Source organism: Passer domesticus, chromosome 10 (assembly GCF_036417665.1).
Source record: "Passer domesticus isolate bPasDom1 chromosome 10, bPasDom1.hap1, whole genome shotgun sequence".
Lineage (NCBI taxonomy): Eukaryota > Metazoa > Chordata > Aves > Passeriformes > Passeridae > Passer > Passer domesticus.
The window spans coordinates 33449061-34577492 of record NC_087483.1 but is presented as its reverse complement, the minus strand read 5'-3'; the positions used below and the strand labels follow the sequence as shown (position 1 = coordinate 34577492).

Below are 1128432 nucleotides of genomic sequence, written 5' to 3'. Positions count from 1 at the left end.
ATTTCCTCTTGTCCTGTCACTGGTAACTTGAAGGAAGAGACCAACACCCAAACACAAGCAGAGAGGCAAAGATGTGACTTCAAAGTAGTGTTGAAATCAGACCAACACCGTGCCTTCTGTTTTAAAAATCCTGATTCACTGAAGAAAAGGAGCTTCCCAAACTGTTCTTAAAGAATATGTTCCATTGGCTTTAGGTTAGAAAGCAGAATTAAACCTTCTCAGGTGTGGAATGAGAGCAGACAGCAGCTGTTTACAGTTCTCACTGACATTCCTGGTACACAACTCTCTAAGTCACCTGCCAGAGAGCAGGGATGGACAGACAAAGGTAAATTCTTGTGTTAATCTGTCACACTGAACCCTTTAATGTATTCACTACCAGCTGAAACTCCCACTCTTCTGGCTAGCTGCTCCTGTCCTACTACAAAGGAATGAGTCTACTGCTATCAGAGGGGAGGATAATAACAAACAGAAGTTACAATCCATATCTGATCAAAAATACCACATCTACAGGGCCATAAAAACCCAAACTCCATCCTGTCCCCGACTGCATCACCACCCTGAACAGCCAGCTCTCATCTATCTGCCATGTGTGCCAAGCTTCCAGAGCAGGTCTTGGTGCCCAGCAAAACAGAACTCAGTGCTTGCAGAAGGGAGAGAAGCAAGAATAACCCCTCACAGACACCTGCACACCACACTGGCTGCACCCATGCACGCCACAGGCTTCCCCTGCACACAGCCCAAGACTGCACAGCTGCAATTTCTCTGCATCACCTCCAGAATGTGAGCAGTGTTTGGGGGCTCTAGTGGTAGTTTGGAATTGAGAAGCAGTTCCCATACACAGCAAGCTGTGGCAAACCCCTACCACACCAGTGTGATGAGGCTAGAAGAAAGGAACTAATCAAGAAACCCAAAACAGGAGGAAGGAATATTTACGTCATCCAGGCTTCTAGCTGCCACTTTAACTTCCCTCTCTTCAACACCTCCCTGGCACCTGCAAGCTGCTGCAAGAAAAGTGATGGGAATCTGAGCAGAAAACTCTGTCACACCTTGTCCCTGTGCAAAAACTCAAATTTAGCCTTTAACCAGGCAGCATCTATGCATGCTCTAATCACTAACAGCATAAAGCTGTGCACAGTGCTTGGATTTGGGTTCCAAAATTCGTGTCCCACCTCAGCTCATGGCAGCTCAGGAAGCACAGCCTGGAGAATGCAGTACCAGCTTCTCCTTAGCCCTTGCACTACAAGGAGGAAACAGTGGGAGCTCAGGGTCAGAAGCATGGAGGATACATTTGTTGTGTGTTTAAGCTGTCTTGCTGAAGATGTTTTGCTCTGCTTTGCATGTGTGCCTGTTCCAGATGGTTTTCCTTGTGTTTAAAAGAAATAGCCACACTTAAAATCTACTTTACAAAACCTCAGCAAATTAACACTGATCTTTTCCAGACAATTCTTCAAATGAATGTTCTGCAAATGCCTCCTCAGAGCATGCAATGGTTTAGATACGCTGGGAACTGGCTCTGCAAAGGATGCTCTCTAACAAGAGGAATTTAAGCACTGAAACCACTTCAATTTGCCGCTTTTTGATTTTAATATAAAAAGAAATATTTTCTGCAAGGAAAGACTCAGCTTTCATCACCAGAACCCTAGCGCAGACTTCACGGGCTAAACCAGTTCACAGATAAGCACTTTTCATAAACAGGACACATCTCTTGGCTTGCAGAGTTTCTGGAGAAGCAAAGAACAGGCTGTGCTGACATCTGGTGGCTTTCTCTGCAGGCAAAGAGTTCATGGCAATAGGTCCTGGCTTTTCACTGCCCCCTTTTTTTTTTCTTTTTTTTTTTCTTTCCTGATGTAACTCCTTCATTTCCTTACAAAATTCAAACCATTATGATAAAAACATTTTTGTTTCCACTGACTGGGGGACAGTGCTGTCCTGTGCAAGTCTTGCTGCAAATCAAGAAAAGAGCTTTTGTTGTGCACTATTAGCTACAGTGTAGAGAAAGTCTCCGTATCAAAGCATATTTTTTCATGAACAAATTTTAAAAAGGGTACATTCACTGCCACAGGAAACGCTGCTATTGCACATCAGATGAGGTGCAAACCTCATCATTAAGGCACAAGTGGCAGCAAGAGGCAAAGGGAAGTGGTTGGGGAAACCTTCAAAGCTGTGGCTGTGTCTCTGACTCAATAGGAAATGGGGAGCAGAGAGAAGTCAGTATCCTGATAAAATGAAAAGCAACAAAAGTTGTCTACTGGGTGTTTCTTGACTCATTAATCACTTGCAAATCTGTGCCAAGCAGTTCTATGGAAAGGAAGCAATGGAAGGGGGATCAGCTGCCAGCCAGAAGCCTGAGCTCAGTCCAAGCTGTTCAATAAACCAAAATGTGCATTTGCCTCAGGCATTTGTAATGTCTCCAGTCATCCCACCCTGTATCTGGGATCCCATCAGTCACAGAGACCAAGAATGAGCACCCTATGCTCTGGTTTTAGCTTCTTGATCTTTGGACACTCTGGATTTCTGTGGCTATTAGCTTCCAAGGACAGGCCATGGATGACCTGTCATGGCTGTGGGAACTCTTGGACTGCTCCTTGCAGGCTCATTTTTAAATAAGTGATCTGTCAGGGGATGTTAAATACTGCCAGGGAGCGAAAGAGAAACACCACAGCTTACAATATATTTCTGGATCACCTTTAAGTCCCAGTGTTTACATCAGATAAAGCAGTTAACTGTAAAAGTGGTGCTATCAGATCTTTGAGCTCTCCTTTATGCCATTGGTCAACTCAGCTGTTCATGTCAGCAGATTTTTCTTAACTCTCACTTCTTCAAAAGGCAACATAACTACCTCTGGGCCAAAAAAGAATTAAAACTGTTGGATGCAGAAAGTTTAATGACAAAAGCCAGAAAAGCCAGAAAAACAGAGACAAAGCCAGAAAAACCAAGATGCCTATTGAGCAGTTCATTAATTCAGTTCCAAAATTATGAAAAAGCATCAGTTGTACAGAAAGCAGCACTGCTCTGGTATCTCTGCACCAAGAGCGTTGCACATGCAGATTTTGCTGTTTATTTAGTTACACTGTTACCTCTTCTTCCTATTTATGATAATTCTTTTCCAAATTTCTTCTCCTTCAGCTTTCACACCTCCTAATCAAAACTCCAGCCTCTCTTAAGTTATTTTTTTCTCTAAGAAACAGCCAAGCCTGACACATCACCCCAGTGTTCCAGTTTGACTGCCTTTCCCTGCTGCAGTGTTATAACCCAGGATAAATTTTATCTTATTTCGGAGTCCTCTCTGGATATTGCCCTTTTGTTTAACAAAAACATGGTGAGTGGTTCCAAGAACATCCCACCGTAACACGAATCCTTATTAACCCCACAATGCCTAAGACCACTGGCAAAGCAGTATGACTTACCCCACTGCACCTCTGATTAAAAGCAGCTGTAAACCAATGCAGTTCATGATTTCTGCCAGGATAACAAACCACAGTACTAGCTCTGTGATTTCCTTCAACAGAAAGAGGATTTCAAAACAACATGGGCAAAGACATCTCAGTCTTTACTAATTTATCAGCCAGTGTTCAGAGATTTCATTTAGTACTCAACAACCCTGGAACCAAACATACTTTGATACAAGGCTGTACCATATCCCACGAAAAAAATGTTGGAACAGTATCTTTCCTAACAAGGTTTCAGTTATTATCTGTGGTTTTGTGGGGTTTACTTGAAAGAAGCATTACTGAAAGTCACCAAAAAATGAAAAATAAAATCAATTTAAAAAAAAACACAGCAGAGAAACACTTCAGGAAGAAACCAGTTTACAAGTATGGCCATTGAGAGCATTACAAAAGGCTCCACTGTGCTGCTGGAGAAAGAAGCCAATGAAGTGCCATTGCCAGAGAGAAGTGAGCTCACAAAGCAGTAGTTTAACTCTTCCCTTGGAAAGACAAGTTAATCTGGAGTGCCAGTCACATCATTCTTGAATATCTGCAGTAGAACACTTCCAGTTTTTCTCCCTGATGCTGTAGAATTGCTCTTTCACTGTACCACACTTGATGTGACACTGTAAGTTTGGAACTGTACAAGCCCAGAAAGGACAATTGTTAAAATGTGGTGACTCTTTCAAACACAAATGCTTTAGAGAAAAGGAATCACAAAACTAATCCAAATCTGTCTGGAAGGGCTGGAGACCAAATTCAGTCATGCTCAGTCTGAGAGCCTGCATGTGCTGACAGACACCACTTAGATGCCTTGGCAGGCCAGCCTGAGACACTGATGTTTCTGGTAAAATATCTGTTCTTACAAAGTTACCTTCCTTATTGTAAATTTGGCTGAACAAAGATGAGATAGTCTGAAGTGCAATGCATCAGCCTGAACTGTCTGAGAAGATGAGCACAAACTTGTATTAACCACATAAATCTGCAAACATGACAGACTGTTAGAAGGGCCCATGTTTGGGGAGCAGGTACCAGCAACAGAGAGGCTGCCTGGACAGGAAGAGAAGGCAAGAACTAAATTCTCCTCATAAATTCATCAGGGCATGCATAATGGCATCTACATCCCAGGAGAACATAGGTGACTTCAGTGACACATGACTTCTCCTTACAAGATAAAGATACAATAATTTAATCACAGTTGAGAAAATGGTAGAGAGGTCTTTCACTACAGAATAAAACTCTGAAGCAAAGCTGTTGTTGAGTAAAACAGCCTAAACCAGAGAGTTGTCAGGAAGGATGAAGAAAATGAGGTGGGAACAATACACAGAGCATTCTTTGGCCCCACATCTAAAACAAAGGGAAATTTAACTCAGATACTTTGGAAAGCACACATGTCAATAAAAACAATAATCAAAGCTCTAGGAAATGGCAGGGTTACTCCTCCAGGAAGTCTCATGGAGGTAGCATTGTCAGCCCTCACCCAGAGCTCAGCACAGTGTGTAGGTCTAAAGCAATTGCACATGAGGTCTCATTCAATTCAGCAGAGCCTGTGCCCAAAAAGCCTGCTAAGGCAGAGAGCCAGCATCACTCTTATTTCAGAGAGGGGAAGCTTAAAGGCACAGTGTCCCATGTTGGTACCCCCTAAAAAGCATTTCATAAGTGATGGCTATCTAAAAGTACTTTATTGGATGCATGATAATTTTCTATTATTCTTAATTTGGTCCATGTAGTAGGAAAGCCCAGCATTACCAAGAACAAACACATAGCAACAGAGTATTTGGCTCATGGAAAGCATAAAGGAATCAATTCCAGTCTTGAAGACATGTGGCTGACAGGCTGGGCTCTCCTCACAAAAAATGCAATCATTCAGGTTTTATTCTTAAACTGAAACCATGAGCTTTCACTCCACTTGGAAAAATGCCCAGTTCCCACTCAGGCACACTGATGTCCTGGCAGAACTTGAGCTGCCACCCCTGTGTGAAGGTGCCTCCATGAAGTGAGGCTGGAAACAGGCGAGCTGGTCTGTGGACACAAAAGCCTCCCAACAGACATTTGTCCCTTTCAGCATGCTAAAGAGGGCTGGAAGAGAGGAAAATGGAAAGCATTCACCACTGAAAAGCATGAAACACTGGCCAGTCTGCACTATTTAAACAAAAGAGACCAAACATAAAATGAGAGAAGTTGTGACTTGAAACAGAGAGATTATCTTCTCAAGTTCTTTAAAATACCCAGTGATTCGGTCATGAAATATTTCATTTCATTTGAAGGAGGTTTCACTTCATTTTCATTAGAAGTTAGTACTGTGATGGGATCATCCTGTGCATTCTATAATTTCCATATGCAGTTCCTGTCTGCTGTGGGATCACACCAAGAACGTGTGTCACGGGTCAGGGATGGCACTGCCTGGGGCTCAAGAGCCAAGCACAGCAAAAAGAGAAGGGAGGAAGAAAAAAGTCATTTATGTCCCCCAGTTTTTCCTCTCAGCCTTAGCATACTGACAGAAATTAATTTCTATAGGAAGGGAATTGCACTGTTTGCAAAGAAATCCTCTAGGATTTATTGATCTTTAAGAAAAATCTCATTAAGCAGAATAAGGAAAATTTACAACAGGTATGGGAAAACAAAACAATCTCTTGGGATCTTCACCAGGCCGAAACAGGATTAGCTCTGTAGTTTCTGTAATCTTCCTCACAGAAGAATGCTAATTCCGTCTCATTTGCTAGAAGGAATAAAAAATTAAATATTTAGCACACCAATAAATGAACCACCAACAGCCAGCTATTTAGAATCTTAGAAGACAATTAGCAACTTTATGGTCAAAGACAATTATAAATCACCATATGTTTTTTTTTCTTCCTCATCGTATTTTTGAAAAAGGTTGCCAGTATTAAAGATGCTGTTAAACCTCATTAAAAAACACCCCAAACAAACAAAACCACCAAGAACATGAATGTATAGAAGTAAATATGTACGCAAGACCCCTCAAGATCTGTTTAACACAGCCTTCAGAATTGTTTGTAAAAGCATTCAGCAAATTAAGTGATTGCATTTCCAACACCTTCACATGCTAGGAAAGTAATGAAGCGTGATACACTCTTTTTTTGTGCATTTTTTCTGTTAGGAAAGGGAGAAAGAAACTTCTTCTTCCCATTAAATTAGCCTGTAGGTATAATAATTTAATACTTAGAGGATCAGTAGAATATTTTACAGATCACTTTACATTCTCCCTCATGACCCATCAAAATATGTGTCTGAAGAAGTTAATTTTTTGCCCTGCTGATGATTAATTCATGAGGCTTCGACAATATGCAAAGTGAAAGACACAAATTGGCTTCTCCAGCAATACCTTCAAATACCTCTAATTATTCACAGGGGAGATGGCAGAGCTAAAGGACCCACAGAGGTTCAGAACAGTCACAATTCTTTCAACCCAGTAGGTCAAGGACTTCCTCTTCTAAAACAATAAGTCAGCAACATTACTAATTCAGAACAGAGACAAATCTGATGGAATGCCTTCACAATTATTAAACATTAAATTCTTTAAGGTGCTGAGCCAATAAATTCCACATTCGTTTTTTTAAATTAAACCTCAAGTTAATGAAGTCTGCCTGTCTTGTAAAGAAAAAAAAAGAAACAAAAAAGAGTAGAAGGGATTTTAGAATCTCAACTAGAAAACAGACAAGACTATTTGTAATGAATACTGAACACTTTATTAACATACACCCTGCTTTAAAAAAAATGTGCAAGCATTAACTTTGCTGACTGGATAATAACTATAATAATAATCACTACTACAGAGGCTTTCCTGAGGATACTTATCTAATGTCCTCATAATTTATAACTCTCTAGTCCAACCCTGTATAGTGCCAAGGGCAATCAACTGCAGCTTAGGAAAAATGTTCTGCATGTATCAGAATTTCCCAGATTTTCTAATGGTGATTCTGACTGTTTTATTCTAGTAAGTCTTGTCCAGACTAGATGTTGAAAAAAAAAATCATATCTCAATAGGAGATTTCAAATTTTCTTGCTGATTTAAAGAAAATGTACAAAATTTACTATTTTGTACAAAATGAGGACCAGTGGTACATGATACATGGTATCACTCCCTTGACTTACTCTTTTCTACTTCTTGTTGAAGGAGAAAAGTAAAATCTTCAAGATTTTGCTAAAAAGACCCCACTCCTAACTTAGCTAATTTTCACATCAAGATACACTGGAACATATCCAAATTCAAAATGGCATAGTGGCACACTGCATTTTCCAAAGAATGGATTTTCTTCTTCTATCACAAATATCCTCTATATACTAATGACTAATAACTGCTGTTATTCAGAAAAAAAAAGCAAAAAAAGCAGCTTTAAATAATTTCCTGGCCTAAATGAACCACCCCTCCCTTTGTACAGAGAAACAGAACAGGCTGCTGCATTCCTATTTCCTTTCAGTGTAACATCTAGCCTGATGTTTTGACACCTTTTTTGAGATCACATCCAATGTTCCACTGCTGTTGCTACAAACACAGTTGCAAAGACAGATAATATAAACAAATACTTATCCATACCCTTTTGAAAGAAGACAGCTTTGTTGTTTCTAATTAAATATTTGACACTGTCATCAGTCCCTCTCCTGAACTGCACTGCCTCTTATGCCTTACATAGATAAAGATCATGGTTAAATAAATCTTATGCTACCTAAATTACAAATCTGCAAGGCTTGGGTGCCCGTAATCCTCTTTTCTTTTTTTTTTCCCCTTCCTGCAGACAAAAAGACCTGGTGTGTAGTAAAAACTGTGATGCATATTACAGGAAACTCAAAAACCTTTAGAAAAGGTATATTGGAACCAGTTGTAATTCACACCAGAGAAAAACATTGAAGAGACATCCCAAGTCACTTAAAACCAGAGAAAAAATCGCAGGGAACAGGAGAGCCAAGTAACCTACAAGAAAGAAATCCCATTCAGTAGCTGGGGAGCAGTCAGTGAGCACCAGGAGCAGGAGGGAGCCTCCTCTGTGAAGCCCCAGCACTTAGAGCACAGGCAGTTAAATCAGATTTAACTTTCCAGCCAGGCAAATCAGATTCAAATGAGCAAATGTCCATATCAAGGTGGAATGCAACCACATCCCCTAAGTACCCTGCTGCCACAAAGTCATTCAGCCACATTTATGAGAAGCCCAAAGGACATCCAGGGACCATCAATTTTATCATGACAGACATTCCTTTACATTATTACCAAAAGACATGCCCTATATGTAGTCTCCTGTCAAAATGTGAGAAATCAGGTCAAGTTTCAACCCTTTGCTATGTTCAGCACATTCTCTAAATGATACTGCTCGAGCTTTCCTGAGCAATCTGGCTATCAGACACTGGATGCTGCACATTAAACAAATCTAATCTTATTTCATTATTCCATGCTGGTTCCACTACTTACATTTCTAACCAAAACATCAGTTTAAATGTTACTGATAAGACTAAGCAGACACGGTACTAATAACCTATCTGTCAATCATTTAAAATTACTCTCAGCAGAATTATAAGCATACCCTGTAAAAATCACAATTTGCATTCTGAACATTTGGAGTGCAGATACCTGCTGCCCTCAGACCAATGATTTGAATAATGCTTCCCTGAATAATGATCAAGTCGTGTAAAGAGCATCAGAAATAGCATTTACTTTTCAGCAGCCTGTCCAAACATAATCAGCCAGCTATCAGTTTAATGCTACCACAAGGAACAGCATCTTCAGTCAATACAAATGTACTCCTACCTACTCCAGCTGCTTTCAGCGTGCTGTCTTCCTTCAAAATCAGTTTGTCATCATCTTCTAAACTCACTACAAGCTCACCAGTCTACAAACCAGAGAACCAGAAAACAAAGACAAGAATTTACTGATTTCCTCTGCTCCACTCTTGTTTGACAGTGCACAGACCTGCCTGCATCAAAGCATGCAAAAGGGGGAGAACACAGCTAATAATCTTACCTTAGATTTGTGTGCTTGGTGAATAATCTTCATTGTATCTGAAAGAAAAAACAGCATTTTCCTAAAATAAGGCTTAATAAGCACACAGCACTAAAAGTTGTACTTGGGGAAAAACAAACAAACAAAGGGGAAAGCTTCAAAATCTTTTGTTATTAACAATTTTGTGTATTCAACCTGAAAGAGGAGAAAACATCTTAATCTCACAGTTCTGCTGCCACAGCCTTAAAGCAGTCAATGCAACATTAAGGTACCACATCCTATTGGGCTTCTGTCTGCTGGCTGAATTACAATAACCAACTAATGACCATCTCAATTGCCAGTCAAAACACATCAATTTAAATGCCACTTTGGGTGTTTTAACTTAATAGGTTTTACACATGCAATTGGGGCAGGACCAACAGCATTTATGCACTGTCAACTGCTACAGCTAAGTTGATAGGCAGCAAGTAATTAAGACACAGTAACCTGACCACTTCAGATCATTCCTTGAAATTTTCCTTCTCATGAATACAACACCCACCATCCACAGCAGAAATTTCATTAACCAAGTTCATTTTACACTAACATCTACAGCCTCTTCTCTTCAATGCTATATCCTCTTCAATGATTTTTATTTTACGTTTGTGTAGTGTAGTGCTTTTAGATATTAAAAAAAAAAGTACCACTTTCTCCTGGCAACATGGGCAGGGCTTTGCTAACAGGAGGGAAACACAGGGGAAAATAACACAGTCACTAAAGCAACTGAATGAGTGCAAAGATCCAGAGGGAACAGCCTAAAGCCATGCAACACTATTAAAAAAAAAAAAAAAGATTGAACTCTGAAGACTCTGTTTGAACAAATCTGGAGTAACACACCAATACCTTCCCAGCAAAGAAGAAAAACCAGTTCTGCTTGTCTGCTCATTTTCTGTTCTAGTTTAGTTTTGTGCATTGAGTGAACATTACATATTGCAATAGTCTGGTAAGAGAAGGATGCAGCAAAGTTAACTATTGCCTAAACCAACTTTCAGATTACCAGGAGCAAATATTCAGGTGTTCAGAATAACAGAGATCACACTCCCACTCAGAAGTTTGCTTCCATACCATCCTGGCCCATTTTGAACACTATTTAAAGCATTACATAAGGTAAGAAGTGCTCTGTATTCTCACTGCAGAGGTCACTGAGAAGGCAGCTTTGGCATGTTACAATAACTGTGGTATTAGAAGCGAGACCCACATTAAATTGCAATTACCAGGACCCGTCTTGCATAGAAACATTACAAAAAGACCAAGCAATCACAGAAAAAATATATTGCAGTCATGAAACCTTTCTACCACAGTAAATAAACCCAGCCTGTTCCTGTTAGTTTTAAGCTCCTCTGTCTAGTTTGGTGCATTCCCTTTTCTCTAGTCCTTGTCCAGTGATGCCCTGAAGCACTGCCTCAGTTCTACTGGCTCAGAACTGCACCACTGGCACCCAGCAGTTTACCATGGGCTCATCTGAGCTATTAAATGGCTTGTTTAACTCTGATACAGAGAGTAAACTATAGTCTCTTCCCATAAGCTGAGTCTGACTAGCCTTTGCTATTTCATCCCCACCTGGTCCCACTCAATCACACTGCCAAGGTTTTATCTTGCCTTTTCTGATAATAGGTCCATCATGGCAATTGATAAGATACCACTTTCTAAGTGATTTTATGAACTACCTGCCATACTGCTCCACATTCATGGATGAAAGAAATAAAACTGAGAAGCAGCTTAAGGAACAAGCTGGCACCCAGACTGCCAGCATCAGCAAAAAGATGGCAATGACAAGGTGCTAAGATAAGACTGACTCAGAAGAGTTCTAGACCAAGAACCAGAATAATCCATACAAAGAAATGAAGAGAAAATGGAAGTCAGACTTTGAGATGTGAATTGGAGCACTGATCCAAGAGCAAAAATGTGATGCCATTATATATAATGTTAAAATGAAGTGGTGCTGAATCCTGCAGGGAAGGAAGCTGAAACAGGCAAGGTGAGAGACAACCAGATCCAACTGAGATTCCTGGCACTGCCAAACAAAACAGGAGGAAAAGTCTGGCTTTTACTGCAGAAGTCTCACTGCCCTTTCCTCACAAAAACATAGGAAAGACAGCAGAGCACTGTAGAGATAGCAGAGATGCCAAAAACATGAACCTGGATGATTCACAGCCTGAGGGGAAGGCGAGGAACCTGGCTTTGATTTTCCTGTGTGAAAATTTTCCTGCAGTTAGCACCATCACAGTAAGAGTAGGCTCCCAGTAACTGGTGCAACAGGTTTTAAAATCCTACAGCCCTACAGGGCACAACCAGGCCCACAGCCACCCGATTGGTCTTGGGAAAAGCTAAACTGCTCTCCAAGTGATGAAAGAAGCAGCTGGGATGGGCAGCACCAGGGGTACAACTGAGAGCAGCAGCTCTAGACAGGAGCCCCTCAAGCAGTCAAAGCCACAAATGGGTGCAGGGCACCTCCAAAATCAAAATTACACTTCCAGGTGTCATGACTTTAAGTAACACATTAAAAATAATAAAAACATTCAAATCCCTACCACTGATGTATCATCAGTCTTAATCCCTAACTCTTTTTCTAGCTTCAGTTTGCAATCTGTTTCACCATCAGCAAGAGCACAAAATTAAATCCTTTGGGTTTTGTTGTTTTTTTGTTTGTTTTTTTTTTTAATAGGCAAATAGACTTTATTACCCTTCACATATATTAATTAGATTTTTCACTCAGTTCTTTGAATGACCATAGAGGAAGGGGTTTGTCAACTCCAAGAACACAGAGGATCACTTGCAGGAAAACTCCAAGGGAACTTTGAGAATTGCCAAGTTTAGGAAAAGATATGTGACTGACACCCAAGTTTACAAACTCCAAGAAAGGAAATAACTCAGTCTATTTAAAAAGTTTTCTCTATCCCAAACCGATGAAATGGACATGTTCACACCAATCTGCACAAAAAGAAAATATACATATAGCTTTGATAAAGTCAGCTTATATTTCACATCATGCTATTTCACACCACCAGCTTGTATTTAAGGGCTTTCATATCTACTTGGAGCAAAGTTCCCCTGTTTCTCTTATATTGTGTAAGCTATTTAAATATATAAGACTTAAGCATTTTCTACTTTTTGCCTTCAGCTTCTGCTTCACCATCAGGAAATAGATACTGAAGTACATAAGCACACAGAGAACTACAATTTCAAAGTGTTTTGAGATCACAAGCTGCTCATTAGGGTAAAGACAGAGTTAAAAGGCACTTTAAAAAAGTAATAAAAAATTAATATCAAAACCCATCAGTTCCCAATAGCAAATAATATAAACTATGCAGTCTAATTCAAAGATTAAAACAGATCTTCACAATAATGGTCAAGTTCTGCGGACAAGATCCCAGTGGCATAACTCCAGCTGCAAGAGCTGGACGGAGCTGCAAATGTAAGCAGGCACTGGCACCAACATTAGTATTGTATAGCAATTGTCTTTTAAGTTGTATAAATGCTGGTGTAAAATATCATGTGGTCATTTGACAGTAATTATAACAAGAAAAATAAAAACCACCTACCATACTTGTAATTTTTAAAAGGAGGAGGAAGTCCTGATCTTGAAGAAACATCTATTAAAATAAAAGCACAAAGTTAAAACAAAGTTCTCTATTTTAATTATTTCCAATCCTTCATTTTCCATTATTGTGCAATGTATGCATCCCCTGGGCAGCCTTTAAGTCAAAATAAATCTACAACATAGGAGGTTTGTTTGAGCATCAAATGCTAAAACACAGCCTTTGGCCCAGATTCTATAGTGACTCCATATGTGAATAACTTCATTTGAGCATGAAGTCTCTCTGAACAGAACACCCCACAAGGACAGTGAGTCAGTGCAATTAGGGTATGATCACAGGAGCCTGAGCCTTCAGAAATCTGCCAGGAACATCCTTTTAATGGTTTGCCCAGCATCTCTCTTTACCTTAGACAAACAGCTGACAACTGTCAGCCAGAACTGAATCCTTAGGTAAACATGCCACAAAAAGGAAGCCAAACTGTAGGAAATAAACTCTTTAGCTGCTGGCAGGACACAGCCCCTATGTAACTGCAGGAACATTGACACCTCCCCTGGTGCCAGTGCCCCCTGTGACCTAACCAGGACCTCAGAAGGCCCAGCCACCAGCAGGGTGCCCAGCAGCAAGGTGGCTGAAACCATGATTTCTTCAGTAGTTTAACCATTTATCTTAAACTGCCTCTTCAAAACAGATTACTGTAAAGGAAGGAACAGGGCTTTTGCACCCCTGTGGAATGAGGTTCTAAGTCTTTTCAAAACATTGGCTTTGTCTCAAATAACAGCGAGTTGCAATATTGCACACATCAAAAGCAAGTTTTGTAGCATTGTTTTTTATTTTCTTGTTCATAACAGCAGCTGTGCCATATGTTCTGAGAGTGCTTGCAATTCTCCAACAGCATTCTAAGACCTTGCCATCCCTATCACAGTCTAGAAGCATGGGAATTGCCAAACACAAGACACCAATGAGTCCCAGGGCAATGTCCTAGGAGTTGCTCAAATGTTACCATCTATAGCAGCTCAAGACTTGTTTAAGCTGACTTCACACACACACAAAAAAAAAGTTATGTTATTTTGTACCCTTTGAATGTCTCCATTGAGGTGTGTGGAAATACACCTGCAGGATTAAGGGTTACACCCTAATTATCAAGTCACTGTGTGGGCTGGTCTGCTGTACTTAACTTTTAGATTCACTGTCACTTTCAACCAGGCTTATAAAAGAGAAAACCCACAGATGAGTAAATCTGCACCACACAGCTCAGGATGGAGACAGAAACTCAGAAACAAACGTGCACTCTGAGACCACACAGTGCCAAAAACAAATTTTCAAGATTCTCTTTTCTCACAAATAGCAAACAGACTTGCATTCCCACATTCCACATATTTGTGTAGTTAGGATCTAAGACTTTCTAAATTCTATTAATTCATTCCTATTAATTGATGAATATTTGCCTGACAGCACCCCTCAAGGAGCCTGAGGCACTGAGCCAAATGCAGCAATGCCCTTGTTTCTTTTAGCCTAAATGTGGGGATTTGGGCATGGGGGAGCAGTCCATCCAAATTCAATCATGGCACACTGACCATGGAAGCTCTTATTAACTCCAGACCTTCCATCTAAGGAAGTGTGGAAAATGCATATTTTATGATTGGCTTTTTGCAAATATTAAAATGAATATTATATGCGTTATGTTAGAAAGTTATGCTGTATTCATTTTCTTAAGTAGTGCGTTAAATATAGTTATAGGTTATAACATAATGTTAAAATAGAAACTATGCTGTGGAGGATACTTTTTTTTTTAAAAGAAAGGAGTAGCACCGAGATAGGAGCCACAGGACACATAAATCTTTCAGAGAAAGAGAATTTATTGCCCCCTTATCAGAAGAAACTAACTTCTTCCCACCTCTCTCAGCCCTGAAGAAGCTGTTAGGATTAAGAGGAAGAAGTTGACGATGACCAGACAGAATCCTTTGTTTCAATAGAATTTATGCATCATGTATGAGATGTATGAATATGCAACAGGCTGTTGTTTTTAAGGGTTAATCCTCTGCCCTTTTTTGCCCAGAAAAGGGTACCTGGACCATCTGTAGATCTTTGCTTTTATTGTCCCATATTGTCCTCATCTCAATTGTTCACATTTTTATTACTTTAATTACTATTTTATAACCATTTTATTAGTACTAAACTTTTAAAAATTTAAAAAACGCCCGATTGGCATTTTTCCCAGGAAGGAAAGCACGCAGTGGGCCGCAAACACGAATCGGGCATCTCCACCAAAAGCCACACAATTCCCATTGGTTTTCTCCACCAGAAAGGGGAGGAAGGGAAGCAGGCCCAGCTCACCCCGGCGCACGAAGGCCATGAAGTCGCGCACGGTCTGCTCCAGGGGCACGCCGTGGTACACCACGGGCCGGAAATTGCGGTGCTCGAAGGAGCGCACCAGGCGAACCGTGACGGTCGAGCTCTCTGCTGACATGGGAACGAATCCTGGCCCACCTGGGGAACATGGAAGGGAGGAGTTACTGCCTGTCCTCGGCCCACGAGCACTGCTGGAAAAGGAGCTGCATGTAGCCTTGATAAGGAGGCGCATGTAGCCATGATATTTTATGAAAAATCCTTTGCTAGGGTTTTTCTCCTATTCCAGCTGAGAAGCCTCAGAAAATAAAAGTAATCAATCTGATGGCTGTGGAATGTGGTCTGGACATTGCTTACCAACAGGTGCACCATGGATTGGTTCATGTAATGACCAATCAAAGATGCAACTGTGTCAGACTCTGAGCGTCACGAGCTTTTGTTGTCATTCCTCTCCTGTCCCTTCTAGCCTTCTCATGGATCCTCTTCTCTCTATTCTTTTAGTACAGTTTTAGTATATAATTTTAATATAATATATATCACAATATAATAAATCAGCCCTCTGAAATATGGAGTCAAGATCATGTCTCTTCCCTCGTCCCAGGAGCCTCCCATCAGTTCAACCACAGGTGCAGGCCGGCCTTGTGCCAAGAGTAAAACGTGTGAGAAATCCAACAGCACTGGGCCTTGTCAATCACTGCTGTGATTCCTGCTGGGACAGTGACAGGGTGTCACAACAAGCAGATCCTGCACACCTCACACTGTGCTGTGCAATGCCACACCAGCCTCCCCACTAAGCACGCAAAAGCGCTACGGATAAACGCGGCCACATTCCTCCTCACAGAGGAAAGGGAGGCACAAGTCTTCCCAAGAATACTTCTGGGTTTCACATTCTCTGAACCTCAGAGAAAGGAAAAACAATTCCTATCATGTGCTGTGCCTGTGTTTGTGCCAAAGTAGAATGGAATATGGAGATTGTTTGCCCACAGTGATGGTGTTTTGTTTCCTTGGCCTGCCAGGGCCTAGCGTGTGTGTGACAGAGCAGTTGTGTGCGGAGCTGGGTTATTGGCAAATTCAGTTTAGATGTAATGTAACGTATAATATAGAATAAATATAGAATAATATGGTATAATAAAGTAATTAATTAGCCTTCTGATAAGATGGAGTCCTCCTCATCATTGCTCCCTGCCACGGGGGTCATCCTGTTTCAACAGATAAATCCAAGTGTGTTGTGTGGGTTTTAAGTGACTGAAGACTTCACCTGCTGGGCTCTGGAAGAATGTGCTAATGCAAACAAACCCAAAGACTTTTTTGACATACTTGTGTTGGAGAGAGTGTAATACTCTGAAAAATGCCTAAGCTGTTACACACTGCTCATTTTCACCTCCCTGGGGAAAGTGAAAAACCACCCCCACATACACAGGCAGGTCATTTTCCTGGTATACCACAGCATAATTAAGGGATTTAATTTATAATAGTTGGTCTCTAGAATGGCTCTGTGGGCTTATACTGGAGAGCAGAGCCTAAAACAGAGTGGCCTTATCAACCCAAAACCCTCTTCAAACAAGCCCATGTATTGCTCCATCAGGATTTTTCTCTCCACAGGAAAATAAGCTCTTTTCCACCTTGACAAACATCTCCATTTTTGGCGCTGGGCATCCCTCAGCTTCCTGGCCACGTGCTGAGGTGCTGCAGCAACGAGCCAGGAGTGCAGCCATGTGCTCCAACATCAGCACGACCTTTGCACCTCCAGCCCTGAGCAGATCTCAGAGTCCACCTCCAGTCCTGAGAGGGAACCTGTTACCCCTTCATCCCCAAATGTTCTTCCTTATGCTCTTTTCTGTGTCTTTTTTTTTTTTTATTTCCCCCTTTTTTTTTTTTTTTTTTGCCATGGGGTTATTTAAGTGCCCCACCATCCTGCAGGTGCAGGTCCCAACCTTGGCTGCATTTGTCCCAGCAAAGCAAACTAACAATATTTTCCTCAAGTACTTATCCACAGAATGGGGACAAAGATCTTCCACCAAATTGCCTTTGCACCGCCTTGGCTAATAACCCCGAGCTCCAACTCCATTTCAAATGAGTGTGTATCACACAACACATGCCAATCAAAAAAAGCGTACTTTGCCCCTGAAAATAACTGGATTTACACTAAACAGCAGAGATGGATGTTTTCTTGGTGCTAGTCCACGTGGGCTGCTGACTTGGGGGCACAGTGCAGGGCACAGCACTCACTCACTCGCTGCTCAGCAGCATGGAGGAACACTGTGGGAACAGCGAATGGGGAGCTCAACCAGAAATCGCCAATTTCCACATTCACCACCCAAACCGAGCGCACGCAGGGCCGGGACCGTGCGCTGCCCCGCGCCTCCACGGGGACAAGAAGGCAGGAGGGAGGCGCTGGTGGCCCATTCCTCTGGGACAGAGGGATCGCCCCGGCCCCGCGACGACACCGGCACCACCCGCCCCATCCCCGCCGGGGCCATTACCGCTCTCCGCCGCCACTTCCGCCTCCCGCCCCGCCCACCCGCTCCGCCAATCGCGTCCTTTCCGCGGCACTCCCCGAGACGTGCGATTGGCTGAGAGGGCCCTGCCCCGCCCCTCGCGCCGCCGCGGTCTCCTCATGCCCTGATGAATGGGAGGCACCCGCGCCGCCTCCGCATTGGCTCCTTGCCCGCGCTGCGCCCGCGCTGATTGGTGCTGGCGGGGCCCGCGGCGCCGCGATTGGCCGGCGGCCGGTCTGGCGAGGGGTGAGGCGGGCGCGCGGCGGGGGCGGCGGGGCAGAAGCGGCGGGGCCGGGAGCGCGCAGGGTTCGGGAGCGCGCAGGGTTCCTCACGATGACCGAGGTGCGGGGGGCTCCGGGGGGCTGCGGGGGGCTCCGGGTACCTTCCCCTCACTCACCCCCTGCCGCCTTCCCCCCAGGCCGCGTTCCAGAAGGCTGCCGAGGAGGTGAAGCAGCTGAAGTCGCAGCCCACGGACCAGGAGATGCTGGCGGTCTACAGCCACTACAAGCAGGCCACGGTGGGCGACGTGAACACCGGTGGGTGCCGCCCCGGCTTGGCGCTTCCCTCAATCCCGCGGCTCAGCGAGAGTGACGGGGAGCGACCTGGCAGGGATTGGGTGGTGCCTGACGCGATAAGGCTTTGTGCGTTTTTGGTTTTTAGGTTAACCCCTGAGGATGCTTTGGGTCAGCAAATACTGGGATTGTTTTTTTCCCAGGCCGAGGGGTGCTGCTTTAAACGCTTCTCGCTTACACAGACTTGAAGAGCGAGGCGAGCGGTGCAAGGGTGGAATTGCGATGCCGCTGGAGGTGGGGGTGACACACTGAGTTTATTTAGACTGGGTTGGCTGCTAAAAATAGTGCTGGAAAGCAAAACCAGAAGAATAGGAGAAAACTTTTAGACCAGCTGCAATTAACTGTACTTCAGAAAGACTGTACCAAAAACATGTCTTCAGGTACACCGTGCAGAATGTTTCTGCTTCTCTCGCTGCAGTGCTGTCCGTGGCAGCTCAGCCTTTGGAATAACATTTAAAGTGAAGCGTGTCTCTATCGACCTTGTGTAACGCTGGAGTAGCTGGAATTAGAAAGGGAAAAGGTCATTTCTTTGGAGTGCTGGCCTCCTGACCCAGTAGCTGGCAAAGTTTATTGAGCGTCCATTGATTTGAAAGCTGGCAGTGAAGTGTACAGGAAATGGTAATTTAATCTCCTTCCAAAGCTGGCAGCGTGAGGGAGAAAATAATTCAGTTTGGGTTTAAGATGTGGTCTTTTCAGTGTGGCTGGACATCAGCAGTGTTGGTGCTTGACAGGGTGAAACAGTGCTGTGACTGTTCCTGCAGGTGTGTGCTCTGTGAAGCAGCAGGCAGCGTGAGCTGGCCCAGCAGCCTGGGAGAGGGAGGGGGCTGTGGGGTTTGTGCTGGAGACAAGTGGAGCTGCCAACTGGAGCTACAGGTCACTGTGCCAGGGGAGCTGCACTGGGGTGTTTCTGGGATACTGCCCAGTCCTATTTGTGAGTTCTGAGAATTGTCTTTAAGGGGACAGAGAGAGGAAGTAAAGCCACCAAGGGGACTTCACACAAAGATTAACCATATACATGTCATTCACCTGCTGCTTGGCCACACCACAGCCTGCAGTGAAGTGAGTTAAACTCCCAAGGTTTTCAAATGCAGAACTGTAGGTTACAAATACACCACTAACTTGATTATGAGTTCCAAGCTGTATGTTACTACAAATATCTCTCTGTTTCTGTGCCTCTGCCTGTAATGGCCCTCAGGGTGTTTCTGCTTTACTTTAGAGCTGGTGTTTAATTGGATAGCTCTTGTGTGACACCAGGCTCTTCAGAAAGTACAGCTCAACCAAATGACAGTGTTCTTGGTGCTCTTCTGCTCAAATGCTGAGGTCTCAAGGGAATTTGAAACAGTCTATTTCTATCGTCACCAACCCTGTTGTAACATATTCCCCTGAGGTGATCTCCCGGCTACAGGTTAGCAAGTAACAGTTGCAGAGATGAGCCATTGTATTTAGTCACAGTTAAGAGCCAGCTAAGCCTTCAAGTGGGTATTTATTACCTACAGCAGGATCACACAAACTAATCCTGCTGCTTATCCTGTCTCTCAGAGCGCCCCGGTATGCTGGACTTCAAAGGCAAAGCAAAGTGGGATGCCTGGAGTGCATTGAAAGGTGAGTGTCTGATTAAAGAAATTAACAAAATTACCCCTGGCAGACTAGTCAGAAAGACACATGTAGTTCAGCAAGAAACAGGATAGTGTTGCCTTTTAATACAAGAGTTCTAGGAGTTCAGAATGCCATGAGAATAAATTTTAATTACCTCTGCAAGGCAGAAGTAATCCTGAAAAATATGGCCTGTGTGAAAGGGAATTAGGGTGCAAAATACCCAGCTGGCCTAAGATGTTAAATAAAGAAGAACAATAACACAGCAGAAATCTAAATTTGTTTTCCTGGTCCCAGCCTAGTGCCCCAGAGACTGAGCTCTCCCTCCAGTTGTTATGCATCTTGCTGTTAGGAAAGCTTTGGAAGAAACCACTGAGCTCCTAGCTCTAAAGGAGGAGCCAAACAAGTGGTCTGATCTGTGACAATGGGGCTTTTTTTTCTGGTCTTCCAAGGAATAGCTTTCCTGTAATAATTGTCAATGGCATTAATAGAATTAATACACTGGTTAGTTGCAGTCTGTGCAAAACCAACTTTGCTTGGAAGCTCTGTGTTTTCATGACTGATAAAACCCATTTGTTTAAAACTTTAGCAGTGGATTCACAGCCAAGTGTCTCCTTTGCTCTGCAGTGGCACAGACTAGAGCAAGGAATTGTGGCTTGTAAAAGGCATCTTAATCTGTGAAAGGTGTCTGACTGCTTCCTGTGTTCTGTCCTTCAGGAATGTCCAAAGAAGATGCAATGAAAGCTTACATAGCAAAAGTGGAAGAACTAAAGGGCAAATATGGCATCTGAGGACTGCATAAATCAGCTATGTGCACGCCTGAAACCTGCCTTATTTCTAATGTGGAAAACTGGTTTCTAAGAGTAACCTTAGATACCTAGTATGTCATAGTCGGTTCTCCTCATGCCTGTAGTTCGGGAGAAATTATGTACCTGGCTAATGTACTGACACGGTATAAATTCCTTCTGGGAACAAAATGTGGAACTCATTAAAGTGCATTTGGTACTTTGGCTGTGGTGCTGGTGTCCCTTGGCGCTCGCTGTGAGCTCCTCCCGTGCCGAGCCGAGCCGAGCCGAGCCGAGCAGAGCCCCTGCCCCGTCCTGGTGCCGCTAGAGGGGGCCGGGCGCTGCCGGAGTCCGGGCGCTGCCGGCTCCCGGCCAAACCACTCCCTTCGGGACGGTGAGTGACAACCCGGAGAAGCTGGAGCACCGCAGAGCTTCTCTGGAAGAGGTTATCTCTAGAGCTGTGTGTGCTGGGAGCAAGGTGCTTGATGCTTGTTGCCTGCAGCCTTCAGGGACTTAGTCAACAGCTGCCAAATCATCTTTCATAAAACACTTCTGGGACATGTTATTTCACAACAATGTTTGGCTTCTAGAGTAAAGGCAAATGCTGAACACAAAGCCTTCCCTGGGCAAGGAGAGATTCCAGAGGCAGTGGAGTTGATCCTCCTGATGCTGTAAATCATCTTGATGTTGCCATGCAGTTGGTTGCAGTGAGGGGTGAGTCCCTATAGACTGGCTGAACACTGGCAATACTGCTCATAGAGGAACACTTACAGTGGTCATCAGCAAGAGTTCAGTTACAAAACACACAGTTGTGACTGTCTCTAGTAGGCTCGTAGTTTGGGTCTGCCTGGTGTAGTCTCTTGGAGCTGCTGATGATGGAAAGGGAAGATTTTGCTTTTAAAATGTGAATTTGAACTATTCTAGGATAGAGCATTTGAGAATGAAATCACAACCTTATACAGGAATAAGGCATTCCTGCTGTGCTGGTTAGCACCTGAATAGGTGAGGACTTCAAGCACTCTTCAGATAAGCAATTGATTTATGGAACTACATAGGGATGAAAATTACCATTATGTATCTGTCTAGACAAATGCAGTTTTGTAGCTAGTTATACATGGTGAGTAGTAGATTTTGTGATTACTTCACATGCTTTCAAAAATCTTAACTTCCCCCTTTACTACTTTTAATGGGAAATGCTCTTAGAGCTGCTTTTTGTTCTTTAAAATGTTAGGATAAAAAGGGAAAAAAAAAGTAGTTTATTCCTGTTCCTCCTTGTTCTTCTGGGTAAGTAAAAAGCATTTGAGTGTTTTTGCCGTTCTTCTATCCTCTGTTACTTGAGGTTGTCTCAATTAAATTCACTTTGCAAGAGAGGGGTAAGAGCAGAGGTTCACCCTTAGAAATGCTTTTACCTCTGCTCTAGCCCTCAATTCCACATCTTCTACAGCTCCATGCTATTTGCCAAGAAATACAGGTGACTGAGAATTCTGTCTTTATTTGGACACTTAATTTTTTACTGTAGTAACACCTTTCTGCTTGCAGCTTCACCGTCCTTGAGAAAGTAACATAGTGGTCTTACTATTTAGCTTGCCCTTTGGCAATCAACTGTGTCTTTCAGGAGCAAGCTGAAAACTTCAAGATGTGGAAATAGCTCTGCAGTGAGTGGCTACAAAAGGCACGAAGGCAGGAGCAAAGGCACTGGTGGTGGCTGTGCACAGTGTTTGTGACAAGAAGCAGCAACACAAAATTTGGCTGGACGGGTAGTAATTGTTGAAATAGACTGAGCTGTGTTAAGGGGCTCGTTGTGGTTGTCTAGCAGCAGGATGAATGTCTGTAAATGTGTAAGGATGCTGGGCTGCCTGAAAAGGTTGCTGACCTAGTGACCACCTAATGCTTGCAGGTAAGGGGTGTGAGGCACCTGGGCTGCACAAATAACACCTGGGCAGCAGTGACACCAGGGCAGTGGTGGTTTAAGGGCATCTACAAACACATTTGTAGGTAGAGGTAATTGCTTTTATTAAACTAATAAGGTGGTGAAAATAGACAACCATTATCGTGTACAGCCTTGAGATCAGAAACAGAAGCAGCAATCCTCAAACCACAACCCAGAGCCACTGCTCTGCATGCAGTAAGGTGCTTGTGGAGGATCAGATGCTTTTGATGGCTGGGCAGCGCTGCAAAACAGGGGATTGTTCTGCCAGCCGCTCAGGGAGTTGCTGCTGTTTCCTCTTTGTTAGATCAAAGAAAGGCCAGCAACATCCTGATGCTCGCAGTGCTTGGGAAGGAGGAGACGTGCGCTGAAGCCAGCCCCACACGCAGGAGGTCAGAGGCCAGCTGGCACACACACTCTGCTCTGCTGAGTCTGCAGTGTGCAGGACAGAACCTGGACTTTGGATGTGGCAATAATAAATGTTAACTCTGTGTGTGATAAGACAGTGTTCCTTCTATCACGCTTCTGTGATTAGCTCTTGCACAGAGCTGATTGACACCCACTGCAGGTAGAGATAAGAAAGGGGATGATGTTTTCCCTGGAAATCTGTTTCTGATGGGTTTTGCTTGCTTTTAACAAACATGTGAAGGTGTAACACTCATAGCACAGATTTAACAAATCAGTATTGGTGTGTTGCTTAAGGCCCATAACAGATTTTTCAACCCTGTGAAGTAAATTTTTCACTTTGGTTAAAAGGCCCTCCAAGGCTGACTGCAGTGTGCAACTGACTCAGGATTCTTCAGTACTCATCTGGAATGATCCTGTTCCATGATGGAAGCATTTTAACCTTTGAACTTATTTGACCCTGATGATACTGCTAAAAATAAATGACAATTGCATTTGCTGCTGTTGAAAATATTTGCTCTTCCCCCAAGTGTTCAGAGCAAACAGTATTGGGCAATACTACTTTGGGGTGACTGGCCATCTAAGCCAGTTTGTGAGATTGATTATAAATTAGGGAGACAGAAAATGTATTTTGGTTGGGACAGCTTTCTAAATACCACAGCTGTCACCCCAGAAGGAGGTTACACAGACTTCCAAGTTGTCAAAGCTGTGTAGAAGTAAGTGGATAATACACTGATAGAAGACATTTGACTGCATTCACAGTAATAAACTCAAAAGGGTAAAAGTTAATGGAACAAAAATAGAATCTAATTTTTTTCTTCCCCCCCCCCCCAAATCTATTAAGTAACTTCAAATCTATGAATTAGTCAATCAGGTGCTCATTAAAGTGCAAATACCATCAATCCTTTTCAGATGGGTCTTCATAATTCACAGAACAAGCTTGTATTTCTTCTAGAATCAGGGTATCTGTGAAGTTAAACAGCTTGTGTTATCTTTAGAATACAGAATTCACATGGAGCTTCTCTGCAGTGATCTTTTAAATTTCATTCCCAGCTACTCCCACTACAAATACATTTATGAGCTGCATCAAAAGAAGCATCACCACATGCTTTCTTTCTACACCCTGGAAAGAAAAACAATTGCATTACTTGGCCAATGCAGCCAGGCAGACACCTTGTTTGTCCCACCAAATGTGCAAGGCACCAACTTGTGTTTCCCAAGAGGCTGAGGTAATGGTATGTCATCTCTTCCTGATAAACACTGCTCCTTTGAGTAAGTTCTGAACTTGGGAGACAGACTAACCAGGTCAATGTACTTGCTACTTTTAAATCTCCTGATATGACTTTTTACTGGTAGAAGAAATGTGTATGTGACAGCTGAGAAACCGAATTATTTCCCCTAACTTATGTAGTATTGAAATATGGACCCAAATTTTTCTAGTGGTGCTGAAGACTTAAAATTGGGTTGGGTTTTTTTTTTTTAATTTAGTTTTTTGGTTGGGTTTTGGTTTTTTGGGGAGGGGTTTGGTTTGTTTGGTTTGGGTTTTTTTTTTGTTTTTTTTTTGGGGGGGGGTTAATGTATATTTCAAAGAAGATTTGTCAGAATGGTCGGATGCAAACATTTTGAGGTATTTCCTAAGCCAGTGTAATTGTTGCCAAAGATCCCTGAAAAAGGCTGATTGTGAAGCAGAACAAGTGAGTGTTGGACCTCTGCAATGTGATGCTGAGGTATGTCCAAAAACTGATCAGAGGTGAAAATACAATTCTTGCTGTGATACATCTATTCCTTTAAGCCTGTCCTGCTTAAAATCTATCTTCTCCTTAGACTTAACTGAGGTGGGGGATAAAATCACTGGTAGCCCCTGTCTGGTGCCTTCCTGTGGCACAGCAGAGGTGCCCAGGCAGGAGGCAAAGCGAAACCATCTGGCCCAGGATCTTTCTCCTCTTTAGTGCTTTTACATGCCAGGATGAATTTGTGAGCTTGGCTGCCGTAACTTGCAGCGATGGGAGGAAAATCCTGAGGTAAAGTGGTTGTGATAAGGGGCTGGTCTGAGCTGTGTGAGCCTTGGCACAACCCAAGCCCCCTTTTGGTCTGTGTGCTGCTGCCTGGGGCACGATTCACCTAGGATGACTGCCTGAGCTCCCAGAAGCTGCTGGGCTTGAGCAGCTTGCCAGCAACTTGCTGACTTTTTGCCCCATTCCAGAAGCTCTGTTTTGGCCCAGCTAGGCTGAACCCAGCCTGAACTGAATGCAGCTTCTTCAACCTGGATTTTCAGTCTACTACCAGGAAAAACACAAGCCAAGAGAACAGTGACAGGAGACAATGAGTCTCTTCCTTCTTTCTCATAACACTTTCTACATGCTCACTGCTTTGGGAAGATATAGAAAAATAAGTCACATTTTTCCCCCCATACAGACCTTGGACACCTCCCAAAGTCTCACTCTGCAAGATACTCAAGATCTATTTGTTTCAAAGATCAGGTCCACATCTCGCTGCAGAGATACTTTGAACTAGGGATCTGACAAAAATGAGGGTTTAAATGCCTCATCAGGTGAGTTGCTGTGCCTAGAATCAAAGATGTGATCAGAAAGAATTTTATTAAATAGCAAAATGCATTTACAGAAGTAACTGGCTTCAAGGTCAGATGAGGCTGGACTGGTGGTGCCTCAGTCACTTGTGTTCTGCTCACCTCTAAGTGATTTCACTTAATTGGGCAATTGCTCCCTAAGCCCCTGGTGACGCTCAGATTTCAGTCCTGAACCTTCTCCAGGCTTCTGCAGGACAAAAGCTGGAACAGATTTTTCAGTATCAAACTTCTTGGTTTTAAATGAACCAGATGAACCTATTTCTGTTGTACAACAGTCTCTGGTAATTTCCATTATTTATGAACACATTTCCCCGAAAACTTTCTCTCCAGGGATAGGATGTGAAATGCCTACTTAAACAATAGAGAAAAGGGACTTTCTAAACAAAATAATGAAACTGGCAATATACCAAGAACTCTACATTAACACAGACAAAAATACTTCTAAAGTGCTTTAAATGTCATTTTTTTATGTTGTTGTTACATAGGTGATGTATTTTTCAGACAAAAATTGGGGGTTTTTTTATTTTACAGCACTGAGCTCTTTTTATTGCAAAATACCATTTTCACGTTTGATTTTCAAAAATAGTATAAAGGCATTTCCCACTTTTTTTTTTTTGGTCTTTGAAAGTCATGTAGTATTGCAATTAGTAATATAGTATTTTGTAATGAGAAATGAAGAAAAACTCATTACTTTTGAAAAAGGTGCAGAGTCCTCACAGGCTTTCTAAACCCAGGCAGCTTTACCAGAAGGTATCTCCAGCCACACAAGTGGAGAAATGAAGCACTCACTGTTACAACCATCCTCTCCAGGGTGACTTCAGGAAAGTGAATCTGAAAGTGCCACTGAATAATGCTCATTAAAATTCCAGGCCCAGTTTCATTCTCATTTATATTTTGGGAAACTAAATTAAATACAAAACATTAAAGCAATTTCTCCTTTGTAGAAAAGGTACCATCCCCTACCCCCCTTTTTCCTCGAAGAACAAGCTTGGCACATAACTATATATTTACTAAAGAATCCAAGACAGAAGAGCAGTTTAGGTTCCAAAAGTAACCACTTTAATTTCCTCATTCTTCAAAGCTTTTTATGCATGTGAGCCTTACCGTGGGCTTTTACAGGAAAAAAAAAAAATCTTGCCCACCAGAATACCCCTCACCGTTAAGATTTTTAACTGCTGACGTCATTAGGATGACTCACAAGTTTTAAGTGCAGATCTATGCTTAACGACTTTGCTAATTGTGGGTCAAATTCCCTAATGCTTTGCAGGACTGAGCCAATGTTACAGAAAGCATAAGTTACATGAGGTTTTTGCCAGATAAGAGTTGGTGTATTTTGTCAGGTTTTTCAGCATGGTTGCATGCAAGCAGCATTTATTCAGCTCATGAAACAAATGAGACAGGAAGACCTGTTTGTGCTTTTTGAGCCAAAAATACATATATATTGCTGAATTTTGAACTTTGAAGTGGAAGGGTATAACAGCAAATGCATGTAATCAGTCTGCACAATGCAATGCAGAAATGCTGTTTAATCTGTGGAATAAAGAGCCCAGGATGTTCACAAAGATCTTCTATCAACTGGTGAACTGAAGATGAAAGGGATCATCAAGCATCAAGTGGCAAGCATCAAGTTTTCTAGCTTGGATAGCATATTCAGAAAACAAAATATGCCATTGACCACAAAAAAAAAAAGTTTTGACAACAGACCTTGTAAAGATTTGCCATTGGTTGCAAAAGGAGAAAATCTCAATTCTGACAGAAATATAATCTAACATTGTATACAACTTTGTAGAGAAACATTTAAACAAAAGGTTCTGCAGGAGAGAAATAAAAAGGTCAGCATTTATCCTTAAAATTAAAATATGAAAACTAAAGTAAATGTTCAGAACACTCACTCTTGCTAGAAAGTGTTACAGAAAACATCCCAGACAGATGACAGCAGATATAAGTAGGGTTTTAAAGGAAGCACAGTAAACCCTCATGAAATTGCATAGATTGAAATAATGAGACAATCTGTACAGACAGATGATTAGTTCAGAAATGAAAGTTGCAAGAAGGGTAAAGGAACAATAACTTCTACCACTCCGTGTTGGAGAAGGAGATCCTTCCAACGCCTTTTGGCTAAAAAGGGAATGGCCAAATTCTGACCCCTGTGAAGATGAGGGAGGCCCAGAACAACGACCCGTGGGGCTGTCCACTGGACCTCAGACTCGCTGCTGGAGTCAAAATCAGATTTTGGCAGTAAAACAAAAGTTTCTGATGACACAGCAACACCCAGCTTTCCTGGGCTTTTTAAAAGCTGTTTCAGACCAAAAAAAAAGTAGAGCAGTTAGGCAGTCAGTAATTCATTAGAGGATGGCAAAACACGACTGAGAAACAGAGCTAAGGAGTAAAACTTTATGAGCAGAGAGGTTTTTGCTGACAGTACAGGTAGAGATAGGCAAGGCAGAGAGGCTGGCAGCAGATAAGAGCGCGCACAGCCCAAGGTGCGAGGCCATCGCCGCCCCGGGGCCGGTGCCGAGCGGCTCCGGGAGCAAACAGCGAGGGCAGGACGGGCTGGTCCCGCACCCACGGGCGGCTCCGGGGCCGGCTGCCAGCGCAGCCATCGCTGCAGCCCGAGACGCTCCGGGGCTCTGCGGGCTCCGGGCGAGGTTCCCCGTGCACCGAGGCTGGGCACGGGCACTACACCACACGCTGCTCCTCCCGGCAGAACACACCTGGAGCCCTCCGGCAGCGGGGACACGGGGCAGGGCGAGCGGCATCGCCACCGCCCAGCGCACCTCCTGCCCGGCCGCCCGTGCTCTGCAGCCCGGGCCGGAGCAGCGCTGCCGGGCTGTGCGGGAGCAGCCCCCGCTCCGCTCGGTTCAGCTCGGCTCGGCCCGGCCCAGCTCCGCCCGTCGGGGCCGCGCTGCTGACTCAGCCGCGGGGGGGCCCGGAGGGCGCCCCGGCCCCGCGGGCGTGGCGGGCGGGGGGGCTGCCCTCCGCCCTGCGGGGAGATAAAGAGCGGCGGCCGCAGCCCGCCCGCGCCTCTCGCCGTGCCGCCGGCAGCATGACGGCCATCGGGGCGCAGGTACGTCCGCCGCTCCCTCCGCCGCCGCGCCGCGCATCGCCCCAGCCCGGCCCTGCTGCCCCGGCCTGCCCCTGCGCGGCCGGGGTCGCTCCCACCCTTCCCGGAGCAGCTCCGACCCTTCCCGGAGCAGCGGGGCGCAGCCGGCCGGGTTCCCTTTCCCGCCTGCTCCGGCCGGCCGCGGCTCTCCCTGCCCGCCGCACGTGGCTCTCCGAGGGGCTGGGGGCTCTTGGCGCGACTTTCCTTTCCATCCCGTGTCACTTGGAGGGTGTCGTGAGGAGGGGAGCTGCGCTGCCCACGGGGGTCCGCGGGGGCTGCAGAAGATTCCCCCCCTCTCTCTTCCCCCCCATTCCCCGGGGTAGCTGAGCCGTGCGACCCCGGGGTGAGGACCGAGGAGAGACCGGCTGGCTGCAGCTCAGGAGGGCAGTGCTGGGAGCTAGGAATCCCCCCAGCCGCTGCTGCCGCCTCCCCCGTCCCAGCCACCGGCCTCCATCCTCCCAGGGGCCGGTGGCTTCCTCCAGCCCGGCCACAGCAGGAGGCTGTGCCGCAAGACCGTGCGGCAGGGACCTGGTTCAGCCAAGAGCTTTTGTGATCCCGGTCCCAGGCCTTGACGTGGGAGCATTGTTTGTGCAGCCAGGGAACTGGGAGAGCTTCACCCACCCTTCCTTTCTGCTGTGTACTGCCTTCCCCTGCGAGAACGGGTTTGATGTGCACAAGTAAATATTTTCAAATACTGAATCCCACGGCTTTGTCCCTCTGGCTTCATTTCACCCCGAAGCAGCGCTGTTAACTCTGTTACATTTTTTCCTCACGCTTTCCTTTCAGGTGCAGCAGCTGCTGGCACACCGGAGGCCACAGAAATCCTTCTTTGAGACGCTCATCAGGAGCCTGATCATCCTGTGCGTGGCCATAGCCGTGGTGCTGTCGTCCATCTCCATCTGCGATGGCCGCTGGCTCTTTGCGCGGGGGCAGCTCTTCGGGCTGTGGCACTTCTGCACCGTTAGCAACGACAGCGTCCTGAAGTGTGTCACGGACCTCAGCCTGGCCCAGGTGGAGGGGCTGAGCGTGGGGGTGATTCCCATCAGGAGCATGGTGTCCTTTGCTGTTGTGGTTGCCATATTCGGCTTGGAGCTGCTGATGGTGTCCCAGGTCTGCGATGACGCCAACGCGAGGCGGAAATGGGCGATGGGCTCCGTTCTCATCCTCGTCTCCTTTTTGCTGTCAGCCACCGGTGTTCTGAGCTTCTCCATCCTGGTGAAGGACCACCTCACCTTCACAGGCTTCACACTGACGTACTGGTGTGAGTTCATTGCTGCCTTTCTCTTCTTCCTTAACGGGATCAGTGGACTTCACATCAACAGCCTCACACACCTCAGGAATGGGGTAGGCAAAATCTAGGCACAAAGGATGAACCTCTGCCTTTGTGTAATCAGCTTTGCCAATTAGACTGGAAGAAAGAGAGTCTAATGAAGTTTGAAAAGGATGCCCTGTCTTAATTTGTGTGCAAGGAGGGGAAGCGTGAGTCAGTCTGGATGCCTGTAGAAGACGTACCCACCCACTGGTCAGCATGGAGAGCTGAGCAACACCAGCCAAGCAGAGACTGGGACTGGCTGCTACTGCAATATGGTTTTCTGGAGAAGTGGATTAAAGCAGAGGGTGTCCTGCTAAACCTGCAGAGATCTGGAAGACTGCAGTCTATCCCACATATTGACCTGAGGCTTGCACAACACCGGTACTGCTGTGGGTTTGGTGTTGCTGTGCTTTTCCTCATATTCTGGAGCCTGTGAAGACTGTGATACAGCTTTGGTGTGTCTGATGGGTTTGTTCTGGCTCAGGGACAAATGATTTGTGCCTGGCCGTGCTCACTGGTGTGGAGTCTTGAAACTCTTTACTGGACCTTACTTCTTCCTTTTTCTGTCAAAAGAGAAGACACACAGAACTTGATTTGGTCACAGGTTTTGTTTCCTTCAGCCATGTTCCCTTTATCTGTTCTGTTCTTGGTCAGTTTTTTGGGAACACTTCAGACTGAGTTGCTGACCTGGGGCCAGGGGTAGGTCTTGGGTGATGCAGATGCAGAGGGAAGACATGTGCTGCTTTCCTCATGGAGCAGTGCATATCCTTGTGTTTGTGGCCTCTCCCCAGTGTCACCACGCTCCTGCCACCCCTGAAGGACATCTGCCAATTGGTCAACCAAACTGGCTGTCTCACAACCCTTGCACAGTTTACGGTAACAGGGCATTGCTCTTGGGGTTTTTGGTTTTTTGGGACAAGCTCTGCAGAGGCTTCATGGGCTGTGGTGGCTGGGCAGACCATGCAGAGACCACCATAGCTTCTGGGATGTGTTTTGGTTATCGGGGTTTCCACTGGGGCAGTGCTTCTCCTGTAGCTGAGCCTCCTGTAGCATTTCTTATGGGAGGAGAAAGCCCAAGATCCTCCTGACCAGATCAGGTCCTTTCCTTCCTCTGACTTAACAGTGAGCCTGGGAGGAGAAGCAGCCCGTGATTGCCTAAGGAGGGGCTGATGGGTGCAGCTCTAATCTGTCACCGCTGGTAGAAATGTTGAGAGACCTGGCCAAAATTATTATACTAAGGCTGGCCTTCCTCCTGCCAATGTCTGAGTCAAGATCTCTAAAATTGACACAGCTTTGAAGTTCTCCATGGTGTCTTACGTAAAAGGAGAGAAGACCTCATTTGTAGAGTAGATTGCCCTACACGTGTTCTCCCTGTCCAACACACAGCACTCAGTTGCTCACGGTTAAAAATGTCTTCAGAGTATTTCAGGGTTTCTGGTTTACTGTTTGCTTTGTATCCACTGGTAAAGCTGCTTATATCCTTGTTTTCCAATGAATGTTTCTACATGTTTCATCCCTGTACCTTGTCTGTTGAGCAAGGTTTTAGTTTCCTGTGCAACAAGTTTGACACAGTTTTTCACCTGAAACAAATGCATCATAGCACAGAGGTCAAAAAGCCCGTGCATGCGAGCCATGAGTAAACAGCTTTGTCTTTGAAAGCTAAGAATCTCAAGCTGTGCCTGAGCTGGAATGTACCACACTTTGATAAATGTGCTCTCGTGGACTCACTTGCTTTCAGGACAGTCTCCATTCCTTGTTGGACTTCTGTAACTTCTTAAGACACCACTCCTAAGCCTGTTTTGCAATGCAGGTTCAGACTTGGCTTGCTGTGGACAGTGCCAGTTGTACTTTTGCACATGAATCTGCTCATCTCTCTGTCAGCATGATGCAGACTGTGCCCCCCAGACAGCTCCTGAAGCTCTTGTGATGTCTGGGGCTTTGATGGGGCTCCTTGGCCCATTCTCAAGGACAAGGACTTGTGCCCGTGTCCCTGGAAAACTGCACTGTGACTGTGTCTGTGTGTGAAGGTGCCTTTCATTTGCTGAATGGCGCTGTTGAAGACACTGCTGGGCTGAGCTTGCACCTGCTGGTGTGAGCTGGTGCTGTTGGCTTTAGCAGAGCCATTTAGGCCAAAGAGACCCTGCGAGTTCTGGTCCCAAACAGTTGCACTTTGGAGTTACCAGGAGTACCTTAACTAACCAGAGATTCAGCTGTGGTGCCTGGGGGTGCCCATGTCAGGCAGGACAGTTCCCCTGCACGTAAGGGTGTTTATGTTTTGTCTAGAAACATGAATGTAACTTCAGAGTGACACTTTGGTGGCATCCAGGCAAGGAAATCACTTCTGTGTGTACTCTCCCCCATGCTAGCAGAAGCCTGTGCCTCCATCCCTTTCCTTGGAAGGCAGCCACAGCCAGACTGGGTTCCAGGCTGGTGCCTCCTGCTCGGGTTAGAGGGAGACTGGACAATTGGCCATTGAGTTCACCCTAGACATGGTGCAATTGTGAATGATTTTTAGGATGCCCTCTGCCAGCTGAAGAAGAGGCCTTTTGTTTGGGGTAGGGAGTCCTCTGGGGAAAATGGAGTAACTTTTTTTCCCAACTGTTTTTTGTATAGTACTGCTCAGTTATGCTGGGAAAAAGATGCATTTTGACAGCTAAATATTACAAAACCGAGTTGATTGTCTTGGAGATTCTTATATAGAGCAACCTGTGCAGCAGTGGGTCACTGTTCATTTTCTGAAGCGTTTGGAAGTGTCAAGCAATATTCCTGAAGTTTGTTAAATAAATTGATTTGAAATAAGAGCTTTAATTCACTCTTTTTTATCTTTTGATATTGGGGTGCAGATTTAAGGGGATGAGGGAGGTTTTACATAATCTCCCAGGCACCATTCCGTGTGTCTACCCAGCTAAACTGATGAAGAAATGACTGCTTGGCACTTTCCCAAGCTCTGACCAAGGGAGCTGAGGCCACTACACACTCCCCTCTCCTTTTCCCTCCAGTGTCTGCCCCAGCCCAAGAAGCCAGCACTGCTTTCTTGTCTTGCAAAACAAGAAGGGCAGTCAGCTGTGTTGCTTCGTGGGAATTTGAGATAACCTTGTAGGCGCTTTAATGACTTCCTGCTGTTGCATGTGCTCTGTTTACCAGCTAAAGAGCTCTTTCCTGTGTCCTTCTCCTTCCTGTTCCCACACTGCACCCCGTGTCTGAAGCATCCTTGCTCTTTTCCTCAGCTCTGATTGTCTGGCCTGCAAGAAGTGGTATCTGAGTACAAATGTATTTGTGTTTTTCTCAGAGCTCACTGTATTAGCAGGTTTAGTTGAGTGTCAGGAAAAGAGCTTCCCAGCTACACCACTGAATTAGTTTATGTAATCTCAAGTTAATTAGCACCTGGTGTTCTCTTTCCAACAGGAGAGGTCGTTGGCCTGTCTCAGTTTAACATCTCTTAAAAGCAGGGTAATGAACATCACTTCTTGTTAATGAGCCGTTTAGACTAACTTTAATTAGACACTTGTACACAAGCCATTGCCTGTGGATAAGAATAAGGAAATGTTGATACAGGGCATGCTGGCTAGGGAAATTTCCTGCCTGGAGTGTGTTTTTCCAGAATCACAGAATCGTTAAGGTTGGAAGGGTGCACTGGAGGTCATCTAGTCCAGCCTCCCTGCTCCAGCAGGGTCCTCTAGAGCATGTTATTTTGATTTTGTCTCCAATATATTCATCAGCTGTGCTTGTAGGGACACCGGGAATGGGGTTGAGCCTTGCTTGCTTTTGCAAGCCACAGGAAGGTGGTTACAAGGATATATCACATGACTGTTCTCACCTGCTTTGTCTTTCCCTCTGCTGGGGCCTATGGTGAGCTGATAATGGCCCTTCTTCTCAACCTTCCAGGACAGCTGGCACATGCAAGAAGGGCCTCATTTCGGGGTAAACAAGGTCTGCCCCAGGCAGTGTCTTGGAAGGGGTGTTGCCTGAATTCCTGCGGCCTCTCACCTTCACTGGACCCAGCCCCACTGAATCGGTACCAACCCTTCTGAAACAGCCCCTTTCAGCTCCCCACGCATTGCACAATGTCATTATTCACTGAACAACTATTGGGTTTTGTGTTTGATGGTTTCGCTAGGAACTTCCTTGTTGCCAGTGTTGGAGAGAAAATCCATTAATGGCTTCCTCTTAAATTCATCACTGCTGATGCTCCTGCTGGCTTGCAGAAGAACAACTGGCTCCTCAGGGCACCTGGGCTGAATAGCCAGAGGCTGTCACCAGTGTCCCTGAACAATGACAACTGCCTGTGTGAAAGGTGGTACTCAGGTCCTATTTACTGGTAAAGCCACCATATTACACTGAATACCCAGGGGCAAGTGCAATGAAAGGAAAGTGGGTGGGCTCCGTGAATATGGAGCTTGTGTTCACCCTCTGTGCCTTCATCTCCTGCTTTTGCATTGCTCCCTGAGGTCTGCTTTCCTGTTCCTCTTCATCTGCTTACAAATATGTCAATGTCCCCAGAGCTAAGCAGCTCTTTTCTCTAGCATCCTTCAGCACAGCTAAACAAGCAAGATCCCCAGCAGGGCAGGGAGCCCAGGAGATGGGGAAGGTAAGAACCCATTCCCCTGTGGTGGTGGTTGGCAGCAGCTTCCTACGGCCAGCAGAAACCAGGACAAGGTCACAGCATCATAACTCCAGGGGCTGCCTGCTTCTCATATCTTCCCGAGTGGATGTGCTCTTCCCCAAGAGCTGAGGACTCCAAATTCCAGCTGACATCCAGGAGCTTTTATGGAGTTACTCAGCTCTTCATACAAACAGGGCTTGTGCTTGATGCCCGAAGTGAACATGTTATACAGAATCTGGGAATAATTCATTTTTCTTGGTTATTTCAGGCAAGACAAATAAAACCAAAATGGCCATGTAAAACAATAATTTATGCTAGAACTGGTGGGTTTTTAAATATAAAAACAAGCAGTATTTTTTTTCTGGGGTATGTGGCAGGCCCCTGTACAAATAGGTATTATGCTCAGCCTGGGCTCCTCCCAGTCTTGTGCTGGTCCTAGCTATGCACTGCAGGGCTGAGCTCTTACACTGGCTCGTGTGAGAGCCAATAATTGCATCAGATCTAATTAATTACATCTTATTGTATCTCTGGATCTGTATTTCTTCATTTATGCTGGACGGAGGCACTTGCATTTAAAACAAACAGCTGCTTTGGCCTGAAGGATGAATGTTTAATTCTCAGAGAGGGAACATACAAGTTGTTTCACCCTTCTTGGTCTCATTTATAGGCCACAGAGAAATTAAGGTTACATTTTTTTGGAAGTATCTGATTTGCTAAATGCACTGGGACAGAGTGAACCCCTGACAAGTTTGGAGACTCTGCTTGCTTGGGTTGAGTCAGCAAAAAGTCAGATCTTTCATTCCAGCCTTCAGGGAGGGGCTTTCACTTCTCCTTTGGTCATGGGATTCATCCTGCTTCTGTTCTTCCTTCCACTTGTTTTGGCTGATTTTTAAAGGACAAAGCCAACTGGAAACCTTACTATTTCCAAAAATATAAGTTTAAAGTAATTCCTTGAAACACTTGCCAGTTTACAGCTTTACATCTCGTTATTTTTTTCCTGGTCCTAAAAAGGTTCAACTCTCCTACAGCTGGATGACCTGCATGAAGCAAGAAAGCCAACCAGGAGGGCAGGCTTGAGCAGGCACAGAGCTCTCCCTGCTGCTGAGTGCCCTCCCTCTCCTGCCTGCAGCACCTGCTGCACCAGGGAGGGTGTGGGATAACTGTCAGCACTGCCAGTGAAAAAAATATTTTTTTCCCTGAATCTCAGAGTTTCAAAGACAGCTAGCATCGCTCAAAAACCTGCTTCAGTACAGTTAATTTAAGCTTGAATGTATCCTTTGAACTTCTCTGCACGTTTGTCTTGTGATAAAATGGCAAAAGCATACCACGTAGGCATTTGGTGTGATTAAAAGCTCGTTGGAGCAGTTTTGGCAGAGGGGGTTGGGGAATGCTGCCTAGGCAGCATTTGACATGCCATGCATGTTTTGCCAATGTCTTGTAGGTGATTGGGAGGAGGGAGAAGTGATAAACACCATGTGCTTTCAGTTCAAGCCTCTTTGCTCTTGAAGAAACCCAGCCAAAAATCACCCCAACTAGGGAAATGTGGATACAAAATCAAGTAGGAGATTTGATTTCATTTGTCAGATGAATTATTTTATCCCTTTCCCACTCAAAACAGAGAAGTGTGCTTAATTATGTCCTTAAGAGCATAAAGCTGTGATAGCTCAGATATTTTTTGACAGCATATTACAGTGCACAGCCTTGCAGATTTCAGTACACAGAGGGACTGTAGATTCTAAAGAATACCACTATGGTATTGTTTTTTACCAGATAGTTTCTACTGTCCAGTTCAATTGACCTTTAACTGTCTCAAGAGCTTTCATTTCTTCCCTTCAAATACAAGCTGGTCAAGTCTCAGAGGTACAGACACAATAGGAATGAGCTATCTTACTGAAGTTTTTTTGGTCACCCTTGGAATATGTTGTAATAGCTTTGATACCATTTCAAAATGATGCAAAATATCCAAATTGAACCATTGTTGTTTCCAAGGTCTCCACCACTAAAAGAGGCAAAGGTAAAAACCTGTGTGAGCCTGCCACTGTCACTGGAGCCATGGATATGAGGAGGATATGAGAGGAAACTGGAGCTCAGCTGTGCCTTATGTTCTCAGTGTCCATCACCCATTCATCCACAACAGAAAGGCTTTGAACCTTGATAAATTCTAGGGATTAATTAAGTTTACATTTCAAACCCATGGAAGATGGCATGTAACCTTCATCATATAAATTTCAGTGTCCTCCCAGCTTCTGCAGCAGAAAAATAAAGAACAAAAAAACACCAGCCTGACTTAGCCTGAAACATGCTGGAGAGCCACATGGAAAATGGAAGGCCACATTTAAGGTAGAACTAGCAGCAGGTGTGGAAAGAAACACAAATTACTGTGGGCAGAAACTCTAGGAAGGGCATAATATTTTGGCCCATTTTGCTTTGCAAAACAACCATGGTGCTGCACAGGATCTACACGAACAGACGTGCTCCAAGAACCGCTGATCCGTTTGGACATGGACACAGGACTCCCAGCTCAGTGCAGGGGACTCAGCCGTGTGTGTCTGGGCGTGGAGGCACCCTCGGGTGCACAGAGCTAGAGCACACTTGACCTTTGGAGGGTTCCTCTCCTGTGCTCTGCGGGGCTGGACCTCACCATCTGCATCTCTTGAGTCAAGCCGCTTCCCCCGTTGCTGGCTGAGGTGCTGAGATGCTGTCGCCAGTGCTTGCTTAAATGCCACTGCCTCCACTTCCTCTGAACTTCCAGCTGAACCTAGGCAGAGAGGTCACAAAACACTTAGTTCAGCTAGTTTATGTTGGAACCCTGCGCTGCAGAGAGCAGCGTAACAGGAAAATGAGAGTGGGTTACCTTTGCCAAGGTTTGGGTTTATTTATTTAAACCCCAGTTTAAGGGGTTGAGGTAGGGCCTGTTTCTTGACACTTCTAGTGATACTGTTGTTGCAGCCACACAGCTTTCTATTTAATTGCAGGTGAAACTGTTCACGGAATCTAGCTGGCCTTAGGAAGGGTTTGGTTTAATTTTAGATATAAAAGCAGGACATTTTGGCACACTAAGGTAAAAAAAATATTTTCTTTTCAAAACCATTTTTTCTGAACCCTGTTGACAGATCAGTCAGAGTATTTCAAAATCCTCCTTTATTTCAAAGTGACTCTTTCTTAGGCACTGGCTTGCTTTTTTTCCCCCTTCCAATTAGCTGTACATCTTCCAGGTTTGTATGTTTCCCCCCACCTCTACCAGCAGCAGCATTTCAGAGTGCAAGTTCTAGCCCAGAAGCCTGGGAGTTGTCATGCAACTACAAAGGAAATGATCCCTCTACCTAAAGCTTTACCTTATAAGAATCCTAATAAACTTGGACTGGGTATAGCTTTTGATAAATCCCCTCCTAAGGATTGAGTAAATAAAGCAGCCATGGATGGGGTGGCAGATAATGGTGTCATACGTGAGAACAGTGGGCTGTCAGTGTGACTGTGTGAGGGGTGGTGCTCCCACCCTCGGCTCCCAGACAGTAATAATGTTATCTGATCTATGAAAGGGTTGCAGTAGTTGAGAGGTGAAGTTTGCATCTGGCATACAATTACCTAGGCTTGCCTGGTCTAGGAGGGATTTCAAGAGTGATGTTAGGTAGCTGGGAAGAAAACCCTCAGACAAAAGGTGTAATTCATTGGGGGATGTGTCCCACTGATTAACGAGGCATGCTTCAGCAATAAAAAAGAACTGTTATACACACGAAACTCACCTCACCATTAAGAAAACAATAAAGTACAGCCACCACAAAGCCCTAAAAGATAAAAGAACCGTGGTCACAGGATTGCAGTTTCAGCTTTTGAATGGGGATGAGGCATCTCGAGGGAAATCAGACAGCTTGGCTTTGCCATTGGAAACTCAAGTCTGTTGCAGAGTTCTATGTTGTACCTCTTTTTCTTATTTTAAAGAAATAATAGCTTGTCAAATATTACCTGGAATGATCCAAGAGCCAACTCAAAAAACAGCTGAATTTCCATTGTACCACTGCTTGCATCCTCAGGGAAAAAAGCAAAGATGATATAGTGGACCCCAAAGAGAGGGATGAGGAGGAGTGTTGACTTTGCAAGTCTCCTGAGAATGAAAACAGAGAGAAAAGCTGGTGTAGAAGGAGCAAGAGATGCTCAGGTGACCTTGAATGTCTCATAAGGGATGTAAGGGACATACTTGTATTGGTTGAAATCACTGCTCCGTTTTTCAGGGGAGCTGAGCTTCCTCATCAGGATTCTTAAAATGTTGACAAAGAGAATGAAATTAATCTGAAAAACAAACAAACAAACAAACAAACAAACAAAACCAATCAGCAGAGCCACTTTGGGGGGTTTGGACTGAGCAGAAAGAGGGGCTGGGGCTGGCCTGCCTGTGTCCATGTTCCCATCCCAGTCTCTGTTCCTGCTTCTCCAGCCTGCTTGGCCACCCTGGGCTTGGATGCTGGCTGCTTTCCCTGCTGGTTTGCTGCAGCTTTAGTTATGGATATGCTCAGGGCTTGTCATCCAGGCAAATCACCAAAGGGCAGGGAAACCAGGAGCATCGGTTTGGTCCCCTCTGGCTGCGGGGCTCTGACAGCCTCTGCACAGTCTGACCCCACTTTGGATGCCAGCAAAAGGGCAGCGCTGGAGCCATCACTTGCTAACGGGGACTACAAGTGCTCTTTGTTCCCTGCTAAAAACACTCCGTGTGGTTTGGGATCACGAGACAAAGTAGTTAAAAGTGGGGAGAGGAGAGAGTCGACTCTGGAGTTCTTCCTTTTGCATTTTCCCCCTCTCGAAGGGTGGGTATCAGATAAAAATGCTGATCTGCTCAGTTTGGGTGCAGATGAGGCAATAGCTGTTTCTGCTGTTTTGACCCTCAGGCAAAGAGTGGGAGTTGCAGGGGAGGTAGAGCCGCCTGAGCGTGTCTGTCTGTCTGTCTGTCTGTCCCGTGGCCAGCGCCTCGCACCCCGTGGGGAGCGACCTCGGGCTGATCTGCCCTTGGCTTGCACAGCCTGCAGAGCTGCACCCTTCCTGCAGCACCCTGCACCCCTCCTGGAGCACCCTGCACCCCTCCTGCAGCACCCTGCACACCTCTTGGAGCACCCTGCACCCCTCCTGCTGCACCCTGCACACCTCTTGGAGCACCCTGCACCCCTCCTGCTGCACCCTGCACCCCTCTTGGAGCAGCCTGCACCCCTCCTGCAGCAGCCTGCACCCCTCCTGCAGCACCCTGCACACCTCTTGGAGCACCCTGCACCCCTCCTGGAGCACCCTGCCCTTAACCCTTCCCCGAGCCGGGAAACACCATGGCAGAGGTGCATCCTCTTCATGGTGGGTCCAGCGTGCCTGGGGACATGGCAGCAGGGCTCGGGGGTGGTGGGTCTCCCTAAAAGAACCGGGTCTCCTGGAGATGGGACAGACACAGCAAGTCTTTAAAGTTATCGTATGGAAGGGGAGCAGCTGTGACCCCTGAGGGAGTCTGGATAGGGCTGGAAGTTTGGGGAAGCTGGGGAGGGAGGAGGAAAGGAGTAGAGCTGGGGGAAGTTAGAGCATAAAGGCAAGAAATATTTCAGGGGTGGTGGGGAGCAAAGGAGGTTCATGCCTGGGTATTCTGGGATTTTTAACCCATTAGGCCAGGGAAGAGCCGTGTAGGCTGAGCAGGACTTTTCACTGATAAAAACCACAGGGGAAGGGGGAGCGGCGAGATTCCTGCCCGGAGGAATTGCCCGCGGGCAGCGCAGGAATGAGCGAGAGCCTGGGAGCACAAAGGTGTTTATCGGTGCTGATTTTCTGCCTTTTCAACTGCTGAAGGCTGTGAGGAATACAGAGATTAGATCTGGGTTTTAAGATCTGGCTGTTTGTTTGGTTATGGGCTTGAGTAAATCCTCCCTTGAGGAAAACCTGCAGAGTCACGCAGGCGGCTTCTGCCTTCAGCAGCTAAACAAGGCAGGATCAGCATTCTGAGGACACTTGGAAGGCGATAGGGTGGGGGCCACCAAAAGATAAACTAAGATTGTGCTTTTTGTCTTGCCTGGGTCTCGTTGGCTTTTATATATTGCTGAGTGGCTCCTAGCATGAGGGTAGTTTCATAAAGAAAAATAAATGCCACGACCTCGGTAAGCTGATCCCAAATCACTTGTGCGGTTTGCTGGTTGTCTTGTGGGGATGCAGGATTGCTCACTGGTCAACGGGAGCAGAACTTTAACCCGCCAACTCTGCTGCCTGGGTTTCTGAGAAGTGTGCAAGTGTTGCAGTTTGTGTTTTGCAAAGAAAATGATTATTACTGGAAATGTGAAAACCTCAACCAGCCCTTGGGGTTTCGTTTGGAGTGTCAGCAGGTTACTTGAGAATAACCAGCAGTTCACATTTCTGGGTTAGAGTTTCAGACAGGTCATTGCAGCATGGTCTGACCCAGAGCATCTTCATTGGGCAGAACAATTATCCCAAGCAGCAGCTCCAGCCCCCTGGTACCTCAGGCTCTGAAGGAGAGTACCAGCAAATGCTCAAAACACAGGTGCTGAGTATTACACACACCAAACTGCTCTTGTCATCACTACTGCCTTGCACTGGGCAGGCTCACACTGAGTTCCAGTGCCTGTGCCCTAATTCATTGAGCAGTGCCTCAGTGTTGTCCACTAATATGAGGGGCGTGCAGCCTGTGAACTGTTTTTATTCCTGAAAACAAAAGCCAGTGGTCATGTAAGGCAAGTTGGTTTTGGCTTTGCTGAGAGAGGCATTGACCAGCAGACACAAAAGTAATTGTACTGAAATGTACAGCCACTCATTTCTCCTCTGGAGCTTTCCTTGAAACAGTCCAAAACAAGCTTCCACAAAACAGCCAAGTTCATGTGAAATCAACAGGATGTGGAAACCTGATCTTCTTCAGGCTCTTGCTTCTTGGGAGAACACTCTAGCTTTCCTTGTGAACTTAGCTTTGGGGCATTGGTTACTGACTAAGTCCTGCTGAGCAGAAGTTGCTTAAGCAGTAACTCATGGGTCACACCAGTTCAGACACATGCCTAAGATCAGTTCATTAACACACTTCTAAAGCATGTTGAGTAGATGAGCTGTGACTTCACAGTATTTGAAAATACAGATTCAATCTGCTTGTCCCAGAAAAGACTTACAAATATAGACACAACTATGGGGCCTCTAATGATCCACCAGGTATTGGCATCAGTGTTAATGTCCCAACACCTGTAAAAATAGAAGGTGCAGTCAGTTATCAAAACATTGGTATCTTTTCAAACAGGTTTAGTCTGTTTTGCACCTTAGATAGGCCCCTATTCTCTTTTCTACAAAACTAATTTCCTGTTCTTACTGAGTGGTGCAATGTGCCTGACAGAAAACTGCCCACCTGCACTGGATCGAGACAAGTCCTTCCCTTAAGTACAAACACAGTTCAAAATTTTGAAAGGGAGAAGAGAAAGAAACAAAGTTTCACTGTTCAGAAAGTTAAATACAGATATTGAAAACATGTGGTCTGAATTCATAGCTGAAGGCTACCTCCTACCCTTGAAAATGCTCAAATGGAATTGGAAGCCTTTTCTTGTGTTGCTCAGCTGTACCTCCGCTCACACCCACACTAGGATTCAGGCTCCCACCACAGCAGGATGTTGATTGATTTACTTGCTCCCAGCAATTAGAAATGAGCAGGACCCCACGGAACAGCCTGCACAGGGGCTGCATGCTCCCCCTGGCATGCCAGCTTCCACCACTCCACACCACTTACCCAATATTTTCATGGAGTTGCCGAGCCGTCGCCCATGCTGCCACAAACACCATTGGGGCACCTGCAATTGGAAAAACCAGTTACTCCTGCACAAGTCCATGCCAAAGGCAGAAAAAGCCAGTAGTCCTCACTGAAGGGAGAGCCAGTACCCCATCCAAGGGCGATGAACCACCAGAGGAACTTCCTTTCCGAGAAGAAGGAAATCACCAGGAGAGTGTGGAGGTACAGTCCTTCCACGAGGAGCCAGCTGTAGTTAGACATGATGCAATACTGAAAGAAGACCATGGTGAGCTTGCAGCCAGCCTGAGGAAAGAGAGGATAATTAGCTCCTGCCTGGGTTTGTTCCTACCTTCTAGCAGAGACAGCGAGCCGTAAATTAATCTTGGCAAATAGAGATTTTATAGCAATTAGGGGAACTAAATGGGTGTCCTCGAGACAGGGGTTCACATGACAAGAAAGCAGAGCTGGCACTTCTAAATGCATTAATCAACTGCCTCACTAGAAGAACTGAATGTGTCATGGACACTTGGATTCAGGTTACTGTCTCAGGGGAATTTCACTATTACTACCTTCCTAGTATGAGTAACACAAGTATTACCTTAGGGAAGCATATGAATGTATTGTCAATCCTTTTTTTTCCAAGAAAAGCAGCTGATAAAGACAAACTAAAATGTCCTCAAAATGTTATTTTTCTGCAACAAATATCCAGCAAAACTAGTGGGATGAAACAAAACAAGCCTATTTTTGTTCCTCTCCCTAATTCTTATATTTTAGTTTAAAGCATCATCTCCAGTGTTGCTTCACCCCTCCTCACACCCAAATTTTCAAAATAGTTTGCTGCCAATAAAAAGAAAAAGGCAAAAAACATTTCAAAATCTGGGAGGTCCCAGACTGTCTGAGTGCAAGCCCTTATCTTACTATCAGGTCTCACACTGCAGTGTAAATCAGCAATATTTAATGTGTTCTCAGAGAAGGGGCAGAGCATACCTCTCTTCTCCCATAACCCCTCATGATGAACATAAATCTGAGATGGAGATTTCCTTCCCTGTACACTAAATCCTGCTAGGATCCTGCTGGGAAGTTGAGGGGTGGAGCAAGCTGATAGGCAGAGGGTTACCGTGTATGCCCCACAGTAATTTGTGTCCTCAGAGGAAAACAAGACAGCATCCTTGATGAAGTTGGATGAGGCTCGCAAAATGAACGATGTGAAGAGATGCATGTGGATGTAGTTCCTTGTGCAGCGAAGCCTTCTGCAAAAACAAGAGAGAGAGAAAGAGAAATCCAGTGAAGTGACATTCCTCACCAATGTAAGGAACTGTGGCTGTAAACAACAGGTTTCAATCCTTAGTAGTGATAAACGGACAAATGAAGAACAGTGTAGTTCTGTTTGTGAAGGGAAGACTGATGCATTTCCCAAGAGGGATATCCTAGAGAAGACCTTAAAAAGCTACAGTCATATCTGCTCCACTCAGGTACTAAAACAAGCTGAATGTTGCCAGGAAAATTGTGATTTCATGCCAATATGCTTGTTCTAGCATCCCTCCCTCCCTCCTTTCTGTAGTAACATGAACCCAAGGTGTTTATTCACACCCGGATGAATTTATTTATTCTGCCAGCACAGTGCACTTGTGCCTGCAGTGTTTTCTGTATTAAATCTTCACATAGTCTGTGTCCAGAGGCCGTGCAGCCTGAATATAAATTTGCAAAGTAGTTGGATTTCCTTTTGCCCAGAGGTGCCGCCCTGACATTTACTGTAAGGGAAATTAATTTCACTGAATAAGCAGCACAGTACAAATTCCAGGTTACAGGGATGAGTGAAGATAAGCTGCATGTCAGATTGCTAATAGAAACTTTACCACAAGTCAGTGCAGTGACACTTAGAACAAAGTTTTAGCCACAGTCTCAAGTGGGGAAAAGAGCAGCAGGGAGAAAGACACTCTGCCCAAGGGACACTGAAATCATGGGAAGACCTCATCAGGGAGTTGGTGCAAATGCCATTTGCAACATGCATCCAGCTGTGATTTGGAAAGAAAAGGAGAGCAAAATATAATGACCAGCCCTGACATTTTCTGGGATAAAATTTATTTCAGAAATAAATTTTATCACTGATTTCTGTAAAGGTTTCCAGATATACTTAAATTTTTAGCTTGCCCAGAAAGTCAATTGAAGGATTTGTGTCAGCTGAGATGACCAGAAGTCCTGACCAAACACAAACCAGAGATGCTTCTCCTCACCTAAAGGAGGCCAGGACCACCAAGGCTATCATCAATGTCACAAGGGAGGTGCAGTACCCGATGGTGTACATGGTCTTCAGGGTCATGAAATAGGAGCGCTGCAGGGGAACATATAATCACACTTTTACCTTGCCTGCCTGGTAGAGATCAGCCCACACCAAAAGAAAGATTCCTCTTCCTAATTAATGAATAAATTTTCTTGTAAAATCAGCTACTGAAATTTCACCCTGAGCAACCACTTGCAGGAAGTATTCATGCTGAAAACCATCAGTAGCAATAACCCCACCTGGGTTAAATCACAACATCAATCAGTCTCTCCTAAAAGTGTTTCTCCCCAGGGCCCCAGAGCAGCAGATCTGTGGTCAGGGGCACTCAGACTCACCCTGGCCTCGTTGGTTGTGTCGTTGACATTGTAGCCACAAGCAATGTCAGGTCTCGGGTAGGGCTCTGACCAGCCCTCACTTGTACAGTTTCGGTACACAAAACCTGTGTGGTAAAAAGACAGAATGGGGCATGACCATTTCCAGTTTTATCTTGGTTGTCCTCAGGGTTCAGTCACCATGTAGGGTTGCTCCAAGAGCCAGGAGAGTGTGTTGCCCCAGGCAGTGCACTCTGCATAGCTGGAGGCAAAATGCAGCTGAGCTGATTCTGTTGATACTTGCCCAGTGTACTTGTGTGGGTCATAATGTTGTTTGCCCACTCAGGGATGACTGTGATGGATGTGTTTTTATTAATTGCAACATAAATAATACTGCTCAGTACATCTGGTGTTTCTTGGCCACTATTCCAAGATCAGCAAACACAGGACTTGTTCAGCACAGATTCAAGCTCCATGCAAACCTGATACTCTGCTGAATGCTCCCACCTCCTTACTGTGGTTTGTCACGCTCCAAATAGAACACAAAACTGTAGATGGTCACAGATTTTCAGTAAGATTTAAATTGATGCTAAAAGTCTTTTTCCCACACTGGGCATTATTTTACACAGTTGATTTCCTTGCTAACTTGCAAATTAAAGGTTAGGAAGAAATTCCCCTCACTTAAGCTCAACTTCTGGAAAGCTGAGTACTTGAGTCCAACTGTGTCCCTTGGGGCTGTCTTTGGAGAAAAATATACATTTGCAGAATTAATTTTTCAGACTGGTATCTACAGAGGGCAGTTTGTCTGACCCTTTTCTGCTGGGATGTCTGATTTTTAGACTCCTAATGCTGAGTGAGATGAATGCCCAGCAAGCTGCACATGGCTGAATAGGGTGGTTTTGAACTTGTCCACGTTAATGTTTGGCTCTAAAATGAAAGTGGGAAATCCTGCCCAAAGCCACTCACAATGTCACTGGAAGAAAGTGGCCCTAGCAGACATGTTTGTTATGTGCTGAAGAGAAACTTGTACAAAGAAGTTAAACAACTTCCCTCTGTCCTAATCACATTGATCTGCCTGGTAAGAATCATACTTCAGAACCATGGAGTGAAATCCTGGCTTTGTTGCAGTGATGGCAATGCTAGCAGGTACTTAAAGGGGACATGAAACCAGCAGTCTTTCCTAGTACAAGCCTTGCCAGAGGGCACCATAAAAGTCCATTTTTCCCCCACACATTTAGCCATGAGGACTTTAGGGTGTCTGGCTCTTGCAAAACATCCCTGCAGTGCTGAGGGCACTGAGCAAGATGCATATCCAGCAGTGTTTGGTGATGGTTTATCCTCTTTGGAGCCCTGCTGGAATTGTCAGGACAGAGCCAAGGCTCCTGCTACCTCTGGGCTAATGCTGGTGACCTGACAGCATGTCTGCACTTGATTTGAACTCACCTCTGTAAACCTGCAAGGCACAGCAAACAGGCTTAGAACCCTGAGTGGAAAGAGCTCTGGGTGTGTCCTTATCACACTATTATTCTGATGCTTTTTTGAACATCTTGTTCCAGCTTAGTATCTTTGAAAGGGCCAGGCTTGCTTTATAAGCCAGTTTTTTTACGTTTTGCTGCAGTGCAACCAGGAAAGAAGCAGCTCTCCCAAAAGGTTCTCCCCAGCCTCTTTTGGCACCCAGCAAGGGGGTGGTGTGGTGGCAGGTTCTCTACTTCAGTGCCAGCTATTAAGACACACTTACTTAACCTAGAGCAAAGCACTGTGCTTGTAAACATGCCTGTGACGGTTTTGTGCTCGAGGCTGTCAAAGCAGCTCAGACAAGAGGAGGTGAAGTTCTGTGCTAGTGTGCACATACTATTGCATTACATGCAAAGCACGGGAGATCGTGCCAGGCACATCATATGGATGGGCACAAGGAAAATTTTAACAATGCTTCCGAGCTGTGGGTGACACAGGCTGGGGGAACTGCAGCATGCCCCACTCAGAGCAGAGTGGGAGTCTGCAGTCTAAGGATTTGGCTTGGTGTTTACTGGTGCTTTGGAACTGCCTAGGCAAGAAGGAACTCTGACTAAAGGGATGGCTGTGGCACTGGAGCCACCTGATGTGGCCTGTGCCTCTTAATCCTCAGGATTGTCACACCTTTTTTCATTCCTTGCCTAAGGCATCGTGCTCAGTTCTGTTACTTGGTTCCAGATAATTTTGTTTCTTTGGTCTGCTGTGTTGAAAGGGACCAGACAGTCTGGGCTGCAAATGCAAGTCTAGAAGTGAGCAGAGACCAGGGTTTGGGCAGAGCTCAGAGCCATCCACATGGCTTAACATATGTGCCTTTGGCATTTGTGGCTGCCCATCTGCTTTGTGACTGGTGAGGAGAGAAAACCTTTGCTTTTCTTTTGAAGCAAGCACATCTTTGTTTTTCTTTTTCAAAATTGTTTCAAACAGGGCAAAGACTGTAGCAGTAAATAAACTCTGGAGTAACAAGCCAACCACAGTATAAAACCAAAGAAGGTGGCCATGAGAATGAGGCTAAACTACTGCTGACTTTGACCCAAAATGCCAGAAGCAGAGACTGAAATAAGATGCTAATGATGATGGACCAGGTCTTGGGGTTCTGTTTTGTACACTGTCACTCTGATTACTGTTTATCAGCTTCTCGATAAGGAGGGCAACTAAAGTTTAAGCTGACTACCTCCAAGATAAGAGCGTGAACATCTCAGATGTAATTATGACCTTTGGATGTACAAATTCCTGCTTTCCTCCCCGGTGAGAAGGCCAGAGGCAGGGAGCAGTTCCCTCTAGTGGCTGGACCAGCAGGGATTTCAGTTCCTGCACTTGAGGGCCGGGATCACTGTGCTAAAGTAGATGCCAGACGCATGGTTTCTTCAGCGATCTAAGCCTTTGTGTAGTTTATCCTTTGGCTTTAAACCAGCTTAAAGGGCTCAAAGGGCAGATAATGTTCGTGTGTACATAAAGTAGCAAGGTTTTTATTTTAATCTGAGTGGCTCATGTCTGATTTCATTTAAAGAGCACTAAGTGCTTCTCCTTTGAGTTATGTAATCTTTATTAGACAATCTAATACTTTGTCTCCTGTTCCTCCCTTCATAAAATGAATCTGTCTGCTTTTCTGTAAGTACTGGACCTCATTAATCTGTGCCCTATAACTGAAGAATGCAAAACCCTCTTCTCATTTGAATCATTAACTCCCTAAAGAGAAACGTAAACACATTTCTTAGGCATTACTGAAAAGCAGAAATGAACAGAAAGCAGGCTTACTTAATAGCTCATGATTACTGTAGTCTACTGGGAATAAATTTCACTTCATTTCTAGCTTAGATATCCCAGAAAAAAAGCATTGCTTAAGCTCACCTCTCTTTGAGTGAATTGTTTGGTGAGCCATGAAACCTGAATTTCCATGGGATTGTGTCACTTGTATGGATCCTGTCACAGACAAGAGAGAAATCCCCAGAGCAGACTTCCTCTTAATGAAGGCAAAAAGGGGATCTTCTCTGCCTGCCTAGCTGGATGTTTTGCCAAATCTCGTGTGAACCTAATGCTGTGTGAAGTTTTGTCCCCATCAAGCTCCTCTGGGACCAGCCACTGGTGCTAGGAGTTATTAAAAGGGAAAGACAGAAATAAACACAGAACCTGAGTAGAGAAAACCCTTTTCCTTGAGAAACCATGCTAAAAGCCTGCTTTTCAGGATAGCATTTAATTCCTGCACTTTTTTCCATCTGGCTAGAAAATACAAACACTTTAAAGATCTTGCTACTTTAATTCCAGTCTTTTCCATGTTCAGCTTAGAGGTGGAAACAGATCTGCTAAGTAACTATTCTTCTTTAAAAGAAGGAGGGAAAAATATTCATTTCAAGTTCAGACCTGAGTGTGGCATCTTTGTAAAGAAATAAAAAATAAAGTGTTTAATAAATAAGTGTTTAAAAAAATACCAGGGTGAGAAAAGCATCATTTTAACATTACCTTTTTTCCCAGTCAGCATCTGAAAGAATTCAGGGCAGTGAGCATTGACAGTCTGTCCCACAGTGGATGAAGGCCAGCAGCTCATGTTGTCCCACATTCCAGCACATCTGCCTGGGGGGGCAACAAGGAAATACCATACAGCATCTCCCAGTGACATAAGACCATGAAACTTCTTCCAACAATGAAACACTGGGAGATATCTCCAAGCAGCACAACACCATCCAACATCTCCCACAGATCAAGGCAGCTACAGGAACAAAGATGCTCAGTGCTCTGAAAAGCAAGCTGGATAAGACAGAGCAAGTCTGCTGAGACCTGGGTAGGACAGAGCAGGTCCTGATTGCTTCAAACCAGCCTCAGCAAGCTCCCAGACCTGTCCCTTTCTTGCCATTGATCCCACTGGTCTCTACTAGGCACACAAAGCACAATTAGAATAATTCTGAACTTCACATCAGGCCTTTTGCTACCTGTTTGCTGGTAACTACTGAATGGCCCTGGAAAATGAAGGAAATCAGATGGGAATTTTTAAACTTATTTTCAGTCTTTCTAAAGCTTTCACTTTGAGTCATCCTAATGTTTTCCTTACATAATATTTTTGTAAATATGAAAAAATGCAACTAGATGACCCTGCTCGAGCAGGGAGGTTTGACCAGTTGATCCATTAGTCCCTTCCAGCCTCACCCATTTTGTGATTCTGTGACTAGGAGTTTAAAAAACTTCAGGATGATACTAAAACCACAGATCACTTAAATCACAGACTATTCTGAGTTGTAAGGGGCCTACAAAGAGAGTACAACTCTTAAGGGAATGGCCTATTTGGGGATCACACCCACAACACAGATATTATCAGCACTATATTCTAACCAGCTGAGCTAATCTCATCATACTGGGGAAGGGATAGAGAGGAACAGCATCAATGTCTTCCTTTTATCACCATAAACACGCCTCTCTTTCACTGTGCTCAGGCTGCAGTGAACTGAAAAATGCCAGCAGATCACTCACTGAGCTTGTCTGCTCAGATTCACCCCGTTTCAGTTAGGTGCAAGGGCTGCTTATTTTAAGGATGGGCTTGTCATGGTCCCCTCTCACAGTCAGGGAGACTTTTCCAGCTGCACCCTTGACTGCTTTGCCTTCGGGCAGGGCTGGTGGAGATGCATCAGGGAGCTCATCTGGTGGCCAGTGGAGCAGAGTATGATGGTGATCTCTCCTTAGACACGTTACTTAGGTGCTGGATGCTGGCATGGATTAATTGTGGCCTGAGGTGCAGAGTGTTAATGGAGAAGACCTCCATTTGATGCTCTTTGTACCAAAGAGAAACTGCAATCCTACCATTTCTTATTTTGCTCTTCTCCAGACACAGGCTGAAATAATCCAGATTCATTCTCTTTTGCCTCCACTCCCTGTCAATGGTTTTAGCACAGCCTTCTTTGAGGTTTCTGCAACAAAACAGGAGGGAAAAAGGCCACTGGGGTGTGTCAGGACTCCCCTGTGCCTGCTGTATCCGGACGCGTGCCCTGCATGCTCCCTGAAAGCTGAGGGGAGGAAGTGCTGACCAAGCACTCTCCTCAAACACTTCATGCTTTGTAAGGCCAACCTCCACTAGCCTGACAAAAATGTTTACATTTCTAGAAATGTATTGATTTCCTTCTGTGTGACAGGCCCAGTGCCTGAAAATACAGAGCTGTTCGCAGCCAGGGTGGCACCTCAGCCCTGGTGTCCTCCCTGTGCCAATGTTTATAAGTCTTGGAAAGGATTTACTTCAAAGCAACAGTTTAAAGGCAAGCAAAACTTCACCTTGGGTGATATTTATGACTTAACACGCTGCATTGTTTGGTTTATCGAACGGTCATGCCAACACCACAGGCAAAAAACCCCAAAATCAGACCCAATGCACAGAAAAACCTGACAAAATTATGATGTTGGGTGAAAGAGAAACAAAGAGAAAACAAAAACCAGCCGAGCTATTTCTCCTGCAGGTGGGCTTCTTGCCACTCCTCATGGCTAACACCAGTGTCTCCCACCCCCAGCTAGACAAAGAGCCTCAGGGTGGAGACAAAGCACAGCAACATCTCCCTCACACAGCCCTGTGCTCTTTGGGATCTCCCTCAGAGCATTCTCCCAGCAGCAATACACGGTGTCACCATGATCAGAGGTTCCAGGTCTCCAGTAGCTTCCCTGCCCTGCTCCTTGCTCCCGAGAGAATTTCCTTGTCTTCACTCATGCACTAAAAAGAGCATAACTGTGACTTGGGTTGTGTTAATATTACACTGCTCCCTTTCCCAAGCTAATGTTATCATAAGGGCAGAGTCCCTTTTCCTTTTTACTGCTGGAGGATAAGAAACACTCACTACTCAGGTACTTGGTGCCTGATTCCCCAGCAATGAATTCCTTTGTTTGTGCCATCTTCACAAGATGTGAGCACCGCAGAGAGATGGCATGATGAGAGCTTGTTCCCTGCTTTGTCCTTTTTCCTGCCTGTGCCAGTCAAAGCTTCTGGGGCAGGGGCAGGAAGGATGAGGTGTGGAAGGTGCCCCACATCCTGTGAAGCTGCCTTTATTTCTCTCTGCATGACCCACCAAGGGTATGCACTGAATTCCTCAGCTTTCCTTCTCTCTTCTTCAAACTGAAATCCTTGTATGGGGTTTTCTCCACATGGACTTCAGGCATGCAGACCTTAAAGGCTGGAGGTATTTTCAGGTGTGTTATTTCCCAGAATAGAAGCATTACTCCCTAATTTACCAAGGTAAAAAACCCCTCTTAGATTTTGGTAGAATTTTAGGTAGAACTACCCCATTAAAAAATTCCAATAATGAAAGGCTTTGGGTGAATTTTAAGATGTGGATCCAGTTTAAAATTGTATTAATTAGTATAGCTTCTCTGCTGAGAAGCTATACTATTTGACTGAGATAAAGCAAGACCATCTGTACTGGTACTGCCTGCTAATGCTAGTGCAGGTCCACACCTGCACAGTCCTGTGGAGTTTTACTTGTCTGCATCTGCTGTGGAGCTCTGGTGCCAAGGAAACACAGAGCTGAACATTAGAGACATATCACAGGATCAAAGCAGAAAAAAAAAATAGGCTGACAAACCACTCTGCTCTTCACTGACGGAAATAAACTATATTGATTTATTAATATAATCAAACTTCTTATATGCAATGGGACAGATCTGCCTTGTGGAGCACCTGGAAGCCTGCCATAAGGTATCCTGTCACTGCCATGTGGCTGTCCTGCCCTGAAGCTGTGATCACACCCATCAGTCTGCCAGGGACAGGGATAAAACAGTAACAGAGAAAAATGCAAGGCATCCTAAGAAACCAGGAAACAGAACTTCCCTCTGAGTTCTGTCCTTGGGCCAGGTCATAGTGAGACTATTCTGTGCCTTCAACACTCTCTGTTAGAGAGGAAGGCTTTGAAACTAAGCAAACACCTTGACTGCAGCTCCACATGGCAGCCTATCTGTGGCCAGGATAGCCTGCACACAGCACATCTATGGGAACTCCTTCCCTTCTCATGCTGGTAAGAACCTTGCCCATATTACAGTGCACAAAAGTCACCCGGAATCAGTTCAGTCTGTGAGATGCTGTGAGTGACACAACCCCATCCTTAGTGGTGATGGCTGGTCACACACTAAAAATAGTCACATGTGCTGCCTACACCCAATGTTCTCTCTGAGATGCTGATCCAGCAGCTGCCTGGGGGAAATGACACACAGTTCACAGGCAAGGTTTAATAATCTCTTGCACGTGACCCCAGTTGCTCAGCTGTGAAAGCAAAGCTGTCTACATGATGAGGACTCAGTACCACAACTTTCCCAGGCCAAAAAGCTCCTTTGTATGATGATAAATCCTCGCTGAAATTCAAGAACTCTGTGAGGTGAGAGTAACTTGGAACAAGGATGAAGCAATGAGAACCTCCAAGCCACGTGATTTAAATGTTGGCTGCTGGTCTTCATTGATTTTTAAGGTAAATATAATTAAGTAAATTTGCAGTTGCTGGCGTGAATTTTTAAATTATCCTTTTCCAAGAAGACATTATTGCAATTTGCAAGATTTTGTTGCTGGTGTGTTCCGAAGTTGTGAGGATTGCAGTCAAGCAACTGGGTTAGAAGGTTTCACAACTCTTCCTGTCACTGTAAGGTCAAAATCCCACTCTCAAAGACTTGAAACAGATCTTACCTGTTTTTCTGCTCCTAAAGGAGAGATGTATTCTAAGTGCATACCTCCTGTGGGAAGGGATGCTGGGGTGTCTGAGTTTGAGGCACCCAGTTCATGTGAGAGCAGTTTTATCATGTGCATTCATTCAGCCTTTACCTGAGCTCAGGAGCAGATCATTTTCAGTCGTTCTGTTCCTTGCCTCCAGGGACAGAGTCTCCATACACTTTTCTTCCTCCCTTTTCAGGACACTCAGAAGGTCACAGACAGGTGGAATGGCTTTGATCTACAAATTTTAAAAGCAGTGGAATCACTTTTCCTCTTAAAACTTATAAAATCTCGACAGAATCTATCCTTTTTATGCTCATATAACCCATGTAGATTTATCACTTGATTGTGGGCAATATTTCCTTGAAATGCAGACAATTTTCCCAGTTAAGTCTGCATTTTTGTAGTAGCAGCAGGCAAGCACAGACTGAGTTTATGTCTTCTCCCTTTTGCTGACATTACTGACATTGAGAAAAATGTGTTATTCTGCTAAATTAAGTACATGAACAGGATGCTCTTCCAAAAGACTGCAGAAACATCCAGGACACTGCTGGAGTCTCCTAGAGTAACAGAGAATCAGCCACTCACCCATGGCTGTGTTAAATCATACACCTGGCACAAGTGATCCAAATATGCCCACTGGTTGCAGACCACCCAACCCCGTTTCCCTGCTACCATCTGGTAGCTGCAGGAGCCCACCTGAAAGCAGAATCTCACCCAGATTTTCGTGAGACCCTACATGTCAAATTGGCCTAAGGTCATTTTCTCATCTTCCCAGCCAGCTTTCTCATAAAACCATGTGGAAATGTTAATGTTCACTCAATCCCGATGTAGCAATTAAATGTGTGTTTATGTTTTATGCAGCTGGGCCAAAATCAGTAAAAAAACCAAACAGTTACAGACCATTAAAATGACAAATATTGAAAATAATTACAAAATTATTTTCAGGACAAGGTCTTAACAGTTATGTTGTTCAGAAAAAAAAAGTATTTTTACCCTTTGCAGGGTAAAAGTTATTTTTACCAGTGTCTATTATTTTTGACATAAGAAACTTGAATATAAGTGGATGTCCATTATAATGAATTAGATAATTTCTCTCTAATGGATAAACACAAAATCTCTATAAATTCTCACCATGGAACTTTTATGTACATATATAAAAATGCATATGTATGTACACACATAATGAAGAGATTAGAAGCCATTCATCAGGCTCTATTAGTTGAAAAATATCAGATAAAATTTGTTTACATTCTTTTTCAAGAAAGCTAACCCAGCAGCATCACATTACTGCTCAACCTAATAAATCTTGTAGGATTGCTGATCACTTTCAGATTAGATTTGGGAGAAAGAACAATCCCTGAAAACCTTGTAATGAGAACTATTACTTCTCTACAATTAAATTTTAGCATACCAGACATTAGAGACCATATTCCCACTATTTTGGCTGGAAATTTTTTGAGTATTATATTTCTGAACAAAGTTTGATCTTTTCAGCAGTGTATCATACCTCATCTAATTGGTCTGGTGTGCAAACTTGTGTTTAACTTCAGTATCATTCTCCCTTGTCTTTAAATAAATGAACACTATTTAATGTGTCATTAAATAAATGAACTAGAAATCACCTGGTTTTGCACAATGTAATAAATTTTCTGGAATCACACATGCAAAGACTTAATATGAAAGAAACTCTCTTCTGATGCCAGGATTTGGATGCTGAGCATTTGAAATGGCCAAAATAACCAGTCTGAGTTGTTAAGATACATAAAAATAAATGCTAGGAAACATGTTAACAATGATCTCAGAAAGAGGGGAATATTCCCTCTTAAAAAAGCCTCTATATTGTGTGGGCACTGTTTTCCTTTAAGAAATGTGGATCCTAAGAAAGTTTTTGTTTTACAAAAATTTAAATTCTGTGTTATTTCTTTATGTCTGGAGTGAGGCCACACACTTTTAGCACACCCACTTGTGAAGATCACCCTGATGATCTGACACAGCATTACTTTCCTACACTAAATTGCCTTACAATTACTGTTTTACCCCACAAAGTGATGTCCACCCTATTCTGCTAATCAGGTAGATTCCACTTCTGGGAACAGATGCGCAACTAACAGGGTTTTAAGCCCAGGTAAAGCAGAAAGCTTCCAGGTGTGGGTATAAAGACCTTGTTTTCCACCAACCCTGTCCCTGAGCCAGTTTGTGCCAACACAGGCATGCGAGGGAGCAGGCTGGCTGTGAGCGCTGGGATGTTTGCGGAGCGATGCGAAATCCGCTTCCCACGGCGCGGCCGGATAAGCCCACTCTGGCACCAGCTGTGCTCAGTCTCACTCGTGTTTACCATCCACAAGTGGGAGCAAACAGCCCGCCCCTGCTGCTTGAGAGCGAGGAGCAAAAGGGGCTCCTCTACGTGCTGTTTCTATGTCTCTTCATAAACAGTTCCCTGAAACAGTTGTGATCTCCTTGACACTTCACCAGCTACTAAAAAAAAATTAACTCTATCCCAACTGAATCCAGGACAGAGAGAAAGACATCCTCATATTTTGTTTAAAGACAAGATACCAATCCCATTCCAAACAGAGATAACTGTTATAAATAGATCTCCAGAATGGGCAAAATGCTGCAATATTGATAGCAACAGTCAACACAGTTTTTAAAGTGTTCTAAACATTATTCAGAATTCACAGCCATTTCATTTTAAAATAAGTGAATTTAGGGTAATGAGAGGATTTAAGGAGCAAAAGATGCCTGGCAAAATCAAGACAGGTATTTTGAAAGATTAGAAGAACCAATAGAAATAGGTGCTCTTGGGGACACCCTGAGCAATGACATCTATTTACAGAGTCCTTTAGGTAGTACTAAGAATAAAAAACCAAAATTACAAGAAAACCATCACAGTCACATTTTTTTATTGCAGAAGATGATCAAAAGGCAAAAGGTTTGAAGATTGCATTCACTCTGCAATTAAAATGTCTAGGCAGAGCTCAGGTTTTCTCACAGCTGGAGCAAAATTCCCAACTGGGAGAAATAACTTGATTTTTCCATTTGTTGCAATGAAACAGTGATTTGATCCTTTCCTAACTTCTCACACCCAAGCTAGACACATTTCACCCCTTGTTTTATATGCATTCAAAATCTGAATAACCTGAGCAGCACCTGGAGATCACAGCCCAGGTTCCACTCTCCTTTCTGACTGATCCAAGCACCTGGAGCTCAGCAATGACAATCTGCCACATAAATCTCAGTAAAGTGTTAAAGCTAAAAAAAATAAGACAAACTTTGTGGCATAAACATTGCTTCACATTCCTTCAATCTGAGTCCAGGGAGGCACTGTTAGATGTGAGCATTGCCCCTTAAGGGATTGATTGCTGGTGTAAATCAGTAAAGCTTCTCTGAATTGAGTTAAATCTTTTCTTCTTCATCATAGCACCTGCTGTGTTTGTCAAAGTGGCTTAGTAACACTTCTGTCTTTATAAAGATGGGGAAACTGAGGCATCCAGCATCTAGTCATCTGGCCACTGTCAGTTAGTGCAGGAAGCAGCAGAAGCAAGAAGAAAACTAAAAAATCCCAGGTTCTACACAGACATTTTTAAACAGAGACACCACAACTTCATGGAATAGAGGTGTTCAGCATTACTCAGATAATATGTGATTCCATGTAAACGGGAATAAATAGATCTGAGCACCTACCGGGACAGTTGAAATCCAGAAGATCACCCAGATGGTCCACATAGTCAATCACAGTCTGTTTTCTTCATCCCTCATGCATCACAGTTCAGCAGGCTGTTTGTACGCTCTCCAGCGTGGCTCCTAGCTCTTTTCATTTCATCCTTTTCCCTCCTTGCCTTTTTCCCTTCCCAGCTTTGACCATCCTTAGCCAATGTTTCTCTCCAGCTGCTGAGCTCTAGAGAGCATCAACAGTGACAGGACCCCCCTCCCCCCTCGTCCACCCTGCAACTCTCCTCCTCCTCTGCAGAAGCGCCCTGTCCCAAGAATTACAGCCCCTCTCTTGAGCATGTTCCTACTGTTGTCTGCCTCCCTTCCTGGCTATTATTCACTGTTATCGATGGGTGTCGCTGGGCAATGATCATTCCTCATGCTCCCACGATAAGGGACCAAGCAGGACTCCCCTGTAAGATGTCAGCTCCACAATGGCAGGAGCAAACAGTCAAGGGGAAGTAGAGCCCTGGAATAAGTGCTCTGCTGAGAAACTGAGTTGGAGGAATGTGCTTCAGGCTGCCTGCACTGCTTCGGCTCTTGATAGCTCTGCACATGCTTCCCACAGGGAGCACACATCCCTGAGAGGCAGAAATCAGGAAGCTGGCACAGCCTGCTGCAGGTGAGGCAGCTGCCTGCTTGTCCCACCAAGCCCAGCTGAGCACAGCTGCCAGAGCCAAAGACAAATTCTAGTCTGGGATAAACAGGGAATCTGCTCTTCCCTTCCAGAGAGGACTCCAAATACTCCTTAGATTTCATCCTCTTATCCAGCATCTGAAGAAACAACCAGTCTGCATTTCATCCAAATGCTATAGGCTGCAAGGTGTCATTGCATTTGGATCCCACTGGTACCTTGTTGCTGGGATGTAGATTTCAGACATCTGGGATTTCCCAAAGATAGTTCCTTGGCAGTCCCCTCGCCTGTCAGCAGAGACTCTTTATTGTTCCTGGCTTTTTTTTCTCTGGCAAAACTATTGTAAAGGGGCTGTGTGCTTAGCTGGGTATGAGCTCCCAGATACCAAGGCAAGCACTCCAAGCCCTTGATGGTTACATTCACTTCTAGCACAGGCTGAATACAGCTTCAAAAAAGAGCCAAAATTTGCACTGTGTACCATTATCTCAAAGCACGGCAGTCCTCAGTTTGTCTCAAAACATCTTTTACCACCTATTCCAATTTTCCATCACCAGACAGGTCAAATTTAATGAAGGGCTGCCCAGAACACAGATGAGCTCCAGGTTTACCAGTAAAGTCAATGACTAGGAAAAATATATGGCCAATTGCCTGTGCACTGCAAATCCCGCCATTGGATTAAATAAGTTATCCGCTGAGCAGCACAATGAAGGAATTTGGGTTGCCTAGCAAGTGCTGCCCATTCCATGCCTATCCTGACTCCAGCTCATCTCTAGATGTGCTTCATGAAGATCATTGAGTTGCAATGCTCCCACTTTCCCTGCACACCACCCTCACCTCTCCCCACATTCCCAGAGCAGCAGTCAGGCAAGCGGCAGCATTTGCTTAACCCCACACTGGCTCTGTCCTGCTCATCCAGCACACTCACACAGCATCCTTTCCCCCTCAAATGGCAAATGCTTCAGTCTTCCTTGCCCCAGTCCACACTAAACTTGTAGTGATTTTCATTTCTTGAAGACATCTGCTTCCCCACAGAGCTTGGTTGGAAATATCAAAGGGTTAAACAAACTGTTGAGAGGGGGTCTGAGAGGCAGACAGACAATGGTCGCTGTAGTAGTCTGAAGAAACCACACTGACAACGCTGCATCATCTCTGTGGGACGCCAAGTCCTTCTCTCTCTTCCTTTGGCTGAAGGAGTATTTTATTATTCCATTCATATTGCAGCATCTTCCCCTGAAAGCCAGCACTCTTTCTTGCATTTATGTAATTGAGAGAGCTTTGCTTCTGGATGTACTTTGGAGTGTGGTGCTTTTTCCAAAATAGGCCCAGGAGTCTGGAGAGTCAATGCTGGATTTAAACGCCAACGGTGTGAATTAATATTTTGTGATCCTCCCACTTTATTCATGTGCAGGCTGAGTGTTTGAAAGATGGATGAAAAATAAAACCTGGGAGATTCTCACCTGTGCAAACCATTGTTTTACTCACAGCAGATGTCAGCCCAGTGGGACAGACAGGGAAAGCTGGGAAACCTAACAGCAGCAGCAGAACACAATGAACTATTACCAAGAATTCACAGAGCCCCGAATTATATGTTTGTTTAATTAAGCAATAGCTGTGTGCGTTTGCTTTTATACCTACTATGTATAGCCCTCATAAATTTGTCACAGCTGGAATTTCTTTCAAGTCTGATATCTAAAACAGGAAAGAAACATCTGAACTTGTTCACACCATTTCAAAAGACTTTTCACTTTAGGAGTAAATAGAAGAAATTTCTTTGTACTATTCTGATTGTAGGATTGTTTACTTATCAAATACTAACCAACTTCAATTGTAAATATTTATTTATTAATACTTAAAAATTCCATTAGTGCTTGAAACAACTAAATTTTCTCCTCCCTTTGCTAAATAATTAAATTGTTTGCAATGACTTTACTACAGCTTGACAATCAGTCCAAACATTTTTCAAATGACGTTTGGAATAGAGATAAAAATGAGGCAAGAATCATCTATTTAAACTCTGGTTAACATTTTTTATTTATATCAACTTTCCCAAGGAAATCTGAAGGTTTGTTGGCTGATAAGCCACTCTTTTCACCTACCTTTTCCACTCATTTGCTGTTCCCAGGAAACTTTACAGAGTGCTTCTCCAGAGGTGCATCATGTTTAGACCCTCTGATGTGCAAGCAGACATGGTTTTTTGGTTTGTGCTCAGCTCTCACTGTCCAAACAGACTGATGTACATGTGAATTGTGAGGAGAAATATGCTCTATTTTACCTCTGTGTTAGAAAAACCGAAAGTGAACAATTTTATTCTTAGAATATGTAAGGAAAAACTCATTGTGGAAATAATTCTGGCTTTCTATGTTAAGCCTATATTTAAGACATCATGTCAAGGGTATAGGAATAGAATAGTTTTTTTCTAACCATATGCAATTACATCTTGCTAAGTATGGGAACTATGTTCTGGGATCTGAATTTTATCTGAAGCTTTTCTTGCTTACATTTTTATCCAAAATGAATGTTGCACTGTTTTTGGACACATTTTACCCTGTGTTAGAAAAACTGAAAGTAAATTATTTTATTCTTAGTCCAGATCACCTGTCTGAAGGGAAAAAAAAAAAAAAAGGAAGAAAACTTTGCTTTCTTTGCTTTCTCTTATACCCATTTAGGAAAAAATCCTCATAATTTATGGGTGATATAAAAATACACTGAACAAAGGTTTCCAGGAGTACTTTCCAAGGGATGGTCCTTTAATGATGAAAGCAAGAACATCAAAGTGGGGAAAGGTGAAGGGAGGGAAAAAGAGGGTTGTTTGGTTTTTTAAAAAAAAATAATATTGTAATAAACCTTTCAAAATCTGTTTTAAACCAAGTAAGAACAATTTAGGTGTTAATAGATGAGAGTTTTTGAAGGGAAAGTAGTGCCTGTGCTCTGTCTGGGGCCACACTGGGAGTACTGAAAATGACGCTTACTGGGGAGAAGGGGAAAGAAAAAAAAAAAAAGAAAAAAAAAAAAAAAAAAAGTTGGGGGTGTTCTTTACTCTTTTTTTGTACTTTTCATCGTCAGAGGATCCGGAGTGCCGCTGTTGGGATCCTGCCCAGCCGCTGAATAGTGCGGCCCAGCGCGGCTGCCCCGTTGCCGAGCGACCGCCGCGGGGCCGCCGTGAGGGCCGGGCCGGGCCGAGCCGGGCCGCGGGGCTCGGGAGGGCTGGTAGGGGCAACCGGGCTGTGCCGGGCTCCGGGAGGGCTGGTAGGGGCAACCGGGCTGTGCCGGGGCTCGGGGAGGGCTGGTAGGGGCAACCGGGCTGTGCCGGGCTCCGGGAGGGCTGGTAGGGGCCACCGGGCTGTGCCGGGGCTCGGGGAGGGCTGGTAGGGGCCACCGGGCTGTGCCGGGGCTCGGGGAGGGCTGGTAGGGGCCACCGGGCTGTGCCGGGCTCCGGGAGGGCTGGTAGGGGCCACCGGGCTGTGCCGGATCTCTCTCGGGCTGGGGGCTGTGGCCGCGGCAGGTGCGGGTTGTGCACAGCGATGCCTTTTCCAGCCTCCCTCAGGTGCCATGGCTTTGCACCTCACCCTTCTGTGTGGTGAGGTGTGCGAGGAGTTCCGGGACGCTAGAAGGGATTAGGAAGCCCTAGCGCAGACAAGGAGAAGGGCGACAAGCTGGTCTGAGGGCGCTTGGGGTGAGTTTTGCCGTGGGCTCCCAGGGTTTCACAGCTCTGTTGGTGGCTTCACACAAACGCACAAAGTCTCCATAGACACATCAGGTATTCCGACATTCCAGGACCTTAAGGACTTGTCCTGTATTAGCCCTTTGAGCAGCACGCAGTGTGTTATTGAAGTTGGTGAGCCATGATGGCATCATCACTGTAAATTACTGAAAAGGAATGATACCAAGAATCCTTTGGGGAGACTTATGTCTGCCTACACCTTTTCCAACCTTGCATTCCTAATGCGGGATGCTGACCAGGAGGAAGAGGGTGGCGGTGATATAAATTAAAGTTGAAGAACACAAGTGGAAAAAATGTAAGCCGTATCCTTATGTTTAGAAATTTTTTTGCATTGTTTTTTTTTTTGTCTGAGTTTGGTCTTGCTACATCAGAAGAAATTTACTCTTGTGCACAATAATGCAGCTCGTCTTACAGGTTTTCTGTTGTGAGTGGAAAATTTGTGCTTGGTGTTATTGAGTGGAAAATATTATGAAGGCCAGGGTCCTGGTAGCACATTATTTTAAGCTTCTTGCTTATTTATTATTTAATACTGTACAAAACCATACATCAAAACAGCACTTTATGAGCTTGAAGCACCTCTCAAGTTGTGCCTGAAAGATCTAAAGCAGACTGGAAAATCAGACAAATACCAGAGATGAGACCATAAAATGTAATGGAGGAGGTGGAGTAATGATTCAGCTTTGGAACTGTTGAGTGCTGCCTGCTTGAGGGCTGAAAATCCCAGCATGGCTTTTGAATTCAATATTTGTTCCAAAAGTATTGTGTCTTTGTCTCCGTGCTGTTCTCCAGTTCCTAAAAGAGCCAAGGGCTCTGTGTGCTCTATTTATGAAGATAATTTCTGGTGGATGGTTCATGCCTGGTGTCTTTATTATGTAAAATTTGCACTTGTCATTAGGTAAGTTTATGTTCTGATAACTCTGCATATTTAACACAGGACCTGTAATGCTCATGGCTTTTTGTGTTTACAGTTATCTTCACTGAACAAATGACCCAGATGATGCTATCCAAACAAAATATTCAAATGCCAGATTTCTTATCCCTCATATTAATATTTAAAAATTAAAAATTAATCTGCAAGTTAACAGCTCAAACACCCAGGAGAGACTGAAAGAACATGTCTGCAGAAATCAGTTCAGATAGTGGAATTAAGAGAACCTGCTCTCTTCCTCTCTGCTGGGGACATGAAGAACAACAGAGATGTTGTACACAGACCTGAAAGGCAAATGTCCCCAGCAAGCCTTAGTACAGATGCCCAAAGTGCTGGGCCTTGCAGTGGGAGCAAGCTTTTCTGTAATCCTTCTCTCGTTGTATTTAGCACACACAGAGTAATCTCCTTCAGCAGGGAAAAAAAGTAGCTCCCTCTCCTAAATGTTTTTAGGCAGTTTTAGGCAACAGGTAGTACTAGTGTGAAAGAAGATATTTTGATCGTTATGTTGTTTTCATTTGACCACAGGCGCTGAGGAATTTTAGTGCCATTGAGAGCCTGTTTCTGTCCTAACATGGACCTGGTTCAGTCAGCCTCCCCAGACATCACAGTCACTCGGGGGTCCTTGAAGAAAGTACCCAGTCTCCTGAGCAGCCTCGTGGAGGAACCTGAAAAAAGACCTGTCCCCAATCACCTGCTGGAATCAAGTAAGTTCCTGCTCTCTGACTGCTCCCAACCTTGTGGCAATTCTAGGACACACTTGGCTGTTATTTTCTTTGCAACTCCCATCCTGTTGCTTAAATTGCGGCTTCCTGAGAGCCTAAATCATGGGAGGGGTAGTCAGGAAAGAACTAGTGGTTGTGATGATCCTGGCTGACCCTAAAGTTTTGGGTGGCTTGTTGAAGCCATGATGCCAAGAGATGAACTGGTGGCAGGATCATGGATCTGCTGGGGTAGTGGATGGTGCCATAACTTTCCATTTATAAATTCATGCCTGCTTAAAAGGAGAAATAATATATATTTTTTCCTTGGTAATAAATCAGTACAGCATAAATATATTGCTTCAATGTAAGTCCCACTCATGTGTGTTTCTGGTCTCTTTTTCTCCCTGTTTTGTGATCTACAGAGATTTATTCAGAACGTCAGAGGAGCAGGGTTGTACAGGCTGAGCCTGCTGTATTGCACTATGGAGGGTATGAAGTTGGAAAACATCACCAACAGATGCTGGTAAGCTCTGGAGCAGGGATCCCCTTGGGGCTCATAAAAGGACTACAGAATCTGAGTTGACTCTTTGTGGTCATGAGGCCTTTGCCCTGTGGAGTGCTCTAAAAAGCAGCACTTAAATCCAGTGGTCCTGCGGTAACAAAAGAGATGAGTACCAGGCTGTGAGCATCACCCTCCTTTATACTCCCTGTTTCCCTTGTCTGTTTGTGGTATGCGACTTGCACATCATCAATGAAGGATTTGGCCTTTAACTCCACAAGAGACTTGCTTTCAAAATGTCCTTGGACTGTCACTGTGTCTGCAAACATGTTCACTGGTGGGAAAGTTTTGAAAGCACCTCTGGTCTTTTGCCAGGAACAATTTATTCTGAGAAAGGAAATTCTGTGCATAGATTTGATTGCCTTTCCTTGTGAATGGTTTGGGTATTTCCTTTTCTACTCTCTGCTTTCCCTTTGTGTCCCTTTGTTATTCATGTTTTCAGGGTATTGAGACAGAGGTTGGTAGTTATATTGGATTAGGTTCTCTGAATGTAATGAAAGGAAACAAATTAAAAGTAAACAAAATGCCAAGAGACTTTGCAGGCTGAACTGTCACTGTCCAAAAGTCTGTTGGTTATACACCAAAACTGAACCATGAAGTATTATGTAATTCTTGTTGTTTCAGATATCCCTAAAAGTGATCAATAAATTGTTTGTTCCAAATGAAATATTTGTTCCTTGTGCACATAAGCAAAACAGCTTCAGAATTTGAGTCAATAGTAGCATCTTTCTAGAAAGGCTAGCTCCTTGGTTAAAAATTGTGACTCCTTGGTTAAAAATAGTTTCCAAATAATAAAAATGCAGGATGTACGTTTTGCATAATTTAATTTTAAATTTGCAGCATATTTAGAATTATTTCTGCTAAAGTAAAAATTATTACTTCTTGCTATGGAAGGTTTTACAAAAAGTATAGCTGGCATTCTTAACTGACCTCTTATATTGTAAAGTGTTTTGTGGCTTTTGTTTTCTTTTGTTCTGCAGAAGCTGATAAATATTTCTACCAAGGCAGTAAACCTTAACATAATACCACCCCAGACAATATATTTTCAGATCAAATACAACAAAACAGTAAGTGCCAGAAAGTCTTCACGCTGCTCTTTGCAAGCAGCACAGGTTTTGTGCCATATAAGCAGCTTTTACATGGCTTCTGTCTGGCTTTGGGTCTTTTTCTAGCACCGGCTGGTCCCTGGTCTGTCCCTTGTGGTTACTGTTGATTTTTGCCCTGATGAATGGAGGTATTACTATGACTGCATCCGAATTCACTGTGAGGTGAGGATTCATCCAAACACAGAGATGTAATGGAATGAAACAAGTATGATGATAATGATAAAGGTATAGTTAATCTCCTAGAGACACATAGATTTATTCCCAGTGAGTCTTAATTGGAGTATTTAACTTAACGCATTACAATTTTTTCTCTGTAAACATCCCAGAGCAGCAGGCAAGATTATATGATTTATTTTGCTGTTCTTTGCCAGTAGATCAGTCTTTGTGCCACATTGATGTAATGACTTAGCTGAGCAGCTCGGAGGAGCTCTAGAAAGTTGCATAAAATATGGAAAGACAGAAAGATACTGAAAGCAGGTAGAATATTAATGTTCTGAGGTACAACACAGTGATAATTTTGAAGGTGTTTTATGCCCACTTACTGGCCAACTACTAGAGAAACTTTTTATTTCCATAACAGGCTGAGAAAGTTGGGACTATTCAGCCTGAGGAAGAGAAGGTTGCATGGAGACCCCATAGCAGCCTTCCAGTATCTGAAAGGGACTACAAGGAAGCTGGAGAGGGACTCTTCATCAGGAACTGTAGTGATAGAACAAGGAGTAATGGGTACAAACTGAAAGACAGGAAATTTAGGCTAGATATTAGGAAGAAATTCTTTACTGTGAGGGTGGTGAGACACTGGAACAGCTGCCCAGGAGGATGGGGATGCCCCAAGCCTGGCAGTGTTCCAGGCCAGGTTGGATGAGGCCTTGGTCAGCCTGGTCTAGTGCGAGGTGCCCCTGCCAGTGGCAGGGGGTGTTGGGACTGGGTGATCCTTAAGGTTCCTTCCAACCCTTAACATTATATGATTCTATGATTTACTTATTGTAAGATATAAATATTTTCACTTGTTTGTTTGTTTGTAGGGAGATGATACCTTCGTTGTTCCCATGCATGCTTACCCTGTTGTGAATGTTGTAGAATTTCCATCATTTATAAATCTGTCTGATGTATCAATTGGTCAGAGGTGAGTTAAGGACAGACATTTGTCTACATTTTGCAAGACATGCCCAAACCCATTTTCTCTATTGATAAAACATAATGTTGAAAGCCTTTAAGAAACTCAGCTACCGTCTGGACTGCAAAATCTGTATATGAACAGTTTCAGGTGCACATTCACCATAACATAAATGCTGTGCAAGCTAAATATATATGAAGATGTGGCTGGTTATTTTTGCTTCTTGTATTTAAAAGTATTTAATGAGCTAGACTTCATTTTTCTTTGTCTATTGCATGGATACAACAGTGACTGTTCTCCTGAACTAATCAGTAATAGCTGTTAATAGGAACTGAGAAGGGGAAAAGGAGAAGGCAGATTCTGTTTATTAGGGCCTAGTTGTGCAGTATATTTGCTATATTAGTTGTAGTTATGGTGATTTGTGTTAGTGTAAAGATTTGAGTGAATTCTAGAAAGTAAAAGTGTTAGCAGATGGTTTTGTCTTAGCCAATGAGTTGATAGTAACTCATGAATTTTACTGAAGCACAGAAATATTAATAGGAAAGGCACATACAAGAAACATACAAAATTCTGTAGTGAAAATGAGCCAAGCATTGCAGAGTAACTTTTGTGTCTTTTTGTTTGTTTGTTTTTCTAATGCCCTTTAGTCTGTTGAACTTCAGTGAATCATAACATTGTGAGTTTTTCACAGAACTGAACATAACTCCTGATATTCTGGGGCCTCTAGGCATGATGTGATTCTGTTATTTGCTCCATTTTAGTGCTGGAGTATACAGAATTTTCATCTCTCAGAATACAGAGAAGATAGTAGAAAGAGAATAAAATATAATTTTAAATAATGAGAATTTTTTTTTAACACATCAGGGATGCCCGAAAATACTCCTGAAGAACTTTGGAAGAATTCCTGAAAACAAAACTTGTGGTTTCAAACCTTAATTTTTACCAGTATTTTTCAGCAGTAAACTATTAAAAAGTTTCTAAAAATGAAAGCTTTCTGATATAGCTGGTACTTTACAGAACTCAATAGAATTTGGGTTCAATTCATAGGCCAGGAACTCAGTGAAAAAACTGCCTTTTACTTCCATAAATGTAGGATAAAATCAATATTCTACCACTCACCATTCTCCTTAGGCACAGCAGACCCATCAGGCAACAGGTGGCATATTTGGCTTGTTTTTAAGGCACTTTGATTGCTGTTCAAGCTGCACTATCCCCTAAAACCAATTGCCTTCCTGGTCTGCCATTGCATCTTCTTTGTGAACAGGCCATAGTGAGGCAGAGAAAAAAGAACTTGGCTATTATTGCTTATTTCTTTAGGCATTTTAAAATGTGTTTTCCAGAGGAACACTGTGTATAACATGCATTCTTTGCTAATCAGCAGGGTAGGATTTCAGTCAGAGAACTGATAAAAAACAGAAATAAGCCTGCGTAAATGGATCTTGATTTGCAGGGTGATGAATGGTGGTGCACCAATGCTTTTGTGTTTAGTTTGGTCGGTGAAAACACTTGCATGCAAAGCAAGACAGGTTGAAAAGATGTGTGCTAATACTCCTCTCACAGCCTGCATGAGACATAAAGGGCTATTCTGAAAATTAGGTCCCAGCACCATTATTTCTACAATGATTAAAGTTCAGTCATTCTGATGTGTTGGAGTTTTCAACACTTTGTTTTCTTGCTGTCTTTCATGAGGAGGGCCATGAGAAAAGGCTGATTTCTGGTTCTGTACTCATTGTTGCTCCAGTTTGCTTTGTATGTACTTGCTAGATATTACAGTCTGTAACAATTTGAGGATGGGCATAAATAACTTCCAAAAAATAATTTAAAAATTTTTTATATAAGCAAATTCTGTATGGGTAGGAGAAAGTAATGTCCGGCATTCAAATCAAGATTTAACTCTTATTTCCTGGTGGGATGAAAAATCTGAATTATTTTGCTCTTTTGGCACAGTGAGAAATTATTATTTTCACATTAATAAGTAACCCACCCCCCTGAATGCAGGTAATTTAGTGTGTGGTGTGTATAATACAATTTCCCAGCTTGTAATTGATGAACAACTGTACTTTGATTAACATAATTTTTCCTTTCTCTCTTTTCAGTAAGGAGTATGTTATCCCACTGCAGTGCAGCTGTCCCATAGATTTTGAATTCCACATTGATATTATTCAGCCTCACAGAGCCTTCACTGTCCAGCCGACATTTGGTAGATTGACTTCTTTAAAATTCTAAATGTTAAATCTGTATTTATTAAGTGTAGTTACTTGTGACAGTGTATTCAGTGCTGTACAGAAAAAAACCTTTTTCTCAGGCAAAGCTTTTGCAGGTAAATGCTGCCAGTCATTTTCAAATAACCATCTTGGCTCTAAGTTTATTTAGGTAATGCCCAGCTTTGACAAAATACGGGATGTTCCAAATGGTCCATGCAGCCTTTATTTTCCCAGAAGAATATCCCTGAAATAGGGTCATACTAGTAAAACTTAAGTCAGAAATTTTGGTAACCTGAAACTATGGCTGAAGGCCATCTGAAAAGCACTAAAAAGTTTCAGCTCCTACTCAAAGCCACTGTGCTCAGAGTAATCATAGTATCATAGAATTACTTAGGTTGGGAAAGGCCCTGAATATTTAGGGATGTGAATAGTGGTTAAAGTGTTTGAGAAAATAATGGAATAGGTAGTAAGGAAATAAGGTCAAGCAGAGACAGGTAATGCATCAAATCCAGAAGAGTCCCCTAGCTTGGAAAAGCAGAGAGGAATATGTTTATAAATGCTTTGCCCATGGAAGCAGAAAGTGCCAAAGACTTAAGACTAGCAGATGCAGGTGCAGAATTTCTACATATAAACAGGCAGTCATTTTCACAGCAGTATGAAATATTATAGCCCTACTGTCAAAACTCTCCGCTATTGCAAAATAACTTCTATTATCTGGCAGCAAGACATAGTTTTTGGAAGATGCTTTGAGACCAGAAAGATTTTCCATGCCTACTGTCATCCATTCAAGCAAGTTGTTTAAAAAAAGTAGCCCAGAATGAGTTCCAGTACACTTAAGTGGGCTCATGTTATATGGACTCTTATTGTTTTTCTCCTCTAATCACAGGAATCATTCCAGCCAATGGAAAAGTCAAAGTAACTGTGAAGTATTCCCCACTTGAGTATGGAACAGCACAAATGGCAATGCAGTTACGGATTTCAGAGTTTCACTCCAAACCCTATGTGTGTGTATTCACAGGAACATCAATACCACATGGGGCTCTGATGTATGTGTGGCTGACTGGTCTTGGAGTGGTTTTGCCCAGTCTAAAAGATATTCATGTAATAGGATTTCATACAATTTTGCTATGATCTTTTTAAGCATTGGTTTCTTTGGAGACTTACAATGCACTGAAGTAATTCTACTATTGATACATGTACCTGCTTTTTTTACACTGTTTGATTAGAATATTCTTAATCTACATGAAATGAAATAAACAAAATAAATATGATGAGAAGTTACATATCCTTACAGAAATGTTGAGCATCCTCAGCTTCTATCATTCCCACTCATTATTCTTGTTATTGAGGCCTTGCAAGATGCAGGGGGGTTTGAGCCTTTTGGACTGTACTTAATTTTTTTGTGAAAAAATTGGACTTATATGCTATTTAGAGAATACTTATGAAAGGAATATGTGTCCTTCTGACATCTAGAAAAGAATATTTTGATGAGCAACAAAGAAAACATCCAGAGAAAAAAGCTGTGTCTGGAAAACCCGTGTTGTGGAGAAGAGACCGCTTCAGCCAACTACAGTCGAAGCCTGTTCAAAAACTAAAGGTGTGAAAAGATAATAATTACAAGTACTTTTCTGGGCTGGAGCTCTTCCATGTTTCAGTTCCTTCCTATTAATTTATATCTCATAGGAAATTGAATACCAGAACCTCAGATTCCCCACAGACTTGTCAAATCCGTATGCTGTAGCTACTGTTTTGATTCAGGAACCAGGCAAATTGAAGTTAAAGGACATAAAAGAAGGTAAAGTAATTAAGCAGTATAAACTTGGTCTTAGCATTATTTGTAGCTGTGATGACAAGCTTGGCTTCAGAATTGCTGATGTGTTGTGACTGTTGTTTGTATGAGAACTCTCTCCTTAGCTTTATGTATTAATGGGTACAGTTATCTTAATGGATGTTTTTCACAATTAAAAATCCAATCTAGACTGAGGTGTGATTTGGGTTTCTGATGTTCCTGCAGCCCTGTCCCAAGGCAAAGAAGGCAAAAAAACAAGACAGATGAAGGATGCTGTATTTCAACTAAAAGTCAAACAAAATGTTCAGGAAGAGGAAGCAAATCATCTAAAGTGGTAAGTGTAAGTTTATCATGTTAATTAACCATGTTAACAAGACTGGGATTTGCTTAACCAAAGCCTCTATGAATGGTATATGCAATGTCCATTAGTGCAGAATGCTGCCATTTTGTGTCTCAATGTGTTTGGTTTAAGCCTAAATGACTGTGTTTTTTTTTTTTATCTCTCCTGCTAAGAGCAGACTCAGCAGCAATCCATAGTAGTACCCAATGAGGACTTTGATTGCCTTATTGTTCCATTCAAAAAGAAACCTGTTGAAACCCTGGTTTGCCTAACCTTGTTCTCATGTCATCTTGTGCCCTTAAGGCCAATGGAAGATTTTGTCCTGGCTGTCAATAAATTGAGGCTAAAATGAATAATGGAGTAAGAGCAGAATTACTCTTGGAAGTGTTCAAAAAACATGTAGATGTAGTGCTGATAGATGTGAACATAGTTTAGTGAAGTGTTAGGCAGTGTTAGGTCATGGCTGGACTCAAAGATTTTAGAGGATTTTTCCAGCCTTAATGATTTCATTATTCTATTTTACATCAACTGGTGCAACGTAGAACACAGTTAGATCTTTATGCACATGATGGTTTCATTTGAAATCCACAGGTCATCTCATACATGGAATGCCATGGACACCTGGGCACCTCAGGAAGAGGGGAGTAAGTCTGTTAGCCTTTGAATACAGCAAACTGTGCATTAAGTAAAGCATTTTTCTTGTCTCCACTGTAAATGCAGGCAAGTTCATAAGGGAAGTGATCCAATCACTGTGGAGTTTAAAAAAGAGATTATTGAAAGCCGACAAAGGGAAGAAGAGCAGTACAAGGTTAGTATTTTATGGTTTTTCTGTAAATTTAAAATCTTATACTTTTAAGATTATGTAGTGCACTGTGAATTGTATCAAGTTCTCTACATGTTCAGTTTTTCTTCATTAATGCAAACCTGTGCTAGTTGTGCTTGTAACTGTAGTCATATCTTTATTGTGCCTGTGCATCACTGTTTCAGGGGTGTTTTTATCTTGAAGGTAGACAGAGAGAAGGGTAAGGTGTTACCAGAAATGTAACGATATTTGCCCTGCCACCCAAACTCATCAGAGTGCCACATTCCAGCATAATCCTGTCAGCACCAAGGCCACATCCAACATTCTGATTGTATTGTACCTCTGAGGAGCTGCTGTCCTGAATGGCTCACATTCAAAGAGCTGGATCCAGTCAGTACCCCCACACAGAGCCATGGGTAGATAATTCATCAGCTTGCACTTCTGCATTTTCACCCTCTCTCTCTTTGGTTTCTTCCAGTCACTGCAGGTCCTCTTCCACAGAGGTGACAACAGCAATAAGCAATACTTGGTGGCAGGAAATATTTTTCCCAGTGTGGCACAGCTCTCAGGGACAGGTGGGGCCTGTCCCTCTTATCCTGCCTCCTGGGTATTCAAGTAGCTTCTGGCATCCCACTGACTTCCAGCTGTTTGTGGGAGTGAAATTATTTATACATAGGGTAGAGGCTTGATTTATACACTGAATTAGACAATATAAAACATTATATTTAATACTAAGAAGAAGGAAGTGGGTGAAAAAGGATCTAAATTGTGAGACTGATGTATTACTGAATTAGTTTTAGATGCACTTATTTCCTATCCTGCTGATTTGGCTATGCAAAGCAAACCATATTTAATTAGGACAGAGATTTGATTGAAACTCAGACCTGAAAAGACATTATTTTACTTTGTTTGACTTGCTTAAGGGTTGCAGTAATCACACCCTAAAAGGGAATGAAGTCTGTGTTTCATTAAACCCCTCCAGAGTGTTACATTGTGCATTTCCCTAATTGTAATGGAGGAAATAATTCACTGGATGCTTTGTGCTAATGTAATTTTTCTTTAAATTAGCTCCAAAGAGGAGATCCTATCACAGAACAGGAGTTTCAGAGGGGTGAAGTAGAAGTTTCCTTCAGACGTGTTACCCGGCATGTTGACCAGGTTTGTTCATATGTTTTTAGAGCCTGCTGTATGAATGCTAAATTATCACCTCCCCAGCTGACAAATAGTCATAGATGTTCGACACTGAATACTTTTCCTCCTGATATTCCTATTTCTGTGTCAGTGCCTTATTTCCCATTTTACTTTTAGGCAGGGCAAGCACCATGCTATATGCACAGCTCATCTTCTAATGTTCTGATCTAATATGAGAGTCAAATGAAAATCAGGCCTAACCTGAGATTTTATTGCTTGTTTCTGAAAGATCTCTCAGGAGAAGCTTTCTCATTCCTCATTGTAAGGTTAAGCATATCACAAGATTTCCAGCCTTTACCTGCAGGTCAAATTGACAGGAACCTTTCTGGTACTTAGATGTTTTTGCCCTTCTCTTTGGTATATTTCACTCTTCTTTGGGTATGTGCCATTATTGGAGAAAGGATACTGGTTTTGTTGGGTGCCTGATTTGAGTCCTTACATCTACTTCAGCTTCATGTCTGTGCAAGATAAATTGTGTGTTTGGTAGAGCCCCTGTCCATTCTCTCTGCTGTCCAAATGCCCATGGAGTGCACTGAAGTCCCAGTCTGTGCTGGTCATTTGTGTGGATGCAGACCATGCCACGTTATCTCTGCATTCCCTGTGCTATATCTGCACACACTTGGTGATTACCTCCCATTAAGCCCTGCAGTGAAGGCTTCTGGTTAAATGCCAATGCTGCAAATATTTTCACTGGCCCAATTTCAGTATTTAGAAATAACATACAGATTCAGGCCAAAGTATGACTTGGGATGGAGAAAAGTTCTACCTTATCTAGTTGTAAAAAGGGTTGTCCTTTTTCTTTTCTGTTCCCTTTTTAAAAAATACACTGTGCAGGAACCAAGTGTGCATCCCACATTCGACTTGCTCCGTAATGACCCTTGGGACAGTAGAAAGAGGATGTTCAGGAAATTCCAACAAGCAGCATACAAGGTAAAGTGAACAACCAGAATGCAGTGTGAGGGCATGACACCTGGGAAACAGCACAAAAGAACATGCAACTAGTATGTGAGAACTGTTCACAGCTAGCTAGGGATTTGGTAGTTTGATAAATATGCCCCTACCTCACGGGATATAAGGATCTGGAGTAAGTTTTGTATTCAACTCATTTTTCATAATGTAATTGATACTAAACAAATGCAGATAAATTCAGATTTTTTTAAAAGTAAAAAATACTTCGGTACAAAAGAGATTTGAAAATGCATATAGAATACTGCACCCAGTTTTGGGCCCCTAGTACAGGAAAGACTTTAATAAGCTGGAGTGAGTTCTGTGTAGAGCCACCAAGATGTTCAGGGCTTAGAGCACTTACTCTGTAAGGAGACATTTAATCTGGAGAGGGAAAGTAGAGGGAGAGAACAGCACCTTCCAGCTCCTCTGAGGTTACTGATGATGGAGGATCTTTGCAATGGTGCATGATGAGAACATGGAAACAACAGGTAGAAATTCAAATAAGGGAGGTAGAGATCTGGAAACTAAAGACCAATCACTAAAATAATTTATTTCATTTGGTTTAAATATTATCTTGCATCATCACTACTTTTTCCTCAGTAAATCTTAATGTAGCAAGCAAGATGGAGATGTCCTGCTCTTCTGGTGTCCAGTTTGGATATTCTTCAATCTATTTATAATACTGAGGTCTTGAAATTAAATGCTCTTTTTTATTGTATAAATAAAGAGACGACCAAATGGTCCCATCTGGTATTAAAACCTAGGATTCTTCATTTTTACACTGTAGGATGTGGGCAAAACCACAGTGCAGGTTGCTGTTTACTCTCCTCATTCTCAGAGCTACAAATATTCCTATGGCCCTGCTTGACTGACTGTTCACCCTCTGTTTAATCTGTTTATGCCAGTAAACACAGCTGAAGGATTAGGACCTAGCAAACAAAAAAAAAAAAGTCTGATTAACCTGTAAGACTAAATTTAAAAATTGAACTGTGTTTATTGTGAAATGAGATCCATTCTACATCTTTCCTTCCCATTTTCTCTGAACAGAAAACTATATTAAAAATTCTCAAATAGAGGTGTCTGAGTGAGCTCTGGAGAATAAATACAGGTGTAACATATACAGTCTTTCTATGGCTGTAAATCTTAGGGTGTTTGACTTGAATTTAAAAATCATTCTTTCAGATTTTGGTTCAGATTCGTCTAAAACGTTTATTGCTTCTGTTCCGTGGACTGCCCAGGGAGGCTGGAGGTCTGGAGGAAGGGTCTGTGTCTGGTAAGGATTAGAAGAACAAGTTGATATTTTGGCCATGGCCTGTGATAATTGAGGTTGTGCTGCAGTGTGTCAGATGCATTACATATAAATACAGAGTCCTTAAAAAGGAGTTTTCCAGAAAGAAACAGAAATGTGACAAGGTAGAGGCATAGAGTGATTTGGATTGGATGGCCTTTAAAGGCCATCCTGTCCAACCTCCCTGCAATAAGCAGGGACATCTTCAATGAGAGCAGGTTGCTCAGAGCCCTCTCCAGCCTGACCTTAAATGTTTTCAGGGATGGGACATCCACCACCTCTTTGGGCAACTTGTTCCAGTGTTTTACTATCCTTGTTGCAAAAAAATTTATTCCTTATATCTAGTCTGAAACTACCTTATTTTAGTTCTAAAACCATTACCACTTATCCTATGGCAACAGGCCCTGCTAAGAGGTGGAAATGACTGTAGTCAAGATACATCTATTTTCCATACACATTATTTACCATGTTTAAGAAATGTGATTAACTATTCTTAGAAACCTTGCAGTTAATCTACTTAATAACAGGGCAGAAGCTGTGGATACCCCATCATTGGAACTGTTCAAGGCCAGGTTAGGTGGGGCTTTGGGCAACCTGATGTAGTGATAGATGTCCCTGCCCCTGGCAGAAGGGTTGGACTAGGTGGTCTTTAAATGTTCCTTCTAACCCAAACCATTCTGTGGTTCTGTGTGTAGGCCTGAGGAGCAATGAAAGGACAGATGGGACTGTGTGAGAGACAGGGAGATGAACAGATCAGGTGGAGCCCAGGAGGTGAGAGTCCCAGGATGAGAGGAGCTTACTGCAGGGGGGATGGAAGGGAGAAAGACACCTGAATGTGATGAAGGCAAGATGTCTGAACTCAGTGAAATGAGCAGTAGGAACTGTAAGACACATTGCCAGGTGGCAGTACTGGGTTGAGTTTTTGTTCTCATTGTTTTCTCATAGAAGTTTTTAATCAATTGCTTTTTTATACACTGAAATGAAAGTGCTGGTTTGGAAATTTGACTTTTTATGTAACATCACAGAAGAAAACTGGCTTTGGATGGGAGTCACAGTTGGGTAAATAGGAGACAGAGAAGAATTTGAGTCTCCTATTTCTCACTCCCTTGTAGACACACACAATTTGACAGCTCCTGAGACACACTGTTCCATATGAGGCCTTTTCCTGCTTCTGCAGATAGGCACTTTTAGTTCTCAGGCACTTTTAGTTCTCAGGATGCTGGAGATGCAGGAATGCTGCAAATAGAAGATGTAATGACATTTAGTGTAAGAGAGGAGAGGCCTCTGACTTGTCTCAGCCTTGCTGTGAACCATGTTGGAAGGAATGGGCTGTGATGGCTTTTTAGGAAAGAGGAAATTAAATCTGTCTGCTATTCAAGGTATTGTGCTCATATCTTATAGATGTGACATTTAAAGTCTTTAGGAACTATTACCTTAGTTTTTATATTTAAATTACTAGACATCCTGGTTTAGGAAAATGTTAAATACATTTTGTGGCTTGATTCTGTTTCTGAAACAGTGTATTAAGACATATTACAAAATCTTAATATTTGGTTTCCACTCATGACAGAAAGCAGGAGTTTCAGCAAAGCAGAGAAGAGTGAAGAACATAAGGACTTTTCTTCCAGAATATCTGAAGATCATATATTGCCTTTTGAATTCCCCTTTTACAGGTCCCATGAACTACAAAATTATTTGGTAGGTACAGTAACTCCAATATTAGTCAGCACTCTAGATAGAATTTTGTTGGAGACATTGGCCCCAGGGCTGATAGTCCTTTTATTAAAATTACACAGTGTGACTGCTATTCCAGGGTTCTGGTAAATTAATTCAGGACTTCAGATTTACTAAGGGTTCTGCTGAAAACAGTAAAAAAATATTTTCATTCTCTTAATTGTATCTTAAAATTGTGAGCAATACATTAATGCTCAGAGTTAGTTAACATCCATTTTTCAGAAGCAAAGAAAAAAATAACTAAAATGCTGGAGTCCAAGAAAGAACAACAGAAATATCAAACTGTATAAAGTAAATATTTGCATAATTATTTCTATATGTTTTCAATTAGCTGTGCTCATGGATTGTTGCCAATACGAAACAAAATGCCCACCATATTACTGGTTTTAAATACTGTTCTGTTTCAGGCACCTGATGCTCTTGGCCCAGTTCCTATTGAATCTGTAGACGTGAAAGTCGAAAATATTCTTCCTTTTTATGACTTGAAGGTGAGTCAATACAGCTCCCCCATGTTTCTCTCACCTGTGCAGTTAAATGGCCTCTGCACAGCCCAGTAAAAATGTTGTCTTAATAAGGCTGTATGTTTAGCATGATTTTATTAAAACCAAAGCTCACCAGTTTCCATAAGTACCCAGTTTACAGCCAGCAGTAGTCCCCTCTCTCCAGACCTCAGCTGAAATTATTGTATCTCAAAGACCAAAGTCCTGGTGAAGTATGGCTTCTTAAAGTTTTGGTTATGTATCATGTTGTGGGAGAGTGCTCCAAGTGTCTTTTACAATGGAGATGTGATGTGTCCATGATAAAGCCAAGTGTTCCACTCCATTTATGAGTTAACTGAAAGTGATTATTGTCACTTTCTGCAGCACATCTTTTTTCTTTGCACTTAGGTTCCTCAGCATTGCAACATTGTGAAGTATCAGCCAGTTTGTACACACTATGCAGCCACAAGTTACAAACCTGTAAAACTTTCCCGACCACTGAGGCAGGGAGCCCAGGTAACAAAGTCACTCCCAACCCTACATTTCCACAATTATTTGATTAATTTTATCTCAACATTTTATACTGAAAATTTATGGCACTCTAAAAATCTTTGATGTCTGTGTTTTTCAAGGATGAATTGATTCAATTAGCTCCTTCTCCTGGGGGGCAGCCCTCTCAGAGGAGAGATTTTGACAAAGAAGCAGCAGAAGGGGATATCAGCCTGTTAAACCTGGTTCCTCCCCAAGCTTTATTCCACCCAAGAGAGAGCAACCCACTTCGCATTTTTGTAAGTAGGAGTTGGCTTCCATAAAGAACCTAAGAAAGGAGCAGAAGCATGCCTGTTTCATCAGAAGCCTGATGTGGAATATGTGGGAAGTTTTCTTACTCAGATTGGTTTTAAAACTATCCAGAGTGAGACTAATCCTAATGGTGCAAGCTGTGGTGGATAGGAATCACAGAGTTCATCCCACTGAGTGGGGCTCCATTTCAGTTTAGAGTGGGTTTTGATCAGTTCAGGGGAGGGATGATAAGACAAAATTGCAGAGAAAGCACAGAACTGGGGACTCTTCCAGTCTGACACTCCACAAATGATCATTGATCATGGGATTTCTGGGAACACCATGGAATCCCTCCCTTCTTCTCCATTTGATTCCCCATTTGGATGTCAGAGGAAAGGCCATGATCTTGGCATCAGTCCATCTGTAATCTCACATTCTTGCCCAGGCAGGTAGGATAGGTGCAGTGTTTTCCTCCTGTTCACCTGGGTGACTACAGATCTGCCCAATCCTTGGGTAAACAGAGAAGTGAAGTCAATTCTGCTCACATGGCATCCTGCTACCTTACAGTTTCTAAGAGTTCTCACAGCATCCCAAACCACATTTCCAAGTTGTTAGACACAGAGATTCACAAAATCACTGCCACTTGCGTGGGAGGGTTTTCTGTTACTGTTGTCCTGTAGATTGTGCTAGGTTGCACCAGCTGCAGGAGGTATTTCCCACAGTGCAGCACAGCCTGGAGGTCCCGAGGTGCCTCTGAGACAGCTGTAGGGCTCAGTGCAGAGCTGTGCATGGGCACAGGCAGATCTCCCACCAGCATGGCACTGTGCCTGCTGTGGGTGGCTCTGGCTGCCAGCCCTGCCCACTGTGCTGCTCTGGTGACCTTGGCATGACATCTATGATGTAGACTCGTCCTCCTCACACGCAGCCAGGACTCCAGTGGACGTGCTGATGAGATCCTCTGTGTATCTCTTTCATCCCTCTGTCATGGCAGTGTGAGAGCCAAGCACAGCTTGATCCCACACTACCCAGCACTGGGCTTTATCCAGAAACAGATGCTAATGCAGGGAAATGGATGGCAAAATGTGAAGCCATGTGTGCTGTGGCTTCCACCTTAGCAAGTCCGTTTTCTCTTCTTGGAGAAAGAATTCTGAACTATTCAGAGAATCATCAATGGATTTCAGAATAATTAGGCAATAGTTTTTTCTTCCAGACTTGGAGACAACAGCTAAATTGCTGTATTTTAGACAGTAGGGAGCATGAATAAATCAGACAACATTGTAGGATGAGGGGAAGGTACAGAAAGTGAAGGATCATACCAAACAGAGCAGTCACAATAAGACAAAACTGTCTTGTTGGAATCTGGGGAGTACAACATTAGTTATAAGAACTGAATTTTCATTAATTAGATTTGTTATGGTACTCAGAACAATTTATTAAAATAATCTCTTCATTGTTTTTAGAACCCCACTCCAGGATTAGTTCCATTTTTACGTCCTTTGGCCTACTGTGAATCAAATATTGAATATCATCTTTGTCCTCATCCAAAATATACTGTTACCAAGGAATGCCCCAAAGGATCCAGTATTCCAGTCACACAAAAGAAGTTCCTGGATCACAAGGTATGGCCTTTTGGGTTTATTGTATGGGTACGTGTCTTGGGTACGTTCTTCCTGAGAACTTGCTCTAAGGAATCAAAATGGAAGGTGGAGTCATTCTAGATAGAAAATATTTTCAAATATAAATTATGCATGCACCTAAATAGTCAGTACATGGGTCAGAATAACTAATTCTACTTAGGCTTTATCCATGTCTCTTACTTATACCTTTGTGTTTCTTTGCCCTTCCCATGTGTTCACTGTTGTATTTTCATGTCCTTGGAAGGATCTTTGAAATATTCATCTCCCCAAGTTCAGTTCTCAGCCAAGATGCTCTGTCCTGCAAGCCTCTCTCCCTATAGCATTAAGTATTAGAGGTCTGATTGTGTATCACTTGTCATTTCAGGAGGTGATTTGTGGAGTAATGGAATGGAGAAAATTCTCACCACTGGAGTATTCCACTTTTTCTAACATTCCCACATTGACAAATACAGCACTTAGGTAAGAAAGAATTTGAAAATGCAAATCTTCTGTCCTGCACTGGTTTCTGCTACCTGTAACTGTATTGATCAGTCACTAGTTCCACAAATGAAAGTGGGCCTACAAGTGGAATTAACTGCTGCTCAGAAATCCAAAACCAACAGAAAAAGCTCCTACTGAGCTCCTAGAAGGGTGGATTAAGAACAATACCATTAAAATAAATGCCTAGGCCAGGAAGGAGAATTCTAGTCTGGGCTTTCAATAACATCTCTCCTGAAAGCTTGTTGACTCAGTCCTAGAAGACCCCAGGAGGTACAAACTCTACTTGTCTGTAAAACCTTTAATTTATGGACACCTGCACCCAGTGGCAGCCAACATCTCTCAGGCTCACATTGCCTCATATCACAGCAGTTTCTGGTGCAGCCAGATTTTCCACAAATATATAAAAGTACATTATTTTCATTATAACTGCAACTGCTGTGAAGCTTCAAAATATGAAAATACCATTAGTATTAATACATCAAACTAATACCATTTCCATCACAGGGACCCTTACAGTTCAGATATGCTTCCAGCAGATGTACCACCAGTGCTGAATGACTTACCTGAGAGAGACAAAGAGAACATAATTGACTAGTAAGTTTCTCCTCTGTTCTGTATATACTGTTATTGACTATGTGTAAACCACTTGTATGGATGTGTCAAAACCTGTCCCAAGAGATGCTCAAAAGCAAAAGCACAAAGTATCTTTTGCATAAAACATACTTTTGTTCTTGTTGGCTAAAAAAATACTTTCAAAAGGACAAAGGCAAATTGTTCATCATCTTACTAATTTTCAGTGAGACAGATGAAGCTGAGTTCAGCATGAGTCTTACTCCAGAGATGGTGAAAGCTGAATTTCCACAGATTGGGGGGGCACTCTCAGAAGAAGATGAAGAACAATCAGCAAAAATAGAAAGGTAGGTATATTCTGAAATTAGGAGAGAGAAACGGAATCTAAAGTCAGGCATTCCTTTCAGAATTGCGTAGAAAGTCATACTGAGGTGCTCTAGGGACTCCATCACAAGTGGAAAGCAGATCTAGTGCTTTGAGCAAATTTGCACTGCAAATTCAGTCTCTGGGTTTTACTTCAGAAAGCAGCTGTGAACGTGATGCATTGGCCTGAATCTCTGATTATGGTTATATCAGCATGATCTAACACTTGAGGCGATTTGCTTGCTTTCTTAGAGATGTTCATTCTTGGAGCAGTGACTTCTGCTTTTCATTGACCCTTTTGGTTAGATATTTATTAATGCTGGCAGAGAAAAGGGCCCTTAGAATTTCCCCTTGGCATGGTGCTTTTTTTTCTGGCTTTTCTTAGGAGTTTCATGTTTGCTCTGCTCGAGCTTCACACTCCCCCAACACGCATCACAGCAGGCAGTGTGGGTGACAAGTGAGTGCAGAGCACCACAGGTGAAAGTGCTGAGTTTTAACCTTGGGGCAAGTGAATTAATTTCTGTCCAACAGTTGTCCCCTCTTTAAAGTGATCATGATGTGGCTTAGATACCAGGATGTTCAAGATAACCTCATCTTTCAGAGCTATCAAGAGATTTGAATGTCTGCTTTACTATTAGAGGGGAGTAATGTGATTGGCATTGAAATCCCATTCAGCTGTCAGCTATTAAAATTTTAAACAGTGCTGCTATTGTGAGGTCTCTGACAAAACCCTGATTGCTGTCTAGTGATTACTACAGCACTGATTGAAAAGAATTTGCTGTAAAAATATAGATGTGTTGCACTCAGTACTGGTTTTTACGTTTTATGACACTGGTTGTCAGAACATGGGGATTTGGGACAGCTTGAGTAACTAAAGAGTGACCTTTTTCCTCCACAGTGATACAGTGGTGGATAGTGCTTTTCCTGGGTGAGTCATTTTATAACCTTCAGTTTCTTTTTTTCTTTAATCTTAGATGTTTTCAGGAAAAAAAAAATTAGTATTAGACAACTCTGGGTATTGATATTTACTTGTTGAAATCTTCTCTATTATTTTGGGTTTGTAAAGAGGGAAGCAAAAATTTCTTAGCAGACAATGAAGTCCCAATCCTTTATGTTGTCACTGAAAGGTTCTTTGTTGTTATTGAGGTGGTGGTGTTTCACTGGGTGACAGAGAACATATTGCTCCTCTACAGCAGTTTCAGCATTTCTGTCCTTAAGGCAAACCAGGACAAATTTGTTTGATTGTTCTGGCAATCACAGCATGTGTCCCTACATGGATAAAATGTAATAGGCAGTTTGTGTTGACCTGTCAGACAGTTAACTTTTCTGACTGGCCAAGCCAAGAGTTAAGTGTTCTTTCTAGAGTTTCACTACCTTTTCAGTTCTGCATCAGTAATGGAACACCTTGCGTTCATTATGAGAAAAGAAATTGCGAGTGCCTCTTTCTCTGGATTTTAAAGACATTCCTAAGTAGTTTTCCTGGTTATTATAAATACAAATGATGCTTTAAATTTCTTGCAGAGACCCACACAATGGTCCAGATGGACATTTTCAATTCCAGAACAGTGAGATGGGAGAGAAGATTCGAAAACATCTGGAGACATTGAAGCTGAAAGCACTTAATAAAACCCTTATTCTGGGATAAGAGTAATTTTACAAAGTTCATGGCCTGGCCCTGCTTATCCTGTTAATGTATGAGGCCTCCCCTGTCCCAGCTACATTTATTTTTGTTCAGTGAGGTCAGCAACTTCATATGCAAAGAGAAGAGAACCACCAGTAGTGTCCTGTCCTCTGTCAAGGACTCTCACTGTGCTCACTATCCCAAACACAAAATTTACTCCAGTGAGGAACCTCAGCCTTGCACTTGCATATTTTGTTATGGTGTGAAGGACCAGAAAACCTCAGTACTACCATGTAAATAGTTTGGTAATTAGTTTATAGCCCACAGTTTTAAAATAAAATATGAAAAGACCTCATGACCAAAATCTTCTGATTTTGTTTTTTTTTAGTTATGACCTGTCCTTGAATTTTTACAGGTAAGTTGCTAAATCTCAGACTTGACAGTAAACCATACATTTGATATTTTTAAGGAAAAGGAAGCCTTGGACACCATTACTGTCTGCAAAGACAATGTCCAAGCAAGTCTCATTAGCTGTTCAGGGATTTCATTCAGTGAGTGCACAGGTCTTGGCAAAAGCATGCATGGGTTGAGTGAATGAACGGCAGAGCCTCATGAGAAACCTGTAATGCTCTGGGTGTATTTCCTAGGAAAGAAGATTTCTCAGCATATCATCTTGCAGCTGAGATGTTTCCTACTTTCTTGTCAGCAAGCTGGACTTCAGACAAAATTGTTTTTATCCATAGTGAATTGATTGCTCATTTTACAGAGTGATCCGGGCTGTTTGTGCTGAAAAGCACAAATCTTCTGTACTAAAAGGCATGGAAATTGCAACAATACACACTACATTCCTAGGAGCCATGCTTCTTTCCAGGCATACTTAAAGCGCCTAAGAAAAGTTTATTTCAGAGAGTGATCAGTGTAGACATCTTGTAAAAAGCTCAGGGAGATAGAAAATGGGAAAGCAGGGTGAAAAAGCTGTAGAATAGCCTGTATTATACTAGCTACAAACTATCTCTGCTCATTTCAAAGAAATAAAAAGCTGTTAAGTTTCTGCTAACTGTCTAATTGACAAGGGATTGTTCAGAATGCAGGTCTGGATATCTGCAGATTTCTCTAACTACAAACAACTGCCTGAACTTGTACACATTGTTTTTTTTTCTTCTAGGAGTCCTGAGGGAAGCAGTTGATCTTTTAAGAGATGAGCTAAGAGTTGATTATGTCTTTTAACATGACCAAAAACATTATCAGAGTTTACAGTGAAAGCATTCACAGTTCATAATTCACTGCTTAAGTAAGTCAAACATAGATAATTCTTTGGAGCTGTTATCTATCAGCTAAATATCTAGTCTAGTAAAGATGGAATAAGTGTCCAGAAACAATAGTGATTAAACAAAGTTAATCTCTTTTTCTTACAGCGGTAAGAGATTTTTTTTCTCACCCTGCCTCCCTTCTCCAGAACAGTTTCCTGGTCATCCCAATGGAAATTAATCATGTGTCGGTAGACAGAAGTCTTCAAACGAATGAACTCCCTTTCTGTAGAAGTCATCCTCCTTTCTATGTTTTAAGGTTTTTAGGGGCCATGTTTCAGTGTGCAGAGAAGGTAAGAAAATCCATTACCTTGCACTAAAATCTTCCTAAAATTCAAAGGGACTGATAGTAATGTGCAGATGTCTGTGCTTTGTATTTCTCCAGGATATGCAGGTGATAAACCATCAGAGCCAGTCCAGCTGTGTCTAAAACCATGAAGTTTGGCTAAATTATCTGAAGTCTTAGCTTTTCATGAGACCACTTAAGTCAACCCCTGGTTGACTACTGAACACTTCCAGAAATGGGACATAAACCTTAAGAATTATAACCTGCAGTTGGTGGCTTTTCATAGTTCTGTGTTCAGTGTTTGATGAAAAGGACTGAGATGTTACAGAAAATTAATTGGAAGAAAAAGGAGTGATATAATGGAAAATGTGCCTTATCTAAGGGCTGCATTTGGGAAAGTTAAAATGTGTAAATTGATGTGCAGAATGTGCAGAGAAGTTTATTTCCATTCACTGCAAGTAAAATTGCTACTGCTTCCCTTGTTTGGAAAGGATTAATTGGCTAAATGACAATGCAACCGTTTCACTAATTAAGATATATCCATTTTGCCTGAAAAAGCCTGTCCTATTAGCAAGGTTAATAAACACTGACTCACTCTTCAGCTTTTCTCCCTCTTATTACATAAATTAGCACTAACCTCTAAATCAAATAAAAGGTATGTTTTAAAAATTAAGAAAATGTTACTGTGGAAATGATCCATGAATTTAAGTGCTCAGTAACAGGATTATTAATCTCACTTACTGTTCCATGATGAGACAACCCATCAAGGTCTTTAAAATGTAAATTAATTATATTTTATTAGAAGGCTGGGAGAAAAACAGCAACGTGTCTGATGTAAAGAAATGGGTGAAATTATATTCTCAGCTCATAAGCATATTTCATAAACTAAAGAAACTCTGTTACCTTTGAATTTGTAATGCAAGGTTCAGTTATTCTGAGGTCCAGTTGAAGGTTTTTTTGTCATCTGGTCTTTTTTCTGCACAGGTTTTCTTCTGTCTGTGCTCACATTGCATCCTGTGCCTTATGGATGCACCTCAAATGCATCTCTCCAGCTGTTTAACCATGGAGACTTTTAGCTCTTGCTGAGCCCTCTCCTGCTCTTTCCATTTAGTTGAAAACAGCAGGCAGGTTTATAATTTATTGGATGATATGCAAGTAGGGTCATTTCCTTAGGAGGCTGGATAAAGGTAGAGAATAAGGACTTCTCTGTGTACAACTGTGGGTAAATTTCTCTGCAAATGTAATTGTAAAGTGCTGCTCTGTAATCTGTGAGTGCATAATTCTTATGGTTCCTTTAGAGACACCAAACAGCCCATGTGAGGGCTTCTATGATCTTTGAAAATCACAGCTCTCACTGATGTACCTAGGCTTTGTATAGAAGTTATTTTAAGGCAGTATTGGTTTAAAATTTGGTGTTTTTCTTCTTCTCCTGTTGTTAGTCTGTGTGTGCAATGGGTACCAGCACTACTTGCTTGGAATAAATCCTTTTCTTCAAGCAAATGCAGCTTGATAAAACAGCCTTCTCAAAATATTTTTGTTGGTTTGGGATTTTTTTCCTGAAACATAAAAAGCCTTTAGAGAGGAATCTAAGCAGTGACCAGTGTCTGCAACTGTTTGGTCTGGTATGGAATCAGCTCTTCCAGCCTGAGCAACCTCCTTGGCATCCTCCAGCTGCCAGGGTGTGTCTGCTGCCAGGGTGTGGTCGGTGGTAGCTGGTTGGTGTGGGGCCTGGAGAACCATCAGGAGTACAGTGCTACAGTCACACAATCCTTCTCTGGGCCTTGTGGTTTGGGATATTGTCAGTAGCAGGGTCTCTTGAGTTGCTCAGAAGGACCTCCTATCATTCCCGGGAATGCAGTTCCATTCATACCACTCCCACAGACTGAAGGATTTGGTCAAAATCGTCTTGAGTCTTCATTTTTATGGACCTCTCAAATAATGTATCATTTCTCCAAAGCTGGAATTGGTCAGAAGTCTCCCATAAATGTTGCTGTACTGAGCCATTCATTGGCTGTGTTCCTCTGTATCCTGCAAGAAAGCTGAATTTGGCCAAAAAAGAAGCCAGGCACATCTGACAGGGCTATCTTTACCACTTAACACCTGCAGAAGGTAATTGGTCGTGAGGGACCTACCAGATTATATCTGTATGACCACAGCAGGGATTTGAAAATTAAATCAAGCTGCTCCTGAAAAACTCCAGGTGATTTCAAAGCACCTGCAGGAAGTATTTTTCCAAAGCACTGGTACATCAGAAAACATCTTCTGATGAGTTTCTCACTTGTGCCAGGCATGGTTTAATTCCAGCATGTTCATGTTTTACCATCCAAAGGTTAAACTGTGTTTAAGTGAGTGAGAGCTCTCCAAGGTGAAGAGCAATAACATGTCCTTCTGCCTTTTAAAGAATTAAAATTTCCAGTTCAGGACCCAAACCTATTTTTAGCTGAGCACATTTTTAAATGGTTACAGTTTTCCCTTATGTTTCTAAATACTTCCGTCAGTTTCTATGAGTTTTTAATTGCACAAGAGACCGAGTTAACAGTGCATTATTTTTAATCAGTTCATTTTATTTGGCTTCAGAATTCTGAACCAAATTATCACCATCACCAGCTAATTACTGGTTTATAATAATTTCACAGTGTGGAGTCTCCAGTAATCCAATATGCATTGCCTACAAAACAACAATGCACTCTGTCACCTCAGGGATTTTGGCTGCATGTGTTACTGGCTGAATTTCAGAGCACCAGATGAAGAAACCAAGGCTTATTTCCCTTGAGTTTGGATTTGCATGATTACTTCTCTGTATGTTATCCTGAAAATGGACATCAAGTATCAAGAGAGAATCGCTTTCAAACAATTCTCTTTTTGCTTCCCTGCCTCTGAAGTACCTTTCCCTGCAGGCAGCATCACATTTCAGCCTCCTTCCTACTTCTGGTGACACAGCAGGAACAGATGTCCCTGTGCAGGTACTGTCAGCAATCACAGATAGTTGTTTTCCATAGTGGTACAGGAAAGTCAGAATGCTGCAAAGTGTTGCTGAACTATGTCCACCAGCAGAGCTAGTGACTGAAAATCTTCTGATTCCTTGTGTAGGATACAGACCTGAGAATCTCAGATTTCTGTATATTCCTGCTAACAACCCCTCTTTGTCAATGTGAGGAGTTTTCCCATCCCCTGCTGGAGCACAGCAGAATTTGCAGTAGCTGCTTAGTAACACTGTAGAGCAGCTGAAAGGGAACAAAGCAGCTGTGTCTGCTATGACAGCAAAATCCACCTTGGTCATTCATTTATCCCTTCTGCAAGCACCTGTCCAGCTGCCTGGATGAACCCTTCCTCTGTGCATCCTTCCTCCTGGAAGATGCTGAAAATCCTACTTAGGAGTTGTCTTTCAAACCTGCCTCATAGTGCTGAGGTCCTAATCCAGCAAGGTTTTCCTGTCTGTAGCCTTCCCTTTTAATCTGTGCCACTGGAAATAGTGGTTTATGGAACCAGGGCAATTTCAGTGCTGTTCCCAATGCATCATCAATCGTTTTACTATCACTCAAATTAGTATAGTCACATTCTTGCCTTGCTAAAATCAGGTAATATAGAGGTGTGAGCTTCTATTCATGGTACTGATACTCACACACTTGCTGAGAGGAGTGATCCAAGCTACCTGAACAGTTCCAATCCTGGTAGTAACAAAGACAGGCTTCAGTGCAGACTGGTCATGAACATCAGTGTCCAGCATCCAAGAAGGTTCATGGTGCTCACATTTAAATCATCCTTGGCTGAAAAAAGCATAAACAGCTTTTTTTGCTGCAGTCAGACCTCTCAGCTTAGAAGAGACATGTTTGAAGACTCCTGCATTTTGGAGTGCAGCTCTGATTCTTCAGAATTAAAAGTTAACAGTGGCTGATAAGATACATAATGAGTGATCCTGATTACTTGATTAACCAGCAGGAAAAAAGAGAGGAGGTCTGAAAGCACCCCTAGGTATCACCATGAAGCTTCAACTGAATGCAAACTGATCCAACCCTCTGGAGAACACACAGATTTTCTGTGTGTTGGTGTAGTTCACATTTAGAAAATGAGGCAAGAAGCGGTTCACATGATTTCAGCTCTAGGAATGAGTGTCAAAAGGCAAAACTGCTGCCCAGATCTTAGCCAATGTGCTCAGTAATGCCAAACACAGACATTTAAAGCCCAAGACAGATATCCAGAATGCTGGAATTATATTTAACCAGTCTGTACTTCTTTCTCTTTTACTTCTAGTTTCTGAGCTGCGGGTTCTGGGTTCCGCTCCAAGTATGTTTTAAAGCCTTTCCTGAAGTTGTGAAAGCTAGAACCTTGATTTAATTTATATTAAAAGATGTATTGCTTAATCATCTGCAAACCATTTATTTATAACAACATTGTTACTGCTGATGTCCTAAAACAGGTATTTCTCCTCTAGTATCAATCAAGATGAAGCTTCAGCCAAGGAGTGGTTTAGGACTAGATCCCATTTTTTATGGAAATAAATGAGCCTCTGAAGAGCAACCACATTTACATATATAGGTTCTTTCTTACTGTCATTGTTGTTTGAGAATACTGGCTGTCATTCTCTGGTGCTTTCTGGTCCAAAGAAGGTGCAGTAAGGGAGTAGCAGCCCTCAAGGAAACTTATCAGAACACTTCTATAAGAAACTGTAAACAGCAGGAGCTCTATTAAAATTAAAGCTGCTTTTCTGCCATTTCCTGTGGAGACTCTAACACTGTTGGTCACAAATTCCTGGTCACATCTTGATCGTTGTGGCTATTTCTAGGTCATTATTGGATACATTATCCTGATGTATTATTTAGAAGACTTTATACCAATAGACAGCTAAAAGGAAAGTTAGCTTTGCAAAAGCCACATACTGCAATGTCTTCAGAAGTTCTGAGTTTCAGTTCTGATGTGCCTTGGCTGAAAACAAAGGGCATTGTGTCACTGGCATCAATGCCATTTGCATTAGCCCTTTCGGGTTTGGATGGTTTTCACTGCATTAAACATTTGCCATGGACACAGTCCTATATTTAAGGTGATAGACTGAAACTTGGTTCCTGAGATCACTTCATCCTGCTAGGCTGCAATTACACAGAAAGGGCCTTACAATAGCTTGCTTCTCTTGGAAAGCCTTTATTTCGTTCTGTTGTTAAATGCTGCTAAATGTTCTCTGTTAAATCTTGTGTGTTTAAGATGGCATCATATGCTCGGGGAGCAGATGGCAAAGAATTCAAGTCCTGTCTCCCTCTGATGCCCCTGGCAATGAAGCATCCAAATACCTTCATAGATCTGAGTGTAAGAGCTGTGCCAGAATGCAAACAAAGGAGTCTTTAATCTCAGGCTTTACAGCAGCTTGCTGATTGTGGACAGTCCTCCTTTCAGTGTCTCAGACCCCACAGGTTGTTTGTGCTTATTGCTCTGGAGTGTTCTAGACTCCCAGAGGGACAAAGGGACATTACTAATTTATATGAATCACTCTAAAAATAACCAAAAAGATGTGGAAAATTATCAGGGAGGAGACAGTGGGAAAGCACAATGATCCTATCTGCTTCCCCCATAAATATAGCACATCACAGTGAAAATGTCCTTTTTAGCAAAACATGGTGACAGAATTTTAAGTACCCTGAGGGACATCAAAATTCCCTACGCTGTGTACTGCTAACATCTCACATGGGAGAAGTAAAACTATTCTTGTACTCTAAGGAAAGAAGTAATAAATTACTGCTGTGCTTATGATTATTATTGAAGTGAATGCTGTTGCAGGAGTTGGAGATTGAATGTCACTGCTGAGGTGGAGTTTATGTACTAAATTAAAACAAGGTAGTGGTAGAAAGGATGAAGCAAAAATTAAGACCACAGGAGTGGCCCACATGAAAAATATTTTCCCAAAGGGTCTCTTCATCAAATAAAAATAATCCAAATCTGATAAAATGTTCATGAAGAAAACCAAAAGGGAGCATAAAGAAAACCAAAAGGGTGCCTGTGTTTGATCATTGGATTTTTTGGCTTTATGCAGAAGTTACTGGATGAGACTGAACAGATTGACCATGCAAGAGTTTGTGACAGTCTCTTATCATTAAGACAAGGGAATATATACAAGTCTGTCCCTGTTAAAATATGCAAATGTGAGGTGATGTTTGCAATCTGATTTCAGGCCTCTGAAAATAAAGAAATCCAGACACAATGACACAGACAAAAATAGCTGTTTACATGAGCTGTTATTTTTTTAACCTGCAGGCAGAACTCAGATCAACCTAAAGTTATTTATACATAGCTTAGTACTGGAAAGTCTTGCATATGTCCAGACTCTTGTTTGGTTTTGTAATTTCAACATTTGCCTACCTCTTATCTTGTTCTCTTTGAGTATTTGTTGCACTTGCAATGTGTAACAGAAACAGTGTCATGAATACAAATGTTCCTTGGCATGGAACACTCTTGCAAAGCCTATTTACAGGTAGTATACCTGAGGTAAATTCTTACACTGCCAACAGTAGGACAATCTTGGAGTTTCACAGAGAAGACCCTAATAATGTTTTATCTTTTATCACTCAATGTAATATGGGAATTACCAGTCCTTTGATTTTCCCTTTGATGTAGTCAAATCTCAGACAGCTTCTTGGGCTGTCCTTCAGCTAGAAAGATTCCTTGTCACTAGTAACACTGGCACCTCTGAATGCTTTAACGAGTGTTGCCTTTTACAAATATTCACCAAAAGAGTCTTTTTCAAATACCTTCTTGCTGTGACTGACATGTAACATGCTGGTTTTGCATTTTCTTGTGTTATGCTAAACACTGTCAGGGAGACATTTAGTATTTTAATCAAATCTCCGTCTTTTATCTTTGTTTGAAAATATGATTATACTTCTGGTTTTCTTCTGTGTGGAAAGCCTGACTGTTTCTCAGACCCATGCCTTCAAGATAACATACTTTCAAGTGTTTATTTGGGGATTTAACTGTTTGCTTGAGAAATGCTTTAGTGTGTTTTATTTTCTTAAATTAGCTGCAGCAGCTCAACTCTAGACACATCCATAGTTATTCCTAATGAAAGCACCTATATCATCACCTTATTCACATCTCCAGGTAAGATTTTAATTCACATTACAAGAAACAGATTCTAATATATGTAAAAACTGCAACTGTTGACTTGAACAGATGTCTCACTGGCTTTTAGCAATCTCAGACTGAAGTTGTTCTGATTTATATCCTGATTCTGATTAACATAGACTCTAAATATTTTATGTGACCACTATTAAACACTCTGAGATGTCTGTGAACTTACAGACTCCATGGGTTGTAAAGTGTCTCCAGCCAGGCCCTGAGAATTTCTAGTTGATTTTCATATTTGGCTTGATTGATTTCATTAAAGGGCAGCAATTACATCAGAAAACTACTTGAAATAAGGCTGACTGTCTCTGAGCTATGTTTCTAATGCATTTTGAAATCCTTTAACTTAATGTATTTTAGTTTGTCTGCAGCTACTTGAGTAATGTAAGAGGGAACAGCTTGTTTCCTTTGGAATGGAGATACTGTTTGTGAAATAGCCTTTCTAGGACTGAGTCACTGGTGAAAGGAGGAAGTTCATTTAATGTGCTCCCATAAAAACTGCTAAAAGAAAACTGAGTTTTCAGTTTGTCTGAAAGAAAATCGAGGGTTGATAAAGTCAGGCAGCATTAAAGATGGGATCTTCAGCTGCCACATGAAATAAACATTTTCCTTTTGTTATTATTTTGATAGCACTTAAAGTCAAAAATTAGGTCTGGAGTGTCAAAGATTAAACATGTCAAACTGCTGAGCCAAACTGAGTCCTTGCTGGAAACAAGTACTGCATGAAGTACTTGGTCCAGTCACATGTAATTAACTCTGAGGCACGGCCACCTCCGTGGAAGTAGGGGACCTGGCAGCAGAGAGTGCACAGATTGCAAGTCCAGAGAGTGGGCATCAGGTGCCCACCCAGAGCAGCTCCTTCCTGAGCGTGCCTGGGGGTTGGTCTGGCTGTGGGCATGAGGTGGAGCCAGACACCACTGCTGCCTGTGCACGTCCCCTGTGCCTCTGCATTGCCTGCACAGCCTGGAAAAGACCCCCCAGGAGACTCCTTTCACCCCAGAGAGCTCAGATCACAAGCCCTGCAGGAGGATTGTGCTGCCAGGGAAACACAGGGAGCCTGTGGGCCAAGGTCAGGCTGGAATTCAGCTCCACTGATTGCAGTTGGTGTTGTCTGATCAGCACCATGGGGATAGGTCCTGTTGGGATTTGCTGACTTCAACTAATAATTGTCATGTTAGGTTTATTTTAATTTTAGTCAATGTCAGAAGCTTCATCTAGGGCCCTTCTTATTAGACATACACTCTTATTGGAGCCTGTTTTATAGGCTACAAATTAGTGGTCATGAATCCATTCAGAAAAAAGGTCATCACTTAGTTCTTCACTGTCCAGTCCCGACTGATTCATGACAGCTTTCACTCAGCAAAATGGAACTTTGGTATCTTTCCTCCTTGGCCTTTCCAACACATTCTGCTAGATTCAGGCCTGCCCTCCAGTGGATGTATTTTCTGCACTTTGATCTTACTTGAATTCCCTGTAGGAAAAAACATTATTGAAAAAACCAACCAAAATCACACAGTACTACTGGAGAAGCTGAACAGTCTTGAAGGAGATAGTTAAGTCTAGTGGGCCTTTGTCCTGCTCCTCTGAACAAAAGATTTTGTAGTAACAAACACATTAGAAACAAATGCAGTACTGGAAAAAAGGGTTTTAATAATCTAATTTTTAAGCTAATTTCCAGAAAGAAAAGATGCAAAAAAAACTTGGACAGAGAGAAGGATTAGTGCTACAGTTGTGTTTCCAGTTTGAAATCAATCACAACTTTATTGGGTTTTATTTCTAGTATATGGAACCCAAATTTTCTAGGAATTCTCTTGAGCAGAAGAGGAGGGGGTTTTATTATCATTATTTTTAACAAAACAATTAACATTCCTCTTTTCTGTATCAACAGGCTTTTCCATAGGCAAGTAGTGGAGTCAAGAGACTGGCCTGTAAGAGAATGGAAATGGATTGGAAGGTAGGTGAAAGAACCTGGAGCTATGATACCTCTCAAAGATAAATCCTTCAGTAAAAAGATTTTCAAACTTCCAAACTTCCACAGACAAACAAAGAGAAAAATGCCTTTTTATAATCATAACTTTATATTCTTCTAGCTGCAGAGAATTTACACTCTCTAGAAAAGTAAAATAGAGGCTGGAAAACTGAGTTTTCACTAAGGGAGAACACCAGGAAAGCGGCCTTATTTTTCTGATGTTCAGAAAACAGCAGACATATGCTTTATGCTCTTTTTTTTCCCTCCCAAGATCTCTCCTGAAGTGCTGAGTAACCAGAATTATATTTTCCATATCTTTGAGAGGACTTCTGTTCACACCTTTACCATAAAAATGCTGTTCTTGGAAAAGTAGATCACTCCCAGCCATGCACACTCCCAGTCTGTCTTCTTTTGGCCTATTGCTTCAACACCACATAAAGCTGACTCAGTTGATTCAATTTCAAATGCAAAGGCAGCAGTCACATCCAAAGTTTGTCTTCAGTGATTTTAATTTGTACCCACCAAGATTTTTTTTTCCATAAATATTTCAAGTCTGAAACAAGCTGCTATAGTGGAACAGTGGTCTCCAGTGAGAACTTTCTGCTGATGATTAATACAGTCCTGGTGATGTTGTCTCTGCTGCTGTCACCAATAAAATATCTATGTAAATCTTAGCTGGATCCGGGACTGGTGACACTTAAACAGATGCTGGGATTTCAGTCCTGGCCAGCAGAGGCCACTAAAAGACCGTAGGAAGAGCTGTGCAAGACCCTAGAGGCCTTGTAGTTCAGCATGCTCACTGCTGAAGAGATAGTATCTGGGATGTGGATCAGGATTTCCCTAAAAAGAAGGAATTTTTGGGAGGTTTTTCAAACTTTCCAGGATTTTTAAAATAACCTTTGGGTGAATATTGCCTTTGCTGCTGGTCTGCTATGTGGGCTGATACTTGCCAGCAATGAGCTGGAGCAGGTGCAGAGGGAAAAACTCTTTTTAAAAAGAGGTCCAAGATACTCTTTTACTTGTGCCCAGTGCTGTGGAGGACTCTATAACTACATCATGCAGTTTAGTACAGTCAGCTGAAAAGGCTAAATTCACTAAGCAGAAGCTCAGCAGGAGCTGGGAGGTGCAGCCTGACAGAGAGGCAAGATGCTGTCATTGCTCTTCTACAATAATTTGGCTCAAGGAAAGAGGCTTTGAGTGGATTCCCAGCCCTGTGCCAGCCTGGTGTGCCACTGCACACTGTGCCTCTGCTGTCCTTGGCAGCCCACTCTCCAAGTGGGAGATGGCAGGCAGGATGTCCCTGTGTCAGGATCCATTACAGGGAAGGGATGTTGAGCAGGCAAAACTGAGGACAACATTCTTCACAGTTTCACATGCCCTGCCCCTGTTGTCACTCTGTAAGTCTGAATGTGATCTGTGTCCCTTGCTGAGTCAAGCACAGACCACAGACATGGAGTCCTCTGGCAAATATGAACTTTCAATGCACTTTAAACGTGCTGTTACGTCTGAATCCTGCAGAAGACAGAGGAGCAGAAAGTGTCAGGTTTCACCTCTCTCCTTTCAGTCTGAGGAGAGAAAGTAGCAGGTAATGTATCAATTACTTCTTCAAAGCCTGAGTGTGAAAAACACTAGTGGAAGAGGGATAGTGTTATTAGGTAAAGCGTAGAATCATAAAATAATTTCGATTGGAAAAGACCTCTAGGAGCATCAAGTCCAATCAGTAGCACAGTGCTGCTGAGCCCACCAATAAGCATGTCCCAAAATGCCACTTCTGCACATCCTTTAAACTCCTCCAGGGATGGTGACTCAGCCACTTCCCTGGGCTGCCTGTTCCAGTGTTTGAGAACCCTTTCAGTGAAGAAAATTTTCCTAAAATACAATTTAAAGCTCCCCTGGGACAGCTTACCCTTTCCTCTCATCTTGTCACTTATTATAAGAGACAAATTGCTACAACCTCCTTTCAAGTAGCTGTAAAGAGCCATAAGACCCAGTTTATTGAGAAACACCTTTGTTTTGTGGCACTGCAAGTGGAAGGTGCCAGCTAAACAAGACACATTTTCAATGTGTTTCATGAAGGCTGAGCACTCCAATTCCTTTAAGATGTTTCTGTGAGCTCAGGCAAGTCCTTTAATCACTTGAAACATAGCAAGATCTAAACTGTACAGAATAGAGACTAAGCTGTAGATTATTAATAAGATTATTCTGGAAATTCATTGTGCACTTTAAAGGCAATTTTTATAGCCTAATATCTGTCAGTAGCCTGTATCAGCAAGCTCTTTCACTCAGCAGAATCAAGAAGGATTTAAAAGGATGGGAAGACAATCTTTTCCTAGGGTTTTCTTGCTTGCTCTTCACTACCTGACAACAAAATCTATGAAATATTTTATTCCCCAAGAAATGTGTTGTGCTAATTTTAGACCAAAGACATTGAATATTGTGCTCACAAATCCTGTTGCAGAAACAGTTGTTCAAGCAGAAAAATTGAACGTTATAACAATGGCAAAATTTAAACCAAACAGGTGTAACAGGCTTTGCTTCTGAAATTGAAATATATAGCACAATAATAGAAGTTGTACTTGGCAGAGACTTAAAAAAATAAACTGAATTGTCTCAGGCTCATTGCAGCTCTATGATTCTTCTGTGTGTAAAATATAGTCTAATTTTAGCAAGATTTGACTTTCTGGTGGGAATTTATTTTTCCTCAATCCAAATTATAAATGTTGTAATGTTCAGCAGGTGGCACCAGCTGCCCATGGCTAGTGCTGGCTCCAGGATGACACCAAGGTGTGCTCATGTGCCTTGAGTGAAAATCTGAGTGGTACCCAGAGCCAGGGAAGTGACAGCTCCAACTCAGGCCACCTCCAGCAGCACTGGATAACGCCTTCCTCACTGTAAGGGAAGTTTATTTTTTTCCTCTCTCTTATGCCATCATATCTTGCACTTGTATCCTTTCATACTCTTGTGCCTTACCTCTGCAGTTAAATAGTTTGTGCATATACAATGCACAGCTTTTCTCAGTGCTTTACTAACCTATAGGTGCACACTTTGTGGTGGTTGGGAGTGGCATGGCCCAGCCTCATCCCCAGTGGGTGCAGCTGTGAAAAGCAGGTGAGCAGCATTGATAGCAACACTAACCCTGCTGGCCAGTGCCAGGGCAGCTTGGGATTTGCTGGTAGGAGGGGCAAGGCTGGGCAAGGGGCTGTGGACCACACCACACCACACCACACCACACTCTTACCTCCTTTGGTGGACACTGCATCCTCTAGCACAGCCATTGCATTAATGAATCTGCTGTAAAAGAACAAGTGGATATGTGAAATAAATTGCTGTTACTGGCTTTGTTATCTTGCCAAAAGTCCCAGCTCTTCAATGCTTCTGTACTGCTCACTGTACAAAAGCAGTTAGGAGCCATCAGCTGGGCAGACGTGAGGCACAGTATGGGGAGTGAGCACAGTAGAGCAGATCCCTTAAAGTAAGGGTCATGTACTTCCAGACTGGCTTTGCACATATTCCAAATGAAAGCAGTCTTCTGCTTATGATTATTTTTCACAGGAGCAGACATCTAGTAACTTTACCAGTCCAGACCATATTTATATATAATATCAGTTAGTCCTAGATTTGTAATTTTTTACACACACTTTTTACACACATTTTTACATCACTTCACTGTGATAATTCCCAAAACAGGACATATGTACATAATTATTTTCATGACCAGATTACAAATGTCTAGCCAGAATATCCCTGACTGAACAATGTAACCCAGACTCTTTGGAGTTGCCTAACTCATATTTAATTTCTGGATGGAACCAGCCAGCTTTCCCTGGAGAATTGCACTCCAGATTTGCTTGGGCACAGGCAGCAGGAGTAGATACAAAGCCTTTGCCCTATGATAGGCAGGGTCTGGATTTGGCTTTGTTTGAAGGGGTGAACAGTGCATGGATGGAGAGTATGAAACCAGAGGAAGCTAAATGAAAATGTTTACACTTTTTGTGAAGTGACTGAGAGTACCAAAAAGGGCAATAGCTTTAATCAGGTCTTAGTACAGAAGTCATTCTGTTAACACAGGGAATAAGGTTTTAGCCTTAAGTAATTGTTTTATATTTTACTATGGAGGCACAGAAAAAAGACATACTGCACCTCTAACACTAAAGAGGGAATCTCACAGTGGTCACAAACTCTGAAGCCACAAGAAAGCTAGAAAGTCATCTTCAATAAACCCTTTGATAGCTTGGTATGCGCTTCAGTTGATTCCTCAGGTTAGTTCCTTTGCATGTTCTGTCGTTAAAAAGCACTGGCAGTTTTTCATAACTCCCCACCTTTAAAATGGGTTGCCTTAGTTACCATGGCCAGCTTGAGAGACAGCAAATTTAGTACTAATACATTTTCAAATCTCTGCAGTTTCTGTAAAATCTGTCATAATCAGTTACTAGATACACTTTTATCATAGTGTTAGTAAGCCAAGTGGTGATTCCTAATCAAGTTAAATAAGGAGAGAAAATTGCCACAGGCCAGAACAATGGCCTTGTGTCATTACCTTAGTGACTATCCTGTGAATATTAGGTGAAACAGCTTGTGGAGTTCCCCTGTAACTGGAAATAAGGTTGGCTTCAAGTGGCTCAGATGTCTGGTGCTTGGAAGTGACATGCTGCAGTCAAGGTCATGCTTTCCCCAGGAGGAAGCTGATAAGTCTTAAGTTGTCTTCTTGATTGGTGATTCATTATTTCCTCTGGCACTTCAGAAAATCAGAGAAACCAATTAGTATTTTAAAGGTTATTTTTTAAAGGGTAACTACTATCCACGATAAACAGAATTAACAGTGGTCTCAAAGGCTGTTGATTTATCTTGGTCTCATCAGCACAGTATTTGGTTTGAGAACACCTCTCTGTGTAACCTGATGTGATAAAAGTAATTTTTCACCTCTACTCTTTTGTTTATCTTTTAAAATTTTAAGTAGGGTGACCTAAAGTTTAGTGACATTTTATATTACTTGTGTAGTTGTTTAAAGTTCCTAAAACCCCTTTAATTACAGAAAGATATTTCTCTTCTCAAGGTAAGGACTTGGCAGTAAAGGAGGAAGCAGTGCCTGAGAAAGTGTGGCTGTTTGCAAGCTCAGAGTCTTAGGGGACAATGGAGGAAGGAATTTGGAGTTCTGCTTTCATGGAAGCATCTCCTTCTCTAAAGAGCAGCTGTGGGACGTGCTGTAGGACTGGAAGTTCTCTAGTCATTTGTGCAGAGGGAGTGCTTTTATTGTCCTTAAACCTTAGCCTGGGTTGTTGTGATCAGCTGAGTGAAAAATAAGAAACCAAAAACTGTGGGTTTATTTTTTTATTAAATTTAATTTATTAAATTAGCTGCTAGGTATTTCACTGCAGCCCCACTGTTTTTCCTGCTCAATAAACTGACATTTGTTGATGCTTCTAAACTGCATGGCTCTCTGAGTTTGAGATAAATATCTCAAACTCAATAAGAGTAATGTGAGGGAGGAAAACAGTGAATCTACCTTTTGTAGCTTCTCCTAGTAGCAAAAGCAACTTCCAAGTCTTCAAATCACTAAAGAGTCCACATTTTCTTAGAAGCTTTTGTTTTTCTGAAAGATGGGGCTGAGTCTATCCTTGTGAAGCTTCACATGGCTGAAATTACTTAATGAACATGTTTTACAAGTGTTTAAATGACAATGAGGAAAAATAAGCGACAAGTCAGCCTCAGTCCTTGGTCACAGGACAAAACCAGGTGTTTTTGTTTATGTGGATTTGTATCCTGATGCATGTAATTGTGCAGACTAACCACTGTGTGTTTTTTAATACATGGTATCAAGAGAGCAGGTACCACTTCAGCTTCTGCCAGTTTCTGGACTTTCCTTCGCAGCTTTACAAACAGAAATGCCCTCTGGGATCAGCCCACTGGTCCACTTGCTCCCAGTGGTGCTGCTGTTTAGGGGCAGGGCATGAGCCCAGGCATTTCCTGCAGTCCTTTCCCCCCAGCCTCCACAGCTGTTGTGTCTATGATGTTAGGGAATACATTTATGGACCCTTTCCTTGAGAATGTGTCTAATCCCTTTCTGAACCTATTGATGCCATCTGCTTTGCAGTCTCTTGCAAGTTCTAGAGATTTACTGCCCTCTGTGTACTGAAGTACTTCCTCAAGTGTGTTTTATAATGATTTATCTTTGCAAAATCCCCAGGAAGAAGAGTATAGTCATCCTCATTTGACAGAGGGAAAGATTAGGAGGGTTGTTTCTAAAAGCACCTGTTCATAGATGTCTCATGCATGAGTTTCTCTAATGTGAGGCATTTGAGTTTTCAGATGCCTGAACTGATTTCTAGCTAGAGCAGTCATGTGCAATGATTAACAAACAAGTGAGGATCACTTGTGGTGTTGTTTGATTTATTGACTGACCCATAATTAAATACTAATTCCATAGCAAAGCAGAGACTTCATTCTCCATTCCCTTCATTCTCCCAGTCATGGTCAACTTCTTTTTCCTGGAGGTTTTTATCTGGCTCATCATTTGTTATTTTGTGCAGCCAGTATCAAAAAGGGGCCACAATAAAAGCTGGCATTATTCACTGATGTTCCAGACTTGTCCACTGAACAAAGAGTGGCATTTGCCTGAGCCAGGGAAAGCTGCAGTGGAAAACACAGTGTAGAACTGTACAATTCCAGCCTGTCTGTTAAGGCATGTGTATAAAGATACAAAATTAATATCTCTAGGGTGGAAAGCATCTCAAAGAGTGTCTTTGAGAAAACATGTATTACAAGGAGTGGCTGAGTGAGTTGGGCTTACTGAGTCTAGAGGAGATTTAGGGGGGACCTGATTGCTCTCTACAATTACCTGACAGGAGGCTGTGGTGAGGTGGGGATCAGTCTCTTCTACTGTGCCTGCAGTGAGAAGGTAGAGGACAATGGCCTCAAGCTGAGGCAGGTGACATTCAGATTACGTGCCAGAAAAAAATTTTCCCTGTGGTCTAGGGGTGAGAGTGCTGGATTGATGGTTGCTCTTGTTGATCTCAAAGTTCTCTTCCAACCTTGATGAATCTGTGATTCAATGATTCCACGATCATCAGTATTTCAGAACCTAAACTCCCACAACATCCCCATCAAAATCAAAAGAGGACGAGAAGAAAGTGCAAAGGAAGCAGGAAATCAGAAGTGTCCAGAACCAACAGGTGGTGTGTGCGCCATGCGGTCGCACATCCAGCCGTGACGCTGGTGTCCGGAGCGCCCGGGGGTACCGGGCCGGCCGGGAGGGCGGCGCGGCGGGGCGGGGCCGGCCCGGGCGGGCGGAGGAGCCGCGGCGGCGGCGCGGGGCGAGCGCACTGGCAGGGGCGAGCGCGGCTCGGGCTGTGGCCAGCGCGGCTCGGGCTGTGGCCATGGCCCCGCGCCCCGCCGCGCTGCCGCGCCTGCTGCTCTCGTCCGCGGCGCGGGCGCTGCTGTGGCTCGGCCCCGTGTACCTGGCGGGGTACCTGGGGCTGAGCGGCAGCTGGCTGCTGCTGGCGCTGGCGCTCTGGCTCTGCTGGGGACTCAACCGGCGGGGGAAGCGCGACCGCCTGGCCGCCGCCTTGGCGCTGCTGGAGGACGAGCGGGAGGCGGTGTGCCGGGGCCTGGCCGCCCGGCACCTGCCGGCCTGGGTGAGTGAGCGAGCGGCGCGGGTCCTGCCCCGCCGCACCGCGGATGCTGCGGGGCCCCGCGGCACCGGGAGCGCCACAGAGAGCGGGGTGTCCCGGAGAGAGCAGCCCGAGGACTGCCAGTGATGCCTTGGGCCGAGCGGTAGCGTCTTTGGTTTTGAAGTCTTGCCCAGGAAAGCGAGGATTAAACTAGGAGTTGTTTTAGCCCAGGAGATGTGCTGTACGTGGGCATGTAAAACAGACTGATGTATGGTCAGAGACACCTCCCTTCAAATACATGTTGTTGCATTGCAGGTATTTTGCTGTTGAAGATACTTATTTTAGGCTTTCTCATCCAGCAGATTTTCTCCCCTCTAGTGTCATTTGAAAACAAACAAAAATATATAAACATTATATTCTCATCCTGCTAAAAACCCAAATATTTAATTTTAAGGAGTCGTCTCTGGACTGTACAGAAGGCCAACCCCCGTTTGTTGTTCATATTTGTTTCTAGTAACTCTACGTTTTAAAGTGAAGAAACCAAAATTTCTGCCTGCATTTTATTCTGTGTCTTAGGTTATTTATTGGGCAGCTGTGGTTGGCTAATGGAAAGGATGATGAGGTGTTTAGATCTTTTTTCTTTTATCATCATTTACTTAGCATTTAAAAATCTGTCAGGGACTGGTAGGGAAATGCTTTGCTTGTAAAGTGTGTTGCATGGAGGCATTTATAGTCGGCAAACTTTTATATAGCCTACAGCACTTGGCTCTACTTAATTCTGTGGGAAATGAAGGCAGCTGGCAGTTCTGAGGAGTGAGGCCAGGGTCTTCTGCCAGGGCTGATGCAGCTCTCTGCACATGTTCCCTCCCACCAGGCACAGAAGTCTGTCTCTGAATGAGGTTTCTGCTTGTTTGTATTGACAGAGCATAAAACAACCCCAACAGTTCAGGGCATTAATGAATGTGGTGGTGTCAGCTCTTGCCCTGATGCTGTGAGAGCAGTGTTGTGTTTTATCCTCAAGTGCCCTGAATCATTGTAACCAGAAATTGAGCCTCTTAGTCACTGTTGAAAAATCAGGCTTGCCCCCACAGTGCACACAAATTCAAAAAGTTCCATTAGGTTTTGTGGCTGAAAGTTTCAGGCTTCATTAGTGTGGGAGCAGGTGATTATTGATTGCCCTGTACTGAGCTTTCACAAGGCTGTACAGAGAGCACTCTGTGCCCCAGCCCAGGAGAGGTTTGGGCAAATGGGGAGACTGCAGCAGAGGCCGCTGAGATGGTCAGGGGCTGCAGCACCTGGGGTCTGACAATGCTGGGGCTGTCCAGCCTCCTTCAGGAGAAAGGAAGGTTTAAGGGCTATTTCATTTCTATCTTCACTGCCCAACATGTGCTCATAGAGATGGCAGAGTCAGACTCTTCCCAGAGGTCTGATTTGTGACTTGTGAATTCTTGGCCCTTACTCCTGGAAGGCAGGGTGTAGGCCCTAATAATAAAGGGGCTGCACAGTGTGCTTTTAGTTTTATCTATATTGCCACTTCCTGTCCTTTTGTATGTTGGTAACTTTTGTTCATCAGTTGGGTGTTTGCTTCCACACTGCTCTTGTTCTTGATGCTTTTTAACTCCCCAGTTTTAATTTTCCTTCCATCCTCTATTTGATCTACTTCTTCCATTTGCCCATCTTGGAGGCTGATTCTCACCTGATGTCTATTCAGTTTATTGTCTGTGGTGTTATCCTTTTTATCTTTTGGTTTTGCCTTTCAGTGTTCATGGACCTTCTAAAACTATCTGCTGAGTTCTTCTCTCCTGTCACACAGAGGTGGCAGTAGCTAAGCAGTTCAAGGGCAGCATGGCTTGGATTTGCAGTGTTGTAATCTTAGGAAAGGTTTTGAAGGTGTGAAATGATGGCAGTGTCTTGGCATTCATAAATCTTTGTCTCTTCATGTGGTCTGTAATAAAATGAGGGGGATCCATCCACTGAAGTGTTAAGAGCAATCATTGATTTTGCTGTTGGTTAAAAATTGTTCTCCCCTAAGAAGTGGCTTCTTTAAATTGGCTTGGGTTCTGCTCAGCCCTGGTATCAGTTGTTAGGAGATACACAGAATGCAGCCTTTCCTTTAGGGGGGATGCTGGGAGGGTTTCCCTAATCTACTCAACCATCTGTTTTGGGGTATTTGCAGGATTGTTTTGCAGCACCAGTTTCTTGGCTGAAACCAGCCAGTGAGTTTGGAATCGACGCATTCCTGTGCTAGACAGTGTACGTGGGCAGGCTGTGCTTCCTCAGGAAACCAGGCTGGAAATCTGCTCATGGCAGGCACAGTCAGATCCATGGCTTGGAGAGTTGAGACCTTCTGACTTCAGCCTTTAGCATGGCTCCTGTGCAAGGTGGCAGTGCTCAGAACAGAGGTAGCCAGGCTTCCACCTTCATTCCAGCTCCTGGGGTTGTGGTGACTGCTCTGTGTTGCTTTTGCCACTGGTCATCTGGCTGCACGTGGCAGAGTCTAAGTATGCTGTGTTTCCTCCTGATGTTAAACTCCTTTTACCAGGCAAAATACAGTAGTATTTTGGGTATTTGTACTACAGATCTGTCCTTTTAAAATGTTGCCTTTTCAGTCCTTGTTCATGCAAAAGCCTTATTTAAGATTCTTTTTTTCCCCTCTTGTATGAATAGCTAAAAATCCTGGCTTTTTGTAAAAAGAAACAAACAAAACGCCAAAATCCCCAACAAAACCCAAAACAACCCAACAAACAAGCAAAAAACCAAACCAAACCCTGATGGATAGATTGCTGTGTTGTATTTGAACAGAATGGTGCTGTTATGTCAGACATGGGTTTTGCTGTTGCTGTGATCCTTGCGGTGGCTTGCTCCAGGGCAAGGTGGAGTCATACAGAATTTACACATTTTCTTTACCTGCTAGTAATTGCCCCATACCTAGTGGTTTTGATCTTCAAAGCTCTTTTCAAATGCTAAGTAATTTTTACTGCATTCCTTAAACTTTGGCAAGAAGTATGCCTGCTTTTGTAGGTGGGTAAAACTGATTCTGATAGTGGGACTTGCCCAAGGCTACAGGATTAAATCTTACTCTGTGTTAGTATTAATTTGGCAGCTCTTGGTGTCTGGTTCTGGGATTAGTAGGAAGTGTTTTGGGCTCCTTCTACCTGTACTGATGACAAGCTCATGGCAAGACCTTGCTGGCGGGGCTCTCACCATTAGCAAGGGCCAGAAGTGAGTCTGAAATCCAGAGCACATGGTTCAGAAGTATGGAACTGCAGATGGTTTTATTTTCAAAACATATGAGGATACATTAAATTCTTGGAATAACTGGTTGAGTCAAGAAGACTGGTGAGTCAGGAGCCTGGTGGTGTCACTGGGCTGAACTAGCCATGAACTAGACATGCTAGCTAGCATTCATGTTATGGGGATACCCCGGGGGTAGGAAAGGACTTGCTCAGAGCTTATGTCTTACTACACAGTGGATAATGCAGTTGCAACACCTGGATACCAAGCTCTGCTTCCTCACAGAACTGCTCATTTAGCTCATACCACTGAGTGGAGCTGAGCTTTGGTGTTGAGAACTCACTGAAATTTGGTGGCCTGCCATAAAGGGCAGAAAGCTGTTTTTCACCAGTCATGCAATCAGCCAGTGTCTGTGGTGTTCTCTGCAAGGCCAGCTTTGTCAGCCCAGGAGCCCCCAGTGGTCTTTGGTCCCAGCCTTTGAGCTCCAGCAGTGCCATTCTTTCCGTCTGTCAGAGGAGACTGAGGCACCAAGTGCCTGGGTGGGACCTGGGTTGCAGACACTGAATGAGGGGGTGTCAGGTGGGGTGGAAATGTACCACAAATGTCTGCTATCACAGCATCTGAGGTGTGACACAGTGCAGTGTGATTCATTGCGGTTGCTTTGGAGGTTTGTTGTGGGCTGTCGGTGGTTCGGGGGTGTGTGGCACAAATAATGAATTCAATTTTACTTTTTCTTAGGGTGGGTCTACCTACAGCCTCATTCTCATGGTTTTTGCATCTTTCCTGATGCCCCTTTTTGTTGTTTCAAGTCTCTAGGAGCCTTGCCTCTGGGGAATAATCCCAGACAACTGTAATGGTTTATAATGCCCCACATTTCTCCCCTGCACATATGGGCTGTGACTTTCTCACTGGGAAGGGGTAGCCTAACTGTTGTCCTGTCCTTTCTTGGGGGTCACATCCCTCTCCTGTCTGTAAAGTGTTTTGAAGAACAAGCTCACCATGCTGCTTCCATCTCTCCTCTATCCTTCCTACATGTGATCCCAAGCTGTGGCCCAAGTGCCGCAGGATGTTTTTGCTTGACAATTACATTGGAGCTGAGAACCCAGGATTTATGTGCCCTGATGGAGAGCCTTTAGGTGGAAGATGAAAGGCTGGCAGGTGAAGTGGAGGTCCCTCGATTCACATAATCTGCCTCACTGTAAAATATCAGCAGCAGTTTGTCTGTGTTGATTGTCCCCTTCTGGTGCTGAGTTCTAGCTTCATCGTGCAAATAGACCTGTGCAGGCTGACATTTCAGTGAACTTCTGTTGTCTTATTTAATGGAACAGTTGCTATTTAGAGCATCAAAAGAAATTTCTTATAAAGAATATGGTAATATTACTTTGGATTTTTTTTAATGAGATCATTTGAAGCATTATTTGAGCAAGGAAAATGGGCTCTTCAATCGTATATGAAGCTGTACTAAAAAACAGGCTACTGTCCATTCCATCCAAACATCTCTGAGTACCTCTCTGAAAGCTGATGAATAGTAAGGCTTTGCCTGGAAAGTGTAATTCACAGCTCTAGTAAGAGGAGGTATTATCCTACCCAATTACTATTACCAGGCTAGATGATAGTCAGATTCCCTTTGTATTCAGGTGCTCCAATGTCTATTCTGAGAAGCTGCTGCAGTGTCCTTCCCTTCTGCAGTAACCTGCTACCAGCTTGTAACACCAGCTGCAAATACCACATCCATAGGCTTTAATGTGTGATTGCAGTAAGGTGATTTTAACTCTTCAGTCAGCAGCTTCTTGGAGGGGTCTGAGAGATCAGTTACTTGAGAGTGGTCTCATACCCAGTTGTCCTGATGGTGATTAACCAAGTCATCACTTGTGGGAAGTTGTGGGGTTTTGTAATGGGCATATGCACTTCTTGTTGGCATTTGGTGTGTCCAACTTGAAAACATGATGTATAAGTGACTATTTAATTTCGATTTCTCCTTACCATCTTAAAAAGCTCAGAGAAGTGAAAACACTGGACTGTTCCACATGATAGTGTATGCTAACAGGCTTGAACTCTTACACTTCTTTTCCCTGAAGCCATTGGCACCATGTTGGTATTAGTGGAGAAATGCTGCCACAACCAATACACTGAGTTTCCCAAGCAGGTTCTTGTTTTCCAAAGTGTGGTGTCCTGGTTGAGGCAAGTGAGTACAGGAAACAGGTCATGCACAGCTCATGGTCTTAAAGGGAAGTAGGTTCTCGTGGCTTCCCAAGGCATGACAAAGAGAAGGATGAGAAATCTAATGCTGCTTTACATCATGAACAGGAAGTGACACTTGCTATAATCATGTAAATGTGCCCAGAGGCATACATACATCAGTGCACGTGGGTTCTTTTGCCTTTTACTATTCTTTACTGGCTTCTTTGCATTTTACAATTTTTCAAGGAGGTAGTAAATTATAAAGAATGTATATATGAGGGCAGAGGCATCTCAGCTTACTCTAACACTTGTTCCACACTCAATGTTATCTTTTGCATGCATTGCAGTGTTGACAAAGAGATAGCGTGTGGCACTCACTTTATTTTTCTTTGCATCCAGGTTCACTTCCCTGATGTGGAACGAGTGGAGTGGCTGAACAAGGTGAGGAGCTCTCAACTCCAGCTGGTGAGGCCACCTGCTCTGAGCTGCATCCCCTCATCCAAACCCTGTAGGACAAATCTGAGAAAGTTATCAAATTACCACCAAATTAGTGTAGTTCAGTTTTATCAGTGTCTATACTGAAGTATGGAGTCACTTAAGTGTGGGGTTGCCACTGAAGTTGAGAGCTAATGTGAGCCTGGTTGATACAAGTTGGATAAGTTCAAGAACACTTCATTGTGAGACTAAAAAGAAAAAGCAACTGTTTGTCTGTATATATGGATACATACAAGTGTATGTTATTATTTTAGCAAACTTAGTAGTATCTCACCAGAAAGGTTCCAGAGAGCACTGAGACAAATGCTTCCATCAGCAGGTGTGGTCAATCTCTCAAAGTAAAACAGCTGAACTTGCAAATTAGCATCCAGTGACTATCTTCTTTTTTGGTGTTTTTTTTAGCAAATTTTCTTTTTTATGTAAAAAGCTCAACTCAGTCCTCTAAATAAACCTAACTCCAGGGAACATTGTGACACTTTATAGTAATTAGGGATTATTGTACTTAAGAAATTTAACCGTGGGCTTTGTTGGCTCCTGTGGTTAGAAGCAGCCTCCATGGTACTGAAAACTCACCCTTCAGTTCCTGAAACACATTCCAGTTCTGAGGAACAGAGACGGATCCTTCCATAAGGATAACTTAAGTGCACAAAGTTGACTTGGTATTTTAAAAGGACAGATATTAATAGCCAGGATCCTGTAATCGGTATGTTTGTTTCTCAGCAAAAGGTGTCTTACTCAAAGAATCTTCAGTGTGTTCCTGCTTTTGCTGTTCTTTAGGTCCTTGTGCAGGCTTGGCCATACTTTGGAACAATCATGGAAAAAACATTTAAAGAAGTTCTTGAACCAAAAATCAGAGCAAAGAGTGTACATCTGAAAACATGCACCTTTACCAAGATCCACTTCGGCGAGAAGGTAGTGGGAGTCTTCTGTAACTCTTGTGGTTCACTCTTTTCTGAAAAGTTCAGATGCAAGGGAAGTGAGATGTTCAGCTCTGTAATAGCTTTGCTCCCTCCTCATGTTGACTTGAGCATCTTCACCATGAAGGAAGGATTGTACAGAAAAGACACACATCTCTTCCCACTTGCTGTCAGTATCCTGGGACTGCTGATAGAAAAAAAGAACCATATCCATATTTATTTATGTTGTACCCTTGCAGCAGGAGTTTTCAGTGCTTTCTAAGGCTTGCAGAATGGCCTAGGGCTACTTAAAACTAGCCCTGTGTTTGAGGACTGTCAAGGCTGTTCTGTCTTTAAAGAAAAAAAAAAGTATGGTATACTCATATTTTACATGCAGTTTTGCAAAGTATTTAATTAATGCTTCTGTACTCAAATTCATCAAAGTGAGTAGGACTTTTCACTTGTGCTTAGCTTGGTAGGTGTTGACTATGTTGTATCTTGTTTGTCTCTATTTCAGTGCCCTAGAATTAATGGAATAAAAGCCTACACCAAAGAAATTGATAGAAGACAAGTTACCCTGGACCTGCAGATCTGGTAACATTGCATAATCGATTATGTTGATGGTTCGTAACTTACTGCCTGTGGATGTGTCATGCTGGACTGGGCATGGTGTCCTAAGATTAGCCTAGAATGATGTGAGATAATCTGTCTCGCAGCTGGATGTCCTCAGTAGTTACAGAAGTGAAATGTGCATCAGCCTCTAGACTAGAAATGACCTGCACAGCTCTACGTGTTACCTCCTCTGGGCCATCACGACTGCCTTGGGTATAAGAATGTGTCCCTTGCCTTTGCCATTGATGGCAGTGAGAACCCAAGTTTTCAAACTGTGTTTCCTGTTCTCAGGAAAGCTCTCAGGTCTGAAGGTGCTTGGTCTGTCTTGCCCACTGTGGTTTCTCATTAGACCAACTTCTCCAGTTCTTCCAGAGCTACTTGCACTATTTATTTTTTAATTCCTTCCTCTAGATTAATCCTCTATTTTAGTAATTTGTTTTATGTGCCATCCAACACATTTGCTTTTTTGATTACAGCCATTCTCTGAGCAGAGTACTGCCTCTAGCTCTATTAACAACAACAACAACAAAATTGGATAAAACATTTAATACCTCCCAGGCTGTTTTGAATGAGCTTGTATGTTTTGTTAACATCAGAGTCATTGCAGAGCTAAACTCTCTCCTGGTTTAGCCCTGGAGAAGGGAATTGCTGGGGGAATTACCACTTGCAAGCTGCTGTAGCTCTGTAAATTTAGTGGGTGACTGAGCTGCCTAATATAAATTGGCTTTTCATGGTAGTGCCAGAAAAAAGCTGTGAAATTACAGACTGTCTTGGCAACAGCACAGAGCTCCTCAGAACTGTGCCTGCTGCTGAACGTGGCAGTGGCATGACAGCACCCCCAGCCCTGGCAGAGCATCACTGCTCCCTGTAAATTCACATGCTTGATTTTCAGCCAGGTGTTTCAGTGCTGTTGTTGTAATACCCAAGTCAGTGTTAGGGCCTTTGGCAAATCATTCATGCTTTCTATGCTGAGATAGAGGGATGTGATGCCTTTTAAGCCTTGCAGAAGGTTGCTGCTGTTCTCTGCCAAACTGCATCTCCCACATGTTCATTTTCACTGTCTTTTGACAAACCTCTGCAGAGGGATTCCCCCACCTCTGCATTCCTGTCCCTCTGGCAGACTCATCAACATCTCCAAACTGGCCAAGCACTTCTATTCCTCGTGCTGATAACCTAACCTGGTGCCATCTGATAACCCCAGTGTTTTCTGTACTCACACAGGAGCATGGATTTGCCTTCCCTCTCTGGTGGGGTCTCTTCTCTAGGGCTGCATTAAGGCCTCAGCTTCACTTGTGTCCTTCTTACCCTTCCTTTGTCATCTGTGTGGAACCATTTGTGTAGTTCATTAGCCATTCATAGACATGTGATCCATGAAGGACTTTGTTTCACCTTGTGCTCCTGAGCTCACCAACATGGTGCAGCACTGAATGCCATGGTTCAGTTCTATGGGCTATGTGAAGAGGCATCCTTTGCTTTGGGAAGTGTGAAAAATAGGACTTAGAGGTCCCTTATTTGTATGGGCTGTAGTTGTCAACAGAGTCAGGGATGCAGGAGATCTAGTACTGCATGAAGTTACCAAAAGAACTTGAGAAACTGCTTTACTTAAATCTGTTCACAGCAGCTTACATGGCTGTAGCATCAGAGCATTGGGAATGGTTATATAGAGCACTGTCCTATTATAGTTTTGACTTTCTCCCATGCAAAAGGACTATATACTCCATTTTTCAAAGTGGGAATGGTCCAAGTGCAGCTGCTTGACTTCCTACAGCTGCTTTCCTTTCCACTAATTTTGCAGCTGCCTCAGCTGCTGCATAACCATATCAACATAGGCTATAATCATCAGATTTTGCAAGTATTTGAAGGCACTATTACCTCCCTGGAAAACACCTTGCAATCCAGTTTATTCCTATTTCATTAATATGATTTAGTATTCACAAGCATTTTTCATTGGAAATGTTCTGAATTTTCTTTTACATGATCTTCAGTAGAATTTACAGTACATGAGATGTCATAGGAGAATAGTTTAATAATTGGCATGTGTAAAAATTCATTGATTAAAATTTACTCTTAGAAGAGAATCTCTGATTTCCTGTCAAATTTTGACAGCTGGAAATACAGTCTCTGTCTGGTGAAAGAAGTCAAAAGAAATGTGCAACAATATTTTGAGCTTTCATGGAGTTTGGCATAACTAAGTTTCTAGGCTCTTAGAAGAAACTGAAAGCATTTTGGAAACTGGTCAGTCTTGAACAAAAAGAGATACCTGCCCCCAGAAGCCTGACTAGACAAAGGGGAAGGGCAGAGGTGGTCTGGTTTTCTCATACCCCGTGTTGCCTGGTTACATTTTCATATCTCTCTACTTTGTGTAATTCTGCATGTTCATCTCCCAAGTCCAAAGGCAGACTAAGCCTAGTCTGTGTCACAAAGCACTTGAGGAGGCTGGGCCAAAGGGGGCATTCAGCACGGGGGCCATGAGAAGATGGGGCCTCTGGGCAGTTACTCTACAGGCAGGGAATTGCCTGGGCTTTTTCTAAAGGGACATGCAGACATCCAGGTTAATTAAACTTGCTGGCTCTGGTAGCAGCCCTGCCTTCAGCCAGTGGATTGCCTTTGTATCACAAACACTGGGCCCAGCTTTTCCAACCAAATACAAAACAGACACAGATACTTGCACTTGAGCAAGGTTCTCATCCACAGCACAGGCATAGCTGCATCACCTTGTGCAACAGTGATGTAGGAGAGAAACAGGTGATTCTTCCACCCTCCACAGGTGGGTACAGCACAGTCCTGTGGAGCGTGGAGGGGCTCAGCCTTTTAAATGTCAAGGCTTGAGTTTGGCTCAGGTGTGCTCTGGGGCAGGACAGCAGAGAGCACAGCAGGGTTATGCTGCACAGAGGAGCAGATGGAAGCACGAGCAGCTGGGACTGGAAATGAGGAATAAACCAATGAACAAAGAGTTCATCCTTCCTACCAAGGAAGGGGGTGATACCTGTATGAGACAGACATAAGGCTAATTAATGGCTCAGGCTCTGATAAGACTTCTCTGACATCTTTACTGGAGAAAAGAGACATCTAGAACTGAGTGGGAAGAGTTTTTGACTGTGGAAAGGTAGAAAGGCTGTAAAGCACCACGGCTCTTACTTGTGTTGTATTAGACACTTTCAAAAGCTGAATTAAATCCTCTTGGATTAATTACTGCAAATTAAGGAACTAATTTTGGCTCCTCATTTAGAATTTTATTGTAACAATGCTCTATTAGCACACAGTGTAATGACCTGTAAGATAATGTCAAAATTGTAGAAGTTAACAAACATAAAATAAGTTTAATTATGTCACTAGCTTTTAAGAAAGATTGTGTTAATTTCAGCATGGTTTATGAGGTTAGAAATGAGAATGCTCTAACATTAAAGGCTTTATTCTTTATGTTATGAGCTCCTGAAATTCTGCTAGATGACTACCTGTAAACAAATGTACAAAGGACTTTGCTTGCAAAAGTGGAGGCAAATTCACAGAGTTGCGTACTCCTGGCAGCCTTTTTGGGGTGGGAGGGAATCTGTCTATATGCAAATTACAATTGGAATTTGTGGCAACTGCAGCGCTATTTGCCCAAATACGTGTGGTCAGAGCAGAACTCCTGCCCTTTTCCTTTGATTATGGAGTGAAGTTATGCATGTAGGCAGCAAGCACAGCACATTCACTGCTGCAGTGCCTTTACACCCTGCTTTACCTGCAGGCTGTTTGTGTGTCTGCAGCCAGAGCTATTTCTCAGGGGGCTGAAAGGGAACTTGGTAGCTCCCTTCTATTGTTTTCTGCCAGAGGCATCAACAGATCTGTCAAGTACTGCTCCCTGGGGAGTGGCTATTGGTTTCTGCATAAGGTGATGTTTGTACTTTTATAAAAGACTGAGGTGCTTTCCAAATTGCCAAAGTACTGCATTCAGCATTTGCCTTATTTAAAGCCTGATGTTCTCCATGGCAACTGACCACAATCTGATCTAAGTAGTTGTCTTTGAATTCAGCCTCAAGGAAACCAGGTTATTTTTAGTGATAAATTTGTCCTTCAGGTGGGTTTTTGGGTTGTGGGCATGGGTAATCTGTGGGCTTTTTTGGCCAGGTGGAAACCCCATAAGTAATGGCAGGATGGCTCTGCATCAGCTTGGGGGCTGAGTCACCAGGTTGTGGGGTGGGATCAGGCTTTGGGCAGGGAAGGGAGCAAGAGGGCAATGGCTCTGACCTTGAATTTTGAATGAGCATCTTGGTCCCCTTCTTGGAGCAAGCTTGCTCCAGCCAACCCCCAGTCTTAAGAATGGAAATTAACCTGGAAATACAGCTGTTGCTTCAATGTTTTACAGGTCCATCAATATCCCAGCTGACTGCAAGGATTCTCTTGTGAAAGAGCTGCCCTTTGTTCAACTTCCTCTTTTCAGTCACTTGAAAATCCATCTCTGCCTGTGGGATCATGTTGTCAATCCTTAAACTGATTTCATTTATACTCTGTACAGCCCCAAATTTCTCATGGCACTATTGCAAACTGTGGAATAATGTGAGAATTTTCTTTCAGTTACATAGGGGACTGTGAGATTCACATGGACATATCGAAATTTAATCTTGGCGTGAAAGGTGTACAGGTGCGTGCAGTGCTAACATTGTCTGTTCAAGGCTGTGTGGGGCAGGAGGTGGCACCTCCCAGTGGGGAGGTCATGACAACTGGGAAACTAGCAACTGTCAGGCTTGGAATGATTGGCTTTATCTCCTTGTTCTCGGCTGGGGACATGAGGCCTTCCATGAAAAGCACTTAAATGCCCCTTCTGAGCTTCATAGAATGACTCTTAAACAGGGTTGATGCTGGAGCATGGAGTATGTGTGGGCCAGCAGCTGCCACTGGAGTCCAGAGGAGCTCAGAGTGTTGGTAGAGAACTTCAGAAGAACCATGATGTTCATAAACTGGTGTAGATTAAACCACAAGAACCTGTTCCTGGAATAGCTAGTAGACAGATGGCTCCATTGTATGGCAGGATTTGCAGAGAGACTCCACAAGCACAGAAAGCATTGCCTGATATCAGTAGCAATGGTTTGGGGGGAAACGTTTTTGTTATAAAATTCTAAATAAATTTACTTCAAGTAGAATTTCTAAAATTATCTCCATCACTGAAAAGCTCACGTTTTGAAGCTGCACTATGAGAATACCTTAACCCTGAGCTTTCCTGCTCTGTTTGCAGTTGTATGGGACGTTGCGCGTGATCTTGGAACCTCTCCTAACCGATGCCCCCTTTGTTGGAGCAGTGACCTTGTTTTTCATGCAGAAACCGGTGAGTCAGGAGTGAGCTGCTCTCTGCAGACTTCTTGGTCTTTAGTGAGTGACATGAGCTGTCCATCACTGATAACCCAAACTGCATAACTGTGAATATCTCACAGTTCAAATGACAAATTCCTAATTGCTCAGTGTCCCTCTTGAATTTGGGGAGGATGTGAATTAATTCACTCTATATTTTTGTAGTAATGCCTAAACAGTTACTCGCTTCACTGTAAGAATAGGAGGACTGTCTTATGGTGGCAGCACAGGAGCTGTTTCTGCAAGGTTTATGGCTGTTCTACCTTCCCATTCACAGATGTTAAATGTAGTCATTTTGGAGACCATTCATGTTGCCTTTTGAAAGCTAGCCTGTTTAAGTTCATGTCCCTCGTACTCAATTGCGGTTTAATAAAATATGAGAAACTCTCTAGTCTTGTAAGAAGCAGTTATCTTACAGCACACAGCTTTGCTTGTGGTTTATGCTCTGCTTGAGTTCATGAAAGTCATACATTTTTGATCTTGAATGAGATATTTTTGTGTTTAGGTGTAGCAGCATTATTTTAGCACATGAAAGAACCTCCTTTTGTTTATTGTAGGAATAGGAATACAGACTCCTGAAACCCGTGGTATTTGTAAATCCCTCTGCCTCAGGGTATAGGCCAACCCCTGAAGTGAAGGGATGAGAAAACAACTTCAAAGTCTTAACAGAGTTGCTGAATTTCCTTCATGACCCCAGGGCACCTGCCAGTGGCCATTGCTAAGGGCTGAATGCTGACTTTCCTTCTTGCAGGTTAAGTTCCACTGCTACCCTCAGTTCAGGATGGCAGATAAAATAGATAAAGGAATTGATACCAGCTGTTGATTCTAATGTACAGATGCAATTGGTGGTGCAGGTTTTTCTTCCTTTAGACGTCTGGCTTTGTTCTGGAAGCATTTTCCTTCTAAATTCTACATTTATTTTAAAATAAATTTTAATAGACCTGTATAATATTTTCTCCCCGATCTTGTTGTAGCATTTGGAAATCAACTGGGCAGGCATGAGCAACCTTCTGGATGTCCCAGGGATTAAGTGAGTGTCTACTTTGCTTTACTGTATTATTTGAAAAATTTTTGGAAGTTGGGATGTAGTTCTTGAGTAACCAAAGCTGTTGTTGAGAGCATTGTGTGCAAGGTGTTGTGCTGATGTTCATCCTATTGTATCTGGCTGTGGCAAAACCTGAGGAGAGTTCTTTTTATATTCTCTCATAACTGTTTCAATCACTTAATTATATTTAAGATGGAAATAGTAAATCCCCCAAACAACAACGACTCATAAACTAAAAAACAAGCCCTTCTGTTTCCCATGTGCTAGTTATTTGCAAAGGTAGATGAAGTAGGTTTAGACTGGCAGACTGCTTTTTTTTTCTTTACAGTAAAGTGTAAAAAGGCAAGGTATCAGAGAGTTGCAGTCCCTCTGAAAAACTCAAGTACAATCCATGATAAAGAGAACTGCACCAGATTTATAAGAAGAAAAGTTTCTGTGTAATCTGCTCACCCTTTAGCTGTAGCTCTTCTCCAGTGCCTCTTGGGTTAGTATGACATACATAAAACTTGTACAGCAAGGATGAAAATCTTAGTGGGTTTCAGTATTGTTTCAAACTGTTTCACCAGATTGGGGGTGCAGTTTGTCCTTGTTCTTTAGTGTAAGAAGAAAATTCTGTTGCACAAGAGGAAGATACATGGGGTTACGCAGCCATTGCCATTGTCCCTTTCACTGCAATTGCACACTTCTGTTCCTCTCTGCTCCCCTGCAGCTCATGGTTTGCAGAATCATAGGAAGAGTCTGGCCACTTTAGATGCCAGTTCATGCATTAAAGATCTTCTGAAGGCTTTTGATGTTGAATGAGAGGAAGTTTCCTTTTTCTCTTAATTTGAGGCCTGAGTGGCCTTTTGCCCTGCAGTTTAGCCTGAGAGCTCCAGTTTTTATCAGAGGAATTAATCTGTTTTCTAACTTGGTTTCCCTAATCCTTGCAGGGAGAAGGCCTGTAGGTGTTCCAGCCTACAGCCTCTCATATAATTAAGTGCAAATTTGGTGTCCTAAATTTTTACTGCCTGGTTCTCCCACAGGGATTTGCACACAGAAACCTTTGCTTGTTCCTCAGCAGTGCAATGAAAGCTAGGAGCAAAACATGCCTGACCATGAATGGGCTGAAGTACAGGTTGAACAAGAGCCCTCCCTGACAAATGAATTTGGCTCACTTAAGATAGCAAAGAAACTGGATGCAGTCATCTGTCCTCACATACAAGCTGTGTTTAGTTGGGTGTACCCTGAGACTTGAGAGAGGGGACAATTCTGTGGCATTCCTGTGGGGTTTTTTTTACAGGAGAGCCAAGAGCCTGACCAAGGTTTCTGGTTTACCATGTGGAGTAGAAGACTTTCCTTATGTTTTTTATATGCCAATCCAGCCTCCTCTGTGAATTGGGACAATTTTGTTACACAGTCATAAGCATTAGATCTATCAAGAGGATGAATCTTTCAGATAATTGATGCTCTTGGGTTTTCCTCTTAATATTATTTTTTGCTTACACCAGGTTGTAGTGGTGGTTTGAAATCCTCTCATTAATCATCAGGAGAGTACTTGGACATCTGTGATAGCCATATACTTCTTGTACCTGCCTTACAAAAAGAGCAGCTGTAAAGCAAAGATTTGAACTGAAAAACTAAAAATGTGCAAGTTGTAATTAGGCTGGAAAGTTCCTTGAACTCCAAAATAGTGTCCTTAATTCAGCCAATGTGATCTCCAGTTACTTCAAATGAAATTTTCCTTCTTAGTGCAAAATTTGCCAAGATTCAGAAGCTCATCTGGGAAATTAGCTTGGCTTTTTTTTTTTAATGTTTCTGTCCGCTTCAGTTTTGTGAAAAGGTCTCAGCAGGTGTCCAAGAGTAGGCAGCAGTGTGTGCTGTGGACATTTCTAAGTCTAAAAACAAACTAGCTCGAGGCCTTGAGCCCCCTGTGAAATGCTGAAATTTCCTGATTCCCTTCTCCCCTTGTCCATCTCTGGTGTCATTCCTAAGGAAACCCAGAAGGCAATTGGGTTTGACATGTTTGGGTGTGTGCATGAAGATTTCACACAGCCTGAGCTCCCTTTCATCATTTACAATTGTGAGCCAAATTCACACCCTGCAACAGGGATGCTCCTATTGCAAACCTGCACCACTAAACTGAAGTTGAATGGCCATTCTGCAGCTCTTTCATACAATCATAAACTTTGGAAAAGATCTTTATAGATCACCAAGTCCAACCATTAACCTAATACTGCCAAGCCCATCACTGAACTATGTGCCTAAGCACTTTTACAGGTCTTTTAAATGCTTCCAGGGATGGTGACTCAACCATTTCCCTGGTTGTCCTGTTCTAATTCTTGACAATATTGTGGGGGGAGCTAGGCCACACCACTCACTTTGCAATGCCCATTTCTTCTGCTTGCTTGCCTCTTCTGAGTTGTGACTGATGGTGGAGATTGAGGTTGCCTTTCTCCCCCACCTGCAGTGTAATGTCAGACTCACTAATTCAAGACTTCATTGCTGCACGGCTGGTGCTACCCAACAGGATCACAGTGCCTCTGAAAAAGAATATGAACATTGCCCACTTGAGGTTCCCTATCCCCCAGGTGAGTTGTTTTTTCAGTGACATAGTGTTTATCTACCTGAGTGTGCAGCTGCCACCACGTGGATGCATCCAAGCTTGGTGTCTTTGGATGCTGCAGCAGCTAATTCAGCCTGAACTGTGGGTTTTCAGTAGGTAGTATTTCAGAAATATAAAAGCAGTGTTGCATAGTTCATCATTTGAGAGAGAGACACACGAGCACTGGGAATTCCTACCTTCTCTACAAGTCATAAGGAGTCTGAGCTCATTTACCAATTCAGCCTTTAGTCTGTAACTGCAGATTTGTGGTATATGCAAATGAGAGGATAAATACATAAGCAGCAAGTGTCATGCTATTTAATATTTTTACTAATGCTGTGAAGAGGTGTAAATAGGGAACTTGGAGGATGACATACCTTTGCTACAGAAAAAAAAAAAATCCTAAATACTCAACATATCCAGGTCTTCAATCTCCTAATACACTTACTAATGAGGATAAGTATAAATGAGTGACAAAAGCATGCTCCCTGTTGCAAACTTGCATCACTAAATTGAAGTGGAATGGCTCCTGTGCAATAAAATAAGAACCTGCCAGTGAGTGCTTAGTTCCTCCTTCAGTCAGTGGGAGTTGATCTTTACACTTGATTTGACTGTGGCTGTAATGCTGTGTCCATATGTATATTTCTGATTTAAAAATAAATAATATTTCCTATTCAGTTATCTAGATTGAATTTTACATCTCTTTAAGGGGGCTTTCTTTTCCCCCTCTAAGCAAATGGTGGAAGAAGTGCTTTATTACAGCTGTCATTGGAAATGTAATGCATCGAACTAGGTGTCTTTGCAGAACTGTCACGGTGACTACCCTTGCTGCCTGAAATAAACAGGTTTAGGAGGCAGCATATTATAATTATCCAAAGATTGCATTTTCATGACCAATTCTGTATCTTATTTTATCCAGGGAGTAATAAGGGTTCATCTCTTAGAAGCTGAAAACCTTGTCCAGAAAGACAATTTCCTTGGTGCCATCAGGGGGAAGTCTGATCCGTACGCTCTCCTCCGCGTGGGCACCGTGCAGTATCGAAGCAAGACAGTCTCCAGAGATCTTAATCCCATTTGGAATGAGACATTTGAGGTACTGAACCTTTTGATCTTCCCATCTGTAGGATACACAGCCATTCCATTTACATCCCTGTGCTTGCAGGACCTTGTCTTTAGCTGACTGCACTGGGGCAGGTGGACTTCCCTGTTTCTTGGTTGAGGCATTTGTGTCCCTTAACCAAGTTAAAATTTACATTGTAAACTTGAAATGTCATTCAGGTTGATCTGATTTACATGTGTGGGTTTTTGGAGGAGGTGCAAAGCACTGCTTTAAATACCAATCAATGCATCAGTCTGTGCAGCTGCAGGCTGCTCTAGCATTGATTCCTCTCTGCTTATTAGGGATACCAGTTTGAGGGGTTTAACTTGTAGCTCAAAAAGAAGCAAACACTGTGAAACATTTTCACCTCTAATCAATTGTATTTGTTATGCATTTAACCATAAGAAAGAACAGGGAATGTCCCTCATGTGTTAGACAGTTGTCAAGTGCCATGTTCTTGTCCACAGCCTGAGCCTGAATATACATATGTGAATGCTTTTTATTTTTAATCAATACCTCTTTCTCGTCCAGTTTGTTGTTCATGAAGTGCCTGGTCAGGACCTAGAAGTGGATTTGTATGATGAAGATCCAGACAAAGATGACTTTATGGGCAGGTAAATTAGCAAGACCTTTGATCAGGGTCCAGTAGCCTCTGCTGTGGGACATCTGAATTACTCATACTGGAAGTTTAATACTGTTGGAATTGATTCCCTTTGCCCAGATATTAATACCACATAATTAGTTCCTAGTGTAACTAATGTTGGACATGGTTACATCCTGCAGGGAGGGAATCCTGGGAAGCCATTAGAAGTCATAGTTACTTGAGATTTACTTCAAATTTATTTTAGTTTTGGAAATATTTCAAGGGGGAGAATTCAGGAATATAAATGAGTTCCTGCACACACCACACACAGGTAATGTGGAGAAGTTTTTATTTGGAAACTTCTTGAGAGTGGGGCTTGAGAGTGGTCTTTTTGGGTGGTGTGTGCTGTATGCCTCAATATTGAAATGTTTGCTTTTTCTCTTTCAGCTTGCTGATAAGCCTAGTGGATGTAATGAATGACAGAACCGTTGATGAGGTAAAGATCTCAGCTTATTTCTAAATGTGGCTGGTGCTGCATGCCTACATGCACTCATTTGTGCTTCTCGTCTGCTGCTTCAGTGTTTCTTTGTACTTAAAGCTTCCTTGCACACTTGCACTGTGGTATTTTCACAGAAAGATGATACCAAAGTAGCCAACACAACAATCTTTACAGCAGGCTGGTAACCCCAGAGAGCCCTGAGGTTATGCTGAGCCAGCAGTGGGGTATCTTGTTGATACCTTGTGTCCCATGTGTACCAAATGTTGTGTACAAAGCTGCAGATAAAGTTTGGTGAAAAAGCCTGTTGGCCAAGGGAAGAAATTATCTGACCTTACTGTGGTTTACCCTGCAACCCAGCACTCTACAAACAATGCCAGGGTGCCTGTCTTGTGCTGCTGCTGGTTGGAAATATCCACATGCTTTACCTGTTCATGAGCATCTTATTTTAATTTTCTCCTGCCTTGTACCTAAGTAGGTGGACGTGCTACAGTCCAAGTGTCAAAAATGCAAGCTAAGGTGCTTGGAGTAAAATTCATGTTGTCTATTGTGTGCAAGCCTCAGAGTGTGCACCACATATATAAAAGCTGCTCTGTCAGTTCTCAAGTTGCTGTTTGTTATTTCCATGTAGTGGTTCCCCTTAAGTAAGACGACAAGTGGACACTTGCATTTAAAACTGGAGTGGCTTTCACTAGTAAACGACCAAGAAAAGCTGCATGAGGTGAGTGTATTTGCTTAAAGGATTCAGGTGCTCTGATCCCTGTCCAGTCATCAGCAAAGGAGTGTGTAAAATTAGAAACCCCAGGCAAACTCGCAGGAGTTTATTTTTGTCTGGCAAAGTTTTGATGTGATTCCCTCCCTGCCACTCCTGCAGAGGAAGGGCATTGGCTTGCCCCAGGTCTCTTGGTAATTCAGGAGTAACTCAAATCTGGCAGCTCTTTTTGCTTGAATTAGCAAACCTTTGTTTGACTCACTGCAAAGTGGCTTCTCAGGCCACTTTTCTTTCACAATTTTTTTCCTCCCTCTTCATCTAGGATTTGTGTAGGATCCTGGACCCCTGAAATAATCTGTACTAGTCATAGGCAAATACCCAGCAGTGGTGCTTGGTGGGGGTCTGTTTCCAAATGGTGTGTAGTTTGTCCAGCAGAATTGCTTGGATGAAGCCCATCTCCCAATGAGGCTGTTTCTTCATAACCAAGCAAAACCATTTGAATTCCACTGAAGTTAATAAAATTGTTCCCAGGCTTTGTTCTGCTGACACTGGATTCATGTTGATGTCTGTGGTTGAACATGTTTTTAGGTGTCTTGCTGTACTGGGGAACCCAACCAATTCTGCACTGAGATTGACAAACATTAAAGGCAGGGAATTGAAAAGAGTTACACATCTTCTTACTGGTCTGCTTTGAACTATCATGCTGTGTTGACTTGGGCTCCTCTAAATTGCAAGTTTTAGGAGAAAGACAGAGAGCTGCTCAGCCTTCAGAAGCTGCCCTTGGAATTTCGCAATGTTTTGCATTGTCCTTGGTGGGTGACCATGACTACTTTGTGTTTTGATTTGTTTTATCTTTCCCTGCCTTTACAGGATAAGAAGGGTCTGTCTACAGCAATTCTGATTGTCTACTTGGACAGTGCCTTCAACCTCCCCGTAAGTACAAACCCCCTGCAGCAGCCTTCACTCCTAACCTCCTTTGTTAAAAACCAACAAATTAACTGTTTTAAATACCCTTTCACCAATTCAGAAAAACCACTTGGAGTATTCAAATGGTGAATGTGGAACAAAGAAGATCAAAAATAACAAGTACCTCAAGGTAAAATTTATATTCTTCTCCCACACTTGCAAAACAAGGTTCTGGATTATAGGAACTGAAACTGGCAGTGGTTAAAAAGAAATAATCTCTCCACTGTCAGAATCTAAGTGAGCAGGGGTTCAAAATTGTGATTGAAAGTCACAGTGAAAGTCTAGGAGGCCAAAGTGGGAATGCAACATGGAAATGTTTATTTGTGTGTGTGGTTGTCTTTCTTTCTTATGTAAAAGAGAGCCTCCAGACATCAGACTAAGTCATAATATCCTTGCTGCTGCTGCTCTTTCTTCCCTTGCTGATCTGTTCCAGCTTGACATTGAGCAGGGAGGAATATGCTCATTTGTGCTAATTTTCCTATCCACTGGAGACCTGACCACCAGATTTCTCCCCACTTGGCTCTCATTCATACCTTCTCTCTCATAGCTTCTGTTTACTTTTTCCCCCAAATACTGCATTTTGCTACTGTGATGTAAATGGCAGGTACAGGGAAGAATGTCTTTCTCCCTGTAACAGGCTACTCAAAAGTACAGCTCTGAGCTATGGAGAAAGCTACCCATTCTCTCCAAGTAGCTCCTCTCCTAGATAGCATCTTTACAATTTAGATGAGTTACCAGCACTGTGATACACATCACAGTCAGTAATCCTTAATTCTGGACCTGACTGTGTGCACTTCTTATATAGTTTTGTGCCAAGACCAGATTCTCAGCCTTAACTTCTATAGCATTAGTGCAAAGAGGTGCAAGAGATTCAGTATTGTTGCTTCCAGACAGAATTGTTACTTGATGCCAAGGACTCACTTCCAGCTGCTTTGGAGCAAGTCCTGAGCCTTGGAAACCAATTCTGAGAGTCCTGGTTCAGTCAGGAAAGATCAAGATTTCCCACTGAGCCTTCAGCTTTCCTCTCTGTTTCCTCCCAGCTTCTGACAAATTTTTAACTGCTCACCTGTTGAAATCTATATACATAAAGCTTTGGCTTAAATGTGTATTCTTGATGGTGGAGAGTAAGACTGCTGTGTTATTGCTGGAGGCTTTCCTGTGTGTTACATCCAGAAAATACTATCAGCTTTCCAGCAACTTACTTCACGTAAGAGTAGTGGTTTGATATTGCTTTCTGAAAACTATAAATTTCTTAATGTTTTTTCTGCCTTCTTCTTTCTTTCTTGTATTAAATGACAGAAGATGGAGCGAGAACCTTCCTCCTTTGTCCTGCTCACAGTTGGGAACAAGACTCAGAAGAGTAAGGTGAGGCTGTTTTATTCTTCTGCTTTCATTAGATGTTTTCCATCCTATGGGTGACTGCCCCCAAGTAGCCCCTAGGAAGGAAAGGACTTCTTGTGAAGCTGATGTGAAGAGCTGTACCTGTAGTGATAGCTGCAGAGCCTCAGACTGGAACCACTGTGTCATCGAGTTGTGGTGGTGGAGGGTGTCTGTTCAGCTTCTGTACACATGTAGTTCCATGCCTGTGTCCAAGAGTTCATCTTGGCTCAGACACTCTATTTCTATAAATCTCCAATCCAGCTCATGGTTTCTTAGAGCAGGGTGTCATTTGCATCAAGCTGGCTTTTATTCCTTCCTCAGAGTCTTTCCTGGCTCCTGTCTATCACAGTTTTACTGTTTTGTTTTGTTATTTTGGTTTTAAACCCAGACAAGATGGATCTGCTTCTCCTCCACTTCACTTCCAGTTCCTTTCTCATTATTTAAGAATTGCTTTTGCCTCATGAGTGTGAGCCACAGTTGAGCTCTGCTCTCCCAGTAGCTGCCATGTTCACTGTCCTGCAGCTGGATGTGGATTAGCCCTTTGTTCTTTTGGACTCCCATAATAAGAATGAATCCTGTTGGTTACACATGAGCATACAGGACTGGCACCTATTTTCCTTTGTTCCCTCCACCCAGAAATGGGGTTCTACTTGCATTTTTACCTTTTGTGGCTTTCCCTTTCCCTACCACATCACCTGCCTCTCATAAGCTAGGTCAGGCTTCCAGGCTTTCCCTGCTCCTTCCCACTTGCTGCCAGCACTCCTGGCCTGGCAGGGACAGCTGGTTCACAGAGCAGCCACAGCCCCCATGGGTGCTTTCCATGCTCTTTGAAATGGATGGTGCTGAGGCTGTGCCCTCCTACTCTTCCCACAAGTTCTACAGCCCTGAAACTGCCTCTCCAGCTTTCCTGCCCTTGTCTGCCAGCTCACTGGAGCTTTGGGAGCTGGCTCAGAGTGCTGCAGGCTGGAAGCAGTGCTCTGGCTCTCCCTGGGTGGGAAGGTGGGAGGGAGGGAGCGGTGCCTCGCTGCAGGTGAGGCAGGCTGCTGGTGGGGCCAACTGCAGCTCACCAGACTTGTTCTTTGGCATTTCCACACCCCAAAGAACTTGTTCTGGTTTTGCCAGAGACTTCACTTCCATGTGCTTCTGACCTGGAGTTTCCACTCCCTCTATACAGCTGGGGTGTAGCATCACTGAGGGTCACCATGGCCCTCTCTGCTGATCAATGTCATGGATTCTTCGCTTCTCAGAGACTAAGCTAATGCATGTTCTTGTTGCAGACCTGCAATTTCAGCAAAGATCCCAAGTGGGGCCAGGCTTTCACCTTCTTTGTCCACAGTGCTCATTCCCAGTCACTCCACATTGAGGTGAGAGAAAAGCCTTTCCTTTGAAGACCAACTGCACATCTGTAGGAAGAAACCTCTTCTGTGGAGCTCAGTGCTGGTTGTTTCTGTGTGGGATTGTCACATACTGGGTTCCTCCTACTGAAAGGTGGAAGAAGCATATGTTGCACAGACAATTCTGTATTAGGTAGTTGTGGTATCTCCCTTTTTTGGTATCTACCTTTGTTCTAGCATCATGTAATGTGCAGTATCTTAGTTCAAAATGTGGGATATATAAAGTGGAAAGGACATTTCATACAGGTCTGTGTGTAGTAAAGACATCAATATTTTGCTGTCAGAAATTACAGCCTTCATGATTCTCAACCAGAGCCCTACCTCTTCACCTCTGTGTTCTGGCTTGTTAAGCAACCCTGTCTCTGAATAGCAGCCCTGCAGCCACAGCCAGTTCTGTGGCTGGTCACTTGGATACAGAAAGGAATTGAACTTGGAAGGTGTATTGAGGTTAAATAGGCTAAACATATTTACCTAAAATATATGTAAAGACTTAGAACAGTTGCCATCTCAGTTGCTTAGGACATTGTCCCCAAAGTGGGCAAAAAAAATCAAGTAAATCTCAGGGCATGATTTTTCTGCTAAAGCAGTTCTTTCTCTGTATAGATAAAGATGGGAAAAGATGGGATTTTTACTCCAAATGCACTAACTTGTTACACTCCTGAAATAATGGCATCACCCATTTGGATGTTACCATACTGAAACAAATAAGCTAATTTTGGCTTCTGCCTGAAATACCTTCTTGCTTTGCTTTTGCATTCCCAGTGGTACACTTCCCAGTTTGCAAGCTTTGTTTTCTTCCATCCCCCAGATAAAAGACAAGGAGCGGGATAGTGCCCTGGGAACTTCCGTGGTGTGTCTCTCCCACTTACTTAAGGACCCAAACATGACTCTGGATCAGGGATTCCAGCTGGACCATTCCAGTTCAGACAGCTTCATTAAGATGAAACTTGTACTGCGGGTGAGTTGTTCTTTCCCACATTCACTCAGTTTCCTCTGCAGAAACATCCGTTTGTAACCAGGCAAAAGAGATGAAAGGTGGGCATGAAGAAAGGCAGCTTTGCTTCACAGTTGAGTAGAAAGTAGAAGTGTGACAAGGTATTTAAGTGAAATTAGGAGTGTATGGTGGAGTTGAGAGGTATCCCTGAGGCTTCATAAAACTAAGTGCAATGCCATGGCTGAAAATTTTCTCACAACAATAAAGAGCTGGACAGAAAATCTAAGCTGGGGAAATCAGCACTGCTTGATGCTTAGGAGTTGTTTCCTCACTGTGCTCTGGATCAGTGTTTATACACTGCTCAGTACAAACACAGTAGGATAAGAGGAGAGAACAGCACAGTGAATCCCAGGGCCCCCTTTCATCTCTAATGGCAGAGTCCTGCTGTTACAGTTTTGTGGTGAAATTTCCTTCTGGGTGGTAATGCTGGCATTCACCCCAGTGCTGTGGGAGCAGCACTCACTGTCTTCCCTTGTGATTTTTAGGCACTGAATGTTGAAGAACCTGATCCACAAAGAGTCAAGGCTGGTGTCAATGCCTCAAAGCTAGGTCCTGTGCGTGTCACGGAGAAGGCTGGAAACCAGCAGAAGTTTTCCTCTCCACAAGTCTCAAAAGTACCTCCCATGAGCAAAGACTCTGCAGCACTTGAATCTCTGCCAAAAAAGGACAGTGGAGAAGACCTGGTTGCTAAAGACAGTTCAGGAGCCCCTGTACCTTGTGAAATTGTGTCTGACCTTGATGAAGCAGAGGGCAAGCAAAATCCAGAGCATGGCCCACCATCAGCACTACCCAGTGGGGCCGTGGCCGTGCCCACACTGCCTGTCCTGCAGGAAATGAGGGTGGCACCCAGTGTCACTTCACTGGGATCCCTGCCTTCTTCCTGCTTTGAATTAAGTAGCAGCAATCTGGACATTCATAAGTAGGTGTTCTTCCAGCTGAATTGTTCTTCTCTTGGGAAAGTTTAGGTGTTACTGTTGCATAGGGGTGAATTCAAGGCTGCTAAATCACTTTGGGTGTTGGGTCTCAAGTCACCTTACAAAGAATTGACCTAGGTATTCCAGTCAACAGCCAGGTAAATTACAGGGCACTGTCAGAGCAGATATAAAGGGAAAGTATTCACTCTATGGCTTTCCTAAGAGTGCTGCGTGTGTTGGTTTTATATTGTTGAAGAGCTTCTCAACACTCATTTAGCAACAGGATTTCAAAGTCTGAACATCCCACTTCTGTAATAAACTAAACTCTTGATGGGCACCTCTGGCTGCTTAAAGCCCTGAATGTGTTTAAAAGCCTTGACTGTGCAATGTCTTGCAGTGGGACTGAGATGCCTCTGGGGGAGATCCAGCTGACCGTGCGCTACGCTTCCATCCGGCAGAGCCTCGTCGTGCTGGTCAACGGCTGCAGGTAATGCTTGAGATGGCTCACAGAGGGAAGAGCTCTCTGAGCTCTGTCAGCCATCCAGCAAAGCTGGAGCAGAGCCACGTGCAGCAGGAGATGCCTTAGCACTGGCTGGCTTCCAGCTGTGCAGCCTCTCTGGTCAGTGCCAGCAGCAGGTCAGGGAGAGAACCCAGCGAGTTGTGCTCACTGCAGTAGAGGTGCTGCCACTGTCACCCACCCAAAATTTCCTCTGGACAGCACTGACAACTGGTGTTTGTCTTGGGGTGTTGGGATAGGCATTGTGACAAGGATTGATATCTATGACTGAATGTGTAATAGTTAATTTAGGAACCCCAATAAGTGGCCACATCCTCAGGAGTAAAGATTTTAACTAAACAATCTTAAAGTTTTATTTGCTTGTGTTCCAACTCCTGGAGTGAATGTTTTTGGCATGTGAAGGGTTGGTCTGATGCCAAGAGAGCCAAGGTATTAAAACACACAGTGAGAGAACCTGCCTTGCTTGTCTTTTTCTTTCAACAGAAACTTGGTACCCACTTCCAATCGTGGAGTCGATCCATATGTTCGTATATACCTGCTTCCAGACAGAAGATGGACAAGCAGGAAGAAGACTTCTGTTAAGAAAAAAACTCTGAACCCCCAATATGATGAAAAGTAAGAAAATGTAAATTATTGTTATTATGGTTGGAATAGTTATGATCTTTGCCTGTGGTGTTGCAAGTCCCCTGGAAGAAGGGCACCTTCTTCCCTGCCCCTTTCCTGCCCCTTCCCTGCCCCCAGGCTGCATTTGCTTCTTTGCAAACTGACATTCTCCTGCAATCTGCCCATTCAGGTACCTCCCAGAGCCTACTGCTCTGTTCACACTGCTTTGCCTGATGCTTATTCTGACATCTTTCCAAAGGTCCAAGGCAGAAGAGCAGAGCCTTTTGTGCCCCCTTTGGGCACACAGGGGGATGTTGTCATCAAGGCCTGGTGGGAGCAGGGTAAAATGCTCCCACCTCTTTGCTGACAGTGTCACAGCTCTGCCACTGAAATGGAATGTATTTTGCATAACCCAATCACAGTAACTCTTAGAAGTAGAGATCTTTTGAGAGGTGGTTTTAATCCCATAATTAGAGGAAGGTATAGATTAAATATGTGAATTGGATGATCCTGGGTGGCTTATATTTTCCCTGTGTTATGTCCTTTCTGTGTAAGTCAGAAATGGAGAAAATATTTTTAAATATTTCTTCTTAACACTCAAAACATCAAAGCTGAGGATTCTGCTTATGCCTCTTCTTAAGTAACTGCACTGATTTAGTGCCATCCCAGCAGCTGGGAAGAGCATCTCCTTTTCCCCATCCTCAGTACTGACATATCCTGTACATCCTCAATTAAAGATAATGCTTAGCTCCAAAACACATTACCTGTTTCTCAGCTCTGACTTGAGGAAAAGCTATTCAGGTGGGCAGAATAGGAGTGATTTAGCATGGACAAAACTCACTTGACATTAGCCATGTGTGCCAGAGGCTTGAGTCAGAGCCATTAAGAATTTAATTGCCACAGGTTTCAGCCTTTGTCTGTTCTTGGTGTGGTGCAAGGCTGCTCTGTGAACTTGGGGGGTTGGCTCATGACTATTTCCTCTTGAGTAATGAACATTGCATGGAAAACATGCTGATCTTCCATGGAGGGGGGAAAATTATGTTAAATGGCATTTCATCATGGATGCAAGTTTTCCTCCTTCCCGCTGGCATGGTGGACAGTCTGAACACAGTGTTGTCATCTTTCATGAGGCCTGGAAGATGTTTTCTGCAATGTGGATAAAACCTTACTCTAGAACTGCCTTTTCTGTGTGTTCCTTCCCTGTTAAAAATCCTGGCCATTGATGCTGTACTCTGTCACTATATTCTGCCCAATGGTGCTCACAGGATTTTAGTTTTTGCCTTAAGTCTCTTCTTTTTAAACTTTATTTCAAGGTTTGAATTTTTTGAATCTTTGGAAAATGTCAAGAAAAGGACACTGGACATTGCAGTGAAAAACAGCAGGCCATTCATTTCACAGGAGAGGAAGGAGCTGGGGAAAGTAAGTTTAAAGAATCTCCACTACAGATATAACAGAGCTGAACACTGTGGGCTATTCCCAAAATCCAATGGCTTCAGTAACTAATTCTCAATAACAGGACTGGCAATCTGGAAACAATCTTTTGCTGCCAAATTTTAATCTCAAATGAGGCTGTATCCATGTGGGAGCTGCGTGGTCTCATTTTAGAAGGGTGCTCCTGAAGTAAGCCTTGGTTCCTGAGCCCTGGTAATGCCTTTGTGGGGAGCAGCTCCAAGAGCACAAACACGGAGCTGAGAAAGGCATTGGGACTAAACCTCACAATTTGCCAACACTGCTTTGACTTTCTGTGAACAGCTTTGATTCTGTGAAAAGTAAACTGCAATTGCTTCTTCAGTGACAGATAAATTTCCAAGTAGTGCTATAGGAAACAGAGCTGGTTCACGCCTACACTATCCTGGGAATGTGGGAAGCTCCATTTTTCCTCAAGCCTGAGCTGCAGCTCCACAGCTGGAAAGTGGGTCTGACTTGGGTGGAGTGGTAGCTTAGCTAATCAATTTATATGCTGAATAACCTACAAACAAATAAAATTTGCTTTTTAAAGGTGCGCATTGACTTGTCCCGGGAGGATTTAATAAAAGGTTTTGCCCAATGGTAAGTTCTCATCTCCATGCTTCCAAACCCTGCCCACTGCTTTGCTGGGAGCTTGCATGACTGCTGTGGGAGTGAGTGCTGGTAACTGGGCTGTGTTTGGGTGAGCAAGAAGAATATTTGACCTGCAAATGCAGGACTAATTTGAGCTAATCTGGTAGTTCTATCTAAATTGTGTGTTAATCCACTGGCTGTGCAGTGCCTGCCCTGTGAGACAGATTTAATGAGATGCCTGTGTCAATTATAGTCCTCAGCATATTTAAAGTTGCCATAAAAGCCACAGGGGCACATAAGTAAAATAATTTTGTTTATTAAAGTAACCTTGCAACAAATTTTAACTTGAATAAAGACCTTAACTAAATACTCTGATCAGCAATATATATGTATGATAAAACTTTAATTACAAAGCATTTATAGAAACTATTATAATAAGCCACTTATAGTTTTGCTTATACGTTCATTGTGGTTCTGAGGTTTGTGTGTTCCTGGTCTGAGGAGAACAGAGAACCAGGCTTGGGTGTTTTTTTTCACTTCTGTGTCTTTAGTAAATGGCAGGAGTTCTTCCTTCTTTCTCCTTCAGTGGAGCCTGAGGAATGCAGTGTGGGTAGTCCAGGAGCTTGCCATCTGCACAGGCAGTGAGCCAATATTCCAATAGGAAAACCACATTTCCTTGGCCAGCTTGTGTGTGTGTCTCAGGGCAATTATGGGAAGAGGAAAAAAGGATGCACCCAAAGTTTCTGGTGAAGAGCTGAAGTTTGAGGCCATCTCTGGAGCCTCCTTTGCTGTGCTGCCTGTGAAGCAGAAGCAAGAAGGCAGCCCAGGTTTTCTCTATTGTGCCAGTTAAAAATGTTAAGAATTACTATACAACTATGGTAATTATGGTGTCTGTCTTGCAGGTATGAGCTGACAAGGAGCAGACGCAAGAAAATCTGATTTCTTCTCATGTATATAAGTTACTAATTTTTCAACTTCATATGGATGTACATACCTCTTGTAATTAACATGTTTTGCACTGTCATTGCAAATCTGAAGCAGGCTCCAGCTCAGGACATGCAAATTTAATGATCCTATTCAGGGATTAGTTCTCACTGAAGTTAAACATATTTTCCCCCACACAGGGAATAATTTGTCCTTAAAGAGTAAGTCCTTTATTTTTGCTATTTCTAGCAAACCCCCCCTCAAAGGACGTCTCAGTGTGAAACCTCTCTTAAAGAAGGGTTGTACCTGGGGAGATTTTAGACTGTCAGCCAAGTGTCATTACTCTGCTTGGCAGCCTGATGGCTCTAGGAACTTGTTTATGTTGTTTTAACATGGCAGTGGTGTACTTTGAAAAGAATACATTTTGAAACAGTATTCTTCAGCCATATGGCTACAGAATCTTTTAAAAGAGAAACTCTTTAACAGCTTTTTTTTTTTTGAGAAACTGGAAGTTGGTAGTCCACTGTTCAGAAGTACCTTAGCTGACTGTGGCTGCAGGTATGTAAATAATGAGCTTCCAAAAGCAGGGAGATGACCTTACCAAGATGTCATTAAGGTTTTAGTTTGTGACGCCTTAACTGGTTTTGTCCTTTGTTACAGTACATTTCAAAATCTTGTAAACCCAGATTCTATCTGAGGAACAGCAAACTTTTGTAAACTAAGCTTTAATAATATTGAGGCAAAATATTTTTGGAAGCTTGGTGTACTTGTTTCTGTACAATAAACTTGTAATTGTCTTGCACAAGAGACTTGATCTAATCCTTTCTAAAACTGACTTTTGAAATACAACGATGGTAACTCCAAACCATTGCCTGAAGCAAATTTCAAGTATTTTTGGCCTAGATTACATTAATCCAGTCTGCCTCAGTCCATAATCAGAGAGAATACTCTCTGAGTAACAATGTGTTCCCATCTCAAACTGATCTGGAAATGTGAACATTTTAAAAGAGGCTCTCCAGAAAACCAAGACTGAGCATTTGTGTAAGTGTGATGGCTATGGCAGTAAGGGCATCTTTACTTCATACTTACTGTGTCAGCAATATTAAAAATGGCTAGAATTTGGCTGGTGTTGTGCTGGGTTCAGTTTCCTGGACTGATACAGAGTATATTGGGCCTCTCTCTGGGATTAAGTAGTCCAGCTGACAGTAGTTAAAAGTTTTTCTTAAACTGACCAAGAATTAAAATTAAAAAAATTAAAAATGCAGCAACTTTTATTTATGTAAAAAAATCTGGAATTATTGCTTAGGAGGTAGCTGCATGTGCACCAAGAGGTACATTCACAGGTAAGAGAAATCTTGCTCAGGAAGAGGAGAGTCACCCATAACCAGCTTCCCATTTCAGGTTTTGTACTGCAGGTAAAATATCATCCACGTTACTGATCTCTGCAACAGAATGGAAAGGAAAAGGGTTAGGCTTATGAACCCACAATACCTTTCAGTTCAAACAAAATTCTAACTGAAACAGATGGTGAATTAAATAAACTCCTCAGACCTTTTAATGCTTTCAGAAAAAAAATCAATTTGGCTTATAAATAATATGCTTAAGTAAATGTAACCCCATGTTAAATGAAAATGAAGTGGTTTGGTCACTTCCTGAGGAAAGGTGGAAAGAAGGAGAGTGAGGCAAAAGGCAGCACCTTCCCTCACATCCTCCTCCTGTTTTAGCACATCAGGAGTAAAGAAAACACTTGTTAACTGTTTAGAGTTATATGAGGAAGTGTTGGCATGAAACTAATTACTGTTGCAAATATTACTCACCTAGAAGACACAGCAAATCTTGAATGAGAGCTTGAAAGGGTGGAAAGAAGCACTCATGTTCTTCAAGCTTAGTGATGATACTGGAATGGAAAGTGAGACAATCAGGTGAGAGGTGCAAGGACACCACTGTTCTGTTTACCAGTTCTGAACCCTGCAGCCAACAAGGAAGCTGTCACAAGGATTTCTGATTTCACTACTAATGCTGTATACACATCCTTCCTTTCCCCCTCACATGGCTCCAGGTAGTCTGGGGCCTGGAACATTTGTCTGTGTATGCTGAATATACTGCTTGGGGGTGGCTGGTATAACTGCCTTGGAGGTGGAGCAAGAAATGCTTTATAAGCAGCTGTTCTCCAGTTAAAACTGAGAAATGAGTGCAGAAAGGCTGAGGAAGTGAGTATTGTTAACTCAGCATGTGTCAGACTTACTGCCTGCTCCCTTCTTTGTTTGTCTGTAAAGCACATGCTGAATGCAAGCCCTTAGGGTCTGCTACCACCTAGCTGTGGCTGTTACCTGTTGAATGCATAACTGGATTTGTCCAGTTTCTAAAGTATTTGTAGGCAGCTTGAGGCAAAGCCTGCCTTGGCAACTAGAACACTTCAATATTACATCTGAGACTTGCATCACTTTCTCCTCCCCACCCAGGTGCTGGATTTGTCTCCTGATGAAACATGTATCCCATTAAGGATTGTTTGATCACATTATCCATGCAAACCAGAGGCTGCTTTGGAACCTTCTGGCCTCAATTTTTCCCTCTGTCAGCTTTATCTTTTTGACAGGATACAATATTTGTTTCAAGCAGGACAGCAGTAACTAACACCTGTGCTGTCCAAGCTCACTGACTTTGTAACAAATGATGAAAGTTTCTTTCAGCATCAGTTTTTGCCACTTCTCAATTACCACATTTGATGTTTGCAGAATGGTCAGCAGTGGAACAGCCCCACATACCTGTGGATGTCTTGGGTGCCCAGAAGCTGCTGTACCTGCTCAGTCACGTTCTTATTAATGATGTCACACAGTTTCCCAACAGTATCCACTACCACAGTGGGTGGAGCTGAACTGTCTGTGGAAAAACAAACACCTCATGATTCTTTTAACAGTAATAACAAGGAAGTATTTTAGACACAGTTGAATTCTTGCAGGTGCACAGATTTTATTTGGTTTTCATAGATCTAGGCATATACATTCCATCATTCACAGAAAACAGAAATAAACAAATGTTAGCTAGGAATGGGGATTCTCTTACGAATACTTTAGTGGCTAAAAAAACCTTGGCAGAGCTGTGTGTTCACAGCAGAGGGTACTAAAGTGCACCTTTACAATGTCAGTGGAGATCAGCCAACTGAAATTATATATATAGAGAAGGGGTTATTCATTAGGTTCTTGTGACACAGCAGACACACTGTAGGGGCTCAGCCAATAAGGAACCTGCTTAACAAACATGGAAACATTTGGAGGAGGATGCTGTTTGTTAACACCCAGAACCTCTTTTGGTGTTGAATTTTAACCTATCTGTAGTGCTGTGACTGAAGGTAGCAGCCTCCTTGTCCTTTTCTCCTTCAATTTCAGAAGAACTAGGCTGGGATAAGGCATCTTCTGAGCTGCAGTTATTAGGGGGAGGTGAGGTTTCCTCATCTCCCATGCTGGCTGCAGGCAGGAACACTGCTTCCTTCCTTGAACGAGGCTCAGCAGCCCCAGGGCTCTGGGGATGGATATCCTACAGCCCAGCCCAACCTTTTAACCCAGCAGCAGCTGCTGTTTTACAAAAGTTCCCACCAGAAGGGAAATAACCAACTACACCTCTGAGTACTGACAGTTTTTGACATTCAACAACTTGTTTTGGTTTTTAAGTTTAGCAGCATAAGATGGACCTTGATGAGGACTGGACCCAATTACACTTGAATGAATTACTGAGCAGAAATCCACATCCAAGGCAGAATTATTTTCTTCCTTAAACTTTTTATCTTTCAAGTGGAGAATGAACAACAATTATGAAGTCAGCTCACTAAAATAAAAAGCTTTGTGCTTTGTTATTCTCTTCTTCTGCCTCCCTGTTATTCCTCAGCAACTGCTAAAGGCTTACAAGTAATGGGGATTTGCTATTTGAACTGTAAATTGACAGGAACATATTTTTGTCTTCCCAGTGAAGGAAACACCTGGTTAATTCATTTCTCAACAGCTCAACATTATTTTCTATGAAGAGGGCAGCTTTTCACCTGTCTCCTTTTTTTTGGAATGGTGTGAGCAAGCAGCAGGTGGTAGGTCTTTACCTAGTTCCAGGAGCTCATGCAGGTTCCTCATGGCGTTGGTCATTTCCCCCAGCTTTATGTACACCTCGTTCATCCGTGGATAAACACCATTCAGAGAATTCACATCAAACAACTTCTGGAAGTGAGACACTATGGCAGACAGGGTTTGCAAGGACTGTGTCTGGCTGTTCTGGAGCAAGCAGGAAGAACTCATCAATGGTACTGCTTAACAAGGCAAGGGTGCTTTAAGCTGTGAAACATTCTTAAAACCAGTCTGAAGAACAGGTGTAACTTCCCTTATGAAATCCCAATGTTTCAAGTATTTTTGAATCTGAAGACATAGTTTCAATAGTTTTTAGGCACAAGCATACACCAAACTCAAAATACTCTTTCAAAAACTTCCTTCTCTGTTGCTGAGAGAAGCATTTATGTATTCTCAGCCCTGAGAGACAGAACAGGATAATTCCTGAGACTACAGGGCAATGCAAATTCACTGCAGGTCAAGTGCCTTTGATTAAAGCAATCTTCCCCAAGGTGAATTTATCCATTATGTTAAAACAGTCTTTGACTATTGAATGTCTTCAAACAGGTATTCCTTAAATGCTGCAAGGCTTTCAAATGCACCAATCTAATCACTGTCTGAAGAATGCATTTAAGAATTGCACAGTAACTTGCGATTATACCTCTCTGGTAAGAATTACCTTTTCCTTATGTTCTAGTTCTTCCAAAATTGCATCTACTAGCAACTGGAGGTCTTCAACTCGTATGGATTCTCTGTTATCCTGTGGATCTTTAGTGTTCCAAGGCAGCAATTCCAGAGACAGTTTTCTCAAGGACTTATGCAAATCCTTTTAAAAGCAGGGAGGGAAGCCAACTTATTTTAGAAACTGCTTAAAGTTGTTTTTATTATAGAAACAGGTGTTTTTCTGTTTCTCATATGCAGAAAACATTTCAGCACTGGAGAGGTTAAGGTTTAAATTTTCATGAATTTAAGAAGAGTGTCTTGCTGACATTCTTTGATTTGAAAAGAACAGAGTGAAAAATATTATATTGGCAAAGTATTACAGTTTCAGTGAAATAGGAAGTATTGGTCACAAAGAGTTTGGCTTTAAACAAAACTATTTCACCTGTATTTGGATCAAAAAGTCACTGGTGAGACAAAAGGAAGGAAGAGAATGCACCATCATTAATGCGTGAAGTCCAGACTCAAAAGCTTAATTTAAGTTTCTTCTCAGGGATTTGGTTAATAAAATGAAATAAAATACACAGAGAAATATCTCTGGTACATACTTCACGTGGACAACAGACTATTTGTGAAATTTAACACTAGGTCAGGCAATAACAAAAGCTACACAAAAAAACCCCCACAACCACACACAGGAAGGGATGGAGGAGAGGAGAGCAGATGAAAGGAAGGCCAAGAAACAGAGTACAACAATGTGTTGTTACCTTTAGGGCTATGAGCTGATCTGCCCACATTTCTATAGTGAGTGGAAGGTGCTCAAATCCACATCCCTGTCCATTCTCTTTCAGGTTATTTTGCACTGACCCTTTGCTGGGCCGGAATATTAATGGAGGAGCTCTTGGGCTTTGCAAAATAGAATCAATATGGGACAAAACCTTCAAGAACAAATAACAAATGTTATTGCTCAAATATGTATGATGTTTTGTAATAAAATCCCTCTCTATCACAGTCATGATTGCCTAAAATTAAGTCTAGTGTCTGCTGCCTTGCTGTGTTTTCAGGTAGTTTACACTGAGACAGAACAAGAACCAGCCCACACTGACTGCCAAATCCAGAACATGACTGCCTATGAAATCCTCTGTGCAAGAGGATTCTTAGCCTCAGAGCAGCTTGCTCCAGTTGACACAGCTAAACAGAACATGTCTAATATTTCATTGTATCACTGCTAGAAACATGCAGAACAGATACAATTTGGGTACCTGCAAGTATTGCTGGCAAGCTCCCTGAAGCTCATCCACTCTTGCAACACTCCCAGAGTCTTTCTTTTCTTTTTTTTCTCCAGTCCTACTCCCTGAAAATCTGCACAAAAATACATACAGTGGGTCACACAAGCAGTCTTAGCAGGAGATGATACCTTTTAACTTTGTGGAAGAACCAGGTGTGTAGCACTTAAACTCAAACATACAAATATTCATGTTATGATGCTGGGCAATAGAATTCCATCAGACCCAAGTAACACAGATTGACACCACAATACCCAAAGCAAATATTATTAATTTATCTCAAGGCTGAGTCTATGCCAGACTGCTGATTTAGAAGGGACACCACCAGTTTTTCTGTTGCCAGAATTCTACTATGGCTGAAGGCCTAAAATCCAGAATTTTACTCTAAAGGATCAAATTCCAAGCTCAGCTATTACCCACTTCTGCTGGAACACCTTTTCTGGCTTATTATACAAAGCTAACTACTGCTTTTCATCTAAATGCTACCTAGTGCATGAGGGAATAGACAAATTAAATACATACAACATGTTTATTTATTTTCAAATTTAAGTGATGTCTTTTTCAGGCTATAAAATATTTAGCATTCAGTATACACATGGACAAATGCCTAGTGAAATTACAGATAAAAGCACTTTGTTAGTACTAGAACGTTTATATCTTCCATGTATTTTCTTAGCAATATTTTAGAAAAACCAGTCAATTTCTAAGAATAATATGGACATAACTTCAGTAGCTGCAACATTTTGCCAACTCACACTTTCACATTCATAATCCATAATGAAACCAATAGCTTCCTTTACAGCTTATGGAAACAGCAAACACCAGAGATGGCCCTGTACATATTGCCAGCAAAAGAACTCAAATCAAATCCAGTAGGAGAGAATGAAATAAAAAACTCCACAATGCTGTGCCCCCATTTGGAGACCCTGCCATCACTTCAGAAATAGAGGGCTTTAGAGACCCAGAAGCACTGGCTGCCCATAACCAGGCTGCAAAGAATGCTGATAAGGCACATTCTCTATAAGCTACTCTCTACATTACAGGTTGAAGAGTAACCTTGCATTCAGAAGTCCAGAGGAGTCATGGAAGTCCCTGAAAGAATATACTTACTGGTCAGTTTTCTTTAAAGCTTTCTGTAGTTTCTTCACTTGATGCTTGTAAAATTTTAATTCCTGTGCAGTTGGCTTGCTAGACAGAAAAAGTACCATGTTATATGTCTTGCATTGGAAGGTATCCATAAAATTCACCCAAGCAAAAAAGTAAAAAAGTTTTGCCAGTGCCAAAAAATCATTCTGGAAATTCAATTCTGCTACATTTCTACATGACAACAGCAATAAAGAGCAAAATAACCATTAGCAGCTGTTATTAACAGTGTAGGGAGAAAAGTGTGGCTGTTGCTGCCATATATCATTTCTCTTATCACAGATTTCACACTTCACTTTTACAATTGCTGGTGCTTTGTAAAGCAAAGTCTACTGAAATGGCCTTACAAAGGATGATATCCTTTCTCACCTTATTTCCAAGTTTTTCTTGAGATTTATATTTTCAAGCACAAGCTGTTCATTCTTGGCTTTTGTTTCAGTAAGTTGCTTCTGGAAAGACTGCAACACAGACTGGGTTATTGCTTTTACTGCCCTCATTTCATAATGAACAAGCTTCAACAATTTAAAATATGTGCATGTTAAGAAGGGCTCCTGGACAGAACAGCAAAGCAGCATGGATGAGGACTCAGATAATGCACCAAGAGCCTGGTGCATGAGAGCCCAGGTGGAGCCCTGCGACTGCAGGAGGTCTGTGCAACCCTCAGCACACTCACAACATTTTGCTGAATCTTTGCACAAGGACAGGGAACTCTGCCCACAGAGGTTACAAGTCCAGAAGACATCACAAGAACAAGGGACAGAAGGCAAACATGTTGATGTTTCTATGTGGCTCTTGAAGGGTTACCATTGAGAGATCTGCACTGACTTATTCTTGGCAGTTCCATACCATGAGCAGTGCTTTGTAATTAGGAGTAGCATCTAGATTTAAGAACTCGTCCTTGTTTTTTACTTCTCTCTGCACCTCGTCTTCATCTTTTTTATATTGCCTGTTGGGAAAAATAAATTGGTTCAGCTTACTGCAGTTCAATTAGCTCAAAAATTTAAGTTGGTTTAGTTAGCAGTTATGTATGATAATAATGTTTCCATAAACTACCAAGTAAATAGAATAGAAATTCTGCCCTAAGATTCCTGTTTCACATGCTAATGAAATGCACTTATCCACAGGAGAAACTCCAGTACAAGCAAATCCTGTTTCAGTTTTGTCAACAGTAATCTCAAGCTATAGGAATGTCTCAGGTATCTGTTGCTTTGTGCCATGCAGGCACTGGGATAGAGCTGAAAACGTTTCGTTTTGGGAGATCAATCAACTGAGCACAGCCAATGCAGTAATTCTGCCTGTGAACCATGGCAAAAGAGAAAGGGGAAGGAAAAAGAAAGAAAGCAAGAAAGACTTATAGTTCAAGTATCTGAATACCCCAAGCCTCCTAACTGTCCTGCTCTCCTGACTGAGAAGCTGCTTAGCCTGACTGCCAGTTATTATGGGGACAAAATCTAAATTTCCATGACCATTATAACCCTTTGCTATTTCTTACATGATGGTGATACCTGGAGCACAGAATATTTACCACTATAAGATTTAAGAACAGTAAGGGCTAAAAAAATTTGGAACAGTAGAACCACAGGGCATTCAATGAGACCTACCTCAGCTCCTTTTTAATGTGACTAATTTGAGATTCATAATAGTCAATTAGACAAAGGTACCTGAAGAAAGGAAAAATTAATTTTGAATTTCAGATGTTCTCACAAAACTCATACTATGATCAACCCAGAGGAACAGGTCAGCTTACACAGCTGCACTGCACTTTGGAAGTGGCTGCTACAAACAGTGGAGTTTCTCTCATACCAGACAACCATTGTCACATTTTGCCAAAATAGAAAAGTAGACACATTGAATCTGTACTAGTTTAGAAACAGCAAAATATTCAAGAGGAGAAGGAAGTTAAATATGCCCACCAGCCTCCTCATCTTATGCTCGTGGTTGCCCAGCAAGATTAACAAAGAGGCACAATCAAAATGAAGTGTCTTGAGCACTCTGAGATTGTCTGGTTTGGAGAGACAGATGAGGGAGGACAGGGAACCAAATTCAGCGATCCTTCCTCTGATATAGCGAGGGCTCAAGCAAAAAGCTGAGCACACATAATTCCTCTTAAAAGCTTCCTAGGTAAACAATGCTGGCCAGGCCTAGAAAACTGATTTTTTTTATCAGCACAATAAAGCAATGGCTACCTGAGGCCTAGGAATTGGCAAATGTCTGAATGCAGCAGAACTATGGAAATCCTACTGGCAAGAGACACAGCCTTGTGACACTTTGGGAACTTACCCAAAAGTACTTGGAAGCTTGCAGGCAAGCCTAAAGTCAGCAGTTGCAAACATCACTTCCCAGAATTGGAAAGGTTCTTTCTTGGGAGGGCTAAGGATGGTGTTTGCTGGGGGATTTGTTCCTTTTTAACTTACATTTTTAAATGTTAGAATCCCAGGATGAGATCATCCTAGCTGACACTGCAGCTACAGTGCAGAGTGAATCATTCCCTTCCCTTTGCTGACATCTAGTGTGGGCAGTGGGTGGCAATTTTTAAATTTCTGCCATGGATTTATCTGGCTTACAGTTTCACAAAAGAAAAATATCACTGCACTGAGGTACCTTTACAAGACTTCATATTTTGTCTTGTACTCCTAAAGTCTCCAGATTACTTTTTTTTCCCCATAAAAATACCAAGAAGCATTACATTAAAATCTGTTTCTTCATTTAATGCTGCAGGGATTCAGCAGTAGAAGAGAATCACTTACCGCTGATCCAGAACAGACTTGGGAGCTCTTTTGCAAAACTGACAAAACATTTTGTTTTGAGTGTCAGCTCGCTGCTGCTCCTCCCTCCCAACTCTGCTCAGCTCCTTCTGCAAGCAGGCAATGATCTCCTCCTGTTCTTGCAGCTTTTCCTGCTGCTGTTGGTATTTTACCTGTGAACAGGCAATGGGAACATTACTGAATTGTTCTGACCCACAACCTGACTGGACTATACAAGCCCAGGTTCCACATTTGGAACCAAGGAAAATGAGCACTTGGGTTTTAGCCATGCTGAAGAGACAGTGGCAGAGGGATACAGACATTTTTCTAAATTATTTGTAGAAAATTCTGCATAGTTTGAAAATACTTAGCTATAAACAGTGTACTAACCCTATGACCCACGATTCATGTTTATTTAGATCAGCATAAATATTTTGAGATCTTTTATAAGTCAAAAGTTTGAATCCTCAGGCAGCACTATGTGAATTACCCGTGAAGCCTGTTGCTCTTTTTGAAGTTCCTTGACTTGGTTCTGTTGCTGGCACGCTTTAGCTATTGTTTCATCTTCTAGCTGACAAATTTTGGCCTTAATGTTTTTCACCACAATTTCCAAATCATTAGCCCGTTGCTCCTGCCGAGATGCCCGACCTTGTTCCAGTTGTACCACATCTCTGAAAAAGAAATGAATCCTTGCTTTTAACTTAAGCTCATTTCACTACAGACAGGGCAGGAAGCACACACCTACATTATGTGCTGACCTTGGATAACATCCTGTGGCAGCAGGTGTGGGAAATGCACTGATATGAGAAGAAGAAGCAGATGAAACAAGGGAAGAGCTGGAAAGGAACTGGGACAACTATGCTGCTTATTGAACAGTAACCTCAGGAAAAAGGTCTCCACCAGGCTGGAGATGCACACTGATAGTACTTTTACTCTGCAGGTAAATTCCTTCCACTGTCTTACCTAAGACATCGATTTGCCTCCATAAGGCCCTGCATCACCTTCTGCTGTCGCTCAGTGTCTTCCACCAGCGTTTTTAATGCAAGTCTTATTTCTTGAGAAGACTGATGGTCTAGGACAATCATATCTGGAGATACAGAGCATAAGCAAAGTCACAATGGAAGTGTTTTAATAGCCAAAGATTTGCCTGTTTGCTGCCACTAGGAAGTGGCAGCTTTGGAGATGAATTTATGAACTTAGGGTTACTATTTCCGAATACAAAAATTACATTTCCTTACCTGACGTATCTCCGCAGCTTTCGGGGGCAGCAAGACTCACGGGTTTCAACCCATGACGCATTAATATCCTGTTCAGGCTTTCCCACTCTGCCTTCTCCTGCTCCATTGGGAGAAAGGGAAGAAGAGGCAGAAACCTGAGTTCTTCACATCAGCTGCGCAGCAGAAGGTACCAAGTGCCCACAAATGAAAGCAAACCAATCCCAAACACCCAAGAGGAGAGAGCTTGTGAGAAGCTCCAGTAGGATTGGCAAAGCACACTGGGGAAAAGCGCACTTAACACATGATCAGTTCTCCCGCTCCCTACTTGAAAGCAGAATAGGCGCAATGAGTTAAATTCGCCCCTTTAGGATCCCAAACCTCCGGCCCTCGGCTCCCTCCAACGCACGGGGCGCAGCGGCCCCGCCGCGAGCGGAGCCCTCAGCGGGGCGGCGGCGGCGGCTCTGCGCGTTCACGGGCCGCTCCACCGCCTTTTGTCCCGCTCCAACCGCCCAGCAGCGACACCCGGGGCCCGCAGCGTACCTCGGTCATGGCGAGGGCCGCAGGGCAGCAGAGGGGCCGCTCCTCAGGCCGCGGAGCCGCCGGGGCGGGAGCGGAGCGGCGGGAGCGCCGGGCGGGCGGGCCGCGGGGCGGCGCTGCGCGGGCGCCGCCATTTTGCGGCGCGGGAGGCGAGGGGAGGAGACCGGGCGGAGGTAGGAGCGGCGGCGGCGGGGCGCGGGGCTAATAAAAACAAAAAATAAAGACAGGAGGAAATGGAAAAAAAGCTGGTTGCTGGCGGTAAGGGTGGGGGCAGATCTGCCGTCCTCGGAGCTCGTGCATTTCTCGGTGTGCCACCCCGCGGTGAGCGGTGCCGGGATTAGGTGGATGGTCTGGGAGCCGTAATCCCAGCCTGGCTTTCAGAACGAGCCCTTCCGTGAAAAGGAGTACAAGCGCCTGGGGCTGCTGGGTTGGGCAGTGCATGGGGCGCTGGGAGCAGCGGTGCTGTGTCCCTGCTCGGAGCCGGGGCCGCGCCCGGAGCCGCTGCAGCAGCGCCCGGCTTTCCCCTGGGATGCGGCGGGACCGCCCGGCCTCCAGCACACACCCTGGCCTAGAGCCTGCCTTCGGGCTTGCTGTAAAATAAACGTGCACTGCTTCATCACCGTGGTCTGAGGGGAAGGAAATAAAAAAAGGAATTTGTGTGTTCTGGGGTGCTGCCAGCACTGATCCTAAGTGATGCCGGGAGCCCACGCCGCAGGACCGCGGCCTGCCCGGGCCGGTGAAGGCTCCGGGCTCCCCGGGGCTCCCCCGCTGGCATCCCCGCGTGCCGAGGCCGGCCCTCGTGCTGATCCCTGCCCAGGACACGCGGGTCTGAGCCGAGCCCGCTCCTTGGAGCGGAGCAGGGAAGTATTCCCCGCCTGACTCCCCCCGTGTGCCTTCGCAGGAACCAGAAACTTCAGGAGAGCCAACACAGCTCCTCGGCATTTATTAGCACGAATTATCATCTGCTTGTTTATTGTTGATAGGTACAGACGTGACAGGTCATGACGAAATTAATGAGTGAAGATAATACATTAAAAACCAGTGGTTGTAAAACACCATCGTGGTCTAAAATCCTCTTAAGTAAGAAATTAGTTCCTTGTGGCTCACATAGATTTTGTGACTGAATTGCCAGGTCAAATTTATTAATGTGCTTGTTGAAAGTTGCTACGGTGCTTTAGAAAAGGGAGGAGGTGAAATTACTGCCTGTGCTATTTCCAGTCCCAAATTCATTACGGTCTGGGACTGAGATGGGCGGCTCTGGATTGGGCTCCTGCTTTGGTCAAGCTGTCAATTTCTAGGCTTTGTCTTGCAAATTAGGCAGCCCATTTTTCCATCCAGTAACTGACAAAGTTATGAGGAGCTAGTAAAGGTAGGACAAACTTTACTCTTATATTTTTTAAAATACACTTGCCTTTCTGTCTTAGAGAAAGATGGTTGCATTTTAAGTGGTTTTGTTTTATCATATGTACAACAGCACTGCATGTTAGTTAATGATGCTTTTAAAAATGTCCTTTATCTTAGCTGGAGAAAATTATGAAACTCTAGAGTTCAGCGCTTCTCTCCTACTATTCTGCTTTTCTATTTTTTCTTGCTGCTAATTGGATTAAAAGCTCTTTTGGCTTCTATGGCATCCGGTGAGGAGATTACGGTCTATGACGATGAAGTAAGGTAAAAAATCACAACTGTGATATGAACAGATTTGGAAAGATATCCACAGTTCCAGTGGCCACTTATGATTGTGTCTAAACTTTAAAAATTACTTGAATAAAAGGATATCTTGCCAGATCCATTCCCCTGTGTCTGTGTGTGTGCAGAGTTGCATATCTGAATGATGTAGGTAGTGTTTATGAGATTAGAGACAAATCTGTTAACACAGCAAATAGCTAAACTGGCCATACTGTTTTTTTCAAGTCTAAAAAGCTTCTTTGAGACCAATCAAATAATATAATTTATTGCCTACCAAGAAGTAGCAGAACTGTCCAGGAGAATCTTAAAACTAAATATAATTTTGTTACCTATTTTCACCTGAAATGGGAGTTTTAGAGGTTAGATGGGTAGCTGTGTCTTTGTACTATTTGTCAAAATGAGTCTGTTTAACTGTTTATATTTTGTGATTTTTGTCATCTTTGAATGTCTGAAAAACATTAAAATATAAGCAGTTCTGTAAGCTTATTCTTTCAAGTCTCATTTTGTATTTGCAAAACGTGCAAATACAAAAGCAGAAGAAGCAGTAAAGCTTTGAACTGCAGACATTGGGACTTGAACTTTCAACGACAATTAATTTACTTTGTTGGTTTCTCCTTAGGTCTCGGTACAGCCACTTAGAGAAGATGACAGATTTGGTGGCTGTTTGGGAAGTAGCTTTAAGTGATGGTGTTCATAAGATTGAATTTGAACATGGGACCACTTCAGGAAAGCGTGTTGTCTATGTTGATGGAAAGGTGAAATTGCTATGTGCTCAAAATTCACTGTGACACAGATTATATAAGTGCACTTCCATGCAACACACATCACAACAAACAAAAGACTAATAAATGCGAGTGAGCTACATTCAGTTAATTGCCTACTTTAATGGAATGCATCATTCTTTTTTTCAGTTCCAATTAAGGTGTGAGTATTCATGAAGTGCTTTGCTGTCCTTGGGCAGAGGCACTCTGTGCATACAAAGCACCGTGTATGCATTCATTCCCAAATATTTCAGTACTGAGCTGTCTCCTGAGTTCCAGTTCAATTTTTTAATATTAAAACATGCCCTCAGGTTTTTCAATTAATACCCACTCTCTTTGGTTTTTGGTTTTTGTTTTTTTTTTTTTTTTCTACAGGAAGAAATAAGAAGAGAATGGATGTTTAAATTAGTGGGTAAAGAAACATTCACTGTTGGAGCTACTAAGACTAAAGCTGCTATTAACATTGATGCAGTCGGTGGCTTTGCATATGAATATACTTTGGAGATCAATGGAAAGAGTCTCAAGCAGTATATAGAGAACAGGTTAAAAACAACCAATACTTGGATATTGAGCTTGGGAGGCACAGACTATAGAATTGTTTTAGGTAAGTAAACATTGAGTGAGTACATGTTGCTGCCTTTGAATAAACTTGTGTACATTTAAAAACTGGCAATTAAGAGAAAGCACAGTTCAGTGGGTAGCTCTTACGCAGTATAAAATCCTGGGGGGTGTGGAAGTTTGGAATGAGATGCCAAAGACAGTTTGAAGAGTAATGGTCTTGTTATACATGTGTGAGTCTACAGCAGTATGGTCTAGATTTGGGGGGAAAAAAAAGTTGGGAGGCATTACTGCTGCTGCATCCATAGAACTGCCCTAGCAAGGCAGTTCTCCAGGGAAGCCTGTTACAGAAATTTTACCTGCATTGTGATCAAACCTCACGTGGGTCTAACCAGGCTTTCCTTCCAAAAATCATCAGCCTTGGTGAAGAAGTCTTTATCTGAAGTGCAACAATGTTATTCCATATTTTTGATAGATTGATGAGCACCCTTTTTTCTGCATCACTTATCTACAAACTTAAACTAAAACCTTCCAATGATGTTCTTTCGCTTTCATAATAGTAAGGCAATACATTGCTTCTCTTCTGTCCTCCCTTTCCCAGTTACACTACAAGCAGGTGGGAGGAAGGGATCCCTTGAGGAATTTGTCCATGGCATCTAGTGGGAAAACTTCCACTTGGGCATTGCTGTATGGTTAGAGCTGGAGACAAGAGATCTCAGACTATGATTTCTTCTTAAACCTCAGGACAGAATGAACTGCCCTAAGATGAAGGGGAGCAATGAAGAAAGACAGTTTTAGTGCCAGAAACAGATAAGTCTTCACAGAATTTTAATCTCCCTATGCTCACTGGAAAGGCAAGCAGGGTTCAGCTCTCTGCTGTTGTGTCAATGACAGTGTCAGTAAAGGGAATTGCAGCAAAGTAATTTAAGGAGGATGTGCTGGGAGAAGTAAAAGAATATTCTGTTTCAAGTTCAAAAAACCCTTAAGATTGGTATTTAAAGTGGAACTTGGTGCTTTCGAAATATTAAGAATACAGACTGTTTAATGGATGTTAAATAATGCTGCTTTTGAATTAATTTGAGCTGCAAAAAGAGTTAGAGCTTTATTGAATAACCAGCACTCAAGTAATTAGCAGAAATTACTTCACTTTTCTGTCTTAATTTTTTGAGTTTAAGACTGTCAGAGTATCTCTGGCACTATTCAGAACAACACAGTGTTAACAGCCAGGACTAGGGAAGGGTAAAAATGTATCTTCAAAGCAAAAGCTGATGACAGATCCTCCTTTCTCTCCAACACGAGAACAAACCCTGTAGCTCAGGTACTACAGCTACTTCTTTTGGGAATTGAAGTAAAATTCAACAGTAGATTTTTAAAATCCCTAGATCCTTGTTTGTAGAGACAAAAAAAAAAAAAAAAAAAAAAAAAAAAAAAAAAAAAAAAAAAACCCCAAACAATAACCTTATTCTTTCTACCTTTTCCTTCCCAGAAAAGGACACTATGGATGTGTGGTGCAACGGTCAAAAAATGGAAACAGCGGTATGTGATCCTTTCCAAAGGCTATGGACATGTAACCAAAGCTTGGCAGAAAAAGCCCCAGAGGGGCACATTATCTCCCTTTACCAGAGAGGCCAAGGCAGCCAGGATGCTCCTGGTCTGTTCCAAATGACCTTCACTGAATTTTATAGTGGGCAGTATTTCACTTTGTATGTCAAACATCTGCTTATTTAAGGATAAATTATGCTTTTCTTTACCCTTTTTAGACAAACAAAAGAAATTTGAGTCAGTTGTGCAGGATTTTTAGGGAGAAAACTTTCTGGAGATTGGGAAGGATTTCAGTGTAGAGCCACTGCATCCAAACCTGCTTGTAATAGTTGTCAGTGAAAGTTGAACACATATAATCTGTTATGACTCATGCTTTTTGCCATTTTGAGATGTTCCTAATACTTAGGGCTTAAGAGCCTCATTGGAACAAGTCAAATCTTTTATCTTGATCACATCTGCATTAATTTTCAGAGCAGGCTGACAGCTAGGTGGTTTAATCTGTTTGGTGTCTTTCTGGTTTTTGATGATTTTCAATATGCACACCAGGTAGGCTTCCCCATCCTCGAAGGATGTGCTTTCTCACCAAGGGTGTCAAAGTTTTTACTGCTGCCACAAGGAAGCCCCTGGATGAGTACAAATGGTAAAATCAACAGTTCTGCTATACCTGAGAGCAGGATGAAAAGATTCACCAAATGTTTGCTTGGTAATCAGTGGAAGAAGCCTCCTCTTCCAGTAAATCAGGACTTTGCTCCTGATGGCTCAGCCTGTTCTGCAATGTACTGAAAACACTCAGAGGTGTCCTTGCAAGCTGTGAGTGCAGGTTTAGTGCCAAACTGTGCTTCCATTAGAGCAGCACCCATTAGTTCTGCTCTCATCATGACAAAAACAGCAATGCCTGGGAAAATCTCTAATAGGAAATTCCAGAACTGCAGCAGATGTGTATCCAAGATACTCAACTGTTGTACTCAATTCAGGGATCTGCTGTAGAAGGCCTCCTAAACACTTCACCTTCCACTGCCACTTGAGCACAGGTTTGTGTGGCACCACCTTGGCAGGATGCTGACTTTCCTGTTGTTTACTGACATGAAACAGTAGTATTGATTCACAAACTCCAACCTCTACCATTTCTGATCGTGTGACATTTTCATTGTCATCTGATACCCACAATTCTTTAACTGGGCACCTTGACAGAGCCCTGCCTGAGATTCAGCAGCTTTGTTCAGCTTTCAGGCAGTACTTGTCACAGGTACCTAAAGCTGCTGTAGCTGTGGGAACTGCAAGTGATCTTGACATTGATGCATTCGAGCTTTTCATTTATTAAAGTATCAAGTGTCTGTTTTTATTCTTGTCTCCTTTCTCCCAGGGTGAATTTGTGGACGATGGGACTGAGACTCACTTCACTGTTGCTGACCACAGCTGTTGCATCAAGGCTGTCAGTAGTGGGAAACGAAAGGAAGGAATTATTCATACCCTCATTGTGGATGACAGAGAAATCCCAGAGGCTGTGGAATAGCCTCTGGTTAACTATTATGGTAGGACTAAGATCAGGAATTTTCAATTACTGTGGTAATTATTTTAATATGTACTACTTGGTACATCTAGTTTGTGCTGGGTTTATTTTCTAGTTTCTGTACGCTAAATTATTATTTTTGAGGACCAGATGAAAATAATTATGTACAACCTCTTACATTACCAGCTTTTAAAAAAAGCTACATATATCTAGAATATATAGCATATTCACTACGTGTGGAGAACACTAGTAAAACAGAAATTATATGTCAGGAAAAATCATGCTATAATAAAATGAAAGATAAATATTCCGTAACACTGAATCCTTAGCTGCAGGTGTATGTGGAATGAAGAGAAAGCCTGTACTGGGCACAGGAGTAAGATGTTAAAAGCTTTCTCTAGAATTATTTTTTCTGTTAAACTGACTACAGACCTTTTCACATACAGTTAAGAGAAATTACACAGTTAATAAAAAGGTTAATAATGAAATACATAGTTACCAATACTTGTGTTACAGTATTAAATTAATACTGAGTTATGAAAACTGTTCTCTATTCCCACTAGGAGCAAGATGTTACATTGTGCCAAAAATAACATTCCTTTCTTTCTGTGTTCTGAAAACTGATGCTGTAGTTCAGAAACTCATTACTGAGTTTTTTCAAAAAAGAAAATAGAAGAAAAAATAATTCCCGCCATGAAACCCCTTTAAAAATATCTCCTGGAGCATGCTGACATAAGAACTTACCTTTGTTCAGTGGTAACAAATCTGAAATGTACAACTACGTGTTTTTATGGCAGTAATGTGTGAATCAAGAAATAAGAGGAACAAGGGGACAGAAATGGAAAACAGTTGATGACTTTAATGGAATAGTTAAAATAGGAATATACTAATTCTGTTTTCAGAATTGCAGCGTAATTTCTAAGAGCAACCTTTGGACTTTTTGAGAGCAAAACTCTTGTGTTAGAGACTCACACTACAAAACTCTCTTTGAAACGGCAAGCATAGCTTGTCTTAAAAATAATTTTTAAAAAAACCAAAATATGAATATATTAATCTAAAAGTTTATTTTGCAATGGTTAAAAAATATTTCCACTTGTAACCTCAGAATTCAGAATTAAACTTTTATAACTTAATTTATTTTGGACTTGTGAATGGCTCCTAGCACTACAACTACTAGTTCAGGAGTTACAGGTGCAGTACAAGCATCCTGGGTATCCATTAACACATTATTTTGAAAAGTTTTATTAAATGCTAACTTCATCTGTGTTTTAGAGATCAGACTGCTCCCCATCAGCAGGCTTTACGAGAGGAAGTTTCCAGGTACCCAAGTGCTGGACTGAATCCCCTTTTACACTGGAATTACTGTAACAGCTCTTGGGCTTTTCCGTGTATTTGCTTCAGGTCACTGCAGAAGCAATGTGGGGATTCCTGGCTACAAGGGTGACAATGTAATCTTTACAAGATGTTGGTAAAGGTAGATTAATTGAAAAATATCTTCAAGCTGTAGCTTGAACCAGTTCTCTACTATTTTGTAACCTTTCAAAGAGATTGAATGCTGCTGAGAAATCTGAAGCTCATGTACAGTACAAATCACGTTCTTAAGACTACAGAAAAATGCAAGTGAACAGATAGTGACATTCATACTTTTTATTTTGAATATGTGCATCTACAGTGCTTGAAGTAACTAATAAAAAATGTACAGCAACCATTGTAAGAAATCCTGAAGTATTGCCTCATGTTTGTCATAACTGTATATGTCCCTAAGCAGAAAACAGCTCTCATCTGCTACATTCTCCTGTCTTAAGTCAAAAGAAAACTTAAGGCTCAAAAGGCACAACCCAGATTTCTTGTGTTTCCCTGATATATGCAATATGTCAGATTAAGAAAACGCAGTGGAAGAATGGCAGCCTACACAAACATCAAGTGTATAGTCACAAGCTGAGATCACTTTAAGGATTAAAGCAAATGATCATGTATGTTAAATGTTAAAGCTAAATGTTACACTGTATTTTGGAATGCCTTCCCTTCTGCTTCTATTCACAGGTAATTTTGTCCTAATCTCTTTAGGATGTTAACTTACTCCTTTGTTCACAAATATTTCAGGGAGCTTTTCAGGAAGCACTCTGACCATAGCACACTACTTAGCAGAGCATTCTCTTGAATCTAAGCACTAGACTTTGTTCTCAGAGGGTCTTCACCATAGCTACAGTTCTGCTCTATTCCCACTGAGGATCCTGCTTGTTTCCTCCAGGATCTACACACCTTTCAGTGGGGAACAAGTCAGCAAATACTGTGGAAGGGCTGCAAAACCATTGAAAATGACAAAGACCTCAGGATTGTGCAAACTATCTACTAAACTGTCATATAATGTAAAGGCATTCCTATCCAGAGCTGGTGGTATAATGCAGGATGGCAGGCCTATAGTGTATTTGCCAGTTACTACATCAGCCTCAAACACATACATTTTAGACTCCATTTCCCATGTAGCTTTATCCTTGGTCAGGTACCTCGGGTTCTTTGTAAAGTAGATGCCAGCTCCATATTTTTGTTCTGGAAAGAGAAAGAAGAATTTTCAGAAGAGAAAGCGTTTAGCAGTTGGTTCTTTCAGGGTGGTAGTTCCAAGAGACTGCTGCTTGATTGTGGGTTACAAGTAATGTGACTGCTCAATCAGTGTGTGCCATCCTTTTGGAAGTTAATTTTCATGGAGTGGCTCTGATGCTTGCACTGACCTTCCACTGAAACCATGAGCATAACCATTCCAGTTAACTGCTACTCCAGTGCTAACTGTTCACGTTTATCCCTTAATCCAGTGATTGAATCATCAAGGTCCAAAGGATTTATATAAAATAAATATATGACTCACACTTCAGTCATCATGTACGAGGGACTCTGATAAACAATCAAAGTCAGCAAGATCTTGATAATGTAAACTACAAAAAAAAGCTTTGAGATTTATATGAAAAATGTCACATGAAGTGCTGTTACAGTATCAAATGGAAAAATGCAAAGAAATTAGACCATCATCTTACTGCTTTTAAAGGGAAATGTGCCATGTACATTACACAGACAAAGAAAGGCAAATCTCCACTTTTTGAACGGTTCATTGCTTGAAATCCCATTATGCAATTGACATGCAAAATACCACACACTTCACTTACTGCAGGATGAAGCACTAAATGCTTATTCCTTCCCTTTCTGGAAGCATCTGTCTACTACAATATTTCACGGATTCACAACTTCCCTCCAAGTGTACTTTTCTCCAAATGGAAACCCAAGCCATGAAATCATCTGCTGTCTCTGACCACACGTGATCTGAGCAGGGGCCTGGGCTGCACGACCCTCAGAAGCCCCTTCCAGCCTCAGGAACATGCTTCAGAGCACCAAGCTGCTGAATGCACATTTGCAGCAGCTACATAAGGACACTGACTTTCTTTCCAGTGATGCAACAAAATAAAACCTGGACGTGGAATTACCTGTATACCAATAATTCTGTCTAGTGCTTGGGCTAGGCTTGAATTCAGGCCAATCCTCCTAGAGCCTTGCTGGCTCTACACTATCAGGAAACCTTGCTGTATATAATAAAGTAAGCTCATAAAAATCTAAATACAAGTAAAAATAGTTCTTGTTGAGGAATGCCATTTTTTCTAATTTTAACCTGAGTTTAGTATTCAGTCACTGTTCATTTTAATTAAAGATGCCAAAGCAAGTTATTACCTTCTGGTGGAGAATACATCCTGTGAAATCCAGTTTGGCAAACTGAGCAACAGAACTCTGCAGGAACATTCTGGTACAACTTGTGAGTTGTTTTGGAGCTACCATCTACTGTTTTTTTCATTTGTTGGAATGCAGCAGATAGAAGTGGATTATGTATCTTTTCAATCTGTAACATAAATAACAGCTTAGCAGAAGCAGATGGAGATCAGTTATGAAATCCACAAGTGCTTTTATCCAGGCTATGTTCTTCAATGCAAGAACCTTTACTTCAGCCTATAAGCATTGACCACACAGTGGACAAAATATCTGAAGCGTGCAACTGATCCAAAGAAAAGAATCACACCACTATCCCATGCCTCCCATTGGAATCACTAGCCATACTTCCTGCTCTACTGACTTCCAGTACTTGAGTTATGCTGAAGAGATTAAGTCCATCTCCTGTTCAGTAAAGCAGTCATACCCAAGTATGATTCCAGCTTTAACACATAATCAGATCAGAACTCTGGCACATTTTTAGTGTCAAGCTCACAAAAAGAAAATAGATACTGAAATAGTGTCCTGGAATATTGTACTTAATTTACCCTATCAATCTCATATTTCTCTAGAGTTCTATAAAGGGGCATTTGAAGCAGGAAGTATGAGGGAGAACATACAGTACAATTAAAGAGTTATCAGAATTTAATCACTTTTTGAGTGACTATTTGCATTATGTTTAAAATACTATTAATTTGGATTAAAGACTGGATCTGTTTTAAGGATGAGGTTGATTTGATCTTAATTTTTAAAAGCAATGCATTGAAATAATTGATCTGAATTTTTTACGCTTACATGAAATATGTTAGCTCAAATATGTGAGCTGAGATTCAGTTTCTCTATGAATATCCTCTTTACCCTGAGAACACGAAGTCCAGCTTTTTCAAACTCTTTCTGTCTGTCTTTAAACTCCTGGAGGTGGCACTCTACTGGTGAAATCTGGATGCAGTCAGCAGCACTTGTCTTGTGAAAGTCTTCTTCTGGAAGCTGGCCTGCTTCTGCTTGCCCTGGATATGAAGAAGGGAGTAAAATTTTCCTATATCATAATGTCTGAAGCAAAGGCAAGGGAGGCAGATCCACTACTTTAGCTGGTGGTTTAATTAGGAACAAAGAATGTTAAGTGTCCTCTGAAGTATTGTCAGAGGCTAATACTGAGAGGGACTAGTATAAACATACAAAAATGTATGTAAATGTATTCTATTTTTCTGCATTTATTACAAAGAAATCAGGAGAGAAGAAAAAGAAAAGCAATTTATGATCTCCATGACACCTCTTCACAGCTGAGCTTTCATATAAAGGTCTCTATATTGAATGACTATCAACACACAAATTAAAATTGATCACTCAGTAGTTTCTGTAATGCCATTAATTGTATCAATTGTTCATGACAGCTCTGCAGAACAAGTCTCCTGCTGAGCCCTGCGACAGTGGTCCAGTGTAGCCAGCAAGAGCTCAGCAAAGGTGCGTGTTAATTAAGTGCAAATGTTGTAAATCTCCAGTGGCCAGGCTTTAGAGTGAAGGTATCCTGGCGGGAGCTCCACTACAGCTGGGTATACATCATGACCAGCCCCTGTATAAACTGTATCCTACTGGGAATACTGCCAAGTGAGTGACCACAGCTAACAAATGGTCTTCCAGGGGCTCACATGGTGAAAGTACAGGGATATCAGTAATTAAAGATGTGTGTGTGAACTGAATGTGTCTGTCCACTCTCAGCAATACACACTGCTTCATACTTAACCTTGTTTAGGCACTTATTTACTTAATTAGTGTTCAGGCACTATTTACTTTACATACACATTGAGTAGAGCAGTTTCTCTTGCTCAGCAATAGTCTTCTCTTGCACACGACGCAGTAATTCTTCAGTTGCAAGCACTGTATCAATCAAAACATCAGGAGGGCCCTGAAGTTCCAGTTTTGCTCGTCCATCTCTCACTTTTTCTGACACACATACACTAGAAGGCTGGTGTCGAGAGAGTTCTGCAAACTCCTCTTTACCAAGGCAGAAAATGTAGTTGTTTTCAATAACAGCATGGGAACCCTCCTGAATTTTCATTACATGTTGGAGCCACGATTCTGCTGCCTCCAGTGCTGTGGGTGTGCACCCTTTAAGTTCAATCATGGCTTCATTGCTTGCAGGCTCTTTTGCAGTTTGACTGCCTGACTCTGCACCTGGAAGATATATATTGTTAACACAAGTGCATTGGAAGAGTGAGGAGCCTTCAAGGGCTGACACAAATTCCTATTTGTAATCCCAGCCATACAGTACAAGAAACACACTACTCTTCTGGTATACTCAAAAAAGAGATTAGCTACAAGGAGGTAAAGTTTCCAGGATACACACACTCATATGAAGAATTTATCTGCCTTTCACTAAATTATTTCCAACAACTTAGGCAATGACAACGGGTTTTAAGTCTTAAAAGGGACTGCGCAGTTCCATTCCTGTAAATGTAAAAATACAAAGTGTTCACAAGTTTTTGCTTCCTCCTCTCCCCGAGACAGATGTAAATACTAAGTTCCCTATTTTAAAGGGAATTCTGTGATTACAGATTCTCAAATTGGGAGTACTCATTTACTGGAAATGCCCCTTTTGTTCATTACTTACTCAAAGGATCACTTTTGTTTTCCAGCTTGCATTTTGCTGAATAAAATTTCCTCCGGACAACCTTGAAAGATAAAAGTTTAGGAGGAGTTTGCAATCTCTTATCAAATATGCAATTAAGTACCTTCAAAACTCTGTTAGACAAGCAGTTTACAACCCCACTCCCAATTCTGTTAACACTGGCATTTATCAGCTTTTCCCAAAATGTTATTCCTGACAGTATCAAATGCATTCCTGTTCTGCATCTCCTAGGGTAACACACCTTACACACCAAATAGCACCTTTACCAGCTCCTTGTGGTTGTGGCCTACCTCATGCTATCACATAAGATAAAGGTGTTCATTACTAACAGTTTAATGCTGATGCATCTTTACTCAGTTTTAAAATCTAGACTATTCTCCTGCCTGTCTACTTGAAATCCTTCTATTATGTTAGCTCATATATGTTGATAGTGTCTTGCCTTAGGAGCTCCATACAAAAAACAAAACTGTTAAATATTTTCTAAGGAGGAACGTTTCTTCCTTAATGAGTTAAGAGTAGACCCTTCTTATACATTCACTGACAGACATGAGAATTTTAGAGTTATCTCCCCTTTTTATAAGACTACAGGCTGAAGACTTCTAGTTTAGTGAGGAGAAAATAAGTATTTACAAAGACTGAGTATCTGTTTATGAGAGTAATAGTTTCACAAAGGGACCTGCTGCTCACAGTCATTGTTAGTACAGAACAGACTGTCATCATTTTTAGTCATCTATGGAAATAGTTTTAGAGTTTTCTGTCTTCATTATGGGTAGTTAACAACAAATTGGTTACCTCACAGGCAGCACGGTCATCTGGGCAAATAACAAACTGCACTTCTTTCTTCTTCCTAGGATGTGCCCTGGCAAAATTTAAAACTGCCTCAATCATGGTCTCTGCCACTATGTCAACAGGCAGCTTTGGTGACCAATTTATTGGAAAAGAAACTGAGGGAGATGAGTCCTCCTGAAAGTGATCCAGGCATCTTTTCACTGCATCCTTCAATTCCTGCAGGAAAAACAAAACCTTTCAGTCCTCACATCACCCAACATGAAAATCCATTGCCATCCAAAGTAAGCAATTGTCACCTCAAGCTGTAACACCGGGTGCTGGCATTGCAATATCACGTGCAGCACAAATGTAGAGGGCGGCTGATGTGTTTTCATTATCAGGGGCTCCTTAAAATGTTTCGGATGTTGAAGACAATGCTCAAGTTCCATCTGAAAAGCTGGATCCTCTTTTTCCAGCAGTCTTGAAGATTGAGAGGAAGGCCCATCCCTTGCATTCATGAGGTTAACAATAGCTGTATTCTGCAAGGAAAGAGTGCAAATTTCAGTGTACTTAAAACTGACTATTTGCAAGCCTTGCTATTACAGAGAGCATTCTTGCTAAGCACAATTCCTGTACAGAGGCCTGAGTGCCACAGATAGCTGCTTGAATGTTCCTACTGACTAGGACAGCACTGGAGCACATCAAAGTATGCACTTTGCAGTGGCAGTTCAGAACCAACAGTGTGCACAAAACTGTTCCAGTCATCAAGAGTGCACTGGACAGAATTATTACTCTCCCTATCTAAGTGACCCACGTGCCAATTATCAGCAGGAGAGAACTATGGATGTGGCTGTCATCCCAGCCTCAGGGTAGCAAGGACACATCACCAAATACCAGTGTCAGTACACATAAGGGAACTGCAAAGCTATGATTGTTTCCAATACAAATTGTTTCCAGTGGAAAAAGCAGATTCCCATAGTAGGTACACAAAAAATTGTTTACAGAATACTGATAAAAGCAGTAATTGTTCTAACCTTAATTGCTGAATATTATCTAAAGACACAAGGACATGTTTTTCTCACGGTCTTGAGGGTGTGTGCATCTTTCAGTGCTGTAGAATCGGTTCATAAAATTCCCTGCAAGGTCAACTTTGCAATCCTTAGTTCTAACACCAAAAAAACCCAAACTTCCTTTTCAATTATGACTTCTTTAAAAATAAAAACTTATTTATTTTTTAAGATTTAGTATTTGCTAAAAGCAAATGCCATTCTTGTGATGTACCTTACAGTCTAAGAGCTCTGTTGAATTCCTATGACTGAGGTCATCTATTTTGCTTCAGATTTTCTAGCTAAAAAGTTAATCAATTTAAGTAATGCTCTATTTAAAGGCAAGGTGCACATCATCCGTGTATTTTCTGCTGTTTCAGTGTTTGCTGAATAATTCCAGTAATGAAGTTATGAGAACATAATGAAGTTATGAGAACATAAATTATAGGAAAAAAAGCAAGGCAGGAAGTAAGAGAATACTTCTGTGGAGTGCATGATAAAATGTGAACTCCTACATAATAAGAAGATAAACCTTAACACAGAGATGTATTATTAAATCATTCAATCTTTAACTGCTTTCTATTATAACAGCATGTATACAAAAACAAAATAAAAACATTCTAAAGTCCAATACCCATTTAGACAAAACCCAACTCCTTGCTACTATGATTTAATTACCGTGTGTAAATTCTCATCAAACTGAGAAGAAAACCATTTAGTGGACTGATACAAAATGTGTTCTGAACTCTTTTGCTCCAAATCCTGCAAAGACTTGGAGGCAGCACCAGGTTGCACAAATTACAGGACAGACTTACCTTCAGATTTTCTGGGTGTTGCTCTACGATGCGCAAGCGAATGTTTTTGTGTGCGAGGTAAGGTGAAGACTGGCTTAGTGAAGCTGGCACAGTGTCTTCAAGTGAACTGGGATCACCCAGAAACTTTTCACAGGCCTTCTTTATTGCTGTGACTGTAGACTCATCAATGTTCACCAGGCGGATTTCCCTGAGACAGCTTGGCGGACTTGCCTCAACAAATTCCTTTACAGCCATTACAATCACTTTAGAACACAAATCAATTGGGAAGGCAAAGACACCTGAACTCACTGCTGGGATAGCCACAGACTTTAAAGCTGTTCCTGGAGCACTAACATAAAGCAGAACATTCAAAATAGCTTCCTGAAGTAGCTCACAACATCTTTCCTTTTCAGGAAGACACCACCTAGGACCAACTGCATGAATAATTTTCTTACAAGGAAGCTTACCTCCACCTGTCACTGCTATACCACCAACTTGGACTTTTCCATAGCTTTGAACATAAAGCTTGCTTTCCTCTTTTATTTCTGGCCCTCCAGCTTTTACAAGGGCAAGAGCAAGACCTGCTCCATGTTCAAGATACTCATTGGCTGCATTCACCACGGCATCAACCTTGTGTCTAGCGAGATCATCCTTATAAACACAAACGTCAATGCCCGACTTTACTGTTTTCCTGTATACTTCACCAGTGCTTTTTGCTGCTTTTCTGAAGGCCAACGTACAAGCAAACTTTTTGGAAACGAGATTATTTAGACAGTTTTCTCTTCTCTTAAGAGCTTCATAGGTATCTTTACTGATGGGCACCACCAAATTGACCTTATCCATTACGATGTCTGACCCTAGGATACAGAATATAAAGTGAAATAGAAGGTATTACTATCAAAACATTTATTTTTATCTGGAAGTGTGGCTTATACCTCTCAATTTTATCCTACTGTCATTGCTAAACAATATTTTTTACACACTCTAATCTTTTCTCTCCCCTTTTCAGAGGTTTATTAAACTCAAGGAGGTTCATTTAACTGTGCTACAGAGATCTTATACTGAGTTTTAATTCTGTGAGTCTCATTTAGTCTGCACTTAAAGCCGACAAGCAAGTTCTCTATTTGTGTGGAACTTCGTATGAACTCAGTAAGACTTTTTAAACAACATTTTTTAAGGAACAGTTTCTATATTATTACTATGGCTGTACAGCCCTCTCCTGGCAGATGTCAGCAGTACTATACTACGGCAGTTATGTTAATTAGTTTAAATCAATCTGTGTGAGTTTAGTCGACCTTTCCTCCAGGGTATACTACCTGCTTGTAGAGAGTCTGATATTTTGCACTTATAAAGTATACATGCTGACTCATCAAAACACGTCTGAGCTCTTGCTTTTAAAAGACAAATGCAAGCAAGTCCTGTTGAAGTAATTAATAAAAATGTTGATTCACAACCGTGTCTATTTCACATTAATTATGGATTTCAGGTTGCTTTTGGCTTTTGTTTTCCAGTTTGCTGGCTGTAGCTTTCAGTTTTCAACTTAGATACAAGTACACACTTCGCAGATGGCTAAATGAGAGGCTTACCTAAAGCAGGCTTCCATCCGAAGAAATCTGAAACGTAACTCTATTGTAATAAAAAGAGAGAAAAAGGAAAATATAAATGTTACAAGCAATAAAGTACGTGGGCTGCCTTCCTACAGGAGAGATTCTGTTGCAAACCAAACCGGCAGCACCAGCTTTTCAAACACCTCTACGAAGTTTTCTAGTTTTTAAAATGCTGCTCGGAGCTGCGGGAGCTCTGTGGGTGAAGTTACCCGCAGCTTCCTCCGGCTCCGACGAACTCTCGGGAGCGAGAGGCCGGGAAGAGCCGTTCCCGAGCGCCAGGCCAGAGCGCGGGGCTGCCCCGCTGCCCTCAGCCCCGCCGGCAGCTCCCGCCGCACCCACAGCCCTGAGGCAGCGGCCGCGCCGGGCCCCGTGCCCCCAGCCCCGCTCCTCTACCTGCACAACCCCCATCTCGCTCAGGGCGGATCCTCCGCGCTCGGAGCTGCGGGCGGAGCGGGAAGCGAAAGCGAAAGCGAGCGAGCGGCGGAGCGGGAAGCGAAAGCGAAAGCGCGGCGGGTCATGGCGGCCGCGCCGCTGCTGGTGTGGGTGAGCCCTGCGCCCGCCGCCGGCGAGAAGGCGACCCTCAAGCTCCAGAGATACTTCCAGTCGGGAAAGCGGTCGGGGGGCGGCGAGTGCACCGTGCGCCCCGGCCCCCAGCCCGGCACCTACTGGGTGGACTTCTCTAAGGAGCAAGGTACGGGCCGGGCGCCGCGGCTCGGCCTGGCGGGACGGGGCTGAGGGGACTGGAAATGGCCGCTGAGGCACCATTTAGTGTCCCTGGGCAGGGCGGCTCTAGGGCCGCTGGTAGCTATCACGCCTGCAGGTAACTTTATCAGCCTTATCTGCCTTTGTCCAAATTCAGAGGGGATCTCATTGATGCATATAAATATCTCAAAGGCGTGCCAGACTTTTCGGTGGTAGCCAGCGACAGGACAAGGGGCAGAGGGCATAAACTAAAACACAAGGAATTTCACCCTAACACGAGGAAGAATTTCTCTACATCGAGGGTGGCTGAGCAGTGGAACAGGCTACCCAGGAGGGTCGTGGAGTCTGGCGACATGCCTTGGCCCTGGGATTGGGCGGGATGATCTCCAGAGGTTCTTTCCAGCCTAACAGTTCTGTGATTCTGTCTTTCTGAAATTACCACAGATAGGAAGAGTGTGGAATCCCGCTCAAAACACACCTTGGAGGTGGGTACAGGATGCTGGGATATAGTGGTCCTGCCGGCAGAAGGGGAGCCGGGCAAGAGCCGGGTTGCAGCTGCCAGCGCTCCCCTGCCCCGGCAGCAGCAGCCGGACAGCGCTGCAAAGGAGGACCTTACCAAAAAGGTACATCAGAAAGAGCAATGTCACAGCCTGCCCTGCTTGAAGTTCCATGAGTTCTTTGTGTTGCGCTTCAGTGTTTCGTGCCAAAAAAAATATCAGTTAGGCAATCTTAGTCGATGGAATGGGGGGCCAGGAGTGACATTGAGTGCCAGACCAGAGGTCAATCTACACTGGTTTGCAGGCAGCATGTTTTCCAGCCTGACTCTGGCAGGTGCCAACCACTCTTCCCCAAAGCAGGGCTCTGGCATGTTTCAGGGGGTAGTATGCACCAAGGGCTGCTCCCAAAAGGTAGAAGAATTGTATGAGATTTGGATCATTTCCACCTATACCTTTCACCTACTCTTCCACCTACCTTTCACTTACTCTTCCACCTTTCCACCTACTCTTTCAACATGGTTTGCACCTTGAGGCAGCTCTCATTATCTCCATCTCTTCAGCATTAGAAAAGTCTGCTGTGATGTGATGTAGCACCGCTAACATGATTTCAGACACTTTGAACTAAAAGTTGCACAGAAAAGGTCAGCTGTGTTTAGGGACATGGGATAGGGCAACGTGGTGTGGATGTGGCTCTACCAAGACACTGATATCTGGCTCAGAGGGTTTTACCCTGTTTTGATTGGTAACATAGATCTAGTTTTTGAAGTATAGCATGTGGTAACATAGTGTTTGCCTGGCATCTATACTGCAAATTTTCCTATCCTTCTGTCTGTGTGAAGTACAGAAGGGAATATGTTTGTTGTTATTTTTCAGAATCCTGTTTTCTGCTCTAACTCTTGGAGTTATTAAAGCATGACTTCTGGAAAAATTTTAAAGAAAGATAATGAGTGAAAACTAGAAAGTCTAATATTAATAAAAACAATTAAATATAACTTAGAGGTCATGTTAAAACATGTTCTGTCTGTGTAACCTGGCTCTAAGGGGATAGACAGATTCCTCTGGGGATCCTTGGCAGAATAACAATGATGTAGTTACACTAAGATGTAGTTACAATGATGCCTCAGGTTTTAGCTTTTATATTTTTCAGATTCTGTACTGTTTCAGTGTGTAGTTCTGAGCTTCATATTAGGGGATGGTGAACTCTCTTCACAGAGTAGGGAGACAAAACAATTCCTTCTCTAGCTGGGGACCAAGGACAAATGATCCAAATTTCAGGCCCAAGAGCACAAACAATAATGGACTATAGGTGGACAATTAACTCCAATATGCAAATGGACCAGAACTTACATGTTGATGTGTTCTTGTGTTTTCTTTAGATATTTCTTACAGTATCTGCTACTTTGAATACCACTGTGTTCACTGAAGACCAAAGGGAGAAAATTACCATTATGTGTCCAAACTTAAAGAGAGAAAGAAATCCTGGAATGGATGGCTCTGAGAAATTGACAGGAGATTTTACAGATATTGAAAAAGCTTATCACTACTTTGAAGATATCCTTGCAGGCAAAGACCCAAACCATGATTTTTCCCATTCTGAAAGTAGGAATGGTTTGAAAGATGAAAATGGCCTGAATACTGAAGAAATGGTTGAGTTTACAGTTGTGACAGCTCTCTATGAATATTTTAGTCATACCCGCAAAGAGGAAATCAGAGAACTACACAAAAGGTTTGGAGCACATATAGGCATTAAAGGCCATGACAAGGATAACACATTCATATACATATCTTCTGATAAAAGTCCTGCATTGTTACCAGCAGCTAGTGATTCTTTTATCAGAATTTTTCAGGAAGCTACAAAAGATCTGACACAGGAAAAAGTTCCCATAACAAAGAGTGACACATTGAAAGAGACAGTAGTAAAATTAAATGAAAGGTTTGGAAATCTTCTTGCTAAAGAGGAAGGGAGTCAGTTGCTACTCCGTGGTCCAAGGAGTGAGATTTTAGCTGCCCAGAAATTTCTAGCAGGAGAAGGTGAGAACAGCCAAGCTGAAAAGAGTATGAAAATATCATCTGAATGTTACAAATACAGATACGGAATTGGAGTTGATACTTCTGTGTTGAACTTGTTGGAAAATATACTAAGCAAAGAAATTGAAAACATAAATGGCAAATTTGATACACTGGTAGAAATAAAAGAGAATTCACCTGGCCAGAAGGTCATTATATTTAGGCCTAAATCCAAAACTTGTGATATGTCGTCACATGCTACTGAAAGTTTTATCAGTGCATTTCAGAGTGCCTCTGCAATGTTAACAGAAAAAATCATCAGCGTGAAGCTTTCAGAAGATCAGAAGGAAACTTTAGGTGTTCTGCTTAATGCTAAGAAATTTGAAGATCTTAAGGTAAAACTTAAGAAGGATGAAGATAAGTTAATCTTAAGGGGTTTACCAGTCCATCTTGATGCTGCTGAGAAGTACATGAAGTCCCTTCTTGACATTGAAGGAACACAAACTAGAACTAGGGCAGCACTGTCCTCTGACCTCAGCTCTCAAGAAGCTACAGGAGCATCTAAGTCCAGTGTTAGGCAAAAAAAAATCCTTTCTTCTGAAGGACAGACTCAGGCAAAGACAGAAGAAAAAGAAGATGATGAGTGTCCAATTTGCAGGGACACAATTGAAAATAAAGAAATACTAGAAAAGTGCAAACATGCATTTTGCAAAACTTGCATTGACGTAGCCATGAGTTACAAACAAGCTTGTCCAGTTTGTAATACTGTCTGTGGAGTCCTGATAGGAAACCAGCCAGAGGGAACAATGTCAACCAGAAAAATCCGTGTATCTCTTCCTGGTTATCCCAATTGTGACACTATTCAAATTGACTATGATATGAATGGTGGTATTCAAACTGTAAGTATACTTAAATATTTCTTAAAGATATTTTTTCCCCCAACAAAACCAGTATTTAATATAAAATTAACAGTTTTGCTGTTCTTTAATGCGTGGTCAGGGAAGACATTTCTTTGTTTTGTACAAATCTGCAAGTGTTTAATTCAATATTTTTGGGTGTGATTAAGTAAATACAGTAGGAATTAAATGGTCAGATGATCAGCCTCCATTTTATATGCATAAGGACAGAGATGCCTGTCTTTAATTTGTACAGTGGGAATAACTGAACTGAAATCTATGCAGTGATATTGTATAAGCAAAGTTTTGCAAGTATAATGAGCATTTCTGGGGTGTTCTCTGCTGTGAGCAGCAATGGACAAAAGTAAAGAGTGGGCTGGCTTGGTGAGAGCTTTCCAGGTGAGAAATCTCCTTATGTTACGTGCTTGGATTCATGACTAGGACTGAGAAAGGAGTAAATTAAAAAGTCACAGGTGGAGCACCTTGCATTTGGGAGAGAAAAGAGGGAAAAACAAATTTAAAAATAACCATGGGTGCATGAGCGATGACAAGAAAGTGTGAATGAAATTTGTAAGAAAGTATCTAAAGAGAAAGAACTCAGAATCAGTTATCAGTCATGCTGTGTCCTTCTGAATGAGTTATGATACACAATGTGTTTCTGTTTTGTTTTTCTACAAAACAGAGCAGCCATCCAAACCCAGGGCAGCGTTATGGGCCAGTTCACCGAACAGCATATTTACCTGACAATAAGGAGGGGCGAGAAATCCTGCAGCTCCTCGAAAGGGCCTTTCACCAGAAATTGATTTTCACAGTGGGGCAGTCACGTACTACTGGTGAACAAAATGTTATCACATGGAATGATATTCACCACAAAACTTCCATGGAGGGAGGACCTTCCCAGTAAGTAGTCTCGCCTTTCTGCAATACTGTTGTTACTCAGATGTGTCAGGAAGACTGCCTTGAATATTTTCCACATTGAGAGCTTTCAGATTTTGTCACTAACAGAGTGACTGTGGAATGCCCTATGGATCCAGAAGTTAATCACCCTTCCCCTATTTGCAGAGTTGGAACAAGGATGAGCTTAGTGTTCTGCTGCCCCTCAGACTACCCATTCACCAATGAGTTTGTAAGGCACTTGGTTAATAACTGCTTTGATTAGAACCCACAGGACAACAAGCTCTTGATGACACCTAAGGACACCTGTTACCTGCTGTTCTGCACCAGGAGGTGCTGGTCCATTATGACCCTGGTAAAGATGGCACTCATCATGTTGTAAAACATGGTTTGAGATTCTCCTTAGCAGAGCTAACAGCAGGAAGTGAGGTTGTAGTACAGATATGGTCACGTCCTTTTAGAAGCTAGGAGCCAAGAGTTGTGCAGCACTTAGTGGGTCAGAGCACAGGACACAGTGCCAGCCCCACCCATAAAAAAAGGTTACCCCGTGTTGGCCATTCAAGGTGTCAGAGGATTTTCTGAGTAAATTCCAGCCCTGTCCAGTATTTCTTGAGGACTTGCTGCACTAAATGAAAAGAACAATCACCAGGACAGAGTGTGAGCTGTCTGCAGCAAAAACAGGAAGGAATCTTGGACCAGTCCTTTCAAGCTTGTTGCAGCCTCTGAGGGGTAGGTGGTGTCTTGCAGGGCTTGTGTCTAGATCCTCCTGACTCGGCTAGGATTATTAAAAGAGCAAAAAGTATCAGTTTTACTTTATCCTTCACTCTGTGTAAATTTTCTCTCCTGCTTATCACTTGCGTCATACGCAGTGCTGGTGTTGCACTACTTCAAGTCCAGAGGTGCCATTATGTGTCTGATTTGAAGGCTCAGGCTTCAGGTCTGATTTTCTTTTTAAAAGATACATACCCAAACATCCTATCATTTTGAAGGGAGACCCCCAGGCAGCTTTGAAAATCAAGTTCTTAGTGTTAATTTGGACAATAAAATGTAGCAGCTCCTTAAGCCACAGCTTTATGCTGTCTGTATCGCGTCTGTGACTGGCAGTATGGGTCTGTTTTCTCTCTAGGGCAAGAACTGCATAAAATTTGTGGAGAGATTTCTGAAAAGACTTTGATGAGGTGGTTTTGTAGAATTGTCAAGTGCTTCATTGCAGAAATAGCCCAAACCATTCTTCTCCTCTTCTAGGTTTGGTTACCCGGATTCTTCTTATCTGCAGCGCGTTCGATCAGAATTGAAAGCAAAGGGAATTGAATAAGGAAATCTGTGAATTCTCAACTCCTAAGTGCAATGACTGACACAGCAGTTAATGTACTATTCAAGCTCTGAGGGAAGTGGCTTTGTTTAACTACAGTACCTAAATTGCTTGTATTTCAGAGTTAGCTAAGAAAAGTAATCTTTTCTCATCAAACAATGTATGTTCTTCTCACAAATCATTTCCTTCCCTATATATGTAGCCTTTACAAAATTTGGTTCTTGTGTGTGTAGTTATCAGTACTGTTTGCACTTTGTATATCTTGCTTTACTAGCAAATCTGATTGCCACTTTTCTCCACAACTCTCCAGTCTGATTTCTAAAACCCTTAGATCCACAACTTTTATTAGATGGAACACTTCTCTTAGCTTTGCATTTTGATGTCTGTCAGCATGGCTGGCATCATGTAACCTAATCTAATCTAAATCTAAAATTTGTATGCAAATTTGTATGCAAATATGTAATCTAATCTGAAATTTGTATGCAGCTATAACAGTGTTAGCTGTGATAAGGTTATGGACTTCTGCTTCTTTTCATGGTAGAAATGGCCTTAATGATTTGGGTCTTGCATGTGAAATTAGCTGTGGATCATGTACAGGTGGGTACATGGATGTTTGCTCTGCAGGAGTGCTGAATACTGAGAGCTGTGTTGGAGCAAACGGGAAGCAACAGTGTCATAACTGATAGTGGGCTCCTGGTTCTGTGCCTGCTTAAACTTCAATACAACTTCTAAATCCGTTTTTTCAACTATAAAGCTGCATTCTTTCAATTGCATCTAATATAGGTTTAAATTGTATCATAAAGATACTCTGCAGTGCCTAAATAACCTGTTAATTACCTGTGTTATGGTATTTTTAGTAAGTTGAACCTTTTCTCTAAGGCTACTGAGTGCAACTAATAAAGAAAATACAAAGATACCACATGTGTTTCTTCTGTACAGGGTTTTCCTCCTTTTTTGCAATACATATAGCTGTATATATTTTTTAGATTTAGGAGCTTCCCTGCAACACCATGTTTTGGGGCAGTTTGGACTCAATGCCACCCCCCTTTTTAAAAATGTATTACTTTTTTTTTTTATTATTTTGAGATTCCCATATTGTGAATGGGCACTACAACTTTACCACCTTGACTTTCAGGTTTAATAGGAGTGGGAAATGTTTGGTTTCCATGTGGGTTGGAATGTCTTTCCAGCCCTGCTTTTGTGTTACTGTATTTGTTTTAATATTTTACATGATTCCATGTCCCCCCTCCCTTTCCATGCAGTTAGATACCAACACTCCATTTGTTTCTAAGTGACTGAGCTTTCCTGCACCTGGAAACAAATTGTCACTGTGCTTCAACCCCATCCAGCAGCTACCTGCCACACAGCCACTCACTCACCCCCCAACCCCAGCAGGCAGAGAAGCCTTGTGCTTTGAAATAAGAGCAATTTATTAATCAAAACAAAATGAATTATACTATAACTATTAACTGTAATGAGAATCAGTTGCCCACCAAGAAACAAAGGCATTCCCATGGATCACTCAACACAGTATCTGATGATACCTAGGCTTAGCTGGATGCTTATAATTTTTAACGACATTTATTTATCCATTTCTTAACCTTCAGTGAAATTAGGGGAGAAAACTTCATTTATCTGCTATTTTCATGTCCCATATTTGGCCACAAGGGTAAAATACACAGCACGAAATTGCTGAAAACAAACCTTTGCAAGAGAAAGTCCTGAGCACTCGGTTGAAAACTTCTCAGCTAGCTGAAAAGTTGGTCTGAAGTAAATACCCATTGCAGCCTTCCACGGTTGTGGAAGCATCTCTGGCAAAGAATGATGAAAGTGGTAATTTTACTTTGCATCGTGACTTCATTTGAAAGGGTAAGGGAGGGAGAGCGGGTGTTAGCCGGTGGTTAAGCAGTGTGAGTTCAGGGGCTGAAAACGCTGTCACCCCGGTTTCTTGCACGGCTCTGGAGGCACAAGGGCCGCGCCCCGAGGGCGCTGAGCGGCCTGTCCTGCCCCGTGCGGGCGCGGCGGGCCCCGCAGCCCGGCCGTGCCGATGTGTCCCGAGGCGGAGGCTGCTGCCGGCGCTGGGAGGGGCCCCGGGCGTTCTCGGGTTCTGCGGGGAATCGAAAGCGAAAGCGGCGGGAGCGGAGCCCTCGGGCGGCCATGGAGGGGCAGCGGCCGTGCTCCTTCCCGCTGCTGGTGCGAGGGGACTGGGGCCCCGCCGAGCCGCCGGCCGCGCTCAGGAAGAAGCTGCTCTGCTACTTCCAGAGCCAGAAGCGCTCGGGCGGCGGCGAGTGCGAGCTGCGGACCGGGAGCGGGAGCGGGAGCGGGGCCGGGCACATCCTCGTCTGCTTCGCCCGCCCCGAGGGTGAGCGGCCGGGCCGGGCGGATCGGGGGGGCTGATGGCGATGCCCGCGGGCAGACCCCCCTGACCGGTGCCTGCTCTGTTGGCAGTGAGGGAGCGGGTGCTGAGCCGGCCGGAACACGAGCTCGTGTGGGGGTCCGGAGAGCGGCTGTCGCTGCAGGTCACCGCGCTGCCCGCGGACGGCGGCCCCGCGCAGGTGAGGCGGGCGCGGGTCCGGGTCCGGGCGGGGGAGCTGCTCTGTTGGGTGACCGCTCTCCTCTCGATCCCTTGCAGGAGCCGGGACCGGCCGGCGGGACCCAGACTCCAGGCGGGACCCAGACTCCAGGTGGGAGCTGCGGCAGGAGCGGCGGGGGGTCCGGGGCTGGCGAGGCACCGGCCCGGGGAGCCCTGCGGGGAGCGGGCGCGGGGAAGCAGCGCAGCCGCTGCTCGGCCGAACGGCGCTGTAGCGCTCTGATTCTTCTGCCCAGCGCTCCCGTTCACTTCCCCAACCCCAAACACGATGGAGTTCCTGTGGTGCAGTCTCCGAGCCACATCCCAGGCACCGGACAGACCTACCGATTGTCACGTCTAACACACACACACTGCAGAGTCAATACACGCACAGCTGCTCAATGCACATCTGGCTAATACACAGGACTAATCAATACACACACGGCCAATACCTAGCTAATCAATGTGTGACTAGCAGTACACACAGAAGTAATCAATATACACAGGGCTAATGCACACGCAGCTCGCTGAGCTCTGCTTTCAAAGCACCTGCTTGTGCATAGAGGAGTGATTGTGCAGGTGAGGGCTGAGGGCACAGGCTGCAAAAGCAGCTTGGTCAATCATACCATTGTCCTTTGTTTTCTAATGTAGCTGCATTTCCTCTTGTTCTAAACTAGGAAGTTGAGCAGTCACGCTGCGTCAAACACATCCTGGTAGAGGCTCTTCCAGAGGTCTCAGTTTTCAAAGGCACTTCCTCCCAAGGGCTGATGTCCTCAGCACTTCTTACGTTCAGTGCAGCTTTTTGTGTGATGCGAGTGCTGTAGTGCATGGCAGGACCTGCTCATGCTGGTTTGTGCAGCAGGACTGTGCTGACATTATGCCCAAGGCTTCTTGAGCTCAACATTTGGTTTAAAAATAGAGGAGTCTGTGATTCTGACAGTGTCAAATTAAACTTAATTCAAGCTGTGTTAGCTCCTGGGTGTACATTAATGTGTCCGTTTTCTTCTTGAAGTACCCAGCAACTGAGAAACCCTTGTCATTTCTCTCTAGTTAATGAACCCCAGGTGTCTCTTCCCGTCTGCCGGAATAAGGGAACTCCTGTGTGTACTCCGCAGAAGAAGACGGGTAAGTGTGTCACTTTACTGGTGGTGACTATTGTATTCTTGCTCCTTTGGTTTTCTGGACCTTTCTGCTGCAGCAGTGCCCTGGTCACCCTCGTGGCTTGTATTGTTTGTCTAATGTAGTGTAAGAATTGTGATCCCAGGCTAAAAGAAATAAATATATTTTTTCCTTTCTGAGTCTCTTTAGAGCCCCCACTTCACTCTGTACCTACCTCAGTCAGTTCCTTAGGGGACAGCAGTGGATGCTGGCCTTTGTTCTGGCTCAGGCTGTCCCTACCCAGGCCTTCCCAGCTGCTGCCAGCCCTGCTGGGGCAGCCCTGTGCCAGAGCATCGGGCGCTGTGTACCCCAGGTACACCTGAGCAGCCGTGGCACCCAGCAGGTATAGACCCCAGGTGACCCACAGCAATGTCTGAACTGTGAATGGGGAGCACTGGTTTCCCTCATTGCGTGTTTGTGAAAAAGCTTTTGTGTCTTTTACTTCTGCTGTCCTTGCCTGGTGATGAGCTGAAGCATTTCCTCCCTACGTGTTGGTACAGCAACTCGTGATGTGCTTAACTTGTTTGGGATTCTTATCCTGTTCTTTTCCCTGACCCTGAGTGTGATCTGAACAAAAAGTGGTGTGAAAGCTTAGAAGGTGGGGAGGTTGGTTTTCTTCTTAACTTTTGCCTAAGGCATTATGGTGTGATCTTTTATTTCAGAATCATGTGAGAAATTGGAAGCAGAGAAAGTAACCTCTGGGAATTCTGCTGTAGTAGTAACCACTGTCCTTGGGGAGGAAATAGGAGATGAGCTTTTGGAAATGTACTTTGAAAGTAAAAGGAGATCTGGTGGGGGGCCCATTGAGTCCTATGTCAAAAAGGATGACCAAGCAATCATCACCTTTCAGGATGAGCGAGGTATGTTATGGGTGTTACACTGCTTAAACTCCCTTTTAAAAATAGGCCTTTGCTGGTGCAGGATCTCTCTGTGGGCATTGCTCCAGGCAGAAATGGTATATTATTGCTATTGTTTAAGATGCTACTCTGCTGTGACATCTCCATTTTTCTGTGGAACTAGATGCCCAAGAAGTTTTGCAAAGAAAGCATCACTTGAATAAAATTGATCTGGTTGTGAAGCCGTGGCAAGTGGCAGCTTCCCAGGAGTCGTGCCAAGTGGAGAGCTCTGAAGGATCCCTGCTTCCCACTGCAGTTGTGCTGGAAAATGTGAAGGACACAACCAGAGATTGCATGTTAATTTTGCTGGTAGAGAATGTCAGTGGCTTGTCAGAGGAGGATGGTGACTTCAGTGTGGAAATGATACCTGAGTTATGTGCTGCTGTAGTTACTTTTACTGGAAATACTGGTAAGAAGGAGTCAGAGTTGAAGCTCTTTTTATTAGCTACATGTTTGTATGCATGTGTGTGAGTGAGATTAAGCTGGAAGTATTATCTTTCGTATTTTTAAGGTTTGATCTGATAGCATGTCCTTTTAAAGGAGGGTTTACTTTACTAGAGTTAATGCCATAACCTTTATCTGTGAGGTGGAGAGGCCAGTGCAAGTCAGAAAGAGAGCTAGCTCTGGTTTGGGTAGTAAACACAACAGGTAGGACTAAAAGCAAACTACAGCTTAAAACAAGCAGTGAAGGATGTACTTGGTCTGCGAACAGATCGATGGTAAAAGCTGTCCTTGCCAAAAACTGCAGAGAAGGTATAGGTTTTTCTGCCTTAGAAATTATTTGTCTCTCAAGTCATGCTCCAGTCCTAAATTTTTGGTGTGGCCTTTAGGAAATAAGTGGATCTTTAAGCAACTTAATTTTTTTTCCCCTTGAGAGATGGAAAAATGATTTGACTGTCTTTTATTGTGAGAATAACAGGGGGGAAATAGCCAAAATGTATTATAAAATTGAGAGAATGTATTATAAAATTGAGAGAATTTGAATTGTTAACTTGTGTCTTATTAGTTGTGTATGAAGCCATGAACCTGATGTTGTTTTCTGCTGGAGCTAAAGACACCCAGTGATAGTCTGTAGGAAAACTGGTGGCAAATTCTGGTTGCAGTCATTGTAGTCAACAATTGTGAGCAACCATGAGGGGAATACTAAGTGACAGATACTATGTGGAAAGAAGTAGCTTTGTGGGCAGCTCTGGACTGATTTTGTAATTCAGAGCTTTGATCAGTGTACACAGTGATAGTTTGCTAACAGCGTGGTAAAAAAACAAGCTCCGAGTTTGATCTTTTCTTTTTCTTCTCCTTTCTCTTTCTAGATGTAGAGGAATTTGCTAAAAAGCTGAATCAAAACCAGAGAGCAAGGGAACAAAACATTACTGCACGGTGCCTTGAGCAAACAAAAAGTGTTAGGGCTGAAAATATACCACCCAACACCTCCTGTCACTATATAACCATCTACTTTGAAAATGAGAAGTACGGCGGTGCGCAGACGGTGGATGTTCAACTGCTGCCTGATGAAGATGCAGCTATCATTACATTTGGTAGCCAAAAAGGTAATGCAGAAATGCAGAGCCATTATTTCTTTGGGAACCTCTCATTTAAAGACCAAAATGTGCATTTTCTTGAGAAATGCCTCATTTGCCCTTGTGAAATGACAGACGTGGTGCTTTGCCCACAGGTCTCATGCTAACTGGACCAGCTGGACATAAGGCATAGAATTGTTTCACTTTCTAGACAGTTTATTTCACCTAGGCCTTGATCCTTACAGAGTTCAGGTTGCAGTTTGAGTTCCATGGAGAGTGCACAGCCCCGTGGGCACAGGGGACTTCCCCCCAAAACCTGCCATCTTGGCCACCAGCCATGGCAGCATGCCCAGTGTGGCTCATCTCAGGACAATTTCTTGGGCAGCTTTTTGGCTGGAGAGCAGGTGCTGTGGGTTGTCCAGTCAGTGGCAGAAAGATGAGTGACTGTGAAAAGCGTAGGACAAGGGAGAAGCTGGAGGCATTGCAGTGAAGGGGAGGATTGAAGAGGAGTTGAAGGAAAGAGATGGTCTTTTGGGAGAACAGAGGAGCTGTGGTTTGAACTGCTGAGTAATAGCCCAGACAACTGTGGAGCTGGGCACTTCAAGTACAGCATATAAGAGAAGTGGGGGCAGAGATTATGCACACCTCCTCCCAGAGGTGGATGCTGTTGTGCTTGACTGTCTCTCTTCAACTTAGTTTCTGGCATTTAAAATGAATAATTATTCAAAAATCTGGAATTATTTATATTTGGGAAGTGGAGGAAATCGATCTAAAAATGTTCTTAAAAAACCATTATTATATAGAAAATACAGTTTAAAACCCCCCAAATAATGAAAAAAAAACCCCAAAAGAGAAGATCTTAAGTGCTGACATTAATAACTTGGGGGGTTGTTTGTTTGTTTTAGATGTAACAAATATCCTGGCAAAGAAGCATTCACTCAACAAAACACCAATCTTTGTCTATCCTTACTACACCTCACTGGAAACAGCTCTATATGGAAAGGAAGGGCCGCAGATAAAGAAACCAGATCCAGTTACATTGCCTCTGGATCCCTATATCTGGAATTATTTGCAAGGAAATAGGAGGTTAATTGAGGCAATAAATCATGAAATGGCAAAGTGTAATTGTGTGCCAGAGTGGCCTGACACCCTCTGTGCAGATCCAACAGTTACTTTGCATCCTTCAGCTATTTTTTCTGAGCGGAAGAGATCAGTATCTAGATTGGTCAAGGCATGGAAAAAAGAAGTTTCCACAGCATTTTCACACACTATATCAAAATATGAAGTAATTCAATGTCAAGTAAGCACCGAGGTGTGGGAAGCCATTAGGAACAGCTTTCCCCGTGATGAAGTTCTGATGATCCCAAATATTTCCAGGGATTTACATGTTCTAGTAGGTGAAAAAGAAGTTGTGAAGAAGGTTGAACAAGAACTGAAGCTTCTGATCGAAAAGGTCACCAGAGAAATTGAAAGAGAAAAGCAAAGAACTGAACTGAAAGTCAAGGCAGTGAATCCAGGGGAATATGGAATTTTACGGATTACTGGTCTGGAAGAAAAATTTCGTACAGAGTTCCCAGACCTACAAATAACTTATGATAATTTGCAGAAGAGCATTAGCCTATCTGGAGTGCCTGAAGAAGTTTACAAAGTAAAAGGAGAAATACTTGATCATGTATACAAAATGGCAAAGAAAAAAATTAACATCCACCCTTGCATTTTTCAGTTTTTAGAGCATATTGATAATGAAACCCTGTCACAGAGCCTGTTTATATCAAAACAAATTAATGTTTTTTACGAGCTTGGTGCAGGAGAGATCATCCTGAAAGGGAATGCTCCTGAAGATCTCCTAAAAGCAGAGGAAGAAATAAAGAGAGAACTGGACCACAAAAGTATTGCTGTGGAGGATGAGTCAGTCCTCCAGAAGGAGGAATGGCAGATGCTGGCCAAGGAAAACTGTTGTAATGGAGCTGTAGCAGTCACTCAGGCAGAGAGTCAGATTGTGATTGCTGGTCTTTCTGAAGCTGTAGCAAAAGCCTTTGAGGAATTTTCCAACTTTATAGATGAAAACACAGAGGTGCAAAAGGTCATTGAAGGAAAGCCGATGGCACTCATAAAGTTTTTTGAGAAAGAGAAGGTCAGTGATTGGGCTGCCTTATCAAAAATAGGTGTGAAAGTTGACTTTAGCAGACAGAAAAACTGTGAAGTTATATTGTTGAGTGGGCCGAAGACAAAAGTGCTGGAGGGCGTCAGCTTAGTTGAGCGAATTCTGTCCGGCCTGCATTTTAAGCGCGTGATGATTGACTTGCCAGGAGCCAAGGCATATATAAAAGAGCAAGCACACCTTTTGGCCCCCCATATAAAAGAAGTGTTCAAGTGTTTAGTCCTACTGGAAGAGCAGCCAGAAGAACAGCTGAAAGATCAGAAACAATCTAATGGAGGCAAGCTCCATATGGAGGTGACCATGGGTGAAACTGTGGTAGCGCTTTATGAAGCTGACTTGTGCACTCATCCTGTTGATGTTGTGGTGAATGCATCTAATGAAGACCTAAACCACATTGGTGGCCTGGCTGATGCACTGTCAAGGGCAGCTGGGCCAGCACTGCAGGAGGAGTGTGATGAGCTGGTGAGGAAGGTGGGGAATTTGGAGCCTGGTGACGCGGTGATGACGCGCGCCGGGAAACTGCCCTGCAAGAACGTCATTCACGCTGTCGGGCCCAGGTGGAGCAGGGAGAGATCAGAAATGTGTGTGAACTTGTTGAAGAAGACAGTGAAAATTTGTTTACAACTAGCTGAAAGACACAAGCATCATTCCATAGCTCTGCCTGCTATAAGTGGAGGGATTTTTGGCTTCCCAATGGAACTGTGTACTTATTCCATTGTATCCTCCATCAAGGAGACCTTGGAAGAGTCCAAGGGGAACAGCAGCTTGAAGGAGGTTCATCTTGTGGGTTTTGCACAGGATAGCATTCAGGGTTTCAGCAAGGCATTTAGAGAAGTGTTTCCAGAGTTTTCAGCTTCCTACAGGCCACTGCATCATGTCAGTTCAGTTCCTCGACCTAGGCAGAAGAGAACTTCTAAGCGAATGAAGAACTTCCCGTTCATAACAACTCAGGAGGGCCTTCACATCATCCTGCAGACAGGAAGCATTGAAGATGCTACAGTAAGTGTTCTAAATTACCTTCTTTTGAAATAAAAAGTGGGTTCTTTTGTGTCTTTTTTTAAAACTAACAAACACGAAACCGATGTCATTAGTGAACACTGGCATGAAACATGCAGTTATTGCACTTCCTGTGGAGAACCAGTGATTTTGATAATTGATTTCTGGTTGCCTCCTGCACTGAATTTCTGTTAGCTGCCTGATAGATACTTTACTGGGATTGCCAGTACTGGAAGCAGCTCCATCCAGGACCCTTCTGCAAAATCTCTGAGGAGTGGATGTCTCCCACAGCTTGTGCATGCAGCTCCTCCAGTTGGCCAGGGCAGAATATATGTTAAAATGTATATGGGGCCCTTCCTGAGGAGCTAAATACAGGGTTTGACACAATGTTCAGTGCCCTTTGTATTTCTCTCATTCATAAGTTACTGCTTTTCTCACTTCTTTCTCCTTTGATTACCCCAAGTCTTGTTTGTCTTCAGCATCTGCTTTTCCCTCTAAAGCAGCCATGCATGGGAGGCCCTGCCTACCTCAGTGAGCTCAGATTTTGGTCTCTGAGCTTCTCTTTGAGAACAAACTTGCACAAATGTTTTTCAAATAGAGGCAGAATGAATAAACAAGGAATGCAGAACTGTCATTCTAATTAGGCTGAATTTAATTTCATTGTTAACTCAGTTTTGTGTTTCTTTGGGCAGACTCATAATATTAGAATTGAGCATAATTTCTGATTTATTCCAAAACTTTGTTCTCTCTGGTTGTTGTCCCAAAAATTTACCTTGTAGACCATCAGGCAGGCTGTATTTGATTATCCAATGCAAAATTTAAATTTGATATTTACAAACTAGAGTTTTTGCTTGTGTGTTTTTCAGACATCCATTGTTGTTGTCAGTGTTGGCAAAGATCTCCAGCTTGACAAAGGGCCACTTGGTAAAGCCTTGCTAAGCAAGGCAGGGCCAATGCTTCAGACAGGCTTGGACAAAGAAGGTGGAGGAAGAGTACCTGAGGAAGGATCTGTGTTGAAAACTAAAGGTTACAATCTGGCTTGCAGTGTTGTGCTTCATGCTGTGGTGCCTGCGTGGTCCCAGAAAAACACACCTGCAAAGGTAAAAGGGTCTTTATTTGCCTGAATTTTTTCTGGGATTTGTAGTGTGTTTAATGCCAGTTTTTCTCTGAAATGAGAGACAGTGTCATAGAAGATAAGAGAGTTTGACTCACTGTTTTTTAACTGTGGGCTGATCCCATGTTGACTAATAAATTCCTTGTGAATTCCTTGTGTATGGAATTAATTGTATTTTTGTATGAAGAGATAGCTGAAAGGGAAAGTATTACATTGCACATACTGGGAAAAAAATACCTCTAGTAACTGAGAAAATAATTGTGCTTTACAGGTCTTGGGTGACATAATCACAAAATGCCTGGAGATTGCTGAAGAACTGTCCTTGAAATCAATTACTTTTCCAGCAATTGGGACAGGGAATTTAGAATTCCCAAGATCTGTTGTTGCTAAATTATTGTTTGACAAAGTGTTTGAATTCAGCAGTGAAAACAGAGTGAATTCTCTAGAAGAAGTTCACTTCCTGTTGCACACAAAAGACACAGCTAATATTCAGGTGAGTTACTGTGGTTTCCTCTCTCTGTTATATTATGGTGTATCTGAGTCTGTCTCATACTTGGCTATCTGATGATATTCAAAGAATCTGCGAGGTACTTGTTTTTATAATAAAGAAAAAGTTTGCTGACAGTCTCTCTCATCTGCACTGAAAGTTGTCTTTTTGGTTCTACATCCCATGGTCACCTAAGTATCAAGTACATTCCTGCTCTCTTCCTATCCTTTCTGTTTCCTGGGAATAAGTACAATACAAATATTTTGTAATACATACAAAAGTGTAATTACTCTTTATCTCATGAACTCACCTAATTCTTCAGTCTGTAGGTCAGAGAAGTTTGCTGTAACTACTGCTTCAGTGCCTGCATCCTTGGCAAACAGGTGTGCTTTTAATGGAGTGCTGGTGTCATTTTAGGGGGAATCTTTGTGCTAGGATTGCTGTGCTGGTAAACTTCTCCAGTAGAGACATATAAGTATTGTCCATCACCCTCTCTTCAGTGTCCCTTCAGCATAAATTTTCTATATCCACTCTCAAGTTACTCATTTCACACTGAAAGAGAGCAGTCACACTGTGAATTGATGTCCAGATAAATGTTTCTGCATCTGTTGCCTTTTGTACTTTGTGCAGGAGCTTTCAATACATTTTGAAAGGCTAAATGTGAAGGCTGCTGTGTCAAAGCCTGAGCTGTTGTGCACAGAGAAAGGTGTCAGTCCCTGTAAGAGCTGAGCTAGTGTGAGCTGCTCACTGGCTGTAAGGATGCCTTCTGCTGCTGTGTCCCTGTGGAATGGTAACTGGGCTTTGGCTCAGTTATTTGTGGTTTTGTGTTGCTCACACTGAACAGCCTTGCTCTCTGAGAGCAACATCTGCCAGGACTTGCCATCAGGATTGTGGCAGATGATGTTCTTTCTAAATTAGTTCTTTCTAAATGCTTTTTAGCTTCACTTTTCAAACCTTTGTTTCTACTGTGTGAAGACTTCTGCAGGGGTTGATTGTAATTTCCTTCTCTAGGAATTTTCAGATGAACTCGAAAACAGGTCTGTAGCTGTTAAAGGGCAGAAGCCTTCTCCAAATGATTCTAGCCAAAGCACAGGTAAGGTTTATTCACAGAAGCTGTGTGCCTACTGTTTTTTTAAAAATTATTTTCTTCAAGTATTCCAGGGAATGCATTCATTATGGATATTTAGGTACTTGCTTGGTGAGCATGTCATTCCCAAAATCTGAGTTGCTGCTGTAAATGCCATATTTTCAGGTTGAGTGTCTGTTATGTCTGAAATAGTGTTAGAGATGCTAAGAAAAATAGTGTTCCTGTGATTCTGCATCTGGATAGCAGCCCTCAAAATTGGAACAGTAGAAGCCATAAGATGTCAAGGGCATAAGCAGTGCTTTTTCTTTTATTGCTGCAGCAGTAGATTAAACTGTGAACAAGGCAGTGTCTTCCTCTGTCCTGGGAAGGCAAGTTGGATCCTGGGTATGTGTGTTGAAGTGGTCTCTTTGAAATATTCTTAAATCTTTTATGTGTTCAGGTGAATAGCAAAACCAAACTGGAATGTCTTTGGTATTATCCATCTTAATGGAACTGCAGCCTGCAGAAAAATGAGTTACATGTCGAAAACTTAATAATGATTTTACAAGTAACACATGGGTAAAAAGTTCCACCTTTTCAAGAAGTAGAAAACCTGCCTGGAAACTCTGTGAGACACAGGAAAAAGGGAGTGAGACTTGGAAAGTTTGCTGCTTTCTTGCATTGGTAAAATATGACTAAGTAGTGTCTGCATAACAGGTGTGCAGCAAAACACATTTTCCCTGCCATCCTGCCATGACAGAGATGATGGGAATGAGTGCAGGTTGAGTACAGACTCCTGTGAGAAGGAATGATTTTCAGTTAGCATGGCAGGCAATCCTTTCCACAGGCTGAGTCTGTAGCCACACTGTGGTCTCTGTAGGCATTGTACCCAATCACTCCTTTCTGCTCAGGGTCTGTATTTCTTTCCTTGCAGCTTTTTCTGCTGTCCCTTCAACCTCAGCCCAAAACGTGCCTGAAATGACAATTGGCTCAGTCGTGTTCCAGGTGGCAGAAGGTGATATTACCAAGGAAGAGGGAGATGCCATTGTAAACATAACAAACCCAACCTTCAGCCTCAAAACAGGTATTTTAATTGATATTACGTGTGAAAAAGTATGTGTGCTTGGAAGGGCTGGGAAAGAAGAGGAGCAAGTATTTTTCTTCAATGCTTTAAACCCTTTTATTTGTTTCACAGTGTAGTTTCTGTTTTGCTTCTTAGGGTACAAAAGGTCAATGAGGACACCAATGAGGAAGTGTCTGAACTTTATTCACTTGTTTATCTATGTTACAGGACGGCATGTTTAAGACTCCCTTGCAGAAAGGGAAACTAAAAATCTTTTTATAGAACACCTCTCAGACTAAAGGAGGAGACAAATGTCCATGAGGTTTTGACCTTAGTGAAACTTTTTAGGTACTCAAAACATCAATTTGAATTGAAAAGCATATAAAGCTAAAATTTTGGCTACAGTGTTTTGAATTTATAATCTGTAATGTTATCAGAATTGAGACATTTTAGATGTGATACATACAGTTCTGCCTCAGATGGGACTTTAACAGCAGTAACAGTGGATCCATGTGTCTCTTGTCATTTAAGGTGTCTCCAGAGCAATTCTGAATGGTGCTGGAAAAGCAGTTGAAGATGAATGTGGTGTATTAGGTATGGTACAACATTTCTAACCTTTCCAAAGGTGTTAATGCATGGCAGGGAATCTCTTGGAATAGTTTCTCAGTACTGACTACTGCAGTTCCATCTGTTACACACTGTGTTACAGCAACTAGTTAATGTGATATTTGTAAAATGTCTACTGAGGGAAGGAAAAGAAAGATCTTCAGGAGGAGACAGCTTCTAAGTGTACATAAAGATCCAAATATATTGTTATTGTTGTCCTCTTATTCCAATGAAGATTTCTTTGATAAAAACAGAGCCATGAGCAAGGGGTGATGCTGGCAAAAATGTTAATAGAGAAACCATTTGTAGGCCAAATACTGCTGTTGGACAGCAACTGTAATGAAAGAGGAGTAAAGATGGACGAGTATGTGGTTTAAAACACCAGAAAATAAGGGAAGTGGGAAAATACGCAGGTGTGGAAGTCAGCTAGGAGGACCCACCAAAGGAAAAGAACTGTGAGGAAGAGATCTGAGGTAAACAAACTGTTCTTGCACAGGCCAAGAGGGCTAGGTGGCCTGCAGGTAGATGGCATATTTGTGTGTGTGTGTAGACAGAGTCCCAGTCTGCACAAAGTTCTCCAAGTTTACTGAGGAAACCTGACAAATAAGGGCACACGCTAAATTTATTTGCCAAAGGAGGCAAATATTTTATAAAAATAGACTGACTTCTTGTGCCTTGGAAGAGAAAATTGAGTGAAGGCGTTGCTCACTTTATGGGAGGAGACACAAAGCTTATCCTGGGGCATATTTCTCACCATTTCTTATTTCCTGATGAGGACTAGTACACATCTATATTGGGGATTATTTTTGATTATTTTTTCCTACTTATTTTTCAGCCCAGCAAACTGACAAGAACTATATCATCACCGAAGCAGGAAACCTGCCATGCAAAAAAATAATGCACTTTGTTTACCAAAATGATATCAGGTCCCTGGTTTCCCAGGTGCTCCAGGAGTGTGACCTGCGGCAGTACACCTCTGTCGCCTTGCCAGCAGTTGGAACAGGTCTGTGTCTCCCTTTTCTGAAAAGGGTTCAGTCCTTGTGATTCAGCTGCTCTCAGGGCTCAAGTGATGAGTTTGATTTATCTGGAGAGGTTATTATTTGGTGAAACTGTATTTGGAAATATGCAGTCTTTAAAAATGTTATTAGAGGCTTAGGGAAGTTAGAAAGCTTCACTCCTTACAGTGATCTAGTACCTCAAGAACATGAGTTTTCTAAAGCCAGCACTTCCTTGCTAACAGGGATTTAAAGGCATGTCTGTGCTTGCTGAAGAACCTGCAGCCTGGTAGATGAGGGCAGCTGATCAGAGAGTAGCCAGGGACCTACTTCTCCATTGCTGAAATCAGCAGGTGATGGAACTCTGGCCAGCAGCTGCACAAGTAGGATTGATACAAACATCAAAAAGCCCAGATTGGCCCTTTTTCTCCTCTTGTTCTTGAGAATCCAGAACTGCACCCCATGCACGTGGGAACCTCTTGTATGAATAAAACTAGGCTTGCATTTTGAGCAAGGAATGGACTACTGGGTCACTGAGCAGCAGGCTTGTGGCTTGTTAATTACCCAAGCCATATCATCTACATCGTAACCTGATGGTTGCCAAGCCAACAAAAGGAAACTTCCATTTTTCCCTTACTGGAGAGGTGGCCCCCCACTTTCTTTTCCTGATAAATAGAAACCTTTCTTGATTGCCAGCCTGACATTATTCTCAACCTGTTTATGATCCGGGTGATTGTGTGGGTATGTTCATAGCTCTTCTTTTAAAGATGTTTTAATCACCTGTAACAGTTATTTACACTTTCTAGAGCAAAATATCTGCAACTTTTTTCAGGAGAGGCACGCCGCAATCCAGCTGAGGTTGCTGACAACATAATAGATGCAGTAACAGACTTTGCAAAAAGGAATTCTGATACATCTGTGAAAACCATTAAAGTTGTCATCTTTCAGCCACATCTGATGAGTGTGTTCCAAGCAAGCATGCAGAAAAGAGAACGGTCTACTGCAACACGAATCAAATCATTTGTTTCCAAGGCATATCATATGGGTAAATGTAAGTAGATGTCACTTAAATACAGGTTATAGATCAATCTGTTTAGCACCAGCTAAAAAATATTAATGTTAATGACAATGTTTATGTATTTCAATGTAGCACTCTGGAGCTCTGAGAAACATTCCCCAAAGGAAAAAACCAAAGTGGCTTTGGAAAAGAAAATTGACCTGGCTGTTGTGCAGATCTGTGGTGAAAATAAAAAAGAAGTGGAAGAAGCCGAAAAGTGGCTGAGAAGTGCAATTTCAAGAGAACAATCTCATACAGAAATTGTAGATGAAACTATCTCTCATTTCGATGAAGAAGACTGTGAAGAACTGGATGACCTGGAAAAGAAATTAAAAATTTGTCTTAATTTGAAGAGTACCTCTGTTGAAATTTCAGGGATTGCAAAAGATGTCTGCCTGGCTTCTTTAGCTGTTCATAAAATGATCCTCAAGATAAAAGCTGCTAAAGAGACCCAGGCAAAACTTCTACAAAATTCAGTTGAATGGAAATACAGTGAAAAGGGTTCCTATGTACCCTTCAACAGCCTCACAAATGTGGAGCTGGAAAACGCTTACATGAGAAAGCAGAAAACTCTGGAAGTCATCATTGATGAGCGAATATACACAGTGGATATGGAAAGTAGGACTGCTGTGGATGCCCAAGAAAGACAGATATCCATCGTACGTATTGACAAATCTGAAGGTAAGAAAAAGCATCTTGACAGTCTGATGTTCCCATGAGACAACCTGATTGCATCCAGTAAGAGAATGGTGAGAATATTTAAAATACATGTTAGGAGCTTTGTGGAGGTGCTTTTCTGGAGAATGTAGAAAGGAACTGAATTGGGAAATAAAAGAAGTTTGCAGCTATTTAAAATATTTTGAGAAAAGAGTAATGTGTTCTGATGTTCTTAGCAGGCTTGCTAGCAATAATGTTCTTGTAGCAAATGTTGTGCTGGATCTCAGCTCACCTCTGTTCTTGAGCCATTCCCTCTTCCATTTACTGCTGGTCCTTTACAATACAAGAAGATCCTTCTTTCCAAGTCATCCATAAGCAAGATGTGTGGACTTCTAGAAGGATTTGTAGCGGGTCATGTTTAATTTTAGGCAGGGGATTTGGGTGAATATGATTGATCTGTGATTGAATATGAGTGTTTCTTCTGCAGATCAAAAGTCAACAGTGCTCCCTCCAACGTGGGACCCTATGGAAAATGAGCAAACCAAAATAGTGGAAATAAAACCAGACTCAAAAGAGTATAAAGATGTGGAACAAAGGTTTCTGCAGACCTGTCAGTTATACAGAATTGAAAAGGTAAAAGCAAGTCATCATTTCTAAGCATAAATAACTTAATGGCAAGTGATGAAGGATACTGATAATAGAAAAAGAAATTCCCCTGAGATTTCTAAAGCTGGGACGAGTCTTTCTGGCTGTCGTTAACTTCATTCAGCTTTAATGAGTTTAATGTTGCAGTTGAGGTATTTGGAGTAACTCAAGCAGTCACTTCTTCAGCTCCAGGGGAGAGTGCTCTTCCTTGGAATGATTTTTGCTGTAGCAGAGCATGTGTTTTGCCCATGTAAGCCACGTGTGCTGTGCAGGCCCAGCAGGCATCTACAGCCTGGAAACCTGTGAAAAGCTCCTGTATTGTTTCCTAGGAAGTGTTTGTCTCATGGTTTGGGCTGGGTTCTGCTATCTGCCATGCCAAAGTTTGGAAGGATTTGACTAACTTATTTAATCATATGTATATTTGAGCTAGGAGGGGAATCTTGGAAGCAGATTGAATGACTGATAGGCTGATTTTTTTTCATGACAGCAACCTACCCATTTTCTTTCTTTTTTTCTGTCTTACTTTCAAATTTCACAGATTGAAAGGGTACAGAACCAATATTTATGGAAAAACTACCAAATAAAAAAGTGTGAAATAGATAAAAAAAATGTCAACAGAAATAATGAGAGGCTTCTGTTTCATGGGACGAGTCGGGAGTCATTAATCTTAATTAACAAACATGGATTTAACCGGAGCTATGCTGGAATGCACGGTAATGTAACTTTCAAAACAACTCTTGTTTTCCTGTGTAGGGCTAGGACTAATTTGCCATGCCATGTATAGTCCTACCTTGTATTCAAAATTATTTATTCTGTTGTATCTCCCTATTGCAAATAAAAAGCAGAGTTGTCCAGAGATTCACAGGCTCTGAAGGTGGCAGATTAGGAGCTGCTGCTACTGAAACACTCACAAACCTTTGCTTTTCTGACTACAGCTGCACACTTTGGAAACGGAACGTACTTTGCTGTTAATGCCATCTATTCTGCCAACGACCAGTACTCTAGACCAGATGTGAATGGGAAGAAGTACATGTACTTGGCCCGAGTCCTTGTTGGAGAATATTCTCTGGGGACAAAAGGATCTATTACTCCAGCACAAAAAAGTGCTAGCAACTCTGTAGATCTGTATGATAGTTCAACTGATAACATGAGCCAGCCAACCATGTTCATAATTTTTAATGACATTCAAGCATACCCAGAATACCTTATCACTTTCACTAAGTGAGTATTTTGATTGCAGCCACAACTGCATGTCTTTCAGCCTTTATATAGGATGGAAACATCTGCAGCAAAACACACAGCAAAAATAATGAAGAATTGTGTCAAATTAAATTCTTACTTGATTTAAGCAATCTGGCAATTTCTGATCCCCCTGAAGCTTGTTTACACTTGAGCAGCCGAATGTATTAAGACTTGAGCACAATATTTTACTGCTATCCTCTTTTAGATTACGTAGTGAGCCTTTGTACTGTATCAGCCACACAGCCTTAGGGCCTTCCTAATTGCTCGTGGGGCATTGGAAGGGATAATGCATCCTTGGACTGTTCAGTGTTGCATTTCTGATGCCTTCTTACTCTCTGTGACAATCTCATAACAAGTTATGTTAGAGCAATTTTCAATAAATGAACCAGTTGTACTAAATGGCTTGTGTTTGTCTAAATCTCTTTGAACATTTAGCATTGGTTTTTAACCAGTAAACATCAATGAACTTGACATTACAGATATGGAATGGCTTGTTTTTAAATACAATACCCTGCTGCTTTGCAGCACCCCCAGCTTTGAAAAGCCCTTGGCTCCTCTGAATGTACTGGGTTTGACTTACTTGGTTGTTGTAATTAATAAAAAAAAAACTTCCAATGCTTTCTTTACATAGTTAGGTTACTGTTACAGTTTTACTGTGGGTACTGTAGGGTAACTGTGGCCAAGGGATACCTTTTCTTGGGAAGGCATGTGAACACGAATATGCAAGTCAAGTATCTCAGTAGAGCTGTAAAACTCAGGCTGTGCATTTGTACAGCCCATCCTTCTGTGACAGCAGTGGAACTGCTCCCTTTGGTTTTTTTTTTTTACTTTTTACTATGTAAAAAAACTTTTTCAGTGGTTAGAAAAGTTCTATTTTCTAACCACTGAAAATTGCTGACTGTTGAGATCAAGTGTGTTGAAATCAATTTAACCTAGAGCTGGAGATCAAGGTATTGGTATGGGGGCCAAAAGTCTTGTTTGTACAGTGAATAAACTTATTAAATCCCTGTAACAAATACCTGTGGCCAGTGGTTCATCAGAGGAGATGGGTCCAGGTGCTTCATTGCTGCTGGTGGGTCACTGGTGCCAGTGTGACCATTCTCTCCAGGAGCCAGCACTGCATCAGGTCTCAGCTTCCCCAGTGCCACAAGAAGCTGCGGAGGACACCAAGGTGTTTTTCACCTTACAGGTGTGTAGGGCATCAAGCCTGAAGCAGAAACCTGTCACCCTGGGCTTTGTGCAGGCCATGAGTGACACATGCTGCTTTTCCAAATGGGCTTATTCTAACAGGCAAAGGCCAGAGGCAGGAGTGTACAAAGGGACTGAGAATCATTGAATAGCCTGAATTGGAAGGGACCCACGAGGATCATCAAGTCCAACTCCTGGCCCTGCACAGGACATCCCCCAGAGTCACACCATGTGCCTCAGAGTATCGTCTGAATCCTTTTTGAAGGACTTGGTGCTATGACCACTTCCCTGGGGAGCCTGTTCCAGTGCACAACCACCCTCTGAGGGAAGAACTTTTTTCCTGCTATCCAACCTCAATCTCTCCTGACACAACTTGTTCCACCCTGATCTTGTTTCTCTGGCAGCAATGATGCAAAATGTGGAATATGTAAAAACTTTCTTAAGGAACTATGTTCTTTGGTATTTGATCTTTGTACAGTCTCAAGTTTAATCAACAAAAAGGTTTCATCCAATAACAGGTAGCTAGCAAGTAAGCTCTAACTGATGTCCAGGTGTGAGGAAAACAAATAGCTTGTTAGTAAATTGCCTTGTTAAGGTTTAGGGCTCAACATGTTTCAGTAATTTGAGACTTGGGAGGAGGTTAACAAGGCTTGGGAAGAGGGATTTACCACTGATAGTGGGCACAAAGAATGCAGGATTTACAGGCTACAAGGACATTTGGCAGAAGCTACAAGATAAGGAAGGAACGAATAAAGACAACTCAGCAAGCATGCTGAATCAGCCTTTACTGGGCTAAGGTAACTCCTGCAAGGGGAGATCGTGACCACCGACTCGTGGCCTGCTGACCCAAAGAAGAGAAAGACTGAGCATGTGAACTAATTGGCATGAGCATCAAGAGAATCAGTAATCGACAGAAGATAGAATACTAATTAAAAAGCGAAGTAAGTAACCTGTAGCCAATGAACATTAATGCCACTTTTTCTTAAAGTTTAGGTAGTCGCCACGCTGGCTTTGTGGATTTGCCACGCAGGCCCCTCTCTGTGCAGAAGTGTGGATGAATCAAATGCCTCGACTCTGTGTGAGGACTGTCCTCTTGCAGAGCAGGTGGAAGAACTTCTGGGACAGCAGCGAGAGCGGCTGCCATCCCCCGGCAGAGGGGCAAGCAGGGCATTTGGGAAGGCAAGGGGGTGCCTGGGATGCTCCAGGGGGAGAGGAGCCTAAGGGCGCAGATGTGAAGCTGTGCCTGGGGGTGCCGAGGAGGCGGCCCGGGGCTGGGCTACCGCGAGAGGCGGCAGAGGAGACACGAAAGGCTCGGTTTGCCGGGAAAAGCCGCGCCCTGGTGCGCGGGGAATCGAAAGCGAAAGCGGCGGGAGCGGAGCGCTCGGGCGGCCATGGAGGGGCAGCGGCCGTGCTCCTTCCCGCTGCTGGTGCGAGGGGACTGGGGCCCCGCCGAGCCGCCGGCCGCGCTCAGAAAGAAGCTGCTCTGCTACTTCCAGAGCCAGAAGCGCTCGGGCGGCGGCGAGTGCGAGCTGCGGACCGGGAGCGGGAGCGGGGCCGGGCACATCCTCGTCTGCTTCGCCCGCCCCGAGGGTGAGCGGCCGGGCCGGGCGGATCGGGAGAGGGGACCCGGCCGGGGCAGGGGCCGGGGTTAGCGTGTGGGCTCCCTGCGGGGGTGTTGGGGCCGTAAATCACAAGTCTAAACTTTCTGCAAGTTAAAAGATACTGCTTAGTTGTTGCATACGATGTAACAATATATCCCGTCCGGCGCTGATGTGCAATATCTGTAGTATATAATGTGTCGTGTACACCCTCTCCTGTGCAGTGTAGAATAGACAATATGTAAACTTAGTGTGATTGTTACGGATGTCGTGTGCAGGTCCAAAAGCTGGACTCGATTTTTGTGGGTCCCTTCTAACTCAGAATGTGATATTTACTTATATATATGTTTAGATTTGCTGCTTAGTACTAGCCTCTGGATTGTGTTCGGCATAAAGGCTGTAAGCAAATAAATATATCTTAGGAGGAGTATATACATGCATACTCATCTTGATGCGCTGTAGTATTCTCTAAACTGCACTCGGAATAATAAATCTTATATTAACCTAACAATTAGATTAGTTACAGATATATATTAAAAATAAGACATCTGTAACATGCACATATTTTTATAGACTTGCAGCAAGCTGGAAAGGATTTAGCTGCAGTTGCGTTAAATGTATACATAGACATGCACGTATGTGCAGAAACTCACAGATACCTATACACAGTTTTTCCTTTTCTTGCCTCAACACGCTTCCCAGTTGCTGGCTCGCCCTGCTGGTGAGTTCAGGACATACAGCCCCAAGCCATTTCGGCAGTGTCTGCAAGAGGATGTTCAGGGCCTGGGGGCCGCTACCGGGACTCTGCGGGTACCACCACGAAACCCGTGACACAGCCGAGTTTTGCATCTCTGGCACTTTTTCGCGGGAGTAATGCCCTCTGCTGTTCTTCCTTTTTTTTTTTTTTTAAGGAAGAGAGCCTTGTGCATCCTGCGTCAGCGTCATGAGTTTAAAGCTCTTTCATTTCGCGGGACTGTATATCTGTACTGTATATCCTTGTTCCGGCCAAGGCGAGGAACTTTTCCAGGAGCCGGGAGTGGCACAGCCAGCTCCCAGGGAAATTCCATCCCCTCTGAGCCATGCGGTGGGGCTCGGAAAGGGAGGGAGTTTCTGTGGGTTTTGTCGAGTTCGGGGTGGGGTGAGCAGCGGGCCCTGAATCGTTCACCTGTCTTGTGCGCTGTTATCAGCACTGGTGTCGTTCCTGCTCTTTTTTCTTACTTCGTTGCTCTTTGTAGTTTATTGTTCTCATCTCTTCCTGTAATGCTTAACGTTTTTGTGCCTTCAGTTCTCCTTTCCATCCTGCCACGGCGGGGGGAAGGAGAAGGGTAGTGAGCTAGTGGAGAGGTCTGGCTCCTTTCAGTGGAAACAATAAATTGCAGAATACCGTTCTTAAGCATTATGACAGTGCCATAATGGTGGGAAAGTGCCATGCAATGTAAAGCTGTGTTTCCATTCAGATTTTCACAGAGCTTTTTTGGTTTTATTTAGTCAAGCAACGAGTTCTTGAGAGAGAGTCTCATCAATTGCATTTGGAGGGAGGAGGAAAATTGAGGTTGATTGTCACAGAGCCTGAAACAGCGCAAGCTACTAAAGAGGAAACATTTGAAGAAAAATCAGTTCCCACAAAGGTGAATAAAAATTAGCCAGAGCTTTGAAATAGTGGTGAGAGTGTCCAATCTGTCACTGATATTTGGCTTTCATTTTATTTTAGGCTTTGGATGACATGAGCAGCCTTCAAACAAAAGGTAAAATGTTATCCATCACTCTATGTGCTGATTCTTCATAAAACAAAAATGTTGGTGCTTTTCTCCACAGATGGCTTCCAGTTCTCCAACTTATCATCTATTTTGTAGTTTTACTAGAGAGGAACCTGGAAATCTTCAGATCCTGCTCTCAATTGCTTCATTGGGTCAGCCTGGCTTTCAGTTTTGGCTTTGTGGTATTTTCTTCATTGGACAGAGTGGAGGAGCTGACTCCTTCAGCAGTGTAGAAATTAGTAACTAGTATCAGAAGAACTGTGGCTTCTTATTTCTTTAGTTTTCTTCTTGTTGGTGGTGCTAGGCCTTCAAAGGCAGTTGTCTTTGGAGATGGTATGGGTTTGGTGTCAGTAGTTTTTGTACCTCAGTGAGCAGGCAGAGCCAGCCTGTTGGTCGTTCCAGTTTGGAGGTTCTCTCACACCTCTGCCCTCCTCTGTCTGCAAAGCTGGTGATGTGCTTGCCTCTGGCAGACACTGGACTTCTGGGATACTCAGTGGGCACCTCTGATATATTTTCTATTTGCAAAATGCTGTTGCATCCCTGTCAGCCCTTTGTGCACACGGGCCCCCCAGCGCTGTCATGCTGCACTGATGGCAGGGCACAGTGGCCTTCAGGAGGCTTTACATCAAGTCACACAAAGCTGCTTGTGGCCTCTGGTGCCTGTGGATGTCCTGAGCTATGTTTGGGCTTGTTTTGCCTGCATGGGGCTAAGAAACAGATGCAGAGGCTGCAAGGTCTCTCCCAGCCCTTACTGACATCTGAGCAGATGTGGTCTATTATCTCAATGGACTTTAGTTTTGTTTAGTCTCTGACCAGGTCAAAGTCATACCAGTGACATAGGACTTGTTTATTCAGGTCTGGTTTTGTGCCACCAAAGAAGCTGCTTGCAGCCCTGCAGAATATTGTATCTGGGCTGTTTTGGATCTCAAAATGTTCAGTGGTACCCTGCAGTATTTATTTGGTTAGCAATCTCCTTTCTTGGGAAAGGAAAGAGAGAAAGGGTAAGAGGAATCTGTTTATTCCAGGAAATGTGTACCAACATTTTATGTGGCTTATCTTTCTGCTGCAGATGATACAAAAGCCTTGAAGAAAGCTGAAAGTTTTGCTCCAAACAGTGAACTCCAGGAGGAGGTTGACTCTGCAGAGGCCTCACCTTCGGTGGTACTTGAGAACATAGAGAGATGCAATCCAAAGTGCTTACAGCTGCTGTTGGAGAACATCAGTGGCCTGTCTGCAGATGCTGACTTTACTGTTGAACTGATACCTGAAATAAATGTTGCTGTAGTAACCTTCATAAAAAATATTGGTAAGATAGGATGACACCATTATTAATTTCCATGTATAAGTATGAGTAATAGCTTTCAGAGCTTGATTCCTCTCCCATTAGAGATCCAGACGGTTTAAAAAAGCACCTGTATTGCAGTCTCTCAAGAAAAATATCTTCTATGCAGCCCCAAAAACTGTGATCCAAATGTTACACTGAAAAAACAAAATAGTGGCATCTTTATTAATTGAAATTGTATTAGAATGTTTTTTTGTTTCTATCTTATTTTGGATTTGATGAAGAAGCATTTAAAGTGCACTGAGTGTGGGAATTATATAAAGTCTCCTTGATAGGCAGGATACTGGATACTTCTTAGAGAAGACAGAATCCTTATGAGATGGGAAAAGAGACATAATGGTAGTGAATAGCAGATAGTAACATGGTTGTGTGCTTTTCCCCTTTTTTTTACAACACAGAGTTATTTGGCACCAGAGACAGTTTTGTTCCAAATACAGGGAGTAGACTGTGCTCATTTCTCTGCCTGAAGTGATAGCCAGGGCTGATAATGACACAGGAAAACACGGTCAGTTCATGCTGCTCTGCTGTTTACAGATACTAAGGAATTCGTTGAAAAATGTTCACAGCACAAGAGAGTCAGAGAATTCAAAATTACTGCCCGGCTTCTTGAATCAACACAGAGCATCAAGGCTGAAAACCTACCAGAGAGCATTTCCACAGACTACCTCACCGTGTACTTTGAGAGCGCGCGGAACGGAGGGGGGCCCGTGTCGGATGTCCAGCTCTCCTCCGAGGAGAACTCAGCCCTCATTACATTCTGTGACCACAAAGGTAACTCTGTCCTTTGCCTGACCAAGGTACTCACAGGCAGATAACCTGCAAGAAAGTGACTGAAAATATGGGCATTAGGAGAAGCCTGGCTTTCTGTTGCTGAAGTCAGTGTGCACTGTCCTGTTCCTAGGAAGTGCTCTGGGTGTAGAAATACTGCTGCATGTCTAGGGCTTCAGCATCTGTTGGGGGGGGGTGGTTTGTTTGTTTGGTTTGGTTTTTGTTACCAGAGATTTATTTTAATATCTGCATTGTCCATGGGTTTTTCTCACTGGTCTTCTTTCTACGTTTGGAGAGGTTTTTATATGCAATATAAAATTAATGATACTTGCAGGCAGAGGGACAGAGCAGAATCTGGTAATGACTTAGTGTCAGTGACACAATTAACTTTCAGAAACAAAATAAGGTCAAATATCCTCATTTCAAGTTAATGAAGTCAAATATCTTCATTATCAGGGAAGAACAGAGCTGAAGAACAATCTTCTTACTATTTCTTGCATTCCTCGAATCACTGTCAGCTTTTTGTGCCAGTGCAACTTCTGGTAAATATCTGTTAGGAGACTCCTGGCTTAATAAATTTACTTTGAGAAAAAACTTTGTCTGCCAGGTGATTTTTCTCATGACTTTCAGGATTTTCTGAAGAATATTTTGTACATTAAATTAAAAAGTAATTTGGATGATTCTAACAGGATTTTAAGTTATATATATTATAATTTTTTTGCTTTCTCCATTCCAACAAAAATGAAAAAAAAAAAAAAAGTAAAACTGCACTGGCACTAGGAGTTTTATTTTAAGTTGAGAGTAAGGAGGATTTCAAAGTAGTATGTTGATAAGGCCTTGCTCTGTGGTAGAGTTTCCTTAGGAAACGAGCAGGGTGTAGTTCTGCATGGGAATGCAGGCATGAGCATATTTACCAAACAAGTTGGAGCCAAGGCTTTTACCTTGTTCCCTACAGAGTAGTTTGAAAATCAGAAAGACATAAAAGCAGCTCTTTGAAATGAAAGAAAAGGAAAAATCAATGTAGTAGTTCTAAGAACAGAGACATTTGCCTGATTTGAAGTTAATTATATATGTGTGTTTGTACATATGTGCACTGACTTTCAGATCTAACCATGGTCTTGGAAAAGAAACATTTACTGGAACAGACGGTGATTTCTGTGCATCCATATTACCACTCCCTGGGAACAGCTCTCTATGGAAAAGAAAGACCAGCTTTCAAGATGCCAGACCCCGTTGGGGTGCCACTAGACCCGTATGTATGGCAGTTTTTACAAAGGCATGCCAATCTGATCCAGGACATAAACCAGGAAATGGCAGTTTGCCATTCTGAGCTCAAATGGCCCCAAGAAGACTGTGCAAACCCCGAAGTTACGTTGTGCCCATCATCATCTCTCTGCAAGCAGAAAAAGGCAATGACTAAGTTGCTCAAGACATGGCAGCAAGATGCTTCCACTGAGTTCTCACGTATCATGGCACGTTACATAGCTATAAAATGTAAAGTCAATTCATCAGGTTGGGAAGATGTGAAAAAAAGATTGTTGAAAGATGTTGCTCTGATCATAACCGATATTTCTGAGGAGATGGTGGTGCTTGCAGGCAGCAGAGCAGCAGTGGACAGTGCAGAGAAAGAAGTGAGGGAATGCATGAAGCAAAGTGAAAGGGAAAAACAGAACATAGAAATTTCTGTGTCGGTGATCCCAGGGAAGTATGCTGTGCTGCACAATGCTGGGTTAGAAGAGAATATTCAGAAGGAATATCCATGCCTAAAGCTCTTTTATGATGACAAAAAAAAGACTGTTCAGTTGTGTGGATTACCGGCAGAAGTATATAAAATCAAAGCTGAGTTACTGGAAAAGGTATTGAGTATGCCACGTACATCAGTTACCATTGACCCCCATGTTTTCCACTATCTACAGAGTGTCGATAATAGAAAAACATCAGATATGTTATTCATTAGGGAAAAAATTAATGCTTTTTATGAACTTCAGGATGATACTGTGTTGCTCTATGGAGATGCTCACAAAGATCTTCTAGAAGCAGAAAAGCAAATAAAAACAGGTTTAGAATACAAGTGCATCAACGTGGAGGATGGTGAAGTCATTAAAAATGATCAGTGGAATCTTCTTCTTCTCAACTTGCTCAAGACCTATAATTCTTCCCAGGAAATTGTCATCACTTGGCAGTCTGTTGGAAAAGAAAATAAAATGATTATTGCTGGCTTTTCTAAGGCTGTAACAGAGGTTTATCGGAGACTTAATGCTTTCGTAGATAGAAACACAATCATTGAAAAAGTAATCCCAGCTAAATCAGAGGTAATAGTGCAGTTTGTAGAGAATGAGAAGTCTGGTGTTTGTGAAGAATTGAAGAGGAAAGGTGTGACAGTACGTTTTGACACCAAGACACCATGTATTTCTCTGAGGGGACCAAGAGCAGAAGTGCCAGAAGCATTCATCAACTTTGAAAAAGCTGTCTTATCCCTTTACTCAAAAAATGTGCCAATTGATAAACCAGGGGCAAAGGAGTTCTTCACTGAGAGGAAAGATTTATGTATTTTAGAAGCAAAACAGAAATTTAGGTGTTTCATTAGGATTAAGGAAGAAGAAGAACAACAGAAGGGTGGAAAAGCTGGTGAAAAAGTGAAAAGAAAAGTCTACTATGAAAAAAGCCTGCCAGGTGGAATTATGGTAGGAGTGTATAGAGGTGACTTGTCTGACTACCCTGTTGATGTTGTGGTGAATGCATCTAACGAAAAACTAAAACACTCTGGTGGCCTGGCAGAGGCACTGTCAAGAGCAGCTGGGCCAGCGCTGCAGGAGGAGTGTGATGAGCTGGTGAAGAAGCTGGGAAATTTGCAGCCTGGCTGCGCGGTGATCACACGCGCCGGGAAACTGCCCTGCAAGAACGTCATTCACGCTGTTGGGCCCAGGTGGAACGAGAGGGAATCACAAAAGTGCATGTGGTTGTTGAGAAAGACAGTGAAAAAATGCCTACAACTAGCTGATATATACAATCATTGTTCCATAGCTCTGCCTGCTATAAGTGCAGGGATTTATGGCTTTCCACCACAGATTTGTGCGGATTCAATTGTGTCCTCCATCAGGGAGACCTTGGAAGAACTCAGGGAGGACAGAAACTTGAAGGAGATCCATCTTGTGAGTAATTTAGAAGAAATCGTTCAGGTTCTGAGTGAGACAGTAAAAAAAGTATTTTCAGCTAAATCATTTCCCCCCAAACGGCTGGTGCAGAAAAAAAGCCATACGGAGAGTAGAAAAGGGGATTTGAATATGGTTACAACAAATGAAGGACTTTGCATCCAAGTGGAGAAGAAGAATATTCAGGAAGCTGTGGTAAGTCTTTACTTTTCTGACTCCTTTCTAACTTGATGGTAAGGTCTTTAAATGAAAAAGGACAGACATTAGGTTTTACAAGTACTTGCTACATAAGGAGAGAACAGCTGTGTGCTAGCTAAACAAGGATGCAAGCTTGCAAAACTTGAATGTAGGTTGAAATCTGTCACTGCAGCCACTTAAAGAGGGCAGCTGTGATTTTCAGGATGTTTCAATTCCCAGCTACATCTTTTTTGTTTTCTAGATCCAAGACCAACATGTAAAAGAGTAGGCTTTTTCTTTCCTAAAGGGGAAATACTGAAGTACTTTGTAAAAGTAACTATCTTGGTTGGATATTAGGGGAAATGGGTACCTGTCTGGGCTGCTGTTTTGGGTATCCACTGGCATCTTGTTTCTTTTGCTGTGTGTCACATTGGTAGGGCTTTTAACCTTGGTGCATATTTTTGCTTGAATTCTAGCTGTAGCTGTTTTCATTGTAATCTTGTTGCAGACGGATGTTGTTGTCAACAGCGTTGGCACAGACCTGCTCTTTGGCGAGGGGCCTCTTTGCAAAGCTGTGCTGGAAAGAGCTGGGCCAGCTCTCAAAGATGAGTTTGACACCAAGAAACAAAGTCAGGTTGCTGGTCCTGGGAGTGTGGTCTGCACCAGTGGATGTGCTATGGCCTGCAAGTCCATCTTTCATGCCATAGTACCCAAGTGGGATGGACGACAGGCAGATAAGGTATATTTTAATTATTAACCCCCCCATCCACCCCAGCTACATATTTGTTTAGTACCTGTCCTGAAATTTCAGGTTTAAATATAGTTAATTTAGATGACTTGACTCCTTTTTCTTCCATTGGAGTGACCTTAAAGATGCCTTGATGCACTCAGAGCTGCTTATCATACCAGTTTCTTTGGAACTAATAATAAATTATGCCTTTAGGGAAAAAAAGTACCTTTGCTGTGTTTTACAGGACCTAGAAGATGCAATCAAATTCTGCTTGAAGAAAACTGAAGAACTCGGACTGAAATCAATAACTTTCCCAGCTATTGGGACTGGAGGATTTGGATTTCCTAAAATCATTGTTGCTAAGTTAATGTTTGATGTGGTATTCAAGTTCAGTAGTAGTCACACTCTGAAGAATCTCCAGGAAGTTCATTTTCTCTTGAATCCACAAGATATTGATAACATTCAGGTAGTTCTTCTCAGGACAAATGTGTCTTTGTAACATACTGCTCTAGTTACACTTTAATAATCTGTTTTACTTATACTGCTTTCTAAGGGAATGATTTGGCACTTTCTTGCTGCCGTGGGCCAGTGACAATGGGATGTCTTTCCACTGTCTCTGAAATACAAACTCTCAGCAAGCAGAAGCTGTGGACAAAATTTGTCTTGCTGTTGGCACTGTAAAAGCCTGTAGATGCTTCCTCATCTTTTGCCAGAATTGTTCTGGGAATGCAGAGCTATCTCTTATCACACTGCTCACACTGGGTCTTCTGCTGTTATTAACACTTAAATATGACTGTAAAGTGTGTGAGGTGTCTCCGCAAGAGCTACAAGACTGTTAATGTTAATTACAGAAACATTCAGTGTACATACTGTGAAATACTATCTTGGATCCTTTTCTTCTTTTCTTAGGCTTTTACCACTGAACTACAACTTAGGGCAGGTGAAAGTTGCAATGCTGCAGCAGCAGAGCCAAGTAAGTTGTGTAGGGGTGGGACAGAATGCAAATGCTGTTAAGTGGTTTTATGTGTATCAGGAAACAAAATAAATATCATCAGGGCACAGGGCATTTTTTTCCTCCTAATGGAGTTGCTTTCTTAAATGTCATTTGTAAAATTCTTAGGGAGGAATTTCTTTTGTTGAGGGCATGCTGAACTCTTAGTGAAGCTAGTCTTACCAAAGCAAAAAGGGTGTTCTGATAGGAAACACCCTTTGTCCTGCTTAAAGGCTATGAGAACTTGCAATCATTTGGCCAAACAAGCCATAAATAACATGTATTTCTGTAGCTTTAATCTCGTACATAAATGCATTTATATATACAGAGTGGATAATATCCTTTCCGTTTATTAATTGACAATAGTGGGACACAATAGCCAAAACATGAGTGTACTTCATCAAGGGCAGAGGCTTATTTGTAAGGATATAAAGCTCTTCCTTCTCTCTGATACTTGCTGAGTATCAGAGAGATGAAGTTAAGAGTGGGCAGATAAAATATGAGTTAGGCTAGATAAGTTTAGACTAGAAGAAAGGAATAGTTTTGTATCCATGAAGGTAAATATGAAATAACTTACAAAAGGGATATGATCTGATCTCCATCACTGGCAACACTTAAGCTGGATGCTCCATTTCTTTTAAGAATTAATTCAGGAAACTGTTACAGAGCTGGTCAGATCAGATAAACCCTGAAGCCATTTTCTGAATTAATATCGAATAAATTTACAGGAATACAAATGGTTTCACTTTCAGAGCACAAACAGGAAGAATACTGTGCCTCTCAGCTTTCAGAAATGGAATAAAGAGAAAAACAGAGACACTCTACATTCATCACACTGATCTAGAGTATATTCCTTAAAAGGATAAGGAGTTTCAATCAGTGGAGGAGAATAATACTCCAAACTAAAGGAGAAGTGATGTAATGTATTTTTCTTTGCCTTGCAGGTTTCGTTAGGCCTGTTTCTGCTGAGCTATTGGGAGTTCATGAAATGAAGATTGGTTCCATCACACTGCAAGTAATTAGTGGAGATATTACCAAGGAAGATACAGAGGTTATTGTAAACATAGCAAATCAATCATTTGATGCCAAAACAGGTATTATTGAATATGTAGTTCCTTAGCAATAAATCTGGGTTAGTTTTTAGAAGAGGGTACAGGAAGTAATTGTCCACAAGGGAAACTTCTATGAAGCATTTTTCAGATGAGTTATTTTTAGAAAGAGTTATGATTATCCAGAAATGGATCTTAAACAGGTTTTTTACACATCCTGAATATTTAATTTTCAAACAGAAGACATCTGACCATATTTTTCTTGCTTAAAACCAAAAGTGTTTAAATGGAATTTTTAGATTTAGTATAATTCTGAAAAAATGCTCTTATCCTAAAATGTTCCACTGGAAGACAAAGTTCTGGGTAAATAAATTGCCCTGTAAGAAGCAGAAGGTTATTATAAGCATGCAAGATACCAAATGATACCAGTTCAAAGCCATTGGAGAGTTTGGTGAGGGGCATATGGGTTTGGTGAGTGAAACAATGAAATAGGAGTTGTTTTTAATGACTTCTAACCAGCAGTGAAGGAAACGTTCTCTCTGCAGCCAAAGTTGTGAGTCGTGGACAGTAATTAGGGAAACTGTCACAGTTTTGAACTTTGTGGTATCTTACCATAAAGCAATTTAGGGTATGTGTAGGGTACAGAAGTTGGGTAGAGTTTTGAGTAGAGATATTGAGGAGACTTAATGAATATGTGTGCTTTTCTTGTGTGATTTAAGGGGTCTTCAAAGCAATTATGGATGCTGCTGGTTCCCAGGTAGTAAATGAATGTGCTCAATATGGTATGTTAAAGCCTACTATTTTTTTGATAATTCCTTTTTTTGTTGCTGTCATTCTCTCTGAAAGCTTAAAGTTGTTTTATAATTCTCTACTCTGACATAATTATTTTATCTGAATAATACAGCTTTCACTTTTATGAACTTTGAAAAGTCCCCTTCTTGTTTTGACATATTGAGAATTTTTTCTTTTTGTAGTTGTTTAGCAACAACTAAAACATCTGTGTGTTATACACTTTGTTCTCATACTGGATCCAAAACACAGCCCTGAACTAGCTACTAAGAGGAAAACTAACTCTATCCCAGCTGAAATCAGGAGAACCCTGATCATAAGTTCTTCCACAGTCTCCAGACCAGTAGAGCAGTAAAATTTGAGCTCACTGTGGTTGGCCTCTACAAGCACAGAAAGGGATATTTTAGATGCATAACCCCAATGTGCTTGCTCTGAGTCTGGAAACTGATTTTCAAGATGGAGTTTCCTGGATTTTTTTCCCAGCCTTTGGCTCTGTAGGAACATTTGTACAAACACACATATATCATTAACTTCAAATCAGACAAATGTCTCTTCTTAGAACTATTACACTGATTCTTATTTTCTTGTTCTTTCATTTCAAAGATTTCCAAACTACTCTGTAGGGGACAAGATAAAAGCCTTAGCTCCAACTTGTTTGGTAAATATGCTCATGCCTGCATTCCCATGCAGAGCTACACCCTGCTCGTTTCCCAAGGAAGCTCCACCACAGAGCAAGGCCTTATCAACATACTACTTTGAAATCCTCCTTACTCTCAAAATAAAACTCCTAGTGCCAGTGCAGTTTTACTTTTGTTGGAATGGACAAAACAAAGAAATTGTAATGTTGGCAGGAACTTAAAATCCTGTTAGAATCATCCAAATTACTTTTTAATTTAATGTACAAAATATTTTTCAGAAAATCCTGAGAGTCATGAGAAAATCACCTGGCAGATAAAGTTTTTTCTCAAACTAAATTTATCAGTCTGATCTCAGTGCTTACAGACCATCTTACAGTCATTACTTTTGTGATCTGTCAGGTGGACTGGAACTCTGTGCTCATCAGTCCGTTCATCCTCACAATATTGACTCCATTTTGTAAGCAAACATGAGTGCTCTGAGAAATCACAAACATCTTTTTAAAAATTCCATACTGTTCTTAAATCAGTTGGTCGTAATTTAATGATATTATTTTAACCACTCAGCTCTGCTGCAGTATAAGAATTCAGGCTTTTAAGGAATAAGTGGAATAAGAAAGGTTTTCACATATAAATTAATTTGGCATGCTTTTAAATAGAAGTGAGATGTATTCAAGGTCATCATAAATTCTTATCTTGTACTTAACAGGAAAATACTTTGTAGCAGAGGAAATTAGAAAATTAGAAAACACACGTTTACTTGAATAATTTCTCGAAGAAACTCTGTAGATTATTTAAAAAGAAAGCCAGAATTAAGTAAACCCCCAATAAAATAGCTCACAGTGGATTTCTTTCCACTTTTTCCACTTCTCTTGTAGTACCAATATAACAGAAAACACTACCAAAAGAGATTGCCACTTTGTAAATATTATGTCTCTTTCTTTATCTCCTCTCTTCCAGCTGGGCAGTCTCAAAATGGCTTTATTACTACTCAGGGTGGGAACCTGCTGTGCAGTAAAATCATCCATTTGATTACTGATAACCAGGTGAAGAGTCAGGTCTCCAAAGTGCTTCATGAGTGTGAACAAAAGATGTACAAATCTGTTGCCTTCCCAGCTATTGGAACAGGTTTGTGTTTTCTTGGGAAAGCAATGTGTGATGGGGGTAGTTCAGAAACAGACAAACTTCATATGGGTAATTTTGGCTTGCACAAAAATTGTTCACTGATGTGTGCCTTTTATTTTTGTTTAGGTCAAGCAGGACTGAGCTCAGCCAGGGTAGCTGATGAAATGTTGGATGCTATTGTGGAATTTGCAAGACAAAAATCAGTACAGCATTTACAGGCAATTAAGATCGTGATCTTCCAGACACATATGCTCACAGACTTTTATGAAAGCATGAAGAAAAGAGTAGAACCAGATTCCTCCACAACAGAATCATGGTTATCCATGTTTAAATGTAAGTTGTTTTCTGTGTGCATGGGCAAATAAAATTGAAGTTCTTTTATTTACAACTAATAATTTATGTATTTATCCACAGCATTTTTTTGGGGCAGAAAACAATCTACTGAGAAGAAGAAGCCTGTGATTTTGGAGAAGAAAGTTAGTATAGTCACATTTCAGATTTGTGGAGAAAGCCAAGAAATGGTGGATGCAACTGAGTCCTGGATAAAGGATTTAATTTTAAAGGAACAATTTGAAAACACTATTACAGATGAGGCAATTGAAAATTTTGATGAGACGCAATTTGCCATTTTGGAAGATCTCCAGAGAGGAAAGCAAGTCAACATTGAGATTTTAAATAAGCTTTCTCCCCCTCAAATTAAAATTTCTGGTATTAGCAGGGATGTCTGTTCCGTTTCTCTAGAAGTTCAAGATATGGTCCAAAAAATTAAGTCTACTGAAGAAGAGCAATTCAAGGCAGAACTTCTTTATAACCTGGTAGAATGGAGGTATCTAGGAAGGGATGATAGCTTTGTTGCTTTTGATAAAGTGACAAATATGCAGCTGGAGCATGCCAAAATGGCTAAAAAGCCATATGTGAATATCAGAATTAAAAAGAAGAACTACAAGGTGGATCTGAATACTCTAAGGGCTACTGGTGAGCAAGGAAAAACTAAAATCCTTCAACGTGTGACAAAGGATGAAGGTAAATGACACTTTTGTTAAATAAAAAAAACTTGAATAGTTATTATTGAAAGATGATTTGGATAAATGCAAGCTCAGGTATCCCAAAGTAAGATATTCCTTAGCTTTTTTCCCTTTTATTTTTTTTTTCTTCAGCCAGGAGTTTAGAGTTTCATAATCAGTGGGAAGTATGAGTGAAATCAGAACATCAGTTTTAAGTGCAAATATTGTCTGCATATATGTGACTGGTGAGCATAGATTTCATGCTTAAGTCTGACAAAGGAAGTGGTGTATGAAGAATACATAAAATTCTTCTGGGGTTTTAAAGCTTGTTTTAGTTAGAGATTGGTATGGGGATAATATAGCCTTTATAGTGCATTACAGAACCAGTGATGTTTGGAAGAGCAAGAGATCTTGTTGAATGAAGTATTGCAGAAGGTACTGTCCTCTTTGTCCTCTGTGCACACGGTTTGTGAGATGTGCCTGTCTGTCATAATAATGCAACCTCTGTTTTGCAGATATGCAGTCAATAGAGCTCCCTAAGGAGTGGACAGACATGCAGAATGAACGGGTCAAAGTGGTGCAGCTCAAGCCATCACATGCTGAATATATAACAGTTGAGAAGATGTTTAAGTCAACATGTGCTAATTTTAACATAGAGAAGGTGATACCATATGGGGTGGGGACGGGGGAAAATGTAAATGCTTGGGCAAGAAACAATAGACTTCCTAAATATTTGCTTATAAGATGTCTGCAAGGCAATACACCTTTTGTATGTCAGTCTCCCCAGCACTGCACAGGGTGAATATAAATCAAAGCAAGTTTCCTAAGAGCTATTCTGCCATTTCTGCCATCTAATGGTGCAAAACCAGTGACCGTCAGTCTTCAGGCTGCCTCTTTGTTCAATTAATGTGGTACTCTCTAGTTAATATGGTGTTTCCAATTAGGGAATTCTGTATTGAAATGGAGACATGAGCAAATGCATTCAGAATACGAGGAAAAATACAAAGTCCTTGCAAACTGACATAAAGCTTTGGACTAATTTACAACTTCTCTCCTGTCATCCCAGAGCCTTTCAGGCTTGGCTGTCAGTTTTAACCAGTGTCAGTATTTGATCCTGCTTATTTAGAAACCTGCTACACAATGCACAGAGATTTAATTGCCAGGGAGAAGATGGAGTTGTTCTGAATCAAGAGAAGAGATAAATAGTAGAAAATACAATCAAATTAGGAGTGAGAATGTGTTTAAAAAAATTTTCTTCCATCCTGAGCTTCAATGAGCATGGTCACGAAAACACACAAAGAGAACAAAATATTCATGTATTGCAGAATAAAATCAAGTAAAGACATGTCTTTTTCTGTTAAAAATGGAAAGCTGTTACAGAAATGCCTTTAAGATTATACTTTGATGCAGAGACACTGCTTCCCCTTAAGCTATATTCATATTTTTGGCATAGGGAGCCAGCAACATCCATCCTCCCACCAAGTGATTTTTATATAGTTGTTTCTTACGGGTTGCTAAGCTACACATTGGAAGCAATTTTGACTTGCAAGCTTAGATCTAGAAGAGAAACTTAAACTCAACCTGATACTTTTGCTACACTCTGTGCTTTAGTGAGAAAATCATCAGTAAAGATGATTAGGATGTATAGAAGGCATCTTACATCATTGCCTCTAGCAGTGGTACAGCAGCCTGTTTCTAGAAATGACAGTGCACAGCTACCATGACTGCTGGGTACCTGGTACACTAGGCAAGACAAATGTGTACCCAAAATTACTGAGCTTGAAACTCTTATGAGCTGCTTTGGTTTGTGATTTTTCAGGACGCCTACATATTCAGTTCCTCTACCCAAACCTCATGCTGACAGGACATAGTGAAAATTACTGTAATTCTTCCCGTTTGATTTCATTTTAATGATTTCCTGCCATGATAAATATTCATCCCTACCCTATTTATCCCTAGTATAAATATAGTTAATTTTGTAATTTTGCAGATTGAAAGAATACAAAATCGCATCCTCTGGCAGACGTACCAATTAAAAAAAAAAGCTATCTGTAATAAGAACAAAAATCAAAATAATGAGAAGCTGCTATTTCATGGGACAGCTGCATCCTCAGTGAGGTTGATTAACTCCTATGGATTTAATCGTGGATATGCTGGAAAGAATGGTGAGTCATTATCCAAATCAGTTAATTTCCTAGACGTGTATGAGTGCTACGGGGTGTCTGCATTATAGTGCTGTCAGCACAACATGAAAGCTGAAAGAAATTAGAGAACACAATAATAAACAACTCCTGAGATTAATCTATATGGACAGAGGAATTATTCTGTTCACTTAATCACTTGTTGCTGGATGCCACCATGTAAAGGATATCAAAAAGAGTTCTCCTACTCTGAAATGATGCCTGGGCACCTTCTGGGAATTGTTTTGTATCATTTACCTAGAGAAAAGAATAAAGAACACTGTTCAACATTCTCAGCTGAGGTAACAGCTACTAGCTGATGGTATCTCCTCTCCTCTTAGAAAAAGACAGGTAGCAAAGTAGAAATGCAAATACTTCTCCTGTTGCCTCCAAAGATTAGGACAATGTAAGATCCCACATCCGTACCAATTTTATGCTTACAAAATCTGTGAGATCCATTAGTTAATTCTTAGCCTTTAATAGTTGTAAGAGACAACTTAAATATTTAGCATAAAGATATTCTGCAGTAGTTCAAAGCTTGTTCTGTCCACTTCTTCTAGTACAGTCATGTTATGTGTATTATTTGGCAGCACTCAAAGATGAAGAACAAGATCCAAAGAAGTGGAACGTGGACTGAATTGAGGTGTTAGTTGATTTTAGTGACCATGTAACATCACTTCTAAAATCCTTAATTTTTGTTCTTAATGTTTTCTTCCGTAAGACAGAGTTGTACATACCTAGGGCTGATTTGATATTGAGAGAGCTGGGCAGCTTAGCTCACATCTAGTTGATACTTCAGTGTGGTCTGGATCCAAAAGACATTTCTCTGGATCCTCTGGAGGTACTAAGTCTGAGATTTTCTTGAATAAATGAGGCCCAGCATACACAAAATATATGGTGGTTGTGCGCAGGTAGGAATGGCAGCCACCACTTCTGTTTAAAACATGGCCAGAGGAGATGTAGTTTTGCTTTTCTGCTCTTTGGTAGTGTCAGGAGGTTGGATTTGCTCAGGAAGCAAGAGCCCTAGATCCCCATGTCCTCTCTCTGCTTGTGGATATTGACATGCACCTTTTCATCTCAGCTGTGGTTAATGATTGGGAGGGCACACTTGCCTTCTGTCAGGCTGCATAGCCAAGCAAAAGTATCCAAAGATCAGGGCAGCCAGATAGGAAGGACCTGTCTGGCTTAAACAGCTTTTTACCAGTGTCAGAAAAAAGAAATCTGTCTTGAACAAAGACATGATTCTCCTAACTTGCTGAGAAGTGTGACTAGAAAACTATAATTACAATTATGTAGTCATAAGTGCAAAAGTCTCTGAAGAATTGCAATTTGATGGATTTCAGGCTAAACTGAGGAGCCCTTTTTTCCATAGGAAAGGGAAGTCAAAACCTGGGTGTTGATACTTACCTGCTATCTGTGTGGGTAATTCATATTTGATTCTGATACAAAGGATTAGTACTAGAATTTTGTGTTTGAAGTCTAATCACAGTTATAGATTCTGCAGTGTTAAAAAGGGAATTTTAGAGATTATGAGGAGAATAAGAATACTAACTGTATTTGAAAATGTTGTTTTTCCTAACAGCTGCAGCCATTGGAGATGGAACCTACTTTGCTGTCAGTGCAAGTTACTCTGCTCAGGATACTTATTCCATTCCAGATGTGAATGGCAAAAAACACATGTACTTGGCTCGGGTCCTAACTGGGCAGTACTGTGCTGGGAGAGCAGGACTAAAGGATCCACCACCAAGGAGCCAAGCAGACACTACTGACCTGTTTGACAGTGTGGTTGATAATGAGCTTAATCCAAATATGTTTGTCATATTTAGTGACATTCAGGCATATCCACAATACCTTATTACTTTCAAGAAGTAGAATGATCTTAATAGTCTGCAAAATTTTAGTGCCTTTTATATTTTAAGAATTTACAGAGCAATTTTAAAAATTCTTTTTACATCTAGGTTTCTTCTTTATTGGTCCATCCATGTGTTGAAATATGTCTTGAAATTATCAACAGAAGGACTAACATAAGCAAATATTTTAGAGCATGCTATTTCAGTACTCGCATCTCAAGTTCACTTATGCAGAGATGTAGGCAAGAGCTGTGAGAACAAATTTAACTTCTTCCTTCACAAAGCAGAGGGGAGTGGTAGGAGAGGAAGCTGCTCTGCCTTACCTGTGGCCAGCAGTAAGAGGTGTGGGGTAGGTCAGAGCACCTCTGCATTCCTCCATCCAGTAGTCACCATAAAGCACCTTCTTGTGAGGATTTATTTAAAATGTTCTGTGCTGAGGGCATCTGAAAGGGCTTTTGCAATCAAAGCAGTGCTGTGATTCTAATTACCTCATCCATCAGCAGAGTTTTCAGTCATCCTTATGTATCCACTCAGCCTTGTTGGTGCTAAAAATCTGGAAGAATGCCAATATGAACATGCACTTTGCATTTATTGTTTCAGCCCCCTTATCTACCTGTCTGTTACCCTGGCATACTTTAGTTATTACTTGGATATAAATTACTGTATTCATACCCATTTCTTAGAGGAATTTTCTGTAGCCCCCCCCTGTTACTTCCAGCTTCCACAGGGTAATTGCTTTTGCAACTTTCAAGGTTGTTAAAGAGGGACTTTAAATTCTTTTCAATAGTGAAGCATTAACCCTTCTGTAGCATCACAATTTGCAGAGTCAACTGCAGAGGCATAAGTCAGTTTACATGCTTAAACAACTTGAAAATTTTTAAAATTCTCTAAAAACTGTAAATAATAGCATCTTTGCAAGTAGTACTTTTAATCACTTTAAACTGCCAATCAAGAGCCATATACACAAGTTTAATAAAAGTAGTTTCAAACAGCTACATTGTATTGCTGAGCTGCAAGAGGAAGACACTTCACTTTAAAGTGTTGCTTCATATTTGAATTTGTTACAGTGATGCAATAAAGACTTCAAAGACAAAATGGTTTTCTTGTATTTTCTGAGTAACATGACTTGTGCATGCAAATTTCAGGTGAAATTATTCTGCCTCAGTCAAAAAAAAAACCAACCTGTGCTGCAAATAGCTGCCACAATGTCTCAAAACTTTGTCATGATGTTTTCATTTCTTGCAAAGAGGAGAAGGGTTTACAGTATTTGAAGTTTGCAATATAAAAAATTTCTGCTTTTCACTGCATGTTGCCCATGCAGCACTTCAGATGAATAAACGTCCTGCATAAATTCCCATTTAAAGCAAAGCAGAGTGTTACCCACTTGCACTTTTTTTGTTCCCTGTGAAAAGGTGAGGACTCTTTTAATCTTTCTCTGCTTTTTTGGGTATTTTTCTGTGTCATGGAAACACTGCAGCAGCCAGAGCAACTCGGTTTAGCTGCAAGCACCTGGCATCCACTGGCTTCTCCCACTGTTGTCACCAAGCAGCTTGGAGAGCCAGGACACACCACTTCTATTTGTGTGGCCCTCTTTATACCTGAAAAAAAAGCAGCAGGAGCTGCAAGATAAAGCGCCTCAAAAACCCAGATAACTTTCATCACTGGTGGTCGAAGTTTCTTCAGTCATTTCCATACTACAAACTGGGGATACTCTGTGCAGTGTTTGTGGACTGAGAAGCTGGGGAATCGCCTGTGTTGTGTATGAGAAATAAAATCCCCGTCTCAGAAGGAACTGGGTGTGCTGTTTGACAGATGGCTGGCTATGAACCAGATGGCCAAGAGGGCCAGTGCCATCCTGGCTCGTAGCAGCAACGGCGTGGCCACAGCACCAGGGCAGTGACTGTCCCTGTGCTGGGCGCTGATGAAGCATCTCAAGCGCTCTGCTTATTTTTGGGCCCATCATAACAATAAAGGCATTTAGGTGCTGGCGTGTGTCCAGAGGAGGGAACAGAGCTGGGGAAACTCAGTCTGGAGCAAAGGAAGCTCGGGTGGACCTTGTTGCTGTCTACAGGAGGTTGTGGCCAGGTGAGGGTCAGGTTCTCCTCCCAGGTTACGAGCGACAGGGTAAGAAACGGCCTCAAGGCTTTAAATAGAACATTGGGAAACATTCCTTCCCAGAAAGGGTGATTGAGCATTGGAATGGGCTGCCCGGGGAGGCGATGGAAGCGTTTAACATCCGTGTGGAGGTGGCGCTGGGGGCATGGCTTGGCGGCGGCCTGGCGGCCCCGGGCAGCGCTGGGCCTCAGGGGGCTCGCGCGCCCCTCCCGCTCCTGTGGCTCCGGCCGCGCCCCCGCCACCTCCCTCAGCGCTGACCCCGCCCCTTTCGGCGCCGTGTCCAATCAGAAGCGCCTGTCCCTCCCGCCCCGCCCACTCCGCCCGCCCTCTCCGCCCGCCCATTGGCGGAGGCCGCTCCCCCGGCGCTGCCTCCATGGCGACGCGGCGGACGGGCACTCCAAGATGGCCGCCGAGCCGGGCGGCGGGCGCGCCCGGCCCAGCCGCTGCTGCCGCCCGCCGCTCGCCGCCCTCACCGCCGGGCTGCTGCTGCTGCTCCTCCTCCTGCCGCTGCCCCCCTGCACCTCCGCCTCCGCCTCCTCCTCCTGCCATCACCGCGTACCCAGCCGTGACCAGGTGCGGTGGCCGGGGGTCTTCAGGCGGCCGCGAGGGGTGCTGGGGGCAGAGGCTCTCTTGTTGCCGCTGTTGGATCCGTCCCTGCTGGGCTTTTCCGGGCCGGGCTGTGCCCGTGTGGCCCCGCAGCCCCGGCTGTGGGCGCTGACGGCGGCGGGCGGGCGCGGAGCGTCCCAGTGCGGAGAGGGAAGGGCGGGAAGGGCCGGCACGGAGCGGAGCTGCCGGGCGGGAAGCGGCCGAGGCCCGGGGCCGCGGGGTGCGCTGCCTCATCCAGCATCGTGCCTCTCCCTGCCAGGTCGTCTATCAAGTTCCTCTAAAGGAAAATCACGTCTCGAAGAGAAACGTGGATCAACAGCTGAGAATAAAGATTGTATATGACAGAAGTGTTGAGGAGTGAGTATAATGGTGTGGCAGTTTTTTTTTTTTCTTATGGCTGAGAATGGAAACGTTGTGAACTAAAGTTTGTTTGTTTTGTTTTTTAAATGTAGTTTGCTGCCTGAGAAAAGACACCTTATAAAGGTATGTTATATTTGCTTCCCCCTTTTGTTTGTATGTAATATAGATGAAATTGAGACCAGTTCAACTAAAACCTTGAATGCCAGCAATTTAGTATTCCTCTAGTTCAGGAAACCAAAGCTTTGTGTATAGATTACACCTCCATAACAAATAATTCCAAACTTCTCCTGCATGGTGTTTGCTATATCCCAAGGTGCAAAAGTATCAGTGACAAATGTGTATATAGTTTTTAAAAGCCTCTTTGAAACTGAATATTCTAATTAATACTGTTTTCCTTCCCATTTTCTCATTCAAATAACAGCATATGGGAGTACTGAAACAAAGTATTTCCTGAATGTGTTCATAATAATTGAAACTTCTCAGGAGTCAGACTTTCCCCTATTGCGATATACCACAGTATCTAGCAAATTTCGTGTAACTTGACAGGTAATGCCTTTGGGGTGAGCTGTGTCTGCACTGCCCCTGGGTGACTCTGATTTTTGCTCTTTTCAGAACAAACTCTTCCCACAAGCGATATCTTATTTGGAGAAGACATTTCAAGTGCGCAAATCTGCCGGTGCTATATTGCTAAGCAGGTGCGTGAAAGTCTGATGAAAAATCACTTGCTATATTTGATATGTAACGCTGTGCTGCATAGGCTTTAAAAGAAGATTAGAGTGTAGGAAATGCCCTTCTGAATCAGACCAGTGACCCATCTGATCCAGCGGCAGTGGCAGATGCTCTTTTACAAATCTGCCAATCTTCCAGAAGCAACACCTGCTTTTGTTGTTGCAGAGATTTTCAAAGCTATACGTGCTGCCAGTTCTCTTTATGTGTACCCCCATTTATGAATCTGGTTCTGATCTCTCTTTGAGCCTGTAGATTAACAACTGGAAGCATTATGTCTTCCCTGGTAAGGTAATTAACAATTCTCACAGTGAAAGTTATATCTAATACCAACAGAGTGCAGTAAACTATTCTATAGTTCTCCTTTAACAATAAAAACATTGACTGTCTCATGTTTCATTGAAGGCAATGTGTGACAAACCAATATTTAAGGAGGAAAGCTGACCCTCACAGATATTGCCAAAAAGCCTGTGCAGACCATACAAGGTGTGGGCCAGTTATAGTTCCTGAGAAACACCTCCAGGTAAGCTCAGCTGTCCAAGTGTTTCCTAATCTTTGAAAGATTACTGTTTATGGTTATTAATGAAAAAGTGAATATTGGTAATTGTGCATAAGTGACCTGTTTGCTGGAGATCACTAAGTCTGAATGAAAGAATAGAAAAATATAAATAAGTGTGAGTTTCTGTAGTTTATGTTGTTGATCCAAACTCAAATTTAAAAAAAAACAAAACAAAAACAAAACAGGAACTGGTTACTATTTTCTGAGCCTGTGTTCTAATGGCCTCTACAGAGAAGATGAGATTTGGAGCTTGCTAAATTGCCATTAGTCACTTTGTTATTCACCTTGGTCAATGAGTTGGAATTTCACAAAGTTAATAGTTGATTTTTGAAGACTTTGTTTGAAGAGGTTATTCACTGACTCAGGAGTATAATGCAAGAAATGCTTCAGACTTGTTTTCTTTATTCAACTACAGTATGTGATCAGTAGATTTCTGATTTTCTTTCTTTAACTTGGAAGTTTCAACTGTATCATTAAAAAGATAGATTACATGAGAAATGCTATTGTTACTTACGTGTACTAGTTTTGCGAGCCAAGATTTAAAAAAAACAATTAAAAGAAATACAGGATCCTAATTCTAATTAAATTTATAAGAAATGCAGGGAAGCTTGACAGGCTTTTTTTTAATTTGCTTTTTTAAAGCTGCCACCTTCCTTGTGTCTACTAAATCATAAGAGTTAGTCATTTGAAAGTTATTCCTTGGCTCTGGTTTTGTTTGCTGTTCTTCACAGGGTGTTTCCTTATCTTCTGCTGTCTATTAGGATTTATTCTCGGCTTCAAGCTAATTGAATTGCGTCATGCAGAATTTTGGTGATAAGGGGAGTATTTTAATTGTTGCCTTTGAACACTGTACAGCAATGCAGGGTGTACAATGACAGCGAGTGGCACCGCAGGCCCACGGGCTCACCCGAGCATGAAGGGGTTCGAGACGCTGACTTTGTGCTCTACGTCAGTGCTCTCACTACTGACAGGTGTGGCCATGAAAACATCATTGCATATGCAGCCTACTGCCAGCTGGAAGCTGAAATGGACAGGCAAGTATTCCCTCTGTTGCAAACTCTGTTTTTAATTAAATTTTCAAGTTACTTGATTGTTCAGATGTGGAATTTGATTGTTTGCCTTTTTTGTATAACAAGGGAAGTGCCATCATGGACAAGCACTGCATTTATGTAAAATCACAAACCCATCAAATAGTGCTTGACTTCCAGAGCTGAGTCACAGGACTCAAAGCTGATCCTCCACTATTAATGCTTAAACTTTTTCTCAAGATCCTGTTTCTCTTAAGGTGAATGTTATGATTTCACAAACTTAAAGAATGCAAGTTCCTACTTATGTTTTGTTTCCATTCAGTTGTAGTCATTGTCACAGCCTTTATACTTCCCTAAGATACCTAAAATTCAGGTCCCTTGTTCTGTTGTCACTGACACATGTCCAGAATACTGAATATAGAGATTGATTGATTGACTCCATTCCACCACTCCCCATCCCAACAGTAAACTAGGCACTGTGTTGTTAACAGATATTTATAAATTATTGGGAAGGACATAGTTTTACATTAGTCTGTATCTTCTTTAGATCTTCTGCTGCTTCAAGTGAATAATTACTTTAATTTTGTAGTATTTTACCAAAAACCATTTAACTTTAAAACTCTCTTCCAGGCCAATAGCAGGATATGCTAACTTGTGTCCAAATATGATTTCAACACAAGCTCAGGAATTTGTTGGCATGTTGTCTACAGTGAAACATGAGATAATCCATGCACTGGTAAGGGTTGATAAAACCTTGCCCTGAAATGGGTGCCTGCTTGCTCACATGCCTCCAGCTTGTTGCCAAGAGAAGGATGTTTGGTGAAGGAAAGCTCTTGCTTTGCTTCCTTCAATTTGTGTTAATTGCCTTGGAGTGTTGTACTTCCAGTGCGTCTCTGGTGGGTGTGGGGACTCTTTCATGGTGTTTGACTTTGTACATGAATGTCTTACCAAAGGTTTCCATGTGCTTGTTTTTTGACTTGAAGGGTTTCTCTGCTGGACTGTTTGCATTTTATCGTGATGATGATGGAAAACCTTTGACACCAAGATATGCAGATGGACTTCCTCCTTTTAATGAAAGGTATTTTCTGGACCTCTTGGTACTCCCAATGAAGGATGTTTTCATGTTGCTTTTTTAGGATGTGTTCTTGCTTGTTAAAATCCAACTTCATTATTACAGTGACTTTCCTTTATAATGTTCAAACAGTGGTATGTGGTGTCTCTCTAGTCTTTCTTTACATTGCCATTAAGCACTTATATTATCCACATATACTATAAACTAAGACAGGATTTCATTTATCAGAAGGCTGGAAGGTAAGCTTTACAATTAGCCATGCTGTCTAATGTCAGTGCAGTTAATTTTTAAGATTTATGGTTATGCAGAACGGACAATGTGTGTAATGTGCTGTGTGAATTTTCTGATTTGTTACAGAATGAGCAGTTTGCTTTTTTTTTTTGTTTTTTTAGTTTGTATTGTAGATATTATTCTAGGAGATGGAAGGGTAGAGAGTTTTTTTACAATAGCAATACAGAGGGGTTTTATTTAATTTCTTACATTTTTGGTAACTGTAGAAAATGTGCCTTGAGTCTATAACTAATCTTACTTTGCCTTGTTAAATCAGTTGCATGTTTAATAAACACATCTTAAAAAGGAGAAATGCTGCATAATAAAATTTTTAAATTTAGAAAGCATGAGGGAGTATAGAGATTATCCATGCATCTGTTTCTTATGGAGATAGATCTTTGTACAGTAACATGTCTTTGTGGGAAGGATTTGTAACCAAACCTTGTCCTTACAGCCTAGGTTTGTATCAGTGGAGCAATAAAGTTGTTCATAAAGCTGTGAGGCTGTGGGACATACGTGGTGGCAAAATGCTGCGCCATGCTGTTCATCTCCTGGTGACACCTCGGGTGGTCGTAAGTGTGCATTACCTTTCAAGCTTTGTATGCCAAGGTTGCCAGGACATTCTTGAGTCAGAAATATTTCTAATCCTTGAAGAATGCCCTTCCCTGAAAGTATGGCCCAAAGCCCATGCCATTAACATTGTGTAATTGAGAGGGTGTAGCTAAAGTAGAAAATGGGTGACAGTATGAAATAAATAAATTAACATAGTAAGAGAAAATGAAGGGACTGGAAGGTCAAGCAAAACTGATGTTGAAGAAATTCCTTAATCCTACTCTTCAGATGTTTTCCTACAGACTTAAGACATCTGCTCCTTTAATATTAATAATTTTGTCATGTTTAAAAAGAAGTTCCTCAAGGATTTTTGGAAGTCTTTCTTTCTTCCCACGCATCAGACTCTCTCTTTGTGCCCCTAACAGAACATATGCTCAAGTGTTAACAAATTGGATTTGGAAATAAGTCATAGTGTTAATCGCATTTGGCCACAAATAATCTTTTTGTTTTAAATCTAAGACAGTATATAGAGCAAACATGGATTAATTACCCCTGGTTTTGCTCATTTATTTCAAGGAGATGAGTAGATAGTATGATAGCCTTGCTGTTGGGGTGCTTGCTTAGTCAGCCTCTGAGTAGAAAACAAAACAGTAGAAAAAGAAGTGCTGAAATACTTTTAATAGGTAATTCTAGAGTGCTAGAACTGTATTTTGAGAGCTGTGTTGAAATGTTTTCTTTCTAGGAAGAAGCCCGAAAACATTTTAATTGTCCAATTCTAGAGGGAATGGAGCTTGAAAATCAAGGTGGCATGGGTACTGAGCTCAATCACTGGGAGAAGAGGTTGTTGGAGGTTTGTGCTGATACTAGGAATGGAAGGGAATGTGGAAATGTCTGCTCCCTCTGCCTTGTTTATTGTGGTACCTACTGGAGCATTGAAGATGCAGGAATATCAAACCTCATTGAAATACATCACAAATAGTACTTGATACTTAAATATTTGGAGGTCCAATTTCTAGATATATCTGTCTTTTAGACTTCTTGCTAAATCTCAGAGTATGAGATGAAGTGTTACTGAAAAGCTAAATGTCTGTTACTCCTGTCTGCCATTTACCCTTTGAGAAGGTTTGCTCCCGTTTCAGGGCAAAGGGGGTATTCCTTTTAGTCAATTGAGTTTTGTGGCCCTCTGCCTCTTAAATACTTCATCATTCTATTTATTACCTTGACTTCATCTTTTTTCATGTGCTCTGGCTTTAGCTTTTGCCCTGGCTCCTCCAGAACCTTGCCTGACCAAGGAAACACTTATTTCCCTCTTAACATTTAAGCTAATTTTTATTTGTAACTTAGCACTGTGTGAAATTTTTGGCAGAGTTACATTGTCTAGTAATTGTTTTATGCAGTAAGGTAAACAAGAAGGGAAATGCTGCAGGACAGTTTTTTCCATGAAGGAGTATGGGATTTGATTGTCAATTACAAAAAGAGAACAGAAATAACATGCTTTTTCCTAAGAAGCATTTTCTTACAATAATGATTTTGAGTGGCTTACCAATCATAACTGGTAATTTTCAGAATGAAGCAATGACTGGATCCCACACTCAGAATCGAGTCTTTTCCAGGATCACCTTAGCATTAATGGAAGACACAGGGTAAGAATTAAGAATGGGAGGGTGGGTTTTGGTTCATTTTGTTTGGTTTGCATTGCACTTGATTTTATTTCAAATTGATGCACTTGTACTTATCCCTCTGCAGCAGAGTAGATGATCAGCATAATTAGCATAATTCGATAAGGATTCATACCTTCTATGTTACTTTTTCTTCATGTGTTTCAAAACCCATTTTTAGTCCAGCATTAAAAAGCCAGGCATTGCAATGCAAAGTGCTGTTTGTACTATCTATTTACTTTTGGTCTTAATATAAGTCTTCTTTCAATTGCATGCAATACATATTGATTTTTTCCAGCTCTTCTTGCAGATAGAAAGCAGAAATTGACTAAGGTTTCACTTTTCTGTATGCATTATTCCTTTGCAGATCACAAAATTTTCTTCTAGTTCATTATTACTTGAAAAATAGTGAAATCATAATGTATTTTCCTATAGGCAGAAGGGGAGGCAGTTTCCCTTTTTCTTAATTTGAAAACCTTAAGGCATAATATAAAATTCTTTGAACTGCTGCTTTATTAATCAGAACAGTAATTTTTGAAGTAACTATATTCTCATTTCAAAATACTTTTACAGATGGTATAAAGCAAATTACAGCATGGCAGAGAAATTAGACTGGGGACGCAATAAAGGCTGTGACTTTGTAATGAAGAGCTGCAAATTCTGGATTGACCAGAAGAGACAAAAGTAAGAATACAGTCTTTCAAGAAAAATTTAAAAATAAAGAGGAAACCCTGATGCTTGTTTACATTTATCCTTCAAATGTAACTCAGTAAAAAGAGGTAGAGGTTGGTAGAGATGAAAAATGAATACTGCCCTGCATCCCACCTAATTATGATAAATACAGAGGCAAGCAGGGTGTAGAATGCATTTACACTAAGAGAAGGCTGCACTTTAGAGAGGACAGGTAGGACTTACTCTAAAATGTTTGCCTTCTTATACACAGCTTGCCTTGTTTGTTCTTTACAATCCTCAAACATTTCTAGGACACAGCTGCATAGCGGACCTGTTTTGCTTATATGTTTTGTTCTTTAAAGTTTACAAAGCAGTGTCATTAAAACTAAATAGGTGAATGCATTGTATCTTTGTTTGCTGGCTTGATATTCTTTAAATCAGAAAGGTCAAAACCAGACAGATGAGAAAAACTAGCCTCCAGAGAAGAAGTCAGTGCTTCTTTGTGTGATTGATTGAGTCTAGGGGAGAATGGGAACAAACAGTCTTGACAGGCTGCTTATGTAAAGCAGTTTAATTGATCTGATATTATTTTTATTCTGGTTTTGTTTGTTTGCTTTTTGTTTTTGAGGAAGCAATTGATCAGTCCATACTGCGACACTTTGAGGAGTAATCCTTTGCAGTTAACCTGCAGACAGGACCAAAGAGCAGTAGCAGTGTGCAACTTGCAGAAGTTTCCAAAGCAGTTACCTCAGGAATATCAGGTATAATGCATCCTACTTTAAAAATAACTGAAGTGTTTTCATTGTTGAGCTTTGCAGCCTGATGATTGTATTTGTTTCAGTTTTTTTACTTTGAACTATCAGGTGACAGTAGATACTGTGAAAAATGTCTACATAGTTTATTACAAAGAGTTGGAAGACTGATAAAAGTCCCTTGTGATCTTAATAAATTATGCTGCTTGGCTATCTAGCCAAATACCAGATAGAAATGTTGCTGTGTAACAGAAATCCCCCAAAATACCTAGTTTGAGGGATATCTTCCCCCAGTCTTCTGCCCTTTGTCACTGCACACTGTTCTGTTTACATCCCAAAGAATGTAATTATTACAAAGAGGGGAATTAGGGGCAGAAGTTGGGAGTGATACATGCAGATATGAATCTCTGCATTATTTATGTATTCTTAAATACTTCTGGCTCATCTGGTTCATGGGTATTGTAAGGTGCTGTTAATAGCATTCCTGAGTAGTAACAGCTGATGTTCTTGCAGCTGTAGTGATTTGCTCTATTTAAAAAACAGCTGTACTCTTGCCTTTGCCAAACTGCTTCACTACTGTATTTTGTTTTGCAGTACTTTGACAATCTTAATGGAGTACCAGCAGAAGAATTGCCTTACTATGGTGGTTCAGTAGAAATTGCTGACTATTGTCCCTTTAGTCAGGAATTCAGCTGGCATTTAAGTGGTGAATTTCAACGCAGTTCAGACTGCAGAATAATTGAAAACCAGCCAGGTCAGTATTCAGGACTTCGGGGTGGTATTGCAGAGATTGCATTTGTTAACTTGGAATGGAGTTGCTGCATGTTCAAACTAATTGTATGTGAATTTTTTCACACATGAAGTTTCACACCACCAGTTGTGTAAACACTGTGCTGTGGCAAGAAGCATAGCGCAACTATTGTGTACACCTGAGGCAAACTCACATATCTAACGCAGGAATGGCATCAGGAGTGAACAGATACTTACCCCAAGTGACCCAAATACAAGACAAGGAGTGGGGGTGGGGGAGAGGGCTGTTTTTTGAGTCTCTGAAATGTGATTGCACTTTTCACTTTGTAGGTTTTTTGTTCAAGGCCAGGGTCTTTGTGAGTTACCAGAACATGGGCTTGTCTCCTAATGTAATGCATGGATGTTCAGTGCTGCAGAGCTCCAGAATGCTGTAGTCTATTACCTGCCGTTGCAGTTGTCTCAAAAACAAACACCCTCTGCCCTCAAACCAGCAATTACAGCTGGCATTCCCTGAGAGCAAACATAACCACTTTCTGATGGAAAGTGCTTGCTCATTGTGGGTTTTTTTGTGGTTAGTTGATTATTTTGTTTGTTTCTTAAATCTTGTGTTTCTTCCCACATTGTTTTCAAGACAGTATAAATCCCAAATTGATAATAATTCAGGGTATGAAATATTCCAAAATTAAACTTTGAATTGCATGTGGAGATATTGATTAGATAGCCTTTTAAATTGATGTGAGCTTTCTATTCCTCTGGTTAACTTGTAATTCACTATATTTCTTTCTACCTTAGATCCTACCAAAAACTATGGTGCAGAGAAATATGGACCAAACTCTGTATGTCTTATTCAGAAATCTGCTTTTGTTATGGAACAGTGCAGGAGGAAACTCAGTTACCCTGACTGGGGTAGTGGATGTTATCAAGTAAGTATTTGTTGGGGTTTTGGTGGATTTTCTTTTTTGATAACCCCAAAGGGAAAAGTCAGGCTTAAAATGTAGGTGGCGACTGTTAGAACTTTTCATCTGCATTGTAATCTGTGGATCATATAACATACTCTGAAAACAATCTTCCAGACATAGGCCTGTAATTTAGATAGTTGTGTGGCTGCTGGGATGGCTTCCAGTCTCACTAAAGACATAATCTGTCTTATCCCATGGCACTTTATCCTCAGCTAGGAAGGAATACGCCCATGAAATGTTCTGTTGTTGAAGCTTAATATTAATTAGTTTCTCTGATTTTTCAGAGGTGGAAAGCACTGTGCACATGTCACTTCTCATTTTCTTTGGGACTCTCTCACTAAGGGTGTCACGTTCAGTAACTGCACAACTCTGTGAAAGTGGTCATTAGCAGAAGCCAAGTTTTACTCATTCTCAGCTGATGATCTGCGTAATTGCACAAAAAGAGTATAGTCAGTGCTTTGAAGCATTCCTGAATCTCGTAGTTGCTCAGATTGCATTAAAATACTTGCAGTTAATCTGTGCTTCTGATAAATCACTGTAAGTGCACAGTTTGTGGTAATTGGCAGTGGGGCTGAGCCTCATCCCCAGTGGGTGCAGCTGTGAAAAGCAGGTGAACAGCACTGACAGCAATGAGCCCTGGAGTGCCCAGGGGCACTGACCAGCCACCAAAGGGAACAGAGGGCACACAGGTGCAGTGCATGAACATGGGGGTATGAAAGGTTGGGTAAAGAAGAAGGAGGGCAGACACTGAAGCCTTCTGAAGTGGTCTGGTGTTACTCTGTAGGGGTTGAAGCCTTCTGTAATTGTGTGATGATATTCTGTGTATTGTGGCCATCTCAACATGCTGTGGTAAATCATAATACAGACTTGACTCTTACTCTTTTATTTTAAGGTTTCTTGTTCTCCACAAGGGCTGCACGTGTGGGTCAAGGACACTGTGTACTTGTGCAGCCGCTCAGGCCAGGTGCTGACTGTGAGCATTCAGATGAACGGCTGGGTACACGTTGGCAATCTGATTTGCCCAGCCTGTTCAGACTTCTGTGACTCCTGTCCCCCAGAGAGGGATCCTCCAGCTTCTAACTTAACGAGAGCTGCACCCGTTGGTAGGTTGCCTTTTTTGCTGAAGTGAAACTTCAGTATTAAATATCTGAAAATGTCAAAGATTTGTCTTTGACAAATCTGTCAAAGCTCTGTCTGGAACAGGAAAGGAAGGCTGTGGCTATTTTAAGATCCCAGGTGTAGGAGGTAAGGGAAAATAGCAAAGGTGTGGTATGTTTTGCTGTGCAGTCGTGCAGAATAGTGACTAACACAGCAGAAATGTGTCTGAAACATAACGCCTTCATTTCATGTCTCCTGGTAATCATCCCAGAAATCTAGCTTTAGCCAGGTTTACCAGGAAATCTGACCTGTGTTTTGAAGGCCATATTGTTATTATAATATTAAAAATTATCACCTCAGTAGAAAGTGAATTCTCACTGGTATACCTTCCTATTGATAGTGTTCATGTTGTAATGCAGAAAGATCAGAGTCAGTTTTCTTTTTGAGGAAGGTAAAAAGCTGAATTCACTAAATTCCAGTTAATGTTTTGTCAAGAAGTTTGTTTTAACTCTTTGGTGGTTTTTATTGTTCTCTTTATTATTTGTTCTTGTCTTTAAATGTAAAATTAATTTTTTTTTTTTTTTTTTTTTTTTTTTTTTTTTTTTTTTTTTTTTTTTTTTTTAGATTTATGCTCCTGCTCATCCAGCCTGGTTGTAACCCTTTGGCTGCTGGTGGCCAACTTAGTTCCCCTGCTAACAGGATTGTTTCTCTGTGCATAGACTTGAGCTTGGGGCAAGAAGAAGTTCTGAGATAACACCCATCCTGCTGCACTCCTTTCTGTGGAGCACGGGGGTTCTGTCTCAGCAGCAGCTCTCTCCTGCTGAACCTCATCTCCCCTGGCAAGTATCACTGCACACAGTAGTCAGGGAGGTGTTGACAAAAGCAGGAAGAATTTTGAGAGGAGGAAAATTTACCTTGTTATTTCAATAAGTGCCAGTATTTTCCTGAATTGCAATCTATGGGTTTTTTGATGCAGTAACAAGATCCACTTTGCCAACTGTGTTAAACTACCTGGCAGCTCAGTCAAGATTTGAAATGAGAACTCTTCTGTAATAGACCTGAGGGCTGGTGTTTTTGTTATGTCTGTTGTGGTAGCAAAGCATCCTCAAGCTGGAAATATACCTCAGTGGTTTAGTCAAAAGCCATGTCAAATCAGTTGTCATTACTGCTGATAACCAAGGCCTAAAGAGGCTGGTGATTTGTTTTTGTTTTGTTCATTCTTACAATTTTGTGGAGGAGGAAAGAATGTCATTGGATAAACCAGTGGCTGGCAGATGCCTCCACAACTGTATTCTGCAGCTTTGAGCCCCCTCAGAATTCATACTAGGTAAAGCAGCTAATTCTTGGGGTTTATTACATCTTCCTACATAGACAAAATGGAATTTCAGACTGGTAACCAGTACTACTGTCTAGAAATCCCATTTTCATTTAACGTGTGCCAGTTCTACCGTGAAATTTAATACATCACATTTGAATATGCTCTAGAGTTGTTAGGCAAATGCATTTCAGTACTGACACTCAGACTGTAAATTTGGGATAGAATTTAGGATTATTTTTTCTTTTATTGGTTTGTTTCTCAAAATAATGGCATTATTGTTTCAAAACTAGTATGAACATTACTGCAGATGTTCTCACTTCTTGTTGAAGAGCAAATCAGTAGCAATGGCAGCTATAATCTTACAGGATCATGCTGATGTCTCTAGACCAAAAACTATATTGAATGTGGAAGGAAAGCCTAATCTGTTTTCTTTTTTTCTTCCCTCTACTCTTTTTGGACATGTAAATACTATGGATTATTTGAGTATTTGTAGTAAGCTGAGAATCAGATGGTTTGAGCCACATGAGGGCACACCTTGCTACAATATTAATCACTTGATGACAAAATACATGAGGAAGGAAATGAGTAAAATCTGTCAAGATAAGGACAGCTGCTCTATAGGACCCTTGTTTCTATTTATTTCTGACTATAATGTGTTTACAAATAATCCTGTTCAGAGGTAAAGAAACTCTTTGTGGTTCAATCCACTGTCTGTCCTTTTAGGACAGTTTTCACTCCTGGAAAAGTGTTAAATTTAAGGGAGCAGACATGTCCATTGCACTAAAAAATCAGATATAGGGAGAAAGATGAGGTTACTCTGCTTCCTAAATGTTCTGTGGCATTATAATTGTCAGTGACTGGATCCCTTTCCTGAATGGAAAGTAGGGAGATGGAGTAAAACTTTAGGTACAATTATACTGTAATAATAGGACTTCCATCATGATTGTAAGAAATTCTTTGTGCCTACTGGACTTGGTTTTGTTGTGTTTTTTTAATTATTATTTTTTTATTTAAGGAAACTGTTATGACACTGCTGAGGCAGGTAAGGTGCAACCTTAAACTGTCTAAAGACATCACAGTTGAGAGCACCTTGCACTGGGCTAGTTCTCCTTCTTAACTGCAGGTTAAGCTGTGAATTACACAAGGCCTAGGCTAGCCTTAAATCAGTGTCTCGGAGAAGCAATACAAGTCAGGACTCAAATGCTTTAAAATTGTCCAAATGGAATTATTAAAGGCTCAGATTGATAAGTGAAGGCTAATTATTTTAATATATCCACAAAACGGTCAATGTAAACTGTTACCTGGAAAACATAAAGGTCTGAGAATACATCTTAGGTCCCAGAGGTTGATATTGTATTTTTTGTCTGTTGTGCAATAATACAGTTGAAATGGTATCACTCAACAACAATGCTTTTGATACTTGAAAAGAAATTGCTGGTTATTTTTTCTTACTGTGAAATGTTTGCACTGTCTGAACTTTCTGGTTAACTTTATAACTGTTAAACTTTTTAACTGGTGTTAATTTATTGTGCTCAGTATTTGATATGCTGGTCTCCTGTCTAAGTGTGAGATTTGTCATATTTAATGGAATATTTTTATCTTCTACACAGTTGTTTATCTTGAGGGCTTTTCTTCTTTTAATCTCTCTTCCTGAGAATTAACTGAAAGATGGGTTAGAAAATTGATGCTTACCTACTTCTGAATTGTATGCATTAATTAAAGAAAGGGGATGTAGTGCTTTGTATTGAAAGGGAAAAATCTATCAGCCTGTTGGAGCTCTTGTGGTCAGGTTCACCACTACCTGCTAAGCAGCTGCATCAGTGAATCCAGTGAAGTAAAACTGCTACTGCCTTAATAATCTGAGATTTCAGTTGTAATTTCTTTGTTGTGCAGCCCTTCAGCTGCCTGTGAACTGCAGAACTGGACGTGACTTTGGGGGGTCGGGCGTGGAAGGTACTTTAGTCAGAAAAATGCAACATCTTCTATCCCACCAGGGGGTTAGCAGCTGATAGCAGCTGTAGCCTTGTGGGAACTGCCAGGGAATGTGTCAACTTAAAGTGGCAATGAACTGGTAGCTGTCATAAAGAATATTTGAGTAAAGCTGACTACCTCAGTTCTGTTTGTCTTTGCATTCCGCTTTTACCCTGCTGTGAACTTCCAGATCTTAACATGAATTAAGTAAAATCATGTCTCAGGTTTTTAAGAGTAAAATTACTACAGTTGGAAGCATAAGCCATTTTTGAGTATAGAACACAGCTAAAATTGTAGCTTAAGCAGATCAGTTATGTAGCCTTAAGTGTAGTTTCTGCCATAAAATTCAGAATTCTTTTAAATAAATGCAAAGTTTGCTGTGTTAGGTGTCCTGACCACACATGACCAGTCCCTCCTATTGCATCTCTTAAGTGTGAAAACTTGGAATTGCAGCCCATTTAAGCCTTTGTGTTTCCACCAAAGACTGGGCAGCAGGAGCTCTGGAAGTTGTGCTGAGATGCATGAGTTTGCTCATCTGTAACAGAAACATTTTCAGTATATAGTGTTCACAGTTTTAACTTCATAATTTTAAAAATATATTCCATGTTTGCTTAGGAGAGTAAATTAGTCATGCAGTCTTTTTTGGTCCCAGTAGTTCAAATAATTTCAATTAGAAGTTGAAGCAAGTCATCTTTTAGGAGCACATTTTTTCTAGCGTTGCAATTACAAGGAGGAAGGAGAGCTTTTGGCTGGAGAATGCAGCAAGTAAAATCACATGCAAAAGCAGCAATTCATTTCTCCTGAAATGAGCTGAGGTCTTGGGATACAGTCATGGCCCTTGATGTAGGTTAATTACTGAAAGAGAATTATATCCCCCATTAATAGACTGTCAGCCCAATACAGCTCATTCTTTCTGCTGAGCTGTCACGAACTGGGGAGAGTGATGTCTGAGAGCAGACATATCCACAGTCCCTTATGAGGCCAGTTGTTTTTAAATCTTCCTGTCCTGCAAATCTTTCTGCTTCATGATATTCAGTAGAGAGGGAGGTGTACATCCGTCCTTCCCCACATTTCCAAGGAGTGACTTTCAACCAGCTGAGCAGCTCAAGGTGTTTTCCCTGCAAGACTGAATCCCTGTTTTTAGCTTGTTTGGATGTGTGGGTGCCTGCTTGCATGTATGTACTGCTCTGCAGGATTTGGGGCTGTTTGTGCACTGAATAACATGATCTTACACTACCAGACTTCCAAAGTGCAAATGTTACCTTTTTAAAGTGAAGCTTACCTTGGAGATAAAACAACTGTTTTGAGAGAACTGGCTGACCTTGAACATGTGTTTCCTATTTTGGTACAGAATGTAAATATAGAACTAACTATTTTACACAGATTTTGGCTGGACTGAGATATAAGGGCTAATTTGTGTTACTTATGGAGTAAAAATTTCCTTATTTTACTGTTTAAAAAAGGTATGTCATGCAACAAAAGAAAAAACTGTTCTTCAATAAAATATCTGTAGAATATTAAATCTTCTTGTCCTTTTCTTTGAGAGCTGATGATGATTAACTGCAAGAGTAAGAGGGCTAAAGGACCACTATTACAACATCATTTATTTTGTGAGAACATTGAAAAATGAAATTACATAAAGTCTGCATATTGATCACTTTATTAAACTGTTATTTGATACACTTTGAATGTAAAATATTCTATGTTATTATTAGCTCATACATGACTTATTAGAAATTCAGCCTGATGGTGAAGGAAGGAAGTTCCTGAATTCTCTATCCCATCTTCATGTATTTGATACTTCAAAACTGTGCAAGGTGTAAGTATTTTTCCACTTCAAATTGAAGATCATAAATTCCCTGCTTTGTGTGAAGGATTTGGTCACATGATTCCTCTGCAGAGCCCCAAGCTGTTAGCTGTGACTGGAGTCTGAGCAGGAGGAGCTGAGCTACCCTTGCTGCTGTTCAGGAGGATCAGGGATGCTGCAGCCACTGGTTTTGGTACCTGAGCTAGCTTTGCTAGCTGTGAGACTGAGATTTTTACAATATATTTGTAATTACAATACATTATTTTATATATAGATATATATTACTCTGGTAAATGTGAAAGACCTATAATTTCTCTAAAATTAGTTGTAATTATTTTATAATTAGCTAATTTTTTTTCTCTAAGCAATATGACAGCGAGCATTTAAAAAAACTTGCCTTCCTCTCTGCTATTTCAGAAAATCTGATAAAGCACAGCAAAAGTAGGTTACTCTTCCTTTTTTTTTTTTTTTGCCTTCTCTCAAAATAGGAGTATTTCAAAAGGGGATTAAAGCTTATAAAATGTGCCAGTGTTCATTTTGTAGATGTTTTTAACTCTGAAAAACATCAGGTAAGTAAAGTTACCCAAGTACAGCTGTAAGGTTTAAAAACTTCAATGTTTCTAAAATTTACGCCCCACTGGTAGCACAATAAAAACCCCGGGTTTGTGAACCCAGTTTAAAACTCAGAAGCAGATGGGAGATCTTTCTCCTGGAGTGTAAGATGTGCTGCTTGAGCAGGACACGACTCTGCTGTCTGGAAAGGCCCAGTGGAGTTTCCTGAAATGCAGCCTGGTGTGAAATGCCAGTGTACAGGAGTTCTGTGCGTCTCTAGCGGTCATTTCCATACAGGTATAAAAGTCAAGTATCACAGAGGGTTTGTCACTGGTACTGGTTGCCCCCTCAAAATATCAGCAACTGCACAAGCTGCAAGCTGAGCCCTGGGTACATCTCCCTGCCAACCTCCACTTCCCCCTCCTCAGCTGGTTCAAATTCATGATGAGGACTTGCTGAGAAAATCTGATGCTAACAAAATTGTCTTTGGTTATTCCAGATGGTTTTTCTGTATTTTAAATGAATACAGTAAATTTAATCAAGGTCAGATTACTACTGAGGATTCCTAGCGTCCCAGATTGGAAACAAACAATACCCCCATCCCACATCCCTTCTCCTTTCCCCCACCCTTTAAACTGCTTTATTTATAGATCTGATGAACATTCTTGTGTGTCTGAGCACAGTAATTGCACCTATTTTTCCAAAGAAGCTTCTACTGGGAAACTAAATCAAGGAAGGCCTAAATGTCCCAAAATACAAAATGTTATTTATGTTTGAGGGGAATTACAGAAATCCAGCATTTGCCCATGCAATTTCATCTAACTGCTCTTGGATTTTTTTAAACTATGATTTATCTGTTTGAATGAGTTCTTTGAATTTTATGTGAGCTATTTAGCTCTGTTGTAGAAATTACAAGGGGAACTGTTTTCAGTCAACAAGAAAATAATTATAGGGAAATACCCACATTACTAACTCAAATGAAATTATGTTAAGTTTTACATTTGTTTCCTATTCCTTAGGTATAATGTTGAAATTAAAGGCAGATGTTTTTACCCCCAGGACAAGGGGAATTAAATACATTCTTTACTGCTTTAGCAGCAAGTGTCACACAGCCTGTTTCTCTACTTCAATTACTGTGGAGTGGACAGAAGTCCCAGGAAGGTGAGAATTCAGCCAGGTGAGGAGAAGGGATGTCTACATGTGCTCTGGGTGGTTCTGCAGGCACATGATGAAATCTTGGATTGATCGACCCTCATAGCAGATCTTGTAGATGGTTGTAAATAATGGAAACCTGAAAGAAGTATATAGGAATTAAAATAGTTTTGAAAGTTTATATGAACATTTCTATTCCATTTTAATGGAAATAATTTTTTTTGTTCTGTTGAAAGGGGAAAAATTTTGTCTCTCTTTACAATATTATTTTAGCTTGGGGCTGCCTTTACTGGAAGAATACTGGGCGAAGGAGTTAAAGAGGGACAAATCATGGGCATAACAGCACAGAAAAGCTGTTTTGGAAATAAAACACCTATACAGTATTTTTTATTTAAAAACAATTTTGAATTGCATATCCTTTTTTCCTGCTGTGTGCAAAATGGATATATTATTTGCAGTCATTACTGATATCTAAAGGACTAAAAAGAATGAAAATGTCTAATGATTTTCTTTTCTTGGCTTAAAGGATTCTTTTCCTTTTACAAGCTGTCTTCATCATTATGTGGTAAAAAATGAGTCCACTGAATGACTCGAAGCTGAGCATGTAACAAAGAGCAATTATAGGATAATTATTAGATCAAGCTGCGATTTAAAGCTGCTGTCAAAATGAGCTTTCCTTTTCTCTCTCATTTTTGAAAGATATTGCCACTTGAATCTTCTGTATCTGTGCCAATTCTAATAAGTTTTTAAGGATTCATTTAGCAGTGTTTGACTTCTCAGTACTGCTGATATATGAGAGGAAATGGGATGGAGAGAAGTCTAGCTTTTCTGTTGTGTAAGTAGGCAAAGGTTTCAAATTATTTATAATCTTACATCATCCCAAGGTGCTTTTTACCTTTACTGTTTTACATTTATGGCACTAAAGCACTGGTATCAGCATATATTCCCTGCTCAGTGCATGTAAAAGTTTTTGATTAGGAATATGATCCTGAAATTTGTATTGAGATAACCAAATTCAGGTTTGCACTGAGAGCAGGACTGCTGCAAGCTGCAATGCTGGTATACTGAGAACAAGAAACGCTTTGGCCCATGAATCATGTCTGAAAGATGATTCTGTGTGCAGCCTTAAATCTTATTTGGGGGATGGGGATGTCTGGGAGGCTTCTTTACATTATAATTACTTTTGTTTCTTGTGTATGGGCCATTCATTTAAGAGTTGGTGATGATCTCTATGGGTCCCTTCCAACTCAGAATATTCTATGATTGTTTTCCCTCCCGTTCCAATATATAATCTCACATGACTCTATTAGGCACTAACAGTATCCCCTGAACCCACTCTCTATCTGTGAGTTGTTTCTTCTAACAATGCTCAGCCCTTCTCCCATTCAACTGATCCTGGCAATGAGGAGTCAAGCCAGACTCTAGCAGGGGCCAAAGATGTAGAAAGCTGTTGTTGCAGAAATGAACAAGATAATTAAACACAAGTACAGTTAAGAAGGTTGTGGATCACTCATAATTTGCTGTGGTTTTTGTTGTTTTTTTAACTCAAAGCACTTACTTATGGAGCATATCCTTCTGTTTCAGAATTTTGTAGACTTCAGCTGAGGTCTGAGGACCTTGCAGCTTTTGTCCATTCAGCATCTCTTTTTCCAGCTCCTCAATGGACTAGAAGAGAGAAGACTGATTACTTGGGTCAGAGGGGATACTGCTGTGATACCAGCAGTTATCAAGAAGGTAAACAATTAATGATGCCTTTGTAAAACACAGAAGGAGTTCTTTATGTGTCAGCTTAAAATATTTCCAAATCCTCCTTACTTTTCCTGTGCGAGCAAAGGCTTCTGCTACTTTTCTGTTGCGTCCCCCGTAGCAGGTGGTGATGAGATCAGCGACCCCACAGCTTTCCAAAAAGGTGGCTATTGACACTGGTCCCTTGCAGAACATCTTGGCAAAGGCCACCATCTCCATGAGGCCCAGGCGTATCACTGCTGCCTTGGTGTTGTCACCGAAACTCAGTCCATCGCAGAACCCCGCGCCCACCGCCACGATGTTCTAAAAATGGGCCAGTGCAAAATACAGGGAGGGAAGGAAACTGTCAGCCAAGGTGTGCAGCTTTCAGCAGGTCCTGAGCTCCAAGGAGTCCCCACAACTCGTCTTCAACAGAACAAGGGTCAATTTCCAATGGCCATGAGTTTATCTTACGATGAAACACATCAGGTAATGTTGAACAAAAGTCACTGGACTTGTAGAAGATTTTTATTAAGTGTCTACTGTTACTCCCATGGGCAAAAACCAAAGCAGTGTTTCATACACTAATATTGCAATCACATAGCATGTATGCAATTAGTGTTTTGTTTTCCCACTCGCTCTAAGTTGGATCTCGCTGACCTTTCTGTTTAACTATTTAAAATATCCCACACTGAGTCATACCTTTCTAGGTTTTTTTTTGTGGGTCTCTGATTTGAGCAGGCATGGATTCTATGAAGGTGCTGCAGGAGATCAAATTTTGGGCTTACCTACAAATATCAGTAGAACTGCTCTTGTCTACAGCTGTAAACAAATCTCTCAGGATCTTAAATGTCTTCACAAGTCTCACCATTGTTCGGCATGCTTCCCTTCCCACCTTCCAATTCCCAACTCCTAAATAAGTCCCTAAATAAATGTAGTTCAGTGTGTATGAGTAATATGCCACTTAGTGCTACCATTGGCATGTTTGCTCCAGACATGTATCTACCCTAGTGCACGTGTTAAATTTTTAGGGTTTTTTTAGCAGAGGCAAAACCAATGATTTCAAGAAGTGGAATGATTTATCATAAAACAGTAAAAAATTCTTCCATCTGTTCCTGGCCCTCAGCGTTCTGCTGTGTGGCCAAAAGCAAAATCTGCAGTGTTTGGTTTTGTATGTCAAAATGTTTTATTTTTATATGTGAAGTTAAACAGGACCAATTCTTTCCTCATCAGTCATCCACCTCCTTCATGGAAAGGTGAATTATTGAAGTATAAATGACTAAATGTATAAAGAAGTAAAAAGGATCACATGCTGAAGTGACTTTAAATTCATATAAAAGCAAACTCTGAATCTCACACTATTGTCTCCTCATTGGAAATTTGGTGACTCTGGTGTAATTTCTGATCCCACCTGGGATCTCCATGTGGACATTGCTGAATTCCACACAGATGTGCTGTAAACCATGGGCATAATTATAAGTGGAGCTACTCTGTGTAGTGAGAGTCTTTGTTCCATGTGCTTACAACACGCAGACAAGAAAATACAGTGGACTAAACTCTGATCTCAAAAACAGATGTTCCTCTGGTAAAATAAAGATAAAAATACTAGTATTTTTAAATGCTTTGCCTGCAGCTGCGTTTTAAATAAATTTCCCCTTTTGGGGGGAATTTATTTCCCAGGTTGGAAAATTTATTTCCCAGGTTTATTTTCCAGGTTGGAAAACTAGCTCATGAATGATGCATCTTGTCTGCACTCATTCACTCACATGGTGACAGGACTCAAATTAGACCCCATGGCTTACAGAAGACTCAGGTGCGGTTAGAATTTGGTCCTATAAAATATATTGGCTTGAAAACACTCACTTTTAAGGCTCCACAAAGCTCCACTGTATCAGAGTCAAGCACCACAGTAATCCTGAAATTGGGGGTCTGCATTAATTCTTTAAAGATTTCTCCTTGACTTTCATTTTTGCATCCTGTGGGAAAGAAGGATGAAAGAGCACTTTTACAATGTTTCAGAGTGCACACAATTCACCTGAAATAAAGTTCTAGGGACTACTTCAGCTTTTGTGATCCCAGTCCCAAGGTGTTGCTAAACCAGAGATTTGTGCTGCTGGATGCCAGTGTTAAGTGTAGGCAAATCCAGGGCATTGGTCAATATTGCTTAATGACACTTTAAAGAGCTTAAAAGTAGATACCCCTTAATGAATCTTTCTGCCTGAGAAAGCTTGTACAGCCACAGACCTTACAAAAGACATTATTTACAAACCGTTTCCTGCAGGACAATGGTATAATTTCTGCTTTGAAAATGTAAACCTGTGTCACTGCTAAGTACTATCATGGGGCACAAATTACTATTGCCCAGTTACAGGAGGATCCACAGATGATGTAATTCCAGCTGGCACTGCTAAAACCTTTTCCCTACCATTCTACAGAGGTCTTGTATCGTGTTGCTACAGTGCTCAGCCAAGGAGAGCCCTTAGTGCTAAAGGAACTGAGGTTTGCCATGACCCAGAGAGCCCACGGCCAGCTGGGCAAAGACCTTTAAATAGAGTTGCACTTGAGTTTTGTGTATGGTAACTTGGTTTCCTTCAGGCTGAGCTCAGCTGTGAGTTTTACTAGCCTGGGGCACCACACTCTGGTAGCTGGGAAGTTTCTCACCATCTCCTGAGAAACTTTAGGTTTGCTTCTTGTTCTTCACAGTACCAGTTCTCTTTGACGTGGCTGTTTCTGGACTGCATGGCTTTCCATGGGGACAAAAATAAGGGGCAAAGCTCTTTGCACAGTCATCATCATGGCTTCAAACCAGGCCAGGAGAAGTTAAATTCCCCCCAAGAGAATTAATATAGCCCCACCCTCCTAATCATGTCTAGTCCTATTTGTGCCTAGCTGCTCTTTCAGTAACAAATGCCCAGCTGGTACAGTTGCACCATTAATGTAATATTTGCAAGGCAAAGGAACATTATTGCAACACAATTTATTTTTCTTTTTCCTTTCCTAGTTATTTAAGGATGTAACTTTAATTTTGACTGACTTCAAAACTACTGGATGAACTGAGTTTTAAAAACTCTGCATTTTAAAAACTACTGGATGAACTTTCCAAATCAGGTCAGACTCAGTCCTGGGAGGATCTGAGGCCGTGTCTTGGCAAGCAGTCCAAGTGGCAGAGAGGAACAGAATGTTACTGGGTTTTCTTTTCCAAACAAAGAAATTTTAAGATGAAGAAATACACCTCTGGGAGTGTGAGCACATAGGAGCTTCTGATTACACTTCTTTATCTAGACTGTATTGTGTATCAACTGCTGATGTACTCTGTGTTGAGCTCTACAGACACAAAAGGTGGCTCTTGCCAATTCCTACAGAAACAGGATTAAGATATGATATTTTCAATGGATTAAATTAACTCCCAGCACTAAAACCCACTGTCAGTTTGAATCTGATTCTTTTAGCATCAAATTCTCTGGAAAGAATCCTGGCTCCCTGAAGGAGCTCAGCAGGCACTGTTCCACTCGGGGACCACCTGGGACCAGTCACATCCCCCTGCTTCTTGTAGAGGTTATCCTGCTACAGGTGACTTTAAATCTCAGCTCTAATTGGCCTTTGCAATAGTTACCAATGGTGGTTTCACAGAACTTCTCATCAGCCACTTCTTTGGCTATGTTGGCCCCCATCAGCACACTGATCTCTATTTTCAGCTGCTCTCGAATGAGGTCAGAGATGAGCTTCAGGCCATCAGGACCCTCATCAATCCCCTGAAAAGAAGATAGTCAAAGCCAGGGTATTAGAATAGGAAAATGACAACAGCAGAGCACTGGTAAAGCAGAAGGCATTCTGTTACCTGCAGCACTCTGGTTTTAATTGAAAAAAAAAAAAAGAGTCTAATAATCACTAGTGTTATCCATTAATAAAAATGCTCTGGATTTGTACTTTGGTAACTGCAAATTCAAGGCAATCTCAGGGAGAAGGGGTGACAGTCAAGGTAATCCTGCAAGAAGCCTCACATGAAGTGCTGCTGTCCTGAGGCTTGCTTTCTTTGATGTATTTTTCCTTTCAGTTAAATTTCTGTAGTACAGGAAAAGACATTTAAAATTAAATCTATAAGAAATGGTTTTTTTGCAAGATCTAAGTATTAATCAGAGTGCTTTTTGGGTGTTAAGGAGTATACTGAACTGTCTTGGGTTTTTTAAGCTGAATTTGCAGAAATTTCCTTCCTCTCCCACCTTCCTCTCTTACTGCTGCCTATGATATAATTTCTATGGAGCGGAAGAGCTGGTATTGAAGTCCAAAAACTTGAATTTCATTTATTTCATTATAATTCTAAGTGGGATATTTCCTGTAATACAATCAAACAAAGAAGTGGTAAGACTACATTCCTATGCTTTGCCTCTGGCTTTTAGTTTGACATTCTCTTAAAATATTAATTCCTTTAAAGATTATGATAATCTGGTACCTCTCTAACCTTAAAAAGAGATTCCTCCATTCATGCCAGATTGAAATTGCTTCAGTTTTGCAAAATCATTAGCGTTATTATGCCATTTTAATGCTGCCAAGAACAGCTTTAGCATGTACTTGGAAGAGGCACTTTGACTCGGGAGTTCTCAGTTAGGAGTTAACTCAGGCTGTAGTCTCAGAGTATTTTTTCTGGCAGCAGTGCCAGCTTTACACATCCCTTCCTCTGCCCATTTTCACCTCCATGCTGGTCCAAGTGGGAACTGATCCAGGCTAAACATGACTGGCAAAAACAGATACTTTTAGCCTGAATAGGTTGCCCCATCCTTCCCTGTCAACAGCCAGGAGAGCAGCAGAAGGGCTGGCAGAGCTGGGCAAGGTGTAACTCTTGCAGAAAGAAATGCTGGTGTTTATGCAGAGCACGCAGCTGAGGGCTGCAGCTCCTGCCCTTAAGTTGGAGCTGTTTATTTACTCCATATTGACTGGGTACTGTGGAAACAACTTACCTTGATCAGGGAAATCCCAAATGTCCCAGGTTTTATCTGTCCTGCAATCTGCCCACAGATTCGTCCAATAAATTGATGTGGCAGAACAAACACTAAAATATCCGCCCCGTTTGCTGCTTCAGCCACGTCTGGGACAGCCACCTGGGACAAGAGTGACAAACAAAATGAGCCCCAGGTAGGAATCCTCAGTCCTTGCAAGACACCATCATGCCAAAGCCATGGCAGATGCAGTGCAAACGTCCTTAATTTTAACTGGCCCTGTGGCATAGCTGCCAGCTCTCCACACAGCTACAGATCTCTTCTGAAATATCCAAAGCAGATGAACTGTTTTGGGGTTTGATTTTTTATATTTTTTTTATAATTTAACCCTGCGTGGATAATGTGGGAAAGATGATATACTTCATAAATTTGTGGTGTGCTGGGAAGCCCCTTTGCTAGTTCAGCTTCTTGATCTGGCTCCTGAAGATGGCTGACCAACCCATATAATTCTTCTGGAATGAATGGTAGCACTGGGGAGCACAGGAGAAAATTGGGGTGATGGGACAGAGGCTCTTCTAGAAGTCTTTAGTTTCCATAGGTCACCAGCTGAGTTACTGAGGGATAAACTATCAGAAGACAGAGATTATCATTATCTTTGTGTGTGTGTCTTTGTTTTAAATACACAGTAATTTTCCCAAGACTTACAAAAACCTATACAACATGCTTAAAAACTATCTAGCTGTATCTTCCTCCAAATGCTGGCATTACTCAGAACAGCAATTCAAGCTAGGCAACAGGTGAATTTGAGCCTGCTAGAAGCAGTTTACAGTAGGAGAAAACATCACTCTTGGATGCAGCCTTGGAGCATGCAGTCTTATCCCAGCAAGAAAACCAGAGCTGCTGCCAGCCAGGCTGCTTCTCTGGGAAAACAGTGAAGTAGGAGCAGGGCAGAGGCTGTGCTCCTGTCTCTCCAAAATTGCTGCAGAGCAATACAAGGAAAAGCTCAGCTTGTTTGGTTTTCTTTTTTTTTTTTCTCAGTTGGAGATGGTCTGAGGGTCCCTCTACTGCAGCCAGCTGATTTTTGCTGGTGAAGCCTCAGGCTTTGCTCTAAACAGGGTGAGACTGGCCCCAAGGGATGATGACAAAATCTGCTAGAGGTTTGTAAAAATAACAGTGACAAGTCAGTTGTAACCCAGGAGAACTGTGTGCCAAGTTCAAACACTAGGAGTGCAAATATGCAATCACAGCACAAAATGGAATACTAAATATAACCACTCCCCAAGCAAGGAGACCCACCACATGGAGCATTTTCATTTCCCTTTACAACTGCAACTGTTCCAAAAATGTGGCACTACTCACAAAGCAGTGGTGTTGGGTAAAATGTTGAACAGCCAAACCCCCTCACCTCATTTGCTTCAGTAGCAGTAAATTATCCAAGGTGATTAATTTAAGTAGAGATGTGTAACTTAGTATTTTAAATGTGCATGAAAATAAATACCTTATATTTTGATGGAATTTAGAACTTTATTAACTACAGCTGTCCAGAAATCACCCATGAGCTGATAGCTCATTATTCACCTCCTTGTAAGCCACAGCTCTGCTTTTGATTTCTTTCTCAAGAAAGGAGAACAGTAGCTTTGGCTGTTTTTTCCAGAAGATGCTCTGGGTTTGAAATATCTCAGCTCTGTATAGACAGATCTCTGCCAGGGAGGAGGATGGTGTGATACCAGCACAGACACAGTTGGTGTTTGAAGTTGCACATGACATACAAGACAAGCAGAAATCACAGAACTTAATTATATTCCAGGGAGTTATAATGGAGTGAGTTAGGTGGCAAACCAGAACAAAACAGTGAATTGCTTCCTGATTTTTTTTCAGACATTGCCTCCCTTATTAAAAAAAAAATACAAAAAGTATATATAAAAATTCAGTTATTCAATTTTTTTTAATAACTTACCACATTGTGGGGTATCTTATACCCAGGCAGATATTTAACATTTTCATGTTCCTGGTTGATGATTTCTGAGAGTTTTCTTCCATTAATCATCTCTTCAAATACCCACATCTTGACAGTGGGATCAAATCTGTTTGACTTCTGGACATTTTTGCCAATGATTCTTGCTATGGCTGATCCCCTTTAAAATAAAATAAAAATAACTAAAAGGGGAAAAGTACTTTTATTGTGAGTTGGAAACACTAGTTACTTTAAACATCATAACTCATAAAAAGCCTGTGCTATAAAGCTGTCTAGGTGCTTGCAACATTTATCAGAAAGCTTTATCCCCTACCCTCCATCAAGAGCCCCTCAAGTTTAAGAACAGAGGAAGTAGAACAGGGGAAAAATATAACTGCAATAATGGAACTGAAGTAGTATCAAAGGTTATAGAGCAGGAATGTGATGTACCATCAATAACACTAAAAATACATTATCTGAGATGAAAATCTCTTATGGTCCTCAGATAATTCTGTTTTTTATCAAGATCAATAAAAGTAAAATAATCCAGGTGGTAAATAAGTGCTGAGCAACCTTGCTGTGACAGTCTTTGTGCATCTCATGTAAAATAGATGCATCCCACTTTTCTATCCGTAACCAAACAGTTACAATGAGGATTTTACATAAGAGCTAAATGCTCAGAAAAAAAACAAACAACCCTTCAATCTGGTGTTTCTCTTTACTTATTGTTCTAATTATCACTGTAACAGGACCTGTAATACTTGCAGCCTGAGGATATTTTGACCATCCAGTTTACTCATCTTGAGTCATGCTGAGTATTTTTAATTTCAGGTCAGACAATAATTTTATTCCCTCATCATCACTGCAGCCTTGCAAACGCTCACATGGCAGGGGAGAATTAGAAACCTCACAGAAATAATGTTTAATGAACTTTAAATTGTTTGGGGAAGAGGGGTGATTATTTTTACTCCTCTCTTCCTTCTCTCCATTTTAATGCTACTTTAATCTCTCAAGTATTGGCCACTTTATTAACACGAGTGAAAGAGAAGCTCCAGTTGCAGCACTCTTTTCCTCTGGCCCACTAGTAACAAGGAACATGAATAGGATTTAGCTGTGGTGTGTGTTCTGAAACTGATAAAGTTCTTGGGGATATCAAAGTCCAGGCAGGTCTGTGCTGTTAATGATTCAAAGGGAAACCGCGTTGTAACTGACGCTCCTTGGTTCACCCATATTTTTCATGTAACAGGTTAAATTGCTTAATAACTAATAAGGTCTTATTAATAGGTAATTACGGTCTTAATCTTTAATGATAAAGAAATCCTGCTGAGATCAGGTTTCACTTTGCTCAGTGTTGATTATATGCTACATCCTGAGCTGCTGTAGTGCTTTTTTTATCTAGTTATTTGGTTTGGGACTTTTTGGTTGGTTTATGGGTTTTGTTTTGGGGGTTTGTTTTATTTTGTAAAGGATGATTTGGTTTGATCCTTTACAATATTTAGGGAAGTGTTTTAAGGTGAACCTTTTCTGTAAGAGTTCTGCTGTTTTAAAAGAAAGGCATGTAGTTATAGCATACATTCATATTATTTACAAAATTGCTTATATTCTGCTTCTCTTGCCCTGCTGTCAACAGAGGCCACATTCAAAGCTCGAGCTGAGGATGAATTTTGGCTCCACACAAGAAACATATTTTAACAAGAAAAAGGTTTGGGTTTTTTTTTTATAAACTTGAGATATAAATTCATTGTCCAGGTTGTCCAGCACAACCTGGATGATGACCTGACATATCAATCCTACCCATAAAAATGACTTTTTTAGCTAAGTACCAAGAACATACAATTTTCTGGTGAAAGATGCAGACTCTGGCTCTAATCCCTGAAATCCTGAATGGGACTTGCAACTCTCAGTAGATAAACACAAGCCCTCCTGCACCTACTGGCAACCACAAAATGCAGTGCAGCACTTGCTTCGCTCAACCGTATCACTCCTGGCAGTGTTGACTTAGCAAGTCCCCGTGACCTGCTGAACTTCTGCAGCTGACATGAGCTTTTGCAACATTGCTGTGTCACGTGTCAACCACAATTCTGAGCTGCAGGAAAGCCTCAAGAGCACGGATCTGAACTGCTGGCCAAATATTTATGAGGAACATAAGGAAAAAAAAAATGTTTGCCAAAGGTAAACGTATTTCTCTGTAGCACTAAAACAACCTGTTCTGCCACCGAGGCTATGAATAAATGTTACTCATACATCAGGGCACAATGTTTATGTCCTCCCTGAGGATTTTAGAGTTGGTGTATATGGTAGGAAGCAAGAATGGGCCCAGGCACACAGGCAGAATGGGTAAGCAGAAGGTATTGAATGGGCTGGGGTGTCAGTATCTCTGTAGTATAGCTCTTTTCAGGTTTGTAGGTACATGTGGAAAAACAGAGAACCTCCTCAAGTACATATCTGAACACAGCTAAGTGACTTTAAATGATGTCTTGTGGGAAGGTGGACAGCCTGGGAAAGGCAAGAGGTCCCTGCTTGAGGATGCAGCAAGAGAATGATGATTTTTGTGCCTGTGGGCTGACCAAAGGTAAAAAAAGTTGCCTTCCAAACATGCAGTCAGGGCTCTTGAGGGCTTGGAAGAGACAATGAGCTGTTGCCTGCATAGGCAAATGAGGAAAGAGAAAGTGGCAGGGAGAGGGATGCCTTCCCTAAAAAACGTGTGAAAGCAGCAGTTGAGGAAACAATGATTGGGCTAGAGAAAGCCAGAAGTGTGACAATGAGGTCCAGAAGACTTGGCTGTGCAGTTCCATGTGAAAAGCTGTGAGATGTCATGCACAAAGAGAATGCATTGCAGGCAGTGGACTGTTTTTACAAGGCAGGAAGGCAGAGAGCTGTGCTTTAATTCTGCTGTGTTCTCAGCAGCTCAAAAGCAACCACTCCCTCACTTAGTGACTCTTCTGGCATTACTTCCACTTAGCTGTCAGATATTTTAAAAATCTTATGGATCTTGCTCTCCTCGTACAAAAACAATCACCAGAACCTGGAGGCTAGGTTTGCTAATCCCAAATGCATGCACATGCATGTTGGTCTGTTTGTTTGTGCTCAGTGTACAGGAAGCATAAGAAAAGTAAGATGCTAAATCCTGTGAGATGATTTACTGATCTTACTGAGATCTGTCAGACTCAAGGAGCTCTGGAGACCCGTGCTTTTGTCTGGGCTGGAAAGGACTGAGCAGTAGCAAACATATTGGTAAGAATGAAGGTAAATAGGAGACCTGAACACTATGTGCCCACACCAAGATGCAAAAGGACGTGCTGAGGAGGTTGGAAGTGAAAGGTGCCAATACATCGTGGCTTTAAATGAAGCCTGTGCCCCGCTTCCTTCAGAGGAACACAAACAGCATCACCACCCTCCACACTGCTGAATGCTTCAGTTTGAACTGCCGGGGCCCTGCAGCAGGCACACACAGCCACAGCTGCGGCTCCGGGCCTCTCTGGGTTCTGTCGCCAGGCTTCAAGCGGCTCACGCACCTGGGGTGATGCGGGAGCCTCATGCTTTTCCAGCTCTCATGGACCGGTGCATCTCTCGGGACCGATGCTCCCTGCCCAGGGGCCCAGAACCGCGGCAGGACGGGGCCGGGGTCGCGGTTTCAGGACCATGGAGACGCTCCTCGCCCCCGCCCCGCCGCTCCCCGTGCCGCACCTGTTGCGAATCCCCCGCCCGCCGCGGCCAGAGGAAAAACCGGGCAAGGAACGGGGCAAGGAGGAGGAAAAGGGAAAAACACGAGATGAAAAAGGGAGGAGGACAAAGGGAGAGCCCCCCCGCGCTGCGGCACTCACCAGTTCCCCGAGCCGATGATGCAGACGCGGAGCGCCGACATCCTGCGGGCTGCGTCCCGCCCGCGGGGCTCGGCTCGGCTCGGCTCGGCTCGGCTCGGCTCGGCTCGGCTCGGCTCCCTCCCGGCGCCAGCACCGCCCCTGGCGCCCGGCCCGGCCCCCGGCGATGCGGGAGGGACGGGCGAGAGCGGGCGGCGGCCCCGGGGCAGCGGCGGCTCCTCCCCGGCCCCGCCTGCGGCCCCGGCGGGTGCTCTGCCCGGTCCGTGCTGGCTCGAGAGCTGCCCTGCGAGCCTCGGCCGGGAGCGGGGGGATTCACCGCCCTGGAAGGGGGAATGGGGACAGTGGTGCGTTCCCCGAAGTGTTCGGGGATAGGGACCGGAGTGGGGAAAGAGGGAAGCGCTGTGCTTCTGTGGGTGGCACCTTCCTGCCCAGCGGCAGAACGCAGGGCTTCGGTAGGGTGGGTAAGGTGGCAGAGGGACAGCTGCGCTCTTCGGGACGGTGAGAGACATCTCAAGGTCCCACCTGCCCTGCCCCACGAAGAGTAATGGTTTAAATCCTTCAGTGACATTAGGAACACACCAAGAAAAGGCTGTGAGTGTATTAGCAGAGCCCAATTCAGCTGATAAACCCTGAACTATATCACAGCTCTTAATGTGGGACATCAAATACAAGTTGTCTGCAGGGAAGAACAAAAAGGAGTGTTGGTCCTTTTCTTCTACACTGTTTAATCATGCATAACACCCTACAAATGAGCACATTTTACCTCTCAGCCCTCTAGCACTCTTCAGAGCATCCTTCTCTCATTTTTGAGCCAAAGGGCTGCAATTGCCACCTCTCTGGCTCTTGCACTCCTGCTTCCTCTCATCCTCCATGTCAGAGCTCCCTTCTCTGCCAGGGGGCTGTAGCTCAGCAGTGACCACATCTGCTGCCCTCACCCCAGAGTTTGGCTCAGTGGTTCCTGGCTCTGTGGGATGTGGACCCCTGACCCTGTGAATCATAGAGGGAGGCTGGCTGCCAGCACTGGAGGAGCCTGTGGGTGTTTCTGGAGGTACACATATGTTCATCTCGCCTGCTGTCAGCTCCATTGGCTCAATAATTCGGTGTGTCCTGGTAGTGATGACGGTGTGGACTTAACAAAAAACTAGGGAAAAATCCTGCAAAATAATATTTTGAGAAAATAACCAGGCTGATGAAAAGGAAGGTGTAGCTGGGACCTGGGGCACGTGTGAAGCCTGATGGGGATTCTGCAAGAATATGCATTACCTGCAAGCAAAGTTTGAGCACAGCCAAGGCACAAGAGCCTTTCTCTGGTTCCAGGAACATTTGCAGTATCCTGCTTGTTCACCATGATTTGCTTCTTCCTGTGTCCCTTCATTGTCTTCTCCCTTTAACTCACCTTCCTCATGAGAAGATCTAATAGTGGAGGTGGAGAGTAGCCATCATCCTTCTTGTCCTGTTCCTCTGCTTGCTGCAAGCTCTTCTGTCCCTAGGCTCCAAGGAGGGGATGTACTCACTGAAGTTTAGGATCTGCAACTATATACTACATAAGTTTTGCAAACTGTGAGTGGTTTTTTTTCCAAATTAAGGTGCAAGCTTTTAATTACAAAGGAAAACTGAAACAGTTTGGTGGACTTTGGACTAATTTATGTGGCCTCCACATCACGATTACAATGCCCATTTGGTGGGTGCAAATAAACTGGCAGGGGACAAGAGGCAGATGGATACAGCAGCATTTGTGAAGAGCAGGGGACACAGCCTGGGACTGTGAGTGCACACATTAGCTTATCCATCTGTGACACTAATTGGCTGTGGAAGTACATATTTTGTGCTGCTGCTGAACTCTGCTCTGGATTTGTGTGCCATGGAGATGGATAGGGAAGCATTCACTCCCCACGGGTGGTTTCAGGTGTTCTGCAGGCAGTTTTAGATGTCAGGTTTGGTTGTCAAGGCTGTCTCAGTGGCAGTGTTGTGTGAGGCCCTGAGAAATGTGTCCTTTGTTAGGTTTCGGAGCCCCAGAGCCACAGAGCACACACTGGCAGTGCTGACGGCTGTTGTTTTATCAGGCAATGGGAAGAATCTGTTCTTTCCCATGGAGGCTCCCTGTTTGTTTTTCACATAAGCCCAGGAGCGATAGCTCTGATGTGTGAGTCGTTGGGACAATAGCAGACATAAAAGCTCAGTTGCCATAAAGGGAGGCTAAAGACAACTCTCTCAAGGCCATCCCCACCCAATCTCACCTGATCTTGCTCACCTAATGCCCAGAGATTACACAGCTGAACCTTTTCCCCCTGCAAACAGCAGGACCTCACCATCCCTGCAGCAAAGCCTGGGCTGCAACACGAGATTTTGGTAAGCCAGGTGTGGCTCTTCCTATGGTGGCAATGCAGTCTTTGAACATCCCCAAAAAAGTGACTGAGAAATGCCAAACTCAATATCCCTCTTAAGATTGGTTAGAGGTTTTGCCCCCTCTTCTACTGAGAAGCTATTTGGGACCATTACTGCTCTCAGAATGAGAGCCCTTTTTCTTGTTTCCTATCCAACTTCTGCCCATCTGCTCTAGCATGAGTGCTGTCTATAAATGTGAATCATTCTTCTCCCCTGATGCTTATTCTCCCTCTCTGCCTGACTAAAACCTCAAATGTATTTACAGAGAGGAATCAGATCCCATCTCACCATTCATTTTGCCAAGCTCAGCAAGACATGCTGTCTTAGCTCTTCCTCTGATTATCTGGATGTCACTTCTTTGTACCTGTTCCAGGATGAATTCAGGCTTGTTGAACACCAATAACCTGAATGATGACCAGAAATTTCAGCTGAATTTTACCCAGTGTTTTGTATCTATTTGTTGATTGTTCCTGAAAATACAGGGCTTGCTACATGTAGGACTCCATGTATCTTTCTAAATACTGCACCACACACGATTCTTCCTCTTCTGTTGTTCATAGTGGATAAATTCTAATTTAAGGCAGAAATGTTACCAATCTCTCAGTACACGTCCCTGCATTATATGCTGTTACATTTCTTCCCATGTCTGTGATTAGGGCATGGTAATTATGTAATTCTTCCTTTAGGATTTCCTCTCTATTGAAATATAATATATAAATATATAATATTGTTGTTAGCAAATTTCATTACCTTACTCGTAATTTTTTGCATCAAGCTAACTAATGACATTACTTAGCCTTACTGACTACTCCAGTCCTATAATTTTGCTCTCAGCCCCATCAGCAGTTTTCACTCCCAGTTCTGTTCCTTCATCATTTTATAGTATTTACGTTAATCCTCATCTTCTCAAGTTCAAGTAATAATTATCTAGGTAATACCAAATCAAATGCTTTACCAAAGTCTAGGTTGATAAGATTTATTATTTTTCCTTTGTTCTGATATGCCATTATCTTATCAAAGAAAGACATTGAGCTGGTCTACGTCTAATGTGCCTAATCTATATTTTAACCCATTTTTTGCTTCCATTCATTTTGTTCCTCATGTCTTTCGTTCCTCATGGCTAACATTTGCTCTAAAAAGCCCAAAGATGTCATTGATAGAGATTAATCAGTATTCAGAAGTGAAGGGTTCCTCAAGTTTTGTGGCTGTGTTACATAATAATTTCCATGTCTGTGCCCTTTAGCCTCTTTAGCGTGCTGCCTCTGCTCTCTGGGGTTAGTTACATTTTTTTCTTTATGGAGTCTGAAGCAATATCTTCCTTTAGCTTTTAGATATCTGCCCTGCTGCTGTTGTCGTCAGTGCTTTCCTTCATTTCCTTTGCAGTAAACCCTTTTTATGTCCTTGTTTTCCTTCCCTGTGCAGGTCTGGTTTGTTTTGATTTTGAGTCATACCTTTAATTTTGGATGTTTGAATGACAGTTCTCTCTGCATTATCACTCCCTTCTCATTTTTTTCACTAGGCTTTCTGCATATTCCTGAGATGTCCTGCACTGTCTGCATCACAGTTCACATCCTATGCAGGTATCTTGAGCTACTGGAAATATTCAGCCTTATTTTGTCTGATCTCTTTGGAGAGAAGTAAGATTCAAGGACCTCTTCCATCTTGTGACTACTTGAAAGCAAAGCAGAATATGAATTTTGCACTCCCTGGGGTGATGATGAGATAGGGTGGCTCTTCAGCATCTTAAGGAATGCAGGCTTTAGAGTTTAGGGAAAGAGGAGCTGAAAACTGAGGTATGCTTTTATATTTTTCCAAGCCTTGTGGGCTGATGTCAGCAGAACTCACACATTCAGTTTTTTCACCTGTGAATCTATAGGTAGAGTTTTTTGGGGTAGGTCTGGAGTTTAGAACAAGGGTTCCCAATGTCAGCCTTGGTGTGTGAGAGGAGCCCACCTGTTGTGAGTGTCCAGAGAAACCTTCCCCTGGCTGAGGTCTGCAGGCCATTAAAAACCTACCACTCCAGCTCTACCCAAAATGCAAGTGCAGTGCCTGACCTTCACCTTACCCTAGACAGCCTGGTGGACTGCACTGGCAGAATTACTGGGCATTATTATTATTATTATTATTATTATTATTATTGTTGTTGTTGTTGTTGTTGTTGTTGTTGTTGTTGAGCATTATTATTGGCAGTCGGAATTATTGGGATATCCTGGCCTCTTCATTTTATTCTGGAAAATTCCTCTCCCTGAATTACACCCTAAACAGAAGATTTTCATGGTTTTAAATGCATATATAAACACTAAATTTATACGCTTAATTACTTTTAATTCTAGGTAGTAAATTGTAGGCATTTATACTGAGGTAGCATATAATATCTCAAAAAGACTCTTACAAGATATTAGGTACAAATAAACAATGTCAGCTTGCATCCCTAAAAGCTGACAGCCCAAATTGCCTACAGTTTTACAGCTTCCACATGGACTTCTTGCATGTGGAAGCTGTAAAACTCCTTACTCACTCATGGGATGTAGAAAGCGAATCAACAGAGAAGCTTTAACTCCACTAATTTCATTTAGTTGAATTTTCTGCTGCAGGTTCTCATCAGATTATATAGGAAGAACTTTTTTCACACTGAAGTTAGTTCTCCAACAAGGCTCTCAGCAGAAAATGAGACTGGAGTTTAGCTGTATAGAAATCTACATAATTCCAAGCAATTTAAGGAATTCAAGCAGAACAGACTGAGAGGTCAATTGTAAACCATCTGTACTCTTAAGGGCTTTCTGTAATCCAACAGAAAAAGTTTTCAGGGCAAGAAATAGGACTATAGCAGAACTGAAAAATGCATTTGACAGAAGAGAAACAGTATTGGTAACTTAATTTTCCATAAAACAGATATCAAACCCCAGGCAACAGACAAACAAAGACTTTCCAGAATCCAAATACACCCACTCTGTAGGCAGCACAGGCTGCAACAAAAAGGAAGGATATAATCTGGAAATTAAGAAGTAAATCAGAATCAGCTAGAGCATGCAGGTAGGAGATCTGGTGATGAGAACAGCTCGGTATCAGTATCCCTCAAACAGAGCTTAAATGGAAACAGAGCCGTCAAATTATTGACTATGTAGGTTTGCCTACAAAAATTACCAAGTGCTTTGGCTTGGTTTCCAAACTGAACTTGTTAACCTGATACACCTGGAAATGGCACTTGAGACTGGGATAACAAGCACCTAAACATGATAATGGAGATCTACAGCAGATGGAGAGAGACACATGTTGCCATAGAAACCATGCAGGAAAAGTGTGTAGGAGTAAAGCATGGCACAGAAAAGCATCTGTGGGAGAGGGCTGATGACTGAAGAGCTGAACTTACTCAGCAGCTCTTAAGGTTAGATGACACATTAATAAAAACACAGTTCTTTTTCAGGATGTAGAGAATCACAGAGGAAAGGAGTCCTAACAATGAGCTGCAGAACAACTGAAGGCTGCAGTGCCATGTTGTGCCATGGTGCAGGGCAGAAAAAATCTCTAGGGAAAGGCTGGAGATGGCCATGAGATGGATGAAAGAGCTGGGAACCCCCTCAACCAGAACCACAGCATGTGCCCCCCTGTGCCTGCTGAGCACACCCAGACCCAGGGGGTGATAAGGGCATGTGCATTCCTTGGACTTCTCTCCCAGCAGCAAGTCCATGGAGGTGACCCAGCCTGGCTCATTCAGAACCTGCAAACTCTCCCCCTTGCACAGAACCTCTTGGGTGTTCCCACAGAGCTGCAGGGCTGATTCCTCTCTGATAGACTCACATGTGGTGACATTTCTTGAAGAAACCGGGCCCTAGGCAGACAAATGTATATTTTTGAATTCCATAATTCCCACACAAAGAGCTTGAGTAGGGGAGTATCTGGAGGAAGTTCCTGCTTTACTCTATTGGGGCGAATGATGTGGCAGAAAAGATCTCCTTGAGCTCAGGGAGACGAGTCAGCTGGGAATTGTTGAGGCAAGGCAGAAAACAAACCCTCCCATGGAGCAGAAGTACCAGACAGAGGTGACAGGGTCCAGCTGCTGCCCTTTGTGCTAGAACAGCCTGCACGCAGCCACAGTGCCTGTGAGGCAAGAGGCAACACCCTGAGCTCCCTTCCTGCTCATGAGTTGGAGAGAAAAGGGCACAGAGGCATCCCTGTGTGGCTTGAGTAAGCAGAGGGTTGGCACTTGGAAAAGACCCAGCACACACATCCAGCTGTCAGCAGCAGCTCCATCACATGGAAAGCCACGCATGCTGGGAAGTGATGCAAGGGCAGGAAAAGGGATTGAAACATGGGGCTCATCAATGGTGTGGCTGTGGAAATGTCTCAAACTCTGATTGTAACACAGTTATCTCCTGCTGCTGCTGCTGAGCTGCATCTCTAGGACAAGCTTTAGTCTGTGTGGGGAGTTGGAAGTCCTCCAGGACAGTGTAAGTGCTTTGAGGGTCCCAGGTGGTGGGGCTGGGTGGTGGGCAGAACCAGCAGCTGTTGGAGTCTGAAATATAAAAGGCAAAGCGAGCATGCTGACTGCAGTTTGCCAGTGTGGAGCAGGATGGGGTGGCGCGGGCATTGCTCTTGTGTGGTGGCTGCAGAGCAGTGCTCATTCTGACACTTCTGCAGCTCCACGGCTGCGTGATGAGGATGACAGCTCCAAGATGATCTGCATACAGAAGAATTAAAGACAAATTAGACAGGCAGCAACTCCAAAGAAGCCTCTCTGGAGGCAGATGCGAGGTCCTTCAGTCCTGCTCTTCCCTGAGTTCTCAGGGCACAGTCCTTTCCTTAGAGGGTGTCTCTCAGAGGGGAAGCTACTGGATTACACTCCCAGCTTCCAGCCACACTGAGCCTTGGCTGCTGCCCCCGTTTCCATTTCCACGTCAGGATTGTGTAGGGTTGAGGTAATGCTGGACCCTGGAGCATGACTCAGTGCAAAGTCACACTGTGTGCTGCTCAAAATGGAGCCAAATGTGAGTGTGAAGAACGTGAGTGGGCTGTGGGCAGGGATAGAAACTTTGTAAGCAATGTAAGCTGCTGACATGTGTGAGTGTGCTGCTTTCAGCTGGACCTGAATTACAGCAGGATATGACACATAGGGACTGATAGAGAAGGGCAAGGAAATTTGGGGATGACTGACAGTGATTGAAAAAATATTTTGACTCCTTAAGACTACAGAAGATCTCATGTTCAAAGCAGGAACCATACATGTTAAATAGCAAAACCAGAGACGCAGGGACTCAGTCATGCCTCTAAAGCCCCAAAATTAAGACATTATGTCAGAATATATTCACAGTGTGAAGTACTCCAGTGGGTAAAATAGTTTCTGTTACATTTATCTGGCCTTACTGGCTATTTTCACCCACAGTCAGGAGAATACAGCCATGTGCTCAGCCATGTTGAAGGAGAAAGGCTAAACAGCCTTTTTCCCTAAATTTTCTTCCTTGTTTTTGTGTCATGGAATCTACAGTTTTAGGAGGTAGGTATCGTTTATACTTAGCAAGAATAGGAAGTTCTTTCGTGTTTATTATCCAGAAGAGACCAGAAACATTGTTTCCCAGTCTAGTAATACAGTATCTGTTGCCTTGAGAAAGAATTTAACCTCAAGAACAATTGTACCATTAAAAAGTGCAGATATGAAGCTCCATCAGTGACGTTGTTTTCCTGTAATTTTCTCATTGCCTGGCAGCTCCTCCAGTTCAGCAATGATTATGAAAAGTTGCACTTCTCATGCAGTAAAGGCAGGCTGCACTTGTGGCATTCCTTTCCCGGGACTGATGCCATTCCCCCGGATGCCTGTAGAGGATGTAGTTCCCTTAGCAGACAGGAGCAGTAATGGTTTTGTCTTCCGTGGCCCAGCTACCAGAGGCAGATCCAGATTTAAGACTGTTAAAATTGGTCTCATCCTAAGATACTAACTCAGGAAAAAAATCCTGAATTAGACCAACAAGGGAATGATAAAAAAAACTTGCATCATTTTATGTATATTTTTTTATTTTTAAAATGCACATTTATTTTAAACTTGCAGGTGATGAAAACTATGCTGAAATTCAGAGCTTTTACTCTTTGAATCTTGCTGCTCTGAAGACATACTACTCATCTGAAGAAATGATAAACATGTTAAGTGGCTTTAAACTGAAAGAGAATAGGTTTAAATTCGATATTAGAAATAAGTTCTTGACTGAGAGAGTAGTGAGGAACTGGCACAGGATGCCAGGAGAAGCTGTGGATGCCCCATCCCTGAAAGTGTCCAAGGTCAGGTTGGAATAACCTGATCTAATGGAAAGTGTCCCTGCCCATGGCAGAGGGGTGGAATAAGATATCTTTAAGGTTGCTTCTAACCCAGGCCATTCTATGATTCCATACATAGCCAGACTATAAACTTTGAAAGAAATAAACAAGAGCTGTTTTAGTGTTGATCAGATCCTGGGCAGTTTCCTGAAATGAACAGAATGTTTAGTGGTGGGAATTTTGCTTGAGCTACAACCTACTTCGGCTAGTAACCATATTTGAGCTTACAAGGATTAGATTTGACAAATGTCAATAAACATTTGCTATCCTATTCACGTGCTCCTCCTCCAGATCTGCAGCTCTTCCTCATCTCCTCCTCCAGACCCAGGAATCCCAGGCAGGCAGGGCACAGCTGTGGAGCCCCAGGACTCACCTTGCTGCTCTCCCAAGGGCCAGGGTCATTTTGAGCCACTGAATTGTAGCAGGAGAAGGAGACAGAGCAGTGAACTGAGCACAAGTTATAATTAGTAACATCCTGAGCTAAAGAGAAAAGGCAGATTGCACTGTGTAAGCCCTCAGCAGACGTGGGTTAGCTGTCAGCCTCTCTGTGCTATTCAGCATTTTGTCAATGCCATCTTACGAGAGCCGCTGGTACTGCACATGCAGCACCTTTCTGAGGATAAAAAAGCAAAGGCACAGGGGGAGCAAACCTGAGTTTACCATGCTCAGGGACCAAATACTGAGGGGCTGCAGAAATACACATTAAGGATTGCTGGCCTGTCTGGGGTGTTGGAACATTGTACTGACCACCTGTGATGGTTGCAAAGGCCAGGCACAGGTGAAGCTCTGTCTCTGCTGGGACTGGTTGTCCCTGAGCAGGGGCGAAATAAAACACAGATTTGCTTTTGTTTCAAATTTTCCCAGGAAAATTTCAGGGTTATAGGCATACATTATGATACCATGCAATTATATATCTTCAATTAAAGGGATTGGCAGAGCAGGAAGTAATGTGTTTGGAGAGCAAGAGGCTCCTCTTGCTCTTGCAGTTCTGGCCAAAATTTTCTTTGTAGACAATGTTACTCTGCTGGTCTGCTTACCTATAGGTTCCCAAGAAAAATGCAGGGAAAAACCCCTTTTTTTTTTTTGCCTGCAGTGACAAATATGCTCCTAAAAAAGTAGAAGTGGTGAATTTTATGTCTCCTCTCACTCTAAGAGAGATTCTAGGCACAGATGCAACAGGCAGTCCACACTGGTCTGCTAGAGGAGAGAGACTGTGTGTGCTTGGCAGAGAGGGAGGGATATGTGGTAATTTAGAACCAAATTAAAGTTTATAAATATATTTTAAAGACACAGTGCTCCTAGTGTGCCGTCATCACTTGCTGGCCCAAGGCAAATGTGTTTTGAATGTCATTGGGAAAGTTGAAACACGCTGGTAGGGGGTGGGAAGGCCAGGGCGGCTTTCATGGAGTAAAAAGCTGCTGCCAGAGAGGTGCTGTAAGTAAATAAACTATTTGTATGAAAAATGTTCTCCTTTAAATTTTTGCTTCTGTGTATGATTCTCACATAGGGAATTTTTAGCATCTTTTGCAACACAGTTGTTTACAGTATGTAAGTGTATAGTGAGAGCGGAGGAGGGAATTTGGATGAGATGAAGATTGGCCTCACTAACCACAATCATGGTTCTGCCTTCCTCTTCTTCATATGCAGATTATTTAATGTCAGAATGATGATCCCCTGCTCCTGATTTCAAAAAATAATGCAGCTGCAGTCAGTGAGGCTGTGATTGGCCAAAAGCCATGACTGGCCTGAAAGATTTCACAGAGCCAGACCAAGCTCTCCCAGTTAAATATACTGGTATTCCATGACAGAAAAATGCAGTAACCGGAGGAAGAATAGGAGGGAAAAAATAAGTTTCCTCTCAAGGCTGTGTTGTGACATTGGTCAGTGCATGAAGTGCTGAGTTTGACTCTGCTCTGTGGTCTCAAGCAAGATTCCAGTTGAAGATAACTGTATGGAAATTATAGTGGAAAATATGGTTGCTGCTCCCTGGATGGAATGTGGTGAGCATCCCCAACCTTTCACACACAAACTAAGGAGGACTGAATGAGGGTGAAGGGGGCTGGAGACACTGCAGCCAGGCTCTGGCAAAACCCTTGCAGAGGAGGGAACTCGGTGGTACTTTCTAGCTGATAATCTACACAGAAACTGAAAAACAAGAGAGAAAAAGGAAGATATGCCACTGTTGAATCAGCATCCGTGGTAAAATCACTCTTCTTGGACTGAAACGTCTCCATCGCTGGTACTATTGTGATACCCACCCAAAGGTATGACCACCCCTCACTGAGATGTATGACTGAAGTCACTCGCGCTCCACCTAAATGTGAAGAAATAGTGTAAAAGTTATATAAGGTAGGAATATAAAGAGGAGAATATGGAAGTGTGTAAGTTAAGAAATGGAGAGAAGTTAGGGAAGACTCTGTTGTGGCTTCTGGGATCAGTCTGTGGGTGAACCTGCCTTCTCATAGGGTTAGAACCTATATGACTATCTCGACCTAACTTTTGTTAGGAATTAGAGCTTGTTCGTATGCTGCTTTGAATTCTTGTATTGCTTTGAACAGGTTTTTGCGGTCAGACACTATCACCGGCAATCCTCGACCCTTAACCCGCACTATTTTATTGTTACTCCGTAACCTGTTAACGGGAGCCCTCCCGGAGCGCTGGCAGCTGATCAGTTATTACCGCTCTGAGGAACTCTCCCTTTTCCGCCTCAGCCGCTTCCCAAGCTTTCCGAGCGCTGCCCGCACTAAAGATGGCGGCGGCGCTGACCCGGAAGGGGCGGCGGGGCCGGGCCGGGTGAGGGAGCGGGAGGGCGGGATCGCCCATCCCGGCGCGGCCGTGCGGGAGCCCGGCCAGCCCAGCGCGGCCAGCCCGGCCCAGCCGAGCGGGGCGTGGGGGTGCCGGCGGCCGCCGCCATCGCAGCCCGCATGGGGCGGGCTCGCTCCGTGCGCCGGGGCCGGGGGCGCCGCTGAGGGGCGGCAGCCGCGGCGCCATGCAGGGCGCGGAGCCGGCGGCGGCCATGAAGGGGCCGGAGGGCGAGGGCAAGACGGAGCCGCTGCCGGCGGCGGCGGGGCAGAGCGGCGGCGGCAGCAGGAGCGGCGGCGGCCGCGGCGGCAACAAGGGCTGGCAGTACAGGTGGGCGTGAGGGGCGGCGGGCCCGGGGCTGCCCCGGCGCGGGTGGGCGGCGTGGCTGCCCCGGCTGCAGCAGCGCCGGAACCCCCCCGGCTGGAACCGCGGGGTGCGGCACGGGGCACACGGCTCCCTCCGTCCCTGTGCCCACCGTCCCTGGGGGGCCCGCGGGCGGCTCCCGTGCTCCATCAGCACAAGGCTGCCGGGGGTGGTGTGCCTGTGCTCCTGCCTTTCAGATCCTCTTTTCCCCTCGCTGGACGTGGAGACCTGTTTGAAGTTGTTGGAGGCGCTTCGCCGCTTTCCAGCCTTTCCACAAAAAACCCCAAACTTTGTGCCGAGTTTTAGATCTTTTTAAGGAACTTAATGGCAGTCATTAATTTTTTTGTTGATGGTTTCTGTTAGTTGCTGGTAGCAAATTTGAGTGTGCACGGAGTTTCAGTCTTATCGAACTTGTTTTAAGAACGGCGTTGCTTAGCGTAAATCGGGGTGATTACTCAGGTTCAGCCAGTCAGCAGAAGGGAGCAGAGAAAGCCGGAGAAGCTGAGCTCGCAGCGTTAGTTTGAATTATTTGTCTGTGTATTCGGGAGACTTGAGGGTTTCCATATGTTTTTTTTCTGCTGTGCTCTCTGTTTGAACACATTCCCCCTCACACGCTGGTAGCGGGCTCCACAGCATCACCCGGGAGATCTCCGAATCTGCTCCCGGCTCTCTCCTCCTTGGCTGGAGTTCTGCCATGTTGCTGTTGAAAATGCTGCTGTTCTGTGAAGTTTGCACACTTCTCCTTCAAATGGAGACTCTCCAGAGCCGTCGTCTGCCGGCCCAGATGGACTGGCTTGCTGTTTGCTGCGCGGGGAGACCGCGGGGCCGGCCCGGGATGTGCAGGCACCGAGCGCCCTGCTGCTTTTCCCTGGGAATGAGCGGCGCGGTCATCGCTGAGAATCTGGGTCATGGGTGTTTCACTTTTCTGGGGACTGGTGCCGGAAAGAGAAGTGATTTCAGGGTGAATATTTCAGGCTGTTAAGTAGGGAAGGCTAATTGTCAGATGTAGCTATTGGCTGTTTTAAGCACTGGTTTTCCAGTTGCTTTTTAAACTCTGGCTTCAAGTAGAACTGAATTTTGCTGTTAGTGTATCCAAGCACACACTATCCATGTTTCACTGTGAGACACAGGAGTTAGTTTATGCAAACAAAATGGAAATATTTTATGTGGAATTGGAAGCAGTGGAAAAGATTTGCCTGGATGTATTTTTATCTATACTGTGTTTGTGATGGTGGTCACTGGTCAGTGCTGTACAGTGAAATTCCACTTTTTAAAATTAGCCATCCAATTGCTTTGTTTCTTCTTTCAGTGCTGTGGCTTGTATGACAAAAATTGAGCTGACCCCGAGTCTTAGCCATTTTGGTGGTTTGACAGCTCTTAAGTGGGAGCTGTCCTTCTTTTTCCTTGTAGCTGTCAATATCTGGTTTAAATTGCTCTAAATCTTTAGTGCAATATATCTTTTCATTCTAGATAATTTGGAGAAATTTAGTGTACTAATTCTGTGATTGTGGACACTTGAGATACCTTGCTGTTAATCTCTGCTGTGTTTAGGATCAATTATTTACTCCTACATTTGTCTCTATATCTAATTACCCTCAAAATATCACCTTTCCCCCCTGTCTGCCTAGAAAGCCCTCCTGAATGAGATGCTGTAGTTTAGTTTTCACTTTATGAATTACTTCTGTGCTAAAATGTATTTGACAAAAGACAAACTCCCCAAGGATACATCAGTGATACATACAGGTTTCAGAAACAGATTTTCTGGGAACTTTTGGTGAAAGTTTGATATTTAATGTTCATAGCAAAAGTTTGAGCAATGAGTGGTCTCATAGATTGGCAGGCATAGGATCCTGAAGTACTTGCTCTCCACAGGCCACATCTGGTGCTGAGGTTTAGTTCACTCTTTGGTGAAGCATCTGGTCAAAACAGCTATAGCAGAGTTCTCAGACATTGGGACAACAGGTACTTGGTACTCCAGTGGTACAAGTGGGGAGTCAGGACTATGGATAAAAACTAAACCTCCAAGACTGCTGGAACCTGAAATAATGAAAACTGGATTTCTCAAACAGGTGCAAGGTCACACATACTTGGCATAAATTGAGTATCTAGAAAATAAAAAATGAATCAGGAAGTCTGACTTTGTATTTCTATAGGGGAATAATAGGGAGATTTTTAAGTAGCTCTGATGGAGTTAGATCAGATATTTATCATAGTGGAGAAGTGACAGCCAGAGACTGCCAGACACGTCAGATGATGTGGAGATGGAGCTGAATCTCCTGTCAAACTTCATGCTTGTAGCCTGTGGATTGATGGGTTTAGGCAGCCAGCAGTGGCCCATCTGAAATTTGTAAGGGATTGTTTTTTTCTGAGGGCAGGAAGATGATTTTTTAAAATTTACTTAGTAGAAGTTCTTGAGAAGCTGCTCTTGTAGCCATCTGACAGGAAGTGATCTTGTTTTCTTGTGAATATACTATCAGGTCAGAGTGTGTCTGAGAACAGCCAACCATTGGTTTCATTTTCTTGACTGAGGCAGAAACAGCCTGAGTGTAAACTTGCATTTCAGTAGATAAAGAGACCCTCAGAGGCTGCACTGCACACTAAGTTCTTTAACTCTGTCTTCATTTAGAGAAGCAATTACCAGGAGGAGGTAAGACTTCTAATAACTTCAGATTATTATAAGATTACTTGATAAAGTAGTTTAAGGTGATATTTTTTTTATTTTCTGCAGTAACCAAGCTGTGAAGTACAGCCTCACCCACAGAATTACTTGCACTCAGCAGTTCTGCCTTACCTTATGACCATCTTCATTTGGTTTTTGCCTTGCTCTGGGTTAAATGAGCAAGAATGCTTTCAGGCAGTGAGAGAAAGGAGGCAGGTTGGGCTGGTACTTCTGTGACATGTGATTTGTAGTCATTCAAATAGCATAAAAACTTCACAACCAGAATGCAGAATCCGTCTGTGAGCTGAATGGAGCACTGATCAGAATATGTGCCAGAGAAGTGTAACAAGTCCTGTCAGCCTGGCTTGAGGGGCTTTCAGATAATTTTGAGAGAAGGGAGTGGCAATCACTGGTTCTTATTTATCTGCAAAATTAAATGTTCAAAGCACTGTAGTTGACTAGAGAACAAGATTGTCTTTCTCAGTTGGAGACATGATCATGTGCTGTCCTCTTATGCGTTTCTTAGTGGTTCTGCTCTCAGATATGTAGATCAATTCTGCTATTGAAAGTATTCCCAGCATTTCTTCCCTGCCATTAGAAATACAGATAAAGTGTTAATGAATTTCCCAAATGATTGCTGATTTTGAAGCTTACAAGTTATATTTCAAAACCTATTTGCTTTTTCACTTCTGCTTGTATTTTTTAGAAAGTGTTTTTGTTCCTTAATTCTCAAATTGTTTTAGCATCTGTTCACTATGGATTTAGCCATGTATAGTTATAAAATACTGCAGATTGTGTCTTTTGCTCTTTGTTTAAGGAAGTGAGTTGCCTTTTTTTAGTTGTTCCTGAGAGTTTGCCTGAGTGCTGCAGGGTTACTCACAATTGTCAGTTAGTATAGAAAACCATTTGGATGAAAGTAGCTTCAAGGAGTAAATTTCCTAAAGTGATAGTATTTTTTTTCTTTTTTTTTTTTTTCTTGCTAGGTGTGACAATGGCCAGTAAGATGGTTCCTCATACTGGGTGGTTTCTGCTTGTCATTAATTAGTTTATTAATTTAAGACAGATTGTCTTGAAGAATTACTCCATGTGGCTTTAGGAGTAGGAGGCTGAGAAGAAGAGCAGACAGTTTTGCCAAAGGGTAACACTAAATGTTTTTCGGTATTGAATGCAAATGGATAACAAATTTTAAACAAGTGAAATGGTTGCCAGTCTTCTTTTGTGGGTTTTAGGGCTTTTTCAGTTGATACTATGCAAGTGTTCTCATAAATACTAAGAATGGGGAGTAAACAGTTACTGACCTTGATTCAGTCTTCTGTGTTTGAGCAGGCCAGCATGTGACAATGTAGGAGAAGAACTGGTAACTGAAACAAGTGAATTTATTTTAATTTTGCATTTTGAGATGATCATGATCACTTTTTAATAAAATCATCCAGTAGGAAATGTGTTTTAAAGGCAGTGCTCATTTCTAAGTTTGATCCCAGTTGCTGTTGAGGGTGACTAACAAGGCTTTGCACTTCAAACATGTAGAAGCAAAGCATGTGAAACTGAGCTAGGCTGTGGAAGCGTCTGCTTTTCATTTGTGCTGTCTTGCAAAAGTGATCCAATTATTAGTAGTAAAGGGAAGTGTCTTGAAACTGATACAATACTGGTCCTTGTATTGGGGGTGTCCCAATGTCAGTCTTAGTTGCAAAAAGATGTACTGAGTGTTCCTAGTTTCTCTGTGTTCCTTGTCACAGTCCAAGAAGTGTTTGATCTTGGGAGGATAAATTTCATCTGTTTGGTCTTTAAAACTGAAACCATCTCGGTAGAAGCAGATACAGGAGGTGATGGCAGCTCAGTGTTCAACAACATTTGCAAACCTCTCCCTTGCTGGTCCTCTCTTCTTGTCTGGGAATCAAATCCTTGCTTAGGCTGCAGTAAGGGTGGTGTGTGCTGACCTAATCAACTGGCTCCTGAGAGCAGGCCAGAATTTAAGCTGAGCTCCCTGTTGATTGCTAAGTGGAAGAAATGTCCCAAACCTTCATGAAAATGTTACTCCTGTCATCCTTAGGACAGTTCTGTCTAACACTGGTACCCCTGGTGCTTCCTTTTTATTACCCATCTCCCTTGTTCTGGTTTTTCTTTTTGCATTGCTTAAAACAAAATTCTTTGTGATTTTAGGTGGAATTTGTGTATATTTGCTGGAATCAATAACTGTAACTCCCTTCTTTGTGGTGCACAGCTGCAGAGGACAGAGGCTGTAATTTTGTGGTGTCACTCCCAGATGGGAGGTTGGCAAGGCCTGCTCCTGTTTTGATTTTCCCCTGCTCTTGCAGCTCACTTCCTCAGTGTCCCACCATTGGAAGAACCTGCTGGCATTGTCACATTGAGGTGCCAGCTCCCAAAGGAGATGATGTTTGTCCTGGCACCTTTTGGCTGGGCTGGTGGCTCTGATGCCAAGCCTGTGTCAGAGTGAGTCCTGACCTTCCTTGCTTCTGTTTCTGGTGATGTGTGGAGATCCCTCAGCACTGTGGGACCTTCAGAAAGTCCATGCTGCTCACTTTGTGACTTGTTGCTGGTCTTTTGAGGTGTGATTTGGATTGCTGAAGAGATGATTTTCTCAAGTGGTTGCTTTGAAATTCAGATTGTTTTTTTCTGCAATTTTGCGTGTTCCTTATTATTACTAAAACTCAGATTAGGAGTGCTGTCACGTTTGATATGCTGGAGGGAACTGGCTGAAAAACCTGGTGCCTGAATTTCTTTATCCTCATTTGACTCTTTGCTTAAAGAGTATATCGTGCTTCTAACACTAATTTAGAAATTCTGCACTTCACATAATTTGCTCATTAGAATAGACAAGAAGCTCGTATTTAAAATGATCAGCCAGTTACATCCATCTCAGGATGCATTCTATGTTATTAAAATATTAAGGTCATCTTTTACCAAATTGATTTTACAGTTGCTCAAGCCCCAGGCACTTCTCAAAAGGCAGGTGAGCCCTTCGTGTTCACACATGTATTTAAACTTGGATAATTGGCGTTGGAGCAGATGTGTCATAAATTAAGAGAAGTAAATCTTGATGTGAGGGGTGGATACAGTTGGGGAGACAAGTTTGGGTAATTTAAGCAGGAGCTTCATGTTGGCTGATGTTCTAGCAGGGAATGTGAGCCCAGTTCCTGAGCCAGGTGACAAGGTCTGGGTTTCCTTCTCCAGCCCTGTGGCTCCTCGGTGAGTGACTGTCAAGAGCACTGTCCCCCTCTTGCTTCTCAGAGCTTCTCCATGCTGGACAGACAGGGTGTCACATGTGGGAGTTGGTTCTGGCATCCAGTGTACTTATGTTCATAGTGGATGTTCACTTTGAGTTCAAATTCAACTAAAATGAAGAAGCACCATTTTTTGTGTAGTGTCTAAATGACAAATAATTTCTGCTGTCCGTGAAATAGATTTCTGCAGGGGTTAATGACTGTTACAAATGTCTATCCTTCGCTAAGTGCAAAGAATATTTTTCAACTTCACCTTTTCTAATGCAATTATGTAGCAGACAGTTAATTAACTGTAGTACAACATTAACATCCTGCTGTGCCTCACGCATTCTCTCCCCAGAGAGATGATGGAAAACAAACTGCATGTGCCTGACCTGATCACATTGCTTAATGCAGAAGCAGAAAGCAGCAGCTGCTGCTGTTACTTTATCCTGGGCAGGTTCCTGTGCTGTACTCATCGTACTGTGAAAATTAAGGCAAAGTGCAGTGACCCCTGTTTACTTACAGGCCTTGCCTTGACGTGCCCTCTGATCACCTGCCAGCACTGGTGAATTCTTGTAGGGGATCGCTGTCCCCTGGCAATGCTGCCAGACAACTTTCTTCTTACTCTGCTTTCAAGGCTTGTACCTTTTCAGATTTTCTCTCCTCTGTGTTTAATGCTGAAATGGGATGGGAGGGCAGGCTGAAGCTGGGTAGGAGAAATGCTGTTCCTTTGTGTGTGTTAAGCTGCCAATCTTGTATTTGACAGCCTGCTTTGGAGCTTTTTGCTGTGGATTTTTTTTTTCCTTTTTGTTTTCAGTTGTGAATTCCAGAGTTTTCAAGGAGGCTGGAGATCTTTGAGGTCTTGGTTAATGTTTAGGTATTTTCAAATTAGTTTCCCAAAGAGCCCATTTTGCACTGAGAAGGTTGGTTACTTTCATTGTATGTTGATGTATCAGAAAGCAAGAGATCTGCTGGGCAGAACTGCAGGATGCTGTATAAAGGAGCTGGTTTCTGACCCTGGTTCTGACTTCCTTTGTGGTAATAGTCTTACATTATTCAAACTGGTTTTCCCCAGTGATCACTAACTGTGTTCCTCTTTTTCTTGGAGGACTGTTTTTGGAATAGTTGGCTCTGATTTTGCAAAACTGTTGCAGGATCACAGTTGCAGCTGAAATCAGCAGAACCCAAGATCTGAATGTATGAATAAAATAAAATAAAAATTGGACTGCATCTGTCTCAAAATTAGGCAGAAAATTCATTGTGCCTCAGTTCCCCATATCTGAATGGAATGATAATGTTTTTGTTCTCTTACTGTTCAGTGCACAACTCCTTCATAAATGTCCATAGCAAGCACAAGAAAACCATGAGGGAACTCATTATTATAGCACGTGTGCCAAATGAATAGTACCTCATACTCATTGCATAATGAAAAGGAACACTTTTGAATAATTCCTTGTCTGGGAATCACCGTTCCCTTCAAGCACCAAACAAGAAAGTAGCCCTGCTCTCTTTATGTATGGTCATGGTCATAGGTGGTTAATGTGTATTCTTTTTTATTTAGAGTTTAAATCTTCTTGGTGTGTTACACCTCAATTTCAATGTAAGAGTACTTTTGTTTAATTTCTCTGTGTTCAAGATTTACAGAATAATTTGGATTGAGATGGGCCTCTGGGAAATCTCTAATCCTCCTGCTTCAGAGCTAAAAGATGTCATTCAGTGCTGCTGAATTGAACCACGTTTAATTGATTGCCATCTAGACTTTAAACTACTGGGTATTGCTTCTTGAGTCTGGTGGTCCACACAGGCCTTTGCTCATATTTATGAATATTTAGATAACATCAATTGACAATAGGCTATTTAAGTATGCTCTTATTTACTTGAAAGTTGATAATAATGATCCTCAGTATTTAACCTGAAATGTTGCAAATAATATTTCTAAAGTAATTACAAAGCAAGAGGCTCATTTGAGGTAGCTGATCAGTGTATTTACCTTCCATTTCAGTGTTTTATTGCTGCAGAGTCCAGAATGGCAATGTGTAATTGTTAATAGAATATTTTAAAAATACATAATCACAAATAATCACAAATACTCAAAACTGAAAGGCATTTCTGGTAGGATAAGAACTACTAGATTTGAAGAGAGCAGAATGCCTTGGGATGGAATGTGCAGTAAGCTGAACCATGTTGGACTGTGCCAAAGAATAACTGAACAATACAGAGGTTTGCTCCACCAGTCTCTGTGGATAGTGTTTACCAGGATCCACTGCTTTCCCAGGTATCATAGGCATCAGACTGTCCAAAACTGCAAAGGTCCTCATCCATCAGTGTTTGCCTTGTATATATTATATCAGTATTGTTCATTGGGCAGAGCAGCTTTAATTTGACTGCTTGAGCTTTCTGAAGCTAGGTTTTGAGATAGTTTTGGGTTTTGTTAACAGTGTTGTGTGAAACTGTGCATTATGGTGTGCTGGTGTAAACTGGCAACATAAATGGTAGCAAAGCTGCAGGCAACCTCTCCAGAGGCATTAAGGGGAGAGTTCAGACCTTTTGAGGTCCTTTTTTTTTGTATGCTGCAGCTCTAAAATGATATTTTCTAAATCTACATTTTGTTTTCCACTGATGTCATTGCAGCAAAATCTGCTGGGTTGGCTACTGACTCTTAGGTGCAGCTTCAGTTCTGTTCTGCTGATGCAAATCCACAAATAAATCGTCCATAAGTGGAGTTCTTGCTGACTTGAGGTGTTCACCTGTGTGTGAGACAGATTGCTGAGCTGAATGTCACTGCAGTTTTTTCTAGGCAGATGTATTGTGAGAGATAGAAAGCTCTGTAAATTGTAAAGTAGTTAAACAATCAGTTTTATAGGTGTTATGTGAGTTTTGCTACTTATTAAATATTGTCTCTCTTCTCCTTGCTACACTGCAAAAGTGTTATAGTAGTTTCATTTGTATGTAATTAACCTGTGCCATTAATGCTGAGAAGAGGAGACTGGAATACAAATTTAGTTAAGATGGTTTTAAAGAAACCCATTAGCTTGATTTGTCATTCTCCTTGAGAGCTAGTATGGATAGAATTTGAGGTGCCAGAACAGCTGCTGTGTTGAGAGCAGGGGCTGGGGAGGGTGGGCTGTGGAAGAGCCCCTCACCCCAAGGGTGGGGAGGCTGGGCTGCATTATGCTGGAATCAAGGACAACTGATAGCTCATTTTGGCTCTGCCACATGTTTTCTTTGTGGAAATCCCTTGCTGCTCTTCCAATGCTTGTCTGTACTCCCAAGGATTTACAGGAGTGCATGTGAAGAGAAGTTTTAGTATCTAATGAGGGGGTGTGTGTTGCTGCATACTTGGAGCCAAGTGGTGTTCTGAAGTATCCTCAGGGTCTACTGTTGATGTTCTTGTCATGGTGTTGGACCTCTTTTCCTTGCACTTGTTTTTGGTTTCTAAATTTATAATTGAGTAGTCAAGGACACGAGCTGAAGAGCAGGAGCTCTGCTGCCACTTCACAGTGGACTATAAAGCACTGCTGGTGAGTTGCACAGCAAGGCTAGTCCAAAAGCTGGAAAAGCAGAGGTAATTGATTGATACTTTGCCTTTCCTTGTTGGGTTTACTGGGGAATGTGCTCCTGCACCACAGAGCTGTGGAACTGGAGTGTGCTGAACTTGGTGGTGGTTTCTTGCAGTTGCAGAAGATATGCCCAAAGTGTACAATGCTGACATAGCTGTTGGGATTTTTTTTTCACCGTTCTCTTCTCCACTGCCTACACCTCTGTGTAAGGAAAAGGGGAAGCAGTGCACTGTAGATAAGCACTTTGCAGTGCCCAGTGAGGAAAAAGCAAGCCATTGCCAACAGTAAACCTGTGAGCAGCAATGAACAAGTTCAGTGAAAATGGTCACTGCTTTTTCCAAACTGTATAGTTGAAATCACTCATTGGTTTGCACTGTTACAAGCCTCATTTCTTTATTTCCTTTTTTTTCCACACTTTGCCATCTTTTAATATGAAGACAGTCTCTTTCACCAGCAGTTTGCATCTTGCTGTGAGCTCAGTAGAAAGGAGCATCTTCCCTTGGCCAGGATCCAAAGGTACTATGGATCAAAGGCACTATGTCACAGTAGTGGTCGTGGCAGCTCTGGAGGCTGGATCCCCCTTCAGGAGCCCTCCCTGACATCTTCATGGGCTCCAGACTCCTGGCCATCCTTCCTGCTGGCAGCAAGTCCACACATACTCAGCTGCTGCCTGAAGTCAGGCCTTACGCAAGTCAGTGGGGAAGCCTTTGGCCGCTGTGTTTGCTCTTCAGACAGCTGCTGGGTCTGCAGAGACTTGGCTGCTCACAGCATCCCACGTGGTGCTGTCTGGGTCCCAGCAAAATTAAAATCATCTGAAGGGCAGTCTTGGAACTGTTCTTTAACTGCTTTCCTGATGGGTGTCATTTTGGTGCCACTGCTAGGTTTTTTTTTCTGTGGGGCTTTCATGGAAACCTACCCAGGAGGGGTATGGAAAATGGTTGGCAAAGCCTTTTGCTGCTTCTCAGAGAAAATGTTGGCTCAGGTGTGAGCCTGGGTGTCTTGGCAGAAGCTCCTGAAAGACGTCATTGTGGGACTCCTGTTCCTCAGTATCTGCGTGCAAAGCTCGGGTGCTGCATGTAAACAGGATACAGGGGAATTTGGCCTGATTGTCACTGTCCTCTTTCTTCCCTGGGACAGGAGACCACCCTGCAAGGCACTGACAGCTGCTGCAACTTAGGACAAGTAAAACCAGAGAAGGATAAATAAGCTAACAGCGATCCTTTGTGAATCTTTTATTCCTATTATTTTTTTTTAGTAGCATGTAGATATGTAGAAATCTGGCTTGTGGTAAACATCTTTGATGTAAGGGAGGGATAATTTTGTGGGAAGAACATGAACTGATGTGTAATTGTTCACAGACATCTGTTATTTGCTTACATGGACCGTTTCAGTGCATCTCACAGTATTTATAAATCAAAACATTGTGATAAATGGACAGTCAAATTCAGTGGTGTTCAACCTTTGGGAAAAAACCCCAGGTTTTGAGAGGTGGTAGATGTTGCTGGGCAAGAGTTCAGATGTTGTATCAATATGTTCTGCATGATTTTTTTCTAGATTGTGATTTGTATAATACCCTCACTTAAAGTAGTCCAGCAAAAGTTAAAATAATTTTTTTTTTCATGTCCTCAGCACTGCGATCCGTCTGTTGCAACATTTCCTTTCTTTGACAGGACATGTGAATTTCAACAGAAAGAGGGCCTTTAGGGATTGTTGACTCATGGTGCTGAGCTGTTGCTATTCCTCTGACAATCTGAGGCTGTGGTGAGCAATTTAAATAGCAGCAAAGCACGTTGGCTATGGAAAGACACACGTACCCATAGGCACAGGTACGTGCACGTAGGCAGCACTGTGACTGCAAAGGGGTTCTGAAAATCAGGAGAGATCCCAAGGGAGCCAGCCCTCACTGTCAGTCTTGTTGTTCAGTGTTTTGTGTTAAAACCACTTTTGAAATCTGTTTTCTAGAAGTCAAAAACTCCTATGTTGGAAGTTTTGGAGGCTTTTGAAATAGACTGGTGACTTTGGAACAGGTTTTGCCAGCACTGTTTCCAATGAAACAACAGTAGGGGCTTACTCATATTTTATGAACTGTGGTTATCTGTGAGGAGAGCTGGTGCTTGAACCTCAACCTCTTGTTCTCAAAGTCTGCCATTTTACAAGCTTTCTGTAGTGCCCTGTAGAGCCTGGGTGTCAGTTCCATACTAGTGAAATGTTACTTGGTTTTCTTTGGGTTGGGTGTGTTTTTGTATTTTTTTTTAATGTTAACTGCCTTACATCACTGCTTTAGCAACAATACATATCTTGGTTGAGCTCTTGCTGTGGAAGCACTAATCTTAAAATTCTTGAAGAAATGCTTTAGTTACAATCCCTGGCCTTGATCATAAATAATACTGAGAATATTTTTATGTATTCATACATGCAGAAGAAGATTAGGAGGTTAACTGTGGTTCTGTCATCAGTTTATGTATAGTTATAGAGTTTACTTCTTTGTGAATTGCAGTTTGCAGAGTGGGTTTAGAGTTCTTTAGTGTATATAATTTTCACTTATTTAAAAATAAGCCTTTGTTCAAATGTTGAAGTAATAGTTCTCAGTCACTTTCTCAGACTTCCATGGGGCAGTGTTTCAGCCTTTCAGCTGAACCCTCCAGGACTGATGAGGTTAGAGATATAAATTATTGAAGAGGAGGCATTTGGAGATGTTTGGGTCCAGACAAAGTGAAAATTCAAGAGGAAAGGAGCATGCAGATGATGGGAAAATGTGATGGTAATTAGGTGTGGAACTACATCATCAGAAGAGCTGCACTCCCTTCTACAGTGCATTTTTCTGCATGACAAAATCAGCTATTTTATCTGTCACACCCAAGAAAAACCCCAGAGGTCAAATGATTTTAATCAAAGGCTATTTAATTTCCCCATGTCAGATGAATGGACTTCCATAGGTCATACAGTCCTGCTGCATTCTCTGCAGTCTGAACTTACCTTTCTGATTTTTTTCTTGGGTTCTGTTAAAGAACCTGTGATTTGGGCACATTAGTTAGTGGGGGTGCAGTGGCTGTAGCCCGAATGTGCAGGGCTATGTGCAGTGTCTCACTGAAAAGCAAGGGTGTAGCTTGCATTCACTGGAGCTGAAGAACAATTAGCTGTGACTAGGGACAATTTTCAGATGAGTAAAACCCAAGCTCATGCATTTTTATGACTATGCAATCTCATAATTTTCAGCTAAATTAAGACAGTGAGCAAGTCTAAACTGTACTTCCCTTGTATGCCAATAATAACAAATGAGAGGCGTCTGCAGAGGATGAGTTTGATTATGTCTCCTTTAGCTTCTCTGTACATTTAAAATATACAACACCCTCTGCTCTCCTTGGTTTTATTTTTATCTGTAGTACCACTTAATGAGCTATTAGAAATTAAATTCCTAGATAGTCCTGCTGGCTGCTCTCCATTGCAGGATATTACTGCAATACTGGTTGCTGCTGTAATAGCTAGGACACATATTTTTGCTTTTAAAAGTAGCATTTAAAATCAGCAGCTTGTTTTTTTTTTTTTTTCCTTCAAAAAATGTACTTTCTTGTATCTCTTGGCTTGCGTTATATCACTGAATGGCAGTGATTTACTCTGTGGCTGTTTTCATTAGTGTCACCCTAAATGGTTTTCTTTTAGATGAAACAGTGTGACATGTTATATTTATCAAACTGTCAGATATCTAATTAGTCTGCTGTCTATAAATGAGGTGTAGACAGCAGCTTCAGCTGTTACTTAGATTTTAGCCCAGTACTTAGCCCAATTATCTTTGCAACCCAAACCCACTAAGGGAGATGATCCCTTGGTTCTTATAGTCCTGTTTTTTCCCCTTTTCCCCTTTTGCTGACATGGGGCTACTTTGTCCATTTAACAGCCAAGAGAGATTGCTGCTCCTCCAATGGACTCTGAATAATTTCATTTAATCTTCAACCTACTACAGCCTACAGAAATTTTAATTTAAAATTTAAATAAGAAACAAATTTCTTTTGGAGAAGCAAATAGTGTCTGATATTTGGGTCATTGTTTCAATTCTTCTTTGTAATAGTAGGAACTTTTTTCTCATGTTGGATCTGAATTGCCAAGAGTGTGTTCCTCAGTGTGGGGTTATGCCCTCACCTATGGTGAGGTGAGGGCATTGAGATGGCATTTCTAGGTTTATGGGAACATAGAGCATAAAGTGGGTCTTTAAACTGTGGTCTTAAAGTGAGTAATTTGTAGCCAAGGTACTTTTAAGTCTTATTTAGGGCAATTGATTTTCAGAAATGGCAATGTATTTTTGCATATAGTGATATTAAGTCTCCATGCCAAGTGCCTTTGGTGGATTCTCATTTTTGGTGGGTGTTGCAAGTCGAATCTTTAAAGGAGAAACTACTGGATTTTCCTGTCAGGCCAGAGGAGGAGATGTTTTGGCTTCTGGTTTAGGTCTCAGAATATGTTGATGTGACCTGCAGCTGCATGTTGTGTTGTGTAGAACATCTGTTTGGGAGCATGACTGTGTAGGGGAAGGGTGCTGGTCACAAGGAATTAAAAACACCAGACTGATGTAGGAGTAGCTACAGACTGTTTAGGTTGGTGGCTACAATCCAGGGGTCTGTTAATAAACTACTGAAAGTTAATTTTGTTCAGGAGCCCAAAAGTACAAAATTTGTGTTGAAGAGAGAGCAGGAACCAGAAGCAGCATGGATACCAAGTCTTTTAATTACCTGAAACTTGTAAAAATGGGTCTAGAAGTGCCTGTTGAATTGATGCAGCTACTTATGGCCTGAAATTATTTGAAATTCAGTAAGTCTGGTTAAATTGTCATAAGAAACTATTTTTGGAACAAGGCTGGAAAATCTTTGAAGTGTAACTTTATTAAATTGATAGTGCCATTCTAAAAATGAACATAAAATTCATCTCCTGAGAATAAAGATGGTCAGAAGGATCTAAAATACGTTTGGTATTGTCTGATGGCTTTTCTCTCTCTTTTTACAGTGATCACATGGAAAATATTTGTGGCTACTTAATGAAATACACCAATCTTGTCACTGGCTGGCAATATCGGTAAGTGTTTTATTGCTTTTTAGTGGTGTTGGTGTCTGCAGCATCCAAATGAACACGTTTCAGATTTTTTTAATAACACCTAGATTTCTCTATTTCTAGTAGGCAAACTTCATGCAGGAATCTTATGCTTTTAACAATATAGATTAAGCTAATGTGTAGATAAATAATATTTGTATTAAGGCATGAATATAAAAAAGGCATAGGCAATATAAAGCAGTTAACTCATTTAGTGACTCATAACTATGTTTGTGTGTAAAAAGCATTAGGTTTTTTCTTCTTTTCCATTAAAAAATATTGTCTTTGTGTTTTCTGTTGAGTCTTTACCTTTGTGCCAAATTATCCTATCACTTAAAAAAAATAAGACTTCATTACTATAAATTCAAACTTAAACAGACTTTTCCCTTTCCCCAGGGTGTCTTTTCCCCTGGAACAACTTGATTTTCTGTGTCAGGTGAAATTCTCTAGTCAGGTTTAATGCTGTTCCTAAAGCAGCACAGTGCAACCAAATTAATGTTGGAGAGACAAGTCCTTAGTGTACCACACTGTGCCACCTGTGCTGCCCCTGGCATGGAGTGACTCATGTCAATATATTCAGCATTCAACTCAAGTGAAACTTGAAGCACAATGTCCAGTTCCATTAAAAAAAAAAAATCTGGAATTGCTTCACTTTCATGGTTTTGCATCCCAGCTCCTTTGTATCTGGGGCTGTTTTACTTTTAATGTATGTAGTTTAAGGATTTATTAAGCCCTAATGATTCAGGATATAATTTTTGATTCCCAAAATCTCATGATAATGTTCTCCTGTGGGCACGTTGTTCTGTTGGGCAATCCCTGCACTCTAAGAAAAAAAATGCCAAGAAATCAATTTTTGTGCCAACTTGGACATAATTCCATGTTTAGGGTTTTCTTGACACAAGTCTTTTAGTCCCAATCGCATCTGTGCAACTTGTAATGAGAATATTGACTTCTCCCAGTACCACCACCTGTACAAAAAAAAGAAAAGCTGGTTTTATTTAGTGTATTTGCTTTGTTATCCTTGCAGGTATTTTGTGTTAAACAATGATGCTGGCCTGCTGGAGTACTTTGTGAATGAGCAGTCTAGACATCTGAAGCCCAGAGGTACCCTGCAGCTGGCTGGAGCTGTCATTTCACCCAGTGATGAGGACTCTCACACCTTCACAGTCAATGCAGCCAGTGGGGAGCAGTATAAACTAAGAGGTAGGACCTGGATGCTTGGGCAGGGCATCCTTCCACTAGAGGACAGTCCTGGCTCTCACCTGGGGCTGCAAGGCCAAAGAGAGAGAACCTGGTTGGCAAAGTGCTGCCATGAAAATTATGTGCAAGACTTCCATCCCACTGTTCAGGTAGAAATGGTCTGTATTTATGGATAGTTCCATAATGTTTGGGTTTGAAGACCTTCAGAAGACTTCATATGTGTAGAGTGGGGTTTAATCTTCATGTATATTGTCCTTAAATTGTGCTGATTCAAAGTTTTCTAAATCATTGTAAGTAGCAATACTGTGGTGATGCTCGCAGAGAATTTAATTATTCAGTTTGTTAGTCACCTTATGGTGGTTATAAAAGCCCATTCTCTGATTTTGTAGGCTGCAGAAATCTAGGCTGATAACTTTGAGTATTTCTTCCCTTGAGGGTTTGCTGTAATTTTCTAATTTGGAGTACCTTACTCTTATTGCAGAAAAGTGTTTCATGTTGTTAGATTACAATATTTGTGAGGGCAGTTGATGTTTTTTAATTTATTTCATAACACTGAAAAATAGCATAAAGAAAAAAGAAAGTATATACTATTTATGTTGAACTTAACATTATAGTTACTTTGCACTGTTAGTCTTGTGATTTTTAAGAATGAAGCAGTTGTTTTTGCCCATACTTTGAAACGTCTTGATTTAACAGAATCCTTTTGGTTTGCTTTTATTAGCTACAGATGCGAAAGAGCGGCAGCACTGGGTTAGCAGGCTACAGATATGCACCCAGCATCACACAGAAGCTATTGGAAAGGTATGACTGATGCTCCCATGGGCAAAAACCTGCCTGGTGGTAGAAGCAGTTGCAAATACAACTTCAGTGTTATTGAAGCCTTTCCATTTTTTGTTACTTTTTTTTAAATGTTTTTTTTTTTAACCCCTTACTTTTTTTTCCTAAAAGCCGCTCGGCAGCCCACAGGTAAATTTAGGGTGAATTCCCTTGTTTGAGAAAAAAGTCCTCAACACTGTATCTGAGAACTGTTGTTTCCATTTGCTAACCATGTGGTGGGGATGTGTATAGTGTATTTTATAGAACCTCCTGATTGCCATATCACCTGTTCTGATACCTGAATAAAGTCTTGATTTTAAGTTACAATCAGCATCTTTTAGCTGGGTTTGTTGTAAGAGACAAGTAAAACTAATAGCTCTGAATGAAATTTCATTCTTTTAAATGTCAGTCCTATCCCTGCAGGATCTATTAGTAGTAATTTTCTGGTGCTGTTGCAAATCAAGGACTGATCTTCAAGTCAGAGAAGTAATACTTACAGATCAATCTCATTTCACAGATTGTTCTTAATTGGACTGTAAAAGAGGGCACCTAGAAGCAGATAGTGGAAAACATTTAGCAGTTGCTACCAATGCATTATTAGGGCTTTGCCATTTTTCCTTGCTCTATAAAAAATTAAAAATTGATCTATTCTGCTGTATCTTTCGCATTAGAACATTTGCTGGTTATTAGGATTAATTGTAAATGTTTCTCAATATGCTTGTTTATTCACTAGAACAACCCTCCTCTGAAATCTCGCAGCTTCTCTCTTGCATCTCAAGGAAGTGCCAACTCTCCTGGCGTGCAGAGAAGACCCAGTCAAAATTCCTTCTTCAGTGTTGGACATCACAGATTGCCAACGGGAAAAAGAGTTCCCATTATGCAGCCAGATCACCTTGTAGATGTTAGAGAGGTTTGTATGCTTTAAATTCTCTTGCAGAGAGCTGTGGTGTTATTTGTGAGGTTGTGGAGAAACCTGCTGTTCTTAGTTAGATATATTGTCAGTAGCATGTCCTAAGCTATTATTGCACAGCTGTGTGAGGATAAGTAACTTGTCCTGGCTAATTGTAGAAGTACATGGTGTGTATTTGGTGACTTTTGTACTCTGAGTAGTATCCTGAAGATAGAACCATGCTACATCTTTGCAAGCTGTAGCACTACAAGTGACAAGGGAATATCCTTAAGGGATATAATGGTACTGTTGTACACTTTCTTCCCGTGTCAAGCTATAGAAGAACTGACTAAGCTGTGCTTGTATCTCTTATGACTAAGGAGAAATTGGTCATAATTGATATTTCAGAACGCTGATACCATTTTCTGGTATGCTGATTCATTTAGACACATTGTCTAGGGATGGGTGTGACTGAACAGAGAGCAATTCAGATGCCTGGTTTTTTTCCTCTCTATGTTCACGACACTATATTTTGTGTGTTTGGGGAGAAAAATCCAGAAATAATTACCTTTCCATCTTGACTGACAGAGCAGACTGAGTACTGGTTGATTTTAACTTGTGAATATATCCAGGGTGGATCTTGCCTATCTAAAGATAATGCATTGCAAACCTGTGTTACTTAGTGGTGGTACTGATGTTAATAATTACTTTAGTGTTAACTGTAATTAGTGTGGTGTAATATATTTCTTGGCAAAAATAAATTTCTAATGGAGGGCTTTTTAATTTAATGAATAAAGATCCGGGAAGTGTGAATAGCTAGAAATTGAATTTAGACAAATTGGAATAGAAGAGTGTTGTATAATGTGAGCCTCATTAACCTTAAGGTATGTGGCTGAGCACTGTGGTAAGTTCTCCAGTAACTGGGTGTTGCAGATACTTTCACTGGTATGGCATGCTGTCCTTGTGCCTTGATTTATATCAGCTATTGAGGTGTAATTATTCAGGAGTTTACACAAGGTGACTGACTCTTTAAACCTTGGAGTCTGTGAATCTCTCTCCACAGCAGACTGTTCTTGCAGATGTCTTGCAAAAGGGTAATTGCTACCATCCTGTTTTTATCCTCTTAGAGCAGTAAAGTCTCCTATAGTGCTAATGCAGAGATGTGTGAAGTGCTGCTAGGTACTCAGGAAAATAAAAATGTTTCAAAAATGGCTTTTTCACTTTTTGAATTTTCCAACACCATTATGGCATACAAAATTTCAGGGAGGAAAGAGGAGTATGTGTGAGCTGGAGCACTGAAGCAGTGGCTTGTATCCTGTAATTGGAATAAAGTGGAATAACTTTTCTTGGCATTGCAAAGAGCACAGGAAGCTATTCATGCTCTCTTGATTGCTACAGAGTTTGGTGGCACAGCATGATTATTTATCAACTTAAGAACTTTAGACTTGTGCAGATGAAGAATCCTTAGTAGTGCTGACGCTTTTGAATGTTGATGTTAGTTTGCTTGCTTTTTTTAAGCTAAAATGCTTGTTGGATACAATGCCTACTGTTTTGTAGATAGGATTAAAATACTGAAGGGCAGATATGTGCCTGTTACCCCTGAGCATGGTACAGCTTGAACAGAAATTAATTTTGAAAAGCTGTGGGAAGAGCAACTTCTTTCAAAGAATATACTACATTGTGACCTTCTTTCATTTTCCCATGAATTGCACTGTACCTGAGTCTCCCTTGGCAGTCCCTTTCCCTTTAACTGGCCCTTGTTCTTGGCTGAATGTGTCATGATGCTGACGTGGTTACTGTGCAAAGCAGGAGGTTTAAGAAGATCTTTTTGCTAACTTGCACTAAATGCAGGTGTCTGTGTGTTTGCAAAGTGAAAACAATAGCCTGTGTATTTTTCCAAGATTTTGAATTTTTAGTCACCATGCTGTTCTTCTCCTGCAACTATTTTTTTTTCAGAGCTGAGTGTATAATTAAGAAAAACCTTAAGACTGTTCAAAGTGTGTCCTTTGAAAGGGAAGATGTGCCTATTTGAACTTCATAGCTAAGCATAGCATGGCTTGTCCTATTGTCTGACCTGATCCTGGAATGAAGTGCTTGGGGCCTGCCACATGGTGAATTACTGACAGTAAAGGTCACTAGGATTGTGGTGATTTGTCAACTGATTATCTGTGGGGTTTTTGTGGGAGTTTCTTTTTAAGCCAACACACTTTTTCAAAGTTGGAAAAAAACTGCACACAAAGGCTTTTATCACACTTGTGACTGGAGAAAAATGAGACACATGTTGTGATAGCAGCTGGTGTGTTTGCATAGGCAAAGCTATCTATAACTCAATGTTTTAGTAGCTTTCTGCCCTGTTGCTCTTGGTATATACTAAGGCTGACTCTGCACAATTAACACCAGTTTTAAAGAACCACTGCTTTGTAAATTCACACCTTTGAATGCTATGGAGCCAAGCCCTTAAAAGTTCCAAAGATCACATACTATGAACTTGGATGAATACACATTCCTTTAGTATTGCATAAAATCTGAGAAGCAGTTGGTGGAAGGGATTGCAGGTAGTACTACTGAAAAAAAAATCAGTCAGATACTGCTAGGATTAGGAATTAAATTATTGGAGTGAAAAGGCTGCCTAGTACCATAGCAGTTAAATGCATATTTCTGTAAAGACTTTTAAAAGAAATTCTGCTGCTGCTCTGCTAAATCAATCTGTCCTTACATTTACCTTCACTATCAGAACATATAATGATTGCAGGGCAGTGCTGTCCAGTTACATGGATGCTGTTTGTTGTTCCTCTCCAGAAAGGGGACTAGCATGTGTAAGAGTTTGCTTTCATCCCTGTGATTCAAAATTGGGTAGTATTTTGTCTCTGTGAGTATAAAGAAGAAAGTGCTGCTTGATGGCTGCTGTGCTTTGCCCCTGTACCTCATGTGGGCAGATTCTGTGGTTTAGGTGTGTGGAGTTCTGTGTGAAGGAGAAAAGGAACATGGAGGGAGAGCAGGGGGAACAATGACAACAGGGCAGCTGCAATTTGAGCACAGAATGAAGGTGAAAATCCTGCTGGCTTTTCTTCCCTCCTTGCAAAGTAAATGCTGAGATGGTGACAATCAGTGTGGTGTCCATGCAGAGAATAAATGAAGATCCTTTATGATTTGAGTCAAAATGAGGAATACAGGTCTTCTTTGTTAAAGTACTGCACCTCTGATTGCAGGGAGTGAAAAAAGTCTTGATACCCACAGACAGCAGATCCTATTCCAGAGCACAGAGCTAATTACTTCTCACACAGAGTGCATGTGGGTGATGCCTTAGGATTTTAGCTTTTATATTTTTCATATATTTGTAATCCTGCAATTCCCCTCTCACCCCCGTCCCTATCAACTAGGCATGAAAGTGATATCTACTGCACCAAGTGTCTTGTTCAAATTCATCTTTGCCTTTTTTTTTAAAAGTCACTTTGGTATTCTTTTGCTTGTTAATAAAATGCCATGTATTTTTGTGAGTAGATTGGTCATGCATTTAATGACTCAGTAGTAGTTCTCATAATCAAGAGAAAAAAGTACAGTTAATTTTACATATATCTGTTACCTTGTAGTTTTATTATTGTCCCAAAACCATTTTTGATCCTCTGTGTGCACAGCTGAACAGGTATCACACAACACTCCTACCACCTGATAAGTGACTGTTTTGTTTGACAGATGATGTCTCAGGCTGAGGGCCAGCAGAGAGACTTGATCAGGAGCATAGAATGCCTTCCTGCCTCCGGTCACCTTACATCCCTGGATCAAGACCTATTGATGCTCAAAGCAACTTCCATGGCAACCATGAACTGCTTAAATGACTGTTTCCATATTCTCCAGTTACAGCATGCTTCTCAGCAAAAGGGATCCTTACCAGCAGGTGGGTATAGGTGTTCACAGAGAGCAGAACTCTGGAACAGATACAAATCCCTTCCTTGCAAAAATGCTCGTTCCACTAACACGTGGGCAAAGCAAACTGCTGACTGTCTGGTTTCTTGTGAATTTTTCCAGACCCCAACTTGTGTTGGGTGGAGCTCTGTGCATGTTGAATATATGTTTTTCAAATATTTATTCTGGAACATCTAATTGTTGTGCAACATCTCACAACAGAATAAACTACGTAAGGCACCCCAGCACGAAGGCTGCCTTTGGGATATAATTGTAGTAGTGGAGGGGGAATTCTATGGGATTGCAGATTCTAAGGCATATAGTGTTCACTACATCTCTGCCAAATGTCATGCTTTTTAAATTCTTTTTTTGCACACTGAATACCTATTATTAGTACTCACATGTGGGTAGCTTCCATTTCCAATTAAGCATTAAAATACAAAACTCTAAATTTGCACTGATTGTTAAAATACTTATTTAAATATCAGTATTCTTGTTTTGAGTTACTGCCTTAGTCTAAACCATGGTCTAAGGACAAGTGTTGTGTTCTATTCTGAGGCCAGAATAGACTTGCAAGTAAATGAAAATTGCTTAAAGGTTGGGGAAAATAGAAAATCTCTTCTAGTAAATGACTGACTACCCCAACAAACAAACAAAACCATCCCAAACCCTGCTGCTCATGGATGTGGAATATGTGCATTCACAGGCAGCAGACAAATATGTTGCCATGTCTGCACAATTGATCACTTCTATGAAAGTAAGAGCTTAGTGGAATTGTTCTACCTGATTCAAGAGCTGTCTATGCAATTGAATGTGGTCGTGGTTGTTTGTAAATTCTTCTGCATCTTATTGTGCCTTTTTTCATGTGTTTACTTTGTGGCTTTTTGTGAGGTTTATAGGATTTTCAAATGCTTCTCTTACACAACAGATCAGTAGATATAGTAAGTATGTAACAAAGGACACAAATTTTCTCTCCCCTTATCTGTCCTGTATTCTTCTCATATTTGTGGTGCCTGCTTTGCCTGGGCATATTATTTCTGAACTGTAATTAATTTAGCTTCCAAGATGAAAAAAATGTTACACAAAAGTATTAAAACTGTATAAAAAGTGTTTGTGATTCTGAAATCACCAAAGACGTTAAAAGAGAATATGTGAATAGATTGAATTTATTTTTTTGCTGTATTTCAGTTCAAAATTTCATTTTAAACACAAAAAACTGGATGGCAACTCTTGAGATATTTGTCTGAACTCTGAAGTTATGCTGAAAGAACTCTTCCTATTCTCTGTGAATTTTTTCACTGTTCATGCATAACTGTGGGAGATGCACATCAGAAGTATTTTTGTTTTGGCATTTTCACATATGCACTACTAAGGTGATTTTTTGACTTGTATCTGGGAACATAAATAGGGTCCAATGAGCACCACTGTAATAACTTAAGAAGATAGTTTTGGTTTGGGATTTTTTTTTTTTTTTTTACAAGCGATGTAGGTTTTTAATTTTTTAAACCATGCAGGGAAAAGCTTTAATTCACTGGCTGCTATTCAGCTGGTATCTGCCTGTTATGGCTGAATCTAAAAATACTCCTTGAACATGTCCAAATCTTGAAGATTTCCAGTGATATCCTGGGGAGATGGATGGAGAAGAGAGGATCAGCAGATTGGATGATGCGTTACTGGGGCCAGAGTTAAAAAGAGACCATTAAAAGAATGCAGCCTTCCCTCTGCCCCCTGCTGTGGCCTTTCTTGAGACACTGTAATACATTTGTTCCTTTCAAGGATTGCCAAGAACTTAAAAAAATTATATATTTTTAAATCCATTTAGCTTAGATTTCTCCTCTTGAATAAGGAGGGCTACTTCTGGTTCAGCTGGTGGAGCCAGGCTTAAAAACCAAGGATTAAAAATGCTGTAAGAGTGCCAGTTTGCTATAGATTATTAGATGACAAAAAAAGCCAAACAAACCCACAACCAAAAAACCAAACAAAAAAGAAAACAATCAGAAGACTGAAAATACTGCCCCAACACATCAAAGTGTGTTCTGAATCAGAAACTTAAAGATTAACAAGTTCCACCTATTAGCTTTTGTGCAACAACAATTTGCAGCTCTTGAAGAAAAATGTAGGAAGTGAAAATCAAGAGGTTTGCACTGTGCCAGAGAGGAAGTGCTGACAACTGTTTAAAAAGAAATTGGTGAAGACTGTAGGGGAGGAGGATGTCACAAGGAAGGAGAATGGCTTGTGCCTATGCAAAATAGCTGACAGCAGATTTGTATATGCTTTTCCAGTGGAAGAGAAGTCTTAAGGTGGTATCTTGTCCATTCACAAGGATTAAGGCACAGGTAGTAGCTCAAATCTTTCAAAAATACCCTCTTAACAGCAAAAAATAAACAGAAAATATAATAAATAAGGTTATTTTAGGTGTAGCTGATAGAAAATATTAAAGGGAGGCTATTGGGTAAATTCAAGCTAATACAGAGGCAGAGAGTGTGGATGAAAAGCAGCCTAGAATATGCATTTAGAGATTAGTGTATTCAAAGTTACAGCTTAGAAAGCACATGTCATGGAGAGGTTTTTAAGATAAGTAAAACCTTTTAAAAAAGGTGTGATGGCAACACTCTGAATATCTTATTTTTTGACTTCTTTGAAACTTGTGTTTAAATAGCTTTAATTTAGTGTGGTCAGGAATTCTTGTTTCTTATGATGTAGTGGATTAATGAGTAATGGATAATGAAAATAAGCTGCCTGGCTGTGAAAAATTTATCTTGTCTCAAACAGCAAAGCTGGACTTTTTTCCTGTATTTTCCTGGTAAAATGCTGCTGTTTATCTGAATTAAGCTTACTCTGCCTATTTTGGTTGAGGATGTGACCTAGTTGCAGGTGACAGGGGTCTGGAAAGAAAGGATTGTGTATCCTATGAGAAGAGACAACAGACACTGTAGTATAGGTGTCTTAGTATAGCACAGGGAGCTGCTGTCTGGTGATAGAAATTCAGGTTTCTTAATAATTTCTGTGTTTGCAACCCAGCCAAGATGGTTTGTCAGTTTGTGTATTCTTCAGTAAAAACTGATTGGAATCACCTGTACAGTTATTGCCCTTTGAAAAAGAATGGAACATTTGTATAATTAATGAGGAACCTGACCCGTTCTGATAAATTAACTGGGAGTAACCTGAGATGCTGGAATCATCAGGTGGGTAATAGCTTTCCAAACCCTGCAGGTTTGTTTTTTCTTTTTTTTTTTGACAGCTATTATTTATTCAACAGTGTGTGCCTGCCTTCTCTGCAGCTGAGAAAAGACAAGCACCCTCTCCAGAGAAATCAGTGGCAACAAAACTTCTGCTTTAGGTTGTTTTAGTCTAGAACAGAGCTGGGTTTTAGAAGCTGATAAGTGGAAAGCTGTTTTTAATTTTGGTACCAGCTAAAGAGAAGTGTAAGGGCTGCTTAACATTCCCATGATACTGGGCTCCTCCTGTAGTGTCTGATTACACCTTTCATGACACCAACTAGTTTCTCCAGTCCAAGTTGCATGTATTACAGCTCGCCAATCCCAGTGTTTGTGCTAATGATCACTGAAGGTGGTGTCTCATTGCACCACCTTTGTTTAGTGGCTGCTGGAGGCATTGGCTGCAGGAGGAAGGAATTGGCTGCTTTCGGCTTATTCCCTAAGAAACAGTTCTTTTGTTGGAAACTGCTATTTACTGACCTTGCAGAGGATGAGCAAGCTTCAGCGCAAACTTTCCTTTGCTTCAGGAACGACAATCAGTTGGTTGGAACCGAAGATCTCCCTGGCAAACCACTTCAAAAATGGAGCAGCTCAGAATTTCCCAGCAGAGATAAACAAGCCAGCATCTGTCAGAGAAGAGCAGTCCATTGCAGAGCCCTGCCAGCTAACAAGGGTAAGGTAATGTGACATCCCATTTCTGCGGGGGATTATTCGGAGGAATACCTGTAAATGTTTCAATCATATTATGTGGAAGTGATTTAACAACAGTTATTCTCATGGTTAGTTGTGTAGGAGGAGGAGTAAGGACAGTTGCAGTAAGTGAAACTCTCTACCTTGTTTATTCAACAAATTTTTGCTGCTTTATGTAACTTGTTGTCAAGTGGAGTGAGCCAGTTGGGGTGGTAATGCAAAGCAATGAAATAGGGTTTTTGCACTTCATTATTTACTTGTTTTAGATAAACTGCAAGGGCACACTGCCTAAATAAAATTCGTGACACTCTCAAAATAAGCCCAAGAAGAACTGCCTAAGCAGACAAAAGACAAAATTGCTGGTCTTCAGCTATTACATTTCCCTTTCTTTTCTAGGTCTTGTAGCATCTGTTTTTCTTAATCTGAGCAACTCTCATCATTTGACTGCAGGGTGGCTTAATGCATTTGAAATACAGTTACAGTCTGTATCATTTTCAGCTACAGTCTGTATCATTATAACTGACAAAGTGGATTTGAATTGCAAAACACTGAAGTGAAAAACCAGCAGGGATTATGATGAAGAACATGTTTTCCTAACTAAGCTAGAAAATCATAATTACATCCTCTTTATGCTAGTTGGTTTCACACAGTTGTTTGGCTGAGACTGTGTAACTGTGAAAAGATAATGTGCTGTTTTATGTCTCTACAATAGCACTTGGCTGTCTTAGAACAAAATCAAAATGGAAAGGATTTTTTTCAATTGCTATAGTTTATAGATTTTTAAATGGGTCAGAGTAGTTACTATTAAGCTAAAAAAAGAAGAGATGAAACAAAACTAGGAGCTTTCAACTAAATCACTTAATTCCTTCCTTTCAGTAATTAAGGTAGTCACAGTTGAGTACTTAATGTATCTGAGGTATGACAGGTGTTATCACTCCCCATAGGTATTTTCACCTCCCTTATTTCTGAGAGCAGAACAGCATAGCATTCTTGGAAAGGAGTCACCTGTGTGATACTGCACTTGTCATCAGGATTTGAGCCCCATGTGAGGGCTTGGCCCCCTGTTTTTGGTGGTTGAGTGTTGATAAATTTGCTTTGAGCCGGGGCAGCTGCTTCAGGACAAAGGCTTTGCTTAGGCAAAGGCATATTGCTGCCTTCCCATGGCATTCAGTGCCTGTCCCCTCTGCATTTGCCTGCCTCCAGCTGTTTGTCCCAGGAGGATGCAGCTCAGAGCCCTAGCAGTGCCAGCATCCCTCCTGCCTGAAGTGTTTGGCTTTCTGCTTGTGCTGTGGTGGTTGTTAGAACAGTGCAGATATAATTTCTAATCTGTCTGCTTTAGTGGAACACACATGGGCACCTGCAGTGTGTGTGTATGCCTGGGGTTTTGTTATTTTATTGACAATACTCCAAGTTACTTTTTTTCTTTTACTGTTACATGTTTGCCCTCACTGCGACATGATAGTGCTTGTGCAGCACAGCTTGTAGATACCAGGCAGGATGGTGGTCAGAGAACTCAGAACTACGGTCTGATAGAGCCTTTGGAGCAGTGAAGGCAGCACTGGAAAGCTGAAGTAGTGTGGAGCTGGAGGGGGTTATTGAGGTGGTTGGAATTGCTGCTAGCTTTTGGTTTGCTGTTTCTGTCTGTTTACATGCTTGACATTCTGTGAACTCACAAAGCTTACAGGAATTTCTTTTAAGCTTTTTTCTTTTTTCCGTGACCCATATGAGAGAGGGTAAGAAATTTGAGCCTGAATCTTCCAGATGGAATCTGCACTGAGTTATCTTCATACCCATTCAAATTCTTCAGCTGTTTATCTTGGGAGTAGATTCCATTGTGTAGCTCTCTGCAGGGGTTTATTTAGTCTTTTTTCATACATGGGCAGTTAAATACAATATGAAGTTCTTTTTGAATACTCTCTGGCCAGTTACATCTTTGAGCAAAGTTTATGGCTCTTATTCCAGGAACCTGAAGAAATAAATCCAGATGAGGAGCTGGAGGATATCTGTGATGATAAAGAAGATGACCTAGGAGCAGTGGAAGAGCAGCGCAGTGTTATCTTGCATCTTTTGTCTCAGCTGAAACTTGGCATGGACTTAACAAGAGTAAGTAACTGAAGCATGAAGATTGGCTGCAGTAAAAGTGAAGTATCATTTATAACTCAACTCCTGTATTGAACAGTATTGAGTTGAGTTTGAAATTGTGGCCAGTAAAAACATCAGGTCCCAATATCTGATGTCCCATACTGAGGCAGGTTTAGGTGAAGCATGCTGACTCTATCTTTTCTATTGCCTTCCCTTCATGTTTTCTACTGTGCTTTTGTTGCCTTTCCTGTAATGGCCTGTCTTCTTTCCAGTGTTTGAGCCTTAGTCTTTTCATGCTGTTTTCTTCAGCCTTCTCATATTTTTCTTTCTGCTTTCTTTCCATGATGTCTTTTCTATCTTGATAATGCTTTTTCACACAACATGTGTAACCCTACACGTGTGTCCATGCTGCTTCTGAAAAGAAGTTTTCGTTTGGTTCCCCCTTACCTATCTTTAGATGCCTGTTTAAGCCTCTTTCCTATTCTCATTTCTGTGTTTGCTCACAAGCAGGCAAGAACAAAGTTACACTGGTGGGAATTGGATTTAACACTTGAGTGCAGATCTCAAAAGCAAGCAGCTTGGAAAAATTAACACTCAGGTGCTGTTAGACAACTTGGGCAGCAAATCTGGGAAAATCAGGCTGCTACCAGCTTATGTTCAATTCATTCCTGTAAAGACTTCTTTCCATAAGCACTAGGCACTTTGAAATAAAAAGTGGATTTTACAGTAGCATGGAATGAGGAAAACACTCTATTTCAGAGTTATGGATTATTGGGGGTTTTTAAACCAATGTTTTTTGAGTACTAGCTACATAGCCCCTAGAAACACTTGTATTGTGCAGCTTATGTTTCAGAACATGAGAGGGAAAACAAAAGATAGTTTGAACCTGGGGCCTGCTGTCTGTGGGTCAGACATAAACCCCCTGCTGCTTCATGAGGATCTGATGAAGTCACTCTATCACACTGAGGATTTGATTTAGGGTATCTTTTGCTCTTAGTTGAAACAAATTGTTGAGCCTGTTTCTCAGTTGTGACTTTTGGTTGTGTGGGGAGAATTGTGTGTATTCCAGAGGAGGAAAAGCACGGAAGTGGACAACCCTGACTTCAGAATAGGTAATGAAGTTGTTAGAATTGTACTTAGCTCAATATCAGGGTACTGAAGTGAAAAGCCACTTAATACTCAAGGTAAGTGTTGTTACTGCAACAACATGGCAAGTGTATTCACTTTAACTTGACTGTCTATTAAGTCTCAGGTTTGTGCTTTTTCTTTTTGAAAAAGAGATTGAAGTGGTTTTAAATCTGATTTCAATGGATTGTCTTGACCCCATGGTTGAGATACTGTGTTGTTGTTTACAACAGTTAGTTATGTCAGTTATGTAAGTTTAGCTATGCAAGGCTTGTTCCTACTGCAGAGAAGGAAAACATTGATGGTATCCATAGTCTTTCACTCTAGGGAATTGCCCTTGGCTCAGGAAGGGCAGGATTGCTGGTTTGTGTTGAATGAAACTGAAAGTAGAAGGTACCTCTGCTCAGAGGCACAGGATCACCCCATCCTATGCTGCTTCTCATGGATGCTTGCCCCAGTTGCTTTGTGGAGAGAGATTCTGCAAGCTCTCCAGAGCTGGCACAGCTTCCCAGCTTTCCTCTCATTAGACTATACCTTTCCTAACTTCTGCTCTGAACCTTCTTTGCTGTAGTTTGAGTTCCCCTGTGCTTGTTTTCTGTTTCACAGGTATATGGGACACGTTATCTCTTTGCAGCTCTTTCATGTCTTTGGGTATTTTTACCTGATGCTCAGTTCCTTTCAATGTCTTTAGTCCTACTTGTACTTGCTGGGCTTTTTTCTCCTTGTAAATTGCTTTTCTGGAACTTCAGACCACTGTATTTTGCTCACATCTTACAAGAGGAACAAGAAAGTGCACTCTGAAAGTGTGGTGTCCCCAGCAGGACAGAATCCTCCTCCCAAGGACTTCTCTTATAAAACACCTGTCTCTGCTTTCCTTACTAGAGGCCTTTGGCTTATGGCCTTTCTGTTATTTCCAGGTGGTTCTTCCCACATTCATTCTAGAGAAGCGGTCGCTGCTGGAGATGTACGCGGACTTCATGTCCCACCCCGATCTCTTCCTGGCCATCACGAACGGCGGCAGCCCCGAGGAGCGCATGATCCGCTTCGTGGAGTATTACCTCACCTCCTTCCACGAGGGCCGCAAGGGAGCCATTGCCAAGAAACCCTACAACCCCATCATCGGGGAGACCTTCCACTGCTCCTGGAGGATGCCCAAGAGCAGCGTGGCCACCGATGCTGGCACCAGCCCCTCTGCTCACTCGCCCTCGGAGCAAGTAACTCTGCCTAAAGATGCGGAAGGGCGAGTGGAGCCGGACTGTTACACGGTGAAATTCGTAGCTGAGCAAGTGTCCCATCATCCCCCTGTGTCAGGGTTTTATGCTGAGTGTGTGGAGAGGAACATGTGTGTCAACGCCCACGTCTGGACAAAAAGTAAATTCCTAGGGATGTCAATAGGAGTGACAATGGTTGGCGAGGGTAAGTGTGAATTCTGTCCTTTGTTCGTTTTAGAAGGGTGTTAAAATATTTTGTCCAATACCTGGGGATTCCAGGCACTTGCATATAAACTACACTCTGGACAAGGGAATGACCAAGGGAATGCTGGGTATGTGAAAGGCACATATTTGGCTGTACAGGCAATTTCTGAAGTTGATATCTCTTGTAGGACCTTTCTCAAATCACAACTTTTTTCAGAATTTCCCATGTTGTTTGTGCTGATGTCAGACAGCCAGGGGTACTGTGCTTCAGAGGTGTGGGATGGCAGCAGTTAGATGTTGTTTGTTTTCTTGTAAGGGTAAAAGGGAGATCTTGTGCTTTTGGTTTCTTTATAGGAATCAAACCCACTAATCTTAAAACCATAAGAAATATTTTATTTAATGAGATTCGTGGCATTTATTGGAAAGGTTGCTGTCAGGAAGGAGTTGGGTTTATCTTGGCAGAGAGGTGCAGTAAGGAGAATTGTCTCTGCTTCCTGCCTTCAGATTGGGTAAAGTTTATTACAGAAAGGGAAAGCAGGAGTATTAGCCTTCCTGAGGATCTGCAGTTCAGGAAATTCTTTTGTTATTTCCTTTTGTCAGTGTAAGTCTTGCTGTGCCCCAGAGCCACCATAAGAGAGTGGCCAGTCCTTATGTGCACTACTGAAAAGTGTGTGCATAGCATGGGATTGTACTTTATGGAACAGTATTATTGACATAACTGTTTTTTCCCAAAAGACACTTAAATGCACATTACTCAAGTTACTAATATGTTAGTAAAAATGTTTGTCTCTAGAATCTAATAAATGTCAGTGTTGTGTGAATTTTTTAATTTTCTTTTTTTCTATGAGGAAAAGTAGCCAGATGTAATATTGTCTATTTGTTTCAACAACTTGTTTGGCCTTTTCTGCAATGGTACTGGTTTACAGATTCTTGTATTTCTTCACACAGGTGTCTTACATCTCTTGGAACACGGGGAAGAATACACCTTCTCTCTGCCCTGTGCATATGCCCGCTCAATTTTAACTGTTCCTTGGGTAGAGCTGGGAGGAAAAGTCAACATTAACTGTGCAAAAACCGGGTATTCTGCAAGTATTAACTTTCATACCAAGCCCTTCTACGGTGGCAAGTTGCATCGGTGAGAACATTTTGTTTGTTTGAAATGAGACTGATCTCACTTTTGAAGCTCCCATGTAATTCTGTTTCGCTTGGTGCTATTTGAAATTGACAAATTCCTTTGGGGTTTTTTGCATTGCTCACGATGTATCTTCCACTTTGCAATAGCTACTCTTGTGTCGTAAGAGATAAGTTGGAGGATGTAGTTTTACTTCAGTGATTTAATTTGGAAACTGTTTTGTTATTTGTCTCTCTGAAGTTAGTCACAGATATAGAGGCTTTTTAAAGAGAGATCTGTTCAAGGCAGTGTAACTATTGAAAATTTGACATGGTGATGATTGGACATTGCCAAAAGAATCTCTTGATGGGAAGCAGCAGTGTTGTCATGGTTACTCAGAGTGCACAGGAGTTGCTATGGCAATGGTATGGATTTTTTTGCAGAGTGGCCCTTGTTGTTAGGCCTCAGCTGGATATTGGCTCCTTGGTCCTGTACCTTTTTAGCTGGATGAAATAGAGGAAAATGATAAGGACAGCTAGACATGTGTCAGTCAGGCCAAGATTACACATAAGTGCCAGCAGTTTTTTATCACTAGTGCAGATTCAGGCAGATACTATGGTCTGCAGTGCTGGTAGTGGTTATGTGTCAGAGCAATGCAACCTGGAGAAATACACAGAATTTAATGGAGCAGTTCAATATTGCACCTCAGTAGTGAGGGATATAACTTTGTTTACTTTCAGCTGAGAAGAGGTAGTAATTCTGAGAATGATATTAAAATACCGGATGTCAGTATTGTCTTGTTACAGCACAATGCTTGGAAAAATTCAAACTCTTAAAGTTGTGAAGAAATAACTGCAGAGCCTGAACCAGGCTGATCTCTGACATCCTGTGGATTCAGGCTTTTAGGGATCTCTTGGGAGCAGGACAGGGAGCCCACCATGTGTAAGAGCTTTGGTGAGGTGTGGAAGTCACAGGATGAGAAGCAGCACAAAATTAAGGCTGCTTGCTTGTCAACCACTTTTTCTGCTGTTTTCAGTAATTGTTAGTGCTTCTTTATTTCCACAGAGAAAAAAATATTATAAATGTGCTTTTGTTGCTCATGGTTTTTTTCAACAAATCTTAAATTTTTGTAATGCAAAACTGTGTAAGCAGTGTGTACTTATCAGTCTGGGTTTTTAAAGATATTTCTCATGAGGTTAATTTTGATTTGAGCTGCTGGACCATGGTATGACAGCAGTCTTATCAGCTGCCTCCTGCTGTGAGCTGGCTGTGAGCCTTCCCCCTTGTCCTGGAGAATCCCTGCAGGTCTGCTTTGGCTGGCATCCAGCATCCCTGTGCTGGGAGGTCTGACCTGTGATGCTCATTTCGTTGCTTGAGAGATAAATTTCTCTATTTTGATGCCACGACTGGGGAGGATGGGTAGGTGCAGGCACAGTGGGAAGTGACCAGTGTGTGTGGAAGAAAGGAAGTGGCATTTGTGTCCTGTGCTCCCATTTGCTCTGAGTGTGGCACCAGGCAAGGTGGGAGCACAGAAGTGCTGCTTTCCACTCTCTGGGATGCAGTTGTTCCAAGGACACCAGAGCAAGCTGGTGGTGTGCAAGTTAGCTGTGCTCAGCTGCACACAATGGAAGTGTGGAAGGAGATGTAGCCTGTGCTTTGTGTGGGCACTGATGAAATGCAGCAGGGATGGAAAGTGGTGAGTTTTAGGGAGGTTATGTACAGGTAACTGCAGTTTAATTGGAGCTAGAGATAGTATCCTTTGTGAATCCTGCAGCACCTTACAAGTGAGAATCTCTCAAGTCTGGTTTGCACAGACTCTTTTATTTGTAGGAGAAAAGTTCTGTTTGAGAGTGGCAATTTGCTTGCCAAGCAATGCTCAAAAACTGGGTCAGAATGAAGTTGATGTCAGGAGGTCTTTATACAGGTCTTGAAGATGAGAAGAAAAACATGCATCAATGTGTGTAATTATAGTGGTACTTCAGCATTATGCAGCTCTTTGAATGAAACACTGTCTGTTAGAAAGACACTTCTCTTATCTTGTTATTGGCAGAGGTTTCTGTGGAAGAGACAGGGAACAAAAGCAGTTCTCCTGATTCCTAGTTTCCTACCTTGCTTCTGCCTTTGTGTGTCTGCTGCTTATGTGAGCAACATGAAAATGAGACCACCTACATAAGGAGAAGGTTGAAATGTAAAGATGTGAGATGAAGTGCCAGCAGGTAGTGAGATAAATTCTTGCTAGAAAGTTTAGTTTTAATTTTTTAAGTCTGAACTATGTAGCTGATGTAAAACTTCAAGTGGAAATTATCAACTGCTTGTTCTATGTGAATCAGCCTGTGTTAGTTTCTTTTTCATTTTCAATTTCCTGAAGAGGCTTGAACCAAGCTGAAGCCAAAATGGAGTTTCCTGGGTAACATGAAGAGAACTAGAGCAGTGAGTGAAAGTCACTTTGCTCTTTGAGCTTCTCCACACAAATGCAATTCAAGTAACTAACATTTTTCAAGGCAGTGTGACAAGTTTGCAAACTCATTCAGGTTTGAGTGACTATGTGAGGAATTGTCCTCAGGTTTCTTCAGCCATGGTTTTTTAAAAATAAATTTCTTTCTTAGGGTCACAGGTGAAGTGAAGCAGAACATGACGAACACGGTGGTGTGCAGAGTGCAGGGGGAGTGGAACAGTGTGCTGGAGTTCACCTACAGCAACGGGGAGACCAAATATGTGGACTTGACAAAGCTCTCTGTGACACGAAAACGAGTCCGGCCCCTGGAGAAGCAAGGCCCCTTTGAATCTAGGTAGAGTATGTGTTTGCTCTTGTCTGACCCTTTTTGTCCTAAGCAGTCTGGTGAGTGCCTTAGGAAAAGCTACAAATATAAATTTGTGGATAGTGCTTAGCAGCAGTCATCCACGGTTTTTTTATGTTTTCTAAAAATAAAAATCAAGAGGAAAAAAAAGTGCAAAACCCTAGTGCAGGCACATGGTTGTTTATTTTGCCTCCTATTTATGAACAAAGGTGTTTTTTTTGAGTTCACAAAGTGCTTACCAGAGAATAGAATCTCCCTGTTAGTTTTGTTTTTACCCATCAGCTACACAGCAGGGCAGCTCCTGACATCTTCACAAGAAGCTGCTTGTTGAATAACAATTTCGATAGCAGCTTTAAAGAGTTTGCAAGCAGACATTAGATCAGCACTGCCAGAACCTCAGAGCCCTTCCTACCTGCTCCCAGTTGCTGATGTAGGTCTAAGACTTGGCCATGAGCCCTCACCTGCACTGCAATGCTTTGACCTGGGCTGGTTTGTTGTCACAGTCATATTTTCTGGAAAAATCCCTTCACCCAGGATTTTGCTCCTGGGAAGCTGAGAAGCCTCAGAGAAAAAGGAAAACAATTATCTCATTGCTTCTCCTGTGTTTTGCTGCTTTGGAATGTGGTTGGAGATTGTTTATCCAACAGGTGATTGTTTCATTGGTTTTGTGTGAATTGTTTTGACTTATTGGTCAATTGGGGCCAAGCTGTGTTGGACTCTGGAGAGAGAGTCACGAGTTTCATTATTATCTCTTTAGCCTTCTGTAAGTATTCTTTAGTATAGTGTAGTTTGGTGTTCTTTAATATAATACAGTATCATAAGATGGTAGATTGGCCTTCTGAGAACATGGAGTCAGATTCATGATTCCTTCCTTGGTCTGGGAACCCTGCAAATACAATAGTTTGTCATGTGTAAGTGGAGAGAGTGCTCCTGTTCCACAGTGATCCTGCAGTTTGAGGTGGCTGGCTGGGAAGCCTTTGGAACAGTCAGTTACCAGTTTATTTTGTAGGAGGCTGTGGCAGCATGTGACAGAGTCTCTGCGGGATGGAGACATCGATAAAGCTACGGAGCACAAGCGAGCCCTGGAAGAACGGCAGAGGAACGAGGAGAGGCTTCGTGCTGAAACAGAAACACCTTGGTGTACTAAATACTTCCTTAAAGATGTAAGTTTCCAAGCAGTCACCTGCTATTGATGAGGGTAGAAGCAGAGCTGTTATGCAAGCAGGGGCACATATGGGTGTGTGTCCTATTAGAAAAAAGTATTTGGCCTTAGATCTTAGAGTTTAGCTTTGTGGGATCCATAGGAGTAAGATGACATAAGAATTCCAAAGCCTGTAAAGGTGTGACTTCATTCTCCACGTTGTAAATGCTTGGATCCTGCATGAAAATGTTTTCCAGTTTCCCAGTCCCATTTCTTTTACCAAGGACTTCCTTAATACCACATGGAAAATAGTTTTGTGTAAACACATGTGAGCAGACTGTAACAGTAAATACCCAAAGAAAATAATCAGTAGTACTAATTTTGCTGAGGTTGTGTGTTTATGTACCCAACATGTTATTGTTAGCAAGAAGGAATGTGAGTTCATTCTCAACTCTACCACTTTTTTTGTTCTTCTATGTTACATTTTGGATAGAGCTCATTTGTTCAGTGTCTTAACCTGTACTTCAGTAATAGTAGTAGTAATAATGTAGTAAGACATGCAACAAGGGTAAGTGCAGCCTGCCCAGGAGGATTGATAAATGCTGGTATGAAAACTTTCAAATAGACTTTTCTTGTGCTTCTTGTGATGAGACCTTGCTTGTGTAGAGGCCTTTGCTGAGCCCTTTGCAACAGGAGAGTTCTTGAGTAAAATTAGTGCTGTAGTAATTTAGATTCTCCTTACAGTGAAATCTTTATCTGTTACACTGCAGTAATGTAATTCCTCTCTTCTTCCCATAGCTGTGATCTAATAAGGGTTTAGAACATAGGCTAAAAGGTTTCTCCCTCTTGGATGTATTCCAGGTTTGTTTTGTCAAGTTCAGGACTAGCTTCCATGAACGTTTTTGTTCTCTAAAGCTGTGTTAGTATGATCAGCTCGAAGTTAGATAGTTGTATTGTTAGATTTGCAAAAGATGAAATTCTGTTGCTAGTCCAGGATACAGATGTACTCAGGAAACATTTAAATGTGATCCTGAGCACTGCATTTCCAGGTAAGCAGTTGGGCTGAGGTAGAGCTGATAATCCTGGCTAGCTACCTCTCTGCTGGCTGCTTATTTGGCTTCTGCAGGTAATTTGGATCACACAGTTGAGAAGAGTGGCTTTTTGACTGGGTTAATTACAAGTGCAGTCTGATCCCAGAGAGCCGGGGGCTGGTTGGAGCCTGCACGTGTGTGAGCAGCCTGCAGTGCTGCTCTCTGTGCCTCAGTCTGCAGGAGTTAAACGTACCAGCTCTGTCCCTCTGCTGTTCACAGCCATCAGTCTCATCATTTTGTGAAGGCAGTGTCTTTATGATAACCATGCTTTCTCTTTAAATTGCAGGGAGATGGCTGGGTTTACCATAAACCCCTCTGGAAAACAGTCTCTGCCGCACAAACTCAACAAACAGACAGTAACTAGAAAAAAAGCTGCTTTAAGATGAGTTTTCTGGTTTTACTCTCCTTTTCCTCTGTCTCTCAGAACACAGTAATCACACTGAGTGTCCCCTTTTTATGTAATTGTGCAAGTTTAAATGAGCATAAAGAAATAACTATACTAGGGCACTTTAAAGCTATTTAAAAAAAAAGGTAAAAATCCAAGTTGTAGAGACAAACCTGCCAGGTACATTCAACCAACTTGTTTTTTTGTATGATCCAAGAGATTTTATCTGCATTGTGTAAGATTCTTCCAAGTAGATCTGATTGCAAAAGCTGCCTGAGAGAAGAAGGAGCCTGTTGGATTTCAGAGTGACATAGGAACTCTTTTGGAATCTGTGTCAAGCTCTTTAATCACTGAAACCTCCTCAGTGCACATGTAGACAACAGCAACAGAAAATTGCTGCTTTTATGCCCAGTAGTTAACCTTCTTGGCAAAAACTGGAAGGGTGTTTGGAAGATGTGCCTGAAATCAGTATTAAGAAACAACTGGATCATGACGACCTTTTCTTCGGAGAGAACGCGTGCATGCATTGGAGGAATATGGGATGTACGTAGAGACTACTTTTCTTTTTTATGGATTTATAAAAGCAATTAGAGGTGTAACCATGGAGAAATTTTTCCTCTGAAACGTTTTAATATACTTGAAATAGTTGACTTGAATTGGAAAAGTAATTTGAACACTTTTCAACTCTAATTTTATTAAATCTCTTTGAGTGACTGGTTTTTCTCAAGTTATAATATAATGAGATCTGGCCTGTTTTTTCTCCTCCAACTTCTCTTCCTGAGGACTAAGGCTTTAAAAATGAACAGAAAACATACAGTTTTGTATTTAAATTTCTCTGCCCATCTAATAGTTTCAGAGATGAAGTATCAGTGTTACAAACTGTCCTTTGGGTTGTTTTGTTTTTTCTCCTGTGGTGTTGTTCAGAACAAAGCAGTGAAATGTGACCTTGAATACATGGACTGTAGGTCCTGGTTTTTCATCTTACCATAAAAAAACCCAAACAAACATCTGATTATGCTGAGGACTGAGTATTGATTTGAAACGCAATCAGATATCAGGAAACTGTATTCAGGTACAAACATCCTCTTTTTTTTTTCTCCTTTTTATAACTATTTTATTGAAGTCTAAGAATTGCTGGCAATTAAGAATAGTACTTACTATGGCTTTCGTTATTGTTGTAACTACAAGCTACCTTAATTTTTCCAACAGTGGTGCCTTAATCTGTTTTTTCTTCTGATGTAGTCTTCCAATCAGTGTATATAACATTATCTGCCACTTCCCAGCCATGGCAATGGCTGCACCTGATCCAGCATCATAAAAACTCACAACTGTGTGATCTGGTAAGATGTTTTCCATAGAGAAGATGCAATTGTAAGAATGCATCAGAAGGTTTAAATAACCATGTTAACTTTCAACACAAACTGAAAATCATGCAAAAAAAAATAAGAGTTGGGTTTATGCACAACTGTTTTGATCCTCTTGTACATTTTTTTTTGCTGTGAAATGCACTGAGATCTCAATGCAAGTCATAGTCCGTTTGTGAGAAGTGGGGGGGGATAATAAAGCTACAAAATGATTCATTTGTTCTGTCTGCTTTCCTAGAGATCAGGTGACCAGGAAGGAGTAGGTGGTTGTTTTCTTTCTTGCTGGAGATCTGTCTGGGCTTTCCTTGGTCCCAAAAGTGGGATATTTTGGCACTATGTGCTTGAGTGGTAACTGTTCTCCAGCAGAAGAATGTTTTAGGCCCTATTTGTCTTGTTTGTGATATTCTATACATCCATCCTGTTGTGATAGTTTTGGATATCCATTGGGCATTTTCATGCTTAACCGGGAATAAAAATAAAAATTAAAATAGTGGGATTAGTTCCTCCTTGTTTCTGGGTCTGCGGCACATTTGTGGCACATCCTTGGCCAATTCCAGGATTTGGGGTGGGAATTGTGGTGGCAATGTGTGAAATTCTTCCACGGTTCATCAGTACCTGCACCAGAATGGGGCTGGTAGAGAAGCAGATTAGCACTGTATACATTTTGTAGTTGTTTTATCCATGTCACATGGCACATTTGCTTTAAATGAACAGCAAGGGCTGTGGTGTGAGGCCCAGCTTTTAATATTGCAGTGATCAGAGCAAAACCAAACCTTTTACAGCTGAGTGCACTCCAGGGATCAAACTTAAGCTAACTAAAATACAGACTTACAACTCGGTCTCTAAACTCAGCTTAAAATTTTGGTTTGGGATTTGTCAAGGTGATGGCTGTAAATGAGACTGAAAAGCTCCCATGTTGACCATAACCCATTTGTGTTCCTTATATAATACTATTAGTCAAGTAATTTCTTTTCCTTCCTCATCTGGTATGCTTGTGGTTTTACACTGTTACTAATTTTGTTGTGTAAAAATAGACCAAATACTGAAGAAATACTTTGATAAAATCCTTGAAGTGATTTCTTTTAACATGTGGATGTTTCTAGGAAAAAAAGAAGGCAAAGCTTTCCTTTACTCAAGTGATCATGAGAACTGGAATGGTTCCTGATATGGATTTAGTTATGATACAAATTTCTGCTTCTAGAAACAAAGGACATAGTTGAAAACCATTTAAAAAGAAAAAAATCTAACCACTGAATATCCAGCTTAAATTGTAATTGTGATTCTTCTGAGAATGGCAAACACCCTGCGGAGTAATGGATGTATTTTTAACTCTGACCAGATTTGATTCTCTTGCATAACTGATGTTGTTTCCATCCTGTACCTTCTGGAGCAAAGGGAAGGGCTCAGTGCTGCTTCCTGTGTAGATACTTGCTAGAACCACAGTGTGTTCCAACAGGGAACATGGCAAAGTAGGACATTGGCTTATGTTACCGTCTGTCCTCTTGGCTTGACTGGGCCCCACTGAAGTTAAGAGCAGAATTTTCATTGATCTCAGTGGTTTTGGGCTTCCCTGAATGAAGACTAAATAAGTGGCTGTCTTTAGAGGTGCTGTGCAGCCTGCTGCTGCTCATAGAAAACAGAGTGCAGCAAGTCAGCCCTATTGTACACAGGCATTCAGGTGTGTAATCCTGATGGATTTGTGTTTTATGGAAAAAATGCACTGTGCAAATTGGGTTGTTCAAGATTTTGGAATATTTGGAATGGGTAGGGGAAAAGATAAAGTTTTTCAGCATATTTATAGTATGGAATGTCAAGCCTAGGATGAAATCTGTCTTCCCAGGAGAATTTGGATTTCAGCCACCAGAATCAGAGATTCAGCCTTCAATGTCTAGTTTGCACAGGCTGATCCCCCTCTGTCCCTGTCACCTGTAGGAAGAACAGGTCAGAGTGTCTTTTAAATCCTTTTGAGCGTGGAAAAACAAGTGAACACATTCATCATTGTGTTCAAACAACTTGGTGCAGAACTTGGTATGAAAATTCTGCACAAATTACTATGGGAAGAAAAGATTGGACAGTCTAGGGGAGAGTTTGGTGTTACTGTAGTTTTTTATCTCTGTGACAGAAAAGCTGTCCCCTGCTCTGTTCCTCTTGTGCTAGAGCAGTGGTTAATATATTAAAGAAATGAGGCTGAAGTCAGGTAGGTTGGAAATGATGTATTTGTGGGGAGCTGGGAAGGGTGTGCTTCAAGAGAAGAGGATTAACTTGAAAAATTGTAAGGTGTCAGGAGGTAGCAACCAGGTGAAGATTAGTGAGAATGACAGGTGTGGTCACAGTTGCAGGTGACATAAGTGGTATCTAAGCAAATTTTTTTCAGATTTGATGCAACCTAATTAATTCTCCTTCTGTCCTTCTTTGAAGTGTTTAGAGACAATTTGTTTCTAGGATTTTAATTTAGCAGCTGTAAAAACAGTCCAGTGAGATGGAAACCATAGAGAGAGAAGAAAAGGTTTTTATATGGGTTAGTGCTGTTATAGCTGAGCACTTAAGAGACTCAAACCAGCCCTGCAGATCTGTGTCCCTGCTCCACACTGAGGAGCCTCAGCTGCAGAAAACTTGTGGCTGTGCATGGTTTGCTCCCTTCCCCTCTTTCTGGACTGATCCATGCAGCCGTGTGGTGGCAAGAAATGTATTCCTCTCAGATGCCATCCCAAAAAATACACCTCTGTGTAGGTGTCAGGTATGGGCTTGCAGGACTTTGGGGCACCTGAGGTCTTTGCTCCCAAGGGTGGAGGGATTTGCACAGTACCAGGGTTCAGGGCAAGGTGTGACTTACCTTTCCTTAATTGCAGTCCAGAATGGAGGCAGCCTGGGTTGATCTGGTGATCGTGGGGATAAAGCTCTCAGTTCAGTCTGATTGTGTTTCCCCAGGTGGGGTAACCCAGCAGGGGGGTGTGGGAGTTCCCAGAGGAACTGGCCAACACCCTTGTGTTGACTGACGCTGTTACTGAGGCACAGATCTGGCTAGAGGTGGCTGGAAACTGGTCTGATGGGGGAAAGGCTTGCCTAGATATCCTGCATGAAGAGTTCTGAGGGTGAAGCAGCCGTGTCTGCACTCTCAAAGAAGCTTCACACACCCACCTGACTATCAACCCAGGAATTCCCAGTGAGCAAAGGTATGTTGGAGTTGCATCGGATCAGGCTTTTACAAACTGGATTATTGTGGATCTTTGGACAAGGTTGCATGAGTGATTTTCTTGGATGTCAGCATTTCTTCCATAGAGGGTATAGTACATCTCATTTTTTCCTGCTACAACAGATGTTGTGTGTGTATGTGTAGGCCATTAAAAAGAGGAAAATCGTTTTAATCACTGCAGAATAAGCTAGAAAAGAAATTCGTGATGACAATATGGAAGGACTTTAAAAAGATAGACGTGGAATTCAGCTGCTTATTAATAAAAGATTAAACATTATTATTTTAAAAAATAATAGAAGGAATGCTTTGCATCATTATACATTTTAAGTAAGTACAAAGTCAGTTCATATAATAATGTTTCACTTTAGCCAAAATATTGATTCCTCAGTTCATTGTATCTGTGGGAGGAAACAGATCTTATAAATAATTTATGTACTAGATCTTAGTTCCATTTTGAAAAACAGTGAGGTTTTTTTCCCCCATGACCTAAATGCTTCTCCCTTATCCTCTTGTTCCTTGTGATGAGGACTTTTGCCTGCTGCATCACTGAACGTTTCTGCTCCCATCAGTGTCCTGGAGCTCCCCACCTGGAGCAGCTGTTTTGCTGGCCTCATTGTCCGTGTTGTTGTTGAGGATGTCATCACAATCCATCTGTGCCATCAGGTTGAAGCGCTCGGCCACGCAGTGGGCGGTGAGCCGCGCCTCGGGGTCGTGGTCCCAGCACTCCGTGATGGTGTCGCACAGGAAGCGCATTCCCTGCAGTCAGAAGGGCTGAGGTTAGCATCAGAAGGCAGGAAGGAGAGGATCTAACACAGTTTCAGTGTTTTGCCGGAATTCTGACAGCCTCCTGCATGAAGGCTGGTTTTGGCCAAGCTTAAGCACAAGAGGAATCAGCCTCGGTAAGCGCTGATGCTTCCACTGGCACTGCTTGTGTTAGAGCAGCAGCCTCAGCTCTCACAGCATCTGCTCCCAAACATTCCCCATGCTCCCTGGAAACTGGCTTGTGTTGGCTGTGAGACTTAGAGCCTGTTTCCTTCCAGCTTGTATTTATTTCCTGTCTGAGCCTTGCCCATTTGGATCAGAGCACCCTAAAACCAGGAGGGGCAGGAGAGGTGTGGACAGTGACTGTAGGCTGCTGGCTGAGCCCAGGCCTCTGGGTTTGAGCTGCACCCTGCCTGTTACACCTGGAGGGAGGGGTTGGGGAGGGGAGGAGGTGGTTTTCAAAGGTAGTTTGAAAATAATTTCTTACATCTGACTTCTTGTTTTAGTGGCATTCTGAAAGGCTGTGCTGTGCCAAACACTCGTTTCAGTGTCCAGCTGAACCTTGTTCTCTTATCACAAAAGAGTGTTTTGGTTGACATGGGCTGAGGTGCTTCCCAGTTTACTCCAGAGCACATGGAGTTCCTCTCAGCTACAATGCTTACATCTCCCAGAAACCTGGGGGGTTTTTGTCTATTTGTGTAGGGCTCTGAAAGAGTCACAATATTTGGGGCCTGGGAAAAAATAAATGGTAGTATTCAGCTGGTGCATCCCCCACCCTTTAGCTAGTAACACAGCTAGCACCAGAAACTGTCCTGAACCTTCCCTCGCCCATGTAATTCCATCATGTGCTATTGCTCTTGGCATCATTGTCAACTAAAGTTGGAACACAGTGGAAAAATCATTATTCTAAATAAAGCTTCGTGGTTTTCAGTGGGTTTTATGTATTTCTTAATTTGCAATTAAGAGAACCCTGAAGTTTCATGTGGACCCACACAAGAGGAATATCCAAGTCCTACAGAGATAGTCAGTTCCATCTGCCCTTCTGCACCTTACTCACTGAGAGAACTCCCTGCTGTCTGCTAAGGTTCATTGTGTTAAGTCTTCCATAATAGACACAGATTGGAGAGAACAGGATTGTACAGCAAAACTGACAGATGGTGTGTTTCAGCACCTCTGACGTCACTTATTTATTAGCTTAGTTGAAAGGATTTGAGGGTAATTGATTACATGCAAAAATGAGCTAGCTTAGGTGAAGCTTTTAAAGTCATCCTGTTCTCAAACAGGACATACAAGGTTTTCTGTACTTATTTTTCCCGGAAATTTACATTTATTTGCAGTTTGGCTTGTAGTGCTGATATTCTTTTGCAGGTATAACTGAAACATCTTGTTTGGCTTACAAAATGAACTTAGTTTGGCTGTTATATTTGATATTTTTTTTCGAAGATTCCAAAGCATGCTGAGTTGTACAAATGTATTTTTAGTGGCATTATTGACTTAAGCTGCCACTGCTCCTTCCTGTCCTGCACCAGCCTCTGGTTGTTGTAGTACATCAGTCTGTTCAGCTGCTTTATGAACCAGATTCAAGAATTTACCTGGCCTAAAAACCCTTTTTTTCCTTTTTTTTTTCAATATGCTGGGGTGTGAAACAAGGTAGAAGCACAGACCTAAGGGGTCTGTAAGTTATCTGGGAAAGTGGGGATTAATTTCTTCAGCTGACTTTGTTGTGGAGCCTTTCATGCAGTTGCCCACCAGCTGCTGTTGGGTAAGTCAGCCCTGTCAGGGAAATTAGTGCTGACACTTGATGAAAATCAAACATGGTCTTCACTTGACTGAGAGCAATCCTCACGGTTGAAACGTGGAAGTTTTTATGACTTATTGTCACTGGTGGGAACATCTATTGGTGCCTCCCATTCAGCTGAGTGACTTGTCACCCTTTCTCGATGTCACCCAACACTTCCTCCCACGGGAAGCCAGCCTGGACCCCCGGAGTGGCACAAGCCAGTGGCTTTCTGCTGCTTCCCAGCAGATGGTGCTGCCCAATTCCTCATCCTAGGCAGAACTGTTGCAAAATGCCCAGAAAAGGCTGTAAAGCCAGGCTTGTAAGGAGATTAATCAGAGAAAAACTTTCAGCAACATAATATGGCTTTTCTGTTCTTCCCCAGTGGCCATCAGATGGTCCAATAAAAATTCCCACCTTATAAGCCTTGCTATGTTTGCCTGCTACAGCAGCACAACTACAGCAGCATTATTTCTGGGAGGTGACTGCAGCCAGCCTCCCTTCAGCCCTGGGAAGAGCACAGTTATGCTCACACTCTATCAAAGTCTGATTTTTGACAACCCAAGCTTCTGTATATTTTTTCTGTGGTTTCAAAGTTTATCAGAGACCCTGTGAGGTGAATGACTGAGCTGAATACTCAAAGGCTCCAAACATGTGGCACTGCTGGTTGAAGTTCCTGTATTTGCCTCTGTCAATGAAAAAGGCTGGGCGAGCTCCAGAAATGGACTCACCAACTGATGAGGGGTCCCACAGAAGCCATGGATTCATTTGGTCCTGTTTGCAGTTTTGGTCAGTCAGGTCAGCTGTGAGTCTTTAGACAAACATGGTTTTGAGAGGAGACATTGTAGGGAACGTGTGGCCTCCTAAGGTTGAGAAATTCTCTCTTTCCTTTGCAGAGCCTGTCTCTGTGTGCCAGCAGGGCAGAGTGGGAGCAGAGGCAGTGTGTTTTATGGGTGGATATTGCAAAACAATTCACTGAGCACTGCAAGGCTCTGAAAGCCAGCAGGCTCGATGTTCCAGCTTGATTCTCAGGTGAATGGGAGTGCTGGTCAGCAGATGGTGTTTTTCCACAAGACATGTGAAATTCAAGAAATACCAAAGTTGGGCAAGATGTGGAAGTCACAATCAGCATGCCTGTTACCCCTCATGTCCTTAGTGTGTGGCAGAAAGCAGTGGCCTGGGGCAGAGCACCCTGTCAGGGCCAGGAGGGAGCTCTTTTTCTGTAGCTGGCTGATCTGGGTGTGCTTGTGGGTGGTTTTGACAGAGTACATTTTGTCACTGCTGAAATGTTCCTGTTCTAGAACACTGGGTTATGCCCTCTGTGCTGACACGTTTGCTTTCAGACCTTCTGAGGGCTGGTGAAAGACTTCCCTTGAGACAAGCCCTGAGCCTTGTGGAGCCCCTGCTCTCAGCTTCACTCACTTTTCCTGAGTGTTTCACATGAAGGAGATGCTTCCTGGTTTGCTCTGCCTTGTAGTGATGGAAATTTCTCTCATGTTGAAGGTAATTTTGAGCTTGAAAAACCCAGGCAGAAGGCTGGATGTGCCTCCCTTCCCCTCTGTCCCTGCTGTGAATGGCTGTGTGTGAGGGACTGCGTGTTTCCTGAGCCTTCCAGACAAGGTGCTGGGGGAGAAGTGGGGCAAAATCCAATGATTCATGGCAAGAGCTGCACTGAAGTGCTCCATTTTGCTGTTATCCTCAGGGTAACTGAAACCCATCACTGCCATGCACGACTTCCTGATCATGGCTATTGATCAACACGTTCTGCTGTGTCTGTGGCTGGTGGCTTTTCTGCAACAAGGGAAGGAGTCCAGTGGGACTTGTGTGGGCCCAGCCGTCCACAGTGGAGCTAAAAGTAGAGCCCAGGAGTTCTGCCCACTTTCCCTTTGACTATAAATTCAATTTTTCAGGCTGGTTTAGTGAGGAAGGACGATGTGTGTTGCTCTTTTCCCAGCTTACCTGGTGCACCAGCCAGCTGCTTGGGATCTCGGGCCGGCCCCTGCCATGCAGCACGATGTCCCTCATGGTGTCCACACAGGGCTGCTCCTGGACTTTCGACCCAAAGGGCAGCTCATAATTCTTTACCTCTGCAAGGAAGCAACAGCAGCATTACAGGATGTTTCTAATGCATTCCCTGCTTTGTTTTTGTATGGCCCACTGGATGAGAGTGGATTTGTTTTTAACAGTCTGCAAAAAATAAGCAGATCTGGAAATAATTGAGAATTTGGACACAGAAATGTAGTGCTGGGTTTTCACACAGAGGTTCTTTCAGAGACATCACCAAGGAACCATCTGACCTCCTCCCTGAACCCAAAAGATGCAGTACAAAGGACCTGGTTTGTCTTTGGGTGAGACAATTGGAGCAGGCAGAAAGTACTGTGCTGGTGAAGGATGGGACAGGTGACTATGATGTGAGAATTTCCAGATTTCTTCTACAGGCAGAGGAGAAACAGCCCTTCAAGAAGACCAACCCCATGTTGTGGAAAACCAAGGAGAAACTGGCTGTTGGCAGAGGTGAGAGGCCACCCTGGTTTCTGCCAGCTCCCACCCGGATGTCAATGCAGGTGAGATATGATCAGGGAGAGATGGCCTGGGCATGCTGGCTTGGGAGCAAAGGATGCATGGGGCATCCAAACCAGGCAGGGACCTCCCCCTGCTGCCCACGGGGCTTGCAGGGCAGTTGGAGCAGCTTTGTGGCCAAGGGTTGAGGGTTCCTGCAGTTCTATGGGCTTGTATTGTGAGTAGGGGGGATAGGGAAGGAAGGTGAATGGGAGCAGGCAGGGGCTAACTGCAGGGCAGTTAATGAAATGTTTTGCTGCACACAATTGTAGATGCCAGGATGGCTGGCTCTGGGAAGTGACAGAGTGTGTTATTCTGTCAGAGGCTGGGGGTTGTGAGTCCCCATTACAACATAAGCCTCTCTGGTGTTTTCTGAAGGAAAAAATGGTTGAGGAGGGGAAGGCACCTTTGGCTTTTCCTGCTTGGTTTGCTTTGCATCACCAGCACAGGCTCCATGGGACTTGGCAGCTCATCAGCTTTGAGCAGGGGCTGGACTAGATATCCCAGTGGGTCCTGTCCTACTTGACCACTGAGCCACCCCCCTTAAGCCATGGCACACAGAGCAGGGGAATCTGTCACCAACTCTTGGCAGCCCTGCAGAGACCTGGACCACCCCAAGTCACGTCTTGTGCCATCAGTTGGGATGTGTGAGTAAGGGAGCAAAAAGGCACACAGCAACGTGGTTGTGATGCTCCTACCTCCTACCACTTCACATCTGGAGGCCATTTCCCACAAGACGAGGGCCATGGAGTAGACATCCATCTGCTTGAAAGACTCCAGGTCTTCCAGGTTCACTCTGGACTCCAGCACCTCTGGGGCCATGTACCTGGCGGTGCCCACCTGGCCGCAGAGAGGAGAGAGGCATTAGCAGGGGTGGGCGAGGACTTTGGCCACAGGACAGGGGGGTGGCTGGCAAAGGCTCCTCCAGGGAGGGCTGGTGGGTCACACTTGCCTGCCCGCTGTTGGCAAAGTCATCCACGGTGAGGGAGGGGTCGAGGCGTATGGCGATGCCGAAGTCGCAGAGCACGCACTCCTGCTCGCTCTTCACCAGCACGTTGGTGCTCTTGATGTCGCGGTGGGCGATGGGGATTTTCGGGCGGCCGCAGGCCGTGTAGTCGCTGTGAAGGTGGGCCACCCCGCTCACCAGCGACCCAGCCATCTTCTGCAGGTCCATCCAGCTCAGCACGTGGTGGGACAGGTAGTCCTTGAGGTTGCCCCGGCTGTGGTAGGCGGTGATGAGCCAGTACTCCCGGCGGGGCCCCGTGCCCCGGTCCTCGGCAGTGAGGAACTGCAGGACGCTGTCGTGCCTGAGGCTGGTGTCGGTGAAGATCTGGCTCTCGTTCTTCCAGGAGGAGTATTCCTCGCAGGGGAAGATCTTCACGGCCACAGTCTCGTACTGCCCCGAGCGGCTGTGGCTCAGCTTGGCCCTCCACACCTCGGCGAACTGCCCCTTGCCCACCATCTCGTCCAGCTCGATGGGCAGCAGCTCAGCGGGGCGGCTGCTGCTGGCTGGGCTCTCATCCATCAGCACGGACAGCTTCTCCTCCCGCTCGCCTGCCTTCCCCTGCTCCGGCAGCACCGGCGGCTGTCCCTGTTTGCCACCCCACGCCTTGGCTCGCTTGCGTCGCCTCTGCGTGCGGCAGAGGTAAAATATCACCGTGACCATCACCGCCACCAGCAGCGGGGGCAGCAGGCTGATGGCAGCCACTGGGATCACCTCTTTGCTCTGCAGCATGGAGTAGCCTGAGGGGAGGAAAGCAAAGGCGAGGTGCTGCTGCTGCGGGTCTGCCACAGCTCGTTTTCATCACGCGGAGGAGGAAAATATGCAAAGCTGTTAATGGAGCGCAGCCCTTCCCGGGGCCGCACAAGGGCTCATCCCCACACAGAGCCCAGATGTAAGCACTTAGCAAGGGGGGTGACTGGTTTTGGTCTCATATTTAGCTCCATTTATCAACAGAAGACACAGGCCATCACCACTTGGATGGGACAGTGTGCCACAAGAGACTGCAAAGGGCATTTTGGGGGGGTCCCAAGCGCTGCTTGCGCTTGTGGCAAGGGGAGCTTGGCTGGAAATAACAATGATAAATCTGAGACAAGGCTCAAACAAAGCAAATCTCTGAGAGGGCTTGGGGCTGGGGCTTTGCTGGACCCCTGTGGTACACAGAGAGTCAGGAGTGATGCTGGAGGTAGCAGTGTGCAGGACCACCCAGCTCAGGGGCGTGCTGGGATGCTTTGCAGGATAATTAGCACACGGGAGCATCATTTCAGCAATTTTGTCTGCCAGTGCTGGCATCTCCTTCCTCCTTACAGGAGCAACCCCAACAATCACCAGGGCATGGCTGCATTTGTTTCATTTCTTTTAAAACCCCTGTTGGCCTTCAGATTGAGAGGGGGAGGACACACACACAAAGCCATAACCCTCACACAACATATAATTGTCTGATCCTTTGATGTTCATGATTCCTGGAATAAACATGCTGACTTCAGTAGAGATATTCAAGTAAAATCTTACTCAGAGGTTTTTCTGCCAAGTATAATAACCCAGGGGAAGAGGGATAAGAATCATTCCATAAGCAAAACTCTCGCTGCTTGACCTCAGTGTGTGCAGATCATAATTCAGGTTCTGGAAAAACAGAGCATTTAGCTATTTTCCTTGGCAAATTTCAAAAAAATGTGCTGCAGCTAATTTCTGCAAGGCTGTGAAAGCGTTTCTAAAATAGGCATCAGGTTTAAACCACAAGATCAACCCAAACTGATATAAATCAATAACTAACTCAGGAATATGTTTATTTTGGAAAGTATTGGGCTTGGATATCACCTACTGCTTTAATGGATTTACCCGATGCTTTGGATCCCGTCTTTGAAACTCTGAAGAAAGAGAAGATCTTTTTAAGGGAGTTGCGTGCACAAGTCCCGAAAAGGGGAAGTTAACACAACTTCAGGAAATTCCTGCATGAGGATGCCCCTTCCTGATGGAAGTCTTTTGATACACAGGGGCTGCAGCAGGGCTTAGACCCTTCTATGGAGAGCACATGTAGTTGAGCTGGCAGTAACCACAGGTCTGTAAACCCACACCTTGCTGAGCATTGCTGCATGGGTCTGTCCATCCCTGCTGAGGGGATATGGACCACCAGGGCCGGGCTCAGCTGGAGCACAGGTGGAAAGCACTTGCCATGCTCCACCCTACCCAGCATCTTCCCGAGGTCTCACCTGGACTTCTGTGTGCACAGCTGTAGGAAATGATGGCTCTGTGTGCTCATTAGCATGGTGTCTGGGCTCTGATGGAGTCCCCTGCATCCCTAGTGCAAGGGCAATGCCACCCAGCAGCCCAGACCCGAAAGCAAAGCTTAAGGAATCAAGAAACAGGAAAAAAAAATCTGTCTGCTTCAGCAGACGAGAAGTGCTCGTTTCTCTGCTCAGGAGTTGTCTAGACCATTGAACATGACAATAATTTAATATTTTGAATGCAAATGATCCCTTAAAGCTGAAGGAAAGGATGTAAAGAATGGGGTCTGTGAGCCTGGGGTTTGCCTAGGCTGGCCCCTGGCCCATACCTAAGAGGAGAGGTATGGGCTGCACTGGTCTTGCTCCGACTTCCAGCGCTTTCCGCGCTGGCTGACAGGAGGAGGCTGGTTATGGAGCCTTTGCTGGGGGTGGCATTTCCAATGAGCCACTTGTCATTTTTGTGTGAAATTGCATATCCCGGCACCAGCTTTGGGATTTGACTGTCTCTCCCTAGAAGTGTGTGTACCTGTTATGTTTGGCTGGGGAAGCAGCAAAGAACCGCCAAATTTAGCATCACTTGCCTCCATTAAAGTGGCTTGTTTGTTCAGAGAATTTGCATTTCATGTGATGTTTTTCTTTTTTCCTTATATTGCAGGAGAAGCTATACCACTGGCTCGCAGGTTCTGCTTAGGCTCATTTTCAGTATCTCCTTATGTGATTATGGAAAATTTGAGGCATTTCATTTTGCTTTTGTTACAGGTTGGATTGTTGATGGACACTTGGATAAACCTGGTCCACTTGGAACTGGGGAGGTTCAGACAATCCCCCAAAGGCTCTGGTTGGAAATATTTCCAAAGCATACGACCCTCCTGAGGTACAGAAATGAGCTGCCTCTTAGTTTTCCCTCCTGTGGATTTACAGCTCCCGTTGGATCTCCAGCCATGTGCAGCAGCAGCCAAGCCACGCTCGTGTGTGTGCTTAGCACTGGGGTGGCTCCAGCTGTCCCTTCCTGGGAGGAACACTGCTGCAGGAGTTCCCAGGGGAGGCATTCCTGTGTGCCCAGCCCTGCACCCAGCATCTCCAGCTCTTTGGTTACAGCCATGAGGGATGCCAGCAGTTCCTGTGGGTGTGTTCTGGGGCAGGATTTGCTGCAACGTGATTTATTTAAAGCTTTCAGAGCTTTTGACTCTCACTATGTTACACCAGCCCCTGGGTTCCCCATCTGATTCAACCTGTGCTGAAGGCACAGCCCACTGAGAGATATGGTGGGTTTTCCATCACCTGATGTTTCCAGACAAAGGCTGAAGGTATTTCTGTGAGGAATGCCTTGGCCACAGACAAAATGCTGGGCTCAGTAATGGGGTAGAGATTTCAGCTGGCTTTTATATAGGGAGGTGAAAGAAGATGGCAAAAGAGCCTCTTCTGCCACTGCACCTCCTACTCCACAGGAAATACAGAGGATTTGTCATTGGTGCTGCTGCCCCATAAACAGCATTAACAAAAGCACTCACCATTGGTGTGGTTTTCAAAGATGAGTTTGTCGTTGCACTCCTGCTCATCCACACAGCCACAGATGTAGATGACGCCGTCCTCGCTGGGCTGGTGGCTCATGATGCAGCGCGAGGTGTTGTAGTTGGGGACCATGAGGTTTTCGATGGGGCGCTGGGGGTTGTGGCACAGCGTGCTGATCCTGATGCTCTCGTTGTCCTGTCTCCTGCAAGTGACAGATGAACCCACACAGAGTTAGCCTGGCAGCTTGGCCCTTGTGTCACCTTAAACCCGGTCCTAAGATAATTTCTTTCAAGCTGTGTAGGGAATGACTACCTGCAGTGGCTGTGGTGTCATTCTACTTGCACGTACTTATAGGACCAGTGATGGGCATGACTGGCCCTGCACAGGTTACAGCATTGCAGCTATTTCTAGGTGCATTAAAAGAAATGACAACCATTCATTATTTTTCCAGGAGCAGCCTCTGCCTCCTGACCTGGAGGTGCAAACCTGAGAGTGAAGGGATGGAGAGGTGTCACCATGTCTTTGAGGTCAGCTGGGAAGTCAGACATAAAAGCCAAGGAAATAATTCCTAAATTCTTAGGTTTAGGTTCTTTCTTTGAACCTAAATTCATCACCCTCTCCCTGGTGAAGTGCCCCAGTTTCAGCACTCCCTACTTTTTTTTTTTTTTGTGGCTACCAGGTAATTTGACAGAGGAGCTCTCTGTCAAATGAGGATGAGGAGTCCTGTGAGGGTGAGATCCCTTCTGCTAAGGCTGGGCCCTGGAGCACATGAGCGTGAGGCCAAAGCTGCTGCTGTGACTGAGATACCCACTCAGGACAAGTTTGGATGATCCACAAATGCCTCTGCAAGTGAGCAGCAGGCAGCAAGGCTGGCCTGGAGGTGATCTTATTCTCTGGCTGAATCTTAGAATAGGACGGGAGGTGCTGGGAGGGGTTGGCAGGGTATTTGTGACTGTGTAGCTGCCTCACCCCATCCAATCCACATTGCAGGATGCAGCTCCATCCTGTGCAGTGGGATTGCTTCCCTGGCATGGGGATTCCTGCTGCAGGGGCCTTGCTTTTTCCTGTAAATGGGAAAAACCCAGTGACACACTGGATTGCCTAGCCAGGATTTAAGGTGGCTTCTCCATGTGTGCGTAGGGGAATTTGGGGCAGGGGGTGGATTTTGTTATTTGTTTGTTTGGGTTTCTTGTTGTGTTTTGCTTTTTAAAAGTCCATAATGCAACAATTAGGTTGAGGCAAACTCCTACTGAAAGCTGGCATACAGCATTCATGCTAATTAGCAGGTTGAGATAAAGCCTAGCGATAAGTGCTTGGCTGGCTTTCACTTTGGCAGCCAAATTAAAAGGGAAAGTGGAGGAAAATCACTCTGGGCAGACCCAAAATGGATGCTTTTTTAGTTTTGCTCACGGGGCCCAAAAAGCTGGGGGAGGCACTCTTCCGGGCCAAACCATGCAGGGTGTGCTTGGCCAGAAATGCAAGATCGTGTTTCCTGTCCAGGCACCTCTCACAGGAACAGAAAAGGACTTTTTCCAGGGGATAGGAAAGAGGTGGGTTAAACCCAGTGGGTTAACCCCAGTGCAGTGCCAGCCTAGTTGTCCATGTGCTGGATGGGGACTGACCCTGGCTGCACCCCTGCATGTGAACTGAGGTTTCACCCACCCCTGATGCAAGAGGACATCATAGGTTTGGAGGTCAGGGTTGCTGCTTTGCCCTTGGGTTCAGCTTGTAAAGCTAAATTCAGAGGTTTTGGGAGTTCATAGGCCCTGCAGCAAACTTGCCCCGCTTTGTGTCAGACACTCAAAAAGCTGAATTTATTTAGAAAATAAACTGGTACTAATTACAGGGCAGACCAAATGATTTTTTTTTGCTTTTTTTTTTTACTGTGCATTGTAATTTTAATTGTAATGGCAAGAGGAAGAGAAAGTCCTGAATTACTGCAGCAGGCAATGACACAGGCACAGGGGTACGCACAGGGGGCACACACATCCCTGTCCCCCCTCGGAGAGGGGGTTTCCTCTCACCATATCGCCACGCAGATCTCGTAGGGGTCCTCGCAGTAGGAGTTGAGGTTGCAGTTGCTGTAGCACACGCTCTCCTCGCAGGCCGGGGCTGTGGAGTCGCACCACTTGCACAGGTTGGTCTTGAGGCTGCGGCGGGCGCCGGCCCCGCAGGCTGCGGAGCACAGGGGCTGCAGGTGAGCGAGGGGAAAAACCACCCAGAAACAATCCCAGAGAGTCACACAGCCGGGAGCCTCCGCTGACCCCATTGCTCCGTGCGTTGGTTTTTGTGTGTTTTTTTTTTTGTTTTGTTTTGTTTTGTTTTTTTTAAAGCCTTTGTCTGGCTCTCCGCTGCCCAGTCAGTTGTGCTTTGTGTTATCCCAAAGCCTCGAGGAGGTGGGAGAATGCTGCGGGACAAAAGCCTGGGAAACCGCGGAGAATCACGTTTTCCCGTACCGTTTATCATCAAGGGGAAATTTACTTCTTCCTCTACAACCCAGGCTCAAACTGGCACTTCCCCTCATCCCGAGTACATTCGGTGCTGGAAAAAGGACATCTCTGTGTGCCCGAAGAGTTCATTTATTCCCCTCTCAGCAGGAGGAGAGGTGCAGGGAGGGATGTACGGCCAGGCTGGGACAGCTCCCACCTCTCCCGCTGCCTCCTCGTCCTCCCCCTTCCTATTCACTGAGGCCAAGCTGGGAAAGGTGTTTGCTGCCCACTCCCCAGGTGTCTGTGCTGAGCCTTCCCAAGCTCTGGGCAACCGGGGCTGCTCCCTCCAGGGCTCCACTGCCCACCGTGCCCATCCCAGCACGAGGTATTCTCCCACCCCGTGAGCCTCAGGTCTGCCCCAGCAGCAGGAATAACTGTGGGGAGCTGCTCTGCCTGTATCTCACAGGCATAACATTATCTCTATTTTTATAGAAAGAGTGCATGAACTATGCTTGGTTAAGGGATAAATCCCAGCTAAATTTAAACTTCCTGTCTTAAGGCTGCTAAATGTCTTTAAAAAATGCCACTGAGTGGCTTATGTAGAAATATTTATTTATACTTTTTTTCCCCCCTAAACTTAAATATATGCACTCCAAAGTGTTCGGGTATGAACCTGAACTACAACAACTAATTTTTTTAAGCTTTGGGCCATCCATGATTCTCTATCTGCCATGTCCCTGAACCACCCAGCAGTGCTGGGTACTCTCAGCCCCAGTCATAGCTCACTGTGCTGCCACAGCCCTCACAGATTTTCCACCACCAGCTGTAAGTCTGAAGAAAAAAAAATAATTGCAAGATTCCTGACTGTGGCCTGGGGAGCCTCAGCCCCTGCAAGCAGGGCCCTGCTGACCCAGCAGAGCCATGGGCACCCCCAGGTCTGTCAGGGACATGCAGGAACTCCTGTGTTCTTGGTGGTCAGCTCTGTGACCTGTCTGTGTTCACAGCTGAGCCCATGGACCCCGTCCCAACAGCAAAAAGGGGTTTTTAACTTCCCTGCTCCCCAAATCCGGGGCATGCAGCCTGCTCTGACAGCATCCCACATGCCTGCTCTGCTTCCCTCACCAGCCCAGACCCCCTCCCTGCAACAGTTGTAAAGAACTGCTGAAAGGCTCCCACACAGAAATAAACCATTTACAAGCTCCCATGGCCTTGTATTTAGGGCCCAGGTTAATGGTGGGGGAAGACCTGGGTGCAGAGGAAAAGACTGTTGGATCTGAAGTTGGAAGGAGGAAATTTTGGCTTAAATGACCCATGCCAGGCTTAAAACGCAGCTCAGCAGGGATTGTGTTGTGCCAGGTTTTGGGGGAGCAGGGTAGGTGAAGATGTTGCCCACAGCCTCTTGCTCAGCATCCCCCCATCCATGAGGCCGCTCTGGCCCTGCTGGGACACCCTGAGATTTTGTGGGTGACCTCAAGAGATCCAGTTACCCACATCCATCCAAGGGTGAGCCACCACAACCATGGCTTCAGCTGGGATTTGCAGCACCTGCAGCCAGCATGAGCTACCCTCACCTCTCTGCCTTGCTCTGCCAGAGCAGGGCTTGTAGAATCTGAGGCAAAACTCCACTGGAGGATGAGAATTTTGGGTGTGGAACAGAAATCAACCCAGCACTTGTGTGCAGCAACCTACAGACCAATAGCCATGCACCCTACAGACTCCATTTGGGTAATTTCATGGGAAGAGAGATTTGAAGGCAAACTGGTTTGTCACCCCAAACCCAAGCCCTACCACATGCAGGCCTGTGCTCTGGTGGTGTCACTGCCACAGTTCCTCTTCCACCCCTCCAGCTCAACCCACCCACAGCTCGTGCTGTGCTCGCTGCAGGCTGCTGTGGGACTGGCCCAGCACCACCACCCCAGGGACACCTGCAGGCTCTGCAGAGGAGTCACAACATGACAAATCCAGGTCGTGGATGTTGCTGGTGCAGGATGAGGCTGGTTATTTATATATTTATAGCCACCAGGTATGTTATTTACTTATTTATATCTAGGGTTTGTTTGAGATCTCAGGGCAGAACGTCAGACTCGCCCGCAGTGCACTGGTGTGTGTGCTGGGGATCTTGGCTTGGCTGTGCTGTGCAGAGGGGAAGCCAGGACAGATGAAGGAGTTAAATATGGAAACTAGAGCCAGAAATACAGCAGTAACTGGACAAAATTCTTTGGAGACAAATTGTTCTAAACTAACTCAGGCTGTGATTCTGTTATCTGCTCTGCAAGAAAGAGCAGGGATATCTCTTTTTTCTCCCCCCCGCCTCCTTCTTGTGCTAGGAAGCTAAAAAGAAGAGCCCAAAGCCCACTGCAAGGTTCTTCAGGACTGTGTGTCCTTGAACCATTAGCTCGTAGGTACAATTTAACTGCCACATCACTCATCTTGGCCATGATTAGACCCAGATGAACACTTTCAATATTAATAGTCAGATGATTTAATAAAGCTGCACAAGCAGTAAAAGTAACAATACACTTCCATAAACGGGTTCCAGATGTTGCCAAGGCAAATGCTAAACATCAAAATACAAACTTCAAAAAAAAAAAAAAGGAAAAAAAAGAGCTGGATAAGCAAAACTTGGAACAAACTATAAACTAATTAAATGTGGGTTGAGTTTTCCAAAAATAAATTGAAGCCATAAGGATGTGATGTGAGCCAATAAATAGTACAGTTAGTCAAAGTTATTGTGGAAGGACAGTTGGAAAGATGGTTTGAAGTCAGTGATAGGTGGGCTCACAGCAAGCTTGGCTTCCCATCAATAGGAAGGCTTGTTCTCCTGAGCACGAGAGCAGGATCAAATCTTCTGGTATCTATAACTGGGACCCCAGAGAGGTTACTGAGAGAATACGAGATGATTTTCAAGTCAGGGAATAATGGAAAAATGATGCCAGAAGTGCCTGTGTCTCTCCTGCAATAGCAGCAGGGGTGACACCACCACCCAAGGACACCGGGATATTTTTTCCTGCATGTTGGGGCATGCAGGAAAAAATGTCTTCCAGCCTTCCAGGCTCTCATTGCCCACAGGGCATCCACAACCTCTGCTTGGCCACCTGCAAAGCCTGTGGAAACACCACTGCTGTAGTCAATAACCCACCCAGGAGTCATTGAAAACAGCTCTCTGAGAGAATTCCACCCCAGTCCCATCGCTGCTGTCACAGAAGCAGCCACCCCAGCAGATGAGCTTGCTGCCAGCAGGGACTGCACCTGTAAGAGCAGGGAGGGGGATTTTGTGAGGCCATGTCTGCCACTGCAGCCCCAGAGAGCAGGTGGGTCACCCAGCTCCTCACTCTGGCTCCAGTTTTCCCCACACTGTGGTCCCCAAGGAGGAGGAACCACTAAGGAGCAAGCTGGGGGTGCCTGGGGGTGCAGGCACTGAACGTTTTTTACAAGCAAGGAGAAAGCTCCTCATAGCCCAAGCAAGGGCAGGAAATGCATTTTCACTGAGGGGCAGAATGAACACTTTCAGTTCCCAAGTATTCTCCCTGGCATGGTGCTGTGGGACAGCTAAGCACCAAGATGGGCTTAAGGGAATGTGTTTGGAGTGAGATGTTAGGGCACTTATCCCTGTTCCCAGCTCTTGCCTTCCCAAGGGGGAAAGAGACCAAGGCTTTTGTTACACAGGGCATCCATTATAGGACCTTCAGATCATGTTCTGTCTTGCAGTGATAATTGCCCTAACATTGCTTCTCAAGGACAAAGAAAATGTATTAATTTTTAGGTTGTAAATGTTCTACAGTGAAGCCTATCCCCTCTTTTCTGCATGTCTCCAAGCACCCCAGGATGGGGCTGACACCATTTCAGCAGTCACAGAGGGCTGCCCAGCTTGCTGTTACTGTAGTGGCTCTGGGGGCCCCTGCATAATCTTTTCCATGCAAGCCAGTCAACCTGTAATCCCCAGGCTTCGCACTGGGACAGACTAAGGCGAGGGAGATTAGCTGAGATGCTCTTTGCTTTCTCTAATGAGCAGTGCACTCACACACAGGACTGCGGAGCAGCTCTAACTCAACCTGCAGCCCTGTTCTTCCTGAAAGCCCCCAGATAGGTGCCCTGATGGAAACACAGCCTGCCCTGGGACCTGCTTTCCCACCTGGATGAGCCTGGGCTCCACAGTGAGTCCTGCGCCTGCTGCCAAGGTGAGGATTAGGCTGTGCTTTGGGCTTTTATCCATGCTCAATGACACAAGCATGCAATAACAGAGCCTCTCATAAAATTATTATGAGAACAAACAAATTCCTTCCCTTTTATATGCAGTACTTGTTTTTAAGATTAATCCAGCAGCAGAGCTGATGGGCTCTGCTCTCTCGCTGAACCATGTGAGAGCACCAGGTGCTCCCCATCACCAGGTTACTCCTGAGCTGCCTCCTCCACCATGCAACAACCAGTGCCACAGATGGGCATCGGGGTAATTCCTGTTTCCAGGAGATTCTGTGCCAGGCCAGAAGTTCCCATGGAAGCTGTTCAGTATGACCTGTGTAACAATGAGCCCAGATTTCTTGCAGTCTTGCCTGATCTTGTTGCAGCATCCTGCTGTGCTGCAGAATCTCCCCAGAACCAGACCTCAAAGTGTTGTACTTCTATTTTGGATGCAGCTTGGTTTCCTCCAGCAGATTTCTGTTCTCCAGTGGTGGGGCCTGCTGCTGCTGCTGCTGCTTTCAGCTGCTGAACCAAAGAGGTTTTTGGTGTCAGGCTGCTCTTCTCCATCCCTGTGTTTTACACTGTATCTTTATCTTTGTAGGAGAGGTAGAACAGACCAAATGGAGCAGGAAAATCTTAATATCCCAGTTTTTGCCTCTGCAAGGCACAAGGCACTGGCTCTCCCAGGAAATCCATCAGTGCTGTGTTCAGATCAGGGGACCAACCGGGGCTCCACCCTCAGGTATGTGGTCCCACATGGTCCTGCATAATAAATACTGCATTTGGCAGAGTAAGTATGGAGCAAGGAATGAGCCAGAAATGTTTCCTGGTGCATAAAAAGGGACTGATTTTGATCGTGTTAGACACCAGTTCTTCCAGTGCCAGGAGGCACTGCAGTATGCATTTCTGGTTTGCTTGGACCTTCTTCAAACGGGCTGGTAACTGACTTATTCTACCACTTACTTTCCCTTTGTGAAAATATCCCTTTAAATTCAGTGTTTAGCAAATACTGCTTAGTCCCATAACAAAGTAAATTGGGTATGGATCATAACAGCAGGCTTCTCCAGTCTCTTTCAGATGCTTAAATTACATCATGATCTAACTTCACCCAGGGGAGGGACCAGCTCTGCAGACTGCTGTCCGTCTTTCTGCTTTGGTAATCTCCGGTATTTCTCGGGTGCCTTTCACAAGTTTTCTGTGCATCAGCACAATGTCTCTGCCTTTGGGCCGTGGGGGTGTTTTGTACTGAGGAAGCCCAGGGTTGTGCCCAACAAAGCCAGCAGCACCCAGGCCAGCTGGAGTGCCAGGGGCCAGTGAGGAGATGCTGGCACTCGGCAGGGAGAATTCGGCCAGAGCAGTTTCTCCGTGATTTTGGTCAGTTCACGTCTGGGTGGGGACAGGGGAGAGTGCCTGGCCCTGCACTCCCCCACCTGCCCTCGGAGCCACTTGTCTCCTCCACCCACTCTGACCGGATCTCGAGCTTCTTTCACAGATTCCACTTTCTGTCCCAAAGCCTCTCCTGCTGGGACAAGCCCTGCTCCAGCCTCTGTGTCCCTGGGGTGGGGATGCTGGTGCCCAGCGCTGGGGCTGGCAGGGGCAGCCTGTGCCTGGGCCAGCGGGGGGGCTGCAGGGGCAATTATTTGCCATATTGTGCTCTCGCTTGTGTTTAAAAACAACAACAGCTCAACTGACTCATAGGTCCTACGGCCTCTGAGTCATTTTTTATTTCTGGATTTCACTGCTCTGCCCTTTGCAATGAAGGGAGTTGCATGCTCACACACACACACACACACACATATCAAGTTCACATTTGTTTTTCCCCTATAAAAACAAAACGATTTCCATACCATTAATGAAACAGAAATGGTTTGACTTCACGTACCCTGGCTTTTATTTTCCATTGTATAAACTCTGCAGATGAAATAATGATGGTTGTAAAGTAAACCTCTCTTTTTTTTTTTCCTTTCCCTTTCCAGGCAGCCTCTTTTCGAAATAGCAATAGGGAGTCACTTACAGACTTGGCTTGTGCTGCGCCTGTAGTAATTAACCCCTTCATCCCCAGCTTTCCCTCTGCTGGAAGTTAGCCACGGCGTGGGTGAAGGCATCAGCAGGTCTCCTCTGGGACTAGAAGCAAAGCGGGGGAGCAGAGCAGGCGGGGAAATGTGGGAAAGGAGGCCAAGAGCTGCTCCAGGCAGAGCAGTGGTGTGTGCCTGGAGCAATGCACTCGTGGGCTGGACAGCTTTCCTGGGAGAGCCAGAGTGCTGGCACTGCAGGGCCAGAGGTACCTTCAGTCTTCCTACAGCCCCACTTTTTTTTTCTTTTAATTAAATTTAAATCAGCACTACTGTTTTGTGTTTAGCCTGGCAGCCCCGTCCTGGGTCACCTCCCTTCCTTCCCACTCCCCAGGGACCACCAGTGAAACGTTCTCTCTCCTCCACAGGCCACTGCAGAAACAATCTGTGGTAAATAATTAATCCCCTAATCTTGCTCTTTCTGTTTACAGGGCCGCTGTGATTTTACGCAGCACTCGGAGGAGCGTCACTGGGGTGAGGTAACACCTCACACAGCAGCAGAGCCAGCTGGAGCTGGGCTGAGCTGCCCTCCCCACGAGGCTCCGAGCTCTCCTGACAGACCCCCACCATCACACACGATCTGCCTGTCTTCAAGGCCTCCACACGTGCCACAAGCGTTTTTCCTAATCACATTTATCATGCAGCAGCACAACCCTGCATCCCCCAGCGTTGGATCAGATGCTTCACTGATGCCTGGCCCTGGCGAGCTGGTGACACTGAGTTACTGTTCCTCTTCCCAGACTGGGTGATGTGTTTTATATTATTTCTCTTGGATTTATTGAGCATTATGTAACTGGCTAACCAATCCCGCATGCGATGCAATCGTGGCTGATTTCATGTCAGTGGAAAGTAAACAAAAAAATTGCTCTGAAGTGGCTAAACTGAAATTCATTTCCACATGCAGAGCAATTCCTGGAGGATCTTTCCCATCTCCTCGTGGTTAATTTGCATCCAAGCTCTCATGCAACCCATTAGAAAAGAGTTATGGAAAAATTGCACATAGAATATGACAGTGTGTTATGAGGAAAAATTATTAAGATGAAGTTTATTTTACTTAAATATTTTAAAGTAAGTTTGTTGATTTCTCCTGTGCCTTGAAATGTGTGACACTTGCCTGTTTTTGTCTTTCAGCTGAGGAACTCAAAATGTGAAAGTTACTGCCCAAAGAAAGTTTGGCACTAAAGTTTGAAAAACCAGGCAAGCCAACCCTGAGGTCCTGAAGCCCAGCAGGACCCAGCCCAACAAGACAAGGAAGATGTTCTGCCTTTGCTGAGCTTTGGAAGCACTGCAAATATCAGGTGAGGCAAAAACTACACCCCAATTAGACTCTGAACTCAAGGTCTTTCAGGAGCACTTGCTTTCTGGTGTCATGGACAGCATCTTAATGCCATTAACCAATTTACATTCAGAGATGTTGAGCTGAGGATGGGGGAATGTAGAAGGGATAAAACAGTAGTGGCTTTGCACTATTTAATTTGTTTTTCTCAGTGTCTTTGAAATGTTCAGCAATGTCTGAAAATGATGTGTGTATTTCTGGATCCACTTCACTGAAATATCAGTAAAGTTGGTGGTTGGGGCTTACCTGGCTGGATGTTACTTATTTATTTTTCAGTCAGTCCCTGAGGCAGCAAAGCACCTGCTTCACCTTGGCAAGAAGCTAAGTCCAATTAAGCTGAAATGCTGTATTAGACCTGGCTGGGCTCATGGACCATGTAACACCATTTACCAGTTGCTGGGCTGGAATTTGAGCATAAAGGTGACTCCAGCTGTGATCCAGGGACAGATGAGGGTGGTGAAGGGGCAGGATGGGACAGGGCAGTGCTGGTGGGCAAGCTCACAGCTCCATGTGGGTGTCACCACTGCACCTATCCTTGTGCTGACTTGCTGGATGAGGAATGCTGTCCTGAAACAAGGAGAAAACTCAGAAGTTAGGGGTTGTCCCCTCTGCTGGAGGCTAGTTTATTCCTTTGTGAGATGAGCAGGGATGCTCTGCATCCTTCCTTGAAAAGACAGCTCGAAGGAGGGTTGAGGATTAGAACAGGTTAGCACAGGAATCCCTCACATTGCCCAGGACAGCAGCTTGAGAGTGGGGTTTTTTTACTCCCTACCTGGTGGATATTGTGGGTCATTGTGTAATTATGGTCACTACCTCCAGAGCCACAACCAGGGCAGCAAAACTTCCCTGGCAGACAAAAGCAGGTGTAGGTTTGCCTGGTAATACCTGTACTCATCCCTTTATGCATCTGTCAGCCACTGGGCTATGAAAGTCAGATGAGGGCAGCTATGACACAAACCAAGTTTTGCAGCCATCCTCTGTCTGAAGGTGCAACCTTATTCAACAAGTCCCTTTCATTGCCCTATGTCCCCATTTCCTTCTTGTTCCTATATTCTGCTGTCCTTTCCACCTTGTTGTATTGGAAAACCCTAGAGAGAGCAAGCCAAGCCAGCAGCACAGCCTGAAGTGCCTGGGAGGGAAAAAAGCCCCACAGCCCAAGAGAAAACCATGGATACAGTGTGGTGACCATCACCAGCACCACAGCATGGCCCCACAGCCACAGCAACTCCCACCAGCCCTGACAGCAAGCGAGGGGAATGTGCCACTCCTCCTTCTCAGATGGAAAGCAAAGCAACTTATTCAGGGTCTGAGGAGGGGGGGAAATGCTGAGTTTCAGCAGTTCATAAGTAATTTTAGCAGCTCTGCCAGCACCTCTGCTTATCTGGGCCTTGCAGGGTGAGGCAATGCATTATCAGCACATCACGCTGCCAGTGGGGTTTGCCGAGGGCTGAGCTGGCACATCCCCAGTGGAAAGTGCCTTCTAAGGATTGGGGATTTGCATGCCATGTTTTCAGAGGGCTCCGAGATTTCAGCCCTTTGAAGAGCACTTTGCAGTGATTCGGTTTTGACTAAATTCTTGTCTTAAAAATAAGTCCATTCTCCCACCTCCCACACTGCTGGGGAGCAGGAGTCACTGCCTGGTCACGCACGGGTTTGAGCTCATCCTGTTGCAAGTTGCTGCAAAAATTGCTGAGGATTTTAGAGCACTTTTAGGACTGAGAGCTGCACGACTGAATTCGAGTCAACCAAATCCATTCTGCTGTTGCCATCATTTTTATTGCTCTTGTTTCTGCAGAGGGATCAACAGTCTATTCCATATCCCAATTAACTGCAGCTTCTGCAGCTCATTCTCAGATGCAGCAGTCATGAGTTCCCCCTTTTACACAGAAAAAGCAGCAGCAATCAACCAAGTAGCAAAAACACGTGAGCTGCAAGTTGGTAGCAGACATTGCTCTGCCTAAACTACTGCCTTTCAAGTAAAACTACTGTGCAGCAGTCAGTGTTTTCTTACTGTTATCATCATATTATGCTCTGGAATTCAATTATCTGTGTATTTTTCAGGCTCTGCATGAATCCTGGATTTCCGTGAGTAGATGGAATTGAAATTGAAGGATACCATCCAAATAAGTAAACACGTCAGAAACATTATCTGGGTCACATTTGGGCACCAGGGTTCTCTCTGTTTTAAGTGCAAATGGGTTAGTGATGATTTAGATGAACTTCCTGAGGAGTGTTTGAAATTCCTGGCACACGTTTGGTATCCCATCTGCTGGAAGATCTTTGATGAGCCCACAGAGAGACATTGGACTGGAGCTGCTGCTCTTCATCTCTGGTTGGACTTCTTGTGATTGACCAGTTTGCATTTTTTGCATTTGTATTACTTTGATTCCCAAGGAGAGAAAGGGCTTGCAAGGGACTGTGTCACAAGCTGCTGGGGCAGAGATGTTCTGTGAACTCTCCATCCGTGTGCTCTCATCAACTTGTTCCAACACTGCCAGCTCTTTATGTCTGCTGAAACTATTATGTAGAGTCAAATTTTGCCCTTGTTTAGGCCAGCTCGAACAGTAATTAAGTAATTTGTTCTGTCAGAGGGAACTTGAGGCTAGCTTGGGTTACAGATGCTGAAAACTTTCCGCCTTCTCCTGGAGTGTCCCATGTTTAGCACATAATAGATGGTGTCTTCTTCTCTTTTGTGCCATTCTTCACTTGTTAAAAATTATCTTTTAAGGAATTGTGTTATAACTTACCAAAACACACTGCCTAGTAGGGTTGAAGTCAAACTGAATATTTTCCATTTTTTAAAGCAGAAGAGAGCTATGGTAGGAGGGCAAGGGGACTGGGATTGGAAAGGAATCTTTTTCAGAAATGGAACCAAGAGTCCTGTTGACAGAGCCCAAAGTACTTTTTCTTTGCACATAGAAGTAACAGGAGCTTGTTTGTCTTTGCAATGCCTCTCAAGAGATCGCCCTTGCAGGAGAAGGAGAAGATTCCCATAAGTTCCAGCCCCTGGGCAGAGCTGCAGCACAGCTCCAGAGAGACTCAGCAGCTGGGGGAGATGAGGTTCAGGGGGCAAAGCTGCTCTTCCAGCATGGAAAAAATAACAAAGCAGGGAATATTCTCTGTTCCTCATCTCCTGCTCTACAATCTCTTTGCACTAGTGCCTTGCCTTTTCAACTCAATATCCTGCCTCTGGAGACCTCCTGAGACATGCCACAATCTGAATATGCTGAGCAGTGCTTCTGCCCAAGCCACAGCCTGTTGCAGAGCTGACAGCCCTGGCCAGGGTGAAAGGAAGGCTCATATGTGATGATGCTGTTCTACAAGCAGGTGAGCACAGGGCACAGATACAAAACCACAGTAAATGTTTGCTGAGACCTCACCCCCAAGCTAATAGTTTCTGCCTCTGGTGGGAATGTCTGCATTTTCTTCCACTGAGTGCCTTTTGACATATTAAAGGCATGGCAGGAACTGAGATCCCGGGGGATCCATTGGTCTTATTTCTGTGGATGCTTGTACCCTGGGTCTATTTGAAGAAGGATGATTCATTCAACTGCTTGAGCTTATGGGTCTGTGTGTCACTTCCCACTGCAAGAAGAAGGGTCTTCTTTGCTATCATGGACTGGTGGGGCTAATTTTGGGATAGACCTAGCATGGAAAAAATGCTTTACACAGCAAGACAGCAGCTGATTCAGTTTCTTCCATGCTGGATGCTGGTGTTTAGAGTCTCCAAGGCAGGAAGTTTATCAAGCAACATCAAACAGATGTTCCTCATCGTGTTCCAGCTGCATTGACTGGCAACCTGCTCAGTCAAACACTCGAGGGGGACACAGGCGTTCATTCTGCACGGATAGCAGTTTATTTAACAATCCACCTGGAAGCAGCAAAGGATCTTTTAAAGGAAATATCTGTACCAGTGTTCATTGTAAATGCACCAGAAGCTCCTGTAGTCACAGCAGTCACAAGAACCGTTTCCAGGATGGGGCCTGAGTTATCCTCCAGAAAACTCAGGGGGATAAATCCTCCTGATTTTGCACGAAAAGTGAAGAAATTTTTCTCTGGATTTTCACACCTGCTGGTCATGCTATGAATCCACATTAGCAACAACATCTTTTGATGGGATGCACGGTGAACTATGGCAATGCAGGATACAGCTAAGCATTCTGGTTTGGGATGGCTGAAAGGAGAATGGATCAGTATCAAAATCCCAGGGTTTTCCATTGTTGAGCCAAAGAAAAGGCCCCTCTTAGTGGCCAGGAACTCCAGCAGATGTCTCTGAACCTTCCAGATGCAAAGATGTGTGTTGTTCCCAGAGGGAACATCTTCACAGGGATGTTGTAGGAACTGAAGAGATTAGGAGAGATTTGGATAGTGGGGCAATATCAGACATCAGTGGGTGTCAGCTCAGGTGATTGCTTCAGGGCTCTGCCCTGCCTGGATCCCAAAGCAGGGCAATAAGCCAGCCCTGCTTGCTGGCTGCCTTGGCTGGCACAAGCACAGCTGTGCTGCTTTGCATGCAGGGTGTGCATTAGGGGCAGTGTGATGGTCCTGGAGGTCTGCACTCTGCAGCTCCAAGGCATGCCTAGAGGACTTGCCATCAAGTGCTGCACAGGCAGGACAACAGCTCTTTGCAGGCTGAGTGAAGGCAGTCTGGAATTTCCTCCAGAAACCTTCACGGCTCACCAGCACTGAGTCTGGAGCCAAGGTGGAAAGTGCTGGGGAAGCTTTCTTTGGACATCTACTTGTCCAGAAAGACTGGAGTTTTGGGTCCAGTGGAGAGTAACTGACATGGAGCTAAAGGGAACATCTCCATCCACAGTGTGGGAAGGTGAGAGGTCTTCTGGCAGCTGGAATGTGCCCAATATGATGTGCTTCAACTACTTTGAGAGTTGTGGCCACTTTGAGAGAGGCGCAGGTGGAACTGGAGCACAGGACCCTGCAAAGTGCCACTGCTGGAACCCCACCTCAGCCCCCCACTATAGCTGGAACTGCACACCAGCCCCCCAGCTACAGCATGCCTGGGCTGATTGCTTCAAATCACTCAGCTAAAAAGTGATAAGGTCCTTAAAAAAAAAAAATTGAATCCAGGGTAGCACTTGGGTTTAGGCATGTCCTTGGGCTGCTGGAGTCCACACAGTCCATAGTCCTACATCCAGCACAGCCTGGCAGGCTGCAGTCACAGCTGGACACATCAATGACCTACATGCCACAATGAATTTGCTGCAGTATAAATCAGCTGTCATTGTTCCTGGCTTATCAATGGGAAGGAAAACACTGGAGTGCAACAACTCCATGAAAGTTTAAGTCTTGGAGTCTCATAATTGGTAGAAGCATGGGTTGCAGAGGGGATTGCACGATAAGAAGGCTTTCCCACTTCTCCTAAAATTTTGACAGTTTCCAGAAGCTGGCAGCAGAGTTTCAACCCTAAAAGATGAACCAGCTGAAGAAGAAGAAATATGACTCTGGTGGACACTACAGATCATTTCCAGAGGCAGGATCACAAGAGTTGACTCTGAATTCAGGGATGTGCATGCAAGCGGGGCCAAGACAGCTTTCAGCCACTCCTTCACTTCCCCCTGAAGATCCCTAAGGAAATGTTATCCCACAGTTGGGGTCCAGCACGGACATAATGTAGGCTTGATAGGGCAGGCAGCCATCAGTGGTGTTATCTCCCTTCTGCACAGAGGCCCCTTCCAGCGCGAGGCTTTCACTTGGCACACAGCGCTGAACTCGGGATGTGAAAAGAGCAGAGTGTGTGGGAGCTGCTGATTGTGTCTCCTTGGTGGGACTGTTTCTTTTAATAAAAGTATCAGATGTTGCGCTTCCTTGAAAACATGACAGTCTATGGGAGAGTTCATTAGTTTATGGCAAGTTGCAACACTGTGGAGCCTGGCTGAAAGCAAATGTTATTGCAAAGAGTTATCACTAAGGGGAGAGGAAAACAATGTCCTGAGGAAATAAACTCGACAGAGCAAATCACAGAGCAATATAAAGCTGCGGAGTACAGGCAGTAGAGCAGAATTCTTTCTCAGAATAAAAGGCCCCAGTCACCTGTTTTTAATGCCAGTGTTTGCTTTCTGCATATTCAGTGAATACGTGGGATACATCTGTGCAGAACTATGTCTCTAATGGGAGTAACAAGTATCATGATTGCAGCTGGCTGAACTTATTTACTACTAGTACACAAAAATGCCTTTGGGGCCATCATTAAACAGTGATAACACCAGTAAAATACTGGTAAACATCAGTTTTGTGTTGGTTGTTGGGGTTTTTTGGTTAGAAAATGGTGTGTTTTAATTTCAAGTTGTACCAAATATTTCAGAAAGTATTTCTTTCCTCAAAGCCCCCTATTAAAATACAGAGTGAAGCTTTACTGTTGGTCAGCTATACCAATGACTAGCCTGTCTCAAGTCTGAGCAAAGCTGGAGGTGCCAGGGGAGAGGAAATACCAGTTTTCATTCATCTCACATAGCTGTACACTGCCACTCTTCTTGACCTTCAGTTAATCTAATTCACACCAAAGACTGAAACCATAGCATCAGATTTGGAAGTGTGTAAAGGTGAATTGAAAATAAGCCTTCACTTTCCTTGCTGAGTCTCATGGCACTTACAACATTGCAGAACACTCCAGTTCTGCATCGTCAGGGTTTTTCTTGTGTCTTCCATTTTTATTTCCTAACTGGAGAATTTGCTGCAGCTTTGTTCTTATTTAGCCTCATGGTAGGATGCACAAGTTTCTCCTTCAGGCAGTGGGATCCTGTGCCTGCTCCACCCAGAGCTACCTACACTGAGCCAGTGTGGGGCTCTGGTAGCCCCTCGGAGCTTTTTGAGGGTGGAAATTTCTTCCTTTATTTTAGCTGTATTAAATCAATATGACACAGACTGTCATAACCAGCCCTGTGTCCTGGGGTGGGCAGTGCCCACCTTCACATGCTGCTTGACCTGGGAGGAGAGGTTTGCTCTGCTGCTCTGGCTTGTCCTTGGACAAATTCTGCAAATGCCTGTGAAATGGAGGGTGACGCTTCCTTTGTCTTTTTCCTTCCCTTGTCCTCCCACTGTTTAACCTAGTGTTCCTGAATTTTGCATGCATTGGTGTTGGGCTGCAATCCCAACAGAGCCCCTGCCTGGGCTGGCATTTTGGTGGCACTACAACCTCTGGTTTTAGCTCTGGTGACCTCAGAAATAAGAGGCCAACTTCTTGAACAAGCTGCCTGAGGAGCCTGGGATAGGTCAGAGATTTCTTGGGCAGATCAAAAGCCAGAGATGCTTTTCTGACAGCCCTGGAGCTCCCTGTCCTGATTTATGAATTCTATACGCTCTATATATTTAGCTGAAGAGGCTCACTGGGGGAACAGTTTTTGCAGGCAGGAAAGAGAATGTGACATCACAAAGCCACCATCTATCAGGAGATAACCCCTCAAAAGCACTCTCTGTAGAGCCATCAACCATGGCAAAGGGAGCCCAGGAGACTTGGCAAAAAAAGTCAGAATATTTCAGTGGACCAGCATTTTTAACAGGAGACCTAATTTTGGGGAAGCAGACTCCAACCCCAGGAACTGGGAGCTCTGGACTTGGGGTAGCAGACCTGCAACCTCACCTAATTTCAAAAATCTTCTTTCTCTTTCACTGGAACCTCACCAGAGCCCAAGGGTATAGCTTGTCTCCCTTGGTAAGTGCTACGTGCCTTGGCAGATTTGGAGTTTCATATCCTCTTTTGGAGGCTGGATGCACAAAGGCTCTGCCAGGCTCCTGAGAGCTGCTGTCACACCAGTGACACTTAGCTCATGGTCTTGAGGCTCATGTTCTCCACAGGTTAGAGAGCTGTGATGCTTTGCTGTCCCCTCTGTGAGATGAGACTGAGCTCAGCCCCATGCCTGTTTGGATGTGAGCCCTGTTCCTGACAGATGGAGCACAAGGGATAATTTCCCAATATTTATAGAAAACGGGGAAGGAAAAATCCTAATTCCTACTTTTAATGCCAGAGTGTTCCCATGTGCACAATACAGTAATCCTGATATCAAATCTGCAGTTTCTGTATAGGTTATAGACTTCCAAGCAGGTAATCATTGCAATCCTGAAGTGTTTGAGCAACAAACATCCACCACATCCCAATCCTGAATAACTACCTGCTGGAACAACTTTACTGTGTGTGCCCCATTTTAGCTTCCAGTGTGCACATCTTGTTTTATCTCTGTTCCACAGAAGAGGTAGCCCTCTGCCAGAAAAGGTTTTCCCAGGACCTGGCTGTAGATGGCCAGCTCACCTCCCAGCTCTCTCCTGGCCAACCCAAAGACCCTGAAAGCCTCCAGCTCCACCTCCCTGTATGACAGTTTTCCAATTCTGAATGATCCTCGTATTTTTTTGTCCTGGTCCAGGGAAGTCCAGGACTGCACCAGCTCTCTGTCCTGGAAGGATTCTCTGCTCACCAGTGTGAGGGTTTGTGTCAGCAGTGGTGAAACTACAGCTCCTGTCTTGACCTTCTGCTGAGAAAGCCATGTAAAATTGCTGCCCTCCAGCAGGCACTGCCACCGAGGAGAAGTTTAAGGATGGACATTTTGAAGCCTTGGTAGGGCTGGCCATGGAGAATTAGGGAAATCCAGTAACTGAATTTCAGTTTTCTGGGCCATGTTCCCTATGGCAAATCTTAAATATCTGTGCCAAGAGGAGCAACTTTGCTGCTGCCACCAAGGCAGCACTGTCATTCTTTAATGAGAGGTTTGATGAGTGGTGTGATTTGTTGCTTGAAGAACAGCTGAATGTGCATATTCTGTCAATTTGGGGAATTTGGGGACCTAGGTTTTCTCTTCTCTTTTAATGCCAATGCAAAGTGGCCTCCTTGGGTACTTTTACTTTCTCAGAATGACTGTAGGGTCAATCTTAACACTTAATGCAAAGGAAGTGGATGTAGTCCCAGAAAACATCTATCATTGGTGAGCTGAATCACAGAGAACAAGCCTTGGCTTATTTTTGTTACCCTGTGCAGAGGCAAATTTTGTCATCATATCACTCATATAACCTTTCAGATGAACTTAGTAATGGTGATATGTTTTGGTTTGGCTTCTTTCAAGGTTTTAACCTTGCCTTTCAGAAAAAGGAAACCATAAGTTAAATAACTCCAAAATTAGGTATTTCTGAAGGATAGTTAGTGGTCTTCTTTCTTACCAAAAACAATCCAAGACTGTGCTTTAAATAATAATTTGTAGTAATTCCTGCTCCAAATGTGATTAAGTTAGCAGGACGTTATCAGTATAGCATGCTACATTTCAAACCACACGTTAGGGTATTATCTACAAAAATGAATACTATAGATCTCTGTAAGTTTGAAAAATCAACCAGATACTATGTCCTAAATCTCCCCATCTGGTTCTCTCCGCTTCAACAGTTGCACCCATGGTTTTGTTTGCCTACACACAAATTACAGACCAATCATTCTTTTATTCCCTGATCTTGTAGGTAGGGGGACCCATGTAAAGTGAATGCAGATACAGATCCCTGCCCCCAGTGATTTCATTTGGACGCAAAAATACTGGAATTATAATCCTCCTCTTTCATCACTTTGAGCACAAAGTGATTTTGGTTGTATTGAAATTTCTATAGCAAGGGCAACAGGTCTGTGTTTGTAAGAGTTCACTTTTAAAAGTAGCGTCCATGCAAATATATAAATATATGCTTTTTAGGAATATATGCTTGTATACACATACACAGACTCTGTATATACAGAAAGACACACACACATACTTAGGAGATGTGTATATAACACTCACTTATATACAAATCCATTCCCTGTTATGAAACAATCATCAAGATATAAACAAGAAAAAGTAAAACCACGGATGGGCACTTTTTCAAGTGCTGCTGGAGGGTTTTATCTACAGAATTGAAGAAGTGCTATCAAAACTGAAGCAGGGCACTTATTACAAAGAGATCTTTACGTAAGTGCTGGAAAGGTTTGCCGAATAACCAGATGTTGTTGCAAAGACACTTCTCCTCCCCCTCTCCCCACTTCTTTCCTTCTTTAATAGTTCGATTAATTCTGTGCATAAACCAGGGCTGATAAAAGTTCTAAGCTGCAAACCTCACCACATCTGGACACTGTCGAAGCCAGATCGTTCAGCGGTGCACTTCAGTTGCTTTTAATCTCCCTCAATAAAATAAAAACTTCCAACAAGTAATGCTGACCTATATATATTTTTGCACTGTAAACACTGACATCTGCGAGCTGCTCCAAGCGAGCACACAGCACTTTCCACCACGCTTGCCCCTCGCCATAGGAGAAATACCCAGCTCATGAAGTCGTAGCAGAGTATTCAACTAAACTCTCTGCTATTTCCAATCCTCTGGCTAATTGCTGTCAGGGGACAAATCAAAGATTAGCTGTTTTGCTGGAGGAAGGAAAAATAAACGACCTCTCTGAGTATGTTGCTTAAAACACTGCCTGACCAGAAACATTTTTCTACTCACACAAGGAGAGCAGCAGCAAGGAAAGCAGACCCGGTCTCCTGCAGTAGCCCATTTCTGGATCCCCCTGGCAAGCAGAAGCCCAGCTTCACGTTGGTGACCAGCTCATCCTCCCTCGGTGCAGGAGGATTCCTGCCTTTCTGCTGTCAAGCCCGGAGCCCCTCTGTGCGAGGCTCCCGGCTCCGGCTTGCCGGGAAGGCGGATCCAGCCGCTACAGCCCAGCTGTGCGTGGGGTCCGCCCAGGAACTGCAGTTTGTGAACAAGCCAAGCCTGACTCTCCTCTCGAAATATATACAAATACGAGAGGGGGGGCTGGGGGAAGAAGTCAGGCTCTGAGGAAAAGGGGTTGATTTTTTTTTCCCCCCCGATGTCATTGTGGGGCTGCTCCTGGCTCCATACGGCCCAAGGATCTTTGAAGGGGACCCAAAGCCTGCTGCACGCATCTAATCAAAAAGGCATGGGTACTCCTGCTTGAGCCTTTCATCTGAGTAAAGCACGAAAGGTAATGCCTCAATATGCTGAGCTGCCATTAATTCACCACTTTCCCCCTGTATTTTAGAAATTATCTTTTAAATAAGCTTCAACGGGCTATACTTATAAAGAGATAATTAAAAGTTTTAGGGCAGCTTTTTCAGAAAGACCACATCAATGTGAGCTTAGCCTAAAATAGGTGCTCGCAACCCATTAAAGCAGCAGTATTTAAACATATATGTTTTCCTGAATCAGGGCCTAAAATAATAACGTAGGGCATTTAAATATCTGCTTTCTCCCCAAGATCTCCAGCTGCTCTGCAAAAACTAGTTAGAAATATTATCCCACTTACAAAAGGGAAACTATGAAATGTAGAAGAATTCTGACTTGCCTTGGTTGTTAACACAATCAATCAGTGGCAAAAGGAGGAGTAAAATCCTCAAACTCTTGCCCTATGATCTGCTCCAATCCTTCAGATCAATGTATTTGAGAGTGGCAGAGAAAGAGATGTTGTTATTAAGGCTTTTTGCAGCCAGAAAAAAAAAAAAAATTACAGTTACTGAAAAGCTTTTTATTTATCCCTTTTACAAGGGGTAAATTTTTTTGTTCATTAATCAGTTTGAGGTGGATATGTGGTGTACCTATTGTGTGTGTATTCATTATGGTGAATATTTTCCTCCATTGGACTTCACGGCTCTTTCTTTGTATCCATCTTGCTGATAAATTGCACCCACTTGTTTTGTAAACTATTTATATAAATTGTTCTGTTAGGGTGCTAAATAATGGTATCCCTTTTCCCATCTTCTGTGTTTAAAAAGGGAAAAGAGGAGATGTTAGATGTGGTGCAGGCAGAGCTGATATACATTGTGTGTCTCCTGTGCCATGCCTCTGCAGAGGGTTGCTTGCTCTGCTCTGACTTGCTCCAGGGTGCCCAGATGCAAGTCAGCTCAGCCTGACCATGGGGAAATGCCTGCATGTGCCTGGCCCAAGCTACCACAGACCAAATATGGCCTCTGAGGACTAGGAATGAGCAAATGTTCAGCAAACTTTCACAAAGACGTGATTTTCCAGCAAACATACTGGAACTGCTTTGTGCACAGTGGTTTCTTGGGGTGACCTGCCAAATCTCCTCTCTTGGGTTCAGAGCATTTCAAAATGCCCATGGATTTTTCAGACTGCCAGTTGAATTTTCAGATGTGAGCTCTTGTGTGTGTTACAGGATAACTGGGTAAGGCTTGTGTTAGCAACATCACAGGTTATTCATGATCTATGGGAGCCCTCTTTAAAACCAGGAAGAAACCCCTGCTGCCTATGAAACTTGGAGAGAAATAATGTCCCCAGCAGGAGTCCAGAGGGGCTTTAAACAATGGTGGACATTGACAAAACATGCTGTAGGATTTGGAAGTGCAGGAGAAGCATGGGGTATTATTTTTTCTAGCAGCAGAACCTGGGAAGACAGCAGGACGCCTGCACAATGTCACTGCAGCCAGGGACCCTGAGCTGCAGGATCTGCATTTTCCAAAATTCCAGGCAATCCCAAACAACTTCTGAGCCAGACTGAACCCTATAAAATGCTTTGTCCTGTCTGCAGAATAATCTTAGGGAGAGACTTGTGGCCAGATCTCACTGAAATGAGAGCAAAGGCAGTAGCTGTCCCATGCAATGGCATCTTTACAAGGCAGTGGGATATCTACAGGAAGCTCTGCAAGAGAAAATTTTTGGGTAGCAATGCATGTCCTGCTCTTCCTAAACAGTTATACATATTTTTAGATGGTGTTACACCTTCTGCTTGGCAAAACAAGCTGCCATGATGACATGGGCAGAGGTTTGCTTTCCTAAACTGGCCACTGGGCACTGCCAGCTGCTTTCTGTGCAGGGGAAACCTGCCTGTCTGTTCAGCCCTTGTGTAAGACTGCAGGGAGCTAGATGTACCCTCCTGCAACCTTCATTTTTAGTCCCCTGAGCTGAGGCTATTGCAGGCAAACCTCGTCTGAAGAAGAGGAGGGAAGTGAGGCTGGCATTATGCCATGAGTCACCCCAGGTCAACAGGGGAGCCCCTCAGCATGTGCTCCACTGACCTGACTACCTGCTCTGCTCTGGAGAACCTGGTTATTTCTTAGGACTTATCCAAGGGAAAAAAAAATCGAACTAAAAATCCACCAAAGTTACTTGGGGAAAAGTGAGTACTCTGGGGTTTAGCCTAAAGTGCCTAAACTCACATTATAGAGCTTTGCTTCCATGAAAGAACACAGTGACCTTTTGAGTAAGACACTGGGGAGGAAGAAGAGATAAATGGTTATTTTTATTGTTGGCTTGTTTATTCCTTTCGGTGTAAATTCCCCTGCTCCTCTATTAGTGGTCTGGACAGCCTCATAACTCAAGACACACTGAAGGCTGGATTTAAGCTGAGGAACGTAAGGTCTCTGCAGGGTGATTTTTAAGTTGCATTGTGGGAGCAGTTTTCCCAAAGTTCTCATTTAGGAGCTGGAAGATATTTACTAGAGAAGTAAAATAAAACTTTGGACACCTGAAACAATATAGCATATATTTAAAGGAGGGATTCAAACAGCCTGGGTTTCCACTGTGGGAGGCAAGGCTCAGCAATCAAGCAATAGATTTGAAGCTGCCAACATGGGCAGTAAATACCCCTGCACAGGGTAACCTCATGTGGACATGTGCCAGGTCCAGGTGACTCAAACCTGTCATTATTCCCAGGGGTGAAGACCACCTTCTTGAGACAAGGAATGTGAAGGGAGAGAGAGAAGGGAACCACGTAACCATGCCCCAGACAGTGCTAATGTAAGGGCCAATGCTCCTGAGCTTCTCTGGGCCTCCTCCATGCTTTCCAGGCCCCAGAGATCCCAGCAAGGTCTGGGTTTAAAATGACTGACTACAACAAAAGATCTTAGGTTTGCTTGTGCAATCAGGATATTTCCTTCTGGCCCTCTTGATTGCCTGCACATTACACGATTGGACTAGTATCTGTTGCATCTGCATTGCCCTTTTTAAATCTGTTTATATCAATAGTGATATTGGGCTTCAGATGAGCTCTGTGAGTGTCTTTGTTGTTAGGAGAATTTGTTTTATACTTTGAAGTATTAAAAGACAGTCTAAAGAAAACATCTAGCTGATAGGATCAGGACTTAGCTTTGAGCTAAGTCCTGACGAGCACAAATCCACAGTATGGAATTGTTTTTATGTTGTGTGCTCATATTGTACTACCCACAAGTTGTCCCGGCAGTTAATTAAACCCCAGAAATGTCATCACTTCTGCATCTTATAAGCACGAGATTGGTTTCACTGTACCATCAGAAGTAGTTGCCTGAGAAAGATGTGCACCTTGCAGTGTGGATCCAATCCACCCACTGTCTCCACCCTGCATTCACAAGGGCACAGCTTCCTTGACTGCTTCCAAGATGCACCAACATTAAGTAGAGGTCTATCTGTCTCTACCATTTACAATGTTATTGAGTTGGCTTGTTGTTTTTTTTTTTCTCTTCAATTCTGTCACACATCATCTGGCTTTCTTCCTTTGAAGTTTTCTCATGGCTTGCTTTGAGCTGCTTTTGAAGCCACTTTCAATACATTTTCATTCATACTGTTGATGTGTTTGTACAGATTCTTTCAAAAACGTGGATTAATTTTGGTTTTCTTGTTTTTATTTGTGTACTGAGATATGCTGTTGCTGAAAGGGATGGAAACCACTGCTACCAATTTCAGACTGAGTGAAATTGAATGATTTTCCCCACCCCAAAAGTCACCCATATCTCTTTTCCACTCTTTCTTGGAAAAATTAACAAAATGCTGATTTTCCTATACCCTAGTACTCATTTCACTCAGATATTTAGGTGATAGAAATACGTCTATGAGGAGCCTGAACTCACCTACTTTTCTGCCTGCACTCTGCCATGCTGAAGCAGCTACTTGTGCATTTTACTGACAGTTCCTTGACATTAATTCCTCTTCTGTATTTTCTCAGGGATCCTAAGCAAGCACTGTTTTCTGCTGCATCCATCACACACCAAGGACATCCCACACAGAGGGATGCCAGGCTCTTCAGTGGGAATCAGCCTTTGAAGACCAACAGCACAACCTGGTACCACTTCAGCTGCTGGATGGCTCTGGAGAGCAAATAACTCCAGTTCTGGAGGAATTAGTCTGTAGAGGGAAGTAGGAGCAGTTTGACAGCCTTTGTATTATTATTACTGGTAGTGAAACTATGATAGGATCCAGGAGCCTGAACCATGGATCAGGAATGTGCTTTTGAAGAGAAACTCCTGGCCTTCCTGCTTTGGCTTGTGTTACAAGGCAGCCTTAAGGCAGGCACACGTGGAGTTTTTTTCCAAAAGCAGTTAAATGTAAGTTGTGAAGAGTGGCCAGTCACTGGGAGTGGGCTAGAGGCACACTAAAAATTATCAGCTAAAATCTGTGTGGTGTGGTGGTGGGTTCTCAGCTCCAGGGTGTTGCTCCTTGAATCCATTCTGTGCTGAACCTCCCTGCTTTGGAGCACCAGCACAGCCAGATCCTGCACAGGATACGCAGTCAGCAGGAATATTGGCTGGTTTACTCTCTCTTCCTGAGGTTACTGAAAGGCTGAGGGTGTTGCAGAAGAGATGCAAAGCAGAGCCACTGCTTTAGGTGTTTTCATTCTGGTTCTCAGTAGCATGATGGTTGTTGTTAGTGGTTTTATTATCTTTAAAATCTAATTAATTCTAAGAAGATGAGGCACTCGAAATGAAGATACTGGTAAATAATGTTGTGACAAAGGGGAAAGTATCTGAAATATTTTTCATTAATATGACTTTTTTTTTTATGTGTGTTATTTGATAGAGCAACGCAAGCTGTCGAAAAATTCAGTAAGAACACATAAAACAAAACACACCAGGAAACCAGTTTATAAGGTAATATAGCTTTCTTCCATCAAAAAGCAGTTTATCCAATATAACAGTAGGATTAAAACAAATAGATTTACAGAATAGAAAAGATGGAGTTCCCTGTTTTCCTGAGACTGTAATGGGACTCAGGGCAGCTTCAGAGACTGAAGGGACTTGTAGGTGGGAAGTTGAGTAGAGTTTGCCTTAAGTTGAAGAACAAGGGACCTGCTGCCCAGTGAAGATGCTGAAGAGCAGGAGAGTGTCCTGGTTAAACTGACCTGCAGGAGATTGGAGTCACATGCTGACAAGAGGGGATTCAGGGAGGCCCTGGGTGCATGAGTGGTTGTGCCTAGTTAGGGGGGAAGCACCACAGTTTATTTTGACGAAGTAGCACAAGTCCTGGAGGATCTCCTGAGAGCAGCACTGTGCTGTGAGGAAATGCTGTTATCCCACTTTGCAGGCTGAGGTAGGGAAACATGGCTCAGGAAGAGGACTTTGCTGGACACTTTGGTGTTTATGGAAGATCTCTCCATTGCACATTGTTTTTTTCAAGACATCTCACTCTCCTCTGAACTCTCCAGGCTGTAATGTACGTGAGGGCTACCCAGGCTCCCAGTCATCTTGATTTAGGCATTTCTACCACTACCCTCACACTATATATGTAATGTTTTAACTCTTCTCCACATCTTTTAGTGCGTGAAGAAAATTCAAAAGTGAAAATAGTTTTGGAAATCATAGGATGTTAGACCTACAATATATTATGGTACTTTATTGATAATGTTGTTTCCATAATAAAAAAAATTAATAGAAAGTATGATATCCTGCATGAGTTTCACATAAATATTTCCATTCTATAACTGATAGAGATCAGAAAAATTTCAGTATGCACATGCTGCAAATGCAAGTGTAATTGATACAAGGTATGTATCTTGATGTACATCTTGAGTAAACATAAGAAAACCATAGCTTAATGAAAAGCAGACTGTGTCTTACAACATGCAATCGTGCTTTTACATCTGAACTGGACCTTGGGTTTAGAAAACAAATCTTAAATCAGTCCTATTCAGAGGACAAATCACAGTTCACATACTTGTAAAAAACTTTTGTTTTAGGAAAGCCTTTTGTGGAAAAGCTTGGGAAACTCCATACAGCTACAGTGGTGGAGGGGTGGGAAAGGATAGACTGAGGTATCAGTTCAAACAATCTGAGGAAAAAGTTGCATAAACATTGAAGACAACAGAATAGAAACCAGACGCCAAATATTAATTCATGGGGTCTTCAAAGGGGATTTTGAGATTTATTTTAATTGTTGTTGAAAGAAAAAGATTAATTTTTGGATGAAAAATGTATGCAAATTCATCTCTGGTCAACACTACAAAAACCCCATTTCCTACACAAAGCAGAAAAAAGCAAAGCAAAGAAGCGCATAATATGAACTCTGTAATCCCCAAAGTGGCCTTTAACCTGGGTTTGAAAAGAGTAGGAAAAGAAAAAAGCTACATAAGAATAATAAAGAATGTAGTGTTTGAATCAAAGGACATGAATCTGGTGCAAGAATGGGAAATCTCAAGGGTTGATGGGATATGTAAACCAGGGAATAATGACATGGTTCCTGAGTGTCCAAAATGGTATTTGGAGAATGAGGAATAAATAGGAACAACCTCTTCATCCAGTTCGCCAGTCCCAGAGGGACTGTGTAAGCACCATGGCATCATGAGGGAATAAACCCAATACTGAAGATGTATATATGTATAAATCTACAGTGTATGATGTTCTGTAGGGCCTGAAGGGTGCACTTCCCGAATATGTCTCCAAAAGGACAGACAGGGAATGACAGAAATGTACAGGGTTTTTTTTCCTGCTCAATGAGAAGAGATGGGACGGTTGGGGCTTTCATTAAATAACGTCAGAGGCTTCCCCAGAGCTGAACTTGGCAGGTTTTACCTACTCCAATCCCTCCTGAGGAAGCGTGGCAGGGTGGAACATCCTTGAGTGTTGCCCAGCAGAGCTGGTGGGCAGGAGAACGCACCTCTGCATGTCCAGCCACTGCTGGGAGGGAGCCGATGGAAAAGGGAACACAGCACGGCCGAGTCCTTCAGTACTCCTAAAGGAGTGAGTGGAAATAACAGGCTGGTGGGCTTCAAAAAAACAACCCGAGCTGCCTAATGCTAACAAACATCCTGTGGGAAAGTTAATGGCTGCTGAAAGAGACTCAGTAAAGGAAAGTGACAAATCTTGCGGTAGATGAAAGATGAGAAAGTATCTGAAATGTTTCCCATTCATGTAGAATTTAATTTTTGTTTAAGGTGTGCTATTTGCCATAACAACACAGGGTGTCAAAAAAACCCAACCAACCAACCAAAAGACAAGGAGGAAAGGTGTGCAAAGCATGGCACGAGAAACTCTTCAGTGACCTGAGAACTAAGAGGGGAAACAACGACACAAACAAATTTTAGAAATAAACATTTACAGCTGTAGGAGTGCGGCTGAGGGGCCGGGGGAAGCTCTGCCCGGGGCAGGGGCTCAAGGCTGCCCGTGGGCGAGCGGAGCACGGTGACAGCGAGGGGCGGCCGTGCACAGGGGCACGAACGAGCCCCTTCTGGGCACCGGGGTGGGCAGGCCGCCCTCAGCACCCCCGCATCGAGCCTCTCTCTCCCCGGGCACGGGAGACAGCGGAGGGCCAGGGCCAGGGCCAGGGCCAGGGCCGGGGCCGGGCGGCCTCGCCCCGCCGCAGCCCCGCGGACACACCCCGGCCCGGCCCGGCTCTGGGGCCGGCCATGGGCTCGCCCGGAGCCGCCTCAGCGCCTGCGCGGAGCGCCGCGGCCGAGCCCCCGAGCCCCATGGAGAGCACCGAGCCCGAGCCGAGCGGCAGCCGCCCGGAGGAGGAGGAAGAGGAGGAGGAAGAAGAGGAGGAAGAAGAAGAGGAAGAAGACGACGGCGCCCTGCCGGCCCCGAAGCAGCCCTTGGCCGCGGTGAGGGTGCGGAGGGCGGTGGCGGAGGGGCAGCGTCCCCCTCCCCGGGCTGTCGGCCTGCTCCGCCGGGCGAGCACCGGCCTTTCCTGAGCGCGCTGCCCGGGCCGGGCGGGAGGGTGGCGGGGCTCGGCGGGCCGGGCGCTCGCTCAGCGCTGCCCCCGCGGCGGGAAGGGGCTACAGGTGGGTCCGGCCCTTCCTTCGCTGCCGGGGGCCGAGCCCCGCTCGGTGCAGCGCGGGGCAGAGCTGTGCTGCATGACCCTCTGAGCTGCGGGGCTCTCTTCGCAGCCCCGTCCTGGCCGCTGTGGGAGAGCTTTGTGTGCCCTCTGTCCTCGCCCCTAATGTCAGGTTATTGTTTATTATTATCAGTTATGTTTTTGTCTCCCCCTCCCCCCTTAATTTCACAAATGACTCCCCCTCCCTGCTCAGTGCAGCTCTGCCTTTCCATGGTGGGCGTGTGGTCCTCACTGATTTCTGGCGGCCAGTGTGTAAAAGATAACGATCCTCCTCTGAGAGATTAAAAGAAAAACATCTTGGTCCGGATATATTCTGTTTCCTGTGAAAGGGGAGAGGTGGCTACACGTGTCCCGGGTGTCCTGAAGAGGAGTTCACTGGTAGCTGGAAAGTGTTTGGATTGAAAATACTGGGGTTAGCGTGTTTGTTTTTTAAAAAAAGGTTACTTTGTTACCTGTAAAGAAAACTATTTCTCGTTTCTGTATCCTCCTGGCTCAGGGTGGTTTTTGGTACCTGAAGTTGTCAGTTTGTTGACTTTTCTGTTTTCCCCTAAAGAAGGTTTCCAGTTTTCACTTGCAAATGTGGTACAGAACACAGGTAGAAAGCAAAGCCCTGTCAAAGCCTTTATTCCATAGAGACTTTTCTTATTTGAACAAATGTGGTGTGGGAGAAAGGGAGGCAAGGTTAGTAGCCTTTGCCTTGTGTGGTTAATGTTACATGAATCTTTATTTTCCTCTTCTAAAAAGATGGAAGACTGTTTGGCAAAGAAAATGGAAATCACGGTTTCAGAAGCTGAAAAACGGACTGGGAGGAATGCCATGAACATACAAGAAACATACACTGCTTACCTCATTGAGACTAGGTGGGTGATGAGAGCTCAGTCTCAAGCGTACATGGATGTGCCATTCTAAACAGATTTTCCCTCCTTCCACCCCTAAAAATAATCAGGTACAGTTGATGAGAGGATTTAGCTGTTTTGTGCTTTGTTATGTGGTTATCAACACTGAAGGAACTTTTCCTGAGATAATTTGGCAGCTGATCTCCAGTTCAGTACTGGTGCTGGTTTTGTGTAACTGTGTACTGTAATTCTTCATTTGGAGCTGGGTGGAAAAATGTGTGTTTGAAAGTTGTTGCATTAAAATGGTGCCAGCAACTGCTTGGTTATTTCTTGGACATAAGTTGGACAAATTTATACAGATATTTGTGAGATTGGATGTGAGAGAGGTCTAAAGTAACTGTTAGGCTTGCTTGAGATGACAAGAAAGAGAGAAGTCTCATGACTTATGTCATGTGGTCAAAATTTATTGCTCAGCTTATATTTGAAGTGTTCTGCCTGATCTGATTACCACATACTCCTTGTAGATGGTTTAAGGGTTAGAGTTAGTTAACTATTTCCTTTCTTCATACTAGCTTGAACTTTCACTGGGGAACTTACTGCTCTTAATCATCTTGTGTTAACAAGATGAATACTACTGGTATGGTAAACACTCTTAGTACCACAAGCAGAAAATTTCAAGTATTGAGTAGTGAGAAAAACTTGAAAATCTCTTCTAACTTATCCGTACTTCCCAGACAGTAACAGATGACTCCTGTTATGTGGGATCATGTTGCTCAGCTGAAGCAAGAATTTCAAAATTAGACTTTGTTACGAGTTTTGTGTACCTCTTCTTTATATTACTAGTTTTAACCTTTAGGCCTTGCCTTTGGAATTATCTGCTGTACAAAGAAAACCTTCTGAAACAAAGCAGTTGCATTTTGCAAAGGCTCTGAAGAGTTCAAATTGTAATACTGTCACATAAGCCTTCTATCTGCTGGTTAAAAGGCTTCTTAGCTTGTTTGGCTGGTGGACACACCAGTCACACTGACTGCAGGCCTGCTGGGATAAGTTTACTATATTTTTGCTAAACTTAAAGAACAAAGTCCAAAACAGACATACATTTTTCAAATATTGTAGCTCTTTGACAGTTGCTCAGATGCTTAAAAATACTTTTACAGTGTGTTGATATTAAAGATCACACCTTCTTGTGTTGGTAGTGTTATTTCTGTTGTAATGATATTTCTGAAGGAAAAGAGAAGAAAATTGGAATCATTGGGGCCTAACTGTGGTATGAAGTGTACTCTGGGGGCAGATTTCTGCAGCCCCAGAACATGCTGACTGCATCTCCTTTTCCAGTCATCCTTGCATTACTTTAGAGTTGCTCCCACTGGTCTTTCCCAGTTGTTCTTTCGTAGTGGCAAAGCTGTACTTTGCTGGCCAGATTGTGTTCTTTCATTAGGATTTATTTTACTCTGTGGTCAGCAAATACCGAGACCAATTACATGTTTGTCACAGAGCGACTGAAAATGTGTGTTTGTCACATCTCTAATAAAATAGGTTCTCTATTTCTTTTGCTGAGAAGGCAAAACTTCTTGCATAAATATAATTGGTGGCTATTAAATGTGCTTCCTGCTGAGCCTGTAGCTGTAGGTGGGCTTCACAGTAATTTGTCTGGGTAATAAGATATTTTGTAGCTGAAGAATAAAAGTGTTTATAGTAATATAAAGGGAAGACCACTTAATAATAGTTGCATTATGTTTATGTGAACTGGGGTTCCGCCATTACTGCTATCTAGGATTTAATTTCAGTTTGGATTGAGGAATTCTATCTGGGTGAATAAGAGACACAAGATGGATACAATTACGACCATGGTATATTTGTTATAGAACAGGAGCTGAGTGCTTAAACCTTTAATGCATAAGTTTCACTGGTGCTGGTGAAAGTGTTTTCAAAATGCATTGATGGTGTTACTTAGTTTTCCTTTTTAAATGAAAAGATTTATTACTATGTGCACATTTTTGCTTGACTTTTGTTGATTTTTTTATTAATGTCATGTTATACTTTGATGTAGATATATTTCTTTGAGACAAAACAAACTCCATTGCTGTAGACTGCAGAGCATCAGGAAATTCCAAGGGTTGTGCTTCCTGAAAACATCTTCTTGCTTTAGACTTTTCTACGTTAGCTAATTTGACTTTTTTATGATGAGCTATTTCCATTCAATTAGTCATAATGTCAGTTTGTTTCACAGCTTCTGTTAAACTAGGCAGTTATTTAAAAATAAATCAATTTTTATATTCCCCCTCTGAGAACAGAGGTCACTTCTACCTATTTGTGGGAAATGGCATTAAGGCAAGTAGATATTCTTAAGATGTGTAGCTAAATATTCTTTCTTGAGATGTGCCCAGCATATCACTTGCTTTCTATAAGGAAAGTAGCAAATATCCAGGATCTTACTTAAATCTGGACTTGCTTGTTAGAATTTTGGGCAGCTGTGTCTCTACATCATAGTGTGCATGAAACTACAAGAACTTGGGTAGAATAAACCCCTGATTCTGACTCCTGGCTTTGTACCTGTTATTGCCATGATAGAGCTGAAAGTTAATCAGAATGCAGAGCACCTCTAAAGTGCTCTGTGGTATTGCACTTTTAATTATAGGACACACAGGGAATGCCTTTTTTTTCCTGGTCTCCTTTAAAGTAAACTGTTTCTTCTGTAGTAGTAGGACACTTCCATTTAGTTCACTTTCCTTTCATCCCTGTTGACTAAAAGATTTCTATCCCAGCCTTCCCGATCAAACAATATGATGACTAGCATGTTTTTTCTGTTTTGTTCTATTTTAAATGTGGCTTTGGGAAAAAGTAGCACAAGTTAGTGCAGTCTGCTATCCAACCACTTAATAGCTGGATCTCTGGTTTCCAACCCTACTAGTCTTCACTTTCTCTTGCAGTAATTTGACAAGGGGGCTCATTTTATTTCGTTTTTACTACCACAGTATGGCTGGGAAGTTACTAGCCTTGTTTCTGATTACAGTCTTTGGAAAGTTTTCCACTAGTTAAATTGTGATATGAGTGTTACCTGCTTCTCTGTTAAGACCTTGGATTGCCCATCCAAAGTGTGAGAACTTCTATAGAAAGTTTCTGTGAGAGAAATGGACTTGGAAATCAGTAGCTAGCCAGGCCACAGTTCAGTGATAGCAGTGCTGCATTGTGGGATTTCAGGAGCTTTTCCTTTGTTATATTTTGTTTAGTACCCTTCTCAAAGTTTCTTTTTTCACACTGGGCTAGGTGAAAAGCCCAGGCATGGGTTTCCTGAGAAGAGGCAAAGGATGAATGCCCACAGAGGGCAAATGTTGTCTTCTGATAGAATAGTAAAGGGCAGATTTTGTCCAATGGGAATCAGGAAGATATGTCCAAAGTACTCCAAAGGAGATATGAGGGAAAAAGTCTAAATTCAGCATGAGCTTTAAACAGGGAGGTGAGGTTGGGAAGTGAAAGAAGACAGAGGATTTGAGAAGTTAGTTTTCTGTTGGTTTTTACTTGGTAGGAACTATGAATCATTCATCTTCCTGAGAAATGTATGTTTTTGTTAAATACAGTAAACTGGGTGACAGTATAAAAAAACCCAAGGAATCACCTGGCTGTGAAAAATCTTCTGTCAAGAGAAATGCCTCCTTGTCATACAGCTTGCCAGGTAGAAGAGCAGCTGTCTTAAACTGCTGTCTTAAACATCAGCTGTCTGAGAGGCCTGAATAGAGAGACTATTTCTAAATAGCTGTTAGAAAAAGTTTCCCATCCCTCTAAAATGGTGTTCCTCTGCACAGGGAGTGAACCTTGCCCACTACAGGGAGTGGAAGTGTCACTTCTCATACACTGGAAGGTCAAAGGTTGAAAGCAGAGTTACTGCTTCCCTCATTGAAGAGATGATTACTTTTACAAGGAAATAAATCTGTGTATTTCCTTCTTGTTGGATTTAGTACTTCACAGCCATTTGTCTTTATTGCATTCAGAATTATTTAATGGCTCATTTAAGATAATTAGTTTTAAATGGGAAGTGAGAAGAGGTTAATTAGATGGACTAAAGTTTTCACATTGACACTTTGAATTAAGGCAAATAAATGAGACATGGAGTAATGTAATCTTTGAATTGGTTATGATAACATCAGTTATAAATGTAAAAGCTGAAGGTTTCAATTATGTCTTTTTAATTTTTTTGGGCAGGTTGGTTCATTCGATGAATAACTTGCATTGTTAAAAGTGTCCTTAAAGGGGAAACATATGGTTTTCCTGCCTGAAGACTGTACAAGTATTATATTGTGTTTTTAGAACCAAAACAAATTGAGAAGTTTGACTGAATGTCAACAAGTGATTATAATCTTAATTGAAACTGGTCTGCAATACTTGCATTTAATGGGGAAGTTCATAACGTTGTCTAAAAAATTAGATGGTAGTGAAGGTATTAAGTCTAATGAGTACCTTTGTGGATTTCTACTTCCTTTCTGAAATGGTGTTCCTGGGGAGGAAATGCTCTTGTAATTGGTGATATTTCATGACCGTATGTAATCAGGCAGAAACATTTTGGTGTGATTAAAAAAAAAATTCTCTTATCTTGGTTGCCTGTCCTAAATCCATCCATGCAGTTTCAAACTCTTGTCGCCTCATTTAAAAGGCCATGGTGCTGACCCAGGTTCCTATCTGAGGGCTGTGCAGTGCTTGCCCACCACAGCTTTGCAAAGAACTTGGCTGCTCCCCTCCTTTAGCCAACTTTGCAGCATTGTGTGCTCCAGAGTGCACAGCCTGGGGCTTTACTGTAAGCCTGGGGGGTGCAACTGATGCTAACGATTTCAAAATGTCTTAAATGTATTCAAATCAATCAATTAAAGAAGCATGGCTTCTTTGTTAGGTGCTATATAGGTGCTCTCCTGATGAAGATAAAAGGAGGTGTAAAAGGCAGTGTTTGCACTCCTGAGACACTGAGCATAAATGTATGTTAGAATAAAGGAAACAAGTATGGTCTGAGATGAGAATAATGTCAGGTTGCTTAACACACTCTGTGGTGAGGTGGTTGTATCAGATGCTGTCTAGTTAAGAAAGAATTAACTACACAGGTTTGACCTTCAAGATTCTCTGGTAGCAATTTAATCTTCAGGGTGTAGAGTGAGGTTTTTGTGTCCCTCACAAGGGTTGTAAAGGTTGATTAACTGAGACTGGGGGAAGCCTGGCTGTTGTCCACAGATCTGCTTTGTCAGAATAAATTGACAATAGACAGATGTAGTAAACTTCCTTAGTGTCTTCAGTGTGGGCAGGGTAGGTGCAGTGAGTGGTATGAACTGGTCTGGCAGTCTGCTTCCTTCCTCCTGGAGTTCTTGAGGCCCTGTATGGGCATAAAACTTCAAGTAACAAGGTAGTGGTTTGTGCTGATGTAGGACTAGGCTTCTCTATAAAGCTGTGGTCCTTTCCTGCTGAAGTGTTATGCTCCCAAATGACCCTTTAAAATTTTTGATTAATATTTATTTTTCTGCTTAATGTGTGTGGACTGAGATGTTACTACTGTGTTTTTTTTTCAAATAACTGATGGGTTCTTATTAATTGTAGCAAATATAAAGCTGATAAGCAGGCATTTTCAGAAATGGTTTTGCTTTTCTTTTCCCCCCCACAGTTAAGGCTCAGCCTGGCCTTTGCTTCTCCTACTTTCTAATTAACTCTGCAAAACTATTAGGGAGCATTATAAGCATGAGTTAGATGCTTATAGAGATGGACCATTCTCTGTCAGAAGGCTGGCACAGCAGCACCTGTGTCTGCAGCACAGATTTGTCCTCCTGGGATGTGGCTGGGTTCTCAGGGCAGTCCTGACCCGTGTTTTTCTTATCTCCCTATTTATGCTTGCTTGTGCAGTCTGTTCTCAGGCAGGATCCCCATAATGCTATCATGTATTGATGGTAGCAGTCTTTCTTAAGGGTTGACAATAAGCCATGTGGAAATCTTGAATCCCAGGGTGTAAGTCAGTGCAGCTGTTGGTAGGCTACTGAAGCTGAAGATAAAAAGGATCGGTAATTCTGAAGTACTTTTATGAGAGTGTCTTGAATGGCCAGATTGTTTACCAAACCCTGCTGGGAGTTTTTCCTCCAGGAATGCAGTGTTTGCACCTTCAGCTTTTGACTAAACAATTAATCTTTTAAAGCACAGTAGCTCAATTCCTTGTCTATTCAAATTTAGCTCTTACTCATCAATAGTTCAATCACTAGATACCTGCTCTGAGCTCAAGTGTTCTTGTAATATTTGAATGGTGCAGCAGTTAGTGTGGGGAGGAATGCTGCACAGCCTGTCAGTGCAGGCTAGGCTGAGCTTACCCTCTTCAGAACTCAGTATTTGCAGGTGCAGCTTCATTGAATTTAAATACTCTAATGGGGAGGAATTCTGTGGGATGCTGGCAGTGTGAATAGTGGCTGTCAGTAGTGTACTCACCTTTTCCTCTTGAGTCACTCTCAAATAGTTTTGATCTGCAGCTGTTTGTGTTGAATGCTATGAATTTATCCTTTTTTCTTCTTAGTTGTGAAGTTTTTTTTCCCTACAAATTCAGTCACCTGGAATGAATGTCCTTTACCCAAGGCACGGGTAGATACATAAAAGTTGTTCCACCTTACTAAGTTAAAAAAGTATCTTTCGTGTTCTTCCATATGACATTATTCTACCTGAAAATGTAACTAAACCAAAGTATATAGCAAGACTGTTCCTCTCAAATGAGGGCTCACAAATAGAGGCACCTTGTAATTTTTTTAAATGTATAAGATAATTGGGGCAGCTTTGGAGTGGGATTGTTTGTTTTTCAGTAAGATTATTAGAAATCTGACCTTGTAGGTTAAGAATAGCTTAAAAAATTACCAATAATTTGTGTGCTACTTAGGTGTTTTAAAACTTCACAAAGTTCTTACTAATTCAAGAACTGTAAAGCCTGACTTTTGGTGGAAAAAATGATGTAGCATTCTCTTCTTCTGAATACCGTATGAGTAACCACTTGTAGTTCATAATTTATTGTTCCCCATTCTGAGTTCTCCAGCACCAGAAGGATGTGGACTAACTGAAGCAAGTCCAGTGAAGGGCTGTGAGGATGGTTATGGGCTTGGATTGTCCGATCTGCAGGGAGAGGCTGAAAGAGATGGAGTTGTTCAGCCTGTGCAAGAGAGCTCATTTTAGCAGTTGTGGATCAGTACCTGATGGGGAGGTAAAGAGGATGGAGTCAGACTCCTTCTGTCATGCTGAGAGGGCAAAGGGCAGTGCCCACAAATTCAAAGTGGGAAATTCCAGGTAAAAGTAAGAAAACCTCTTTATTGTGAGGTTTGTCAAACATGGGAGTGGGTTGCTCAATCTGGTGGTAGAGCCTCAGTCCTTGGAGATACTCAAAACCCAAGTGGATGTGGCTCAGCACATCCTGCTTTGAGCAAGGAGCTGGATCACAGACATGCCGAGGTTCCTTCCAAACTCAGCAGTCAATACTGTTCTTTGTAGGGTTATGCCAGTGTTTTGTGTGCTAGTTAGTAATTTAAATGAAGAGTAAAGTAGATATAGACATCACTGTTTTCTGTTAAGTGCCTTATGTGAATTCTCTCTCTGTGCTTATTCTAGCATATGCTAACTGCTGGAAGTGTTGCTACCCAATGCTTATTTTATGATATTGCAAAGTATTTCTATTGCTTTGAATAGGATTGGAAAGTAATACAAATATTTGACAAGAAAAGTAATTTTTCATACAAGACATTCAATGATTTCTCCTTTTATAGTAGCATAAAACTCTTTATTACCTTGCTAGGTCATGTTGGTTTTGAGTCTTCAACGAATTTTTCAGACACATCAATTTTGTACCTGCTCGCTCTAGCTAGTTTGTTAAGGTTTTAGTCCTTAAATATAAAAACATGTCACTTTGAACAAAAAAGGAAAATTGGAAGTACTTGGAAATTTGCTTTTTTTATAAAAATATCCTTTAAGTTTTTTAAGTTTTGAAGTTGTATTTGTAATTGTATCTACTGTTGTATCCAAGACAATTTTTATCCTCTGAAGACTTTCCCACTGAATTGTCCATTTCTTCTTACAATATTATGTATCCTTCAGGTACTCATGAAATTTTGCTAACTTGGAACCTTACACTTTTCCAAGAGAAATAGGGCTGTTTCTGTAAGGGTTTGGACTAAGCCACATGTGTCTCTTTACTTGGTTGTGACCTACCTGTTTGTTTTTGATGTGTAAGTGCATTGACTTTTCCTGTGTTCCTAGCAAATTCAGGTGCTATCAGGCAGAAATTATAAATATTTTTAAATTAAGTATGTAGACATGAAATTAACTAAGGTTACTTTAGGTTATGGGCAAGTCATGCAGTAATCACTACTATACTTGGGGCTTTTCTTCTAATTGCACTGATGGTTTTTGAGGGAGTAGGTGATGTCTCACTAATATTTAAATTTGCTGCTTTATCTTTCAGAGCTGTTGAGTCCCAGAGTGAGGGACAATGTGCCCCAGTGGAGTCCCTGTGGAGACGTTACAGTGAATTTGAGTTGTTGAGGAATTATTTGTCAGTTACCTACCCACATATTGTTGTTCCACCTTTGCCAGAAAAAAGGGTAAGGAAACCGAGACTGTGGCTTGCTTTGTTTTGTTTGTTTTTTAATTTACTGTTGACACTCTTCTGTTTAACTAGGCTGACTTTGTTTGGCATAAGCTATCAGCAGATAATATGGATCCAGATTTTGTGGAAAGAAGAAGAATTGGTCTGGAAAACTTCTTGTTACGTGTGGCTTCACATCCTGTTCTTTGCCAAGACAAAATCTTTTATGCGTTTTTAATGCAGGTATAGTAAAGTTATTTCTAAATACATTATTTAGTGATTATTTAATTAAGATAATGTCCTTTTGATCTTTTCTATTGACCCATAACTTGTTCTGTGTCAGGAGGAAAGACAGACAACATGAATAAACTTGAGGTGGAAAAGACTTGTCCAGCTAGAAGCTTGAGAGCAGCCTGCAGCTGTACAGTTGCCCTTCTAATCTACTTTATTACTTTTTTTTTCAGTCAAGTTGTAAGGCTCCTAAGAGAGAATTTCCACCTCTTTGGAACCATCTATTGGGAACTTAATCCGTGTTGGTTGGGAGCTTTCCATAGGAGTAAAGCTGAACTAGTTACCCTGCTGTACTGCTGACTGCAGGGACAGCACTGGCTTCCAGTTCACTCTTTGGATATCCATGGTTTCTTCAGCCTTGTGGTTTGGATCATCCATTCCTCTGTCATGGTCCAAAACTGCTACAATACATTGTCACAGAAGTTGTGCTCCAATTGTCAGCTTAAGCATTGCATTCTGCAGCTTTCAACTTCAGGAGGTGTTGGATAGTTCTTTTTTCTGTGCTTTGACGAGAGATTCCCAAATACTGGACTGAACAGCCATGGTACAGTATGTGGGTGTACTGATGTATGGGAGCTGAAACAGTGGAAAACCAGCAGTACACCTGAGCAGGTGATGGCATGTGCACTGCAAACTGTTGTCAGCTGTATGCTCTCTGCCTTGAGAGGCAAAGGTCCTTGGAGATGCTGGTAATCTCAGAGGCAAAATACGTTAGCTGCTCCTCTTTAAACAAAGCAGTGTGGCTCCTGCTCCCAGTTGATAGATTGAGGTAATTGAAAAGAGGGTTTTTGGGGCGAGATTAGTATGTAAGCACAACATAACAATTGGTTATTCTTAACCCAGATTCTTAAAAAGACATGGGGAGGGTAGCTGAGGCAGAAGCCAGGCATACTGGAGAAGCTCCTTTGATTTAGGCTCTCACAAGGCCTTGCAAAAGCTGCAGCATTCTTAAATCACTCTAACTGAATGTTTTTCTCCTGTATATTTAGGAAGGTGGATGGAAAGAAATGGTGAATGAGACTGGATTTCAGTTGAAGGTAATTACTGTAATTGTTTGTCTCGTGATTGCTGTGACACAGGCATATTCCAGCAAACATGTTTTAGGCTATTTATGAAAGGATGTTTGCTGTAAAAATGAGTTAAAGGCATTGGTTGCTTCATGAATACTTGTATTACAAAAACCAGTGATGTTCTTGGCATGTGATAGGTAGGACTGCAGTTAACTTCTCTAGCAGGCTTGTTACGTGCCTGTGTAATTCTGCTGGTAACGTAGAATCCTTAGGAGCTTTAAAAGTAATGAACTTGAGGCCACAGCAGTGAGTTTTTTGTTTTCTGTTTAATTTAGCATTTTTAAGGGTGGGTGTCAAATTTAGTCTGGTAAGAGGTGCAAGGTGTCAAAAAAAGGTAAACAAAGAGGTCTGAATTGTAGGACTTCTTTGCAAGGAGCAGTTGGTGAAAGGGACTAAGTCAGACAGATTTGGTGCCCTTTAACTGTTTAACAGAATGTGTCTTGAAGTAATACTATCCTCATTGACATCAGTGAGTTCATGGCTGGGTAAGCTGGTGGAAGACTTGCAGGAATAAATGGTCTGAGGTCGTGTGTCTGTACAGGTCAAGAATCTGAGAAGCTGATAGATTGCTGGGCTGTGTCTGGAAGAATTACTGTAGGGGACAAATACTGAGCTTTTTGTTTCATTGTAATGTGATCTGCTCTCATGAAATCACAGCTGAGAACTTGGTAGATTATGAAGAATTATTCTAAATAGTGAGAGCTAAAGAAAATCCCTGGTGCTCTTATTCCCAGTGTCCAAGGGGCTTTGGTACTGACACTCTTGGTAACTTAAGTTGACAATAATTCTCTTCCATCACAGTTGGGTTTGCATACTACTGGTGTTCATAATGCAAACAATGTAAAGCTCTGAAGCTGCATACACTCATAGGAGTTCAGAAAGTTTGTACTGGCAGGGTGTGTTCAGGAGAACACACAGTGGTGTGTTTATGGAAAAAAACTCATGGCAGAATGCTGAGAATATTTCCCTCCCTGAAACCACATTGTAGATTAAATGAGAGACTAGCAAGTCTTGTTTTCCCTCTAGATTTGGTTGTGTATGTTTTCCCTTTCACAGTTCCAGTTTCCTTAGGAAAGAAAAATAACTTTTTGAGAAGCCTGGTAGAAAGAATCTTCCCTTTATTCTACATCTGAGGTATAAACTCTCAATATTTAGCACTACACTGAAAGGAAAACCTCAATTCAGTGCATGTTTTAGACTCAAATTAGACCATTTGTTTATGTTTCTGCTGCCTCTGCTGCATTTAAGCAGGATGTGTTTTTTGTCTGAGAGGGTTTGAACTCTAACTAAACTTTAAATTAGGTATTAATGCAGTGTAGCATGCTATAGCTGAATGTTGATGTTGGAGACTTTGTTTATTCTGCCAGCTCTATCATTAAATCATGCCTTTCCTCCCTCTCAAACCCAGCACTTATTTTTAAGGGATTTTTAATTTAAGGGATTTGTCACTTGGGATTTTAACCCTTCCTGTAGGAAAGAGAAAATTCCCATCTCTCTTTAGTTTACATAAATGATTATGGGATCACAGTAGGCGTTAACTCTCTGAAAACTCCTCTGCTGTACCTCATTTGATGGGTGGTTCATCTCTAAAATGCTTGTGCATGTCACTCTTAAATCAATTTTAAGACTGGACAGATGTTTCTCTAGAAGCCTAACTCTGGTGTAAATGCTCAAAAGTGGTGTGTGAGAGTTACTGTGCTGCAAATGGCAAAAAGGAAATAGCCCTACTGAGATGGTTGGGCACTGGCAGATTGTGCTTCGTGCCTGACAGTGTTTGTATGAACCTACTGAACTGTTCCTTCAGAGCACTGTGTGTGTCTGTGACAGAAGACAAAAACTCGCCCTGTAACTGTAGGGTAGGAAGTTGTCCTTTCTAAGTGTAAAGCTGTTCTATGTGCCTGCTGCTCCAACAGACTCAAATGGCTTTGGTGCCTGCTGTTTAAACAAAAATACAGGGTTCTGGGAAATAGCTGCTCAGAGGGAAGGGCTCTGATAATGTCAATGTATCTGATGTTTGCACTGTGAGAGGATGTGTGAGGAGTACCTGCAGGAGTGTGTGAACAGCCCCAAACATAACTGGCTTGTGTATTGGTTTGTTGGGGTATGGTAGTGGAGATCCAAGACAATACAAGCTTCACAAGTGCTTTTTTAAGCATAAAGGCTGGGACTGTGATCTCCTGCAGTGTTTTGTGTTCCTTGTGCTATCTGGGACATGCTTTCTCATGCTGCCTTGTCTTCCCTTTGCAAGATGTTCTTAGAGAAGTGTCACATGCAGTGGTGACAGTGAACCTGCTTTCTCCCAATGTCAGTCACTCGTAGTCTGGAGGGTTTTGTTCCCTTACCTTTCAGCTTGTGCGTTATGCTTTGTTTTGGTGTTTGGTCATTGGAAGAACAGCTACAGTTAACCTGACTCTGCCACCAGTCCACCACTAAACCATGTCCCTGGGTGCCACATCAACATATCTTTTAAACACATTGAGAGATGGTGACTCCATCACTTCTGTGGGCAGCCTGATCCCGTGTCTGACAATCTTTTTGGTAAAGAAATTTTTCCTAGCATCCAATCTGAACTTCCCCTGAAGCAACTTGAGGCAGGTTCCTCTTGTCCTACTGCTGGTTATGTGGGAGAAGAGACCAACCTCCACCTCACTACAACCTTGTTCAGGAAATTGTGGAAAGCAGTAAGGTTGCTCTGAGCCTCCTTTTCTCTAGGCTATGTATGGTGTGTCTTCTGCTCAGCCCAAATGTAGTGGGAGGTGAAACAGTCTCAGACTGTGCCTGTCTTATCTGTAGATGCTATTACAAGGCCCCTAAAGAATGGGCTCTCTTCTTGTTTTGGGAAGACACTGTGTTCCTTTTACTGACAAATTCAAAATAGCTCTTCATGCTCTGAGTTTTCTGTAACAGGGCACAAAATACTTTTTTGTCATATACCAGCACTAACAAGTACTGCTGAAGCAACTTACTGCTTGCAGCTGTGGCACAGCCTGTTAGCTAAAGGAGTACACTATAGGAAATCTATGCAGCTTGCAAGGTGTGCTGATTTGTTTTCCTTTTGTTGAAGAGAGGGATGTTTTGATCAAAAGTAAACTCCAGCCATTTACAATTGGCTTTTTTCTTTGGTATAGATGAGCCCTGAGCGAGCTGTGTGTAAAATGCATTGTAGGAATGAAGAGTTATAGTGACCTTGACTGAGAGTGATGTGGACTTCGGGGATGAGGCTGAGGTCTCTCATCTGTGTTGGTGTCTTATTAGGAGTAAATACTCATTGCACAGTTTAATATTCAATAAATTGGAAAAAAAAACCCCTCCATCTCCTTAGAAATGTTCAATACTGCTGTTGCAGTAATTAGTAAACCAACATCTCAAAAACAGTCAAAGCAGTCAATTACCTTTTTAATTAAGTATTGAATTTTGTTCTGTAGAGATTTATATATGCTTTACTATAGAGAATAACATTGCACTAAAAAGGGCTTTATTCTGATATACAAATTACATATTTTCTGTAAAGCAAGTCATAAAAAGTAAGAGAACAACATATACAAGATTTTGATTTCACTAGGGAACTGTTCCTGCTAATAAAGAGCATATAGAGGTCACTCTACCACCGATTTTATTTGGTTTGAGAAATACAAAATAGCTGGTCCATATGGTCTTAAGTTACCTAATTGCTTCATGTAAAAAGAATGTGGGGTTGTGTATCCTAAATCCATGATTTGTGCAGCATTTTAAGAAGGCCTATTTCTGTGGGACTTAGATTATACCAGCTTTATTTTAGTGGTTACTGTTTACATCATATTAAAAAAAATAGCGTAGTTTTTTGACTTTTCAATAAAAATATCTGACATTCAGGGCAGCTGGTGTCAACTTGTTCAATGTTTGAAGACTTAAATATGCCATGAAGGCAGGACGTTTTTCTGATGGTGCTGCCAGAAGGCTGAGATTTTTTTGTCACTGAAATTTAATTGCATTAAATTAACAAAGCTTTTTTTCCCCTTTTTCAGGCAGATTCCAGATTAAAAGCTCTTAATGCAACATTCAGAGTGAAAAACCCAGACAAGTAAGATTCCACATCCTTCTTCCCTCCCTTTCCTTTTTTCAGTTACTACTATAACTTCAGGTGACAGAATATTCTCTCTTCAGTATAAATTCAGAAAAGAAAAATTATCTTTCTGCGCTTCAGATCTTAACAGGAGCCCAGTAAAGAGGTAGTGTGAAAATAGTTGATAAATCCTGCCTCCAGAAGCAGGAAGCATTCAGAAAAATTCCATCACTTAATATAAAATGAGTATTTCATTTTAGCTAGACTAAAACGAAGGGACAAAAAGTCCCCAAAACCAGACTCTGAAAAAACCTCTTAGTATTTGTTTTCAAGAAATCTTTCCAAGCATGAACAGAATACAGATTGATAGTAGGTTTTTCCAAAAGTCTGCTCGTGTACAGCTCTGGATGCACACACCCTGGTGTTGCAGTTCACAGTTCTTTCCAAGCTGCCAATTTTCACAGATGCTTTTGGAAGTCCAGAGGTCATTTCAGCTCTGTTGCAGTTTACAGAGCTCTGGGACAGGCACTCGAGCATGTGCTGGATGGAAAAGCTGCTCAGAATTGTCAGTGTATATAGTGGGAGGTTCATCACACCCTTGGTGATGTGGGAAGGGTAAAATGGGAGTTTCTGCTTCTGCAGTGGTTTAGAAGCATCAGTGTGCAGTGATGGAGCCAAGAGATGCTGCTGTTTGCCATCCACAGGCCGTGGAGACCTGTGCAAAGTGCCCTTCTGGGTGCCCTTGCTGTCCAGCAGTGCCACCAGGAGATGCTGCTTGGGGAGAGCCCCTGTGCTGACTGCTGGCTGTGCCACAGAATCTGTGGGTACTGTGTTAAGCATGTCAGAGGGTACATGCCTTTCTGAACCTCTTCATAGACTTAACCTGTGAATTGGTCCAGTTCCTCTTTTTTTACTGTGCTTGTTTTATGGGCCTTCTGGGGCAGCCAGGAAGCTTTTAGCCAGGGTTTAATATAAATAGTAACATTCATGAATGAGATTGGACGACAGCAATTCTCTGTATCTGCAGGTGAAAATGGTTTCTTGTTTGAATGCTTCACCCTCAGTCATCTTCCTCTGTGGCCAGGAGGAGTTCTCTTTTCCTGCTCTCACAGCAGGTAAACTGCCAGCAGTCTGACTGTAGGCACAGGTGGGCAAGACTGTTTAGGGAGCATCCTTGTTAGCTTTTGAGGTACCAGTGTTTCAGAAAGCAAAGCTGTTATGAGAAGTAGCTTGTTAAAAAGCAGAAAAAGGGTTAATACAAGGAAAACATGAGGAAAGAGCTTGTAACAAAAACAGTCCTTGAGTGCGTGTGCCTTGGTAGAGCTTTCACAGTGCTTGAGAGATGGGACATGTTTTCTGTTGTATTCTGCCAGCAACCTAAGTTCTAAATTGCACTTGAGGATACAAACTGTTTAATAAATAACTCATGAGCAGAAGTTGTTTGTCTGCCTTTTGCTGTAGCATGTGTGGCTCTAACAGGAGGCACAGTGCCTTGCTCTGCCCAGCACACTGGTGCTTGAGCTGCCTGCAATGTGATGCTGGCCCCTCTGCTTTACCTTTGGTGCTTTTGTGTGGCTGGCTGGTGAAGTGGTTCAGCAAGCTCACCTTGCTGAAACAGAAGGTGTGACTTGACTGCTGTGTGCAGTGTAGGCTTTCAGGCTCCTGGGCCAGAGGTTCAGGTGAGGAGCAGCTGCAGCTCCCAGTCAGGATTGCCATGGAGCTTGGCAACATGAGGAGCTGCATGCAGCTGAAACAAGGCTGCTCTTCGAGGTCAAATGTGGACTGAAACTAAACCTTCTCCTGTGGGAAGTGATTTGTAGTTTCAATGGTGGATTTAAATGGTGATAAAAATATGGTATTCTGGTACTCAGAGGTAAATTTGTATGTACTGCAGACCCCTCTGATTTGGCCTCATGGCACTCATCCTTGCTTTCTCTTTCTGGGCTTTAATCAAAACCATAGCTTTTGGGTTTTGGTGGAAGATTTCTTTAGAAAATACAAAAGCCTTTCCTAAGGCTTTTAAAAATATTTTTAAGTAGCTCTCTGGTATTTTCTGTCTGGTTATTCAGATAAGTGGCTTGTTTTTTAGTGAACAGTTCTGTTCTTGTAGTATCTCTCTTCACAAAAGAGGACAGTGGCACTGCCTGCCCTGATGCAAGAAGGATTACTGCTAAGTAAAATGCACAAAGTAAATAACTTACACTGAAATGCTGTCTACTGTAAAGGATTATTTTTTTTTCTTTGCTAATATCATAAAAGATATTTTTGAGAGACCTGCTGGTGTTCCTACACCGATGTGACCCAATCAGTTCTTCATTTGTCTCAGGTTCTATTTAATAGCTCAGTTAAGTATCTAGACTGTTGCTAATGTTGCAGAACCAGTAAAACCAAGTGAAAAGTGCTAGTTTAAAAAGCCTCAATTACTGAGTATCTCTTGTTTCACACTTCTACTGTTAGGATACACTGGAAAGTAAACATCCCTTTGTGTGCCTCACTGAGCTCTGTTTGGAAATTACTTTATAATTATGTAACTTTTTTTTTACATGAGCAATGAATAGGACTTAAGCAAATAGTTGAGAAATAAACTTTTGATCTGCAACACCACCAGTCTCTTAAAACCAGTTTTTCCTGAAAATTATATTTGTAAAATTTTCAGCCTTCACGGAAAATTGGGAAAAAATAGCAGCACTTTGGTTTATGCTTTTATGAGACAAAATAGAAGACAGCTTGATTCTAAAGTAGTAATTTAAATTTATTTTTTTTTTAATTGAGGAAGAATTGGTCTGAGAGAAGATGTATTGCTGCTGAAGGCCAGGATACTGAAAGTCCTCCTAGGTTTCTGACTCTGGTCTTCAGGGAGTACAGCATTCCTAAAAGATTTCTAGTGGCAAAACAGGATAAATTAAAAAAAAAAATTGTTATAAATTTCTGTAGTGGAAAGGGGAGTCTTCCTGAGCTGCAGGCATGCTTTTTAATCTTTTGTTTTTAGTTCAATTATTTCAAATATCTTCACTGTACGTGTCTGCAGCTGTCTGACATGCAGCCCTGGTGCATATTTTATAAAGTGTAAACTGAAAAGATTGCTCTCTAAATCCCACTGTGCAGATCAGTGACTACATTTTTTTCCCCCATACAGCTTCTCTGCTAACCTTTAAATCTTTTTATGTACTTTAACCCTGTATGTGTCATAATGCTATAAAAAACCGCTTCTTGGAAATCAAAAATATTAGAAGTCATAATAAAGCTTTTACTTCCTGAATGTAAGGATGGGAATATTTTAGGGGAAGACTTCCTGACAGGGGAGGAAGAGGTGTTAAATGAAAAACCCTGGAATTTCATAGTTGGTCACCCAAAACAAGTGACCCAACTCATTTCACTAAGACCTCTTGGGTACAAGCTATTCTGAAATACAAAGCCTGACTGTGTGCCTGTGGTGGGAGGAGGGATGACTTTTTTTTTTAAATTCTTGAACATCAACCTGGAACACTAATGTCAGTCTCCTATTCCTTAATTTTAGTTGCATTCTTCTGTGTGTATTTTTAGATCATTGTTTAGTAATTTAGGTAAAGCTGTTTCTGGCTTCCCATCTGGATGAAATAAATACATTCTTGTGTACCAAAGTAGGTCATGAGTAGACTTGTGTGTAGTAGGGAGGGTGTATGTGTACACAAGAGGCTGTTGCTGTGGTTTAATTGGTTACCTGTCACTAGCAAAGCTGTGGCAAATGATTCACCTTTGGTATTAGCAAGAGGTAAAGGTATCAGCTTAAATTGCCTCTGAAGCCTAACTGGGTTGGCTGATAAAATACCTCTTCTCCAGAAATGACAAGCCAGCAGTATGCACAAGTCACTTGCAATGGCTTCCCTCTCTGCTACCTCGTTGAGATGTAGTGATTTGATGGCCTTCAGCCATACATGGCTCTTGTGCAGGTACAAGTCTCACTAGGATTTCATATGTTACAGTTACTGTACAGATTAGTCTCAGGGGAAATGTAATTGTGAATGCTTCCTTGAACCCCTGAAAAGCTGTGCCCAAAACTGGATAGAGGCAGCTTGAAAGTAAAGTATCTTTGTCAAGTCAGAAATGTAAACATGCTTTTATTGGGAAATATGCTTCAGCAGATTTTGGCTTTGTATTTGTTTGAAGCTTTCCTATTCACTAACCCTTGCTTTTATAAATCCCATTAAAAAACCCTAAAAATAAAACAGTGATGTAATAACTTCAGCTAACTACTCTTATTTCATAAAATTTTATCTCTTAATTCAATCTGAGCCTTCAACATTTGCATTTAAAAGACCAGCCATCATGCAAGTGTTGGGATGTTTGTTCACTTGAGGGAAATTAAACTCAGCAGTCACTTCTTTAGGAGTCTTCAGCTAATTCCACTCCAACACAGGCCAGGCTGTGCTTGCTGGCTGCAGGGTTGTGGCTCTATTGTGCACGCTGTGAAAGCTTGCTTTCATGATGGCTAATGATGTACTATCTGTTTCCTGCTCCCAGGAGATTTACTGAGCTAAAACACTACAGCGATGAACTGCAGTCTGTCATATCACACCTTCTGCGAGTCAGAGCTGTGAGTATTTCCCATGTGTGTCGTGACAAATAGTATGATTTATTTATAAGGCAGTATTTCTTGTTTAGTCAAGAGAAGTGGTATATGTGTTCTAGAATAAGGGCAGTTTTGCCTGAGGGAGTCTGTCTCCGGAGTGTGGAGCAGGAGACAGCAAGAGGTGAGGGCACTGGCTTTGTGCAGATTTGGGAGGGGGAAGGAGTTCCAGATCTGATGGCTGGGTTTGACAGTGCTAATCTGCCCCATCCTGTGATAGTCACGCATCACAGGGAGGTGCTCTAGAGAGGGTTGAGGTGTCTGCTTCTCTCTACTCAGCAGACAAGTTGCTTTTGCTGGATGTTTGGTTTGAGAAGGGCCTCAAAACACAGTTTTCTGGTCAGACATGTAATGAGCTTGTAGTATGAATCCTTTACACTTCCCAGTATGTATTTTCTTTTTTTTGGCTCATTCATTGATCTGCAATGAGTAATAATCTTTATGATGATGACAACAATTATGTAATGCATTAAGATACTCTATGGGTTGAGAGTGGAAGGTTGTTATTTTTTTAAAGGCACAAAAAGGAAATAAGAAAAAGAGAAATTACAATTCCAATAATGAGAGCATAGTACTTCTTTTTAGTATGTTCAACAGGGATTTCATTTTCAATGGACCTGTGTGGCAGAGAGGACAGTAATGGATTGCTCTGCTAAACTCAGGTTCCTGAGAGAATTAATAACTCTCAAGAGTGGTGTTCTACAGACAGTCCTGTTTTCACAGAGCTGTGTGTGAGAGATCTGTTGGGCAATTTGTTAATGTTTCCTTTTTACTACTGCTGTGACAGATATCATAATAACAATGGTAGCTCTTGCAGAACTTTAATCTCATTCATTGGTACATCACAATTCCAAGGGCATTATCTGGATTACAACTCACACTTCAGAGTGTACACGTGTCTTTTCTTCTGAGGTTTTGCCAGCATTGTAGTGCTGGCTGCAGCAAGTACTGGCACTCCAAACAGGTGACATGACCTCTAGCTCAAGCAGTGATTTCTGCAATGGATAGTTCATTTCCTTTCCCTCAGTTCACTCAGCTGGGTGGAAAAGTCAAGTCACTTGTTAGAATTTTACTGAAGGTTTCCCTACAGTATTGATGTCAAGATGGACTTGTGACTTGCCATCTATAAATTAAACAAGTGTGTGCATAAATTGGGCATTATTCAGATAAAGTATGTCTTATATTTGGTTATCAAAAACTGAAGGGAGCTTGATTATGGTTTCCACAGACACACAGACATATCCTGTCAATGAACACTTCCAAAGATAGATTTGAAATGCTACTTTTCAACATAGCCTTGATTGTGACTTCAGTCTTGCAGGACTTAATGCTGTTGATTTTTTTTTTTCCTTTCAGTAGTTGCTTATGTTAGATTTAAGCCTAATCTTGTTTACCTGTGTAAGAACATTAAGGCTTTAGCTCAGAGTATGTATGTGGGTTTTCACAAAGCAATTGCACTTAATGTTGATGACCAAAACCTGTCTCTGAAATGTTTTAGAGGGTGGCAGACCGGCTTTATGGTGTCTATAAAGTCCATGGCAACTACGGAAGAGTATTCAGGTAAGAGTTCATCCAGTGTTTAAATACATGCATAGTTATGGGGAGAGAGAAGGGAATTTCTTGGTTTTGTTATGCTTTTGAAAAGTTTATTTGAAACATTTCATTGTCTATCTTGAAAAACCCTGTATTGCAGTGCTAATGAGATTTCTATGCTGCATGCAGAGATTGCCTGATCTGCTGAGCTAAGTCTCTAGTGGAAGACTACAGCTTTTTGCTTTGTGTACCAGACCTTTGGGCCTTCTGCTGCTGTGTTGGCATTCTGTTTCTTCAGAAAGTAACTCGTTATGCTTCATGCAGTTGTCTCTGAAAAAGCTCTAGGTTCTTTTAATGGATAAAATTCAACAATTATATCTATCCAATTTTAGTAGCTTTTAGAAGTGAATTTGCCAATCGTTTTTTTGATTTATATGAGGGAATTGCATGCTCAAGTTTTCCATCTCACTGGAGAATTCAAGAATCTAAACTTCTGGTTAAGGGAAACCTCCTGCTTCTACACACTGTTCAAGTGCTAAATTTAATTCTCTGGGTTAATGGATTGCAGATGTCTTTCTCATTGGGGGTTTTAAAATGAAATTAGGTGTAGTTCTGTAACAACACAAAGACAAATATCAACATCAGCAGAGTGGAATGTTTATGAAAAAGTGAAGGACAGAATAGATGCATTACACATAAATTATTCGAAATATAAGCAGAACCTCTTTTTTCCTTGTAAAAAGAGTTGTGGGTGTAATTCTTGTAACTAAGAACTCTCATAAGGTTTCTCAAAGCTGAGAATACAATTAAAATGGCAGAGTACATACCAGGATGTCCAGAACAAGTCTCTTGCTATCTTTTTTGTAGCTCTGTTTCTTTCTTTATTTAAGTAATATTTCTGATGTAAATAGGTAGTTGAGACAATTGCAAGTTGGATTTTTTTTTTATAAGTAGAACTAAACAAGAGTCTGCTATGAAAATATAAAGCTACATACATCATATAGTTTCAGGAGAAGTAAAATGCTTACAAAAGTCAAATTCACCCTTTGGTTTTTGGAATGAGAGGCTTCTGTCTTCTATCCTGTAAGTTTGGGAAGCTTAGTATGTTCTTGGTGAGCCCAAAATGTATTTCAGAAAGTTCACCATTGTAGTTGTCCCTTGTCCCATGTACATTAAGTGCTTGGTGGTTTGGTTTTGTTTGTTTGATTTTGTTTTGAGTTTCAGCTATTTAAACAAGATTATGCTCAAAACCCATCCCAAACTAACTATATTTGTGACTGTGAGTTTAGGGACAGTTGTTTTACAGAGTGCCATAAATGGCCTTGTCACATTGTTAGTGTTGTTCCTTAAAGAAAAAAAACAGTTTGACCAAGTCTAACTTTGAGGCAGTTTCCATTCAGGTGTCACCTGGAAAGAAACTATATACAGGATGCAGCTTATTAACTTCCCTTACCCTTCATGTGTGATGTTGTTTCTCGTTTGTTTTTCCTACAGTGAGTGGAGTGCAATAGAGAAGGAGATGGGGGATGGGTTGCAGAGTGCTGGCCACCACATGGATGTGTAAGTACTGACTGAATATCTGATAGTTTGATGTAAGCCAGATGTGGAACTCTCTCTCTTTCCTCTCTTTTCCCTCAACCCCAAAGTACATATGAGTACCAAGAAAGTTGGGGGTGCATTGTTTTTAGGTATACAGTGTTTCTGTGCCTTGGATGCAGGCACAGTTTTAGCATCCATGTACTGTATTAAGTAGCTCAAAAAGCCTCAGGAGAACCAGAGGGGTTTCTTTTTTTATTATTATTTTGAAATCGTAGAAGTGTTTGGAATCCTTCCAGTTTTTCTTTTAAGCTACTATGCCAGAAACTAGTGGAATACAACTTTAATGTACTAGAGACCTGATGAGATCCATTTGGTTTTGATAGCAGCATTTTGTACCATGCAGTAGATGGTACACAGATTTGGACTTAATTACAGGGAGTCAAGAAATTTAATTAATCGGCACCAAAACTCCAGTGGATTCTTGAAACAAACACTGACTGGATATAATAAAGTAAAGAATCCTCTCTTTTTGCATTTTTAGAGTCATTTGGCAGAGTATGTGAAGCACAGCTTTCAAAATAAGAGTCTGGCACTTGGGAGTGCTCACAGAAGTGGTATTCTAAGCTCATAGTTTCTGCTTTTCAGGTAGTCACATATAGCAAGTGAAACAGCATTTCTTACTCTGATTCCTCTTCTCTAATCCCACACAACAGATAAATAACAACTCCAGCAAGAGATGGAAGGTGTTTGACACTTCTTGCAATATTTTTACCAATAAAGTATAATTCCTGTGGAAACCAAGTTCTTGGGTTTAGTTTATAGGGCAGATTTACACACTGCTGCCTGATTGTTATTGGTGGTGTCAAGTTAACAGGTTAATTGTTACTGGCCTTGCCAAGTGGAAAGGTTTGAAGAGACCTGCCCTCAGCTTCTTTAGAGTAATTCTGCTTTTAGCAAATCTTTAAGAACCGGACCACTTGTGAATAATTTATTCACAGTTCTGTGTTTTGTCTAATGGGGTGGTTTTCTTACAAGAAAAGCTGTAATATTTTCATGGCAGAGGGCTCTGGTGAGAGCACAGAATGGACAATGCATTCTGTTTTCAGAAGAAAAGTAATTGAAGTAGGGGTGGAATACAATGTTAAGCACCTACCGAGGTAGGCAGGAGTTGAAGAGATTGTGAAAACTTGGTATGGTGTATGGAGTTGAGGAATCACACAGAGGTTTTCAGTGGTTAGATACACCACACCAAAATGTCAAACAGCTGGAGATGCATAACCAATTAAAATAAGTTTATCTCACTTCTCAATCAGGAGGCTGAACCCTCTCACACATCCATAATATTTAATACTTCTGTCTGTAACACAGGGCTAAAGATCCAGTGTAATGGCAGTGGGTAACTGCTGTTGTGGGTAATTTTACTCACTGCATGAAGTCTGAAGTAGCTTCCATTGTCTGTCATCTCTGCCAGAGTGCTCTGGCACTCTTGTGCAGCAGTAGTCCCTTAGTGATAACAATCCAGCAAGAAGCAGCAGTTGTGAGGTTAAGGAACTCATTCAGTGACCATGTGGTCTCCTAGCAGTAAGGTTCATATCTATAATCTTTTAAAAGTATAACTTACCAATTCAGTTACCATTCCCACAACATCAGGTGGGAATTTATTGAAACAAAAAGCTACTTCTAGAAGGTTGCCTTATATAGATGTTAAACTTCAAAACTAATTTAATTGTTCTCTGTCTACCCCATATGCTGTAGTCTTTACTAGATGTTTGTTTAAGCTTTTGAGTTGTTATTGGTTAGTATGGTCCATAACTGCTAAAAGTTTGGAGAAGACACCCCAAAGCTTCTCTGGGTGTGTGCTTTATTACAAGATAAGGCTTGCTAAAGTGACAGAGAATGCTGAGAAGTCTGGAGTGAGTGGCTATAGCTAGCATTTAAAAGATGAAAGAAAAAAGTGCCAGACCTTTAATTTCTGTCCTTTATTTCATTAATGAGTGACCCTTTATGTCTGTATCAACTAGACTGTCATTATATATTGAACCAGTCTAAACTAAAGCAAGGGTTTAGTTGACAGCTTACACAAAGAGTGAGACCATGTCAGGTACCTTTAGAACTTATTGCAATGTTTCTCCTTAACACTTTCTCTAGTTTGCCTAAGTTTTGGCCGTCAGAAATGTAGCTTTTCTTATTACATTTTTTTTCCTCCCAAATCAAATTCAGTATAAAAACCTGCCTAGGTAAAGTAGGATTTTGTTTGATGAAATTTTTTGGTTGTTTGTTTTTGAAGTTCTTTTCTGAGAGTTGATCTGCCACAGATGAGCTCTAGCACTGCTCTAAACTTAGATCTTACTTGAAAATGAAATGTGGTCCATCTGCTGCCCTGAGAAATCTAACCACTATACTAAAATTATTGCACTGCAGAACTTAAAATAGGGTAAGTCATTTATGACCTTTGTGGCTGCAGGATTTTTTCAGAACAAATGTATTTTTCAACAGTATTGGCTTATTCCTTATGTTGATTGATAATATGAACTCTTGCTCTCCTTGTTCTTTAATCCCTTCTACTTAAACTGGTCTGCTGTTGCTGACCACTTCATATGTTATATTTACTCATCACCAAGAGCCTTGGTAGGGCTTTTCCTGGGTGTGTCATGTCTTTGATTTCACAGAGCCTCAAAACAACTCATCATACTTGCAAACTTCCCAAATTCATGTCACTGGTTCCCTTTCAGCTTCAGACTCTGCCACTTCTTCCACAGAGCTCTTACTGGAGAGGCATAGGGAGAAAAGAGAAAAAAGAAAGATTCTGCAAAAACTTGAAAGCCAAGAGGTGCTATAATTAGCATTTGGGTCACGTTGTGCTGGTTACTAGAGAATAATGGACATATGCTCACTTCAGAGAGCCTGCAGGTGTGTGAGATTGCCACATAGCTGAGAATCCAGACTGAGTTAGCAGAATAGATGAAGGTATTTGTGTGGGATCTCATTCATCCTGGTTATCTCCAGTGGCACATGTCCTGAGTGCCAGGCTACAGAGGAGTCTGATTTCTGTGCCTGTGCCAAGTGAGATGTGCAGATAGCTGTAGCCTGTCCCTGCAAATCTGTCCAAGACAGTCACCTTGGTTAGCAAGAACACATTAAATACTGTCAAATAAGCAGTATCAACTGGAAAAATAAAGTGTTTTTTGCCACTTGTAACCTAAATAACAAAACTCTTACTGAATGCAAGAGCTGCAGATTTGGTCCAAGCCCTTGTACTTCAGATTTCTCCCTAAAAGGAGGGTTAAACTTCCTGTTGCTGTGAATTAATATGCCTGACTTAGATAGCAGATAAAGCTATAGACTTCGAAGGAGCTGAAGGGACCTAATGTTGTGGTGGTGTTCAGGGCACCCTGAACTGAATGAATAACTCAGGCTATGAAAGCAGCTTCTGCTTTTCAGAAGGTGTGATGTTCACATTCCTGCTCCTTAATGCTTTATGCCTTGAAGGATTTCTTTTGCATCATGTTTTTTTGGTTTGTTTTTTTTTTGTCTTGGTGCTGCCTATTGAGAGTCCACTGAAGAAAAGGAATAAATTGGGTTTTTTTCCTTTAAGAAAAGCTGTCTCATCTTCAGCAGGAGACTTATGATAGGTTTTGTACTTGTCAAAAGATTCATTGTACAATGAATCAATGTACCAACCAAAGAAGCAGGCCCGTGGGAATGTTGATATTAGCTGATTCAGAGTTTTAATTAAAACAAAGAAAAAACCCATTTTGGAAGTGCTTTTTGCTGTTTGTCATGGGTGTTTCTGTCAAACAGGTGTTCTCTTGTTACTGGATGTGTATCCTTAAAAGTTAAATTAATCAGCTTTACATTTAACTGTGGCTGTTTTTCACTAGATATGCAGCTTCTATTGATGACATTCTGGAAGAAGAGGAGCACTATGCAGATCAGCTGAAGGAGTATCTCTTCTATGCTGAAGCACTGCGGTATGTGCAGAAGTCTAGAGCTCACAAGGAAGCTGTAGTCATTTTCTCTAATGTGATGTTGATGTTTAATTTAGTCTGGTATCCTCTTGTGCTCTCTGAGAAGAGGAAATAAGTGTTGTGGAGTCTCCATGTTCTTGTTTCTTATTCTGCTTACTTGTACTCCATTGCCGTGTGAGTGGCAATACAAATTAGAGCTGCTCTGATCAGTAGTGAAAAGACAGGAATGTTAGAATCTGTATGCTACAGAAGAAAATTCTGTTTATTCCTCTGGTTCCACTGTTACCTTGGCTTTTGGTGTAATAGTGCCCCAATGTGTTGAAAGCTCCAGCTTTCAAATGAGATAGGCCAAACAGAGCTGTTACAGCCATTACAAATTCCAGGAGCTTTCAACATGCCCAGCATAACGTTCATCTGCTGCACAGTCTTGTGCATTGAAATACCAGCTTTTTGTTTTATGTTAGTCTTTGTCAGTCACCCCTAACAAGCATGGACACAAAAGCCAATTGCTTTATGCTGCAAGGCTGTGCCTAAAGCTGTTGTGCTTTATGAGGGTTGGCTCTGAACCTCTTGGAGAGGTCCAGCAGTGAGTGGGGTTGGCGAGTGCAGGGGCTGCTGTGTGGGAACCTGGAGCACTGGTAGCCTCTCCTGGGAGACAAATGTGCATCTGGCTGTGCAGGACGGATGTAGCATCATCAGCCCACACAGGACTGGGAGTTACTGCAGGTGGTCAGAGGAAACTCCTCTTTTCCAGATGAAAGGCACTGTATGAGTTCTAGAAGCAGTTTCTTGTTTCATTGTTTAAGAAAGAAAATGTGATGAATTTTATGATTGATTGATAGATTGCTGCTGTGACAGGCACCATCTCCAGGTATCTTTTGTCAAAGCTGTGATATTTCTGTAATGTATTTTCAATTAAATTGTTTTACTGTGGTGTCCTTAAGGAGGTGGTAGGGCTTGTATTGCTGAGTGTATCTTGGAATGAGTCTATAAAGAGAAGCAGAATGCAGTTGTGATGCAAGCTTGCTTAACTACAGCATTTGCAGAGTTATGCAGTCTGTGATAGGGCTGTTGAATTTGGGCTAGATGAATAATTAGAGGTGCTTCCTGTCAAAAAGCAAACAAAACATGATGTTATTTGTAAAGTGTAAATGGAAGGAAATGTAGCAAAACAAAGTATTTAATGCCAGATCTTTCATTACTTTTCAGGGCAGTTTGCAGGAAGCATGAACTGATGCAATATGATTTGGAAATGGCTGCACAGGACTTAACATCTAAGAAACAGCAGTGTGAGGAGCTGGCAACGGGAGTAAGTATTTTTCCACTTTCTTCTCCAAGATACCCCTTTCTGAATTTATTTTTCACTTGAGCCAAGTTACTTAGAATGATATTTAAATGGCACCAGCATGCTGGCTGCTGCTTTTGAGAAGTGGTATCATATGAGCTGGAGACATGTGAGGTTTAAAGTAACTTGGTTCTTGGAGACTTAGTTTGTGCCAAATGTCCTTTATTGAATACTGAGCAAGTAGAAGGTTGCAGTAAATATGACTGGAGCAGAATAACACTGTCTATAGACAACTCTATCCTAAAGATGAAAATGTTGGGAATTCTGAAAGATTTCCTTTGCCTTTTGAACAGTGGGTGTTATTGATTTGTTGTGTTAGTCCATTTTATATGGGAGATAACATTACCTAAAATATTATCTGAAAATGGCAACTGACAGTTTTAGAATTTTTAATGTTGCTCTTGGATCTATTGATCTTCTTTGTGGAATGCCTTTATGGTTTTTGTTTCTCTTAGTTTCTTTCCTACTTCACTGGGAAGGCTGCTCTGAAAGTTCAGCCTTGTCAGCCTTAAAGTGTTGGAACATCAAATTACCTCCTCCCCACTTTACTTAGTCTAACCTGAGTCACCAGAGCTACTTATCAAGTAATAAAATGGAAATTAAAGCAAAAAAACAGCCAAATAGTAAGCACAAATGCAATAAAAGTCACCTGATGTCCTGTGGCTGTGCTCAGGATGTGCCAAACCTAGGGTATCCTTGTTTTTTGTAGACTGTGAGAACCTTCTCCCTGAAGGGGATGACCAGCAAGCTCTTTGGGCAAGAAACCCCTGAGCAGAGGGAAGCCAAGATAAAGGTTCTAGAAGAGCAGATACAGGAAGGAGAAGAGCAACTGAAGTCTAAAAATCTGGAGGGCAGGTAAGTGGACTTGACTGTTTCAAAGAAAACACCGGGCTTGTCTTAGCAAAAGTCCTTGACTGGATGCTCTTGAAGGTGTTTGCATTTTATAAGTGTTTTTAATATATTCTTGGTGTTTATGAGCTGTCTATAAAAGCTCCTGTCAGCTGCAAGTTGTGAAATAAAGTGCAGTACATGCAGTTAGCTTCTGGTCTGAGTGTATGGCTTATGTAAAACTTGATGACTTTCCCAGTTACTGAGCCCACTCTAATGGCTGACTTGCATGCTTTTATGTTCCACTAGTAATATATTTAGCAGGTGGGCTTGGAGGTCTGCAGCTGAATAGGCTGAGACTCAAAGGCTGATTTGCTTCAAGTACAGTATTTAGTTTGGTTTGTGTGTAAGGGTGCTGAGCCCATATTCTGCAACTTCTCCTGTGGGGGACACCTTACTCCAGTTTGAAAGAGATTGGAAGGTCTGGGGAGTTGTGTTTGGGTAACTGCTTCTTGGTGCTCTAATGAAAATTTCTTCAGGTATGCCAAAATTAAAAATAGGAACTAATATTCTTAAAGCAATGGGATTCTATCAAAGCATGTCTGTCATATAACATAAGGAGTAAATGTGGTATCTTCTGTTATGTTAGCATTAGAGCTGGAAAGGTAAGACTAGTTCATGAATAGTTCAAAGCAACAAGACACTCAGTAAGTGCAATATCTTAATCATTTTGGCAGATGTATTTGAGATGTGCTTTTGTAGCTCTGGAAGCAATTTTTGAGTGAATGCTAGTCCAGCACAAATGAAAGTAGGAATTACAGATATATGCCTCCATTTTAGCTAAGGAGACCGGACTACACATCACCAAACCAGCAAAATTAATTTCTGAAGTGAATTATCCAAGTTAAATTTGCATTGTAAATATTTGTTGTACTTGACTGTCTCACATCCTGACAAACAAGTGAGTTTTCACATTGAAGAGATAAAGATTCTGACTTGACAATTGAAAAAGAAACCTGCAGTGTTGTGTGCTGAATGTTGGCATGAAGATAATTAATTACCCCAACAGAATCTGAAGGAAATAAAGTGTATTCTGACTTATGCTGGTTCTACGGCAGTGATCCTTCCTGGGGAAAAAACACCAAACCAAACAAACATCCTAATGTGTCCTGTGAAACTCTAGGTTAAAAACCTTAAAAAGAAGGTGGACAATTAGGTAGTGGTGCCAGTTGTAAAATGAGGGGACTGAAGGATGCGTAATATTTGCAGGACTTGGTTTACTGACTGAAAGATGGAGCACTTTGTTGTACACAGCTTCTCTGCTGAGAGTTCAGAGCTGAGGGTGCAACATGTAAAACACTTCCTAACAGCAGTCATTGCTTCAAATTTCAGAGACTTTGTGAAAAGTGCCTGGGCTGACATTGAACGGTTTAAAGAGCAGAAGAATCATGATTTGAAGGAGGCACTCATAAGCTATGCTGTTATGCAGATTAGCATGTGCAAAAAGGTACGTGTGGCTTGGGAAAGGCTGGCCCAGAGTGTTTGTCCTGTCAGCAGGGGGGAAGATGCCCACTGTCAGTGACGGGGAACATGGCAGTCACAGAAGACAGGAAGTCACCACCATAAAACCTCCCACATAGTCCATCCTCTTGAACTCAGTGACATGTTAATGTTGAGATATATATATAGATCTAGTGTGGTGCAATTTCAATGTGGGCTCTGCCTTCTTCTGTGAAGTTCTGTGGGACTTCTTTGTAGAGTCTTCTGTTGAAGAAAGTTGTAGATGAGGTTTGCAAATAGAGTGTATTCCCACCTATTGATTTTTAACTGTTCTTTTAAAAGGGAATTCAGGTTTGGACAAATGCAAAGGAATGCTTCAGCAAGATGTGACTATCTGGAAATGAATTCCTCCTCCAAGTGCCAGAGAACGGAAGCACAGTGTATAACACCAATGTTATATTGCTACATGACTTACATACAAATCATGAAATAAATGTAATTGTTAATAAAGGATGAAAAAGGACATGTTGTTAAATGTTTAGCCCTGGCTGCCACTTCTGTGGCACATTTCATATGTGGTAGCAAAGAATGCAGGGGTAAAAGAGTTACTGAAAACTACAGCTCTGTATTGGGACAAAGGTATTGGGAAAGTTATCCCAGAAAGTATGAACTAAACTGTTCAGAGACTTGTGAAACACCATGCTCTGTAATGTGTAGATCACTTCCAGATGCCCTTCTTTCCAACCCTTGCTGGTTAGAATTTTAATGCTCAAGGGTGCTTTGGTTTTATAATGGGGCACACAGTTGTGTTCTCGAGGTCTATGCCATAAGAGGACAAAAAATGAAATATTGTAATGCCTAGAGTTCATATTTAAATGCCTTTGCATGTCCATAGAGAAATATGTTTTTCCAGAGTTCAGGTTAAGCAGTCTCAAGCTCCTGAGATGTTTGAAACTCTCTACAGTAGAGGTGTTGTACAGTGGTTTGATAACAATATTCTGCATTTACTGGTTCCCACTTCAGTTTTGATACGGGCATTGATTTCTTACTAAACTTCTTCCTGCAAGTAAAGGTGACTGGTGATCCAGCTGAGCAGAAAAACCAAAGTCAAAGCTGGTAAGAAGCAGATGCAACTTCTCTTTGGTTGTTTGGAACCTGTTTACACTTGGTGTGAATCTGGCCTGTGGCACCTGTAACTGAAGGGGTTTGGTTCTTAAACAAATAGTTCTTAATGAAGGTGCTGAAATAATAAACCTGGTGCAGCTTTTGTCATACTTCAGAGCAGTGATGTGCAGAACCCATAAAGAACCAAGGTGTCTGTTTGGCCCTTGTAATGATGTTTCAGTGTGTGTGAGTGTGTGTGAATGTGTGTAATATACACACCTGTATAACAGGATTTGCAGTTACGGGATTTGCATTAAATATTTCCAATTATAAAAATCTCTTACCACTGTCTAATACTGGGCTTTTTCTACATCCTTACTGAAAGTTCCTGAAGTCTTGTGGAATTTGTCAGACTTGATTGGTAGTCCTGAAGGAAACTTTGTAATAATCTGTTGAAAAGTGTATTTAATTATTTTGGATTATAACACTATCCAGATTTTTTTTTGTAAGAGATACTCCCAAAAGTCCTTAAATGTTCTTTTGATAAAACTATCTAAATGTATTTACTGGTATGTCTCATGTTATTTTTGTCTCTTCAACCTTTCTTTTCTATAAAACCATTGTGAAGAATGCATAGGTCTGGTGCACACTACAGCTTAAAACTCTGAAGTAAAGTGCTGGTACTCTGAAAACCTGTGTTGGCTTTTCCAAAGCATGTGACAGTGACATGCCTGGCTGAGGGATGTTGATGTTGGGCACAAAGAGGTCTCTTCCTTTAAACATTGGAATAACATTGTTCCGTTCAGAGGTTGCAGTGTCCAGTTCTGATGCAGGCTGAAGGACTCTCACATTCCAAACCAAGAAGTTGCACACTTGATGTATTCAGTAAACCTTCTAAAAGAGTGGTGCCTTAATACAATACCATGAGGCGCTCAGAGTAGGTATTTTTCATGCACTTTGATTTTTGGTAGATCTTTCTGGTGCCTCCTTCCACGTGTCACTTGCTGTACAGCTCATTAAATGTATTAGTATGCCTTTTTTTTCCTTGCTAGTTGTACTAAAATTTAAGAAGGGAACAAAACAGTTCTTGTAAGTTTTGTGCCAAATAAGATAAATAAAATTGCTCTTTGATATTTTTGTTACATTGTTTTTTTTTTTTGTAAAAAACTCTCTTTCCTACTCTGGAAACTGCTGTTGGATTTCTTGGATGTGGTTCTTGTCCATCTTAGCTTTCAAGTGGCCTCCAAATTTGGGTTTGAAATTTGGTGAATTGTGCACAGCTTTCCCTTTAGTAGGAGCATAATGCTAAGGCCAAAATTAGATGCTTGCTACAAGTCAGTTGTCTGGATTTCATGTGTGTCTCCATCTAGTTAAGAGAAGATGCTTTTGAAAACATTTTGCATTATTTGTGAAATTATGTGAAAGGCAAATTAAGCGTAATTTGCAATAACCTTGTTTCTTTTACTTCTGTCTTTCCAGGAAAGCATTGCATGTGGTCTGTGTAGTTGGGGATCATAGCAAACTGTGAAGGTTTCTCCTGCTCTTTTAGCTTTTCAAGTTTTTAAGGTGAAACCAGCCAGTTAATTGCTGTTTCCATGTGGGTAACAGAGCCCACATGACAGATGTACACTTGCAAAGTGTGCATTTTTCCTGTTACAGTGTGGATTTTACTCCTGTAACTCGTTCCACTTTGCCAGTTATCCAGTAAACATCAAATATTGGTGCCTCAAGAATGAGGTAGGAAGAACATTTTAACTTAATCTCAACAAAATGCTTGTATGTGAAAATGTTTACCTGCCTGGATCACCTATCTGCTGATCCTGTTGCTTCTGTCCCAGGAACCTTTGCTAGGTAGATTATCACTGCTCATGCTATCTCTGGCCTTCCCCCTTAACAGCAGGACCTTGTCTTGTCACTGCATTTTAGTGGCTACTGTTGTCTGTTCCTGAAATGTAGCAGGGGTGACAGAGCCAACTGCAATGGAAAGATAGAGTTTGAACTTTCTTTTTTAAATGTATTATTTCAGTATCTGGCAGATCAGCCCAAGCAGTGTTAACCTAGCAGCTGTGTGCAGGGACTGCCTTGGCAGGCACAGAGCACATCTTGGAGCTCGAGCCACACTGAGGAGTTGTCTTGTGCAGGTGAGCCAGAGGAAAGTGCTGGCTGTGGCCAAACACACACAGAGCCAGCAGAGCAAGGCTGCAGTCCCAGAGCACTGCAGCTCAGGATATCTTCCTGTATCACTCTCCCTGCCACTGAAATTCCTTTGTTCATCTTGGTTCAAGAACTGAGAAACACTTTCTAATGTTGCCTAAAGATGACACAAAGGAAGTTGTCTGGATTCCCTGTGCTTGTCACACAATGGCAAGGCAGGGCTCTAATCCACATGTCCTCGTGCCTCCTGTTCTGCCCATCCCTGGTGCCTCTGACTCGTGTTTGCCTGCAGAGCTCTGTGGGGAGACACAACGTGCAATGAAAATCCCCACACACGGCTGCTCTAGAAAGAATGCAAAGAGAGGAAGCAAGTGGAATGGGAGCTGGGAAACTTGGAGCACAGGCCTTGGTGTGCAATCCAAGTACAGCACACCTGGATGTCACCCGTAAAGCAGTTGCCTTTGTAAGCAGTCACTTTGCTGCTGCCCCGAGTCCATGGCTGCTCCTGCCTGGCAGGCTCCCACCTGCTGCCCCAGCAGAGCTGTTTCCTGGGACAGGGATGTGTCCCTAAGGATGTCACTCACTCTGTCCCCTGAGAGACCCTTGGCAGTGCAGGACAGAAAGTGCTGCGAGCTGCTTTGTTCTGTGGGTGGCCCCTGGGGCAGGCAGGGTGCTCACTGCAGCTGTGAGCACAGAGGTGTCTCTCTCAAGTGACAGAGGCTTGGTTGTCCCCCCAGCTGAAACAGGGGAGTCACCTGTGTCCCCTCCACAATAGCACTGCCATGGGTATGGACCATGGGAAGCCTGCAGAGCCTCAAGTTCCTGCTTAAGCAAAGGACTGTGCCTCTCTGGCTGCTGTGTTCTGGTGCTTCCTGGTGATACAGTGTTATAAAGGGATTTTGTGATTCTGACTTTCTGAAGGGTCAAATGCAGAGGAGAAACTTGTTTGTTTTGTTGATTGGTTTTGTTTATTTATTTGTTTTGCTGGCTGCCTTTTGGTTGCTTTTGAACAACTTACCTAGACTGGCCTTCCTCAGGCTGTGTTTTCTTCAACAAGAATCTTTTCTTTGACTGATTGTAGAACAAATGTAAACCGTGAAACAAAGACAAATTGGAAAGGAATTTGGGTTGTTTTGGAGGAAAACAGCTTCAGACAGTGGAAGTACAGAGTATTTGGAGGTGAGGAGAGGTGGTGCCATGCCCAGACAGGTAAGCATGAGGTGAAGCTGCACTTGAGGGCAGACACGTTTTGAGAAGAGATACACAAGAAGGGTGAGGAGATGAGGCAGGGAAGAAGGACAGCAGAAATGGGATGGGTGGTGGAGCTGGAGAGGAGAACAGATGGAAAGCTGCTGTTCCTGCAGGCTGGGCTGTGCAGGAAAAAGGGAAAGCAGCTCTGTATGGTCCTTGTTTTGGAGAAGGCAAGAAAGTGAGGAAGATGAAAGCTGGATGTAAGGAGGTTTTGAAAGCTGTCAAAGACAGCTGTGTAATACTATCATGATAATCTCTGACTGAAACTTGTAGTGATGACTGTGGTCTTGAAGCTGAGTTCAACACTGATAATGGTGTGACACAGCTCAGAAGGAGAATTTTAATTTTCTTTAACGTTTAGTATCTATATTTAATATGGTAGTTTTCACCTTCCTGAATAAATATAACAGGAGAAGAAGCGTCAGTCTTCAAAAACCCAGCATAAACTTTGTTAGCACCCCAATCCTATAAACACCAGCATAATCAACCATGGGATCTGGGGCTCTGCTCTCTGATGCAGCTCTAAAAGAGGCTGCCCCAACAAGCCAGGGACTACAATTAATAAATACATTCTTCATCTGTAGCAAACATGTTCTGTTGTCTGTCGGTACCTGTGGCATGTGATAACACCGATTATATTCTCTTCAGAGTGCAGCTGTAAGTGGCCGCGGAAGATAAAAAGTGATGAGGCTCCCCGGGACGCAGAGGTGCGAAGTGATGCAGTCGGAGGGAAAAGGCAACCCCGACCGCCCTCTGGTGGGTCTCCAGCAGGAGCTCGCAGGGCCCGGGATGCAGGATTCCACTGCGGGAGGGAGGTCAAGGCCACTTCTCCACTCCTGCCCTGCAGAGGTATGAGAGCAATGCAACAGCCGTGGTGTAACCGAAGCCTAAATACACAGGGATGGGTAATCTGGAGCAGTTTTCCATGCAGGATTTAGTGCTGAGTTGGTGTCCTGCTGTAGGTTGCTGTTAATAATACAGTGTATTACACTGTGATTTGCAGCTTGGGTGCCCTTTGGCACAAACACTGCCGTGAGTTGGACTCAGAGGTTTCTGAGCTAGCAGTATTTTTTTCCTTATTTATTTATTTTTAATACCTTCTTGGATGTGGTGCCAGCTGCATGGTCAGTAGGAATGATCTGTGGCCACTTGTGCAAGCTGCAGTCCTGTGTAAGAGATGGCAAAGTCACCCTGCCCCAGTGCTGCTTTGAATGAGGTTTTTCTGACGTGTGTGCTCTCTGGTGACAGAGGGGCCAAGTCTCATGATGGATGTTCCTGGGGCCAAAAGGACAGACTCCATGTCCAGTCTCCTTTGTTTTGATCAGATTCCAAGCACAGTGCTCGTGGCTTCTGCCTGCCCACCTCTGATGGCCCCGCAGATTCTGGATGCTCAGAGGGCATCAGGGAAGAGCTGTGGGCTCCTTGTGCTGCAGCAAGATCCCTCCTGGGCCACACGACAGAGCTGTGCATCCCATCTGCCATTTGCCAACCTGAAGTGGGTGTTGCAACAGCCACAGCGGCATTCCCACTCCTGCGTGACATTCCCTGTACTCTGCCATGGGTTGTGTTTGCCACTGAGGTCATCCTGCTCACTCCAAGCTGCCTCTGGTGCTCCTGCTGCTGTTCAGAGTGGCTCCTCCCCCAGCCTGGCCACATTGGGGCTGCCTGGAGCTGTGCAGGGCCTGCCACTGACCTGCTCCTTGCTTTCCTCAGGTGATTCATCACTGCTTCCAAGCAGCACAGCCGCCTCTTCTTCCAGTGGCTCCCTAATCCTTTCCACCTCCATCTCTGTGCTCTCAATAATGCTCTTACTGCCCAGGCTGCCAGTGAGGACTCTGACCAGCACAGAGCCAATGGGAGGACACAGCAGGACTCTGCTTCCCTAGAGAGCTCCCATTTCCAGTTGCATCCTGAAGGCTTTGACCAGATTCTAGTTTATTTTAAAGAATGCCAGGCTGGCTTTCTGATTCAGAGCAGGACTGGCCCAACCGGAGGGAGGAGAGCTGCGATGCGGTGGATTGCTGCATTAATGCTGTTGCTCCATCAAGGAAGCTGTAATCTCTTAAAATGAGAATTAATTTGACAAGATTTGTTTTTCATGAACATGTTGATTGGCATTAATCTCTTTTAGCTCTGTATCAACTATTCTTTTCCTAGGGATTAGCTTCAGACTGACAGGCCTATAGTAATTCACTCTTTGTAGTTACATACTTTTAAAAACAGACAAAATATCAGCCTTCTTTTAGACTTGTTGAATTTCTCCTGAAATCCAAGAACTGTTGAAAACCACCATCCATGGTTCAGAGATCTCTTGTGCTGAGACTTCTGTAAGCTTGAGAAAAAGCTACAAGGATCTGGAGATACAGGCATTAATTTAAGCAGCTAATGTCTAGTGCTGCACCCTGGGTGTGTCTCAGGAGAAAATATCCCCTTGTGATGGAGCTAAGGCACAGCTATGGTTGATGAGAGCATGCACAGACCATGATTTGGTTTTAGCATCCTCCTAAATGAAGTGAAAAGCATATTCTTGTGTAGTTTAACACATTATTACTTTACAGCTCTATGCTGTTGCTGAAGTTTGACTCGCTGACATCTCAGAAAGAAAGTGAGGAATTAACCTTTGAACCACGTAAAGTATCAGGAATATTCACAGATGGAGTGAACTCATTTGTGAACTAGGAGTAGCCAAACTATTAGAGGAGATCAGGAATCCTTGTTTCAAAATTTGAAATAATTCTCAGTGTTAAGTCTTGCCAAAGAATACCTTGCATCCTTATAGGTAATTGATCTTTCCTAACCTCTAATTTCTCTTTATGGTTGGTTTTGGCATTCCTCCCCTCTACCTAATACTTTACCTGGTTATATTTGTCCTGTAAGCCTGGACAGGGATTTGAACATGTGCTGCCTTTTTCAATTTCAGGGCACTTAAAATATCCAGAAATAATTGCTGGTGATCATTCAATTTCTGTTCAAACTCCTTCTCTCTGCTGATGTAGTTACTACTATTTTTAGCTTTAAAATGCTAAATACATAGTGCTTAGCTAGGCTTTTTCTGTTTCCAACCAACAAATATAATGCATTCAATTACAAGTCAATTTAGTGTTTGCTGGGTTTCAGGTTGTTTTTCAATTTGAAAACATTTCCTTTTTCTCTCTTGTGTTGACATCCACCCTGCAGCTTCCTGGGCTGGAGCTAAATGAAGGTGATGATGATAAGTAAAATAAAGTGATGTTTGCCAGCACACATGTGAGTGGAAGGACAGATGCCTCCATGCTGGTCCTTGGCAGATGGTCCTGGGGAATTATTGACTCGATCCAGGTAATGTTTTTGCTTTCCCCCATGTTACTGGAGCAGGATGGCTTTGGCACTGCGGTGCTGGAGATTCCCAGCAAACACACAGGGATCAGGGAGCTGGGTCTGATGGAGATGCTCCTGGAGGGGCACAGGACAACAGGTTCCTGGTTTGGGGATGCTGACAGGATTTGTCTGCTTTCAGGGGAGCAGAGGGTGGTGGGCAGCTGTAGGACCCCACCTTTGGGAGCTAATAACCTCGGTGTTGCAACATCCCTCTTTGAGTAGGCAGGTCAGGATGTAGAGGGGAAATTAGATGTTAATAGGAGCAGAGCTGGAGATAAGCAGGGGAAGAAACCAGAGCTCTGCAAGCCCAGGTTTGGGTAAGGTTGCATTTGGCAAACACACTCTCAGCTGGTGGAAGGATTTATAAATTTGGCCTCCAGGATTGACTTTCACATGAATCTGCCAGGGTCAGCAGCTGTGTTGGGGTTACTTTTCCCATCTGAGGAACAACATGTGGGATGCAAGAGCTCTGGTCTTGAGCAATAGAGCTGAAAGCTGGTGCCTCAGGTTAGAGTGGCTTGTGTGGGGTGAGGTGGCAGTTTTTGGTGTCCTGGGCTGACTGAGCTGCCTGAGCAGGTAGACAGGGTTGTGGGTTCAAAAGTGGTCCCTGACATCTTTGCCAGAGGATGAACCTTTCCTTTCTTGTCACCTACCTTTCTATTGGTGTTGATGCTTTGGCATGTGAATCTTTTCACCAGGTATTGGTAACACCCTTGTGCTAAGTTTGTGCCTGCAAATGTGTCATAACTGTTGATTTTATGTGTTACCCATTCTGTGGCATGGTAGAGGCGGCTGGTCCAATTCCTTCATTGCTTTCATTCTGAACACTCCAGCTCCACTACTCTTCCCCTTCAGCCTCCCTTCATGCTGGTTCAATCCCTTCAAACTTGTTTACTCTGCCTAAGCCTGATGCTGAGAAAATTTGGGTGGCTTCTACTGTGGCCATCCACAGTACACAGCCTTCCCACTGTGTACTGTGGGAAGGAGCCACAAAACCTTTATCTCTCACTTAAAATGCAATTGCACCTGTGGTTTCTTTCTGCTCTTCCTATCCATTGATTAAGGATGGAAAGGGTCTCAGTAAATGTTGCTGAGATATCTGCTTCTTCATGTTGTGCAGAGTCCTCTGAGTCCTCACCAACACTCCCAGCCTCCTGGGATGTATGTTGGCAGGGATGGCACTGCTTCTTTACAGGTGGCTCCATAATTAGCTGTCCCTGGAAATGTCAGCTTAATTACATTTTATATACTGGCTCTAGAGAGGCAGGAACTGTGTCCCTTGAAGGACGTTCTCCTGTTATCCAGAAATGTGTGGTTTCTTGCAGTGACTGAAGAGCTCTCAGGCAGCATGGACTGCCTTTCAGATTGGGTTGAGCACTCACCGTCAGCGATGCTTCTCATCCCACCATGTGTATTCCTGCCCTTTCCTCTTCTGTCTCCAGCCAACACTGCTTTGTCCTTTTGTCTCTAAAAACTGCAGAGACTCTTGCTTAGCTTTGGTATGAACCATGTCCCCACCAGTCACTTTTCCTTTTTCCCCCATCTTCCTTACAGAGCGAGTGGTAAGTCCTTGTCCAGGAATTCTTCAACCTCTGCATCAACACTTGTCTTCCAAAGCACTGATTTTCCTGTAGCAAGGTGGGCAGCATTCACTTTGAAGGAACCTCTCCTGCTGCAGGACAGTGATGTGGAACACAGCAGCAGGCAAGAGGTGCACTTCCCCCACTGGAATATCCTTTTCATGTCTCACAGCTGTTCCCCTGAGCAGGGACATCTCTGGATCCAATGAATGGAAAAGCCAACAGTTGCGTGGCTGTATGGGAACTCTAAATCCAGTTATTAGATTGCCACAGTCTGTGGAAAGAAAGGAAAATAAAGCACAAACCGTGAAATAGCCTCCCCTTGCAGACTGATTGTGCCATCGTTGTGGTCCCTTGGGTCAACACACACCCAGGATGTTCCTTCACCTCCAGGTGTTGGAAGAGGCTCATCTTTGGAAGGACAAGTTCTGCTGAGTGTAAGAGTTCAGTCTGGCTTGCATGTCCCAGAAGACAGCAATTCTGGAACAATTTTGGTGTAGCATCCCTGGGTGCTGGGTGTGAGAGAGAGTCGGTCACATCCCCAGGTAGGTGTTTCAGGCAGGTTACAAGAATTGCTCCTTGGAGATCCCTCTCTGTCTGCCTTGACTGCACAGGGAGTTGCAGAGAGATAATTAGATTTCAGATGTAGTCTACCCTAAATAAGGAACAGAAGCAGCAGCGGGTTTCTGTGGGTTTGCTTTTCAATTTGGCCTCTTTTTATTGGCAAAAATTAGAAAGTGGGAATTTTACAGAGAGTTCTTGGATTTGGTCCAGAAGCACTAGATTTGCTGTTCTCTAGGAAAAGGAACCCCTTTCTTATAGGTGTTGTTTTTTCTCTCTGCTTGGGGGAGAAAAAAAAAAAAGTAGTTTGCGGGTCAGTGTCCCTGCAGCACCCGGGTTTATCTGCTTGGACCGCGGGACATTAATCCCAGAGGAACCAGGTGCTGGCTGGGGCGCTGGGTGTTGTTTGCTCCTGGGGATGGCTGTGGGCTGCCAGAGAGGAGTCACCTGGCGGTATCTGGGCTCCCTGTGGGCAGAGCCGCCGCTAATCTGCAGGCGAATGTGTTTCAACAGGAAAAACAAATCCTGTCCGTACCTGCGCTCGCTTGCTCCTGCCGGAGCCAAATCGCAGCGCCGGCTCCAAGGCTCCGGGCTCCGGCAGCGCCCCAGCAGCGTCACTCCCTGGGTCGGAGGCTCTTGTGCAAGCCCCGAGCAGCCGGGGGGGTCCGTGCGGAGGCTCCGGGCTGCGGCGCCAGCCCTGCGCGGTTTTGCAACGCGATCCCTGCTCAGGCGTCCCGCGGCGCTCCCGGCCCCGCTCTGCATCCCAGCCCCGCTCTGCATCCCGGCCCCGCTCTGCCTTCCAGTCCCGCTCTGCCTTCCAGCCCCGCTCTGCATCCCGGCCCCGCTCTGCATCCCGGCCCCGCTCTGCATCCCGGCCCCGCTCTGCATCCCGGCCCCGCTCTGCCTTCCAGTCCCGCTCTGCCTTCCAGTCCCGCTCTGCCTTCCAGTCCCGCTCTGCCTCCCGGCCCCGCTCTGCCTTCCAGTCCCGCTCTGCCTTCCAGTCCTGCTGTGCCTTCCAGTCCTTCTCTGCCTTCCAGCCCCGCTCTGCTCTCCCAGTCCCGCTCTGCTCTCCCAGCCCCGCTCTGCTCTCCAGCCCCGCTCTGCCCTCCCAGCCCCACTCTGCTCTCCCCGCTCTGCTCTCCCCGCTCTGCTCTCCAGCCCCGCTCTGCCTCCATCTCCCCCGCCACCCGCTCTGCCCCGCTGTTTGTTTGTCTCCTGCGCATTTGTGAGTTCCGCCAAAACTCGGCGTTTCGGCACAAATGCTGGTTGACGTCACGGTCACAGGCGGGGGAGCCCCGGCGCAGGTTTGGGGACCGCGAGTGGCAGCGGGAGGGAGCGCACAGGGCAAACCCACGCTGTGCCCCGCTCTGCCAAGGGACTCTTGATCCTCTGGGGCTGGCAGAGAACGCCAAACCTGGACTAAAAAAAAAAACGCCTGAAAAAGAGAGACAGATTTAAGGCATGCTTTTCACAAGCTGACCGATTGATTTTGTGTTTCTGCTGCTTTGGCTTTTGTTTGCAAATCAGGCATGAATTTTGTCCTGAATATTGTCATGAATTTTGGGAATGGAAATAAACCTGGGAGCCCCAGGCCCCAGAGTGGCAGTCACTGTTACGGGATAAGCGTTTGCAAATGACAGCTGGTACACTGCACTCAGCGTGGTGGGGGGCGCAGGGGAGGAGAAGCCACTGCTGCTATTTGCCAGCACTCTCAGGGAAGAAATGCTTGCTAGACAGACTGGTTTGTGACATAAATGTAAAACAACAGCAGAAAAGAAACCCAAAAGAGCCATCTAAAACCTAAGAAAAGCCACTTGCTGTTGGTCTTTTCTTGCAAGTTGATATACTGTCTTTTCTCTAATGATGGAAACAAAATCTTTCAGCTCAAGTTTTTCCTACTGGACAGTGTCTATGCAATAAACTATTTCCATTTTGGACCTGGGAAGTTAAAATTGGCTTACCTGTCAGAGAAGAGGCAGATCTTGGCCATCATGCTTCCACCACCATCCAGACTTCCTCAATGTTTGGAGCAGACTGATCTGAGATTTTTTTATCATACATGGCTCCAGATACAAAGCTTTGCTCTAGCTCCTCTGAGACTCTTTTTGGATCTCCCATTTGGCTGGGCACCATCTCTGACAAGATCTTCAGGAGTAGAGCCTGGACTTGTAGCTGCTGTTGAGAAAAAAAAAACAAACAGAACACTCCAGGGCAGAGAGTGTGCAGTCAAGGTGCTCTGCTGTCCTGCAGCCTCTTCTGTGCTGACTTTCTCCAGCTGAGTGGGAGATGCTTCTTCCCTTTCTCTTCATGTGTAACCTCAGCTACTGTCAAACCCTCATTTTCTTTGGTTTGGGGTTGTTTGGTTTTTCCCTCCTTATTTGATAATTTATGTCCTTTTCTCCTGTGACACGGTCTTTTGCTCATCCTTAATAATCCTGTTTTTTCTCAGAGCAGTTGAAGGAGTCAAACTGTGGGTGAGTCTGTGCCATCCTGGCCATGGCACCGGTGCAGCCATAAATCCTGAGACTTGGAAGGAGCTGATCTACTGACAGCAACGCACCCGTGGGTCTGCTTGATGCAAATGATTTGTGATGTATCACTGGGCTGGGCTGCCAAGATGTAGGTTAGGGGCAGATGAACTGGAAATCACTGCAGAAAGACGAGGATGCAGTAGTTAGCCACCTCCATCCTCTGCTTTCAGTGTCCATGGCACAAAGCAGGAAAAGGAGAGAGATGGATTCAGCTGCCAGCAGCTCCCACAATGAAGGGCTGGTAGGGCTGTGGCAAAGGCTGTCCCTGGTTGCTGGGGGTCTCTGTGTTCAGGGGTCAGGCAGATGGGCACAAGTGGTTCCAGTGGTGGCTGTGCTGTCCCTGGAGCTGCACATTCCCAGGGCTGTGTCTCCTCTCTTCATCCCCTGGACAGGACACTGGCAGTCTCTGCCCTCTTTCAGTCATGCCCTGAGTAGTTTATGGCCACAAGCTGGTGCCAATATGAGATTCACTGGGACTTGCTGGCATCCTTAAACACTGTTTTAAGAGGGGCTCAGACTTGTGTTCCTCTGCACTGTGAACAAAATCGGCTTTTGCTAAGTTTCCAGGAAGGGCCCTTTTCCACAGGGGCTGCTGCTCCTTGGGTACCTTTCCATGGGGATTGTCCTGGAGAATTCCTCAGGGCTGGGGAGATGCAGGACTCCCTGTTCTTGCAGAAATTAGGGGAAGGGGAAACAGAGACAAACCACCTGGTGCTGTGGCCACTGTGGTCTGTCTGCTTTGGGAAATAAACTGAAGGCAAGTTCCTTCTGTGTACCATGGCCCACTAAACTTGCATCTCATACCAGTTTAGTGCCTACTGATGTCAATTTGGAGGGAAAAAAAAAACCCTGTTGTGGGATGTTACTTCAGGTTGTGCAATGAAGCATGTGATTAGCTGGCAATTAATGAAATGGCAGATAAGGGGTTTTTGGGCTGAGATCACCCATATTTTGTTCTGTGTGTGGATCGCTCTGCTCTGTGACTGCCCTGCTGCAGATGGCAGCTACTCATAACCTCTTCCTCCCAGGGCTCTCCAGTAGCAGATATGGTGATTCCCAGGGTAGGTGTGTGACTGGAAAACACACCAGCTGCCATGGCAGCCTCCTTTCCTGTGTGTGTGGTCAAGTGCAACCCATGGCCCTGGAGGCTTCTCACAGGATTCAGAAAGTTTGTACTGGTAGGGTGTGTTCAGGAGGGCACACAGCAGTGTATTTATGGAAGAAAACTCCTTGATGGAGCTGGACATCTCCAAAGAGGCACTTGCTAGCTGGTCATCATTTCACTTTCCCTTGGTTCCTCTGCTTTTCTTACTGCCTCATTCCTCGCAAAATTCCACGTGCTTTGCTCCTCCAGGTAGCAGCTCTAGGCTGCCTCATGCTCACTGTCAGCAATCCTTTATTTCACCACAAAGCAGGGGCTGCAGCTGTGGCCCCATGTCTCTGGTGTGTTGCTTTGACTTAAATCCTAGCAACACTGGTGCCTTCTTTGCTGTATCCTTGCTATTTGTATTCTTTGGTAATTGCAAAGCCAGGGAATCTTGGAAGGGGTCTAGAATAAAACCCAGTGACAGGTTAGTGTGCTTAGCAGTGTGACAGCAGGCAATGTCTTGTCCCACCTTTTCCAGCTTGGAAAAGGTTCCAAAGGAAGAATTCTGGGTTGCTGGTAGCTTTTGGTGGGCTATGATGTGGTTTGAAATGTCTCTGTGGGAGAAGCAGTTTAAAGAGTTGTTTAAGGGCTTTAAGGTGTTGGGAGGGAGGCTGGGGAAGGGCAGGACCATGTGCACAAGGGAGTGCCCAGTGCATGGAGGCTACAGGGAGGGGATGCACTGCAGGGGACCAATGCCCCTGTTGGGAATGGGGCAGAGCTGGGGGATGCCATGGCAGGGAAGGGATGCAGGACCCGGGCACATCCAGCAGTGCACAGGCGTTACAGCTCCTGGGGTGTTTAGAAGCCAGCTCAGGGGTACTGCTCCTCAATTGTGAGCACATTCCAAGGCTGCTGTGCCAACACGGGGTCAAATGGGTCATCTTGTGTAGTTCAAGTATTTTGTGAACAGTTAAACTGCAATTAGTGTCAGCGTGGCTGCTCTTACATGCGATGGCAATTACAGGAAGTGCAGTGTTTGATGACCACTATCTCATTTTCTAGAGGGTGACTGAGATTTCTTTTTCATGCTCTGATGCAAATTTCTTTAAATTTAAGATCTACTGAGGGGAGAAGAGAACAATTTATCTTAGATGAATTGCAAAAACTTGATAAATCCTTTAGGTGTAGTGGTCTGTGTTGATGGTGGTTTGCTGTTACAGATTTTAGGTCTGAAAAAGCTTCCACCATGCAAAGAAGGTTTTTTTTCTGGACACTGAATCCATGACCCTCACTAGAAACTATGCAAACACACAGGGACAGCCTGACCGTGCAAGGTGGTGCTTTTACCAGCAGCTGCTGCTCGGGGTCAGGCAGATCACAGGGAAGGATCACAGCAGCTCCCTGTGCTCCCTCTCTCCTCCCCACATTCCCGAGCTGCAGTGATTTAAGGTTAACATTCCTTCATTTGTTTGCAGCTATAAAAAATAGACATCTTGCAGGGAATGGTGAGATGATGTGCAAATTCAGCAACGAGAGAGAGAGAATGTTATGTTCCCATTGGTGGTTGTGTCTTTACATATTTTAACAGACTTGAGGGTGGACAGATCTTGTTCTTTTGATGGCTGTGTCCAGCACAAGTAGGTCTTCAGCTTCAGCAGGACCTCTTGGGTAGTACCCCAATACCAAACAGCTAGGAATGATTTGAAGTATTACAAAATTTCACAGGTTCAGACTATTAACAATTTCCAACAGTAACCATCATCTGTATTTTTTTGCCCTGTGTTTCAGAGGGCTGTGCACCCTGAGCTGCTACCTTGTAGGAATTTTGATCTGATTTAACTGTGAGCAGCTGGTTTTTGTCATTGGCTTCAGCATACTGCTCCTGCAAGGGCAACTGAAATTTTTGTACCTTTGCCTTTTTCTATTTTAGCTTCAAAGGACATGTCCCTATATTATTATGAAAAATCATCTTTCGCTAGACTAAACTTTGAAGCTGCAATATTAACCATTTTATATGCCTATGATCAGTGTTTCTGTGGTGAAGACACAGCAACATCCTCTTTCTGTTCTAACCCAGCCTGTTTGCTATTTTTGCATGTGATATTTTGATGCTGCCTCACCTTATGCTAAACCCCAGTCTTCTACTAATTTTCTTTATTTGTGATTCAGTTAGCTTTTGTATTACCAACGTAACTTGCTTCAATAACACATCTTTTGTTATTTTGAACTTGGGTTGTGGGGTTTTTTTCACTCTCTCTAACCAACTATTTTGTTTGTCTACTTTGGCACTAAATAAGGCCTGGCTTTCTTTCTTTTTAAGGACACTGACTTACTGATTTCTACATGAAAATTTCACCAGCATTACGACTACTTGTTAGTATGCACAGCTACAGCAGAGGATGTTTTATTTTTTGACAGCTCCAGCTTCGTTAACGTCTCTGTAAACTGTGGAAAGAAAGCTGCCATTTTAGTACATAAGTGGGCTGTACTACAAACAGACACATTTCCGAAACAGGAACCAATCCACAAAATATTGCAAATTTGCATGCAATTAGAAATGAGATTGACTATCATATCTTTAATTAAATATGCTAAGTGAGTTGATCAAAAAATGGCCAAGCTGATGAAATGAAAGTATCCTTGATCTATATCTAAATATACATTTTTTCAAAGGAAGTCGTAGCCTTTTATCATGCCTTCATATTCCAATAGCTGGCATTGATTTCAGCCTGTCAGCTTGAATCTACTGGAGTTGATAAGGAGTCTTTGATAATATTTTTTTAGAATAAAGCTATTTTTTCCCCCAGAAGTATATGGATTTGGGGTCACCTTGTTGGGTTTGCCCTTTTGTATTCAATGAGTTACCCAGAATCTCCTCCTCCTGCTTATTTATTTAGTTTTGTGATTTTGTCAAGGTTATCAGCTAGACATTTTATCAGGGTCTCTTTTCTCTGTGCCTCTAGCTTCTGAAAATTGAGACTTAACTTTGTCTGGCAGTTAGGATCTACTGCACAACCACTGGCAGCTCTGCAAACCTTGTCAGCTCACCAGAGGGGCTGTGGGGAAGGGAAGCTGCCTCTTTCTTGAGACAATGCTTTGAGCCAGAAGAATGTCCTGTGCATTACCTTGCAATCCACTGTCACCATTTGTCCTCTTCAGTTATGTGCTTTCATCCACCATCAGCTCCTTGCCCACCTGCCCTGTGAAGCACTCATGGGATATTTTCTTCCACCTTTTACTGCCCCTCCTCTCAGACTGGCCAAGGCTCTCTCCTTAAACCCAGGTACCAGTTTTTCTTCATCTGCTTGTCTGGCTTGGTGTGCATACATCCACCCAGCAAACAAGGGCAGTTTACTTCACAAAGAAATATGGTTTTACTTACTACAAGCCATTTTAAACCATTTATTTGACTTTTAAATGATCCTCAGCATTGAACTCTCATCTGCTCTGCAGATGGAAAGCAGCTCTTACCAAACAGGCTTTGTTGTCTGGGATATCCCCAGCCCACACTCAAACCATTCTGACGTTCTTCTGACCACTTTCATTTTACATTGTCCCCAAGGCTTAGCCAAGCTCCCTGGATTTCCCAAGCAGGTGGTAATTGCTATTCTGGAGCTTTCTGAGCTGGCATTACATGGACCAACCTCAGGCTCTCTGAATCTGCCTGGGCACGAAGTGTGGCATTGTGCTCTCCTATTGCAGGGACAGTTAGTCCTCACCAAAACCTTCTAAAGGGTTATGTCAGTGTGAAAGAGGCTTCACAAATGCCTCACCAGGTGTGATGTTCTAGGAGACCAGCAGAGATGGTGTGTTTCCATCAAGCTTGTTGTAAGCCATGTACAATTTGAAAACTGCATCAGTGCTGTTAGCTGAAAATAGGCTGGTGTTGCTCCATCACTGGCTCTAAAGTTGAAAAACAACTGCTGCCACTCCTGAAGTGACCATTGGAGAGGCCATATCATGTGCAGCATCCCTTTCTTATCAAAGTGGACCCACAGAGAGAAGCTGAGGAGGGATCTGTCTCCACTTGTGTGAAACCGTGTGATGTACCAGCATTACAAAGGTCACATTTTTCTTAATGCTTACACACAGCACCACATTCCTTCAAAGAAATTGGTCTCTTAAAGTTTGCTTTGTGTTTTAAACAAATTTCTGGCAAAACTTCTGGTGTATCTCTGAGATTTCTGGTGTCTCTATGTGTCCATAAATGGATCCCATCCAAGTTTAATTCTTCATAGGCACCAGCTGATATGTATAGATAATTGCAAATTTCATGGTTAGAGTTATTCAGTAATAACCAGCTTTGCTAAGTTAACTTTGGGTAAGACTTAGCACTGAAGACCTTTGCCCTTCTGTTTTTAGGTAGTCAGTGCTGTCATGGGGATTGGAGATCCTCTGTCACTGTTTGCTTGTTATTGGATAAACCAGACACACAGAGGCACCTCCTTCACACACACACCGAGTTCTCTTAAATGACAACGAGGCCAAGACTTTACAAAGTCTGTTCAAGTTACTGCTTTGGGGCTAAGCAGTGTTTTTGGCTCAGGACATGTGATAAATTTAACACACAGTGCTTGGAACAGACTTCTCATCTGTTCTTTCAGTGATAAGCAGGCATGGCCAGCCAGCCCCAGCTTAGCAGGATAAACAGCACCCCCTTGGAAACAAGCAGTCCTGGCTTTTTGCCCCCTTTGCTGTTTTTAAAAAGAGCAATATCTGAAACTTCAGCTTTTTGTCTGATTTGCCCATTTCATGCCCATTCTGTGACAGAGCATGGTACAACCACAGGGTATGGTGCAAAGGGCTGATGCTAAGCAGGAGGAATCAGACTTCTTTATAGCCTTGCAGGTGCCTCAGGTACCCATGCTGGCAAGACATTTTCCTTCAGAATCCTTTTGGGTTTAGCACCAATGCTTTGGATGTGCCATAGTAAAGAAGTTCCCCATCTCTTGTACTCTTTCTTTGTTGATTTTTTTTTATACCAGACATTACTTCATGTACTTTTATTCTGTCTCACTTGCTTTTCTCTGAAGATAATAATCCAAATAATTTCAGTCTTTTGGGAATTGCCATACCCTTGATCCTACTTGTTGCTTTTTGAATCCTCTGAAGTTCCCAGTCTCTGAGATGGTTGGAGATGGCTGGACCACAGCAGTCTGCTTGAAGTTGTACCACAGATCTATGTCAAGATACTGTATCTTTTTATTGTTCTTCAGCCTATTTTAGCTGTTTGCTTACTTTATCTGCACACAAAAACCAAAGCTGGGTGGCACCTGGTGGCAAAGGCTGTGATCTAGGTTACTTCTTCAAGCATTCATGGCTTATTTGTGCAAAATACTTCTAAAGACCTCTATTGACTCCCCAACCCCACAGGCCATTCCAGTGGTTTGTGACCTTTGCTATTAGAAAAACAGAAAAATATCTAACCTAAAGGGAAAAATTTATGTCTTACATACCTCCCAAGGGCAGGGAAACCAGCTTTCTTCACTTGGCTGTGTGATGTCCTCTTACATGTTTGAAGACCCACATCATGTTTCCCCTTTGGCATTCTCCTTGGGAACATGTGCGTTTTGGGTCAGACCTCTTGGCATTCCTACTGACCTTTCCAACTGGGCCATATCTTTCCTGCCCAGCTGAACTCTCAGCTGTCCTTGCAGACTGAATGGAAGTGATTCCCTTGTGTCCCACGAGGTTTAAGCCAGGTCACACCTGACAGCGTGATGTGCACATCAGCTGATGTCCAGCTTGTGAACAGCTGCCCTGCCCTACTGAACCACCTTCTGCAATACTGCTGTCCTTTAGCACAGCCATAGACTCAGGTCTTTTCTCCATCCTTACTGAGCTGAACTCCATCATCTTCTTCTCCATCTTCATCCAGAGGAGGCTGGACCTGCTTGGTACAATTTGAAAATTTACCCGTCCTCTTTATCCTGTTGAATAGTCTGGTACAAGTCCTAATCAACTCCATTCAATGCATCCTTGTGTTTTGAAAGAAAAATCAGTCATCACTACTTTCAAGTAGCATTTAATCTGCTTGCTTTGGCCTTATGACAGGTTTCATCCAGTTCACTTCTTATTTTATGAGAAAGGCACATCAGAAAACAACTTACCAACAACTTTACCTTCTTGCCTTTCCCTATCAAGGCCTCTCTTCTTTTGGTGTACCTTGGCCATTTGTAATTTGTAATGGATCTTAGCAGTTTGCCTTTTCTTCTAAATTCAGAGCTTCATGCAGACACAATGAACTTTGTTGGCCATTGTGTTGTCCGTTCATCTGGCATTTTTGGAGGCCTCTGAGGTTTTGCTTAGTCCCCACTGGGGCCTAATTAACTTCATAAATTTACAGCAGCCCAGCCAGTTCAACTTCTGACAGTCACAAACAGGCTCTATGTAATTTGGAGAATGGTTAATAGCCTGTCTTGCTCCAATATACCCTTATTTTGACACAGTTTTTGAGCATAGTGCCAGAGAAACCAGTAATGGGAGGGCAACATTATGATTTTTATTATGTTTTTACACAAAACCCAAAACTCTTCCTTTTGTTTTAATTTTTTTTTATTTTTATTTTTTATTTCTGTGTTGAGCAATTAGCTTACGGAGTTCCAATTCCAGCCTTTTAGAATCTCTCCCTGGTCTTCAAGGATCATTTGTGGTCTTCCTTCACTGCCAACTAAATTAGACATTTTACTGGCTTTCACAGACTCAGATTTCTATACTCTGCTAGCAATTCCATATATTGTTTGTTAACTCAAACAATGTATGGAAAAATCCCATTTCGCATAATGGCTTGATCTTTGTAACCCTGGGAATGTACAGCTTCTTGGGCTTAAATATATGGAATTATAGAGTGGTTTGGGTAGGAAAAGAGACCTTAAATGTCATCTAGTTCCGAGACCCCTGCCTATATAGACATACATATATAAATATAAATATAAATAAATAAGCTTAAATATGTGTTTTTGTGTTTGAATTTTTGTTTGGTAAGTATCAATCTCCCATCCTTGCCACTGCATCAGAGCCTGGTGTCCTACCTGCCCTGCACATCTTTCGTCTTGCTTTTAATCAGGTCAATGTTAGACTTGTAAAGAGATGTGAATCTGAATTTAAAATGCTGTTCTTGGCTTGCACAAACTCTGAGCACATGTAAGGTGGTGTGATGCAGCCTACAACAGGATAAAGTAAACCAAGAGCATTGGCACAAAGTAGGTACCAAGTAGCTGGTTACTCATCCCTGAGTAACCTCCCCACCCCGACAAGCCTTTAGCTAATGGTTCAGCTAATGCTGTCTTTCAAATTAGATCCACTATAATATTTCAAATTAAAGAACTCAGCTGCAGTGGGACAGACACATGGGAAAGATTAAGATGAATTAAGTAAAGGTGTGACATTAAATTGCAACAGTTAAAGCCCACCAAATCCCTGTGTGGATGTTCTCTCTTTTACAGATAAAATATCCCTCACTTCCTTTACATTTATTTATGAAAAGCTTAATCCTAAAGTGTTCACACTGGGGTTTAAGGCCCTCTTGCTTTCCTATCTGCAGTTAATTCAACTTAAATGTCTTAGGTAGGCTGCCAATCTAAGTTAAGAGTAGATGGTTTCCTGCTCTACTTATAACTTGTGTTTTAAGGCAGAGAAATGGGTCCTTTAAGTTCTGTCTCGTGTCATCTGACAATTTGTGTTAGGCAAGAGCTGCATTATCATCATTTTTGTTGCTTTTTCTGTCTATTAGACATCTCAGCATGGGACATTAAACATCCTCTCTTCTTTTAGTCTAGAGATTTATAATGCTAATTTTACAGGAATGCCAGGTGGGACCAAGCCAGACGTATTACAGATATCTGAATGTCTCGTGTCTACACAATCCCCCTCTGACTGATGCTGCCTTGCTATCTTTCTTTTTTCAGACAGGTATGTCTCTCATCAAACTTATCTTTTTTTTTTTTTTCTATGATTTTTGTGCTGTCTTGACCTCAAGTCTTAAAGTACTTCAGGCTGCTGTGTTATCACAAAATAAATGACTGAGTCAGGCCAGGCATGTTTGTGACATTAGAAACTAATCTGATTTGAAGAATTCTTCATGGCTCAGGTGGAAGTGGAACATTGCTCTCCTGCAAACAGAAAAGATTCTGGGAATAAGGAAAAGATCTGGGTGACTTGCATGCACCCTCTAACCAATATTGACCGTAAGGAATTATTTTTGTTTGCAAACACCAGATGCCCAGGTGTTTTGAGCCATTGCATGCCACCACATTTCCGTGCATCAGTAATGTCAGGACGAGCACACTGTGCCACTCTGTGGCATTGTCATTGATTCCTGATCTGCCAGCAATATAGGGCAAGGCAGACTATTGAGTCAGGCTTATGTGGGATCATGAATTGAAAGCTTGCTATAAAAAACATTAAATAATTAAAACACAAATTCCACCAGGGATGCTGAAATGAAGAGAAGCAATTTACAGTCAATGTGAGTGGATGCTCAGACAATGGACTCATTACATTTCTGCATTGAATATGTGTGCTAGTTAAAGCCCTGGTGAAATATTCCAATTGAAAAAATGGATGGAAAGTGATTTTCTAGCTTTCAGTAGCAACTGTTCCCTGATTGAATCCACTGCTGAAATGTCAGGCATTCACCAAGGCATTTCTAAAGCACCATGCATTCTGTCACTGACACATACTGGCTACCAACCAGTGACCTTTGTGGACAAGGAAGGAGGGGAGGAGAGAAAGTGAAGAAGAATAATGGGAGTGGGGTGCAGAGAACACACCTGTAATCTCTGAAAGTCAAGTTACTCTCATCTTCCACCAAAGCTGTGAACTTCAACTGTTTGATGAGTCCACAAGTACAGAAAAGGTGGGTTTAGCATTGTTTGGGAAGATGAATTGTGTCTGTCCACACCCTAACACCTCACACTTTCTCTTGGATTTACCTTGGATTAGAACTTTCTGTTTGCAAATACCTTCTTTTGAGAACATGAAATGTTTTTCAAGCAGTGCTCTCTGTATGTAAACTACTGACATGAACTCTTCACTGATCCTCTTCAGTCTGTTTTTTCAAGACTTAGCATCATTATAAAACACTCAGTAGAAACACTGATTGCTGAAGTGCAGATTGTTTTGCACATTTCCTTTGGCCTGATCCTGTAACCACAAACAGACATAAATAGTCCAACAGATCTTTATTTTTTTGCTCAAGAGAAGCCAACCGCATGTGTTGGAAGGAATGAGACTGTTAACGGTGAGTTGTGACATCTGCAGGGGCAAGGGGACAAGATGGAAATGCTGTATCCTTGTTTTACATGACAAAGGACAGAGAAGCAGCAGGGAACTTCAGCCTGGACAGAGTCGGACAGGTCACACCACTGGACTCATTCCTAAGGCACAGCAAACAGGGGATGTGGGTGGGTGAAAAGAAGCTGCACTTGATGTTTGTTGTTTTACCTGTCTGTGGTCTACACGATAAGCTGTAGGCCCACCCTAACAGTATTTTCAAACAAACAAAAATAAATTTTTGAAAAATGGGAAGCGGAATTATAAAGAGTTACAAGGATAAAGCAAGACCTGGAGAACAGAGTTAAAAATCTTGATACACAGTCCTTAAACCTGATAGCTAATAATTAGAAGCTCAGGCTTGATGAATGCAGACAAATACAAAGGCATAAATTTGAGAGCAAGGCTATGAGGCCAGCTTAAAAGTCCACATAACTGGTGGACTTCTCTCTCAAATTCCCAGACTTGATCTCTCCAGGTCAACAGCTACTTCAGTAGAAGTCACGGGCTTGATGCATAAATTTCTGAATTAATTCCTTGAGTTTTTCATGCAGGAGGTCCAAATGTGTTGGTTCTGCTTGATGTGTGCAGTTACTTCTGAAGCTGCTTCCTGGTTAAGACCTTTTAAAACACATGTATTCCCCAGTGATTCCCCAAAGCCACTTTTTAATACATAAACTACTTGTGCTTCCTATTTTTTTTTCTAGATTTATACAGAAAAGAGAAGAAAATAAAAAATAAAAGGAAGGAGGGTGAAGTGCTTTTTACTTTCCAGTATTTAGCCCTCTTAAAACTGAAGGGTACTGTGCTCCGTGCTGCATACACATTGCCTTTTAGAGGGTTTCTCATAGGTGGGAAACTCTTGGAATTCAGAAGGGAGAGGAAAGACTATATTAAAGACTATTAATTATTTTACCCAGGGAAAAGCAAAGTTTTTCTGCTATTTACAGAGCAGTGTAAGGAAAAAAATATAGGTCAAAATGCAAATGCTTCTTTAAGCTTCTCAAGCTACTGAGTTTATATATTTCTATTTTGCAATGTGAAAATACTGATATTAATAAATAAACAGCACAGTATTAAATATGTGTCCAAACATATGAATGAACAATATGAACATCTGTACCACAGCTGGGTGACTTGGTGAGGAAGTGCCATCATTTGAAAATATGTGAGGGAGAGGTCCAGGGGCTGATGTGTCCCCTCACCACTCTGCTCTGGTGCAGGGGACTTCCAGATGAACAAAGCACTGTAGGTTCTTACTGAACTTGACAATTTATACATGCTTAATTCCTCTTAAAACAACACAAAAACCTGCACCCTAACCCAAACTGTCATTTGAAAATTGGAACATGTCTTGATTAAGGTTATAGAAGAATGATAAGAGAGTAATGAACAGCACTCAAATATGCTGAGTCTTACTATTTTGCATTAAATACAAGGCAGTCTTTCTTCTTCGTGTTACACTGTTAATTGCCAAACAGATATTTTGAAAAGCAGGTTCCAATTGATGTGTCCTTGGAGAAAGACTTCTGCTCACCCTGCAGAAAGCTTTAATTCCTCAGTGTGTTTTAAAATAAGGTTTTAGTGCTGAGCTTTCTGACTCAGACTTAATGCAATTCAAAAGATATTTTTTTTGACAGGGAAAAATGAGTAAAGTCACCAAGTTAACTGTCTTTGAAGGAAAAAAAAAATCAAAGCTGAATAAATGTACGTCTTCCCTCAGTTTCTAAAACTCTTTGAAAATGAAAGTTTCCCATTTTATTCAATAAGCAGGTTAATGACACTTCTTGTATTTGTGTAAAATTGTTGAGGACTGCATGGAATGTAGCTACATTTTATTAACCCCTTCCTCTGCTCACAGAGATGGAGTACTCGACACCATCATTTTGAAATGCACATATTGCAAAAAGTCAGGGCAGCCCTTCTTCAGGGTCCTGGTGCCATTAACACTCTCTTCTTAATGCAATTTCTTGCACTGTAACTTGATGGCACAACCTCTGACCTGCGCGAGGGTGCAGAACCTTATTAATGCACCTGGCTGAAGGAACTCGAAACCCCACAGTCCAGCTGACTCACCAGGCAGATGCTTCTCACCTCTCACAGCACCTGAGTGAAGGACACAAGCCTCATCACGGAGACAGGGTGATCCTGTAGGACAGCCTGGGAATAACTAAGCTTGTAGCAAAAAGCTTTGGGCTTCTGCTGATTGAATGAGTCACAGAGCTAAGCCCAGCGAAGCTGGTAAATTTTACCCAACAGAGCTTATGCAGATCTTGGCTTCAATCCAGCAGAGCACTTAAGCACATGCTTAATTATACGCAAATGACACAGAGCAATTGAGGTACGCACGTGTTTAAGTGCGTTGCTGGGTGAAAGACTTTATTTAGAGAAACGTGGAAAAGTTGGTAACCCCTGGAAGAGGTGAAGCTGAGAGGTGCAACACCGTGCCACAGCCCAGGCTGCAGAGGTGCAGCCAGTCTGGGTGGAGAGCTAGTTCAGGGACGGCATTGGGTTTTAAGATTTGGCCTCTAGCAGTTCCCCAAATAATTTATTGTGCAGGGTCATGGCGAACATCACGATAATGGAGATTACAGTGCAGAAAACTCATGTTGGTACTTTCACACGGATCTGGAGGCCCCGAGAGCCCGAGGGACACGGTGTGTGCAGTGGCACTGTCAGTCTGCAGTGGGGCCTCACCCCAGGGAAGCACCACCAGTGGGGAACCACATCAGGCTTTGCTCCTCTCCACTGAGGCTGGCAGAGCCCCGGAACAGGCTGCCCAGGGCGGCCGTGGAATCTCCCTCTTCGGGGACATTCCAAACCCACCTGGACGCGTTCCCGTGTCACCTGCTCCAGCCGGCCCTGCCCGGGGGCAGTCGGTCGGGATGATCTCCAGGGGTCCCTTCCAGCCACAGCACTTCTGTAGCAGCTGAGCCTTCTCCCGTGGCGGCCGCTCCGGCCTCCTCTGCCCCGGGCGGCCCTGCTGCGCTTTAAGCGGCCGCCCGGGCACCGAGGGGCTCGGGGGCCGCCCCCGCCGGGGCCGATGCCCGAAGGGTCTCTCCCGCCCCGCCTCCGCCCGGGGCCGGCGCGGGCAGCGCTCCCACGGCCGCGGCGGCCTCCTGACCCGCGCGTAACCCGGCACCGCCCGCCCCGGCAGCCGCCGCAGCCCCGGCGCGGCTCCAGGCTCCCGGCTCCCGGCTCGCTTCCCCATCGCCGTCATCCCCATCCTCCTCCTCCTCCTCCTCCCGTCCCGCCGGTCCTCCGGGCGCGTTTCCCGTGGTGCAGCGCGCGCGCGGCGCTCTGGCCGGGTGTCGCTGTCACCGCCCGCGGACGCTCGGCGGAGCAGCAGGAAGGAGCCGCCGCCGCCGCCGCCGCCGCTCCCCCCGGGCTCCCCCCGCCGCCGCCGCCGCCCCGCCGGCCCCCCCTGCCCGCGCCCCGCCGCCCCCGCCATGCCCGGGGCCGCGGCACGGCCGCTCTGAGCCGCCGCCGCCGCCGCCGCGCCCCGGCCCGGCCCGGCCCGGCCGCCTTCTCCTCGCAGCTCTGCGGCCGGTAAGTGCCGGCGGGAGCGAGCCGGGGCCGGTCGGGGCCGTTCGGTGCGCGGAGGGAGGGCGGGAGGAGGAGGAGGACAGGGAGGGGAAGGAGGGAAGGAAGGGAAGGGGGGGCCGCGGCGCGCTGCGTCCCGCATGGGCCGCGCTTGGCCCCGGCGCGGAGAGGCCGGCGGGGAGCCGGGGATGAAGAGGCGGCGGGCGCCCTCCGCCCGCTGCTCCCGCTGCTCCCGCTGCTCCCGCTCCGTCCGCTCCCCGGCCGGGAGCCGCGGGGCCGCGCAGGCCGCACCGGGGCGGCGGGGATGGGGCCAGCGGGGCTGCCTGACAGACGGACAAAGAGCTGACGGACGGACGGACGGACAGCGCGTCCCGCCGGCCCCGTCCTGCCGGGCCGTATCCTCCCGCTACCCTCCTCTCCATTGTTCCCGGTGTAAGATAGGTGAAGCGTGCCGACCTGCGAACAGTCATTTCGTTTGGTTTTATTTCTGCATAACCTTCTCAGAGTCTCCTCTCAGCTGCTCGGAGGAAGCTTTTGCACGGCACCTCTTTTCCCCAGCGCCGGGAGCTGCTAACAAGTGCCAGGCTGGAAGTGGCTTGGGAGAGCAGGGGGGACCAGTAGGAGTTGAAGAGAAATTAGTTGGGCTTCAAACACTTTCACTCATCAACATCATTCCTCCCCCGATTCCTGCCAAACCTCAGCTGGGGTGAGTGCAGCAACGTCTGCATTAAGCTGGCTCATGGAAAGGGAAGACATTTATGTTGCAAACATAAATCATCTCTCTGATCACTTTGTTTTTGTAAACTGTTTAGGGCAGCTGTGAGAGATTTTGCAGAATGATTTAAAAAAAAAAAGTGGATGTGTGGAATCCGGTGATCACAACTTTAGTCTTGCTTTGAAAGTCTGCTTGGAGCATGACCTATCTCTGTCTGCATACACGTGACATTCTGGTCCAAGAAGTTGTAGATGGGAGAGATGTCAGTCCTGATGAGCAGCATCTTTGCCACTGGACAGGACAAATGACAGAGGACTGTGTTTTTTCTTTTGAATAGGATCTCAGTTGCTTGTTTATTTCTGTGCTTATTTGCAAATGTCAGTAGTACTTTACAAGCTTGCCAGGAATATATACATGGGCCCACCCATCATGCTTCAACATTTTGGAGTGCCCATATCCAATTTCGTTATTGTAAGTGGTATAAATTTTGTAGCTGTTCTCCATTATGTTGGTCAATATGCCTTGTGAATGGAAGAAGTAGAAAAAGAGTACTACCCTGCATCAATTTTTGCAGGTGTTCTTATCCTGTTTTCTCAAATTCAGTCCAGATAAACCAGTGGCCTGATTGAGACTTACCGTCTATCCTGCTGTGTGGAAAGTTTGCATACCTTCAGGCCATGTTGGTTTTTCAGCGTTCCCTTGCAGTGTTTGGGTTTGTGCACTGTCCAGTGACAGCTGTCATCTGCAGGAGTTGTGGCTGCACCGGATGTTCTGGAGCATGTGAGGCCTGCTTTCCTGTGCATCTCGTGGGATCTGCAGCCTCTTGGTACAGACACATTCATAGGAGAGACCAGCAAAGCCTGCTCTTGCTGCAGTAATTTAGGAAAACAAAATTCAATTTCAGTTGCAGTTTCCTGAAAACTCTTGTCATGGCCTTTCCTCATGAATATGCAACTGAATGTATGTGTGTGTTCAGTTTCCAAAAGTGTTTTCTTTATATTTTTGCTGGATGTCTGCATGCCCCTCTTCCTCAAGCATACCTGTACTTAAATCAGTGAGCTGGTATAAATGAAGAAAGCTGAAAAAGATGAGGATGATCTCTTGCATTTAGACTGCTGTGTGCATGTGTCCTTCTGTCTTTGCTCCTCAGGCTGAGACCTGGGAGCACAGATGTGTATGTAACCTATGCTTCTGTTACTCTGTCCTGTCCATGTGTGCTTCATGCCTACTGTATTGCAAACATATTTTGTTTATGGAAAAATCCCTAATACTATGGATCATGAGATCAAACTGTTAAGTGGGTAAGTAGCTAATTGAACAACCACAGTGACTTTAAAAAAGGGAGAAGAATTATTCAGAATGTGAAAAGTTATTTTGCAGGCTGAATTGTTCACCTGAAAGAATATATGCTTTGGGAGTATTGTTATGTAGTTTTTCAAATGGTGGTTTTCCCTCTGAGTGTGTACAAGTTTATTTGTGTGAGGATTTGAAGTGGAGCGTGGAGATGTTCTAAATACAGTTGGTGTAAAACCATTGAGGTTGGAAGTTTGTACTTCCCTCTGAGAATTTCTGTGTACCAGTAATGTTAGAGTTGAACTATCAGAATGCTAATAATATATTACTCTAGTGAAATATGGTGATGGTTCATTTTAAAGAGTTTATCTCACTTCGAGATATGTTCTTTGCACCACAGGTTCAGTAATATAGACTTGCAAATAGTGGAGCTCAGGGTATCGGTTGTTAGTGGATGGATTTAGGTTAAACATTTAAAAATGTACTAATGGGGAGGAAGTGTTTGGATTCTAGTAATTTTGGGGGAAACGTGGTGGGTTTGGTTTTTGTGTCTGCTGCAAGACATTTGTGATTTTTTTGTGACTGGAATCTCTGCAGTTCTTCTCCAGTGAGGATTGCTGTGTGGGCTCTTACAAATGGAGACCTGTCTGTAGGGAGCAGCTTGATGGAGTGGGCCTTAATCTATCAAAACCCCTTTAAGTGTTTAGCATAATTTGGGATTAAGTTTGATTTAATTTTGGCTCTAATATAAAATACATTTTTCTCTGTGAAATAGCAGAAGTTAAATAAGAAATAGTAGCACTGGTAATGTCTTTTATAAATTAAGATACTGCTGTTACCCTAAATATGGAATGAAGCATCCAGTTTTCTTGTCCAAACTTAACCTGTCTTCTATGTTAAATGAATGGCACAAGCATTGAAAAGTAAGCACCAGTGGAAATATTTTTTTACTTTGAGGGCTCTTAAGTGGATCTAACAGAGAAATAGATAGGTTTTATTTTAAATAAGTACTTCCTCTGCCTTTGCCTGGCAGTTTAATGATAGCTGCCTTTCAAACCAGCATCATTTATGATGAAATAGATTCAGGCCTTCAGCTTGCAGTCTGATCTGCATAACTGAGTGTTTAAAGACAAAAGTGGTCCCAGAAAGGTTTCATGGGTGTAACCAGACATGGGTGTCTGCTTCTGTCAGGTTGCAGGGCTTATGTAAATGATCAGTACTGTGATTAAGTTGCACTTTAATTAGTTTAGGTTTTTTTGAAATAAATACTTTTGGGAAAATTATATTTCTTGCAGTACTGAGATTCATGCATTTTTTTCTTTTTTCAGTTCTGTAAATTGGTATCTGTGCAGAAACCCTTGTACTAGTATTGAGTTAAAAGTACAGACTTATTGTTTTTTAACAGCTGAGACACAGCTATTGACAGGACGTGTCAGCAAACCACAGCCATTGGCTATAATATGTAGTTATATGCCAAGCACAAATTTCTGTCTAACAAAGGAAAATCCATTCAGATTTTCATGAGATTTATTTTCATTTGCACAAATGCTGTTAGTTACTTTATTTCAGTACTTTCCAGTGAAGTTAAATACACAACCCCATCTGTTTAGCTCATTAGCTGGTTCTTTATATACATTTTAAATATACATTTTTTAATCTGCATAGAACAGAATGTTTTCTACATCAGCAGTAATTCCATAAACTACACAAGTGATAAAATTTAAAACTATTTAACTTACAATTTATTGTACAAATTAAAATACAATAACATATGTGAGTATTCAAATATTATATGTGATTAAATTATCTTCCCCTGACTCCATATAGAGATATTTTTTGTATGTCATTCATCATGTTGGATAAAATGCTTGGAAAAAACCTGTAATATGTTCTCACAAAACTTGATCATAAGTGTGTCCCAAGGGGAAATTCACTGTCTTTTAGAAAGACTGTGCAATCCACAACATGCAGAAGGGTTAGGGTCTCCTGATAACTTCTTTCACACTCTTAGAATGTTATTTTGGGAGATAATATAGAAGCTGGTACTGCTTTTGCTCCAAAATAATTTTAATATACTCTTAGGATATTATCAGTGTGTTAGTGTATTCCAGGCTATGATATCAGGGGGTAGCACTGTGAATACTGTAATGTAGTTAATGTATTACTAGGTTATATTATTTTATTATTTCATTGCACTTCTGAAACCAGCAAGCCATAGCTCAATAACAGCATGTGTATTGGCCTGATCCTGGAACTGATACACTCTGCTGGCATATTAGTATCACAGTATCTGCATCTTGTCACGGTATGTGCAGAAAATCTTAAGACAGTGCTGTCTAATTCTTCCCTTATGACTAGGATGACATTTTTATAAGCGCAGAATTAAACAGTCTGATGATAAAATGAAATCTGTGTGGGAAGAAGTTCCAACCTGCAAACAGCAGTAGACTATAATTCATGAACAGCCTATCAAATATAAACTGTCTAGATCTCTTGCACTGGAAAAAACCCAAAAAATCCAACATAAGAACCAAAACCAAAAATCAAGGTGCCTGTAAAATGTCCATAAATCAATTTCTTGATACAACATGTGATATTACTCATGTGTAAGGCTGTTGTGATATCTGTGTGAGTTCAGCTATGTGACTGATAGAGCCTTCTGTTCTAAAATAGTTTCAAATGGCAGCTGCATCTGCAAGGTTAAAAGATACCCATTCATAAAAACTTGTACAACTGTCTTAAATGTTTTCGTAATAATCTCCCATAAAGGCTCTATTAACTTTTGTTACTTATGCACCCCACCATGCATATAAAAGACTTCATTAGAGAGGTTTACAATGCCAGTAACATCATGACCAGGTCATGTTACCTTAGTGCAAGAGGTGAAGTGAGAAATATTGATGCTGTTTAGATGTGTCATAGTCATATGATCACTAGCAGTATTTAAGGAAAGGGAAAACCCAACTTTTTACATTCTCTGAATATTAACTGCTATGTGATTGCCCTGAAAATTTATCAGATTTTTCTTTTTTTGTTGTTAGGATTGAATTTGAATCAAGGAAATGGTGATAATGCTCCTAAAATTGTGTGTGCATGCAGATCTGTGTGCAAGACTCAAGTAGCATGTATTTATGGTGCCTAAAGCTCTAGTCTTGGAGAATGAGAATCTTCATCATAAAGTGAAGTTTATTTTGCCAAACAAGAAGCAGTGTGTTTTAGTGCCTGGGATGTCACTGGGAAGGGGCAAAGCAAGGAAGCAGTTTCGAAATACACTGGGTTCCTGCAGGTTTCCGTGGGCACTGAAAACTCTCCAGGCTTGCTTTCAACAAGTGATCTTTAGAATTGCACTGCAGACATTCTTCAGTTTTGTAAAGGCAGGGAAGAGGAAGCAAAGTGAGTATGTAAGCCAAGAAATATATTTATTTCTCAGGATCCATGGATGATTTTTTTAGTCTGTAGGCATTATAACAGTCAGAATTTCCAGATTCAGTGGATGATTTCAGAGTGTCTCAAATAGGAGTACTCTGAAGGAAATTATCATCTCCTGAGGCATGATTCTTCTCTGGTTTTGACCACATGCATGCAGTGGTTTCTAACATAGGTCACTGTTACATGTCAGTCTCTATCAAATAAAATATATGTGAGATGAATGACAATTGCCAGGCTTTTAAGTTGGGTCATTTATAGCACTGAGCAGTTTTTGATGCAACAGTAACTATATACATAAATTTAAGACATGTTCTCTTTTGTGTCTGTAAAGTTTCTTTTAACAAAGAAGTTCTTCATGATAGATTGGTAAACTCAACCAACTCCTTTTTGCCAGAGTAGTCTTGCACTGCTTACTTTGAAGAAAGTTTTTCTGTTGATCACTGTAGATCAACTGCAGAAGGAGGTGGTTAATCCTCAGGGTACCAACATGTGATACAATTATTTTACCAAAATCACTTGCAGATTTTCCAGACATGCCCATGAAATATTGGTTCTCAACTTCTGTTTTGACCTTATAACTGGTTTTCTTGAAAATGAAGTCTAGTGTGAAGGTGCCCTGAGTGAATATTGCTTTAACAATATCAAATAAAAATGAATCTTTCATATGGGAAAGACTGCTGTCATCCTTCAAGGAGGAAAGCTTTATTAGGCTGTGGTTCTCAGGAGCTTCCTCTGTCACTGGTGAATCTGACAGTTATATTTTGTGATGAATTTTTGTCTGAGTCAGCAAAAAGATGTCAAAGTTATGTGATTGTGTTCTGAGGAGCAGGAAAGCTTGTATTGTTATGGGGTATAATGAAGTAAGGAAAAGCTGCTTGACTTTAGTGTTGTTTTTTCCTGGTAGAGATGATGAAGTTGTCTTTTTAAATGACTTGTAGAAAAGAATTTTTATGTATTTGAAATTTGGTTTTTATGATCACCAATGATAAAATTAAGTTACTGAGAGGGAAATTAAAGTAGAGTTTATAGAAGAGGAGCACACAGAGGATGATCATCCAGTTGTCACAGTATTTTGCAGGAAGATGTGAAGTAGGTGGCAATTTGTAGACAAAACCAGTGGGCTTGTTGTCTGAATCTGACAGTTAAAAGTAGATCATGCAAACCAGGCATGTTCAGCTGGTGCCTGGTAGGAATCAGTGTTACATACACTACATTGGATCAAATGTAGTGCAGTTTTAACTGAGAGTTTACTGTCACTTTCCAAGGAACAGAGATGTGAAAGGACAAACTGACAGAAAACTTAATCTGTCAATTCTTTGCATGATCTTGTGTTTTACTGTCTAGAGTGCCTTTATGTCACCCCTGGATTACATTCCTTGTAGGTCACAGGACAGGCAGGGGGCTTTCTGCTCTTGTGATGGTGATGAGAGTGTGGCTGTATGTGCAGAAAAAATGGAATCTGTTGTAGTTACATCTTGTGTGCATAAAATTTGCTGTAACTTTAGGCAGCTCTTCATTTCCAACATCTGGTTGGACACAAGTTCAGCAGAGAAGTCTTGGCTCTGGTGCTTCTATCTTGGGTACTTAGACAAACAGTGTTAGGACAAGGGGTAATGAACTGAAACAGGGTATGTTTAGAGTAGCTATTAGGAAGAAATTTTGACTGTGAGAGTGGTGAGACACTGGAAGAGGTTGCCCAGAGAAGCTGTGGATGCCCCATCCCTGTCAGTATTCAAGGCCAGGCTGCGTGGGGCCCTGAGCAACCTGGTCTAGTGGAAGGTGTCCCTGCCCTGGCAGAGGGTTTGGATCTAGGTGATCTTTAAGGTCCCCACTGAGCCAAACCATTCTAGGATTCTGTTACAAATTGTTGTCCTGTTACCTGTGGAACACATCTTTGCATTGAGGGAAACCTGAATGAGTGCAGCTGCATCAGTGTGAGACTCTCAACGTGGATGGATGAGGAACCAGTGTCTGGAAAGCAGTCCATAAAGGCAGAATATGCTGAATTTTTCTTTCATCCAGATGCTGTCAGAATATTTTCTGGCTTTACAGATTCGTTTCATGCTTGCTTAGTAATAGGATTATGCTGAATGTGTTTTACTATGACTTGGCTTCATCATGAGGTTGTTTGACTCTGGGTTCTCAAAAATTTCAGACCTGTTTGGAATGGTAGCCCTTAATTATTGGTCTGTGAATTAATGGCATCAAGATTCTTCAAGATTTTTATTCCTAGTAATTACAGGAGTTGTTATATATCATATCTTCTAATCATTCTGAATTCCTGTTTTAGTGTATTCTAGGACTTAATTAGTGAGAATTAGCTGCAGGGCACCAAAGTCATTGAGGTAGAATCCAATTTCCACAACCTTTTTATTCAAGAAGGCACAATCCTGAGAAGTCTGTGTTTTATTTTTTGGATTATTTTCAGTGTTAGCTAATGGGCCAGGATATCTGTGTTATTATTGCTGTTATAAAATAGTTTCTAGACATCTCATGTTTTGGCTTGCCTCACTCTGAAAATGGGCTTAAGTGCCTGAAAATTGTTTGAGAAATTTAAAACTGTAATGAGGAAAAATCACCTTGGGGTATGTGGTAGAAGTCAGTGGGATTCCTTGTTCATACCATTTTTGAAGTGTCAAGGGAAAGAGTTACCTGGAAGTTCTTGCTGAGGTGGTGGATAGTCTTTTGAAGAGGATACACTGCAGAAGCAGACTGGATTTGGTACTTGATTCGCCTTTTTTTTTTTTTTTTTTTTTTTTTGAAGTGAGGGTCATTGAGATTAAAAATGAATTAAAAGAGGCTGATTTACAATTCTGGAATTTTATGTAAGTGGGATAGGAAAAGTTCTTAGTTGATTTGATCTGACCACAAGTGTTGGTTAGCAGTAGGGAGGTGGTGGATTTGTTGCAACAGTGTGGAAAAAAAAATCCTAACTGGAGACGAGTATACTCTTAAAAAAACCTTCTTTGTTGTCTTGGCAAACGTACATGGGCTGTAACATGCTTGTGTTCCAAGAGGGGTTTTGAGAAAGTGACCTGATTGCTCATTTCCATGATTTTAGAGTTTATTTCTACTCCTGCCTCCTCTGGCTGATTTCATACTATCTTTAAATACTAACACATGTCGGTTTATGTGCTGAATCTTCTGTTTATTCCTGATGAAGGTGCTTGATACTGTTCTTATGCTGTAACAGAGTGCTGTTTAGGCCACAGCAATCCCTAATTCCACTGATGAAAATTGCTCCTTGGTGCCCAGTTTGTAACTGCTTGAATATTTGAAGAGCAGTGATAGATTTTCTTTTTCTGGCTCAGTGTTGGTCAGTGCTCTCCCTAATGTAGCATCACAACATCCTCTGTTCCTTGATTTTTATCATGCTTTAAAGGAAAGAAAGGGCTGCCACCTGGGTATACAGGTTGAGATGCTGCTTCTAGTGATCCCTAAATCCTTGGCACTGCACTGGTTTTATATTCCAGAGCTGCCATCTCTGAGGGGTCCAAATGCTTTTTGGAAATGTCATGAGCATTCTGTGATTCTTTTTCTTAGCTGATAGATTAATATATGGGCTTATTTATTCTATTGACTATATTACATGTGTGTAGCCTTGTGTTTATGTTAGCAAATATGAAGTAGATACTTAATTTTTAGTTGCCAGGTGTGTTAGTCTTATGGAACAGGTAGGTCGCTAAAAGGCCTTTTTTATATAGGTAGGATAAACCTATAGAGTTTGAAGAGTGGAGCAGTGAGTAGAGATCTATGTCTTTGAGCTTTAGGCTCTTTCAGGTCTCCTGGCCCAGACTTTTGGCCCCTGAAGGTAACACTGTGCTAATTGAAAAGCAGTACAGAAAGCATAGGATTTGCTTGGTCTGTCTGGAAAGAATCTTTTGCTAGAGAGGTATTCATTCTGTCGTGTTTTGGATTAACTGGATTATTTGAGTTTCTGTTCCGTGTGTAGACAGATGAAGGGTGTGTTTGAAACACAGCTGAAATGAAGTAAATATCCATTAAAAATGAAGTTACACTGAGGTATGACAATGCTTCCTCTGGAGAAGAATGAGATGAGAAAATCTTCATTGCTTGGTGGAAAGTTGATCTGGAGAGAGCCAAGCACATTTTGTAGAATTTGTTTTGAGATGTTGTACAGAATGTAATCTTACCCTGAATAGGTTTGTTGAAATGAAGTTAGGGAAAAATGCCTGCTCTGTGCATGGTGATGTGCTAAAGTTGAAATTGGAACTTAGGAGAATGGTTCCTGTATTCTAAAATACTTGCATTGCTTTCACAACCTGAGAGCCCATGTTGAAATAACGTCGAGTGCTGAAGTAAGAGCTAGAGCTATCACCTGTGCTCTGTAAGATCTGTATTGTTGTTATTCATGGCCTTCTCACCTATGGTTTAGAATACTGTTAGTTTTTTTTCCTGTAAGTTTTCCTCGTGCTGTCATGTATGTAATTTAGGAATGTCTTCCAGAATCTCTTAAGATGGTTTTTGCAGCTAACTTCCAAGTTTTTTGAGCAAAACCTTCTTGCTTATACTTCCATTGGCTTATTGTCCAATGTTATTTCATCTATGTGGATGTATTAAGTAATTGTCTTGAATTTTTCTATAATTTCTGTTTTTCTTTAGTACATGTAGATGGCCTTTTAGAAAACATTGAAGCTGAAGTAAAGATATTACAAGAAAAGCACGGTTTTAAAAGAGCAATTTTAGGTGTAAGTCAAGTATGCAAGCCTTAAAATTGCAGCATTGAGCTTTACCTGTGCCACTTAATTTTACCATCACCTTATATTATTTATATATTGCATCTTAATGTTATGGCATATTATTTCATGATACATGAACCCCAAAGCCCCTACCTTTTTGACTGTCCATGAATTGGATAAGCAGCTGCTCTGTACTTTGCTTTCTTCTTTTTGTGTAACGTGTTTTCTTATTGTGCTCTGCTCAGTCCTGCTCTGAAGGCAGAATGAATATATTTCTGTGTGAAATTTCTCTAATAGTTATCAGTAGGCTTGTGAGGCCCTCAGAGATAATGCCTGCTACTCGTTTCACACCTAAATTCTCGGTAGATCACTGCACCTGATATAGAGACAAGAAGTGAAAAGATGGGAGGGGGAATGATTTGCCAAGATAACAGATTTGCCCCAAAAGCAGCGGCAGAGCTGCAAAAAGAAGCCATATCTCTCCTAATTCTGTTACATCATGGTGGTAAACAATGTTTCTCTTTACAGAGTCTTACTGTTGTGATTACCATTTCTTGATGGCAGTCTCACATTGTCATGCCCCATCCTCTGATGATTCTGCACCAAAGTGGCTGCTCCATGTTAGTTGGAAACCTTCTGCTGGTTTGGCTTTCTGCTCAGAGTTAGGTCCTGGGAGGCCAGACCCCTCTTGCCCAGCTTCTCACAGCAGTTTTCTCAGTCACTGGTGCAGGTTTACCTTTCCATCTGAGGTGTGCTGCCTTCTCCCTGAGGCTGCAGGAACAAGAGCACCACAACCTGATTAGTTCACCCTTGTGACCTATATTGAATATTGCTTGTTGTTACAAGTATTTTACTATGCCTCAGGGAGAGGAAATGGATCTTTCTTATTTTATGGCTGTAGAATTGGTGCCTGTGAGCTAGATGAAAATTTGTGTTTGGTGTGGATGTCCATTGAGCTCTTTAAGAGCTTTTTTAAAAATTAAAATAGCAGCATTGCATTCATCTTTGTATTTTTAACGTAGTGCTATAAATGACGTAATTGCAGCCCTGAGTACTCAGCATTTTGGGTAAATCTGACCCAAATGTGTCAGAATAAGCAGCCAGAAAATGTGCCAAATATAATTATTGATCACCTATTTTTAAAAAATTTTTGTAGAAAGGGCTTGATCTTATTTGGCAAGGTAGGGTTCAACTGCCTAAATGGTCACAGCTTTCTTTTCATGCGCTCTGTGACTCACGCGTGTTTTGGCACTTGTAACAAGCAGAGCAAGGATATTTTAATTTGTCTGACTAGTTTCACATATTTTTATGGAGCATTCCATCCAGTGTGCTGTAGAAAACCACATATGTATGTGTATATATATATATATATACACACACACACGCACATATATTTATGATATTTGTCTTTTCAAAATGTGCAGCACCAGTATTTGTGCTTGGGATTGCCCTGTCTCATTTGTAGCCTCGTAGAACTTCATGAAGTTCACACAGGCCCATCTCTCCAGCCTGTCATGGTCCCTCTGGATGACATCCCTTCCCTTCAGGGCATCCTCCACTTGGTGTCTTCGGGAACTTGGTGTCTTTGGGAACCACAACTCTCTGAGTGCAACCATCCAGCCCATTCTTTATCCACCAAGAAGAAGGAACAAATGCACACACTTTTACAGACCTTTGGTGTTAGGGCCAATTTGAGAGCAGCAGCAGGTTGTTCTGTAAAGCAGCACTAGCATAGTGCTTGTGATGAGTAGAGATGCTTCACAGATACTTGCAGATAGTAAAGAAGTTGGGAGGCCCAAGGAGTTTAAGGGCTTGTAAAAAATTTTAAAAATCACATTTTTCAAAATCTGAGTATTAGAGTACTCAGTCAGTGATAGGGTGGATTCTCAGAGTTAAGAGGGAGGGATTGCCCCTTTCAATGACCTTAGCTGTTAGATTGGCTCAGCTTTGTGATAGAACTGTACTGTTGTCAAAACCGAATGAAAAAAACATTTGACACACAATATTTATAAATATTTTTATAAAATTTCAGCTTGAGGCATGCATGAGATAGATGAAATTTCACAAAATTTTCGCCAGTTGGACTGAAGTTGTAAAATGCTACTTAGAAGATGCTAGGTAGCCTTAGTTATGTATAGTGTTTGTTTTACTCAATATAAATGTCATCAGAAGTCCCCAGAGTGAGCACTTTTGAGTGTCCAAGTTTCATGGTGCAAAGAAAGAAACTCTGCATTGTTCTTCTGAGGTTAACTATCCAGTGGGAGAAATTCTCATATAAATTTGCAAAAAATAACTGTAATTTAGTAGTTTATAATTTAATGCCACAAAAGCAGTGGATGTTTTTTTCCTGATAAAAAGTAGCATTGCCTGTGATTTCTGGACTATTTAAAGTATGTTTGTGACACTAGTAAACACCCCTGTGGATTTTGACATGGAACTGTGGCTTTTTAAATACAGCATCACAAGCTTTTCCATATGCACATTTGATATTAAATTATGGTTATGCTGGTGATGATGGAATACAGATTTCAGGATAAGAAAGGTGACAAAGATTTTCACACATGGATAATTTTATGCACGATAAGGAGATTTTCTGTGAGTAATCCTGTTGATTGTAATAGGACTATTCACAGCTCAGTATGAGTGTAAATCTTGGTGGAGTCAGGCCCTGCACTGGCATGTGTTCAGCAACATGGAGCACTCAGAAATAACTGTGCAACAAGTCATAAGAGTATATCATATGTTACCTTTTAGAATGTGTTGATTTTATGATCTGTTAACCTTTTGATGATGATTTATGTTTGATTGCTTTCTTTTTGCAAGTCAACACATTCTAATTGATTCTTAAAAATACTTGTGTGTTAATTTAAAAATCGTTCTTTTAGCTGAGCGTTATTTTTCTGAGTAGGGATAAGAGAGAATTTTATTTAATGTTCTTTATTTAGAACCATTAAGTAGGGTATTATTCTTTACTCTCTAGGCTTCTGCGGTATGGTAAAAATTGAACCTTTGATATTGTGAAAGCTAGCTGTGTTTCCTTTTGTATTGGACTATATCCATATTTTAATAGTGCAACTAAATATATTTTCTGATGTGATGAGAATAGTCAGCATTTTTCATGGTTTGATAGGAATTTAAAGTGGATGTTAGGAACCTGTTCATTTCTACTTTTTCTCTTCCTTTAGGAGGGGTTTGCATTGGTGGTGGTTTCATTCACAGAAATGCTTAAACAGTAGTAGTTTTAAATATGCTGTTAAGCCCTGTTGCTATCTCTTTCTTCATTAGCATCAGGAATTGTAGAATTATTGGTGACTTTTATACTTTATTTCAGGAGGAAAGCATTTGAGACTGTAGATAGCCATTTTTCCCGTGGTGTGAATTTGGCATAGCTGTTGGGTATGTCCTGGTGGCAGCTCTGAGGTGTTCATCTGTGTGTGCACGTGGCCTTTGTGGAGCAGTTTCACAATGCACTTCAATCTGATCCAACCACTGACTGCTCCTGGGAGAAACTGTCCTGTTCCCTGCCCATCTGCTGTATCCTCACCTGCTCTGTCCCACTGATCCAAACGAAACCTCGGGGCTTTTCTGTGGGTATGGTTTTGTCCAACTCCCTTCTCAGCTGCAGAGTGCTGTGCTCAACCCAGAGTAGGCAACAAGGAGGTCTGAAGGGGGAGAGGTGCAGACACTCCCCTTTGGGCAGGTACCCCCTACATTGAATTGTTTGTTGCAATATCATTGAGAGTTGGGTAATTAACAAAACACACCAAAAGTCCCCCTGGAATGGCCTATCAGTTGCAGTTGATTTTGCAGAAGTTTGGCTGTTTAGAAAGGTTTTACTAATCGTGCCCGTAAACTGCTCTGATTATAGAGGGGTTGACTTTTAATTCAGAGTAAACCTTGCCAAAGTGAATTTCACTATTCCACTAAACAGAGGAGGAAAAAATTCTGTACTAGAACAAGAATGTTCATTTTGGGAGTTTTATAGATTTATGTACACTATATTAATTTAAGTTTACAGTTTAGTGCAAATAATTTTATGGAGATGAGCCCTAAGAAGCTGAGGAGTTTCCCCAGATTGTCTTTTGAAAAGTTTGTTCCGTGTGCATTTTGCACAAGTAACCTTTATATGTTCTGTAGTTTGGGGCTCTGCTCCCAAAAGCTCTTGAAGCAAGGATGTGGGAGGAGTGCTCAGGTACGTGTTCTGTAGCTTCAGATATTTGCTCATTAGGAATTTTGTCTTTAATGAAAACACACTTCCCAAAATGTGGAGATAAAATAATGTCATCAGGCTATTCCCAGTGTAAGGTTACCCTGAAACCATTTAATCCCTTGGGCTGAGCACAGTGTCAGCTTTTGGGAGGGGAATCTTGGATGTAGTTTGCATCAGAGCAGTATTAGATTGTAAAGGCAAGTTAGAATTGCTGTTGTGCATCCTGGCTCTTGTGTTTGGGTTGTTGTATCTTGGAAAACATGGTCAAAGAGAGCTTATTGCTAGAGTGAAAGTCACATTTCTGTCTCAAGTCTTTGTAACAGTCCTTCAGAAGGAACTCAGGTTTAAACCAGAAGAATAGTTATATTTTAACAACTTTCCTTTCATGTTTCTCTCAGCCTTCTTTCCTTCTTTTTTGCCTTGCAAAAGTAGGGAAAAGATAGTATAGGAGACAGGGTTGAGTGGGTTATGGATATAGAAAGCAGCTAATCCTGCTTTTTAACTCTTAAAAGGAATAGTAGAAGTTCTGGAACAACAAAGACTTTTCGCAGGACAGCGTTTACAAATACAAAAAGTCCATCTTACTTCAAAACAAAAAAGCAAAAGCATTAATTCTGGTCTACAAATGGATTCTAAACTGCAGATGATTTTCAGCTTTTGTGTCTGCTGTTAATCCTTGAATGTGTTTTATTTTCTCCTCTGTCATAAATAGTCTTTTAAATCCTACAGAATTCATGTTTCTGCACATACAGATTTTATTTTTAAAGTGAACCCAATTAGTATCTCTGAGTACTTGCTCATTAAATTAAATAATGCCTTACTTCATGCTTAAGAAAAGAAGGGAGAAGACAGAATAACCCTTACCATCAATGAAAGTGAAGAACAAGAGCTGGACCAGGTGTTGAACTCTGATGGCTTACAAATTTTGCTGCTTTCCTTTGGGGTCTCTGTTCACATCTGCTTCATAGCAGCCACCATCCCAGCAGACTTTTTGAATCAATTAATGTTTTCTCTCGATGGTATTTTTATTTTTGATTCTGAATTGAAATGTTGTCATGCTTTTCATGCAGCATGTTTTCATTTAAGTGGTTGTTTCTTTAATTGGGAATATTGTCTTTACTGCTCAGCTCTCCGGCTCAGTGCAGAAGTCTTTGGAAAAGCTGATGTCAGGGCTCCTGAAATGAATAGTTGTGAAGTGCAGCCGGAGGCTCTGGGGCAGCAGCGGTTTCTGAGTGCAGCGATGTGCTTCTCTGGCTGGGGATGTGCTGCAGGCAGCTGTGGAGCACCCTGTGAACACAGAAGGTGCTGGCAGGCTCCTGTGAGACCTTTTGTGGGCAGTCCTTCCCCTTCCTCTCTCTCCTCCCCGGGGAGCTCTGCCTGCAGATGTCTCTTGTGAGATGCTTTGCCTGCAGTAAAGGCTTGGAGAACCTCAGCCAAGCAAAACGTGTTCTTTAAAGGTTTTGTTGACAGCTCTTTTTCTGTCAGTTTATAGAGGAACTATATACTCTAAGAAAAATCAAGATATTAGTTGGTGAAGCTTAATAGAACTCCTGAAATTCCATGAACATCTCTGCAATAGGGATAACAATGTCTTGTGCCAAGAAGTTTGCTTGTGTGTGTGTATGTGGTTTGCATTTTTGTAGCTTCCCTAGAGATAATCTCTAAGTAAGTTGATCTTTATTTCAGAAACGCATCTAGCACTTAAAAATGTATTTAGTCTTTGCAGATTGGTAAAGTGTTCTTGTTTGAATGCTTTTAACTTAAATTTCTTTATCACACTGTCATTCTTCCAAGAACACTTCTCATCTTCAATTTCAATGATAGGATTCCTTTTATGTGAGCCGAAAGGTGTCACTTGACAAATTACAAGTGTTTCACTGAATTAATTGCATTTGGGATGCCTCTTGCTTGGATTAATAGCCTGTTTTTGTTTGTGGTTCTTTGTTTTAAAACATTACCTCTTTGTTTTAAAACATCACCTTCAAGTCATGTAACTTACGTTGTTTTTTATCACTTCTCATATCCAGCCTATCACTATGAGTTCTCACTATTTTTCTTTGAAACACCAGGTGTTTGAAAGCTTGGTTAATAAGCAGAGCACTTACTACACCACTTCTGATATGACTCAAGATCATGGCTGGAAGACAACTTGAGGGCTTTCAGTTGCATGACTCTGCTAAACCTGCCAGTCAGGGTGAGAAAGAACTGTTTCCATATCCGTTGCAACTGTGGGAGCCAGCGAGACCCATGAATACCAGCCCGCAGCTGGCCTGTCTTCTGGGAAGCTGCTGTATCTCACCAGCTGTCCCAAGGTCTGGCATGTCAGGAGTCTTCCTGCCTCTCTTGGTGAGAGCAGCAGGCTCTTCTGTGTGGTTAACACTCGGCTTCTTAGCCTGCCTAGCTTCCTGCCAGGAAGTAGCTTTAAATCCAGGATTTCCGCAATTCCTGCCTAATTTCAGAGTGATGTGGCAGTACCATCCTCCATGTGGAACAACCTTCTGTGCTGTTCTTGCCAGTGGCCTGAGCAGACAGATTAGGGCCACCATGTTCTCACACTTGATGCTGTTTTGTTCTCTCTTGAATGTGTTTCAGCATCTTGAGTTCCTGTGTTCTTGTACCTGTCCACGTCATTCCTTTGGAGACTCTGCAGTGACCTGATGCTGTCGTATTTCTGTAGTGTGGAACAAAAGCATAGTGAATGACAGTCTGTGTGAGATGTACCCTGAGTATGGGTTGACTTCAGATAAAGGCTGAAATGAGGAAATATATATTTTCCTTGAAGTCTGTCTTTCAAGCTAGATATTTAGAATGCTCTACCAAAAGAATCAGTCTCCGCCCTAGGTGTTTTGCACCATCTTTTTCAAATCTTAAGAATTTCACTTCTATGTCACCTTTCTCACTTGGCACAGGATATTCCAAACCAAAAAGATGATAAATTAATCCTCACTTTATTATTATTATTTTAGGATGTTGTTGCAAGGCTTCTGGGAGATCTGCATTGGTGGGAAGAATACAGCCTTAGTGCTGTGCCAGGTTTTGTTTGTTTGTTTGTGTTATTGCTGAGAAACTATCAGTTTGGTTTCCCAGTTACATCTGAAAAATACTTCATGGATTATATAATGTCTGCAAGTGGCTGTATGGCATACCAGACCTACACTTTCCCTTGAAGACATCTCATTCTCTTACTCTAAATGGATTAATTTGGGAGTCAGTTTGTCCCATAGCACTACCTGAGCTCACTCAAGGCATTAAGAAACTGTTGTCTGTACTTGACGACAGATACTGAGAAAAATCAAAAGCATGATTTCAAACTTATGTTAGAATTACAGGAGAACAAAAAAGGACAAATCACAAGCATAAATGTGCTGAACAGAATTTTTCCATGTTCTTCTCCTGTCATGGATGGTTTTGGTCCCTAAAATGGACTTGTTATGTAGGAAGGAAGAATGCTAAAAAGATTGATGACACTGTCATATATAAAGACATTTAGCTTGGTGACTCTGTCCTCCTGATTTCCAGCAGAGCAAGGCTTACTAAAAATAATAAAAAAAGTATTTGCCTGAAAAGCTGCTTCCCTTGGTGTGCTTCTTAAGTATTTGAAACTGAGAGAGGTCAGACCATCCTGGCTGTCAGCCTTTCTGTGATGTATTTGGAAGTTTAGAACCTCTCACGGTACAGAACAGGGGCAAATTTTTCTTTCACTTTTGAGTTGTACGACATGACTTGCCATCAGGATGTGTGAATTAGCTTTTTACTTTATTTGTTGTGGTGTGTGGTGAGGTTTTTTTTCTTTCTTTTTTTTTTTTTTTAAGAAATTGCCTTAGTTTTACTTTCAGAATCTTAAGAACCAATAGTAATATGGTTGGAGAAACTTATGAGAGTTTTCAGCTCTTTCAGCTGGTGGTTCCATTCCTACCAAATAATCTAGGATCTCACCCAAAAAGTTTATTCTGTAAACTCAATGTAGTTGATATAAAGAAAACTTCACAAATGTTTAGATACACAGAGAGTTTTCGAAATATATTTCTGGAGAAGGAAATTATATAGAAAGTGATCAAATGGATGAAACTGAATATGGAAATTTAGCCACTTGATGTACATTTGTTTGATGGAGTGTTTTTGCATGCTGGCAGCCTGTTAGACTGGCAGGGGACTGTTGTGGTGCAGTTCTGCAGTGATGGCCCTGCTGGTTTTAGGCAGAGACCTGATTTCTGTGGACATAACCTGTAGAGAGACCTGATTTCTTTGGTTATGAATAGTCATTGTGAGCTGCAGGGAAGGCAGCATAGCCTCTGACTTGAGACTTGAATGGAGATGGATCCTTTCTCCATGCTGCTCTCTAAGGGGGATGGAATTTGAAGCTGATATCTAGCAATGTACCCACATCACACCTGTATCCTAACTGTGAATGCATCAAAATCCAAGGTGCTGCTGCTGTTGTGATGCTGCCCAAGGTCCCATCTGGTGCTTTGGCTGGGCCTGCTGTGTGCTGTCCAACTGCCCTGTGCCTCTGCTCCCACCCCTGTGTCTGCCGTGGCCTGTGTGTGTATTGCCTCTGCTCTCTGCCTTTGGGATCTTGATGGGTGGAGGAAGGATGGCTGTCTGTCTGTCTGTTGATGTGTCTGTCTCACTGAGGAGTGGGTAGTAGGGATTATGGGCCTGGGAAATGGGGTGAAGGAGACTGACTGCTCTGACTGGACATCCAGTGTGCCAAGGAGAAGAGTCCTAGAACTATCTTGTGTGTATATTGATCAGTAGAATGAGAAGGTGCTGCCACTTCCAGCTTCAAAAAAGCCTCCTGCTCTGTGCTGAAAACGAATTAATAATGCCATGATACTTGTTGGAATATTGTGAATTGTATTGCTTTTCATGATTGGAATTTATATTTCCTCACTAATGCTCCTGCTCACTGTGAATGTCTTTTATGAACAGCTTTTACCTCTCTATATTCTTTATTTGATGCATAGCTGTAGCTACAAAATTGCATTTTCATAGAATCACAGAATAGTTGGGGTTGGAAGGGACCTTTAAGGGCCATCCAGTCCAACCCCCAGCCATGAGCAGGGACATCTTCACTTAAATCAGTTTGCTCAGCCCCATCCAACCTGGCCTTGAATGTTTTCCTGGATGGGGTGTACACCACCTCTCTGGGCACCTTGTGCCAGTGTTTCAGCACCCTCATTGTAACAACATTCTTCCTTGTATGTAGTCTAAATTGGCTCTCCTTCAAAACCATTACCTGTTGTCCTGTTGCAACAGGCTCTGCTGAAAAGTTATTTCTCCACCTTAAAAGTTCCCTTTTAAATAATGAAAGGCTGCAATAAGGTCTCCCCAGAGCCTTCTTTCTCTCTCATCCTGTTGGCATTGCAGAGATGTTCTAGCCCTTTGATAATTTTCCTTTCCTCCCCTGGACTTGCTCCAGCATATCCACATCCTTTTCATGTTGTGGCCCCAGAGCTGGATGTAACACTGCAGGTGGGGTCACAGGAGAGTGGAGTGCAGGGGCAGAATCACCTCCCTCAGCTGCTGCTTTGGATGCAGCCCAGTTTTCTCTCACTTGTTGATATTAAGATGTTCCAGGGGCTACAATGCCCTGGGGTAACAGCAGTGGAAGGGCACTGGAAGGACAAAGAAGTAGGGAGAACAGGACCAGTATGAAAGAGGTGTTTGTAAAAGACAGTCAAAATGGAAAAAGAGAACAGAGCAAAGAGGGCATACAGGAAAAAAATTAAAAGTTTTCTAAGGCATGAGAAGGAGGAATTAGCCATCATTTAATTACCATACTTTTGCCAGTAGTCAGGAGCACTGATTTGAAACCTTTTGTTTGAAAGTGTTCAGTTGTGTGCACACAGATGTGCAAAAGGAGAGTCTTTTGACATTCCTCAAGATATCTAATTTTTGGTTCTTGCTCAGTATCAATTTTAGGACTGCATGTGTGTTTGTTGAGTACTGACTTGAGTTCTTATAAAATGTTTTTAAGTAAAAAATTTTAAGCGAGCGCACCAATTGTAGATGTTTACTATTAAAACTTTCTTTGTAGGTAATTGCACTTAAGAATGAACATTGAAGACAAGCTGGGAGGATTATTTCTTAAATGTGGTGGCATAGACCAGATGCAGTCATCCAGGGCTATGGTAGGGATGGGTGCAGTATCTGACCAGTCTGGAGTATCGAGAGAACGGCAAGAGGCAGTGCTTCAAGATCGGACTATGCCGCACCAGGAAATTCTTGCAACAGATGAAGTGTTACAGGAAAGTGAACTTCGACAGCAAGAGATGATTTCACATGATGAACTCATGGTCCATGAGGAGACGGTAAAAAATGATGATGAAATGGATGCACAAGATAGACTTCCTCAAGGGCTGCAGTATGCTGTTAATGTCCCTGTAAGCAATTTCTTTGTGAAATATTGGAGAGATTACTAGGAAGCTTGATCTGGTAGTCTAATCCTACTCTGGCAAGAATCTATTAATTGCTTGTTTGGATTTTGATTATCAAAATATTTATGTCATTTGCCTCTGGCTGTGGATAAATTTTGCCAATTAAGTATAATCTTTAAGTATCTGTTTTATAAATATTTTATAAGCAGGCTGTTACCATAGAACTAAAGTGTTAAAATGTGCTCCTTTAAGGATATTTAATGTTCAGGGGTAACTACAAACCGGAATAAATAGCTTTATTAGAAGGTGCATACTGTTTATGCTGTTCATAGTACTGTTTAGTTGCTTTTGCTATAGGAAGCATCTTGTATGTTTTTAAGGTATGTGGACGCTTAGCAATTGCATTCACACTGCAGGTTGGACTGTGACACTTCATACATGACCATAAATATGCCCCTCCACGGAATCTCATAGAAGGCATACTTTGGCTTTCCCAGAGAGCATAGAGATGACTTCCTTTTGAAAGCAGAGCATCTGTCTGTAATGCAGCACACCATCACTGTTACCCTTCAAACATAAAGGACAGTCACCAGGACTATAAAAGTAGATAGCCTTACACACGAAGAATAATCTTCAGAAACACAGCACTGTTAAAACACTAGTCTGTTAGCTGTAGATCAGGTGGCTCAGGTGTTAGAAAAATGTAAGAGTATCATGGTCTTCATTAAAGTTCACATTAGATCGAGATTTTGAAATTATTTTTTTTTTCCAAAAACTTCATTGGAACTGGTCTTTTTTTTTTTTCCTTAAAAATACTTCTGTCTTAAATACATAATAAACTATTCCGTTAAATCTTATATTGACAACAGCATGGACTAAAGTAAAATAGGTATGAAAAACTGAATGGTTTTACAGATGGAAGTGATTTTAATATATGAAATGATCTCAAAATCACCACAGGTCAGGAAAAAAGACCTTGGGAGATGAATGAAAGGATACATCAAAATGTTACTGAGGAAATTAACTGTGCCCTTTTTATTTAAGATACATATTAATTCTTTCACTTAAATTTCTGAAAGAGTGAAGCCAGAAGATAATTCCCTTAGGAAAAGGTTTTCTGTTTCAGCAGTTTGTCATCTTCTAAAATTGAAAAATTGCTTTTCTGTAGTGAGAACCTTACCTGAAACTGGCACTTGGTATCTTAACAGATCAGTGTAAAGCAAGAAATTACCTTTACTGATGCATCTGAACAACAGAAACGAGACAAAAAACAAATACGAGAGCCAGTAGATTTGCAGAAAAAGAAGAAAAGAAAACAGCGTTCACCAGCAAAAGTAAGACATTGATTTGGCAAAACCAAGATTAAAAGGACCTGAAGATTTGGTTGACTATGACTAATTTCATTAGCATTTGAACTAGTTAGGCTGGAAATTGTTTGTTTGCTCAGTAAAGATGCAGTTCTGAAGTTCACCAGAGACCCAAAACAAAACTGATATAACAGTGTTTTTCTTTGAACTCCTTTTAGCAACATGAACTCTTGACATATTTTAACATCTGTCTCTCCAGGCAGTTCTCTCTCCAAATATTTTTTTTAAATTATGAGTCAGTAGCTTTGTAGACCATTTATAAATCATTACTCTGTATCTATCTAATAATAGTTGTGCTTTTCTGTGAGCCTGATAATTTTACATGCTTCATGCATAGTAGTGAAAAGTTTTTAAAAAGAAAACTAAAATGGTAGTTTTGAAAATTCTAAAAAGCTTACTAATATATATAAAATAATTTACTGGTAGGGAAAATTCCTGTGGTCATAATCATCTTCATATATGTATTTATTTATATCAAAAGGTTCTTAACCTAGCTGCTGGTTTGTTACTTAAAAATTTGTTTTGTAGCTCCATTCATGAGGACTATGTATCCCTGTATGTCTGAAAACAATTTTCTTCTTGTTGAGAAGCACTTTAGATAAAACCAGAATCATTTCACCTCATGAGGTAGCAGTGTTACATCTTCTAGTAATTCCCCAAATCAGTATTAATCTTCAGACTTAAAATAGAACATATGCAGGCTGCTCTGATGGAAGTAAATCAGTTATGTTATCACACAGCAGCATTAAAATAAGCCTACTCAGAAATCAACCCAGACTGTTTGTACATTAAAGGAAAACTCACTGTAATACAAAGAAAATCTCCCAAACCTCCTTTTTGTTGCCCTGGGAGCAGGACCTTCCAGTCCTCCTCAAAGCACTGTCAAATAAGGTTGCACCTGTAGTATTCTTGGAAAGCTGAGAAATTGCTTCAGATTGGGTGTGGAAGCAAGTTCCAAATGCTGTGCATTTTTTTCTCACTTCTCCCTTTGAGAGAAAAAAGAGATCTAGGTTGAGTACATGCAGAGATCACTTCCATGGAAACATGGCAAGGTAGAAGAGGCGTGTGCCCCTCTTTCTACAGACGTGTACTTGCATGCTTCCTTTTTATCTCCCAGTCTGCCAGGATTAGTCTTTTGAGATGACAAAAGATTGAAAAATGATCAGGAGAATTGTTAAACAGGTTCTTTTTCAGTCTCTCTTCCCCTTTTTCAGACCTGTCAGAGTAGAAAGGCAGAGTAGAAAAAAGCTGAAGGACTGACCTAGGTGAGAACCTACTGCAGTTTCAGTATTTCCAGAGTAGTGGGGTTGATTTTCCATCCAGACAAGCAGCTGGAACTCTGACAAGTGGAAGTCAGTTAACATTCTGAAACCTTCTAAATTCTGTGTTATATCAATGCAGTAGTCAGGTAAGGAAGAAGTCATCAGGTATCCTGACTCGTGTCTCCTGTTCCCTCTCCCACGCAGACACACACACGTGCACACACGGACACACACGCACGCGCACACACACACACGCACAGGCTTTTTCATTGCTTTGGTTAGGGAAGCTGCTCTGACAAAGTTAACTCTCATCATTTAAGAGGTGGTAGATTAAGTAGAAGAGCCCAGGCTTAGGGTAACCATGAAATTAAGTGTGTTTTCTGCACAATTACTTTAAAATTTCAATATAATATATGAAAAGCGTTTCATAACATGTATTTAAATTTGTTTTAAAGACGCAGTCGGCTTCATCAGCTGGATAATGTTACAGAACAGAGTCTTTACAATTGTCTGTCTCTGTGACTGGAGCTGTAACACACCAATCTTACAGACGTATGAATGTGCTTGTCCTTCAGAGTGAATGCACAAGAATTTGTTAGTCTGAGAGTTTCACTCTTGTTTCGATGCAGGAGAATTAAAAATTAAGTAGATCTTACAGTATTTGCTACTATTTCAGAGATACTGTTTCAGTTATTGACTCTCTCTTTCTCATCACTGTCATTATCATAAAACCTAAAATGCTGTAGCTAATCAAACTGCAGATGTGTTTTCCCAGCATACTTTTATTTTTTTTTAATAACAAGGGACTAAACTGTATTATTTAAGGTTCTTTAAGCTCTTCTTTAGAGTTGTGTTTGCAGTTAAGCAAGATTTTATAAATGTAATTTGTTTACTGATTTTCTTATTCTCTTGCCAGAGATAGTAGAGATTTTGGGTTTTGGTTTAGTTTTCTATTTTTATTATTTTTGACAAATTAGAGAAAACCTGTGATTAGTTTTATTGAATAAAGTAGATGTGGTGCATTTTTTAAATTTAAGTTTTTTTAACTTTATATGAAAATAGCGGCTTTGTTTGACAGCAAAGCAATTGAGTGTGGCAAGTTGAAGTCATCAAGGGGATGCTTTAATACGTATTTTAAGTGAGCAATACTTTATTGAGTGAAAAACCTGAAAGGGGAGAAGAATAATACTACTTTCTCGGCTGTTTGGCTTTGGGATTTTGGTTTTTAAAATATAATTTTACCTTTGAGACTACTGGTTTTATATAGATGTAGATAATATATGACGATTCTGGTTAAGATTTAATGACTTTTAGCGAACTTTTAGAGTTGTCATTTGATAAAACGAATTTAACTATTCACTTTTTCTTTAAAATATGATTGTCCATGGTTTAGTGCCCAGGAGTGGTTTGATGACTTTGCATCCTTTCCAACAGACGGACAAAATAAACAGTAGCTTATAAAGTGCCTCAGCTGTGCCTAGGGAAGCTCTGAGCTGATTTTCCATGAGCTGCCTTTGTCTCTGTTCTGTTGAAATATTTCTTAATGCAACAAGACACAAGTTGGATTGGACTGCAATTGGAAATGTGTATTAGAAGCTTAACGCATAGTTTTGTAGAAATTAGCATTGTTTTACCTGAAATATTTACATTTTCTGCATCGAAAAAATTAATGTTTTTTTTTTTTTGTAGTTAATAAGACATCTTTAGAGGGTAGTGTGAGAACAAATTTTACTCTTTTTAAAATAGATCCTTACAATAAATGAGGATGGATCACTTGGTCTGAAAACCCACAAATCTCATGTTTGTGAGCATTGCAATGCTGCCTTTAGAACCAACTACCATTTACAGAGACATGTCTTCATTCATACAGGTACTGCTTGACTTCAAATTTGTCTTTTCTACTATATAAAGAGTTGTTTACTTATGTTAAAAATGTTTTCAGCTCTATGCGAATTTCAGTTTTAAGAGTGTAGCTAACTTGGCATCTAAGCTTAGAGATTCCATGCACCAAAGTGTCAAAAGAATATCAGAAAAAAAATCAACATATATTTAATAAACTGAAGAGCTAACCGTTTACAAGGTTTCTTTTCTTTCTTTATCAGAAAGTAATGGGTTGACTTGTAGCCTAAGTGCCAAAAATTGACCCCTTTGTAAAATGTGCTGCAGCTGCTTATTTGCCTGATGAGGTATCTCTGTGTTTGGAGAAGTGAAAAAGGTACTTACTGTTTTAATAGCTTGCCAGTATCCTGAATGCAGTCTATGCCAGCATCTTGATTGATCTTGCACTTGAGGAAATTACAGCCATTCCAGATCACTCTTCTGTGCTAGTCTTAATGTGACTCTTAGGATCATGGAGAGAACTCTGCAGTTCATGTACCTAGTAAGGCAAATGTCTTTTGGTATCAGGGTATTTTTGGAATTCGCTCAGATGCTGGTGTTTTTAATAGACATTTTAATATTCCTCAAAAATAGTTATCAGAAACAACAGTGTGTAGTTATTAACTTATGGATGTGGAATTATATTGTTCAAGGTGAAAAACCATTTCAGTGCAGTCAGTGCGACATGCGTTTCATACAGAAGTACCTGCTACAGAGGCATGAGAAGATTCATACTGGTGAGTATAGTGCCTTGAGTATCTTTACTGGCGTGCTTAAAAACTGTTTCCCCACTCAGGCAAGGTTTCTGGTAATAAATATGCAGCCAAAAACCCTGTCGTAGTTTGTTTTAATTTAACACATGTTACCAAGTTACAAAGCTTTTAAAAAGAAATTAGTTTTGTGCTTTCAACTTGTTCCACTTTCCTTTGGCTGTAAAATGAGTATGAAGTCCAGTAAGCGGATCTGAAAGTAGTTTTCTATAAATAACCCCAGAGCAGCAAATCCTGAAGTTTGTGCATTCATAAAAGTCAAAGTTCGTTAAGCAGTTCTGTCTTTTGTTGTATCAAGTTGATTCAGACAAGGGGGACTTCCAAATTTCATTTCCATAGATTTATTTGTTTGTTTGTCTGTTTGTTTGTACTTGAATTTGATGGAAAAGTGCCAGGACTAAAATGGCCAAAATGCCTAACCCCAAAGGTATTAGTATCAGCTTTTCTTTTCACTTTTTTTTTTCTTCTTTTAGGTTTAATTCAGAACTGTTTTAAAAAGAAGAGTCTTAGTTTAAAAATTATGCAGTATAGGTCAACTAAGGCTTTAAGCCAAAGCGAGCTAAAGTTTATATATGTTTATTTTTTTAATATTGTTGCACCACACAGAACCACATTCTTTAACAGGTTTGGTTTCGTTGGGTTTTTGGCATTTTGGTGCATGGCCTTTCAATCCCTCTTTAAATATTTTGTAATATGGTCCCTTTTGGACTAGATGCCAATTTCTCAGCCTCTTTTTCAGAAAAGCAGAGCTGGTGAATGTGCACAGTGTTTCTTGGCTGTAGCATTTAAATGGATATGAAAGCTACTAACACGCAGTGCAGTGTGTGCATGTGTAAGGGTTGAGAGGGAGAAAAAACTCTGCAAAATGAATTTTCAGAGCAGTGTACAGGGAGTTACATGCACAAATACCCTGTTGTTTATGGGATTTTTGTATCCTAGGTTGCCATGAGTCCAGACTAAGTAGGTTTCCTCCAGCCAGTCAGCCACAGAAGAGTCTTCCATTCTTCTGTCCAGTGTCTTTGTTCTGCTCCTAGTCTTTCCTCTGGCTCTGAATTGGTGAACCATGCTGCCTCCACTTTGTGTAGATACTTATTCTTGAAAAGAATGCTCATTCAGTCTCTTCCATCTATCTGCCCTCCAGCCCCCCCAAAAAGGCAAAAATTTTAAGTGCAGTCTTCACATTTTTTAGAAATTTTTTTTTTTTCAAATGAGGATTATTCCCTGTACGTGGCTTTGAAAATGAGAGTCTGGGCAATATAGTTAATTAACACTTGACTGCAAATATTATATAAATTGATTTAATTATCTTTTTAAATTTAGCTTCTAGCTCTAATAAGAAGTCTGTGTCAATTGTGAGCTTTGGAGGGAGGGGGGTGAATGTGGTGGGATTGTAGGTTTTCATGCCAGCTCTTACATATGCTAGTCTTTGTTTAGCAGAGAAAAAGGTACCATTTAACTAATTAACCATATCTGACTTTTTTTAGATATCTGTGTTTCCTCCTTTCCCCAGCATCCTGAACTATAGTTTCGTTGTTTCTCAGTTTAAATTGTGTTTAAATTGTTGAATCATGAATGTTTTCCTAGGTGACAGCTAGTAATGATTAGGAGAAAACACATAAAACCCAGCTTCCAGGGGTGGCAGAATTTTTTTTGAAGGCTGTTTAGTTAACAAGAATTTAACTAGTGTTTAATTTTTGGCTTCACCCAGTTATAGTATAGCTAATTGGCACTCTGCATACCTGTCTGTGCTTTCACCTCGATATGACAGTGCTCACTACTGGCCCTCAGCTGTTTGTGTAGTCACTCTGCTGTTCAGGGCTGCATAACTAAACCCATGCAGAAAACCTGAATTTTCTACTTGATTCTCTAATGAGAAGGTGAGCAGTGGGTCTGTGTTTTACTTTGATAAAAGTCAAGATCTGTTTGTATTATTCATACCCTTAAAAAAAAAGTTTCTTAACTTTACTCAATACTTTTTAATTTTGCATTTTTATCTCCATGAATGACCACTTTTAGCACCAGCTTTTGGACAGTGTTCAAATTGCTGATGTGGAACAGTAAATCTCTTATCTTTTAAAGATTTTTATCAAATTTTCTAGTTTATTTTAATGTAATCAAAGAGAGTAGTAACAGGTAGAAGCCCTATTTTATGCTTGTTACAAGCCCCCAATTTACAGGTGCCTCAGCTGTTTCCAGTCTGTTTTGACTTGGTTCTCTGAACCACTCCTTCAAAGGAAATGTTGTGAGGCAGTTAGGAAGCAATCAATGAACAGCCTTATTCTGTGTAAATAATTAAACAGTTGCATCTAAAAGCAGACATTGCATTAATACAAAATTTGCTTATAATTGTGTGTAGAGGAGGGCAGCAGTGTTGGAACCCTGCTGCTAAACTTGTCCCTAATGATACAGAAAATTGCTATTTTAGTTGTAAGAAAGGGAAGAGTCACTGGTATGCAAATATTTTCAGTTTATGAGGTTGGAGAAGATGCTGAATGTTCTTTTTTTTCTCTTTCAAATATGTCTACTTACTTTTTGCTTAGAAATGTTTCTATATACCTTACCCATTCATGCATTCATGTGTCCTAATTGTGTAAGCCACCCTACTTTCCATTTTAAACACAAAAACTAAGATTACATTAAAAAAAATAAAGCACCATTGGGGCTGACAATTCAAGTGCCTTCTTATTCAGTCATGCTGATTTTTTCATAGCCTTCTTTAGTATTTTATAATTTGTTTTTTGCCTGTTTAGACTTTAAAATGCCTGGCATTGTAATTGTTACAGCCTTCATACGCATAATATTTGTACTACACTGGATGAGTAGTTCTATTGCTTGGTTTTAATAGATTGCCAACATAGACACAACACATAAGCTGTTTTCATAAATAATGCATTAATTGTTGTATTGTATTTTTAAATTTTGAGGGTTTTTTATACATCTGATTCTTTCCCACTGACCGAGACATTTCAGAAAAGTGTGTCCTGGATTCTCCCTGCATTATCAAAAGACTGTTATTAATGGTCTCCTCCATTTGCAATAGATCCTGTCTGAAAAGTACAACAAAATTGCGGAAGGCATCTGAAGTTTTAGGCTTCTGCTAGGATGAAATTATTATTGGAAGCCTATCTTCATATTAATTTTTAATCTTTTCCTAAAATTATCTTCCATATGAAGATTAAAGCCAAAATTAAATATGGTGTCGGTTTCACAAAGGTTTTCTTAATCTTACTTTCAGAGTGTTCTGGAATTCTACTGAAAAATATTATTTTCTGTACTGTGCTGAGTTAACTCCAGGGCAGTGTCCCCAAATTCTTCTCCTTGTTAAGGCATGGCCAGCAGTGCATTTGTATGTGCCCTGAAAGTCTCCAGAATAGCTGGTGACTGTAATCCACCTAAAAACCACAGACCCCTGTTTGGCCCTGCTTAAGCCTTGAAATGGGAATAGGGAGCTGCAGAGTCTTCTGCCAGCAAATAGTCAGCTTGGGTAGGAAAATGTTAAGGAACTCTGTGTGCATTCACTGACAGAAAGGAGTGTAAGGCTGCAGGTAAGTGCGTTAATGAAGTGTTCTGCATTTCCTGGGATTGCAGGATGGCTCCTCAGAGGGCTGTTCAAGGCCAGAACAGGACTCAGCTCTCTTGCTTTAAGGCTCAGGATAGTTTTCAACCTAAACAGCCACTCCATTCTCTAAAATAAATCTGAGGTAGCATGAAAGCAAGCTTTGAAACAGTGTGAGGAGAGTTGTTTGAAGGCGCAATTAAAAAAACCCACAAAGTAGAATAGTGGAGCAAAGGGAAAGAAAACAGTAAGTAGCAAGGACTAAGCAGTAGTCTTCAGGAATGGAAGAGTTCCCATGTATCAAACAAGAACAATGAGGTCTAAATGTCCTATCTCAGCATCCTGAAAGTAGAAGGCAAGGATTGGAATTTGTTTCAGAAAGTCTGAACAGGCTTGTTGGGAGTAAGGCACTGTAGTTTTGAGGGTGCCTAAAAAATAAAGAGAACATGAAGAATGAACCTGGAGTTTGAAGGTGAAGAAATAGGCCAGAGGGGAGGATTTGCTTGTAGGCAGGATGAGAGGAAATTATATGATATGTGTTCATAATTTACAAGCGATGTTGAAAAAAAGCACACAATTTTATGGTGCTTATTAATAAGCAAGAAATGGTAAAGTTCTCTAAGTGAAGTGAAAGAAGAGATGTAGAATATGGGGTTGTGAGCCTGTAGAAAAAGAACTGATGGAAGCTGTGAGATCTGAGGACAGGAGATAATTTGATTTAGAAGAGAATAAATTGGAATAATTTCATCTGAGAAAGGGATTGGCTGAGAAGCCACATGGAGAGGTAAGAATTAATAATTCAAAATAGGACATAGGCTTACAAAGAGAGAGATTTAGAAATTGCTTGGAATTAAGGAATTTGAAACTCGGGGCATTAGTGATCTGACCAGGAGCAAATGTGTGGCTGATACAGATATTTTCCATTCTAGTCTCTATAAATACTGGAACTTTATTTTCAGGTACTGTATTCCCATCTGTAGAAGGATGTGGATAAATTTCTCTATTCTAAATGGAAAATACAAATTCTGTCAACATTTTAAATAATACAATCTATTAATTTAAAGTTTTAAACTTTAACAATTAATTGCTGGTAATTCAACAGTTTATAATATAATTAGTAAGAATAAAGCTACTTTAGAAAACAGCAGTAGTCTGCATAGTTCTGGAAACAAGACATAAATGGTCCATATCCCAAAAATCAGTGCAGTGCAGTACCCAGAATGAAAAGGGTCTTGACAGATGCTGCCAAGACAATCCCTGACCTCTACATCAGTCCAAAAGATTTCACAGTAAATACTAAGAGGAGAGATCACTGTTGTTCAGGGTGAGTTCTAGTAAATAATGGTGAAGTTGTATAAAAGCAGAACTAACTTTTCAGTGCATTGGAAATTTTTAGGTTTTGTCAGAGAAACCTAGGAAAAATATCAGAGGGAAGATGTAAGGCAAAAGTTAAAAGAAATAAAAATAGTTACTCCCTGCTCAGAAAGTATTGTTACAGGGTTTCTTTGTGAGGAAAAATAAGGGGGAGAACTGAAGATGAATTCAGGGCAGTGCATATTGTCTGAACGAGTATTTCCTGAAAGTAAAGAAAAAAACCCAGAAACCAAAACTAGCTAACAAAACAATCACAATGAAAAACATGTAAGTTTGCAATGCTGGTTCTGCTACAGAGGTTTTCTTGGGTTTTGTCTTAATTAAAAAAAAAATAAATTAATTAATTAGTTCTTAAAAAAAATTTGGGTTTCAACCAAACCCAAGGACTTTTTCAAAACAATTCTCTCAATTCCCCATGCAAATAAGGGAAAAATATGGAAGAATAGAAAGCACCCTCCAAAATGTTATATTTGAAGTTCGGAAATGAATTAATTCCCTCCTAGTGGGGATGGGTTTGAGCTAATGATTTGGTGAGAGGATTGAGGTATTTTTATACAGTTGTCTGCCCTAAAAAATGCATACTGTAGCAACAATTCAGGAAGACCATCTTTGCAGTTCTTAATTTGTTAGGTGTAACACTTACCTACACCTGCATTAGAAAGGAGTAAGGATTTAGTTTTAAAGGTGGGGGTTTTTTTTAGCGTAAAAACTTAAAATAATTTGAGGCATCAGCAACTGAGTATTTAAAAAATAGTGATGTAAGCAAGCCCTATGTTGTTTTTCAATAGCAATAGACTAAATCCTCTTACTGCTTCTAATAGAGAATGTAGTATTTGACCTGGTAAGTTTATGGAAGAATGTTGATTTATTCTTTTAGATTAATATTGCTATGTGTTTTTTATCAGGTGAAAAGCCATTTCGTTGTGATGAATGTGGTATGAGGTTTATTCAGAAGTATCACATGGAAAGGCACAAAAGAACTCACAGTGGAGAGAAGCCTTACCAGTGTGAATATTGTTTGCAGGTAAGATGACTTCGTGAAATCTTCTGTGCTTGCAAGCCAAAACACCAGTCAATTTTCCAGTATTTCAGATGGGGCTTTCTCCATTTTATACAAATAAATGTATAATGAATGTTTTTTCAGTCAAGGTGGGCTGTCTTGGTGGTGCAGAGTCACAGCAGGCTGGGGTTGATTTTATTGACTGTATGCTCTTGTTTGACACTTCATTAAAAATTGGTCAAGTGGGTGAATCATCAAGTAAATTTGTTAGAATGAAAGGTTTCTTTTCTTTCTGCTAATATATTTATTTAACAATGACGATGACAACAACAACAACAATAATAATAATAGTAATAATAATAATAATACTCACCATAATAAAAATACTCTTTTCCAGTATTTCTCCAGGACCGATCGAGTGCTGAAACACAAACGTATGTGCCATGAGAACCGCGAGAAGAAACCCAACAGAAGTGCCACCAAAGTTGGCTTTTTGCCATCGGAGGAAGATTCTGGTTTCTCTACGCCTCTGAAAGACAGCTCCTTGCCAAAGAAGAAAAGGCAGAAAACAGAGAAAACAAAATCTGGGGATAAGGAAAGTTCAGATAAATCAGATCACAAGAAGGACAAAAATGACTATTTGCCTTTGTACTCTTCTAGTACTAAAGTAAAAGATGAATATATGGTGGCAGAATATGCTGTCGAGATGCCACATTCTTCAGTCGGTGGATCGCACTTAGAGGAAGCCAATTCTGGGGAAATACACCCACCGAAGCTCGTTCTCAAAAAGGTCAACAAGAGGAGCCTGAAGCAGCCACTTGAGCAAAGTCAAACCATTTCACCTTTATCTACGTATGAAGACAGCAAGGTTTCGAAGTATGCCTTCGATCTTGTGGATAAGCAAAGTTTACTGGACTCTGAAGGTAATGCTGACATTGATCAAGTCGACACATTACAGGAAGGGCCCAGTAAACCTGTACACAGCAGCACTAATTATGATGATGCAATGCAGTTTCTGAAGAAAAAGAGGTATCTACAAGCAGCTAGTAACAACAGTCGAGAATATGCCTTGAATGTAAGTACCATAGCATCTCAACCTTCAGTAACGCAGGCAGCTGTGGCCAGTGTCATTGATGAAACTGCTACAGCCTCAATACTAGACACACAGGCACTGAATGTTGAAATTAAAGGTAACCATGACAAAAATGTCATTCCAGATGAGGTACTGCAAACTCTTTTAGATCATTATTCTCACAAGGCTAATGGACAGCATGAGATCTCTTTCAGTGTGGCTGACACAGAAGTGACCTCTAGTATATCCATCAATTCCGCTGAAGTATCTGAGGTGACCCCATCTGAGACGGTTGGAACAAGCTCTCAAGCTTCCTCATCAGATAAAGCTAGTATGTTACAAGAATATTCAAAGTTTTTACAGCAAGCTTTGGACAGAACTAGCCAAAATGATGCCTATTTGAACAACCCGAGCCTTAATTTTGTGACTGATAACCAGACACTTACAACCCAGCCAGCATTTCCTTCCATGGAGAAGGTCTACACCTCTATACCCGTCAATAGCTTTCGGTCGGGAATGAACTCTCCATTAAGAACAACTCCAGACAAGTCTCACTTTGGACTAATGGTTGGTGATTCTCAGCACCCTTTTCCCTTTTCAGGTGATGAGGCAAATCATTCTTCTTCCTCCTCTACACAGGACTTCTTGGATCAAGTAACTTCTCAGAAGAAAGCAGAGGCACAGTCTGTTCATCAAGCATATCAAATTAGCTCCTTTGAGCAGCCCTTTAGAGCTCAGTACCATGGGGCAAGAGCTGGAATATCCTCTCAGTTTAGCACTGCCAATGGACAGGTGAACCTTCGGGGACCAGGGACAAGTGCTGATTTCCCAGAATTTCCCTTGGTGAATGTAAATGATAGCAGAGCTGGGATGACTTCTTCACCTGATGCCACAACGGGCCAGACTTTTGGCTAAGAAATCTTTGTAAATAATACTGGCACTTTAGAACACATTTGTCAAAAGGGGGTTGCTCTGTATAAGATGGAGTTCTGTACAGCTTTTAAGAGCGCTATGTTAAAACAGAAGTAAGCTGATATTAGCAAGACCAATAACTGCTTCTTTTTTCTTTCATTTTTCTTTTTTAAAAAATTTTTTCGTTAGCCATCAGTCATTGAACTGCCTGATGTTGGTGCCCCTATCAAAGGCAGTTTATTATTCATTTGTTTGAATCCAGAAAATATTTTACCTTCTATGAAATTTTAAAATAAACAAAATCCCCAGGTAAGACTTTCCCCCATGATTGTTTCCTTGCTGGTTTCCTTGTATGCTTTGGGAGGACAGTTTTTTGTCTGATACTATTCACATTGTCATTTCTAAGCTTGTCAGCATAGTTGTTGCTCTTCAGCAGGGAATCAACGTGTACTAAACACACAGAATAAACAAGTACATTTTGGAAGTCAAACAAATATGCTTTAAAAGAAAGCATTTTCTAGAAAAATCTTCAGTCTCTCTCAAAAATAATTTTCGACCATGTGCCCTTTATTTCTGCTTTGCATTACCTTGAGTTGTGTTTGGAGGGAAAGAAAGTGAATTCTGATAGACTAACTCTACTATTTAAAAGTCTAATTAATTTAAAATACTTTAAACACTTTTTTAAGCAAAATGCCTAACTGCTAAAGCCTTTACTTCATTCCAGAAGTAATGTGTATTTCTTTGTACAGCTGAATCTAGATGTAACTTTTTAATGACTTTTTCATATGCAGAAACCAAGATTTTGAAGTTTTAGTTAAAATACTCTGTAGATGACATTCCCAATTGCAAAATGCTTACACAAACAGTGTATTCCAAGATTTAAAAGCTTAATTGTACCTTACCCTACATACTCATAACGATTAACATAGAGCACTTAGTCAACTTTATAGTTTTTGATTTCTCAAAAAATAAAACCATTTTTAGATGTTTAGGTTTGATACGGTTGCATAATTTTCATCTCATACAGCAGCTCCAATAATTCTTTTCCATGTACTTGAGATTGGGTATTTTTAGCTTCTGTAAAAACTGTTTTAATTCTCTGTCTAGAATTTTGACAATTCTAATTATTAAATTTATTGAAGTATCCCTGAAAGCTGAAGAAGTGGGCATTCAAATTCCCTATTTTTTAGTGTTTGCTTAGTAAAAGTCACTACAATTTTACCAACCCAAACTGGTGAATGATGCTAGTGAACAGGATTTCTTTTTCCAGCCTAGGAGAGTGATCAGAAGTTTTCATTGCATTTCACAGTATAAATAAACTGCAAAGTTTATCCCTGTACCATGAATATGTTTTTTTGAATAGTACTTTGTCTTGAAGTATACAGTATGGTACGATAAGTAGTTCTGTGTGCATTTTTAAGGTGGTAAGATTTGAGTAGCCTAACTATTGTGTAGTTTAAGTTAACAAGTTTCAGATTTTTGAACTGTATGTTCATTCTATTGCACCTTCCCTAAAGGGACACTGTCTGGTAGTTCAAGGCAGTTTAAGCCTCATGTAGGCTGATTAACCAGGGAAAAACACACACACACACACATACACACACATATAGGTAGGTGTGTATATGGTGGTTTTAAAATAGGATTTCATCCAGGTTTTTACAGCACTGTTGCTAGCTAGTGTCTCTCAGATAAAGCCATCAGGTAGGAGAAAAGGCTGCATCTCAAGGGGCTAAAATATATCCTGTCTTTTAAGAAAGGACTTGAGCAGGACCTAGAACAGTTCCCACCTCTTACCAAAGCAGTAGCAATATTTTTCTGAATTTTCGTTACCAGGAAACTGATCCCACTTTGTCTTTTCCCTTTTGGGAGCACTACTACAGCACTAACTTCACTTGGTACAGTTGAGGGAGAAAGGGCATTTATTATCCATAGCCTGCTTCTTCTATTGGCAAGAATACAGTTTATATAAACTAATTTCTTAATACTTTTGTATACAAAAGCAGGCTCTTTTGATTTGTTGACCCTGTGTGTAATACAGTAAGGCATTTCAGCATGCTATGACTTACCAGTAATTTTGTCTGAATATTTGGCCACAGCTTGAAAAGAGTGGGCATCAAGGGAGAAGAGTAAATTCCTTATGGATTATTAATGATACATGTAAAGAAATTTCTTTGAAAGAATATTTTTAAACTGATTTGTGGTCTCTCTGTTTTTTTTTCTTTATGGTCAGTTTGGTTTTTTGACTTTCCATTGTGTGTTGCACAGAAATAACATAAAGGGTTCCTATATCCCAGGAAACCACCTCTTGTAAGGCATACTTTGTTTTCAGTGTCCATTTCCATGACATCCTAGCTTGTGGTGCCTGAATAATACTGTGTTGGCACTTTTGTTCCTATGCCCCGATGTTGCAAGGAGATGGCAATTGTACTATTTGTTAAATATAGCAAGGAACAAAAGAAACAAACAAAAAAAAAAAGGCTGGGTTATTACTGTGTTACTGCACTGCTGTGGGCCCATAGGGAGGTAAGAGGAATAAAGCCTCCTTCTCCCTAGGGGGACTGACTCAGCTTCATTTAAAAAAAGTTGCTGCATTGACACTCTGGTGTGAGAATGTGATTGAGGACTCGGAGGGAGTGGCTGTGCCCTGCCACTGTCACACTTGGGATCACTCCGAGGGTGTGTGAGGGAGCAGGCTGCTGCACAGACTGAAGGAACCTGCTCTTCCCTGCAGCCAAACGGGGATCACCAGAGGAACTGCTGTTTGCTACATCACAGCTCATTCCCCAGCCTGCTGCTGAGCCATTCCAGCTGCACCCTGTGCCTTAGGACAGGCTGTGAAGTCCCCTAAGCCACAGGGACTGTCTCGTAGGGCTCTTCCACGTGTACAATTAAAGCAGTGGTGTGGGTAGTTGATCTGCTGATGCTTGAAGCTTTCTGCACTGGAGGAGTTAGCCAAATGTACTGCTGTGATTTCCTGAGTCCATCCCCTTTTGTCCTGGAATAAGTGTTTATGTAGCTCTGGGAGGTTTAGCTCTGTGAAAAGCTCTTGCTTGTTTAATAATGGCATTATTTAATACCGTTTTTCACTGCTCACATTTTGCTGCTTTTTTTCTGCTGCAGATGCACACTCTTCATGTTGATCTGGTCATTCTTGTTAGTTTTCTGTGTATGTGTGGAAAAAAGCAGCTTTGGTTGTCTGCTCTGTTCTTGTGCTGTCAGCATAAGGCTGGGGTCAGCATGGAGATTCCCCTAAGCTAACAGCAGCCATTCCTACCAAAAGGTCATGAGAGCACCAGATATGTGTGTGTGTGTAAGGTGGAATTTTTGGGGATATCTACTAGTGATAGCGCAATGATCATTTTGAAAAAGAAGAAATTGATGACATTTATCACCAAGCTCTCTCTCTTTCTCTACATATATATATATATACACAAAATACATATATATATATATATATGTGTATACACATGCACTTATTAATAGGCCATATTTTGGTCCTAAATTACTTGACAGTGTCCCTTTTAGCATGAATCTTTTGATATGTTTTGCCATTAATATGACAGACAATGAAGGAATCAGCTTGTAATGGTATACTAATAGGCATTTACATTTTCTTCATTTGATTTGAGAATGAATTAATCATAAATGACAAGTTTTGGGGAGAAGGATTAACCATGTGTATTACTGTATGTTGGTTTACGAATAACAACATAAACGATTTAAATTGGATGATAAAAGAACCATGTTTATGATCTTGTGTCTCCTAGTGTTGTCTTTAGGAAAATTGTGTTTCAAGAAAAAAATAGGACAAGAAAGTATTCATGTGAAATAACACTTGTATTATTTTATATTGTACTTGTTGGGTTTTTTGGATGATGGGAGCTTTTCATTGTTAATTGAGAAGTACAGTAAAATCTTGCTAATTCGCTGACCTCTAAACAGAGCATCTGACAGGTTTCTACATCCCTCATGGTCCTTTCCCACCTCTCTGCAATGGTCTAAAAAGTACTGTAGCAAGGTCTCACACAATAATACTGTACTACTTCACCCAAGTATACTACAGCATCTCTATTAGTATACTAGGAGGTAGAAGGAGTATTGAAAACTAAATTGCAGTTGTCAAAATAAATTAACAAAGTACTTTTGGTGATGTGACATCCTTGCTTTTGTTGCCTGCTTCTTCACTGTTTTCAAAACTGTAATTTGTAAAGGGTTTCTAAGGCATTGCTGCAAATTATTGGGGTTCTACTGTAACTTTTGGAGTTTATTCCAAAGTATTCATGTTCTCCTATGAAAACTTTCCACCTGAACAGATGCGTTATATTCCATGCTTGACCAGGATATTTTTATAGAATTTGTATCATGTCTAGTAACTATTTGAAATGAACCAGAATATTTGGATGAATTTACTCTGAATTTTGCAGCATTGGATTACATTATTTGTGTATATTTGCTAACTAAATTTTCTTGGCTTTGAGAGCTTTGATTTTTATTCTTTGTTTGCTTGTTTGAATACCATCACAAATCACAGGGAAAATCCTAATACTCCTGGGAATCCTTTTGGAAATATTAACAGGCAGGAATATGTTTATGCAGTCGGTACCAGTACACATGTGAACTTTCAAATTACATGGTTGGTACTGAAGCAAATGAATCATTTTACAGTTTCCTAGAGTTAAATGTCTTACTAAAATGAAGCCTTGTAACTTTGAAAGTTCATTGGACTTAGGGTAATGCATGTTTATGTTAGGCATGTAATGCATTTAGCTGAAACTCACTTTGCAAAGGACAAGCACTAAGAAAGTATTACTGCTAATGAAAAGACATGTCTAATTTGAAATTTTAAATTCTGTTCAAGTTCAATTTGCTTTGTGTCAGGGAAATAAATTTATAGTCGCTTTTGCTCTACTCAACATACAAAACCTTCTGTTTCCTTTTTAAAATTACATCTTTTGGTGGGAAACACAAACTGAGGCAAGCAAACATTTCTAAGAGTTGTTTCTTGCTGTCCTTAATCCAATGGATGGAAAGGTAATATTGTGTAAACAACATTATTTTATTTTTTTATGCAATATCATGCTGTAAATATGATTTATCAAATAAGGATGTACCTATGATTGAATCTTTGATTCTGCACAGCTAGAGTTTATATATAAATATAAATGTGTCTTGACAATCAAGGACTTATGTCAGTCTTCCTTTATGACGTTTCTTATTGTTATGCATTCCATTTGTTTGACTTGAGTATTTGTATTGTCTGTAAAGTATGTAATGTTTTTATAGCTTGTTTAAAAACAAACAGAAAAGCCTGTAAATATGAACTGATCACAGTACTGCTCTGTTAGAAGGCATATGATGATGTACTGTTTGTAAGCAATAATACATGACAGTGCTGACTTGACAAGTAGCATAAGGATAAGTTCCAAAAATACCTTTGGGAGTTAATAGCCTTGTTTGAGTTAATGAATATTCTTAATCATTTTTTAATAAATAAATTCAGATGTCCTCCTGCTGGAATATAAACCATTGTTTACAGAGCACAATTTCAGTCACAGAGAGGACAGTCTTTAGCTCTATGGCTTCGTCCACTTTGAGAAAGGAATGGCTTGGCTGCACTTCTGCGAGACGAGGAAGACTGCTGAGGTTGAATAGCTGTGTCTCTAAAGGATCAGAGATACTATTCTGCTTCTGTGCTGATTCCTGCCAGTTCCTCTACACAAAATTGGAGTCTTTAAGTCCTGATATTGAACTGATGAGACTTGGGCCACCCATAGAAAGGAATAGTTCTCTTCTTATTTCATATGCAGATAAACAGTGAACTTTTGAGTCACCTCTTCCTTTGAGTTGCATATTTTTCAAATTATGAGCTATGAGATGATGAGATGGGTTTATTCTGATAAACTAGATGTCAAACTTATAGTTTGAATTGAATAGGTATTAGACTGTACAGAGCAGCATATCAATTTGAACAGTCATCACTGCTTTAGAACCTCCCCCCCCCAATTTATAAATGTATATGACCTACATTTTATAGAAAAAGAAATGTTTTTAAATGCTAGTCATTTATATAATATGTGCTTTGAAGGATTTGCTAGTCCACTTCTGTCACTTTTAGTACACTGGTATCTTTTATATGTAATGTATGCTTTTTATTATTATAATTATTATTATAATTATTATTATTGTAGACATTTCAGTAGGAGGAATTTTGCAACAGTATGAGGGGTTGAAATTTTCATTGTCAGAAATGAATTATACTGGACTTTGTCTGTGTAGTCTTGTCTTTCTTTAAATACTGTCTGGAAGGGAACTTGGTATTCAATAAGCAAGTGACTTCCTTTTATTTTGAAGGCATACTATATAGTGCTGAATTGGATCTGAAAATATAATGGATTTGAAGACAGAGAAATTAGTACAAAACCTAGTGTACAGAAGAAATTGTCTTATGAAAAACCTGATGATATATATATAGTGAAACACTGGTACAGTGAATTTCTGATATAGTGCTATTTTCCTGGAGTCCATATGCCTTCTTTGTATTTCAGTTAATAAAAAATAAGATAATTTGTATAGATAAATTTAGGATAATAGGTTTATTTCAATCATTATACAGTATTTCTTTATACTACAACATCTATTCCGTCCCTGTATTATCAGACAAAAGACCATAGCCTGAATTCCATCAGTTGGTGTGTATATATAGGTGAGAGATGGTTTTATAGGAACCTGGAAAGTATGAATTTACATATTCCTTATGTTTCTGACAGAAATCAGTGTGTGAGTCTTTCATTATTCCTGTGAAATGAGGAATTTCCTGATACCAAGAAGAGAGTGAGAGTGTGTGTGTGTGTGTGTGTGTCTGAGTGTGAGTGTAGGTCTGTAGAAGATGTTTGGGTCTTAAGGCCAAAATGATAAAAGTATAAAAGGATTTAATGTAGCTCAACACATGACTTAACATTTAATATGTAAAAGAAACATTTAAATTTCATAACTCGCAAAAAGACAAAAATAGTTTTGCAGGGAACAAAACTATTTGGATAGCAGGCTTGACCAAATGAATTTTTTTTGGTTAAACTTGATATATTTTAAATGATTCTATTTCTGCCTTTATTTCTGCCCTAAAAGCAACTTAAAATATTTTGGGAGTTACTCTTCCTGTTCATTTGACTGTGAGTGTAATTTATATCATGGTTTACAAAATGTGGCATGAAGGATTGGATTGTTTTATCTGTATAATACAATGAAAGTTTGCTTTTTTTTTACATAATCATGGTGAATGGTATTGTATTCTTAGACTGATTTATTCATTAAGTGACTTAATGAGTTTCATCACTTTTGACGTTATTGTTTTCTTATGGTTAACTTAGTCTTTTTGGGTTTATAATACCCTTCTATGTATTGTGATACTAAGGGAAGTTATGTTTTTGCTTTATTTTTAATTAAACTAATAGTTTGATAATTTATATTTGCAAATGATGCATTTTAAATGTGGTCACTTGCTGTTTGAAAAATAAAAATATAGAATACTGTTTTATGAATAGACTTAGCAGTATTTTTCATGTTAGATAATTTCAAACAAAATCTGCTTTCTTAATGAGACAGATGAAGGCATGTAAAGATACATATTGTGCAAGAACTGAAGTGGATACTTTTCAACAATTAAATGAAATATTTAAGTATTTGTTTTGAAACACACAGAACTTATTTGGGTTTTCTTCTCCTTTGGATCTCATTGTCTCCTTTGATTATAGAAAACAGAATATCTGACCTTAACTTCAGTGCTGGTTGTCTGAGAAGGTTGTACTGAAACCACTCTAATAGAAACACCTAATGTTAGACCAGCTTTGCTTTTGTGATTTTTGTTTGCACTGGAGTGAGTGTGTTCAGTGCCAGCAGCTCCTTATGCACCTGAGAATCAGGACTTTGTTTTAATTTCAGTGGTAAGAAGGGTGAACTCAATTACTCAAGATTTCAAGTCCGTTGGATAACAGTGCCATGTGTGCACTACAGCATTTTTTAGCACGTGTAGTATACGGAGTATTTGTTACATAGATTTTTCCATTGTTAAAGCAAATATTTTAAAAAATACTGAGGATTACAGCATTTATGCAAAACCATAAATATGCCCTGTAGCATTAATTAATAGTAATTCCCTTTTCTCATCTTTATTTGTTTGTGTGTATCAGGCATGATGTTTCCCTGAATCTTTTGGTAGGGTCCTTTTTGGTAAATACTTGATTTTTGTGGAATGCTTGGCTGTGTTGATTTTACTTCATGTAAAAACAAGTTTTATGTAAGAAGGTTTAAAAGTGGCACGACACCTTTTAAAGAGGGAAGAGCTGTAGTGAAGCAGTGTGTGAAGACTGGAGCTGGGATCAGATGAGCGCGGCAGGAGGAGCTGGTGGGACAGGGATGTCACCAGCCCCTCACCCGCGGGTGCAGCAGGGCCACTGCCTGCCATCCATCTCTGGCCACCTCGGGAACTGTGTGAGAGGAGCTTCTCCTGTGGCCCCAGCTGCACCTGCTGGGGAGGTGGGCCCAGCTGGCTGGATTTGGCTGTAGCAGAGAAGGGAGCTCAGGTTTGTTCTCGTGGCTTAGCCAGGGACAGCAGCCCGGGGTGGTCACTGGCTGCAGCAGCACACACTGGAAGTGGCCTTAGGAAATGTTAATTTGAGTCCCTCTGAGCCACGGGAGGCACTGCTTTGTGTGCCCCTGGAGCAGGGTGTGAGCACAGCTCCAGCACTGGGCAGGGCTTGGTTTCAGTCTTACTGCAGTGTGCAAGTTATGGTATTGCCTTTTTAAAATACCTTGTGAACTTCACGTGATATGTTAGCATCCCGCCAGCATAATAACTGCTTTTAATGGTTCATGTTTGATGGTTTTAAGTTGTGGGTGCACTCTGACTCTGCAGTGTTCCTGATGACAGTGGCTGTGTACTCAGCCACCCTGGTTTTTATTTTCACATTAGTTATACTAATTTTCATTTGTTTTAATTATGTAGTGGAAATAAGAAATCAAAACTGATCACATCTGCCTATTGACTTTTTTGATTAATACTGTCAAAGAGTAAAGTGATACTGAAAAGATACTTTTCAACATTTTGGTATTGAAAAGAATGATCAGAACCTATATTTTGTCTTGAGTGAGAAAAATAGTCTGTTTAAATTAGCTTGCTTTTAGTTTTTGCTAGGAGAATGAAGCATTTTTCTGTTAAAAGAATTGGTTATTTGTTTATTTAGAGGCATTAAAATATCTCTTTGCAATTAGTATTTTTCTTGCAGTGCACAGGGTAAACTATTCTGTGGTTTCAGGACAGACAGCAGTTTATAAAAGTTTGGAGATTTGGAGGTTTGTTGTCTTAGGGAGGTCATCTCAGAAAGTGTCTTGTTTGTTGATTATCTTCTGCATTGCGCTTGCCAAATCAACAGAAGATAATCTTCCATAGAATATTGTTTGCTTTTCTGTCTGCTTTAGTTGTCAAGCCATGAAGTTTAATGAAGAGAGCTGTTCACTGGAACAGGGGTTTAAAAAGGAGCCCATCTGTGCTGCCCTTTAAAAGCCAACAGCCCTGCCCTGGTTGCTCAGGTAAGTTGCCTCCTCTGCAGTGCTCTTCCCTTTCACACCAGGGCTGGCCTTCAGTTTCCTGACTTCCCTGCTGTGCCATCTGCTTCAAATGCATACATGTACAAGCCACTGGCAGAGATTAAATGGGATGACTTGGTGAGGTTCCATTTTAAAATGTCTGTGCGGGTCTTTTGCAGTCCAGCCAGTCTGCATCACTTTTGCCTGTGTCAGCAGCCGTGCACATCATGCAGAAATCATGGAATCCAGTTCCTACCTCTTATTAAACTCACTTCTGGATGTTTGCTGGGTGTACAAGTCACTGTTGTTTTTTCCACTTGGACTCCATCTCCCTGGGCAGCTCTGCGTGTCTTCCACAGGACAGCCAAGATGTGTTGCTGTGTGATTGCTGTTGGTGTGATTTCATTGGGCTGGTGGCTGTGTCTTCCAGGCCTCTTGGCTAGAAATGTGGTGCCTAGTCCCAGGCTTTGTGCTGATTTCTTCTTAGATAGATGAGTGCCTTGGCAGTAGCTTGTATGTAGCTGCCTTCATTTAGAGGAGGTGATACCTTCTCAGCAGCTATGGAAATACAAGTAGTACCGCTGAACGTGTTAATTTTCACTTTTATTTGCATAAAATCTTTGTTTTCATCATCAGATATGATGATTAGTGCCATTTCACAAAGGCAGAAGTAACAGCTTTTGTTAGATCAAAAGCACTAGCCTGGCCCAAATGAAACCAAAAGGATCCATTACTTTAGCTGTGTAAATTATAAAGAAATACTTCTCTGTTGTATAATGAATAATGACTGTTCAAAATGTGTAAGTATTGTACTCTGGAAGCTTTTCAGGAGCAGCACATCCTTAATCAGTCTTGTCACAGGATAAACTGAGCCATGAGAGAGGATAAAGCAACGCTGCAAGTGCTGGTAATGTTCAGGGTAATTGCGAGGTAATCTCGACCACGCAGTGACAGCAACAGCAAAAACAGAGGATGACATCAGAAGCTGAAAGGATGACTTGTTTGTTTTCTCTCAAGTCCTGTGTTTTCCTCCATTTCTCTTTGCCAGTTCCTGAAATCATCTTTGTTAAAAAGCTAATGTAGACAGAACAGCCTAAGAAAGATACAGCTCAGAAAAACATAAGCAAGTGCAAAGGGTACCAGTGGGACAAAGTGATCTTTTCCTGCAAACCAGGACTCTGAAAGGGGGAATTTTCTTTCGGACTACATCTGTTACCTTAGAGAAAGAGAGCAGGATGATTGATAAAACTCCTAGCCTAACACATAGCTAGAGTGGTGGATGTTGCAGCTACTTGAAAATGAGCCATAAGGACAGTGTGAGTCCCCACAGCGGGTGTGGAAATGTACTTTGGCAGTATTGGCTCTCACAGAGTTGCTGCTTGAAAATCCATTTTAAGGAATTGAAACAGGAATGTTGTTTGTGGTGATGCTCAGGTATTATGTTGATAACTGCTATTACACACACTGAATACCACCTGGTAAAAATCCATTTTAAAGGCAAAGTATTTTACAGTTTGCAGCTGTGAGTGAACTTGAAAAAGATTGTCTCTTCATTTAGTCTGAGAACATACTCTGTGTGTCACAGCCTGTTTTATGGTCAGTCTAGGGTTTGTAGGTCATTAAGTGATGTGATTAGCTAAACTGGGTATTTATTCACAGTTTGTGCTGTGTGTGTACATTGTTGCATGTTGTGTTATGAGATGTGTATGTCTGGTAGCTGAAGAAGATGATGAGGTAGGTGACAACTAATATTCATCCTATTAAGGATCAGTCCTTTCCACATTTCACAGGGTGGCTCAGACTTGTGGATGTTTCAAATTCTCATCTTCTCTTGCTGACTGACCTCTGCACTGCTGTTTCCTTTTCCTCTTTCTGGAGGCCCTGTTTGTGTCTTTGACACCTCTGCTGTTCCCATACCTGTTCTGTCCCACCTAACCTTTAGTCACCCTCTTCACTCTCTTAAATCCATTTCCAGACTCCATTCCTTGGAGCAATTTCCAGTCAGTGACCGCACATGGATCATCAAATGTTTTCTCAAATCATGGTTCAGGATGTCCAGTGTGTGGGTCTGCCAGGCTTTGGATGGCTCCATCTGCCCTTTGTAACTTGAGGGAGAGGATTCCAGCAGGTCTGTGGAATTCGCAGTGTCCTTTGCTAGCCCTGAAAGCACTTGAGATTTGCACCTTAAGAAAACAATTTTAACACTTGGTTTCATTTTCCTTTCTATTTATTCCCTGTAGAGCTAAGGTACTCAGCATAATGAGAGAGAATTTTAATTAGGGCTTTTAGAAAACTTTCTCAATTTGTGATAATTTTCTTGGAAGGCCTTAAAGTGGTATGGAGTAAGACTTAGATGAAGACACTGGTTCTGAAATGCACACAGCCCTGCTGAAGGAGGGCTCCTGCTCTTGGAAGGATTCTTTTAACAAGCAGGAGAATGTTGAAAATTGTCATGACTAAAATAGGAACAGAGATTAACACCGAACATTCCTGAAAGTGCCTCTTAGCAGTGCTTGGTGATTTCAATGTGTCAGTCCTTGAAAAAAACTTTTACTGGTTTTCTCCTGTGGTTTTTCCAGTGCAGAGGCAGGATTTCCCAAAGGAGTTGGCAAGTGGCAGTAGCAGCTGGCCCAAGAAACTTCTTCAGCACTTTCCAGGTGTGCACATGTGTGTGGAAGGGCATGGAAGTGCCTGTGGGCAGGCTACAGGGCTTGGTCCTCAGGGAATTAGTGACTTTTCACAAGTGCTGCAACAAATTCAAGATACTTATTTCAGATTTTTCACTGGCCCTCATGATGGGAGAATCTGGCTGAACCTGTTCCCTCATAGCTGTAGTGTGTAAAAAGAAGGGAGTGGAGGAGAGCTTCTGAAATATTCCAGGAATGGGATATCTGGGGAGCTATCCATAGAACTGGGATTGTTCAGCTTGGAAAAGATGCTTAGGGGTGACCTAATTGCAGCCTTCCAGCACCTGAAGGGAGCTTAAAGGGAACACTACAAGAGCATGTAGTGACAGGACAAAGGGGAATGGCTTCAAACAGAAAGAGAGCAGGTTGAGTTTAGATACTGGGGAGAAATTCCTTACTGTGAGGGTGGTGAGGCACTGGAACAGGTTGCCCAGAGAAGCTGTGTGGATCCCCATCCCTGGAAGTGTTCAAGGTCAGGTTGGACAGGGCTTTGAGCAGCCTGGTGAAAAGTGTCTGCCCAAAGCAGGGCAGTTGGAATCAGGTGATCTTGAAGATCCCTTTGAACCCCAGACATTCTGTGATGTCCTCAGGCTTCATCCTCCTTTGAGAAGTCATCTGTCTTCTCTGAACTTGCTTTCCTTTTATTCCAGTCACAGAAATGTGTGGTTTTATTCAGGAGTAGAGGCTTGTTCACACTTCGGCTCTGCAGGAAAATCAAAACAGGTTCGCTGGATTACATTATTGTCTTGTATGGATCCCTTTTGAAAATTAAAATGGCTCTAACCCATTTTGGAAGGAAATTAAATCAAAGTGTGCTACACAAGCTCTAAGGATGGGTGGCTGGCTCTAGATATGATCCTCTTTATATTAAGACTGTCCAAAATTTCTGCCTTTAATTCAGGTGGAGCTTTGCCTGTACAGGGTCACAAAATTTCTTGGGAAGTTCGACTGGATCGAGTTCCTATTGAAACACCGCTCCTGTGTGGAATCAGAGCCCCCTTTCCCCGTGGCCAGCGTTTCCTCAATCCGCTGTTCATTTGCTTATTTATTCACTTATTTTGTCACACTCCTGAGAACTGCAGATCGGGCGGCAATGTGCTCCCAAGCCCGGATGATTTCCATTCCCCGCTCCCGGCGGGAGCTGCGGGCAGCGGCGTGTCCCGGGCCGGGCAGGTGGCGGTGCCGGTGCTGGTGCCGGTGCCGTGCGGGGCGGGCGCGGTGCCCGGGCAGACGTGGCAGCGCCCGGGGCCGCCCCGGCGGGAGGCGGCGCCCGGCGGGAAGGAGGGAGGGAGGGAAGGAAGGAAGGAGGGAGGGCCCAGGAGCCGCCAGGTGAGTGGGGTCGGCACCGCGGGGACCCCCCCGAGGCGGGATGGGGACCGGCCGGAGCCGCTTTGCCCGCCGCTCCCTCCGGGGCTGCCGTGGCTCGGTCGGTAAAAAATTAAAACCATGGCGGGGGAGAGGAAAGCTAAAAAATTAAAACCATGGTGGGGGCGAAAAAAATGGTGGAAAAGAGCTCCCCCCCCCCCAAAAAAAAAAAAGTTAAAAGAAAAAAAGGCTGATAAGGGCGTGGGGAGGAAGTTAAAAAAAAAGAAATGTAAAAAGAATAACAGAAAAAAAAAAGTAAATAGAAGAGGGAAAAGGCAAAAACAGGGAAACAAATAAAAAACATAGGGGGGGGAAATGGAAAGTTTGAGGAAAAAAAATAATTTCTAAAAGGACAAAACAAACAGAGGGAAGAGGGAGCGGGTCGGGCGGAGCCTGCCCGGTGTGGCGGTGGCCGCAGCCCCAGGTGCCGGCAGCGCCTCTGCCAAACCGGAGCTCTCCGGCCACAGCGGAAAACTGAAGCTGGGGGGGAGAGTCCAGGCTTGTTTCCCACGTCTGGTGTTCCGCAGCCCTCCTTGCTGCACGGAGATATGTGAAAACAACAGGAGCTCGGCGATTGTCCTGGCCGCTGCAGTAAATGAGTAACTGGGAATAGCCTGGCGTTACCTCTGCTTCATTTCCCTTTAATTCCGCTTTCCTAACGCACTCCTAAATTAGGTGTTTTTAGGAACTTGCCCGGAGAGGAGCTGAAGGGATGGATTAAAAGGAAAATGCTGTTGGCTGCTGTGTCCCTGGGGCTTTAGGAGCACCTCCTCTGGCGAGGAGGGAGGCTTCGGAGGTCGTGGGACCACACGCAGTTGTGCTTGGGAAGGCGTCAACCTTTCCTCTTCCAAATCAGCCAGCTGTGGAGTAGCTCAGAGCAGCGACGCTTAGCTCAGAAGCAGCTTTAATGTGATGATTAATAAAACGGTGCTTTGAAAGGATATGGAGGGCACAGAAATTTAATCTATAGGAATCTGGTTTTGCAATTAAATAGAGAAGTGTTGCAGGAAGAGGAGATGAGCCTCTGTAATGTTTCTGCGAGGTTTGCTAATGCTCTTCTGCTCTCTTGAGTGCTAAATGGTATGGAAAGATTAAAACAGACGTTCGTCTTTAATTTATAGACTGGCTAGTGTATTTGGCAGAAACTTTAGGAAAAATAACAGCAATTTACTTTCAAGTTAGAGGCTTGCTTACATTAGAGGAAAATTGTGTCTGTTTAGTTTATTTATCCTGCTGGTGTGTATAGCAGAAAGAGGGTTGGTGACCTAGATACAAAATAGCACCCAAAAATATCCCTGTGCTGATAGAGTGCTGCGTGGGGCAAGAGGAGGGTGCCTGCCCCAAGGACTTTCCACTCACAGACCCTAAATTGCAGAAATACTTGCATGTTCTGGATTGGGATGTGGTTGTGGGTGCGTTTGTTCAGCTCCCACTCCTGTGCTTTACACCCCCTCCTGTGTTTGCCTTGGCTGCCTCCTAGGGAACAATGCATCCAGGAGTTGTGATGGGATGTAAATAATTACAGAATTGGGTAATGAGGTTTTTAGGCAGTTGGAAATGCCACAGAGGAGCAGTAGTGCAGAGGCAATTTCCTGGGATGGTGGAAGAGGAAGATCTTATATCAAGGTGAGCAGTAGCTGAGCAAAAAGGGCTCTAGAGCACAGGGCAGGAGAAGGGTTTCAAAGCAGAGAAAAAGGAAGGAAATGGTGAGATAAGGGGATTTAAATGTCTAGGCAGATAATATTTCTTGCTAGGTGTGCTTCAGGTCTAAAATCCATGTGTGCAGCCCTTCTTTTAGTGTTTTGCAAGTTTCAAATGTGGGTAATGTGGGTGAATTACACTTATCCAGTAATGTCACACACCAGACACACTGAGCGAGTCACTTCAGCCCTCAGCTACTCTAAGGGGTTGGAGCCATCTCCTCCTGACTCCCTTGGTGGAGTGGTTTAGGAGGGCAGAGGGCTGCAGAGCTGCAGCCTCCCTTTTCTCCACATCTAGATGGGACTGATGTGGCAGACTGGAGTTTGGATGACCCCAGTGAATGCTTTACTGAGTGAAAGTAAAGGAAGGACTGCACTGGGGATTCTTAGGAGAGTATGGCTATTCAATTGTAATCTTGTTTCACGTTGTGTATTTCTTCCATTTTTTATTACTGTGGCTATTTGAAAAAAAAACATGAGCTTTGTTTCTTTAGAGTTCATCTGCTCCTGCTGCTTTTGCCCTGCTTGAAGCCCCAGTCTCCCTGTAACAGCAACCATTTGTGATATTGTGAAGGGTTATTTTCTTCATGAAATGTGGAGGCAGCAGCAGGGCATCTGTGAACTCTCATGGCTTTGGTGCTGCTTTACTGGCCATGTGGGCAGGGCAAAGAAAAGCCTCCCATGCTGGCCATTGTACCCCAGCTGCAGGAGCCCTTCTGCAACTGGAACACTGTGGTGGAGCAGCATCTGCTTTGGTTATTTAATACTGGGTGTTTCAAAGTAGAGTACTAAGGGCAGGATGGTGAGAGACATTCAGACCCTGGTGCAGAAATCCTGAGCGACACAAAGTAGCTTCTGTATGTCCCTGTGCAATAGGCAGAGCACGTTTCTGTTGGGTTCCTGCCCTATGCCTGTGATTAATTTGGTCTCTGGTCTCAGGTGAGGTGTCCAGCTGTTGGTACAAGCCTTGTGTGATCATGGTTGGTTCTTGTAAGTGTGTGGGCTTAGCTGGCCAGCAAATTACCTGCCCCAGGAGAGCCAGGGATCCAGACAGGCTGTCCTCTCCACATTTGTGGAACAAGCCTTGCTCCCCTGTGGCTGCAGCCCTCTTTGTCTTACCTAGGCATGTTGTACTGTACTGAGGAACAGCCAGAAGGTCTCTCTTGACACCTGGTGTGGGAGACTGTGGGTGACTGAGTACACTGGCAGGACCTTGGTCTGCAAAAGCTGAAGCAGACGTGGTCAAGGCTGTGAAGTGATGAGTGGTGCTGGTAAGTGAATAATCCATGTGGCCTATGTCACTGGAGCACAGGAGCATGCAATGACATTACCAGGCACCAGATTTAAAACCAACGAGAGGAAATGCATTTTGCAGAAAACACTGTGGAGCCAGTGCTACAGAATGCTGGGGTTAGGTTTGGAAAAGGCTACCAAGGGCTGTTAAATGTGTGGCTGATGGTGGAGCCTGTGCTGGGGGAGCATTGCCCTTTGCTTGCTGTGGTGTCCCTCTGGTTCAGCATCTGCTACAAGCTGCTGCTGACTGTGTGGACAATGGCCTTGTGCTTTGGCAGACTGAGAAAGCAGCAAGTCGTGTCTTTCATCTTTCCTGCTTTCACAGTAAGGCTGGAATAAAACCATGAATCCACAACGGAGGAGCCAGCCCTGCAGGAACTGGACCGAGCTGAGCTTCCACTCAGAGCAGCTTTGCCTGTGGTTGTGCTAGAGCTGGGCTTTGGGCAGGAGGAGGTGGCACTGAGGAGACGATGTGGAGCCGCGATGGTGCCCGGAGTGAGGGATACGTGCAGGAGCTCTTCCATGAGGAAGCACAGCAGGTATGTCACAGAGCCATTTCCTTTCCCAAATTTCTATCTCCGTGGCCTCTGCACTCCTGGTCAATGCTGCAGCGAGGGAACAGGAGTGAAGTAACAAAACTGCCCTTTGTTTTGCTGTGTATGTCTGAGGTGTGTGACTTAAAAAGGGAGAGACTCGATTTCTGGAGGACAAGAGGAAGGAGTTGCCATAAGAAAGCTGCAGTTTCCCTGGAGTTTCAGATCTTGGTTCCAGCAGCTCTGAAAAATCACTGTGTCCCAAGACCCAGAGCCCCATGTCTCCTTGAGAAGCAAAGGGTTCTGATCAGATATGACTGTGTTGGGAAAACCATCTTAGCCTACTCTGTTGGTCCAAGCTGGTTTGTCATACCCTCTAAGGGACTTGTCCCATGCACTGAGAGCCCTGCTTGCCCTGGTGGAGTGTTTGGAAGGGACAGGAGGAGAAGCACAGTGCAGCTGCAGGCTCTGTGAAGGACCCTTGAATGGTGTTTTTGGTTGATGCATTGGGGTAATTCACTGAGGCTCAGTGGGGTTCTGCTAATCCTACAAGAATACAAACAGGGATTGTAGGGAGCCATCTCTTTCAGGGCCCAGGCAGCCAATAGCCCAGCAAGCCTTCATCTCAGGGACAGCTTGCAGCAAAGGAGTGTCTCAGCAGCTGTTGGTGGCCGGCTGTGGCACCCCTTGTGCAGCCTGCCCACAAAGCACGAGAGGTAAACCCCAGGCTTTGCTTTCCTCTAGGTATCTCAAACTCAGACCAAGCCCTGGTGGAAGATCCAGCTGTTTGTGTGGGAGCCTGTGCTTTTTGGAACGTGGGATGGGGTCTTCACCTCCTGCATGATCAACATTTTTGGAGTGGTTCTTTTCCTGAGGACGGGATGGCTTGTGGTGAGCAAGTGCTGACTTGGTTGAATGTTTGAATAGACATTTTCCTCTGCCCTCCCTCACCTTGTATCTCCATCACCACCCAAATGTTTTGGATCCTGTGCTCTTTGTTATAGATATTGCTTATGCCCTCTGGTAGCTTTTAAAAAAGTTTCACTAAAATGTGCAGCTGAAGTGCTCTTTGTGAGTGGTTTCCTATCTTAGTTTTCAGAAAGAGAAAGGAAAACACAACAACCAACCTTGACAGTGAACAGGGACACCCTTGTGTTGTTGTTGAGGAGAAAGTAACACTTCTTCAGGTAGTTACAGGCACTCATCCATCTTCCCAACACCACTGAAGGAGGTCTCTTCCAAACATGCCAGTGTTGGAGTTCCTGATTTTTTGAAAGGGGAATCCTCAGTCAGGTGAAATTGTCATTGCTATCAAAGGATCTTCCACTGCTGGGTCCTTAATAGTATCTCTGAGCCTGGAATACTGTCCCCTCCTGACGCAAAATACTGTATTATGGCTCAAAATTTCTCCTTAGAAGAGGAAAAGTTTCCCCAGAGATGGATGGGATTTAAGCTTCAGGCAGAGTTTTTGTCACAGGCGTGGTGGACACCTTCCAAAAGGAGCAGCAAGGCACTTGCACTCTGCACTGAAAATTGCATTGCTGGAGGTGCTGAGGGGAGCTGCAGTTGTCGTGGTGGAGAAGTTGGGATGATTTTTTAGCTTCCTTTTCCTTCTGATTTTATTTCCTCCACATCTCTTTGAAAGCAAGTTACTTCTGGAGCAAACACAAATATAAACAAAGCCTGTAAATGAAAGAAAAACAGAACCAGCTGGAAGCTAGCATGAAAGGGAAGGGAGGAGAAGTCAGGGTTGGCAGAGAGCTCCCCTGGCAGAGGACAGTCATATGTCAAGCTATTCCCAGTCAGGCTTTTGCTATAAATTTCCAGAGCTGGAGCTGGGGCTGGTGAAGCTCTGCAGTTCCAGGGGACCTAATCTTGCTGAAATGTTCAACAGGGATTGCTGCTGCACTAACCCCTTCCAGCATGCATGCATAAATAAGCATCAGTGCTTAATGGGGGCTTTTTCTTCCCACTTTCTCTGCTTCCTATTGTTGCTGTGAGTCCAGCATTCCCCCTCGGTCTTAGTGTTAACCCTTTATTCTGTAGGAACCATAGGATTGCCCATTAATAGCTGCCATAACCTGGTACCACCTTTCTGGGAAAGCCCAAGGCTAAGTGAATGTTTGCATATGTTTTTTTAAATTTTTTTTTTAACTGAAGCATATAATGTTTATTAACCATTTAACTTGGGGTAAGCAGCTGAAGAAAAAGAACAATTGTCCTTTTAAAAAGAACTATGGGCTTGGGGTGGGCTGTGGTGCTGACCCAACCACAGCTGTGTTTAGCAATCCTTGGCTCTGTTCCCCACTGACCAGATAACACCCCTGTCAAAGACAGCAGGATGCTGAACCAAAATAGGATTTCATGATGATACCAACATCCTGGATATGTTTCTGTTTTTTCACAAAAAAGGAGAAAAGGAAAAAAAGAATCTGGGATTTCAACCAACCCCAGAGCAGGGAAGCACTGGTGATAAAAACCCCATCACAGCTAGCGTGACCTCAGAGATGAGCATTGCTGGAGCAAGGTTGAAAGAGGGGACATGGATGTGGCCTGGAATATGAGTAAAAGGAAGGGAAGCCAGATGTTAACAAAGCACTGGGCACTGGAGGAGCCTGCTGATTGCTGTGCATGGCCTGAACGATTTGTCAGCAGGGGAAGGTGGGCTGGAGCACAAGGGGAAACTCCTGGCCCTGGAAAACAAATTACAGCCACGTGCAAGAGAGTGGGAGGGCCCTGAGCTCAGAAGAGTTCTTAAATTCTTTTGGAGCATATTTTCTTTCTGAAAATCCAGCCCTAAATGGCAAACTGAACCCCGCAAAGAAAGAGGTTGTGCTGGTGTTTAAAGCCACCAACGGGGACCCGCAGCTGTGTTTGTCCAGAGATTTTTCTCTTTGCCACACAGTGGCGGGTGCAGCAGCTCCTCCTGAGCCCTCCCTCTGCCCCAAGCAGGAAGGGTTGTTTGTTTTCCTGTGGGGCTGAACCCTGTGCAGCAAGTCTCCCGAGGCCAGGCAGGGCGAGAGCCACCTGCCCCTCTGAGCTCGCCCCCAGACGAGGGCCGGGCTCGCGGCTTTGTGACGGCGCTGCCTTTGGGGTTCTGCTCTTTGGCACCTCTTTGTTTGGAGGGATCAGAGCTTTCAAAGGTAAATGTTCTGAAAAATTAAAATGCAGGCTTGATGCTGTTAATAAATCAGTCGTTGCAAATCCCAGGGGTTCAGTTTTGAAACTACTTTTTGTTATGAAAGTGTTTTGGGTTTTTTTTTTTAAGCATGTCATTGTAAACCATGCAGACAGGCAGTGATCCCATGACTGTGGTGGCTGAATCATTGTTTGACCTCATTCCTTTTAAACCAGTGGACAAAATCAGTGATTCATGGAGGAGCCCACTGACAGAGCAGAACCTGCTCATGCAGAGGTCTGCCCAGCCCCAGGCACAAGGACAAGACAGGCTCTCATCAAAGGGGTGCTAATAAAGGCTCTAAATGTGGCAATCAATTACGTTAATTAGACAAGTAGGGGTGTCTGTGTGTGTTTCTTTTAATCTGTAATGACTCCAGATCCATAGATCACTAGTGACTAGAAGTGGGTAGGTTCTTATTCTGTCCCAGGAGATTGGTGTGAATTAATCTTTATTTGATTTTTTTTTTCCATTCCAGGGAAACACTGGCATCGTAATGGGCATGTTTCTGGTGTCCTTTGTCATTCTGGTTGCCCTGGTGACAGTCTTGTCTGGAATTGGGGTGTGTGAGAAGTGCAGCATTGGAAGTGGAGGAGTCTACTCCATGATTTCTACTGTCCTTGGAGGTCAAGTAGGGGGCACCATTGGCCTCCTTTACATTTTTGGCCAGGTAATTTAGAAAAGTGATTCAAAGAAAATTTGGAAACTTTGCAATGCAGATATTAATCTTGTGCTGTGCTGCTGCAGAAAGTAATGTTTCAGGTAAAATCTGGGTAGTGCAACCTGGGAGAGCAGCACAGGGAGCACTCAGCCCACGCTGCTCCCCAGGAGCAAGCCTGTGCATGGCGAGGTGCTGCCTGGCAAGGGTCACCCTGCTGGAGGAGCTGAGTGTCTGGACAAGCCATGCAGGACACGTCCTCCCATCCCAAATTACCCCCACTGCCAGGACATGCCCTTGCTGGCGTGGGACTGAAATTAAACGAAGCAGGAGAGGTCAGGGTGGCCAAGCAAAGCTCAGAGAGTGGCTGTGGATGGGCAGGCTGGCCTTGGCGTGCTCCACATGCCCTTGGGGATCGGGCAAGCCTTGGCTGCTTCTCTGTGGGTGCCAGCAGAAGTGGGGCTGGTGTGGGAGGAGAGCTGGGCAGGGGTAGGGGCAGCAGCTAATTGACTTCTTGTGAGCCAAAAGTCACAGCTCTGGATTTTCTGAACGATCCCAAGGAGCTGTTGGGGTGGTGAGGCACAAAAATACACAAGTAGTCTACAAAAAGTATGGAAAATAATCACTTAAACCTGCAGTAACTTAACCCTCTCCCCCCATAAAGATGTTATGAACAGTATAAAATGTGGTGAGCAGAGAAGCATTTTTATGGAGGTTTGTTTTTAACTGACTGGCTTACAGCAATCTCCAAAACCCCTGAACAGCCCCCAAACCAAAAATAATCCCCTCTTCTCCTTTCACTCCAGATTAAAAGCAAGTGTCCATAAAATACAACCCAGTTACAAGCCAAGATATGGAAGTGGGCCACACATGAGAATCCTTCCTGTCATATTTTCCACTCTTGCTCTCCGAGAGGACCCTGTCTGGAAAAGCAATCAGGTTGCAGCCTGTCCTGAGGGTCGTAAAAGCTGGGCTGCAGCAGCCCTGGCCCCTGGCTTGGCATCCTGTGTGCACAGGGGCTGGGAGCTGGCAGCTCACTTAAAATCACTTTGCCTGCTCCCAAAAATGCTGATGCCTTTCCTTTCTCAGCCGTGCTTTCTGCCCAATGTGCCCTGCACCGGCTGCAGGCTGATCCTCTGCTGCAGGATGCTCAGGGAGTGCTGTAACCCCTGTCATAAGGCAGCTGCTGCCAGAAATGGGGTGCTCCCTGCTCTGACTGGCCATGTGCTGCAGAGGAAGATTTAGGGTATAGCTCCCCTGATCTCAGCGTCTGCCTGTGATGGAAGTGAATCCTCCAGGACCTCCAAGCTGGAGGTGCCCGAGTCTGACACCTGCATGCCATCAGCCTTGCTGGAAACCACACAAACCCTGCAGCTCCCAGGTATGGGCCAGGCTGTCCTGAGCAGCCTCAGTGGAGCAGTGCTGGGCCAGTCCCAGGTGGGGGATCTGCAGTGGATGAGGCTCTGCTCTTGCTGTCTTTTGTCCCTTCCAGACGTGTGGGAGCTGCACAGGGACGGTGGGGTTGCAGCACCCAAGGCACACCAGCCCTGTCAAATGCAGCTGTCTGCCCTGACCTGGTTTTCCAGGGGTGCCATGCACTGGAAGGGCTGTTGCTGGAATGCCAGCTAGCAGGAATTTCTGGAGTGCAACATGCTGGTGTTTTGGGTGCTGTGCTGCAGTGCTGTTTGAGCCTGTGCTGCAGATGTGCTGTCCTGCAGGCTCTCGGCCCCCCGGGGCAGAGTGTGTGTCCTGTCCTGCTGCAAGGCAGCCAGGCAGCTTTCCTGGGAGCCCAGGGAGGCACGGCTCACACAATGTGCTCTCCTCCGAAGGGCAGGCTCCATTCCAGCAGCAAGATGGGGAGCTGGTGAAACATCAGAGTTTGCATCCAAACTAAACAACGAGTTAAAAATAACCCCCAGGAGGCAGTGAAGGGGGAAACAAACTGCTGCTCTTCAGGCAGGTGTTGAACTGGGACCCTTTCCTCCAGAGAAACAGAAGAAGGGAAGAAGCAGAGGTTCACTCATCCTGAGAGAAGCCGGTGTGGTTTCTCCTGGAGTGTTAATAGAGGGTAGATGTCACAGTGGAACCCAGCCTTCCCTGTTTGCCCTGCCAGCTCTGCTGCCTTGTGCTGTCTTACAGCAGTAAGGTTCAGTCCCTGCAGGCCACAGTAACACTGAAGGTTGTACTGTGACAGCCTCTGTCTGTCTGTCTGTCTGAACAGAGGCCCCCAAGGCCTGGCTGTGGATGGGGATCCCTTTTTCTCCTGGGGGCATTCACAAAGCTGTGTCCCTCACAGAGCTGTGTCCCTCAGTGTGTTGCAGGTGCCATGTACATCACTGGCTTTGCAGAGTCCATTGCAGGTGTGCTGAGCCTCAGCAACATCTGGGCAGTGCGTGGCATCTCCCTGGCTGTCCTGCTCGGCCTGCTGGGAATCAATCTGGCTGGCGTGAAGTGGATCATCAGGCTCCAGCTCCTGCTGCTCTTCCTGCTGGCTGTCTCGACACTGGACTTTGTCATTGGGTCCTTTACACATCTGGATCCAGGTAAAACTGGGGGTTCATTGCATTGGGTCAGCAGGCATTCATTCCCTGGGGTTTTCTCCTCAGCTTTGTTTGTGAAGTGAGGCTCATTTGGGCAATGGTAGAGTTCAGAGTTTCCAGATATGTCCCCTGTCCTTTGGTACTCATCTTCTAGAGACAACCCATAATTTTGTGAGGAGTTTTTCCAGAGCGTGACTGAAGATGCCTTATTAATTTAAGTGTTTAACCCCAGGGATCGAGCTCTCAATTTCTGCTCGTTATGTTTCACTTGGAGGTTTTCTAACAACAGAAAGCATCTGTGTTTGCAGTGTTCTTTGCAGCCTTCTGCTGCCTAACTCAGCATTGTGCCTGTGAAAAGGGAGGATTGTGAATTTGAGCTGTGGAGATCTTGTCTGGACACCTCTGAGGTCACTCAGACCCTGGCTGTGCTGTGCTGTGCTGTCCACTCTGCTGGGTTTGCTGCCCAGGGCTGTGCTGGGGCTCTGAGGAGGGAGCTGGGTGAGGTCTTGAGGTTTCAAGACCCACGAGTTCAGCCTGCAGTGGCAGCTCCAGCTCAGGGCTCCCACCTGCAGCCCTGCTCACACCAAGTCCTTCTGTCTGTCTGCTGGGAAACGCATTTCAGGGCAATAATGGAGTGCAATTAGCTGAGTAAACAGAAGGTGTCACCTTTTTCTTGGCTTCCTCGGCGTCCAGCAGCACCTTGGGGGGTTGCAAGTGACCTGCTTAAGTGAGTTTAAGGAAAGATCTTCAGCTTTCATTGACAGCTGTGATTCAGCTGCTGGGCTGGGTGGCAGGGAATGTCATGTGGGTACTCGTAGCACCGGTGGCACAAGTGCCATTCACGCTGCTGTTTCATTTTGTGCTGCTGCTGTGGTGTGCAGGGACGGTGGCCTGGGGACAGAGGCAGCTGCTCCCCTGCCAGGCAGAGCCGTATGGAAAGGCATTTACACTTTACATTTAGCATGTAGGAAATGCCCCAAATGAGAGCCTGTGAAAGTTTCAGCAATACCTGTAAATGAGAATGAAGCAGGGACAGTTGTGTTGCTGTGGCGTGTTTTGCAGAGAAAGCAAGTGACCTGCTCCAAACAGCTGCATTCCATAGGAAGTGTTTGCTAGAGGAAACGGGCTGGGGAGAGTGTGCTGTATTTTTTTTGTGCTCCTAGCAGACCTTTCTAATAGAGAAAAACGAATACTCGAGGTGAGACAAGTAGGAAAGTGAACACAGGACCAGGAGGCAAGAATTGAAGGAATACAAACGTCAGCAGGGAACATACCCAAGTGGTGGCCACCAGAGCTGTCTTTGATTTCCTCCACTGCTGAGCACTGTCATTTTCTTCTGACAGAAAATAGAGACAGAAAATAGAGGCAGGAAGGGAAATGAGGCGGCTGAGCATCGCAGAAGCTGCAGTTTAGCCCAGGCTGACTGAGGAGAGGAGGCCTCCAGGGCCAGGGAGGAATGGGGTGGGTGATGGTGGCCGGGTCCCAGCAGGGACAGCCGCGGCTCTCGGGGCTTCCACACACCTTCCCCGCCCTTGGTTTCCCTGCAGCCGGGGCTGGGGGGATCCTCCCGAGCCCTGCATTTCCCCAGCAGGCCTCTGAGTGGTGTGTCAGCACCAAGGGTGAGCGCTGCGCTCCGAGGAGCCTCCTCACGCTGTGCTGGCACTCTGCGCCGCATGGAGGGATGGAGGGATGGATGGAGGGATGGATGCCTGTCTCTTGGGATTGCACCCCCAGCAAAGCATCCCTCCTGCAGGTGGGACACGCAGGCGGTGCTGCAGCTCCAGCCTCCAGAGGCAGCTGTGACCACGGCAGGGTGCAGTGCACCAAAGCCCAGCACCAGGGGAAGCATCTGAGACCCCTTTGGGGTGGGCATTCCCCTGATCTGCCCTCCACAGCCCTCAGGAGCGTGCAGTTGCTCTCAGTTTGGTTCTGTGGCTGCAGCAGGGGCTGAGGTGCAAAGGCAGCATGCAGGGAGAGGTGGTTTTTGAGGCTGGAGTGTGAGCTGCATTGTTGCTGACAGCTTGTCTGGGTCGTGTCCTTGTTTTATGGCAGGTTTATGGGGTTTCAGTTCACAGCCTTGGGTCTCACTCTCTGACCCTGTAAAATGGGCCTTCTGCTGCCTTTTCTGCCATGGCAGCCTTTTCCCTCACTTAACATTTCCAAGCGCTGCTCACACACGCAAGGACTGCACATCTGCCAAGCAGCAGTTGCTTGAATTTAAATAATCTCCAGGAATGCCTGTCCATCTTGAAGGTCTTAACTGGCTGCCTTTGTGTGGTTGGGCTGGGTGGAGTCCCCTGCTCTTCTCCCCATTCCCGCAGCTCACACCCAGGCACACACCAAATCGGATATTGTCCAAGCACTCACTCCCTTCCTGTGGTTTGCCTTTATTTTTAGTCTGAGGACGGAGCATGTTTACACAAAAGGGGGCTTCTCAGCAGGGCTTCCTGCTGCTCTTTCTCCTTTTTTTTTTTTCCTCTCTCTTGCTGTGGCTCGCTCCTGCTCCAAGAGCCAGCTGGGCTCCTGCAGCCAGGAGCTGGGACTGGAGGAGCTGAGTGCCTCCAGCAGGCAGGGAGTGCTCTGGGTCACTTGTCCAGATGCTCTGACCCCTCTGGGCCTGCCAGCCTGCTTGCTGCCAGGCTACCCTGTCCCTCTGCCTGGCCCCCAGGGCTTTTGCTGCTCTCCACAGTCTGCCTGCAGGGTGGGGTGGGACTTGCTGATTTTTTGGAGTTAATCCTAAATCCTCCCTTGGCTGCAGCTGGCACTTCCCTGGGGTTTGGTCACAGTCCCAGGCTGGGATGTCTGCCAAGGGTGGGTAGCGAGGAGAGGGGCTCCTGTTCTGTCTGAGAACCAGCCTTGCTGAGCTGCCTCTGGCCACCCAGCTTAAAGCTCAGTCCCTCCTCCAGGAACAGAGACCCCTGTGCTCCTTCCTTCAGACAGGAGACATCCCTATTCCCTTTCTCCCTAGGCACAGGTTAGTGTTTTCAGCAAACCTAACACAGGTGAATTGAAATCAGTCAGTGCTCGACTTCTCCACCCATCACCAAGACCCAGCACTAGCTACAGATTTTCATAGTAGCAATGCAGGATTTTTTTAGCTTGTGTATGTCTGTATTTTAATGATGGAGGTCCATACCTCAACATCAACCTGAGTTATTTTGGGAGGAGCAGAGAAAGTAGAGGAGAGGATGCTCCTCTCCCTGACCAGTTTCTCAGAACAGCATGTGAAACTTTTTGGCCTTTTCACATCCTGAACATTAGAGTCACGGAAAAAAAGAAGATAAGCCATCCGTTAATGCCCACTATTTTATTTTCCTAGCATATCTCTGCTAATTTTTGTGTAGGGTGACTCCCAAATACTCCCTTTCAATTAGGCGCCTGCTTTCCTGTTTTGGCAGCGGCTCCCAGGTGCCCTGTGAAAGCAGAGCGGCTGTGGGAGCTCGGGGGGGCCATCCCTGGGAGGAGGACTGCTGTTCATTGGGTTGTGCTTTGATGGGGAGATGAAAGGAATCACAACTTGAGTGAAACAGGCCCAACAACAGCCTCTTAAATGGCTGGTGGGGGTGAGAAATAAATTATCTTGTTAGTAATTCAGTAATTGCATCCCCTTGGGCTGGGATCCCCAGGTCCTGCAGCAGATGGTACCACGTGGCTGGGGTGAGCGTGGAGCTGGGCTGTGTGGGGTTAAACCCCTCTCCTCAGGCTGGGAAATCTGGGTAGTTCCTTTCTCAGGGATGCAGGGAGGTTTGAAAGGCACGTTGCTGTCAGGGTGCTTCTGCTTGGGATTATTTTCCATGCAAACCACATCCTTCATGTCACCCACTTGGGTTTCAGCTTCCCTAAGCTGCTCACACAGATCCCAGCAAACTCATTTATCATCTTCATTTATTCCTCTGAGGAGAAGTGCTTTGGAGGATTCATCCCCCTCCAATGTTCTATGGCCGAGCTGGGAGCTGATGCTGTCCTGTGGGTACCACTGGTGAGGATTTGTGGGAGATGAGTTTTGCCTGGAGCTGCTCCAGCAGACAGGGAACCTGCAATTGTTGAAGTGATTTATGTATATAGACACTCTGGTGTTGTAAAGATGCCTCAAATGCTGCCTCTGGGGCTTCGATGGACTGAATTAATTAAAAATATTCCCAGAGATTGAATAAGAAAGTGATCAAAGCATCCTAATCAGGGGCTTCTGCTTGGCTCTGGGTTGTTTTATTTTATTTTTGGGCACAAGGGGTGTGCCCCAATATCATAAGAGAGGGTGCAGGAAGGATGTGTGTGTCAGAAGATGATCTGCAGCAAATCCCAGAGGCTTTATCCAGGCTGATTGCTGACTTCCTGGCCTGACACACATCTGGAAACTGGCATCAAGTCCCAAGTAGAAATCACCGTGCGAGCGGCAGCAGAAAAAAAAAAAAATCCCACTTTGCTACTGAACGAGGTACACACCGTGGTGAATAAAGGCAGGAGGCTGCTAATACACTCTTTATTTATTAAAAAACATGGAATTGCTTTTCCCAGGTTTTTCCAATTATAGTGCATTGAATGGCCCTGACATCACTCTTGAGCCGGGGCCAGCCTATTCAACAGTCTGGCGAAGACATTTATTAACTGGTTACCTGCCAATTGTCTGGGCTAGGAGCTGCGGGACAGATGTGTTTTGGAAAGTGATAACATTGTTAGAGGCCTTATTTAGATAGTGAGAGGAAAGCTACACCGCTCTGTCCAGCTTCTCTGAAGTAGGTATTTCAAGCAGTTTATTTAGAATTTAAAACCAAAGTAGTTAGCTGGAGATGCAGCCCTGTTTGTAGGTAGGTTTTCACGGTGTTTCCCTGCTGGAGGACATCCAGCAGAAGGACTGAGTTGAGGAGCAGCAGTGTAGATTGCCCGCAGATGCTCAGGTGTCAGCACGGCTGCTGCCCCCGGGGCTGACATCCCTGTGTCCCTGCTCTGCAGGCAGGGATCCCCAGGCAGGATTCCCGAACCCAACCGCTCCGAGGCATCTCCCAGGAGGTGGGTAAAGAGGGGAGGAGGCTCAGGGTCTGTGCCTGCTGGGCTGCACTGGGGATGGAAGCCATGTGCATCCAATCTGCTCCTGAGAATTCCCAGTGATGGATCCTTTGCTGCATCCTTGGGGACCCTGCTCTTGTCACTTGCCGGGCTAACCCGCTCTCCCTGCAGCCTAAACTCACTGTTTTGGGTCTCTTGAGGGCTTGGCACAGTCTGGTGTCCTCCCTTTTGCATTAAACCACCTTGCTTGGATGACCTCTGGTGCTCTTCAGTCTTCTCTGGGCTGCTCCAGCTGGGCAGCCAGGGAGTGAGCAGCCCTGTGGCAGGATGAGCAGAGTCCTGGCCTCCCCTGACACCCTAAAATGTGCCACTGAATGGTCTGTCGTGCACTGGCTGGCCCAGGTCCATTCCTGGAGCCAGGAGAGGCTTTGCTGAGGTTGTTAGAGGTTTAAGCTTGCTCAGTGGGTAATAGAGTTCCTGATGTACACAGGAGGTTTTGTACACATGGATTTCACCTTTAATTGCTTCGCTGTTTCCATGTGAGGCAGTGCTAAGCTCACCTTCCTAGAACTTGTAAATAAATCCTGAAGTACCTTGGCTGGCTTTGTTCCCTGCTAGACCCTGCCTTCGTGTGGGCTTTCCCCACCCATTCCTCCCATAAAACCTCTCCTTCAGCAGCAACCTGTCTAATGCTAGAGAACTAATAAAACTGACTGGTTTGAGGAAGATATATATCATCCCACAATTTCTCCCTCCCTCCTCATTTCTGTGTTTGGATGGGACAGCTTTATTTAATTGTATTGAATTTTTTTTTCTCTTTTTTTTGGTGCCACCTTATAATAGTTTTCAAATGATGGAGATATTTTGTCTCTTCTTTTTTTTCATTCTCCCAGTGTTTAATTCCAGTCACAGTTCAGCTGTGCCCTGAATCAGCTTTTCTTATTCAGGGATTTAATTTATTAAGATAACTCTAGATATTAGATTCTTCCTCCAGCCACTTCACTTCTGGTTTGCATTCCTCTCCTAGACTAAAGAGAAAACTTTGTGTGGGAAATAGGTCCTTATCTACTGTTCATCCTCTCTCCTAGCTTGAGTTAACAATTTTTGGCCTTTTTTGTTTGTAAGTAAGGGATTTTATCCTGGTTGTACCTTCACTAACCTGGATGGTTGTTCAGTGGTTCTTTCTGGTTTTCTTTTTTACTTGAAGGGGGAAATGCATCCATTGAAAAATTGATTTTTGTAGGTAAAATGTATTCTACGACTTACACAGAATTAAATTAATAGTTTCAAATGAGCAAACAAAAAATCCTTTTAGGTGACAACATTTTGCTCAACCTTGCCAAAATCAAATGCTGTTTGATTTGATTTGCATTCTTAAGCCAGACTTAAGGCTGTAGCTGTGTGTATTGTGTAGAAAGGATAATGAAAACCTTCCAAAATTAAAAACCAACTATCATTTTAGACAGAAAATCAAAAAGTCAACAAAAGGAATAGTTTTCTTTTGAAGTACCACTGTCATATGGAAAATATATCCATAATTTATTATGGGAAGCTGGGAGTATGGGATGCTGTAGTCATGAGGATGGCAGAAGGCTCATGGCAGGATCTGGTGGATTAAGTTGTATCATCATCTTTCCTTTGAAAGATGGGGATCTGATCAGCATGGATTGGGCTTTGTCCCAAACAATACACAGAGTAGCTCTGAGATGGAGGGAGGTCACTCCACGAGTCCAAAGGATGTGTGTCATCACCACTGAACTGCCACTCATCTTCCTCCAATTGTTGTGCCTTGCCTCAGCCTAAATTCTGGTCTCTTGAGCCTAGGGCTTTTCACAGAAGTTCTTCAGAGCCTCCCACAGCTGGGCACTCTGGGCATGACTTCCAAGAAATACCATTCTGTAATTGATAATGGTACCCCACTGATGAAAACTATTTTCCTGGAAGAAGGATGGAGCAAGGGACACTGTATTTCTTGTCCTCCTTGCAATGAATAAAATAATTTTCACCAGCTGGTTTGAACACCATTGAACAAGCCAGGCAGAAAATACCACATCAAAGAAATAAAATAGTAATGGAAGGATTTATATATTACAGCAAGTCTAGTGCTTAGCGTTAAATAATGCAAAACATAAGAAGAATTTAAAAAGTTGAAACACCTGTGTTAAAACCTCTTATGTTTTTTCTCCTAAAAAATTAGGAGATTTTCAGAGTTTCTAACCACATAAAATGTTAATTTTCTGGCTTTTTTTTTGGGGAAAAATTTATTAAACCCCACCAACCTGTAGAGACAGAATAAGTGGCAAAGAGCTCTTCCACTAGCTGCTTCCATGGGCACATTCCTGAGTCTTCCTTTATTTAAGCAGTGCTTTTGTGATGAGGAGCTGCCCGTGCAGGCTCCGAGTGAGCTCTTGTGTACATTAGTGGTTTTCCACTTTCCCCAGAAGCTGAGGCAGAGATAAAGCAGGCACACAGGGAGTTGGGCAGAAATTAGCATTTCCTCCCACCCCGTCCAGTCCTGCAGGAGATGTGGTGTGGCTGGGGGGAGCACAGGCTGCCTCCTGATCTGAGAGAGATGACAGCATCCCGCACATGAAAATTGCTCCATTAGCTAAAGACAAACGTCGGAGACAGATTTAAGCAGCTCCCTTTGTTTATTCTGCCTTTAATGCTATTTTTAGCTGTTGGCTAGCACCCAGTGCTGCAGGTCCATTGCCTTCAGGGAGAGGAGGTGCTCGTCATCTGATGGCTCTCATGGCTGGGATGCTCCACGAGGAGATGGGGCTGCAGTTACCAAAGAGGATGAATATGTAAAGTGATGATTATGCTTTTTTTTTTTCCCCCGGGTTTCCTCAAACAGCTCGGCCCTGGCGCTTTTGCTGCAGTTCTTCTTGCTCGCCTGAGGGCATTCAGTGCAGAGATGCCATGTCCCCCAGCCTCCTCTGGCACAGCAGACCATTGCAGTGGCTGATGCCAAGCCTCTCTCCAAGAAGCATCCTGCAGGACGCGCTGCCCAACCCCTGAGCAGTGTAAGCAGAGGTCGCCCGGAGTGCTTTCCCTCGACAGCGCTGTCAGCATCCCCGCTGGCTCGTTTCTCTGCTCGGCTGAGCGCTGTTTGTGCCCGGGCTGATTCATCGCTGGCAGCGGGCACGGTCCCGGTGCCGCTCCTGCCCTGAATGCCCCGGGTTCGCCGCTGCTGCTGGGGATGCAGGGCGGTTTTTGGGAGAGGGTTAATGGTGGGATCCCCCAGCAGCAGGAAGCCGCATTGTGTGTTGACTTTAAACAGGAGGTTTGGGAGATCAGCGCTGGAGCAGAAAACAGGGACTCGGGAGGAACAAACACTCGCTGCTTCAGAAGGGCGGCGATTTCCTTTCGGGTAAACACGTCATTAATCTCAGGGAGCACATTCTTTTCCATCAAAAGATAAGGGATTCCAGTTGCCTTTCTCAGGGCTTGGCCTTTTTAGATTGTTTTAACTGTGGCTTTCGCTCCTTCAATTACAGACTGTACATACTCTCTCTTTTTAGGTTTGCCGGCTTTATTGTGGGTGCAGAGAAAGTATTGGGCAAGGAAACTCCTTCTCCGCTGTCTTTAAATTTGCTCTAATCCTTCCTCCCTACCACCCTCTTGCCAAACTTTTTTCCCACTAAAACCTGTCTGTTTTTTGCTACTTGCAGCTCTGACGAATTTGAAACGTAAGTGTGGTGTTTGTCCTGATGCATGAAACAATCTCCCTGGCACTGATGATAAAACAGGACCTTATTTGCTCACAAGTGGAAAAATAGCAATGAGCTTCTCTCCCACCCTGGGCTGCCTCTGGCTGCTCAGCTTTGGCTTGCTGTGAGGTGTGGGGCGATGCTGGCTGTGGCAATTTTCAGCTGGCACCGTTCTGACACGTGGGGTCACAGCAGTGGCAGAGGTGCTGCTTTTGCTCCCTGTGGCTGGGGGCCTGTGGTCACTCTGAGCCCTTCTGGTCATTAATGTGCATAACTGGCATTTAGGGATGAAATTACAGAGGGAACTGAGTCTCTTTGCATTCTTACCTCCTCTCCCAATACTTTCTGCTGAGGGCTGCCAACAGCAACATGGGTTGGGGTGGGGTAGTGCAGGAGCTGAGGAGCTCCCACATCCTGCATCTCTCAGTGCCCTGGCAGCTCAGGCAGGTGCTCTGCAGCCTTTCTGCACTGTCAGTGTGGCCACATGCTGATGTGTTAAATGCATAATAGCTTCATTTTTATCACTGCATAATCATTGACCTGCACGTGTTCAATACAAAAATTCCTCTCTATTTTTTTCTCTTGCCCAGTTTGAGATTCTTAAAGCAGAAATACTGAGATTGTGGGAGCTGCCTGCAGGCAGGATGTGGTCCTGAGGACTGAGATGAAGCAAAGTCATGACATCATTTGTGACATATGGAGAGGGAATAATCCTGTGTTTGCTCTTCTCTGCTGGGCTGCAGGTGCCCCATCTCCAGCTATGGAGCTGTGCTGCTGCCCACAAGTCCAGCGTGGAGCTGATGTGCTCCTGGCTTGCAGGACATGTGCAGTGCTGCATGCTGACTCACATGGCACAGGTGTTGCACTGGAGCTGCAGAAAAGGGCAAGCTGGGTTTGGTGCATGTGGTCCTGAGTCAGTGAGTCCAGCAGTAGCTGAAAGGAGACAGGGCATCAATCTCACCAGTTTGCCCCATCTCCTCACACTCTGCTCCCCTGCAGCTCTTTTGTTTTCCTTCTGCTTCTCCCCAGTCTTCCAGCCAAAACCTGTCTGTCCAAAGGTGAAGCAGGAGATGTCCTGGAAGATGTTAAAGCATTTTTGTATTCCTGTACAAGTTCAGCAAAGGTCATGTTTATTCTCTGCTCTTGTCAGCACGCTCTGCTGCTCAACGCCCTCTGCTTCCATGACTCATCAGTTCCCTCACCATTCTCTTGGAGAACTGGGACTTTCTGGTGAAAATCTGTTTGTGCATCCTGCACGTTGAGTGTCAGCCCACAGCAAGTGGACTGGCAGCATGAGAAAGCCACCAGTGTCCTCTCTCCACCTCCAGTACTACTGCCTTCTGCCTGTTTTCCTTCCCAACCTTTCCACATTTTTCTCATACATTTCTTCTACCTGACCTGTACCAGTGGTAGTGTTGGACTTGCAGTGGTGGTGTTGGACTTGCCTGGGAAAAAATATTGTGAGGACCTTGGGAGATGGAGCTGGGTAGTTGTGAGGGCATGGCTACCGAAACAGGCCAGCCTTGGAAGAGCTTGGGATTGTGATTGTTAATGTTGGTGTTAAACGAGCCCAAACACAGGAAACCAGGTGTGTGCATGGAGGGATGTGGAGAATTGTGACTGCACTGCTTTGATTGATTTATTTTTCATTCTGTTGGGAAAGGTGACTCAAGTGTTATTTGTGACCATGGTGCCCTCTTCATGCCTCTTTCATTATGCCAATTCACCATTTTGAGGGAGGGGGGGAACAGAAATATAAAGTCCTTGGGGTTTGGGCACCGTTCATGGCTTTGAACCCATCTCTGCACATCCACAGTCCCTGTGTGGATGGTTAACCCTGTGCATCTGCAATTGCTCACTGAGATGCTGAAAAACCCATTGCTGGTGGTGCTTTGGCATCCAAATTTTACTTCATTTAGGCCAGACATGCCTAACTTTCCTTTGACAAGTGAATATGCTGCTCTCATGTGATAAGCTGTGGGTTGTATGTGTGTTTGGGGGAGTTTGGCCACCACCAGACTATTCTGCATGCAGGAGAAGAATGTGTGTTTCAGGGGCTTTTGGAGGGCTCAGAAGTTCTGGACTTGTACCTTGCCCTCAGCTAAGAGTTTGGAGGAGGAAAATGTAACCTGTGGTTGGTGAGGAGAGGAACTTTATCCTACTGCAGAGGTGTGTGTTCAGACGAGGATGGCACGGTGGGGCCAGGCTGTGAGGACCATTCCTGTTTTCTCCACAGTGGTGTGCTTGGATATCTCCAGCACCCACACCAGGACCTCGTTCTGGGTGTGTGCTTGGACTGGCATCCAAGGGGAACAGCTGGAATTCAGAACTTATGCCAGAAGTGTTTAGTGGTGGAAGAAGAAATGGGAAAAAGATAGAGAGCAGAGGTAATTATGCCAAGGATATATAATTATTCTTTGGCACTCCACGTTTTACACATCACACAGGATCCTGAAAATGCTGAGGTCAGACCTGGGAAATGTGCTGCAAGACAAACACTTCCAGCTGTTCCCCTGAAAGCAAATCTCAGCAAGTACCTTCCAGGAGGGAATGTGTGGGCTCACTTATTTTGGAAAAGAAAAAATCTCACCATTTCAAGCCTTCACCATTCACCTTTGTAATTAAAATCTCTAATCACAAGCAGAGTGCAATATGGGACTGTCTTCAGGGAGCTGTTTCTTAAGGTGGTTTTCCACTTTTGCACTATTTAGCCCCTGCCTTGGTGCCAGGCTTTACTTAACCTTAAGCTTGTGAACAGGCTTATTGAATTTGGCCAAGACTTAACTAATCTGTAATGAGCTCCAGGTTGCCTGGAACTTGGCAGGGCCGCCGTGCTCTGTGCTGTTGCATAATGGCCTGACCCTGTGTAACCACAGCTTCTCCTTGAGCTCCTTCTCCAGCATCTTTGAGTTCCCATTCTGGAATCCTGGGCTTCATGGAGGGGCTGCCCTCAAAAGGGGAGTCCTGAGTGCCAAAACCCTCGTGCTTTCATGCTGTTCCACAGGGTGAGAGGTGGCAGAAAGTACAAGAAAAGCCCAAACCCACTGGGGAAGAAAGGGGATGCAGCAGTGGCTACCAGGTGAAAGCTGGTGCCTCCTCCCAGGTACCTATGATGGATAGAAAGACATCAGAGTCCTCACCATCTTCCTCCTCCTCTTCCTCTGGCTACCTCAGGCTGGTGTGCAGCCTCCTGTGGCCCCCTTGCAAATGTGAATGGAGGATGCTCATCCTGAAAGCTCTTCCATTTCAAACTTGCTAGGTGGTTTTTACTCTTTATTACGTCATTTTAGTAAGAGCAACTGGAAGGACTTGATTTGTGAAGAATCACAGGAATAGTTCAGATGCTGCTCTAAGTAATCTTTTTCCCTATTGTTTACTTAGATCAGCTCAACCACTTGAGAAATGCATTATTTGCTTTCTACTTATTGAGTATCTAATGATGAAAATAAATTGTTACTGCTCTTTATTGTGCATTTCCCATAAGGCTGACACGGCACAGAGAAGGAACCGGATTCTTTTCTTCTAGCATGACACAGGGAAGATTGTTTATAGCACTTCAGCTCCAGCCCTCTGCAAGCCAGCTGAGAGCAGGATCATTAAAGGCAGGATTTAAAGGCTGTGGGGTTGTATAAATTGATTGAGAGCAAAATTTTTTAGACAAATATTTTGTAATGAACAAGGGGGGAGCCATCTGCTTTGGATCCTATACCCAGCAGTAAGCTGGAGAAAAAGATCTCCTTACAGAAAAAATGTATAAAATGATCTTGCCTCGTTTGAAGATCAGAGTGCCAAATATAGACCCTATCTCATTTCCTTCCCTCCTCCTTCCGAAGCTCATCCTTTTGAAGTGCACTTTCAATGGGATGTGGATAATTGACTCTGTGAACAACTGACCGAGGGCTCTGTTGGTTTAACCGATTGGTCTCAGTTGCTGATTCCTGTTTTGTTTTGGATTATTTCAGCCCAATTGCCCTGTCAGCTACAATTAGTCACATTAATATTAATAAGCTGAAAGGTCACAGATGTCTTGAACTGGTCACAGGCACGTGGGCAGGGAGGAGATGCTCCCAGCATGTTGTCCTCAGCCCCATGCTCGTGTGCCCCTAAATTGATGGTGACTGCACAGATCCTAGTCTGATCAAAAGGGATGTGAGGTTTGCTTCACAGGAGGGTGGTTGAGTGAGAAATGAGGGTGCAATGACAACTAACATTTGGATGAACTTCTCTTTAACTAGTCAAGAAGGTTCCTGGTTCTGTATACAGGGGAAATGTGGAATGGCCTCTCACCTGCCAGAGCTGTGAGGAGAGGAAGCAGAAGTGGGATGGAGTTGTAGGCACATCCTGTGGCTCTTTCAACAAATCCATGGCTGTTGTTTTCTGTGGTTCCAGTGACATCTGCCATGGCTTTGGGCTTTTGTCTCTTCCACTGAGGATTTTCACCTAGGGGAATAAAGTAGGAAGGGGAGCAACATACAAATGAATGGAGCACTAGGGAATAATTTAATTTCTCAGGGCTGATAGGGTTCAGATGCACACAGGTGCAGGTCACACATTGGACTCATGGGTCTCATGGTCAGTGTGGGGTCACAATATGGCCAAAATGGTACCACAGAAAATGTAGCCTGGTTGTTCACTGGTCTCTACACTTGGCCTTTTGTACGAGGAAGGAAACAGAAGGCACCCAAAGTCCCTTATTTGAATTATATAGCCCCAAAACACCATTGGAAGACCCCAGCTGGAGATGGTTTACTTACAAAGCAGGATGCTGTGCCTGGTGAGGTTCTGCAACAGTCTGGTTTTGGTTTGATGTTATTTGGAATTTTTCTTAACTTCCTGGAGGATGGAAAAGGGAATGTGCAGATTCACTCTGAAGATAAATCCCAGCTGGGAAGCGCTCGCAGCAGCCTGGCAGAGAGGGTCAGGATTTCAGATAACCTGCACAAACTGGGCAAGTGGTATGAAAAGGACAATTTGTGATTAGGGAAAACCGGAATGATAGGAATATGTGAGAGTAATCCATCAAGAGAGGCTAGAGTTCACAGTGGGGCAAACTTTTATCAAGTGGCATAGATGTATTTGATGCTGCTGCTTCAAAGCTCTGATTGGAGAAGGTCTGAAGATCTTTGTGGGATGAGATGAGTATTTTGTTCACTTTTTAAATGAAAAATTAACGTTTCTCTGAGGAGCACACACTTGGTGAAAAATCCCTTGGCCAAGGACCAACATTTCCCTTGAGCAGCTTGGTGGGAGCTCTGCAGACTGGCCATGGGCTGTGCTGCCAGGAGCATCAATTCTGGTTGAAGCCACACGGGTCTGGACTTATAGGAACACACAGCCTACACAAATTCCCCCTCTATTTCTCCAGAAACTGCACTTTCTGCAGACATCTGTGAGGTCCAGAGGTCAGTGTGCTGCACTGAGCTTGTTCCCTCTAAATCTCATCTGGGACTTGTTCCTAGTGAAGAGAGCTAGTGCTCTTAAAAAGCCTAGCAGCAGGAGACCTCTTCTATCAGTGTGTTTCCATCCATGTTTGGGCAACACAATGAATGCAGATGTAGTAGGAAACTTTTGATTATCTATAGGGTTTTTCTGTGAAAACTTCAAAGCTCTGTGGTTAGTTATATTCTGAGGCTTTAAATGGATATGTCTTGTGCTCAGAGGTCTGATTTAATGTTCTGGTTTAATCTATTGTCCAAACATCATTAATGTTGTCTTTGAGGCACGGGACAGCTTTGATGGAGTCTTTTTTTAATTTCTGGCCATCACCCTGTGCAGCCATAAACAACATCCTGCCTGCTAATGAGAAAATTCAAGCTATTGGAGTCACATGTCTTGTGGAAATAGATTGTAGGGGCAGGAGAAAGAAAGGAACCAACTTTGCTCACCTTCCACCCCTAGCTGGCATAAGCATTTGGAATGCTGACAGGGAGAAGTTTCCACAGATTAAGATACTCAATCAAAAAGCAGTGTTGCCTGTTAAAAATGAAATTCTAATAGTCACATGCATTAATTCCTTAACCTGCTTTTGTGAGTTATCTTTTCTGTCTATAAGCATCTGAAACCTTTCCTAATTAATGCTTTGCATGCCAGCTGTCAGGCTTAACCCTTCCTAACAAATTGAGGTTTGTAGAAGAATCTGAGCCATCCTTCAAGTGTGCAGTGAAGAAGTAGGATCCTTCATTACATACCCAGTAAACCAGGTGCATGACATTGATATCCCACCCATCGCTTTCCCCCTCCGCTGTATTCTGTAAAACTTTGGAAAAGCAAAACTTGTGTGTGTGTGACCTTAGAAAGATGGGGCAGGAGTGACAACCCTGGTTTCTGCCTTCTCCCCCACCACATAAGCTGACGTTCATCCTTTCAGGTGGTCCTGGGAGCAGCCCTGCAGGTGCATGTGTTTAGAGGGGGGTGGTGGCTGAGAGCAGCTGGAGGGGCTCCTGCAGCCCTGGTGGCTCCTGGGCTCTCCTCTTGCCCTCCTTGTCTCCACAGAGCATGGCTTCGTCGGCTACTCCCAAGAGCTGATGTTCAACAACACACTGCCAGACTACAGCCAGGGGGAGTCCTTCTTCACTGTTTTTGGAGTGTTTTTCCCGGCTGCCACAGGTACAGTTAAGTTTTATCCTCACCCTTTTTCTCCTCTGCAGGAATATCTCAGAGATGAGCAGAAGAATGGGGAGCTCCTCTGGGCTGGGAGGTGGACTGAGCAGAACTGCCCTTGGCTGTAGCAGACCCAAGTGGTCAATTCAAAAGTTCAGGCTTCCCTCCAGCATCTCAAATTTTTTGCACTCTTGTCTTGTTCACTTGAATGTGCTCTTCTGTCTCTGTGGTTAGAAACTGTTGGAGAACTCTGTGGGTTGATGTGGTCCTGTACATCCTCCCTCAATGCTCAGGCACTGGTCTTGGCCAATGCTGTCAGGGCAGAAGGTATCAAGCCTATCTAAAAGAACTGATCATGATTTATCAAATCAGATGAGCCTTATGACTTTATTGCACTGGGAGACTGGGAAGAGCACAGGAGGATTTTCTCTCCATCCTTAGCAGGTGGCTGAGCTGAGCTGATGTCATTGCCCATGATGGAGTCACCCCTTGCTCTGTGGTGTCACAGGTGCATCCTTGTATGTCAGCAGAGCTCATATTTATGAGCTTAATTAAATACCTTCATATCATTCATTCCCTTCAATTACCAGGAAGATGCATGTCCCCCTTCCAGAGCTGACAGTCTCCAGTGGGAATGCAGTAACTTTCAGCTGAAGTTACAATACCTTTTGTTGATGCTGGGTGTTTTAAGCTATAAAAAGTAGTGATTATAAGCAGTTTCCATAGTGATGAATCCTTGGGTTACAGAATGAATTTTCAGAGGATCAGTTCTAAGCAACTCACTGGAAGTTGCAGAATTGCTGTGGTACAAGGAAACAAAAGAAACTGTTTTGTGAAACAGATGGGACTGGAGGAATAGTTGGGTAGCAGAAGTCACTTTGTCAGGTGCACCTACTGCAGAACTTCAAATTTTTCTTTGAGATCCTTTCACCGACAATATCAGGCTGGCTATTACTTCTGTAGACTTCCTCCTGGAAAACTCTCCTTCCTGAACCATTCCCACTATGGAGATGTCTTCTGCCCTCTTTTTTGTTGTCATTTTTGATTGGCCCAAGTGAGTCCCCAAGAGAAAAAAAACCCTTTTCATGAGTTTTTGTGTCACTGGTGTAGGAAAGCAGGTTGTTTTCTGGTTCCTTGGTTATAGAAGAAGGAACAGTTATGACAAAACTGTGCAGCAAATGACCGTGATTAGCCATATTAAATGATTTTTTGTCACTGCTTATGCTTGGCTGCTAGGAAGAATGCCAAAGCTAATAGATACAATTTGTTTAAAGCCCTGGCAGCCTGTTGCTCTGTTTAGTTAGCAGTAGTAATACAGTAGTAATGTCAAACATTCTCTGAAAATACAGTTTGGGGTGATGTATAATTACTCTGGTTGTTAACACAGCTTTTTCATATGTTCTTTTTAATTGCTTGGTTATTTACTGGATTTAAATTATTCCTTCAGAGTAGCAGTGCCAGTGGTACCATATAACATCACTATCACTCCTGTCACTGCTGTTTGGAGCACTGTGGAGTTCAGGAGCCTCATAAAATGCAGGGCTGTGTTTGGTGCTCTGCATGGAAGAGCTTGTGGTCTGATTAAGGAATTTCTAGGATGGGAGTCAAGGCTTCTCTGCTTCAGAGCAGGCAGCGTGATGCAGAGGGTGAGCAAGTGGCACTGAGGAATGGCAGGGACAGGCTAGCACTGCTCCCAGGCTGTCCCCTCCAGCCTGTGGTCCTCCCCACCACCCACCTCTGGAACCCCCACAGTGACCACTGGAAGCAAAATCCTTTGCCTTAAGACACAACAGAAATTTGGGGAGAGTTTCAGCAAAACAATATGCTGTTTAGTTTTGAGGGGTTACATTGAGCCAGTTTGAAACAGTTCTTTGACCCACAGCAATGTTCTGTTTATCTTTAATCATAAAATGTTGTGTTTACTATTTTTAATTTGTAGCATATGCTAGCTTACAATTTAAGATGCTATTTTGATAACAAAGTTTTTAAAAAAAGAATATTTCGGAAATTGTGAAACAAATTGTTTGGGCCTTTTGAGATGAAATGCTCCTCTTTGAAGTGAAACTATTTTGATCTCTTCAGGATAGGCTTCTTCCTCTGTCTCTGAGATGGCTATCTGAATTCAACCAGTTTAAGTTTGGTCTCTGGGAGACACTGAAAAGTGGCTGTAAGTTGCCCATTTGCACCAGACACAGCAGTGAAACAGAAATGCCCAAAATGCAGGCTGGTAACAGCAAATAGGAGCAGCCACTTCAGGAAGGGGGAGCAGGACTGTGGGGAGACCCTTGCCAGAGCAAACAGGCAGGAGGAGCAGCTGGGGACATGCTTCAACTGATGGGCATAGGATGGTCATCCCAGCCTTTTGCAGACCTGTAGCATCCTGCTGCCTCCAGGAGCATCCTCCTCGGGGTGTTTTGCTCCAGGTCAGGGTGTTTCCTCTGTTCCTCTGTGTTTTATTGGTACGACTCCAGCAATGCAAGTGAAGTTATCCCAGTTTTACAGTTGAGCCCTGGTAAGCAGAGGCTGGTCTGTTTGCTACCTGTGCAATAGCTGTTTAAACCATTTCAGCTGGATGTTCAGTGCAGCTGGCCTAATTCCCCCAAGCTTGTCATTTAATCATAGGGAAGTAGCCAAGAGATCCAAAACAGACATGTAGAGCTGGCCTAAATGGGAGAGCATGGGCATGGAACACTCGGATTTGATGGCTTTATTCAAAAGACTGAAATATAGATCTGGAAGATGTGAACGTGCCCCTATAGAGGTGCTGTGCATCAACCAGCTGCTCTTCTGCATGTTTGTAAATAGCTTCTCAATGCACACATTTTGCTGCTGTGCTGTGAACACTTGGATACCCACCCAGCCAGGGCTTTTCAACAGGGAGGGAGTCTCCCAGCAGCAGCCATGCAGCCGTCAGTGCATTTTAAAATTAAGATAAATGCTGTTTCTGTTGGGCAAAAAATGTTATTCTACTAAATCCCCAAGGTTTTCTGTCTAATGAAAGAAGTGTGTTGTCTTGTGATACAAGAAAGTAAGATGTCATTTTGAAGCAGCGTTAGTGGAAAATATCACTGCACAGAAACCCGTTCTGAAATAAACCATATCTGGCACTTGCAAAATGACAGCAAATAGATTTAGAAGTTTTGGGCTAAGTTATCAGATGATGTAAACTGGCACAACTCCATTGAAGTCTATGGCAAGGTGCCAGCTTACATCAGTGGAGAAGCTGGCCCTTTAAAAAAAATTAGCTACAAGTCTTATCTAAGATTTTCCATTCTTCACCTCCTGGGTGAAGGAAAAAAACCCACCTTTTATATTTTATAGTATGCTCACTGGAAAATGCACTGGGCGTTTGCAAGAGTGATTGTATCTGCAGCTATAAACTGTGGCTGGTGGGGCTGGTGGCTGTGCCTGACACACAATGTAGGTGGTCCCCCCATGCACGTATCCACCCCCTGGATGATGCCCAGGACCAGATTACACTGGGAATAGCAGCAACGTCTCAGCCATAATTTCCTGGCTGGGTTGACTGTGTTTTCATGCTTCTTTGTCCAGAAGCTTTGTCACTATCTGCTGCTCTCTAAGATAATAGCCAGTGTGGAAAATCCAGCCTCTATCTCGTTGAAACAGAGAGGTGGATAATTTTCTCCATGGAGAATCTGCAGATATGACTGCTTGAGTTCAGAAGGAATTGGCCCTTTCCCTAGGGAGAGGCCTGTGTCTGAAGGAAGGAACATCCCAATTTCTTCCTACCTTGACTGCTAGGAAGGACATGCAGAAGGAATCTGCAACGAGTGTTGTGATAGTTCTGTATCTGCACTGCCTGCCATACATGTTCCTAACTTGAAAGAAAAAAGAGCATTTTCAGAGGAAAGACTGATTTGTTCAGGAAAACTTGTTAACTTTAAGGGTTTAAAAGGCTGCTGGTGGTGGGGAGGTGGCTCTGGCATTGTCCATATGTCTGTACCACCAGGTTGTCCATACCTTTGGTCATGTCAGAGCCATAATTGCAGCAGAGAGGAGATGGCTTTGGTCTGAGTGGCTGAGAATATCTGAGTTGCTTCCCTCTGTGGTGGCCTTGACCTTTGGTTGTGGAACCCATGAAACTCTGGTGACCTCCTGGGAGCCCTGACAGAAGCTGGTGGTGTGCAGTGGCCTGGGTGTGACCCTGGGCACTGCTGGGCAGGAGGTCAATCCCCAGCCTCAAGATCCTCTTTCTGTGGGCTCTGGGAAGTCATCTCCTGGCTGCTCCGAGCGTGGGTCTGTGGGAGGGAGGCAGGGAGGCAGCCCAGGCTGTGCAGTCATCGCTGTGCCGATGACTCACGGCTTCAACTTTTTTACGTTCAGTCCAGAAAATGCCATTTTGGTGTTTCCCCAGTGCTTTGCTGAGGCAGGAGTTTGGATGAGGAAGAGGTGACTCAAGCTGGAAGATTTAAAGGTGGTGCCAGATGTTTGAGAAACTTGGCCAAGGAGCACATGAGATTAACAGCTGTCCTTTTGACAATAGTTTGCTCCCTTTGGAATAAAAATTCAGAGAATTCTGAGTTTTCTGCTTTGTCTCTGAATTGCAAAGTAGCATGTCATCAAAGAGTGCTTCACAGAGAATTTATTTAGCATATTTGTGACCATTTCCATGGACTTCGGCCTTCCTAACTTTGCTTACCTCTAGATAAGTCTGTTGTGTAACTGTTTGAAAGGAGCAGGGCTTGAACATTGCATGGAATCTTTATCTGGAGAAAACCAGAGCAGCTGACAGGCTTTTAGCTGCGCTGTTCAGAGTATATCCACAAAATAGTCTTCCAGGAGAAAATTAAGAACTTGATTTGTAATGCTTTCAGTATGGTGTCAAGGATTCAAATCTGGTCTGAATTTGGAGGAAAAGCTCTTCCAGGAGCTGAGGAATGCCAGGATTCTGTGGGGACCAGGGAATGGTTGTCAGGGCTCTGGCTCCATGGTGGAGATGACAGGAGAAGATGGCTGGTGAGTGGACTGATCAAGGGGGGGAAAAAGGAGATGATCAAGGAAAAAGCATTAATAATGCTAACTAAACTAAATAACTAAATAAAGCTCTGGATGTGTTTGGAAACAGGAGAATGCCTTGTGCTCGTTTGTATGCTGTCCTTGTGGCAGAGCAGCGAGGAGAGGAGGTGTTACCACTCTCTTTGAGCAGATGTGGAGATGGTGCTGTGAAGGTGTACAGCAACACCTGGGACAGAGCAGAGCAGAGTTTGTGCTCCACGATTAGCAGCCCAGCCATTGCTGACAGCCCATCAAAGGCCAAGGTCTGTAGGGAATAGGGAATAGGGAGGCCATCCATCTGGCTGATTTGGGTTTCTCCCCTTTACCTTGAGATTGGTCCCACGGCTCTTGTCCATCCTTCATCTTGGGGAAAAACCCTTCCAAGCAGCAATCTGTGCTTGAGTTTAAAATGCAATGGGCTGTTGCTGATTTAGAGCTGTGGTCACTCAGATTTGCAGCTGCAGGGACTGACTTTGTCATTCTTATGCCCTCTGAGCACGAGGAATGGCTGCTGGCCTTGGCAGGCACGATGGCCTGGCGTGTGGTCAGTCCCCTGCTGCAGGGGCTGCCAGATGCTGTGAGTGCCATGGTGCTGGCATCCTCCTTCCCATTGTTCTGTGCTGATCTCACCCTGGCCCCAGGGACCGTGCCATCAGCACTGCTGGCTGGCTGCTGGCCCACGTGTCCTTATGGAGACATTAGTCTGACATCCCAGGGGGGAACAGTGGTGGGCACAAGTTAGCATCCTAAGGTCTTTGGTCCTGCCTTCAAATTGTCCAAATTCTCATCAGGATTCAAAATCATGGATTTTTATTTATTTGTTTTTATTTATAGTACATACCTGAAGTCTTCTAAGAAAACTTTTGGCATAATGTGACAAGGGAATCTGTTTTCTTCATGGGCCTGGTATGACTCCTCCTTCAGCTATGGACAAAGCCCCTTGACCAATATGTACCTTGGCTTTTTAGTCTTAATGTAGAGACTCTAATCCTCTGATTCATCCTGTTTCCCTCTCTTGAGTCTTTAGATGGTAATTTTTTAGGCTAAGGACTGTCCCTGATTGTATAATACCCTGTACTCTGGCCTAAAATAACAGTTCGGTATTTTATTCTTAGTCCTAGCGTGTGTTTTCTACGTGACACTGGGACAATCACTTGCCCTCTCAGTGTTTCTGTTTTCCTATCTGCAAGGCAGAGATAATGCCTACTTCCAAAGCAGATCCCTTGGCTGGAAGGTGCCACCTACGTGCCGAGAGCCCTGTTATTCCCTCTGCTAATGTGATCATCATTTAATATGGCCAGGACATTCTGTTTTGTCCCCTGTGAATGCAGGGAGCTGTAATGGATCTGGTCTGGGGGTTGTGCCACCTGCTGCATGGCTGCCCCGATGAACAGTGGCATTTCTCTTTTCAGCAGCTGGGCAGCATTGTCTCCTGTGAGGTTTGTATGAAGATAAGATGGGTTTTGTTCACATCCTGCTTCCCCCCAGCATTGCTCAAACCAGACAGAGGCTTCTTTGACGTGTGAGTGGGACTTGCTGCTGTTAAAGACATGAACAGTTTTTTACCAAGCAATTGATGGGAGCCAGTATTTCTCTGTGTGGCAGTGCAATGAAGTGATATAATTACTGTTCTGAAATGATCAATGAACTGATTGATTAAATTATATTACATATTGCAATGTGTATTATATATATTATAACTTAGGCTGACTCTAAATTGCATTTGTGTCTGCAAAATACAGGTGTGATGGCTGGGTTCAATATGAGTGGAGATCTCCAGAAGCCTTCCTCCAACATCCCTCTGGGCTCTCTGGCTGCTATTGGCACCTCGTAAGTCAATGATTGGGGAAAACTTGCTCTGGAGACTGCCCTGAGTGTGACCAATCCATTTCATATTCCCATCAGCCTTTTATTACTCAGCCATCTGGAAAATTAAAGTGTGGCTCTCATTCAAATTGTCATCCATTACCACCACATGCTCAGGGTGGGTTGGAGATGTTTGTTAGTGGGGATGTGCTCAGTCCTTCCACTGCTGGCTGGGATTTGTGCTGGTGCTGGGTGCTTGTGCTGCTGCAGCCTGGCTGTCCCAGAGTGGAATGCAGAGTTCTCCAAGGCTTGGGAGGGGGATGATTTTGTCATTTACTACTGCTGATTGTAAAGAGGGGCATTTATTGTTTCCCCCCCCCTTGTGTTCTTTTTCTATATAAATAAAAAAGAAGTATCAAAATTTTGTAATTTTTACTGCTGGGCAAATGAGGCCAAGAGAGATGAGATTACCTACCCATCTGCAAGACAGGGGAAACAGAGGCCTGCATCACCAAGTTGTGATCTTCCCAAGGAAATGCTGCTTTCCAGGAGAACTTTCCACTTCTGCTTTTTTTTTTTTTTTGAAAAAAAGCCCTCAGTAGGTTTTTCCTGCCTGCTTTATTTCCATCTATATTGCCTTTTAAATAATTTTTTTTTTTAAATTGTGTACCCATGTTCAGTCAGGAAGGAAGATTCTTCACAAATTAGAGGCATTCTTGCTGGAATTGGTGCTTGTTTTAAGAGGGGGGATTCCACAAAGGACACAGAAATACCACATGAATCCATCTATCCAAGGCTGTGGTCATTCCCTTCTCTGCTCTCTGGGCTTTACAGACAAATTATCCCCAGCCTGAGTATGGAGAGGCCAGAACTCCAGAAGAGGATCCTGGCTGAGGCTGCAGAGTCATTGTCACATGGAAGGACCTGTGTACCTGCAGAGCCACAGAATCAGAATGGTTTGGGCTGGAAGGGACATTTAAAGGCCATCCAGACCCAACCCCTGCAGGGACTTCTTCAACCAGATCAGATTGCTCTGAAGAAACATTCAAGGTCCATCCTGACCAAAGATGGGGCATCCACCACCTCTTGGGGCAGGCTATTCCCATGTTTTACCACCCTTATTGTAGAAAATTTATTTTTTACAGCTAGTCTGAATTGATCCTCTTTTAGTTCATACCATTACCCCCTGGCATTCTGCTACAGGCCCTACTAAAAAGTCTGTCCCTAGGGCTGGGATATTTCCCCCTGCACACCTAAGGAGTGTGGGTAGCTTCCCCTGAGGGGTACCTGCAGCCATGTACTAAAGTGGGTTGGAGTCAAATTTATCCCTGAAGCTAAATCATTCAGGAACCACGACCCAACCTGTGGGCATTTGACTGCCTCCTGGCTCTCCTAGTGGCAGAATTCTCAATGGTCTTGTCTTGCTGTGAAGAAATTGGTTTGTTTTTGTTGTTTGCAGGTGGTTTCTGTACATGGTCTTCGTTTTCTTGCTGGGAGCCATTTGTACCCGTCAGTCGCTCCGCTATGACTTCATGATAGCAGAGAAGGTAACTTGTGGTTTTATGTAATGGTGCTTTCAGGCTGCCATCTGCCTTACTGAATGCCTGAGTTTTTCAAAAGCCTAAGGAATTTGGGTGCACATCCCTCATTAAAATTCAGGGAGATTTCCCTGTTGCAAATCCCTGTGTACAAAGGATTTGAATAGCCTTGCATTCACCAGCATATCCCATAATGCCAAAGCTTGGCATTATCACCCAGCAATAGCTTTAAGAGCTAAAGTATGGTAATGTGGTCTAATGATAAACGCTGTATGTTATTCCATGTATCCTTCCTTGTTGGTGAAAGCTTAGACCAAATAGAAATCCCTGAAGAACCCCCCTGCTTATCTTGACTAAGTCAAGCGGAGCTCACATTTCCAAACCTAGCAGGCTGTAATTGCAGGCTGGGCAATTGGATTATTAAGCTCAAGACACTCCACAAGTCCACACAGAATATTTACATGATGGGGGTTGTAGTGTAACACACAATGATCCTTACCACTGCAGGCCTCTAAGAAGAGAGCAAGAGATTTTGGTGTGTGCCATTGTCTTTCTTTGGATGGGATATGGAAAGGTTAATTTTCTGTTATTAGGTATTATCCAAAATCATGGGTTCACTGCATTTGACACTGTTTTTTGTGATTCATTTAAGTTGAGAAGTTTACATAGTTTGATCTGTAACATGGTTTTAGTCTAAAATATCAATTTGAGACTCTGGTTTTGTTTCTTAACTCTAAACTTCTTCCAGCCGCCCAGATAAGCTCCCAATCATTGGTAGGGCTCTGCCACTACCTGCTGAGGTAAAAAAATTCATCTGTGTTTCAGGGAAAAAAAGAATGAACCTGCCTTCTCTAAGAAAACCTCTTTGCATGTCAATGACTTAATGGGTAAAAAGTGCAGTATCCAAAAAAATTAGCTTTAAATTAATCTGATGAAGAAAAAGAGATTGTTAAAGCTGTGTTTTATCTTCAGAACCCTCAGGGGGAAAATGAAAAATCTCCTTGTAATGAATGAGAAGATATTTAATACTGTCAAATACAAAAAATAAACAAGCAAACACCCCCCTCGAAAAAAAAAGCAAATTCAATTTTCTTTCCCTTAATATGGAACAAAGAAATGGTGCAAAATTCATGTTTCTTCTTTGAGTTATTACAAGATGCTTCAGATTTTAATGACTTTGGAGAGAGGAAGTGGGATCATTACTCCTCCAAACTCTCCCTTTCTATCAGAGGTGAACGAGTGCTTGGCTGCTTTTCTCTGTTACAATATTTGTTTGGCTTTTTGAACACAAAAATGAGATTCAGTAATTTCACTTCTAATGAGCTCCAACTGCCAATTCCTTGCAATGTATTCACACTCTCTATGTTCAAAACTCCTAGCAAAACCTTTCATCAGCCTTGGTGAAAGGGACTCTTCCCCTCTAACCCTGATTTGAATGTCAAGTAGCACATTTAAATGCAAGCATTTTTGGCAGCTAAAATAATATATGATGTCTGGCACAACTGTTTGTTTCTTCCGAGTATTTCTCAGAGCAGGGAAGGATTAGAGGAGAGGGAAGGGAGGATTCCCACTGAGTGTCTGCCTGTTGGTCTAATGAGAGCTGGTATCTGCTCATCTGTGCCTCAGGTTCCTTCTGTCCCACAAGATACAATTCACAAGGCCAAGTGGATTTTCATGGGGAAATGTTGTGCTAGGAAGTTTGCACAGTTCTGGATCATGGCATTAATTTCACTTGCCTTCCCCAAGAGAAAGATTTTTATGGCTTTTTACCTGATCTCCTTTTTGCTGCCTGCAGATTTCATAGGCAAAACACCAAAGTCAGATGTAGCTTGAATCATCTTTAGCCATGTAAATTTTTTCAATTCCTCCTAAAAAAGCATGTGCCACCTGACTTCAATGGGGGCAGAAGCTGGGAGGACCTGTGCTCATTTAGACCCTCTTTTCTGTGGAAGCAAAGGACATGTGGGATGCAGAGGACCTGCATTTGGGGACATCCTCTGCCGCAGATGTTTGTCTGCACCTCGAACAATCACTGCAGAGGAATATGGGCATGTTGGATTTGGACCAAAATGTGAGGCTTTTCTCTCTGCCTGGCCTTTGTGCTGGAGTTACCCCCACGCCTTGCCATTCTCTGTGCCTGGCTGCTGGCTGTCAGGCCTCTGTGTTCTTGCAGGACTCGGGGGTGTCTCAGGTGACCCTAGACTTTGTTTTCCTTATTTTTTCTGTCCAGGTCCTTCCACTGTGCTGCCAGGAACACTCCCATTTCAAAGCTTTCTTGCACAATGTTTATATTGTGAGGTTTTGTGTATTTGGGTGGGGTTTTTTAGATACACTCTCTGTGCTTGCAGCTCTTGACAGTGGGGACCTGCTTAGGGGGACCCCAGTCCTCACTTCTGTGTGACAGACCAGGAGCTGTCCTTCCTTTCCCTCCACACCTGCAGGAGATGCTCCCAGCTTGAAAGGGTGCTTCAGAAACCAGTTCTAAACCCAGTTCTAAAACCAGTCTTGTTAGCACTATGGCTTTAAATTTTTTCTTTTTAATGTTTCATGCTGGCCAAAGGAAATTCTTTCCTCATTGAAGACAGGAAAATAAGGTCATTGTATTACATCCTTTGGAGCGTGTTTTTTGAGATGCCATTTACTTAAGTGGCAATTTTGATTTGGTTTTACTGTGGGTTTTCCTTCAGGATTGGTTTTCCCCTCTGAGACACAGGGGTTTGTCTTCCTGTTTTGGATGGTGGGAAGCCTGGGCAGCTTTTCCTGTATGATGTGCTCTGTATATAAGTGATCTTGCCTGAAATAAACTCACTTCCAGTTACTTAAGGGGAATCTAATAGCTGCTGCTTTGCTGCAGTTGCTCCAAGTGACAAAGAATTCCTTGGATATGAGCTTGTAAAATGGTTCTGTCGGTACAGGATGTTCAGTATTAAATTACTTTTATGGGATAATTTTCCTGTATTAATTGCTTGTACTTTATACCACAGACCAATTAAATCACTGCTTTCCCAGGGCTTGCTCTGTTCATTTGACAACACCAGAAAATATATGTGATCTGTTAAAATACATGTATTTAAGACTGCTCGAGGGGCGTCTTTAAGGCATAACATGATGACCTTTGCATTCTCTCTGTTTCCTCCAGGTATCCTTGGTGGGGTTTTTGTTTTTGCTAGGCCTGTACATCTCATCCCTGGCCTCCTGCATGGGAGGGCTCTATGGAGCACCCAGGATCCTGCAGTGCATCGCCCAGGAGAATGTGATCCCCATGCTTGCCTTCCTTGGACGTGGGGTTAGTAATTCTTTCTGCAGGATTGCTGTCAAACCTTCACCTGAACTTAAGAAGCCAAGATTTCTGTGTGTCTGTGGAGTGAGATGGGGGATGCATGAAATGCGAAGAGGGGAAAACTCAGGATCTGGTATCCCATACATAGGCAGAAAAGCCAGGAAATGGGTGGGTTTATGAAAAAAAACCAAGCATCCAGCTGTCTGTGGTCCTTTCCCTGCCTGTCCCTGTGTGCACTGCCTCTGCCCCGAGCCCTCCCACGAGGTTTGGCACTCACCCACCCGTGCGCCCTGGCCTGGGGCTCTGTGTCCTGCTCCTGTGCACACACAGCCCTTCCTGGGCTGCCATCAGTCCCCTCTCCCCCTGAGCCACTTCTTCAGGATGTGCCCAGCAGGACAGGCACTTATGATACAACTTTGCCTGTGGGGTTTTTTTGCAAACACCTTTATCTGTGTTGGTGCTGATCCCAGCCATGACCCAAGGAAGTGCTTCCCTCTCCTCTGCCCTCCTGCCCAGGGAAGAAGCCTGAAGCTTTTGTCCCAGCACTTGGTGAAATAGATAGTAACTGTCTCCTTACCTTTTATCTGTTTTCTTTCTTATTCTTCTTCCCTGTACATTTTCTTTGTTCTGTTCCTGTCCTCTGTGGTAGGCTCAGAGCTGAGCATGACCAGCTGTGATGCTATGGACTCGGTCTGTGTGCAGTGGAGAAGAGGACACTTCTTTGGAAGATAAGGTGCCTTCAGGACACTATTAAATAAATACAAAGAATAGATTTGAAAGGTTAAGTTAGGGTCTTCTAAGCTTTATATTGAAACAAAGTCTTGCTTGAAATATGACAAGAAGCTTTTTCCTTGCTTCATGAATAGTCTTTATGCACGAGTCATTCTGACATCAGTCACCAAGGACTTTGTAGTCTTGGGCTATACATCCATACATGATTTTCCCTTTTTCTGAACAGGGAGAAAATAACTCCATCACTCTCAATAATCTGCAGTACCTAACTGTCTATGCAGAGTGTCTGGAAAAGCCTTATCATGCTTTGCTCCTTCAGAGTGGCTTAAAAATACAGAAAAATAATTTTCAGTATTGATATTTATGAAGGTTTAAAAGTATTTAAATACTTTATAAATATAATAATTTTCTCTCTGTTATTTTATGTTTCTCAAAGCAGTTTTATAAACTAAAAATTATAATAATAGCAGGAAAAATAATAGTAATAATTGTAGGGAAATCAGGAGCAGTAATGACTGCAAAACTTCCAGCTCTTGAAGGCAGTTTTCAGGTGATCCCAGAATAAGCTGTTCTCTACTTGGCAACCCTTGTGAAATTCTCAGTGGTTTTAGCAAAGTTGATTTTCTCTCTTCCCTGATAGTTTTCTGTCTTTCTGTCAAATTTTCTGCTCTGAATTCCAAGCAGAGTGCCATGATGGGAAGGGCTCAAAAAGAGGTGAGAAATCAAAGGCAGATCACTTTTCCCCCTTCCTTCTCTCTCCCACCTTGGGAATTGTTTGGATTTGGTTTATGGAGAGTAATACATTTAATTTGTCCTTACCAATCTACTCCACATCAGTTCTTCTTTTTCATGGTTGAAGAAGGTGGTGTGGTCACCATAACCCCAGCTGATGGGAGGGACACAAATGTTCTCTGTGGAGTTAACTCCAAGCCAGATGCATCCTGAGATCCCCCCATCTGTTCCCCATCTCAGTACATCTTTCTGATACTGAAGATGCTTTCTGAGATCTGTGTTCCTTTGGCCCTGAGATGTATTTTTGTTCATTCTGAAAAGATGTAATGGTCCAGAACTTGTCCCCTTTTCTATTAATAAATAAGAGTGGAGGAAACAGAAATAGTTTCCATTTGAGCAGTGTGTTTATTAAAGAAGTAAATGCAGTTAAGTGAAAAGTTAAGATATTTTGTAAGATATCTTGTAAGATATTTTTAAGCAAAGTCTTTACACAGCTTGCACAGGTTTGTCAGGTGGCAAAATGGCAAGATGGTGCCTGGTCCAAGGTATGTTAGACCTGGGATTAAAGTTCATGAGCCCAAGGCTCAGGTATTCCCATTCCAATGCTCTTTGTTTTGTGCCTCTTTTCCTTCTCCTTTCCCTGCCTTCACCCAGTCCCAAAGGAGAGGCTCAGGCAATGTTTCTCCTGCCCTGCTGACACATGCCTGGGGTTGCTGGGGCTGACTGCAGCCCAGGCTCCCCACCTGCCCAGCCTCAGTGCTGCTTCCCTCTGCTGCTGGGAGGGATGCAGGGAGGGGAGCCCCACCTGCCAAGGCTCAGCACACCATGGGCTCAGCTCAGCTGCCTGCCAGGGCAGGGCCAGAAGCTGCTGATGTGCAGGTGGCACTGCTTCATGCAGAGCTTTTCCAAGGGCAGCATGAAGGGGCCTTTTGGGTAGGCAGTGATGCAGAGTCCTGTGGAATAATTAGAGAGGAACAGTTAACTCTAATTAACACGTTTTATTGCCAGACTTCCCATAAGCCCCACAAATCTCTCTGAAGGTTTATTGCAGCTTTAATGACATTGTTTTACCATGGAGATATGAGTGAGAGTGGATGAATTTACCACAGACAAAGCTTGAATAGGGCTTAGGGATGAAGTGGGAGCTCCACAGCTTTTGGCTTCCAGTCTGTTCTTTAATTTATTAGGCCTGTGAGCCTCTGTTTGTACATGCATGTATTTCATGACTGGGGGGTACTGCAGACAGCCCAGGTAACCACAAACAGCAGCTGAGCAAGTGGGGAATCCTCATGGCAAGGTTCATGGCTATTAATTTAAACATAATTTTGTTTTATTTATGAACTAGAAAGGCCCCAACAAGACTCCAGTGGCTGCAATTTGCTTAACAAGTCTCATCACCATGGCTTTTGTCTTCATTGGGCAAGTAAATGTTCTTGCTCCCATAGTCACCATCAACTTCATGCTGACATATATTGCTGTGGACTATTCCTATTTCTCACTATCCTTGAGCTACAACATTCAGCAGAAACCTGAAGAGATCCAGATGGGAACTGCTAGACCTGCTCACTCTTCCCAGCCTTTAATTTTCAACAAGCCCCCCAGCCGTGCAGCAGATGGGGTAATTCAAAGCAGATCAAATGGCACCTTGCTGGAATTCAAAAAAGACATGGACCAGCTTTTTAAACCATTTTTTAGTGAGCCAAGTACTAGCAAAAGAGAAGGAGCTGAGAATTTAACCCAAAAGGGCAAACGAAAGAAGACAAAGAGGCCGGCCAAGCAGACATTACAAGACAGCTTTCTCCTGGATCTGCATCACGATGCTCCCCTGGCTCAGAACGGCTGGGATGACTCCACGGAGCCCCAGGGGAGGCAGCAGGACGTGGATGAGCAGGGCAGCCAGTGGGATGCAGGTCTGGGCTCAGCACCCCCTGTGGATGCCCAGCACATACCCAGGAGGCTGGAACAGGGGGAGCAGCCCTGCAGTGAGGTGATGATGCTCCCTGGCCCAGGGGGAGAAGGTAAGGGCTGTAGGAGATGGGCATCTCCCTGTTCAGAGGAAATCCTTTATAACCTTGGTCCTCCCAGTGCTTTCCTGAAGGCAGGCATGAAACGAGGGGCTGTCATTCAGTGATTCATGGCAATAATATCATTTATTCCAGGTGAGGGTAGAGTTCATTGCAATGCATCACAGGAGAAGTTCCAATGCAATTTCCTACAGAAGATTAATCACAGGAAAGCAGGCAGGACTAAATTTAGTGTTGGGTTGTTTACGATATACTCATAATTCTTCACAGGCATGCTGAATGCTGCACATTAAAAAGGGTTTAGGTGCATCTTGGGATTTACTTCATCCTGGTGTGGGGTAGGATGGTTGGAGCCCTGTGACTAAAACTCAGGCTAGCTTAATGCAGTGGTCCCCACAACACAGGTGGAGTTTGTAACTCAACATCCATAGGTAAAGATCCAAATTTGTTCTGTTGGTGATGTGGGTATTTGATACAGCACCTGTGATACAGCACCTGTTGCTTTTATTAATGGGCCACTTTCTGCAAGCTTGGTGTGGGGTTTCATTAGTGCTGACTTCCTGATACCAGCAGCCCAGCTATGAAATTCCATCTTTTGAGGGAGGAAAGGAGAGCATTCCCACAACATGGAATAAACTTTAAACATTAAATAACTTTTAAACTCAACATCCATAGGTAAAGATCCAAATTTGTTCTGTTGGTGATGTGGGTATTTGATACAGCACCTGTGCGTGGAGTTTGTTATTCCCAGTGCTGCAGTGTTTCATCAGCATTAGTCAGTTAAGCTTCCTAAGCCCCTCTGAGGGAGGAAGGTATTATTCTTCTCATTTCACAAATTGTGAGGCTGAGGCAGAGATAGACAGACGTGGCCTTCAAATGGACTTAGTAGCAGAGCTGGCAACTTTTTTTGTTTTTTTCCTTGCACTTATTTTCAGTTTTCACAAAACCTTTCAGTTTTGGAGGTTTTGTTTTAACTCTGTTATACCCAGCTGCCAGCTAGAATTTTTGCTTTGGTTCCTGGAATCTGGAAATGTAAAGTAGAGAAAAAACCCCCCACATTACAGCACCTTTATAATTTTTTTTTCATTTTCTCTAGAATCATCTATAAAGCAACAAAATCCAGAACTGGGAATTCGGCAAATACCAGAAATGGTCTACTCCAAATTTTTCAGTCACTGGATTTCCTTTGCTGGTGTAAGTAATTTTCTTTTATTTTGAGCAGTGTTTTGTGATAGTAGAAAACAGAGGGACAGTCATCCCATACTGCAGTGTAAATACCAGTTTACACTGGTAAAAGTACCTTAAATAATGGCTTTTGATTCTCATATTCCAGGTCACCTGAACTAAATACTTAAGGTACCACACATCCAGCAGTTCAAATTCAGGGCAAGCCCAATGGCAAATTAAATTAAATAACAGGGAAAACCCCAAACAAACAAACAAACAAACAAACTCCAACCCAACTCAAAAATACACATTCAAAATCTGGAGTCTTAGGACTTTAAAGATGCATGGATGCATGGAATAAAAAAAAATCAGTGTCCCTCTTTTCCCTGTGTGCCAGTCTGCTTTTTCTTGCTGTGTAATGAATTGAGACACCATCTTAAAAGCTGTGTTGCTTTTATTGATGGGCCACTTTCTGCAAGCTTGGTGTGGGGTTTCATTAGTGCTGACTTCCTGATACCAGCAGCCCAGCTATGAAATTCCATCTTTTGAGGGAGGAAAGGAGAGCATTCCTACAACATGGAATAAACTTTAAACATTAAATAACTTTTAAATAGCTTCTGCCTCAAGTTGCTGAGAAGTTTAAGACATTTAAATTCATCTTGGGAAGATGGATTATTGGGCAGATGACAAGGAAAGGGTCAGATATGCATAATGAATGAGCCATATGGCTTTGCTGCATGGATGAAATGTGCATAGCTGTGCATAAAATGTAACAAACCCCTCAAACAGCCCAACAAACCCTGTTAGTTTAATCCTCAGATGGAGCTGGACACCTGCTTTCCAAATTCACCACTGCTGCTGCCAGCTCCTGGTGAGGGGTCCCACTGGGCTGCAGGGCCAGGGGTGGCTGGGAGTGGTGGCCCCTCTTTAGGATGGCATCTTTGGGAGGTTGTGTGCTGATGCCACCTCTGGCTCCCAAGTGCATGTCAGGGCAGAGCCATCAGCTCTCTCTTTTTCAGGGGAATTTGCTTATGGAGACGATGGATGAGCTCATTAAAGCAAACTTGGTTTCCTGTCAATAATCAGGCTTGGGTGGAGGTTGCATCAGAGCTGGGATGGGATTGACAATGCAAAATAAAATCACAAGAGCAAAAACTGGGTGTGTTTATTCATCCTGACTCCTTTCCCATCTGCCCTCTTTGACCTTCACCGATTGTGTCAGTTTGGGACCATTTTAGTTCTTTCTTTGTGTGCTGCCCCTTGCTGTTCCAAACACCTCCCATGGAGATGGTACCTCTGTCCCTGTTTGTATGCAACTTGAGCCAAATCTCCTCCTGAGCTGGTGAGCCTCTGGATGTTTCTCTGGGAGAAGCCCAGGCAGAGACCCACGCTGCCCCTGGGAGTCAGGGTAGCTCACTGGAGCTACCTCCATGCTGCTGAAGGTGACACTGTAAACCTGTGCTCTCCCTCCTTTTCGGAGTGAGACCAAACGAGGCTCCCTGTAACATGGAAACCCGAGCTCTGACTGTCCACATGGTCTTACCTCCCAGACTCTGGGGTAACCCCAAACCGTGTCTTTCCAACAGGCAATTGTGTCCCTCATCATAATGTTTGTCATTCAGTGGATCTACACCCTGGTCAGCCTGGGAGCAGCAGTTATTCTGTATTTCTACATTGGCCAAGTCAGCCCAGGACTCCCTCTTGGTGAGCTTTTTTTCTCAGTATTATTAAACCTGCTTTAAAATTCATTAAACTTTAATTTAACTTAGGAACTGAGAATCTTGTGTTTAATATGCAGGTGACACAGTAAATGATGACAATTTATTTCATTGCTGTTTTAATACATTTTCTCTCTGAGTCTTTAATTTTCTGTTAGATTCTAGCTGTAACTAGCGTTGGTGTGACAGTTTGAACATGGTGTTTGTTGCTGTATTGTATCATGCTTCAAATGGCAAAACCAGATACTAAGATTTGATAGGGATGGCATTTTGTAAATGTACCCCAGCAATGAGAAAAATCTGCTGTAAATAAGTTTTATTAAACCCAATCTAAACCCACCTGAGAGAAGTTTAAGGAAAATGGCAATTATGATGAGTGTCCCATCAAATCTCAGCATTCATAACTGTGGAACAAGAGAGCCTTTTGATTCCAGAGCTAAACACGTTGAATATGTTGGGAACATAATCTGGGAAAATACTTTAAGGCAGAGAGCATTAGAAAGATCTGTGCACATGATCGGCTTAAACAAGTTCAGAATTAAACAGTGGAGCACATTCAGCAAGCAGCCCATGAGAGCCCACAGCTCCTTGGCAAGGCCAGTGGGGGGGTTTGCAGTGCTCTGTGTCTCTGAAGGGAGAGACATGGTGTGGGCATCCTCACCTGCTCATGAGTCCCTCCATCCATCCATCCATCCATCCATCCATCCATCCATCCATCCATCCATCCATCCGCAGGTGTGTGAGGTGCACAGCTGAGTGCGTGCCTGGATGTGCAGTTTTTTGTCCAGGATGAGAAAAAAACAAGTATGAAATATGAGTTCATATGCAATATGTGCAGAAATAGCTACCTGGGTTTATTTAGGTGAAAGTTTATTAGACAGTAGGTAAGTACATACTAGATTTCAGAAATGCACATGATAAGAAACAAAAAACTAATTACCACCTTCTAAACGTTGCTCAACTGTTTTTTTCTACTCTTCAGTGATTTTCTTTCCATCTGTAGGGGATAGTAGAAAAGAGCTGAGATTGTGGAGAGTAGCTTCTAATTTGTATCTTTTGAAATATATGTAAGTTTTAATCAAGTTGTTTATGGCCCCCATTTATCAAACAAAACACAAATATTGTTTTCAGGTGTTGGAGTATATTTTGCCATTGTATACTCACTGTATTATATCTGTAATCTGATTTTGAAATATTTATCAAAAATTACTTTAATAAGAATTTCTCTGTCAGTGTGTAGAGGGTTTTGGAAGCTGATCTGAGAAATAGCAGCATGATTAGACATTTTGTTCTTGGTTTCTTTTGCACGTGCATTCTCATGCATACAGTGAAACAATGCACGGCTTTGAAAATGTTAGAAGTGAATGCTCAAAATTCAGCCTGACTTTTACTTGGCTGCGAGGGAATGTTATTTTGTGGTCACAAGGCTCTGATGATCTGTGAGTTTGTTCTTCAAAGGATCAAACAGCCCTTCTGTCTGGAAAGGCTGGGAGACACTGGCCTGAGATGAAGACCCTGGGAGGAGAAGTGCCCTGTGGTTGACACATCCCTTCCCTCTCTTCCTCCCCAGCAGCCTAAGCCAAATCCAGCAGGCACTGATGGGGCTTGGCTCTCCCTGTCCCTCACCAAACTTCTCCTGCTGCTTTTGCTTCCAGCTCTGGCACTTCCCTGCCCCTGCAGGGACCCAGTGCAGGAAACTAACTCTACTGAGAAATCAGAAAAGCAATCAGTGTTGGTGTAATAACTGAGCCAGCTCTCTGTGGGGTCAGACAAGAGGAAATGAATGGTGAGACCACAGCCACCCTGACTGAGGTTGGCTGAATGGCTCCTCCTGTCTCCCCATCCCTGCAGTGGGGATTTTTGCAGTCCAGGGTGTGAAAGGCACTGTGGTGGGTGCCTGGGCTTTGCTCAAGCCTTAGTGGGATTTAACAAGCTGTTGGGTTGGGAATGCATGGCTGTTCCCCACAGGAAATTTGGGTTCATACCTGGACAGTTGTTTAAAAGCCACAGCATGTAGGAAGACTGCAGGAATGTTCTCACTATCACAAAATCTTTGGGTACTGCAGGCAAGTGTGCTGATTTGAGATTTTATGCAAAAATTCAGTGGTGTAATGCTATTATGAGAGAATTAGCAGCATACTGACTTCTTGTGCCTTTTCTCTGTAGGCACAGCAGCAAATTTCAGTTTCTTTGGCTGGATTAAGTCGGTTTTGATCACTTCATGCAGGTTGGTACCAGTCACTTGGCAGTGACCAACCCACTGCTCCTTGTTCCCGTGACCCACTAATGAGCACAGACAGGGCTGGAAGAATTGACTTGCTTATTACCCTAAGCAGTCTTTCTGCCCCTTCTTGCATACTCAGGTTTATTCTTGCTTAATTGTAAAAGCTGTAAAGGGCTGCTTGCTGCCATTAGCCTGTCATATGGTTGGCTGTGTATGTGGGGAAGCAGGAGTCTCCTCTGCTTTGTGAGTGGGAATGTCAGCTGATAAATGTCTCTTGGTGCCTGAAGCTTTATCCTACCCCAAAGGTCTGTGCTCAAAATCTATGGCTCAGGTTGAACTGGGAAGTTTGCAAGGAAATGAGAAATTTGAGACTCCTTATCTTCCACCTATCATTCACTGAAAGCAAATTCCTCTGGTAGTGGTGGAGAGAGGAAATCTGGGGTAGGGGAGCTGCAATAACTTTAGGGCAAATATGATAAACAGGGTGTTTGGTGAAGGAACCCTTCAGTATTGAGTTTGCATGGGACTGCAGTAGCATTGTCTTGGGGTTTTGATTGCCAGAAGACCTTGAGGGGGTTTTTTGGTTGGTTATTAACTAATTTTCTTAAACTTATTTGATGCTATTAATTATTAATTCCATCACATTGGGTTTCCTGTAGCAGCTTATGAGCACCTCTGCCTCTGAGCAGTGGGCTTTGAGTTTCTCAGTGGTTTTCTCAGAGTTTTCCCTCTGAGTGGGCTTTGAGTTTCTCAGTCTGTTGGGTTTCTTTTTTGCTGGGGTGAGTGAACACCGTAGTGAGGACTGCGCAACACGAGCTGCCATGTATTATATGTGCCAATTTGCTGGCTCCTTCAAAATAAATGAAAGTCCAGGCAATTAAGCACATTGGTCTGTCTTGCCAGGTCCTGTCTCTGCCCACAGTTTCTATAACATGACCACATGTTTTGGTAAGCAGAGGTGGTTGGGGAGAGAAGCCAGGGGTGAAGGATTTCTCTGAGGTCCCCATGGTAGGCCTTAGACATAACAGCACTTAATTTATACCTTAATTTAAACCATTTAACAAAAGATTCTTATGGAATTGTGATGCCTTTGCATCTTCTCAACAGGTAAAGGATTGACCTTTGAGGAGTGGGGGAATCAGCACAGGCTCGGTCATTGGCACTTGGTGATGATCCTCCAAGTATAAAAACTTGAGAGTTCACTGCTCTGAGAGGTCTCACTCAGAGGGAGGTGCTGGTCCCAGCCCACTGTGGGCCAGGAGAGCTCAAAGGGTCTCACTCTGGGCTGCTGCTTACTGTGTAGCAAGAGAGTTGGCTTTGCTCATAGTAATTTTCCATCCTGGCCAGTTTTTGTCAGCAACTTTCTTTGAATGCTCTATAACAAAAAGGTTCTTCCACTTGGGTTGTTACTCATGCAAGAAAAGTAAGTTTCCAAGGATATTCACTAAAAACCAGGAGCTGTCAGCATTAGCTCCCTGGAGCAGACAGTTTCTGATAAGCTCAGGAGGAGCTGAGCCCAGGTGCTGTTTGCCAAGGCTCAGGCCTAACAAGCATTTCTCAGATCACAGTGCAGCCCAAGGGGCAGGGGAGTGGGATGCACCACCACATGTGCTTTCTGAATATCTCTGAGTAAGGGATTGTCCCCTGTCCCCTTGCACAACATCTGCTGGACTGGTGACACGAGCCCAAGCCAAGGGTGAGGAGTTAGGGCTGGGAACAGGGTAAGTGGGGCCATGCTGAAATTCTGCCAGAATTACTCATGGCACAGTGAGCCAGACCCTGCTGCTTCATGCCCCGGGCAGCTCTGTCTGCCTCCACCCCAGGCAGACTTGTGGCTGGTCATTTGAGCTCGATGCCTCTGTGATGGCAGAACAGCATTTTCCTCCCAGCTGTCCTTTGGTGCATCTCAGTCATGTCTCCTGCCCGTTGTCAGAAATCCCTGTGGGAGTCTGGCTGAGGTGTGGGCTTCATGGAGAATGACCACACGTGGAAAGGAGAAATTATCCCTGCCTCTTGTGTGCAGAGGTGCTGTGGTCACAGGGGGATTTTATCTTTGGGTTACCAGACCAACAAAGTCCTTGGTTCTTAGGTCAGTGCAATCGATGCGCAAAGACCCTGCCCAGAAAGGCTGAGGGGAGATCTGGTGAGTGCCCAAGGTGGAAACTGATCCTGGTTTTCTCCTCTCAAAGAGTGCAATCTCTGGGTCAGCCAGCCAGCTTGGTCACCTTATCCTGGTGCCAGGGCTCCTGCTCTTATTGGCACAAAGACACCTTGGGCTCTGCTTGGGAGTGGGGTCACTTCAAAGCCCATCTACCTTGTGCTGCAAAAAATTGCATTGAAGTAATTTAGAAGTTTTTTAAGAGCCCTGTTTTCATGAAATCTAGTCAAGATATTTTAATGAATTGGAGAAAATGAATAAATCCCATTAAACTGTAAGGGAGTTGGAGGCAGCCAAGTGTTCTTGACACCTCTAAGGCTCTTAGGTGCTTGATGAGGTCTTAGTGCTATATTTGTCTTACAGTTTTGATTTTAAAATGCCAATAAGGTTTTCTTAAAATCAGCTTCTGGGATAAGAGATTGCAGGAAAATCTCCTGTTTTATATAAAAGTTACAAAAATTATTACAATTTTTTTATTGCTTAAGAAACCTTAAAATTATATTTTTCATTAGAAATGGTTTGTGCTCCTTCTTCTCTTGTTTGGTGTGGAAGGTGTTGACATAGCCAATATCCAAAGAGGAAACCCATTTGTTACAAAAATGTTTATTTTGCAGGGTATACTTGGGGAAAGGGAGAACTTTTTTTTTTTTGTGCCTTCTAAGGAAAATGCTCTCAGGTGAACTCTGTGCCTCCAAGGGGCACCGAGCAGGATTTAGCCTCTTCTGGAATCACCCTGCCTTGCTGGCACAGCCGAGAGCATGGCTGGTAATGGACAACAAACACGGGGTGATGCAGGCACCTCTGCTTCTCTGTTTGCAGGAGAAGGCCCACTCCCAAGGAGCAGATCGTGGTGACACCATCCTTTGCAACAGTTGGCATGGAGACCAGGCAGCTCACCGAGGAGAACTCAGACTTCGCCTCACGGGACCGCTACCACCAGTCCTCCCTCATCAGCAGGGAGGAATTTGGGAGCCAGTTCCAGTGAAGGACAAACACACACACACACACAAAAAAAAATCAATCCATTACTTCAAAAAGCATTTAGAAGTGCTAATGGCTGCCACGGGTGCCTTTTGAAATACTTGAATGTACGCACAAAGGATGTGAATAGCTATTTATGTATTTGAGGCTTGTTTGTTTATGCAAACTACAGCATTGCTGGGCTTCAAACCTTACCCAAACTGAGGGGAGAAAATGGAAATGAAAGGGCCAGTTCAGGGAAGTGATGAGTTACTGAAGACAGTATAACCCTTTTAAAGAATTCAATTATAAGCCCTATTGAGTTCTAAAAACGGTTGCTGCTCTAAAAGCTTACAAAAACCATTTCAGATGTCCTCTGGGTGACTGGGGACACTCTGCCTGGGAGCAGTGACGTTGACAGCAGGAGCCAGTGCCCCACTCCCAGCTGTGCCACGGATGGATGCGACCTTCCAGGTCAATTCACTTCTCCTCTAGGCATGAATTTCCCTGCTTGCAATACAGTAATTTTCTACCTCAGCATTTCAATTACCAAGGTCTTAGAAAGTATTTTAAGACATTAGACAATAGGCCAGAATCAGTGGCAAGTAAGAGAAGATTATGAAGTATATTCACAACTGAAATTGCACATTTAAATGCAGTAATGCAGGATAATGACCTCTTCTGTAAAACTGTGAAATTATGTCTTAGAAGCTGTTCATAGTTATTTCCCACATCCTTTCTGATGTGAGAGCTGAGACCTGGTGAAATAGCTAGGCCCACTTAGAGCATCTCCTGGCTGAAGGGACAGGTGGTTCAGAATTGCTTTAGCAAAATAACTTTACCCCCAGCACCACACATCAGTTCTGACATTACGAGGAGGGGGAAATCACTGCCTTTCACTTTGTTTTATCTTTGATAATTCCAGCCTTTAGATTATTTATTTCTCCTTCTGTGCAATAAAAGCCTGAGACACCAGGAACTCCTCTCTGTCCATTCTGTGGGCACTCTCAATGCCTTTGAGCACCATTCCCCTTGCCAGAGAAGTGCCCTGGGGTTGCTGGGTGGGTGATCCCATCCCATGGCCTGGCCAGCTGCAGCTTTGGCTCTTTCCTTTTTCTTACAGAGGGAGGCACAGGAGGCTTTCTGCTGACGTGGAGAAAAGAGCCACCTTGGCGCACTGCGCAAAGTGTATTCATTTTTCAAGGTTGCAGGTCTTTGACTAAGTGCTTTTAACTTTAATTATCTCAATAGAGGCAAGAGGAAAGTTGTGTTTGTGTGACCTGCTCTGACCCACCTCAAATTAGTCACTCAGTGTTGGAAACACCTTTCCAGGATTCCTTCCTGCCTGCCTCTTGCTGTTGGTTTCCAAAGAATCTGAATCTGCTGTGTGGATTTTGGGCCCATGTTGAAGATTCTCCTGGGGCCAGTGGCTCCAGAGAGCCCTCCCTGTGCTTGCAGCATCCTTAACCTTGGCAGATACTCCTGCTGTGCAAACTTCAAACACTCCTTGGTGCTGCCCCACTGCTGGCAAGCTGCTTGGTGCTGTGTTGCAGTTTCATACCTGACCATAATGCCATTAATGTAAAATCTTGTATTTCACAAAGTCCGGTCACAGGCGTGGTCCCTTTCCTCCCGAGTCAAGGATTGCTCAGCTCCACATTTCTCTGTAGCTTGAAAAAAAACCAAAAAACAAACCCAGAGCATGGCATGAAGAGATTAAAAGGCAGAAATTCCTAGGTAGCTTCTTTGCTGGCTACTAAACAATTTCATTCCCTCCTTAAAATAAGCCATGAGTTAGGAGATCCAGAGAGGGAGGGTGGGGAAGGTCCTTGGCTGTGCATCTCGCTCACTGAGGAGTTGCACTGGTTGAAGCCAGATAATTTGGTGGAGAGTGTTTGCCTCCACGTGCTGCTGCTGGAGAAACTCTATCACCTCCTTCACTGACACCTCCACTACCCCAGCAGGAAGCAGCTCCTTCTATCACCTGGTAAGCACAGGCACCTGCTCCTTCTCTTGGAGCTGCAGGGAGAGATTCATCACACAATCCTTGCTCCATTTCAGGTTAAGAGTACAACAACCTTCCATGCTGATCTTCCCTGGAGCATTAGCTCTGGTGCAGTTAATGATAAGAGTGCCAAGAAGCCTTGTTTTAGTAATCTTGCAGTCTGGGTAGCATTGGAGACCCCATGAGACACTACAGGAACACAGGGCTTTGCACATCAAGGAAACTTTTCCAGCAGGAAAGAAGGAAAGCAAGCAGTTGTACAGCTAAAGATCATGGTGTCACTTCAAAAATGGTTGTAGCTTTGGTAGCACTCTAAGAAAAATGGGTGAAATTAGGTGGGCAGGAATTTAGCATCTTCATATATAGTGGCTGAAGGGAAGAAATGTGGGGGCACTGCTCCTGTGAGTGGAAATGTGCTGCTTTCATCCCCTCAGAGCCCAGCTGAGCCTCCACATGCTGGGGATTTCATGAAGCTTCAGATTCCCTGAAGGTGAGTTTGGGGCCCAGCTCTGAGCATCAGGTGCCTTGTTGTATATCAAGGTTGCAGCTTGGCTAATGCAATTATGGAAAAGCCTTATGGTTTTTAAAGCCATGTGAGCTTTTTTATAATCTATAATTATTTTCCTTTTGGTTTGAAATTTTATTTTTTTTAGTTATTATTATTATTATGCAAGAAATGAAAATGTTCTGCAATGGGTCAAGGTGTGAAAACATTTTTTCTTGAGAGAGATGTGGATATGGCACACGGTTTGGTTCCTTTTGGAGGCTCCAGCTGGTGGCTCTACTTTTGATGGTTTCCTTTGCAGAGCATACAAGCACAGAAGGCGGGTGGGGATAAATATTTTATTACTTGCCTCGCAGTACTGCCTGGAAGCTCATGCTGCATTTATGATCCCTTAGCACTAAGCGGGTCCAGAAATTGGAATTTTATGCCTCAAAAAACTTCCAGCACAAATAGTCAGGACTAAGAGTGGGCAGAAGAAAAGTGAAGTTTTGTTGTGATATTGGCATTAAGAGACAGTTTCTCAGTTGGTATAAATTGTCATCCACCTGGATCTGTGTCCCATTAGGAGCCTGCACAGGGAGAATCAAGCTCATTAAATCCATATCTTAGCTCAAAGTTCTCTTTTTTTTTTTTTTTCTCCACTCTCCTCTTGGCTTCTCTTTATCAGCCTTGAGTTTCCCTCAATGATCATTGCTGTGTATGGTGGCCAAAATATCACACACCTGCCATGGTCACTTCTTCACAGCAGATAGCTGTGACCACAGCGCTGAAGCAGCAGAAGGGTGACAATATGAAATGATGCTTGTGTGCATGGCTGAATTAAGGCACAGGGGGCTTTCTGTGCCTTATGAGGTGGTTTGCTCTCGCCCATGTGCCTCAGATTTAGATTCAGACAGGCAGAGTTTCGTAAACAGCATCATACTTATACCTGCAAGGTCAGAAGAGATTTGCTGAAGCACAAGAGCCAGCCTAGTATTAACATTTAGGTTAGTGGGAAATGGAAGTTATTTGAATTATTGCCCTTGCTTGGTGAATTTTAGAGAAGGTAATTACAGGGATAAAAGAGAGGAGATTTTGTAGACAACCTATAAATTTGTTAGCTCTGTATGAAAGTGGAATATAACGCACTTGTTATGTTCTGCAGTGGTGTCTTGCTGCAACCCAGATTTGGCACAGCATCCCTTAAACCTAAGACAAGGTGAGACCTCAGCGGTAACAGCCTCAAAAGCTACGGATGAGAGGCTCTAGCAGCAAACTGCAGGCTAAAAATAAATCACTTTAAAGCCCATACGGCACAGGAGAGGCTCCTTTCCTCTCTGCCTTCTGCTCTTCGTGGCTTTTTTCACATGATTTTTATGCTCATATCCCCCAATACCTGGGATTTGCCCTCCTTATGCAAGAGCAAACAGAACCTTGGGTGCTCCCAGAAACTTAGTGATAGAGGAGCACACCTGTAACTTTATTGGATCCAAGTGTCCCTTCTAAATTTCACTGGGGCTTCTTTCCAGGGCACTGCTCCGAAGTGTTTAGCTCAGCTCCACAATAACTGGGTGTGCTCCAAACCAGAGCTGGCTGAAAAAGGTCCTGAAAGAAATAAATAAGAAATTTAGAATTGCTTCTTCTCAGATAGATTTGGAAGGCTGATTTATTTTTTTCCCCTCAGAAAAGATGGGATATTTTTTTTTTCCAGTGACAGGATTCAAAATGGGACATCATTTCAAGTTGTGCATTTTTCTGTGAGGGATGAAGAGGGATCATAAGACCCATATTCATCCTGACCTCCAAATGTCAAATACCTGGAACAAGCAGTTTTTGTTAAAATAAATCAATAAAATACCACCATCCCCAAAATTTCAAGAATAATGGTCACGTATTAAGTGCCTTTTGGATGATTGGTATCTGTTAATGGATGGCTTGTGGCATCAAGAGGAGATGCAAAGGAAATTAATTACTCAGGAACTATTTGTGCACTTTGGAAACTCAGGGCTTTTAATAACAAATTCCAGGAGGAGAAAATATTCACTTTGTACCTTAATTCATCATCAGCTTAAAACTTGTCTGAGGTTTATGAGCCTGATCCAAGATTTGGACAGATCTGGGATGAGTTTCAAGGGAGCTGCAGGAGTTTCATGACATTGGCTGTGCTGCGAAAGGCTCCTATGGAACCAGAGGACTGGTCACTGTAATCCTCCCAAAATGCTGCAGAGATGCCTCTTCTGCAGAGACTCTCATGTTTTTTACTGATTTCAGACCAAAACAATGTAGAAACCAGCAAATTTTGTCTTGTGTCTCTAGCCCCTCAATCTGGAAAATGGAAACCAAGGTGAAATAAAAACACTATCTGTTTTTCCTCCCCCAAAACAAGGTAATGGGCAGGTTTCAATTAATCAATATCAGTCATGTTTTATATATAGCTTTGTTAGAGGCTTCCTGTGTTGATGAGGTTGTTTGTTTATTTGAACTCCTTTGCTGTGTGTGGAATGTGCCGCTTGCTTTCAGATGGAAGTGTTAAATGTGTTCTGTACGTAATTTGGGGAGGCGTTTGAGGTCACAGCCTCTTTCAGGAGGATGCTGTGGCATTACTCGACATCAGGCCTTGCCTGGCCCATCTGGCTCGTCAGACACGATTTCATGCATTTAAATCTCCTATTACAAGGAGGGTGGGGAGCAGCCCTCGGCCTGGAGCTGCCCTGGAAGCAGCATCAGCAGGATGCAGCAGCGGAGCGTGCAGTTGTGCCATGGGGATAAACAACTCCAGCAGCACACAGGGAAAAGCCAAGTGCTGGTGGCCTTCACCGAGTGCTTGTTCTCCACACAGCCCCCTCCATCCTGCTGCAGTTCTTCCTTCTCCCACCACTGAAGCTTCTTTCCCAGCCCCAAGGAGGGTGTCAAATTCATCACAGTGGCAGGGCTGATATCCCCTGCACACTGCCCTCTGCAGCTCCAATGGGTAAAAGAGTATTTTTTGAATAAAAACCAACAAAGTGAGGTGTTTTTTTTCTCTGTTGTGGCTGTTGAAACTGGAGCTCAAAAACATCAGTCATAAATGGACTCCTTCAATGCAGCGATATTCCTTACGAAACCTTGAAGTAGGAATAAAAAATAAGATGGCAGGAAAACACAGTAGCTTTAAATTTACAGGCACTAAACCTTGACAAATCAGACTCCTGTGGGGGAAGGGACTGCATTTAGGAAGTCTGAAACTGCCTGAATATTGGTGTTTCCTTTCCAGGTGCTTGTAAATAATATGCTGCTCATGGAACCACGATGGAGAGAGCAGAGAGATTATTTTCTGATGGTGAGTACTGGTTTAGGCCCACGGGTTCACACTTGTGGGGCCTTTGCTGGGGCTGGTGAAGGCAGCTCACCATTGCCATGGGTTCAGAGGCTCCAGTGGCATTCCTGTCCCACCTGTACTAAGCCCTGCCAGGATGTGGCTCATCCAAGGGCAGCACGGGGCCCTCTGGCCAGCGTTTCCTGACAAGTGCCCTGTGTGGCTCAGAAATGCAGCAGGTCAGGCAGGTTTAATGGCAGATTTCGGGAGGACATCAGCTACCCCCTTCCCCCACACCCAGAGGGGGTTAATTCAGCCTTCCCTGCTTCCCTGCAGGCTGGGCTGTGCTATGGGGGCACCACGGGGGAAGGGTGAGACAGAGCCATTCCATACCAACATGGGCTGCTCCTGCACAAGCGTTTGTCTTGCATTTGCCTGTGTCTGCTATGGCTCTCCATGGGCCTGTTGAGTGAAACAGTAGGAAGAATTTATTGAGACTTTTGGAAAAGCATTTGATACTGTGCTTCCTGCTTCTTGGATTTACAGCTTGGAAGGAGTGGGGAGCTGCTGTGTGGCTTAGATGTTAGGGAAGTGTCTTGGAAAAGGTGGGAGAAAGAGAATGAGCTCTAGACTTGGTATTAGGGCCCTCAGACTTGAGAGTGAGTGGACAGGAGAGCATCCATTTCATGTCAGGGCGAAGTTCGGCTTTCATTTGGCCCCTGGAGCCCTGAGTGTGCATCCTTGGCCTCAGGAAAGTTTCTTCTTCAGTTGCCTTACCTGTATTGCACAGTTAAAAGTGCCATTTTCTGGCTGGCAAGTGTTTCTTTCCAAGGACTAACAAATCTTTCTAAAGAACCATATTTATGACTTACTGCCTTAGGAATTGGTAGCGTGGAGTTGTGCATTTCATGTATAAAGATATCCCCAAGTGTTTGAGCTGCTGCATTGCACTACCTGTGCCATCTCCCAAAGTATCAAAATACTTCATAGTTCTTCCCCTGAGCTTTAGCTGTGTATTGGTCTCTCTGTCTTATGAAGACAGAAGCTTTGTTTTGCACAACTATTCCATAAAAAATGTGTAAATACCTGGCTACAGAATGAAGAAGCCTAAAAATGTTCTCTGTAGAGCAGGCACCTTGGTGTTGCCTGTGGCTTCTGGGTCACTCCATTTGCCAGGACTGGTGTGCTTACTTGCATGACTAAAGCATAATCATGATTGGTTTGTGCTTCATGTCCAAAACTGACCAGCTTGACTCGTTCCTTGGGTTTAGGCAAATTTGAAGCAAGAAGATGGCAAAGCTGTAGGGAGTAGACTAGAGCATGGATTGATAGAGGGATGCCTCAGAGATGGCTTTTCCCAGGGCTTTCATCCATGATTATTCCAGCACCAGAATGAGGATTTCTGGGCATGCTTCATGGTGAAGTGGTGTGGGAAGGTGAGGGGAAAAAGCATTTGCACATGGAGAGAAAAGCCCAGGGGCAGAGGAGAGCGAGTCCTGTTGGGGTAAAGCCCTTATCGTGCTGGTGTGAGCTCATCAGTGCCACCTCTTGGGTGGAAAGAGGCTTCCAGGAGAGTTCGTGTACGTCAGCCACCGACTTCTGCTTTTGGTGAGGATCAAACCAGCAGCGGGGGCTGGGGACCCGACCCGGCTTTGCTCCAGGCTGCAGCCGCCCGGACACGGTGAGTGTCACCAGCCACCCTCCCCTTCGGAAGGTCGGGTTCTGCTTGGCTTGTGGAAATTAACTCTGATTCTGAAGCAGCTCGAGGGAAAAGTGCAGGGCCCAGGAGCGACTCGAGGGCAGAGGTTGGCCAGGTTTGTGCTCCCTGGAGAGGGAGAGCTCAGGGGGAGCCTAGACCTGGCACATCGGGATGCCGGCAGCCCTGCAAAGCCCAACCCACTGCTCCGCGGCGTGCTCTCTCCCAGAACTAGGAGCATGAAATTATGAAGGGGAATTTCAGAACAATGAAGGGAAATCCTTTGCCTCCCGTACAGCCCGGCCTGGGAAATTCACCACTGCCAGAAACCGTACCCTCAAACGCTGCTGCTGGCGTTCAAAGGGGAGCCAGCTTTACAACCAAGAAAAATGCTTAAGTTGCTCATCCAGGACTCGATTCGATGGGATTTAGGCTCGGGGCAGAGCAGTGCGGCGGGGGGTGACCGTGTCCCGGGTGCGCTGCCCGCACGGAGCGCGGAACCGAACCGGGGCAGGGGCGCCCTGGGCAGGGGGCCGTGCTCGCCCGGCGCGGCTGGGAGGTGCAGCAGCAAAATAAAGTAGAAGTAAAAAGAAGGGTCGTTATCATTATTATTATTATTATTGTTACTAGCAGTACCACTCGCGGTGATGCCGCAGGCAGCCGGCTGAGGGAGCGGCGGCCCGACGGCTGCGCGGGGCGGGAGGGGGCGGCCGCTGGGGGCCGGGCCGGGCCGGGGGGGGGGGCCGTGGGGAGTCGGGCCATGCCGAGCCGAGCCGAGCCGCGGCTGGGTGATGTCAGGCTCGAGGAGGAGCCTCCGCCGCCTGCCCTTTTACTTTCGGGCGCCGGCACTTGGCCGCAGGCTGCCGCCGCTGCTGGCCGGGCCCCCCCCCCCCAGCCCCTCCGCTATGGGCACCCCGCACTTCTAAGGCGCCGCCCCGAGGGGGGGGCACGGGGATCTCATTAAAAAATCGCTGTTTACGTGGTTATTCATTGCCCCGCGCCGGGTATGTGAACAGCCACCCCCCTGCCCCCCCCGGCTCCCCTTCCATCCACCCCCAGCGCCATGCCGGCAGCCTGCACCCTGCTGCTGCTGCTGGGCTTGGGGCTGGTCCCGGTCCCGCCGGCCGGGTCGCTGCCCCTCGCTTCCCCACGGCGTCTTCCTCCACCTCCCCCTCCTCCTCCTCCGTCCCGAAACCGTCTCGGCCGCCCTTCCTCGCTTCCCGCCGCGGGACACGCCGGCAGCCCGGGTGAGTGCCCGGGTGGGGATCGGGAGAAGGGCAGGGACGGGCTTTCGTCCCGGCAGCGCTCGCAGAGTGCGCGGGGCGGCATCGGGCGGGTCTCTCGTGGCGTGGGACCCCGCGCAGCATCGCCACTGGGGCTGCCGAGCATCCCGGAGCCGATTCAGATGGGCAGTGTAACACTCCCCCCGCCAATTCCTTTTCCTTTTTAACCTTGCTGATCGTGCTACAGGCAGCTGCTTCAGCGGGTGAAGGTTTGGGATGGGAGTGGTGGGTGGGAAAGTGTAAACACGTTGTAGCTGTGGGGACTGACTGGAAGGCGAGCGGTGGAAACTTCGCCGAGGAACTTGAGGAAGGTTTTGGGGGCACCAGGAGTGCTGTCCACGGGTGCCTACCCTTCCAGGTGGGAAACGGGGGGCTCCTGTAGGTGGTCTTCAGGGTCTGGGTTGCCTCCTGCTTGTTTCCAGAAATGCTCTCATCTCACCTTAGGTACTGACCCCTGTCAGGTGTGGGGACAGATGCTATCAGCTCTCTATAAAAACCCTCTTCTTCTACGTCGCCTACAGGCTGTCAGATTAGTCACGTATAAAGTAAAATTTTTCCTTGCTTGCCACATCTACAGTGCTATTATCACTGGCAATGCCTAGTTTCGTGCTATAAGGATTGTGCTGAATTTGGTTTCAGCACAGGATAAATCTTATTTTTCCCAGAACGAGCAGGGATGTTTCAAGTGTCATTCAGTAAACTGGCTCACTTACTCACCAAAGAAGGCACATAGCTCTAAGGATGACTAATTCTCAATGAGTTTGGAAAGCACTGAGTGTCTGCAGGTGGTATAAGGAATCCAATATGTCAAATTAATCCTGCGTAGGTTTTAAGTGGGTTTTAGGATTCATTGCTTGCCTGAGTTGGACTGTCAAATTTTATCTTTTAATTTCTGATGTGGAGAGAGTATTGTGCTTTGGAACTTGGAGTTTAGTTGCGTGGAGCTGTAAAATTTCAGGAAATGTGACAAAGTACATTTATAACCTTTTCATTTTCTTCACAAACCCAAGGCATTTGTAGGACGTATCCACACTAGACCAATGTATAGCTAGGGATATCAGCTGGAATGGAGCCTGCAGTGGATTAGAAAGCTCCTAACTAGCAGTGCTTGTGAGAGCAGCTTTGTGACTAGGATACTGCATGGAAATGAAGGAGATTTGGGTCTGTTCCCAGCTCAGCTACTTCTTTGTGCCACTCCAAGTATCAGTTTGCCCTCCAAACTGGGAGAGAATAACGCTGTTTTACCTGCTACCAACCTTGTGAAGATAAAATCTGCAACTTGCCAGCAAACTGCTCACCTATTATTTGATGAAAGCTGTGCAAATTCCTCACTGGACAGAAAAAAAATATTTAATTTCATCTCAGCTTTCAGTCTGGCATCTTTTCCTGTGACCTTGATGACTCCTGAGAGTCAGTAGAGGAATGCATTTCCTTTGTTAAGAGTCTGAAAAGCTCGAACTATCTGTCCACATGCTGGAAAAGCCACCAGTGCCTGGCTGGCCTGCTCGGGGGTGAAGGCTTTGCTCCGTGCAGCACTGCTCAGCAGCCACAGGTGCTTGTGAATTATGTCAGCCACAGCCAGAAGGAGCAGGGCATGCAGTGAAGGAGTGATAAATAGCCCAGCAGCAGCTCGCTCCCCAGCAAACGGCGTCATGAATTACACCGGGTCCTGACAGCTGCGATTCACTCGCTGTTAGCTCCAGCTCTATGCCTGTCAGTCAGGGGATTGTCTGCTGCTACAGGAGCAGCCTGGGGGATCTCCTGAACCACCCTCGGGCTGAGCTGCAGACCCCTGAGCATTCCCTGTTTGTGTCACCACTGCTCCTGCCCCTTTCCCACCTTTGAAAGACTTGCTTGAAGCGGGAGGGCCATTTCTTGTGAACCCATCACCCTGGCGCTACCAGGAAATGAAGATTACATCTCCCTTTGCAGCAGTCTGGGGCTGGGTGGCAAAAGCCCTTTCTCAGGCGGGGCTTAGTGAGCAGATGGTGAGGCGGTGGGTGTAGAAATGGGGCTTTTGAGCCTCTCACAAAGCGTGGGGCAAGGCAGGGCTGCCCTCGCAGCCTCTCTGCCTTCCTGAGCCTGTGCCTCAGCCTGCATCTGCCACCCTCCCTGCCAGACCCTCTGTGGGCTTGTCTGCTGAGAGATGAGGACAGATGGCTTTAGCCTGTGTTTATAATACAGTCTGAACCCAAGGAGAGTAACACAAGTTAAAAAAAAAAAAAAAGAGGTGAAGTAGGAAGCAAGGAAGCTGGTGACGGTAAAGTTAAAGCATTATCAAATCCCTCCATGAAATCTCTTCTGGCAGCTCCTTCACATGGGCACTGAGTGAGCTGAAGGGCACTGTCTGCCCCAGCCTGGATCAGGACAGGGTTTGGTTACAAGCTCTGTCCTGCAGCTCTCGGTATTTCAGGTTTCCCTTCTGTGAAATGGGAGTAATTCCAGTGGCACCACAGGGACAGCAGAGGTAACACTGAGCCCCTGACAAAGTCACTATGGCTGGGGTCCCCCTGTTCCTGCCATGTCCCTTTTCCTGCTACTTCTACCCACACAGGTGCCCTGCCACGGTGCCCAGCATGGAGCCGCTGGCAATGGGCTTTCCCTGAGAAGCTGATCTGCTTTTCTGCCATCTGTGTCTGTCCTTCTGTCCCTGCTCCCTCTCTCCCATGGCAGGTGCCACCTTTCTGTGTGGCTTCCCTGGTGGGAGCCCTGGCAATGAGGTGTGAAATTGCCTGAGAAGGAACCAGCTTTAGTTGCAGCGGAGATTTAGGCTGGCTGCTGGGAGAAACTTTCAAAAACTCTTAGAAGGGGTAAACAGTCTGTATTTATTTATGTATATTTTTAACTTTCTGTGTGAGGAAGAAGCAAAGTTAGGAGCGAGGAAAGAAGATGCTGAGGATGTTTGTTTGCACAAAGATATGGTGTTGCCTCCAAACCCAAACCTGCCTCACATTTTGCAGCATGTATTTTGTGGCTCCTGGGGGCAGAAGCCCAGCTCTCCCTGCAGCCACACTGATGCAGAGAGGTATAAGATGCTGCTCTCTAGCTTCGATGCAGTTTCAGGTGACTGTGGGTGGTGCAGGAAGGATGCTTCCTCCCCCTGTGGTGCAGGGACAAGGAAGGATTGCCTCCTGTGCCTCTGCGTCGCTATCAAAAGGCTGCAGGGTTTTCCTGTCTCAGGCATCTTTGCTGCTCCTCTGTGAGCTCTAAGTGGATTTGGTTGGTGGGCTGTGAACATGAACTCCCCGGGGTTGTATGGATTTAGCTCTGCTCCTTTGGGGTACATAATTTAAAGCAAAAAAGAAAAGAGAAGGAAGAAAAGGCATTTCAGAAACGGAGGGAGATTGGAGATCAGCTTTCCTGCCTGTTCCCCACGTCAAGCCCTGGAAGGTAGCAGGGGTCGTCCACTGAGCAGCTGGGTTCACATCAATTTGTGGAAGCACTTGATGTGGTATTTGAGTGCTAAATGAGTAGTCTGAGGGATAACTGTGTGACCTGGCTGGCAGGGAGCACGCAGTGATGAGTATTGATTGGCACCGCCGTGCGCAGTGACCGCGTGCGGAGATGGGAGCAGGCAGTGGCAAAGGGGAGAGCTGCCCACTACTGGGCTCCCCACAAACTCTGATTTCCCAGTCCCAAACCACCAGTGCCAGCCTGTGCACATTCAGCAGCTGTTGGCAGCATGTTCTGCTCCAGCACCACCACGATTTTGGAGGGATAATTTAACTTCTTTCATGTTTTTCTCGTGGATGGGGGGACGAGGGAGATGGGCTGTTGCTGCCACGTGTGCAGGGGCTGGTGCCAGCCTTGCTGGTGTGTGGGTGCATTCCTTAGCAAATATTCTTCTCAGTATCAGAAGTTGCAGATACTGATCTGTTTAGAGGAGAGTGGAGTTTCTGGGACAACTTGTTTCCTTCACCTGCTCTTACAGATATCAATTTTTGAAACTCCCCGTGACTGAACTCTCAAGCTGTTGTGTGTGCTCCACCCTCCCTCCATTCTCCCCATCCTGCTCATCTGCAGGGAGCATGTCAGAGCTGCTGAGACTGTCTCCATCACCATCACATCTCTTAGAGGTGGCAGAGGATTTTGCTCATTTACCAGAGGGGTTATGATGCCAGGTTAGAAAGGCTGTTAGTTTTGGTGGTCATAGTGAAAATGAATGGATGCTGCTGACTGTAGCTGTTCACCCAAAATGTAAAACATGAAACTTTGTAGCATCAGTCTGGTTGTGTGGATTTTAATGAAGCATTCATCCATGCTAACAAAATAACCCCAGCAGAATACAGAGCTATTTCAAATAACAAGCTAATCAAGCCAATAGAACCTGTCAGTACAGCGACAGTGTTTCAGTGCTGTGATGCAGAGATTAAGGCACCACCAACGTCCACAGCACTTCTGGAGCTGCTGCCAGAGGAACCTCCTGGCTGGCACTGTGGGTTCCCCATCCATGGGAGCTGTGTGCCATTTCCAAAATAAGGATAGCTACAGAGTGGCAAGGTTCAGCTGTGGCTGAGCCTGCTGACTTTTTGCAGCACAGAAATACTGTCCTTCTGCCTCTGTCCGTGCCATTCCAGCCATCTGGGGTGCTCCAGGCAGGGCTGCAACCCCTCAAATACCCCCAAAGAAATAGTCTGGAGCTGGATAGATTGTAGATAGTCAGTTTGGATTCCCAAAACCCTTTGGATTCTGGCTTTCCTGCCTCATACAGTTTCAGAAGGGTTTCTCTGGTATGGAGGGGTGAGGAGTCTGAGGGTGTCAGGATATTTCTAGGCAGACAAACAGCACTGCTGAAACCTGGGCTGATCCTCTCAGATGTGCAGAGCTCCTCTGGAAAGAGGCAGGGCCAGATCCTGGCACCTGCTCTGGTATCTGTCTGCTGTTGAAATGGTGCAAAGCAGCGCTGGGGCAGTTTGACCAGCTGGAGTGTCAGAAGGTGCTCCAAGTGAGTCAAAGGCTGGTAGTTCAGAATATTCCCTTGAAAATGCTCAATACAAAATCCATAGTCTGTAGCTGGTCATGAGGCCTGAATACCCCAACCACTGGCCCTGTTATTTACATTCAATTGAAGATGTAGGTCATACAATAGGTTTTTTCTCTTTCCTGAATGGCTGAACACAGAAGGCAGAATCCAATTTTCAGCGGCACAGACCTGATTACAAATTCAAATTTTTATTTCTTTGAGCAGTTTTTGCAACATTTACATTGTAATTTGCTGTTTCTGTAAATATGAGAGGTTCATTTGCTGGGATATTCATCCAGAGGAGATGCAAGAGAGCTACAAGCACAGGCGTGGTGAAAGAGTGAAGTCTGTGGGTGCCTCTCAGGAGGAAATGGTTTTGTCACATCTGGCACCTCTTCTTTCTCACCATTTTCTGCATACATGCAGCTGATGTGTGTGCACCCATTGCCATATATTTTTTTAATGCCCAGCTGTTATATATATAACATCCTGCTGCTTCAGCAAGGGGCACAGTTCATGCAGAGTCTGCGTTCATCCTTTCAGGCTGAAATCATTCACATCTGAGGACAAGGAGAGAATTTTCCCACCCAAAAGGGAAATGATGTTGCATTACTGAGCAACCAGCCCAAGTAATAATATAATCTTAGAAAAATGCAGTTCCCTTGAGTAAAGGAAGCTCTGTAAACTTCAGCTCCTCCAAGCTGTTAGTGTAGCTGTTGCCTGTGCTGTAGTAACGCTGCTGTCAGACATGGTTTACTGAAGTGCTCTGGAGAGAACAGGGGAAAAAAGGGGATAGGAACGAGCTCCTATATAAAATGAGAACCTCTTGTAGGATCTGAGTACTGGGAGGTATATAATACATGTTTTAGGACCTTGGGTTATAGCCCTTATTTGCTGTTAATTTGTTTTTTGTCTCGTGTGTGTGGTGGAGAGGGTGACAGCCACTCATGGTCATGAAGACTTGGAGAAGGGACAGGCAGAGCCAGGCTGAGCACAGGGATCAGCTGGAGGAAGGTAAAATGATGCTAGGTTTCTGCTCACTAGGCTCAAAAGCCTGTGGTTTGTTCTCTTCTGCTTGCCACAGGATGTGTGGCATTAGTGTGTGCTGTGGCTTATCTTGGGCTCTGTGGGTGCTGAGTGTGAGCAGGTCCCAGGCCCAGGGCATGGATCAGTCCATGGGGCTCCCCCTTGGTCTGGGTGCAGCAGCTCCCCAAGCTGGGCACTCCCTGGAGCCTTCTCTGCTGAAGTGCTGGTCTTCACAAAACCTGGAGGAACTTTCTGTCTTGGAGGCCTCTGCCTTCCAGGCTAATTTGTTTTAATGTATAACAACAAACAAAGCTGTCTCAGGAGCTTCATCCCTTCAGAAACTGGTATGAAATGTGTGAGATATAAAAATATCATTTTAAAAGTGCCCAAAGTGCATAAACAGGGTGTAATAACCTACAGACTGTTGCTGCTCCCGTGCTGCTTCCCCCACCCCTCTGTGGCTTTGGATGGAGCTGTTTCCAGCTGCCTGTTCTCTGTGCAGGCAGGGCTGTTGGGAAGGGTTGTATCTGCTTCTGCATCTGCTGTGCCCTTGACTTGGAGTCATTTGATAAATAGGTTTGCAGTTGGTTCCTTAAGCATCTCCCAAGCTGCAGTCAGCATCTCAGCTGTGGGCGAGGGAGCACTGCTGCCAAAAGTCAGGATCTGTGTCAAGAGGCCTCCTAAGATTTGGCTCTCTTTCCCTAAAACCCCAAGTCCTGGAGTTGTCATTACAGGAGAATCACTTAGAGGGGTAGAAAAGGAGCATCTGGCTGTTGAGGTGGTAGATAAAAAAGCCTGGAAACTATTAGCTGCAAAGCTAGGAGTCACAGAAGAAGCCCAGGTTGGGTTTATTTAAAAATACCACTAGCTCAAAGCTGGTCTCCAGAAGCTTTTGTGTCCAGACAGAAGGGATTTTTCAGACACCCCTGCTTGCCAGGGCTCTGCCACTGCATCTGCAGAAGTGCAGCCCTTTGCAGTGTCCTGCTTTGCTAGGGGAAGAGAGGGAGCACAGCAGGAATGCCGAGGGCAAACCCAGTTGTTCTGTGTCCAGCTGTTGGAATACCTTGTGCAGGCACCTTGACCTTGGTGGATTGCCTCTCTACTGGGAAAAACAAGCTCCATCTGCCTTGTCACTCTTTGCATGGCCATGGAGCTGGGAGGACTTTTAAAACAGCTTCTGCAGCATTCTCACTGTGCTCTGGCTGAGGGTGATCATGTCACTTGCCCTGTGACCAAACACTGCAGGTCCTTCCCTTTGCCTTGCAGTGTGGACACCCCATCTTGGGCTTCCAATCTGGTGCTTGGAAAAAGTCCTCTGGAAGTGCCACGACCTTTGCAGTTCTTTTGCCAAGGCAAACATGGAGATATTTGAGGGACCTTTTACACAGTGGTTTGATGGCAACAAGGCTCTTGCCACTGAAGTTTGGGAGAAAATAACCTTTTCTGTTTAACGCTGAGGTGAAGTCAGTGGGAAAGGAGTGAGGAGGAATTTTAAGTGGTTTGATAGAAAGGCATGCAGACTGTGCACAAAGGGTTAAGGCAGCAGGGTTAGCTGATGTCCCAGGGGTACAGCCCAGGCTGCATTTCCCAGAAGACATCGAGTTGCACACACACATTGAGGGCGTTTTTCTCAGCATTTTTCAGCACGCTGTGATGGCAGAGGTTTTGAGGGTTGTTACAGGATCAGTCTGACCTCTCGCCTCTATAACCAGGCAGACACTGTGCTAATTTCTGCTACCAAAACCACCCTTAGATTCCTGTGAAATCTCCAGAGCATGGAAGAAACCCTGTGCAGGCATTTTGGACTGATGGACGGGCCTCTTTGGTTACTGGTAGCAAAGGTGGGCTCTCGTTTTTCCTTGAAGAGCATGCTAAAAGGCACTTCTGCATCTGGAGTGACAAGAGGAATTTAGATCTGTGGAGCACAATTATTCACGTCACTGCTTGTTAGGATGCTGGTGTTAACACCCTTCCTCTTGTGGAAAATCTCTTAAGCCCTGAGGACTGATGTGAAACGTCACGCTCTGGTGAACTTTGCTGAAGTAGGGATGAATCACACTAACTTTGGCTTCAATATATTGTCCAAAAGATACCTTCTCTGATAGCCTAGGAGGAGGGTTCTGCTGCCCACAGACCCAGGGTGTCAGGATCTATTCTGGGGGGAGGACAGCACTTTCTGGAGTATGTATAAATTGGGGCATTTATATGGGAGTTTGGATGTTTGAGGGGTTTTCATTTGGCTTTGGTTTTGAGTGCTCTATAAAAGCAAAAGGCAGGCCCGTAAGAGATCTCAAGACATTTCCCAAGGGATCTCAATGTATCTCCTCCCTATCTTCTGGGATCACCCAGAATGGTAGATAAAAATACCACTTTTTTTTATAAATGAGAAAGGTTTCACTGCATCTCTGAATAACTGTCCTGCTACATCTGTGCCACTATAGGTAAGCAAACACTTCCTTATCAGGGAAACTGTAGCAGCTGGTAGTTAAACCTTCTGCAAAGAAATACCCTAGACAAGTGTTGGCCAGGTTTGACCCTGCATTACTTGTAAGATCTCACAAACTGACAAGGTAATTTAGCAATCTGGGGAGGAAACGCAAAGGGTAACCCTGTCTATTGAACTCCTTTCTCTGCTGTGATGGGAATGATTTCCAGGAGTGGAAGCATCCACAGACCAACTGCGCATGATTTGAGCTCCTTGTCAATTGGAATCAAGGACCCTGATTGTGGAGCATAATGCTGCTCTTGTAATTCAGCCTTTATCTTTGTGCTGGAGCTGGGTATAATTGTATCTGTGTCTGGAGGGACAAGGAGAAGGGTTTCAGTGGCTGGTGCTCACAAAGGCATCTTTAGAAACCTCCTCATCCCTGGTACAAGCTTGGTAGGGCTTAAATGAAAATACCCCTGAGTAGCTTTAGACATTTGAACAGTCATCATTGTTTGATTCAGATTTGGTTACAGGACTAACATCTAAATGTTAATTCTTTTTAGGACATTATCAGCTCTTTCAGCAAATGCAGAATGGGGATGCAGTATTAGACCGTCAGCCAACCCTGCAGATAAAGGCCCTTTGAAAGGATGTTTCTTAGGAGGGAAACATAATCAGAGAATGCAGAAAATCATGAAGATGGTCTCTTCTTAGGAACAGGCAGAAAATATGATGCAGGAAGAAAGCTAAATGAACCAGGAGGCTTTTAAATTGGGGAATGGGAATGACAGCAATTTTGTGGCCTCTGAGGACAGTCCCCAGCATGCAGTCAGAGATCCTCATCATCCTGTCCTGCAAAGTGCTGGTACGCCTGGAGATTGTGGGGTGTTGGATAAGCTGTGTCACACCTGGGTTAAGACTGAAGTTGATGGCCACTTGGTGACATGGATTTGCCAAGGCAGTTGATGTGTGATGGCTGTGTGCTGGGTAATCTGTGTCTGTGTGTGGGCAGGTGGGTTTGGGGCACAGATTTCTGTCCTCTCAGTCTTCTCTGCTGCCCTGCTCATCACCCCATGCCTGTATGCATCGAGGTAGGACCTGACCTCTGTCAGGTTGATGTGACCTGACCACGACTCCCTCTGAGCCCTCAGTGACAGCTCAGAGGGTGACAGCCCATCCCCGCCCTTCTCCAGCACCCATTCCCACTGCTGCCCACATCTGAAAGAAGGTGTCTATTTTTCAACCTCCCTGAAACATGTGCAGAGAGGCACTGGAAGTGGTAAATCCCTTCCCCTGTTCTCAGAAAGGAAACGTGTGGCTGCAGAGGCGGTGGCACGGTGGTGGCTGTTGGGTGGGACCTCTGTCCCCGCTGTCCCCAGGCAGTGCTGCTCCTCTGCTTGTCAGTGGTGACCGGTCTGCCAGTGCCAGGGGGAAAGACCTGGCTCATCCCCTGGAAGAAGGAGGGCTGGCGCCATCCTGAGCGCTGCCACCGCTGCTTCCGGCGCAGATCGGCGCGGTGTCATCTAGGAAATGTGATTTAGATCATCATCCTTTCGCAGCAGATGGGGGAAGGGAGGTGGGGGCCCTTATCTCTTCTGGGGATTCATTTCTCTTTAAGCTGCATTTTTTTTTTTTTTTTTTTTTTTTTGCCTGTTTGCCTTTTTCTCCATCCCTTCACACGTCTCACTGCCCCTTGCTGAAGGGTAGGAGCCACGAGAGCATCCATGGTTCCTGCTGCCATGACATCGTGCCCAGCATCCTACCTTCAGCTGGGTGTCAGGCTTGGGCTCCCTTCAGTTTTCCCCTGGGATGGGGTTGCATTTTGCTGGTCTACATGGAGGGAAGAATCCACTGAGCCTTGTGTCTGCATGTCACCAAATGGCACCTACCACTTGGCAGTCTGATGATTTTCCTGCATCCAAGAGGGCTCCTTATCCTTCTCATCCCCACAATGCCCTTGAGAAGTTGCTCAATTCCCAGGCTGGTCATCATCCCTGGTGTGACTGCCAGCCAGCAAAGCTCTTTGGCATGTGCTTAATGTTAAGCACGGGGAATAGTTCCCTGGGGAGCTCTTCTTAAGTACATTGCTGGAGTGAGGCTCTGGTCAAGACACCTGGACCAAAGCCCACCTGCGTCAGTGAGCAGCATGGCTTGGCCCCCAGGGACTCGTGGCAGCCCCTGGCTGCTCCCAGCCTCACCTCTCAGCATTGCAGCACCCTTCCCTACTCCTTCCTCCATCTTCCTAGTATTTATTGCCCCTTCCTGTGCGTGGGAAGCAGGTCCTGGGCTCAGACCACTTTGGAGCAGGGACTTGTGGTTTTGTTTCCAGAGTGGAATGTGAAAACAATCTTGTTTTCACCTGGATCTGCAAAAGGCTGAGTCCTCAGCCCCTGGGGCAGATGTCTTTTGTCACGCATCTGCTTCGTACTGCCTGGCATCACTTTTTGATAGGCATTGAGGTTTTGTGCAAAAAAAAAAAATCTGTGCTTCAGCCCATAGTCCTTGTGGTTTTGAGCAAAACCCCAGGTAATTACAAATACCAATAGTTTGGGTGTTTTTTCCTTGCAAGATCTGTTTAAGTCAAATACAAGTCACTGAACTTATATTGGGAGTAAATAAGCTTCATGGAACAGCTTTGGTTATCATGAGGTCACACAGAATGATCTAATGCTCCCTTCTGGCCCGGAAATTAGACTTTCCAGACAGCAAAATTTCATCCTGCAGGTTCTAAGCCTCTAGCACCCTTCCTTACAGGGGAGCCCAAGCCCCAGGTCTGTGCAGTGCTCAGCCCCTTATCACCAAACCCAGCCCTGCTGGGGCAGGGTTCCTATATTGCCAGTTTCAATGAGCCTGGGCAGCTGCTGGGGGTGAAAGCCATCCAGTGGATTGCGGTGCCCAGCTGACAGGCAAAGGGCAGTGAACCTCTCCACAGCACAGTGAACTTGCTGCCCTGGAAATATTGACCCCTGTGAGATTTTCACAAGCTGCAAACCTTGCAGAGAAATTCCAGGTTTCTGGAAGTATTTGTGTGAGAGGTCTGGAGAAAGAGCCACGTTAGAAATGAAGTTGTGTGCTTGCAGAAGCTGACAGCAGCCTGGTCCTGCTCCCTCCAGCCTCACCAGCCTGTTTCTTTCCACTTCGCCAGCACCGTACACACCACCATGGATTTTTCTCTTTTTTTTCCCCCCCATCTTTTTCACAGCCAGGATGTTTTTTCTTGCCTTTTTATTGTTCCAGTGACCTAGCAACTCCACTTTGGTGGAGTCCTGCCAGGAGACTTCCTCCCCAAGCCGTCTGATAGTCTCCAGCAGCACTGCCCTCGGATGGGAGCAGAAGTTAAAATGACACCGGGCTGGGTCCCTGTGTGGCTTTTGCTCTGGCCTCATGAGTGCTCGTGAGGGCAGCATTGCCTTCCCAACTAGAAAAGCTTCCAGGGGGCTTTAAAAATCTCAAAAAAAGGAAGGAGAAGCAATGTGTGGGTGATATTTTCTGTAATATTTCTGCAGGACATTATAGAAAAGTCTGGGGGGTTTTAGAAGTGAATTTGCTGATGCTGGGATTTAGCATTTGGGATGTATGATGCAGGCAGGGTAGCTGGGGACATTTCAGCGTTGCAGGAAAGTGGATGGAGAGGAGGTGTGAGTACTCAGAGAGCTGTGCAGTTAGGCAGATTTATTTTGGCTTGGTTTTATTGGTGTTTACTAAAAGCAGTAGAAAAGAAATCCCTTTGGTAAGTGCTTCTGGGACCTGTCAGCTGGGGCTGCCTTCACTCTGCCCTGGGCCTGCAGGGGCTTTTCCCACATTAACACTGCAGGGATGCTTCCAGGGCAGAACAGAAATGAGCTGTCAAGCAAGAAAATATGGCTGGGTTTGGCTTTCTGCTCAAGAAAGGCTGTCAGGACACAGGGCCTGGGACACTGGAAGTTCAGTCTCCACTGGATGGATGGATTGAGATTTTACTGGAGCCTCAGCATGGTTATGTTTTTTTTTTAGCAGTATGTTAAGTCATAGCTTATCCCTGTTGGAAGTGGAATTTTATATAAATGTGTTTTTCAAAGGCTTGATGATAAATCAGGACTTTTTTTTTTCTTTTTTAAATTCAGTTGCTAGAAGCTGTTTAAAAACAAAAGTCTATGAGAAGAGGTTTGAGGAGCTGCCCTGAGCTATGGGCTGGTGGTTTTCAAGCAGCACAGGTGGTCCCATGGATCTGTGTGGTCTCAGGGATCTGTGGATTGAACCAAACTGCCCAAGAAAGATAAGAAGCTTAGGATTTCATGGGCTTGAGCAGGTGATCTGGGAGCCTGCACCTCCCCAGGGAAATGTTTAGGACACCAAAACTAAGAGGCTGTAAACCTCTTGATAAGCAGAACAATATCCTGTCCCTGCACTGTGCAGGTTTTATCCCAGTTGTGGGCACTCCATATGCCTATATCCTGTGCTTTTGGAAAGGATCACAGATTTCTGTGTACTCTTTATTTTGGAAAGCCTGTTTCCTTGCTTTAGGGTACTGCTTTTAAGAGCATTATTTGAATAATTTTTTGTACCCTAATGGCATCTCTGAGCATCAGGCTCTGGGATGGTGAAAAAAAGTGTAGGAAGCAAAAATGGCCTTTAGCATCCTCTGAGGTTTTACAGGTCCTGGAGGGGAGCGGTGTGGAAGTGCAGAGTGTTTTTGTGTCGTAAAGCAGAACTGCAAGCAAGGTGCTGTGGGGTGGCACTGGTGTCTGAGGATGATGCTGATGTCCCCAGCCCCATGGGCACCCATGGCTGGAAGTGGCCAGGTGGGCATTAGCCATGTGGACCTTGGATCACAGAGCTTGCAGGGGCTGCTGCTGGTGTTAAACCCCCGTCACTTTTCTTGAGCTGACATACTAAAGCTCTGGGCACCTTTGCTGCCTGCATAAATCTTTCCTATTATGGTTAAAATGACTGAGGGTCCTGTGAATTGCTGCCTGGGGGCCAGTGGGGAGAGGATGAGGAGCAGAATCACCAGAGCCAGGGAATGTGTCTGTAGGGTACTGCATCCAAACCAACTCCACAAAAGGGTGAGAGGCTCTGGCAAGGCTTCTGCACCTCCTCTTCCCCATACACCCTCTCTTGCCACCTTTCTTAATCCAGACTGAATAAATCCTTGTATTGATATAAAAAATAAGCAGAACAGGGTTGACTGCATGTGGTTAAAAACCTCTTGCATTTTTCCCGCACTTGGTGCACACGAGGGACCTTCCCCAGGCAGCATTATCAGCGTGTTTACTCTCAATTGACCCATCTCAAGTATGAAATTTTTTAAAGCCCTGCTCCCCCCCGCCTTGAACTTCTTCTTTCAGAGCAAGAACAAGGAAGGAAATAGAAAATCCCAGAGAGCCCTGGACGGTCCAGATTTAGGGCTTTAGCTTTTGTTCGCACAAACTCGCTTGGCTCCTAAGCGGCCTCCACCCATGATCCCGACATCCGCAGCAGCCGTTCAAAACAGCGACGGGAGCGCGGAGCGCGGCCCCGACACGGACCGAGCCACCCCCGCTTCTCCTCTCCTTTCTTCCTAACCTCTTCCCACAGCCAGCCAGGAGTTTGCTAAGTCGCGATGAGTTTTTTCTCCCCTCCGCGAGCCTCGGGTGATGTTAAGGTTATGCAACGCTAGCAGATGTGGGGTGTATAATTGTAGCTGCCCGGCCCCGGGAGGAGCCTGCTGCGGCTCCGCGGGCTCGGCACGGGATGCTCCCGGGCTGGCCGGGCCAAAGAACAGCTCCAGGGGCGGCTCCGTTCCCATCCTAGCGGGAATGCTCCCCAGGGAATGCCCGCCCTGCCTCCGGGCGAAGGGCTGCCCTGGACAGCCGATCAGCTGCTCTTGGCTTTCCTTCTGTGCGAACTCAGGTTAAATTTGTGTTCCCCCGTCAAGAAAGTATTTTTCTTGCCCTCGAGGGGAAAAAATCCCGTCGTCAGGGAAGCAGTGGGGCTGGGATAGCTTGTGGCGTGCCCTGGCTGGCTGCAATCTCCTGGCAAACGCTGCCTGTGGGGATGCTGCTCTCCTGGCATCAGCAGGATACATCCCTCCTCCCCCCCTGCCCTGAGGTGTCTGTGTGCCATCACAGCCACTGCAGAAAACTTGCATCACTGTGCTTTTTGGTGTTGTGCTGACCCACGGCTGAGGTGTGAGCATCACCTAAGCTGTCTTGGTAGCAGCCATCTCTGAGACAGGGCAATGCCTGTGCTGGGTCACAGATGGAGACAGAAAATTGTTGGCCCAAAAGAGATTTTTCAGGAGTCTCACAAGGTAGATATCCAACTGGGCTGCCAGGGGCAAGCCCAAAGCCTTGAGAAATCAGCTGGAACCTGATCTGTTTGTCCTGGCTGAGCTGTGTAGCTCGGCTCACAGCAAGCCGCGGACTTGTTATGCTTGCAAAGAAAAAGTAACTCTGAGCCCCGACCTGTCTGGTGAGCATCACTGCTAGTTTTCACTGGGAAGGAAAACACCAATCCAGTGGGTGGCAGGGTTTTGTGCTGGAAGTCAAATATTTCTCAGTGGCTGTGGTTATGTGAAGTTAAACCGTGCAAAGCTGTTGGCAGCTTAGGATGTGACGAAATTGTTAGTGACAGATCGGTACCTCAGCTAAAGGGCCACTCTGCTTTAAGCCTTTAATGCGTCAGGGGAGGCCAGATGGTCCCGTGGGGAATTTTTTGGAAGAAGTTTGATCTGGTCCGTCCGCTCCAGAGGAGGGTCGTCTTTGAAGTCTTAATTTCTGCAGGCAAATCAAAGAGGATATTGTGGTTTTATCTTGCACTTCTGGTAGGCTTGATGGATGTGATATTTCATGTCTATTTTGTTGAACAACACGGTTTTTTTGGGGTTTCCTTACTACATGCTGTGGGTTGAATTTTCCAGCGTAGCTTATGCTCTGCACCCACAGATCTGGGGAGCTGAGCCTGTGCTAGCATGAGGTTTTCCTCTCTGCACCAGGACCTGCTATACCTTGCAGGGCAGAGTTAAAAATGCCAGATGACTCTAAAAAGCCTGTGTAAATAATACCTTCTTATTCAACCCCTCCAGTGCCCGGCTGCACTCAAAGCCAGGTTTGCTGGCGCCCACAATAAGGGGAAGAGTTTTGCTTCAGTTTATTCCCAGCATCACTGCAGAGCCAAAAGAAGATAGAGAGCAGTCTGAGGTGGATTTGCAGGGCAAACAACCACCAGATAAGCAAACAGCAGTGTTTTACTTTTGAACTGGTCTCATTCAATCAAGGAACATAGCTGAAGGCATTACTTGCTGGCATTTCCAGGGTTGCTTTTTAAGAAGTGGCAATGAAATGCCTGCTGCAGTGTGATGCTGTATATTTTAGCCTGCCTATCCAGAGCCCTTGTTGACAAATGAGTTGGCAGCCTGGGAGAGCAGATTTCCCTCTGTCTATCCTCATACCCCAAGGGTTTCTTTAAGCATCTGCTGCTTTGCCTTCTCTCTGTGCAGCAAAGCTGGCCACAGGCTTTCCAGTCAGCATGGGCTGCACAGCTGAAAGCTTTTAGTGAGAGGGGGACGGACAGAAATTCAGTGCACTGCCCTCCAGCACAGCCACATTTTTTGGGGCTGCTATAAATGGACTTGTGGGCTACAATTACAGGCTGGGTATTGGCTTGCAAATGAACGCAGCAAGCATCCCCTGCCACTTCCCACCCCCTTGTCCAGCTGGTGAGGACCAGAAGCTTGTCCCATGAGACGGGCGGTGGCTCACAGTGGGCTCTGGGTGGCAGTGGCTGCTCAACATTGCAGCCACTGTGAGGGCTGCCAGTAATGGGACCCCGGGGGCTCTGCTCCACCACAGTCTGGCCCACAGGGGGCTCAGACTCCCAGGATGGAATACAGACTGTCCTACCTATGCTTCTATTTCTTGTTGAGTTCCCACTGAAGGTATTGCAGATGTACAGAGGACACCGCTTCTGAAATTGCCTCTCTTGGGGTACAGCAACTCCAAGGAAGACATACAAGACAAGGAGGAGGTGTCCCATAGGTGTTTGCCTTGGACACACAGTTTTCTTACAGAAAGTGTTTTGAAGCCCAGAGCGGGTTTAACCTTCAAAATCAAAGTTTCTGGGCTGACTGACAGCCTTTATCTGCTGTCATGCACATGAGAGAGACTGCATTTTGCTGTAAGGAGGATGGACAAAACAGGGACCTTGCCCTTTCAGATTTGGACTTGCTTTTGACTTCAAAGCTTGTTGTGGGCTTTGAAGGTCATCTGAGGCTTCAGTGCCAGCCAAGCCTTGGGACTGTAACATAGATGGTGGCTGATGTTTTTTGTGTGAACTGATATGCAGTGAGATCCTCACAGGTACCATAAGCTGAAAACCTGGATTTCCCAGACCACCACTCATGCACAATCTTCTTCTTCATCTCGTTTCTCATGTTCTGGTAGACATTAATGTTAGAAGTGCTAAAATATCTCATCACCTTGGGGTGCTTTGGCACCTGGGTGGGCCATGTAATCCACAGCAGGCACTGATCTCCTCTGAGCCCAGTGCTGCACTGTGGCTGGGTGGGTTATCCTGACTGTCCTGAGTGCCCTGCAGCTCCCAGCCAGCTCCATGCCAGCTCCCTGCAGGTGATGGGATTTGAGGTCAGGTGTCCAGCAAGCACTGGCCAGGTGGAGAGAGGGGAAGAGCTGTGGGGCCCTCTCCCCTCCCATCTTATTGTCAGAATGGGGCACGTGGGCTGTGCTGGGCTGCCAGCTCTGGAGACCTTCACACTCTTGCCACGGAACCTACACTGCGAGTATTTCCAGTTATTTGTTTAAGACTTTCTTTTTGCTCCTTTCAAAATTTATTTCTCCTAACACAAAAAAATCCTGAGGGTGCTGAATTGAATTAGTCTTTTGCACGGAGGTGGGTTTTGGTATTTGGTCCCACAGACCAATCTAGTTTCCACTGGTGCAAATCCAAAAATAAATTTCAGGTCTGTGTTTTGATTATGCAGAATTTTTCTCTAGTGTAAGTAAATGAGCTCAGAGCCTGGCCTTGGTGTTACTGCAGTGAGCTGAGCCTGCACATCAGTGCTGATGGAATCTAAATTTTTTTCTTGTCTTTCCTTTTAGTCATTGAAAGCAGCCATCAGGAGAGAAGTTCAAGCACAGAGATGAGGACTCCTGGTGCCCCTGTGGAGTTGGAGACGATGCTGGCTGGGAGCAGGGAGTGGGCATTGCTGCCTGCCAGGCACGGGGCAGTGCCAGCAGCAAGCAGGGTCGCAGGGCACACTGGCCCCCCTGGCAGTGATGGGGATGTCACCCCTCCAGGAGCAGGATCCCCAGAGAGCCCATCTGCTGGGACAGAGACCCACCTGCTCAGCCACAGCCATCCTCCCGGTGAGTTTTATGGATGTGGGAGTTCCTGTTAGCTGTTCCCAGCCCATGGACTGAGCATAGCCAGTGGGTTAGTAAGCATGGCTGCTCCACAGCTATAAATGCAGATTTTTGAGAGAAATCCAATCTCAGGAAGGATGGGCTTTGTTTTTTAGAATTACAACACAGATGATTCTTAGGACCTGCCGCTGTTTTTCACCACAGGGAGTGCTGCCCATCCACTGAGCTCAGGGGCTGTGCAAAGAGTGGAGACCCCTGGGCATCCCCACCACTTCTCCCATCAGGAACTGAACCCCACTGCAAGCCCAGCCTAGGTTGTAAGAACTCAGCTTAAGGATACCTGACCAGCTGTGTTGATGATTTGTGGCTGAGGTCCTTACATGGAAATCCTGCAAGTGAACACTTATTTTTGGGCTTGTTCATAATCTTCAGTCATAAGTAAACCAATGTACTCTTTTAAACATGAACTTAAATCAAGGCCTGTTTCTCACAGCAGCAAGATAAAGCTGTGCTGATTGCCCTGTCCCCACTTCACTTTTTTTCTTAATATCCCAGTTGAAATAAGATATAAGCATAGAGGCTGTCTTTAATTTTTTTGATTCCTTGTTTTTGTTCTCTGCTTATGGACTAGAATGTGGAGCTGGCATGCCCAGGCTGCCAGCTGTAGGCTCTTCTGGCACCAGCTCCTTACTGCCTTCTGCATTTTTAATGTCTCTAAAAAAAAATCTATTTCTTTTGCCATGCTCAAATGAAGACAATATTTAAAATGCCATTATTTTTTGGCGACAGAAACCCTCTGTTCCCATCAATCCCTCCTGCAGTTAAACTGTGCTCTGTTAAACAGAGGAAACATGAGGGATGCAGCTGTGACCCTTCCTGTTGCGTGCTGGGTACCACTGCAGGTGATGCTGCTGCCACCCAGCTGAGACAAAAGAACTTTTCCAGGTGAACGTGACCCTCTCCCTGTTGCTTTCCAGACCCTGGAAGCCATCACCCCGCTGCAGGCAGGCCGGGGAGAGGCACGAGGGCTCTGGCTTCTGCCAGCAGCCCTGCAGCTGCCGAGGGGACACCGCCGGGCGCGGAAGCCATCGGCAGCGATTCGGCTGAGGGGACACGGGGAGGGCACCATGGGGTCTGGAACGTGTCAGGGCCTAACGCTGTGAGGACTGTGCTGCTGCCTTCGTCTTCTGAACCTCATCACCCAGGTGAGCCACCCCAGTTCAGCCTAGGAACGTTGGGAAAGTGTTCCAGCACCTGGGAACAAGGTGAATGCTGTTCCCCAGAGCAGCCAGCATTGGTTAAGCCTGGTTCTCCTGTATTGTAGAGCTTAGATCTCTCCATCCTCACCATGCACTCAGGGCAGTTTACTGGCTTGCTTTATGCACAAGGATGGAGAGAAGAAGCCACATGTGGCTTCTTCTAGCACTCAGAATTATGAACTACTTGGTGCAGTTTCCAGACACAACAGTACACCCTGGGGGCTGAGGGGCAGGGGAGGGGTGGCAGTGTGGAATGGCTCAGCAGGCAGCTGAGCCCTTCTCTGGGTCCTCATCTGCTTTCCCCCATTGCCTTGCAGGCACTGGCAGCCTCTCTGAACCCGTGAGCAGCTGGGTGGGCACAGAGCTGGGCAGCAGCCCTGCCATGGGCACTGCAGCTGCTCCACCCAGCCCCTCGGGGAGCAGCCCCAGCACTGCCCTCCCTGGCTCCCCGGGACAGCCCCAGGCCTCTTCCCAAGCTTCAAGTACCCAGACTGGTGCAGAGCACATCATGCTACACCCCAGGGGTGTCACAGGGAACTTCACCAGCCCCTGGCTGACTGCATCACCTCCCATGGACAACGCCTTCGGAGGTGAGCTTTGCTGGCCTTTGTTTCATGGTTTTGAAAAGCTGTTTTATAGTATTTGCTTTCTTGAAACAGAGGAGATACTCTGTTTTGCATGTGCTCTGTTTTTTATTATTTGGATGGTTAGCTGAAATTCCCTGCTGAAAGCAGGAAAAAGCAATGGAAAAAAATAATTTGATCCAACCCCCCCAGCATTTTCCACTTAAAAAAAATAAAGTTCTTTGGATGTTATCACAGTGTTTTCTGCAGGGTGGATGCCTGCAGCTGTGAAATATCTTCACTGGGCCAGTGCCAGCTGCAGAGCAAGGGCAGCTCTGAGCCTTGTCTGACCTGTGCCCAGGTGGTGACGGAGTGGGCTGGGAGCTTGGCATTCCACATTTGTGGCCACACGGGGTGGGTTTGCCCTCAGCTAGACAGGCTGAGATGCCTGTGCTTAACAACTTGCTCAGGGCAGCAAACCTGAGATCCCTGGGCTCCATGGCTTCCCCTTGCTTGCTCTGCAGCAGCCAATTTCTGGAGTTTCCAAAACCAGAGACTTTGCCGAGCTCCACACGAATACTGAAAACCTCAGTGTGGCTGAATCCTTATTGTGTGTCCAGGGCTTTTCAGGAGCAAACACATCTCCTGGGTTCTCACACTGACACATCTCTTGCCTCTGTCACAACTGTTGGGGGCACCACTGGGGCTGCAGGACCTGAGATCCAGTGTCTGAAGGACAGTGCCCCACTGAGCCCTGGGATGTGTAGTGAGCTGCAGGCTCATATGGGAATGTGGCTGTGCTTGGGTTTCCTCTCTTTGCTGTTTGATGCTGTGCTTAAGCCACAAAAAAATAAAAAAAAAGGGGGAAGAAAAAAGCCTATTTTCTGCAATATTAGAGCAAAGGTGGGATTTAAAGGCAAATCCCCGGAGTCCTTGTCCTGTGGGGTTTCCTGCTGTCTGGGCCATGCCACTCTCACAAAGCCTGGCAGTGAGCCCTGGGTTTTGTGCGAGGTCTCCCTGCGGTGAGGGGAGTCCTGCCTTTCCAACAGAGCACTTTGTCCAGATTGAAAACTTCCTATGCTCAGTATCTGTATGTGCGCCGTCAGCATCTGGGAAGAAAATGGATCCATCTGTTTATAATTTCATGTGTATAAATCCATTTTTTTTATTGTACTGTAGGCGTTGGAAGCAGCTACCAGCCATCCAAGAACTCGGCTGCGGAGAGGTTCGGTTCGGATTTCCCCACCACCGGCACCTCCATTTCCACAGCAGCTGCCAAGGGTGGAGGGAGGACATTAAGGTCTCTGCCAGCCAGCACCAGGCTGGTCACCATGGCAGAGATTTCCACCTCTGGGACTGAAATCACCAGCCCTTCAGCCCAGAGCCACAGTCCGGGGGTGTCTGTGGGTGCCCAGGGTGATGGAGGCAGAGGTGTCACAGACCCATTGCTCTCAGGCTTGCTGCCCGTTTCAGGAAGTGCTTCCACAAGTGAGTTTTGATAGATAGCTCAAAACTCTTATTTAAAGACTCTTTATTAACAAAATATATCCTTTTTATTTTAAAGAAAGGAGGAATAATATTGTATTTGGCACATCCTGTACATTTAAAAACATTTCACAGAAATGAAAGTATGGATAAATATTATTCTTGTTGGAAGGGGAGGATAGATTTTCCTTGAAAACTTCCAGTTGAATTTTGCAAGCAATAACTTCAGCAGCTCCTATTTAGAGACCACTTTTCCCGTCTTAATGATTTCCCAGTATTAAATATTTCCGTATTGAATATTCACACATACATTGTCTACATCTACTGACAATGGGATGAAACCTACCCAGCTTTTTATTTATGTTTATGCAGTTTTGTCTTTCTCTTCTCCTTTTTCAGATTTTAGCCGTGATTATGAACCTTCCAAGAGCATCCCAGGTGCAGAAGAGGCCACGCTGCACTTGGACATCCAGGCTGCTGACATTTCCAGCATGGCAGTGGGGACACTGATGTCCCCAGAAGATGACCACACAGCTGGGGTGACAAGGGACTCTGCCACCAGCAGCAACCCCACAAGCTCTTTGGGCAGGACCTCCTCTTCCTTGAGGACTGGGGCACATCATCCCAACAGCTCACGGGAAGCCACCGATCTCCCAGCCCCTCCTGGGGGTGCTTTGCTCACAAGCTCCCTCTCTGCCTCTGAAGGTCCTTCCCGAGGTAAATTTGTTAGTTTGAAAGCTGTCTGCCCTGGGGCTGGATGAGATTTCACATCCCTGTGCTGTTTTTCTTCAGATATGCTCATCAGTCATTATTGGATACATGGATGTTTTTATTGCTGGCTGCACTGAGCTGGCAGTGAGGTGGGTGGGAAGGGGGAGAGTGGAGCTCAGCGTTTGGGTAAAAAAGTGAAAAACATTGATGGCCTCATTACTAGTGAGGCCTCACTCCTGTCCTGGGAAGAGCATTGCTAAGGAATAGGTGCACACACTTTCCCTGCCAGAGACACTTGCTGGGGTTTTGCAGCTGTCCCCTGGTGCTGTATCTGCCATGCAGGCTGGTCTGTAGGGTGTGGGTTTGAGATCTTTCATGGGCTTTTGTAAGGCACGTGTGCCTGTACTGGAGAGATTCATCTCTTCCCAGAGAAACTCCTTCAGTTTCTCAATGGGCGGTGTAGAAATGGGTGCTGAGCACACAGCTCTGTGTATAGCTCTAGTATGCATAAATCAAACCTGGTTTTATTGTGTCCTAGGTGTAAGCAGCCACCGGCCAGTGGCAGAGAGAACCTCCCTCAGTTCCTCTGCCACCAGCACTCCCATTTCAGCCACGTCCAGCAGCGGTGGGAGGCCACCCAGGTCTGCCTTGGGCAGCAGCCCCTGGGCAGCAGCCAAGGGCTCCACGTCCAGCCGTGCCATGTACAGGACCTTGGAGACAACCCAGTCCTTGTCCACACCTTCTGGGAGAGAGACCTCCAGAGCTCAGGGGTCCACAGGAATGACAGATTTCACTGAGGTGGCAGACTCTCTCCTAACACACTCTGGCTCTCCTTTGGAAGGTCCTTCCCCAGGTGAGCTCACATTAGAATTGAAATTTCATTTTTCTTACAAGCCAAAGGAGGACTTCCTGCAGCTTGCACTTGCCAGACTCTTTCCTGCTATGTAGAATATACTGTTTGGAAGGATGCAGTGTGATTTTGTGTCTGAAATTATTCAGCTCTTTCTTGACCAAAAAATGTGCTTTAGATTTTTTACAGAAAGGGCACATGTGTGGAAAGTTTCATTATGCCAAGAAAAATAATTAACTTTCAAATCACAGTCCTTTTTTTACTGTCTCCAGTTGCTATCTCCATGTTATAGACAAGAGAACTAAGCAAGTGAGGATTAGATCATGTCCCTGTGGTCCCAGGGATCAGACTTCAGTTCTTACCTTCTGTCCTACTTCTTGGATCATGCTGCTTCCCAGAATTTGAACCAGCTCAACAAATTTAAGACAACTTTTAATGTGGTCTCTGAGGTCCTTCATGCTGCTGTTTGGTCATAGCCCCCACTGTGGTTCTCAGGGGTCTGATCCCCCTGATCCTGTTTCTTCTCTAAGACCTTCACACTGCTCAGGGTAGTGCCTTGTCTGAACTGATTTCCAGGCTTTTCTGGGTCATCACGATATTTGTTCTAGCAGCATGGAGTGCACTCAGGCACATAATGGTGAAATCAAGTGCACAGCATTAGTATTGCAACAGTTTTTATATAATAGCACTTTTGTCAGCGTCACACTGTTTTTTGGAAGACAAATTTTTGTAGGAAGGATTTGCATCTTTGGAAATTGACATCTTCTCATATTTTCTACTTGTGTTTGTGTACTGCACTTGCTGCCTCTGGGTGCTAATGGAAGAAAGCTCATTTTTATTTATAGTTCCATATGTGTAAAAATGTAAATTGTTTCTTTATCACATTTTAGCTACTGGAAGCAGCCATGTGTCCTTCAGCATCCTATCAACAGAGAGAAAAACCAATTTCACCACCACCAGCACCTCCATTTCCACAACAGGCACCAAGGGTGGAGGGAGGACATTAAGGTCTCTGCCAGCCAGCACCACCCTGGCCCAAACAACAGAGGTTTCCACCACTGGTACTGAAAACATCAGCTCTCCAGGCCATTCCCAGTCTTCTTTGGGAACCCAGGGTGGTGGTGGCAGAGGTACCACCCTGTCATCTGTGACCCCATGGCTCACAGGCTCACCATCTGCTTCAGAAAGCACTTCCCCAGGTGAGCTCTGACATCAGACACCCACCTGCATGGAGAGGCAGGGCATGCTAGATCGTGCTGCATGATGGCATTGGATGCTATAGGTGAAAATTTCAACTTCCAGAGAAAAACACATTATCTGTTTCTTGCATTTAGGCACCAGGAGAAGCCAGCCTTACTGCCAGAGCAGTCTCGAGATTTGCTGGGTTTTCAGGGACAGCACAATTTCAAGGCTGCCCCACTGGCTGTGTTTATACCAGCAGAAGCAGCAGCAGTCATTCTTGACTCCCACCCTGGGGTGCAAGGGCAGTATTTACTGATCCCATACAAACCTGCCATGCTTTCTTTCAAGTACCAGGGATTTGGGTGCTGTGTAACCTCCCCCTCACTCATTGTGGTGCAGAGGTGGCAGTGTGGGTGTCTGGTGCCCAGGTCAGGCCTGTGGCACCAGGAGCAGTGCCAGAGGGAATCAAATCCAACAGTGCTCCCATAACTTGTTCCCAGTGCCCCCTCCAGGGTGCCCTGCTGTCAGCAGCTCCTCCTAGCATGGGAAAGAGCTGTGCCTTCACAGTTAGCATTTTCTGCAGGATTGGATTTTCTGCCACATTCTCTCTGTGTCCTCAGCCTGAGGCTGGTGATGGAAGAGAGAACACCTGCTTATTTATAGTTTAGGGTGCATAAATCATTTTGCTTTGCTCTCTCTCTCAGCAGACAAGACCTCAGCAATGGGAGGGCACCTGTCTCTCACCAGCACACCCAGTGTTGTGACAGCTGCCACCAGTGAGGAGAGCAGCACAGTGCCTGTGTTGGACACCCATGGAGCTTCCAGTGCCATAGGGAACTCTGCTCCCTCTCCCCCTCACACTGGCACCCTGGACATGGTCCTGCTGTCCTCACCAGCAGCAGAGCCTGGGAGACAGAATCATGTTTCACAGAGTGGGGCAGGACTCAGTGAGCTTCCAACAAAGCTGCAGCCTGCGTTTTCTCCCAGCATTTCAGTGCCTTCACCTTCAACCACACTCTTCATCCACAAGGAAGGGACATCTCAAGGCCCAGGCGGCCGCAGCATGTGGAGCACAAAAGCAGAAAGCCTCACATCTCATCTGGACACAGCTGGGGACACCCACACTGGCCCTGTCCCGTCCTCCACGGCATGGCCTCGAGTGAGACATGTGTCATCTGGCCAAGCAGGGTCCCCAGAGCCCAAGGCCACCCTTTCATCCAAGGTCTCCACCTACTTCTCAGCTGCTGCTGAACCTTCCAGTGAGTTTTTCTGAATTCTGGGGTAGCATTTGACTGCCTCTCCCTTCCATTCTCTGTGGGATAGGTATGACACAGCTGTTACAGGTGGTTTTTGTAAGTGGTCGTGGTTCTGCCCTGTGGTGTTATATATCTGCAGCTGCTGATGCTGAGCAAGAAGGGTCTCATTCTTGAGACAGGTAGCTTGTTGCTGTAGGGCACATCGACTGCCTGTCTGGGTTGGGGTGATAATTACAAATAACATAAACATACCATTGTGACTCCAATGGTGCTGATTCCTCAGTATCTGGACCTGTCTGCTCTGAGAGGATAAAATCAGACACCTGCTTTTCAATCCTTTTCCAGCTACTGACAGCAGCCCTCGCTCCCTGAGCAGCTCAGGTGCTGGGAAGAGGATGTCCAGCCCCATCACCGATCTCGTGTACAGTTCATCCACATCTGCGGGTGCTGAGGAGAGGATGCTGCCCTCAGTGACAGATGGCACTCTGGCTGCTGGCGTGGAGACCTCTTCTTTCCCTGCTGGAGCTTCCAGCTCTCCAGGGCCGTCTGAGCCAGCATTGCTAGAGCAGGGCAGGACAGCCAATGCCTCCTCCAGCAGCAGCGGGGGCTTCACGGGCCCTGCGACGGAGACGGTCTTTGTACGTTCTGCCAAGATACCCACTTACTCTTCTTTCCAAAACGATCTCACAAGTAAGTTGATGGGTTTTTTTGTGTACATTTGGGAGGAATTCACATTGTCTGTTTTTTAGTATGTTGTACATAAGGTTTTCATTAATTACTACATTCAATACCACCTGTGGGTTCACTCAGGGGTATGTTTCCATCAAAAGACTCAAAACCAGACCCCACACAGATGGGAAACTATTCCAGAAGTGGAGCCATAAACCCTCCTGTTTTGATGGCTGCATTTTTTTTTTTGCACCCTAACTGGTTTCTTTTGGGTGATGCTTTCAGAAGTGTTTCACGATGACCTAAATAATTTGTAGAATTAAAAAAAAATTCAATACAATTTTTTTATTTTTTAAAGTTGGCTGAACTTAACTGTACATCCTGAAATTGGTACCTTAAGGTTGATTGCACCGTTTGTGCTAAATAATATGAATTTTTTGCAGGCTGATGTGCTGTTTATTTTGGATTACCTGGCTGCAAAGTTTTGAATTACTGGGTTCATGATAAGCTGCAAATTAACATAATGCAATGATTTCATCCTGCAGAGGCATGAAGTTCACTGTGTCTAAAAACAAATTGAACAAGATGGATATTCTGTAGATGGGAATGGAGGATAAGAGGAGGAGGATATGAGTTTTGTAAATTATGAGTGATAAAGAGAACAGTGGGGTTTTCTTGCTTAGCTTGCCACAAATACCATGGAATGTTAAGATCTTTATCACTTTAGGAAAGCAATATGTGAAGAACAGTGATTTGGAAACCTACACATTTCATGGGAGTCTTGTGTCTGTCAGGGTTCATCATTTTACAATCAATTAAGGAGTGCATTAGGCTCCTGATCCTATAACCATGCTTGAATGGTGCTGGAAATTCTTAGAAAATCATGGACAGGTTCACAGACAAGAACATCTTATTTAGCAAGCAGTTTTAATATGGCATCAAAATGCTTTAATTTCATTACTCTGTCTTTCTAATACTTTTTGTCCTTTTACTCTAGACTTTTCAGGAAGCCATCAGCCAGTCAGTAGCAGTGATGCTGAGAAAAGGACCTCGGTTTCCCACACTGATGGCACATACATTTCAACCACATATACCAGAGGAGGAGAAAGGACCCTCCTGTCTATCTCCAACAGCAGCACCTCTGCTGACTCCTCAGAAAGTTCCACCTTTTTTTCTGAAATTTCCAGCCCTTTTGATGCCTCACAATTGTCTGTGGCTCATGACAGGCAGACCAATGCATCAAACAGCAGCAGTTTTGTTGAACCTTCTACGGAGCCGTTGTTGGTGCACCCTTCCAAACCATCGGCGTCTGCTTCTACAGGCAGCATAGAAAATACAACTCTGTTCAACACTGCCTCTGAGTTGTTGACCACTCACAGATCATCTCTGTCTTCATCAGCATTTCCAGCCTCTTCCTCACTGTCCTCACTGCAGCACTTGCTGTCGTCAACACCGCCGCCAACTCATCTGTTTACACTGTCAGAATCCCCTGAGCCACGCTTGCCCGCTGTGATGGCATCTTCACCGTCTCTGCAGGCTTTGTCGTCCTCTTTGCCCACTTCCTCCTTGCCCTCCCCCTCTTACTCATCAGCATCTTTATTGTCTGTGTTTTCATCACCCTCATCCATCTCACAGTCCAGTGAGAGTGATCAAGCGAGCACCACTGTGGCTACGAGTGTGGTCAGGCAGGAGCCCTCCACAGCTGCCACGGCCGGGAGCTCACCCAGAGAGACCAGCAAGCCCCATGTCACACACCAGCCCCAGAAGAGCACCATCTTCACTCCCACCAGGTCACCTCTCCCTACGGAACCCATGGAGCTGCTTGGTGGCCGCGTCGTGTCTGTGTCCGCTCCCGTGACGGTCACACAGACTGCCTCACCTAGAGAGGCCACCACCCGAGGGGACACCTTTGGGAAGGCAACACTGCTGCTCACCACAGCCAGTGTTGCTCCACAGGCTGGCCCAACAGATGCACCCCCTAGTCCCTCACAAAGTGCAACAAATCAGGGCAGCATTGTCCCCACAGTGGCAGTGACCACGGTGAAACCTCCTGTGCTGACAACGCCGTCCGGTCGCCGGCCCACCCCAGGTGAGGCCAGCACCATGAGAGACCACAGGGCCCAGACACCCACTGCCACTAAACACGGTTATACCACTGGTAAAAGCACAGAAGCCATGGGTCCCACCACTGCAAAGCCTGGCAAGGTCACTGAGGAAAACATCCCTGTTACAAGTCCTTCCAAAGCACCTCCAACCATCAAGACCACCAAAGTGAGCATTACAACTACTTTGGCTGCTACCAAACCAACCACTGCTCCTCCGTCGAGCAGCACGGTCGGGCTGAGGACATCCCCTCCAGCTGCAGGTAATGTGTGCAATGGCTCTCACCAGTGGTGGGGCCAGGAACAAGCAGGCAGGAATACCTGGGTCCCACTTCAGCATTTTGCAAAGAGTTGTGTGTACCTGTATGTGTGACAAGTCTGGTGTCAGCAGGGTTGGAGGGCAATAACTCGTCTCTGTGTTGTTTTTTTTTAACTAAGGGTTTAGCAATCAAGTTGAATGGGTGAAATAAGGGTGAGCACTTTGGTGAACATTTCTGATACAAAGATTAAGCTGAGATTTGACAGTTTTGAGAAAATAAATCTGATTGGCCTTACAGGTGAGCACAGGATGCACTTTATATTTCTTGATGCGTTAACAATAACAATAATAGATCGATATCTGTCTTATTATTGAGAAAGTACAGTTGGCCAGCACTTGGTATTTGTGTTGAAACTGCTTCTCATATTATGACCTATGGTTGTTTTCACCCACCTCGCTAAATATTCATCTTCTTAGGGGCCTGATGCTTCTCTTGGTAGGCTGTGTACCATAGTCTTGCTGAGTATGTTGTTATAGTAATTTATTACCACTGCCAGCCTCCTTATCTTTTCAAGTAAATGTATTTGCTAAAGTCTTATATGAAAGGAAATTGACTTTGTGTTTGAAGTTCAGAGCCCGGCCATCATGCCACTGTAGGATACTGTGTGTGCTAAAGACATTAATCTCAGTGAAATACTGGCAATAGTATATATTCCATCCAGTAATTAAGTATTTAAAGGTTACTTCTCAGGCTGATTGGTTTTAATTATAGCTATAGCTTCATGCAAAAAAAAATAAATTACTGGAATGATTTTTTTTTTAATTAAAAAATTAAGATAATGCATCCTTTTTAGAAACAGATTCACACTTTTGCCAAATTATCATTCCTTTGAAAACCCAGATTTGCCATTCACCAGAATACAAAAGATCCTTCTGCTGTCTTGGACATGGTGCTTTGCACATGGTCACTCACTGCCCTGAGAGTGGCTGCCCTGGTCTCTGCTATGCAAAGCACAAACTGAAGGATGGCAAAGTGAAAGCCTTGTTTGAAATCACACCCACTAATTTCTGGCTGCTTAGATTAGAGTCACCAAATGTGCTTCTCACTGATGCTGAGGTAGCTGTGCCAGGCTAGTCCAGGCATGAGATTGCATTGGTGGTGTGTCCCAGGGCAGGGTTTGGCTGGGAGCTGTCAGGTCTGTGAGGTGCTGTGGGTTATTGCAGTGCCAACAGAAATGCACACATGGGTTTGGCTCTTGTGCTTCATGCTTTAACCACAGAGCCTGTGCTTCCTGCCTCTGCTGCAGCACTCAGCAGCAGCAGCCACAAGATAGGTACAAGTGCTGTGTAAGATGTCTTGCTGGTCTTGTAGAGCCCTGTCACTGACAAGTCCCCAGCCCTGCCTGTGGTCTGTCCTTGTGGATGTGTGTGATGTGTATTTGTGCTCATGTGAGTCATAGACACAGCAAGAAGAGCTTTTTGACAAAGACACATTTTTCCTTTTTTTTTCAAGAGGAAATATTGGATATATTTTTCAGAATTTGCAGTTGTGTAATCTATGAAGTATCTGAGAGTACAGTCCTTAATCCCCTGAGGCACTGTATTCTCACAGTGGTGTCTGCTCCCCAGGCTCTTGCTCACCCAGCAGGAAGGGCACTGGAGTGGTGGCACAGGCAGGAATCACTGCTGTGACCATGCCCAGGCTGGCATGGAGGAGCTCTGGAGAAGGAGGTGATTGCAGCCAGGGCTGCCTCCACCATTACTGGGTAATCTACAGACTGGATCAGTGCTCAAGCACTGCCTTTGGAGCAGAGAAACAGGGCTTGGATGAAAAGGGCAGGACTTTGGTGAAGGAGTCCACCCCCACATGTCTGACTTGGGCTGTTGAGGTCCCTTTTGTGGTCTTGTCATGCATAAACTGTTGGGTTGTTTGTCTTTGGAAAGAGCCCTGAGATCTTCTGATGGGCAGTGCTATAGATCAGTTGGATGTCTACATTAACATGGATCCATGCTAGACCTCAAGGGCTTTTGAATGAATATTCAAGTGGTTTATATTTATTCTTTCAGCTCCAACAGAATAATTAGGAACAGCATAAATAGTAAGTGCAAATGATGCAATGAAGCATCTGATAATGCTCAGGGAGTCACAGATGGGGAGCCAACTTCATCTCTTTTAGCCCAACAGCTGATGATTTTTATGATTCTGTAAGTATAATCTGTGTGGTTTTTTTTTTTTTACTTTTTTTTTTTTTTAACTTTTATAGAGGTGGATAAATGTCTTTCCAACCCTTGTCCTGCACTGGCCACCTGCAACAACACCCATGGCTCCTATATCTGTCAGTGTCCTCTTGGATATGAGCTGGAAAAAGGGAAGTGCAATTTAGGTAAGAAAACAAAAATGAAAAAACAGGGATGGAAATAATTATCTTTAATCTTCTAAAATAAATTGACTTAGGCTCAAAGTAGTTCAGGAGCTTAATGTTCCTCCCAGCCACCTCTTTTATCAGAGCCTTTTAGTGTTTATACAAGTGTGGTGTCTGATGCTGTCGTATTGGGCTGCCTGGGGAGCAGGCAGAGATATCTGAATGCTTCTTAAAAACGCAGCAAGGGAGTGGTGGGCTCAGGCTTGTTAGTCAGGACAGATGTGCCCCTGTTCCTGATGTGTCTTAAAACTCCCAAAAAGCATTCAGCAGCTTATCAGCCCTGCAAACTCTTGGCTTGGGAGAAGTGAGTGGGGCTGTTGTGTAACCTGGCTTCAGCGGGATCAGCCATGTGTGCAAAGTTAAGCAGCCGTGGTGAAAGTCTTTGTAAGATCAAGGTCTTGTTTCATACCTTTAGCATTTTTTGAGCAGCACAGTTATTAGCTGGAACTCGGGTTCTGACCCCTTCTTTTCTATCAGAGGACTCTCAGTCTCAAGGACTTACAATATTCCATTGTGAAGGGGAAATTGTTTTCCTAGATTTTCTTTTGACCCTTAATCAACGAAGATTAGAGGCATGGAAATTTTGCTAAGGAAACATGGGTGAGGTGTCCCTGAAGAGTGTTTTGGAATATTTCTTCAAGTTGGAATATGTCAGCTTCTAATTTAGAGACTTGTTTTGATTATGCCTTGAACTGGAGTATGGACAGATTATATAAACACTGTGAAGGTGATTCTCATAATTTTTGTCTGGAGTTGTTACATTAGAGATGTCTGATACACAGTTTGTGGTGAAGATAGGTTCAGTGGATGGAAAAAAATGGGAAAGAACTGGAGACTTTATAATGTTATCTGCAACTGTATTTGTTTTTGTGGTGGAACATAAAGCTGGAATTCTGAGTTCTCAGTCCACTGAGTATCTCATGACACTTAATACAAGATTTAGGGATATTATCTCTGCAAGTCTGGACAACTCAGATTATTGCATTCTGCTGCTGTGAATCAAATATGAATCTAAGCACAGAAAAATGCATCTTTTGGACCTCTTTTCAAATGTCATTGCTCATTCTCTCCAGCAGTTTGAAAAATGAAAATGTCCTTTCTACAGTGTTTTATTTTGACTTGCTGATTTGATTTCCATCCATTGCAGGGAAGAGTAAGAGATTTGACATAATTTGACCCCCAACTATCATAAATAGCTTTGGTACCTGACACTGTTTTTTTACTAAATTTACCCATCTCTCTCTGTGCTCAGGAATCTATTTAAGTTAGTCTGTGCTTCTGCATGAAATGTATGAACACTGAAGTGAAATGCTGTCTGTTCAGCAGCACCGAACTCTGGAATTTGACTGGGGCTGTGGGAACATTGCAGCAACCCTTGGGAAAAAAACCCAAGGCTGTGACTTTGCTTTATTGGGGCAGTGACTCTCAGATCTGAGTTTTCTGTATGCCTTGTAAAGGGATTTTCCATGCAAACAGTCTCTCATGTAAGGCAGATAAAACCACATTTACACATGGCACAGAGATGTGCTCCAACTAACTTGTCTTATTTTACTTTTTAGTGAGAATATTTATTGGCAAGGTTCCCCTGAAACTTAATATCACTCATGGGAAATACACAGAGCTCTTCCACATCGAGAGGGAGATCCTGGAGGTGGTGAGTGTCCTTGCTGGTGGGACAAGTCTCCTTCATTCTTCTTGTGATTATCACATTTCCCAGCCATTCAGTTTTAGCCATGTGGCTCCTGGTCAGCTGAGAGCCAGTGCTGGACAGGCTGTTGGCTTCCCCAAAGGCTGTGCCATCAATAGCTCCAAAAAGACCCATGGGCTGGGGATCATCTCCACATCCCTGTGCAGTTCTTATCCAGATCACTGTGTGCACAAGTTCATCCTGTTAGTGGTTGCTGGGATGGGTGCACTTAATTCCAGCTCTTGGGAGCAGGTGATTTGGAGATGCTGCCAAAGGAAGGAGGTGCTGGGTGGAGTCACTGTGATGCTGCCTGCACAGCTTGTGCTGGGGAGTAAATACAAGCAGCTGCCCAGATCCAGGGTCAGTCTCCAAGGGTGCTGCTTTGAGGTTGGCCTTGCACGGGGCTCTCTCCCTGCTGGCATCTGGCTCATCCCTGACCTTTGTGGTCATTACACAGCAGGGCCACAGGCAGACGCTCATGTCAAAATCCCTGGGGCTTTGTTCTTGTCCAAGGCTGTGCAACAGTGACTTTGTCCACTCCTTACTGACAACAGAGCAGTGCATCTCTCTTATAGAGCAGATGAACCTCTGGGATGCTCAGAGCCTCCTTGGTCTCAGCAGGCATCTCTGGGAAACACAGGGGATGGTGTCAGTGACCCAGGAAGACTGTCCCATGCTACATCCCATGGGGCTGCCTCCTGCCATCATGCCCTGGGCACTAACAGCTGCTCTCTCCCTCCTTGCAGCTCAATGCATCGCTGTCAGGCTTGCCAGGATACCACCACTCCACAGTTAAGGCAAGCAGGTAAGGCTGAGGCTACCAGGGGAAGAATGAGAAACTTGAGCATTTGGGATATTCAGCTTGAGAGCCACACTCTCCATTTTAAGTCAGTGATTGATGCAAGCCTGGCAGTGGTACAGGGCATGAAGAATGCCTGACCAGCTTGCCAGGCTCACCTGGTATTCTCTTCCTGTCCTGAGCAGCTTGGGGATGGCCTGCTCAGGAGGGATTTGTGGCTGGTTCCAAAGCCAGCATCCCTTCCAGCTCCATATTCTCCTCTCTGTGTAGTGGTTAGTCCTGGTTTTAAGGTCTATTACAGCGCTGTATCTGTGATAAGGATCTCTTGTGTTAATAGCACTCCTATGTATGAGGTGCTAATCATGACGTCAAACTGACCTGTGATACTCAGGGCTGCTTTGTTTTGTTTTTTTTTTTTGTTAGGGAGGCAAATTTTGTGCACGTTTCAGTGCAATCCACGTTCTCTTTAGCATCCAACGTGACTTTCTTCGATGTTATCGGCAGTGTGAAAAGCTACATTCAAGCTTGCAAATCCCCCACTGAAGCCTGCCAGTTCATATCAAGCCTGAAATCACTCCACAGAGGTAAATAGCATCTGGAAGGACTTGGCAGGAGGGGAAAGGGATGTTTTATTTGGCTCCTTTAATAAAAGGGGGACAACGTTTTGTCATTTGGAAAAATCCCTCTGTATCTTTTTATCTTACTTAAATGGGAGTCATCTTAAGAACCTCCCAGTAAAAAAGGAATGCAGATACCAAGCTTTATCTTTGCCACATGTGTGAGAAATCTGCCTCTCTGTGAAAATATTGTGCAGCAGAGGATTAGAGACGTTGTAGGGCAACCTTTCATCTCTGGGATGTGACACTGGGCCCAGCTAGATCAAAAAGCTGTAACTCTTAATTTCACATGTGTGGCTGGGAGCCAGGGAAATGGTGTGAAAGCCAAGAGACAAAACCCTGCTGCTGAGCTCGATTGGAGCTGCTGGAGGCTGCATGGTCTGCTCTCCTGCCTGCCCAGTTTCAGTGCTGCAGGTTGTAAAATAGTTCACAGTTAGTGAGAATTGTGATTTCTGTACCGGATCCTCCATCTGCCCAAGGGCAGTGTGGATACAGCACAGAAAGATGTGGAGAAGGACACCGGTGTTGTGCGTCCCCTTCTCCAGGTGGACCCCAGTGCTGTGCCCTGGCATTGCCCAGCTCTCACTTCCTGAGGGAGGAGATTTATCTGTGAGAGGTACCTCAGGATCCCTGAAAGAGTTTCCTGCAAGGAAACTGCTGCACGTGGTGTTTTGTGACTTTTGGTTCAAGGCTTTAATGTTTGGCCTCGAGGAGGATGAACGGTGGCAACACTTAGCCTAGGTTTAGTGGGAAACCCCCAGTAATATTTTGACAAAATAAACATGCAGATGAGAAGTTCAGTGTGTGCTTTTATTGCAGTGTGCTGTATTTAAAGCCATAAAGCCATTTAAAGCCATGGATTGCTTTAAATTATTTGGGCAAACCTGCTTGGATTATTCCTACCCATTACCTCTGATACAGTGCTTCTGTAAAGTCAACTTCTAAATAAGCAGAGAAAGAAACAAATTATATTCTTGTGTAAGTACCTAAAAGAAAATGTCAGTTAAAAAAAATGATCTAGCAAGGAAAGGTTTATAAAAGGAGAGTGCCAAATGAGTGACATATTTTCCATAAAATCTTAAATCTCACAAATATTTATTAATTCCATTTAGTTTGACCTTCCAGTAAAAATGTAAATTTGATGTGATTTCCATCATTTATCCACAGTTTTGCTGAATGCTCATTGTAACAAGTCTGACTTTCTAAATTAAAACACTGCTTCAAAGTAATGTAAATGAAAGTGTAAATTTTCTGTTTGAGAAATGAAAAAGTCCAGTGCTTAATACTGAAATGGAAAAGAATTGGTTTGGTGTAAGCAAAATTTTTTGCTTGATATAAACTTAAAAATTGAACTGTCAGGGGATTAATGTGTTTGAGCTTGAGCCAAACCAGATTTCCCTTTTTTATTTCCCCTTCTATTTCTGAACTGAAACATTTATTATTCACCCCCTCTATTTCTCTATTTGCCTGTACAAATGAATAGATACACAAGAAATGATGACATTGGGTAATGCTGACTCCTTCCTAATGGAACAAATATTACTGAAAAAAAAATAGATTAAAGCAGCACATCAGCTGAATGGGATGCCTGTGGAAAGCAAATGTGCATAATGGTGGTTTCAGAGAAAATCATGCTGATGTTGGCCACCTCTTCCCAACAGCTGGCAGCTTGTGCAGACAGAAGGACCCTGAATGTGACAAGGAAACTTCAGAATGCACCGACTTTGATGGGGTCGCTCTCTGCCAGTGCAAAAGTGGGTACTTCAAATACAACAAGATGGACCACTCCTGCAGAGGTATTGCTCTTTATGTGGTGTACTTTGCCTGAATTTTCCTCAAAGTTTTTCTTCCAGTGGAAATGAGTGTGTGGATGTAGTGCTGTGCGTGCAAAACCCTCAATATTATGAATAAATATTAGCAGCTCAAATTTCTTTTATTTAGTTAGGGGGCTTTTCAGCAGACACTGAAGACACAGTCTCTCTCTAGGAATAATATTATCTCTTTCTGGAGCATGCTGTGAGTCACAGTGATTGAGGAGAGGGAGAAAGGGGCCTGGCTGCTTTGGGCTCCAGTTCAGTGGCACAGAGCAGAGATGACGTGTGTCTCTGCCTGTTTTGATTTTGTCTGAACTCTCCGTGAACTTAGGGAAAGTGCTTTAAACTCAAAAGCTTACATTAATATATCATCAGTATTTTAAAAAATTGTATCTGAAAATTATTGTGAATTTATTTTTCAGGTGGGTCCCAAATAGAAATTTTAAGCTTAAAGATTGTGTTATTTTTTAGCTACTCCTCAGATCAACAAATCTGATTTTGCTGCATTTTAAGCAAAGTCTTTACATGCCAGTGTTGAAAATTACTTCTGGAGGATCAGGGTGTCCATTCCCTAGTTTGTGGTTGCTGTAAAGCTTTTCTGATGACATATCAATAACAATTGCAGTAGTGGTAATATATTGCTTCTGGCACTGCCTGCTGGGTTGCTCTTGAAATAGGTGGAGATGTTGTGTCGGTTCCAAATCTGAGAGTGAGAAAAATGTGCCTGGAAATAACTCATGTGCTACAGATTCTGGGAGGGACAGCTCAGAGATGGGCACCTCTGCTTGCCAGGTCATGGCCCTGCCTCTCCTTCACTCTGTGGCTCCTTTGTGACAAAACCTTTCCCTTTGTGTATTCCTCCCTTCCCCTCAGCTTGTATGTTGGAGGAAGATTTTTTTTTCTTTGGAAATATTGAGCATCTCCAGCAACCCTAAAGAGTCAGAGAGGAGCTTCTGTAGTGAGTGAGGAGCTGAGCTGAAACTTGAGAGGTTTTTACCCAATTCTTGTTCTGTCATGGACAGTGGGGACCTAAGGAAAGTTACTCCATTTGTCTTGTTCATGTCTCTTGCCAAGCAGTGAAGATAAATACCTGAAAGGCTGTGAGGCACTTGGGTGTGATGGCTGCAGAGGGCTAAGAGGTCTAAAACCTTGTACGTATGATTACTCCATACTTAGGAAATTTGTTTGCTGTGCAAAATATTAAAACCTTACCTGTAAACAGTGAGACCCTAATTCCACCTTCATCTCACTGCTGTCAGTAGGAAACATCTTACTGATCACCTTGAGAATGTCTGAGGGACAGGGCTGGTGTTGGATTTAGGCTGTAGTGCAGAGGCATGAGGGCAGCACTGACTGCATGGTGCAGTCAGTGCTGACAAGAGACCAGATTTTCATTATCACTTGTGCCCATCTGGGCAAGCCAGGTGGTTGGGATTTTTAAAGGCTTTTCCGAAAGCCAAGCTATGGGCCCCCATTTTGATATTTAGGGCTATTTTGCTGATAAATATAGCATACAATATACCAGCCTCTTTGAAAACCTCTGCCCTTTTAGTGCCTAAACAGGAACCAAGGTCTCGTGAGCATCCGACCCTCATTGTGGGTTGTGAAAATGTGGTCTAGTAGCTCCAATTATAGTCTTTGCAAAGAGGGAAATGGCTATTGTGCTGCCCTGTCCGGTCTCCCCCGTGGGAAGGCTGGGAGAATTGGCTGCCCTGACCCACAGGATTTGTTCTGTCCTCCTTGCAGCATCTGTCCTTGGGGACCTGCTTGGGAAAGCATGCCATGGGCTGGGCAAGGGTTGGGTCTCTGAGCCACAGGAGGTCCAACATGTACCCATTGCTGTTCTGTTCAGTGCCTCTGGGTCTCTGCTGATTTTCAGCCTTCTCAGTTTCTTCAGGGCTATTTCAGTAACAGAGCAGCAAACCTGATGTGCCAGCTTTTCAAGGGCATGCTATTTTTACTAGTACAGAGTGTTTCTGGAGTGAAGCAAGGAGCAGCAAAGCGGGTTTCCAAAGAGACCCCTGAGTGCCTTTTGGGAAGGCAAAGGAATCCTAGGTTGAGGAGCACAACTCAACAGCTTTGCTTGGCCCCTGACACTTAGGCCTTTCCTCTGTTCCCTGCTTTTGTTTGGAATCTTGCCAAGTGAGTGTGACAGTGACAGCTCTCCCGGGAACCTCTTCAAAGGAGCAGCAAACATGCCAAAGGAGAAAGCAAAGTGGCAGGAAAAGACACAGGGAGGAGAGGAAAATACATAAGCACCAAGTTTTTAAGTAAGACAGAAACGCATATTCAGGATCTTGCTTTTCCTCTTTTGTGCTCCTCTATCCTCCTGACCTGAGAGCTGCGTGCCAGCAAGGACCCAGGGCTGCTCCTGCCCGTGGCACAGCTCCAGCTTTGAAACTGCTCAAGGTCTTTGTGCCTCACTCATTGCTGAGCTTAGGGTGGGCTCGAGCACCTGTGTGCCTGCTCCTGCAGCCTTCCCAACATGCAGGTGCTGGGCTGGATGCACAGGGCTGCTGTGCTCATTAGAGAAGGCATCTCTGTGAGCTGTGAGGTGGTGCCTCCCTCCCTTCCACTGCACACTTTGTTACTGCCCAGTCCTGTGGTGGAATGTTCACTCCATGATGTTTTCAGCTGGCTTTTGCTAGCAAGTGAAAGGAGCAACCCATCCAGTCTCCTTTAGCCAATGCCCCAGTGAGATGAATGAGCCAGGCAAGAATTCTTTGGGATTTACTATCCTTGCCCTGGCTGTTTGCTGACTGGGGCTCTTAACTCTTTCACAGTTACCTCTGAGCCTTTACTTCAAAGAAATAATCTTAGATGGAGAAAAATACAACTAGTACAAAAAGCATCACAGTGTGATGCAGCAGGGGGGCTGTGTAATGAGCTTCACCTTCCCCACCCCCAGCTCTGGAAAAATAAAGGGAATGAGGGAGGTGGTGGAGGAGTAGTGGGGCTACATAGGGCAAAGAAAGGTGTGCAAGACCAGGTATTGTGGGCATCAGTCCCCCACCATCATTGGTGCCACTTGCTACAGCAAGGCTGTGTCTACAGCCACAGAAGTGGTGTGAGTGCAGCAGTCTTGTGTGTCCACACATTCTGAGGATGTGAGGTAGGCAGAAGATGGGAAATGTTGTTATCCCTGGGCTTGCAACATCTCTTTCGGGGAGCTAGAAATCAAAAGGGTCAAAGAGAACCTGTGAGTGTTCAGAGAAAAGCTGCAATAATTAGGGAGATTCAAAGATCTCAGTGGCCTTGCCTTTATTAAAGATAAAGGAGTGATTTGGTGGTGAGGAGGAGAAATCTGATCATATAACCTTTTCCAATCTAATAAGTAAACATCCAAAGTCTGGAATTTGACACGGGGGTAATTCAGACCAGAAAGAAGGTGAATGTTTTTAATGGCTGAGGAAAATTAATTTTGTGAGCTTCTGACCCAGTGCTGTGGTTTATTGTCTGTCACTGAAAATATTAAATGAGTCTTGAGTGTTTCTTTAAAATGTAGCTCCAGTCCAACTATTTGATTTGAAACTGGAATTAAATTTAGGGAAATTCTGTGACAGTTTTAAGCAAAAGTGTTTAATGGGGGAAAAATCCATGAGCATTTTGTTTTCATTGAGCAATTCCCTGTGGAATGTGCTACAGGATTTTACCAGACCCTCAGGTGATGACTTGCAGACCCCCAAGGGCTGCTGCCTTTGCTAACCCTGGCTTGTCCCTCTGCCCAAAGTGACTGTCTGTGTCACTTCTGCCCAGGCCTTTGAGTGACCAACCTTCACTGCCTCTGTGAAAGGCAGCAGATCTGCCTGAGCTCTGCTGGGACTATTGATGAGAAAAGCAGTGATCTTACCAGTAATTTGAACCTTATAGTTGTGTGTCCAATGTATCATCCCCTTTGCTGTTCATCAGAAGGGTAGTATAATTTCCTCAGATAATTTAGGATTGCTGTCCATAAGCATGGTAATTATTTTATTTTGAAGTGATGGTTTCAGTTTTTCACCAACATTTTGCACATAGCAGTTTTCTGGATTATTTAGACCTAATAAATTTAATTTTTATTGTATAGTAAAATATGATATCTCAAAATTTGATTTAACTGCAAATTTGAAAAATCAGAAAAAAAGGTGATACGAGAAAAAAAACCCTAAACATTAGCATCCCACTTCGGGTTACTCTGGCTGTGTTTGCATAATGTCTTGTTGCAGTACTAACATTTAAATGTAATTAATAACATGCACCAATGCTAAAGCAGCATAGTTTAAGTGGGCTTTCAAAATGAAAACTGGAGGCACTTGCACATCTTTTACATTGCCATTTTGTGTGAAGGGAGTGTGCAGTGAGTTTTCATTTGGGCAAGAAGCTCTACTGGGAATTACGCTGCCAGCAGCCCTCCCTGTGCCAGGCTCCACACTGGCTCCGCTTGGAAGCCCTGAAATGGTTCCATTAAAGCCAGCAGGAGGTATTATTTACCTTATTCACCTTTAGTGCACGATGCTTTCCCCAAAGCAGAGGACATGCAGCCGAGCGCACGGCATTCCTGCATTCCTGCCGTGCAGCCCGGGCCGTGGAGCCGAGGCGCTGGGAAATCCCTGCCGGCTCCACTGCGCGGTGCTCACGGCCCTTCTCTCTGCTTTCAGCCTGTGAAGATGGATACAAGCTGGAAAACGAGACCTGTGTGAGGTATGGTGACTGTTCTGCCCTCCTCCCACCCCACCATCCTTGCTCTGGTGACCTGTTGGCACAACTGAGCTGCTGAAACTCCCTGTTGTTCTCTGTTCCCAGCTGTCCCTTTGGCTTGGGTGGATTCAACTGTGGAAACCGTGAGTACCAAATTTCATTTCTTTCATTTTCTGTAGTGTCAGAAGTAGGAGATTTGAAAAAAAAAAAAATTGCAAGTGACTGTGTCTAAAATGCAGTAGGTACATGCTACTTTTTTCAGTGTTTTTTGTTCCTTCATTTTCCTTTAAAAGTCATTTGGTGGACCTTCTTTGACAAAGCTGACTTAATGTCATCTAAGGAAAGGGGATCTCCTTTCCCTGTATAGTCTGTCAGGATAGCACTATAGGCATTCTTGAAGCAGGATATTTGAAGGTGAATCCATTTGAGTTACTCTGATCTATCAGTGAAGGGAATCTATTCCTTAGGGAAACAAGAACTTGTTCCTATTTCACTTAAGGCTATATTGCTTATGGGGAGGGGGGAAGGTGGGAAATAAGCAGCTAATCCCTTTACGTGGGGACTGTGGATATGTTACACTGGGGTTTAAAACCACACTGCTGTTTCTCAGCCTCTGTCTCTCCTGTCTGCAGCGTACCAGCTCATCACGGTGGTGATTGCAGCTGCAGGAGGGGGACTGCTGCTGGTCATGGGCATAGCACTGATTGTCACCTGCTGCCGGTACGTACCGCTGCCCGCCCGGCTCAATCCTCCTCTGGGTGTGGATTGCACCACACCCAGAGCTCCCCGTGTGAGCTCTTAAGGACTAAAACATAGCCTAGCTAAGGACCAAAACATAGGTGAAAACATAGGCTAAGCAAGTGGGTTTATCTGATATACTGAAGTATCACTCTGTGCTTTCATTTGGAGAATTTAATTTATTTTTTTCCCCAGCAGCTAGGCTAAACAATGGACTGGGTGTCTCTTAAAGGTACATCTGGAAATCATGTCCTCTAAGGATGGAGAGGCAGGGGAGTCCTACCCACACAGAGCTGTAAGGCTCTGAGGCCAGGAAGCAGTCTCCAAAAGCGCAAGCTAAGTAGAAAGGAGCAGTTTAGGCAACAGGAGAGGTTACTTGCTGTTCCTCAAGTGGTGTTTGAGTGTATTTAAGGCTATTTTCATTCACCTTTATGGACAAGTCCTGCATGTGCTCTCACTCTGTGTGTCTCTCCCTCTCACACACACACTCACACCTCGTTCCCATACTAGCAGGTGGCTTTGGACAAAATTTGCTTGCCTAGGAAGCTCTATTTCCTGATTCATGTAATCTGAAAAGGGATGCCTTGCAGTAACACCCTCTCCCCACTATTCCAGTCCCCAAATCTAGGATTTCAAAGCTCTCTGATGAAGTTGGCAGCTGGATTTGTCAGTAATACAGATGTGGCAGTGGTTTGGTTGTGCCCCTGTTACCCCATATTTTCAGCCAGGGGGATGCCAGCAGACCCCAGCCAGGAGATGAGGTGCCCGGAGTGCAGATCTCCACAGGGGTGGACTGATCTTGTGAGTGTTGGCCTTGTGCAGCTTATGTGACTCCCTGGAGGATACTCTGCTCTGAACTGGAAGTGTCACCAAAGTCCACTCATTAACTATTATAGTCCTGGAGGGACATTTGGTGTCACTATGGTGTCACTCAGGCCAGCTCCTTGCAGGTCTTCCTTCTTAGGAATTAACATTCCTAAATTAGTTAGGAATTAACAAGTGCTATAGTTAGTAGCATGGGGGCTCCTATATGTTTTTCTTCCTCAATTTCCATGATTTTTTCATTGACTTAGATGGACACACATGTTTTTAAGAGACAAGGGGCATAGCTGCAACAAGACGGGTTCAGACTGAATGTAGGGAAAAATTCATTCACCAAAGGAGCAATAAGGCAGTGGAACAAGTTGCTCAGGAGGTTGCCATGTAACTTTGGAGATTTCAAAGCCCACCAGATAATGGCCTGAGTTGCATGATCTGATTTCATATCTGACTTGGCTTCAGAGCAGATGGCTGGACTATAGTCCTTGTGAGGTGATCTTTGTTCCCAGTCAAGATTCGTAACATCAAGTCATGATCTCTCCTGTGATCATGCTAGAAGTGTATACAAGACAGCAGGATAAGTTGTAAGTTTTCACTTTCCCTCATTCTTTTATAAACAGGAAGAATAAAAATGACATAAGTAAACTGATTTTCAAGAGTGGGGATTTCCAGATGTCACCTTATGCTGAATATCCGAAGAATCCCCGGGCACAGGAGTGGGGCAGAGAGACCATCGAGATGCAGGAGAATGGAAGCACCAAGAACCTGTTGCAGATGACAGATGTGTATTATTCGGTATCTATCCATAGATTAACTTTTAACCCTTTGTGCCTCACACAGGAAAGAGATAATTTTTGGAAGTCCAGATCCCTTTCCTGCAAGATAAAAGGGCAAAGCAAATGTCTTCCATAGCAAGGCATTAGGAGTCCTATGGGCTCTAGCTATTACTTGTGGTGAATATCACAAGAGATGTCATTAGGAAGAATGCTGAGGAAATGTCTAGGAATATTTTAGTAAAAATGCCCTAAAAATGCAATCCTAGAGTACAGAAGGACAGTTAAAGGTTTTGTATAAACTGCTAGGGTTCCCTGTTAGCAGTTTTCTCCAGTCCACCCTCACTGATGAAGTGGAAGGTTGAAACCTCTGTCTGGGGAACTTTGCCCCAGAATAGGAAGATGGTGGTCACTGAGGACCCCTCTTTTCCTCCATTCCTTCCCTCTCCAGGGTACATAAGGAGCATCCCTTCAGCTCTGAGGGAATAAGGAGTAACAGGCTGTGTAGGGCACAGAAAGGCACAAGCACAAGCTGCTATGTCATGGTTGGTACCATCTGCTAATGGCTGTATCCAGAGCTGTGCTGCTGCTGTATCATCTGTCACTCATTCTCAGCATGTACTTAAAGTGTGTGTGGGTTCCTCATGAGAGTGAAAGTTGCAGGATTTCACCCAAATCACACATTCTGGTCTCCTTGCTTTCCAGAGCAGAGAACAGATAGCATTACTATTTTCTTGGCTTATATTTTAAGTTTTTCAGTGAGAAAATGTACTGGGTTGCACAGCAAGGAGTCAAACAATTCTCCTTCATGCTTCCAATAAGAATGAGATATTTGAAATAAAAATGCAAATTTCCTAATTTTTTAGACTAAATAAAGATTCATTATGCTGGGAACTAGAAATGGAAACTTTTTAGCAAGCAATAGGTGACGAGGGTTTTGCATGGATCTGCTCTGTAACAGATTAAACCAAGAGGCTTCATGTTATTCAGTGGGTGAAAGGATTGTACAGACTTGATCTTAGACATCAGTGTTCCTCCACCAAGTGTCCTCAGGAGCCTTACTTGGTTACAAGAATAGGAGAGAAAGGAAGGTCAGATTGTTTTGTATTTGACATATAATTCAAGGGCCTGTGTTGGGAGAGGAGGTACCTATGGTAAATGGGGAGAGAAGTGCCCAGGTAATACTCAAAGCAGGAGACTCCCTTTGATTTTCTATAATTGTCTCCTTTAAGGATGGCTCTGGGACGATATCCTTTTAATGAGAGTTGTTTCAATACCTGACCTCAGCAGTAGATTTTTTCTTTTTTCAAATTAAAAATTAACTGTGTACTTAGACTGCACTTGGAAGAGTCAGGTAAGCTTCAAGTTTGTTCATTGGCCAGATGTTGAAATTAGATTTCATCATAATAATCCCTTCAGGCAATACAGCAAAAATTGTTCTAGATTACAGAGATCATTAGAGATCCCATTGTTCCCTCTAGCTACTGAACCAACAGCAAAGAAATGTGGTAAGGCTGTGCCTGAAGAAGGATTTGAGTGTGAGAATAAGACCTTTTTTATTTGATTTTTTTTTTTTTTTGCTAATACAGCCAACTGGACTGAGAAATCCTGAACTGGAAAGAAATGGACTTTATCCTCCCTACACTGGTTTGCCTGGATCTCGACATTCGTGCATCTACCCTGGACAATACAATCCATCCTTCATCAGTGATGAAACCAGAAGAAGAGACTACTTTTAGCAAAGAGTGGAGAGGGAGTGGAAGATTGACACAGTTGTGTGGCCCTTAATTCCCAGGTACAATCTGTCTCCTGGGTAGTTGAGGCCACATCAATCTTACTCTTCCCATTTAATAGGAAGGACTTTGAACTTCATGCTGAGCATTGCTGCCCTGAGGGACAGTTACAGTTGCTGAGCATCAGAGAGGAGGAGGAAGAGGAGGGAATGGCTCAAGAAGCACATCACTAAAAGACCCAGTGGGAAGCTCACACGTGTACTCCTTATTCATTCTTCGCTCTTCGCGCTACACGGGCAAGCATGGATCAGTACAGGCAGAAGAACTGTGCCCAGCACTCTGCATTGAATACCACTAGGGAGTGTCTTGTTTACAGATCTCGTTCACTGTTGACTGTGCTTGTCTTCCTAGCCACCCTTCATGCAAAGATTCACTGTGCAATTGCTTTTGGTCAGGCAAGTTTGTCCACTCCCTTCTAGACCGCTGCCTTGCTGTCGGCTTCGTGCAGGACAGGGAAGCTGGCCTGTGTTCTGGCCCTCACCTTCATACTGGTAAAAGTTCTCCAGATTTCTGGGTCCTTGCAAAGCCGGGTGTCTGGCAATATTGGCTGAATTCATGGGTTGATTGTCTCCCAGGAGTGCAGGACGGTCAGTCACACCACTGCAATTTTAACAGAAAAAAGGCACAGTTGTTCCTCTGTGCTGCTTTGAAAACCTTCTGTATGTAGGGAATGTTTTTGTTTTTTCAACCAAATTGTTCAGAAGTGATGCCACTACATGCCATCATGGTGCTTCCATATGGGATCCTCTGGGGCTCTGTTCCCCTGCAAGGATTTAAATGCCTGTAGACACAGCAATATAATATTAAATAATTCCTTCCAGGGAAGAAGAAGATGAGATGGGAATTCAGAATGCTTTTTATGAGGAATCTCTGAAGGAGTAATAATGCTGTAGCCTTGGCTGGGCAGAGGAACCTGAATTCTGGGCACTGAAGGTGGGATATATTTTCAAGCCCCCAGAGCCCACCTTGAATTTGTAGGCGCTGTGGAGACTTTCAGTGCATTGGAAAAGAGGGCTTACTGCAGTCAGTTGCATTCAAGGAAGAGAAAAACATGATGCTTGCAATCCTAGCATAGCAAAGGTCACTTATGTTGAAGTGTTTTTCTTTCTTCCATCTTAGTTTCGAGTGATTCAGACCAGGCAAGTTTCCTCACCCAGGTGTGTTCGTTCCTATTAGCAGAAGCTGAAGAATGTAAGTTACTGCATTTCTCACCAAAGACCAGGCTGAAACTCATGGACTGTATTCTGACCTAAAGTGAATGTGGAAAGAGATCTTACTAATCACAGAACCCTGGGATGGGTTGGGTTGGAACGTATCTTACAGATAATTTTTTTCCAACTCCTCTGCCATAAGTACGGACACCTTCCACTAGACCAGGTTTCTCAAAGCCCCATCCAGCTTGGCTTTGAACACTTGCAGGGATTGGGTAACTTCTCTGGGCAACCTGTTTCAGTGCCTCACCATTCTCATAATGAAGAATTTCTTTCTTGTAACTAATCCAAATCTACCTTCTTTGCTTTAAAATAATTTCCCTTGTCCTATCCCTACATGCCCTTGCGATAAGTCCCTCTCCAGCTTTCTTGTAGGCCTCCTTTGGTTACTGGAAGGTTCTCTAAGATCTCCTTGGAGCCTACTCTTCTCCAGGCTGAACAGCCCCAACTTTCTCAGACTGTCTTCATAGGAGAGATGCTCCAGCCTCTGACCATCTTTGTGGCCTCCTCTGGCCTCATTTCTTCTGGTGGCACCACTGAACACAGCACTGCAGGTGGGCTCTCAGGAGGGCAGAGTAAGAAGGGAGGGAGAGAATCCCCTCCCCACCCTGGTTCTGGTGCTGCCCAGGGCACAGCTGGCTGTGAGAGCACATTGCTGGGTCATTGCTTCTCACCAACCAACACCCCAAGTCCTCAGGGCTAGTTTCTATTCTCCAACAGCCTGCATTTGTGCTGGGGATTGCTCCGGCTCACATGCGGGAAATATAATTAAATATCATGAAGTATATTTACCACTTATCTTTACTGCACTGTTAATCTGAGTCATCCAAAGCCTGTTTAGATACAAGGTCCAGATGCAGTTTCTCCTCTTGAATGTGAATGTACTTTTAATTCAAGGTGGCTGCTTGTGTAAGGATAACAAATAGCACAGTTCCTTCGTCACTAACTCACCATATCTCTAGTATGTACATAAGCTGATGTTCCCTTCTCCCCAGACATGCTTTAAAAGACACAGTGCCTACAACTAAGTTCATAGGTAGCTCAGCTCACTGAAACACTGAGGATAATGGGGTGCATCCCCCAAAATGCCTAGGCCCAGTTCAGATGCTCCTGTGTTGTGTGGCTGCTCACTGGAGGCAAACCTGGGGTGATGAGGAGCTCTCCATCAGGGAGCAGGTACTTGCATCCTACAGATGGTGTGAGTTCCCAGATCCTTTGCCAGCACTTTAAAGGCTGTTGTGTTCCTTACCAAAGGTCAGTAACGGGTATCCAGAGGGAAGTGAGACAGCAACGGGCAATTATAAGCTGTGGTGGCTTAGAGGTTTCTGGTCCCTGCTCACAGTTGCCTCTGTTTTCTCAAAACTTCAAGACAGGAAAGGTGCCACAGATGTGCTTGAGAAGGCACAGTTTAGTGCATCAGCCACAGCACACAAACACAGTGTCTTTTTTATGCCTCAGCTCTTGTCTTCTGTGTAGAAGCAGCAGTGTGAGCTTGCAGAGAGACAGAGCTTTATAGACACCTAGGGCAGTATCCTCTGCACTTACGTGAACTTTTGGTGACAATGCATGCAACTTCACACCTGTCTGATCCATAATCAGCCTGGCAGCTGGCAGTGCACAGCTGATCTTAGCTGTGGGGGGAAAGGAATGCATGCTCATGGGAAGTACAGATGCCTAAGGAACTGTATTTAAGGAAGGCTCTACTTAGTGTCCAAGATATTGCAACAGGTAAAGCACAAGAATTAGATGTTCCCTGCCACGCTGATCAGAGTTTTCATCCAGGACAGAAAGGACTGCCTTTTCCCTGGTATGGAGCAGAGCTATATTTTTGTTACAAAAGAAAAGAAGAAGATGCAATTCATGCTAAATATAAATCCAAAGCCTATAGACAAGCACTGGACTTTGTCCCTTTTGAGTAAAGCAGCTTGTGATAAGGAGGTGTCCCAGCAATGACGAGAATCCCATGATTTACCCATGTGCCAGCATTTCTTCAGATGGGGAAGCATTTAGGCCTGTGCTTATAGGCAAAGATGTTTAACTGCTTGGTTAGTTCAAAGGCTAGGAGATGAACTTCTGCGTGTCAAGTACAAAGGACAAAGTATGGCACACCAACTCACAATTGCAGGTCAGTTCTTCTGCACAAAGAGTACATGAACAAAACTTCTGGTCTGTATTTCCCAGCACACTGCAAATTGCAAGGGATTTGAGTGGAATTGAGATAGGGCTATTTCTAATGAGAGCACACAAAAGTTTGCAAGTAATAATTTTAATACCTTAATGGTCTTCAAATTCTTATTGAATTGCATCTGGAGAGAAAAGAGTCTCAGTAAATCCAGCAAGATTTTCTGAGTGAGGACTGCAAAACTTGGAATTTTCTGAAAGAGTGTCATTGCACTGAAATTTTCTCTCTTCCAGTGGAGGTAAACATTGGGGCATTTCTTATGAGGGTTTATCCATTACAGCCTGACCTATTTGGGTAAGAAAGGAGTCTCAGAGCCAAGGCATAGTCCACAGGAGGAGGAAGAGGAGGAGAAGGGTCTCTCCTGGCCTGCCACACCTTCTCTGGGTGTCTTAGGAGGCCCTGCCCAGCAGGCAAGGGAGGGGTTTAGGCAGGAGGAGTCAGCACCCAGATGAGTGCAGGTTCTTTCCCCCAGAGTGTTCCGGGAAGCTTTTGGGAAGGTGACAGAGGCAGCCTGGGGTGATTCAGCCCCTGGGTCTCCACCAGCCCAGCTGCAACCTGTGCTGCAGTGCTTGTCTTCAGCCAGGCACCACCCACTCCCAGCTCCACTGGGACAGCAGGGGTGGGTGCAGTGCGCTGTGCTGTGTCACAGTTTTTGATGGTTATTTTACTGCAGTGTTCACTGCCTCACCCCAGCAGTACTGACTCGCCCAGCCGCAGTAGGGATGTGGGCAGAGTTTCAGTGCAGGTTAATATTAGGTTTAATATTGTAAAGCTGCCACCAGGATCCTCTCTGTGTCTGCCATGAACAAAGTGCCCTTTGGCAGTGGAGTGGGGCTTGTTACTCCTCTTGGGTATAGGAAGGGTCTCTATGTGCCCTCAAGACCACTTTCAAAATCAGATGCTTCTCTGTTCACAACCTAACTCCCTGTAGGATGTCTACATACATGCAGCTTATTTCTCATCTCTCTTTTAGATTACTTCTAGCTACAATTTTCAAAATTGAAAATTTTGAGCACACTGGATGTTTTTGCCAAGGGGAATCACTCTCCACTATGTGAGAGAATAGGAGGGAAGTGGCATGTTTTTGGTATGGAGAATGCAAGTGGTTTAGCCAGATGTGGGGAAAGGAATTAAAGCTACACCAACACTGCTCATAAATCTGCTATTGCTCCTGGCTGCTGTGGAAAGTCAGGGGAGAAGTCAGCAATGACCCATGGGCAGTTGTGTGGGTGTATTTTTAATTACATTTGGGAGAAGATGCTAATTCTGTTGCTTGACAGGAAAAGTTGTGAGAGGCATGTGTTTGCTGCTATGGTGCTCTGCCAGTTATACTGACAAAATGCCTTACCCACAAAAATACCCCTGACAGTCAGCATAGGAGAGGCAGTCCCAGTGAACTGATCAGCAAAACACACATTTGAGGAATCTTTCAAAAGGCATCTTGAACATACAGTCTTCCTGTGTCCTGCTGCTTGCCCTGGCCAGTCCTTCCAGCTGCACTGGGGAAATCAGGGTTCTTTTTTCATACTGTTGAAACCACTGAATTGGGCTGTAAGTGGAAAAAGTGGGCCAGGTTTTCCTCCACACTGGAAGCATTAGGTTTTATAGCAGCAATGAATCTCATTGCTCCCATGGCATTTCCCATAAGACCCACTGGCACAGTCATGTACTGAGTTACTGCTCATGAGCAGCTTTATGAAAGTTATCTGCCTCCATGCTGCAGGGTAGTAAAAGGCTTTAAAAATAGCAATAAATTGCAGTTAGAGAGAGGTATTTATCATTGTGAAATAGTTTGTGCCAGTGCTTGTATAGGTTGTTTGCTGGGACCTGAGTGAGCACAGAGTGGGTTTGGACACTGCTGCAGATTCGCCAAGTTGCTTTCCCAGGACTCATCTCTGCTGCTGGTCAATGGCCATATCCATTCCAAATCCAGCTGGAATTTTCATTCCCTAATAGTAATCTTTAGCTTTCTTCCTTAAATTAGCGAGAACGGATGCATTTTAGTTAAATGCTCTTCCTATGCTGACTAATGTTTTTTCCTCTTTACACACAAAGGATGCAATCCAGCATCCCTACAGTGACTGGGGCAACTCTCCCATGGACTGTAAAGAAGTTTTTTTTAGGCCTGAATTACTCCACCACCAGGATCACCTGCCTGTAGTACATGCTTTCCCATGGCTCTGTCTTCCTATTTCTGTGATACTGTTCCTGCCTTTCCATGTTGTATCTATTTTTTTTAAAGCATCCTTATTACTGTAGCGGGACCTGTGTTATGAACAAAACAGCTTCAAGATTGGAAACAGTTTCCAGGGAAGAGAGTGAATGTGAATTTTGTGTAGTTGTTTTACAGGTCAGCCAGCCTCTTTCCTGTCATGTAATATCTAGGGATGTAGAGAAGCTTCCTGCTGTCACACATAGCAACTGCTCTGCAGATCGCTCTTGCCTGTCCCTTTAGAAATTAAGCAAGGTCTCCTGATTTCAGAAGGGGTATGTCCTATGCTTGTAAGAGTTTGGGACATTTTCAATTCCCATTTAATTCTTCATTCCCTTGAGCTGCTGAAATTGAAAAGCAGGAGAGAAATTCACGAAGAAGTACCAAAATTTAAAAAAAAAAAAAAAAAAAAAAAAAGCTTACTTATATTGCAGAAGTGTGACTTCAGTACTGTGAGATCAAGTGTGGGATGACACCTCTTCTGTGTCTAGTCTGTGTTGCATAATATCCTTGTTGAGGGAATACCTAGCAAGGGCACCAGATGTTCCTCCAAAGTGGTATTGAAATCCTAAATCACTCAGTCTCTATTTCAATGAAATGCTAGAAGAGATGGGAGTCCTACTTGTGTTAATGACTGCAGCAGGCAGCCCCCAGGTCAGCAAAATCCTGTATGGAAAAGTCCTGTGGAATACAGTAAACACTGATCACTTCTCTTGAATATGGCTATAGAATTTGCTGAACATAAAAAGGTCTTCAATAAAATCTGCTAGGATGGGTTTACTTTAAAGAAAAAAAAAAAAGAAGCTGAACAGGGTAAATATTTACTGCCTTCACTTTTTAAAGGAAATTCTGTTAAACTCAGTTATTTGCTTTAAACCCATTAAATTCTACTGGACTTTCTCCCAGTAAAAGGTGAAACTTGGTGTGTAAAATCATAATGATTTATTTAAGCAGCTTTTAGAACTGCAGTAGTAAAGCTCACCTTTTGTGAACTCTCTTCCAAAAGATAAATTTTCAGCATTTGTTTGTGCTTCTTTACAACCTGAATGTAAACCTGCTTTATGTTCTTGACATTGCTCCACTCCCTTTCCTCTGTCTCTGAATGTTTGCTTCCAAGTTTCTGGGGTTCTGAGGATGTTTTCCAAACCAGTATTATTTAAAGTTGTATCATAATTTCAGCCTCCACTAATTATACAGTACTGTAGTAGCAAAATATAATTTTTAAGGATTGGATTATTTTTATACCTGCATCCAATATTATTAAATCTGGCGTTCTAGTCAGTATCATAAAAGGATACAATAAAACAATTAATATTACTATGTCCCTGCTTTTTTATTGTGTTTAACTTTTCCTGTAAAGAGAAACATATGCAATTTTTAGGTGCTTTTAGTTATTATTATACATCTAATCCAGAAAATAAGAAATTGCATAGAAAATAAATTGCTTTTGTTCTTCTGATGGTGCTTCCTGAACAAATAACTAAATTGAAAAACAAAGAGGAAATAGGTAAATTCTGTTAGTTGTGCCAAACAAAATTCTGCTCAGCTGGAACACAAGTTGTCTTCTGATACATTTATCTTGGTGGCACCAAGCAACTTGGTCTAATTTTAGTTTTTCCTCAGTTTAATTTTTGCTGGAATTGGTAAAGTTGTGTGTTTATGTGTGTGAGTGCATGTTGGAGGGGAGGAAGACCTCAGGAGAGGCTATTTGCAGGGGAAAAAGGCTGGAGCTGACCACCATGAGATCAGCCCTGTCCCAGTAAAAACCAGCAGGGACAGTGAAGAGTGCCCAGCTGAGTGTCCCTCAAAGGAAGAAGGAGGGCACCTTGAATCCAGAGGAACACCAAACCCAGCTCAGGCTGCTGAGAAGAGGCATGATTTGGAAGAGCATCTGGAGCAATGGCAGGTATGTTCATTTGGGGCAATTTTTTCAGTGTTGCTCCAGAGCAGTACAACTGTGACAGAAATCAGATGGGACTAAGGTGGATTAATCTGTTCTAGGAAAAGTTAGGTGGCCAGTTTGAACACATGATCTGGCTCTCCCAGTAGGCATGAAAACAGACACACACCCACAGAGAGCACCTCACCCCATGGTGAGAGATCACATACTGTCTCGTGTTATTCTGCTTTCTGTGTGATGCTGGTATCTTTTAGGATGTTTATCTTTTAGGAAATTGGCAGTGTAAAACCACGGGTCACAACATTTCCATGGGACTAAGAAAAAGATCTTTGGGTTATGGACAAGCACATGATTTAACAGCCCTGCCCACTTCAGATTTGCATCAGTGCCTCTGAGACCACTGAATCCCTAGTGTGTGCCCTCAAACTCTTGGGAACCACCTGAAAAGAAGTTAAAGAACATCTCTTTCCCCTGATTATATATGAATCTGTATCCATAGCTAAAGCTTTGATTTAGACTTCTGAAGCTTTTTTTAAAACTTTTAGCTAATTAAAACATATATTTTTACTCATATATGTCATATATTTCTACTCATATATGTCATATATAGTGGAGGAACCAAATTTACAAGAATTAGCGAATGTAGAGGAATCTAGTAAGAAAAATGATTGAAAAATGTGCAGAAAAAAATATTGAGCTGATGCACATAAAGAGCTGTAAAATATAATTTTTCCTACTTTCTCTTCTGACAGCATGATTGCCTCTTGATTGCATGTGCTTTCTAATAGATAGATAAGGCCCTTTAGTTTTGGTATTTCTTTTTTCTGCCATAAAAAAGTATTGACAATAGAGCAGCTACTGTTACTAAATATAACATATTTTTTATTCCATAATAATTGTTCAGTGTTCTTGATTGTCATATCTGAGTTTTGGCACACAACAGTTTGATTTTACAGCCTCTGGAAAGTTATTGAGTTATTTCTGCAAAGGAAGTTTTCCCTGTTGTTCCTTGCAGGACATCACAATTTCTGTGGCTGTGTGAGTCTGTCTGGACTAACAGTCAGCTTTTTATTGTGCTTAATGCGTGCTTAATGACTTAATTAGTAAGTGCAGTTTCACTGGTATCAGTTCTCCTCTTTGGTTAATTCTCTGTGTTGTTCTCCTAAACCACCATATCTCTATAATTAATTCCCCCACAAATCACCAAGCAATGTGACACATAGAGCATGTCACCTTCCTTACTGGAGAGAGCCTGTTGTGACCACTGATGTGTCACAAAATGGACAGGGAAGGGCAAGCAGAGATGAAAACTGCTAGTCCCTGAAATGTATGTCTGTTCATTCCATTATTTCCTGGAGGAACCGGGGCCTTTTGAATTGCAAATGACTCACACTGCCAAAGCTGTGATCGTAATAAACATAAACAACCAGGTAGGAATGGAAGTGAAGTTTAAAAATATAGGTAACACACCAGCTCCTGATGTGCATTCACTGCAGAGAACAGTTCTAATGTGCAGGACTGCACACTCAACCTGTAGTCTCCAGTGTAGGCAGAAAAGCTGCACCATTTACACCTGCTAGAGACCTGGCCCTCATTTTCTGTAGTGCCCTCAGAAGTTATTTTGGTCCATGCACGTGCTTTACAGCCAACAGGGAATTTTTAAGAGCTGGATTTGTCTAGCTGCACCTTGAGGCAGCATTGGAAAATCAGAGTGTACCATGAAGACTGAAGAGTGTAAGTCTGGGAGATGGACATTGCCAGAGGATGGGGGACATAAAGCTGTGCCTGAAGCACCTGCTGGGGTCTGGGGCTCACAGCACTGAAATATGTTATTCTAACAAGACTTTGAGATTCATTTTTGGATGTGCCCTGAAGCTGGGAGGGTGGTGGTGGCCTGAGGTGGAGGCTGGCCAAGCAGGTAGGCACAGGGCACTGCGGCCAAACATTTCCCAGGCATTTCCTTCTCTTATTCTGTCAGCTTCCTGGCAAGGCAGTTTTAAGGAGGGGCCTGGAGGAATTGAATGATCTGTGATGGGCAGTGGGCATGGGAGGGAGCAGCAGCAGGGCAGGAGCTGAATCCAGCACGGCCTGAAGGAGCAGAGAGAGGGAGAGGGGGTCACTGTGAGGACTTAGGGGTAGGTGTGGGGAACAGGTCACACTGGAGGGACTTCAGGGACAGGGATACAAAGGAAGGCACAGGCAAAACCCCCACATTTCAGGCTCAGCATCCTGAGCAGGTTCACAGAGGGACAAGGCTGCTCATTCCTTGTGCCAGCAGAGGCAATGGCACACAACCATTTTTGCTGTCTGTGAGCCAACAGCGTTTCCTGGTTCAGTGCAAGTTAAAAGTTTAAGACAACCCTAAGCTCAGGAATGACTTTGAGTAATACTTTTGGTCTCCCTCGCCCTCCTTCATTCAAGGAGATTACCCAAGACTGCATTTCTTGTTCTTAAAAAAGAAAATCAAACAAAAGCAGATGAAGGGAGAGGCATTTAATACACTGAGCTGTTACGTGGCATTCAGTAGTGTGTTCATAACCTGCCTGTGTTGCTGGCAGTGGGGTCTGCCAGAGGAGACCAGGACCATAGCCATTAGAAGTGGCATTTCAGGGGATACACTGATGGGTTGTTCGTCCTCCTTTTGTCTAGTAATGATGGCATAACCTGTGTTTTCTTCAGAGAAAGACTTTACTGGCAGTTGTGGCAGGATACAGAGTCACTCAGATCTTCAAAATTAGAGAAATTACACCTTTGCCTGAAAAGGAGGAACTGGAAATCACTGATCTGGCCCAGCTGATCTCAAGCAGTGCATTTTACTGGAGCACAAGGCAGAACAAACACTGGAAAACTTGGGCAGGATAACCAACTCCTGCCCACAGAGACCTTTTTCCCATCTTGGTCTCTCACTGGCCATTTCAGAAGCTTCCTAGAGTACAACGTTAAAAAGCAACCTATTTTCCACGCATCACAGCAGGGTTACCTGCTTAACGCCTTTCTGGGCTGTTTGTCATTTCTAGACCTGCTGCAGGCTTTCTGCTCCAGCCTGACATTCCCTGGTTACCAATGTGTCTCTATCAGGAGTACACTTTCTCTCAAGAAAGGGAGGCTGCCACTCAGATAAATACAAAAACACCTGCTGGCTGTCCCGCCTGCTCCTCTTTTCGCTCACCACTTCAGTGAGCCTGCAACACACATAAGAGGGCAGCAAAAAAAACATGATCACTGCTAGAAGGGCCAATGTCAGACCTGTTTCTTTGATGTCAGAGATGCAGGAGTTTTCTGTTTCTTTTGACCCTGTTAAGAAGTAAGAAGTGCTTTAGCATAAGATTTTGCTTATAAGAAAAAAATAATTGGAGTTTGAGGAATGAAGCTCGTCTGTACTGGTGATTTATTGCAAGGGAAGTGAGCATGTGGATCCCAGGTACTCTTTTCCAAGTGCATAATTAGCGTGCCTTGGGGTAGGGTCACCTCTTCCACTTTAAGAACAGATTATACTGCACTCTTCATTTAATTTGCGTGGAAGGTGTTGGTATGGAAAGCTGGCAGGGGATAGCTGGTGCACTGTCAGTTCCCATGTCAGCTTATTTAGCAGTAACTTCCTTGTGTCAACAGATCTCAAGTATTTATGACTTAAAGGAAGAACGCTGCAGGTCCAGAAATCTCCTCCCAGCCTGAGGAGGAAGAAAAACACCGCTTGAATTTATCATTTGCCACTTGCCACCATGACGTCAGTTCAGGGCTGAGCTCTTTACCTGTGCCTGGGACCTTAAATGAGCTGACGCCAGAAGAGAAAGGCACTTTCTCTTAGGCTTAGCAGCAAGTGGCAGCAGCAGCAGAAGTGGCAATGAGACGCTCTGTGCTCTTCGCTGTGTGCCTCGGCCTGGTGCTGAGCCTTCTGAAAGGTAAGAACCACTATCTTCTGTTTTGTGATTTATCAAGGCAGCTATTGTGTGGCAGTGAATGGATTTTCTAGTACTTTCAGCAGCTGTTGAGAAGCCAGTTGTGATACACAATTCAGCATGTCTAGATTTTGATTAATTAATGGTGAAAGATGTCACTGTAAGCCGACGGCTTTCCTTGTTCGCAGAACAATGGAAAATCACTGGTGCTTATGATTAACCTAATTCAGCCTATTCCAAGAGCAGTTTTCAGGACTTTCATACTAAACCCAGGTAATTCAAGCTCTGTTACAGTCATAACAAAAGGTGCAACTGTTCCACCCCAGTACCCTTTTGGCCAGAGGCTCCTTAACCAACCAGTCTGGAAAGCAGCTCCCTCTGAGCCGGCTCACTGAGCTTTTGTTCTCTCCTTTTGAAATAAATTAATGGAAACATCATCACCAGCTTTCAAGAGGATAGCACCATAGTCTGTTCAAACTAAAGGTGTCATTCCTTAAGCCACTTAGTACATTTTTTGGTGTTGTGCCAAAGTTGGTAGTTGTGGGCCGGAGCCTACAGCTAAACGCCTTTTCCTGATACTCAGTGAGAGGTATGAAGGGGTGAAAACATTAGCAGAAGTAAAGCATCTCCATGAAGAGTTTTGTAGCAGCTTGAAGCTGTGAGAGGACAGGAACTCCTAGCTATACAAAGATAAAATTGCAGAGTTGTCAGCTGAATTAAGACCTGTTAAGCTTGCAACTGGTGGCAGAGAGTTGTGGGTCTCTGTTGAATACTGTGAATGAAAGATGTATTTCCAGCAACATCCACAGTGTGCTACAGACCAATTTTCAGCTGTAAATCATAAACATAGAAATCTTCAAGATTGTCTGTTGGTTGTTATCCTGGTGGGAGGCTTGTAGGTAATAGCAAGATGTGAAAATTCTTGTGCCAAGACTTACTGAAAGCAATACCCATTTTTCACTTGATCTGACTTTGCATAGGATAGATCTGCCCACAAACCTTTCTCATTCTAAGCAAACATTGTAAAAGCTTTGCAGGATGTGTCCATTTGAATAGTACTGGCAAAGGCCCTGCCCTGCTCAACAGCCAGATGTCTCTGTTATTGTATGTCCTTGGTGGTAACATCCATTTCTTTATCACAGTGGTAATGCCCAAGCCCATTAACACATCCTGTTTCCATACATAGAAGGTTGGATCTAGGCACACAGAGCCATAAATTAGCCACCTTTGCTCAGCTTACCTTTGTCAAGCCCATCCATAAGGTTCAATTGCAGCTCTTGCACTCTGCTGGCACCGTGGATGCTGTTCTTCCTGAGTCCAAAGGTACTCCTGGACGGTGGTTAGCCAGAGCCTCCCAGCTCCAGCAGTTGTAAAAAAAGCTACCTCTGTAATAGGTTGCTGTTCCAACATCCATTGCCCATTGGAATGGCCAGCAGACATTCATATTGTCATGGTTTTAGGAAAAATACCCATTTATACTAACTAGGGAACAAATAATGCTGTTTATAGAACTCAATGACCAGTGGAGGCAAGAGGCCTGGCAGGGAGCTGCCACAATTGCTCGTGTTCCCCTTCACCTAGAGGAGGCTAATGGATTACTTGTCTTTCGCATGTGCCTTTTCTATGTGAGATACATTGTCAATCAGAATAAAAAATGTAGAAGATTTTCTTCACTTTGGATTTTCAAAGCCTTATAAAGCTCTAGAATAGTGGGGTCTATTTTCAAATGTCTGCTGAGATGTGCAGCAGACACTGGGACATGGATTTTAGCCACAAATACATAAGTCTTTCAGCTATGTGCTTTTAATGCTTTAGATAAAATTATGCTTGCAGCAGCATTCATACAGAGTAAATAAGTTTATTCTTAACTTGTAAATTAATGATTAATTAATAAGAGTTAATAATAAGAATTAACTAATTCAGATTAAAGTTAGATTACATGATGCAAACTGGCCATTTGTCAGTATCACACATTTATCAGCAAGGTTGGTTTCTTATTTGTTCTTCTTACATCTAAGAAAAACAAAACAAACCAACCCCTCAAACCTGAACTCATTCTTTTTATCAAGAGTTGAGAATGACACTGGTTAAATAAAGCAAAACCCAACGACTGAAAAACAAATAACTAGAATATTTTGAAAGAAAACAATAACAAAGGCTGAAACCAAAGTTAGAGGAAGTATTTTCAACAATTGGCTGGTATCACGCAGGGTTCCTTCTATTCAGAAATAATTATGACAGGGAAGGAATAGAAAGAGGAAAAATAATGTATACTGTCAGAAATACATAGAGGTGTAGTCCAGGGAAAGAAGGTCTTGATATTCAAGATGATTCTGTGACAGAAGAAGAATTCCTGGAATAGAAAGGTCCACAGGAATCTGTACAGCACAGCACAAGGCCTGGGGCTGACAAAAGCCAGGGTAAGGCTGCCCAGAGGAGTGGCTGCTCAGCAACACACACAGGTCCTCCCAGACTTGTCTGCTCATCAATTGTCCTGGGTGCAAAGAGTTCCCTAGTGCTGCCATCTCTTTTCTTTTCCCTCCATCAGAAGCCCCTGCTGAAACATCTGCTGGCACAACAGTGACGCCAAGCTCAATACCTGCAGGTAAGGAGCAGAGCCCTCAGGCAGCCCCTTCTGGGAGCAGTCCCAGGGAGCTCTGCAGCCCCCACAGAGGTGTTCCTGAATTCCTCTCCCAGGGGAGACAGGTGTGCCCGGATCAAGGCTGTGAATGCCCTCCACAAGTCCATCTTTCCCTGCTGCTCTTTGCTGTAAGAAGGAAACACTGGGGAAGAGTTGAGGAGGCGGCTGGTTTTGTGCTTGGCACCTTTATGTCCTGCATCAGACCAGGATAGAAGGCGATCCCTGTAGAGATGCCCAGGGGAATCCTGTGACCAGATCCTGCAGGGACGTGTGAATGAGGCTGGTTGCCACTGGAAGTGACAGCTTTGGCTGACACAGCCGTGTCCACAAAGCAGGGGACACTACCTTACAGTGTGTGTAAGGTCCTTGTGTTCAAGCGCTGCCCTTGGGGGACAAGGGGTCATGGACACATCAGGTGACACAGGCATCAGAGCCAGGGAGAGCCAAGAGGCTGGCAAGGGTGCTCAGGGCTTTGACTGCTCAGCCCCGCAATGATCCACAGCACTTCCCTGCTCAGCACTTGTCCTACAAACCCAGAACTGCCCAAGGCTTTTTGAACAGAAAATGCTAGGCAGTGCTGCCATGTCTCTTCTCTTCCCTTCTTCAGAATACGGTACTGAAAATGGAACGGGTCCCGACCCACCAGAGATGCCAACCTCAGAAGGTACAGGTAAGGAGAAAAGCTTTCAGGCCTCCACTTCTGGGGACAGCTTTCAGTAACCACGTTCCGGGGAGCCCTGCATATATCCAAGCAGGGAGAAGTTCCCCTGCCTGGGTTTCTCTGAGTACTTCTCCCCCTGGAGACAAAATTACCCAGACCATGACCTTGAAAAACTTCCACTCTTCCATCTTTCCCTGCTGGTCTTTGTTGTAAAGCAAATGTGTTGGGGAACATTTGAGGAGGCTGCTCTTTTCTTGCTTGGAGCCTTTGCCTCACACCAGGCCTGTGTACAAGGTGATCCATGCAAAGAGAAGGCCAGGGTGAGCCTGTTACCAGGCCCTGCAGGGAGTTGTTCCTGAGGCTGCTGGAGCATGGGCAGGGAGGGAGCTGGGACACATCCCAGCAGGGAGAGACCGGGGGCCATGGCTGGGGACCATGGAGCAGACTGTGCCGGTTGTCATGCACTCCCAGCTTGATGCTGGGGAGCCCCAAGCAGAAGGGTCAAAGCTCCTGCTGGGATCGCCCTGAGGAGGGGCAGCCACTCAATCCCTCAGCTCTTCCTCCATGGGGCCTTGCATGAGCACATCCCTACTGCCAGCAGGCCACCTCCCCATCACCATGGCCCAGCACTGGGAAAGACTTTGTGCCTCTGGCCTCCACCCACATGAGCCTGTGCCAAAGGCCACCATGGGGGAGTGGAGAGGTGCAGGTTGTGCCCAGTCTCATGGCTTCCCCCAAGTTGCTCTGACTGCTGTAGACTTCCTTGGGCAGGCAAAGGGATCTTTGCTGCATTGAGACGTGTGTGTGCCTGTGGCTGAGAATGCTGCAGACGGGGAACACAGCTGGGCTGGGGGCCATCCACTGCCTCCCTGGGACGTGCTCAAGTGCTGCCCTTGGGGACATCAGATGACAAATGTATCCGAGGCAGGGAGAGCCAAGAGGCTGGGCAAGAGTGCTCAGGACTTTGACTGCTCAGCCCCACAATGATCCACAGGACGTCCCTGCTCAGCGCTTGTCCTACACACCCAGAATTGCCAAAGGCTTTTTGAATAGACAATGCTAGGCCGTGCTGCCATGTCTCTTCTCTTCCCTTCTTCAGAATACGGTACTGAAAATGGAACAGATCCCGACCCACCAGAGATGCCAACCTCAGAAGGTACAGGTAAGGAGAAAAGCTTTCAGACTTCCCCTTCTGGGGACAGCTTGCAGTAACCATGTTCCAGGGAGCCCTGCATATATCCAAGCAGGGAGAAGTTCCCCTGCCTGGGTTTCTCTGACTTGTTCTCTGACGGGAGAGAACGTTACCCAGACCATGACCTTGAAAAACTTCCACTCTTCCATCTTTCCCTGCTGGTCTTTGTTGTACAGCAAATGTGTTGGGGAACATTTGAGGAGGCTGCTCTTTTCTTGCTTGGAGCCTTTGCCTCACACCAGGCCTGGGTACAAGGTGATCCATGCAAAGAGAAGGCCAGGGTGAGCCTGTTACCAGGCCCTGCAGGGAGTTGTTCCTGAGGCTGCTGGAGCATGGGCAGGGAGGGATCTGAGGCACATCCCAGCAGGGAGAGACCGGGGGCCATGGCTGGGGTGCACAGAGCAGAATATGCCTGTCAACCTGTACTCCCACCTTGATGCTTTTTGAACTGACAGTGCTAGGCAGTGCTGCCACGTGTCTTCTCTTCCCTTTTTCAGATAACAGTACTGTAAATGGAACAGATCCTGACCAACCCTCAGCACCTGCAGGTAAGGAGCAAAAATGCTGAGGCAGCATTTTGTAAGCACAGCTTGGAGTAACCAAGTCCAGGGAGCTCTGTAGCTCCCTCAGACAAGAAGGAGTTCCCCTGCTTGGGTTTCCCAAGTTCCTCTTCCAGAAGAGACTAAGCTGACCAAATGGTGCCCATTATTACCAGATGGATTATCCTCCACTCTTCCCTCTTTTCCTGCTGGTCTTTGCTGCAAGGAGAATGTGTTGGGGAGGATTGGAGGAGGCTGCTTTTTTTGTGCTAAGCTGTCTTTGCCTCCCGCATCAGACAGGGATACAAGAGGATGCCTGCAAAGAGGTGCCCAGGCCAGCCCCTGACCTGGCCCTGCAGGGAGTTGTCCCTGAGGCTGTTGGAGCATGGGCAGGGAGGGAGCTGGGACACATCCCAGCAGGGAGAGGCTGGGGGCCATGGCTGGGGAACACAGAACAGAATGTGCCTATCGATCTCCACTCCCAGCTTGATGCTTTTTGAACTGACAGTGCTAGGCAGTGCTGCCACATCTCTTCTCTTCTTTTTTTCAGATAACAGTGCTGAAAATAGAACAGATCCTGACCAACCCTCAGCACCTGCAGGTAAGGAGCAAAATTGCTGAGGCAGCATTTGTAGGGACAGCTTGAAGTAACCAGGTCTCGTGCACGGGATACCTCAGAGCCAGTGCTGCTGCAGGGAGCCTACAACTCAGCATTGGTCACCTGGAGGAGAAAGGCAGGGAGGGTACAGACCTGCTGCTTGTAAGGAGCAGGGTGTGAGAGAAGGGCTGTGAGAGAAAGAATACAGAATTGCCCAAGCCTTTTTGATCAGTCAATGCTAGGCAGTGCTGCCATGTCTCTTCTCTTCCCTTCTTCAGGAAACGATACTGATAATGGAACAGCTACTGAGCCAACAGAGACGCCAATCACAGAACCTTCAGGTAAGGAGAAAAGCTTTCAGGCTTCACCTTCTTGGGTCAGCTTGCAGTAACCACGTTCTGGGGAGCCCTGCATATATCCAAGCAGGGAGAAGTTCCCCTGCCTGGGTTTCTCTGAGTTCTTCTCCCACTGGAGACAAAATTACCCAGACCATGACCTTGAAAAACTTCCACTCTTCATTTTTCCCTGCTGGTCTTTGTTGTAAAGCAAATGTGTTGGGGAACATTTGAAGAGGCTGCTCCTTTCTTGCTTGGAGCCTTTGCTTCTCACACCAGGCCTGGGTACAAGGTGATCCATGCAAAGAGAAGGCCAGGGCGAGCCTGTTACCAGGCCCTGTAGGGAGTTGTTCCTGAGGCTGCTGGAGCATGGGCAGGGAGGGATCTGAGGCACATCCCAGCAGGGAGAGACCGGGGGCCATGGCTGGGGACCACAGAGCAGAATATGCCTATCGATCTCCACTCCCAGCTTGATGCTTTTTGAACTGACAGTGCTAGGCAGTGCTGCCACGTCTCGTCTCTTCCCTTTTTCAGATAACAGTACTGTAAATGGAACAGATCCTGCCCCAACCTCAGCACCTGCAGGTAAGGAGCAAAATTGCTGAGGCAGCATTTGTAGGGACAGCTTGGAGTAACCAGGTCTTGTGCACGGGATGCCTCAGAGCCAGTGCTGCTGCAGGGAGCCTACAACTCAGCATTGGTCACCTGGAGGAGAAAGGCAGGGAGGGTACAGACCTGCTGCTTGTAAGGAGCAGGGTGTGAGAGAAGGGCTGTGAGAGAAAGAATACAGAATTGCCCAAGGCTTTTTGAACAGTCAATGTTAGGCAGTGCTGCCATGTCTCTTCTCTTCCCTTCTTCAGTAAACGGTACTGATAATGGAACAGCTACTGAGCCAACAGAGACGCCAATCACAGAACCTTCAGGTAAGGAGAAAAGCTTTCAGGCTTCACCTTCTTGGGTCAGCTTGCAGTAACCACGTTCCGGGGAGCCCTGCATATATCCAAGCAGGGAGAAGTTCCCCTGCCTGGGTTTCTCTGAGTTCTTCTCCCCCTGGAGACAAAATTACCCAGACCATGACCTTGAAAAACTTCCACTCTTCCATCTTTCCCTGCTGGTCTTTGTTGTAAAGCAAATGTGTTGGGGAACATTTGAAGAGGCTGCTCCTTTCTTGCTTGGAGCCTTTGCTTCTCACACCAGGCCTGGGTGCAAGGTGATCCATGCAAAGAGAAGGCCAGGGTGAGCCTGTTACCAGGCCCTGCAGGGAGTTGTTCCTGAGGCTGCTGGAGCATGGGCAGGGAGGGATGTGGGGCACACTCCAGCAGGGAGAGGCCGGGGGCCATGGCTGGGGACCACAGAGCAGAATGTGCCTGTCATCCTGCACTCCCAGCTTGATGCTTTTTGAACTGACAGTGCTAGGCAGTGCTGCCACGTGTCTTCTCTTCCCTTTTTCAGATAACAGTACTGTAAATGGAACAGATCCTGACCCAACCTCAGCACCTGCAGGTAAGGAGCAACAACGCTGAGGCAGCATTTTGTAAGCACAGCTTGGAGTAACCAAGTCCAGGGAGCTCTGTAGCTCCCTCAGACAAGAAGGAGTTCCCCTGCTTGGGTTTCCCAAGTTCCTCTTCCAGAAGAGACTAAGCTGACCAAATGGTGCCCATTATTACCAGATGGATTATCCTCCACTCTTCCCTCTTTTCCTGCTGGTCTTTGCTGCAAGGAGAATGTGTTGGGGAGGATTGGAGGAGGCTGCTTTTTTTGTGCTAGGTGCCTTTGCCTCCTGCACCAGACAGGGATACAAGAGGATGCCTGCAAAGAGGTGCCCAGGCCAGCCCCTGACCTGGCCCTACAGGGAGTTGTCCCTGAGGCTGTTGGAGCATGGGCAGGGAGGGAGCTGGGACACATCCCAGCAGGGAGAGGCTGGGGGCCATGGCTGGGGAACACAGAGCAGAATGTGCCTATTGATCTCCACTCCCAGCTTGATGCTTTTTGAACTGACAGTGCTAGGCAGTGCTGCCACGTCTCTTCTCTTCCCTTTTTCAGATAACAGTACTGTAAATGGAACAGATCCTGCCCCAACCTCAGCACCTGCAGGTAAGGAGCAAAAATGCTGAGGCAGCATTTTGTAAGCACAGCTTGGAGTAACCAAGTCCAGGGTGCTCTGTAGCTCCTTCAGACAAGAAGGAGTTCCCCTGCTTGGGTTTCCCAAGTTCCTCTTCCAGAAGAGACTAAGCTGACCAAATGGTGCCCATGATTATCCTCCACTCTTACCTCTTTTCCTGCTGGTCTTTGCTGCAAGGAGAATGTGTTGCGGAGGATTGGAGGAGGCTGCTTTTTTTTGTGCTAGGTGCCTTTGCCGCCTGCACCAGACAGGGATACAAGAGGATGCCTGCAAAGAGGTGCCCAGGCCAGCCCCTGACCTGGCCCTACAGGGAGTTGTTCCTGAGGCTGTTGGAGCATGGGCAGGGAGGGAGATAGGGCACATCCTGGCATGCAGCTGGGGCCAGGAGCACATTCTGGGGGACAGTGCATGTGTCTGTCCTGAGCTCTCCATACCCCACCATTTTTAATCCCAGTAGGGCCTTCTGTGTAGGCAAAGTGTCCTCATTTAATGCTGTATCTCCCTGCCACTATTTCACAAGGGCCCTTGCTCCAAGTGGGATGTGTTTGGAAGAGTTCACAATTGTTGTAGCCTTGAGCTTGGGATCTTTTCATCAGGAAAAAAAAATTCACTAGATTCTCTGGAAAATATATTTGGAGATGAACCTTATAGGAAATGAAAATTCATTGAGTGTTTTACTTTCTTTTCTTTTTTCTTTCTTTTTTTTTTTTTTTTTTTTTTTTGCGGGGGGATATGAATGAGCTTCTTATTTTTCCCCCGTTTCACAGAAAATGTCTCAAGTATGAGACTGTACTTAGGACGTGAAGTGTAAAAAAACAAGGCAGGGTGAAAAACAGAATTTGATAGCTTGAATGAGAACTGTAATTGCCATCCTATATATAAGATGTATAAAAGTATAAATTTTAATTACTTATTAACCACTTAAGTTATGGATATAGATATAAAATACATACTCTAAAACCTTACAGAATATATATAATTACTCTGAGAAAATATACTATTGTGATTCACTTTGTTGTCCTCATTAATGTGTCTGCAGTAAAGGACTGAGCTATACTGTCATAATAAGGCAAGTATTAAAGCCACACAGACTATTGCAGTCTGTCTTTTTCTAACAGTCACTGGTTTTGGCAAGCCTTGATATACCTTCTTTCTTTGATTTGCTTTTAGTTGTATTAAGTAGAGTTGAACTGTGAATGCTCAGTGTGACCGATAATGAATTTCAGCAATACTCTGTGTCCTCACTGTGATATCCTGCTGGATTGTCTAGGGAAAACAGTTACTATGCATTCAACAAGCAAGATATATAGCTGTATGCTCTGCAATTGCATCTATACTCTCTACAAGATACCTGGTAGCTTCCCTTAGCAGAATCATAGTATCTATGAACTATTCAATATATGAATGACTTTATACACGAGCTGGCTATTGAAGAAATTCACAGAAACCCTAATGTCAATATCTTTCGTCTTGGTATTAGTGGACTTCTGCCGTGGAGATCCTTGTGGAAGTTCAGCTACCTGTATTTCCTTACAAAGCAATTATACCTGTGTGTGCAAATATGGATACTACTACAGCAATAAGAGTTGTAGCAAAGGTGAGTTGCAGAAGGGCATCAATGCTTTTGGTTTCCTGCTCAGGTGAATTTTGCTTCCCATATAGCTTGTTGTCATGTTATAACTGAAAACATAATCAGTCTGGGAAAGTGACTGCTGAGTGATTTCTTGCTTTGCAGGCAGCCACTCCTGCAATGGCCTAGATTGCAATCTTGCAAAACAGTGACAGCCAAGGAGGTTAATGTTCTAGGAAAAGAAGGTGAATTCTCTGTCAGGGGTGTAGGAGATTAAAATGAGTGAAAAGCAGGAAAAAAATGCAAGTGTAAACCTGACATTAATGTTAATGGCAATGATTTCTAAAGGACCAGACTTATGAAGACCTGTGAACAACCAGATTGATTTTCCCCATTGCTAAACACTCATCAGAGTCCTGTGGAAATGCATCTCTGAAATGCTTCTGAAGGCCAAGAATGTGAGAAAACAGGGCTTCTTATTTGAGGATCAGCAGGCAGGATTCTCAGATTTACTTGTGAGGCTTAAGAAGCAGTTTGATTCTGAATTACTTTTTCTGTAAACCACAGTGAACCACATTAGCTGCTTAATAGCTGCAAATTTGGAGTACTCAATACACATTTTTTCTCACTAAATTCTGTAACACCTTGCAAAAAGTCTTGTAGCTTCAGGCCATGCTGACAGTTTAATGTTACTCAGTTTCATAATCAGGACAGCTTGGTTGGGCCCAGGATCCTGCCTTCTTCCCTGGCAGCCAAAGAACATCCTCCACTGTGACTGAATTGATTTGTCCTCTATTGATCCCTCCCATATAGGAAAAATACAACTGATTTATTTTCTGCATTATTTCCCCATCCCTAAAAGCTGGAGAACTCTAAGGTGAAACTGGACTTTCTTGAATGCTTTCTAATTTACACTCTCTGTTCTCATTCCAGGGCAAATATACCCAGCCACCATTACAGTGAATGCATCTTATAGTGAAAATCTTCAATTTGTAAATTCCACAGAGTATCAAGAACTGTCCAACAAATTATCAGCCTTTGTGAGTGACAATGGGTTTTTCCCCCTCCCATATATTTAAAGCTATACTGGATGTCATGCAGACAGAGAGGGCACTCTCTTTAATGTGGGGCCTAGAAAAGTTCCTCTCTGCAAGATTTCTACTTCTTTCAAAGAATGCTTCACATTAGTTTAGACCTATTTATAAAAGACTTGAACTTTGCCCTCAGATGACACATGCATGGCTCTTGGTAAAGTGAAGGGAACCCCTGACTATCTGCATTTTTAGTACCACTTCTGTTCTGGGGAGTTCTCACATAAATTTCTCTGCATCTTTCACCATTCCCTCTCCAGAAGCAATGGGGCTGAGTGAAGTTTTCCAGCCTATTGAGTTTCTGAGCTCCACTGTTTGCTGAAGACTCAATAATAATTAGTAGTATAAGTAAAAATGAACAACTTTAAATTTTTTTTAAAGAAAATTATTGACTCCATGCAGCACAAACTTTTCCAAATGGCTGTCCAGCTGTATCTAAATAACAAATAATAACACTCTTCCATAAGTCTCCAGTGTTAGTATTTTAATGTTATTAGTGAAATGGATACTGAACATTTTTTATAATTCTATGATTATACATAAAATCTGGTAATAGATTTCCTGGAGAAAAAAGATGATCAGTTTAATTTATACTGCCATGTTGAAACAAGTGGATTTGCGTATTTCTCTTTCTGGCAGTAAGGAAGAACATATATGCAATTCTACCAGATATCTGTTTAAAAAATATTCACTGTGTTAATCAGGAATGATCAAAAATGGTTATCAATTTCTGCATATTATTATATTGCTTACTAGGAAGGTTGTCTCAGAAAGTGACCAAAAGTTGTTCCTCCAGAACGTTAAAAAATATTTTCTCAATTTTTTTTTGTCCAGCATTTTTTTCATGATATGGCTACAGAAGAGCATCACATGTAGGACTAAAATAAATGCATAATAGAATGCAAAAGTGAAAATAGCATGGAAAGTGATTTGAATTTTATTACAAAGAAAGAGAGAGTTAATATTTCATTTCAGTTGAATTAGACATCTTATCCTCTCTCATGGTGCCTCCTGCTTTTGTGGCAGTTGAAGGCAGCTGCCTCCACTGGTTGTTCCCTGCTTCTCATGGGATGAGGGAGAGCAGTGGCTTTTCTTCTGATCCTGGTGAGCTCCCAACACTTTCATCAGTGCTTCTTCCCACTGACCTTCCAAGACTGACCCTGATGATCCCACTTCACTGCCTCTCAGGGACACGTGCCATCTGTGAGGAGATCAACTTCTCCCTCTTCCCCCTAACTGTACACAGATTGGTGCTGTGGAGACACCCTCCTAAGCAAAGAGTTTGCAAAGGGGTATCTGTAGCTATCAGCCAGTTAAGCCAGCCTGACATTCATTCTCCCTCCCTCCACTGCCCTCCCATCCATATTCTACAGCAGCACCCCACTGTTCCTCTTCTGCAATACCTTTCCTGGTGGATTTAACACATCACCTTCCTTTATTTGTGCCTGTAGTGGCATATTCTGCATAAAAGCTTTACTGCTGAAGCCTCAGCGGTTCATGTGATTTTGGTCTATGTTTCTGCTTGCCTTGAACTCCAATTTCTATCTCTTTTATAGTTTGAGGAGGCCTTTGAAACTCTACCAGGCTATGAAGAAACTGTCATCGTGAAAATTCAGTAAGTCTGCTGGTTTCTTTTTTACACAGTACATACTTCCACATACCTCATTTTAATCTGTTTCCCCTGAAGTTCTCAGTTCAATAAAAGATGTGGGATGAGTTCAGCTCAAAATGCTTGCCCATACAGGAGGGATGCTGGCCCCATTTTTACACTAGTGTTCCTGTGAAATGGGCAGGCTGAGGCAGCTCCACACTATATGTCCTGCTTCTAGCACCATGTAGGATGCAGCCCTGTGCTCTAGCTAGCAGTCCCTGTGATATCTGATATGTCTGAAATTCTAACAGTTACCTCTGAGTTCCTGTGCCTGTTGGGAGTGCTACCCAGCTGGGAGTCCCAGTTTAATTTAAAAACCCTTGTTACAGAAGGCATAGCAAATGCATTTTTTATTGTGCATTTGTTGGTGTCTCCTGATGGCAGGTTGAGAAAAGATGCTACTGGATGGGTTGTGGTGTAGCTGTGGGCATAGGTCCCTTGCTGGTCTAGGTAGACCCTGTGAGTCTCTTGTTTCCTATCCCCATCTGTTACAGGTTACTGTCCCCAGAGCTCTGCCAGCTTCTCTGTGTTTCCTAACCCCTATCAAGCAAAACCTGGCATGCTAGCACAGTGTCAGCCTTTTCAGGGCACCCCAGGGATTAAGCAGCTAAGCAGAATGTTGTTCTAGCAGAGTTCCAGCAGAGCAGTTGTGACGTGGGGCACAGTAACACCTCAAGGAATTGAGCAGTCTGCCACTTAAGGATATTTGTGTGCATATCCTGGCAGCAGGAGGTTTAGCTGAAGAACAGGGAAGTCACTGCTGCTCTCCACCTCACACCAGGGAGGTTGCTGTGAGCTGAACCCAACCCAGATAGTGTGTGGCTTGCACAGATGCTCTACATGGCAAACAGACCCTTCTGCATTCATTCAGGTCACACCCTGAATTATCCTCATCACCCATCAGGGTGGGTTCTCCACATCACGCCTGGATAACACCACAGGCTGATGGAAACATGTGAAAATTAGGGTTTAGGAGATGAGGTTCTCCACACTGCAGCTGGTTTGAGGTTAACCCAGCTAGAAAATGCCAGTTGTGTATCAAAAGCATGCAAAGGAGAAGTGCTGTTATCACTAAAGCCAGCAGCTACCTATTTATACCTGGACCTCCTGGAAAGATGGCTGTTAATGTATTCCTGAGCAAGAATTACACTCATTTTCAGGTCTCTTGGCAACTACCTGCTTTATGGGAAGAAAGAAGCTGAGCGAGGGAGGGAGATTTGGCAGAAATTTTCTCTCATCTTTGCATCTAGCTTGCTATCCATATAGATGATGTGAAACTTTAAAATGGTATTATCTGTCCTTTTCAGACGTCCAGGTGAAAGCAGAAATGCTGCTCCAGGACTGAATGTAGCAGTGACAAACCTGTTCAGGGAGAGCTCCGATGCAACTGCGGCCACGGTTAGCGCTGCAATAGAAAAGGCAATCGGGAATGACCGGTCCTTGGTTGATTCTTATGAGGGTATGTAACCCCTTGCTAGGGAAGCAGTTAATCAGCAGAAACAGAGCTTCTTAAAACCTACTTGGAAGATTTCTGTGGGCATCAAATCATAAACCTTGTTGATTTTAAGGAGCTGAATGTTCAATCTTTGGTAATTTTGAAGAGCCAACAATTCAGTGCTAGGCTCTTTTGTCTTATTAAGGCTTCCTACTCCCTCTGTAAAGAAGAAAAGGAAAATATTTTTCCCTGGTAAACAATGGCATGGTGGTTTTAACCTGCTGAGTGTTAAGAAGTGGGAAAAATCAGGATAAAAAAAAATATATATATATTATGCTTCTGAGAATATGCTAGTATTTTACTGGCAAAATAGGATTAAACTCTCTTTAGACTTCTCCCATAATAAGCCATGATAATTGAAATGAGGCCTCACTTATTAGCTACTGAGCTAAGAGATTTGTTGATTTAAACTAGTAAATTCTTGCATTATTAAAGGTGTAATGTGGGAGAATGAGTTCCTAATTAAAATAAGGATGCTTTTTCTATTTTCTTTTTAATATAAGTTCCTATTTTGAAATCAGCTTTTTTAAAAGGCATAGCTAATAATGAAGAATCTGTTTCATGGCTTAAAGCCTGAGTTTGTTGTCTGAAGGTGACTGTATCCTCAGCTGTGAGAAGGAAATAGAAAACCACTGAGAGCTCCCAAGGCACTAGTACAGTCACATCTCTCTACAGCATGCTATGCACTGAGGTCTTTAAACCATTCCCACCACAAGGGCATGGATCTAAAGAGCATCACACTGGGCAAACAGGATACTAATGCTGCTCATGAAATGAGCTGCATGCCCATAAACATTTCTATCTCTCTAGAACTGTATGGGATCTGGGTCTCACAGCTCAGTTGTGGAAAAAAAAAATAGTAGAATAGTCATGTTTTTTCTCTGTAGAGTTGGGTGGGTTTTTTTGGGGGTTTTTTAATTTTTGGTTGTTTTTGGTTTTTTTAAAAATTTTTATAAGGTGAGTCAGAAAGTTAGTTTTCAGAATATGAACTTATGGGAAGAATGTCCCTTTTTATGGGCTGGAGCCAGGAAGGTTTGGAGATGATTATAGGAGGCTGAGAAACAGAAGGTCAGAAGAAGTGATGGAAACAGGACTTCAACTGTTAAAGAGCAAGGAAGAAAAAAAGGGCTAGTCCAAAAGTTTGCAATCTTGATGCCCGAAGAAAAGGACTTATAATTGTTTTCTACTTAGAATTATTAAATAATTGGTTTATGATTTACTGGGCAAGTGCACTGCTTTCTATGGAAGGGTATTCAACTTTGCTCCTTGTTTCTCTTTTAAAGTGGCAACACATTGTGATATTTATGGATGTGATCCTAAAACCACAGTGTGTGAAGGGGAAGATTTTCCAGAATGCAAATGCAAACCTGATTTAGAAAAAACACAAGGGGATGATCGTTCTTGTAAAGGTAAGAAGCTCTCTGCTTTATCTATCACTGAAAGGCTGATCTGCTTATTCCCTGTCTTGGTCCCTTTTTGAGAAAGGTGCTGGGCAAATGTGCTGGCTTCTGAAAATCAGGGAATGGGCATACTGTTAAGAAAGCCATAGAAACATATCCTCATATTTCACTTTAAACAAATCTATAATTTTATTCCAGTAGAATAAAATATTAAAACTTGATGAAATAATCACTGAAAGCAGTGAGTAGGCAACTCCTTAAATGCACTGTTAAGAGTCCTGGTGAGAACTGAAACCTAAACACATAAAGGATGGAACAAATTGAATTCTATACTCACAGCCTTCTCTGCTAGGACATATTTTGGGAATAAATTCTACAAGTTACTTGAAGGAAGCTGGCAGAACTGAAAGTCTCATGATGCACTACAATACCCTGTTAAGGCTCTGTCCTTTGTTCTTAATTCTATGTTTGCATTACCTGGATTTAGACAGGCTTTTGTGAGAAGAATGTTTTCTGTCATTTTTGGGGACTGTTAGTACTAAACTGTTAGTTTAATAATAAAACTGTTAGTTTTACTTACTTTCTTGTTTGGAGTCTTTTAGTGAGTGCTCTGTTTATGTTTTGGCTACCCTCCAAAGCCCTGTGATGTCCCTAATTTTCTTCAAAGTAACTTCTTTTCTTCTTATGGAAACTAAAATTTTCACACTACAGAAGTAAAAAAAGTCTAACATGTAAAATTTTTAGAAAAACAAAAAAAATTTCAAAAATCCATATTAAAGCTATGAAAGCTGGCTACAATAAATCCCAGTGAGATGTGATCCAGTGTAGGCCTTTGTGGTGTCATGCCTGACTAAAACTGATACAATTTGCCAGGCAAATCATCTGCTGTGAGATCAAACTTCAGGCCATTGCTTGCCTATGGAAGATGCAGCCTAGCCAGATTTCCTTTTTGATGAAGTTGGATGGTTTTGAACACAGCCTATTTACTTCTAATTTTGTGATTTTATATTTCAGTTTTTGCTTTACATGGGTACAGCCCTAAAAAAATACATTTGGGTGCTTCAAAGCACAGGAGAGGGGTGGGTGTGTGTTTTCAGAGCAATAAAATAATCTTCTATCTGCAATTCACTCATGTTTTTCTCCCTGAAAATACAGTTTGCAGTAAAACCTGCTCTGCACTGAAACACAAGTACTGCATACAAGAAGAAGTGGGTCAAACATGCAAATGTATGATTAACTTTAAAAATCAGGATGGAGAATGTGTGGCGTGAGTACTCAGCTTTTGATTGCGTCCCTGTGTTGTGGGTGAAGGTAGGGGAGAAGAACATCTTCCACAGGGCCAGTGCAGCCCAGAAGAGCAGCTGGGCTGTGAATCACAAAGGGGGAGCAGGGGGTGTCACAAGCTGTGGTGCCACAAGTTGTGGCATTTTCACTCCTTGGCATTAGTCTTTTGTGTGCACTCATAACTCCTCGGAGGAAAAGAAGGAGAGCCAAGGTCACCCGTGAGTCAGTGAAGAGGATAAAGTGCTCCACCACCTAACCACATAAACACAAACTGCTCTGGCAGCGGGGCTGAGCCATGGGAGCTGCTCTGCTGAAGTGTTTAGTAAGCAAAAGGCATTAGAGCAGGACGTGCCTCCAGTCCCTGGAGTGTTTGCACTGGTGTCAGTGGGGATTGTTTCCCAACAACTTTCAGACCTTAATTCCTGAGTTTAGTGATAAATTCCTGCTTGGTTTTCTCTCTGAAATTATTTCTGTCAGCTCAGGATCAGAACAGAACAAGGGTGTTTGCTGGTGAGGCCAAGTGAGTGACTGGTTGTGCTCTGCTCAGGTGGATAAAGAGACTCACTCCCCATATCCATTAATTCAGCTCTTTTTGTAGTTATTACTGCTGCAAATTGAACATTTCTTACCATAAAGTTGATATCTTTTAAATATAAGAAACTACTGTGGGAGGAAGATAGACTTGCCAGTCCTTATAGACCTTATACTGAGGCTTGTGTTAAAGATATTGCATGCCAATTCTAAGTACCTCAGAGGTGCAGAGTTTAGTTCTTTAGAAAAATTAGGTCATTTTAACATTTTGCAGACTGAGAAGCTGAAACTTTTAGTGCTGAGATCACAAATCACTCTGAAAATCGCAGATTGTTTCACTTTAATGAAAGTAAATAATTTAACAGTAAGATAGAGTTAAAGAGGAAACCTGTAATGAACACACTTTGTGGAGAAATTGCTGATAAATTGGTGAAATATACTATTGTTTTGTGATCATAGAATGGTTTGGATTAAATGGGACCCTAAAAATCATCTTTTCTTTCTTTCTTTCCCCTTTTTCTTTTTTCTCTCCTCTAGTTGTTCAGTGGGCTTCTCTGGGGAGGACTGCACTGACAGTAAGTATAAGAATTTCTGATTTTTAATTATGGTCTTGAAAAATACCTAGTAATTCTTAATCTGTCTGAGATGAAAAAAAAAAAGAAGTGGTAGCCTTTAGGGATGCCACCATTCTGTATTTATAGAAAGACTACTTTATGGGAAAAGAAGTGAAATTTCTCTGTTATCTTATGTGCCTAGGGCATAGGAAGAGCCTATTTGGCACCTAACTACAGAGTTTAGCATCAATACTAGCTGAAACAACCCCTAAATCCAATTGTTGCTGTTCCTCACCTATAACTATGAGTAAAACCATTCAGTGCACAGCATTAGGACGTAGAGCTGGAGTCAAAACAGCCATCCATCAGAGATGGTCTTTAATGCAGATCCTTAATTTACATCCTTCTGTGTCCACAAAATGTTGTAAGCACCGGGAGCCTTAAAATAAATCCCTTCCCTTCCCTTCCCTTCCCTTCCCTTCCCTTCCCTTCCCTTCCCTTCCCTTCCCTTCCCTTCCCTTCCCTTCCCTTCCCTTCCCTTCCCTTCCCTTCCCTTCCCTTCCCTTCCCTTCCCTTCCCTTCCCTTCCCTTCCCTTCCCTTCCCTTCCCTTCCCTTCCCTTCCCTTCCCTTCCCTTCCCTTTTTCAATATTCACTGTGAGTTATTAATTGACACATTTCTTTTTTGCTGTTTCTCCCCTCAGACAGTGAACTCATCCTTATAATAGTGGGCACAGTGTTTGGAGCCATTATCCTGAGTTTAGTGATAGCAGTCTCTGTTATTTCAGTCAGGTAAGAGTATTCCTTACAGTTGAATAGAAACTGCTTTGCTGTGTGTTCAAAGTAAGGGTTTGCACTAGCTAAAAAAAAAAACATGCTATAAGAATTTGTTGCATGCTTCAGAAGGGGGCTGAGCATTCAAAATAAGGTGGGAGTGGACAAATCAGTAAATTTGACTTAATAAGTAAGGCACACTAAACAGTCTTTTAAAATCTTTGTTCTTTCATCTTCTCTGAAGAGCAAAGCACAAACAAAATCCAGAGAAGAGGAGCCTGATGAAGTCAGGGTATTCTGACATTAATGCCTCTGAAGACAGACCAAGCATGTTCCCCAGGGTGCAGACCACTTCTGGCCATGCAAACCCAGGATATCAGCCCAACAACCCCTATGAGATGCGTTCTGCACATAGAGATCGTTTTCCAGAGAGGGATTATGATGATTTGGTAAGTGTTTCACATAGTCCTGTGGGAATGGAATTCCTGAACTGTAGCACTGTGGGCTACAGACATTTTTGGAACCTAAGCTCCCCTCTGTACATCCTCCCTTGGTCTCAAAGTGGTATAAAGGCACCCAAACAACTGTAGCTGCAGCTGGAAAAAGTTATCTTAATACAGAAATTTTCCTCAATGCAGAGATCAGCACTCATGAAGACCTTTCTAAAGCCCCAGCAGTCATCCTTGAGCCACGGGAAGGATATGTGAAAAACAAGGGTCAAAGCAAGAGCTTGGCTGCCCAGGGCCTGCTGTGTCATAGGATATTTGTCTGCACTGGCCAAATTCATCCCTCAGCACAGGTGTGCCTGCAAGCATCACAGGCTGCTACCACCTGAGCTTCTTTTGGGCTGCTGTAGAGTCAACAGGTGCTGCAGTGGCACCTCCTAGCTGCAGCCTCATGCAAGATTCAGTCAGTTTAAGCTGGGACTGATGTCCAGGGGTTGTGTGCTCTTGCCTTGCCAGGGGTTGCTGCTGCTTTGTTCACAGCAAGAGCACCTGCAGCTGCTGCAGACTTGCAGAGGGGAAAGGTGTGAAGCACCATGAATAATATAGAACAGTTTTTGGACTGCTGTGGCACAGGGGAGCCTGATCAGCAGTGGTGTGTCGTTATGTGGAAGGCATATTCCAAAAAAAAAAAGCCTGATTTATCCTTGAATTCTGCAAGGGAGCCACAGAGGAAGGAGAGGCTTGAAATTAGCTCAGTAACAACACCAAGGTTGTGGGATCAAACCCTGTATGGGCCCTTCATGCAAGTGTTAGACTTGATGATCTTTGTGAGTCCTTATTTCTCTTCTTGTCTTGTCTGAACATTCTCTGTAGTACGAAATGTCACGGGAGCCCACGGGCTTTAGGACGCAGAGCAGATACTGAGTGAGCAGAGCAGCAGGAGGATGGACGACCACCACAACACTGGATCAGAGCAAGGAGTTTCACAGCCTCTCACCAATGCAGTTACTTCAGCAGAAGAGACAACAACGACCTTAACCCCAGATTCTCTCAAGGTTTTCTAGAGGAAGATTCTTGCTTGAAAGAGATCAACTTTAAAATAAGGGAAAAATGTTAGGGAGTAGGGTGAAGAAGAGGACTTCTTTTAAAAGAACTAATGTGCTCCAATAAACATTAGGCTTCTTCAAAGAGGCCAGTGCATTGGCAAGAGAGTGAATGTACACAAGATACCAGGATTCTAACCCTGCTGGTTTTCAGTTCTTCTGGAAGATGGTCCAGGCAATATTTGTGATGCTGAAAAACATCAGTACCCAGAGCTTCACTTGGATTTGTGCTCACTTAATTTGAACTACAGCTTTGGGACGATGAAAACTGTTTTTCATGAGAATCTGACCTGTTTCACTTTACTGTATTAGATACAGGTTTTTTCACCCTCCTCAACCCCCAGTATTTGCCATCTGAAAGCATTTTGTTCAGTTCTCTGCTGACATGGGTTGTGAGAGACAATGGCACTTGTCTGACCTTTTCCACAGCCTTCTTTCCCAATACAATGGCAATATACAATATCTCCAAACAAACACTATTCTTCTTCATCTTGCAAAACTGCATTGATTTTACATTTTTAGCTCCTGTGGAAAGTGTTAGCATTTTTCTTTCTTCTGCAGTCTTTATGTTTGAATGATAATAAGCTTGGTGTTTGGGTTGGTTTGGTTTTTTTTTTTTAAATTTCTTACATTTCTTACATACAGTCAATAAATCTGTCTGTAAAAGAATTTGTATTTTACCGAGTGTGCATTATCTGTTGACTGGCATTAACATTATATTTATATAAAATACTTGTATGCACACATATGTACATATATTTATAGATTACAATCATTTAAAGAATCATTTAATTCTGTTGTATTTTGTGGTTTGGTTTTTATATGTGCAGATTAACTTTTCCTATTAAACATTATTTTTTCTCAGTACCAAGGCTTTCTTATGTTCCTGCCAGTGATTTAAGTGTTTTTTAAAACTCCAGAGACTATTTTATGTTAAAATTTATGCATAGTTTAGACACAAGTGTGCACAGACTAGTTACATCAGCACCCAGCTTTCACTCAGAAGTTCAGAAATGTTATTAAGTATTAATTAAGTTAAAATGTTTATTGTTGTGAGACTGGTACCAATATTCAGTGGTTGCTTTTGGTGGGAACTGTGTAGTTAGTGCAGCTGGATCTCCTTTGATAATGCTGGACAAGCTGCTCTGATGGTAGCTGTTACTGGCCCAGATGAAAAGAAGTGTCTTAAATGACAAGTTTGGGGGTAGAGAACATCGTATGTGGGTGCAGATTACCAGGATGTCCATGCAGATGCTTGTTCCCAGTCTCTCCATGTTCAAAACCAGCTCCCACTTGCCAGTTTAGTGATTGAAAGCTGGGACCTGCATAGTCCTGATCTTTCTCATGTGGCTTCTGTAGCAAAAGGAGGTAGACCCTGCTTTCTCAGCCTGGTGAGGAAAGGTGCCGTTTTCTCTCTGTTGTTCTCCTGAGGTTTCATTGTTTCCTCCAGTTTTCTCCTGTCACCTGGCTGCACAGTGTCTGCCATTGGCAGGGTTTGTAGGACACCAGGTTCTGGTGGCCCCAGCCAAGCCCACCATCTGTGTGCATCTCTGCACACTCAGCATGGCTCCGAGGGAGCGGGGCTAGCTGCATTTAACTACTCATGATACCTTGCTCAGAGGATGGGGAGGGAATTGGTCTTATTTCTTGACTTTTCCTTTGAGAGTACTGTCCTGTGAGGAGCAAAGCAAGGCACGGTGGTTACACTTATCACAAGAGGCAGAGACTCATTTTTCCTCTCGTTAGAAAAGCCCTACAAGCTGGACCAGCTCCCTCCCCCAGCAATTTAATGTGTGCTCCTCCCTTTGCTGCTACCCCCTTCTTTTTCTTTGAGCCCTGTTTGTCTCCACAGTAACCTAGGTGAAGGAGATGCTCCCAGCTTCTAATCTTTCTGCTCAGACCTTTTCTTTCCCCCTTTTCTCTGACTTTTCAGCAGCAGGAAAAGGTTCTGCTGTCTGCAGTACTCTGTTAACCACATACAGACTCCACTCTGGGGAAGTTTGCATGTGGTGAGACACTGGAAAGTGGATGGGATAAAGGCAGAAACAGGCCAAAAGTCATGAAACTCAACTTCATTCAGCTGGCTACTTTTGCTTGGATACCTCCTCCTGCCAATCTTTGTATGGCAGACTGAAACCTGGGCTTACATGGAGCTGAATGAAAAGGTTTTTCTTTATCAACAGTAACAGCCCACTGGAATGGTCATTGTGGTCTTTCACTGAGGTAAATTGCCTGGCTCCATGCATAAAATACATGTAACAGTAACCTGCTACAGAGGCATGTGGAAAGGTTTTTAAGTGTTATCTCCTATTATTTTGCAAAGCAACAGAGGTTGGAAATGCAGCTGAATGCTGAACGAGAAACTTTAATGCAGTAAAACTTTATTGAGGGTGTGATATCCCGACATGTGCTATCACGGGTAATAAAAACAGCAAAAACAGTCAGGTGTTTGCATCATTTAACTGCAGAGGAATTTTCATTGCTCTAATTCAAAGCTAATTTCTGCAACTGCTACCAGTTCTCATTTAGCCTGTGCTGGGGAGGGGCAATCAGATACCACTGTGAGCCTGCTCCTTTTTAGCATTTCAAAGGCTGTTACAGTTCTTTTATCTGGATTGGAATTCTGTACCGAAAGGGCAAAATCCCAGATATTTCACTTCTGTTTGTCTATTAGCAATGTGTCACTATTCTGGGAAATGTCATCATGGAAAACAGCTCTTTGTTGAGTTTTATGACTGCTGCCTCTTGACTCATGCTTTGTTTCAGCTGCCCATCCTTCAAAATCCAGGTATAGGAAAGGAGCTGAGTTGGGTTCTCACTGTCAGTGTGAGTGTGGACATGCCTGCAGGCAGGCTGAGAGGCTGCAGGGATCTGCCACAACTCATTTTGCATCCTGGGTTCTCCCATCCATCTTCTCCCTTGAGGTGCAGTGTGTCCCTGGGAAGCAGAGTGTCCTGCTGGCACATGACCTGCAGAGGAGGTGGGAAGAGGCTGCCACTCAAACCTGCCACCAACTTTTATCCTAGACCAAAAGTCACTCTGGAGAGTGTAATTGCTTGGCATGTCTGCACAGGGTGTGCTAAAGGAGCTGGGACAGAGGTTTGCCTGGTTGTAAGACATATTTGATTGGGAATATTGGGATAGCTTCAGTCATATGCCATTCTACATTTGTTTAGATATACCCAGGCATATTCAAGCAATGTGGGGTGGGAGGGCAGGTACTGTGGATGGCAGTGGGGTAAGAACCTGGGTCTGGGCAGCTCCTCAGAGGAGCTGCAGCTCAGGATGGCAGGGTAAGAATGGGTGGGGGGATCAGGCCTGCTGCTGTTAGCACTGCTTACACCTGAAACCAGCCCCAAAACTGGGAGCTAAACCTCTGCATCTACACATTCCCCAGCAAAGCCCAGCACCCAGACTTGTAGGTGGAAGCAGCACCTTTCACACCTGAAAGCAGGAAGCACTTTGCATTTTTTCTGGTTGCCTGTTGGAGAAAGACACCCCTTGTTTCCTCTAGGAGACTGTTTTTATGCAGGTCCTGCATGCAATGTGCCAAGCTGGAAGCATAAAGAAGCAAAAGTGAACAATGAAGGTAAGATGCCACTGCAGACTAAGGGGCTTGACTTTTCACTTCTTGAGTTTGATGGCTGGCTATTTTTAAGGTGAATGACAGCACTCCTTCCAAAAGGAGGGACAGAGCTAAGGGAAAATGAGCCTTTCCTCTGGCAAGAGGTTTTCATTTCCTTGGCTTCCTAAGAGAAACGCCTGGTGTGGAGAGTGTTTGGGGAAACTCAGGCGAGGTTGAAGGGATTCAGGCAGGTGAACATGACTGTTCCTGGTTTAGGGGAGACCACCTTAACTTCACCCCAGGCTCAGGAAGGTGACTGGACCTTGGTACAACCCAGAGACAGAGGATCCTGCTGGTAATTTGTGGTTCAACAACCCACAAACTACAGTGAGGCCAGCCTAGCCCTGCCTCCTCTGTCACTCCTCGTTTGTCAAGTTTAGCAATTGCAAAGTCATCAACTGCTATTTTATCCAAATTTCCCATCCTTCAGCCTTTTAGTTTAGCCCAGTAATGCTCTCTGTTTCAATGCCACATGTCTTGTGTTGGTGTGGGGGGAGATGGAGCAGCTTTGCTTACTAAGGATTCCCAGCAGCATTAAATTGATCTCTCCCAGCTTTTGGGGTGTGGGCTGAAAACACTGATTTTTATAGCAACTTGTCAAAAAAACTCCCCAAACCCAACACTAAAAGCCCAAAGTGGTCTAAGAACAAAGAAAGCCATAAAACATGTCATGTCACAATTAAACAGGAAAGAAACAGGGCTAAAAATAAGATCTGTAAATTGCCTTGCCAAGGATGCTCTAGCTGCTGACAAAGGCTCTTTAAATACACCAAAGCCACAAAGGCAGCTAGGAAATCAGTGGGAATGCTGACTACAAGGGTAGAGAAGGGGCAGATGGGGGATGCTGATGTAGCAGAGAAAGTCAGTGATAACTTTGTGCTGCTTTCACAGCTGAAGCTGTTGGGGAGTTCCCCATGTCTGCCAGTCTGCAGTGGTTCAGCTGGAAGAGCTGGAGCAATTGGAAGGAGAAGGGCAACACAGAGTAAAGAGGTAACAGGAGCAAAGGCAAAGCAAGTGAAGTCACTTTCACTGAGGTAAGAGGAGGGATGAGGTCAAACAGAAAAAGTGGTTGTTAAAGTGACAGGGACCCTGGGGACCCACAGGAGCAGCACATCCCAGTGGTGCAGGGGTGGGGGCTGTGGTACCCAGCTGCATCCCAGGCACACCCTGCAGACTCACTGAGATGCAGAGACATCATTAATGGGTTTCCAAAGCCTCTGATTCAGAGTGGCAGCCAAGCACCCACCAGCATCTGGGGGTACACAATGCTAGAGAAGGTCAGTGTAAAGCAGACAGAAAAAACCTACAGCCACAGTTGGGGAACTTGCTGTCACAGGATGCTGTGGATGCTGCATCTGCAGATTCAAAAGGAGATTAGGCAAATTCCTTTAGACATGTACCCCATAGCAAAAGGAGGAGAAAGTGGAGGGGCAGTAAAAGAAGCTGGGGCCCCAGGACAGTCTGTCCTGTTGCACTTGTTGGACCAGTCTGGGGCTGGATGGACATCCTGGACCAGAGGGAGATTTTTCACTTCTGAATTCACTGACCTGCTTTATTCAACAGCAGCATGGGCTGAAAAGTGATGCCTGTGGCGTGTGAACAAAGTGGATTTTATATACCCTAATTATGCCCAGGCTGTTCATGAAAGAGAGGCTGGGTAAGGTGCTGTTCATGGGGCTCTGCTGTTTGTGTAAAAACAGCCTCATGAAAGAAACAAAGGGAAAATTTCACAGGTAGATAACTGAAGAAATGCAAAATGCTTCTTGCTTTTGAGTCTGGAAGGTGCTGCCTTTCACACACAGGCTCCAAAGAGCAACCTCTGGAGAGCAAAGTGTATTCCTCTCCAGGAGAAGCAAACTGAGACCAACAGCTCCCACTCTCCCTCTCCTGGTGGAAGTAAAACATTTATAAAGGAGCTATGCCTCACCTGCTTCTCACTGCTCCCAACCCCCTGGACACTGGCAGTGTCCCCCACAGCACCCACTACAGTGGGTGACATCAAGGGGAGCAGGGAGAAAACATCTGCCCAGCTGGTGGCCCAAACATGGCAGATATTTCCCCAGGAGAACTGGGAGACTTGCAGGGTCAGATAAAGGAAAAGGAAAATAGGGTACTGAGGAAAAAAAAAAAGAAAAAAGAAAAAATGTTGCTCAGGACTCCAGAGAGGGCTGTGGAGGGACCCAACAATTTTCTTCCTTTTTTTTTTTTTTTTTTTTTTTTTTTTTGCCTGTTCTGAAACTTTAATACCACTGGTACCACTCTGAGGAAACCCAGCTGGTTTCCCTTTTCCCTTCTTGGTTATTGTTTGGCAGCCAATTTTCGAAGGTGATATTAACATCTTCCCACAGTAACATCCATCACATCTTGGTGGGTGGGAGGGCAAGGAGGGCCCCCAGCCCTCCTGAGAGAGCTCCCCTTGACCCTCACTGGGGCACTGCTGCCTGTTCCATGCTAAAAGACATGAGCCTGGTTAAGATTAGGGAATCTCTGCCTCTCCTTTAGTCATAGATTTCTGGATGCAGCTGGGGAAAGAAAGTCTGCTGCATAAATGAGACTCTGGGGGGGAAAAAAAAAGACTTTTTCTCAAGTTGTTTTTTTTATCCATAGAGATCTTTTATAGTATAAATCAGCCAAAAGTTAAAAGAAGAAAGTTTCATATCTGGAACAGTCAATGAATTCAAGAGGTCATTATAGTGCTAAGGTTCTTAATCCCCTCTCAAACAGAGGAATGTTTAAATTGGTGAGAAACAGGGGTCAAGTCCAGGCAGGTATTTCAGTGCCTAACTTGTACTGACATTAATGGGAATAGGGGTCTCTGGGGAGGAATTGTGGACCTGGGTCTGTATATCATTCCTATAACTGAAACAGGGCTTGTGTTGCACTTGTGTTACAACATGTGCACATTATTATTCTTTTCAAAGCAAGGTCTTTCCTTGTAGGCTCTTTAGCATTTCTCAACTGTTTTGTCCTTCCAAGATTGGTGTGAACAGATTCTGCAGCAAGCTCATGCTGGGCAAAACCCACTTGCCAGAAAAATAAGCAAGAAACCGGAGTCTAGTGATTTATTTCAGATAGTGATTAAATAGCCAGGTGTCAGCTGTGATTTGAAAAAGCTGCACGGGGCATTGTGAGGTCCAAACTGCACAGATCCAGGTGAATTCCTTGGAAACCCTTTTGTACCTCCAGAGTACTGTGCTCATCAAGGTGGTTAAGATTGGAACTTTTAGTCCAGTCAGTGGGAATTTTGTCAGAGATTTGAGTGGAGCCAAGCCTAGCTGGCTCTACCTGCTGCCATTTGAGATTGTATTTAACGATGTTTCCCCTACATGCAGGCTTACAAAGAAATCTCTTTGGGCTCTCCATTTATAGGAAACCCCCTGCCAGATGCATCCAGCATTTTCTCCTGGCTTTTGCGGCTCTCCCGGAGTGCTAACCAAAGTGGGGCCAGTTTATGTGAGGCAAGGTGTGCAGGAAGGCAGGATGTTTTTCAACTCCAAACCTTCCTCCCTCTCGTTCCTCTCTGCCACCGACCCCTGGCCACAAGATGGGGCTGGCTCTTTGCAGTTGCAGGATGAGGCACACCAGAGGCAAAACCTTTTAATGAGCAGGCTTTCCTTGGGGCTAACCATTAATAGATACACAGACAGGTTTCCATGGAGCTGCTAATTTTTAACCCTCTCCTGTGTCCCAGCCTTGCACATTCCAACACCCGTCCCTCTGACGGTGCATTACTTAACGCTGGGGATTGGGGCATGTTTTTTGGGATGGCTCATGGCTGGAGATATCCATCACCCTTTTCAGTTCAGCACATCAGTGAGCCCCTCCTGTAGACAGGCTCTCAGGCAGCCAAGTGCCTCCCAGCCTGCTCCAGGGGCTGTAGGCACACCAAAACTTAGCCAGGTTTGGTCTGGCTTCGCCATCCCTGTCTCAACTTTATGCACCATAGAGGCATGAGGAAAGTCTCCTTCTTGTACCTCCCTCACTTTCCAGCCCAGCAGCTTCAGGCATGGACTAGCTCAGAGATTTATTCTGAGCTCTGCCTTTTTTCATCTATTAGAGGGTCAAAACTTGGCAAAGCCACTTTAGGTGCTGTTCTCTGCTTCCCAGAAGTGTTGCAATACTGCTCTTCAGCAGGTCAGGAGTTGTTTGGGAGTAGTGTTGCTCTTGAGTATCTGAGAACAGAGGTTGGTCCTTAGATGGTAAAAATATCTATTTTTAGAGCAGGCAGCAGCAATGCGTGCTGCATCTTTAGCCAGAGAATAGAAATAGGATTAAATTTATTATTGTAATTTTTGGCATGTGGTAGTTGCCTATTACTAACAAGTATTTTGTGAGAATTGTATTTTTTTACGGCTTCCTTGGAAAAAGAAGGAGACAAACTTTTTCCATGGAAGTGAAAGCCCCAGCAGCCTGGTCTGTGGGCTCACTTGTGGGAGGAGGCAGCGTGGGGATGGCAAAGCTGCACGGTGCCCACAGCCTGTGTCTCTGCTCCCCTATTTCCCATCATGGCACAGCCAGGAGGATCCAGCAAACAGCATGGTGAGGACTTGGAAAGGAAAATGAAATGTTTTCCTAATACAAGAGCTGTTTGTAACACGGTGGAGATTTCCAAGGTTCAGGTGAGTTTGCCTTTTATTTCACATCCCTGATTCTACACCCCAGTTTGACCCTAGCTCTCCTGAAACTCCTTTTTATTGAAACCATAAATCAGTCCACTTTATTCACCATCTGAATACCAGTTTGGCCATCCTTTGTTGCATGGAGAGCTGCTTGGACCAAAGGACTGAGGGATGTTCAGGACCTGCACCAGCAGTGCCCGAAACCAGGCTGCACCTGGATTCCCCACCCAGCCATTTGACTTCTGGAAACAGGCAGTCTTAGATGTCTTAGCTGGACTTTCTTGCACACTGGAAAGCTGTGCCTGGGATCCTGAACTTACTGCAAATGTGGTGGTTGAATGAGTTCTACCCAATAATGTGGCTGTAATGAGTTACATCCAGACAGATGATGTTTCTTCCAGCTGGAGGTGCTAGGAAGTAGCAAACCTAGACTTATGCCACACAGTCTAGAAATGGGAGAAAGTCAGAGATGTCCCAGGATTTTGCTGCTGGAGAGTGGTTATATTTTGTGAAACACTAAGGCAGAGGTGGAGCTTTGCCCTGAAACAGGCTGTGGCTTTGTGCAAGGGCCTGGGAGTGGCTCAGGCTGGTGCAGAGAGAAGGAATCACCACTGAAAATCCAGAGTCTCTTTAGTGTCACGGCAGACATCTAGATGTGACTCAGATGCTTTTATCCACCCTTCCTGCCCCAAGGAAAATAGGACAATGAAAACCTATCTGTAGAACACCTGGAGTATCTTAGATAAAGGATTTTATGTGTTTTAAGTGATCATAAAAGAGACAGAGAATCAACTTATAATTACATCACTTTAAAATCCATGCCCAGGTCAGTTACCCTGGGTTTATGTTCTGCTTTAACCAGAGGTTAAAGTGTAAGTGATAAGAAAGTGAACATAAAGATATAAACATCTTTCCACATAGGGATTTTCCTCTCTCTGTTACAGAAACTGTAACAAAACTGTGCAATAATACTGAAAACCCAGGTCCAAGGGCCTTGGCAAGTATTTATGGCCTGTGGCACATAAGTACTTGAAGGAGCCTGAGGGATCTCATGGACTATGTGATCATCAAGAATGGCATTTTGTAGACAGGAGACATGATGGTCAAGAGGGAAAAGACTGAGGCTGTGGTGGTGGCTGTTCCTGGAGATCAAGGGAGACTTTGTTATAGGTCATCTTTCACAAGGAGACCTATAGGAGACAGAGCCCTTTTTTCAATTCTGTTCCCAAAATCTTGGTGCTGCCTCAAACTAATATTCTACTGAGTCCATAATAATCTAGGTGAGACATGGGCATTAAAGCTTTTTTTCTCAATCCGTTATTCAGAACAAGGGAGTCCCAGGAGGAAGATCAAGGGGTTATCTGGTTTCGTACATGAAGGCAATCTTTTTTTGGGGCATCTACTGCCACCTCATGCTTGACTCCAGAAAAACAACCAGGGCACATTGTCACCTGCAAACAGGAAGGTTTTACACCAACACCTTCTCTGTGGATCTCTGTGGCCTGTGTTTCAGGCCACACATTACCTCTGCTCATGCCTTATTTCTTGGTCAGTGGCCAAGCTCAGGGACACAAGGCTGCCTTCTTTCTCTGGAATTGAGCTGCCCACCTCACGTTCACCATGAATTCCCCCTCTTGGTGTTATAGATGCTTCTTTGGCCATTTGTGCAATTACATCCCTTTTGCTGCTGCATATGGGGCAAGAGCACAGCACCAGCTTCAGAGAAGGGTATTAACACTCTTCTCATTAGGGAGGCCACAGCACTTCCTCCCCTGTGGCTCCTGGGGTCTTTCCCTGTACACACCACACAGAGGTCTGTTGGTCACTGGTGCTATTCTGGGATAGGATAAACCACCTGTGACTCTGTGGGACCTTCAAAGGATTTGGCTTGAAAAACATGATGACTGATAGCAGATGCTGAGCATAAATAACACCTTACTGCTCAAAAAGTGCATAGCAGCAGCTCCTCTGCTCTTGGGGGTTTCTCCTGGGAGCTGTGGGACCAGGACAGCCTGGGCACAACAAGCACCAGGTGCTTGTGCCAGTGCCACAGGCACTACAGAAGAGTGAGCTCGGCCTCAGCTGAGCCCAGCTAAATATAACCAGTGACTGGGGAGCTCCTACGCCTCGCCTGGCTCTGCTCCTGCTGCAGTGCATTCCTTCTGAAAGTACTGTTCGCCTCCTCGAGCCCTCTTCTCTGCTCCTTGAGATGCCACAGTTCAGCCTCAGAAGGTGGTTTCCTTTCCTTTCCTTTCCTTTCCTTTCCTTTCCTTTCCTTTCCTTTCCTTTCCTTTCCTTTCCTTTCCTTTCCTTTCCTTTCCTTTCCTTTCCTTTCCTTTCCTTTCCTTTCCTTTCCTTTCCTTTCCTTTCCTTTCCTTTCCTTTCCTTTCCTTTCCTTTCCTTTCCTTTCCTTCCCTCCACGTAGTTTCTTTACCCCATGGCCCTGCTTTTCCTCTTCCCCCCTCCCTCATCTGCCACTTGCCCCTGGGCATCTGCTCCTTCACCCGGGGCAGCATAGCAGGACACAGGGATGAGAGATGCGCGTCTCTGCTCCTACAGCCCGGAATAGTTTAAAGCTCTCAAACATGAGTCTATCCATGGATAGTTGTAGTTGTGTCTTGGGGTACTCGGGCATGGCCAGAAGATCCAAGAAGGGACTAAGAAGGGACTTCTAGGTCTACACAAGGCCTCTCTGGGCAGTAATGCTCATATTGGGTACTTTATCTCTTGCAAGTGCAGGATCTGCATTTCACTTTTTTTTTTCCCCACAGGAATATTAAAAATATTCCACAGAGGAACAACCTGCTTTGAAGTCCCCACACACCACATCTTGCACATCCAGGTCAGTTCCAACATGGCCAATATTAATTTTATTATTAATAAAGGGTGACAGCATGCACCTTATGTTTTTGGGATAACAGGGAGAGCTGATGCTGTCCCTTTCCCCAAGCACAGCCAACAGCTTGAGGACAGTTTGTAGGCTACTGCCTGTCCCACATACCACACTCCTACCATGGCAGGGGTTTTGATGAGGCATTTGGTGATATTTTTGCACTGGTTGTGAGCAGTAGGGTTGTGATGCTCCCACAGCCACACCAGGACTTGTTTTGATTTAGCAGCCCTGGTGCAGTTAAAATGTTACAACTTTTGTAGGCGTGTATTTCCTAAAACAACAAATAGTCACTTTAAACCCAAACCTGGTTTCTTCCGGGGGTGTGAAGAGGTTGAAGAAATCAGCAAGGTTTGTGAAAGCAGAGCTGGGAATCAATGCAAGTGAGGGAGAACTTTGGCAGGTGGCATTAGTTAATCACTTGTGTCTGAGAACAGCAACACACCATGTGTTTTAAGCAAAATGTGATGGTGAGATCTGGCAGACATGAGGGTGTCCTGAAGGTCTGCGAGTCATGGGTAAGTTACCTGTTACTACAAACTGCTTTTAAAACCAACGATCACCTCTAGGGATGATTTATGATTTATTTTAAAAGCAGAAGAATACAGAAAGCTCTCCAGCAACCCGAGCACGACCACAAACCCGACGCTTCCTTTCGATGTGAAGCGTGGATGTCCCGGGCGGTGGGGGCGCGGACCGTGCCCAAAAGCCGCCAGACCGTGAGCCCCGGCTCAAAGAGCCCTGCGGCAAGCGGACACAGCCTGTTTGCACGGAGAAAACCCCTCAAGCGGGAAAAACCCCACGTAAGGGCGGGCACTGACCCGCGGGCAAGGAGTGCGAGCCCGGCTGCGGGCGGAGGGGCGGGCGCGCATTCCTCCTGTGCCTGCGGCTCCATCTGTGTCCGTCTGTCCGCGCGCGTCTGGCTGTGCCTGTCCGTGCGGGCACGTGTGCATCCGCAGGGGCAGCCTGTCCCTGTCCGTGTCCCTGTCCGTGTCCGTGTCGGTGTCCGTGGGCCCGGCCGTGCCCGCTCGGGACGGGGCTACGCCTCCCTGCGCGGGGCGGGGAGGCGGCAGCGCACCCTCGGCAGCGGGACAGACACACGCACAGACCAGACCCACGGACACACGGCGAGGCGCAGGGCCAGAGGCACCGGCGCAGCGCCCCGGCCCGTCCCGCCGCCCCCGGGCAGCTCCGCGGCGCCGCCCCCGCCTCCTCCTCCCGCCGCCGCCGCCGCGGCCGCACAAAAGGCGGCGGGGAGGGCCCGGCCGGGAAGGGCAGCCCGGCCGCCCCGGCCGCCGCACCATGCCCCGCCGAGGGGGGCTGCCGGCCCCCGCCGCCGCCCGCCGGCCGCCCCCGCTCCTCCTCCTCCGCCTCCTCCTCCTGGCCGCCCCGCTGCAGCCCGGCAGAGGTAAGGGCCGCTCCGCTGCCGCCGCCCCGGGCCCGGCGGACGCCGCTCCGGAAGGCGGCTGGTCCCCCAGACCCGCCTCGGGGCTCTCTGTTACCGTCTGTGCTCTCCCCTCGCCCCCTTCCCCTCGCCTCCCCCGCAGCCGCTTTGCGGTGCGCCCGCAGCCGGCGGGACGCGGCTCCCCGCTGTCCCCGCTGTCCCCGCTGTCCCCGCTGTCCCCGTGCCCGGGCTGGCCACTGCCGGGGCTCCCCCGCATCGCCCCCGGCCCCCTCCCGCCGTGCCCTTGCTTGCGGGGGGCACGGACCGCATCCTCGGGGTGCTGCACCTTCGCCTTAAAAAGCTCAGAACTGCTGTTTATACCCCTCGCTCTATATATATTCCTAATGGAAGCGGCTTCTGCTCAGGGTGCGCGCTTCCCCGGGATGTTTGCCTGAGCCTGTTCATCGGTGGGATGAGCAGCAGCAGCAGCAAGGCGCACGCAGGCTGTGCCCTGCCGGTGTCCACGCTGTCACCTTGTGTCGTTCCTCGCCTGCACCTTGAACCGTGGCGCCCAGAGAGGTCCTTGTCCCTCGTGGGGATGCTCTCGGTTTGCACGCACACGCGTGGACTGCAGTGCAGTTAGGGACTCGGCTCTAGCAGTACTGGAAATAGGGTTTTCCTCCTCTCTGAGCACTTCGGGAAACTTTTTTATAAGAAGGGAGCCCACAAAATGCCTAAGTCCACCATTCCAGTACTTACCCTAAGTACTTGATATTTTAATGAGTAATCTTAAGAAGAGGCTCGTCTTGCTGAGTGCTGTGGCACATAATTGCAAAAGCTCAGGAGAAATTTTCTTAATTTTTTTTTTTTGTGTGTGTGCCTGGTTCATGAAGTTGATGGTTCAGTATTGCAGCAGACCATCTCGGGTATCTCAGAATGCCTTATTGCAAGCACAGATAAAATGCTCCTTTTTCATGCCTAGCTGTATAAAGTGCATCACTTCTTTTTTTTTTTTTCTCTGTCTTCTCTAAGCAAGCCAGTACATTCACCTCCGTTTGAGGAGCTGCCCAAACTAGGATTTCTTGCAGAACAGGTTTAAAATGAGGTCTGATTGCCTGGAGCATCTTTATGAGTAAATTTGATGAGTACCTTTCATCAGAGTTTCCTATCTTGCTCTGCATCTGTAGTTTGATGGATTAAAATCTCCTCTGTCTACAGTGGAATACACTGTGATCTTCTGCTTTTTTGGGCTCTCCTGCAGCTCAGTCCAGGGGAAGGATGTAATTTGGAGATGTTCTTTGTGCTTGCTGGATGCTATTGTGCAAAATAAATAGAGTGCAGTGCTTAGGACTCAGTAGCATCAGTATGAAGGACTGTATGTGGGCTGTGCAGCTCAGCAATCCAGGGAGTGGATTATTTACCTCCAGAGTAATCCCAGCTAAACCCTGGATGGAATTTTCCCCATTATAAGAAGTTCAGTTGATTTTTCAGGAGTGGTTTCATTGAATGTATCGCAGTCCAAAGAGCAGACTGAGTTCCTCCCAGTCTCAGTGGGTGACTTGCCCCAGCATCTGCAAGGATCTGGACTGGCCATGAGCATCATCAAGTCCTTCCTCTGCTGGATTTGGGAAAGACTGCCCTGAACCAAGCACAGCAAAGACTTGCATCTGGAAAATCCTGCGTGTTTCTACTCCAAAAGCTCAGGTTTCAGTCTAAAATTGGAGGGCTTCACAAAGCTCTGTTTTCACAACAATGCTGGAAATGGTTTAGCGTTGCTGCACAGTGGAAAGAAAAGCATACTTGGAAACTTCAAAAGCTGCCACCGAGAGGAATGTCACCCCATGGCTGGCCACAGGAGCGTGGGCTGCTTTGGTCATGGCACGCAGTGGAAGGAGGAGACCTTGCTTTCATTCAGCTATTACTGTGACTAAGTAAACTCTCAAAACCCCAGCAGACAGGAATGGAGGTAAATATTTCCATGTGGATGGGCGAGTGAAGCTGTGGGAGAGCCAGGCCTGGGTAGCCAGGGTATGAATGCAAGTATTTGCTACATAAAGCCCATTATTTTTGTTGGGTTACCCTGTGCACAGCTGCCAGAGCAGCAGCTCTCAAGGAGAGGCTTTGGGCCATGTTGTAGGGTTTGCAAATGCAAGTGTTAATTGCTGTCTAAATTTTAACTCAGTTGAACAAGTTACATTTTGCTTTGTACTACTTATTTATGTTCTGAGCTCTTGTAGTGTCCAGGAGCTGGAATATAACTTCTGAATGCAAAAAAGGAATGAAACGCCTGGGGATGTGGCAACAGCCAGAAGGGAAAAAAAAGCCCCACACTCTTAAGAAGGCTCTTGTTTGGTATGAATGAGCCCAAGGAGCCTGTTTGAATGAGAGCCATAGAGAGAGTGCAGGGCTTGGCTCTTGGGGTTAGAGTTAACCACCTTGCGGGCAGCAGAGACCCGTCAGTGCACGGCTCTGGCACGGTCAGGCCTCTGCCATGACTGACAGGATCTGCTTATCCTCTTTTTGTTTTTAGTCCAGGGCATGCCAGGTTTTCCTCCAGCTGTCCAGCTTGATTCACTGTTTCCTGTGCTCACAGCTCAGCCCCTTATGGGAGCGACCCAGGCAGCCACTGCTTTCCATTTCTTGGTGCAATATTCACATGGGATACAGCAAAAATTCTTCTTCAAAAGTTCTCATGCAAGAAAGTTCTTGGGTCAGGAGAAAACTTCATGGGACTCTTCAGCAGCTGTTGGCAACTCTGTGGAATCTGCAGATTACACCCAGCAGCGGCGTGGTGCGCTGGTATCTGCAGATGCAACTGGCTGGAAATGGAGGCCTGACAATGCTTTTATTGACATTTGGGTTGGAAAAAATAGCAGACTGGGAGTTCAAGCCTGAGGCATTTCATTTGGAGTGTGCAGCCTCTGTGCTGAAACCTCAGTTGAAGATTTCTTTAATCATTTATTGACAGTGGAAGTTAATAGCTGCACCCGGCGGACCTCGGCCATCGCTGGTATGGAAGGGCACATTCATCGCCACAGGCATGCTTGAACAAGCTGCTGCATTCAAAGCCCATACCACTGATGTCTACTTTGGCTTGACTTGTGTGGTTCCACTTCATTTTTAAAGCCCAAAGTGCAAATTGTGGATTTTGTAAGTGAAACCTGCTCGGGACCTCTTGTGCTGCCGGACACCAGCAATCCAGGAGCAAAGAGCATCAGCCTGGCTGATGCCCCTGCTGGGATCACAGACAGGGAGAGCCCTCAGTGTCTTCCACTCCTGCTGCCTTGGACATGTCCCAGTGCTAACACACTGCAAGGCTTAACCTGGATGTCCTGTGGAAATGTCTCTTGTAGTAAAATAAAAGTAATGCATTACAACTTGAGTCCACTGTGGGAATCACCTGTGTAGGAAGGGGAGATGAGTATGTTTTAAGAGTGCTTTAATAAGAAAATTATGGGGAGAGGCCCCCTCTTATATTCAGCTAGAAAAAAATGAGAAGATATGCCTAAAGATGTGTCTTTAAAAGTCAGCGTCTTGGGCTTTTGGACAGCCAGCTCCACGTTTCAGAGTGGTCAAACAGTTATTGAGTTCTGCCCACAGCAATGAGAGTCTTTGATTAGGCATATGAGTAGCTGGACTCTGATTAACCAGACATCATTGAAAAAGAGTAAAGAAAAATCACCAGATTCAGTCATTTTTTTAAAGGTTCTCAGCACCCCAAAGCAAGTTTCTGTCCTTTTCATTTACCTTAGGGAAGGAAAAGAAAACAAGACCTTACAGGTGAAGGGAAATTTGCATTTTCTCCTGCCTTTTAGGCTCCTGGGAGATTATTTGCTCTTGTTTGAATTTACAGTGTGCTTAGCATTAAGAGTGTCTCAGAACCCCGCTAAGCACTGTTTTGGAGTGGAATAACCATTCAGCCCTCCCTGTTCTCTCTTGCTGAAGGTCTCAATCTGTGCACCAGTGGAAGCGCCACGTCCTGTGAAGAGTGTCTCCTCATCCATCCCAAGTGTGCCTGGTGCTCCAAGGAGGTAGGTGGGCACACCTCGTTTGACTTTCATGCTTTTTGTGGTGCTGGAAGGGGGCTCTTTCCTCACCTTGCCTGTTCCTGGCTCGTGCCACAAGGGGTGAGTGAGGGCAGAGGATGCTGCATGCCGAGTGTATTTTGGGTGTGTGGGACTCCTCAGCTCTTTGACATCATAGGAAATAAGTCTCTGACCCCACTTTGACCCCCACACACCCTCAACAGAGCAGCACTGTTCCTTCAGTCCTTCTGTCCCTTCAATTACCTTCTTGTTTTCGGTGGATGCTGGGTCCCTGCATGGGCGCTGTGTTGCAGGGAGCCTTGCTCCAGAGCTCTCTCCCCAAAAAGGCCCAAGCCCCTGGCTAGTGTCCTGCTACGTGTCCCTTGTCGTGTGGCCTGGCATGGGCTCTTTGTCTGTAACAAAGATAATTCTCCTTTCTGAATCTATTGTGTCATTTTGGGGTGGGGGGGGGTGACCCATGATTCTGGCATTGGTGCCATGAGTTTCACAGAGTAACTGGGCACTCCAGAGGGAAAATACATCCTTGTGCTGATGCTGAAGCTGCTCACCCATAATTCAACTGCGCCTCCTTGTTTGTGAGCAATTGCAAATACCTCCCCCTGCTCCCTGAGGCTGCTCATGAGTTTAGGACTATATATATAATCCAATATATGTCTTATCAACCAGACTTACAATTTCTAGAGTACAAGGTGTGTGAAATCCCTAATAATGTTTGATGTGTAGAAAGCAATTGTCTGCTTAGTGCCTGTCCTAGGTGTTCAGGAGAGAAGTATGGATGCTTTCAGATGCATGGAAAAATCTTAAAAGACAGGCTGGCACAGCTGCTGTGTCAGGAACCAGTTTTGGGATGGGAGAACCCCAGAGCAGTGGATGTTCTTGAACCTCTCGATGAGCATGGCCCGTGGTGATGCTCTTCTGTTCCCTGCTGACCCTTATTCCTCTAGTGTGGCCATCCCTGTCCCCTTCTGAGCACTCACTTCACCTTCCAGCTGCAGCTGGTGTTGCTGAGCTGAGGATGCAGGCTCTGTCCCCTCTGCTGTTCCCCTCCCTCCTCCTGCCAGGCCTGCCTGGGGCAGCTGCCAGCTCCAGGGCAGAGGATGGGCTTGGGGATGGAGATGGATGTGGGGTGAAGGTTTGGCTGGGTCCTGGGGGGTGCCCCAGCCACTGGCTCTCCAGGTGTGTTTCACTGGGTGTTTCACTGGTAAGCACAGCTGCAGCTCTCCAGGGAAAGCCCTGTAATGCTACAAACACCCTGTATTGCTGCCTGACAGGGTCACAGCTTTCCTGGGTTGTTTTTTCTGGCCAGGCAATTGGTGCGCAGAAGGGAAAGGGTAAAGCAATAGATCTTGCTTCTGAGACATCTTGTAAACAGCTGTAAGAGCTCCTCTTCCAGCCAGCTAATCTGTGGTGGTGAGATTGGATCCAGGAACGCTGGCTATTAAGCTAAGGGTACCCAATAGCTTGTGCTTTTTTTGTTTTTGGTTGTTTTTTTTTTTTTTTTCTCCTTACTTGGCATCAAAAGACAACTTTCTGCAGAATGCTGCTAGTGGAAATGTTTATCTGGTGGTCACTGTGACCACTAATTGTACTAATGGGACTGGCAGCCTGACTCTTATCATGCAAACAGGGTAGTTACTGAAAAAAAAAAAAGAAAATTCCTGACTGGAATGGAGGGGCCAAGGAGGAAGATGGGTGTTTACAGGGAAGTCCTGTAATACTTCCTGACCTTTAGCCTGCAGAAGCTATTTAAAAATATACAGTTCAAGGTGTTTTGTGCCAAGGGCTATGTGTTCAAAAGCTGCTGTTCCCATTACATGCTACATGCTTCAACTTAGCAAGTTCTTATCCTAATTCTGTATTTTTTGTATTTTTTTTTAGAATGTACTGTTTGAAACTAATTATTTCTCTTTAGCTGAGATCATCAGGTGAGGTAATGGGATTTACAAGATACCTGGAGTTTTTCAACTTCAGAAAGTTTTAAAGGAATATTATAAACTCTATAATATCCGCCTTCGTTTCGTAGTCATTTCACCACCTTATTCCCCTTCCCTCTGCTGCAGCCTAGTCAGGTTTATTAACTTTATTGGATAGCTCTTAATGTGTTTTCCTTAGGTTTTTCCAATGGCTGCAGTTTGCTATCTATGTTTCCTGGTTGCATGTATGCCAATCAAATTTTATAGCTCTGCTGCTCTTTAAATATCAGGGGTAGGATATTGGAGTGTATTCCACAGATTGCAGTTGTGAACCTCAGTCAGCTGGTTTGTGTGTATTTTGTTCTCCCTTTGCATTTACTTTACAGGTTTGTGAGCAAATTGGGCCAGCTTTTATCGACTTTGCAGGCAAAAATTAATAATTTTCTCCCTGGAAGCTGCTCACTGGCCTGTGGGGTTGCTGTATCTCTGTGGCAGCCTGGTTTCCATGTGTGGGACCAGAGGGTGCTTGTGGAATTTTTTGCAGTGGCACCTGGTTGCCCAGGCTGAGCAGGGCTTGTTGGGTTTGCTGGGGAGAACAGGGAGCTCAGGAAGTGGCTGCAGTGCTGTCCCCTGAGCTGCCAGGGCAGGCGTGATAGACAGCTGGGGGTTGTGGTTGTGATAAACCTTCCTGGGGTGATTGCAGGGGGTGAAGCTCTTCAAAAGAGCATTTGGGAGTACCAGTGTGGGGGGGAAATGTCAGCATTACGTTTTCTTTTCTGCTGCTTTGGGGAGCAGTGTACCAGTGTGCAGAGGCTCCTCTTGTTTGATAGATGTGTTTGCTGGGTGGATGAACTGTGTTCATCTGTCCATTACCTATGTGGGTGCATTTATGTGTGTATGTGGAAACCAGAGATACACTTATTAATTAAACTGAAATGTCCTTTTTGAGTAAGTGAAGTGAAATTTCCCCGGTGGCACCTTCTGTTTTCCAGCAGGTGCTTTTACCCCATCCTCTTCTATCTCAGAAAAGTATACCTAAAGAATGAAGAAAGAAAATCAAGGATCTCCCTAAGGGGAGCATGTCAAGTTTTTGTTTTGGTGTTTTTTGTTTTTTTTTAATGGAGAAAGCAGGCATGTTTCAGACAGAATTAATGCATAACTGGATTGATTAAAGCAAAAAATGATTGAGACCTTCAGCAAAACAGAAGAGGATGGGCTGAATGGTACGGACATGCGTAGTCAGGAATTAGATATTAGATACAGTGAGTGCTATTCTCCATTTTTATAGCATGAAGCAAGCAATTTGTCTTAAAACTGTCAAACTGATGAGCATGTAATCGTCACACTGTTGTCTCCATTCATCCTTTCTGCTTGTGTGCATTTGCCTTTGTGAGCTTGTTAGCACCGACCAGGGGGCTGGAGCAGCCAGAGTGACTGACAGGGCTGGGATCTTCCAGAGTGCTCCTCTGTGGCACAAAGCAAAGTTTGGGGTGGTTCCCCCTTGTGAGGGGCATCTGCTGCACTTCTTGCCCAAGCAGGCAGACGACTGGCAGATGTGTGGGCACACTGAATTGTTTCAGTGACCCCAGGGTGTTCTCTGCTTGGGGAAAATTGGGGTTTGAAGCAGCGTGCTGTGCCTGAGCTGCTGTGGGGCTGCCTTTTGCTGTGGTTTATCATGAGCTGTCTGGACCTGTGCAATGCCCTTTATTCCCCAGGTCTGCTCATCCTTTTTCCCCTCTACTGAACCCCAATGAGCCTTGATTTTCTCTGTCACGGAAAACTTTGCCCTAGAGTTGGATGGTACTTGATAGCCCCAGTTTTGGCTTTGGGTTTTGACCTATGAGTGCAGCTTGGGTGTTTGTTTGCAGGGTGCAGTGGTGATTGCTGGGACTTTCCCAAGGCCACTGTCACTATCCTGCTCAGTGTTACTCTGCCTGGGTAAGAAATCAAGATGAAGTAGGGGTCAGTCCTGTACCCCTGGGTGCTGAGCTGCACCACCTTCCCCTCAGGTATTCGCACCCCTGAGGGTGGATATTTTCTTCCACCTCAGGTAATATGGCTTTTCACAGGACAAGAAAATAGCTGGATTTGACTGGATCTGTAGGTTAGCAATTGCTGCCCTTTGGCAAGTCCTCTGGGCCCATTTTAGAAGAAAGTTTAGGAAAAATAGCTGGATCAAGGAAGCAGAACCTGGAGGAGTGCAAAGGTACTGCTGACCTAAGAGTTGTGTAGGGGCTTCTCCCTGAACTCCTGGACTTCCTTTGGAATCTTTGAAGCAGACCCTGGGAAGGCTTGGAAACACCTGGCAGAAGCTGCAGTTTTGTGAGCAGCCCTAAATATTGTCCTATTTGGATGCCTCTCTCCAATATTAGTTGCTCGAGAGTAACTAGAATTTCCCAGCTGTGCTTCTGGGCTGTTTGTATTGCTTTTTGCAACACTTTTTGGAGTGTCCTTTCTAATAGGTGGCAGCAGAAATGAGCTGGCAGAGGTATTCACCTGGAGCTGTGGTCTGGGTACTGGGCGAGTAGGAGAGCATCTCCCCCTGCTGCTGGGTGGATAGGCCCAGGGGAACACCTGGACCCCACCAGCTTTTTGCTGGTTTCAGGTAAAACCACATCTGAGAGTACTTTTCTCCAAGGCTGCCTGAAATGTGCGTCTCTGAAAGGCTGGGCGTTGTTTTCAGCTTTGTGAGGGATTCTGATTTCTATTTTGTCATGCTGGAGATGATTTAAATAGTCCCAGTCCTCCTTTTTTGGAAGTTCATCTGTTTACACAACGCGTTCCAAGAAATTTGTGTTCGTATCCATCTGATGTGCCGTCGTCAGTTTCTTGGCTGGACCCTGCTGCTGGATGCTGGAATGCAAATCTCTCATTTTTCAAATAGCATTGGGACCTTGTAGTGAGAAAAATGCAGCTGGAAACCTCTGTCTGTGTCCCAGGGCCCTGTATCCAAGCTTGTCCTTGAGGGACCCCTGGAGATCACCCCATGAGGATCTGTCAGGAGCCTCTCCCTCCTTGATGTCTCTCCTGTCCTTTGCCATGCTGGAGTTTCAGCCATAAGTGAGGTTTATTCAGCCCCACACTGGTTTTGGCTGAGCAGCAGAAGGAGGGGCTGGCATGGCTGCAAGCATCTTCTCTGAATTATTTAATGTCATATTAGTCCCTCAGCCCTGGAGCTGAAGAGGCTTGTCTCTATTGTTGTAGTGCAGAAATAAGTAGGAATCGACTGTTGAAAGTCCAGTAAGTTTTGGGCATGTGACTTGTTCCCTTTGGCACTTTTGGGGAGAAAAAAAAAGGCATTCTAACAAACAGGCTCTTGCAAAAGGGTGCATTGTGTTCCCTGCTGTTCCTGAGTGCTGCCCTGCACAAGGCTGCTTTGTGCACCACGCACGGGGCTCCCAGCAAGGGCTGGAGCTCTGGGATGGGTGTTGGGAGACTCCTGGCCATCCTTTGGGAGTGGGTGTCTGCCTGCACCTTGCTGCCTGTGCCTGACTGTCTGTGGTGGGCACAGCCTGCATTTTCACTGGCTCCTGTGAAGTTTCTCCCACCTCCCTTGCTCTCCACGCAGAGCTTATGTGGGGATGTGTGGTGTCTCACCCCGGGAAGCGGGAGCCACCCAGCCTGTCTTCACCTTCACATCTTTACTTGGCCCTCTCTGGGTAGGTGGGTTTGCCCTGCTTCTCTCAGTGCCACCTCCTTGTTCTTCTGTCTTTTGCAGAGTTCCTTTGAGACGGTGCATGTGCATAAAATAATAGGGATGGCAATGGGCTGTCCGTGCAGCAAACCCAGGGCTTTGCCTTGCTCTCTTGTGGCCAGAGCTGGGAACAGGTGCTGCTGCTGTGGCTGGGCTGAAAACGCAGCCTTAGGTTTCTGTTTCAGTACTCTGTGGGCAAATTCAGTGTTCAAGTCCTCACAGAACTTCCTTTTTTGGCTGATTCTTTTGAAAGGCTCAAGCCTCAGTGCAGACTCCTTCCAAGTACAGTCACCACAAAGGACACCAGTTTCTCCTTGTCATCACCTAGTTGTTAGATACCAGCATGTCAAAACAAAGCCCCTGCTGTGGGATTGGTGCATTCCCCTCCACTTGTTTTTTTTCCCTTCTTCATCCCCCAGGATTTCAGCAGCACAAAGTCCATCACCTCCCGCTGCGACTTCCTGCAGAACCTGCTTGCAAACGGCTGCGCCGGAGCCATCGAGAACCCCAGCAGCAGCATCAGCGTGGTGAAGAGCGTCCCTCTGAGCAGCAAGGGCTCCGGCCAGAGCCACCTGGACGTCACACAGATCACACCTCAGAAGGTCACCTTGAATCTTCGTCCTGGTGAGTCCCCAGTGGCTCCGTGGGCTGTGGGGGGAGGGAGGAAGGGTGGCCAGGACGTGCCAAGAGCACGTTGTAGCTTGTGGCCTTGTGGCCCACTAAAGCAGGTGACTGCTGGCTCCTTCCATTCCTTTGAACTTTGCTGGTGAGTCACAAACAGGTCTGGGGCTGGGGCACGTGTCCTCCATGAGAGGACACTGCTGTTGGACAAAGTCACCCACAGCTGCTCCAGTAATGGTCTCAACACCTGCATGTGTTTAGGGGGAACCTGCTCAGCTTCAAATGGAATCACTGTGTGGAAGGAGTTAAAATAGCTTTGGTTCCTCCTCTAAGCTGACAGGGCATGACTCTAAACTGAGACAGCTCCTTCTGTAAATTGGAAACAAACCCACATATCTGTTTTCTGTCAGTATGCAAAAGAGCTATGGGATCAAGGCAGAAGATGGAGATTTGAACTTGTGACTCAGGCCTTGGACTGTAGCCAGGTCCCTCTTTCATTCTCCTGAGCCATCACTTTTCTTCAATCTCTTCCTTTTAATTAAAAATTAGAAGGGAACAGCTCATCTGAGCATGCTTGTTATCAAAAGTTTTTGCATGGTGGGGGGAGGCTTTAATGTGGGTTTAGAATTCTTGAAAAAATTTGGCAGCTGACATTTCTGAAGAGGGAAAAAAGCTCTTTATTGCAAAGATAAGAAGCAAATATAAAAGCTTGATTCATTATAAGCGATTGGTGTGGGTTTCTAAGGCTTACAGTTTTGTGACAGCTCTCACGAGCATACAGAAAAGAGAAATATTGATGTTTTGCCCAAGAAAAATGGGGGGTTGAGCTGGTGATTATGCTATCAGTGCTCTCCCAGAGCCTACCAGTTGCTGCAAGGGTTTTTTGTTTTAGCTGTGTAGGTTAGAAGTTGTCATGTTTTTCAATTAACTTCCTCAGCTGTCATTGGTCAGACCCTCAAATCTAAAAAAAATTGCTTCAAAGCCTTAAAATCAGATACCTGAGAGCAGTGAGCACTGTTCATACATCTGGATGCATGGCTTCTGCCACTGAATGTTGTGTTAAAAAAGGGAGCAAAGGGAGTTGTTATTACTGCTGTTTCTTGAGGCAGTTACTGACAGAAAGGGCTGGCTCAGCTTCCACATCACATCTCCTGTGCCTCCTCCACACGCAGTGCCCGGTGCTCAGCGAATTCTGCTTTGCCAGTCCCTGACAGTTTTGCCCATCCAGTGTTCACTGCTCCAATCAGTGGCAGGGTGTTGGGATCCATCTCCCTGTGGCCTCCTGGGGTCTGGCTTTTGGAAGCCTTGGGCTGCACAGGGCTGGTGTGCTGCTTCTGCCCACCCTTGCGGGGACCACACTCATGGCCATCCTCAGTTCTTCGTGATGGAGAAGCACTCTGGGTCTGGGCTGAACTGCAGGAATCACCCTGAGGACCCCTCCAGCAATTCCCACTCTGAGCCAGTGCACTCCTCTCCCTGTGCTACTCTTGCAGAGCATCACGGTCATTGCAAGAGGAGGGACAAACCCAGATGTTTGTGATAGTATCTCCCATTTTTGTTCTCTTTTTTGTTGTTGGGCAACACTTCACCTTCAAGCTGATGACTTCCTAAACCCTTGCATTAGCAGGCCCAGCTTAAATTATCCATTAATCCTTGAGTTTGGAAGAACAGGTTTCACCCTGTGAACCCAAGACAAAAAGGAGACAATGTTGATTTAATTTTGGGCATGAGGGGTGTACTATTTCAAAGACGAATTCATGCCGTGGCGGTCTGTGGGAATGGTAATCTTTTATTCTTAGACCACTAAGCAGAAGCAGAAGGGAGTGGATTGTCAATTGTTTGCTGTTCCCACCCAGGCAGTTTGATCTCATCATCCTGTGGCAGAAGTCACGTCCCCAAATCTGTCATCTGTGTCCTCAGCTAAACTCCAAAGGCTTTAAATTGATGTCCTTACAGGGTAGCTTTTGGATTGAGCATTTAGTTTTTATAATATTGCTTTTTAATCTTGAGCCCAGCTATAAAGCAGTGTGTCCTAGTTAAAGGAAATAGAAATAGTGTAAACTGACTTAAAAAATTAGTAAATGCAGCTGTGTTGCTCATCAAGCCATAAGCCTCACCAAGCAGGAATAAGCTGGATGAGCATGATTGTTGAGTTTATGTTCTTAAATTGACCAAAATCAATTTTTCCAGTTTCTGCACTGCCTCTGCATGATAGTATCCAAGAGAAATTTCTGAATTAAGCTCTGAGTTTAAAACTTTTCAGTAAAAGCCCTAAGGAGAGGATGGTGGCAACAGTACATGAAGAAGGAGGGGGCTGGATTATCCCTAGAAGTGTGAGAGTAATACTGTCCATAGAGAATAATAAATTCCTTTGCACTTACATCTACATACATTAACGATATTTTCTCTGACATAATTGGTTTGTGCTTAGTTAGGAATGAAAGAAGAACCAGCCACAGGATCCTGTTGGTTTTGGTGCTTCTCAGGGACTAATAAATTTGTAACTATTAAGAGAAGCACGTTTGATCACAGCATCCCAATACCCTTTCTGGCAGGAAGAACAGTGTTTTGGAATGAAAACATTGCAAAATACAGAGGACACATCCCCTTTTCGAGTGGGAAGAATAAGTAGGAATGAAAAATATGGGCATGGGAAAGAATTTTCCCAGATTTAAACACATTTTTGCAGCACTGAATTAAAGTCAAGCTTGCAATCACAATCTTTTACCCCGCAATCAGTGCTAACAGTTTTTGTGCTACGTGAGTTATGTTCTTCTTTGTTCCCCCACAAAATGCATGCCAGTTATACTGTGAGCACCTGCTGCACTCCACATCCCAGCCCTGTGCCCTGTCCTGCTCCTGCTGGACAAGAAAGCTGGGGAGAGTAAGGAGGAATATTTAAGGCATGAGCTTCTTGCTTCCTACAGTGGGGCACTACCTGCATGTGCATGTTTGCACATGGTGCCTCCTGCAGCCCTGCCTTTTCCAGCTGGGGCTGCAGCAGATTGCAGGGAAATGCTGAAGGAGAAGGAGGGTGTTGTTTGGGGAGCTCTGGCTTGGTGCAGTCTCACCCCAGGTGCCAGGAAGGGCTCTGCCAGCCAGGCTGCAGAGTCCCTTGTGCTGTGCATTGCCAGCATGGCAGTTTTGGGATGCTGTTGCTGTTGTTGGGCTGGAAGTAAGTGGGAACAGCTGTGCTGCTGTGCACAAGGAGGAGAACAATAAAGCAGTTAAGGAAATGTTTTCACAATACTAAAAAATGTGAGTTCCATTTCTGGGGAAGAAGGGGGAAGCCACAAGTGTTTTGCAGAACCTGCCACTGCCCCGAGTTCAGCCTTACCCGTGAAGGGCTGGGAGAGGGCAAAACTGGGAGCTTGGTTTTGAAATTACCTAATTCCCTGGGGCTGAGACCTCACTGAACTGGGAACGGGGCTAATTTAGAAGCTGGGAACATGGGATCTCCAAAGCCTGGTTTGGGAGGTTGGGGTTTATGGTTTTATTTAGACCCCTCCCTTAGCAAAGTGAAAGGCAAACTTTTGCCACCTGCTGTCTGGCTCCACCAAGGTCCAGCTGGTGTGAAGCTGAGTTCACTTTGAACCCATCTCAGCTTTTCTGAGGCATAGGTGTTGGCTGTGGTGGCCTTCCCTGGCACCCCTTCCAGAGGGCATCTCTGCTGAGACCAGTGTGGCAAAGGAGAAGGTCAGGAACAGGCTTTCCTCTGCTTCTCTTCACATCTGCACAGCCTGTGACTCAGCCCTGCCAGCTCCTTCCCTAGTGTTCGTCACTTCAGGAAGTTTCACCTCTGCCTCAGCGCTTCCCTGGGTGATGCTAACAACTTTCTTTTTCACTTCTATTTTGCCCTGATTTCTCCTACTCCATTTTTGGGGGGAGCTCTATTTCAAAGGTGTTTCTTCTGTGTCTGCTTCACCTTGACTTCCCTGCGCAGCTCTGAGGACATCTTGCATTCACTTCATGCTGGCTATTTTCTCCTGATCCTCTTCCTTCTCCTGCTCCACCTCCTACTCTCTCTTGCAGAGGATTTCTTGGACTGCTCCTGGTTTTCTTTGAGAATATACTCGAGTAAGTGTGGGCAGGGTTCCTGTTGCAGTAGTCCATGAAACATCCATTTAAGCTTCACTCTGCTTTTCTTTCCTGTTTTCTAAGGAAACATCCCTGGACTGCACACTGGGCAACAGTGTTTTTCATGTGTCCCTCCCTTAGATGTTCTCTCAGATGAGATGGAAAGACTCTCTGTGATACCTCCAAAGAGCTAAAATTGAGACATGCACTCCATGTCTTTTTCTTGCCAGCCAATATGCTGCATAGCTTAAGAGGACCCAAAGTCAATACATGTTTTCCTGTTAGTCTCCTAAGGGATGCATTTGGAAAAGCTTACTGCCCTCACCCTCTTCTTTTGAAAAGCAATCTGTCTGCCCTGCAGGGGGAAAAAAAAAAAGTGTGATCTGGATTTTTCTGTGTGCTGGGAGTTTGCTGCTGCTCAGCGTGCCCACCCTTTGTGTGTGTGTGCAGGTGACCGGACCTCGTTCCGAGTGCAGGTGCGGCAGGTGGAGGACTACCCCGTGGACCTCTACTACCTGATGGACCTGTCCCTGTCCATGAACGACGACCTGGACAACATCCGCAATCTGGGGACCAAGCTGGCTGAAGAGATGCGAAAGCTCACCAGCAATTTCCGTCTGGGCTTTGGCTCTTTCGTGGACAAAAACATTTCTCCTTTCTCCTACACGGCGCCAAGATACCAAAACAATCCCTGCATTGGGTGAGTGGTGGGTGCACCCTGGAGGGGCAAGGTCTGTGTTTGCACAGAGCCTGGCTGCAGTCTTCATGTGCTTTTTTGCTGTAAATAATGAACCACACTTCAGCCCTGGTTTTTGGGAATGATGATGATGAGCCTGGCTGTCACTGTGATACTTGAGCAGTTCAAAACAGGACAGCTTCTAATTTTGCTGTGGCTGTTGGGAGATCTCTGCATCTAGACATGGGAAACTGTTGTACCAGGGAGCCCGAAGCTATTTTTAAGTACCTGAAAAGGATGCAGACATAGCAGGCTTTTTTACAGCCTTTAAGGAAAAGGAGCCAGAGCCAGAAATTCCTGATTTCTGATCCTAGCTCTGAGTCATAGTTTGGCATTGAGTAAATCAATTAAGCTTTTTGTCTGCATTTTACAGATAAGGAGACCAAGGCAATGTAACTTCTTCTCAACAAAAGTGTTTGGAGGAACTGAGATTTGTGATGGCCTATAGTGCTGATTAATGAGTTTTTGTAGAGTGTTTTTAAGGTGGCAGGAGGGTTTTTTCATCTTTATTGCTGTGGAAGGAAAGCAAACTGGCAGTTACAAAAGACACAAATGATGTGGTTTACTTTATGGTGATATCAGAACCCTCATTCCTTTATTTCCTTTTTTTTTGTTTTTTTGCTTGTGTCTTTGCAAGTGTCTTTTTGTTTGCCTTTTAACCACCAGAGATGGGATCAACTCCATTGAACTGAGGATTATGCCAGAGAGGGAAGGGTGTCCAAGGTCAGATGGGTTTGGGTGTTGGCACTGAAGGATGGATACAGCAGCAAGTGCCCTCCTGGGGGAGTGTCACCACTGACACCTTTGTAGTGCCCATCTTCACCTCATCCATAAGTGGATGCTTCCTAGTCCTGTGCTTTCATTTGAGCCATTTGTGGATGCTTACGCTGTAAGATCACCTCATGCATGGATGCCAAGCTCTGTGAGGCAGATAAAGACAGCTTGCATCAGCTGTGAGTTTCTAGGCCAGCTTTTGGCACTGACCAATCATTGGCATCTCACTGCACATTGCTTGTTGACCAGACAAAAATTATCTGTATTCACTTTTCACCAGTTCTGTCCAGAGTGGAAAGTCAAATGGATTTTAACACTGAAAACTCTTGCTTTAATCAAAAGTGACCACACTGAGCCAGGAAGGTGTCTCTGCCACGATGGCATTGCACACCACACTCTTCATAGAGCTTCTCCCAGAAATTTGGCATAGCCTCGAGGGATCCTCTGTTATCTCTGTCCTCCTCAGTCTCTGACACCTGCCCTCAGGGTGGAGACAGGCTCCAGCTGGAGAAATCTTGGAAACTTTGTTTGGCTGGTGTGTGATTTAATTGGTGTGACATGGCTTTTGCTGAGTGAAGCAGAGTGAAACATGCAGAAGGAGATGGGTGCAGAAGGAGGAGAGGATGGAACTGGACAACTCAGCAACAAAGGTGTACCTGAAACTTCCAGTGACCTTTTACCAAGAACATCCAGAGCTGTCACCTCAGCTTTTCCCACCACGGTCAGGCTATCTAAGTGAACATATGTGTGTTCCTTTGGCTTTACCCAGGTCGTTGCTTTTCTTTCTCTGGGTTACTTTAAGCCAGCCTGGTCTTGGGAAAACATTTAGGAAGGACTGCCTGTGGCAGCTCATCTGGTAGGTGCTTCCTTCCAGTCGCCATGTGTCTTCTTTTCATCCAAAGCAGGAGTGCTGGCTCCCTGCTCTCTGATGGAATCTCCTTCCCCAGCCTGCTCTGTGTGGGGGCTCTGGCTGCTGCCACGTGTCCCTGGTGCAGTGAGTGGGTTGTCAGGCCTAGTTTTGTTTGCAGCTATTTCTGGTGTCAAAACAAACCATTCAGCATCTAAGAAAAGCTGCAAGTGAACACGAGCTGCAGTGGGTGCTTTTTTCCCCTGGTCCAGGCTCTCCCCTCCTCTTCCTTGTGCTGACTGACTTGCAGGTCTGGGTGGGGTGCAGCCCTGTTTCCCTTGTCTCCTTCATCACCTCTGCTCCTGACTCAGCATCCTGATGGGCTAAGGGCAGCTTGCTGAGACCCTGCAGTGCAGATGTTTCAGACATGGCAGACTCCTTGCCTTGCCCTGGGCACGAGCGTGATGCAAGTCTGGATGTGGATCATGGATCAAAAGGGATGGCTCTAATTGCCAGCCAAGTCCAGGACAATGAGACCTCTCCACAGTTAGCGGGGTGTGTGTGTGTATGGAAATCCCTGCTTTGGGGTCCCTTGTGAGGAATTTGAGTTCTCAGTGATGGTAAATTTTAAATACTCCTTTGTGTAAAAAGCCTCTTGCAACTTACCCAGAGTGGGTCATGTGTCAGCAGAAGCTTTTAATTGTACTCTGGGTTATATGTTTAAAGATAAGAGTGAATTAGTGCCAGGCCAACTCCTTTTTAAACACATTTCTTCTTAACCCTTCCCATCCCTCTCTCCTGCACACACTCACTGATTTCCCTGCCACAGGAGCTGCTCTGCTGAGCTCTCCAGGTGAACACCAAAACTGCCTTCTCATGATTTTGTATGGGAAAAAAAAGGTTTCCTGGTAGCCTGCCAAGACATTTCTCTGCCTTAGGGTGCCCCTCCCACCTTTCTGCTCCAGTGGTGCCCTGGGAAGCAGAGATGATGTTTGCTTACCAGCTTGCAGGGAGAGTGGGAGGAAGCTTGAGCTGGTGTTGGTTATTGCTCCATCTCGTACTGGGCAATTGCCAGGTGCCTGGTGATGTGCAGTAGGTGTAGGGTGGCTCGTACTGGCAAGAAAACTGGATGACACAGTGAAAATCTATACTGCAGAGGAGGGGAAAGGTAATCCACAGGCTCTGCAGGTGTGGGACACGGCTCCCATGCCTCTCCTGGGCTGCTGGAGAGCGTGGATCTGCCAAAATGCAGCCTCCCTGTCACTGGGTTGCATCCTGGGCTGCAGATTCCCAGTGAAAACCACTTTATGAGTGCTAAAACTGCAGAGCTGCATGGCCCAGGGTGGGCTGGTGCTCAGTGTCTCCACTTACATGGTACATGGAGAGAGATGTTCACTCCTGGTGCGATCTCTGGAAACTTCAGCTTCTGAAAGCCCCTGAGGGGGGAAATAATATGGGCTCTACTGTAGGGCTTTGTAGAGAAATAGCCAGAAATTGAAGTGTCCAAAATATGAAGCACTGCCAGAGTATTCCAACCCTCTGAACAAAATCTTAGAGACCAACCTGGTAGAGCTGGGAGCTTCTCCAGTTCTTGGCCGCGGGTGCAGTTCCTCCCGGCTGACCACTCCTCTGTTCTTCCCACAGTTATAAGCTGTTCCCCAGCTGTGTCCCATCCTTTGGCTTCCGCCACCTCCTGTCCCTGACGGATAAAGTCGACCGTTTCAATGAAGAAGTCCAGAAACAGAAAGTTTCCCGCAACCGAGATGCTCCCGAGGGCGGCTTCGATGCCATTTTGCAGGCTGCTGTGTGCAAGGTGAGTTGCTCTGATTTCTGGAGGTTTCTTCTGCTCTGTTCTTGAACCAAGGCAAAGCTTCAGTTTGCCATTTCCTGGAAGTAACCACTAAATTTTTCTTGGAGAAACTGAAAAATGCTTTCAGAAGTAGAGGATTTTGTTTTTATGTGCTTCTGTAGATAAAAAGGAAAAAAAGGTTAATTCTTTTTCTAGTCTAAAGGGATAAAAATTGAGCTTTTGCAAACGCAGATTTAGAGCTGAGATTTCATGACACAGTTAGACCTTTGGTGCTGAGCACCTGGGACAGAATCCTTCCAGAGTCACATACACTTGTGTGCAGGAGCACTTCATATCAGCTCAGTGTGTTTTTTTAAGGGTGTGTCAAATACGTCTTGCAGCAGTAGACCCATGTTGAGGGTTGGAGCTGGTTCCTACTGCTCATACTTTCCCTCTTTGTGTGTGGGGGGATGATCTCACCTCTGGGTGCTGACAGCCTTCTCTCCCTCTTTGTCAGCAGAACTGGAGCAGAGTTCATTAGCTTAGTGCCATGTTAGCCATGTCCTTAGGGTTCTTGGAGATGCTTGTTTGGAGATCTTTCTGGAACAAGTAGCTGGGTTGCTCCATATCCCTTTGTCATGAATGAAAGTGTTTGCTTCACTCTGACATGAGGCTGAGCTTCCCTGCTTATCAGGAATGGCTCTATTTGCTTTTTCCCCTATTGCTGCAATTTGCTTTGTGTTTGCTTCAGCCTTGCTTAGTCCTTTTGGTTGGGCATGTTTTCTTCTGGGTCTGAATTATGGGAGCTGCGAGAGGCGTGGTCTGTGGGAGTGAGGGGATGCAGGCATGTGGGAAACCAGATCTTTCCTTGCCTGGGTTGGCTTCTCTGTGTTTCATGGTCTTGGCAGGACAGAACCTGCCCCATTGGGGCATCTTCCCACAGATATTGTTGTTGGCACAACTACAGTGCTGCTCCCAATAACTGTGGATACAAAGTGCTTCTCATTTTTGGAGAGGTGACTCCCATGGTTAGAGAAGGGATGGCTCAGGATGGTGACTCAGTTGTGCCATTCACCATGTGGGTTTTTGCACTCCCTTCCATGATGTTACTACAAAAACAGGCAAATATTCCCTATAGCACAGCAGCACTTCAGTGTGTATCACAAGGGCTCAGTTCTGAAGTGTTGGTGGAAGGCAGGAGATCTACAAGATATTTCCTCTATATTTGTGGCAGTCTCAGATTGTTGTTAAGGGCCGAAATCTTTAACTGTCCTTCTTGAATGCACAGCCTGGTCCCTTCTAAATGTAGAAGATGAATGGTACCATCTAAATTCAGGAATGAGCACCCTCAAGGAAGGGTGAGCAAAGGTGAGCATGTGCACATGCATGACTGTTGGCATGATGTGGCAGGTCATGACAGCGAATTTCTGCAGCCACAGCAGTTAATTAATTACTGGAGCTTGGGTGTGGAAAAGGAAGTCCATGGGCCTGGTGTGCAAGGCAGGAGAACTGGCTGTGCCATGACTCATGCTGCATTGGCAGTGCCTTGCTCTGGGCAGAGCAGCTGCCTCTCATCACAGCCATGAGCAGCAAAGATTCTGTCTGTCCAGAGTTAAAAAAGGCAAAATTTCAAGGCAGCTGATTGACATTAGGACGGTCCCAGAGTCAAAATGGGAACTTATTGCTTAATTTCCCTTGTGGTCCCTAAGCAAAGGCCCAGACTGGTCAGCAGCTGTGGGTTGTGGTGAGGCTCAACACCACTGAGGTGGGTGAGGGTTGCAGACATCTGGGGTGGCAGTGAAGTGCAGCTTGCTGACATGGATGTTCTTGGCACGGAGTTTTTCATCCTGCAGTGACTAATGGCATATCATGGGGATGAAAACCCCAGAAGCAGACAGTAATTTCTGTTAACTCATTAACTCTTCCCCCTCCCATGCAAGGAGAGCAGCATATGGGTACCTTGGTGACTTCTGAGGTGGGTTTCCTCGTCACTGCTGTGGCCATTGCATCTCACTGGCATGCCCCAGATTTTTCCAGGATAGTTATCACCTTAGAAAGTGCCTGCCTTGAGGCAGTGTGTTGCCCATGAAGCTCTTTGTGCTCAGCATCAAGGGGAGAGCAGGTCAGGGCATAGCAGAGCCTGGCTGTCTCCAAGCCATGGTGTCTAAACAAGGCCTTCTCCTCCCCTTCTGAGGTGTCACAAACAATGCCTCCTGTGTTGACTAGATGTTTTTACACTGGAATGCATAGCAAGCATTTCTTCTGCATGAGCTGCCTAAGGGCTCTGTAGCACTCAGTGATGTTTTGGTCTGGTCTTCAGCCCGAGGAATGGGGAAAGTTTGTACAGCTAATAGAGACTAAGGAGCAGGCCCAGGGTTTGGCTGCTTTCTGAAAGATGAAGGTATGGTAAATGTTATTCTCGAGGCAATGAAAGAGCCAGAGACAATAAGCCTTTATTCTGATGCTAAAATAGTATGCCAGAAATATTAATCAGCCTTCCATAATTACATTTTCCATTTGCAGTATTTTGGTTTTTTGCCATTCTCTAAGTGCAAGCCTCATATGGCTTGGTGGTATGTGTAAGTTTGAGATCTTAAATGCTAAGATGAAGTGAGAAGATAATGCTAGATTGGAAAATAAAGCGTCTTTTGGAATGGTTTTGGTTGGTGCTTGCTAGACACTGGTAGCTGGAGATAGCCAAGGCATCTGGGAGACACTGAGGTGCCTTTCAGAGCAATACCAAATGAAGGAGGTTTTGGCTTTTGATCCCTAAGGCATATTTGCCTTGCACCTGTATCTGTTTCTTGCTTTCAAGAAGGTCTGCACCTGAAAAACTGGTGAGGTTTTAGACAAATTGATGAATCTGGGGGGGTCTCCTGGCAACTGAGTCTTGGCAATTGAATGGCTTTTATTCAGTGCCCAAAATATAAATGTAGGTATTTATTCAGGCATGGAAATACAGGCTTTGCAGCTTTTTCAATAGTATTTGGAGGCAGCTGTGGCAATTTTTCCAGTCACTATTGGCTGTATGGAGTGAGAAGTTTGTTTTTTGGGGGTGCAGAAGGCAACTGCAACTGGTTGTAGGAGTAGGGGCAGGATCCGTAGCATCCCAAGCCCTGTAGAAACATGTTACTCTGCTTTGGGTCCAGTCCCACCCCTGCTTTAAAAATCCTTCTTATCCCATAAGGATCAAAAACCAGATGAGAGGGTAGGCATCAGTGCAGGGTTTTTTGTTCAGCAATCCCAGTCCAATAAAAATAAATGAAATTCTCCTTGGTTATTTGCTTTAAGCGGAGCGGAGTGCTGCTCTGGGTTTCTCAGTGGAAACTGCATGCTGAAGAGCTGTATTTTCCAGTGCCTTGAGGCCGCTGGCAGAGGCCAGTGTGAGATGCTCCTTGGCATGCCAGCCTCCTTGGGGGGCTTTTTTCATAGGTTTACAGCTTTTTTTGGTGTGGGATCAGCACTGGCTCAGCCAGCCCATTCCAGGCACCCTGGTTTGATGCTCTGAGGCATCACATACTTTCAGTGCCTGGATAATGACACTGAGATTGTGGGTGCTCTTTGCTTTTTGGGAGTGAGTTCCTGAACTGAGCTGCCACAGCAGTTCTGATATTGTTTATATGGGAAAATTGTGTTGGAGTCATGGAGAGTTTGTCTGCAAAGAAATTCTTAACCCATGATTTAAAGGTGGACTTAGCAGGCAGGTGACCAGCACCAGCACCCCTGAAGTGACTTTGTAACTGCTGCTTGAATGCAGTTCCTTTTCTTTGTGTGCAGCACATTTCTACGGAAATGAAACTCAGATTAATCCTTCTAATCTCTTTGGGAGTTTCTTGGCCTTAATCATTTAAAAAGAAATCAGCTTTGGATACTCAAAGAAAAGTGAATTGGATGGGCTTCTGTCTGGTGGCTGAGTAGACTGAAAACTGCCTCTTGCATTATTAGAGCTGTAATCACTTTTGGGTTGAGTTCTTAAGAAGTTACATTTTGGCACGAGGTTTTAGCCTTTTGTCCAGTGGGGTAACTTCAGAGGAATGAATCCTGCTTCCCAGAGCAAAAAGTATTCATTACTTCCTGAGCTGGACTGTAACGTGCTGGTGCATGCTAAAGGATGTGTGTTGCCAAAAATTTCTTCCTATGGCCTTATATGCATCGTGGGGGTCTTTAAAATGTCAATAAAGAAAATAAACCTTCTGTAATTGGGAGGAAAAAGGAATCTACTCTAGAATAATGTCCCTGAAGCAAGAGTTATATTTATTGGAAAGATCAGCAGGTTTTGGGCTATGACTCACATTTGGAGGTGAAAATTGCGCTGGCATATGTGATTCTACACCCTTCTGCCTGCTCTGCCCTCCTGCCCTGCCCACACCACTGCTTTCCATAGGAAGGGCCAGCACCTTCCTGTAAACAGGGCAGAGTTTGGGTTTTGCTAAATAAGCTGAGCAGTAACTCTGGAGCAGCTGGGTATCTCCATCTGCACCGTGTTCCCATCAGTGACCCAGCTTTTCCCTTGTGCTTTCCCAAAGGATTTGTGTGCTGGTACTCTGAGCCAGGTCCTGGAGGGAGGGGGATGCTGGAAGTGTGTGGGCAGGGAAGGTGTGGGGCAGTGTCTTTACTGGCAGCTGGTCAGTGTGGCCAGCCCAAGGGGAAGCTCTGGTCAATGGGACTTTCTGCCTCCAGTCTGTGCGTGGCAGGATCTCCCTGCCGTGGCCAGCAGCAAGACCCCTGCTCACCCAGCTTGGCAGTGACCTGGCAGCAGGAGCAGCCACTGAGGGGGTTTGCTGCAGCACAGTGGTTTGCAATAATTTCATTTGGGCACCTCTGTTTCCTTCCACTTCCATTGCAACAAAATGCTTCAGTGTGCTGTTATAGGCACAGATCTGCTTCCTGGGCTGATGGAAACTTGGAAACCTGGGGAAGCTCCATGGGAGGGAAATGTTTGTAATCTAGATCTTATCCCTTTACTTGAAAAAAAAATCTGTCCTTGCATCTCTCTTCATGAAAAGACAGTGATAACGTCTGGTCCTTGCACAGGAGGGGTCAGAGGACGTTTCATGTGCTGTGCTTGATGCCTCAGTGCTTTCCTAGGGACCACTACAGCATGTCTTGACATTACCATGCTTTTAAATAGGCAGGAGTTTCTCAGAGCAGCACTGTGCAGAGTGGTTGTGTGGGATTAGTGCCAGCACCAATGGCAAAGGTCCCTGCTCTGCTCTGGCTGTGTGTACCCTGGCCCTCCTGGGCTGTGGTGCAGGGGGATGAAGCTGCCTGGGGTTTGTGTAGAGTTGTACAACGAAATAGCAGAGGCACCATGGCTTCCAGGAGATGTGTGCAGAAGGGGATCAGGGCAGAGTGTGGTTGCACCAAAGCCAGTGCCCTCAGGCAGGGACCTCACTTTGTCCATCACAGCTCAGAAACAGCCTTTATGAGCGGGCAGCAATGAAAATGCTGAGCAGGGATATTGCAGCTCTTGCTGTTGTGTTGGCCGCTCCACAGAGCTGAGGAAACAAGGTCAGGTTAAATGTCTGTGGAGGAAATTGGCAGGTCTCCTTTGGCTATAAAAGCAGCTGAAATTCTTACTCTTGGATCTGGGCAGAGAAGGTCTGGTGGACAGTCCACATACCTCCTCATGCCTTTTAAATTAAGTGTGTTGGAAGGAGATGCTGGGAAATGCTGGATGGGCTCCTGACATTTTGTTTTCATACCAGGGATGGGTGATCAGGAGCATGGTACTCTCCTAATTAATGCTAATGGGTGTGCTGCTGGCCAGGCACATGGCTGGGACCATGTGCAGGGTGAGGGGTGAAGCGTTGGCAGGGGCAGGCTGCTGTCTCACAGGGTTTGCTTTCCCCCAGGAGAAGATTGGCTGGCGTAAGGAGGCATCTCACCTGCTGGTCTTCACCACGGATGATGTGCCCCACATAGCCCTGGATGGGAAGCTGGGGGGGCTGGTGCAGCCCCACGATGGCCAGTGCCACCTGAACGAAGCCAACGAGTACAGCGCGTCCAGCCAGCTGGTGAGTGGGGCACAGGGCCCAGCCCTTGGAGACCTCGAGAACCTCTCTGGAGACCAGCCAACCCCTACTCCAGCAGAATTTGGCAAATGCAGTGCCTGGTTTAACCCAGCTTCTGCAATTTGCAAATAAAATTTGCTCTCCCTTCGGGCATTCCCCCGTAGGGAATGCTTCTGTGATGGTCAAAAATGAGTTGGTGACTTAGTGAGTTCCTTCAAAGCTTGTTGCAAGGGGTGGAAAAGTAACTTGGTGTCCTGAAAAACATTACATTTTGCCTGCAAAGTGTAGAGGAAACAGAATACGTCATCTGTTTTCTAAAATATGTCTGAGGAGGGTGGAGTCTGAGAACTGTCCAGAGGACTCTTCCTGAGGAGGGTGTATCTACCTTGATGTGACTACACTAGCAAGTACAACAAAATGCTCCTTTTATGTATAGCCTTTGAACACCACACTAACATAAGTCTTACTAATAAACAGGCGAACTAGGCCTTTTTAAAAATTGAACTCAGTGGAGGAAACTTCTGGGATGAATGAGCTTGTGCCTGCGACTTCATTATTCCATCCTTCTGCAGAAAGGTGCTTTATTCAGCAGATCACATGCACTAATTATGATTTTTATTCCTGAATGTTACCCTGTGAAGGGAAGGGAAATTGGGTGCCTGTGTTAAGGTCAGAAGCTGGTCTCTACAGTGGAACCCCCTGTGCAATCCTATCAAGTGGATGTATATGGAAGGGAGCACAGTCCCCAAACTGGCTCCCTTATGTGGAGTCAGTGCTGGGGAGCTGGCATGGGGATGCTGCCTTGGTGTTCCCATGTTTGAATCTCAGAGGCTCTCAATCCACCCTCCAGTCTTCAAGTAAATGAGATGTTTTTTCCCAAGGACAGCACTTCAGAAGCCAGCAGGAGTTTTAAACTCAAGCTGCTCTCTAGAAGCTGAGCCCTGCTTCATTCTTTTGTTGCTAGAGCAGTGTCTCCCTGCCATCCTCTCTGCCTGGGAAATCTGCAGAATTAAAGAGCTTATTGTAATCTCTTTGTGGTCCCAGTATGCAGAAAGAACAGGCAAAGGATGTTTCTGCTTTAGGAGAAAAAAATTTGGTATATTTCCACTTTCTGTAGTTCTGGATCTCCCTACCTCTGACCCCTTGAGGTAGCAGCCATTTAGCACATGTGCATCTGCTGATGGCAAAATAGAAAGGGGAAAGAAATAACCCTGTGTTTTGGGTATTGCTGTGGCTAGTGGTGTTGTCAGTCATGCATTTTAGTGAGCAGTGCTGTAGAAATATTTAACAGATTTCTACTATTTCCGTTGGGATTGTGCTAGTACATCAAGGACTTCATCCCACAACAAAACATGCCGTGTGTCTGGAATGAATTTTGCTATTGGGAAGAGAAAAGCAATGAAATTAGTATTTTTTTCTGTTTTAGCCACCAGTCTTTCTGCCTGTTTTTCCCCCTAGGATTATCCTTCCCTGGCACTTCTTGGGGAGAAACTTGCTGAAAACAACATCCACCTGATTTTTGCTGTTACAAAAAGTCATTACATCCTCTACAAGGTAAGTGCTGCCGAGTTGCCTGAGCTGGGGGGAGAGTGAAATGCCTCCTGAGGCCCTGGGGAGTGGAGGCAGCTGCAAACATGTGTGTGCAGTGGCAAACACGTGTGTGCAGTGGTAAGGGTGCATGCATGTGGCCACAGGCTGCCCAGTGCAGGCAGACAAGGCTCAGCCCTGCTGGTCCTTTCAGCAGAAAGCACTAAAGCTTCTTAGAGCAAACAGATATATGTGTGTTAGTGAGCATGTGAAGAGCTAAAATAGACTCCATGTTAATCTGGATGTTCGGATGGCTGCCAGGGTGCAGCGTGCCAGAGAGCAGAAACCTGCTCGGCCCATTCTGCAGTGACTTAATCCCATTACCTAATCATGCACAGCGTTTCTGCCCAGCTGTGTTTTTCCATCACGGAGTCCAGGGCCCTGACGTGCCACACACAATTTGAACTCTCCTGCCATTCCTGCTCTCCCCTTCAAAAGGGAAGTTGACCCAAGGCACAAAGACCAGCCTGTGTCCAGAGCTGCCCTGCGGGGTTTTGCTGCTCTGCGGATGCAGGGGTGGTGTTTCAGGCGGGGTTGCTTTTGGAAACCTCTGCTGAGGCCCTCCAGGCTCAAGCAGGAACAACAAGCAGCCGTGTTGCTATGGTGGGGATGCTGCTGTTCACCCATGGGGAGTGGGAGGGCTGAGCTTGTTCTCCACCCCCTCTCCTGGGGATGCTCAGGGTTGGGAGGGAAGTTGGGACAGCCACCCCTCCCTCCCTGCAGTGCCAGCTTTCCCGAGTGCACAGCAGCTGGGTCTTGCCCCCCACAGCAGCAGAGCCAGGTATGTTTGCTCCTGACCCATGGCCATGAGCTTTGTTTAATATTTGACATGCTTCATTAGCAGTGCTTTACTTTTGAAAGCTCCACATTAACCGGAGCCAAAACATACCATGTACACCACTGGGTGATGGGGCAGTGTGTGTGGCCTGTGTCCCTGGCATGGGATCAATCCCTCCTCATCCTCTGCTTTCCACTCTGCACCTCAACATTTTAATTTTTCTTCTTTTTTTTTTTTTTTTTTTAAGAACTTTACCTCTTTGATCCCTGGAACAACAGTGGAGATTTTGCACAAAGATTCCAAGAATATCATTGAGCTGATTGTCAAAGCCTACAACGTAAGTGCATTTTAATACCACAGCTGCTGAAGTGAAAAGGGCTAAGAGCTTGGCCAGCTCAGCTCCCCCCGGTGAGCTCCACCCAGCTTGGCTGCCTCCCTCCCCTGTCCTCTCCACACTGCTGGAGCTGGGATGTCCACCCTGGGGAGGGAAACAAGATGTGTGAGCAAGACAAGAAGCATGGATACCCAAGAGAGCCTGTGGGACAGCAGAAATTTTACCTAATGTTTCCTGTGTGCAGAATTACCCCCAAACACAGCCCCCATCTAAAACAGGTCTCTCTCAGAGCACCCTACCAGTAGGTAAAATAGATTCTTTCTTTTAGAGGCCTATCAAGGATGCAACTGGGCCCAGGTAAGGTTTCATTCTTGCCTTGCTCTTCATGCAGCCCACATTGGTTTTCAACACCCCATGAGTATCACCGTGCTCCCAAAGGAGCCCTGCTGCAGCCTGCCCTGGCACAGTGAGGAGGACAGCAAAGGACCTGGAGTTGTACTGCTGACCTGATGTCATCCATCTCCATGCAGATCAGGGAAGCAGACCAATTAGAAGCAGCTAAATTGCATGTTCATAGCATAATTAGTGTCAACATTTGTGCCTACTTCTCTCTGAATTCTTATGGGTCAGGTCTTCGTGATCCTGCAAGGATTTTCCTTGGGTGTTGGGCATGGAGATGTGACCCCATAATAGGTAGAGTTGTTCGTGCATGGGACCTGTGGGCACAGCTTTCAGTGGCTGCAAGCTCTTCTTGGTACTATGTTCATTAGTGCAGGGAGTCAATAAGAACTTCCTTGGAGGAGTTTACACATCCAGAATCCATGTAGGGTTGTGGTGTGCTTTGTGTGATCTATAAAGTTCTTCCTTCTTGTCTCCCATCTCCCTGCAGTTAATGGTTATGCCCTTGGGAAGAGTGCTTCCCAAAGTTTCACCCTCTAAGGAAGGCAATGAATAGTTAATGCTGCTAATGAGGCCCAGGAGACACTGCTAATCAAAAGCCCAGTTGTCCCAGTTTGTCCCCTTGAGGTTGGAGAGTCTTGTGACTGAGATGCTTGGCTGGGGAGAAATAAATTAATATTTATTCCACGTTGACTTTGCATGTGGCCTCAGTGCCCTCAGGTAGAAACCTCCCTTTGCCTTGTTTTTGCAGCTGTAAGATGCATCCATGCCTCCATTTCACCACCCCTCAAGCCTTTGCAGATCAATACTGCTGAAGCTGATGAAAACCATTGGGAATCCTGTAGCTGCACCACTGCTTCCTTTTTTTGCTTGTGAGCTTTCCAGCAGAGCTGCCTGGAAACCACTTGGGTGCTTGACCAAGGTGGAATGAGCTCTGTGGGTTGCCTGACTGCTGAGACTGGGGTTAGTTTCCTGCCTGTTCAGCTGGGTGATAGGTGTGGGTGGACCCCCAGGAATGCTGTGGGGAGCTGGCAGCTCCTGCCTGTGCCATGGTCAGCCTGGGGCCACTGGAAACCTGGCACCCACCCAGCCTGTCTCCTCTTGGTAGCTTTGTTTTTTTCCTGAAATGACAGAGGAAATTCTCACTGAAGGAGATTACTAAAATTCTGTTTCCCAAATGGGAGTGAACCTTTTTTTATTCTCTGTGCAAAGGAAAGTCTGAGCCTGGAGAAATCCTTCATCTGCAAACAGGGACTGTCTTCTGCAGGGTGGCAGTGGCTGATGTTCTGGGCCTGGGCTCAGTCCCTCCCCTTCAGTGTTTTCTCCATCTCTGGTCCTCTCTCATCTGCTTCCCCTCACTGATGCACACATCAGACTTGCTCAGGGCTTACATTGCCCTCAAGATCTCTTTTCCCCATCTCTTCATCTTCCATCTCCCTTTTCATCTGCCCAGCATGCTGTCCCCTCTCCCTCATCCCATCAGGTGTGAAGTAAAAGAGAACAGGGACTGCTTTCTCCCTGCCCTTCCCCCAAATCTCAAGATACCTGAGAGATGGCTCGTGGAAGGCTGTGCCCAGACACAGGGCTGAGATGAAAGCAATGGGATGCTGGTTTAAGAAGCACTTTCCTAAACCAAATCCAGGCAGGTCCTGGGAGTGTTTCTTGTTGCAGCCGCCAGTTGCCCTCTGTGGTGTTGTTAGAAGACACTGGTGTGTACAGTGCCAAGGGGCTGAAAATAATGACACTGCATTTAGGGTAACAGCAGCACTATACAGGACTAAGAGGATTTGTGTAGGAACATAGGATGAGCCTGTGCATGGCCATACTGAGGCGTGGCCTGGTGTCCTCTTTCCTGCCATGCTGCTGATGGGATGCTCTGGGGAAGAAGACAGGGGAGCATATCAGTGTAGCAGCTAATTTCTACAGGATGGTTTGAGCAGAGCAGCATCCATAGATTAATTGGCAATTGGCACATGCAGCGTTCAGTCCACAGTCCCTACGATCCCAGTTGCTACCCCATGAACAGCTTCTCTGTTACGGTGGAGAGATGGGAATTATTCCTTTCTTTCCTCAAGGACTGTTTGGATTCACCCAGCCAAAACTCATTTATTTCCTGTCCATTTCTAGAAGCACTGGGTCTTTGCTGGCATGTGGACCCTGCTTTTGTCATCACATGTACTGGCAAGAGGTCTGAATTATCACTTTTCCTTAATCTGGCCTCTTTGGTGAGGGCTGGGTACAAGGGGAAGAGGGATGGAGCTGGAAGCTGGCTTTGGATAATAAGCATATTTGTACAAAAAGCTCCATTTTGAAAAACTTTGTCGTTTTTGGACACCACTGGTATGAAAATCAGTTCCAGCCGTTGAAAGAATTAAACAAAACAATGTCATTCTGAATTAATATTTATAAACTTCATTTTGTTGTGACTTAAAAAGTCTGTGTATGCAGCAGGGCAGAGTTGAGAAGCAGAAGAAAGGGGTAGAAGCACACCAAAACCTCACAGATGGAAAATGCTCTTCACTTTGAAAAGTTGTTTCAAAGAAAGAGATTTTTCATTAATTTTTTCCCATGGTGCTGTTTCCAGCTGACACTTATGAAAGGGTGCTTTTTGTTCAGCTTTTTCATCTAAGAGGGAAAATACATTTTTCTGACCGGTTGGGTGAAATGAAGAAAGCAAGACAGAGTTAGTGCAGTTTCACATCTTCTCTGCACAACAGACATTGTAGGACAGCTGAAAGTGGAGAATCAGGCTTTGCACTTTGCTCAGGAGCTGGTTTATGGGGAGAAGAAGGTGCAGATGTGCACAGAAAGCTCTGACCTTTAATTCAGAGATTTTCTGTTTCTGGTCAAGGTTTTCTTTTTTGTCTTGTGCACCCGTATGTTTCCAGTGCTGGTGCAGTGTCCATGACACCCTGCAGGGGTGGTAGGCAGCTCCCTGTGAACCTAGTTGTGATCATCAGAACTCTTCTGGGCTGGTTGAGTCAAATTCAAATGTCAATGTGTGTGCAGGGGTGATTTTTTTTCATGTAGGTGCAGAGATATCCTGTCCACCCTCTGGAAACACCGGGAGAAGAGACTAAAGCAGAAGAAACCCTTGTGTCTTCGGGAGCTTAATGGTTTGCTTTCCCATTGTGTTTCCAGAGTATTCGGTCCAAGGTGGAGCTCACAGTCTGGGACAGCCCTGAGGACATTGGCTTGACCTTCACTGCCACGTGCCAGGATGGGTTGTCCTATCCTGGGCTCAGGAAGTGTGGGGACCTCAAAATTGGAGATACGGTGAGTCTGCCTTTTAATCTGTGCCCTGGAGAGGCTCTTTCACCTGCTTCCCTCCGGTGATGAGTGGTTCTGGGCAACAAAACACAGTTTTGCTCATTTTCCTCATGATGATACAGAAACCCACAGAGAGTGGCCCTGCTAGAAAATAGTTCTGGGTGATGCAGGTCAGTCCAACGTGAGCTGTGAGGAAAGAGGGAATACAAGCATCCTGTCTACAGTACTGAGCTAAAGGTCCGGATCAGGCAGCAGGATGCAATAGTCAAAAATGGACTTTTTTCCCTTATTCACAGATATTCACATCACACTCTCACCTGTGAAATTCCATAGGCAGCAGCCCTCCTCTCCTGTGTTCAATTCCTAGGTTATTGGATGGCAGCACAGGCTGAAATAAATGTTAACATGGCATAATCTATCCTGTGCTTTTGAAAAAGCAGCGAAGCTGAGCTTTGCTTGTTTAAATTGAGTGTTGTTGCAGATAAATGAGTTGCTGGGCTGCAGGGCTAGGGCAAGAGCGCTCAGGTTGGTGGGGAATCTCCTGCCTTTCTTCAGACTTTTGCTGTCCGAGGCCATGGGTGTGGGCTCATTAGCAGCCTGATTGCCTTATTTGAGAAGAGTGACTCTGCAAACATACCAGAGCTCTCAGTGCTGTGGCATATAAAAATAGTTTGAAAGAGTCAACAGTAGCTGGAGTTTTACCTCACCAAATAAGGATCATGTGAGGTGTTAAACAGGGAGGTGGCCTTGCTTTTTAAACTGAATTTACTTGGTCTTGGATAGGTGGGTAGAAGCAATCCCTGTAGCTCCTTGTTCCTACAGCAAAACTTGAACCCCCAAGGAAGCAGAGTCAGTCTGGTGGTTGATCCTGGGCTCCCAGCTTTGGCAGGAGCAGGGGAATGGCTCCAGCTGCTGCAGCTTGTGCCATAAAGGGTCTGGCCGTGAGGGCAGCAGGGAGCTGGCACTGGCACCGCTCCATTTTAGAGGCACCCTGAGTGTCAAGGTACCTGCACAGGCAGAGATACCACAGGATTGTGAGGTCGTGTACCGCCACACCCTCTTTTCAGCTGCTTTCTGCCCCATTGCTTTCAGGAGATTTGACTCCTGCTAGGGAAGTTTCCACAAAGAGGATCATGCTGGCACTGGGCCCTAATCTGCCAGGGTTTAGTCCTGGGGCTGTGGGTGTCAGTGGGTGAAAGGGAGCAGGATTACCCTGATCTCCTTAGCTTGCTTTCTGATCTCCTCCTCTGTAATTTGAGCTTCCATCCTAATTGCTTCAGGCCTTGGGAATGGGAGGGGGTCAAGGGAGGTTTCTTGGGGGTGCAGCGCTCCTGCCAGGGGAGGCTGCTGTGTCTTCATCTGCACATCACCCCTTGACCTGTGGGACAGTGAAGTCAGTGAGAGCTTGAGGTGACCCCCAAATGTCCCCAGAGAGAAAGCATTCCTTCCTGAGGCCCAGGAAAGGGTCCCATTTCCTTGGAATAAGGTTAATCCTCCTTGCTAACTGGCAGCTCTGGGCAGCGCTGACCAGCCCTAACAAAGAGCAGGATTAAATCCGGGGCTAAGCAAGCAACCAAAGTATGGTCTTGGTTTTCTCAAGGAGAAAATCCCTGACACTGGATTGTAGCAACATAAAATGAGTAGGGGTGTGAAGTATAACCATTCAATGGTGTGTAGAACCCTTCTGAGGCCATGCTTGATGGAAGCATCCATTCACATGGCCTGTGAGCAGCATGCCAAAAGCTTGGGACTGTGGGGCTGACACACATTTCCACATGCAAATCAGGAGTCCCATAAAACCCTCTAACCTTATAGGCATCTTGGGTTCTTTGCTGTGCTGGTTAGATCTTTGATAGTGCTTGTTTTGAGAGAGTTTTCTATTTTTAGTAGCGTGAAAACTGGGTTATTTGCTAGAGTTTTGCCGTGTTTGTTTCATGGGAATAGGCAGGTTCCTTCCCACTTCACTGAAACCACTGGTGCCTGATGGGGAAAATTGCTGTGAATGGCTGACAACAGAGAGTTTTAAAATGCTTTGGATGCCCAGCCCTCACGGGACTGGCAGATGTTGGTGCACTGAGCTGCAGATACCCTTGCTGGATGTGGAATTGTTTGGGGTTTTTTGTACACCTGGGAGTGAAGCTCTGACACGCTGAGCTGGGCCCCGGTCCGTGGAATCCCTCCATGGATTTTTCCCAGCACATTTGCCGGGGAGCACCATTGGCACCTGCTCTGGGCCCGTGCCTGTCACCTTCCATCTCCCCCCAGGTTTCCTTCGAGGTGGCCGTGGAGGCGCGGAGCTGCCCCGCCGAGGACGCTTCCCACAGCTTCACCATCAAGCCGGCCGGCTTCCGGGACACGCTGGAGGTGGCGGTGACCTACAGCTGCCAGTGCGGCTGCACCGGCCGGGCCGCGCCGGCCAGCGGCAAATGCAGCGGCAACGGGACCTACGCCTGCGGGCTCTGCGACTGCGACCCCGGCTACCTGGGGGCCCGCTGCGAGTGCCAGGAGGGGGCCGGCGGCGAGCTGCACCAGGCGCTGTGCCGCGAGGCCGAGGGCAAGCCCCTGTGCAGCGGCAGGGGCGAGTGCAGCTGCAACCAGTGCCAGTGCTACGAGAGCGAGTTCGGCAACATCTACGGGCCCTTCTGCGAGTGCGACGACTTCTCCTGCGCCAGGTACAAGGGAGTCCTCTGCTCAGGTAGGAGCCTTCCCTCCCTCGTGCCCCTCCGTGTGGTGGCAGTGCGAGAGCTGACCCAAAACGGGGCTGGAGTGTGCCGGGAATCTGTTTCTGGAGGAGTCTGTGCTCCCTTTCTTATGGGAACGAGGAGGGAGAGGTTTAGAGGCTTCCACAGTTAAGAGCAAAAACTGCATCGTCCTCATCAGAACTGGGTTTCCAGTCAACTGGAGTTTTAGCCCACCAAATAAGGATCATGTGAGGTGTTAAACAGGGAGGTGGCCTTGCTTTTTAAACTGAATTTACTTGGTCTTGGATAGGTGGGTAGAAGCAATCCCTGTAGCTCCTTGTTCCTACAGCAAAACTTGAACCCCCAAGGAGGCAGAGTCAGTCTGGTGGTTGATCCTGGGCTCCCAGCTTTGGCAGGAGCAGGGGAGTCAAAGTCAAAGGCTGTCTCCCTGCAGGTTTGTCTGCTGCCTGCATCCCACAGAGATGAGCAGAGGTGTTGTTATTTTGATGTAACTATGCACATCTCTTGCACACTGATGTATTTCCCTAGGAAAGAGTAAGCCAGCACTGGCTTGAATCCCCTGAGGCTTTTTTGTTGTCATAAGTTGGATTTTTCCTACATGTGCCATCCTTTGCTGCCTAGGCAGAAACAATCTTCTTTTAAAGATGAAGTATTTGGTGTAATCCCCTGGTGTGTCACAGGTGAAAGGAAAGATTGTGTTTCAGGCTGTTACTTATTAGAGAAAAGCTGTATTAAAGACTCCTAAAGCTGTTTTATGTATGGATTTTTCTCCCACTGGGAAAACAAGTCATTCACTGGGAAAGCTGTAGCCAGTCAGCTTTGCTTAAACAAAGGTAGACAAGTTATTTAGCTGTGTTTGCTGAAATGGTTTTAAAACCTCATCAGTCCAAGGTCAAATAATTTACCTTGAACATAATTGCCTGGATTAGCCCTCGGACATAATTCCCTCAGTTGGATCAGGGCAAAGGCTGTTCTTTAAAATTTGCCTGCTTGCAAGCAACTAAAATATTTCCGTAGCTGAAAACCTTGGACAAAAATTCCAAACAAGTGTAAACTTGGAAAAAATAGTTACTTTTTATGTTTTCTCCAGGGAAGTGGTGTTTTTTCCACTGCTGTTTATCTTGCCCTGCATATTTCAGACTGGGGCTGTAAGCTTTGGTTGTAAGTTTCAGGCTGTTTGAGGTGATTGTGTTGTTAGGCGGATAGAGGATGTTTGTGTTAATTTTCCTGTACCCTGGCTAGTGATTTTGTCACTGCTGATGATGAGGCAGGCAATACTCTGGGTTTGGAATTGCCCTGCAGATCCCTGCTGGGATCCAGTGGGAAAGGCCAGTTCCACCCTGACAGTGCCTGGACTGGGGGGTGTGTGGGGCTCTCCCTGCTGATGCATGAGTGGAAAGATGGGTGAGCAAGCACAAAAAAAGTGTTTGAAGGTAGACGGGGGAAAAATTAAACTCAACTGTGAAGTAATTAGGAGCACTACTGCCTGGGAGTTCTCCAGAAGACCACATTGCTTTGAAAGCATCATCCCACCCAAAAGGAGTATATTTAAAAGCAAGCAGGGCATCAATGCTATAAAGACAGGTTGTAAGTTACTGGTGTAGCAGTTGCTGCAAGGACACACCTCTGCTCAAATTTCCTTTCCAGCAGGAGGGCTAGAGCTCTGCTGCTCCGCAGAAAAGCCAGTTATGCATCTTGTGTTGCACCTGCTTGCCTCTGTCCCTGTGGAGGATGTCTGGTGCTGGGAAGCACATCATAGCTGGTTTGGGATTTGCTGAAGTTTTTAAAAGTAATTTAAAACTCCTTTTTATAGCTATGAAAGAAAACAAAGGGTAGGCTGAGGCCAAGCAAGCTCTTTGCTTGAGGGATGGGATGGAGTCTGGCATGGCTGCATGAGGTGGTCTGTTGGCTTTTTTTTTTTCTTTTTTTTTCCCATAAATTCCAGCAGCTGTGATGCTAAATCTGAATTGTAGCAAGCGCTGTGCCAGTGACATAGCATTTTGAGGTGGTTTTGTCAGGCCAAGAGGCTTGGGATTTCCCAGCCCACCACAAGCCTGCATGGCAGGGCTATGCCCAAGGCTGCCCCTAACAAACAGCCCTCTGCTACACAAACACTGCTGGGAGCTTCCAGCAGACCATGCTCTCTCCCCGCTACAAATGAGGTCTTCTTAGAAAAGACCAGGTGTTTAGCTCAGCACTGAACATCCATCCACCAGCACACGTAGACTTGGAAGCCAGAAGAGCTTGGGTGATGCCTTGGGAGCAGATTGATTCTCAGGGCAGTTGCTATGGTGGCTGGTTGCTGTTTCTGTTCCTGCTGGGGGGTGAAATGACACCCTGCCCTCACTCTGCCTTTTCCTGGGCACAGTGTCTGTCCCTGAAAGGCTCTGTCATCCCTGTGCCTGTCACTCTCTGGGGGGAGTGCAGGGGCACACCAACAGGTTTTAGCTAAAGCACAAACCAAAAAAGCAGAGTGTAGGGAGCTGTGATTTTGCTGCAGATTGTTGTCTCTGTCCTTGCTTGGGAGTTTCTTGGCTTGGACCCATGAGGGAAACTCATCACTGCTGTCAAGGGTTTTATTTACACTCTTTGAATCCTCTGGTTGCATAGAAGGCAGTCACTGCCTCAGTGCATTTCTGATGACTGACTGTGCTTTGAACCGTGGAGCCCAACCTCAGGTTTAGCACACAGGCTGTGGTGTCCCCCACCAAATGCCCATCACCTGCCCCAGCTGTTGAGCAAGGTGATCCCATGAACCTGGAGTGCCCATCCCAACAGAGCTGATGAGAAAACAGCCTGTCCAACCCGAGTTGAGGTTTTGGGGACCTCCAAAAACCAGGAGGAGAGCACAGATTTCTGAGCTGAGAAGTAAAAATCCGCTCAGGCAAACTGCTTTGCACCTACATGGCTGTGGCATGAGCCCATCACCAATCTGCAGGCATTTCTTCCTTTTATGATCTCTAGTAAAGCTGTCCCCATTGAGTCACTGCCATGACACAGGGATGGGTGGCATGTTATGCTCAGGCATCCTGTATTCCCAGCAGAAGCCAAGTGGGGTTGAAATACTCTGAAATGAACTTGTTTCTTGTCTCTTGGCATTTGGTCCTTTGGCTAGGAAAAAACCCATTAATTCCTGGGTCCATTTATAAATATTGGAGCCTCATTTTTGTCAGCATTTGAGAGGAGAGATGCCTGCAGACAGTGCTGCCTATGGCTCCAGTCCTTTTGTAGTCCCCCTCATGAAGTGGAGAAGCAGATTTTGGGTGAGAAAGAATCTAAGGAACCAACAAGATTTAATTCTTGTTAGTGAGAGATTTAACATGCTTCCTGCATCTGTGAGGGAAGTGGGAAAAGGGAGTAATTTATATTGTGGAGTAAATGTTAATTCAAGTTGCATCCAAATCAGAATCCGTGTCACTTAGTCACTAAGTGGTATTTGTTCTGCTGCTCCCCAGGCCCAGGTAACAGCTCTGGAATAGCTGTTTCAAACCATTAATCGAGCTTCTGGAGGGGCCATAGGGGATGGGTACACAAGTATTCTGTTCTCACTAAAGAAATGAACCTGTGTTATCTGCAGCACTGCGCTCTGACAAAGGCAGAGGCTTCCCAAACCCTCAAATGCTTTACTCCCAGTTTTTCTTTGGGTGGAGAGGTTGCCTTTTTGCATTGACGTCTTCGACACATCACTCTGTCCCCTCTGCTCTGAAATGTGGGTGGCTGTGGGAGAGGAGCAGAAATCCCTCCTGCCTGCAGCTGGGCTGGGGAAGGGGCAGCTGGCTGCACAGCCCACAGGCTTTTGAACTCCTTGGCTGCCTGCCAGGCAGTTTGACAAAGGAGGAAACATCTCTGCCCTAATTGCATTCCTGCAGGTCCCATAAAACAAGGTGGCAGGAGGGAGGAGAGGCCCCAGTAAGGGCATCACACATTTGCCTCTAATGAAGACAGACTGGCTTGTTGGAGGCCAAGCTTCATTAGTTTCAGTTGCTCCAGACCTATTTTTTCTGGGATGGGGGGACACAGAGTAATGTGGCATCATATGGGTCTCTAAAGAAATATCCTGTTACCCACCACCCCTGTTCCCCAGCTCCCTGTGTGAGTGTAATTTGTGTGCTTTTCAGCCCAGGACTCTGGTTGTGGACAGGCACATCACTAATTACAGAAGAGCACTTGTCATGCTGCAGCCATTCCTCCCCCTAAAACACAAAAAATCTCATCCTGAAAATCCATACTGCCTGAGCAGCACGGCAGCTACTGCTGGTTGTCCGGCTTTCAGGGAGTTTTCTGTGGTTTCTCTTCTTTTTTTCTTTTTTTTTTTTTTTTTTTCTTTTTTTTTTTTTTAGAATTGGATAATAAACCAGATTTAGTAACAGTTTTGCATCTGTAAATGAAGCTAGTCTCTCTAGCTTGGAGCAGCTGTGAGCATCTGAACTGGTTAAGGTGACTAAAGGTCGTGACTGGCTAAAGCACAGCACGATGGAGATGCCTTGGAGCGCAGGAACTGGTCTTGCCTCCCTTACCAGCACAGGGCTTCCAGTGACACAGAAAACTCAGATCAGCCACAGAGCATCAGGTGTCACATCTGCAAGTACATGCAAGTGTCAGAATCACTTCTGAGATGGGATGTGGGAAGAGACAGCTCATTGAAATTTTTTCGGGGTTTATTTTGCAGAGAGTAGCCAAGCTGACGCGCGATGTGGCTCCAGCTGCCCTGCTCAAACCACTACAAAAACTGCTGAGCTCATTGAAGTCCTCAGTATTTACTTCTGAATGCTTCCTCTCTTGGTTTTAGTAAATAGGGAAGCTCAGGGAGGTTTTAGCCTGTACTAAGACGCAGGGAGATGAGGCTTTTTTGTTTTGTTTTGTTTTGTTTTAACACAGCCTCAAATTAGAAACCTCACTCGTGCTTTTGCAATTTGTTTTCACTGTACCCTGTCCATAACACATTTAACAGTCAGTGGGACGATGGCTCAGTGCCAGTGCCCTGGTCTCTGCTCCTGCATTAGAGCTCCATGCTTTGAGAGTGGCACTTGGGTTTGATTCCCCCGCTGGTATCTCCACCCTGGGGAGTTGGATGGGATCTGTTACTATACAAATCACTGTGCCCATGGACACGTTGTCTGGAAATAGACTTCCTTCCACATTAGGAGGATAAGAAAATAGATTTTCTTCCACATTACTACTCACCTACCCAGTGGTGAATAAAGCTACCATCTTGGGTGGCAATAATAACTTTCTTGGATGGAGGATGCTGGTGTGCCTCTGAAAGCTCAGATGTGAGAATAAAGGTGATCCGCATCTTTCAGACACACAACAGCATTTTATTTTTGATCTTAATTATTTTCATTCCTAATACCTACATTTTTAGCAGAAGCCGCTGTTAAGAAAGAAATGGGTAGTGTTTGATTTGTTAGCCTCTGAGGTGCAGGTGATGTTTGCGTGTGGTTTGGGGAGGAAGGAGAGCTTCCCTTGTGCCCACTGTCTGTGGTTGTGCTGCAGGTGGTGTGGCTTTTGACGAATGTACCCCTGCCAGAAGGGAAGAGGGTGGCCTGTGGCAGAAAGAAGAGAGGGAACAGAGCCTAAACCACATCTGCAATGCTTCCTTTTAAGTCACGTCCAGTCTTGTTATCTGAGGTTTTTCTGAGCACTGCTTAGTAAAAGAGAACCTGAAGAAGAGAGACAAAAGGACCATATAGATATGGAAGTTAAAAATAAACCTTTGGCTGTTGCTAAGTGCTGGTGCAGCTGTGAGCCAGGCAGCTGTGGGGAGATGCAGCTCTGTCTCTGGGGCAGCTGCCCCGCAGGTCAATCCCTCTGTGCTTCCCATGTGGGAGGAGGATGGGGAGCACACATCTACCAGCATATTTGAGGCTTGTTTTGGTGACAGAGGATGCAGTGTCAGCTCGGGTCACTGTGCTGTAACCTCACAGTACCAGTTGCTTTGTGAGTAGTCCCAGTCATTAGCAGCAGGTTGGGGGCACAGGGGTCAGTGGCTGCGGGGTGCAGGGCATGGGAGAGGGGTTTGGGGTGAGCAGAACTGAGTAAAGTCCTCTGAAACAAACCCCTGTATCATTAGGGTGTTGTAGCACTGTGAACGCCCATTTTCCTCCCAAAGAGCAGGGTAGGAGGAGGAGTCTGGGCTGGAAGACACAGCAGTCTGTGTGTGTTGTCACACTGTGTGGGGCACAGGGTGCCCTTGGGAGCCCACAAACCTGGTTTCAGGCACCCTGAGGTCTCTTGTCTACAGTGCCACTTGCACCAGGGGACCTTATGCCCAGAACAGACAACAAGGAGGTGGCACTGCATCTCTCTTTTACAACGTGGTCAAAACTCAGACTGCATATTCAAGTTTTCTAAAGACCTTTCTCCTTTGTGCATTCCCATTTGGCCTTTGCTTTTATCACCTGCAGGAGCTGCTCTGCCAAGGGTCCTGTCCTGAGATGTCTGTGAGCCAGGGAATAAATGGATGAAACAAAATAACCCCCCTGAATAAGAAGGAAAAATAAACCTCTGACTTGCAGTGTCCCATAGCCGTGAGGAACTGATCCCAGAGCACCTGTGCCTGGTGGCACTCTTGGGTGGGCATCCCCTCTCCACCTGACATCCCTCCTCCACCTGTGAAACAGTTTGGCTCCAGTAAGAACAGACTACAAACATTTAATAAGGAACAAACCAAATGGGGCACCTCTGCTGTCCTCTTCCTTTTCTGGGGTTAAACTGCAAAGCTGTTCTGCTGACTCTCATCACATGGATTGCTGTAAAGAATTGGAGGGTTTAGGTCAACTCCATTTATTCCAATCCAGTGGGTCAGCTTAAAAAAAAAAAAAAAAAAAAAAAAAAAAGGACCAGGTCAGCTGGAGCAGGCAGGGCTGAGGACTGTGGTTAACTGAATCCACCTTCATCCTGCTCAGACTGATGCCACTCTTGGCCTGCTTGCAAGCTCCCTGCAAATGCTGTTTGGCTGTGTGTCCAGTGTCATTTGGCTGCACAATGTCTAAGTCCCAGATCAAGAAAAATGCCTTTTTTTTTTTCTTTAAATGTGTGTTTCCATAAACCAGAACTTTTCTTAGGCCAGCTGTTGAACTGTTGGTATTCCTGCTTGCCCTCCTGTGGAGTGTGGGGCTGCCATGCTGTTGCAACATTTTGTAGCAGCAGAATGTGATTGCTCAGGCAGTGATTTAGAAAACATTTCCACAGGTGAGGAAGGAACTGTGGAGGCGCCTGCTGCTGCTGACACATGTGGGATGTTGGCTTTTGGGCCTTGTTCTGGCAACAAGAGCTGGTGTCTGAGCCCTGGGGTCAACCCGGGCTGCTTCTCTTGGTGCCTTGGGTCTGGCCGTGCTCTGCCAGACAGCAGTGAGCTCTGAGAGCAACACTTGAAACCTCTCAGCCTTTAGTGTGGAGAGTCATTGAGAAAGTCTGCTCTTCACACAGTGTGAAGAGGAGCAGAAACTGCAGGGAGGTGTCTGGGACACGCTCACCTGAGGCTGTGGGCAGCCTGTGGTGCTCTGTGCTCCCATCATGTGCTCACTGTGCCAGGGTGGCACCTTCTGTGCAGGGAAGGCTTATTTGAGGGCAGGGACACCCAGCCCTGAGCTCCCAGATGGTTTGAAAGGCTGTAGAGAGATTCCACGCTAGGGTTGTGTGAGTGGCTGGCTGGCAGTAGCATTCCTCTGTAGAAGTGTTTGATTTTAATTTGTGGGCAAAGGGTTCCTGAGCATCAGCCAGGACCAAATTCAGCAGGGTGTCCCGTGGTGCTCTGGGTCTGCTCATCTCCAGGAGCTGTGGCTCATAGTCTCATTGCAGAGAGGGGCTGAGAGCCATGTGGGAGGTGTTTGCATTCCAAATTTCATCTTCATGAAGTCTGGCCTTTTGGAGGAGCATGGGGCTGACTCAGTGCATGTGTTTACTCACATCTTCAGTCCTTGGGCGGCTCCTGAAACCGCTTCCTCCCAGGACATCATTTCCATCCTTCCCCAATCTCTCTCTTCTTCTTGTTCTTCCTCTCAGAACTTATTTTTTCCCCTTTAACCTGGTTTCTCTTCTCTTTTCAGTTTAATATTGAGTCATGTGCCCCTGTCCTCCGTGTGCCTCCCCATCCTGCTCTATGCCTGTTCAAAAGGCTGAAGATCCCAGAGTTCAAATGCCTCTGGGCTGGGACAAACAGCATGGGGTGACCTTGTCTGCTGGCTGTGACCTGTGAAAGCATGGCCAGTGCTCCTAGCTGCAATGTAAAAATGCCTGGTCCCCTCTCTAATTGCACTGCTAATGACTCCCGTGCTGTGCTTCAGGTCAGAGATGGCTGCAGGCCAGTACAGGTGGATGGTTCTTGGCTAGAATGCTCTGTGCCCCATGGATGTGCTCCTCTAGGTTTCTTTCACAGCAGTTAAATGCAGTGTTTGTTATTACACCACCATTAGCATGACATTGTAACCTGTGAAGTGTTACTGATTATTGTGGAGTTGGACTCTGTGGTCCTCATGGGTCCCTTCCACCCTGAGATATTTGATGATCTTTGGATTTCTCACAGGAACACAAATGATGATTCCATTTGTGTTAGTGCTCAGTGCTGTGTTTATTCCTTTTGTTCCTTGGTGTTCCTGGCAAGCATACCCTGCCTGCCCCACCTGGCTCACACCACCTGGCTTTGTATTGGTTTTTCACTGAAACAGCAACTAGGCTGGACATTCTCTCCCCAGTGTATGGAGTACTGCTCTCCTAGAGTCTCTATTCCTGGCACGAAAGGGCAAAGCTGCCCTTTGTTACCCCTTCTTTCTCCCTGCCCCGGCTCTTATTGCTGTCCAAGCCTTGCAGCTCTCCCCAAATCTGGCAGCAGCTCCTCGAGGGCCAAGCCGCACAGAGCGCTGCTGTTCCTGCCTCTTTTCACTGCCGTTTCTCCTTGTCTCTCAGCGGACCCTTAGCAAGTGTGAACGCATGCTAATGAGCCATTAAATGCCCGAGCAGAATCAAAGAATACAGGAGTGACGTCTTTGACATCTTTATGGGAGCCAGAGCTCTGTCTTCGGGGTTCTGCTCTTAAAGTGGCACAACGAGTGGGCTGCAACCTGAGATCTCATCTGAAGATGCATGCATGTACCCAAACCCCCTGTCTTGTGCAGCTGCCCCCTCCCAGGGCAAAAAACCCCATAGAAAGCTCCAAAAATCGCAAGATGAACCCAGAAAATAAAGCTTAGATGGTCTTAGAACAAACTCTCTTTAAATGCTCTACTGGCCAGCATCTCGGTGAGTTTGGTGTCTGAATTTGGTCTCTCTGGTGGTGGTCATTGACAGAAATGCACAATTGGAAATGAATGTTGTATTTGGGGCTTAAAGGCAGAAAGTCTTAGATCAGCAGGTGAGTGGAATTCTGGGTCTCTGCATTTCTTGTTGACATGCACTGACAACCTGTGAATTTTATTTATAAAATTGAGCTTACGTAATTGACCTGAAAGGGAAATGCAGCACAGCCTGTGTGTTCATCCTGTCTCATTTTCTTTTTCTTTGTCTTACTTTGAGTGATATTCTGACTTTTTCCAGGTACTTTGTTAAGGGAGAAATCTCTTACAAAACCATGGACCTTTGGTGAACTTGCACCAAATTATGTGTTTGTATCCAAATACAGCACTGGGCAAGGCTCCTAAGGCACTGCATTTTGCAGAGGAAGAATCTCTCTCTACTCTAGAGCCCACTCCTCTCAACAGAGTCCATCAGAAAGGACATTCAACCCACTTGTGCTTCAGCAGGAAGGGATTTAAACTGCTGGGTTTTTTTAAGGATGGATCTGAACGATAGAATTTGGCCCTGAACTTTAGGGATTTGGGATCACACAGCTTTGGTTTTGGAGAAAAATTTTATTTTAAGAACATATCTGGAGGTTTTTTGGGTAGTAGGAGCTGGTAGGAGTCAGCTCAGGTGTCAGAGCAAAGGATGAAGCTTATCCATCCTGGAACATGGTGTGTTGGTGGAAGGGTTGCAACACCATAGCTTTTCTCAAGCCTTTTCTATGCCTTTCAGCAACTGCATGGTTGCCATATGTCCCCTCGTGTTTCCAAATGTTCCAGAGCCTCCACAGTGACTAAAGCTGAAGTGCAGAGTTGTATAAGCAGATCTGAGCAGAGACAGGCCAGGAAGTTTTTAAGTGGGGGAGAAGCTCCTGGCTCTGACCTGCCCGTGGGTATTGGTGGTATCTGGGCAGGACTGGGAGGGCCAAGTGGAAAATGGGGTTTTTTTTAAGCAGTTTTATTTGTCAGGCTTTTTGGGTAGAAAGGAAACAAATGGAGAGCTCTGAATTCAGGAGGGTTTTGTTTGTGAGCAAATCTGTGAGGGCTGGAGAGCTGGGGGAGAGAGGAGCACTGCTGTGGGAGAGGAGTTGCTGTGTACCATGGGAGACCCAGTGAACACCTGCATGTGGACAGATGGAGGTTGACAGGAAGGGACAGTGGCTCTTTTTGAGTTAGAGGTTTGGAGAGAGACACAGTAGGGGCAAAAACACCAGAAGATTCACACATACCACCCAATTCTGATCTGGCTTAAGGAATAATATGAATTGTTGGAAGTTCCTGTGGTGCCTTCCATGTCAGGTACTTAGGGGGTAACAAAGCCAAGAGTGGTGGGATGGTATTTTGGCCCATGGCTCAAAGGAGAGCAGCACATCCATCCCAGGATAAAGCTCTGTGTCCCTGGGAGGATCTGGCACCAGCTCTTGCCCCATAGCTCTCCCTGCATCAGTAACAGAGTTGGCAGCAGGACCTGAAATCTCCAATTCCCAGCTCTGCGTCTCCATCCAAAAGGCCACATGTGACAGGCTTGGCTGAGGAGCTAATGAAAGTAGAAGTAGAAAGGATTTGTGGAGTGCTGAGCTTACTTGGAAAAAAAAAAAAAGAGGAAGGCTTTATTTTAAGAAATGCAGCTTTAGATCTCTTTCAGGAAATGACTCCTCACTGCCCATTTTGGCTTTCTGATGGATCATCAGCTGTATCTCGTGGTTGCATTTCAGCTTCACTTCTTTAGCAGAGAGAAGGAAAATGAGGAAAGGCTGGCCAGGGCTGCCACAGGAAATCCGCCTGCCACGGATAGCTTTCAGCTGCCTTCATGAAACAGCAGTTTCCAAAACCATGTCTTCCTTGTCCATTTCTCCCTGAACCCAGAAATTCCCAAGTGAGGAGAAACTGGAGTGCTGAGGGGGGTTTTTGTAATGGCAGTGCTGCGCTGTGGGGGATGCTGGCAGTAATGTCAGCTGGTGATGGGACTTGTACCCATGGCTGAATTAGCAGCTCAAGCCTGCACTTATTCCTTCACCTTTGGTTTCATTAGTCTGCATCTCCAGTGCTGTTTTTGATGATTGGTGAGCCCAGTGCTGGGACTGAAATCTTGGTTAAACCCATATGCTTCAGGATATGAGCATCCATTGCAATGGGAAGATGCACAGATCCATGGTGTCTGGTGTCAATAACGTTCAGAAAAGCACTATTTGTTTCCTACTAACCTCTTAGTGTTTGTTTTGCAGCTTCAGTATTGCATTGTGGGTAAATGACTGTGGGCAAGCTCTCCCCTGGTGTGAGTGGAGGCAGTCGGATGAATTCCAGGTTACACAGAAACCTTTGACATTTGTCTGTCTGTGTTTCTGTAGTAGCCTCCTTAGCACAAGGAGGTTGTTATGCTCAGTGGGCTCCAGGGGTTGGGGATGCTCCTGACAGCCTGCCTCCCTCGTTTTCCCTGCTGGACTGGCATGACCCAGGGGGTGGATCCTAAACCCATCCCCGCTGTTTGAAATTCCTGGAGCTCTCTCCAAGTCCCGGTGGGTGCTGACCATCTGGCAGTGCCCTGGGCCAGAGCTGTGCTGTGGGCAGGCTGCCTGGCCTGGCCTCTTCATGTGCAGCACTGCCTGCTTTGAGCCATGGAAAGAAATGACTAGGGAAGTTGATGATTTATTTGCCTAAGCAGGCACTGTGTCTTACCCTAGCCTTTTCCCAAATGAAAAGCCCTATGTTTTCTAAGTGTTCCAAGGCTTTTCTGCTGCCCTTCTTCCTCCCACTCAAAATGTGCTGTTCACAGAGCCTCTCCCTCAGACATCAACCACTTTTGCTGAGAGGTTGGAAGGTCTGGTACAAAAGTGGTGCTCAAGCAGTGCCCTCTGTCTGTAGGGTTTGACTTCTCTCATAAGCAGATGTTTTTGATCCATGGTTGTGGACCCCTTCTTCACTGGGGCTCTCTGGGTGAAGAAGCAGCCAGGGCTTGTTAAAGGGATGACACTGGAGAATGTGGAAATTGCTTGCCATGACTTATTTCTCTTAGTCGTTTTTCCTGTAGGTTTTTTTCTATTTCAGTCTACTTGTTCAAATAACCAAAAATGACAAAAGCACGGCCTTTCGGAGATTGTGACCCAAAGTCTGGATGTGAGCACAGAGGCACAAAAATAAATGGTTTGATGTAATGGGAGCAAAATACAGTATGATCTTTCTCCTCCTGAGTGCTCAGAAACCACTGAACTGGCTTAAAAATCATGACTTGTTTTTCTTGTATGTTAGGCACATCAGTTTAATGTTCTAGAAGATGGGGGAAAAAGGAGTGTTGGAGGAGGCTTGTTTTCAAACCTTTTCCACCTCTCTTTAAAAACTAGGATAATGTTTTTTCTTTCAAAAGAAAGCTGGTGTTTTTTGCATGAATTTGTCGCCCCCAGAAGTAGGCGGGTTTGGGGAGACCACCTTCTATGAAAAGAGACAGAGCTTTTAGTGAACTGAGTTTCAGACCTCTTGGTGCAGTTCCTAAGGCGCGGTTATCGCGGAGGGCAGACGGGCTGTCCTGCCAAGCAGGGTCACAGCCTGCTCTCAGGAAGGCTGGGATGAAATCAGGGTCAGAGGCTGGAAGCTTCTGCCAGAAGCTGCTATCCTGATCTGGGAATGACCCTGCTTGGGAAGAACGCTGCTGTGGGGGTGCCAGGCTGGGTCTGTGCGGTGCCATGCTGGGGGCAGGGAGGATTTGGGCTGTGGCTGCCATCCTGGGGGGAAATGAGGATGGCTGGATGTCCTGGGAGAGGCTGCCTGAGTGACAGTGAGATGTGCAGCCCAGCCAGGGCACAGCAGTGGGATGGGGATGTGTTTTGGGATGGGGAGAGCTGGGCTGTGAGTTTCAGCCCCTCTGGTGGTGTCCTTGGGAGCAGTGCATCCCATGGCTCCTGCCCGGATGGGTCCCAGACTAGTAAAGCTCAGTCTGGGGACTGCTTTCCCCACACAGAAGCATTGCTTTCCTGTGCACACCCTCCCAGCAGGTTTCTGCAGCCTCCTGACATGTGTTTTGTGTTAGCCCCCTGCCCTGAAGGTCAGGAGCTGACTGGAAAGAATGTTATCAAATTCAGGGGGAGCATTTAATTTCCTAGTTAGATCTGGATCTTTTAAACTTCTAAGCTTGTCTCATTTTGAATATGGGAACAGAAGAAAACATCTCTTATTATGTTTGGAGAACACAATTAATGTATTTTGGCTTCACAAACCAGCTTTAGCAGAGAATGTATAAACTCAGAAGGTTCAAGGGGGTTAAAGTCCAGGGTGACGTCCTGTACCACGAGACTGCTGCTGGTGCAGAGGTGTCTTGAAACACACCCTCCTTGAGGACACATTGCCATGGAAATGAAACTGGGAAGTGAAACTGGGTTCATCATGGGCACGGTGGTGGAAGGTTTCCTGCAGGCACAATGGCACAGAGACTGCTTAGCCACATCAGCACCGTGTGGGACCGTGGGAGAGAGAGCTGGGACTGGGAATGAGCAGCACACTGTGCTGCAACGTGTGGTACTGGGTAACACTGCAAACCACAGCTCTGGATCACTGTCACCAAAAGCCTTGCTGCCACGTTGCCTCAGGACTCCTCTCAGTTTGTGTCCCTAGTGAGATGGTGGAGTGTATTCCCACCTTGGATGCTCCAGGTGGATGTTGAGAAGTGGGACAACTCTTATTGTGCCCATATGAACAACAAATGTTTCTCATTCAGAGTTTCTCTAGTCTGCAGGCTGTGTGGGAGATGGATGGCACCAGAAGTGTAGCTCATGGTGCTTGCAGGAGTGGCCACTCTTTCAAGCTGATGGAAGCAGTGGAGACCATGACATCTTTGCCATTGAAAGTCAAGATGGAAATTCCTGCTCTTGGCACATTGACCATGATGAGCTTCAGCCAGTGACTTCTTGAACACTAAGCCAGTGTGGCCAAGGCAGGAAACACATGTCAACATGTTTTGACATTTTAAGCTCACACCCCACACTTAGTCACCCTCATACAGAATGGCTTTTTCTTCATCCCCATCAGTAAATAAAACCACATCCTTTAAGATGCTGTTTCTTAAGTTTTCCAATCACAGTGGTTTAATAGGATGCATTATTTGCAAATGGCCATTTCCCTTCCCCAGAACAGTAATTTCAGGCTCCACCTCCAGCCTGCCAGGGGCTGGAAGGGATATGCAGTCTTTCTAGCCTCCTATGACCTAGCACTGATGCCTTTAAAAACAGAACTATTTAATTGTCCAGAGACACACTTCCTCTGGAGTCACATCTTGTGCTGCATTCTGTGGTGTCCTAGAAGAGCTGAGGGGTGATATGAATACCATCAGCTTGCTTCTCTTGGCCCTCAGAGTTCAAATTCAAGCCTGAGCACACTTACTAATCGCCAGCTGCTTTGGATTCCTTGAAATAGTGCCCTTTATCAAAACCATAGTTTATAGCTCATTTGGTCACTTGCATTGCCATAGAGGCACAAAACCTGCTGTATGTGAGAGCCCAGACACCTGAATTAATTATGAATAAAAGCCAGACACCCCATTTGTTTTGCTTGTGAAGTGATGGTCCTGGGAGTCCCCCACTCTGCAGCTGCCCCAAACAGCAGCAGCTGTAGATGTAGCTGAGCCCATGGGCTCAAACCCAGAGCTTTCTGTCTGAGGAAAGGGCAAGGCTGTCATTGTGAAGGCAAGCAGAGCAAGGGATTTTAATCTCCATCAGATGTAGGCACAGAAGGAGGTCACCTCTAAAGATCTTGTAAACATAATCTCCTTTCTCCAGAAACGTTTGAATATGCAGGCTGGATCCAAAGCAAACGGTGGGAGAGCAGAAGAGGCTGTAGAAGGACAACTTGTGATGTGCTGGGATATCTGAGATGCCTAGTAAAACAGAAGGTGCTCCTGTGACTTTTGGCAGGGGATATAGCTTGGCAATCCACAGCCTCTGGTAATCTTGGCACAGTGGGAGAGGCAGGGAGATCTGCGGGTTTATGTTGATGAAAGGAGCGTGCATATAATTTATCATGTCTGGGGTGCTCAAGGCTCTTTCCAGTGGAAAAGCTGAGCTGTAATTAGGTTGCTGGTGAGCCTTGTGTACAAACCCTTCAGCTCTGTAAACTGTGCCTGCAAAGGCATCCCTTCTCCTAGGGACTGGCCACGGAAGAATTTGAGCAATCCCAGCAGATGGATGCCTCTCTGAAACCAGCTGCTCAGTGGACAGCCACTCCACTCGCTGTCACTGACAGCCCTGGAGCCTGTTGACTTTCTCAGCCCTTCACTAAACCCCGTAGCTCCCAGGGGATGCTTCAGTGGAGGAGAGACCTTACTGGCTTGATTTCTCCATCCGTTTCTGCTGTGAGCTACACTGAGTTGCTCCCTGGTGAGGGGACTCAGCTGGCCCCAGCAACCTTCATGCTCTGTCTGGGTATTGTTTGGACACAGGAAATAGTGCTTGTTGAGACAATTTTTTTAAAGTTTTTAAGAGAACTTCTTAAGTAAAATTGTTAAGAAGAAAGGGAAAGAAATACTTTATGAGGTGGGCAACCTGCTAGGCTTTTTGCTGCTAAACTCTGGGCTCAAAACCAGCAAGGAAGCAGTATTCCATTCCCATCTTAATATTTCTTGATGTAGACAAAGAAAGAAGAGATTATTTAATATAAAAGTAGGAAGAGGGAGGTGCCCATTTGTCTTGAGCAGCTATAGAGGGAAGCTGGAAGAACAATGAGTAGGTATTTTTTGCTGCTGAATTTTGATAATAATTTGATATCTAAGTGTTTCCCATCAGCATCTGTTTGTTGCCCTGCCAAGTAAGGTCTCTCTGGCAGCTCTTCCTGCTGGGCTGCTGATCCCTCCCAACCACAGCACCCACTGGTGGCCCTGGATTCTGCTCTCACCTCTCCCCTGCTCTCACCTTCAGGTCATGGGGAGTGCCACTGCGGGGAGTGCAAGTGCCACGCTGGGTACATCGGGGACAACTGCAACTGCTCCACGGAGACGGACAGCTGTGTTTCCAGCGACGGGCAGATGTGCAGCGGCCGCGGGGCCTGCGTCTGCGGCAGGTGTCAGTGCAGCGAGCCAGGCGCTTTCGGAGAGACCTGTGAGAAGTGTCCCACCTGCCCGGGTGTCTGTAGCACTAAAAGGTACTCACAGGCAGTTCAGGAGGGATTTCTCGCTGGTGGGAAGGGCAGCTCTTTGGTTCCTGGGAGACTTTTCAGCTAAGGAATTACTTATGCTTTGTTAAATGTGTGATCAGCCACAAGCAAGCCTGCTGCTGCTAGGGGCCCACGCTAAGCAGCCTGACAGTATCCCAGGTAGAGCAGCAACAAGTCTTGTTGCTCTAGTGCTCATGGAGATTCATATCCCTGCTCATTTCCAGTGCTGTCTCACTCTGCAGGAAAGGCTGGCAACCCCAGTTTTGCTGCACTCTGAGCTGCAGATATCTGGGTGCAGAGAGCTCTGAGCTGCAGAGGAGGGGACAGAATCAGAATCACTGCCCCTGCCTCACGGTGATGAAGGTGCCCCAGGCATCGGCCTCAGATTAGCACAGAGCAGCAGGACTGACTGCCTTGATCTCAGGCAGGATCGATTTTGCAGTAGCTGATGTGCAGATCCTAACATCTAAAGGGCAAACAGACCCCAAACCTATCAGCTGCTTTGCGCCTTCTTTGAATCCTTTGCACTTTCATTGAATCCTAATAAATCCATCCTTGTGATGGAAATGCCCAGCCCTGAAGCTGCACGTTGTGGTGCAGATGTGCAGCCTCCAGACCAGCACCCAGGGAGTCCCTTCCCGAGGGCTGAATCCCTGTGTCCATGCAGGGACGTGTGCTTAATTTTCCCCTCTGTGTATTACTGCAGGGATTGTATAGAATGCAAGCTGTTTAACTCAGGAAGACTGGCTGATAACCAAACCTGCCAAAAGCACTGCAAGGATGAGATCATCACCACTGTGGATGTTCTTGGTAAGCTGGCAGGTGGTGGGAATTGGTGACTGTGGCATTGAACTCTTAACCAGACGAAGCCATATCTGTAAAGAAAGCTTCAGGGAGTACTTGGTATTTAGAAATGTGTGTGTGTAGGTAGTATGAATATGTGTATGTGTGGTATGTGTGATGCTCTCTCCAGGCTATAATCCATACTGAAGTAAAAAACTCTTTGATTTTAAATAACATCTAACCACTACTGCCAGTGCAAGGAGCAGAGAGAGTGGAGTGAGGTCACATGAGACAGATGAGAGGAGTCATGAGAGAGTGCAAAAGGACAAAGTATCACCCAAGAAAAGGCATTTTCTAACCTTCTGAGGTTTCATCTTGGAAGAACTGAGCTGGTAAAAGAAAGCAATGCAGTTTTGAAAATGAATTCTGCTTTGGTGGAACTGACTGCTACAAGTCCCCCTGGCAATTTCCTGTCCTTTGTGTCCTCTTCTAGAGGTCACCCCACATGTGCATCTCTCAGCAGCTGACTTTCTCCCCACTCTTTTCAAGATATGTTCTGGGAGTCCCTGGTTGCTGTTTAGGGGAGTAGAGGGGATCCAGACTTGTAACAGATTTAATCACAATCCTGGCCTTGGCCTTAGCAATATCTCTTGGAGGGAGGGATGGAGATCAAGCCAGGGATAAGTTACTGTCTGCATCTGGCATTTCCTCCTCTTCCTTAGTTTATAGAGGTGGGAGTCCCGCACGTTGCTCAGCCTTTCACTCACTTCCTCCTAAGCTGTCTGCAGGTGATGTTTTTCCCATTGACTCCTCTCACATCCAGTGCCCCACTTCTAAATTATGACCAGTGGAGTTTCCTACCCTTCCCTTTGGGACACTTGCTCTCATTCTCTCCATCACCATGCAGTTTAGCAGGGATTGCACCTGCACCAGCACCCTGTGAGAGGTTTGGAAGTTCAAAACACACAAAACTCCTTTTTAATGCCTGTCAGGCCAGCACATACTGGGAATGAAAGCTCATCCCTCCTGCCTGGTTAGTGTACTATGCCAAGGTCAGCTTTTGTTCTGTCTGCTCCCTGGAAGGTGAGGCTGGGCTGTATTTTGCCAGCCCCCTGCATGGCTTTCAGAGAAAAAACAGCCAGATTGCTGCTTTAAGACATTTTTGGGAATTATTTTCATGCTTCCGTTGAACTATTGCAGTCAGATTGCACACAGTGCTGTGATCTTGGGAGCTCAAGGCACTTTGTAGTTTGGAGATCTGAGCTGTTAGAGAAAGAGGTAAAGCAAAATATTCCTGAAGAAAGTTCTTGTGGACTATGGACTTCTTCACAGGCAGACTTGGCCAAATGCTGGTTTTCAAGTGCCTTTGTATAATTTAGCACATATTACAAGTCCCTGCTGAAAGGCAGGTATTTGTCACAGAATACATAGGTCTGTATTGTCCTGGCAGAGGAAGATGGGACCTTCTTAAATATCAAATTGCAATGAGCACAGCCTTGAGCATCCCAGCTGCCTTTTGTCTCTGGATACGATGCAGTCAGGGCTTCAAAGCTTTGTAGAGCAGAGGTCTCTGTCATTGGACTCACGAGCCAGAAGCTGCCTCCTGGGAGGCTTGTATGGCTTGCTTTGGATTCTGCAGGATCTCCTTTGGTTCTGCATTCCTTTGCATTCCTGCTAGTTCCAGAGAGGAGCTTTCAGCATGAGAGGAGCAGGACAGGTCCTGCTCTGAGCTGAACCTGGCAGCAGCACACATCAGTGTACTTAAAAACTCAGTGGAGCCCTCACACCTCTCTCTGTTGACATGTGATCTCTGAAAGCTAGTGAAGCTCAACAGAAATCATTACTATTGAGACTTTAATCACTGTGTCTTTTACTGAAATAATGGTGCAAGGATGGGAGTGAAAGCAACTAAATCTACAGGAACTAAGATTTTCTGCTCAACTCAAAAGGACATTAGTCAAGAAACATGGAAGTATTATCTATATTAATTTAATTAGTACTTTGCTTTGTAACAATCAGCACTTTTCCAGCCCATGCTTTGCTACTACTGTGTAGATAGAGGAGGTTTTCCTGTCCCAGGATAGGAACAGCTGAGGTTTGTCCACACCAGAAACGTGTCAGGACTCACCAGAGGGGCAGCTGCATCTGAGCTCAGCTGTTGAAATGGAGGGTATTAATCTTTTAACTGGATGCAGGTCAAAGGCATTGAAAGGAAAAACAAACAGACAGGGGAGAGCTAAGGGGCCAGCATAGCAGTGGCCATTAATGCAATCATTTTTCAGCATGACAGGCATGGATATGAGAGCTGTGGAAAGCTATTTCCAGGTGCCTAAGACAAGGTCATGCATGTCTTTGCTAGCCAACAGCACTGGGTCCCCAAATTCCTGTCCCATTAAACTCTAAGCCCTTGCAGGCTTGCAGAGCTGTTCCCCAACTCCCTCCAGTCACTGTCCCTACAATGGGGGCATTGAATGAGCTGTGGCTGTGCAGGGCAGTGGCTCTGCTGAAATCACCCCTTAAGCTAGATCTGCAAACCTTAGGTGATGGCTTTGCTCAATCTTAAATTGCTTCTGTGAAGCAGCCTTCCTCAGGCAGCACTGACAGTGACCAGGCTCTGTCTGGTGCTGTGGTGTGTCAGACACAAACACACAGCACTCACATGGCTCTGGGAATAAAGTCCTCTCATTTCTTGCAACTCCCATGTCTACACATCATCCTTGCAACCCCTCCCTCCCTCCTCCCCTTCCCATTTTCCTTTTCTATCTCACTCTTTGAAAACAAATTTCTCAGCCATTTCCGGAGCTGGAGCCATTCAGTACAGCTGGAGCACAAGCTGGCCATGGGCTGCTGCTGGCCCTGTCTGAGTCAGTGCCCCTTGTTTTCCCTTCACCTTCCACTCTTCAAGAGATTTAGCAAATTAAGAAGAAAATGGCATTTATTGCAGAAGCAGACTTGCATGAAGGAAGAATGTATGTGCGTGTGAGGTTGAGTCTGTTTGCTGTGCAATGTTTGCCAAGTGCTACATTTTCTCGAGCAGTAAATCTGGACACTGCTCAGTTACAATTTGTATGAGTTGTGATCAAACTGTGCCGCTTTCCAGGCTTACTCCCCATTCCTCTGCTCCCAGGCATCCCTGGAAAGCTCTGCTTATCTTGCAGGGGAGAGCTGTGCTAATTCCTAATACTGAACCTGCCAGCTAAGTCAACCAAGTGCTGTATTGCAGTTTAAACATAGCCTGTTAGACAGGGTGACTAGTTCAGAATCAGGGAACCCACACCATTGCAGGTTTTTAGGGAGGAATTACATGAAAAAATAGAGGGTGTTGGAAGCATTTCTTTGAAAAATTACAGTACCAAAGTTCTGCAATGTTTAGGATTTTTTTTAAATGTATAAAAACTTCTACAAAATCCTGTGATTCTTGCATCTGTTTCCAGAAACTGATGACCCCAATGCGATTCTCTGTGCCTACCCAGTGAACAACTGCGTCATGAAGTTCACCTACTTGGAGCTTCCCAGTGGGAAATCCAACCTCACCGTCCTCAAGGAGCCAGGTTGGCCCTCCCTTGGGTTTCTTTTTTGACAGCACTGGCAGCCTCAGGAGAGGTGATGGGCTCCTGGGAGCCTGGGGGCTACAAAATGGCTGGCTGCATGTGTGAGCAGATAAATCAGGGTGATTTAGACTGAAGTGTTTTGCAGTGATGAAACCCAGCTCCAAATGCTCCCAACTTAGTAAAAAGAACTGTGAGAGTAAACCTTGCATGTGAGCCCTCAGCATTGCCAGCAAGTGGCTGAAGAGCTTTAGGAGGCTGAATTAACTGAAGCCTATTTAAGTAGCAAAAAGTATGCTTGATTTGGAGATAAAGCCCCTGTGAACAAAAACATCAGAAGAGGACACCTGGTGCAGCTGCTGGTTAAGTTAGGATATTGGGAAAGCCCTGCACCACCTAAGGATTTCCACATTGCCAAGGACTTCTGATCCAGGCAGTGTAAGGGCTGCATGTCCCTACTCCCCTCCACAGGCTGTGCAGACAGCTGTGCTTCCCAGCAATATTTTAATCACATGCAATGCAGTTGCTCAAAGAAAACCCATCGTGGTGTTGCAGGACAAGCTGGCAAGCATCCAGCAGTGGCTTCTTATGATTTGCTCCGGTCCTCCAAGGCACGGGCCAGTATGGGAAAGACTGAGATTGCTCATGTTCTATTTCAACTGTGCTGCAGCTTGCACTTAATTGAAAGACCAGATGATTAGCTGACAGTTAATGTCCTTATATAAAGTCCTGTCTCTGTGTAGGAGATGCTGAGCTGCCTTTTGCCAGAGGCACCTTAACGCTTTGTGTCCCACATGGGTCAGCTGGCATTAAAACCCTCATCACTGTTGGACAGTGGCACTGCCCCCCTGCTACGTGACATCCCAGCTCTGGTGGCATCCACGAGAGGTGTCCCTTTGACCTGCCTCTAGCCAGGAATTTATTTAATTAAAAAAAAAAAAATCAGTTCAATTTTGCTTTTTCAAATTCAGCCACTGCTGCTAGCGCTGCCTGAGGTCACTTGCTCTGTGGCTGCAGTCCAAGTTATTACCTGATCCGGGATACACTCGCACCAGAGCTAATTAGCTTTTCTGCCTCCCTGGCAGCCTGCAGCTCAGCCCCCAGCGCTGTGACCATCGTGCTGGCAGTGATTGGCAGCGTGGTGCTGATTGGCATCATCCTGCTGGCGCTCTGGAAGCTGCTCGTCACCATTCACGACAGGCGGGAGTTCGACCGATTCCAGAGCGAACGCTCCCGCGCCAGATATGAAATGGTGAGCCTGGGCTGGGGGTCCTGCTGGGGGGGCTGTTGGGATGCACTGGCAGCAAACAGCTCTGCCGTGAAGGAAAAGGGTGGCAGAAATGAGGGATGCATGTGTCCATATCCTGTGGTGCCTTCAGAGTCCAGCATCTTGCACTGCCTTCTCCTAGGCAAGTTATAAATGCTTTGCAGAACTATTCCCAGCTTTTGGTTTCATCATCTGTTTCCAAGCAGAGCTGGAGGCTGAAGGTCTCCTCCTTCAGCTGCATTGGTCAGGTCTGTGAGGGAACCCTTCTGGGAGGCTTTGAGGGGGGTGCTCAGCATTGGAGGGCAGTGCCTCTGCCTGCAGGCAGGATGGAAGGTGGGTCTGATGGACCAGCTCTGGGTAAACAGCACTGCCTTTGGAGCTGAATATTCAGTTCACTCAAAGCCAAACACAGTGCTGTCACCAAAGTAATTGGTATGTTTTTACCATGGCACGGACATTATTCCTCATCTTTGTTCTTTTTGTCTGCTCCTCTCTCCAAAGGCATCCAATCCTCTCTACCGAAAGCCTATTTCCACGCATAACGTAGAGTTCACCTTCAACAAGCTCAACAAGTCTTACAACGGTACAGTTGACTGAAGGGGTCTCAGTGCCTGGCACTGCCATGGACAATTGCTTGAATGGCCGGGCTGCTTCCCCACTTGAAGATGGGATTCTCTTCAGGGGCGAGAATCCCTTACGACGGGACTGGTCGATGACCAAAGCCTGTGATTTGCACAGTAAGGAGAAAGGTCTGGTTCATTCTGGAGGCACAGATGTGAGGGCAGGGTCCCTGCCTGTGTTGATGGACTCTGAGCCGTGTGCATCTCCATACCCCAGCTTTCCAGATGTATTAAACCTGCCAACTAAGTGAACCAAGTGCCATATTGCAGCTTTAGACATATCCCGTTAGAAAAGGTGACTAGGTCAAAAATCAGGGGAACCCACTCCATCACAAGCTGTTAGGGGGGGAATTAGCTTGAAAACAGGGTCTTGGAACCATATGTGTAAGAAATTAGGATAAAGAAAGCTCTGCAGTCTTTAGGAATTTTTTTTATATAAACCCCAAAATAAAACAGTTGTGCATATATGATGCTGTGAATAGAGTGGATTGTTTCTTTGCTGAGACCCCCACCAAAACTGGGGCCTCCTCCTCCTCCTCCTGCCAGCAGCAGTGGTGCTGCCTGATGGATTTATTAATAGAGCTTTATCAGTCAAAGCATGGCCATAAAACATGGAGCTGGAGCTGTAGGCACTGCCACAGAAGTTGTGTTGATTTAATACACTGGTGTTGACCCAGAGCAGGGAGATCCTGATCTGAGCCAATGGTGCTAAACAGATTGGGAACTGGTGGGAGCCCAAGGAAAAGGGAGTTCAGTCTGAGGAAACTAATATAAACACCCATTCCTCATGGTGTGCAGGTAGGTGTCCAGCCCAGGGGGCTACAGGAGGGCAGCTGAGAGCACACAGCAGCTCATCCAGACCTCTGACTTTTTACCAGAGGACTGTTGCTCTGGGGTCCTGTGGAGCCCAGCTGGAAAAGCAGGGGAGCCCTGAGCTTTTGGAAAGAGAGCTGGAAAAAGACCAGTCTTGTTGGTTCACAACATGTATTTTGCTTTGGTTTTTTTTGCTTTCTTTTTATTTTTCTCCCCAAACTATTCCCCCAGCCCTGTCTGTTTTCCTCTGGAGCTGGGGTTTGGGTTACCCTGCTGACAGCTGCAGCTTTAAACCCACACAGATGGGGCTGCAGCCGCCACAGGAGAGAGAAGCTGGAGCAATTGCTACTGCCTGGATTTTTTTTCCCCTTCTTTTTTTAAATTTCTTTTTTTCTTGTCTCTTCACCCTGAACAGATCATGCAATAGTCAGCTGAAGGAAGCTTGCCAGGGAAAAGCAAAAACAAATGGTGTTCATTGTTTTGACTTGCTCTTCTCATTGGAAAAGGGCCATGGGCCCATCCTTCCGGATTTATTTTTTTAATGTGTTTTTGCCTCTATAAACAGAAGCTCTTATTTGTTCAGTAAAAACAGCCCTCCTTCAAGAACTTTATGGCCCCCCCTCCACCCACAAGCAACCCTGAAGAAATGCAGCAGACCATACTAAAAATATCTCGGAACTGGGATTTTTAGGAGGGCAGCAAGTGGCGCCTTGGCGGCATCGGTGCTGATCAGGTGGGGTAAAAACTCAAAACCTCAAGCAAATGAAATTTATGCTGTCTTTCCCACTCGATTCCACTAAATCTGCCCTAGCAGGGGAGGAGGGTGCATAGATCCACCCTGGAAACAAGTGCAGGGGCAGGCTCTGGTTAAATGCTGCCTTAGTGTAACCCACCACGGGTGGGCTGGAGGCTGTGCTGCCTCCTCCCTGCAGCACCATGAGCAGCAGGACAGGCCTGAGTACTGCACAGGGGCAGCTCTTCAGGGCTCCACATCCCCTACACAATAATGAAGTCGAGGCTAAAGTTTGCAGGCTGAGAAATTGCATTTTGAATAGCTGGGACTAACCCTGCCACCTGGGAAGGAGCATCCTTGGGGTAAATTTGGGGTTTGTGATCATCCCACTGCCACTTGCCAAGATGGCAAGACAGATTTCATCACTGACACAAAAAATAGCAAGCAGTCAGAAAATAATCATCACAAGGAGACAGAGCGAGTTTTAGCTTGGTTCACATGGCTGCCTCACACAAGTCATACTGCCCCAGGCACAGAAAGGGGGAGCAGGAAGGAAAGCCCAGGAAAAGGAAGGGCAGGAATGCTTTAAACCAGCTTTGCCACCCAAAGCAGCAAATGCTGTGAATACACTTCTGCTTCAGTTAATTTGTGAGGGACCAAGCAGTTTAAAAACAAATCCACCCCTTTGCACTCTGAAAGGAGAGGCACAGGCAGTGCCCCCCTGCCACCCTTTCCCTTGCACTCTTGCAGATTACCTTTGTGCTGTGGCATTTCCCACAACACTGGGCTAGGGCTGAGAGACTGGGCAACCCAGGCAGTTGTAGGGAGCCAAGATTTGACTCATTGCTAAGGGTTGGCTTGGGCAGGGAGAGTGGAAAAAGCAGAGAAGAGGCTTGGGGACGGACTGCAAGTGCCCTCCTTCCCTGCCCAGGGAGAGGACTCAGCTGCAAAGCAGACTGGTCTGCAGAGTAGGCAGGGAGCAGTGTGGGACCAAATAAGCAAGGGAAGGGTGCCACAGGCCAGGCTACTGAGCCAGTTTACAAAAAGAAGTGAATAGTGTTGATGCTGTCAGTGCTGCCTGCACCCAGCAGTGCAGAGTAGCCCCCCAAATTCAGCTTTTCCACAAGGTTACATTTTTTTAAAAAAGTAAGGAAGCACTGCTAAGGCTTTGTGTTACTGGGTAAGCAGATCTGCGTTTGCCCTTGCAAGAGTAGTGCCAAGCACAGTTATGGGAGTGGTGTATTTCAGTCAGCAGCAGTTTATTTGTGTCTGTAAATACATGCAGGCTGACCACAGCTAGCATTCCTGAACGAAAGCTCCAGCAGAAGGCATCAACGGGTCAGATGTGATGGAAAAATGTCAGTGCTTGTCTAGCCAAGTTGGAATCCGGATGCCCTTGCAACATCATCTCCTCCTGTTTCCCCAGCCACAGCTGAGGGCTGCTGCAGGATTGCTGGGGCTGGGGCTCACCACTGCCTTTTCCCTGTGCTGCTGGTCTGGGGCAGGACACAGCACCATTCCTTGGGAAAAGCCCAGGCCAATGGCAGCATGATTTGCTTTGTTAATTGTGGAGGTGCAGTGGAACCGTTCTCTGTTACACAAGCCTGAGTGAGGCATGTCTGCCTGCATCCTCATTGCCCTTTACAGTGGACTAAGAAGGTGCTCAGCAGCTGAAGGCAGAGCCCAGGCTCTGGAAGATGAATGCTCCACACTCTTGAACTTATTTAACCTTGGGTTTCTCCAGCCAAGTGGAAAGCCAAGGAGCTACAGTGTTGAGAAAAGGATCACTGAGCTGCCTGCAGGAAATGCCACAGTGAGGTAACTCACAGCATCTGCAGCCCAGCAGCATATCCCAGCACCATCTCCATACCTGAACACAGGAACTGGAATTGGCTGTTGTTCTCTCCACTTCCAGCCTGCAAAGGTCAAAGCTATATAGCAGAGACACAGAAGTTTATTTCATCCTGTCTCTTTCTCATGCCCACTAGTTTCTGCTGGTGTCCACTGGATGCAGCCAGGTCAGAAACTTGTCCATTCAGCTGCCACAACCCAGGATCATCCAGTCTGTGTGGGGGCAAAGGTTGCAGCCATGAGTTTGCAGGACCCTGTCATGCACAAGGACATGGAGGCTTTACTTCCTAAATTGCTTTATTGCATTTTAATACAAGTCACCACTATCAAGGCAAGCATGCTAGTGATTACAAAACAAGCGTATCTATGCTACGAGTAACTACTGTAAGGCTGGCATGGTTTAACCCCAGCTGACAGCTCAGCCCCACACAGCCACTCTCTCCCTCTGCCACAGTGGGATAGGGGAGAGAATCAGAAGAGAAAAAGTGAGAAAACGTGGGTCAAGATTAAGACAGTCCCATAAGTAAAGCCACAGCTGCACGCAAGCAAAGCAAAACCAGGAATGAATTCCTTCGGAGTCTGGCTGGCAGGTGTTTCAGCCAGTCCCAGGAGAACTGAGCTCCTTCACGCCTGGCAGTGACTTGGGAAGACAAACGCCCTTCCTTCTTCCCCCAGTTCTGTGTGCTGAACATGATGCTCTGGGATATCCCTGGGGTCAGTGGGGGTCAGCTGTCCTGGCTGTGTCCCCTCCCAACTCCATGTGCACCCCCAGAATCCTCGCTGGTGGGGTTTAGGGAGGAGCAGAAAAGGCCTTGAATCTGTGTAAGCTCTGCTCAGCTGTAACTAAAACATCTCTGTATTATCAACACTGTTTCCAGCAAAAATCTGAATTGTGCTAGCTGCTTTGAAAAAAAATTAACTCTATCCTAGCCAAAACCAGCTCAAGCAAATATATATTGCAACAGCAACAGAAATCAATATTAGCAGTAATGAATATTAGTAACAAGTCTATATTTAAATTTTACAAGTCACCATAAAATTACCACTAGTTAAAGCAGCAAAAATACTTGCCAGTAATTATTATGTAGGACAAGAGAAATGGCTTCAAGTTGTAGCAGGGGAGGCTTAGATTGGATATTAGGTAAAATATCTTCACTGAAAGAGTTATCAAGCATTAAAACAGATGCCCAGAGAAGTGGTGGAATCCACAAACCTGGACGTGTTTAAAAGGCAAGTAGATGTAGCACTTTGGGACGTGGTTTAGTGGTGGACTTGTCAGTGCTGGGGTAACACTGGGGTTCAATGGGCATAAGGGTTTTCTCCAACCTAAGCGATTCTGTGTTTTTATGATTCTAATCCAGCCCTTGCTTACTTGGAGTGAAGAGGTCATGGTTAACTTTGGAGGTATTTGAACAACAGACAGTGTGCTCAGAAAGGCAGCAACCCTCCTTTTGTGTGTTCAACTCCTAGCGTTACTGGATGGCAGCACAGACTAAAAATATATACTCAATGATTCAGAAGGTCTTTTCCAGCCTAAATGATTCTGTGATTATATGCATGCCTGTATATATGCATGTGTGCATATATATATGTGTGTGTGTGTGTGTGTATGTGCACATACATATGCAAAATATTATAAATACACTTATAAAATGTTATATAAAATGTTATCTAAATTGTTGCTGGTACCAGGTGCTTGACAAACCCATCCCAGCAGTGGGGCCAGCTGACAATGGGCAGTCTCACTTGGACAAGGTATTGGGTCTGGCTGAGATGGAGTTCATTTTCCCTCAGCAGCCCTCACAGTGCTGTACTTTGCAGTGGAAAAGGTGTTGGTAACACACCAGTTTGCTTTGGCTACTGCTGAGCAGACCTGTTCCTCTAACATCCCCCCCATCAAGGGGCTGGGAGAGGGCAAGATCCTGGGAGGGCACAGAACCAGGCCAGCTGACCCAAATGAGCCAAAGGGATATTCCATACCGTGTGACGTCAGCTCAGATGTAAAAGCTAAGGGAGGGAGGAGGATCAGGGAGGCATTTGTTACTCTGCAGTGCTTGCCTTCTGGAGCCACCACCACGTGTGCTGAAGCCCTGCTTCCCGGGAAGAGCCTGAACATCGCTGGCTGATGGGAAGTAGAGATTGACTTTTTCCCTTTGCTTATGCACATGCAAACTTTTGCTTGTCTATTTTTACTATGCTTTAGTAAACTGCCTTGTCTCAACCTATGAGTTGTTTTCCATCTTATTCTCTCCTGTGTCCTGCTGCAAAGAGGAGCAATAGAGAGGCTTGGTGGGCACCTGGTGCCTGGCTAAGGTCAACACACTACCATAATTTTTGGTGCCCAAATGTGAGGTGAGATAAAGGCAGTTTTATATATATGTATATCCATATTTGTATTGCATGCTGTAGTAAAAAGTAAATTGTAGTTATAGAGTGACAAGCTCTTGTGCAGGACGTGGAGTTTGTCAGCTGCACTGCTTATCTCTATTTTGCTGAGTTTGGGAACATGTTAACAAAAATAATGGCTCTGTGCTTTGCTCTTACACTGATGGCCTTGTTGTGTGTGGGGAGTTATGTTCTGGGCACGGTAATTGATGTGAATGCTTTTATAGTGCAGGCTCCCATGGTCTTTGCTCATCCTTATGTAAGCCATTTAATACTCTTAATAGTATTAGCTAATACTGTTGGCATTCTATGGAGTTTATGGAATCTGGCATCATCCTGGGGTAGGAGAAAACAAATTTTAGGTGAGGAGATACTGAAAGATGCCCTGAGGCATCCAGTTCCTGGGTGGCAAGGTGCATGGAAGGATTTGGGCAGGTTCCTAGGGCGGTTTTCATCTCCCATTGCCTGGGACTTTACACCTGAGCAGGTCATCAACCCTGACAAACTGACCCAGCAGCTGATAGAAGGGTGCCTTGCCCACCCCACTGAACACCAGCAGCTTCTTGCTCTGTACTGGGGCCTGGCCTGTGCCTACCGAGCCACTGTTCAGTACTCCCAGAGGTCTGTAGTGGAGGCAGGAAGCCAAACTGCATGTGAGGAGGCTGAGTCAGGGACTCAAAACACAGCAGCTGCAGCAACTGCCCCAGAAGTGAAAGCAAAAAAATGGATGAGGCAAGTTACACACCCTTTCCATCGATTAGTGAGGGAGGAAGAAGAAGAGGAAGAAGAAGGGGAAGTAACAGTAGGAAAGGAGGGCCTGGATCAAGAGGCAGGTCCTTCAACAAAGAAGTCAAAAGGAGTGAGGCAGATCAAACAGGAAACCGAAGTTACTCGGTCCCTGACCTCGTCAGAACTTCGAGACCTGCGCAAAGATTACAGCCGCCAGCCAGGTGAGCCCATTTCTGCCTGGCTGCTTCGGTGCTGGGATAATGGGGCTGGCAGGCAGCAGTTAGAAGGCCATGAAGCCCAGCAGCTGGGATCCCTTGCTAAAGATCGGGAAATTGAAAGAGGAATTGGAAAAGAAGGACCAGTTTGCAGCCTCTGGAGACGGCTCCTCTCAAGCGTGAGGGCAAGATACCCATTTAAGGAAGATCTGGTGAACTCCCCAGGGAAGTGGACCACTGCAGATGAGGGTATCCAGTACTTGAGAGAATTAGCAGTGCTGGAAATCGTCTATAGTGATCTAAAAAGTGACAGGGTCCCTGAAGATCCAGAGGATGCCCCTTGCACAACAGCCATGTGGAGGAAGGTGGTTCAAAGCGCCCCTGCATCATATTCCAGCAGCTTGGTATCACTGTACCACCCACAAATGGATACACCGACCGTAGAGATGGCGTCCTCCTGGCTCCGAAACGTAGAAGAAACTCTGGGCACCTCCTCGTCCCTGCAAGCCAGCAGCCCAGCTTTCAGGGGCAGCCCAAGGGATCAGCCCTCTCCTGCCCCGGTCAGAGGGAAGGGGAGCCCCAAGCGCCGGCCCCGAGGTGAGCTCTGGTTCTTCCTGCGTGACCAGGGCGAGGACATGAGGAAGTGGGTAGGTGAGCCCACCTTTAAGCTGGAAGCCCGTGTCCGTGAACTGAGAGGGAAGAAAGCTGTTAAAGGGTCACCCAAGAAGACTGGCAGTGTAGTTGCTACGGAGAGACAAGAAGGCAATCAGCGATTTCCCAGACATAAAAGAGCTAAAATCACTTCCTTTCACCCTGATGAGGGCACTTCTGATCTGGCATCGCAAAGGTCAGATAGTGAATACTCTGACCAGGAACAGGAATAGAGGGTCCCTGCCTCTGGCCAGGAGGAGAAATTGGGATGACCAGGCATACTGGACTGTGTGGGTCTGATGTCCTGGCACATCAGAAGTGAAAAGCTTTAGTAGATACACTGTACACTGATGGCATCAATGCACAGGAGTGCAGAATCCATCTGGGTCTTTGGAGTGACAGGGGGATGCCAGTTTTCTGTGTCAGAGGCCAAGGTGAGCTTAACAGGGAACAAGTGGGAAGGATACTGGCTCTGGCTCAGAGGTCCCTTGTATCCTTGGCATCAACTAGATACTTCAAGGATCCAAAAGGATACCCATGGGCTTTTAGTGTAGCTACAGTGAATATAGAGAAGATCAAAGAGCTATCTGCCCTGCCTGGCCTCTCAGAAGATCCCTTCATTGTAGGATTGCTGCAGGCTGAACGAAGACCAGCAAGTACCAATTGCTACCAGGACTGTGGAGCAGCAGCAGTATCTCACCAGCCAAGACTCTGTGACGCCCATCCATGAGCCCCCCATCCATTAGTCCTTGGAGAGCCAAGGAGTGATCAGCAGGACCTGCTGACCCTTTAACAGCCCCCTATGGCCAGTGTGAGTCTGATGGGGAATGGAGGCTGACTGGGCTGTTGGGGCCTGAATGATTCATCTGTGAGTGCTGCTGTACCTGACACGTTGGAAATTCAACGTGAGCTGCAGTCAAAGGCAGCCAAGTGGTGCCACACAGGTTATACACAAATGTGAAACGTGCTGCAGTCAAGTGAGCCACACAAGTGGAGTCTCCTTGGAAGAGAGGGTGGTGGCTGGGGTTCCAGTGTGGTGAGGCCTGGCAAATTGACTACATTGGGCTGTTGCCACAAACACACCAAGGCAAGAGTCACATCCTCACCGTGTTAGAAGCAACAGCTGGCTGGCTGGAAACATCCCCTGTAAAACATGGCCACTGCTTGAGAGACCTTGAGATCCCAGGCCTTGAGGGACAGATTTTGTGGCAACATGGTACTACAGAGAGAACCGATTCAGACAATGGGGTTCACTTTAAAAATAAACCCATAAACTCTGGGGCAAAGAAACATTGAGTGGATATATCACATCCCTCATTGCCCACAGGCCTCTGGGAAGATTGAAAGGTATAATGGACTGTTGGAAACTCTGTAAAAAGTGTAAGGTAATGAGCCATGGAAGCACAGGCATGCAAATTTAGCAGAAGCCACTTGGCTAGTCAACCCTAGGGGATCTGGTAACCGCCCTGGTCCTGCCCAAATGAAACCCCTACACACTGTGGGAGGAAATAAGGTCCCTGCACGCACAGGGAAGTGGGAAAAGTCAGTGTGAACTTCTCCTCCCATGGGAAAAGGCAAGTCCATTTGTGGGATTGTCTTTGCCCAAGGAACTGGGTGTGCTTGGTGGGTGATGAAGAAGGAAGGGGAGACCTTGTGTGTACCTCAAGGAGATAACCCTGGGGGGAAAATAATCTGTGGTGTGAGTTGTATGTTGCAGGAAGTAGCAGAAATTACACAAACTGATGAAGAATGAATTTTGTAGCAGAAATTACACAAACTGATGAAGAATGAATTTTGCGAGGAGCAAGATGAATGCAAAAACAACCAGAGCCAGGCTGTGTCAATGTTCAACAATCAAGTGTGCTGCTTCTGTTCCTGATCACTCATCCTGATGGAAGGGAGCCCAAGTCATGGATCTGGAAGGATGGAGGAAGCCCATGAAATGGGAAAATAATATCTGTCATTGAAAGGACGGGGGATAGTGGTTAATGAAAATGTATGTTTGATGGTTTGAGGATGTAATTTAAGTTATATGTGTGGGCAAGAAGGCATTCTAGTAATGAGAAATAAATACAGTGGAACAGTTGGAAGATATATAAATTATGTGGGATCTGAGTATGACGCAAATGGTATGGAATGAGGGGTGGACAGTGCATGGAATAAGGGGTCTGGCTGAGATGGAGTTCATTTTCCCTCAGCAGCCCTCACAGTGCTGTGATTTGCAGTGGAAAAGGTGTTGGTAGCACACCAGTGCTTTGGCTACTGCTGAGCAGACCTGTCCCTCTAACATCCCCCCATCAAGGGGCTGGGAGAGGGCAAGATCCTGGGAGGGCACAGAACCAGGCCAGCTGACCCAAATGAGCCAAAGGGATATTCCATACCGTGTGACGTCAGCTCAGATGTAAAAGCTAAGGGAGGGAGGAGGATCAGGGAGGCATTTGTTACTCTGCAGTGTTTGCCTTCTGGAGCCACCACCACGTGTGCTGAAGCCCTGCTTCCTGGGAAGAGCCTGAACATCGCTGGCTGATGGGAAGTAGAGATTGACTTTTTCCCTTTGCTTATGCACATGCAAACTTTTGCTTGTCTATTTTCATGCTTTAGTAAACTGCCTTGTCTCAACCTACGAGTTGTTTTCCATCTTATTCTCTCCCGTGTCCTGCTGGGAAGGGGAGAGATAGAGAGGCTCAGTGGGCACCTAGCACCCAGCCAAGGCCAACCCTCGCTGTATAACGGAACCTGGAGTCAGCCTGGCACCCCCGGTGAGGGTCTGCTCTGCCAAGGAAATACCACTGGGAACAAGGATTTGTGCACATTGGGATGCATCAGAGAATGAGGCTCCATTTGGGGTACGAAGTAAGTCCTTTTTATACCACAAGACACAACCAAGCATAGGACACCAGCACTTAGAGCAGCCAATAGATGCTGCTGACTTCTATTTTCATCTGGCACAGTCAATAAATGATGATGTAAATGGGACAGAACACAAGCTCGTATTGATTCCGGAAACCTCATGGACCTGTTAGTACAGTGTTAAGCACTGTGCCTTGATTACCTACAGGGTAGTGGTTGTGATGGAAGTTAAATGTCAGACCTTGAGATGGGAATGCCTAAGGAGCAAGATGTGCTGTGGTACAAGTGTCTATCTTCTGTGGTGATAATCTCTTAGCGCCACAAAACCAGAACCATCCAGGGGTTAAAATGTTGGCCACCAGCTTCACCCAGGGTCATTGTCATGTTTGTAGAATGAATTAGAAAAACATGGATTAGAAAAAAAATTCAGTTTTGTTATAATCAGAGTGCCCAATAGAGGTTATGAACTATAGAGCCCATTGTGTTGCTTGGGTCAGAGATGTCCCAATTATCATTAGTACTAAGCCAACACTGTAGACAGCAGCATGTAGAACTAGGACCAGTGAGATTACAGTATCTTTGACAATTCTTGTTGCTCGCATTCCCTGTAAGATGCCAGAGTCCATTAAAACCTCTTTTGTTTGTATTTGCTGATTCATTATTTCAGGTCCGTGAGGTTTCCAGAATCAATACAAGCTTTGCTCTGTCCCATTTACACCGAAACCATACTTGGGTGTGATTCTAACATGAAGTGTAATTATAGTTGCTTGTCTTCCTCACCCAAATTAATCTGTATCCTGGGGCATTATAATGGAATATGGGGCCTCAACATATGAATGTGCTTTAAAGGCTGTTGTTATTGATAATTTGGTGTATTGGGGAGTAAGTATGCCAAATTAGGTTGACACCAAGATGCTTCAGAGACAGGTTCTGTTGAGCATCAAAATTTGGCATCTAATGATCAAGGGTGGTGTAAGGAATGCCAATGATCCAATTTGTTGCCTGCTCGAGAAATTATATTTATAAATTGTACAATGTGATCCATCCTTGAAATAAGGAACAATAATGTAGTGACAAGGCATAGTGTGCATAATTTAAGTTATAAAAAAGACAAATGCTCATGATGTTGTTTCACTTCATGCCAACTTGCCAAATCAGTATGACATCTGGAGGAGTGGAGGAAGCCCATGGACCCTGACAGTAATAACTGTCTGTTAAAGGACAGGAGTTAATGAGAATGTCTAAATGTTTAACTGTGTAGTTTGAGTTGCAAGCATTTGTAAGAAGGGATTTCAGTAATGAGGACTAAATACAATGGAATCATATCCTGTGTGAAGTGCTGGGCCCCACAATTTAAGAATGATGTTAAGATCCTTGGACACATCCAGAAGACTCCAGGTTTATGTAATTTAGAGAAAATGGGGCTGAGGTAAGACCTCATTGTGCTCTGCAGCTTCCTGAGGAGGGAAGGCAGCTTGTTCCCTGCCTGCAGTGTGCTGGTGCACCCCCATCATGCCTACCCCACAGTCTTTGCAAGATGACCATGGGCATCTCCTTAGCCAGCCTACTGTGAGTCCTTTTCCTTGCAGGAGATCCCCTAACTGCCTCCGTTCCAGATGATGTTCCTGTTTGCAGGGGGCCACTTTGTGTCAGATCTATTAATTTCAGCATTTCAAGCATTTTGTCCCTTATTCTCACTACTCTGAGCTCCATTAAACCTCTGGATGACCCTGACCTGACCTTCCCTTCCCTTGGGGAGTGCTTCCCTGGCCTCGTTGCCTACCCTAAGGACTGTCAATTTTCCAGCCCTTCCAGGCCACTGTGGTGTTTCTGTGCCACATTTCATGCCATAACATTAAGGCCAGGTTTTTCTGGTCTCTCTGGATGCTGTATTTTGCAACTTTAGTTTCCCTGCTGATGTTGCTGGCACAACCATCATGTCCCAGGGTGTTAGCTCTGGTCCTTAAGGAAATCCTGAGCAGTCAGCCTCATTGTCCAGCCAGAGAATCCATCAAGACTACTAGAGGGAGGGGGAAGGAGACAGACCCACACTCCCAGCATTTTTCTAGAAGCATTTATTATGGATGATAACAGGGAGAGGATTTTCACTCTGGCCTCTGCATCAGTGTTTAGGAGAAATATTCTTCCTGTCAGGAATATCTGTGCAGCCTCACCTGATGAAGGATCACTGCTCCAGCCCCCAGCTGGTACCACCCATCCCACCCAGTCCTCAGGAGGCTTTGGCTGTTCTGCATGGACAACTGCCATAGCTGCTCATGAAAATTCCTAGAAGTCATTGTGACCCTGGGTGGCAGGGGGGACCTTCCTCTCCAGCAGGAGCCAGGAGGAACCCCTGGGAAGTTTTAATGTCAGAGTACAAGGAGGCTGCATTATCTGGACAAAGCTTGGCAATGAAGAGGGAGAGGAAGACTCGCTGCCAGAATCAAAGCCTCCTCCTCATTTTCCATTTCCAGTGTATATCTTTTCAGTGATCTGCTCTGAGACCAGGCACAGAGGCTTTTGCTGTAGGTGCTGTAGGTCCGGATGTCTGAGGGTAGTTTTTAACTAATTGTTTTGCAACAAAGCCATGGGATTCAAAGGCAACTGCTCACACTTCTGCATCCTTAGCTTGCTGCAAAGCTTCCAGTTCCTGCCTAGCAGTGCTAAACAAAGCACCTACAGCTGACACCTCTGTGAGAAGCCCGAGGAAGGGCCCCTTGCTATTCTCTGCTTTGCATTTGAGTGTCCTATCACCTCTGAAACTCACTATGCAGCCTTTCCAAATTCAACCAATTCTTAGACACCTTATCCCTGTCCCACAGAGGGGTTTTCTACAAGCATCTTGCCATTTTCACTGCTTTTATACTTCCTTCTCCCAAGCATCCATGACCTGCTTACCACAGATCATGGCTTCTGACACCAATTAATGCCGCAGCCCAGAAGGATTACTTGGCTTGTGAGGATGCAATGATTGCAACTGTTTGTAGTATGCCTGACTGTCATGCACAAGGACACAGAGGATTTATTATCTATTTTCTCTTATTCATTATACTTTAGTACTAGCAAGGCAAGTATAGTTACAGTTGGCAAAACAAGTAGATCTACACTACAACTTACTACAAATTACTACCAGAAAGCAAACAGGGATTTCCACAGCAGCTGCAATCAATACTAGCATCAAGTCTGTATGTCAATATTGCACGGCTATGACATACCACCACCTCATGCACAGTTACAGCCCTGCTCAGGCCTCCCCCTGTCCTTTGTCCTGGCCAGCCTCCACCTCCAGCCCTGCACGTTCACAGCCGGGCTGTGGCTCACCCCAGCTTATGAGAAAATGCTCAGAGGCCACATGGGTCACGTAGGAACAGAGAACCAGGACTGAGGACAAAGCCAACCCAGACACACAGGCAGGGTCCCCTCTCCCAGCATGAAAATGCCTGCCAAAGGAGTTGGAGGAAAACCCAAAGCTGGAGCAGGCACCAGGCTGAGTTTTAATTTCTTGCAGCGTTCAAAGCTGTACTTGTCACTGTGGCACTGACTGACCAAGATCCACCAGCATGGTTACAAACAAACAAACAAACAAACAAACAAACAAACCATCCAGCATGTCCAGCCCACAGCCCAATCACAAGCCTTCCAAAACAGACCATTCCCTGAGACAGTGACCTCCAAAAGTCAGATCTGAAAACAAACTTCCTCTGGGTGTTTCACATTCCTTTGGTGCTATTCTCTAAACGCAATGTTTGTGTCTCTTACTAAAAAAATCCACAGCAACAGGCTTTCCACATAAACTTGAAGGGAAGTGATTCAGTTATTTTTTTGGGATTAAGTTTCAAATAAATTTTCATAGACTAGGCTATGGAAACTATAATATGACCTGTCAGTTAACCAATAATAAAGCAATGTTGATACTGTGGCATACAAATAATACTTTTAAGAACAATGCTGGTTTAACTTGTCTGGTTTTAATTCAGCGCTAGGTTTATCAAGATTTTGCAAGAATTTAAAGTCTGCATAAAATACTGTACTTAGGCAGTTTTACTGATTTAAGTGCCTTGGCTGGGTTCTCTTGACACAGACACCCACAACCTCTGAGACACAGAATGGACTTTACACACAAATATCAACAGCTACGTAACAATTCCTTAGTGGCTCAGGCTTGTGTTTGTCTCACAGTTCTCAGGAACTGCTGCTCAGAAATAGCAGCAAGTCATGCAGCTTTCTGCTGCAAGCACTGGCAACACTTGGTCACAATTTATTTCACTATGAAAAGAGTGGTTTCTTTTCATACTGTTATAAACCATATTCCAGAATGAGTAAGATCACAATTTCATATAAATGCCTACTGCCAGTTAATATTAAATTGAGAAATTTAAATATAGCCTTATGCCTCCCTCAATCAGATCACAGAATGAACTGCAAGAGTTCCAGATTCATATATTATGATGCAAATGAGTTTTGTAAATTGTGACCTAGTTCCCATGTTAAGAACAGTTGGGACCAACAGCAGGGACTGTGTGATGAATGCAAGCAGCAGGAGCAACTAAGGAAATTAACATTTGTTCTTAATTTGAAATGGATTTTTAATCACTTTCAGGTGCCTCAAAGGAAGTGCACACACTTGTTTACTATAATCATTCTGACAGAAGAATGCATATAGGAGGTAACACGTTTTTGTTTTACTAATTGAAATGTTTGCAGCAGTGGTGTCACACGAAGTGCCAGAACACAGCTCTTTCTGGAGGGCACAAAGAAGGACTGTGAAATGAAGTTTCCCAATTGATCCGTTCCTCAGAACTCGCTTTGTAAAGAAAGTGAGTTGCACGTACCCTCTAAAAGTGACTGGGCATTAGATCACATTCCTCTTTCCAAATCCAGTTGCTATTTTTTAAGCAAGAGGCCTGATAAACTCGCTCTCCAAAGAGCCTGCTCAGGGATTTATCTCCACGGCTGTCAGCCACATGCTCAAACACGATTCAGCAGAGTTAGTGGAAAATACTGAACTCATGAAATTCTGCTTGTGCTGTAACAGCGAGCCCACAACACCACACTGTGCTGGGCTTCAGCCTGAGGCAGCTTTCTGATAAACTATTGTTCTCAATGAGCTTTAGAATACTGCTTTAAATGTTCCAATGACATTTAAATGTTTTAAATACACCCAACAGCAAGGGTGTAACTTGTTAAAAACCAGACAGATTTTTATCCTGAGGATTATCTGGAGCTGGAAATTATTGGAAGCTGTAAAAAATGCAGAGCGTCAGTGCTCCCCAAAAACAGAGTCTCAGCTCCCTCTGGTGGAAAAAGTAATTTCCTGCAAAAAGGTCTAAGTGAGAAAGTCTTGTTTCTGCTACAGGCCTCAAGGCCATAAAGTACAGAGACAGCAAACGAAATCCTCTTTGAAGGACTGGAACTTCTTAGAAGTTGATGTGAAATATCCCATCCCACTGACTGCTGCAGGGTCTCTGAACAGGATACCTCATAATCAATGAGTTCCACCTTCCACAGGGTGGAATTCTCCAGGTGCAAATTATTTCTATTAAATAATTAATATAATATAATATAATATAATATAATATAATATAATATAATATAATATAATATAATATAATATAATATAATATAATATAATATAATATATATAATAATATAATATATATAATATAAATATAATATAATAATAACAATACAATATAATAATATTAAATTATTATATTTAATCCTGCTGAAGCAACTGGTAGCCCCAAGGAAGGTAACACATACAATGTTCTAACATTCTCTCCACAACATCTTAAGCCCCACAAGCAGCTGAATAACAAAACAGAGCACTCTGTCACTAACACAGGAGGCATAAAGCAAAGCCCTCAGATCCCAATGTGTGTCCCTTGGTCTCAGACATCCTGCAAAAATTAAACGAACCAGCTCCTCCAATCTCCTATTTTTGAAGACTTTATGAAGAGCCCAGCACTAATGGCAAAAACCTCACTAAATACAGTTTTTCCTAGTCTAGACATAAGTGTATTAACAAAAGGACCCAGCTTTCTGTGTGCTCTGGAACAGCAACAGTCCAGAACTGCATCACCACTGGTTTTTGACTTCTTGCTCAATAAAGTTTTCGTTGCTATTAGCACCACATACATGCTAGATACACTTAAGGTTATTCCATACTTTATAATCAAAACCAATCATGCAAGATATTTCTATTTCTCCTTATTTACCATGTACAGTGGAAAGTAAAGCCTTCAGGTATTCCAGCTATTGTCACAAGAAGTCTAATAAAGTATATTTTTATTTCAATTAATCAACAGCTCCACTGTAATTAGGCACACAACCAACTGCTCTGACAAATTCTGTAAACAGAATCATGAGCAGTTCCTGCAGTCACAGACACACCAGGATGACTTTTTATTAGACTTCTGCTACAGAACAAAGACATATAGAGCCAGTGAAAAAGGAAAATGGTAGCAAAAAAGTATTTATTAAACACCACATAATTCAATTTCACAGTGTGGCATTAAAACCTGCACTTGCTCCTTTGGCAACAGGAGAGCTGAATAAACCCATGAAAGTGGGGCAGCACATCCAGTGTGCAGGTGAAGTTTGTTAAGGATGTAACTAAATACCATTTCCACAGCCAGAAAGAACCTGAGGGCAGGGAAAAGAGACAAAGGCAACAACAGCCAAAAAAATACCCTTGGAGTGTTTTGTGCAATGTTTTTAAACAGGAAATCCACTAAGGCTAAAACTTGGGCATGACATTCTGGATTCTTATATTCAAATATCAAAAAGAACAATGGCAAGTACAATTTGACCCCTGTGTGTACAAATAAAACAACTTTGTGACAGATTTTTCTCCAAAAGGGCAGTTTTCTACAGGCTGAAGTGTCCATGTATTTAACTGGACCCCTCACGAGGGCTGCAGCTCCATCAGCTTTGCTCACTGGCTGGGACAGTGTGTGGTTTTCAGTCTTCTGCAGGAGCACCAAGCCTGCTCAGGTAGCTCTCCCATGCTGCCTTCCTGTACTTCTCTGCTTCTTGCAGACGGTCTGAAGCTGCCAGGATGCCACGTCCCACAATAATGATATCTGAGCCTTTTTCACCAATAACTTCCCTGGGGCTTAGGTACTTCTGTCCAAGGTTATCCCCTGAAATGCAGACACCATTTATTTTTGTTTGTACAAAATTTTATCTACTAAAAACCTTCAGAGAGGAGCTGGAACAAAAAACAGGTCCCCCACCCCAGCTCTCCTCCTAACAACCCACAAACAGAAACTGCATGTTTTTTGGCCATCCAAAAAACACAGATCAAATTTGACAGCCTTGACCCTCCTTTTTAATGGTTTACCAATCAGTATAGATGGAACAGTCACTCAAAGAAGCATCACAAAATAAGCCTCAGTCTGCTTAAAGCAAGCAAAACCCCCAAACATTAATGTAAAAGCTTATGATTTCAGTTTAGGTCTCATAAAAATTAAGTATTGTAGAGAAACATATCTCCCCTATCTGCTAGAAAGATAACCTCTTAAGTCAGCACAAGACTTTCCATTCACTGATACTGCATCTATATCAATACCAAGTGTTTCAGCTGGACTTCTCTATTTATTATGTTTTTTTACTACTACTGTATAGTTTTACATCTAACACCTATCTGAAGACATTTTACATGTGCTCAGGAATGTGCTTGATGGTATGCACAGACCTCAAAACAGGAAAAAAGGCTGTATAACCTGCTCACTGCCTTCCAGAGCTCCCAAGAAAGGAATCAGCATATCCAGAAATATGGGAGACAGCCCTCTGGCAAACAGACTCCTCCCAGCTGAGAATCAGCATCCAAACCCTCTTCAGAAGCCACTTTTTCACTGGAGACTAGATCACTTCTGTACTTACAAACAGACTAAAAATATTTCAGAAAAAGTTACCTCCAGTTTGCAGCTGCACTCCTGGGGTTAAGTGAAGAAATTCTGGTTTGTTACTAACTCTAGATCCACATATGAATCCAAAAACAAAATCTGAGTTTTCTTCAGCCATCTGCACCTGAAACAGATCAGTGAACAATTACAAATGACATACTTAAAACTCAGCTGGCCTAGCAATCTGTTTCTCATCCACCCTCTGACACTTCAAGCTGTGTGAGGCGGGGGTAGGAAACACCTCTTGCTTTCCCAATGTAAAGTCACTCCTCTCTGGCAGAAAAGTGAATGCTGTGTTTCTTTTTATGCTATAAATAATACTGCAAATGGATTTAAACTAATTAGAAATGCACTGCTTAAAGAAAGAAATAAAAAAAATAAGGAGAGGGTGCTAATAGAAAATGCAACATGCACTAGAGTTCCAAGTGTGAACTCTGACCACTCTGACCATCTCTCATCACTGGCCTACAGCTGCAACCTTTGAACACCACACAGTCATATGCCTGAGTCTCCAAGGAAAAAACAAACACCTGTAACAGTTAGAGATGGAGGGACTTTTGGAAGTGCAAATATTAGAAACAGATAAAACCTCCTGTCACACTTGACAAGCTTTTATCCCGACACAAGACTGCCCACTTACTGCAGCTTTTGTGTATTCACCCGTTGCAAGGGACCCCTGGGAACTCATCTCTGCAACCAGGAGACAGCCACGCTGGAGAGGAAGACCCACTTCCTTCAGGCCTTTCACAACCCCAGAGCCTGGAACCACGTGGGCATTGATGATGTCAGCCCAGGACGCGATTCTGAACACGCCACCTGAGAAGACACAAAGAGGCAAGGAACTGTCAGAAATGTGCTAAACAGGAAGCACAAGTTGGACAGAAACAGCTGCACACCTTATCACTCACATATTTAAAAGACAGTTTTACTGCTGAAGCTTGATTTTACAAGCTCAGTCTCATCAGACAGCTCTGACAGCTGCCTAACCACAAAACGTAATCTCCCAGTTTACTTTTCACAAACACTTGTTAGTGTCTCACCTTTAATATTTACTGAGACTTTTATGGTAGCCCAGAAATCTGCTGTCCACAGATGCTTATTTGGGTTCCCAGATAGCAGACAGATCATATGGGGCATAAGGATCATGAAAAGAGAACAGCAGTTCTACAGCTGCAGATGGAGTATCAAAAGAAAGCCATGCTGGGCACACGAGCAGTACAATAACAGCAGGCAGCAGTTTCTCATGGCACACATCTCAGAAGTACTTACTGAGCACAACCACAGATTCATAAAAAAGTTGAGGTTGGAAGGGACCTCAGGAGGTCATGCCCTCTCAGCAGGGTTAACTTCAATGCTAGGTCAGATTGCTCAGGGTCTTATCCCCTTGAGTATTTCCCAAGGCTGGAGATTCCATGCTCTCTCCTGGCAACCTGTGCCAGTACTGCAGTTACACACACCAGTGGCAAAGTTATAGTAAATCCAGCTTGATGATAATCACCTTCATACTGGTGTTTGACTGTGTTTCCAATATCTGCAAATTTCCTGTCTTCAAAAATCAAGAATTCATGTTCATCTGCGAGCATTCTCAGCTCCTTTACTACATCTTGGGTGAAATCATTCAGGATGTCTATATGAGTCTTCAGGATGCAGATGCTGGGGCCCAGGGTGGCAGCTAGCTGCAGCAGCTCCTTGGGGCTGGTGACATCAGCAGAAAGGCACAAGTTTGTTTGCTTCTTTTCCATGAGCATGAGAAGCCTGGCTGCAGTAGGATGCAGCCCTGGCAGCTGGGCACGAGCGCTGAAGCTCAGCTCCTTGCAGAGTCTCTTCACAGGAGCAGCACCATTCTGAGCCACTGCCTCAAACACATTTCCCTCAATGAACTTCTTCACCTTTTCCACCATCTCAGCAGCCACTTCTCCCCGCTGCTGGAGAATCTCCAGCACCCCAGACAAGGTGCACACAGAGTGCAGGCGAATTCCATGCTCCTCTAGCCTGGCCTTCCCACCCTGCTCCCTGTCCAACAGCACTATGGCATCTGTGACTTTTAATCCCTCTTTCTGCAGAGCTTCTGCAGTTTCCAGCACACTGGATCCACTTGTCACCACGTCCTCAATGATCAGGCATGTCTCTCCTGGATTAATGGTGCCTTCTACCATCCGCTTGGTACCTGAAAAATAAAAAGCAAACACTACACCAAATTAAGAAAGGTTGGACAACCCAAGAAAACTTTAACAGAATCAAAACTTTACTAGATGATACCACTTATCACAGCTCTTACCACAGCTCACTCACTGATCTGTAATTCAGCTCATAAAGACTGTTACTTCTCCAAGCTGATAAAATACTCTGTATGTTTCCAGAAGTTATATTCCATAACAAAACTGGCACACTCCTAACAGCACCAATTCAAATGTTTGAATAAGATGACTTCAGAAGTTTAGTATTGTCGTGATTTGAAAGCTCAGACTTACAAAATGATTCTCGTTATTTAAAACATCTTTAAGGCAGCCAAGTTACTGGCACTCTTCAGCATGTCCCGTGTTCTGCAGGCAGCACTGTGTGCTTAATAAGCCTGTTAGAACAATTAGAAGGAGTAAAGCCTCAAGTGCCTTTGTCCTAACTAACAACAGGCACACATCCATGAAAAGCCTCCTGGGAGGCAACGACAAAGGGATGCCTGGCTTTCCCAGGAGCAGTTAATCGCTGTCACAAGAAGGAACAGCAAATGTTTCCATGGCTGTCCCACCGCCTGACACAGGAGCAGCTTTTAGTTTTGACAAGTGTACTTTTTAATTACACACTGTTGGAAGAGGATGTGTAGACATCCAGCTATATGGCAGGTTAATGCTTCAGTCTGCTCTCCCACATACATGGTTCACTGAGTAGGGAGGGACTGCTGCTCACCTGGCTCACTGATTACAGGACCACAGGATAATGAAAGAAAAAGGGGTTCGAGAGATAAATGAAGAAGAGACTAGAAAGGCTCCTTTTGGTTTAAATATGCAAAAAGCTCTGCTTGAGAGCAAAATGTGGCTCTGGTCTCAGCATGCTGGAGCATCTGAGTTATAAATCCTTGTTTCTGGATGAGGCCACTAACCCAGAACCATACCAAGACCAACAAGGAAACAAAAAAAAAAAAAAAAAAGACATTGCTAAGGAAAAGAAAAAAAACTCTCACGAACAAAACCAAAGAAACACAAAACACCTTTCAAGAGTCTCCAAATCTCCTACAGCAGGACTAAAGCTTCAGGCTAAACGGCAACCAGCTGGGAGAGGCTGATCAGGCTGGAATGCTGTGGGAGGTTTGCTTAGGGGGGAAAGGGCCTGCTTCTTAAATTGCAATTAAACTGGAAGGGAGATGCTGTGCCTTACAAAAGAACCACAAAGTATATAAAGTCATTCCCCAAACAAGGTAAATTGCAAACTCTTGATTCGAAGGCTTTACCGTAGTCTTTCCCCTCCTTCCTCCGTATGAGCATCGGAACCTGATTTTCCGAGCAGATGATGGTGGCCAGCGGCAGCGCCGTGTACGGAACGCCGCACACGCAGTCGAACCGCACCCCCGCATCTTGGGCTGCCTGGAAAAGAAGCCCTGCAACCTGCAAAGGGAAACCAAACGCTTTGTAAGAGCCAGGCTGGAGCGAATGTGAATAGATCAATGAAAACCCCTCTGCCTGACCCGACCCTGCGGAGCCCGGCCCGGGGAGCCGCGGCAGCGCTGCCGCCCCAGGGCCGTGAGGGACCCGCCCGGGGCCGGGACACACGCGGGGCTCCCCGGGCCGCACCTGCCGGAGGAGGCGCGGGTGGGACACGAGGCCGCGCAGGTCGATGTACACGGGGGACGAGCGGCCGCTCTTCAGCACGAAGTGCCCGAAGCGCAGCGCGCCCGCCCCGCTCAGCGCCGCCGCCGCGGCCCCCGCAGGCCCCGCCGCCATCGCCGGGCCCGGCGCGCCGAGATGATGCGGAGCGGGAGGAGCGCGGGGCGGGGACACCGTGCGGACACGGGGGCGGTGTGGCCGCCCCGCATCCCCTCCCTGTGCCGCGAACCCGGCTGCGCCATCCCGGGATCCGTGTGCCCCGTCCCGCTTCCCATCCCCGAGGCGGCGGCCCCTGCGCCATGCCGGCGCTGCTCCCTGAGGCCCGCTCTGCCCTGCGCTTTTCCCCGTTCTCTCGTCACCCCATTCCCTCGTCACCCCATTCCCCGGGAAGCAGAAACCGCCGGGGCAGAGGGTTTGGTGTGCCCCGAGGGTTTCTCGCCGCTCCGGCTCCCCGGGTGATTCCCAAAAGGCTCGGTGGATGACAGTCCCGCGGGCTGGGCCCCTGAGAGGTCCCCCCGGAAAAGATGAGCTGAACAAAGCCCTCAGCCAGCCCTGAGTCTCAGAAAGATGCCACATGTGTGAAATAAGACTGACCCGGTCTTCTTGGAATAATTTTATTTAATCAAAAAAAGCCCAGAAACGGAGTCTTTAGTATACTCTATTTATGGGAATGCAAGGACAGGAGATGTACAGGTCGAAGCTACATCTGTAGATGATCATATATACTGCAGTATAGTAACAACAACATGGGACAGCAAGTAGTCACCTCACAACAGTACACATGAGTGATCAGACTTACAAAGGAAATATTTACAAACCTGCCTTTACAAACCAACATTGTGTGCATACAAAACGAAATCCGCAATAAAACTGAAGATACATTTAAGGCAGACCAGCAATACACTGAAATAATTAAGGCTGTGGAATTACTTTGCACCTTGAAAATGCTGAGCTGTTAGCAATACTGTTTCTTTTTTCCTCCTTCAGTGGATTGTTGCTAGGATTGAAAAGCATCAATACGTTCCAACTGTTTGCTCTTATCTCGGTGAATAAGTCTGAGATTGATTTTTTTTTTTTTTTTGCACTTGCTATTGCATTTGCTTTCCAAAAGTTATCAACAAATTGACCTCAGTGGCAGAGCAGTGTTGAACAGTTTGGTAGAAAGAGAAGTAAAAGCACCAGCATCAGAAGTTGGGCATGAAGGTGAAATATGGCTTGAGTAGAGATGTTGGTTTTTCACTAGCTCCATAATAAAGACTACAGTTACAGCAAACATTCAGCATCCTGACGCTATGGAAACACTCAGCACTATACAGATCCCAGAACGAGAGTACATCACTTGATGGCAGTGTGCAGTCAGCCTAGTAAAATGGGATTTGATTTTGTTTCCTTGGGAAAGCACCATTTTCTGATGGGACATGAGTGAATGAGCTCAAAAATAAACCCAAGCCCTGTGTTAGAGGAGAATCCACCTCTGCTGTGAAAGAAACAAGAACAAACAAAGGTGGTGAGCACCTGTGCATGTAAATTTTCTGCTAGAGCTTTATGTGCACAGAGAAGCCTTTACATCTGTCTCTGAAATTTATATTACCTTAGGTTACTTGACACAGTCCCCTCATTGCAAGGGCATTAAAATAGGGTTATATATAGTCAGGTTATAATGTGTGGTTCTGCATTCAGCCTTTATGCACGGTATTTGCAGCACAGGCCCAATAGCATTGTCAGAAATGCTGATGAACTCCACTGAAGCCACAGCCTCAGGGTCAGCTGAGGGCACAGACTTTGTCTCAGCATTAACTTAGGAGTAAAAAGATACATGTTACTGAAAAAACCCAATCCGTAGTCTTTTAAAAAGAAAGGGCAGGAAGACTAAATGAAACTTGTTGGTATCACTGAGAAAAGAGAGATATATTATAAATTTTAAAGCCTGGACTGCTTTAAAATACTGTAGTCTAGGGCCCTGCACTGGCTGTGTCACCCCAACAGTGCCATGCACAGGGGGCTTGGCAGCCTGGGGGTACATGGGGCGTCCCCCAGGGCAGCAACACCTGATGGGGGCTGGCAGTTTACACTGGCCAGCAGAATTCCTGCCCTGGCCTGGCTGCTCCAAGTGGAGCAGAGAGAGAGGTGAGTTAATTTCTCATTGCACATTCATTAAATGAAGCCATCTTAAAAAAGGAGCCCCCCATGTCCCTGCGTCTGGGCTCTGGGTCACCAGCACCTTTGCTGCTGCCCTGCTGTCAGCCAGCACCTGGGGACACTGTGAGCCACATTTTGAAGTCAGAGCAGGGTAAGACTACTGTGGAGATGTCTGATGGCAGTGGCTGTGTGCACAGTGCCACTCCACACGCAGCTTGTGGTGCACTGTTTGAGGATTCCTGTCCATCCTGGATGGCTGGAAGCTGCTGGAGGAGCTAAAGGGTGCAGCTATCACATTTTCAAGCCATCTTGGGAATACCCTGAGTGGTACACAGCTGCAGGTGGAAATCTTCCCCTTGGGGTCAAATATTCTCTGGGGAACTTCACTGAGAAACTGTGTTTGTTACAGACAATATTTCCTGCACCAAAAAATCCAGTCACTGGAGAATGCTACACAGGGGGTTGGCTGTGGTGCTTCTTACTCAGCAGATGCACTCCAGGCCTACTTACTCAGCTTCTGTAATCTCTTTAAAATGGAGTTATGGTTTTCAACAGAGTTACAGGACCTGTTGTATCTGCAGAGGCACCACAGGATGGCTGAAAAACACTTTGAAAGAGTGAAGTCAGGATACTTCCTCTGCATTTATCAAATGGCAATATTGCATGTCAACTCGGTATTATTCAGGCAAATTCAAGAACGGTTGGTAATTACAAATGTTTTATGGAAGTTTTAACTGGTTCAAGTATTCCTGAATGGGCTGTAAGAAGAATGGTGTCCAGGAAGAGGTGTTCTAACATGAATATGGAAAAAGCAAAACCACAAAAAGGAAGTGACCCCACAACATTCAACGTCTTCAGAATTCAGGACCTCCAGCTCTCTCAACAAGGAGTCTTTTTTGAATTTGAGCACCAATACCTAATCATATATCATCTCTCTTTCAGCCTTTTGGGTTTTCTTTTCTATTATTTGATAGCAATGAGAGGCTTAAATATTACCTTAAACAGTCTGGCTTTTCCCCCCTGTGCATTCAAAGGGTCTGCTGTTGTACTTTGACATATGAATGCAGGATCTAGAAAAACAAAATGCTAAATAACTCCAAATTTCATGTGATACACGAGAATTTGTTTGTATTAATGCCAAGCAGAAAGCTTGTGGCTCAAACTGTACCCATGGGCCTAATAAAAGCTGTGGGTTTTACAGACCACACTTCCACAAACATTTTTTTAAGGGCAGCACAATCAGAGCACAAAGAGCCAGCTTTGACAAATAGGAAGAATTACAGACAGTCCTGTAGTGAGAAAGTACCTGAGGCTGGTGGTAATTAGAGACCCCCTTGACTGCTGTCTGTATTCAGTTGCTAAGAAATTGCATACTTTGCACTGTTGCTCTGAGAGTCTGGTCTTTATCTAAGACGTGCTGCTGGATTGCTTAGAAAATCAGCTGCTGCTCTAGAGAGGAACTGAGACAGGTTCTAGATGATTTTCAAAAAGCTCAACCTTCTGTGAGCACTTGTCTCTTTCAAACCTTTCCACACTCCCTCCCTGTATCAGGTCTCTCACAGAACTGCTTCTGGCTCTGCTGAGGCCCCTGGGCTCACCCTCTGCCTGTGGCTTCCCCATCTCAAGGGCTGTTCTTTGTTGCACACACTCAGTCTTGAGCGCTGAGGGTTTTTGCTGTGCCTCTTCTCCGCTAACAAAATACTGACCACTCTGGTGTAGTGATAGAGCAAGCACAAAGAGAAGGGCCAGTCTCCTCCTTGCTGTGAAGGGGAGCTTGGAGGTGGATCAAAAAAGGGCTATCAGAGCCCTGAGAATTTAACAGTACTTGCAGGGTATCTCCACCACCCACTGGCAGAGACAGCGCTTGCTCCTGCAGGCTCACAGTGCAGTTACTCAGATGGTAAATGAGATTTGACTCTCTCCTTTACCAGAGAGTCTGTATGAGCACACGTGGTCAGATCAAGCCCTTTTCCTTAGGAAAACCTTTGGTAACAACTGCCATCTCCCATTACAGACACACAAATGGTACTCAGCACCGAGACAAAGTCCCCACATGCCAGGGGAAAAAAAATCTCTTTGATTGTAACCCTACAAGGCTGTAGAGCTTTGTGGTGTGGCAGTAGGATAGGGAAGTCCCAGATGGTTTTCCCTTCCAGTCCCATTTCTGGAAGGGAAGATTTGGCCAACCTACAAACTGCTGATTTGTCACTGCAGACTCCCTATGTTGGTTATACTTAAGGCTGGCTCCGTCACTGTAACATCAATATGATGATGTTGCAACTTGGCTTGCAAGAGAGAAATGTTTTAATTGTGAATATTATTTTTTATTACAAATTAGGCTTTGGACATAAAAATATCCTCATGAATGCTTTGGTTATGAGGTGCTGATGGTGGCTGAGAGATATTTACAAGTTTGGAAATGAAACAAATGACATGCTTTAAACACTGAAAACGATTTTCAAGCTGTAAGCACAAGAATGAACTCACCACTCCTACTGCACTCTGAAAGGCTTAGATGGACTTTGGGCCATTCTGAAGCTAGAAATGGAACAGGATCCTTTATATTTATATATATTTATATCTATGATACAATATATGTATACTGAAAACCTGTGATAGAAAAAATTGTCTTCATCACCATCATCATCTAGTTTACAGATACTGCAAAAATTGGACTCTGCCTTTTCTCAATGCACAGGTTTTGCAAAAGATTTCTGTACAATGTGTATAAAATGCTTTTAAAAAACCCACCGTAGTCCCATTGTGCTTAATCAGAACCAGCTGTATGCTCCAGTGAATTCATTGCCTTAATCGTAGCTCTGAAAGGTGCTGCACCTTGACTTAACACAGCAGAAAGCCCAAGCAGGGCCTTAATGGAGGATCTTGGTCTGAGCACTACCACGCACCACGAGTGTTCCTGAGCCACACCACCATGGGAGCTGATCCAGCAGTGACTGGAGCCTGATCTTGCATGTCCTATGCAGGCAAAGTCCCCACTGAAATCATGGCAGACCTGGGCATATGGGGCATGAGAAATATGACTGATAACCTGGAGCAGGCTTGCAATGATTTCAGCAAAAACCGACCAGTCCAGTTCTGCAGTACGTGCTAAGGTCAGCTGGTCTCACTTCCCCCCCTATTATTCTACTTCTAGTCTTTTGTACATTTTGAATTCAGTTCAGCAAGATCAAGGAGATTTCTTATAAGGCTGCCTCACAAAGATTAAGGCAACTGCAAGTTTGGCTGTCATTCCCAGTTTGCTTCCTGCAGTCCTATTTTGGCAGTGGACGTGGCAGTACCATGTGCCCCAAGAGAGGGAGCATGTCCCCGTTGCTGTCACCCCCTTTGCCTTGGTCCCATTGCCACGTCTGCAGTGATTCCCACCCTGCAGTTGGTGAAATGCAAACCGAACATGGGATATGTACAGGCGGATCCGCGTGCTCCCGGCGGCGCTCCCGGCACACGGCTCAGGAGCAGCAGGGTGGGATCCCGTGGATGGGACACTACGTGCCCGGGTTCATCCTGCTCAGCAGGAAGCTCTTGACGCTGGGGACCGGGTGCACGTCGTACTGGTGCCTGCGGCGCTCGATGAAGGACGCCAAGCGGGAGGTATCCAGTGGGATCTTGGAATAGCTGCCATTGTGCGGTTGCAGCCATGGATGCTGTAAACAAGTGGCTGCTGTCGGCCTTCTCCTGAAGTCTTCCTGGAGCATAACGTTGATGAAATCCCTGGCGGCGTGGCTCACATCGGAGAAGTACTCGTGTGGGAAGCTGAAATCCACTCTACACACGTTGATACAAGTCTCCTCTTTGCTTTCATCCAGGAATGGAGAGACACCACTTAACATGACGTAGGTGAGGACCCCAATGCTCCAGATATCTGTGCTCAGGGAGACTGGAAGGCCTTGGATAACTTCAGGGGCTGCAAACTCCGGGTTTCCAAGGAGGTGGTGGACATGGTAATGACCTGTGATCTGGACTGCATCTTCCAAATCAATGATCTTGACACGAGGCACTGGGATTCTCAAATCAATGAGCAGATTTTCTGGCTGTTGAAAAGACAATGAAATAAACTTAATCATAACTATATTTTGGCAAATAAAATATGTAGGATTCATGTAGGCTTAATAGCTAATCAAAACTTGCATTTAATCACATGTGCAAGGGAGAGATCAGGAGAGTGAATAATAAGGACCCAGCTCAGCTGGGTTTGCTCTAAATTCAGATCAATGCTGCAGTTGCAATGACAAGATCCTCCTTTGCACTAGGGCAACACTGGGATTTTGCACTTTCTCCCAAATACTTACAGTTTATATTCCCAAACAAATCTCTACAGATTAAGAACACTGATGGATTTTTAAATTTTAATAAGACATAATATATATCTGATCAGTTTATTTAGATTCCATATTTATTTGTTCAGATGACAGCTGGCTAAGTTAGTGTGCATAATTTGCAGCAGAAATGTTCCTCATGAAGTAAATGTTCAATTTTGCACCCACTATCCTGGGAGGGACTGGTGTTTGCCATTACTGTTGCTGTCAATTGACATGGAACTGCCAGTGCTCCCCTACATACAGCAGGACACAGTCATGCTTTCCAAGACAGTAAAATTACATTTAATCCCAATTGGTTTTCTCTCTGTTTTAGGAGCTCTCAGTATTTAAGGTTCTCTCTCTCAGTGAGAAATACTGAGCATTGCCTATACACACTCTTCTAGGGACTTAACATGGATTATCCTTCCTTTGTTTGCCCTGAGATGATTTCTGAATTTACTTCTTGCACCCTTCTAGATCTTTTTTTCTCTCTCTTATCTATATATATAAAGCAAAGTTGACTACTTGGCTGTTTCAGTCTCTCCACTTGCTCTTCTCTTGTGCTGTCTCTATTGACAAAATTAACACATCCTTGAGCAGGATCCTGGGACAACACAACCCATGGACAGGTCAGCTGTCACTACCAGTGCATCTCCTGCTTCCCACTTAGCAACAGAAGGTGCTTTATTTAGCATCTCTCATTCAGGGGAACTGCAGATAGGTCACAGAAAATTAGCTTTCCACCTTGTTTCTTTGTTTATGATGAAACAGAGAATTCATTGCAGTTTCTTACGTCCAAGTAATACCTACTTTTTGACAGGTCATATAAATAGAGCAAAAAATACAAACAGTTGCATAGAAAGAAACCAGGATGATGTAGCCTTTTGTGTGTAATTCTCATATAAGCTCCTGTACAAATGGAATTTTTTTTGAGGGGTAGAGGCAGAAGAAGAATGAAAGTATCACTTTATCTGACATGCCTGGGGCTTGGAGAGATGAGAATAAATCTCCTTGAAGCTGGATTGTCCACTATATAAGAAAGCTAAATTCATCCCTCATTCCCCATTTTTAATTGTCATTTAGGTCTACAAAGTGTTATAGATTGTCTGATATCCGGGGCAACCAGAATCAATGTTGCAGATCACAAAACTTGAAACACTTACCACAACTTCAGTGGCTAATTCTCTGTCATCCAAGGTAACTGGGATGCCAGGGAGGACAGGAATACAATGCCAAATCCAGGATAGTACAGTGCCTCCTGTGAGCCATGTGTGCTCACAAAAGCAGGTACAAGCTGTACTAGTCTGAGTGTGATGTTAGAGAATACCCCAATTTCTTGTCCACAGAGCAGCTTGTCCTTTGTTCTTCCTCTGAACCCTTTCCTGGGTGTATTTCCCACCCAGTTTCCCTCTCAGGCTATCCAGCATAATGTAGAATGCTGCTTTCCTTTTCCTTTGCCCCTGCCAGCCTGGCAGAAGCCAGCTCTGCTCTGGAAGGTTGGTGGCTGAGCTGGCACAGTGTGAGCCCAAACCATACTCCATAGAATTATTCATAGTTTCCCTTCAGACAGGTGCTAGTGACATCTCACTCTTGTCTCTCCGACATCCTCCTTCCCCTTCTGGATCATTAAATCCAGAAAGCCCTTGGGAGCAAACCAGGGAATCAAGGGAAAAGGTGTATTTCTTGTCTGAAGGCAGAGACCTGCTGCTGCAGGTCAGTAACTCCTTTCTCTGATCAGCAGCTTGTCCATTCAGTGATCACCTCCATGGGGTACAGGCTGCACCTCCTCCCTGTCTGTACAGCTGGGAACTCTGTGTTCCAGGGCACAGAATAACAGCATCATTCTCATTTGTTCCTACCTTTATGTCCAAGTGAGCCACTCTGCAGTTGTGGAGGTACTGCAAGGCTTCCATAGTGTCTCTTATATAGAAGGCCACCTTTTCCTCCATAAGCTCATCGTGGTTCATCAGGTAATCTAAGAGACGACCGTCATCCATCCTACAAACAAACCAAACCCTGGGCATGAAACATCACATGGCATCTCTAGGAACACTTAATATCTGAAAACAAAATTGCAACAGAAACTTTGTGACCTAAAAAAGGGAGGAAAATAAAATGCAAGATCTGACAAGTATTTAATGATATCTCAAGATACTGCAGGCCATGGAAGTGGTAGAATGATTAATCCTTAATTGTTATCTCTAGACTTTGACAAATTTAGCAACAGTCTTAAAGTAAACTCATTTGCTTAAGGATAGATTCCATAGACAGAGATTATCCCTTTGGAAACAGAACTTCTTAATTATTTGGATCCATCTATTTATTTATAGAGCTGGTTACATAATTGCAGAAAAAAAATCATTGACATTTTCAGCTGGTAGTATTTTCTGTGGGAAAACTAACCCAATAAAAGTTTTCCACCTAGTTTATTTATCTGTACAACCAAACAATGAAATTGTCCAAATATACTTTGTTGGATATACCGTAGCAAAGCATTTTGGAGTTTGGTTGCTGTTTCTTCTTATGGAACAAGCATGGCTGCTACACAGGTCTTTTCACCAAAAAGCATTAGAATGCTGAAGGCTTTGATCGAGCTGAAACACTTCTACTCAAATGTAAAAAGTGGACAAAACTGCCCAAGTAGGTCTGATGCTTTTCAGTGGCACAAATTATCCAAGCTTTACCCAAGTAGAAAGCAGTTTTATTTGTCCCTCTTAATCTTACTTCCTGTAAAGAAAAGGCCGTGGAAACTGCAGAAAATGGCTATTTCATTTGACATCTCAATCCATAAAATCTTGTCCCTGTTGGGCTCAGGGTGATCTTTATTCTTGGCTTTAATAGGGCTGTGATTCCTATCCAGACACTTGAATCCAAGCTCTGCATACTTACAGTTCCAAAACTAGGATGTAAGAAGTAGGAGACTCGTAAGTATCATGGATCGTGATGTACTGAGGATGCTGTAAGTGTTGTAACAAAGCTGCTTCATGTGCTGCCTGCTCTTTCTTTTTCATTTTTTTACTGATGAATTTTACAGCAACATCTTTCCGGGTGGCTTTGTGGACACATTTCTTTACTATGGAGAATCGACCCCTGAAATTATAAAGAAAACAAAATAATGAGGTGGCTTCATGAATAAATCATGCCTAGTTTTTAGCACAATAACAGAGTGTTTTTCAAAGGGTTTTTTTTGATTCATCACATTAATATTTCACAAGGCATCAGATTTAACAAGTTGTTCATAACCTTTTCCAACAAAGGCCCTCCATCTCTTACCCTGGGTGTAGAGATTCTTTGGGGATTAGAAAACATTGAGAGCAAACAGTGTCACTTTGCTTTGTGCAGCCATACTGATATCCTCTAACAACCTCCCCTGGGTTCAATTTGCTGCCACTTTTACAGGTTCTATCTCCTTTTATTTTAGCTGTGGGTCTACTTTCTCCAGCTGCTTTATTGAAGACACCAAACCTTCTCAAACAACTAAAAGAAAACCCATGTTAAATAATCACTGACCTAGCATTTTGTCTCGTTTTTTTCCAGATACGCAGTAAGAAATTAAGAGAAAAGCTATCAGTAAAAACATTTAGGAAACTTCTAGAGATGATAGTGCCATTCCTGAAAGTAAATCTACCCAGTGAAACCATGTGCTGAACTTGAGCTCTTAGTAATACTTCCCAGTTTTCTACAGAAGCAGAGGGACTCCTGTCCTTTCAGCCCCAGAATTGTCTCTGACATCTGAACTGAAGAAATAATTGCATTAATCTGAATTATTTGCATGCCCCTTATCTGTTATTTGTGGAGAGCATGAAGGGCTGACAAAATGTGCAGCTCCTATTTAGGCTCTGTTCAACTCACCCTCCCAATCAGCAAAGATAAGTCAGTCACATGCTCAAGTGTTTTGGCAAATTCAGTCTTTGAGATTAAACTTATCCAGAGCCAGTAAATCGTCATGACTTCAAAACAGGACCTCAAATCAGAGATGACAAAGATACCATCTGCCAGAGATCTGCCTGCCTAATTGCTCACCAGTTTGCCAATCTGCAATTCTCAAATCAGAACTTATCTTGAAAAACTGAATTTAGTCAGTATTTTCATCAGTATCTGATATGCAATGCTCTTTGAAAGGAGCAGCAGTTTTCAAGATAATTACAAACATAACCAAAACTCCCCACCAAGGAAAAAGCTTCAAGCCATTGTTTGAGTGTTTTATTGCAGAGATAAGCAGGGTTAATATTACCTCCCAATCTCATGCAGCTCTGCATAGGCAAGGTCAAAGTTTTCCTTCCATGAAATAGTGGCACCATCGGCAGCAGAGTCTTTGAGAGAACAAAGAACAGTCAAGAAGGTATAAAGACAGTTTGCTGTGGACTATGAACAGCATATTTGAAAACTATGTGAGACTTTATTATTGAGACAGGAAACATTACCATTAGGAATCCAGTTTCATACTGCTCAGGCACAGGTCCAGTGAGTTGGACCACTAAAGGCAGAGCTCCCCAAGGGAAGGTATGGAAGAGGGGGATACAAAACTGTCCTTGCAGTTTTGGGCTGAAAACGGCCACAGAGACAGGGGGTAGAGCTATATTGTGTGAGCTCTCGCCCCATCCAGCACCAGCTGTCCAAGCCAGTCACAGACCTAGCTGCACACCAGGGCTGCTAAAACATGGGGAAAAGTGGGCTCTGCTCACAGCACTTGAGAGTGAGCTGTGCCCCAAATTCCTGCAGCACTGAGTGCTTGGGAATTGTCTCCATCACAGCATTCCCATTCCAGCTGCATTGCTAAAGAGGGATATTTAGCAAGTGGAATTGCAGCCCCCAGCTGGGCTGCCCAGCAGAAGCTGCAGCTGTTGCTAACATTGCTGCAAAGGCAGGACAGATACCAGCCAGGACATGGAGCCTGCTGGGCAGAGATAAAGACAATAAATAGTTTTGGGATAGAAAGCAGGGACCTGCTCAGAATCTGCAACAGCCTCTGTGGCAGAGGCAGGCTCTGAGCCTGGATGGAGGTAAAGACACAAAAATCCTTTCTGGGGCCAAGAGATGCTCTGAGCACCTCCCAGGCTTTTTCTTACATCCCTAGTTGGTCCAGCATCCCTGCCTTTATCAGGACCCATCACAACAAGCCACAGAGAGCACAGGTGGGTTCCCGTGTGCGCCAGTCCCTCCCTGCAGCGCGCACTCACCGTACTCCGGGAGCCTCACGAACTCGGAGGGCTCGCTGGGCAAGCTGATCCCCCAGGGGTTGCTGGCACTCACTCGGAACTGGTACTGGCAGCCTGGGGACAGGTCCTCAATGACCAGGTACGTGTCCAAAGTGGAGGCTACTGACTGCTGCCAGACCTGTGAGCCTGTTGGACAGAGGGAGAGAAGGGGAGCTGAGGGAAGCCCTCCCTGTGTGAGGCTTTCTCTGCCCAGCTTAGGCAGTACCCTGGCAGGGTAAAATCTACAGGGTTTCTAAGAGGCAGTGTTACAGCAGATTGTTAAACCAGAAATGGATCACAAGAAGCTATTTTGTGTTGCAGCCACCTTCCCATCTGGCTAAATGAGAAAAGAAGGAAATGCCCCTCAGTTGACTCAGGATAATGATGGAAAAAGCTCAGCCCAGGGACAAGCTGATCTCTCCAGCACTTCGTCAGTGGCTGTGAGCTACAAGTGATGTCTCAGGGCAGTGTGATAAGACAGAAGGGGAGGGCTGTTTTGATGACAGCTCTGTTATGAAAGAAACAGTAGCAGAAATACTGCAAAAAATCCCAAAACCATGGGCAAGGGAGATGAAGCTGAGATAGGGCATCAGTGCAATCCAAATGCTTTTGCAGATGAAGACGTGGTGGCTACAGTGAAAGCTGCAGCTGCAGGAGAAGAATCAGCTTTCTGATACTTAACACAGACAGCTTGCAGGTGACAGAACTGCAGCAAATAAATGTGTGACTCTGTCATGTGTTTCTGCTCCTGTCAAACCCAGCCACTGCCTATGCTGTGGCAACCAAAGGACCAGTACATACTCATCTGTACAGGATCAGAGAACAGAAAAGGACCCCTGGAACACAGAGCCCTGTCACAGATGGAGATTTCTTCAAGAATTTTATCTTTTTTTAGTGAGTTCAGGGCATTTTACCCCTACATTATTTAACATGACCCAATTATTTTGTGCGTCCTGTGGACAGATTCTGATTTCCAGGTTTCACAAGGTAATAGCTGGTTTTACAAGAGTCAGTTTTATCTTTGAAGTGGGAGGAATACTGAAAACACTGCTGGGTTTTTTTAATGTTTATTTTGGTCATCGTTCTTAATAAAGGAGCTTTTATTCTTTTACAAAAATTCCAGTCACTGATGACACAGTGAGGGTCAAAATAAAATATTCACTAGGAGAAGGCATTAGTATGATGGAGTGATTAGGTTTGCACACTTACTAAAATAGGGTAGGATTTTTTGAAGGATGAAGGGGGAAAAACAGAGGCCATGTGCCTAAGGCAAGGTTTGCTGCCCAGGGACCCTCACACCTTTGCAGGAAGAATGAAAAAAGGGTTATGAATACTTTCAAATGCCCTTTTCAAGAGCATATGCTTGTGCATATTGGGAAGACAGTGCATTTAATAGGTTTTGCATTTCTGGAAAGCACCTACCAGAAAGGATGGTGGTAAAATGCAAATGATAAAAAGATGGATATGTTTTAGCTTAGCACACTTTACTTGTCATAAGTGACCAGAGGAAACAGAAAGATCTGTAATAGATGAAAGTCTGGACTGGATGATAGAAGGGCTTCTTTCTGCCTTAGACTTTGAGATCTGTAAGCTACAATTAGTGGCATGCCAGTGGTGACAAGGATGCTTTTGGGACCTGTTGTGTCATAAAGGAAGCTTACCTTGTTCTGAGTCTCACAGCCAGCAAGCACAGCTCACACCACTTACCTTCTTCTCTGTACTCCACCGTGTAGCCTGAAATGGTGCAATTGCCTGTGCTGGTTGGGGGTAGCCAGCGCAGGATCACAGAGGTGCAGCTTCTCTCCTGAGCAATGGGGCGGTTTGGGGCAGCTGGCACACCTGGGGAAGAGGAAACAATACCAAATCCAGCATCACATCAATAAGTTGCTAGTGCTTTATTCTGAAGATCTGGTGTATTAGGTACACCAGGTCACTACAGGACAGCTGCACCTTGTAGAGGGGCTTAACTAAGCAGCAGGTGAGGAGTCAGCTACCACTGAATGCCCAAAGATGACACAAGCAAGGCATTCAGAATTATTCTGTGTGTAGGGTGTTTTGTGTGCTTGGGAGCAGATTGACAAACGACCAGTAATCTTCTGTGCTTTGCTTAGGGCTCCCTTCAGCACAGGAGTAGTTAGTGCAGCCATTGACTTGCTTGGATAAATTGGGGAAATTGGATCTCTAGGGCAGTTTGTGAGACCAAATAAATCAACTTTTAAATGCTCGTGACATTGCTGCATCTGTAACTCTCCAGTTAGACATTCATCTCTGAACCATCCCCTTCAACACAGCTGGCACCTCATCTCTAGTGCTAGCAAATCCTTTCTCAGAGCTGGAGGCAATGCCCATCAACTCTTCATTTCATATTCATTCCAATTAGATGGGTCACTAATTACAGTGGTGAGAATTCAGGCTTGGAGACATGTCTCCAAGTTGAATCCCTGAAGAACAGCTTTACCCAGGCTAAATCTTACTCTCACCTCCTTTGTCCCCTAAAGGGAAGGCAGAAAATTTGTCACTGAATCCCAGTTCCTCCTGCTCCAGGCAGATTCTGAAGCCCAGAGCTTCCTGCAGTCAGTTGAGGCATCATTCCCCTGGGGACTCAGCTGCCCGAGGGAGCTGAGCTTCCCCTGGCTGACCTTACTGAGCTCCTGGGAAGCAGCACTAGGTGCAGGATGCAGGAGCTGAATCTGTGCCAGTGCATTTTCATTTCCCAAATGTGATGTTTATGGTCAGATGACTTAATCAGCACAAGGCGTATGCAAAGCCTTCAGCCATCAGTGGGAGTTGTGGCTGAGGAATGGTTGTACATCTTTAACATCTCAATTCACCTGGCACAGCTCCACATCTGGCTGCCTCTGCATGGGCTCTTCCTGTGTGCCCCCAGCCCCCAGCGGACCACACAGGGGAAAAATCCCGTGTGTTAAGGTCAGATGTGCTACCTTGGACTTTGATAGTTGCAGAGGTCGATGCGGTTCCGTGTTCATTGGTTGCCACACAGGTGTAGATGCCGCTGTCCTGAGGCATCAGGTTGCAGATCTTCAAGGTGAGCTCTCCCGAGTCACTATGGATGCAGGAAGCCCAAGTTATAAAACACTGCTTCACTTGCTAATGTTTTTTGTATAGTTCTTGTCCTGCCTCATTGTAAACAGACGTGCACACAAGTCCCGTGAACTCATTTGAAGGAATATCCCTCCGGCAATTTGATGTCCAAGTACAACCCCTTCATATGTCAGCATCTGGCTGTTAATGAAACCTTTGAGCAAACCTTTGGTCCAAATTGCCTATCAAGGAAATTCTCATGTCTGTTGTGGTCTAGGAAGAGATGTGAAGGATCACTCAAGCAGCAAGAAGTCCAGGAGATAAACACTGCCTGTGCCTGTCCAGAGCTGGATGCTTAGACTTCATATATCTGGAAAGATTTACCCATGCAGATCTTTCCTGTCATGGGAGATGGTAAGCTGCTGTGCCTCTGCAGTGAAGTCCAACACACACCAGACAAACTGGGCTTCCCATGGATGCAGGAAGCAGTCACACAGCACAGGATGACATTTCCAAGGAGCTTCAGGCCCCTGGAGCATGTGCCATTGATCTGATGCTGCTGCCAGGGCCCCAGTTGGAAGACTGGACATCTCTTAGCAGCCAGGGATAAAGAGCAGAGCACCGACTTCATGAGACACACTGAGAAAATAAACAGCTCTGTGCAGTCTCATGAATTTACAGCAGGTCTGTTCATAGTCACTGCTGTTTGCACACTTCAGTCTCCAATATGCAATTTGAGGGAGCTGGCCTGAATTAAAAGATTTTGCTTGTGTAACTGTTTTAGCTGTACTGGAGACCCAGCTTAGAGACAACAATAAGTTCCCTTGATGGCAAAACTAGGCTAGTTTTTGAATGCTTAATCTGTCGGGTACTGCAGAAGGACGTGGTTGCTGGGATAACTGTCTGGACTCTGCAGCTTTTGCTGGTCTGACTGTGCTGGTTTAAAACAGGACAGAAATATCCCCTCTCCCTGAAATCCATGCACTCATGCCAGCAAGATTTGTAAGAGCCACTGATCCACTGGGGCTCTGCTTGGCAGGCAGTGTCTTCACTGGAGAGATTATTTGAGGAACAAGACAATACAAGTGCTGATAGTGCACAGGGAGCCAACAGGAAGAGGACTGTGATGAAAACCAGAACCCTGTATGGAAATATCCCCCCATCCCAAGCCCAGACAGAGGCTGAAGATAAGTCACTAGGAGATCTACTGAGGAATAGCTAAAGACAATTTTGGATGCTCTGGGGCAGCTGCACAAGCCAATAGTCTCCAAACAAAGCTCTTGATCAGATGTAAGGGTTTTTTTTATTGAACATGTAAAATCCCTTCTCTCTTACTGTTCTTTTTTCACTTTCAGTGACTTTGTACTCCCTGGATTCATTTCAGCTTGTGCCAGAAGTGCTGAAAAGTTGAAATGAAAGATTGCCTCCTGGAGATTTCCACTGCAGTTTGCCCCAAATTTCTTATATAAGCTGCAGATGAGCATCCAGCAGCAGGCTGTTACCTGACCTGAATTCAACTCCAGATCTTTCTGAATCTTCCCTGTGCTTGTTGTAAAGATAGTTTTCCTCTCTGCTAGCCAAGCCAGGAACATTATGACAAGCATCTTTCTGTCCAAGCACAGCCATATGTAGCCTTCCCAGAGCACATCTGGGCTTTTTTAGGAACAGCTGAGGAAAGGCTCAGGAAAACTGCAACCCCACCACTGCCAATAATATGAGAAAATTCCCAGTGATAGGGGTATGGCAAGCGGGTGAGTGCTTGCTTTTCCTGACTCCTAAATGAGATCAAGGCATCAGGCTCAAGCAGAGAAGCCCCAGCAGAGACAACACTAGCCAAACTAATGGGTTGTCAACATTCTGGCTGCTGGCTTGCAGCTGGCTCAGGAAGTCAACGGGAGCAAGCCCAGGTCTGCCAGCAGCCCTTTGTGGCTATACCTTACATCAGCCTGAAAAACAAATACAGCTACCCCAGCCCTAAAGTCTGACCCTTTCCAGCCAATGTTTGCCACACTGATGTGCTGACATGCCATGCCACACTTAATTAACTGCACCCTAATGAGCCTTGTAGCCAGGCTGGTGCCATATTTGAGGGTAACACGACCATCAGGACCAGCTAGGTTGGGATCCACAGGCAGGACCTTACCAGGATGACACCGTGTAAGTGGCCGTGCTGTTGTCATTGTCTAGAATGTTTTGGTCTGGTCCTTTCCAGGTTATAGTCGGTTTGGGTCGCCCACAGACTTTGCACTGCAGCATCACTGTGTCCCCAAGCAGGCAGGTGATGTCCACTAATGGCACAAGAAACTCTGGAGCCACTGTAAAAAAAACATGGGGACACACACACACACCTCTTTTAGTCTTCAGGTGAGGATGTCAAGAGTCATACAAGGCTGTCAAGGTCATACATTATAGGATGAACTATGGGATCTGGGTTCCAATCAGCTGGGAGTCCTGGGTTTGTGTCCTTGAAACTGCCCTCCAGTCAAAGCCAGCTGTCTACAGCTCAGAGAAGGAGGTAGAGGGGTGCATCCATCCCCCAGCCCTGTGCTCTGGCAGGTGGATGAGATTTTGAGAGGGCAGGTTTGGGGGGTTCAGCCTGGCCTGTGGCCCCAGACTATGTGAGCCCAGCAGCCAGCAGGAAGCCTCCTTAGCCTGGGGACTGAGCAGCAGAGAGCTGCCTTTGCTGCAAATGCTGCTAGGTGCAGAGCATGCTGTGGCACCAGAGTAAATCACGACTGCAGCACAGCTGTCCTTAACTCACCTTCTTGGATGAAATTGGGGTTGATTATCTGAAAAATACAAAGAGATACAAGCATTTATTTCCTAGACAGTGACAAAGAGGCATCTGTTTTCACAAGGTACCATGGTGACTCTGAGCAGAACTCAGAAGTGCTGCAGAGGTAACAAGCACCTTCTAACAACCAGCAGGTGCAGCAAGCTCTAGTGGTAACACATGTGGGAAAGTAAATGAAAGCTATGGCTTCTTGAACCCTGAAAAAACATCAAAGGTAACAGGCACAGCACCAAGGCTGAGGAGGTGGACATGCTTCCTCTTTGCCTATGTGATAATGATGAAGCCATTAACTCTTCCCAGAGGTGGTTTGTGCATCCCCTGTGCCTGGCTCCACACCTGTGTCACACAGCACCTGCAGTCACCACACACCTGGGGCACGTCACCAGCACTCTGGCCACTAACCAGGTCTGAGGAAATGTCTTTTAACTTGTGCTCAGCTTCAGGAGAAAAAAGGTAAAGCACTAACCATAAATACTTCATTTTGCCCAATATCGAGGATCAGTCCTGCAACAATTCTTGGTCTATTAACATGAGTGAAAATTCACTAATTTCATTGGACTGCTGGAAACTTTCCAGCTTGAAACTAGGTTTGGATAGCTAGGAGTTATTTTATCTAGCTGGTTAATTAACCAAGTTAGCAAAGACTTGAAAAGCTATTGTTACTCTGTGGTCTTTATGTGTCAATACAACTTGGGAAGCAAAGGTGGAAAAAGCAAAGACAACACCACTGGGTTCTTACAGAATCGATCCTAACTACATTGTGGTGTACAATAGTAGAGTGGTTTTAGCCTTATTAACTGTTTTAATAATCTCATAAGGCCTTGGTATTCAAATTCAATCTAATAATTTCATGTTCCAGCCATTTCATGTTCAATCATAAACACCAATGTGGTTTATCTCACCTTAAATATTTCTGTTGCTATTTATTTCAGAGCTATTTTGGAAGATGCCAATGAAGCAGTGACCTAATTCATGGCCTGCCAAAGCTGATAGGAGGTTTTTGCAGAGGCTCAGAAACCAGGCCACAAAACAGAAGCAATAACCCTTCAAAATAAAGTAGATACATCTTCAAGATTTATATTTACATTTTGGCTTTATAAATAGTTTTCCAAGGTCGATGGCTCAGGGTGCCATTCAAGGAGGCATTTGGGCACATTCAGGTTCATTTTGGTTTCACAGCCTTTCTTTGCAGCCCCAGGCAAAGCTCTGGTACCAGCACTGAGACCTCAGGGTCTGCTTTCCCCTAGCACCACCAGAAAGCCCAAATGAACCAGGCATAACATGGAAAGCACAAAGTCCCTCTGAGGAGTGCAGCTGGGCACTGCCACGAGCACATGGATCTGACAGCCCAGGGGTGGGGAGCAGCTCCAGGACCCACACACAGCCCCTGGACACAGGAAGAAATTGTGGCACAATGGATGGAAAACATCCTCTGTCCTGTCTGTGCATGTGAAAAAAAGAGAGATGGATCTTTGTGATTAAGTTGTATCTCTCACACAACACAGCAAAGGAAGAAAAGGCTGTTTTGTGGATAACCATTGCTTGCCACTTTCACTCACAGACACCATCTACTTTTCAGCTGAGTAACCCCAGGCATCAGCTCATTTGCACATACATCTTCATTTTTGTGGTGTTTGGCTTAACTGAAATATCCATTCTCCAAAGCTCTCCCCTTCCTTCCCTGCAGCATCCACTAAATTCCCTTATTATTCACTGATCTCCATCCCTGTAGGATTAGAGATCAGGAGAAAGAAACGCTAGTTAACACTTTATATTAATTTTATTACTCTAAAGGATTCATTAGAAGATGCAACTACAGTGATGAATGCAATAGCATAAACAAATAATTCTACATTTCTAGTAACTTCCAAGGTACAATAATTTATAATAATTGCCTTACCAATTTTTTTTTCATTGCCTCACCATGGGAATAGCAGAAAGAAAATTATCTCTGCAACATACTATTGGAAGAGTCTGTGGGTAAAATTTACATTTTTTTCCCCCAAAACTTCATCTGTTAATTAATCAAGTGGTACCTAACAACACCCCCCAGCCACAGCACAGCTTTAGCCCGCTGTAAGCTTAGATAAAAAATAAAAGTCTGTCTGCATGAGAACGTTTAAGTGATTTAATACAGCACCTAATCAGGGAATGGGTTTTCTTCTGCTTTGAAGGAGGACATCAAATGATGAGGTGAGAAGGGCAGAAATGGGAAAGCAAAGGCTCACAGCCAGATCTACATCCAGGGGTGGTTTGGTGGTTCACACATCTGCTCCCAGGCCCTGGGGTTCTGCTGCCTCTGCCTGCAGGTTCCTGGGCTGTGCCTGCATGGCAGGAGGTGGCAGCCTCCTCAGAGCCCTTCTAGATTAAGTGCAAGACCTTTGTAGACAATTTCTTCATTTTCCAGATAGGTTTGTAATCCCTGGGGGTGGAGAAGGGGAGCTCCAGAGCGTGTCCTTGCTGCTCTCAGAGGATGGGAGCTCATGTGCTGCTTCTCCTCACAGCCTCCTCTGGTGCCAGGGCTGGGTCCCCTCATGGGCACACTTGCCCCCTCATTCTGCAGCAGTTGGAATGAGGATCTCCCAGCCCAGCCCTCAGCTGAGCACCTGTGGCCACAGTGGCCGTGAGCAGGGGAAGGTGGCCCAGGGTCTCATGCTGACAAGGGCAAACTGAAGAAATCCCAGCACAAACCTCCTGCACCAGGGTGGCTGCCAGTCTGGCTGTGAGAGGAAAAACTCATGGGGATGGAACCACTTCTCACTCCATCTTCAGTGTCAGTCCACACCATGCAAACACAAACCTCAAGGGGATCAAACTCAGTCTGCACTGCATGTGAGAAACACAGATGTGCATTTTTTCCTTGAAACATAATTTTCATTGAGATAAGGTAGATTTTTTTTTTTTAATTGGATGAAATACCCGTTGCATGGCCCAGAGCAAGTTAAAATTTCTCCCCTCTGTGGCCAGGAGAGTTTGTTTCCCATACAGTGACAGCTGAAAATGGAAATCCTATGGAAGGCAACAAAAGGCAGAACATGAAATGGCCTCTGCTCAAGTAATGTGGGGTCTAACACTGACCAGGCAAAGCCAGGCAGCTGGAAGGAGGGGGCTGAGATAAAGGAATGGGAGGACAGGTCAGGGCTATTCAATAAAAAGCCAGAAATAGATCTTGCTTCTCCCTCTTCCAGCCTGTGCTGTTTCAGGGCTCAGACCAAGAAAGGCACATAAGGCACATACTTGAATGCCTTTGGGTACCTGCAGGGATCTAAGTCACTCACATCTAGGTCTATTAAGTGTAACTTAACAGTCAAGCTTTAGAAAAGTAGCAGGGGTGCTTCTCCAGAAACTCAGTATTTTGCAGTATTTTTCCTGGTCTATTAAGCTTATGTTATAAGGATAGAAAGGCATCTGCATCAGTAGCTGCAAAGCCCATTTGCAAAGTGACTCTAACTGCCCTAATTCTTAGCACAATCTTATCTTTCACTTGTGCACACATGCTTTATCTGGTGGGGAGGGAGAAGCCATCCTGCCACGCCAGTGGCAGTCCCAAAACGCTCTGCAAACACAGCTTGGCTGCCTGAGAGGGTTCTCACCTTGGCCAGGGTTTGTTTCTCCAGTGCAGGGGTGGCCTTGCCATGCCTACCCCACTTCCTTGGAGGGATTACACCCAGCCCAGACACACCAGTGCACAGAATGGCCCAGCAGATGCCCAGATTTTTCCAGTGCTAGGTTTCAATCCCATTATAAGGGAACATATCAAAACCAGGAGTGAGAATATTCCTTTTCCCCCAAAGGATAAGAATCCTAGTCTTGCAAACCAAGCCCTCTGTAACAAGGTCGGTGCTTCACCTAAACACCAGAGGGCATGTTCACTCCAAGACAAGCAGCTGAGCATTTCCTGAACCATTTCATGGCACCTCTTGGTCACTGAGTTAAAATACAATACTGACACATTTGCTCATACTGGTAGCAGAGTGAGCAGCATGTTCCTTGCTACCTCACTCAAAACCAAAAATTATGATTCTCTGAAAAAAATGAAATTAATTAGAGAGAAATTAGGTGAACTCTAATCTTTAGGAAAATACCTACCACCCATCTCTGGCTAGGTCAACTTTACTTTGAGACCTTCAGGGTGACAGGCTCACAGTGTCACCAGCCTCCCCTCCACCAAAAAAAAGAAACAAATTAACTAGAGAAATTTCTTGATAAAATGAGCAGATAATGATCCCACCACAGATGGATCGAGGCTACCAAAGGGAAAAATTAAAATGGCATCTAATGAAGCATCCCATGACATCAGCCTTTTGTCAGGGATGGGGGATGCCCTCTGGCACCAGCGTGGATGGGCTCAGCTGCCCTTGGGACTAAAGGGGAAGGCACAAGGGATGCTGTACTGCATCTGTGCAGAGCAGAAGCCCTCTTGCCTCGTGTTCTTGCTGCCTGGCCCTAATGGCTGGTGGCTTCCATGGCTGAACCTGTGGGATGTCCCTGGCCCTGTGTTGTAGCACCCTACACCTTCCTGCAGACGAAGTAGGTCACTTCTTGCTTTTCCAAAAGCTAATCCCCCATGTCTGTGCTGCTGGCTCAGGCCATGACACACCTGATGAGCCACCTTCCTGGTCTGTCTCAGCAGCCTCTGGCCACTCAGGGCAGCAGGACAGAGGTGTTGTCCATGGAGGATACTCCAGGGAAACCTAGGGAAATTCCCAGGATTGTACTCATTCATGCTGTGGTAACAGGCCAGGAAAGGCTTTCTTACAGTATTGTAGGAAGATTTTGCCAAGAGAGTGTTAGATCTACTCTGAAAGTGGACAACCTTAGGCAGGGGGTGAAGGCATAAAGCACTTGGGAATTCTTGGCCTGAGCTGAGTGGTGTTTTGGAGCCAGTGCTGTATCCACCAAACCATTACTTATTCAAGCACGTGGACTGTGGGGGTGCTAACACAATATTTCTTCCAGTGTATGTTTCCTAGTGCTTATCTCGGTCTAAGTGTCTCTGAGTAGTTCTTGACATGCTAAAATGTCACAACTGAAAAAACCAGATTAGGAAGGCCAACGTACGTACCTTGGCAGCAGCTCAGCTCACTAATCTAATGATGGAACTTCCAGTGACTTGGCCTGGGCTTCATCTCTGCTTTGCACAGCAGAGACACTGGAACAGACACCAGAGCTCAGTGACAGACGTGTGTCACCAACAGCACTTGTAACACTGCAGCTGGAGTTGTGCAGAACATCTGGAGCCATGTCAGAACCCTGCACCTGAGGTCCACCCCAAAGCTGGGAGGAGCTGCTGCTGGACTTAGTGAGGTTTAGATCAGTCAGATCTGACTGCTGGAAGAACATTCCCGTAGACAAGAGAGGTATCCTGATGGCATCTGCACAGCTGCCTTGTGACCCCTTCAGCAATACTGCAACCCCATGAGATGTTACAACACAGAATTGTAGGACAATTAGTTGTGTCATTGTCCAGGACCCCAGACTTGGGTGTGGATACTGATTCACAAGGGCTTACCTCTTCCCAGAAGAGGAGTTGCCTGTCCCTGTGCAGTTAACTACAGACATGTGGAAAGAGTCTCTGATCATCCTTAAGTGCAGGTTACTCCTGTCACTCACGTGGCTACACATGGCCCTTAAGTGCCTGCTCCTACACTCACATACTTAATGGGTGACTTCTGCTTTATGAAACTACAGCACAAAGCAGAAAACTAGGAGGGGGAAAAATCAAATTTCATTTCCACTTTTATGCACTTTCATTACATAATAATAAAGAAAGAGGGAAAAAACAAGTCACCAAGAGATGCCAGTAGTGGAAACCCAGTAGTAGAATTTTAGCTCTTTTAAACAGTCACCCAGAATTTGTTTCCTGCTCTCACAATATATGTTTTCCACATTTCTTTCTGTCTTTGTGTTCCCTTGAAACAAAGGCAAAGTACTTCCAGAAACCTGGAATCTACTGAATGGAATCCACTGTGGTATTTCACAAGTAGCAAACAAAGCCAGACCTGAAAGGCCACAGTAGCTGTGGGACTTCATGTGTACTCTGACCAGCTCACTAACTTATTGTGCAGGAAGTAGGGTGGAGATAAATTGCACCCACATTTCCAGGTAATTAATATGTCTGCTGTGCATTTAGAGACTGCTCTGTCTGTTGCAGCACTGGGTGCACGTTCTCATGCACGATGGGAAGAAGAGGGATGTCAGGGGTGACAGTCCCATACAAGAAGCCAGGCGACTGGCCCTGATGTTACCAGGCTGCAGTGATGACTCCACCTTAATGACACAGGAAAGGCACCTCTGAGTGCTGCTGGCCAGGACACAGCTCTTCTGTCACCACTCCCAGCATCTATAAAACCCCTCACGAGCCTGGCCAGCTGTGAGGACAAGGTGTTCCCCCTCCTTGGGCTGTCACGTTGTCTCCAGCTGCCCTGGGAACTCACCAGTGGACATTCCACACAGAGCAGGGAAAGCAAAACCAGGTGAGATGCTGATGTTCACTGCACACACAGGTTGGGTTGGAGGGGTAGCACAGCTGTCTAAGTTATCTGAGCCCAGCACACGAGGCCTAGAAGATTGATGAAGCCCTGAATCAGGCTCTGGTGTTGGAATTAGCTTGTTTCGCCTCTGATTTAATGAGAAAAGGCTTTGGCCTCCTGGGCTGTAATGTGGCCTGTTTATTTTAACATGTTTGGAAAGGAGAATCAAAACACTCATAATGAAAAAGGAAGAGAAGTCGTGGCTTCCAGTAGGTGAATACCTGAGACCTTTTCAGACCAGACTTCCCCATGGCCTTTCTAGGGCTCCACCAGCATTTTATGAGCCTGCCCCATCTGCTCCCTCCAGATGACTTTAGTTCATACTGGGTATTAGCAATCCCTTCCCCCCAGTATTTCTTAGCCAGACCAGTGAGATGACCACTCTCAACCCTGGCTGCAGATGTACTAAAACCATCACAAAGCAAAGGCCGTGCTGCTCCTTGCAGGGCAGTGTGACCTCAATAAGTCACCCCACAATTGTTCTCTTATTTTCTCTTTCTCTGCTGTTTTAAATATTTACTTGGCCACAGAGAGTTTTGCCAGAAGCAAACTTGAGCTTTCCAAGCCATGAAGAATACTGTGGCTTCTGGGGACTGCAGTGCAGTGGCACTGTCACCTCCAGTAAGTGACCTGGGAGATGCAGGATGGGGCTTTCTGAGTGTAAATAGTCACACAAAAGGCACACAACTGTGTGCCTCCAATAGCAGATTGATACCATAGCTGAGACTTCACATTGGTGTCTTCTGGTTTAAATAGAAAGGCATTTTTTTCTCCTGAACTTCAGAGCAGTAGACTGTACCATGGTAAAAACCCAAATCAAGCCATCATAAGACTAGAAATGCTGACAAGGCAAGGATTCAGACACCTCCCACTGGAAATTCTAAACCATCTGGTTTTCCTCCTGTTGAACAAAGTGAAACCACAGAAATCCTCTGCAAAAGAACAGTGATTTTCACCCAGCTCTGCACAATCACCCTTGTCTCAGCCACCTGTTGGTCCACAGGACAATTTTCAGTGAATGAAAATTACACAGACATCTGTGTAATAATGGGCACTGCCTTATAACAAATACATACACCTCCAGATATTACCTGTGACTGGCAAAACACTCTTTGAAAATGTAAACACACTCCTGAGAATAATGCAGCTTTAAAGGTGAGGACCATTCAATCTCCAGGATGTCAGCTGGGTCAAAAGCTTTCCTTTTGTACACATCCCAACACAATTAAAATAAAAGCAAGCTTTCTTAAATAAAAGCAGGTTAATTGCCTAGGTGGTGCACCTCAATACACTTCTCCCTCTTTTTATTTTCCCTTCAGGAGGAAGATCAGCTTTCTTTTGCAGGATGTTTATAGTGCAGCCTGGCTGACAGCATCCGGGAGATCTGCTAGGACACAAATATCTCTGTTCTCCAGTGACCTGTCCTGTCATCACCACAAAATCACCATCTCTCTGAACCATGTCCTTGCCTGTTTCAACAGGAATCTCTTTCAGCCTTGGAAAAATGTAAAGAAATGCTTTGTGTGGTCACTATAAACAGAAGAAAAAAAGAAAAAGATCCTGCTAGATGTTAATTGAGGAGAATCAGACACATAGCTCTGCATGATTTTAAGCTCTCTTAGGCTCTCTCAACAAGGCACTCCACTAGAACTGGTGGTTTCACAATGGAAAAACAGGGGCATAATGTAGCATAAATTGGGTCCATCAATCTGCATCAGCCTTCCCTGAGACACAGGTACATTCACACAACTGGTTTTACCACTCTCCTTCAGTACCTTGAGAGAAATGCAATTTCCACTCTGCTAAGAGAAAAGGGAAATGTATTTTCTGATTTTCTAGCCAAAGTACTGGTTGTGCTACAACAATATTTGGCCTGACTGGCAGCTCAAGTGTATATTGCCAGGGCAAAGGGTGTTTTTAATATAGAAAGATGCTACATTTATCAGCAGCTGGCACACTTGCATTATTGTTGGATTGAGGGCTCAAATGGGAAGCAGAGACTGAGGGTGGCTATGAGAGCCTCCAGCACAGTAGGAGCTTGTTACTGAGCTCCATCCACTGCTCCCACTACAAAAGAAGGCCAAACTCCAGTTCAAGGCTTGGCAAAACCAGAATTGATACTTTTTGTGACTCACACTAAATTGGCACACACATCTGCAAGCAATACAGACCCCCCCAACTCCCCTTGCAGCAAAGGCATTTCAAAACAGACACATGTTTTTGGGAAAAAATAATCACAAGGATGATTGTCTCTACCTCCATACTAGTATTGGGGTCAAGGTCATCACACTCTGATTCCTCTGAGCTGTTTGTCTCCTTGTTTGGCAGCATGAAGAGGAAGAAAGAGAACAAGAGATTAGAAAAGAGATTGGTTAGTCAGGGCAGAGCAGCACAGTTGTGAGCAGCATGGAAATGGGTAACGGTAGGGAAAATGCTCCTGAAACACAAACAAAAAACAACCTGACAACAAAACAAGGGGAGCAAAGGCAAAGACATGCTTTTGCCAGAGAAGCAGCAGTGATTCTGCAATTCATTCAGGTGGTGAAAACAAGAAGGAAGCAAGAGGAGGAGGAGCTGTGCCACCATGCTGGAGCAGCCGCTTCCCTCGGACCCAGTCCTTGCTCATCCGGAGGGTGCCAGGGCGCCCGGGATGCAGAGTCAGGGCTCCTCCCTTTGCACATGCCAGGGCTACTGCACCAGGCTTGTAAGACAGAAAGCCTCTGCAAAGGAAAACACTTCATCATGGACTCTCCTGGAGAGGGGTGGATCCAAAGGACATGCTCAAGTGCTTTCCTGCATCAAGGCTGGGCTTTGGTTGTGTCAAAATCACAACAAGTGTTTGCTTGCCTCTGCTGGGAGGGAAAGCCCCAGACCAGTCCTGAGCAGGCCTCATGGTCGGTTTATAGGGGTGGATCCTCTGAGTTGGAGCACAGTAGTCAGGCACCCAGAGCAGAAGATGGAGCTTAACCCCACTGTTCTCAAACTTTTCCATACTGGGAGATCTCAGAGAAAGAGAGAGAGACGCAGACACACAGACACACACAGACACACACACAGACACACACACAGGACCTTCTCCTGGCAAGACAGAGTCAGCATCTCTGCCCTGTCTGATAACATGGAAAGAAAAAGGTCATTGAGACCATCTCTCTAGACCAAAAACCTTAAGAATCCCCAGGCTGAGAACCCTTTATCTTAACATCTGGTGAAATATTGACCTAAACAAAACTCATCAGCAAGGCCATTGGTTCACCCAGTGGCTTTCTCACTGCTGCAGCTGCTCTGATGAAGCAGATCAGAGGTCAGTAAATCACTAGTGTTCCAATTTTAAGTTATTTAACCATGTATATAGTTGGGTTTCTTAATAAGGATTACTTACTTGCATGTGGGATGCCAGGAAAAAGAAAACAAAAAACAAAGACTGCATTTTATCTTGCATGCAAAAATCCTGCTAAAATGGATACTACAAAAAAGGACCAAAAAAAAAAAAGAGAACTGAAGTTGAAAAAAAACCCAAAAAACCAAACCAAAACAACAAAAAACCCAAAACCAAACTCAAAATTGCCACCCCCTCCCTCTCTCAGGAGAGGATGCTACAGGGGGTGGAAAGGATGGGAAGCAGGAGAGCAGCACAGAGCTTTCAGATGGCCTTACTCACTTTAACAGAGACTTTGTTCCCCAGAATATCCTTGGATTTACGTGGCCCATTGGCTTCATTTTTGCCACTGCTCTCCTTTTCCGCCCGCTTTCTCATGCGCAGGGTATGCCATGAACATGACTTCCTGTTGTACCAAAAAACGCAGCAATCAAATGGCAAATCAGAGCAGGAAGAAAGGTTTTGGAAAGGGGAACCAGCATCCACATTTGCAATTACTGCAATTCCCTAGAAGGTGAAAGCCACCGGCAGGCAATATGCCTGTCTCAATCTCAGCAATGAGAGCTGAAGTTAAAAACCAAACCAAAGAGTTCTGCAAAGCAGATGTTGTGCCACACTTGCTGTTTAAATGCATGGAGCAGGAAAAAAATGTCCATGATGGAAGCACAGGCAAATCAAAGTTGGTCATCTGGTTTCAGGGACTTTGTCTTGCATTGCCACAAATATAAATTTATTTTAATTTGGCTACATTTTAAAGACCAACCTGGTCCTTAGTCTCATTGGTTGAAAGTAGTGTAACAAATATAAATATGTAAGAATGGTCCTAATAGATTACTCAGTATATCAAACTTAAAAAAAAAAAGAAATTCAAGTTGTTGTTCACTACATGTTGCTCAGAACACAAACAGCTCAATAAATAGGAGCTGTGTTATTAATTTTCCAAGAGATAAGTAATTTCCTAGAATGACAAGCTCTGCTGTGTCTCTCAAGACCAAGAATTTCCGATTTGACTTTGCCAATCCAGTTAAAGAGGACTTCAGTCAGCCATGGGTTTTGGCTAACATTACAGCAGGCACCATTTCCAGTAAATTTTTCACCCTTTATTACTGCTTCTATGACCTTATTCTTGGAAAAAAAAAAAAAAAAACGACCAATATCAACCATTGTAAGAGCAATGCTGTGTTGACAAGAGAATTGCATATCAAAGCAGACATAAGAAAAAAATCAAAACAGTTCTTGATATGGGTTTCATTTGGTTAAAATAGTGGACAGGTTGAGGGGAAATTTGGGGAGGGGTATGTTGTCCAAAGCATAAAGCTCTCAAAACAGCAGTGTGATGAGCTGGGATCCAGGTTCAAAGCATCTGCCCACCTTTAAGTCATGCAAATTTGATTTGCATGTTTAAGCCCAATGTTTGGCACATGTCACGTCTACAGTACCTTGATACATTTTACAAAGGAAGTTGTATGAAATCCAGGGATCACCTGTGATGCCAATAAAACGCAGTATGTTAGCAAGGCAGGACCCAAAGGATGCCCCACACAGCCGACACTCCCCCGTGAACACTGCGTCTGCCTCCTACGCGCTTCCTGCTTTTCCCTCAGCACCTGATGGGAGCTGTACAACAGCTCTGGTAAAGAACAAGCAAACCCTGCCACAGCCACGAGACTGAACTGGGTCACGACAACTGTTTTTGCAACCAGGATTGGAGTCTGCACTAACTCATGTAAGGGCAGTCTGAGATGGGGAGCACCAGAGCACCCTGCACAGCTCAGACAGGCACTAAGTGCTGACTGGTATTTGGGCGTTTCTGGACAAGATCCAAATGTGAACCGCATGGCAGGGGAAGTTATCCAACACTTCAGGACTGCTATGTTTTCCTTTAGGATGTATAAGAAGCAAGAACCTGGCAGATGAGGCTCCCTGATCTATATAATGAACATAGGTGAATAATTCATGGTGCCAACACTGCTGGATTGACCGTATATTTTGTGTACAGTATTTGTCACAGAAGACACAGTTTTATTACTTAAGCTAAGTAGTCACTGTGATCTGACAGACCAGATAGGGTTGAAGATAGCACAGCTCCAGATTGTTTTTTGTTCATAGAACTTCTATTATTGAAGCATCTTTTTGTTTTCAGGGTTGTTTTAGCTGTTTGAATCTGAAAAAAAAATGTCTAGGACTTTAAATCTCACTGCAGTGAGAAAGAAAAAACTGCAATTCATGTGTCTTTCAGTTTTGCTACACCTTCTTGGCCACAATTCATCTGTCTAGAGAATCTGATGCAGAATTTTACTGTACAGCTGCCATGAAAGCAGTCTTCACCAGGAGTCTGGTACCGTGGATGATTCTAAGGGCACGTGGTTGCAAATTGTGGCTAGAGAGGAACCCGGGAATGGCCGTGGCGGATGTGCAAGAGATGTGCCAAGCAATTCCTTTGGCTTAACATGCAATTCCAGGTAGCATTCATTACTGACTGACAGGTAAAGTCATCATTTCTCTTAACTGAAACAGCAGCAGAGATCAAGTTATTATTTTTAGTGAATCTGTCACAAAATCCTTCCTTGTGTTCAATTCTGTGCCTCGAGGTATTTGTGTAAGGTAACACAATTTGTAGCATACATCATGCATTACCATCCAGTCATTTTAGATGTTAAAAGAAATCAACAGGTATTACTGAAAAGAGGGTTGTACCTTCTGTATTTAATACCAAAAAACCACTTCCTTGCATTAGTCATTTCAGACTGACAAATTTCTAAAAATCAGAAAAGAAAAATATATATCCATACATTTGTTAAATAAACAACAAAATATTATAAACAAAATTAAAATCAAAATAAAACAAAATCAAACAAAAAAATAAGGGTCAAACTAATTCTTTTACCTCATTAAAACATGCTCATAGTGAAAATTTATTTTACATATTTAAAATAGTACATTTAAAATTAGTTACATTACAGGTACAATGATGAACATTGCGACTATTCATTATATTGCACAACCTGACTTCATCAATGTGAGTTTGTTTCTTTTTTTTTTAAATAGTGCAAAATACTTTTTACAGGAATGTACTTGGATGGGGGCCTTGCAAACAAAAAATATATTACAAAAGATAATGAAACAGAAAAAAAAACCAAAACAAAAGAAAAAAAAAAGAAGATACAAGCTGTACAAGGAAATTGCCATAGACAACAAAATCTCTCCTCCTTGAGAAGCAAACCTCAGTCCAACACAGAGCCTGGATTTTTGTGTTTGTTTTTTTTTAAAATCTAGATGCTGTTATAACCAATATATAGATTAGTAACTTAATACAACATAAATATAAGTCCAGTCCAAGCAGGTCCATGTTGGTGTAAAATGGTGTCACGTAAAGCATATCTTTAACCGTCTATGGTTTTATTTCTCTCCAAAGTATAAACAAAATCCCACAAAATGAAAATAAGCAAAACCCGAGCTATCCACCATGGCTGCCCGACGCTGCGGATTGACCACTCAGCTTGTTCCAATGGCACTGTAGATAAAAATCAGCAGGATTTCCCTACCATTTGGGTTTGTTCATTTTTATTAATTTATTTTATTTTCCTCAAAAAATCCACATAGTGCTCCCAGCGAAGCCAATAGGGCACTTACTTGATGCTTCCATCGCTATTATCTGTAGTGGATTTAGGGAGGGGAGCCAAGATACTGCCAGGGATCCATCCTTCAGCAGCTGGAGAGTGGTCGTTTGCAGGCTGGTACACCAGGAACATGTTCTGCTGGTTGATAGCAAGGATCTGAACCACCTCTCCTTGATTCACACAGATCTCATCCTCCTTCAGTGCATAGTAATCTTTAATCACCACCATGGAAGAGGTCCCATTGCACCCTCCCAAATCAGTCTGCAAACGGACACAACACAAACCGGTGAGCGGCCGGCGCGGAGGAACCTGCCCTTTCTGGCAGCAGTCCCACTACTGCATGTCCAGCCTGACTGGACCAGGGAAAAGGACACAAAACAACTTGGAAGTTCACATTGGCAGAAAAGGATTTTAGAGATCTGAAGGGTGGCAGTAACCTAATACAAACCAGTCTCCTATTTCACATCAGACTTCAAAGCTGCTAACGATTGTGTCCCTGGGTGTTCTCTGTGTCTGCGGGGGTGTCACAGATGAATGATCTGTGCTGAGCCAAATGGGGACAAAGACAAATGAAGCTGAGTGAATACTCACAGTTAAATATAGGTCAGATGGAAAGTGGCTTTGCTCAACCTCAGACAGCAGCAGGGTTCAAACAGGTTGATGGGCACTGACTCTTTGGTGGTTTGTGTGCATCGCACAGGTACCTGAATTTTACCTTTAGCGGCACCCTGTGAGCTGTTACATGGGAAAAGGACTAAGCTCTTCCCTACCACAGACTTTTTCAGGAATAGGTGGTTAATGGTTATCAGAGAAGACTGAATATTACTTCTGCCAGTACTGGAAATGGATATCTAGTTCACCAGATCTGCAAGCACAGTGCCCTGAAAAACATCGAGATCAGTGCTTAAGGGTCAGGCTCTGTCTCTGCTTCCCAGATGAAGTGTCATCCATGTGGATGCCAGGGCTTTTGCATGAGCTGTTTAATCCCAAATCACGTTACCCCATTGCTTCAGTATGTTGATTCCTGTTGACTTGGTTAGCTGCTAATAAAGATAACATCACGGATCACCTGTGGTACAAGAAATGGGTTGTGAGATCATGTTTTATTAGATGAGCTTAGTACCTTGCTTTGTTCATACTTGTCTCCGGGCTGTGAGTGCTCATACCCTGTGCTGCCATTGGAGGTAGATATCTTCAGGGGTGGGAGAGATGGGTTACGGCTTGTAGCCTTCAAAGGCTTCTCAGACCCTACTGGAATAGAGGAATGGGGCCGGGTGTTGGGCTGAGGGACCCTGCCGGCCTGGGGCCGCAGCACCGCCGAGCTGTTCTCCTTGCGCTGGTACTCGATGGGCGACTGCAGCGCTGCAAGAGAGGACAGGAGTCAGCCACCTGCTGCCAACAGCCTGGCCAGGGGCTGCAGAGCTGTTCCAACAGGTGGGACGGTTCAAACAGAACAGACTCAAACACTTCAAACCAAACAGGAACAGGAGATGCCGCCCATAGAAGCACATGGCGCGTTCATGGCTAGACAGGACACAAGCACTTCACACTGTGCTGTGCATGAACTGAACACAAGACTCCATGCTGATGTGAAGAACAGCTTCTCTAACCTACACAGTGAGTAGGCTAAAATGTTTGCCATTTATAGCATACATCACTGCATTCATTTTCTTTGAAATCACACAAATTAATCACATCCTGTAGTCAAAATAAATGCAAGCCTGATTAAGGGGTGCACAGCACATTTACAGTGAATTTTGCTAACATCAGAAAACACAGGTCAAGACCTCTAAGTCTCATTTGCATATTGCCAAGAAAGTGTGACTATTACTCTTTGGACGCGATGTGCTGCAACTTGGCTCTCAATGTGCTTTCTACATGAACTACTTTGGTTCAAGGAGACTGCTGGAACTATAGATGGCACCAAGACATTAATCCCAGCAGTCCAAACCTCTCCAGAAAACACCCAACTGGCAACACTAAACAGCTTCATAAGCCATAAAAAATAAAGTCTGATTGTGAGAGTAGATTTTACAGTAATGGAGAAAGCTTGCACTGAGAAATGGAAGGAAAAAAATTCCAGATCATAAAGAAATAATCTGTTATGTTTGGAGGAGAAGGGATCAGGGCTGGGACTCACAGTGAGCAGATTTGCTGGGCTCAGGCTACCAGCCCCAGACCTATGGGCTTGGTTTTTTGCATGTCATGTGGCTTTAACAGATGATTTATAGTCAGTTAATGCTGTGTACAAGCATCAGACTAAACCTACTGGAATGCAGAGAGACTAGTCTAGCAAGGGGCAGACAGAGGACATAATGTCACACATCAGCCCCACCAGGGAACCACAACAGAAGGAATGTCTTTCCCAACAAAATGAAAAGGAAAGAAAAACAGAAAAGCTCAGCACCATACAGCACACTCTCTAGCATTCCCCTTCCAGAGAAATGCAGGACAACTCAAGAAATCACTTCATACTAAGGAACAGATGACTGGAAAAAAAAAATCAAGGAGGATGCCAGACCACCATTTTCTTCAAAAGGACACAGACACAGATCTGTAGCAATCTGGAAGATTACTTGTCTCTAAAACCTGACCCTTGTCACAAAAGCAGATTGTATTTATGCCACAGTGACTGCCAGTTTCACTTGCTTACCTCAGCTGCAGCTGAAAATGGTTTGGTCCTGCTGCAGACCAGCCACAGAGGGCAAGGAAGGCTGGGGAGAACTTTGACAATGATTTTGACAGTGACATGTTTCTCCTGTATACAGTAAATAAGGCTGCAAGGCAGTTAGCAGTAAGATCTGAAGGGATACTTCTCAATCTATCTTGAAACAATCTACTGTACTCAGTACTTTTAAAGGTATTTAGCTGAGTGTCCATTTCTGACTGCTATTTCCACCATGAACTATCACAGTGATGCCTGCCTTCCAGCCTCCTGTTAAACATCTGTCAGTACTCTTAGAAGCTTCTGGCAAAAGTCAGTGTCCATCTACTTGCATGTTCTCTCTTTCTCTCTCAAATTCCCCCACAAAACATGATTAAAAGAAGGTACAGATGGATGCCATTTTCCTTATAAAACATGTCCAGCAGTGACAGGCTTTCATTACAGCTTGCTTCCTAAAGATCAGTCACAACAGCCCCTCAATTGATGCACAGTCTGTTTCTCAAGTTTAGCAGCTTTTACTTTTCCATGGAAAAAAAAATGAAAAACTTGAATATTACACTTTCACATTAATGAAGTTTTGATGCAAATCCCTTGCTTTGTACATAGCCCCTGACTCTTTAGGGCTTTCCTGGTGAAGATAAAAAAATCAGAGACAGCTTGGGCAAGAACGTAAGGGGAATATTTTGTTATTAAGTTTACACAGCATTGGCTCAGTGTGGATTTAATATGACTTTAAGGACAGAAAACATCTGCTTTAATGAAATGCAAAGCTAAAGAACATATTTAAAGATTAGTCAGCCTCAATAAGATTACATTCTAAAAGCCACTTAAAATATTCTGGACTGGACAGGCTCTACTGGATACAGTATCATTTTCTTGGATCTTATTTATAGTTTTAAGGTAAATCCTTAAGCTTGTGTTTTAATAGAAATCTATTTTTACTTTTGCTTTAGAGATAGTGATGATTATGTTCCTAACCCATCAAATTGCTTGCTTGGCCTCATAAAAGATAGGCTGAATAGGGGCTGTGAAGATGTCTCAGTAGAAAAAGAGGCTCAGAGGGCAGTAAGTTCTGTGAAGATAAGATGGAATACTTAAAAAATAAAAAGAAAAAGCAAGAAAGATATGGATGGGACAAAACCCCCTGCATTAGTGCCTGCAGAGCTCTCACAAGGCTTTAAAAAAAAGTCTGCAGCTAACTGTTAGTGGAACTTATTTTTATTCAAATAATTCCAAACAAACTGCACTGTCATAAACCTATCAAGTTTTGGTACCAACTGGTCAAACTGGAGCACTTAGACTCTTCATCTCACCAGTGTATTTAAGGAATTATTTAGCCATGGTTGTATGAGGCTGTTTCTATTCCAAGTCACAAAAACACAGTATCAAATTGTGGCATCGTGGGTGAAATATATTTCCCTTCTCAGCTCAGCCATAGATTCTGAACTGTCACAAAGAACTTGTGCATGTAACCCCTTCCCAGTTAACTTCTGAAAAGTAAAATTAAGCTGAATTAAAATTTTTAAAACCTCCACACTGAAGAGAAGGGGACCTTTGATGTGAACTGAAAGAACCTCTTCCCATTTTGCAAAAAAAAATCCACAAAACCAAATAACAAACCCTGCCCCACAAAAACCACAAAACCTAACATATTTTGCCAAGCCCAAACATCTTAATTCAAGCAAATATGTTTTATTATTCAACATGTATTAAGCTATTAAATATAGAACTCTAATATAAGCTCTATAAAATAAGCAGTTATGAAATGAATAGTGCAAAGCAATCTTGGAGGCATCCAAAGCTACTTTGTTGCTTCCAAATAGAAGAGATACTATTTTTAGATTTTTTTCTCTAGTCCTGTTCTCTTCTCTTACCCTCATCCACTCAGGAGCAGGAACAAGCTAAAATTGTTAACTGAATTTGATTCCTCTGTATTTTCAAATTACACACTTTTGTTGGTTGTGTATGAGTCTGGTTTTTGAGAGTTTTGTTTTGTTTTTTTTTTAATATAGCTTTAATTTGAAATATTATTTCAGACCACCTCAGATCTATTTCCACAGCAAAGCTGATAATTTGGAAAAGCCCCTTTTCATGCACAGCTCCCATGGTTCCTAGGAGAAACAAGCCCTTGCCCTTGTTTCCTTGCTATTTCCTTTGGTTTTTGGCTTTTTGTTTTGCTGGTTTTTTTTTTAATTGAAAGCTACTGCAGCCCTGCAGAGCTGGGACCTGTAGGGGGGTGCATGGTGGGGCAGCCTTCATCCCACCTCACATCCTCAGCTGGTAGCACACAGGAGGCTCCTGTTTAAGAGGATAAACCTTGCTCTGAGTAAATGAGAGATGCTGTATAGACACAGTGGCAACCTGGCTTCATCATGATCTTGAGATGGCTTCAGATTTAAAATCTCACCGTACAATGGAAAGCAACAGGTGACAGAGCCCTGCAAACCTCAGGACAAAAGTACCACCAAGAAAAGGACCACCCGGGGGGGACCTGAGGAACATGAGCCCAACTGACACATGCACAAGTGGCTCAGTAATTTTCTCACGGAGGAAACAAGGACATAAAGATTCTAAATCCCATTTAGCATAACAGTTTGGGAACCAGAACAAAGACCATGTACATACCATTTAGGAAATCTCGTTGTGTGTCCAGGACCTGGTTGATGTCCTGTACCCAAGCTTGTTGAATTTCTGGATTAGCTGCCTGCAAAATGACTCGCTCTGATGTTTCCCGGCTCATTAGAGCAAACTTGCAGGGATCATTGTCCACATTTTCTTCAATGATAAGGTAGTTCATCTGAAACAAGCCAAGGTAAGCATTTTACAGGGAGCATGAGCTAACATTACACAAGAATCAAAACTGTTGTGAAATGTTCCTGAAAATAATTAAGTGCAATAGCAAACTGCTAGATCATAATAAGAAGAATTTGTCTCATCTAGATATACCCAGATAGATCTAAATCTTAAATATGATGCTTAATAAAGCTCTGACAGATGTACCAGACATCCACCCGCCTTGTCTTGAATTACAACTTCTATTTTAAGTAACTCAGACCTAACTGGTGCGCTTTAAATTTACTGAAACCCCTAAATAGAACAAAAATGTTCCTATTAATATGTTAAAAAAGTCTATCATTCCCCCAATTTAAATAAATGTTTATATTTCTTGTGCTCTGATATGAAAGTCTCAGTCATTAGTGCATTTTAAAAATGGAATAGGCTGTGCACAGGGATACAGTGAAAAAAAAGAGCAATTCTCCTGTGATGCTGCAACAGATCTTATTTCTAGCAGATTAGAGTCATCTGTGTGCAATCACATCACTTGACTGTAGTCACAGATACTCTTTCTGGAAATCATATGGATGGGAATTTTGGCTGCTGTCCTGCCCTTGGGAGGCTTCTGTTTTAAGTGTACTCATAACTTTAGCTTTTCCTGAGATACTTAGGGTAGTAAACAAGAATAAGTTGGCATAGCCTCCCAAAAAAACAAGAGAGGGAGTGTCTTCATGTCAAAAGCAGACAGCTCTGAAGACTAAGGCAATAATGTCCCCTAGAAGGAATCCATCTCTAATCAATCTGAGTATCTGCCAAGATATGGAGATCCACTCCAGATCAGAATATTGTCCAGCATTCAAACTGCAAGATGGAATTGGCATCTTCCTTTGCTTCTGGGGGTCCCTGTGAAGTTCAGTGACAAGCAGGAACTCCCCTGACATGAGGACATGGAAAGGACAAGGACACACAGGTGAGCCTGGGCAGTGCTCTTGCTCCTGCTCTGAGCTCATTTTCCTCTGGTTGATAGCAAACCAATCCTGGTATGACTCCAGGTAGAAGACCTGTAGAGTCCCCTAACCTCCTATTTGTGTCTCAGGGAGATGCATTCATCAAGGCTTCCGCTGAGATACTTTGAGAGCCTGAAAGACACTGAGCAGTGTCTGAGAAGGGATGTGCCATTTCTCAACACTAAGGACCTGATTGTGTAAAAAAGGATTCTTTGCCATTGCAGGACAAGATGCTGAAGCTTCTGTCACAGTTTGAGTGTGACAGATCTTGGAGAACAATATCTGGGAGTCCTGTCTTGCTGACAGACCAGAACAGCTGCATTTGAAGTCATATGCACTCTTTACTCTGTGGCTGTGACAGGGGAAAGAAATGGGATCTGTGGAGCCCCACTGCAGGGTGGGGATGCTCAGAGCCCAGGGAGGCAGGGGAAGGTCCTGCTCCACTGAGAGCCACAGCTCTCTCCTCTGGGAAACAGACAAATGTAAGAGCACTGAGAAGCTCAGGTGGGGGCTGGGAGGGAGGATGTGAGAGCTGCTGGCACACAAACTCCATGCTGAGCTGGGGAGACACACATGGAGCCACAGGGGATCCCACGCTTGCAGTAGACACTCAACAGGAGAATGAGCTGTTTGCCAAGTGGAAGAAAAGGGGCTGGAAAATTATCATACAAAAGTGTTAAACTCAGGTAGTGGGAACAGCACTTCTTTCGTAGGCTGTGTAACTAGAAATGCAACTCATACCCTTGAGGCAAGCTAATTTTATTGACATTAGGAGAGATTTATTTTTCTCTCTTTATCTACAATATACAATTCAGGAATTGTTTCCTGCAGATAAAAGCCTCATTGTTATATACACAATAAACTGAAATAAAAATGATTCATACTATTTCCATCTCCAATTTTAATAATGATTTAAATCAGCAAAAAAGATAAAATCAAAGCTGAACATCTAAATGAAGATGACTGTTTATTTGTACACTTTGGGTTTTCCCTTTATAGCCTATTATTTGGTTGGAAACTATAAAATACACTGACTTGCAAATGGATATAATGGATATAAGCTTTTCAGTAAATGCTGCTGTTTCCATCAGCCAAGAAGATGACCTCATTTCAGTAAATATGGTGTTTATTGTAAATCTGTTTAGTTATATATGTTAATATGCATTATTTCAGCTGATAGTATTCTCTTCTATTCCCTATTAATGCACCATTTAAAATTTAGAGCAAACACAATGCATTACCCCATGTCTCTTAAGCTATATCTTTCAAAAGGAAATCAATGCCAGACTGGTTTCTCAGCTTTGAACGACCCAGAAATTCAAATGAATCACTGATTTTGCTCTTTCTGCAGGCACAGCAAAGGCTGTTTCACCAGGAGATGTGCAGCACGCATTCACTTTCACTGACCATTTCACAGGTTAACTTTGCATTTGTTAAACAAAGAAGTATTTCTGGTGGTGACTTTCAGTTTTTACTTTTAGCCCCAGCCCCATAATCTGGACAGATTATTTAAAACCAAAATTAATTTCTCAAAACTCTCTTTATAGTTTATCTGGTTTTGTAATTCCTCACAGCTGTATTTTTAGAATTATGTGTGGTTTTATTTGTCTTTGAAACATTCTTGCAACATCCAAATTTGTACTAAGAGCCCTCACCCAAATTAGGGAGAGTGTTTCCAGAAATATCATATTAAAGGCTTAGTATTGACTTATAGTTTGGCCTAAAATGACTGTTTTGGATACTGTGCCTTCATTTACCTTTTATGATCATGCATAAAAGCAACTATTGTAAACGTCCTTTGACTACTGCAGGTTTTGTAGCAATATTTGCTAATTCAGAGCTATGAATGATAGAGGATCTGCCCTGGCTATGCAAAAATTACTGAATAAATTTAGATACCCAGTGGTTTACTTAGAGATGGTCTCAAGCAGCTTCTGATGCACTGAAAGGTAAATGCAAATGTTTTCTGCACATTGCTGTCCCCTACGACAGGATGAACTTTACATGGCCATCAAACAGAATATGCTTCTTCTTCTGCATTTCTTACCTTTATGCTCTTCTTGAACATGTAGCCTGGTGTTAGAGACCCTTTTCTCAGGAGCTCACTGAAGATAACTATTTGCTCAAAGAGAAACACCCTGCGCTCCTTGGGCCGGGAGTGAACCCCGGAATCCTGCTCCGTCACGTAGAAGGTGTCCTGCTGCAGCAGCTTGCCTTGAGCTGTCAGCTTGCCCTGGGAAGCAGACAAGGCACCAACATTACAAACCCTGACCCACTGTGATCCCACAAGGTGATATGCTCTATTTCATGCAGCCCAAGTTTTCCAGGCAGCCCTGCATGCACATGATTCACATCATATCCCCTCTGAGTTACCAAAGCAGCAATCTTGTAAATTGTGACCTCAGCTGAAGACAAACAACATAGGTTTTCCTTGCTCTCATTGCCACTGCATACAAAAAACCAAAAGCAAGAGGTCTCAAGCAGACTGTTTTGTACACTTCATTCCAAATCCTGTTCCCATTGTGTTACTGTAGTGCTCCAGCCAAGAGCTCTCCATTATGCCCCAAGCCAGCAGTCACTGACACAACACCTCTGAATGTGCAACGGCCAGGACCTGCCTGTTTGCAGTGCAAAGGCAGTAAGAGAAATCTTAATTCATTTTGAAGATAAGAACTCTCCCCAAAGCCTACACTGGCTTAGTTACAAGCCACAAGCTGTACTCTGTGGGGTTTTAACTCCCAAGTCTCCTCCTGGATGTTGTTCAATTTGGTGGGAGATGTTAACATGTTAATACTGCCAGGTGACCTTACCAATAGGCAGGGCAGGTTGGTTCATCACTTATTTTGCCCTGGTAATATATATAATAAGTCTCATTAAAGCTTGCAGAAGCTTTTACAGACCTCAGACTTTGAAGAAACAATACGAATTGTCACAAGATTAGAGTGAGAGGTGCGTGATTCCCCCACCTTTGAAACCTCACCAAAGCACAGAACTCAGCACTGCAGAAGAACAAGCCCTAGATAAGCAGCTTGAGTAGATTGTAGAGACAATCATATAAAGAGAAAGTAATTTTCCTTGCCTAGTTATTATTATAAGAAGAATGCAAATGCATACCTCAAAGCCTTGGAGGCGACCCAGGTTCATCATGTCATTGCAACGTTTTGGTACAAGGCACATTAATTCAACTGCTTTCTGTTGAGGAAAAGGGATGTTGCATTATTACAAGAGAACCAGAGGGCTCCTGAAAGCACAGTGTCAAATAATGAAGTTCAATAGCACGATTGCTGTGCTCATGGCAAGGCCCTCATGAATAGATGTCTAAAAGAGGATGGTGCAGGACTAAAATGCAGGGCTGCACCATCCTCTTTTAGCTCTGATTTAAGCTAAGAGAAATACGACATTTAGAATATCAGCAGGACCTTCAGCTATTGTCAAAGGAATACTGGGGGTTTCATTTCTCCACACAGAGTCCCATTAGCCCTATTGTCCAGGGCATGAAAATGTACCTCTATCTCGGAGCACTCCAGACCAGCTTTTTCACTGTACCTCAGGAAGTCCTGGAGAAAGCAGAAAGGTTTGCATTAAGGCACTTCAGAAAAGAGAGAACAAAAGACACCAGTTTGAAAGGGAAAAAGCATATTCAGCATGTGATTTTCTGAGAAGAAACCTGCTAATATTAATAATTTCATCTTCAGAGATTGCTGAATGCCATAACCACTTTAGAAATATGGAAAAGGGGTGTGGATGGTTGTTGAGAAGATCACAGAAAAAAAGACAAAGCTGGGGTTAGACCTTGGGATTGCTTATTTGATCCCTGTCTTAAGCCACAAGACCACACACATACACACACACACACGAAGAGTTTTCTTTTCCTTTTGGCATTTTGGGGAACACACTGCTGTGCCTTTGCTAGCGGGCAATTCCCAAACCTGGGCTGATGGCAGCCTGCTGGGATATAGTCCAAAAAAGAGGAGAAACCAGCTCAGAGCCCTGGTGCTGCTGGAGATTACAGGGTGGGTTTAGACGTGCCTGATGTTAGATCTTGGCTTTAGACTCCTTGGGATGAATTTTCAAAAGTGCTGTAAAATTTTCATTATGGATAAGTCAGCATAAACTAGAGTGGTCAGGGTCCTTGGGAAAAAATTTGTGGTGAGCTCCCCAAATTTTAAGACAACAGAATATACTGAAATAAGTTTCTTCAGCTAATTTGAAGACAGATATTCAGAAATGGAGGCTATAGCATTTACTAGAAGCATGCCATTCAGCACCTAAGACAGACTTTAGCAGTATACTTGTGTATCTTTGTTCCAGTTAAAAACAAAATTGAAAGTTTGCTCTGAAACTTCAGAGGAAGAAAAGGCCTATTTGAAGTGTACTCTTCTATTAAAAAATTTCAAAAGAAAGTTTTAAAAAAAATCTGTTTACTATCCTAAATTACAAACCACTCACACAGATGTGGCCTCCTGCTCTCTGGATGCTTTCCACAGGCCTCTGTCATTGCAAGCCCAGAGAGCAGACCCCTCTTTCCTCTTAATTTGATGAATTTATTCCTCAGTTAAGTCTAAGGCTGATTTAAAATAACAGTCATCTAATGCAACATGCAGACTAGAGTTAAATCCAAACTGTATTTTTCACTCACCTTGAGAAGAAGCTGGTATTTAGTTATTCTTTGAATGGGTTTAATCAGAAAGTCACTGATGGTCAGCCGTTGGCTTATTTCCTGCTGAACCTCCTAAAAAATGAGGATTAAAAACAATTGCAAACAATCACAGAGTAAGACAGACAACATGATAAAACGTCTCAGCAGAGACTTACGACCACTGAAAGTTGGTCTGTTCTTAATCTTTTGTTTGCAAGAGGGAATTTCTGAGGATATAAAAATCTGGCACATCCTATTTAGGCAAGGCCTGGGTAGAAGCTGTGACTGAGCTGGGAGGCGTTGGGAAGCTCAGGATCCCTCCTGCTCTGAGCTGAGCCAGCAGCCCAGCAAGGACTGAGGGTCACCCTCCCCACTGCAGTGGGGATTAGCTCACCAGTGAGTCCTGCAGAGCAACCTCCTGCTCTGGGGTGAAAGGAAACATCTTTCCCTTGTTAAACAAGCTTCTTTCACTTTACTATCAAAATGTGTCTAGTCACAAAGACTTCTTGAAACAGACAGAGTTACTGGGGATTTATGAGAGGCACCACCCAGCTCCAACAGCTTTTACCTCCCCTCTTGTTTGCACACTACTGATTTAAAAGTCCTGTTTTACTTGGAACAGAAATTAGTGCATTTGTGGTACTCTGAGGGCCACACACAGTTAGTATATTTTTTAGAAACATTTATTAGAAATTACCAATATTTATTAGAATTATCAGTATTTATTATCAATATCTTTTAGAAATTCACAATATGATAATTTGAAAGCAATTAAATTCTCCATAGGGCAGAGACCTCAGCACCACACGCAGTATCAAATCTTCAGGAGTTTGCTTTAGGCAAACCCCACAGGTCACAGAACAGTCTCCTTGACCTGGACTCAGAGCTGTAAGCAGTAATAATGTACAATGAGCTGTGCTTACCTCAAAGTACGTTTCATACTCAGCTACTATATACTCAGAGCGGGGCTTGTTTTGGCAATACACCACATACATGTGCAATCGCCGCTCCTGTGAAGGCAAGAGGCACAGCAGCCACGTGAGATATTGGCTACCCTTCTGCTATTAAAAGGTGGTAGAAAGTTGCTATGATATTCTCCTTGGTCTTCCTTATTTTTGGTTTAATCAAAGATTTAGTTTGCTAAAGCAGGAAAGAAATTCGGTAACTGGTTCTGTTCTCCACATCTGCACTTAGGCAAGGGGAGATTTCTGGGTTGTGGCCAGTGAGAGATGCTACACCCACACTGACAGGTCTGAAAGTTCCTCTAGGGTTATGCTTTGGCTAACATCACATGAACATGTAAATTACAGCAGCTGGCAAGTACCTGCCATAATGGTATTTTGGCAGATGTCCTTGACCACATCAATTTTGCCCCCCAAGTAAGTTGTCTGCAAGAAGACAATGATTAAAGCCTTAGTGCAATTCAGCTGCCCACTGAAAATGTGTAACTGTAGGAAAACTTTATGTTTAAATTCAGTTTAGACACATAAAAGTATCAAGTCAACACAAACAGGTGGTTTTGAAAAGGAGCCATCACATCCCAGAAGGCAATTGTAGTAGATACAGGAAACATAATAAAACTTACATGCTTAATAAAAAGCTGTGCTAAACGCTCAGGTTCTTGAAGACATTTTTCCAGTTCACCCAGGAAAAAGCTAAAAGAAAGGATACGAACACTTCAGAACATTTTAGGTCATCCCAGCAGCAAACTAGTCATCCTTCAGATGTAACAGTGGCATTTTAACTCCACTATTCAATAATAAATTAAAAGCTAAGCTTAGCTTCAGCCCTTAATGGTGGGATTTCTAAATCATTAGATGAGAGCTGTGAAATGTGGAGGTCTTATCTTGCAAACTGTCTGCTCTTCTTTACTCTGAAGTGGTTTCAGTTTTCAGAAAGGGCTGACAACTATCTGATTGCAAGAGTTGCTTTCCTTCACTGAGACCTCCAGAAGTAAAACCCTCCCATATACCAAAATGCTTGTGAAAACTCAGATTATGAAAACTCCAGTTTTACCAGGAGTTCTCAGTTCCATGAGCAGATTTGTACTGGTCAACATGAAAGAGATTGCCATATGTTTCCACCTGAATAAATAAATCAACATGTGTTGCTGGTGGAGTTATGGTTAAGTTCTATTTCCCACTGGTTTTAATTTCATAATAAATCACAATATCTAATTCATAATAGTCACAGTAATTCATAAACATCATCTGCATCCTGACTTGCAGCTTCAGGGAGATCATTCATTCTAGCTCATAGAATATACTGGGATGCCTAAAAGTGAGGTGAAAACTTCAGAAACACTGCTAGATTTTTCTATCTGGTAGGCAAATTCAGACATAATCTTCCTCTTTTTCGTTTCAGGATTTCAGTCTCAAATTTCAGCCTTCACAGATTTGCAACAGTAGCCAGATTTTGTGAGAGGACATGCTTTCTGATCCCAAGAAATCCCAGAACTTCAAAAAAGGAAAAATGATGCAAATTGGACAGATGTCCCAATTAAAAATCTCCGTTACTACCATTAGATACAGCTGCTTCCATAACCCAATCCTCTATAAATGCTACATTCATCTGCATTTAAATAGACTTCTTGACCCAGATATACAGAGCTAAAAATAAGGAATCTTTCCATTTGTGTTACAGAAAACTCCTATCCTCACACTTAATCAAGGAATGGCACTGGTAAACACATTCCATTTTCTGGTATCAACTTAACATAAAGTGAAGCTTTCTCTGACATTTTTTACTTTGTGCTCACAAGGTCATCTGTCAGAACATAAGGACAGGCCATGGGATAAGCACCTATGGGACACACGACAGCAAGGATACTGTGCTTCCTGGGTGAGGGAAATGTCCAGAGCTGAAGGAAGATCCAGCCTAATGCCCATTATTCAAGTCTGTACATGCATGCTCAAAGTTTAGTTAGTTGGAGCTGCAGAGAATTTCTGAGCGGCAGAATTGAAATGATGACCATATTGCCCATAAGCCAGGCACTGTTCACAAAGTTACATGGGAAATGGCCCAGGGCTTGTGTTTCCAGCAGCTTTTCAAAATCTACTCCTGTGGGTAAGATTTTCAAGGAATGGAGTTCCTAACTCAGAGCCAAAAGCATCAGCTTGGCCAAAGCATGCAAGGGCTTTCAGGGGAGAAGGACCTTGAAGCAATTTACATTTTATCACCCTTCTAGCCAAACACCACTGGTATGATCAGCTGCATGTGAAGATGTTGCTGAGACACAGGAAGAAAACCATGACTTTCCACACTGCTACTGCCTGTCAGCAGGATGCATTGAGGCTACAGCTGTGACCCAAGAAACTCAAGAAACTTATGGCAGCCCCAGTAGCTTCTCTGAAGATCCAGTGAACACCCCACAAGCAGCAACTCCCTGAGAGTGATGCTGGGAATGTCTATGAGCAGTAGCTTGGGAGCTGTGGATGGACCTCAGGGAACCTCCCAGGCAAACCTCTTGTTGGGGCTCAGCAGCAAGAGTGACAGAGCCATCAGCAGCACAGAACTGACACAGGGCAGCCCCCTGTGTAAGCATCCCTGTCACACTGACCAGCTCTGCTGGCACAGTGTTTGAGCCAGCATAAAGCTGTACCTGATCACAGACAGCATGACAAACACCCTCCCGTGGAGCCAGGCAGTGCAAAGCTATCAACATCAAAGTTCTTACTTCCCTGAGAAAAATGATTTCAGGTAAGCACAATGCCTTCCATCATGCAGTTGTGCTGGTTATGGCTGGGTAAACAAAGCCCTATATCAGGATTTGGGGTATTGAGAAACTGTGGCTAAAAGCACATGAATCAGAACATCTTCTCAGGATTCAAGGTAGCCAGGATTTGTGATGTTATTAAGCAGCACTTACAAACCAACAGAGAGAATAATCTAAAGAGAGTCCTTCGGAAGTTCAGCCCTGAATGACCTGATGATATTCAATTAAAAGCAGCTTAGACATACAGACACCATATAGTGCAATCCTCTATGGACAAGAGGTTAGGAGGTGTTTAAAGAGGAACTAAACCAAAAACTTACTCTTTGTGCCAGTCATAGATCTGGTGAATATTGCCAAATACAATTTTGTCTTTCCCTTTCATATCTTCAGAAACTCCTTTTTCTTCCATCCTCTTCATGAAGCCCTTTAGGATTAAGGATCACTGATTCAGCAAAGGACACATTTGAAGGGGGAGCATAATTACAGTATTTTTCTTTTTTACAGAAGCAAAAGTTTAATGCCAGGATTTTTTACATTGAAAATGCTTAAAATATCTTTTGAACATTTTCAAAACAGAAACCTAAGCAGATACTTTAAATTACACAGTTTGCTTAAAAGAAAATTTTAAAGGATCTGTTTAGAATATCTGCAATATTTATACAAAACATTATTAGATGTAATTGAAGTGACAAGCAATTGATAAAAGTTAAACAAAGTAGTTTGTCAAGCTCTTTGCTCAAGAGGAAGAAATCAGACTCTATAGAGTCTATACAGTCTATAGACTGTACAGATCTCTTCCATTCATCACCATGAGTATCTTGTGGGAGCACAAAGCCAAGCAGTAAGTTTAGAGTCACGAGAACGGGATTTCTCACACCTCCTGAGAGTTTCTTTGTAAGTCTTTGGAGCATGACAGCCCTGTCAGGTTTGCCAGTGGTGCATACATAACACAAATGTTTTCAAGTTCGGAAGCTGTTGAAAATCACTGTTAGATAGACTGATAATTCTCTCTGGACTAGTGAATGCCACTAGTGAATCACATGTCTCCAGTTCTGAGTTCTTGCTGGGAAAAAAACTGAACCTTGTACTGAGTTAGGTGTGACAGGTGATCCCTAGGGATCAGCCAAATCTTTGAAGTTGAAGCTTAAAAAAGAAGACTGTTTTTAATGCAAAAACCCCTCAAACTCTCTTTTACCTCAGACTTTTTTGCAAAACAATAATCTACAGGACAAACATGCACCTCAAAACATTTCCAGGCCCAGCTTCTGGAAAGGTACTCAGACACAGGACATAAGTTCAGGTGCAAATTCAAGGAAATTATGTGTTACCATTACCCAACATGATGGGAAGAAAAGCATGAAATAAGTGTAGGATCACAAGTTAATTCTCCACCAATGCCTCCAAAGCTGCATTACAGCAAAAACAGTTTGTCACAAGTAGGGTAGCCAAGAAAAACCTTTGCACACTGGAATTGAACCTAAAATACAACATTTGCTAGATGGAAACAAAAATAGTTTCCAAAGGCATTTCTTCTTGTTTCTGTCAACATGAGAAGGGGACCATGGAAGCAGACTGCAAAATAAAGCAGTTTGTTTCTCATGCTGTATTTTTTGTTGTCACTTGTCAGCATGGTGCTTTTTAGTGGGAAAACATTTTGCATAGCAGGGTTTGCTTCAGCTCACCTCCACAACAATTCCCAAGTCTTTGACGTAGTCTTTTTCAGTCTGCACCAGCTCATTTAAGACAAACCTAAATTAAAACAGAACACACAAGTATTTGACCATATTCCTTGGCATTACCATTTGTTCCTTTACCACATACAACCTCACCATAAAACCCCATCATTATCCAGATCAAATAACACAATTTACCCTTCACTCAGAGCTCAGTGGAATGTAAGAGACAAAAACATCACATGTCAGGTCAGAGTAGTTTCAAATCTCTTAACCATTCTTTCCTGCTATCCCTCTTCCCCCCCATGTCTCAGGATGGTGCAAGAACAGCAGCACAAACAGCTGTTTGTACCTTAAACTACCTCTCCCTGATCTCCTGTCCCCATCTCCTGTGATGACACATGTCCTGACCCATTCTGCAGCAAGCAGGAGTGGAATCCTTGCCCCAGTCCCTCTGGCTTCACCCAAGATACATCAATAAGTATCAATTTGGAAGTTCAAACACTTGGAAAACAAATCCCCTCTGCTGTCATAGCTAAGAGCTTAATCTTTTGGAGCAGGTAATCTATGTGTGGGTGTCCAATGTTTTAACCCCAGGTAAGGGAGTCATCTGATGAAGGCCTGATGCATGCAAACAACAGCAAGCTAAAAAAAGCCCCTCCTCACTCAAACTGACTAATCACATAATGTTCTTTTGAGGATAATTTCAAAAAGTTACAGCTTGTTGCAGACAGTTTGTCTCTCAATTATGCCAATACATAGATTTGGCATATGACAAGTAAACTCCATCTGTCCTCAAGTTTGCTATGGCAGTAACAAGGCTAACAAGACAGAGGAGTGCTTTCATGTCTGATATTGCTCTGTCCACATCAAAGACCAGACTGACCCCCTTGAAGGGATAGGGCTGAGAGCTAACAGTGCAAAGATAAAGCCTGGAGAGAAAAAGCCAGCCAGACTGGCACTTTGCAAGGAGAGATTTAGTTATGAGAGGCTACAGAGAAAAAAAATCCTGCTCCTGCTGCGCTTGCAACGTGTCCCTTGCTCAGACAAAGCAGACACGATACTTTGGCCATGTGGCAGAAAAAAGTCAAACAGCTTCTTGTTGGTTTGAGAGTGAAATCCAGCCCCCTTGGCAGCAGGCAGGGCTGGCAGCAGCCACACCAGACTCTTGTGCTCTCCGGAGCTCTGTGCCAAGTTGTGCCTGGGCAGCAAACATGTGTGAGGCAAAAGGCAAGAGGCTGTTCTTTCCCAGAGCACATGGCCTGAGCAGGCGTGTGCTGCACAGCCCCTCGGGCTGCCTGACCCACCGTGCCCTTGGGACAGGCTCCACAGTCCCCCCTGTCCTTGGGACAGGCTCCACTGTTCCCTCTGCCCAGAGAGGAGGGCCAGGAGGGGACTTTCCAGCCAGCACCACCTCTGTTTGCATTGCTCCCAACAGGCACAGAGAGCTGTGGAGGGAATGGAAGAACATCTCCCACCTACAAGGTTACTGCAAGGATCCACCCTGCCAAGTTCTGCTCTAAAAATGAAGCAGCAGGTATTTATAGTACATAACACTGCAGGACATGCAGGCAACTGTGTGTTTATTGAAAATCAGTGCAGCAACCACGTTTCTGGTGAACAGACAAAACCTGCCAGTTCACACCTCTGTGAGGATTCAGGGTCTGCAACTCCAGTGCTTAAATTCAGCACCAGGGTTCCCTCTGCTCCTCTCTTCCTACCAAGCAGGAAAATTCAGCCTTGACCATCTCTACTCATTCTCTGAAGTACCTGATGCAGCACCTTAGAGGTACTCCCAAATATAAGGTTTCTAAGATGCATGTAGGCAAAAATTCAAGTTCACTCGTCTCCTGCTCTGATAACAGGGAGCAAGGGCAGCGAGCTGTTTGCAAAGTGCCCTGGTCACCAGCAGGTATTGACTACACAGCTGTATTTAAACTGACAGGAACAGGATTTCTGACTGAGTCTGAATAGTTGGATATCTTGGAAACTCTGTATTAGACCTATACTGCACAATGACACTCAATAAGACTATTGTCTTACTCCTCACAGAAATGCAGCAATCAAGCCTGATGGAATAAGGAGTTTCCTCACACCAGGGCTAACTGCTGGCATGAATGTGCTGCCAGGAACAGAGGACATTGCTGCCCATGCCTGTGCTGCTGTTTTGTGGGGATTGGAGTGCCACAGCTCGAGCTGGGAGATCAGCTGCCTCACATGACTATGGAATTAAACCCAGCAAGCTCCAGGGACACAGAACACAGACAGAAAGGAGCTGGAGGGGAGACAGATGTCTTGTGCTGAAAGCCACTAGCAGGTGCTCCTAAACATCCTGCTGTTTAGGAATTCTGGCAGCTACTAATTGCACATAATAGGCTGCCAGTCCCCTGCCAGAAGCGTTCCTGTAGCTGAGCTTACAGTGGCAGAGGTCTCTGCACTAAAACTGCAACCTGCAGTTTGCTGCCAGCCACCTAATTAATGAATTGCTACCAGAGGACCTCCAGATCCTGCAATACTGAGGAGCTTCTAGGAGACAGTCATGGGCAGAGAGGTTCCCTGCAGGAAGGCTGACAGCTGCCTTGTAGAAAACTTCTGCCATCCAGAAACACATCCAGGGCTGTCATGTTCTTGTCTGCTGCTGGGAGTTGTGGTCCCTCACTGTATCCCTTCTCTGGCTTCCTGCAACAAACTGCAGGAGCAAATGATGGCTTCCACAGATCTGTGACACTTTGCTTCTACTTCATCTTCTACTCTTAACCACCTCCTTGTTCTTCCCTGACTTGGCATCTTTCCCAAATGGGGAGCTCTTCTTCCACCTCTCCCCTTACCACACTCCCATGAGAGCTGTATGGAATGTTCTTTTCCCCTCAATCTACCATTTGATCAGATCATTGCAGTTACTGTTGTAAGTGGAAGAGGTGATACAAAAAAAAAAAACCAGCCACGTCAGCTTTCTTTCACATAATTCTTGATCCTGTTGCTCCATGTTCTTCAGCTGAACACACATTTAAGAAATGCTTTAATCATTACAGGCTTTGAAGGAATAAGCATTATTTTTCTTAAATTTAAGGCAGTGTACAGCTAATTTTAAAAAACAACTTTCATGAACTGTCATCACTTCTTTTTCCTCCCATTACCATGAACATTAGGGTTTCCCAAATGGAACTTTCTTTTCTGTGGCATGTTTCCACCACAGATGCATCTGAATCCCATCCCTTCCTTTGCTAATAATGAGGGCAAAAATATTTCTTTCAAAAAAATCCAAGAGGGATTCTCTGTTCTTTTTCTCAAAGGTAGCTAATAAGATCAACCACATATCCCTGCTCTGAGAGTTGATTTCACCTCTGGCAATGCAGTAACTACCAATGCAAACATCTCAGTAATACCTGTTGAGCTCTTCAGAGGCTTTTACAGCAATAGATATTTGCTATCTGGTGTAAAAGCTGTACATTTTAGAATGATGACGAATTTCCTGTGTGTGGAAGTGATTTTATGAAGTGCTTTTACATGTTAAGAAAAACAGGAAGCAAGCAAGGTTTTACTCTCAGTTCCAGGCTCACTCACTGACTACGAAGTACTCCTGGAGAGCTGCTGTGTGTCCTTCTAGAGAACATATTTTGGAAAGAACCAGTAACATAACTTACATCCTTCCTCTCATTGCTTTGGCTTTTTGTTCCTCTTCAAGGTTTCGTGGGGGAGTTGAAGGCGTCATTCCTTCATTTAAGCAGCCAGTGGCATCTTTTAAGCCTCCTCGGTAAGATCCTCCTTCGAGGGTCTAAAAAAACCCCAAAGAACAACAGAATAAACATTCTCCTTGAACTTCAGCATCAGTGTTCAAATCACTTCTGCAACCAACACTACAAAGTATTCAGAAATACTCTCCTGCAGAATTTCATAAAACACAGCCAAACTAGTTTTAGGTTGATGTAGGACCCCACAAAAAAAGCCTTAAAGCGGAGTTGTCATCCTCTTGTTAGAAGGTGGAAAAAGATGTTCCAGTAGATCTGAGAAAAAAAACTTCTTCCAAGTTATTTCAAATCAACCTGGAAATATCCTGATGTCTCAATCATGACCATTGTTAGGCTACATGTGGTTAAAAGCTCCTCTGCCAAAAGCTGAATGGGGGATTCTTGTAGTAAAATAAAACACAAAATGGAAATAGATGGACACATAGTAAGGTTCCACAATTATTAATGTTTGCCCCAAATTCCTTGAAATTAGTTGTAATAGTCTAATAGACTGCATGTGGAGGAGAGAAAATAAAGTATCATCAAAAAATATGTCTGACTGGATTAATGAAATACTTTTCAGTGTGTTAGTCCCTCAATGGAATAAAACTATTTAAAGTGAATTTTCTGGGAATAGCCTTCTTGGTTTCCCATGCCACAAAGAGCTCCTTTACGAGTCACGCCTTATCAAGCACTCTGTGACTGACTCTCTTCATGTACCAACATCTCAAACTGAGAAAATACCAAAGTCTTCTCAAATGATTCACTAGGTAAAGATGCTTCCTCAGAATTGCAGTAATTTAATGATCACTGTGGGGAGTTTTAGATTTTTTTTTACTCTCTTCATCATTCCAGTAGATGTAAGGACATGAACCTTTGTAGGCTCATCATATCCCTGCTTGTTAATTATGTTAAATTTATTCAGAGAAAGCATTTAGCTAATTTTAGAGGTCCTGGGACATGTAGAAAAAGGTGTAGCTTTGATATTAACATTTTTGAACTGCACTGGGAAAACTTAAAAGGAGCCAAGATATGAGACAGGATTTACTCCTTGTCCACCAGACATGGGGATCAGACAGTGAGAACACACGACATGATAATTTTTGAACAAATTAATCCCACAGCATTTTTATTGCTTATTCCACTCCCTGCAAGAAAGAGTTGACAAGGCAGATTAAAAGTGACACATGAATCCTTGTAAAATTAAAGCACAGCTGTGATACTTCAAGCAGTTCTACTCTTTAGAGAGTCTTTTCATCAAAACCAGAACACCAAACAAATTCACGCTGGGTAGTAAAACCCCTGTGCCTCAGAACACGCTTTCAAACAAACAAAACATCCCACTGTGTAAAATATTTGAATACTAACAAGACCCCAGAAATTGTACAGTAGAGTAGCTCGTGCTCTGCAAAGCCCACTGCAGAAGTAACTTTTGACTGTGCAGTGCAGAGCTTCTGTGAGATGTAGGCTTCATCCCACAGGGGAGCAAAATATTGGACACTACTGAGAAGCAGAGCACACAGGGTTAATAAAAGCAGAGCAGATGAAGGTAGAAAGCAAGGAAACCAGAACAAGAGGTAACCTTTAAAGCCCTTCCTTAGAGTCACACTGGGCCTGTTGTGTACACGGTTTTCACAACACTAAACTTACCAGCTTAGTTTTGACCAACTTTTCTATTGCACTGACAAGATCCGCAGCAGTTGGGACATCGGAGGAGCTCTGTCGAGCAGCTAGCAAAGAAGAGGACTGCAAGACACCAGGTGGCAAAGGAAAAGCAAGTTAGCAGGATGAGAAGGGAGAAAGAAACCAGGCGGTCAGTGAAGAAGCTTCTGAGACAGGAGAAGGAACGTGGAAGGGGAGCTGGGGGGTGAGAGGGACACATGCAGGTCAGGTGAGTGAGTGTTGCTGTGTCAGACAAGCATGGAATTGCCATCCACTTCTGGCTGCACATCTCCCTGCAGCAGCTCCAGGACTGGAACCAGGGAACAGCATCAAAGAAGTGAAGCTCATTTACAAACAGGTTACAATTCTCTTAAAGTTGGTTCCTCCTTCTAAGGCCATCTACAGTCTTACAGGCTCCAGAAAATTGATTTTCTTACTGCAAATGTAAGAAATTATCCCCTCTCCCATACATACATATTTGATAAAAGCAGTTAAGCAGAAAGTACACATGGCATTTCAGGCAGGGGGGAACAAATTGGGTGGGGAACAAATCATCCCTCATCTTTCCTCACAGATCAATTGCAACTTCAAATCCACTTAGGATGACATCTCCCACTCATGCAACTTCAGTCATCTAAAACTCTTCTGTCCCCTCTCTGCAACCACTGGAGACAAAACACCCCTACACGTCTCACCTCTCCTGAGCACCTGGCACAGGAGGGCAGAAAAACTCTGTTTAAGTTTTTTGCTCTACAGTGGCAAAATCACCCCTTGATTGCTGTCCTAAGAAACCTCAGTCTGAACACCCAAACCCACTTGGTAGCTATGGGAATTGGGATTTATTAGCTCACCTGCGTATACATTTCTTCTGAAGGCAACACAAGCACTGACTAAAACTACAAGCCTTTAGACAATCTCTTTTTGTTGTCAGGCTGACACAGACTAAAGCATGGCTAAATTTTTATAAATTATGAAAAAGCTTATTCATCCCACAGCTGCTTAATGAAAGTATTGTGGAGGGCAGCTATTCAGTGAAGTCACTGTGCAGGTGCCAGCGAACACCCATCTGAGATTAAACAGGGCTGGGGAGTGAGATGGGAAAATGGGATGGCAGGAATTAGGCAGCCGGCCACCCTTTTTCAGCAGCCCTTTGGGGAGGCTACTCCTGTTGAGTAGCCCAGGAGAAGGGAAAAAAAAAAAAAAGCAAAGGAGATTAATCCTAACCAGAAGCCTTGTGACAGAACAGAAACATGAACACACTGCTATTCATCAGGACCTCTTTCACAAATAATACACCTAATCAACAGCTCTAATTGCAACAACAACAAAAACTACAGGTAATCAGGCTGGTAATTGAGGAATTAGGCTGGCAATGCAGGAATCTCATACTAATGTAAAAACTCAACCTGCCTGTTTCACCTGCAATGCAGACAGATGTGTCTAGGAAAAAAAAAAAAAAAAAGACTAAAAATAAGGACTTTGAAGAGATACTGGACAAATACATTGATGATAACTGCCAAACATAGCCATTTGGGCCAGAGGAGCCCAATTTTTGGAGGCACTAAACAGCTGTTGCTGTCACTTATTTTAACAGAAATTGCTCAATATCTCTGAAAAGTAAATAACTGCAGGATTCTGAAGGAAGCATGAAAATATTTGCTGCCTACAAGAATTTCAGGGTTAAATAAAACTTCTGTGATTGAAAATAGTCTGCTTTGAGTGGGGAAAATAGAAATAGGGTATTTCTATTCATCAAAAATCAAATTATGAATTTCTAATATGAAAATATCTTGCAATTTGTCTTTATGAGAGCCTCCAGGAGCAGAGGGGCACAATTACTGCTGCCTGGCAGATGGACTCAGGGAAAAGTGTCACCTCCCATAGCTGCAGACATTTCCCACCTACCACAGCTACTGCCCCACACTGCTGCTGGGCCAGCCTAAGCCCATGCCTGTAAGCACAGAGGGAGGACATGAGCAGGACGCTGTGCTCAAATTAATGCCATTAAAAAGTTTTCAGCTCCAGCACGGCTCAAACATTGCTAATATGGTGCTTCTGTGCCAGGAAATTCAGGACCCTATGGGCTTAAGCTTTTTACCCCTCTGAGAAAAGGTTGAATAGAGCAAGAAAAACACGAGGGAAAAAGGGGTTTCAGATGCATCTTGCTCTATTTAATCTTCTATTTTAGGAATGGATGAAGAAAAAGGATGCCAAAACACTCTGTAAAGCTCAGACATCTGAAGCAGAAAACAGCCTAGTTCCACGACATTTATGCTGTCAGAAACATATTTAAGAAATACTGAAATCACATGGCATGTTGGACACCAAAAACAGTGACCCGAGCTGCAGCACTTCTGTTTTTCTTTAAAAACAAAACCAAAATAAAATCATCTCCCCAACACCAAAAAGCAAACGAAGCCCCAAACATTTAGCTAAACACCATGGGGAACAAGCCAGGAGCAATTGTGCTGGGCATGGATCCACCAGGGCTCTGCTCTGCCGACCTTTCGCCTCTGCCCCTCGCCAGACAGCCATGAGCACACAGAGCACTCCGAGGGCAGGAGTCCACAGCTCCAGCTGCTTCCTTCTGCTCCTGCTGCCACCACAATGTCATAACATTTCCTGACAGATTAGCAGCAAGCCCCCAAATCCTTTACTCCATCACTCTGCTCCTTGAGTCCCAGAAATATTTACATCCTCCTCTCTCTGTATTTCCAAACTTCTGCTTGAACCTTCCCCAAGAACATTCTGGGTTGTTTTGGTTTTTCTTTCCTGACAATTTATTAATCTCCCCTATCCTTGCCTCTTTGCCTGCAGCAATTACAATCAGAGGACAGCAACACAGAAGTGGCAGTGCTAAAAACAGATGCCAGCAGGAAGGCAGGAAACTGAAAAACAGGAGGATGGTTTTCTACAAGGGAGATGACAGCACCAGGAAAGGGTGGGGGCACATGTACAGACAGGACGGGCTGTGAATGCAAACCACTGTCTCAGCCATGTTCACAGGTTCTCATCCTGAGTCCAACACAGGACTCTGCAAGCCACCTGCAGGGCCAGTTATCACAGCAAATCCTGATTTAATGTCAGAGAACTACCACCACCACCATGGTGCCATCAAACACCATTTCCACTGCTACAGGCAGACACCAGCAGCACTTCTCAAACAGACGTAGCAAACACACATTATCAATCTGAAGAGAGTTTCTGCCCACACACAGCACGGGCACACCATCAGCCTGCCATGAAATGGGATGCCAGGGCTAAACTGCTTATCTAGCACTGTTTGTAAATTCACTTGGAGAAAGGTATTAGATTATGATTTGTACACAGGAGACCAACTTATAACCACAAGTCTAGGCCCTTGATACCAGAAGACCACTACGAAACCACTGTGATATAGCTATGCAAGAAATGCACTCAAACACAAAAATTATATAGTAAGGGAGGCCTTACCATATCATCTTGGGTTGGATCATTGTCAAAAATCTTCATGGGAGGAGGAAGAGGTGTGTGAGACTCTTCATCTGGTTCATCTTCTCCCCAACCCTTCTTGCTCTTCTGAAGAAAAGTTAAATAAATTAGAAACAAGGACACGATTCTTTTCTCTTTTCAGTTCAATATTGTGCTGGATGGAGGGAATTGCAGGTAATGGAAGAGAAGCAGTAAAGACATAAGGTTTTGCTGGTTAATCCTGGTGCATTCTAAGGCTTACAGTTTATAGGTCATTCATACAGCTAAGGCAGCTACATCTGTCTGTTTTTCATTTAAATAAAAATGGTTTGATGTACAGTTTTTAAAACGTGTTCCTCTTATTTTTGTTCAGTTAGTACCTTCTGCATTTTTGGCTTTTAATTCCTCATTCACTTTATCAGGAAAGTGCCGTTCTGTGGAGAACACGTCTGCAGAAAAACTGCAGGTACAGCTACATAGCAGATTTAACAGAGACATGGCTATTTCTTGGAGTATTTTCTCTCATTAAGGAATTACACTGCCATGGTAGCATAAAGGTGATATGAACCTCAGCAGAAAGTGATAACAGCTGCTCAAGATAACTTCATTTTTGTCCATGGCAGCTTTCTAATAGGCTATTAAAAACTTAATCAAAGGACAATAATATATGCAAACTGTGAAGCACTATTCCTTATATATTCCATTGCTCTTTGGATGATAAAGCTGTTTGCAACAATACAATTTTATGTATGATTCGCTGTTCCCTCCAGACCCTAAGGGAACTGCATTTACTCAAGCATGACTCACACCCCATGGAGGAGACGGTACTTCCCATAACGAACACCAAGAAACACCAGCACACACCTCATCTGCGCTGTCTCCTTGAGGAGTGGTTTCATCTCCAGTCTTTGGTGAGCCAAGGTCAAAGCTCTTCCTGCCATCTCGCACCTTCTTCTGTTTCTTGATGTGGCTCTCGGTCTTCCCGCTGTTCAGGCGGCGCACGGGACTGGTCAACCATTTCTTCAGGGTGTTGGTGGAGCGCTTGGGGCCCGGAGAGCTCTGGATGGAGTTGAGGGATGGCTGAGGCTGTAAGTTGGCCACCGAGTCAGACTTGCCCCCGTTGTCGTTGGCAGAGACCGAGTACGCGTCTGCAAGGAAACGGCGCAGGTGAGAGCTCATCCCAGCAGCCCTCTGCTCCTGTGGCACCGAGCACAGAGCACAGCCTGCCTTGGGGAAAGGCTTCCTGACCTATGGACTTTATGCAAACTTTATTGCACACCACAGAGAGGAATATGCCCTGCAATGGGCATTTCCCACAATCTCACACACCTCTCTCATTTCCTACCACACTATCTGTCCTTATGAAAGATCACAGACAGCAGGGCTTTTTATAAGGCAGGGTTTTATTCAGGTTTTTTTTTTTTTTTATGGAAGCCTGATTTCCATGCTAAGTGCTGAATTTCTCAGCTTCTTCCCACAATTTCATTGTGAATTGCTAGGAAGAAAATAAGCACAAAAAGGAGACCTACTACAGGAGACCTGACAGCCACCAACACATTGTCAGGTTCCATAATTGTTTCTCAGCTGTTTCCCGACCCCAATGATATGATTTACTTAGACTACTTATTAACTTTGAAGCACCTTAAAATTATCTCCTTTGCCTCTGAAAGCAATCTGTCAGAAGAGTTCACAAATTCGCTAGAACTAAGAAAATGGAATGAACAATTACAAAAGATGACAAACTGTTCAAACCAAAGGAAACTCTCAATAAGGTTTAAAATTAAAAAATAGGTTCATTATATGGAAGCAGGAGATTCTGCTGAACTGCATCCAACCTCAGTTACTGATACACATGTTCAGACTGGCACCTTAGAAAGGGCTGCAACCTTCCTTACTCCAAATGCAACAGACCACAGATGTGCCAATGTCAGTAAAGCTTTAAAACCAAAACAAACAAATTGCTCAAAGATTTCCCAATTGCCCTTAAGGAATAAGTGCCCTGCTTTTAACTTTCTGAAATCACGTTAAGGCAACTCCCTCCCCTCCCTATCAGGGTCTGAGATGTTTAATCCCATACAGTTTAAGATTTTTTTACAAAATTCAGACACTGTCACACTCCTACAAGAAACATCTCTGGCTGTACATCAGAGAAGAGCCAACTGATGTGATCAAACATTTTTACATTGTTATCTCTGAATCTTTTATCTGTCCCAGCAGAAACCAAAAACCTAAGTTACAACACATGAAAATAGACTGCTGCATCCAGATATTCTCAGTTCAGTAATAAATACCACTAGAGATGCTGGGTTGTACACCTGCTGAGGGAGAGCTACTCTTGCAGAGAACCATTACCTCTATTGTTTTAGAAGCCAGCTCCTGCTACCTGCATGAAGAGATCATATCCCCTCTGGGCAGAGCTGCTGCTTGCAGCTATCTGGGCACGGAGCAGAGATTGCATCCTGCCTTGTCTGCCAGCTTGCACAATGCAGACCGTGAGACTCAGAATGTTTTATAGCCATACACAGCATCAATCAGAAGTTGAACCAGTAAGTTATTACATACCTGAGATCAAAGGTTAAATTTTAGAATATACAGAAATAATTTTAACAAGCTAGAGAAAGTCAAAGTTAATTTCCCATACAAGAAGAAAATCTCAATCATCTGTTTTTTGACAAAAGGAGTGAGGGCAAGAGGAACTGAGAGGAGAACAGATTCCAGGTGGAGCTGATCCCAGGTGGAGCTGCTGGGGATTTTCTGGCATTCCTCTGTAAGGGCAAAGTAGCAGTCTTATCTCCAAAAGGCCTGGGTTAAGCCAGCTCCTGCTGATGTTATTTCATGTACGCGAAGTAGCGCTAAATCAACGAGTGACAGCTAACGTTTGTCAGGGGCCGGCTTATCTTCCACTCAATAGGCTTTGGATAGCTCTCCCTGGCAGGCTCCATGTGATGCTCTGTGAGTTATCAGTGTGCCTTGCGTCAGCAAATGCAGGGTTTCACCATGGTGGGTTTGATTTTCCAAGTGCCCTCGTGCCCCTGGCAGCACCGAAAGCCCCACAGGGGGTTGGGGAAGCTGGAGGGCTCTTGGCCAAGGGGCTTTGGTGCCCATGCTCCAACTGCTGCTGCAGAAGGATTGACTTTGGGAATTCCTGCAGCAAAGGGAGCTGGGCTGCAGTCAGAAGGAGAAGCTGTAAGTGATTGTTCTATGGGGCTGCCACTCCCAGGATGATTTTGGGCGAGCAGAAGTATCACAGACTCACTGCCTTTGCTGGGACTGGGCTCAGTGGGAGGTAGAGGAGAACCAAGGATGAGCTGATCTCACCACATCTCAGGTGATGTACAGAGAAGTTTTTACTACACCTTGTAAGTAACACAGTCCAAATCCCACCGCCAGTCCACAGCACTTTGCCAATTTAACTTTTGGTAAGGGAAGGGAGACTGATGAAGCCTGAGAAAACCCCAAGAGTTTGTTACTCACGTGCCAAGCCTATCCCAGCTCAGCAGGCTCAAGGCAGGGCCAAGTCCAGGAACCATGATGCCTGTGAAGGGAGGGGGACCTCTCTTCCCAGCAGGAAACACCCCAGGTTTTACCAGCAGGGTCAGGCTCCAGGCTTGTTGCCTCCCTCTCCTTTGCCCAGCAGCACAGCCACAGCTGGGGCACCCCTCGTGCCATGGCACTCTTTGCTCAGCTGTCTTGGGGAAGTGATGGTCAGTAATCCTTCACTGCCAGGAAGGCAGCACGTGGGCAGAACCAGTCCTAGTCCCAAGCTGGCCCACAGCCCACCCTGCCTGCTTGTCATAACTCTGAGACCCAGAGCCAGGAACCCTCTGCAGACTGAACATCGGAGTTTCAGAGCCACCAGCCATAACAAAAGCCAACCCACAGGTTTCCAGAGGGAGGCTGTTAACACTATCCAATGATCCCACCTGAAATAGGCTCTGGATTTTCCTGCTCAAGGTCATGCCTTTGGTGATGAAAAAGGCTGTTTACCAAAGGGTTACTGCATGCTGGTCATGCCATGCAACCCTGTCAGATATGAAGTCCCCTTCTTTCTCCTTGTTTGCTGAAGTGCCCTGGCTGAGCACGGTAAGGCATCTGGGACAGAGCCCACACTTTGCCTGGCCCATGCAACCAAGACTGGAAACATAGCCTTATTTTGCCTGGAAAGGCAGTCTCTGCTGGCTGGGGAACAGGCAGGGAGGTGGGAGAGAAAGGCTGGCATGAATTTCCCTTCTCCCCAGCCACCATAAGAGCCCTTCAATGCTGGGTGACTTATCTCTACACTGGTACAAACCATTTCCATCTCACCATCCAAATTCCCATGGCTACAAACGTGCCTTATCCAAAAGCCACACTGAGAATCCACACACAATATTCATAACCTTTTTTTTCTTTTTCAAAGGAACTGCAAATTTGGATATGTTTGGAATTTGCCAGCCCTGCTGAGAATGATCTCCTTTGCACATAAAGCAGGTCACACCAACATGGTTGCAGAGGCAGGACTGGAGCTGAAGGAAGAGCAGTGCTCACAAAATGAGAGAAAAAAACAAGAAACACAAAAAAATCTGTCAGGAAAGACCTTGCAGACAACTTCCTCAGCCACGTGAGCTTTGCTTCTGCGGCACACATGGCTACAAACACATTAATCATGACACTTGATACTGGCCCGAGCCCCAGACACCAGGTGGATCGAGCGGAAGAGAAGGACACGTTACCGTGCTCTTCTTGCAAAGCACTAGCACATGTGTGCTTTGCAAACTGCATTAGTAGAGCTCTTTGGAGACAGTTTGTTTAAGAAAAAGACAGAGAGCTTTTGGGGAAGATGCAGCAGCTCACTGCGTGATAGCTGAGGCAGCTGCTGCTGCCCGCGAGCACCAGCGGAGCAGTGGCCGTGCCCGCACCGCAGCAGGTCTGCCATGAGGAGCTCTCCTCCCACCAACGTCCCAGGACACACGGCTAAAAAAAGGTATTTGGTGAGGCAAAAAGGGTGTAGGGAGGTCAGCAGACTCGTGTGGCTAGATTGATTTCCTGGCCAAACCATTCATTCAGACAGAAGAAATGATGGTTTCCAACACACTAAGTAAACCTCCAAGAAACTTCTGGCAAGAGGACTGTGAGAGATACTCAGCCAGACCAAAGGGCTTCAACATTCAGAGATTCTGCACCACTGCAGCCATGAAATGTTTGTTATTGTTGGTCAAATGAACAGACATCTGTAAAAGCGCAGCTCTTGTACTTGAAAAATAGAAGGTTCCAGTTCTGTGCAACCTTGGGTGAAAAGAAAAATGAAAATCTCATAGACTTGGTTTTAGAGGCAGAGTAATATTCTCATTTGAGTCAGTAGGAATTCCTGTTGGAACTTAAATACAAGGCATTTTATTTTTACTTCCCTGTTCCCCCAGAGCACAGATGGGAGGGGAGGTTTGTCTGATCAGGCTCAGGCAGCACCAGACTCCTTTGCAGGACCTCACATCTCTAGCAGGGAAAGGAAAAGGCTTCTCAGAGCAACTCAGAAAAAAAAATCACTCTATTTTATACATCATAATGACAGGCCATAAAGGATAGGAAAGAAATATGTGTCCATAACCAGAAGATAATACAGAATATAGCTATAAAAACAGGAGACTAGAGCAGGGCACAGTACTGCTTTAAGTGAGGTGAGTCCTTTTCTGATTTATCTATGGCTCCATTTACATCCCAGAAAAACAGCCTGAGAGAAAAGGATTTTTCCCCAGAAGTTGAAGAAAATGAGTCAGAATGGGAACTCTGAAGTCCTACTAACATGTGCATTTAAATCAACAATTTTTATTTTACAGAGATAATGCCACTTGTGAATGAAAGCCGATAATGACAATCTGATTGATGAACACATAAATCAGCTCTGCTGTGCTAAATAGAGCCCATTTTCCACATTCAGTGGTTTCTGTCACCACTTCTGACAAAGACAGAATTTAATCAGATGTGGGTAAAAGGCTAACTCAGTCTACACTCAAGGAAATTTCCTAAAGAATGGGAATCTCCATCCCAAAAAATCCTGGAAAGCAGGAATCATCTAGACTCATCCTGTGCACAAACAAAGCCTCTGTGCTAGTGTTTCACACTATACAAAAAGAACCATCTAAACCATCAAAATGCACCTTCTCCTGTCCTTTCTAAGAGCTCCTCCATGATCATCCAGGCTGCAGGTTCCAGCTCACAGTTCTTAGCCCCTTGAAGCTTTATACTCTCCCTTGGGAAATGGTGCTTTGAGAGTCCCCTTGGATCTGCACAAGAGATTTGGGACTAAAGCTCTACCTGATGGATGCAAAGAAGGCAGAATGAGGTATGAATACTGCTTCTTTGATCTCCTCTGTGCTTTTGTATTGAATGTCCAAAACATGCTCAGTGAAACATTTTTATTGGCACGAGTCACGGTGGTTACAAAACTTTGTGGCTTAGGCAGATGACAGTACTGGTCCTGGTTTTAGGGTTAGAGCCCATTCTGCCTGTAAAACCTGGCATGGATTTGCAAAAGTTTGGGAGGCAACAACATTTGGATAATACAAAGTCACTTTACAGCTATTCCTTTAGTAAAAAGCACTGGGTGTTAACAGTGAAAATAATTTATCTTACAACTTCTAATGTCAACAGATAAGCTGTCTCCTCAGACACATCCTCTGAAAAAGGCTCTAGTGAAGAATATAAGTGAACACAAGCAAAATTTCAGTGCCCATGTCAGACAAAGAGAGGACAACTGGCTTGAAAAGCCCTTTAGATTAGAAGTACATTAAACTTTCGCAATGGAATTGCAAAATGTGCCCTGGAGACTTCCATCCGCTCCCAGCTCTGCTCAGCAGCTCCACACGTGTCCAACCACAGACCTGCCCTGTGCTCCAGCTCGAGCTAAAAATGAGATGGGACCGTGGAGGAGAGAACTTCACACCAGAGGGTACAGACATGTTCAAACTATGCCACTGAAATCTAAATGCAGGTTTTGTCCAGAGATTCAAATGTTCTCTCTAAATTCATAATCTCCTGGAAATGAGCAAATTGAAAAGGTTCAATTGAATTTTCTGTTTATCATTTGAAGCTTCGAGCAGGAAGTAACATCAAAAGGTACGAATCAATCTGGCAGGGCTCTCACAACTCCACTTACATGGATGAAATTACTTCTGTCCAAACTCAAGAATAACGGTATGGAGTTAAATATTTTATTAAAAAAAGTTTCTAGTCCAATAGAGGAAGCAGCAGATATATTGGACAAACTTTCTGATCACTGTAATGTAAAACCTCAAAATCTGACTTTCTGTTTCATTGCCAAGCATGCAAACATGACTAACTTCCAAAGAACAGGGGAAAAAAAGGACTAGAATCTAAATTATTCACACAACATTTAGAACACACTGTTTTGCTATTGAATAGCTGGCATTTCTTGGAAATATGAAAGAAGAGCTGCTTTGAGATAGAGAATGACCTGCAAAATTCCCTTTAACCACACTGCAAAGCAGGGGATGCTCCAGAAGGATTTTGCGTATGGGTTTTGCCTTTGGGAAACGGTCACCAACCTGTGGGCTTCGATATTCAGCTTTCTGATCATTACTTCAGGTTGAAGCCTAATGTGAGGATAACAAGCACTCACCCAGCTGGGGTGAGTAAACACTGTCACTTGGAGCCACTCATTTCTGTGGCAGGCAGCAGCTTCATCTCCACTCTCGGCAGTCGAGGAGCTGTGCACGCTCTGCCCAAGGGCGCTGCAGAGTGGGACACACCCCCTAGGAGCCTCTCTCTTTCCATTAACTACAGAGGGAGTCCGAGGAAATTATACCCTCAGCTAAATTTAGTTATTGCGAATCCCCTTCCCACATTTGAGTATGTTTCATACCAGGCCGATCTCGCGGCAGGGAATGATTAGCTGAAGTTAAGCATCTGTCAATTCACTTTAATGAGCAATAACTCGTGGCAACCTGCCATTAGCTTCGGTTGAATAGCTTTTATTTTTAGCTGGTGTTGCTCAGATGCAGCTTCTATCCAGCATGTGCTGGGAAAGCTGACATCCCAAAGTAGTCTCCAGGTCTTCGTTGTGCCAGTCGGAGTGTCAGGGCTCAAGAGCTGCAGTTTCTGGAGGTCAGAGAAAAGTCACTGCAGTTCTGGGAAACTTTCAAAGAGTGAGATAAAACCAAAAGCCTGGAGAAACAGCACAGAGGCGCATGGTCCCCAGAGACCTTGCAAGAGAAGTTACTGAAATCCTGAGAGCGTGCTGAATGAGTGAGCTGGGTCTCCAGGGACAGAAACAGCACAAGGGGAAGGCACAGAGAGAGAGAGAGCTGGCTGAAATAAAACATGACTTCAGTGCTGTCCAAGAGTGCCTAGTGAGAGGAACAAATGCACAAGTTCTCTATTGTATCTGCTACTTCATGTGGATCTAGGCTTTTATCAGAGGTGACCACAGCAAGGGCAAGGGGAAAAGAGCAAGATGAGTCCTCAGGTGAATATAGGGCAGGGTCTCGTATCCTCCAGAAAGGAAACCCAGTTTAACTCAGGAGCTGCTGCTGAAGCAGGAGGCTAAACATGAAGGCAGAACACATGTTTGTGCCTCCAAAGAGACCCTCAGGAAAGTGTTCAACTCAGCCCCATGGCACCAAGTGCTTGAAGGGCAGCTGAAACACTCGAGGTCCTTCCCTCTGAGTGTCCTGCTCTGCAATGGATGTCCACAGAACAGCTTAAAACTGTTATGGGCATCTACACCTTCTCCAGCTGGAGGTTTGAGCCTTCTTGTCTCAATGTACCAGCCTAATTCATTCTGCTTCAGAGTCCCATCTGAGCCCCCACATAAGCTGCTGTGAATTCACAATAAAAATAATAAGAGAACAAATATTCAGAGTGAATCCACCAACCTGTTGGTGAGATACTCCTATCCTAAAACACTGTGAGACAGGAGTCAAGGCAGGGCACCAACATACCTTCAGGGGAACCTTGAAGCAACATCTTTTTAGAACACGCTTTTACTGAATAAAAAGGTGTGGAAAAACTCAGAAATAGTGCAGCTGCTCCACAGAGCAGAGTTGGAGGCCAGGTGCAGTATCTGTGAATGACTTGATTTCATTCACCCATCCCTTTGCCTCGAGTTTGTGCCCAGCACAGGTCCCATACCAGCCCCAAGCACAGTGACAGCCAGTCCAACACATCTGCTGGGAGTGCACGTTGGAGCCTTCCTGTAATGCCTCACAGCTGGGTGAGCACATTGCTGAAGTCAAGAGGCACGCATTTCTTTAGCAAAGAAAGGAAATAAAAAGTCAAGACTAACAAGATCCAGAAAGGGCATGCTTTTTTTTTTTTGAACAAATCGACATTTATTTCAATGTAGTGAAACAACTTGTTGAAGCACTTCTCTCAGTTCTACTTTACATTTTGTATTTACACTGTCCTCATTCTCTGACAAAAATAAAATAATCTCCAACCCTGAAGTTTCCAGAATAAGTGTTGCTAGCAGCAAAAATAACAAAGCCCCAAACACAAAGCAAAAATCCCCCTTGATATATTTTGATGGGAGATTTTTGCATGTTCCATAAAAAAAGTTTTAACCCTGAAACTCTATGAAAAGCTCTATGGGATGACAAGGAGGAAAATGTAATGTGTTTGAAGCTGAACGAGAGCAGCATTTGCTGGCCTTTGCAAGTACACTGTTACTTTTAGCATAAGGAACTGTGAAATGCTTAGACACCCACATAGAAGCAGACTTTTAAACTTTGATCAAAGCAGTTCTGCTCTTCTGGGAGCGTAAGGGTACCAGAGTCCGCAAATGCCATCTTTTATCCTGGATGTTGGGCACAAAAACAAACTTTATTACACATGGTTTCCAAGCAGCTGTTAGTAAAACACAAGCCTTATTCTTTTGTCAAGTGTCAAGGGTCAGCTTCATTCAGCAGCTTCCAAATTGAGCTACTGTAAGAATTTTGAAGTAATTACTCAGTTAAATGACATCATTGCTAAGGTCAACTCTGCCTTATACTTGAAGTCAGCAACCTCTGTGACAAGGTGGACCACTTTGCTAAATGGGGGGAGAGGAGGGAAGACAATGATGTTTGCGTATCATATTTAGGTCTCCCTATCTCAAAGGAAGCTGTGGCTATGTACCCAAACAATTCTCCATGAAAACAACAGAAGAGTATCAGTGACAAACTTGGAATTGGAAAAAAAAAAAAAAAAGCAAGAACAGAACCCAAATCTTTTTGGGATAGGAAGAAAAACTGCATGTTGAGAAAGAAGAGATTGGTTATTAAACTTTCCAGGCACACAGAGGGCTCGGAAAGCACAGAAAACAAGCAGAACAAACAAACACAACTGTGTGCATCTTTGCATCAGCTTCTTTTGCCAAATGCAGTAGCTTCCAACATTCAGCAGCTGCCTCTTGCTTTCTAGTGCTGTGGAGTTCTCTTTGGTACTTGGAGGCTGTGAGGAGCTCCAGGCAAAGAGAAAGTCTTTGTCCATTTACCAGCCAATTCCAAAGGCGCTGATCTTGAACAACTTTACTAAGCAAGAGTGACACAGATGTTTAGAAAAGGGGACTTTTCTCTTAGTAAAGTTGTGGTAGGTGCAGTGGAAACCCAAGGCAATCTACATGCTTGTCAATTTGTGCCTAGGTAAGAACAGAGTCCTCCATGAACGTCTCTCATTTGTTCACTCTTAAATTATTCAGGCTCTGACAGCCCCTGAAAAGAAAAGAACGGAACAAGGATAAGTTGCAAGTGGCGCAGGGCAGGAGCGGACACCACGTAACCACCAAGAACAACGGGGTTGGGGTGCTTGACAACAGACACACTGCAGCTGCAGCCTCCAGGGCTGGTGCCCAAAGCAGCTTCCTCCACGCCCTCGTCCTCCAGAAATGCCAGCAGAAAATACAAGCTCACAGCAAAGGTACTGATTGGGATGAATTAAAAGAAGGAATGAATGAAGTCAATGCAAACAGCGGTTTGGAAATAAAACACACAGATAAGAACTGCTGGTGCTTGTGACACTTTGCTCTTTGAACACAGCACAGGGAGATGGCTAAGCAGCTTGGAGACTTTTAACTGCACACTCAAGACTATCGGTTAGGCTTGTGGGAAGCTTTAATTCATTCAGCTTAAGTAGCAAAACCAGAACACCACTTGCTGTCCCATATAACAGGCTCACGCAATCTGCGTCTTGGTTTTTCGTTTGACAGCTCGGCAGGGAGCAGCTCTGTGAGGAAGCTTCCCCGTCATGCCAGTCAACAAGTTTATCAAATTTCAGGTGACAAAGTCACTACTACACTCTAACTGCGTCAGCAAGAAAGATGGACAGGAACTTGAAGTCTCAGAGAGCATCTGCTACATGGGAACAGAGCTCTCTCTCTGCAGCTCCCTGCTGAGGTCTCAGCCCCCTGAAGCTGTGCCAGTGCCTTGACCCAGACACCAGCCTTCCCAGTGAGGCTAGTCCTAAGGAACTGATTGATTGTGACTTCTGAAGGGCCACACAGAGCCCCCCACAGCTTTTAGGGTGCTTACATCATTGCTCCTTACCAGCAGCCTCCTTATGGAAAAAAAAAAATAAATCTACATCCAGCTTTGCTGGATATGTGGAGAGGTGCCCTGCATAAAGTGCTTCACTCCCTTCTGCATCACCGAGTCTCATCACAAACAGCTGTAAAAATGCTCTACCAAGCAACACGCCTAATAAACTTCCATTACAAAAGCCATCTTCTCTATTGCTGGGTGGTTACTTTCTTTTGGCTCCATCTTTCAAAGGAAGCAGGAAAAAGAAACACTTGAACACAACAGCAAGGATTAGTAGCAGAGGCTCTTTGAGTCTACAAAGGCTTTGTCGAACACAGGTGACCTGTTACTGCATCTTAAGATGTCTGATCACAAACATTACCTGCCTGACAGTTTAGTATCTCCAGGACAAGTGACTGCAGGGAATATTCAGCAAGCATCAGCCTTTCAGTGTTTGTCTGGAGCTTGCCTTGCTGTAGGCTTGTCTTAGCCACATTGCCAGATCAAATTTTACAGCAACACAGCTCTGAGCAGCTAGTGCCCTGCCATGAGCAGCCTAGAAAGTATCAGAGAAATTACCCAGGACTGATCAAAGATAAAGTCAACTAAGATGCTGCCCTCTGCTCAGCACCTGCAGCCTGGCAGGAGCTGTGCTCTGCTACTGTGGACCTGAAGTTACTGCTAACGTTCAAAGCATTTGACTCCTTCTTGCCTAAAGCTATGATTCTCCTTCTGCCATCCCAGAAAGAATCCCCGTTGATTAATATTTATTTAATTTCCTAAGGAAATCTATTCATCCTCCACATGCTTCAGCTGAGAGCGATGTTTGAACGTTGTGTTGATCCTCAGAGTTCAAACTGTAGAAGGTACAAAGAATACCAGACTTGAGGCACTTCAATGGTATTCACTGTGAATCATCATTTTACATTGTACCACTCAGACACATTTGGATCTAAAATACATTTGCATTTCTAATGAAAACAGATTACCATTAGTAACTAAAGAATGTCTTAAATCAGAATCCCTAGGCCATAAAAGCTAATTGCACGATGCTAAAACTGGATTTCAAAAATATACATATTATACCCCCTGCAGGATTAATTAGGCAACATCTCTTCAAAAGAGTCCTCAAAAGTGTATTTATTCAGCATGTGGTGAAATTATACTGGTTGTGCAACACTTCCCATGGCCTGCCTTGGCTCATGCTCCCGTGGCAGCAGAGAGCTGGAGCCTTGTTCATCAGGGGCGCTCAGCATGGACAGATTGGATTCAGGACTGCAGTCCATGAGCAGGGACACACACTGCAGGAGCAGGAACTGCTGCCTGGCCACATCAACCAGCACCCTGGAACGAGGTGATCTGGGGTACATGCCTAGTGTGCTCCCCAGGACATGCTGGCCCACAAAGAGGCTGAAATCAGCTGGTCAGTATCAATCTGAGAGCTGTCACTGCTGATGATCTGATGCTCAGTTGGTCACTGGTTTCCTACATAACCTTAAGGAAGGTTCTAAGTGCTGACTGAGCTGTGAAGCATTTTCAGAGAGGCTACAGTGCACCACATGTCTTGAGGATGTGAGAAACCTCTGCTCACCAAAGCTGCACGTGCCTTATGAAGGGATGAGGAAAAAACTCAACAGAGTCTAAGAGGGCCTTGGTGCTACAGTCTGTAGCTGTAATTGTCAGCAAGCCACAACTACATGAAAAAGTGTCCTCAGAAGATGTAGCTGTAGCTGGGGATGTGCCACTCCCAGCTTTCTTCTGTGCTCTGAGCTGCTTGCTCCATGTGAAAAATGAACATGGAAAAATTCTCAGAAAATGGTGGAGACACCTCCACAGTCACTAAATCCAGTCCCTTATCATCACAGTCAGCCACAGTCCATCACTTTCACAAATGTTTACTTCAATGTTTTCTTGTGCAAGTGAACACAAGACCTTTGCTCAAAACTCACACAGACTGTACTTGTGCTTTCCTGTACACAGCAACTTTAAATTTCCATGTTTAACTTGCTTCCAATACAAAAGATAATAATCTCCAGGAGAAACCACCTACTGGTTCCTCAGGATGATGTTTGCTAATGGGTTCCCAGCAGGTCTGGCTCCCAGGCTTCACTCCCTTATGGAACTTCACAGCCTGGAATATCATTTTGCAGGGGAGCCAAGATTTCAAAGCAGTTGGGCTGCCCCAGGACTAGCAATGGCTGTACCACATGGGACAACCAAGTGCACTGGGGTGCAATAAGGGCAACAACATAGCAACTACTGATTCATCATGTGGCAAAACACAAAACTGGAGACATACTTTTTCCATTTCCCAAAAGTAGCCATGGTTTCTGTACAGTAAAGGAGCACCCACAACCATTGGGAAGTACTGGGACGTCAGGGAGCAAAATCCAGTCAGGACTTTCTGCAACACAATCTTATGTGTGCTACATTATAAAAAAATAAATGACAAATACATAAACTGAAGTGTTCCATCAAAGAGAAGAACCCCTATGGCTGTTCCATGATTATCTGCTGTAATTCAGTTTGCAGGTTCTATTTTTCATCTCATTAGAACTTCAGTGGAGACATTTTCATATTTTGCCCTAATTATATGAAGGGAGCCCAGGTGATGTGTGTGATTCCCAAGTTCTCAGCCTGCTGGGGAGAGCATTGTAGGGCTGGCCCAGGACTGAAGGAATGTGAGGCAGGTCAAACTCAACAGCAGACCCAATGGGATGTACTAACTACCTCTAATTCAAGGACTGACTTGTGTTTCAGCATAAACAGCCACATCAAACAACAGGAGCTAAGAGCAAACACATTAATTTTTGGTTTGTGGTTTTCCAATGGCAAAGAATGGTCAAGGGACATGACTTCAAGCTTATCTCATTAGAGACAATCTCGTTTTTTTCTAATAATTCTTGAAGACCTCCTTGTGATCTATGCATCTTTTTTAAGAAAACATCCAGAGGTGCTTCTATAGTTATATTAAAAGGTAACTTCACATGACACAGAATTGTGTGATGCAATATTAGTAATTGAACTCTTCTGCAATAGCAACTGATGCAGTGGCTAAACTGGCAGAAAATTGGATTTCCTTACTGAACTGAAAACCACAGGATCTGTAGATCCCTGCTGTAATCACTAACTGCCCGACCAATTCCTCTCTTTTGAAAAGAAATTGCAACTTTTGCCAAATATGAAAATGCTTTCCTAAAGCCTGTTAACAGACAAGAATTAGACTGAAATGTAACAGTGCTCTGGTGTGGTTGAGAAGTATCTTGATGCTATTTTTAGAATGAAAACTTTGGAAGTTTGGGAGGTTTTAAGTTTGAAATGATAGATTAGTTTTCCTAATACACACACAAGTTTTAACAAGGTGTGTGCTGAAACATAACAGTTTGGGAAAAAACCCAAACAAAATCCTTCTGGGGTCATGTGAAATTACTGCCCTTTTTGTTTCACTTCAAAATGGAGAGATTTTATTTCAGCATCCGTGCATTGAATTCCTGAACAATACATCTATCTGGCACTTATTTTATAGGAAAACAGCATGTTTAATTACCCCACGTCTTCACACTGAGCAGGGAGAGTTACCCAAGCTATATTTTTCACAATTATCTGTTCTCTTTTCCTAAGAATAAAGTCTCCTTTCTTCAGGTTTTTGACAAGATGAATAAAAGCCTTGTTGGGTTCTTATATGCTCCTTGGAGTAAAGGGGAAATTTTGGAACTTTGCCTGCATAAAAGCAAATCCCATGTTTCTTTAAATCTGGATGAATTTATAAAAGTTGAAAACAACATAGGAATCCAAATAATAAGGATCCCCACCACGTATTCACGCCCAGACCAGTAACTGAAAGCTGATGTTTACAGAAGCTCTCGCTACCTATTTTTCACCTATAAATTAATATCTGAAAGTTTATTTTCTCTACCACTTCTGTTGCATCTTGTACATAACCACATGTCAAAAGGCTGCAAGATTAGTCACGACAGGGACACATGAAGCCAGAGGATGAGGAGCCAGCTTGTGTCAGGAGAGTTAGAGCTGCCTAGCAGTGCATGTAACTTTCAAGAGAGAAAATAATAACACTGTTATTGCTTGGATCTTGGAAACTGAGAGAAAGTTACTAAAGCATCCCAGCACTGGCACTGACATGATAAACATTCGATTGACACAAAGTGGCTGGTGGTGGAGGAGAGCAGTGAGCACAAAGTCATGTGCAGCTACCAGCACTTCTGAAAAGCTCAAACATTCTGTGCTCTTGGACAGTTTATTTTTGACAGTAATACAGACCCACTGAAAACGTGACCTGCTGTCTCTGTGAGCAAGGTTCCCACCCTCAAGAAGCCATCCTGCAAACAGGTAAGATAGAACACTAAGGAATCCTACAAGGAACTCGCTGTTCCCCCAGCCTGCCAGCAGAGCAGTGGCCATGCTTCTCTGACTGTCCAGACTCAGAGGTTACCCATCAGCCCCAGGACTTCTCCTGGACACCTCTATGTGTCATTGCCACACAAATGCTGAGATGTTCAGAATAGTGAGGTTCAGAATATATACCACAAAAGTCTGGCATGGGGACTGTCAGTCATGCTTTTGGGACATGCTTAACTGAGGACTGTGCGTCAGGAGGGTGTAGAGCAAGTGTGAGAAAGCAGTTTCACACCAACAAAAAGAGTGATTTTGTTTTTTTCTAACAGTATTCACCTTGTCACATTAATCCTGCTTGCTCAACTGAGCAGCATTTTCATCAACTCTTTTGTCCCTTCCAATAACTCTTTGCTATGACCTATTCTGACTCCTGACTCAGCCTGCAGAGGTGGGAAAACACAGGACTTGGAAGAGATGTTCCTGTCATGGGCTAACCAGTTTTCTCTTAATAGAACTGGAAGGAAATAACAACAACTCTTGCAAACCTCTCCACAGCCATTTGCTCATGAATTTGCCAGGACAAAGAGCAGAGCTCAACTCTGGCATGAGAGGGAGGGAGACTGCCTACAGAGGACCAGTACACTTGATCCTCTTAACTTTGCTGAGATACAACTAATGAGCAACAGATGGACATCACCCAAGGAGTTTATTTGGGAAACCTAAGAGTTTCCTCATATTTCTCATTCAAGAAGGACCAGGAAGCTAAGCAAGCTTTGGTTGACACCCTTTATTTTACTATTGTTTTCTCTTCTGCCTCAATTTTGACAGAGCTGCTTTGGCCATGCATTCCATTATGCTTTACACAGTGCACCCAGGGCTCAGCCTGAAGCACTAAATAAAATATGTTCAAATTAGGAAATGTTATGGGCTTCAATATATTACTGCAGATCACTCTCTTGCTACCACTCAGCACAAAGGTACCAGTTCCCTTAGCAAAGCTCTGCAGCTCCCTCTAACAGTGTCAGCACCTTCTAAAAAAAGCACCATCAGATCTCACTTTTTACCTAATGAAGAAATAACTTTTATTAATGTGCTGTTGACAGACCTTGTGATGATGCTGGTTTTCTTAACTTCCAGTTAAGGCTCTGTTTCTGCCCAGCTAGGAAAGATGTACAGGCTAGCTGGCTGAGCCCCCTTCCCTGCACAGAAGTTATCACCACTCTGTCAAGACAAGCTTTCTTTGTTCATCTTACAGCAAAGATCCAGTAACAAATCAAAGATTTAGGCAAGAAGAGGAAAAGGAAGGAAGGAGAGAAAGAAAAAGAAGACAGTAAACCAGAAAATTGCAGAAAGAAGACCAAAAGTGTAGGAGATAGGACCAACTGGAGGGACAATTTAAAATAAGAGCTTTACTAGGAGCTTAGCACAAACAGAAAATCACTCAACCTTTTAACTTTATCACACTGAGATTTAAGGTTTGACATTCAGATTAAGTTTCTTTTGTTCTGATATCAGAAGTTTGCATACAACCAGCAGCCTACTCAGAAGATCAACTGCTTGAGGAGGCAGAGGATGTGCTCTAAACCAAAGCCAACACAGTGCATCCCTTTAAATCCATCCTCCTGGTTTCTGGCTACCTTCAAGTTGAAAGCATACTATTTTCTCACCTGAAGCCATGCTGCAGCATAATATTACTCATGAACTCTAAAGTTACTCTGACAATTGATTACTTTTAACCACAGACCCTTTTCTTTGTCTGTACCTGGTACACTCACAGCCAGCTCAAGTCCAGCAGATGGGAACATCTGTCTCCTTGCGCTCAAAGAAAAGCATTTCCTACACCTTGTTTGTGCTTTCCACCTTCCTGGTGTCCCTTAGGGCAGTGAGATCCCAGCATGCTCCAGTTTGGGCTAGAATTGAATGAGCTGAACTACTGCAAAAAAATGTCCACTAAATAAGGCCCTGGGTTTAAGGCAGCATACAGAATTTAATTTCCAGGTTAAATCTGAGACACTGGTAATCTTTACAGCTCCCTGTGCACCAGAGCCTGGAATTTAGTCTCACCCAATGTCCATGCTCCCATTCACTGACCAGCTTCAGATTCCTGTGCAGAAGGTAGTGCAGAGGAATGGCACTCACACACTGGACTTTGTGCTTAAAAGCAGCAAAGTTTTGATCTTCTCACATCCAAGGCATGCAGCTGCCCATTTGCTTTAGAAAAGACATTTCACAAAGAAGGAATCCCTCCCATCTCTTTATTTTCCCTCCTTTCCCTTTCAAAATAATCTCTAATCTGAACCACACAGATAACTGAGGAGATAGACTTCATGTTAAAAAAAATAAAAAAAGGTATATTCAATTGAAAATCCCAGACTGATTTCCAAGGAGAATTCAATGACTTTCTAGCTATGAGATGACCATCAGAATTTGAACCCTCTTACCAGGGACAGTTTTGCAGCATTAAAAAGCATTATGTTACACTAGGTCACTTTGCACTTCTGCATTTAGGAGATACAGCAAAAAGCCTTGCTTGCACACTCTTGGCTTAGTAAGGCCACTGTCCTAAAGGCTATGCAAGTGTGCTGCTCCTCACTTACCCCTTTTTATGGCTGAAAGCAAGTGACAGACTCTTGCTCTGAGGCACTCCTATATTAGGATTCGTGTCTCTCTATACTGCAGGACAGAGAAGTAGTCCTTATTTAGTTCCTGCAGGCAACTATCAGGGTAAGAGCAAAATTGCAAATGGTGTTGTCAGTTGCTTTCTCTGGATAGATCCCAACAGCTCTGTACATGGGCAAAGCCGACAAGATCAGAAACTCACCAAGAGAAACAAGCAAAAAAGCAGCATCTCTACTGCTGCAGTAGACAGTGGAATACTAATGCAAAAGAGTTTGAGTCATCTGTCAAAATCCTTCAGAGAAATGCCCAGTTACACAAAACTTACGTATTTCACGATACACAGGGGACCCTGGGTTTGGGATTTTTTCAGCTCTGCATTATTGCTGCTATTTAGGAGATCAAGCATCCACATCACTTCCAAGCTCCATGGAAAGCAATGATGCAGCTCATACCAACTATGTGAGCACAAAACCTGTGTTTGAACAAGAATGCAGGCTCATTTTCCCTATCTGTCTCACTGGACAGTTCTTATTCACACAACAAAACCTCTGAGCTGTTGCAAAAGATCAAGATACATCAGGCACTGGCACCAGAAAAAAAGCAGAGTCGAATTTCCAAAGAAAAAGGTAAGGTCACCTATGGGGCAGCACTCAGAACAGCTCTGAGATGCTTCACACCCATCTTTAATACAAACTACATTCACCTACTTGCACTGCAAGGCTGAGATCAGTGAGAAGCCCTTGGATGAACAGTGTGCCCCCCAGGTGATCGCTGACAACACAGAATACATGAAGTTAGAACTTCAAAGCTCTGGTTGCCACATGAAAACATCTCCAAGCTCAATGGGAGCAGCTGCCAACAAGGGCACACTGATGCTGTAATCTGGGGCACCTGAATCCCTTGTCAAATGTCAGGTTTGGTACTTGTTTAGATTCAGGGAGTATTTCCACTACCTCTGGTTTGTATAATAAACACAGCACGACAGACAGCCTTTTAAGAACTTTTTGCCCGAAGTTTACAACCAAGGATAAGAAATAAGTAAATCAATCTGTATCACAAAACACCTTTTGTTACCAACCCAGTAAACTAGAACTGCAAACACAGTTAACATTTCAGCTGGGGAGAGAAGAGCCAGCTGTTTCCCCTTCCCCCTTCTAGAGACCTCTGTAGGCAGGACAGGCAGCAGGGAGATTTTAATCCCTTAGAATCAACATTTTCAAGACCAGAGCTCTGTCAGAGAGCTTGAATACTGCTCCAGCCTGCTGCATGGGCCAACACATTAAAGCATGGGCAGTCCAAGAGCCTTGGCTTTCCCAGTGGTTTAGTACCACGAGCTTTCTGCAGGCAGCTCTACCCCTACAACCAGACTGCATGTTCCTTCTTAAAGGCTGCAAAACAGCAGGGTGTCGTGCATTGACCTCAAGAATCATTTCCTTGGCGTGAGGTCGTGAGTCGTGAGTTCTCCCCAGGCTAAAAAAGATTACATCCTACAAAGTAGTGGCAAACTCCATCACCAACTAGTTTGCTGCTGTCACCACAGAAGTGTGACTAATTCAGTAACTGGGGAAAGAGGGCTCCTGCACTGCAAATGTGTGCTTCAAGAAATGAGCAGGCCCACCCCTTCTCAGTGTCATCTTTATCTGCTCTTTATTTGGGTTCCAGAGTTACCAAAAGACTGCATGTGAAAGATTTAGTTATTAAAAAAAAAATAAAATCATAAAACAAAAGCCAAGTTTTGTTCAAGACATTTTCCTTGGCCACTCTGAGAACAGGAAACATCAAGATACCACAAGCAGATCTTTGCAAAACCTCACATTATCCAGAACAAGTCCAGGAGCCATATCGCAGCATAGACTGCAGGCTGAGAAACCTTCAGTCAATGCATCCGAGCTGCTCCACATAAAAGCCAGATTTTGATTTTATTTTTACAAGGCACTCCAGCTGCCCTGGCTTTCCCACATCTCTCTCAGCATTTCAGCTCAGCCAGCTTCCCCAGACCTTCCCCCATCACCATTCAGAGATTTGTGAACTGTGAGAAACAGATGTTCTCAAAGCATTTTGCTCGTACTCCAGCCCAAGAAAGACTAGCAAGGAAAAGGGGGGGGGGGGGGGGAGGGAAAAAAAATCATTTAAGCAAATATTTCTCCCCGCCCTATTGACCCGACAGTCCCAGGGAGTTTTCTACGAGCAATGCTAAGATGCAAAACTATAACTGTAAAACTGTATCAACTCCTGCCCTCCCGCTCTCGGTGCTCGTTACCGGCTCACCCGCCGCTGTCCCCGGGCCCCAGGGCACCGCTGTCCCTCTCTGTCCCCGAGGCCACCGCTGTCCCTCTCTGTCCCCGAGGCCGGGGGCACCGCTGAGCCCCGAACCCCGCAGCCCCCCGGGCCCGGCTCCCGACGCGCGGCCCCCACCGACCTGTGCAGGAGCAGCAGCAGCACTTCGCCAGGAGCCATCCTACACCGGAGCGGGCGGGATAGCCGCGCCTGCCCGCTTTCATGCTGCCTTCGGGCTGCTCATGGCAAGGAGCCACCGGCCCGCTTGCGAAAAACAATGAAAAAAATAGCAATAATAATGGAAAAAAAAAAAAAGGTCGTAAAGCAAAAGCAAAAAAAAAAACTAAATAAAAAAAGCTAGTTGTAAGCGGGCGAGCAGCGCGGCAGAGCCGCTGGCGGCCGCGGCAGAGCCGGCAGCCGCTGTGCCCCGGGCCGGGCGCGCTCCGCCGGGGCGGCGCCTGCAGCGGGGGCGGAGCGCGCCCGGCCCGGCCCGGCCCGGAGAGAGGGAGGGAGAAAGGGGGGCTGCGGCCGGACCGGGCTCCGCCGCTGCTTGGAAGGGAAAAAAAAAAAAAAAAAAAAAAAAAAAAAAAAAAAAAAAAAAAAAAAAAAAAAAAAGAGTTTTCGGAGGAAGAAATGCAGAACCGCGGTATCTGCGCCCAGGCAGGCGGTATCTGAGAAATAAAAGCTGCCCCGGGAGGAAGTTTGCTGAAGGTCTGATACGTTGCGGATGGGGGTTCCACCGAAGCCTGTAAAAGGCAAAACTTGTATTGCCCTGGAGTTTTTTTAAACTTCACAGTGTTCTTGGCTTCCCTCCCCGTCCCCAGTGCTATTCCTTAACTTAAGCATCTGACAGCTAAAACTCTTTACAACTGGCCGAAAATACTGCCGAGCCGGCGGTGATCCCAAGGGTTCTGCCTGCTTCCTGCAGCAGCAGACCTGCCTGAAGCACTGCACAGGGAATGCCTGCCCTTCTGACACACGGATCGAGACACTCGAGACCCAGAGGCACAGCTTGCTTTGGAAGGTGCCAGCCTGTCGTGTTAGGATTTCCCACCTAAAGCATAGAAAACTGGAAGTGCCAAACACATCCCGAACCTTGCTGCAGGCAGCTGGTAGGAGAGGTCGGGCAGGATTCCAGAGCAACAGCATCATAGTTTTGCACTATTGCATCAAAAGCTGAACAAACCCAACAAGCCACTTCTCCCAGGTAGATGTAGGTATTGATAGGGAAGTGCAGAGGGGAGATGTGCCACACTTTGTGCCGCTGTGTGCCAGGGCTTCAGCCCAAGTGGGTACAGCTCTACTGGTGCCACAGACTGCTGATCTGGACTAAGGCTTTTGGCAATGGCTTTGGGGTAAGTGCCACTCCCAGGGGGACAAAGACCATTTCTGGCCAGGAAGGGAGGGTTGGGTTCATGGCAGAGTGTTCACAAACCCACCTCAGGGTGCTCTTGTCCAGAGGCAGGCCTGGACAAAGTGATTCCATGTAGCCATCGGGTGGGATCGTGCAGACCCTGAAGGAGTCCTGGCACAAAGACCCCAGTACCTGGTGCCAGGAGAGGGACAGAGGAGAAACTGAGAAACTCCCTCCACCACACTGGCAAATATGCAACCTTCTTGCTTCACTTCTGGCTGCTCTGCAGGAACTGTTCTTTGACTACAGCCTCAGCGGAAGGACTGACAACCTTGTAACACGCCCGAAGCATGCACATTTTCTTGCCAATGCCCTTGAGCACCAAGGTGTTTTCAGTACAGGAGAACAAAGGGCTCTGTAACTGCTTCCCATTTGCTGTGTGTTGCGTCCTTCTTTGACTTGGGTCTTTGCCTATCTGGGAGCTGCAAGGGAATGTCTCGAGGGTGCACTCATGGCTCTTGTGCCTGTAGCAGGGAGATAATAATGTCACACATGAAGCAGAAACCACAGCTGCAGCCAGAGAAGGAAAAGGTGGGCTGGGAACCAGCTGGGACACCCTCACTTTCTGCACTCTTCTTTCTGTGTTTGTCCCTGCCATGGCTCTCCAGGCAGCAGCTCTACTCAGGTCCTCTGAGTGATTCAGGAAACTTGCAGCAGGGCTCTTCTGAGGAGGCAGCTCCTCACTTCTCTGCTTTCTACTTTGAACTGCTCCTCTCTTTTCTAACACACCCTTGCATAACATGCCCACCTCTTGCCCCACGGGCTGGCTGCCCCCACCTGATCTCAGCCTGCTTTGTGCAGACAGAAAAGGGGTAAGGGCTTTGCTGGCATTCCACTGCTCCTGTGGCATCTGCTCAGACCTGCAATACAGGACCTGAGGCAGGACCATACCCAGAGCCTGGTTTGCCAGATCCCAGCTCTTGGTTGGTTTTAAAAATCATCTTAAGAAAACCTTTAACACTCCTCATTTAAGAGAGTAGGAAACAGCCTAAGCCGTTCACCTCTAGCATTCCACCTCTAAATTCCCATGACTCCTGGAAGAGTTGTCCATCCTGAGGAGCCTTGTGGGTCTCTTACAGCTCAGCATGTTCTGTGATTCTGTGTGAGCCTGGCATACTGGGGGAGCTTGGGGAGGCAGGGGGGAACTGGGCTGATCAGAGCCATCAGCTGAGAGCCAGAGTGGTGGAAAAACATGGAGAGTGTGTCAGCAGAGGCATCACAATAACCCTGCCAGGGAATGAGGCTTCACTAAACCAGCGCAAGGACATGGAGTTTGAGACTGGGAAGCAAGGTTGCAGCTCTTGTAATTGCAGCTAAACTTTAAAACATAATTAAAGTGCAATTTCAGGTCTTTAAAAAACCTCCTTCCCTAATTAAAACAGAATTGAAGTAATTATTGTGGGAGGAAGCAGGCTCTGCCCCTCCCCAGTCTACAGCTCCAGCAGTGTTATGAAGATTATCTCTATAAAGTTGTTCTTTAGAAACATGAACATCCACACATATTCACTAATGAATGATACATGGAATAAATATTTCAAAAAATGAGGCTGAAAGCCATATTCTTAATAACCACACCATATCAATTAGCTCCTATAAAGAAGAGGAGGAGACATGCTGTGGGCAGTCTAGTTCAGCTCCAGCCCCAGCTGGGAAAAACATCTGTCAGCAGCAGCAAATTGGCACTATGCTGCCAACTGCACTGATTCTTTAGCTTCAAGTAGGGAATTCAACCTTTGGGATGTAGAAATGTTGCAGAGATTGTGTGGAGGATGGAAATCTGTACAGCCCTCTTGCCTGAGGTGAAGGGCAAGGAGCTGCTTGTGTGGGACTAGAAGATTATTGGGCAGGATGAATTCATGTGGTCCATGAATTATCAGTCACCTGAGAAAGAAAAGATCCATGCTCCTGCTCTAACCTATGCCTGAGTCAAAGAATAGAATCAGAGAATGGTTTGGGTTGGAAGGCACTTTAAAGGTCATCTTATTTCCACTCTGCTGCCATAGGGAGGGGCACCTTACACTTGATCAGGTTGCTCAAAGTCCCATCCAACCTGCCCTTGAACACTTGGCAGCCACAATATCTCCGGGTGATCTGTTCCAGTGCCTCACCACCATCCCAGCAAAGAATTTCTTCCCAACATCTAGCTTAAATTTCTCCTTTTTTACTTTAAAACCATTCCCCCTTGTCTTACCACTATCTGCCTGTGTAAAAAGGCACCCTCCCTCTTTGCTATAAACCCCCTTTACTGGAAGACTGAGTCACAGGAGTTCTTTAAGGAAACATCTCCTGGAAACACACTCCAAATGCTCCAATCATTACCTGCAGTGGAGTGAACAAGAAAAATTTTATGGCCCTGGCTGGCTGCATCTGAAGCTAAGTCTATTAGCAGTGTGCCTGCACCATGGGCCATGTGTGCTGCCCTGCCCAATACTGATGATGAGCGGGAAGTCATCTCATCCAGTGTCAGGATGACAAGGGAATTACTCCTGTCCACTCTTCAATACTCTTTAGAAATTCCCCAGGTATATGAATTACTTTCATATTAAATAGGAAATCTGAGATGGTCTGTAAAAAGTACTGTTGTTGTAGAGGGGAAATAAGTTCTAATAGTTTTACCTAGCCTTCCTGAGAAAAATTTGGGGTGAAAGATGGAAAACAAATTTTTTCACTGCTTTCAGTGCTCCCTCACACTTGCAGCAGCAATTTTATCTTCTTAGGTTATGAACTAAGAGACCTGTCTGAGGAAAACAAAGGACAGAATAACGAGGGGATGTAAAGTGGCATGGCTTCATTTTGGGTCAACACAAATGCAGTGAAACACGCCTGGCCAGATTGCCCTGGAGGTCTGTAATGCAGAACAGCAGTGACAGTATTTCTCCCATAGTAACAGGTGCTGTTTCCTTCCCCCCATCACATGCATAGGGAAGTGAATAATGTAATAGCTGTCAGGAGCATCTGTTCATTACTTATGCAAGTCAATCCTACATTGTGCTTTAGGGTGTAAAGTGATCTCTGCAGAAAATCCATCCCTATGGACATCACTATCATGGAATAAGATGTACTATGGTTGATTTATTTTTTTAATCCAATGAAGCTCAAGTATTAGCTTCCCCTTTCTTAGGGAGGAATAGCAAACCAATTATCTAACAAAAATAACTGATGGATGGCAAAAGGAAGATGGATTTGTACAGTTTTAAAAACATAATTTAAATATTTGGTGCCTTGCAGCATCAAATTCAGATAGTGCAAAGACATGCATGAAATTTAAGTTTTGTTAATGGGGACATTTAGGTACCTCTACAGAGCAATTCAGAGGGTGCAGGCAGGACAGTAAACATGGATGTTCTGAAAACCAGTGAGAACCACCAGGACTTAGCAGAACTTGTTTTTGGATTATGGTCTTGCTTCAGTTCATGGAGAAATCAGCCCAGTAGATGCTGGTTTCATTACTCATTCTGTCACTTGCTTTCTGGGTGACTTTAGGGGAAAAAAATTATAATTTCATGCCTCAATTTTCCTATGTGAAATAAAAGGATATCAGCATTTCCCATTCCCTTTAAAGTGGTCTGAAACAGAGATTAGACATCCTACACTGAACAACAAGAAGAGCTGTCATGGTTAGCCCTGTCTTGAAATGAGTGTGACAAAATATGTCTCTGGCACTATTGGCCTTTGGAATCAGTATTAAAAAGCACCTTGATCAATACATCTTGCCTGCAAATGCTACTTGCAAAACCAGGTAAATCTGAACAACTGGAGGCAAACAGATTGGCAGAGAGAAGCAGTCCTTGCTCAACCAGCACATTTCAGTACATTATTCTTGGCTCTGACTCCAGCTATTTTCAACAGCACTAAACATTCATTAGATTAAATCAAATGAACCACATTCTTTAAAAATAGCCAGAGCCTTGTCGTGCCAGTTGGAAAAAACAACAAGTTTATTGGGTACTAAAGCAGATAAAATAAATTTAAAATAAATAAATAAATGGAATCATATTCCCTCCTGGTGCAAGAGAGCACAACTCCAAGGAGAGCTTGTTGGCTCCTCAGTTCAGCACAGTGGTAGGCAAAAAAAGGAACATTCTCAACTAGCTAAACCAAACAAATTAAGAAGAAATATAGACAGTCCAGCACAACCTCCACACTGAACTGCAACGTAGGCATATGTTCCACAAATGTTAGGATATATCATCCTTATCTCTCTGCTGTGGGTGTCAGCACGGGGTGGATTTATGGCAGCTTAGAAGAGTTGCCATGACCTAGCAGCATCCTGGCACACCAACTCTACTGTAAAGCCAAAGGCCGCAGCCAGAGCCGTCTGCTCTGCTGTGATGGAACTCACCTTTACACACTGCTCACCCACCTCTCCCAAACACCATCAGCCCCCACTGACACCAGCCTTTCTTTCCTTATTTACAACCTATCTTTTCTCTTGCTCTGCATTCTATGAAGATGGAAGATCTACAGAAGGAGAGAAGTGGCTTGGAGACTTACCCCCCGAAGTATCTTATAAAGATCATCAAGTGAAGGTGGATGACTGTAGAGCAGACCACAGAATAAGATACACATATTTGCTTTCATGTGATTCAGTCTGTTTCAAGGGAATTTAGATTTGCCCCCGCCCCGAGATATTCAGGTAGGTGCAGCCCAGGATAGTTTCACCTGCTTTTGGAGCAGAATACGCCTGCAGAACACATTTGCCCCTTCAACCTCCAGCCTAACTTTGCCTCTCTGAGATCTCAGAACAGATTCCAACACTGTCCAGTTCCTCTGGTTTCGTGGGCACAGGACCAATTCTCCTATATACACATCTCCTTCCTAAGCAGAACCATTTGCTGACAGCGAGTTGCTTAAGAAAACAGTTACAAGCTGGTGTAGAGTACAGCCCTGTTACCGTCCTCCCAGACCTCACTGTAGGCTCACCTGCCCCTGGACTGGCTGTACCACTTCAGCAAGGTCTTGTGTGAGCAGAGGGGACTTCTCTGACCTGCCAGCAGTACCACCAGATGAGTTATGCTCAGATGAGGCTGCAGCACAGAGCCTCACCTAACACAGCAGCCTGACCTGGGAGGCCCTGTAAGGAAAACCACACACCAGACTGTGTTGGTTCAGTATCCACTGGCTGCTGGAGAGCTGTGCTGGATGGTGGGCACATCCTGAACGAGCCACTGGTCAGAATAAAACCCCAACCCTTCAGCAGAAAAGAGTGAAATAAAAATTTAAAGCAGGTTTGTGTTTGTTTCCTGAAGCACTTATCTCCATTAGAACAGAGACACATCTTTGGGAGTTACAGCAATGCCCAATGACAGAAGACAAGAGGCATTACAGTGCTGCCTTTTGGGTGTTTTGGCTCCTGTCTTACTGTGTTGGGCCTCGGTGGGGAAATCAGGAGCCTATCTCAGCCCATCACAGTCTGCTTCCCAAGACAAACAGGAGCCTCACCCACTGGTGCATGACAAAGGTGAGTTGTTCTAGCAACTACAAGCTAACAGTGTAACAAAAATATTCCCAGCCTGCTTGTCCCAACTTGCCTGAGGTTGTTCTGTTTGGATGGTAGAAGCCCCAGCTGATTTTCCTTTAAATGCTATTTTTTTTTTCTTTAGAGTAAGTTGTTACCTGTTTTGGTTGGTTGGTTTGTTTGTTTAATGGTAGACTATTAAAACTATTTTCCTGGGATGTTCCGCAGCAAATTGCAAATTCTGTTCATCTCCTTTCGCCCACCCAGTACCCAACACAAACAGGGTTTAAGGTAAGCTAAAAGAAAAATTTAAAAACTGGCACACACTACCTGCTGCTTGGGGGGGAGAATTTTCTGTTTGGCCCATCTGGAGGAATTGCGCTTGAATTAAAATAAAATTCAATGTCAGTATTGTAAAAGCTTGTATTTATTTGGGCCAAATTACTGCATTAACTGTATTTTCCACTTCCCTTTTATTCTAAGGTAAAAAGACTCCAGAGGAGTTCTTACCAGGCAATGTTTAAGATGGCAAAGCTTTCTGATTTACAACACCAGATCTAAGACAAGCATAAAAGAATCTGTAAAGCTGCTATTGAAACTTATGGCAGGTATAAATAACAAGGGCACACATAACAGGCAGCCTGCTGTGCAGAGAATTGAAAAAAAAAAAAGTAGTTTTAAAGCTATTTTTATCAGCTGGTGGAATGACTGGCTAGAAAACAGCCCTTCTTTTTTCAGTGTGGAGCACCTCTGCCTGCTTTCACTCTTTGGTGTCCATATATACCAGCAGTTAGGATATTTTGAGGATGTTAGCTCTCTGACAGACAGGACTTCTGCTGATGTTCTGTTCTGAAATGCTGCTCCTGGGAATGCCAGTCTAGCACTGAAAACTCTGGAAATCCCCCTTCTGCTTGGTACCATCAGACACTGCCAAAAGCTGGATTTCCACACAGTGGAATTTTCAGTCACCACAAGACAGAAAACCCTCTAGGTCTTTCTGCAAGAGGGACAAGTACATGATGCCATGGAATACTTTTTAATTCCTATGTTCAGGCAATCTCTTGGTATGTAACAGTTCCACATTATATGATATGTCCATGAGCACTGAGTTGTCAAGAGCCAATAGTCCTGCCAAATCCCTTTGGTGCCTTTTCTGTCTCTCCCAGTGCCTGCTCCTTCCTGCTGCTTCCCCTGTGCCAACAGAAATGTTTGTACAGCCTCACAGTGAATCTGATCCGCAAGTGGATCCAGGTTAAAATTAACCTAGTGGGGAAAAAAATCTTTGTTTTAGCCCAGATCAGTTCCTTGATCTGCATTCGTTCTCCTGTCAGCATTGCTCAGATTTCGCTGCAAAAGCCTCAAGCTGTGTGGCTGCTGCATCACCTGTACTGCTGTGCTGTCTCCTGGTCTGGGTGATCCCACTGCTGTGCTAGATCCTGGCTGCTCAGGTAGGCACAGGACACATTCCTCATGCTCAGGGAGGTTCAGCCTCCTGGTGTGAGACAAAATGGGTGCTCCCAGCTGGCTGACAATCTTCTGCTCAGCCGAGAGAAGCCCCAGCCCCTAGTGCTGCTGAGCTGAGCCCTGTCTCTGTTGTGCCTGCATGTCCCGTTTTATGATGCCAATCAGAAGCTGATGGGAGAGGAATGAGCATTTTTGCATTTTTATGTGCAGAAAGGCACATCTTTGGAATAATGAAAGGCTGCAGCAGATTGAACGTTGCAGAACGTGTCGAGCTGCCAGGTGAAGGCTGTGTCCCAGCAGCTGTCCTGTGGAGCAGCACTGTGTGTGCCCAGCACAACCTCAGCAGATCTGTCTGGACAGATGTGCAATGGCCATGAGGGTTATGGGGTGTAAAGCCTCAACTGCCTTCACCAGCCATCCATGCACAAAGCTTTTTTCAATAAGGTTTTTCACGGTTCAGATTGGCACCAAGAGCACCCCGATTCCTTCAACCTGCATGAAACCTAATTTGACTTTTCTAGTCAGTGAAAGGAAGAATGTTCTTATTTCACTGAGTAGGAATCCTGCAGAGTTAATAAGTTCTTCGGTGCTTTTGTGAAGAATGCTATTTGGTTCTTAAAGCCAGAATCTGCTCTCTGGTAGCTAAATGCAATTCCTACAGATTTCCAAAGAAACTGGATGTATGTTCCTTAGCAAAATGCAGCTATTAACTTAAAATCCTGAAGAAACATGAAATCTAAAGAAAATAGTATTCTTCAAGACTGTACCCAGCTCTTTATTTTCTAGAGAAAATAAAGAGCTGGGTACAGTCTTGAAGAAGTAAAACTGAACTGTACAAGACCTAAAAATACCTTTTAGAAGTGTATCTTGAGTTCAAATATCTTGGTGTTCCTCCCTAGTCTAGGAAAGAGAAAAATGCCCTTGAAATATGATCACTGGGTGCTACTGTTGAACTTGTAATCTTTTTGGCTTGAAAAAGCAAAGGGCAATAAAAAAACCTGTCATTTGGCATCAGGCAGTATAATGTTATCAGTGAGAAAAATGGAGCTTTAGGTTCATTTAATGAAAACGGGAGTCATCAATACTCATGAGCTGCAAATTGTCTTGCTAAGGAGAAGTCAGGGCTGCTTTATCTGTGAAGTGTTGGATAGTGTATGACTACTGTTTTTCTTGGAAGGCACACATTTAGTGAGGCTGGAGGCCATCCCAATCTTTCCTGCAATATGCAAGCAATTATCTCTATGCTGTGTAAAATTTAATTTTTATTTTGCAAACTCTGTGAAGAGAAAAAACCCTTATTCAACCCTTATTGTGCATTACAATTCTGCACAATCAATGAATGTTCAATGCATATGGAGAATATATGATACAAATGTAGAGTAGCACCTTCTAATAAATGCTTAGGACATCGAAGGACAAGATTGGTTTAACATCTGTTTTCCTGTTCTAAATTGTGAGAGACTTATTTAAATAGATTTAAGGAAAATGCAGTCAAGGACTCTGCCTTCAAGAAAAGAAAAGTACAGTCCTGGAGTTAAAGATGACATTTTTATATAAAGAAATAATATTCTTTATGAGACCAGCTAATATGAATGGGAAAAGACACACTGCCATTTATGTAAATGCCCTCCTGTTCTAGACTTTTAGACCATCATAGTTGCAATAACATTAACTCTACTTTCTAAAATTTTGGGATTAATCCGAACTAAGCACATTTGACATTGTTTAAGGCTCTTTTGCAAAATGTGTAACCTGGGAATAAGTGCTCTGGCAAAATGCTTGCATAAATGACAGGAAAATCAGGCTTCTTGTGTCAGGATCAATATATCAAATCTGTGCAGTGTGCTGAAGCACATACACAGAAACATCATTTCTGTTACTGGAAAAACATTATTTAATACACATGTGCTTTGCATGGTTTGCTTATTTCCAGCTCAGAGCAGTCAGGGAAATGGGATTTATAGTACAACCAGTTCACTTCCAAACATGCTCATGAAATAGTTGTTTAAGATTAGCACCAGAAGGATCAGCCCGGCAGTGTACAGGCCTTGCAGGGTACAAATAACACATTTAGGATTGGTCCCTTTAACTGCCTGGAAGCTGAAAGAGTGAGGAGGCAACATTTTGGGGAAACCAAAATCATCAGTCATTAGTATTTGTCTTACTGCAATTCTTGCAAGGACCAGGTTCAATCTTTGTGATGGTGCTGTTGAAAAGTACATGCACAATTTAACATTAAGTTAGTAGGGATGCCATGCCTGACCCAGAACCAGCAGATTACTTTTCCTTCATGCTTAAACTTTTAAAATTTCAGGGAAAAGGATCAGGCAGTAAGTTACACAATATTAAGCAAAGCAGAAAACCCTGAGGAACACAATGAGTGGTGGTGCACTGAAGCTGGTTACACAGCAAAAAGCCCAGGCAAACAACTCCCATCCCACTCTTCACCCCACAGTCCTAGATGGATTATGGTTCAATGTCCATCTGTGAAAATGCTAAATTTAGTCTGTGCTCAGAGGAAACACAAGACACAAGTCATGCACATGCTCCTGCTGATCTTTGAGGATGACCTTCCTGTCAGCTCCATGGGCCAAGTGCTGCAGAGCCACACCCCCTCCTCACCACACTCCTGTATTTTAAGACACTTGACTAAATACAGAGGAAATAGACTTTACCCAATGAGCTATTTTTATACCCTTCCTCTGGGTGCTTGCTTTTCACTGGTGGGGCAGAGGTGTGGAGATGCTCTGGCTGCTGGCTTTGGGTCAGAGCTGGTGTAAAACTTGGTGGTACAAACTGAACTGCCTGTTTGCTCTGGTGTCTCTGCCCTGCACCGAGGCACCACAGCTCCCACCAGGAGAAGAAACAGAAGGCACCCATGGGGTTCCTTTGCAGTTAATAAAAAGAATATTCAGACCATTTTCAGCTGGTGCCTCCCCTGGCTAACTGTGCAGAGCACTTTGGATAATCCCTGACCTGATCTCTCAACCCTGAGTACCACAGCAGGAGAGCTGAGTCCTTGCTCAGTACAACAGCCACTGCTCAGCCTCTGTGAGCACCATTTGTGGTGCTTCAAAGGCCCCTCTCTCTGCTCTGACCCTGCTAACATGTGCTGGGATCACTGACGAGCTGGGGACTGGTTTAGAGTCAGGAAGATGCCTCTGGTCTTCCCCAGGCCAAATGGGATGCTGCATAGCCCACATTACTCTAGAAAACGATCTCAATTAATTACAAGTCTAATATTTACTCAGTAGAACAGTCTTTGGTCGTTGTGGTTTCCCAACAGCTGGGACATCATCAATATGTGAGCAATAAAAATTAAAGTTTCCTTTTCCAGCGTGTGTTTGAAAACAAGCTGGGGAAAAAAAAGGATTGATGCAGCCTTTTTTGTCAGCCTGTATGCTCAGCTGAAATCCTCTCAGACCATCCCCTCCCAGATGGCTTTTGGGGCCAGGAGAGGGCTGTGGCCACCCACTCACCCAACACCTGAGCAGCCAGGGGCCAGCTGGGACCTCCCCTTCTTGAGCTGCAGCTGAAGAGGGAAGTTCTCACTTCTCTGCAGGATAGCAAAAGGGATATATCTTGGTTGGCTTAACCTGGCCCTGAAAAGCATGGGCTGGCCCCAGGAAAAGAGACTGGGAGAATTTATGGCCCTGGTCTTCCTCAGGGGCTGTGTAAGGAACTGCAGTCCTGAGCCTGACACAGAGAGGGATGCCACCACTGTGTTTTTCTCTAGTTTCCTTGCCAGACCAAGTGCTGAACCCTTTGGCATTCTTGGTGGTTCACAGCATTTTAAATTCCCTCAATTTCTCCTTTTTTCAGTGATAAAAACAGCATAGACATTGTACTGTGAAATTCGGGGTTAAGCTGACAGCGACTGTGTGGATAAATTTTATCCACCCGCTGTCAGAAGGGGAAGCAAAGACAAAGTAAACAAGAAAATTTGCAGGCCTTCTCTCTTTTAAACAAAGAATCCTGTGTTTAAAATAATAAAAATCCACTGTACAAAAGCAAAGCAACTTCCCCCAAAATAGCCTTTCCTGTTTTATCAAAGCATTCATCAAAATTGTCCTTTTCCATAAAAAATAAAGTTCCAGGTAGAGTATTGGAGGCCTTTTGTTTTGAGTAGATAACTGAAGCTGAAAGAAGCTGAAGCAATAAATATAAGTGACTTTACTGGTACCTGGAATGTCCCTATGACTGAATGTAGGTGTTAGTATCTGGTGATGCCATACTGAAAAGGAAAAATTATGAAACAGAAATACCACCTCAGTGAAACAGGGCTATTCACAAACCATGGAACAGCCTGCACACTGTCTGCACCTTGAAAGCATGGCTCCCACAGCCTGCATATGAGCTGTGTCTGTGACTTATAGGGGAGGACACTTATTTCCCAAGGATTTGTCAGTTTAGTTTTGTTTTCTTGATGTACCCGACAGGTAAAACCCCTGGTAGAGCTACGGGCACGGTGCTGTGAATACCCATACACAGATATGACTTATCCTTGGCTTGGCTTACCCCTTAGACACAACACAAATCAGATCCCATCACCCACATTGCTACATATTTGCTAGTTTTTTATTGTTTTCAAGATAACTGTGCCCAGGAGAAGGTATAAGCATGGATAACTCCAAGGATGGACACTTTATGGATGCCTGAGTTCTTCTGCAGGGTGATTGTGAAGCAGGAGAAAGGACAGAAGTGTGGGATCAAAGTACAGCAGCAGGGAGGGGAGTCAGGATCAGCAGCTCTCCAGCACTGTGGCAGACTCTGCCCACTGAGGTAGAAAGAAGTGAGATGATGGAGAGAGCTGTGAAGGGCCATCAAAGTGAAAGCAGACAGACTTTGTTTGATGAGAGGAGGGAAGCTCAGTAGAGCAAAAACAAGGGAAAGTGTGATGTGACTGAAATAGCAAAGTGGTTTTGAATTCTTTCATCTTTGTTTTCCTGCTCCTTTCACAGCTGCATGGAGCCACACTGAGGCAGAGCAGCAGCCCTGAGCTGGGCTGTGGCAGACCTTGGTGCCAGCCCAGAGAGCTGCCATGTCCCATCACACTCATGACCAACTTACAGTGACTCTATTGTAACCGAAAAGGAGTGAAAATGAACAGTTCCTGATGTGATTTTTCTATGTAAGCCATGTCTTGAACTAATAACAAGAATGCTATGAGGCACTTAATGCCAGCAGAAGGGGTCCATGTGACCTCTCTTGAAAGACAGCCTATGCTATAAAATTTTCACTCTGAACACCCTTGTTGGATCAGTATCAGGAACAAAAGTGAGGGTATGTTTTTTTGTTTTTTTAAATTTAAATATTGCATATTTATATTGACAACGGGAGCCTGAACATTGTTTGTTTAATAGGAACCCCATGACCAGCTTATGTACCAGTTAAATCAACTGCACTGCCTAATGAAATGCTTCCTTTAGTTTAGAGCCTTACAAACATTTTAATCGACCGCTCTTCATTAAGACTCAAAACCAAAAACAATTTCTCAGCCGCCACAAGGACAAATGAAGGTTTAATGCAGCGCACTAAAACTTCTGAATCGTCCTCACACAGCTCCCCTGGGACATCAGCAGTCATTACCATGGAATATGTTCGCAAGAGAGATTGTTTAAAACACAACTGAGAAAGTGCTTGAGCCAATGCAGATCACAATTTAAAGCTCAACAGGAACAGGGATATAACAAAAGCAGCCTAGACTCTTTTCCTGCACTAATACCCAGGACGTTCTTAAAAAACAGAGATGTAGGAAGAAACAATTATGCTTTTCCCTACACAGATGATTCTTCTGAGACCAGGAACTGGAGGAAAGAGTCTTTCAAACACAGCAAGAGCTGGATTAGCATCACCAGCTTTGCACACTAATGCATTAAATGACCTACTCTTTCCCACATGGAGAAATTACCAAAATGCAGGTCTCAGTGTGACCTCTTATTCATTAATATCACTATTCTCACCAGCCTTGTTAAATCCTTATTCTGCTTCCTGCTGCCCCAGCCCAGGCTGCCATGGCACCTCCCAGCCCCAGGCTCTCTCAGGGTGCAGGTGACCCCCAAACACGTGAGCTGTGACTGGTGCAGCACCACTCTCATCCCTCCTGCCCAGAGCCTGGTGCTCTGCCAGTGACTCCTGGACAAAGTGACCCATCTGGGAAGCACAGGCAAGATGGTCACCCTGCTAACATACACCTTGCATGATCTGTGTTTCCTCTTCTTCTGGAAAAAATCCAGCTATTTCTCAGTTTGGTCTGGTACAAGGACCAACCACTGCCACCAAAGCCCTGCTGTTAAGTGGACTTCAGCCTGCACAGCAAGATGTTTGCACAGTGTCTTAAAAAAATATATTCCTCATCTGCTCCAGAGATATGCACCAGACACAAGTATCCTGTGGGCAGGATCTGTTTTGGGGCCCTGTATCATCAATCCAAAACAAATGCTATGAAATCCTATCTCTTTTTTAATGTCCTCTTTTTCTTTTTGTGATGGAGGTTGCTTAAAATTGCTGCAGGAACTAACCTCTGTTACTCTTTGAGTTACCCCATGTGCTTGATGTTACAAGAAAAACCCTGCATAAAGGGTCATCAGACAATGACTTTTAAGACCAAGATTTCATCTAATTCTTTCATGGGCCAAATTCAAAATTCAAATTTCACTCAGTCACAGTTAACAGGTTGCCACCAGGAATATGCTTGGCTCAGTGGGCTTAATGAAGGTCATTAAATTCCTTTCTATCCAAGTGGATTTCTCTCTCAATTTGAAATTTATAGCTTAATACCTTAGAGCTCTATTATAGGATAAAAGATACAGAAATAAAAGTCACAACTTTCCTGTATATATTCATGTGAGATAGTTCAAACAGAGCTTCATTTCTAGTACCAGAGATCTTTCTTTTTCCTTCCCAAGAATACGAGTCAGAAAAACAACATCCTGCAAATTCTGGAGCCCAGTAACAGAGACTGCAGACAAATTCCTTTTACTCAATCATCTGTGTATCACTTGAAAAAGGTTAATCCCAGAAACCTGTTTGCCTTTTTACAGAGGGTAATTGCAAACACTGTCAGATCATCAGAAAGGAAGGACAGGCAGGAGGATACTTGTGCTCTGAGCTGTAGTCAGGTCATGAAAAAATCAAATGTGTATTCTCCAAAGGAACACAGCCAGGAGTCAGATGGGAGGCTGAGACACCTGTCCTTAAAGCCTCTGCACTCTTAATGATCCACAAGAGAGATCTGTACAGACATTTCATTACAAAAGGTAGGAAGTGTTCTCTTCTGGGTGTGTTCTGTTATAATCAGACAGTGTCTTTCCCTTTGCAATATTTTATGTTAATTCACCACCGATTTTCAAAGGAATAGTGTAAAAGAGTGAGAGCCAGACAGAGCACATGTTCAGTTGTGAAGTTTGGTTTTGCATTTCTAGTGGCTTTCAGTTAGACTGTTCAGAAAAGCTTGATGAGGACTTGCACAGATGCTTTACAAAATGTTCTGGTGATCCCACCAAATTCAAGCCTTCATCTATTCAGATGTTAGCTGACATATTACTTTCTTTAATCCTTCATTTTAAGGACAATAGGTAGCTTCCATGAACTATGAGTTACATTTATACTCCACCATTACTTATAATAAGACCAAACAGAGTAATTTGCTGTTTCTGTCTATGAAAATGTAACTATGTTTTGATACTTGGCAAAACTCTGCATATTCCTAAAATAGGTGGTAAATACTATTATTAGAAATGTTAAGTTTTGAGTACAGGTACTTTCTGTTCTTAAAATTACTTGTGCTTGTAAAAGCAAAGAATTATGTGCCTTGGTAATTGCAAGCAAAATTCAGCTATTAACCTGCTTTTCTGCAACTGTGTATGTTTACATATTTGAAGCAGACCAGGAGCATCATTAATGTTGATATAAAATGTGCAAGCCTTTGTTCTGGCTGTAGAGAAAGGCAAGAAATTGTGGAAGTCTGGACCAAGGAATTCTGCATGCAACCAGTGCCTAAAGCTACTGGAAGTAGAGAAGGGCACAACTCTGAATAGTTAGAAACCATTTGTCATGCTAATCTTTCCAGCACCTCATGAGACCAGCAGGCTCTTTCAGCAGCTACTGCATTTTCCCCTTTAAACTTACTCCTCTTTCTTTATTCCCAGCATCTGTTCTTTCAGTTTAAACAATTTCCTGTTTTCCTAATAGAGGGAGAACTGATTAGACACAGAGCCTATTTGCTGTACACTGGCCAAAATTGTGGACGGGGTGGTTATTTTTATTATTTCTAGCTGCACTTCTGGAGATCCCATTAATTCTGAGGCTCCCTGATACAGCTTTGGTATGTGCAGGAAGAAAACTGAGGCCAAGGGGGAAAGAGATATAAAGGAAATAAAGGCCATGAACACATGGCTGGAGCCAGCCTGCCCCAGACTCACTTGTTCAGAGGTGCTGTGCCAAGAGGCAGCTCCAGCCCAGGAGCAGTGGCAGTGTGTTAGGTGAGAAAACCTGCCCACAGGCAGGCAGAGTGTGCCAGCAAAGCCTTGGGGCTCTGCTGACACAGCCTGGTGGCTTCCAGCTATCAGGGGGAGCTGGTCCACCAGCCACAGCCCAGCACTGTGCCCATCCTGCCCTACCCGGGGTGCAGTTCTGCCCTGAAGCTCACACAATCATGCCAAAAACAGTCTCCATGTCCCCTGCCAGCCTCCAGCCCCTGCACCACCCTGTCTTCATCCCTGCTTCCCTTTTCACAGCCTATTCTTGCAATGCTCAAGTTTTATTTCATTTAAGGAAAAGCTCTACAACCTGACACTCAAATGAGGTTTGGGTGGTGTTTCACAGTGCCCTTGAGCGGAGACAAGCCCAGCTGCTGGACCATGCACACAGCAGACATGTCCCCAGCTTCCTGTGAGTCATGCCAGCCAGTGACTGCTCTTACGCAGAGCAGGCTGGTTTTCAGCTTTACCTTTCTGTTAAGTCCCAGAAAATGTGCATGTAAGCAGCTGCAGCACTTCTCAACTGAAGACCAGGACAGGCTCCCCTGGTAGCAGCAGCAGCAGGGCAGGGCCCTGGGAATGCAGCAGGGAGAAGAGGTGCCAGTGGGTCTGAGAAGTGCATGAGGAGCTTGGAGCTCACACTGCAGACAGAGCTGACAGCTGAGGGGATCAAATCTGAGAGGAGCTGAGCTCTCCCCCCCGGGTTTGGATCAGATCCTCTTGCAGGGAAAGTCTGATAGCAGAGTCTGGCCCTACAGCAGTGCTCTGTCCTGGGCGTGTGTCCCACTCCCAGCCTCCGCAGCGGGAGTGCAGGCAGGGAGCGAGGACAAACTACAGCTCAGTTTCAGTGCTTTTTCTCCAAACAAACAAAACCACCAAGCCTAACTTGCTCAAGCAACAATGGATCAAATTCTATTTCTCTTAATGCTGAGTGGAAAAAAGAATTTAAAAAGACAGTTCAGGTTGCTGGCTTCCAGTCGGGAGTGGGATGATAGGAACCTTTCCTCCCTGGACATTATTTGTGTTGTGCATGGCCAGAAGTGGGGCCATAGCCAAAACCAGACCTTCTCTGGCCACACTGACCTGAACCAATCCTGATCTATCAGTCTGGAGCATCACCTAAGCCAGGTTGCATGGATGCTGTATGTGGGACACACATTGCTCAGAACAGAACATCCACTAAAGAGGCCACAGACACCACAGAGACAAACAGTATTCACCATCACTGTGAGTGAAGCCCAGGCTCTCAGGATAATACCAGAGATGTGTTTTGTTCCACATTGATTTTAAAGGATTCTACCCCCATGGTACTGTGCATTACACACAATGTCTCCAGTTCACAAGGTAGTAGAGTGTACCAGTACTCACTGGTGGCCTCTTTGCATTTACAGACAAGGATATACAAAAAGAACATGAACTAGTGTGCACTTTGGCAATCATAAAATAACATATCCACAATTTGGGGCATCCTGGGTGTATAGACAGCGTGGCTTTCCCTCATTCTAGGTCTTTAGGCACTGAAAACAGTCCCTCTGTTGTTTAAAAATCTTATTTTTATCCAGAATCTCAAGACAATGATTACCACATAGCAGATGACGCACATGTACAAACATTGATCCATGGACATGGAGTCAGGCTAGTGCTGTGCCCATTCACAGGGACCTGGGAACAAAACTCATCAAGGACTGAACAGCCTTTTACCCACTGACTGCAGGAGCAGCCCAAGCAGCTTTGCACTTACATGATACAAAAGGGAAAACCCAAAACAACCTTAAAGCAGCTGGGCTGCTGCCTACCTTTTCCTGAAGGGAAGAAGCAATCCATCTCCACACTGCTGCGGGAATGGGAAATGCAGAGAGCGCTGCTGGGGACCAGACCCTCCTGAGGTGGGCTTCTCTCCGTGGTCCGGACCAAACACCAGCCTGGCCTCTCGCTGGGCCTCTCCAGCAGCTCCACTGTCTGCCCCACCTGAATGCTCAGCTCGCTGCTGTGGCCCGCTGTAAAGTCCTGGAGCACCACAGTTAGTTCACACCCTCCAGACAACTGCCCAGGTTCAACAGGAAAAAAAAAAAAAAAAAAAAGATGTTAGCAAGGGTAGGATGAAAGCAATCATCTCTGCATCATATTTACACTGGCAAAGACAGGATTTGTGTTCCTTAGAAGCCAAGTTAATTTGTTTTGTCAAAGTTCAACACGTTGTGCCTCTGGTTTCCTTTACTTCTTATTGATTTTGCTGGGCTGAAGTGAGACACCAAAGCTACCCACCCAGTAACCTTTTGAATGCTAGCTGTGGGGGAGTTTTTGAGCTGTGAATCTTCTAGCTGTGAGTGTCCATCAGAAACCCTGGGGGTTTTTTTGTTGCTTTAATTTCTGGGGTCACCTTCTAGCTTGGCAATAGCCCAGGATGCCTCAGTGCTGTGTTTCATGGTGTGACAACTTCCAGCTCATCCCTCTACAGCAGAAGTGAGACATTCCCCCTGGCCACCACTGCAGTGAGGAAACAGCTTCTCTTTTCATGGAAGACAAGAAATGTACCCTCATCTTCCCAAAGTTGCCCTAGGGACCTCTTGGGAGACTACAAAATCCTGATGGGGCAGATCAGAAAAACTCCTCCCATGCTCTCTGATGGAACCCAGAGGTGTAAATATATAAATACAGAGTGATTGATTATATGCTGACTTTCAGGATTTGTACCTAGGAATAACTGTAACATTTTACTTCCGTACTGAGTGCTGGAACTGCTGCTTTCCTTCAGCCTCACACCCTGTGACTCTCGAAGAACAACAGTGGTCTGTGTAATCACAGTCTCTGTACAGCCAGGGACTGGGAATATAAGCACTTGTGCTTATATTCCATAAGTGATTGTACAGATTTCTCTTTAACAAATCTTGGGATTTCTTTAACAGAATGGTTGGATTCTTGCACGTCTAAAAAGGTGTGAAAATGAATCAAAGCTTTTCTGGCCTGAGGAATCTTTCTTAATGCTCCTCTGCATTTGGATTTCTTGCTGCCTGCCTATTGTTAGGGATTCTCTTTGTCCTGTGTGCTGCATGCTTCCCTGAGGTACACAGGAATCTTTGGGGCTCTTTTTCCAGGGTCAAATTTGATAGAAATTTTGAAAGAAATTAGTTCACTGATTCAAAAGTTCTTAAGATGAGGATAGTAAACAAACATAATACTATAAATTTTATTTTCTTAGGATATGAAGCTAAAACCAAGGATATTATACAATAATTTTGAATGAATGACTTGTAAACTCAACTGAATTTGAAGAAATTTTGTTAGATTCGGAATAACTGTGGAATCAGTAAAAACTGGGGTCTGCTTCTCAGCTTGAATGGGGGAGCCCTTGAGGAGAGTACACAATCTCTACAGACTTCACTCTTGAGCTGGTACAGTCTCAAAATCCCTTCTCTCAGCCCAAGCAGCCCCAGTACACATTCCCAAGGGAACAGCCTGTCTCCCACTCAGTGGCATAGAGGTTTTTGTGTCCAATGCAGATGTGAAAGAAATCCCACTCACAGGGGTGATATTCACAATTACAGAAAGGGGTCAGTGGACAAGGACTGGTTCTCACCTGTCCTGTGTCTCTGCCGTAGACGAAATGCTAGATTTGGGGAAGAAGAAGGAAATATTTCTCTGAAAGATTATTTGTAAGTAAATAGAAACAAACAAACAAAACAAACCATGGCAGCTGTTTGAGGCCGTTCAGACAAAGTGCTGGCATTAATCCTGGCAGAAAGAGCTCAGTGCACTGATGGAAGTGCACAAGAGGTCAGTGTAGCACCTAGCAGGGCAGCTTATCAGTAAACCCACCACTCATCATGCTGACAATCTCCCCATAACTGGAGAACAGACATTTACAGGGATTGCAAGAATGAGATACTGCTACGATATTTGCAAGTTTCTTTGCTATGGACTAATTTGAAGAGTAGAAAATCTTCCTGACCCAATATAGTATTTGGAATGGTGTGGGATATTTAAGACAGGAAGAAAAAAATGATTACTTCATGCTAAATACACAGACAAATCTTACCAAAAGTGATGGATTTCTCCTAATTCTTCCATTATTCCATGCTAAGTAAACTTTCTGTCCCCCAAATTATGCTATCTACGATATCTTCTTGAAAAATAATAAAATCTCTCCTTCTTTTAGGGGAAAATGTGAACAAATACTCTGCTCTATCAGCTTCTCTCCCACAGAGCTGTTGAGAGCCTTCATGCCCTGTCCCGGAGCACCACTAGGTGTCCGTGTTTGCCATCTCACAGCAACTGAATTTGATATAAATAATTAACTCTTGCCTGTCTCCGAGGTGCTTATCCAAGAACGAGGTGCAGCGTCTGGGCATGATGGAGCTGGTTCAGACAGCATCCTCAGACTCATTGCTTTCAATGATATGGGCAGAGGATGTTTCAGAATATTAAAAAAAAATTGTCTTCAGATGGTTCAGATTGAATTTTGAAAAATAAGTAATTTTTATTGTTTAAGATGACACCTGGGAAATTTTGGGACAAACAAGGCACTTCCCAGTGAGCACCAGCCTGGGAAGTGCTGCCCTAAGCAGCTGCCTGCCCTCCTCTCTGGGGGCTGAGGGGCAGCTGACCTAACATCAGTTTATGGCAGGCCTTGCCACCCCTTCCAAAAGAACTAAACAGCTGTGACACCAACAGATGCTTCAGTTTGGGCAACACCTGTAAATGCTGTCCCAGAGGAGGCAGGTGTGCTCCGTGACCCTTGGGTACCTTCCAGCTCTGTGTGCCTGTTTGCTTTGATTCATTATAACAGTAATTTAATATAATGAGAACAGGAAGTGATCCTCCCCTGGAGGAGCTCCTGGTGTGATCAAGTTCTGCCTCAGCACTCAAGATTCTTGCCCTTCCCCATCTTCAGACCATATCTTTGATGTGTGAGGGAGGGAGCTTGCTTCCCTCAGCTCCCTGGAGGCCTGAATATCCCTGAAGGCACATGAATTTATATCATCTGCTGCTCCAGGATCCGCTGCATGGAAATGTGGACCAGGGCTTTCACATGCTCCAGCTGACTGGCTGGAGCCAGTGCTAAAATAACACATTTCCAGGGAAAGAGCCCCTCCTTGGCAGGTGCAATTAAGCAGTTTCCCTTTTACAGGTAGGTGCAGGTGGTAGGTACAAGCAATTAGCTCAGGGAGGGCCCATAGTTCATTTTTAGGTGCCAGTTCCAAAGAACAGAAAAGGTACAGATCATTTTTAGGTGCCAGCTCCAAAGAACAGAACCCTTCCTGTTGCCCAAGGGCTTCCAAGTATTTCCCAGGCCTGTTCCGTGTCTTACATACCACCACACCACAAAGAACATTTTCTTAATAAATTAACCCACAGCAAAGTAATCTCTCTGGAAAATTTATGATATACTAATATATATCTACATTTTGTAAGCCACTGAGGAATAATGCAAATACATCTGATTCCCGATGACAGAAATTATTTCACCTGCAAAGTGATCACTCAAGCTGTTAGTTAGTTACTTAATTTGTTTTTAGAGAACAATTTTCCAACTTCTGAGAAGTATATCATGCTTCCATCTATGCTGGAGCATGGAAATAGGAATACAGATGGACTGCTGGTCTCACACATATTGCATTTGTTTTGGAAAGAAAATAGAAAATGCCCTTGGGGTTGAAATTCACAGGTAAATGGCTTCACATTTTAACATATAATGTTCACCTTTATTATTCCTGTGATTAAAACCACCATTAAAGCCACTGACTGGATATGTTTAGAACCCAGACAGCACTCTAATCTGTATATGGCACAACAAGGCACATTAAAATAAAAATAACAATGCAACATGCCTTTGCAGAGCACAAGGCATAACTGAAAGATCTGACACAGGGACAGATCAAACAAATTACACAGCAAGCAACAGCCTTAAAATCAGGAAGAAAAGGAAATGGTAGAAGCAAATAGCAAAATGTAATGAGGAAGCAAGAGGGCCCCAAGCTGTCTGGAGTGGCTGTATGTCCTGAGAGAAGCTGGCAGGAGCCCCAGCCCGTCTCCACAGTGCCTGCCATCAGCAAACCATCTCCCATCCTCTGCCTCCACGAGTTCCTGGGCTAGAGAACATCACTGTGCATTCAGTGTGTAAATGTTCTCATCAGGTTATTTTAATCTTGTGATCAAATCTGAGCTAGAGGGGAGCCCTGCCTGTTCACCAGTGTGGGCAGGGACCCAGGCACAGCCCTTGGGAACTCCCCTCTCTGCTGCAGGACATTGCTACAAACCTCAGAGCACTGATGTGAGCAGTTTAGGGCAGACACTGACTCTGGGGAATGAGCTCTGTCACCCACACGAGCCTTTCTGCTCCTGGGAACACCCACCCCAGTGCCCATCAGCTGCAGGAGAGTGAAGTACAAGAAACCAAATGATCCCAGGCATGGTCACATCCTGCTGTGGGGGTGCCAGCTCAGCTGCAGTGACCAGCAGGCACTGGTCAGTGCAGGATGACATGGGACTGTCTTTCCTGAATCACAGTGTGTGTGCATGGCCACTGTGTGCACCTGTTTCATTTTCAGCCACAAAGCAGCAGCAGAGGAAGCAAGGCTGAACACCAGAGGCATATTCATCATCATAGTGCAGATGGAAAACACCTACCAGGTCACAGGCTGTCCTTCCTTCCCTCAAATAAATCCCTAAAATAGATCTTAAGTAGTACTTAAGAAATGTACTGAAAATGTACTTTTACATGAAAATGTAAATTTTTCCTGGACAAATACATTCATTTCTGTTCTTCCTACACTCAATTCACTAAATCCACTCCAGGTGAAAGTGAAGTGGGCATGGTTAGCTTTCCAACAGGGAGAGCAGGTATTTGGAAGTGGGTGTCTGAAGTCTGTGTAAGTGTTTTGAAATATGCCAGCACTGCTGTGGAAACCCACACAAGCTGGTTATTTACATCTATTCAAGAGGACACAGAGCTCGGCTACTTTAAACAAAGCATTTTGTGTGCTGCAGCACCATGGCCTAATATAAATTGCTAGTTTTCTGTTGCTTTTAGGCTTTCTGCCTGTCTGGTTCTGGATGAAAGCCAGTTTTGAATAGAAGCATTTAGTCGCCATAAACAGCCTATTTCAAGAGGGTGAGAAAGGCAGTAGGAGCAAGAATGGGATTTGCATTCTTATCAAGAGATTAAAAAAAGTGAATAAAACCACTTACATGTTGGTTCTGTCTGCACCAAAATAAATCCAGGAGCTGTCAATTTAGCTGGGGGATAGACATGAGAAATCTTATCCCCCGTGGAGTTGTTTGTGAAAATTTCTGTACTTTCATAGAGATTTCCTTTTTACTGGGATGTTAGAGAGTGAGAGATCAAATTCAGAAAAAGCCTTTGAGGAATTTCAGTGCTAGAGAATTGCTTTAGTTGTTTTACTCTATAACAAGCTCTGTTTGGAGTGTGAACTCTGAGTCACCCATGTTTCTCACTCTAAAGGATGCTGAGCCCTGGCAATGCTGGAGGATGCTTTGTTGCCTCTGTTCAGGGCTGTTTCTGGGGAGACAGGCTGTATTTCAGGAGCTGTCAGGAATAACCTGCTACAGTCAGTAGCATTGCTCTGGACTGAATAGCTCTGAACTGAAAAATCAATGGAAAATGCCTGACTCATCTGAGTCCTTCTTAGTCCTCAGGCCCCATCTTCCATGAAGATGGAGTTGGGGCTTCCCACTCTTTCTGCTTTGTGTGACTGAACAGAGAGGATCTCCTGAAGCTTGAGCTTCAGGAGAAGGTCTGTTTATATTTAGGCGACTAATCAAACACATGGCTGGGAAAATGGTGACATCCAATGGGCCAAATGTGCCATCTTTGCTCCTCTCAACAAGGAGATAACAGAGGTATCTGGGTGTGCAGCATTATAAATACAAGCACAGCAAGTTCTTCCACAGCAGGAAGAAGAGACAGATGGCACGTGGGACATATAAATATGCTAAAGGAAAGGAAATCTGGTGTTATGGTCTCAAATAGCACATACCTTTCCAGCATCTCTTGCTGGAGTTCCTACTAGACAGCCATATCCTGACTCTGCTGGATTTTGGACTCTGGCACATGCTGACATCTGCAGAACAGCTTGAATGGAGCTGTCTGAATTATTTCTGGAGCCTTTTTTCCAGAAAGTAAGACTAAAGTTGATCTAAATGAAACAGCATTTCTAGCTATAAAAAATGCTTTTGAAGATAAAGACAACCAGACCCACTTTGTTTCACACAACAAATTGAACCAGAGCATGCCTGTGTTTGATCTGAAGGTTTCCTCATGGCATTTGGCTCAGAGAGCTGGTACCCAAATTCCACTATTTTCCCTTCCCTGGAGAAGCACAAAATGGAGCAAATATCATCTGTGCTCCTCAGTGACACACAGACAGCACATCTGGCTCCAAACCCCTTTGGTTTTGGAGGGTGAGCAAGGCAGATGGCTGAAACCCTCTGAGGTAAACCCTACCCTACCTGCTGTCTTTTGCAGCCACAAGATGTTCTAAACCAACACAGGGTTAATAAAAATGCTAGAACAGACTGAAATCAGGGAGCTGACTAGCTGTTTTCTTTCATGTTTGGCACCATTTTGAACCAAGGATCAAGAGTTCCAGGCACAGATGATTCATCAGACACCAGCTCCTGAGACACTCCTAACAAGTACACACAATCTGATCATGTATTCTGGTCAGGAACTCTGTGAAACACCTCCAGGTTTAAGCAGCAGAGGAAAGTGTGCACAGTAAATGTCTTTTTTCATAGCTGATGAGTTTAAAATAGAAACCCAGCTGCTGGCATCACATACCTGGTACTGGTGGAAAAGGAGTGCTTGAGTCTGATGGAAGCTTTAGAAACACAAGGGATAAGAAAATGACCCCTTGCAAAAGGTGGGTTATATGAATATCTGACTTTATCTAAGTGGAGCATTCTGCCCTGAGCAGAATTTTGAGAAGGGAGACCAAAGAATATTCCAGAAATCTTCCTCCTTCCACAGTGCTCCCAGCTGAGTATGACCCTAACTATTTGTTTCTCAGCAAGGAACCTACGGATTCCCTGATATCAACATCAGGAAATAATTAGGTCCTTAATTAACCACCTCAGCTTTTAAATTACACCAAAAGGAAACAGTTACCTGAAGAACTGTAAACAAGGGTTCACAGTAACCAGAGGAGAAATCTCAGATGTCTCTCTTGGGAAGGAAGCAAATGATACAACAGTAAATTTAAAAAAAGCACAATAAGGCCACCTAAGGATGCTTTAGAACAAAGTAAATCTCCGTTTGTACAGTAGATCAGATTTGCTTTATACACATATCTCCAGATTATATTTCCTTTATAATCTGGATAATTATTTTAAACAGGTACATTGCTGTCTGCACAGTTATACTTTTAATGGACTGATGAAAAGTGATAATTTCAATCAATACCTAAGAGATCTCCCTCTCCTTGTCAAGTAAAAAGTAGACATTTCCAAGGCCAGAAGTTGTGGATTGCTTCAAAGCTGTTTTTTTCTGGTCCTACTATAAGAAATGAGGGCTTGAAGGCAGAAAAAGGATAATCTTATATTCTCTTCCTCACCTCTGCCAGCATGTAGGAATCAGGATTTAGTAGCCAAGTACCACTGTGGTTTAGATACAAATAAGACTGATTACATTAGACAGATATCCTCTCCAGTGGCAGCCATGCCCAGCAGACCCTCTGCTGACCTTCACTGACCTGCCCCAGGTAGTCTGGACCCTCCTAAAACATCCCCCCTCCCCTGCAACGAATGCTGGATATCTGAAGGCAGCACAGATGGGGAGCCCAGCACACAGAAACACAAAAGCCTGCCCTCATGCCTGTTAGCATCATAGGAAACCACAGCACTCCTCCTTCAGGGCTATTAACCCGCTCAAATGGGTGGGGATCTGCACAGAAAAACCAAAACCATCATGAAGTACTTACAATATCCTCTGATGGGTTTTTTTGCCCAAATTGATGCATTCACAGAACAGATGTTTGACATAAAACTGGCTTTGTTTTTAATTGGAGGAGATTATTTAAACTGTGTCTAAGCCATATGGCCCTGTAAGCCTGACTCCCCTCTGCCATTGCTGGAGAGACCAGCTTGGCATCCCCCTGTTTCCAAGTCATTTCCTCTTTACAGATTTAATAGCTGCTATTTTTTTTCTTATTATTGGTCCCTAGGTCCCATTACTATAAATCAGAGCCTTAGGCCCAAAATTGATTCAAAGGTGGATTTGGACAAGCTGCTTTGCATGATTTTCAGTACTAGGTTAGTTGAATAGATCATAAAGGGGAATGCAGATGTGAATACAGAAAATGCATTGGGAGGAATGGTGACAGTGAGTGGTGTTCATCTCCAAGCCACTAAAGGAAGACCTGGTTCTGGCTGGCACATTTTCCTGCCCCTTTTCCCTTTGCAAGTGTCACACTGAAGACAGTGAATTTTCAGAGGGATGTAGTACACACTAGATAAACCATGCATGTTACCAAATGACTGATGGAAGGTGCTGGGTGCCAGGCAGGCTCCAGGCTGAAAGAACATGTGATGGCTGAGGGCATCCTAATGATCTGCTCAGCTCAATCTTCCCATTAATCATCACATAAAACCAGGCCACTGCTGCTGCAGAAAGGCTGCAGGGGTGAACTCTGCTTGAAGCAAAGCCAGCTGTGAGTGGGAGAGTTTGCAAAACTGTTGCATACCAATACCCTCAGATGATGTTTGGCACTGATGAAAAAAGAACTTGGGAGAGATGATCACTTGTGTTGGAGTCCTCCCTGCTGCTTGCCTTGCCCACTGCACCCTCTGAGCCTTTCCAGCATTGCTGCAGGATCTTCAGCCCGTGATGGGTTGATTCCCAACAGTTAAACCCTGGGGTTTTCATTCCCTTTTCCATAATGCTGCCATTTACTTGATGTGACCTCATTTGCCAAGTGATGTAACAGTGTGCATGATCGAGCCTGGCACATCGAAGCAGATGTTTCAGTGGACACAGAAACAGCATTATGAAATGAAAATATCGCCTAAAACCTGAGCAGCACCAGAGATTACAATGGCCTTTATGAAGATCAGATTACCTAAAATAGCATTGAAAGGCCTTTGGCTGCAGTCATATGCTTCCCTTCTAAAATGAAAGACTGTTGCTTGTACTACTGTAATGTGACTCCCAAAGGAACCTGCAGGTTTTTAATTTTATAATTTTTGGCCACTCTGTTTGACAGAGTTGACTGAAGCATGCTCAAAGGACACTCCTTCCATAAAATTTTTCTTCTTTAACTCCAATAACAAAAAATGGTTGCATACTTTTTTTTTTTTTTGGTGTGCTTTGTTTTCGTTTCTAACAATGTAATAAATTCTATTTCAAAGAATGTAAATCCAAAGAGTTTGATAGTTGATCTCACTTTCTTTGTTTCAACTGAATAGAAATGCTCATTGACTCTGTCATTTACATTTTCTGTCATGTCATATTATCAGGGAAGGCTAAATATGAATCAATGAAATTCAGCACGAACAAGTAGAATATTGAGAGGAGCCTGAAAGAACTTGCTAGGTTCATTTATCAAAGGCTGAGCAGAATAATAAGGTCTATTGATAAGCACATTCCCAGCCCCTACTTAATTTCTTTCCCTGAAGACACTTCCAATAAAATTCTCTGGCTTGTGCAATCACTGTTACATGTAAATTGTTCCTGGACAAATACATTCATTTCTGTTCTTCCTACACTCAATTCAGCTAATATGGAAACCTCAGTTTTCACAGAGAGAGGTCTGTGTTTATCCACATGTGCTCTTTTCTTCCCTAAAACCACATTTCTCTTTTGGTGCTCAACACATGCAGAGGAAGGTGATATGATCTGAGCTTAAAACATCCTCAGGGTATTTGGCAGTGTGTAATGGAAGTGTCCAGGAGAAACAAAAGACTTTGGTAGCTGAGTGTAACATTTTCAGCCTGAGAGCCAAGTACATTTAATGTTTGTCAATAGCATACCCAGTGTGTCTCAAACCATGTGGAGGACACATCCAGGGCAGCTCAGTTACAGAGCTGCTGCTGGGAAGGGACAGAGCCTGAAGTCAGTGAAATTCAGTGTGAATTGGACATTGCTTCCCTTGGGTTTCTTTTGCAAATCCTCCATCTTATCCTTAATTGGTAGATATAAAGATATGTGCTTGGGGGAACCACTTTTAATTTTTTGCTAGTAATTGGGAAAAAAAGATAAACTATTAGAAATTCTCTCTCAGAAAGACAGTGAATTCATTGCATTTGAAAGTGGCTCTTAGTTTATTTCAGCTTGGATAGTAAGGGATTTTGTGGCATCCTGGGTTCAGGCGGGCTGGCCAAGAGGAGCCCATGCACGGAGGGACAGAGGCACTGGCAAGGAACAGGGCTATGGGAGCCCTGGATTGCAGTGATGGAGAGCAGACACAGGGACCTGGGGCTAGGCAAAGGTAAGTGGGGAATACCAGCAGTGATAATCAGGCAGGCTGATAAACAACCTTGTAATGAAACCGAGCAATTCCCTTACACAACTTTAATTCACTTTGAGATCAGGTTCTCAAGATGCATACTGGAGAATCTTAAAACTAAGGAAAAAACTATTAATCTTTGTTACTCTTGCTTCAACTCCACTTATTACTCTTACATTGACAGCCTGCCTACCATGCTTGTGCCTGTAGCAATTAGCATGGTATTATCCCACCTACTTAACCTGAATATCCAACAGGGCTATTCTTTGGCTGAATAGTTCTTTTTTTCAGTCACAGAATTACACTCCCTTAAAAAATTCTGTTTTATGAATTCAGTATGACTTCATCTATGCTGGAATACTTTTGGCATAAACATCTGTTTCCTTTCATAAAATAAGAATGATAAATAATAAGTAAGCAATTTCCTTTATCGCAGGCAATACAGTAGCAGAGCAGTGTGTTCAAACCTTATGAATCCCCACCCAATCTAAAGAAGAAACTGCTGAAATGCTCTGTTTGCCAGAATGAGTCCTAAGTGGAGGGAAAACATGCTTGAAGTAGAAAAGAATGAATAAATCTTTACTGCATGAAATAGGAATTTATTTTTGCATCACCACACCTTACAATATGGTTATGAGATGGTGGCTCTTTCAAGGATAAATTTCTGCAAGAAAACAATGAAAACACAATGTAAACGATCTTTCTGTCTCAGGGTTCACAAGGCCTTAGTAAGTAGTGATCCTATTAAGGGCATGTACTTATCACAGCCTGCACTGTTTCCTTCTCTTCTCTCTGGGTCCCCTTTTTGTCCCTCCAGCAAAAAAGGACCCTTTATCACACTGCTCTGTATTGTACTGTAACTAATGTCTGGATTGATCCAAGGTGCAGATAAATGAATTTGCCTCTCTCCAATATCAAAGGTATTTTTGTCAGTAATATGCACCATCGAGGCATGGGAAAAGAAACAAAGAGAGTTTGAAAAGAGTCTGAAAAGGCCCTGCAGAAAACAGAGAGAAAACTCAGGGGACACAGTATTCAGAGGCAGGCACACAGAGGGGATTGGTCACTGGCACATCACTGTCCAGCTGCAGCAAAAGGCCATCTCCCTCCTCCTCTCCAGAGCTGAGAGGCTCCTGGGCTCCCCAAGAACTGCCTTTCCCACTGCCCTGCTCCTGCTGCTCCCCGCAGAGGGCAGGGGCAGAGGGGACACTTGCAGCTGGCTGAGAGGAGGCAGCAGAAGATGTGCCAGTGTCTGAGCCTGGCCCCTTCCCTGGGGGCCAGGCAACCCATCAGTGGGAGTGAGAACTCAGGAAGAGTCTTATTTCAAAATGTCTATAATGCTTTTTTCTAGCCTTCCAGTGAGAATGTCACAAATAAAATTGAATGATACTACAGAGACTTTAGATCACATGAAATACCTTTCTGTCAGGCTGAAATCACCAGTAATGAGTGTAAAGAAAAAATATAGATGAATGTGCAACATTTTCCAAACTGAAGCCAAAGAGAATTACAGTTCTTCACAGATATCTCCTGAGAATTTACCATAATGGCAACAATACTAACATAGCTAAACCTTATTTCTTTCATATGAAGGACAATTTCATCTTCTATAGAAAACAATGTTTATCACCCAATTTTAGTTTTTCTACCTCCTTGAAACTTGGCAGACATTTGACATCATCCATCTCCATTAGGATACCAGGGATCATCAATATTGCCTGTTTGGACAATTATAATCCCAGGCAGTTCCTTTGCAAAAATTTCTACAACTCATGGGCACCACTACATACAGTTGGGTTCTAATTGTACAATAAATATAATTTACACTGGTTGACTGCATTTTCCTTTTCTGATCACTTTGTCATTTATGCCATTCTTTTTCTCAGCCTTAATTCTACTTTGCAACCCAATATAATTTGACTCATCATTCCTATAATAGGTCTACTTCTCCTCTTTCAAGCTATATAAGAGGAAATATTCTGTATCATGCATACTGGTTAGCAATAACAAGGGCACACTTTAAGAAAATTATCACGTGTTACCACAGACAAGAAATGCAACTAAAGTAAATTCATTCTAGCCATAATAACAGAACCTGCATCAACTGTTGACACAGTGCAAGACTTTAACTGATTCGAAGTCTCCTGCAAACACAACTTCTATGATTTTGCTGGTAAACGTGAATAGTGCAGAAAAGATGGACTGCTCTCCCTGTTCACATACTTTTCTCATGAAAAGAAGTAAGCTTATTTCTAAGGAATTGTTAAAGCATTTTTTGATTACTAAAACTGGGAAGGTAGTCACACAAGCAACACTGAAGGAAGCAAAAAGTGATCTAATCACTCTTTACAAAAGTAGCCAATCAACAACACTGAACACAAAAGCACAGCACCCACCAGAGAAACAGGCAGGAGAATGGTCATTCCAAAAATGGGCTACAGTGTAATGCTATACATCTACAGCTATATATCTGGCATAATAAATTTGGGTTTCCCTTTTTATAGAAGTCTTTCTAAAAAACTCCTTTGGTAAACACCAGAATAGCCTTTACTCCTAAGCAAAACAAACACACTGAAGGAGTTTGGTGCTGTTCTTTTGAAGTACAAGTCTGCTGTCATCACCCTCTAAAAGGATTCCCAAAACAGGAGGGAATGAATGGCACTGCTTGAGCAATGCCTTTTAGCAGGATTTCTCAATGAGTGAAAGCTCCAGCACTACCTGCCCGTGGTCAGAATCTGCTACAGCCCACAAAAATTGGGACTTGAATAACACTTTTTAAACCTTCACCAAAGTTGTTTAGAATGAGGGACAGAAAATGTAAAAGCCAACATACCTTCCCCTCTGGCAGACCAACAGGTGTGTGCTACATTAACTAACCCAGTCTCTGTGCCACTGCACCTTGACGTCATTGTTACTGGGTTGACAAAAGGTTTCCATGACAAACTAGAAAGCTGATCTGTTATCTCCTCTTTGGAGGAAATTGAAGTGCCCTCTCTCCCATATTCTGCTAGACCCACCCATCTTGTTTTTGGCACAAAGCACAGAGTGAGCTTCTGTGATTGATTTTGATTTCCCTCTGCTCTGAAATAGAGAAACCAACTTGTTTGTTGTTTTTCCCCTAACTTAAACTAGAGGGTGTCACCCTCATCCCATTGCAATCCCAACCACCTCACTCAGAGCACGATCTTCTTTGTAGGCATGTTGACTACCATGCTCAAAAAGAGAACAGATAACACAGAAAGAGGACAATCTTTAAAGTAATGAACTAAAACATTATTAAGACATTTTATTATCTTTTTGGCTATAATTTATTACCTCTACTAGCAGGCATGACCCATAATAGTCAGCAGATGTTTGAAACCTCTCGTTTTGAACTTTGCCTAGGATTAAAAGAGATCTTGTAGAATTTAAATTGCAGCTGCAGAATGAAATAAGGTTGCCTTTCTTAATGTGACAGAAATGTTCATCCTAGCCTTAAACAAGGAGGACTGTTTTATGTTCTGTAAATACTGAGGAAGCTAAATTTCTGTGCACAGACACCCACACATTATAAATTTTATGTGTCTAATTTGCAGCAGTTGACATGAAATAACCCCAGTGGAAAAGGCTGGCCCAGCTGCCTGAGTGGTTCTTAGGTTTTTGCCACAAAACCTGCAGCTCAGCACAAACAGGAGAACAATGGACTATTTTGGCCATCAACATCAGGTTAGCAAATTTGGTGATACAAATTTATTTATTATCATTACTATTCTCACAGCATCAAGGGAGAACCCAGCACTCCTCACAGAGGATCATGTTCTGGATATGGAAATGAACCCAAACAATCTCCAAGGAGCAATAAAATACACTTCCCAACAGCTGTGCAACCCCAGCAGCCTTTCTGCCATGCTGGCCTCAGCAGGATTCCTACCCTGTGCAACCACGCAAGGGCACCCTCTATTTAAGTACTGGGATTGATGCTAAATTCAACCTCATGGAAATAGTCCCTGTGGATCCTCTAAGGCTACTTATTCCCCTGCCTCTTGTTGCTACAATGATTAGACTTCAGCCAAAGGCTAATTCACTGACACAGATGGCTAAGCTTCTGAATTAAGGAAGTTAACATACAAACAGCTAATTTAAAAACAAGTTTAAATATCAAAATGAATTACTGTTCCCCTTCAGACTGCATGCATTTCTTCTTTGCTTGACACTTAAAGATTTTTCATTAATTCCCATACTTGCAGGTTTCTCAGTGTTTGCAAACAGAGATCTGATAGGGCAGACATAAGATCTGAAACCAGTTTTGAAAGACCTGCTGTAGTGAACAAAGATGTCCCTAGCCTTTATGCATCTGGTTTGAGTTAATATTTGTATCCCCTTAGAATAGACGAGATTTTTAGCTAAGCTAGGCTTTTCCTAGTACACGTGTTTTAGTAACATAAGGCTGTAATACACTGCTCTCAAACAGATGTGCTTCTGGAGGTTATCCCAAGGAGAACTGCTCACCTTTGGAGGCAGGCAAAGTCTAAACCAAGGATGTTCTATTGTTTTTGGGGAAGACAAAATGCCTTCATTCCCATTAAGATTATTTTAAATCCTGCTGCATGACAGCTGCTTACAGCTAATGTGGCAGTAATATTAAAGATGTTATTACTGAACATGAAAATAGCTAACACTTTTGTAAATCCAATCAACGTATTTAATTCATTGTCCCACTGTGGTTCACAACTCTAAAAGCTCTTCAAAACAGTGCAGGACTTAAAAACATATACTTAACCAAACTCTGCTGCTGTGGAGCAGATCTCAGCATATGCTTAACATCAAGGGCATGTGCTTAATGGGCTCATGAAACGCGTCCTGGTTTATGATTCAGCACAAGCAATTTGCAGCTCTGTTTTCATCTTCCTTACAATTAATGTGCCAATGGAATTACAACAGGCCAGTGGCAGGAACTGCAGCTTTGGCCTCCCCAAGGGGCCCACTGGGATGAGAGAGCCCAGCACACAGCACCAGCCTGGGCCAGCCCCAGTGGGGAACCCTGCTCAGGGCGTTCCATTTACAGCCAGAGAACGGGCAAAGGAAAACCACCACAGCCAATTACAAACCATAGGTATTTAGCATGAAGAAACTATGTGCTGGAAGAAGAGCCCCAGGTGTTTTTACTGCAGATTTACTGTAACTCCACCACTCCCAGCAGGTGTCAACACTCCTGACTCGGAGAACACACCACCTGTATGTACTTTTTATTTAATTACCATGATTTTCAGAAATGTGCTCTGCTGTGCTCAAAGCACAGTCATTAATCTTCAGTCATCTCTCTGAACAATTTCAACTTTTCTGAGCCTGAAGGCCCTCTATAAAGCAGGGGCTGTATTGTCTGAGCATAGGATTTTATGCAAGGCAGTTGCCATGGCAATGTGACAGAAAGGGCAGAACCCAAACAATATTTGAGCATCAAAGAATTCTAAGCACAGAGAAAATTCAGAGCTAGATTCTATGTTAGAACCATAGGCTGTCCAAACTGCAGATTTTGAAGCTTAGGAAGACTGGATATTGTTATAAGCTCTCTTGGGGATAGCTGTATTCCAGCAATGCATTATCACTGATCTGTTCCCATTATAATCCATCCATTTCACAGAAAACGACATGTTTTGTAGGAGAGTGGAAAAGCAATCTGAAAAGGAACAATTGCACATCTCAGCTTTGGGTAGAGAAAAGAGAAAGAGGGAAGAGGAAAAAAAAGGTTATAATCCAAACTGTATTTCAATAGAAAGCCTGGCTGTTATAAAAATAATAATGGTCTTGGCTAGTCACTTGTTGTGAAATAATGAACCTTGTGCACCTTTATAATATTATTGCAGGCATTGTATAGAGCACCCTAATAAAAATGGATGGCTAACTAAATGAGAAAAGGCTGCTGCATTGTTTTATAAGGCACGAATCCAGTTCCAGAACACATAAATCGTAAACTCCAAACCAAAGAGTTTATACCAAAAACACAACATAGCTTTATTGTTATTATTACCCTGTTGCTCTTGTATATGCTGCTACAAACGTGTTTTCAAAATAATTAAAATCTAAAAGCCTTAGCAACGGAGCAGACCATAATTGTGTTTCAAGAGTGCTGAGTGCCACAAGCTGTTACAAACCTTCATCAAAGAAAGGTGCTGCTTTTATATTCACGTGGATTGGTTTGCCACTTAAAAATGAGAACATACAGATATGGAAGGTAAAAAAAACCTAGCAGAAGGCCTGGGACATAGATGATCTTTGTTCTAACTCCATCTCTCTTTCTTGTCCAATGTTTAACTTGGATGACTCCACTCTCCTATATCTTCTGAGTCACAGAAACAGGGATAGTGCCAGTCATATCTTCATGAGACCAAGCACAAGCTTGCATTTAACTAATGGTTATTTTTTGCAAGAAACACGCTGTTTGGATTAGCACTTTCCTAGCAAGGGAAAAGCCACCTCAGTGCTGGAAGTCACCAACTCCTCAACACCACTACTGGCCCCTGAGCCTAAAAGAGGACTGATGTCCTTCCCTCCATGACAGTGAGATCTGCAGTTTTTAGGACTGGTCCTGTTTACCTATGGAGAGCCAGCCAAGCTATTTGTATCAGCAGCCTGTTCTATTTGCTCCTGACTGCTCGTCCAGCTGCAGGCATTAGTGACATACTTTTAATTTTTTTGGCTTCTCATGCATAACTAGCAGTCCCTAAGGAGCAGACCCAGCACAGGCCAGCTTCCCACAGTGTGGAGAGTCTCCAGCTACAGTGCAGCTTTTCCTGAGGGTCAAGCATTCATGGGGTCTCTCAGCCATGTGTAGTGTCTAGTAATGTGTGTGTCCATAAATACATGTGTTCATACTACTGCATTTATTCTAATTAGAGCAAATTGTTGGTTGCTCTCCCTAGCCTTATGTGGATTTCCACAGAAATGATTGTTACAATCAGAAACTTCTGCAAAGTTGCTTAAAATTTGTCCAATGGGTACAAAAGTTGTCAGAGGGCAGAGCACAAACAGATGTGGAAAACATGAAAGAAAATGTTCCTTCCTTATAAAACTAGGTTAAAAAATTTCTCCTATTATAAAGGTAAGGATAAGTCTCTCCTGGATTTCTCTACAAAATTGCCTGCCCTATAATAATTCTATTTTATCTGTATCTGTCAACTAGCCAGGTTTCCATAGTTTAATATATCACATGTTTATTTTCTATTGTTCTCCTCAGTTAATAAAAATATCACATGGCCCAAATCAAATGCCTACAAAAGTCCACCACTATTTCCTCTATTAGCTGAATTATAAACTCATAAAATATATCAAGCTAGCTTAATTTTATTTTCTATAAACAGGTGCTAACTTGCATTACTCACATGAACAGGGTTTAATACATCATTAACTCACGCTCTTTATTTGTCATTTCACTGTTATTCCTAGAGAAAATATATTAGGTTTGCAATTCAGTGGTATTGGCTACAAATGGGACAGCAGACTTTGAAAACTGCAATTTTATCAGCTGACAGGTGAGGTGGAATATCTGACACGAATCCTCTTACTGTTTTTATTTTAGGTTAAATACAATTTCTAAAAGTTTCTCAGGATCTTTTGTATTATTTATATCTAATGCAGGAACACAGACAGCCATTGCTATGTCAGTAGAAACCATACCAGCTTTGCTGCTGTAGCTTAGACATTCCCGTCGCATAAGAGACCCTGCTATGGAAACTTGAACAGATTTGGAAAGCAGCTCCCTAATGGACATGTTAATTAACATGATCCCCTGTCCTTCCTCTTGGACAGGACCAAACTGTCCAACTTTACATTTACAGCTTTAAAAGCTGTCTTGCAACAGAGATCAAGGATCACCTGTTCCTGAGAGCTGAACTGCACTTTAATGTTAGCCCTGAACCCCAAAGACTGGAAATGACTCAGGGTGGGTATAAGCTGAAGTTGCTCAATTCCAGGATGTTAAGTCAGGTATAGGTGCATGTCTGATTGCTTGCAGGCTGCAGTTGTGCTCCCTTTTCTGGGCCATGCTAGAAAACACCTGCAGAGCCTCCAGGCTGCAGTGGTACCATCAGCATTGCTCAGCACAAGCCATGTAGAGCTCTTTTCATAGCTCCAGGATAAGCAACTTCCACTCACACACCACTATAGTTCCTAAAGTGCCAATGAGGCAGGCCAGTCTATGGTATGATGGCTTGTTTTGTTGTATTCATTTCTGATTCAGCATTATTTGGTTTTATTGTAACCAGTTGTCTGTGCATTCTGACGTTTAAAGCCGCTTCTTTGCCAATCCACTCCTGGCTGCCTCTGCAGTAACAGCAAAGCGTGATCTTGGATAGTTTGGCATGTGATTAACAGCTGTTCAGATTGCCTTGGCAGTTTCAGAGTATACTAATTAGGTTAACAAGGTACTAAGTGCTCCGAGGTGTTATGAATATGTTGTAAAATCAAAAACTCTGCTGTCAAATGCATTTATTACTCACAGTCTGTAATTTGCTTGCAAGGAGCTTGCTCCAAAAGGCAATATTTCCAACCATTTCTCCTATTAATCTGTGAAAGGCATTAGCACACCAGCACCAAGAACACCTTTAACCGATACTGTCCCATTCCCAGAGAAGGAATCTCAGCCAACAGGTTCCTTGGTATCTTTGGAGAGTGTCAGATTCCTCCTCAGCTGCAGCCAACAACTGTGTCCCACCAGGTCCCTTGCCATGAGCTGCCCTCACCAGTCTCCTCTCAGAAAAGGAAGACCCAAAAGGCCACCTGGACACAACCAGCCCCAATGGGATATGGAGCTGATCTCATCAGGTCCAAAGTCTGGAACACCCAGCCAGTCCCTGGGGCTGTTTCACGTGCCTCACTTCCTGTGGTTTCCCCATGCCAGCTCCTAGGCTTTATTGCTGTTCCCATTCTCCTGCTCCCCACCATTTGCACTTGAGGCAGCATGCCTCATTTCCACCTCCTGCTATCCAAGCACACTGCCTGAGAGGGTTTCTGATTTTTTCAAAATAACAACTTCAGCAATCAGACCAAAAGGCTTTCACAAGCACCCTGTGCTCTCCATTTCACAGGTAAGATCAGACCAATGGCATTACTGTTCAAGCCTACAGAACAGACAAGACAATCATAGTATCATTTGTTCCCATTACACCTTGTGCTGAAACATGCCAAATTTATCCACTGACATAAGAGAAAGGTTCATGTGATTCCTTCTCCTGCTAGTTCTTTCCTACTAAAGGTCATACCTCCTGATTTAATTTCTTTGGAACTGAGCAACTCATTCTTTACTGTCTTCCCTTTTCCTGTTCCTTTCACATTCCATTAATATGAAAACCTCACCCAACAGTGACAGTGACATTAATTTCTGCTGTATTTGAAGTCAATGTAGTAACATGAATACATCTTTGCCTGATACAACTGAGTCATACTAACCTGAATAACTGAGCCAGTTATCCAGCCAGAACACTGGCTGAAATTAAAACTAGATGGTGGGACAGAAACAATTCCTCAACTAACCAGCATCAGTGAACAAAGTTCCTAGCAATAATGAGGTTGGACCTAGATGTATGGAAAAATTAAAGATCGGAAACTTAATTTTTTCTTTAAAAAACTGAAGATGGAATAAACCACTGCACACCATGCAGCAGGCAGGGGAATAACACATGAGTATGAGAAACAGGTAAGGAAATGATCACCTAGTCAAGAGTTTGTTTGCAAAGAATGAATCACCCAAGAACACGCTTTAGCGGAAGCTGGAAAGGTGAGTACAGAGGATGGCTTGTTCCAAGGAACAGCTGACTGTAAATGGTAGCAGCTCTTCATGCAGCCAGCACTTCTCAATGGAAACAGGTGTGACAGCAGGATGGAAATGTTTAATCTTTAGGTCTACAAACATGACTCTTCCTTGCTTGACTAAAAGACTAGCGTTGGCTCAAAGCCAATAGGAGACTCATAACATTATCTTGTTTCAAAGCAATAACCTGCTTGAGAGAGGATACAGATTTAGGCCCCACTAAAGTCAGTCCTCATGTGCTTAAAAGAGACAGGGTTTGGCCTGGAATTGTTTCCAAAAGCGGAGGTGGGAATGCACAGGTGGGATAGGCAGCTGAATGCAGACAGCTCATATGTGCATTCTAACACAACACTTCTAGCAGGAGAGAATTCTATATTTATTATATTGCAGTTGAAGAAAAGAGAAACTGTCTATTTTTCTGCACCAAAAAAAAATCACTGGGACCAGTCACACAATGGAAACATGCTGACCCTCAAACAGCTCCTGGAATAATCACTTGCTTTAGCACATTGCACCAGCTCATAATGGTAGGCAGAGGAAAAAAATGCAGCATAGCAATCACAACTAAGCACAAAAGGTTCAAATCTGACTGATTTCAAAGGACAGTAACTATATGCCCAGCATGGAGCTTATATTGTGCTAAATCAAGGCTGCCATTCCCTCTCTCTGCCTGCTGCTCATGAAAGAGCTTGGTCACCTACCCTGTGGGGTGAGTCAAGGCTGTGCAATCTGAGCTGCTTCCAGTGACTTCTTTCCTCCTACTCAGCCACCAGAACCCCTGTAACATATCACAAGGCTATGCAGGAGGAATGACTGCAGCTGGGTAATCTACCACTCCTACACTCCTAACCCCTTTAGCTCCAGCAATTTAAAAGGAATGCTCACAATTTATTTAATCCTAAAATCCATCTTGTCACAAGAGTTAATAGCCAGATAATGCTATTCATAACATTCTAAGCATGGCGCCATAAATATGAAAGCATTTAAATAAAAGAGTTTGCAGCAAACCTTCAAATCCAAGGTTCACTCATTAAAAAGCAAACCAACGTATTAATCTCCATTGCTGCATATTTTAAAGACACAAAAACAAGATCTAAGATGGGTGTGGAATATGAGACAGACCTCCCATGCAATTCAAGTCAGTTGCTCTCTTACAGCTTGTCAGCATATTTGTTAGGACAGGATTTACCATCAAAACAGAACAAACAGCAAGTGAGACCCCTTCTGTTAGTGATGATAATGTGAAAAAGGCAAAAACTCTTCTTAATTTTGCCATCATTCAGGGCTCATTTAAAACTCACTGAACTACTAATAGCTACCATGATTTTATTTCATTTTCCTCAATCATACAGATGCTGTTTTGGGAAACTCAGACACTCTTACTGTGCCCCATCAAGAGTTTATCTTTACAATTAAAGCTGTTTCTCTTTGCCAGATTTATTTTCTCCTCTAGAGCACAAAGAAATTTAGCAGAAGAGATATAATCTGTTGTGATGAAAATGCAAATCTAGAAAAGTGTTCTAGCTCTGGCAACGGTATTTTTTATTGTTTCCCATGAGGGGAATTATCCCCATTAATGGTGATTGCAAATCCCTGTATACTGGGACATTAGCTTCCCTTATGCTTGTTACTGAAATGAAAAGAGACAACTAAAATATTATAGAGCTGTTCTATAAAGCACTTAGCCTATTAAGCCACTTAGCCATAGTCTTTACATAGGGATGGGATGCCCAGAAGAATTCTTTGGGGAATTAATCAGTTATAGCATTCAGAAAAGCAAAGGAATTCTCTCATTCATTAGGATCAATTTTAGCAGTGACTGTATTGCCCTTATCAGCAAAAATGCCAGGTTTGTGGATGCAAGTGGCCACCTTTCAGATCTGTACCTGGGGAGCACATCCTGGTTCTCCTGAAGTGCAGCAGTGCTGCTCTTTGTCTCTCAGCAAGCAAGGACTTGGGAACCAGCAGACGCAAAATAAGTTGTGTATTTGTTTAAAAGACATCTGCTTCAGCCCAGCACTTACTTAGCTATCTTATTCTTTTATTTCCCCCCTCACAGGGAAAGTGATTTGTTCCAAGGCTGGAGGCAAATCCTACTCCTACTACTCCTACTGAAACAAAATCCTGAGCAGCTGATCCTCAAAGGCTGGATGTGATGTGGATCTACGAGAGGCCCAGAACCAGATACTCACCTGGTGAACAGTGAGGTGCTTTTCTTGACTTGAAATAAAGCTGATTTACATATCACTCTGTTTCCTTTGCATTTCTTCAAAAGACTTAACTTTTGTGCCTTACATCTCTGACCTTAGTAGCTGCTCAACCCAGGACAACAGCACTCACTATCCCCTTTCTTGCCCTTTGCAGTGCCACATAACTAATTGTACTTCAGCCTCAACAATTTTTTTTTCTTTCTTTTTTTTTTTTTTTTTTTTTGTGGAAACGAGCAGCCAAGTGCTCATAAATAACACATGGGCATCACACAAAGAGAAGGTCATAAGGCAGGAACTTGATGAGCCTGAGAAAGGGTTGATTTTTCAAGTCCTTCCCCAGTCCTCAAATTTCTCTCCCAGAAGTCTGAAGGACAGAGGTTTCATAAAGGTAAAAGGTACCAAAGATTCAGTTCCCAGGGAAGGCAGCAGAACTTCAGAGTTGAAAGGAGTTTCTGCAAAATAACTGCACTGAGGCCAGACCCTAAGAAAGAACATGAAACCTCAGAGATTTCAAAAGGCAACCCACAAAAACAACCCCTGGAGGCCTGGTTTACTCCTCTGTTATATCTTAGAGGCAAAGGGATGGGGATGCTGCCATAGTCTGCTCAGCCACTGCAAGAAAAGCCAGGTCATTCAAGAACCTCAGTGCTCAGCCTGTCCCTGCAGTCACAGCTGTTTAAGCCAGTACAAAGCTGGATCTGCTGCTGGGGAGGTTCAGGGGGCCACCAGCCTTTCATCTGCCCCAGCTCACACTGGAATCCTGTACAGTAGGGGACTGTCCAGGATGTGAAGGCAAAGACCAGTCAGCTGAATGCCATTTTGCCCATTTTATAGGTAGTGATAGATCGAGAATATGACCCTGACATTTCTAAGTACAATCAGTTAAACTCATACAAAAATCAGCTCTCACTGCATTATCTGCAGCAAGCCAGAAAGCTGAAGTTTCTCTGTGTGCATTTCAATTTCCTTTCTTTTCTCTATGTAAATGTCACACTGATGGTTTAACAACTGGAGTTTTAAAGGAAAAGCACATGGCTTGGCTAAGTGTTCCTTCTGCTGGGTACACCCCTGCTGTCCTTTCCTATTGACTGCTCAGGATCATGCAGTAAATATCAACACTGGAGAACTTCTAGTAATGATGCCAACTGAGGCCCAGGACCTGTGGGGCACAGCTGGATCCCATCCTCAATTCTTCCTGCAAGCTGAGAAGGATCAGCACCTCGAGAGATGGTGCCCTAAAGACATAAGAACAAACCCAACTGCATTTTGTGAAAATAAATAATCAGCAATCAACACACAGCTTTTCTCCATGCCAGTGGAAAACACTCATGTGTGGTCCAGCCTTGTGCTTTCAGTAATTGTTTATTTGCAGCTACAGTCAGGAAGTGATGCTGTAGTGTCAGGAAAAATTAACCCAAGCAGAAAAGGGCTTGTGGAGTCGTGCCATGTTTCACACTCCTCTTTTTCTTGCCTGCACGCATTTGAGGAAGGACAGTTTGATTTGGATTGTTAGTGGGTTTTAAATTAATGCAAGACACAAACATAAAAATAAAGTTGATCTGAACAACCAGAGCACTTGGATCCTGGACACGGAGGCTTGGGGGAAACTTTGGATGCCTCTCTCCCTTCTGTTAGCTGCCAGTAGCAAGGCATGCATGTGGTTTACAAGGTGGGGAGAATACTGAACCCAAGGCAGGGAGGTGCCTCCTGGGGCAGCCTGCAGCAGAAATACTTGGCTGGAAAATAAATACTGCCTCAGATCACTGAAAAGGTTGTGAGTTTGTGGACAAGCAGAAGAAACCAGAATAGCCCTTCCCGAACTCAAAGCCTTTTCCTACCTACTTGACCTAGGGGTGAGAAGAAGAAAGAATCCCTTACTGGGATTTAAGGGGGAAAAGACAAAATAATGATTTATTGAGTGGTGTGATGACTTCCTCCAGTCCCCTCACATGGAACATCTCCTGTTCCCAGGAAAGCTTTCACCTCCCTCAGCTACTTTGCCAGCTCCGTCCTTCCCTATGGCTTGCCCTCCATGTCCCATGCCTCCTTCTGTTGCCTCCCAGTCCAGTACCTGTGTTCTTCTGATACTTCATGGTCACAGCTCTGCTCAACCAGGCAACACACAAAGACTAAGGTTATTGAGTTAAAATCAATTATCTCACTATCTGGCTGCTCCCTTTTTCCCAAAATCAGGCATTCCACCCTTTTATGAGGGCTGTGCCACAGGAGAATGCATCAATGAGTTTTATAAAGTTTTATCTACGTGTTTGGATGGAGAAACATTTACCAGCAGACAGCAAGATGAACAGAGGAGAAGTATGAGCTGAGGTGGTAGGTTGTGGGATTTTCTCAAGAGCTGATGAGCTCTGGAGACACACAATCTTGATGACTCCCCAGGAAAGGGTAAATTCAGCACATCAAGAGGTCAGCCAAATCTGGATAAGGCCACCAGTACACGCTAACATCACTCAGAGGCCAGGTGGCAATGGCTGCTGCTGCAGATATACACTGAATGAAAGCAGAGACCCTTCAGCAGAATTCCTGAACACCCACCTAAAAGCTGCTACATGACTGAATTCAAGGTGTTCTTATAAATATTGTTTGTGACTGTATTTTCCTGACTTGATCACCTTGATATGAAGAAAAAAGGAAATTGTAACTGTTTCCTTTAGGCCCCACCTTCAAACACAGGGTTTTTTTCCAATATTAAATCTCTTGCTAATATTAACTTCAAACTTGAATGATGTCCAGGGTCCTCTAATGTCCCTGATCAATGAAGTTTAGTGTTGTTCAAAGGTCAGCTCTTAACACTAAGTTCTGATTTCACTTAAACTTTTCTTCATTTCTAGACAGTTACTCTGTGTTATCCCTATGTGCCCTTTATAGCTGGAACCATCTTGTTCCAAGGTTTTCTAAGTTTCTTGAACAAACCTGGCATCGCTAGTAAGCATTAACCACACACGAATGATGAATTCTAAAATGAAGAAAAGCCTATGCCAAAAGGAAAACATATTGTTCCTCCAGAGAGATATATTTTATATTGTACATCCAAATTAAACAAACACACTGTAATCACCAGAATGAAACCCCAGAAACAACTCAAAACAACAGCACAGGAAAAATAAACATGAACTCAAGCTCTTTGAAGAACAGGAGGAGAACAATCAGATTTAGATGAGGAACAACTTCTTGCTTAATGACAACATTAGAAAGTCGAACTTGAGATGAAACTTAAAAAAAAGAATAAAAATACTCTTTTAAAAAACAAGTTCTGAATACTGTTTGCTCCTTTCTTTCCATGCCAAGTACTTTAGATGATCTAGTGGCCCAAGAATGGATACAGAGACAACCCCAGAATACTGATGGACATGAATAGAATTCCTATTCTATTCATGTCCTCATTTGGAGGGGACCCCATAATCTATCCACTTTTAATTAACTATTTTTTTCCTATAATCAACAGACTAATTTGGCACACCAGCACAAGGCTGAGCAGGACTGTCCCTTTTTTTTCCTGAGCAGGCTGGTTTCCAAGGTGGTGTCAGATTTTTGGGAAGGTGGGTCTGGGCAGGTGCTGTGTACCCCTGTTAGAGGGGATGGTGCAGGTCAGAGGAATCACCTCAGCAGTGCCACTCCAGGACTGGCATCCTCTGCTGTGCACGAGGTGCAAGGACAAAGGTGAGAAAGGGAAGGAACACTCTGTTAGTTTTGATAGCAATAATGAGGAAGTGGCCTTTAATGACTTACAGTTCAGCTTGCACTCACATTAGCAGATATAGAGGATGAAGGAACTCAATCACCTGATCTCTTCAAATACATATGCTTTTGTCTAACCATTTTTGCTAGGAAAAAAAATACTAATTTTGACTAACATGAATCAATTTGAACTGTTTCCCAATCAGTCAAAGACCAGTTCAGAGACAGAAACTCCTCTCCCACCTGAAATCCAACTCAATTTCTAATGCAAGGTAATTGGCAACAAATCTTTGACATCTGATTCTTTGAAAATCACAGCACATTTATAAAAGTCAAACAACAGCTGGTTGCTCTGCAGAGCTGAAAAACAGAATATCCTTTAATTCTTCTGTACAAATTAATACTTGATCTTAATCCTTCTATTTTAAAGTCACTGGGGTTGATCATGTCTTTGAAATAAAGATAGGGATTTTACTGTACTTCCTTCCTCCATAGTCTGTTTTGAATGCATCAGACTCATTCACTTAAACATCCCCTTAACTTAAACATCCTCTTTCTTCACAGCAGGCATCAAAATATCTTTTTTGTTGTTTGCTAAATAATGTAGATTTATTGATATGGAGCTTATTTCCTGTCATGTAAGACCATAGCGTTGTCCACAGCTGAGTTTCCAGCCATCTTTTAAAGGGCAGCACTCTCTCTCTTCTGTACATTTTAAAATTACAGCCACCCTACCTAAGGAGAATTACATGTGCTTCAGAAGTGCCTTGTGATTGAGAGATATGATATTTGCAGTGGATTTGGGATACTCATCATATGAACTAAGATTATATGATTATACAAACTCTGTGTGCCTTGCACCTCTCTGGGGAATGTGTCCATCAGCACATCAGTATAGAATCTGATTTTCACACTGCTGGCAGGAATAGAAAGGAGAGATCAAGTGGGTTACCACAGAAATTACATTTAAACACCCTCAACAGGAATGTGTTGATGTTTGTATCTACAGTGTTCTCAGGAGACCTTCAGTCTGAAGGAGTTCCATACACTTGTTTTATCATAATGGGACTTGACTTCTATTTTCAAATATTACTGATTTACTTATTTTCCACCAAGGGATGCATTAGATTTAAAAGACCTAAGAATAAGACTGAAAGCATACTGAATGCTGATTGTTATGTCCTAAATGCAAAAGTATAATTTATTTAAGTCAACAGCAAAAGTTCTTTATGAAATGAATAGCAATAGAAATGAAAATTTAAAACACTATGTACTCTATAAAAGAAGTGGAGCATATTCTACCTTCCCTGGATGTAACTGCAAGTTTTGCATGGAGGAAAATGCTGAAAAGATATCTTTGAAGAACCCCTGTCTGTAGGACTTCACTTTCAGGGACTTGCAGTTGAATCTGTTCTCAGCATCAGATCACCCAACTGAATCTGGATTCATATTTCTAGTTATTTATAGTCTCAAAAAACCAAACAAACTTTGGAGAGTTATTAAGAAAATATCTGCTGTTTCTTGCACAGGTCTGGAAATAAACTTGTGGGTGCTGAGCAGTGACCCTGCACTAACCACCACAGGAATGGCTTTCCTTTGGGGAAAGAATTGTGTCCAAGAATTTTGAGAGCAAAGATCCCACTAAAGTTCAATAGCACTTTGAGAAATCCCAGCTGAAATATTTAAAATGCATGGCAAATTTCATGCCTGCCTTTTATAAAGTTATTTCCTGGAAATATTACCCAATGAACAACGTGATTGCTATTTCCATGGGCACTGCAATGTTTTGGCTTTGCTGTTATTTTCACAGTGTGAAATACTCAAATCTATTGGAAATTTCTTGGTAAAATTCAACTACTAGATAAAAAAAAAGGGGCCTTTGGGGAAACTCATCCATTGTCATCACCTCGTGGGTAGGTGTGTGGGAAATTGTCCAGCCACGCAGTACAAGAAAAAATGAATAAGGCTCCACTAAGAGCCACTGTGATTAGGACTTTCTCTCAAGTCCCCTGAATAATTACTATGAAGTTTGCAAGTGTTTCCAACAAGTGTTATATTTTAAGAGCAGCTGATCATATTTTATTTTGTTTTCCAAAAGAACCTTTTCCAAGAAGGTTCTGTGAAACAAGACAGCCTGTGCCTGGTGCTGCCTCCACCCTCAGCTGCAGCAAGAACTGGCTGGCAACAGAAAGCAAATGTCCTTACTGTCAGTGGCACTTGCACCCCTGACAGATCTCTTCTCAGAGGTAAATCTCCTGATCACCTACCTGTTACATTTAGAAATGGATGCCAGAAAAAACAGATAAGATGTAATTCAAGCCAGGATGAACCCTGGTGGAAAATCAAGGTTGCTAAGAGTTACTGTTTTGATTGTTGGAAATCTGATTCAAGTCCAGGAAAGAACAAAGTCCATTTTTTCAAAGTTCACAGGAAAAAAAAAGTGCCAAAGGCCCCAGAATTGTCCTGGGAGATCTGTGCTGTAGGCAGAGCCACTATTAATAACTGAGCTGGAGATTCTTTGCTACATGCATTATAAATCACTAAGAAAAGAGCTGCTCTGCCTGCAGATGGCAGGTGGGTAAATTCCTGTACAGCTCCAGTCTGTAGTGTACAGACAAATAAAGGCATTGTGAGATCTATCAGCCAAGTCTCCAGAGCAGAGATTAGGTTATACCAAGGTAGAGCATAGGCCAAACACTGAGCAAAGAATGGTTGTAATTATTTGGATCCCCTCTGAGCTTCAGAGTTTTCTGTGAGTGCCCATGAAATTTTGCACAATTCAAAGTACATGCAGCACTTCAGTCCAGATTTCCTTCATTTGGAAATCTAAAAACGTAGTTCATACCTTGCCTGTTTGAGTGTGTTACATTTCACTCCAAGAGCCTCAAGTTAATTTTCCAAAAGAGTGAAAAGCATCAAATTTAGAGAGACAAGTAGAGCTCTGCAAATCAAAAGCCGGAACATTTCATGACACTGACACTGCTGCATTCCTGATAGAAATACAGGAAGCAAAGGCAAAGTCCTTACTAATACTTAGGAAAGAGAGAAAAAAAAGAAAAGTGGCACAGTAATATTACTGAATATCAACTATTAGAAAGGCAAGTTCATGCCAAATCAGGCATTGCCAGCAGAGATAAACCAGTCTCATTTTATCAGCTCTAAATGTCACTTCAATGACTTCAGTTTCAGGGAACCATTCACAGTGAAAAAAAAGATACATACATTTGTATATTTTTCTCAGAGAAGAGCTGAATTTACCGGGGTCCTAACGAAGATTCAGAGCCAGAACTGAGAGGCAGCCCCGCAAAGCTTAAGGACATTTTAAGAAACTATCATTAGAGAAACAGAGAGATGTCAGCTCCTGGCTGAACATTTCCTGGTAAGATAAACATTTTGCTACTACATGACAGTATTTTCAAAAGGTTTAACCACCTATAGTTAGCGAGACCTCAAGAAGGCTAATTAAAGTGCCAAAATGTTTTATGTCAGACTTGCCTTTGATCACTATCATGTTTTCTCTTTTCCACAGGTGAGGGCAGTAGGAACTCAGTGTGAGAACTGCTCTAATGCTAGGCAGCATCCAAGCCATAGAAATACATCCTCTGGGGCCATAATTCACTCCTCTTTATCATACCTTCACAGGAAAAATTCACTTAACAGTCAGCAGTCATTTTCTGTTACATGAATTTAGTTTTACTTGTGGTCCCATAAATCACCAGTCCCTGCAAGGAAGCAGCACTCCAGACAGTACATGGAATTCTGGCATATTCTGCTGGGAGAGTGGCAGAATAACCACAACAGTACTTACAAAAATGAGATAAAATCAATCCCTTCCTTTGCTCTTTAGAAACTCACAGTTTAACGTAATCCAATTTACTGAGAGTAAAATATCTTGGTTGGAGGAAGAAACCTCTTCAGGTCAATGCCTGGCAGATAAATTGATGGCACCTATCATAGTGCTCCAGAAAACAGGAAGACTTCTGAATACTCCTAATTCTGTATTGAAGTGACTCTCTGCTTCACCACCCACTCCATATTCCCCTGATCCTGCTCTCCCCCTTGGCTCTGCCACAGAGTTTACATTGCACCTTCCATCTCCTTTCCCCTCAGCTGCAGCACACAGCACCCACTAACCATTGGCAGAGAGATTTTTCCACTGACAGATGTTTGCTGTTCCGGTCAGTCGCACTGCCCAGGTGCTGCACACACTCCAGTCCACGGTGACACATGTTCTGGCCATACACATGCTGGGGGTCAACAGCCCCTGTCCCTTGATATTCCCCCAGCACTGCAGTAGAAATGTGTCTCTTGCACGAGACTAAACACAGAGCTCACCGGCAGTGAGCGAGCGCTTCCCGCTTCAGTAACAGTACCAAAGCTGTTTCACCTTGATTAGAAGCTTCTCAAGAAAAGAGAATTTGCCCCTAAGTGACTTGTTCCAATAAGCCTTAATTCTAAAATCTCCCCTCTTGTACAAATTACCTTCAATTAGAAGAATGATTATTTCCAGATTTTATATAATGCCACCAATGTGGAAGAGGTCAAGATCTCAGACTCATGGCTGCTGAAAGATGAGCTGAGTACAGTATCTAAGGGAAATGATAAAAGTGTATAATGTAGATTTATTTTTAGAGAGCAAAACGTTTTCAGTTCACATTTCAGAGCCTTTTTCCATATCCAAAAACAACAGAAGGAAATGAGAACTGCTCTGCTCAGTATTCTGCAAAAGCCAACAAAAAGGAGGCCATTGGAAGCTGGACCAGTATCACCAGAAACAGCTGTTCCACAAGCCAACAGCTCAATGGGCTTAACAAATGAGAATGCCCTGCATGTAACATTTCCTTTATGCAATTCCCCACTGCTTTGAATCCAAATATAAAGACTGAAATCCTGTCTGCTGTGAATGGGGCAAGGATTTCTCTCTAAGGAGAGGATTTTAGATAGCAAGCTGAAGAGGGCTTACTGTATAGAACAAAAGCTGTCTTCTTTGCCTTTTGGAAAAGGATGAAGAAATTTTGTGTAGTGGGTTACCTAGGACCTGACCTGGATGCTCAATGGGAATTGAAATTACTGTAATAGTATTCATTATCTATTGATTCTTTAGCACTGAGTCTGTGTCATCAGCCCATTTCCCCCTCTATATAAAACTGACACAATCCAAATGACAATCCAAATAATTCTTTTCCTGTATAGGAAATATCTTAGATATTGCATATAGAAGTAGTCATGGATTGAAAATGGAAAAAGAAACATTTTTTGTTCTCTCCTTCTTTCATTTTACAAAGGTACAGACCTACAGACCTCACTTGAAGTCTGTGTTTCTACAATATAGTACTTAATGAAATTAAATGTTTGAGCCTGCAGATAATTGATTTACATATTTTTGACAGAGAAAAGCCCAAGGAAAGTAAAGATACTAAATACTCATATTCAGATTTAAGAAGCTACTTAATCAGGTATTTAATTTAAACAGACCAGGACATAATTATTATTTTTTTTTAATCTGAAAACTCTTTATGTATAATTACCTGACCACTGCCTGCAGTCAGGAAAGTCTGCACACTTAAAGGCTTAATAACACTTCTGGGGTCAAGCACATAACCCTGAATATTTTCAAAGCAGAGTCTGCCACCATAAAGGCTACAAAAACAGGTCTGAATGCAGGCCTGCATCATGTGTTGGGACAATGGAGAACAATGCTGTAATTAATGTACAAATGTAATGTTTGCAAGAATTGTGTCTCCTCCTGCAAATTCCTCATCCAAACCAGGTGAAAAAAGGAAAGGGTAATGTGCCATCAAATGTACTTTGTGATGGCATCCAACATGTGAGTGACAGAGCAGAACCAGGACAGCCCTCAGTTGAAGTGCTCTATCCTCTGCACCAAAGGATCCCCCTGATAAATGTTATGGCCACATTCACATGTCTTGAGAGAAAACGAATCCTTGCTAAATTTACAGTAAGGCTATTTCATTCCCAGTTAACAACAAAAAACCTTTTTGTCTTTTTAGGAGTTTGAAATGTGAAAGTAAAGTTTAGCTCCAGGGCTGTGCCATGGTGAGAGAAAACAGAAATTGCTACTTACAACACAGGAGGAGTTGACTCACAAATAAGTTGAAAGAAATACATATGACTTGAGGCATGAGGAGTGTTGTTAAGCAGAAGTGCTACTTGAAAATGAGTCTTTGAGAAGTTGTGATTTTCTTTGTCTAAAATGTTGTTTGACGTTCTTGTCTGAGCATCCAACTAATGTGTTAGGCAATCCTCAGGCATAATAGCAAGGTTTAGGGAAAGGACAAAGTGTGTCAGCTAAATCTTTGAATGTTTTTGGCTTCAGGGAGTAATATAATCTCTTACATGCTACTTGAGAATTGCTTCTGGCATGGAGTTAATACATAGATGGTCCCAAGGCAGGATGAATCTGCTGCCATCCTGGCACGCTGCTGGCACTGCAAAGCTCTTGGCATGGGTTTGCAGATGAGGCTGCTGTGAACAGCCAGTTTCTAAAGTTGGGAGCTCTCTTCATTGGCTTCTCTGGATGGAGATCTCACTGGGGCACATAGAGAAGTCACCTATGCAGGCTGCAGCTGCAAAAAGCTTCTCAGCTTGAATATGAACTCATGGGAATAAGTCTGCTGGCTATGCTGGAGTTAAATGCAGGGAAACTTCTGATTGCTGAACCCTGTGCCCAATGGAGTTGCCATCAGCCCCACAGGAGTTAACTATAGCATGCATGCTACAGTGTGTGCCATGAACTGTCAGCTCTGCCAAGAAAACCTGCCTGGAGAGCATGATATAGTCCTGCCTTCCAGTGCTGATAACTAGCACCCATCCATGTGAGAATATAAAACCTCCCAGTCCAATCACATTTCATTCCGACCCTCCTAGAAGAAAAACTCAATTACACACTGAAGGAGAAAATCCCATGTGGTAAAATGTCACAGTTAGGAGTCCTTTCAGAGCTTTGGATGTGCTGACAAGACAGTCCCTGCACAGCAGGTGCCAGCAGGTGAGCCCAATGTCTGAGCGGACACTGAGCACGGGGGAGACTCTGCCAGTTCAGCAGGAGGCAAGGCAGCTCAGCTTCATCTGCCACTAATCTGGGTAACACTGTGCAGAAAAAAATGGGAGCTATGAAGAGATGCAGGGAGTTCATTATCCTTGGAGCAAAGACATGATAATACAGCACTCTAGGAGCTGAATTCTCCACAGTATTCTGACATTAGCATCAGAGACAATAAGGAAACTGCTCAGCAGGAACTGCCTCTTGAGTTAAGGGTGATACACTGCTACCTCAGGTTCAACAAAGCACATAAAAGCAACCTTTAGCCTTAGCTGTACACTCAAATTTGTTTCTATTCATTAAATGGACACAAAACCACACAGTCTTAAGTCAGCAAGTGAACCTACCCACACCAAAAAAAAGTTAAAAGCATGACACAACCCTTTCCCCAGTGGTAACAACTTTTTTCCTGTACGATCTTTTCTCAGTTTATCTCATATGCATTTGCTGTTCAGTTCAAACAAGGTTCTGGATAGAAATTCCTATAAATGTTTCCAGTCTTGCATCATAAAACCAACTCCTGCCACGATGGGCTGTCTTTCAGGGTACACAGCCTGTGTTGGCACCATAGCCCTTGTATGCAGCTGCAGCATGCAACATGGAGCATCTCACCTAGACGTGGCCAGAATTCATGCAACCGAGACAAGGGGCTGGGGGAACGAGCAAAGCTTAGGCGAGTGCCTAAAATTAAGCATGAGCTCAAGTACTGCACTAAATCAGGGCCTTTTAGCAGGAATGATAAATGTGAAAAACACAAAGTAAGACAAGTCCATGTGGATTGAAGACTTCTCAGACATCGGGCAAAGTATTTGCATACATTACAGTGGCCTTTGGATTATGAGGCTTAGTACTTTTCTAATGCACATTATTGGACAAAAAAGTTAAATCATGGGGATATGCATTTAAGATAAATACAACATATGATCTTACAAAGATAATTTATTTGCAATTAACTTATATTTCTGAGTCCAGCTTTCAAAACAGTGTCTGCACTGAACCTTACCTGTGAACTTTACAACTAAAGCTTGCACTTTGATTTTGTGAAGACACCCTTCTACCTTGTCTGAGTGGCAGCATAATTAAATCCCTGGCAAATATGTAAATCCATAAAAGCATGGGAGAATTCAGCTTTTTTCAAGTTACATGTGATTTCAAAACAATACATGAAGAGAATATGGGCATTCTCTCAGGGGATAGGACAAACCCTATGAGTGTAGCTAAGGTAATTTTTAACTGCCCATTTTCTCCTACAATCAACTGCTAATTCAGTGGAAGAGCACAGCTGGAGGTGTCAGGGTGACAAATTCAAGCGAGGCATCCTAGTGGAGCTGAGGATCTGGACTCAGATTGTCTGACAAGTAAAATGACAAGTACGTATGTGCTGACAGTGCGCAGCATTCCAACACAATCTAGCGTGTCTCAGGGCCATCCATATGCTCCAGCATATGTCTGTGAGGAGAGGGGTCCAGAATCACAGTCTCTGGAAATGGTAGGTCTCCCAGGCTCTCAAGATACCAGCCAGGATCCCAGTGTTGCTGCATTAATTCGTGTGTGAGCACCTGCATTCCCTCCAGCAAACAATTGATTTCAGCTGAGAGGGAAATATGTGGCATCTCCAGCTGTTTGCTCGTTCACAAGCTGGATCTCACAGGACAAGATTTACTAGGCAGGAAAAGGTTGCTCTGGGCTCTTCCTTCAGAGCCAGTTGAACCTCTGTGTATTAACCACAAACAAACAGCAGTAACAGAGGTGTTACTGTGTGGAGCAGTACTGACAAGCACACAGAAACAGACTGGGTTTTAATAACCTAGAGAAGGGGAATACAAGTTTCAGCTCACTCAGTAGAAGACAAGTTGCCTTGTTTTGCCTTCTATTCTGCTTTTCACTTACATTTTTCTGGGGGCAATTACCTGCCAGGTATTTTCACATTTCAGTCCTACCTTATCACTGTCCACTGTGTTCTGTGATGTCCTGGAGGCAATGGAAATGGTGTCAGGTTGACTGCTGCCATCCCCTTGGCTGTCTGCATCATCTATCCCATCTCTGCAAGAGAGGCGAGTGGCAAACAATGACATTCCTTAACACACCACCAGTGAGCACAACGGGAGAGGTGGAGTTGAGAAGTGCTGAGTCAGCAGGACAGAGCTGGATTGTGCTAAAATTACCCCTCTAAGGCAGCCCATGGTGTTATAGAGCTATTGCAATTTAGAATGATGTCACTCTCAGCTGTGGGGTTTGGATTTGCACATAATCACAACATTTGTTTAAATTTCTTCAGGAATTTAATGCGAAGCCATAAAGATTCTATCCAAATATAGACAAAGAATATAGAGCCCTACCTATTTACCTCACTGAGGCTGCTAACACATTTTCTTTCCTTTGGCTGTCCAGATAAAATTATCATAAATGTTTATTGATCTTTAAAAGTAAATACTTAAATAATGCAAAATATATACTTAAGGACAAAGAAAAAAATATGTCTCCATCCTGTACAAGAAAACTTTTGTGTGTTCTTAGAGGAAATGTCTGGATCTCTGCTTTGATACAGGTTTCCTGGGTGACTGGTTATTTATGCTTTGATGTCTCTATAACACAGCCTGAAGTAAAAGAGGGATAAAATTTGATGAGGAAATGAAGATGCGCAAATTACAGGTGGCTTTTGGGAATGCCACAACAGAAAAAGAACAATTCATCATCTGTAATTTAATCCAGGATAAAACAAATTGACAAAAAATATTTACTATTACTTGACAGGCTGAAACAAGTTTGTACTAGATGATGAAATACAGATTATTCACTATATATTCTTCAATATATTGTTAGGATCAACTATGATTTTGATTACCAAACAAGGAAAAAACCTGCCAAACAAGGAAAAAAATCTGGTTTCACTCAAATGCGAAGAAGTAAAATCTACTTCAGGAAAGAACTACAACCTTGCACTCTGAAGAATTTTTACTGTTTCTCTCTATACTTTGGAGCATAAAATGAAAGCTCTTTGTATGTATATCATAAAAAAGATTTCTAGCTACTTTTGCCAAGACAACATAAAAAAGCAGAGACAATGAAAACTGCTTTGACTACAGTAAAAAACAGTAAAAAGTTGAAAGTCACCACATTGCTGTGGGTTGAGAGCACACTAGTGATTTCATGTTGTGGGGAATGACTGAAATTACCTTCTGCTGTTGTTTCTCTGCTTTGCTGGTGTCTTGGGGAGCTGAATGGGCTCTTTCAGAGCTCCTTTCAGATGAATGATCCTTTCTTGAATAACTTCCCGGATATTTTTGATCCATTCCTGTTTCGTTTCAATACTGGATGCCTAAAGTTTCACAAGGCAGAAAGATAGAGACTTTATCATGTTCTCACCTCCTGTGTAGAGGAGACATGGCCAGCTGATGAATGTCATAATTAACTGTTTGTCCTCTCTGCTGCACTGCAGCAGCTGCTGGAGTACCTGGTAACCCCAGAGAACTGAGAGCATTCCGACCAGACCTACTTGGCAAGCAACAGCAAAGCAGCTAAGCCCTGGATAAATACATTTAATGCTAGCAACACAGCATGCTCTGCAGAGGGAAAACAGGTTATCAGTGCACAGCTGGGAATTCCTTAGACAAAACAACTATAACATGGATTCTTCAGCAGAGACTCTCTTGACAGAACAGGCTGTCAGCTCTGGAGGTCTGTGGAAGAGGTTGGTTGTTGATAAGCCCAGTAACAAAGGACTAAGAGAATTCCACCTCCCAGCCAAATGCCCTGAGACCTGCCCTGTGTCAGTGAGCAGCTGCTCAACCCAGGCTGCAGGAGGAGATGCAACTCCAGCAAGGCTCACAACTTCCCAATTGCTACTGAGGCCTCAGAGCTCAGCTGCTCCTGATGCAGGCATGATCCCACTGGCAGATAGGGAAGCCATGTGAACATGAGGAGGGAAGAAACTGACCTTTCATTCAGGGCTCCCAAGGCCTGAACTAGAAGTGCTAAAGGCAAAGAAAACAAACAGAAAAGACTTACTTTCAGCACTGTTTTATTGTCTGAGGATGGTGTTCGTCCAGACCACAAAGCAAATTTGCAGGGATCTCCTTCAACATGCTCAGTCACTCCCAGTTCTGAGGTCTAGTGTGGAGGAGAGATGATGAAAGATTTCATATATATGAAGCTTCAGGACTGTAGAAAACTTTGGACTTGTAGGAAGAAGTGGGGAGGTTGAGATGGGTAGGGGAACAGGATTTTATCTCCGTTTGTTATACACAGATGAAAGGAACAGAAAAGCTGTGGGGTGGAATAGCTGGAGTGATCCTGCACACATTTTCCCCCACCCTTCACATCTCACTGCCTTAAACCTCTCTCACTGCAGGCTGACTTCCAGGTGAGTCCTGCAGGACTCAGGGCCAGCCCTTCCAGGGGCAAAATTATCTCCAACCCAGCAGGGGCCACGTGAGCCTCCAAAACACCACTTCTACCTACAAAAAACACAACACCCAGAATATTTTCTTAGCAGCCACACCTACCAGTAACTTGTTCTTGTAAACATATTTTGTGTGTCCTGAAGAATCTTTGATCTCTTTGCTAAACACCAAAGAGATTTCAAAGAGAAACAAATGCCTCTCACGGCCTTTCCGAATGAGAGACTTGGGATCCCACACTTGGAAGGAATCCTGAAGAATCAGCTCTCCCTGGACATCAAGGTTCTCATCAAACCCTAAAACCACAGAACACAATCACTTGTATTTATTATTGAGACACATAATTCACAGAAACACCAAAGTCAAGACTTGAAATAAAAGGGTCTTCCTCTCAATGTTTTTTCTTCATATTCTAAAAGGACAATAATGACTATCTACTGCCCCAGTGATATTTTTTTTTATACTGCAGCAATGCAATTACTTCATTGGAGGTCAAATACATCATATGGGCTAAACAAGGCTGCTGCTGAAGTATTGAAATAATTACTCAAAAATAATAATATGAAGGTTTCAGTAGTGGTTACTGTACACAGAACTGCATTGCAAGAAATCCTATGCACTTCATTACAAATTCAGTTTGCCCTCCTACAATTTTAATCACCTGAGCTTATTGTGCTGCCCAGCTACTGGCATCAGTCCCTTTTTTCACTTGTTTTAGTATTCTGCTTCTTTATTGGTTTTCTTCAAGCCAGGCTGAAATTATTTTCCCAGGCCAAGAAAATGTGTGAGACACAATAAAGCATCTCAGTCCAGAATAAAATTTTTACATTTCAGAAATACTCCACACAATAATAAGCCAATAAAAGACTCCACTTTGTGCCAATCAAACCTTTTTCCTTGTAGTTTTAAAACATTTTTTTAGTGCTTTTAAAAAAAATCACTGGCATAACTATGCTAACATTTTGAAACACAAGCTGTTTTGTCTCAGAAAACCAGAACTTTTCAAATGTTGAAACAGTATTATGAAATGTTTTCATCCAATAATTTTTACAGCTGTCAGCAGCTAAACTGATACTGTTTCAGGAGGGGATTTTTTTGTTTAATGGAGAAGGAATGTTTTAGCTAAATATATATATGTACACATACACTGCATATGAATATGCCACATGTATGTGTATATATATAGACACACAAAAGATACAGATCAATATCTCCCCCTCCCCCCCAAACTTCCTAGCCAGCTTTATTCTTTCAAGACTTTTGGAGAAATATCAGAAAGGAGCCAGGAGGTACCTACAAATTACAATGAAGAAACAGTATTGCTACAGTTAACCTCTACTAACTTCCACCAGAGGTTACAAACAGACTTCATTTCCCAGCAGGTCCCTGCCCACCTTCCAGCATGCTGACGTGCATTGCATCGTTGGCCTTCTTTGGGACACTGAGCATCACTTCCAGACCATCCTTCAGCTCCCCTTTGCCCTCCTCACAGCAGGTCAGCAGTTCCTAAGAAGCAACGCAGACGTGAACAAACTTTGATCCATGTGCTGCCTTCACACCCAACTGTGCCACTTGGTCCCTGCAAGCTGCTTCAGAGACAGGAGAAAGCTGAACTGCAGCAAACTCCACAGTGGATGCTCACAAATAGTGGGAGTCAAATAGGAACAGCTATAAAGATAAAAAAAGGTGCTCTCAAGGGAGACTGTGCCCTTGGAAGATTTCTAGGGACTTGTGCTTGCAGGTTATGAAGCAGCTCCCTTAAGCAGAAGGTAACTCATGAACCTGTGAACTGCTCTGCACGAGCTGATGTGTGCAGCTCACTGAGGTACCTTCAGCAGGAGTTGGTATTTTGTGATCCTCTGGACAGGCTTGATTAAATAAGAAGAGATGGAGTTGGCCAGCCCATGTCTTTGCTGGATTTCCTAGAAGGGATAAAAACAGCAGTCAGTCATGGAAAACTGTTAACCCCCTGCCAGACAGAACCACCCAAAACTAAATTCAGCACTGGGTCCCTGCATTCTATGTAGAGTTTTTAACACTCTTTAAGCGTACATGCACATGAGTGTGGTTTCAGTGAGGCTGGCAATAAACTGCAGAGTCCCCCTAAGGCCACTTAAACTGCAGGGTCCCTCTGCAAGTCAAGCTAAAGCTCTGCTGAGTAAACAGGCCTTGATTCAAGTATGACTTACCTGTTACGTCATCTGGTTTCCCCTAGCTATGAAGGCTGAAAGAAGAGTCTTAACATTCAATTAAAATGAAGTGACATTAAATTGCATGAATAGGGTGTAATTTAGCTGTCTAAACATAGGCATTGAGTCCCATTTGAGAGCCCTGGGGTGGCTGAAATATCCACATGGGAATAACAGGTCTGACACGGTACTGACAGACCTGCTCTACTCTGAGGTGGCACCTGGGGGCCAGGAGAGATATCCCCTCATGACACCTGTTACAGCACTGTTTCATCCCCTGAACCTCAGCCAAAATGTCTTGGCTGAGCAGTGTGATGTGCTCACAAATTGCTGGAGATGTCACAGACCTGCTGAGGGCTGCAAAGGGCCCAGCTGCCTCCCCCCAGCTGTTCCAGGGTGGGTTAGGAGCTCCTGAAAATCCTATAGGACCCTCATGAGCATATGTAGCCATCTAAAAGACTCCTAACTCATGCCCTACAGGGGTAGGTTCTCTGCTGAAATAGAACAGATTGGAAACCCTTCTGTCTCTGCCAGGGCCTGGACATGCCTTGCCTCGTTCCTAGCCACTAAGAAATCCTTGATCCCCAAAGAAGAAAATGGAAAAGGGGAATTAGACTTTTCTCCAGCTACTGGATTGTACATTTGAGACTATAAAGTGAAGAAGTTATGGAAGGTGAAGGGAGAAGAGCTGCCAAGAACAGATTTTCCTTTTGTATACAATCTGATTTTCTGCTGAGCACTAAGGAGGTTACTGCTTCTTTTTAGCTCCAGTGTTTGTCTTAATGCTGAGATGCAAAAACATCCATTTTTCATGCCATGTACCAACAGATTTTTGGTTTGTTGGTTTGGTTTCTTTTTAAATAGCCATGAAGAAGACCCAAAAGGGAAGGGGCTCTGTTTGGGGGTTAATGGAGTTTGCATGAAGCTGAGTCACAGCTGACTCCACAGAGGAACTGTGCCTGCAGAGCACATGGCTGAGACTGAATTCACAACTGCAGGAGCCAGCAAGACCTCAGCCACATCTGTGAACTTCCTGGAGCTGGCAAAGCACACTTGTTTTTGTAGGATCCGAGTAACAAAATTAGCCCTGCTCCTTCCCCCCAGCCCTCTGAACAGCAGGGCATGCTCTCAGCAAGATGCCTCCCCTTTGGGCACTCCTTGCTGTGCCAGGATGCTCCCTGGTCAGACTGTGCAGAGACACAGCTGGTTGGGGGAGTGACATTTGACCAGTGCTGGGAAGGGATGCTCACCCTGCAGCTCCTCCCTCTGGTCCCTGAAGTGTTGGAGTATGATCCTGTTTGTGCCTCTGCCCATTTTCAAAGGGACATTCTGGCTCAGAAGAGAAGCTGTCCAAGAACCCTGATCCATGCAGAAACACCATGCTCTGCAATGCTCCCAAAGTCACTGAGCTTTACCTTTTTCCTTGCTGGTCATGCAAATCAAAAGTCCCCTGTGGCTCTTGAATATGAAACCATATATTTTCCAAGATTCAAAGCAAAAAAACTATTCCAAATAGAAGAAGCGTGTACATGTCTCAACCAAACTCTGTCCCAAAGATCAGAACTTGCTTAACTAAGGACACTAAAATCAACTTGATTACTTCAATAACATGCTGATTCTATCAATTGAAGTTGACAACTAACATATGTTGGTAATCAAAAATACACCTTGCCAGCCTGAAGTACATGGTATTACAAATGTTAAAATTTGCTAAACATGGCAAGCATAATTTATCTTTCAAACTACTGAATAAAGAACACAGTTTTAAGTAATGATGAACAAGCCAGACATAAGAACTGAAAGAGTGAAATTAATAAGTCTACTGCAATTTAGTCAGAATAAACACACTTTTTCTCATTCCCTGTGCAATTTCCAGCTAATATAACCATACCAACAACTTCTGAATTTTATAAGCAAAGTACCATCTGTAGGGAGGGAAGATGGTAATCTTTATGCTTTATTAGACCAGTGCTGTAGGATAAACCAGCTGACAGTTTGTGCACTGTTTTCCACCTGTCCCAACTGGTTCAATAAAATACATCGCTTTTCTCTACATACATGGCTTCATTTACATTCTGAGAGCAGCCCAGCTCTCACCATAGCTCAGAATTCTCTTCATGGTTTCAAATGAGATATGTCACCTATCTTTGCTTCTTCTCCTAATCAGTTAACCCTTTCAGTGATCCCTGTAGCTGCAAGTTTTCCATGGGCTTGAAGGGTTCAAACAAATTACTGGGACTGCTTGTTTTCATCTCAAAGGTGGCTTTCTACGAAAGCTTATGAAATTTGAGAAACACGTGTGATTTTCAAGCAGGGTTCTTACTAAGGGGGTGTTATTCTAGATAATTTACTCTCATCATAAGGGTTTTGGGAAATTTCAGGTTCTGCCTGGAACAAAAGAACAAACTATTTCCTCTGTATTCCTTGTGCCAGGCTGTCCTGCCCCTGAACTACTGCCACTCCAAGATCAAGGTATGAAGGATCCACAGGTACTTTGCATTACCTTAGTCACTCACATTGACTGCCTTCTTGAGGATTTTTCGGGGGGAGAGTCAGCTTTCTGTTTTTGCACAGGCATCACTGGGTGATGGCCCAGCACCCATGGAAGGAAAACACCTCTCCTGGCAAAACAGCAGCTGCTGACACACGAATATTCACTACTGAGCAATATCAGGCAGCTTTCCAGCCCATACAGAGAGCTGCAGTGGAAAAGCTTTTAACCTGTGCAAACAGCCGACCAGTAGAAACCATTGTAAACCATTCCACAGGCTCAAGCGCCACCTCCTGGAAAACCCCTTCCAGTTCCACTCGACTTTCAGACCATTCGGTAACCAGGCAAAAGGAAAAGGTGTTCATCACTTTTCCTGAGACTCATGTGAGACCTTTCATTGTTGTGTGACTGAAATGCTGTAACCATTGGCACATACAAACTCCAGAGGAGCTGATTTATGTCAGCTGCCAGCTCCAGCACAGCTTGCATCCTGCTGATCTGTTACATTTGCAAACTTTCAGTGCTTTGGAAGAGAGGTCTTCCCAGTTTTTTTTTTTTTTTGTTTGTTTTGTTTTTTTTTAAGGAAGATGACTAATTAAAGCTATAAGGTAGCAGACAAGCATGGCAAAATGGATGAGGTTAAATAAGAGGAAGAGCTTGGTTTAAAGGTTCTTAAAAACTTGAGTTTTTGTCAACCTACAAAATTGGAATTGGAGCCTAAAAAACATTTATCACTGGCTGTAGCACTTGTACAGGAAATACTCTAATTGGAGTCAATGGAGTTCTTTATTAGCACAATGAAGTAAATGTGGAATAGGCTGGGTAGAATTTGCAGAACAGGAGGCTAGGAGCTTATTTTAGATTTAGGGACTTCAGGTCATAATATACAATGAAATCTGAGATTTTCACTTTATTGCTAACTCAGAAACAGAGACTACATCTAAACCAGATCTTTAGAAAGGATTAGGTCTGAAAAATGCCCAAAGGCTCCTACAAGAATGTGTCTCCACACCTCACCACACACCACACCAACGCCCATCAGTGCTCACAGCATGTGATATTTGCAGTGGAATGAAAACCCAAATGCCAAGGCACAGAAAGGAACCCATAGCTCGAGTGTAAAAAAGCACAGAGCTGCACCAGGTAAGGAAAACAGCAATGCTGCTTACATCAAAGAAAGTCCCTGCATGTTCCAGGATGAGCTGGTTGGAGTCAGGCTTGTTTTTGCAGTAGGTGACATACATCTGAAATTTATCTGCCTGTGAAAACAAACATCAAGGGAAAAGCAAGATAAGCTATTTCTCTGCTCCCACAGGTTTTTATTAAGGCACACCAGGATAAATACAGGTGACAACTCTCTCCCACACACCCACCACCATCACCACCCCCACCCTGCCACCAAACAGCACAAGAACTGTAAATTAAGAGCAGAAGACTTTAAGGTTCATACCTTACTTCAGCAGTTCTGAGGGCTGTGGGAGGCTTTCTTTAACAAATATCACAGAGGGAAGGCCTAAATTTTTAATCCAGCTGTAAAATACTTTCTAACAGCTCTGTGAATGTTACACAAGAGTTTGAGGGTCTCAAAACTCAGTCATGAAGTGTTGAATCTATCACCTACTTGAAGATAAAGCCAGTCTAGAAACTGGGCAAGTGACTCACCTAGTCTAAACTGGCACAAGCCATCATTTTTTACTTGAAATTTGTGACACTTGGCCCAGAATTGCCTTTCCTACTTTGGTTCAAACTTCAGTGGCTCAAAGTTTATGCTGTTTTACATTTTATTTCCTAATTTGTTTACTTTTAAGCAGAAATTAAAAGCATCTATGCACTCCCACCTCTTATTAATGTACTCTGGTCTCAAGAAGAGGGAGGCAAATAAAAGAGGAGGATGTTTTCCTTTTATTGCTATTGCATTTTTTTATTCGAGATATCTAAATAACAGGATCCTGCAATTGTGCAGGCAACTTTGTATGTACATCTGTAACCACACACACAGCTCTGGACATGTACCTTTGTTGAGATGATGCAGTAGTACCTTAAATCACCATGAAGATTTTGCAGAGACTGATACATAAATGCATTCACCTTTCCTAAACAGGTAATCTGTTCTTTGTAAACAATATTTCTGAATCCATTTCATCAAGACTCGTGACATATTTTTAAATTAAAAGCCCATCTGAAATCCTCTAAACATGCTCATTTTTTGGATAAGTGAAAATATTCCATCTTTACTCTTAAAATACTAATTCCTGGCTTTGATATATGAATAAAACAATCAGACAAAACACAAAGATGGCCGACTTGACTGGTAAATATTTTGAAAAGAGAACAGCTTTCATACAGATAAATTACTGTAGCCAATTCTCAGAGCCTCCTACGCTCACAAAGACACTCTGCATCAAGATTTCAAAGTCCTGTTGGAAATTATCCTGGCATTGCATAATGGAATGAGTGAGCACAGTGGCTCAGAAATTTGACACTAATTTCTGGAGGAAAAAAGTCGATAAAATATATTCCTCATGCCTTTGTGGAGTTCTCAGGCATGACTAAAATTCTTTAAGGAAGGTATATTAAGATTTTAAATGTCTGTCCTCCCAGGGCCTTTCACAGGGAAATGAATGTCACCCCTAAAAACAGGTTTGGTTTGATGAAGTTCTGCTAAAAAGAAACCAGCAGAGGTAAATAAAAGCTGTGTGGTCAGTACAGGACAAGGAGAGAGGCTCTGGAAAGCCTTCAAACTATTGCTGAGGAGAAGGGTGGAAACTTTCACCCTGGGCAGGTGAAGGACAAAGCAGTTATAGTTCCAGACTAGCTCCTAATCTCATTTATCACTGGGGACATAACACTTCCACCTATTCCCAGCTTGTTCCAGTCTGTGCTGGAGGAACTAATTTGAATAAATTATGAGAAGCAGCAGCCTCATTACCCAGGTGACAAAGCAGTGGCCCACATCCTCAGGCAGTTGTTCATATTTCTCCAGCTCCTTTAGAAAAATGCTGAAAAAAGCAGACACCAATGTAATTAGTTCCAGTCAAATACCCAGGAGATGCAGGATAACCAATGAGTTAATCAGTGCTAATGATCAATACTTGTATCTTGATTATGAGACCACCCAAGTGTCCAGCCAGCAGGAAAAGTGTCACTTGCCAAGATGTGCTTGGTTTTTTGAGCACAGTCATGCCTAACTCCACCAGAAAGGAAAAAGAGGCAATCCCTAGCAGGGAGTCAGTGTGCTCAGGATTGTTCTATCTGAACACAGATCTTCAAAGAGTTCTTGTGTAGTGGTTCAGACAAAGAGCAACAAGGGAAGCCCAAAGCTGCCAGGCTCCCAACACCCAGCTCACCACACTGGACAAAGGACAACAACTTAAACAAGCTCAGCATTTCATAGGTAAGTAGTCAACTTTCAAAATACAGATTTTTAAAATCAGCTCTCTCTGAACAGCTTGTACCACAAGTGACACCTGTTTTCAAATAGAGCCCTGTACAATGCCTGGGTGGAAAGAAGAATATGAAAGAGTTTCTTCAGCTGCTCCTCCTAGAACATGTTTTTTTCTGGACCATTCTCCAGCTTTGCTGCCCTTTGTTGGACATGGGTTCTGAACCAGGCTGGAGGATGCCTTAACATCACCAGCCTGGAGGAGGCTGTGGAGGGGACAGGGGATATTTATTTTAGCATTGCTAGGAAGAAATTTTAGAGGAAAAAGATTATGTAGAAGCAGCAGGCTGCAGGAGGAGGAGTCAGAGAAAAGGGAAATGAGAGCAGTGACATCTGTGGGACATGAGTGAGGGCTGGAGGGATGGGAGCTGGGAACAGTGGAAACTGAAAAAGGAGGGTAATGAGATGGCATCAGTCAGGGTGACCAGAACAAAATATGATATGATAAAATATGATATGATATAAAAATATCCTGATATCCTTTGAAGCTGCTTGCACAAAAGCCTGTATATGGCATGCTCTGCTGGGCTGTATTTATGTGATGGCCCATTTATCTGACTGAAGCACTTGAAATGTCCCAGAACTCGAACAGGGAAGGATTCTCTGATTTGTTTTTAAAGTGTAACCTGAAGACAGATTTGGAATTCAGACTGAACTTGTTGGATCCAGCACCCCTGAATGTTAAGTTTATAACTGTTGTTGCATTCACATTACACCATGGAAACAATGCTCTCTAAGCTGATCTGGTACACAGTCTTATCTTAACAAGATGGAGCACTGTTAGTTACAGATTAAATACAGAAAGTCTCCAAGAAGTGGCAGAAAGCTACTTATTAACCCAGCTCATGCCAACAATTCCTCCTTCTCCCCTTTGTGTTTTCCAAGATCATATTTTTGACAGGCAAGCATCCAGACTAGACCTCGTGCTGTGAGATGGAAAGCAGGTATCAGACTGCAAAGCACTGGTGTAATATGACTTTAACATTGATAATCAGCTGAAGGTGAAGTTTGAACTAAGTTGCAATTCTTTTTGGCAAAAGAAACAAAACAAGATATCAAACATTATTTTGCAAAATCAATTACTTTACACTCGGGTGTGCACTGTATTGTAGGAGTTCTCTGCAGACACCACAGAGATGCACAAGTGCCTAAACATTAACAGAACTGGTAAGAAAACCTACTTGTTATGGAAGTCATATATCTCCTGAATATTGCCAAAGATGATGTGTTCTTTATTAAGGATCCCAGCTGGTATTTCTTCCACTCCACTTGTCATTTCCCAAAGGTAAGTCTGGAAGACACCAGAAACTCTTGATTTTGTGAATAAATGCAGTGGAAAATAATAGATCTCCCTGTTCTATTGCCAAAGGCACAGGCTGAACAGGAACTATGTACTTTGAGATTAAATAAACAAGACAAAAAAAAGTTCCAATGTTACAGAAAGCTCTCCAGGAGAAATTCAAAGTGCTGATACTTCGAAGTTGTCTGAGGAAAAAGCAGAAGCATGCCAACAACACCTGTCTTTGCTGTCCACCCGATGGTGTCCAAAAACTGCAGGCAGAAACAGCTGAAAGATAAGCCAGATTTGCCACTCCAGTAGCATTAGATACATAAAATTCTCTGTCAGACTGCAGGAAAGTGAAAGCTCACAGGTTTCACTGAATTACACTCTGGGTTTTGCCTTGAATATCACCATCCACTTTAGGAACACCCTGCTTACAGCTAGGCAAGGTATTTGACTGTGCAAGTCCAGAAGTTTCTCTAGTATGAGATGATTCAAAGGAACAGATTTGAATCTTTAAAGACAAGGCTCCATGAATCAATCTGCACAGCCTGTGCATTGAAGTGACATCCCCACTGCAAAGGACAATGTGTGCTTCCAGGAAATACTGGAGAGCTCCTGGGCCATAACTCACCTCTAAACATTCATGTAAATCCCTGACATAAGCTTTTTCTGTCTGCAGCAGCTCAGCCATAATGAATCTGAAAAAAAAGGAGTATTTTAGGTGGTTTGGACATTATAAACATTTCTACAATGAACAGAAAACAAAACATCCTCTTGTTGTTTTAAAGAATAAAGGAGTTGCCACCCTAGATATTCAGCTGCCTTACTTTGCACCTTTCAGGTCCATGACCAAAATAGCACTTCATACTCCAGTCCCTTCTTGAGTTATTTTCTAAATAGCTTTTCTGCACAAAATCCTATTAAGTTGTATTCCTGAGTCTGTGGGATTTACCATCCTTAACTATCAGCTGGTTCTCAGAAATTCTTTCCACCCAGGATTAGGGAATTGTGATTCACCAACATTTGCACCTTTGCTGACAGTCAGTGGGAAGTCACCCTAAAACTTTACCTTCAGAGGCAACACAGATGGATTTGGGAGACACCACTACTTTGAAGAGACTTCAACAGCTTGGTATCTGACCAGAGAAAATCCAGATTCTGTGAAATGCAATAATGGCATCTACAGAGCCTGAGGCCGGGCCCCTCAAAGTTGAAATTCCTGAAATTTGCCACAGGTAGACCAAGTGTAATATTTTCTAAAGTATAAGTGGTTTCTTATCAGTCATGACCCGTGACAATTTCAGAGGGCTGAGAAACACTTTCCCAATATTCTTACATAAAAAATAAGACAGACCACTCTGAAAATAGACTGTTCATGGATTTAAGTGCAACAAGCATCTCTCAATCATTTTCTCTAGTATGAACTATTTCCACTTCTCTCAGTCTTACACTTGCTGAAATTTGAACCTAAACCTGAAGTGAACTCTTGGTCACTGATGTTCAGATAATACTTAGAGATCTAAAGATGCTCTTTATTTTTTCCTACTCATGTTACTTTTTACATAAAACCAGAAAGAAATTAGCAACTCCACAACATCAGGGTTAATCCAAGTGCTTGACTCACTACTTTCCTTTTCTAACTTCTGATTAAAACCAAAAGAAATTCAACCTTTATGTTCTGAAATTCTCTATCCTACAAGTAACAACTTCTGCCCTACACCTGCAGACTTATCTCAATAGTTCTGCAGCTGGAAGGAGTTACAGGACTGTCAGTCAGTGCTGGTCATGCAAATATCACAAAATTATTCTTTAGCAGATAATGTGCCATGCAGACAGAGTGTTTGGGAACATACTCTTTCTTTCTGGCTGACTTCCTCTTTTCTTCATTGACTTCATGATTTGCATCTCGCAGCTTTACCTCCCGGTCTGAAAGACTTGCTGGAATGATATCTAGTTCTAGGTCTTTGTTATCCTAGGAAAAAAAAAGTACAGAGTCTAACTTCATTGTAATCCTACTGTTGTGCAAAGTGCAGCATGTTCATGAGATCAGAGAGGTAAGAAGGGACAAAATAAGATAATATTGAGAAGGAGGAAATTTAGAGAGAAATAGGAGTACTGTGAGAAGAGATAAAAAAGCTGAGACAAATGTTAAAAAAAACCAGAAATTATATTCATTGTAATCTTCACTGTTTTTCCTAAGAATCAATACTGATAAGTCTAAATTACCTTACTCTTTTATATCTAAATTAGTTGTCTAGTATGGGACTTCACAAAAACCAGTCTGATAAAGTAGAGCACCATGCAGAGACAACTTTCGGTGGCCATTTACCGTGGGACACCTTTCCAGGCTGTGGTTAGAACTCTGTGTAAACCAAAGACCCTACAAGGAACAGTGAGTGCATTTAAGGTATCATGAGAGTGTGAGAGAATTTATTCCCTATTCTTGATACTTAATTCCAAAGAGCCATTGACTGAAAGGTTTTGAAGTGTTTCTGCTTCTGGCATTCTCCCTTTTTATTATGGCCAGGGAATAGCAGGAAACCCTAATTTTTGCTTCTTATGATGCTCTACTTCACCTAAAAGAATTCAGACATGAGGTTGGGGTCAATTGTTTATGTTAGTTAAAGAATGAGAAAATAAAAACTTAAGAGTCAAAGTTTGAATTGGATGAAAAATAATGGTGTGGGAACAGGATTTATGGTTTATACCAAAATTAACACAGACTCAATTCCATTAAGGTGTTTTTCCCCCATTCTTCCTGAAAGCTGTATAGTCTCCTGAAAAATGGTGCAAACATTTAGAAAATCTAAAAATTTAGAAAATTTAAAAAAATGTTTAGAAAATCTTTTCGATCTTCATCTGCCTCTCCTCACATCACTGACCAACCACAGCAAAACCCTTTAACCCTTTTTCTCCAGAAGCAGTTCTGAGCATGGCCAGGTGGGCTGGCTGAGTTTTCAGTGTTTCTAATGGGCACACAAAAACCAACAGCATTCATTCCACAGGCTTCCCCTTCCTCTGTGACTCTGGTATAAAACCCCAACAGGACTGGGTCTTACAGTACCTCTGGGTTGATTCCAAGGGCTTTTTCCAGGGAGTAACGGTATTTCCCCATCCTGAGAGAGAAGTCCCGGTAGCGCTTGTCTACGGTGGTGACCCACTTCCTAATTTCAGTGGCGTGTATGTGTCCTTTTTCTACAAAGCTGTCAGCCAGCTGGATGAGGAGCTTCACTTTCTCCTTTGTTTGCTGCCCAAAATACGGTCATTAGTTATGTTTTATTTTTATTTCCTTTGGTTTTAACTCACACAGCAATCAAAAGAAGTTCACAATTTTAATACATCGTTAAAGAGTGTCTGTATTTCATCTTATACAGAATCAGACACTTCAAACTTTTTCAGTAAAACATGAAAGGAATGACATCTTTATAAGGACACTTATGAAGCTGAAGAAGATAGAAAGTCAAGTTTTTGATACCCTACAGACACAAACACATAAAACATCTTGGAAGTTATACATGCCTCCTTCTCATAAGCAAGAGCTTATTTTTGGTGAGCCTTGGAGTAGAAGACAAGATTTTAAAATCACACCTCAAAGGACACCAAGTTACTCTGAGTCTATATCTGGTGGATCTGCAGATCTGTGTAGGAAGGTCATTAATACACCACATATCCAGCCCAGGAAGTGATTTTGAGTCATTACTTGTCTGTTTCAAAAACAAACAGCATTTAAATCCAAATTAATGGTCTAGTATAAAATCTTCCATCAGTATTTGAGGTCCAGTTAGAACATCACCAGCTAAAAAATGCCTGAACTCCAAAGCACACACTGCTTTTGGTCTTTTCTATTCCACTTAGTCTCTAACTGCCCCTTAGTCAAAATTGGCACAAAGGACCTAGTTATAGACTTTAGCTCTGGTTCCAAATCTATCTCAGGAAATGAGGCACTGGCAAGCCTGTGGTCAGACAGAGAGGATGTTCCCCCCTGGCTGGAGCAAGACAGAGTGTCAGGTGCTTGGCATTATCAGTGATCTGACCACAAATGGACAAATGCATGTCAGACCATAAAACATCCAGCAGATTTCAAACACAAAACTAAATTCAAGATATTTCACCACCATAATAGATTAACAGCTGAATCAGACATCATCCTAACAAATTAAATGAGTACCTAAGCAAGGCTAGGTATGGAGATGTAAAAATCTAACTTTCTTTTGTATTAAAGGGTGATTAATTCCCGAAAGCTACTGGTGATTTTGCATTTCACACAAGTGGTTTGGCCAGAAAGTTACTGGGATCAGGAAGGCTTTCAGCTACAGCTTAATTTGAGAACAACATCAGTCTGGGAATGATATGCATTTACCAGATTGCACATGGCAGTGAAAATATCCCACATCAGCAGTAGGAGCAATAGGACAGCCCGAGGGAGCAAGACTTAGATGTGTCAGTGTAAGAAACAGCCAGTAATGGCTGATAATGAACAAGGTCTAAAATTCAATCCTAGGCTAAGTCAACAGTCCAAATGGTTTGGAAACTTCATTATGAATTTGGATTATTCTGATAAAAATTAAATTATGAACCAGAATGTAATTTCAGGTGGAGTAATTATGCGTGGTTAGAATTCAGAAGTAGTTGAAAGAATTTCATATGTGCCCTGTCTGAAGGAATTACCTTCCATCCACTGCTAGCTATCTCACATTTTCATAAACATGCAAGCTAAGCTAAAAGAAGGGGACAAGAACACCACAGAGCCTGCGAATCAAACCCATACAAGCACAGACAGCCTAAGGAGGAATTTAAGGATTACAGAAGATCAATTTCAGGACACAGTGAAATTCAGCTACGTAATACCAAAGCCATGGTCTTCCTGCAGTCCAACTCTGCAATTTACATCCTTATCAGAGACTCTTAATATCCCTGTGGATTCACTGTCTATGAATTACCTATGATTTGAATTAATTTGTCTGAAGCAGATCCAATCACCATTCCTGTGTAAACCCCACCAGATTTCCCAGAACTGCTCCATATAAATTAATATATTCTTGGTAATGCAATTTTATATTCAAAAATGTTCACCCCAGAGTTTAAAGACTCATCTATTTAAAGTGCTTTGTTGGGATCAGCAGATTATTTCTAATGAGATGAATTATCATCTGTGATCAACCCAGCTGGAATTAGTGAGACAAATTGTGGTTTTCAAGACAGAAGAAAGAGACCAGGAGTCCATGGTGACCTTGGGTGTGTTCAGATCAATTAGTCACTCTGTGCCATTCTGGAATGATTGCTTGAGGATGGAATGTCTTATTAGATTGCTGTGAACTCTGTATGAGGATGGACTTTCTCTTCCTTCTGATCAGAACAGAAATTTTCTATAACCAGTACTAACCAAGGTGGAGAAAACTCCTTTTTGTGCCTGTGTCTTGCTAAATGTTCACAAAAATTATTTCTCTTCAGGGCTAGGGTTTTTAGAGGGCAACTATAAAATCAAGGGAATATTATTACAGAGATTTAAGGCATTGAAACAAGACAATAAATACAGGCAAAAGCACATGGTATAATTAGATTAAAGTCACTGTTTACTTTGGCAGGTACTCTGAATTCTCCATATTCTTTCAGGAGTTCCTGAGTTTCTTCTGCTGATTCCCCTGTGGAGTTGTGAGTAGAGAGGTAATATTCGCCTGTTTCTTGGATCCAGTCTAAGGCCTGTGAATGACAAAAACACCAAAGGAAAAAACAAAACAAACAGTTTTTGTATTTCAAGAATTAATCCTCTGACAAAAAAAAACAACCCCTGCCAAACAAAGAATATCAAATGCATTGGGATTAATACTCTGTGTACTAAAACACTTTCTAGGAACACATAAAAATAATAAAATAATGAAAGAAGGTGGGAAAGGATACAAAATGGGACTCTGTATTTCCTAGGACAAAAAGGAATGTAGGGAATTCCATCTATATACAGACAAATTGGCAGGGAAAGCAGTTTTCTCAGTCAGAAACAGCTCAATAAAACAAGTTTGCTCTTATATTTATTTTCAAACAAATTAAGAAATACAGAAATTAATCTGAGGTGACCAAAATAGTGAATCTTGTTGTCAGGTTTTGGAACTGTCTTAAGTTGTTTTAAAATCTCTATTTGCCATGGTTTCAAAAGTTGCAGTGTTTAGACACAACTTGAAATTGCAACAGGAGCCCCACACAGAGGCACTACATGGATACAGGAGATTTGACACATTGCTGGGAGAGAGGGACAAGGGGGGTTTTCACACTACCTGCTTGGCACTGCGCTCAAAGACAACATATTGCTGGCACTGATCTAATCTCCTCTTCTTCAGGGTCCAGAAGTGAAGGACCCGATTCTCCCTCTGCAACAGCTCGCTCAGAATGGCTGCAGGGCAAAGGAAAACATCTCCATCACTAGGGATTCCTTCAGTGCATACAGAAATAAGCTAGGAAATGATGAATTTAATCACTTTGCCTGGACCTTATTCCCAAAAGCAGAGATCCCAAAATCACACTTCCTAAAAACAGGCACTGATTCAAATGGGCTGCTAAAAAAAACCCCAAAACCAAACCCCCAAACTGCACATACAAGAAACCACCACAAAGCAAGAGTAGTTGCAGAGTGATCTGGTAAAGCAAATGACACTAGAACAGATTTTGCCTTCTGAGGACATTCACAGACTTTAGAAGGACTCCCCTGCAGAGAGGGAGGCAAACCACACCACCAGTGCTGTTGTTTCACCAACCTTTGACCTGCTGCTCGGGCCCTCTGGTGTGGCTGGCCACCCCGGGCATGCTGACGTTGTTCCTGTGGATGTACTTGAGGAACACCTCGGCGTTCCTCCGGGCCAGGGTACAGGCCTAGGAAGAACACCCCCATCAAAAAGAATCAGTAAAGATGAACAAAGAAAGCAAAGGAGACCAAGGGAGTTCTTGCCTATATTGCAAGGAGAAATTCTCTTTCTGGGAAGATGAGAACTTTAGCTAAGAGTCAATAAACTCAGCTAATAAACTAACAGTCTCACAGACATATTAAAACATGAGTAATATTTAATACAGCAATTAATTTTATATATTAAGGCAAATTAATGACAGTAAGAAAACAACTGCTTGTTAAAAACTGGAACTTCACACATTTTCTGCCTAACCAAATCTAAACCATCTCTCAAGAAAAGTACTCATCGTTTCAAAAAATGTACAAATCTAGAGGTGTAATTTCTTAAGCCTTGACTGCAAGTGTAGTTGCATGTTGTGTATCAGTTTTAGTGGCAGCGGGAGGCTGGCCAACAGTTCACTTGTCAGCCTGGGAGATCCCTGTTTCTTCCAAAGCAACACCTGGAAGGCAGGAACAAATTTCTGTCTCCATCTTGGTGCTGCCTTGCAGAGACAAAATTGCTTCAGTTATTATTAGTTCTCCAGTTATTGGCTTGGAGAACAAGATCTGAAATGCTGGTCGTACAAGCATGGTTTTCAGATGGTCAAAGCATCTGAAATGATGGTTTGTACAAGCCAACACCAAAATGATGTGTAATACCTGTCATTTATTTTAAGAACTGAACTTTGAACCAGCACAACAACTAACATCCTCCAAGTGTAAACACCACCTAACCGGTCTTGATGGCATCTCTCTGAGATATGTATTAATAATAATGCTCATTACCCTTGCTACAACAAAGTAAAATTGGCCTAGGGTTTATGCAGTCAGCCAGTAGCTGAACTAAATTACACATCAGAGCATCCTCTCAATCTTACCAACACTGCTCTAAATTGTCTACTTAATGGAAAGTTTTCCTAATTCATTAGAGAACGAAAATTAGACCTTGAGAAAAGCCTCCTTCTGTTCCAGATGTTTGCTGATCAGAGGGATGACATGGTCTATCTCAGCTGCTGGCCCAAGTTTATCTCGGCCTCCACACCAGTCTTCATCCCGTCTGTACTCCTGCTCCAGACTCTCTAACACGCTGCACACCTGAAACATGCCCACAGCACAACTCAGTTATCCACAATCATAACCAGGAGAACATTCAGTGAAAGTCTGTGACAAATGACATTTCATTTTTGTGCTATGGGCCACAGCATGGGGGTAACTGGGTATAAAACAGGCCCTAGACAGAACGATCAAGGTGTTTTTCTTACCCGTAGGGATCTGTTTGGGATACAATTTATCTGGTTTAAGGCTGATAAATCATTCTTCTCTTCTAATGAATAATGGGAGGAAGCAGAAAAGGTTGAATCAAGGCAGGAGTTGCTCCAGCCCCAGTGGATCATTGAGGAAACAATCCCTATTCTAGAACGTGTTTAAATCCTACTGAAGTCAAGGGACTTAACACATACTTAAAGAAAAGCACATGCTTAAATACTTTCCTGAAACAAAGTCTGAAGCTGGAATTAATTCTCTTCAGCTATATTTCAGTTGCTCCCTATACAGCTTTTTAAAAGGCTGATGGAAACCAATATACTTTAAATCAGGGTCACAATCTAGATGGATGCAGGTGCTCCACTGCACTGGGCTCACACACATATGTTCTGTCTTGGTAGAATAGTGGAACAGTGGAAATCAGGTAAATAAACAAACACAGCCTGGAAATTAGGCAGTTGCCTCAGACAAGGCTGAGTTTTTTATGTTGCATATCCTGAGAATATTCTCAGTGGCCTGTGCAGACACAGCAAAAGTTTTCCAAGACATTTGGAACTTTCTTCTTCTTTCCCAAAGGGCTCTTCCTACAGACTCCACTGTTGAGATGACCCAGTCAGTTACTGCTGGGATCCAGGTAACAATGTCCATCCTTTTCTTGCTCACTCTTGCAGCTTTAATACAAACACAGTTATAATTCAGGGAAACCCATATTATTAAGTGCATAGCCTGAAGGAGACTCCAGAATTACCCCTCAATCATCCCCACTATCACAGGCCATTTTCATGTAAATCTGATCAAGAGCACATAGAAGTCCACTTTAGAACTTGTGAGTTAAGGTGAGCTGATAACTGATCCTGCTGCCAGGCTTGTGCACTATGCATTCTGCAAGGACCTTATGCACTTGGCAATCTAAAATTATTTTCTTGCTTGGATGCAAACCAGCATTCGCCCTCAAACATTTAGTGGAGAGCAAGTGCTTCACGTGTCATGTAGGCACAGAAAAGCATTTCCATTTCACTTTTTGAAAATCTTGACATTCTATTGGACTTCGGTGATTTAAAGAATGAAAATAAATGGACTGCCTGGGATTCACATATTTCCAGGAAGAATTGTCCCTGCACATGCAAAGATTGTCTTTTTGTTAAGGTGATGAGAGAAGCGAATATAAAATGGGCTGTCAATGAAGTCAGAGAAAAACTGGGCTATTTGAAATCCAGAGCTTCACCACTAATATCAAGAACATAATATACTTGGGGAAGACAGGCATGAAAAAGTTTGGCTGCATGTGACACTCTGTTCTTTTAGCTCCTTTTTCTGGATACTCAGAGAATTCAGGATGCAGTAAATGATTCATTTCACTGTCAGGCAGTCACGGAGCAGACCCTTAAGGACTGTAGATCAGCTGTGCAGCCCAAGAGAAGATGACAGGCTTGCAGCAGGAGTTCATGAGCATTCAAAGTCTGAGTGATCTTTGCCCTGCATATTTGCTGAATAGACACAACCAATGAATGAACTGGTAGGCACTGCAGTGTGCTTGTCTGAGACTTGGAAACAAGAAGAGAGACTGAACTGATAAATTACTGCCAATACATATTTTGGCCAGTACATTTAACTGTCTAAAGCTCTAATGAATCCCCTAACAATTTTCTCATTTCTCACACTCCTCCATCAGCATAATTCATTTTGATCTTGAATGCATCAGGGACTGTAAATCTATTTGAAACTCTTCACAGTGAAATACATTAATTATAAGGAATGCATTCCTCTTAAACAGTCTTAAAAATACATTAAACAAATAACACCAAAAAGTCACCCAAGGAGCATCTACAGCCTCCAAGTTAAGGAAAAGTACACTCTTTCCCTAATGACATATCTAGTTGGGCTAAAAATCTTCCCATGTCTGGTTCTCTAATTGAGGGCCTAACTGTGTGACAATAACAATAGAAAATGTCCTGCTGCCTTTTGTGTAAAACCACAGGTTCCTGCAGTGTCCCTGCTAACACCAACTGCTTGGCTGCAGTAAATGACATCAGGCAAGGCTGCTGGAGTAGCCACACTGTGACACTAATTCCCACTGACTACAGTATAAAGGGCACCTGCTTGTGCAAGGGATGAATAATCCCACCATGCCAGCAGCCAACTGGAATGTGTTTTGCAATTCATGAACACCTGGAATGAAGTAGAGTTGGGATAGCATATAATGGGCTCCTGCTGTAATTATGCATGTTGCAGGTGGATTTAAGAGAAATCCCTTCAAATCTTGGCATCTTTTTTGGCATGGTGGTATTTAAGTACTAGTGAAAACATTGGCTCACAAAGTAACAATTAATTGTAAGCAGTTCTCAAGGAAAATCAGATTTATATTCCTCAAAACTAAGTATCATGAGAACTTGAAACAAAAGTGGTGGGATTTCAAAATTATTCCTGTTTGAAAAGGGAAAATTGAAAAAACCCCAACAAAAACAGCACCTTCAAAAATTACATTGCTACACTGAAAACTTTGAGATGAAAGTTATTACAAACTGCTTGCTGCTCTTTTTTTATCTTTTTTGAGGGGTGAATGGGTTATGTTTTTGGGTGTGTTTTTTTTGGTTTTTTTTTTTTTTTGTGTTGCACTATTTGTCAAAGAAAGAATTTTTACTGATTCAGACTTGGTTTCCCATGGCTCAGAAATGGCCCTGTCCAGCTCACCTGCTCAGAGGTTTTATAAAAGGCCACGGAGGCATTGACAAGTTTGAGCCTGTCCTCCATCTTCAGCATCAGCTGCTGCCAGTGCAGGGCCACCTTCTCAGCACATTCTCTGATGGCATCAGCATCATAATGTCCAGCCTGCAGCAACACTTCAGCCTTCTGCTGGACCTGCAGGGCACTCTGGTGTGTCTTCTGTAAGGAAGTGGCATGAAAGAGGGACTGTGTATGAGGGGAGGAAAGAGAGGTTGTACAGATGTGCCAGATGTATGGTAGAAAGGTGAAGCGAGGCGTGAGCATGGGGATGCGAGAGAGCAAAATATTTTCAGAATTATCTTCAGTTAACAGTCACTTTCTGCAAAGCATTTTAGTTTCAGTTATTCACACAAATTTGCAACACGTTAATAAAGCTTGGAACATGTAAGCACTGCTGAGATGGGTTGGCTCCACTGGGGTGGGGTCCCCAGGGGTTCATTCTGACTGCCTGCTGCAGGCAGCTCTCACTGAGCTCTCACCCACCTCAGTGCTGACTGCATCCCACACAACCTGCAGCCCAAAAGCAAACTCTGAACAGCTGGCAAACCATGGGCCTAATCACCCCAATTTGGCTCTTGCCAGGCAGTTTACCTGGCATCAGCAGCTTTACTTGTGCAGTTGTTCAAAACATCAATCCCAGAAAATAAGATGTTATACTAAAGGGCATGAACTTATCACAAGCAGCAGCCCCTACAAGATGCATTTCTGGAAGTCAGTTGACTCATACTGGAGATTAGACTTATGCTCCTACCTTTAAGGTTAGAGCTGGGGAGAGTCAAACCATTCCCTCCACCATTCCCCAGTTTACTCAGTAGCCACTTAACAGGCAGGACTGAGTTATCTGCCCCACTCCTCAGCCTATACCAGCTCCTCTCAGAGTTACCAAGTGGTGGCTATGTCTTCCTCTGTGGGCTGCTGAAATAGCCCCCATCCCTTCCCAGCCTCCTGAGCAACTGTTCAGACATGGTTAAGTCCAGTATTTGATTTTAATCTTCTAAACAGAAGCCCTAAAATCTCTCAGACTCCTCTGTGTTATGTTCCATTTGTAACTGCTGCTGACAAATTCTCATGTGATAGTTTTATGATCTAAGCCATGAACCTGGAAAAAAGCTTGAAATCATCTGGCAATACACTGATGAATAATGCAATGTAGAGAAAGCTATTAGGAAACAAAAAGGATTAATACTTGGCAGAAACTTAGGAAGATGTTCAAGAACAACTGGTTAAATTTAATATCCAGCTGCTTTACTGATGTTAGAATTGTAATACTTGTTTGAAATAGACTTTGAAGGATTTCAACTGAAAATCAATTCCACATCTAGAATGCTTTTAGAGAACAGTCTGCCTCTTGTGCTTTGCTGATCTCTTCCCCATATTGAGCTCTAAATACTTTAAATATTTAATCTAATGTTTTTTTCTTTTTTGAAAACTTATTTCCCCTCACTATGGTGTAACCCTCTTCTCCCTCTGCAATTTGCATTCACCACCAAAAGCAAGCACTTCCCCAATGTCAGAAGCTGTGATAACTCAGCCAGTGGGTGTCTTGTTCCCCACTGCTGTCTGGTGGTGGCTGCCAAGATGTGGTCAGCACAGCTTGGTACCAGCCAGCTCATACAGAATTGATAAAAAACTCTTGCTTTTCCTTTAGGAGCTGCAACAGCTGCTCCTTCATTACTCTGAGCAGAGCTGGATCAAAAATAAGTCATTAGCTGATATTTAAACTCTATACTTATTAGCATCACTGTAATGTATATTGACTAACTTCAAGTTTACCAGGAGACATCCCTTCCTCTTCCCCCCACCTCCCACCTCCACTCAGGCATCTCTTCAAATCTCCATACTTGCAGAGTTTAAAGTCTGGTTTAGTTTTCAAGTATAAGGGTATTTTTCAGCTGTTCTTTTCTCTGTAAAAAACTAACAATCAATATAATCTGGGAAGCACACATATTTTTTAAGCTGGAACAGGAAAAAACAATGCTAGAAAGCAAGCTCTTTCTAGCAACTGACATGAGCACACCCTGTGAGGGTTTGCTCACAATAACAGAGATACATGAAGCACTGAGCTTAAGCAGGAATCTTTTAGCACCCTGCTCAGGGCAGACCTTAGCCCTTCACTACCTTCTCATTCAAAGGAAAGCTGCTCAGAGCAGGGGCTGTTCCTCCTGGCCCTGTGAGTGAGGCAAATGGGTTGGCTCACAAACACTTTCCAAAGGCCAGGTCAGAGATGTGTTGCTTCTCCAGAGCAAGAAGGGGGAAAAGCAGTTTAGGAGTCAATTTTTAAAAATTGCCCCTCTTGCCTCAAAGTTGTTTGAGGGTGAGGGTTGGAATGAGTTTCCTTTCTGGTGTTCATGAAAGGAAAGCTGAATGAAAGATTATTTAGCGCGACAGCATTATCCAGTAAAAAAATATACCCAAATCAATGCTGTGGAGTGACCTCCAGACTGTGGATGTGGAAAAAAACTGACTTGACAAACTTTTCCCATTTCAGATCACTTTATGAATTTTAATCTTCTTAATTTTTTATCAAGAAAATTATCAGGAGATGCCCGAGTGTCATTTTCATGGATGGCAAAGCTGATATCTTGCAGCAGAAGAATTAGGTGCAGGTGATAAATAATTTGTTTCATTATTAGCTGCTGGCTACATTATGAGTTTAATGATAAGTTGATTCTCTAAATTCCTTCAAGAAAACCATGACTGATGCCCATGAGATAACCTTTAGTGTGATGTTCACCTGGGAAGGAGAAACAAAGTGAAGTTGTTGGTTACCTCTATTGCCAGCTGGAACTGCTCGTGCTCCCGCTGGAGCTGCTCAGCCTCCGAGAGGGAGCTGGCATTGACCAGGCTGGCGTTGAGCATCGACTCCCCGTTCCTGATCCAGCCAAGCACCTGTAAACAGAGGATGTGCTCATTGAAAGGTGCCTTCACAAACTGGGTTTATGCCGTCACCTACCAGAAAATGCTTCAGCCTGACTGAACAAGTGTGGTCTCAGGCTGAAGCTGTGAACAGAAAGAAATCCTAGCATAACGTCTTAATGGCAAACAGTTTTAAGAGGCAAAGATCTTATTGAAAAAGTTATTGCTTGAAGAATTTAACTCCCTTTACATGGACATTTGGATAGCAAAGTACACTCATCTTCAAGGTTTGATCACAAAAATGAATGGGCCCCTATGCAAATACCCCAGGGCAAAACCACAAAGGAAATGAGGGAGATTTGAATTTAAACATATTTTCAAATTTCCGACTGGAATCATAGATGTTGCAACACTTTTCTGCTTCACTTGGCTGTGTGTCTTTCACACAAAAATCTGAGTTTGGGGGAAGAAGGGAGAGGACACAGTTGGATTCATTTGGCATGGAGTTAAGATGCAGTTGGAGTTTCCACCTGCACACAGCTAAGAAAAAATGTCAAATCTTGCATTTTGTGTTTAATCAAGAGGCTTTACTTCAGACATGTTAAAATTATTTGTAGACATGCAATCGATGCTGTAATGATGGCAGAATCACATCCTAAATGTACATAATTAATCCATCAAGCTTTTACTCGCTCATTTAAGCAGCAACATTTTCTGCTATTTTAAGACACGTGTTTAAGAAATTAGCACCCAGAACACACATGCAAGTTCTTTTCTGTGTGGCCCCAAAGACTTTTTTCTACCTGTGAAAGTGTCATATTAGTCAAATAAAGCCAGAAAGTTGCTGAGTCCAATTCACAGATCCACAGGAAATCCTGACTGCTCAATCACTGCCCTAAATTTAGCTTGTGATTTCCAAAATTGACTTTGCTGCAATAGTCTACATAGCAATTTCCCTTTTGTACTATCATTTTCTACAAGTGATTTATTAATTGCCTGGAGGAAACAGGGATTTTTTTTTATTGCTTTGTTTTTCATCCCTACATCACGCATCACCCTAGTTAGTGCCATTTAGTTCCCTGTAGGGTAAAAAATGAGTTTTCCCTAGGAGAAAAAGGGGAGACATCTATACATGTACCTGACCCTAATTTGTAGGAAATTACATTCTACTCAGTACAACAGTGTGGAAGATTTAATTAATTTCTCTTTCATCAGCAGGTGTAATTGTTCCTGTGTAATTGTTCACACATTTAAAGAAAAAGCAGTTGAGTTATTATGTGGAAATTGTATTGTCTGACATCTTCTATAATCCATCAGACTTGAACCTTGCATTATTACTAACTATATGGTACCAAACTCTGAAGTTAACCAAAGAATCACTGTACCTGGGAAAGGCTTGCATTGAGGACATCATGAGGCAAGACTTGCTTTCATGTTTTATATACTGCAATACACCCAGTCTCGGACTATTTGGAACGCAGAAAATACTGAGTGTGTATGCTAAAAATACAGTTGTTGGTTGTTTTTTTTTTTCCCTCTGTGGAACATCTTTCATTTCAGCTAAGTTTTTAAAAAAATGACAGAGACAGTTTGACACAGATTTCACACAAATATCTGAACCTCTAAATAGCAAAGCATCAGGAAAAAATACATGGAAGTTCAATCTTAAAACAACTTGATTAGGAAGAGGGACCACACAACCAGTCTGCCAGGTTTCCTCTTATGTTGACAACACATATTCACCCCTCTTTTCAAGAGTCTTGCAGACTCAAATTATCCAGGGGAAAGCAGTTCAGGTGGACTGGTGGATTCCATGTGTCAGCAATGCTCCTGACCAAGGCTGCAGCCACCCCTGAGCAGCTGCCCCCTCTCCTTCCCCCAGCGTGTAGGCTTGGACACCCATTCTGGGGTTCCTACATCCTCTTTTTCAGGCCCAAGGAGCACCCAAGCACTGGCAAATTTTTCTTGGAAGAATTTACACAGTGACCCTTTTCTACTTTAACAAGTCTGGCACTTCAATGTTGGAGACTCATCTGAGATTTGCATTGGCTATTTTCATAGTAATGCTTCTCTCTTGTTTTGTTTCCATACAGTAAGGAAAAAAAAATGCAGTTGCACAACCAAAGCTTCTTAAGTCTAAGTTCAAAGCCCTTGCAGAGACATTCCTTGTGTCCCTGGCTTAGAACTGGCTGGAAGGGGGCATTTACACATTTGTATCTGGTTTGCAAGACCTGCTCACAAAGTGACCTCTACTCATATAGTGCTTAAATACCTTTTCATTAAAACATATAGAAAAGCTCCTAATATAGGACCAAAGCACTTCTATGGCTATTTCCTGTATTAATAGTTTCACCATTATTTAGCAATTGGCAGACAGGCTAACCCTAAAAGACAACTTTAAAAAGATATTTTCTACAAATTTACAGATTTTATCGGCTTTGTAGAAGCAATGATTAAATAATTCTGGAGTTAAATAAATCTTCAAAGACTTTCTTATATATCCTAACAATTTTTTTATAGCAGAGAAGCAGAAACAATTTTATGGGCTCTTATATAAAAGCCACTTGCCACTGGAGAACAGTTTTACTTCAAGGCATGCGTTGTTTAACAGGGCAACCACCACAGCTCTGAAACAGCTCCCACCTTTGACTCCAATTTGCTTTAGAGAGGCTATGCTCCTGTACAGGGATTCTCTGTAATTAAATAATAGTACCAAATTCTTCTAAAGCTCCTAATTTCTTCCCTGGAACTCTGCCATCTTCACTGAGCATGGAGTCAGACCACAGGAAAAATAAAGATTGAGGCACCCCTTGTGCAGCCATCCTTAAGAAATGAGAGCTCTGTACCATGCAGTGCTTTTGTCTACTGCTCAGTTTAGTCAGAATGTTTCTGAAAATGTTTCTTCATGTTTCTAAAAAAGACTTAAGGCCTTACTATAGATACCTTTCCAGTCAGATAAGAAAAGATTTTTAAGTTTAGAAGAGAAAACAATCTAAGTGAATTTTTTACACCTCCAAACCCTTTGCAGCTTCCTTCAGAAGCTTTTACTAACACAGACCCAACCATCAAGGACAGTTTCTTGTAATTTTAACCATGTTTAAAGCTTCATCCATTTTCCAGGAGCTATTTGACATTAGATTAGGAAAAAACAAACATATTCAGGATCTCTCTCAAATTACTACTTCCCATCATCCTTTGGGCATATATATTTTGAAGCAAATCTAATTTGAAGCAAATCAAAAATTGATGGATAACAAGCACATTAAAAGGATTAAATATACTTCAAAACAACATGGAAAGCAAGTATAGTGGGACACCTTGAGGATATCTTGGAGCAAATTAGGTCAAGTTCAAAACTTATTAAAAAAAAAAAGCCCAAACCATACAAAGATAAATTAAGGGGATAGGGAAGCCAAACAGCTGCAGGCACAGCATTAGAGTTTGTTTTTTTAAACTGATCTCCACAAATCTATTCTGTTATTACTTTTATGTAAGCAGTCCAAGCTCTATAGTTTCTGTCAGAAATGAGTAGGATCCAAATGAGGGAAAATCATGCTTGGGCAGAATTTTTCTTAATAACAAAGACCTTGTGAATTACTGATCTTTACCATTTCCGCTCTAAAGCAGTTCACAGAACATCTCATTTGGAATTGTTCCACTTTAATGGCCCCAAACTTCAATTCATTGTCTTGGCATTCAGACCCTTGGTGCATATGATATAAAGCAGAAATCTCTGGTAAATGAAACTTAAATAGATAGAGACAGTTTAAAGACTTTTTATTTCCATGAGCCATTATATCAAAATGCAAACACATGCACATGTAGCAGCTTTGACCAATTTTACTCTGTCAGCAGAACTTAACACAGCTACAGGAGGTGTCTTGCAACAACCACATCTCAACTCATTCAAAAGAGAAAGAGCAATTTGGTAATGAGATCATCCATCATCTCAGATGCACTAAACTGAAAGTGAAGGAAACCTGGACCAGACTGGAGATGAACTACAAGCCAAAATCAATACATTTCCCAATTTCACTAAATGGTTGGGAATATGACTCATCTACAGGAAACCAAATAGATAAGACCCAAAAATATTTTAACTTGCCTCTTTCTAAGGGAGATTGTAGCAGTGGTAATTTATAGGTTAACAAGCAAAGGGGTGCTTAGTATTCAGCTGAACAAATAAAATGTTTTTTCACTACTGGTTTGCTGGGAGGTCACATAACAAAGGCTCTGATGGTCCCAAGCTCTGTTAAGGAAATACTAATTCAAGGCAGCTGTTCTCTCACAGTAAGTATTAGCCCAGTCCTATAACCACTTCCTTTGGGTAGATTTCAGTTGTAAAATAATTAAGGACCAACAGATATTTGATAATAAGGCAAATAACATCAGGTACCTGCAGAAAGTGCTGCACTGCCATTGAAGGGCTGCAGGAGCAGCCACAGGGCTGAGTGCACTTCATCCCAGACAAGTGGGCAACCTGCAGTTCTAGCCTTTCTCCTACACACATAACTCCTCTCTGCTTTCCGTCATAAGTTAAAGGGGCTCTGCTTTACCATAAATCTATCACATACACCTCCATGTATGTGCTAAGCTAAGCTAAGAAACTTCAGGAATCTATAGGAAAAAAAAAAAAGTATATACTTCATAATCATGTTAAGATAGTGGTTATAAATATCACAAAGTGTTTCTGGATTTTGCTTGGGTTTTTTTTTTTCTTTTTTTTTTTTCAGAAGAAAGCCAAGCAGTCTACAGAGCTCCAGAACTTTGTGAAGACCTGATCTTCAATAATCATAAATGAAAAATGACCATACTTTAAAAATAAAAAATTAGGAGAGTTCTATGCTACTTTTAGGTAGACTTGAAAAATATTCACATCAAAGAGGATTTTGAAAGAAAATGTATACACTGCTGTTAGTGCTGCCAGTTTGTTGAGTGTGAAGGATTTCTTTTGCTGGACACAATAAATCAATTTAGATAAAGCATCACTCAGTTATTCAGTCTTCAAAAGTGAATATATATGATCACATGTACTGAGCATTCAGAGAGTGTGTGTATGTGCTTAAGTAAACAAATGAGAAGATCTCTTTTATCTTTACTACCTTGTAGTATTTGGACACTTGTCCCAACACCACCTCCCAACCCACCTATTTGTATAGGAAAATAGAAAACTGAATATTCCAGATGTCTGGAAAAACATTCTTGGTTTTCCTGATGAAATCAAGAACATTCAATAAAAAGACAGACATATGCTAGAGTGTGAAGCCACCTATGGGCTAGGAAGCAGGAAGTGTAATGTTATCCTGTGCAGCAAAGGGAAACAAAGAAACATGAGGCATCCAAATTAAATATTAGGGAAAACCAAGGGAGGCAGAACATGACTGCCTATGCTAGGATGAAATCTGAAAGAAAGGCAGTTTAATACTACTAAGAGGTCTAAACAAGTCCTGGGATCTAGAGACCACTGATAGATTTTTTTAATCACTGGAAGATGTTAAAGATTCCTGCAAGACAACAGATGTATAGCAATAAATGAAAAGGTGAAACTATCATAATCTCATATTTAGGCCTCACAGCTCAGTTTCCTTTGCTTTGGGCCTGTTTTCCACCTCAGCTTAAGTCTGGGTTGCAAATCAAATAATTATATTCCCAGACCACTTGGAGTCTGAGGCCATTTCTCCGGTTGAGAAGGTATGTGGTCAGTTCTGCACAGAATTCCTGTAACTACGCATGAAGCCAAAAACATGCACACTTGGGAGAGCAGAGCCCCTTCTTATTTGTAAAGGGCCATTCTGTAACCTGTCAGCAAATCAAGTACTCTAAAGAAAAGGGGGATTTAGACTGCCCACCTAAAGGTTTGGCAGACACTGGCTTAGCAGTGTGAATGTATGTAATGGCTGAAAACCCCTCACGTGTGGTTAAAAACTCTCACCTGCTTGACCTCAGCCTGGAGGTGCCGGAGCTGCAGGCACTGCTCCAACCTCTTGTGAGTTTGGTCAGCATTCAGCTCCAGCTCGTGCTGTTTCTCGTGAAGGAATTCCAGCAGCTCTTGAACCTGGGTTGCAAGATCAATGTCTTTTTCACAGATCAGCTCAATGCCTGTAACACGCAGAGAGAAAAAGATTATTGCACTTGAAATTTCAATTTTGCATAACTGGAAGCTTCAAAATTTTTTGCCACTTAACAAGTTATTTGCAGCTGTCTGAGTAATTCTTTCTCACTTAACTTCCTCACATGTAATACTTGGCTTTCACAGCTCCCTAATCTACATCACTACTTTTTTCTACAAAGTGGTGTTTCTCTGGTGGTCATTGATCATCTGACTCATCAGCATCTGAACAGTCAGACTGACTTAAGCACAGTCTTGTTCAAAAACTTGCATGAACATCAAATTAAAAAAAAAGACAGAAAAATCCTCAGTTTTTAGGGTAATTAATAAACATATAATGAATGTTGAAAAAAAACCAAAAAACAACTAGAAGAGAAAAGAGATAAAACAGAGAAGTCAAATAGATCTACAGTAGTGCTTGCTATAAGTGCAGGAAACTCCATAGAGAAAACCATTTTCTATCTGGATGCTTGTAGAGTATCATCAACAATGAATTCGTTTAAATCAGATTTTATTTCATTCGGAATTATTTCACAGACTGACTTTTGTCCAATCCTCACACAGCACTCAGAAAAGGTGTCTTAGTACCTCATCCCCCTCCCTTGCATTGTACATGAACTTGCTAACCCCTCAAAGGCCCGGTCTGATTTCATGGCCCTGACTTGATCAGGAGATTGAACTAGAGACTTGCTGAGGCCCTTCATACCTCCTGAATGTTTTTCTGACACTGTGAACCTTGTGTGTAGTATTTACATGAAAGACAGAGCAGAGCTGCACACCTTCCTTCTGGGTGCCACTGATGTGGCTGTGACGTTGGGCTTGCCACCAGTGCAAGTGGAAGGTTTGGCCTGGAGGAAATATGATGTCATTCTGTGCTACTGCAGTCCCTGGGATTGCAAACTAATAAAGATCTGACTCTTCCCTTATGAAGGTCTACTGGAATTTTGCCATTGGCCTCAAAGCAGGAAGGATAAGGAACCTAACATAAAAATAATATGATTGCAGTAATGCTGAGAAAAGACTGCACTTTCCTCCGAAGCCATTTGATTTAACAGAATAATACATCATTTAAACAGAAATGTGTTAATTAGAAGCTGCTGAAAAAAGTCTTGCACACTATTTTTGAAAACCATATAGAAAGTTGTCTTTACCTCCCTTTTTATCCTCCTCAGAGACTCATGACTTTCAGTCAGTGGTAACTACACAGTACAGCATACAAAATAAACACAAACCTTATTACTAACCCTATCCCTATCCCTTTTCCTGGTTTCTGGTTTTATCAGAAAAAGCACATGGGAATGCAAATGATTGGCTTATTCCCTTTCCCAGCCAAAACAAAACAGTTCCTTCATTACCAAATAAAGTGGAATGGCCCCTGGCTTCCCATTTAAAACTGGAAATTTAATATATGTTTCTATTCTTGGGAGTGAAGTTCTTTTCATTTGCCAGACACCAGGCATTGTTGCTGCAATTAGCCTGCATATGGTTCTGTATCCTGAGGACATGATGGCTTTTTGTATGCTTGACTTCACCACACCTATTGGGTATTAAATGCACAGCTTTCCCTCCCGCACACTCAGCTGGTGCAGCTCTGATCGTGCTAACTCATCAGCAGCAACCAGGGAACTGCCTGGGATGCTATCCAAGGGCAGTGTGTGCTCCCCATGATGAATGATCTGCCCTTTCCTGCTTGTCATATGTCATGCAGATTTATTCTGCGGTGCCAGCACATGCGGTGAGAGCGCTTTTTCGTCTTGAGTATTGGTTGGCAAAATAGAAAGCCTTGTTTCCCGAATAATTTCATACATATTATCTTTACATTGTGTTTTGACAGCTAGGGAAGCACAGCTGACTTTCTGATAAAATGAACTTGGTTGCCATTTTCTTCTACTGCTTCAAACAGTGCAGCAGATGTCAAGTGAGTGATAGTGAATTGAAAATGGTTTTCAAAAATCCTGCAGGAAAGAGTACTGAGCCACACTAAATGGCATCCTACAAAACATACATTAGTGACACCTGAACTGCTTGCAATGTGAGATACAATTCAGTCTAGCAAAGGAAGTCTAGGGAAGTCTTGCTTTTTAACCTGTACAAAACTGTTCTCAAACTGCTTTAAACCTGCTTTATGCTGAAATATTAACAGCCTGTGATAGCGGAGTTTATATTATCTTCTTTGAAATATAAACTACAGTTGTAATTAACTATAAAGGACATCACAAAGCAAATGAAATGGATTTCTGCTTCCCTTTTAAGCAATGCAACAGTTGGAAAAGAGGTGAACAATGTTAGCTTGATGACCAGGAAGCAAAAGTACTTCGAATTTTACACGTATCAGGCAGGTACTGAATAAATATCCCCATTTTCAGCTCTATTGCGCATTTCAGGTTTGACTTAGAAGCAATTTATCTAAGATATAAAAAGGAGCTCTGTAAACTATTAGAGACCCCCAAGTGGGGGCTCATTGTGACAATGATATTGACAATGCAAATTGACTTTATTAATAAAATAAATTTGCACAATCAATTAACAAGATATTAGAGTGTAACTGCTTTTAATGCCTAGAATCAGACTAACTAAAGTGCATGTGCTAATAAATTACCTGAGCACATCACCACCACAGCCTGGGCCCAAGTGCTGAATTACTCCTGAATAATTTTCCTAAACTTTCTCGGGGAAATGGGATTCTCAGAATTGCCCAAGTTGTCACTTTCGGAAATGCCAGCTCCTTCAATGTATTGAGTTAGGTATCCAGAAAAATCAATAACCATTTCTGAGAGTATTTATGCACATATTTAGCTTTGTTATCAGCAGTAGAGCTATAATCAAATAGGAAAAACAGCAGATAGGTTCCTTGAAACAAAAAGGGCTGGCTCATTAGAAACTCCAGTCTTGCTGAGAATATTACCATAACATTCTCTACATACAAATATGTTTCCTGATTGACACAGATTTTAGCAACAATTTGCAAGTACTGCAAAATTTCAGGAAATGCAACCTGACTTCCAGATCTTACCTATTTCCCTAACAAAACCAAACATTTCTTCAAAAAAAAATTATTCTGATGGAGAAAACAGTCCAATCCAGGCTCACTCACATGTGCTGGAATCACAGGAATGTAACCCTGAGCTGGAGGGAACTTTGGAAATACTGGGCTTACAGAAAAGCCTGATTGTGTGGATGCCCTCAATATCCAGAGTCTGACCTGGTGCATCACAGAACCACTGCATTTATTGTACCAACATAAGAATGTTCACAGGGATTGCCACACACGCCACAGCCTAGTAAGGGTCAGTGCTCCAAGTCTGCATCAGACATGCAAAAATCATAGCTGAATGTCCAAACCCTTCTTTTTTCTACCTCCTCAAGCCTTCCAAGTGAAAAAGACATCCTAAATGGCAGCATGTAGATGTAATTTTATCTGACAGACTTGCTGGCTTAAAGACCTCAAGACAAACGAGAGTGATCAAAACTAAGTCAGTCTCCTGTGTGGCATGTTGAAAAGAATAAAGCTCAAAGAGAGTTATGGGGAACAGAAGAAACTTGGTCAATTAAGGGTGGCTGGTTAGGAAGAATGGCTCCGGAAAATCACATTTTTTGAGGCTCTATCTTCTGTGGGTACAGCTGAGTTTTGACTGTTGCAGTGGTGACAGTGTACAATAGAAAGCAGCAATAGCAGCTGATTTCCCAGAACCTCTGGAAATTTTCAGCTCTGGCAGTTAAGAAGAATCATCCCCCACCCTATGCCCTGAATGGCTATGATAAAGGATTCAGGAAAAGGGAGTAAAATTCAATCACTTTTTTATGAAGTATAACTGTTCTTTACTGAAGTAAGAAGCAGTGGGCTCCCAAGTACTACCTTTCTCCTTTATTTTTCCATTCTCCCAGCATTTAGCATTCCATGCATACTAGACATGGCCATTACCTTTGATTAACTACAGTTACTCTGTACATCCCCATGGGACTTCTGCTTCCCTGCTTTTGAGAGCAGTGGATTTTTATTGGGTAGGCTTCATAGAAAGTGGCCTTAGAGAATCCTACAAAAACATTTTACAAGTCAATTCACTGAGTTGCTAACCTTTTGTCAGCAATCCAAAAGAGTTGTTTCTAACTTCTTGACAAACACAGAATTTATTTTATTTTCTAAAACTCAGTCACTGAGGCTCCTGACTGTGCTCTGTTCTGGATCATATTCTTTACCTCCCACGGATTCCTTCAGCATCAAAAAACAAAGAGACAAAAGAGCACAAACATCTTAACCAATGTCTTAGGACTAGTTTGCTAACTTAGAAAGCAGGGAGGCTGAAGCACAGGGCCAGGCATCATGTGGGTAGATCTGAGAGAGGCTCACAGAATGCACCAGATTATCTAGTTCACAACATCCTCTTGAAACAGTCCTCAAGCCTCTGTTGAGTGCAGCCTGCCAAATCAGGCTGGATACTGCCAGATTGTTCTGAAGGTAGGTGCCTAGAGGTAAAATGTTTGCCAAAGAATGATACCATAAAATCCTTTTTATTTCAAAGGAGGGAAAGAACAGGAACTGCTCTTGCTTTGCAATCTTTCCAAACATTTTAGAAGGTTAAAGCACTACATAAGTAACATTCACCTCTGGGCTTTATGCAGTGATTAATCTGAATTATGGCATTCATTTTCCAGATGCAAAATTCAAGGAAACAAAAATTTTGACTCTTAGGACATATTAGAAATTCTCTTACGCTGGGAAGCAGTGTAAAATCAGACAGGCTCCCTACCAAAATCAATCAAGACTTTAATTTAAGAGCACACCTCAAGGGGCTTTTTTACGCCCAAGTTGCCACCTTTAAGTGCACTCTGAAAAGGAGAATTCCAGTATGATTTATCATATTCCCTTTGCGAATTCCACAGTTCTACAATTCCAAGTAGAACTGGCTGGAAACAAGACTTCCATTTCATTACTGGTTTGAAGGCTCTCATTTTTGGACTCTTTCCCAGAGGACTCTTGGATAGCTAGATTCTTTCTCCCCTTACTCTCCCTCTCTTCCCTTGGTCATGTCTGCACCCTGAAATGGGGAACAGGGAAAAGGTACTCCAGTCTGTAGAGGATGAAGCCAGACCATCTGGTCAGTTTGACTCTCACTAAAGTCAATTTGCAATAAGATTATCAAACTTAGGAGTCTAGAATGACTAGACTGCATCCAGACATGAGGTCTGACTGCCCAGCTCAAGGATCTATAGCTCTTGATGCTTGTTTCTGAGCTGGAGCAAGGACAAGGAGCTTGTCTTGCCCTCCCCTCTCCATCCAATTTGGAGCCAATCACACACTCCATCCTGCAGCTGTAAAATTTCTGAATGAAACTTGAAATTCAGCTTCACTTTCTGTTGCTGTCTCAATGAGTTTCAGTCTCAAAGAAACAGCAGATTTTTACATAAAATCCTGAATCAAAATTCTCAAAACTCGTGGAACAGCTTTGACAATGGAGATACAGGTATTGCATATGTTAAAAGCTTATTTTATACGTACTGCAGTATTTCAGCTTGCTATGCATTTTAGGGGTTTGGGCATTTTCTTGTTTTGTGTGGGTGTTGTTTTTTTTTGTTTTTGTGGGTTTGGTTTTTTTTTTTGTTTGTTTGGCTTTTTTGTGGTTTTTTTCCTATGTAAAACAGAGATCAAATTGTTCCTCTCACCTGAAGCCTGGACCTCCATGATGTATTGGTGCAAGTCCTGCCCTTGCTGGATGACTTCAAAGGTCATGTTGTTCATGGCCAGTTTCCGCTCAGTGTGACGCTGCAATCGCTGCTCAGCCAGAGTGAGATCCTCAGTATTGAAATCATTCATTTGCCTCAGCAGATCCTCATTCCAAGCATCCAGCTCTGCTGTAACCTTCATGGGCAGAAGACAGACACTCAGAATCAGTGAAATATCTTACTCTCAAACAATGTTTGGATCAGAAAATACTTTGTATTTTGACTCTGATCCAGAAACTTTCAAACTCCAGATCCTGCCCACTTAATGGTAACACTTCAAATTTTTCTTGGTGAGGATCCACGAAAAGATTATCAGTCCAACAAAAACTGTCACTTTCCTTTTTTCTTACATATCCAAAGGACACTGGAAGAGAATACTCACTATATTCTCATTGATGGTGGAACAAATGTTTCTGAATATATTCAAATTATATGAAAAAATAATGCTTCCAGGATTACCAACCACCCTGCAACCACACAATCCCAAAATGGCCTCAATGTTTCTAAAACACTCATTTTGCAACACATTATATGATACAGATCACAAATGCAATGCACAACACAGAAACATCACACTCAAGGTTTAGGTGAATCATCTACAGATTCACAAATGAATCCTGGCTGTAACCAAAGACCTGCCAATAACTCCTGGGAACATGCAAAATCTTCTTTGCTTCCTAATTGTGACACACAGGCTGATGATTTTAGCAGTCCGTTTATTGGATCTTCTGCATTTTACACCTTTCCTTACAGAAGCCAGCTGGTAGCAAAGTCCTGAGGTTTTGCCTGCGCAACTAAAGCAAGATTTCGTCTCCACCTAAGCATCCCAGTCTCACTTCAACCTAGGTTCTGCTGCTGCAGGCAAAAAAGAGGGGATGTGCTAGCGACAATGAATGAGGGAGGGGGGATGAAAGAAAGGGAAATGGGAATTAAGTTGTAAAGAGCAGAATACAAGTCTTAGAAGGACTGAAAATGATTAAATAAATGACTTAATTCTGATTAATAGGTCAAAATTCCTCATAGCTAAATTCAGGAGAGCTAAAAGTAGATATCTACATTCCCACTTGTGCACATTATGATGCAGTGAAAAGTTCTCTGCTTCTCACTTAAAGTGGTCTTCAGGGCCTGTGTGCAGTGAGATGTTCCCAAAGAACCAAGATTCAAATTTTTCCCTTCAGCTTTCCTTTGCAGAAAACACACACTATATGAAGCACAGGCTTAGGAAGAGGACCCAGATGGACACACACTTCTCACATCAGAATGGACAGAGTTTTGCACTAGAAGGAAAAAGTGCATGTTTTAGGCTCTTTTTTGAGAGAAGCAGAAAAGCAGACTTACTCAATGAAGAACCTGGGTCTCATCTGCAGAGGAGAAGATAGAGTGTGGATATCCTGAGGGGTTTCTATTTTTCTTCAGCTTGTTCCTTTGCCCATTCCACTCAATTACCTTTAAATAATAGCTATCTCTACAGTGTCTTTGCCCCCATTCCTGATTCCAGCAGCCTCTGATTCATTCACATATCACAGCAGGAGTCCCTGGACTGTGGAGACTTATTGGCAGACTTAACAGTTAGGGGAAAATGTCCAAAGTTTATGGTGGAGAAGAGTTTTACCAGATACATTTAGATTTAGGGGCAGATGCTCAACTAACAGTAATCAGAACTGAGGTGATCCTGACCTCATTTCAAACTACAAACAACAGAATTAGTTCAGAGTGAGCACAGGTTCCTACAGCCATGACAGTAACACACAGTTCAGTGTAAAGTTCTTTCTGCTCTTTCTATGGAAAAAGCACATGACATAATTGAATCAGAAGAACATTCTCTTAGTAACTTCTCCACTTGGCTGCAGAAGGGACACTGACCACTATTGCTTTTATTGCTTGTGGACAATGGAACTAGAAGGGGTTTTGCTCTGTTATCCACGCTCCCCAGATCAAATCTGTGTTCCAGCTAAGGAGGAAAGGATGGTACAGGCAGTGAGGATACAAGCAGATAAACAATGCAGGATGCAAGGCCAGCCCATGGTTCTCTATGTCACATTGTCAGGGCCAGGAACAGAGGCTAAGCCTGCTCCTGAGCAGCTCTGGACACATCCAGCAGTACCAAAGCTGTCAGAGTGAGTGGCAGATCTGCCAGGCCAAGAGCACAGCCACCAGTGGAAGGAAGTAGCCTTTGAGTAGAGCTGGTGAGGGAGGGACAGTCACCCCTTGTGCTGGGTCAAGGGAAGAGAGGAAGGAATCAAGCACAGCAAGAGGTGGAACAACACCAAATTTCTCAGGCTAAGTGGGTACAGGAAGGCTGGGTACATTGCTCTGAGTAACAAACAGATGGCTAGCAAGAAATCTAAAGCACACTAAGGCAAGAAGCAATAGCAGGGCTGTGATAACAACCCAGGTTTCCTGAATCCCAATCTGGTGCCCTATTCCAGAGACCATGCTGCTTTGCATATCTCATTAGGACATTTCCTTTTCTGTCTGTACAGACAATGCCTCAAAATTCCAGCATTTTCTGTACTTCAAACAGGACCATTTGGAAATAGCACCAGAGCCTGAATGTACCGACTTGATTTGGGTATAGGGAAAATGATTTCTTGTTCTTGAGGAAGAAGATGTAATTAGGCAGCTCTGTTAACTACAGCCATATACTTTTCAAGTCTAAAAAATGGATGCTTTCACAGATGAGTCAGGCCTTGATATCTCTGATAAAACTTGGACTGCATTAAACAGAAGTGTCCTATCCCCTAAGCTGTGGCAGGATCCAATTGCACTGGGCCTCTGTCAGGAATTCTCTCATAAATGAGGGTCATTTGGCCATGAACTTGTTTTATTCCCTTTTGACAAAGAAGAATGGCTGTTTAGTTTACCCTGTTCATGCGCTAGTTTTTTTGTGGGAAGAACTGACAGCACTTCTTATTTTATTCACTTTATTTACCAGAGTTAGTGATTCTAAATAGACCTCAGCACCCCTCACATGCAGTGAGAGAAGGGAAGCCCTGCTGTAATAGAAGACTGGAGCTCTGCTCTGTTCTGCTGTGGCTTGAGAAAGCAATTTTACCAAAACAGAAGGGTCCTGAGAGCAGCAGTGCAGGGTCTACACTAGCACAAGCAGCAGCCTTATTCCCTGGCTCCCACACTATTCCAAGGAAAGCTGCACGTGACTCATTGTCAGCCACACTTCAGCCAACTCCTTGGAAGGAGCCACCCTCCTTTTCTGTGGGCTGTATGAGGTTAGTGGCCAAGAAACAGATCCTTATTACTAAAGGAAGGTCAAACAACCCAGGAGTACTGATGGGAGAAAGCCACGACAAAGCTGTTGATTCCAGTGAGCCTAGGAAGCACATTTTGTCATTCTTCACCTGAAACAGACACTCCTGCTGCCATAAGAATGGGAGAAGAAGCAACAGTGGCAGTAAACCCACTCTAGTATGAAGTGAGATATCCTTATCAGAGAAAGGGAGGAAGCACATGAGTAAATGTTGGGTTTGTGAGAGCTCCATGAGACTATCCCAGAGCAATTATGGATATACAGACTATGGCAGCCAGGTCTGCTTTCCATGCAGACACAGTGACCACAGTCTAGACCACAAAGTTTTTAGGCAGGAATCCTGCTAAAGCAGCAACTCAATATATCCAAATTCCCACTCCTGCAATACTGCTGCATTTGCTGCCTCCTGGATTTGTCATGTTGCAACATCAGCAGGAAACATGACCAAATGGAGAGGGACATGTTCTTCAGGACTGAAGAATCATTATTCTGTAGAGAAGAGCACACAGGTGAAAAGCAGCAGCAGTAAGAATGACTATAGAGGCAATCCAGGCATCTCATATCTACATTACAGCTTGTGAATTAGGCCAAAGAGCCTGCCAGAGCTGCAGCAGCTGCTGTGCAGGCAATTGTACATCTCCAATAATTTCTTGTCTAAATCCTTAAGTATATATATTTTTTTATGGTGCTGATGATGAGATTTTATACAAAATGATGCTTCTGAGCCTTGAATGCTGATTGTTAGGCCTTAATTCAGTGTTCAACATCTGAAGTCATGTTTAATGGCAACCAGAAAATTTTGTTTGCCAGTTGAAGGAGGTGGAGAGGGGAAGTGAGGAATCAAGTGAAAGAAGATAAATGCTATATGGAGAATGAATCACAGAGAAGCTGATATTCTGAAGTATGGGCTGAGGAAGGGCATATGAGGAGGAGGGAAGAAAGTTCTATCCTGGGAGCACAAGCTATCAACACAAAGTGAGTGGGCTCAAGAGGGATCTGAAAAAGAGTAAAGATGCCTGGGAAGAATAAGCAAATGTAGGAGGCAGGTTGGAACAAAAATGATGGTGCAAGTAGGAAGAGAAGCAAAGGTGAGAAGAGTGGGTAGAGCATGGGGATGAGCCAGGACAGGAAGAATAGTCACACAGGCACAGAGCAGATCTGTACTGAAAAGACAAGATCTATCTCATTTCAAGAGAAAAAAAGTGACAGCCATACAGCTGGGATTAACTGTGGGGATGGATGAGATGAGAGGTAAGATTTGATCCAGGAAGGAATAAAACAAAATTCCACATCCTGAATGCAGAGGGAATGTCTGTGAGTGCAGAAAGAGAGGAATTATAATAGAGTAGGTAAGACCAGATCTCTAAGGCACTCACCAGAGATTGGGCAACAGGAATGCCAAGGGTAAGATCATGCAGAGCAGGCTGAAGGAGCAGAGGACTGGATGTGGCACTGTAAGTGGGTCTAGGAGCAGACTGAGATGGGAAGGGGTAAATGGAACTGTCACTTCTACAGATCATATAAGCAGAAAGTTTGTTGTTCCTCTTTCTCAGGCCTTGGTTTTGGCTGATGCTGTGCAAAATGACAACAATGTCACCCCATTTTTTTGACAACAGACAGAGATGCCACAGTGCCTTAGTGGGGACCTGAGCCACTGAAGTGTGAAAGGACTGTCACAGTGATGATTCTGCTCCAGTGCTTTTGACTCCTTTGAATCCCAAAAATATCTGGAGCAACAATGGAATTCAGCTCCAAAACACAGGGTACCCAGAACAGCTTAGAGCATTCCTTTCCTTAAAGTGAAGTGACATGCAGTTGGAAAACTCAGCACAGATGGAAATGAGAAACAAAAACTCACTAAGCATGAAACATTTCAGGATCCCATCTTATGAACAGAAAAGGTGGAAATATCTTTCAAATCCATCTCAAAAGCTCTGTAACACTTATTTCTAATAAAGAAGTTCACATCTGAGTGTCAGCTCTTAGTCAGTGAGGGGGTTACAAAACATCTTGTACCTTCATGCAGGCAGCTAATACTCTTGAAAGGTACAGCTAGTGTTATAAACCTGGAATGGGATGCTCAAATGAGTTGTAAATAACAGTGAAATGAGCTGCTGTGAAAGCTGGCGCTTGTTTCCTCCTAAACTCATGCTCAGGGATTGTTGTGAGCAGCCAGAAGAAGCAGCAAGAGAAATCAAGGCTGAAAAATTTAATTAGCAGGTGAAATGGAGCCAAAGAAATTGAATAGGGGAAAATTAGATATCCATCAGGTGAAGGCTTTAGTGACCATGGATTTTTTTGAAATATAACAGCTTACAAGATCCAATTTATACTGTGCAGTGGGAACCCCCTTAATCCCTCTCAGCACTGTCCTGGTGTAGGAATCACACAACTCTAAGACTACAGAAAACAGGTTCTAGCTAGCATTTCATATTGTAGGAAAGGAAACAATGCATGAAAAGGAAGGAGCTGGACACTTCCAGAAAAGGGAGAAGTGTCACAGCATATGTCACAGTTAGAGACAGCCACAGTACACAGAGCACCACAGTACAGATTCAGAGGGCTTTAAGCATTCACCCATACAGAGTAACACCTTACCACTCAGAAGGCTACAAGCATCTACTCCTTCTTGTTCTTTAGCCCAGCCTTTCACACCCCTCATGTTCATGCACTGCACCCGTGTGCCCTCTGTTCCCTTTGGTGGCTGGTCAGTGCCCCTGGGCACTCCAGGGCTCATTGCTCAGTGCTGTTCACCTGCTTTTCACAGCTGCACCCACTGGGCATGAGGCTCAGCCATCCCACTCCCATCACCACAAACTGTGCACTTACAGAGAAGGAAGGGGGGTTTTCTGAGGTAACCAACAAATGTTGCTGGACATGTATTGGCTGAGATAATTTCTGTTCTCAGTCATAGCATTCTACAGAGGCCTGCAGGTGAGTTTGATAATCTCTCTACAAAAGTTTAAAGGGAAAAATATGCAGAAAGACTCTGCATGGCAGTAATTCTTTAGGGGTTGCCACTCAGTGCATTTTACCATTTGGTTCTTATACATTTACTCAGTATTTTGCTGAGTATGTTTGTATTCACTCAAATAATGGTTAATAAGCCTTTAAATTACTATTTCTGAAGGAAGGGACAAAGCATACTCCTGAGGATGTAACTCTGGAGCAAGCCTGCGCTTTGTAGTAAAATACACTCAGTGTGGTGCCAGCACTGCTGCTGATGTCTGCCAGCCCTCACCCCTCCAGCCCTGCTCCTGATTTCCTCACAGCAGACCAGCTCCCACATTCACATTCCATGAAATCTCCCGAGTTACCTGGCTGGCTGCACAAACTCAGTTAAGTCTGTACCATATAGCAAGACCAACCATACAACCCCAACAATCCTGTCTGGTTTTGAAACGTCCAGTGGCTTGGTAAAGGGATAAAACCTATCAGGAATCAGAGTTAGACACATTTCCTAGATAAAGGATGGGCTGTCATTTTCTGTGTTAAAACTCAGGGCAGAACAGCTCCCATAGGGACAGCCAGGGTCTCTCATGTTTCTGTTATGTCTGTTTTCAGGTGCTGCCATAGCTTGGATTTCATAACTTACCCTGAGAACCCAGAGTGTAAATATCAGTCAATATAATGAGATTAAGGCAAGAAAGAACAGGCAGCACATGCTATGGGCCTGTGTGTTTGTACCCAAATTCATCTCTGCCCAACCTGCCATGAGTCCAGTGCAATACAAAAGCTGCCTGTGAGGCTTAAAAGTCCTAAATGAACACAGCTGGTCCGCCCTGCCAAAGAAATAGGCAGGTGGCTTCTCTTAAAGGAAAGTTTTTTTTCCTGAAGACAAAATGCAACAATAGTTGACAGGTTTCACTGAAGTACAAGATCAATAATGCCTAAATAGATGAAAATAAGTGTTGATTGTACAATAAGCATTAATCTTAAAGTTTGTCTGAACTCCAAACCTCTGTCAAGGTGCAAAGATTATAGAAAAGCTCAAAAACCCGGAGGGCTGCAAACCAGACAGGCACAGTGCAAGTTTAGGAAGGCTTGCCAGAGGAGTGGGTTATGTAATCAATGGCACATATTTCAACATTTGTGGAGAACAGTCAAAACAGGGTAGGTTCCAAAGAACAAAAGACAGACACTTGCTAAGCAAAACAAAAAGACAAATCACTCGTTTGCCATTTGTGTATTTTTAAAAATCCTAATATTTTGTTTGTGTTATTAATTAGAAAGAAGGACAGAAAGAAAGATGCAGGCAAAATTAACATAATTGAGAAATTTCAGTACCAAAACTGGATGGAAAGAGACCACATGGGATATTTTCTGAGGCTGAGCTCTGATGTGCAGCCTTCCCTAAAACTGTTGGAAGCAGATGGGCTCCCACAGCTGCATCCCTCCAGCTTCCACTAGAGCAATGCAAATCTTCCTCTCACCAGAGTGGCCAGGGAAGGGTCCTCATGCCAAGGGACTCCCTGGAGCACGAGAACCAACAGACCCAAGAACACACACCTGAGGGGGCAAAAGGGGAAACTGGGTGCTTGGCAAGGCAGAAGTGGCAATGAGGAGAAAGATGTTCAAGTTTGGGAGGAGGAGCCAGGTTTTGCAGGCAGTTTGTGCGAGTGCAGGAAGGATTAACACAGCTGCAGCAGGTAGAGGCCTTTCACTAAGGATGTGTTCAATATGGCACTGGTCTTTGGACAGATGGAAGGGGGCTTAGCTAGACTAGACAAGGAGAAATTAAATTGACAATCCATCACACTGGTACACATTATTTCACAATTCTTAATCTATGCAGGATCTAGGCTATTATGGAAAATAACCCAAATACATTTCCAGTCATAGCTCAAGCTACTTGTCTTTAGTAGAAAAAAATAGTTAATTTCCTGTTTAAATGTCATCATATTTTTCTCCTCAATAGCTTGGAATAGTCAATCATCAGAAATACTACATGCTTTTAAATTACGGTGATGAAAAAATCTTTTTGTTTCTCAACAATGGCATGAGATAATTCTGTTAATTCTTGTAACAGTTTCCTACTGACTTAGAATCTTCATTATACAGCTGAGGCAACTGACTGCAATCCACTTTCTAAGCACCATTACTGTGTCAATTTGAGCCAATTCAGCTGTTTGAAATGCATAGCATACATGGGTTATTTAATGCTTTATTTCAAACTGCCTTTGTTTTATTATCCATCAAGCTGTCTTTCTTGTTTAAGCACTAACTGTACTTAAAGAATTTAAGATACTGTCCTGGATGTGTTTTTCACTATGTTTTCAGTAGAAATTGTCATAATTATTCTAAAATAAAAAAAAAATATTTTTTCCAAGAGAGGGAGCTTTCTAAATAAAATCATCTGCCCATAGACTCTCTAGGAAACACGCTCTCAGATTTCCCTGTAATATTAATCTTGCAGAGGGAATTCAGATGTTCATGTGATAAAAAATAGCAAATCTAGAGTGACAACTAATGGTGATTTTCTTTGAAATCTTTTCTTGCTAATCTGATTTTAGAAGACTCTGAGGCACATTTCCAATTTGTGCTCCAGCCACTCCATTCTGTGAATATACAGAAGTAAGATCCATGCAGAAACAAGTCAAAGACATCTACAAAATATTTCCATATTGGTATCCCATGTGAGGGGAATAATGTAAGTCACATCCTCTCCTGATGCCTTGGTAGCCCCATCAGTAAAGTAATGACTGGTAGTGACACTTTGATTGAAAGGCTATTTACAAAGAAAAGGAATTTGAGAACAGCAATTTGTTTTAATTTTTTAAAAAATATTTTTACTTAAATCAGCACAATTATAGGTTCAGATCTTGAATCTCCAGCGAAACAGGCTGAAACCTTAATGAGTAACTCACTTGGGTTCACCACATACTGTCTACAAACACCTATGGGTGTTCCAGAGGCACATATTGGTTATCTCTTTCTTCTTTTTTGGAAACATGCTATTTATGGGTATGTTCAAGTACAGCATTCACACCCATTTACATCTTTAAAGTAAAACTCTCAATTATTCAGGATCTGCCACACTAACATGTATAAAAAGTATCTTCTATTTAAGTATAGGAGATAGCATACTCTGCTGAAAGAGCAGTATCTGGCATGAAATAGATACATTTATATATTTATACACAAATACAAAGAATGCTGCCTCTCAATAGCAAGGAGGTTCCACATGCACATAACTGGTAAGTAAATGAAACTATTCCAATTTATATAATTAACAAGCACTGTAGGACAGACTGCAGTGAAATACCTCACTGTGCAGTCACAGCAGAGAAGCTCAGATCCTCCTCACTGATTCCTATGTCTGGCATTCAGCTATAGAACAGGACACCTTTTAGGAAACTGGACACTTGCTTCCTGCCTTTTATTCCACTCTAATTCATCATGTCATGTCTTAAACACAAAATGTAACACAGCATTCTAAACCTCCCAGCAGTTACCAGCACCCACCTAGAGATTTACAAACAATAAATAAATAATAAATAAACCTACAGATTTACAAACAATACCTCCAGGAATGTATCATCCTCAAACACTCCCAGGTGCTCCCTGAACTGAACAAGCACTACAGAGATACTGCAGGAGGAACAGACCCCACAAAGGACACAGCACTGACATCAGTCTCACAGACTGTCTACAAGCTAATACACTTTTTTTCCTTTTTCATCTCCTATCAGAACTACAGAAAGTCATTACTGAGATTGCCTGGAATATCCTGAAAATTTCTCACTCCAAGGATACCCCAGCATTTTGATGAATTTTCCATCCAGTGCTTTTGATTCCAAAAGAGAAGACAAAACAGAACTGAAATACCTTTTTTTTTGCATGAGGACATAAATATGTCCCTTTCATTTTATAAGGGACATTTTTTTCCTTTTTAAATAAATCCACTGCAGTGTCTAAAAAGCCCACCTTTTAAATACTATTTCCTTTTATGCATAATGTGTTTTTTCACTCTGTGGCTTAGAGACAGGTGTGAATCTGTTTGTATCTGAAGAGACAAACCTCACTAATAAGTGATACAGAACTTTCAAATCCCTGAGTGACTCATGTCAACAGAGAGTTATAAAAGGCATCTCATAAAGCTTCTCTGCAAAGCAGGCAGATTCCCAGCATAGTCAGGGAAGCACCCATGCACCTCTTTCTGTGCATTCTGGCAGTTTATCCTAAAGTAAAAGGATTCATTAAGTGTGAATTAAAGCACAGTTGTAACTTTCTCTCCCCCACACAGGACAGCTGAGCAGAATCAAGCAGCCCAAGATGTATCCTAACAGGGCATGCTCACATGTTCTCTCTCTGCCACAGTTCCCCCACCCAGGTCATGCAGCCAGCTCTTACCTCAATGGTGTACTGCTCAAAAATCCGGAGCTGAAGGAAAATGTCTAGCTTAATCTTCCTCTCGTGGAAGAGCTCTTCCATCTGTACCTGGGCCTCGTCGAGCTGCTGAAGGACGGATTCGATGTGGCTGATGGAGCTGTTGTGGGGGGTCTTGTTGTTGGAAACAGCAGAGTCCCTGTGTCAAGGCAGAGGGCAGGGTTAGGGCTGAGCTGTGAGGCAGGCAAAAGAGCAAGAGCTACACATCTGTGATTCTGCGTGCTGCTGAGGAGCAAAGCCAAGCACAGAGGGCTGAGGGAAGGTGTGTGCAACACTCATCTCCTCTACTCCCTGAAATCCTGCAGCTCCTGAGCTTGGCACAAAGTTGGAGCAGGGGGATCATCCTTTCTTGTGTTGTGGACACTGTGACCTTACATGCTTGGGAGGGGCAGGGGAGGAGATGCACATCAACCTCAGGGGCTTTCTTGAGGAGACTGGCTGGCAATCACCTTTAATGCTACAGGGTCACCTGCTCCTGCCTATACTTACATCAAACTGAGATGCTATTCAGCCTCCTGGACCTTCACAAGGTAATTTCCTGCATTTGCCCTATTACTTACAAATAAATTGAATCAGAATTATGAGTATTTTAGACCATGGCTAGCAGTGCTTGGTATTCTTTGGATAAAGTAGTACAGCAATGGATACAGGATACAGCACAAAAAATCCACAACACACCTTTCTGAAACTGCAAGAGAAATCCTGACTTGTATTTTCACTGGGGGAAGTTAAAGGAGATGTGACTGTGACAGGTCAGATACTGCTCCAGTTACATTTTCCATTTACAGGCAGCAGAAGGGAGCAAACCCTTTACTAGTGGGCCAGGACCAAAGGGGAATTTGCTGTGCTTGAAAGCTTAGCATGGGCACAGGAAAGCCCTGATGGTTTCTTTTCTATTTGTGCTTTCATGTATATTAATAGGCTCACATACTATGAGTCTGCAATGTCTTCAGCAATTTTTTTTTCAGTGACTGTTCTATGGATAAATACTATTTGCAGACATAAAGAACTGAAATTTATCCTCAAACGCTCCACACAAGTCCCTCAATGTTCAGAAGGGTCAGAAAGGAAATTCTGAAGCCAAAATTTAATCTTGTCTTTGACACATTGGCTAAAACAAGATTTAATTGCAAGTATAACTGATTTCCCTTGCTTATATGGGAATATTACACTGATATTTCTCTCTCCAGGTGTTATGGCTTCTGCCCCACTCTGTCTGTTTTCACATTCATGGTGATCACAGGGTCTCTGCCTCCACATTAGAGCTGCACAGAGGAAGGAGGAATGAAAATAACTAGAGATTTTCAAACTACAGCTTAATCTGAGGCTGCATCCAATCAAGTTCTGTTTCCTTCAGTCAGCACCTGTCTTCTATAAAAGGACATGAAATAAGTCTTCACTCAGATGCAGGATTATTACTATTCATATATTATCTAAATTACTCAATGAATTATTCAAGACCGGTGTTGAATAATCTCTCACGGGATCTAGAGACACATTTAGTTTTAGAAATTCTTTTTCATTAAACATTTCACTCTTCAAATCAAGCCACACTTGCATTTCAGTGACTGATGCAATATAAAAGTTTAAGAGTAGTACTCTGCTGTGTTTTTTTAAGTCTCCTTGGATAAGGCATTGACAACACCCCTAGCTACTCTGGTCTGAGAAAGATCTCCCTACAGGAGAAAAACGTTTCTGAGATTGCATGCTTCTGTCACAATATTTCTTGTTCTGTCTGGTGATGAGAAACTCTGGAAAGAATAAATATAATACCCTTACTAATCTTTGAAAGGCCATGGATTAGAGTTTTAAAATTCAAATAAATTATTGGGACAAAAACCCCCAAAATAAACTCTGGTGAACATAAAATTGGACTCCGTACATTGCTGCTGACTTTGTTTAAAATGAACACTGTGCTCCTAAAACCACTTTCAGCGCTTTCACTGGGAGAAAGCTCAATGAGAAATATCTATTATCTAAAGCTTATATTCTGAAGTACTGCAAAAAAGGCAAGATACCTAACTCTTCATTGGCTTTTCTTTTCAGCCACAAACATTCCTGCTTTTCTCATCTCACGGGAGCAAGTCATTGTTTTGCCTTTCACAGATGACCAGAAATGTTGCCCCCAGCAGCACCCCTGGAATTGCAGTTCAAAAGGTTTGCTTTGTGTTGGCTGCTGAGAACAAGGACCACCTCAGTAAAGCTCTGATAAGGAAGAGAGAGAAGTGTTTCCTGTGTGAACCATGACATGCACAGTATTTCTAGGCAGGCCTGTTTTATTGCTGATAGGTATGGCCTCCTGATGGAGTCACTGAGGTCCTGAAGACCTTGTGTGAAGTGCAGTCCCAGGCATGGTATTTAGTTCAGGCAGCTGAGCTTTTCATTGCCTATCTGGAGGAAACAGAGTGCTGTTACACAAATGATCTTCTCTAAACCAAAATCTGTTCTCTCAAAGATAAGAACAAGAAATGTAAAACTTTCCAAAGCTCCAGTAATTTTATTGCTTTTAACCTGTGTTATGACATGCTTGATAAGAGCAGTGTATTTCATTCTTTCCATTGTTGTAGCATTTGCAATCTTCATCTATTCTTCACGGCAGGTACAATGTGAGCCACACTGAAATGCAATCCTGTGTTAAGGAAAGACTGCAGCAATTCTAGTTTTTCCTTTATCCATGTGTTCTTTACCATTGCCAGCAGCAATGAAAGCTGGTAAGAGTGGGCACACACAGAGGCAGCTTCAATGGGGTTTTTTTCCACACTGCTCTGCTTTGAAAGAGTCCAGGATCACATTACAAGCTTTGCAGTTAGTCAGAGTGCTCAAATCCAACACTTGAACCAGCTCATCTTGACAGCTCACCACTGCAAACTTTTCTGTGCATTCAAACGTTTGGTATTAACTCCATCAGAACCAGAGGACTGATTTGCACAAATATGTTCACCTTGTTCCACCTTGCTCGCTGCTCAGAGAACAAACCAGACCCCAGCTTCTCTTTGTTAAACACAGCTGCCACGAAACTTGCCTTGGTACTTTGCAAACATTGGAGCATGACACTGATTAAAAAGAAGTCTCAAAGCTGAGGCCACAGTCACTTTTCCAAGACTGAAGACAAGAATGGACTATGTTCACATTATAAAAAGCTGAAGTCCCACACACCATCTTGCAGTTCACCTCTTTCCCATGCTCCGTTGACTTCTCAGCTCCAGGTATTACCCTGGCCACTCTCCACACTTCCCTTCTGACTCAGGTTAAATCCTTTAGGCCAAGCCCACAATCAGAACAAGGACTCTGAATGTCGACACATTCTGCAACCCTAAAAACCACTCCACACTCCACCTGATGGGCTTGTACAGGGTCCCTTCCAGGCTCTACTCCATGGGTGTTCACACTGAAGTGATGCCATTCCAATAGTTGGGAAGAATAACAAAAATATTTTTAGCCCACAATTTAACTGCCATTTTTCTGATCTCATAGAAATGCCCTAAACTTTGCAAACAATATCTTTGCATAAAAGTAAGTTACCATGCAGACTTTTGACTGACCTGCTGCAGCTGGCCATGCACACATTCTCAGCTAAAACCCCTTCCCCTCTGGCAGCTCCCTTACCAAACCCAGCATGTTTTTATCCTACTGATCTCATCAGCAAGGATGAATGGAAGGATGGAATGTCCACTCCTGATCTTTCCTCCCCAAGTCTAACACTGGCAAGCAATACCACAACTCCAGTCCCTCTCCCTCCCCTGTGGTGCTGACAAGTCCACACACAGCAAGGGTAGGAATCTCCACGAGCTCTCTGGTGTGCCTGCCCAGGGCTGAAGGACAATCAAAACCTAGAGCAGTCCTTTCATTATTTTTTTTTCTGACCCAGCAGTGAAAACTCTTCATCCAGGATGACAGGGAAAAGCTTAGAGGAAAGCTCAGCATATGGCAGTAGGAAAATACTTCAGGACTCCAGGAGGGCTCTTAAGGGCAGAGCTCCACCAGAGCCCTCATTGTCCATTGCATTCCAGAGCATCTTGGGCTTTTCCTCTCAGGTTCCTATCATGGCTCATGGTTTCCTGCACATCTCAGATGAGAAGTAAAGTCATTACATTAGGAAAGCTCAGGGTGAGGAAGATGATGTCACTCTCTTGGAATGTCTGGTGAAATGCATAAAACCTGGGATATTTGCATATTATAATGTATACAGAACATGCACACATGTGGGTAAGGGCAACCTGTAACAACACAAGGATCTAAATAATAAGTGATGTATTGGACTTGGTTCAGTGCCCAGCAACATCCCTAAAAGGCAGGAAAACTTCACTGCTGTCAACAAAGCTAAAGGCACAGAAAACCACTGTAACAACAAATGAGAGAGATTTCACAATCACAAATTCTGTACAAGCTTACTCTGCAAATATTCATTTGACAATACTTGCAGATTAAGAAAGAAAATAAACATAAATATCAAACACCCAACAAAAACCCCAACATCTCCCCCCACCCCAATTCTTGGGACTAGTCTCTTCATGTATTTTAAATTAGGCAAAAATGAGCTGGTTTAATTCACAGTGCTAGTAGAAGAACCAGCAGTAAAAGAGCCTCTTTGACACCCTGAATAAAACCCACATACACAGAGATAAATAGAAGGGTGCTGCATGCAAAATGAAACAGTGAAGACTGTTAGACACGTGTGTATTTTATTAAGAGGAATACACTTACCCTACATCGGGAATAACCATATAAATCACGAGGCCTCAGTTCACAACCATTTAACAATCTTCTATAAATACCAACTAAAAATATTCACTTCAAACACATTTGGTTTCATTCACTTCCCAGTGCCTATAAATAATCTCTCAGTCAAACAGGAAACCAGTGCTGATCCACAGACTACTCTAATCAGTCCACACAAATCACTCCCTGTAATTTCAATAAAACACTCCAAAAATCTGAAGAATTATAAATAAGCAAAGAATTAACAAACTCCCCCAATTGATCCTAGCTTGCAGTTCCCTATTTAGGCACCCCTAAAGCACTGCATGCATCAGATTTCTCAACACCTGTGCCCCAGGTGGGTGCTTACCTGAGCTGCTGGATTAGATCTTCCCCTTCTTTAATAACATTGAGGGTAGCATCCAGGGTGGCTGTTTGCTGCTGCTGAAACTGCTTGATAAGCTCCTGAACCGCATCCACAGAGTCAGCACAGACATCCTCTAAGAGCTCCTTCTGCAGATCTTCCATCCATGTCCACAGCTGGGAAGAAGGGGAGGGAAATATAAATCAGAGAGGGATTGAGATTTAACCCTTTTGCTCTCTAATTCCAGATCAATAGGCATTAACTCGGGCTGCATGTTTCACAGGAAAACTGATCTATAATTTGTAAACCCAAATAGATGCATTTGATATTGATTCCATTTAAAGAAAGAAAATAAGATAAATATAATATCAGGTAGTTAAAAAAAATCAATTTCTATTTATTATACAGCAATAACTAATTATTTTATTCTTATTAGCTCTATATACTAGTAACAAATTAAAATCTCCTACAGCTATGATAACCTAACCCCTTCAGGAGCTCAGCACTATCAGCTGCTATTAATTTCACATGCAGCTGAAGCCTGTTGCAGGACAGACTACAGTCTTTGGTATGTGTGTATGGTACTGACTGAAGTCTAACTGTGCCTGCTCAGCTATGCCTTCCCAGGGGTTGAGGTTTTGGTGTTTCTTTTTCAGTTTGCAGTACTTAAGCCCCCTCCTCAAAATGCACTCGGACTCTGCATTTTAACTCTGGGAAAATCCAAACATAGGAGACAGCAATATCACTAATCGACCCCATGAAGATCCATTAATTTTGAATAGTTCTGACTACCAGTTTTAAAGCCACAATCACAGCAACAAATCATTGCAAGTGCTTAGATGAGAATTTCCAGCCAGCTGTTCATCAGAGGTCTGGACAGGGGCAGGAATGCCCCAGCAGCCTCTCACTGGCTGTAAAGGCTTAAAGTGAACAGAGGATTCCCCTTTAAGCTTGTGCTGAAAAGTGAGTGTAAAATTGCACCAACCGAGCTGGCAGCCTGCCAGCACACCCTAATGATTCCACCAGAGACTCTTTTCTGTGCCACGCCTGCCCCATTAACCCACATTTTGCTGGTGTGTGCTGGAGGTAGCAGGGAAGTACCAGAGTGCGAAAGAGCAGCACACTGGGAAATGGCAAAGGATGCTCTGGGAAATAGCAAAGGATGCAGTGCTTCTCCCAGGGACTGCAGAGCTTTGTCCCACAGGACCTTGGGGTGAACATGAAGCAGAGGAGGACATTGTGTGTGGGTGGCAAAGAGCTGGTAAAAATGCTTGTGTTCAGAACGAGTTGCGCTGGGTCCCCATCCTGCAGCATTTCCTCTGAGACTGTGAATTCTGCACGTCCACATTAAATGAGAGGAGGATGGGGATGTCTAAAGCTCCAGCTGCCAAAGCTTCTCACAGCCAGGGCCCGCACCTAAGGCCAGTCACTAAGTCCTACACTTACACATGCTACAGACTTCAAGGATATTGCCCTGGCCCAAATCAAAATTATCAGAATTAGAATCTGTCCCAGCACGCTCATGATACAAGAAAAGGGAGAGCCCAGTGTCTTTTGCTCTGTCCCCACCTCTGCTACTGAGTCCTTGCTTGAGAGACTCACAAAAACAAGTATTAGAACATACGCCTTACTTGTAGGTTTTTCAGAGTCAGCTTTTAATGTTTTGGATAAATGCCTCTGTTTATTCATAAATATTATAATGATAATGGCCTAGCCAACTACTGGCCTGGAAACAGGATGTCTTTGCTTGGGATATTTACATATTTTCACATTCTTAGGAAAAAGGCAGAGTGTAAAAGGGGAACTATTAATCAAAGAAATAAATGTAAGTGAATAGGCATGAGAAATAAGTGAAAAAATGAAAACACAGTTAATGAGCCAAATAGAGGGCTTTTTCAGTTGTGCTTTGAGGTCCATGTGCTGAACTTTGGGAAGCTACCATAAAGGAAAATGCATTAGTGCCTTTATATGTTAATTATATTGAGAATCTTCCTGGCTTTGATCCAATCCCTACACCCACTCAAAGAGTAGGGGCAGCTGGACGAAAACAGACAAAGACCAGGTTATTCAGGAATATTACTTCTGCTTATCAGATCTTCAAGTAATAGAGCACTTTGTAAATATAGAAAAATAGCTATGTATATAAATCATCCTGTTTTGAGGTGGGGAAGACAGTAGTTTTTTAATTTCTTGTAATTCTTAGTTCCTTTTTCAACTTAAAAAAGTTTAGGAAATTTTCTTTATAAAACGAAAGTGAAATCAGGAACTTTGTTCATTGTTAGTAATCTGCTGTTTTCTTGAAATTATTTTGTTAGGGCAGAGGAAAAAGTTTCCAGCCTTCAGAGGAAAATCCTGTGCTCTAAAGTGTCTCCAGAACCCAACTTTTCAGAAGGAGCATTGGGCATTTAAGATCTTACTCCACTTTTTGAGTAGGCTTCTAAATCAGTTTCAAAATACTTAAAACATAAGGTGTATTGTATTCACCTGGAAACAAAACACTCCCTAATTTCAGAGAGCACTCAAATATATTAACTCATATTAGCTTCAGATGTTTCCATTAATGACCTCTGTCTATAAGGATTTGCATATAAAATCTATCAGAATCTAGGTCATCCTTGACTCAGAGGCCTTTAATCCTTTAGACTCCACCAATCCCTGGAAAACCCTAATACAAAGAATCAGTCAATATTAATAAGATTAGGAAGATCTTTCAGGAAAAATTCACAATAGGAATCTGATTCCAAAACCTCCTAGGTTATGAGCTACAATTAATAGCACCTGAAATAAATTGCTGCCATGCCCCACTTGTGAATGCCACAGCAATGAAAAGACCAATTCCATATCACTGCAACGCCAGTTCAGAACAGCTGTTAATCATAAAACAGAAATCACATCCTGATTGTCTCTGCTCAGGAAAATCAGTCCCTCTCAGGGCCTGATGTTTCATTCCAATGCAAGTATTTGACCGATTAAAAAAATCCTGACTCTTAAAGCCTCAAATCACTGAATACTTTGTGCATTTCCAGTCCATGCTGTGACCTACTCTAAACTATACAGCTTAGACCAAAGAAACTGTTCCCATTAAAATCTGACATATTGCACAGCACAACTTTTATTTAATATTTTCAGAAATTGACTTCTTTTATTCTTACCATGAACAAAATTTGTGACTATTTGTTCCATTCCCATACATACTTCAAACTATTACTAAGGTACCACTTGATCCCATACAAAGGGTGTATGTAGATATATGCAGATATTGCAAATATAAAGACAGAATTTCCACATCCACCTGTGGTGACTTTCACTAAGTTTGCCAGTCATGCAGGAGTCCACAAAAGGAGATAAGCTCTGCATTATGTTACTTAAAAGGTACTAAAAAAAAAAATACAGAATCCTAGAAAACAATACAGAAGTATCACAAAAGTAACTTTTGTTCTTCCTTCAACTCATCTATGCTTTGGGGTGATTAATTGGACATGGAAAACCCAATGCATTTAGTGGTAGCACCTGAATTCAGTCCATGAGAGACCTGACTCAAACCTGACCCATGCAAACTACATGTAAAAATGTCATAATTGTTTGCTATGAGAAGTGTCAGGTAAAAACCTATCCCTAAGCCTTTAATGTTGAAGGTCCATAGTGGCCCCACAACTGAAGCTTTATTTTATCAAGGCTTTACATAAGACAACTAATTCTCCTCTGATTACTAGAACAGTGGGAAAGAAGAATGACACTTCTCCTTTCTTTTGGGATAGCATCTGGTGCCCCTCATGAATGGTGACAACAACTTTTCCATCTTTCTAGGATATGAAACACAGATAGTTTCCGTGCATCCAAGAGACAATACAGCTGTTTATTCCCAGCTACTTAATCTGATGAAATACCCTTCATTTTGCTCAATTACTGAGACCACTTAACTCGAGGTCTGAGGACACCTGTGCTTGTTACCTAAAATTAATGCTTTTCACTTAGAAAAAGGAACCACTTTAAACAAAATCTAAAACCTAAAGAGATTGCTAAGAAAACATTGTCTGCATGATTGGAATAACTATTAAATACCCAATGCTTATATGCTGCTATTTGTAAATGACAGAGATGAGTTATAATCCCCTCAAAAGCAGTTTAGAAGCACTGAGTTATGGGAGCAGTGCAAAGAACCTGTTCAATCCAGGAGATTTACTGTTGTACAGCATTTTTGCTAGTCTTCAAAACAAGGATGTTAATGGAAACAAGCAACTTCCCAGGATGGATGTTCTGCCCCTTTACTATGGCAGAGAATTGTTGTGTATGGCAGGGCAGGCCCCAAAAGGATGCTCATGACAACTCAGGAACAGAAAATTCATCACAACAATGAAGACAAGGACAGAATGCACAAGAATTCAGTGACATGTAGAAACCCTGCTGACACTCCATGAATTGCCATGTGAGTGTTCAGAAAACCAAGGACAGGCTGAGAAAGACCCCCCAAAACCCTCAAGCAGAACTGCTCCAGAGAGAGATGTCCATCAACCCTATTTCCCTCTGCTACTATGCCAGGCTTTTACAAGCCAATTCTATGGCAATAATATTTAGCTTTGTCATGACATGCACTAGGAAGTCACACAGATCCCAAGTTAGGTTAATTTGTGGCACAACTTCAGTCTGCACTTGTGTTAAGGCTGTTGAACATCTGTTCAAATGCTGTTGTGCATCCAGCTTGACTGCACAGCCTTTAGGAAATTGTCCCCACACCAACACAGTGGTGAAAATAAAACTTTCCATCACAACTAACCTTCATCACCTGGTATTTATTCACACTTACAATGCATCTAGCCTGTTTCTGTTGAAAGAACTGAGGGTTGCTGTAAACTGGAAGCATATTTCAGCAACATTGTCAGAAGTCACATTCAAGCTTTCAAGAAAACATCAACAGAAACACGGAAAACAAGGTCTGTAATGATGAGCTGCAAAGTGACCTCATGCCACCAGCAAAGTGTCACAGAATGGCAGCACACATAATAAAAGGTGACAGGATTGGATGTGACCAGACACTGCGTATGAAATGCCATGACTTCCATGGTAAGACACAACCCATGAGACTCCCTGCTGCAAAACTTAATGTTGTCAGATACCACCACACTGGTTGGGAAGAAATTACAAGTGGAAAGGGAACATTCTGTGAAAAAACCTGATCTCTCCCTGACCTCTTTCTTTCTTTTTCCCTTTTCCTGGCCAATTTCTTGACATTTATCCTTGGTTGGGCTGCATCTGGTGCTTCTGTATGATCAGGCTTTTTAATTAGTAACCTTGCCTATGGCAAAAGGATTTGCACTGCCTAAACATCTGATGCTTTTTCCAAGTCCTGCATGGACCAGATTGATATAGGACAAAATAATCTCCTCTCAAGGCAAACATGATTTGGGTAGCTAGGCTTACATCAGGGAGTGTGTAGATCCCCAGTCCAAGGTCATGTAAATGTAATTCAGGGACTATTTCATCTAGAAGAGAAAATTGATTTATAAATGAAGAATAAAATTTACACATTCTGTGCTTCTTCTGCCACCATCATGAATTGTAAAAACATGTTCCTCTTCTTGTATAATTTTAATATGTTATTTGTAATTAGGTATCTGGTTGTAATTAACTTCAGTAGCTGTCAAAATCAAATTCTGCACTTGATCACACTGCTTAGAAAAGTTCTTCCTACATTGGAAGATTTACCCAGTTTCACAGCAGTGTGATACAGGACAATTTGGTGCAGGGGAGGCTTCGCACACTACAAATGCAGCAATCTGCTAAAATAAATGCAGGTACCCTCACATTCTCCTTATTGTTAATTGGTTCTAAACATCACTTCTCAAATGGAAGTTGCAGCACCTCTTCCCTCTGTTCTTTTTCCAGTGACTGGCTGTATCTCCCACTCACAGTCTTACCCTGATCTGCTGATTTGAACTTTTTGTGTAACTTTGTGCACTATGCCCTGGGAATTGCAGAAATAAATAACTTTTGACAATTTTGAATCATTCTGCATCTTGCTAAGGACTGAAAAAACTGCATGACTTCTCTTTAATCAGTCAGTCTTGTTGGATCCATTGACTTGAGCCACTCCACTGACACAATTTTCAACGAGTTAAATAGACTCCAGTGCATAGATGTACTTCGGGTGAAAGACAGAATGTGTCTTTTGTGTGAGGAGTGAATTACAGAGGTGTACCTGTATGGCTTTGACAAAGATTTACTCAGTACAGATTATTGCAGGCTGCCCACTCTGTTGCCCTTGTACACAGCACTGAAGCCCACACACTGGAAGTGGGAGAAGCTCATCTTCCTCAGCTTCAGGAAATCAGAATGGGGAGAAATGTGTTTAATAAAAGAATGCTTTATGAAAGTTGGCACATCTTATTTAAGATGCTCATAAAACTTCCTTTTAGTCCAAACCACTGTTATCTGGAGTGTGAGGCATACAGGCTCACATTTCCACAACATGCAAAACACATGGAAGGGCCTCAAAAGCCAAGGAAAATATTTGAGTGGAGCCGTTGGTCTGTAACAATGCTGGTGAATAGCCCAAAAAATGTGGATAACAAAGTATGAACTTAAATGAAGTCTACAGGAATCCTTTGGCTAGCACATAGTGGAAGGATGGAAAGAACTTTGTTTCCATGCACAGGTTTGACTTCCTGATATTTGGTTTACGTGGCTGCATTTACAAGCATTTAATTCTCATTACTTTGATTCTATCTCTTTTACCAATCTTTTGCCATCACAGATGGCAGAATTTTATTCAGAAGTGGCCTGGCTGTGCTTCAAACTCCCCTGCTCAAGAGCAGGATGTGCTGCCAGAATGCCACAGCTCTTTTCTTTCCTAACTACTTAATGCTTCATGAAAAAAACTTGCTTCTGGGCAACAAATGGACAGGGAAGAAGGGCACCCTGTACCAACCCAGCTGTCCTGGTTCCTCAGTCCCAGATCTTTGATAGCTTTACAGACAAGATTTTGCTCTGCAAAAACCACCCCCAAAGTTAACGACTGGTGAATGTTGGCATTTTGGTCCAGGCCACAGTCTACTCTCTGGAGCTGGAGGGGGATTTGCTTTCATTTTGCTGCTTCATGGTAATTGATTGCTGATAACCCAGAGTGTACTTTGATATAGCTCGCAAAAAAATAACACATTTTATGCCAGCAGAGCCCTCTCCACAGCTACAATTATCAGAATGAGAAGCTGACAGGTGATCTGCCTTCTCCAAGGAATCTGCCACCCAGGCAAGGGACAGCACACATGGGCACTGTATGGGCACCTCTGCCAGCTCACTGCTACCATATTCTCTAATTTCTGCCTGCAAATTCTCTCCTGATGGGAATAGCAGAATATTTAGGAACTGAGTACTTTATGAAAATAGCAAATAAACACAACAAAACAGCTTTTACTTAGAATCATAGAATCACAGAATCATTGAAGTTGAAAAAGACCTTTAAGATCACTAAGTCCAACTGTCCATCTAGCACCACCAGCACACAGATTCAGCTCCCAGCAAAAACCATGGTCATACTAATAGGAGGCATACATCTAAGGTTTGATGTTTCACAGCCCCGCTGTGAGAAGAGGAGCAGATATTTTCAAAGTTTGATTTTGCATGCTGTTGTGCATCTATTTCAGCTGTTAATATTGTCCCAGTGAAGGCCAGAATTTCTAGCTTTTGAACAAAACACATGCTGCTTAATTTTAAGACTAAAAATTCTGAGATGTGAATTGGCCACTCAGTGAATATTTTATGTGCAGTGAACCCATTTGGGTCATTTTAATGTCTTATGCTTTCTTTCTTTTTTTTTTTTTTTTTTTTAATTTTTTTAAAAATTTTTTTAAAATTTTTTTTAGTCTGGACATAACATGAGAAAAGGAACAAAAGTGCTGTCCAGGACAGGAGCAGTGTGTAAGACAAACACATGTTCAGAGAACAAGACCTTTGCAGAACTTCCAGAAGTTGCCAGCAAGTGGAGTTGCTAAACTGAACATCCCCTGCATCACAAATCTTTATTATCTAGTGGGCCATTGCTCTGGAAAGTCAATATTAGCAGTAAAAGTCAAACAAATTTTTAAGTTCAGTAACATTACATTTGATTCCTGTGTCAATTCACAGTGAGTGACAGGATTACAGGATATATCCCAAAACCACTGTCATGTTTGCTCCATGATTAACTTGGATACATTCTGTCAGCTCTTCTGATGGGAGTCAATAGCAGCTGACCTCAGTCCCGTGAGCTTTCTGCTCTGTGTCCCAGCAGCTCTGCCTCAAAGTGAAGAACAAGCCCTGTCAGAATTAGTGATCTACACTGAAATAATCTTCTAATCACAATATTCAACTCAAGCAGAGAAAATTTAATTTCACAGGTCTTGGTTATCAAGTGAAATGAAGTTAGCAGTGCCTGCAATAAAACAGTTACCATTCCTGACTGATAGGGCAGCCCCACTCCATTTCCCAGCTGAGTAACCCCACTGATGTCTGTGGGGTGACCAAGGTGACCTACTGACCACAAATGATATAGGTTATAATACAGGAAGCTGCCTGACACTTAATGGTACAGGACTTAGCTCTCACTTTCTCATGGTCTTATCAGACAAGATTTTTAGAGTGAAACTTTCCATACCAGGTGCCTGCCTAAGGCTGAATTTGATGAATTTTGAGGTGAAAGGGCCAGAATGAGAGAAAGGGACAGAAAAGGTACTTTGCCTGTGTTAGTTTTATTTCTGTTCAAATGAGATGCTCCAGACCCTCCATGCTTTTAAGCAAGGGTTTGAAATTTTGCAGGGCTTAGCCTTGATGTCAAGAATACACATTATGTCATTCATGTGAACATTTTCCCAAATTTGGTCACTCAAAAGACCTCTGCCAAGTTCCAGTTTGCACATGTTCATAGTAACATGTTAGGAATCTGGCAGTTCCTTTTTCTCAACATTAAATATTTTCTGAGCATATTCATCCCCCATTCTGTGGGCCAGGTAGGCATGGCAGGTTCCACAAGGAAGTGCCTGCCCTGTGCACCTTGTCCTCCTGCTCTTCTGACCCACTAAAGAACAACAAAGCACAGAGCACACAATCTGAAAACACATTTCTCTGCCTCTCCATTTTTTTTTTGGGCTGGACTCAACACAGAACTGGTAATCTGAAGCCCATTGAGAAACAAGAAACCTAGAGGTGGTAAGACATGCTTTTCATGTCCCAAAAAACCATGAAACAATTGCAGAACCGTTTTATAGTTTAGTTAAGGCCCCATATACTATAAATGGATCGAAATTCAGTGAAGTTCCTTCTCATTGTGAAGTTAGCAACTGCATCACCAGCCAATACAACAAGTAACACAATCTAAGTCATGACTTAACTATGCAAGAGGATTTACAAATTTTTAATTATATAGAAGTGGTCACAGTGCTCTTTTCTGTCTACCTTTTAATACTTGGAAATGTAAAGTACACTGCAGAACCTTAAGTATAAAACTGTGAGACATGAAAATATTAAGATTCAGACAATGAATTGCATGTTTTTCTTTTGTCCTTGAGGGTTTTGAGTCTTCAGGGTGTAATTTTATGACATCTGCAACCTCTTCTACAGAAAGCTCAAAAAATATTATCTTTTAAACAAAATCAAATGCCAGCCAAAAATCCTCTATCATCATTTGATCCTAAAGCCAAAAGTTCACAGAAGAACATCAATTATCATGAGATTTGTGATAAAAGTGCAAGATCTGACAATCCTGACAATAATTGATTCAGATTTGAAGAAACAACCTAAATTCAATTACACTTAGTCCTGAGAGAAATTATTCAGGTATGAGTCTGTTGAATGCATTTATGCCAGTGATAATAATTTATAACTTTACCCTGCCACACAGATAATTGGATTTCATTCCCACAGTATCAGGTTTCAGCTCACACCATCAGAAATGCCTTGGTCCAAAAGGGTACAAAAATATTCACTACAAACTAGAAAAGCATAAGGAATGCTATAGGACAGTGGGACACACAAAATCTTGTTTACTTACAGGCATGGCAATAGGACACCATTACTCAAGAATTATGCCCCCAACAATCACTTAAAGGACTGCTTCCAATTTATGCCTCTAAAGTGTTATTACCACACCAAAAAATCCTCATTTCAGCCTATTGTATGTATTGTTCAATAAGGTCACTTAAAAAACCCATCAAAATTATTGTTATGCTTAATTGACTGTGGTTTTGATATTCCTGGAACTGTATGAGTCAGTTTTTAGCAGAAGGGACCTTCTTTAATGCTTTCACATGAAATAAGCAGTGATTCAAGTCTACTGTAGTATAAAAAACCACTCTGGACTTACATTACCCATGGGGATATCTACATTTAAATGACTCCCTAATTCAACACTACCGATTGTCCTGAAGAAAATACAAGGAAGACTGACTACAAAAGGAAACATTACTTTGACAAGAATAAAAAAAGTAGTAGCAGTTAAAAGTTTCTCAGATGGTGAGAATCTGAGCAGTTGCATGTGGAGATGAAGAGGTGGGCAGAGTACAGGTGAAGGAGTGAGAAGTTCACAGTCAATGAACTCATCCACACTTGGGAATTACCACATCAAAAACACAATTCACCTGTGCTAGGAAGACTGTCAGAAGAAACATGCTCATTGGGAAGATCTTCAGAATATTTCCAAAAAAAGGAAAAGTATCAGTAAGACCAATTCTTTCTACTTAATTTACTCTTTCACCATTTGTGTCTCAATAGATTAATACAACATGAAATAATGAGAATTTGTGAAGCTTAGATGACAAATGCATCTAGGCCATCATTTCCTGCATCAGGGTCAAAAAAATATGAAGGGAATTTTTTTATTTCAAGGACATAAGAGAAAGAGCTGTTCATAGTTTAAGAAATAGTTTTAAAAACTACAAAGGATGAAGTTAATAATGGTGGGTATTATTAAGTAAGTGATAACATCTTCTAGAATATTGCAAAATATTTCAGGTGTTAAATACATTAACATGGCAACCAAACTACTTCTCCTCACTCCAAGACACTCCCAGGTGATGGGTTTGGGTGGTCACAGCACTTCCAGCCTCAGGCCAGCATGGCAGGTAGGAGGGCAAGGGAGGGCTCTGTGAGCACCAGGACTGGAACGGCTCCTGGTAAACACCAAGAATGGACCACAGATCTCCCACTATTTTATTGCTGATGCAGCAAAAGGATTCTTTGCCTTGACATCTGCTGTGATTTAAATTTATCTCTTACTATTTAAATTTACCTGTTTTATTGCTCATATTGAAGAATGACAATTACATTGGTTAACTTTCCATTTTACAATACGCAAGAAGGGCCAAGCAAAGCCAAGCAATGACTAATTTCTACCTAAGCCAATCTATTTATAGCATAAAAAGGCAAATGAAGATACAAACACATGCTAAGGCTCTCCTGTTGTAATGCTTTACCCTTTACACCAATTCCCCCCAGGCAGTCTTTTGTTATTTCACTGTGTCTGTCGGGATTCCCACAGCTGGCAGACAAAAACTAAATCTTGGAATTGAATCCTGTCTGCAGCAACTTCCTCACTTAATAGTTTTGGCAAAAACCCCTCAGATATTGAGCTGTGTGGGTTTCACCAGTGCAGAAACACGTCACTGAAGGAGCCAGGTGGTGACACACAGTGAAAACCACTGAACCTGCAGAAAATCAGTGTTTGGCCCCTACAGGAGTGAATTAACATGGGGTAAATAAAGACTTCCCCTTGCAGAGCTCCTGGGCATGGTCAGACTTTGGGGAACTCGTGGAGACTGAACAACTTTATCAACCCAACCCAGTGGCTGTCCTTCATTATGATGGACGTGGGTTCCTGTGTCCACCCTGATTTTGCTGCTGTCCCAGCAATGCTACAGCTCCCTTGACTGTCCCTCTGGAGAGGGAGTCACAGAATCATACAATAGTTTGGTTTAGAAGGGACTTTTACAGGAGAGAGGCACTGAGAGTCTGTCCACTCTGGATCTCCTTAAAAATGACATGAATTGATTACTGAAACACATGACAGAACCAATCTGTCTCACAGGAAAACATTAATTAGGCAAATACTTAGCATTTACTCTTAATGTCTAGAGAACAGCATTGATGTTAGCACAGAAGACAGTTTTTAAAAATAATTTTTAAAAAATGTTAATTTTTAATACATCTGCATTTTTATTCACCAAAACAGAGCTCATTAAAACCAGGTGTGTAGAGCAGGCAAACTCCCTTCTTGTTGAAGAAGAACAGGAGTATAATGCACTGCAATCCCAATTCCTTCATACAGGGAGGCTTTATTTCCCAAAGCCACATTAGGCTACACAATACCACTAACTATCTTATTTTTTACTCGTCATCACCTGCATAGGTGAATCAAGGTTAATCACAGCAGGAAACTGTTCTGAAATCATTTTTACAGAGGAAATAACCAATTAAGTTTCCCCAGTGACAAACCAGCATAGCTGCAAGTGTTTCAGCAACTCTGAGAAGAACAAGCTGAGAATTAACTATATTTTAGTATACTGCAGAAGCAGGATTTAAAAGAAAAACCTTTATGTACCAACAGCTATAACTGTAAAGTCCATCTTCCATACACATATGAATAAATAAATGTATGCATGTACCTTCTACTTCAGGGGCTCCCCTACACCCTGAAGCCTGATACATGCCTCTTGTTTGGAACATGTAAATCAACAAGCAGAGACAAAGCTTTCAGCTTCTCAGAGTATCCTCCTGATCAAGTGTGCCTTCACAAGCAGATGCTGCAGAGCATGAAAACAACCATCCTGACTAATTCCATCTTTCTCAGCAGAAACCCTATCTTTAAAAGTCACTCACCACTGAATGGCCTTTGGACTGCAGAAAATGTGAAGTATGCTTTAATTACATCCCCAGTGGCCTCCCATTTGATGTCCTGTCCACTGTATCTCCTCTGGCAAGTCAGTCTTATCTCTGGATATTTTTCAATTACACTAAACAGCATTTATTCAGGTCCTCACTGATTCACTGTATGAGTATGTGGCTGTTTTTTCTTTAGAAGTTGTTTTGAAGTCTGCCTCATTAAACAATATAAGATTTCTAGTAACACATAATGATATTAGATACATTAATTAACAGTACATTTAAATAGAATCCTCAGAGGATCATGCTGCTGGCATGTTTTTACTTAAAGTGTTAATATCAACTCACGTTCTTACAAGAGAATTCTTGCTTTCTAACAATACATTCTAGTTGTGATTAAGCACCACTTGAGATGGTGTTGCTATATTTCAGTGTACTGTAACATTCATATGTTTCACGTTTTATTTCCTCTTTACAACAGTTATTCATATGCATTAAATGAACTGGATAATATCAACCCAGTGTGGTGAAAATGCCTTTTCTCTGTTATCTGAGTTTTCAGAGACAGCCTCTTGTAGCCCTCTACAATACACAGCAAAAATCCCTCGTGCACCTCTTACCTCTTTGGTGTGGGTATGGAAGGAGACTGACATGTCCAAGAGAAGTTTCCTCTGTTCCACCCTCCGGACAAAGTCCTGAATCCGAACTTCCAGATGCCGGGCTGCTTTATAGATCTCTTCAGGGTCACATTCCCCAGTCTGAGCCAACTGCTCTGCAGCCTCCAAGAGCTTGTCTGCATTGGTGTATGTATTCTACCAGCAAACAAAGCAAGAAACACAGTATGAGTAATACAACTGTGGCAAGTAAACCCCTGAAAGAGGCTGTTTATCCTTATGGCATGAAAGCAAGTATTACCAGAGTTTTAAAACAATAACAATACTTCTTGGTGGCATTGCCATCTGTGAAAGGAGAACATATAAAGCCACACAGACTAATGCTGAGTACACATGAAATTATTTCTTATTTGAAACACACCACCTCAACCCAATCCTGCCAGGCACGGCAATAGGACTTCCCATTTGTTTTTTTTCCAAGTTCCCTGCAATTTCTCAAAGATAATGGCATGAAGCAAGGGGGACTCACCAGCTCAGAAGGCTACAGTTCCTCACGTGACACTCAGCCACCAGCTCACTGCAATGGCCTCCCAACTGCTCTCACATTACACTGTGTAATCATGTTAGCCTGAGATGTCTCAGCTCCAAGAAACATTTGCCTTTCACTGGCTTTTGTGAGACAGACCATGTCTTCAAACTCCTTCTATGGTTTTTTCTTCTTGTCTACTGTTCTGCATCATGTTTCCAGATGGAGTGAATCCATGTGATTTGCTTGCAGCTGCCAGTATGCAATGCTCAGTTCCAGTTTGCCCAGGGCATGTACCTGCCTTACATTACACAAGAATTTGAACACTGCATTATCCTGAATAGATTTACCCCACAGCCATGGCCTTTATTATATGAGGTGTAGGACTCCTGCTTCACAGAGAGGGAACAGAAGAACCCAGAAGCAAATTAATGTACCCAAGATATGCCAGACTGTCAAGTAAGAAAGGGGAAATCCATCCAACTTGCCTCACGCTTCAAGCTACCTGCTCATTCTTTCTCTTTTTTTCACATGTCTGGAAAACACCACTCAACTAAAACAGCACAGAGTCTCATGAATAACAGGAAAAATGGAAAGTGAGTGCAACCATCTTCTCCAGAACCATGGAGCTATGCCTTAGTCAGCTTGGGTAAACTAAACAGAGCCAGCCCTTGCTGTCATATAAAAGTTTTCTTCACTCAAGATGAGGCCAATGGCTTTTTGGTATTCAACGCTTACAAAAACAAGGAGAGACAAAGATATCAGCTTCAGGGTGTTTCCATTACTTGGCTAGATCTTTGGATAAAGATTAACATTGGCTTGAGGCTACTCTCACTGGGAATTTTAACCTCTGCTTCAATAGTAGAATTGTAGCACCTTCCTTGTCAAAATCCTCCTCAGTTTAAAAATGCATTAACTTGGTGTATATACACAAAATACCTCTAACACAGTGGACACACACGTATTTCTGACATTACACAAACACTGTCAAAAATAAAAGCCATGGATCAAGCCATGTTGTTCCTACTCAGATAATATCCTGCTGCAGTCAACAGTTGTTGTTTGAGAAAATGTTCAGTACAGAGATGGAGCACTGACCTCCAAGTGTTTAATGGAGGAAAATATTTCCAGTTATAAAAAAGCATAAAGAAAACATCTCATTCACTGTTCATTTTCCCAGTTTCTGAGGGCTGACTATAAATATCCGGTATTTGCATTTCTCCTTTTGGACTGTGAAGAACATATTTGAGACAGTTTTGTTACCAATAGTAAATTTTTATTCCCTCACTTTCAGGCTACTGCTATAATGGTTAGGCTGTTAACAGCAGCAAAATTTTATGTTTTAATAATCATTTTTTGGAAACCTCTTTAGCTGAGAGTTTGTAAAAAATGTTCCATTTAATGTGATCTGAATTAGGGTCCAGTTTCATTTAACAGTATCCTTTCTGAATGATCCTCTTCCTCTAGTATTTGGAGCAGATGCCAAAGCTAGCACAATTTTTTCAAAGTCTAGTCCACATCAGTGTTTTTCACACATTACCAGTACAACAACTCACACACCAGTCCAGCTCCCTGAGCACAAGACTGTTCCTGCTCTTATATGTATTACATAGTATTCTTGTAAATGCCTTCCCTCTCTCCTTGTGGCACAGATTTGGGACACAAAACAGTTTTGTTGGAATACAGTATGGACACAGATTTTCTGCATTTGTCCCTGAGACATTTAAGTCCATCTCTGCTGAAAGCCACACAGTTTACTGACTCCAACATGTGCTCTGTCAAGTTACCTGTGGAGGAGATGAATTCACAGATACAATGACCAGATGTAAATACACTGGTGGAAAGCATGTAGGCTGGACCCTAGACTTTGGGGGAGAAAGAATGCAGACTGGCCTCAACAGAGGCTCTGGCCCCACTGCACAGACAAAAAAAAAGATGTAGCAGCCCTTTTGCATTACACAAGGTTCTCCAAAGGCAAAGGAGATTTTCTGCAGGGAAGCTGACTGGGTGTGGAAGGAGCCACACTCAGTGTTTTCCCTGGGCTGTGACAGGCACTGTCAGCATAGAGGGATGCTTCCATGAAGAATGCATACCTCATTTTGGATGTGTTTGTATAAATATGTCATGCATAAAAGGCTTGAACACAGCACATTTTGAGTATGGAGACATTTTTCTTAACCCTCTTTTCCTATCTTTGTCCACTGAGGTCACAGGTAAGTGTCTGGATTTTAAAACAGGTGCAGTTTACGATAGGAAAAACAACTAATGGTTCTATTCCTACCATTCTAGAAGGAAGGTGCTGAGAGATTTCCAGCTCACTGTTGCAGATTTAAGAGATTTAGATACATTTCAGATTAGCAGCCACATTTGGGAGCTAGCCACCCTTGCCTTGAACTCCTGAGCTTGATGTGCTCATGAAAGGACTGTCCTCCCTCAGCTGTCGAGATGTACACACAGCACAGGCCAAATAAGCCAGAGGTTACTCATTTGCTGAGGGCTTTCTCTACTTCTCTTCTGTTTGTTTGCTTAAAGTGCACATAAATCACACCAGATGTTGTTACACATATCAAATATTTTCATGTACATCTATTTCTCTACAGGCATTGAACCAAAGTGCTGTTGAAGCTGAGAGCTTCATCCTGGTTGGTGCTACAATGCTGCACTGCTTCCCTGCTCCCTACATTTTCATCCTGAGCTTGCTCTCGTATTAGTAATCTCTTTGGGGTACAGACCCTTAGTTTATTTGTTGGAAGCACTTTATACTTTTTTTTTTGTGACATAACCCTGGATCAGCCAGGGTGAGAATCCAAGAGAGAATTAAGTTCTACAATGAAGAAAAGCATGAACTGTCTCCTTGTCCCACCATACCCTAGCAGAAGAGGTTAGCTCAGATTCCCAGCTGAGATCTGGCAGAAAAAGAAAATCCATGAGTTATAAAATTACATGCTTTCTGAAATTTTAGGATTGCCTTAACCCCTGAGAGAACTGTCATGTGCAAACCCTTGAAATTCTCAGTGAACTCCTGACTGGCATTCCACACTTCTGTACCATTTCATGCACAAAACCAACTTCCACCTTATATCTCTTAATAATCTTTGTAGACCAATCTTTGCATAATAACCTATTTCAATCATGAAACCTGCAAACACAAGCAAATCAATCAATCAATCAATCAATCTATCTATCTACCTATCTATCTATCATCTTCGTGAACTTCCTCACATTTCTAAGGTATCATTCAATTTAACACAGCATTTTGGTTTTGGCCCATGTTCATTTACAGAAAATTATTCCATGTAGTTTTTATCTTTTGCTAGGAACTGCACATGTAAGTAGTTTATTGCTGCATGTTTTTAGGCTGATTACATTGAAAATAACTGTGTCTAGTGATAGTCCAGGGCAGAGTTCATGCCCTTAATCTGGACAATTTTTTTCCAGAACAATCTGCCCCTGCATACTATTTTACAGCTGTTTATTGTATTTGAGGGATTTTCATGGCAACCGTCTCCAAGTGAGCCATTCCCATCAGCCAGAGAAAGATGTTTGTTGTAAACATCAGGATAAACATAGAGGGGGGAACTGGGCAGGTGATCAGGTACATGATCCCATTAAACACAAACTACATACCCCAGACCTCACTTCCCAAGTAGAGGCTGAGATAAGGGGAATAAGGTAGCACTAGTCTGTATTGACCAAGTTCTGGGGCTGTGTAAGCCAGATCTAGGCAAAGGTTCCTTGTACTGATTCAGAGAGCTTTGTCACCTGGGTTTTACCATGAAAAAGGCAAGGAAGAGATGGCATCTCTGAAGGCCAGGAAGTACCAACTAGAGAGAGAAAGAGGACTAGCTTAGATCTGATATTCTTGACTAAAGACAAGTGATATGAATCCCTCATTATGCCTGCGGGCTGAAGTTTAGGAGACTTATTAGGCTTTCTCTGATGTGATATCTCCTTTATGTTCTTTAGAGTCGTGACTCGACTCCAGTACCAACGATGAAATGTCTGTGTCAGCACTCCTGCTGGGAAGTTGAGACAAAGTTCAAAGCCTGATCCATCTCCTACTGAAAACAGTAAAAAGGATTTTACTGACTTCAGGGAGAACTGGGTCAGCCTTCTAACCATCTCCCCAAGATCACAGGAGAGAAAAAATGGCAAAGGGCTAAAAATAGAACTCTGGAGGAATGGTACCTGTTCTGTGCAGCGAGTAGAACTCCTGCCCAAAGAAACTACAGCACGATTCGCTTCGGCAAAACTGTAATTACAGAGCTGATTCTGCAGTTCTTGTCAAGCCTTATAAACTATTGTTATCCTTAATTATAAAGCTCAGTTACTGCTATCAGATTGTTTGCTCAAGCTACTTCATTAAAATTAGCTCCACTATTTGTTGAGGTTAAGTGATCTCACAGTCAGGCCTTTGTGAAGAATTATATCTTTAGTAACTTGATATTCTAAAACTAAAATAAGTAACCACAATGAAACATTTCTTTGATAAATAAATCTGGGGTTTAAGGAAGCATCCATCTTTGTCAAAAATCCTCCTCCCTTAAGAAGGGCAAAGGCTAAGTGCATATGATGATCTAATATAAGTTGTGATTTTATTCCGTTTGAATTGCACATAATCAAATCAAGACTTATATTCTTACATGTACTCTGTGGTTCTAATTCAAAACAGACTTACCAGGAATTACAGTTACAGAAGTTATAGGCAGAATATCTCTCTGAGGTAATGCAGCCACTCACTCTGTCAGTACAAGATTGTTCCCCACTATAAAATAGAATGGAAACTTCTTCAGGCCTTTTAAAAAAATATCCAGGCCAATGAAATTTCCATCAGCACCTTTTTCTTCAGACTGTTCTTCCCTTAAACATGGCAATTCATCTTTAGTTTTTCTCGTCATAATTTCACCCCAGTTCTCCTTGCACTGATATCATGCTGATACTAATGACTACTTTATACCTCCAGTAATTTCATTATTTCAGTGAATTGTATAAAATATTATGCATAATATATTGTGTATATATATGTTTTAAATACAAAAATATGGCATTTTTCAGTATTTAATTAGATATTAAATATTCCCAGGAATGACAAGGTGGATACAACCAAATCCTCACTGACCATTGTGAAGGACCAGATATTTCTCTGTGTATTGTTGCTTTTATTTATGTTTCTTCCTCAGGGTTCATATACAAATCAAGATGAATTTATTACTTGAATTTAAAAGGTTGACACACATTACATCAACTGCTGAAATGCCAGACAATTTGATTAAAAGCTACCTTATACCTTCAAACTAATAAATAAGCAAGATTAGAATTAATAGCTGGGAATACATTAGCTAAAAGAATTCCTCTTTGTGCTATTTCATATTGAGTGCTTACTTTAGATTAAAAAAAAAATAAATTGTTGGCTATGGTGTATTTCATCCTACCAATTGTTCATCTCAATCAGTAGTGCACTCGTACATCAAGTAGAAAACACTCCCATTACCACAATCATGCTAATTAACTCCAGTGTGATCACAATCATTATTCAATGAAATGCCAGTGAAATATATAGTGAAACAATGTTTTAAATTACATTTAAAATCACACATCTCATCCAATATCAATAAGTGTATAAAGACACAGAAATGCACATCTGTGTGTACATAGCACAAGTACACAAGGTACAAAAGCTTGCTTGGCAAAGATCTCCACTTCTCAGCCATCTTCAGTGTCATCCTGAGACCAAGAGAGGTGGACAGCTGGGGAAGCAAATTACAGGTAGGCTCATTTTGTGCTTATAAGGATATTTCAGTTTTTATTTTCTGCTACCTTACTGGTCTTCTGGTAAAAGCATATCCAACCAGAATATAAAAATGAGATGATGAAATAGTGCTGTTCCAATATTTTATGGTCTTTAAAAGGATCTACAAGAATTAGGGAAGATATCTGTAATTGATGATTATTGGCTAGATTTTATTAGAGTATTCTGTCCTTGGTAATATACATGAAAATAGCTTGGTCCTTTAACTTGGGAACACCCTTGTACAGGAACAGGAATGTGAAAGTGAGCAGAAGAAAGGAAAGAAGGACAATGAAGACAACAAAACAATACTTCTGGTGCCAAACATGAAACCAAACTCATACTGCTTGGTGTTATCCAGCACAATGAGTACCACTAAAACAGAATTATCACTGCCCAATTTCATAATTGAGTAACTTGCAGAGTGTACAACTGAGAGCTGCTCAAGTGACTGAATGGTAACTGAGCCTTTGAAATTCAGCAAAAAATGAGCAAAGCATTTTCTTTTGTGGAAATGACAAGGAAGCACAAGAAGGCAGACTGTCAGGAGTGAAATGCAGCTCATTTTGAAAGCTTCTTAAATGATTAATATCATCAGAAAACCCAGGTGGTTCACAGCAAAGCTCCACAACTTCTTTATGATAGGGGCAAAAGGGAAGGCAGGTGGAGAAATAAACACAGAGCAGCTCCAAGGTGAGCAGCAGTCCAGGAGGGCATGGTATTGTTTTCTGTCCCAAAAGCTCAGATCACATCTTTCCTGAGCCCTACAGACATGAGTGCAATCATGACAGCTTTATCAAGTCTGGTTGGTCTCTGGAACTGAAATAACTCCAGGCATTCTGGGTTTAATATCATGGTCATGGTTTGGAGATTTCAAAGACAACAGCAACAACAGTAATAAAAGGCTTTGGACTGTCAGCAGCACTGGGAAAAGCCAGCACCAAATACAACTGGCATCATGGTTGCCTTGAAAACAAAAGCAGAAATAAACTTGTGAGAATTCCGTGCCTATATTTTTTATAAAACCTAATTTAAATAAGACAGCAAAGCATTTCCATTCCATTTCTTCCATAACCACTACCCTGACTCAGCTATGCTCTTATTTCCATCAGTGTGAAGATAGGTTATAACACCTTTCCTGAAGCCCATTCGGAGTGGCAGGGGACTGTTCACAGAATGAGCTAATGTTTAACAGAAGAAAATTTGGCAAAACTTTAACCCACATTCTGCTGATCTTTCAGCTTAAGAATTCATACATAGCTGAATATTGAGCACAATGCAGTGCTGCATATAAATCACATAACAATCTTTCTTTTTGTCTGGTAATATATGACAAAAATGCAACACAGGCTGCTGCAAAAAGGTAAATGTACCACTAATGCATCACAGAAACTCCAGATTTGCAGCAAACTCTTTTTTCTTTTTTTTTTTTTTTTTTTTCACAAGTGAAAGGCCATCTCTGACAAGCAAATTGATTTTTGGCAGAAAAAATACAGAGGAAGATAAGCCACATCATTTTAGCACGGTCAGTGCACTGCTGCTACCTGAGGAAGGATGCAAAGATTTAATTAAATTTTTGCTGCTGCTCCGTTGAAATACAGGTTTCCTCCCTGACATGCTGCATTGCATCAGCTCCTGTGCACCAGCCCAGGTGGGAGTGGTGCAGAAAATGCTCTCAGTGAGAGCATCACATCTTGTGGTGCCATTTCCTAGCACAGTCTCTATTCTCTCAAGATTCAGAGCCAAAGCAGGGAACCCCTTGGTGTTCTCCTGGGTACCTCCAATTTGCCCTGTTAAATTTAACTTCTAGCAAAGAATCACTTAAAAATTCATCACTTAAAAAAAAATCAATTTCTTTCCAGAATAAACCTCACACTTCAGTACCTTGCCTTCCAGAAACAAACACACAATTTGAATAAAACACCAACACTTCTGTTCACAATTTGGGTATTTCCATTTTGCAAAAGGAGGTTTCTCAGCATATTCTGTCAACAGGAGTGGTAACACATCACCCACCCACCACTCAGATAAAATCCATCCCCATCTCCCTGCTCTCTGGACCTCAGATAATTGCATGGAGAATGCCCCTCTGCTATCTGCAATAATAAAGCAGTCTCCCCCAGCTTCAATTAAAACTGAAGTAACTTTTTACTTCACCTCCTTGTTCTAGCTGAGCATCTTTAGGAGCAGGTCAGCAAGACAGTCCCTTTGGATTCAGAATCTCTGCACTGTCAACATTAATTCATCTCTCTGTCATGGTTTCCACCTTGGAATTTGTTTCAAATGAGTAGAAACCATTCTCTGAATCTTGTTAGATTTATAAATCAATTTTTCACCACCATTACTTCCCTGACAAGTGAACTGTCTGTATGGCTTACCCATCAAATCAGTTCTTCAGAGGTGCCACCACAGCAGGATGGACTAAAGGCTTTGTTTCCCTAAAATTTCAAAAGATTAAAATCTCTTTTAACACCTAAGAATACTTATATGGAGGAAAAATGGAAGGAGGTTTCACTATCCTAGAAGAAACAGACCATTGTATTTATTTTATACCAGACTTATTCCTATACTTTAGAAAAGTTCCAGACAGGAACTAACATTTCTCATCTTGGCCAGAAAGCACTCATATGGGGTGCACTATAAAAATGTGTTCTACTGTGTGAATGAAATTCAATTCAGCTTATCCATAAGCAAAACAAAGATTTAGAAAGATATCATGGTTTTATTTCTGGCTCTTATTAGGGGGCCACACATGATCTGAGATAAATATATCTTAATAATGACTTACAGTGAGAGATCTGGTACAGAGGCGTTCCCACCAGAAATTTTCATGCTATAAAACATACTGGCTTCTGGCAAGTAGTAGATTTCCATGAATATTGCAGGCAAATGAGATACTGCCCCTATAGTCAACATCTGCCATATTTTTTACTATTAAAAAAATCCTGACAGCTTTCTAGTCTATTCTTTATTTAGTGTTGCTGAGTCCCTCCTTCTCCCTATCCAATCCCCTTCAAAAATCCCAAATCATCCCCCAAAGGATAAGACTGGCCATGACATGAGACAAAAGCAAAGATCAGAGAAATTTTCTTTGAGCTGTCTTTTGATCTCTCTCTGCCTGCTGTACCTTTGCCAAACCCCACCCTGGAGGCATGTCCAGCAGGTCCAAACAGAAGTCCCATTCCTCAGCATTCTCATTCCAAAATAATCTCCTTTTTCACATCCCAATGTTAGCACACAAATCGGCTTCTGCTCTGTGCTCTGAAATCTCTCTTTTTTTTTTTTTTCGTCCCACATTTACATGTGCCTATAAAAAACCTAAATTTGAATGGTTAAATGACCTACTGACCCAATTCTCCGCCCCAAGGGGGAGCACACTCGGGAGAGATGACTGGCATTTCAGCGTGGCTGCACAGCCCTGACCCTGTTGTGGGCCTGCTTCTCTCCTATGTGGTTTTCAGTGCATGACAGAGCAGTGAAGCCTGAGCAGTGCCCATCACTCAGTGTGCACTGAGGGGCTGTGCTGTGGCACAGATAAAACTGTGAATCCTTTGGGAAGGGGCCTGGAACTGGGAGGAGCAGCTCTCCACCCTGAGTCAGAAAAGGTTTTTTGGTTTTTTCCCAAAGGACAAATAGTCTGAATGCATTCCTGACTAGGTAGTATTTATCTGAGCCACTTTTTTGGTGGGAGCAAACACCTACCTCTGATTTTTAAGAGGTTTCAGTTAGGTCTATTTTAAGCCTAAAACAAACCCAAGAAACAGCAGAAAATAAGACTCAGATGGTACTAGACCCTTCCCCACCGTGGAGCACTGCAGGTTTCCAGTCCTTTGTGCACTCATCTTTGATATGTGGGCATTGACAAATCCAAGCTCTGGTAGTCAATATACATCTCAGCCACTGGCAAAATAACCGGGAGCCAGAGGCCAAACCCTAGTGGTCTCAGCCACCTCTCCTCCCCAAGCAGAATACCTTTCACTGCAGCCCACAGTGCACTCACTTCAGCTGACACATTTGACATCCCATTCCCTGATACTAAGGAGTCACAGCCACCCTTTTACACCGTGCACTTCTGAACTGAGCCTTGACATTATTCCAGAGGAGGCAACAGCAGGCTAAGAATTCTGCTTGCTGCAAAGCTGGAGATCTTTGTCACAAAGACTCACCTATGCTGCACAGAAAAAAACAGCACTGACAAAATCTCATGCACTGGATAAAACATCCTGATAAAAATGAGAGCTGTGTGTTAATAGGAGCCAGTGCTATTGTTCTGGAGCACGCAGTGGTTTCCATTCTGTCAGCTGCATACTAAAACAGGCAGTCATGCTAAACTAACACGTGTGCACATGCTCACTGACAAGTCAGAGACACCGCCTGTCTCAGTTCCTGACTTCTTGCAAATTCTGCAATTTCTTTCTCTCCAAACAAGCTTCATTTCAAATGTAGAGGCAGGAGAAGTCTGATTCTGCCTGCTTTTCTCATGTCAACCTTAGAATTTCTCTGCCCAGCTCAGCAAAGGAGGAGAGAGCTCTGTGTTTCTGCATGTGGTGGTGCTCTGAACCAGACACTAAACAAAGGTGCCTGAATGCCTCAAACCAGAAGCCATTTCCATAGTGACACAAAGCAGTGCTTCCTTGGGACTCAGTTATGCAAAACCAGACCTCACAGACCACAGCTATGGAGGGCAATATTAATGGCTGGGTTACAAGCACTGAATCAACAAGTGAATTATTTATATGCACATTAGGATTTTTGTCCCTATTCACACATGTAATTCGAAAAGTACTCTGTAAATCCACTGAGGTTGCCCTATCTTTATACAGAGAAAATTGAGACCTGAATACTATCACAGGAAAGTAAATTTTAAAAATAGGTTTATATGCAATAAAAAGATGGCTGAACACTTTCAATTTATATATAACCAGTATAAAACCTCTGCAATAGTCTCATAATGCAAGTGTAGTTTTTAGACAATTCAAACATCTGATAAGGGACTAAGAGAATATCCTTCATCTGGACAATTAGGGATCCCTGACTGGGAAAGAAGAGAGGCACAATCACATTGCCAAGCAGCTTCTCTGCAGTTTAGAGCCATCAGAGCGGATTCTCCACTCTTCAGAACAAGTTAATTATAAGCAATGTATCTGAAATTGGAAGTGTGATTGTGTTCTAAATCTGGTGCGGCAGAGTGATCAACGGAACTAAAAAAAGATTTACTTTCTGTAAATTTTATTTACAGAAAATTTGCACAATGACAACAAATACTTAAAATATGTCCTTGAAAATTGTTTTGTTCTATCACTGCATACCAACAACATATTGTCTTTATCTACATTAAATTTCCCTTTTACCAGTGCCTGCAAAGCAGCACATTTGTGATTGGCAGCAATGCCATAACCAGTTGTGCTACTCTCCTAAAGGCATCACTGGCTGGCCCAGAGGCAGCAGCACAGCCTGGGGCAGCTCCTTCTACTGCACTAGAACAGAATCACAAAGTAAAAATGCTGATACGATTCAGAGTGTCACTCCTGTTCCCTTGAGCCTTCCCATTACCAATAGCTACAAGAAATTGAAGAGTACCAGTCCACCATCATTACAAATGAGACTTGGACATTGCTGCAATTAATCTTCTGGAATCGATATGGTACAGTTTGATAAGCCACTGACCTGCCAATAAGAAGAGTACAAAGAAAAATGACCAGACAAAGTTTTAAAAGCCTTTAGATGATGATGGTTTTCATCAACACAGACAGGTCAGTCAGAACAGCAGTGGCTTTTTTAAGTGGTATATTTCACAGAAATTGTCAGAGGGAAATACCTTTTGTTTCAGCTCTAGGTTTATTCAGTTGATACATCAGTACCATATTGAATATATTTATAGTACTTGTTTTAGATAACATATCAGTGCTATAATTTTCCAGTGTTCTCTTTAAGAACTCTTGGGGCTTAAAAAAACAAATTCCAGGATTTATCTTCTTTAGGAAACATTGGCTGTCTTCTGATTCAAAAACAAATTAGTTCAAAATCTCAGAATTCACACAATAGAAATTCTGTTTTCCAGAACCTCCAGATTTAAAAATATATATTTTTTAAATAAATTCATTGTCTCCCTTTCTGCCATGGGAACAGCATTATGCGTTTACAGGGAATTAAGGGAAGATATTTTAAAGACACAAAAATAAACCTACCCAAATAAACCAGTGATAGGAAGCTAGCTCCTGGCAATTGTAAAAAAAATGCACCATGTTGCCAAGACTTAAGATTTTATAGGGAACATTTAGATTGTGAATCATGCTGCAGGAGGTTTAATGAAAAGATCCAGCTGTCAAGTGATTTTGGAAGAGAAGAAATAGGAAAGAAAATTACCTTGAGCTAGAGAAGAAATACACTGAAATGCAAACTCAAAGACATGGCATAACAGAAAACAGCCCATCACAAAACTGCCAGGAAGATCTCTGTGCCATTATAGATCCTGTCTAAAAAGAGATTCAGCCTTACCAATAGATCATGGACTACCACTGGCCACCAATTCAATCCCATTGCTTCCACAAGATTTGCCAGGCTGCTGCTATGGGAGTCTCCATGGACTGAAGAGTCCTTCCTTCACACCTCCTCAGGGAAAACAGGTCTCACATGTCCTGCTTCTGACTTGGGTCTGGCAGCCAAGTCCCCACAGCATCGCATCTGACCCAGGCAATCTGCCCAAGCCCTCCCAGCCTTTCTGGCTCCTGGCCCAGGCTGTGCAGACCCATGCTCAATATCTCTGCTCTTGCACTGCAGGTCGGTCCCAAGTCACCAGAGGCTTCATGCACAGAGTTGTAGCACAATAAATGATGAACTATCCAGCCCCTAGGTATGCTGTTAGAAGATTTTGGATCCAGCAGGCCCTAGATAACCTCCAAGGACAGCCCAAGTATTGGCAGTTCCACTGATCTCTGCTGTCTGTGACTGCCAGATGCAGCCTGATGCCAGCCAGGAGGAGAAACCAGGAGTTCTGGAGCTCCTGCACCATGGTACAAAGGCCTGTGTAATCTGCTGCCAGTAGGCATTTTTTCCTCTTTGTGTAGAAGTGAATACATTTACATAAATGAAGTGAACAGGAAAATGCAGATTATAGCTTCACAACTTGCTAATGGCCATGTAAAGGATGATGAGAAGAAGAGTAGGACTGATTTTTTGTTGCCTGTCTCATGCTTTTGTTATTTTAGAAATGATTCGGTATTGCTGAAAGTACAGTTATTATGGCCAACTTTGAGCATATTTCTCACCAGGTTTAATTGTCTGCTTCTCCCTATTTTGGCTTAATATTTCATCCTGCATAGGATTTTAGTCACTCGACCCAAAGGGAAAAAGCCAGTATGCCCAGCAGGCTACTCCTTTCAACAACCAGATAGGTCATAAAATTGTAAAAAGTGAAACAAAATAAAAAATTTAAAAACCACCCTAGGACAATGCTTCCTAAGTGCTTATTATCAACATGGACTCTTAATTTATTCCTAGCTGTTTTACATCAGTACTGAACTTCATGCCAAACTTTAGAACAACGACATCCAACAGAGCTGGAATTTGTATGGGAAAGCACTAAGTTTTTATCCTGAAGGCCAAACAAGTAGCTGTTTGCAATTCAGCTTTGGCCTGACCACTTCCACACATAGTTTTAAAGCAGTTCAAGTAAAAAACTCTGAACTGCCAGTATTTTAGGAACAGCACAGTGGAAGAAGGGAATACTCTAAAAAGGAACATTGGAGAACAAATTGCTTGTTAGATGAAGAACATCATCAGAGCTTTGATTTCTTATAGCCAATTCAGGCCTTTGGCTTTCAAGGTGTCTGCTGAAAGCCTTCACTTACAGAAAATACATTTACTTCCCTGAGATGAATAAAAGAAAGAACTGAATCTTAAAGGAACTGTGCATGTACACAAAGGATAACTTTGATGGTACAAAGCCAGTGTTCAGGTGTTTAATCATCATCTTCCGAAGCTGTCTTGGAGGAAGGCAGCATGGACACCCAAGAACAAGAACACTGAATGGCGTCCCAAATGCCAGAGTGCAAACTCCAGCATTTTTCTCACATTTTGTCTGGCTCTTTGCAATAATTCAAGAAGAGTCCGCTGCATTGCATTTATGCCTTGGCAAAATGGATCCCATAAAGCTTTCAAGGTTGGGAATAGAGGATACCCCCTTGTACTTATATCAAATCTGTTCTAGACACAAGGCCTGAACCAAGAGCTGCTGCACTGGACAAACCACATGAACTCTGATGGGCACACTCAGCCTCCAGCCAACCTTCCTACTGTGTTTGATAAGAAGGGACAACCCCACACATTTTGAGCCAAGGTTGTTCAGAACATGTGCTTTGTTGTGATATTTCACCTTGTAAACATCAGTGCCTTTGGATTACCATGAAAATCACACCAACTATTGTGTGCAAACACACACACACAGTGGTACTAAATGCAAACCCAGTTGTAGCTGTGAGCTTAATGTGGCCCAAGAGCCTTGAGAACAGCTCCAAAGATCTGAGAGCAGCTTGTCCCATAAACACAGATGACAAGCACCACCTTGACTTAAACCATGGACCGCCCAGCTTCGATTTACAAAAATAAAATAGTAGGGGGGTTGTTTTTCTGGGTGACCTTGAACATCGCGGGTTTTGGCAGGGGTGGGAGAACACCATGGGACAGGGAGTGAGCCAGCTTCCACTTCTGTTTCATTTCACTGCGAGACAGTGTTTGGTTAGTTTGGATGAGAAACACCGGCTCTGTTTGCCATTTGGGCTCCAGCTCTCCAGCGCATTGCGAGTGCCATCTGCAGGTGGAAATCTGCACTGGCTCCCGGCTGAAACCGGGATAATAAACCTGAACCACAGGAAATCTTCCCTGCATGTCTGAGGGAAAAGCCCGTAATGGCAGAGGGGCTACAGAAATGCTCCTTTCAGACTATTCACGAAACCACTCAGACCTGTGGCAGCAGAATGCCAGGGATTATCAGAGCAGCTTCCCATGACATTTCCTAATTCTGCAGCAGCACAAAGGCAGCAAGGCTCTCTGTGAGCAGAGGAGGATGCTGAGAAGGCCACCTTAACCTTGGATTGCCAGGACTGCCAGAAGAGAGGAAGAGGATACTGAGGAGAGGAGAAGTGCTTCCAACACCTGCAGTTCAAGTAGATAGTGCTGAAGTGTTGGGAGACTTTTCCAGCTGGAAGACATGCTGTTCTCAGGATAAAAACACTGAATAAGAAAAAGTTACAGAGCCTAAAAGGAAATTATCTTTTGATTTGCAGCCGTAACCGGCTGGACTACTGTTATCTGATTTGCAAAAAAATCATTCCAGCCAAGCAAAGAGGCCATCACTGGAACACTGTAGCTACATCCAGAGCTATATTCCTTCGGTGATGTCTTGATAATGCCTGGCTAGAAAATGTCAGTGCACGGCAGGCACTGTGCTGTGCCGAGGTTGGCACTTTCACAGTGGCAGCCTGAGAACAGCACCAGCACTGGCTGAGGAACAGTTGCAGGTATACACAAGATAACAACCTCCCTCCCAGGAGCTCAGGCTTTTTAATCCAAATTCAAACATTTGCCATCTGTGCATTCCATGTAGTATAAATACAGTCAGAAAAATTGCCAGAGCTTTGTCTAAACAGCAGTTATGAGAGAAAGAGACCCCAAATTACATTTCCTATTGCCTGCAACACAGTGCTGTAAAATCACTGACATTTTCTGAGCACAGCTGTATGCAGGAATGTGATCTATTTGGGCCATGCCTGATTGAATCATTACATCCAGATTTATCAATCTGCAGTTGCTAATCAGACATAGAGGGAGCATGTTCCACCTCTCAATCTAGTGCCATGGCAGGTCAGTCAATCAGAGCAGTTGTCAGCACAGCAATGCCACAAGACTGTTTTACACACAGTAAGGCAAAACTAGGAATGTTTTTCCCCCTGTTAAAAATGTCAAGAAGACTCCTGAAAATTGCTTCTTGTCTGACCTTTGCAAATACCCTCCTGAAACAGCAAGAGATAAGAACAAATATGTCAGAGCCAAAGCAAGTGGATTTTTGAGAACAAATTTATACTGTATGGCAGGCTAAGCACTTTTATCAGAGAACTGCCAATAGAAAATACTATTGCCTACATTGTCAAACTCATCAGGCATGTCTGGAGAACATTTTTAATATTATTTTTTAAGAAAAACAAACATAACTCTTTTTATTGCTATTAAAGCTAGTAATTAACATCCTGATAGGGGGAATGGGCAAACTCAACAGCTTTTTTAGGGTGGTGACATATCTGCTTTATTACATGGTTATATTGGGAAAAAGTTGTGCCAGTTATCCACCCTAGCCATGGCAAAGGTGTTTGCTAGCTTGAGAAAAATAACAAATATTTAAACTTAGTTAATTTCCAACCAACTGTGAAGTGTTAAGCATCAAGAAGGTAGTTAGGAAGACTAAAAATTGGTCATAATCAAAGTTGGTTCTATAATCTCAGAAATTACACTTTTTTCTTTCCGCTGCATCCCCCTTTGAAACACCTACCTTCACTTGAACACATATCCTCACCCAGTGAACAAGATTCATTTGCTCTGAATTTGACCTCGTAAACTGAAAGGAAATGTGTCTGAAGTGGTAGAGAAGCAGGCCTAACAGGGAGGTCAGAAAACTCTTCAACAAAGTAATTATATCCTGACTTGTCCTAGTACCTACAGGTGCCAACTGCACACTGTAAGGTTCCTCAACCCTGAAGAGGGGATGGATCTCCAAATTCCACCAGCCTGTGGAGCAAGCCTTAATGAGCTGCTGTTTCCATGTGCAGACAGTTACATGGCTTGCTCTCACCTCTATTGTCAGGACTCTGTTATTTTTCTGTCTTTTCTCACCTGTTCTTAATTTGTTTCCTACATCCCTAGTTAAGAAGTACTCAGAAAGGGCCTAGAAAAAAATGCTAACTATGATCCAGAAAATGTGAGATGTAATGGGAATTATGAAGATAATGTATTAGAGGAGGGGGATTTAGAAAATATTAATGACACAAAGGACATGAAATCACTTTGTTTCAGCTCCTGTATATTACATGATCCTAATTTTCATTTGCTAGCCCAGTAACAATTGACTCAAGCACTCACTCTGAAAAGAACCCTAATATTGATTTTAGGATTAAAACTAACACTAATTTGTGCTTTTGGATGAGGCCTTGCAGAACCATGCTTTGCAACCTCCAGCCTAAAATCCATTTTAATAAATTTGCAGAAATTTAAGTTTTTAGAAATTCAAATCTATTACCAGAAAGCTTAAATCCACAGGTGGTTCCATGAACTTTTAGAAACCCACCAATGCAGAAATGCTGCTTTCAGGCTGTGAGATTTGTCAGAGATTTGTCAGTTATGTAAGGATTTCCCACCACAGCTGAATGGTAACACTGAAATTCATTAGCAAGACAAGCAATGGGATGTTCCATCAAGAGCTGAATATCTAATGAAAAGAAGGATGTTGGTAATTTGAATTTTCAACAACATAGATAGGAAAAGATTTTCAAGGGATTGGTGAATAAGAATAATATTAGCAGAATTAAATATGTTGAACATGGTTGAGAGGCACATAGGAGAAGACATGACAACATTCTGCAGATATTTCAGGATTGTTAATTCATCGCATTTCCTGGGATTTATCCCCTTAAGGGAGATAATGAAGACTACAGGGATATAAGCAATAATAATTAAAAAAGAGATTGAAGAAATATAAATGCAATATGAGGGAGAGGAGAAAAAAAATCTCGTCAGTAGCTGCCATCAGGCAGTGAAGTATTTTCCCTGAGAAAACAGTGAAAGAAGTGTGTCCCTGTTTCTGGAAATATCTTAAACTAAACTAGGCCGGCACGTGGGAAAGGTTTTGCAGAAAACCAAAACTAGTCTAGTAAATTTTTATCTTATGCCACATTGCAACATTTGAGCAATAACCTGCCTGTGTGTATCAGGGAGACAAAACATCTGATACATTCTGCTTCACATGGATTAATCAGGAATTTATCCAAAATACCCAAAGGAGAAGTATCTTTACAGATTATCAGTTACAGATAGTAAATGTTTCAAATCTACCTCAAAATGGTGTAACATGATCTGGGTAATTTCTGACCATGGATACTTAGGGGGGAAAAAAAATCTATTCAATCCATGGAAAGATTTGCAAAAGGTCCTCTTTCTTTTAAATTTTATAAATAAGGACAGGAAGTATCATCTACTATGATTCCACTTTGACGAACAGTTGTAAGATTTTAGCTTCATACCAAATTCCTGGAAAAATCTTGCTTAGAGTGTTCTACGGGGAAAATTAATAATAACAATAATAATTTCTACCTGTAATGATTGCCTTTTAGTCCAAACCAAAAAATCCCTTCCACGTAATGCACTGAAGGATGGCAAGGGTACTTGTCCTTAGTGCAAACTCTGGCATTTCCCCTGCTTTTTGACAGCTGCTCCCCACCTTGTGCTCAAGGCCCTCAGTCTCCACTGTAGGAGTTGGGATTGATTTTTCCATCACTCTCACTCAAACCCATTCTCCTCTATGTCCCAACAGAAAATGCTACTTTCCTGTAAGCTGCTTGTGATTTCTCATGGGCTGTGAGACCTTTCATCGACCCAGTGTGGTGATTTTCTGACCGTAAGTCCTGCAGTGTGCATGCTGACTTCCAGACCTTGGAGACAGGATGCTGGGCAGCTCCAAATCATTGAAGAGAGCAGCAAAAGTGTATATCACCAAAACAGTGACAGCTTTTTCTGAATATGCAGAAGGAGCAACAAAAATCAAGCCAGCAGAATTGTCTGGTTCAGACTCTTACCTGTGCTACCTCTTCAAAATCATCATGTCTTTTCTGCAGTGCTCGTGCTCTGTGCAGAGACTTCCCCACTCCCGTGTGTTTGCTCAGAAAGGCTTCCCCATGATTTTCAATCCAGTCCAGTACCTGCCAGAAAAGAAGAACACCCAGTTATCTCCCCTGTCCCAGAAGCACAGAGAAACCCTGCGAGGGTGAGGATGGAACAGCTGCAGAGGAATGCCTTGTGCTTGCTGTGGGTGAACACAAGCAGCTCTGTCAAAATCCATTCTAACTGGAGAGAAGATAAATGCTCATGGATGCTACTGCTAAATCAGGTTTATTGAATTTTTGTTATTCAATTTATTTTGAAGTGTAGCTTAGTTATTGGAGCCTGGCAGATATTAAATATTTACTTTCACATAGATGACTTTTGGGGAAAGGGAATCAGAAATCTGGAATCTCTTACAGGAAGTACTGTCCTCTGATGAGCTTGTGTAAACTGCAAGACAGCAACAGATGAATTCACATCTCAGTGTCAGAGGTAGTCCAAAAGCATGGTGGATGGATCAATTAAAATCTATTTTATGTGGGGAGAAAGCATTATCAGAGTTACTGGAATAAAAAGGTTAAGAAACCCTTGCAGCAGACCAGAAAATATTGACAATGTGTATCTTCCAATTCTTCCAGGTCCTTCCATTGAGTTCCAAATGTAACTGATCCTTACGGAAAAGTGAGATAACAAATCTGATACTCTGAGAGTTACAGAGGATTCTCTTTTAAAAGTATTTTATCTGCATGTGCAGCACCCATGTGGAGTTTCTTCTCACAATAACACTGACACTAAAATTTATACCAAATCTCTTTGGGGTCTACTACAAGCTGGAAGAAAACCCCAAACTTGACAATATAAGGTTGGGAAATTTCAGAATTAGATTGATAATCTTTTTCCATCTCTTTCCAACACACAGAAGCTGAAGGAATACATAGTAAGAGCAGCACTGGTATTTCTGTAACAGGTAGGACTTCCTTCAGCAAGGAGCCCTCTGCTCCCAGCAGGTTCTGGAACCTCACTGCAGCTGATGCCAATGGACTGGGATACAACAGCTGGAACTTCTGTCACTCCAAAGGGACAAGACACTGCTGGCAGCCTCAGGACAGTGACAGTACCACAGATATTGATTGAGCCCAGAAACCTACCATAGGAAAAATGGAAGATAGGATTATTTATTTATTTATTTACTGTTTCAGGTATTTCTTGGCTTGGTTATAGAGAATCGAAACCACCTGAACTCTGACCTTTCTCTGTAATATAGATCCCAGGTGTATTTCTATACACCTTGTGTATTTCTATATGAAGTCCTAAATACAGTCCTAAAAACAAAGCTTTATACACATATACTTATGTTCCAACCCTATTTCTTTACAGAATGTATTTGACATAAGTGACTCTGTGGGGAGGAGGAAGCAGGACCAGATGTGTTGGCAGTTCAGCCATCACTTCCTGCTTCCCTTTCTTTGACCAGCTTGTCTCCCATTTGCTCTTTGTAGAAAATCCCAAATACATTTCTTCAATTGCTTGACAGCCATGTGCCAACTGGTCTTCTAAGAGCTTTTCTGCAACATATTTTTGATTAGGAATGACTATATGACTTGTCATGACAATCACTGGAGGCCAGTCTCCCAGCACTTGTGTTGTTAACAGTCTGCAAATAATCCCATTAACAATCTCTTTTCTCTTGTCAGGAGTTTTCAACATATCTATTAAAAGTGGAAGCAAGCCAAATTCAAGTTTGGAACAAATCTCATCTTTTGAAATGGCAAATGGCTTTAAACAATATTTCATATTAAATTAGTATGCAGTATGTGCTTTTTATTTATTAAAAATTGATAGCCACTTACTGTAATTACACAGAAAACTATTCCAATAACCTTTTCATGCTTATAGCATTGAAGTAGTCATCAGAGAATAACTTGCTGAACAGCATTTTCTGTTCTTGAAGACCCATGTTAACATATCTGACCACTCCAGACATCAATGAACTTGTTTTCACAACCATTCCATGACATACATAAATTCTATCATTTCATCTTGCATAGAAGAGGGGAAAATATAAACATTACATATATATATATATAAAATATGTATGGTATAAAAAGTCTCAGTGAATTTCTGAGTTGTCCCAGGAAATGGGCAAAAGACCAGATGTTGTGATGAGGTTCTGATAACCTGATAGGCCCAATTAACAAAAGAATCCTCAGCATTAACTAAGATGCTAATAAAGATAATATATAATTTTGTATATAATGTATTTGGATCTAATAAGCTCACAATAATCTGCACGCATAGAGAAATAAAACATTTTTGTTTCCATCATAAAAGACAAGAAAGTTGGCACTTTAAAAAGCTGAGATATAGCATAACAGAGTGAATAAAGCAACAGAAAAAACATAAATCTGTGTGGACAAAAAAGCACTTAATCTGCTGTGCAAACAATGAGAAATATCAAGCAGTTGGTCTGTGGCAAATGCAGGAAGAACTCTGAAAGGTCCCGGTCAAAGCTGAAATCACCAGCACTTGTAAACATCCATGTGTCAGCATATTTGGAGAAACTCTCCCTTACCCTGAAGAATGGAAATGTCTTTAGAACTAGAATAACTGTAATAATTCAAGATAAACACTTAACATTTTAATTGAGAGCACGGACTGTGTAATTTACTCTACTGCCAAAAATTAACATCCTGAGACACAGGTAGACATTACAGTGACTTCGTTGAAATAATTTAATTTTCCCTTTAAAACTTAAGAAGCTTGAAGATGCCATTAAAAGTGCAGTTAAGAGTGTTTTCCAAATTAAATCTTCAGATTTCCTAATTGTGCTTTATTGCCAAGCTGTATTTTATTCTAGCTAGGAAAGGACTGTAACTCATGAGCCCTTTGGAATTAAAAGAACTGTTCTGTTCTGTTAAAAGCTGTTTCTGTTCACTGGGGTAGCTATAATATGCTAATATCTCTTTTTTAAAAAATTATTTTTATTCCACTAGTTTAAGATCAACATTGATAGAAACATTATTTTCTGTTATGATGTGCATGTCCTGTATCCTTATCTCCTCAAGGGCACAATTACACACCCAACAAAATAAGCAGCAAACCCAGGTCATGGAGAAAATGAAATACAACTCAGTACAGCTACAGCAGGCTGACTGTGCCAGCTATTACAGTCATTATATGGCTCGATAACCACAAGATCCAAAATGCTACCTGGAGGAAGAATAGCCCCAACTGTCCCTGTAGAATGATCTGTGTAACTGTTAAAATAATCATAGTGGCAATTCAGACAGGTTTCATCTGAGCAGAGCATTGGCAAGGAGATTTGAAGAGAGCCACTTCCAGAGCCCTTCCCACACTCCTTTTTGCTGAGGATCAAACTCCTGCCTGCAGCACAATTAAAATGGCAAAACAAATCCCGCCCAGGTAGGGCCAGGGAAAAACACACTTGAGAGTCCACTGGCAGGGAATGCTGATAGTTTATACAGGATACTGTAGGAAAACATGAGAAGAAAGAGATGGAAGAATGGTTTGAGAGGGAAAAGGTTGAAGAAGCAATCAGGCAATAATTTAGCAACGTTCTGGGATGATAATTGCTCTTCCTCTAGGCTAATTTGTATGATGGGAATATGCCAAGACGATTACATTAGTGCAGCTAAGATCAAATCTTTAAAAAATTTTTTAAAAGTTAATTTAATTTTTAAATAATAAAAGCAATGGGACTCCATTTTTAAAGGGAAAACAGATATTTCAAGGCAGCACTTTGAAAATTACGTCTCTTTCCGTAGGTATCTTTCCTAATCAGAAAATGTGAAAATTAAGAAACATCTCATAACTTTATCCAATTTAAATCTCCTTGGGAACCAATTCTTTCCCAGCAAACCCTCTTGATCTGCACCCATTTTGCATGAACACAAAATGTCAAAGGAGTAGGAAATCCATTACTTGAAGGAACTATACCTGCTCTTGAAGTTAGTTGAAAAACTTCTGTATTTTCACATCTTTTAAATTGTATTTCTTTTAGCAGAAATGAATGAAAATGAAATAAGGATGACTTTGGTAAGAATCATTAAAGTTGGAAAAGAACTTGAAGATCCTTGACTCCAACCCAGCACTGCCAAGCCCACCACTAACCCAGGTCCCTAAGATTCTGCATGTCTTTTGAATAACCCCAGGGATGGTGACTCCACACTGTCCCAGGCAGCCTGAACACTGAGGGATGCTCAAACACAGCAGTTTGACCCCTGCCCTCATGCAACAGGAAGAGATGAGAAGTGTGAGCTGGTGACTCGGACGCAGCGTGGGGTACCCACGGTGACAGAGCACCCCGATTTCTGCATTTGACCCAGGCCATGTCCAACAGCTTCACTGCCCTGAGTGAGTGACCCACTGAAGTGCCTTGGCCAAGGGAATCATTAATCTTTGGTACCCTGAGACCCACTGTTGTTGCCATAGTGACTCTTAAAACAAGGTTATTCTGAAAACTGAAAATAAATGATACCATTAACTTCAAGCAGTTAAAAGTCAGATCTTGATCTCAAAACAGTACAAACCTGGTATAACTCAAAGGGGTTAGTTTAACTCTTTGGTAACATAGTTGTAATAAATTCCAGAGCAGTTCCACCTAATTTATTCAGCTTTAAATGAGGCCCCATTTCAAATAGGTGCATAAACATTGCCTAACTTTAAACACATGGACAAAGCCTCTAAAATTGTGTGGTGAAAGGAAGCCAGGCAGTGTCAAGCTGCTCCTATGAGCACTTAATTGTTTGCTGTTCAGGCACTATGGGCTAACTAAATTCTGGTGAGATACTAGGAATTCATAAGGCACTTCAAACTTCACAAGAATCAAACCTTATCTTTACTTTCCTGTAGCTGCTCTTATGAATACTCAGTAGATCGAAGGCCCTGCATGTCTGAAACTCCTATTCCAGAAGCTCTGCCTTTGCCAAGCCTGCTTTTTGTAACCAAGAAATGCATTTAAAAGGTTCATGTTTCAGATCATACTTCACATCCAAAGCTTATTACAAATGTTTTGTTCCACTGCGTAGCAACAAAATCCAATCTTTTCTGTCAAAGCCCTTCAAAACTGTACAAGCCTAGTTAGTAATACTTACTGGATATACCAGATTTTGCAAATACAAGACAGAATCTCTTGATACTTCATTTTCTTCTAGCAGAACTAGAAGCTACACATCACATATGCATTTATGAGTAACACAGTTCAAAAAAGATGTCAGGTCACCCACAAACCACTCCTTTACTGGGAGGCAAAAGTGCCTTTAGGAGATACTTGGCACATTTGCCAGGGAGACCACTGACTGTGAGTAGAGGCAGCAGCCAGTGTGGGATTGCCAATTTCTACCCATTGGAATTCCATCTAGTGGATAATGCTGTTCTGTGCAGGATGGCATGGCCAGCCCAACCCCTGGCCTGCTACCAGGCCCTCCAGGAGAACTTGGTGTCAGCAACAGCACCAGGGCAGACAAACACTGAGAATCAGAAGAAAAACAAAGTGAAAAATCTTCCCTAACTCACAACAACTCAAGGAGACTTAAGAAATACTAATCCTCTGTAATGAATAAAATGCACACACAGTCTGATTTAAATCAGTTTCTTTTTGTGTTCCAAATCATTGCTGAAAATAGATCCCTTTTCCCAATTATCCCTGGCCCTGTCACAGCAGGGTAATGTCAAGTAAAGGTCTAGCTGAGAAAATACACTCAAATACAAAGGAACTTATCCTCTGGCTTTTCCTGCTATTATTAATGGTTTATAATAGAACCCAAAACAAAACTCAGTCATTCTCATCTGTGGTTTCTGTTTCCTAATAAAAACTCTCTTTTTCACTTCTTCATTATAAATTTATGTTGGTGGCACAATAAAATATTGCTACAAAACCTTTAAAAGATGGGGATCACACCTCACGTTTAAACCAGAAACATCAACTTTGGCTTCCACAAAATGATTTTTATTTCCAGAGGCAACTATATCTGACTCTAAAATTCAGATCTTGTTCCCACCAAAAACCACAGTGAAATTTCAACTGCCTTCAGCCAACATGGATCAAAGACCCCACATGTGTCAAGTGAAGAGGCAGGAACTAATTGTGCATCCAGCAGGACCTGAGCCTCTGGACACACATCTCAACACCATGTTCTATTTTCCATGCAGCAATGTGTGAATGTGTGCAGTTTATAGGTTGCAGTGCACAGGTTGAAGCAGTCCCCATGGCCAGGTACAGCCCTGCTGTACAGTAGGAAGTAGAAAGCAACAAGGATTTCATATCAAAAGTAGACTGGAATTGGAGTGATTTGGTTCAATGCCCAGCATGGCAGTTGAGCAAATGACTCAACGTCACTGCCTCCATTCACTTTTCTAAAATGGCATTAATCACATTTGCAGTTGAAAAAAGCAAGGCTGACAGAGCAAGTGGAAAGCTGCCTTCCACTTTAAGTTTTTGCAGCCTCTAGAAGTATGTGGTTCCAAATTTGGTTGGGGATTCTAGGAACCTTTTCCACTAAAGGAACATACTGAAATATTATAAATAATAAACAATGTGGTGGCAGCTGTACAAAATGGAACAGACAATCTATTGAAAGGCTGGGCTTTAAAATCAGGTGCCAGCTGCTCCAAAACCACTCAGGTACAAATGCCTAATTGCTGAATGTATACCTATAAATCCTGATGTGCCCATGCAGCAATGACTAATTCATCTTCAGAAAATAATATAGCCAGCCTACCAAGTTCTTCTGTATTTAATTCAGCTCAGACTCTAAGAAATGAGTCACTTTTTTCTAACTTCTTAAGACACAGTGTAGCCCAGTATCACCAGACAAGCAATCTGAGCTTTCAGAGGAATTTTTTCTGTTTGTTTGTTTGTTTGTTTTAAGGTGGAATTGAGTGAACAGAACTACACTCATTACCATACTCTGAAGACTGAACAAGAAGGATGAACTTTGATACTTCTTCAATCCTTTCTCAAGAAAGAGTTCTCTTAAAACACTACAACAGAAAACATTCCCTCAAGTCAGTTAAAAAATTTTGACTGCCATTTTGCCTTTCCTTTTCAGCACAACTTCTCCATATTGTATATGTGGACTAAACTGTGCCTGGGTCTCTTTGAAAAGCCAGAGAACTAATACAGCTGCTATTAAGTAGGAGTTTTTAATCACTCCCTGCTTTTGCTCTCTAATTGTAGCTACTCCAAATACCACGACATAATTAAAGAGGTCTTTTCAAAAGAAAAAAACATACAGTCCCATTTACCCTTGGAGGGAAAAACAACCTTACAGACCTATCAGTATTTTGCTGCATATTTCAACTAAATTAACGAGGGGAATTAAATGCAAGGCCAATTAAAACATTTTTTTAAAAATTTTCTTTATTCCCTTGTCTAAATTCAACCAAAAAAAGAAGTCTTTATGAAGTCAGATGGTAGGTGTTTTTATGAGCTTCCTGGACATTATGTGAAAGTTTCACCTCTGCACAATTTTTCATTTGAACAACAAAAATCTAACCTTTGTAGTTTAAAGCCCCATTAGTTTGTCAAAACAGAACATTCATGTTCTGTTCTTTGCAGTGGGGGCGGCCTCACAAAGCACAGCTGACATTGTTGGACACATCTGAGCAAACCATACTGTGACATGTGAGTCCAGAGGAGTGTCAGGAAATCCTAGATATGCAAAAAATACATGCATATAGTCTTATTCACACTTCTCACTGCTTCTAGCACCCACAGATATCCTACAAGCCCATCTGGAAACAGGTCTGTAGGAGTTTATCCAGAGAAGACAGTCCCTGCAGCAGGATCCTTGCTCATCAACAGCTTCTGCAGTGGAAAACACTACAGAATAACAACTCCCCCAGCAACCCCCTTCTTAGAAGTTTCTGTTGCAAAAATATGCAAAGTGGTTATGAAAGGGCTGCAGACTTAACAGGATGACTAAGTGAAGACATCCTAAATATCTCCTATAGTAATGGACTGCACATCAGGGAAACTGCTCTCAACTTCTCTAGCAGGGGCTCAGATGTTCAAGGGGGCTTGCTGCAGCACTTCTCTGCCATTCCCCACACATCTCCAAGAACTTTCACATTACTGTAGACCTACAGACCTGGACAATAGTCACAATTACTCATCTGAGTATCCCTGATTATCCCAGATATGCCACCCTCCATGGGCCACACCACTGCTCCCCTCATGCGATGGTGAGGGACACACTGCTCCACCTGAACTCCTTACCTTTCCACAGGCTTATATGGCAAAAATAACCTTGTGTCTGCTTTCTGCAGATGGCTACTATGTACTTGTACAGTTCTTCACACCTATAAAAGCATCATGATGGTTTGAAACTGATAGGAGTTTGGAGAAGAGTGAGAATACAACGTGTTCTGGTCATATCCACCTTCTTGTAAAGAAAATAACCGGTCCCAGCTCTAGTAATTAGCAAAATGTAGGACTTAGTTACGTCTCTCTTGGAAACAGCACGTTCAGCTTTGGGCTCTGGCAGAGCTGGCTGGGTGTAGGCTGGGCATTTTGAGAGCAAGACTTGTCCCTTTCCTCTAGGCATTGCCTGAGGGCACACAGCCCCAGCCTGCTCCTTCACTAAATGCCATCATCTGAGATGTGAGCTCCCCAAAAGGGAGTGGGAATATACACCACATGCCTCTCTCACCCTGAGAAGGAACTTCTTTCAACTGAACATTGCTTTCCTTTGGTAAAGTTCACATTCATCAAATGTACCCATTATCTTTCATTTTCTCGATTAAATATTTTACTTCATAAAATTTGGCAACTGCCTCTCTAAAAACATTCCAGTAAGAGAACAATAGACAGACAAATGAAAAACTAATGTTTCTTCCTTAATGCCTGGATTGTTACTAATGTTCCCAGATTATTGTTTTTTAAGGAACTCATGAAAAGAAAAAACCTTCAAGTTAAAAACCCTGTTGTAGTCTTTAAATGCTCAGCTTCTTTTAGACAAAATTTCAAAGCTGAGTGTAGGTGGAGAAACTATAAATAACCACATTTGTGCATGTTCCTTCTGTACAAGACACAGAAAATGTGCTCTGCATCAGCATAGAACGATGCTGCTGTGCTCTGCATGAAGCTTCTCCAGGCTGACAGGTAGATTATTTCTTTTGCAGTTGTGCTGCTGGGTTGCTATTTGTGAGTCTTTTCTGCAGCTCTCAGGAATCATACCTGGCACTTGGCTTCAGGGTAATGAATTGGCAATACAATTAATCAAGTCTGTCAGACTATGACCAATGAAATTCAGAAATATTTTCTTATTTAGGGCATATAGACACTTTTGTTTGTTGCTGTCCATAGCACTAGTTAGAACAATGACTTTGCTCCCTCTGAGACTAAGACATTTTTCCCAGGTCTCCCTTTCTTGTCCCATATTTGTCCTTTCACATCATTTTTCCAGAAGCAGCTGCTGGGTCAGACATGGCTGTGGCCAGCTCTAGTCTAGGTCTGGCTCCCCCCATCTGGGCTGTTTGCTTGGACATAGTCAGAGTTTCCTGAAAGAATGTCACAGGTCTCTCACATCTCAAGAGGATGGCAAGAACATTGTCTAGGCAGAGTAAACACTGAAGCAAAGACAACCTGAAAAGCTCTTGATTTTTTTTTTTCTCAAGCAAATCTCCATTTCATTTTCTTCTGTTTCCACCACTTTAGCTTATGCTTAAAATTTCTCAGGAAGAGAAATGCTCAATGAGCATGCTCAATGTCTGGCCCAGGTTATTCCTCATGTACACTTACATAGGGGATTTCTACACCTCTTTAGAACCAACAGATAAAACAATATCCTAATTATTAGAAACATTTTTTTTTCTTGGTGGGAATGTCCAAAACGTAGAAGGACACCTTGAAATGTATAGCAGGTATGCAGGATAGAAAAAAAGCAGCTACATGAGCTCTTTAGAAAAGTACATTATTCTCAAATGTGTAAATAGAGCAATTGATTTGAACTCTGCCAATGACAGATGTGCCTCTGGGTTTTAAGAGGAGAAACAAAGCAAAACTAAAACACAGTGGATAAAGATTCAGAAAAAAACACAACTGTTCTTCACAGTTCCAATGCTAATTTGCTTTATGGTCTCTTTCAGAACCTCAGTTTGTAAAACAAAGAAATAAATTCTCCATCAGACAAATGCCAGATTAGGATAACATTATTATTACTGCTATCACAAAATATACATCTTGATAGTATCAACCCACTGAAACCTGTTACTAGTTTAAACAAGATATTTAAAGGTAAGTGACAACTAGAAAAGACTGAGAAAGCAAAGATGAGCTTTGCAACAGAGGATCTTCAATGCAAGTGCTGTGCTCCAGGCCTAGACAAGCACTCAGGCAATCCCCACTGTGTTTGAGTTGCTTACAGCACCACAGGGGAAACTTCTGATTCATATTGAATATTGAATAAAGGATATTGAATAAAGCTCTGCTTTGGGTTACTGTGGGGAGCAGATTATTTGATCATCCAGGTTATCAAGGCTTACAATCACAGCACATAGAAGAGACAGGTTTTGTAAGAGAACAAATCCCAGCTGGGTCAAAAGGGTCTTGGTACAGTCGTGTGGCAGTAGCAGAAAAACTCACCAGGATGGCAAATGCACCACTGCAGTAACCTAAAACATCCCTGCCAGGAACAGAGCCCTTTGGGGCTGAGCATCCTGCCAACATCTAAACACCTTTCTCCATGGGGCTCTGACCTGATTACAAACTAGAGATAAAATATGAGAGCACAAACCAAGTGGGAAAGAAGCAGGAGAATAGAAATGGAGAAGTAGGAGAACAGGGATGAAAGAAAACCTTGAATGTTGTGAATGTTGTAAGTGGGTGCTCCTCATCAAGGACTCTTCTATGATCTCTTGTCTTGTAAATAAATATCCTGGTGCCTCACAACATTTAAACTCCAAGTTTATATGTGCCAGGATGTGTGCAGGGAGAAAGGAGTGCAAGGCTATGTGTGACCTCCTGGCAGTGCTGCCCTGACACTGGGTCCTGCCCAGTGATTCAAACCTGCAGCACAGCTTTTCTCCTGCCACTGCAGCATCTCTTCTGCTGGTGCTTCCCGTCTGGCAGTCACTGCTCAGGCAAACCAGCTGTGCTCAGCATACATGGCCAGGGCAGAGAAGTCACAGCTCAGGACTGCAGGTAACTGGGGAAGGGCCAAGCTGCTGTGGTGTGTGAGAAGCTTTGCTGTAGCACACAGAGCCCTGCTGAGCTGGGTACTGCCTGTGCCAGACGCAGCAGGGCTGGAACAAACAGCCTGGAATGTTTACATCCATGTGCAATGTCCTGCTGACTATTCCACATGTCACAGCAGAAAAGGATCCTGTGTGGGTTTAAAAGGCTGAAAGGTCAGTGACCTTACAGATGCACCAGAGAAGGCCATGGATAATGGCAGTGAGGAGCTGTTTGTCAATGGATAGCCCAGGCTCCTATGGCAGACAGGCAATGCAAAAATAAACTAGAATATATGGGCAAGAAGGATCACTCATTAAAACCCTTCTCAGCAAGAAACAATCTTGAGCTGTTCAGAGAAAAGAGGAGATATTTAAATTATTCCAGGAGTGACACTCATGAGAAGAATAAAGGACATGTTTTGGACATTGAAAACCTGAGGAGGTAAGCAAGCAGGAACCATATCCAAAACACATTTTGATTGCTTAAAGTTACTTTTTGTTGGAGGAACAGGGAAAATAATAATAATAAAAAAGTTTCATTTTGTGGTTTCCCTCCTCCCCAACAACTTTTCCTCCTTATTTGGGAAGGGAACCATCTGAAGGTCAGAATGTTTATATGTTGCTGAAGCCAAAAATAAAAGTAATTTTCTCCATCCCTCAATACATGTTCCATCTAAAAAAATACAAAAGGCAGGGGAAAAAACCAAGTCAAGAGCTTTCAAAACAAGGGGAGTGGAAAGGTGAAAGACCAATGGATAGACCTGAAATGTGTTTGGTTTGCATATTTTCACATTTGAAAGACATTTTTGTTAAAGGGAACCATAGTGTAACATAAAAGAAGTTTATAGCTGTAAAAGTATACAGGAATTGGAGCCAAGCAGCTCTGTCTAAATGTGCCTGAAGGGTTACCCCAGCCTAGGCAATAGCTTCCAGAACTACAATCCAGGTTACAGCTTCTAAAAACAAGCAAGAAGCTTTGTCTAAAACTTCCCTGTGAGAAATATGAAACAAAAGAAGTTGCCTAAAAGTCTCCTGTGAGCTAAAACTCTACATTTAGTCCAAAAGAGTGCACAACCTCTCTTCCATGGAAAGAAATACCAGAACTCTTCAGTCAAGCTGGTTTGGTAAGGCATCTAGAAGAACCACAGGAGATTCTACCAGAGCAAAGAGCTGCTGCCCAGCAGAGCCAGGGAAGGTATGGAGGGAAGGCAGAGCTGTGAGGATGAGCAGAACTAACAGGAATGACTGGAATGGAGAGGAGCAGCAGGCAGAGACAGGTCATGGTGCCAGAGCAGCTCAGCCTAAGTTGGCTCTTGCTACCCAGCAAGACATAATCATCTCAAACCATGAGTGCAATTCATTATAGAGGGGGAAAGTAACCAGCTGGCTGAGCAGCTGCTCCATGGAGGAAAACACAGGGAAGAGTGTTAGAGTTCTACATTAGCAACTAGCTTTCATTGTGCTCTTTGTTGTTTGGCAAAGTTTTTTTCTCACATCAACGAAAATGCCTTTTGTTGGCCATCAGTCAAAAGCAATATGAAAGAGGATTGATCACTCTGAGTGACAGGCAGGACCATGAAAAAGCTAGGAGGCCTTATGAGGAGATAATTGAAAGGAAAGATCAAGGGAAACAAATGGAGTAGAAAAGAGTGACTATTTTGGACTCCTAAACCAGTGCCTAAAATAGCATATTTATTTCTTAGCATAACATACCTTTATTTAATTTTTAGATAGTCCCAATAAATCCTATAAGATATTTCCATAAGGGGTAAAACTGGAGTAGCCATGACTTTGTTGGTTTAGAGCAGGGATTTGTGAATCAGACATCCTGACATGAAAAGTTCTAGTCATGAAGCTTGAAGTGACCTTTGGCAGGTTGCTCAACATCAACCTTTTAGAAAACCCATAATCCTGAAATGAAATAAACCTTAATAAGCGAGGAACACTACTATTATTGTTACTTCTTAAAGTTACAGGGCAGAAAGTTTTCTGGCATTCCAGTCTACATCCACTCAAAGACCTTATTTTTCTCCATGTCCTTATGACAATTACTCATTCTAGCAATTGCTTTCAAAAAAATATACATATAGCTGGAGAAAACTCTATTTTATTTCTCTTTCTTCACCACTGCAACCCTTCTATTTTTGCAGGGCTAATCAGTAACAGACAAGCCTAATTCTCTCTCCTCCTTTGCCATGACGCTAAGAGCCAACAATGCCTTTCAGAAACAATAAACTACACATGATATTTTCAGGAATCCTGACATGCAAACAATCCTGGGACAGAAATAGATAATGAGGACAGGACACATAATGACTACAAATTCTGTTTAAGTGTAAGAGCAAATTTTAGCAGTTTGCTGAGGACTGACTTCCCATCAGAATGCTGCAAAGCAAATCTGGTATCAGGAAGACACTGACTGCCAAAAATGCCAAAATGGCATCACACAGGATTTGGGCTCCTGCATCCTAATAAATCCCACCCAACATCAGGCAGTGAAATGAAGGTCTTGTCTGAAGAGCCTACATTATCATCATTTCCCTGACAGTCTGGAATAAGAGAGGGAAGTATCCAGGGTACAATGAGACTCATTCTCAGGTGATGTCAGGGTAAAAAATATAAAAGGAAACTCTGCATTAGGCTCCTGACTTGGATGATTCAGTTATGCTTCTGAAGACAGGCAGGATAAATACAGACCATGGATCATTACACCTGCCTACAGAGAAGGAACTGCATCTTTATATTGCCTTCTCCATTTCTCCATGCTATGACTTGTTTCCTCTTCATCCACTGAAAGACAGATCCAAACCCTCCATGAGTCAGTATGGTTTCAGAGGGTTTCCACGAGAGCTTCTTAGCCTAAGAACCCAAACATTTGCCATTCAAGAAGTAGAAAAACAGACCATCTGAGAGGAACTAGGTATTGAAGGACAGACAGTGCTCTGAACAAGAAAAGCACTTTTTGGCCAACAATGAAATTTTTTTTCTGTTCCTCTTCTCACTTCAATAGGTTCAGAGATCAAGCTGGCTCATTCAGATTTCTTCAGATCTTATCTCCCAAGACAGCTGTGAAGCTCATCCAAGTGTTCTTACACTACTCATATATCAGTGCTAAGTAAACTTCAGTTGGTAACTGAATGTGGCCCCTGAAGTTGGATATCCCTTACACTACTGCTCCGTGTATAAATTAAAAAGTGATCATTATTATTTTTTCATCAGTGACTCTTTAGGAGCACAAAGAACAATGGTCTGCTTGTCTTAAGAACTGTGTAAAGGAAGAATGAGACAATGGTTGTTTCCAGATAACTTCAAGTTACTCTTTAACTCAAATTATGAAGAGGATAGTGTATTGTTAATCAGAAACCTCTAAAGGATTTCCCGAATAAATACCTTTAAATAAAAATTTAAACCTATAGTTCTTTGTGAAGAATTTTGGCACAAAATAATACAAGATAATACTGGTCTAAACTTAAGAGCATTGTCAGACATTAAGAACATTAAGAGCTCCCTTTCTCTTATGTGAGTTTGAAGTATGTAAAGCAATTTACTTTTTAGGCTGATAGCTGCAGACCTCTGAAGTGTTCTTATACCATACAGTGACGAGTGGCTACAGGGTGCAAATGTCCCGGGTTCTGCCTAGACAAAAACACAGAGCCTGCCTCTACACCACAGCCACTGAATGTGCCCAAATTGCAACATGCCACATGATTGCAACCTCCCTCAGGAAGCTCTGCTGTGGCCCTTCAAAGGGAGGATTTCTAAGACATAGTTATTGATAAAGAGGAAAAATGCACATTACTTCTTTAAGTTGTGCTCTTTTTCCAAGAACCCTGTCCTGTTTGTGTTGGAGAACCCTGAGCACACTGCCAATAAATGCTCCATGTCTTTGTAAGCTAAAGGAGCTAGAGAAACACCCCTATGAATTCACCAGAAACTGAAGAAATATGTCTGCAATATTCCCCTTCCTAGTGTGGTTCCTCGTGCAGCAAATCCAACACAATCTGGTCAAGGAGTAGCAGGGGCTGTGTAGCTGTGCAGGGTGCTCTTACTCTGTACTCTGTCACCACTAGAGCTTAGAGAAAAACATCCATAGTCAGTAGAAATAATCTGAAACTCCTGCATAGTCCCATGCCACTGTGGGTTCAAATTAAGAAATGACAGTTCTTTTTTAACAGATCAAAATAAGCAACTAAATCACTCAGCAATGCTTGTTATTTAAGTGGCCATTTTCACTATATTTGCAGGATACTAATCAGCACAAATAAACCACCACTTTCCTTCCAGCATTGGTTACTTCTAAGTCCTCTTCAGAAGATGAGTGGGGCTACAGATCTCTTCAATGCCTGGGCTCACACTCACATTGCCTGAAAATGTTCCCATTCCTTTGGCAGGAACAACAAGAATGGAATGAAAATTGCCATGAAAAAGCAGCTGACAAAATGTTTAATTGGACAGTCTGTGATGTGGATAGAAGCAAACAGAAACCCTTTTACTACAATTGCACATCCTTTACTGCATAAATAATAAAGCAGAGAAGTGCTACATCAGAGGTGTTAGAGATGTATGTGAGTTTGGAGACACACAGTATTAAGTTGGACCTTTAGAGATGTGTAGGTAAAAGTTGTATGGTGTCCTATCAGAATTGTCTGGTGAGATATTCATGTCAGATAATAAACCAGGGGAATCACCAACTGCTGGAAGGACAGGGTTAGTGAGAACAAAGGTATTTATCTCTTAGTCATGGATAACAAAAGATTATTTTCTTTCCTGTTTTATCCCATTAGGAGAAGATTGCCAAGAAGTTTTACCAGTATTGATTCCTTTTTCATTCTTTTTGGGGGGCAGTACAACCATAACTCTACTCACTATCACTTATGGCCAGTAAGGCCACACACTCCTTCTAAGCTCAGAGAAAGTACAGCACTAATACTCTGAAAATGTAAACATGTAACTGACAAACATTAAATGCATCTCATGACCACATCAATTTACCAAAAGAGTTGTGAAAATTCTCTAGGATGCTTTGAATTGTAATGTTTTAATTAATGGCTGACAGTGGGAGCTATTTAAAGGCTAAATCTGTTCAGATGGCACACAGAGCATGTGATGTACTCTTGCAGGGTGATGTGGCTGAAGTCATGTGGTAGTAAATATAATCTTGACTTAATTATAATGTTCTTTTCCTTAGCAATTGTTTATGAATAAATCTGTTGTTTTACAAGACACAGTGAAGGTATTATTATAAACAAAGCATAAAAGCAGATATATAGTCTCATTTTCTTTGTCTTTGAAACAAACTAGAACATGTTGGAAAACTACAGAATGTTGGAGAACTCTTCACTGCCTTGAAGAGATCAAAACAACCAAGTGTACACATGCAAATGGGGGAGTAATATACAGACCTAATCCTCTAAAGTCTTGTGTGAGAGCTAAATGAAATATAAACTGCCTCAAATATCCAAGCATTCTTCTGCAAATGGACCACATAGATCACATGTATCACATGGAGTGCTCAGCATTCTCAGATAGTGTATGGAGACAGACAGATGTTGGCAGGACATTTTTCCATACAAATGATGTCAGGATTATGTCCTGATCTGTTTTCTCTGCCAGTAAAAGCCAGACACATTACAAGTTAAAGTGCTTGGTTGTGAAGAGAGACAGCTTTTCCTCTTCAATACTCTGCAGTCTCCCACAGCAATGGCAGCTGGCAAATGTAATGATATCAGAATGGCCACATGGCCTTTTTATCCATCACCAGAAGGCAGATAACCACGTAAGGAAACCAAAACTATGTCCCTTAATGTATCTGGGCATGAAGCCAACAGAAGGCAAATCCCAAATTTAGAGAAATCAGATGAACCTGACACTAGTCTAGCTTGACCTTCTCAGTAACCAAGAGGATTTGAGACATCAAATCCAGACTGCAGCTGGAAAGGCTGTTCCAGCTTTCTTAGCACTGCCTACCCTCTCACCAGTAAATGTTTGTCAGTGTTATCTTGCTGTTCACCACTGGTCTTCATCTGCCATAAGGTCTTCATCTGCTCCATTTTGCCATGCAGAGCCACCACAGCTAACTCAACAGTGTTCACAGCCAAGAAAGCACCAGCACACACAGTACCTGTACATGCACCTATTCTTCCACTCTTCCACAGGCAGCCATCCCAACCAAAGTGAAGCAAGAAGAAAGTAGCACCAGCAGTGTTATTCAGAGAATCATGAGTCTGTGGAGAAACAGGCTGCCTGCGCCAGGCTGTGCTGGCATGCAGGTATGGAAATGATGGAAAGACCGAGAATTTCCCTGAGAAGCAATGAAGGATGCAGAATGAGAGTATCAGTGTGACTGTTCTGACATGAAAGTGTGCTAAAGTACCGAGTTCAAGGCTTGCCCAGATAATTTCAATAATGCATCAAATGGGTCTCCTTTCTCCTTCTACTTTAACAGGTGTGCTTCACTTGAATGAGTTTATAGAGTGGAGAATTCAGGTGAAAGTCTTGCTCATGGGAAATAAAGGGGATGGGGAGGCAGTGGAGTGAAGAACAGCCTTATGAACTTTCTTCAGCTATTTCTAAGGTTGTTTGATAACATTTCATGCTACAAGATTTTTGCTACCCTTGCTGTTCCATGGCGTTTCTGTTCATGTTAGAGTGCAGAGATGCACGAAGAGGCTGGCAGGATAAATTGGGACCTAACAGTGCAAAGCAGTGGGAATGTTACAAAATATGAGAAGTTTTAAATCTCAACAGAAATGGAAATGGCATTAATCTGATGGTAAATAGACTGCAGAAGGGGAAGACTCAGAGCAGAGAGGAGCAAAAGGGAAAAGGTAGCAAAAATGGGCCAATGCATCTGCAGCCACTACAAAATAACAGCATGAAAGTAAAAGGGATTTTTCCTCTCTCATGCAGGACAGAATCTCAGCATCTCCTCCCACAGCTGTGTTCTAAAGGGATCAAACAGTGCAGTTCTTCCCTGTCTGAAACCAGAGAACTTCTAAAAAACAACTGAAGCAATGAAGTATTTTACACACTCAGCAACCCAACATTTTTATAATGATCCTAAATACTTTTGGTGTTAAAAGGGTTTCTTGTCAGTTCCTGCCTGTGTTGAACCTCATGGCAGCTCACAAATTTTCTTAACTGCTGTTGCTTTTGTGTGAATGGTGCTCTATTTCCTGGGAAGGCTGCAAATGCAGTTTCACACCATTTATTTTCTTTCCTTCTTTAAAACACTATATATTCATAACTCGGCATCCTCAGCACACCATTATTTATCTTGGTTCACATGTGCAAATGGATGTAATTGTATTAATACATCGATGTAGTAGCAAATAGCCTTGTAAAATGTCTGATGTGTGAGGTAGTGATTATTTCTACTGATATTTTATAGCATAACATTTCTTACATTAACACTGTAACTTGGCAATCCACAGAGTTTACACTGTTTTTTATACAGCACCATGTGTATTTTAGTTATGCTGTAACTGTAGGGATTTTGTGCAGTTCATGCTGAAACCCAGCTAGAATCAGAAGTATTTCCTCGACAGTGTGAACCTCTGAGAACACACTGATGTGCCATTAGTACATACAGCAGGTAGCCTTGCCTTGCAAATGGTGCAGATAACTGGAAATTATATGAATGAGCCCTGCTGAACACAGGTTAACTCTCAAATCCAGTTCAAATGGCACACACTTGGCCTACACAAAGCCTTCATCCAATTAATCAGTTCTGCAAGATCTCTCTATTATCTCCTATTATTCCACGCCCAAATACTCAATCCCTCTGACAAGACTAACCAGAGAAGTTAGGTAAGCACTTACTGGTCTCTCAAGGTCCGTAAGAGTCTCGTCTTGGAGATGTCTTTACCAAAATCTATTAATGTTAATAGCAGACTGAGAGGATGCAAAATAATCTCGCTGTCTTTATTAAGACATGCAACACAACAAAAACCTGTCCCTATTAACATCCAGTGTGAGACAAGATTGATGCACAACAGGTGACATGGCAAGAAAGGTATGGATGAACAAGTGAAGGAGTCAGAGGTCATCTTTCACCAGAACTTTTACTGCACTGGGCAACAGCTGGAGAGGGTGAGCCACAGGACATCCTGACAGGGAAAACTGCACCTGTGAGAAACTGTTAAATTCTGAGCTGTGTGAGAGGAACATCTTGGAGAAACTATGCTGTATCATTATGTGTTTAGAAGACAGAGAAGTCTAAAAAACTCTCTTGTCAGGATTTCTTCTCCTACATATTTTCATTTTAGACTTGAACTAGGGGGAACTCAGTTGAAGGTTATTAAATTTTGACAAGGTAAGAAATTATTATAGATAAATGTTGCTTATGATCAGTGGCAATATACAGGTAGACAGCTTCATCTGCCAACATTGAACAAAATAAGCATAATAGGAATTGCATGACAGATATACAGGAGGTGATTAGTTTAAAAAAAAGCCCCCATCAACATACTCAGATATCTTCCTCCTCCTCATGGAATCTACAATTCATTGCTGATAATTAGTTTAGCTGATAATTCCATTTATGAGTTACAAAGCATTTATCTTGAATAGTACAGATGTTTAGTGAACAGAATGATTCATCTCTTCCTCTCTACTTTCTAAGTAGGACAAAGAGATGCCTCCAGTGTGTGCTAGGATGGAAGCATGTCTGTCATTAAGTTGTTGCTTCCCAGATAATAACTACCCATTAAGAGAAAAATTTGGAAAGAGTGCTGCCAACAGAACTCACACAGAGTAATCCTCTCTCAAGTGATTTTGCTCCAGAGACTCTTACTGCCTGTTTCTTTTTCTCTTAGCAAAAGCCACAGTACATATAAAGACCTGCTCTTTTTGAAAACCAGTGACAGAGCTTCATTGCTTTGCATGTGTAGGAAGTAAAAGTGTGAATGGGTCTCATGAATGAACCTCATAAACACCTCTACTGAATTCAGAAGATGTAAGAAAGTTTCAGTTTGGAAAGACTGAACAGAAGTGTAAATCACCCTATGGAATCAAGAATACGTAAGATTCTTATTGATGTTAAATACCACAATTAGAAAAAGTATAAAATCATCAGAATGTAAAAAAACCTTGATTTTTCAGATTTTAGCCCTAAAACTGTATTAACTTCATATCATTTGCTGAGAGTATTCTGACTGAATACCAAATACATGCTCTGTTTAATATATAGCTTATGAATTTCATTACCATGCAGTATGTTTGCTGACACATAATGAAAGAAAAGTTGCTTAAATTAAGCATCTGTTACATTCAGTCCTAGTTTTAATTATATATATCTCATGAATATTTTTGTGGTTTTAGAGGAAAACCACAGGTAGGTAGAAATACTGGCAAATTTTTGAAGACTGACAAAGAAATGGTCACAAATATTTGCAAGGCACATCTCCAGCTACAGTTCTGTCTGTGCTGGTGCACTCTAGTTATGGCACTAATAGCACCACATTGAATAACAATTGCTTGTCTCCTGTCCTTGTAGGTTCATGTCTGTTTTGCATGTGACAGCTTTGTCACTCCATCTCTGCCTCATTTTTCACTTGGAGGAAGGCAGTGGCATAAAGAACCCCAGGGACATTAGAATGCTCCATAAACGTGATTAGAGCATTCAGCCTCTTCATTTAAAGCAAGTACCATATTGCTCCCAACATCTGCTTTGGGCTATAATGGGGCCCTTAAACAAACCACACCATCCTGAATGAGCAGAGCCCTGCAACATCTGTTGATTGTGCCTGCATAGTTGGCAGCTACAAACATGGCATCTCATACTTACTGTCACTCACACTCTTGTGCTGGCACTCATATGGATTCCTCTGGGAGAGAAAAGTTATCCACCTGGAGCTGAGGTTCTCTGAGACAAGCCTGTGCTGTATAAACTGTATTTCTGTGAGGAGGGCTCTGAGCATTGGGGTGTGCACTTCACTGGAGCCAGCAAACTCATAGCATGGGTTTGTGTACTCCATAAGTGGTAATAGTACAAAGATCATATAAACAGCACCACTAAATTGTCAGTTTACATTGTTTCCACACTGAAAGGTGAAACACATCACAGCTCAATTGCTTTTTACACTTGAAATTATTTTTTCTATTAAACATCACTTTCTCAGGAACAGTAGAGTACCTATAGCTAATTGCTCACTTGTGACAAATTAACCACTGAAAACAGTGTCACATTCTTACAGGGAATGGACTGATCAATATTCAATGGACTGATTGATGATTTCCAACATGAAACCGAGAGATGCTGAAAGATGCATTAGGATTTTAGCAGATATCTAGAGCTGTGTGTGAAATCTTGGTTATGGCAACAGCTTCTGGATGAGTCACCTTAATGGCTGCAAATAAAGGGTCATTTTTTATCTATTTAGTAGGGATATTACCTGTTGAACATCCTGCTGGAAAACACAGAGCTGCAGCCTTTGATGTAGCCGGACCTTTCTGTGTTGCCAGATGCTTTCTAGGCGGCGCTGGTGATGCAGGACTTCATGTACCACATCCAACACCTGGTGAACAGCCTTGGAGTAGTTTGCAGTAGCAGTAAGGGATTCAGAATTTCCAGGACTCAAGGGACGCTGTAGGACATCCAGCAAGGCTTTTCCATCCTGGCTCACCTGAATGAAGAAATAGGTCTGCTTCACTGCACTGGTACTTACATATCTGACAGCTGGCAGAGAACAGCCTAGCTCATTTTTTTCTGCTGTGTTTTCCATATTTCAGTCAAAAAGGAAGAAAGAACTAATAACATCTCTTTTTGACTTGTACTTACACATTCAGCACTTGCCTTTGCTTCCTAGTGGCCCTGCTGTGTCACTCAGCAGGAGCACAGGTACAGCACTGCTGGGGCTGCACACAGAGATCCCAGGGCTTTATTTCACTGTGACACTTGGGCACTGAAAATTCCTGACACACACTGCTTGGTGACAGGTGGCATTTGCAAGAGCAGGCCTATCTTTGTGAGGAGGTGGCATTTTAAGAAAACCACAGATGGCAGAGTCATTCATATTCTGTATAATAAGGGAGAGTCCTTCTTTGTAGGATTACTAAGTATGTCTATACATTAAGAAGTGTGACATTCCATTCTGTATTTCATTCAGTGGCAGCAAAAAATAAATTAGTATATGACTGATTCTTTTCTTCCCCAGGAACAGCTCAGAGGGATCTATGGTCTCAGTTTTCAATAGACTATGAAGTTTGCTGGGAAATACAAAGCCCTTTGCACACATGTAACCTTTTTCAAGCATATTAAAAGATATTTACAGATGCAAAGGCATTTGGGCATTTAAAAAATCAGAATGCCTGGGTTTTTAATGTCAGATTTTTTTTCTGGAACATCCCTGGACCATTTTCATATTGCAGGGGCAAAGTGGCAGATTAAACTATAAAAAACAGATTTCTGCTAAAAAATGTGTGCATGCACTGATTCTCGAAAAATGGCTTCTTGAAATAACTTTTCAGTTCCAAATTACAAAATTAAAATATTTTGTTCAACCGAAATGGTAAATGAGGACACTATCAGAATCCTTCTTTTACCAGCCTACCCTCTGAAACAAACTGCAGTGAAAATAACAAGTTTTCCTGAAAGTGTATTTGTAAGCAATCCCAATCACTGATCCTGACAGAAAATAGGGTAATGAATCTTCTTCATCCAGTTCAGATTTTGAATATTATCAGTCAAAGCTAGCACACATCTCCAGGATTTCCATGTCTCATTTATTCCTGTATTATAATTTGCTTAGTCAAATGTAGCAAATGTCCTTTTAATGCCCTAACTTTTGGCAAGCCATGCCACGTTCTGGTCTGTGGTAGCACCAGATATCTGGTGCTTTTTCAGAAAAACCAAGAGACCTTTTGAGCTGCATACTGGCAAAAATTGGAGTAAAATCTCATCATATTTGGTAGCCTTAGGAAAATTCTTGGGGCTTTTTTTAAGTATTCAAGGTAATTTGGAACTAGACCAGGAAATAACTGGAGAGTACACAGGGAGTGGCTTCCCATACTCAATTTCAGTTGTTGCTGAAGATCAGCTGGAATAATTTGCACATGCTGGAGCCTTTTAGGGTCACAGAGGGAACAACAGCAGTGGATAGTGGTGATATGATTGAGGATTTCGGGAGGAAACATTGAGGCACAGGTGTTACCTTGGCAAGATTATGGAGATGGCATTAGCTGCTAGTCAGGAAGAAGCAGCTTCCAGAGGAAGAAGATAAGGCATACTACATCCTATTTTATCTGTGGGAAGACAAGCAGCAACTACTTAATTGCTGGGAACAGGAAACCGAGGCCATGGACACATGTGGGTGCAGATTATTAGACCAGAAACTCACTCTTTGCACTGGCTAAATCCACTGTGTAATTCACTGTGTTTCTGTTACTGGGATTTGGGCTTAGAGGTGGTTTGAATCACTCCCTGGGTGGTGTTCCAATGGTTTTTATTAGAGTCCCTGCTGATTTACACTGCTACAATCACAGCAGAACTGGGATTAAAAATAAAGGTTCAAAAGTTTAGCAGTAAGAGATGAGATTGCACAGAAAATATAACACACATGTTTTACTCAGGAAAACTTTCTTACAAAGTTTGTGCTGTAATACAGACCTATTAATAGCTACACTTCACTGTCTGTTACTCCTTTCTCTTCTATGGGATGTAGGTTTTTATCTGTTTCATGGCAATTTGCTTCTGTTGCCAGTCTAAAAAGCCTCAGAGATTACAAGTTATAATTTTTCCCTAATGGGGATAATCTCCTGGTTATTCTCTGGACAGACAGAGATAAAACACCAGATCTGAAGTAATTCTGTTGTCTTGTTAATAATCATTAATACAAATCAGAGGCTATTAGAAGTGCTCTTCTGCTCTCCAATTTACACCCTTGTCCCAACACACTGGACTAAACAAATCAAAAGAAGCATGGTGACCATCAGGTAACCAGTGGTACTCAGTATTCTCAAGGACATCAATATTCCAGGGTTTCATATCATCTGCAGCTCTGAAATTCCAGCTTAAAAAGTCTGTTTTCTCAAATTGTGACTATTATTGCATTCCCAATCAATAGCTCAGAAAATCCGTGCTCTCAGAGTTCCCCAATGAGCAGATTTCAGAAAGGAACATCCTCACAACTAGAGAAGCCACCTACTGTGCTTTTTCATTCATTTCCATGTTCTCCTCATAACTGCAAAAATAAATCAACAAAAATCTTTTCATGTGAATCTTTTTAAATTTTTCAAGGATTGTGCAAGGAGACAACCAAAACAACCCAGGTTAGTCACATCACTTCACTTACATCTTATTTACAACATACTTTTAAGTCTTGCAAAAGTCTTAAGCTGAATGGACCTGCACCCCCTGACTTGCAATCCCAGTAAGGTGTAAGATCCAGTGCTGCATTTGTCAAAGCAAACTGCTGCTGGACTCTGGGAGACTTTAGCTCACCACCTGACACAAAACACACACACACTCCTATCACCTGCAGATATTCCAGGCTTTGTGGTAGGGAAAGGATAGGCAGAATGCAAATGCTTCTGAAAGAAGATATGTAACCTTGGGTGAACCAAAGGATAGATTTTGTTGTGCTAGTGGAATCATCCCATGGCTAGGGAATAAGTGAAAATCTGCAGATATCCTTTACAGTGGGCCAGGAAGACCTCCAGAGACTTGGAAGTGACAAGACTAATGGTGCCATCTGTGAAACATCTACAGTTTGCACTAGGGAAAAAAATGGGGTTTAGAGAAAATATATTCCTCTATGATGACCAGAGCAAGGCATGAGCAAGTGGGAGATACATATGTCTATATATATTCTGTCTTGGAGTCTTCACTTGGTAATTTACTAAGTATAGCAAACACTACCACAGTCCTCCAATCCAGCTTGGAAAACCCTGCAAGAAGCAAAAATCCAAAATCCCTTCACAGCCAGAGAGACACTCCAGTACAGCACACTCCAGTACAGCACACCCCAGTGCAGCACAGGGGAACTGACTTTTTGTCAGTAGCTTTTACTTTATGCTGTAGCCTGAACGGGGAAAAAACAAGTAAAGAACTTCATGTGGGTTATTTTTGACAAAATTCCAGAGAATTTGTCTCAGTATTCTTGGCATCCTCTTTTAAAGGAAAAAAGCACATACCCTATTTAGGTCGGAGATATTTTATAACAATATATACAAATACATCTGAGATGGTGCTTAGGGATAGGATTTAGTGGTAAATGATAGTTTTAGCTCAGCAGTTGGACTCAGGATTTTAAGGGTCTTTTCCAGCCTCCATGATTTTAGATTCTATCTAAAGCAAAGTCCTTTGAGCATTTATTGCAATTAGGACTTTACATCTCTTTGACTTGTACATTGAAGGAGAAAGCCTTTGGCATCCTTTGAGCCATTAGCATACCTGTGCTATGAGCCAGGACTCATGCACAGAAGGAAAGCAAAAGGGGTGGTGGCAAAAATAGATTTCCAGTTCAGCACAGACTGTGAAATGCCTCTTCTTTGGGGTGCCAACATTGGTTCTAGATTTCATTTCTGTATGATTTGTCCTTTGGTTCTTCCCTTACAAGCAAATTTCTGGGAAGTCACGTACTACAGCCTGAGATTGGCTCTGGCTCTATCTTTCAAAGATTAGCAGGAATGGAAAGGAAATCCTACCTCACTTAGAAAAGCTAAGCTCCTAAATGCAGCCATGCATCTGTTATCACTCATAGGATACCCACATTTGCTCTGGGAAGCACATACCTCTGTGTAGGCCTGGGTCACTTGCTCATAGAGGGTCTGGTGATGGTGGATGGCCAGCTCCAGGTCTTGCATTTCTGAGGGGAGGCCTCCATCACTGCACATTTTGCACCAGGCATCCACACCTGAAAGGAACTGAAACAATTCCAGGAGCAATGAGCAACAGTGACACAAACCAACCTCATCAACATTAGAAAACTTTGCAGAGTGCCACACATGACTGCAGCAATGACTGAGGAGAACACAGAAGTTACAAAGGAGTCCTCTTGGGCACCTTGGAAGGGCACACTCCTGTTACCTCCTCAGCACCTGAAGGATGCTTAGATCCAAAGGAATGTTTTCTGTCTCTTCTGGATTAAAAATAAATGCTTATTTAAGCAGGCTCAGAAAAAAAACCCATTCCAAAAGCCTTTGCACACCATCAGGGAGTCTACAACACTGCAAAAGGGAGGCTGTAACATGTTTAGAGAAAAAACACCAGTGTGAAGCACAAAAGGGCACAGTGACAGCTCCAGCTGCCTTTGGCATTGTCTCATCTGTCTGTCTTCCCTCATTTACCTGTCCTTAAAACGACTCACATGAGGAACAGAAAACTCCCATTTAAAATCACTGCTGACATTAATTTCAGTCAAAGGCAAACAGTCTGCATTCAAGGAGCTCCCATCCCAGGTCCAGCTCAGTGGGGTTACTATTAGGATGCCAAGGTTTAAGCCCCTGTGTCACACATGCTTCTGGCCCAGGTCAGCAGTGATCAGATACCATTACCATCTGATGGCTGCTAAGCAGCCAGCACAAAATGAGCTGCTGGTCTCAGTCCAGTTCCTGGTGGGCAGATGTCCATGAAGAGGGAGAAAAAAGAAAGCATTGCCATTGCAATTGATAGGGTTTAGCACCTTGGTTGGAAGCCTTAACAGCCAGCCAGAAACTGAACACTCTGGGGGGCAAAGGGGTGAAAAAAAATAATTTTCTACTCTAAAGGCCTCCAGAGCAGTGCTGATGCACTTTGGCAGAACAAACTGAGGAAGCTCTCCTGGGTGCTGCCTGTTCTGTAAAAGAAAAGAGGAATTTAGTCTCTAAGACTCCCACCCTGTTTTTCTTTAAAGCAGGGCTTGGTTCAATGACACAGCTCACATGTTCATATTTTGTCCATATGAGCTGCCTAATGCCACCTCATTATTTCTCATTAATACTTTCTCTTCCTCCATCTTTCTGTTAAACCAGCCTGCCACACCTTGGGCTATTTATAAAAAAGAACAGCTAATTATATAACAGATGTAGTGCCCTGTAGGACGAATGTATAATGCCACAAAAGCACCCCAGGATCACAGCTTTGTCACCTCCTGAAGTGCTCACCTGTGGCTTGTTAGTTAGGCACTCACTCACAGCATGAAGGGCTGTGAGGTTCAAACGAAAGAATTCCAATTCAACTCTGTCTCTGGCATCAGCATCCTTTTTTATTGGTAGTGTAAAGCTATTCACCATGCTGCTGTGTAATCAAGGCTCTAAAGTGCTTGCACTGTAAACACTTCATGCACAAAGATTTGGACAAAAGACGAATTTATAAGAGTTCATGTCTACAAAGTACAAATCTACCAGTGACAACTGTGCTTTCCAGAAAGCTAGAGGCAAGGATGGCAGGCTCTCCTGCACTGGTTTGACTTATGATCTGCTGAATCTGTTCAGATGAAATCCCCAAACATCCTTGCACAAAGCTGAAGTCGTCACATTTTGTGCCAAAGTAATGGCATTCACATGATTTCCGATGCAGTTTAAGAGCACAGAGCTGGGAGCAATCCCTTTTGGGGCTGTTCCATGAACCTCTTGGTTGAAACAGTGAACAAAAGACCTTTACACCTCACAGATGAGTGCTCCTGCAGCTGGAATCACACTGTTATGGTTCTTATCAAAACTGCTGATTCTACCCATGTCAGTAAAAGCTCTTACAGTCATGTTACTCATCTATTGTCACATTTCCAGACTGTGATTTGCACAGTCTGTGGGAGAAGTCTCAGGAAGATCCACTGCACACGTCCACCTTGCTGGTTTGCATCTATCTTTTGTATATAGACAATGTCACAATTACTTTGTTAATTTTGCTTCTGCCACTAGCAAGAGCAGTTGACATCATCTGTTTTAAGAAGTTTAAAGGGATGCAGCCTGTCAGGGTTTGATATTCTGACACAGTGCAGAGTGATCTGTGCTGTGTGTGCAGAATCATGCAGGAAGAGCAAATAGAGGTTTTTTAGGGAGTGTTGCAAAGTGTTAGTTCAGGCCATAGCGCTATTGATTTGGAAATTTTCAAAATAGCAGATTTGTTAATTTTTATTATTTGTCACACACTGTGGCAGACAAAAAAATCATTTAAATGTAACCCTTCATTCTAGAAGCAAATTCTTATTACAACACAAAAATCACCATTTGACTGAGCTGTAAAAACTTGCATTTAAAATTGTAAATTGCTAACTGTTAGTTTGGAACAGGAGTCATTACTGCCTACTAGAACTCAATACCATTTAAATGAAATGCTTAAATTCATAATTATTTTATTGACTAGAATATCTCCTACTGGGAACATAAAAACCCTTTAAATATGATTTGAAATGACAGGCTAAAATAATTGTCCATGCTTTACAAGGATTTAGGAAAGATTAGGAAGAATGTCTCTCAAAAATTAAAGAAGTGCCTACAGTACCTTTGCGTCTCTCATCCAATCCAAAAGCATCTTTAAAATGATGACCTACACTTACTCCTAATTCTCAACCTGAGTTGCAAATTCTGTATGCAAATTCTAACAGGTAATAAAGGATTCTCAGACTTCTTACTACTTTTCCTCAGGGACTACTCTGCTGTACCAGGTGGCTGCTCCAAAGCACAGCTCAGACATTTTGTACTCTGCATTACTTTACATTTTTTGCTCAATCCTTGCTCACTGTTTGCCTCTGTGTGGAAGCTGCAGGATAACCAGGGTGGTTCACCAGGACCCAGAAAATCTAAAACAAAATTCTAGTGTGCTTTCATGCCAGAATGGCTGTGGGAAAAGATGGGAAGACAGCCATGAAGACACTTTCCTCAGTGACTGTTAATACCTCTTGCTATTCTGAATTTTTCAATTTTTTTAATGAAGCTACTTGTATTTTTCCTGATGCTGTTTCTGGAATTTCCCCATATATCTTGGTCTTAGCCCTGCATCTTATCAATATTAAGATAATATGGCTTCCTTTCCTTTCCTTTCCTTTCCTTTCCTTTCCTTTCCTTTCCTTTCCTTTCCTTTCCTTTCCTTTCCTTTCCTTTCCTTTCCTTTCCTTTCCTTTCCTTTCCTTTCCTTTCCTTTCCTTTCCTTTCCTTTCCTTTCCTTTCCTTTCCTTTCCTTTCCTTTCCTTTCCTTTCCTTTCCTTTCCTTTCCTTTCCTTTCCTTTCCTTTCCTTTCCTTTCCTTTCCTTTCCTTTCCTTTCCTTTCCTTTCCCTCATACACGGGAGTTGAAGATGTGCTTAGAGAGATCCAGGCAGAGCTGAGAGACCAGTAATCTTCCTGGTTGAGGAGTAAAGTAATATGAAACAAATGGTCAAGGGTCACTTTTCTGAGAATCAGCATAAATATCTATTGTGTGCACTTGACAGCTACTACCTTAAACAGTAATTCTGCTCATGTACTTCTGAGGGTAGACTCTGAGCCAGAATTAATTGGTTGGCTAATTCAAAACATTAATTTGTTCATTCTGACAGGACCTGTAGAGCGAACATTTTATGTACACTTTAGCCTATTCAGAGATTACATCCAAAATGGGGAGGACACCTGTGTGGGTGCTTCCCCCATCTGGTGGTTGGTGAGCTGGAATCTCATCTAGAGTAAATCAGCAAGTTCTCTTGAAATCTCAGTGAGATAAGACATGGTGTCCTACATCCTCCTGACACTTTGAAGAGCTTCAGACACACATAAACCTAGAGAAGGAGATTCTCTTTTGCTCTAGAATATCTCCATGTTTGCATGAGAAAGGAGGGAAAATTTAAAAAAAGAAAAGGAAAGGAAAAAAACACCACAGAATTGAGAGATGTGTAGCAGGTGAAATGGCAGGACACTTGGGAAACACCTCCACTGAATCTGTTGAGTGGTACCTTGACCTGGACAAAGTGGTTGTTTTGACTGCAGTCTACTGGCTTTGGATCAGACACTTGTGTTGAAGACTGCCTAGCTGGAGGCTAAGTAGTTGGCAAGGTTTGTCTTGTTTGCTTTCTTTTCTTCTATTTTTTTCCTCTTCTTTGCTGTTTTCTTGTTGATGGTTTAGTACGTACTAGTTGTGCTTAAAAATTTAAGAAGGACAAGTATGTGCACACACACTAAAGAAAGGAAAAAAAAAAAAAGGAAAATAAATAAATAAAGCATCCAGGAATGAATTCAGCTGAGTCCCATTCATACATGCCACATGTATCTGAAATAAAAGCCAGGAAAGCACTGTGATTCTGAGGCACATGAAGACAGATGTGAGGTTCAATTCCCAGCAGAGTTGACTTAGCCTTTCATCCTTCCAAACCAGACAAATTGCATTCTGTGCAGTTTTCTGTGTGGGGTCTTTAGGAAGAGACCTTGAAAAAACAAGTTTCTTCCTGCTCAGGTTGCATATTATAGATATTTCATAAATCTCTGTCCCCAGCCAACAATTCTCTTGCAGGCTGGGGTGTGCCAGAGGCTGAAAGATTATGGTCCTAGAAGACTGGCTTCCTGTTGGCATCACAGAGACCTTCAATCAACAGCAAGGAATGAACAAAGAGACTGCAGCACTGGAGAAAGAATGACAATCTGCACCAGAGATCGGTGAGAGGGTAGCAGGGATACACTCTGGGAGAAATGGCTGCATCTGCAACAAGATTAGCCTTACTGAGAGAACAAAGGGAGCAAAAATAGATTAGATCTGCAACAGAGGAAATAGTGGGTTTATCTGTATCTTTGCTTCACAATACAGCCCTATTTGACAGTAAGCCCTATTTATTGTAAAATAATGAAGCCCTGATTTGAGTTTAAAAAAAAACCCTGGCTGATGCCAACTAATAAAAAGTCACATTTGGAATGAATATTTGATAGACAACAGACTTAGTTACAGACCAAATCTCAAACACCTCACTAGTTATACTATACAGAGGTTAAATGACCAAATTATTAGCTCAAGGCATTGGTTTATGCCAGAGTTAGTAAGGCAGGGATGAAATTTTAGTCCTGGCTCATGGACATGGTGACACCCACAATTCTTTTTTGTAGCTGAGTTCACAGGTTTCACTGCAGCATTGCTATTCCACTTAATTTTCTCTTACTGCAAGTGAGGAGCAACTGCTGGCTCAATTAGAAAATTTTCTTGTCTGTTAATAATGAGAAATTGGCTCCTGTCAGAGAGTACAAACTTCAGTTTGTTGGGAAGAGGTGCCAGGCAGGTCAGTATAGTTTTCTGGTTTATTGCCTTTCATGCTGCACAGTACCTCAGCAGCTCAGAGACAGCAAACAAGACTGACACTTCAGAAAAATTGGGAGTCACTCATTTAAAAGAAAAAAAAAACAACAACAACAAAAAAAAGTGGTAAAAACTACCCCAAACATAACCAAGAAAACAAGAACTAATTCATTAATAAACTCTAACATTTTAATTGTGACTACAGACTGCATATATAGCCTTTCTTTGATTTTCCTTTATGAATATATGATGATTGACCAACTATTAACATGAAGACTACACCTAATCTCTACAGTGCCCATTGTAAGGAGATGGAAGGTTTTGTAATGGGCATCTTCTAAGATTATCAGTCCTATCAAAGGCACTGAGTGTGCTTACATGAGTAAGTGCCCAGTAGGGTGAGTAATTGCTCTATGCTATTGCCTGTTGTCAATAAGAAGCAGGGAATAAAGAAAAATCCATTGTAATTTTACAGTCAGAAACAAACAATGGGGAAAATCTTTACTCTTTAAGATAACCTTTCCTACACATACATTTTGGCTTAACAGACACAGTTTCCTTAGCTCTTACAATTTCTTCTGCAGATGCTTCAAGTATGGGTTATTTTATAAATATCAAGTACACCCACTTAGTAGCTTTGGTATTAACTACTTGGAAAAACAAGTACACAACAGTGAAGAGAGCCCCAAAGCAGTGTTTGTCACTGGAAAGTTAATGTAATCAACAAATCATCCGTGTTGAAGCATCATCATTAGGTGAACCTGGTTTAGATGCAAAAAAAGCACAAGGTTTATTCAGTGACATTTTAAATCTTTATTCTAGCTATGAACTATGGAACCGTTCTAGTAGTTGTTAAAGACACAAAACAAGTTCAGGGGTATGGAAACTTTTCTTTAATGTCCACAGCTGTCTCTGAAATCTCTGCTCAGTGATGTCTAACAAAGTCTGGAGCTATGGAGAGCATTGTAAGTGTTGGAGTGAATTCCATAATATTCATTAACAATAATATTCCTTGGCTCCTAGAAATTGCCTGCTGATCTACACCTTTGTCATGTGTGCAATGTTCCTCAACACATAGCACATATACATGAGTGCAGATACTGTTTTCCTGACTATAATAATGCTGAATTTATTCATAGCATTAATGAAATATTAGAAAAAAAACAGCTTGTTAATGCATCAGTGTACTTCAGTTATGATCAGATTCTTTCTCATTATTAAAGTGAAAACATGTCTTACCCACAAGGGGACATGGGCTGTTTTTAGGATGAAAATATTACTGTTTGTTTTTGGGACACTGAGCCCCAAGAACAACGCTCTCAGCCTCACTGTACATAAGCCAAAACCCATCAAGCAATAACTGCAGCATCACCTTTACTGAGGTAGCAGGGGACCATTCTGCCTCTCCCCAGAGCCACTCACCTGTTCAGCTTTCTGGTGGAAGACAGCAGACATGGCTAAGATGGTGCTGCGCTCATCCAGAGCTGCAGCAAAACTCTTCCACTCCTGGTCCAGCTGACTGGATATTTGTTTGATTTGCTGGGAAGCATAGTGGCCTGCCTCGGAGAGCCGTGACGCCACAGACATGATTCGATTGATGTTGACATAGGCATTCTGAAAATTAAAAAGCACACATAAATAAAGAGAAGGAAGAACTGTGACCACCCTCTGCATTCATTACACATTCCAAACCATCAGCTGGAGTAAAGCCAGGCAGTTCAGTGAGAGCAATCAACCACCTGCTTCAACGTGCCTGAATAGCAGGCAGACTACCTTCCACTCTCAAAACACATCCCTTTGGATTCTTTCTGTACATCTATGCCATTATCTAACACTCTTATCTCCCCCTCTCTGCTTGAATTTATTTATGTAAAACTAATTTGCCATACTTCAGCTATTCACTCATCTGTTAGGGTGTACTCATTGCTTCTATATTATTCCTGATATTTTTGTTGCATTAATTCATATTTCTGGATGCTATATCCACATATTTATAAGTAAAAGGTTTGCTTTATGCCCTTTGAGAACTGATAATCCTTTATAGACATGTAGTGTCAACAAATGGAAAAGCCTTACAGAATTTAAAAGAGCTCATAAGGCTATCCTATAGAAATATAAGTGTTTCCATAGAAATGTCTATTACATTATGGTGTTCAGTTAAAATGTTATCTTTTCTGCAGGTTATTTTAAGCTGTTCTCCAGCAGAGATATTATTCAACTCTATTCTCCATTTAGAAGGATTCAAAAGCCTCTAAAAGGGTAATATTTTCTGTTCTTTCATGAGAATTTTCCATTATTGTTTTTATTCAGCCTTGAAGAAGTGGAAGAATAGTTTTTTCTCAAACTGAACCTCGGACAGCAATGTAATTGCATTACAATACCCTCATTCTGCATAGGAATGTAAGCTGAAAATAAATAGCCATCATGACAGTGTCCCATAATGATGCACCATCACAAGACAAATGACAGCTGTCCTGCAGATTCCTGGAAAGTCACTTGATGTAAGCACTTTTCCTTTCTCTTTCCTTCTCACCGGAGGAAAGGAACATCTCAAAATTTGAGATGTTTTGCTAATGATGACTTACTGCTGCTTTCTTGTCTCTCTAAACTATTTCCAAAGGGCTTTAGAAATTTCTGGGAGTAGAATCTGTAAGACCCTCAGGCACAAGGACAGACACAGCCCTGATGATTTTAGCAGCATTACTCATGGGCAAATAATAAATCAGAGATGGAAGTGTTTGTTGGAGCAGGATCTCATCAGAGTGAGTGGGAGCAAAATGTGGAAAGGTATCTGCCAATCCAAACATGAAATGCAACAGAGCACTGCCAAGGTAGGCACAGGTCCAAACTAAGTTGTAAAGCAGGGCAAAGTATGTCTGCAAAGTGTGTGGGATAACTATGAAGTACATTCATCATAACTGTAGGTGCTAAAGGGGAAAAAGATTGGGCCCCAGCCCTTTGAGCCACTCAATTCTCCCTGGTAGAACCACGACTGTGACAACTGTCACATAAATAATATTGATCTAAAGCAATACCTAGCCTTCAGTCTTGTTTTTTCCTAAAAATTTGATTTGGCTCAAAATTGCTAGATTAATTTTTAAGAAATAACCATCTTTTTTTTTTTTTTCACTGCAACTAGAGAAACCAATCAAAACTGTCCTGGAGCTTAAAGCCTACTAAAAAAAACCCACTATGATTTGAAATTTTGACCAGCAGCCAGAGTCCAACATATCTTGGTGTCCCTCTAGGTTAGACACTGGAAATCATACTAAATGTTTAAGCCTTTTTCCCAGAAATCCTTCATGAGTAAAACCTCAGCCAAGATAATTTTGCAACATTTCAGGTCAATTCTTTTGGTGGAAAGTAGTGCAGCATCACCACAGGTGCTAAAACTTAGATGAGTTGTGCCAAAATCATGGAACATTGTGGTGTTTGAAGAAAAAGTTCCCAAAGAAGTTTTGATTTCCTGAAAAAAACAGTTGTTTTCATCCTGATTTTGTTTATTTATTTTTATTCTTTATTTATCTCGGCCACTGCAATGCAATGGGCATGGAGGAAACAACTGTGAATTCTGTGATTCCCAATGGTTCCTGTGCACAGATGTGTTAACCAGCAGGAGAGCAAGGGAAAGTTTAACTGAACTGCAGCAGATGTTCTGAGAGTCCAGTTCTTAAGTCAGATAGATTTACATATTGTTATGTCTGTTGTATTTTTATACAGGGATAAGGATGAAAATGTCTCTTTCCTATATGAGAATTTTTCATGGAAGGGTACCAACCCACTAAGCCCATAGCTTTTTCAGCAGGAAGCAAGAAGCAGTTTGGGAATCACCAGCTTACACCTCCATTCTTTGTGCACCAAGTGGAAAAGGCTCAGAAAACAGAGACTCCAGAGCTTCTGCTCACGTTTGAGCAACAAATGTGCCCCAAGTGCAGTATCACCTGTGATGGGCTCCTCTGTATTGCTGTTGCAGATTGAAGTAAAATGCAGTATGGCCTCAAGGCAATCCATGATTTACTTTCATGAAAAAACCCCAACATTTAACTGACCACAATCCACAAAATGCAAGACATTTCTTTTCCACCTTGAAGAAGAGCAAACATTGTAAGCCAGGTTATTTCTTCATCTTTATCTGCCAATGTGTAATGTTCTGAAGTAAAATGGAAAATCTATGCTGAGGAAATTTATCTGTTGACATTTCACAAAGTTAAATCTTCCTTTCCCTCTGGTGTGTTCACTTCTATAAGCTGAGTGAATTGAGATTTTTTTTCTATGGTACTATTATATAGATCTTTCAATCTTAATAGGAAATAAATTCAATAGAGCAGCTAATGTCTGTGACTTTGTTTTTCCTTTAGGCTTGGAAAATCCACAATAGTAAGTGCATGGAAAATCTCACTTTGAAATTAACCTAAACTCATATTTCATTCAAAACTGAGAAGGGTCCCCAAAGAGGACTGCAAGGGATCACTCTTTTATAGCTATATGAGAGCACAATAGGTCAAAAAATGAGGAAACAATACATTAATGTCTAGAAGTAAAAGCACTTCAGTTGACATTCTGTAGTCATGACACTAGGATGCACTGAAATTTTAGCTAATAAATACCTTTCAGCATTGAAAAAAACTAATTTCATATTTACTTGCACGCTTTTCAAAGGCACTTCTCATGTTAGAGTTAACTTTTTATTTGCAATATTTCATAAAAATCAGGATTAAAAAAACCATTTTCTACAGGAAATCAAAACTTTTTTGGGAACTTTTTCTTCAAACACAGCAATGTTCCATGACGTTGACACAACTCATTATTTCAACTTTGAAACTTTAGTCCAAAATAGGGGATTTCTACCTTCTAAAAATCACTGCGATGGAAAACAAAACAAAAATTTCCCCGCATGTACATGGGTATCATGAGAGGTAAGAGTTTCTTTTACAAATTGACAAAAGCCTTGAGTGGTGCCTCGTAAGCTCCCATTCCCCTCTTTGTCCATCAGCCCTCAGCCCATTTCTGTGGCCCTGCCAAGACCCTGATTGTGGTCCCCAGCGTGTGGCACAGCTGTGCCAACTGTGCATGCCCAGGTCCCAGCACACGCTCGGATCAGAGCCCTCAGTGTCAGCAGTGAGCACTGACAGAGGTGGAGCTGCATCTGGGCAATGATTGCTCAGGGAAATACAGACCCCCGATCACCTCGTGGGCATGCTGGGAGACCTCCCCTCTTGATTAAACCCTCCAAGCCTGGCTGTGACAGCACTTTCTTGTGGCACACTTATAAAAAGAATGCCTGACACTCACAAAAGAAAAATGAGCAGTGGAAAGCATTACATCTGCAAGGAATTTGGAGTATTCATCTCTTTTGAGGACTAGGTGAGATGGCAAGCAGCAAAGGTGGGTTATAAGAGAAGGGTTCTGCAGATTAATTGAAAGTGAAATTTGACTGCTGTAGGGGTTTTCTTTAAAAGAAAATAAAGAATTTACCAGTTTATACTGTGCTACTGTGACTTTAGAAACTATATGTGAAATGAGACTAACACATAAATCCAAAGCAGAATGTTTCAGTGACAAAAAAACCCCCTCATGAAACATCTTTAAGACCTTTAAGTTTCTATAACAAGACCAATTACATGTAGCCTGTGTAATACTGGATGGCATTTTAGCTCAGCCCACATATAGAAAAATAGCATTCATTGAAGACAGATATTGGGAATTTTCAACAGACACTAATAGCCTTTACATGATAATTGTAACATGTTAGAAATATATTGTGATTTAGGAAAACATGGATCTCTGTGTGGTGTCAGCTAATTCCCTGACAGCAGGACAGGCAGCAGTATCAGCACTGAATACTCTCATTTTTGTGTGCAAAAAGCAGGAACTCATAATTTAAAGAAGTTATCAGATACAGGCATAAAAAAGTCCAGGCAAGGGAAATACAAATAACTTTAGTCAGAACAAATGGCTTGTACACCAGGTATCCAAGTGCAGAGCTACACCCAGTATGCTTTGTGCCATACTGGAACACTGAGAATTTGTTTTCTAGTGAATTTATTAGATTATTGATATTGTCTGAAAAAGGTCCGAGTTAAATATTCATCTTTGTGAAAAGTATTATTGCTTCAGTATAAACATTATACAGCTGTGATAGAGTAACAATTTATTTTGAAACTGAAGTGAAAACAAGCACCACCTCGAATCACAGGAAAAAAAATAATCTATGCTCCTTATTTGAAAGAAAAATAGCACACTACAGTTTATTACCTCAAATATATGATTTCCCACATCCCACATTGATCATTTAGAAGGAAGAATTATTGTAACAAACAGAGTAGCAAATTGTTTTTCCAAAAGGGAGCTTTGGTCACAGCATGCCTATGGAGATGTACAGGAAGATCATGCAACAAAAGGCATGACCCAGTAAACATTAGGGATGTGCATTTCCTAGAGGAACTGAAGACTGTATTTTAATTATTATTAGTTATGCCAGGCTTAAAGGACAGTATGCACAGTGTAAAGAAAAAAACCCCAAACAACAAACACAACCAAAACAAAACACCTTAGAGATCCACAATCTGATCCAGCTTTCACTGAAGTTTGTAGGCTTTTTCCCTGCTGAACATACAGCCATCTTTAGCTACTTTGTCTTCCTCCAGATCCCCACTAGATACTGATTTTAATGTATTAACAAAACAAAATTCAATACCACAGAAAAGCCCAAGGCCCACAACCAAAAAAAGTGCCTCAAGATTTCATTATTTTATTACTCATACTTCTGAGTAATAAACAGCTGAGCTATTCTCAATCCAACAGTTGCTGATGTATTACATTTAGAAAAGATCCAGCTAGATTATACATTAAAATTCTACCAAAATCATTCATTTTCTGTTAACAGCAATGATCTCTTTCCAAGCCTAACTCCCAGTTATTTTAAGAAAATAATATTAGACAACATTATTTTACATTACCATATTTTGTGGTATTATTACCACAAAAAAGGATAAAGGGAGATCCTCAAGCCTGACTCTTCTAATGGTATTTCTGAAGAATTATGACTAAATTTGCATATTTTATAAGTTAAATGAATTTTAATGCACTCACCTCCAGGACACATTTACTTATTGGGACTCTGAGAGCAGCAGTGTTATATGGAAGCAGTGTTATCCTAGATTTTGCTAGATGGCACTGTGAGGGCAAGTTTAACTATCAGGTGCCTAGAGCCTGGTTTTCAGGGCTCTGCTCTGATATAATCACAATAAACACATTAATAGGCATCATAAACATTTCTCATCTCCCACTGTTATGCAATGCCCTGGTGAGGCACAGTGCTTGAAGTGCGGAATAGCCAGCTAGGTGGAAGTGGCCTGTGGAATTCAGGTCAGAGAAGTTAATTACCTGACCTGGAATTTGGCCAGAATCCCAGGGTTAATGCCTGTAACCTGATGAAAGCAGTGTGGGGTCCTTAACTTCCTGGGGTAGTCGGGATCTCTTTTTCCCATTTCAGACAGATGCTCTCCAGTGCCTTACACCACCAACTTCAACCACCTCTGAGGTGTCAGCCCCTTGCAGCTGCAGCCTGACCCTGCACAGCAGGAGGAGGTTTCACCTGCTGGAGTGCTTTACTGAGAGCAAGCTTTGCTGTGCTTGACAGTGTTCAGAGAGGGCTCATCTCTGCACTGCACAGCTGCAGCAGGGGGTATACATGCATTTTTCTATCTCACTGCAATGATCAAAACATCAATACAGCCTGTCCTCATTTCTGTGCTGAAAGCAGGGCAGTTTCCAGGACAAATACCTTCTGTCTGGAAATGACCAAAGGACTTATAAAGATATAATGATGGTTTTCTTTTTTGAAAAAGAAAGGTAAATTGAGTTGGATTCAAAAGTTCTGACCAATTAACAACTGAAAATGGCAAAATCCCACTGTGGCCACAACTGACAGCTTGACTAGTGTCTCTTTTTCAAGGTTTTGAAAAATATCTTATATATAAGGTGTATACCTCCCCCCTTTGTGGAGGAAAAAGTATAAATTATTCAAGTGCATCCTACAGTTCTCATTAATTCCCAAAGAAATGTCAAAAACTTATAAAATATTGTGTTTGCTCTCCAAAATGTAAACAAACTCCACAGGACTGTGCTGCTCTTAAGTCAAGGAAGTTACCATATATCAGTGTCTGGCTGGACAGAGCAACTCTGCTGCTGCCACGGCCAGCCTGACCTTCCTTCCCTCACCTCTCACAGGTCCCTCGTTCCCTGAGCACTGGAGGTGGCTCCTGTGCTGCCCTCTCCTCCCTCCTGTGCTGCTCACTGTGCGCTCAACTCACCATGGAATTCATGGCAAAGTGGTTGTGCTGTGTCTGCAGGTCCAGGGCGTGCTGGTAGCTCACACCGATCTCTGTGTGACTCTGCAGGAACAACTCTTTGTTGTGGCTGATCCAGTCGAACATCTGGAAGGGTTTACATAGAGAGAGGTAAAAAACCAGAATTAGACAAGGAGGGAAACACTAAGAGACAGTGCAAAATATAAAAATCCTCTTCTGAGACAGATGTGTATGCAACATAGTCAAAACCATCTCACCTATGCCCCTCAATAAAATAAACTGTTGTTGAGTAATGGAAGTATTGAAGTTATCACCAAATTTCACTATTAACAGAATGATAGGTCAGGAAAAATAATTTATTAAACATGTTCTTCAGTAAGCTTGATCCCACAGTCTTTTCCTATAAGTAATGGGAATTTCATATATAGAAAAATGTCAGCAGAGGGAACTATAATCAGGGATTGCTTCATTGACCAAAGATCTAGCAGTTGATAAAGTACCTTTAAATCACAGATGGACCAAAAATTCCATAAATATTACTGATATAATTTTCTCAAACCCTTTCCCTTTCTTATCTATATATAAAGTTTCCAAATATTACATTCAAATAGCCAGCTGACTTCCTACACTTTTATTTCCTAGATCTTTCCAAGTTCAAAGTCAGAACCCAGCCTATCTGCCACTTACTCTTTTTGGGAATGAAGAGAAAAAAAAGAAAAGTATTTTATTAATATCTATAGAGAGCATACATTTCAACTTCTTCCACTTCCAAATGTATTTCCAAGCAAAATGGATTGTTCAGTACTTCAGACACAGATAGAAATATATTGAATAAAGCTGATGAAACTAATTTCTTATTCAGAAGCACGTCAGTGTGACATTTCAATCTGCAGCCCATTCATTCATTATAAGCTGTCACAAGTCAGCTAAGAGATAGTGCATTTATGTTTTAGCTTATTCTGTGTTGTGCTAGAGACTAAATGCATTCAAAGTAGAACCTTTCATTCTTTACTCCTGACTGCAGCTCTGCAGGCAATTGCAATCTCAGATCTCTTCTGCAAACATTTTTTTTTGCAGTATACCTCTAAAACTATGTTTCCTTATCTCCATCCCAGAAAGCTGGCAAACTATCCATTAATAAGGAATCTTTAATAATAATAATAATAACAACAACAAAACCCTCCTAACTCATTAAAAAAGAAAAACTAATTATAGAGGCTGCACAGGTGAGGTCAGTGCAGTCCCTGGTCTTAGACAGTCTTAGAAAAAGTGTTTTAAGTGTAAAAAGTTTAAGTGTTTTAAGGTAAAAAGGCAGTGATGCCACTTCTAAGCAACCACCTCAGGGTCAAAAGATCAGTCCAGATCTTAGTTATAACATTTACATGTCCTCCAATAAAAAGCTGCTTTGTTCTTTAGCACTGCATAACAACTTTTGACCTGTGACAGCTGAAGAACTCTCAGAGGCCACTGCTCTGTTGCTGTAGTTGTTCAGGGTCAGTTCCCCATTCCCTGTGGAGATGGGGCTCCTGTGAGGAGAGAAAAGGCCCTGCATGGGTCACCTAAGATTCCTGCAGGAAAAACAGCATTTCATGCTGAGCACTCAATCCAGCTTGGGAGTGCTCTGCCGTACGGAGGGGATTTGCAAAAATAACACTGAATATCCCTTTCAACAAAAGGCAAATAAACATTCCATGTGTCACCAGACACACTACACTGACCTGGTGCCCAAGAAACTGTCACATATGCCTGACTTCTTAATCTTTTATTTGTGAAAATACACTTGCAGCTATAGAGTCTATATCCGCCTTGTATTTTCTGCTGATAAATAGTCCTAAAAGCCAAATTTGGTTCAAGTTACAAAGATGCAAGTCTAAAGCAATATCAATGACACAGATACTTTCTACTAATAGAGCTGATCAGGCCTATCACAATTTTTTCAGAAAATATAAGTAACAAAATTTTTGCAAGGATGAGGTCAGAGTTTTCAAACTTTACTGCAAATTGAACAGAATGAAACTACCTACTACACCTGAACAGACATTAAAGCTTTCTCATTGGATTCCTTTTTCTCACTTTATGAAGATTTAATAAGCAGAATTAGCACAACATAATTTGCCACACTTGTGGGCTTAAAGGGAAAAAAAAGAAAAAAAGGATAGGAAAAACATCAAGGTAAAAAAGAAAGGAAAATTCCATAACAGCCAAGTTCATGTCCTAACAACAAGACTTTATGTCCCTGCGGAAAGATCAACAGAGATTTCTTGTAAGTAGATATATGTTTGATGAGAACAGGGTTTTTTTATGTTTTAAACAATCTAAAGACAGTCAGGGAGAAGAAAATTGGCAGAAATCCACTAAAAATAAACAGTAAATTTAATATTTTATGCTCAGCAAAGCCAAATCAAGATCTTTTTAAGACAAGTAATTTAAACAAGTAATCTATTGTTCTGTGGATTGGGAGCATTTCCTTTATCTAATCTATACACTTATTGCAGGATGAGAACCTAGCTTAAGTTAAACCATGCTTCTCCCTTTTAATGTAAAATAATAAACTATTAAGAAAAAGAAAGGAAGTTTAAGAGATTATTTGCCTCTTTTTTTGGTCTTGTTAAATCAGCTGAAATATAACAACAAATTTTAAAGGATGTCCTTCAAGAATTTTGACCAACACTGAGCAATAGACCTCAATTATGAGATATGCAAGTATTACACAGTATCACAGGTCACAAGATTTCCTTAACAATGATGGGATTTAAATAAATACCTAAAATGGGGTCTTATTTACTTTTGAGATAGAATGTATTGTGTTTTCAAACGTTTTTCTTTAACAAAATCTCTAAAATGGTCTTAAACAATTTTTTCATAATAATGTGACTCCAGGTTGAGACTCTGAAAATACCAGATGAAGTTGTGATGGTGCTATGAGAGTTTGCAATGTGTGGCCAGGAGGTTTTGATATGAAGGTTTGTCAGCATTGTCTGGCCTGGCCCATATTACCAGCAATATTTCCTGAAAGCTTTCAAGTGAAACTTGTTTTCCACATGAGAAACTCTGACGCTTCCTGTGTTCCTGAAGCGAGTGTGCTGCCTCGTTTGTTTAATTAAAACACACCATTACGGATGGGAACATGGCAATGACCCAACAATTGCTGTTTCTCTCAACCCTGCAAGGACGTCCCCAGTTTCAAGGGGCTAATGTGGGCTCCTGGAAAAATGTACAAGATCCTTTGACAAATCAGTTTCCCTGTCAAAGGAATGAGTTTTTAATACAATAAATATCAAAGAGTGAAGAATGTGTCCCATGATATCAGTTTAAGTCAGATAGAGTGTCTCAGCAAACAGATTTTCTGTGTCACTCTAACACTGCTATATAGCACTGTCAACTGATCTCATCCCATCCATGAAAAAGACTCTCTTAACAAACCTAGTCTAGTGATTATCATAAAATTAATGGAGCTTTAATTATTCCTGTGACTTACTTCTTAGTTGGAGTCATGCTGACTGCCAGTGAAATAATTCTGCTCTCAAGCCTTCTAATCACTCCTGCAGTCATGAATTTACACTAAACAGCAGCACAGAACAACTAAGATTGGACATTACATCACCAAAAACACGTGAACCAACTGTCCTCAGTGTCTCCCAGACTGGCACTTCTCCACGTTGCTGTAGATAATCTGGAGACCACTTAAGTACTTAGGAGATTTCCAGTGACTGAGAAGCAAGGGGAGGGGTTAAACACACTTAAAAAAGAAGATAAACATTCAGTGTGTTTATCTCTTGTAGACCCGTTTCTAAAAATACATAAAGAAAATTGAATGCATGTGCTGAAGAATGTAAAGTGCTACATTTAATTAAGGAAATTAGTCTTTTATGAGAGTCAGAAGAACTAAGAATGTTCCAAAGAGTCTCTTCCCTATGCATTTTTAAGAATCTAGCCCTAGTGATGTCACTAGTGATCATATATGCACCAGTAATTATTATAGATGTGTCTTGAGGCAACTTCACTCGAGATTAGGGTATCAGATCACTTCTCCAGCATCAGTCCTGCTGGCAACAATGAGTTCTTAGCTTCATGTTTTGTCATCATAGTTGATGAGTTACTAGAAAATCCAGGTTAAGTGTTAGACCAAACAGCAGATCTCAAGCTGGCCATGAATAAGTCCTACAGAGGGAGAATGTGACTCCATATTTTCCCTGGATTTTTAACATCTGGCAGGCCAGTGAGTACAGGGTGAGAACAGCTGTTTGAGAACAGACAAGAAACACACGGATATGGAACAGCATGTATGCAGGCTGTGCACAGTCCAGCTCTACATCAGCTAAAATGAGATTTATAACATAATTTCAGATAAAAACCTCTGCTCTCTGGCTTTTGTCAGTGCTTGCTGAGGAGCATTAGCACTGGATTCTGAACACGGGTGCAGAGCACCACAGGTTGATGTGCCCAGCATATGGCTGGCAGCACACCCCATGCCAGTGGTATTGATGGGAGGATTACAGCCCTCATGGTCTTGGCAGCCAGTGAACTGAACATATTTATTAATGAAACTGTTTATACATGCTGGAAATAATAAATCCCAAATCTATTGAACACTATACTAGGGCTGGAATTAATTATGAACTGGCTTGTAGCAAATAATCTTTTCTCTAAGTTCTGAGCCATCAAACGCATATGGTTAATTAAGGGCAGAATGATAACCATTATAGCCATGTAATCTTAAGGAACAATATAGGGTACATATAAAGAAAATGGTTCCAAAGGGACATTCAGGTCAAGTCCAATCACTGCTTTTGGCAGCCAACCACAAGATAAAATTTCCCTCATAAAGGGATGAAGCTCCACCTGAAAACTAGTGAAGTGATACAGCCCAGCTCCTCCTATGACAAGCAATTCCAAAAACTTTCTGCTCCTGTTTCTGAGTTCTTCACATACTCCCTGATCAACACAAGGATCTTGTCCAGTTTATACACATTTTCTCTTAGGTCAACATTTCCCTATAAGTTAAAAAAGTTCTCCCAGGTGTTAAACCTTTTCCAGTGTGGTACAGGTGGGGTCATTGTCTCTTGTGCTGTTTGTTTTACTATAGCCCCGATTTTTGAAGCTTCTTAAGATACACAGCCTTTCTCTGCACTTGTTTTAGTTCATGGATATCTTTCAATCCCAACTGAGATTCTAAGGACTAACCCTAAGGACTTTATGAAATGTTGATTTTATTTCTTTTTTGGAAATACTCCAGCTGACATCATTTAGGATAACTTGTGCAGTACTTCTGGCATCAGTTCTAGAAAAGGAGATACAAAAATGGGAGAACAACAGCTGCTGGATCAACGTCAGTACCTTCTGCTTTGCCTCACTATCTTTTCTCTTGGTAGTTCCCTGCACAAATACTGATAGAGACCAGTAGTGTTTATGTGATTTGCTCTGACAAGCACAACTCAGGTGATGCTCTGAATAAAAGCAAATTCAAGAGCACTTAGTTTTGGAAAATACAAGGCAGGGTTTTGAAATCCAGGTAGTCAAAAATGCATTCTCTCACTATGCCTCCATATGCTGCTAACAAACAGACAAAAATGTTAATGCCTGTAGTTGTGGAGAGGGTAGATCACTAATTATATGCCAGATGAAATCCCTATTAGATTAATGCTTTCCAATTTCTTCCAATCTGTGGTCCCCATAATTTTTTTCAAGGCAAGCACTGTAGTCACTTAAAGTCTTCAAAGAATAAATCTGTTTTATCAAATACCTTTACCAATCATTAGGGAACTTAATATCCGTGATTCACAGGTTGGGAAATGCTAGAGGTAAGCATACATTGCTTATTAAAGAGAGGTCTATTTAAGAGTCCATGTGCATTTTGTATTTTCAAAACTGTCCAGCCAGTGTTAAACTGAATAATCTACAACAGAAAGTGGAAAGTTCCACTCTGAGAGCATTTACAGCTAAGCAAGTTCATTTTTATACATTTCCACAACATAAACAATAACACACACACAACAGTAACTGCCAGAGTCCCTCTCTTGAGGTTTACAAAGTTTCCAGCTACAAGGTCTATTCCTATCTCATTAAGGGAGTTCAAGTATTCTCAACAACTCAATTAAACAAAAATTCAAGGCATATTTCTCACATCTTTTGCAATTGAATTTAGCCAGTATATGAACAAAAGGAATACTGGGTAACAGATTTGTGGTACACACACACAGTCTACTGACATGCAAGGGCAGGATCCAGGAAAGATTTGCATGTGAGCTAACTTTACAAGAGACAATCAAGAAACTCCCCCAATGTCTCCAGACTAGAACCAAAACTACAGTTTAATTGGAACCAGCCATATGTCTAGGTCACCTAAACGTCTGGGAAAGGCCAACAGAAGTGCAACATGTCTGTGAAGGAGCACAAGGGAAATGCCAACAGTCTAAAGAATCAGGACTTCTACCTGGAATACAGAAAAATCCCTCCAGCCAAGCCTCTGAGCCAAATTCAGCACAACAGAGGACTGATGCTGGCTGTCCAGGCAAGCTGATCCCAAAGGGATAAGGAGCCAGAAATAAAGACTCAGCCGATAGAACAGGAGGCTCATTAAGCAGAGCCTCTCCCACTGCCCCTGATATTCACAACTGACAGCAACCAGATTTAAGCAAGAGGACATTGCACAAGTTCTGGTGACAAGTGCAAGCTTAAGCTCATCCAGAAGGCCAGGATCAGGCCTGATGAGGATAACCAGGCTCAGATGCAGCCCCAGATCCACAGCAATGAGGGAGGTCCCCGGTCACGCCACAAAATGAGTTGATGGATCAGTGTCTGGCTCGGCAGGGCCTGTGGCCAGGCAGAGCAGGGCTGTGGCAAAGCTGGCAGTGAGGTTGGTCATTAATGTCCAGCAATGCCCACAGGGCCCTTACAGTGGGCTGGGCACCTCCACAGGCACCAGGAAAATGGCTGTTCTCAGGTAGGAGGATATTAGCTCCAGAATAAATTTTGGACTTAAAGAAAACTTTGATAGCACATCTAATTTTTTTTTCACAAATCAACAAATTTTATGAAAATTGTTTCAATTTAAAAAAAAAAAAAACCCTCCAATCTGCTGTAATTCCTGCAGCCACTTTATAAATACAGCCTCAATTAAATCAAAGCATTTGTAGCTTTAAAATAGAACTCTGCATACATCTAAATGCTTTGCTAAGCCAGGGCCTAAATACAATGTTATGTTTGTTTTTGTGTTTGTCTCGTGTTTACAGATGGTGATGGACAAGCCAATACTTCTGCCAGATCTTTCGCTTTCACATGTGTTCTGTGCAGTCCACGGCCAGGATAAATTGGTGTCGTTCCAACGAGGCCAATTTACACCAGCTGAAGATTCAGACCCACAGCTGTATTTGTGTAAACCTCAATGCTGCATGAACACAGTTTTTCCATTATGAATATCTGTGTATATGATTCATAGAGTACAGTAAGTAAGGCCACAGCACATTAAATTATTCCAGACAATGGGCCCAACTGTCAACCCACTAGAAAATTAGCGAGATGTGTGACGTGACAAATAGCTTTGTATTTATAGCAGAGCACCACTTCCAACATACTCACACTGGATGTTCCCACTAAATGCCAGAGTAAGAGATCTGTGTATTTTTTTCCTGACACATATCAAGCCACAGTCATGTACAAAGTAAGGCATGATTCCTATAATGTTGAATAGAGAAGTAGGAGTTTTATTGCTGAAGGTGGGAGAAAATTACAGATCCTGAACACATAAATACAACTAATGACATATGGGCGTCTTTTATACATCTGCATTGTTTGCTTGCTTTTTGAAATATTGCAACTTTCCAGCACACTTAGTAACATTAAACAGTCAGGCATTCCTGGAAAGGATTTTCTGTTCCTTAAAATGGAAATGACCTTTTCTGGGCACAGATCATCTACAGAGAACTGCTTGATGTCTAGGTGGAAATTAATTCATTGGTTGGATAGGAAATGTAATACTAAAAGATATAAGCAAAAAATAGCCACATGAATGGAAAACTGTAAATTATGAAAATTTCCCCCCGAAATGTGGATCTTCCTCTCAGTTTTCAGAAGAAATTTTCATTCAGTTGAAAATGCTGTAGAGTTTGGTGACTTTGTTATAGACCCTGGTTCTATTTCTGGCTGAATGTGTAACATTCCTTTGACTCCAAATAGTTTCCACTAAGAACAAAACAGCCAGACAGATGTTTGCTGGCTTGTACCAGAATCGTGGCATTTCCCCTACCAAACCCACGTGTGTCTGAGGCCCAGAGATGCAGCTGGGTGTAACCACAGCTTTAAACTCCTGACTGCCCCCATGGCAGTATCCCTGGATCTCACAAGGTGGCCTTCAGGGGGTCCTGAGCTGCCACCACCCACTTCCTACAGATTTGACGCCAGAGGAGGCCCTATCAGGGAAAGCCACCACATGCCAGTGCCTGACCATGCTGCCAGAGCATCCATCAGACAGAGAACACCTGGACAAAAGGTGTCAGCAAAAGAAAATGAGGGTTCCTGAGGGACACTGTGGGGTGCTGAGGAACACTGTGCTGGAGACACACTGTGGGGTCACACCTCAGGGATGAATGGCCCATGTCAGAGCAGGAACTCTAAGGAACAACAGCAGAAAAAAATTAAGAATCAGAGAATACCTTTAATAGCAGCAAAAATAAACTCATGTGAATATTATCCCTGACATGCCCCACTGCCCACCTGCCCACCAAAAAAGACTTTTGATGGACTGGGTATAAACCGAGACAAAAATGAGGGAAATTTAAGCTGGTGAAAAATAGGTGTTTATGGCAGTGTGTCCTGCTTTTTCCTTTCAACACCCAAATCAAGATCAGAAGTTTGTGTTCATAAGCTTTAAACTGAACAAAATTCCTCAGTTCAAGACTGTCTTGTCTGTGACACCTCTTCAGCACCTGTGCAGGCATCCAGGACTGGTGCCAAATAATACAGAGGGATCTTGCAAGACATGAGGGTTCAAGAAAATATTTCTGAATTACGTTCTCTGTAATGTGCATGATTTGTAAGAAGAAAAGTCAGAGTCACCTGGTTTAAAATGACACTGATACTTCTGGAAGCTATCCACAGACCACGCTCCTGGTTTTTCCTCTTCAACCCTCACCAGCTCCAGAGAAGACAACCTCTCAGCTGTACACCTACATTTATCTGCTCTCTATAAATAGATATGAAGGGTAATTTAAGACACACTTTTAAGATCCCAAGCTCTGCCAAGTGTGGGCCATTGAAAGCCTTTCAGCCAGGCCAGGAAGACATTAATTTAGAAATAATCACATGGCAACATCTGAAAGATGCTGCACAATAAGTCTGTGAACCTCATGTACAGCTTAATTACATTATTTCCTGACAGCTAGTCTCTTGCCACCTAACCTTTTTGAGGATCAAAGCAATAAATTTTAAAAAAACCCCAGCTTTCTCATCTTTTTCTAGATGTGTGGGCTTTGATACCCTCTAGAGCATTTGGGTCTTCTCATCTTCATTAGCTAAAGCAGAACTTCATGGTTAAAACATGCTATAATCATCCTTAAAAATGAGTTTTAAGTCTGTGTTCAGGTGCCCAAACTAATTTTTGTGCCATACTGATCAGGGGAGCATTCCTGTGCCTCCCAGCAGTGCCAAGTCGGAGATGCTGAAACAGTCTCAAAACGCTCCCTATCAAAATTGGCAAGCGAAAGAAGGAGGAAATTTCTGCAAATGCAAAAATATTCCATCAGAACATACTGCCTTCAATTATTTTTGGACCCATTCTAATGTTCAAGGAGGAAGCAGGAGGAATAGTAACTGCGTATGCCGTGTCGGCAGCAGGAAACTACAAATAGCAGAGCACACCATGTTCCAGCTCCAGCCGCAGTGGCTGCAGAGCCGCTTCCTCACGGGCAGGGGTGCACGGGCAGCGAGGCTGCTGGAGCCTGGAAACAGAGCAGGAACTACACCATGGCTCAAGCAGAGCTGGCTGTGCCCCTTGCACTGAGAGGTCACAAGTTGTGCTGGATGCTCCAGTGTCAGTGGGACAGGGCGGCCCCAGATGATGGAACTGTGCTACAGGGCACGCTCAGCGTGAAGGAAACGCGCAACTCTTCCTCACCCCGAGCTGCAGCGGAGTGAGGCATTGTTAGTGATTTTACATTCCCAGCAAAAAGATCAGGTTCAACTCCAGTGGAGGCAACATGTTTATCTGCCAATAAAAGAAAAAAAACCAAAAAACCCACCGGATCTGGCAGTACAGGGCAGAATGAATTAATAGAGAAAGAAGGAAAGCACTGAGATGTTTATTTTACACATCACATCGGGACTCCCACTGCAGGACAGGCTTCCTGTGCGACAGGAGGCAAGGCAGTTAACCCCTGCGGTTTTGAATTCCCAATTTTTACCTTTGAACTATACATCCTTTGCACTTAATTTTGCTGCCCCAGTGCCAATCCAGCTCAACAGAAATCAGTGTGTGGCAGATGATTGCCCTTCCTGATGGACAGCTATCCACATCTGAAAAATTAGTATAAATGTCTTCAGAAGATTCTTGTGTTCTTTGCTTCTGGAGTCTGAACTTGGGTCATGGAAGTGTTAAGGGAGGATGTTTGTACCCTCAGAGTTGTTGAACCAGCAGCAGACTTATTGCAGGAGAAATAGAAATGTCAATAGGAGGCTACAAAAGCATCCTGCCCCTTTGCCACAGAGTGATGGTTGCAGCAATGGAAGGTGACATTCACCACGAGAATCACAGCCACAAGGAAGACAATTTCTGATATATATATGTATATTTACCCTGATCCCTGTATTGCTCTGCTCAGCAGGCAAGGCAATTCCACACTTCCTTAAACCAGATGGCAAAATGGGGCTTGTAGCTGCTTTCAGTTAGAGCAGCACAGAGCAGTTGGTGTGTACTTGTGAATTTGTCCTGTGGTTTTTAGCTTTGTCCCCAAGTTTTCTACTGATGGATGGAAAGGCAGAAATGCAAACGTTCACAATGCTATTGGCACACAAGGGAAGACCCCCCCTGGTCTTGACTGATAAATAGGTAAGTAGCAGGATAAAAGCCTGACACGGTGGAGAAGCTGCAAGCTCCTTTGGAGCATCACTAATAATGAAGACTCTTTTCCTTTAGCAGTCCAATTAGCAGAAATAAGCTCTGTTTGTGCTTTGAGGAAAGTTAAAGACATCTATAATGATCTCCTGATCTTGCAAAAATCTAGTTGGTTTTTTTTTCCTACCAGTACCAAAGACAGGATCTTATTAAGTGTGACCAGCAGTGGTCAAAGTAATGAACACTTCCCACAGAGCCCACCACGACTACTTCCCGCTCCGACAACTCTTCACTTTAGATTGGGAGCAACAAATTGTGGATGGCATTAGCAACCTGTCAGAAGGCGACTTCCGATAAAAGCGAGCAGATGTCAGCTCGCTACATCTTTAATTCAGAACTGCAGCCTGCAAAGACAGCAAGTGCCAGCATGCAGGTTCTGAACTGAGACATGCAGGCTAGGCAGGATTCATCCTTCTGTTAAAGATGAAGGGGTTTGCAAGGAATTTATTGTTATAGATGCTGAAGATTTGCCCCCACAGTTCACCAATGATTCTTTGGTGCCCTTGACTAGGTGATGGAAATGGCAGATTTGACACAGTTTAGCTGCCACTCTCAGAGCCTTCCAAAAGGGAAGGTGCAGATTCCACTATGAAATCTCTTTAGCACATGACATCTACACTCACAGCATCACAACGAGCTGTCAACACAATGCTCTGTGCACAACCACCCCTTGTTATAATGCTTTTTCTGCTTCTAGGCAAACTTTGTTCTTTTGTTTGTTTAAAAAACAAAATAATTCTGAGACCAGGTAAACCCAAATAATATGGGAACTCCATTAACCTGTTATGCCACCACTGAGATTCCAAAAAATATCAGTAAAGGCACATTCAGAACATTGTACTGTTTATCCAGCTGCATTAGAATACCTCATAGTGGCTTACCTATGACAGCGAGTACTGATGGGCTTCAAGACAAAGCAAAAGCAGTACTCAGTAGCAAAAATCCAATTATTTTAAAATGCTACAGAAAAAAAAAACAACCCATGATAAAGAACACATTTGACTAAACACTGAAAGTTAATTAAAACCTGCTACAATAGAGTTATTGCTACATGCTTTCAATTCTCACCTGTTTATTAGAGTTTCCTTTGTTCTGGGAAGTGTGAAGTAATTAAATACAAGTGACTAGAGCTGGCATAGGTTCATCTGGGGAAATACACAGATTTTTAAGAATAGATGAACAGTTTCTCCCTTTGATATGAACTTCCTGGGCTGGTCCTTTGTCTGTCCTTGATTGATGCTATCAGAAGAGTTATTGCTCGAAACAGCTTAAGTGAAGCAGAATATTCCCAGTATATGCCAAAGCAACCCAAATCCTCTGTGGATATGCATTCGTGTTCCATAGGAATGTTTTCATAACCTTACATCTCCAAGGGCCATTCTAAATTGAGAATCAGCATTTCTTTTTGGAAACTACCAATATCCCAGTCAGATCCAGGACCTCACTGTGCTAGATGTCAAACAAACACACACTCAGCTATTTATTGTTTATTGTTTATGCACCAGCTCAGGCTCAATTCAAGCCTCCTTTCCGTATCACCTATATAATCATCTTTCCAACATTTTATGATCTGATACTGTAAGATAGTGTCTGCCAATCCAACAATTTAGGGACCTATCTGCACTTATTTTCTGTCTTCTGGCTGTATGAGAAATGATGTGTCAGGGCAAACACTTCATGTTGAACATGGGGCCTGCCCTTTGCTGTTTTAGTTTCAGAGTGGGCTTAAGAACAAATCATGGGATGACATGATGACCTTCTAATCACATGGCAGCTTATTTTGGCCGATAGCTGACTTTCCTTCTCAACACTGCCATCCCAAGCTTGATTCTATGAACAGTTGTCTAGTGAGAATCTCTATAGCAAAAAAAAAAGCACCATATGCTAAGGGAAACTTCAGATTATAAAATAAAGCATTTGTCATTGGCAGCATGGGAAAGAAGATGCCAGATTTGGAAACAATGTTTCAGGAGAGAACAGACACTGCGTGCTCTATTCAAGAGTCCATTGCATGAAAAAAGACAAATATGTTAAGGCAACTTAAAGTACTTTGACTAAATTCAAAGACTCTTGAGTAATGTCTAGTCCAGATCCGTAAATGTAGAGATCTATATATTTATTCTATATAATAAAAATAAGAACCACTTTAGTCAGGAATTGATTTCAAAGCTCGTTCTTTACATATCAGGACTATTGCAAGCCCTGGCAAATGTTGCAGATGTGAACTAACATAACTGGAATCCTGGGATGGGGACACCAGCATGCACAGATGGAGACGTGGTCTCCTTACCATAAGTGGGTGGCCACAGCTGCCCCTGCCACCAGCAGGGCTGGAGCCTGTACCTGGTACCAGGGAATGCCACACTGCTCCAGCTCACACAGTGCTGTCACTGGCAGCTCTGATGGAGACCTCGAGTCCCTCACAGATTTCAATAGCAGCTGAAACTCTCTGCTTTACAAGACCAGGCTGTCTGTCTTTCTAGCAGACATCTCAGGGAGACCTTGAACATCAAAATGCAACTAGATCAGGGCTACAGCTAAAACTAATCTGAAACTGAGTTGTTTCACTTGAAGGGAGAAGCAGTTGCTTTGGGCTGAGAGGGGTAGGTACCACCAACAACTTGGTGCTCTGAGAACTCTTTTTCTGGAATTATGGGTAAGGGATTTCATTTTTGCTTAGCAGTAATTTCTTGATCACTCGTCTTATAAAGTTCTCTGCAAACACATGGATGCTCTAAAACATGACAGCCAGTATTCCCAGGCAGTATCTGTACCCCAAGGCCCTATCCTTTCTCTGCAAAGACATTTGAAATAGGCTAAGAATGATGGAAACATGCTTAAATGAGTCTCACTTAGATCCTCAGTCAAATACCTCTGCAGAAGACACTAAGCTTATTGAATCCTTTCATGGCAGAAGTCTTATGGAGCTTACCTCGGGTCTAACAACATCCCCCGTGTTCAGAATCTCCAGGAAAGCTCCTTATTGCAATGCTCACTCACTGTGCTGTTCTGATATTCATGGGGTAAGTACTTAGATGGAAAATCCAGAGCATGCTGAGTTCTGCACACCAATTCAGTGTTCACGTAACTTAAATGAAATCTAAATCCTATACAAAAATCCATGTCTAATCCATTATTATTATGCCTGTATGATTATTACTGTTAACTGCTAAATACTATTCATTCAGTAACAAATCCCTTCATAGTCAAAGAGCACATGGGGCATATGTACTTCAGATGTGCTCTCATTATTAATCTTGACTGTGGTTCTGTCCCCTCTTAATGTGCTTCCTGCCTCCTCACCAGTCCTAATCAACCACCTCCCCAGAACTCCTTCATTTTTTATTCATTTCACATATGAAAGGTCCCTCTGTCACCTTCTCAGAACTCTCCTCACTGGCTTCCCATTCTCACTCCCTGGGACACATCCCTCTCACAGTAATTGTAAGCCAATAATTCACATGAAATCTTTGAGGTGATTGTATATATGGCACATAGCACAGATCAAAGAAACAAAGTGCTTCCAGCAGTGAAATAAGAGAGGGGAAATGGCCCTTCACTAAGTGGATTTTATCTCAGTCAGAGGAGCCCGTCCCAGGTGCTGTGCCTGGTGGAATTATGCAAGTCCTTAAGGGTTAATATGACATGTTGCAAAATGGAAAACACTATAAATTTGCTTTATGCATCACTTCAAGGGTCTTTTGACACTGCTAAAAGAAGAAAACTTAGAGGTGACGTGGAATGTAAAAGGAAGCAAACTTGGTTTTTAATCTTTCTTATACTGCTTTTCCAGAAAGTCAGCTAGGACCCATTTCTAGGAATTGCTTCCCTTGACTAAAAGGGCAGCTACAATTGCTCTACTTAATGGACTGTAATAAAATAAACTGCCTCCTATTAGCAAGAAGGATCATATCATCAGTTTTGTAATGCATTTTATTACAGAACATATAGCATCAGAATTTTCAGATGCAATGCGGGGAAGTAATGTACAAAAGAGTTAAAGTGGGTGTCACATAATCACAAATGTACTGATAGTTTCCTTTCTCTCAAACATCAAGATATCAATGTTTCCTTCTTTAAAGCCATCTTTTCCCACCTAAACCACAGCATGAATTTCCACATTTTGTATTCTATTATCCACCAAAGCCATTTTGCACCTTTTTAGACAGAGTAGCTTGCAGAACATTCCTTCCTTCTGAGGAACATGAACCCTTGGCAGGTGTAACACTCCAAAACCAGTATAAGCATGACTCAAACACTTGAATTATATGTTTTTGGATATTCCTGACTTTGCTGTTGAGCTAGAGCTTCTCTCTATTTTTCTAGACTAACTCTGCCTGGTGTTAAGTGACGTTCTAAATTAGGAACTCCTAAATTTCATCTGGCACTTCAGAATGAGTATACCTTTAGTTAATGGGTATTATGTGCTGCTGACAATTAATAGGAGTCTTTCCAATTCTTTCATTGGGAATTGCAACTGTACACTGGACAGGACTCAAGTACAACTGACATATCTGTGATTTTCTTCCTTGAGAAACCAAATGTCACATTATTTATTTCATGCCATGGGGCCTGAGTTTAATAGCACCTACTCTATAGAATAATACATCAGTTCCCTTATTCAAGTGGACCTGACTGAGGAAGGGGCCAGAAGTGGGAGGAAGGCAGTGGGAGGAAAGCAGTGTCTGCTCAGTGCCGTGGTCTCACTGCCCACACTTGCACAGGGAGCAGGATGCAGGAGAACTGCTGCAACTGTTACTGCACCCTATTCCTCTTAACCATTTGCTTACACACTCCTCCAAACCTGCTCCGATCTATGAATTTGGCATTGTTAACCACATTCCCATCACTCTCGCACTCAGTGAACTCTTTCTGTTGTTCCAGGCTGGTCACAGCACCTGGGAAATGGGAGCTAGAGCTGCTGTGGAGTAGGAGCTGTAAGTTATCCATGCTTTCCACTCCCTGTCCCTGCACACACCTGCAGAGCAGCAGCACCAGGGCAGCCCCAGCAGCCGGCACAGCTTCCCATCACCTGCTCCACAGGGAAAATCACGGCAGAGCTGTGTTTTTCAAAGGGAAGCCTTGGTTTACACGGGGCTGATGGTTTTAACCGTAAGCCTGCTACTTCACTGCTCCTTGAAGACTAGATGTGGCCTGTGGTTTGCCACTAGACTTTCTACAAAGCCAGCCTGATCCAAATAAAATGTTTCTCCCACCGCAAGCTTCCAATGAAATTCACTCATGGCATTTTCTAACTCCTTCTTTTGGAGTTCTCCTTTGTGTAGTGGACTGCGTGGGAAGTCAGGAAGCAGAAGGGGAGGTGAGGACAGAGAGAACACTCCAAGCCCCCTCTGCCTCCCGTTGGGGCTGACCCCACAGTGTTCCATGCTCTGCTGTGAGCAGCTTACAGTGCAGACCCTCAGCTCAGTCCAGCTGGTGACTGTATTGTTTATACTTGACATGGACAACGCTGATTACATCATGATAGATGGCTTTCATTCACATCCATGTTGGGGTAGTAAAATTGGTGTGGAACCAACACAAAATGATGTGGAAATTCCTACAAAAGTCAAATTGGGTGCCAGTTACAAATGATTTCCAGAAAAGCTGGAAAGTACAGAGTGCAAGTATAATTTTTTGTCTTTTTTTGGTATTTATTCAAGTGTAAAACATGTGGACTCTTGCCTGAATTCTTCTCCCTGTCCAGATTTCCACCAAGCAATTATCATTTCTCAGATAGTTCTAATACTTGGATCTACGCTGATTGTGGGGTTTTTGTTTCAAACAATATTCAATTTAGACTGGAACGCATTTTTTAATGTTACTGGTGACTAAAAATATTTTCCCTGTTACCCAGTAAAACACATTGAAGCCTCAGTTCTAGTTTCAAAATTATATATATCTGTACATACGTATTTCTCCATTAGCTGGCGAGGAATAAATTTGTTGAACAGTGAGGGTCAGGGCTTTGCCAGCAGCTGAAATGTGTTATTTATCAGCAGATCATTACAGTCAGCACTGCACAGCATGTGAACTTCCTCACACCCCTCTGCCAAAGCTCCCCACATGGCTGACCTGCCTGCTGACTTGAGCTTCAAGGAGCTTCCAGTCTCCATCTGGAGATTCAATCTCACTGCACTGCTTGTGCCTATGTGATAGCCCCACTTCTCCTTTCCCTTGGCCCCAGAACAGGAAAGTAAAACCCTAAAGGCCTGAATGGGGACAAAGTTTCTCTACAGAAAGCCCTGCTCTCTGTCACTGATTTGAGTGGGAGAAGCCCAGGCTGTGACTGCCACCCCCTCTGTTTATTTTGGCAATAATATGAGTAGTTCAGCACACAAATATACAGACTTCTGTAAGTTGTAATGCCTGTAATTTAAATATTTTTTGTGTCCAGGCAGTGTCTGCCATAAATGTTCCAGTACAGGGGGATCTCTGGAAGGAAGAAAAGTGAATTGATTTTCTTTTAAAATCTGGGGTACTGAAATACCAAAGGGTTCAAAATTTACCCTTCCTTAAAATAGTGTGTGTTTTAGTCCTTGTGTCCCTTTTTTTCTCCCTATCCCATTTTTAAGAACTTTTCAGGCAATGAGGACACTTGACATTTTTGAAATCAGAGATGTCCAGAAAATGAAAGTCCTTGTCCATTTTTTTCTTATTTAGAACAAGTTTCCTGAAATATCATCCAATGAATATAAAGAGATATTTTAAAAGACCCTGAAACCTTGTTTATGTTCAGAATTTTATCTTGGAGTTTGAGCTTTCACAGGCTATTAGAGTTATCATTTGATTAGAACTAAATTACATGTCCAGGTTATACAAAAAGCTGTGTCTGTCTCCAGGAGATGAAGAGTAACTGGGCTCTGCTACCATACCTGAGTAGAATGCAACTGAGAAAATGAAGGTACCAGAAAACTCTAAGATTCAATACACAGACACATTGGTGGCTATTTCTACAGTGGAGACAGCACTCAGGCTGGATTTAGCTCTGGACATTTTATGAAAAAGTACTTTCCAGTCTGAGGTGGTCAGACTACTTCAGAGACCTGAGAAAGGCAGCTACAGAGGAAAAGCACATCAATGTTTTACATCAGTCTACATGTGTGACATGTGATGTTACAGGGTCTGAAACCCTTCCGGGAAGAATTTTAGGGACTCACAAACTGAGAAGATTAAAAGCACAGATTTGGGAATATAAAACAAGAAAATATGTTATATTCCTTGGGAAAATGTAGAAGTCAAGAAAAGGCAAGCAGAGCCTAAGCAGGGAGACGCTGAGTGTGTTAGTTAATGTGAGGCAGAAAAAGAAGAGCAGAATCCTGGTTTTGTCAAACTGGAATTGCTCAAGACAGCCAGTGTTACAAAGGCAGAAATCACATTCTCACTGCTTCTTCCTTCATCTCAAAAGTTTCATGTATTTTCTGACTTGCCTAGACCTTACACATATCAATCTCAGAATAACACATGCAAAGAGCTTTGCTGTCACATTGCCTGGACTTGTATCACACCATCCTTTCATGCCAGTGCAGAAAGTAAACTCCCTGGAGACCTCCTTCAATGCCACAGAACAGTGCTTGGCAACAAGGACTTCTCAAACACTGACTTGATCTGAGAGCCTTTCAGCTTCTAACAGTATTAATTATAATAACTTCCTAAATACCAATAATTCACTAATAATATTATTGAATATTAAGAATAATAAATTATAAAATTATATTAATAAGCAGTGGTCATCTGAATAATCCCAAAGAAATTGAAAATCCACAGTGATGTACTGACTGAAGTACAGCCACTACTGGGAAGGACACAAGCAAGTGCCCTCTTATAGCATATGACACAGAAGGAACAGGGAGAATGGTACTGTTGTAGCATTTGGAATTAAAACTCTGCTCTTATGCATCCTTGAGTGGTTCCGCAGTGACTCTTATTTTAGAGGGACTCATCTGAATTCAAGGTTTTCCCAACAGGAGGATTGATTATACAATGATGGAGCTTTTTCAGTCCTAGCAAGTCTTAGAAATATTTAGCAAATGCACTGAAAACCAATGTCAAGTATCTTGTTCTGCACTACTGAAGATTAAGTTTGTTTCAGCAATGTGCTTCTCAGTGATGTTTGAAAATAACACTAACTAGTAGCTGATTAAAAAAAATCATCCTCATGAGATCCCCTTACGCATGAGTCTGCTTTTCTTCTGCAATCCCTCCTGGGTCTGTCCAGGCAGACACATTAGTGAAACAACTGGATAATACATTAAGTAGAGGAGACTCAGAGACTGGTCATTTTGATGGATATACAGACTAGATAGACACAAGTCTGAGAGCTCAGGATCCTCCACAGAGAATACCCCACCTCTGTGGCCTGGAATTTTAAATGTACCAACAAAGACCTCGCACAAAATCACCTAACAAGGTGCCAAGCACTTCTGCATTAAGAAAGTCAAGGCTTCAGTGCCACACAGTTTTCTAAAGTAAATTCCCTGAAACCCATACTTGAAATTTCCCATAGACTCCAAGAAGTGCAAACAATAATAACAGTGACTCAAACCTGAAAAACATTCTTCTTTCAGTGCTGTGATAAGTAGATAAATATATTCATAAGCTTACTAAGAGAAGCTTGAAAAAAAAAGCCAGGTTCTTATGCAAACGTCTACCAAATCTACTCATTATGTGACAGAAAATCAGATTAACTTTCACCAAAAGGAACACAGAAAAATTACTCTTGGATATTACTATGCCTTCTACATCCAGCAGTTAGCTGGGTGAATTTGGTTTACGAGTCACATGAAGTGTATCTGCTGGCAACACGAGATTTACACTGGTGATGAACAACTCATGTTACCACTTACAGAAGGAAAATAGTCACCCTTGCAGTAGAGTCTTGTTGAAAGCATGAAAAAAAGGAAGAGATTACCTTCTCTGCATCTTGCTCAAAAAGCCGGAGTTGAAAGCACTGATCCAGTTTCAACTTGCGGACATGCCACATCTGATGCAAGTGTTGCCGGGTAGAATGCAGCTTGTCTAAAAGGCTGGTGATCTTTGGCACAAGACTTTGAAAATCTGCACTTCCAGGAATGCAGTTCCTACCAGAAAAACCATCACTGGATCTTATGCATTGTAATAACCTCTGGCCCTCACGATCCAGTTCTTCCACAGGAGCTTTAATCACTTTTTTCTTAAGCTGTGTGTGCTCATCAATCAGCCGTCTTGAGCCCTCAACATCAACTGGAAACTCCTTCCTAGCCAACATTTCCTGGAGATCCTCCAGCCTTGATAATAAATGGATGGCACTGTTGAAAAACTCTTCCAAGGAGACACGCAGCTCTATCCATTCATCGTGGTTGTAATCCAAGGACCCTTCAAACTCATCTGTCAGTTGAGAAGGATCCACAAGCTTTGCCAGGCCTTCCACAGACACCATACTTGTCTAAGGAAGGGAAAGGGACAGCATTTAAATCAGGGACCATCCAGTCAGAATTAACAGCACAACCCATAAACAACATGGAGCGAGTGTTTTCCTCATCAACACAAATTGAAGGAATGTTGTAAAGGATGTCAAGGACTGTGTTTAATTTTGATACATTAACTGGACAGAAAACTGCTGGTAATGGCATTTATTTATTTATTTTAATAATTATTAAAATTAATATAAATAAAATATTAAATGTATACAATAATTATTAAAATATGTGATATTTACTGGAATAATGCCTATCTTTTTCAGCTGGCCTGCCTATCAAAAACGTGTAGTAAAATTGTTTCTGCCAGAGATTTCCTCAGCCCAGTTGGACACTGAAGACTTCTTACTGCAGCTTTTGGATATCTGGACATGGTTGTTCACTAAATGGGTACATGGCATTGCAGGCACTCTGCTACTTGTGTTACACCCCAGCTAGCAGCTACACAGAAGCAGAAGTGTCAGGTACATGAACTGAAGCAGGTATTGCAAACTGCCTTAACAGCTGGGTTTCTTATTCCAAATTATTCCAGTTGGCTTTTTGCCACTCTTTCATATTAGCAATTTCTAATGTAATTAAGCTAAAAATCAATGTGAAAGTGAAATGTCATTGAAGTATTAACAACTAGAATTTATTGCCAATAGAAAGTACTGCTCACGAATCATACACAATCAATGAGAAATGGTTTTAATTCATTCACACTCAGTAACTGGTGATAGAGAAAAGCACTGGGTGTCTGGAAAGCAGATTACAGTTTAAGGACACGGCAAATGATAGCTTTTCCCATTTGTTTTAGACAAAATACTTTCTGAAATTAGGAGCATAGGATTTCATATGTAACTAGGGATTTTCAGTGCTCTCATGTTAACACCCAAGCTGGCAGCCCTTAAAGGCTTGTCTCTTCATCAGTGACTGCACATCTATCCCCTGAAGATCAGGCCTCTAAAGAATGTCAGAGCTTGTGCTCTTCAGAAATGGAGGCACTCAATAATCACAGCACTCTTATAGAACTCATCTACAAAGAAAAACACCTAAAATCCTGACCATAATCCAAAATTAAATCCAAAATAGTAGGCTAGCCACTGGTTAAAGATTAACAATAGGCTTTTTCTTCCAATTTGTATTCATCCAAAAATATTAGGCATCCTGCAATGTATTAAAATTGAGATTGTTTTGAACTTAAGCTCAAGAGAAAGATTATATTAAAATGTTCTTGCAATATTCCTTGCTTTGAGGAAAAGGGAGGGCAGTGGGAGGAGCAAACAAACTTTGAGAAGGTAAGTGTGTTGCTTCAGAGCATTTTCAAATTTTTATACCCCCTGACCTGGACACTGAGACCTTGAAGATAATTCAGTTTAGAATTTAACTGCCTGTCAGGGAAATACTCCTCTTCATGGCTAACACTTGGGCATCTCCCTGCAGTCTGTCAGGCTAATGGAAACATTGCCCTAAATCACGCAGAGAATTTGACATTAGGAGACAGTAGAAAGGCTTTTTATTCCTCAAATTCAGCAGAAATTTTCTCTATTCAGGTTTGATTTTTTTACATAGTTCTTTAAACTCTAATGAAAACAGTTTTAATAAGGCAGGTAGGTCCTTACTGTTTCCTAGACATTGCTCATCCTTCTTTTTGAAATCAATTTTAAAATTGTTGTCCACTACTTAGCCTCTTTCAGCAGGAGAAAGAAAGTAGTCTTGAAGGCACCTCTGAATTAATGCTAAATAAGCTGCCTGGTCCATTTGTCAAAGTGACAGAAAACTTTGGAATCCACATACATCAAACAAACACTTTTCTTCTCTTCCTGGGTGAAGATCTATGTACATGCTTCACTCTGGACTGTGACACAGAAACACTGTGCCAGAATCTCACTCCCCAAAATCCAGCTCATCAGAGTCTACTAAGGGTCCCACAGTGCTCTGGCACACACATAATGCTTCCATTAAGCTCAAAAGAGAAATCTGGCCTTAAAATAATCCTTTCAATAGAAGTTCCTTGATTGTGGTGTGTATACTGCAGGGTGGACCACAGCTTAGGAAGTCTTTGTTTGAATCTTGGAATTGAAGGACTCAAACCATTCTATGATTCTATGTCTGCAGGTGGTCCAATACACAGTGAAAGCACTGACTCTCCTCCTCCAGCCCAAAAATCTGTGTACCATTGGACACCCATGTGAGCAGCCCTGCAGACAGACTAAGGCTCAAAGGCACTGATAACACACACAAAATGAAAATACCCTTAATGTGTTCCAGCATGTACAACAAACGAATTCAGAGCTTTTTAAACAATACAGACTCAGAGCTGCAAACATGAAGCATAACTTGGTCACAGTTTACTCTTTACTATCATCACAACAATTCCATATAATAAAAATAGATGTCAAGCCTCCAGAAGGTATTTATTAATTTTAAAACCAAACAAATCTTCTAAAAATACATACTTGAACTCTGTTACTTTATCTGTCCTCAAAGGTGCCAAGGAGTGTAAAGACTTATTTAATCAAAGCAAAATTTATGAGTTGATTGCATTTTGTGAAACAGGAGTGAAAATTTACAAGCACATAAAATGTGATAATAATTTAAAATTGTGTCAATGAGTAACACCAATCTAATTCCCCACAGAAATTCAAGGGTCCTTGCAAGAACAGGTTGAAAATAAGGACACATTTATATCACACTGACTTCAACAAAACTTAAATATATACTTAAATACAGTCTTCCACTGCAGTAAACGTTAAGAGCTATAGCCAAATTCTCTTCTGTGTTCCAGAGATGCAAAATCTCTGTGTCTCTCTGAATTACTGGATTGGTAAAACGGCCAACAATGCAAGTGTTTCTCAGTGAATTATTAAAAAATAACACAATGACTAAGTCATGGCATGGCATGATTGATGTATGAGCACTTTATGCACCTGAATTTCAGCTTCTTTTTGGGCAAGAAGCTGAAATTTACAGAAAAAAGAAGTGCTACAGAGTATACAGCTGGTTTGTCTACATCAACAACAAAGTTAGTAAAATTCCTCTTAATTATGTAGTTGTTATGTACTGGTTACTTCTGTTAATGCTGTCCATGAACTGCAAATCTCAATGAAATGAAAGGTGAAAATTTAGCAAATGTCTTTAACCAAAAAAAAGCCATTAGTGCAAGTTGGTTAGAGGTAAACTAACAAACTCATACATTTGCATCTAGAAAACTGCGTCTTTAGCACTTTGACCAATTTGGTGTTGTGGTTTTTGGGTTTATTTTCTATGAGATTCAAAGGAAATACTTAATGCAACATCACCAAAAATAAATACCACAAAAATCCCTCAGAAAAAAATGAATTATGTGAACCTCTGGGATGAAATGCAGAACTCATTTCACCAGAGTGCTCAGCAAACAACCTGATGCCAGGTCATCAGCACACCTGCCCTTGGATGTATTTTTTGCTTTCAATCACAGGGGTTTTTACCTGAAGAAAAGTTCTTATCAGAGATAATGCTTCAATTCATTTGTACACGGCTCTCACCTCAAAGATGAACTTGGAACTGCCGAAGTTTGTTTTCTGCTTCTGCCAAAAATTATCAGGTTTTATAATCAGGGCAACATGAATTTCAGCAGGAAAGGCTTCTTGAAGGGTTTTTAGGAGAGGCTTGATCAAATCCCATTTGGATCCCCGCATATCGATAATAACAGTGAATCCTCGCTTGCAAACATCTTCACTGCAGGAATAAAAGCACATCATGGTAATTAATATTGTGGGCAATTAATGTGGGTAATTAATACAGTGACACTTGGCTTTTGTTGCTGGTGTTTGGTGCTTCAGAGCAAAGCAAGGAATGATTAACATAAAAGACAAGAGATAGTACAGTATAAAGGCTATAAGAAAGGTCATATTAAATTGACTATAATGTAATTTACATGAAATGCAAGTGTCCAGATTACAGTCTAACCTCTAATTTTCTAAACACGTGTAATTCAAATACTCACTAAAAAGCATACATGCTTTCACACAATTGGAAACAGAATTAAATACACCTGTATAGAAGTTCTTTACGTGTACATACAATGGATTCTGCTTTCAACATATTGAACCCAGCCAAAATCAACAAGTCCTGTGCCTTAGCATTACCAGCCACTTTTAGATTTGGGTGCCTTCACTTTTAGAGGCCCCTTTAAAAAGTTTAACTTCCAGAAAAGTGTCATGTCCTGAAAAATGCCTTGCAATTACTCCCTGTCAGGAAAGCCCTTGTGAGTCAGCATATCCACTGTTATCCTTGGGGCCCTTTTCCCTGGGACTGATCTTCCAAATGCTGTGGGACCTTTTTCAATCTGCAGTCAGACTTTGCCCCCAGCCTGTGCTTCTCCCTCTCAGAAGTCCAAGGGCTATGTGGCCTGGTCACTGGCAATGCATGGGGCCCAACAACACCACAGTATTCCCTTGCAAACACATCTCTTCTTTTTCCTCACAAGAAGAGAAAGAATAGAAGTACATGTCAATTCAAGTCAATTCTGTGCAGCTTTCAGCATAACTTTTCAAGGGATATAGTAGCATTAATCCTCAGAAAAAGAAGTATGGGTATAATGTAGAAATTGTAAAACTGTTAAGACTCCAAAGAAATATTCCCAGTGCACAAACACACAGGAGGATTTTCACTGCACTCTACCTCTTTACCATCTTAAAACATTCCTGCTAATAAGATCCATCTCCTACATATTCAACAGAAAACAACTCTGTAAAGCTTATAACTAGGTTTCTGGGCTGGAACAAGGACAGGAATATACTTCAGAGGAGGCACACTGGATTCATGTATGTTGAGAGTTTGCTAACTTGAACATTCTCAACATAGTGCCAGGCAGGAGCACTCAGGGACAACAAGCTTGGTCCTCTGCCTTAACAGTATTGGCACATCCAGAGGACACTGCATACAAGTCAGTGCAAATAAAAGCTAGGGAGACCAGGCACTTCCAAACACTGTCAGGAATACAGACCTTTTTATTCTCCTTTTACCTACTGCTGAAAAGTCAGTCATCTGATCCTTTCATAACTAATGCCAAAAAAAGGCTGTAAAAGAAGCTTTGTTGGGGGTGCTACCACCTCTTGCCTTTTGGAACAAGAGTTGAGACAAGGAAGCAAATCAGAGAGGAATGAATAGAAAGGGTTTGTGTTTTGTGTTATTTTTCCTTTTTTTCTTGCAAAGCTTTAGAGGATCCTTCAGGAACTTCTGCCAAATCACCAATCCCTGTTATTCTGAACACACTTTCCCAAGGATTTCTTCGAACACTTGACAGAGAGATGCAGGAGCCATACAGACACATGGAGAGCCCCAAGAGAGGACAAGTAACAGCTAAGTGCAATCTGTCTTTTCTAACATAAACAAATAAACACACCAACACCATCCATTGCAACCACAGCAAGGCATAGACAGTATTAGCTTCATTCCAGCTCCCCTCACCCCTGCTAACCTGCCAACTTAGCTAATTTGATGTAAACCAGTAAGTTAATACTTACTGATAAAACCTGTTTCAGTAAGCAGAACAGGAATGTCCAAGAAGACTGAAGTCTTTTGTTTATGAACCTGAAGTCTTAGTCACAAACAGATCCAAAATCAAACCCTGCCTCCAGCTGTAAAGGCAGTGTGACACTTTGGCACCCTTGATTATATACTACCATGACTAGAAATTCAGCCTGCATTAAAACAAATATTCCAGGTAGGGAACCAAGAAATGTCAATACGGGCTGGAGTCTGTCTGCTGAAGGTTTACAGCCTCTCCAGGCCTGTGAGGTGCAGAGAAGCAGTGCAGAGAGAAGGCAGTGCTGCCACCCACTCCCATCAGCACATGATGCCTAAGCGTGTGTGTGCAAAAAAAATGCTCCAAAACACCCCAAACTCCTACTGTCCTGGAGACTTCACAGCAGGTTTTCAGTAGAAGAAGAAATGGCAACGATTCTCCAGCTTTTTCTGCTGGACACAGGAGAATGGTCACTGATCCTGAGGACCAGGCTGGGAATGCTTTCTGATTCTTCCCCTGGAACAAGCAGATATTCACTGTGAGCACTATCCACAATCCTTGTAATTAGACCAAATTTCCAACAAGCTTAGTACATTTTCAGTATGAAACTGATGGGAAAGAGGGATGGAAAGGGAGGAAAGGAAGAAGAATAATCACAGAATTCTTACGTTCAAAACACATCAACATGTAACCACTCTTTACACCAATAATACAAAACTCTAAACAATGCTCTTTATACTAAAGACAATTTCCCTACTTCATTCATCACATAGACATGTAAACTCCTGTATAAAATATAAAAGTGCAAAGGTGGATGCTCCTTTTGAACTCTAGTGCAGGAAACATACAAATGGATGATACTTATCATTTTGAGAAAATCTAACTTTATTTCAAGAGTGTTGGTGACATTCTTGCAGAAATAATTCTGCTTAAAATTTTTTTCTTTAATGTGATGCATGGTACTAACCTCTAATGAAATCTGTGGGTCTTTAGTCTCATCTACACAATTTGATTGCCCCAGCACAGTGATAACTCCACATTGCTCTGACTTTTTGCAGAAAATTAGCACCTGATTTCTAAACCAGCTTGTCAAAAGCTATTATTTAACAGTGTTTAAATGGTTGCAAGACAGAAAACTGCCTGCTCATCATTTCTACTTTCAGTTGCAGAGCCTGCTGCAGAGAGGGTGCCTTCGAAAGCACTTATCCTGCACAAACAGGTAGCCAGGCACTAATCAGGTACTAACATCTCAAATAAAGAAGAGTGAGATACGAAAACTATTTAGAGTGTAACCTCTTCAGGACAGGGACCATCTGCCATGCTGTGTTTAAGGAGCCTGCCTTGCTGGAGGTCTTCAGCTACCTATATTCATCTTCAGTCTTCAGCTGCCTGGAATAAATTCCAATAAATTACTTTTCAGGAAACCATAAATGCAAATCCAGGGAATTGAAAATAATGAGTAATAATGGTCTGCAAAACCAAAACTGAACACGGATGTGAAAGCACAAAAGGCTAACATAATTGTGGGGACACCTCACAGGCAATTTATTAAAAAAACCCAATAGCAATATCCAAATATTTCCAGCTATTGACAGCATCCTAACAAAGTTGGCCTAGACATAATGAAGCTCTGATAAACTTTGATGAGGCAATCTTGGACAATCTGTCATCTCTGACAGTCAGTCATTTTTCTTCAGTTACCTCAGCATGGATTGAGGAAATGATGTGAGGTTCCTTTCGAATAGACTAGCCATGCTTATTAACTTTATTGCTTAAAAGCAACAACTCAAACCCTTCCCACTTTAGCAATTGATCGGGAAAAGCATCAGTAGCAATCAAGCTTCCTCCACATTTTCCTAGCAAGACATGGCTTATTCCTGGCTCCCAAGATGATACATCAATACACATATCTATTACGCACAAGTAACCACTTTAGTATGGCAATTAATGTTGATTGTGCTGCTTAATTTTTTCCGGTATTGATATTTGACCAGAAACTGGAAAAAACACTCAAATCAACGTATTTGGACAATCCATCAGCCTTTTGGCTGTGCTCATCTGGACTAAATTTGCAATGGTGAGCAGAAATTATTTGATAGTTGATAAGTCATTTCAGTTGCTCCAGTGCTTTTAAGCAAAGACAAAGACCAGCTTCTAAGTCTAATAAAAATACCCAAGAATGTTTGTGAAAATAATACTTATGATCTGGATTAAAAAAAAAAAAAAGGCACACAATTGAAACTCAGAAGCAGATGTGATAATTTTGTAAAAATAAATGCCTCTATTTTGGTTTTTAGGGTACTTTCATAAGGTTATTTTCTCAAATTTCCTCTTTAATTCAGGCACGCTCTAAATTGTGTTTTCTTTGGCAAGAGCTGGCTTGCTGGGTACCAAATGAATTTAAGGACTTCATGCTTTCTGATTAATCTTTCAGATACCTATTGATTATGTGTATTTTTCACCCTTACGGTTTGGCCCAAGCTTCTGGCATTTGGAAGCTTCAGCACTTGATTAGCTGAAATAACATAATATCTCCATTCCCATTTTGCAGTCATGAGTTAATGATGAAGCAGCACATTTAGCATTCCTGTTGGACCACTAAAAGCCCAGATCTGACATGTCCAGCATCTCATTCTAAATATGATTTGTTAACAGGGAAAGCAAGGTCTCTTTTAAGGCAGGTCAGCATAACCTTGTCAGGAGACACTGTCAGAATAACAAGTAGCTCTTCAGGCATCAATACATAGGAGCAAAATCTGCAGGAAATTAATTATTTTTGAGATCACCCTTCCTTTGATGAATGTGGCTGTAGTCAGCCAATTGGTTCACAAGCTGAGGGTGGAACAGGGGGAGGGAGAGGAGAAAAGCAGGTATGTAAAAGCTTCCAAGCACAAACTGTTATCCCAAAGGCCTCATTTCATACGAGAACTTACTAACTCTGCTGCCTAGCTTCCATATCAAAATGCACCAAGGACCACTTCAGTGATTTATGTGTTAATATTTTTGATTAATTGCAAATTTTTATTCATTTTGTGTGTGGTTTATTTACTCAGCTTGGAAGTAAAAGCAGACAGAGAGGTTTATAATCAGCATCACTTACAGACTTTCGTACTTTGCTTTCACATCACCACGTTGTGCTGAAGTTCACCTTGTCAATAGAAACAGGCAGTGCCTGTATTCATAATTTACTTTCCAGTACATTTAAAAGATCAGATAAAGCAATTTTTAATAGACCTGTTTGCCAATCCTGAACCAGCATTATTTATTAAAATACTTTGTTCTATGTAATACTTCTCAGCAAATGGTACCTTGCCTGTTATCCCAGTTAAGAAATGTGTGTGTCAGTCTGAGCTGTCACCCACATCCCCAGTGACAGTGGCTGCTCAGCAGGATGAGACAGGCTGTCTTTTCAAAGATCCTGGGACACTCATGACTCCTAATCCTCACCTCTCCCTTCTGTGCTGCTATATCAGACACCAGGGGAGGAATTTAGTGATGCACAACCCAAGAGCACCATTACTGTGGAGTAACAATTCACAGCAAGCTCCTACCAGAGAACTTCAGCTACCTAAAAGACTGTAGGTGGACAATTGTCATCCTAGATCTTTCTTTTTACACTTTTGAACTTGGTTTCACAATGCTTTTTTGCAATTAGAGAAGAAACAGCCATCCAGACTCCACTTCCAATTAATCCTTTCTTTCTTCCTTACTGTGACCTAAATTTGTTTGTTCTCTTTCAGCACTGGAAAGGAATCACTCATTGTCACTTCTCTTTTTTTTAAAAAAGAAAGAGAGAAATCAAAGCCAGTTTCACAGTGGCTGGAGCTGGACATAAAGCAGTAATCTAGTGAAATTTCAGTGACATGTTGTAAAAAGACTTGGAGCCAGTGAGGTCCAGGCAAAGACAAACCTCCTGTCTCTGGTTTCCAGCCACTGCTCTTAGGGGACATGAGGTGTGTCTGTGAATGGCACAAGAATGCAGATGTGTGGGCTGCACAACATCCACATTCAACCCCTGCCTCTGGCCCCAAGATAACAGGAAGGGAACAGAAAGGCAGAAAAATCCCATATACTGCCGCAGGAGCTAACTGGTGCCAGATGGGTTCTCCTGATATTCTCAAGCAAGTCACTCATTTTTGTATTCAATTTTTACATCTAGGAAAAATGGCTCTGAACTCCAAGCAATTCTGTTGTGAAATGATGTAAGGTAAAAAGAACAGACACCACCTAGGTGTAAGAAAAGCTTTTTCCAATATGTAACCATGAATCCGTGAGGGCCTGGGGGTCATTCTGAGAGGTGCAGGTCCCACTGGCATCTCTGTCAGGGCTCAGCAGGGCTGTGTTGAGCTCTCTCCTACCCAGGTAAAACTCCTGATCTGCATTGTTACAACCCAGACCAGAACTGGGACCCAGAGCTCTGCAGGCATTTGGCCTCCTATTTAATTGAGCAAATAAACACTATTTGAGAAGCTTCCTGTCTTCATTCAAACAGCAAAGATATAAAACACAGCTGTGTCCAAAAAATGCATGATCGCAGCTGTTTAAGCCAAATCTGGAGGAAAATGCTATAATTTTTCACATTCCTGTTAAGTTTCTGCTGGCAAATGATGCCTTCATCTAAACCTATTTACCCTCTTCCCCTTTTGTTGCTGCATGTCTACTATATTTGGATCAATATCTGGCAGGTCTTCCTTGAAACAGCTGCTGAGATAAATATGAAATTAATCAGGGCTTTGTTTTTGTTGAAGCAGGGCTACATTTAAAGATTTGTTACTACAACAAAGAAATATTTGAACAGTAAGTACCATTCAACTCTCTCTTGAGCATTTAAAGTCTTGCATTTGAGATGATTTAGCAGAAACAAAACAAAAATGCTTTACCAAATGAAAATTATATGTTATTGAAATTTGCTGGAAAAAATAAATATTAGTGTTATGTTTAAATAGAAACACACCATTCTTGAAAAGGTTTGGATGAGCAGAGGCTATTGGAAGCAAGTCTGAAGATTCAAATCCATTGGATTCCAGAGGAGAAATAAATATATAAGGCTGTGTTTAGCACAGCCAAACTACTAAGATTCAGAAAATAAACGGATCTTTTTGCCTGTACTATGAGTTTTTTCCACAGTTCAAGCAACGAGACCATGAAGATTGTTTCACATGCCATCACTGTGGAGTTTAGTCTATGGTCAGCACTGCCAGATTTTCACATGAGGAAAGGGATCCTTCATCTGGGCAACGAGTGCTTGGGCTCTCAGACACGGCATCCTAATTTATCAGTTCACAACATCAGTGACTTAACAAGTGAGTGAATGGTGCAGGGTGAACAGCTCCAGGAATTCCAGTCAGTGCCATAAAACAGTCGCCCCAGAGTGGAAAGCCTCCAGACTGCAAATACATACATTTCCTTGAAACACGTTGTGGGAGGCAGAGAAACCCATAGGGGAAAGACCTTTACAGCATAAAGAAGCCTGCAAACATGCTCAGCTCATGCAAAGAATGATTAATGTAGGTCTAGACAGTCAACAGCAGCACCTGGTAAAATCCAATAATGTCCACAGGCAGACACCATGCCAAATTCCTTCCTGATGCAGGCAGGTATAACCACTCTGGGACTTGCACTCGACTGAGCTCAGAGATGACAAGAGGAAAAAAAACCTCTTCAAAGATGGTAAAATCACTTTTTCTGCATAGTACTGACATCTCTTGCACTAAGCACTCATCAGTTCCCATACCCTGCTCCTGCCAGTGCAGGAGAGCCGTGCACACCCATTTATAGAACTGTAATTAAAATAAGGAACTAGAGAGAGAAGATGAGATGCTACATGTCAATTCAAAGTCAGATGTTTCATGATGAGTGCAGGTTCTCATGAAAGTATTACTGAATTTAAAACTAAAAAAGGCTTTTATAAGAGCAAAATACTTTGGTTTACCTTTTCAGATTTTTTTTTCTTTTTTGATCAGTCTACTTAAAAAAAAGGTAAAAACTTTGAATTTTATCAAAATATTTTGACTGATATAACATTTTAGAGGTATGTTTGTGGGAAATTTCTAAATCTTTTGGATTTTTCCTCACTGAAAAATTTGCACTTCAAACTAACAGATTCTTCCACAACTATCTTAGCTTCTGCCCATTTGCAGTGCAGAGTTCACCATGAGATTTGCTTTGCACTTTATACTTTATGTCTTCTAAGCAAAAATGGCATAACTATTCCTTAAGACTTACAGGATTTTGGCCAGAATCCACAGACATAAGGGCAAACACTGGATTCCAGTGCATCTGTTAGGAGGCTCCATCCCAGAAACACTCCATGGTCCATAGGTCTGTTTAGATACTATATGAGAATTTCAGTTCTCACTAGAATTGCACAATTAAAAAGGTGATGCCTCTTTTTTCCCTGGGCTGGACAATGAGGTCTGACCATGACTAATACATGAGTGGTACTCTTTTTTTTTCTTTTTGAGCTCCACCCATACACAAACAAAGCAGGTTTTTGTAGGCACAATGATTTACCTAAAATAGTTCACTTATCAGATAGATGCTTCCTGCCATGCCAGGCTGAGTGAAGACTGCCTGTTGTATTACATCCAGAAGGACTTGCTCTGAAGCTACAAAATCAATCTATGTTGTAAGATACACTTGTAAAATCAATTTTTGTGTATTCATTCATACAGCAGACGTTACTCATTCTTTCAAAAAAATACCATGATGGCATTGAGTGGAAAAAGTGCTTTTTGCAGAGTCCTCAGGAGACAGGGGAAACTGATGAGCTATTCCCAACACAGCTCCAAAACCTCCAACTCACATCCACTTATTCTGAATCTGCCTCCTAGAAAGGCTCTCTCACTGTGTCTAGCAAGAGGGGCTAAACCATGCCAATGCAGGTATTGGATATCAGGTATCATCCTTTTTTACACGTGGAGACATAAATGTGGGAGAGATCAAAATCACTGGAACTGACTGAGCACAAAGAGTTTGAGAACTCAGTATTTCAGAGGTAGTAGAGGACCCAAAAGACACCATTGACACCCAGAGTGAGAAAGCTGAATCTAAAAAGCTTCTGAAATCCCAACAGTCAAAACCCTGGCAACAAATGTGCAAACCCCAGGTGAGTCACTCTGAGCTAACATTCTCTGAGTGTCTTCCCAAGATCACTTGAGGTATTTCTTCAGCCTCAGATGCTCTCATCTTTGCAGGAGACAGCTCCTCAGGTGCCAGTGTGTGGTCTGCTCAGGTTTACCATCCATCATGCCAGGCACTGTCCCACACTGATGGGAGCTCACACATTGCTGTCATGGCAATGCAGTTTCAATGTTGCTTCCCTTACAATCCTGAACTTTCAGCACAATTACAAATAATTTCAGTTCTCCATCAGTATCTCTGCCTATCAGTCACCAATAGCCGGAAAAACCAAGGAACTCTTTTATCAGCTAAAGCAGGTTCAGATAAATGCTCTGAAAAGTAATTGCCCAGTTTCAACTACCTGATCCCTTTTCCTTATTAGCTATATTGCTTCTCTATCAAAAGCACAATAAAACTTCACTGGCAAATCCATCTACAAGTGCCACATGTGAATGATCATCAACCTATTCATCTCAAGAACTACATACCCCAGGTGGTGCTTTTCCAGCTGACAGACCTGAAAATTATATTGACAAATTAACATATGCCAGGTTAGTAATGATAGGAATCTGATAGTCAGAGAATTTACAATTTATTGTAGATGTCAGCAAGCCCACAGTAATGAAAATCAGAGAGAGCAGATTCTTGAAATACTGCACCTAGGGATATTGGCCTGATACCGAGGCACTCATTTGGCCTGGAACAGGCACATCAAACACACATCAGGCCACATCTATTCCACCAGACTAATGGGTTTCCTACCTGTGAGTTAAACTAATGCCAGTATAACATCCTGGGCAGAAATGGGCCCAATGCAGTGGGTTTCTGCAGCAAGTTGAACAACCATAGCTACCCCTTTCCCTCTCTGCCAGCAAACAACTGACAAGAACCAACAGAATCCATTTTGCAGCTGCTCTGCAAACCCCTAGTCTCACACTGGACACATCCCCAGTTTAAGAAGAGCCTATGCCATGTGAGTCCCTGGTACTAAGATAACACAAATATATGTAGCTACTTTCCTTGCAATTATAGCTTCACAGATTATACATTTTTTACACCTAGCTGGAGCACTGTAGTCCAAGGGATGAGACTGAGTCAGGTGAACCTCACTGGGTTATTCACCCCCTTCTTGTGCATGACACCACACTTTGTTTAAGCCACTGCATTCTCCCATTGAATATATGGTGTCTACCACATCTTCAGACTCAGGGAAGATCCATAATTGCAGAAAAATTGCAAATAGTTGTGGCCACCTCAGAGTTAATTTAAAAAAAGCTTAAGAGAGATCAGTTAATAATCTAACCATGTGCTTATTTATCCACACTGGGATATATTTTCTGTTACACGTGTGCTGATTTTATACAGGAATCATTTATTGCTCTATACATATGCTTATCTAATTGTACTGAACACAGATGCTTTATTAAACTCATAAATGAGCCCATTTATGGGTCTATGTGAAAGTAAACCCCTTCATATTTTATTTATAAGTGTGACAATAGAATGGCATTGACATAGAACATCCATTTAATTCAGAGGATTCAGAGTTATCCTACAGACTTTTCTATTTTTTTGCCAGAATCAAAGCTTTTGGGTTTTTTAATTAGCTTTCTAGCCCATCTGCTTGCAAAGATAGCCTTGACAATATAAACTAATGCACATTTGTCTTGCTGAGTCTGCAGCCAGTGGAAGAAACAATGAGACTAGAACACGAACTTGCATTCTCCATCTTATTGGGGTGCTAACTGAAAACCCAGTTCTGGCAGCCTAAATACCAGAATTCTTAACTATTTCATTACTGCTAATTTTGCCACCAAACCTGCAGATACAATGTTTGTCAAAGCCATGAGTTATTCACAAAAGCTCTTGCCCATTTTGATGACCATGCTGCACAATTCAGGCTGTCAATCAGGACTGGACAAGTGCCTGGCTAAATAAACATGCCTGCAATTATAATCAAGGATTTTGCTCCTCTTGTATAGTGTGGAGTAAAAGCAGTGATCACAGCATAATCAAACTAGTACTCGAAGCCTCTAGTGGAAAAGACTCCAAAAGCACAATTACTGGGGATTTGAGGTAGAACCCACAGGGGCATTAGCTTAATGCATAATTTTAATGCTTTATAACATAAAATGAAGGAGAACAAGTTAAAACCTCTGTTGCTATACAGGCTTGACAAACAGCAGAGAAAAGAGCTCAAATACACTCAGACTTTTTCCTACCACTTGAAAACAAAAAGCACTGGTCTCTTATGAGGGTTGTGCTATGCAAACTGCTAAAATCATCCACAAAACTAATGACTCAAAAAAAAAAAATCAAAAAACCCAAACCCCTCATTCCAAATGTAAATAACTGTCTCAACCTTCTTTGATATAAACTCCTCTAAAGTAATTGTCAATGTGTGCTTATGTCCCTTAAGCAAGCTCAGGTTGTTGGAATCTGAAAGGGGAGGTAAGATTGAGTCTGGGTTTATGACAGTGACTGCTGCCTGAATTATCACATTGTGGGGATGATGCATGGATGCTGTTGTATCCCAACCCTGGGGTTTTTAAGGACAGCAATGTTCAATGACCATGTTTCTTTAGTCCCATGGCCTGCCTGATAAAAATATCTTCCATCTGGTTCCTCTTTGTATGGTTGTGCCTCACAATAGAAGGAGCTTGATTAAGCAATTAAGATGGTGCATGAAGCACGTGTTTGCACTTGCTGGATATGGATGGACACATCATCACACTTGACTGCTTTTCTAGAGGAGGATCACAGGAGTTAAACAAGAATTAGTAAAAGGGCACAGTAAGTAGAAGCCTGAAGGCCAGGCAGGCTTTTTACTGCTTTGGTTGACCTCTTGCATCAGTTTCCAATCTTTTGTAGTAAATTAATGTGTTAGCCTGAAAAAGTATTGATATCCTCCTTTCCTTTGGGATTAAGAGCAGACATGGTGAATGCATGTTTCCATCTTGATGATTTCCTTCTTATGCCCCTGGCAACTTACACAATGAATAAAAATCTTTATTCTGTCTTAAGATGTACAATGTAGGACTATAAAAAGGTAAAAGATTTTAGAAAGTGCAAAAAGGCCTCAGAAAGTAGACAAAGTTAAGAAAGGCTGGGAAATTTCTAAACCTTCTCATGGGAAACTAGGAAGTTAAAATTAAGTGAATACATTTATATTTGTTATAAGGAACAAGAAAGAACAAGAATGTATTGGTAGTTCAAGATGTGAGAAGTTCTAGATATATTCTTTGCAAAGACAGAAAAAGTTTCAATCGTAAATAATGAATTATTGTGTATTGTTTGAGGTTTATAGAAGTTTTTTTTTTGTTAATGTTAAACCTATGTGGGTCCTTTTCTTATTGGTTAGAGTATAATGACTTTACACTTTTTCTTTTATGCTATTGGTTCAAAGCATATGTAGAAACAGGCTTTGCATAAGCCACCATCTTGTCTCTACTCTGAATTTGCATGGATGTTGTTATTTTCCTGTGTCTCTTGCTTTTTGCTTGTATGATACAGACAGATAATAAATCCTAAGTCTGCAACCAGTCAGGGTCTCATCCTGTTTGTGAGACGCGCACTGATCTGGCAGAAGTGGTGCCCTGTACAAGACTTGTGGAAAAGTCTGAGAGCTTGGTAATGGCTGCCTAGAAAAATCCTCTCTAGTCTGTTGTCTTGAGATTCATTTGTTGCCTGATTCTGTTTGCAGAGCAGATATATATTTCAAGTTCATTCAGATTCTGTTGAGGTCAGCTGTAGCCTGGAAGAACCAACAGGGGAATCCCGTAATTTTCACAGGAGGCACACATCAAAGGTAGGAAGAACTAATGGTTTGATAAATCAATTGAGACTAACTCATAAAATTACCTCATATATTAATTTGCTTCCAACTACCTTAAAATCCACCCCAAAATTCCTGTTACATCATCTGGTGATAATGATTTCTTTGATCTTCTCTCTGCCCTATCTACTTAAAATAGTTTATCATTAGCTTTTAGAACTTGACCAATATTTGAACCTATGTGGTGTAGAACAGAAAGTGTCCCAGAATTAGAAATATTCAAGTTTAACACTGCAAGAACAAACCTACATTATAAGAATGCTAAAATAACCTGTTGTACCATCTTAAAATGTAACATCTTATGATGGATTTTAAAGAGATTTTCCATGAGTAACCAGGTGTTAAATAAAATAGGGTCTTATATTATGTCTTATATTATGCTTTTGAGTATTTCATCCTAAAATAAAACTGGACTTTGACAAACAACAAATAACACCCCAGAAGGTCTACGACAATTTCCTCTGAAAAGGAACTTACTTCTTGGCCAAGAGAACAAGAAAGACAAAAAAGAAAGCAATGACACAAAAAGCTATCTGCCAAAAAAATGTTCACAGGTATAGGAATTAGACTTTTAACAGAATACCTAATTACACATTTGACTTCTGGCATCTTTTTAAATCAGCATGAACACAGTTAAAGTTCTTTGTGCATCTGTATCCTCCCACCAAAAAAAAAAAAAAAAAAAAAAAAAAAAAAAAAAAAGGCAAAAATATGCTTTCATTGTAAAAACAATTAAAAAGTCAGTTGCCTCTAAAAGAGCATTGGTATTGTACCCAATACAATAATTTGATTTATACTGCTTAAGTTCTGTACATTATTCAAACATTTCTGTTTTAATTTTCCAAGTGCCCCTGGGAATGTAAAAAATATATAGAGGACAACTAGCATCTTATTTGCTAAGATGAGCATTTCTAAATCTAGTGTCCAAGTGAGAGCAGGGGGATTCTCAAATGGCCTCTTTCTCAAAGGTATTCAGTGGATTTTACATAACAAAAATTTATGCCTTCTTTATATAATTAGTAGTGCCCAACAAGTCATCGGGTAAGTGCTGCTGATGCTAATACAGATACACAGATACAATTTAACAGTCCCTAAAACTACTGTGGTGAAGTGTCCTACAGAATTCATTCCCAAATGAAAATCCCAGGAAATGCTTTTAGATGATCCTATTTCCATGTCACCCACAGTTTATGATCCAACACTGCAAAATGATTAAGGTGGCTGTTCTGGAAAGCAAAGAGAAACTGAGATTTCCAGTAAGTCTGGTAAGAGAGGAATGATGTAACAGTTGAGTTTTGCCCTGTGAAGAGAGAAGAATAAAACCCTAAAACAACTTCATATACTGCTTGTGTATTTGATTCCTTGTCTGACACTTCGTTAAAAAGCAGAGCTCCCAGACATTCTTCTTATGGGTAAGATTTTTCACTACTTTCCTATGTACCTGAGTTTTAATTAGATTTTGGAATGGAATTGCAGCTCCTACCCGCAAATCTCCAGTGGGGAGCAAAATCCTAACTAATCTGTGATCCCAGAAATGTTTATTTCTCCAGATGCAGTTTCTGAACTAAATTACAAATGTTGTAGAAAGAGATGAATGGGGAAGTAAGGGGACATAACCACAAAAATCGGATGTGATTAATCAGTGTTGTAAGAGTTTAGTTCTGTCTTTAGAACAAAAGAAAAAGAGAGGTCTTAAGGAAAAAGAACATTTTGCCTTCTTGAATAATTCTTAGACTAACAGTTTATTAACAAGGTTAACAAGGAAGCTTTTCCAGCCATGTGCGAGATCACTCATTAGTTAATCAGACACTTTTGTAATTACTGTTCTCCCCTAAATTCTTCTTCCACTCCCTTGAGCTGCTGCATGATGAAATGGTACATTTCATAACAAGACAGGTTTTCCAAGTCCATTTTCTAAGGTCAGGCAGCAACACAGTACATGGCCAATTTCCTACAGAGTGCTCCCAATTCAGGATTGGGAAAGGCAGCTTTAAAACCCTGCTTCCCAGAAATTAGGGGCCTAATCAGTGCACATTGTTAAAGAGATGTGTACTTCTGCCTCATGCAGCATATCTATAATAAAATCACTTAGAGTTTTCTATCTTCAGGATATAAAATATCAGTTAATACAGTTTAATATCAGTTTAATATGGTTTACCAAGCAAAAATAACTTTTAATTAGTAATTCTGTCAAACTAAACTTCAAAAAGTAGTATTTATTCAATCCTCAATGACAACATCCATAGCATGAGCATCTAGCTTGGCAGATCCTCAAATAAACAAACTCTAAAACTTAACTTATCCTTCAAGTGAAAGTTTTCTAATACAGCATTGATATTGGAGACTGTCAATTCTTCTGGTATTCCATGTGAAATAGGGGAAAGGGACAGGAAAGGCATATGAAAGCAGACTGATCTGGCTAGAGATGAACTGCTGCTATGATTTTTGGAGAGAGATGCAATTATTCTACAAAGCCCATTCTCTATTACAATTTCTATTCACTAACTTTAACCAAAAGGACCATTCAGCAAAGATGTCCCTTGTAAATACAACATCAAGATTTCAGCAGGTTCCTATTTTCTCTTGTTTGCACAGTAGTGTGGCCAAGTTTAAGAGGTGGAAGATTTCCCTTAAAACAGTGGCAGGACAAGGAAAAGCTGTTTGGTGCTTTGCCGTGTTGGTGAAGTACCACAAAAGTTCTTTCTAAAATATTACATCACTGGAAAATTCTCTAGAGACTAAGGTTTCTCTTTAAAGTTACGCATAAAATAAAGCCCTGTGTACACAGTCAGGGAAACCAATCCTCCCTGTTAATAGCAGAAAAATACACTGTGGCGCACGTTGCTGACCAGACAACGTTTGCCAAGCCAAAAGCATGTCTGAATTACACTTAGCTGCCTTTTCCTGGGGGAAAAGGAGAGAGTCTAGAATTATTTCTCTTATTTATGATTTTACTTTGCATTAAAGAATTTCTTTTTCTCTATTTTTTTTTTTTTTGGTCTTAATCTAAGTAGTCCAAGAGTCACACACCATAGAGTTACAATTATGTTTTGCTGCACACAGTGCTGCAGGATCCACAGGGAACTCTGAAGCAGTGCCAGGATCCACAAGGAAGGCATAAAATACCCCACACTTGGTTAGGAACACCTTGTGGAAAATGAGAAGAAACCATTGATGAGATTTACAACTGTCTACCCAACTTGGATACCAATTCCCTTTGCAAACAGCAGGGAACTGAGCATCCCAACCTCTGAGACAAATCCTGCCAGTCCCAAGCCATACTTTCCATGCCATAAGAACATCAGCCTGCTCAATCCTACATGTTACCATGAATTGGTCATTGTTCTATTTCAATATGATCAAATTTTCTCATACCATAAACTAGCATGTGCTTTTATGAGCATGGGAACTGCCAAACACTTGGTAGTGGTTTGCACATTGACTCCCTAATGGTTAATAACAACTGTGCCTCTTACATGACCTAGGGATACCTGCACACCTCCAGTCTGAGAAGGGCTGGGTTCAGACCACTTCTCCTCTCTGTGGACACTAATTACGTCTCTTTCCTTGATGCAGCTGTCTATTCTCATTAAATTTGTAGAAATGTAATATTCTTGAGGATTTTCTCTGACAGATTTGGTTTAACAGTGACTGACAGACAGCATGATAGCATCAGCTTTTTATTATTCATTTGGAGATATGGCTAAAATTATATTCCTGAAAACATATCCTCAGTCCTACCCCAGCTGTGCTCTGGGGAACCCAGACTTTGGAGCAGCATCCCCAACACCTCCATGCATGCAGTGAGGATAAGGATCAGCCTGTCTAGGCTCAGACAACTCCACTCCTGTGTCTCCCATTACTGACTTCATATTGGCACACAATAAAGGTCTCATCCATCCTCCATGGCAGTCTAGAAGAGCTTTCCACTGACACTGAGATACCTTGGACAATATGCCCATTACAAAGCAGACTGCAAAGCACAGCAGTTGTTTTCCTGCCTCTAATGACATCCATGAAGAGATGGCATAAGCCACTTCCGAATCGTAATAATTTGTAATAGTGAAAAGGATATAGCACATACTGGGGTTACTGATGAGGAACACAAGCATCCATAGTGGAACGAGACAAAAACTATTTTACAGTCTCTGCAAAAACTGTAGGAAAGAGATCACCTAAAAGAAAATTCAGGATTGGCTGAACTGCTGCATATTCCACTGACGGCTGCTGACAGCTTCAGGAGGGAACTGCGCACGGCCTGTGCCAGCTCTGCTGCCAGCGAGACGCTCCCACAAAACCTCTCTGTCTGCTAATTTTAGCTTCTCCGAATTACTGCTCACATTAGCACACGCCTGCCTTCTCCAAGGAATTCTCCTAGTCACTGCTGCCTGGACCTCTTGGAGCATTGTGGAGCCACAGGTCTGATGGTTAAAAGGCCCGTGAGGAACACGCAAGAGCTTTACACCAGGACTAGCGCAGCCAAGGCCAGGGACAGCAGCACGGGGAGGTGTGCTGCAGAGACTCGCAAAACACTTCTCAGAGAGCCACTGAGGAAGAGGATGGAGAAAATGATGCTCTGCATAAAATTTATAGCAGACTGTGGTGCCCGCCAGCTCCCTCACCAGTGAATGGGTGCAGGACATAGCCTAGTTTACAAGTTTCTGCCTTTTCTCCATCAGCTCCTTCTTCCAGGCAGCAGATGCCGGCACAACCAACATGCAAAAGCCATTTAGGAGGAGGAACAATGCTGATCTAATCCCCAGACTGAGGGCCTGGACAGAGCTCAAAAGCAGAGTGTGCAGCACAGCTCTACGTGAGACAACTCAGGGGATGGGATCAGGCCCCAGACCCTGCCAGCACCACCGGGTGGCACTAGGCCGTGGTGGACAACCAGCAGTGGTGGCATGCATGGTGACAGGGGGTGTTTTGCTGCTAGATCCAGATTTGGAGAAATCCAAGCAGAATCCCTCCTAGCCAGAATCCTCTGTTGGAAATGCAGTGAGGTACTATGCACAACATTGCTAACAGAAATACAGCAACACAGGGCATGGCTGCACAGGATGGGCACCCATATTGTGTGAGAGAGCCAGAATCAGCAGCCCACAGACCCTGCAGGGGAGCTGAGGAGCACCTGAGGCTCCCCTGAGAAGACAGCTGAGGTTTTCTCAGGGCCTTGACAAAGCTCAGACCCTTGGCAAAGGCCACCAAACCTTGAGAGGACTGAGGTGATGCCACTGCATGGAATCACCACCCATAGAGGAGGCAGCTGCCTCCAGGTCAGCCCTCCCAGGAAGCATTGCCAGAGGCAGCTCTGACTTTGCTCAGAGAGTTTTAACAGCCCTCCCATGGCTCCTCTCCCAGTAAGAGAGAAGCCTGTTGTGGTGGGACTGCAGAGCTGTGGCTGGGCAGCAGCACCTTTTGGCTGTTTTCAGTACAGAGGACATGGGCAGAGGGGGCTGTGAGAAGGAATCCACTCACTGCCATCCTTGTGCCTGCTCTGAGCTTGCAGCCTGAATGCACTGAGGAACACTGCAGCTGAGAGGGCAGGGCTGAACCAAAAAGGCCAGACCAGTAAAACCAAAAGGCATTTGACCTGAGTGGGTAGAGAAGCTTCCTTTGCTGCCTGGGAGCAGTACAGAGTAAAACAGCAACCTTTTATTCCATTGGACATGTGCCCTCCACAAGCCCCATCCACTGACTCCACTGAAGAAGGTACAACTGAGCTCCCACTCGGCTGGAAAACAGCCAAGGAAAGAACCAGTGCCAGCAAAGGCAACTTCTCTTCCAGACCTGTGCATTTCCCTTCTATGCTAAACTTGGCCTGTAGGGCTACCCTCTGCAATCCTAAATCTTGAAATTATAAAACCATTGAATTTGTGTTGGAGATGTTAGGTGAACCAGAAAGAACCCAACATGACTTTGAAATCTCAGCATGAAATTGGCAGTAAGAGAAAACTGAACTCCCTCCCCTACACTGTAAAAAAGAACAATTGCCTTGGAAATAATTCAGACATAATAAATGGGGGATTCATTCATATTAACTGTTTTCAATTGCAGATTTATAGCCTAAAATTAAGCAGATGTTGAGTGTTGAATACAATGCTTAAGAACACAATGACAAGTTGAAATCCCAGTTTCTCTGCATGTGGCAATCAGTAACTTCAATTATTTATTGGAATACAATTAAAATATAATTAAATGGAGCAAGCTATACTTAAGAATAAAAAAATATTGTAGAACTTAGTGGAGAAAAAAACCAGTAAGACTTTCAGGTCTTCCAAAACAGTACAAATGTTTGGATACAAGATAAACAACTTGGAAAATACTTTGCAAATCTCTTTGTAAGCACTGTAAGGAATTTGCTCTTGTAAGAACATCAACCTTTATTTTATTTATTTCAATTCTGAAACAAGATAATGAAATCCTCATAAGCTTATTTCAATATTAAGTTAATCTCATTTCTTCCATTTCACAATAAACAGACTTCTGTTAGACCCATATCAATGATTACTGGTAGAAGTGAGATGCAGAGCCCAGCTTACCCTGTCTTTTATTAGTCTTTAGAGGGAAAAGGCTACACGAGCTGTGCAATTCACAGTACATCAACTGCAAATCTTTGTATCATGCTCTTTGTGCTGCTCACCACAAAACCAGTCTGAAAACACTTGCACTGTTATGGAGCTGGACAGCAGAACAGGGCTCAGCAGGTAACCAGGCTGGAACCACTCAGAGAGCACTCTCAGCTCCCACAGAGGGCAGAGAAAAAGAGGACATCTGCTTTAGGTCCAGAGCTGTGCAAGACAGGACCTTATGCTGGCCAGAAAAACAGCAACAGGCAATGAAAGCAGGAAATAATTTGGAAACATATCACAGCCCTCCCATTTACCTTAGGTTTGGGCTGATTTGAAAACAAACATAGGAAATTGTGTATCTGTTTAAAAACCCCACATCTTTATACAAAACAGTATCACAAAAGCTGCAGTGACTGTTGTTTCCATGCCTCTGTGGCAAGACAGGAGTGACAAGACCTGGGTTTCTTCTGACACATCTCCTAACAGGGTCTCCAAGATGAGGAGGATACAGAAACCTGTTCCAGTTCTTCAATCTGTGATTTTAATCCCTTTCTTTTTGTCCCATTTTCCATGTACACTGAGACTAAATTGTTTACTTTAGCTCGGGCTTGCAGAGTGTATTTTAACAGATCACTTCACTTTCCTTCTCTAACGTAAGCATCCCCAACACCTTCAGTCTTTTCTCATAACTCCTGCTCTCCAGGCTCTGACAGCTCTTGTCACTCTCTCTGCACTTATAGAAAGTCCACATTTTCTAGCAGCTTCTGGTAAATGCAGTTTCCAAGCTTGCAGCTGTACACTTACTGCAGAATTTCAACATCAATTATAGCTACTGTCCACTCACCCACGAATAAAAATGTCTCAACAGGTTTTTAACACAGCTGGAAGGAGATCAGAGATCCACTTCTGAAGTGGAAGTGCTGATTTCCAACAAGCAGTGAACACGTAACTTGGCACTGAGGTGGTCAGTAAGGGGACACAGGAAGCAAAACAGAGCAGTGAGCTCTGAATCCTTTCAGAGGGACAAAGTAGGAGCACCAATATTTCAACAGAAGTCCCCCAATTCCTAACAGAGTGATAAAAACATAACACACAAATACCACATATGGGAGAGGCTGGATTTGAACTGGCTACAGAGTGGCAAAACCCTTAAATTCACCAGCACTCATGTCAGTTATTTACTTCTAATGAACCCCTTCCTCCAAAATACCTTACATTATTTGTTAATTATAGCTGAAGAAAATATTACATCTCCATTAGGCTCATTAGCTTCACTGCATTTTTTACTGCTGTATTTTGAAACAAGTGTACGGTGGAATAATTATCTTATCGATGGCACCAGATATTTAGTTACTAAAATTAGTATGACATCCCTGGTGCTATTTTTTAAATAGATGGCTATTTTTGTAGATCTACAATAGCCTCCAGGAAAAAAAAAAAAGTCTTCAAAAGCTCTTTCTGTGCTAAGATCACATAACAGAAAGCAGAGCTCTAGGGTTTAATTCCTATCAATCAACAAAATGAGTTTCACACTACTCCCAGCCAGAGGAGCTAATATACACAGTACCACAGGTCACCAGAGAAGAGCTTAAAATAAATAAAAGAGTGGGTGAGTATTGCTACATTTTGCCATCCCCTGTATTATTCTTCTAATTTTACAAAGCCCCAGTCATTAAACTAATTATTAGGGGCACTTCAGTTGTTCTACTGCTCCTAGCACCTCTCATCCAGCTTGGGCAGCTCTGAGGAGCTGTTCAAACACACAGGGCTGCCCCTTGGAAACACTTTGCTGCTGTTATGAGCCCTGGATGTCCCCCAGAACAGGGAAACATTTGAGCAGCTATTTGAACAGAGCACAAATAAAAAGTAGATGTCTTTAAAAACACAGGCCCCTGAGGCATCTCGGGTTTCCCCTCTGCAGAGAGCACAGAAGATTGCTTATCTTGGCTCCAGAACAGATTGATGTGTTCAGCCGGAAGGTTCACTATAGCTGACAGAGAACATTTCCTTCATCGTATTGCTTCACCATGCGAGGAGATAACTCAGGCTAATAATATTCTGTCTCCTTTTTATCCTCCTATTGCCTACGCATAACTTAATTCGTAATTCCAAAGGGCTAGCAGAGGAGATTGACCTGGTGCTAGTTTCATTTACACACACATAAATCAAAGCTCAGTTTACTGGAATAGATGGCACTGCACTGGTATTAAAATATAAAATCTTCAGCAAGGGCAGAAAGTTCTCTCTCAGCTCCTCTGATCATAAACACCATGTTATCCTAGATTCAGTCACGCCCTCCAAATTTCTAAACATTGCATCCATTTAAATTTGCATGTAAATAGAAGCTATCCTGAGTCATAAGAAATACAGCTTCGCCTACCCAGAAAGCATTAGTGCAAATGTAAACCAAGCAGAAAATGGCAGAGTGGTAGAAACTTGGCATCCGTGGAATTATCTTTACATCTAATGAATAGTGTCTTCGTTTCTTAGTAACTAATTACAGTGGAACTGCTTAGAGAAAAGGACCTTGTGATGTGCCTGAAAGAGCCAACATAGGACACCGAACCAGGGCCACATTAGTTCAGTGTCAGATACCCACTCGCAACCTCCTCCTCCTACCCAAAACTGCAGGATCAGGCTTCTGAACCTTCCAGGAGCCTTAAATTACCCCAGGCACTATGGAATGAAAGGTTACCATTTCGGGATAGGAACAAGCTGTGTTCCTAGATCTTCACCCCCAGGCAGTAATTCTCAACCACACAGGAAACCCCACTGCCTGCAGGCACCTGCCTGACTGTGGCTCCCAGCTGCATGAAAGCCCTCACTATTCTGCTCTAACTCAAGCACACATAGCTGCTTTCAGAAAGCACACATTATTATTCTGGTTTTGAAGAAGGAACTGCAGAAAGCTGAATCAGAAATTTTGAAAACTGCTAGCAAGACCCTGGTTTCACTTACCCTAATCTATCATCACATTTCATCACCAATCTCATACCTGCTCCAAGCTCCCAGCACTGCGCCACCTCTGCCCCCTCCATTACGATATAAAACAAGGGTTAAGTGACAGATAGTATCAATGTGGAGAGCAATCTGTCTCACTCAGAAACCAATGCACCAAGAATAAAGAAAGAATTATTATCCTGGTGTCAATATGATAAATTACAGTTTCTTTTTCCTAAAGAATTTCTACTTTTTCAGCTAGCACAGAAAACTCTTCTCCTTCTAACACTCAACATTCAAGCAGTTTCTTCTGACATCCTGTTCAGAGTTTCTGCTAATGAAATTGTTTATTTTGGTGGATGGCTGATGTTAGCAGCTACAGCACTCATCTTGGAATAAACATGGACTGAGAGCCAGTGATAAGAATTCCAACTGTTGCTTCCATATATTTGTTTCCAAAACATAAATAAGTTTGAAAGCTCTGCTGCTTGCCCTTGTTGAAGTGAACAAAATGTTTAGAGAAAATGAGTTTTCAGTGTTTTCTTACACCACACAGGTTATACAATCCCACGTGCCAAACGCATGAAGTTTGTGGTCACATTTCCCTTCTAGAGCAGCAAGTTCACAGCTGTTGCACCAGACAAAACAGGACTAGGAAGAACTAAGAGAAATAACCTCCTGATCTACCATACCCTCTCCATAACATTTATATCAATGCCAGAGGCTTGTCTATACAGCAACAGAAGGATTTAAGAAAAAATTGGATGTCTTATAGTGCTAATGGGAATCCATTAGAAGTCTTTTCCTCATATCTAGCCTAATCTTTACTTGCTTTGGTGTAACACATTTGTTTGTCTTTGCCCTATAAACCCTTTCCTTTCACAGCATCACAACATGCTTGCACATGCTGTTCCCTCTCTACTGAGAGGGACTGAGCAACCTCTACCCTTTTAATCCTTCCTTGACAGGCCACACACTTTCAAGACCTCTGATCACTCTTACTGCTTTCTGTTGCACACCTCTCATTGTGCAAACATCCCAAGAAGGAGACAGTACTCCAGTTAATTCCTCCAGAGGTCCAATCTGCAAGGACCCTTGGGAAGCCAGAGAACGTGCTCCATGCATAGCCAGTCCCTCACTGCTGGGCACATTTTCATGATTGCACCACAGAGGAAGGGATGTACTCTGGTATAACTAGAGAGACACCCTCCAAAGGCATCATGTAACAGGACGGAACAAGGCTTTGTAGTAACCACCAGGAGGAGAATGGTTTTTAGTGCTCCTAGGGAGACAGGCAGGCAGGTCTTGTATTGGCTCCTTCACATAGCTCTGACCCCAGGTTCTGCATCATCACAGAAAAATGACTGCTGCACTGATCCAGAGTGAGGCAACTAAAAGCAGCATCAAAGGTTAACTCATTCAGTTGTGTGACAGTGGGGAACAGAAAGGATGTATCTTTCTATTACTGCCACCTTCATGAGGCAAGAGCAATTAATAGAAAATGTTGACATGTTAGAAGGTAATTTTTGCTCCGCAATTGCTTGCAACCCAGGGCAATGTCATATCTTCATACTTGCAACCATGTAAAAAATGATAAGAGGTAGGGGACCAGTTTCATTACTGCAGCAGCTGGTGGGGATTGCCAAGTTCTGGGACACACACTCACAGGGAGTGGCCTACTGCTCCCCCAGCACGTCTGCAATCTCTCTCACAAACATGGTTGAAAATGGACCTGGCTAGAGGATGAAATGAGAGGAGATGGGGAGAAAGCAAACAGACTCACTTATTAGTAAAACCTTGATGACCAGAAGTTCAACAGAACAAAAAGTGCATCACCAGAAGACTTCTGATGTCCAGGATACAAGCACTGGCAGATCTGGTACACATAGCTGCATTTGCTACTCACTCTGCAGCCAAGTGACTAGGTCTCCAAACAGCCCTTAACCCTGTTCCATACCAAACACAACCTTTATCCTCTGTACGTTTAAGGAACAGAGTGCATTTCCAAGACCCGTTACTACTGACCTCCAGATGCAGCCAACCCCTCTGCCCTTCATGTCTTCACACTCTTTGCCAAAACAAGAACATTGTTTAGCAGCTCATGTTCCAGGGGTTTCAAAGAGAAGGAGCTCCTGGGTGGCATAGGATGTGTTCCTGCAACCCTGAGCATCCCTCCTCAGACCCCCACCTGCCCTAGGGTAACACTCACTTCAACAGCTGAGGGTTTTGGGCAAGGATTTTGACAAGCTTAAAAATAGGAAATGGATGAGGGCATATGTAGTCTCACTCTCTGAGGCTGGATCAGAAATACCTCCCTGGGCACTGAGCTCTATAAATTATCTCCCAAGGCTTAAAAAGTAAATATGCTGTGGCAACACACCTTTCCTCCAGCATCCCTGGGAAGAGCATGGGGACTTGCTTGTTGGAAGAGAGCCACAGAGACTAATGCAGGGAAAGGTGGTGGTTTACATTCAGAACAATTTGAAATGCCTGTCTTTGAAAGCTCCCTCCTAAGTCCACCCATGTTTCTTCCCCAGCCTGGAGAAATCTCTGGAAAGTACTGGAGCAGGAAGATCTGCCTTTTTGTGCAGGCACTCTCTCCTCCCCAGCAACTACAGCCCCCTACCCCAGCTCTCCCAAACCTCCCACAAGGCATTAAAAAGCAACAACAGACAGCAAGCTCTCTCCAGCTTGCTATATTTAACTGCAGACCTCTAAGCATTCCTCCCTTCGCACTCCTTTAAAAGAGCTGCACAGAAACATGGAGAATGAGAGCTGCTCCTCAAGGCTGTGAGGAGCCTGAAGCCCAGGTTTGCTCCCACTGCCTCCACTCTGGGGCTCCTGCATTGCCATGTGTGCCATAAAAACCACTGGAGCGCACACAGGAGGAGGAAGGGAACACTTTTGTTCCTCCGCCCCAAGAACTCAAGGTACTAAACGTTAATACTTGGAAATCAGCAATTGCCAAGAACAAGTTCCCCACCCACCCATCCACCCTAAGCTTTGAAGTGTTTTCTTTCTAGCTTTACCTTGGCACGCTGGCCAAATAAGTCACAAGTTTACGAAGGTCTTCCTGCCTTATTCTGTCATGATTGCTGCGGGCTGGGAAGGTCAAGACCGGACCACCTCGTTTATCACGGCCACCTGTGGAAAATAAAGGATTGTTAGAAAATCAGACAGGAAGCACACATCAAAAAAACTACATGCACTGAATTGATAAATATAAATTACAGCACATTTAAGAGTCTGAACACCCTTTGTAGCTTTTAGACTTGCCTAATTGAGGAAGACAAGCTTGCATTTGCTGGAGCTCCAAATGGGGGATATAAGAAAAAAAAAAAAAGCCCACACAAGGAAAATTGCTACTAGCACTTCTTCTTTCACCTAATCCCATCAAATCTAATATATCTGCCACTCCAAGCAGGAGATGCTAATGAAATCCTACTGTGGGGATAGTTTTAAACTGGTCAACACCAAGAAAATGAAAGCATTTTTCACTGTTGCCGAGGGTGTTGCACTGTCCATTCCAAGATAGTTTATTATGTTCTGCCAGTTTGAAGCGATGTATCCCAGTAATGTTTATGCAGCAACAATGTTCTAATCTATCAGGTACTTCATTTGACTTAAAATTTTGATTAGAAGTTCATGTCTTCTAAGCTTTTCACTTATAAAGTGTTGCTGGCAATTAGAATATTTGTTTGGGGCGGGGGAGAGTTTCCTGTAGCTTTCCCGTCTTAAAAATCATTTATTTTAAACTGTCAGTGTCTGGCCCTTTATCTTTTATAACACTTTTCTAAAGGATTAGCCATAAAGGAATGATTCTACCTTGAACTATACAACCACAAATTCAGCGGCAAATATAATCTATTCTGCAGCACCTTATTTTATTCTCTCATGTAAATAAAGTTTAAGAAGAGTGAAACTGAAATCTAGTACCTCACTCAATGTTTAGTTCTTTCTTTACACATTATCTCAGGATTTCTTCCAGGAATTGTGTTGTTAGATACATGTTTGCGCTGTTATCTAGGGAAAAACTACAGCTAAACTACAGCTCAAAAAGCTAGTACAGAACAGCAAGGACCTCACAAACAAGCTGCAAAAATGCACATGAGTTTGCACTTCTCAATGGAAAGTATCATCCCTTTAACAGAAATATCAATTCTAAGAAAGGAAACCCATGTGCTTTCTGAGCTAATTTACTTGGCCAACAAGAAGAAAAAGCTACACAAGGACATGAACATCTCTGGCACTAATCCACACTGTGCTCTCTCATTAAGGACTTGGGACACCTGCAGTCTGTGCTACTGGCACATTCTTGTTACTATATATAAGTTTTCTTAAAATACAGATAATTTTTAATTGCTAAGATCTGTCTAAAGGGTCTTCTACAGCACTGCTGCCTGTACAAGACAGAGTCTCTTACACAAATTTCATCTCTACAAACAGATGCCACTGGTACGCATGGTTTTCAGGGGATGCAATGCACCTGAAGGGTTGCATTGTGCAAGTCTCCATTGGAGCCAGGTTGCATCTGATTTGTCCAGGGATACAAACGGAGAGGCAAACAACAGATGTCATCTTTATTGTGAGCCCTCATGCAGACAGGGGTACATATGGAGAACAAAAACTGTCCTGCCTAATCTCCACCCAAATCTCTGTGCTATCTATTTGCCTTTGGCTTTATACCATAAAGGTGAGGAGGAAGGTCCACCTTCAGTGGAAATCTGTGTCACCTTGGCAGATCCATGCCTCTGCCACATAGGATGAAAATAGGGGCATAATGTAAAAAAGGATTCCATTTCAAGGAAATAAACTCATCTAAATGTTCAGACTTTATGAAAAAAGCTTTCTCATTTTAAGTACATTTCCCTTTGTTGAGATTATCTCACGCACCACATCAATGCCAAACCATTATATCATGCATGATACGTGTCCAACAGAAAAGCAAGCCAGCCTATAGAATGGCAAACCAATGCAAATAACTAAAGCTGGAGAGAAATATTTTTTCAACACAAGAGGCTTTTCAAGGTTTTGAAACATTTCCCATCATATCTAGATGTAACAAAGGTTTTCAAAAGCTTCCAGATATTTGCTGAAGCAGAGACCTCAACTTGAACTGCATCCCAGAAGAACACGCTACCCGCTACTCATTCAGGCTCCCTCTCCTTCATTCACAAGAACTTAAATATTTGTACAAGGTGGAAAAGCACTAAGACTTGAGATCAGAAGACATCCAAGCCCACATTTATAATCCTCTCTGAGGATATGAAACACCTGGAAAGGGCCATGAGCTTCCCACAGCCCAGCAGCACTAATCACTCTGATGCTGCCCATTCACCTTGGCTTCATAAACCAAAAATTGTGCTTCTGGTCAGGGACTCCTTTAACACCTACCATTCCACCAAAGTGAGCTCTACAAAATAAATAAATAGAAACCTGTGTGAATTCTGGTAGGCTAAAAACATTAAGTCAGAAAATTCTTGATCCTTTCAGTAACAGCAACCCAAAGATTTCAGCTACAGAAAAGAAAATGGGATCCAGAAAATTCCTGTCCTGTCTTTGCTTCAGGATAAAAACCTATCCCTCAACAGTTCATCTAAACTGTCCTCAGGGAATCAGGATAAATAAGCCTCAGGCACAGGGTCAGAAGTTACCAGGACAGACCAGAGAAAATGGATTAATTCTCATTGGAGGAGGAAGGTTACATGATGACCCAGTTGGCTATTTCTGGGTGATGGAAGGATAAATAAGCACCCGGACTGATTCCTTCTAGTCCTACAGCACACAGAAACAAGGAGACTTGGGTAAAATATCAAGATATGCTAAGTTTAGAAACAAATGTTTCTCATTTGTGATAAAAGTGCAGCTCTGGGCTTTGAGCAAGAGAGTGAAGTTATTACAAATACATCATACATATTAGAATCCTTCAATTGCTTACTTCAAGTCCATGCAATCCTAGTTACTAAGAAATCACTAATTTTTAGGAATGCCTACATAGTTTACAATTTTACCAAGAGACCGTACAAAGAAATATCAGATTTATTCTAGAACAAACTATTAAACACTAATTAAACACTGTATGTTTAATTCACTGTCAGGCTTGCAGAGTTCAGTAACTGTGGTTTACTCTCCTAAATACTGATAATATGCAGAGTTTTTGTTACATTTTGTAACTCAAATTCTCTGCTTTTCTAGGAAGACTGAAGGGGATATTGCTTATATAAGGATGTTCATCTCCCATAATGGAGCTTGCTGAGAAGTAGCAACATGCAATAAAAGAGAAGAAAACCTTCTGGCATTGGCTGCGCGGGGAATCTGTCTATACCATTCCTTTTCTTTATTATTATCTTTTTACTCAAGGGAACATTAAAGTACTAAGAGGGGAAGAAGTTCAGCCCAGATGCCACAGTGAGTCACTTGAAGAACCAGGAAAAGAGGTTTTCTGACTTGATCCATTATGTTGGAGTTTCACAGTGCTCGAGACTATGCTTGTTACCAATCCAATCAAGGAGACAAATCCTGCCCCAAGTCAGCCATGATCTCCACACCAATTGTACATGCACAGTCTTCAGAGAGCTAATCAGCACATTGTTTTAAAAGACAAAAACTAGAAGGAAGTCAGGAGTCTCAATTGCTCTAATCAATAAGTCCCATCTCCTGCCTCCCCCTGGACTCGAAAAACTGTGATGAAATAATCAAACATGTCATTAGGTTTGCTAATTACAGTTATTAAATGCTAAAACAAACAGCTGATAATTTCTTACTGTTTTTCAAGTTGGTTTTTCATGAGCTTTGCTCTGATTTAGAGAGGCAAACAGATGGTCTGGTTATTAGTGCTCTAGAAAAAAAGAGTTAGAAAAACACATGCTCTTCAGGGCACAGAGTACACTGAGAACAAATATTTAGCCTTGTATGCCTTGCATTTCTCTTACAAAATCCTTTGTTGATGGCCTTTCCTGTCAGTGGCTTCCTTGCCAGTTCTTCCCAACTCCTTTTCTTCTATCCTATAAGAACCCACAGCTAAATTCAGGGTTTATTCCCAGAAGTAAGATCACTTAATTCTTCCTCCACAAATCATGCAGGGGACATTGCAGTGATGGCACAAGGCATTGTGATGCATTCCACATTAAAAGAAAACCTTAAAGAAAGCTCAGAAAATCTGCATGCAGGCAGGCAGCACAGTTAGTGTCTTTCTGATGACCACTTTTCCAGTCAATCCTATAACCAAGAGGAAAGAGACTCCAGTGACAGGATCCCTGTTCTGGCAGCTGCCTGAACACCTCTTCGTGGTGGGCCCAAATAGTTCTGCCTACAGTGGCCCCAGCTACCCACAGGCAAGCCAAGAAATTGGCCATTCCAAAGTGTTCATGATGTGAACTCTGTGTACAGGCTTTACCAGTCTCAAAATCTCTGCATCCTGAGGCACAGCCATCCCTGTTAACACACAAACTGAAATTCCAGCTATGCGTAGTCCTGTTGAGGACAGGAAATTATTAGTTTCCGTTAATGCAGACTTCTTGTATATAGCAGATAATGATTTTATCAAGCTCTGTTTTCAAGCTGCCTCTCTCCAGTTCTATCAGCCCTTCCATCACAATCCTTACCTGCTTGCAGAGACCCACGTTTAAGGGTTTCAAACCCTCTGCTTCCTTTTGCACTCTCTTCATAAGCATGAATTCACAAGCATTAGCCAGAGACACAGGCAAATGTCCACACATGTAAAGGTTCCCAAGAACCTTGTCTGACATCCTGCAGCACAGCAGCAACGGAAGCAGGAGCAGCACACAGTGTCTCTGGCCCCTGTTCAGATGTCTACTGCAGTTCAAGTGAATGCACCACTTCATCTGACCCTGCAGATCATAAGCTGATCAATCTTGATGCTGTAGACTCTACTGAGACCATAAGTGAGTTTCCAGAGGAGCTGAAATAATCTCCATCAGGTATTTCAGTCCAAAATATGGTGAAAAAATGAATTATAATGAAGAGAGCCAGGAGACAGAAGGAGCTCAGCTGATGTCAGGCACTTCAATTCAGTGATAAACAATACACTCTGGATTTCTAAATCTAATTGACAGACTTCCTAGGAAAGGAAAGTATCAAGGAATTGGTATCCAGAGTCTTAAAATAACATTCCTTTCTCTGTCACAGCTGAGCTCTGTGAGAGTCTTGCTTGCTACTGGGCTTACTGCAAGCAAACTTCTGTACTAAAAGTCCTGCAACTTCAAGATAGACTAATTTGTTGCAAGGGTCATACACAGGATTTGCTGGGTGACCGCCCTCCAGTTCAGTTGGTTCCAATCAGGTAATTCTAGTGCAAGTGATGGAAATTTCAGCTCCCACAACAAGCCAATTAACACAGCTGCAGTGCAATCACCAGGGCCTGATTGTCCACAGTGCTCCTCTTTGTAGCAACCATGTCTCAGAATCAATTCCCCAAATCAAATTCTAATGGCAAACACTCATGACCCTAGATTTAGGGTTAATAACACCAAAAACAAGGCTAATTGATCCCACCAGAAGATCTCCCAGCAGAGCAAGTCAGAGGCTATAGATGGGATGTCCAGAGCAGCCACTGAGCAATCCCTTTTCCTATCAAATAGATTGTTCCACTGCATGGATTTGAAGAGACAACCTGTTGTGTCTTGTAATTCATTTTCACTGCTTTATGTGAACTTCTTTAATTTTAAATGTATACTAGCCAATAAGCCACAGCACATGGCAATGCCAGTCACTGCTGATTGTGGTGCAGACATACCCCAGGGCACAGGGCTAGAAGCTGAACAGAATAAGGAGAAACTAAGAGAGGACAGATTCACCCTGATAACACTCTTTCTCTTCCTCATTTGAGACAAGCATGGAGAAATAGTCAAGGATTACCATGTTTTTCTAATAGCAGATTTCCCTTTTTTGAACTCTGTTGATTTCAAACAACACCAGAGAATGGTATAAAAAGGAAAATATTTTTCTGTAACAAAATGTAGAAGAATTGTTGAGGTTTCATTTGAAATTTCCATTCCAGAGGAAGAGGAGAATGGAAATTTTTATTTTAAATCAAGAATTATTGTGTAAATACAAAATGTTTATATCACCCAAAATTAGATATCTTGGTTAATGTTATTCCCAACCCAATACAAATTCTACTGTCCACAAATCAGCATTTGTGACCTCCTGAAACCAGGATGTGAATTCTTTCAGTTCCCAGAGGCAGTGGGGGGGGGGGTCTTATTTCAACCCTTTCTCTGAAGAGTGAAGTGCAGCTACTGCAGAAAAAGAAAAAATATGCACCTCCACATGTGGTATCTCTGGCACTAAGTGACCTGTGGTGTCCTTGGGAAGATAAGGGTCTTCTCTGAGCTTTCCTCTTTCATTCATCCTGCTGGCCTAAATTTGGTGGAACCTAATTGTAAAGCTGTCCTTTCTTTACATCTATTTACATTGAAATTCCTTCCCTGAAAGACCTTTCAGGAAATCTCTGCTTTTCCTTAAGACTCTCAGTCATGTTCAGATGTTGTTGTGACCCAGAACATGAGGCTCCACCAGAGATGTGGGGTTGGTGACAGTAGGCTACCAAAGGATGGAGATGGCTGAGCTGTTAGTGCATCCACTTCTCCCTGCTCCATGCCCTTTGGTGCCCAAAGCACACAGGAAAACCTCCTGCTTTGCAGACACAAGCTGGGAGCTCTGCTTGTCACAGCTGCAGCAGCTCACCAGCTTATTACACCCTTCTGCTGCTGATTCCTCTGTGCTCAACCACGCTCTCAGAAACCTGGCCAGCCTCCTCCTTTGTACTCCTGCCTCGGCAGATGAGCAGACAGTACCTGGGTGACAGCAGGAGCCCACGCGCCACCGCTCTTCCGAGCCCTCCAGGGAGCGGAAATACCGGGAAGGATCCTGAGAAACTCTTCTGGGTGGGATGTGGGGAAATGCTTTCAGCAAGACCCATGACATCCATCAACTACCAAGCTTTTTATAAACTAAGTGCATGAAAATTTCCATGCATGGGATGGTAACATGGTAACAAATTCCCTTCCCTTTCCCAAAAGTTCATATGCTTCATTTCATACTGCCCTGATCAATAGAAAATCTCCCATAAATATAATCAAGCAGCTGAACAACGCCCCAATTTACACCACTCTTCTAAAACAGCGTCTGTTTCCCAAGAAAGACTATGAGCCCAGTTTCCAAAATATTTCACCACCTCTCACTGGAAAAAAGCACCTAAAATAATCTACAACCTGTTTTATTTCTTCTCCTCAGCCTTCATCTCCCTCTCGGAATACAAAAATCAGTCTCTGGCTTGTACCTCATTCCCTAATGGCTCCCAAAGCCATTCAATTGCTGGGAGCAACACACTGAACCACCCAGGCAAAAGCCAAGATTTTATTAGAGTTTAGACAACAAGCAGGTGGCCAAAGCCTCCCCCCTGCCAGCCCCCTGCTTAATCTGCTTCCAGGAGGTCTGCAATGGAAGCAATCATCCATGGCTGGGATGCACCTCACCCACAACTGCTCAGTCCATTGCTCTGCAAAAGGAGCTATGAAATGGGATTTTCAGGTATTATTTAGACACACATGTGAACTTTGTTCAGGTTCAGTCTAGCTCATAGATGAGATCACTGGAAGAAACCAAGTACCAGTTCCAGGAAAAAGTCCTGATATTATCCACCACCCCTCAACTTTCCTGCGGTGCAGGGATGCAGATGCAGAGCCCCGCGCCTGCTGCCAGCTCAGCTGAGGGGGAAGTGCCAGGCACAGAGCCCCAGACAGCACTTAGGCTGGATGCCCATGCCCAGACAGTTAGATCTGTATGTCAACTCTGAAATTAAGTGCACTTGTGAGAGCCTGAGTGCTCCTCTGAGATGACACGGCTGTGCAGGCAGGTCCTGTTGTGCCTGCTGTGGAGCAGGCAGCAGCCACTCTGCCTTTGCTGCCTGTTCTGCCCTTTTGCTTTGCAGGGTCCAGGTGTGGAGCATCCACCACACTGGAACACAAAGCAAAGTATAGCCCCTGCCTGAAGGGTTTTGTGTGTTCTCTGCAATTTTCCTGTTGAATCACAGACAAACAAGCTGGTGAGCCACAGCTGACGAGAAAAGCAATAAACTCCGTATCTGACATGTTCAGCTGAGAGTTTTTGCGTGTGCTGATAAATTCTGCTGGTGTAAGGAGAATCCCCTTGACAACTTTACTGTACTGTTATCATTAAAATTAACTGTAGTACTGAACTCCAAAGAAGATTCAATAAAACTCTCCTGTTCCTCGAGGAAGCATGATTAAAACACGTGCTCTCCATCTTTTGCTAACTACAGAACTTTTTTTGTTGATCTTGGAAAATCCAGGTATTTGATTTTTCCTTTTTGTCAAAAATTTTCTTCTGTGCTCAAAGAATACTCTAGGAAATCATTCCATTTTAATTAAAAAGAACCCAGTCATCAGCTGAAATGTTAAAATCATTTCCTTAATCTGCTTTATTACAGCAGTCCAGGGGAACATTGGGCAGTACTTACACTGTGGGCTGAAAGGGGATATTGGGGCTGTTGCAGTGAACACCAGCAAGTCAAAGTGTTCTGCCTGCAAAGGGAACTGTTGCCTGTAGTCATTGCATTTGGAGACCATGAAGAGGAGGTGTAAATCCTAGGACCTCTAGCTGTGTCAGGAACGGCACATATTGAGCAGATCTAAGTCTGGAGGCTGGTGAGTCTATATGGAGCAAGCTGTACCCTGCCTGCAGCGGATCATGGTGTGAAAGCCTGGGGGATTGTGCTGGCACTGCTTATTCTACACCCCCCTCCGCAAGGCAGGCTTGGCACAGGACAGTGTCTAACGAGCTGATGATTTGATGTGAGACCCTCTGGCTCAGAGCTGAACACAGGCACTGTCAGTGGAAGGGGCTACATAAACAATCCAGACAGGTTGTCATTAATAAATATTCCATGAATTACCAAATGATCCTGCAATCATTTCCATGCAAAGCAACAGCAGCAGCCAAGAACTAAATTGCAGTACAGTCTCTGCATAAATTCCTCCCCTCCACTTCCCCAGAGCACCCAGTTCAGCTTTTGTGTCTCAAACAAGTGTGCAGGTATGCTGTGTTTTTATGACTCTGCTCCCCTCTTCAGAGCAGTGAAAACGAACCATGTAAAACATGTCAGGTCATTCAGAATGAGGCTTCAGATAAAGTGCTCCTGCGTGTGAGTACTGTTGGGATAGTCTTGGGTTTTCACAAAAGACTTCTGGTGTTTCAGAAGCTTCCCTAAATCTCCTGGATTTTCATGTAATTAATGAAAGTTTAGTCAGCATTTATAGATCCTCACATTTTTTTCCTCCAAGTCACAGCTGGACTTATGATCTGTGGGCCATTTAACTGTTCAAATATGGGGAGACATCTCACACCAGCTATCAGTAGAGGGAAAAGCTTTTCTTTCCTGGATGACACCTCCATGGCACAGTGATGAACCCCATCCTTATGGGACCGGGGGCTCAACTCCTGTGGAGAGAGCCAGGGAGGAAGAGTCCAGGCACCAAACAGCCTTGCTGCAACCTCCTCCCTTCTGCAGTGAGCACTACTGTGGAGACAAAGGAAACAAAAAAGCAGACTGCAAACAAGAGGAGCTGGCTATTCTTGATGGAGGTTCTCATTGCAAGTAGCCTCAATGGTTTGTAATCATCAGAAATACTGCCACTGGAAATACCCTGGGTTTATGCTGCCAATTTGAGTGACTTCATGCAAGGTTCTGATTGCTTCAGACTTTCTCTTCCCCCTCTCACTGACAAGTTGTAATTCACACCAGAAGCAATATCATCCAAGCTATTCTCAAAGCCTCTTCCATATTGTCTAGTCCTCATCCACCCCCAGATCCCTGAGATCTGTCTTCTGAATGAAGGCTGTAAATCTTTGTACAGAATGGTAGGAGAAGTTTAAGCATCTGAGTTATTATGTAAATGTAGCATCAATGGTACTTTTAACTGCAAGCTGATTGGGACTGTAAATGGAACACGAGTGATTTATAGGCCTGAGTGCTTCCTACATACAGGAATTGAATGCTATTCACTGACCTTGAACCAAAAGCAGGATCCCTGAATTGTCCTTCACGCTGAGACAACCCACAACTGAGCTGGAGCGAAACAGCTGCTTTTCATCCTACCTGTGCTGCTCATTTACCCTTATCTCAGAATATTAAGAAAATGAACATGCACCAGTTTTCATTGCTCTGAGTATTACTGGAGAGTCCTGGTCCACGTACAGCCCTTTTCCTAACAGAAGAGCTAATTTAGGTACTACCAAGTTCAAACATGAAACCAGTCCCTTGAGATTCTGCAGCATCATTAGGACCAGGATGTGGCAGACAGTGCTCATGATGGGCTGGAGGGATCAAGGAAAGATGTGCTCACCTGACACAAAGGCCACTTTCTCCTTCAGTATAGGAAGGACATCAGCAGCTTTCAAACCATCATTTCGAAAAGAACCTGCAAAACAGAAAAACAGAAAAGTCACATTAAATGAGAGCACATTCTTGCTCCCAGCTTCACAGACATGTCTTGCTTCTCAAAATCAGACTGGAGAAAGGCTATAAATTACATAAAAGCACCAACAAAGAGACTAAAATAGCTGCTGAACAAACAATATTAGCATCAATAGAGCTATGTTTAAGAAATTAAATACAGATAATCAGTTCACTGCCCTATCCTTCAGAAGTTCTGAAAGCCACAGCATACACCACAGTTGAGATAGCCACAATACACCAAGTACCATCACACAATTTCAGAAGGCTTCAACCCATAAAGTGACACCAGACCACTTCAGAAACCTTTAATCATCTTTTTGTTCTTTAGCCCAACCTTTTATACCCCTCACGTTCATGCACTGCACCTGTGTGCCCTCTGTTCCCTTTGGTGGCTGGTCAGTGCCCCTGGGCACTCCAGGGCTCATTGCTGTCAGTGCTGTTCACCTGCTTTTCACAGCTGCACCCACTGGGGATGAGGCTCAGCCACAGCCCCACTCCCAATTATCACAAACTGTGTACCCACAATTTCCCACCAAGTAACCAGATTAATGCCTGCTGCCTTTTTCACAATGCTATCACTGGGGAGATCCCCATCTTGCAGAGCAAGCCAGGAGCCTTCTTCCTTCACTGTTCTGAACATATCCAGGCATGGCAAGGAGCATTATAGCATATACACATCCATTTAGCATCAGCCTTTGAGACAGATTTGCACAGGGGCTGGCCTAAAAAGGGCTTTTCCCCTTTGCCCCTTTCTGCTGTGCACAGCACAGCTGGGATGAGACGGCTCGAGGTGGGATCACACTCAGAGGGAGGACACACTCCTTACGAGTGGTTTGAAGCCCCAGCACGTTCTCAGGGAATTCATGCTGTTTGATTACACATGAAGCATATCTGCACAGGCCATTCACCTTCCCTTAAGTGCCAAATTACTTCATGTAGCCTAAATATTCACCCAAGAAATCACAGTCTTTTACTCTCTTGGGAACAGAACTGCCCACAGTTTCAGGCTCCAGCAGCATCTCTCTGCTCTGCAAAAGACCAGCAGTAAGGAATCATCTAGAGCAAGCTAGACACTGCCAGTCCCAGAAAAGGTGGGTTTGAAGGACACCTCTGCAGTTGCCCTGAAAAATAACTCATCCATCACTGGGTAGTGAATAATAGCCATCATGACAAGTGATCTTCCATATGGCCTTAGATTTTTCCCAGTTCACCAAAGAATATAACACGTTTGAAACCCTGTATTTTCACTTTCTGCCTTTCACAGGCAGGCAGTAACCACCTTTCTTCTGAGATGGTGTCAGGGTAAGAAAGTCTTCTCACAGAGCAGTTTTCTAGAAACAGGGCAACATTGCTGCAGCCATCACACCCTCCTTGCTGAACACAGCAGATGGTACCTGACCGTTTGGGTCTAAAAGTGGGACTGGGGATAAAAACTCCCCCTTTACATTGTCATCTCTTGCTGCCAACATGCAGCCTGCAAAGTGGTTCAATCCATGCAGACATTTGGAACAGACAGGATGAAGACCAAAACATCCATTTTCACCTGCAGCTGATCTACAAGTGTTAAGTATTAATATGGTTGAGTTACTGTTTTTTGCCAGTCACAGTCAGATTGTGCAACAAGGCTGTCTTGTACATGTAAATATGTCCCTTCCTGCTGACCAAAGGCTACAGCTACCTCTCTGTGTCCCCACTTGCTCTCACGTGTCACCTCTGTCACACTCAGCCCCAGGAGATGTGTAAGCTCACCAGCTAAGCCTTAAGCTAGTGAAAACTAGCACTCAAAGGAGTGAGGTAATTCAATGCAAGGCCAAGACCAACGTAACTGCAATTTGAACAGGCACTGCAGCATAGTCCCAGAGGATGCCTAAAGCGTGCATTGTGTCAATAAAGTGTTTTGGGACCAGGGAAATGAGTCCTAATTGCTGAATTCTTTCTGTGTTAAAGTAAGCAGGACTTTGTGCACTCTGTGTTAACTTATTATTAACTTATCCTCTTAACAAGAATAACCCCTCAGATCCCAGGCTATGGCTAGTTCTCACATCAAAGGTAGGAAGTGCTCAGCCACAGGCATCATTTGGAATTTAAAAGCTCTGTATATAACCATCTCATCCAACCATGAAGCAAATGGGAACAGCCAATATGTGAGACACATCACAAAGGTTTGAAGACACTCAAGTGGAGTACTGCCCCAAATTCATCCAGCTGCTGGATCTGCAGTGTCAGTGCAAGCTGAATTTTCCCCAGTATTTGTTAAATTTGTCAAAGGAAAATGGCAAAGTCAATTCTTAGGCACCCAACCGTGCAGCAGACAGTATACAACTGAAATCTTTGTGAACATTGCTAAAAAAAGCCAGTGGGCATATGTAAAGCACACCATAAGGACTTCTTAGCAAGAACCCACTACACTGAGGGCTGAAGGCCAGTTTCAGACACTCTCCTGCAAGGAAGGACTGAATTTCACAGAGGAAATACATGGAGATCAGGAGAAAAATGTATGACTTTAAAAGATGGTCATCTCCTGAGCTGTAGCAGGGCAGGCTGCAGGCAAGGGGCTCTCTGGTAACAGCCCTCATGTCCTGACTGTGCACAGGAGAGGCAAGGAAAGATTTGAGTGGGGACAGTGCTGCAACAGGTACTTTCCCCTTTCTCAATATCACCCAGGACAGGTCAGACACACTCCTAAGTAAATGATGAATGAATTTAAAAACTGTGAGCCTGTCCTACAACCAGGGAATAAACAAAAAGTCCAAAGAGCTGCAAAACTTCCCTCAGGATGAAGAAGGAAACCCTGAAAGGCAGATCAATGCCTAAAGCAATGTACAGGACTTAACCAAGTGGCACCTCATGACCCACAGCCAGTGCTCCAGTTCCTGACAAAATTCCTGCATTGGAGGCTACATCTCAGAGCATGCTGTCAGGTTTCCAGCAAGAGCTGGGGCAAGGTATGCATAAATGGGAAAACCAATGGCTCTAATAAAGACTCCAAAAGCAACAGCCAATCTGTCTCCAGGAGGGGCCAGCATAGCAATGATGCATTCCCCAGTTCATAAGTTATTATAAGCATATCCCTAATGATGCTCATTTTCATCCTCTTCCCCAGCTGTTTCTAATACATTTGTTTTGTTTGTTTGCATGCTGGATCCAAGGCCATGTCTGCAGAGCACCGTCTCATTTTGCTGCAGAGCCCTGTGCACACAAAGGCTTTGTAGCCTGCCCTACACCTCTCTGCTGCTCCTCTCAGACACCCCTTCTGCAGGAGATGGACACAGACTGACAGAGGGATGAAGGAAGGGCAGGCTGAGCCATCCTGCCATTGTCCATGCACTGGTTTGCTGATTAACCTCCTCCTAAATGGGAGACTACACAACAGACCCCCTCTTGCTTTCTACCTGCACAGTCGACCAAGACACTCGAGCACTGCAGTCACCTCTTTACCAAAAGAGAGGCACAGAGAGAATTGGTGCTGTGATCCAGTCACCCTGCAGCTCCTCACACTTTCATCACATCCTGGCTTAGTGTGCTATCCAGGGAGCAGGGACACTATGACTGGCCACAAACTTTTACTACTCCAGGGACCATGAAAGCACACACACCATGCCAGCCTGAGCAGCTGACAGCATAACATGTTCTTGGAAGCACTGAAGAGTGGATCCTCAGCATGGCTGATTCACATTTCAGGGCAGAGCAGCATCGCACGTGCACAGAACATCTCCTAGCAGGGATTCCCTGGGTGCCAGAAGCAGCTCACAGTTTTAGATGAGATGCTGTAATGAGAAGCCAGATGGGTGAACTGAGAAGTTTAAAGCATGCTTCCACGTTAAAAGCAGCAATCTTGAATTGAGAAAATTTTTTTTTCCCTTGCACAAATGCCCCAGTTGGCCTGGAGAGCTCGCTGCTGAAGGACATGGAGGTCATCAGCTCAAGGGGCTTCCTGAACAGGTTGGAGATCAGCAAACAACAAACATCTCCAGAGAACCGTAAAGATTAATAAAATAAGCAAGAGTTTTGGAAAGAATGTAAGCCTACAGACTTTGAAGTGAAAGCCAAGCTCTAACTCTTGGAGTGAAAAATAAATTATCCCCAGAGAGAGCCCTGTGAGCTTTAGCATTTCTTTCTCAAAGCAGAGCACAGGGTCTCTGCTGGAGACACCGTCTTGGGCTAGATGGATCAATGGTCTGCTCCAGAGTGGCTTTTCCTAGAAAAGCTTCAGTACTAATCTGAAAAATGCAGCTCTTGGCTTCAAATAAAGATCAGCTGCTGGAAATATGGAAATTCTTTCTATACTTAAAAAAAGTATGCGTAGGCAAGAAGAAGGCCTCCTGTCAGAGCACTGCATGGGGCTTAATCACTTGGCTCCTGATGCCTTCAGCAAGAGTTGTTCATCCCAAGTCCCATGCAATGTTTCAGGAAAGGCAGCCCACATTCTCATAGTTCTCAGAACAGATTTGACTATTTAAAAACTTTGGCATAAAGTTTCTTTAACCAAACAAAACTGAACTCCATGGGCTAAACCCATCCCTCGAGGAACTCCACTGGAGTCCAGGATGCAACAGTAGGATTAATCCGGTCCATATTTCTTCTTCCCCCAGCAAAGGCCTCTCTTGTATTCTATACCCCCACCCCCACCCCCCAGTTTTTGGGGCATTTATCTCCCAGGTTTATCATCACCTATTGCCGTGCTACCTTTTTATTTTTCCCCCCTCTAAGTCTCAGTGGAATTTATTTGTCTTTGCAGTACTGTAGAGTCTTGGCTTTCTACAACACACAAACAGAAGGGATGTCTGATGTGAGCAGAGAGAGGCAGAACAAAGGAGACTTTAGTATTCCCATTGTAGCCTTTGCAAACTGAGACACAGAGAGATTGACTTGTCCAGTGTCAGACAGAAAGTTTGTGCAGAGCTGAACCCTCATTTCCCCAATGCCTTTCTCATACAAACATCCCTTTGTTTTCCAGCAGAATATAATCCTCCTTTTTCTTCTCTTTACACTTCTGGTTTCCTCCTCCTGCCCTTCTCTCTCCATTATTCTTTCCTTCTGCATTTATGCCTCAAATATTTACTTTTTGTGTGTGCTAAACCCCCTTTAACCCCTTCCTCCCCTTCCTGCAGGCTATTGTCTGTCCCTGCAGGGCTGTGAGCCTTCCCAGTTTGATTTCTCTGCTTTTTCACAAGGCACACAGAGGGGCTTATCCAAGGGCTGCTGGGGCCTTTGCCTCTGGGATTTTGTTGGCTGAGGCTCATTGGTTCAAAGGCAGAGAGGCCACAGCATGGCACAAGCATTTGGTTGAATAGAAGCAACATGTGCTCTGGACTAGTATTTTAGCACCATCTGGCAGAGATAAATGAGGCTGGACACTCTGCATCTGCCAATCGCTCCTCTGTGGACAACAGCCTGATCCCTGATGTAAAGAAAGAGCATTTTGGTGCCCTGAGCTCCCCAGGAGCCTGCAAGGCTCTCCTGCCATCCTTCCCCACTGCAGGCAGCAGAAGTGCAGGCTTTGATTTCACAGAGAAAGGAAGGAAGGATTAAATTGAATTGAATCTAAAGACAGCACCAGAGAGAAAAAAAACACACAATCAAGCTGTAAATATTATTACCAACTATTACTGAAGACTAACCCAGAACTATATACTTCTCCTTAATAACCAATAAAAGGTAATACAGGGTCTCACAGGAAGCATTCGGGACTGCAGACTGGAGTGTGGCAGGGACAGGGTGAAAGGCAGTTGGATTAGCACCACAGCCCTGGGGCAAGGACAGTGGTTGTGCCCCTCCATGGTCATGTGTTTGCTTGCTCCAGCCACCAGATCCAGTGTGCAGACTGACACACAACTCCATGCCATAGCTTCAAAAGTTGCAAGCACCTTGGACACCAAACAGATAGTCTGCACAAAAGATTAATCCCACCGCACCACATGCCATCCCAGCTGAGACCAAAGCCACATGCATTACATTGCTGCATTTATTCTAAATTTAAAAGATGAATGTTAGGTTTATATGTAATAGTTAGGCTCAGTCCAAGACTAATATTATTTTCTCTGTGTTTCTTCATACTGTCTTTCTTTTTATTAATTATACACCACTTCTGCTTTTTGAAATATCCTTCTGGTCACATCTATGGCATGGCAGTACTAAAGGCTCCTTCCCCTTCCAAGTTTTGCCTGTGTACGTCAGAAGTCTGTCTGGTTTTCTCCCCCTCTACACCAACAGGAGGGTCCCTCTGATTTCTCACTGCTTGAATCCCTGCACAGGGACAGCCCCTGCCAGCACAGCCCTTCTCTCCCTGCCTGTAAAACCAAGAGAGGCAGGGCTGGGTTATGGGGGACCTTGCTAATTGTCAAGATTGTTATTCCTTCCACGGGGTACTTGGCAGCATTGAGCCTCCCAGCACAGCCTTTGAATGTCCACACATTTAAACAGTAGCCTCAGCTTGAAACCAAGCCAAAGAATAGGCAAGGCCTCGAGGAAGATAGAGAGGCTTGCAGCAAGCATGCAAATTCATTAGCCTGTGTGCACGTGTGGCCTCTAATAAACTGTGTTCAGCATCTGAAGCCCAAAACATCCCTCCCTGTGCATCCCACCTAAGCCATCAGTGAGGCTTTGCCTTTTCATGTGCCACAAAACCATTCAAAGCATCACAAGGATACTGAATTTATGCACAATCTGCAGTGGGGGCTCTGCTTCAACTTCATCCATGGGGGATTTTACTAATTTCATTTTAAACATACACTAATAGAGATGCCAAGAGAATGCGATGGCTGTGAGTCAATCTTTTGTACATTTCCTTTTAATTTTCATCAGGACTTTGGATTCAGGCTGAGATCTTTCACTTCTTACACTTAGAAAAATAATTAGACATTATAGGTAGCCCTGTGGACAGCACATCTGACTGCTAGTCAAAAGACTTGGCTCTATTTGTGGTTCTGCTCCTAAATTGCTTTATGATCCTGAACAAGCTGTTTTAACTGTGCCAGATCTTGGTTTCCCTCTCTACAGAACGGAAATAATGACTGCCCACATTAGTAAAGCACAGTCAGGTTCACAGACCTCAAAAGCACCTTTCAAACATGAATTAATTTTGTCTGAAAAAACCTCTTAGAGTTCTCTGAGGCAAGGAACTGCTGCAGTGCACTTTTATAGACAGGTAAAAATGAGGTATCCACAGTAGGAAAGACTTGCTCTGTTGATCACAGAAAGGTCTTTCTGGGAAGGAATGGGAAATGTTAGGAGAACTGGAAAAATTAGATCATCGGACACAAAATCCTGTGTTTTATTTCTTAAGTATACAAGGGATAGATGTGCTGCCCTAGAGGGAAATAAGTATATTCAGCACCTTGAGCTTTTAGTTTTCTTGCCATCTACAGATTGCTCTGATCTACAGATTGCTCTGTACATCAGTGACCACCCAGATGCAAGAGTCTTTTATGGTGTTAATAAACAGCTATGGGCCATTTGTAATCTGAAGTCACATTTTAAACACGGCCATGGTCTCTATCCAGGCCAAGTGTGCACGAATATTTTCTTTTCATTTCACTCCCCTCTCAATTACAATTGGGCTTCTTATGGAAACATTCCTCAGAATTTTATAATCCCATAAAAAGTTTAGAACTGCTGATGGATTCCTGTACGAAGGATGCAGGCCCTCTTTGAAGATGTAGAGGCTGGGTACCCCTGTAAGTTAGAATAATATGCTTTAACTGGCACTGGTTTTAGTCAACAGGCTTTTCCCAAAAAGCTGCAAAAGGGCATCTGCCAGCACCTGCCACATTGCAGTGACGTGCTTAGGGTTTTCCACCCGTATCCCAGAAAGACTCCTGCTCACATGCTGGAGGTCCCTAGCTATCAGCAACTTCTCCAGGACAAAAAAAATAAAATAAAATATCTAATTATGTACAACATTGAGGAGGCACTTTGCTGAAACACCAGCCATACAAAGGAACCATATGCCAGTGCCCCAAGTGTGCTTTGCAAACATCTGCCTCTCAGGGGGATTTCATGCCAGACACTAAGAAAGCAACTTTAATTAGAGGCCAATTGAAATCCTTGTCCCAAAGCCTGTGACTGCCCTAAAAAAGACAAAAACATCCTAAAAATACAAGGCAATTGCGTTCCCCCCCACATTTAAAAACACTCCACATTTTCTCTTTTTAATTTCTCTGACAGAGTTCAACATGCCCCATCCAAACAGACTGACAAAGTTCTCACTCCTTCAGAAAAATTCCTGTCCAGAAAGCATGGTTGTGTCAAATATGAATGTCAGAGTGGGTTTTAAATTAGTCATTTTTGACTGTGGTTCATTCAACATTCACAAACCAGCACCTCACAATTAATTAGGCTTACATTTCCCCTGTCTCACATTGCCTCAAATCCCTTCTGACCAGATACATTTCTGCCTTTGCTCATCTCCTTTGGACCCTCTTTCTTTCTGCCAGGGCTTATGATTTCAGCTTGCAGCTATTGTGTCATCCTGGGAGGCTGATTAAAAAAAAAAAAAAAGGAATAAAAGAAAACCTAAATCTGCAATTCAAAGGGGAGTTTTCCCTTCCTGTGCATGAATTCTCTGGTTAGGGATAAAGCAAGATCCATGCCCTAAGCTCTTGACACAGGGAAGTGAAATGTAGAAACCGTCCCTGCAGAGGGGTACAGGGAGAGTAGCCAAAGCCCTGGTGGGATCACAGAGGCTGCTCCCACCCCTGAGCAGGACACAGTTCATCCAAACAGGGCAGTTGCAGGTCTCTGGGTAAACCCAGCAAAACCAAGGCAGCAAGAAGAGCAGCAGAAAGCACTGCAGCTGACATCAGGCAGAGCTCGGGGTGCATCAGGCAGCTCCATCAGGAGCCAGGGAAAGGCTCATGGGCTGCACTGTGATGCTGGGCTACGCCAAGACCTGCCTCCACAGCTCTCACCTGGGGAGCAGGACCTCCTGTCACACCCCACTCTTCTGTCTTTATTACAATTTCCCAGGGTCTGCTCCTCTGTGAACCAATCCACAGCCAATGCCAGCCCACCAACAGGGCCTGTGCACAACCCACGGGCAGCTGGCTCCAGATTGCCCACAGCTCTCTGACCACGCGCTGAACTGCGAAGCGGCAGCGGCTCCTCCGGGGCTCTGGCCAGGAAACACTCTGGGTGTAACAGCAATCCTTTAACTCCCCCACCAGCATCCCACATCCAAACAAAACCAGGGCAAACATTTTACATACATCAGCGGGAGAGGGAAGGCAAGACACTCACAGGACTAAATAATTTATCTGCCTCTCTTATGGATGCTGACATTTTTGACACACATTAAACATTAATGAAAATCATTTTATGGATGGCTGAGTCATGCCAGTCAATGGATAATCTCCTGCCTCTCCACCTGCCCCTTTCACCCTCATCTGGCTCCTATCTCAGAATGCAGCCACTTGTAACTCTGCCCTCTGAAAGAGGCCAGGCTCCCCCAGATGCCAAAGAGCAGAGCAAAAGCACCGAGGGGGCTGAACAGACCCCAGTGAATGCCTGGATAAGAACCGAGCCCACGGAGCCCTAACCCTGCTGCAGTTAAATTCACAAACCTGCTGTTTTGTTAATGAGCTAACACGAGATGCTGTGAATCATTTTGGAAAGCAAATTACCTCCCTGATTTCCAAAAGCTTCCTAGCCGCATTTCTTTTTTTAACTTACTATTTTTTCCTTCTCTCAATGTATAAATGCCAATTAAATTACTGCCTGCCTCTGTTTAATCTAATGTTAGCCTACTCATATTTTCAGCTGCTCCCTGATGCCAGTATGGCCCCTTATGCCCAAATCTCTTTAGCACGCTAGTATAAATGTTTATAGCCCTAAGACTTAGAGCTGTAAGAACCTTGACATTTTTGTGCTAAAAACCTGTGATGTTATTGTAATGTTGAATTCAAAAGGATCACCAATAGGCAGAAAATGCAGCTTTCCTTTAGTTTGTTCCAGCTAAGGACATATATAAAGAGATGACTGGGATTAAGTCTCACGAGCTGTCTGAATCTCTTTCTGGACAAGCAGCTCTTAAATTTGCCGAAATGATGTAACTCACCAGAAGGCAGAGTTACAAAAATCTACTGGGCCGGTTTCAAACACAGAGGGTATGCATTCAATCTCATCTCATCTATCATAGAACCACTGAAGCTGGAAAAGACCTTTAAAATCATCAAGTCCAACTGTAAACCCAGCACTCCCAAATGCACCATTAAACCCACTGGACTGCGATTCTGGATACCAGAGTTACCAGGAATATGTTCTCCATCCCAAACATACCTTTCTTTATGGAACAGGCTAAAAGATTAGCACCTAAATTCAGCAAATTGCCTCCTTTTCACTAAAGGGGAGCTCAGAGCTGCACAAATAACTGGCTACAGGTTAATGAGATCTGACTGATCTCCAGAGGATACAAGCTGCTGCTCCATAGATCCCGGACAGCTGGAGTGAGATGACCATCCAACTCCTCCCTGAAACACAGAGAAATAGTCTGGGGCCCCTTTCCAGCCCACTGCCAGGTTGAATATTTTCTTTCCATGGAGGTGACAGAAGTGCAATATAGTGGCAATGATATTTTAATTTCACAGATTGAATTATAAAATCTTTTTCCCACACACATTTTCCCTCCTTCTGAACGGATTTTACTGGTTGGTGGTCACTGAGCAGCATGCTCTGCAAAAGAAAGCAATTCCAGGTAGGAGGAAATTGTCACATTCAACGTGTCAGTAGCAGTCCACCAAGTTTATTAGATAGGCTTCTAAAGATAGGGAAATTATATTTTGATCTGAGATGCCCTATTGCAGCCTTGCTCGACAGGTGACTGTCGAGCCTCCCTCGAGTACAACATTGTGGAGCAGACCCCAATCTAAACCAAGCTGAGTCAACAAAAGGACATTTAATACCTTTAGTAAACAAGAGATGAGGAGAAAACAGTTTCTCCCACATCTCCTACTGCAGGTGAGATTTCACTTCTTTGGCTGCAGCAGTTTTAATAACCAATTTTTATCTTTTTTCCCAACCAGGAGTTCATCCTGCATAAACAACTCATGGCAGGCATCCCTGCTCTCCCACACAAACATGCAACTACACCTTCCTATATTTGGCTTCTAGCTTTGCTGATAGAAGAACAGACCATGTATGCATTTCCAACCTACAAGTCAGCCCAGGGTTTCCATGACCTTTTCCTGCAAGCTCCAGCTCTGCTGCTGGAATGACTTGTATGACTTGTTCATTATGTTAGTTGTTCAATAACTCTTAGGCACTTAGTACTGCTTTGAATAAACAAGTCACAGACACAAGTCAATGAAACATTAGGAGTGATGACAAATCAGAAATGGAAAACTGCACAAAGGAAAAGAAAGAAATGCAGTGACGCCTTTCTGCCTGCTTACAAAGAAAAGCAAAGTAAAAGATGGACTGGAGAGAACAGATTCATTATGCTTTGGCTTCATTACTATAATAATTAATTTATATTAGCAGGTGCACATTAAGAAGATTTGTTTCCACCCCTCTGCCACCACCAGCTGGTGCAACATGCGTGTGTCAGTCATGGGAAATAGTAGTTGTGCTGATGCCCTCACCATCTCTTATGTCTGCATCCTGCAGCTTTGTCATGGGTCCAGTCAGCAGTGCTGGTAGAGATGCACAAACACATCACAGAGAGCAGTTTTACCCCAAAGTGCTTCAAGTCACCAGAGCCAGCTATGGTGGGACACAACCAGATGCGTAACTGCATTTCCCATATTTCATGGGAGCTGACTGATGGCAGAGTGCAGGTGTCATGGCCAGGTATTTGATACAGGACATTTATACTAGCCCTTTATAAACCTGATATTTACAAAACTGCACTGGAAAAGTAGCTATGACATTCCACCCAGAGCTTTTGCTCCTGAGGAACATGGCATGAAAATGTTAATGAGTCCACAGATCTCTGGTTTATATCTCACCCAGCGGATCCCACTGCATGATTTGGCCCAACACCAGAGTTCTCAGATATTACTTGGGACTGAGAGGTCTAGAAGAATGTCCTTTTGATAATGTCTACTTGCATCTTGTGATCTTATAGAAATTCAGCCTGTGGAAATACGTCTATTCCCTCTCTCACTTTTCCTAGGAAGCCTATCAAATGTTGTGATATCCATTTATAGCAACTCCAGAGAGCTGAGATGCATGACACTGGCTACTAATGAAAGCTAGAGGATAAAGCAATAATGATATCTTGGAAACAAAAAATGCATACTGAAATATTATAGAAAGAAAGTTATCAGGCAGGAGATGTACAAAATTCAATGTTCTGAGTGCTATACTGGCTTAAATGATACAAAAAATCTTTTCATGGCCATCAAATGAAGCTTTTTTGCAAATGTTTTGTGAGCTCACACACAGAGAAAAAAACAAAGAGATAAATAAACAGTGTCATCTTCCCCTGCACTGAAGTGCTACAGTACTGAGCACAGTGCCTGCTATAAGACTACTGACAATTAAGGATGTATCACCCTGAGCAGTATCTCTGTCTGCACGTATCTGATCTGCTCATTACCATCATCCTCTGCCACACAGCACAACCATGCACTTCATGGAGTAAATATCCATTGAGCCAAAGTGGCAAGTCAGCTGAGCACATAAATTGCCCAGGTTCTACCCGGGGACAAGAACAATTATCTTTCCAAATCCACTTTAAAACCCTGACTAAAGAATACTTTCTGAAGAGGTCAAGCCCTGATGATAGCTAGTACTTTCAAATGAATCTTTGTTATTGCCCAAATACAAAGAGCTGTTTTAATGCATCACGACAGCAGAATGCCTCTTCCAAGAGCGAGCCTACCCGCAATTCTGTAGATCATCACTTAAGTGTTCCGTAAGTCACACAACTTTCTGGCTTTGAAAGATTGCCCTTTGATGTCCAACAGACAGATGTCAGCATAAAAAGATAGGGAGGGGGAAAAGCCCAAGCTCTGCACAACCAGCAGTAATCAAGAGAAGAGCAGTGAGCTTGCCTGTGGAGACCAAGCAAGCAACAGCAGCTGAGCTATCTCCTCACCCCTTTGCTTCCAGAAAGTGTTTAGCAATAGCATAGCTACAAAAATGTCAGTAAGGTGAAGTGCCCTAAGTCACCAGTACCTATCAGTGGCTCTGCAACCACTTAACAGCACCACTAGCTCTGGAGCACCAACCACAGATAGAAATCCAGCAAAATAGTGCACTTGAAGCCATAACACAAGTCAGCCCCTTGGGTGTCAACTGTTTGGGGAACAGTGTGATGTAGCTTACACTACCACTGTCACTGCTGTTCCACGGATAAACAGAAGGCTTCTGTCATTGCTGTTTTCAATCCAGTCCTTTTCATAAGCACTGCCATTCAACTATAATGATTGTTTTGTTACGTGTGGTTCTACTCGGAAAACTGACTCCATAAAAACAGAATCATGGAGTTCATGTTTATTGCATCTCAATGATTTCCAGATCAAATGCAGTCAGTTTACAAGTAAAAAAGATGTTTGGTTTGTTTTTCCAACTACCAGGTCTACAAACTCATGCTGGGATCTAGAAGTTAAGTTGTCATCTTTTTGGCTTGTACAATTGCAAGAGAAATGAAAAAGAAATCTGCTCGTCTGCTCCTAGAGCAGCTGTGTACTTCCAGCTTCAACAGAGATAATAAGGAATAAAAATGAAGACAATATTTTCAAACCCACTTATCTAATTCTGCGCTTCAGGGCTCTAGAAAGGTAACCTGATTTTAAAAGCTACTCCAAGGGCAATTCAAAGTGACAAGACTTAAGCACCACTTAAAATTGTACTGCACATTTAGGTACATAAATAGTATGTACCTAACTTTAGACACCCATTTTTCAAAACTGTTCCCCTTAATTTAGTCAGCAAATTAATCAGATTTGCATGTGATTACACATAGATAGAAGATCATTTCTGTAGGAAGGTGTTATTTTTATATAGACATTTGTCGGAGAAGAATTGCATGTTAAACTAAGATTTATGAGTCCACAGCCTGAGTCGACATTAACTATTTGACAGCTGCAAATTACTGCATTACAGACATGGCCAATTTGCTTACAGAGACCCATGTGCTCACACGTAACTTAACTATTGCTCAGCTGTCTGTCTGTAAACTCCAGTGTTTAGGGGTTAGCAGGTTTCCCTCACGGCAACTCTGACAAGTGGCAATCAGGTTTCTGAGCCCCATTATCCTGCACATGAAAGAAACAAGATGTTCTAGGGGCTGAGGAACAGACTAGCTTTCTACCATGCTGACATACAGATCCTTGAACTCCTTGTCATGTCTTCTGTGATTTTCCTACAGCAAAAATTTTCCGCCATGCTTTGGCTTCTCCTCATTTCATCCCCCAACATATTCAGCTCTTTCTTCAGGGCTGCTGTGCCAAATGGTTTTGGATGCCACCAGTCAAACACATATTATACCCAAAGGGCTGCTCTGTGGATCCCAGTGTTATGGTCATCTCAAGCCTTGCAAAGAGCTTGCAGAAGCATTAGCTTTGAGGCACATGCAAACACAGATTCATGGAGGGTAAACTGAGGGAATATTTGCTCTGTTACCCAGTTGACACAAAGCTTTCCTTCGTGTACAGGTGCACTAATGCTGACCACCCCATCCGGATCTGTGATTTGCCTCCTCCATCCTTGTGCCTTAGGGAGTTAAGAGCAATGTCTGATGGCAATCAAAGAGAAAATGCATAAGAGCTTACAGGAGAAGCGGGCTGAAAATAAAGGCTGGGAACATGGCCAGCATTTGCAGATGTACAGAGTTAGCGAGTTCTGAGGAACGTTCCAAAACATTAGCCAGTGTTACCCACCCGGCCTTTCCATGCTGGTTTCATAAGCCAGAGGTGCCTGCTTGCAAGGGCAGTCCAGCCAGGCCATCCTCGCAGCTTTACTGTGGCTTTCCTCCCTTTGCTATCTCCCTCCAACAAGGACAAGCAAGGGTGTTTAATTAAATCCAAATGCTAACATTTTTAGCTAAGTGTAAAATTGTTGATTTGGAAAGCAGCGCGCCTGGCTTTCATCATTAAGGAGCGCTGTGATCAATGTAACATCAGGCCAATTATGGCTGTTATGGTGCTGAGAGATGTATTTCTGTTCTCTGGATCTCTTTATGCATTCAGGTATAAGCTAAGCAAGTGCAGCCTCAAATGCTAATTGTGCTGCTTAGGACATAGTCCCTCCCAAGGAGTCCCATCAATCACACAACCTTTTAGTGCCAGGCAATTGCCAATCCCTTCCCAGCCAGCCCCAGCCAAAGTCTTGCCCGTGATGATGAAATCTGCCTGCAGATTTTAGAAACTCACAGTCACACAAGGCAAGGCTGCTGCTCCTGCAACAAGCCACTGCTGACTTGCCTTCATAAACTGCCAAGGGGACTCTGAAACAAGCACAGTGAGAAGGAATGGGTGTACTTGTGGCTCACTCCGTCCTCCAGATGATATTTTCCCAGCAGCCGTCACAGCTCGTGCTATTTGAGTCATCCTCATCTGAGAATGCAAATAGTTCCCAACTGGTAACAGAGCGTTTCTGCTTGCAGGCTGAGAGCTCAGCTTCTCCCCCAGTGCTCCAAGCTGAGCCCAGTCCTGGAGAGCTACGGGCTGCTCCATGTCAGGGGAAGGACCTTGCACAGATGGCATGGAAGGATGGCAGACAAGGAAATGTTCGGGGCTGGAGGGAAAATTGTGCCCTCACAATACCAGTGGCTTTAGACTTTGGATTAAACCCTGTCCTTTGTTATGTTGATGAAGACAGGAGCAGCACTCTGCAGTATTCAGAGAATTGTAGATTTACCCCACTGAAACCATCCTTCGACACTTCTGTGCCACGACTTTCATCATGGTCTCTCTGCAGATTATTTTAATTCTTTATAAGAAGAAATGGATTTGCCTTGTCAATTACAGCACAGAATGTTGCATAGTTACTTGCATTTTCATGAAAAAATAACATTTAATTGGAATCTACATTGAGTAAATTCAGATATCTGAAAGCAAAAGAAGCATTCTGTGGGAAGTTGCAATTATTATTCCAGACAACAAAAAAAATATTCCAGAAAATTCAGAACTGAGCTAAATGTAAAAGCAAACTGCTATGGCTGAAGTATGAAAGCGGTGTTTAGGCACACTAGCAACAATGCAGAGCCTCCAGGGATATCAAGGCATGAGTACACAGCTATGGCTAGTGCATAGTATTACTGATAGTTGCAGATTAAATTGATATTGAAAGCCCTTTACAGATTAAATTGATACTGAAAGCCCATTTCATTTTTTATCTTTCCCTTATTAAATTATTTTAGGATGAGAAAAAAAAGACCACATACCCATCTGCTAAGAGTAACACAGAGGTATGCTACATTAATCTGGCAATAAAGCCATCATGGACAATCCATTGGCTAAAAGCCTCAGGATGTATACCTTACCTAAAGTAGCTTATAAATTAATTTAGCCAAAGAAACAGTTACTGCCTTATAAATATGAGACGTTTCTAACCATTCATTTAACTGTTATCCCGCAAAAAAGTAGCAGATGATGGAGATACCCAGACATTAATGCAAGTCCCAATCCATTATTGTGGTTCATTTCAGAAAACTCACATGAAATTAACGCAGAATCTACACTTGCATTTTACTCCTTGGAAGGAAACGGCCTTCCCTTCCTTGGTGTCCCCTCTCTAAAAGCCTGTGAAGAACATAACCCATGTCACAGTGAGGCAGAAAAAAAGCTGCAGGTGGCCCAATATGTGAAATCTTCCTCTGGCACCATGGGGCTCTGCCTGGGGTCTTGCTGTGCCAGCTCTCGTCTCCAGGAAGCTCTGACATTTTCCTTGGTGGTCCCAAGATGAGGAAGGATAATGGTTCGCAGGGTTAGCCAGAAACATTTGGTTTTTAATCCTGGCCACTGACATAACTTGTGATCACAAGGATATGGTTCAGTCTTCCAGCATCTTGGTTCACCCATATGCTGGGGACAGTGTGTTTCCTTGCCTCCCGAGAGCAGCCACAGAGCCTGGAAGCAGCATCTTGTCTTTCCACTGGCCAAGAAAATTTCTTACCATCAGTGCTAAGTGGGTGTTTTTTCTGTATGGTTTGCTCAGAGGGAAGTTAAGAGGCAGAAAGCAAAGATATAAAGCTGTTCTTGAAAGAAAATGTCCATCTCTAAAAAGTGAGAAAGTATTCAAGTGCCACACATTAGCACTGCTGCCAAGAGAAGTCTTGAGCAATTAGTCTGCTGATGGTTTGAACTTCACTGGGTGTAATCTAATTTATCATCAGTGCAAGCCTCATTATATTTCCAGCACATGGTGGTCAGAGAGAGCTACTCCCAGCTGCCCCACTGCCCTGTTCTGACCCAGTGAAGAACTTCAGTTGCAACCCAGCACTCAGTGCAAATATTTAGTGAAGGAAGTGAGAAATCAGAGTGGCAAATACTGCATTCAGAAATTCAGAAAGAAAACCAGCTTGTCTGAGTCATCCCTGAGCTTTCAACACACATATCTGAGCAGGGTTGCTCCTATTCTGGAGCTGCCACCATGGAGAACAGTAAAGCAAATCTGTGTGGGTGAAGGGAGAGAGGCATGGGAAAGCCAAGTCCCTCTCTGGGGTCGTGCAGGGGGTTATCACAGGCAGGGATAAACCCCTGCACAGAACCCTCTGCCATGCACTGTCTGGCCTCCCCTGACATAGACCAGGACCCAACCAGGCACTTGCTTATCCTCCACACTGCAGATGTTTACAGGTATTTTTACTAAACAGTTCAAAAAGGTGCCTGTCTCAGAAGCGTGTTTACACATTCTCAATCTTCTGAGCTTTCAAACATTTCATTAGATCTGAAATTCCCACCACAGCAAGTGGTGATCCTCAGAAGGTACAGAGTCTAGTTGGTAAAAGAGGCATTTAAGCACAGAGTGGGTGTTAGCCCAAATCTATTCCTCCTCATGTTTTCCTTATATCTGACAAAGACTACACAAAATTTCTGAGTGCCAAAGTTGGCAGATTTGAAAAGAAAGCATGAAGCCACATACCCAATTGCCTGGATACTGGAGCATATAACTCCTCCATCTATGAGCCTGAAGGCTGCCAACACAGTTGCAGGGAGGAACTGCTGTGTGGGGCAAAAACCACAAGTCTTTTGTAAAATGTTTTTTGCAAATCAGGACATTTGGTCACCAAACCCATCACCTTCAACTTTTAAGGTGTATGCTCCAACTTGGTGTGGCATATTCAGTGAAACAAGGATGAAAATTTGGTCCTCAATAGGAAAACCTATACATTGAAATCTGAAGTAATGAGTTGTTTGTCAGGTGAACCAGAACTGATGCCAAATTACCCCTCACTTAAAATGTTTGCCCATATGGTTGCATGTGAGGTGCAAGCATAGGACGTGGAGAGGGAGCTGGCAGTCAGAAATGTTTCACATGTGGCTAAAACATAGAGAGCTTCAGAAAGACCCCTCCTGCTCCCAGTCTTTGAGCCAGAGAACCAGACCTGGAACAAAAGCTGAAGAGAAGACTCATCAGAGGCACCACAGAGGCACTCTGGAATACTTGGTTTATGGAGTCTGTGATTTTAGATTGGGTAAACTACCAATAATGTGGCTAAAGAAATTAAAAAGACATGCATACCAAAAATAAGGAAAAATAGCAATGGACAGAAATGTTGTACGATGCTATGAATTACTAGGTTATCTTTTGTTGCATATAGGTAAAACCTTACAAAAGGAAGGCCTTGAAAAATCATAGCTCAGACTTATTACTTCAGCAAAGTAGAAAAGGACTTCGGGAAAGAGACTCAGCTGAATTAGAGGTAGAAAAACAAGTTATTCAACAATTGTGTGTTCACATCATGGTGTATGGTGGTTGGTTGAATTATGTTTGTTATGTTTTAAAAGCATGTACCTGACAACGGGCTAACTGCCTAAAAAGGCCCTGTTTTTGCAATAAAGCAGCTGTGCTTTGCACTGCCTGGGGACTCTGTGTCACTATGGACCCTCACCCACCATCTTTGTCCTTCATCCCACTGTCCTGTGAGGGAAACGAGGTCTCACACAGGATTTGTAGCTGCAACTCAGATCTGTTCCTCCAGACAGGAGATACATCCAAGGTCGCATATGGATCTCCATTACAGTGGGTCCCAGCCACATGTTCTTCTGGCATAGAAGGCCTAATTCCAAGGCCTTTCCAAGGTCTTTTTTAGGCCAAGACCTGGATCTTGTTATGAGGGGACTTGTGCTAAAAGGCAGTCAAGAAGTCATAAAGAGATGTGCTCATCTCTAATCTCTCCAGGCTGGAGCCAAATGTCTTTCTAGAAGCTTCCTGTTAGAGAACTGGTGTCATCTGGGAGACAATGCTTATCATTTCTTCAGGCTGAATACATATTTATTCAAGTCACAGATAGATATTATTTATTGAAAACAGGGCAATCTGACTATCCTATGATCTTCCTTTAACCCAACTGGAATTTCTAAGAACTTAAAGCAATATCTAGAACTTTCCTAAAATAAAAAGATTGTGTGATAGCTCAGAACTGTCAGGCCTTTCCAGATGAAAGTGAAATGGGGTAAGAACAGACAGATAATAAGTGAAAATGTGGACAATGAATTTTTAAAAAAGAGAGAAATGGGAGACATGAAGACTCACTTTCAAATGAAAATATTTTCTTGCTAAATTGCATGATTAAAAGTCCAAAGAGGAAAATTTGAATGTGGCACAAGTTAAAAGAAGTACATTTTATACAGATTTTTAAAATTCTATCTTCTAAATAGTCAGTGATCTGTTGCACATAAAGCTGTAGGATGGTAATTGGAAACAGAGTCTAGTCCCATGACAGAAAATAAACTCTTATCAATGGCCTTTGCAGATCTCAGTCAAACCATTGGGAAGTTGGTAGTCTTGCAAATTAATACGCAAGACCGTGATCTTAGAGATGGATATAGCAAATACACTTATCTGTAATGAGTTCATACTGGGTTTTTGCCATAAAGATAACCCTTGAATAAGAAATCCAGCCATTTCCTGGCTTGGACTTTGTCAGGGTTCCTGGTAAGAGCATTGAGGAGAAAACCCACGTAATTTGCTTGGCAATCTGAGACAGACTCCAGCTTCCAAGCAAGCGCAAACAAGAGATTTTCTAGCATCTCATGGGCTGAGCTAAAGACAATAACAGAGCCTTATATAACGTGACAGAAACCCATTTTCACCACGATGCATTAGTGCAGTTGAATCACTCAATTCTGCAACATGCACTGATCGTTCAACATTAATTGTGGCAAATTAAGTTATAATTTATTACTGTTCTACTTCATAATTACTTATGGAAGGAAATAGTGAGGAACTAATAATTAAGATGATGAGGAAAAGCTTCAGAATAATTTGTTAAACAAGAGTGTCCTTTCTTTTCCTTCCCCTTTCTCCCTGCTTAGAAACAGCCTAGTAACTTACCTCTTGGTTTCCTGGGCTGTCATTTACAGCTGTGCCTCAGTACTCAACTCACAGGAAACAGAAAATTCACAGCACACTTTCTCTGGATGCATGGGTGGGATCCATGTCCATGTCGGTATGAGAGACACCCAACAGCCAGTGGACATCCTCAGATAATATGACAATGGAAAGTATTTTTATAAGCAGAAAGGAAAAATAAAGAGAAGAAACCAGAATAGCCAGGAGATCTGGAAACCAAGGGAGGAATCCCTGAGTTTGAGGCAGACAGGAGGAGTCCATGAGTCTGAAGCAGACACATCATTACAGACCAACAGTCCAGGCACAGTGTGACTTCTGCACTGGGCCTGAGCCTCTCTTTTTCCAGAATGATTTGGACCCTTAATGAAATAAAGAAATAATTTCAAACAAGATCAATAACCACTGCTTATCTTATAGACACAGAAAAGGAAATTTAACTTAGGCTCAAAGGCAAATTACAAAGAAAAAGAAAACACCTAGCTATGTAACCTCATTCTTTTCACAGCCTATTATTCCTTGCATATTTTCAGTCCTCTTCAATTAAATGCCCTGTGCTATTTTAAAGACTATTAATCAGTGCCAGTTCAAATAGATGCTGTAAATTCATGTAGATGAGGAAGACAGACATCCAAGCCATATTTCTTCTTTCAGGCTAACTTGCTTAAGTTATAAACTGCCTTTTTGAACATAAAACAGGCCTGAATGATCCATTTTTCCGTGGTGATCAGAAGACAAGGTGCAGGGTTGATAAGAACATCCTGATATTTGGCAGTAAAACCTCATCAAACCTTTCCAGACAAGATAATATTCAAATCCAGAATCTGAAATAAAAGCAGTATGCAATTTCTTTCCAAGCTGAAAATCCATGATCATTTTGTTCCCATTTTTCTCCTGTCAGACACTGTTTTCTTAAACAGAAGATATTTGTTGTAGAAAAAACCTAAAGGAGTTGACACGCATAAAAAGACTTTGGTTCCCACCCTGCTTTCCTGTTTACCAAGTAGCAAATTTTGCCTGAATTTCTCCACAGTACACAACGATAACTAGCAGCTAAATAACACACTGCCAGCAAACATATCATTACAAGGCCAAGTCAGTTCATACTATCCATGCATGAAACACCCACTGAAAGAAATGGGAAATCTTTACACAGAATCCCTGTGGATTCAGGACCGGGTGGTAGTGTGGAGTGTATAAATCTGAAAAGTTGGACGTTGATTTCTATTTTTTAAGATAATACATCTTTAAACAAAAAAAAAAAAAAACACAAAAAACCCCCCAAAAAAAAAAAAAAAAAAAAACACCCAAAAAAAAAAAAAGGAGGAAGCTAGAGATTGGTGATAGGCTTAAATAATGGCTGTTTTCCCAGGGAAGAACATAAAACCATGTTACTGTAAAGGGTGATGATGGCTTTTCACTTTGCTGCAGAGGCAGAGAAGGATTTTGAGGACAGCTCACAAGAGGATGTCTTCATATCAAAGAGCAGTGGAATGTACAGATAATCAAGCAGTTACAAATGCACTTGATAAGCTACCACATTAAAAAGCTTGGCAGTGCCTTTACCCATCTTCTAGGCAAGAGAAATATGTGCCCCAGCCTGCTCAAGCACTCACTAATGCTCAAGCTGGCCCCATTTGAGTCAGCCTCTTGGTCACCTTGCCACAGTAACCACAAGAACAGCATCACCATCTGGCAATTCTTCCTGCAGCCTATTCACTGCAAGAGTTTGGGTCAGAAATGAAGATACACAGGGCAGTGAAAAAGCAGAGCCTGAACAGCAAAAGCTGGACATGGCTTCAGGATAAAGATGCTCCTTATTCTGTTCCCATGGTTCTCCCTCACCTGTATTAGCCATGCAGGCTTGGAAAAGAGACCTCAGTAAGGTGGGATTGTGGTATGTGGTATGTGGTATGTGTACATGGATCAATTTTCTCATATTATAAAAACAGCATCCTCTTAGGCCCAGGGATGATGAACATCCTTTCCTCTGCCAAATTTCTCATGTCAGGTGTCTCTATGAGAAAAGATGGTTCTTTTTGCTCTCGCCCACGTCTTGTGAATCAAAAATGACAAAAATAATAAAACCCTCCAAGCAAACAACAAAAAACCCTACACACACACACCAACCCCCCTCAAAAAAAAAAACAAAAACAAAACCCAAACCAAAGCAACACAAAAACCCTATGCCTGCCAAAAAAAAAAAATCAAACCAAAAAACCCACCAAAACAAAAGATAAAACTATTCAGCATTTTTTTACCTTATTTGAAATACCACAAATACTTCTGACAATAAACCAGGATTTTCAAAGGGATGTCCATTTGGGGAACCTAGTTTCTTAGCAACTGCAAGAGACCTCTTAGGGAGTAGAGATTTCAAGAAGAAAAGCGATGAGCATGCTCTAAACCTTGCTTCTTTTTAGGAGGTTTCAGAAGGGAAATTTGAAAATATAAACCCACAAAACATCTGCTTCCACTGGCAAAATTTCATCTCAGTGTCATATCAGACACAGCCTGCTGGATCCCCTGTGCATCCTCCTTCTGTTCCCACTAAAGTAAGGTGCTATTGTCAGTGCTGTAAGCAGGTCCTGTTTACATTAAGATCAATCTTTCAACATGCTTAGGAAGTTCAAACAAGCACTTGGCTGTAAATCTGAGAGGTTTACCCACACAATGTTGTTAGCTGTTTGTGTATGTAGGAAATGCTGCAGGTTGACCTAACACTTCTTCTGAATAGGAGTTTTACTACATCTCCTGTGTGGGTCACAAAAGTGATGGGTGGAAAAAATGTTCATTGTTATTAAAAAAGAAAGTCAGTTCCCAAAATAAGATATATCACACTCCATCACTCCTCTGCCAAACACTCCTGTGTACTTAATGACTCCACTAGGAAAAGAGATTAAAGAGAATTGCATAGATTGGATGATCGAATGACAAACTCTTTCAACCTGCAATTCTGAAAGCAGAATGCTCTGGCATCCCACCCCATGCCTCAGCAGCCAGAATATCAGATACAACCAAGGCTTGCCTAATCTACTGCTAGTAAGAGATGAGAGTTTCCTTTGCTGTTGGAGCAGAGTTTTTCTATTAGTCTAAAACAGAAAGCAGTGCAGATGAGCAGAACACAGGGCAGTTTTGTCCTTTTCACTTGCCCTGCTGAATGGACTCAGCAGTTCAGTCTATGTATCATGAATGCTAAAGCACTGCTTCAGAAGGGAGTCCTCAATAGAGCTGCTGTGGTACCAGGCAGCCTCTTAATTCCCACTGCTGCAAGAGCAGCACAGCACAGCACACAAAAAAATCCTCTCCCCACAAGAAAACCAAATATTCTCCCTTCCCCCACATTTAACAACCTTCTGCTCTCCATTGCTGCCTCCCCTTTCTGCATTGCCAAATATACATCTGGGATGGGATCAGTCACATTTCAGTGCTGCACACTTTACCCCAGCTCTCCACTGGGAAACAGGAATCACTTTAGTTGCCTCTTCAGGCAAATTTCTTTAGTGGCCTCTTGTTTCCCCCCTCTCCCCTTCCTCCTAGCTTTTTCTGATTTCTGAATAATTTGTTCACACAGTATTGCTTCCTTCGCTATTAGAAGCCATAAATCAAAACACAAGCACTACAAGGTGTTACACTTTCAGAATCTATTAATATTTTGTTTCTTTGGAAAACAAAAATCTATGTGACAAGTATGAGGGAGTTGCAACTTCTCTTTTAACACAGGCTGATGGAAATGGAATTTAATCCAAATTTCTGCCAAAACCAAACATTTTTTCCCTATTACTTTAAAAACAGAAGAGTTCCCTGAGCCTTGGCTCATCAGGCTTGTGTTTCCAGATGCTGCCCGGTACAATGTGCTTACATGTTGGGCTCCCCCCCTCCACAGTCCCACCCCAGCCTCTGGCATCCCTTGACCCCAGGACAGCAATTTGAGAAGGGTTCTCCCTGGGTCCCTGACAGCATCTCCTGCCAGCTTTGCTATCTGTCACTACAGAGCAGCATGGAGTGACACTGTCCACAAAGAAATCACCACTACAAGCCTGGCTCGGGGGACCTCAAATCAGGTTCATATGGCAGGACAAAATTACCACAGGACAGGGAACTGCTGAACCAGGCAGCAGAGAGATTTGCTCTAGTAGCTGCTCAGCAAGAGAAATGATCACTGTCCCCTAAATTGTTTTTCCTGGTCTTCTGGACAAAATGTTCTTTTGCCATTAAATTTGTAAGTCACGTTACTTTGTAGATGGCTGTTATTCTGGATTGCTTTACATATGTCACGATTATTTACTACAGAAGTTCCTTTCATTAAGAAAAGAATTTTTATAGTTGAATTTCACTAGTTGCAAATATGTGAGACACTATTTAAAGCACCAAAGAAGGGCTTTCACCACTTCAGAGCATTGGTTTTTGTAACCACTTTTGCAAGTCTGCAGAATTTATGGCTGAAGTGTGTTTGTATAACGTGATCCCAGATTCCAAGAAGTAAGATTCCAAATAATTCAAAGCTAAACAAGGTCTCACACAAATTATAAACTGTGAGTTCTGTAGTATCTTTTTATTCGGGGAGCTTCTGACCATAAAAGAAAGTGCAGCCAGAGCCATTAACAGCTGGCTGCCTCTTCCCAGGAACTCACTGGAAGGAACCACTGAGGTCCAAAGTCGCTGTTGGAGAATGCCAGCACAGCTGAATGCTCCATTCATCATCTGCATGCCTTTAACAAAGATTACACACACACACAGACACAGAAACTTCTAAAGGCCAAAGGTTTAGCCAATCTGTGAAAACCGGGCAATTAGTGCAACATCTCCTGTTAAAAGCTGGTGTCCTCAGCTAACAATCCAGGACAGATCACTGAAAACAATTAGGGTTGTTAACACACAAGACACTAATGACATTTACAGTGTGAAGTCATGTAGCACCCCAGCATGATGTCGAGATTTTATACTAAAGGATACATATGCAAGCAACGTTATAAAGCTGCTCATTAGAGACTACCAGAAATGTCACCTCAGAATCCCCACTCCTCTGAATAAAAATGTAAAAGGACCCACATGTTTTCTGCTGGTGATGTATACTAAAGTTCACTGGAATTGTACAGTTAAACACAAGAAAAAGAGAGAGACAGAGGTCCCTATCCTTATCTGCCACATTTGTAGGGACAATGAGTGGGTCTTGATGGGCTCTGAAGCTAAGTGCATTGAATCAACAGCAATAACGGGAAATGGAGACGGATTTAAAATTCTGCTCAATCTCTCTACTTGTCTCATCTTTTAGAAAGTAGTAGAGGTCCCTCTCTGCTGCCAGTGATGGGGTTTGATTACTGTAGCCTTTTTGAGCTCTCTCACACCTTTTAATGATGATGGAAAGATGTATTTCACCTCTAGCTTCGCAAATTCTGTTCTAATGGGAAATTCAAACAAGGTTGGTTTTAGTCAAGTTTTCAAAGAAAACAAATTTCGTAATGTCAAAATTTTTCATAAAACAGACTTTCAAGTGCTCACTAACTGCCATCCTGATGCTTTGGTGGACATTTAGCAGAGCAAATTTAAAACAGCTGAAATATCTGGAAAAATTAAATAGCAACTCTTGATCTAAGAAAAATATAAACTGATGGAGCAACCTGCATTGGATGCAGAATTAAAATGCACATGGGAAATAAACTGGAATAGCTCACTCAATTTTTGTTCATCACAGGTCATCAAGTTAAAATGAGAAAAGCAAACTTACAGTGTTTTACTAACCTGAATTATGGAATAGCAAGTGGTCTAGGACTGCTCCCATAGAAGTTTGGAAAAAACACGCATTTTAAAAAGACTTTTTCTCCTGGAAAATTTATAACAGGGTATGGCCATGGGACATAAAGGACAGACCACACACACACTTTCTGGACAATCAATGACTGAACAAAAGTCTTCCCTCTGATTTCATGATATAAACTTAATGGTTACCAATTATTTACTTACTCTGTAAATAAAGGTCATGATTTGGTGATATTTCTCTCCTCTGTATATGCTTAAACAACATGAAAATCAATGCACCCTAAGGGCAGGGCCATGGCCTTTTTTCAAGCAGGAAGAGCTTTTTGTCACATTTTAAAAGCAAAAATCCAAACCCAGAGGAGAAGGTCTTCAAAGAGTTCAAACTGAACTGCAGCCCAAATGCAAAACAAAAATATATTTTCTGTCAAGGCGTGAAAAATGCATTTTCACCATTGGCTGGTGGTGACTTGGTGGCTTTGGCTGGTACTAACACATCACAAAGCCATCACACATTTCTACACTTTTTGGATTCCACCTTTAAAATAGCCACCAAAATTGCCAGAAGCCCAAAGCATAAAACTGACACATAATTTGAGGCCTTTTACCTTTTTTTTTTTCCTTTATCACATGAAATGCATCCACTGACTTGCAGAGTGTGGCTTTGTCAGAAGCTTTACTCTATAATCACTCTAGGAAAGCAGAAGATACTTTGCAACACCCAGCCAGCCACCCAGCCTTTTCTTTCTTCCTTTGTTCCCTTCAATGGCAATAGCAGGAAGGAATTCCATACAGCATTGAGGATGAACAATCCAGTTAATAACATTGCTGGAAATTCACACATCTGGGATAAAAGCAAGCTTCAGCCTGACAGCTGTTTGATAGTCTCATCCTGTTGAACAAGAGCTCCCCAGTACAAATTTTAGATGACTCAGACAACGTTTTATTCAATTTTACTAACTGGGGATTTAACACTTGCTTGTGAAAAACCTGCAAGGTAATTTGCAGAGGCCTGAAGATCTGTGAAGATTAAAAGACCTTCAACTAACCTGCAGTTAGGAGAGAGCACATCTGAGCAATGAGAGTGTCAGTCTGGTTTAACTGCCCCAAGAGCTCCGTGTTTGCACCACCCAACAGAGGACAGAGCCTGGCCCTGGCACTCTCCTCTCATGCTCAGCTCCACGAGGGATCACATCCTGTTAACATCTGCTGCCTTGGGATTCAGGAGGCAAACTGGAGGAAGCCATCAGTCATTCACTACATCTGTCACACCTGGGTGAGGCCCTGCTGTCCAAAGGAGTTTCTGTACCAGCAGAAATTGGGTAGAAATTGGGTATAATGCACTTGCAGATCCTTGTCCTCAGCACTAATAACAATAATTGTGTTGTGTACAATCTGCCAGCCAGGAAAACCACTTTCATTTACAATATGAATAATATAAGCCAAGAATTTCCTCTTCTCTGCTAAACAGAACCCACTGCTGCTCACTTTTGGCTCTGTCTACCCAATGTTTTGAGCATTTCCTGCATGCTTTGAGAAGGCAAAAGCTGACCATTGCACTCACAAGCATCCCAATAAAACTTCTGGTGCTACAAAGCACTCTACACTTCCTTTAACAACAGCCAACAAAGAGACATCTCCAAAAACCTTTCAGCTGTCCCATCAGCAAAAATGATGCTTTCAGGAGAGGTTTCCACCCCAGTTTTAGGCAGAAAAGATAGATCAGATCAAACCAAGTTGTTTCAGCAAAGGGGAGGGAGTAGGCAGGAGGCAAATGTGAAGGCATACAGGGAAAATACACAAACACCCAGTTTTTAACTGCAAGGACCTATAATCTGGCAGTTGGACACGTCCAGCTTTTTTTTAACCTTTTGTTCATTGTTTTAGTAATTTTATCTCTTGATGACAGATGAGGCGGATATTACTAGGAAACTAAATGATTTCTTTGACTCAGTGTTCTGCGGGGAGAATGAGGGAAACATGCCAAAATTGGAGAGAAATTTCCCGGGGGCAGAAAATGAAAAATTAATGAAATGCTAGGCAACATGCAAGTATGTCAAATGACCGAAAAAAGGAATAAGAACAATTAAAATCAAACAATGCTCTGGAGAGGTCGGGAGGATCACCAAGTCAGGAGCAAGAGCCCAAAGAACCTTTATGGAGGAAACCTTTAACTCCCCATGAGAAGCAGATGAGAGACCAGGCAACCTCAGGTTCAGGACAGAGAGTGAGGAACATTAGGCTCCCTGAGCCTGGCCTGAGCACAGGGAAAAGTTACTGACAGTAACTTGAATAGAAAGTGACACAAATTCACAGGAGGGGTGTCAAGGTGAACAGACCTATTTTTTTTTCCTGTAGAGAGGTGACAATGAGGACAGATCCAGAATGAATAAGCCAATCCTGCTGAATTAGTTTTCAGCAGACAGGTACCTTCTCTGTAGTCAATAAGCAAGTGCAGAAGACAGTGTAGATATGCAGTAACTTAGCAGGTAGGAGGAAAAGTAACATGTGGGCTAATTTTCCTTATTGTACATAAAGCTGTGCACATATTACTGCATATGGAGGTGTTCTGCGCCCATGATCCAGTTATTGAAAGGCTGCACCAGCATCTAGCCCAAATTTGCTGCTCCCATCCTGCAGTCACTCAGCTGCCTGTGAGCTGAGCAGTCAACATCTCTGAGTCCCAGCCTCCAACCCACTCCCAGCTTGGGGCTGTCAAACTGGCTCTGTGCACTGATCCTGCAGTGGCCCTGCATTTGTGACTGCAGTCCCAGGTTGGAAACAGCTCTCTCTTGGTGGGAGAAGCAGGAGAAGGCTATGGATTTAGCTTTAAACTCAAAAAGCACTTAGGAATATGGCTATGCTACTTTGGGACAGGGCTGTTCTCGTAGATTAGTGAGTGACACTTCAGCCTGCTGATAAAAAGACTGATGCAGAAACACAAAGAAATTAGAAAACAGGTCAATCACTCACTTCTGAGAACAGAAGAGAAAGGGGATAATGCTGGAAAACAAATAGTTGAAAGGAAAGCTGACTAGATGATGGTGCAGGATATTGATCAAGAAAGAATCACCAGTAAAAGCAGAAAAAAAATCAAAGAGGTCAGTGATGGAGAACAGAAAGCACCTGCTTTACAAAAAACAGAAAAAGCCTTCTTGTAGTCCATGTCCCAGAAAACCAACATGTTTCACCAGGCACAGTGCCTCCAGTATCCTTAATTATCTTTTAAAAGAATTAATTTTCTATCAAGGCTGCTTACCAACAGGTCACATGGTGAGCATAGAATATCTGCTGGTACCCACTAGGCTGCATTCCCCTACCACAAGCAGCCAGCATTTCTGTTTTACAGAAGCAGAGTGAGGAGAATTGTCAGATGGTGAGAAAGGTGCCAAGACTTCTTTGATGGAAGGTGATAGACAGGTCTCACACTTCCATACCAACTGTTTCAAACCCTGATTTTTCAATCACTTTTAATAATTTCTCCTGGATCCAAAACGAATGTGGACAGATGACATGATACCCAGACAAAACCTGACTCTCCCACTGGGAGAAGGAATATTCCTGTGGTTTGTATGAACTCAACTTTTAAAGCCAAAGAAAGTAACATTTTTCCTATATGCAGCCATTACATTTCCTTTCTATGCATCTCCTCCTTCCTGTAAAAGAAAAACACTCGTGAATAAGTGAGATCCAATATATATACATTTATGTATATATATAAAGTGTGATGCTGGAAGAAACCTGCTGCCAGAAACCCTGCATGCTTTGTGCTGTGCTGTGCTGAAATCCACCGGAGCCCTTCATTCACAGCTTGGTGGGCATCTTCCAAAACCCTGCATGAAGCTGCACCCCAGGGCCTCTCTTGCAGGTGTGAGGAAACTCATAGATCACAAATGGCACAACATGAGAAACATCCCCATTCCTACCAAACTGACTGGCAGGCTTTTCTCCCAGCTGAGTGTTTCACCAGTTCAACAAGAATAAACACGTTGTAAATGGTGTCCACCAGCAGTGTGGGGGTAAAGGGATGCTCACCAAACCCAAGCCAGACAAAAGGTAAAGAGCCAGCTGGAACCTGTCAAAGGAATCCAACAGTAGACAGAAAAAGCATGAGGTGGAAAGGGCAGTGCCAGATTTTGACCTCAGGTATGTCTGTGCAACCTTTTGAGTCCCTGGGTTTGGAAAAAGATTTGTGCAGGTACAGCCAGCACTTTCACTGTATTTATTGCAGCATCAGGTTTAAAGCACTGGTTCAGTGGCACAATGATGAGCAATGACATCACAGCCCAGATTTGCTTTTGGGTCTACAGCTGCTCATCTGAATTTTTGGCAGCCATCTCCATGAGCTAAGGTTTTCATTGGACTCTTTGTTTGGTACCGGCTGGATCCTCAGCAGCTGGAGTCAGCAGCTGTAATTTCACATTGCTGCAGTGAAACCCAGGGGAGCTGGTATGATTTGTCCCAGCTGAGGATCTGGCCCACAGAAGGAGAGAGATCACATCATAAGGGAAGCAGCTTCACCGAGGAGCCATCGAGTCTGCCATCTGGCTTTGCAGCACGAGGGGCTGACACTTTACCAGAAGGAGAGGAAGGAAAGATTCCACTGAGCCCTTGTCTGGATGTGCAGCCCTGCACCAAAGTTGGGTGGAGATGTAAATCCCTGCATGGGATCCTTTCCTACCTGGAAGCACCAATCTTTGCCCTAGATATTGCTATGCATTTTTCTGCATATAAATCAGCTGCATCACCATGACTCTAATTCATTCACTGGCGCAAGTGACTCCTAAGTAAAACTCAGCACTTTGCAGATTTGAATTACACACACACATACACACACACACACACACACACACACAAAGGAAAAAAAAAAAAGGAAAAAAAACCCAGCCTTTTTTGCTTTTCTCCAAAATCCAACACAAAATAATGACCAGAGGAGGCTGTGAGTTATTTGGGAAGTAACGTCACGGGCAGAGATGAACCTCAATGAAATGGCCATGTGGGGAGAGGAAGCATTGTGCAGGGTCTGGCTGCCAGGCTCCTGGGGAAGAGATGTCTCCAAAATCCAGGGATGAACCCACACACAGATGGAGCCCTGCTACTCAGGGCTCTTCAGCAAGTGAAAGAATTTGTACAACCCACAACAATCCCTGGGCCCGTTTTCTGCATTTACACCTCAGATATCACATCACCTTGTGATGCACCCTGACCTTGAGGTGTCCCACAGCTTCTGTGTGGTCCTGACATCCTTGCTGAGTAATATTAGAGAAAAGACTCTGAAAAACCCCAGCAAGACGCTGGTCCATCAACAGACATGTCCCCAAGCAAGCCCCAGCCCTCACTGTGCAGCTCACAGGCCTCCTTGGCTCATTGCATAATTACAGAGAAGGCCCAAAGAATTTAATTTGGATAAGAGGTGTATTTGGCGGGCAACCACTGAAATAATATTTCAACTTGTCAGAGCATCTCCTCATGAGAAGATCTCAATATTATGAGGTTAAGAAAATCTGAATGTGAAGAGGAGCCACAACACAAAAGCTGTGCTATCTGTCAAAGTCATCAACAGCCTTGTCGGTGGGATTTAACAGTCAAACTCCCAGCCCAGGGCTGTCAGCTCTGTCTCCCACAGCAGATAATACATTCAGCAGCAAAACTCTTTCACATAAGACAACAAATCATTTGACCACAGAAGTGAACTTTGGATTTTAGATTCTCCTTCTCTTCATTGGTGATGAGCGTGTAATAAGGAGGTGAAAAAAAGAACTGCAAAACAACAGAAAAACAGATGTAAGTATTTCTGAATTAGCCAGGAAGCTTTTTCTGCCAGAGGATTGTACACACCTGATCTGCAGTACTTCCAGGACTGCATCCCTAAAAAAATTCCTAATTTAACAAGTGGGTTTGAAACTTCTACAGAGTAATAGATGACCTTGATAATCATTGATCAGAGAGCACTTTAGCATGGAGTAATCCCCTTGCAATCCACATATAAAAGCTTTTATAGAGCTCTCACCGTTGCTGAAATGGTGGGGCTGGTATGGCTAGAAGGAAACAGAACTTATGCTCAGCCTTCCCATTCCCATGCATGACACAACAGCAGAGTGTAAAATCAAACATTTGAATTAACCAAGTCTGGGAAACCTCAAACTGGGGAATTCAGAATGTCTGAAATGGAATGAAAAGCTGCTTCCTGAGTGGCTGCACTCAGTGCCACAAGCCACAGGACAGCCCTGTCCTGAGCTGAGGGTGGTGAGCAGCAAGCAGGTTTGCTCTGATGACAGTGCTCCCAGTGCCTGGGCTGCATGGGGACATTCCCTGCTTAACTGGGAGCACATGGCCACCTCCAGCTGCAGAGAGCTGAGCCTGAATTCCTCCTCTGCCCCACTACAGTCAGTAGAGAAACCCCAACTCCAAAGACACATCATCACATGTGATTTCACAGACACACACCTGAGTTGCTACAGGAGCTGGTGTCCTGCCTCACCAGCCTGCACACTCCCAGTGCTGAATGCACTGACAATGCTGCTCTGAGGGCTTTTGTACTCACTGGAATCACTTGCTACAAGCAAAGGAGTATATGACCTTTCTCTGCAGAGGAACTAGCAAATTAGCCCTCTAAACCTGCATCACTGGGCTGTGTTAAAAGGGAGAGCCTGCAATCTCTGCAGTAAATCTGTAATTCAGTCAGCTGCAGAGCAGCAGGATAAGGGGGCATCTGACACCAAACAGATGTCAGATTTTATCCTTTTTTCTTCCTCTCTGCCTAGTCTAGACAGTAGGTCTCATGTGCTCCCACTTGGGGACACATCTGCTTGATCAGGCTCCAGCAGTGATGCACCTCATGTGGATCACTCAGAGAATCTTCTCTGAGAGATCCAACACCTACATCATCGAGTGGTGACAGTGACACCCCAGCACAGGCTGCAGGCAGGGTGCCCAGGTGAGGGTGAGCTGATCTGCTCTGCCTTTCAAACCAAGCTGACAAATCCAGAGGCAACACACAGCAATGTTCAGTGGTGGAGGGCAAGTGATCACCTCAATGCCAGAACACAAGCAGGGGAGTGTATCCTGCACCAGGCACCCCAACCAGCCACTGCAATCCCATTAATGAGAACAGGGACAAAACAAGCCACAAATCTCCCCCCCAATCTCAGTCTGAGACATTTGAAAGACTGTCCTAAAATTCTTTGCTCCTCTCAATGTTTGCAGGTCACATCTTTGATAAACTAGTTTCCAGCTAAACTTTTAATGACAAGTGAGGCACTAGTCAGTGCTCCCAGGGCAGGGGAAGTCCCTGGGCTTGTGCCACTTCACAGCGTGATACTGGAGGGGAGGCTGCTGGGCTGGGGGCCCCAAATCTCCACCAGCACCCCCTGCTCAGCTTCCTGAGAGTACAAACATTGCACCCTCAAGCATAACAGTAGGAAAGAAATTTAAGATGTTTGAGATGTTTAAGATAAGTGGGTCAGTTAGCAAGGCTGCACAAATGGCATTTCCAGAAGGGTGTTGTTATTTATACAGCACCATAGGGGACTCTGGAGATTCAAAGACAAATAAATCATGACAGACTCCTTCCCTGAGGGACTTTGTAATCTACAGCTCCAACCCTAAGGGATGGTAAATGCTTCCTGTGAGGTGATTAGTGCTATCAACTCCCACTGACTTTATAATAGACACAAGGATGCTTAACACCTTGAAAGACAGCACTTTCAAATTACTTTCATCTTCAGCACTAAGGCCACTTACACATAAACATAAAGTTTAAACATAAATCAAGTAGTAAATGGTAACTATACCAAAGAACAATATTTTGCAAAGGACAGGATTTCATAGATTTTCATCTCCAGCTTCTACACCACAGGAATTTGCTGACAGAAGATGGACATCTCTGAGAGGTTGAACAGAAAAGTGACCTCACATGAGAGTGCACCAAGACACAACGGAAAATATCACAACCAAAGCTGACCTTCTGCACTGGCTGGGACAAGACACCTAACTGATCAAAACTGCTTCTGGGGTATTTCCTCATTTGGGGTTTTTAAGTTACGTTTCTTTACCATTTCCATTTCAGTTGCTTCATGAATGTTAGTTGTGTAATAGTAAACCATCTACAGCAGAAAAATTCCTTTCCTAAAAAATAAGTGATCCAGATGGAAGAGATGCAGGAGTGTCCTAGATCTTCAGACTATAAATCTGATTCAGCTGCTGCCTCCAAGTTCAATCTTTTAATTAAATTTTCTCCTTTTAGAAGTGGTTTTGTGTTTGGGAGGGAGAAGGGGATTTCTTTCTTTTGAGCGTCGAATCTTGGAGCAATGAGGTTGCTTTTTTTCCCCCCTAATCTTACATCTCCAGGTAATTTAAGCTGCTTCCCCCATGGAATGATTGGCATGCTGTAATTCCATAAATATTTCAACAGAAAGACAGGTCAATCCTTATAATGAAGCTTATCTTGCTGAAGCTGTATTATTTGAGGCAGATAATCAATGTAATATTTATGTGCTCTATTTATTAACACCTTTGATGACTAATGGTGAAGGTTATTTGTGTTTGTTGAGGGGTTTTTAATGAAATTGCCTATATTTCTGTATAGACAGGGAGAGATTATGATGCTGTTCTGCCAAGTGGTAGAGAAACCACTGTACAGAAACCCTTCAAATCACTAAGAAAAATAAGGACATTATTTTATATGCAGGAGGGAGAATACTGTTCACCCTTTTAGCACTTTTCATTTGGAGAACTCAAAGTGTTTTGAAGAGATGAAGGATGGGGAAGAGACAGTGTCCATTAGAATCAATTAAGTTCCCCTTTAATCTTCAAAGTGATCTATGTTCAAGTCTTACAAGCAGAGGGACAGAGAAGTACAGCCACTGTGGGGTTTGAGATCACAAATATCCCACAAGAACCTCACTGTGAGCAATGCATACATGTGGAGAAGTGGACACAGGCCCTGCAGCCTGTATGTCTAAGCAGCAGGATCCACTTCCCTGTGCTTCCCTCTCAGCTGCAAAACTTCCCCAGCACACATCACTCATATTACCCTGTTCTATAAGCAGTTGAAGGTGTGAAATACACCTCGGGGTTTAACATTCAATTAAGTCTAGAAAGGGACAGGACAATTCTAATTTTTAATATCCACAGCTTCAAAAAAGTTTCAAAAGTACATCCTGTTAGTACAAGAACTGCTTCTAGTTCCAGAGACAGTAATATAAATACAGGTAGGGTCCTAAAAATAAAACTCTTCCCAGGTGGATAGAGACAGGAAGAGACAGAAGAGAGGTGTGAGCTTATTTACAGACCAGTGTGAAACTGCACAAGGCTTTCCAGCCTCGTCATCCTCTGCTTCCCAAAGGACTCCTTAAACATGTTATTGTTTTCACTGGGATTTCATTCCAATGGGGGGAAACAATCAATCAAAGATATTTTCTGCTCTAAAATGCTGCTTGTCTTTATGAGGTAATAATAAACATATTCATATTAAATTTTATTCCCGTGAGAGATGAACAGCAGCAGCACATATACGAGCAGTTCCTCTAACTGAAGTTCCACATTTTTCCAATTCACTGAAAAAACCAGATTTCCTTTCTGTCTTGCATTTCAGACAGGGCTAGATTTCAAACAAGGAATGTCTTTTGCAGGTGTAATTTTTGCATAATTAGGGCACCTCATTTGTGTGGCAGCCTTGAGAAGAGAGACAGGCTATATCTTTGTGTTTCCTTCTGCCTCTGCGCAGCTGCATATCAAAGACCTAGAAATATTCTGCACCCTAAATTGAGTTAGAATGCTGAAAACCTCAATAAAGGCTCAGGGCTTCAAAAGCCATACCTGAGTGCTCTGCATTAAGCACCACATCTTCCATTCAATCATCTCAAATGGCTTTGACTACTTGGTACACAGATCAGACTCAGATTTTTGCTCCCATCTCGTTAAAGCAACTTCTCAGTCACCAGCACTGCTCCAAGATAGCAGGGAGAGCACTGCTTAGAAACTCCTTCAGATAACAAGGAAAAAAATACAATAGAACATAACTTGTGTTATATATGCATTGCTCAGCCCACTTCCAAAAGTCAAAGAGTTGTGAAAGCCAGAGAGAGAAAACTGAGCATGGATGTGTATGCAAATGTTTATACCTTACATACCTAGACAGACAGAGTGATACACATATATAGATGTGGATGGTATAAACCTGTCAGATTAGCAGCTTATATAAAAGAAGTGCAACTCCACTAGCAGCTGAGATAGACAATTCTTGGAAATACTTTTGTGATGAAGGAACTTTTTGCTTTGCCATTCATATCAATGAGAGACACAACTTTCTACAAGATGTGGCCTCACTGTGTGTTTCTCTGCTTTCCTGGATGCCATATGTTGTATGTCCATGTTACAGTGCATGCATGGCATGGCTCTTTTTGGCTGCCACCTGGTTAAGATGTTGTGAGTGACATGGCTGATTCCAGGGGCTGAGTAATGCTGTGTTCTTATACAGCAGATGAAATGTGTTTTCCACTGTACTCCTGAAAACTTTGAAGTCTCCAGTGCACTTTCACTTAATGTCTCCGCAGTGGAACTACCATCCCAATTTTACAATGGATTTGCTCACCCTTTGTACCTGAATACAGGACTTTCCTGTACACTTGTTCCTCAGTATGTGACAAGCAGCTGAGGAGCAAGCAGCTTTTTGCCACCTACGTGTCTTTGTGTGTTTGGAGAGTGACTCCAGTGCTGTTTCACAGCATCTGAACTGGGCTGAGTGGCTGCTGCTGTGACAATAATGGAGATGATAAGATTTTTACTTAATAGCACTTGATTTATTTCTATTGCATACAGTAATAAGGCTCCGTAATACAGGCAGTTGTATGCATGCTGTGTCCTGCCAAATAACCCAGTTTAAATTTCTATGAAAAGACATAATATATCCCATCTCCCTGTCCACAGAATTGTTCCTTTGTCCATAATATGCTTTTGAACAGTTTTTATTTGCAAATGAAAGTGTTTGAGAGGCATCATCTTATTTAGTTAGGCCCTGCAAACAGCAGATATAGCTTGAACACTGGCTGATAGTCATCTGTCTTCCAAATAGTAACTGCTTGCAGATCTAGGAAAGCTGTTTAAGTGGATTTGGCAAGACACACAAGGTAATATTTACACTTCTTTGTACACAGATCTGTCCTTAGATGTACTTAGGGTTTTTTTCCCAAGTCTAAGAGCTCTGTTGATTTGGAGACTCAAAGGTCCCTCTGCTGTTGAGTAGGTTCAAAAGCCACTATGTCATGGACTCTCCAGTGTCTAAATACCACTGTCATCACTGTCATGATCTGCAAGCAGTTGCTGGGTGCTCCAATTTAAATTGGAGAAAGAAAGAGGTGCTTGCAGGGCACCTATCTGCACAGACAGAGGTGCAGATACTTCTTGGCTTAAACCAGTGCAGAGGACTGAAAGATACCAAACATCAACTCGTTTTTCACACAGAAGGAAAATGCAGAGGAACCAGCTATTTCCTGTTTTCCTACGTTTTTGGTCAAACCTGGCAACAGGAGATGCTTCCAAGCCTCCAGCTAGCAGCTACTCTCATTTCTGAAATATCATTCTACAATGGATTACGCCAAAAAAAAGAAACAAATCAGAAAATATAAAAAGACACAAAGGTCAATAAAACCTGTTTTGCAGTATCCATCAAGTGATGTTTACTGCCATGAAAAGGTGATATTTCTCTAAGAGCATTACAGACTGAAGCAGTTTGTGCTGTGATGCATGGGAAGCATCACGGATGTTGCAAACAATCCACAGACTGGAGAGCAGCACTCCACCTCAGGCCATCCAGGGCAGGAGGACAATAAATCCTCCTTCAATCCCATTCACAAGTCTTGGCACATCAGGCTGAATCTGACTGATAAGATTGCCAGGAGTAGTATTTTATAAACCTCATCTGCTGCCCAGCTTCTCAACACCCTCAGCAGGAGACTCTGCACATTAACCTGGGCATCAACCAGTGACTCTCACTGTCCTAAAAGATCCTTTAAATTTTGGAGCTGAACCACAGGTCAGGAAAAGGGATAAGTCTCATGAATTAAATGGTAACACTGAATGGTTGGGTCACTTCTAAGACAACCTTGTAAAAAACAGAACCAGGGCCCTCAAGATCTGATTTGGTCTATGCCACCCCCACAAGTGGTAAAAACCTACTCTTTTCATTTAAAAATTCATATGGACATAGCTCTCAGTTTCGATGGGAGCAGTCAAAAATTAGTAGTCCCCCTCTTGCCTTTTTCTTATCTAGAAGAAAAAAATTCCCTCAACTTCAACACAGAAAATTTACATCAAAATCACATGCATGTGGAAATGCCAAACTTTTCAATGAGGTGTACACCTGTCCTTCTGCCTTCCTACTATCTCTTGACTTCCACAAGGATGTATCTGGGTTTGGCTTGTCCTGCTCAGGGAAATTGTCATTTCTATTTAAACTACAGCAATGGAATGTTAAAGAAAAACTAAGGTGCCACTTAGACCCTAATCCTCACTGATATTCAGCGCTCCCTTGTATTGAGCTGACTGCCCTTATTTTCCCAATTTCCAGGCTCAGAGTTGGCATTCAGCAGATCACTGGAGACGCTTTTTGTTGCCTTGAATCCATATAAGTTTATATAACCTGGCTCCAAAAATATTCACAAACTCCAAATTTGGCTGTGTATCTGTAGCCACAAAAAAAAGGGAAAAGCAGGCAGCACAACACAGGACAGAGTATAAGAGAATACCTGGCTGGAGTCACCAGGGCATGTGCAATTCCTGGACTGGTGCAGCTACAGCCCCCATCCATAATAAAATTTCCAGAATCTCTGACAATTGAGCCCAAAGCATAAGAGAAAAATTGTTCCTCTTAAATAAGGCATCAAAATGCTAAAGTACAAATCTATTTTGCTATAATGCATGGAAGCATAATATATCTGAATATCTAAGCATCAATGAAAAATCAGACACTTCTAAGCATATCAAGCAGGTAGAAAATATGCCTGGATTGACTGAAAGGATATCCACCCTTAGTAAAGCTCATTTATTCACTTAAAGAAATACAATCTTAAAAAAATTTGCTCTAGCCTTTGATCTCCAGTCATCAGTACAAAAGGCATTTGGAGGCCTGCTCAGACTTAATTAGCTTGCTCCTTTTTTATACATGATCTCAGTCACACTCTAATTAATCCATTTATGGTTTAAAATCTATCAGTCAAATCCCATACTTCATTCTTAAGACAAGTTCAGAAAGAGATCCACTCCTCCTCCTAATTTGTTGCTCTACAAGAAACATCTACCCCTCCTCTGGACAGTCCCCCTTTCCCAGCCAAGGAGAAAACCAGAAAACAGACACCTCCAAGGAGTAGCTGAACTTGGATCACCCGGAAACGGGGTCCTCAGTACACAGAACAAAAAAGGAACTATCAGCCTTATTTTGCAAAAAAGGAGAATGATGAAAAGCTGAACACCACCTCCTGTATTGCACTGAGCCATGGCTGCACATAATGCGGAGAGCTGTCAAGAGATTTAATTAGGATACAAAATCCAGCGATTTAAGAATTCTCTCTCCTTAGAACATTCTTAGGGATTTGCTCAGAATTAGAGGATGGTTTAAACATTAAAGGGTTTTTTCCCTTTAATGAGATCAGCTGCATAGTGGAAAATGAGACTTTATTTATCTAAATATCACATGAAGAACTGAATAATTTAATAACCTCGCTCAACTAAATCCAACCCAATATATTTACATGTCTTTTTTCTTCTGCTTATAAAATACTTATTTTGTGTTTGCTTTCCAATGTATAAACAATGCTTAGCTGTACAAACCATAAAGATAAATAAGAATTCTCTATTAAAAATCATGAGCTGTGTTTGGTAACAATAAAATCTCTTTCAGTTTCTGCTTATATTCAACTACAAAATCACATGATTATTCATTTATCTAGATCTCAGTGAATATTTCTGGACACAAAAAAATATTTCACCTTGTTTAATTCTGTGATGTAGCATTCTAAAATCAATGACTGTCCATTTTAGATCAAGAATAGGACTGAGAATCAATAACAATCAATTGCTCAATCTAGGATTGACTGAGTTATGCATTTGGTTAAATACAGTTTTACAGAAAACTTCAATATTTCAAGGTCTGGAAAATAAAATCTAGTACTTCTATTTCCTTTTGATACTGCTTTACCTATCACTGGGGCCAGGCTGGGCCACCCTTGCAAACGTTTACTGTCTAAATGAAATGAGACATTAAGCTTAGGTTTATATTTAAAACATTTAGCTTAAGTTTATATTTAATTTTAGTTCAGTACAAGCAGTGCAATCAGTTCACCCAGCAACAAGAGAAGGACTGAGTATTAGGGGGAAAAAAAAACCACAACAGAAACATTTGTTTTCCCTTGCTGTTATATCAAAAAGAAATGAGAGTGGAAAACTGGGATCTAATAATTTGGAAGGTTGCCCAAAAATAATCAGTCTACTTTATTACATAAAAATAGTATTTTAAACCTTTTTAAAGTACAAGTATATTTGGATTACTAAAAAAACCCAAATCTCTTCATCCAGCACAAGTAGATTTACTTAACTAATACTAAGGCAATTTCACCGTGCAGGTTCTCTGCATTTTAACTGTAGTCCAATTTCCATTCTCAGCAAGTTTGGTATAAACTGTGAATGAAAAGTAACTCAGTAAATAAGAATAAAACTGTTCACTATTTTCTAAGTGACTAAAGACTAAAAGTTGCAAATAGAAGAAAGAAATTTGAAACTATATAATTGCTTATGTTTGTGCGTAATGTATTCTCTTGCTGGCAAAACTGCCAGATTTGGTGTAAACTATGTACTTTGGCAAATCATCATATCCTAAAGTTTACTAAGACCAAGTCTCACTTGTTAAAAGATAAAAAAAGTAAAAATAAAAAACAAAGACACTTCTGATATTAATTAGAGAGACTGGATGGACTCCATGATGTGATGACTTTAGGGTGCATCTGCCCACTTTGGTGCATCTCCTCTCGCCGTGAAATTTTGTGGCCACGCATGAGCTCAGCAAATGGAAAAGCTTAATTTGTGCACAGCTGCCAGTGTGCACTCTGCTCACCAGACACCTTCTTAGTAGAAAGCACACAAATTAATATTTATTAAGGACCCCTAATGGCACTGGCCTATTTGTGTGCTTCCACTTGATTCCATGGCTGCCTCACAAGAGCATGGTATGAAATAAACCAGTGCCCCTTATGCAATATCTGCTTCCCTGGCTGTAAAATATGGCTGTGGAGGGGGGAAAAATGAAAGTGTGGAAGTTTCCACCTCAAGTAGCTTCCCCTTTCATCTGCCAACAGCAAGGTCGAGTGTGGATTGCTCTCACTGCTCCCTTCCAAGTCAATGGTGCTTCCCAGTCAAGTAAAGCAGAAGAAGAGAGAGAAATAGAACAGGTTGCACAGAAAGTAACAAAGCCCTAGAGCGCTGTGTGGGCTCAGGAATACCTTCAGTTGTGGGTTTCAATCTCTGTTTTTTCAGGAAAGAACACTTTGGAGCATTTCTAACTCCCTGGTTCCTGCTGATCCTTCACTTTGCATAGGGCTGGGGCAGGTGCTAACTCTCCCTTTGCAGCACAGTGCTGGAACACAGCCGGAGAGGCCAACATTTGGTGGTTTTGCTCCATGGGCTGCAAATGGTTTAAAACAGAATCAAAGGAGAAAACTGAGATAGGGTGTGATATAAGGAAGAATTAATCTCATTTGAAAGACATCTAAAAAAAAATGGAATGCATCACTCTCTAAAAGTGTCTACATCTCAAAATTAACAACAAAGAGGTTCATGATTAGCCCAATGAAGGTGTAAATGTTGTAAACTTCTGAAGCAGGATCTATCAATCCCACCCACAACACCTTCAGAGAGCTGAAATCCCTGGTTGCATTTGAGTTTCCTCAGCACAGAGTTTTGCCATTAGTAGCAAATCAACGTATTTAGGCCAAATAGCACCATACACTCTGCTTTAGAGGGGGAACGCTTTGGGAAAAAAGCATGAAGGAAGATTTTCAACAGTTTAGGCAAAAACTGATGGTGTAACCACCACGAACACATTTCAAACCTCTGTGCTGACTAATGCACGATCCCAAACTTTGGGTGCCTGACACAGAGCATACACCAAAGTGCACATTGCCTGGCTGTCTGGTCACCAGCACAGCAAGAAGCTTTGCTCTCCAGCAGGCTCACATCTAGAGGTTTGGCTGTAGCAGAACAAAACCAGGCTGCACTTGGGATGAGGGACATGACAGCCCCTCCTTTGGCAACTTCTGCTTGCATTAGCTTGGAACCTGAGGAGGTAACACTTCCCAAAGACAAGACAATCTCTAAAGACAATACACAGAGTAGGAGAAGGTGCAGAATCCTATTTATGTCGTGAGCAATCTGCAGCATCAGAGAGAGGAAATGTTGAGAATCAAACCATTTCAATCCAGCATAGTCAAAAGTTCAAGTAAAGGGATGTCCTTTCTCAAAATAAAAGAAAAATATGAAAATTCTAATAAATATTTGGGGTTTTTTTAAAAAAGAGAGTGCATATATATAAGATTATAAGCAGCCAGAACGCAACATCAATATTGGTATATATATATATATATTTAAAAGATTGATGTTCTCAGGATATCAGTAAGGAGCTGACACTTCCCCAGTGCTAGCACAGCACAGTCTCAAGATGAACTGAAACTGAGTTCACTTCTGATGCCAGGTTCTCATAGTCTGCTTTTCATTTTCATCAAGCCTGCTTCATTACCACTGCCTTGATGCAAATTAAGATGAAGTCATCATTCTCTAGACAGATATACAATTTTTGTTAGAAGGCGATGAACCCAGTTCCTGTTCCTGCAAACAATTATGCAGTGAGCAGTCTAATTCTCTACAGATGGCTTAATGAGGCTGCATATGCATAAAAAGCTACCCATAGGCATATTTGCAATAGAAAGGCCATGGTTATCTCTTAGCTGCAGGGTCTTCCAGAAACCCATGTGATTACCATTGTTGAGGGCAACAAAAGCAATGCTATGAATGCATCATTAGAACAAATATTTCTTAACTTGGATTTACTTTTACACCTGGTGCTAATATTCTTCATGATAGAGTAGCCTTCAGGGGTGGAAGTTGCTGCACTTTGTGGGGATGGATAATGAGCATGGACACAGCCAGCACCAGCCTCTGTGATGACCAGAAGTTCACAAAGAGTTCTGATGCCAGGATGGCATTGGTGGCTGAGCTGCAGAGCTGGCACCGTACAGAGGTAGGCAGGGCACCTTAAATCCCTTCTCTGAGACCCAGGGAGGGATGGACAGAACCAGGCCCCTTCATGGACCAGCTAAGTTGCCACTTCTCAGCTTCAAACACATCTCCATGCTCTTGGCTGTATAAAAGTTTTGGCACTGAGCTGCTAGGGAAGGATGGCCACCTCTGTGGGATCAATCACCCCAGGATGGTGGGCTGAGTCAGGCACAGGCAGTGTCAGTGTAGTGGGGACACCAGACATGTTTTTGCCATGGAGATGGGAGTAGTGCTTATGGGGAAAGCTTCAGCCGCCTGGTAACAAGCCCAAATGCAGGGGTTATTTCCTTACCCAGAAATGCACCAGGGGCCAGTCAGGACTCTATCCTAGCAACCACTTAGTTTTCCCCTGACTGCAGTGGAATGTTTCCAGGACCAAGTCCAGCATTACCACTCCTACATTTCTTCAGTGGCTGCTCTCGGCAGGTGTTTTTAAACTCCTTGGAGGCTGAGCACATTTTATCTGCTGTAGCCCTTTATTCCTAAAAAGACCAGCTGTGATAATTTCCACCTCTCCTGTGTAATTTTTGTCCAAATTCTGACTGCAAATTGCATACAAATGCATTTTTTCACTTTGCTCATATTTTGCCTTGCTGCTCTTTAACATGGAGGCACACCTCACAGGGATTGAGAAACAGGAATTTTTATCACTGATAGTCACACAGACGTCACATGCTTTCACCATGGCAGGACTGGGATGACCAAGTTGCCACAAGTGAGAGACAAGTCAGCCCTAGGTAGTCTTGGGTGAGACTAAGAGGCTGGAAACTGTTCCCTTGCTGTCTGCATGGAGCATGGACCCTGCAGCTACCCGGGAGCTGAATAAGGAGTACATGGCCCAGGGATCTTCAAAGAGATCTTGAAAGGAAACAGCTGGTGTTTCAAACTCCCCTGCGTGTTTCTGAAAATCTGCATGAAACATGTAAAAGGAAAGGAAATATTTGTCTTTAAAAAGAAAACAAAAAGTCATTAAAATCTTGGAAGATGTGACACCATATAAGAAAGTAGACAGAAGTAGTTCTTGCAAAATATATAATTCAATATTTGTTCCATAGGTTCCCACATAAGACCAAGAGCAAGGAAGACACTCTGCTCTGCTCAAACACAGACCAAAGACCTGGTAAGGGCTAATGGATGAAGTGGTGACTGAGCTGGAATACACCCATGTAGGAATGGATAGGATTGTAGGATTCCCCCACCCAAAATCTGGGGGAATCCCATAAAGGAAACAGTAGTGATATGAGAAATGCTGCCATATTTGTATATGTAATGCAATTGTACTGAAAATACCTATAGAAACTAAAACTGGAAGGGACTGATGGGATAAGCCCAATGTTAACAAAAATAGCACTGTAAAGCACACATAAATTGGACAGTTGTTCTGTTATGTAGAACAAATAGATCTCCTGGCTCTGGACCCAGAGCTGTTGTCGAAATAATTATGAGTGAGCGAGGCAGAATCCATGGTCTGTTACACAAATGAGAAGGAACCTCTCAGGGCCCATTACCAGCCCAGGGTTAGACCTCATTAACCCTCGTTAAGCCAAGGCAGATTATGTGTTGCAAACCAGATCTGAATTTGGCTTTAGATTTACTGCTTGTTTACACTAGCAGATCAAACAGCCTATTTCTGCTTCCAGACACACTCACTGACCACTCCATGCTTCCCTGGGAAAATTCTAATAAAATAACTGTGCTACTCTGCATTGGTACAGCTCTTTCAATCCCAGTCAGACTGGTCTAACCACAACTCCCAGATACTCTTTAGACAACAGTGCTCTCCCTGCCCATCTTGCAGGATCTCTGGGGAAGTTTGACCTCCTGGAGTCTGCATGAGCTGAGGAGCTCTTCCCTCCTCCAGAAGCTGGAGTAGACGGTCATTTCTTTGAACTGTGGCATCACAGGTTGCATTTGATGAGTAAACTAAATGCAGGTGGGAAGTCCATGCTCTCTGCTGTTGTATAAATGGTGCCTGGCAGGATTTTAGCTTGGTCTGTTCCTAAACAATTTCCTAGCAGGGTAGCACAGGCCATGTACTATTTCCCATGAGCAATTTGCATGTGGCCACCCTGCTCTGGAGGCTAAACCATGGTATCAGCACAGACTTGGCTATCCCATGCCAGATTCCCTCACTTCTAGAAAACGGTCTGAACCACATTCAGCTTGTTGGTCCAGATGCACTCTCAAGTCCAAGTTCAGTGGCTTTCTCAATAAGATGGTGATTAATTAGCCTTATGCTGCAGTATGGGAATTACTTCTTGCTGTATCTTGTGAACACACAGAGAGAGATGCTGGCTTCTGGTCATGGTTCTCCTTCCTTGTCCAGAGATCACAGCACATAGGATGGAGAGAGCAGCCCCGCACAGCCTCTGTGTCCAATTAAACCAAAATCCTTCCCTCATCACCTTGCAAACACAAACCCCACAGCTTCTGGAATAGCTGAGACAAGGCGAAGGAGAGGAAGGGACAAGGAGGATGATGAGAACAGGAAGAGTTCAGGTGCAAACCAGATCTGCACTTAAGCCCCAGGCTCCACTGCTGGGGAGCTTCAGCTCAGTGCATTTCTAGGGTGACATATATCCATCCCTCCGTGCTGTGCAAACAGCCAGTGACTCCGAGGGTAGCAGCAAGACAATCAATCTGCCACAGCTGAGTACATCCAGGTCTACTGCTGTCACTGGGGGATTCGAGCAGTTGTGCTTTGGGAAACAAAACAAACAGCAGCACACTTCTGTACACACCAGCTCAGACAGCTCATCAAAATCAAACCAGATGAGCGAGGACTGCTCGACCTGGAGGATTTAATTAGAGTTGCCCCCCCTCCCCAAACCATCTGAAGGATTCAGTTTTATTCTTGCTAATTTGCAAATTTACTGCTCTAATTCGAAAGGAAAATTCACAATCTCAAATGTCAAGAACTTGTGTTCAATTTCCTTATGGTGTTTTGACCTTCTCAACGTGAAGGAAGCAGCCCTTAAAGAGCCAGTGAAGCAGGGCTGCGGAGAATATTTATGTTGAAAGGCTTCTGTAGGCCTGTCAGGACAAGGCTCCATGCTGGGGACCTCTCATCCATCTCAGAACCAGGAGATACCTCCTCATTTCAATGGACAAGGTAGAACAAATATCAACATTTTTCATGGAATTTGCAAACACAGTGAACAATCCAACCAAGTTCAGTTTAGATTTCAAAATGGAAAATCAAAACCAGTTATTTTCTAATTTAAATTATCTTTTTATTTCACTGTAAAAAACAGGAACTGGCTCAGTTTTCTGTTTTTTTAATGAATTGGCATTTCATGCAGCTGAGCAGGGCCATAACATGACTCTGTGAGAAGCATTCTGACATTCCTGGGTGAATTTTGGATAGCTAGCAATTTCCAGAAGTAAATAAATCACTGAGTTTCACTTTGAGCATTGCTGAAAATGTCTTCCAAGCTGAGAGGGAGTCCATATTCACTAAATAGTAACCTAGTTTGTGGAAAGGAGAGGGGATTTCACCACACCATTTGTAGAAACAAACTTAGCAAGAAAAATACAGAAAATGTGAAAATCTCATCTTGTCTTGTCAATTATGAATACACTCTAAGATGAAGAGGACAGTTCAGTGTAACTGCCACTGGAAGTGTATTTGTTTTCCTGCTGGGAAGCAGCAATCAGCCAGCACAGTGCTTCTTCCACAGTGCTCTAGTTCAAATCCAGCCTCAGAAAATTATCTGCATGTAACATCTGGCTTCCATGAACTTATCTCCATCCATCCATCCATCCATCCATCCATCCATCCATCCATCCATCCATCCATCCATCGGCTTTTGGAATGGAAGGCTGCCCACATGCCAAAAGCCACCATCATAACCTGCATCTGCACCTGCATCCTCAGCTGCAAGGCTGAGGAAGCAAATGTGCATGGAAGGTGAGTGTCTCCCTTCCCCTTTGATCCCAACAGGCTCACTCAGGGCCTCAACCCAGAGGTAACCCTGGAAAATGTGCCCAGATGTCTTGTGCAAGAATGTGAAACTGCAGACAGAGAATGCCAGCAGCTTGCAGCCAGTCACATCTAAGCTGTCTGGGATTTCCACAGAGATAGCATAAGCCTCACTTCCCAATCTGTGCAGAGTTCTTTCAATGACTGTCACCACCTCTGCATGTTCAGCCATGTCAGCTATTCAGCCTCCCTTGCAGGATGTGATACATGGACAGAGGATCTCAGTGCTAAGGAAAAACCCTTTTTCCTGCTGCAGCAGTGTTGCTGTTGCTGTGGTACAGCAAGAGGGGAGTGAACTCAGCTCCTGCAAGAGATCTGTGGCACAAATTTGTGTTGGTTTTCACCCACTGCAAGAAATCAATGAGGCACAAGAGCAAAAGAAAGATAGCCCTCACTGACATGAAGTTTTACAAGCATCCTCCTGACGTTTCAGCCAGCTTGCACATTTTGCAGCATTGTGAAGTTTAAATGCCATGGGATAGATCTGTCTGGCAATAAATTCAGCCAAAGGCAATCTCTTAAAAAGTCATAATTACGTAAGGGTGTGCTTGTTCATTACAATGAAGGATGGAAAATACAGTATGCGTCACATAGCGTAATTCAAAATTGATTTCCTATTGTGGCACATTTTACAGAGGCTATTCTGCACATGGTTTTTGCCATGGTCCTTCTGCCAGGATTTTTCTTCCCTTTCTTCTTCTCCTGTTTGCCCAGTGCAGGAGACTATTTCAAGGCAATGCCTTCATCTTTGCTGCACATCAAAAGCAAAGATAAGAGAGGAGTGCTGCTCCTATCCTGGCAGTTCTCCATCACATTTTAAAACTCCTTAAACCAAAAAAGCACATCACTCATTTTATTTTGCTACTCGTCAAAGAAGAGCTGGTTGCTAACAGCAAAAAGAGCCACTTGTGAAGCATGCCAGTTCCTGGTCTCATCCTGCCAGGAGCTCTGTCATGTCAGCTCCCACCGACGCTCTGCTTCCTACAGGAATCTGGACCATGCAGGATTGGCCTCTCTTAGAGACTCAGATGGTGCTACAGTTATATGTTTCTATGTTGAAGACTGTATAAAAACCCTGTCATAACACCCTCAGTTTTTCTTTCTGTTTATTTAGATTTTACCTTTTCAGTTGCTTCAAATTTGTAATCTTTTTTGTGCTGATGCTACTAAATAGGTTTTTATATCCCAAAAATCACTTTAGCGACAACACTGCTGGGCACCCTTGTCTGCAAACTCAACAGAGATGCCAAGACCTATGGTGAAACCTGTTTCCCACATTTGATCTTCTCTTGGATACTGCCCTTGACATTACTGTACCTGTACAACTTCACAGGTTGGTCAGGTTGGTGCTAAGTGCACACCCAGCCATGGTCACACCTACAGGCTGAAGAAATGAGCTTCAGCCAGTGTTGTACAGGTACAGCCTACAAAAATGCAGTCCCTGCAGAAATAAAAACAATGAGCTGCCCATGAGGAGCCACTTGAATACGGTCACCTGGTGCAAAACCATGCAATGCCCATGCTAAAGCAAACTGCCAGTGGGGCAGAGCAGCCTTGGGTAGCTCAAAGCCCTCTTTGCTCACTCCAAATTCCACACCTTGGTGCTGGAAAGGCCACAGGCATCATTCAGTGATGATTTCTCTGGGTCACAGCCTTTCCTTCAGCATGCCCTATGAGGAGCTGTGGTTACACTGCAGTATGCAAAATACAAAATCATACCCTCCTTAGTAAATCCAGGTCCCTTATATGCCCTTGCCTCCTTCCTGGCACACTTCGAAGCCTTCCTGCAGGACCGTGGGGAAGCAGCTGGGCTCCCAGGTAGGGAAAGATCTGCCCCAGCTGGGCTGAGGCACTGCCCTGCTCCTTGCACCAGAACAGGGCTGCCAGGCTGGGACTGAGCAGCTCATACAGACTTGGGTTTCACCTGCTACAAAGAAGCTGCAATTCCCCATCTTCAGAACTTGCATAAATCATTAAGAGATTATTAAATGCCTGGGGTCCAACGAAAATTGGAATTTCTATTGTTTCTATTTTTAGAAATAATAATTGAACTATTATTACTTCTATCCTGTAAGATAGAAAGCTCACAAACTCGTGGTTGAACTGGGGCAACTCAGGAAAACAAAGCAGCCTGACAGCTACACAAAGCCTGTTGGGGTGCAGCTCTTGAAATCCTGCCCTGTGCTCGAGCTACAGCACCATACTTGGTCCCTTTTGTCTTCCCAAAATAGCAGCTAGCAGGGCTGGAGAAGAATCAATTCCCAAGTAAATCTCATGCAAATTGGAACCACACAAAGGAGGCTATTAAACTGCAATGGACATCGGCAGCGCTGCTCTCAGACCTGCATGACATGTTTCAAAAGAGGCTGATATTAATTAAAAACAGGTCTCGATTTATGTTTCTTTCCACTGTGTTTTGTTATTTTAATCACTGAAATAGTGGCCACTCATGACCCATTCCACTGTACAGTTTTATTCATAATTAAAACATGCACATAATCTGCATTAAGTTACATAAAAAATAACAATGGAGTCTTACCATCAATATAAAACTACAAATTAGGTTTTGTTTGTAGTTTCAATTTGTCCAATAAAAATATTTAAACATACCTGAAATTAACCAGCACAGATGTTAATCAGATAGAAGGAGGTCTGCAATACCTTTGCCTGAGTAACGCTACATGAAATAATTGAAATTTCACATTTATGCAACACTTCCCATCTCCAAGGGATCCCAGGACTGATTAACAAGTACATCAGAACAGACATATTTTGCAATATGTTGCCTTCCCGTGACGACTTCCTTCCATGATTTCAGATCACTTAACAAACAATAATCAAGCCTTCTCACCCTGTGCTGCTGCACAACCAAGGGGATGGGCTCTGCTGGGGGCATCCAGCCCTGAGCATGGGGCAAAGGCAGCAGGTCCACAAGGAAGGCTGACATGGCACTGACTGCCCCAATTCAGCAAAGATTTCTATTGAATAAAGTACTTAATCATATGTTTAAGAGAGCTATAATGGATGTAAGCATGGCCTCAAGCACCTTGCTGAATGTGAGTGTGGGAAGAAAAAGTGTGGAAAAATGTGTAGTGCAGAGTGCGAACACCAGTGGCTCGTGAAGGCAACTCCTGCCTGCCAGCTCTTTGTCATAATTACTTCAGGTTACACGTGAACAATCCCAGCAAATTATTTTAGCTGTGTTTTACATATAATGAAAATACCTAAATACTCTCAGACCCATCACCATTTTTTCATAGATCCCCACATCTTTAACAGGTCTTGCAACTCAGCTTTCTTTTTGAACTGACAAATTTTCCAGCTGACGCTTTCTAGCAGGAAGTACATTTTAAATCAAGGGTTGTTCTCCAAAACTGGCTGCACTGGATGTTCTTACTTGGCAGCACTGTGGGTCATGGATAGACACAGCTGGGTGAAGGGAGAGGAGAATGTCCCACCCAGCCATTCTCCAATAGATCTTTCCCAATTTAAGTTTTTGCTCCACTGAGCTAAACCCACAAAGCACACCAATGTATGGACACAGCTTTGGCAGCTTGCCATGGCAGCCTCTCTTTTAGGCATGAGGAGGAACCGACTAAATGCAATTCACTTTAATGTCCTCAAACTTCCTGTATCTATAATAATGATTTTCTTTAAAAGATCATGGTTTGGGGATCATGATAAAAACAGATATTTAGAGGGAAAGATTTTCACATAAACTGTTTGTTACAACACCAAAATAACTCAAAGCTTTGTTCAGAAGCCTGAAAATCGTATTGATTTGTGGGCAACATAATAGCCATTGGATTTTTGTTTCTGAGGCACTAACTCGACACTGATTTTTCTCCCATCATGTTACAGAGGACACAGACAATTCTGTGTAAGGCTTTAGCTGGAACACACTTTTTTCTTTTTCTTTTTTCCCCCCTGTGTTAGAAGTAAAGGACCATATTAAGAGGTCTGGAAGATTGCAGCAGACTGAAAAAATTATTATCTTTTTCCTTTAAGAAAATGAGAACAGGGCCTGGGAAGAAAGGCCTGATAAAGTCCATAAATGTCCATCAAGTGCTAAGCTGAGGACCATAAAACCTTCCTCCTTCTCGCTAAATTCTGTACTGACAGCAAACCACGTCATCAAGTGTAATGATTATTTCAGGCTAAGGCTTTCTTTTTTTTTCTTACTTTTTCTTAAGAAAGGATGGAAGTCTATGGTTAATTCTTCACCTGCAACCAGACTCAGCTGAACTCAGAAGAGGAACAATTACATTCTGCATTTTTCTGCCTATTATTAAGTGCTGTTTTCTAGTTTTGTTTAAATGCCAGTTATCAGGATTCAATTTACCCCCTCCGAGGGGGATGTCTGGTATCATTCTGAGAGTAGTAACTGCAATATATTATGTTAATTGAGCTCTAATAAGCCTCACAGTGCTTTTGCTTCCAAACAGGAATGGAAATGTCATTTTTTAAACAGAGTGCACTAAGCAGCTGCCTATGCTTGCACCACCTTATTTCAGAATCTGAGAATATGGGCCAGCAGCACAGATTTCCTGGGCATTACAGAGAACATAAGGAAAACCCAAAAGGTCTAACCATTATTAACACAGTCTTCTCTAAAGCCCAGCCCTGTTTAGGAAACTAGGAAATCCCACATGAGGAGTTCTTTTCATCGAGAAGGCCTCCCCTGTCAGCAGCCTCCAATGAACTTTAAATAATGAATTTTAAGGCTGTTGTCCCACGTAGCATCAATCTTAAAGACAAGGAGTCTCCAGCAGTGAATTTCTCTTTTGTTTAACTCTCAGCAGAACTGTATTTCATGCAATTAATGTCAGATGCTGCTTGTGCATTTTGATCATTTCATTTACTTACAGCACAAGAAACGACCATGACCACAAATCCAAGGCATCTTTTGCACTCACTAAAATTTGGCAGCAAGCCTGCAGGGTTATGCAGGCTTTAGCAGACTGTCAGGGATAAACGAGGATTATACCAGTTACTCTAATTAATATTTTGTTATTAGACAGATTAGGGACAATGACCTTTAAACATGAGCGAGAAGAATTCCCTCCTGTTTCCAAAAGAGATGAATATATGCAACTGCATGCATTTGTCTCAGTATAGATTTTAAGACATTGTGGCTACCATATAGTTCTCTTTTTGGCATGGCAAAAAACAAACAGGAAAGTTGTAACGCTGCTTCAGTTTGAACCTTTGCACCTGAACAACCCCCTCCCACCAACACCAGCAACACAACCCACCCCCCCAGAATCCTCATGATTTACACTGCTTTAATAAAGGCGATGAGACCTTGAGAGATCTTCCTCCTCTACCACAGCTGCAGTTGTCAGTAGCAAGCAGACAGCCTGGGGGGAGCTGTCCCATGTGCAGATGGGCCCCCAGCTGCAGGGGCACAGCTGCTGGAGGCCTGGGGCCTGGGAGCCTCCAGCCCCCCAGCACATCTGCCCTGCTGCCCACCCTGCTGCCTCGCCAGCTGGTGAGGCCGAGCAGAGCTGTGCCACGGGGTTCCACACCATCAAACCCTTTCAGTTTTGGATTTTGCATCTGCAGCGATCAGCTGTTGGCATGAGACCAGTTTCCAGCAGCACGTTTTCCAAAAGCTGTCTCCCCCATTAGGCCTACGTGCAGTTTTTCCAAAAAATGCTCTTCCTCTAATATCCTCCCCCAGCCAGCCCTCACCCTGCTCATCCTCAGTGAAACAACAATTTTCCAGGGGTTTTCTTATCACACCACTGGAGAAAGCTTCCAATAAGTTTCCTGTTCTAAAGTAAACTAGCTTACAGTTTTATGGTTCACTCTTAACCATTTAAAAAATAATAAAAATATGTTGTCTGGTCCTTCACTTTTCTCAGAAATCCTTCTGGGGACAATACTTTGAAACAGGTCTGTTTATGGTTCACCAACCCCATTGCACATCCAGGCCAAACAATGAAAGGGGGGTCTCCCTTCCACACCTGGAAGGCATTATTTAAAAAGATAAAGGTAAAAATCTCACTAGGGTAGTACAACTTTTAGAAAAGTAGAAGCATTTAATCTTTCCCCATGGAGATCCCAAGCCAAAAGCTCTATTGGTACAAACTTGCCACCTGCACAAATTTAAGAGCTTTACCCTAGTAATAGTCAAACCTGGACACATCTGAAGTGTGGTAGCTCTAGTCCTGCTTCAGTGCTAGTTTGACCTTGCTCCAAATCAGAGGGGCAGCAATGAACCCACAAGCATGAAAGCATGCTCAATAACTTCCTGCTGAAGGTAAGAACAGGCTCAAAAGCTTTGCTGAACTAAGTCTGTAAATGGTCAGCCCAGTCTAAATAGGGAAACTGCACACTTCAGCAAGGGGGACAGTGGTGTTCACTAGGAAGAAAAATGTACAAGATATCTCCAAAATCCTGCCTTGCTCCAGCAAAGCCACACTCATGCAACAGCTGAGCAAAGCCAGGATGTTTTCTGCTGAGCTGGGGCTGTGTGGTGGCATCTAATTTGCAGGAATGCACAGTTCTTCTCTTAATGAATGAATGTTACTGATTGTTTGTTGTCAAAGTTATACTCTGGGCACTGGGAATGCTGCCTCTTCTACGCATCATGCCAAATCGCTAGCACATCTTATCTTGCAGCCAGATATTAAAGATACAAGCTGTTGTTAAAATAATTTAATTTATTATATAGCACACTCATTTAGAAATGACCATTGATTTTTTAAAACCACAGGGGGAAATAATTAGATTTAGTAGGTAGCAAAGCTTCTCACTGATGGTGCGGAGTCCAGGTTTTCAACACTCTCTATAAAGAAAGTTGCAGAAAAATAAAAAGAACTTTTCCTTCTCACCAGGCACAAAAATAAATAAAACAAAATCAACATTTCACCAAAGGCATGAAATTAAATACGTGTTTGCTGGCATGTGCTCTGAAGGTGTCACCCAGGAGAGCATTTAAACACATATGCTTGTATTTAATGAGTTATATAAGTCTTAGGAGTAGGTTTAACTCCGAGCATGTGTGTCTGCGTTTTGCTGCACAGGGGAGATGTGGTAAACCAGAGCCTCAGGAGCCGAAGAACCCCGGGGGAACAGGGCTCAGCCAAAGCGTGAGGAAAGCCAAGCGTGCCTTGCTCCTGGAGAGCTGCTTGGCATTTTTCATGGCTCATCCCTCATGTTTCATAGGAAAGACGCACATTAGTGAGCTTCAGCTGTGCTTGCCAAAAGCAGTCACCGTGGCCATGCGGTGCTTCGCGCTCCGCGAGGAACAGCCGATACCTCCTTGTCTTGCAATAACTCTTACCCCTCTAAATCAAGCTGACTACGATACATAAATCTCCTTTTTTTTTTCATGTCTGTGGACAGGTTAGCAGATGTTTTCAACATCCAGGCTGAAACCGTAAATGATGAGACAAATTTGGACTTCTGGAGCTTCGCGGGAGGCTTGATGTGGGAGCGGATGTGTCTTCACCCGAGCCTGTACTGCTGAGGGGGAGAGGAAGCCTGAACCTGAGGAGGAAAGGGGGAATGCCACAAAGGATAAGCCCCCAACTCCCCTGCACCCATTCTTGACTTCTGGGCTGTCTCCTTAGACGTCTGATTAGATAGGGAAAGAAAAAAAAAGCCAAAAAAACCCAACAAACAAACAAACAAACAAAAAAAAAAAGGCAAAAAAGAAGGACCAAACTCAAAAAAATCCCCCAAAAACAAAAGACCAAAAACAAAAAGAAAACCACAACAGTTATCTCACTTTCAGCTTTAAAAATAAGTTAAATAAATGAAAATAAGTGAAATAAGGGAAAATTTAATTGTGTTTTTTAAAGGATGTAAGTAAAAAGAGTAAATTCCTGGGAGATTATTTATGGCTTCTGTGTGCAGCTTCCCTGCATGATTCCAGCATAAAGTAAAAACTTCACATTGGCAGTGGCCTCCTGTCACAGATGATGGTGTTACTCAGGTGCACAGAGCTACTTTTCACAGAGCAGTTGCACGTGGAAGCTCAGACACAAATCAGGAGCCAGCACAGACACTGGCATGCAAACACACAGAAAAGCCTGAGGAAGAGCTGCCAATTGTAAATACCCATAGCCAGAGAAGGACAGGACTGGAGGGGCCACAGCAGCAATGCCAATGCTGGCTGCTCAGAGGTGGCAGGGGCACACAGGGACAGGCATCCTCCTCCTGCCTCCAGATGGAAACATCTTCATTTTTAAACTTGGTTGTTTTTTCCAAGGAGTTTTGTCCTACTAAATGTTCTTCAGTCTGGACACAGAAAAGGAAGGCCCCGAATGGACATGAGAGAGGTGGCCTTGCTACCCCCAGCAGGAGCATCTTTGAGCATCTTTGCAGCTTTTATTGCAGACTGGTAATGGAGTGGGGGGATGTTTTCTGCTCATTAAGTGGCAGAGGGAGTGGGACCACTGCTGCACTCCTTCCATGCACGTGTGGCACTGGGCAGCTACTGAATGACACAATGCTCCCTCATTAGGGAAAGGGTCAACAAACGCATCTGTCATCCTTCTGTTACTATTTCCAAATGAACTCAATTAAGTTAATTAATTTTTTTAATGCAAGGAAAATGCCAAGGAAGAGTGGAACATTAAATGAGAATAAAAATAAAAGATCGTTCCTCTTTCTCGAACCCAGATCTCAAGACTGTTTGCTTTCAAATGAAAATAATTTTCAAAACATTAACTTACTTGAAGAAAATCACTAAGTGTTTTTCCCTGTGGCTGCTTAATTTGAAAAGTCACACCCACACTTCTCCCCACAACCAAGTATGATTAATGCAAAGCAACTTTCCTAAAGACAAATTACTGTCACACTTTTGTAATCTCAATCAATTATGGATACATCAAAAAATACAATGTGCTTACACTTAATCACAAGAGTTGAAAGGAAAGGTTATGTTACGTGCTTTGGTTATACAAGAATATGGACATATAATTTTCATCAGGACAAAACCTTCTTTTGAGGGAATCTAGTAGGTAATTTACATATAAAGAAACAATTTCATAATTTACTATTTCATGTTTGTCTTCTGATGGGGTGTTTAAAATCATTTAAGATGCTAATTCACTAACAGTTTTGTCCATGTGCCTATATGTTTTGCCTAACATACAGCTTTCTAGAATGTGGAGAAAGAAGAAAAGATTTCCAGTTTTTGTAATCTGCCATAGATTTCAGTCAGAAAAGAAAAAGGCAGATATATGTAATCAGTAATAAGGCAGATATAAGTCTTTAAATATGATTCATTACATTATTTCCATTTCATTTCTGCTATATCCTTTTTTATGTTAATGATTTGATGATAGCACACGGAAAACCACCAAACAACTTGTTTTTTCCATTTTGAAGTTCAAACAAGAGGAAACATTTTAGCCAAGAAGCACATGTATTACATGCCCAGTGACAACACAAGATCCCTTTCCACAGAAGTTTCACTGTGCCATGCCCTGTATAAAAACCAGGCTGAAAAGACATTCAATGCTTCAATAAACTTTTCAAGCTGGTCTGAAGTTGTGTAAGACTTCAACTCTCAGTACAGATACTGACTGACCTCAAGTAGACAAAAAGCCCTGCTTCCACTTCCTAACACACCCTTATGCAACCATTATAGAATGAGTATCATCTCTACTCTGTTGCACATGTTTGAAGTCAATCTCCTCATCATCTCTGATATTAATTTCACCTCGTGCTTTGCTTCCTTTAACGTCTAACCACCACTTTTCTTGCTGAGAGATAGTTGACCAGAATTATCCCCCATCTGGATGCAATAGAGTCAGCCACAGTAAGACTGAAGATGTTTTTTATCTTTTTGTTCAAGGTCTCTCAAAACAATCACTGAATGAGTTCTTATAAGACTCCTACAATGCACTTAAGGAGCATTATTGGATTGTTTCAGTTTTAGAAAAAGACACGTAAAAAATCCTCCCTTTAGAAGTGGCTTCTAATTTGATACTTAGAGGCTCTGAATTGCCACTGGAGACTCCAGTGAGTTCATACAGATCACCTAAGCTGGTGATTGAAGTTCTTGGATCAAATGCATAAAAGTGGGATGTGAGTATTCCCTGCAGGAGATGGAGTTTCAAAGGTACTGCTTAGCATTGTAGAAGTTTATCCAGGTGACATCGTCAAATAAATCAGGAAAAGCAGACAGTGTTTACATGGGCACATCTAAATCATCATGTCTGGGAAATATTTCCCACTCCTGTGGATGTATACTCTGGCCAATTCCCAACTTAACATCAGGGAAAGTGCTAAGTCCCACTGTCTCCTCTCCAGGTCCTGTGTTCAATGGAAGAAAACCGAGGTAATTCAGGAAACCCACATTATGCTTTAACACATTGAATGACTGGGATTTAGCACAGCTCTCTGTGCTTTGGAGTCAAGTAAATAATTTGGGATTCCTGATTCATGGAAAGTTGAAAACACTCGGCACCCAGGAAGCTTATAAAGGCCTTTAATAGCCAAACTGCCTTTGCTCTGCCATTTTGCAACCTTATCCCCTAGAAGACACATTATTATTGTTGTTGTTGTTGTTATCTGTGACCCTTATTTAAGAATGAAACTTCTGGCGTCTGGTGAGGGCTGCAGCTCCTTCCTTTTACACACAGAAGCTCACAGGAGATCTCAGCAAGTGGCTCTGCCCTGTGCCAGCAATAGCCCAACAGCCAAGGCAGGCTCTGTTCTCAGCACTTTAGTTTCTTGCGTGGGCTGGTGCCAAAGTGCCTGGTTCATCCAGGAAATGGTCCATAACAAGCCCCTAATGCTGCCCATTACAAGGTCAGCCTTTTGTCTCACCATTCAATACTTTCCTGGCAATTGATGCCCCCATCCATAGCGTGCCTGGTAATAAGCAAAGCATCCTGCCAGCAGCTCTTTATGCTGCCTACCTACAGGCTGATACCATTCCCAAAAGCTTCCTTTGGATGTAAGCTTAATGGATAAAGCAATCAATGCAAACAAAATCAGTCCAACGTTTTTACTTCAGTAAGTAGAATCTGAATCTTAGGCTTTTGTCTGAGCTGTTCCTGCACAATATGGATATTTAAAATTAGCCACAACACTTCTAACATAATTATGACATGGGGGTAATTTCCTCAACTAAGTTTATTGCCTAGCAAAAAGAATCTTACTGGTGAAAACCAGTGTGGTGCTGTAGTGCTGCAGAATATCAGAGGAACACGGGACAGCCCTTGAAACCAGTATTTCAGGTGTCAGATCTCACTTTATGCCAACCCAGTGAAGCACAGATCAAGAATTCAGAGTTCTAGCAAAACTGACTTTCAGTATCTGTTAAGAAAGAGATTAAGATAAACATCTACATGCACTTGCTTCCTATCATGGCTCTCCTTAGGCTTTCATTCCACCAGTAAAAAAAAGAAATGGGTCTGCAAGCCAGGTTTTTGTTGGAAATTCTGGGTTTTTTTGATCTACCTGTTGCAGAGAAGCAGAGTATGTTGCCAGTTATTCATGTTTTAATGTACTGTCTCCCATGCTGTGTTTCGCCAGGAACACATTCTCCACAAAGGGAAAAGGGTGAAAAGATGACGTGAGCTTGAGAAACTCAAGAATATCAAGTCCTCAAATACCTGTAAGAATAGCACCACAACACCGTGTGACCAAGGAATGGGGTTTTTTTTCATATTTCTCTGTATGCACCCAGGATATAATTGAAATCTGGTACAAATGCTAATAAATAATTTCATATTTTTTCACTCAAAAGATTCTCATTCCAGAGTTTTCACCCTGCTTTACCCTGCAACATACAACAAGGTTATAATCACCAGGAGACACTGAGAAGTTAAGATCTTTGTCTCTTTCAAAATCATGAACATGTACAAAATCCTCCACTGAGAACAAACCTGGTGATGCCTTGCAGCCAGACAGACCCAGTCCTCAGCTCCCCTCTGCTCCCCACTACATTGCTGCACCTGTGTGTGCTCTTTGGGAAGTTCTGACACCACTGTATTTCTGTCTCTAAACTTCTGTTTGCTGCCTCTATTTGGTCTGAAAGTTTTTCAAGGCAGAAACTGCTTATGCATGAATTGTGCTGCACTCTCACTGGCAAAAATGACCAAGACGTGTTCACAGTTTTGACACCCATTTCTCTGCAATTTAAAGCTTTTCCTTAGTAAGATTTAGATATTGACTACAAACTACATGCTGAACAGGACTGAAACACTTGGAAAATCTGCTGGTGCAATGGGAAATTAGCCCAGTGCAGGCATTATCCTCAGCACAAAAGTGTGAGCCCGGCAGGGCAACGGAGGAGGCAGGAGCTGTGTTTTGTGAAGAGTGCAAGAGTTATAATCTTACTGATTTATGGGACACTAACTGCCTTGCAAGGCAATAATGATTTTCCACAGAGGTCATCACAAATTCTGTTTGTCAGTCTGCTTTGAGCAAATCCCATTAAGAAATAGGTGGCTGCAATGTTTATTAAGAAAACCATGAGCCACATGACAGAGCTATAACATTACAATTTCAGTTCTACTCGATGGCCTGTAAATACAGAGAACTTGATGAAGCAGGTACTCCCAAGAGAGGAATACTAATTAAAATAGAGAGAGATGCACTGATAGACTGGCACATTTGTGTGCTTTACACTGCTTGAATTACTTCCACACGAGCACACTTTATACTTTCCTTTCCATACATCAAACTCTGAGTCTAGATTTTACCTCCTTATCTCTGGCCATCAGCACATAAGAAAGATTTACAGCATGTTACACAGGGTGAACATGTGAAAAAGTAGTTACCATGGCAACCCAGTATTTCTTTTGTGTATAAACTTGAAGTACCAAAGCAAAGGAAGGGCAGAACTCCATACCAACTTCAAGTTGCTTTTTGTTTCTATTGTATTGGTTTTAAGTAATCAAAATATTTTAATGCCACAAAGCATACTAATTAAATATGTCCTTTTTTTACAAGAAATTTTTACAAGAAAATGGTCGGTCATTGCAGAGCACCACTACAGATATGACTTGCCACACATTCAACATGTTATTGTGACAAAAGTATTTCAAGGGATGCCCTGACCACACAGCTGTGGAGAAGCACAAGAAAGCAAAATAGTCATTTCATGCCACCACAGGAATTCAGTATTACAAGTTAATTGTGCAATATTAAGATACATTATGGTCACATTCCTTCACATTCCTCTAGTGGATCACAAACAAACCTTGACCCATGGAGATGAATCACAGCCATATTTTTGAAAGGTATAAACCCAGGCTCCATTTCACTGAAGTAGCATTACACCTTTGCCCTGTCATTTATCACAGACTACTTTATCTTCACATACTTAGGCTCCACTGCCCCTAACTTTATTATTTCCCAGCAAATTGCATCTTAATTCAGGGCACCCACACATTTGCACTGACATCAGAGAGCTTTACTGCAGAAGTCATCAGCAGATAGCTTGGGGTCAGGTTGCCTGACAAACCCTAAATCCTCCTCATGGCTCTACTCTTAGCCAAGGCTACACACAAGGAAAAGGTGAGCAAAACAGGAGCAGAACTGGGGTCCTGTCTGCACCATGGAGCAGAGACTCCTTGTTCTCTGTAAGGACAACTTTTCTGCCTCAGGTGTTCAGGATCTGTGGGCCACACAGAGCTGAACTGATCCAACACAAATAAACAAATGTGCACCAAGGTGGCCTAAACATCTGCTCTGACCATTTATCCATTGTACCTTTTGATACCAAACACTTCTAAAGAGGGGGAGAAAATATCCAAGAGGAAGAAGTGTATACTTTTAGGGAAAACCAGATAAATGGTATACCTGCAAATAGTAAAACAGTAACATCTTTTTTTCTCTACCTTTTTTCATATGGGGAAACAAAGGCATAAATGGTTTTGGCACAGGATATACTATTCACCTTGGAGTACAGAGCCCCAGATTTATAAATTTGACTGGGGAGCTTAAAAACTGAGTGTGCTTCAGCAATGTGGCTCTGGCATCTTCCTGTCTCCATGAAGCATTGCCATAAAGCCAACTGGCCTAAGCACCCATCCCAACTACTTCACACCCTGGGACTGCTTTGTATTTTCCCCGCTGCAGTGCATTTTCCACACAGCTACAGCTCTTTCCAATGGCCACTGCTGCCCAGCTCCCACTTCTTTACATCCCTGTGGTGGAACACTGCACTTGTCCTGAACTCCCTTCCAATTGAAATCACTAAGTCTTTTTTTATTATTAGCAAAAGCTGAATTTCCTGTGGTGCTGGTAGTGTGGAAACACAATCTCTGATTCACAATATTAAAAACACATTTCCCAACCAGAATGGTATAGAAAGAGAGGGACAAGGGTAGTGGGATACACATGCATCCCATGGAAGACACGAGTCTCAGAAAATCACAGATAAACTGGAGGCATTGCCACTTTAGGGAAAAGAACAGTGGGGTTTTTTTCAGTTACAGATTGGATGGATATAGTAAATACTTGATTTGCTCTGTAAACTGTAAGGTGAATGATTGTTTTTTTTCACCTGCTGGAGCACTCCTGCTGTGTGTTCTACAGCATTTTGTGTAGAGATTGAAACCAAAGCTTGGGCATTTTCTTCTCCAGTTATTAAGGGAGTCTAATAGTGTTCCCAGTGAACCCAGCAGTAACACGGTGTTATTAAGTGGAGGCCCACTGCTGATCTCACTAAGACTGGTATCAGAGCAAAGTCATTCCTTTTTTACGGCAGAACTCCATTTTAATTTTATTTAGGGAGGCAGCATGATCTCATAGGCAAGGCATCAGGAGATCTGGGTTGTGTTCCCCGCCATACCATGTGATCACTGGCAAAACATGCAAGTGCTCTCTGCTTTCCTTGGTTTTTTAATCATCTGCCATGTGCTGGAAGTGATCATTATTTACTGTCACATAGTGCTCAATGAATGATACATCCTGAAGAAATGCTGAGTGTTACTAATGAAGTGTGTGATTTTTATATGATTAGAACAATATAAATCAGGACTAAACCCACTTCACCGACATAGTGCAAAATCAAGCCTCAAGGTGATCTGAATGAGTATAAAGTTCTTGGAAAGAACAAATGACCCAGGGAAGCACAGGTTAGTACTCAGCAAATGAGTGAGGTAATGGTAGAATAGGCTTGACAGAGAAGACAAAGTGCCATAGAACAAAAAAGTGAGTTCATCATATTTTGTTCATATTGTGTCAATTTTCCTTTCCTTTTACAACTGCATTCTCTCGCAGACATATTCTACCTCTTTCTGTTCCTGCTAAGCTTTGTCTTATGGCCTCCTCCTTTCCTCCCCTTTCTAAATTCATGCTGTGCATAAAATTGTCTCACTGATTTAGAGTAAGATTTATTCTTTTTGGCCCAGTGCTCTGTTCCATTGTAGGCCACCAGTCCTAAAGCAGGGAGATTTAGCATGTGTTTCATAAAATATTTCAACTCTTGGTTCATGTTTTATTCTTTTCCATTTCTTTCATTTTTACTTTTTATGGAATTTCATCAACACCACAGGATTGGTACCTGGTGTCTAAAACCAGCTGGTTCAACAATGCATTACCCTATCATGCATCATGATAGCTGATACAAATGATAATTCTCTTTCAGATTTGTCTCTATTAGTCTGAATTCTCTAAGAAAGTAAAAAACTGAATAAGCATTGTGGGCTGTACCTAATCTAATTCTCAGAATAGCATCATTATATCTATGGTTAATAACTAAATTCCCAGCATCCTATCACATTGGTGCTCTGAATACTTAAAAGATCAAAGAAACCAGAAATATTTATGTATCAGACATTTACACTTGCACAAATAAACCTCACAACGCTGGTTGAAATGAGTTTTTAAAAAGAAAAAGGTCACCACCTAGAGCTAATGTTGGTAAGACAGAAAATAACATCATCTAAGGTGCTTCAATGGGCCTAGGATCACCCACTCTTCTGGGTACTCACTCTGGTAGCCATTCCTCTCCCACGAGACAAGAAATTGGAAGAGAACATTAGGTAAAAAAAGATTTGGGCAATTCTGGCTAGTTAGGATTCTTAAATACCTGGAGCCATGCTGACTGCTGCAAATATATTGGAAACTGTTATTATCAGGAGCACACCTATGATGGAGGGACTCCAACTGAAATTCTTCCATTAAATGCAAGAGGCTTTTTGAAAGCCAAAGTTTTCTGTTAAACTTGATGGCAATGTAGATACTGCAATATCCATAAGTTAGCTCAGTTCCATTCTGTATTTCCCTCTAACATCAGTAGAGCTTTGTGGAATCAAAGAAAGCTTTTCCCATCTTTTTGGAGTGGGAAAGATATTTGAGAGGTACAGAACGAACACATCTTCCATGGGCTATAACCTCCAACAGGATGGTGGGATGTGATCTCTGCACGAGGACTGCCAGGTTCACAGCAGGATTCACCACAAGCTCTACAAGCCAGACCAGTGTCAAACACTCAACTTAAAAAAAAAAAAAAGAAAAGAAAAAAACACACAAAAAAAAGACAAAAACAAAACAAACAAACAAACAAACAAAACCAAAACCAAACAAACAAAAAAAGAAACCCAGGCCTCTAACTCCTGTGTGGGTACCTCACAAACTTCCAGCCTAAACACAGGAGAGATTGAAATGCACTCTTTCTGAAAAGAGGTTTAAAATACTCCTGGTTTCTAGGTTGGGTAAGAAATTTCATTCCCCCAGATGGAAGAAATGAACTCCTAGAAAGCTCAGCTTAAATGGTCAGGTAGCACTGGTGACAACAAATATAAAGCACTTTAAAATACTGAAATTGATCTGCTTGATTTTGAAAAAGACCCAAAAGCATTTCCAGCTTGCCACTGCCAACTCAAGTTTGGCCTGTAACAAAAAATCAAGCTCTTAATAAAACCAGAAAGCACAGGCATATTCCCATAACCAAAATGATTGAGCTATTACTGCTCAGCAGCTGACTGCCCATCCTCTGAGTTGCACTAAGTATGTGAGCACCTGAAGCTCACTTTAGTACTGAAATAAAATACATTTGCTGAAAATGTGCAAGGGGGATATCTGCAGCTGTTTCACAGAGGTATTAACCACCAACCTAAGAGCACACTCACAGCAGATTAGGATGTTTTGTCTGATAAACTAGAATTTGTGAAGCCACTGCTATGTGACTGCTTCCAACCACGCAAATTAACCATTACTCTGTTAGCTGAAACACTGGGTGCTCCCAGTGACACCAGCTCAAATTAAAACTGCTGCTGATTCAGAAACCTGGAGATTGACAGTCATAGACAGAGAAAAAGCCTTTGAGACAGCTGCCCTATGGGATACGTAGCATAATCAGACATTGAAGCCAGCAGAATTACATGGATCATGTCAATCACAATTTTTTAGGCTTCTTTTACACACATATATCCGAAAATTTGAAAACAAAACATGTTTCTGCATGTATTTTTAGAAAGGAATGAACCACTTTGTGGGGTTGCCTAATGCTCCTGTATGCAAATCTACATGTTAATCAGTCCCAAGTCATTCCCTGGCATATGATAAATATTTAATTCTTTGCATTGACGTTACAGGTTGAACACTATTATATTCCTACCACATTACTAAAGCCACGAGCAGTGAGGAAATGTCTGAAATAATAAATTGATTTGATCATTCTCTGTCAAAGCCACTGCATGGATAAATCTGCCAAGGAAAAGGTAAATGTGACAACACAAGAAGGTGATACAGAACTTGAGGAACTTGTTCATTTGGCATGATGTGACAGTGGCAATGTGCTGCCTCGTGCCTATGTAGAGAAAGAACTTCTAACAGAGTAAAGAACTTTTCCTTGGCCTCAAAGCATTTAAACTTCTCATCCAGTGTCCATGGAGAAGCATGGACACTGGATGAGACATTAATTTTTCAACACTTTCTGAGAAATAATTAAACTTTTAACATTTACCCAATCATCACTGGGCATGTGAAGTAAAATTACAACCTTTTCCAGTGAAAGCATAAAGTCTGGAGCAGGTACATTCTCCAAAGGCAGGACTGAGACTTGTGTTTCTCCTCTAGTGAACATCTGGGAGGTCTGACAGCAAAGTTCTGCTTTTCCTGCTGTGCAGAGATCCCACCCCGTGGAAAGAAGTATTTGCATAAATGTGGTCCCGTGGGAAGATGCTAATCCCCTCCCTCCCAGTTCTGCCCTGGACTGGCTGAAAAGTCCCAGACCTCAGCTTACTCCCAAATCTCCCATGCCCACAGTGCCCCATGGTCCCACTGCTCTGCCACCCACCCTCTGCTGCCAGAGCAGCAACTGCCAATGTCTCTCCCAGCTCTTTTCAGTCCAGAGAGCCAGAGCTGTACTCACAGTGATTTTTCCATCATTTTTAATTTACAGGTTATCCTGCTGCATTTGATCAACACAGAGAGAAGAAACCAATGATATAGCAGAGCACTTAGGAACACTAATTGCAAATTACTCTTAAATAATACATCATCTCTCTCTTAATTATGGCAACTTGCACTCTTCTCAGAAAAGTGCACATCTGCTAATGTATTTTTCCAATAATATCAATATGAAGTTGCAGAGAAAGGGTAGAGTAGTGGTTGCTTTGTATCTCTACCTGCTCTCAGCCTAAGTTTCCCTGAATGTCCATAAAGCTTCTCTATTTTTTTTTTTCCTTTCTGACTTAAAAAATTGATTCTGAAGATGCATTTCTTGAACCAAGGGCTGCTTCCTAACACTCTTTTCTGAAGGAAAGGGTACACCAGGAGCCTTGATTGCCTTGATAACTAACTACATATTGTATTTCCCATTCATTTCAGAGGCATTTGAGGCTGGACCACCGTAAATTCTGGAGATTTCATGTTTCTACTTGCTTTAGTGCACCAAAATCCTTGAGGCCGTTTTCTCCATTTAATTTGCCATTTTCCTCTGTACTTGTACAAGATATTCAAATATGCTGAAGCCTTGACTGCCATTCCAGTTTTACACATCCCCATTGCCACAGTCTCCAAAAGACATCCATGACTTTGAGTTCTTTAATGTCTTCTAGCCAAATATGAAGATGGCCATGACAAATTTCCAGCAGTGGCAAACCCTAAGCGTCTGCACCAACTAGTCCCTGGCTCTGGCATTGAAAACCAAGCACACAGCACATTAGCTTCCGCACCCAAAGAAAAAAGACACCTTTGAAAAAAGGTAAGAAAAACTGTTTTCCCAGCATTCTCCACTGTGTAAGCAATGGAGCTGCAATATGAGCTCTGCTCTTCTTGATTGAATCCCCTGGATGTTACTGCTTCTTGGCAGCACCACAGTCTGATCCTTTAATTTGAATTTCTAAATAATTCAGAATGTTGATTACTAGATCTGTTCATATTATTCTGTTGTCTAATATTTCCATCAAGTTCCAAATAAACCTATAACCTATAACCTGCTGTTACTATAACCCAGTCTTGCTCTGGGATCATCAGGTGGCTGCATTTAGCTGGTCAGCAGGCTCACCACACCACCATCACCAAACTAATCATCTAAATGAGACACCCTTCTCACTCCAGCCAATTAATCACACATCTGACATGCACAGGCTTGAGATTATTGCTCTGAGCAACCAGTTTTCCTCACCACAGAGAAAACCAAGAATAAATAATGAAAGGGAAAGTAAAACACAACCTCAATCTTAGGTTTCTCTTAGGCGAGAAAATCTCGTGGATCTTAAAAGAGATTTTTCAGCCTGCAGTACACAGGGCATGCATCTGCTCACTGACTAAAAATGTAAGATGGCTTTTTAGGTTCTCAGATGTGCCGGCCTATGAATCTCTTTGCCTTGACATAACCTAGAGCTGAACAAAGAATAATTTCTTTTCTTTTGTTAGAGTTCATCATTCAACTGAAAATCTTTTCAAATTTTACAGGAAAACCAGTATACTCAAAATATCTGTTTCAAGGTAGAAAAGGTGAGAGACATTTCTCCTTCTTTTCAGAAGTAATTACAGCCTACACTGGTTCCCAAATCATTCCTTTAGAAAACATCCCTGAGACCAGTTACCACAAAACATTTCAGCTTCGCTGCACAAGGCGTGGTCTCTGCCAAATTTTTCTGACCAGCCCTAACGGAGCTGCAGCCCCAGCAAAGCCACTCTTCTCGGGCATCCTTGAATTTCCCTGTCATTGGCAGAGGGAGCCTGTTCTTGTGTTTCCTCAAAGAATGCAAAATAGGAAACAGTCCTAATGGTGACACGTCCCTCATAGATAATTAAAGAGAAAATCTGGCAGATTTTCAGACAGGCTGCTACCTGCCTATGAATACCAAGTAGCTTTGCTTGACAGTCAGCTAATGCACCGGGCCCCCTGCCTGGGCTGGGTGAGTCTCCTGGAAGACTTTAGACAAATGTTTATTATAGATCAGCATTACACTGCTCACTTAGTCTCGTCCAAGAGACGTGACACCCACATCAGTCTGCGATGACTCTTGTAAAAATCCCACCCCCTTCCCAGCAGCACTGTGCTTGCTCCTACTAGGTTTTCTTTCTAAGCAGTGCCCTGCCCATTTCTGGGTATTTTCACTGGCAATCCCGTCCACCCAGCTATTAACAGCCAGGCTATTAACTGGTGCTGCTCAGCTGCATTTGTAGTCAGATTTCCACTTGTTCCAGACAATGATTTTAACACTGACTGTCCTAGCGTGGGGTCTATTAACCCCACAGTATCCAGGCAGGTAAAAATGAACAACTTTCCTCTCCTCCCAGCAGACATAACAGCTGAAGTGTTAAGAGCGTACTGCGGGCAATGCTCTTTTTAACAGCACTTGGCACAATTAAGCTTTAATTCAGAGCTGTTATTTTACAGCTTCATTTGTTTCTGCCAATTTTATGTTTGAAAGGTGGGGAAAGCATGAAGGAATAACAATTTAAGTGCTCAGCAGATGGAGAACGAGTACCTCTTATTCTCTCCATCGCTGCTGAAAACAGAAGTTTTCCACCTCGCAGGGATCCCTTGCCAGAAGGAGGAAAATCAGAAACACCTCAGCAGTTACCAGAGTGTTTGAACCATCACAGACAGGTATGTTTCTTTGCAATGCTGCACAGGGAATGTAGCTGGGAATAACGCAGGCACCTCAGCAGCACCACAAACAGTGGGTTGTCAGCACAGGGAATTGCATCTTCTAGAGATCCAGGCACTGTCTTTTTTCCCCTAACACTATGGATACGATACAGAAAACAGTGTCCCTGACATGCCAAGCTGCCACCAAGTGTGTGGGCTGGTTGTGCTTCTACTTTTCTGTTTACTTTGCTCTTTGCCCCTCCATGTATCTGGCAGCAATTCACCTCTGCACGAAGGAACAGGACAAAACCCACTCTCCTCCAGGTATTTCATGTATGACACACTCAGGTCTCATGACTAAACCCTGGCATGGGCAGATGGCACTGCAATTAAAGGATCATATCAGCTCATGAGAGGGAAAAGATAAAGACCTGCTTGTAGAAGTGTTACAGTTCACAGGTTGCTATCCAAGCTGGAAAGGGAGTACTCCAGAGCATAAATGACTCTAAAACAAGCAAGACTTTAAAATCACATCACTCTGAAATGGTCCAAAGCAGGACACTGCTGCTGCTGATGGGGGATATCCTGGTTTGTAACTCAAGGGTACTCTCTGGGCAGAACTGCAGTAGCCCCATCACAGCCGATGTCATTTCAGTGTGTTGGACCCACAGGTCCCAGTGGAAACTGTGGAAGTCCTCCAGTACATGGTGGTGGGAGAGGAACCACAAAAAGCAATAACCATCCTGGGCCAGATACAGAAGGTACAGAAAGGGGATGGCAAACTCAACAGGTTCCCCACCCCCAGCATCTCTCTGAAAAGAGAGAAGCAGAATATGGTGCAGGACCCTGCTGGGGAGTTTTCTATTTGACTGTGCTCTTCAGCTCACTGCACAAAGTGCTCACATACCACAGTAATGAGAGCAGTAGAAATGCCTCCAGAGGTAGAATAGATTAGAGACAGACAAACAAGAATGTGGCAGCTAAAGGAATAATCAGAGCTTCCCTCCACAAGGAAAGGGCAAGCCTCCGCACTTCTCTCTCTGCCAAATCACTTCTAAAAATAAACTAGGGAGACAGATCCAGGTCTGACGGTGTGACAAGAGTTAAAGTGCAGCACTGGGGGCCTGCCGTGCCTCATACAGCTACAGAATTGATCCACTCAGATGACACAAACACAAATCTTTCTCTGGAATCCTCCACTATGGGCAGGGGTCAGGTCCTAGCCAGGGTACTGCATCAGGGTACCAGCCTCCACTTTGGAGAGCAACTTTTACTTTTTCTAGGAAAGGTCAACTTTTTTATCTTTTCCACCCATTTCCAGTAAAATAAGGCACATACTGAGCACAGGCTCAATAAGTTTCACTTGTAGCTCATTACCCCATGTTTTTTTAAAAATCTACCCTTTTTTGTGCCTACCTTACTATCACCTACAAAGGCAGGACCCAAATTTCCCTCTGAGCAGGGGCTAGAGGAATGCAAAAACTTTGCCTGATTCCCCTTTTAATGAATTGTAGCAAACACGGTTTTTTCCTGTCTGTGTAAGAGCACAAGAAAAATCAATGCTGGAGCTAATACACTCTTCCATGGAACCACAGTAACCAGTAGTAGATGTCTGTGTTACAAAATAATACCTGGCAAACCCACAGTGCTTTAGGGTCAACAGAGAGATGTCATTCCTCCCTGCACAAAATCATTAACACTGACGCCACAGATATGCTCCTCGTAATGCTGAATAAATACTCCAGAAAGATTAATAATATTTTCATTGAATTCTCTATTTAAAGGAATATAGAAGAACTATTTCATTCCTAAGCTGATAATAGAGTCCACGTGTGAAAACAATAAAATAATAAAAACTACATGAATAAGACTTCAATGGAAAAAGCTTTACCCAAGGAAGTTTCTACATCAAAGCAGGCAGATAATCTGACAATATTTTCTTCAACAAAACTGGATAAAGTTACTTAATGATTTAAACAAGATAGAGTATTATAATTTTTATTAATCCCTGAAGAGCTACAACTAAGCTGCAGAGGAAAATTGTCCGCCTTATCCTGGTAGGAAATCTAAGGTACTCATTCTTTTTTTCTGTTTTGTATGGTCACGACCAAAAATGCAAACAAATAACTGATTTTCTAGAATTACGACTGCAAACATTAGTGGGTTTGGTGCAGAAGCACTCAGAGTTAAAGCATACAAGGACCTTATCAGTTTTTCAAATCAATAGGAGCAGAAGACTCCATTCTTTCTCATGTTCTTTGTGCAGCTGTTGTTCCTTGACCAGCGGCTCACACCAGGGGCACAGGCAAGACATGCAGGATGTCAGAGAGCAAGATACTTCTCAGCAGGATGTGTCTGGACTCATGAAGTAGGGAGGGACCTTTCTAAACAGAAGAATTTCAAGCTGTTCTCTCTCAAAACAACTAATTCTATTCCAAAAGGTAGAAGAGAAAACAAATGTACTTTCCCTTTTGCTTAAACAAGTGAGATATCTGTGGTTTAAAGGATAAGTACCAGCAATAATAGCTGAAATGAGCAGCTCAACTGATATCAAATGACACACGTTCCTTGTCTCTCTGTTGGGCCATTGGATTTTCTCCAGTGTATCTGACACTTACTGCAGCAGCAGAGATGTGAGATTGGTACAGGTGTTGCAAATTTAGGAGCAGTAAACTACACAGTAATTGGTCATAAGTGAAGAAACCACTTGTAAAACCACAGATCTGCTACCATTTTTGTTACATTCTCAAGGTTTTTTTCTCTCCCATTTTTCACTTGCCCAACCCTTGCCACAGTCAGTGTTTTGTTCACTGGGATATGTAGAGCATGGCATCTGATGACAGCCTGGCCTTGAAGTTTAGCCCTCCATCCTAAGTCTTCCCAAGACAATGTAACTAAAGACCTCCAGGTTAAACAGCTGCCAAGATGAGAAGGTAAAACAACAGTAACTTACCAGGAGCAGAAATTGGCGCATTAGAAGCATATTTGTAAAATGAACATGCTGTCACATAATTCCTACAAGATTGGAAAGATCTTGCTGGTTCTTTAAGCATGTTACAGCTCTCACTTGGCTCTCTGTGTGTATGTAATCCTGGTCATAATTACATGCATATGTTAGGTATTATTTATAATTCAATGACAAGAGACAGATTTCATTGTTCTGTGGTCACTGCTGCTCTGTATGTTTGTGCTACATAAAGCACAGATTTACTTTGCCAATCAAAATCTGATGTCTGAGATCCTGTGGTGGACTGACCCTGACTGGACACCAAGTGCCCAACAAAGCCACTCTATCACTCCTCCTCAAATACACAGGGAACAGAAAATATCATTAACAACTCATGGGTCAAGACAAGGACAGAGAGAGGTCACTCACAAATTACCACTACAGGCAAAAAATATTTGACTTGGGGAAATGAGTACAATCATTACTATCAATCAGATTAGAACAGGATAATAAGAAATAACCCTAAATCTTAAAACATTTTTCCCTCATCCCTCCCTTCTTCCTAGGTTCAACTTCACTCCTACTTTCTTTTCTCCCTCCCCTCTGCAGTGCAGGGGGATGGGGGCTATGGTCACATCATCATGTGTCTCTGCTGCTCCTTCCTCTGCAGTGGGAAGAATCCTCACACTCCTCCCCTGCACCAGCGTGGGCTCTCTCCCATGGCAGTCTCCTGTGAAGTGCCCCAGTATGAGTCCCTCCCATGGGATGCAGTCCTACAGGAACTGACTGCTCCAGCGTGGGTCACCCACAGGTCTACAAGTCCTGCCAGGATTCTGCTCCAGTGCTGGTTTCCCATGGGGTCTCAGCCTCCTTTGGGCATCCCCCTGCTGCAGTGGGGGGCACACCTGCCTCACCACAGTCCACATCATGGGCTGCACAGGAACCTCTGTCCCAGCACACATCAGATGCTCAAACTGTTTTACTTTCTCTTACAGCTCAGTCTCCTGAAATGCTTATTTTGAAAGTCCATCTGGTCTATTAACCATGCAAGTGTGCATTGGTTTATACCACTGATACTGCTCATTGCACAGCCATGTAAAAACAGAACCAACCTGCTGAAGAGATACTTGAGACGAAAAACATGTCAGTGGATTACATCTGGATTGGCTTTCCTCCCCTTTTGTTACAGAGCAGCCAACTGACACTGCCTCTGCTTTTAGTTTTACTCCTTGCAAGTTCATGATACAGAAATCGAATATACTAATTTCTATTCAGTTTCTATTCAATTTCAGTTGTTCCTGGAGGAAAGATGGCAAACAAGGTATGTCCGTGAGAGGACTGCTGGGCAAACAGCAGGCAAAGTAGATACAACTCGGGGAAATCCAACCATGCTAGTCTAAATTATTCAACCTGACCTAGTCAATAAATATTGCATCAAAATTCAGAGTAAGAAATAGAAAGTTTGTACATGAGATTTATGTTTCACTCTGCAACTCACATTGTAAGTGGTTTGATTAAATATTTATTGTAATATTCACTTGGGTTAAGAATTACACCAATCTGTCTATACAAAGCTATGCATAAGCTCATAGGAAATTTTACAAATACAGCAGAAATGTATTATTAACCTCCTAGTTTTATTCTACAACCATTTTTTTCCTTTCTTGATAAAAAATCCCACCAATATAATTTATTCCTTTCACCAGTGGGCTGTTGATCTTCACAGCTGTTGCTCATAGGCTAAATCAAGAGAGGTTTCTGTTAAAAGAGAATACAAGTTCTCAGACATCTCAACCTTCAGAAACAGAAGTTTGGTAGAGGGAACATTAAAGGAGAACTTTCATGAAGTTCAGGTAAGCTCTGCTAAATCACTGTGATCTTTGATACATTTCAAGATTTAGATCAAATTCTTCAAAAAGCTACACTTCTTCCCTCTGATATTTCAGATAACAACATATTCTTTCTGCTAGAGGGAATGATTATGACAGCTTGGCTTTTCTCAGCAATCAGCCTAAAAGTACATGTTATTTTCTTGAGAAGACAAAGAGATCAGCAACATTTACATGAAAACAGATCTGAATGTTTAAAACTAGCAGGTGATACTGAGAGACATTTAATAAGACTTGCTCTTAAAATTGTTTATGGCTCAGACTGTAAATATGAGCTCCAGTTATGTACGTCACTGTCATTACTCATATCATCAAACAGAAGCCACAAGTCATGATTGAAAGTGTTGATTATTGGTAGCTGACAGCTGCTTGTACATGGAGCTGAACTTGAGGAACTTTGTTGTCAGCTCTAGCACTGTTTGATTCACTGAGTTACATGGTCCTTGCCTTAATTTTCTTCCTCTGAAAGAACTGAAAAGGTTATTCAGCTGTTACGTGTTGTAAAGCTGAGACATAAAAGGCACTATATTACCATTGTGTTGAAGTTTATTAATTAATGCAGTAAAAAGGCACAATTGTGCATTTTGCTTTGTTTAGAAACACAATGGGCAGCCTCTGAAAGAGCTTCATACTTCACCTCTGCTAATTTGATAGAGGGAATAACACATCATTAAGTACAAAAATGGCAAGCAGATTATTATTCTGTTGGACTGTCTTTGCCAGAATCTATCATCAGACCTGCATAGATGATCAAAAGTTATATGTAGTGAAAAATATTCAGTGTCTCTCATCTGCTTTTACTATAACTTCAGTCAAGGTTCTTTCAGCCAGCCACCTAAGAGTATCTGCTAACAGTTATTTAAATTCACAAGCTAAACCCTTCTTTCAGCCTAGGAATGAGATGCAAAATGAATGAGGTTGTCTCGCTTTTTTTCCCCCATTATTTTTTAGCAATGGACAGAAAACTCTAATTCTCCAAATCACCAGACCAAGTGTCAGTATAACTGAGCTAATTTAACTGAAGGGAATATACCAGTACAGATGCTATGGGCTTGCCTCAGTCCTAGAAAAAATTATATTAAAAAATCATGGTATGTTTCCACTCTCAGCAATGTTACCAACCTCCTGCATGCCCGTAATCAAGAAACTTTATTTTAGCATGCTTTTTTTTTTTATTAGTTAAGACATATATAATAAATAAGCCTGAGACAAAAAGTGTTTTGAAACTCACTCTGAGGATTCTTTAAGCCTAAAAATACAACGTAAAAAATTGGTGTTAATCCACTGCCTTGTCAACCCGTCTAATTTCACTGCTTAGGTATATGCAGAAATAATCAAAGCATGAGTACCTGTGTTCTGAAGCAAGAAGGGACTATCACAAGCACAGGAATTTAGTTCCACTACTTCAGACAAGCTGCAGATAATTCCTTAATAGTTCTTGGAAACAAAGCTACATGCTGTGGTTACATAGATTATTTACTTCAGAAAGATATTAAATCTTTATTGAAATATTGCAGGTAATTAAGAACTTCCAACATCCACTGGTAAGCTGCTGCAGATGCCATAACCCTGATGGCTGAAGCTTCACCCATCTTTCCTCTTTCAATTTAGCTGACTACAGGTTCCAGAGAGAGGATCTCAAAATGCCTCTTCCTACTAATTAAACAACTGTTTAATATGCTGTGCCTTCCTTGGAATATCCAAGGGGCATTTCTGAGCCTTGTTTTCACATCGGGTCTGGAAGGTCACTAAAGCAGAACTCTCAAGGATGTGCTGTCTAGAAGCAGTTGAAGCTCCTCCTTGCACATTTGTAAAGGCAAACCCATGGTTGCTTTTGCCTGGCTGGCCCAAGGAAAGTATCCTGGCACAGCCCCATTGCATTACTGACAGGGCACCATCACCCTAACCTGCATCCAAGCACTGGATGGCATCCAGTCCCCAATGTCCTTGTCCAAGGCAACCCTGCCACCACCAAAGCCAGCTGATATGCTGCAACCTCTGACCCCAAAGAGACAGAGCCTGTTAAGGGAGAAGTTTGTGTGGCTCTCCAGCCTGCACAGGAGTGTCTGTTAAGATCCATGGTTCAGAAGAAGACAATATTGCTACACAATCCAGATTCTCTTTTTCCTTACTTCTTTAGTTCTCTGTTTGATCAAGCAAAGAAACTATAAAAATAGTAGATTATTTTACATAAAATATATTCAGATAGTTCTTTCTCTCAATTAAGTCTGTCAGGCCCTCTCCCAAATTTGGCTGCCCCTGAAAGCTGGCAAAACCATTATTCAGCTGTTTGCTCAAAGCTCAGTGCACTGGTATTCACAATGCACAGATTCTTTACTCTTCATTGAATAAAAGGAAGGTTAAGTGAAGAATGACACTACCAGGAGAATGCTGGTCTCAAACTCCTCCTCAAGAAAGGTGTGGTAGGCAGACAAATAGGACAACCCCATGACAACCCTGCCTGTTGTCAGCTGTGGACAAGACAATCACAACACTGAACACATATCCAGGTGAACACTGTCACCCCAGTATGTGAAATCATGTCAAATGTCTTCCTTTTCAGCGTGATTTGATCAACTCATCCAGTACTGCCACGTCAGCATTTCCTCCTCAGCAAGGAGCAGACACAACAAACTGTCCCAAAGATCTAGGCCTGTGTAGGCTTTGCCACCATTCTCCCTTGATTGCCTTTCCTAGCTGTGAATCATGCAAGTGCCTGTGCAAGGCACTAAGGTTTCTCCATTGCTATGGGAACACAGTACTCTGCAGCTACTCAAATATTCAGCCCACCTCCATAAAATACCACGATTCACAGATACCAGCCAAGTACCTGAGCAAAGAAAGGTTTTCAAAAGCCAATGTGCTATTAGCATTTAATAAGGAGAAAGGAAGGTTATTCTCTCAGCTTGAGACTACTCCAAGCAATGGAATTGCTGCCGGCCTGCTGCACTCAACAGCCCTTCCTCCCCCTCACCTGAGATGTTCATAAAAAGGCAAAGTCCTGGCAGTAGGAAAAAAAACAAAAAGAAACACCTACACTCAGAATAACACAAACATCAGCCATCCAAATGTGAATATTTGTGGTCAGTATCCAGCTATTAGGCACCCAACAATTTGGATCGTCTCTGGCCTGAAATTACCCTCCCACAGACCTCCAGGATAGGTACACAGCATCCAGACATCTGGCCTGTACCTCCTCATGGGCTGAGGCTAGATAGCATTTCTTTCCAAAGAGCTGAATTTTCCCTCTTTTCTTTTACCCGCAAACTAAAAAGTTAAATATAAAAAGAAACATAAGAGTTTGTTTCCCATCACTGGCTGGCACAACTTTTATGTATTCTGGAACAATAAACAAGGACACTTGCATGGGATTTGGTTTTTTGTTAGGCAAGGATATTACTGGGATTCAGTGGGTTTACTTCTGGTTTATTGGGCTATCCTGCTTTAATAAGCCGGTTCTTACACAAACATATTTTGCCTGTCAAGTGGTAAGATGAGGCATAAAAACTAAGTTGCAACAGAATTGAGTTCAGTGGGAAGGGAATTAATTATTTCTCTTTGAACAAAACAAAATAAAAGACACAATGTCTTCCACACATATTTTCAGGATCATCCTGAATCTATCAAATTACTGATCAGTCAGAAAACACTGGGGGGAATGGAGATGATCAACTGCATGACAATTAAATGCACTGTAAAGCTGCTCTCACTGCAACTTTCGTGCCTGTTTTTTTCTGTCTTCCCAGTGGCAGTAGTGCCACGCGGAAAAGCTCTACAACTCATGAAGTTGTAAAGTAGGTCTGTATTTATTTGGTGTAGGAGCTGTAGGGATTGAAGGAGTACAAGAGGACTTGCCACAACGGCAGCCTTTGCTGGGACACATCAGTCACACTCACTGAAGTTTGAGTTTCTGGATGCAGGGTCCAGCAGCATAGGAACAGGAGGACCAGTCCATGAGGACTGGCCAAAATCCAGGATTTGCTTTTCCCTGAGGTAATAGCTAAGCATGGTTTCCAGAGTCTCCCACTTTTCTGTACAGGCTGATTGCAACAACAGTGTGAACACCATTCCAGCCATGCAGTGCCATTCCTGCATATGTGACCTCAGTCGGTCATGGGACCCTCCATCTTCTCCTTCTGGCTATCACTGAAAGTATCCACACGATGTTGCAAGTCACAGGAAACTCCAAATTACCCCAAGACATCTGATCCAGTCCACCAGATGATGGTCATGATTTGAAAGGATCTATGTGAACCTTAGAAGAAGCTCACAACAATCTCACAAATGACGACCAAGATAAACTTCTGTTTCCTAGAAAATTCATCGAAAATTTCCAGCTACTAACCCAATCTAACTTGACTTGAAATTCTTATACAATCTGTGTTAGATAATAATATGGTGTTTAATCTCTTTCAGTGGTGGTATAATAGATTATCTCATCCTTTATCTACAGGAAAAAACCTTATCTCCTCTCAGTCTTCATTATTCTAGAGAAATAAAGAACCACATATTAAGGTTTTTTTCAACAAGTACTTTTATATACATATCTCTTTTCTGTTTTTTTATCATCCCAGTAGCCCATATGGGCACCTTTGTTTAATAGACATGTCCAGGCTTCTGTACATGTTTTGTTAATATCATCTTACACTGAGCTTAGAAGTACTGTGTGTTAGTAGTTGTCAGTTAAAGCACATTAAAGCACAGTAATTATTTCAGCTGTGGTAATGCTGTCATGTGTTTCAGCTCTTCAGTTTGCCTCATGCACCACTGGAGCACAGTCAGCTCTGGATATGGTGAGCACAGTACACATATGTCAGATAGGACAGGATACAACAGGATAGGAGGAAACACAAGTTACTGGCCATGCTGCTACAGATCATAAGAACATCAAAGATGAAAGTTCAAATAGCAAAAAGAAAATATAATACAGGTCACAATAACAGAGGTGTTTATAATGAAAAAGTAGGTAGCTTCAGTTTATGCCATGCACAAGTACATGAAATGATAGTGATTTATGCTTTTTAAACAAAAGCAGTAAGTATTTTGATTAGGCTTGTGGAGGAGGGAGTACAGGGCTTTGTATTTAAAGCTTCATTTTAACCAGGGAAAATTACTGACTGCTGCATGAGGCAGCATTCAGCTTCTTTCCCTTCCCTGAGCAGGGTGCCCGGCTTGCCTCGGGAATCCAAAGCCGGCAGGACGCCTTTCTGACATCTCCCTCCTGAGCAGCCGTGGGTGTATCTGCTGACATTAACCAGCAGGAGATCTTCTCAAGGAAGAAAAGCCCCATATGAAAAGGTTTCACAGCAAAAGGAGGAAAAGTCTTTAAAGGGAAAACTACACAGCATGCTGCTCCAGAAGCCAAGTTGAACTTTCATTTTAGATCTGAGCATTCTGCAAGAGCAGAGTGCTCATCTACTTCCTCAGCTATATTTCTGTACACTTTAGACTTTTATATAAACTTCTATAGAAAAAGAAATCACAGCAATTATAATCCTAGCAATTATGTGGACCCTTTTTGCTAGATGCCAGAAGTTGAGTTGTTACCAGGGAAAAAAAGCACTGTGCCCTGAGAGAAATGGGGCAATGAATTCCCATCATGCAAAGATGATTAACTCCTCTCCAGGTAATCAAAACCTGAAAACATTTTCAGGCAGAATCTATGGAAAAGAAAATCAGAACCAAAAGCAGCAAACCCCAAAGGTCTTAAATCCAGCTAAGAAGTTTGGCCTGCAAATTAAGCCAGGAAAAAAATCTTTAGCAGACAAATAATGCTGTGCCAACATTAAAAAAGTAAAAGCACAGAGTTAGGACAACAATAAACCATAGAGTCTGACATCAACCACAGAGAGATGTATATAAAATTTAATACAAAAATGCAATTGATAAAAATGAATATGGTTAATACCTCAGTGCATACTTCAATCACTGAAAAATCTTGTCAAACAGACCTGACTTGATACTTTAATGAGCCAACAAAATGTGTCTGCTTAAGTCTGGTTTTATTGGCACAGTGCACTTATCTATTTATAAAATTTTATAATTAGTATGGTGCAACACCCATATTAAAAATTATCATGATAGTTTACCCATGAAGCATGCATTAAATTAACTCAGACCTGGCTGAGATCCCAAATGGCACATGAAGGATGGGTGTTTGCAGAGGTTTTTTCAGGAAGAATTATTATTATTATTATTATTATTATTATTATTATTATTATTATTATTATTATTGTACCTGAAGCCACTGAACATTTTCACCAGTGTTCAGAGGGCAGAAGTAACTTTGCTACTATTGTAATTCCTGATTGATACAAGGCCTGGTAAAGCAGCAAAAATGACGAAGGCAGGACAGCAGCAATCTGGGTTGCTTGGGAATCCATTTCAAAACTGTGTATTTTTGTAAAGCAAGGTGAAAAATGATACAAGAAACAAAGGGCACAGGAAAGTGGGTCTTGTCTCTGGAAGGCAGCAAGTCTGAAGGAATTTAGGTTAATGAACTACAGCAGCTGACCCCAAGTTCTTCATTTAGTGGTGTTATAAAAGGGATCTGCAAACAGAAGACTACTAAAGGAGAACTGGAAAACTACTGTAAATTATAATCAGTATTGCTACAGTGAAATTGAAATTGTGAAAGTGATGCGGAAACTGCCATAAAAACTCCAAGTATAAAAAACAAAATCTAAAATGAGATTTAAAAAAGTTAATTTACATAGTTTACCAGCAATAAGGCATCTGACTGCATCACAGGGTCTAACTACTGCCAGTTTTAGAAACAAAATTCAGATGAGAAAGCCTATATAAAGAGCATAACCAACCATATGTTTGGTTCTAGGAAGACCTATGTCAGTTCTCCATTTGTCACTATCTTTGTATCAAAGAGGATTTTGTTCCAGAATTAAAAAAAAAAAAAAAAAAGAAGAAGAAGAAAGAAACAGGGGGGGAAATGGGGAAAAAGGGCCAAATTAAATAAGCCTCAGATGGCTGAGTAAAATATTTTCCTTTAAAATTTGTGCACTCACCATGACAGTCAGCCTTGACCCACAGTTCCCTACTTCACCCAGCACACAGCAGCAAAGCTCGGTGGTGTGAGCCACTCTTGGTCACACAGCAGATGCTCTGATGTCCTATTGGGAACTCAGTGTACTTCTGCAGTTCAGGCCTGGATCCCTAACCTGGGCAGCACCCATCTGCCCTTCAGACCTTCCTCCATTGAGCCTTGGTGAAGGCTCAATGAATTTGAACCATTCAAATGAAAGACAAAAAGAGGGAGAGGAGTGAAGATTTTTCAGATACAGATATACACATGGAAAGGCTATAAAAAAGAGGAAAGGAAAATGCTTCTAAATTAAGAATATTTTCCATGGCCTTTTGATGGGTAGAATTAACATCTCCACTTCACAAATAGGACAAACAGGTCATCAAGGAGTTAGGACATGCTATTCTCTAAACTCCCTGTCAGGTGCCTTAATTACCTGTCACAACTAAAATAGGTTACAAGACCTAGAAATAAATCCATATTTGTGGATACCAGACCACGGCATCTCAGACAGACCATGGAGTCAGTTCATGGGTCTGTTCCATATTATGTTCAATTAATTTCATGTTTAGCTTAATAGCATTTTTGTGCCGTTATTGCATAATAACAACAGAGAACAGCCCATCTGCATGTTCAGTGCTCATACATAATGTCTCGGGTGTCAGCCAGGCTGCACTCCAAGCCCAAGACCAGCAGAGATTTTCTCTGAGTCCTGACCCAGGCAGGGCTGCACGTCCCCTGTGGCTGCTGCCCCCCCATTACACCTCCAGCCCCACAGCCCAGCACAACCACCAGACAGCAGGGCAGTAAAAACCAGACCTCTGGGCTGCTCTCCTGAGCTTCTTACAACTGGCCCAAAGTGACACTCTGTATATATGCACAGCTGAAAAATCTGCACACATTTAAGCTGCTAAGTACTGGGTATGTTGTTACACAAAATATTCACTGACCTCTTGCTGAATGTATTTTAATTGAAGTAATTATTCACTCAGCTCCAGCTGCTAAAACTCCAACCTGATATGTCTGAAAGTAAATAGCTTTTCAGATTGGTTGCTCAGAAAGCTGGAAAGTATCTGCTAACTGATATGCAGCTGGAAAAGAAGTCTTCCCAGACCCATCTGTTTGCACAGCTTCTCTCAATAATTTATCAATAAGTTTTTAATGCTCTTATCAATGAGTTCCTATCAGGTTAATAGCCTGAAGTGGGGATAACTAGCATAGCCAAGGAGAGGCTTATGCTTTGTTGATTTCCAGTTGACTCCAAACTCTTCAACATTGTTTTTATCAAAGTGTAAACTGAATTTGAGCTTTCAAGGTAAGAAAGTGTGCTTCTGCAGTTTCCTGGTGAGGATTTTTTCTCATTAATTAATCATTTTGTTAAAGGCCTGGGTTTTCCAAAGCAATTGGCAAAGCTTTCACTGATTTGACTTGGAATGATTTCATCCTAACCTTAACACTGTTTGTGCTTTCCTTGAAATAATATTGTGTCACACAAGAGCATTTTTTTGCCTCCTCCAATCTCTGAAACAGCCTTATTCTGATGCTAGGTCAAGCTTCTTGAAGGGTGAAATAATGTGTAGGTATCCAAGTTCAGTAACAGTGCCCTGCTCCTGTGGTTAGATAAGAGCTTCCAGAAATATCCCCATATTAATGAGAATAAATCAGTGTAGTGAAAAGTGGGTCTGGATGACACAAGGGCTAAATGTCATTTCTCTAGGTAAAGCACAGTGTTACCACTCAGAGTAGAACAGACAGCAAAACATTTTAATCCTTTTAAATATTATCCAATATGGTAAAAAAAATTTACCCAAACAGTTAAAGCAAGTCCCCCAACCAACAGACATATTTACTGCTTCCCAGCCTCATGCTCTAATGAAAGACAATCAACACTGGCATTAACAATGCCCATTTCTTATGGATGTCTGTCTTGTGGAGGAGTTCCCTGGAGTGTAAGATGCATTTTGATCCAAAGCCTTCTCTACAGCACAGCTTTCAGAACCACCCTTTACAATAGGACTTCTCTACAGTCTAATAATGATATAATTCAATTCATTCTCAGTCTTTTCCCACTGGGCTCAAAAATTACCCAGAGAAATGTCAATATATCTCAATCACCACAATGTGGTGGTCTTTCAGAAACTGGGCTAAGGAACAAACTGAATTTGTTCAGCTGCTTATCAAAATGTTTTGCAAAGCCTTTTCTACATCTTCTGTTCTGTATAGATATCACAGTTTGCACATCTCATCGCAGGTATTTTTAAACATGCCAGAGGTTTAGCTGAGCTGATTATGCTTTGTGATTAGCTAACTAAGACTATATAAACAACTGAAAACTTAAACTTTCAGAAGAGCTCTGTCTAGCAATTGATACCAGATCCATCACTAGGGATGATGGTTCTTGACAGTGTTTGGTAGTCTAGTAACAACAAAAGAATTCAAAGATCTGTTTAGTTATCTAGTCAGAATTCCAAGCATTGTTTACAACACAAATGAACTTATTTATATATTAATTACATTCAATTTTAAAAATTTAAACCCATGGCATTGCAGGAGAGATTTATAGTGCAAATGACCAAATCAAGTAGACTGTTTAGAGAAAGCAGAAAATTAATTACAAAGACTTACACAGTTAATAATGGCTTTGCTCAGAATACTGTCATGTTTCTTTTTCATAAGTTAAAGCTAGAAATAGATTGTCATTATCAGAGTGGCCTCAGCTTTGTTGATTTTGTTAGACCTCTGGCAATTGCACTTTTACAGGTTAACGAAGGCAGAAAATTACTCAGTTTCACATTATAAATAAAAATCTGACACTTTTAAATGTACAGTGAACCCTTCTGGAAGTGCCTTTGTCATGAAGAAATCTCCCCTGCTAAGAGAACACCCTGAAATTGCTCTTCAGGCACAGAGTACGTTGAGTCCCTCCTGGTTAGGCAACTGCTCTTTGTTAGTCTGCAGAAGGATCTATTAAGACAGTGACTCCCACATTGTCCCTGTAGGCACCAGGAGTAATGGTTCAAGTAAGAAAGGAGAAATTTGAAGTAACCTGTATGAGGGACAGAACATAAAAGTTTCTTTAAATAAATAAACTAGTGCTACTTAGACACTGCAGACTGCAGGAGATGGCACGAAAGTGAGGAGAGAGAGATAGGAGAAAGTTTATGTATCAGCCATGTAAACAACAGTCACAAAGTTATCATAAAAATAAACCACTTTCAGCTTTGTAATCTCTCCAACCCAACCTTTCTCTGTTTATAAGAGGGGGCCTCTCACTGGAAGGTTCAAGGCTGCAAATCCCCTCAGAGGACCCTGAGCTACACACAAAGAGCTGCCCAAGGCAGACACCCAGCGCTGGCCATGGCCACCCTGTCCTGGGGCTCAGCCATGGCCTCCCCACCACCCACCACCTCAAGGACACACAAGTCTGGGCATCTCCAGAGGGTTTCCCACCAGCCCACTCTGAGCTGCCCACCTACCACCTTGGCTTTCAGTTTCAGTGCACGAGGAACTGTGTTTATCACCAGGTGCCACCTCCCCTGTCCCAGTCTTGTCTCCCTGCCTCACGCTCTGCAGCTGCTATCAAAGAAAAATCCAATACTTCCCTCATTACCCAGACACTGACATTTACACTGACCTCTCCAAAAACCTTATTTTTTTTCCAAAATCAGAACACACATGTCGCTTAAGCATTCTTTACAGGGCTGCTCTGTTCCCTTAGGTTAGGCTGGGTGTCTTCTCAGTGTCCCGACTCAGACACATATTTTATTTTTGTATTTTCTAGGTTTTGAAATACCTGAGGAAGAGACTACTGTAATATTTGCATTTCATACAGTGTTAGGAATATTATGAATGCTTAACAAATATACAGCACATCCACATAACACAAGGGAAGACAAACAGAAGAACCAAGATGGAAATGTTGCTTCTAGCTAGGAAATGAGATATAGTACAGCAGAGTATTGCATTTCTCATGCTCTATCCACTGTGTGTCTCCAAGCTTACTTTGGCAGAGAATTACTAGTTTTTAGGGGTTCTTTGCTGGTACTAGCAGGTTTTAAATTAATATAAAATGAAGGAAAAATACTCCATGTTGAAATAGTATGTGGCACTGTACTCAGATGTCATATTCTAAGAGACATCTTATACTGGATATAAATTTAAAGGTATCTCATCTAAGAGACAGTACAATATTTTCACAGAGCAAGAATTAAAACATATATAATCTATTCTAAACATTCAATTCACCCCTTTGATTTCATGAATCCAGATTTCCCGAAACAAAGAAATTCTGCAAGATCTGTTTTGTGTACACCAGTGGAAGCCACACATCTGTTATTGCCAAGAAGTTTAGTTAAGCACATTCAGAATAGATTTGCTGCACAATGTTAGTGGCACTGAACCTGAAAGCAGTCATTAAAGAAAGAATTTATTCTTGTGGTAACCTCAAGCAAGAGTCACCATCCAGCCAATTTAATATCAACAGCAGTAATTTCAACAATATGATATTTAACCACAATCTTAAAATGGCTCAGTCTGGAAGCAACAATATCAGCATTTGAAAGAATGCATCCCCAGCAACATCTGAAGAGGGAGGAAAGATCCAAGGCCACAGTGTCTTTTGCATGGAGCTGAGTACACAGCTCTTGCTTGAACTTTTTCTTAATTGAGGTTGCAAAAGAGTAAGCTGAGGAATGAACACAAATACCGTTCTGGTTGGCAGCAGACTGTCCAGAGAACAGCAACAAAGGACAAGTTCTTTGCTCTCAGACTGTCTGGATGTCTTTGCTCCACCCCAGCCTGTGCACATGCCAAGCGACAGGCAGGTACCCACCAACCTTTTACAGCTTTTGCACTGCTACCCCTAAATGCATCATCAAAGGAGACCACAAAGCCCATAGACAAACCCTTTTTTTCCTCCTGCAATTTTGCCAGTTGCTTCCCTCCTCTCCTTCTCCAGCAAATTCCCCCTCCCCATAGACAAATTCCCTTTCACTCCTGCTCCCCTGAAAATGTCCACCGATGGACAGTATTTTCACTTTGCCCTCATGACCCCTAAGCAACCCTGACTCCGTGAAGCCCAGACTTCAGTCCCTGAGCCAGACACAGTTTTTCATGACAAATCATTTGGCCTTGAAACTTTCCTGTGGCTTTTGGGAGGGAAGATGTAAGTTCAAAAAAGTTCAAATTGTTCAAATTCTGAACCAAGTTGACAATGCTCTGTGAGGCTGTCCTAATGAATCCTACCCTTGTGTCAATGTATTCATTGTGTGTCTTACCAGGCTACATGATTAGACCTTTCTGCAACACATTAGGTGAAATTCTATTTCCACTAAGATCAAGTTCATTTTACAATGAATTTCAATGGAGAGTATTGCAATCATTAAGGGGGAAAAGTAGATATAAAAGCTAATAGAAATGTCCATTTCTCAATATCTGCTGCAAGCAAAGTGTGCTATGAAACTGTTCCACCCATCAGACTGAAAACAAGGGGACAAATGTAACATCCTGAATAGCACCACTGCTTTCATAATGTTTCATATGCACCTCCATCTCAACAAGCAGAGAGGAAATAAATAAAAAGACATCTAAAAAAGCAAAATAATATTTTAAAACTTTTTTTTTTTTTAGTACAGAAATTTTCAAATCTAGAGATTTTTGGTCTGATCTTTATTAGTCTCCATGCTCTTACAAGTCCCTATGTTCTCCTTACTATAACACTGAAGAAACACTGTTTCATAGCTGGAATTTCTTTGTAGCATTCTTTGTCTCCTGAAGTTTACTGTACTTCAGAAAAGGATAATCTCAAGATGTCACAGACAACAGAAATGTAAAGATTCCTACTGATAGCTCCTTGACTAATTGCCATGAATGCATGTGCCATACCAGTGGGGTTTTCTGTTGGTGTCAGCATCTATTTCTCCTCCAAACCTCAGTAAAGTAAGAAAGTTTTGCTGCTGAAGCACACACCTCGATCAGTTTTTCTGTACTACCTGTGGATAACTTGAAAGGCTTAAAGTACTTCAATAAATTAAATAGGATAAGTAGGCACAAGTTCTCATGAAGGATCAGATAACTTTAGGGCATTAGGAGAGAAAATAAGATTTAATCAATGTTTCTGTAGAGGATCTCTTGTTCCCTTATCACTTGTAAGAAAACAAATGTACTGGTCCTTATAAATCTTAGATTTTACAGGCTCCAGGAGCTGGTTGTGACTAAGCATTCCCATCTGTCAGCACAGTTGCCTTGACTTAGCGCTATCTAACCTCTGATGACACAAATTAAATACACCCACTTCTCATTCAAACAGTGAAGAGCTCTTATCAGACAACTCTCTCTAAGCAAACTGATGTAGGGAAGTGCATCGCCATGAACAAAGAAGTCATCCACTGGCTGGATGTTTTCAGTATCTTCAGAGTCACTGTCTACAATCAACTGTCTTTCACCAGCCTCCAACAGTTCTGTCTGAAGCAAAAGGGTTACTGTGCTGTGACCAAAACAGCTTCTAGTTATCTACTGTAGGACATTCTCTTTTTTTTTTTTTTTTCTCATGCACATACACATTGTTGAAATTTACCATAGCTGATTCTGGGCCAAGAACACAATCTTCATTTTTATCACACATTATAGCTGAAAGGTATTAAACAAGCATACTCCTCTGATACATTTCTTGAGGAAAAACAAAACAAAACAAAAAAAAACCAGAACACCCCAACCCCCAAAATTCATAACCAAGTGTTAATTTGATATATCACAAAGGCGTATTTTAACTTTTAACAGTTCTTGTCATCATTTCTTTGCAGCTGTCACCAAAGGAGGACACTGAGGAATGAAAAACCCACTCCAGACAGACCATGGACTTTGCAGTCAGGAGCACCCTGGGAGGAGCAGGCACTCATCCTGGGAGGTACTGCTCCTCTGAACAGCCCATGCAGGATGCCACAAGCTGTCTCGTGAAAAGGATGTCTCCAAAATGCAAGTTGAGCTGGGATAACATTACCTTATGCTGACATAGATATGCTTTTTTTAATTATTATTGTTGCAGCAGGTGGAAAAAGCCAAGAAGTGGATATAAAATGTATGTCTGTATAAAATCCACTGTACTCAAATGTCCTGTAAATTCAGCTTTTCCATGTTTAAGTTCTCAAAAGAATATTGATGGATATATTGGCCAATTTGGATGGAATTCTGAGATCACTTTTGATAGAGATCTGTGAGGTCTCTGTGTAATATATGCATACAAAAGACTGGAAAGGAACCCTGCTTTTTAAGCTTTGTAGCTCTTCCATTCACCTATGAGAGGAATGGAAAGAATGACGACAGTTGTGAAATTTGTCTCAGAAGTACCATCAAAATTGAGTTATGGGCCCTGGAAGACACATGTTTCTTTATTGAATATTTTAAACTCTTATCTTTGCAGGAAGCAAAACCAGACCATTTCTAAAACAGAACTTCTGTTGATCATGTTGGGAGGCCTGACTTCTCCACTGGCAGGCTCAAAACACCTTGGCTCTGTGCTTTGGATAGAGACAGAAGATGTCAGTGAGCCAAACTGAAATCCTTTCCTACCTTGCCAGGTAAGTGCTCATAACTGAGCCCTTTCTGCTGCTGGTGAGAATGCCATGTTGGCAACACCAACAACTGCAGCCGAAAGAGAAGCCTCCAGTTCTCGTAAAGGACCCCGAGACCTGGAGGACGGAGGGACCTTTTGACCTTGTCACCTGGGGGAGGGGATACGCCTGCGTTTCCACTCCCTCGGGTCCAAAATGGGTCCCTTCAAAATGGGTCAAGCCATACACCGCCTCCAGTAAAGTTCCAACTAAGAAAGTGGCACAGGTCGAAGAGGCCTGCTGGAGGAGAAAAAAGAGGCCTTCTGAAGGAGGTTTAGACCTCCCGGAGCAGAACCATTCCTGATGTTTTACCTTTATGACCTTTTGTCTTGTTCTTTTCAGAAAGCCCGAGAAAGCCCATCCCCATGACCCACATCGAGCTGATCATTCTCTGGAACCTTTTGGCCATCGCGAGCTACCAAATGAAGGGAATGATCAGCGACATTAAGGAGAAAACATCAGACTGGCTGGGAGACATCTTTACGGGATGGGGTCTCTCGGGCTGGGTAGTCTCTATTTTGAAAACTGTTGTTTTAGTCCTTTTCATTTTACTGGTCATTTCAATTGCAATTTCTGTCGTTTGGAGAATTCTTAGAGGGCTTATCGTTAAGTCGATGTCTGCTGTGGAAGTGAATCGAGTGGTAGTCGAAGAACAGGTTATGGACGGAAGTCAAGAAGAAGAAGGCACCGAAGAAGACGAGCAATTAAAAGACAACCCCTGGTCAGATGAATCCTCAGAAGATGGTTTTTAAGTTACCCCACTCCTCCTTTTTTAAACAAAGAAGGGGGAGATGTTGGGGTGCATTAGTTTTAAGTTGGTTTATTCCTGTACCCCCCATTCCTGTTTATGGTTTTGCCCGGGCTCTCTCTCTCTCCCTCTTCTGAATTGTCCCGTCAGTTTACACTCTTATCTTTCCTAAATTCCTCCCTGACTGTCTGTCTGTTATTCATGGTCCTTGCCCACTCATCCAGAACATTCTGACCTGGACATTGAATGATTGGACTAGAGGTCAGGGTTCAACCCCTAATTTATTTACACTGGACATCCGACCTGTTTGTTACACGTTATTCCCTCCTCTCAAAATTTTAGATTGGTCGCTGTGTTCTAGTTATAAGACCTTGCCGGACAAGCTTTTTTGTCCGCGCCCGACGCACCATCAATAAAACACCTCCTTTTTCCCTGTCGACGCGGTCCAAGCCTTTTCTCCTGCGGGACGCAGTCCAGCTTCTCTCCTCACGGCTCTGGGGGTTTCTCGCCCTTCTGAAGGCATTCCGCCTTAAATACTCTCCCTAGGAAGTCTCCTAGCGGGAGAGTGCCCTTCCCCCCTCACTGCTGCCAGCGGTGCTGGCCTGTGCAGCCGGGCGAGTCAGAGACCAAGAGGTCAGCAGTAGCCGCTGCAGCCCTGAATATTTATGTAAGCTCCTTCTTCCAAAACAGCCACTCAACATGTATTTGGTGAGATGGAGGGCACATAAAAGGATGGAGAGAAATTGCAAGAAATAGATGGAGGGAAAATGCAAGAAATAAGCCAGCACCTGGTGCAATGGATTAAATCTTGCGCAGTCAACATCTTAGTCATGCTGCCACTCATGTCTGCATCAGCACCAGCTTTACCCTAATGAGTTTTTCATTAGCATGGAAGGTAACAAGATGGACACACATGAATCTCACATGAAGAGACAGATTTTAGGTGGACACCACACTGTACGTTTTTGTACAGATGTCTGTGCATCTCATCCCAGAGCAAATGTGTGTCACTAAGGAGAGGTAAATCTGTTGTTGGACAGTGATACACAAAGAGGATGTGAATTAATACAATCAGATGAGGTTTATTTGACAAATACAAAATCATCAACCAGCTCCAAATACACTGTTCAGGAGTCTGGCATGTTGAACTACCCACGTGCAGGGTGGTGCGGATCCCAGCCAACCTTGGCAAGATCTGGCTACTGAGGTTGTGTGAACTTGTGAAGTGTTTCACAGGTTTCAGAGGGGACTAAAATCCTTTCTGAGGAGCCAGCTGGCTGGTGATGAACAGTCAGCACAAATACCATGTTTCACATGCTAGTACCAATTTTTCTTTGTCTTGCTCTGTACACAGCTGAGATAGGAGGAATTGGTCCAGAGAGATTCCTGACTTTACATTTTGAATTAAGTGAAGCACTTGAACACTAGGACTGATGAACCAAGACAAAATTCAGAGCATCCCCTTGCTTTATAGCACTGGAAAGAGGTAAAAAGAGGAGATCAACAGTAGCAGTCCCTGGACGCAAATACATATAAAGTCTTCATTTTCTTAAAATCCCAGCTCACTCAGCACTCAGAGCTATGACTCTTCGCCTGATGAGGACAACCATGACCCAGCTCTTGTCCCCTCACAGAGTCAGAAAAGGTTGCAAGGGGACAAGCTGGTAACAGCCAAATGCTCTCTCCTGCACAGCCCAGCCTTGGACACAAATGGATGTGTTCTGTCATATCAGTGTCACCTCTTTGGGTCAAGATGAAAATAGAGGTTCATTATTTCTACATCTTATTTCCCATTTACTCTCATGAGCAGCAGCTTTGACACTTAGCCCATTTTGGTTTTCCATCCTCTACAGTGCCTTATTTGCATTCCTTCTGCTCACCTACACTTGCTCTCAGCTCTGTCATTCAATGCTGAAGGTTTGGTCTGAAGATTGCACAACCAACTTCTCCCAAGTTTTATCTTCCACAGGCAAACAAACTTTAAAATTCTATTTATAATTTTAGGCCACTAAAGACAGTAAAGAAGAGATACAGCTTTCGGATGAAGTAGAAATAACAAAAAGAATGTCATTGCTTATTTCTGTAAACAAACTACATGAAGCAAATGAGTGTGTTCTTTCTCTTTTGAAACCCTTAACCATCAAAAACAATGATCTCATGCTTCTGAAAACAAAGAGGAGTTTTTCAGACATTTATTTTAAAAGGATGAAGACAGATAGACTGCAAACAGATTCAAAAGGAAAAGCAAGAGAGGTGGAAGGTACTGGACAGCAGAACTTTAAATTACTTTAGTGGAAGCTATGAATGTCCTGTGTGGCTCAGAGCCTGACCCTCACTGGATGCTGGTGTGGGGACCCTGCAGTGTTTTCATGTGGTGTTTGGCTCTCACCAACATTATCCCACACCCCTTCAACACTACGTACATCAAAATGAAAAATAAGTTAGTTTGAGTGAATACAAACTTTTCCTACTACAAATAAACAAAACGAATAGAGTAAGATAAAACTGATATGGGTTTATAACATTATGAATTGGGGTTTTTTTCTAAATTCAAAAGCAAACAGAAAATTACTTTATCTTTATCTTTCCTTCCTGTTTTGTTTGTTGCTTTTGTTATTGCTTTACAGTGAGTTTTTTTTCCACTCATCCCTAAATCAAACCATAACTGCTGCTTGGAAAAGCCGTAGTTTTCACTCTCTCTGCTCCTGGGTTTGGGGGCAGGGCAGAAGCTGAGATTACTAATGGAAGAGTTGAATTCAAGTGATGGAAATTGTTGCAGAAGACCTAAAAATCTCTCTGTAATATGCTACATTATAACTTATGGTAGCTTCATTTTAGCCAGGTCCATTCCTCCCGGACTCCACTCTGGAGGCAATGCTCTACTGCCCAAAGCTTTTCAAGACCATCTAAACACAGAGAAGTCTGGATGGCTCCCAGCACTCCCCAACCACACCTGCTCCCCACATCCTGGGGCCAGCAACAGGCAGACAAAGCCTTGATCTGCACCACGGATATAATAAATAAGGATTCGTGTTTTCTTCAAGATCCTTTCTTTTGTTGCTGCTCCTCCAAGCACAGGACAATGTGGCGCTGAGTAAGAGAGAAGCATCCTCTGGCTGGAGGTAAGCACCCTCCAGGGCCAGAAGGGATAATCAAACACTAGTGGAGACATTGCTCACAGACAGGAATTCCAACCAAAACTTCACTCTCAGGCTTACAAAGGACTAAGATGGGCTTAACACCCTTAAAGCAAATAACCAGGAAAAATATATTGTGATGGCCATTGTGCAGGGCTTTAGCATCCAGCGGTGCTTAAGGAATTTCTCTCTTCACCATTAATACTGAAATTGCACCACAAACAGGCAGTTAACCTAAAACCATCTTGGGGTCAAGTCCTACCTGGCTCTCTCACACACACACATATACACGCACATCTTCTGCTCCATGAGGGTTCAGGGCCAGGCAGTTTATGCAATCAGACCCATAAAACCTAAAATTCTTGCAAGTGGCCCCTGCTGGTGTCCCCCCAAACCACCATTGACAACTCTGCTCTCTGCAAGAAAAGTGGCTCCTTCCCATGCTCGAGGCAAGCCGGCTCCAGTTCAAACGTTCAAGCTCTGCTGGGCTGGCTCAGGCAATGTTTATAGTTCAGTGGTACGGATGAAAACTTACACAATGCTTTATGCTGTCAAAGCAAAATGTGATCGTTCCAGACTGTGCACTGACATTATTAAAAATATCAATTAAGGCCAAAAATGCACTTTTACACTGAGCTGCTTGGATTAGATTGTAACCAGCTCAAGGATAAGAAACACTGCTTGTTTATCTTAATCACATTTAAAAATCCAGGCCTTTATATTATCTCTCCCCACAACAGCCATTTCAAGTGACAGTAGGAATTCTCCAGTGGCTTTAAATGGATTTCTTTCTGCCAACACATTCCCTCTTCACATCCAAAGTTTTGTCTCTCCTATTTTTATAACTTTTAGGAAAATACTACCAACTGGTGATTCCCCAAAAACAAAGCCACAAAGCGGAAAGAATAAAAAAGTCAATCTACATCAAGAAACACACAGGACAATTTGCAATACAGTGCCAAATAAATGCTCATTTGCCTCCTTTGGAGGTCAGTGAGGCAAATCGGTGGGAACTATTTGTAATCACAGGTTGATGAGATACAATTGTGGCAGTTGTGTGGCATTTTAATGATGCCTTTTGCTCTAATTTAGCTTTGGAGATCCTACAAGAAATGGGAAACACTCACAGATCTGCAGGTTCCCAGAGTGTCTATTTAAATGTGTTCAAATAAGCCAGACTAATTTGTTTCCAAACTCAAAAATTTTATCTCTGTAAAATCTGTGAAATGTTACTGCATATGATCAGTGCATTGTGTTGGATGAATATCAATAAGTCCCATTTGTGTCACATCTGGAAGTACATATATTACACATAAGAGAATACGATCTAAAACTTCAGTTCTCCACAACTATTCCTACGAGACTTAACATACTGTAAAACAGAGATTGGATTGCTCCTGATTTTACCACAAACCTCCTGAAGCTTCCCTTGAAACTTCGTTATCAATGTAAACTAAAAGGAAAAGATCCTTGAAGCCTAAATTCCAGGATACATATACAAAAAGTTAGCAAAGATATACTTCTTGCAAATCTCATTTTGAAGGCATTGGTGAACTCAATCCACAATTTTTGAAAGCCTGAGGTTCACAACATTGCCTAAGGCTCCCAGCTGACTAAGTTGATCAAATTATCCCTATCATATACCAGAAAGGATGGAGAAACCTTGCACCCCTAAACAACATTGTGCCTGATGATACCTTTTTGTTGACAGCAAGATGAGAAACAGAGGTTCAGTTCAGGTACATTCACAACTATAAGTACAGAGCATTTAAGATTATTTTGAAGTTTTCCATTATTGGGCATCTTATTTTGTTACTAATACTATTTTTATCAGGACACTATTGATGCTTATCAAGTTTATGCTAAACCAAACTTTCTGCCTGAAGCCCACCTGCAAAACTTCTCTGGGAATAAACTTCCTGATGTGTTGCTTCTTCCTACTTATCACTGACCAAAGGAACAATTGCTATTTTCCTATTTCTGAGAGATTAGGTTTTTGGCCTGTTTAGGACTATTTATAACAATGATTAACAAAAGCAGGCCAGAAGGATGGCTACACTAGAAGAATGCCCCTCTCAGTGGCAGGATAGCTAGTCTTAGTCCTGTGTTATCAAGGCAGATATTTAATGCAAAACATTACCTTCTAACATGGAGAAAACAGAACTCTTGTGCTGTAATCAACCACAGCCCCAAGCAGGGCACCCATGTATAGAAAAGAAAATGGAAACTCTTTCCTCACCTCACCTCTTACTTCTCACCCAACTCCTGCAATGGGCACTGGGAGGGCATTTTCCAGGTGGGATGGAAAAACCAGAAAACATAATTTCTGTGCCTTTTTAGTAACACCTCTGCCCACAGCAACAGTCTCTATGTACATATAGACTGCAGAACAGTCAGTTGGACTCTTGGCAGACATAACCTGGTGGAGCAGCCACACATGAGGCTCTTACCAGCAGGAGCAGCTCTGCAACTACAACTACACCAAGACCTAATGTTATTTTTACTGCACACTGGCTCTTTAGTATTATTAATTATGCAAATTTCTGAGGTTTCCTTTCAGCATAAAAAAAAAAAAATCCCATAACAAACAAGGCAAACAACACTCACGATCCTGCAGTTTGAAATACCAGGACATGGACTGTAAGGGCTTTTACAATATCCTGGGTGAGATCCATTGTGTAACACTGAGATTGTGTTAGAAAGTGAAGGACACTCCTTTCCTGCAGGCATGGTGAGACTGTCAGACTCAAGGATGTAAAACAGAAGAGACAATAAAATAAAATTCCCTTTTTTATATTATCTATGATCCTTTCCCTCATTTTACTGACACTTCATGAATGTAGATATCCCTTGACTCAAGAAGTTAGCTAATGAGCCTGTGCTTTAACCTTTAATGAGCAAAACAGGGGAAGTTTCCTGACATATTCACATTCATTTAAATCTGTACAACTGCACTCACCTAGATCCACACCATGCTGGTATAGTTCCTTCTATCCTCACACGAATGTTTTTCCTGAACAAGACTGTGCCCATAATATATGCCAAAACATTCTTAAATTAAGGACATAAATTAAAATAGAAGAAATATGAATTCAACAAAAATCTATTACAGTCTTTAAAACTGAACAAACTTTGTCATCTACTGAGCTTTAAGTCAGGACTCCAGCAATGAGGAGGAGAAGAGAATTATACAAGAAGTCATCAGCTTTTCCCCACCATGGTGTCATCCTAGTGCCTCCAAAAAGCTCATTCTTGGAGGCTTAATCCTGACTTGTAGCAACTGACTCTATTTGTCCTAAATATTCAGCTGAAAATATGTTCTACATTATAGTACTGCACAGAGAGTCTTTTAAAAGTCTTGCAATCATTGAAGTTAAAAGTCTGATGAGTAATGTTGTTCTGTCTAAAGTATATGTTGTTCCCTTTGCCTCCCTGCTTTATTTTGAGACAGATATACTTAAAATAGTTTTAAATAAATATGGAGATTATTATCCAATCTAAAAGATTTAATTTAGCATTTATATGGGTTTTAAATGCATGCCAACACTTTCCTTCATTTCAACCTTTGGCAACTGTTCACTATTCACAATTCCAAGGGCTGCAGACTCATGTCTGATCATTTTAGGATATATGCAGTTGTAGCCAATAAAGACAGTGCTGATTTTAATTAAAGTTTTAATTGCTTTCTGAGACAACAACAAGAAATCCTGATCACGTGAAATTGTGACTGGCTCCTTTAAGAGCTGGTGGGTGAGGATTGCCAGAAACAGCATTGTCCATCACTTCCTATTGGGTGAGTATAAATACATCCTAAATCATCACTCCTGATAGCATCAGTGGCAGTTTGGTAATCCAGCCCGATTGTAAACATCTCCCTTTCCAGAGAACCAGAATATGGACTGGACAAAGAAAAAAAGCAATCCATAAATTAACTGTTCTGTCAGTCTGCCCCTGCCTTAGGAAATTCTTTGCTGTGGAAACTGGAACAGCTATGACAAAGGCAATATATATTACAGCAATTCCTGAGGTGGAGTGCACAAATCTGGGCATAGGAACCCATGCTCAGTCACTTCCATGTCATCAGTTCAAGTCCATCCAATGTCTCCTGGAAGGAAAATCCCTGTGCTGCCATAAGGTTGTACTATAGCATCCATGTTTCCCAGACTTTCCCAAGTCTTACTTTTTGCTCTCATTTGGAAGACACCTCCCATGTCGTTCACTTAAACGCCCACTCCAGCCATTACTGATATGGAAAACTTCATTTTGGAAGCCACCCTTTCAGGTGCTTGGGCAGCTGGAAGCATGGCTGTGGCTCAGTCACCAACCAGAGGGACCACCAGCAAGAGTCCTCCCAGTTTGACCCAGGCACTACAGGTGGGGGGAAGGAGCCTTAGTGGCCTTTGGACAATTTCTCCAGGCACACATCCGTGTCACAAGTCACTGGGATGCCCAGGACAGCTGGTCCCACGCAGGCAGCCATGGGTGATTCCCCAAGCAGGGCCAGGCTGCGCTGCTATGTGCAGGACACTGCGTGCATAAATAAATTACTTCAGCCTCGGGGCTCTCTCCAGCACTTAACTGCTGTTCAGGAACATCCATCACCCGCTCAGCCAGCAGTGACTGGACAGACACTCCAGAGCCATCAGCTGCCATGGACTCTACCTCAGAGAAATGGAGATTATGCACCAATTCTGCACCTATGCACCAGCCAGGGCTGTCCCACGGGCACTGGTGACCACCCCGAGCACACTTTGCTCCATGGAAAGCAGAGGTAATGTTTGGTTGCTTTTTATAGGCTTCCTTCAAGTCATTTGGAGAACCACTTACAAAGTTTACATATTTAAACATATTACATCATTCTGCTGGGAAGATTTTATTTCTTGTTCATTATTACCACTGTATTCTGGAAAACAACAGCAACTTGGATATATCATTAGTATTTTGTGACAATTAGACAAAACATTGCAAAGTCTCTCTGTACAAAACATTTTCAGGTTCATCAAACATAACTGTGTGGGCCATGCCAAGAAACAGGCTTTTTATGTGGTTCTTGATGGGAGCTGTTAGCCTGTCTATAAATGCTTACCAAACCGTCCCCATATAATTCTTCTCTGTGCTGAAATGTAAATACATTTTGTCTCTTCTGGGCAACACAAGATATAAGCTCCTAACCACCAGCCAATAACAACGCTGTGTTTTTGGGAGGGCAAATATGCTTACACAGTTATAAACAACAGCTGTTTGTGAAATCACCTGCCAGACATTAACACCGATGGGATGTTTTAGGTGTGATTATACAGCTACTTCAGCCACGGAAAGCCTTGCCTAAGGGCTGCAGGAAGGAGCTTTTATGGTCAGCAGTGACTGGTGAAGACAGTCCCACCCACATCTCTCAGTGATTAAAACTTCCCAACCCTTTCAATTGCTGACAACCTCCCTAGTTCCCCTAAAGCACCTAAAAGCTGTTTGGCTGCATTTCCCACAGGCTATTAAATTATTCAACACTGACTCCTTGCTCAAGACCTCCTGTATCTTATTGCATGTAAATCACACAAAATTCCACACTAAGCCTTTTTTGACTTGCTATAGTCCACTTCAAGTGCTCCTATGCACACTGGAAGGCAGCAGCAAACATTGCCTACAAAGACTTACAGGTTTCCAAACCCCTTATTCATTAATGGAAATGCTGAAAAACCCACTCTTTTGGTCGGAACAGTTCATGATGGAACAGAAGAAGACCTTTTGCAACTAGAGGCAACAGCCTTTTGGATTTCCTTAGCAATACCTGAGAGCATTTAAATGCAAGAGAAGGATCTGTATGTGAGTTATAATGATTACCTGGTTGGAGCCACTCCTATAACACAGATACATTTTTAAATGTTCAAATGCACTGGCATCTGAATATTGCCTGTGTGAGGGAGCATCCCTGGTACAAACAATTCAGCAAAGTATTGTCCAATCCAGTTGAGGGAAGAATTGGAAGAATTCTTTTGTGACCAAAAATAATAAAAAAAAATTCTCAAGTCACCATAGCTCATCTTTATAAGGGAGAAAAAGGGGACTGATAAATGCAACTTATCCATCAAATGCTGACAAGGCTTGATCAGTTATTCCCAAGATCAAAACTTGTTATTTCTTACACCATTTTCACATTTTTGCCAAGTTCTGCCTGCAGTTAAATCCCCCCATGTAGTTAAATCCCCTTTAGCCTGACTGATGTCAATTGGTTTACATGTGTTTAACTGGAAATGGGATTTTTTCCCCCATGTTAATGCCAGCAGAATGGAGTACTGATCTCCTGAAAGTCAGCAAGACCCTTGGGATGCAGCACCATGAAGCCCATTCTTGTTCTGCCCATGACACTGTTGATTTCAAAGACTGCTTCATAGCTGGGGCCATGTATTGGCTACAGGAACCCAGGAGAAAGACCAAAGGCTAATGTTGCTCTCTGTTTTCAAATTGAACAGGATATACATGAAATCAATACTGTATTCTTCATTTGCAGAGCATTTAAATTAGTATTCTCCAGAAGCTGTTGAACTGCACAGGGCATGTAATAAAATCCAGGCTAAGTGATTGATAATGTACCATGCACACCTCAAACTCTGGTGCATTAAATTGAAAAGTCCTTTAATTACACCTCACCTAATATTATCTCCCAGCACTGTAACACAACATAGAGAATCTGTGGAGGATCCCCTTAATTAACCTGTTTATCACCTTTGCAGACTGTTTGCTGTATTTTCATGAGCGGCTTTGACAATTATTCATATTTTATGCTTCTGAAATATTGGCATACACTTGCAGTGAAAAGAAAGTCCTAGGTAATGCAAGGAGAATCAGTCCACCAACTTCAACAGGTTTTCAGGCAAAGCCCGAAGACCTACAATTTCAAGCTGTATTTACCAGGCATGTAGTTTATTCCTATATATTTTGGAAATATTATTATGCACCTTTTTGCATCCTCAGCTTCTTCTGGAGATATCATTTAGGTGGTTTTGTATTTTAATGAATTTACAAATGAGGTATCTGCATGTCCAGATTAATGTACAGGTATAAACACCAGATACTAATTTTTCCAGTTCTAGCTGCAAATCACACTTTAGGTTCTGCATCAGTGAGAACTGCTGGCCAAAAAACTACAGCCCTGTTGCAACCCTTGGAGATGGCTATTCATGCATTAGTTAAAAAAAAAAATCTTGTGATTCACTGGCATTCAAGAGTTTTAGTGGTGCCTTATGCATTATGCAATGGTTTTTTGGTGTTTATTACCAGGGCTGAATGTATATTCATGACCTGGTAGCACTGGGATCATCTACAGGTTGGTTGGATAAGAAGAAAAGGAATGATTCTGAGTTCTTTGTTGGTCAGGCTTTCCTTCAGATATCACTTGTAAAGCTTCAACAACCAAAAAGGCTGAGGTAGGCTGACAATAAGGATACTTGCAAATTCCTTCTCTATACCTTAGCAATGTTTAAGGCTGAAAAGTGGTGCAAGATTTACCACACATTTTGTTTCTTTTGATAAAGAGACTTCTGGGACAGTTCCAGGATAATTTGCAAGGACTCAAACAAAGAAGTCCATCTCTTGCAGCTTCTGACTATGAGTGATGAGTGGCTGTCATTTTACATATATTAAGAACATTTTTCCTCCACCTTAAATAATTTTTAATATTTAATTCCTTCTGTTTCTTTTCACTTAACCTTAGTAATGCCATATATCTGTGTCAAAAATGCAAACAACTTTGGCAGCCCATAAAATGTCATCTTACTCCACCAAGAAGAACTACTGATAGTATGGAGATTAAAACACAGACTTCTAATGCAGTTCAAATAATGGATTAATTCTACCCAGTGAGTAAATTTTTCCATACTTCCTGATTGATTTGGAAGCTACATCACACTGAAGCTGAAATGCTGAGTGATAAAGATGAACTTTAAACACAACTCATGCTTTCTGTGTAAATGCACAATAGTATATGACAGCACCAACATCAAGCAAATAAATATAATTTTGTAATTATATAAAAAATATTAAAATTACAACAAGGTGGCTTTCATTCTTTAACCATTTCCTTTGAACTTACTCTGTGGTACTTCCAAGGTTTGTTTGGGATGATTTACTTTCATAGGTTAGGTCTTCTTCAAAGAAAAATAAAGAAAATGGAGACAGGCAATCTCACAAATTACAAGGGCCCATTTTTGTTCACTTTTCAAGGTAAGACCAAACAAGAGTACATTGGCTCAATCCTGCTACACAGGGACCAGGGAAGAAGATATGCAAGTCAGATGTCCAACAGAACTATACAGTTTTAGCACACTGGGTCCTGAATCTGGTTAATATATGTAGGTGCTTCTAAAAGACAAAAATCATCCTGCAATTTACAATAATCAAACCATAAAATTACATTAACTACAATCTGTCATTTTTGTTTGGGAAAAAAAAAATTACTCTGCTGGCTTCATTCCTTCTGTGCTAGTGTTGTCCTACAAGAAGTGATGCTGTTTCCCTAAGAGATGCTCCTGCTGGTACCACTCTGACGGCCTGCACTGCTCAGGGCTGCGGGGTTGGACACAGTGCTCCATGGCTTTACCTCACCGAGGTCCTCATCGAGATCACCACTCAAACTGTGTCTGTTCCTTCACAGGATTTAAGTGTGATCAATATGCCCTTTGGTCTTGTTCAAAATGCTTTTAAGCATAAAATATCATTATTACTTGAAGTGAATATTACATGGTAAAAGTAATTAGTATCATGTGTGGAGTTGTAAAACAGATGATTTTTCTCTTGTGTATGCATTGAACAACATCTTTATGTTTCTAAAATTCTGCCCTTAGGGAAGATTTGTTTGTAGGTCTCATGGTTATCCATTGCCATGGTTCTTTATATCTAATATAAGCTTGTTTAGATGGAAAATATGTGTCTAGATCTTGGGATATGGAAATAACAGAAGCAGTATTGAAACTTTTTCAGCTTTTTGACATTAGACTCTGTTCTGGAAAGCCCAAACTCTGGGTATGCAACCAATGGGTAAATGAAACATGAAGCAGAAAACAGAGACCTGAGGCCCACAAAACTTTATAGAGATCTGCCCGCAGTCCAACAGACGTTTATAGCAAGGGGAAGAACTGAACACAGGCTTTCTGTCACGTACTATAAACACATTACCACTCTTCCTCCATCATCTTATACCTCTCCTTCAGCTGAAAAATTGACTGTAAGTTTACACCAAGTTACAACAGCTGGAGAAATATACTGGTCCCTAGTTACTACAAAGCCTTGTGTCACAAATCTCACAGAAATCAGTGACTTGTTCTTTAATATGCCAATAGCTTTCTTGTTTACTCCCTTTTCTTCCAAATTTCCAATACCTCCTAAGTTGCACACATGGGCTGGTTCAGTTCTTTAATATTATCTGCATTCAATGCTGCTTATGCAAACACTATTTTTAGTTAACATGCAATTTGGATAGGACTAGCATTCCAAATCCGACATTTATCTTGATTACTTTAAGCTAACTGTACCCACAGGTTCTGAAACGCCAGTTTGGAAACTGCTCTGGGCACAAGATAATATGAGATCACTAATTAACTAGGAAGTTTTAAAAGAAGATGTGATTTAGGCCCTGATTCAGCAAACAAATAACATTAAGTGTGAGTAACTCCATGGAAAACATGTGAAGTCATTGCATAAATCACACAACATTAAGTGCAAGCTGAAAGCACCTTGTTGAAACAGAGCCGAAATTCAAAGTCTCGTATTCTCTTTAATGGAGTGTACTCCAACCAAGTGCCTGGTGTGTTGTGGTTTCCTCTTCGCTGTTAGGGCAAATGGTCTGAACACAGGGCCAAGAGCCAGGAATTCCTGCTCTCTTAATCTCCTTCTGAAACTGTCTGTGTTTTGGACGAGTCCACTAACATGACTGTATCCCAGACTATCACTTAAAAAATGGGGAAAAATGTTTCTACTCAGCAACTTCCTCTACAAAATTATGGTTAGGATCAATTATTTATTTAAAGGTCTGTGTGATTCACTTTTAAGATCTTCTAATATAACACATTTTTATACTGCCTCTAATCAACTTTCCTAAGTTATGCGCCCTGTGTATCTCTTCATCTATTGGATTTTGGGGTTTTTAATTAATAAATGTCATTATTTAAGCACTGACATCCAGAGGAACAGCAACTGAGAAGCTGCTTTCCCACTGCAAAAATCCAGCACAAAAGGTTGATGAGTCCCTGGACTGGGCAGCCTGGCCAGGAGCCCTTTTGGGCAGACCTTGGCACATACCTGGTACTAACCCCATTGCATCAGCTTCTTGTTCTGCTGCTAGACACCACAAATTCAGCACTCGCATTTGCCTGGGAGTGTCACCTCCTCATTTAATCTCCCTGATAACACCAACTTTCATTAAGCCTTACAAAAATAAGAAAGTGGAAATAAAGCCAATAGGCGTCTAAGGAGATCTGACTTGCAATTCCAGTGTCATGTTTTAGTTCTTCCTCAGGTGAGTAGTTCTTGCTGACACTGCTCATCCCTCTGATTTTAATGGAAATTCTCAGGTAATGACTTAACTGGCCTCTACTGGATTCATGGTACAGGGGGGAATAGCAAGAAAGGATAATGAGGGAAGCTAAAGATCACAATGGGGAGTTCTCTGGTTTCACCTCTCCTGGTGCTCCCCGTGAGGCTGTTACTGAGAGCTGTAACCCCACAGAACTGTCAGACAAGGAGAGGCAGTGGGAACAGATGGGGAAGAGGAGTTGCTGAAGGAGGCTCTGATGTGAGGGATGAAGTTTAGAAGAACAAGATAATCCCATTGTTTTTCCCTTTAGCAAATGAAGAACAGATACCTTGCTGTTCATATGAGCTCATGGCATGGATTGTGCGGCAAAAGGAAGGGCACTTGGGGAAAATAGGGGCCACTGTGGGGAAAAAGCAAGTGTGGTATGTACTAAAATGTCTCTCTCTCTTTAACTCCTTTCCTGGTCTCTCATATTCTTCAGGCAATGATACACTGAAAACTTTCAGCAAGTCCCCATTCATTCTCACAGCAGATATAAAGATATCTGACCACTGCATTGTTACCTGGTAATACACATGTTAAGAAAATGGAAGAATATCATCCCAGGCTTTGTGACAAGACAATGCTGTCTTAGCTATGACTTAGACATTTTCAAACAGTATTTCCTATACCATTCAGCTGATGCATTTTTTTTTTACGGGTTTTAACTTGACAAATATTGCAGGGTCTCTGAACAGTGTAAGAACAGTAACTGCTGGTACTATAATTACCAGAAAATGCAGTCCCTCCACTCAAGGTGGAGGCAAGATATTTTCTTAATTGAATTCCTGGGATAATATTTTTGAAAAGCACAAAAATGCTCACAAAACTACAACCCACAAATTATGTTTTACTTTGGAGCTTTACCAAGACCTAACACTTACAAGAGTGAAGAGGGACAGAGAGAGAGAGACAGGCTTCCCTCCCATCCCTGCCTTTGAGGCTGACTTGAATTTATTTTGAATTCAGAAATCTGTCAGCTCGTTGTGTCACCCTGAGCCGCTGGGAGCACAGGCGTGTGTGAGCTCCTCTGTGTGAAGGCAGCCGGGTGAAAATATTTTGCCTGATCTCCATATTTAGGGGTCTGTCATATTCCCTGAACAAGCTACAATTTCACTCATGACTGAAGAAAGCCGGTAGAGCTGCACAAATGCAAGCAGCTACATAATGGCTGCATCTGTTTTAATTTTTAGTGGCTTTTCAAATAATGATTGTTATTAAAACAAAGTGTATTTTGTCACAGATGCTCGCAACAAAGACTAATTGGCTGCACAATTACCAGGCTTTGACTGAAGGGGCACTGGTGCAGAAAACTGGGTCTGCCCAGGGTCAGTGCCCTGGTGCCCTGCTTGGGTTGAGGAAAACCCAAGGGCCATGATAAGTTCCTGGTTCAATCCCAAAAGCACAGGGTCAGAAATCCACCCTGCATAGCCAGGAACCACCAAGGAAAAGATACTTTGATATGGCTCATTTCTGGGTTAAGATCTGAAGCCTTATGAGTGTGATAGAAGACACTCTCCAGGTTCTGGAAGCTTTGGGAAGTGCGATGCCAAGGAAGTTGGCCTTGTGAACTCACTTTACACAGCCCCGTAAAGCAACAAAAGCCAGGAGCTGTCACAGATCACTTGTCTTGATCCCGAGGAGAAGAGAGAATGAAGCTGTGACCCTACAAGCCATTCTTCAGTCCCACATCTCCTCTATCCAGAGCTTAGGATGAAGGGTTTTTTTCATACAAAGCTTTTTTTTTTCTTGTCTAGCTTTTAAATAGTGACACCAAAACTTGTTCTCCCCTGAAATGTCTCATCCATTCTTGTTGCATATGGTCTACATAACTGAAAGCCAATATTTTTTTAGACAAGCATTGATCTTTGGAAACTCTCATTACTTCAATGAATCAGACTAAAACCGAACATGGTTCAGAAAAGTGAGTGTTTAAAAAGGAATTTTCCTTATTTTTAATGCAGTATGATTTGTTCTTCTTTAAAAGCTATTTTAATTATATTTCAGTTTTGAATTCATTTCCACAAGATGCATAAATTATTATTCTTCATTTATATGGTGTCACTGGAAGCATTTCATTACATGATAAAAAGCCCCACAAGCCTGTCTGGCCTCAGGGTAGAAATGACTGGAATGACATCTCTGTATTTTTAGTTCAAGAATCAAATGTGTATGGGCTGCAGCTCCAGTCCCTTGTGGCAGGCATCCTCCAGGAGGTGATGGCACAGCAGGCATCATGACAAAGGAGAGCAAACTTGGTGATGGAAGGCAGGCAAGAGATTAATGACAGCCAAACTTCTCTGAATTTTACAGCTATGTGGAAAAGACCATGGAAAACTACACTGAGTCTAAAAAAAAAAAAAAAGGAGGAGCAACTGTCTGGTACATCTGATGGAATTGCAATAATCCATAGGAATATATAATGTCAGATAATTGCTAAGCATTTCTGCAACTGCATTAAATGGACTTGGACTGTGGGCACACAGTCCTGACAAGCTTTAGCTACCAGAGTTTCTGGGCTGTATTCTCTGCTCAAAGATCTATACGTTCAGGTAGAGAAAACACTTCCCTCACTCAGCACTGATATTACTTTGAGTACAGATTATTCAGCATCCAAACTATATGCTCAGCAAGATCACCTCCATTTTGATAATTGCCTTATGAATGCATAACACAGCAGTGTGGGGATTTGTATTCCCAGGAATGTCTGCTATCAGGCATCAATCATTAGTCTGCCAGGGATGTGGCTCACCAGTTGATAAAGAAGAGGCACAGAGCACTCTTAGAAAATTATCAGCAGAAATCTTATTTAGGCACAACCCTGTGTTCTGTGTAATACAACAAATTTCAGAGGGGCTATGCAGGAAAAGGTCAGGTCTCTGAACAATTTCTGCAGGTCTGGTAGAGACTCTTCTCATAGAGGATGCAGTGTCCAACACTCTCTGCCCTTGCTGACACCTCCAATCAATGCAAAGGGATGTTTTAGAGGCACTGCTAGTATTGTTGAGATTTAAAAAAAATGCTCCATCTATTATATATTTTTACTGAAGGCTTGCAAATTACTTCTCTCCATTGGGTGCACAAGGAGGCAGGATCTGGCATCCCTGAAGTGAAAAAGACCTCAATTACTCACCACTCCCTTAACCTCAGATACCCCAGTAATTGCTGTGAGTCAGTGAGGCACTTCCAGTAAGTGCTCCATACAGGGGCTGATATCCTCTCTGCTCTTTTCCAAAATAGCAACCACTTGAGTGGGAGCAGTGCTGATGTGTGCACACAACTCCCTGGGAGAGAGGGAGGTGGAGGAGGCCAGGCAGGGAAGCTGGGTACCTGCTCTTTGCCTGGCTGAGGGGCACAGCACAGCCCCCAGGGACAGCAGGAGGGGCTTTGCTGCCCCTGCTTTAGAGATGCTGCCAGAGACAAGTGTGTCACATGGAGGAATGAGAACGTAAAGAAGATTTTTGGATGTGCATTTATCCTTCAGAGCCACAGTAGTAATTATCATTGATTAGAGGAAGAGGAGTGAAAAGCTGGCCCCTCACCTCACAAGAGTGAGAGCAGGTACAGCTACCTTGGCACCACAGCACAGGATCAGAACACACTTCTGAAGAAATCTCCCAGGTGCTTTGATTTGTGCTGCCAAGGGGGCTTATGGATGTATTACAAGATGTATTTTTCAAGACTGAAAGTCCAAGCTAACTATTCTCTGTCACTTACATGACTGTGGATTGGAAAGTGCTGAACACAGCTAGTAAGTGAACAAAAGATTGGTCAGAGAGATGGTTTCCTTCAGCTATAAAAAGAGGACATCCAGATCTTAACATATCTGAGGCATGCAAAAATATTCTGCTCTAAGAATTATAGGCCCAGCCAGGAAATGCCTGTTGTCACCACACTGAACCATGTGGCTACTAAACTTGCAAAATAGGGGACAGTCATGCACAGGTCTCCATCATCATTTCATCATCCCAACAGACACTGCTCTGAGTTTGGGAAAGTTCAGTGCTCTTTATTCTTTCTTTTTTTTTTTTTTTTCTGCACACAAATATTAAAAACATTTAATTTACAGTACTAGATTAATGAAAATTTCTCTCACATTTTGCTACAAAACCAAGAATACTTGAAAAAGACATGCAGCCATCATAGAGGTTGTTTCACTCAGAGGCTTGAACAACTGCTATGGTTGCTGCCTCCCTCTTAAAGGGCTGTGCTTTGTGAGATGGTTTTATTCATAATCTTGTTGCCAGCTTAGGTAAGAGCTGTTCCTCTGAGCCATCTCAGCATGACTGCAACTCGAGCATTTTCACTGCACAACCCCAGCTTTTGGCTTCCAAGGGACTCCATCCTGTTTGGCTGCTTCCCCTGACAGAAAAGCGCCTTCAATCCATATTCCTGCAAATATTAAGTCTATACATGTGGCCCTGATTTGCAACCTCTCTGCAACTCCAGTGCTGAATCTGGGCCATTTGTTCAGTGGAAAGGGCCAAAGTTATTACTGCAGGTAACCACAACCCAGAGCTGCAAATCAGCATAGGAACGATAAGTCAGTACAAGCACTAACAGTCAAGAACCCTGATACACATCCCATAAAACCAGCACTTTGCCAAACTGCTTAGGCCAAAAATCCTTCAGCAGATCCCTTATGAGTAACTTTTTAGAAATCATAATTTGAAAACCATTGGACAGATCAGCAACCAAAAGATAATATCACTGAAAGTCCAAACTATGTGGGTTTTCTCTTTTTTTCTATAAAGAAGCAGGACGATATTCTGTTCTCATTTACAGCCATGAGGATGGCTGGTGTCAGCAAACAGCCAGTCAAGATTTACATTCACAAAACACCAAAAAATGAAGTTCAAGTTATTTCTGTGGCTGAATTTCATGATTTTTAACACAAAAAAAAAAGCTAAGATACAATTTCAACAGTCTTAGGATAACAAAGAAATCTTCTCTTGAGTTTCCTATGTCCCAACATAGGAAACTATGTCCTACTGCAGCAACAGCAGAGAGGCCTGAATCAGAGTTAGAAAGTAGAGGGGGTAGCTGGCTTGCAGATGAAGAAAGAGATAAATCAGTGTGCGGCTGGGATGGAACAGAGCAGTCAGTAAATTTCCACTGTCTTGTGCTGGATCTCTTAGTTTCACTCTCAGTTACCCAAAAATTCCACCTGAAAACTAGCAGCAAGTAAATACTATAGAATGAAGCAGAAGAGAATAGAGAGAAAATATTATATGAATTACAACATTCAGGAAATTAAACCATCCCCATCACTTGAATCAGAGTTACAAGAAATTCATTAAATTGATATTGGGCCACCAGGAACAAGCTGAATTAGTTGAACAATTAAATGTTAATTCTTTAGTTTTGCCCTCTGTTTTACTCAATTAACTGTTTGAAAACACACTGTAACTTTGACACTAGCCAAAAAAAAAAACAAAAACAAAAAACCAAACCAAAAAACTACCCTCCCCAGAGACACAAATGTGCAGAGGTCCAGAGCACACAAATTCCTGGGATAGACTGAAAGAGCTGGGGTTATTTCATCAGTGAGGACTATGGAAAGACACACAAAGAGGTTTTTAAAAAATCATAGAAAGGTAGCTTCAAACTTGCAGATTCCTGTTTAAATTTCTGCAAATGAGATAAAGTTTTAGGAAAAAAAAATTACAAACAGTGCATGGAACAGATGCCACAGCAAGGGTGCCAAGTTGCCAGGTAAAATACAAGAAGAATACAATACTTCTCCATCATGAAGTAGGGGATAAACTGGGCAAGGGCAACCTCTTGAGGTCCATATTTTCCATTATTTGCTTTGCACACAACATGCTCCCAACTTTGGCAAGCAGCATTTCAAAAGGTGATCTGTCAGTGATGAACAATAGGCCACACCAGTGTCGCCTGTCTGAAGCACTGGGCTCTCATGTGCCTCTGGTGAGATAAAACATGGGGGTCCCTCATGCAACATCCAGCTGTGAAACATCAGACACTCGAGAGCATCATCCTTGTGACAATTCTGAACCACAACTAAAGGATCCCAGGAGTCTCTTCATCAATATGTGTTTCCTTTAAATTTCCTTTAAAATAGCCTTATAATTCATTTTGCAGTGGTGGGAGCAAATGGTTTAAACATGCAAAAAAGGTCATCTTAGGTAACTCTCCAAAGTGTACCCTCCATTACCTGCAAGCTTGAGAAATATATATTACAGATATCCTTTAAACTTGATAATGAGCCATGTTTAATAGGTTGTGGGGTTTTTATGCAAGTAAATTTGAAACAGATCCTCCAAGTAATGAAACAAAGTTGGCGAGCTAGAATTTCACCATGTGGCTGAGCGCTGGCATCACAAGTACGTGGGGGTGCTCAGGGCCCTGCGTCCATCCCAGGCATTTGGCAAAAAGCCTCTATTCTGTTTCTACTGCCACATGAGGCATTTATGTTCAAAGAATTTAAATGTTTCCTGTTCCTGCCCATCCATTTATCATTTTTCTCAATGAAAACCTATCAAAAATTTTAACAAGCACATAGTTATTTCAGGTATCTCAGTTTTAGGCACCAGTTAGAAACAAAAGATACAAGAACTTGAAATACACATTACTCATTCTGGCACTTGAATCTCAAATTAAATCTGACTAACCAAAGGGCAAGTTTAACTGCATACTTGAGTAAAAACAGGAATAATTCTGGACAGGACTGTATAGCACTGTCTCTGCCATGATGCATCTATAATCTGCTTTTCCCCTAGGTATCCCCTGGGCACAGTTAGAACTAAATAGCATTTTACTGAATTTTGCAGCTCTGATTATCCTGTGCTTTATCAACCTTTGCTCTTCTAGATTTCCCAGTCTGTAAAATTAATCATAATGAATTGGCTGGCATGTGTGAGCATTACTGCCCTTCACTGTCCCAAAAAGGGCTGTCCAAACATGTACTATGGGTCAGCTATAAGCTAATAACCCCAGACAAATGTGAACAGATGCTGCAAGCAGAGGGCTTGTGCTCTTGGAACTGGAGATCAATGCTCCATCCTTGCTGCCCTTTTGGAATTTGACTTATCTCTTATTGTAGAAAAGAGATCGCCTATTTAGACAGATAGAAAGGTAGAATGATAGAAAGACAGAAAGATATCTAAGGACTGATTTTTTAAATTATTACTATTATCATCATTAATCATAGTTGATCTGCTGTATTCATTCACTTTATTGTTGGGGGAATACCACAGACATCCCCCAAGCATGTAACAGATGAATGCCTCCCACCATCCAATTGGTAGGGAGCAACAAACTACACTGAGATTTAAAGTAGATGTGCACAGACTCTACAAGTGAAAACCTATGGTGCAAAATTGCACTGCTACAGTAAAGCACTCAAGTGAAAAAGACTTACATTCAGCCTTGAAGCAACACTTAACATTTTTACTCTACAGAGCCAGTTATCTGTCCTCGAGTATTTTTGCCTCTCTCATCTAGATTATAACTCCTGCAGAATAAAAACTGTCACCATCAACATAAAAAGATCCCTTGACTGTTGACCTGATTTTTTTTTCGTCCCCTAGAAAACAATCATTTGGAACTCTGATTAAATGGGACATGCAAGAACCTACTCTCTTCTCCCCAGCGGTGACAAAAATAGCTTTTCTGAGCAAGCACATCAAGAGTAAACACAAGCTGCTACAATAAAAGAGAAAGTTTGATTTCATAATTCTTCCTTGTGCAAGGAAGCCTTTAAAAGAGAATATGAGGCAGGACCCTAGACAAAGCAGGGGAAGTCCCATGGCAGGCACACAATGAATGGCAGCACCATTAACATTAGGTCATAACCTCCGTGTTGCTGAGCCTTTGTGTGCGCTGAGCCCGCTGCGCTCCGAGCTGCTGACAGCTGTTCCGGGGCAGCACATGGCCACGGAGAAAGCACCAGCCAGCAAGGGGTTAAAACCTTGCTTTGGGGTTTTTTGCTGTAAGCAGCACCCCTTGAACTTGCTATTATCTTCCTGCCAGCTCCTCCAGACCTGTCCAAAAACATGGGCGGATGATGTAGGTCTCTGAATTCAATGTAACCATGCCAGGTGCTTTCCTTTCCAGTATAAAATAGATTTTCCTTTCCTGTGTTGCTTTTAAAATGGTCACTAGTTTCTAGCATTTGTGTCAGAAATGAATCATCCAGACTTATTCAAGGAAACCACCCGTTTTGCACTGAGATTATCTGCTCTTGTATTCTGATTTACAGAGGTTATGTTCCTCAAATTAAGGAAAAAAAAAGGCATTTACAAATCCAAAACTTTTAAATCCTCCATTCAAAAGAGCAAACGACAGACCAGCATGCTACTTCACATCCCAAAAACAAGTTTATCTCAAACATCAGATGTGTCACAGACATTATCTTTACAAACTTTTGTTTTAAGCAACAAGAACAAGCATTCTTTAGTCTCATGGCTTTCCTCAAGGTGCTGGTAACACATTTTTTCTGAATAGAATTATTCCTGAAGTCCAAGCATTGCATATAATAAAAAGATGCAGCTTTTTTTTTTACTATCTTGTGGCTACTGCCAAAAAGCATTAAACTATCTTCCAGTCAGGAGCTCATATTTATTCCTGAGAAACAACATGCACTGGACAGAACTGATAAATAATTCAACAGGGAAATACTCTTTTCCTACAACTAGGAGAGCATGCACTCAGAATGGGAAGTACAGGAAAAAATAAAAAAAAAAAACAGGAGAAAGGACAAAGTTGTGCTGGAAATGAATTCTTCAGGATGTCATGATGGCACTGACAAAGCAAAACACCTTCCTTCATAATACAATTCTACATCCTCCTGGACTGCAGGGAAGCTTATACCAAGGGGCCTTGGTAAACTGGAGCGACATAAAACGAAAAGTAAAACTGAATAGATTTCTCTAATTACCAAAGCCAGGTCTGTACCCAGTTTTCCTTCATGAAAAGGAATGAAAACTTCATGAAAACTGTACCAGTTTTCCTTCATGCTGGTTGGGAGGGATTCTATACAACTATAAAAGCAGGGTCCCAGAGTAAGCCCTGCTGTGGCATCAGAGGATGATTACAGTGCTCACCTCTGTCCATGCAGACAGAATTTCCCCTGAGCATCAACCTTTTCAGGGAACCTTTAACTATCCAATCTGCAGCTACATTAGGGAGTGATGGATTGCTTTAGTAGCACTGGTGGTCTCCCCACACGAGAAGGCATTAGAAAACTACCTTGGGTGACTGACAATCTCAAGTGATGTGTCCTGCATCAGGAAGGAGCCATAATCAGAGATTACTGCTGAAATGCCCAGACTGAGGTTATTGCTGCTCTGCAGAGCATATTGTCAGCAACAAACACAGCCAGCAAAGATTGCTGTGGGCTTGAGACAAAACAGAAACTTTATTAAAATTTTTTAAAAGTCAAGAAAAAAGCAACTCACATCAACCTTGTGTTCATCAGACATAAAAACTTTGGTTATCAAGGTCTGGTTTTGGTTATCAAGATCCAGCCTTAATCTGGTAAAATCAGGTCACTTGCTTCATGAAACAGGCCTGGCACAAGCCTCCCTGTCCTGTTCCATGGACAGAACAAGATTCAAGAGTTCACAGCTCTTCAGTCATTCACTGCTTTCCAAATAATTGCCATTAATTCCCCTATTCTCTCCCTGGAGTCCTACATACAAGATGCACAGCCATTAGTAACTATTAACTGAGTCTAATCAAATACTTCAGCTGAGTTTGAATGTTGCTATTCAGTTTGGGATGTTTAAACATAATTACAGGCAGCAAGACTTTTTGACATGACAAATATTTTTTAATAACATTACCAGAATAGTTAGTTGTGTTTTCACTGTGAAAGCAAACAGAACAATTCCAGCTGGAAAGTTAACTTTATACTTGCAGTAGGGTAAAAAAGACAGGCTCTGGCAGCCATGCAGCCAAGGAAACTGCTTCCACTAACCAGGGAGAGATGGTGCTTCCAGGGACACTCTCCTACCGCCAACTTTTCTGCACTTCACAGTAGTGAACGGTTAAGAACTTCACGTACTAATAGTTCATTCTTTCAATCATTTTTCCCCCCAATTCCTTCACAATATCTTGCTTCTCACACACCCTTTGACATGTATCAGGCTGAGTTTTGATGAACATTATTATTATTTCTTCAGAAAAGGAAACACTGAGTTACTCGACAAGGCAAATTTTCCAACACTAAGACTCAGCCTAATGCTGACCACAGAAGGTTCAGGGGGAAGGTGCATGCTTAAAAACTGCAATCAGAACCAACAATAGAAGTTTTTTCACTTGGGCTTATTGTTTAAATTATATTCTACTGCAAGGAGTCTAGGCGCCTTTCAGATGTAAATATTTTACAAGAGAACACCATATGGGAGACCCAGCTGTTTGTTTTTATTAGGAAAAAAAATTAAGTGCTTTCATTTTGCAAAGAATTTTTTTTAAAGCCCAACTCATAGTTACATGCCAACATTTGAATTATCTTCATTCAAATGAATCCCTAAGTAGTTGCAGGAAGTGTTTGAAGTTGGGGTTTTGCAGTTGTTAAGTGCTTAAAGAAGTTGTAAAAGAAATCAAGATTGCAATATGTTTATGCATCAGTATTTTCCCATGTTTGATAAAAAAAACAAAACACATTGACTCTGTACACATTACTATAGGCGACATATTTAGGGTTCAATAAGGCACGATGACACTTAAATACGTACATAGACAATATCAACTACAAAAATAAACCTATGTAGGGCAAAATCAGAGACCAGCAAAAGTTTCAGAGCAACAAATTCACCTGCCAAATTAAGTGTCTATTTTTCTTCACAAATAACTCAAACAGATTTTCTCAAATGTGTTGCTGCTTAGAATAATTTGCCAAGAAATACTCATACAGTGAGTCAAGGCAGAGAAAAAATTGCTTCTATACCATCTTTAAAGCTCAGTTTGCACCAGACACACCAAGAGACATGAGTAGGAACACAGCATCCACATTCCCAGCATCTGTGCTCATGGGTCCCAGAAGTTACTTGTTTTTCGAGAGAGAACTTTTTGTGCTGATCTCTAGAGACCAGTGAGAATATACATGCATGTCTCACCTCTTTTTATCCTACTAACTCTTTGATTTTTATCCTCATCCTTACCACAAGAAAAGAAATAATTAAATCATGAAGGAAGCATCATTCTGGAGATCATCCATGCTAGAGCGCTATGCTGGTTCAGCCCTAGGCCTGACTGTAGGAAAGACTGATATAACCAGAGGAACCTCACAGAAAGGGGGTATAAGACCCAGACACCAGACAAGCGATGACTCTCCAGGATGCTCTTCCAGCAAACAGTTTTCAGTATTCTCTGACGAAAACTCAAATTGTTTTGCAAAATTTTTTTGCTGGAGTTCTTTTAATTCCCCTGTGAGTCCATTTATAATTGTGAGCCTTACAACCTCCTGTGACAATGAATTTTCTAGTTTAATTATGTGTTGGGCAGGAAAACTATTTCCTTCACTTCAATGCTTCCTTGTCATGCAACATGCCCTCAGACTTGGGAAATGTGCTGCACCCTACATAGTCAGCCAAGAGCAAAGGTTTTAATGTGAGGTCCAGAAGTGCAGAAGCTGAAAAGTGCTGGGAGGTTCATTGCCAAGGTTCAGGGAATCAATTGCTGCCGGGGGCTGTGCACTAGAGAGAGGTGGAGAGTGGAAAGGGAAAGAAAACATGGTTTTGGAGGAAACATGCTTACACCCGAGAAAACATCATGTTTTCTGTTAGCTAGCACAGCCAGGTGAGCAGGGCAACAAATCAGAAAGCAGCAGCTACAAATCAGAAAACAGAGCTCCCCAGCTCCTCAGCACCCAAAGCTCTAGAATCTGCAGCAGCTGCTCCACTGTAGCTGAACTCATGAGCTGTTGATGGCAAGGTACACCCTGTCTCCCTTCCTCATATTCCAACCAAACCCCTCCTGCTCCTGCTCATGCTCCTGCTGCCTCTCTCATCCCAGGCACCCTGGGGCTTATTTGATTCTCAGAAAACAAGGACCAGTGCAATGGTGTTGGGTAAGGAAGGCTGCTCTCCTCTTGAGGGTCCCACACAATCCATACAGATGGAAGAGCAGGTTCCCCACCCCTGCTGCTCCAGGCCAGTGGCACAGGCTGCAGTTCTCCCAGCAGCAGCTCTTTATCTTTTTACTATTGTTTGTAACATTGTTTGCAGCAGCTGGAGCTTTAAACCAAACTCGAGCCACCATACACACAGTAAATGCAACATCCATTCCAGACAGCTCAATATCAGAGATAAAATGATGAGCAGTGGCTGAGAGAATTCAGGCCAACATCTCCATGTCCCAGCAGGCAGCAGTACAGGCTGCCCAAGCTGCTGCAGGTGAGTGTTGTCCTAGGAAGGTTGTTATTCCCACAAGTTCCACCCATTTGGCACTCCCTGGAGGAGGCTTGAATTCAGCACAGAACTTCTGCACTGGCCTGGAAGTAAGATATGTTATGGACTGACCACACAGTAAACATTAATTATATCTCTAAATATGACTAGCACTCATGGGTCAACATGGGAAGTCCTTGCCCCAAAATCGGCTGGATGCAGACCCTGCAGGAGAGCACATACTACAAAGCAATGACAGTTTGCCTGGGGTGTGTCTACATAAAAGCAAATCTCCCTGATGCTCGTTTATCTCTCCACAGGCTCTCTGGGATTGTATTTTCTCCCTGATGCAGGCAAATTGTTCCTACAGTACCAACACAGCACACTCTTCTATGAAGTGAAATCTCTTCCTGGGGGAAAGCTGAAACCGAAGTCTCTTGGGCAGTACACCTGCAATGCTATAAACCACTGCTCTAGCCCACCCTGCATGCTCTTCCTTAGCACAGCACCCTCCCAAAGAGCATCTGGAGACTTTTCCTGAAGCAAGTGACAGTGGCAAAGCCTTTTGGTGACAAGCTGGTAAGATCTAGTCACACTACAAACACTGCATTCTAACACTGATTTACACTAACAGGAAGAAATCCACATGTTACAGCTTGTTTAGTAATGCCACTGAAAAGCCAGTCCACATGACAGCATTTGCCTTTTCAGTGGATTTGTGTTTGAAATTCAGTGGTAGTATTCAGCACTGAAACATTTTTACAATATATGGGAGAGGGATTTCTCTGGACAATTGGCAATGGAGGGGTTACTGACGTTCTAATGTGTGCTCCAGGCAAGAGCTGACTTTCTGACACTGTGCCCCAAACCATGTTGTTCTTATAATAAAATCATTCAGGCATCAGTCGTGAGGTGGAAGATTACACTGAAATAGTACTCCCCACACTGTATCTTTTTCATTTGCATCATTTACTGCTGGGCATCTGAAAAGAAAGGATGGCTTATGTAAGAGACTTACCCATGTCTGGGAATGTTTTTCATTTCTCCTTCAACACAAAATCTTTTTTCTTATAAAGGGAAAGCCAATGTTTTTTTCAAAACTGGACTATACAAATTCAGACATTTCCTCTTTCTGGTTGAAGTATTTTGCAAGCATAAGAGCAGTTATCACTTTAGCCCCAACTTTAGTTCAGGTTGAGAAGTACAAATAATCTTTTAGATATTAATGAAAAAACAGTATCTGTGGAAAGGAGAAGTCGCCAGAATGATCTCCTTTGCCTGCAAATAGCGAATCTATTAATAATGACACAGGGACCCTCCAAATTAAGTGCACACAGGAGTGATGCAGGACCTTACAAGTCTGTTTCTTCTGCCAACATGACCGGGCTGCACATTGGAGGCTGTGTTTGAAGAGCCTGCCCCAGGTGTCCCCAGCTGATGGGCTACCACTACCCTGCTGTGATGGCACCAAAACTACCACCAGGCTTTGAGAGGCACCTGATGGCAGCACAGGAACCTATCTGAGATCTACTGTGGGTTAAGTTACACCTGAGACACAGAAGAGATTCAGTATGTAACTGAACTGTCCTCCTTAACCACTGAATTGACTGCATTTGGGTATCAGCCTACTTCACTGAGCACACTTAGTTATTATTTCCCTTCAAATGCATCAGGCTGTATGCTGGCTCCATCTCAGTGCCTCCCATCAGCACTCTGAAAAATTGCATTCAAGTGTTTATTAGAACTGAAAAGCATCAATAGAGATTTGGTAAGGTTTCTTTAATTCCATTTGCAGCTGAGCCCTGCTTGTCAATATGAAACATCAGTTTTGTGTGCAGGCCACATCTCCACTCCCAGCTCAGGATGGAGTCAGGCTGAAGTTTCCATGAAAGCCAGGGGAAGGTAAACCAGCATTAAGTTTCTAATGTAACAGCTTCAAAGTGATCACAGAAAAAATTGTTATCACAGGTTCCAAGTTTCTACATAGGCCATTGCCCCCATATCCATCAGTATGCAATGAGCAATCAGAGAAGATACTCCAAAAATAGAAAAATACATTTTGCATTAATGATAAATTCACTACAAAATATTTTTAGTAAATTATTATTAATAGCATGTTCCCCACTTAGGACTCAAGTACCATCAAATAAAAATAGGCTGCTGTTGCCAATTGGAAAAGTAGCTCCATATGTGTTTATTGGAGCTGTAACAGCACTAGTGTCCAGGTGTAGGGCTTATGATTTTGGCAAGAAAAGCCCTAAAACTTCTGGAACTACCTAATAAGCATAAGCACAGCTTGGTGTGCTGTCCCCCTGATGCTAGGCCACTGCACACCTCAGCTGCAGCAGTTAATGCAGTAAAGCACAGATTTCAGATTGCATTTTGACATATGACTCATTAACTTAAGGGTTTACTCAGGGACAGTTAACAAAATACTTACAAAGCTACAGCGCTCACTCCATAGCCTGCATCCAGACAATCTACTTCATGTTCACTGCCTGGCTTAGTAAACCTTTATTTATGAGATGCTGGCTACTGAAATTATTGGAAAATAAAAGTCCAATTTTCTGATGCATCTAGACCCTTAATTCTTACTCATTTCTGTAGGGAGCTAAGAGCATTAAAAAAAAAAAAATTGGCACTTAAATACATTCTCAAATCTGGATGCCAGGCAGCAAGCACCTGTACAAGACCTGGAAAAGACATCAGACCCTCTTTAAGGCTTTTGGTGTCTCCAAATGATGAATAAATAAAATTATCAGAATTATTACTTTGCATGTTGTCATTAGCTCATCTAGGATTGAAACACCAGAAATGCAACTGCACTGAAATTATAAAGGAAGGGGAAAAGAAAGCTCAAGTTGATGCTTCAAAATAAGGCAAGGACCTTGGAAGTATATTATGCTAACACGTGACACAGCATTATTCATACACATGACAGAAAGAAGTGAGGCTGGAGAGAGCAATTCCCCAGTGTGCAATACTTTTTATGTTAGTTCAAATTATACATGATATAGGTAACAGTTATTACTTCAGGAAAAGAGATGCCATGAGGCCAGACTCTCATGAGCTAGTACAGTACCAAGTCTTCCCCAACTGATTAAAGAGATGATAAAAGCTTTCTTCCCGATCCCTAATGACTTTTTTTTTAAATAAAATTGTTTAAAAACCTTAAATCATAGATTTACAGATCCTCTCTATTTAATCACTGTAAATGTCACCGAAATATCAAACAAGACACCTGTATGATGAGAGGGAATCAATTTCAGCTCTTTCCCCAGAGTGTCTTTGGTTTTCAGTTTAAATTGTCAAACTGGTATCAGCTCTCTCCTGGCCAGATGATGTTATAATTAAACACCCTGTGATTCTCAAGCCCTCACAATGCCAAACTGTCTCTCCTTTTCATCCAGAATCTCAATGACAGGAGTGGCATAGAGCAGGACGCACAGCTGATGCTGGGAGCCCTGCACAGGCCTAGGCACGTGCTTTTGCTGCCATGAGACCAGAGGGGTACTTGGCTCTCCCCAAAATCACCTCTTCATTGGAACACATTCACAAAGGTAACAACTAAGAAATAATCTGGCTCAGGGTTTAATAACGCCATCATTACGCTGTGAATTTGATAGTTTACATCTGAGTGGGAGCATGACTTGGGCAGTGCAGTTATAATGATGTCAATTTGTAACATTCTTACTTGATGTTGATAGTTGATGGTAAAGTCTTGGGAAAAAAGTTTCTTTACTACATGATAGAGTTATTCTTCTGCCATTAATATTACACCCTTTGACATTTATGGTTTACTAACAATAGGTTCAGAGTCGGCATTTTGACTGATCCTTTGTCATGTTTTTATCTTCACAAGGTGCAAGCAGTTATGTAATAGAGGTCTGGCAGCTACAGGTAATCATTCAGCAAATCATACTGAGGGCCAAGAACAAACAAGGGATATTATGCCAGTAAATCTCATCTATTACAAGAGAAAGCATGGATGTGTTATACTGCGTCGTTTTTGCAGTAAATTTGCAGCAGTGAAAGCGAAGAATTTGACCCCCATTGAGAGAGGCTCTTAAAAAAAGAAGTGAAACATTCAAAATATCATCATGCCTTGTGCACACAGCTCCACCAAAATCATATAGATCCTTCATCAGAAGTGCAAATTGGGAATACAACCTGGAAAGCCTGTGCAGTGAGACACACCATAAACTGTTAATCATTAAATGAGCAGTTGCTGGACTTGTTAATTTCTAAAAGAGATGAAAGGAATCTCATCTTCTTTATCCACAATTTAACATGCAAAACAAACCTCTGAGTATTACAACACTAGGTGTAATCAACCCACCAGACAGCATTAAGTTAAAACAATAGCTCAGATACCACTAAGCCTCTTACAGGCATTCAGTCAAATCCAGACTTATTTGGATTACATGGTAGTTTGGGAAATACTGTAGTGAGGATCATTCAACTTCCAACCAAATGCAAAGAATATTAATTTTTTCTTCCCTTACAAGGAAAAAAAAAAGGAAACAATTGCATCAGCCTTCTATAAAATTGCTCAACTGAACCAACTTGTAGCCAGCCTGGAAGCTTAGTGACTGCATCTCTGTGCCAAGCCATGTTTGAATAATGGTTCTTGTCTGCTATTCCTGAGGCTGAGGAAACTCAAGAGGCAAGAGATGCTACTTATTTCAGAAAAAGATTTATCTCATCCTCTTCAGTAACAGCTCATGTTGGCCCTGATCTTGGGGTCTGAAAGACAGAACCTAGATGATAAAGGAAAGCACTGATGAGACTTGAAGAAAGTCTTGTCACAGTCTTCTTTGCTTCCAAGCTGGTTTATTTGCTCAGAAATTTTGAAAGCTGGTACGGGAAGTCCATCAAAAAGAGAGAGAGTGGCAAGCTCACCCATCCCAGAGAGCTGGGAGCTGAACATCTGGCTCTAAGTCCTGGATGCTCCAGTACTGGGCATGCACATGTGTAAAGCAGACCCAAAGCTTCCACAAGCATTAGTAACAAGCATCTCAATTTCCATTTATGCCAACAAGGACTGCAGAGATTCAGCATGTCTGAAAGTAGGCATATGTTAAAGACAAGTCCATATATGGATTTAAATGTCTAAGTTTTTTAGAATGCTGTGCTGAAAATATTGGCCCTTTCTCCTTGTAACTGTTAGCACCCGATAACTCTTTAGATTGAAGTGAGAGATTTCCCTTTTACTTCATTCTTATGACAATGTGGCATTGCTGGCTTCAAATGAACTACAACAGAGTAAATCCAAGTGTTAACAGTGAAAATTTAGGCCCTAAAATTATATTTAGTAACTAAACACTGTTGAAGTAAATAAACCAGAAGACTTGCCTAGGAGAACAATTTAACCAGCACTGTCTGTGCTTTTGCTGGGCTGTAAAGGCCAACTTGGGGAAGTTGTGACAAAACTCAGCTTGAAGCTATTAATTTTCCAACATGACATACTATGATGTTGATCTAAAAGTTGTGAATTAGGAGATGGAAAGAATTCCTGACTTTCAGATTCCATCACATATTTTCATAGTGGAGTGAAAAAGAAAAAAGTTTTGTTCTCCTCATCAGAGGACTGTTGTGTTTTTAGAGAGAGCTTTGCTGTTGTTCAGGATTGCCATCTTCCCTGTGCAGCATCTGTCAGCCTTGTACTGTGACTCCACAACAGGACTGCACAGCTTGTACAGCTGCTAAGAGCCACTACCAAATGACACTGAGGTTAAAAGCAAAACAGCACCACTGCAAACTTCACTTCAAGTTGAAAGTCAGATTCTATTTGTTTTCTGGCTCATGTATCATCAGTAACAATACAAATCCTTTCAGGTCTAGTGCTGTGTAAATCCATTACTCATGTTCCCCGTGTCATCTGGCCAACACCATTTCCTTTCTGGGGTTGCATATGTGTCACTGGGAGCATAATTTGAAGACAATAAGTTTATACAGGTGGCTTTGCAAGATAAATGCAGGTAACAGTAGTTCCAACAGTGCAGAAACAAGGGAAACTTTCAGGATTTTTGGCTGGATTTCTAGAGCAGAGTAAGAAACTCCTAAAACCTGACTTTCACTATGTGCAGTGAGCAGATCTCCAGGGCAAGACTAGTCGATGTCATTTCTTTACAAAGAACTGTATCCTGATCACTGGGAAAGTCATGGCCTGAAGAAAAGGAAATAAGGAAGGCTTAGAGCAGCACAAAGTGTCAAAATACCCACAAAATTTTGCCACTGTGTCCACCAGGGATGTGCTAAGGTCAGAACTGTGCTAGTTGCAAGGGCTTCACATCAGTGCAATTAAACCAGGACAACTGTGCTGATGAGGCTGTGCATGCCGCATTTTTAAGTGAAAATGTTAAAACTGCTTGAAAAATTTATGCTACTCTTTTCCAGGACAGGGTGAGCACAGCTGCTCTGGTAGAGGTGCATCTGTGCAAGGGCCTTTGGTCAGAAGAGCTGTGGTGGATACAGGAGCTCAGCAGCGACAGCCACATGGCACTGAGGCTCCAAATAGTCCAGGAAGTGACTGAAAACCTCACATCAAAAAATTCACATCTCTCCCCGCTGGCTTTCTGAGTGATGAACCATCACCTCCAAGACCAGTTTATCCTCAGGCCCTGCTAAGTAGGAGCACTGGCACGGCAAGTACACGTGAACAGCTCCAAGCTGCTCCCAAGGAAGTCAGTGACAAAGTTCCCAGTGATCTTGATGGAAACAGAAGCTGGCACAAAATGCTGCAAGTCATTGCATGATCTCACTGTGACAGTACTCTGAACAAATCAATATTTAGGTTGAATTTCATTTTGCAAATTGAATCAATGATTCAATTACTCTGTATTGCAGGAATTGTCCTTGCCTCACAAGATACCAGAAGAAGAAAAAGAAATAACTCAAATGTGCCTCATAATCATTTGCATGTATTCTAGAATCACAACTACTAAAATTCCTTAACCACACATTTAACATTATTGCAGGACATTAGTATGAAGATTGATTAATTGTGCATTTCATATGATATCATAGTGATTTATTTTAAGTGTCTCTTAAACTTTAACCTCACTGTGATTATAGTGCTCAGATTTGGGGAAGTTATGATAAAATACTCCCTGCCCTCCCCCAGCCCCCACTGGGAGGAAGACCTGTCAGGGATTCTATAAACTCAAATGGTACTCTGGGTGTTTACTTCAGCAATTTGGCCCAAAGTATATAGTAAAGCCCAGGATGGGAAAAAGGAACAGCATGTTCCAGCCTGGAAAGCAGGTCTGAAGGACATCGAACCACTCCTAACTTGTACTTAGATTAAAACAGCTGATACTGGGAGTGTCCTGAGCACTTTTACTCACTCTACCCCTGCTAGAAAATCATATGATGTGCTGGGAAGGAATGTGAATTTTAAATCACAGTACAAGCAAACCTTTTTAGAAAGAGATCAGTTTTAGTGGGTTGGACACAGCGCTGCTGAAAGCAATTAACTCAGTGATGGAGGTGTTACCCCCAGCACAGCACCCCAGAGCCCCTTTGTAAGGTGTTTACCTGCTCTCATTCCTCTTGTTCCAATGGGCAATGAGATTTACTGAGTTTAATGGTCAAGAGGAATTAATTACTGACCATGTTCCTCCCCTAGTTACCTTGCAACTCTGCTCTCACCATCAGTCTTGACTGCAAACATGAACATTTGTCTCACTGTTCAATTACCAAAACTCAAGAAACCAAAATACTTTCCCCGACATTAGAAGAATCAGAGACGTAATATTAAAAATAACCAGGACCATATTTACTGCTATCTGATTTAGAGCTAGCTCTACCCACCTGCTTCCTTCCTGCTCCTAGCTTCAATAAAACACTTCATTCATCTTTGTTTCCTCGAGGTCCCCATACATCATAGGTTACATTCCAGTCCTTGTTTCCTTGGTTTGATTTTTATGATTACATATCAGCTATATTTTCAGATGATTCAGTGAACTTCACTCTTCTATCTTTGTAGAAATTGATGAGAGCTAAAACAACTTTTGCTATTAAAAGCACATCCAAAAAAAAAAAACAAACAAAAAACATTTTGCTTTGGAGAGAATCCATTTGGATGCAGTCACTCCCTTCTAGAAGCCCTAAACAGCTCGATCCAGGAGACCTGGTAAAAAGAAACGTAATTTCTACTTATAGCAAGCTGAAGAAACTTTTCCCTTGGAGATTACATTACTTTGATTGGATGTTATGTTTTCCACCCTGATCTCTTTGGTAAAGTGAAACTGTAGGAGAAACATATTGCTCACTGAAAAGCTGCATCCAGAACTACTGCAAAACAGGGAGAAAAGTACCAAAGGAAATAGAAATCACTTGAGCAAAATTCTTTTCTGATTCACCCTTACATGGCCAGATTCAGTTGGAAAGAGCTCACTTCAGTACAGGAAAGACAAATTCCATAACTTTTTACTTTGAATATTAACTGTTAAAAATATTCAAAAACAAACTCAAAAGACAAAATAACTCCTGCATGAAATCAAGAACAAATAACCAGATGAAATCCACGACTAACATTACAAAACATTTATTTTTGTTTATAACATATGCATATAAATAGAACACAGTGCAAACACCACTCTGCAGCAATGAGAAGGTTTCACAAAATAGCATTCAAAAATCAGGAAATTCCAGAATTAAGGTTACCCAGGCAACCTTAATTTTACCCCCTGTGCATATGCATTTTTACAACACAGCCCTTCAATACACCATAGCATTTCATTTCTCAAATAGTATCACATACAGAAGAAAGCTCATAACAGCAAATGCCAGTTTGTCATGTTGGTGGCTTTTCCTACAGGGAGGGAGCAGATTAGGTTGTAGTATTTCTTATTGCAACAGTGAATTAATTTCACTCAAAATTTAGCACAAAAATATACCTTGGAACACAGAAGAGGAATTTTATCCTGGCATAAAGTTTGATACAAACATATTTTAAATAAATATACCTGTGTGGGCAAAGTAGTCTTTTTTCACAGGTAAATTAATGTTCTTCTGTGCTAAACAGATACCACGTTTGCCCTGTAGTCAAAAAAAGAATGGCATATTGCCCAGAGGAGACTAGATGAATTAGCTGGGACAAATCCAGATCTTATGAAGGACTGTTCCAAGGAATAAGCCAGCCCCTGTGAAACAACAGAAATCTCCTTTTCTGAAGATGAATGGCTTTAAAGGGAGAGTAGGTTTGATGAGATATTAGGAAGAAATTCTTCACTGTAAGGGTGGTGAGGCATGCAAACAAGTTGCCCAGAGAACTTGTGGATGCCCCATCCCTGAAAGTGTTCAAGGCTGGTCTGGATGGGGCTTTGAGCAACCTGAGATAGTGGAAGGTGTCCCTGCCCACTGCAGGGGGTTGGAATGAGATGGTCTTTAAGGTCCCTTCCAACCCAAACCATTCTATGATTCTATGACATGGAAACCACAGAGGTGTAGAGATAATAAATACAACTACAGGAATGAAATTAATAACGTCACAGCAGTTGATAAAATTAAGGAACCCTCACTAACAATGAATCAAATGAAATATAAATTTCCTTTTCTCTAACAGAAGCTGATAAATAAAGAAGCACAAATGAAAACACCTAAGACTGCCTATAAGGGTGCATTTTCATTCCATGAGACCCACTTCACTCCTGTTTTAACAAGGATCTTGGGCATTTCTGAAACACCAATAGGAAAAACATCAATTAATTGTGTTTTCCTTGTTAGCACTCCACCACGCAGCACACCTTATCACTCAGCATCAGGACAATTTTCCTGAGAAGACAAATGGTTATTCATGGGAGCAGATAAGCCAAAGAGAAATGCTGTGTGTGGCTGCTATTCCCCATGATAACAGGCACTGTAATTCCCCTTATGTAAATACATAAAAGTCTGTCCCTTCTCCTTCTATCCTTCAACAGCAGGGGCAGATAGTGCTCCAGCTGAAATCAATTTGAAAATTCCTTCAATCCCATCAGAATAGATCCAAAATTAGTCCAGCACAGAACAGAATAGTGTGCTTGGGAGCACTGAACCTGGACCAAAGAGGCTTGGCTGCACTCCTCATCCTTGCTGCCACTCCAAGCAGGCTGTGTCCCCTCTGCACAGTTCTCTTTCTTTGCCTGCCAGCTTTCCCTTATCTTCCTATTTACATTACAAGCTCTTTGGGGCAAGCTTCCTCTCCACGTACCTGCTTGTACAGTGCACAGCATACTTAAGCTCAGTCAAATAATAATGAAAATATTTTATATAAAAAATAATGAAAACCATACCAATGACGAAATAAACCCCAAACCACAACAAAACAAAAAAAACTAAAGCGAAGACCTTGATTTGTGCAAAATAATCCACAGCTCGGATAGGCACAGCTTGTGACAGATTCTTTCCTACTCCTATGAAGCTGATGGCAAAGCTCCCATTAGCCTTAGTAAGAGCAGGATCAGACCCAGGCTGTGTACACTGAAAACTTTCAGAAGGCCAAAAGTTGTCTGGCTTGAATGACATACTGCATTTAAGTTTCTATGGAAATTTGAAATTCCTACAGAGTGTGGGATGCAGTCAGTCCTGAAACACAAGATATATCTACTTCCAAGCATGGAGGCTCCTCAGGGACAGAGGCACCTCAGAAGCACTGGATTTTTTATGAGAAACTTCAGTCATCCAGCCAATAATACTTACAACAAAAATAATATTTTCCATTCTCACATATTGCTAAGTTGTAAACTGTTCCTTAGATACCTGCACATAGAGCTTATGAGAAACACATGTAAAATCCTGACAAGCAAACCCTGTTTATACCTTTATACAAAATAACTACTGAAAGGACCAATTTTCAAAAGATGCCTGTTGGGACCTGTCAATTATGCAGTGTGCCAAAGTCATCATCAAGCAATGCACTTCAGATGCCTTCCCTGAGATGCCACCACTTGTAACATCCCTTGCTTTCCTCCAGTGCAGGTAGCACTCTGATGGTTGCCTTCAAATGTCACTAAGACTCAATAAGAGCTTGTTGAGCTTTCCCAGTAAAACAGGGAAATTCTCAGGTTCAGAGAATTCCTCGTAGGATTCATTGTCTGGTTTAAATCATGTCTGGGTGAACACCACATCTTTGTCATGTTCACTGGCACATGACAAAGACTTTCCTACTCAGAAGATGCAAGACCTGATAAACAGCTCCACATTCACAAATCAGCCAGAGAACTCTGTCACATCCTTCTTGGGCTACATCTCTGTTTTCAATTATAACACCAAAATAAGGAAAAGTCAGCACAAAAAGGACTTTCTGTTGCTAAAGCCTGTAATTTCCAAACACAATACAAATTAATCTGATTGAACTGGTTAAAAAGTTGGTGAGAGAGGATTTTGTGTTGTTCTAGTTTGGTTTTTAACCCATGTGCTCCAACACAATACTGTACGAACACAGCTCAGCCACAGCAACTTTGACTGTGTATTAATGACATTGCTCCATCCCTCTCTCACCACTTATGAAGTGTGTGGGGAAAAGTTACCTGTTTTTAATTATTTTCTTCTACTGTATCTTTTCTGTTTCACCTCATGACCTCCTTCAGTTAACTTGACCTTTGTACCTCCCAACACAGCAAAGATGTGCATTCAAAATGGGGTTTGTACTTCTTGTAGTGATGCCTCAATGTGACTAAGCTGGTTTGTATCAATTCTAGGATGACAGAAAGCTTCTTTTCCCTACTTAGATACACACATCCATTGAAAGCAACTCCTTTCAGCTTTGTGCTGTTGTGGGATTTTAATCCCCAGAGCAGTAAATGTGGCTCTAATATATCACTCACTACTTTACTGATAAAACTGGGTTCACTGTAGATGAGCAATGCTGAAACAGAATAAAATGTGATGCTGAAGAGCCTGGGTTTACTCAGCAAGAAATCTCCATTTTCTAAATTCACCAAAATGTGTCTCCACACCTAAAATTAGACCAAAATACTGGAATTTCACTTCCAGTCTTCATCTCTTGGTTTTAGCTACAGCTTTCAAGCACCAAGAAAATGCTGTGAAATTTATTCTCTGGGCAACACAATCTCTCCAAAATTATGATCAGAAGAGTGGCTTTCTTTTATGTAATTTTTATGATATTTTACATTATTATTTATACCTCTATATCACCTGGTATCACCATCTAGTACACACGCAAGCTGGCCTGGAATTCCCTGCATTTTTAGAGAAATTCAATTTCTCAGCCCATTTTACAAGTTGTTTGTTTGTTTAATTATTTGCTTGCAGGTAGGAAATATCCTGAGAAAACAACTGTGCTCTAAAAGAACTGACAGGTGTGCAAACAGAAGTGTCTTTTTTGTTGCATACAAATAATATTTTTAGCATGAAACCAGTAGTGCAATGTCCCTATTGAATTTATTATACAATTAGAAGAACTGTGTTGTCTTGGACCTTTGGTAAATTCTCTTTGAAGATTTCTGAGGCCCTTAGTAAGCTGAATCTGTTTAAATCAGCAGTTATAAACATAAAAACCTAATGAGGATGCTGAACAAACCGTACTTTGACTAATTCCAAATTATAAAATTGAAGCTGGGAGCTGACAAACAGGGGTATTAAGTTTATCACACACATAGAAAAACAACAAACTTGATACCCCTCTTGCCTTGCTTTTCAAATTATGCACCATTGCAATGGTGAATGAGAAATCCGTCACTGCCTAAAAGAGAAATCTGTAAATACAACTTGAAGAATTTCAGCCCTTTCAAAAAATTTTGAAGAGCTCTTAATCCATGAACTGTTGAGACATGTAGGTAATTTCAGCTGTTAAAAAATCACCCTCTGAAACTGTCAGTGTTAGAAAGGATGCCCAGGATTCAGAGAAACTCACTACATGACAACAAATAAAAATAAAGAAAGTTAGGGGACTCCAGTGGAGATTGAGGGATCACAATAATCAATTATCCCAAATAACTGAGGGAAGGATGAAGACAATGGCTTTAAATGGAATTTCAGAACCTCAGTCATACCCCCCAAACGTAGGAGAAAATTGGACCCATTTCTGTTCTCTCGACCACTGTCACATCCTACCATTGCATGCAACTCTCCATACTTTGGTGCCATCTGTAAAACAGAGATGCTAATAATCCCCCACATCTCACAGCTGTTCTGTGAATTAACGCGCCAGGGCTCCGTGGTGTTTCTGTCCTGCTGATGGGCACTCACAGGACACGCACAGCATCACCTCTTTTCTTTGTCAACTTATTAATTACTGCATGTATTCTCCAGGTCTTGCAACTGAGTATCTTTGAATTGCTGAAATAAATAAATAAATGAGAGCCAATAACCTTTCCCTGACTACAAATCAACCATCTGTCCCATTCCTGGGTATGACAAAACTTTTAATCAATATATAATTTTCACTCTGTTTTAATGAGTGTTCCTGCATCACTACCTACTGCTGATTGCAGTTCTGGCTCCTGTTGGGCTGGTATTAAACACTCCTGCAAGGAGAAGCAATGTCAGCCCAAAGCCTTCCTCTTTTAGCTGTATCTGATAAACCTGCACACATAAAGTGCATGTTTATGTTACATATTCCACTCAGTTTGCTAAATGGGAGACAGCAGCAGTTTAATATCCATAGCAGATCCTAAAAATTGAAAAAGCAGTCTTGGTAATTTTTGCAGAAATATTTCAGGGAATAACCAAGGAAGTTTTCATTGAGTTTATTTCAGACTAAACGCACTTCTCTCATCCTGTCTGGGCTGCATCTCCTTCTGTCAGGATCTGAGGACCTCATTAAGGAACACTTAAGTAAGAAAATTCCAAGGAATAGTTAACTGTTGAGAGAAGGGGATTTGTGATGGTTCTCTTCCGTCTGGGTCAGGAACAACTAGAGCTGGGAAGAAAAAGGCTGTTGCCTAATGCAGCATTTTAGTATTTAAAAACCTGGTTTTCTTCCAAAAGAAAAATGGGGCCCTAGTGGCTTGGCAGCCTGCTCCTGAGCCACAGATCCTGTGATGCCAGGAGCCTCGGCCCCACAGTGGTTTGCATGCCCTGGCACCACATCCCTCCCAAGAGGGCACTGCCAACCTCACAGTGGCTGGCAGAGCTGGCAGGCTCCACAACTGGCACCCTGGGAAAGGTCCAGCTTCTCTCACAGTTTCAGCAATGGCAAACCATGTAAGCAAAATATACAGTTCCTTTCAAAGCAGGAAATCCAGTGAAATAAATTTCTCTTATCAGCTTTAATGTAAATCTTGCAGTTGAGGATGGTGTGGGGTAAAGTGAGATCTCATGATCTCAAGTAAGGCGAGGTTTGGAACCACATGTGGTCTCCTTGCAGCTTGTGCAAGAATAGTCTTTGCAGTCCAGTTTGGGTCACACACTGCTTCAAAGAAAGCATGACTGGAGATTAAAGAATTTGGAAAAAAAAAAAGAACTGGGTTTTATTGGTAAGAAGAAAAAACAAAAACAACAACCAAAAAAGCCCCAACCAAACCCAACAGAAACAACCCACAAAAAAACATTAAAAGGCCATAGTCAACAAAGAACAACCACCAAATAAATATCATTTCCATATTTCCATATCATCACTTTGTAGGAATGTGATTTAAAATTTAAATTCTAGCTTCCCTTCTGCAGCCTCCCAGTCCAGCACAGAGCAGCAGAGAGAGAAAGCATTGCAGAGCAAGAAGAGACTTTTTCAGCTCTGGCACTCTGGAGGATGAGCAACATTGCAGATCTGATGAGAGGGACAGACCAGCAGCCCCTTGTTTCACACACAGAGACTGGCCTCTTGTAACATTCTGCTTTATTTTGTGGTCTTCAACTGGTTTAAAAAGCACTGTGTGACTCGGTATGAAGACAAAATTAGAGACTGGAGCAATTAGTCAGCCCAAGTAAACTGTTATAGGCTGTTTTGCAAGGGCACAACTGTGAATAAAGTACAGTGTATAGAACAAGATGAAGGGCAGAGTAGATGTAGGAGCACATCAGAGTAGATGTACTGGAGCACAAAACACAAAGCAAGAGCTCAAACATTTCAGCTGCCTTCCCAACAGCAGCCACACGGTTTGGGAGGATCCAGGTCTGGAGGGCAGTCCAGCACCAGCTGAGGCTGGTGTTGATCCTGGATGGAGCAGAGCCACACTGAGCTTTCCCTTTCCTGGCGAAAGCCACAGAGCTGAGGTGGCTCACAGCACCCAACCCCTGCCATGTGTGACTGAGCTCAGGCCACATGCACCAGGACCAGGCAGCAACAGGGAGGCCACATAAAACCCCCCACTTCACACACAGATACACAAAGCCCAGATGGCACTGGGGAGAGGCAGAGGGGAGCCTCTCTGTGTGTGCACACTTTATAATTTGGGGAAAACTTGCAGATAGCAGGGCACAGAGCTTTGCTACATCAGCAGGCAGATGTGAATTTAAGCAAGCCTCAGTATTGCTGCTACGCTACTGCTTTTAATGTCTGCTAGAAAAGCAATGAAAGAAAGGATCAGGGACTAGAGAAAAGGGGAATTTTTGGTGGTTGGAGCAGACTTGCTTTTACAGTAAATCACTGAATCTCTGTTTCTCTGTGCTGCAGAATCACCTAAGCTTACCAAAGGCAGTGGAAAGCTCTCATCGACTTTCCTGAAAGAAGGATTACTGAAAATAGCTAACTAGAGGTGTCAGGAACCTGAATAACTAACTAACTAACTAACTAATTAATAACCTAACTAACATTTTAAAAATCTACAAAGGTATTGCTTCTTGCTTCTTTAAAGTGTGAAAAATTCTTACACCATTGACAATTTACTGTTTGTGAATTCACCCCAAGAAGAGCAAAGTGGGGGTGGGAGGGAAAGGGTCTGAGGCACATCACTGCCAGAGCAGTGAAGCAGAGATTTATCATTCTAAGTTCCTAATTACACTCTTTAGAGAAAACTTATTTTTCCTTCTCAGATTTTCTCTGCTCCAGGCTGCATGCCTCAGACATTAAGTGAACTGCTCTATCACAGCACCTGATCACCAAAATAAACAATAAAAGCAACCATGGACAGTAAGTCACAGAAGAATTGACCTTCTGTTGCTGCCACAGCCTTATTTGGTGTGGAAGCTCCAACAAGCCATTTTTAATGAATCAGAACAGAAGTATTTCTTTCTCTTGGCTTGTTCAGAACAGACAAAACCACCTCGTTGTTTGTGCTGCATGAGCACCACCACAGACTGCTCTTCATAGGTCCAGCCCCCACCATGGGTGTAAGGATGCTCCAGGTAAACACCAGAATGAGCTGTGCTGCAACTCTAAGACTCTGAAAGCTACAGCCAAGGTCTTGGACACAGTCTTGAACTTAATCTGCAGATGCCCAAAAGAGCTGTGTTACTGCTCTTTTCCAAAATGCAGTCTCATCTGTACATTTCAGCAGCTTAGTGAACAAGGCAACAAGGTTTCATATTTTAAAGGTGTTCAGATGTTAACAACTCCAGCTGGTCTAAAGGATAAAAGATAGATAACCATAAATTACAAACTCCAGGTTAAAGCACATGTTAACTTTCAGAAAACTAAGAACAAAATACTTTAGCCAAGGCACAATACAAGCTGATGCTGGATTGAACCAAAGGCACCAGAAGATATTCAACACATTTTAACACTAGGTTTTAAACAAAAGAGCTTGATAAATACAGAAGTGAAAGGGAAACAAAAAAAAACATCTCAAGCTTATTTTCCCAATACCAAGTATCAAAAATATACAAATAATGAAAAGAATCAAGTATTGCAGTCATTCGATTTCTGGTTGCTCTGTGAGCAAAGCAATTAAGAAATCCATTCACTAAAAAATGGAGTGAATGTCAAGATTTTCTAAGCATCATGAAGGGTATATTTTTCCTTTTTAGGACATGTATCTTGGACCGAAACAATGGATTTCTTTTTCAGATGACTATCAGAAAAGCAGTATTATTTTATATCTGTACACAGAGCAGCTTAATTGTTAGGATACCAAGAGACATGTAAGGGGGAAAAAAGCCCCAAACATCTGGCAGCAGTTCTCCAGAATGAAGTCAAGTGTTTCAAAAGACAGCTCACAGCAATACATGGTGCCACCCTGGCAACGTGGTAAAAGCACGACCTGCACTAAAGCCAAGGTGCTCCAGTGTGCCCATGCAGACCAAGGGTAGACCTGGCTGGATCTATTGCCAGCTCTTCTAAGCAATCCCAAAGCAATCACCCCAGCCTGAAGGACACACATTTTCTGGTGCTTTAAGTCACAACCAGGTCAATGTTCTCTCTATGGTTCTGGTCATGGCCATGTGACAAGTCAAAACCAGGCACAGAGCAAATAAACCTAGTTTTCCTAGATTCATTTATTTTTCTAAAGAGCTGGATAATAAATTAGACAAGAGTGTGACCATGATGTAGGAAGGAAAGAAAAAAAAAGACATTTGCCAAGAAGTCTCTAGAAACTGATTTTCCACTAAGGAAGTAGTAAGTATTTGGAATCACCTGCAAAATTTTTAAAACAAATCCACTGGAACATCCAAGTGTCACAGGGATTACATTTTTCAAAGGAAGTACAGTAAGTGGGGGAGGAAATTACATAATGAATGAATTTTTTTCCTTTTAATTTTTCACATTTTACTTCAGAGACAGAAATACACTCATATATACAGAAAAATATCCTTTTCCTCTTAGACATCCTAAATCACATTCAGTGGACAGGTTATGGGCATGCAGACCTACTGTGAAGGCACAGAGAAGGAAACCCCCTGACCTTTATTTGACTACTTGTCTTACTTAAGGCAACAGCTTCTGACACAAATAGTCACATATATGGTCTCAAAACATAAATACTAACCAAAAAAAAACCCCAAACAAACCAAACGCTACAAAAGGCACATGGACTAGCCCCAGTTCCTAAACTCCTTTTCAAGAACTACCAGCAAGGTCCAGAAAATTTAAGAAGTTGGTAATAACTATTCACAATCTTGGCTTCAAACCTAGTTTCCAGGTTTTTCCCTAATTGCTTCATTTTCATGTGCTGCAGCAAATCTTCCCATGTGAGCAGCCGTGTGCAGCAACCTCTCAGGGGGCCCAGGCTCGAGTGGCCTGAGCATCAGGATCAGCCTGTTCTGAGAAGTTACCCAAGGGAGGGTTTTGACAGCTGCTGGAGGGAAGACAACAATTCACACACGAAAACAATTTCAATAAAATGGTGATAACCCGTTGCAGGTGAGCACCACTCACATTGCCACAAGTGAGGGATGGGACTCTATCCCCCAGAATGCTGGAGTTTATGCTTGTTCCTGCCTTGTAGCTCATCCTCTTCCTCTGAATCACTTAGCTGAGATGATTTAAATCATCTCTAATCAGTAGAGAAACTCCACATTTACACCAATAGGAAAATTAGGCTCCCTTTACTGTAAAATATCCCTTATCTCTGCTCAAGTTTTACACTCTATGACAAAATAAAATAAATAAAAAACAGCTTTATCTCACCTAAACTGCTATGAGACATGACAGCAAATCTGTCAGTCTCATAACCCAACACCACATGTATCTGTCTTTCCTTGCCATAAATTTCTGCTTGAGCAGCAGGACTATGACAGCTGTACCATGCACTGGCATATTCACAACACTAAACCTCTCCAGAGTAGCTTGATGAAGGGATGAAAGCTCCATACCCCTTAGTGAAACAAAGCCAGCCTGGGAGATAAATCCCCAAGAGCTTTGGTGGCTAACAGCCCTCTGCACAGTTTGGTGGATAAATACTGCACGAGAGCAGGCGGAAGCAGAGCTTGCAAACTGCAGCCTCTGTTGTCTTTCTGGAACTGTTATACTTTTTTACTTCCAAGTAGCATGAAAATTGACTGCAACTACAATGCAAATTGCTGCTTTTCCACACATAAACTATATATTCATGCTGTAGTTGGCAATATTTGTCAACAGAAACAGGGAAATTTTTTTTTATTCCAAGAATTATCTTTGAGGCAAATGGGAGTGAGAGGGTATTTGCAATCTTGAATTACTTACCCTAAAGGTCTATTGATTTCCAAGCATCCTACACAGGACAGCAGCCCTGGGACCACTTTGACCCACCAGACTCCCAAAATAAAATTTTTTTAGAAGTATAGAAGTATGAAGGGAACTATGTTTTGGTACTAAGAATGTTGCCTTTCCTATTTCTTATATACCCTCTTCATACACTGGATCACACAGCAGTAGTTGATCCAAATATCTTAAGGTCTTTTGCAGTGTTTGAATCAATTCCATATACACTGGTGGCAGATGTTCCTGAAGCCCCCTTCTTTCCACACTGTTAGATCTCTAGTCTTGGCCCATGTTATTCAGAGTATCTATTGACTTTTCCTGCTTAAATTGCTACAGCTCACCCAGGATCTCTAAATTGCCCTTGTCTTTTAAAATATTTATTCTTACTAACAATGTAACCAAGGGCTTGTAAATTTAATAACATGCTGAGCTGGCCCTACCGTAAATGCCTATATTACAGACAGGAATATCAAGTAGGACAAACAGGAGGTGCATTGCAGCAGGGAGTCTGTCTGCCTCATCCCACAGAGAAGTGAATAAAGAGTGATCTAGACCATCTTTGCCCAGAAAGAGAAAGAAAGACATCTGAGCTTTTGAAATTCTAAAATCGTAGAATTATTTAAGTTGAAAAAGAGCCTGAAGACAGAGTCCAACCATTAACCCAAGGCCACCACAAAACTATGTCCCAAAGTGCCACATCCACACATCTTAAACACTTCTAAGGATAACTTCACAACTTCCCTGGGTGGCCTGTCCCTGTGCTTAACAACCCTTTCAGTGAAAATTTTTCCCAAATATCCAATCTAAACGTCCCCTGGTACAAGTTGAGACAATTCCTTCCTGTACTATCACTTACTGCTTAGGAGAAGAGACTGATCCCTGTGTAGCTACAATCTTCTTTTAGGAAATTGTAAAGAATTAGTGTTGTTCTGGGGGAAAGGTGGGGAGGGGTGGGGGGATTGATTGTTTAAGCTTAGTTAACTGTTTTCCAAACTATCAACAGAAACACTCAAAGATTTAAAATTCATTGAGACCTATTAGATTTAAAGCTTTCTACAAAATACTGGCAATCTATATATTTGAGATATGCGGTTCATGGGTAAAAATAAATCACCCTTATGGATAACTTTCCATGGAAACATGGAAAGTAATCATGTCCACACAGTGAAACATTGCTTCTGATGGTTAACATGAGCTTCAGGCGCCTGTACATAATGTGTAAAGTCAAGTGAATCCATCATGTAAGGGGTAACTCAGCCAGCACATCCCCAAGGGAGCCACATACAACTGCACTGGTTGTGTCCACACTGGTCATCACGACTTGGCTCAGGAGCAGACACAAGAACAAGATGGGCACAGATCTCTCAGTCTGCACTCTACTTTCAGGAGTGTCCTTACAAGTTGCCTGGCGAAAGTCCTGCAAGAAGCTCACCAACATCCAGTTGAGTGCCCCTCCTGCCCCCAGACACACACCTGTGTCACAGTGAAACCACCCCAAATGCCAGGCATACCCATGCAATCCCATACATTCCAAGATAAGGACCTCATCTACCCCTGGTACCAAATCTGCAGATTCACTGAAATATCACATGGCACTGCTTTACTGGTTGGTGCTCCCATAAAGCAAGGACATTCTCGTCCCTAGGTAAAATTCCTCCTGGCCAGAAGCATGACAGGTGCTTCAGAGAAACACAGACATAACCCTGGCCCTGCCAGCACTCAGAAACAAAAATAAGACAAATCTGTATTAAAGTGAATCATTATTCAGTGAGTGGAGACATTAACATGCAGACAAGACAGAAAGAGAGGGAAGAGGCCGCTCCATCAGAGCACCCATCAATCACCGTGGCACGAACACAGCTGACAGCTCCATTAACTCTGGCACATGCAGGCCACAGCCTTGCCTGCTTGTTTGTTTATATGTTATTGGACCTCATTTGGAACAAAAGAATTAAAACATGGTAGTTTACTGGGGATGCAAACAATGGTTTTTTAGGAGGTGCTTAAGGAAACAGCTGGAGAAGCAGGGCTAAACAAGTTTTCAGCAAAATTTTCTTTTCACTATGAAACATGTTTTTGAGTCAGAAAAATAACCAAAGTGCCCCATGCTCTCAAAGATAATGTAATGTTTTTGTTGGAAAATGTACAGTACTTACTAGCTAATAATTTCTATTCTAATATTCTAGGTAGTTTTCAAACAAAATTTTTCAGTTACTAGTGTTTTTGTCCAAACACATCAAATTATCTGATTTTCTTTCTTTCTTTTTTTTTTTCCAAAACAAGCTGAAGAGATTTCTCCTCAAATCATCAACAAACATAGACATTTTTATTGTTACCACCAAAATTTTCAGGGCGAGATTAGGTGGAGACCATTGCACTGAGAGGCAGAGATGGCATGGAAAAAGCATGGGTAATGGTAAGTGAAACAGCCTGCATACCATGAAATTGGAATGAAATTCTTCAAATAAAAGACAGTTGTTGCAGAAGAGTAGTGTTTAAGGCTGAAGGTAGCCAATTCCAGCTCAAGCCATGAGCTCACAGGGTCCTAGCCTCCAGGCAGGTATATGATTTGAAGGAGACCAGACAGCGCTATAAATGCCAAGTATTCACAGAAAACACTACCAAATCATAGCAAAAGCATCTGGGATGCAGCTTTTCCTGTGTTTTTGTGTCAATCAAGCTCATTTCCAGATGTGCAGATAAACCATTCATGCAAAGAGGTTTCCAAAATGCTGGAGACAGCCTGTAGGCTGCATGAAGACTTGTTTCTGCATATAACACAGCAAACAGGAGACTGGAGAGCTGGGAGCACATGCTCATAACACAGCAGAAATTGTAGATTTGCCAGACAAAACCACCTGAGGTCAGACTGTTTTGGGACAGCTCCGCCCCACTGGTGTCCAAGTACTGCTCTAGGATTTTGTACCTCACCCCCTGTAAGAGATTGCACAGCACAGGAGCTGACCCTCTGGGCTGGACTCATGGCTGTTGCCTCATGCTAGACCCTCTGGGAGTTTGTGCACGAGGAAGTGTGCTTCCAGTATGAATCAATTCATTTCTTCCACATGAATAATGTCTATCGACAGAACCACAGAATAAGCTGAGATGGGATGGACCCAAAAGGATCATCAAGGCCATGCCCTGGCCCTGCACAGCACCATGCCCAAGAGTCACACCATGGGCCTGAGAGTATTGTCCAAACACCTCATACGGCTTCCCCTCCAGGCCGCAAAATGACTGGGTTTAAAAGACTAAAACAAGCTAATGGGCTGAGATGAAAGATACTATGTTTGTTCTTTGAAGGACAGGCATACAATGCTTTCAATGACCCAGAAAAATATTCTGCAACATCTAGGCCTGTTTGTTATGAGTAAATGTCACAGGAGCTGAAACAAGGAGAGGTCAAGTCTTCGCCTCAGACAGCTGGAGGAAGCACTGCGTTGTGCTGTGAAGGCATTTGGAAATAATCACCGACAAGGAAAGTCTTCTCTCTATGGTTGTCACGAGCCTGAGGGCTACAGGACATAAAGCTGTCACAAGTCATCATCAACACACCTACAACATGCACCAGATGGGACTACTGAAGTCAGTGACATGGCCTTGGTATTTGGGGAGCACTCCACCCAACAGCCCAGCCATCTCTCTTCACTGCCATGCACCACACACCTCACTGCACCAGGGCTCCCTCCACTTGTTTATATGGATGCTCAGCTCTCCTGAACGAGTCTACACACAAAACCAGGAGTCTCCTATTGTTGCCTTCACTAGAAACTGAAAGAGAACAAGTCACATGATGGCAAAAACACAATGCCCTGGTGAGGAGCTGGACCACAGCATCCAGTGTGTGTGCTATGGGAACAAGGGGATTTTATTTCCTGGGGAGGGAAGACAGGGTGAGAAAATGCTTCTTCATAATTGAAGGTATCTGAAATATCTAAAGCCAAGTGATAGAGTGTGGCTCATTGTGCAGACAGGTCATAGCATGTGGACATGACCTGCATAACCACTGCCAAAAGATTCCCCAAGAGGAAAGAAAGAGCATCCATACTTTCAGCAGGCTACTCTACTCTCAAATGCACTGATGTTAAACCAAAGTAATTGAGTCTGAGCCCAGCAGAAATCAATGAGATCACTGTCAAGTCCAATGTCAAACACACACACACTCTTACAAACTTGCCCAAGAGATTTTCATACTATCCTCTGTGAACTAAAATCTCAAATGTTTTCATTCAGTTTCTGCACAAAGTCTTGCTGTATCTGCCTTTTGTCAGCATGGTTAGAATGCTGTGAAAACCCACAGAGCATCTCTCATGTCAAGTTTACATATGTGGATAAATATCTGAAAATGACTGATGTTCTACAAAAAATACTGCCTGGGTAGCAGCTTCCTTGCAGCCCAGGAAAGTAAGCACCTGGGAAAGCAAGTTTAGCAGAACCTTAAAGTTGCTCTAATCTGCCTATAGGGAAAACTCAGCCCTTACCAGGCCCTTGGGCAGGAACATACATCTACAATAGATGGCATCAGGCAGCAAACTGGCCATTAGAGGCTAAAACTGGGAAACACCAGCTGCATTTCTCTCTCTTAACCTATTTCATGATTTCCTACAAACAAGACTATTGCACAGGACAAAAGTCAGGGCAGCTTTCCGAGCTCTGACAGAACAGTGTTACCTGGCCTGTGGTCCCAGTCAGGGTTCAGCTGCAGCAGAGCTGGGTTCTGCCCCTCCAATCTGTCACTATATCTGCTCGCAGTCGCTCCCTAACCCGGTTGTGTCAAAATTATCCAGGTTGGCTTTCTATTTAAAAGCATGGAGGGTTTTCTTTAACCCAGATCATTTTGACTGATTTAGGTTAGAGAAGGACTACATTTGCAGCTACGCTTGCAGACACCAACCCCAAGAAGTGGGGACAGTGCCCAGCACTTTAAGTCTGGCTTGGGTTCAAAGTCTTTGAACCCAGCTCAGCTGCAAGCCAAGTGGAACATCTGGCCACAGCTGTAGATGCTGCAGTTCAGGGAAAAAATGGCAAATGAGGCTACATTCAGTGTCCCAGATAAACTATGGAGTGTAAAAAGTTAGTATATGATTCACAGGAAACTCAGCTTCAGATTCCATTATCACAATTTAACCTCCCCCTCCTCCCCCCTGCCCCACCAAATTCTGGTACTAATGGTCTTCATTTTTCAACTAAATTCTTCATTTTTGGATAAACTTGTTAATACTACACAGCCACACACCAAGAAAGGCATCCCACAGTAATTCAATCACCTCTCAGACTAGAGCTATGTGGGTATTTATTTCAGCCACCCAACTCCAGAAATGTGAATTTTAAAATGGAAGCACACTAGAAGAGCTGAGAAGTTTCTCTCCCACAAGAGAAACTCTGTGTGTTACCTGTATGGCAGCAAGGCAGTTCTCTTCCTCTATGCTGGCTGTGGTTACACACACCAGAGCCCTTGTCTGGCTTCCCAAGCATGGGCAGAATAAAGGATTCATATGCAAACATAATCTGCAACCCTGTGTGGGAGACAAACAGCTTTGCACCCTCCTTTTGTTCACCCAAAGAGGCACCAGATTTGTGACCACAATCACATTTGAGCCACTGTCAAACACAGCAAGACTCCAATAATCTGTTACCCAAGTTTCTTACCTAGGCATGCAATCCCATGTCATCTTCCAGCAGACTCTGCTACCAGCCTGACTTGAGAGTCAGATAACGTCCTGCTGCTGGCTAACATAGCTCTAAAATGGGAAATTACATTTTCTTGTTTCACACAAGTTTGGTTAAACTGAAAATATTTGGCTTTGTAAAATGCATGAAGATGAAAGATGTTCCTTAGGTGCAAAATAATAAATGTTTCTCTTCATTAAAGAACACAGGGTCTAGTAATCCAAAAATTTTTGGGGGATATTCTGAAGGATTAGACTCTTCAGAATCATTAAAAAAAAAGGAGAAAAACTGGTTGCACATATGCTTCATCATAAAAGTATTTATCTGACCTACAGCCAAAACCATTTTATCTCTGTAAGCAATCCTTAAACACTGCAGAATGCATTCACTGCTTTCATTACCAAATTACTTTTTAAGAGTTCAGCAGGTAATTGAAGTTCCAAATGTCTTAAAATGGTTTGGCAATGCTGTGATTTCCTAGTGGACTTTCTATCCAAGAACTTTAGAGGGAAAAAATCAGCTGGATACTAAATATATACCCTAAAATAAGATGGATTCAAATTACACTAAGACGCAGGCTTTTAAAGTGGGAGAATGTTTCATAGGAAGAGTAAAGCTCTGCTCAGAGGAGGTTCCATGATGTTGAAGCTTCAAACTCATATTCAAAAAGTCCTGTGAATTTTTCAAAGACACTACATTGGCCTAAATCTATTCCTACTGAACTCAAGGGCTGTTAATTTTTGACAGAAAACTAATTAGGACAATGCTGTCCCATATACTTTGTACTATTTAGCAGATGACTGTTAAAAACAGAGGGCTCTCAAACCTTTTTCCTAGATAAAAAACATTTCATTGCTTTTCCCATTCACTCAGCAGAAACAGTGAAAGGAATGGCCCTAAATCTGTGGCCCACACTGAAGTCCTGTGCATTCCCCCAAGGCTGCAGTGCTTGGTGGCAGGGGCAGGAGGGCCACGAGCAGCACAAATCCGGCAGGCTGGGCAGGCAGCCCCCAGCTCCAGAGGTCTAATGAGGACTCTTGCCCCAGCTACATCAATAGCTTTCAGCAAACCATTTTCTGCCTCAGTTCCTCACTTTTATGGAGTGGAGATGATGACAGTGTCCTGTGTTTGTAACTGTTATATGTACTACTTTAAGTGTTATTATTTTACAGAGCTTCTTGTTCACAGCCAATTACCCAACTCTCAGAGGGGAAACTGAGGTACAAAGCAACACTAATTGCCTAGTATCATCCAGCAGGCCAGAGCAGAATTTTACATTATTTTACATTATTCTCTAAACTTATCTACAACCTTGGTATTACACAGCAAAAATTAGCTTGCTGTTTGCCCAGCACTGTCAGATGGCACAATACTTGCTTACTTCTGCTAACACTGCTGTTTAGCTGGCTTGTTGCTCCTGTTCCTGCAGAGAAACATAATATTAGATTTGTAAAATCACACTGTATGTGAAGACACTGTGATGGTAAATGCAGGATTACTGTCTCACTGCAGGCTCCAGCAGCAGGGAAAGCCGGTGATGATGTGGGCTGCTCACGGTCTAACACAAGAAGCTTTAATGATGACAAGAGGAACACAGAACAAGAACACCAAGAGCTTTACTTTTCACAGCAGCAATCTTTTCTCTTAGGATTACTCTAAGGCAAAAAAAAAAAAAATCCTTGCTCTACAATGGATCTGTTTTCACAGCAAGGAGATAACTGATATTTAAGATGAACAAGAAAAACTGAGGAACCTTCTGGTCTGGCATAGATCAGAAGTGGTGAGATGCATAAAATTAGAAGGCTGGATTCCCCTCTCCAAATTATGTTTCACCTGTTTCACCTTACAGAGATGCTGCACTCCTTACCACTTTATGCCCACTTACTGCCTTACTGCTGAGGCATTTCTATTGCAAATGTAACACAATTCTTGTAAATGGAACTTGGGGATATCCACAACTTTAGGGTGAAGATTTCTGGCTGCACCTAGATGCACTGACACCAGATAAGTAAACCTTTAGAAATATCAATTGAGCTGTCTGTCAGATAAAGCATGCCAGACTTTTCCTTGGGGAGGCTCAGGAAAGTTACAGATGCAGAAGCTCAAGGGCTCTTGTCAGAAGAGCTTGCAACTTGGCTGCTGCATCCTAATTTAACCCTATAAGAACGTGACACACAAAACAGCAGGAGACAGCCAAGATATCGGAAGCTCAATTCCAGTTAGCACCACCCGTTGATTTGGGATGCTGGAGAGAATCAGTGCCTGCCTTTCCGCTTCTTTTCATAGCAGGAGTTCTCTCACAAGCTTCTTATCAATCAGCATATGTAAGGAAGCTCTGTCCAACCAACCACTTAACCATTTATTGGAGTTCTTCAATAACAATAACATCATCATAAAATCACATTTTCCAGCTCCTCTCGTGCTGCAGAACGCAGCACACTTTGAGATCTGAAACAATGAGCTGTAACGTGCTGGACCCACGTGCAGCTGGACAGGAAGAGCTGAAGATCCAAGGAGGTTTCCTTTAGGCACAGAGGCTGGGGTGTGACGCAGGGGAAGCCCGTGTGTTCCCGGACGGCTCTGGTAGCAGCCGGGAAGGATGGGGTGCCTGGACATGGTGTCTGCATGTGCTGTTCCTGACACAGCTGCCAGAGACTGTGTTTATTTTACCTTGACTCAAGCAAGGGACATTGTGCAAAGACAAGCAGAGGTGCTAAAAATATAATCTTCACACTGAAGCCCTATGAAAGAGTCACACATACAAATCACCTCTCAAAATGAAAATGCAGCAATTCATGCAGTCAAATTCAGCAACTACTCATGCACACCAACACTGCAAAGCATAACTAGAGGAGAAATGTAGAAAAGAAAGAGTAAAATATAGCTACCCCAAGAGGAATTTGGGCAAGACATAGAAATACAACCTTCCTTTCCAGAAATTGCTTAGGGAATGCCTTATTTCACCAACAGCTTCAAAACCATGAACCTCAAGCCTTAACTTCAAAAAAGTGCACTTCTAATATCTAAGTGCCACTTACAGGCTCAAATGGATGGGTGCCAACAACAGAGCCATTAGCACCTACTCATCCATGGAGGCTTTCTATCTAAAAATCCCATTTGTCAGCAGAGTCTCAGCAGGACTTCGTATGATAAAAACCTCCATGACAAGTTCTAAACTTACAAATTAACATATTCATTCACTTATCCATGTGTAAAAGCGTGTCACTTAAACAGCTTTCTTGAGCATCAATACCTAATCCAAGGCCATCCATTACAGCTTTCCATTTGTTCCTGGATTGAGAACCAACTCAAGTTACTTCAGCATAATTGAAATATTGTGTAGAATTATACAACAGAAATACTGAGACAGTTTCAAGAGACTGAATGCAAGGTTTATATTCACTCCTACACGCTGAATGCCTCCTACAAGGAAGTACAAGCCCAGGCTGGTGCCTGCCAAAATCCCACTATAAAGCTCCTGTGCCACTGATGTTAAGAGGAGCTTTGCAAGGACCTGTCCAGACGAGGCATCAGGGACTGATGCTGAAAGAGCCCCTGGCTTTCCAGATCAAGGTTGTTCGAATTTCATTCACTGCAGTTGAGAGGTTTGGATATTTGGTGTTTTAAAGTCTTAATATAGTACCTGTATCTGTAAATCTATAACAAAGTTAAGGACGAATCTTATGTAAATTCTTGCATAAAATCTTTGGTCATAGAGGATTTTAAAATATTTATTTAAGATATTCAAAATAGGCATAATAATGTTTCATAAAAGATGACAGACCCAACCCCCAACTGCCAGTGCTTGAAGGGAAACAGGACAGCCAAGAAACTTCAATGTAACAAGTTTTTATTTACCTCAGCATAAGATCTGCAACTTTGCACTGCTGGCACACAGGACAAGTAGGACTGAGAATGGAGAGAATAATTTGGTGGTCTGACACAATAAGCAAACAGGATTGCAGTGGCAGGATAGCACACATGGACACTCCTGTGGGTCCAGGCTGCAACAACATAACACGTGGGTGCTCAACACCAGTTCAGATCAGGTCATAAAATCCAATTCATCAAAATAACCTTTTAAAAATAGATTGCTACAATCGGCTTCCTCTGGAATCTAACTTATTCAGGCTCCTGCCTGAGCCACTGTTTGCAAGGTGTCCTCACACCAAAAGGAAAAGTAATGTCTAGGGAGGTTTAAATGCAGTTCCTGGAACACTTCTCAGGGAAAATACGGACAGAGATTTGAAGAGCAAAAAGGGAGCCAAGAGAGGAGATCGCTCCAGAAGTCATTAGCTGCAGCTGATAACATAATTGCATGTCAGATTTTAAAAAAATAACAACAACAAAAAAAAATTTAGTCCTGCTTGCACTTTTAGTCTGCCCTCCATGCTATCCTATTAGTTTCAAGATTTTTAGTTTAAACTGTATAAAGTCTCTGTCTTGACCATTTTACCTTCACCCACTCCGTGTGCAAACAGAGATCACTGCAGATCCCTGGAGCAGAACAACACGCAAAGGAGCTATAGGCTCCCCCCACAGCACTCTCTCATTCAGTACAACTAATTGGAGGCCCATTTGGATTGGAGCCATCTAGAAAACAGAGCCAGGGCATGGGTTGGTTACTTCTTGTCTTGAGGGGCACAAAACCAAACACAGAATTCAAGGTGCCTCACCAGTGTGAAGTACAGGGCATCAATCACTTCCCTGGTCCTGCTGGCAGTGGCAGCATACATCTACAGTTGAGACAACCATGATACAGAGCATCTCCCTACAATTTCAGAAGGCTTCAAGCCATACAGAATAACACCAGACCACTTCAGAAACCTTCAAGCATCTACCGTCCTTGTTCTTTAGCCCAACCTTTCAGACCCCTCATGTTCATGCACTGTACCTGTGTGCCCTCTGTTCCCTTTGGTGGTTGGTCAGTGCCCCTGGGCACTCCATGGCTCATTGCTGTCAGTCCTGCTCACCTGATTTTCACAGCTGCACCCACTGGGGATGAGGCTTGGCCACAGTTACCACAAACTGTGCACCTACACTGGCCATGCTATTTCTGACACAAGCCAGGATTCCACTGACCTCCTTGGCTCCCTGGGCACACTGCCAGCTCATGGCAGCTCTCAAGATCTGTGCTTTGCACTGGTAGCTAGAAAGGAGCTGATAACACATCCGTGTTTTGGCTACTGCTGAGCAGTGCTCACAGCACCAGCACTGTCTCACATTCCCTCCCTCACCAGCAGGCCTGAGAAACGACATATCCAGGACATCAAACATCAGACCCAAATAAACCAAAGGGATCATGTCTGTATCATGTCTGCTCAGCAATAAAAGCTAGAGAAAGAGGAGAGGGGGTCATTTGTTATTTACAACTCTTGTCTTCTGGAGCAACCATTATGCACACTGAAGCTCTGCTTCCTAGGAATTGGCTTTACATTGCCTGCTCATGGGAAGTAGACATTAAAACATTTGGTTTTTCCTTGCTTCCGTGTCCAAACTTTGCTTTTTCTTTATCAAGCTGCCTTTATCTTGATCTGTGAGGGGCTTTTTTTCATCTTATCTTTTCCCCCCTAGCCTGAAGAGGAGAGTGACAGAGTGGCTTGATGGACACCAGCCAAAGTCAACCCACTAAAGGCATTTATAGGGGGAAGAGAGCTCCCACATGAATCTCTACAGGCCTCAGACTGATGATCACTGCCTTTGCTATACCTCCCACAGCTTCTGTCCCTGAAGATAACTTCCAAAGAGGAAACTTTCCTTTGTCTATATATTCTCAAAGGAAGATGCAATGTGACTTTCTGTGCGTGAAAACTACTCTTTAGAGTAGTGCCTAATTAGAAGTCTCTGCACTTGTCTCATTCACATGTTACACAGAGAACATTACTGGGCAAACATAAGCGGGGTGTGCAGTCAAAGAAGGCCACAGGTATTTATTCTGCCCTGGACAATGCCACATTAAGCAAACATTTGGAATAGTAACACACATGTTCTACATTTGCTAGATACAGTCCAAGAGGAAAATGTACAAGGAAAAATGAGACCAAGAAAAGGAAATCATATACTGGTTATAGCTCCATTAAAGTTGACTGTGTGGAACCAGTCAGGAGGTACCCTCCTGTGCCCCAACTAACTAACATGCTCACGGGACACATTCCCAGCACAAAACTCCATGGCAGGTGGAACTTTTTTAATAATATGTCATTACATTTCTCTTACATTTAGTATTTAACAGATGTAACTTTCACAGCAGCACACTCATTACCAAAAAGGCACAGGGACCTCACCAAACAGTGAGCAGAATGGACTCAGAGCCCAAGTGCCTTCTGTCAGCATTTTACACAAAGACTGCAAAACTCAAAAGAGTGTTCTGAAATGCTGTGTATTCTTTCTAATTACTCTTATCTCCGTTACCACTGCACACCAAGAGGAGCTGAGGATGGCTGAACCATGCAAAGAAATTACTGTTCACGCTGCTGAATGTCAAACACTTCTTGATTTTGGAGGTGGACGCTGTCGAAACTTGCCCTTTGTCTACCTGAGAAAGAACCTACCATCCATTGGGTTTGAACTATTGCAAATGAGCATTATAAGTCCCCCGGGCTGAAACATCATGATGGAGCTGAAGCAGGAACAAACACTGAAATCAATCCCAATTACAGCAACTAGGTCTAAGCTTCCAGTAACATCTTACTGCACAGCTCAATGATGAAGACAATCAGCTATAAAAAAAAATAAAATTTTCCTATTGTAAGGATTTATATGCTGGGAAGTGTTATTTTTACAAACTCCCATTACCACATGGATCAGTTTCAATTGATTTAAGCTCATCCAATCAACGAGGTTTCCCCTCCAGTTTTAGCGTCAGAGGTGTTCTAAACCAAGACACTCTTAAAAACTTTCTCCCGGCTTAAATAGTTCACGACAGTCTCATTAGGGATTTGACAAATAACCTGAAGCAGCAGACAGATTACAGACTAGCAGGAATGTGTAAGAGATAGCTGACCTATTTAACAGTCCAGCACACTTTGGAGCAGGACTGAGTTGAATGGGAGCAAGCTGTTAACAGGAGATTCACACACCTTAGATCTAAGTCCTTCAAGCTCACAAGATCATTACTATTTACCCGGTAGGCCTAACTTTCTCCTTCGGACTAAATTTATCTGAATGCTTCAGACTGACTCAATTAGCATCACTCCTGAACTCTCTGCCTCGGCACAGAAAAGCAGAACAGGAAAGTTAAATTGCTGCAGAGTGGCAGCCAGATCCAAGGAGGTCGTCTCTCCATGACATGTTTCTGTGAACAAGAGGCATTAAACGTGAAGCAGAACATGTGAGGATTTTGGCTCTGTGTCTTCACTTCATATGGAAATGCCTTCTCTTCACAGCATCAAAGCAAGGCAGGCATCTGGTGCACCACTATTAAAAGACTGTAGTGTGATAATATCAGCCTTCAATGGTGAGGGACACCTAGAAGGGAAAATCTTGCTACTTTTCCTGTGCTTTGTCATAGTTCCTGGGCTGCCTTACCCAGTCTGAGTATGGAACATGCACAGGCTGTGCCTGTTCCTTCCTTTCACTATGTACCAGGCAATCTCGCTGTCAGTGTCAGAAAACCTACCTTTGGCTTTCTATATCCCAAAAGCTACAACTCCAATCAAACCTGTTATTGTCTCATTCCTGTGATTTCCTCTGGCTTCTGACCTTCCCCACACTGACAACATCTGCTTTCCTTCCACAGAGGATGCAGGCTGTGATCCCTTTCTCAGCTAAGTGCCCTCCAGTTCTGAAGTGCTCTGTTGGGTAACTTTATGACATTCTTCCATGCTTTCCCTACAGTTTTCTCATTTCTTCCCTATCTTTCTGCTTGTACCATATTCTCATCCATTTCTTCTGCTCTGCAGCCAGTGCTTGACTCTGTAACTCCTCAGACCTGTCCTTCAGACATGTTTAAAAACAAAAGCAAAACATGAATCTTTGGTTAAATGAAATCCCAGTCTACTTGACAGCTTTTGTCATAAGCACTTAATGGCAAGGATCATATTTTTGTTCAGTGTTCATGCAGGATCTGCTTCAGGAGGAACTAATCAGTGACTGAGACAGCAATACAAATACTAAACCCTGGTAGAGAACCATCATAGCATTATGACAATATCGTAGGTCCTACAGGAGGACAACCCAACTGGATGTTTTACTGCATTCACTCACAATCCTTTGAATACTCTCAAGCATCTACAGCTTCAAAAGCTGTGCAGACTGACAGGTACAGCACTTGAATGGCCTGCTGAAAACCAAAGGCAACTCACTGAAAGTTTTCATCTGGTGTCTCCACTAAACTTGTCCCGTGGGAAAAGACAGTAGTCTTCACTCTAGTAAACAGTTGAAAAGAAACACAGTCCAGATATTTCATAGAAAGTAAATCTGCTTCCACAGAGAACTGCATATTTCTTGCTAGCTATTATTTTTAACCTCTTGCAGATTTATTTTTACTACAATTTAAATGTATCTGTTATATGCCATAACATTATTATTATGGGCGACACTAAAATAGCAAAGTATTCTAGGCACTTGATAGCATTTTACAGAACAGGGAATTACAGCCAGCAATGACTTGACTGCTGCTCACTGCAGTAGCCACCAATGCTTGTGACACCCTCCCTTTTAGCCTTACTTCCCATAGCTCCTCTGTGGAGTTACTCCCAAAGTTGTTTAACTGGTTGGGGAGAAGGAGGGGGGCAGCAAGAGGAAACAAAGAACTAAAATTAATCTAAGTATTAGGATAAACTTCTGATTTCTGCTGCCAGGCTGTGGACACAGCTTTGGGCTCAGCCCACAGCCTGAAGCCATCGGCTAAGCCTACACATCTCATACCAAAACTTACCTGGGATACTTTAGAATCAGAGAAGAGTTTGCACTGAAAGGGCCCTTTAAAAGTCATCTAGTCCAACACCCCTGCCACAAGTAGGGACATCTTCCACTGCCTCAAGTTACTCAGAGTCCCATCTAGGCTTCCAGGAGTGGAGCATCCACTACTTCTCTGGGCAAACAATTTGAGAGTTTTATCATCCTCATAATAAAAAAATCCTTCCTTATCTCTACTCTGAATTTACTCTTTTTTACTTTAAAAATGATGCACCCTGTTTTATTTCAACTGATCCTTTTCTGGGCCTTCTCCAGCTCTCTCAGCCTTTCCTCACAGGACAGGTGTCCAACTTCTCAGAATCAAATGGGAACCAAGGCTTTAGTTTCGATTTTCACTAAACTGTTTTAAATAAGCAAAAGTTTGCGCAAGGGTCTCAGGTTTTGTCTTTATAGTGCATGCTCTAATAAGACCAAGGAAATATATTTAAATAAATAAATTCCATCTTTGATAATCAGCTTAGCTTTCCAGTGTTCCAACACTGAGGAACATCTCTTCTTATTAAGTCAAGCTATGGTAGATCATAACTTTCCACTCCCAGCACACACAGCTGGTAAAGCTCTTTGTGTTCAGCTTGGATGCTGTTTGGCACAACAGTCTGACATTGACTTACAAGACCAATGAAAAATATGCACTGCTAATTTTCCTAAGTGCCATGCCAGCGCCTTTGGGGGCCATGCATTCACCTACCTTCCCATACAGTAACAGGATTTGCTCCCAGCTAATAAAGCAGGCTTCACATCAGCCAAGGAAATACTTTAGTTAGGATGTCCTCCTTCTTCATTACTGAATGATATATTCATGGTAAAGCAATAAAGTTGATGCCATCTTTAAATATATTTTTTTTGTAGTGTGGGGGATACAAGCCACTAATCTCTGCAGATCTCCTTTTTCTCCCCCATTGCCCCCGTGGTTTATCATGTCCAATTAGCCATCTGCCATGCCCGCACTGCCACACAAAGGAAGGCCCCTCTCCTGCGCCGCAGCCCATCAGCGGGGCCATTGTCCCTGCTGACAAACAAGAATCAGACACTATTGTTTCCAGCTGACGATGCTGCTCCCAAAGTAGGCTGCCAGTTGCCACTAAAACAGCGGGAGCACCAGGGTACCCTCCAGGAGCCAGGAACCATGCCAGCAGCACCGATATTACCGGGGAACCTATACAAAGCACTTTCTGAGATATATACATATACATATAGAGAGATATTTTCTGATTTCAGGTAACAAACCAACCCGGGCCAACTCCCGCCCTTTCTATGGCAGTTGCACTAGAGCCTGCCTGACCCGCTGCCTTTATTGCTTCACCTGGCAAAGAAAGGGTCACAATCCCCAGAAGAGAGCAACATCTTAGAGTCAAATCTTTCCTTGTTATGTTTTTATTATTATCATCATTTTAAAGATAAGGCAAACCTTCCTAAACTATGAAAAGTCAATAGCTATTTCTCACAAGGCATGGCTTCTACCACTTCAGCACAGCTAATTCCACACACCAAAACTACCCTCCCCCCATCCAAAAAAATTTTTTAAAAACATGAAAACTCCACCGTGTCTACATGGGTACTAATTATGTAACAAGGTTAATTTAATTTCTCTCACAAACAACATACATTCGCCCTTTTTCTCAAGGCCACTTCACTAAAAGAAATGACCGGAGCAGCTGGTCTGCCAGTCACCAAGATGTTAAATTGAAGATCATTTCCTCTTATTATTCTCAGCAAAGCATGATGTGACCTTACACTAAAAACTACAGTCTGCCTAATTATGGTAGTTTTGTTCCATCAGTGAAACTGAAATGCTGGTTCATATAATTAGGGTTATTAAAAAAGGAATTTCATTTTTAGTTTTAAAGGTAATTTGTTGCCTTGAAGTTGAAATGCAACAAATTAGACCTATGTACCTGAATGTTCTCATTTTGTGTGATTTAAAAGAAACAAAAAACACTCCTAAATTTTAGTAAGAAAGCCACATGTTGATAAGAGACAAAGAACCCCAATAAACCACAATTAATTCCAGGCATTAATTAATGAAAATGTGCAAACAAAATGAATATTTATATTTAAAAGCAGAAACAAAATTATCTTCTAAGCCCTTGATTAAGTAACAGAAATTACTTAAACTTCAACAAATGTTTTAAATGATATTCAACACTTCAGCAATGAACATGCATAGTTTCAATACATCACTTTGAATGTTCACTGAATAGTTCAAAATAAAATCAATTAGAACCAGCTGAAACTAATGTGAATCCACAGTAATCACATAGGTTAATGACTTTCATAATGCCTTATAAACAGGGGAAAGCCTTTGCCCTGGATTCAAACACAAGGATCATTCTGAATCAAATATGAAATACAACTTGAAAACTTAGATATTTTGCTTAGATATGTTACTCCATTCCTAGCACAAAATGCTCTAAATCCCATTTCAACACACTGCAGGCCACATATCACACAGGTGACTGACTTAAACCTAGATTTACAATTGCCATTGCAGTGCCTGGGCCAAGTTCTGTTTTCAGTTACATCTGTGAAAACTCCCAAGAAATTCCTCTGAAGTTCTCTGGATCTGTACAGCAGTAACACAATCCATCCTAGAAGCAAGTGGGAAAGAAATAATTCAAAATATTATGACTTCTTTTTTTTACAGTCCTTTACACTTTAAGGCTCTCCGTTCAGACAATCATATTTGACTTCTCTTTTCATATTCAGCTCTCTTTTGTAAAACATGTATTGGAATATTCCCTGTTATTCTTGCCAGATTCTCTAGGCAAATTCCCCAAGTGGCAGAGTCCCTTCAGTTAAACACAGGGTGTGTGAGCCATGCAAGGCTGTAAAACAGGAGTTGTTTATCCAAAGAAATATTAAAAGCAGGACACCAGTCCAAATCAAACAAAAGCACAAATACCTCTAAGTCGTTTCATGACTTCAAGTTCCAGCTGTAAAAGGCACAGCACTATGGGTTTATAAGGCCTAATACTCCGTAAGTATTTTCTTTGATGTAACTATGAAGTACTTAAAACACCACTGGGTACTGTATGGTACATGTCACCATGGAGCAATAAAGCTGCTCTACATCCATAATCAGCCTTTCCAGAGACTGTAAGGTCACAGCAGCTGAAACAACAGAATACTTCATTCCCAGCCTTCAAGAGGCCCAGAGCACCTGTGCAGCCAGAGGATTCCCTAAAAGGCTCTTAACGTGGGGGTGTGCCTGGAAATTACAGCAAAGAAAACTCATCAAACCCATCAAAGCCGCTCCCATTTTTAAAACCTCATGTTACCCCAGCAGGTTATTATTATGAGACTTGATAAAATTCAGTATGGGAGGCAGGTGGTAGGAAAGAGTGATAGTTATATTTGCCTGGCCAGGTTGGATGCTCACTTGTATCCAAGCCACTCATCATTCCAAGACTCACACAGCCATCTAAGTCCACATGTAAAAGAGTCACAAGCACCAGGAAGGTTCCCCTTTTGTGATGACTACAGGATTCTTCTTTTCTTCTTTCAGAATTCCAACCCAAAAACACAGTGTAGGCAACAGGCTCTCCCCCATAATCTCTGTCGGTGCCATATCAAGACTTATTACAGTGTCTGTGAATTTTACTGATGTCTGTGTTTAAAGCTCACGTTCCCTATTGCACCTTGACCTAGAAATCAAGAATTGTGAACTTCAGTACAGATGAGCTCTGAACAGAAGCTGGGTGTGAAAGGCCCCTTCCTCTGGAAGTAATGACGTTCAACATTAATTGAATTAATATCAAATAGAGTAAGTATCTTCCGACTGGCCTATAACACAATGCAATCTCATCCAGAATAAACACATTGTAACTATCAGATATCATTCCTGCTGCCCTGTACATACTTCTGCGTGAGAAGGAAGGAAGCAGTATGAGAAAGAAATGCTCCTCTGAACATAAATCATTCATTTAAATTGCTCCCTTCCAGCATCCGACAAAAAGAGCTCTTTCTTTTTTGACACAAGATCCCACAATCTTGCAGTTTCTGCCCCATTTCTTGACAGCACCTGCATGGCAAGAGGAAAGAGGACAGTCATTCCCACCAAGACCTCTTGAGTCACCTCTGTGTCCTTTCCCATGTCTACATGAAAATTCCTGAAGTAGCAGATCTGCCTGAGTCTGAGGTGGAAGAGATGGGACAACCACAGGGCAGAGCCACACAACCTTCCCCATGCACTGGCGAGGTTTGGGGGAACCTGGGTTCCCACCTGTAGTAAAACAGCAACTCCTCCCCCACGTCAATCACACAAAAAAATAAAAACCACCTACACTACATAATAAAGAAAGAAAACAACAAAATTCATATTCCTAACAGGATCAGAGGTCAAACCCTCCAGAGCATGGTACAGATTTTGATTAAAAGCAACGCCTCAAAGAACACAAGAGCTTTCCAAATGGTAGGACAGACCTGACAGTCTTTTCTGCAACAGAGCCTCCTTTAACAGCACACATTACCAGACCAGGCCTTATGAATTATAAAGTCTCAAGGTAAGGAAGCCAGGCATCACACAAACACCTCACCCCAGTGACAACTCAATTGGATCAATTTACCTGCTCTACAAGGAGACACTTGAGTCCATCAACCTCAAGGAGCACTTCTCTGCTGACATCATTTCAAGCACATCTTTTGATCAAACAGCCTGGCCAATGCCAATGATTTTAAAGTTATTTAACAGCAGAACTGCCAGTCACTTGTGCACAAATGAACAACACTAGAAGTATAGCTGGCTGAAAAGCAGAGAGCAAACAGAATAATTCATTGCATCCAAAGGAGATGGAATAACATCAATTTTCAACTCACAGGAAGTATCAATGACAAAGCTGGCATCTTCATATCAGACATAATCAATGTTATACTTAAGTGCCAAAAAAATAAATTAGAAAATAAAACAGTACCTGCTAGCACATGAGAAATATTGATGACTACTTGTGCTAGTAATTGGTAGTTTGCTAAATTGTACTGTCACTGACGTCTATAAATATTTAAAATTTGGTAAAGAATTTCCTTATGTGTTTCACCCCTATATCCAAAACACACTGCAGAAATTACTGAAGCTTAAGCAGGAAGTTAAAGCTTTCTCTGTGTGTCTGTATTCAAGGGATATCTCTTATTTGTACACTTAAAAAGTGACTTAGTTTATGTTTGAAACTGTATTTGGATTCCATTCCACACAATAAAAAGTTTCAGTACACATTTAATACAGACGATTAAAGACTCCAGAGAACATGGTCATATTTCACCTGTCAAAAAAACAGACTTAGGAAGGTAAGGCATACCTAGGCATAGATTTGGGTTTTCACTCAAACAGAAGCGACACACATCATGCAGAAATTGCTGCTACAATTTAGCAGATGGTGTTATCCTAGAAATCAGAGCTGGAGACAGCAATAGCAATTTCTGCCCTTCATGTCCCTCTGTCTGCTAATTTTTATCCCAATTACATGGGATTGATTCTCTAAAAGAGTATTCCTGAATTTCTTACTGCATATATCAGATGGTGAAAATTAGAATAGTCCCTTTCCTGCTGGACTCCAGGGAGGCTTTCACTGACTGCCAGCATCAACTACACAGCTGTTATAAATCTACCTTTTTCTTAAAAGTTACTCCTAGTTCTCATCAGTGTAATCACCAGAACAGACCTTCCTTTATTACTTCATGTTAATTTCTTCAGTTTGCCTTTCGAGGTACAGCTCAGAAACCTGCTATCTCAGGTGTCCCCACTACGAGGGACGGGTACCGCGAGTGTTTGGGTGCTGCTGGAGGAGCTGCCGTGCGAGCGGCGCCACTCCCAGCATCAGCCTCCTCTGCCGGTACCAGGGAGCAGCCTATCGATCCTCCCGGCTCAGTGCAAAGCCCAGCTGCTTGCTAAAAGCCTCCGAGAGAGGTTTAGTTGTTTCGACTCTGTTTTTTTAAACAAATGATGAGTTGATGCTTTTTCATGTGGTAACTGTGAATTTGGGAAGAGTTTAGGCTGTTCAGTATAAGCTTGGGTTATCAGAGCAGCTAATCTCTAAACCATATACACTCATGTTTTATTTGATGTGAGCATGTAAGACAATGGTTATCCTTTACAAATCCAGAACACAAATCAGGACAAGGTACAGAAACAAAAAATCTAGTATCAAGGGAAAAAGAATGCTGAGGCAATGCAGGTCTCTGTAGCTATTACACATCAGACCCCATCCCAGTCCTTACTCAGACGGGATCACTGTTGTCAGCCTGAGAGGTGTGGGAGTCAGTTGTGTCCTGGCTACGATTGCTCTCCCAAGCCCCACATGAGCTGTTCTCTCCACCATCCTTTGAACCCAACTTCACACAGCAGCACAACAGCAGTGCACAAACTCACAAGTAAAAGGGCCCCAAACAACTCAGAGAACCAACACTGTCATTTCACACAAGTCATACCTGTGCTCGTGCTTTCCCCATTTCTCAGGGATGCTGCCAGCAGATAGCCAAAATAAATTACGAATAGTCCGGGGGCTTTTTTCCACATCATCATTTTGGACACAAGATGCTACATAATGATACAGAAACATTCTTCCTTGTTGAAGCTGAAGGCGAAGCAGACAAGCATCAAGGATGGCCTATGCATACATGCTTCAGTGCAAGGACAGGACCCGGGCACCTCTCCCAAGCCCAGTTCCTGTGATTTTGTTTCCTCGAGAAGCAGAAGTGTTAGGAGACTCTCTGAAATGTCTGGGCTAAATGTATAATGCAGGTTACAATGCATTATATGTGTTCACAGATCTACAGGTAAAATTTAAGGAGGCAGCTTGGGAGAAATGTCTTACCACATGGCTCCCTGTGCTTTCCCCTCATTTAGGAATACTTTTTTATATAAGCTAGACAGATTTAACTCTCTCCAAATTCAATTCTGGTAACATGCTTACATTGAGAAGGCAGTGTCACAGAGAAATGATTCAGCTTTGGGTGAAGGAGGGGAGAGAGTGAAAAGGTAGGGAGGAACCTTAATTAACACATTCCTTTTAAAAGGAAAATTGGTGGGTTGTTTTTCTTTTCTTTTTTCTAACAAATCTGTCATTGTTGAGACTGAGAAAATTATCGTGTAACTAGGTAGGCTATCAACAGGCAAATATCCTATGGCTTAATGACTTGTGGATCATAAGATACACACAGCCAGACCTTATTATCCTTATCCTCTAGATCAAAGGGTTTTCACATAAATGGGGTGCAGTCTACCATAGCAGGGAGCTGCTGCAGGCCTTCAGGATTTTACTTCTTTAAAGTTTTGGTGATTACATAATCGCTTTTTTGTAACTGGAGCTCAAAGCATTGTGTGTAGCTAATGAGCAGGTAGAAGAAGGAAAACAGCTGAAAAGCAGTCTTGACAAACAGCTGTGGCAGTGTCAGTCCTAGCCCAAAAGGGTCAATCCCCTTATGAAACAAGTACTTAATCCTTTACAATTTTTAATTAAAAACCTACCAAAACTATAAAACTTTCTTAAGATTTTTGATGGGGGAGGAAGCAAGGGAGAAGAGGGGGGTGTGTCATGCAGACCACAAGTTGCTTCAGTTGAGATGCTCAGCCTGTGCAAAGCCATGTTTCAGAGCTGGGGGCTCCCACATAAACACCACCTCACAAACGAGTGCTGCACCGGGGACCCCAGCACGTACCCATTGCCCACAGCATTTAATTAACCACTGCTTCATTAGCAAAGGCTCCCTACGATCCCTTACAGTCCAGCTACACTTTGGCTACACTTCAGCATCCTCTGAATCGGGAGAGTGAAGCACAGGGCTGTCACCCAGCCCGGAGCTCCTTAGCGAGCCCGTCTCCGCGCGGTCAGCATCCCCGGCCGGCAGCGGGGCCGCGGCGAGCGCTGCCCAGGGCGCCTCTGCGCTCCCTCACTGCCCACCCGAGGGCGGCAGGGGTAGCGCCCGGCGCTTCGCCCGGCTGGAGCGGGGCAGGCAGCCAGCTCCGCTTCCAAATACCAGCCGGTACCCGGGTGGCCGCCGCCGCCCGGGGCGGGGGCCCGCCGGGGCCCAGCCGGCGCCGCTTGCCGCGGGGGTGACAGCGCGACAGCGCTCCCCGAGCATCCCCGCGGGGCTTTTGTGCCTGCTTGGGGCGGGGGCCTGGCCGGTCCTCTCCCGAGGCGGCGGGAGCGCAGCCCTGCGGTAGCATCCTCCCAGGGACGGGAGGGGCGACGGGGCCACGGGCGCACCGAGGGGCTGCGGCGGACAAAGCGAGGAGGCAGGCGGGGACCCCCTCCATCCCCTCCTCTCCTCTCCCCGCGGCTCCGCTGCTAGCGGTGCCCGCGCCGCAGCCGCCAGCCCCGCATCCCGCGGCGGAGGCAGGGCCCGGCGCTGCCCTGGCCCCTTCCCCGCGGCTCCCCTACCTGTTCGGAAGAAAGCATCCACCTCGGAGTCAGGGACAGCGCCTTCCTCCGCCGCCCCTTCGGCGGGATTCATGGCTGGGGGACAGGCGGCGGCGAGCCCGGCGGCTGGTAATATCCAGTGAGTTAGGGAGGAGGAGAGCCGAGAGAGAGAGAGAAAAAAAAGAGGGAGGGAGAAGAGGGAGGGAGGGATGGAGGCGCGTTCAGCTGCGAGCCCAGCCGAGCGCCGTTCGGATCATCCCTTCCGCGGTGCCTGCGGGGCGGCTGCCCCGGGGCTGGGCTGCGCTGCCCCCGGGCTGCGCTGGGCGGTGCGGCCGGGGCGGGGTGCCGGTGCCGAGCCCCGCCGCCGCCGGCCCCCTCCCCTCCACCCGCTATTGTTCCGACCTGCTCCGCTCCGCTCCGCTCCCCCCGCCGCCGCCGCTGCCCCTCGCCGCGCTGACAGCCCGGCCCGGCCCCCGGCGGCCGCCCCCGCCGCTTCCCTGCCGGCGCTTCCTGAGCCAGGCCGGGCCCGGCCCGGGAGCTGCGGCGCCCCCCGCCGCCGGGGCAGCCCCTCTGCGGGGCGCGGCCGCTCCGGGCGGGGCGCGCCGGGCACAGGTGCGGGCACGGACGCCCCGCGGGGCTCCGGAGGGAATTTTTGTTTTATTCCCCACCCCTGTAAGCTCCGCAGGCGTGTGGCTGTGCATCCCCGGGCTGCACCGCTGCCATGCCTCCCCTCGGATGAACAGCCGCGGGGGCACGGCGCGGCGCTCGGGTGTTAGACGGGCAGGTACTCGGGGGGCGAAAGTGAACGCTGATGTGGTTATACGGACACAAAAAATTGTTCTTTGTTTTGGACTTGGGTGGAGGAGTTAGAGGTTTTTTTTATGATCAGGAGCTGTTGAGCATGATTGCTTTGGAAACGCTCAGCGAAACTGCACGTTGTTGCAGGTATGCCTTCATATTTTATTCTTTACAGTCCTTGGTGACTAGAGAGCCAAAAAGGAGTTTGGAAAGCCAAGATCCT

General features: G+C 43.0%; 24 protein-coding genes and 9 long non-coding RNA genes across 104 annotated transcripts; 20 read left to right on the top strand and 13 right to left on the bottom strand.

Annotated features, from left to right (window-relative positions):
• Nucleotides 1-5961: 5961 nt before the first annotated feature.
• On the bottom strand, nucleotides 5962-18340 carry C10H2orf76 (chromosome 10 C2orf76 homolog). 4 transcript variants are annotated; one of them, XM_064435136.1, is made up of 7 exons: nucleotides 18201-18340; nucleotides 17423-17564; nucleotides 15294-15446; nucleotides 12963-13013; nucleotides 9403-9440; nucleotides 9190-9271; nucleotides 5962-6147 (listed from the first exon to the last, which is right to left on the bottom strand). In XM_064435136.1, exons 3-7 carry the CDS (start codon nucleotides 15424-15426, stop codon nucleotides 6071-6073), a joined length of 381 nt encoding a protein of 126 aa, XP_064291206.1. In that variant the 5' UTR covers nucleotides 15427-15446; nucleotides 17423-17564; nucleotides 18201-18340; the 3' UTR covers nucleotides 5962-6070. The 4 variants fall into 4 exon arrangements, with proteins under 4 accessions (XP_064291206.1, XP_064291205.1, XP_064291207.1 ...); XM_064435135.1 differs by having other exon boundaries at nucleotides 17450-17564; XM_064435137.1 differs by lacking the exon at nucleotides 17423-17564 and having other exon boundaries at nucleotides 18201-18329.
• DBI (diazepam binding inhibitor, acyl-CoA binding protein) lies at nucleotides 18000-20978 on the top strand. Its single transcript, XM_064435139.1, has 4 exons — nucleotides 18000-18145; nucleotides 18222-18339; nucleotides 19915-19977; nucleotides 20686-20978. Exons 1-4 carry the CDS (start codon nucleotides 18137-18139, stop codon nucleotides 20757-20759), a joined length of 264 nt encoding a protein of 87 aa, XP_064291209.1. The 5' UTR covers nucleotides 18000-18136; the 3' UTR covers nucleotides 20760-20978.
• A 7647-nt stretch (nucleotides 20979-28625) lies between these two features.
• On the top strand, nucleotides 28626-32888 carry TMEM37 (transmembrane protein 37). Its single transcript, XM_064435129.1, has 2 exons — nucleotides 28626-28739; nucleotides 29562-32888. Exons 1-2 carry the CDS (start codon nucleotides 28719-28721, stop codon nucleotides 30132-30134), a joined length of 594 nt encoding a protein of 197 aa, XP_064291199.1. The 5' UTR covers nucleotides 28626-28718; the 3' UTR covers nucleotides 30135-32888.
• Nucleotides 32889-33045: 157 nt separating this feature from the next.
• SCTR (secretin receptor) lies at nucleotides 33046-57111 on the bottom strand. The gene is given in 15 exon segments (XM_064435125.1): nucleotides 33046-37448; nucleotides 38434-38475; nucleotides 38654-38792; nucleotides 38886-38977; nucleotides 41818-41887; nucleotides 42423-42483; nucleotides 42572-42725; nucleotides 43540-43672; nucleotides 44657-44754; nucleotides 45039-45142; nucleotides 48984-49094; nucleotides 53296-53422; nucleotides 56872-56973; nucleotides 56976-57029; nucleotides 57031-57111. Coding segments are annotated over 15 exon segments (1530 nt in total). The 5' UTR covers nucleotides 57097-57111; the 3' UTR covers nucleotides 33046-37271.
• A 673-nt stretch (nucleotides 57112-57784) lies between these two features.
• Nucleotides 57785-60682, bottom strand: LOC135309167 (uncharacterized). Its single transcript, XR_010369469.1, has 4 exons — nucleotides 60583-60682; nucleotides 59629-59806; nucleotides 58990-59058; nucleotides 57785-58876 (listed from the first exon to the last, which is right to left on the bottom strand). It is a non-coding gene; the product is annotated as an uncharacterized LOC135309167 (long non-coding RNA).
• CFAP221 (cilia and flagella associated protein 221) lies at nucleotides 60661-82245 on the top strand. Of its 7 annotated transcripts, none has more exons than XM_064435109.1 (26): nucleotides 60661-60739; nucleotides 61067-61205; nucleotides 62707-62885; nucleotides 63305-63405; nucleotides 64422-64508; nucleotides 64614-64709; nucleotides 65573-65673; nucleotides 67761-67864; nucleotides 68755-68914; nucleotides 69342-69465; nucleotides 69552-69663; nucleotides 69883-69991; nucleotides 70718-70805; nucleotides 71868-71957; nucleotides 72825-72920; nucleotides 74121-74211; nucleotides 75797-75924; nucleotides 76368-76448; nucleotides 76848-76955; nucleotides 77072-77227; nucleotides 78680-78838; nucleotides 79221-79315; nucleotides 79841-79930; nucleotides 80134-80253; nucleotides 81168-81197; nucleotides 81791-82245. In XM_064435109.1, the coding sequence occupies exons 3-26, from the start codon at nucleotides 62753-62755 to the stop codon at nucleotides 81912-81914; spliced, it is 2583 nt and encodes an 860-aa protein (XP_064291179.1). In that variant the 5' UTR covers nucleotides 60661-60739; nucleotides 61067-61205; nucleotides 62707-62752; the 3' UTR covers nucleotides 81915-82245. The 7 variants fall into 7 exon arrangements, with proteins under 7 accessions (XP_064291179.1, XP_064291183.1, XP_064291182.1 ...); XM_064435113.1 differs by having other exon boundaries at nucleotides 68755-68872; nucleotides 81791-81932; XM_064435107.1 differs by lacking the exon at nucleotides 60661-60739 and adding an exon at nucleotides 60919-60937 and having other exon boundaries at nucleotides 81791-81932.
• A 3890-nt stretch (nucleotides 82246-86135) lies between these two features.
• On the top strand, nucleotides 86136-129965 carry ESYT3 (extended synaptotagmin 3). Of its 3 annotated transcripts, none has more exons than XM_064435115.1 (25): nucleotides 86136-86446; nucleotides 90487-92544; nucleotides 95293-95450; nucleotides 105981-106022; nucleotides 106854-106988; nucleotides 107490-107566; nucleotides 112142-112208; nucleotides 112800-112889; nucleotides 113887-113942; nucleotides 116404-116524; nucleotides 117458-117631; nucleotides 118169-118251; nucleotides 118668-118716; nucleotides 119348-119437; nucleotides 120299-120361; nucleotides 120456-120524; nucleotides 121694-121759; nucleotides 123052-123138; nucleotides 123977-124126; nucleotides 124648-125081; nucleotides 125474-125563; nucleotides 126077-126208; nucleotides 127510-127615; nucleotides 128196-128245; nucleotides 129139-129965. In XM_064435115.1, the coding sequence occupies exons 5-25, from the start codon at nucleotides 106890-106892 to the stop codon at nucleotides 129173-129175; spliced, it is 2190 nt and encodes a 729-aa protein (XP_064291185.1). In that variant the 5' UTR covers nucleotides 86136-86446; nucleotides 90487-92544; nucleotides 95293-95450; nucleotides 105981-106022; nucleotides 106854-106889; the 3' UTR covers nucleotides 129176-129965. The 3 variants fall into 3 exon arrangements, with proteins under 3 accessions (XP_064291185.1, XP_064291186.1, XP_064291184.1); XM_064435116.1 differs by lacking the exon at nucleotides 86136-86446 and having other exon boundaries at nucleotides 86491-90566; nucleotides 92479-92544; XM_064435114.1 differs by lacking the exons at nucleotides 86136-86446; nucleotides 90487-92544; nucleotides 95293-95450 and adding an exon at nucleotides 99857-100190.
• LOC135309168 (uncharacterized) lies at nucleotides 95802-99783 on the bottom strand. The gene is made up of 3 exons (XR_010369471.1): nucleotides 99395-99783; nucleotides 97097-97294; nucleotides 95802-95850 (listed from the first exon to the last, which is right to left on the bottom strand). It is a non-coding gene; the product is annotated as an uncharacterized LOC135309168 (long non-coding RNA).
• A 448-nt stretch (nucleotides 129966-130413) lies between the features above and the next one.
• CEP70 (centrosomal protein 70) lies at nucleotides 130414-140961 on the bottom strand. Of its 4 annotated transcripts, none has more exons than XM_064435122.1 (16): nucleotides 140839-140961; nucleotides 140320-140416; nucleotides 140045-140168; nucleotides 139572-139752; nucleotides 139085-139254; nucleotides 137939-137998; nucleotides 137184-137283; nucleotides 136707-136795; nucleotides 136305-136382; nucleotides 135171-135270; nucleotides 134676-134846; nucleotides 133928-134074; nucleotides 133248-133416; nucleotides 131926-132040; nucleotides 130978-131057; nucleotides 130414-130602 (listed from the first exon to the last, which is right to left on the bottom strand). In XM_064435122.1, exons 1-16 carry the CDS (start codon nucleotides 140845-140847, stop codon nucleotides 130535-130537), a joined length of 1758 nt encoding a protein of 585 aa, XP_064291192.1. In that variant the 5' UTR covers nucleotides 140848-140961; the 3' UTR covers nucleotides 130414-130534. The 4 variants fall into 4 exon arrangements, with proteins under 4 accessions (XP_064291192.1, XP_064291191.1, XP_064291193.1 ...); XM_064435121.1 differs by having other exon boundaries at nucleotides 140320-140419; nucleotides 140839-140882; XM_064435123.1 differs by lacking the exon at nucleotides 140839-140961 and adding an exon at nucleotides 140624-140736 and having other exon boundaries at nucleotides 140320-140419.
• On the top strand, nucleotides 140923-148610 carry FAIM (Fas apoptotic inhibitory molecule). Of its 3 annotated transcripts, XM_064435126.1 has the most exons (6): nucleotides 140923-141008; nucleotides 142446-142503; nucleotides 143141-143276; nucleotides 143658-143886; nucleotides 145327-145376; nucleotides 146746-148610. In XM_064435126.1, the coding sequence occupies exons 2-6, from the start codon at nucleotides 142460-142462 to the stop codon at nucleotides 146893-146895; spliced, it is 609 nt and encodes a 202-aa protein (XP_064291196.1). In that variant the 5' UTR covers nucleotides 140923-141008; nucleotides 142446-142459; the 3' UTR covers nucleotides 146896-148610. The 3 variants fall into 3 exon arrangements, with proteins under 3 accessions (XP_064291196.1, XP_064291197.1, XP_064291198.1); XM_064435127.1 differs by lacking the exon at nucleotides 142446-142503 and having other exon boundaries at nucleotides 140931-141008; XM_064435128.1 differs by lacking the exon at nucleotides 142446-142503 and having other exon boundaries at nucleotides 141006-141093.
• PARP9 (poly(ADP-ribose) polymerase family member 9) lies at nucleotides 148525-158253 on the bottom strand. Of its 3 annotated transcripts, none has more exons than XM_064435117.1 (10): nucleotides 158147-158253; nucleotides 157460-157499; nucleotides 155895-156730; nucleotides 154351-154572; nucleotides 154058-154270; nucleotides 153248-153308; nucleotides 152437-152811; nucleotides 151498-151646; nucleotides 150607-150772; nucleotides 148525-149442 (listed from the first exon to the last, which is right to left on the bottom strand). In XM_064435117.1, exons 1-10 carry the CDS (start codon nucleotides 158243-158245, stop codon nucleotides 149147-149149), a joined length of 2457 nt encoding a protein of 818 aa, XP_064291187.1. In that variant the 5' UTR covers nucleotides 158246-158253; the 3' UTR covers nucleotides 148525-149146. The 3 variants fall into 3 exon arrangements, with proteins under 3 accessions (XP_064291187.1, XP_064291189.1, XP_064291188.1); XM_064435119.1 differs by lacking the exon at nucleotides 158147-158253 and adding an exon at nucleotides 157874-157960; XM_064435118.1 differs by lacking the exon at nucleotides 158147-158253 and adding an exon at nucleotides 157690-157799.
• On the top strand, nucleotides 157997-164704 carry DTX3L (deltex E3 ubiquitin ligase 3L). The gene is made up of 5 exons (XM_064435120.1): nucleotides 157997-158171; nucleotides 158627-158805; nucleotides 160056-161585; nucleotides 162265-162482; nucleotides 163722-164704. The coding sequence occupies exons 1-5, from the start codon at nucleotides 157997-157999 to the stop codon at nucleotides 163789-163791; spliced, it is 2172 nt and encodes a 723-aa protein (XP_064291190.1). The 3' UTR covers nucleotides 163792-164704.
• A 1216-nt stretch (nucleotides 164705-165920) lies between these two features.
• Nucleotides 165921-182416, top strand: LOC135309157 (protein mono-ADP-ribosyltransferase PARP14-like). Its single transcript, XM_064435106.1, has 19 exons — nucleotides 165921-166150; nucleotides 166237-166343; nucleotides 166421-166472; nucleotides 167408-167482; nucleotides 168178-168375; nucleotides 168536-168820; nucleotides 169722-169958; nucleotides 170834-173088; nucleotides 173952-174185; nucleotides 174471-174692; nucleotides 175698-175779; nucleotides 176687-176836; nucleotides 177347-177409; nucleotides 178257-178424; nucleotides 179249-179467; nucleotides 179567-180154; nucleotides 180618-180763; nucleotides 181314-181488; nucleotides 181711-182416. Exons 1-19 carry the CDS (start codon nucleotides 165946-165948, stop codon nucleotides 181998-182000), a joined length of 5751 nt encoding a protein of 1916 aa, XP_064291176.1. The 5' UTR covers nucleotides 165921-165945; the 3' UTR covers nucleotides 182001-182416.
• Nucleotides 182417-183852: 1436 nt separating this feature from the next.
• On the top strand, nucleotides 183853-203447 carry LOC135309155 (protein mono-ADP-ribosyltransferase PARP14-like). 2 transcript variants are annotated; one of them, XM_064435105.1, is made up of 17 exons: nucleotides 183853-184146; nucleotides 186292-186431; nucleotides 186515-186548; nucleotides 187630-187866; nucleotides 188437-188673; nucleotides 189775-192017; nucleotides 192508-192738; nucleotides 192974-193195; nucleotides 193639-193702; nucleotides 194665-194814; nucleotides 195489-195551; nucleotides 197154-197321; nucleotides 197445-197651; nucleotides 197733-198341; nucleotides 198838-198983; nucleotides 200313-200487; nucleotides 202085-203447. In XM_064435105.1, exons 3-17 carry the CDS (start codon nucleotides 186527-186529, stop codon nucleotides 202372-202374), a joined length of 5064 nt encoding a protein of 1687 aa, XP_064291175.1. In that variant the 5' UTR covers nucleotides 183853-184146; nucleotides 186292-186431; nucleotides 186515-186526; the 3' UTR covers nucleotides 202375-203447. The 2 variants fall into 2 exon arrangements, with proteins under 2 accessions (XP_064291175.1, XP_064291174.1); XM_064435104.1 differs by lacking the exon at nucleotides 183853-184146 and adding an exon at nucleotides 184582-184795.
• A 1391-nt stretch (nucleotides 203448-204838) lies between these two features.
• On the top strand, nucleotides 204839-220340 carry LMLN (leishmanolysin like peptidase). Its single transcript, XM_064435102.1, has 17 exons — nucleotides 204839-205040; nucleotides 205333-205430; nucleotides 205526-205556; nucleotides 206046-206128; nucleotides 206565-206682; nucleotides 207574-207752; nucleotides 208377-208482; nucleotides 208730-208824; nucleotides 209543-209660; nucleotides 210383-210490; nucleotides 211207-211283; nucleotides 211872-211982; nucleotides 212599-212731; nucleotides 213317-213476; nucleotides 214265-214395; nucleotides 215324-215534; nucleotides 216154-220340. Exons 1-17 carry the CDS (start codon nucleotides 204870-204872, stop codon nucleotides 216246-216248), a joined length of 2025 nt encoding a protein of 674 aa, XP_064291172.1. The 5' UTR covers nucleotides 204839-204869; the 3' UTR covers nucleotides 216249-220340.
• A 120-nt stretch (nucleotides 220341-220460) lies between these two features.
• Nucleotides 220461-235287, bottom strand: LOC135309153 (glycerol-3-phosphate dehydrogenase [NAD(+)], cytoplasmic-like). The gene is made up of 8 exons (XM_064435103.1): nucleotides 234767-235287; nucleotides 230946-231123; nucleotides 229010-229150; nucleotides 227668-227806; nucleotides 225918-226030; nucleotides 224145-224378; nucleotides 223888-223994; nucleotides 220461-222468 (listed from the first exon to the last, which is right to left on the bottom strand). Exons 1-8 carry the CDS (start codon nucleotides 235270-235272, stop codon nucleotides 222372-222374), a joined length of 1515 nt encoding a protein of 504 aa, XP_064291173.1. The 5' UTR covers nucleotides 235273-235287; the 3' UTR covers nucleotides 220461-222371.
• LOC135309154 (uncharacterized) lies at nucleotides 224811-231104 on the top strand. Its single transcript, XR_010369464.1, has 2 exons — nucleotides 224811-225867; nucleotides 227504-231104. It is a non-coding gene; the product is annotated as an uncharacterized LOC135309154 (long non-coding RNA).
• Nucleotides 235288-241397: 6110 nt separating the features above from the next.
• Nucleotides 241398-284578, top strand: OSBPL11 (oxysterol binding protein like 11). Of its 5 annotated transcripts, none has more exons than XM_064435095.1 (13): nucleotides 241398-241596; nucleotides 261055-261123; nucleotides 262166-262341; nucleotides 263060-263139; nucleotides 263888-264064; nucleotides 267737-267938; nucleotides 271692-271837; nucleotides 273817-273957; nucleotides 275979-276477; nucleotides 277425-277611; nucleotides 280194-280376; nucleotides 281395-281548; nucleotides 282904-284578. In XM_064435095.1, the coding sequence occupies exons 2-13, from the start codon at nucleotides 261062-261064 to the stop codon at nucleotides 282979-282981; spliced, it is 2085 nt and encodes a 694-aa protein (XP_064291165.1). In that variant the 5' UTR covers nucleotides 241398-241596; nucleotides 261055-261061; the 3' UTR covers nucleotides 282982-284578. The 5 variants fall into 5 exon arrangements, with proteins under 5 accessions (XP_064291165.1, XP_064291164.1, XP_064291167.1 ...); XM_064435094.1 differs by lacking the exon at nucleotides 241398-241596 and adding an exon at nucleotides 245200-245715; XM_064435097.1 differs by lacking the exon at nucleotides 241398-241596 and adding an exon at nucleotides 246286-246583.
• Nucleotides 284579-287803: 3225 nt separating this feature from the next.
• LOC135309149 (TGF-beta receptor type-2-like) lies at nucleotides 287804-318097 on the bottom strand. The gene is made up of 7 exons (XM_064435098.1): nucleotides 317869-318097; nucleotides 299419-299569; nucleotides 297394-297596; nucleotides 293610-294400; nucleotides 293356-293497; nucleotides 292058-292185; nucleotides 287804-288315 (listed from the first exon to the last, which is right to left on the bottom strand). The coding sequence occupies exons 1-7, from the start codon at nucleotides 317918-317920 to the stop codon at nucleotides 288103-288105; spliced, it is 1680 nt and encodes a 559-aa protein (XP_064291168.1). The 5' UTR covers nucleotides 317921-318097; the 3' UTR covers nucleotides 287804-288102.
• On the top strand, nucleotides 294010-299070 carry LOC135309151 (uncharacterized). Its single transcript, XR_010369463.1, has 3 exons — nucleotides 294010-296756; nucleotides 297846-297921; nucleotides 298074-299070. It is a non-coding gene; the product is annotated as an uncharacterized LOC135309151 (long non-coding RNA).
• A 7816-nt stretch (nucleotides 318098-325913) lies between the features above and the next one.
• Nucleotides 325914-358785, top strand: SNX4 (sorting nexin 4). Of its 2 annotated transcripts, none has more exons than XM_064435099.1 (14): nucleotides 325914-326182; nucleotides 327160-327275; nucleotides 335704-335842; nucleotides 335920-336069; nucleotides 337107-337154; nucleotides 341192-341247; nucleotides 345730-345802; nucleotides 347334-347395; nucleotides 348863-348928; nucleotides 352789-352878; nucleotides 354085-354184; nucleotides 354930-355075; nucleotides 356441-356555; nucleotides 356891-358785. In XM_064435099.1, exons 1-14 carry the CDS (start codon nucleotides 325988-325990, stop codon nucleotides 356936-356938), a joined length of 1404 nt encoding a protein of 467 aa, XP_064291169.1. In that variant the 5' UTR covers nucleotides 325914-325987; the 3' UTR covers nucleotides 356939-358785. The 2 variants fall into 2 exon arrangements, with proteins under 2 accessions (XP_064291169.1, XP_064291170.1); XM_064435100.1 differs by lacking the exon at nucleotides 325914-326182 and adding an exon at nucleotides 326660-326793.
• Nucleotides 358786-377847: 19062 nt separating this feature from the next.
• LOC135309146 (uncharacterized) lies at nucleotides 377848-382738 on the bottom strand. Its single transcript, XR_010369462.1, has 2 exons — nucleotides 381566-382738; nucleotides 377848-381493 (listed from the first exon to the last, which is right to left on the bottom strand). It is a non-coding gene; the product is annotated as an uncharacterized LOC135309146 (long non-coding RNA).
• A 118-nt stretch (nucleotides 382739-382856) lies between these two features.
• On the top strand, nucleotides 382857-424743 carry ZNF148 (zinc finger protein 148). Of its 6 annotated transcripts, XM_064435088.1 has the most exons (8): nucleotides 382857-382995; nucleotides 383494-383695; nucleotides 403377-403722; nucleotides 404925-405050; nucleotides 408092-408215; nucleotides 408877-408960; nucleotides 414829-414947; nucleotides 415321-424743. In XM_064435088.1, the coding sequence occupies exons 3-8, from the start codon at nucleotides 403393-403395 to the stop codon at nucleotides 416908-416910; spliced, it is 2373 nt and encodes a 790-aa protein (XP_064291158.1). In that variant the 5' UTR covers nucleotides 382857-382995; nucleotides 383494-383695; nucleotides 403377-403392; the 3' UTR covers nucleotides 416911-424743. The 6 variants fall into 6 exon arrangements, with proteins under 6 accessions (XP_064291158.1, XP_064291159.1, XP_064291162.1 ...); XM_064435089.1 differs by lacking the exon at nucleotides 383494-383695 and having other exon boundaries at nucleotides 382864-382995; XM_064435087.1 differs by lacking the exon at nucleotides 382857-382995 and having other exon boundaries at nucleotides 383150-383695.
• A 3286-nt stretch (nucleotides 424744-428029) lies between these two features.
• SLC12A8 (solute carrier family 12 member 8) lies at nucleotides 428030-479203 on the top strand. Of its 5 annotated transcripts, none has more exons than XM_064435083.1 (16): nucleotides 428030-428223; nucleotides 433860-434073; nucleotides 434812-434958; nucleotides 437724-437915; nucleotides 440215-440446; nucleotides 445394-445450; nucleotides 455653-455766; nucleotides 462519-462606; nucleotides 463417-463632; nucleotides 464042-464129; nucleotides 467260-467406; nucleotides 470210-470882; nucleotides 471985-472082; nucleotides 473642-473759; nucleotides 475940-476000; nucleotides 478975-479203. In XM_064435083.1, the coding sequence occupies exons 2-16, from the start codon at nucleotides 434005-434007 to the stop codon at nucleotides 479138-479140; spliced, it is 2466 nt and encodes an 821-aa protein (XP_064291153.1). In that variant the 5' UTR covers nucleotides 428030-428223; nucleotides 433860-434004; the 3' UTR covers nucleotides 479141-479203. The 5 variants fall into 5 exon arrangements, with proteins under 5 accessions (XP_064291153.1, XP_064291152.1, XP_064291154.1 ...); XM_064435082.1 differs by lacking the exon at nucleotides 445394-445450 and adding an exon at nucleotides 471024-471104 and having other exon boundaries at nucleotides 428031-428223; XM_064435084.1 differs by lacking the exon at nucleotides 463417-463632 and adding an exon at nucleotides 471024-471104 and having other exon boundaries at nucleotides 428033-428223.
• Nucleotides 479204-487340: 8137 nt separating this feature from the next.
• On the top strand, nucleotides 487341-539034 carry HEG1 (heart development protein with EGF like domains 1). 3 transcript variants are annotated; one of them, XM_064435055.1, is made up of 21 exons: nucleotides 487341-487842; nucleotides 505373-505639; nucleotides 506614-506841; nucleotides 507213-507485; nucleotides 508638-508946; nucleotides 509343-509660; nucleotides 510193-510507; nucleotides 511395-511703; nucleotides 512394-512945; nucleotides 513288-513632; nucleotides 514609-515976; nucleotides 518237-518356; nucleotides 519955-520049; nucleotides 520829-520887; nucleotides 521305-521465; nucleotides 523160-523294; nucleotides 527950-527992; nucleotides 528095-528132; nucleotides 528622-528709; nucleotides 530167-530341; nucleotides 531909-539034. In XM_064435055.1, exons 1-21 carry the CDS (start codon nucleotides 487659-487661, stop codon nucleotides 532056-532058), a joined length of 5532 nt encoding a protein of 1843 aa, XP_064291125.1. In that variant the 5' UTR covers nucleotides 487341-487658; the 3' UTR covers nucleotides 532059-539034. The 3 variants fall into 3 exon arrangements, with proteins under 3 accessions (XP_064291125.1, XP_064291124.1, XP_064291126.1); XM_064435054.1 differs by having other exon boundaries at nucleotides 512391-512945; XM_064435056.1 differs by lacking the exon at nucleotides 530167-530341 and having other exon boundaries at nucleotides 512391-512945.
• Nucleotides 539035-543360: 4326 nt separating this feature from the next.
• Nucleotides 543361-564368, top strand: MUC13 (mucin 13, cell surface associated). 25 transcript variants are annotated; one of them, XM_064435058.1, is made up of 21 exons: nucleotides 543361-543519; nucleotides 546065-546121; nucleotides 546765-546827; nucleotides 547918-547974; nucleotides 548508-548558; nucleotides 549100-549150; nucleotides 549426-549488; nucleotides 550017-550067; nucleotides 550343-550405; nucleotides 550935-550985; nucleotides 551526-551576; nucleotides 553085-553201; nucleotides 554108-554214; nucleotides 555822-555880; nucleotides 557224-557375; nucleotides 558695-558820; nucleotides 559967-560078; nucleotides 561164-561201; nucleotides 561883-561970; nucleotides 562197-562401; nucleotides 563272-564368. In XM_064435058.1, the coding sequence occupies exons 1-21, from the start codon at nucleotides 543462-543464 to the stop codon at nucleotides 563320-563322; spliced, it is 1671 nt and encodes a 556-aa protein (XP_064291128.1). In that variant the 5' UTR covers nucleotides 543361-543461; the 3' UTR covers nucleotides 563323-564368. The 25 variants fall into 25 exon arrangements, with proteins under 25 accessions (XP_064291128.1, XP_064291127.1, XP_064291132.1 ...); XM_064435057.1 differs by having other exon boundaries at nucleotides 547918-547980; XM_064435062.1 differs by lacking the exon at nucleotides 546765-546827 and having other exon boundaries at nucleotides 547918-547980.
• Nucleotides 564369-566950: 2582 nt separating this feature from the next.
• Nucleotides 566951-571724, top strand: LOC135309462 (uncharacterized). Its single transcript, XR_010369727.1, has 3 exons — nucleotides 566951-567090; nucleotides 568018-568160; nucleotides 571641-571724. It is a non-coding gene; the product is annotated as an uncharacterized LOC135309462 (long non-coding RNA).
• Nucleotides 571725-575132: 3408 nt separating this feature from the next.
• On the top strand, nucleotides 575133-632694 carry ITGB5 (integrin subunit beta 5). 2 transcript variants are annotated; one of them, XM_064435053.1, is made up of 15 exons: nucleotides 575133-575153; nucleotides 579965-580050; nucleotides 586092-586296; nucleotides 590821-591070; nucleotides 594372-594540; nucleotides 600372-600533; nucleotides 601989-602084; nucleotides 603143-603232; nucleotides 606770-606904; nucleotides 609164-609593; nucleotides 625775-625997; nucleotides 626716-626819; nucleotides 630227-630343; nucleotides 631426-631592; nucleotides 632109-632694. In XM_064435053.1, the coding sequence occupies exons 1-15, from the start codon at nucleotides 575150-575152 to the stop codon at nucleotides 632202-632204; spliced, it is 2334 nt and encodes a 777-aa protein (XP_064291123.1). In that variant the 5' UTR covers nucleotides 575133-575149; the 3' UTR covers nucleotides 632205-632694. The 2 variants fall into 2 exon arrangements, with proteins under 2 accessions (XP_064291123.1, XP_064291122.1); XM_064435052.1 differs by lacking the exon at nucleotides 575133-575153 and adding an exon at nucleotides 575776-576043.
• LOC135309137 (uncharacterized) lies at nucleotides 587701-595819 on the bottom strand. Its single transcript, XR_010369456.1, has 3 exons — nucleotides 594997-595819; nucleotides 594099-594692; nucleotides 587701-587972 (listed from the first exon to the last, which is right to left on the bottom strand). It is a non-coding gene; the product is annotated as an uncharacterized LOC135309137 (long non-coding RNA).
• Nucleotides 632695-648725: 16031 nt separating the features above from the next.
• UMPS (uridine monophosphate synthetase) lies at nucleotides 648726-654764 on the bottom strand. Its single transcript, XM_064435051.1, has 6 exons — nucleotides 654150-654764; nucleotides 653810-653963; nucleotides 651863-652531; nucleotides 651005-651180; nucleotides 650374-650488; nucleotides 648726-649599 (listed from the first exon to the last, which is right to left on the bottom strand). Exons 1-6 carry the CDS (start codon nucleotides 654756-654758, stop codon nucleotides 649418-649420), a joined length of 1905 nt encoding a protein of 634 aa, XP_064291121.1. The 5' UTR covers nucleotides 654759-654764; the 3' UTR covers nucleotides 648726-649417.
• Nucleotides 654765-654782: 18 nt separating this feature from the next.
• KALRN (kalirin RhoGEF kinase) lies at nucleotides 654783-1127866 on the bottom strand. 11 transcript variants are annotated; one of them, XM_064435043.1, is made up of 62 exons: nucleotides 1127814-1127866; nucleotides 1127433-1127537; nucleotides 970577-970651; nucleotides 960218-960332; nucleotides 934735-934927; nucleotides 930685-931197; nucleotides 910670-910792; nucleotides 903777-903968; nucleotides 896920-897051; nucleotides 892581-892811; nucleotides 870966-871088; nucleotides 851819-852010; nucleotides 838359-838528; nucleotides 833255-833429; nucleotides 822577-822772; nucleotides 816739-816905; nucleotides 810720-810839; nucleotides 807918-808136; nucleotides 804909-805058; nucleotides 803836-803950; nucleotides 803359-803474; nucleotides 802667-802789; nucleotides 800154-800336; nucleotides 798943-799061; nucleotides 797721-797787; nucleotides 796986-797095; nucleotides 795292-795361; nucleotides 793532-793621; nucleotides 789512-789604; nucleotides 789077-789188; nucleotides 787788-787978; nucleotides 787291-787392; nucleotides 786459-786601; nucleotides 785223-785325; nucleotides 751646-751675; nucleotides 749865-750111; nucleotides 711379-711662; nucleotides 710518-710622; nucleotides 707053-707148; nucleotides 705319-705449; nucleotides 701684-701750; nucleotides 700322-700425; nucleotides 697872-697941; nucleotides 697210-697296; nucleotides 696287-696379; nucleotides 695154-695204; nucleotides 694762-694839; nucleotides 693695-693880; nucleotides 690491-690662; nucleotides 686324-686562; nucleotides 685214-685461; nucleotides 681863-681986; nucleotides 680461-680520; nucleotides 671639-671666; nucleotides 671021-671192; nucleotides 668778-668899; nucleotides 667543-667674; nucleotides 665818-665982; nucleotides 664872-664950; nucleotides 663527-663727; nucleotides 662497-662635; nucleotides 654783-660370 (listed from the first exon to the last, which is right to left on the bottom strand). In XM_064435043.1, exons 2-62 carry the CDS (start codon nucleotides 1127503-1127505, stop codon nucleotides 659825-659827), a joined length of 8952 nt encoding a protein of 2983 aa, XP_064291113.1. In that variant the 5' UTR covers nucleotides 1127506-1127537; nucleotides 1127814-1127866; the 3' UTR covers nucleotides 654783-659824. The 11 variants fall into 11 exon arrangements, 10 of the variants coding, with proteins under 10 accessions (XP_064291113.1, XP_064291110.1, XP_064291111.1 ...); XM_064435040.1 differs by lacking the exon at nucleotides 1127814-1127866 and having other exon boundaries at nucleotides 710518-710619; XM_064435041.1 differs by lacking the exon at nucleotides 1127814-1127866 and having other exon boundaries at nucleotides 807918-808109.
• On the top strand, nucleotides 667673-672580 carry LOC135309133 (uncharacterized). 2 transcript variants are annotated; one of them, XR_010369453.1, is made up of 3 exons: nucleotides 667673-667813; nucleotides 669155-669291; nucleotides 671972-672580. It is a non-coding gene; the product is annotated as an uncharacterized LOC135309133 (long non-coding RNA). The 2 variants fall into 2 exon arrangements; XR_010369454.1 differs by having other exon boundaries at nucleotides 668676-669291.
• Nucleotides 833791-838351, bottom strand: LOC135309134 (uncharacterized). The gene is made up of 2 exons (XR_010369455.1): nucleotides 837995-838351; nucleotides 833791-836678 (listed from the first exon to the last, which is right to left on the bottom strand). It is a non-coding gene; the product is annotated as an uncharacterized LOC135309134 (long non-coding RNA).
• Nucleotides 1127867-1128432: the final 566 nt, after the last annotated feature.

Coding starts and splice junctions, on each gene's coding strand:
- LOC135309157 (XM_064435106.1), top strand. CDS start 165,946: ATGGAGGGGCAGCGGCCGTGCTCCTTCCCGCTGCTGGTGCGAGGGGAC. Junction 175,780..176,686: donor TGATTCTAGCCAAAGCACAG/GTAAGGTTTATT, acceptor CTTTCCTTGCAG/CTTTTTCTGCTGTCCCTTCA. Junction 178,425..179,248: donor CTTGCCAGCAGTTGGAACAG/GTCTGTGTCTCC, acceptor AACTTTTTTCAG/GAGAGGCACGCCGCAATCCA.
- MUC13 (XM_064435057.1), top strand. CDS start 543,462: ATGAGACGCTCTGTGCTCTTCGCTGTGTGCCTCGGCCTGGTGCTGAGC. Junction 548,559..549,099: donor CCAACCCTCAGCACCTGCAG/GTAAGGAGCAAA, acceptor TCTTTTTTTCAG/ATAACAGTGCTGAAAATAGA. Junction 549,151..549,425: donor CCAACCCTCAGCACCTGCAG/GTAAGGAGCAAA, acceptor TCCCTTCTTCAG/GAAACGATACTGATAATGGA.
- PARP9 (XM_064435117.1), bottom strand. CDS start 158,245: ATGGTGCCTCAGCGGCCATTTCCAGTCCCCTCAGCCCCGTCCCGCCAG. Junction 154,573..155,894: donor AACACCCAGAAAATCTGAAG/GTAAGTCTGTCC, acceptor CTTTCCTTGCAG/AATACAGCTATTGTTAACCT. Junction 152,812..153,247: donor AAACAAAAGTGATCCTTTGA/GTAAGTAATGAA, acceptor TATATCTTCCAG/GTGCAGAGTCAGGCAGTCAA.
- C10H2orf76 (XM_064435136.1), bottom strand. CDS start 15,426: ATGTCAGCAGAGAGCTCGACCGTCACGGTTCGCCTGGTGCGCTCCTTC. Junction 13,014..15,293: donor CATGGCCTTCGTGCGCCGGG/GTGAGCTGGGCC, acceptor TTATTTTAATAG/ATGTTTCTTCAAGATCAGGA. Junction 9,441..12,962: donor TTTTAAAAATTACAAGTATG/GTAGGTGGTTTT, acceptor TTTTTCTTTCAG/ATACAATGAAGATTATTCAC.
- SNX4 (XM_064435099.1), top strand. CDS start 325,988: ATGGGCTCGCCCGGAGCCGCCTCAGCGCCTGCGCGGAGCGCCGCGGCC. Junction 347,396..348,862: donor AACTACGGAAGAGTATTCAG/GTAAGAGTTCAT, acceptor TTTTTCCTACAG/TGAGTGGAGTGCAATAGAGA. Junction 355,076..356,440: donor TCTAAAAATCTGGAGGGCAG/GTAAGTGGACTT, acceptor TTCAAATTTCAG/AGACTTTGTGAAAAGTGCCT.
- UMPS (XM_064435051.1), bottom strand. CDS start 654,758: ATGTGGCATCTTTCTGAGACTCAGGGCTGGCTGAGGGCTTTGTTCAGC. Junction 652,532..653,809: donor GAAGGAGGGGAAAGACTACG/GTAAAGCCTTCG, acceptor TTTATTTTTCAG/GTACCAAGCGGATGGTAGAA. Junction 650,489..651,004: donor GTGAATACACAAAAGCTGCA/GTAAGTGGGCAG, acceptor GATCTGTTTCAG/GTGCAGATGGCTGAAGAAAA.
- LOC135309153 (XM_064435103.1), bottom strand. CDS start 235,272: ATGTCTCTCACCGTCCCGAAGAGCGCAGCTGTCCCTCTGCCACCTTAC. Junction 231,124..234,766: donor ATCATCGGCTCGGGGAACTG/GTGAGTGCCGCA, acceptor TTTATTTTAAAG/GGGATCAGCCATAGCAAGAA. Junction 224,379..225,917: donor AGCTTTGTGGAGCCTTAAAA/GTGAGTGTTTTC, acceptor GCCCATTTTTAG/AACATCGTGGCGGTGGGCGC.
- CFAP221 (XM_064435109.1), top strand. CDS start 62,753: ATGGACCTGGTTCAGTCAGCCTCCCCAGACATCACAGTCACTCGGGGG. Junction 75,925..76,367: donor ATGAACTACAAAATTATTTG/GTAGGTACAGTA, acceptor GTTCTGTTTCAG/GCACCTGATGCTCTTGGCCC. Junction 78,839..79,220: donor AGAAGTTCCTGGATCACAAG/GTATGGCCTTTT, acceptor TTGTCATTTCAG/GAGGTGATTTGTGGAGTAAT.
- ZNF148 (XM_064435088.1), top strand. CDS start 403,393: ATGAACATTGAAGACAAGCTGGGAGGATTATTTCTTAAATGTGGTGGC. Junction 403,723..404,924: donor AGTATGCTGTTAATGTCCCT/GTAAGCAATTTC, acceptor GTATCTTAACAG/ATCAGTGTAAAGCAAGAAAT. Junction 408,961..414,828: donor GCATGAGAAGATTCATACTG/GTGAGTATAGTG, acceptor GTTTTTTATCAG/GTGAAAAGCCATTTCGTTGT.
- OSBPL11 (XM_064435097.1), top strand. CDS start 246,441: ATGCAGGGCGCGGAGCCGGCGGCGGCCATGAAGGGGCCGGAGGGCGAG. Junction 261,124..262,165: donor GTCACTGGCTGGCAATATCG/GTAAGTGTTTTA, acceptor TTATCCTTGCAG/GTATTTTGTGTTAAACAATG. Junction 276,478..277,424: donor AGTGACAATGGTTGGCGAGG/GTAAGTGTGAAT, acceptor TTCTTCACACAG/GTGTCTTACATCTCTTGGAA.
- ITGB5 (XM_064435052.1), top strand. CDS start 575,938: ATGCCCCGCCGAGGGGGGCTGCCGGCCCCCGCCGCCGCCCGCCGGCCG. Junction 603,233..606,769: donor TGATTGTCAAAGCCTACAAC/GTAAGTGCATTT, acceptor TTGTGTTTCCAG/AGTATTCGGTCCAAGGTGGA. Junction 609,594..625,774: donor CAAGGGAGTCCTCTGCTCAG/GTAGGAGCCTTC, acceptor TCTCACCTTCAG/GTCATGGGGAGTGCCACTGC.
- LMLN (XM_064435102.1), top strand. CDS start 204,870: ATGGCCGCCGAGCCGGGCGGCGGGCGCGCCCGGCCCAGCCGCTGCTGC. Junction 206,683..207,573: donor TTCCTGAGAAACACCTCCAG/GTAAGCTCAGCT, acceptor AACACTGTACAG/CAATGCAGGGTGTACAATGA. Junction 213,477..214,264: donor AATAATTGAAAACCAGCCAG/GTCAGTATTCAG, acceptor TTTCTACCTTAG/ATCCTACCAAAAACTATGGT.
- SLC12A8 (XM_064435082.1), top strand. CDS start 434,005: ATGTGGAGCCGCGATGGTGCCCGGAGTGAGGGATACGTGCAGGAGCTC. Junction 467,407..470,209: donor TTGCCTTCCTTGGACGTGGG/GTTAGTAATTCT, acceptor TTTATGAACTAG/AAAGGCCCCAACAAGACTCC. Junction 476,001..478,974: donor GTTTTGATCACTTCATGCAG/GTTGGTACCAGT, acceptor CTCTGTTTGCAG/GAGAAGGCCCACTCCCAAGG.
- TMEM37 (XM_064435129.1), top strand. CDS start 28,719: ATGACGGCCATCGGGGCGCAG. Junction 28,740..29,561: donor TGACGGCCATCGGGGCGCAG/GTACGTCCGCCG, acceptor CTTTCCTTTCAG/GTGCAGCAGCTGCTGGCACA.
- ESYT3 (XM_064435114.1), top strand. CDS start 99,933: ATGGCCCCGCGCCCCGCCGCGCTGCCGCGCCTGCTGCTCTCGTCCGCG. Junction 107,567..112,141: donor ACCCTGGACCTGCAGATCTG/GTAACATTGCAT, acceptor ATTTTCTTTCAG/TTACATAGGGGACTGTGAGA. Junction 123,139..123,976: donor CCCAGTCACTCCACATTGAG/GTGAGAGAAAAG, acceptor TCCATCCCCCAG/ATAAAAGACAAGGAGCGGGA.
- LOC135309149 (XM_064435098.1), bottom strand. CDS start 317,920: ATGGGCTACTGCAGGAGACCGGGTCTGCTTTCCTTGCTGCTGCTCTCC. Junction 297,597..299,418: donor GAGATCTGCGTGGCGATATG/GTGAGAGGAAAC, acceptor TGTCACTTGCAG/GAGACAGGACAACGAGAGCA. Junction 288,316..292,057: donor GCAGCTGGCTGGTGCACCAG/GTAAGCTGGGAA, acceptor TTCTGACTGCAG/GGAATGCGCTTCCTGTGCGA.
- LOC135309155 (XM_064435104.1), top strand. CDS start 184,597: ATGGAGGGGCAGCGGCCGTGCTCCTTCCCGCTGCTGGTGCGAGGGGAC. Junction 186,549..187,629: donor GAGCAGCCTTCAAACAAAAG/GTAAAATGTTAT, acceptor TTTCTGCTGCAG/ATGATACAAAAGCCTTGAAG. Junction 192,739..192,973: donor ATGGACGACAGGCAGATAAG/GTATATTTTAAT, acceptor TGTGTTTTACAG/GACCTAGAAGATGCAATCAA.
- HEG1 (XM_064435054.1), top strand. CDS start 487,659: ATGCCGGCAGCCTGCACCCTGCTGCTGCTGCTGGGCTTGGGGCTGGTC. Junction 512,946..513,287: donor AGCTGCTGCTGAACCTTCCA/GTGAGTTTTTCT, acceptor ATCCTTTTCCAG/CTACTGACAGCAGCCCTCGC. Junction 515,977..518,236: donor GACATCCCCTCCAGCTGCAG/GTAATGTGTGCA, acceptor TAACTTTTATAG/AGGTGGATAAATGTCTTTCC.
- FAIM (XM_064435126.1), top strand. CDS start 142,460: ATGGCATCCGGTGAGGAGATTACGGTCTATGACGATGAAGTAAG. Junction 142,504..143,140: donor GTCTATGACGATGAAGTAAG/GTAAAAAATCAC, acceptor GTTTCTCCTTAG/GTCTCGGTACAGCCACTTAG. Junction 143,887..145,326: donor AGACTATAGAATTGTTTTAG/GTAAGTAAACAT, acceptor TTTCCTTCCCAG/AAAAGGACACTATGGATGTG.
- KALRN (XM_064435043.1), bottom strand. CDS start 1,127,505: ATGAATCCCGCCGAAGGGGCGGCGGAGGAAGGCGCTGTCCCTGACTCC. Junction 822,773..833,254: donor TTGAGCAGTACACCATTGAG/GTAAGAGCTGGC, acceptor CTGCCCATGAAG/GTTACAGCAGAGCTGGATGC. Junction 685,462..686,323: donor ACAAGTATGAACAAAGCAAG/GTACTAAGCTCA, acceptor GTCCGTTTGCAG/ACTGATTTGGGAGGGTGCAA.
- DBI (XM_064435139.1), top strand. Junction 18,340..19,914: donor GGTGGGCGACGTGAACACCG/GTGGGTGCCGCC, acceptor CCTGTCTCTCAG/AGCGCCCCGGTATGCTGGAC. Junction 19,978..20,685: donor TGCCTGGAGTGCATTGAAAG/GTGAGTGTCTGA, acceptor TCTGTCCTTCAG/GAATGTCCAAAGAAGATGCA.
- CEP70 (XM_064435121.1), bottom strand. Junction 136,796..137,183: donor ATTACAAAGCACTGCTCATG/GTATGGAACTGC, acceptor TCTGTGTTGCAG/TCTTTCCAGAAGCAACTTAC. Junction 131,058..131,925: donor GGCACCCAAGACATCCACAG/GTATGTGGGGCT, acceptor TTTCCATTCCAG/TATCATCACTAAGCTTGAAG.
- DTX3L (XM_064435120.1), top strand. CDS start 157,997: ATGGCGGCCGCGCCGCTGCTGGTGTGGGTGAGCCCTGCGCCCGCCGCC. Junction 158,172..158,626: donor GGACTTCTCTAAGGAGCAAG/GTACGGGCCGGG, acceptor AAATTACCACAG/ATAGGAAGAGTGTGGAATCC. Junction 158,806..160,055: donor AGGAGGACCTTACCAAAAAG/GTACATCAGAAA, acceptor TGTTTTCTTTAG/ATATTTCTTACAGTATCTGC.